The sequence below is a fragment of the Balaenoptera physalus genome (genome assembly GCF_965194825.1).
Source record: "Balaenoptera physalus genome assembly, chromosome: 5".
In the NCBI taxonomy this organism is placed as follows: domain Eukaryota; kingdom Metazoa; phylum Chordata; class Mammalia; order Artiodactyla; family Balaenopteridae; genus Balaenoptera; species Balaenoptera physalus.
The window spans coordinates 122,068,629-123,164,718 of record NC_138884.1 but is presented as its reverse complement, the minus strand read 5'-3'; the positions used below and the strand labels follow the sequence as shown (position 1 = coordinate 123,164,718).

At 37.0% G+C, this 1,096,090-nt stretch overlaps 8 protein-coding genes, 5 long non-coding RNA genes and 1 pseudogene across 56 annotated transcripts; 6 read left to right on the top strand and 8 right to left on the bottom strand.

Annotated features, from left to right (window-relative positions):
• Nucleotides 1-28,067: 28,067 nt before the first annotated feature.
• LARP7 (La ribonucleoprotein 7, transcriptional regulator) lies at nt 28,068-48,499 on the bottom strand. Of its 4 annotated transcripts, none has more exons than XM_082462858.1 (13): nt 48,327-48,499; nt 42,248-42,458; nt 41,665-41,765; nt 41,499-41,582; nt 41,202-41,366; nt 41,030-41,123; nt 40,606-40,953; nt 40,373-40,517; nt 38,339-38,490; nt 37,488-37,543; nt 33,883-34,042; nt 33,540-33,631; nt 28,068-29,550 (listed from the first exon to the last, which is right to left on the bottom strand). In XM_082462858.1, exons 2-13 carry the CDS (start codon nt 42,447-42,449, stop codon nt 29,470-29,472), a joined length of 1,680 nt encoding a protein of 559 aa, XP_082318984.1. In that variant the 5' UTR covers nt 42,450-42,458; nt 48,327-48,499; the 3' UTR covers nt 28,068-29,469. The 4 variants fall into 4 exon arrangements, with proteins under 4 accessions (XP_082318984.1, XP_082318981.1, XP_082318983.1 ...); XM_082462855.1 differs by having other exon boundaries at nt 37,425-37,543; nt 48,327-48,498; XM_082462857.1 differs by having other exon boundaries at nt 37,425-37,543; nt 40,606-40,950; nt 48,327-48,498.
• Nucleotides 48,500-48,675: 176 nt separating this feature from the next.
• Nucleotides 48,676-125,941, top strand: ZGRF1 (zinc finger GRF-type containing 1). Of its 10 annotated transcripts, XM_082462736.1 has the most exons (31): nt 48,681-48,906; nt 50,815-50,882; nt 52,351-52,440; nt 53,586-53,666; nt 59,892-59,951; nt 62,049-62,234; nt 62,546-64,757; nt 75,359-75,432; nt 76,994-77,044; nt 78,604-78,687; nt 80,815-81,000; nt 93,110-93,212; nt 93,307-93,404; nt 96,748-96,871; nt 98,697-99,352; nt 100,077-100,215; nt 100,713-100,897; nt 102,173-102,369; nt 103,578-103,717; nt 105,508-105,651; nt 106,930-107,044; nt 108,496-108,758; nt 110,453-110,612; nt 115,362-115,439; nt 115,646-115,793; nt 117,427-117,554; nt 119,064-119,187; nt 121,646-121,822; nt 121,961-122,095; nt 122,820-123,081; nt 123,257-125,941. In XM_082462736.1, exons 3-31 carry the CDS (start codon nt 52,420-52,422, stop codon nt 123,400-123,402), a joined length of 6,477 nt encoding a protein of 2,158 aa, XP_082318862.1. In that variant the 5' UTR covers nt 48,681-48,906; nt 50,815-50,882; nt 52,351-52,419; the 3' UTR covers nt 123,403-125,941. The 10 variants fall into 10 exon arrangements, 9 of the variants coding, with proteins under 9 accessions (XP_082318865.1, XP_082318862.1, XP_082318863.1 ...); XM_082462739.1 differs by lacking the exon at nt 50,815-50,882 and having other exon boundaries at nt 48,676-48,732; XM_082462737.1 differs by lacking the exon at nt 50,815-50,882 and having other exon boundaries at nt 48,681-48,854.
• Nucleotides 122,094-155,394, bottom strand: LOC309661368. Its single transcript, XR_014263982.1, has 4 exons — nt 155,252-155,394; nt 142,818-142,964; nt 137,798-137,872; nt 122,094-122,904 (listed from the first exon to the last, which is right to left on the bottom strand). It is a non-coding gene; the product is annotated as an uncharacterized lncRNA (long non-coding RNA).
• LOC309660926 (periodic tryptophan protein 1 homolog pseudogene) lies at nt 126,850-133,485 on the bottom strand (annotated as a pseudogene). Its single transcript has one exon. The product of its transcript is annotated as a periodic tryptophan protein 1 homolog pseudogene (transcript).
• NEUROG2 (neurogenin 2) lies at nt 154,241-159,470 on the top strand. Of its 2 annotated transcripts, XM_082463011.1 has the most exons (3): nt 154,241-154,529; nt 154,658-155,010; nt 155,388-159,470. In XM_082463011.1, exon 3 carries the CDS (start codon nt 155,389-155,391, stop codon nt 156,205-156,207), a length of 819 nt encoding a protein of 272 aa, XP_082319137.1. In that variant the 5' UTR covers nt 154,241-154,529; nt 154,658-155,010; nt 155,388; the 3' UTR covers nt 156,208-159,470. The 2 variants fall into 2 exon arrangements, with proteins under 2 accessions (XP_082319137.1, XP_082319138.1); XM_082463012.1 differs by lacking the exon at nt 154,241-154,529 and having other exon boundaries at nt 154,630-155,010.
• Nucleotides 159,471-190,598: 31,128 nt separating this feature from the next.
• Nucleotides 190,599-315,698, bottom strand: ALPK1 (alpha kinase 1). Of its 10 annotated transcripts, XM_082462763.1 has the most exons (16): nt 304,542-313,060; nt 303,041-304,508; nt 301,077-301,128; nt 252,138-252,369; nt 245,789-245,943; nt 212,365-212,563; nt 208,612-208,671; nt 206,482-206,568; nt 205,659-205,735; nt 204,697-204,792; nt 202,666-202,770; nt 199,843-201,976; nt 197,302-197,455; nt 193,892-194,054; nt 192,435-192,621; nt 190,599-191,265 (listed from the first exon to the last, which is right to left on the bottom strand). In XM_082462763.1, exons 4-16 carry the CDS (start codon nt 252,256-252,258, stop codon nt 191,066-191,068), a joined length of 3,738 nt encoding a protein of 1,245 aa, XP_082318889.1. In that variant the 5' UTR covers nt 252,259-252,369; nt 301,077-301,128; nt 303,041-304,508; nt 304,542-313,060; the 3' UTR covers nt 190,599-191,065. The 10 variants fall into 10 exon arrangements, 6 of the variants coding, with proteins under 6 accessions (XP_082318889.1, XP_082318887.1, XP_082318888.1 ...); XM_082462761.1 differs by lacking the exons at nt 303,041-304,508; nt 304,542-313,060 and adding an exon at nt 313,409-315,698 and having other exon boundaries at nt 252,138-253,575; XM_082462762.1 differs by lacking the exons at nt 303,041-304,508; nt 304,542-313,060 and adding an exon at nt 313,409-315,698.
• Nucleotides 207,259-223,446, top strand: LOC309661396. Its single transcript, XR_014264016.1, has 2 exons — nt 207,259-207,346; nt 218,534-223,446. It is a non-coding gene; the product is annotated as an uncharacterized lncRNA (long non-coding RNA).
• A 1,836-nt stretch (nt 315,699-317,534) lies between the features above and the next one.
• TIFA (TRAF interacting protein with forkhead associated domain) lies at nt 317,535-329,059 on the top strand. Its single transcript, XM_082463052.1, has 3 exons — nt 317,535-323,138; nt 323,567-323,800; nt 327,844-329,059. The coding sequence occupies exon 3, from the start codon at nt 327,868-327,870 to the stop codon at nt 328,423-328,425; it is 558 nt and encodes a 185-aa protein (XP_082319178.1). The 5' UTR covers nt 317,535-323,138; nt 323,567-323,800; nt 327,844-327,867; the 3' UTR covers nt 328,426-329,059.
• A 20-nt stretch (nt 329,060-329,079) lies between these two features.
• Nucleotides 329,080-369,372, bottom strand: AP1AR (adaptor related protein complex 1 associated regulatory protein). Of its 9 annotated transcripts, none has more exons than XM_082462949.1 (11): nt 368,909-369,344; nt 364,037-364,123; nt 350,329-350,377; nt 349,809-349,835; nt 346,845-346,870; nt 344,398-344,494; nt 343,112-343,210; nt 341,086-341,144; nt 340,188-340,261; nt 338,984-339,112; nt 329,080-330,850 (listed from the first exon to the last, which is right to left on the bottom strand). In XM_082462949.1, exons 1-11 carry the CDS (start codon nt 368,989-368,991, stop codon nt 330,777-330,779), a joined length of 804 nt encoding a protein of 267 aa, XP_082319075.1. In that variant the 5' UTR covers nt 368,992-369,344; the 3' UTR covers nt 329,080-330,776. The 9 variants fall into 9 exon arrangements, with proteins under 9 accessions (XP_082319075.1, XP_082319070.1, XP_082319069.1 ...); XM_082462944.1 differs by lacking the exon at nt 329,080-330,850 and adding an exon at nt 334,282-336,172 and having other exon boundaries at nt 341,086-341,141; nt 368,909-369,338; XM_082462943.1 differs by lacking the exon at nt 329,080-330,850 and adding an exon at nt 334,282-336,172 and having other exon boundaries at nt 368,909-369,336.
• Nucleotides 368,716-1,078,622, top strand: LOC309661338 (uncharacterized protein; the record flags this gene model as incomplete). Of its 13 annotated transcripts, XM_082463079.1 has the most annotated exons (17): nt 368,865-369,005; nt 369,574-369,715; nt 381,912-381,983; nt 416,743-416,782; nt 441,246-441,316; nt 515,288-515,308; nt 516,144-516,197; nt 524,782-524,819; nt 529,988-530,066; nt 534,804-535,237; nt 762,065-762,193; nt 880,005-880,058; nt 940,210-940,347; nt 941,826-941,858; nt 1,052,263-1,052,350; nt 1,052,676-1,052,750; nt 1,056,430-1,078,622. In XM_082463079.1, the coding sequence occupies 5 exons, from the start codon at nt 940,303-940,305 to the stop codon at nt 1,056,462-1,056,464; spliced, it is 276 nt and encodes a 91-aa protein (XP_082319205.1). In that variant the 3' UTR covers nt 1,056,465-1,078,622. The 13 variants fall into 13 exon arrangements, 4 of the variants coding, with proteins under 4 accessions (XP_082319205.1, XP_082319204.1, XP_082319206.1 ...); XR_014263947.1 differs by lacking the exons at nt 368,865-369,005; nt 515,288-515,308; nt 516,144-516,197; ... (8 more) ...; nt 1,052,676-1,052,750; nt 1,056,430-1,078,622 and adding an exon at nt 369,259-369,495 and having other exon boundaries at nt 441,246-442,584; XR_014263948.1 differs by lacking the exons at nt 368,865-369,005; nt 441,246-441,316; nt 515,288-515,308; ... (9 more) ...; nt 1,052,676-1,052,750; nt 1,056,430-1,078,622 and adding exons at nt 369,259-369,495; nt 417,088-419,721.
• On the bottom strand, nt 390,756-396,668 carry LOC309661407. The gene is made up of 2 exons (XR_014264029.1): nt 396,580-396,668; nt 390,756-391,096 (listed from the first exon to the last, which is right to left on the bottom strand). It is a non-coding gene; the product is annotated as an uncharacterized lncRNA (long non-coding RNA).
• On the top strand, nt 420,694-431,350 carry LOC309661383. Its single transcript, XR_014264003.1, has 2 exons — nt 420,694-420,848; nt 421,175-431,350. It is a non-coding gene; the product is annotated as an uncharacterized lncRNA (long non-coding RNA).
• Nucleotides 430,784-467,014, bottom strand: FAM241A (family with sequence similarity 241 member A). The gene is made up of 2 exons (XM_082463083.1): nt 466,670-467,014; nt 430,784-431,963 (listed from the first exon to the last, which is right to left on the bottom strand). Exons 1-2 carry the CDS (start codon nt 466,823-466,825, stop codon nt 431,718-431,720), a joined length of 402 nt encoding a protein of 133 aa, XP_082319209.1. The 5' UTR covers nt 466,826-467,014; the 3' UTR covers nt 430,784-431,717.
• On the bottom strand, nt 903,702-917,751 carry LOC309661392. Its single transcript, XR_014264013.1, has 2 exons — nt 910,536-917,751; nt 903,702-910,214 (listed from the first exon to the last, which is right to left on the bottom strand). It is a non-coding gene; the product is annotated as an uncharacterized lncRNA (long non-coding RNA).
• Nucleotides 1,078,623-1,096,090: the final 17,468 nt, after the last annotated feature.

Below are 1,096,090 nucleotides of genomic sequence, written 5' to 3'. Positions count from 1 at the left end.
GATCTAAGGATCTGTAAATAGAAGTATTTACAATATTCATAGGCAACTAGGAAAATTTGAATAGCAAATTTCATTGGTTTGCAGATGGCACATAAATGTGACTTTGTAAAAATAGATCAGAAAGAACGGGAGAGAAATGGAGAGTAGTTTATTTCAGTGACAAAGAAAATAATGTCTGGATCTCCAAACTAAACAATTATTTTCCTATTTCTGCAAAAATGCTTATAAGTTAGCTTTTAAGATAAATATCTCTATTTTTTCAATTTGACACGCAAGCAAATTTCAGTTTGTGTCTTGAAATACTTTCTTCACTTATATGCATCTTTTTTTTTTTTTTTTTTTTTTTTTTGCTAGGCCTTGTGGCTTGTGGGATCTTAGTTTCCCTACCAGGGATTGAACCTGGGCCCTTGGCAGTGAAAGCAAGGAGTCCTAACCACTGAACGGCCAGGGAATTCCCTACATCCTTTTTTTTTTTTTTTTTAAACAGTGCAAAAGGGGATATGGAGAATAATAATGAAAGACTAGAATGAGGATAAAACATCCTTTATAGGTCAACTATTCAGGCCCAGTAAGCATCTCTAACTCAGCATGTCCACAACCACCTTGGCTGCTTCTCTGTGTTCTTATAGTGAAATCCCAGAGATTCAAGGATTATCCCATTCTCCTTCCTCTTTTTGTCTAATCATCCCCACATCAGACATTAAATTCCCTTTATACCAATTTATTTTGTATCAGTTCCCTTCTCTTTCTTCACAGTTGCCATAATCTCAATTCAGGCTCTCACTGCTTTTTTTTTTTTTTCTGTTTTACTGCAAGGATTTCTTGACTGGTCTCTCCCACTTCAATCCTGTGATCTATCCTGGAATGATCTTTCTAAAACCAATGTTTAATCAGGGGGCACATCTGCTTCCACTTCTTCGAAGGTTCTGCATAGTATTCAGGATAAACTCTAAACTCCTTAGTTCAATGCACGAAGCTCTTCACAATCTGGTCCCTGCCTGTGACTCTTGCATCATCATCTACCATTCCTACACACTACACACTGCACACTGCACACATTTTTCACCATCTTGACTTCAGACATCCTGCCCCCTGTAACTCAAATGCTCTTCCCCTCTTGAAAACACAACATAAGGTCCTTTTTTGGGTTCTGCTACCCCTACCCCCCCATCAGTTTAATTTAAATTCCTCTGTCTTGGGGACTTCCCTTGTGGTCCAGCGGTTAGGACTCTGTGCTCCCAATGCAGGGGGCCCGGGTTCAATCCCTGCTTGGGGAACTAGAGCCTGAATGCCGCAGCTAAGACCTGGCACAGCCAGATAAATAAATAAATAAATATTTTTTTAAAAGATAAATAAATTCCTCTGTCTTATGCTCTCATTTTACCTGTGTTACTCCTTCATTCATTCAACAAATATTTGAGTGCCTACCATGTGCCAGGCATTATATTATATTGTCACAATGTGGTGATGATTTATGTCTCTCCTCCCCACTTGAATGTAAACTCCTTGGATACTGGGTTCAATTTGAATACAGTGTCTAGTGGGTGGATGGGTGGATGGATGGATGGATGGATGAATGGAGATATCTAAGGATGGCTGACAGTATTCCTTATAAGCAACAAAAATATTTTTATATTAATCATTTTATGTAGAAAAATTTCTAAGACGTATTATAACCTCCCTGCCTTCTAAAAAATTACTAAGACTGTTTGACTCTTCTAAATGACTCCTTATTACTATTCTTTTCTATATTTTTCTGTTAGCTTCCTTGCTGACATGAAATCACTTGTCGCTTATTACTGTTGTCGATATGCCACCTGAGTCAGCTGTTCTTCCTCTAATACCATTCTGATCTGTTACAAGTTTGAAAGACACATCATGAAAATTGCTGTAACTGTATGCAAAACACAAGTAGATTCAGAATGAGGTCCTGGACACTCTCTTATGAGAATGGTCATGAACTCTAGGGCAGTAGTCTTAATGACAATTATATTTGCCTAACAGAATATTTTCCTTACTTCATGATCCTTTGGGCTCTGGATAGGAATGATATTAATGTATAAGATTTAGTACCATTTCAGAAACTAAAATCTGGGACTTCCCCAGCAGTCCAGTGGTTAAGACTCTTCTTTCCAATGCAGGGGGCACTGGTTTGATCCCTGGTTGGCGAACTAAGGTCCCACATGCTGCAGGGTGCAGCCAAAAATTAAAAGAAAAGAAAAGAAACGAAAATCTACCAAATAGAAATAAATATTTGAACATATACCAAATTAGGAAATAGTGGTAAGATATGGTATTTTAAAAAGACATATCACAAAATCAATTTGATTTAAATATCTGACACAGTCTATGTTCTCTTCAGTATATGGTGAAATGAAAAGAGCATGGGCTTTGGAAACAGATAAATTCAGGCCCAAATCTTTGTTCATTCTTTGGATGACTTAGCTATTCTCCCTTGATTTCATCTGTAAGATCCCTAGGCTAGAAAATGGAGATAAAAACACTCTTCTCACTGAGTTGTTAGCAAATAGATTAAGATAATAATTTAAATAGTCAACAGTAATGTACATCTAAAAATTTGTTGAGAGAGTAGCTGTCATGTTAAGTGGACTTAACAGTAAAATAAAAAAGGTTTTAAAAGATAATATTTAAGAGCAGTTGCCTATTTGGCATTTCCTCTTGCAAAAATGAGCACCTGCAAAAAAAGATAGTGGTAACATCAGTAATTAGAAAAAGAAAGCTAAAGTCTCAGCCAAATGATAGATCATTAATGTTTTACTGGGCAAATCTTGTAAATCCTTGCAAATGTATGCTCTCAGTGCCTCTTTCAAGCAACCTTGTGACCTTTGCTAACTCATGATTACAGCCTTACTCAGCCTCCTGTCGGGAGATCTCCCCTCCTCTACTCTGAGTGGCAGCAAGCTCCTCTTTCCCTACAGACCACCAGGCCATTCTTGGAGAGGGTTTTGTTTTATAAACTCTGAAACTGTGCTAAGCACTTCATAACTAATAACATTTAATCACACGAGACAGGTTTTTTTTTAATGTTATCTTTATTTTTTGTAGTGAGGTATAATTGACAACATTGTATTAATTTGAGGTATACAACATGATTTCAATATTTGTATTACTGCAAAATGATCACAAGTCTAGTTAACCTCCACCACCATACATAGTTACAAAATTTCTTTTTCTTGGGAGAACTTTTAAGATCTACTATCTTAGCAACTTTCAAATATGCAATACAGTATTATTAACTATAGTCACCATGCTATCCGTTACATCCCCAGGACTTATTTATTTTATAACTGGAAGTTTGTACCTTTTGACCTCCCTTTACCCATTTCACCCACCTCCCCACCCTCCAGACCTTACCGTTCTTACACACACTTTACAGATAGGAAAACTGAGGCAGAAGTTTAAGCCTGAGTTGTTCAACACAGTAGCCACTAGCCCATGTAACATTTGAGCACTTGAAATGTAGCTTGTGTGAATTGAGATGTAGGGGTGAAGCACATATAAGATTTCAAAGACTTAGCACAAATTAAAAGATTGTAAACTATCTCATTAATATTAGTTTACATTGGGGAATTCCCTGGAGGTCCAGTGATTAGGAATCTGCGCTTCCACTGCAGGCGGCATAGGTTCGATCCCTGGTCAGGGAACTAAGATCCTGCAAGCCACACGGTGTGGCCAATAAATAAATAAATAAATAAATGTAAAAGTTTACATTGATTGCATGTTGAAGTAACATTTCGTGTATATTGGCATAAGTGAAATACGTTATTAAAGTTGATTTCATTTGTTTCTTTTACTTTCTTTAACATGGCTACTAGAAAATTTTACATTGCTTATGTGTCTCCTATTATGCTTCTATGGGACAACTCTGGTTTAAGCAAGTTGCTCCAGGTCACCCTGGTGGTGTCAGAGGCAGGGTTAGAACCAGGTGGTCTGGTCCCAGAGCAAGAGCTCTTCATCGCTGGGCTCTAAATATGCATAAAGCACTTAGTGCTTCCGGGCACATACTGGTAGCACAAATTCAGTGAATGCAGTTTCCTTCTATGTTCGCTAATGACATATCCCTTTTCCTGCACCTCTGCTTCCTTCTAAAGTACTTAATAGATAGTATATGATTTAATTTCTATAATAAGCCTACTAATTGCCTGCTATCATTATCCCCATTTTACAGACAAGAATATTGCAGTTTAGAGAGGTTAAGTCCCTTGGCCAAGATCACAAAGCCAATGAGGAGTTAAACTATCTCAGAATATGTACGTTAACAAGGATCATAATATTCAGTCCATCTAAATTGCCTGAGACAACTGTATGGGGCATGCTCTGTGGAACCAGTATTTCTAGGTAATTGTTAAGACAATCTGCTATCAGGAGGCTGAAATCAAGTTTCAAGTCCCCAGTAGTCATATTCATAGAGACACAACCTCAGAAAAGTATCAAGCAATAACTGCTGCCATATTTCTTCTGTCATAAGTTATACATCATTTTCAATATGAATTAATGCTAACCAATATATTAAAATTTTAATACAATCAATCAAAATATTTCTAACTTGGTACACAAGGTATATTATAGTACCTTGTATGCCAGATGTCTAGTAATTCTCATTGTAGAGTTCAGCCTAACACATTATCTTTTAGCACTAGGATATTTTGGAACCTTTCAGGGTTCAAAATTGAAGTTAAAGAAGAAATGAATTTAAGGTGCCCTTATTACAAGTCTGAGATAATTCAGAGAGGGGAACATATCAATAATCTTTGAACAGTTAGTAATTGTGTTTTAATTTTCGAAAAATTAATTTTGTGTCTAGCAGTAAAAAAAACAACAAGAAAATCCCTTGCGTCAATGGAGCTTACATTCTAGCCGGGGGGATAGGAGGGGAGATAGATGTTACAAATGAATATGTATTATTTCAGGTGGTTAAAGGGGCTATGAAGAAAAACAAAGCAGAGTAAAGGCACAGAGAATGACAGGAGAGTGATGGATGGAAATGGTGCTGTTTTTAGTAGGAGAATCTGGGAAGTCCTCTTTGATATGCTGACATTTACACAGGGGCCTAAATGAAGTGATGCAAGCTTTGCAGTTATTTTGGGGAAAGAATTCCAGGCAGAGGGAAAGGCAGGGGCAAAGGACCTAAGGAAGGAGCAAAAAGCTAATATGGCAGACTGAGTGAACAAGGGTAGATCATGAGGTTAGAGAGATGTGGAGTGGGGGCAGATGCAGAGTCTGACAGGCCTCTGTAAGGACTTTTGACTTCATTTTGATTGACACTGAAAGTCATTGGAGGTTTTAGAGCAGAAGAGTGAGAAATTCTGAGTCACACTCTTACTGCTTTATGGAGAATAGATTGTAGGCAGCAAAAATGAAAGTAGGGGTGTCCGTTAAGAGGCTATTGCAATTGCCCAGTTGTGCAAGTTTGGTAGCTTAGACTAGGATGGTACCAGTGTAGGTGATGAAAAAGGTCAGATTTGGGTTATTTATGGAGGTAAGGCCAACAAAATCTGGTTGGATGTGAGATGTGGGAAAAAGATAGCAGTTAAACTGGCCTGAATGCATAGGACTTTGTTTTCTTTCATTCATTCATTCACTCATCCTTTCATAGGCTCTGAACTCTGCCACTTGTCCTGTGCCCAAACCTAAACTCATGCTCATACAGAGTAACCCCTCTTGCTCTTGGGGTTTTTTTGTTGTTGTTGTTGTTTTAATTTAATTATTTTTGGCTGCGTTGGGTCTTCGTGGCTGCACCTGGGCTTTCTCTAGTTGCGGCGAGCGGGGGCTACTCTTCCTTGCGGTGCGCGGGCTTCTCATTGCGGTGGCTTCTCTTGTTGCGGAGCACGGGCTCTAGGCGCACGGGCTTCAGTAGTTGTGGCTCGTGGGCTCTAGAGCGAAGGCTCAGTAGCTGTGGCTCACTGGCCCAGTTGCTCCGCGACATGTGGGATCTTCCCGGACCAGGGCTCGAACCCGTGTCCCCTGTATTGGCAGGCGGATTCTTAACCACTGTGCCACCAGGGAAGCCCTCTTGGGTTGTTTCTTGAGGGATTTTTTTAGATAATTTTTCCCTTTTAAAAGAAAACTACATCTATAAAAAAAATTTTGTTTCGAAGAAAATAGGGGGAAAATCAACCTAATTTCATCTCTCTAAATCTAATTTTAATATTTTGTATATTCTTTTCCTAGTACTTTGCAAAATGCATGCATATTTTTACATAATGACATTATTGGGAATAACCTATCATCTATATTGCATATTCAACTTTGCCTTTTGTCTACATGGTATTCAAAAGTAGCATTTATAATTGTTGTATAATGCAGAGTATATATATTACTATTTCAGTCACTATTTCGCTTACCGCTTCTTCTAATTCTTCCTTATTATAAATAGCCCTGAAGGAATATTCCTATTTTGTGATTATAATATTAGGTCAAATTTTCAGATTTGGATTGCTGGGTCAAAAATAATGAATATTTTGTCTAATATATTAAAATTCATTTAAAATATATCTCTCTATTCAGTATTTGTATAAGACCAAAATTAAACTGAACTTGGTGAACATAAAAATTTTAAAAAGCTTCTAAATTTTCAGTGAAAAATCCCAATCTTTCTCAAATTGTTTGATTACTATATGAAAAGGAGTTACTTTTAAAATTTTATTACTATGGCTTTACTGTTTATTTCAAATGTAACACACTTACTTAAAAATTTTTAGAAATGCTGAAAGATAGAAGTAGGAAAAACACTTTACTCATGTCCCATCCTCAAAGTCACTGATAGACTATTAGTGGATTTCCTTCCAGTCTTTTTTTAATGCTTAGATTATTTTTATTTTTTAAAAAACTTATTTGTATTCCTACTATAAATACAATTTCACATTCCAGCTTATTCATTTAACATTTTTCCACATAATTAAACAGTTTTCATAAATATACTTTTTTTTAAATGTTTATTTATTTATTTATTTTGGCCATGCGGCTTGTGGGATCTTAGTTTCCTGACTAGGGACTGAACCTGGGTCCCAGCAGTGAAAGCACCGAGTCTTAACCACTGGACCACCAGGGAATTCCCATCGCAACATACTTTTTTAATGACTGTAATGTTCTGTGGAATTTACTTGGATATTAGTACGATCTATCTTTGACTATTGTTAACCCATCCATCAGAGTTTAATCAGGTTGACCCGTCAAGCAAAGTGGTGGTTTTAGCCCTTCCTTAGCACACCATTAGGGTCCACTGAACAAATTTTCCCAAAAGTAGGCTTATAGATGTCTCCATGCTAGACCCTCTACAGATTTTCCTTAACTCTTCACCTATTATTTTTAGTTTCTTTAATTCTATCTTGGTGCTACATCTGTCCTCATATAGCCTTTCCAATTTATATATTGTTTTCCACTTTTAAATATATTGGTAAGTCATCATATATGCATATTTTAAAATGAAATGTAATCTTCATCTTCTTTATTAAGGAAGCAATACCTGTTTACTAAAGAACATCATAAAATAAGGAAAACAAGGAAAAAAAAGGAAAAAGAAATCCAAGAGATATATTCCAAGCAACAACGTTAATTCCTGGCATATACGGTACTACATCTTTTTTTTTTTTTAATGCATGCATTAAAAAATGCATGCATATATATACCCCTTGCACTTCACCTGCACTTGTCTGTGTTATTTATCATCAACAATGGAGAATAACCTGATTTTTCATCTTGGAGGAATAAAAGCTGCCTCCTTGAGCTGAAGTTTCATATTGTTGTAATGTTTTTCTCAGAGGGATTTAGGAAGCCTCACCTATTCATTTCAGGGAACAGAAAACACAAAGTGAGAGAAGGTTGATGCTGGATATAAAAGAAAGTGGAAAAAATAAGTCAAGGTCAAAGAGGAAGGATGGGTTTCAGAGGCCCTGGATCCTCAGCTGCTGTTGCTTCTCATCTTGCACCTGGCCTCCTGCCGGACACCAGGGCCTGCCCTTAACCCCCCTCCTCCATCCTGCCCTTGAGGAGACACACATTAAGACATGGTAAGCCTAAACTCCCACTCTCCTGCTCTAACTGCACAATGCAAAAGCCCATGACATTTAGGCTGGTACTGAGTGATCCCTTAGGGTTCCTAATGATCAGCATTGCTTTAGGCAGCTTCCTTGGGTTTGGGCAACATTCTCACCTCAATAAAAGATCAAAGAGATCTCTCTTGCCATAGGGATACACAATTTAAAGAGTTTACTTATGTTTAATGCTCCACAAAATAATGAAACTATATATGGACTGTATGCTTGATATTTATATTCTATTTTACAAAATGTTATCATTTGTGCCAGTAAAACATGGGCTTTGATGTCAGATAAACTTGAAATCTTACTCCTGACTTTGCCACTTATTAATTGTGGGAACTTCATTAAGCAATTTTTAATTCTCTAAAGTTCAATTTCTTTAGACAAAATGGAGCTAATGGTACCCAACTGCAAATTTAAGTGCTAAATGAAATAATATATTCAAAAAGACTAATAGAGTGTCAGACAGATAGTTTTTTTAAACCTTTACTTCTTAGCACAGCTAGAATGGTGTCTCACGTGTATTCGTTGCAACTGAATTAAATAGATGAGCACATATATACATGAGTTTAATTCTTTGCCAGCATAGGCATCTGAGAAGTTTTGCGAGAGAGAAATCTCCTTGGCCCTTCAATGTCACAAAATGGTGCCCAGCACTGCCACTCACATGTACATACCCCAGGTTATGAAGTCTACTTGGCTCCATGTCAAAGAAAAGAAAGGGGTTGAGAATTTAAGAGTGGCCAGTAGGACACAGATCCAGGAATTTTCTGCTGTGTTGCCATAGAGCCTGCACTACTGAATTGACAGCAGAGCCACACAGGACTTTGCATTAGCCATCAACTTCAGGGACTCTCAATATAAATCTGGTTCAGGCAGAGAATTTAGAAAAGGAAGAGAGAAATAATGGTCCTGCCTCATCCTAGAAAGAACTTAGGATCCAACAGGAGAGAGAATATAAAATGCTAAGAGGGCTTCCCTGGTGGCGCAGTGGTTGAGAATCCGCCTGCCAATGCAGGGGACACGGGTTCGAGCCCTGGTCTGGGAAGATCCCACATGCCGCAGAGCGGCTGGGCCCGTGAGCCACAATTGCTGAGCCTGCGCGTCTGGAGCCTGTGCTCCGCAACAAGAGAGGCCGCGATAGTGAGAGGCCCGCGCACCGCGATGAAGAGTGGCCCCCCGCTTGCCACAACTGGAGAAAGCCCTCGCACAGAAACGAAGACCCAACACAGCCATAAATAAAATAAATTAAAAAAAAAAAAAAAAAAGATGGCTAGCAGGACATCAGAGCCGTTTTAAAAAAAATAAAAATAAAATAAAATAAAATGCTAAGAGTTGGTCAGCATATTTTTATGATGAGGTAGCAATGATGGGTCCCCATCTAATGATGGGTTTACAGTAAGAATAATATTTCTGGAACAATGTAATTTGAAACTTTTCTCTTTATTTCTTATTTAACCTCTTGTCACTAAAAGAAGACCCTCATTCTCACATCGCTAGCAAAATTCAGGATACTACCTTGCTGGTCCTGTCTATAGATAGGGGAAGAGAGAAAATGAGGTGATTTCAGAAAGAAGATATCCCCTGCCTAAAAATATCTCCCTACCCCTGAAATTCTATTTCAGAATCTCCTCATAAAATGCCTATCACAGTGCCAGCACATATTTATTAATTGTTCAATATATGATGGCTATTTCTATTACCATATAATATATATAATATTACATATTATCTTTACTTTTTTTTTTTTTTTTTTTTTTGGCCATGTTGCGTGGCATGTGGGAATCTTAGTTCCCTGACCAGGGATCCAACCTGGGCCCCCTCGGTGGAAGCACAGACTCCTAACCACTGAACCACCAGGGAATTCCCTATTTTTACTTTATCTCTACAGTTTTGTAGTCTTGGAAGGGACAGTACTCTAAGATGTTTTAGATCACATCATTCTCCTCAAAACCCTCCAGTGGCTTCTCATCTCCCTTAGAATCAAAATAAAAAATTTTTACAGTGACCACCCCCCAAGGCCCTACATCATCTGATCTCCAGCTCCATGCTTACCCTCATATTCTACCACTCTTACCTACTCCGCAGCTGCTCTGCTGGCCTTCTTTTTGTACCTCAATATCCAAGGCACACCCCCACCTCAGCGACTTTGCATTTGATGTTCCTGGACTTAAAACCTAGACTCCCCTTATCTCACATCCTTCAGGTTCTTTGCTCAGATATCATCTTCTCAATGAGACCAACCCTTCCTGGCTTTATTTTTCTCCATAGATGTGTCATAATCCAAAATAGCACATATGCATTTATATATTGATTGCTATCTCTGTCCACTAGAGCATAAGCTCAACAAGGGCAGATATATATTTTATTGCTGATGCTTAGCTATTAATAGCTACACAATAAATATTTGCTGAAAGAACAAGTGAATAAATCATATACCTTGCCATTTGAAATGGATTATCTAAGAAAATATTTTACTAAAAGTACAATCATGAGAGGAAGCATGAGAATCAGATGGGACACACATGGAGGTAAAGGGCATGGAACGGGACAGTCTTGGAGGTCTGAAAATAAGCTCGTCTACCTGATCATTTTGCAGAAAGCCAAGCCTTTTTGGTGGGCCAGAAACAATACTGCATTAATCCAGGCAATTGAAGAAATCCCAAACCTCAGAAATTCCAGTGTATTAAAATTCTTTTGTGGCCATTTCTCATTCATGTTAATAGATCTCTCCTTTTCCTCTAAGAGCAGTAAAGGAAAAAAAAAAATTTACTTCAAGGGCCCGGAAGGGAATGACTTAACTAAATATAGCCACATCGTACTGTAAGAAATAAAGACTAAGTTCTGCCAAAATAAGATCCTATCAACAAGGAACACATTATGTTATTCCTGGTTTCAACCTTGAGATAGGAAAGTTTAAGAAACTAAGATTTGCAATTTTCTATTTTCATATAATAATTAGAAATTTAAATGATCTGGTATTTGGGCCATCTTTTCCAAGTGCAAACTGGATATTTAAAGGCAGGGGCTACGTGACTCCAGACAAAAATACACTGTATCATATTGGAAGCCATGTATGCCTTCCCAGCTGCTGCAAGAACATTTGTCATGTGGTGACAGCATTCTTCTCACTTCTGATAGCATGCACACTCTCAAACCAGTACCCAGGGCCTCTTCTAGTCTTTGTGAAGTCAATTTTCAATAACTCTTTAAGATTAGAACAACGTAAGAAAGGTCTTAAGTCCCCTCCTACTTTTTCAAACCGTTTCAAAATTAAGAATGAGATCAGTAGAGACTACATTTCAATGATATGCAGTTTGGGGCCAGGGGTGTAGTGAAACCAAACACTTCTTTGGCCCTGTGCAGGGTCTCACAACTCTAAGATTAAACATCAGCTTTGGATGCCAACTAAAGCAGAGTCATCCAAAACTTGCTCTGGAAAACTTTTAATTATAGCTCTTTCTTTCTTGGCATAGGTAAGTTAGGAAGCAGTGATGGAAAGAAATGCTATTTAGAAGATGGTAGTCTTTTTTACTTAGAGGGCTTAGGGGAAGAAAAATTAAGTATAAATGAAGAGGGGTTACGTTGGAAGCAGACAATAGGTTACCTCACAAGGGAATACGATGTGGGGTTTAAGCAAGTAGAAGAAGCCAAATGATATGCAAAAATGTATTGTATGGGATAGTAATACACTTCCATGTATAATCATGAGATAATCTCGAGAACAGTGGTCCTAAAGTGTGGTCCCTGGACCAGCTGCATCAGCATCACCTGGGAACTTGTTCAAGATGCAAAGTGTCAGTCCCACCCCAGACTTGCTGAATCAGAAACCCTGCGGGTAGAGTGCAGCAAGTTTACCCAGCCCCCCAAGGATTCTGCTGCACAGTAACGTTTGAGAACCATTGAACTAGTGAATCTCAAGCCCTGGTGCAGTAGTTCTGCAACCTTAATGAACATTAGGATCATCACCTGGTGATAGATCACAGCCTCTAATGCCCTGCCCAGAATAGGCTCTTCATCAATTCTTGTGGGCTTGTGGACAAAAGGAAAGGTGGGAAGGGAGGAACATATTCATATATATCAAAGAAGCAGAACTTATCAACTTCCATCACTCATCTCTCATGTTTTGGTTTTTGTTATACTCAAGCAAATTTACAGAGAGATACAAACTACTATGTATAATAAATAAGTAACAAGGACATATTGTACAGCACAGGGAAATATGGCCATTAGTTTACAGTGACTTTAAATGGAGTATAGTCTATACAAATATTGACTATGTTGTATATCTGAAACTAATAAAATATTATAAGTCAACTATACCTCAATTTAAAAAAACCAAATTTACAGAAAATATTAATCTCTAACACCATTTACATTGTATGAAGTACACACAATATTTTACCTGAGTTGAAATCAGTGTATATGTACTATTTTTGCAATATGATTTTAATTTTTTTATTTCTGCTTTACCTTTATCTATTAAGGATTTGAGGCTACCGCTTCTTTTTCACTTGTTTTATGTACACACTTCCATGTATCAGTTTAGCCAATATGCTTTTTATTGTTATGCTTTACAGTCTTTCTGTGTGTTTCCTTTTCAGTGGCTTAAAAATAGAAAATAACTAACTCTGATTTTTACGACAAACAGTGGCAATAGCATTTGAATCTCCTGCAGAAAACAGCATTGAGTGCTGCCATGTGCTAAATTCAACTCAAGTAACAGAGAAACAAAGAATCAGTCCCTGTTCTGTAGAGACAACAGTCACGTGAAGTAATTTAAGGAAATAAGTGAGAAGCACCACAGTATTTAAGTGATTAGAGAATACGCAGTAAAGAAGTGATCAGAATGGGAAGGCTTCCAGAAGAAAGTTAAGTTTTGGATCAGCACTGAGAGGAAGTGATGGATATGATTGGCAGAGAGTGGGAAAGTCATTCCAGGTTTAAAGAATGGCCTTTCCAAGGGCCAAAAGAGAGGAACTAGCAAGTCATATGCTGGGTGCTATCTGCCAATTAACTTGGCTCAAGAAGAAGGTCATGTCACTGTGAAAAAAAAAAAAAAAAAAGAAGAAGAAGGTCATGTTAGGGAATAACAAAAGTTGAGGTTGGAGAGTTGACAGTGAGCCCAGAATGCTAAACTGAGAGATATGGTAACCAGTAAACAGAGAATTTTGATAGATTTACAATGAGGTAGTGATGTGATAAAAACAATAAAAAAGGTTCACATCCAAAATGAATACTGATATAGAAGTAAAATCCATGGGTTTACACTGTTGGTAATATAAGCCATTTAAAGCAAGAATTGTTGTGAATAAGACACATAATAATTATTTGCACTATTATATCTTTCTCCTGTTTGTATACTTAATCTGCTTTAACAATTCCCTGCCCTATTCCCCCCGACCCAAGCATCAAACAACGTAAAATAATTCTAATGTAAATTTGTGCTGGAAAAAAATAACCTCTAATATGCCAGATTTCTATCATGCAAAAGGAGTTCAGGTTTTTTTGAACCAATCCTAACACTGTATTTCTGAACTACATTTCTGAACCTCCACTTGCCTTGAGCTGTAAAGGCTGTACCACTTAACCTTGGTCAAACCAGTGAAGTCTCTGCTTGCTATATCCTTTGCATACAATGTCAGCTTCATTTAAGGCAACTGCATCTAGACTTGAATTTCACCATCTTTAACTGGAGCAGTAACAAGGCTGAAAATAGCTCTTAAAAAATCTTGATATTTTAAATATGTCAAAGATATTAAATAAAAGGGAAAATGTGATGCTATACTGTCTAGTACTAATCCTGAGTTTTACTGTTCCTTTTAATTTTGATATTCTACATGCATAAGAAGTCATCTATAATTGAGCTCTAATTGTTCACTCTGGAGTCCATATAACTCAAGGATACTGTGGAGAATTTAAATCAAGAGCAGATTTGATGAATAAAAAATCAGTGTAGGAATTTTGCCAAGACTTTATAGCCTGGAAGTGATGACGTCAAAGAGAAACTTTTCCAAACCTGTCTAGGACTCTAAGAGCTAGGGAGAGCAAAGTATTGAAAAGCAGAACCTGTAGATTTCATTCAACATGTGTTAAGGGTCAACACTAACTTTTGGCCAAAAGTATAGAGAAATGAGTTTTGCATTTTGGGAGAGTAAGTCATTGGGATGGCGAGAAAAAAAGTGTAAGGATTTCCTACTTGATATAAACCAAAGAAAATCACCGGGTAGTTTCCTCACCAGCACATGCACATCATTCTTGTATTTTCTTCTCTGTTCCCACTATTTCAGTTCCTCTTGTGGTCCTATGGGCCCATCAACTATGGTGGAGTAAGAAAATATGTACATTGACCTTAAATAGGAAACCATACACACTCAGAAAGAAGATAGGGAGAAAATGAGGGAGAGAGTGAAGAAAAGGAAGGAGGGGGAGAGGATTGAGAGTGTGACAACGATGTAATTAGTATGGAAAAGTCTCCTTAATTGGGAAATGGGAATATGCTCTTCCCTGACTTTTTTAAAATAAATTTATTTATTTTATTTCTGGCTGCGTTAGTTCCTCATTGCTGCGTGTGGGCTTTCTCTAGTTGTGGGGAGTGGGGGCTACTCCATTGCGGTGCGTGGGCTTCTCATTGCAGTGGTTTCTCTTGTTACGGAGCACAGACTCTAGATGCATGGGCTTCAGTAGTTGTGGTGCATGGGATCAGTAGTTGTGGCTCATGGAGTCTAGAGTGCAGGCTCAGTAGTTGTGGCACATGGACTTAGTTGCTCTGCAGTATGTGGGATCTTCCTGGACCAGGGCTCGAACCCGTGTCCCCTGCATTGGCAGGCAGATTCTTAACCACTGCGCCACCAGGGGATCCTGTTCCCTGACATTTTTTTCCTCTCTTTTTTTCTCACATTCCTCTCTGAGTGTGGGCATGAAGCTACACTTAGCATTTAAAGATTCATTTGTCGAGAGGGCAGACAGCAGAAGCAAGAAGAACTACAATCTTGCAGCCTGTGGAACAAAAACCACATTCACAGAAAGATAGACAAGATGAAAAGGCAGAGGGCTATGTACCAGATGAAGGAACAAGACAAAACCCCCAAAAAACAACTAAATGAAGTGGAGATAGGCAACCTTCCAGGAAAAGAATTCAGAATAATGATAGTGAAGATGATCCAGGACCTCGGAAAAAGAATGGAGGCAAAGATCAAGAAGATGCAAGAAATGTTTAACAAAGACCTAGAAGAATTAAAGAACAAACAAACAGAGATTCACAATACAATAACTGAAATGAAAACTACACTAGAAGGAATCAATAGCAGAATAACTGAGGCAGAAGAACGGATAAGTGACCTGGAAGACACAATGGTGGAATTCACTGCCACAGAACAGAATAAAGAAAAAAGAATGTAAAGAAATGAAGACAGCCTAAGAGACCTCTGGGACAATATTAAATGCAACAACATTCGCATTCTAGGGGTCCCAGAAGGAGAAGAGAGAGAGAAAGGACCCGAGAAAATATTTGAAGAGATTATAGTCGAAAACTTCCCTAACATGGGAAAGGAAATAGCCACCCAAGTGCAGGAAGTGCAGAGAGTCCCAGGCAGAATAAACCCAGGGAGAAACACGCCGAGACACATAGTAATCAAATTGGCAAAAATTAAAGACAAAGAAAAATTATTGAAAGCAGCAAGGGGAAAACGACAAATAACATACAAGGGAACTCCCATAAGGTTAACAGCTGATTTCTCAGCAGAAACTCTACAAGCCAGAAGGGAGTGACATGACATATTTAAAGTGATGAAAGGGAAGAACCTACAACCAAGATTACTTTACCCGGCAAGGATCTCATTCAGATTCCATGGAGAAATCAAAAGCTTTACAGACAAGCAAAAGCTAAGAGAATTCAGCACCACCAAACCAGCTCTACAACAAATGCTAAAGGAACTTCTCTAAGTGGGAAACACAAGAGACGAAAAGGACCTACAAAAACAAACACAAAACAATTTAAAAAATGGTCATAGGAACATACATATCGATAATTACCTTAAACGTGAATGGATTAAATGCTCCAACCAAAAGACACAGGCTTGTTGAATGGATACAAAAACAAGACCCATCTATATGCTGTCTACAAGAGACCCACTTCAGACCTAGGGACACAGACAGACTGAAAGTGAGGGGATGGAAAAAGATATTCCATAGAAATGGAAATCAAAAGAAATCTGGAGTAGCAATACTCATATCAGATAAAATAGACTTTAAAATAAAGAATGTTACAAGAGACAAGGAAGGACACTACATAATGATCAAGCGATCAATCCAAGAAGAGATATAACAATTATAAATATATATGCACCCAACATAGGAGCACCTCAATACATAAGGCAACTGCTAACAGCTCTAAAAGAGGAAATCGACAGTAACACAATAATAGTGGGGGGTTTTAACACCTCACTTACATCAATGGACAGATCATCCAAACAGAAAATTAATAAGGAAACACAAGCTTTAAATGACACAATAGACCAGATAGATTGAATTGATATTTATAGGACATTCCATCCAAAAACAGCAGATTACACGTTCTTCTCAAGTGCGCATGGAACATTCTCCAGGATAGATCACATCTTGGGTCACAAATCAAGCCTCGGTAAATTTATGAAAATTGAATAAATAAATAAAGATTCATTTGTCATATGACATGACCCTCATGTTCACTGGTGTCCACCTGAAGGAACAGGGACTGCTTCTAATAGTGGTAGAAAATTGGCTCTGTTGAGTTTTTTTGTTTTGTTTTGTTTCATTTTGTTTTGTTTGCTTTTGGTCACACCACGTTGCACATGGGATCTTAGTTCCCCAACCAGGGATTGAACCCGTGCCCCCTGCAGTGGAAAGTGCTGAGTCCTAACCACTGGCCAGCCAGGGAATTCCCTGTTGAGCTTAAAGAACAAGTTTTTCCACTGAGGCATATTCGTGGGGGATTTTTTTCCCTAGGATAAATTTGATTATTAGTGGTGTTTCTACTTTATTATGTTGATATACATTCTTCTATACCTAATTTGTTGAGAGTTTTATAGTGAAAGGATGTTGAATTTTGGTAAATTCTTTTTCTGCATATATTGAGATGACCAACATATCTTTCTGATGCTTCCTATGCAGCAGGCACAGATCTAGGCACTGAAGAGATCTGGTTTGAAATCCCAGCTCTGCCATTTACTAGCTGTGCAGCCTTGGACAAGTTTCTTAATTTCTCTGATCCTCAGTTTCCTCAAAGGTAAAATGTATCTATCTCATAGGATTGTTATGAGTGAATAAATGCATGTGCTTGTAACAGTGCCTGGCACAGTAAGCAGCTGTGAGTATTCTTTTATTGTTAATTAATACAGAAATTTATAATGTAAAATGTGAAAATCCATATCCATCCCATACTGCATACATAACCAGTGTTAACAGTTTGGTTTATATGTGTCCTATTTTTATACGCATATACAAATTTTACATCTGAATGTATGTGCATAATTGTCTTACATGAGTGGGCTTATTCTGCTCTTGAACTTGTTTTTTCACTTAAATATATTTATTTTATAATCAGAAAGAAATATGTATATATATGTATGTATGTATATATATATAGTAGAATTAAATTCACTATACCTAAATTAAGCCCCTCCCATACATACTCATAATCAAATTTGGACAGGGTACTGACTTCCAGGCTGCCTTGAACCAAGCTGTATAGTTTCTGGTTAGAGAGGATAAATGTGTAATAGAGAATATGGTCCTTTGGTAAGCTGGTAAATCTATTTATTCATTGACACTGATTGAGGTCAGCCTTTCTTCTTTAAAAATAATCTAAGAAATCTTGATATATGATATATTAAACCTGAGACTAATGCTAGATACAACCAAACCAAAATATGTCCATAGAAGCAGAAAACAGTCCTGAGGGCTGATCTTAGGATCAGTGGGGAATGCACGTGAATAGCATAATGTGATCAGAAACTTGCAGACAACTTATTCTTAGAAAAGCAGTGTTTTTAATCAGATTACTAAAACACTGAACACACAATTGGGAAGAAAGAGCATGTCTGAGTATTCATGCTGGCATCGATAGTGAGCAACAGTTCAGCTGGTGCTCAGAAACAGGACAGGCATACTCAGAGCTAAGAAAAATGTATAGTGTCTTAGAAATTTCTAATTAGGTGTTCCTTTCTTCCAGTTTCTCTTATTTCATTTTGAAGATGGAAAGTTAGATTCTTTAAAGTGGTAGGAGAGAGACATGCCCAGATTACTTCAGAATATGACACATATGTCAACTGATCAGGCATTCCAGTCAAGCCTGTGATGGAAGCAGTCCTGTTGGAGAACCATCCAGGAGCTCAGCTTGCTCCTCAGCGACCTGTCACCCAAGAGAGAGGATGATGCTGTGTCCAGTGGTACACCGACTGGAGGGACTGGATTCCATCAGGTCAGCACACACGTGTGCCTTTGGCTCTGGTCTAGTCAGTCATGGTCACAGTAGCCAAGTAGGTTCTTGACATGCATGGCACAAACCATATTAACTTTGCAGGAGGGGCAAAAAAGGCTTTTAGAAATATTTAGCAGGCCCTTACTTAGGACTGCATGGCCCAACCTCCTCTGTACTCCACCTGCTACCTGCCATCAACACTTCCAGGAATTTATCCTAAGCATACACAAATACTTATAATAATCAAAAAATAGAAAACTAAATGTCAAGTAATGATGGATTGATTAACAAATTATGGCAGATGATGTAATGGCACACCAGATAGCTATTAAAAATAAGGATGCTATTTTTAAGAGATTTGATGAATGCTTACCATATGCCATGTATGTGCTAGATGGTAGATAATATTACTATCTCTATTTTGCAGATTAAAAACCTGACTTGAAGGTAATATTTGTTTATTTATTTATTTAAAATAGATTTATTTATTTATTTATTTATGGCTGCGTTGGCTCTTTGTTGCAGTGCGCGGGCTTCTCATTGTGGTGGCTTCTCTTTGTTGCTGAGCACGGGGTCTAGGTGCGTGGGCTTCAGTAGTTGTGGTTCACGGGCTCTAGAGCGCAGGCTCAGTAGTTGTGGCGCACGGTCTTAGTTGCTCCGTGGCACGTGGGATCTTCCCGGACCAGGGCTCAAACCCGTGTCCCCTGCACTGGCAGGCGGATTCTTAACCACTGCGCCATCAGGGAAGCCCCGAAGGTAATATTTATTGACAGAAAAATCTTTACAGTATACTACTCAGTAAACATAGGAAGTTATGAAACAGTGTAATAATATGTGTAGAATTCTGATGACTTCCTTTTCTTTTTTCCGTATATATTTTCTAATATTTTTCCTCAGAATTTGTGTTATTTATGTATTTGAATTATAACAACAGGGGAAGAACTTTTTAATAAAAAATTTAGAGTTATTTTCAGTACTTGAGATAATTTAAAAATAAATATATTTTCATTCCTATATTTAGTCTTCCTTCCTTACCCTTTATCAAACATTTTTGCTTTTTTTTTTTTTTAAATCTAGAGAAAGGGCAAATAAAGTTGGTTTCCTTAGTAATAGCAGCTAAAGCTTCCAAACATTCTTTCTTTTTGTTTTCCCATTACTTTCTTTTAAAACTGTTTGGATTTCCTGAGTAAAAGATATGCATACTAATTATCAGTCTGATTTTATTCTAGGGGTTTGAAAATGATGACTGTGAAAATGCCCTGATTCAAAGTTTAAACCAACAATTTTAACAGCTTAAATAAACAATTTTAAGTGGGTCACCATTTCCTCCTAGAATTTTCAGACACTTTCCAATACTACAGTTTAAGTTCAAGGGCCAACGTCTTATTGCACAGATGGCAAGAAGGGTTCTCATGTTAAATGTAAGGATTGTATTCAGAGGACTCTTCAACTTTCTATTCATATTTTTAAAATTAAATACAAGTAATGCATGTTTCTTAAATATGGAAACAGGACAGAAAGACATAAAAATTAAAAAGTCTTTGTCATTACTTCAGTTCTTCTTCACCAAAGGTATCACTATTATCAAATTTCCTGTGTATTATTCTAAAATGTGTTTAATGTATATAATAGTACATATATGATATATGCTTTTCTAAAGGAGATATATTCTTTAATACGTTTACCCAGATCGGCTCATATAATATTACTGGTTTGTAACATCTTGTCTCCACTTCAATCTTAACTGCTACAGAGCATTCAATTGTATAAATTGTACCATAATGTAAACAACTAGTCTCTTTTTGATGACTTAGGATTTTTCTTTTAGAAACAATCCTGGAATGAGCAAACCAGTGACCTAAAAAGAACATCTAAATGTTTGATTCTGTTTGTATAAAGCACAAAATCAGGTGAAACTAATCTATGCTGAGTCCTCCCTTGGTGAAGGGAGTGGGAGTGACTGGAAGCAGGGGTTTTTCTAGGGTGCTTATCTGTTTCTCGATTTGGTTGCTCTGCTTACCCAAGTGTAGTCCTTTTGTAAAATTTCATTGATCTTTACTAAGTTTTAACATACAGTTTTCCGTATACATGTTATACTTCAATAAGAAGTTGAAAAGAGAGTTGTTACTGTAATTGCTATTTATAAGACTTAAACACTGGTGCTTTTTGCAGCACAGCGATTACTTAGGTTACTTTTAAGTTTTAGTTCTGTGCTTTTGCATATTTAAATGACTAAATATATAATAATTACAAATAAATGACTGACATGTGACCTTATACCCTCTTTTCCAAAATACTGCTCTAGCGTCACAGCCTCAATAGCACAGCTATGTGGGAGAAACCCAAGTCCCTGTATTTGGCCTCTTGCTATTATCTGATCATGGTTCCTATTTGTCCAACAAACTGTAGGACATTTCCACTTAGAATTCTACCCCCAAATTAGCACATATTAAAAAGCTAACAATCACACCTCCACCTCACTGGTCTACCTCTTGAAAAATCAACTCTCATCTTAACCTGTTTTTTTTTTTTTTTAAATCAACTGCTGTGTTCCACCATCCAGCCTAAAATCTCAGGCTTTGGCTCTTCCACTTCCATCAACATTTATATCTGATCAGTCACCAATGATTGTCAGCTCTTCCTCAATAATACCCTTTCCATTTTCACTGAACTCCACTTCTTCATGACAGAGATACTGTAGTGGCTTTCTAATCTAGTTTCACTGATATCTGTTTTTTCCTTCATCACTTCAAAGAGTTACATGTTGATGTTGGTTTTATTAGACTGATAATTCATGATATCTTTCCCTAGTTTAGAATCTTCAGTTGCCTACAGGTCATACCCCTGAGTCTGACATTCAAAAAATTTCGATAGACTGATCCTTATCAACTTATCCCATTCTTTATCTTTTCCTACTTTCTTTTTATCAATCTTTTCAGCTGCTGAGATTCCTTGCTGTGTCCCAAACATGCCAGACAAGTTCCAAATTTATTATTTTTACATATGCTGTTCTCTCAACTTTACTACTATAATAGAATTAGTTAGGCAAATATTCAACTAACAACATTCGCCCTCTTTAAGAAGTACTTCCAAACTTGTAATCAATCCTAGTGTGACTATTCAGAAAATCTACTCCTCTGGCCACAACTGATTGATCTAAGAATGCACCTGACCCGGGCTTGGTCTGTCAGAGTCTGTCTTCTGGGAATTGGGAATTTGGAATTGAGAGTTACAAGCCTGGAGAGCACTGCTACTGAGTCAAGTGAACAGTTGAAGTAGGCTCTCTAAAAACTCCTATTGTCAAGAGGTCCAGAGCTGCCCGGGGTCCTGCACTTCTTGAGGCTTTATTATTCATCTATCTCTTCCACAGAGTTCATGTGCCTCCCTTGTATTCTGACAATAATTTTTTTCCTTTGCTTAATTTAATGGAGTTATTTTCTGTTTCTTGCAACCAAAAAATCTGTAAATAATACAATTTCTTTCTCACTCATTCTTTTTTTTTTTTTTTTTTTTTTTTTGGGGTTTTATTTATTTATTTATGGCTGTGTTGGGTCCTCGTTTCTGTGCGAGGGCTTTCTCTAGTTGCGGCAAGTGGGGACCACTCTTCATCGCGGTGCGCGGGCCTCTCACTATCACGGCCTCTCTTGTTGCGGAGCACAGGCTCCAGACGCGCAGGCTCAGTAGTTGTGGCTCACGGGCCTAGTTGCTCCGCGGCATGTGGGATCTTCCCAGACCAGGGCTCGAACCCGTGTCCCCTGCATTAGCAGGCAGACTCTCAACCACTGCGCCACCAGGGAAGCCCTCTCACTCATTCTTGCACACTTATTCTGTAAATATGTTGCTGGGCCCCGAATTGACCTATTCTTACTCTGATTGACAGGTGAAGAAAATCAACAATCACTGAGTATTTATTTCATGAGCCGGGCAAGTTCCAGCACAGCACAAAAGATCTGGAGTTATTCTTGTGTCCTATGCTTGGCCCAGAAGTACCATGAGAACTATTGAGCCAAGTATACAAGAATACCTTTGCAGCTGGAGTGAATTCAAGACTTGTAACTTCATAAATGGAACAGTGGCCTTCTCAGATATATTTCTGGAGATAAATGGTCCCCTCAAACTTCATATTGCATAGCCTTGAGAATTTTGACTCAACACTAAGTGAAAGGGAGAGAACCCTAAATTGACTGAGATTAAGAACATTTGTGGGTGTATCAATTTACATTCCCACCAACAGTGCAGGAGTGTTCCCTTTTCACTACACTCTTTCCAGCATTTATTGTTTCTAGATTTTTTGATAATAGCCATTCTGACCGGTGTGAGATGATACCTCATTGTAGTTTTGATTTGCATTTCTCTAATAATTAGTGATGTTGAGCAGCTTTTCATGTGCCTCTTGACCATCCGTATGTCTTCCTCGGTGAAATGTCTATTTAGATCTTCCACCCATTTTTTAATTGGATTGGTTGTTTTTTTGATATTGAACTCCATGAGCTGTTTGTATATTTTGGAGATTAATATTTTGTCTGTTGCTTCATTTGCAAATAAGTCAGAAAGAGAAAAACAAATACCGTATTGTAACACACATACATGGAATCCAAAAAAAAAAAAAAAAATGGTACTGATGAACCTAGTTACAGGGCAGGAATAAAGATGTAGACATAGAGAATGGACTTGAGGACACAGGGTGGGAGAGGGAAGCTGGGGCGAAGTGAGAGTAGCATCGACATATATACACTACCGAATGTAAAATAGTTAGTTAGTGGGAAGCAGCAGCATAGCACAGGGAGATCAGCTCGGTGCTTTGCGATGACCTAGAGGGGTGGGATAGGGAGGACGGGAGGGAGGCTCAAGAGGGAGGGGATATGGGGACATGTGTATGCATATGGCTGATTCACTTTGGTGTACAACAGAAACTAACACACTATTGTGAAGCAATTGTACTCCAATAAAGATCTATTAAAAAAAAAGAATATTTGTGGGTTGTGGGGCTTGAAATAGAGTTGTATTATGGGAAAATAAAGTTATATTTCTTGCACACCTTCGTTTGTGGGCTGATTTCTATTGCAACAGAAATAATGGTTTTGTAATATTTTAGGTAAAGATGTACATTATTATTTTCCATACTCATTGGTTCAGAATGTAATTTATCAATTGAATAATGAATTCACTAGTTAACCCACAAGATATGAAGATTAATTTTTAAATAGCCATCCTATTTTTGTACACTTCACTTTATATTAAAATAAGGATTTGGCAGGGGTTTGTTTGAAAGGTTACTTCATAAGTAATTCCATGAAATAAATGTTCTTTAAGTACAAGAAAATAAACTCCTTAAATCGCGACAATTTTTATTTACTCATGCCACTAAAGACTCTTGCAAATACAAATTCAGATCTCTTCTAGTTAAAAGATAACAGAGCAAGAGGCTTATCAAATGGACTCAAGGCACAAAAAAGCCTTTTCTTTTCCTGGCATCAGCTAAGCCTATTGTAGGGATATAAGGATGCTGATATTGTCAGTTGATTCTTTCAAATAACTGTTCATTGGTATAAGTTATTATTCTAAATACTACCGTGGATTCCAGTTGCATGGTGGTAAAGTTCTATCAATTCACAATACAGTATATAATATTACCCCTTTACCCCTATCCCTGACCATACAGGATAATACTAATCTTTTTTTTTTTTTTTAATTTATTTTTGGTTGCACTGGGTCTTTGTTGCTACCCACAGGCTTTCTCTAGTTGCAGTGCACGGGCTTCTCAATGCGGTGGCTTCTCTTGTTGCGGAGCACGGGCTCTAGGCGTGTGGGCTTTGGTAGTTGCGGCACGTGGCTCAGTAATTGTGGTTCCCTGGCTTAGTTGCTCTGCAGCATGTGGGATCTTCCTGGACCACGGCTCGAACCCATGTCCTCTGCATTGGCAGGCGGGTTCTTAACCACTGCGCCACCAGGGAAGCCCTAATCTTTTTTATTTTGTCAATCTAATCGACCCATAAAAGGGCAGGGTGCCTCATTTTATTTTCATTTTCATTTTCTTGATTACTAATGAGTTCATGGGTCTGTTCATTATGTTTATTGGCCATTTATACTTCCTAATCTTCATCCATTTTTCTATTAAGTTGTTTAATATTTCCTCATTGGTTTGTAGGATTAAAACCAAAAACACAACACTTTTCTTAAGACCAAGCCTTGTTTAGTCAAGATAAAACAAATCTAAAACCTTCCAGTAACATATATTCCATACCCTTGGAATATAGTTATGATTATAGCTCTAAGTATTGGCTACAGAAAGAATAATAATGAAAAACTAATACTGTCCTATAGTAGTTCAGAATCTCAGGGCAGTGGACTACCTTTCGAGATCCCTACTTTAATTCCTGTCCCTGAAGTCTCTACTTAGATGATGATTTGGTCTATATTACAAATCATACCTCTAGGTTTGGATCACCCCAGACCTGGACTACTTGTGATGATTTGTAAGAATGTTAGTTTTTTGTTCTGTTTCCTTCAGCAGTGGAAGAATATTCTCAAATACAAAAAGCTGAACATCCTTGTGCACTGGGCTGCCACGTATGGTGGGCTGCCACGTGTGGTGGGCAGATTGTGCACTGCACAAATCCAAGAACACCATTCACGTTGTAACCTATGCGAATGCTGCCATCAGTGCATGACTTGTGCCTCAATATGAAAAAGGCAGCCTTGTTTGTGTGGTATCATTAAGAAGGTCAACAGACAAGTGGGGACTAAGTACAAGTGACAGCGTTGACTCTTTCCTAGCGTGACTCCTTTCTAGTTTTTCATTCCAATTGCTTTTCTGTATTATAAACTTCCTAAGGCATTTTCAAAAACGTGTGATTTAAAACCAACAGAGACCTACTGTATAGCACAGGGAACTATATTCAATATCTTGTAATAACCTATAATGGAAAAGAATGTGAAAAAGAATATATATATATGTATGTACATATAAATCACTTTGCTGTACACCTGAAACTAACACAACATTGTAAATTAACTATACTTCAATTTTAAAAAATGGTCAAAAAAAAAACTATGGAAATTTGGGGAAAAAAATTTTAGATGAATAGTATAACTTGGTCACAGCAGCTCTCTTAAATCCAGAGAGAGGTACGGAAGCAAGATAGCACAGAAATATGTCTTAAAAAAGACCAAGGATGTGGTTATTAGCATGTGGAATTCTCTGGAATCAAGGAAGTCTACTGAGTTCTTGAGAAATTACTACTGCCTAAAAACTCATGAACCTAGACTAAAAAAAAAGTGTGATTTATTTTTTAAAGAATGATATTCCTTTTAATTAAGGTTGTACTGGCTGCAAAGAATGGACTCACTCATGCTAACTCAAGAAAGATCTCTGCTTATGTCTCTATCTTCTGGATATCAAAATCAAAAAATGAGGTAAAGACAGGATTCACAGGTTTCAGACTGGGAAATCATGTTCTGTTAACAGCAGATTAAAAGATATGGCTCTGGGAATTCCCTGGCGGTCCAGTGGTTAAGACTCGGTGCTTTCACTGCCACGGGCCTGGGTTCCCTGGTGGGGGAACTAAGATCCCACAAACCACGTGGTGTAGACAAAAAAAAAAAAAAGATATCACTCTGTAAAAATATAAAATATCTGTAAAATAAATGTTCCATAAACCAAGTTGAAAGGCAAGAGACTGAATGGGAGAAAATATTTACAAGAATGTAGTTAACTGTTGCTGGCAGTGAAAATTTGTACAGCGTTTTTGGACTATTTCAGTCATGCTACGTAAAATATATTTCTGCCCTGCAATTCTTATTCCAGAAATCTATACTGCAGACACACACACACGTCAACAAAGGTGGAGGACACACAGCACTGCTTTTAGTAGTAAAATAAAGGAGACAACTACAAGAAATTGCAGTACATCTCTACTATGAGAGGCAAAACATTGGCTGAAAAGAAGGAAATAAGAAAGGAAGAAAAGTGGGAAGAGATCGGGAGAAAGGGAGGTGTTCTAATCATTTAAATATGTGGTCTTTAGAGTAGGAGAAACTGAGTTTAAATCCTAGACTAGTTAGCTATTTTGACCTTGGGCAAGCGCTTCAGTTTCATTTTTGAAGTGGTGATAATAGTGGCACCTACTTCACTGAGGTAACACAGTAAACAGGTTAAAAAAGACAATGACAATGGAGGTTTTCTTTGTGACAGTGGTACTGAGCTACTGCAAGGTGCTTAAATAAAATTAGCATCGCAGTTAAGGAAGGAAACCCCACTGACACGCACAAAGGTATGTAGTAGGCACTTTAAAAAAAAAAGGAGGGGCTTCCCTGGCGGCGCAGTGGTTGAGAATCTGCCTGCCAATGCAGGGGACACGGGTTCGAGCCCTGAAGATCCCACATGCCGCGTAGCAACTGGGCCCGTGAGCCACAACCACTGAGCCTGCGCGTCTGGAGCCTGTGCTCCGCAACAATAAAGGCCGCGATAGTGAGTGGCCCCCGCTCCTAGCAACTGGAGAAAGCCCTCGCACAGAAACGAAGACCCAACACAGCCAAAAATAAATAAATAAAGAATTATTAAAAAAAAAAAAGAGCAATGGCCAAGAGAAATTGTTCTCCCAGACATTAAAAAAAAAAAAAAAAAGGAACATGAGTACTGAGAACCAGCAACTTGAAAGAGAAAACATCTTTTATGCAACTAAATCAGCATCTGATCTTGGGGAACATCCTGAAGCACACATTCAATTAAACTCAATTAAACAAATACTTACTAAGCAATTACTAGGTACTAAGTGTTGGATAATGAAGGTAATACACTTACCCAAAGGATCAAAGGTTAGAGACCTTGAAAGGTCATGCAGAATTATGACTTTGCTTTCAGGAACCCATCCCATATCTGGAGTAACTTGTCCTGTCACTTACATTGTATTGCAACTTTATGTTGACTTGCCTGTCTTCCCCAAGGCTGTAAATTCCTCAAGGGCAGGGGACCTTCCTTACCTCTTCTTTGTATCTCTAATGTCTATAGTGTCAGTGTCTGATATATAGCAGGGGCTAAATAAGTATTCCTTTAATTAAGTGAATTAAAGAATAAATGAAAGAATGAATGAATAGAGTTTTCTCCTCCTCCACCTTTTTCCGTTTGTCCCTAGGACTTATCTAACCAACTGTGTGATTTTTACTTATTTTTGTTTATTTTCTCTATCTACTGCTGAAACATAAGCACCACGAGGGCAAGAGTGTCTAAACACAGATATTTGTTGAATGATTGCTTCTCGTTTTAAATACTGCCAAGAGGAGAATTTTTGAAATTTTATTTGATAACCTCTTCGAAGTCACCTTATGACAGTCCTCCTTGAGAATAACTCAATTCTTGAGACATACACCTACTTTTGATTATTCTATATCAACTGGAGCATATTTAGTCACAATCCTCGCAAGAGGGTTTAGCAACTATTAATTGATCATTCTTTTCCTTCACGAGTGTGTATGCTAGCTTTCCTTCATGGGGAGAGAAAAACTAGTGAGTCAGTGGCAACCTGTTAGCATACCCTTTTTTAAAAAAAAATAAATTTATTTATTTGTTTGTCTTTATTTTTGGCTGCGTTGGGTCTTTGTTGCTGCGTGCGGGCTTTCTCTAGTTGCGGCGAGCGGGGGCTACTCTTCATTGTGGTGCGCGGGCTTCTCATTGCGGTGGCTTCTCTTGTTGCAGAGCACAGGCTCCAGGCATGCAGGCTTCAGCAGTTGTGGCACGTGGGCTCAGTAGTTGTGCCTCGCGGGCTCTAGAGCACAGGCTCAGTAGTTGTGGCGCACGGGCTTAGTTGCTCCACAGCATGTGAGATCTTCCCGGACCAGGGCTTGAATCCGTGTCCCCTGTATTGGCAGGCAGATTCTTAACCACTGCGCCACCAGGGAAGCCCCAGCATACCTATTTTTGGTACTGATAAGCTGTTGCCATCCCAGCCAGTGATGTAGCCAATCTCCTCAAATTTTTGGCCCATAGGAGTGAATAGATTCTTGATCCTTTGCTTCCCACAATGCATAGAAGGGACAGCCAAATTAGTCCCTCACTGCTGGACAACGCTGATGGAACTAAAAATGGGTTTGTAGACCAAGAAAATGAACCCCAGGGCTGACCAGAGTACTTTCCTGATACCTGGTGAGAGATTAAGATGCCAGTCACGTATATGCCCTGCAAGTTCAGTTCTGGGAAGGCCTTCAACATACCATTCTGTGATTTTCCCAAATAAAATGACAGACTTCGGTTATGCCTAAGGCTGATTCCTAGATTTTTTTTTTTTCCTGTGTTCACAGCATCTGGTACATTTTATTTTGTCTAACCAAAATAAAATGTTTATTAGCTTCATTTATGAAAACAAACTCACTTAACATTTTAATTGGAAACAGTTCATATGGTCTGTTCAGTGGAAGCTCAGATAGGCAAAGTGCAATAAGCAGAATGAAATATCACACATACGTCTCTGCATAAATCAACATGAAAAAGTATTTAAGATGTTTCAAATGGAAAAAGCAAGCTACAAAATAATAAGTACAGTGAGAGTTCTCTGTTAAACATTTTTTCCTAAACTATTTATTTATGTAGTATTATTATTTTTGCAAAAGTTATTGTTTTTGTAAATACAAAACAGCAAAATTAATGATAATGTTTGGGAAAAAAGATAATGTTCAAAACACATTTATTTTCTAAATCACTTTGAGGTTGATTTATATCAGATAATTTCAACAAATACAATGTTTAATGAAAAAACTGTGGTATACAGTGTAATTGTCTCTGGACAAAAGTCTTCTTTACAAGTTAAAGAACAAAACTATTTCTTTTAATTAAATGTAGGTTTTAGAAAAACATTCATTACACATTACTACCGTAAAAAAAAAAAAAAGAATTCCCTAAGAATAGCTCTAGCATCCAGTGAAATCTTTCTTAAGAGGTGAACCAAAATGTTTTTTTCAATCATATTCAGAAAATCTAATGTGTTTACTTGCTTGTTGAGTCTTTTCGAGTCTGATCTTTTCGGCTTTAGTGATTAACTACAGAGAAAGAAATCAGAAATTAGAATGTACTGGATACCTAAAAAGAGAAAGATAATTATGACTAGAAAAATCTCATAACTATTAGCTTGAATAAAACTTCTTAAAAAGGGGAAGAAGAAAACAAATGAGATAATTAAGCTTAGATCAAATCAGTTACAGAGAGAACTGTCTAGATTATGGCCTATTAAATAGATATTAAGTCTTTGAGTTACCTAAGATCCTCTCATTTTAGTTCCAGATTACTAAAAAAATTTTCAATTAAAAATAACCATTCCAGGGCTTCCCTGGTGGCGCAGTGGTTAAGAATCTGCCTGCCAGTGCAGGGGACATGGGTTCGAGCCCTGGTCCGGGAGGATCCCACATGCCGTGGAGCAGCTAGGCCCGTGCGCCACAACTACTGAGCCTGCGCACCCTAGAGGCCGTGCTCCGCAATAAGAGAAGTCACCGCAATGAGACGCCTGCACACCACAGCCAAGAGTAGCCCCTGCTAACCACAACTAGAGAAAGCCCTTGCACAGCAATGAAGACCCAATGCAGCCAAAAAAAAAAAAAAAAAAAAAAAAAAAAAAATTCCAGCAACAAGGACCTACTATACAGCACAGGGAACACTCCTCAATATTCTGTAATAAACTAAATGGGAAAAGAATTTGAAAAAGAATAGATACATGTATATGTATAACTGAATCACTTTGCTGTACACCTGAAAGTAACACAACATTGTTAATCAATTATGCTCCAATATAAAATTAGGAAAAAAAAAACATTCCATGCTGGTAATTTTTTTGACATTTTAGGAGGCTTAAGGACCAACATTTGTTGTTTCATAGCCCTTTGGGCTTGAGTATTAATTATCAAGACACTTCTTAAATGATGTGTGGTCTTTAATAATTATATTGTGCTTGAAAATTCATATATTATTTGAATGAGACAGCATATTTTGGGCTGAGTGCTACACAAAGGTTTGCTTACAAATTTAAAAAATATTCCAAATAAGAAACTGCTATTAAGAGTACTTAGTAATTACACCCTTACATAAATACTTGAAAATTTTAAAGAAGACAAATGAAATTATGTGGAATGCAGAAGAACATTTAAAATATCTATATATTCCAGAAGCCTTCTTGATAAAAAAAACTTAAGGTATCTTATTTAGCTTTGGAGGAAATGAAAATTTTATTCTCTTAAAAACGCAGATTCTAACGAGTATTCATTAAAATAGTTTATTTAAACTGGTGATAAGTGGACACTGGCAGGAAATCACTTCCAGATTAAACTTAAAGCCTTTTCATCAGTGAAGTGAGTCAAAATGTGAGTGTTTAAAACTGTCACACCGATATGCTCTTCACAAATTTTATGAATTCTACCTATACCTGCTTAATATCTGACCTATCAGTACTTTGTAAAGGAAAGAACATTTTGATAAAAACATTACAAAATTCCAATACGCTTTAAAAGCTAAAGAGAAATGAGAAAAGCCTTACTGTGTCTCCAGTACCTGTGATCTAATTTTACCAACGTGCTCAAAGTGATAGGGTACACTACAAAGATTAGGTCTGGGTAGAATGAATCAGACCCCTTTTGGCAGATCTTTCCTTCATCTTACTGATCTTTTGTCAGAGGTCTTAATTTAACTTAACTGTACTTGATTTTTATGGGTAAAAATATCATACATAGAAAATAAAATATTTCGACCAATTCTTTCCTCTTTTAATTCTGTGTAAACTGACCAGAGCTTAGGAAAGTGTCCCCAGTAGCCTTCTCCTCCACAATGTGAAAATAAGAACCAGGATTTTTTATTAGTGCTTTTCTTTCACTCAATTATCGGCCAAGTATAACGTTACTGTGGAAACGGTAGGCTGGCATGTCAGTGAGGTATTTATGCTATACTTTTGGCTGCGAATTTTTTCTAAATACTTAATTTCCATTAGTAACATGCTTCCTTCCAGTACTCCAGCTACACTGCCCTCCTAGTCTCACAATCTCCTTTCAAGGCCTCTGCACTTTCTTCTTTTTTTAAAAAATATTTTTATTTATTTATTTATATTTTTGGCTGCGTCAGTTCTTAGTTGTGGCACGCAGGCTTCTCTCTAGTTGTGGCATGCGGGGTTTTTTCTCTCTAGTTGTGGCGTGCAGGCTCCAGAGCACATGGGCTCTGTAGTTTGTGGTACTCGGGCCCTCTAGTTGAGGCGGCGGGCTCAGTAGTTGTGGCGCACCAGCTTAGTTGCCCCACGGCATGTGGGATCTTAGTTCTCCGACCAGGGATCAAACCATTGTCCCCTGCATTGGAAGGCAGATTCTTTACCACTGGACCACCAGGGAAGTCCCAAGGCCTCTGCACTTTCTGTTGCCTCGGACTGGAAAGCTGCGCATCTAAATTTTCCTGGCTTGCTTGCTCACTTCCCTAAGGTCTCCTCTACTGTCACCTTTGCAGAGAGAACTTTCCAGACAATCTCATCTCATGTATCCCATTATACTTTTGAGTTTTCTGTACAGCACATGTCATCATCTGACCTATTAATATATTACCTCTAAGCCTCAACAAAGAAGGGGACTTTGTTACTCACAGCTATATACTCAGTTCCTAGAACAGTGGCTAACCCAAACTGGCACCAAAAATATTAATTAAATAAATTAACAAAGAAGTAAACTAAATTATGGTCTAACCCCCCTCTCCTCTGAGAAGCTTCTCTGTGTGGTACCTTTTTTTCATTTCTAGTTACATCCATAGCTTTAGCTAGGATTCTATACTTTCAGAGGTTTATCACACAAATCATGTGTATGATAAACCTGATGGTGTAACAGGTAAATGAGAACTCTCCCAGTCAATTACAGAACTACTCACTGCTTTCCAACCCAATTTATAAAATTCCCTAAGTCAATGTTTATTTTCTTGTCTCAAATTTAATTTGTGGAGATGGAATCTTTCTGAAAAACGAACTTTCTGATTTCTAGTTTTAAAAATATATACAATTTAAATGAAATTTCACACCAATTAGAAGGATAAGTATTATTTAACAAAATGATTTCATTTCAGTTGTCAGTTCTGGATTAATGATTTTAACATTTAAATACTCTCAAGCAGGCTTTGACATTAACACCTCATGGACCTGAAAGAGTCCTTAAGATGGGAGGCCTTCCCATCTCAGCAAATTCAGTCCACAGTCACAGAAACAGAATTAACAAATACCAGTAGAAAACCTCCTCCTAAATCATCTCAAATTCCAATGAATCCTAGGCTATGTAACGCTGATGAAAAAAACTTGATTTTCCAATTAAAAAAAGAAAGAATTTTATAAATAGGACCCTAAAGCAACAAACCTAGAACACAGGAAGTATGACCTTTCAAGTGCTAATCAATCATAAAAGGATGTACGTACATCTTTCCATATTTTACCGATTTTTACAATATACATTAAAAAATTGATACTAGTAATATTACTATTATTATGTGCACATAATAGGGCACAGTTATTATGTGCCCTATTTTATTCTAAGCACTTTAAGATGTTCTAACCTTTACATGTATAATAATGTTTTAAAAGAATAAACTAGACAGCTTACTAGCAACAATAAATATCTGATAAATTTAGTGTCATTTAAAATAAAAGTATTGAAAGAGAGGCTTGCTTTAAATTATTTAATGTACTTATTTAACCTTGTTTCCTTCACTTGTCAGCTAGTCTAGAGAAAAAGGAATAAAGCTTACCGTTGCTACAGGGAATGTTATGCGTAGTCTCTCAGTCTTATCTCGGAGGCTCATATTTTTAAAAAGTACAATCTAAATACATTGTGTTTTTTACCATTAAGACAATCTTTAAATAATCATTCACCACAAAGCCATAAATGAAAGCAGCCAGAAATTTAAATTACAGCACTATTTTCTTTTTAAAAAAAGATAAAATTATGTACCCTTGTGTAGAAAATAATTCTAATTTCCTATATTTCAAAATCTAGAGAAATAAAAAAAACAAATATGAATTGATTACCTTCTCAGTGCCTCTTTTCTTTTCACGAGGCTGATTAAGTTTGGCCTGCCTATCTACCAAAATCTTCTGCCAATATCTCTGTTCATGGTCACCTTAAAAAAAAACAGAACAAAAAAACCCACAAAAATGCTGATCATAAGGATACAGATGAAGAAACATATTGAAGGCTTTATACTGTCAACAACAGAACCGGAATAGTTGTCTGATTTTATTTAATGCTACTTTATGCATATTATAGTACCAAAAAAACCCAACAACGTAGTTTCATTAGCCAAACTCAGAAATTATAAAACAATCACCCCACAATAAGAATTGTTAAAAAGAATGTTCTATAAAGTTTTACCAGAAAGAATCTCTAGTTTCCAGCAGTGTTTCTTTTTAATTTCCGTATATGCATTTATTACTGCTTGAGCATCCTCAGGAGTTTTAAATCTAGCATGGCATTCTGTGTCTCCTTCCAGCAAATCAACATAGACAACTTCTGAGATTGCTGCCAAAGTATCCTGCGTTAGAGTTTAGAAAGGCTTAAAATAAATAATAAAAATGTTTCAATATAATTCTAAAATTATTCCAATGGTTGTACTAGAATCTATTATAAAATTGGGCCATATGTCATTTAAAATGAGAAGAAACTATCCTATATCAAACATTTCTTCTAAAATATATACAAATGGGGAACTTCCTGGCGGTCCAGTGGTTAGGACTCTGTGCTGTCTCTGCTGAGGGCCCAGGTTCAATCCCTGGTCGGAGAACTAAGATCCCATAAGCCACAGGGTGCGGCCAAAAACCAAAAAAAAAAACAGAGAAAGAAAAAAACCCCCCAAAACGAATGCTCTTAAAAAGTGACTTGGACAAAGTTGAGAACCAATTTAACATCAACTCCAATAATAACTTTCCTTCCTTCAACAGCATCCTTAAAATCTTAACTGGAATGGGAATATTGCATAAGGAAAAGAGATTTGTAGAGCGGAATGTACAAATACAACCCCAAATTCAGAAGAAGGTTTCCAAGTCTGGGTGTAGTTAAAGAGTAAAATTAAAAACAAAATTGAAAAGGGATTAAGGAAGAAGGTGTGTTTCCACTCACCTGTACCAAATCACTTATGACTTAAAATATATGTAAACTTTTTATAACCACTTGTGAAAAAAGTTTCAAGGAACATACAAAGTAGTTCCCAAGTAGTCTATGGGAATACAGATAGCTCAAGAGCTTTTATTCTCTGATAAAATACCGAAGCATCCTCTTCTAAACAAGTTGAGTCACACAGCAAGGAAAAGTTTTACCTATAGGGCCTGCTGTGAGGGCAAATTAACAAGATTCCTGCATTCCTAGTCTTTTTTTTTTTTTTTTCACAGCAGGTTCTACAGTGTATGCAATGCAATTATGCAGGAATGTTACACTAATTCTTAATTCATCAACTTCCATTCATAAAGCTAAAGAAATAACTGAAGGTTCCCAACTGGGGGAAAAAAGTCTTACCCACCTCACCTCCTTTAGTTTTAACCCAAAATTTCAAGGCACAACTAATTTAGATTACTTTTATTTATTTATTTAAAAAAATTTATTATTTTCTTTGGCCCCGCCGTGCAGCTTGTGGGATCTTAGTTCCCTGACCAGGGATGGAACCCGGGCCCTAGGCAGTGAGAGCGCGCAGTCCTAACTAGTGAACCGCCAGAGAATTCCCTAGATTACTTTTAGCCACTGGATTTTTAACGTATGAATTACAAAAAGAACTGAGCAATACCTGGAAATATTTTTTCATAAGAAAAGTTTATCAGTTAATAATAAAGAATAAGTAGTAAAAACCTGTGCTTATGTGCAAGCCAGGGACTAAATCTTAATTCATCCCAACACTTAAAACACTGCCTATCACAAAATAGGCTCTTAATAAATGTATGCTAATTCAATGAAAAAAAAATTAAGAGAACTGGAGAGAAATATACCTGCTAATTCTTCCCATTTCTCTATCTAATCATTATTAAATTTAGACACAAAGCAAGAAAAATAGGGTATGAAGTGATGAAATTTTAATGTATTCATTGGTAGTAGTGAGAGTTTTATAATTGATATATTAGACAGATTAGATTACTACAATTCAAAAGATATTTACCAAATATCCATTATAATGTCAGGCTAATCTCCGGATTTAAAACCCTTCTTAGAATGACAAATTAACCTGGTAATCACATGGGCAAGTCACAGACAGCAGTAACAATCCTAGCTCAGTTTTTGCTCCAGAAAAATGTAAGTAATTACTAACTTGGTTAATGCAGTTATTTTACGATTTTGGTGATCATAAATGAAGAATCTGTAATTTACATAATTACCATTTAGATAATAAAAGCTATTTGATAAATATAATTAAACCTATGTCAGTCACTCCAAATAACAAACTTTGCGTAATTTTTCTGTTAAATCTTTTGCAATCTGACTAACCACAGCAGCATTTACATCCTCAATTTTTTATCCTTCTTATTTGAAAATCTATACTGCGACCAAACTTTGAAATGCAAGCTGGTAATACCAATTTGGGATTGACCAGGTTCCTCATTAATACTGTAATGAGAATCTAAATTTATGTGTTAGTGAGAGCTACAGGATTTTAGGGGATAGGGTTTCAGATAAAGAGTGCTTACAGATGGTTACAATGAGCAACCTTAATGGTTACACAAGTTAAAAAATGTGACTGCTAAGAGTCTATGCAAAAGCAAAACAATATACTATATGGTGCTGATGTCAGTATAAGAATTTTATATTTGCTATGTTACAGAACATGTTACATAGTTTAAAAAGAAAGTGTCTTACCTAAATGGGTGACAAGGTTTAAAAGTAAATAAAATAGGGTACTCCCACTCAAAGGAATATGTGAATAAGAAAGAAATATTGCTGTGCTGGTACAAAATGCTGTAGAAGATAACTTTATAAAGTGAAAAAAGAAGACTAGTACCATATGAATAGCAATTTAAAGTGTAAATTGTGTAGAAATAAAGATTTATTTGCATATACATATAAAATGTTTGGAGCTTTGCAAAATAGTTTACACTTTTATGTAATTGTTCCAAATTTTTAAAATAATCAGCATGGATTAAAAATACCAAAAATTTTTAAAAATAAAAATTTTAAAGGCTCTTTTCTCCAAAAAAAAAAACCCTGCCTTTCTTTCAGGAAAAAAATTTCAATTCCCAAGAGGATTCATTAACAGACAAAAATAAACTAAGCCCATGGTAAGTGAAAAATATGCATATTATCCCTTTTATTCCAAAATAGTTCTGACTTGTTTTAAGTCACAAAATCTTTTAGGAATCTATTGAAAGCTAAAAGCTCTAATGAAAACAAATTACAAATTCTCTAGTTTGCTCCAAACCAGACAACGGCAGATAATTACAATTTTATTTTAAAAATAATTTCAAACCAACTCTAATGTTGATTAAATCTTTAAAAAAGTTTTAGCACTGAGTATTTTCCTAAAATCTAGTTTCTCTAGATTTTTCTGAAAACAGAGGAAGTCCCCTAAAAATGAATACTGGGAACCATTTTACTTTATCTACCTTATTAGTTATAATAACTATAGTATGGTTTCCTCATCCAACTATACAACAACCATTAAGGGCACCAGTAAAAATAAGCACAAATTGCACTTTTCCTATAATAAATGGATTAAACTATGTTTGCTGTAAATTTGATCCAGTGAGGAATTTCAGTCTTTAGAATTTGCTTCAAGTCAAACTTAAGGGTTAGTATGGAATCAAAACCAATAAGCAATTTACCACAAGAGAACAAATTCTAATTTCATTTGCTCCATTTTCCATATTCAAAACACCTTCACATGGGGGAGTTTTTTAGAGGAAAGAGAAACAACTATCCTGGGGATTCAAAAGCATTACCCTGACTTGTTTCCTGCCAGGTAAAGGCTCAGTGCTAATGATCTTCACAATCACACCACTCACAAACTGTGGTCCTGCTGCATTAACCTTCTCCTGGGGACCACCCTCTTCACTGTCTGCTGTTTGAAAAGAAAAAGACCAGAAATAAATCTCTTACACTTAATAATTTAACCCTTAGGAGGCCCACTTTAGAATAACAATAATGATTTCTCAGCCTGATTTAAATAATTAATTTAAATTTACTCATAAAGTCATTATGTTGTAAGTTATACTATTTATTGCAGATTACCATGAAGTAAAATACAAAAGCCTTTAAAATGCAAACTTTTACCATTAGAAGAGCACTTGTAAAACCTTAAAAAAAAAAAAAAAAAAAGTTCCTTTTCAATGAACCAAGTAACAAAGTGCTTTACTCAGTGAAGAAATAAACAGGCATCGGATAATATATAAGAATATTGCATATAAATTACAATTCAAATGTGAAATTTATATTTTCAACTTACAGGAATTTAAAATATATCCTAATATTGAAGATTTCACGAAAATCTTGTTTTAATTTGTTCCTGCTTGTGGTTAATACCAAGGAATAACACGTCAGGTGAGAAATTATCATCTTTGTTTATATACAAACCTGCTCAACTCAAACTAGGCACTCATTACTAAATTTGATTAATAATGAAAACTGTAGAGAAAATTTATATGATTAAAAAAGATTGTTTAAAATGAACCCTTCAAATATTCTTATGTTAAGAATAAATCACATGTCTGGACAACTTGACAAATCAGTAATTGTTCTAATAACAACCACTGTATAATCAAGTTTTTAAAACTAAAGTTTATCATATAATAACTCAGAAAGTACATTTAGTGTAAGTACAATATAATGCTACAAAAACTATCATAGTGATGCTTACTTTTTTCACTTTTCATTTCGGACTTAGTAGGTACTCCAAGGTTTGTTTCCATTTCTGACTCTGATTTTATTTGGGATATTGTTTTTTTTAAAGAAGCCATGCTAGCTTTCTGCAGTGCTAAATACTCTTTTTTCAAATCCAGCCATTCGGTCCTATAATGAAAAAACACTGTACTTTTAAAATAGTGACAACAGCTCATTAAATAAAATGTAAGTATCTAATACAGACATTCAGTAACTTACAATCACTCCTCCTCCCAACCTTTCTTTCTTTAAACACTTACACTCAAATTATTTCCTGAGTTCTAAGTCCATCTGGAAAACAAGCAAAGGGGAGTTCCCTTTGCCCCAACATTCAGATTAAATGTTTTATATTTGCTGATTCAATTCCTGAGTATGTTTCAAATATATGAATTGATGAAAATAAAAGTATTGAATTAATTAACTAGTAACATTTACTAGAAAAGTCAGTCAACTCTGGGGAAAAAATGAGAAATTAAAATTTAAAGATTTGTTAAACTGCTTCCAATTTGAGAGACAACATTCCTTAGTATTTACTTGAATCAAAAGGAATTTCTAAGAAGAAAAAAACACCCCATGGAAGCAATTTATTTATTTACATACATTTAACGTGTAAGATGTTTCTTCAAACAGCTAGAGCTCCTCCAGATAGAAACACAATGCCTCGCCTGGCTCTGCAGGAGCACTCATTGTTACCCTAATCTATGCCATCAAACAAGCAGATAGGGGATTTTTTTTTTTTTTAAAGAGGAGAATATCTGTGGTAATGGTTTTAGCTGTTAACATTGACATCTGTATACTTCAAAAAAAAAAAAGTATCCAGACCCACCCAGGACCATACATTCCCTGAGAGCTGATACATTAGAATAACAAAGGGCTCTTGTAATGATTCTCTGAGATAAAAAGGCAAAAGGAATTCAGGAGTTAAGAATAGTATAAATAGAAGTACCCAAAGTCCTTGCCTTTTAACCCTCCAAGAGGAAAACTGGATTCTTTGGAAAGTAATCCAGGAAGGTTAAGAAAAACTCTCTTCTAAAAGGTATGCCATTTGCTTTCTTCTACTTATCTCTCACCCCTTGAGTAGATGGACTCCCTTTAACTTTAACATGGAAGTACTTTCTGTGACTTTTAAAATAGTAAGTGCTTCCATGTTTTAGTAGAAGTGAATCCAAATTATGCCTCCGGATTCGAGATGGCAACCTTTCTAATCTACAGAAGCCAAGGGGATCCCCTTTGCTTTAACATGGGGGTACCTGCTGTGTAAAACAAAAGTAAGTGCTTCCATGTTTCAGTGGAGGTGTCCCCAAACCGACACTTTTTCAAGGATTCAGATCTATTTTTATAGGATAAATTGGTGAAACTGGCTACTAATGAAGCTCTGAAAATAAAATAATGAAAATACAGCATTGCTTGTTTAATTTTGAATAAAGGATAAAAATATATAATCCTTACGGTGAAATTTTACTTAATTTAACTTAAAAGACCTTTGTCGGACAGGTCCAAACTGATGCGTTCTGATCCCAGATTATTTTCTAAATTTCCTTTACAGGTTAAAGGACATTCATGATTTTTATTTTTCTTCCCAAGACTGGGCTCCCCACCACTTAAACGTGGATGTACTTGCTTTGAAACTAAAAAAGTAAGTGCTTCCATGTTTTAGTGATGGTAAGTCTTCCTTTTTCATTTTAACTTCAAGAAAACTTCAGGAGTACTTAATTGAACGGCTGGTCTATGGTACATTAAAGCTGTACTTCTAAATCTATTAAGGAACACCCTCTACTTTAACATGGAGGCACTTGCTGTGACTTGATAAAAAATAAGTGCTTCCATGTTTTAGTGCGGTGGTTCCTTTTTAAACCCCAATTGTGTTATAGCAACTTGTCTGCAGATCATGGCTTCAGGCCATTACTGTTGCTAATATGCAACTCTGTTCAATACAAATTGGAATTGCACTTTAGCAATGGTGATGGAGTGTGCCAACTGCCAACAATATAATTTGTACCGCTTGACTTACTTTGATAGTACTCGTAATGGTATAACCTCTTCTCCCATTTTATGCCTCTCTTTATGTTTTTTCTTATGCTTTCTTTTTGTTTTCAAGAGGGATCCATCTTTTATATCTCCAGTGTCTTTTTCCTCTTCAGTAGAGACTTCTAATTCTAAATTAAATAACAAGAAATATAAAGACGTGAGTTAAGAAAAAAGAAAACCTTATTTATCTAATCGCAAGCTTAAAGTTAGAAATACCTTTGTTTTCTTTACAAACTTCTGAAGCTTTTTTAATGTTGTCTTTATGAGCCACTTTTTTAAGTTTTGATTTGGGAGTTAGGTAATCTGCATCTTCAGAGCTACTTCTCTTTCTCTTCCCTGTTTTGCCTAAAGGTAAGCTGGATACTTCAGTTCTTTCTCGTTTTTTCTTCTTCTTTGTGGGAGGCTTTTGGGGTTCAGTAACCTCTACTTCAGACCCCTCAGATGTGGTCCTCGATCTTTTTTTACAGACACTTTCCTTGCTTGTGTCCATATTTGACTCTTTGGTCTGGATACTGTCTTCTTTCTTCATTCGGCCTTTCTTCTTCTTTTTCTTTTTCTTTTCTTCTGTAACAATTTTATCTTTTTATTATTTATTATTTTACTTCAACTACATCTACTTTAAAAATATTTAATAACTCACCAGCTACTCTAAGGGCAGGAATGGGCTTGTTTTTCACTGTCTTGGGAAATATACCAGGTTTCCTTGGTGCTTCCTCTGGTGGGTTATTAAGAAACTGAAATGAAATAAAATTTTGTTACTATTTAAAACACTTGGTAATTTTCTTTTCCTTTCTTTTAGGTTCTGGACCTACCTCAATAGCTTTTGCTGCTTGTTCTTTTGTTTCAAATTCCACAAAGGCAAATCCCTTTGGATCTCCAGTAGACTTATAATGTGGTATACTTATATAAACAACATTGCCACATTTCCCAAATACTCTTTCAATCCAGCTGTGATTAACATTTTTGGGAAGTAATTCCTATGATAAATTAGAAGCAATATTAAATAAAATGTTAAATCTTAGAATAAATTTTTACTTTACTGAGTTTTAAAATGTTTCTGTTGTTTTTTGGGGACGACACTTCTGAGCGTTTCCAGAAAAATGGCTTACCACATACACAGTCCGCTCATCCTCATCCTTTGGTCTCTCACCCAGAGGCTTTTTCCTCCTGATTCTGGTGCCTTCTAAATCCAGCTTTAAAACAGTACATAAGGTTATAATTAGTATAAACACTAATACAATATTATGTGACATAGTAAGTTGTAAAAATTCTTACCTCTACAACAGCTGAATTTTTCAGTGCTCTGGCTATTAACTTTCCATCAGTGGTCAATTTTTTCATTTTGTTGAATGACACGAGAAGTGATATATCAACATCTAATGAAAACAAGTTAAAGTGAATAAATATAATTAAAAATAAAACATTAAAAAGATAAACCAGCAGGATAAATGGTACCTGGGATGAATTTAATCTGCCCCTTAAATTAGGCACAGCCCTACTGGTCACAGTTTTACATTTATAACACAAAATTGATACAATTTCCCTTCAAAACTAGTCAAGGTGTTTTGAAATGCGGACTAGGTAAAACGCCTTTCTGTCTGAATCCTGCACATACCTCAATGCATTCTCAAACATATGTGGTAAATGTTAATCTGCTTTGAAGTTGCTAGAGTCTTTAACTGTAAAAATATAAAGGCTATAAAAAGTGAGCTACAATAGTTCTCGTAAAATTATACTCATTACAAAAACGTACGGTGTATTTGATGCTATATACACTACATTACAGAATTACATACACTATCTTAGAAGTAGATACACCTCTTAAAACTAGTTCAATTATACACTGAAGCAAACTTACATCCATCTCTAGATTTTTCTATCTGCTCTCGAAGAAATCTATCCTTGTGAAGATTTGCATCTCCAAACCAGAAGTCCACCTGCTTTGCAATATCTGCAAGCACCTGTTTTACCCGAGACCTTTTCTTTTTTTCTACTTCTTTTTTCTTTTCAGTGCTTTCCTCTTCCAGTGCCTTTTCTTGATTTCCACTTTCAGTTTCCATTCCTGTTAACTGGGAAAAGGTAAATATCAACTCAGTACAAGTAATTAGTAATACAGAAAAAATGTTTAGTTTAGCCTTTGTCTGAAGGGAAATGGACTCAAATTGGCTGCCAGAGAACAAACTTCAGGGGAACACTTTTCAGACATTTTCACCATCAGCTGAGGAAACTTTCATTGGCCTTGCGTGTTTAATTTTTTTTTTTTTTTAGTTCTTGTTCACTTCTCATTTGGCCTTGTTTTTACTTTTAAAATAATTTACCTCCTATGTTATGGAGCATAGCTTCAGTATTTTATGTCTTAAACTGCAGAACCAGATCATCCTAGTATAATTTATGTCTACATTTATATCTCAAAGTATAACATTAGGGACTGAAACAGTCTTCATTTCGAAAAACCTCAAAAAAGTTATTCGCATTTTAAAATACAACTTCTAATGAAATAAAAATTGATTCTTGATTTTTAAAAATGTTAATTTGTTTACTAGAAGCAGAATTCAACTGCTAAGCCACAGAATCCACCATTTCTTCTTCAGGTGACCTTCCTGTCCCAGTGTTTATTTCCCGGGCAGCAACTTTCCACCCCCTCATCCCTCAAGGGACTGTGCATGCCTCTTCTTTGCTCCCTCCGCTCCAGCCATGCTGCTTTTCTAGCTGTAGCTACAACTCAGCTGGCAAACTCAACTGAGGGATTTTTGAACTTGCTATTCTCTCTAAAATTATCCCCTAGAAAACATGGCTTGCTTCCTCACTTGCTGAAGTCTTGTTCAAATGTCACCTCAGTGAGATCTCCCATAACCCTATTTAAAACTGCAAAGTTCTGGACAGATACTGTATCTCTCCAGTCTTTTTTCTATTGCACTTACAACCTTCTAACATTACTATACATTTGTTTATTCTTTATCCTTCCTAGAATGTAAGATTGACGAAATCAGATTTTTGTCTCTTTTGCTTACTGGTGAACCCCCAGTCGCCGGTACACAGTACTCATTCAAAAATTTGTTGAAGGAATTGTGTCATCTTAGTTGAATCACTAAAGGTATGCACACAAAAATGAGTAGATGAGCAAAGACTTAACATGAGGCCTGGGGTGATGCAGCCTTGCCTAAGAATAACCTCGGTCTCCCATAACATGGTTTTTTTTGGAAACAGGAGCGTTAAGACAAATGGGGAGAGTTTCATCTGTCTCCTCTGTCGCACTGGGTTGGGAGCTGCTATTAGTTGGTATGCAGTCCTTAAGGCTGTGACCAGAATGACACAATAGATTGGTGGGCAAAGGGGCTAAAGCTTTTACATATCAAGGTGACCCAAAACACCGTTGCCTTTATCTGTGGAAGCCATACTTGTCTACTGTAGATGGGGGGGCTGGGGGCAGGGGAAGCAGTGGATTTGGGTAAATGCTGGGGCTAGGCCTCCAGATGAGATGAAGATTCTGTCCCTACTGTATCTTCTGCCTTGTATCCTTTAATGCTCAGTAAACACAGTATTAGATTAAAGCCTATTTGTGTCTCCTGAGTCTGACTGTTAGCTAGAATCTGTCACTGCAGCGGTGATGCTGCAGACAGTAACAGAAATAGTGTTTCAAAGTGACATCCAGTAAGAGGGCACAAAGCCATTAATGCATTTCACTTCAATCTCCAACTAAATGTGCATTCTCACCAAAGTCAATAGAAGAGTATTCTGGTATTTTTAGAATAGGCTTCTGCTGATTGGCTAAGCACCAATTTTTTAAATATACAAGTAGTGAAGTATTTATTTAGATGATGCTAGCATAACTCATAAAATGGAGGAATATGTCAGAATTAATCATTAGAAAGACAATCAGGTGTCATTCAGTGCTGCATAACCACAGTCCTCACCTCGCACTCCCACTCCAACCCATCCTGCCAGGCTCTCCTTTCCACCTTTCTAATGAAACTGAAAACAATTATCTCCGCTGTCTACCGGACCTCTCAGCAGCATTTGCAGTTGGTAACTCCCTCGCTGAAAACATTTTCTTCCTTTAGCTTCCAGGAGTATTCTTCTCAATTTCCTTTTCTGGACCCTCCTACTCTGCTCTACCTTTACATGCTGCCTAGGATTGCATTCAGTCCTGAGCCCCCTTCTTATCTACACAGACCTCCTTTCAGAGGGCGTCTGGCTTTAAGCTCCTTGGCTCTATGCTGATGTTTCACAAATCTATCTTCTCCAGCCCTGACTTTTCCCATTAGCTCCCCATTCCAACATGGAACTGTCCATTTGACCTCTTCACTTGTTTATTTCTTGTGTATCTCAAGCTTAAATTGGCAGAAATTGAACTCTCAAATTTTAACAGACCTATTTTTTGCCTAGTTTTCCCCACCTCAGAAAACACCAGTGACAAAATTGCTGAGAGGGCAAAAACACTGAAATCCTTCTTAATTCTTCTTTCCTCACACCCCACAGCCAATTCATTAGCATTTCTGTTAGCTCTACCTTTTCGAAACACATACTGAATATGAATCTTTCTCATTTCTTCCATCACAACCACCTGTTCCAAGCTATCATGGTGTCTTGCCTGAACTTCTGTAAACACATCCTAACATCTGCTTGCTTCTACTCTTCTTCCATTATCATCAATTCTCCAGATAGCAGCTGGAATAAACATTTAAATATGTAAATAAAATGTCAATCTCTTGAACAAAATCCTCCACGGGTTTCTTATCACACTCAGAATAGAATCCAAAATGCTTCCTGTGGCCTAGAGGCCCTATTCCATCTGGCCCGGGGATCTCGCTCTAACTCCATCGCTCGCAACTTCTTCCAGGGTGCTCATTCCAACCACAACACACCATCTTTTTCTTCCTTTTTCAACAAGCTAAGGCCATTCCCATCTCAAGGCTTTTGCTCCTGTGGCTCTCTAGCTTCCCTGCCACACCTGCAGGGATTACTTCCTTGTGCATTCAGGTCTCTGCAAATGTCACTCTCTCAAAGAGGCTTTCTCTTTCACCCAATCTAAAATATCCCCTCCCGGCCAACCTTAACCCTACCCGCCCCCTCAGTCACCACCTTCTACACTTGTATCCTCTTATCCCTACCTGGAATTATAATTCTATTGCCTGTCTGCCTCACTAGAATATAAACACTATGAAGGTAGAGATTTCAGTTTGATCACAACCTCAGCATTTGTTGAATAGTTAAATAATATATCTAAAAGGATCCAATAAACTGTAAAGTGTTAAGTATTTCAAGTTATTTTGTTAGGGGGTAGAATTATAAACAAAATACAAACGTAGGGTATGACTGTCACTACAGCAGGATCCACGCTAACTTTCCCTTCTGAAAAAACTACAAATTATAGAGGGCAGACTACCAGCTCTCCATTTCTTTGCATCATCAAAGCCACCATCTAAGGAAACAGGGGACAGAACTGCATAAGCACAGAAAGTCACAACTGTCCCAGAAATCAGACTTTTCCCATCATTCTCATATCTCAGCCCAGATACTCTCCTTCTTTCCTGCTCCTAAAGATTTTTTTGTGGCTTGGAGAATTAAGTTCAGAAAATCTTGCCTAGTGTGAATAACACTCACCTGCAATTTTCAATCTTAAAAATATATTCTATAGATAATCAAATACACCTTCACTTTAGGGGAAGACATGAATTAAACAGGAAATAACAAGCTATGGTGCAAGTTAGCTTCCCTACACAATGGTTGCAGAAGATCAGGAAGTTACATGGCAGTACTTTTGTTACAATTTTGATCTTCATAGTTTACTTTCTCAATGTCCTATGATAACAAATATGTGTGTTGTCATTCCATACATTCCAAATCAAACTTATTATCTTTCCTACCCATGACTGTTCTTCTCACCATCCTCATTTTATTTAAGGATGACATATTCCACTTAGTTAACCAATCAAGCTATTTACTAGCTGTATGGATTTTGAGCAAGTTACCTCATCTTTCTACGGTCTATAAAATGTAAATAAAAATTATACCTGCATAATGGAGTTGTTGTAAGAATCAAAATAAATAAACCACTTCCCATTGCTGCTATATAGCACACACTCAATAATATGTAAGCATTATTATTTATTATCATTTTATCATTTACCAATCTGTTATTAAGTCCTATCAATTCAGCCTTTGGAATGGCTCTTATCTCCATCCAGTGTTTTCCACAACTACGGTCACAACAATATGGAACTCGTTTATAAATTGTTCTAGAAGTCATCCATCCTTCACAGAAGCTGTGTAACTTGTCTAAAACACAGATCTAATTTTCTGACTCTGTCATTAAAACTTTCAACATTAGAAACTCCTCAGCACCTTCTAGTAACATAATCTGTAGTTTTAAAAAACTGTTAAATGAACAAACTGGTTTCATGGGCTTTAAACAAATAAAAGTTACTGTGTAACGATGCCAGTTACTTTACATACATTGTTTTAAATCCTCATAATCCCTCTAGGTTCTTTTAACTTCTTTTTACAAAGGCTCAAAGATTAAGTGACTTGGCTAAAACTAGCTGGGTAAGTAGCTCAGGTATGCTTGACTCTCACACTGCCTACCTTTTAGTAGACCTTCTTGCAACCTGTTACCATGCGCTCTATGTTCTGACTCAGAAATCCGTAATCTGAAGTCCATGGAATTTGCGATATTTTTCAAGAATTCTTGTGAATCCCATGAAATTTTCAAAAGATAAATTTTAAAGAAAAGGTGAAATCATGACCCTTCTACATATATAAAATGAACACGTATCAAAGATTTTATTTAAGCAATTAACCAGGGAACTAGCCAAGTGTTAAAAACCAGGAGTTTTAAACTCCTGGTTAAAAGGAGTTACTCAAAAACTCCTTTTCAAAGGAGAACTCAAAAATTAGACACGCACAAGTACAAGCAATCAGGAATGTTGAAATGAATTTGTTAAAATAGATTGCAATACTAATCAAGGCAATAATTGCAAGACTTATTTCCATTATTGTTTTCTACAACTTACACAATTGTAAAATAGCTCAGTGACGATGAAAGGCAGAGATAACCTGGAACAGTGAGCTAGACAAGACACCACATATATGTGTGTATGAATATATATATAGGCCATTTCAACGTCTTCCACAATTTTTCTTAGAAAAAGTTGTAGCAAAACGTTTTGACATGTACATGCATTTTCCTGGGAGGCTCATCCATAGCTTTTAAATCATGTTTTAAAAGGAAATGGTGTGCCCAAAAGGTTAAGAACCATTGTTCTAGTCACAGCTGACTATTCAGCAGTACCCAAACACTTTCTTGTCTCTGAGCCTTTGCTTTAAATGAGTCTTCTCGTCTTCCTTGCCTTATAAACTCCTATACAATTTTCAAGGCCCAGGTTAAATGGCATCTTACTCTTTCTAGCCTTCCACTACCACCTCTCCACCATCTGTTTTCCCTTAAGTAAGTCTATTAACGTACTCAGTACACTATTTAACGCTTATTATTTGTTCCTTCCGTAACTGGATTTTCAGCTCTCTGAATGACAAGGACTAAAGTTCTGAGAAAGAAAATGACTTAATTTTAAAATACAAGTCCTCACATTCGCTATCTTCTAGCCAGCAAAACTGGAACCTGTGAAGTAAAGCAATTTCACTTTTGACTACTGCCCCTCTCGGTACCCGTCCTTCCGTACGGAAGCCGCCAAACGCTGGACGGCCCCGAACCTTCCAACACCGGACAACACGCGCCCCCAATCACTGAAAATTGGGAACTACAAGGGCTGCCGGAGGACTTTTGCGCGTGCGCACAGAGCACTAGGACAAGCGAACTGATGGGTTGATGGGAGGGGGCGGGGTGAGGACAGATGATAGAATGGGCTGCAGAAAAAAGGACTGAGAGGAATTCAGACCTCACCCAACCTGGGCGACCCTATAGTCCACTTAGAACTTACTCCGTCCAATTGCCAAAATACACGGCCAGAGACTGCGTCCTTCAGTCCTTCACGTCTCCCGATCCTTAAAGTCGTAGTTGTTTTCGCGTCATATGAGGAGCGACAGCGTTCTTCCGTACGCCTCGGAAAAGCCAGGCCCAGCGACTGTGCGTCCGTTGTTTACGTCACAGTCGTGGGCTGCCTCAGCGTGCGGGGCGGGGCATCGGAGAAGGCGGCCGCTACGGAGGCTCGCAGACGATGAAGAATTTGATTGGCGGTTTGAAAACGGCGGTTCTCGCCGGGGCGGTGGTGGGCGGGCTAAATATAGGAGCTTGATCTGGTGTGGTCGCGAGTGGATGACGTCACGGCCGTCACGGCCTTTCGCGGGAGACATTCGAAAATGGATTTTGTGCAATAGAAGGGTGAGGTGAGCTGTTTCACGGAGTTTCCGGGGAGTAAGGAGGGTTAGGCTGGAGTTTTGAGCGAGAGGTGGTGTCACTGATTTTGGCGCGACTGGACGAAGGAATTTGCTCCGCCAGAAGCGGACCGGTAAGGAAGCCGTGTGGAACCAGGATTGGATCACAGGATTCTCGGACAACTTGTAAGAATTGGTGTCTCCTCTTCACCGCCTTCCCCAGCCCTTGCTTTGCAGTTCCCACATACGTGTGAGAACCAGAGCTGGTCTTGCTCTTTGTTTTTAGGACTGACGAAGGGTCAATTCTCCACTGTCATTTGGTTACACAGGATCATGGTAATTAAACTTTGGCAAATGAAATGTGAGCTTCTTTTGGTTATCTGGACTGGATGCTTTCTTAAAAAGCTATCGGGTTCGTGACTCTTAAACTTTTAAATCTATGAATCATTTAGGGATTCGCAAGATCCTGCTTGTTCCAAAACAAAAGGACCAAAAACATCTCGTCGTACTTAACAGAAAACATCTCATATTTTAGTGATAACACCGAATTTTATACATAAATCTATAAAGCAGCACAATAATGTATGCGTTAAGATATGTATGTATTTGTGTACTTAAGTATCACAGAACTAGGGTCTCCATGCCAAAAACTTATTTGCCCATTAAGCTTTCACCCACTTAGAGGTGGGTCAACACTTGAATTGTTTTAGAGATACGGATAGATGAATACTTTCAGAAAGCTTTTTATCTTTACACCTCACTGAAATATATGATGCTTTTCGCTAAAAACGTTTTTCCTGTTTAATGGTAAGAAAGGGGTGTTTTCTCACCTTTGAATGTGGGAATTAGGGCTTCTTCTAAATATTTTAAGATCCAGTTAGCCTTTTTTTTTTTTTTTTCGATGTCTAGTCCTATAAACTAACTTACCACATATATGAGTTTGGACCTCCTCAGTTCCTTTTAAATTTTAAACAAGTAATATTTCTAATTTAGGAAAACAATGGGAAATTTTATTTTGCAATTTGTAAATAGCATATAAGCAATCCTAAATTAGTAAGTACTGGATTTCTAATATGTAAATTGTGATGGTAGTAACTACTTTTCAGGATTATGAGACTGATAAATATTATATGTGAAGAATCTAGTCCCATTCCTGCCTGATACAGTAGGTGCTCAACAAATAGTCACATAATGTAGTTTTTGTGAATATGAGCACCAGAATTTAGACTACTTAGTTTTGAATTCTGAATCTGCCATTTATTTACTTCATGATCTTAGGCAAATTACATACCTATTATGCACTTCAGTTTCCTTTTTTGTAAAATGTATATAAAAAATAGTATCTATACCATAAGGTGTGAACATTTAAAGCATTTTAACAGTGTCTAGCATATAATTGCGCTGAGTAAATGATAGCTGTTATTAAAGGGACCTAATGTTAACAACTGCCACATGCCAAGCATTGTTTTGACACCATGTAGTCTTACCTACATATATAGAATGTCTAACCCATTCAGTGATTAGAAGCAAGTTGCTATAAAAGCAGCAGTGAATGATGTATTTCTCTGGACCTCTCTGTTATCTTCTTGGCATTCATTGGGCGTCTAGCAATCCCGTGGGCTGCAGGGGAGGGATATCGGATATGGGAGTTATATTTCTGAAACGCAGTGCCTCTGTAGGTCTGGGTCCTGTCTGTGCACTGTGTCGTGGGGCAAGTATTCACATCTCATTTGCGTACCCCTTGCCACACCCTTTCTCCATTTGGCAGCCAGAGCAATCTTTGTAAAACGCAAGTCACATTATGTAATCTTATTCTTGAAATCCTGCCTTGGCCTCCTACTGTCTTTATAGAAAGTCCAGACAACTTAGCATAAAATAGAAGGCCCCTTGAATCCTGTTATTGTTCACTTTTTCAGTGTTATCTCTCACAACTCATTATCTTAAACTTGATTGTACTAGAGTTCCTTGATTATGCCTTGCTGTGTCTTCCACAGGCTTTTGGACATGTTGATTCCTATTTGGAAATACCTTCCCTGGCATTTTTCCTTGGTTAATGATTATTTCAGTTTACAGCTTAGATATTATGTCTTTCAGGAAACCTTGTTTGATGCCCTAGACCGAGTTGGGTGCCCCTCCTGTGCTTATTCCTGCCACATTGTATTGTAATTACCGTTTATTACCCTGCTATACTGAAAATTCCTTGAGACTAGGAATAGTATTTTGTTCAATTTAGTATCTCGGCCTAGCACAATGTCTGGCATGCAGTAAGTACAAATATATGTGATTTATAAATAATATGTAGGTGGCCTGTTTTTATATATTTTATATGTATATAGGATGAATTTAATCCAGAATTGCAAATTATAGCTTTATTGAATCCGTCTAGGTTTCAAACTTGAGCGTGTATCAGTATCACCTGCAGGGCTTGTTAAATTACAGGCTATCCAGCCCCAACCCCAGACTTTATAATTTGATAGGTCAAGACCCAAGAATTTGAATTTCTAACTGGTTCCCAGGTGATGGTAATGCTTTTGGCCCAGGGACCTAAGGCAGTGGTTAAAAATAATTTTCTTGGGCTTCCCTGGTGACGCAGTGGTTGAGAATCTGCCTGCCAATGCAGGGGACACGGGTTCGATCCCTGGTCTGGGAAGATCCCACATGCCGCGGAGCGGCTGGGCCCGTGAGCCACAATTACTGAGCCTGCGCGTCTGGAGCCTGTGCTCCGCAACGGGAGAGGCCACGATAGTGAGAGGCCCGCGCACCGTGATGAAGAGTGGCCCCCACTTGCCGCAACTAGAGAAAGCCCTCACACAGAAACGAAGACCCAACACAGCCATAAATAAATAAATAAATAAATAAATAATTAAAAAAAAAAAAAAATAATTTTCTTTGGCATCTCTATTTACTTCTTCAATTCACCCTCTGATTTTAGATTTCCAAATTTGTCCACAGTAACAATTTTATCCAATAGCGTAGGATAACTACAGTACTCACTGCAATGATATTGGAAAGGTTTTTCCTTGGAGAGGTATTATAATGTATATTTGGTCTTAGATACTGTGTTATATTGACTTTAAAATGTAAAATGAAAAATTTGAAATGCAAGAGGGCCATCTTGTGGTGATCGTAGCAGTTCAGAAAATTTTAAAAATTGAAGCTTTTTCTATAAAGAATCAAGCTTGGGGGGAAGAGAAAATCATATTTTCTGATACATGTTATGGCAGCTGGGAAAATGTTTGCGGCCTACTAATTATTTTATATATTTTACTTGGTTTTCTCTTTACTTGGCAAATTCTTTTTCCACAGTGTAGTGTCACTATTCTATCGTGTCCTCAGTGGCAGATAATTTGATTACACCTGTGGGTTTTGTTTTTTTTTTGGCCGTGCAACATGGCTTGTGGGATCTTAGTTCCCTGACCAGGGATTGAACCTGGGCCCTCGTCAGTGAAAGCGTGGAGTCCTAACCACTGGAGCGTCAGGGAATTCCCTATACCTGTGTTTGCCTTGATAGTTACATAGTCTCAGGACGCTTAGATGCACCTCTCTGGTCAAGAGATTGTGGGGGAAAAATTGTATTTGATATTTACTCTGTTCATCAGGGTTGAATATTCTTTGTCATTTTCATTTTAGGTGATATAAATTGTTGAATGACCACTGATTATTTTCTGGACCTGACTATATATAATTGCAGAAGAAACAATGGAAAGCCAAGAATTTATTGTAAGTCTTATCAGTTTTCACTATTTCCTTTTTTCTTCCTTCTTTCCATGTTTCACAAATGTCTTGCCAGATTTAGCAAAAAAAACCTAAAATAAATTAAAAAAAAACAAACAAACCCAAACCTAAAAGAAGGACACTCAGTTAAATTTGAATTTCAGATAAACAGTGAATAATTTTTTAGTATAAGTATGTATGTCCCAAATATTGCCCTATATTGTGTCTGGCAACCCTACACATTGGTTATACAAAGTCCTTTGGAACAAATTCTTTGGAAGTTTGGGACCAGGAAATAATTTCTTTCTCTTGAAGGACTGGCATGCCTCTTCTAGATTAGTGGTTCTTAACCTGTTTGGTCTCAGGACCCTTTTATACTCTTAAAAATTATTGAGGACCCCAAAGAATTTTTGATTATGGGGCTTATATCTATTGCTGTCTTTCATATTAGAAATTATAATGGAAATTTTTAAAATGTTTATTAATTCATTAAAAATAATAAGCCCATTACATTTAACATAGATTACATTTTTAATGAAAAGTTTATGGTCCAAAAACAATAACAACAGAAACATGTTGTAAGGAGTAGCAATGCTATGCATTTTTTGCAAATCCCTTTAATATATGACTTAATAGAAGACCGCTAGATTCTCAGATCTGCTTCTGCATTCATTCGGGAATTGAATCTTGCAATATTGCGTATATATAACCTTGGGAGCTTCAGCTAAGTACATGACCAAAGGAATGAGACTGAAATGCAAACAACATCATGAAAATAGTTTTGACTTCACAGACCCCTGAAAAAGTCTTGAGGGGGACACCTCCAGGAGTCTCTGTACTCCTGGACTTCGAGAACTGTACAATTTTTTCCATCCCACAAATGACTAGGAAGCTCAAAATAGTTTTTGTTGCTCAGCTAACTTTTCAGTTTCTTCCTTAGATTTTACCTCTCCTTTCTCCCCTTCCTTGCCTTTTGCTACCAGGGTTTTTTTTTGTTGTTGGTGTTTGTTGTTATTGTTATGATATCTGTGCTTTTATTTTGATAAAAGATGTCTTAAATATTTTTTGTAGGTAGGAAGGGTATAAAAATATATAACATTTAATACTTGTAAATAGAAACCATTTCTTTCCTTTGTACTTTTGGAAATAAGGTACTATATACTCATCAAAAGATGAAGAAGTCAAAAGTGTGGCGAGATGGAATTCTGAAGATCACTCACTTAGGAAACAAAGTAAGTGCAAAGCAGTTGACTACGGAGTCTAAGAGTTGGGTTCTTGCCTTTTGATTGAATATTAAGAAAACTCTGTAGATGATAAAATCTTAGATATATCCATAAGCTGATGTGATATGAAAACAGTTGTCAAATGATTCCCATACCACAGTGATTCATTTGTGCATTATAAAAGTTCAGTTAATACTATTTAATTTCTTCTGATTTTTTAAAAATTAGATTTTCTATGAAACTTTTCAGGAATTTTGGCACACATTTTTCTTTCTTTTTTTTAAAAAAAATTTTGTTTATTTATTTATTTATGGCTGCATTGGGTCTTTGTTGCTGCGTGCGGGCTTTCTCTAATTGCGTTGAGCGGGGAGGGGGCTACTCTTCACTGCAATGCACGGGCTTCTTATTGCAGTGGCTTCTCTTGTTGTGGAGCATGGGCTCTAGGTGCACGGGCTTCAGTAGTTGTGGCACGTGGGCTCAGTAGTTGTGGCTCGCGGGCTCTAGAGTGCAGGCTCAGTAGTTGTGGTGCACAGTCTTAGTTGCCCTGCTCCATGTGGGATCTTCCTGGACCAGGGATCGAACCCGTGTCCCCTGCATTGGCAGGCGGATTCTTAACCACTGTGCCACCAGGGAAGTCCCAGCACACTTTTTTCTTTGCAGGTAATAAGAGTTTAACTATATAGAAAAAACTACTATTAAAATATATATCTAACACAGTAATGCTCACAGTGTGATGGTACATACAGAGTTGACATACCATTTTAGAAAAGCTGCCAATTTCTGAAATTACGTATAGAATTCTATTTTTGGATTTTCTTTGAATCTGTTATTTTATGATATGATCCTATCAGTCTTGAGAAAATTATTTACTAGGATAATCTTTGACCCTATTAGATATGGTGATCCTTCCTTGGGTTTCTTTTCCCACACTGATTATCTCCATCTGTAAAATGTTCATGTTCTCCTCTTGTCAGTTCTCGTGACCTTATTTAACACCCTTGTCTCTTCCATTCTTCACAACACCTCTTCTTCATTTGACTTCTGTGACACCATGCTCTCCTGATGTTGCTTACTGCCCACTTCTGAGTATTTTCTGTGGGCTCATTCTCTTCCCATACTTAAAATTTTTACTCAGGACTCAGGCCTACATGTTCTTATATATAAAGATATATAAATTATCTCTGTCTCTCTCTGTTTGTCACTCTGTGGAGAAAAAAGAGATTTATTGTAAGGAATTAGCTTATGTGATCATGGAGGCTGACGAGTCCCACCATCTGTAGTTGGCAAGCTGGAGACCCAGGAGAACTAATAATGTGGTTTTAGTGTTTATGCCAACAGGCTTGAGACCCAGGAAGAGCCAGTATTTCAGTATGAGTCAGAAGGTAGGAAAAAAACTGATGTCTCAGCTCAAAGACAGTCAGGCAGGAGGAGTTTTCTCTTACTTGGCCGTTGTGTTCTATATAGGCCCTCCACTGATGGGATGAGGCCCATCCACAGAGCAATCTGCTGTAGTCATTTATTTTATTGAGGTATATTTTTGACATGTAACATTATTTAAGTTTCAGGTGTACAACTTAATGATTTGGTATTTATATACATTGCAGAATGATCATAATAAGTCTAGTTACCATCCATCACCATCCATAGTTAGAAAAATTCTTTTTCTTTTCTTTTCCTTGTGATGAGGGCTTTTAAGATTTACTCTCAGCAACTTTCAAATATACAATACAGTGTTATTAACTATAGTCACCATACTGTACATTATATCCCCATGACTTATTTATTTTGTAAGTGGATATTTGTATCTTTTGACCCCCTTCACCCATTTGGCCCATCACCCTGTTTTGATTTCTTTAAAAAAAACTTATCAAGTGCTTACTATGTACCAGACATAATGCTTTAAATGTATCAACTTACTTAGTCTTTATAACTCCCCTATTAGTTAGGTACTATTTTTATCTTTATTTTATTGATGATGAAGCTGAGGCTCAGAGAGATGAAGCCCATAGATCTCACAGCTAGAAAGTGGGGGAGTCGTTTATTAATTTAGATTTTTTGGCTCCAGAGCCCATGCCCTAACCATTCTATTGTTTCTTTTAATATTACTAATTTAAAAGAAGAACTTTATTATAGATGAGTTGATAACATATAGGACACATTGACAAGATTGTGGCCTCCTGAATGAAGCCAGCAGTTAAAGATCTCCATATTCTGTCCTTATTCTACATATCTATCACTCTGAAATTATCACTAAGAGAAAATTTTTAATGTAGAAAGACTACTTATCATTTTTATTTTATTTTATTTTATTTTTTTACTTGAACATGTTATTATTATTATTTTTTAATTAATTAATTTATTTATGGCTGCGTTGGGTCTTCGTTTCTGTGCGAGGGCTTTCTCTAGTTGCGGCGAGCAGGGGCCACTCTTCATCGCGGTGCGCGGGCCTCTCACTATCGCGGCCTCTCTTGTTGCGGAGCACAGGCTCCAGACACGCAGGCTCGGTAGTTGTGACTCACGGGCTTAGTTGCTCCGCGGCATGTGGGATCCTCCCAGACCAGGGTTCGAACCCGTGTCCCCTGCATTAGCAGGCAGATTCTCAACCACTGTGCCACCAGGGAAGCCCTCATTTTTAAATTAACATTTGATTTATTAAAACAGAAAAGTAGGAATTCCCTGGTGGTCTAGTGGTTAGGACTCTGCGCTTTCACTGCCAAGGGCCCAGGTTCAGTCCCTGGTTGGGGAGCTAAGATCCCACAAGCTGTGTGGCGTGGCCAAAGAAAATAAAATAAAAAGATGGTAGGGAAGGAAATGAGCACTATTCGTTAAAAACGAAAACAAAAACAAAAGAAACAACAACAAAAAACCAGAAAACTAAAAGAAAAACTAGTTTTGCCTTAAGCCTTCAATTTCAGCTTACAGATCCTATTCAGTTTATAAACCTAGTTTAGTTTAACTTTTAGTTGAGTCCTAGCTTAATATTTAGTCAACTTAAATCAAACAGGCTAGATACTTTTAAACTAATTAATCCATTCACTGTCCAATGCTGTTCTGTAAAACTCTGGGGGTTTTTTTTGGGTGTTCTTCCTATTCAGTTAGGGCCAAGTCTTTAAAATCTTATAGAGTTTGTGTTATGTTAAAAAGACATATGATTGGATTCTACCTATCTTTCATGTCTTCTTTTGGTACAAAATCATAAGTATTAAGGTTACGGTAGTGGTATTATCCAACTTTATCTTCAACTATAGCTTATATTTATTGAGTGTCCATTATATACCTCACACTGGTAGGTTACAGGAAAGCAAGATAAATACAAGTTAGTCCCAGAGAGTTTTTCTATGATCCAGGAAATATAATAATCTCATATCCTAACCCTTGTTCCCAAAATCCAAGCTATTGCTTACAGTATTTTTCTTGCTAGTAATGCCTTTTCTCTATGTATTCAGTTTCTTACTGTCAGGGTTATTCATCTTCCATTAACTGAGTCATCACTCAGTAAACATATATTGCTGCTGGGCAGTGGGAAAATTCAAATAAGACGTATGGAAGCAGTGTAGAAGGGCAGTTAATGTCAAATAGACATTAGCCTGAATCCTGCTCTTCACTTCCTAGATGTGTAATCTTGGCAAGTTATTTAGTCCCTCAAGGCGTATAGTCTCTTCTTTGTAAAATGGGGAAAATGATACTTCATAAAGTTTTCTTGAGGATTAAATAAGAAAACAAATAAACCTCTTAACGAAGTACCTGGCACATTTTAAGTATGCAATAAATAGTAACTGTTATAGTTTTTGTCTTCAAGGGAATTTTATCTAAGCGCCTAAGGATTAGAGTATATACAGAGATATGCTTAAGGGTCTATGAGATTACAAATGAGAGACATCAAAATTTGACTCTGGTTCAGAGAAGTCTTTCCAGATGAAGAGTATTTTTTGGAGTATTTGTTTTGTTTTGTAAACAAAATTGATAGGTCGGAAGGAGGGGAGCTGAAGATGGTGTCATTGCTGTAACGGTGTGGAGGTGTGGAACAGTGTGAAATATTTCTGGGGAACTATAAACAGTTGACTCTGGCTGGAATGAAGGTCCCATGTGGGGAAACTGTAGAATACACAGCTAAAGAGGTAGGCAGGAGCCATATCATGAAGGACTTTGTGTGCTCAGCTTGAGGAGCCAGTGAAGAATTAGGAGCAGAAGAATGACATAATCATGTCTCTATTTTAGAAAGATCACTCTGGCAGCAATGTCTAACATACCTTTTACGTTATGTAGGATGAAAGATTGGATTTAGGAAGACAGTTATAATAAAGAGGCTATAGAATAATGTAGATGAAAAGTGATGGGGGTCTGACCAAGGAGGCCTTAGCACTGACAATGGAGAGAAAGGATGATTAGAGAGAAATTGTGAAAATATTATAGAATCTTAAGGTCTTGGATATGGAAGGTGAAGAGAATCCAGAATGACTTTCAGGTTTCTGTATTATGATTATGGTATTGAGTGAGATAGGATATCTGAAAAAGAAAAGCAAGTTTAGGGGGAACAATGAAGATTATCAGTTTCATTTTGAACATACCGAATTTGCAGTGTCATCAAAACACTCAAGTAATTGGCGATAGGGACCTGGAACTCAGGAAACAGTTTTGGGCTACTGATGTAGATTGGGAGTACTTGGCATTTAGATGATATTTGAAGCTCCTGGAATGGATTCGTTGATTCATTTATTTAACAAATACTTTTTGAGCACCTGTTATGAGTTACACACTGTTCTAGCGGAGGCAGCAGGTAACAAAACAGTTAAATCCCTGGCTTTGTGGAAATAACATGGAGGAGACAGACCAATAAACTAAATGAAGATGTATATCTAGTGAGTTAGGCAAACGACAAGTAGAGTGAGCAAGGGTAAGAATGAAGATAAAGGGGACTATGTAGGCATTATTGGCTAATGTAGGGACTGTTGTCTTATTCTTTGGGAGCTGTGGAGACATTTGAGCAGAAGTGTGACATGATTTTTGTGAATAATATGCTCAAGGATGGAGAATAGAATGTAAAGAGTAGAGAAGAAAATGTAGGAGACCTTAGAAATACCAAAATTTTAAACTGCTTTATTGAGATATAATTCACACATTTTTCATTACACCCATTTGAAGTATACAACTCGATATATTCACAGTTTTGCAACTATTACCGCAGTCTAATTTTAGAATATTTTTTTCACCCCAGAAAGAAATACCATAAAGGCACTACTCAGTACCCAACCCCCAGTCCTAATCTACTTACTGTCTCGACACATTTGCATATCCTGGACTATTCACATGAATGGAATGATACAATAGTCTTTTGCGAATGACTTCTTTCATTTAGCATGTTTTCAAGGTTCATCCATGTTGAAGCATGTACCAATACTTTATTCCTTTTTATTGCTGAATAATATTCTACTTTATGGATATATCCCACTTTGTTTATCCATTCATCAATTGATGAACTTTTGAGTTGCTTCTACTTTTTGGTATTATGAACAATGCTGCTCTGAACATTCGTATGCAAGTTTTTCTGAAGACATGTTTTCATTTCTCTGTACGTATATCGTACTTAGGACTGGAATTGCTGGATCATGTGGTAACTCTGTGTTCAATCTTTTAAGGAACTGCTAACTATTATCCAAAGTGATGGAAACAGCAATGTTTAAGGGGCTAGTAGAGAAGCTGCTATGAAAAATGGCTAGAGAGCTAGAGAGACACGAGGAGAAAGCCAGAAAATGATAATCACCTTAGTTTCCTTTTTCTCCCATATCCTGCACGTTTGATAAGTTTTACTCTTTATGCCTCTTACACAGTTGTCTTATCCCAGTGCTAATGACTTATTTCAAGCTCTAATTATCTCCTTGATCCTTCATATCACACCATTACAATAATCTCTTTACTGATCGTGTTTCCTGTTTTGCCTCCTGTAACTCATTCCAATTCTGTCTTCTCCCTGATTCCATTCCAAGATTCTCCTGGTAGGGAATAAGTTCTTGAATTTATGCATATGCCTTTGCTGTCTTGCACACACTGAATGGATGCTTAGTAAACATTTGAGAAAGATGCACTTTCTAATCCAAGTTTACAAAGTGGGTAATCCTTTCATTACATGATTTACTTATATAACAATTTTTGATTTGCTTTGAAGATGTTTAAGAAAAGTGGAATTGTGTTGTGTCCCTGTTTAACATTTTTAACACTTTTTTTGTTTTAATATAGGCAATTCTATACGATGACAAAGGAGAATGTTTGGAGAGTTTATTTCTTAAGTGCCTTGAGGTATTTTAATTTATCTTATTTTTAAGTTATTGTTAAATCTTAGTTCCTTTGTGAATATTGTTAAATAGTATAGTAATGGTACTAATACTAATAATTATAGCTAGTATCTATTGAACATTTATTATTAGCCAGACTGCTAAAAGCTTTTAGATATTGTTTCATTTAATCTTTATACAACCCTGTGATTTTTATAGATTAGGAGTATAGTACTGAAAGTTTAAATAACTTGCCCATGCTTATAGAGTTAAAGTGGTAAGGCTGGGATTTGAACCCAGAAATTGACTCTAAATCTATTATGTGGTTTTGATAAGCAGAGACCTACAGTGGGATATATTTTGTGAAATTATTCCTATTTAAAATATTTTCTCAAGTATTTATTCCATGTTTTCCTCTGTTGGAAAATGGAAGGGAGTATTTTAGTGTAAAGAATAAGGATATTAGAATTTGTTTGTTCTTGGTTTATTTCCCACTTTCACATACTTCCTAGCTAACCTAACCTCTCTGTGTTCAGCTTCTTTACTGTCAAATGTAGACTGGAGACAGACTACTCGGTTGGTGGGAAAGTTAGAAATAGCTTAGGCAAAGTGCCTAGCAGTTTAGTACAGTGATTATCAAAGTGCATATTCTTATTATCACTGTGTTGATTTTGGCCATGGTACTTAATCTGTTTTTAAATTTTATGACAGTAGTGGTTGTGGAATTTTTATACTTACCAAAAGAGGGTCTTGGAGAAGCACTGTTTTAGTAGATACTTAGTGATGGTAATGACTGTTGTTATTATTTCATTTAAAATTATTTCATGAGTAAAGATTGAGCACATTATCTGTGATAATACACAGATTTTGTGTATTATCAACTAGGTTGATAATCTTATTTTTATGCTGCAGCCAGAAGTGGTGGCAAGTGCTGTATTTGTTTATTAAAGTGATTAAAAATGCTTTCTTGGGAATATGATTAAGTAACTAACAACTTATAATAATTTGTGATAATTATGAGTATGTATCTAATTCACATTAATTTATAAAGATATATATAACTGATTATTTAATAGCTCAAAATTTTTTTTAATTAATTTTTTTTAGCTGCATTGGGCCTTTGTTGCTGCGCACAGGCTTTCTCTAGTTGTGGCGAGCGGGGGCTACTCTTCCTTGGGGTGCGTGGGCTTCTCATTGCAGTGGCTTCTCTTGTTGCGAAGCATGGGCTCCAGGTGCGCGGGCTCAGTAGTTGTGGCTCACGGGCTCTAGAGTGCAGGCTCAGTAGTTGTGGTGCACGGGCTTACTTGCTCTGCAGCATATGGGATCTTCCCAGACCAGGGCTCAAACCCGTGTCCCCTGTGTTGGCAGGCAGATTCTTAACCACTGCACCACCAGGGAAGTCCCTAATAGCTCTAATTTAAAAATTATATTTAGTTTTATGAATTCTAGGTGAATTGAGAGGAGGCATCTTTTCCTTGCTTGTCTTTGTATCCCCAGCATGTAACAAAAGTTCTCATATAGGTCCCTAATATGTATTTTTTTTTAATATAAATTTATTTATTTATTTTTTATTTATTTTTGGTTGTGTTGGGTCTTCGTTGCTGTGCGCAGATTTTCTCTAGTTGCGGCGAACGGGGGCTACTCTTTGTTGCTGTGCACGAGCTTCTCGTTGAGGTGGCTTCTCTTGTTGCGGAGCGTGGGCTCTAGGCATGAGGGCTTCAGTAGTTGGGGCTCGCGGGCTCTGGAGTGCCAGCTCAGTAGTTGTGGTGCACGGGCTTAGTTGCTCCACGGCATGTGGGATCTTTCCAGACCAGGGCTCGAACCCGTGTCCCCTGCATTGCCAGGCGGATTCTTAACCACTGCATCACCAGGGAAGTCCCCCTAATATATACGGTTGAATAAACAAATTAGTGAATTTTTTTTGTTGTATTACTTTTTTTTCTGTGCTTGTTGATAGTTAACTAGTGCATAGTAATCAATAATTTAGTTATCGATTCATTCATTCAACAACTATTTATTGAATATCCATTGTGTCTTTGCTTGTGCTAGAAGCTTATTGGAACACATAGGTAATCAAATAATTAGATGTATATGATCTTGATGTTAATTCTTTAATATTTAGGTGAAACCTGGAGATGATTTAGAAAGTGATCGATACTTAATCACAGTTGAGGAGGTTAAAGTTACTGGAAGCACAGCTGTCAAACAGGATGTTGTTAAAGAAGCACCAGCATTGAATTCAAAGAGGTTTATATCTTCTGGCCGGTCCCTTGGGTGTCAGCCTGCTGGTTTAAAAAGGAAGTTTGCTGTAAGTTTCTCTGTTGAAAATAATGAATCAATACGTATTTATAAAATTGTTTTAAGAAGTAGTGAATTGTGAAGCTATTGTACTGTATGATTAAAACAGTGCTTCATAGTATATGCTTAGGTAGAAAGGAAGTAAACCTTAATCTTAATACAAATGAGTGTTTGCATTTTAGCTTAGCAAACTTTATATCTTAATTATTACTTTACCTTGTAAAACATCCACATTCCTTTTTCTTTTTTTTTTTTTAGTCAGTTCATTTTACATTTTCTTCATAGGTTATAGAACAGCTAATAATTGTTTAATATTTTTAGGGTTTTCAAGGACCGCGTCAAGTGCCAAAGAAAACGGTTATTACAGAAAATAATGAATCAGCTGCTTCATTTGAAGCTAAGAAGCCTGGTCCTATTTTTCTTTCTCCATTCTACAGCACACCTCCTTTGTTTTCTACAGTTGGCAAGAAAGATATAAATAATATACCAACAGACCCTGAGAACATTGTCACTTACAAGAACAGAGAGAGAAATGGCATACCTTTTTCTTCACTTGTCCCTACTTCGTCCTTCAAGGTTAACCCAGAAATGCTGTGTGAAGAAAATTATTTTTGCTCTCCTGTCAGTTTTGTAAATAAGCATTCAGATTCTTTACTGACCAATGAGCCCATGAAAAGAGATAGTTTGGTATCTCACTGTTTAGGAGTTTCACAAAATATTAGAAGCAAAGCCCAAATATTAGCTCTTCTGAAGTCCAAATCAACTAGTACATCTAAGGAACTGAATTCTGAGATTACAGGACATTTCCCTCAGATGCAACCACAAGGAAGTTTAAAAATTCTTACTAAACGAAAGTGCTTAATTGAACAGGAAGAGTATGCTGAGGTGAAGAGCACAGAAAGTTTACACTACCAGCATCAATCAGAAAATACCATGAGAAATAAAAGCCGGTGGGCCATGTATTTATCCTCACAGAGTTCGCCTATACATTCCTCTATGGTAGATGGAAATGATATAGAAAAAAAACCCAAGGCCCGAGCTGGTAATTTAAACTTGAAAGACCTTTTGGTGCAAAAAAGGATGCAGTTCTTTGAAACAGGTGCTGAAAATGGAAAAAACTATAATGAAGACAAGTCAGTAGATGATAATGATCAAACCTGGGATCAAGAAGGGAAATTAGGAATTCCTTCATTCTGTGAAAGCAGCAGCTTACCAGTTACCTGTAGTAACGCAGAAAATGATGGCTTGTTATCAGAATCTGACATTCAAGAAAATAATAAAAGACCTCTTAATCAAAATGACCAGATGGGCATAAAAGGATCAATTCTCATTAGAAAAAAAGCTCAGGAGATAGATATACATGGAACACCAGAAAAGGAGTATAAACATCTACAAATTGAATCTTCACTAAGTAACAATTCTGGGATCTCTGATGATAATACTGACATATTTTCTAAAAGTAGTACTAATAATGAACTCCTTAATAATATTCATGAACCTATGAGTAATGTAACACAGCCACTTGTGGAGGTCACATTTAATCTAAAGAATTTTGAAACCAGTGACACTGAGGAGGAATCACAGGAAAGCAACAGAATTTCCCAGGATTCAGAGGGTTGGGTGAAAGAAACTTTGGTCAATGACAGCAATTCAAGATGTGAGAATATAAGCTGTAAAGAAGTTGGCAGTGAACACTTGCCCCTCTTAACATCTACTGGGGGCAAACTATCAGAGACATTTCCCATGAAAGAGATTCTGCCATCACAGTTTTGTGATAAAACTTGTGTAGGTTTTGACAGAGGACCTTGGAAAGCTGGAAACACTGGAAAAGAAATAGAGGAGGAGTGGAATGACACACTAAGCAATTTTGACTCATCTTTAGAGTGGACTGATGATGTATATGCAGAAAATAATGGAGGCAGTAATAAATCTATTAGTGCTTCATTCCCAAATAAATCTGAAAGTATAAACACAAATTTACATGTTCCTCATTATTTAAACATAGCCACTCATCAGAATACTGAAAAAAACCCATTTACAGAACAGGCTCCACCTCGACCTTTTATTATGGGAAGTGACTTGGACAAAAATACCAAACAGGTTTTACCATTAACCTCTAGCAGTGACAACAGTATCCAGCTATTACATGCCAGTCAGATTCACTCTGAAGAATGTATTGCACTTGATAAATCACATACCCAAGTTTCCAATTCTTTGCTTTACCCTTTGGGAAAAAAACATCCTATTTCCAAAGACACAGAATCACATATTCCTGAATCTGAAGACTTGGGAAGGACTAGAAGTTTACCCCAGGACCATATTGATGTAGAAACTGCTGGAGAAAGCAAACAATACTGGAATAATCCTAGACATTCTTCAGAACTTTCCAAATTAGTAAATAGCATTTCCCTATTAAAATCGTTGTCTGAACACAGTACGGCTTTGGAAGGCTTGGAAGTATTGAAAAAGAGGATTACCGCTTTTAAACAACAAGGAACTCGGCAGACAGATGAGCCAGATAGCAATCCTGAAGGTTAGAATGTCATGTCTGTTTTGGATTGTTCTCTTTATAGTTCAGAGGATGAGAAAATATTTGCTCTGGAGGCTACATTAAGAATTACATGGTATTTAAATAGGTAATACATGTACTTGATAAAATCAACTCTAATAGCAGATAATATAGTGAAAAGTAAGTCTCCTTCCTACCACAGCCCTTCTTCAGTCCACTCCTCAGAATTAGCAATCTTCTTCCAGAGTATCCTTTCAAAAATATGTTATGCGTATATAAGCATATATAGGTACATATAAGCAAATATGTGTGTGTGTTATAATCCATTCCTGTCGTTATACATTTTTGGTCATGTGCTAGGAGATACTTTTTTTTTTTTTTTTTTTTTTTTTAGGAGATACTTTTTTAAGAAAAAAGTCATGAGCTCATATTGATATCGCTAACTCCAGTTCTAAACCACAGGGTTCTTCCTTTCTTCCCTTCATTCCATAATTGTGTTTCTTTATTCTCAGAGTGGAAAGGGTCCTGGTGCCCAGCAGCATCAGTATATTTACTTCCTCAATTCTATGGTGCACACCAAATGGTTTCCAAATTGTTAAACCAATATCACTACTGGCAAAAAAATTTGTAAATTTGTAAAGCTTACAAATTCCTTGGAGTTTTTCTTTGTTTGCATTTTTTTTTTTAAACTGGTTGTGTTTTGTTTCTTTGTTTGTGTTTAGAGTATATCCTGAGAGTATAGAGTTGGAGTATTATGTTCCAAAGTTATTGGGTGCTTTTTTTTCTTTACCGTGATTATGTTATCATCTGATATAAATATAGTTAAGTTCATCGTCTATATTTCATATGAGGATATAGTTGATTTATTCTTTTAAAAAAATTTTTTTCTGACTATGTAAAATATTAACTGAGTACAAAAATCAAAACTGTATATAAACATATACTAGATTCCTTCCTTATGCCTTCCATCCTATTCCTACCTGCTGTAAGTAACCAATATATCATACTTGTGGTCTGGTTTTTATTTTTTACTTTTTGCAAAAATAAACACCTCCCTGTATAAATTCTTGTTTCCCCTTATTCAACATAAGATACTGTGCTCTGTATTTTTTAGCACCTTGCTTCTTTTCACTTAATAATATATCCTGGAAATCACTACATATCACTTCATAGGACTCATCCTCATTTTATTTGTTCATAGCTGTATAATATTTTACTGTGTGGATGAACCATCATTTTTGCAACCAGTCTCCAGTATTTTGCTATTGCAAATAATGTGACAATAAGTAACTTCATATATCTGTATCTATATAACTATATGGACTTTTTGCATGTTACTGCAGGTGTGTCTTTAGGGCAAATTCCTAGCAGTAAGGTTGTTGGGTAAAGGTGTGTCTTTGTTAGATACTTCAAAAGTCTCTCGAAGGAATCATACCATTTCTCATTCCCACCAATAATGTATGAGAGTGCCTGTTTCTCCATAGCATTGCCAGTAGAGTATTTTGCCACGCTTTTGAATTTTTACCAATCTAATAGATGAGAAATGAGAGTGTATTTTAAATTTGTATTTCTATCACTACAAGTGAAATTGAGCTTTTCATATGTTTAAGCATCATTTGTATGTCTTTTTTCATGAATTGTCTGCTCTACTCTTTTGTCGAGTCTTTTAATGGTTGTTGGTCTTTTATTCTCTTTTACTTGGAAGAGCTCTTTATATATTAGAAATAGCAGCCCTTTATCTATGTTGCAGATATTTTCTTTCAGTATGTCATTGATTGGTCTTTTGATTTGGCTTGTGGTACATTGCCAATAGCATTTTTTTTTAAGAAAAATAATATTATAGGACATAAATGTTATATACACATGAATGTGAATGAACAGTGTACTCAAAAGTTAAAATTGAACTCTTCTTTGAATATCTCAAGGAATCCCTGAGAAAAATAGGAGTAAATTATTGTACCTAGTAAAATGTTTCTTTCAAATGTAGTTAAATATGATGACTATTATTACAGTTTATTTTCTTTTTTTAAAAAATAAATTTATTTATTTATTTTTGGCTGCATTGGGTCTTCGTTGCTGCTTGTGGGCTTTCTCTAGCTGTGGCAAGCGGGGGGCTACTCTTCGTTGTGGTGCGCGGGCTTCTCACTGTGGTGGTTTCTTCTGTTGCAGAGCACGGGTTCTAGGCATGCAGGCTTCAGTAGTTGTGGCATGCGGGCTCGGTAGTTGTGAATCATGGGCTCTAGAGCACAGGCTCAGTAGTTGTGACGCATGGGCTTAGTTGTTCCGCGGCATGTGGGATTTTCCCGGACTGGGGCTGGAACCTGTGTCCCCTGCATTGGCAGGCGGATTCTTAACCACTGTGCCACCAGGGAAGTCCCTACAGTTTATTTTCTAAAAAATTAAAAATAAGAAGAAACCTACTGAAAAATAAATATGGGTAGATGTAGTTATGCAATGTCATATAAGGACATAAATTCCTAATATGAAGGTTTAGAAATTACAGAATTTAGTTTTGGGAAATTTATTCTTTTTTCTTATCAAGTTGGAAAAGAGGATTACAGTTGATTCTCATTATTTGTGGTGGTTATGTTCTATAAAGTTACCAAACAGTGGATTAGTGAAAAATAGGCCATTGCTTTTTGGAGAAATGCAGGGTTAGGTTCCTTCAAACCTATGGTCAGAACATTTTCATCAACTGATCGGTACAAAACCTTGTTTTATGTGTGTTTTCATTTAAAGATGCTTTATTTAATATATATTGGTGATTGATTAACACTGAACTTATGACCAATAGCACTGTAACTAACTCATGCCTGAATGAAACTTACCACATGTTTTCCACATAAGGGACATCACAGCCTTCTTGCACTTAGGAACACTAGGCAGCACTATGCTTAGGGAACATTTTAAATAACAAGGTCACCAATAAAAAGCCCCCAAATATGAAAAATGTACTAAATAGATCACAAAAAGGTCACTTGTTTGTAGCATGAGGGCTGGAATTAGAAGGCAGAATGTCCCCTTGTTCTACCTCAGCTGGGAATGTGCATGTCGTCTTGTTCTACCTCAGCTGGGAATGTGCATGTCAAGCAACTCATTTTTTGTAGCTCTGCATGTCTGCAGATGACCTCAGAAACACAGTATTGATTTGGGGGTTACAAATAAATTTTAGCAAGTAGGCGGAATCTGTGAATAATGAGGATTGACTGTATTTTCTGACATAAATATATTTCTCTAGAAATGATTAAGTTGGTTTTCTTGAGACAATTTGAGAACTGGAATTTTTTTTTATTGGAATATAGCAAATGACTTCATGGATTTTAATACAGAATTAGAGAAGAATCTGTTTTACCACCATTTTAGAATGTGTGAAAGTGTTAAAAAAACATTTTCTCCAGTATCTTCAAGTTTTTGTGAGATGACTGGATATATTTTAGAAATGTTAATTTAGAATTTTATTCTTGAGTGAAGGCAGTAAAGGGAAAAATAATTTTCATCCAGTGACTTTTTAAAATTCCTTTTATAAATAACCTCAAGTTCCAAAATCCACTTATTTTTGTTTCATTTAGTATAGTCTGAATGTTTACAGGAAAATAATGAAACCAAAAGTAACAATTGGCAAAAAGTGACGTTTGCACTGGATATGGCTATTTTTTTTAACGGTAGTTATCACTGAAATTATAGTCTTATTGGTGACTTTGCAAGAAACTGAGATTATTGAATTTCTTTTAAGGGAAAAATACCATTTTAAACAGATAGCTGATAAGGTGGTTTGGCCTAGCCACCCTGTCCTCCTTTTTTTGTTCCTTTATGCACTTTCCTTTCTTTCTTTTTTTTCCCTGTTTTCCTTTAACATCTTTATTGGAGTATAATTGCTTTACAATGTTGTGTTAGCTTCTGCTATATAACAGAGTGAATCAGCTATATGCATACATATATCCCCATATCCCTTCCCTCTTGCGTCTCCCTCCCACCCTCCCTATCCCACCCCTCTAGGTGGTCACACAGCACCGAGCTGATCTCCCTGTGCTATGTGGCTGCTTCCCACTAGCTATCTATTTTACATTTGGTAGTGTATATATGTCATTGTTACTCTCTCACTTTGTCCCAGCTTACCCTTCCCCCTCCCCGTGTCCTCAAGTCCATTCTCTACATCTGCATCTTTATCCCTGTCCTGCCCTTAGGTTCATCAGAACCTTTTTTTTTTTCTAGATTCCATATATATGCGTTCACATACCATATTTGTTTTTCCCTTTCTGACTTACTTCACTCTGTTTGACCGACTCTAGGTCCATCCACCTCACTACAAGTAACTCAATTTTGCTTCTTTTTATTATGGCTGAGTAATATTCCATTGTATATATATGCCACATCTTCTTTATCCATTCATCAGTTGATGGACACTTAGGTTGCTTCCATGTCCAGGCTGTTGTAAATAGTGCTGCAATGAATATTCTGGTACATGACTCTTTTTGAATTATGGTTTTCTTAGGATATATGCCCAGTAGTGGGATTGCTGGGTCATATGGTAGTTCTATTTTTAGTTTTTTAAGGAACCTCCATACTGTTCTCCTTAGTGGCTCCATCAATTTACATTCCACCAACAGTGCAAGAGGGTTCCCTTTTCTCCGCAACCTCTCCAGCATTTATCGTTTGTAGATTTTTTGATGATGGCCATTCTGACTGGTGTGAGGTGTTACCTCACTGTAGTTTTGATGTGCATTTCTCTAGTGATTAGTGATGTTGAGCATCCTTTCATGTGTTTGTTGGCAATCTGTATCTTCTTTGGAGAAATGTCTATTTAGGTCTTTTGCCCATTTTTGGATTGGGTTGTTTGTGTTTCTGATATTGAGCTGCATGAGGTGCTTGTAAATTTTGGAGATTAATCCTTTGTCAGTTGCTTCATTTGCAAATATTTTCTCCCATTCTGAGGGTTGTCTTCGTCTTCTTTATGTTTTCCTTTCTGAGCAAAAGCTTTTAAGTTTCATTAGGTCCCATTTATTTATTTTTGTTTTTATTTCCATTTCTCTAGGAGGTGGGTCAAAAAGGATCCTGTTATGTTTTATGTCATAGAGTGTTCTGCCTACATTTTCCTCTAAGAGTTTTATAGGGTCTGGCCTTACATTTAGGTCTTTAATCCATTTTGAGTTTATTTTTGTGTATGGTGTTAAGGAGTGTTCTAATTTCATTCTTTTACATGTAGCTGTCCAGTTTTCCCAGCACAAGTTATTGAAGAGGCAGTCTTTCCTCCATTGTATACTCTTGCCTCCTTTATCAAAGATAAGGTGACCATATGTTCGTGGGTTTATCGCTGGGCGTTATATCCTGTTCCATTGATCTCTATTTCTGTTTTGTGTCAGTACCATACTGCCTTGATTACTGTAGCTTTGTAGTATAGTCTGAAGTCTGGGAGCCTGATTCCTCCAGCTCCGTTTTTCTTTTTTCTTTTTTTTTTTTTAAACATCTTTATTGGAGTATAATTGCTTTACAATGGTGTGTTAGTTTCTGCTTTATAACAAAGTGAATCAGTTATACATATACATATGTTCCCATATCTCTTCCCTCTTGCATCTCCCTCCCTCCCACCCTCCCTATCCCACCCCTCTAGGTGGTCACAAAGCACCGAGCTGATCTCCCTGTGCTATGCACCTGCTTCCCACTAGCTGTCTATTTTACATTTGGTAGTGTATATATGTCCATGACACTCTCTCACCCTGTCACATCTCACCCCTCCCCCTCCCCATACCCTCAAGTCCATTCTCTAGTAGGTCTGTGTCTTCATTCCCATCTTGCCACTAGGTTCTTCATGACCTTTTTTTTTTTTCCCTTAGATTCCATATATATGTGTTAGCATACTGTATTTGTTTTTCTCTTTCTGACTTACTTCACTCTGTATGACAGACTCTAACTCCATCCACCTCATTACAAATATCTCCATTTCATTTCTTTTTATGGCTGAGTAATATTCCATTGTATATATGTGCCACATCTTCTTTATCCATTCATCCAATGATGGACACTTAGGTTGCTTCCATGTCCTGGCTATTGTAAATAGAGCTGCAGTGAACATTTTGGTACATGACTCTTTTTGAATTATGGTTTTCTCAGGGTATATGCCCAGTAGTGGGATTGCTGGGTCGTATGGTAGTTCTATTTTTAGTTTTTTAAGGAACCTCCATACTGTTCTCCATAGTGGCTGTATCAATTTACATTCCCACCAACAGTGCAAGAGTGTTCCCTTTTCTCCACACCCTCTCCAGCATTTACTGTTTCTAGATTTTTTGATGATGGCCATTCTGACTGGTGTGAGATGATACCTCATTGTAGTTTTGATTTGCATTTCTCTAATGATTAATGATGTTGAGCATTCTTTCATGTGTCTGTTGGCCATCTGTATATCTTCTTTGGAGAAATGTCTATTTAGGTCTTCTGCCCATTTTTGGATTGGGTTTTTTGTTTTTTTGTTATTGAGCTGCATGAACTGCTTGTAAATCTTGGAGATTAATCCTTTGTCAGTTGCTTCATTTGCAAATATTTTCTCCCATTCTGAGGGTTGTCTTTTGGTCTTGTTTATGGTTTCCTTTGCTGTGCAAAAGCTTTTAAGTTTCATTAGGTCCCATTTGTTTATTTTTGTTTTTATTTCCATTTCTCTAGGGGCTGGGTCAAAAAGGATCTTGCTGTGATTTATGTCATAGAGTGTTCTGCCTATGTTTTCCTCTAAGAGTTTGATAGTGTCTGGCCTTACACTTAGGTCTTTAATCCATTTTGAGTTTATTTTTGTGTATGGTGTCAGGGAGTGTTCTAATTTCATGCTTTTACATGTACCTGTCCAATTTTCCCAGCACCACTTATTGAAGAGGCTGTCTTTTCCCCACTGTATATGCTTGCCTCCTTTATCGAAGATAAGGTGACCATATGTTCGTGGGTTTATCTCTGGGCTTCCTATCCTGTTCCATTGATCTATATTTCTGTTTTTGTGCCAGTACCAAACTGTCTTGATTACTGTAGCTTTGTAATGTAGTCTGAAGTCAGGGAGCCTGATTCCTCCAGCTCCATTTTTCGTTCTCAAGATTGTTTTGGCTATTCGGGGTCTTTTGTGTCTCCATACAAATTGTGAAATTTTTTGTTCTAGTTCTGTGAAAAATGCCATTGGTAGTTTGATAGGGATTGCATTGAATCTGTAGACTGCTTTGGGTAGTAGAGTCATTTTCACGATGTTGATTCTTCCAATCCAAGAACATGGTATATCTCTCCATCTATTTGTATCATCTTTAATTTCTTTCATCAGTGTCCTATAATTTTCTGCGTACAGGTCTTTTGTCTCCTTAGGTAGGTTTATTCCTAGATATTTTATTCTTTTTGTTGCAATGGTAAACGGGAGTGTTTTCTTAATTTCACTTTCAGATTTTTCATCATTAGTATATAGGAATGCAAGAGATTTCTGTGCATTAATTTTGTATCCTGCTAGTTTACCAAATTCATTGATTAGTTCTAGTAGTTTTCTGGTAGCATCTTTAGGATTCTCTATGTATAGTATCATGTCATCTGCAAACAGTGACAGCTTTACTTCTTCTTTTCCGATTTGGATTCCTTTTATTTCTTTTTCTTCTCTGATTGCTGTGGCTAACACTTCCAAAACTATGTTGAATAATAGTGATGAGAGTGGGCAACCTTGTCTTGTTCCTGATCTTAGTGGAAATGGTTTCAGTTTTTCACCATTAAGGACAATGTTGGCTGTGGGTTTGTCATATATGGCCTTTATTATGTTGAGGAAAGTTCCCTCTATGCCTACTTTCTGCAAGGCTTTTATCATAAATGGGTGTTGAATTTTGTCGAAAGCTTTCTCTGCATCTATTGAGATGATCATATGGTTTTTCTCCTTCAATTTGTTAATATGATGTATCACGTTGATTGATTTGCATATATTGAAGAATCCTTGCATTCCTGGAATAAACCCCACTTGATCATGGTGTATGATCCTTTTAATGTGCTGTTGGATTCTGTTTGCTAGTATTTTGTTGAGGATTTTTGCATCTGTGTTCATCAGTGATATTGGCCTGTAGTTTTCTTTCTTTGTGACATCTTTTTCTGGTTTTGGTATCAGGGTGATGGTGGCCTTGTAGAATGAGTTGGGGAGTGTTCCTCCCTCTGCAATATTTTGGAAGAGTTTGAGAAGGATAGGTGTTAGCTCTTCTCTAAATGTTTGATAGAATTCGCCTGTGAAGCCATCTGGTCCTGGGCTTTTTTTTGTTGTAAGATTTTTAATCACAGTTTCAATTTCAGTGCTTGTGATTGGTCTGTTCATATTTTCTATTTCTTCCTGGTTCAGTCTCGGCAGGTTGTGCATTTCTAAGAATCTGTCCATTTCTTCCAGGTTGTCCATTTTATTGGCATAGAGTTGCTTGTAGTAATCTCTCATGATCGTTTGTATTTCTGCAGTGTCAGTGGTTACTTCTCCTTTTTCATTTCTAATTCTATTGATTTGAGTCTTCTCCCTTTTTCTCTTGATGAGTCTGGCTAATGGTTTATCAATTTTGTTTATCTTCTCGAAGAACCAGCTTTTAGTTTCATTGATTTTTGCTATTGTTTCCTTCATTTCTTTTTCATTTATTTCTGATCTGATCTTTATGATTTCTTTCCTTCTGCTAGCTTTGGGGTTTTTTTATTCTTCTTTCTCTAATTGCTTTAGGTGCAAGGTTAGGTTGTTTATTCGAGATGTTTCCTGTTTCTTGATGTAGGCTTGTATTGCTATAAACTTCCCTCTTAGCACTGCTTTTGTTGCATCCCATAGGTTTTGGGTCGTCGTGTCTCCATTGTCATTTGTTTCTAGGTATTTTTTGATTTCCTCTTTGATTTCTTCAGTGATCTCTTGGTTATTTAGTAGTGTATTGTTTAGCCTCTATGTGTTTGTATTTTTTACAGTTTTTTTTCCTGTAATTGATACCTAGTTTCATAGTGTTGTGGTCGGAAAAGATACTTGATATGATTTCAATTTTCTTAAATTTACTGAGGCTTGATTTGTGACCCAGAATATGGTCTATCCTGGAGAATGTTCCATGAGCACTTGAGAAGAAAGTGTATTCTGTTGTTTTTGGGTGGAATGTCCTATAAATATCAATTACGTCCATCTTGTTTAATGTGTTATTTAAAGCTTGTGTTTCCTTATTTATTTTCATTTTGGATGATCTGTCCATTCATGAAAGTGAGGTGTTAAAGTCCCCTATTTTATTGTGTCACAGTCGAGTTCCCCTTTTATGGCTGTTAGTATTTGCCTTATGTATTGAGGTGCTCCTATGTTGGGTGCATAAATATTTACAATTGTTATATCTTCTTCTTGGATTGATCCCTTGATCGTTATGTAGTACCCTTCTTTGTCTCTTGTAATAGTCTTTATTTTAAAGTCCATTTTGTCTGATATGAGTATTGCTACTCCAGCTTTCTTTTGATTTCCATTTACATGGAATATCTTTTTCCATCCCCTCACTTTCAGTCTGTATGTGTCCCTAGGTCTGAAGTGGGTCTCTTGTAGACAGCATATATACAGGTCTTGTTTTTGTATCCATTCAGCCAATCTGTGTCTTTTGGTTGGAGCATTTAATCCATTTACATTTAAGGTAATTATTGATATGTATGTTCCTTTTACCATTTTCTTAATTGTTTTGGGTTTGTTTTTGTAGATCTTTTCCTTCTCTTGTATTTCCTGCCTAGAGAAGTTCCTTTAGCATTTGGTGTAAAGCTGGTTTGGTGATGCTGAACTCTCTTAACTTTTGCTTATCTGTAAAGGTTTTAATTTCTCCATCGAATCTGAATGAGACCCTGGCTGGTAGAGTAATCTTGGTTTTAGGTTTTTTCCTTTCATCACTTTAAATACGTCCTGCCACTCCCTTCTGGCTTGTAGAGTTTCTGCTGAAAAATCAGCTGTTAACCTTATGGGGATTCCCTTGTATGTTATTTGTTGCTTTTCCCTTGCTGCTTTTAAAATTTTTTCTTTGTCGTTAATTTTTGATAGTTTCATTAATATGTGTCTCGGTGTGTTTCTCTTTGGGTGTATCCTGTGGGTGGTACTCTCTGCTTCCCGAACTTGATTGACTATTTCCTTTCCCACGTTAGGGAAGTTTTTTACTAATCTCCAAGTATTTTCTCAGACCTTTCTCAGAACTCTCTTCTTGGTTCTCAAGCCGGCTGAGTTCCCCCCATCCTCCTTTCCATTCTGCAGGCTTGCCAGCTTTTTCTGTCTCAGAATCTTTACACTTGTTCTGCCTTTCGCCTGAACACCTTTACCCCTGCATAGCTGGTTTTTTCTAGTCTTCAGGTTTCAGTATAAATGTTACTTCCTGTGAGAGATCTCTTCAGATCATCCTGCTAACGTTACTCTCTCTCATATCACCCTGTGTTATGAGACCCTTTTGTATCACAATCTGAATTTATTTAACTTCTGTGTCCCTTTCTTTTCAAGGGATCTTGTTTGTTTTGTTCACTGCTGTTTCCCCAGTGCCTGGCATACTGTAGTTTGGAAACAATTGTTATATTTCTTGTTTCACTCAGTTTTAGAAATAAGTTTTTAAAAATTTTAGAGCACTACTATATTTATGATGAATAAGATCATTGGATTTTGTCCATTCTAGCTAGGAAACCATTGACTGCAGTAGTTTCACAAGCTATACCAAAGTCTCCTCATCTGAACCAGGATCCTCAACAGGTACATTTATTTCTGTCAGTATATTTATTATTTTGATATAGAATGTTCTATAATTTGTAATGATACTGTAGAAATACAGGGGTCTGAAGCTATGTTGGTTCACGACCTCTCCTGTATCTTAGTGATTTTTTTTATTGCATCGCTTGGCCAAAAGAAACCTAGCAGTTCCATTTATTTAGTTAGTAGTATTAAAAACTTAGTAATTTGGTAAGCATTTTGTCTTTTTTTTCCAGTGTTATTGAGATATAATTGACAATATAACATTGTATTAGTTTAAGATGTACAACATAATGATTTGATATATGCATATATTGTGAAATGGTTACGATAAGCATTTTATTTTTAAATAAACACAGTTACTAATGGAATGCATGCACTTGTTGGGCACTGTCCAACTTCTCAAAGCTTGGAATAGATTCAGTTTCTAGGTCCACATTGATTTTTGTATGGCAATTGACTTTTATCATAGCAATTTCCTAAACCCCAGCTTCACAAAGATATGATGTCAATGACAGAAATGACATGAAATCTGATGTTGAAACTGAGCTACCTTGAGTTTGCAGTTTGTTCAGTTTCTGACAGATGTCTAATGACACTGTGTTTCCCTCAAATTTAAAATATCTTGTGGAGCCTCTGTTGAGTTCACTGTGGCACCCCAAAGTACCTTGTTACACCAGTTTGGGAACCATGGAAATAATATAAAAAATAATAGTACTAATTAGGATGAAATGAAATTCTAGAATAAGTTATCTAGATTAGTGTTTCTCAGTGAAGATGCTTTTAGTACTTTTGAAGAGACAGTTCTTTCCTTGTTTCCTTTACCCCCAGTTTGTATCATATTCTATTTTCCATGTTACTGTTTTTTTAATAATATCAATTTTTTCCTCCTTTTTTTTAAATGCGGAAAAAGGTAAAGAAAAAATAAAACTTACCATACCACCTGGAGATAATTACTATTAACATTTCCAGCATTTTTGGCCTAATTTTAAAAATATGGTTAGATTGATGGGTATAAATAGTTTTATATCCTTTCTCCTTAATATCATATTATATTTTCTCACATTATTAAGAACTCTTACACATACCTTTTAAAGGTTACTTATCATTCCATCTCGTGGATATCCTGTGCTTTGGACAAACAGTTCCCTATTTTGGACATTTAGATTATTTCCAGCATTTTGCTTTTGTAAATAAAACTTTAGTAGATGTTTTTGCACATAAATTATTGTTTATGTTTAGTTATTTCCTTAGATTTGATTCTTAGAAGTGGAACTGATAATTTGAAAGGCCAAGAACAACTTTCTTAGATTGTTGATATAAGTCAAATCAAAATATCTTAATGTTTTACAATATGAATATTTGTTTCATTTCATATTTACCAGCACTGAGATCTTTTAAAATTCTTCCTAAGTGAAATAGTATTTAATCAACACTTAGTTTTTATTTCTTTGATTATTAGTAATGGTGTCCTTATGTTTCTTATGTCTAAAAAAATCTATATTTTATTTTCTAACTTACTATTACCTTTTGGCTTATCTTATATTAATGTTCTATTCCTAAGATGATAAAAGAAAATGAAGTTGAACCAAGTGAATCACTTCAGTCTTTGCAGGTGAGTTAACTTTTAAAATGTAACATAGCCAGAAATTGTATTCGTATATATAGGTATGGCATGTAATTATATGTTTGGATTCTATATTGCCAGTTTTCAAATTTATTTGTAATTAGTTACCCTTTTATACTCATTTAGATGAGCCTACTGTCTTGTATAAGTGTCCTGCGTAGTCAGTAGAATTTGGGTAAATAACAAATCTTTTATCATAAAGCTAATTTTTCAAACTTGCAAGCATTACCTAATCCAAGAATTGTCATTGACAATTACAACTGCATCTGCAGGCTCTGTTGCCTAGAACAGTACAAAATAAAACAAAATCCATTGTGGTGACTCAGTCATTTTTCACCCTTATATTACAAGATCAAGTGTATAAAATAATGAACAGTCAGCATCTGCTTACAAATGATCACATTCTTACTGGGTTTTTTTCACTTGAAAAAAATACAGTTTAAACTTTTTCAAGGATAATTATCACAAAGTATAAATTGCAAATTAACACTATCACTGTTTTTCCCTCCAGGATGAGTTGCCATTTAAATAAATGTCGTATATTTTTAAAGCAAAATATTTTATAATCTCACAATAATGAAAAAGATCTTAGAATCTTTTGCAAAAAAAATAATTTAAATCTTTTTAGCATTAATATCAAAGTACATTTGTGTTTTTATAATAGCTTTCTTGCTGCAACTCTGAATCAAACTCTTCATACACACTAGTGATAGAAGGAACTTTCAAAACTTAAAGTTAGGGTGCTCTTAATACTTAATGCCACCTTCACCTTATTTCTGTAAGTGTGATTAGTCACACAAAGCCAAGGAGGTAGAAGATACTATATGCTAACTAATTTTTTAAACTCACTATATTCAAAAATGCTAGTTCTAAAATATGAGTTGAATGTTTTTAAGAGCTACCTGATTGGCAGTTGTGCTTATGTATATTGTTATAAAAGGAAAGTGACTATTATTTGAATAAATACACTATTTTACCTCTTTTAGTTACAAATATTTTCTCCATTTTTATTAAACATAAAGAAATTACTTCTACAGTTGAGCTCATTTTCTGAGTCTGTAGTTCATATTAGAAATTATGGCTATTTTATATAGTTACTTGATGAACTAAAAATGACTAGTTGCTGTTGTCTGTATCTTGTGTTTTATGGTTGCTAGAAGATGATTCACTCTTTAAATAAACTATTACACTTCTTTAATTTTACACTAATTTTTGAATTAAATAATCTGCATTAACATAAATATTAGTATGGGATTTATAACATACCCAGCAATGTTAAAAAAGAATTCAATTAAAAGTTTAGAATTCCAATTTTCTAATATGCTGAGTTTTTAAATTAACTAGTATAGTACTTTTTCTGCTAGAGCACTCCTTTGCCGAGGGTAGCTTATTGTATGTATGTATATAGAGAAGCAGTATGGAGATGACAAGTATCATCATTTTCAAAGGACAGACTTAACTTTAAGTTTGAGGAATATTTTCCCATCAAACTCATAAACACCTACAAAACTATTTTAGCTAACATACTTATTGATATTTTATCCTAGTTCTTTTCCTTGGGCAGTGAAGAAGAGACTGCTTTTCTAGATGTTATTCCTAAACAAATGGAGAGAGAAACCTGTGACCCCAAGGTAAAATTTGTGAAGAATTGATTTTCTAAGCCACAGTGTTTTCCTGCTATCTTTTTACACAACTATCAGAGTTTTCATAGTCAGAAGGTTAGTGAGCAAAATGAATTAACCTGGTTTTAAGAGCAAGAGACACTAATGACTCCTACCCCTTTTTTTGGTCTTGAGCCCTCTCTCTGTTACTAATGAACTAATAATGCATTATGTATGCATAGGATATCCTAGGGATTGGGCACAAAGATATGTAAAGTACAGTTAATGAATGTTCTGTGTAGAACAAAGTGAAGATATTTATAACTTTTAATTCATTATAGTTTACTCCACCACTTTTACTTCAGGCTGAAGGGATAGAAGTATATATAGCCCAAGCTCTAAGTAATGCTACCCACTCCACAGCAAAAACTGATAGAGACAACAGCATATAAATGTTTGGGTTTTGTAAATAGTGATTCTATTCTTAAAACTCAACAGATCTCTGGAAAAGATCTACATAGCATCAAAGAAAGCAAGGCATCTGTTTGCTTGTAGAGAATTTTGTATTCCACATCAAACAAAGCAGAAATACACAGTCTTTAAAGGTTTCGACTTTTTTTTACTGATATATGTTATGTTTTAAAATTCAGAATAATGTTTTCAACAAAACTCTTGTTTCAGAGGCAATTTAGTTCCTTTCAAATGTGTGATTTAGAATCTTCATTTTTAAATAAGAGAATATTCAGATTATGTATTTTTGTCATTCTGTTAATTTATCAGTTAGAAATAAATTCATTCTTTATGTACATTCCTTTGGCTCTACGCACTCTTATTTTTCCACGTTCTGGGTAGGCTTTGTCACCCTGTGCAGAGTAAAAATCCTAGAACCCTCAAAGGGGCAGCAGAGAAAGCCATCTGAAGTCTGAAAGCAGACCAAGTCTCTGAGGGGGTGAAAGCACCCCTCTGAGGTACATGTCTGTCTTGGTACTCTTAGGCCTTTGTTCTCAGAGCTATAGGATCAGATCTTCTGGGAAGCTGGGAACCCAGCATCCCTCTTGCTAATAGCCTGATAGTTTACAAAACCCTTAAAGGAAAATGCTTCCTCTGTTCCTTCTCTCTTCCCTTCCTATTATCATGTGTTTATTGATTGCCTCCTGTATTCCAAGCATGGTATTAAATGCAAGTGATATCCTGATGAAGCAGAAGAGTCTTTGCCCTCAAGGAGCTTGCAGTACAGTTAGTATACAGATAAGAAGAAACTTCGTTGTAGTGTAATGTGATGTCTATAATGGAAAGTTGTGGGGAATTCCCTGGCAGTCCAGTGGTTAGGACTCCACACTTTCACTGCGAAGGGCCCGCGTTTGATCCCTGGTCAGGGAACTAAGACCCCACAAGCCATGCAGTGTGGCCAAAACAAAAATAAAAAACCAAAAAAGTTGTGTAATGTGTAGTGGAAGCATAGAGGAAGGAGCACCTGTGTCTTTCTGGCTTAATCAACCCATTATCATTATACTCCTTGTGTTTGTAAAAAAAAAAAAAAAAAAAAAAAAAATCATACTTATTAATGTTGACCTTGAATGCAGTTAAATCACTGCACTTTATTTATTTTTTAATGTTTTATTTATTTTTATTTATTTATCTTTGGCTGTGTTGCTGTGCGCGGGCTTTCTTCTAGTTGCCATGAGCGGGGGTTGCTTTTCGCTGTGGTGCTCTGGCTTCTCATTGCGGTGGCTTCTCTTGTTGCAGAGCATGGGCTCTAGGCGCGTGGGCTTCTGTAGTTGTGGCACGTGGGCTCAGTAGTTGTGGCTCGTGGGCTTTAGAGTGCAGGCTCAGTAGTTGTGGCACACGGGCTTAGTTGCTCCACGGCATGTGGGATTTTCCCGGACCAGGACTCAAACCCATGTCCTCTGCATTGGCAGGTGGATTCTTAACCACTGTGCCACCAGAGAAGCCCCAATCACTGCACTTTAAATTAGTCTACCCTTAACATATTTTAGGATAATAGGAATATTTCCTGGTTTTCAGTATTAGTCTCTTAGTAATTATTTACATTAACTAACATTCAATAGAAAGCCAAATTATGCATTATTTTCTTTGTATATGTATATTGTAAATATGTATACTTATGTAATACTCATTTTTAATAATTTACTATAGCCTGTTGAATTTCAAGGGCATCAAGTGAAAGGATCAGCTGCTAGTGCTGAGATGGTGAGAGGACACAGCTCACAGCTTGAATGCAGTCAGTTTCCAGATAGCATTGCGTATGAAAACTGCACGACAAACAGTTGTTTTTTGACACCAGCGTTGCCTAGCACTTGTATGCAGATTGACTTCTTTCAGGTAAAAAATATATATATATATATATATTTTTTTAAATTAATTAATTAATTTATTTTTGGCTGCACTGGGTCTTCAGTTGCTACGCATGGGCTTTCTCTAGTTGCAGCGAGCGGGGGCTACTGTTCGTTGCAGTGCGCGGGCTTCTCATTGTGGTGGCTTCCCTTGTTGCGGAGCATGAGCTCTAGGCACGCGGGCTTCAGTAGTTGTGGCACGTCGGCTCAGTAGCTGTGACTCGCGGGCTCTAGAGCGCAGGCTCAGTAGTTGTGGCACACAGGCTTAGTTGCTCCATGGCATGTGGGATCTTCCCGGACCAGGGCTTGAACCTGTGTCCCCTGCATTGGCAGGTGGATTCTCAACCACTGCACCACCAGGGAAGCCCTTAAAAATATTTTTATAGCTGCATCTTGCCAAATCATTTTCTTTATGTCAATACTAAATTTTGTAAAGAGAGTATATTTAAATCTTTGTACAGTTGTAAGTTAAAAAAAAGTTTAGTAAATTGACAAGAAATATCATATCTTAAATCAAACTAAATAAGACAAAAATATTTGAAAGATTTACTGCCTTTTTAGGATCAGGAATTTAAAGGATTACTTTTCACTTCAGAGAATAGTAGAAATTTATGACAAGAGCAGTTAGGCAGATTACATATAGAAAATATATTTAACAGCTAGCAGATTTTTTTTTCCTTCTAATATCCACCCCTCTCCCCACTAAGTATGACACCAAATACCTCTCATTGCTACCCAAATAGAAAAGGTTATGGAGAAAGGATGTATGCATGTATTTGAAACAGTATCTGTTAAAGAGACTTTTTTTAAACTTTTCCCCTTTTTATTAAAGCATAATGCACGTACAAAATAAGTGCACAGACCGTAAGTGCTCAGCCCAGTAATTACCACAAAGTGAACACACCCATGTAACCTCCACCCTTACGAAATAGAGCATTACCAGCATATCAGAAGTACCCCTTCTGCCCCCTTTCAGTCACTACCCCTTCCATTCTCCCCAAAGATAATCACCATTTTGACTTATAATACCATATATTAGTTTTGCTTTTAAAACTTTAAATAGAGTAATACACAGTGTTTTTTTTGTGTCTGCCTTCTTTTGTTCAACATTGCAGTTTTGAAATTCATCCATGTTGTTGCTTGTGGCTGTAGTTTATTCATTTTCAATGCTGGTGTAGTATTCCATTGTGTAAGTACACCCCAATACATTCTTCAGTTGTTTGGGTTGTTTGCATTTGGAGGTTATTACAGATAATCCTGCTGTGAACAATCATGTACTGTCATGAATGTGTATACACATGACATGCTTCAGTTAGTTACACTACCTAGAAGTGTGATTATTGAGTCACTAGTTATGGATGTCTTTACTTTTAGTAGATAATGCCAAACTGCTTTCCAAAATGGTTATTAGAGTTTATATTTTCTATCAGGAATGTATGAGAGTCCCCATCACTCTACATCTTCATTAACACTTGGTCCTGACAGTTTCTTGTTTTGAATTTTAGCTATTCTGGTGGGTATGTAGTGCTATTTCATTGTGGTTTTAATTTGCATTTTCCTGCCTAATAATGAGGTTAGGACCTTTTTGTATATTATTAGCCTTCTCTGTATCCTCTCTCATGAAGTGTTTGTTAAGCTTTCTTCCTCAGTTTTTAATTGGTGTGCTTATCTTCCCTGACTCTGACTTATCTTTCATTCTTAATGATGCCTTTGATGAATGGAAGTTTATAATTTTCAATACAATACAATTTATCTGTTGTTTCCTTTCTGATTATTGCTTTTTTGTCTTATTTTAGAAGTCTTTCTCTAGCCTAAGGTCATAAAGATATTCTCTCATGTTACCTTGTAGAAGCTTTATTATTTTGCTTTTCACATTTTGATCTGTAATTCACCTATAATTGATTTTTATGTATTGAGGTACAGATAAAGTTTCATATTTTTTTCCATATGGACATCCAGTTGCTCCAGCACCATTTATTGAAAAGACTGTCTTTTCTCCATTCCTTCACACTTCTCCCTGTGCCATAAATCAGATGTCCATATGTTTTGGGTCTGTTTTTGGTTGCTATTCTGATTCATTGGTCTGGAGTTTTAGAGGTCTTTATGTCTTATTAAGTATGTGTTTTCATGCATTTTAAATCTTCTTGTTCTTAGCTTTTTGCATTTTCATATATAGTACATTTTAGAATTAGCTTAATGGTTTCCATATGTACTCATAAACATGTTAGGAATTTGATTGGAATTTCATTGTGTACACAGATCCTGAGGAGAATCAATATTTTTGCAATAATTGATTTTGCAATTTTGCAAAAATTGATTTATTTTCAATATTGTAATAATGTATCTCTCTATTTCAATCTTTAATTTCTCCCAATAATGTTTTACAGTTTTGGTATAGAGGTTCTCTATATGTTATTTGTATGTTTGATTTGCAGGAACTCTTTCTATGTTAAGAAAATTAACCCTTTGTCATTTTTCCTAATTTATTAGTGTTTTGACTGTATTTATGATTTTTTCCAGAAATTCATTTTTAATATTTATATAATCAGATCTTTCAGTGTTTTCTTTTATGGTTTCTGGAGCCCAGAACTTTTTTTTCTTTTGGGCCATGCTTTGTGGCATGCGGGATCTTAGTTCCCTGACCAGGGATCAAACCCGTACCCTCTGCAGTGGAACAACGGAGTCCTAACCACTGGACCGCCAGGGAAGTCCCTGGAGCCCAGAACTCTTTTTTTTTTTTTAATTTATTTAATTAATTTATTTTTGGCTGTGTTGGGTCTTCATTGCTGCGCAGGCTTTCTCTAGTTGCGGTGAGTGGGGCTACTCTTTGTTGTGGTGTACAGGCGTCTCATTGCCGTGGCTTCTCTTGTTGCAGGGCATGGGCTCTAGGCACGTGGGCTTCAGTAGTTGTGGTGCATGGGCTCAGTAGTTGTGGCTCGCGGGCTTAGTTGCTCTGCAGCATGTGGGATCTTCTTGGATCAGGGCTCGAACCCATGTCCCCTGCATTGGCAGGCGGATTCTTTTTTTTTTTTTTTTTTTAATTTATTTTATTTATGGCTGTGTTGGGTCTTCGTTTCTGTGCGAGGGCTTTCTCTAGTTGTGGCAAGCAGGGGCCACTCTTCATCGCGGTGCGCGGGCCTCTCACTGTCGTGGCCTCTCTTGCTGCGGAGCACAGGCTCCAGACGCGCAGGCTCAGTAGTTGTGGCTCACGGGCCTAGCTGTTCTGCGGCATGTGGGATCTTCCCAGACCAGGGCTTGAACCCGTGTCCCCTGCATTGGCAGGCAGTTTCTCAACCACTGCGCCACCAGGGAAGCCCGGCAGGCGGATTCTTAACTACTGTGCCACCAGGGAAGCCCAAGCCCAGAACTCAGTCTTCATTTAATGCTTTTTTAAAAATAAATCTTGACACTTTTATTAGCTCTTGTTGTGGTTTTACACTTATCTTTAGCAAGAGCTAATTATAGAGTGGCTATGTTAAGTAAAATAAGTTAATTCTGAATTCCCCCTCTATATTCTTCCAGACTCCTAGTATAGCTATATCATAATTTTTAGATAAATAGTCAACATTTTCATTATTATAAATGTTTTAATATTTTCACTGCTGAGCCAATTAGTATACATTTTCTTTCTTTTATAATTTTTGAGTTTTTTTCTTAGTTTATAATTTTAAAAAAATTTGCTTAGTGTTCTTCAAATATTGGGATAAAGATTTTCCCACATCCTCCAGAATTTTACAAAATGCTCTTCAATACAGGAATCCACACAAATTCATCAGATAATCTGTGTTAGTTGCATTTATTTTCTAGGTCTTCCATCTGTCCACTATAATCTGCACCATTTTACAAAAGCCCTTTGCCTCTTTGCTAGCTTGGTTTGTCAATATCTTGAACACATTGTCTTTTTTTCTTGTTTTTCTAGAGCACACCTTGAAGAGAGCATGGGAGGTTTGGGGGACCTGGCATGTTGAAAATGTTTTTATTCTGTTCTCATTACTTGATTGATAGTTCGACTGAGTATAGAATTTGGATATAATCTGCTTTTTTCTTTCTAAATTTAAATTTAATTGTGCTTTCTCCTTCTAGAAGTTTTTAACATCTTTTCTTTATTCCTGGTGTTATGAAATTTCACTGTGGTATGCCTTCTTTCAGGTTATTAATACCATATACTGTATTCAGTGAGTCTTTTCATCCTGCAGGTACAAGTTTACCAGTCACATAAAAAATTTTTTAAAAAAAATTCATTTCTTTGGTAATTTTCTTCCCACTGTTTTCTTAGTTTTCTCTTTTAGAACTTCTGTTAAACGTTTTCAGCCCATTGTATCCTTTTTCAGCAGTCCCTGTGGACTCCAGTTTCTAAGTGTTTCCATGGTTATCGGGGTTAATCAGTTTATTTCTTATTGGTCTGTCTTGTAGTAGGTACTTTGGTTTGACTTTCTTCTATATTGCTAAGCCTATACTCTTTCCCCATCCTCTTAATATATTGTAATTCAGGGTTACCATTATTTCTTAGTTTCATTAAAGGTAAGAGGTGTTTTTGTTTCACATTTCCTGTTTTTCTTTTTGAGAGGAGAATTAGAGTACTTCATACTGAAAAAGAAATTTATATCCATTTGTTTTATTTTTAATTATTTTCACATACATCAGTATGGTCATGTTTTATATCCTGAGTTTATAAAAAATGTTCTAAGGCAAAATGCCTAGACTTACCAACACAGATAAGAGCTTTTTGAAATAAGTGTGACAGATTGCTTGCACACAGCAGTCTCTGAACTTTAAAACAATCTTGTATTTCATCAAATCCTAAGATACTATCATTGATTGTAACAAGCACCATTGTAATATATACCACTAAGAAAGACCGGTCAATTAGCACTACACAATGTTTTTCACTGCCTTTTTTATTTAAAAAAGTCTTTTTTTTAACGTGGTAAAAAACATGTATCATATGTACTTATATCATAAGATTTACAGTCTTAACCATTTTTATGTGTACACTTTGGTAATGGGAAGTATATTTACAGTGTTATGAAACAGATCTCCAGAACCTTTTCACCTTCACTTGGATTTTTAATGTTATATTTAGTGGAAGATTCTTTTAGATTTATTTGAGCACAGTGTTTTATTGTATATCACACTGCTTTGTTTTCTTGTCTTTCTGTGAACACAGTACTTTTTATTAATCTTTTTTTAATTTTTGAATTTTATTTTATTTTTTTATACAGCAGGCTCTTATTAGTCATCAATTTTATACACATCAGTGTATACATGTCAATCCCAATCACCCAATTCATCCCACCACCACCACCACCCCCCACGACTTTCCCCCCTTGGTGTCCATACGTTTGTTCTCTACATCTGTGTCTCAACTTCTGCCCTGCAAACCGGTTCATCTGTACCATTTTTCTAGGTTCCACATATATGTGTTAATACACGATATTTGTTTTTCTCTTTCTGACTTACTTCACTCTGTATGACAGTCTCTAGATCCATCCACATCTCAACAAATGACCCAATTTTGTTCCTTTTTATGGCTCAGTAATATTCCATTGTATATATGTACCACATCTTCTTTATCCATTCATCTGTCGATGGGCATTTAGGTTGCTTCTGTGTCCTGGCTATTGTAAATAGTTCTGCAGTGAACATTGGGGTGCATGTGTCTTTTTAAACTATGGTTTTCTCTGGGTATATGCCCAGTAGTGGGATTGCTGGATCATATGGTAATTCTATTTTTAGATTTTTAAGGAACTTCCATACTGTTCTCCATAGTGGCTGTATCAATTTACATTCCCACCAACAGTGCAAGAGCGTTCCCTTTTCTCCACACCCTCTCCAGCATTTGTTGTTTGTAGATTTTCCGATGATGCCCATTCTAACTGGTGTGAGGTGATACCTCATTGTAGTTTTGATTTGTATTTCTCTAATAATTAGTGATATTGAGCAGCTTTTCATGTGCTTCTTGGCCATCTGTATGTCTTCTTTGGAGAAATGTCTATTTAGGTCTTCTGCCCATTTTTTGATTGGGTTGTTTGTTTTTTTAATGAGCTGCATGAGCTGTTTATATATTTTGGAGATTAATCCTTTGTCTGTTGATTAGTTTTCAAATATTTTCTCCCATTCTAAAGGTTGTCTTTTCATCTTCTTTATGGTTTTCTTTGCTGTGCAAAAGCTTTGAAGTTTCATTAGGTCCCATTTGTTTATTTTTGTTTTTATTTCCATTACTCTAGGAGGTGGATCAAAAAAGATCTTGCTGTGATTTATGTCAAAGAGTGTTCTTCCTATGTTTGCCTCTAAGAGTTTTATAGTGCCTGGTCTTACATTTAGGTCTCAATGCATTTTGAGTTTATTTTTGTGCATGGTGTTAGGGAGTGTTCTAATTTCATTCTTTTACATGTAGCTGTCCAGTTTTCTCAGCACCACTTATTGAAGAGACTGTCTTTTCTCCATTGTATATCCTTGCCTCCTTTGTCATAGATTAGTTGACCATAGGTGCGTGGGTTTATCTCTGGGCTTTCTATCTTGTTCCATTGATCTATGTTTCTGTTTTTGTGCCAGTACCATATTGTCTTGATTACTGTAGCTTTGTAGTATTGTCTGAAGTCAGGGAGTCTGATTCCTCCAGCTCCGTTTTTTTCCCTCAAGACTGCTTTGGCACTTTGGAGTCTTTTGTGTCTCCATACAAATTTTAAGATTTTTTGTTCTAGTTCCATAAAATATGCCACTGGTAATTTGATAGGGATTGCATTGAATCTATAGATTGCTTTGGGTAGTATAGTCATTTTCACAATATTGATTCTTCCAATCCAAGAACATGGTATATCTCCCTATCTGTTGGTATCATCTTTAATTTCTTTCATCAGTGTCTTACAGTTTTCTGCATACAGGTCTTTTGTCTCCCTAGGTAGGTTTATTCCTAGGTACTTTATTCCTTTTGTTGCAGTGGTAAATGGGAGTGTTTCCTTAATTTCTCTTTCAGATTTTTCATCATTAGTGTATAGAAATGCAAGAGATTTCTGTGCATTAATTTTGTATCCTGCAACTTTACCAAATTCATTGATTAGCTCTAGTAGTTTTCTGGTGGCATCTTTAGGATTCTCTATGTAGAGTATCATGTCATCTGCAGAGTGACAGTTTTACTTCTTCTTTTCCAATTTGTATTCCTTTTGTTTCTTTTTCTTCTCTGATTGCCGTGGCTAGGACTTCCAAAACTATGTTGAATAACAGTGGTGAGAGTGGACATCCTTGTCTTGTTCCTGATCTTAGAGGAAATGCTTTCAGTTTTTCACCATTGAGAATGATGTTTGCTGTGGGTTTGTCATATATGGCCTTTATTATGTTGAGGTAGGTTCCCTCTATGCCCACTTTCTGGAGAGTTTTTATCATAAATGGGTGTTGAATTTTGTCAAAAGCTTTTTCTGCATCTATTGAGATGATCATATGGTTTTTATTCTTCAATTTGTTAATATGGTGTATCACATTGATTGATTTGCATATATTGAAGAATCCTTGCATCCCTGGGATAAATCCCACTTGATCGTGGTGTATGATCCTTTTAATGTGTTGTTGGATTCTGTTTGCTAGTATTTTGTTGAGGATTTTTGCATCTATATTCATCAGTGATATTGGTCTGTAATTTTCTTTTTTTGTAGTATCTTTGTCTGGTTTTGGTATCAGGGTGATGGTGGCCTCATAGAATGAGTTTGGGAGTGTTCCTTCCTCTGCAATTTTTTGAAAGAGTTTAAGAAGGATAGGTGTTAATTCTTCTCTAAATGTTTGATAGAATTCACCTGTGAAGCCATCTGGTCCTGGACTTTTGTTTGTTGGAAGATTTTTAATCACAGTTTCAACTTCATTCCTTGTGATTGGTCTGTTCATATTTTCTATTTCTTCCTGGTTCAGTCTTGGAAGGTTATACCTTTCTAAGAATTTGTCCATTTCTTCCAGGTTGTCCATTTTACTGGCATAGAGTTGCTTGTAGTAGTCTCTTAGGATGCTTTGTATTTCTGCGGTGTCTGTTGTAACTTCTCCTTTTTCATTTCTAATTTTATTGATTTGAGTCCTCTCCCTCTTTTTCTTGATGAATCTGGCTAATGGTTTATCAATTTTGTTTATCTTCTCAAAGAACCAGCTTTTAGTTTTATTGATCTTTGCTATTGTTTTCTTTGTTTCTATTTCATTTATTTCTGCTCTGATCTTTATGATTTCTTTCCTTCTGCTAACTTTGGATTTTGTTTGTTCTTCTTTCTCTAGTTCCTTTAGGTGTAAGGTTAGATGGTTTATTTGGGATTTTTCTTGTTTCTTGAGGTAGGCTTGTATAGCTTTAAACTTCCCTCTTAGAACTGCTTTTGCTGCATCCCATAGGTTTTGGATCGTCGTGTTTTCATTGTCATTTGTCTCTAGGTATTTTTTGATTTCCTCTTTGATTTCTTCAGTGATCTCTTGGTTATTTAGTCACGTATTGTTTAGCCTCCATGTGTTTGTGTGTGTTACGTTTTTTTCCCTGTAATTCATTTCTAATCTCACAGTGTTGTGGTCAGAAAAGATGCTTGATATGATTTCAGTTTTCTTAATTTTACTGAGGCTTGATTTATGACCCAAGATGTGATCTATCCTGGAGAATGTTCTGTGCACACTTGAGAAGAAAGTGTAATCTGCTGTTTTTGGATGGAATGTCCTATAAATATCAATTAAATCTATCTGGTCTATTGTGTCATTTAAAGCTTGTGTTTCCTTATTAATTTTCTGTTTGGATGATCTGTCCATTGGTGTAAGTGAGGTGTTAAAGTCCCCCACTATTATTGTGTTACTGTCAATTTCCTCTTTTAGAGCTGTTAGCAGTTGCCTTATGTATTGAGGTGCTCTTATGTTGGGTACATATGTATTTATAATTTATAATATCTTCTTCTTGGATTGATCCCTTGATCACTGTGTAGTGTCCTTCCTTGTCTCTTGTAACATTCTTTATTTTAAAGTCTATTTTATCTGATATGAGTATTGCTACTCCAGCTTTCTTTTGATTTCCATTTGCATGGAATATCTTTTTCTATCCCCTCACTTTCAGTCTGTATGTGTCCCTAGGTCTGATGTGGGTCTCTTGTAGACAGCATATAGATGGGTCTTGTTTTTGTATCCATTCAGCAAGCCTGTGTCTTTTGGTTGGAGCACTTAATCCATTCACGTTTAAGGTAATTATCGATATGTATGTTCCTATGAGAATTTTCTTAATTGTTTTGGATTTGTTTTTGTAGGTCCTTTTCTTCTCTTGTGTTTCCTACTTAGAGAACTTCCTTTAGCATTTGTTGTACACCTGGTTTGGTGGTGCTGAATTCTGTTAGCTTTTGCTTATCTGTAAAGCATTTGATTTCTCTGTGGAATCTGAATGAGATCCTTGCCGGGTAGAGTAATCTTGGTTGTAGGTTCTTCCCTTTCATCACTTTAAGTATATTATGCCACTCCCTTCTGGCTTGTAGAGTTTCTGCTGAGAAATCAGCTGTTAACCTTATGGGAATTCCCTTGTATGTTATCTGTCGTTTTTCCCTTGCTGCTTTCAAGAATTTTTTTTTGTCTTTAACTTTTGCCAATTTGATTACTATGTGTCTCGGCGTGTTTCTCCTTGGGTTTATCCTGTATTGGACTCGCTGCGCTTCCTAGACTTGGGTGGCTATTTCCTTTCCCATGTTAGGGAAGTTTTTGACTACATAATCTCTTCAAATATTTTCTCGGGTCCTTTCTCTCTCTCTTCTCCTTCTGGGACCCCTACAATGCGAATGTTGTTGCGTTTAGTGTTGTCCCAGAGGTGTCTTAGGCTGTCTTCAGTTCTTTTCATTCTTTTTTTATTGTGTTCTGCAGCAGTGAATTCCACTATTCTGTCTTCCAGGTCACTTATCCGTTCTTCTGCCTCAGTTATTCTGCTATTGATTCCTTCTAGTGTAGTTTTCATTTCAGTTATTGTATTGTTCATCTCTGTTTGTTTGTTCTTTAATTCTTCTAGGTCTTTGTTAAACATTTCTTGCATCTTCTCGATATTTGCCTCTGTTCTTTTTCCGAGGTCCTGCATCATCTTCACTATCATTATTCTTAATTCTTTTTCCTGGAAGGTTGCCTATCTCTACTTCATTTATTTGTTTTTCTGGGGTTTTATCTTGTTCCTTCATGTGGTACATAGCCCTCTGCCTTTTCATCTTGTCTGTCTTTCTGTGATTGTGGTTTTCATTGCACAGGCTGCAGGATTGTAGTTCTTCTTGCTTCTGCTGTCTGCCCTCTGGTGGATGAGGCTAACTAAGAGACTTGTGCAAGTTTCCTGATGGGAGGGACTGGTGGTGGGTAGAGCTGACTGTTTCCCTGGTGGGCAGAGCTCAGTAAAACTTTAATCCGCTTGACTGCTGATGGGTGGAGCTGGGTTCCCTCCCTGTTGGTTGTTTGGTCTGAGGCGACCCAACACTGGAGCCTACCCGTGCTCTTTGGTGGGGTTAATGGCAGACTCTGGGAGGCCTCACACCAAGGAGTACTTCCCAGAACTTCTGCTGCCAGTGTCCTTGTCTCCACGGTGAGCTACAGCCACCCCCTGCCTCTGCAGGAGACCCTCCAACACTAGCTGGTAGGTCTGTTTCAGTCTCCCCTGGGGTCACTGCTCCTTCCCCGGGGTCCTAATGCGCACACTACTTTGTGTGTGCCCTCCAAGAGTGGAGTCTCTGTTTCCCCCAGTCCTGTCGAAGTCCTTCAATCAAATCCCACTAGCCTTCAAAGTCTGATTCTCTAGGAATTCCTCCTCCCATTGCCGGACCCCCAGATTGGGAAGCCTGACGTGGGCCTCAGAACCTTCACTCCAGTGGGTGAACTTCTGTGGTATAAGTGTTCTCCAGTCTGTGAGTCACCCACCCATCAGTTATGGGATTTGATTTTACTGTGATTGTGCCCCTCCTACTGTCTCTTTGTGGCATCTCCTTTGTCTTTGGATGTGGGGTATCTTTTTTGGTGAGTTCCAGTGTCTTCCTGTTGATGATTATCCGGCAGCTAGTTGTGATTCTGGTGTTCTCGCAAGAGGGAGTGAGAGCGCCTCCTTCTACTCCGCCATCTTGGTTCAGGGCCACAAATTTCACTTCTTCCTTAATTTTCTCCCACCAAAAGTATCTGCTTTGTGAAGGCACCGTCAGTGGCTATTTGTTTGTTGTATTTCCAGTTCCTCGCTCTGTGCCTGACAGATAGAAGCTATCAATGAATGCCTTTGTTTTTTTTAATTGGAGTATAGTTGCTTTACAATGTTGTGTTAGTTTCTGCTCTTTATTAATCTTTGTTTTTGGCTTTATTGGGTCTTCCTTGGTGCACGTGGGCTTTCTCTAGTTGCGGTGAGTGGGGGCTACTCTTCATTGTGGTGCACAGGCTTCTCATTGTGGTGGCTTCTCTTGTTGCAGAGCACGGGCTCTAGGTGCCAGGCTTCAGTAGTTGTGCACACGGGCTCCGTAGTTGTGGCTCGTGGTCTTCAACAGTTGTGGCTCGTGGGCTCTAGAGCGCAGGCTCAGTAGTTGTGGCGCACAGGCTTAGTTGCTCCACGGCATGTGTGATCTTCCCAGACCAGGGCTCAAACCCATGTCCCCTGTGTTGGCAGGTGGATTCCTAACCACTGCACCACCAGGGAAGTCCCCACAGTACTTTTTTTTCAATGCTAAATCCTAGTGTGATCTTTTTGAAGACATTTAAACAACAGAATTGCTTAATATGTCTAATGTTAACAATGCACAAAGTCATATTTAAGTGATCATTATTTGAATAGTATGACTACTTTGCATATAGTTGCACTTGCACAGGCGAAGACAACTATGTCACAGATGTTGCCTGTGCTATAGAGATGTAAAAATGTCATTTTTGGGGTGCATCCCTATTTCAAAGATGTTAAGATGTAAGAAACGTGAGTCATAAGAATTGATGAAATATAATGTACCCTGCTTTCCCCGAATGGAATTGGCTTTATAACATATTTCTTTCTGTTTGTCTGTGTCTCAAGTTATAACTATAAACTATACGTGTAGATAGAGATAGGTAAAGATATGGATATGCGCACACATTTTTTCTAAACTGATAAATGGATCTCTGTTTTCTAGTTCCCAGATGAAGAAAATTTTCCAAAAGGAGGTACTAGCTTTAATATTGAAGAGGATTTTCAAGTGACAGCTGAGTCTAATAAGGACTCAGTTGAAAATGATTGTAAGTAAATTATAAATAAAATGTAAATTAAGAAGTTATTTGACATTGAACAAACTATTATGTAAAGATCCATGCTTTTTTTTTCCCCCCACAACAATTTTAGATTTCCCTCCTAAAGATTCAGAACATTTATATAATTATTTGGATTATAATTTTAAATCAACAGAGAGGACTTCGTGGGAAGCAAATAAGGTATAATGTAAACAAAGTTTTTTATGTTGGTCTTTTTGCCCACACCCTGCGGCTTGTGGTATCTTCGTTCCCTGACCAGGGATTGAGCCCAGACCCCAGCAGTGAAAGTGCCGAGTCCTAACCATTGGCCCACCAGGGAATTCCCTAAACAAAGTTTTAACAGTTGTGAGTAAAAAATTTTGGTAGTCTTATAAGAAATGACTCTACTAAAAACTAAAAAGATAAAAATCTTAAGACTAGATAATTTTTTTAACATGATCAAGAAAGTTTATGAACAACCAACCATGATTATTTTAGTAATGAAACAGCACAGAATGATTTCTGTTAGAATAAATAACAAAATGTGGGTGACTGCTATCTTCTTTGTTATTCAGATGTTTTATTTTTTGCAATGTGACATGAAATGAGAGGCATACATAATTAGAAAGGAAGAAATAGAATTAGATGAATCAATTAAAAATGAGATGTTTAAGAAGAATTTTGTAAAGGAGCTGAAGATAAGATATACTTGAAAAGTTAATAGCTTTCTTAAACCAAGTAGAAAATATAGCAGAAAAAGAGTCCCAAGAGTAGTAACAAATGATATACAATGAAGTGCCTAGGCATGATCTTAATTGGAAATGTGTGAAATGAGCAATGAAATTTTACTGTGAAATATAAAATTTATGAATAAATAGGAATTCAGCAGTGTTTACTGAATGCCTTCTATAGGTCAGGAACTTGTAAGACTTGGATATAGTGTGTTGGACAAAACAGGAATGATCTCTGATTTTAAAGGCCAGCAGGGGAGAGAGATGTTACTCAAGAGAACAAACAAACTGAGATAGTTGCTATACAGAAAAGTTGTGAAGATACTCTGAAATTATAGGGGGAATCTACTTTATGGATGATTAGGAAGGCTTCTCCAGCTGTGGCAGCAGTAGGGGGAAGAACATACCACGTACAGAAACAGCAAGTGTAAATACCCTGCGATTGAAAAGAGTTGGGTGGGTTCAAGAATGTGAAAGGAGACCAAAGTAGCTGGATTGTGGAAAGTGACAGGGAAAGTGGTAGTTAAATGAAATTGGGACAGGGAGCAGGACCAGACATACAAAGCCTTGCAGGTCAGGTTAAGAACTTTGATATTGCTCTGTGTTCCCCGGGGAAATCACTGAAGGGTTTTCAGCAGAACACCCGTTACATTTACATTTATATTTTTAAGAGATTTTGCTGGCTGCCGTGTGGAAGATGCATTTGATGGGCACTGTGGTGGAAGCCAGGAAACCAGTCAAGAGGAGCCGTAGATGATAGTGACTTGAAGTAGAGATTGTGGCAGTGAAAGTATAGAGCAGTTGATAAATAGATTTAAGATAAATTTTGGAGTTAGAAGCATGGATGTTGCTGGATTGGACGTAGAGAGTAGGGTGAAGGAAGGGGAGGAGAAAGACTCCTGGCTTTTTGACTTAACAACGTGGACTGAGGTGGGCTTTACTGAGTGGAGTAAGATGCAGGACTCTATTAGTTGGCTAGGGTTGCTGTAACAAAATACCACAGGATAAGTGGCTTAAACAGCAGAAATTTATTTTGTAACAGTTCTGAAAGGTAGAAGTTCAAGATCAAGTTTCTGGTGAGAACTCTATTCCTGGCTTACAGATGGCTACTTCTCACTATGTCCTCACATGTCCTTCCTTGGTATGTGCACATGGAGAGAGAGAGAGCAAGAGAGAGCACAGCGAGTGAGAACTCTCTTGTTATAAGGACGCTAATTCTGTCAAATCAGGGCACCACTCTTATGACCTCATTTAGCCTTTATTACCTCTTAAAGGCCCTGTCTCCAAATACAGTCACACTGGGGGACAGGGAAAGGAAGAAAGCAATAATAAAAGGTGTTGAGTCCTGCTGGGAACCCTCTAAGAGACCTATAAAACAAAACTCAGAATTGTCCTCCCAAAGAATGAGGAAAGTAAGGTATTTGTGCACCAATTCCCACCCCTCTTTGCCTGAAGATTACTCCTGGGCATATTAACCAACTGGCACTTCTGGCCTGCCCTACCTGCTGTCCCAGCCCGCTCCCCCAGCCGCTGTCCTCAGGCAGAATGATGCAGATGCTAGAGGTAGGAAGCCTGGGACAGGTAGGGGAGCAATTCCCCAACTGTAGATGACCTCATAGATGGGCTGAGGAGACACAGCCAGGACAGCAACAGCGTCTGCTACAGTGGTTAATGGTGGAAAGTTTAGGAAGTTTTCAGTGGGCTGCGCTTCCTGCCATGTGGAGGAATCTGGTCTACAGGGAAAGAGAGAGAAGCAGACTTTCAGAGAAAGAGACGGAGTTAGTGACAGCAGTGGAAGCCCTGATTCCAGCTGGTTTTGAGGCCCAAGCCCCAGTTTTGTCTGTTCAGTTAGTATTAGATTTTTAGGGTGATTAATTTCTGGAAGCAGCAACAAAATTATATACTGTTCTGGGCTTCCCAGGTGGTGCAGTGCTTAAGAATCCGCCTGCCAATGCAAGAGACACGGGTTCGAGCCCTGGCCTGGGAAGATCCCACATGCCACGGAGCAACTAAGCCCGTGTGCCACAACTACTGAGCCTGAGCTCTAGAGCCCACAAGCCACAACTACTGAGCCCACGTGCCACAACTACTGAAGCCTGCATGCCTAGAGCCCGTGCTGCACAACAAGAGAAGCCACGACAATGAGAAGCCTGCACACCACAACAAAGAGTAGCCCCCGCTCACCGCAACTAAAGAAAGCCTGCGTGCAGCAGCAAAGACCCAACACAGCCAAAAATAAATAAATAAATAAATTAATTAATTTTTTTAAAAAAGAGAGAGACCTTCTCTAAAAAAAAAAAAAAATTAAATACTGTTCTAAGGAGAATAACATAGAGAATAATATGACTGTTCAGATGCGGAATATATCAAAAAAGTTTATTTTAAAAGGAGCAATATTTTGAAGTTTAGATCAACTGTAGGTGTATCCTAGACCTGAGGACCTAAGAGAAAGCTGTCCTTTGGTTTTCAGGAAGTTTTACCTTCACAGCTCCAAACATAAGATCTGATTAAGCCTGAGCCTCTTAGACTGGAAACTGATCTTCACAACCAAATCCCCATAACCCAGATCAATCCAAATCAGAATCTGACCCATTTCAAATAAATCCAACAGGTTTTATGTTCTCTATTTCACTTTCTATTATTCTTGTTTATTTTAGTGAGTTTATTCTATCCTGCCCCTTTTGGAAGAAGCTTTGCCCCGCTATAGCTCTACACAGTGTGCTTGAAAGCATTATTTTTACAATAGTTACTAGAATTCATTCAAACTATAGGGAAAAAGATTTTGATCTGTAGTTTTGTCTCTTTCTGGATAGGTGACGTCACCAGAACAAAAGATCTCAACATTAAACCCTGTTTCTACTTTATCTTTGAACTCAAGAGATGAAGACTTCATACTGGAATTCTCTGAGGAGTCCCTGAAAGCAAGAACTTTACCTGGTGATTTTCACTTTCTCAACTTAGACAGTTGCTACCATATGGCTCTAATCTGTCTGTCCATGTAAAGTGAAGTTTTTTATTTGAGAGATTGTTACTAAACTAAAAATAATCTTGAAACCAGATTCAATGTCTTACGCCCTCAAGCCTTCCCACACCCTCTCTCCCTTTTGACTTTTTCTATTGGAGATGACTCTTATTTCCAAATACAATCCCTTCCAGCTTTCTAGTTCCTTCTTATTTCTTCTCTCATCTTCTCATCACAGACCTCTAAAAGTGTCTTCTACCATTGCCAACACTTCTCACAGCTGTAACTCCAGAGCCCGGCCCCTCTATAGTCCCTTCCCCTCCCAGGGAAAGGATTCATTGTGAATGTCTGGTCATGGTTGACCTTAGCATAACTTCTTAGTTCCCCTCTTTTGCTTTGGGATCCTGGCAATATCAGGGAACTCTTCAGTTGCTGCTACCTCAATTGCATTCTCAGGCCTCTGTGTTTTCATACATTTTGATTCTTCCCTGTGAGTAATTTCCTGCTTCTTGATAAGTATAATACATTCTGTAGGATCCCTTTCGCTAACTTTTCTTTTTCTCTCTCTTTTCTTGTAATCTCATCAATGTATCTTCCCTTGATTCTGAAGTTATGTTGGGTGAGGGGTGAAGTTGTAGATAATGTTTTGGTCATGGGTGGATGATATAAAAATAAAAACTAATGTGTCTGGGTAGCTGGGTTGAAGAAGGTTTAGTAGGTGTGGTTGATAGACGAAACAAGGTAGGAAAGAGTCAGTATGGGAGCTGTGAGTATCTAAAACAAGTGAGGTGACAATGGCATATAGATGATTTACACAGTTATACCATGAATCTTTTACTATTTAATGAGGTTTTAACTTTTCTGTCAGTGTTGCTTGATCAGCTTGTTAGAATTACAAGGTAACAGTTTATAAAAGAATATCATTGACTTACCTGCTGTTCTACTACCTTCCCAAGTGACCTCCAGAGTTTATTCCCAACAAAATAGAAACTCCATCAAGAAGGTACATTATTATAAAATAGGAAACCATAGCATTTCAGAGAAAAACTTTAAGCTTATATAGTTCCCATGCAGTATTATTCATTCTTTATTTATTCAACAAATATTACTGCTTTTTACATTTTCAGGAATATATCAATTACTAACGATGCTGACAGAAGGAATTATAAAACTCAGCCAAAATCTGCCATAACATGAGTTTACCAGAGTTGAACTCTTATCACATAACAATATATCAAAATAAAGCTAAAAGTCTTCTTTACCCTGAAGGTCAACATATTAGTCTGTGAATGTAATAAATATATAAAGGAAGTTACAACACATCGATAAGTAAACCTTGAACTTCAGTCTTTGGAGAATATAAAGCTGAGAACAAAAAACTAGTTCTGGGTTCTTGTCTTAGCTCTGCCAATCGGTAGTCATGTTACCTCTAGGCCTTGTTGGCAATCTTATCTATAAGATGAGAATGATGAATCCCTTCTCAGCTGTAAAATACTTTGAAAACTTCAGTGTTATGTAAATATAATGTAGTAATTGGTGGGGCGGTGGTGAGTGGAAATCCTTAGCTAAGAGGCAAAAGAAAAAGAGAAGGATTTCAAGTCTATCAACCTTGAAAAAGTTTCTTTATTTTTTGGAGCCTAAAACCATTAAATTTTTTAAAAGGAAATATGATTTTTTTGTTTGTTTTGGTACAAGGCATGTTGGTACCTTTTGCTTTTTTGTATGGATACCCACTGTTTTCTAGAGATTGGGTGATGTCCGTAATACATTTTTATTTAACTAGCTCTTTTTTTTTTTTAGTAAAGGAAAAATCGAGTTCTCTGGAGGATAAGAACCTTCAAAGGCTTTCATTAGTAAGTAGAACCCGAGTTCCACTTATTACTTTGCCACCTGCCAGTGGGCCACCTGATGTAGATTCTTGTTCATATGTGATCGACTCTGACAGGCAAGAGTCTTCTGGTTCTCCCATATTCAACTTTTGTGAAGAGTCAGCAGTTCCTTCTTTTAGCTTTGGGTCAGAGGACCAGAGCGAAACTTCTTTCTCTAAAGAATCTAAGGAAGTGACTCCAAGGGACGTTTCAGTTTTTGATAATATACCTACTCAAAGCAAATGGCTGAAATATCAAAACATACTCCAGTGCAACTTGACTACTCCAAACAGAGTTGATCAGAAAGTAACAGATGGCTTCTTTGCTGAGGCTATTTCTGGGATGCATTTTAGTGACACGGGTAAAAGACAGAGTGGTGCTGTGAATGAAAGTTCTGTAGACTCTGTGCATTTGCAAATGATGAAACACATGCTTCAGCAACAGCAGCAGGATTTTAGCAGTCAAGATTTGGTTTCCAGAAAGAAGGCATTTTCTTTGAATTTAAAGCAGACTTCTAAGACTGAGGAAATTCAAAATGTGTTAAGAGAGTATGCCTGCTACAACTGCAGTGTAACAGGAGATTTTCAGGTGAGGAAATGTACCAGTGTTTTGCATCTTTTTTCCAGTAGTTATTATCTGAATTTCAACAAAAGAATTACCAAAATCATATAGGTGCAATGATTTTAGTCTCAGAGCCAATGGCTTTGTTTTTTTTTTTTTTAAGAGTTTTCCAAAACTCTTGCTACACTCACATTTTCTTTGACTTAAGATCTTTCCTAGAGTTTGTGAACATTAAATGAAATTATATATTTGAAAGTGTCTGGTGCAGTATCTGGCACATAATAGGTACTTAATAAATTATAGCTCTGTTTCTACCATCATTTCCACTACTACTGTTACTATGATTGTTTTCATTTTTCACTGTCAGCTCAGTTTTGCTGATCAGATCATTATTAGGGTAAAGATACATCTTATTATACATTGGTTACGAACAATTCTTACTATAGTTGTAACCAGAAATAGAGATACGTAATGATTCACTCACATCAGTTAAGTTTTTCCTAGCAAAAATATTTAAAAACTTATTAAGGGGCAGACAAGAAAAGTTAGTCTTATTTATCATTAAAAGTGCCATGTCATAGCCTTTCTTGCTATACTTAGTTTCTCATTTAAAATTAGAAAATGGTTTTCATGGATTCTGGAAATCAAAAGAAAAATTTGTTTATTTCCTTTAACATATCTATGGAATTTGCTTATTAGTAAACAGTATTTTTCTGGAATTGTTATAATAACTTGAATCATTCCATTTCAGGAGATAAATGACTCCGAGCTATGCTTCCCAAGTGGGCAGAAAATAAAATCTGCATATCTTCCCCAAAGGCAAATTCACATACCAGCTGTTTTTCAGTCTCCTGCTCATTATAAGCAGATTTTTACATCTTGTCTCATAGGTATGACTGTTATCTTTTTATTTTATTATGATTGATTGCTAAATAGTAAATAGTTTAGCTGTAAGAAAGTGTAGTATCTTTTATGAATTTTTACATTAAATTGTCTACTTGAGATTTGTTATTTTCTACATATTTAATCCAGTTTTTGACAGCAAGTTGTATTTTAATTTCAGATCGAAATTGAGTTTTGAGTGGGAAATGACAGCATTATCTTTTTCAAGGTGTAGTTTAAAAATTTTTTTTAAACTGGAAGTGTTACAGATGGTTTTGTTAAATTAAGTAGGAAATTTTAAGTATGGTGCATAGTTTGTTTTGTTCAAGAGTAAAACTAGACTTTTAAAAAATTGATGTTTGTATTAGGTTATAGTTTACTCTGTCAAAAGGCTATTTTCAAATTTAGCTAATACATATCTGATACAAACGTGAAATTATTTTGTATTTAATTTTCATCTGTACCTATATATTTTTTAAAATTATCTTTAAAAATTTTTTTGTAGAACATTTAAATATATTGCTGTTTGGGTTGGCACAAAGGTTGCACAGAGCTCTTTCAAAAGTTGACATATCATTTTACACATCATCAAACAGAGACAAACTGAAAAATGTAGAAAATAACGTGCCATCCTGCCATCATCGTCAGCCTGCAAAACTTGTCATGGTTAAAAAGGAAGGTCCAAATAAGGTATTGTTCCCTCTTCCCCTCCTTTTACGAGACAAGTAAGTCTCATAAAAGGCTTAGGTACCTATTGCTTTACAACAAGCTTAAGGAGTAAGTCTTGACTGGGAGCCTTCTGCTTGAGACATTAGTAACTAACATATAGTAAACTCTCAATACATTTTTCCTAAAAGATGATTTGCTTTGACGCTACAAAAATATGAGTTAAAATCAGCCTTCGAGTTGCTTAGGAACTTGTTGCACAGTAGTGGATGGAGAGAGATGAGATATATAAAAGGAAATTTTATATAATACTGTAATTGATAAAGTAGGAGGGATATGCCCAAATTACAGTGAGAGCACTGAGAAGGGAATATGTCCTAACCTGAAGGCTTAGAGAATGCAGAGATGAGCCTGAAGGAAGTAAAGGTTAAAACTGGTCTACTATGTGATCCCTAGTACAAGTAACGTAACTGATAAGGCCAGGGGAATAGAAAAGCATATTGATTTAATTTATACTGCTGATAACATTATTATGGAAGAAGTTAAGTTAGTAAAATGTTTGTAATATTGACCGATAGTTTGTACTCATAAGACTGTGCTTTCACTCATAATAATACAACTTTCCCCCATTGCTTGCATATTCCACTTCATCATTAGTTGAGTATGTAAATTTGGTTTTAAATTTAGTTTTCAAAAGCAAGAATTCATAAAAATATTATAACCATAGAATAAAATATTATAGAGCCACTAAAAGTCTTTTTTTTTCTTTTTAAGATTATTTGATGACATGGTTGTCATGCTCATAGTATGTTGTTGGGTGTAAGGGTTAGGTTATAGACTAGAAAATGTATTGTTATCTGAGTTTTATTAAAACAGTATACATGTGTGTATCCTTGTGTGTGTGTGTGCATGCTTGCACTTACGTGAGTGAGAAAAAAGTCTGGAAAGAAATGCACAAGATGTCCCCTATAGTTGTTTTGGGGCAGCTTTCAGGTTTTCTATAGTGAACATGTTAAGTCAGAGATCAATAAATATTATTTTTCAAATAAGATTGAATTTTCAGAATAGTGTAATTTTTTGATAAAAAGTAAAAAATGAAAAGTAGGTGGTTTTAAGTTTTAATTTATTGTTTAAATTAATAAAAAGATTAAGTTGTATAGCGGCTAATTTATTGGAGTACATTAATGCCAAGCAGCCTTTATAAAAGTCTTGACAAACATAGTACAAAAACAGTAAAAAAAATAAATAAATAAAAACATTATTTTTCTCACTAAAGTTTCAATATCTTTTTCCCCTTAGGGTCGTCTCTTTTATACCTGCGATGGACCCAGAGCTGACCGATGTAAATTTTTCAAGTGGCTTGAAGAAGTGACCCCAGGATATTTAACACAGGAAAAATCTCTACCTAGCATGGTTTTAAATGATATAAAAAGTATTGGCTTGTACTTAAGAAGTCAAAAGATACCCCTCTATGAGGAATGCCAGCTTTTGGTGAGGTATGTTTTATGGTGCCAAGTAATTGCCTCTAATTATATCAGAAAATAGTAACCTCACAGAATTATGATCAGTTTTCAAAGAGATTGAGATAGGAAGAATATCTAAAAGATAGAGTACCTCATTTTTTGTGACTATAAAATGGGAATAATTCCCTAAAGCTATTTTTGGCCCCCTCTAAACATTGAACAGTGCCAGCAATATCAGGATTACTGGCGGGAATGCCATTTTTCTAACCATTTTTACATATAATCATAATTCTAAGGGAAACCCTATCAAACAAATCACAAGAATAATTTTTATCAGCACAGGATAATACATATTGGTCATTCACAAGCCTGAACTACATAGTTTATAGGATGATAGAATGCTACTTTTTCGAAACATGTCTTACAAAAGTTGGATTACCCGAAAAGTAAATATAATGAGCATTTGCATGGTAATTTAATAATAACAGCATTTATTGGGAGCTTGTACATGCCAGGCACTCTTCTAAGCACTTTGCATGTATTATTTCATTTAATCATCATAATTTATAAGAAATGGTAATATGATAATTTATTATTCTATTTTTACAGTTATAGAAACTGAAGTACCCTGTCTTTTAGATACTATTCCTATCTCAATCTCTTTTAAAACTAATGATGTTTCTGTGAGGCTTGCTATTTTCTTCCTTTGACACAGTGTATTTTTATTGTGTATATATGTATGAAAGTATATAAACATACACATTCCCTGGTTCTTTCCTCTTCATACTGTATTTTAAAGATTTTTAAAAAAAATTTGTACATTCAAACTTCCAGTTATAAAATTAATAAGTCCTGCAGATGTAATGTATAGCATCGTGACTATAGTTAATATTACTTTACTGTATATTTGAAAATTGGTGAGAGAGTAAGAGCTCATTACAAGAAAAAATTTTTATTTGAAAAAAATTTTATACACGCAATGAGTTCTTCAGTGCTTTTTTAAAAAATTCAATTTATTTAAAAATAAAAACAGTTCACCCATTTTCTTCACAAGAAAAAACTTTGTGTGGCAGTGGATGTTAACCAGACTTATGCTGATAATTTCACAGTATATACATATATCAAATCATTATGTTGTACACCTGAAACTAATATAATGTTATATGTCAGTTATATCTCAATTAAAAAAGAAATCATACTTTAATATTCAAATTCACTTTTGTCTTTTACTCATTTTGCAGAAAAGGGTTTGATTTTCAAAGAAAAAAGTACGGTAAACTAAAGAAGTTTACTACTGTAGATCCTGAATTTTATAATGAACCTAAGAGCAAACTTTATCTTAAGCTGAGTCGGAAGGAAAGTTCTTCGACTTACAGCAAAGGTAAGTTGATCTGATTATGTTGTGGCTGAGTCTAGCCTTGTATCTCAGTTACATACAGCCCTGTAAATTCTTTATATTAAAGAGATTTTTAAGAGTACAGTTTCATAGTACATATTGTGAATTATTGTATAATAAATTAGACCATTTCTAAAAAGCATATTTTAAATTTTAGTTTTTTAGAAAGCTTTATTATAGGCTACCAAAAACTGTTTAATTTTGGTTAAAGAGTCACACCAAGTTCTTGGCATCATAAGTATACTGAATGAACTGTACCCTGAACCTAATATAAAAAATAAGCTGAAAATGTAATGAGTTTAGTGATACTTCTGTCATTGCTGCACAATATGACAACATTGGACCCCAAATTTTGTATATTTGGAAATAAAATCCTTAAAAATTTTTTTCTTTTTTTGGCTGCATTGGGTCTTTGTTGCTGCGCACGGGCTTTCTGTAGTTGCAGCGAGCGGGGGCTACTCTTCATTGCGGTGCACGGGCTTCTCATTGCGGTGGCTTCTCTTGTTGTGGAGCATGGGCTCTAGGTGCGCAGGCTCCAGTAGTTGTGGCTCGTGGGCTCTAGAGTAAAGGCTCAGTAGTTGTGGCGCTTGGGCTTAGTTGCTTCGCGGCATGTGGGATCTTCCCGGACTGGGGCTCAAACCCTTGTCCCCTGCACTGGCAGGCGGATTCTTAACCACCGCGCCACCAGAGAAGTCCCTAAGTTGGGTTAATTTTTATCTTTGCTTTCATGACCTACTCTTGTCATTGATCCTAACCTAACTTGCTTTTGTTATTTGATTAGTTATTTTAAATGATATAAGAAACTTTGAATCAACAAAGCAAAGCTAAATCTAGTACCTTATAGCTACCTACATTTTTTTTTTAAATACATTTATTTATTTATTTATTTATTTTTGGCTGCGTTGGGTCTTAGTTGCAGTGCGCGGGCTTCTCACTGTGGTGGCTTCTCTTGTTGCGGAGCACGGGCTCTAGGCTCATGGGCTCAGTAGTTGTGGCAAACGGGCTTAGTTGCTCTGCAGCATATGGGATCTTCCTGGACCAGGGCTCGAACCTGTGTCCCCTGCATTGGCAGGTGGATTCTTAACCACTGTGCCACCAGGGAAGCCCGGAATGTAGTTTTCTTTAAACAACAAGTTTTTTCCTTCATACTCATAATGGGTCAAATAATATGTGATTAAGTTATATAATTATAATAGCAAATACAACTAGTATAAATAAGTTTTAGAACAAATGCAGTTGACTCTTTGTAAGTGTAAACTCCACTGATGGTAGAAGTAGTGCATAGATATTCTGGAAAGCAGCCTACTAGCTATGAGTGCTCAGTGTACTATGGAGAAGAAAGGAGAACGTTAATTAATCTGGAACATATGTTAAGTGGAAGTCAGTTAAGAGAACTTTATTCTATCCACGGATTGCCAACTTTATTTGAGCATAGAAACCTTTACATGGTGGAGCATCTTTTTAGACTAATATTCTACCTTGGGAAAATCAAATGTAGCTATAAGATAAAAGTGAGTTAGATGTTGTCCTCGCTTTATTTACAGTGTTTTTTTAAAAAAAAATAATTATAAAGTAACTTTAAAAACATTAAACTAATTGAGTTAAAAACATGGAAATGAAATGTTATGTGTTTGGGTGTCTGGGTGGAATCTTGTTGGTGATAATAACCAAGTTTGGTTTTTTGAAAAATAATATAGGACTAAGCATCAAAGAAATCCAGGGTAGCTTTGGATGGAGCATAGTTCTGGATCCTTTAAAAGTGTTTGTCTTTTCAGATGATCTTTGGGTGGTTTCAAAAACCCTAGACTTTGAATTGGATACTTTTATTGCATGTAGTACTTTCTTTGGTCCATCATCTATCAATGAGGTAGAGCTACTACCTTTGAAAGGTTATTTCCCTTCGAATTGGCCCACTAACAGTAAGTATTATTATGCCCATATTAATTTGTATTAAAAAAGAATGAAAGACATGTGATGCACTGTGAGCTAGAATGCTAACTTTGTGTGGGATTGTTTGATTAAAGCCAACAAAAAGCATCCACCTCTACTTCCTATTATTGTGTACAGTATTCTTGAAATGTGTATGAAAGTTGAACATCTAAATATTTCTGCAGCTCAAGTCCTAGAGGGCTAACAATATAATAAAATCTTGACCCTTCACTTAAGTATTTTGTTAAAGTTGAATTTTTACATGGTATATACCCGATTTCTAAAAATATAAATATTAAACATATAAATAAGAATTTTCTTAAATAATTTCTTACATCAAGTTCCAGTTCTTGATTTATTTAATCCTCTTGGTTTATTATTCTAGTAGTGTACATTTAGTAAACAGATCATTTATTTTTACATTGAGAAGTCTTGTAGATTTTGCAAGAGATTTCGTGAGCAGTTGAGCAGGAGGGTATGAGTTTCATTTGAGGCTATTTTATCATCTGCCTTGAGAAATTCTTAATAAGACAGTAGGCTATGAGCCTTACTTTTCTTTTAATAAAGGAAGCTTTAGTAAGCTGAACCCTATCCAGTTCTATGAACCTGTATACTTCTCTATACATTTTGATCTCTGGAGTAATTGCTGATGGTCAAATTTGGTCCATATCTAATTAAGACACAGCATTTAACGACCCATTTCAAATATTTCATAGACATTTTTAACTTGATTTTTTTTCTTTTAGAACTGAATAAACCTAGTCAACCAGCTTGAGTTCAATAAGAGCCTAATTAAGTGAACATTTGTCATTTTTTGAATGCATAGTTTCATATTTGTTGCAGTTGTTTCCTCACCAATAACAGCATTCTAATTTTCTGCTTTCCATATATTCCTATAAAATAATTGAGGAAGAAATGCAAGAAAATGTTAAAAAATTCCACAAACACTACTATACAATGTATGCTGACTAAATCGAACTGGCTGTTAAGCAGTGTCACCACACCCTAACTCAGAACAGTTATTCTTATTCATTAACTGACATATGGAAGTCCAAATTTGGTGTAAGTTATGCAATTTATAAAGTATGAATGAGCAGGTAGTATAGTAGTTTAATGGATAAAAGGACCTCTGCATGTACTTAAGCATTTATTTTATGTTGTGTGATTAATTCAGTAGCTGAACTCTTGAGTTATGTGTACATTTAATAGATTTTTTTAATGGTTCATTTCATTTACATTAATGTTAATTTTCTGCATTCTGTCTACAGCAGTGGTCCATGCATTATTGGTTTGTAATGCTAGCACAGAGCTGACCACTTTGAAAAATATTCAGGACAACTTTAATCCAGCTACTCTACCTCTAACACAGTACCTGTTAACAATGTAAGTCATTATTTACCTTTGGGTCATTGGTATTAAAAAATGATGACTAATTGTAAATATGAAAATGTAATAAAAGTACATTACATAAATTTTTGCCAACAAAGTGTTAATTTTCTTTCAGGGATTATGAGGTTACTGTTTGTCAGTGGTTCAAAAGAGAAAGGGGAATACACATCATTTCCCAGCAATCCACGCATTCATCTATCTGTTTGTTTATTTATTGTGGTAGAGTCCAGTAAGGGTTACTGCAAATTTTTTTCCTTTGTCAAGGAATAATTTCCTAAGGATCTTTTGAGTGTTTTTATTTATTTATTTATCTGTACTTTTATGCTACAAATTATTTAACATTTAAAACATTTAAAATTATGTAACATTTTACAGCTTGAATCCAGTATATATATTGATACTAATTTTATTCTTGACATAACCTATATCTCATTTTTAATTTCTCAAGCACCATGCCCCTTTTTTAAAAATTGGGAGCGACATTATATTGAATTCACTAAAATGATAGAAGAAGTCTAGTTTGTAATTTGTAATATTATGATCTAACTCGTGGTATTTCATTTTTTTCACCATAATAAAGTCCTAGGTAAGAAAAATAAATATCCTTATCCATTATGTCATTTATCTCCTTTGAAAGGAATGCAGTCTTTTTTTTTTTTTTAATTTATTTGTTTTATTTATTTTATTTTTGGCTGCTTTGGGTCTTTATCGCTGTGCGCGGGCTTTCTCTAGTTGTGTGAGCGGGGGCTACTCTTTGTTGCGGTGTGCAGGCTTCTCATTGTGGTGGCTTCTCTTTTTGCAGAGCATGGGCTCTAGGCACGCGGGCTTCAGTGGTTGTGGCTCACGGGCTCAGTGGTTGTGGCTCACGGGCTCTAGAGTGCAGGCTCAGTAGTTGTGGTGCACGGGCTTAGTTGCTCCGCGGCATGTGGGATCTTCCCATTCCAGGGCTCGAACCCTTGTCCCCTGCATTGGCAGGTGGATTCTTAACCACCGCGCCACCAGTGAAGCCCAGGAATTCAGTCTTAATAGAAATAGAAATTAAACCAGTTTATTGCAGTTTTACCTTAAATGGAGGCTATATTAATCACCTAAGTCAGTTTTGTTTAATAGAACATGGGCTTTAAGTCAGTATACAACTTATTAGCTATGTGCTTTGGGGGAAAAATGTTAATATTTCTGTACCTCTTTTTGGGATAATTAACTACTTAGTATTGTTGTGAAGATTGCATCAAGTAACATGTAAAATGCTTAGTATAATGCCAGCACATAGTAGGTTTTCAACAAATGTTAGTTCTCTTCCACCCTCCTCCAAATTGGGGTATATGTTCATTTGTGTCTCCAAAAAAATGTCCGCTGTGATGCTTATAAAGTGAAGGCTAAGTTATGACTAGGTCTGCTCACCTATTTCAAAAGCCCCTCATTTAAAAACATTTTCATTTGCTTAGGTCTTCATCAACTACAGTGAGCAACAAGAGAGTCAATAAGAGAAAATTTATCCCACCAGCCTTCTCGAATATCAACACAAAATTTGAACTACTCAGTACAGGAGCAACATTGCAGCTAGCTAGTGAGTTAATTCAGGCACACAAGTTAAACAAGGATCAAGCTACAGCTCTAATTCAGATAGCTCAAATGATGGCATCACGTGAAAGTGTTGAAGAAGTGAAGGAACTGGGAATTCATACCCTCCCTATCACGATCATACATGGTAAGAAGCAAGAAAACGGTTCTAGTAACTACATTGTCATATAAGCTTTTGTAACTCAGTCTGCTCACTTGTAATTTCCTAGTCAGACAAGACTCCAGAATAACTCTACATTTTTCAAATCTGGACCCATTTTAGTAAACTATTAGATGAGAGCAGAACTGACCACCCTAAAAGGGAGAATAGGCAGCATATGTGATGAATGGGTAGCATTATACTCTCGTTATCAAAGTATCCAGATTTGATCTAGACATCTACGTGTTGCTCTCTATTAATTAATTCCTAGTCAGCTCACCCTTCATCCTTCATAGTAGCTATTCCAAACCTTCATCCTTCTCATAATCCCATCCTTGCCCCTGCCCCACTCTCTCTCTCTGAAATTGATTTTGCTTCTAAAATAGGAAATGGAGGTCATAACAGAAACTCCTTTCAATGTCCTGCCTTCCTTTTCCAACTTACCTAAGTATGGACCTATTCTTACTCTTCTGGTTCTGTCTCAGTGAAGGAGCTTTACTTTCTCCTCTTCAGAGCTACTACTTTTATCTGGAATCTGTTCCCTCTTTAACTCATTTCCTCTCACAGACCTTTTCCCTGAAGCTGATCCTACTTTTCGTCCTATTTTGAGGATTTGCTTCACATCCACTCTGTTGACCAAGTTAGACACTTGGAAGTCATCCTAGATTATTTTTCTCCCTAGATTAAGTGACTTTCTCTTAATCCTCCTCCATCTCTCTTACTGTTTCTCTCCCCTCATCAGATCAGTCACTGAGATGTCCCTTCTAGTTTGTACCTACTTTTCATATTGATTCTCTCCTCGCCAACTCATTAGCACCTCCTCAATCCAAACCTTCATCATGCCTCCATATAGCCTAGTTGGTGAGACTACTCTGTAAAATGGGATTTGATAATAGCATCTGTCTCATAGGTTTGGAGGATTAAATGAGTTAACATAAATAAAGGGCTTAGAGTGGTGTCTGGCACGTGGGAGGCACTTAGTAAAGTTAGCACGTATTATTGTTAATGATCATCTCACACAGCTTTCTAATTGATCTACCTTTAGTTTTACCTTTCTTCATATTTTCACTCAAGTAGTTTTTCTAAAAAAAAATATGATTTAGTTCCATTACTTAAAGTCCTTCGTTGATTTCCCCTGGTCTTTAAGATAAAATTCAAACTTTTAGCCATAGCAAGCAGAACTCTTGTGATTTATCCCCTTGCCTACCTTGTCAGACAGCCTCATGTCTTGCCTGTTTGCTGTAGGCTGTATGGAAATTCTTGTCAGCTATGTGCTTTGTCATGCCTCTGCCTAGAATGACCCTCTCTTTAACAGGATATCTTATCCTGGAAGATTTAGTTCTGCTACTCTTTTTATTTTTAGGAAGCATTCCCATCTCCACCAAAGCAAAAAGAGATGTTCTTTCTCTGATACCAACAATGTTACTTACCATATTGTTTTATCATTGTTCTTTGCTTGTCTATCTTCCTAAGTAGACTATGGTCTCATTAAATATGGAGGTCTTCTGAATAGTTATCTATGTATTTATCCCTTGTCCTAATTAAGCACATAGTGAGCACTCAGTTAATATTTTTTAATAAATTTCTTAAATGAAGGAGAGAGGGAAATGGATGAAATATTGTGCTTTTCAGAAATTTATTTATGACATTGCCTTTATTTTTTTCCCTTTCAAAATAATTAGGTGTTTTTGGAGCAGGAAAGAGTTATTTGCTGGCAGTGGTGATTTTGTTTTTTGTGCAGCTATTTGAAAAGAGTGAAGCTCTTACAGTTGGAAATGCAAGACCATGGAAACTTTTGATTTCTTCTTCTACTAATGTAGCTGTTGACAGAGTACTTCTTGGGTGGGTATCACAGGTGTATTTCAGTACCTAACGTTTTAGGTTATTGTTGAGAGAGGTAGATCACCATAGGCCCTGAGTGTCCGTGCGCATTTTTGCTGGGTATGCCAGACATGCAAGGCCTTTATCTCTGACTCAAGAACCAGCATCCATGAAACAGTAACAGGCTAACTTATCAGTTGCTCGTGTAAAAATTTGAGTCCAGCCCAGAACGTGTATTGTTGGGGGAGGAATCTACCGTGCAAGGCCCTGACCACTCTTACTCAGCACATTTCTTAGGGTTGTGTTTGCAGTGAGCAACCTTGACTGATGAGGTAGTATCTCCGTCCAGGACAAAGAGCAGGGTTACTTACTGCTTGTTACAAAAATAGTGGATTCCCAAGCTCAGTGTTCCTTTCCTACAGCTCAATCCACTGCAGTGCAGGCATCCACCTGGATTCTCTGTGTCTCCTCATAGGACATGGGGACCAAGGGGAACCACAGTAGATGTGTTGGTGCCTATGCTGCTTCTGTGCCATAAGTAAAAGTCCTTTGTCTCTGACCCAGGAGCTTTGAGTGGTTACCTTGGAAGTAGGCTAAAACCGCAAAACCAAGTCGTGGGTTATTCTCTTATCCACCTGCCTATATGAACAAATAATAGTAAAATAGCTGAACAGTTTGATTAAATTATGTTTTTGGTTTCAATAAGAGGGATCTACCTTTAGTTTTACCTTTATCCCATCCCTGTACCAAAATTGTCAGGTTTTGTATTTGATTTTTTTTTTTTTAGTAGCTTCTCATCTTTTCACAACTTTATTTTTTAATTTTTTTTAAACATCTTTATTGAAGTATAATTGCTTCACAATGGTGTGTTAGTTTCTGCTTTATAACAAAGTGAATCAGCTACACATATACACATGTTCCCATATCTCCTCCCTCCTGCATCTCCCTCCCTCCCACCCTCCCCATCCCACCCCCCCAAGCAGTCACAAAGCACTGAGCTGATCTCCCTGTGCTATGCGGCTGCTTCCCACTAGCTATCTATTTTACATTTGGTAGTGTATATATGTCCATGACACTCTCTCACCCTGTCACATCTCACCCCTCCCCCTCCCCATTTCCTCAAGTCCATTCTTTAGTAGGTCTGTGTCTTTATTCCCATCTTGCCACTAGGTTCTTCATGACCTTTTTTTTTTTTTTTTCCTTAGATTCCATATATATGTGTTAGCATACTGTATTTGTTTTTCTCTTTCTGACTTACTTCACTCTGTACGACAGACTCTAACTCCATCCACCTCATTACAAATACCTCCGTTTCATTTCTTTTTATGGCTGAGTAGTATTCCATTGTGTATATATGTGCCACATCTTCTTTATCCATTCATCCGATGATGGACACTTAGGTTGCTTCCATGTCCTGGCTATTGTAAATAGAGCTGCAATGAACATTTTGGTACATGACTCTTTTTGAATTATGGTTTTCTCAGGGTATATGCCCAGTAGTGGGATTGCTGGGTCATATGGTAGTTCTATTTTTAGTTTTTTAAGGAACCTCCATACTGTTCTCCATAGTGGCTGTATCAATTTACATTCCCACCAACAGTGCAAGAGTGTTCCCTTTTCTCCACACCCTCTCCAGCATTTATTGTTTGTAGATTTTTTGATGATGGCCATTCTGACCGGTGTGAGATGATACCTCATTGTAGTTTTGATTTGCATTTCTCTAATGATTAATGATGTTGTTGTATTTGATTTTATCCTACTTACAGACTAATAAGTTAGCCTGTTGCTGTTTCATGGAAAGCAATAGCACAGTCTGTTTTACAGGTGTAAAATTTTTGTGTAAATTTTATTAAAAATTGGGACTTCCCTGGCAGTCCAGTGGTTAAGACTCGGCGCTTCCACTGCATGGGGCGCGGGTTCGATCCCTGGTTGGGGAACTAAGATTCTTCATGCTGCAGCGCGGCCAAAAAAAAAAGCAAAGAAAGTATTACGTAATGTTTTACCAATATTCCAATGTTTAATGATCTGAATATCACATAAATGATAAAGTTTGATTAGGAGAAATCCATTATTTGTAAGTGTAGACTTTTTAAAATTAACTTTTATAATTACATAAGTTAATGCTTATGGCAGAAAATATGCAGACAATACAGATAATATTTTATTATATTTCTTTACAGACTTTTAATACATATACACACACTCATTTTGTTTTCCAAACTTAGTATTCAACAGTATATATTGTTTTGTGTCCTGCTTTTTTTTACTCAGTGATTATTTCTCTATGGTATTAAAGCTTAGAAACCAAAATTTTTCATAGCTCTATTAAATGCAATGATTTTCTTATACAATAAACAATTTTTGATCAGTAAGTTCTTACCAGATTTTTGCCATTATAAATAATATTGCAGCCAAGTTCCTTAAACATAAATCTTGGTCTCCATTTCTGATTCTTTCCTGAAGAAAAAGTCCTAGGCCTAGAATAAAAGATATGAACATTTTTAAGCTTCTTAATATACTTTGCAAGATTGCCCTCCAGGAAGGTTCTACCTGTGTGTACTCTTTCTTCTGAGTAATCTAAAACAGTGGCTGAGGACATTTTCTGATTCAAGATAATGACAAGTTACCTGGAGACTAAACAGCAAAGAACTTTAGATTGCTTAGCCTAAGATTAAAATTTAACTGTAGACTGTTAGAAAAGAAAAATCAAGAAGCTAGAAGAGTAAGTACTAACTACTGAAAAGTAACAGAAAACACGTAGAAGAGATTCTTTAGTGCTTAAGCCTCTGATGAGGACCTGAGGAATGTGAATCTGCATTTAGGATCTATACCTCAACTGCATGTAAGCTGGACCCATACATTTCTTTACACTGAACTGACAGTTAGCTGTGCACTTGGATAATGCATTTCAATGGCAATGGACAGAATAGGACAAAGAGTTTCTTAAGAAGAAATAAAACATTTTTGCCCCATGGTATGAGGATACTATACTCTCTATTATAGAATTAATGCAAACTTACATTGAAAAAAAAATGTAAACTAGTTTTTCAGGCTGAAAAATAGCTGACTATTCTCCAAGATGAAAACTATGAAAAAATGCAAAAATTGGTCTATTCATCTACTGACATTAAATAAACTGCTTCAAAATTATTTAGGAAAACTGCGTTTGGAGAGCTATAGTTTCTTTAGTTTTCCAGCTCTTTATTTCCCATTTGAGGTGGTAGATGTTTTAGCAATCTGGATGTTCAGTGAGCTCCTGCTCTGTTCCTAGCATAGAGCTAGAGCTATAAGATATATAAGTGGGAAGGGTAGGTGAGGGCCGCTTCTTCACAAAGCCCTCACTGAGGGGTAATGTATATAGAAGAACAATCATTGATAGCCTTTGGAGGTAGACAGACTTGCCTAGGTTTGAATCATGGTTGACTCTACTTATTAGCTATGTGGCCTCAGCAAAATACCTGACTTGAGTTTCAGTTCCTCATCTTTAAGATGAGATATTGTGCAGAGCTGTAATGAGTATTAAACAAGATAAGGTATGTTAAGAGGCTAACACTCTTCCTACCAAATCTTGATGCTAAATATATGGTAGCTATTGCTTTCCATATTATTATGTCTTTAGGGGCAACTTTGTTTTTCTGTAGTTTTTGTTTTTCTTTTTTTTGGCCGCGCGGCTTTTGGGATCTTAGTTCCCTGACCAGGGATTGAACCTGGGCCACGGCGGTGAGCCAAGTCCTAATCACAGGACCACCAGGGAATTCCCAGGGCAATTTTACTTGTGATAAATTCTAACATAAATATTTTATGAATGTTTCATGAGCCCTCAACATAGGATAATACATATTTTTGGGCTTCCCTGGTGGTGCAGTGGTTAGGAATCCGCCTGCCAATACAGGGGATACAGGTTTGAGCCCTGGTCCGGGAAGATCCTACATGCTGCGGAGCAAATGGGCCCATGGGCCACAACTACTGAGCTGGTGCTCTGGATCCCGCGAGCCACAACTACTGAGCCCACATGCCACAACTGCTGAAGCCCGCACGCCTAGAGCCCGTGCTCCGCTACGGGCGAGGCCACCACAGTGAGAGGCCCGCGCACTGCGGCGAGGAGTGGCCCCTGCTAGCCGCAGCTGGGGAGGGCCCGTGTGCAGCAACGAAGACCCAATGCAGCCAAAAATAAATAAATAAATAAAGTTAAAATAAAAGAAAATGAAGGCATGCTTTAAAAAAAAAGATAATACATATTTCTTTTCTTTATTTTTATCTTTTTTATTTTTTTAAATTAATTATTTATTTTTTGGCTGTGTTGGGTCTTCGTTTCTGTGCGGGGGCTTTCTCTAGTTGTGGCAAGCGGGGGCCACTCTTCATCGCGGTGCATGGGCCTCTCACTATTGCGGCCTCTCTTGTTGCGGAGCACAGGCTCCAGACGCGCAGGCTCAGTAGTTGTGGCTCACAGGCCTAGTTGCTCCGCGGCATGTGGGATCTTCCCAGACCAGGGCTCGTCCCATGTCCCCTGAATTGGCAGGCAGATTCTCAACCACTGCGCCACCAGGGAAGCCCGATAATACATATTTTTTAAATTCTCTGAAACACATTTTATAAAAAAGTCTTTCAACTACATTATATTTACTTTGAGTTTAGGCATTTCACATTGAACTACATAATATAAAATATACTGTTACGCAAAGTTAATTTTAATAATGTAAATATTATGTGAAACTTTTAGATTCCATTTTCTAAATAATCAGAATCTATTTTACCCTGTTTTCTTTAAAGGCTTCTTAGTCTCGGATTTGAAAAGTTTGTCAGGGTTGGGAGTGTCAGGAAGATTGCCAAGCCAGTTTTACCTTACAGGTAAGAATGCTAAATTCCAAAAGTCACAGAATGTTCAGAAGTATAATTTTATATAAGTAAATCTTACCTTAAATCTGGTTTCTGAAGAAGACTAGAGAAAGCTTTATGTTTTTCTTGGTGTTAATTTAGGAAATCTGTATTTTACTTTTTTGTGATGCTGTGAAAATGGAATCAAAGGGTATTCTTTTATGTAATTCTTTTTTAAGTTTGCATGCTGGCTCAGAAAATGAAAATGAACAATTAAAAGAACTACATGCACTCATGAAGGAAGACCTGACTCCTGTGGAAAAAGTCTATGTGAGGAAAAGTATTGAGCAGCATAAACTGGGGACCAATAAAACCCTGCTGAAGCAGGTGAGGGGAAACAGCTTCAGTTTGTCTGTTTATTCATTTAATTTATATATACGATTCAGATCCCTTTTATTCCTGTTGATAGGAATATTATTCCTATTTATTTCCCTTAAATAAAACAAATGACTGTGATAGCTCAGATTCAACTGAAGTGTGCCTGTCTATCCAGTGCACGTTTTATTATATTGCAAAGCGTTCTTCAAATTTGTGAACACATCCAACTCTCTAAGACAGAGTCATCTTTTCTCTTTCTCCCTATATGTATATCTTTTTATAGGCTTAAGGGGGAAGTGAAGAGGTGGGAATAGATTCCTGGGAAGTTAAACGAAACTTGGCTTTTTTCTAGGAGAAACAGAGGAAGAGAAGGTCTGACACTGGGCAAAATATCCAAGTTCATTTTTATCTTTCGTGCTTTCCTAGAAAACCAATCCTTTCAGGGTCTGTCTGAAATCTGTCCTAAGAACCTAGGAGACTCAGGCACTTGATCCCAGGTATTGGGAACCAGCACTGGACACACAGGGAATCCAGCTGCAACAAGTAGCAGCATCTCCTTCATCAGGTTCCGATCCAGGCCAGTCTGGGCGTCAGCTGGGAGGAGAGAAAGAAGTCATTTAGTAGCTTTCTCCTGTGAAAGGAGAGCCTGGGGGAAGGAAAAGGGAGTGTAGGAAAAGAGGGTTGTTGGCTTGTTGGACAATGTGGACATGGGTCCACTTTTTCTGCGAGAGATTTGGGACAATCAACCTGTTTGGGACCCTGTTTTGGTCGGCTATTGCTGAAATAATGTTGCTTAACAAACAAAATCTCAATAATTTAAGACAACAAACTTAACGACTCTACAGGTCAGTTGGTGTGGGTCAAGCTTCTTGTTCTGAGAACAGTTGTCTGTGGCATGATGCCCCTCTCCTGACAGACAGCAGAAGTGCAAGAGGGCAGGCAAGATCATACAGATACGTGTAAAGCTTCTGTTCACAGCATGTCAGCTAACATTCCATTGCTATAACAGGTCATATGGCCAAGCCCGACATCAGGGGGCAGGGAAGTATACTCCACCTACTTCTCTGGTGGGAGGCACTGCAGAGGCACGCAGCAAAGGGTGTGGATGAGTAATACTGTCACGCAGAAGGAGGGAGAATTGGAAATAATAATCAATCTACAACAAGTTTGGGTTCTAGAAGTCCTCGGAAGCCTTCAGACCAGCTTTTTATTATCTGAGTTATAGACTTACCTTTCCTCCCTTCTCCCCAACCAAATCCAGAGGGGCTTAGTTTGACTACATTCAATTAATGCAAATTAGTCATTTATGTAAACTGCTTACCATTTTATATCCTTATCCAGCATATTGATATGTAAGAATAATTGTTAATGGTTTCTTTGATGCCTTTCTAAGTGAAAGCCCGGTTACTATAAACTATTGCTCATTGGTATCACCTGTTCATAAATAAAACTCTTAGAGGAATTTCCATTTCTTATGTGGGAATAATGAAAATGTAGAGGTAAAGTGGCCTATGATTTCTGATTGCCAGTGATTAAATTAGGACCTGCTCATTTCTGATTTTAGCCTGTAAGTTCTTTGGTAAATATATTCTCTTAATTTGTTTAATAGTTGTTAATGAATAACATTCTTACTGTAATAAAGGTCCGAGTAGTTGGAGTTACCTGTGCAGCCTGCCCATTCCCGTGCATGAATGATCTTAAATTTCCTGTGGCTGTCCTGGATGAGTGTAGTCAAATCACAGAACCGGCTTCCCTCCTTCCCATTGCAAGGTAACCTAAAAGGTTCTTTTCCAAAGATGCTCAGATGTTACAATTATTTCAAACATTTCCTCAGTTCAAACTCTTCCCAAACTTTTGTGAAAATTGCTAGCAATGCAAGTACTAAATGATTTTTTGAAAGAATCCAGAGGGAAATTTGAGGGAGGGGTTAATGTATCAAAATTTTGTTAGATCACAGTTGAGGCAATTGGATCACGTACTTGGATCACAGTTTAGACATTCTTAAAGCCTTGAAAGTTCTAGTGCTAGGATTCTACTAGAACGTTGCAGACTTCTTAGCCAGACTAAAGGTGCCTCTTTAGTCATAGTTTAAGAACCTAACTCTACTGAAGAATGTTCTTTAGTTCCTTACCTTGATATAATTCCAGTGTTTAGGTTCTGAAAATATTTTTTAGATTATGAAAGTAGATAAAGTATATAAAGAAAAATAAGTTGAAAATGAAAATTTGTCTACTAAAATTTAGGAAACTATTAAATCTTCTAAGCTGTCTCAGCCAATTGAAACACTGTGCTTTCAAAGCATCTCTTATTGAGGAATCCTAAAGGTAGTGGAGGGAGTACTAGACCAGACTCAGTAGGCTTCAGTCCTAGGCCTTGTTCTGTCCCCCTTGTTGTTTCATTTTCTTTCTTGTTTATAGTAAATATTTAATCTTCTGATTTCCAGTTTGTAAGTGTTGAAAATGCACAAGAAAAATTTTACTTCACAAATACTTTTATGTTAATATATGTTGATTCAATATATATGGCAATAAATCTCCACACGTCATAACCGGCATCATGGGGTCTTCAGTGTTTAAACTGGGACAGTCCTGGGCAAACCAGAATGAGTTGGTCACCCTACTCAGGAGCCAGAGATGGAGAAAGTAAGGCCCTGCATGAGAGGGTGAAGGGTTAATACTGTGGAGCACCTACTGTCTACTAAACACATTACATACTTTATTAAGTCCTTACAACAGTCATGCACGGTATTATTATATCAAGGTTACTGATAAGAATAGTGAAGCTGTAGAAATTAAATAACTTGCTGTGTCCACACAATATAACAGAGCTAAAATTTGGATATAGGTTTTTCTTCAAAACTTGGACTTTTTCCCACTATATTCTATTCCTATTTAGAAAGACATTTTACCCCTGAGAGCCTAATATGCTTCATCTCTAAAACAAGAGTTTAAGCCAGATGACTTCTAAGAAAGTTTCTAAGTTTACAGATTCTAAAAATCATTGTTTCTCAAAGTTCTGTGAAATACTAAGTCCTGGCAGAGGAAGGGGACACTTAGTAGGTTTTATGTGGAAAAAAGTAAAGTTATGTAAAGGATTCTCTACTGCACAACTTTTTAAAGCCTTTTAATACACTCATTAGCACTGTTAAGCCTTGGTAGTTCTGAGAACGTGTCATGGTATTCAAATTCTTTGAAATACATTTTAGAAAATAGTGCAGTAAATGATGTTAATGCATGTTTCTCTCATTGCTTAGATTAATTTTTAGAATTCTGCTTTTAGGTTTGAGTGTGAAAAGCTGATTCTTGTTGGAGATCCCAAACAGCTCCCTCCTACTATTCAGGGTTCTGATGCAGCTCATGAAAATGGATTGGAACAAACTCTTTTTGATCGACTTTGCTTAATGGTACTACTGCTAAATTCATACAGAACTATCATTTATTGATTATACACTGTGCAGGTTGATAGAAAGTGAAAATATTAGAAGACCAAGTCCTTGCCCTAAAATTATTTTAATTGGAGTTGTTTAGAAAGTACTCATCTTAAAGATAAGTTGGCCCTAATAATTTAAGAATGAAATGAATCTTTTCTCTGTGTACTTTCATAGTGGGTAGTAAGTATATTGATTTTGCTGTAAAGTAAAAAAATCTATAATGCCTCTGTTATCCATGTCCCCTATTGCAGAGCTGTTGTAGAGCTCTACTTCACTTTTTTTTTAATTTAAAAATTATTAATATAGTCTTAAGTTGAGGTGACATTCACGTAATGTAAAATTAACCATTTTATAATTACTGTCATTTGGAGGCTTATTCTTCCATTTTTTTTCACTGGGATGGATGCAGATTTGGGGGCCTGGGTTTATGCATTTTGGGAGTTCACTTTCAATGATGCAAAAATTAAAATTCAAAAGTGAATATTTATTTAAATATGGAAAGCAATCATAACCAACAATAAATTTTACGAATCTGTCAAATCATCCCCCCCCCAAAATTAACCATTTTAAATGAATAATTCAGTGGCATTTTAGTACATCCACAATGCTGTGCAACCACTACCTCTGTCTAGTTCCAAAACATTTTCTTCCCCCCAAAATAAAACTGTACCCATTTAGCAGTTAACTCTCTATTCCCTCCCTCCAGCCCCTGGCAAGCACCAGTCTGCTTTCAGTCTGTATGGATTTATCTTTTCTGTATTTCATATCATACAGTCTTACAATTTTCGTATCATACAGCTTGAAATCATACAATATGTGACCTTTTGTGTCTGGCTTCTTTCACTTAGCATGACAGTTTTGAGGTTTATCCACACTGGCGGCATATAACAGTACTTTTACTTTTTTTTTTTTTTTAAGTACATTTACAATGTAGTGCAACCATTACCCTATCCTTTTCCAGAACTTTTTCATCAACCCAACAGAAACTTTGTACCTATTAAATAATAATTCCTCATTCCCCTCTCCCCTGAGCCCCTGGTGACCCCTATTCTACTTTTGGTCTCTATATTTGCCTATTACAGGTGCGTCATATAAGTAGAATCATACAATATTTTCCCTTCTGTGTCTGGCTTTATTTATTGAGCATAACGTTTTCACAGTTTGTCCATGTTTTAGTATGTGTCACAATTTTATTCCTTGTTAAGGCTAAATAATAGTCCATCGTTTTATGTGTACACCACATTTTATTTATCCACTCATCTGTTGATGGACATTGGGGTTATTTCCGCCCTTCAGCTATTGTGAATAATGCTGTTAGGAAAATTGGTATCAATTATCTGTTCAAGTCTCTGCTTTCAGTTTTTTTGAGTATACACCCAGAAGTGCAACTGCTGGATCTGATGGTAATTCTGTGTTTAACTTTTGAGAAACTGCCAAACTCTTTTCCATAGCAGCTGCTCCACTTTACATTCCCAGCAGCAATGTACAACGGTTCTAATTTCTCCACATCTTCACCAACACTTGTTATTTTTCATTTTTTAAAATAACAGCTATCGTAATGGGTATAAAGTGGTATCTCATTGTGGTTTCCCTAATGTCTAATCATGTTTAGCATCTTTTCATGCACTTATCTTTGGAAAAATGCCTATTCAAGCCCTTTGCCTATTTTTGAATTGGGTTGTTTGTTGTGTTGTTGAGTTGTAGGAGTTCTTTATATATTTTGGATAGTAATCCCTTATCAGATATATGATTTGCAAATATTTTCTTCCATTTGGTGGGTTGTCTTTTCACATATTTATGCCCTAAAAGAGTATTCGGAATTGATTTTTTTCCTCACATATTTCTCCCCCATAGAAGACCCTTTGTCCATGTGATCACTAATCCTGCATTTTATTACATAGTATTAGAGTGCCTTGTAACTATTCAAAATGTTCAAACAATATTACAGAACATTTTGCAAATAAAGAACATACTCAAGGAAAGCCCTGAAGTAGATGGGAGTTGGTTTATGATGTATTAAGAAAATCGGAAACTTCTTTGAAGATTCAGAATGAAAAATGGCTTGTACCTAAGGAGGATAGTTAATAAGTTATCAACAACAGTTTCTAATTTTTTTAAAGATTTATTTTCAATTTAGTGTTAGGCCAATTCCATATAGATTATGAAAGCATGATGTTAGGTACCATACTTATTAGATACTCTAAGATTTGTTTATATTTTACAATTTTCTGGTATAAAAAGTTTACTATAAAAATATTTTTAGTAAATTCAAAAAAATCCTTTTTATTCATTTTATCATGGTTGTAATTAATTTACTAAGAGCACAATATGGCAGTATTTTTAAACTTTAAAATATTATTGTGGATTTTTTTTCCACTAAGAAAAAAAATGCTGTTTTAATTCCTTATTTTTCTGCACTTAAATTTCTTAGGGTCACAAACCAGTTCTATTGAGAACCCAGTACCGTTGTCACCCTACAATCAGTGCTATTGCTAATGATCTGTTTTATGAAGGAAACCTCATGAATGGTGTTTCAGAAACAGAGAGGAGCCCTTTACTGGAATGGCTCCCAACCCTGTGTTTCTATAACGTTAAAGGACTGGAACAGGTAAATGACATTAGTGTTCATAAGAGTCTACACAGTTTAGTTTCCTGTTTTAATTTTATTGTTCTTGTTTGCATGCTTTTCTTGGTCTTTCTGTAGTGTTTCTGGGAAATGTAATTTAGGTTCTGTTTCTTATTCCAGATTGAAAGAGATAACAGCTTTCATAATGTGGCAGAAGCTGCTTTTACACTCAAGCTGATCCAATCACTGATTGCAAGTGGAATAGCGGGCTCCATGATTGGGGTGATAACATTATACAAATCCCAAATGTACAAGGTTTGTATTACCTATTATGATATTTATCGTTATTAAATATTATAATTTCATATTATAATATTTGATATCACATTTGTAGTAGTTTGGTTTGTGTTGGTTTGGTGCTAGAAAAACTTTGGGGACTGTAGTTAATATATTAAAAAAGCAGCATTCAGACTTTTGTCTAGTCTGGCTTTTTTTCTGTGTAATTAAATGTAAACCTAACAAGGTTTAATTAAATTCAGTTTACAGCTGTTGGGGCAAAAATGCAAATAAACAAATTAGAGGGAAGGAAATATGGTATATGCTTTGTGTTTTGGGACAGATGGGATTGAATCTGTTTTCCAAAATGTTCTTTCATTATTATTACATTTTATCAGTAAATCAAAGATAGATACCAGATATTAATCTACACACAAGCCAGTTACTTCTAACTAGTTTTCATTTATATTTATTTATTTTTAGTATTTTTCATCTGTTTCATTTAGTTTATCAGCTCTAAATTAGCTTATCTAAATAAGTTTCCTAGCAAAAGATAAATCATCACTTTGATTTTGTTTCATAACTTACATTATCATTAGTTATTTATCATTTCAGAAATTAGCCAAATCTCTGTGAGTAATAAAAAAGAAAATGAAAATTACCCACTATTAGTTAAACGATGACAGCTGCTGTGGGTAGGTTGAGAGGCGTAGGTTCTTCATGACGTCTGCACCACATGAGCCTTGTCTTCTTTCCTCCACAGCTCTGTCATTTACTCAGTGCCGTGGACTTTGACCATCCTGATATGAAAGCTGTGCAGGTGTCCACAGTAGATGCTTTTCAGGGAGCTGAAAAGGAGATCATTATTCTGTCCTGCGTAAGGACCAGACAAGTAGGATTTATTGATTCAGAGAAAAGAATGAATGTTGCATTGACCAGAGGAAGGAGGCATTTGTTGATTGTAGGAAATTTAGCCTGTCTGAGGAAAAATCGACTATGGGGGCGTGTGATCCAACACTGTGAAGGTAAAATAAAAATGTATTTAATTCAAGCATTTTGAATTAAAACTGACTTTTGGGTTAGTGCTTGGGGTGGTTCAGGTAGGAACAGCTCTGAATTTGCCACTATGGGAGATGAGTGAAATGATAATATGGAAACTACTGTAAAATATAGTTGTCTCATGTTTTGTGTCTTTCTAAGGGAGGGAAGATGGATTGCAACACGCAAGCCAGTATGAACCACAGCTGAACCATCTCCTTAAAGATTATTTTGAAAAACAAGCAGAAGAAAAACAGAAGAAAAAGAGTGAAAAAGATAAATCTTATTCGCAAAAAGACATGATATAGTTTGTATTTATATAATTTCAAATTCATTTTACATTATACACTTGTATATTTTTATTACCCCAAACCCATTATTGAAATAAGATATTTAAACAAAAGTAAATAAACATATGTAAAATTTTGCTCTTCAGAAAAAGTATAGTTACTTATATTAAGATGGATAGGCAGATGTTGAAAGTAATATAAAATCTCACTAATAAAAATAATTTTTATCTAAAAATTATGGCTTCTGTTTGCTAAAGAAATGAATTTTACAAGGAGCAGGAAAATGCCTTTACGGGGAATACCAATGTTACTTCAAAAATAAGTGAATATCTCAAAAGCTCATCTGTTAAAACATGTCTACACAGTTATACCAACACGCTCCTTTCTGAACTACAGCTCTAGCCGAATCTTTTAAAAATAAATATAATGCCCTGTCATTTCATAAGTAACAACATATTCACAATAAAACTTTTAAGCAGTACAAAAGAAAGACGAAAAATGAACTAAAAGTTCATTCCTGAAGACAGCACTGCTCAAAACTGGCCATGACCCTGGTATAGTAGGTGCTCAGTAAGTATCTGTTGGATGAATGAATGAATGAATGAATGGATGGATGAAAGACTCCCTTTGGCTCATTTCATTCTATACTCTCTTTCCTGTGCATTTATTTGCATAGTAGTTATTGGTATATATAGTATATAATGGATTTTAAAATATTATAAAAAAAATACATTCCCCTTATAGAAAATCTGCAAAATACAGAAGAGTATACAATAGAAAATAAAAAGCACCTGGAGATTCACTACCCAGAGATAATAATTACTAACATATTGCTTCAGTCTTTTTTCTATGCTTATATTCCATATGTAAATATGTAAATAAGTTAAACCATTTGTTGTATGATTTTTAGCCATTATTAACAAAGGAACATTTACTTATCCTACATGGAAAAATGGCAAGGGCTTGATTATAATACCAATGAAATGTTTGTCTTTACCAATTAAAAACAACTCATATTTTTATGAGTGATTCAAGTCACTTAATATTTATTTTAAAGATGCAGAAAATTGCTTACTTGAATTAATTCACTGTAAAAAATGACCAGTCTACCTCTATGAAACTCTTCTTTTGTTTGGGAGAAAAATAAATCTAACGAAGAAACAAAGTTGTAATTCTCCAAGCCTTGTCCACAATGTGTTAATGATTGCAACAGCATTTGCTCTTTTAATGTAAGTGAAAGATGTGACTCTCGAGTTCCAGGCAATACCTGACTGGATAGGAGACACCTCAGAAATAACTCATTGCCCCTTGGGGACCCTGGTGGGGCCCAAAAGCCCCTTGAGCCCAGCACATCCTCAGTAGATTCACTAGGACAGAGACCCAGGCCTGAGGATAGCATGTGAGATGCCACCTGTAGGCTAGACAGGGTGGGTGCCCCAGCTGAGCTCCGCATCACCATCTGGGAAAACAGGAGGGGAGAGAAGCCTTTAACAATCTGCCATTACCCCAAAGAGGCCTTGCTTAGTTGGAAGTTACTTTTCTACACTGGAATTGTGTGTCTTACAACCAGAAGAAAAGGAGTGACCTTAATGGGCCAGTTTACTTCCCAACTGTACTGAGAGTGCAAACTTGAGTGCCACCTTATGTCAATTACATGGACAAGAAAGGAGCCACATTTTCACAAAACACAAGATGGCAGAACAGAAGGACCTTGAGCTCATCTCCTCTTATGAGGAGATTAAAAATTAAAAAGACTGGAACCTACCAAAAAAAATGTTCTACATCCAAAGACATAAAGAAGAAACCCAACAAGATGGTAGGAGGGACACACACATGATATAATCAAATCTCATAACCCCCGGGTCGGCAACCCACAAACTGGGGAACAATTATATGACAAAAGTTCTACCACAGGAGAGTTCTGAGCCCCTCGTCAGGCTCCTCAGCCTGGGGGTTTGGCATCAGGAGGAGGAGCCCCCAGAGCATTTGGCTTTGAAGGCCAGCAGCGCTTGAGTGCAGGAGCTCCACAGGACTGGGGGAAACAGAGACTCCACTCTGGGAGGGTGCACACAAGGTCTCATGTGCACCAGGACCCAGGGCAAAAGCAGTGACTTCATAGGAGCCTGGGCCAGACCTACCTGCTGGTCTTAGAGGGTCTCCTGTGAAGGTGGAGGGCAGCTGTGGCTCACTGTGAGGACAAGGACACCAGTGGTGGGTGCACTGGGGAGCATCCATCATTGTGAACTGTCCTGGAGACTGCCATTTTGGGACCAAGACCTGGCCCACCCTAAAAGCCTGTGGACTCCAGTGTTGGGACGCCTCAGGCCAAGCAATAGGGCAGGAACACCGCCCCACTCATCAGCAGACAGGCTGCCTAACAACTTCCTGGGCCCACAGCCACCTCTTGACACGCCCCTAGACATGGCCCCACCCACCAGAGGGCCAAGACCCAGTTCCACCCACCAGTGCCCAGGCACTGGCCCCTCCCACCAGGAAGCCTGCACAAGCCTCTAGACCAGCCTCACCCACCAAGGGCAGACACCAGAAGCAAGAAAACTAAGATCCGGCAGCCTGTGGAACCAAGTCAGCAGACAGATCATAACCTACCCTGACACCAGCTGGTCCCTGACCCTTGTGTGACAAGAGGGAAGTGTACTGCTGGGACTCATAGGACACCTCCCACAGAGGACCCCTTATCCAAGGTTGAGAAACATAACTAACCTTCCATATATATAAAAATACAAATATAAATGTAGACAAAATGAGATAGCAAAGGAATATGTTCCAGACAAAAGAACAAGACAAAACCCCAGAAGAACAACTAAGTGACATAGAGATAGGCTATCTACCTGAGAAAGAGTTCAGAGTAGTGATCATAACGATGATCCAAGAACTCGGGAAAAGAATGGATGCACAGAGCGATAAACTACAAGAAGTTTTTAACAAAGAGTTAGAAAAGATAAAGAACAACCAGAGTTGAAGAATACAATAACTGCAATGAAAAACACACTAGAAGGAATCAATAGCAGAATATATGAGGCAGAAGAATGGATAAGTGAGCTGGAAGACAGAATGGTGGAAATCACTGCCATGGAACAGAATAAAGAAAAAGAAATGAGGACAGTTTAAGAGACCTCTGGGACAACATCAAATGCACCAACATTCACATTATAGGGGTCCCAGAAGTAGAAGAGAGAGAGAGAAAGAGCCTGAGAAAATATTTGAAGAGATAATAGTTGAAAACTTCCCTAACAACAGAAAGGAAACAGTCACCCAAATCCAGGAAGTGCAGAGAGTCTCATATAGGATTAACCCAAGGAGGAACATACTGAGACACACAGTAATCAAACTGATGAAAATTAAAGATAAAGAGAAAATATTAAAAGCAACAAGGGAAACCAGCAAATAACATGTAATGGAATCCCCATAAGGTTATCAGCTAATTTTTCACCAGAAACTCTGCAGGCCAGAGGGGATGGTAAAATATATTTAAAGTGATGAAAGGGAAAAACCTACAACCAAGAATACTCTACCCAGCAAGGCTCTCAGATTTGATGGAGAAATCAAAAGCTTTACAGATAAGCAGAAGCTAAAAGAATTCAGCACCACCAAACCAGCTTTATAACAAATGCTAAAAGAACTTCTCTAGGCAGAAAAGGCCACAACTAGAAACACAAAAACTACAAATTGGGAAAGCTCACCAGTAAAGGCAAACATATAGTAAAGGTAGAAAATCATTCACATACAAATATAACATCTAAACCAGTAATCATGAGAGGAGAAGAGTGGAAATGTAGGATATTTGAAATTAAGAGACCAGCAATTTGGGACTTCCCTGGTGGTCCAGTGGTTAAGACTCCATGCTCCCAACGCAGGGGGGCCCAGGTTCAATCCCTGGTCAGGGAACTAGATCCCACACGCTGCAACTAAGAGCCCGCATGCTGCAACTAAAGATCCCACATGCCGCGACTAAAGATCCTGCATGCTGCAACGAAGATGCTGTGTGCCGCAACTAAGACTTGGCGCAGCCAAATAAATAAATAAATGTTAAAAAAAAGAGAGAGACCGGCAACTTAAAACAATCATATATATATACAGACTGCTATATCAAAACCTCATGGTGACCACAAACCAAAAATCTATAATAGATATACCACCACACACAAAAGAAAAAGGAATCCAAACACAATACTAAAGATAGTCATCAAATCACAGGATAAGAGAATAAAAGAGGAAAGGAATAAAAAAGACCTACAAAAACAAATCCAAAACAATTAACAAAATGGCAATAAGAATATACATATCGATAATTACCTCAAATGTAAATGGATTAAATGCTCCAACCAAAAGACACAGACTGGCTGAATGGATACAAAAACAAGACCTGTATATATGCTTTCTACAGGAGATGCACTTCAGATCTAGAGACACACATACAGACTGAAAGTGAGGGGATGAAAAAAAAGGTATTCCATGCAAATAGATATCAAAAGACACCTGGAGTAGCAATACTCATATCAGACAAAATAGGCTTTAAAATAAAGACTGTTACAACAGACAAAGGACTCTACATAATGGTCAAGGGATCAATCCAAGAGATATAACAATTGCAAATAACATGCACTCAACATAGGAGCACCTCAATAATTAAGGCAAATGTTAACAGACATAAAAGGAGAAATTGACACTTATACAATAATAGTGGGGAACTTTAACAACCCATTTTCGTCAATGGACAGATCATCCAGACAGAAAATCAATAAGAAAACACAGGCCTTAAATGACACATTAGACCAGATGGACTTAATTGATATTTATAGAGCATTCCATCCAAAAGCAGCAGAATATACATTCTTTTAAAGTGCAGATGGAACATTCTCCAGGATAGATCACATGCTGGGCCACAAAGCAAGCCTCAGTAAATTTAAGAAAACTGAAATCATATCAAGCATCTTTTCTGACCACAACGCTATGAGATTAGAAATCAACTACAAGAAAAAAACTGCAAAAAACAAACACATGGAGGCTAAACAATATGCTACTACACAACCCATGGATCATTGAAGAAATGAAAGAAGAACTCAAAAAATATCTAGAGATAAATGAAAATGAAAACACAGTGATCCAAAACCTATGGGATGCAGCAGTTCTAAAAGCAGTTCTAAGAGGGAAGTATATAGCAATACAAGCTTACCTCAGGAAACAAGAAAAATCTCAAATAAACAACCTAACCTTACACCTAAAGCAACTAGAGAAAGAAGAACAAACAAAACCCAAAGTTAGTTAAAGGAAAGAAATCATAAAGATCAGAGCAGAAATAAATGAAACAGAGATGAAGAACACCATAGAAAAGATCAATGAAACTAAAAGCTGATTCTTTGAAAAGATAAACAAAATTGATAAACCTTTAGCCAAACTCATCAAGAAAAAAAGGGAGAGGGCCCGAATCAGAAATGAAAAAGGAGAAGTCACAACCGGCACTACAGAAATACCAAGGATCATAAGAGTCTACTACGAAAAACTATATTCCAATAAAATGGACAGATTCTTCACACAGATCTTCACATACCTGTCTGCTGATGCAGTCACAAGACAGCCCTTGATTTGACTGCTTAGATCAAGATGAGAAATTTCATCATTGTGTGCATTAAGTGTAAAAATTGGCTTATCTGAACGTGCATCCAAATTATATACAAAACCGTCATCTGTACTGGCCAAAAAATGACAAGGTGAAAAGTGATTCCAAGTCACTCTCAATCTGCCCACTGAATCGCCACATTTGATGGCTTTCCTCTGGACTTTGGCAGTCATACAAAGCCACTGACTTACCATATGATCCAGAAATCAGAGTCTATGCTTCAAATGGATGAAACTGGAGAGTCTGGATCTTGTCTGTATGTATGGCAAGGCTGGCTGCTGGTTTCCCCAAGGACGTATCCCACAGAATAACAGTGTTATCAGCTGATGCACTGGCCAGCACATTTCTGATCAGCTTATTCCAAGAAAGGTCAAGGACAGCATCGGTATGCCCATCTGCTGAGGAATTCATCTTTCCTTTCTTTTTCTTCTTTTTTGATAGCTTACTTCTAAGTGTAAAGACTGGCTCTAAAGAGTTCCACTATATCAAAATCCCACACTTCAATAATGGGGGTCATGTTTCCCACAGCAATGTAATTTCCAGTTGAATCATCTGGGCTAGGATCAAAATTCAGCCATTCCACACTCAAAGGGTATTCAGACAACAGGATATCATGGTGGACATAAAAAGAATCTTCTTCTTGATTATAAACATGTACCTCTAAATTGCATTGGTCCTGTTCAGCTCTGCCACAAACTATGAGAATGTCATTGGGCTTAATCAAGAAAACTTCACGTTCATACTGCTCTGTATCTTTCAGAGTAACATAAGGATCTTGATCATTACTCCCATAGACTGTAAGACCCAAAAGAGATTCACCAAGAGTTTCAGTATCTGGGTCACCTTCTTCATTATATTTATCTAAGTCATACTCGGCCAGCTCATCATCATCCAGTGTCCTGTCATCCTCTGGGTCACCGTCCTCCAGGGGCTCCTGAGGTCGGGCCTGGGTACAGGCACCCTGCATGCCATCTTCTGAAGGATCGTCCGTCTTCTCTTCATCACTGCCACCCTCTTCTTGTAATTTTTCCTTTGCTTCAGCAATGAGACGTTTCACTTATTTTTTACTAAGCTCTACTGATTCTTCTAGGTAGAAGAAATGGACAGGGACTTCCCTGGTGGCACAGTGGTTAAGAATCCGCCTGCCAATCCAGGGGACACGGGTTCGAGCCCCAGTCCGGGAGGATCCCACATGTCATGGAGCAACTAAGCCTATGCGCCACAACTACTGAGCCTGCACTCTGGAGCCCGCGGGCCACAACTACTGAAGCTCACGGGCCTAGAGCCCACGCTCCGCAGCAGGAGAGGACACTGCAGTGAGAAGCCTGCACACCAGAACAAAGAGCAGTCCCCACTCGCTGCAACTAGAGAAAGCCCCTGCACAGCTACAAAAACACAACACAGCCAAAAAAAAAGAAAAAAAATCTTAGTAAGAAAAGAGTGTAAAGTAAACTAGTAATAATTTTAAAAAAAAGAAAAGAAATGGACAGATTCTTAGAAAGGTACAATCTCCCAAGACTTAACCAGGAAGAAATAGAAAATATGAACAGACTAATTACAAGTACTGAAATTGAATCTGTGATTTAAAAACTCCCAACAAACGAAAATCCAGGACCAGACGGCTTCACAAACGAACTCTACCAAACATTTAGAGAAGAGTTAACACCTATCCTTCTGAAATTATTCCAAAAAATGGCAGAGGAAGGAACACTTTTGAACTCATTCTATGAGGCCAGCATCACCCTGATACCAAATCAGACAAAGATATCACAAAAAAGAAAATTACAGGCCAATATCACTGATGAACATAGACGTAAAAATCCTCAACAAAATACTAGCAAACCGAATTCAACAATACATTAAAAGAATCATGCACCATGCTGAGTGGGATTTATCCCAGGGATGCAAGGACTTTTAAAATTTATTTATTTAATTTATTTATTTTTTTGGCCATGCTGCACAGCTTGTGGGATCTTAGTTCCCTGACCAGGGATCGAACCTGTGCCCCCTGCAGTGGAAGTACAGAGCAAGGACTTTTCAATATCTGCAAATCAATCAGTGTGATGCACCACATTAACAAATTGAAGAATAAAAACTATAAGATCATCTCAATAGACACAGAAAAAGCTTTTGATAAAATTCAACATCCATTTATGATAAAAACTCTCCAGAAAGTGGGCATACAGGGAACCTACCTCAACATAATAAAGGCCATATATGACAAACCCACAACTAACGTCATACTCAGTGGTGAGAAGCTGAAACCATTTCCTCTAAGACCAGGAACAAGACAAGGATGTCCACTCTTGTGACTTTTATTCAACATAGTTCTGGAAGTCCTAGCCATGGCAATCAGAGAAGAAAAAGAAATAAAAGGAATCCAAATTGGAAAAGAAGTAGTAAAACTGTCACTGTTTGCAGATGACATGATAATACACATAGAAAATCCTAAAGACGCTACCAGAAAACTACTAGAGCTCATCCATTAATTCAGTAAGTCTCAGGATACAAAATTAATACACAGAAATCTGTTGCATTTCTATACACTAACAATGAAAGATCAGAAAAGAGAAATTAAGGAAACAATCCCATTTACCATCACATCAAAATGAATAAAATACCTAGGAATAAACCTACCTAAGGAGGCAAAAGACCTGTACTCTGAAAACTATAGGAAGCTGATAAAAGAAATTGAAGATGACACAAACAGATGGAAAGATGTACCGTGTTCTTGGATTGGAAGAATCAATATTGTGAAAATGACTATACTACCCAGAGCAATCTACAGATTCAAGGCAATCCCTATCAAATTACCAATGGCATTTTCCACAGAACTAGAACAAATAATTTTTAAATTTGTATGGAAACACAAAAGACCCCGAATAGTCAAAGCAATCTTGAGAAACAAAAACAGAGCTGGAGGAATCAGGCTCCCTGACTTCAGACTATACTACAAAGCCACAGTCATCAAAACAATATAGTACTTGCACAAAAACAGAAGTACAGATTAATGGAATAGGATAGAAAGCCCAGAAATAAATCCATACACCTATGGTCAATTAATCTATGACAAAGGTGGCAAGAGTATATACAGTGCAGAAAAGACAGTCTCTTTAATAGGTCGTGCTGGGAAAACTGGACAGCTACATGTAAAAGAATGAAATTAGAACATTCTCTAACACCCCACATAAAATAAACTCAAAATGGATTAAAGTCCTAAATGTAAGACCAGATACTATAAAACTCTTAGAGGAAAACATAGGCAGAACATTCTTTGACATAAATCACAGCAATGTCTTTTTGGATGTGTCACCTAGAGTAATGGGAATAAAAACAAAAATAAACAAATGGGACCTAATAAACTTAAGAGCTTTTGCACAGCAAAGGAAACCATAAAACGGAAAGACAGCATACAGAATGGGAGAAAATATTTGCAAATGATGTGACCGACAAGAGATTAATCTCCAAAATATACCAAAAAGAGAATACAGCTCAATATCAAAAATACAAACAACCCAATCAAAAAATGGGCAGAGGATCTAGATACACATTTTTCCAAAGAAGACATACAGATGGCCCACAGGCACATGAAAAAATGTTCAACATTGTTAATTATTAGAGAAATGCAACTCAAAACTACCACGAGGTATCACGTCACACCGGTCAGAATGGCCATCATCAAAAAATCTACAAATAATAATTGCTGGAGAGGGTGTGGAGAAAAAGGAACCCTCCTACACTGTTGGTGGGAATGTAAATTGGTACACCACTGTGGAGAACACTCTAGAGGTTCCTGAAAAAACTAATAGAGTTACCATATGATCCTGCAATCCCACTCCTGGACATATATTCAGAGAAAATCATAATTGAAAGAGATATGTGCACCCCAGTGTTCATAGTATCACTATTTACAATAGCCAAGATGTGGGAACAACCTAAATGTCATTGCCAGAGGAATGGATAAAGAAGATGTGGTATATTTATATAATGGGTTTTACTCAGCCATAAAAGAGAATGAAATAATGTCATTTGTAGCAACACGGATGGACCTAGAGATTATCATACTATCATACTAAGTGAAGTAAACCAGACAAAGAAAGACAAATATCATATCGCTTATATGTGGAATCTATATTAAAAAAATGATACAAATGAACTTATGTACAAAACAGAAATAGACCCACAGACACAGAAAACAAACTTATGGTTACCAAAGGGGAAAAGGGGGAGGAGGGACAAATTAGGAGTTTGGGATTAACATATACACAGTACTATATATAAAATAGATAACCAACAAGGACCTACTGTATAGCACAGGGAACTATACTCAATGTTTTGTAATAACCTATAAGGAAAAAGAACCTGAAAAAAATAGATATTTATGTATGTATAGCTGAATCACTTTGCTGTCCTCCTGAAACTAACACAACATTGTAAATGAACTATACAAAGAAGGAAGGGAGGGAGGGAGGGAGAGAGGGAGGGAGGGAGGGAGGGAGGGAGAGAGAGAGGGAGGGAGGGAGGGAGGGAGAGAGAGAGGGAGGGAGGGAGGGAGATGTGATTCTCAACAGTTCCTTACATTGAGTAAGGAATAGTTAAAGGAAGTATTACAGAGCCACGCTTTACCTCTGAGCTGTACAATCTGACAACACATATTTAAACTTTATTCTGGAGTTCTGCTACCCAAACTTCCCCTATTTTTCATTTCTTGAGTCAATCCATTCTTGGCCATCTGGAGCTAGGTCTCAAGTAATTTTTTTTTCCAAGAAGAGTGTATAAATGCCATAACTTTTGAGGCTTGGTATATCTGAGGATATATTTTTGTTACATATACTTATGAGAGCTATCTAAACACCATGGGAATTGCCCTTGGCTTCACTTCCTGTTCATTTGGATGACAGTTGACTTTCCATCTCAGATCTACACCTAGATGGCAGGCTGATTTTGCACAGCTCATAGTCTAATTCCTACTGGTTTTCATCTAATACTACTCAAAGACTTTGATACAGTCTTCCCCGCCTGTGCTCATGCTACCATTAGTTTCCACATCCAGTCTCTCATTTTGTCAGTTTTCAAGAAATTTTGATTTCTGCAACGATGTAGGAAGAGGTCTTGATGGTGTAGAGCAGGATCTCTCAACTTCGGCGCTCTTGACATGCGGGGGTAGATAATTCTTTGCTGTGGGGGGCCGTCCTGTGCGTCATAGGATGTTTGGCAGCATCTCTGGCCCCTGCCCCTTAGATGGGGAGATGTTCCACCTTCCCCACACGCTGTGACAACTAAAAATGTTTCCAGCCATTGCCAAATATCCTGATGTAGAGTGGGCCCAGCATCCCAGCTGTCTCCGAAAGAGGCAGCTGCACTTAGAAGTATGGCTGCCCCATTTCCTGGTTGGTGTCCCTCTTGTATTTTTGATCCAGGCAACAGTTAATAAAGGAGAGCGGAGAATCTTTTTATTTTTAGGTAGGCATGCCTGCCCGTTTCTAATGGCATTATACAGGCAGTCCACCAGGCGTGTTCCCAGTCCAGTGCTGTCATCCTTACAGCTCATGACTCTTCCTCCCAACTCCTGAGATTAGGTCAGCTATGAGTGTCAAATACTTATCTTATGTGTCTTCATAGTTATTTTAATGTGACAGAGACTACTGAAACCTTTTAAACAGGAACACATCAAAATCTTTAAAAGAACTTCTGATTCATTTAGCAATATTCTTAAATAGAACATAATAATAGGTATAAATGTTAATAGGTATAGTAGGTGGTTAAGAGATTGATAGCATGGTATATGGTATTCTACTTTTGCTAAGGGGTAGCTATATCTTATAATTACATACTTAATTTTTTCTCTAATTTATAGTATATATATATATTTTTTTTTCCTTAATGGCAATACTATTTTTTTGATAAGTTGACATTCCGTTTTTTTTTTTCTTTTTACCTTTTGACCCCCTTCTCCCATTTCTCCCACCCCAGCCCCCCATCTCAACACTGATCTGTTTTCTGTTCTATGAGATTTTTTGTTTTGTTGTTTTTGTTTTTTAGATTCCACATATAAGAGAGACAATATGGTATTTGTCTTTCTCTGTCTGACTTATTTCAGTTAGCATAATGTCCTCAAGGTTCATTGATGCTGTCGTAAATGGCAAGATTTCCTTTTTTTTAATGGCTGAATAATATTCCATCATCCTTTGGTATCCGAGGGAGACTGGTTCCAAAATTCCCATTGGATAACAAAATCCATGGATGTTCAAGTCTCTTATATAAAATTGTGTAGTATTGCATATAACCTATGTACATCCTACCATATACTTTATTTTTTAAATAAAAATTTTATTCAACGCTATAATGCGATAACCTTGCCTCTGCCAGAGATTTGCGTTTAATTCTTTCTTAAAATTTTTATTGGAGTACAGTTGATTTCAATGTTGTGTTACCTTCTGCTGTACAGCAAAGTGAATCAGTTATACATATACATACATCTGCTCTTTTTAAGATTCTTTTCCCATGTCATTATGGAGTATTGAGTAGAGTTCCCTGTGCTATACAGTAGGTCCTTATTAGTTATCTATTTTATATATAGTAACGTGTATATGTCAATCCCAATCTCCCAATTTATCCCTCTGCCCTTTTCCCCCTGGTAACCATAAGACTGTAGTGACTCTATTTCTGTTTTGTAAATAAGTTCATTTGTACCATTTTTTTCGATTTCACATATAAGTGATATGATATTTGTCCTTTTCTGACTTACTTCACTCAGTATGACAATCTCTAGGTCCATCCACATTGCTGCAAATGTCATTACTTAATTCTTTTTTATGGCTGAGTAATACTCCATTGTATATATGTACCACATCTTCTTTATCCATTCATCTGTCGATGGGCATTTAGGTTGCTTCCATGCCCTGGCTCTTGTAAACAGTGCTGCTATGAACACTGAGGTGCATGTGTCTTTTTGAATTACGGTTTTCTCTGGGTATGTGCCCAGGAGTGGCATTGTAGGATCATATGGTAAATCTATTTTTAGTTTTTTAAGGAACCTCCATACTGCTCTCCATAGTGGTTATACCAATTTCCCACCTACAGTGTAGAAGGGTTTCCTTTTCTCCACACCCTCTCCAGCATTTATTGTTTGTAGATTTTTTGATGATGGCCATTCTGACCGGTGTGAGGAGATGCCTCACTGTAGTTATGATTTGCCTCCCATATACTTTAGATCATCTCTAGATCACTTATAATACCTAGTACAATGTAAATGCTATGTATGTAAATAGTTGCAGGAGTGAGGCAAATTCAAGTTTTGCTTTTTGGAACTTTCTAGAATTTTTTTTCAAATATTTTTGATCTGTGTTTGGTTGAATTTGTGGATGCAGAACTTGTGGATTAGAGGGCTGACTGTATACCACAACTTCTTTATGCACTCATCCACTGATGGACACTTAGGTTGTTTCCATATCTTGGCTATTTTAAGTAATGCTTCAGTGAACATGGGGTTGCATATATCTATATAATTTATAGTATATTAAAGTTAACAGAGTTCTAAAACCTAATGAACAGAAAACATTGGTGTTGCAGAATTGCTTCTGGGCCAACCTTTTCTCTTTTTTCTAGCCCACCTGCATAATTTACCATATTAAGCAGTCCTTTACACAAGGCACTTCAGAAAAGAGAAAGAAGTAATAGTGGTGTGAGAAAAAAAGGGAAGAGATGGAAATGGCTCAGTCTATCTTCTTTTGCTTCCCTCAGCCCGGGGTGGAGATTCGCAGTTTGGGCTTTCTTTCCCTCTGGGTGGACATGACTTACAGTGGATATGGTGTTGGTGTCTTTTTCTCTGGTTCTCATCTTTCCTATCCTGGAGACAGACTATCTGGATTGGCTCACAGAGCACCATCCCAGGGTGTACCGTCAGGTGCAGCAGGTCTGGTGAACGTGCAGGGGTCAGAGCCTACACAGTGTTCTTGCCCTAGCTCCTGCCCATCAGAGCACAATCAGGCTTCACTCATTCCTTCTCCCCAACGCTGTTACAACAGAAATGGGGTGAGGGACACTTAGCTCTCACTTCCTTATTCCCTTCAAAAACTCACTCAGTAAGAGGAGCTGGGGAATCTATTGACTTTCTCAAAGATTAATTTAATAAATCAAAACATTCTTCTGATTGGGTGGTGTTGACCACTGTAGAGTTGTTTTTGGTTCATGATCTATTCTGAGTGAAAACACACTGTCTGAACCCTGAATATTAGTAGGGCCTTAATTTCTATTTTCAAGAAGAAAAGGGCCATAAAAATTCTTGGTAAAGAAAAATCTCCAAAATCCAGACTAATGCCTGCTTTATCTTTTTCATCTCAAATACCAAGGTTAGAAAGACACAAATTGAACTTTAAGGAGTATCCCATTCAATAAACAACAAATATTAAAATTTCTCATGATTTTACAATATACTCAAAGTAGCAGGCCAGTTTTACAGCTAGAGCCATCATATATCTACAGATAGCAATAATATATATATATTTTTGGCCACGCTGCTTGGCATGCAGGATCCAATTCCCCAACCAGGGATCGAACCCGTGCCCCCTGCAGTGAAAGCACAGAGTCCCAACCACTGGACCGCCAGGGAAGTCCCCAGATAGAGATAATATTAAAACAATGTTTCCCATCTTGTGCTCAGTAAGTGATAGAATTAAATAAGAATGTTCTCTAAATTTTTATTTATAAAAAAGGTCTATTAGTTTAGGCATCACATAATGAAACAATGAAATTTCTAGGCTTTAATCCACTCACCAATTGCCTTTGCTTTACACAGGGTGTGTGTGTGAGGTTTCTTCCAAGATTCTTTCACAAACATCACAATGATCCCTAGGGAGGAGAACAGGTATTTTCCCCATTTTATAAATGATGAAGCCAACAGTCAGAGAAATTGAAGTGATCCATCTAATCTACCATACAAGGCAGGATACAGGCAGGGCTGGAACCCAGACTAATCCAGCGGAGTCTTTTCTGCTACACTGCACTGCCTGCGTGGTAAGTCACTTCACTTTATCAAGCAGTGAAAGACACTAAAACCAAAAATCATCTTTGACCGAACCAAACAGACTCAGTTTCTGATAATTTAACTTGGTTAATTTATTATGCAAAACTTTATTAACAATTTAGTTGTTTGAAAAATCTATACCTTCCTGGTAAATAAATTTTGCTAGAAAATGGGATTGTTGATTTTTCTTTGAAGGTCTTGAAGGTCTACATTTGCTACTAGAAGATCTGTTTAGATTTAATGCGAGAAAAACTGATTATTAACAAAAATGTAGTAATAGCTGAGCTGGTGATTCTGTTCTTATTATCAAAAGTCAGTTAAAAACTAATAATTATGTTTCATACTCTGCTCCACTCTGCAGCCAACCCCTGTCCTCAGAAACATACATTTCAATATTTGAGTTACTTGTGAAAAATCACAAGTTAAAATCTGAGATTATGAAGCCCGGCTTTAAACTTCAAAATAAAACATAACTATTGGTATTGTTCTTTAATATTTGAACAAAAAGAATGTTTGATTTGGAGATGCCAAAGCAAGCCCCAAATGCTGCATGCTCTTCATTATGGTTTAATTTAAAGACAGCTGTGAAATAACTTTATACTAATTTGATTTTTTTTATATTAAATAAGAATGAAATGGAAATTGGTGATTTACTCGACAGATATTGGATGCTGAAAATTAAATAATTGTTCTAAAAGCATTAGCTCAACACTGATTTGAAATGCCTGCTTTGTAATTAGTCATGAGTGAAATGTATGTTTAGTTCAAGTTGTGTTTTTGTTTTATATTAGCATGACTTGATTATAAAGTAAAGGAAAAATACAATCCAAATATCTCTGCAAGCCCCTGAGTTCCTTTCATCCTGAAACACTAGTTAGGTTGATTGTTTTTTAAAACTCTTCTTGTTAGTCTCTTAATTGTAGATATTCCTTACTATTCTACTTTCTAATTGGGCAAATCTGATCTTGATAATACAGTAAATGAAGGTGTGTGTGTGTGTGAAAAATCAGGAAGCAATCAACTTTCAGGTTAAAAAATTAGTAAAGAAGACTTCCTAAGTGAAAGTTTTAAGGTACCTATTGCTTCTTTTAAAACAAAAACTTCCAGTACATTGATTTTATTGGCTGAATGATGATGGATTTGTGGCTTCTTGGAATAGATTCTTTGGTTTCATTGAAGTCAGTGCATTCATTGAGCATCTACTCTGTGGCTGGTCCTGTGTAAATGGAGAGCAGTCTGGTTCAGTCTGGAAGACATGTGCAGCTTGTTTTATTTCTCAATCCAGGCATGGAGTATAGGTGAACTAGTTACATATCACTCTACCCCTACATGGGGCAAGCTAAAGCTCTCCCTGATGGAGAAACTTGGTGGAATTCTTTTTTTCTTAATTAATTAATTAATTAATTAATTTATTTATTAATTTATTTATTTATTTATGGCTGTGTTGGGTCTTCGTTTCTGTGCGAGGGCTTTCTCTAGTTGTGGCAAGCGGGGGCCACTCTTCTTCGCTGTGCGCGGCCCTCTCACTATCGCGGCCTCTCTTGTTGTGGAGCACAGGCTCCAGACACACAGGCTCAGTAGTTGTGGCTCATGGGCCTAGTTGCTCCGCGGCATGTGGGATCCTCCCAGACAAGGGCTTGAACTCGTGTCCCCTGTATTGGCAGGCGGATTCTTAACCACTGTGCTACCAGGGAAGTCCGAGACTTGCTTTTATGTGCTGGCATACTCTAAGCAAGCTGACTGAATATAAAGGACCAAGGACAAAATAGACAATATATTGTGAAGAAGCTACATGAGTAACTTTAGTGCCAATGGCTCTTCAGAATCATATTTTGCATTAATAATTTGGGATCAGCACCAGCATAGTAGGTGCTAAGTGTTTAGCCATTAGATAATATAATCTAGAATGTCCAGTGATCTGCTTTTTTTTTTTTTTTTGATTGCCTTCTTTTTAAGCATTTTTGTCTATATTCTAAAACAAATCAGGGACTTCCCTGGCGGTCCAGTGGTTAAGACCCTGTGCTTCCACTGCAGGGGGCACAGGTTCGATCCCCGTCAGGGAACTAAGATCACACATGCCACGCGGCTAATAAATAAATAAATAAACAAATCAAATAGGGCTTGTTTCTCTTACCATCTAGTACTGGTTCACATATGTGCCTAAGCGTATATATATTTGAAGCATACCTTTATATGTGAAGCATGAATACCTCACTTTGTGTTCTGTTTTTATTCATTATCTCACATCTATTTTCTTTTTCCTTGTTTTTTCAATTTCATTTATATATTTTTAATAGGTAATAACATACACATGGGTCAATATTCAAGAGGAGCAGAAGGGAAGAGAGTGAAAAGTCTCCTTCCCTCCTGTGTCCCCCAGCTACCTAGCTCTCCTCCCCAGAGTCAACTGATGTTATAAGGTTCTTATATTTCCTTCCAGAAATAGTTTACTAACATGCAAGTACATACATATAAATGGTCTCCCCTTTTACCTGGTAGCCTACTATACACATCTTCCTGGATCTGGTCTTTTTCACTAAACAGCGCACCTTAGAGTTCATTCCATGTTGTCTAGACTTTTACAGAATTGCCTGGGATTTGTCAGCCCCTAGATTACTCCAGCAAGCCACTGACCACAGCCTCTCCCTCACTTCCCCTACACATACTTTCCTGCCCCGTCATGATCTCGCATCTCCTGACTCCTTACTATTCTCTCAGCTGCTTTTATCTCTTCCTGTCACCATTATTTTGAATGATTCTAAGTTGCCTTGGTGCATTGCCTCTTTGCTACACGTTCTTCCATGGATTAGTCCAAACATCCTCTTCCATTTTCTTACACCTGGGCTGCTGGTGCTCCAGGGAAAAGTATACTAATGTGCAGATTAGTGCCACAACACATTTATGATAACTGATCTCACAGGTCCCACAGGCCCAGAAGTTATACGGCCCTAATGAGCTCTTCAACTCATTGCCTCCAGTCACTCTTCCCACCAGAATGATTTTTCAAACATGCAAAAATCCCACTAATTCAATCAATCCCTCCACCCAAGGTAACCACTAATCCACTCTGCCACCACAGATCAGTTTGACCTGCCTTAAAACTTCATGTAAATCGAACCATACAGTATCTACTCTTTCAAGTCTTTTTACTCAGCATGTTTTCAGGTATATCCACGTAATTACATGTCTCAGCAGTTCATTCCTTTTAAGGCTGAGTCATATTCTCTTGTATGAATTTTGTTGTTGTTGTTTTAAATCTGTTCATCAGTTCTTCACTTCTGAGATACTTTCATCTTCTCTATTTTCTCTTTCCTCTCTGAAACTCCTACTGGTCAGACGATGGACTCCTGGACTGATAAATATCAGTATCTTTTCCTTTACTGTTGTTTAATCTTTGACTTTTTTTTTCTATACTCTGGGAGATTCCTTTGAATTTATCTTTTTTTTTTTTTTTTGAAAGGACTTTATTTTTTTAGAGCACTTAGGTTTACAGCAAAATTGAGAAGGAGGTACAGAGATTCCCCATATACCTTCTGTCCCCACACACGCACAGCCTCCCCATTATCAACATCACTCATCAGAATGGTACATCTTTTTTACCAAGGATGAACCTACATTGACAAATCATAATCACCCAAAGTCTAAAGTTTACCTTAGGGTTCACTCTTGGTGTTGTACATTCTAATTCTATGGGTTTGGACAAATGCATAATAACATATAGCCATCATTATAATATTACACAGAGGGACTTCCCTGGTGGCGCAGTGGTTAAAAATCCGTCTGCCAACGCAGGGGACACGGGTTCGAGCCCTGGTCCGGGAAGATCCCACATGCCATGGAGCAACTCAGCCCATGCGCCACAACTACTGAGCCTGCGCTCTAAAACCCACGAGCCACAACTACTGAGCCCGTGTGCTGCAACTACTGAAGTCCACGCGTCTAGGGCCCATGCTCCGCAACAAGGGAAGCCACCGCAATGAGAAGCCCGCGCACTGCAACGAAGAGTAGCCCCTGCTCCCCACAACTAGAAAAAGCCTGTGCGCAGCAACAATGACCCAACACAGCCAAAAATAAAAATATATATATATAGTAAAAGAAAAAAAAATCATATGAGTATTTCCCCTGCCCTAAAAAATCCTCTGTGTATACATTATTTGTAGACACTTAATGACAGCCAAATGACACTGTCCTAAGATTTCTCAATACATCTAAAAGAGAAAAGTGGTGGGCACCATCATACAATACTGATGTGATACTAAAGGCACCCAAACTTGAAACTTCACAGTGGCAGGCTGTATAAAATTTGTGTTGTGAGGTCCTTAGGGGAAAAAAAATATAAAATCTATCACATCAAACTAATATTGATTTGGATGGAATTGCCTTTATAGTTGTGCTTATATTTAATTAGTAAATTTGTTGGTTTCCATGGTTTCATAAGAGGTATAAACATAAGAAATGTACACCAAGATTTATGCTTATAGATCTTTAAATAACATCATAACAATAGCCATGGTCTACACTGAGAGGAACACAGAGAATCTTTTCCTTTACAGAAGGATCAACATATTACTCAAAGAAGGGGCACAGGCCTGGAATTGTCAAGTCTTTGTAAACAGTGTGACAGGCCTAGACAGCGATCGGGATCCTGACCTTTAGCCAACATGTGACCTTGGGCAATAGTTTCCTCATTTGTGAAGATGGTAATGCCAACAATGCTCTCCTTGGGATTTGTGTGAAGACTAAGCAAAATAATATATTGAAAATTCCTACCTGGTACAGGGCCTGGCCCACTGTAGGTCTGCTTCCCCTCCACAAGAGATAGTTCCTATTTCCTCAGTTTTCATCAGGTATCGGCCACAGATAAGCCAATGAGAAAGCACTCCAGAAAACGCTGCCTCCTTGGCCACTCACTGCAACCTAAAAATATAGGGAAAGACTAAATGAAGGAAAAACTGCAAAAGAAATCATTCCTGTAGTTTTGGGAATTCCCTGGTGGTCCAGTGGTTAGGACTCGGTGCTTTAACTGCCAGGGAACTAAGATCCTGCAAGCCGGGCGGTGGGGACAAAAAAAAAAAAAAAAAAAGACAGTTTTGTCAAGAGCGCTGATATTCATCTGCTCAGCCTTAGCACAGCCATGAACTATGTACCATCCAATCAATATTAATTAATTAAGAGGAGGAAGTGAAAAAAGTGATGGTCCTCATTCCTATGAATGCCTTGTTGACCTAAATTCTGACTTAGCTCCCCTACAATGATTAAATTCACTCTGTGTTCTATAAATACAGATTTATTCTTTCTTAAATATTGAGTTAGAATTTCCAGTTGCCCGCAATTATGACTGAAATCACCATCAAGGTATTCTTTCTTGGCCAAATGCTGGGAACAAAGGAATGTATTACTGACTTCTTATTGGACTGTATGCATATGTTTTTATCTATTATTTTAAAATTCTGTGTGGTATATTTTATTTCATCCCTATTTTGTGCGGAAAAGAAAAACACTTTGAGCTTTTGGGATAAGAGGAAAGGAAAAGGCTGCTATTTTCATAAGACGCTACTTCATAGTTAGCTTATTCTGAACAAAGGAATTGTTTCCAAGCATCAGCTCGGGGAAAAGTAAGCATTGTTGACGCCAATTTCATGAGACTGAGGACCAAAGGAAGATTCAGAGCAAAAAACCAGAATACCATGTGATTCTTTGGGAGTGGCCAGCAATTTACCCTAAGGAACAATGCACAAAGCCCCAAAAAAGTCCTTAAACCTCCAATGACTCATTTTCTGAGAAACAGTGTTGGTCTCAAATCCAGTGTAACTCAAATAATTTGTAGTATAAGAGTAGAGGTCACTAGACTCATGAAAATAATAAAACTGTACTTTCCTCTCATTTTTAGTGGCACATTAGATTCTCCACAGCTGGGAAATTTTTAAAAAGGAAGGGAAAAGCTATGTTCTATTTAAGGCATTAACAGGAGTTCAAATTTGGGTTAATATTGACATGAAGTTTTAGTTTTTAATTCTAGCCTGTTTTATGTTTTCAGAATTTCTTAGTAAACATTTACCATGAAAATATATTGATTTTTCTGTACAATATTGCATTGTGAGATTATTCTTTCTTTTCCTTCAAGAGAAAATGAACTCTCAAATCCTCAAAAATAAAAACCCTGGAGAAAAAAAGAATTTGCTTAGAAGAATGCCATTATCCTCTTGTAAATCCTTTCCTTTCTCTTATTCTGAGTCCTGCTGTCTCATGCACTGACAATAATACAACATAGTTTCAGTGTGGTGATTGGTGCTATAAAAATGCAGAGTTAAACAGAAACCCACAGTAGCCTCCTTCAGTGTAAAGTTGGCTTCTGTCAACAGAGAAAGCCAAAAGTCTAAAAGCATAGGAAAGCAAAACTCAGAACTAAACATTTTCTGGATCCTGATTATTTTTAAAAGAGAAGCATCGGATGCTATATTTTCAAGCACAGAATGACATAGGAGGAAAGTTTGTAATCACTACTGAGGAGTGGTCAAGAAACGCATTTAAGAAAGATTAGACATAAATAATTTTCTGTTACCAAATATTATTAAATAAGGGAATATATTACCTTGAGATACTGGTAAAAAATCTTTCTTTAAAAATCCATCAAGTTGGGCTTCCCTGGTGGTGCAGTGGTTAAGAATCTACCTGCCGATGCAGGGGACACAGGTTCGAGCCCTGGTCCGGGAAGATCCCACATGCCGCGGAGCAACTAAGCCTGTGCGCCACAACTACTGAGCCCGTGCGCCACAACTACTGAAGCCCACACGCCTAGAGCCCGTGTTCCTCAACAAGAGAAGCCACCGCAATGAGAAGCCCACGCACCACAACGAAGAGTAGCCCCCTCTCACCACAACTAGAGAAAAGCCAATACGCAGCAATGAAGACCCAACGCAGACAAAAATAAAATAAATAAATAAATAAATAAATAAATAAAATTTTAAAAGGGGCTTCCCTGGTGGTGCAGTGGTTGAGAATCTGCCTGCTAATGCAGGGGACATAGGTTCGAGCCCTGGTTTGGGAAGATCCCACATGCCGCGGAGCAACTAAGCCCGTGAGCCACAACTACTGAGCCTGCGCGTCTGGAGCCTGTGCTCCGCAACAAGAGAGGCCGCGATAGTGAGAGGCCCGCGCACCGCGATGAAGAGTGGCCCCCGCTTGCCGCAACTAGAGAAAGCCCTCGCACAGAAACGAAGACCCAACACAACCAAAAATAAATAAATTAAAAAAAAAAATCCATTCAGTCCCTGGGATGTGATCTCACATCTCCGGGAAAATTAGATGTGATTTACCCAGAAAAGAGAAAATAATAGCACTGAGGAGCTTTCCTTTCTCTGTCCAACCCCAGGAATTGTGATTTGACAAAAATTAAATTTAAAAATTAGCACTGAATGTTTCTCTTCTTTACAACGTTTCCATTATAGTTAAATGTTTGTTTTTAAGTTATAGTATCCCATGTCAACACAAATGGTCCAGCTCCTGGGGACTTAATTTTAACTGTGAGCAAGGTTTATGATATAACTCACCCCACTTCAGACATCTCTGATCTGAAATTTACTCCCAATCTTTAATGAAGACTAAAAAAGACAGAGGCATTTCCAGAAGGCCACTGTTGTTGTTTTTTTTTTTAAAATAACAATTTCTGACTATAAATGTTCCAAAATTTACTTGGAAAACACAAAAAAGAAAATTCAAATTACCAATAACAAAAAGATAAGTACTATGAATATTTTTCTCTCCTGGATGTATGTGTTTGTATTTCCCTCCAATCATTCAGAGATATAAATCATCTACATATTGGGGTCATACTCAGCATTATATCAAATTTGAAAAAAATTAAATATCCATCAAAAATATGATTTTAAAGTCTGCACGACATTTTGTTACCGTGGCAGTATTATATTTATTATTAGTTAGTCTCTACTGTTGGTAAATGTGGACAGCTTAAAAGATTCACAGGTAAAGTGCTAAAATAACACGTCCTTAGGTTGCCTTTGACACTTGGGAAAGCACAATTTGCCTGACAAAGTTAAGGACAAGCAAATTTAAGCAAGAAAGAGAGGAAGCAGAGCGGAAACAGGAATTCGGGCGTCTGGACCCAGGGGATGAGGCCTAAGGCGACTGGCACCTTGAGCCTCTTAGACTCCTCCCCCAACATTTTACACGCAAGACATCTAGCTAAAATGAGCGTTAAGCACCAATTGGGAAGAGAATAAAAAATACCAGGGGAGCGACAAGCCCTCTGGAGAATGAATCTGGAAGTGGCTCTGGGTGTGAGGAGAATCACAGATCTGTACTGACATAGTATATACCCGCTAAGTGCATATGAGGTCCTTTTAACAGTCTGGAGTCTAAGTCTTTCCCCCAAACTATTGAGTCTTGGCGTCGCTTCTAGCGGCTGAATAGCTAACTCCTCAAAACAACAGTCTTGGGACCGAGGCCCGCTCGTTCTCAAACTTGGCAGCCATCAGAACTACTGGAGGAGGTGTCTTATAGGTCAGTTTATTTCGGCTCCGAGGCGCACACCACCGACGCTTTTGAGCCTGAAGGTTACAGGTGGCCGCGTACCTGCGTTCGAAACCCGAGCCGCAGGGGAAGGCCCCAGAGCCGGTCCCGGGAGGGACTGCGAAGCGACGCCCAGCCCAACGCGGTGTCTGCGGCCGGCGGGCCGGGCAGGGGGCTTGTCCGCGGACCCCGCCAGAGGGCGCCAGGACCCCGCCGCGCGCCCAGCCGCCCCGGACCTTAGGCGAGACCTGAAAACGCTCAGGTGCGACAGGAAGGGCGCGTGATCCCGGGCCGCCGCGGGCTGTACGGGCGCCTTGCTCCAAACCCATCCGCGCTCCGGCTCCCTCGGCTATCGCCCGAGCGTAAGACCTTGTTTTGTGTTTTGTTTTAAAAGCCTTCTCCGCCCCCGTACTGCTTGAAGGCGTAAATGAGAGAGGGTGGGAGGGGTGAGAGGGGGAAATGGAGAAAAGAGGCGCTGGAAGGCTGAATGCCTTCTTTAAATTACTGCTGACACCTCGGTTCCAGGCCCCTACAATCTCAATCAACAATCCATTAGAACTCAACAGGAGTAAAACGAAATCCTCGTTTAAGTGTATTTATCCGATCTCCTTTCTCTCTTTCAAATGCTAAATCCATTTCAGCATATGCCCCCTTCTTTCTCTCGCCTTTCTCTCAAGACTGGCAGCCCATACCACTCTTGTAAATATGAAAGATGCTAATCATATGACATATCACGTCTCCGTCGGAGCCGGAATAAAGCCTTCAGATTTGGGATCATTGCCTCCAGACAACAGCTTCATCAGCCGGAAAGTTGGTTTTTTTCTCCTTTCCTTCAACTCTCAATCCCTTCTTTGTCTGGAGTAAAATGCAGCCGACTCGAGCCACCCAGGCCATATGGTTCACTCTGTATTTTCTTAGTTGAATTCTGAATTGTTTCTGTGACTTGCGAAGTTTTTTTGGAAGTGCGTATAAAGACATAGAAGAGCTACTTGTGCAGCGAGAGCTGCTGGGCGCGCCGCGGCCGCCCCCTCCCGGCCTGGAGCCCCGGCGGCTCCGCGGAGTGTAACACCGGTGACTGCATTGCCGCGCGGGCGGGGACCAACGACCAGCAGGCCGCAGCTGCCCGGTTCGCTCGCGGTGCGTACTCCGCGCCTCGCACGGCGCCCGGCACAGAGCAGGCGCTTGCAGAAATATTCGGGGGGAATGAAAAAAATGAATAAATCAGCTACGCGGGTTGACCCCGAATGGTTTGTGTCCTAAAGTATCCTTTTGGATCCGTGAAGAGAAAAGGTAGCCTCGCCCTCTCCTGACACACGGTTTTCTGGCATGTAACTTTCTCATTTTTTTGTCTCCTTATTTGAACGTAAGCTCTATGGGGGTGGGAATGGTGTCTGTCTTGTGCATGGCATTGTTCCCAGGGGTTGGTACAGTGCTTGGCACACACTGGGTGCTCATTAAGTACATTTTGAAGGTAAAAGAGAGAGATGATTGAATGAATGCGCTAACGTAGAAGGATGTTATCTTATTTCCCAAAGGAACAGATTTAAGAACTCTCTCTGCTAAAGATTCGAACTTATTTACCCCACCTCACCCTTTTAATTTATATCATCAACAAACAATAATTTCCAGAAGAGAATTCTGTGAGGTTATGTTTTTGCTTAGTGGGGAGAGGAGAGGGAAAATCGGCTTTCAGATCTTTATCCATTGCTTTGAATAAGTTTTGTGTTTTCCAGGTTCGGGACTGTCCGTGCAAGGAAGCAGGCTGCCAAATTTCCTTGCTCTCTGTCTAACTCCTTACACAAACCCCAAAGAGTTCTTTCACCAAATCATTAAATTCTACAGAGGTGGTCAAGCTCGCACTGCTTTTCATGAAACGGAGAAAGAAAAGGGTCCTTGAAGTTTAGAAGATGCCCAAGGAAAACTCCTTGAATGACATCAAAAGAATGAGTTTCCATAGCTGTTGAAGCACGAGGGCCGTGTATCCGCACAAAGAGGGACCGGGGCACCGGGACGGGCCCACCGCTCTGTCCCAGGACAATTGGGTCACTGAAATAGGGAATTAATTACCATTGGAGAGTGGGCAGCCCATTCACCACTGGCTGAGTTTTATTAAACGCCAATATAAATAACAAAACAACTCTTGTGGCTGCACTATTCCTACACGCCAAAGGAAGGATTATGCTGGGGATTAACATCTTAAAGTCTATGAGACTTTCTGACTCAAGGCTCGGAGCTGGTAATCGTGTTTGTCTCCTGGTTCAGCGATTAGCGCTCTCTTTCTTGCACTTTCCCCTGGATAGCCAATGTCCCTTTTTGCAGGCACAGAGGGGTGGGGGGGGGGGCTTCTCTCCCTAGTGGGCCCCCAGCCCCCCATTCACGCGCCGGCTGTTCTTTTCCCCTTACCTGAGGAAAACAATCAGAAAGCTGGCGGAGATTGGCAAAATCTCCTACAGTGATTTCTTTCCTTCGTGGGAAAGAAGAGGGGTGCTTGGGCAGCGGGTCGCGTAAGAAGCGAAGAGAGGCCTGCCGGGCGCTGCCTTTCCGGAGCGGGTGGGGAGAGGGTAGAGTCGACGCAGAAGGAAGGGAGCCTTTCGGCACCTGCCGGGCGGATTTCGCCGCCATCAAGACGACCTGTGTGTGCCTCAAGCTGGATTTCCTGAATGTTTGACTTGAGGCACCAAAGCACGTTATGCGGGTTTAGGGCAAGGGTCTCGGAATGGGGGTCCCGGGGGCGGGGTTACGATCTTCTCTGCCTCGCTTCTCCTCTTGTAGATTCTCCCGCCTCTCCCCAAATACGGAAGGGGGAGGGGCTGGCGCGCTGACATGACAGCGCAGCATCCTAGCTCGGACCTCTGCAGGACTAGATTGACAAATCCTCCCCGACAGGATCCGAGGGAAAATCGAGGATGAGACTGAGAAATCCGCACAGGGGTCCAGTAGGAAGGTGGGGCGTGAGTTTACATTGTTATTGCTCTTGGCTTCCTTGGCTCCCCAGAAGGGGACTGCCAAAAATTCCGAGCTCACTCTGGCTCCCAAGCACTCACCATCACCGGTAATGAACTCTGACAGGGTGAGGAGTCCTCTGCTGGGGTTGGGGTGGGGGGGAGCTGATCTTTCCCACTCGGGCCTCCTCGGCGCTGGAAACTGTGTTTCTAGTCCGCGGCGAAGAACTAAAGCTCTTCAGGACTGGCTAACTTTTTCTCTCCCTCTTTCCGCCTTTCTGAGAGCTCACCAGGCAGATTAGGATTTAGGCTACAAAGCCACCCTTGGCAGATACGTCATCCGGTCCTTTTAGCAGAGCAGAGACCCTCCCTTCCCCTGCAGGCAGGGCGGTTTACTGTGAATTGGGGGACAGGCTTGCTGGGCGGACAAACTTTTGCTCCTGCAACGCTCTGGGAAAGGAGCCCTTTTCTGCCGCCGCCCTCGCCCCATTCACCTGCAACAGCAAGAGTATGGCGTGGGGACCATTTGTCCTCTCTGGCCACTTGTGAGGTCGAAGCGTGGAGGGGATGTAGCCTGTGGCTCCACAGCAACACCTACCCTAAACTTTGGGGCTTTTGGGTCGTCTCAAAGTTCAAACTTCTTAAAAACAACAAAGACTTTCTAAAGGTCTCCACCCCCTTCCCCCCTCCCCTTACGTCACTTTTCTCTCCCTACACGCACTCGGGCCCCCTTTCTTTTTAAGGCTTGGGGATGAGTTTAAATCATTGGGCTCCCATTTCTTGATAACTGCCTGCTTTGAGCTTTTGTTCCCTTAAAGTAGGACTGCACACTGAAAGAGGGGCTGAAGATGAACAGCTTGACCCTTTAGGACAGTTCACGCAATGGACAGGAGCAGCTCTCGGTCACCAAACTCCCTGACGCTATTCACGCGCTCCCCTCCCCCTTCGCATAACATTTCAGCCTCGTTTCATCTGGACAATCTTTTAGACCACACAAGTGCCTCTTGAATTTATTTAAGTTAAAAGAGTGTAAGAAGAGTCCAGCTAAGGATATTTGGCTTTGGTCACGTCTTTGCAAATCTGAGTACAAATCGAAATTGCCTTCTTTAAGCAAAACCGAGCAAAATGCTGAACATATAAAATTTTGCAACTGAGTGTGAACGGCTGATTTCTGGATTGCACTAGTAAGTTAATTGTTCTTGGTGTTCTTTTAAAAAACAATCCTCTTCATGGTGGGAAATATTTCCAGAAATATTATCAAGAGTGATGTTTCTCTTGAAGGCTACAATGGAAACACACAACCAAAATTCTTAAAATTCCATGATAATATAGAGGGTGACTTTTTTTTTAAACGCCTGTACTTTTTGCACAGTGATCTAACACACACCACTGCATATACCCAAAGAAGCCCTTATTTTAAAAATAAAGTTATATAAACTCCCTGATATCTTTCGATTTACATAGATTAGAGACTGATTTATGTCATGTGAATATGTACACAATATATTAGTTTCTTGGCATACTTTTTCTTTTTTTTTTTAAATAAATTTATTTATTTATTTTTGGCTGCATTGGGTCTTCGTTGCTGCGCGCGGGCTTTTCTCTAGTTGCGTCAAGAGGGGGCTACTTTTCTTTGAGGTGTGCGGGCTTCTCATTGTGGTGGCTTCTCTTGTTGTGGAGCACAGGCTCTAGGCGGACGGTCTTCAGTAGTTGTGGCACGGGGTTCCCCCTCGCGGGCTCTAGAGCGCAGGCTCAGTAGTTGTGGCGCACGGGCTTAGTTGCTCCGCGGCACGTGGAATCTTCCCGGACCAGGGCTCGAACCCATGTCCTCCGCATTGGTGGGCGGATTCTTAACCACCGCGCCACCAGGGAAGTCCACTTTTTCTTTTTGAAAATAATTTCCTTTCCTGGAAATTTCCAGAATAAGAAATGTGCAATTCATCCTAATAATATTTTACTGTTACTACATATCTGTACAGGATACACTTAAATATGCACTATTAATTTCTCACAGACAATAAAGTTTGGATTTTGACAAAGAAAAGCATTCATCGTTCCAGCGCACCATAAAAACATAAAGTCTTGGGAGAACATAAAAACTGGGGGGTCAGATATCCAAATACTGTTAAAAATCAACTAAAGAAATCCATTGTGGGGTTGCTCTGGTGGTCCAGTGGTTAAGAATCCGCCTTCCAATGGGGAGGACACAGGTTCGATCCCTGGTCGGGGAACTAGGATCCCACATGCTGCGGGGCAACTAAGCCCGAGCGCTCTGGAGCCTAGAGCTAGAGAGAAACTTCTAGTTGAAGCTTCTTCAACTAGAGAGAAGCCCTCGCACCACAACGAAGAGCCCGGGTGCCACAGCTAAGACCTGATGCAGCCAAATAATTAATTAAGAAAAAAAAAGAAATCCATTGTGTTTTTCAGTAGCCCTAACCATTAGAACCAGCTTGATCTCAGTGTTTGTTTGGAGTTATAAAAGCTAATCAGGTCTTCCTGTAAGCCTCCACTTAACTGGATTCTGATTCTATTCTTCCTCCCAATATATTTTATCATAAAATCAACCCAGTACTTCCTAGCTTAACCAAAAATTTAAGACCTGTCCAAAGAAGCATGTTTCTATGATGCTAAAGTAAACTTTCTTTTGTTTCTATTACATTAATCTATTGGTTTGTCTTTCTTTGCAGGCAACTCCTTCCATGAGACGTAGATATCTAAAGATTGACACTCCATAATATCTCCCATCATTCCAGTATTTGTCTTTAGCAGTCTGATCATTTCCTCAGAACCTAGCTTTCTCATCCTCTGTTTCTTTTAAAATTAACACAAAATTCCTGCATCCACTCCCATGTGTCCCTTCAATTTTTTACCTTGGTTAGCCAAGACATTAGAGGGTTTTCTTTTAGGAGGGCTGTAAAGAGTATTTACTTGTTTGGTATCAGTGATCATCACCTATAAAATAATGCTAATGTGTGCATGCAACCATGGTAAGCACTTCTGCTATATTTCACTACTGACACATCTTTCGCTTGGTCAAACTTTTACGAAGTTCTTATTCTGCAGGTTCATGATACAGAGACAGAGACCCAAAGAAGTGTGAGAGAGGCAAATGCTGTATTCTGGAGACACTGAACATTTCTCTTCTTTCTTTTTTAATATCTGCATTTCTGCCTTATGAAATTAATCTGTTCTAAAAGGATTGAGGAGGGAACTGGGGAAATAATTCTTTTAAATCTAGGGAGTTTGTTTTTAAAGTGGAGGAGACGCAAAGCACAAATATCAACCAGCAAGGTGAAAATCGTGGCAGTTTTCAAATAAATTCGGGACAGAAGGAAGTCTGGAGGTTGGGTAGCTGCAGCGGATAACAGTCTCTTTCATGGGATTCTAATTTTCATTTTCTTTACTTTGTGCCTTCCAGGCCGGCTCATGATCTCCCTGCAGGAAACATTAAGCAAATTGAAACCACTCCAAAACACTTTCATCATCCTCTTCTCTGAAATACAACTTGTTTCCAATTCCTACAATTCGAATGAGACAGAGACCACAGACAATATCCTTTTGCTCCGGCCACTTTTCAAATCCTAACATTCCAACTGTGCCTTGCTGAAACTTACATCTGCAAAAGGGACTCCTCTCCACTCTACTGGAGTCCAGATGCATCGCCGCTACTCCTGCACCATCTAACACTCGGCCCAGCACACACTTCTGGGGGCTCTGGTTCTAAGAAGCCAGCCGCTTCGACAAGAGGGTGGGCGTGAGCGTGAGGAGGAGGAGGAGGACGCAGGGAGGGCTGTTGAGCAATTCAGAACTAGTTCCCTTCGAGGTCCACTAGCCCTCCAGCTCTTTTTTTTTCCTATTGAAAAGCCGGGAGAATCGGGAGGACGGGCCCCATGTCCCTACAACGCCCCCCAGCGCGGAGCAGAGGTCATGGAGATGTCAACGCAGCCCATTCGCTCGAGGGAGCTGCGAGTCGGCCGCTCTTCCCCCTGCCCTCCACGCAGGAAGCCTCTTTGCTGTCCCTCCCCGCCATAAACTGGGGTTAACCCTAACGCCCCCCACCCCCAGCAAACCAAAAACCTATAGCCGTGCTCGGAGCCTCAGTGTGTCACACGTAAAATGAGGAGGTCCCTTTTCGTTCTCATATGTGAGTGCTTTTATTCTCACATCCCCTAAAAGCCTATCAGCTGCTCCCCTACTCTATCTGCCCTGGCAGGAGACGCCCCTATGAATCCTCCAATCTCCTCTCTCTTCATCCTCCCACGTCAGTCCTTCTGGAACCTAAACACGCTTGCCCACCAAGTGCCCACAGCTCGTCATCCATATCCCATTCCTCCTTTAACCAAATGAAAGCGTTTTAAAATAGTTTACTATTTGATACAGCTCCTAAGAAGCTTTGCCAAGAGACGTCCGGCAGCACCAAAGGGCTAACTGCTTTCCCCGGGATTCTGACCCCCATTAACTAATTCCTCGGATCCCGACGTCCGGGAGCTAGGAGGCCGGGCAGCGCCCGTTGCGGTGCGCGCGCGCGCGCGCGTCGGGGCGGGGGTGGGGTGCAGCCGCAAGGACCCGGGCGGGGGCGGTCGCCTTGGTCTCCCCACCGGCCCCCGGCGCCCCCGGCCCCTAATGAGCCGCTGAAAGGGAGCGGGCTCCGGTGCGCGTGGCTCGCAGGCCTCCCGGAGTCCCGGGCGCCCTGATTGGCCAGCTGCGCCTCGCGACCTCCATTCATTAATAAATTAGCGGCACGCTCCAGCCGAGCGCGAGCCACCAATCACAATGGGCAGCGGCGGCGACAACAGCCGCAGCTTGAGCCGGTGCAGCCGCCACCGCTTCAGCACTCCGACCGCAGCCTCGAGCTCCGGCAGGAGCTTTAGAACCATTTTATGCTGATTAGATAAAGGGGGAGAAGAGAGGCGGGGGCGATGGGAGGAGGAGGATGGATGGCAGGGCCAGGGGAGGGGGGAAGTGGGTGAAGAAAGAGAAAGAAATGAATGATGATAATGCAATGAAAAGAGTAAGCCGGGGAGGGAAAAGCGGGGGAGAAGGGGGGCCGGCACAGGGGGAGGAGGCGGCGGCGGCCGCGGATGGGGGGAGATGGGGGCCCCGGGGGCAGATCTGATTGTTTTCTTGGTGGTATATAAGGGGTTTTAAGGAGAGTCGTGTGCCAGACACGCAGCCACTGAACCACAAGCAGCTTCGCTTTAACTGGAGTGCCTGGGAGTCGCGTGCCAGGAGCCGCACGGCCGGGGACTGACTGACAGACAGACACGCACCACCAGCACAACACACGAGACCCGGGCGGGTCGCCGCGGCCGCCGGGGCTCTTGGCAAACTCGCACGACGGAGAGGTCCCCCGCGGAGCCGCGCCGCAGTAGCGCCAGGCCTGCTGCTTCCAAGGCAGCAGAAGGGGCAGCACTGCGCTCCGGGCTGCTCGGAGAATCGCAGCACACGCCAAAGTAATAGCGACGCCGAGGCACATTTAGAGAGCGAACCAAGTAAGTATCCGCGCGGCGGCTTCCAACTTGGAAGGGTGTTTCCCGCACTCCGCCCCACCACGCCCGAACGCCCTTCGCTCGCGCTGAATCTTTGTCACGGGGGCCGCAGCCCTTTCCGGGGCGGGAACACAGCCGTCAGGGCGGCCCGTAGAGTTCGGGACTCAGTTGGCTGGCGACGGGGTCACAACAAGGGGCGCTCCTGAGCTTGGGGAGCACTGGAGGGGTTTCCTCCCCAATTTACCTTCCTCCTTGGCGCCGTTCCGAGGGGGTCTTCTCGGGTGCGCGCAGCAGTACATCCCGGTGACACCAAAAACATGCCTCTGCTTCTATACTGACACCTCGTTTGGTTCTTTCTCCCTCTCTGCTCTCTTCTCCAGGATGTTCGTCAAATCTGAGACCTTGGAGTTGAAGGAGGAAGAGGACGTGCTGGTGCTGCTCGGCTCGGCCTCCCCCGCCTCGGCGGCTCTCAGCCCCCTATCTTCCAGCGCCGACGAGGAGGAAGAGGAGGAGCTGGGCGCGTCGGGCGGGGCGCGTCGGGAGCGTGGGGCCGGAGCCGGGGCCGGGGCGCGGGCTGGCTCGCCGGGAGGGGCCGAGGGCTGCCGGCCAGCGCGGCTGCTGGGTCTGGTGCACGAGTGCAAGCGGCGCCCCTCCAGGGCGCGGGCCGTTTCTCGCGGAGCCAAGACGGCCGAGACGGTGCAGCGCATCAAGAAGACCCGTAGATTGAAGGCCAACAACCGCGAGCGCAACCGCATGCACAACCTCAACGCGGCGCTGGACGCGCTGCGTGAGGTGCTCCCCACGTTCCCCGAGGACGCCAAGCTCACCAAGATCGAGACCCTGCGTTTCGCCCATAACTACATATGGGCGCTCACCGAGACACTGCGCCTGGCTGACCACTGCGGCGGCGGCGGCGGCGGCCTGCCGGGGGCGCTCTTCTCCGAGGCCGTCTTGCTGAGCCCCGGAGGCTCTAGTGCCGCCCTGGGCAACAGCGGAGATAGCCCTTCGCCTGCCTCCACGTGGAGCTGCACGAACAGCCCCGCGCCGTCTTCTTCCGCCTCCTCCAACTCCACCTCTCCCTACAGCTGCACTTTATCTCCTGCCAGCCCGGCGGGTTCAGACATGGACTATTGGCAGTCCCCACCTCCCGACAAGCACCGCTACGCACCTCACCTGCCCATAGTCAGGGACTGTATCTAGAGCCGCCATCTCTGCTACCCACGCCAGGCCTTAGTGGCTACCCTTTCCTGTCCCCGTTCAAGCCCTCCTCCCACCCCTCTCCTGACCCCGCTTTCCATGCCCCAGAAACCATCTCACTACTCAGAGCAGGTGTAGCCGTTATGATTCCTCGGTTGTTTGTTGCCTTCCTTGGCGAAGGGCTTCCTTCATTCAGACGGGCTCTCTAATTTATTGGTGTGATGGAGCTTATTGTCAAAGAGGATGGTAGAGTCTGGGGGGCACTTCTTAAGGCTAAAAAGATGCTGGGAAGAGATGAAGGTGGCATGTCTAAAGAGTTTGCAGAGCGGACTGACGCTCCTCCCCTCTCTCGGTGCAGTGCGTGTGAATCTCCCAGGGGGAATGCAACTGGTTCCTGTGATCTCTTCACCTTTGCTTCTATGTAGAGATGTTAATGTCGAGTAGAGAGAAATGTATCTTAGCATCTGAATGATTTTACCGGTAATAATATTATCCACAGATTTGCAATGGCTGGCATCTGCTTTATTCCCAGTGCTGTCTGCGGGCTGTGGGAATTTCACCTGTCAAACCAAACTTTCCCTCTCTGATGTGCACTTTGTTCTGTTTCCCAGATTCGTCACAATGCCTATTGTCCCGCCCTTCTCTTTCCTTTTTCTTCTCCATTTTGCCCTCTGTCTCTTATGATTTATAAGGGGGAAAAAGTTGTTTTGTTAGAGGGCCAGGTTAGAAGTCATTGTATAATTTGTAGGCTTTGTAATGATTGAATGCAAGCGTGGAAATTTAGGCTGAACTCTCTATCAAAAGGAGAAATGTGGAGGAAAAGGGAAAAATCAGGAGGGAGGATTGCTTCATGTATTATTTATCTCGACCTTTTAGGGGAGAAGGAACTCCCCCATTCTTTCAAGAGATTAAAAATAAATCAACAGGCTGAAAACCTAAGCAGACACGGAGCATTATCAGGATCAGCCACACACGTGTTTCCTTCTATTTATTATAAAGAAAAACTTCATGAGAAAAGTATGTATTTTTTGTATATTCTACAGAGTTTATTCTAGTATGTATTTACGTCTTGGAAGAACAAGAAAATTGTTCTTGTGATTAAACTATAAATAAAATATCTAATTTTCATAGTTTTTGTGTGTTGTATTACAATTTTTTCCTGCTTATGTGGCTTTTAGAAGAATGAGTCGCATTTTTCTGAAATTCTCCCAATATCAGATTGAGTAGAGTACTTGTATTTTTTTGTCAATGTTTGTGTAGAGATTTCACTGACACATAAGGTCTAAGCAATCACAGGAAGCTGAATTATATTCGAGACACTAACATTGATATAAAAGTGTAACTCTCAATACAGACAAAACTTAGTCTTTAAGAAATCAATTTCGGAGCAAACAAGATTAGTAAAAAAATAAAAAGGGGGGGGAGCATTTACGACAATGTTATTTTGATAATTAATAATTATTTTAATTAATGATAAGTCATGATAAGTGCCAATGTTCAGAAACCTTGATTTTAAAAAACAGTGAAGTTGAAATTTCTTGGTGGAGTATGTAGAAATTTGATTCTTACACTTCACTTCTTTGAGCTTCAGTTATCATCTGTGAACTAAAGGGATTGGACAGTGATCTCTAAGGGCCCATTCCAGCTCTAACATCTGTGACGTAACTGAGAATAAATTCGTTATTGGAAGCTGATTTCATATTAGCCAATCCAATCTTTGTTAAAGTAGTTTACACAACTTCTTCAAAGAAAAAGCAAAAATGGTTTCCTAATCTCCAGGGTACATAACTCTGTAACTTGGACCTCAATCTCCAAAGCAGAAATCAGTGACCTTTGGCCTTGGGTCAAAGATGACCAAGTGAAGGTTGACCACATTCTAGGTTTAAGCCCCTTAGGGAAGGGTGTCCAGGACAACACAAGCTAAAAAAAGATCATGTCAGTAAAGAAATGTTGGTTGTTCACTGTCTCCCCCACCCTCATGAACTTCATATCTGCTTCTGGTTTGAGCCAAATCCTCCACTCCTCTGCATAAAGCAATGATAACTCTACTCAGATGTCTATCTGAAACTGCTCTTCCTCTCCATCCATATGGAAAATATTAAGTGTTTAATATCTCAATAACTCCATTTTTAATAAAAGCAAGAACCAACCTAGGGTTTGTCTGGCTTTCATCTCTGGATGTAAGGGAGACCTGTTGGAAAACCCCTTCTAGTTTAAAGATTGTGTTATTCTTAGCCACTCGATTATCTGATATGAGGAGAAAGTGATTTTTCTCATACATTCACCTTTATGTTTTAGTGTTTAAAAAGCCAAGCCAGCAAGCAAAGCAATCATAGTATGAGAGTTTTAAAAATCACGGTTTTAATGCCAAATAACTGTTAATTTAGTGATGATGATGATTTTATGGTGATTATAGGCTTCTTTTGGAAACCTGCCAAGCAAACAGGTTCATGACACAAGTCTGGGGAGGTAAATCTTCAGGTGCAGGTACTCAGGAAACCTCAGCTGGTGAGGGGATCCTATAAACAGGTGGTGACCCTAAGAGCTTATTTGGAGAGGCACAGATGGGGAGAGGGTTCAATAGTCATAGTTCTGAGGAATGGTAATACACCTAATGACTTAACCTGCGACCTAGTTGAATCTAGCAGCCACCTCTGCACAGTTTCTCCAGGACCAGAGACCCATTCAGCAAGAGCCTGCAGGTCCTCTTACACACCAGCATCACGTCATATACGGCAGGAATTCCGTCTCCCATCTGTGATCTACACTCGGCCTTTTCCTCCGCTATCTACAGCAGACCTTATTTGACACTAAATAGGTGCAATTATTTTTTATGGCGTCTAATCACTTTTAGCGGTTAAGAACGATGTTCTTTCTGCCTCACTTCGCGCTGGGAGTTCTCCTCCCCGCCCACTGCAACCTCCGCAGCCTGTGGGTTGAGGCCCAGTCGTCCTCTCCCGTCCCCTGTAGGGATGAGAATTACAGGTCGAAGCTTCAGCGGCAGGGAATGTAGTCGCTCTTCGATTTTACCCGTTCGCCTCCCGCCCTGTGACCAGCTTGGTCTGTCTGCACCAAGCAGGTTCGTGGGCCGCTGAGCCCAGCCATTCTATTTCTGGAGCTCTCTGCTGAGAGCCGTTTCAAGCAAGGCCATGAAGATGTTGTTCTGATGACAGTCCCACACCGCAAAAGCTGCCAGATCTTTCCAGCTCCAGGGGCGCGGTGGCGTGTTTACCTAAGCGCGGAGAGGTGCGAGGGTTGGTCCTGGCCTGGGTGGATTTCTGCTTCGGCGCCGCCAGGCTCCGGGCATTGATTGTATTTACTTGTTCTGAAGTGCCCAGGACTTAGGGCTGATTTTCCTTCACCAGATCTAAGACAAATCCATCTGAGGGCGAACAAGGAGAAAACGGAGAAGCCGAGAGGTGGGCCGCCAGGCGAGGCGGGGACGAGAGGAGTACTGGGGCTCCCGGAGCCCCCAGCACCTGGGCAGGAGCCAGGTAGGCTCCCTCCCGGGCAGAGCCCTGCGGGCCCGGCGGAGGCGCGGGCTTCGGAAGGCCCCGGGCGGCCTTGGCCGGGAGGGAGCGAGGGTCCTGTTACCCGCGGAGCGCATCTAGGCCCAGGGCCCGCTTCTGCGGCGCCCACCCTCCGGCCCGGGTCGCCTGGGCGCCCGGCTGCGGCAGGGCCGAGTCTGAGGCAGAGGCAGGGATTTGCGAGCCGCCGCCGCACGCCGCGTGCACCCCCTGCATCGCACAGCCTTGGGCAGGTTGTGACTTCTGGGCCTCGACACCTGGAACCCGTTAAAAGCGCCTCCTCCTCACGCCCGGCCTCGGTCTCTTCCCCCACCCCCAGGCTCTCGGGTCCCAGGCGAGCTTTGAATGTATTAATTAAATAAAGCAGGCAGCCCTTGAATCGCGCCAACGCAGGGCGCTCTCGGGAGCGTGAAAGTCCTGGCCTCCGAATCCGCAAAAGAAAAATGTGTGAAAAGAGAATTAGTGAAATTAGGTTAGACCAATAAAACGTGAGGGCTCCAGCACCCCCCTTCCCGCTCCCCCAGCCTGGGGCTAGAAGGACTATCTGGTCTGATCTATTGTTTCCCGCCCTGGCAGGGGGTTCATTGTTTGATAAATAATTCCCCCTCCATTTTATTCTTTAAAAAAAAAAGGGGGGTATTTGCATAATCACTGCTTTGATGTGGCCAGAAATCGGAGGCTTGGTCTCCCCAAGTCTGCTATTGGTAGCGAAGCAACAAAGCTCGATCCAGATCTTTCACTTCGCTGGCAGCGTGTGGGGCAGATTGTCAGAAACGGCTGCGTTAAGCTGCTGCCTCCTTTTAAAAAAGGATCCACTTTAATGATTAAACCTAAGGAATGTCCCCAAAGGGGGAAGGCGGTGAAGGACGAGAGTTCTCAGCCCCCTCCACCTCCCTCTGTCCTCCAGGGTTCATTGTTCTCGGCAGTCTCTTTTCCAAAGCCCTTGCGGGCGTGCGCCTCGCTTGGGGCCTCCCCACGTGGCTCGCAGTGGGCACCCGCCGGGGTCCGCCGGGGCCGAGGTCTGCAGGAGCGGTCCTCCTCGCCCCCCACCTGTTTTTCCTTTCCCAGTTTGGTTTACCCAGCCTGGGTGGGGTTCGTCTTATGGAGGACGCCGAAGTGAGCTGCTCTTCGGTCCCCGAGTGGAAACGAGGCGGGTGGGGAGGGCCCCTGGGAACGCAAGATGGGGGCAGTTTCAGATGGTCCCCGACAGGAGAGAGGAGCAAAGAAATTCAGTCATCCGGAAAGCGGATCGAGAAAGCCAGTGTGGCCGGAGCTATTATATCCCTGCAAGGTGGTGGGAGTCGGAGGATGGAGAGTGGGAAAGAGTCCTGATGGTGTGTGCGCTACAATAAATGACTTTTTTTTTTTTTTCTTTCCTCTTGGTGCCGGGGTCGCAGGAGGAGGGAAGGTGGTGTGAGTTCTCTGCTTTCATCTCTGCTTTCTCTCTCACCCAGCTTCTCCAAACCCTCAAGCGCGAAGGGGGAAAAGTCAACTTGGATTATTGACTAGGAATGCTACGTGAAAGGCTGGGGCTTCCTGAGCAACCCGCCAGCCGCCAGCTCTGCGCTCCAGCCTGGGTAGGTCTCACCTGTGGGAGAAACGCTCAGCCCCCTCGGGCCCTAAGCCCAGGATTCCGGGAAGGCGGGGGCGGGGAGACGCAGGCGGGAACGAAGGGGGATCCGCGAAGCACCTGCTCGACCGGGGTCCCATTCCTCTCCCGAGCCCCCGCACCTCACCAAGCTGGACCCCGGGCCATTCTTCAAGTGTCCCACCAGCTTTTGGACTCAGAGCTTCAACAGTTGTTTAGCTCATTGTAAATTCTCTTTTTACTTATCTTTCCTTTTTACTTTTCAAGGCTGTAATTGTATAAGCAATCGTTTTTCTTCATAACAAGTTTCTCACAAAAGTCATACTTCTTACGAAATAGAAGGACTTGGGATTCAAGATTTTTTCCAATGCAAGCATACTTTTAATTTTGTTTGGACTTTGGCAATAGCCCCGTAGAGTCATGTTACCTGGTAGACACTGTAGGGTATACTGAATTCCAGAGATGTAAGAAATCAAAAGGCAAAAAGTTAGAGTTATTTCAAAGGACACAGCTTCAAGAGAGGCTGTTTGGACTGTAGCTGGTCTTTCAAAGATTCAAAAACAAGTGTATATCTTCTCTGATCTTGTTGAATTGTAGAACAGACTGTGCCACCAGTATTTTTCTTCATTCATCCTTACCTTCTAATGATTCCATTACCACCTTCTCCTTGATTCTCTTCACTCCGGGACCTGGAGGCATACCTGGAGACATTAAACAACGAAACAAAGAACCAGAATCTTTCACCTATCTTATTTGATCTAGAAACAATTAAGTAAAAGTACTGAAGTCCATGTTATATGGAAACAGGAACCTTCAAAATAAGCAGAGAAAGCTGGGGGCTGGTTTCCAGGGTAGCAGCTTGCAATAAAGCCTAATTCCTTGTGACAAAGAGGTCATCTTCCTTTTCACATGTGTTTATGATCCCTTTGTGCATTGTATTTTGGCATAAAAGCTTCAATGCTCTGTCAGGCCTCCACAGGCAGCTCTATGACTCTCAAGGGGGTTTATTGCCTCTTTGGTATAAGAATAGCAGAAAGAAGCCAAACTAGTGCCAGTGTGACAAAAGACAACCCCACGGGCTTGCCATTGCTTTCTTTCTGTAACATAAATTTTGCTATGCATTGAAATAATTTAAAAATGAGGGATTCTGGGATAACTTTGATTTTGTGCTTTTTCTTCATACCTTTCAGATATATTGAAACACTACATGCAAACATGTATAAGAAGATTGATTCATTGTGAGGATATGATCAATTTTTTTTTTTTGCCTTACTTTCCAGATAATTTTGGAAAAGAAATCAAATGAGGTAAAACCTTTGAAACTGTATGGAGAAAAGTCTAACCATAAACTTTAGATAACTATTATATTAATGCATTAATACTTTCTTTCATTTCACAGTGCCTAGAACATGATCAAAAATGTTTTTTCTGAATCAAACCTATCTGAACTAATATCTTCCTTAACTCAAAATTGCCATGGCAGCAGCTTGAAATAGACAAAGAAGAAAACATAATTTTGCTGGTGGAGCACTAAAGCAACTCAAAAGTTTTGAGTTCAAATCCAGTGTTTCTCTTGAATTAGAAGGAAATGATTTCACCATATCTGCACGACATGGGCACTGCACAGGCAAGCCTTGCCAATAGAGCTCTTGATGGCTTTGCAAAAGAAGTTCTTATCATTTTCAGTAGACCTAGGAGAGTCTATATGACATCTTTAGTATGGGAAGAATCAGAAAGAGTGTAGTGAAAACTGAGTTTTATTTTTCTGTGAGCAAATAATTTAAAAGGGGTTTCAGTTCTACTTGAGTAAAACTGTTCTGGAATCTTAAGACCATTCTGCTCTCCTACATTGGGGAGACTTGTCTAGACTTCCTAGAGTTTTTTTCAGAGCAAAATGGTTCTGAGCTACATAAGATGAAACTGAACTGATGAAGGCACTGGCCAGAGTACTTCCCTCATCTTCACATTACTCTGAATCTCTCAGATACTCATGTCTTCGATAACAACATGTATAAGATGGTAATGGTGGTAACACGTTACAAAGCAGGCTGGAGCAAATCCCTTTGGGGGCAACTACTGGTCATAGCTCTCCAGATAATTGCTAGTTCTATCTCTTTCCACCAAAAAGACACCAAAGTTCAATGGTTCCCTTTTCCTTCCCCAGCAAAACAAGTGATGTTACAAGATCTTTCGTAAGGGACTAAAAGGAGAGTATTCATAAATGTTAGGCTTCTCAACTTTTTGGTATTCATGACACACTTTAGAATTTTGATAGCATATTTGAAGGGATTGGGAGTCTCCAAATAACATTAAACAAGGTAGCTATGATTACACCACACAGTATCTTCACTGTCTCACAGAATCTGTAACAGTCACAACCGTCAGCCACTGCCCTTCATCATTGTATCACTGTTTGAGTATTACTATTTCTTGTCCTGATAGCGCCTCCCATATACACTAGGCAATATTCCTGCATGTTTCAGGAAACAGAATTTCATTGGTACTATCTTTATCCTACTCTGGAACTCTTATTCAAAGCCTGTGACTTCATTTCATTCCACCTGGACAAAATCCTGCTGCTGGATACTGTGGAGGACATTTCTAGTCTCCATGAATATCGGTTGTTCTAACCCTATTGGGCATGCTCAGGCCCATTACAATAGGGTGGGGCTCCATCTCTGGTCTCTATCTTCCTCTTCTCGTGAGAGGGTGAGGCCAACATATCAAAGCTGTTTGGGCTTCTGAGTGATCATATAAAGAGTAGTGGTTCTTGTGAGTCACCTCAACTCACAGTGGATGTTACATGAGGGAGAAAAAAACTTGTGAGTTGAAAGCCAGGAAGATTTGAAGGTTGTTACTGCATCATAAAAACCCACTTTGATCAATATGGAAGTATATTTATTTGAAGACTATATAACTTATTTGTAGCAAAAAAAAAAAAAAAGTCTGTAAAACTTGGTGGCTCACCTCTGAATAGTTTGAAGATTCTGTTATAAAAGACAATTTTATTTTTATTTTTGGCCATACAAGAAAGCTTTATGCCTCAATGTCTACAGCCATTCTTAGAGTGGTTTTTAAAAATCATCTTAACCATTTTTAACTGTACAGTTTAGTAGTTTTAAGTATATTTGCAGTGTTGTGCAGCCAATCTCCAGAATGTTTTCATCTTGCAAAACTGTAACTCTACACCCATCAAACAACAGCTCCCATTTCTCCTCCCTTCCAACCTCTGGAAACCAATATTCTTCTTTCTGTTCCTATGAATTTGGCTACTTTACATACCTTATGTAATAAAAGCTATTTTTATTTTTAAAGCATATAGTGTCACTGTCCTCATTTTCTCTATTGTAATAAACTTTATTTCTCCATACTGCTAATGTAGAAGCATGTATGAAGTTCTGTCATTCACGACACATAACCTTTCTGCTATCTTGTGGGAAATAATAATATGCAGCTGTACTCTCCTTTGTATAGTGTTACTGATTGAAGGCAGTTTTGCAGGAGGGCACCGATTACTGAAGACATCTATTCTTGAGAGAGCCCTGCACGTAATTATGTGTTTGCCCCCATCCTATCCAGAAAGTGACTGAGGTGCTTCCATAGGTTCTGGAGGCTAGTTTGAAGAGTAGATTGATTCCTGGGGCGCTATGGATAAAACTCATTGTGATAATGTTATTTGATCCTGTTGTACCCAAGCCTGTAAGGGGACAGTAAAGATAAATTACACATTTGGCCAAAGTACTATAATCAGCTTATTAACTTAGAATATGTGATGAGGCTTTTCATTTTGGGGAAGCCAGAGCACTGGATTGAGTCAAGAGGCTGAATCTGTGGTGAGGGTCCTTTTTGTTACTGATTGGCTGTGTGACCATGAGTAAGTCTCTCAGCCTGATAAGCCTGATAAGACTAGATATTTCCAAAGTCTTTTCTAGTTCTGATTTTCAAAGTTTTTATAAAATACTATAGGTTTGTTTTTAGAAACACTTTTGGACAAACCCTGTTTTATGTTGATACGTGTATTTTTCAGGAGACATATCTTCAGAAGAAGAGCTGTGTTGATTTTCAAAAATAGATGAAGACACAAAATTTTAAGTTGCCTTTTATAACTGTGTCTTTAAAAATGGAAACTGGAGGGTGGAGAAAGGCAACCGAAACGTCCCTCAAGCTAGGCTAATATTTAACACCGACATCTAAGACTTGCCTTGCACTTTGAATCCAATCTTGTTTTTTATTCAGCGCTTGCATTGAACAGAAAAAGTCAATCATTTTAGGTACGGAAGAAGAGCAAAGCTTTAAAAAAGATTCTCTCTTTCAAGCTACCTCTGAGCAGAGGATGACTATATATATTTCTTTTATTCGGAGACATATTTCTTCATCTATCTCCTTTCTCCCTCATCTTTAAAGGTATATCTTGATTTGGGCATCATGGATCTACAAACACATCACACAAGTAATTTAAAATTGTTCTTCTTGGGGGGAAAACAGATTAAGTCTCAGCTCCCCATGAATAGCTCTGCTCTCTCCTTTTTAATAAAGAAGAGTTAGACTGGACCAGTGCCGATGGCATATTTACCTTCATGAGCTAAAAAAAAAAAAAAAAAAAAGAAAAGAAAAAGAAAAAAAGTTAATTACTGCTCGGAGCAAGTTAGTCTGGCTGTCCTGAGCTGTCTTTTATTAGTTGTCCCCTTCATTAATTTCCCTCACTGGATTTGCTGCTAATAGCTGCCTGGTCCCAGTCAGCTCAAAGCCGCATCTGTGCCATTGAGCAGAAAAGTAGGAGGAGCCTGGCCAAAGGGGGATGGAGATGGCGTGAGGGAGACGCTATTTACAAATCAACTCTTATTGACATGATGGTCTGGTTTGCTGAAGAGGGGAGAGGGTGGGCCTCAGAGCAGAGAGCTGTAGAGCAGAGGAGAGGTAGTGAAAGCCGAAGGAACCAGCCCCAAGCATGGCAGTTTGGATTTTTACTTCATGCCTTATGAACTAGTGTTCTCCTAGCTTCACCTTAGATTAATGTCAATACTTGTTTTCCAAAGGCTGGATGAAGTATACTACTCTGTCACTGAACTTCATGAAAAGCAATAAAAGTATGGATCTTTTAGTAAGCAGGTTTTCTCTTCCCCTTATGATGCAGAGACTTTGAGAGATCCAAGTCAACAAATGGCCTTTTTCCTTTATAAGTTTATACCTTATTTTTAGATATTAATTCAATTGGAGACAGTGTATTGAATACATGATACATGTATGATTTGTTTATTCTTGTCCACTTGTGTACATTGCTTTGGAAAGGTCAAACCATCTTTATTTTCCTCACACTTATCACCAACAGGTATAAGATCTTACTAAGTTATCTTGTTACCGTAAGCTCCAGGAGGAAGTGTGTGTGCACGTGCACGCACGCCCGTTCTCGTTCTCCAGCGTCTGTAACAGGGCCTCCCATACAGTAGGAGCTCAGCAAGTATTTGTGGAGTTAACGCAATTTGTGGACGAATGAGGAATTTTTTTAATAGACAAAGAACAATCAGTCCTAAATTCCTATTTCTATGCATACTCAATTAAGAAACATCTCAAAGCTCTCCCCCGTTTTTATTTATTTATTTAATTTATTTGGCTGCGTCGGGTCTTAGCTGCAGCACGTGGGCTCTTCCTTGTAGCGCGCCGGCTTCTCTCTAGTATTGGTGCTCCCGCTCCAGAGAGCTCGGGCTGGGTAGTTGTGGAGCGTGGGCTTAGCTGCCCCATGGCATGTGGGATCTTAGTTCCCCTACCAGGGATCGAACTCACATGCCCTGCATTGGAAGGCGGATTCTCAACCACTGGGCCACCAGGGAAGTCCCAAAACTTTTTTTAAATAAATTTTTTTCTTTTTGATGTGGACCATCTTTTAAAGTCTTTTTTGAATTTATTACAATATTACTTCTTTTTCTGTTTTGGTTTTTTGGCTGCGAGGCACATGGGATCTTAGCTCCCCGACCAGGGATTGAACCCTCACCCTCTGCATTGGAAGGCGAAGTCTTAACCACTGGACCACCAGGGAAGTCCCTGAATTTGTTACAATATTGCTTCTGTTTTTTTGTTTTGGTTTTTTGGCTGTGAGGCATGTGGGATCTTAGCTGCCCCACCAGGGATGGAACCTGCACCCCCTGCGTTGGAAGGCGAAGTCTTAACCACTGGACCACCAGGGAAGTCCCTCTCCCCCCGTTTCTTTGATAAGAAGAAAGTAGGGTGTTAAAATGTTAACCCTTCCCCCAACCCCTGTCATAGATGGATGTGGTCATAAATGGGTCTGCCTGAGCAATTCTTTTTTTTTTATGCAATAGTTCATCATTTCCGGCTGTACCCAGAATCTTCCAAAGCTAAGAAGAGCAGACAGAAGGCTGAGAGGTGAGGTAGTGGACAAGGTGGGAGTTAGCAGTTCAGGGTATATGCTACATAAACACAATTGTTTGAACAGGTTAAGAGGTGACAGTAGCGCCTTTTTTTTTTGTCATTACACATTTTATTTCATAATGATCCTCTGATTCATATTCATTTTTATGTGATGATATACTGCTCAGTAACAAAGTTTAATACATGAACTTATGTGTGACTTTGAACTGTTGATAACAATGACATTTATTAAAATTTAGGCAATTGTATTAAGCCAAGGTACAGAGTGGATATCTTTCCCCTTAACGTCTTAGATTGTAAAAGTCTTAAATTTTCCATACTATTTTAACAATTTTAAACATTAAGAAGAAGAAACCCTTTTACCTGCATGAAAGAATAATGGACAAAATGTATGTTGTGTATATGTGGATACATACAAATATTTATCTAAAACATTTATGTATGGATATTTGTGTTTATGTGTGTCTCTATGTATGAAACATGCTTCTTGTATATGTATCTTTAAGTGTGTATATATATATATATGAAATATACTACAGAAACTTGCACAAATAATAGGCGTGTAGCTTGATAAATTTTCACAAAGTGAATATAGCTTGCAAAAATCACCCAGATCAAGAAACAGAACCCTACCAGCAATGCACAAGCCCCCTTAAAACTCAACGTCCAAGGGTAACTGCAATCCTAGCTTCTAACATATTGATAGATTCATTTTAGTTTTTCTCAGTAGTTTTCTTTTTTCTTTCCAGTCCGTGAAGCTTCAGAGTTTATATATAACCATGTTGGGGTAGGGGACTGTATGCTCAAGACCCCTCCACTCTCCAGCTGTGTCTCTCCAGTCCTTTATGATCACAATAGCTCTGCTGGTTTCTTGATTCCCAGCAGTTCTTCTTGGATGTGTAGTTTCCAGCCCTGCACCCAGAATCAGCAAATGCCTTCTGAGAAATGCTGCTGCAGAAAGCTGTGTGACCTACCCACCCTTCTCCCCTCCGTGCATCATTGCCCCTTTTTTTTTTTCTTCTTTTTTTTAACACCTTTATTAGAGTATAATTGCCTTACAATGGTGTGTCAGTTTCTGCTTTATAACAAAGTGAATCAGTTATACATATACATATGTCTCCATATCTCTTCCCTCTTGCATCTCCCTCCCTCCCACCCTCCCTATCCCACCCCTCTAGGTGGTCACAAAGCACCAAGCTGATCTCCCTGTGCTATGCGGCTGCTTCCCACTAGCTATTTTACATTTGGTAGTGTATATATGTCCATGCCACTCTCTCACATTGTCCCAGCTTACCCTTCCCCCTCCCTGTATCCTCAAGTCCATTCTCTGGTAGGTCTGCATCTTTATTCCCATCTTGCCCCTAGGTTCTTCTGACCATTTTCTTTTTTTTTTTTTTTAGATTCCATATATATGTGTTAGCATACGGTATTTGTTTTTCTCTTTCTGACTTCTTCACTCTGTATGACAGACTCTAGGTCCATCCACCTCACTACAAATAACTCAGATTCGTTCCTTTTTATGGCTGAGTAAGTAGCGCCTTTCTGTGTGCCTTGTAATATACTTGAGGTTCCATTCACGTTGCTCTATCACAGTAAAATAGAAAAGTTAAATTTGAATCCTCTGAGTATCACATGCCTGGGCCTGGGGATTAGTCAGCTTGGGTTCAAATCTCATTTCTAATATTTATTAGCTGTGTGGTCACCTTAATTTTGGCTTTAGTTCCCTATTTCTAAATAGAGTTAAATGAGCTAGTACATGTAATGTGGTTGGCACATAGTAAGTCCCAACAAATGGTTGCTATTTGGTTATTCTTCGGAAATACACGTGTACCAAACGTGAAACCAAGGGTAGTCACCAGTTAGAGCCTTTAAATTGCTTAATAAATAATGGACTGTAACGTACCTTCTCTGATAAATCTCCACTTTGATTATTTTTGCAAAAATTTGCACGTCCTCCAAGTGTCAGGTTGCCTAAACAATGTTTGCCCAAGTTGTTCTATCAGGAACTTGGAGTCAGCTGTGTCTAGTTCGAGCCGGTTTGAGATCACCGACCCTCCAATTGGGCATGTGCGAGTGTCCACTGGTGACCCTGTGACGTCAGAGGGCCAAAAACTCCACCCTTACAGCATGCTAACCGCCATTTTCCTCCACGAAGAGCCTTGTTACTGAGTTGCACCTGTGGCATCTGCAGGGCAGGACAATTACCTCACCTTTTCCTTATCTTCAGTCACCCTTCCCCACGCTCCCTGTGCCTCAGCTTTATCCCATAAATATTCCGAGCCCCTCGCCTTGGGGGAGGCTGACTTGAGACTTGTTCTTCTTTGTCCTCACTTGGCTGCCTCCTGAATAAACCTTTTGTCTGATGCAAACCTCCACGTCTCAGCATTTGGCTTGCTGGACTTTGGGGCAAAGTTCAGTAACAAATGAACATGGTATTTTAAGTATAAAAAGTATACAGACTTACGATTTTTAGTTATTTCAAAAATAACATAGAGAACAAACTAGTGGTTACCAGTGGGGAGAAGGGAGGGGAAGGGGGAGGAGGGGCAATATAGGGGCAGAGGAGTAAGAGGTACAAACTATTAGGTATAAATTAAGTTACAAGGATATATTGTACAACACGGGGAATATAGCCAATATTTTATAATAACTATAAATGGAGTGTAACCTTTAAAAATTGTGAATCACTATGTTGTACATCTGTAACATATAATACTGTACAGCAACTTACTTCAATAAAAAAATAAAGTAATAATTGAGAAAGGTAAAAAACAACATGAGTTCTATTGAAGTATCAAAGAAAAATCCAGATTAGTAAAAATCTAGAATAATCATAACTACCATTGACTTTAGAATGACATTATTTATAGTTAATAACTATAATTAATGTATTTCTGTGGAGAATGAAATAAGATGCTTCATCATTTGATAATACATCGTAGAACAAGAAAGGAGCCTATGTGGTGTGGTTTTGGAGGGGTTGTTTCAAAAATTAAAAAGCAGATACCCCTTGAACCCGAAATTCCAGTTTTAGGAAGTTATTCTACAGAAACTCTCTAATTGTCTCTCTGTTTTTACATATATACACACACACACTCAGATGTTTGTTACAGTGTTACTTGTAAAAAAAAAGTTTGGGATCAATTTAAATGTTCATCAATAGGGCGTAAGTTACACAGGGCGTGGCACATTCACATGGTGGAATACAATGCAAAAAAAGTTTGGAATCAATTTAAATGTTCATCAATAGGGCGTAAGTTACACAAGGCGTGGCACATTCACATGGTAGAATACAATGTACCGTGGTAAGAGTGGAGTATTGCTAAGTGAACTGACTTGCTGTGGTGGCCACAAGCTCATTTTCCACTACTGATATGGCTAATGTGGTCTCCAGGAAACACTGATGGTCCCATTGTCTCCAAACTTGGCTGATCATTAGAATCACTTGTGTTACATTTTATAAATTCCCAGCTCCTTTTCCAGACTTATTATGGGATGAGACTTGTTGAAGCTAGAGCCCAGAATCTATATTTTTTTAAAAACTAGAATGATTCTGACACAGCCAGCTTGGCACTAGTTCTGGGATGGGCATTCAGGAACTGTGCAGTGAAACAGGACAGACAAATAAATATAAAGAATTATTTCCAGATGGCCTTGGTTAAAATACACATATATAATTTGGGAGGGCTTTGCGAGGGAGGCTGTATTAAGGTAATGCTTCCTATTTACATTATTCCTGGTAAAGCCTATCTTGGACAAAATTGGGAAGAGGTAAGTTGTCCACAATATTTTAGTAAATGAAAATATTAATTTGTAGAACATTATGTATGGAATAAATCAATTTTAATAAAAATATCAACATTTTTATTTGTATCCACATGTTCATATGAGCATAGGAGAACATGAAAGAATGAAAGAGTACATGCCAAATAATAATAGTAGCCACTGGGGAATGGGATTGGATTGGTGGGGTAAGGAAGGCCCTTTTCCTTTGTGCTGTATACAATACCATAGAGTATGAAATTTTATGTTTGTATTACCAGGTAATTAAAGATAACCAGTATACACATTATGATTGAGACAAGCCTTCTAAGGTTCCATCAAGGTATATGTTTGGTACTGGCCAGATTGCAGTATGGCTCCTTTCTTTAAACCAGGCCTTATTTTGCTTTTATGATAAACAAAGAGGCAACAATTTTCAGGACACCAAGAAACCTGGAGACCAGTCACGGAGTAATCTCCCTGCCCCTTTATTCCTTGCTTCTCAATGTCAGATTAATTCAATCAGTTTCAGCTCCATCCTTGGGAAATTTCTTCCTTTTCCATCTAAGTGAATCTGGACTTTCCAGTAGGATTTGCCCTCAAGTTGGCATTTGCTTCAAAGTCACCTTAAAGCCCCTCATGGGGCAAATAGGATTGGCAGTGAGAACCTCCAATCCCAGCCTCATTACCTCATTTTGAGTTAGCCTGAAAGGGAAGTTAGCTCTCTCCTCTTTGGCTACAACATTAAATAAACAACAAGCTGGTATAAGCTGTTTTGTGTGTGTTCTTGTGGTTTTTGTTGCTGTTGTTGTTTTCTAGATTCCACATATAAGTGAGACCATATGCTATTCGTCTTTCTCTGTCTGATGTATTTCACTTAGCATAATGCCCTCAAGGTTCATCCATATTGTTGCAAATGGCAAGATTTTATTCTATTTTATGGCTGAATGATATTCTATTGTGTACATATGTAACATATTTTCCTTATCCATTCATCTATCTATGGGCACTTAGATTGCTTCCCTGTGTCGGCTATTGTAAATAATGCTGCAGTGAACATGGAGGTACATACACCTTTTTAAGTTAGTGTTTTCGTTTTCTTTGGATAAATACCCAGAAGTGGAATTGCTGGATCATATGATAGTTCTATTTTTAATTTTAAAAGGAACCTCCATACGGTTTTCCATAGCAGCTGCACAACCTGTCTGAACTTTTTTGATTCTACACTTATAATACCACAAGATATTTAGACAAGTCCAGTTTTCCTCTGGTTTACCCAGTGTGGTAATAAATAGCACTGTAGCTAAAATTTGCACTCACATTTATTTTCTTACAATGAAAGAGTGCATAGGAATAAGAAATCATGTATCTTTTTATTCACAGGGAAGTATGCTTCCAATATATCATTAAAAAGAGCAGATTACTGGGGCTTCCCTGGCGGTGCAGTGGTTGAGAGTCTGCCTGCTAATGCAGGGGACACGGGTTCGAGCCCTGGTCTGGGAGGATCCCACATGCCACGGAGCAACTAGGTCCGTGTGCCACAATTGCTGAGCCTGCGCGTCTGGAGCCTGTGCTCCGCAACAAGAGAGGCTGCGATAATGAGAGGCCCGTGCACCGCGATGAAGAGTGGTCCCCGCTCGCCGCAACTAGAGAAAGCCCTCGCACAAAACGAAGACCCAACATAGCAATCAATCAATCAATAAAAAAAAAAAAAAAAAACTTAAAAAAAAAAAAAGAGCAGATTACAATAATGTGCAGAGAACTATCACGTAATAGGTATAATAAAGGCTAATATTCATCATGTGCTTCCCACATACGAGGGCCATTGCTATGTCTTTTACATAGATTATAGAATAAAAATGCTGCGGTGAGCATGGGAGTGCAGATCTCTCTTCAAGATACTGATTTCATTTCCTCTGGATGTATACCCAGAGGTGGAATTGCTGGATCATATAGCAATTTTATTTTAATTTTTTGAGGAACATCCATTTTTTCCACAATGGCTATACCAACTTACATTCCCACCAACAGTGTACAAAGGTTCCCTGTTCTCCACATCCTTGCCAATGCTTGGTATCTTCTCTTTTTGATAATAGCCATCCAAACTGGTGTGATGTGGTATCTCACTGTGATTTGCATTTCCCTGATGATTTGTGATGTCTAGCATCCTTTCGTACAAGTGTTGGCCATTTATATACTTTCTTTGGAAAAATGTCCATTCAGTTCCTCTGCCCATTTTAAAATCAGATTATTTGGTTTTTTTGCTATTGAGTTGTATGAGTTCTTATATATTTTCGATATTAGTCCCTTATTGGATATATGGTTTGCAAATGTTCTCTAGGTTACCTTTTCATTTTTTGGATTGTTTTCTTTGCTTTTTAGTTTGATGTAGCCCACTTGTTTATTTTTGCTTTTGTTGCCTATGCCTTTGGTTTTCTATGAAAAAATCATTGTCAAGACCAATTTCGAGGAACTTTCCCCCTATGTTTTCTTCTAGAAGTTTTATAGTTTCAGGTCTTAGATTTAACTCTTTAATTCAGCATCAGTTAATTTTTGTGAGTAGAATCAGGTAGGGGTCCAATTTCATTCTTTTGCATGTAGATATCTAGTTTTCCCAGCACCATTTATTGAAGAGACTATCCTTTCCCCATTTGAATGTTCTTGGTGTCCTTATCAGATTAGTTGACTGTATTTCTGGGATCTCTGTTCTGTTCCATTGGTCTATGTGTTTGTTTTTATGTCAGTACCATACTCTTGATTACTATAGTTAAGCAATATAGTTTGAAATCAGGAAGTGTGATACTTCCAGCTTTGTTCTTCTTTCCGAGATTGCTTTGGGTATTTGAGGCCTTTAGTGGTTCTGTAAGAATTTTAGGATTTTTAAATATCTTCATGAACAAAGCCTTTGGAATTTTGATAGGGATTGCATTGAATCTATAGATTGTTTTGGATAGTATAGACATTTTAATATTAATTCTTCCAATTCATGAACATAGGGTGTCTTTGCATATATTTGTCTCTTTTTCAATTTCTTTCAACAATGTCTTATAGTTTTCAGTGTATAGATCTTTTACTTCCTTGGTTAAATTTATTCCTAAGTATTTTTTTTTTTTTTTTGATGCTATTTATTGTAAATGGGATTGCTTTCTTAATTTCTCTTTCAGGTAGTTTACATCTCTCTATTGAAACTCTCAGTTTTGTTCATACATTGTTTTACTGAATTTGTCACATTGTCTATCTGTGTGCTCACTGAATTGTACTCACTGAGTGTCCTTAAAACAATTATTATATTTTGAATTCTTTGTCAGGCAATTCATAGATTTCTATTTCTTTGGGGTCAGTTACTAGAAAATTATTGTGCTTCTTTGATGATATCATGTTTCCTTGATTTTTCATGCTCCTTGCTTAAAGTCTTACATTGCTGTTTTCACTTTTGAAGCAGCAGTCACCTCTAGGCTTTAGTGACTGGCTTTAGGAGAGAGATACCTTCACTTGATAGCCCAGCCAGAGACTCTGAGGCTTTTTCAGACCTTTTCAATGGGTGTGCCTGCTCCACACTTTTTGTTCCTTCTTGGGGAAGTTCCTAAGAGTGTATACCTTCTCTCAGTCCTGCAAAGCCTGGCTAGGTGTTGAAAGTGTCCCATTTGTTTTCCCTAATGAGGTGTTCTGAAATGCTCAAGTCTGTGAGCCTTCATCTAATCTTGCAGAATTAGACTGGCTTTCTGTGCTTGCTTGGTAGTCATCTGCAAGCACTCGTTCTCACTGTCCACAGAAGACGGCTACGTGAGGAGGGGGCAGTTAGGTGTTGGGGGGGGGCTGCATGTGAGGCATCCATCATTTCTCGTGGAGGGACTTTCTGACAAGAGTCTGTGAATCAGTTAGTAGGCAGAACCATGAAGCAGTTAGTAGTATCCCTTTGCTGAATTCCGAGCCCTGGCTGCTGTACTCTCAACTTCTCCCAACACTCAAGGTTGCAGATCCCCTCAGTAATCTGGGTGAAGTGAGAAAGAAGCGGGTCTCTTGGGTAGCATCTTGCCCGGCTGGGGAACCCGGGCACTCACTCACATGCTCTCAGTCTTCCCTGTGAAAGAAGTCATGGCTGTGGGGGTCTTTCCTGGCACCGAGCATTAGGAGAAGAGTGATGTGGGCAAAGTGAAACTGCTCCTCTTACCATCTTCAATGAATCTATTCTTGGATTCTTCTGCGTCAGTGGCACGCTGGGGTTTCTCTGCTGGACTCCTGGACTCCCACAAGGGAGTCTTATCCGTGGGTGACTGTAAAAGTCGATGTACTGTGGGGGGATGAGGGCAGAGAACTCCTATTCTGCCGTCTTGCTGATGTCACTTCAATTATATTTCTATGTACTAGTTAAGAACAACTGGAAATTGAAACAGGAAAATAAGACTATGTACAGCATCAAAATATAAACTACTTAGGAAAAATTTAACAAAATATGGCCAAAATGTGCATGCTGAAAACTAGAAGGTATTTATGGAAACATTAAAGAAGACTTAAACAAATGGAGAGATGTATGGTACTCATGGATCAGAAGATTCCACGTTGTTAAAAATGTCAATTTTCCCCTATTGTGGTCAGCCTGCAGATGCACAATGGATCCCCTGCCCCATCCAAAATTTGGATGTCAAAACTGATGATGCCACACATGCACCAAAAGGGTGTGAGATTATTATTCACATAACAGGCTTTCTGGGGAGAACAAGGCAGCCTCCCAAATGAGTGTAAAATGGCTTGAAAGAATGGGCTTAGGGTTTTATGGAGTTTAGAGGGTGAGGCTGGTGTGAGAGTTCTTTCCACGGGCTGGGGTTTCATGCTTTTAACTTCCTGCTGGTGCCAAAGGAGAAAGCACCTAGGCTTTCTGGTCAGCTCATCCAGATGTGGGGCAGAGAGGTAAGGGACAGTGAAGGGGCTTCATAGCTGTCAATCATCAAACATCAAAAATGGAGTCAGACATTTTGTTAAGATTCCCAATTTGATCCATAGACTTCACACTACCCAATTAAAAACCCTCTTTATCCCTGATAATTTTTTTTCTGAAGTCTGTTTTGCTTGATTTTAGCTTTATGACGTATCCTTAATCTCAATGATGCTTGTCTGCTCTGGCTAAAGGATGAACCACACTCTTTAATTCACAAAACTTGAAAAACAGCCTTCTTAATGCACTTTAAAACACTTGGTTTCTGAGCCAAGACCAATAAATTAGGTCTTCATTATTGCTTATTTTAAAAATAATTCAGTACTTTATTTGATGCATATTATGTAATAATACATACAATGAGGGTTAGCAACATTTATTGATCATTTTAAAAATTGGATTACTAACACACTTTGGCCACATAATAGTAGAATACTCCTGGTGATAATGATGCCTTATCACTAGAATCCAAGAACAGATGCTAACCAATTTCTCCAGAGTTATATGATTGGCAGAGATATAAAATAATGATAAAAATCAACATTAATACAACCCTGGGAACCATTATTTTTTTACCAATTTTAATTCGTGTACCCAAAATAGTTTAATTTTCTTAATTAAATAAGCACTAAAATTAAAATCATGGAAAATAAGAGGGGAATAAATCTCCCTAAGCGATGGAGCACTTATCACTCTTTTACTTCTTTACCCAGCCAAAAAACAAAAACAAACAACAAACAAACAAACAGAAAAAACCTGTCCACCCAGGAGCTAATCCATTTTCCACACTCATTATCATTCAGATGAGTCTTTTGTAAGACAAAGATGGCGGCATAGTTTTTTTCAGTGTCTGAGAACGCCTTTCTTGTTTGGATTGTACAAATAAAGAGGACCCTCTGGATCTAATTAAGAGATTTTCACCTGCCATCATTCATTCATTCAGTTCACAAACATTTATGGAACACGTGCAATGTGCGTGGCATAATGTTAAATAGTGTATTACACCAGGAGTTATGCCACAATGGGTCAATCATAAAACTACACTCAATTAATCTTGTGATTTTTAATGATTTAATTCTCTCATTCAACAGGGCCTTATTAACGACCAAGTGCTAGGCTAGGCACTGGTGCTGACAAAATGAACTCACAATCTCTGCTTTCACATACTCATAATCTAATGGGGGAGGCAGATACATAAACAAGCAATTACTGCTCAGCTGAGGTCCCACTATAAAGGTTTGTGATGCTGTAATGGAGCCTCTGTGTGTGTGTGTGTGTGTGTGCGTGCAAGTGTGTGTTTGTGTGCGTGTATAACTAGAGGGAAGTAGGAGGAGAAGAGTCAGAGAAGGTTTCCCTGAGGAGGTGAAACTTGAGCTGAGTCTTGAAGGGCAAATAAGAGCTTCCCAGGAGAGGTAGGGGAGGATATTGCAGGCAAAGGCAAGAGCCTCGGGGAAACAGTTGTAGGAGGGCAGGCACACCTGGGAAACTGCAGTCAGGTGAGGCTGGGAGGATGTGGGACTACCTGGTGATGAGGTTGAAGAGAGATGGAACAAGAGGATCATGTTGAGTATTATTTAGGCTGAGCCATAATGAACTTGTCAATATTAGACTATTTTGACTTAAAAAACAGTAATTTGATACAGTTTAAATGACATGATCATGATGAATAAGCATCAGTAAATAATGACATGAATGGAACCTATTACTGTTGCTGTTTTTGTTATTTGCATTTCCCACTTCTTCACACCCTGATTAGAACTGACTTCTCCACAATATTTGCAAACGATGTGACCAAAAGGGCTTAATTTCCAAAATATACAAACAGCTCATACAACTCAATAACAAAAAACCCAATCAAAAAATGGGCAGAAGACCTAAATAGACATTTCTCCAAAGAAGACATACAGATGGCCAATAGGCACATGAAAAGATGCTCAACCTCACTAACTATCAGAGAAATGCAAATCAAAACTCCAACGAAGTATCACACCAGTCAGAATGGCTAACATTAAAAAAAGTCTACAAATAACAAATGCTGGAGAGGGTATGAAGAAAAGGGAACCCTCCTACACTGTTGGTGGGAATGTAAATTGGTACAACCACTATGGAGAACAGTATGGAGGTTCCTTAAAAAACTAAAAATAGAGTTATCATATGATCCAGCAATATCGCTTCTGGGCATATATCCAGAGAAAACTCTAATTTGAAAAGATACATGCACCCCAATGTTCATAGCAACATTATTTACAATAGCCAAGACATGGAAGCAACCTAAATGTCCATTGACAGATGAATGGATAAAGAAGATGTGGTACATATATACAATGGAATATTACTCAGCCATAAAAAAGAATGAAATAATGCCATTTTTAGCAACATGGATAGACCTAGAGATTATCATACTAAGTGAAATAAGTCAGAAAGAGAAAGACAAATATCATATGATATCACTTATATGTGGAATCTAAAAAGAAGATACAAATGAACTTATATACAAAACGGAAACAGACTCACAGACATAGAAAACAAACTTACGGTTACCAAAGGGGAAAGGGCGGGGGGAGGATAAACTAGGAGTTTGGGATTAACAGATACGCACTACTATACATAAAATAGATAAACAACAAAGTCCTACTATGCAGAACAGGGAAATATATTCAATATCTTGTAATAAACCATAATGGAAAAGAATATGAAAAAGAATGTATATACATACATACATATATATATATATAAACAATCACTTTGCTGTACACCAGAAACTAACACAACATCGTAAATCAACTATATTTCAATAAAAATTTTCTAAAAAAAGAAATGACTTCTTAAAAGCAAGACTATTCCCTGCATCTGGGGGGAGAGTCCAAGGTTACCTGCAGTTAAATGGCCTTGGCCACCAAAGTTAGTGAGAGTGGGGCTGGGGAAATGAATTCAGCAGGACTGCAAAGGAGAAAGAGTTTAGATAATAATGATAACAAACTTCTATCATTTACTGAACACCAAAATGTGCCAGCCACTGAGCTAGGTCCTTCACATGCATTATCTCCACACAAGGTGTGTCTTTTTACACCCATTTTACATATGGGAACTCTTAGGCTCTGAGAGGTTAGGTACTACTCTTCTAGTAAGTGGCAGAGCCAGGGCACATACCTGTGATTTCACCAGACTCTTCCCTTCAAGGAGGCCTAATGAGAGTGACTGCAGGTAGAACTAGAAGTGACCTCACCACCTGCTGATGTTCAAAAGTTATTTCCCAGAAGAGGAAAGACCAGAAAATGGGTGTAGCCCCACCTATCAGTTCAGTGCCAGAAGTTCTCGATTTTTAATTTTAATGTTTTTGGCTTTAGAGAGGTTGGAAGGGAGAAAGAGGAGAGGGTGCAGAAGATGAGGATGGGGGTCTCTAAGAAGCAGTTTGGCAACATGGGAAGAAAAGTGAAGGCAGGATGCTCTTTCCTCTCCAAGCTCCCTGGCAAGCAACGAGCTGGCTCTATAATTTAACTCTTTGTTTACTGTAGCAAGGACAAAGAACATTATGCTTAGTGACGTCCTTCCCGACAACAGCTAAATACCAGGGGGAAAAAACTGTGTGCTCATCATACAATTAAAACATTTTCCTTGATTTATTCTCCTGAAAATGTGCATAGGAAGGAATATACAATCACCAAAATACAACATCAAAATCTGAAATCCATTACTGAAGGAGTGTTCTTAGCTGGGAAACTTTAGGCAGTGTTTTCATCACTTGGGGATGATGGTCCAGTGGAGATGCTGCAGTTCTCTGCAGCCTTGTAATCTCGAAGCCACCCAGCATGCTCTCACAGTGGGAACAATGCCTCAGGAGCCCATGTGGTCCACGAGCACAGCGTCTCATTTATTATCCAAGTGGCCTATTCTAGAAACCATCTTTTGGGTGTGCCTTTTCATTTGTTTCTTCTGTCCCACATGCTGAGAGTGATGACAAGGGTCACTTCTAGTTAATGTTGTGGACAGTGCACTTAAAGTGACCTTTCCAACTGAGAAGCAGCTATTCAGTCTGGATTTTTAAACAGTTTTCTCCAAAAAAAAAAAAAAAGTGGGTGTATTTCCTGAAAGGTCATACTTCTGAATTCAGACTTAGGTGCCTGTGGCTCTCTGAGTCTTAGTTCTTTTCACAAGAAACATGATGTTGTTAGTGTTTGAAAGAGAAAACAACTCTTGGGTTATTTTGCAGGGGCAAAAGGGAAGCGACTGTCAGCAGGGTGGAATATATATTTAGTCTTTCCAGTGGAAACACTACAATAAATACACAAATCACTTGGCAGGGTCTCTTCTCTCTTCTAGCAATTGCATGAGTTAGCTGTACTGAACTATGAAATGCTTCCTGAAAACAATATTTTCTTGATGACTGGACTGATTTTTAGAACTTATAAAATATTGACTTTTCTCAAGTACTTTTTCATTTCACCATTTTAGCATTTGAGATACACTCTGGTTGGTAAATGTTCTGAGCAAGGCATTTTGGGCACATCTTCAAAAATCACCAAGGAACTAAAATAGTTGACATATACCAAGTGACCAAAGCACTTAATTCATCTTGATCTGTCTTTTAATTTAATTTTTAAGTTACTGACAAAATCTGGCATCTCTTCACATCCAGGGCAATTTGGAGCTTTCTATCTCCCAATCATCAGCTACTGTGTTAGCCACTGAACAACAACAATGTGTTACTGGCCTATGTAGAATGGATCTTAAACAAAAGGCTTCGTTTTGATTGTTTGCATTTTTTCCCTTCCCTCTGGTAACCAAGAGTGAAATGTAATAAAAGCTGATACTTAGCAATGCAGAGTTTTAGAGATGCCAAGTTTAATTAGCCTTTATATGTGATCATGTTGTCTCAAGATGCTTAGGAATAATTTTTTGTTTGTTGACAGTGTCCTTGCTCGGCTCAGACAGGGCAGGGGCCGCGCTGCCCGGATGGAGTGACGAGAGAGCAGGCAGGAGGGGATGAGCTCGGGTCTCTTTGCAGTAGTTGCCGAGGTCACGCTGAATTGCAGAGCTCTCACTAATATCCAGCTCAGTCTCGCATCATCTTCCTTGGTGCTCGTCTGAAAGACCTAGGACTTTGATATTCTAAATTGCCTTTGTCAGTACAATTTATGGCTTTGAGTCTTTGCACAAGGCATGTTTCAACGGCCCCAGGCTCCACTGCACTTAACCTTTATCTACACGCATTGAAGGACCTTGCCAACATGTCCATGGTAGGGCAAAGAGGCCAGCCACTCAGATGATGCCTGTGTGCGGGTCGGGCCTGGCCTGGCTCCTGCACTAACATGCCCCGGAGGCTGGGGAAGGATACAGCTGGCCAGAGGCTCCCGTCCCTCATATACCATCTTCTCCGATGCAGGTGGCTCAGTGACTGCTGTCCAGCCCAAGGGAACGCTGCACACGATCCAGGTGCTCAGCCCAGAGAGAATGTTCCCTATTGAAACCACGTTGGGAACACGGCCCTTAAAAGCCAGTCTCTGTGGGTCCTTCTGTTATTTGGAAAAGACCATGTCAAATGTCTAACAAAAGTGTTTAAATAGTCCCTCTCCTTTTTGGTGATTTGTGTAGGAAAAGAGGGTTAAATCTGGTGTCTGTCCTTGGCAGAGAAAACTTACATATTCCAGCACTATCATTTATTCTTATAGAACATGTATAGAATATACAGATGGATATAGATAAGTAATGTTTGAAAATTTAGTTAAAAGTAACAGAATAGGGCATTCTTTGATTTGAAACCCCACTGACTAGAAAAATGATCTGTACTTTAAGGAAGAATTTGGTTTGGCAAAGTATGGGCAAAATGTACATAGTGAAGACATTTCTAACAACAGTGTTGCCTAAAATTCATGAGAACCTAAAAGAAAACAGAATTCTTTCTCTTTAACCTGTGTCATTTTCAGCATATGGCTTAAATGGCAAAACACAAATTAAACTTTAATATCATTTTAAGTTAAAAAATTTAATTAGAGAGAAATGGATTTTTCTCATGTTAACTTTAATTAATGCACTTATTTAATCTTAAACAGTTTGATACTTACTTGGGTCTTCTTCCTTTTGAAAATTACTTTTGAAAACAAATATAACAGTTACAGATTCAATTATTTAAAAATACTATTTTCTGTAATATGATAAATGTTTACCTCAGCTTGCTAAAGGCTGTAATCCCAGACTTCCATTGTGAACTCATTTCTGTATGAGATTCATTAAAAATTTTATTACTGTGTAGATCACACAATGGAATAACAGTGTTAATAACTAGATACTGTAGCTGCAGGATTTGCAACCTACTCTCATGAAGCTAACTGCCCCAGGGCCAGCGGCTGCTCATTTATTTCACCATATTTAAATCAATTGCTAAGGCAGTCAGACAACAAATTGCGTGCCCATCTCTGGTAATAAAATTGGCATCTCAAACAGCAGAGGCTTGTACAAAGATTTAATAGCTCCTCCTTTCGGGATGGATTCTTCTTTGTACCATTTTTTCAGGGAAGGTGCCTAGATGTAAAGTAACATTCTTTTTCTGCCTTCTTGTTAAATTCTCTGATTTACCACCGTATAGTTGAGTCCAACTTTTTCAGTTTCTGTAAAGCTCCCACTTACTGCTTGAGGGGAATTCTTTTGTCTGGGCAGCAGAACAAGATAACTGACTTAATCTTCCTAGTAACACGTGAGTCGCCATGTATCATTTTAATCTGCAAAACACTAGGGCTGAGTAGTGTCACATGCTGATTTTACTTTTCTATGAGAAAGTGACTCCCTGGTTCAATGATGGATTGCTTGTTCTCTTTAAACAACAGTCAAGATGGTGAATGCCCCGGGGTGATAGACAGAGTGTGCAATGGGAATGGGGGCCAATCTGATGGCCCGGTTCAAGTTCACCTGACAAAGCTGGAGCAGTCTGCAAGCAGCATTTGAGAAAGGATTATTCACACTGGCATTATAGTTTTGAATGCATTTTTTCTCCTTGTGCAGCTGCAAAGCTCCCTCACACTGAAGGTTTATGCACCATAATAAAGAGATTTATTTTTTTTTCTCTCACTCTCTCTTGCTTCTTACACTTTGCACCTAGTTTCTACTGAACTGTTCAGGCAGAGGACTCTGTATAACCAAACTGCACAGAACAAGCATCGTCCTCAAAACAATAGCAGTGCTGAAAGACAGTAACAAAAGCCTGACACTTTTGATGTTTGAAGGGACAGAAATTGTCTCCTTACGTTGAACTCAACTCCTCTAACTTAGCTTTTAAAATACTGTCATTTCACAACTCTACACACAAAAGATTATAATATAAATTAATTATTTAGTTCAATTTAGAAAAATGATAATGGAATTTTTCTAAAAATTACTTGAAAATTTCCTAATATCAATTTTGCTATGAGAAATTAAAGAATAGGGGGAAGAAGTTAGAAAAAAGTAAACACAATGAAGCAAAATAGTTTTCCTTATAAAAACAGAGGTGGGGCTGAGGGGAATTTTGCTTTTCTTTCCTTCCAACTTTCTCCATCCTTCTGTCCATCCACTTATCTACCCACAACCCACCTTATTGCAGAATGGTTTTCTGAAGGCTGGAGAGCTCAGACATTCTTTACTTCTATAATTAAGACATAAATTATTATTGCCTCTTGCCTTATTGTAGCAAGAGGTAGTTAGCTAATAAGCACTTACTGAGCATATAAAATACATAGAATTACCATTGATGTCTCATTCATTTACTCACTTAAACAAAAATGAACTAATTACCAACTGTTAAGCAGACACTATAATATGCAAGTGTGGAATGGGGGATACAAAGGGGCCCAAGGCTCAGTTTAGGCTAGTGAGATAGACAGAGTCACCTTCGAGTTGGCCTCCGAGTGATCCCTGCCTCTTGCTATTCATGCCCTTTTGATCTCCTCCCACACGGTACCAGGGTTGGTCTGTGCGACTAACAGAATATAAAAGTGATGGTATGTCACTTCTGAAGCTAGGTTATAAAAGACGTTGTGACTTCTGTCTCTCTTGCCCTTAGATTTTTTGCTCTGGTTGAGGCCAGCTGCCATGTTGTCATATGGACAGGCCCATGTGGTGAAGAACTGAGGCCTCTGACCAACAGTCATCAAGGAAGATGCCTCCTGCCAACAGTCACATGAGAAAGCTTGGAAGCAGAACCTTCAGTCCCAGTCAAGCTTTCAGATGACTGCAGTCCCACTGACATTTTGACAGCAACCTCAAGAGAGATTCTGAGTCAGCACTACACAGCAAAGCCAATCCCCAATTTCTGATCTGTAGTAACTTTGAGATGGTAGATAATTGTTATTCTCAGACTCTAGAATTTTGGGGTCATTTGCCATGAAGCAATACATAAATAATATGACAGATAATTATAATTCACCTATAGTGTAGATAATACGACACAAGGGTATATTAGCTTCCATGGTAACTGTGCAGTGATCGTTGCAGAGTTATTAGGGAAGATCAAAGGAGGGGTAACTTACCTAGGTTGTGGGAAGGGAGGGAATGAGAATGAAGGGTATCAGGGAGGATTTTCTGAAGGTGGTGTTGGTTGAAGTGAGTCTTCAAGGATGAGAAGATATAGGGGGTAATTGTCCCTGTAGGTGTAAGCATGAAAACACTCACCAAGTGACAAAGCATCTTTGTACTGGGGTGGAAGGAGGCAGGGTGGACTACAAACTGACACCCTAAGCAGTTCGGTGTTCCTAGAGAGTACGTTACAAGACTGGGAGTAGCAGTGGGTTAAAGGAGAAAGCACTATATGATCGTCCAATAATGTGGACTTTCTACTGAAAAAGAGAACCGCGTTTGAATTTCTTATTAAATACTATTTTTTGGTATAAGTAATACATGCTTATTGCAGAAAACTTGGAAAATACAGATAATAAAGAAGAAAATAAAATTCCCTACCACCAATACACTAGCCCGGGAAAAACACAATGCACATTTCCATATATTGTATATATATTATTTTTTCTATTTACATATATATATACTGAGATTGTAATCAATACTATAAATGCTATTTTATAGATTGCTTTTTTTTACTTTGAAGTTTGTATATCATTAAATATTTCTGAAAATATACAATTTCAATGGATGAATAATATTTAGGCATATGGATAAATTATAATATATAACTATTTCCCTGCTCTTGAAATATTATTTTTTTACTATTATAAGTAAAGTTATAACAGACATGCTTGTATATAAGCATTTGTTCACATTTCTGATTATTTCCTCATTAGAGATTTGTAGAAGTACAATTACTGGGTCCAAGAATGGACATTATAGATTGTCAAATTTCTTTCTGTAAAGGCTGTCATAGTTTGTATTCCCTTCATCAGTTATAAGAGAGTTTCTTCCAACCTTTCCAGAATTATTACCTTTTAACACATTTGCGATTTGATGACTGAAAACAGTATTTCCTTTTTTTGTGAATTCACTATTTACACTCTTTGTCTATTTTCTCCTCCTTGTTTGTTAGTGTTTTATGGTAGGATTTAAAGCCACTTAATGACATGATAAGGTCTGTATTTCAGAGCGATCACCAGAGTCTTGGAGGATAATGTGGGGCAACACTGGAGTCACAGATCATGCAGACCTCAGTTAAGGTTCTGGTCACAGGGACAGAGAAAGAAATGAATTCAAGAAGAGCTAGAGAAGGACTCACAGAGAGTTTCCTCACATTATTACCTACATCCCTATTCACGCCCGTGTGCATTGCACTCAGGGCTCTGCCTTCTCACCTGTTACCATGGGTAAACTATCCGTGCTTTGGTCTAAAGCCATTCCCTCCATTTGTATAATGATTCCATCCCTCTCACCTACTCAGTGGCATTGCAACAACAATTCTTTATTCTGTTTCTCCTGTATCATCATTTCTTCAATCTCTTCTGTAACTCTCCCATCAATATGCTGTAATTTCTCCCATTTCCAAAAAAAAATCTGTATCTCTCCTGATTCCACTTACCCCACTACCTACCACACCATTCCTTTGTTCCCTATTACAGCAAAACACACAGAGGGTTCTATTTGCTCTTCCTCCAATTCTTTGCCTCTCTTCTCTCTTAAACCCTTTTGTGTGGATACACTCTAAGGTAAACCCCAGTGAATCATAACCTTGTATAACTCCCTTCCCTTGAATGTGGGTGTAAGTTGTGAGTGGCTTCTATCCATCAGAATAGACTCTTAATTAGGTTATGTTACATAAAGCTCCCTCTTAACCTACTGGAAAGGAAAGAGATGCTCTCCTGCTGGTCTTGAAGAATCTTAGCTGATGAGAGGCGCTGTGAAAGGGCCCCTTGGCAGGGAGCTGCAGATGGCCACTGGGAGGTGAGCGTGGCCCTCTGCCAACAGCCTACAAAGAAATGTGGGCCTCAGCCCTGCAACTGTGAGATGATTCCGCAACAACCTGGTGAGCTTGGCAGTGCATTCTCCCCTTGTCAAGCCTCCAGATGAGAACAGTCTGGCCAACACCTTGATCACAGCCCAGGGAGACACCGAGCAGAGGACCAGCTAAGCTGTGCCCAGACTTCTGACCCATGGTGACTGTGACATGATAAATGAGTGTTGCTTTAAGCTGCTAAGTGTGTGGTAATTAATTAGGCAGCAATAGAAAACTAACACACCTTTCCATGCAAGTTTTCAAGCCCAGTATGAAACTATACTGCCCATATCAAGGTCAGCAGGGAACTCCACATCACTAACTTCAACAATGTAGTTCATAGTCCTCATCTTATCTATCAGCAGCATCTGACACAACTGATCATGCCCTCCTTGATTCATTTTCTTCACCTGATTGAGAGGATTTCCTCTCCTTCATTCTCTTTTTCTCCTTTTAGAACTCCAGCTAGTGATGTTAGACCTTCTCCTTCTTTCCTCCAAATCTCTTAGTCTCTCTTTTATATTTTCTATCCCTTTTTCTTTCTGCTGCATTTTGGTTAATTTCTTCACATTTCCCTTCCATTTTAATAATGCTTACTTGAACTATGCCTAGTCAGCTATTTAACCTTTCTATTAAATTATAAATATCCGTGACTGTATTTTTCACTTTTGAGAAAGTCTGTGGCTCCTTTTTTAAACCCAGCTGGTCTTTTCTTGTATTTATACAAAGCTTAAAAGTATTTCAGAAAACTAATACTGGATATTTATTGTTACTTTTATACAAAATATAAGTGTATCACATTAAATAAATGAGTAACAACATTAAGGGGAATGAGAATCAACAGTTTCTGGGCAGCGATTGCCTCTTGGGGAGAAGAGGAGGTAGAGATCAGGGATGGATCTACTGAAGGATTCAACAGTAGTATTACATTTAATTTCTTAAGCCAGATATATGGGTGTTGGTGTAAATAAATAACAATTTAAAGAGATTTTTTAAATGTAATTTTCTGCAAATTCCTCTCAATAGTTCTATTTCTGCCTTTTGAAATACAGAGATATGTATTGTTTCAAAATCTTTATTCCTTTCAAATTCCTGACTTTGCTAGTCTCATCTCACTTAGCAGGTATCCTATCTTTTTCACTTCACAAAGAAAAATGTGTTCTGACATATGCTTTCTAATAACTTCTTTCTCTATTACCTTCAATTTCCAGTTTCTTCACCCATTATTACCCCTTTTTCTTTTATGTTAGTAGAGATATCAATATTTCTTTGTAATATGTTACCAACAAACCATATGTAACAAACTGTGTAAACATCCCGACCTTTTTTTTTTCCACTTTCATCTTCTACAACGAGGGTTCACAAAGTTTTTTGGTAAAGGGCCAGACAGTAAATATTTTTGACTTTGCGGGACAAATAGTCTCTGACACAACTGTTCCACTCCGCCACTGTAACATAAAATCAGCCGAAGACAATACATAGCTGGGTGAGTGTGACTGTGCTGCAGTAAAACTTTATTTACAAAAACAGACGGCGGCAAGATTTGACCCATGAGCCAGTTTGCTGAGTCCTGTTCTACAACATCCAAAAGGTCACTCTGTCAGTTAATGGCTTCTTTTTGCTGCCAGCAATCTCTTTTCACTGTCCTCAGTCTCTCACCCAATACATAATTCTATTTCTTCTTGATTTTTCTGCAGGATTTTACATTGTCGAACACTCCTTATATTCTTTTCTTATTAGTTTGTTTGATGTAAATCTTGGTTTTCATCATCTCTATCTATCCAGTCCTTTGGAGTTTTCTTGGTATTTTTTCCTTTATACGATCTTACATTTAAAGAAAATATTTGGAGATTTAAAAATATATACAAAAGGGGAAAGACTAGTGTAATGAATTCTTATGTACCCTTCTCCTTGCTTCAAGACTATCAAGAAAAAGCTAAGCTTCTTTCACTTTTTTTTGGCTTTAGTATTTTTAAAAGACGTCACTTCGGGCTTTCCTGGTGGCGCAGTGGTTGAGAATCTGCCTGCCAATGCAGGGGACACAGGTTCGAGCCCTGGTCTGGGAGGATCCCATATGCCACAGAGCGACTAGGCCCGTGAGCCACAATTGCTGAGCCTGCGCGTCTGGAGCCTGTGCTCCGAAACAAGAGAGGCCGCGAGGCCGCGATAGTGAGAGGCCCGCGCACTGCGATGAAGAGTGGCCCCCACTTGTCGCAACTAGAGAAAGCCCTCGCACAGAAACGAAGACCCAACACAGCCATAAATAAATAAATAAAAAAAAAAAAAAAAAAAAAAAAAAGACGTCACTTCATTAATTTTATCTAACACTCAATACACATTAAAAATCCCTAATTGTCCCCAAAATGTTATTTTATTATTGATTTACTGTCCCACTTTTATTGATGATTGATTGAGGTGTAGAGTCACCTCATTATAACAAGAGACACTCCTCTCACCAGGAAATTCCAAGGGATTTAGGAGCTCTGTGCCAGGAACCAGGGACAGAGACAATATATATATTTTCTGATTTTTCCAAATGGTGGATAAGGTTGGTATAGTGAGCTAATTTGCTTATTTCCTTTCTCAAATGGAAAACTTTAAGTGCTTCACTATTAATTATGATATTTCTTTTTAAAAAAAAGTTAAAATACCCTTTATCTGATTCAGAACGTTTTCCTTTATGCCTAGTTTGCAAAGAGCTTTTTTTAAACATAAACTGATTTGTCTACATCTTCGAGATTATAATATGATTTTCCTCCTTTATTTTGTTAATAAAATAAATTAAAATTTTTTCTTTAATAAACTTTTGTTAGTTTGGGTTTTTCAAGAAACAAATGCCAAGAAGGGATTAGACATATAAGGTATTGATTGGGAGAAAAGACTGTAAAGGATCGATGGGAGGGAACAGGAGTATGCAGGAAGACCATGATGGAGGTCTGGCACTGTGAAAGGAGAGGGCAAACAGAGGAGGACTGGGCAGGAAGAGTCTCAACAGAGACCGCAGCAGAGTTCTAAGAAGGTTCTGGTCAGGCCAATGGGAAGACCTTGTGCATAGTCACCCATTAGAAGTATTTAGAGCCTGGCATCCTTACTTTACTTAGTCACTGGCTGAGAGCACACTGGGGGAGCATGACTTCAATTGTGAACACAGTGGTGGATCGAGAGGGGTGCAAGCTGGGGGTGTCAGTCAACTATACTCCCCATATCAGGAGATCTGAGTGGTTCTCACCTGCTCCATTTGCAATTATGAAAAGACATGTGCAGTAAACTCAAACTGAGAAAGGTATAACTATTTAGAATTCAGAAACTTCACGTATGTAGGCCTGAGTCACATCACTAGGTAAGGCGCTCAGATTTGCTGAGGTAATAGTTAAGGGAAATTTAGAATGAATAGTGGAGGAGGGAGAGAGTGTGCACCAGTTGCAGCCCCGAAGACTAACTGCAGTAAGGGAGTATCTCACCAATCTTCTTTCTGTAAACTTCTTTCGGTGAGATCATGGAGGCGCTGATCCCCAAACCTGTGTGAAGCACCAGATCTGTGTGGTGCAAGGGCAGACTGTGGTGGCCATCAAAACGCACCGTCTTCCCTCAGACCTCTCACAAGTGTAAATGCACTAGAAGAAAATATGGGAGGATTAAAAATAACAAAACCCAGAGTAGGGAAGATCTACGGAAGACATATAACCTAGAAGCCACAAAATAAAAGACTGATGAATTCAAGTGCATAAAACAAATTCTGCATGGAAAAAAGTTTCATACAAAGTCAAAAGACAAACAAAAAAATTGGAACGCATATCACAAAGGCCTGAATTCTTTAATATATATATAAAGAACTCCTAAATCAATAAGAAAAACACCAATAGTATCAGTCTTGATGGACAGTGACAAAAGCTCCAAAATTTCCATGGCTTAAGACAGAGAAGTTTATTTCTCATATGTGCTTTCTGTCCATCGTGGGTCAATGGGGCTCTTTCCTGTGACTTCCTCATTGCAGGACTTATGCTGATGAGCAGCTATCTCCTGGTGTACTCTTGGTAACTGCGCAGAGGGAAAGAGACTCTGCCCTGGTGCTGCCCTGGCAATTTAATATGGGCCTGAAAGTGATACTCATCAATTCCTCTCACAAATCATTGGCTGGAACCAGTCCCACGTTCCCACCTAAACCCAAGGGACCAGGCTGTGCCATAACTGGTGTCCCTGGAAGGAGGGGAGAGCCCGGCATTGGTGAGTAGCACTAAGTGGTCATTATCACTCTAGATGGTCTATGAATTATTTGGTTTCTCAATTGAAGGTCTTGTCAAAGAAAGTCGATGGCATATTTCATTACATTCCACATGCTGGTTATTAAAGAAGTAAAAAATTCCTCTCTTTCCAAAATTGGTAGTGACATCTTTCTGATCAACAGAGTGAATCTGGGGATCTGTGAGGTAGATGAGCCCTTTTCCATTACCAGTCACCCAACCTAAAAGAGAAATACATATGTCTGAGAATTAAATCCTCTATAAGTGTCAGTAAAGTGTTTCTGAAAAATATATATATATGTGTAATATATACAAGACACTTTAAAAACCTGGTCATCCTCTGGTTTATGATAAATAAATTTCTGTTAAGGGATTTGGTGTTGCATATTCCAATTACTGCTTTAAGAAGAATAATTAAATATTGGGTAATTAAATTTGTCAAATATGACATACCAGACCCAGGAATTAGAGAGCAATAACATGCACTTAGTATAATTATTAAATCACAATATTTTCATGATTCAGAAGTTTCTTTAATGCTTCACTCATTAATTCATACATTCCTCTGTTCGTTTAACAAATATTTATTGAGTGTACACACTGTATAAAACACTGTTTGGGGTGCTGGAGATACAGCAGTGAACAAGTTAGTAAAAAATCTCTGTACTCATTGGTGTAACATTCTTGTGAAGGGGGACAGATTAATAAACAATATAAGTAAGTAAAATATGTAATATAACAGAGTGATGATAAATGCTATGAAAGGGGGATAGAAAAGATCTTGGAGGATGGTCATAGAATCTTTACTAGAAATAATTATAATAAAACTCATTTATCATTCAAATGAAGTATAGAATAATGGCTAATAATTCTGATAAATAAAATACCAAACTGAAACAAAATTTAAATGTTAATGAAGATTTTAAAGGAAGTTAGATTCAAGTACACACAGCTTTCTGTTCCATAATGATTCTAATTATGAAACCCAGTACCACACCTGTAATAAAGGTAAAGAGCTAGAGGAAAGAAAGTGTGGAAAGACTTTGACACATTAAAACATGCAGTCATAAGAAACCTACATCACTCAAATCCACTTGAGTGAAATTTTAAAAAATGCTGTTACGGATTTGCTCTAGAATGAAGCCCAAGAGAATGTGAGCCAGATCTTCTCACTGATTATTTGACACCTTAGACACTTGCAGAAAGCTTTAAACATTTTTTTCTAGGCATCATTTGCTACATACAGCAAAATTGATTAATTTAATTTCAAATAGTAGCCTATGCACTGAACAATCTATTTATTAAATAATGATTAGTAGAGCTAGTTACAAAACCTCACATTTACATATAAATAATACTAAAAACAAAAAAAGAATTCTGTTTCACATACCTTGTAAATCGACCACAACATCTCTATGATTGGAAAACTCATAAGCAAAGTGGCCGTAAGCCAAGCCATATTCTGTGGCTTTGTATTCTGTTTTCACCACTTTCGTGTTATTTGACAATTTTACAAATTCTCCCAGTATGTAAGGTTCCACACTGACACATCCTTTTATTGTCTTGCCCTCTAAAATCTGAAAAGTAGAAATGGGAGACAGTGTAACAGTGGTGAAGGCCATGGTCTTTGCGGTCAGAAGATCTCAATTTGAACCCAGGCTTTGCCACTTAGGAGCACTATTACTTCTCTAGATTTTGGTTTCCTTATTTGTAAGGTGGGTGTAATAATAGCTATAGGACCATTAAAAGGATTATATGAGACCATGCATGTAAAGTGCTTAACATGTATGTGGCATATAATGGAACCTAAAATTTTTATTATTCTTTTATTAAAAAGTGCAAATAAAAATTAGTCCATGAAGTGACCTACCCTAGGGGGCTGGCTTGCAAGGGCATGTAGCTAGATCCTGCACTGTGACTCTGGGTTGCAATATCAGCTCAAGCATTTTTGTGCAATGTGATCTATTTTGTAGACGGTAGATCTATTTTGTTTCAAAGGTTAGAGTTAATGTTTGTTAAATGCCCAGCATAGTGCTTCACATAAAGAAATTGCAAAATAGATAATAACTATTATTAAATAAGTAACAAAATATGGGTCTAAAAATATCTCTGGCCAAAGTAAAAAAAAAAATTCTTTAGGGTGTAAATGTGCTAAGATCCAACATCTTTGGGGAAGCAGGGTATTCTTAATCCAAAGAAGAGAAATGTCAGTGGGGATGGGTGCCTTTGCATATTTAAACAGATATCATAGTGAAGAGGGATTGGTCTCAATGGCCCCAGAGGGAAGAGCTACAATCCAGGTAGAAATTAGAAGATGACAGATCTGGGCCAACTTCCTAACAACTGGAATTATTTAAAGTAAAAAAACAAGAATTATTTTTTTCTCACTGAAGGTGTTTAAGCTATGGCTTAGTTATCACTTGATTGCAAGGGGTGGGGGGTCAATGAATATGAAACAGGATATATGCATCATGTTGAGGGAATAATTTGTATTAGATATGATCTTTAGGGTCCTTTCTCTCTCTCTAAAGGTACAAAGACAACACAAAGGAAAAGTATACTAAAAATGCTAACTCGACCATGAGGGACCAGGTACCAGGATCAACAGATCTTCAAATGTGACTTGAAGGATCCAAATGATGCATCGGGGTACAGAGGGTCACATTTCCTACATATCTTACAAGTAGTGAAGCAGATGAAGTAGACGAAGGAAGCTGGTAACTGAGTTTATTGAATTTTACCACAATGATGGTGGAGGTAGATGAATGGTAGGTTGGCAATAGAAATCTAGCCTAATATATATTTACAGTCCTGCTTAATCAAACTCTTGGATTTCTTTAATCTTACCAGTAATATTGAGGATGGTATGTAGAATATCTGTGTATGAATCTTTTGTTCATAAAGTCTCTTGTTAAATTCTGTCACATAGTGCTGTGCAGTCATCTGCCTCTCCACATCGATGAAGTGGTGCCAGAGCCCCTTCTGCTCCTTATATTCTTTCCCAACATATCTGTGAATGGAGAAAAACCACACAAAGAAATGCAAAGTGATCCTACGATACAGTAAGAAAGATCAAGAGAGATATGCACAAATGCTTGAAAGACGTTACTCTTTCTCCGCCTTAGATTGTTAATGTTATCTTATCTCATGACTCAAATAATTTTGTAAGAGCCACCTGAACAGTGGAACATAATTCATACTAGCTGACTGATGGTTAAGCCTATGTGTCAACTTGATTTGTCCACAGGGTGCCCAAATATTTGGTCAAACATTATTCTGGGTGTTTCTGTGAGGGTGTTTTTGGATGAGTTTAACATTTAAATCAATAGACTGAGTAAAGTAGGTTGCCCTCCCTAATGTGAGTGGGCCTCATCCAGTTGAAGGGACAAATGGAACAAAAGGCTGACCTTCTTTCGAGTAACAGAGAATTCTTGCCTGCTTCTGAGCTGGGACAGTGATCTTTTCCTGCTTTGGGACGTGAACTGAAACATCATCTCCTCTTGGGTCTCAAGCCTGCTGGCCTTTGGACTGGAACTACATATCATCAGCCCTCCTGGATCTCCAGCTTGCCAACTGCAGATGCTGAGACTTGCTAGCCTCCATAATTATGGGAGTCAATTCCTAAAAATAAATCTCTTTATATATATATATATACACACACACACACATATATATATATGTACACACACACACACACACACACACACACACACACACACACACACCTTACTGGTTTTGTGTTTCTGGAGAATCCTAATACATTGACCCCAGATGATACTGATTTTAAAGAGAAAGTGTCCACTTAGTGTAGCAGTTCACCAGACTTCTTTGGTAAGTCAAGGGAGAAAGCATGGGTACTGGAAAGCGCATGGACTCTGGAAGCAGATCTTTCACTCCCTGCAGCATGACCTTATATTAGGTCAACTAATCAATCTGAAGGCTTCCTCTACCCTTTCCTTTTATAATTACTTCATCTGTACAAATACTGTTTTCCATCATCACCTATTATGTGCACAAACAGCACTTTCTATCCTACTTGGGATTCATTGTGATTTCCCTATTTGAAGATTAGTATATTTTGGCAGTTCTGGAAAATTGTCAGAAATCATCTATTAAAATAGTAATTCTTTTCTACTTGCTCTGTTATCTTTTTCTGGTCAGATGTATGTTAGACCCTTTCACTCCATCTTCCCTGTCTCTTCTTCTCTCTTTTATTTCCCAACTCAGATCCTCCTATCATGTATCCTGGTATGTTAGTTGCTTAGGACTGCTGTAACAAAGTGCCACAATGTGGGTGGCTTAAACAACAGAAACTGATCTTTCTCACAGTTCTAGAGTCTCTAAGTCTAAGATCAAGGTGTCAACAGAGCCATGCTCCCTCTGAAGGCATTAGGGAAGGGTCTTTTCCAGGCCTCTCTCCTGGCTTCTGATAGTTCCTGCTTGGTGGCAGCATAACTACAATTTTTACATGCATTCTCCCTGTGTGTGTCTATCTCCAAATTTCCTCTTTTTATAAGGATACCAGTCATAGTGGATGATGGGCCTATCCTACTCCAGTATGAACTCATCTTAACTAATTACATCTGCAATGACTCCATTTCCAAATAAGATCACAGTCTGAGGTACTTGGGGTTATAATGTCAACTTGAATCTGGGGTTGGAGGGACACAATTATACCCGTAACACCTGGCTTCACCACTTTGACGTGTGAATTGGTGCAGGTTTCTTAACATCTCTGTGTCTCAGTTCCCTCATCTGTAAGATGGGGATAATAATACAGTAGTAACTACCACATAGGGTTTTTTGAGGATTAATTAAATTAGTATATCAATGACTTAAAACAGGGCTTGGGACATAGTAAGAAATGTACATGTTTACTATTATTATTATCATCAACAACCTTTTCAAGAAATGTATTTCTACTATTTAAGAGTCACCCAATTTCTCTCTTTTTTTCTCTTCCTATTTATTTCTTACATTTTTTTGGATTTGGCTAAAGATCAAGGTCTACATTAAATTAAAAGTCTTGCCTATAGGTCCTTTAAAATATGCATATGGTATAAAATTAGGCCTTAAACCCAATGAGTACCACCTGTGATCACTAATTTTCAGGTGAGTTTTTGCTTAAAGTTGTCATCAAGAACTAAGGCCAAACAAAAAACTTTCCAGGTTATTTGCCTCAGTGGGGGTGGCATATTTTTAAATAACCTATTTTTGAGCATGTAGCCATTCCTGCGTCCCTGCTTTATATCGGTGGTCTCTATGGATGGACCTAGAGACTGTCATACGGAATGAAGGAAGTCAGAAAGGAAAAAACAAATATCGTATATTAATGCATATATGTGGAATCTGAAAAAATTGGTATAGATTATCTTATTTACAAAGCAGAAATAGAGACACAGATGCAGAGAACAAACGAATGGAAACCAAGGAGGGGGCGGTGGGATGAACTGGGAGATTGGGATTGACATATATACACTATTGATACTATGTATAAAATAGATAACTAATGAGAACCTACTGTACAGCACAGGGAACTCTACTCAGTGCCCTGTAGTGACCTAAATGAGAAGGAAATCCAAAAAAGAGGGGATATATGTATACGTATAGCTGATTCACTTTGCTGTACAGTATAAACTAACACAATATTGTAAAGGAACTATACTCCAATGGGAAAAAAAACAAAAAATATATATATATATATCCGTGGTCTCTAAACTCATCCCCTTCCATGTGTAACTTCTGTCACTAGCTGCTCTCTCATCCCTCCCCTGCCCAAAACTTCTATGGAGGGTGTCTTAAGGATTCAGTATTCACTTACATCCCTGGATATGCTTCAATCCTGGCCTTAGAGGATTTTTCTGCCTTTTTTTGCAGGCTCACCCATTTACTTAGAAGTATGGCTTGCATAGTTTAGCCTTTCTTGCCAGCATTTTTAGGGACAGTGTTTAAGACTCTGTGGCCTGTCATATAGCCAGGAACACTATTTTTCTTATCTGTACAATGGGGTTTAATGTTCCCTAATGGGTTTGAAATCATGTATATAAAACATCCAGCCCAATGGCTGACATAATGTGGGTCCTTCATATATGATAACTGTTATTAACTAACTAATGAGGAGGAAAAAGGAGTTGAATTCTGAAAACATACATTTTAGCCATTTTTTCAGCTCTTTCAAAGTCTCATAAACAATTACTTAACAGAAGGGAAAAATTAGCCCTTTTTACATTAGTGATATAGGTGCTTTTAAGCAATACCTCCCCAGAGTTTCTTCTTGATGAAGATGATGCACCCAAAATGCATTCCTTTGTCTGCCTTTCTTCTTCACATTCAGGTAGTCCCCCAAATACACAACAGTTTCCTGGGCTGTCCACAGTTCAGATTTCTTGGAATATTTTAACAAAAGAGCATCTTGAAAAAAAGATAAGATTAATATTGATCTTATTTTTCAAAAAGATCTTACAATTCATGGATAAAACTGAAGTAACACAGGTCCCAGTCAACTTTTTAATATATTTTCTCAAACTTTATCCTCTTCTACGACTATTACTAAAAAGCTAGTGAAGTACGATAAAAAGGTAAAGCTTGAGAAATTACAATGAAGAATAGCCTTTGGTTCACAAAACCTCTTGTTTGTTATGGCAAGGTATTTAGGTCAGAGCTTCTGTATGAAAGTAATGGAAAATAAAAGGGCTTTTTAAACAGCAAAATCCCAGAGACCATCTTGGAACAAGTGATAAGTGTGTGCATTGTCTTCTAATTATCTGGGGACCTCAAATAATAGAGGCTGCTATCTATGCCAGATCACGCAGATAGAAATAAATTGAATAATTCTACCCCAAAGGTTCCTGGCAACTCCAGGAATCCTAGATTGCATATCAAAGTGCACCCTAGTTTTCTTTTACATATTTTAAGTTGGGAAAGTCCAGGAACTACTGAGAAAATATAGCTACTGTACAAAGATGCAAACTCAACTGAAAAAGGAGAAGATAAGAGGAAAAAGTAAGGGTTGTTTCTACCTTAAAGAAAGGAAGACCAATGCTAGCAAGAAAACACCTCTTTAAGGGGGAAGACCAACATGAACCCTAAGGAAGAAATGCAACATTTTGGGATCCAAGTTAAAGTGAAGTGAACAAAGACTTCCAGTGTCTAGGTTGTGATAAAGGGTAAATGAACAGGAGACTCGGGAGAGAAAATACTTAAAGTGAGATAAACCCACAGGTCTGGGATCGGGGAAGGGAGATGATGGGGTTGGGGAGATGGTGATCGTGGTTGGGTGACTCAATCAGAGAAGCTGGGGAAGGAAATGGAAGGTGAGCTGCTTGCACACACACATAGAAAGGGCAGTGAACTGAGGGAAGAAGCAAGGAGAGAATGCATAACTTGTTCAGTTTTTTCAACTTTGGGCCTTGCTTTCCTCCAATGTGTTTTTTCACCCATAAATTGGCACACAGACAAAACAATAAGGCAGCTACCTAACTCTCAGAAATGTGATTTTGAAACTGCAGAATCTCACAGTAAGCAGGGAAACCCTATTATTAGAAAATTTTGCTTCTTTTGGCAACAACCTGATCTGTCTTTTAGTCTGACTTCAAGGTAGCAGGCAAACCACTGAAATACTCTGAAACAGAAGTTCTTTACATTGGCTTTACACAAAGTCACTGGGGAGCTCTTAAAAAATAAGGATGCCTGGATCACATCACAGACCCATTAGACTGGAATCTCTGGGGTGAGGCACTCGAAGTTTAAAAAAGCTAAAAAGCCTCTTGGGAGATTCTCAGGACTTCCCTGGTGGCGCAGTGGTTAAGAATCCGCCTGCCAATGCAGGGGACACGGTTTCAAGCCGTGGTCTGGGAAGATCCCACATGCTGCAGAGCAACTAAGCCCGCGACAACTACTGAAGTCCGCACCTCTACAGCCCGTGCTCCACAACAAGAGAAGCCACCACAATGAGAAGCCTGCGCACCACAACGAAGAGTAGCCCTCGCTCGCCGCAACTAGAGAAAGCCTACGTGCAGCAATGAAGACCCAAAGCAGCCTTAAAAAAAAAAAAAAAGCCTCTTGGGAGATTCTCATGCCATACCAGTGTTGAGAACTACTTTAGTATCCAGTGCTCAGCAATCTACATAGTTTATTTCCTCTGAAATGCATTTTACAATAGTTTTTTTTCTCATTCAAATAATTCTTCAGTACCTTGGAGGGCATTACAATGTGACCCTCTGGGCTAAGAGAAGAACCTTCTTTTGTCTTCTCCCAGCTTCTCCACCATTGCTAAGCTGTGTTGGACATGCTGATGGCTGGGTGGCCCCAGCCGAGGCTTCCTGCTAGGGGAAGAGACCTTGTGCTGTTCCTTAAGCAGGAAGCAGTTGCTAATTGCACCTGATCAATCCACTGACTGGCAAGAAACCACTTAGGACAGGTGTGAAAATCTCTGCCCACTAGAAGGATGATGTGTAACTAGGTCAAACCCCATCTCCCTAGGATTTGAATGGGAAAAATACAGAAAAATCAGCTGGTTGGTAATGAGAATCAGTGGAGGAGACAAATGCGGAGTGTATATGGCATCCAGAGCTGTTTTAAGCCCTGACTGATGACTGCTCCCGAGTCCTGTAAGATTCTCCCTTACTGCCTTGTGTGTCTTTACAGCAGGGAAGAAGGTCCCTGAACTACACATTTCTCTATATATTCACAAAGCATAACAGGGGTCGATATCTTTCATGAGCTTTAAGTGACCTACATAACAAGAGCTTCAGAGGGCCCCGAACATGCAGAGATGCCTCCTGAAAGGCTGTACTTACTATGTGCTCCATGCAGTTGCCTGGACTTAAAAACTCCTGTATTCTCCAGTCTCTGGAACAGCCAATCGTGCCTCACCCCTGCCAAGAGTTTTTCAAAGTCATCAGGCTGCAGGGTGCGAGCCTTAAGGATCTTTTGCGTTGCCACTCCTGGCAATGAAACAAAAGAACTTCCACTGGAATTCAGAAAGGACCATGGGTTTTCTCCCTCAGAAGAACCACTGGAAATGCCGGGTGATTCCAACCACCATGCCGAGGACGAGCTGGAACTCTGGCTGCAGTTTAGCAGGTTTCCAGGCTCATTTGCTTCCTCTGTGGTAGTGCAGTCCTCGCTGAGGACAGGGATGGAAGTGTTACCACTTACCGAGGAACTGGGGATCTGGGCTCCCTGACCACGCAGCTGCCTCAGAGCACATGGTCTGTGAGAGCCATGCGTGCTTGCGGCGTGAACATCTGTGCTGTCCAGCAGTTGGCTCTCCTCATCCACCGTGGAGGCATCAGGGTCAATGCCCCGCTCTTTGACTGAGCCACCACTTTTCCCTGAGTCAGGATTTTGAACAAGCCAATGAGGAGTGAAAGTGCTACATGCTGTCATGGAACTTTTGCCCAGAGGCTCGTCCACAACTATGTGGAAGTCTACGGGCATATCTTCTGCTCTCTCTGCTGTTTCTTCTTCTGGGTCAACCCAGCAGGGGCTATCTTTAAATGTGGGACCTGCGTCTCCTTTGATTTCTTCTCTCTTCTCTTCTTCATGCCTGTCTTTGGCGTCACAGTTGATTCCTGGAAACTTATCAATTATTTCAAAGGTTTCTTCTTCTTGGATCGAAGGATATGTGGCCATGTTCTTGGGCCAACCAGAATCAGAAGACCAAGAAGCAGAACCAAATGAGGGTCTGGAATGAGTAGAAGTATTTCTGGACCTCACATTTCCGGCTTCCCACATACCTTCTGGAGCTCCTTTTAACAGTCCTGCACCTGAGGCCAACAAAGTGCCTGCTGTGTTATGAGGAGGAAAAGTTGTCAAGGCCACGGGTTTGTGTAGTTGACTTTGAGAAGACTCTAAACTGTCATCCCTGGACACCTGGAGAGAGAGACCATGAAGCTCTGAAGACAGTGGACGTACAGCTCTGCTCTCCCCATCGATCTCCAGTTCTTCTACCGGGGCAGTGGAACACCGAGTGTCCACGTGATGTTCTTCCTTGCTAGGCTCTCTTCTGGCTGACATATCATCAACATGGTAATTCACTTCCTCCCAGCTTGTAGAAGAACTACACCCTGATAACTTGCTCCAAGAACTGGAGCTCTGGCTGTTGCTCAGAGACTTGTTCAAAACAGCTCCCCCACCACTGCTATGGTCTGTTGACTCAGCCTCAGTCTCCACATCTTCATCCACGGAGACTCGAAATGCATCAGAACCGGCCCAGTTTCTCCTTCCTACCCTCCTGAGTTTCTCCCAACCATTCTTAGCCATTTGGGAGGAAGATATTACCATGCCTTTTTCAAAACGTGGTTTGTCCTCCGTAGTACTCACAGTATCTATGTTTTTTGTTTCTGTTTTTAGATCAGTGATACAGACTCCTGTTTTTGTACCTTTCTGTTTATTTTTGTTGCTTCCACAAGTGCTTTCAAATATTTCACACACTGAAGTGTGGTGCTGTGAATAGGTTTCAAGAATTTTTTGGAAATCCACTTGCCCATGCAAGATGGGTTTCTCCAACCCACACTTGAAACCCTCTGGAACATAAGACTTGTCATCTAAATTTGAGAAGCTTTGAACTTGTAACTGTTCCTTCACCCTGGTGATAACAGACATGATTTCCTGAGAGATAGCTTCTCTCTCCTGACTTCTGGAGGAAGTACTGAAAGTATACAGCTTTCCCATAGCTTCACTACAGAGCTGACTTGCTGTGTGGACCGTCTCCATCTCCCCATAGAGCCTCTGGTGCACCGTGGTGAGACCGAAAGCAGCTTTGAGAAAACTGTGGAGCTCCTGTTTTCCAGTAACTGGTTCATCACATTTCTTGGTAAGGAGGCCAATTTCAAAGGCCTCTTTGGCTTCACACAGATATGAATTTTTCATTCCTGGAGGACAGTCACTAGAACTGCTATATGACAACAGGCATGTGCCGCGAATATTCTGAGGAAAATACCAAATACAAAATCAGACACTGAATTGGAAACTGGAGGTGAATTAGGGAAAACTTTTCAGCCCTGGAGGACAGTCATTAGAAATATTATAAAAAAATAAACATGTGCCATGGAAAAATACAGAAACTACCAGCTACCATCCTCCTGTACCCCTGATACTTTTTGATCAAAGACGATAAATTTGTTATTGTTGCTATTGTTAGTTTTAGCAAACAGAGTCTACACGTGGAATGTGGACATAATAATTTTGCTATATACAAACACATCATTTGTTTAATAATAGTCGAAACAACAGATTAGTGGCTTCCAAACCCCTCTGTGCATTTGAATCGCCTGGGCAGTATTTCATAATGAAAGGTTTCTGGGTACAAATCCCAGGGATTTACATTTAGTGGATTTAGGGTAGAGCCCAAGAATATGTATTTTGAAAGGGCTTTTAGGTGATTCTGACATGCGTGGGAACCATTGTTCTAGAGCAGATAACATCAAATCCTCCGGCTGTATTAACTTAGCTCCCACCAGGATGTCACTACTCTGACTGATAAAACCTTTACATATGTGAGGTCTGATCACAATTATCTAATGATATACACAAAGCCTATTTTAAGGTTAGACCCTTCCCTCCCACCAGTTACATCTGTCACCGGAGAGAGGAGCAGTGAGGGCTGCACTGTTTACCATAGCCGTGAGCACGAAGAGGGGCGTGTAGGGACTGAAGGCAGCTGCCAGCTTGCAGGCCTCAGCGGCTGACAGCAAATGGTGGTCAAACTCCTTCAGCAAGCCCTGTGAGAAAACAGGAGGCCGAGTGTACTGTTGACAATTATTGATCCATTAGCAAAAGACAGGCTATAAAATTCCTTTGCTTTTCTTTCAAGATTCTGAGGCATGCCCTGCGCCTCATCACAACCATTTCAGAACAGGGCCAAGAAAGAGTAAGTGGGTCAAAAGACCCCAGGACAGTGACGGTCCTTTCCCCCACACCCATACATCATCCATCCCCAACTCGTACTGCAGAGAAGGCCTCACGTGTGCAAACATTCACGCTGCCTGCCTGTGCAAAGTAGTTCAGACAAGTTTCTTTGGAGGATCGTGCAGCTCTTTGTTCACAGAACTCTGCACATTTTGCAGTCAGATTCACTGATGATTTCTGCATTGTTCCTGGCAAAGAGCCCTTTAATGTACGATTTCACAGCAATTAAGATTCAATCATTTATTCCAGAAATATGTATTGAGTACCTCCATGTGCCAGGCACTGTTCTAGCCACAAAGGAGGGAGCAGACAGTGAGCCTGCAATAAGCTTATTTTCTGTTAAGGGGAGGGGATCAGTCAATACACAAAATAAGTAAAATGCATAGTATTTGAGATGGCAGCAAGTGTTCCAAAGAAAAATAAAGTGAGAAGAGGTTGAGGAGGTCCAAGGCAGAAGGGCAGTTTGCAATTTTAAACAGTCCTCAGAGACAACTTCACTGAACAAGGGGCATAACCCTTTTCCTGTGTTTTGGTCTGTCTGACAGCAAAAGCAACATTTTGCTAAGATTCAGATCGCTAGCACCAAGCTGTATGTGTTCTTATGCTACACTAATTAGTACTGAGTACAGTTACTGTTGCTGTTTTGGTGTTTTTTTAAATAAATGTACTTATTTAATTAATTTATTTATTTTTGGCCGCGTTGGGTCTTCGTTGCTGCGCGGAGGCTTCCTCTAGCTGCGGTGAGCGGGGGCTACTCCTCGTTGCAGTGTGCGGGCTTCTCACTGCAGTGGCTTCTCTTCTTGCGGAGCACAGGCTCTAGGCGTGCGGGCTTCAGTAGTTGTGGCTCATGGACTCTAGAGCGCAGGCTCAGTAGTTGTGGCGCACAGGCTTAGCTGCTCCGAGGCATGTGGGATCTTCCCGGACCAGGGCTCGAACCGGTGTCCCCTGCACTGGCAGGCGGATTCTTAACTACTGGCCACAAGGGAAGTCCCACTTTGGTATTTTTAAAAAGGCAGTAACTGATGATACCGTTAAAAATCTCAATTTCAGTGCAGTGCAGGAGAGAAGTCAATGTCTGTGCGATGCTCTGAACTGGTTAGAGACCTGGCCTCTGCTCCCAGTTCTTTCTTACTGATTGTACAAGTTGCAGAGGTCACTTAGTTTCTCTGGACCTTAGTTTATTTTTCTCTAAAATGGGAGTGACACATTTTGCTCTACCTACCTCATAGGTAGATGTGGTGTATGTGGATCATATACATATATACACACACTTTTTGAATTATAAAGCAATATACAAATATTTGTAATCATTATTATGAAAGATAAGAGCCTGAGCAAGTGACTGATGCTCTGATTTGAACAGATGGTAATTAAAGTCTTAAAGTTATTACCCCTTTGTCATTGAGATAGCCCAAGTGTGGAAACTGAATTTTGTGATAATTTGAAAGGAAATCATGGGGTTCAAAGCATTTATCACTTTGATTTCATTCATTCATTCATCCATCAGTCTTTTCTTCCCCCAGTGCCCTCTGTAGGTCTGGTACTGGGCTAGGTGCTGGGATAATACAGCCAAACAGGACACCACAGGAACTGTCTCCAGGATTGCTCACATTACTTGAAGAGGGGAGACACTGTGCCCCCTGACTCCTGGAGACAGAACTAACCAAGCACCAAGAATAATGTTGACAGTTTTGCAGGTGATGCCACTCTGCACCATGGTTTTGACAAGTGATAGTTACCAAGTTAATTTCAGGATTGCTTTTAAACTTTTCATAATCTTTCCTGCTCATGGAAACAAAGATATCTGCCAGTATACCTAGTGATGTGGAAATGCCCTGTAAGGAAATACAAACAAAACGCAGATTAGGAATTCACAGTCAATTGCTGCTCTCATCTCAAGGCCTAAAGTCAATGATTAGCCTTCTAAATAAACCATTGCTTATTATTATTGCTATTGTTATTATGACACTGTTGATACTTCTCAACTGGATGTCACCGGGCTTGAAAGATCATCACATCCTGAGGACACGGGAGTAATGTAAACTCAGCTATTTCTTAGTTGGGCTTCACTGGATTGTCAACACTAACTTGCCCATACTGCTAGGCATGATGAATTGGCCCCAGCCAGAGTCCCCACACCCCATTACCTTTGTGCTGTGAAAAGGACTGTCGGCAGCAGCGCTGCTGACACAGCTTGGGAAGTTGTGTAACCCGAAGCTTCAATTAGCAAGGGGAATATTCTCACAGAGTCACAGAGAATGAAAACATCAAGTAGGAGAGCAAATGTTGCTTCTCAATTTCTTGAATGAAGATGCTGCGTAAACAGTTAATCGAAGTCTTTTCCCACTCAACTCAAGGAAAATGATTTTGCATATAAGCAACTTGACCATCTCAACTTTGCTATGGAATCAGGTAAAGGCTAAATATATAATAAAATAGGTATCAATAAAAATAAGTGGATTGGTAGAAATAAATGCATAAATAGTTACAAATATATATAGAAATACTAAATATATGCCAGGCGTCTAGCTGTGAGTGACACTAGAAGGAAGTTACCAAATGTTCCTGGTCCGATGCCTGTGTAGAATCAATAAAAATAGGACCAATAAAATTGATAAATGGTAAACTGAATTGTGCCATAAGGAGATAATCTTTCAAAGACAAGTATAGGAAATGAGAAAATAAGCACTAGACGAACAACCTTTTTATCTGGCTGAGGAAGTGTCAGATATCCTATGATCGAGGCCCATATTAACTCTGCTGCTTCGTACCACATCCCTGCAAAAAAGGAGGAGATGGGACAAACTGCGAGTATCTGTGCTCCTGTGTCAGAAAATACCCTTAAAAACTAATACAGAAAGAAGATTCACTGGATTTTGTTAAGAAAATATATGACTAGATTAGATTGACAGCAATCAGCAGATAGCAGTCTGCTGGAAAAACAGCAATCTGTTTTTCCAGTTGGTTTAATACAGATAATTTTTCCCTTTCACAGGGGAACAGTAAGAAATATTATATATTACATGTGTACATATAAGATACATTAATATAGAAATAATTTTCTCCATTATTTACAAGATAACAATTACCATCCTCTGTTAAATTTCAAATACATTAGTTTGCATTTTAAAGTATAATTAGGGTCCTATAAACTTTGCTTGTAGGACTCAGGAATACCTTCCCAGGAGCGAATGGGTAAGCTGTCAGGGTGGGTTTGGAGTAAGGTGTCACTATATCAAACGGAGTCCTAATGAGCTGAGAGCCAGATGCCAGAAAGAATACCGAGAATCCTGTGGTTAACAGTCATAATATACAACTGTAAATTTCTTTAACAAAACTCAACAGAAAAATATTTTGTTTTGTTAATGTTCAGAACATTCCTGGCATCTTTAGTGTCATTCTCTTTTCCATAAGGAAACCAAGGGAAGTGGGGATGAACTGTATCAACCAGATTCAATGAGAAAAGTCCATAGTAAAATCCTGTAGCCAGACTTGGTAAATGAGCCTTGAGAGGATGACTGTACCTAACTTTTGCAGAATTTGCCCTCTGATCTGTATGCAGACCGACTGCACCAGGACCTTGTCGCTTTCATTTCTGTACAGCCAGGTACCTACAATAAAGAGGGAAAAAAGAAAAGCATTTTTGGCCTTGAATTATTTTTAAAAATTTTAAAAAAATTAACGTTTATTTATTTATTTATTTTGGCTGCACTGCTAAGCATGTGGGATCTTAGTTCCCTGACCAGGGATCGAACCTGTGCCCCCTGCAGTGGGAGCATGGCGTCTTAATCACTGGACCTCCAGGGAGGTCCCTGGCCTTGAATTATTAAAGAAATAGCCTGGTGAAATAAAATGATTTTCACAGAAGCCTTAATGAACACATGTGATATAAATTCGGGAGACAATCTCTTCTTTGTATTTAAAATTAGGTCCATACTTCTTGCTGCAACCTATGGGGCTTCACAGGAACTGAATCCTGCCTGGTCTCCACCTCTCCCCGTTACCAACCGGGCTCTGCCATGCAGCTTCACTGTGTTCCTTATAATAGCAGCCGTCTCCTGCTTCATGGTATCTGCACTTGCCACTCCCTCTACCTAGAGGGAGGGATCCCGCCCCCTCTAGCTCCTACTTCAGGGCTCGTCCTCAATGCTATTGCCTTCGAGGCTTCCCCAGGTTAATTAACTACAGTGTCACCTCCACTGTCTTGTGGTCGCCTCATGGAGGGCGGGATCCATCCCATCCACCCAAAACTGGCTTGAATGTTGAAACTGATGACTCTACACACGCGCTCAGAGTGTATGAAAAGACTGAGCGCTCACACAAGGAGCCTTTCTGAGGAGGGCAGGGAAGGCACCCAAGCTGGGCCGTTTGACTTACGTGAAAGGAGTGGTGAGTGGCCTTTGTTTTTATTGTGATTAGGGTGTGGGTCTGGGGTAAAGGTTCCCACACCTAGGCCAGGGTTTACTGATAAACGAGCTTTAAAAAAATCAGCCTGTCCAGATGTGGGGCAAAGAGGGAAGAAGCTGGGGCCTGACAGCTGCCAGTTGCCAAACATCAAAAATAAAGTCAGACTCATTATTACATGCTCTTATTATTCTGTGTCACATCACCCTCCTTACTTTCTCCCTAGCTTTTAATCTGTGTGTGTGTGCGTGTGTGTGGTGTAGAAGATGGGAAGTATGCATATTGTAGGTTAGTGATGGTGGCCACAAATGGGGGTATGTGGTCAATATCTGTATTTCAAACTGCCTCCCCACTGGAAATGACTACAAGTTTCAAGGAGCTCAGGACCTTATATCCAAGCATATTGAGATTAAAAGTTGACTAGGAATTGTGTTCAACGTAATGGGAAACTTGTTGACTTAAGTGCCCAGAAATTCAGACAAGGTATCTGAGGCTTAAATTGTTACCCAACTTTTAGGACTTGCTTCCTTTCATGTATGATTAAATATCAAAAGAAATCTATCTCAAAGTAAGTTTTTATTATAGCTCCTCTGTAGCAAAATAAAATTTATTTTCCAGACCCTTTAAATACATAAAACTGTAAGTGTATTCTCCTGAATTTACAGGCTCAATTTCCATTCACAATTCTTTTCAAAGCTGTAGCTGAGCCATTTCTGAGGTCCAGGGAGTTACCTACCTTCAAAGCGAATGTTGATTAGATAACACACTCTACAATAAAGCAGGGCGATATTAGAAGACTTGGTTGGGTTGCTTTGTTTTGCTTTTGTTTTTAAATAGAGAAAATGGAAACATAGAGAAGTAACCTGCTTGACCAAAGCCATTTCATTCATCAGTAGCAGAGCCAGTCCTAGGTAGTTCTGGGAACGTCTAGTGTATAGTAACTACCAGGTCATTAAGTTTTATTTATTTATTTGTTTATTTATTTATTTAGGCTGTGCTGGGTCTTCATGGCAGTGCACGGGCTTCTCTAGTTGCAATGTGCGGGCTTCTCTAGTTGCGGTGTGCAGGCTCAGTTGCGGTATGTGGGATCTTAGTTCCCTGACCAGGGATCGAACCCTGGCCCACTGCATTGGGAGCGTGAAGTCGTAACCACTGGACCACCAGGAAAGCCCCCATTAAGTTGTTTTTAAACTGGAACTCTGGTAGGGACGGAGGGTGAAGGTCATTGTGAAGATATGAGAGCACCTTACCTGTTGCTCCATTGTTGCTTATTAGACTGCTCAGGATATACTCTGCTTTTAAAAGTTTCCCTGAAAAGAAGCAACACATAATTAGTTCTGAACATGTGCTTTAAATACTGCTGTTCACGCTCTAAAGTTAACACATTATGGGGTGTTACAGGGAAACATTCTATTTTAAAATTTAAAATCAGTAACTACATCATACACAAAAGTGAAAAAGAAGATGAAGTTTTCAGGAACTGGTAAGGTGGGAAGTTGTACAGTATCTGAATTACATATATATATACACACATATTCACTCATATGAATGAATAATCCATTCATATAGAGTAAGGCTTGAGAAGTAAAGGCAAACCTTTGTCAAAGGCTGTGTCTCCTTTTTGTGAAAACTATGCCTCCAGAAGTGGAGGAGAGTTGCCTGTGAGTAGGTCTATTTACAGAATTATCAGGAAGGAATTTTTTTAGGGGGTGGGTAGAGAGGTTCTTTGTAAACTTTTCATTTATTTCATTAACACCACGTAGGAGGGGCCTAAACTATGGATGGCTGTTTTTCTGTAAGGAGGAAACTCAATCATTCATCCTTCTATCCATTTCTGCTCCCAGGTGCCTCTAAGCCCCATATGACCTGGCCCCTGGGACTTCTTTGACCTCTTCTCTTAGCATTCTTTCCCTCATCCTCACTCCTTCTACTTTGGTTACAGTGGCCTCCTGACTGTTCCTTGAATCTGCCAGGTTTGTTCCCATGTCAGGGTTTTTGTACTTATTTTAGTCTGGAATGCGTTTATTCCAGATATCTCCAAGGCTTGCTCCCTTCTCCTTCAGGTCTTTGCTCAAATGTCACTTCACTGTCTCATAAGGCCTTCCCTGACCACCCTATTTCAAAGTGCAGATACAGACATATACCTGACTGTGGTAGACTGTGATCCAAAGGAGGTCACAACAATATCTTCTATCCCACATGCTCTTTTGCAACGCTGACCTTGCCATTCCTCCATCAAGAAGTGGAATCTAGAATTTATTTTCCTTCTCCTTGAGCCTGAACTGGCCCTGTGACCTGCTGTGACCAATCGATGTGGCAGAAGTGACACTGTGTACCTTTCTGGTCGGGACATTAAGAGATGCCTCTGGAGTGTGGATGTTTCTCTACAGCATAATTTTGTACTTGATCTGCTAGGTCCCAGAAATTTCAGTCCTGAATTAGTTTTTTCTTAATTACTTGGTGGGTGATTCCCTCTCTTGTGGGTAAATTCAGACTCCACACAGGCATCTGGCACAGACTTGGGGTTTTTATTTCTTTTCAGAGATTTTTTTTGGCCTCCACCTCAGAGCTTGGGCAGAGAATAAGCTTCCTCATCACCTCTCTGGGTGGGCTGGTAGAGCGGTTCAGTCCCATTTCATAGCTGTGCAAACCTTTAAGAATTCCAGCTTTATGCAAATATTTCACTCCACGTAGGCCCAAGGCCCTGTCTCTTGTCCCTGCACAGGAATTAAAGTGGTAATCCCTTCCCCTAGGACTATATCCAAGTGTAAATCTCTTTGGCTATAGTGTCAGGAGCAGTAGTCCACTATTCTGATTTTGAATGTCTTCTATGCTTCAGGCACTTAAAAAATATTTAATTCATGATATTTATGTAATGGGAGAAGATTCTGCACTTGCTCAATCCTCCACGCTGACGGAACTGGAAGTCTGACTCTTTATTTTTAACTGTGGCTTGAAAGGTTTTGTCTCCTAATTTCAGGCAGGAGTGAGCTGGGCAGGCCCAGGGCATCCTCTCTTGCCTCTGAAATCCCACAACATTGAATGCTTGGACCTTTGGAATGGGTTTTGAGTGGATACCAGGATGGGCTGGGTCAAAGGGGAAAACAGGAAGACTGTGCTGTCCCTTCATATTATCTTTACTCCTTTTCCTTACCCCTCATAACATCATACACACCTCTCCTTTCTCTATCCCAGGATTCCCAACTGCTGGGGATTGAGACCCCTTTTCACTGTACCTTGCTCTCTTTGCAGGACACCACCCCTGCTCTAAGTCCCCCTTTCTGTCTGAGAAACCCAGTGTAGGTAGGGCCTTAAGAGATGTCTGGGGGCAGAAGTTTACAGATAAGCACTTTAACTCTGAGGCTGTGTCTGTTTTCTTGTGGCATTTCTGGTAGTATCTTTGAGGAAAAGACAACCCCAACTGTTGCAGAATAAGATCTAGGACTGTTACCTTAGACATGTGATGTGTGGGCAGAGGAGCGTACCGCTCATGATGGTATCAAGGCTTAATTGTCATCAGGAGAAAAAGTCTATACCACCTTAGTTAGAGGCATGAGAGGAACAATCAACCAAACAAGTAAGTGAAAAGATTATTTGGTTGTGTAAAGCAAAGCTATCAACATGCCTACTTACCACTTGACCTTGATTTCCACGTCACACTATAGCAAATCTGTAAATCTGTGTATCATGAAACATGCCTCAGTAACTGTTCCAAGTTCCATTTGATGAGAACCAACATTAGTTTGCCCACGCACGCCCAGCCCTCAACTTTCGGTTCCCCTAACAGAATGCTCTGCCTACACATTATTCCATCTGATGCCATCAGAAGGCTTACTAGTGGTTAGGTTTTTCTCATACCCTCAACATGATAAACCCCAAACATTATAAAATGTCCCAAATCATGGACATTTGAAGTAAGAATTTTTTCCTAAGCTCAACTCTGTTGATGCAATTACTTTAGAAAAGTAAATAATAAGATATGGGTACAATTTATGCACAGCTGCAAGAACTTGAGAGTGAATGAACTTGGGCTTTTGAAAAGTTAACCTCCACAAGCCCATGCCTCTCATGTCCTTTTATCTCTGTCCCTCTCTGTACTCAGCAACTGTCCCATTCAGTATAGTTAGTGCAGTTCCTTTTCAAAGGAAATGAAGTAGTTAAAATATATTTTAACTTCTTCAAGGCCAGAGTTATTAAAACAATAGCAATAGCTACACCCAATTTAAAAAATGAGCCAGTCCTGTTTCTGGGAGAGGCAACTTGCATTCTATTTTCATCCTTTATCCTTTCACTCTTGGAAAAGAGAACAGCAGGCTACAGGTTTCTAAACCTTATGGTTATCAGTAATTTAAATAATTCAAGAATTCTATGGAAGTGAACTATGCTGTAACACATAGCAGGCCCCTCTCCCCTCCAGTCCCCCTCTACATTACAGCCTAAGTTAGAATGTCAGCCTCATTTTTCATTTTATTCAAAGTGACAGAAGGAAAAAAAAAAAGATACTTTAAGGCCTAATCAGGTACTGTACCGGTGTTCCGTGTGATGGAAAAATATCTCAAATTACTTCAGTGGGTTTGTCAGGTCTATTGTTAGCATAGTCAAGTGGCCCTACAGAAAGGAGACTGGAGAGCTAAGAGAAAATAGTAGAATTCTAATCTGTTTTTTAAAGGCTGCTGGTCAGAAGTATAGCAATTCAGATACCCCTGTTTGAAAGCAGCAGGACAGATTTGTTAGACGACAAAAGCTCCAATTAGTATTTTCCACCCCCTTTCACAATTTTCTCTATTGCTTTTGGCTCTGAAATCCTTTATGCCAGGGCCTTTGTGCTGGCTAGAGGCAGGGGGAAGGGCGAGGCGGCGGGCTGGCGGGAGCGCCGGCGGCTGCAAAACAAGGCCCGAGGGCCCCGGTGCCCGCCATCCCCGCGGAAGTCAGGGAGCCCCGAGGAAGGTGAGCCCCAGACAGGACGACTCCGGGACGAGGAGGGCCAGCAGAAGGGAGCCTACCTGAGTGCATCGAGATTCGGGCTTGGCGAATAACCACCTGCGGGGCAATCGGCGTTGCTGGCTGCAGCTTGTGCAGCCCTTTGGCGACCTGCAGGAGTTCGCCCGAGACGTCGAGCCCGTACAGGAACCGGTCGCTCAGGAACACAATGGCAGCGGCGGTGGCACACTCCCGGGCGAGGATGGAGGCTTTCAGGGACGCCTGAATGAAAAGAAATAAAGTCGGGCAGAAAAGAAGGCAGTCTTGGGACCAGTAGTCTTCTAGGTATTACTATCAAAACAAGAACAACAACAAAACCTAGAGTTAGGAGAGCAAACAGTATGCTACTGAACAAGAAGATAATGATAATGATAATAATAACGATAATGAAAAACCCAATTCATTTGTGGGATAAAATAATATTTTTCATTCCATTTTCCCTATTACATTTCTAATATTATACACGTAATAAATGCATATTTCTTGTTATGAAAAAATTCAAACACCAAGTAAAAATTAAAAGTACCCCCTTTTTTTTTTCTGACTCCTTATTTTTTCCCTTCCTCCCACAAATTTCATTCTCATTCTTCCTGATAGTGGTTTCCCAGAGATCCTTCCAGAACTTCCTCTACCCTTTTCTGTTTATTTAGACATTAATTGATTCTTTGTCCTACCTTGCCTTCTTTCTCTCTCCTTTCTCATTTTCTCCCTCTATTTTTCTTTTCTTTTCCTTTCTTTCTCCCTCCCTCCCTTTCTTTCTTTTCCTTTCTTTCTTTCCTCCCTCCCTTCCTTTCTTTCTTTTCCTTTCTTTCTTTCCTCCCACCCTTCCTTCCTTCCTCTCTATCCCTCCCTCCCCCTTCCTTCCTCCCTCCCTCCCTCCCTTCCTAAATGACATTACACTAGACATATTGTTTTGCTACTTGATTTTTTTGGTCATCATACCATCTAGAACTTTCCATGTCAGTTCATAATATTCTGTTTCATTTATTGCCTCTATTTTAATTAAGAAGAAATATAGACTTCTAGGCAATATTTTATATTTGTTTTATATGACTATGTTTAGTTAATGAATAAAATAAGAAAAGAAACAGACATGAAATGAAAGTATAACATAAAGAGTGAGAAGTAGAGATAAACGAGGCAAACTTTTATGGAAAAAAATCATCTTTTGGCCTCTTAAGGTATTATACAAAAGACACTGAAAGTCATGCAGCTGTTAGCATAAATGAGTTTACCACCCACTAGTACTTTCTCCATTTGCTAAACTATATCAAGCAGAGTTTTTTCTGGGCATGTTAGCTCATGTATGAAGCCTAGAAAAGCACTGTAAGCATTGCCCATTCTCCTACCACAATCTTATCATACAAGCATTGCTTTCTTCACCACATAAGTACTAACACTTATTGGGCAAAACCAGGTGCCAGGCACAGTGCTAAAAGCTTTATATGTATTAGTTTATTCAATCCTCACAACAATCCTAAGAGGTAGGTTCTATTTATTTAAAGGTCAAAACCAATATTTTAATCATCCAATTGAATCACTCCTCCCATTCTTACTCCTAGAATCCTATTTCTTTTCATTTATACCTTGCCTACCAAGAATCAGTACAATAATCCTTCTCTTTTCAAACTGATGCTTTCTTAACTTGTTAAGGGTTTTAACCTATCGCTGGGTTTTTTAAGTTTGAAAAGTGATAATGTGCTCTTGTATTTATCCTTTTGTTCTTAGTTGATCACTACTGAAACTGTGATAGTGATGCCAACTTTTAGGGGAATACCTCTTCTCTCCTTTTGATGTTTCCTTCCACGGGAAGGGAGCTCAAGTACTGTAGCACTCCTGGCCTCTCTCTACTCCTTTACCCACTCTGTCCCAGGAGAGGTGGACTACACTGATTAGAAAATTTGGGAAGAAGAAACTGGGCGTGCATGGCTTAGCTCCTCTCTTTTTTCTTTTGGGAACGAGTTGTCTAAAGGAAACGGATTCTTCTCTGCTCTTCTATATCAGAAAGCCACCCTACATGGGGTGTTCTGCTTGGCCCAGTAATTTCTGTGACTGAATGGGGAAGTCAACATAATTCTGGGGTTCATCTAGCAGACCCCCTTGTTCTAATACCAAGCTATACCTTTCAATTTAGCCTTTGTCAGAATTAAAGGTAATATTTAATCTCTTGTCTGCCTAACTCTTTTGTTTTATATCTTAGTTTGTTCCAGGAGGGGAAGAGAGGTGTTAGTTACCCCAACATTAATCACTGCCTGACACACCGTAACCCTTTCTAAGGGAAACTGCTCTGCCCACAGCCACTGCCTTTGAAGCAGCAATGTATTTTGCTACTTGACCTTGATCCCCTCTCCCCATCTTACCACCAGCTCAAGGCTAACCCAAGAGTACCCACCTGACACCTGGCCCATGACTCTGTGGCCTGGCTTGAAAAATGAACTTATTGATCTGAACTAAGAAGGATAGAAAGAATTTTCCAGTTGCTGCAGGATGGGAAAAAGCAGAGAGTAGAGTGTAGCTAAGCTACATTTATAGATGACACCAGAGTGAAGATCCAAGAATGTGACTCCAAAGCCACCTTTTCGCAAGTGCTGTTCTAAGAGTTACAGGTTTCCTTTATTGCTCCACGTGTATCTTCATAACAATGTACACTCCATTTTATGAGTTTGCTTGTGTGAGCCTCTGTTTCACCCAACCAAAAAAGCCTAACTAAAACTGAAATGCTCAAAACTGCAATTCAGGTTTGTCAAATAAACTATCAATCTGAAAAACACAAGTTTTAAAATGAGAACATGTCAGTCATTTGACATTCATGAAATGTAAACTTAAAGATGGAATAGGAAATTGATGATTTTATGTATGCCCAGCTCTGTTTAATGAGGACAGTCTCTGATCAAGAGTCCTTTCTACGCTAGCTACACATAAATATAGCCCTTTGGTTTGCAAACTCAGCTGCTATCTGTAGAACTTGCAGCTTCTGCCACTGCCAGGCTCCCTTAAACCTTTCTTTGAAACAGCATCTCCATTCCTGTCACCCTGCTCATGACTATGTACCCTGTGGAGGGTACTCAGCAAGCCACAGTGAGTCCCCTCTCTTTGAGGTGCATGCTTCATGTTTAGTTCTGCTCTCCATTCTCACAGGTGCCTCACTTCAGTTTTGGGGTAACTGAGTACCTACAAGGGATGCAATGTTTAGAGGCCGGTCTATTCTCTAGGGCTGATTCTCCACCCTCTCCTCCCTGATAATAATGGTTTCCGTCTTTGTAGTACCATCTAGTTTATGAAAAACGTTCAAACAAATGAACTCACTTAAATCTATAGTAACTACAAAATCTAAGTAAGATAAGGAAACCACGGCTGAGAAGTTGACTTTCCAAAGTTACAAAGTCAAAAGGGTCAGGGTGAGGCAGGAAGGAACTCGTCTCTATCTTTTTTTTTTTTTTCTTTTCTATTGTGGTAAAAAGCACAGAACGTAAAATTTGCCATCTCAGCTTTTTTTAAGAATGGCGTTCAGTAGTGTTAGGTATAGTCACATTATTGTGAATTAGATCTTCAGAACTTTTTTATCTTGCAAGTATGAAACTTGATACAACAACCCTTTCTCCCTTCTCCCTAGCCCCTGGTAACCACAATTTTACTTTCTGTTTCTATGAATTTGACTATTCTAGGTACCTCATATAAGTGGAATCATATAGTTTTTGTCTTTCTGTGACTGGTTTACTTGACTTAGCATAAAGTCCTTAAGGTTCACCTGCGTTGTAGCATGTGACAAAATTTCCTTCCTTTTAAATGATGAATAATATTCCATTGTATGTATATACCAATTTTTGTATGGATGAATCTATATCCATTCATCTGTCAATGGACATCTGGGTTGCTTCCACCGCTTAGCTATTATGAACAGTGCTGCTATGAACATGGGTGTGCAAATATCTCTTTGAGGCCATGCTTTCAATTCTTTGAGATATATACCTAAAAATAGGATTGCTGGATTAAATGGTAGTTATATTTAATTTTTTGAGGAACCACCATACTGTTTTCCATAGAGTTTACACCATTTTACAATACCACCAACAGTGCAGAGAGTTTCAATTTCTTTACATCCTCAGCTAATACTTGAGGAACCCAAGTCTCTCAAGGGTCAGTTTTTCTTCTGCTTTCCACCTGTGTCTGATGAAGGCGATTTTGAGCAGGGCCTAATCTGGGCATAGGAATCTGGGTCTTTGTAGCTAGGGCTGAACTCACCACTCACTGAGTCCGAACAGTGGCTCTAAGGAACCTGTATCCCTTATTATGATGAAAAAAATTCTAAGAAAAAAAAAAAAAACAGGGACAAATAAAAACAAATCCCAATTGAAAAGAGTGTTCTTGTTATGTGTTTAAAAATAAGAGAAAGAAAAGAAAACCTTCCAGGAGATGGCCTTTAATTACAGCATTTTGAAATTTTCTAGTGAAAGTTGGTACCACAAGACCAAATGATAATTTGGTGATTAGCTGGGGATTACTCCAACTGGGAATTTCTTACACAGAGCTGAAAGGACGCTCTACAAGTCTAGTGAGGTGGCCTTCCCAAGTTGAGGAGATGGAGCTTCTAGGAGTCTGTAGAGGCTAAGGTGGCCAGAGTTCACAGAGCAGAGAACCAGAAGGAGAGAGCTGCACAAAGCAAGAAGTCCAGAGATCTGCAGAGGGTCCCCCCCTGAGTCTCCAGCAGAACACTACTGATCAGCTCATGTATGAAAAGACACCACCCAAGGCCAGGGAAAGAACCACCTGAAAGGAGCAGAGGAAACAATCCCCAAGCCTCATGTAGTTTGTGTTTCTACCAGCCATAGTAGGAAATCATGTCATTCACAGGGCAGGGGGTAGAATATTCAGAAGGGTATTGCTTCAGTAGTGAGACAAAATTAACCTCAGAGGAAGATGGCTCTTGGCCCACTCTGAAAGTTTAGAAGCAAGCATGGCATGGATCAAACTATTTCCTAACTTGATTGAATTCCAGAACAAGGTTCGAGAATATTTATAGGCACCCAAATTATCTGCCATATTATAAGGTAAAATTTATAATGTTTGGCATCCAGTCAAAAATTACCAGGCATGAAAGAAGCCTACACTAAAAAGAAAAAGAAATCAATAGAAATTGAACCCCGAATGACAGTTTTAACTGTATTTTATAAGTTCAAGAAGGTAGGGTAAAAATTAGGTGGGATTAGGGACATGGGAGATATAAAAAATGATCCAAATCAAACTTTTAGAGATAAAAAAAATGTCTGAGATGAAACCACAGGTATCTGGATTGTGTCCAAGGTCCTCCATTTGCTTGCCATGGCCAGTTACTAAACCTCTCCTAGTCTCAATTTCCTCATCTGTGAAATGTGGATAGTACCTATTTTCAGTGCTGTTTTAGGATTAGAGGAAATGTGGGTCAAATGTTCAGCACAGAGCCTGGCACATTGTGGGTGCTTAATAAATGAAGAGGAATACTACGAAAAAAAATAGGAAAAAAGAATTCCGTTCACGTGCTCCCATTCTCCTGTATGACAAAATAACAACAAGCAAAGACAGGTTCCTAAAAGAAATGTCAGTGGAATTTTCAACAGAGTAAAAAGGAAATAACAGATCATGCATATAACATCTCTAAGGTTTATCTCAGAAAATGGTGAAACCTCTCATTTAATTTCTTCTCTTCACTGAGTCTAAGGACTGATGTTACTGGAAGCTGAGGAAAAAAAAAAAAAAAAGGAAAATGAGTAGGCTCTATGGCAATCGGTGAAGGAAAGCTGGTTCTTGAAAGGGAGGTTTCTTAGCATGCACGTGTGAGTTGCTTTTGGCTGTCGCCAATGGAGGAATCCCTCCCGAGCACCTGTAAAGGATGCCACAAACACCCCATTCTGCATCCTGCGTGAACACGCCATATATTTGAGCAGAGAACATTCCCTCATCTATTTTTCCCCCTTCTACTCTTAATAGTTTGGAGCACAAAGCCTGAGAGAGGGTGACCTGCCAGACAAAGGCCCTTTGAGTTCCTTGGAAAAGTAGAGTTGGAGGAGGATGGAAGGAATCCAAGTGGCCCTATTATTTCCACTTGCACTAATTAGACATTTTTCTGTCAGCTATTGAGCACTGCTGAGAGGCCAAACTCACTGAATTCATTTCTAAAGTGTTTACAGAAGTTTGCATCTGTTTGTGTCTCTTCAGGAGGAAAATAAGCACTTCAATAGCATTGTGGAAAATCTAAACGAAGCATCCTATTCTGGAGGACCTGGCATCCCCGCAGCTGCATAATTTGACTCTGTTCAGGCCCCGAACCTCTCGCATCTCTCTCCAAAACCTAACGACGCAAAATGCAGAGAAGTCAACTCAGGAGAATCTTTTCTTTCTTGTCATTGTCCTTTCTCTCCCTCTTTTGAAACGGTGGCCTGCTGTGCACTACATACAGATTTAGGTGGGTATCATTCTTGCAGCCCCCTCTCGTGTTTCTACCAGCACTCTGAGAAATTAATACCCACTTTCATTTGTTGCCAAGTGGGGGGATAGTAAATTCCTCAGCAGCAAAGCAGAATACATCACCATCCTGGGAATCTCCCCCAAATGTACACCGGGGGAGCACTCTGACTTCAGAAAGGGAGGAATGAAAGGAGGCCCGAGTGTGTGGTAGGGAAGGACGCTAAAGAGAAAGTTTCCCTACATGGTAAAATGTGCCTGGGTTATGCACAATTAGATTAACATGAAAGAGAGTCCCTTTCCCTCCCCCACTCCCCCAAAAAGAAAGAAAACGACACAAAAACCCTAACCCACTGACTACGTGGCAGTGTCTTTGAAATGCATATTGGTCTACATGGTATTTGATTCAAGATTCTTTTTGTTTGGGTTTTTAGACCCGCGACTGACCTGCCATCACAGAGGGCTCAAAAATATAATCTTTTAAGATGGTGTCACAGTAACAGAATTTTAGTGATGGAACCAACATAGGATAACTCAAGATAAAAAAAAAAAAAAAAAAAAAAGGAATTCTATTTTATTATCTTTCCTCAGAGGCTGACTTAGGAAGCTTGTCCCAATAGCCACTAAATCGTGGCTTTTCTTCCTGAATGAACCTGTTTAAATAAAAATATATGGATACAGATAAGGGAGTGTGTATGCTGGAGCTCTAAAGAGACAGGCTCACAAATGTGCACACACACACACCACAGTTTTTTCACATCTGTTTTCAGGATGGGAAATATGGGGTCCTAATTGAGTTTATGGCACAAAGGGAACTTCATGGCGAGGAAGCTGAGTCAGGTGGTAAAGGAATTAAACTCCACAATGAGAGCTCAATACGCAGATGATTGAAAAAATGCGAAAGAGCCTTTTCTAAGGGCTTTTTCTGAACAGCAGCAGGAAAAGTGCGTGCTGTTTTCAAGGCTCCTGGCACTAGTGCGAGCCCCTCCCAACGCTGAGCATCCAGTTTGGGTCCCAGCTATGGGTTCAAAGCCACGATGTGTTCACGGCAATGACAATGGCAGCTGTTCTCAAGGGGGGCTGGGTGAGGGGACTCAGAACAGAAGCCATCTGGCGCTGCAATTGGCAGGCGCAGCGTCAGGGGAGATGACTGCTGCAGAGCAAATCGGGAGACAGGAAAAAGGCAGGGGAAAGGGAGGGGGCAAGTGTCCTGAGGTGAGGAATCAGCAGAGTAAACAAATGAAAAGTGACTGACGCCTGCATAGTTACATATCAACGATAAAGCAGAGTAAGAGTCAACTGATCAAACTGGACGACTCAAGGTCAAGGGAAGACCAAGCACAGCATGCACCACGTTTGTCCACCCACCAAAACGTGAGGAGGAGGAGGAGGAGGAGGAGGAGGAGAGGAAAAAACCTGAACTTTCTTAGAGTTTATGTTCAGGGCCTGTTAACATTTCACCTATCTTTCCTTCATTTTACCAGTGGGGCATGCAGATTCAAGCACTTTCCAGAAATAGTTATAACCTTTTTCTCAATCTCAGTACCTAAAGATAATATTTTGGATCATCTATCCCTGCTTTCTTACCCTCCCTCTCTCAAATCTACTGTGAATGGAGTTGGGCTGTCTGCTAAAAGAACAAGAAAGCAATATCAAAACAGAGACCACCTAACCAGGATCCTGGTGAACCTCACAGCCCCTGGGTACTGTGGACCTGCGTGCCTTACCTTTCTTCTGGACTCCAGGTTGCTACAGCCACCACGGTGATTTCAGCATCCACACTGATGACTCGCCCAGCACACTGGTCTCTCTCGCCATGGCCTCCTTATCTCCAAGGATCTTGTTCTACACTTAAGCTTAGTCACTCTCATGGTCAGTCACTTTAGAAGTTGCTACTTTGGTGGCATCACAATCAGAATCTCAATTCCAGCATTTGATTCTTTAATCTTTATCTCTTATTCTCCCAGCTCCCTTCCTGGATAGCCCAACTCCAGTAATTCTGCAACCCTTTGGGGACATCCACACTATCTGCTGACCTTACTGGGGTTTTGTGTGTGTGTGTGTGCTATGCCATCAATCCCTCATGTCCTCACTTGCCTCTTTAAATTCCATGGTGCATCAACATAGCAACTTTTTAATAGGCATTCTTCGCTCCTTTGCTGCTTTCAACTTCTATCATATTTGTCTGGCAATTCTGACCATGTTTATTGTTAAGGAAAAATGCTGGCCTCGTATTAGAATCCCCTAGGCAGGCTTTTAAAAATCCAGATGCCCAGATGGCACCCCAGGCCTGTTAAATCAGAATCTCTGGAAGTGTACCCAGGCATGTTTCTCTAAACGATGCCCAGGTGATACTGATGATCCCCAGGTGATTCCCATGATTCTAGAGTTGAGAACCGGGGAGCTAGCCTGACCTTTAGCCTCTTACCCCACCCCTCACTCTTCCTCCCTACTGGGGGTGGAGTGAGTTATCTGATGGGAGTAGCATACCTGGTTCAGACCTTCCTCTTTCCTCTCTTCAAGTCTTCCTCCCTGTTCTACAGTAAGGGAAGGGGCCTGCCAGCAACAAGATGTGTCTGGAGTGAAGAATTTTCCAACCCACTTGTCTGAAAACCTAAAGCTACATTCTCCTATCTGTTTTAGAATAATAAAGGTTGCTCTTTTGCATCTATCTTTCAGTTGGTTCTGAACACAGGAGGGGAAGATGAATATTATTTATTGTCACTTAATATTTTCAAATTATATGTAATTCTCTGCCTAATCTGAGCTTCTACCCAAGCAAGTGAATGTGGCTGGAGAAAAACACACAACCATAACACTTTAAATTTATCACCATAACCTGAGGCTGGCCCTTAGCATGGCCTAACAATCCAGCTACTATTATACTTTTGCTCTCCTCTCAAGCTGCCACAGCCCCTTTAACCTCCTCACACTCAGCTGATGACCTGGCTTCTTATTTCACTAAGAAAAAATAGTCAGTGAGATGAGATCTTCCTTATTCTCTTACCCAAATCTGCCAACCCTCTTGCATTGTAACCCATGTGTCCTCCCTACTTTCCTATTGGCATGTTTAAGGCCAACCCCCCACTTAAATACTCAATTCTATCCTGCCTTCTTTACTCTAGGACATTATGCTTGTAAATACTTTCTTTCACTTCTGCATCATTAATTTCCTCATCTCTACTGGATCATTCTCATCAGCATACAAACATTACAATGTCTTCCATCTTAAAAAGTCCTCCCTTAACCATGTATCTCTGTCTTAGTCCTTTCAGGCTGCCATAACAAAAATGCCATAAACTGAGTGGTTTATAAACAACAGTAATTTATTTCTCACAGTTCTGGGGATTGGGAAGTCCAAGATCAAGGAACCGGCAGATTCCATGCCTGGTGAGGGCCTGCTTCCTGGTTCACAGATGGCATCTTTTCTCCGTGTCTCTCTGGGACCTCTTTTATAAGGGCACTAATCCCATTCATGAGGGCTCTGTCCCCAAGGCCTAATCATCTCCCAAAGCACCCCCTCCAAAACCATCACCTTGAGGGTTAGGATTTCAACCTATGAATTTGGGAGGTAAGGATACAAATATTCAGTCCACAGCATTCCACCTCCAGCACCTGTCCCATTTCCCTGTCCCTCTTTACAGCCCATCTCAAGAGTTGTCTAAACTCAGTCTTTGCTTCCTCACCTCCCACTCTTTCTTAAATCTATAGCTTTCATCCCCAGCACTACACTGAACCCATTCTTTTCTAGGTTGCCAACAACCTCCAAATCCAATGACCATTTATTAATCCTCATCTTATTCAATCTCCTAGAACCATTTGGCTGTGACAATCAATCCCCCTTTTTTTATTCATGTGACTTCTGGCATTTCACACTCTCCTGGTTTTCTTCCTATCTCATTGGCTGCTCACTCTACTTTGCTGGAGCATCCTTCTTTTCCAGCCTCTGAATGTTAAAGCCCTAGGATTCAGTCCTAAGACTGTTTGCCTTCTCTAGCTACACTCACTTAGACTGTCCCATGGCCTCAAATATCACTTCTGTTGACAATCCCAAATTTAAATACCATCCTGAGCCTCTTTCCTGCAACGCTGCCTAGTGTATGAAATTGCCTAGACAATAAATAGCCCGATGTGAATGTCAGTTAGGTATCTCAAACTTCACATGTTTAAAACAAAACTCTTTATTTTCTCTTCCATACTTGCTTTTCCATCTCAGTAATGACAACTCATCCATTCATTTGCTGAGGGACAAAACTTCAGAGGTTTCATTCTAAGTTTGTGGCTCTTCTCCTTATCTCATAGTCTACATCTAATCCATCAGCAAATGCTGTTGGCTCTACCTTTAAAACATGCACAAGAGGGCTTCCCTGGTGGAGCAGTGGTTGAGAGTCTGCCTGCCAATGCAGGGGACACGGGTTCGAGCTCTGGTGTGGGAGGATACTACATGCCGCGGAGCAAATGGGCCCGTGAGCCACAACTACTGAGCCTGCGCGTCTGGAGCCTGTGCTCCGCAACAAGAGAGGCTGCGATAGTGAGAGGCCCGCGCACCGCAATGAAGGGTGACCCCCGCTGGCCGCAACTAGAGAAAGCCCTCGCACAGAAACGAAGACCCAACACAGCCAAAAATAAATAAATAAATTTGAAAAAAAAAAGCATTAAAAAAAAAATTGCACAAGATCTGGAGGAGCTTCAAGATGGCGGAAGAGTAAGACGCGGAGATCACCTTCCTCCCAACAAATACATCAGAAATACATCTACACGTGGAACAACTCCTACAGAACACCTACTGAACACTGGCAGAAGACCTCAGACCTCCCAAAGGGCAAGAAACTCCCCACACACCTGGGTAGGGCAAAAGATAAAAGAAAAAACAGAGACAAAAGAATAGGGATGGGACCTGCACCAGTGGGAGGGAGCTGTGAAGGAGGAAAGGTTTCCACACACTAGGAAGCCCCTTCGCAGGTGAAGACTGCAGGTGGCGGAGGGGGAAAGCTTTGGAGCCATGGAGGAGAGCGCAGCAACAGGTGTGCGGAGGGCAAAGTGGAGAGATCCCCGCACAGAGGATCGGTGCCGACCAGCACTCACCAGCCCCAAGGCTTGTCTGCTCACCCGCCGGGGCGGACGGGGGCTGGGAGCTGAGGCTCGGGCTTTGGTCAATCGCAGGGAGAGGACTGGGGTTGGCAGCGTGAACACAGCCTGAAGGGGTTCGTGCACCACAGCTAGCCAGGAGGGAGTCGGGGAAAAGGTCTGGAGCTGCCGAAGAGGCAAGAGACTTTTTCTTGCCTCTTTGTTCCCTGGTGCGCGAGGAGAGGGGATTAAGAGCGCCGCCTAAACGAGCTCCAGAGACGGCGCGAGTCGTGGCTATCAGCGCGGACCCCAGAGACGGGCATGAGACGCTAAGGCTGCTGCTGCCGCCACCAAGAAGCCTGTGTGCGAGCCCAGGTCACTCTCCACACCGCCCCTCCCGGGAGCCTGAGCAGCCCGCCACTGCCAGGGTCCCGTGATCCAGGGACAACTTCCCCGGGAGAACGCACGGCATGCATCAGGCTGGTGCAACGTCACGCCGGCCTCTGACGCCACAGGCTCGCCCCGCATTCCGTACCCCTCCCTCCCCCCGGCCTGAGTGAGGCAGAGCCCCCGAAGCAGCTGCTCCTTTAACCCCGTCCTGTCGGAGCGAAGAACAGATGCCCTGAAGCGACCTACATGCAGAGGCGGGTCCAAATCCAAAGCTGAACCCCGGGAACTGTGCGAACACAGAAGAGAAAGGGAAATCTCTCCCAGCAGCCTCAGGAGCAGCGGATTAAAGCTCCACAATCAACGTGATGTACCCTGTATCTGTGGAATACCTGAATAGACAACGAATCATTCCAAATTGAGGGGGTGGGCTTTGGGAGCAACGATATACTTTTTTCCCTTTTTCTCTTTTTGTGAGTGTGTATGTGTATGCTTCTGTGTGTGATTTTGTCTGTATAGCTTTGCTTTTACCATTTGTCCTAGGGTTCTGTCTGTCTATTTTGTTTTTTGTTTTTGTTTTTTTTAATTACTTAAAAATTTTTTTTCATAATATTTATTTTTTTAATAACTTTATTTTATTTGATTTTACTTTATTTTATTTTATCTTCTTTCTTTCTTTTTTTTCTCCCTTTTATTCTGAGTCATGTGGAGGACAGGCTCTTGGTGCTCCAGCCAGGCATCAGGGCTGTGCCACTGAGGTGGGAGAGCCAAGTTCAGGACACTGGTCCACACGAGACCTCCCAGCTCCATGTAATATCAAACAGCGAAAATCTCCCAGAGATCTCCATCTCAATGCCAAGACCCAGCTCCACTCAATGACCAGCAAGCTACAGTGCTGGACACCCGATGCCAAATAACTAGCAAGACAGGAACACGACCCCACCCATTAGCACAGAGGCTGCCTAAAATCATAATAAGGTCACAGACACCCCAAAACACACCACCAGACGTGGACCTGCCCACCAGAAAGACAAGATCCAACCTCATCCACCAGAACACACGCACTAGTCCCCTCCACCAGGAAGCCTACACAACCCACTGAACCAACCTTAGCCACTGGGGACAGACACCAAAAACAACGGAAACTACGACCCTGCAGCCTGCGAAAAGGAGACCCCAAACACAGTAAGTTAAGCAAAATGAGAAGACAGAGAAACACACAGCAGATGAAGGAGCAAGGCAAAAACCCACCAGACCTAACAAATGAAGAGGAAATAGGCAGTCTACCTGAAAAAGAATTCAGAATAATGATAGTAAAGATGATCCAAAATCTTGGAAATAGAATGGAGAAAATACAAGAAACGTTTAACAAGGACCTAGAAGAACTAAAGAGCAAAAAAACAGTGATGAACAACACAACAAATGAAATTAAAAATTCTCTACATGGGATCAATAGCAGAATAACTGAGGCAGAAGAACGGATAAGTGACCTGGAAGATAAAATAGTGGCAATAACTACTGCAGAGCAGAATAAAGAAAAAAGAATGAAAAGAATTGAGGACAGTCTCAGAGACCTCTGGGACAACATTAAATGCACCAACATTCGAATTATAGGGGTCCCAGAAGAAGAAGAGAAAAAGAAAGGGACTGAGAAAATATTTGAAGAGATAATAGTTGAAAACTTCCCTAACATGGGAAAGGAAATAGTTATTAAGTCCAGGAAGCACAGAGAGTCCCATACAGGATAAAGCCAAGAAGAAACACACCAAGACACATATTAATCAAACTATCAAAAATTAAATATAAAGAACAAATATTAAAAGCAGCAAGGGAAAGACAACAAATAACACATAAGGGAATCCCCATAAAGTTAACAGCTCATCTTTCAGCAGAAACTCTGCAAGCCAGAAGGGAGTGGCAGGACATATTTAAAGTGATGAAGGAGAAAAACCTACAACCAAGATTACTCTACCCAGCAAGGATCTCATTCAGATTTGATGGAGAAATTAGACAAGCAAAAGCTAAGAGAATTCAGCACCACCAAACCAGCTTTACAACAAAAGCTAAAGGAACTTCTCTAGACAGGAAACACAAGAGAAGGAAAAGACCTACAACAATAAACCCAAAACAATTAAGAAAATGGTAATAGGAACACACAAATCGATAATTACCTTATATGTAAATGGATTAAATGCTCCAACCAAAAGACACAGACTGGCTGAATGGATACAAAAACAAGACCCATATATATGCTGTCTACAAGAGACCCACTTCAGACCTAGGGACACATACAGACTGAAAGTGAGGGGATGGAAAAAGATATTCCATGCAAATGGAAACCAAAAGAAAGCTGGAGTAGCAATTCTCATAGCAGACAAAATAGACTTTAAAACAAAGACTATTACAAGAGACAAAGAAGGACACTACATAATGATCAAGGGATCAATCCAAGAAGAAGATATAGCAATTGTAAATATTTATGCACCCAACATAGGAGCACCTCAATACATAAGGCAAATACTAACAGCCATAAAAGGGGAAATCGACAGTAACACAATCATAGTAGGGGACTTTAACACCCCACTTTCACCAATGGACAGATCATCCAAAATGAAAATAAATAAGGAAACGCAAGCTTTAAATGATACATTAAACAAGATGGACTTAATTGATATTTATAGGACATTCCATCCAAAAACAAAAGAATATACATTCTTCTCAAGTGCTCATGGAACATTCTCCAGGATAGATCATATCTTGGGTCACAAATCAAGCCTTGGTAAAGTTAAGAAAATTGAAATCGTATCAAGTATCTTTTCTGACCACAATGCTATGAGACTAGATATCAATTACAGGAAAAAGTCTGTAAGAAATACAAACACATGGAGGCTAAAGAACACACTACTTAATGATCACCGAAGAAATCAAAGAGGACATCAAAAAATACCTAGAAACAAATGACAATGAAAACACGATGACCCAAAACCTATGGGATGCAGCAAAAGCAGTTCTAAGAGGGAAGTCTATAGCAATACAATCCTACCTTAAGAAACAAGAAACGTCTCAAATAAACAACCTAACCTTACACCTAAAGCAATTAGAGAAAGAAGAACAAAAAAACCCCAAAGTTGGAAGAAGGAAAGAAATCATAAAGATCAGATCAGAAATAAATGAAAAAGAAATGAAGGAAACGATAGCAAAGATCAATAAATCTAAAAGCTGGTTCTTTGAGAAGATAAACAAAATTGATAAACCATTAGCCAGACTTATCAAGAAGAAAAGGGAGAAGACTGAAATCAATAGAATTAGAAATGAAAAAGGAGAAGTAACAACTGACACTGCAGAAATACAAAGGATCATGAGAGATTACTACCAGCAACTATATGCCAATAAAAAGGACAACCTGGAAGAGATGGACAAATTCTTGAAAATGCACAACCTTCCGAGACTGAACCAAGAAGAAACAGAAAATATGAACAGAACAATCACAAGCACTGAAATTGAAACTGTAATTAGAAATCTTCCAAGAAGGAAAAGCCCAGGGCCAGATGGCTTCACAGGCAAATTCTATCAAACATTTAGAGAAGAGCTAACACCTATCCTTCTCAAACTCTTCCAAAATATAGCAGAGGGAGGAACACTCCCAAACTCATTCTACGAGGCCACCATCACTCTGATACCAAAACCAAAGATGTCACAAACAAAGAAAACTACAGGCCAATATCACTGATGAACACAGAAGCAAAAATCCTCAACAAAATACTAGCAAACAGAATCCAACAGCACATTAAAAGGATCATACACTATGATCAAGTGGGGTTTATCCCAGGAATGCAAGGATTCTTCAATATATGCAAATCAACCAACGTGATACACCATATTAACAAACTGAAGGAGAAAAACCATATGGTCATCTCAATAGATGCAGAGAAAGCTTTCGACAAAATTCAACACCTATTTATGATAAAAACCCACCAGAAAGTAGGCATAGAGGGAACTTTCCTCAACATAATAAAGGCCATATATGACAAATCCACAGCCAACATCGTCCTCAATGGAGAAAAACTGAAACCATTTCCACTAAGATCAGGAACAAGACAAGGTTGCCCACTCTCACCACTATTATTCAACATAGTTTTGGAAGTTTTAGCCACAGCAATCAGAGAAGAAAAAGAAATAAAAGGAATCCAAATTGGAAAAGAAGAAGTAAAGCTGTGACTGTTTGCAGATGACATGATACTATACGTAGAGAATCCTAAAGATGCTACCAGAAAACTATTAGAGCTAATCAAGGAATTTGGTAAAGTAGCAGGATACAAAATTAATGCACAGAAATCTCTTGCATTCCTATACACTAATGATGAAAAATCTGAAAGTGAAATTAAGAAAACACTCTCATTTACCATTGCAACAAAAAGAATAAAGTATCTAGGAATAAACCTACCTAAGGAGACAAAAGACCTGTATGCAGAAAATAATAAGACACTGATGAAAGAAATTAAAGATGATACAAACAGAAGGAGAGACATACCATGTTCTTGGATTGGAAGAATCAACACTGTGAAAGTGACTCTACTACCAAAAGCAATCTACAGATTCATTGCAATCCCTATCAAACTACCACTGGCATTTTTCACAGAACTAGAACAAAAAATTTCACAATTTGTACAGAAATACAAAAGCCCCTGAATAGCCAAAGCAATCTTGAGAAAGAAAAACGGAGCTGGAGGAATCAGGCTCCCTGACTTCAGACTATACTACAAAGCTACAGTAATCAAGACCGTATTGGTACTGGCACAAAAACAGAAATATAGATCAATGGAACAGGATAGAAAGCCCAGAGATAAACCCATGCAATTATGGTCATCTTACCTTTGATAAAGGAGGCAAGAATATACAGTGGAGAAAAGACAGCCTCTTCAATAAGTGGTGCTGGGAAAACTGGACAGCTACATGTAAAAGAATGAAATTAGAACACTCCCTAACACCATATACAAAAATAAACTCAAAATGGATTAAAGACCTAAATGTAAGGCCAGACACTATCAAACTATTAGAGGAAAACACAGGCAGAACACTCTATGAAATAAATCACAGCAAGATCCTTTTTGACCCACCTCCTAGAGAAATGGAAATAAAAACAAAAATAAACAAATGGGACCTAATGAAACTCAAAAGCAAAGGAAACCATAAACAAGACCAAAAGACAGCCCTCAGAATGGGAGAAAATATTTGCAAATGAAGCAACTGACAAAGGATTAATCTCCAAAATGTACAAGCAGCTCATGCAGCTCAATATCAAAAAAACAAACAACCCAGTCCAAAAATGGGCAGAAGACCTAAATAGACATTTCTCCAAAGAAGATATACAGATTGCCAACAAACACATGAAAGAATGCTCAACATCATTAACCATTACAGAAATGCAAATCAAAACTACAATGAGTTGTCATCTCACACCGGTCAGAATGGCCATCATCAAAAAATCTACAAACAATAAATGTTGGAGAGGGTGTGTAGAAAAGGGATCCCTCTTGCACTGTTGGTGGGAATGTAAGTTGATACAGCCACTATGGAGAACAGTATGGAGGTTCCTTAAAAAACTAAAAATAGTACTACCATATGACCCAGCAATCCCACTACTGGGCATATACCCTGAGAAAACCATAATTCAAAAAGAGTCATGTACCAAAATGTTCATTGCCGCTCTATTTACAATAGCCAGGACATGGAAGCAACCTAAGTGTCCATCAGCAGATGAATGGATAAAGAAGATGTGGTACATATATGCAATGGAATATCACTCAGCCATAAAAAGGAACGAAACTGAGTTATTTGTAATGAGGTGGATGGACCTAGAGAGTGTCATTCAGTGTGAAGTAAGTCAGAAAAAGAAAAATAAATACCATATGGTAACACATATATATGGAATCTAAAAAAAAAAAAAAAAGGTCATGAAGAACCTAGGGGCAAGATGGGAATAAAGATGCAGACCTACCAGAGAACGGACTTGAGGATACGGGGAGGGGAAGGGTAAACTGGGACAAAGTGAGAGAGTGGCATGGACATATATACACTACCAAACGTAAAATAGATAGCTAGTGGGAAGCAGCCCCATAGCACAGGGCTATCAGCTCGGTGCTTTGTGACCACCTAGTGGGGTGGGATAGGGAGGGTGGGAGGGAAGGAGATGCAAGAGAGAAGAGATATGGGGACATATGTATATGTATAACTGATTCACTTTGTTATAAAGCAGAAACTAACACATCATTGTTAAGCAATTATACTCCAATAAAGATGTTGAAAAAAAAAAAAAACATGCACAAGATCTGACCACTTTTCACCTCCTCTAGAGCAACCACTTTAGTTCAAGCCATTATTATAAACTTGCTTGGATACAAGCAACAGCTTTCTAACTTGAATCCCTCCCTTTGCCACCTAAGTCCTCTCCCCCTTCTCCCCACATTTCTCACACAGCAACCGAAGTGATCCCTTTAAAATGTAAATCAATAATAATGTTGATTCTCTGCTCTCAACTTCAACACGACTTCCCATCACAATCAAAATAAAATTTAAATCTGTTGTCTTGGCCAACAAGGCCCTCTATGATTGTGCCTCTGGCTACTTCACTATTTCCTCTCATTCTCATTATTTCTCACTGTTCGGCAGCCTCCCTGCTCACCCTCCAAGTCAAGCTTGTGCTTTGGGCCTTTACACTTAACTGTTCCCTCTGTCTGGAATGCTCTTCCCTCAGTTATCTGCAAGGCTCCCCCATTCAGATCTGGGCCCCAGTTACCCTTTCAAAGAAGCCTTCTCTGACCATCTCTCTAAAACTATAGTATCTATATCCACTTGCTATCCTTTCCTTGACTCTGCTTTATTTGTCTTCATAGCACTTAACCTCCAACATTAAATTGTACATTTTTTAATGTTTATCTGTTTATTTCCTTTCTTCCCACCAAAATATAAGCTTTTCGTTTACACTGAATGTCAGTGCCCAGGCACTTTGTTTTGTTTACTGCTGTAGCCTCAGTGCCTTGAAAAGTGGCTCAATAAGTAGTTGTTGAATAAATGAATTAGTTCATGGCTCTCTAGTTGTTTCCCCAATTCATTTGTTTTCACATATGCATGCATAGCTGCCTTAGTGCTACTTCAGATTTTAGATCATGATTATTTGTTATATGAGGCATAAGTGAAAATATTGATAGATCAAAGTTTTTTTCAGGGACTAAAACACCAAATAATTAAAGAAGATCAAAACAGACAAAAGGAATACAAAGGGATTTTAGTTTCCAAGCTAGCTTGCTTTAAAAATATAGACTTTTATCATTGGGTATAAAGTCCGTATTTTTATGAAAACATTTATTAGTGAAACCGATGTCATGATTATGCGCAGTGACAAAGAAATGTTAGAGAAGCCTGAGAAATCGGGATCCTTTCTCTTTCTTTTCTAACTAAGAAAATGCCTATAAAACCATAGTAAAACCATATTCTCTTAACGGACCTTTCCACTAGAAATAACCATAAAATAAAAATGAAAATCAAAATAACACTTTGCTGTGGACAGAACTAACAGATTTGGGGCCCATGAGCTTAATCTCAAAAAATGAGAGGGAACTCATCATTGCAATATACTACATTAATAGGGGAAAATTTTGCACCTGAAACTTTATAATGTAGCAAACGATTCTTGGCACACGGTTTAGTGGAAATTTATTCATTTATTCAACAAAATATTTATTAAGCATCTCCTAGATGCAGCTGACATTCACTGGAAAGACAACAGTGAAAGACAGACCTGGTGTTATCTGATCTGTAAACATTCTGAAGATGAAAATTCCCACCTAAATGGGCTAGGTGGGGTGGCTTATAGAAACTATGGCACAGATGAGCATCAGAGTTGGAGATTAAAACTTAATATTTAGACTACAAATTAGGATTCTAATTTGAGTCAATGCATTAACTGCAAGTCCCTCAAAAAAGGGTCCTGAGAGGAAGAGTTATCTGATGAAGAAGAGGATGCATTCTTCTCCCATAGCCCAACCATTTGGGGTTATGGGAACATGCCCTTCCTCCCCGAAGAGTACCAAGTCAGGTCAAAGGTAAAAGTCTTTTTTAACTGACATGGAATTGGAAGACCCTTGTAACTTATGGTGGGGTGTTCCTTTGTTTCCTGGGAACTAAGTCTACCCCATGTGGATATTACCCCTTTTAACGACCAGTGTGTTCCATCGAGGGTTAAGGCTAAGAAGTCTCAGGCTTTGCCCCAAAGGCACTGCAGGGAGAAATCCATAATACCGAGTCACCACGACCTGAAGCTTCTTCTATCTCAGTGGCTGTCACTGAGACAGAAGGAGCTTCTATCTTTACTCAGTGAAGAGGTGATCAATAATGAAGTTGCAGAGGAAGTGGCTAGCATGACAATCTGAGTCTTGCTGTCTAGGTCCTCCCACAACTTCATTATTGATCACCTCTTCCCTCCTTTTTAAAAAAAAAAACAAAAATAGTGGCAGTGCGTATCTGGTGGTATTTGGGGAGGGACTCTTATGGAGAAGTTCAGACTGTCAGATTCACTAACATATTATTTGGAATGTTAAGTTGTCTGCATTGTTTGAAAGGTTGCCTATACATGTTAATGGATTATTCTGAAAACATATCACAGTCACTTTTTGATGTCCTGATAGCAAAATTGAGTTAGAGGCTTGATTACGCTATTTGATCTTAGCTTCTATCTGTCTTGCCTCATAACTGTAATAATCCCACCTGGCCCTGAGCCATGTCCTTTTGTCAATTAGCTTATACAATAATAAGGGCTATCATTCATTGAGTGCCAGGCACTGTTCTAAGCATTCTACGTTATCCACTCACTTAATACTCCAAACAATCTATGAAGTAGGGACTGTTATTACTACCATTGTAGAGGTAGAAAAATGGAAGCCAACAGTTTAGGTAAGGTACCCAAGATGACAAAGCTAATAAGGGGCAGCACTTGGATGCAAACTCAGGCAGTCTAGCTCCCAAGTTAGCTTCCTTAATCTCTACCTATATGACCTTAATTTTATCAAGATTGTCATTGTCATTGTTACCAAAACCATATATACTAGAATAGTGGCATTGTTACCAAAACCATATACACTAGAATAGTGGCATTGTTACCAAAACCATATATACTAGAATAGTGGCAGATATACAGTACAAAGAGAACTGTTTGAACTTCCTTGTCCCTAGGGCTTTTTACTTGTTCTTAAAGTAATAAATATCACTGAAAGGACTGAGAGCTTAATTGTGCCTTTTGCAGTTTTAGGAGCTATGCATGATTAGAGAAACAGACTGATCTGTCACTTTAGAATCTTATTATCCAAGAGAATCACATAAGCAAAGCATAAATAAATGTTTTAACAGTAAGGGTTAGCTTTGCTTTAATAAAACCTCATTAAAAAAATCTCAGACTACTAAACTAGGAAGTGTCAACTTAAGGAATGATTATTCACTAAATCACAATCTCTGGGTAGTAGGACTTGGGAATATATATTTTTTAAAAAGCCACACTTTTCCCCATTCTTCCTCTCCCTCCCCAACTAATGCACGTGCACACACAGACACACAGACACCAGGTGATCTTGATTCAGTCACCCCCTTGAGCAGCATTTAGAATCTCAACCATAAATCATTAAAGTCGTAAGTCTAAATCATGTGCATTTTAAGCATATTAGGCAAAGATTTGGCCTTACACACAGAGTGAAGAGAAGCTGCCATAGTCTTGTGTTCAAAGTAATAAAATGTGAGAGGTACTGAGAGAGAATGTTAGGAGTCCAACCCCTATGCCCCTTTAACACTCTACCTGACAATGACTCCAGAGGCCCAGAGATTTTTAACTTCCTATACAATGCCAGTGGGAATAATTCATGCCTAACATGATAGAAGGTTTTCAGTAACCATGAAAGAAACATATTTTGCTTCCAGTCTTTACATGGTGAAGAAATATAAAAAGTTCCAGAATTGAGTTGGTAATACTTTCAAAATGTGACAGATTATACATATGTATGGAAAAGAAGTCAATTTGTTTGAGACTATTCTCAGGAGGAAGCAAGTCTAATCAGTTATTAGAGGGAGATACTTTATAAAATAAAGATAATAATACCACAGAGATTACTGAGAAAATTAAAGAAAAATATATGTAAAGTGCCTTGCACTTAGTAGATGCTCAGTAAATAATAACATTATTTTGAGTGGGTTGAGGGTAGATCTGTGGAATCAGTACCTGAGATCTCAAAATATAAAGAAATTCAAAAAGTTTCCTCCAAAGTTTACCAATGAGAAAGTAAGTAAGCTTTACTAACATTTTAAAAACTGGGTAGACCCCAGCCCCTTACTTTGCCTGTATGTCAGATGGTGACTCATCACAGATGGTACACAAGGAATTCCTCATCTTGGAGGAGCTGATGATGAGGACTCACCCACTGGACTGTTTTCAGCTTATTGTACTGCAGTTTATTTATACCTGGTTAAGTAGATTTACAGGTTATATTATCACAAATCATAGATACGTTAATTCATAATGAGAGGGAGAAAGACTGCAAAAAATCTCAAGGCAAAATACTTTAAAGAATAGTCAAATGTAAAGAGTTTGGAAGTCTTTCTATAAAAGAAAGACAAGTGCTAGCTTTGTGCTTTGGCAGTATCATAGCCAATAAATTTTATCCGAGGTGCGATTATTGCTAATTGAAACAGACAAGCGCTCCAAATTTGCCAACCTTTTCTGTGATGACAAGTAGCTGACAATAGTATGTTATCCAACAGGTATTCTGAAAATATTTTTCAGATAATGAGGCTGGAAGTGTTTTCATCATTGTGATTTTCATACTAAAAAGAAAGTATCCCATATAAAAAACACTCACACAAATGGGAAACTTTCCACCTGTTTAAAAATCTCCCAAATGAAGAATCTGAATGAGTTTTTACATCGTTTGTTAAAACATGTCTTCTGATTACCTTGCAGGAACACACAACTGACACTGAAGAAAGTGGAAATTTGCCAGCTGAATTTTATCAAATGATTTTTCGTAATTGGTGGATGGACTGAAATACAAGCAGCATGGATTAGCAATCACAGCCTATCTCTTTTATTTGGATCTACATATCTTTGAGACAATTTTTCAATTACTACAGTCAGAACTAAGTACTGAAATAAACTGTACTAGCCATATCTTCAAAAGAAAATGCTAAGCCGAGTTTAAAAAATAATTAAACATACTCAATTACAATTTTAACACAAACAAAAAGGTTCTTGTGCCAATAATGCAGTTTAAAAAATTATTTTAAAATATTCATTTAATCTTTGTTTTGTTCTTAAATTTCTATCCTAAAGAAATACGTATAACATAGTATGCGTAGCACATGCATATAATTTATTAAACAAATAAATAAATGTGTATCAGAGTGCCTGCTCAAAAGTTTTTACTGAGGAGCAAAAAAAAAAAAAATTAAAGACAACAGATTCAGAACGAATTAATCAATGGGATAGTGAAAATCTTCTTTTGTTCTATACAAACACATCCGAAAAAGAAAGAAGTAATTCCACTTATCTATGAATTTGTTGAGCTTAAACATTTTTGGTTTCTGCCCTCTGAGGCAAGTTGGTTTAATAAGCAGGGCAGGTGATTCTATATCATCAAAGGATGGTGGCAAGCAGATGGGGGTGGCACAGAGGGGAGGTCTGGAGTCAAATCCCAGCTTCACCACACTTAGTAGTATGGATGGGGAACATCTCTCAAGCTCTCTGAGCCAATCATCTCATCTGCAAAATGGACATAATCAATTCTAAATATTTTGCAGGGTTTTATCAATATTATATGTTGTGAAGAGAATATTGTATCGAATCACATGAAACTGCCAGTATTTGGTGTTTGTTGACATACAACACTGTGGTTCAACTAATATAAATGGTATCAGATACGTTATGGAGGTGATGTTATTCTTCCTTGCTGACAGGACTGAATAAGCACATCCCTAGGACTGATCATTTTCTGGAGGTTATCTCTTTCTTTTTTCTGCCCAACACTTAAATCTGTTCATTTTCTGCATTTTGAGCTGGGTTGCTCTGCCCACTTGCCTTAGTTTGATCAACTCCTCCGAGACTTGGCTCAGCTTTTGGGCCTCATTATGGAGAGACATGAAATCCATGCCACAGGGTTAGTCCTCATCAAAGGGATAACTCGCATGCCTGATTCTGTGGCAACCAAAGTTTCACTGGTTGAATTTTAAGGACAAGTCACCATTTTCATTTATCCTCCATTGAAGCTTGAAAGTACCGTATAAAAAGGGGCAGTTTTTTGACACAGTTGTAGAGCAGGCTTTAAATACTTGGTGATTTTAATCATACTCTGTCTCGAAGTCTGAACACACAGAGGCCTTGGGGCTAGTATTTATCCTCCGAGGGCTCCATTCTCTTGGTGCCTGATTTTTACTTATTAAATGAAATTCATTTCCGATGGATCTGAACCTTTTGGCTGGCTTCTTTTCAAAAGAAGAACTATAATGTTCAGCAGAGGAAACTGAAGTTTTAAATGTTGATAATTGGAAATTATAAAATTTCTGTCTCAATTCTGCTCTGAGTAAAAAAGTCAAATTGCATTAACAGAGAGGGCAGAGGGCAGGTTACAGGGCAGCAGAGACGACAGGAATGCAGCAGTGAAAGGCTGCCCCAGTACTGCAACAGCCCTCTGTGAAGGATGGAATTGTGTAGACTGAGGGAGGACACGCCAGGCTCAGGCTAGGAAACCTGGGTGCTGTGGTCCTGCTGCTCCCACTGATGGGCTGTGCAACTTACAGCAAGCCACTTCTTACTCTCTCTGGGTTTCAGTTTGCTCATGTATCAAATGATGGGCTTGAAATAGATGACCTCTAAATTGCCCTCCAGTTTTGGTATTCTATCATTTGATAAAGAAGTAACTTGTATTCATGAATATCAATCACATAGATATATATAATAATGTGTATATTACATAAGTGTGTGTAGGTGTGGTCACACATGTGCGCAAAAATGATCTCCAAAAACTTAACAGGAGGATAATGATACTTAGCTTACAGCAGGCCATCAAATGGGAAAAGAAAAGATTCAGAAACAAGAGCACTGCATTTCGAATCTTCACTTTATCAGTGAAAAGATGCACTGTCGATGTCATTTAATTCACGACATTAGCTTCTCCATTAGAATCTGAGCAGTTCGGTATTTGACTTTATATGCTCTTAGAGAAGTGATGCAGCAAAACTACTATCCTCACTTAGGTTTTTGAACATTTGATCCTATTTAGATTTAAGGGTAACTGAACAACAGATGCTCTTCTCTTTCTCTCAATCCCCTTCCATTTTATTTTTTATAACGGTAAGAGATGTCTATTATGGAATCAAAGAAATATAAAGAATAAAAGTAACTTGTAATCCCACCACTTTAATAAAAATGTTCATTCAAATTTATTTAGATTTTATTGTTTAGGATTAGTATTAGATGCTTTTGTAAAATATACATGTTATTTATTTATTATTTCTAAATTAACTGAGATTCCCCCACCCTCACCCTAAAAAATTTAAGAAAAAATGTCAGATTGCTCTTTTAGAAAGATGGCTTTGGCTACAGTGTGGAGAAAAGCTGGGGAGCCATGGCAATAATGGGTACTATCTGCCCATGTATTTCTGGGTCTCCTCCTTCTGAGCACATGGTAGAATTGTGCTTCCCTGGCTCCTTGAAATGAGGTGTGACTATGTGGCTTATCTTGACCAATGGTCACTTCTGTATGGAAGTATTTAAGAGCCACTGTGCAAGTCACAATTTCTCCTTCCCCTCTCCCATGGCAACCAGCAATATTCTAAATGATAGGTATCCCATCAAGCTGTCTCTGAGGGGGAGTGACATAAGGCTGAACTCCCACCAACATTCCCTCAGATGGACACGTAGCAAGAGGAAGGAACAAATCTTTATTGCTTTAAACCCCTAAGATTTTGGAGTTGTTTGCATTTTTTCCTGCAGTATAACCTTACTATCCTTATGACACATGGGACATGACTAGAGATAGGGAGAGTGTTGGATATGGTCTAGGAAAGAGATAATAGGGGCTGAACTAGTATAGCTGCACTAGGGTTGAAAAAGATGCATTTGGGAGATACTTAAGAGGAAAATTGGGATTTGATAACCAATAAGAAATAAGGGTTGGGGGGAGATAGAGTTAAAGGAGATTCCTAGGGCTTGATTGGGGTGACTGGGTGGTTCATTGTACCATTTAATGGCACGTGACCACTGGAGGAGGATAAAATGTGGTTGGTGGAGGGAGAAGGAGCTGGGAGATGAGGAGGCCAGGTTTCGATCTATTGGACTTGAGCTATCTGGGACATCCAAATGGAGATGTTTAGTGGGCTGCTGTATTACAGCTCAAAATGGCATGAAGTAGGAAGAGTGATATGTTTTCTCCAGTCTACTTTCTCCAGTCATGTTTAGGGAGGAAATAATACAGCAGATACTGGAACCTACTTTTTTTTCCTTGTAGAAACTATTTTTGTTGAAATGTTCTTTGGAACAAATTCTGTTCTTGACAGGACTGTGGTTTATTTTGCCTTCCTCCCTATGGAGGCAGAGGACCACATGCTAAGAATCTTGAAGTCATTTGAGAGCTTTCTTGTTTCATTATATTCTACATGTGCATAAGCCAGCTTTCACTTGGTGTGCTAGTTTCCTGTGGCTGACATAACAAAGTACCACAAACGAGGTGGCTTAAAACATAAAGATGTGTTGTTTCAAAGTTCTGGAGGCCACAAGTCTGAAATCAAAGTGTCAGTAGGGTCATGCTCTCTCTAAGGTTCCTTGCCTTTCTCTTAGCTTCTGGTGTTGCCAGAAATCCGTGGCATTCCTTGGCCTGTAGCTGCATAACTCCAACCTCTGCCTCCATCGTCACATGGCATTCTCTCTGTGTCTCTGTGTTTTCACATGGCTGTCTTCCTCTAAGGACACCAGTCAGATTGGGTTAAGGGCTCACCCTACTCCACTATGACCTCATCTTAACTGTTTCCATCTGCAATGGCCGTATTTTCAAATAAAGTCACATTCTGAGTCACTGACAGTTAGGACGTCAGGGTATTTTGATGGGGAACAAATCAACCCATAACACTTGGTAAAACTGTGATAACCCCCAAATTTCAGTGCCTTTAACAACAAAGTTTTTGGTGTTTGTTCATATTTCACATTGGGCGCAGTTTGGCTCCAACTCGGAGACTCTGCTCCATGTATCTTGCCCTTTCCAGGATCCAGGCTGAGGGAGCAGCCCTTCTCTTTCTCATGAGGCAAAGGAAAGCTTCCAATTGCTGAACTACGCAATGGCTTATAAAGCTTCTGTCACTTCTAATCACCTTTCACTGGTAGGACAGGTCATGTGGCTAAGTCTGTAGGAATTAGAAGAATTTGTATTGACCACCCACCACACATTTGGCGGTCAATAAATGGGAGGAACCATTCCAACAAGCAGGCCTTTGACAAAGGGTTGCCCTATCTCTTCACTCCGGTAGTTTTTCTGGAACATGAATTAGGTCTTCTATTTCTCTTGCATTACTCTCAGTGCTCTATATCAAATGCCTGGCACATGTTAATACTCAATAAAGTTCTCCTGAATGAATGAATAAATATACAGTTCATATTCACTTTGCTTTTAGCATCCTGATGAAAAAGATTTCAGTTATTAAAGCCCCAAAGGACATAGTTAAAGATGAAAACCTCATTTGAGAAAATCAGTTGCTGAACAAAAATCATAACCCCAAAAGCACCTATTACTGTTCTGAGTTCTCTATTATTAATATGAAAACTGGTGCCTGAAATAAATGGTCTTAAAATTAGTTTTAAGAACGTCTTTTAACCCAGAGCTTATTCATGGAGGAAATTTTATTGTTCCCATGGATAGCATCTCATCCCCTTACTTTGTCCTCACACCCGTATCTTTCTTCGACCTCACATTTCATTTTCTAATAAATTCATACTTAAGTTATCTTTTGCTAAAGGCCCTTCTTTTTTTTTTTTTTACATTTTAAAAAAAATTTTTATTTATTTATTTATGTGCGAGGGCTTTCTCTAGTTGCGGCAAGCGGGGGCCACTCTTCATCGCGGTGCGCGGGCCTCTCACTATCGCGGCCTCTCTTGTTGCGGAGCACAGGCTCCAGACGCGCAGGCTCAGCAATTGTGGCTCACGGGCCCAGTTGCTCCGCAGCATGTGGGATCCTCCCAGACCAGGACTCGAACCCGTGTCCCCTGCATTGGCAGGCAGATTCTCAACCACTGCACCACCAGGGAAGCCCCAAGGCCCTTCTTTATTACCTCTCTGCTTCCAGGTTACTCACACTAGACATTTAAAAATATTTCCCTGCAGTCTTGTAATAAGCGATTCTTACATTCATTCATATTTATTTATGTTTTAATTCTTGATGCTTTAATATTTTAAGTAGTTCAAAATTAAAAATATCAACAATTTAAAGGCACCTAGATTATCTAAAGAGACATATTAGAAACAATATTCTGAAAGCTAAATTTATCAAACTCTATTCATTCACAAATGTTTTCAACCATATGAGCATAAGAAAACAATTATTTTTTTGGTCTCTCTTCAAATCCCTGCAAGGTAGCACAGATACTTCCCTAAAAGTCTGTTGAGTAATGGTTATCAGATTGTCCATCCTCATGGTTGTGAAGTTGAAAAGGAAACGGAAAAAATATCCTCACTGTGAGCCTGCTTCATCTCCTTGTACTGTATGTAGTTAGCCAACCTATAAAGATTACGGTGTGTCTCTTTACAGAGGTACCACACTAAATTCAGGTTCCCTCCCCCCACAGAAGCAGGGTTGGGAAGAGGCCAGTCCCTGCATCAGGACCCCCAAATCTGCAGGGAATGCTCAAAACCCTGGTCTATGAAACAATTCTTGGCCCTGCAGCCCTGTCTGCTCCCAACTGCCACTGACATGCAAATCCAAACAGGCCCTTTATCTCCCTTTCAAAAGTTTTCTTTTCATATTTTCTCTTAATCATGTAGAAATTGTCCTTTTCAGGAGTGTGAAAGTCACTGAAGAAATCACGAAAGTTGGCAATCACATTGAGGCCAGTGCCTTCGTGTCCTGGCGTCTCACAAGCAAGGACAGTTTTACTAGTTAGAACTCTGCTGTGTCCTCCCAAAACCAAGCTAAACTGAAGCTAACGCTAAAAGCCTTCAATACTTTTTGAAAAATCCATCAAAGGTTTTGCTGAATGATATTTATAAGGGCCTTACTGTTCTCTTTCAAAAACTGAAATGCCCTTCTCTGACAGCTGAAAAAAATTGCTTGTGCTTTTCATCTTTCCCTCTCAGAGTGTAAACATTGTTTTGAGTGAAAGGAGCTGAAGGAGCGCTTACTTTCTCTTGAAATTTTATTTTTAAATAAGAGAGGGAGAAAATCCTTTTTCTGACTAATACTAATAATACAGGTCAAAGTGTCAGGCGATATACAATTAAATGGAAAACAAAAAAGGTTCCCCCTCTTTTTCCCACAGTACAATGGCACTGGAATATAAATTACCGATGAAGATGAAATAATACTTCAAAGCTTGTAGGGCAGGGCAGGGCAGTGTTTACAAAGTATTTTCTATGGCACGATAAGACACTGAAGATGACGGTAACCCATGGACTTGAGGGTGTTGCTGAATAGTCTAAAACTAGCATGAGGTAGGATTTTAGGTCCCTATAGCCTGTGACCCCGTGATATGCTTTGTTTCGCAAGGGCAGCTGCAGTTATCAACAGATGTTTCAGCAATAAATAATTGGTATCATCTCGGAAAAGACCCATCTACCTGGGGAGAGGGCATAATACCAAAAAGACTGCCCAGCTATTACAGCCACATTAATCTCCCATCTCTCCAGGTTTCTTGGGGAGCATGCTGCAGGTGTTTTTTCTGAGAGAGAGCAGACAAACTCTCTCAAGTCAGCAAGCTTTGTGTGGAGTGTAAAGGAGGTTGGCCCCTGCCATAAATTTCTGTCTGTGGCCACACACCAAAGGAGAAAAGATTGGGGGGATGGGGACGTAGGAGAGGGAGGAAACAGGGGAGGCCGTGGAGAACAGAAAGGAGAGCACAAAACACATACGATTTTTCTTGATTAAGTTAAGCCTAAGAGAGGAACATTAGAAATGACCCTTAATTTTACTAACTCAGACGCTCAGCACAATTCTATGCTTAACTTTGCCCTGTTATTTGTGGAATTAACTTAAAGACAGCGTTTACACTCCAAGTGTAATGCTAAGTTTTAAAATGGAAGGGAAACTTTTTATGGGAAGGATTCATTTCAAGGTAAAAAAAAAAATCACGGAAATTTAGATTTATAAAAAAAACGGTAAGAAGAGATAACTGAAAAGACAAACTCAGCAGCCTTTAACTATTTTTTATGTAAGAACAGAATCTCACAATTATATTATAACATGGTCGTCCAGCTTCAGTAAAGTGTAATATTGAAACCAGTGGATAACGGGACAAAAACAAATCATGGATCATGGAATTTCCTCGAGGTACTTTTGACAAGCTAAGATATTGAAAGTAGCCCGAGTTCACAGGGTGCTATACTTCTCCGTATTTACAAAACAGAGTGGTTTAGCAATTGTGCACTTGGGGTCTGACACAATAAGAAAGCATCCTGAGAGACTTTAGGAGGTGTGGTTGCTTAATTTATAGCTTGCTGGGTAAGCGAAAGAAAATGATGCTCAGAGTTCAAAAAGCTCCCAGGTTAAACACATTACGGACTAAAGCAGCCTAATGGACTGATTCTTAGAGCTGTGCCTGAGTGATCTTGTGAGCCGGGCACAAACTTCTTAAATTCTCTATGCCTTTACTTCCCCCCAATTGTGACATCCGTGCAATATATAGAGAGAAAGTAGAAGGAATAATGAATGGACTCCTGAAATAGTCTAACAACTATGAGCTGTTTGTCTCTCAATTCACATTAACCCCAAATGCAGTGAGACTTGGAAGTTTTTAAAACACCATTTTCAGTTTTTCAGCCAACGTCACCACCAGCTTTGAATACAGCGAGGGGGATCTGGTAAGTGTGCATGGAATGAAGGGAATAAAACCCTGGTTATAGTGATGTGCTGCATCTCAGTTTCTCAGCCTATGCTGGAAATTCAGAGGAACTTTCTAAGCCCCAAAGGTCAAAGCAGGGGTCACTCTCTCTGTGAAGCTATCCTGCTCTTACCTTCTGGGGAAACCGTAGAAAGTTCTTATATGCCACCGGCCGAATCACACAGGGCTTTCCAAGCCCTTCTCCACGCACATTCCTGTTCAGGCTCTCTGCCTTTAATTTATAGCTTGCTGGGTAATCTAAAGAAAATGATGCTCAGAGTTCAAAGAGCTCCCAGGTTAAACACATTACGGGCTAAAGCAGCCTAATGGACTGATTCTTAGAGCTGCCCAATCAATCGCCACCCTATTTTTTGCAACAGTCATTCTTAAACTCTAACATGCAACAGAATCATCTGAAGGGCTTGTCTAATGTTGACTGCTAGACCCTCACACCCAGAGTTTTTGATTTGATAAGACTAGTGCAGGGCCCAGGAATCTGACTCAGTTTCTGCGTGATGCTAGTGCTGTTGTTGGGAGGTCTAACTTTAAGCACCATTGCTTTAGAGCTGCACTATCCAATTAAACAGTAGCCCTAGCCACATGTGGCTATTTACATGGAAGTTCATTTTAAAAATTAAATAAAACTAAAAATTCAGTTCTTCAGTCATTCTAGCCACATTTCAGGTGCTCAAGAGCCACATGTGGCCAGGGGCTAAATGTATTGGGCAACAGAGATATAGAACATTTCCAACATTGCAGAAAGTTCTACTCTACAGCTTGCATTAGAGTAAACAAGTTTCAGGGCTTCTACCTGTGCTCTCAAGTTCATTCCTTGAGGCTTCCAGAGGGAGAACTGGAGCAGGACGGATGAAGGGGCTAAGTCACAGCTCCACCACTCACTGGTCTGTTCCCCTAGGCAAGTTAATCTCCCTGCACCTTAATTTCCTCATCTGCAAAATGGGCTTGATAATGGTAATAATCGCTGGAGGGCTACCTTGAGAATTAAATGAGATGATGCATGTGTAAGCATTTTGTAAACCCTACAGTGATATACACACTACAGTTTTTGTTCCATTCCACTTCTCCACTAACAACAAGCACACTTATTTAAAACCCCTGGTTCACCACTGAATTCGTTCCAAGTATTCACTTTCCTTTGCCTACGGTCCTCAGTCCGCTTCACCTCGGGTGTTTGTTTTTTGGAGGGCTGGAAAGTTTTGTGGGGGGCAGTTACTGTTCCTCCAGTAACAGTAATGACTGGACAACAGTAATGACTGTTGGAGTCATTGTCTCCAACAATGCTGTTATATGTACATAGATTAGGGGATCTTCCCTGGATTTTTGTTTTAATAGGTAAAAACAATGTCTATATCTATACATTTATTTTGGGATGACCCCAAAACACATTCCCATGTAAACCAATAAAATAAAATTTTGGGAATATTGTCATTGCTTGTAATGCCTGGTCTCCAGAGAAACGTCTATATTTTATGTGAGAAAAAAAATACAAGCTAATAGAGTTTCTTCTTTGATAATCATCTAAGAGAATGTAGGGAAAAAAAACACTATCAGAAAGGAAAATGGCACTCCTAGTAGCATCCCCAGAACCTAAGCCTGAAATCTGAGCTCAAATCTGAGTTCATGTGTTATTCTTGAGGCTCTCTCATATCTGGGGTAGAGGTACCCATTTGATTAGTTTCCAATAAATGAGTTGAGGAATAAGCATGCCAATGACTTTGACATGATACTTCCTGAACAGTGTGAATCATGAGGAGATAAGGGAGTGAACAGGATTCCAGGCAGGGCTCAGGGAAGGGACATGCCAGACCTCAATAGCTTAGACAGCAAGTCACATGGATGAAATAGTGGTGAATTTATTTTTTTTAACCTACCCAACCTTTAGAAAGTAGTATTTCAAAATAAAAATGCTATGAGGCATGGCGGAATCAAAACTACTGCTTCTGGCCCACCAAGAATATGCAAATAGGGACTTCCCTGGCAGTCCAGTGGTTAAGACTTCGCCTTCCAATGCAGGGGGTGAGGATTCAATCCCTGGTCGGAGAGCTAAGATCGCACATGCCTCGCAGCCAAAAAACCAAAACATAAAAAACAAGCAATATCGCAACAAATTCAACAAAGACTTAAAAATATATATATATATACTTTTTTAAGTCATGCAAATATTTCAGCATGACAGGTTCTCATTGGGCCCACTGACCACCCTTCTTCACTTGTACTTGATTTGCCTTTCCAACAGAAGGTCTTATGGGCAAGCAAACCCTCTTAAAAAGCTTCCCCCCCACACACATTAGTCAATCTGGCAGAGCCGACCATAAGGGTAGGGGCTGTTTTATGCTTCAAAGAAATTTAATCTATTAGACCACTTAGAGGCTAAATGCCTCACTTGGGGGTGTCAGAGGAACAGGTGGTGTGGCTCTTCCTACCAGTAACTGCTCCAACCCGGCGCCAATCACATCCTGCAGGTTTGTTTTGTCCTCTGGGCCCACAGCTTGTTTGTACTGCCACTTTTCAGGCACGAAGGGCCACTTCATTTCCTTTGCCTCCTGGATCAGGGTTCTTAATTCGCTGGGGAGTGAAGCTGAAAAGGTCAGAGTTCAGGTAAGGAAATTGCAGTCAAAGAAAAGGCTGTTGAGTTACCAATGTTATGATGAAGCACCTCAGTGGCAAAAAATTTTTTTTCCTACCTCTTGCTGGCTGGTCTAACCTGGTGGTTCTGACTCAAAGAATAATAGCAAAAAGCTATTTGTCAGGGGTGGCCCTGGTCTACCTTGCCCTACAGGTAAATTGGGGTAGTCAGGCATTAAAAAAGGTTTTAGCAGGAAGTAAAGCACTTCAGTGACTATCTCTGCATGAAGAATCAGAGAAAGGAACGAAGGAAATATTATTTTTCCTGTAAAATGAGAACAGGACTGAGATGGAATGGCATTTGGGGCTTGTGGCAGCTGGGTAATGCAGAGAATCAATCTGTACACCCTCTTTTTTTCTCCTCTAAGACCTCACCTCACCTCAGACTTTCCCTGTGGACTACATTTGAATATAGACAATGAATGCAAAAAACCCATATCAATTTATTATGAAATGGCCTTGTTTCACATTAGGAGATATAGTTAATCTCTTAATAGACATCAAACCTAGTTAATTATATAAGTCAACAATCTCCTATCCAAACTTGGGAAACCCGAAAAGCTCTGCAAACTAGAAGGTTTTTTTTTTAAGTTTGGCACCCGAACCAGACTTGAATTGACTAGAGGCTATTTATAATCTTGTTACAGTGAGATTAGTCAACATTTTGTTCTGAAAATTTTAATGTTTGACTGTATATGCTGCCCCAGCTTCTACTGGAGTGTTAGTATAACAGACGGTATATACACCATACTTCCCTTTCTAATATTTGAAAAAATCCTGAATTCTGCAGCACATGTGATCCCCCAGGGCTGTGAATAAGGTATCACGGACTTGTATATATGACTGCCAGCTATAAATCTCCAGGTGCTTGTCTTGCAGACATCTCAGACTCAACATATCTAAAACTGAACTCATCACCTTTTTTCTAAATATTGTATTTCCCTCTCTGTTTTCTATTTTGATGAATGCTACTACCATTCACTGAGTCACCCAAGTCTGAAACCCAGAAGTCGGTCTAGACTTTTTGTTCTCTCTTCCTCCTTGAACCTAATTGGTTATCAAATTCTGTGGATATTAAAATCGATTTCTTCCTTTTAATTATCAGTAATTCTTGCCTGAATCATTGTTTTCTATCTCCCCCCATCCATTTCATCTTCCACACTGCTGATTCCCATTTTGCTAAAAACAAGATGGACCAGGCCATTGCTCTGCACAAAATTCTTCAATGCTTTTGCACATCCTGTCCTCACTGTTTGCATTGCCTTCCCTCAATTGCCTCATGACCAAGCTCAGGCCCACTGACTTCATTCAGCATTCAATGCAAACACTGCCACTTCTCATCAGCCCTGCCATGATCTCCCAGTGGAACTGAGATGTCCCTCATGAGTGCTCCCAAACCCACAGGTGCATGCTCCTTTCAGCGTTCACCCCACTGCTCTCTAGCCACATCTATCCTTTCATTGAACTGTGGCCTGTCAGCTCCCTGAAAACTGGCATCACATCTTATCACTTTTGTAAATCACACCGTGATGGTTAAAAGAAAGATTAGTCTCATGTTTACATGAGACATGCTAAATAAGACAAAAGAGATATGACAAAGAGAGTGGAAAAAAAAAAGAAGAGAAGGAAGAAAAGCTAACTTTGCCTTGGTTCATGATGTCTTTTTGAGTCCTTGCCACCAGCTGGGCAAATGTAAGGAAGTCTCCTGAGGGGAAGGACTGCTTGGCATTGAGGGGATAATGCATGGGCTATGTCAATGAATGATCGATCTGGACTGACTACTAAGGATAACTTACAAGTATCACACTGAAACCATTGTCCCCCCACCCCCTGCCCCATTCAGTAACCCAGAACTACTGAGCAGCCTCTGTGCAATGGCACTCCCCCAGTGAAAGCAAAACCATGAGGCTGGAAACCTATGTGGTCACAATCTCCTCTTACCACCACTGACATAATTTTAATCTCTGAAAATGTTTCCAATATACATATAGAGAAAATTTCTTAAATGATATTTCTAAGTAGTCATGAATAGGATGACTATTCAGTTCTGTTTGCTTAGGACAGTCCTATGTAATCATAGTGTACTTAGTAATAGTGCTTTTTCACTCTCAAAAGTACTTCAATTCTGATAAATTATTTGGATACTCTGTCCATGAGTGTCAAGCTCAGGAGTCAAAGGAATAGTTAAATGACAAGAGAAATGTGATTTCTGGATTCACAGAATTTCACTATATTTTGGCAATGAATAGCTTTAAATATTTTCAAAATTTCTTCATGATGATCTATTTGTTACAAATCCTTTTTTCCTCCTCATACCACCCTTTCCGTACAGATCGTGCCAGAACATGGATAGTCCACTGGGAAATACTGAAATAAAAGATGCCTCTGAAGTCTGTTTTAAAAATATATCTCTTTTTGGTGGTGGGGTGGGGGAGGGATAAAGTGGGAGTTTGGGATTAACATATACACACTACTATATTTAAAATATAGTAGTACAAGGACCTACTGTATAGCACAGGGAACTCTGCTCAATATTCTGCAATAACCTAATGGGAAAAGAATTTGAAAAAGAATAGATACATGTATATGTATAACTGAATCACTTTGCTGTACACCTGACACTAACACTAACACAACATTGTTAATCAACTATACTCCAACTTAAAATAGAAATTAAAATTAAAAAATTTCAACTCCTTTAAAAAAAAAAAAAAAAAAAAAAAAAAGACACTATTAAACCAATGAAAAGACAAGCTACATATTGAGAGAAAATATTTGCAACGTATGCAAGGTATGTCAGGTATGATGACATATCTAACATATATAATGACACAATACAACTCAATAATAAATACACTAACAACCCAATTTAAAAATTGGCAAAAGATTTGACTAGACATGTCACTAACGATAAAATACAAGTGGTTTATAAACTCATGAAAAGATGGTCAACCTTAAGAGGTGTGGCCAAGATGGTGGTGTCGGAAGACGCTGAGCTCACCTCCTCCCATGGGCACACCAAAATTACAACTGTTTACAGAGTAGCTATCTATGAGAATGACCTGAAGACTAGCAGAAAAGATTTTCCACAACTAAAGATATAAAGAAGGAATCAAACTTATATGTGGAATCTAAAAAATAATACTAACGAATATATATGCAAAAAAGAAACAGACTCACAGATACAGAAAACAAACTAGTGGTTACCAAAGGGAAGAGGCAAGGGGGGAGGGGCAAATTAGGGGTATGGGGTTAAGACATACAAATTACTATGTATAAAATAGATAAGCAACAAGGATATATTGTACAGCACAAGGAATCACAGCCATTATCTTATAATAACTTTTAATGGAGTACAATCTGTAAAAATACTGAATCACTATGCTGTATACCTGAAACTAAAATAATATTGTAAAACAACTATACTTCAATAAAAAAAAATTTTTTAAATAAAAACAAAAAAGAACAAAAGAAAATAAGACAACAACAATTAAAAAAAAAAACCACAATGAGAAACTACCCCCCTCCCCACTTAGAACAGCTATCAGTAAAAGAGACAATTGCAAGTGTTGGCAAGGGTGTTGGAAAACTGGAACTGTCACACATTGCTGTGGGAAAGGCAAATGGTGCAGTCACTTTGGAAAATAGTCTGGAAGTTCCTTAAAAAGGTAAACATAAAGCTACCATTCACTCAGCTATTCCATTCATAAATACTTATCTATGTATGTCTATATATAAACTTGTATACAAATGTTAATAACAGTATTATTCATAATAGTCAAAACACTAAAACAATCTAAATGTCTATCAAGTGGTGAACAGATGAACAATATGTGGTATATCCATATAATGAAATATTATTCAGCAATAAAAGAAACAATTCACTAATATATTCTACAGTATGGATGAGGGTCAAAAATATTATGCTAAATGAGAGAAGCCAGATGAAAAACACTATATATACTGTATGACTCCATTCACATGAAATGTCAAGAAAATGCAAATTTATAGAGACATTAATCAGATTAGTGTTTGCCTGGGACTGCAGGTGTGAACAGGAATCAACTGCACTCAGGCACAGGGTATTTTATGGTGTGATGAAAATTTTCTAAAATGGGACTGTGGTGATGGTTGCACAACCCTACAAATTTACTGAAAATCATTGAATTGTACACTTAAAACTGACTGAATTTTATGGTATGCAAATTATAGCTCAATAAAGCTCTTAAAGAAATGAGGGAAACGGAAAAAAAAAAAAAAAAAAAAAAAAAAATAAAAATATATCTCTTTTTGGATTTCAGTTCCTTCTCTATCTCAGGGGGTTAGAGTTGCTAGGACTAGTCACCCATGCTGATTATGACAATTTCTGAAGAAAAAGGATGGGGTTGAGAGGAAGAGGGAAAAGAATAAAACCCATAGTGTTCGTGTTCGAGTCCACCGGCTGGCCCTGTCGCCTTAAGTGACCCTGTACTAATGCCTTTCTCTGGGAGCACATGCGGGTGATGACATCAGTGGCGGTGGCAGCCCGACCCGTGAGCTAGAGCTGCTCAGAAACCACCTGCCAAGGGACAGGCTCCGTGTCCAGACTGTATCCAACCGCACTGATGGTGCTCGGGTGGACCACGCAACGCGCAGTGGCGATGGGCGAATGCTGAGTTTGTCAACAGCTCAGCACAGGGTTCCTCCCGCAATGGTGTACTGGATTCAGCCGACCCCAGCAGTCAGCCCCCGATGGAGCAGTAGCCTCCTCTGCCTCTCTGATCACTTACTTCCCCAAGCAGCTTACCTGAAGGGCCATGGCTAATTGAGTGATTTTGCAGTCATGATTTGCCTTATCTGGAACTAAACTGATTATTTCTCCTATTCTGTGGCACTTGGGAAGAAAAAGAAAATGAAAATCCTTCCCGACTGGGGGCTCAGAGTCTTCACTAAGGAGAACACAAAGCTTAAAGGAATTTGGGCTGAAGAGACAAAGGACATGATGTAGTAAAAGGAGAAGAGAAAAACTTCAGGAGAAATAACAGAACACAACACACTGCCCCTGGGGAGAACTAGGACCAGCACTGCAGCAAGCAAAGTTAGACACTGATGTATCTGGCTAGTAAAGAAAGAAAACATTAAGGCTATGAAACAACTGGACACGGGGCATGTTATCTTGAAAAGAGCATGGATGACAGGTTACAAAAAATTAGACTTCTAAAGGCACCTAAAAGTTCTCTTATAAAAATATATGTGCCTATATACAAGAATGTGGGAAAAAGACTCTCCCAGAACCTTTTCGCATTACATAATCAACAACAACAAAAGAGATGGGGAGTGTGCATTTTATATGGGGATCTTATTTCTGTAAGGAATAGCAAATGACTAAAAATACAAAGAAAAATATTAAAAGCACATAAAAGGGACACACTGATAGAAATGAAGGGAAATTTATCTGAATGCTAAAAAGAAATCTAAGAAGGCTGCCTCTTCAAAACTGGCTAAAGAAGAAATCAGAATTGCTTTAACTTTCTAGACTTTGTGATTGAAACTTCCCAAAAAATGACTCATCTAAAACTATGAATGGCACAAACTATGAATGAGCAAAAAAGCCAAATTCTTAAACCCTGATAATGATACAATAAGTATTTATCAGTATGAGTGGATTTATTTTACAAATGGCATGTAAATACAAGATGAGAAAATGTACTGATGATCAAAAAAGAGAGATGGGACTGATGAGATGACATATTTGTGGAAACTGTAGAAGTCTATGGAAACTGATGAGGCACAAAAGCCTAGTTTGAAAAAAAAGTATGTGCCACCATTCAGAAGTTGCTTCAATTTTTTAATAATTGAAATTTACGTGCACCAGCCCACTTGGACCCTTTGTTCTTCTTGAACTAAACTGTTTCTTGTGGCCTCATGTTTACTGAAGCTTAAAATTAGAACTGACAGCAATTCACTGCAACAAAGTGGGCTTCCTCCCCTGCCCATCCAGCCACAGCCCATGTCCCATTCATGCCCTAGAAATCCACTCATCTCTCTGTGGTCATCTGCCAAGAGAAGAAAAATAGGGCAGAGATGAGAATGTGTTGTTCAGACAGGGGAAAGGAGAGCAAACCTGCTGCTCCCCACTCCCCCCGGCACCTCCCATCAGGACCTCACCTCTGCACCGCTGGTCCTCCCTCTTGTCCTCCTCTAACACATCTGACGCCTCCAACAAGAGCTGGTCCAGCACTTGCTTGCACTCTTGCAGTAGCACAGCTACAGCTTTTTGATTATTCATGATGATTACCCTCCCTCGATGACGAGTCGAGTGTCCCTGGGTCTACGGTGATCAATTACCTAGGAGAAGACATCGATTCTCAATAAAAGAGCCCCTTCAAGCCTGAGGTACCTGGTGAACAAAAGAGGGGGAAAGATGATTAACTGAAGCATCATCAATTATCTGTAAGACTCAAGCAGGGAGGGATAATAGAGCAAACACATGAAAATACATGACAGCCCCTGCGGACTTTCTTAGGGGAGTGTGTGAAATTACTGCAGGGCCTGGTCTAGATGGGCAGCACCTCGAAGTCATCAGAGAGCAGAAGGGAAAGGGTCCTGGTGCAGACCTGGTTGCCCACAGTGAAGTCAGTGGAATCACATGGAGCCAAATGAAATGAATATACCCTATGATTCATGTATCTTCTGAATACCTCATATCAGTGCCTCTGGATCCCAGTGGCACCACACTTTCTGCCTCTCTGGAAGTCTGCAGGAAGCATCTGGCTAACAGTTCTAATATTCAGACACAAGCACATGGTAATATGAAGTTTACCACTCTCATAACCCACTGCTGATTTCCCCTGTGCAGTATTCTTTATGGTATTTAGCATCATATAATTTGGACCAAAATAGGCAATGACAGATGCCAAACTTAAAGCTCTTCACTGCCAGGCACATTGCCAAATAAAATAAAAAAATGTAATCCCAGAAAACCCAATTTCCTAGATCTATCATATGGATAGATCTACTTATATCCCATTTAACACATATACAGCTGAGAGACTTCTTATATAAATATGAGTATACTGTAATGAGCTACTGCAGTCAAAGTAATTTCAGGAACAAAATAACCCACTGGCTGTACAAAAATGCCTGACAAATACTGAAAAGTCTCTTGATTAACAAATCTTTTTTTTAATTGAAGTATAGTTGATTTACAATGTTGTGTTAGTTTCTGGTGTACAGCAAAGTGATTCAATTTCATATATATATATATATATATATATATATATATATATATACACATATACATACATACACACACACACATATATATATATATGTTCTTGTTCAGATTCTTTTCCTTTATAGGTTATTACAATATATTGGGTATAGTTCCCTGTGCTATACAGTAGGTCCTTGTTGTTTATCTATTTTCTACATAGTAGTTAAACAAATCATTTTGCTTGTTTTCCTTTTATTAAAGAATGTACATTGTAAACAAAACAAAGGAAGTTATTCTCTTTCTGAATTTGCCAGAATAGACAGTGGAGCTGCTGTCTGGTTGCGACACTCTTGTACGGCATGTAGAATCTTGTTACCAAAGCAAGAGACTCTGAAAGGGAAGCAGGTACAACAGATATATGAATGATCTACTCCCTCTGTTATCTAGCGGATCCATGCAACACAATATTTTACTGTTTTAGTAATCATTAAAAATATTAAACCAGTGAATTATTGTGTTGGTGTTGGGGAAAATGTGCTCTGCTACACAACGGCCTCACTTTAAGAAACTGGTTTTGAATTTGAAATAGCAAGAAAGCATTTTTCTATCTTTTTTCTATTCTATGACTTAACAGGAACAGAAAATGAAGGATGAGCTGTGAAATCTAAACTCTGTAATTTTCATTCTAACCTGAATTTTATCCTCGCTGTGCTTTAGGTTTTCATTCACACACACACACACACACCCACACACACACACAGATAAAAGTGCCAAAGCAAAGTTTTAGGATGCAACAGACTTGTTTCATGAAGACAATCATGTATTCGTTGATGAAGAACACAAGCAGAGTTTTCATACAACAGTCTTGTTACTTGAAAGAGCATTCACATAAGTGAAGTCATGAAATTAGTTACTGGAAGCATTTAAACATAAATATAAATTTAATCTCTTTTCTGTTTAAGATATTTCATAGAGTATCCCTGCATGGATTGGGTTGTTGGACTAAATGGTTTTCAGTGTCCCTTTTAGCTCAAGTGTTTATGTCAATGTTTTGTGGTACAAGCTGACCATTAGCTTGCCTTTCTATGAAAAGAACTAAACAGTAAGGGCTGGTCAGAGAGTTAATCAGTAGACTAGAGTGAGCAAGAGGCCATGTAGCAATGATGGCCCATTCCCACCATTCCCTGAAAAAGGGAGATGGTGGCTATAATGGAAGGTTCGTATGGAAATTGAGAAATGCAGTTGGTGGATGAGAAAGTTAAGAACAAACTTTGCTTGGAATGAGTTACGGGTGAGTAGGACTCTCACTTTTCTTCAAGTCCTAAATTAAATCAAGAAGGGAGTTCACTTTCCCAGGATCCTTTTTTTAGGACTTCATATAGAAAGAGAGGTATAAAAAGAAAATATAAAGAGCTCATGCACAAAGAAATAAAACTGCACTATAATATAATTTTAATAGCATATCACCCCTTTGTCTAAAGGCTTATAGTAATGTTTTATTAGTGCTGTATCATCCTCTTAGGGTAGACAGTAGTCTTCCATTATAAATTTTAACTGCTTTGTTTCTGTTAATATTTTAAGCAGAGAGAGTATGTAGTAAAGAAAAGAAGACCTAGAAATAGGAAAACTAATATACATAATAGTGCTCAACGACTAATTCCACTTCATTCTCTGCTATTAACTATTTGTGAGACCTCTGAGTTTCACTTTTGAGATTCACTTTTCTCATCTATATTTTGAGGGGATTGGTTGGGAACAATTGTTAAAATGTTTCCAGGTCTTAAATTACATGCTCAGCAGCAGTTTAGATAGACCAGGTTGTCTATCTAAAGAACAGACAGACTGAAGAATATCTGATATTTATTTACTGAAAAATTCCTGGCTTTTTTCAGAACCCTTAAGTATAATATTTTTATGTATACTTTTCTCTGTGGGCTAGAAGTATGGGCTTGAATCTTAGAGGCTGATTACTAAATATTCTTCTTTGCTTTTGTTTCCTCACTTGAAACCCTAATTCCTGATGCACAGGATCATAAATCTCTTCCTTTTGTCTAAGTGCTGTGAAAGAGAGATAAGATACATGGTTTTGTGAGGGCAAACAACAGGACTTGACCTAAGCATTTGGGTAAGGATAGGGCAGGTCAAGGGGGGCTTCTCTGAGGATGTGATGCCTGAATTAACCTCTGAAAGAGGAACAGGGCTTAATGAAGTTAAAATGGTAGGGAACAGTCCTAACGGAGAAGGAAATATAGAGGGAATGAAAGAAGGTCAGGTTGGCTGAACTAGACATAAAAGGAGAAAGCTGACATGAAGTGATGCTGGAGAGGTAAGCAGAGACTGTGAAGGGCCTTGTGTGCCAGGTAAGGAATTTTGTGTTTACCCTAAGAGTCACAGAAAACTACTGGTAGCAGTAGGAACACAACCAGATTTACATTTGGGAATGATCATTCTGTTTTGAACGTAGTTTGTGTATAAGGGGGCAGGGAGGAAGAGGGTGACTGCAGGGAGATCAGTTAGGTACTTATTGCAATAATCCAGGTGAGAGATACAAGGACTTTGGACCAGAGTGATGATATCAGAGATATAGAAAATTGGACAGATTTGAGAACTGTTTAGGGAGTATATGCACTATTGGCATTGGATGGCTACGAACGGTCTTAAGGATGAGTCCCAAATTTCTGCCTCACCATAGCTCAAAACTGAATAGATGATGTTAGCGTACTTTGAGACAGGGAACAGAGATGAGAAAAGACATAAATACATCTTCTATTTCTAGCAATAAAGATAGTAAGGAAGCTAAATCATACTGTTCAACATAAGCAATCAAATTTTAACCAAGAAAGCATGTCTAAAAAGGAAGAAGAGATTCCCAAGATAATGAATGTTTATTACTTGTGACTTCCCAAACTATACCAAAGATACTCTTTATACTTTTTGAAAGTTATAGCATTTCCCCCTTTCCCTGTAGAATTCAGAAGAGACAATAGGAAGAAAATATTGTAACATGAGAAACACTATGGAATCCAACCATCTGTCTAGACTTGTATGGTTCATTGTTAGGCATAACAGAGGCTGGAGCCCAGGAAATTTTCCTTCAGGCAACAGTCCTGCTGAAAATTTTGGTCAGCTTCATTTATAAAAGAACCATTTTCAATTTTAACACATATTGATTTTTGCCCCCCTGTACTGTGATGCTCTGTGAGCTATACATTATTTCTAAATTGGAAAATGAATGTTTCCCAATATTTTTTATTATCTATGAATTATTTTTTCTATTTTAACGTCCCCCATATATTTTTTCTTTAAAAATCAAATAGAAAGAGACCAGAAAAAGCAATCAAACATGCAAACAGATAACTCTAGAATAAGTTAGGATCATACACTCTAAGGCACACATGCACACACATAGCCAAATGGTTATGTGTTCATACACTCTGTGTTTGATTTTGGCATATGAATACTTTAGTTCTATTAATGACTAAGAATTTAGCTGAATAGCTGATTTATAGAATAATTGGCAAGTCAGCCATCATTAGAAAGAAGCATGTCACTGGATTATTCAAAGCCCCATTTCTTTTGGCATTTGTGTTTAAGTTTTTTTCACTGGACAATCAGTATACTTATTAGGGGGTAAATTAGGGAAAATAAAAGAACTCCAAAGGTATTCCATGGTCTACTGGCTGCCACCTTTGTAATAAATGACCAGCCAACTAGTGAGAATCCTTAGGCTTGAAGATGTGGGGAAGCATAAAGAGGTAAAAGAGATGACTCCTACTGTCAAGAAGTTTACAACGTAATTAGAGGAATAAGACATAAATATATAAAAAATGAACTATTCAAAGCATATCACACACGACTGTATTCTAAATGCTCAATTTAAATTATCTTTGTTGGAATTTAATTAATGGTTGGTTAAATTTATAAGCAAGTTTACAGAGCTCATTTAATTCATATGCACATGAATAATTATACTAAAAATACTTTTTCATCTACATTCAAAATTATGTACCACATTGTTTTTAGGAGAAAATATATTCTGGTCTCCAACATAGAACAACAAGAATAAGTTTCTCTAATCAGGCCCCAGCAATGACAATCCAGCCTTTCCCACCATTTCACCCTCTTCTGAGCAACACCACACATCAACTCTGACCATATTACCTCTTGCACTGATTGGTGGTCGAAATGGGTAAATAAAAGGAGAAAAAGAAATCTGGTTGGAGAGTAATACAACTGTGCAGCTTGGTTAGATACGTTTGGGTGACAGCCATTTGTTAGCATTTTAGAACTGCATGAAAAGGGAGAAGGAGAAGGCAACTTCTAAGCCACCAAAAACCTAAAGGGTAGACTTCTCTTTCTAGCAGTATGGAAGACTGTATGCTCTGACCAACATTCCTGCTGAAAACAACTAAAAATGCTGGAAAATCGTGTTAAAATCTCTAAAATATATCAATGAAATGGCAAAGAAGGAAGGACTACTCAGAAGACACAAATCAAGTAAAAGCTGGAACCGAGAAAGTTAACACAGAGGCTAGCGTTTGCCTTGAGTGTATTTACCAAACACTGTGAGTTGAAACTGGTTTTCACTATTTTGGAACATGCGAGGATAGGAAATAAAACCAAAGGCTTACCCAGGAGGGAAGTAAAAGAGGAGACTCCCCCCTGCATAAAACTGAGATCCTAAAAGGTTGCACTTTTAGTGTAGGGGTGAGCTAAAAATATATTCTCATCTTCTTCCCCTACCTGCCAGGAAAATTTTCTGTGGCAAAACATGCTGCTTCAAGGAGGAGAACAAAAATTTTTCCCTTGCAAATTTGAAACCACAGGTCTGCAAAACCTCTGTCTGATAATTGGTATTGCTTTTTTAATAGATTTTATTTGCTTATTTATTTATTTATTTATGGCTGCGTTGGGTGTTCGTTGCTGCATGTGAACTTTCTCTAGTTGCAGCAAGTGGGGGCTACTCTTTGTTGTGGTGCATGGGCTTCTTATTGTGGTGGCTTCTCTTGCTGTGGAGCACGGGCTCTAGGCGCGTGGGCTTCAGTAGTTGTGGCTCGTGGGCTCTAGAGTACAGGCTCAGTAGTTGTGGTGCACGGGCTTAGTTGCTCTGCAGCATGTGGGATCTTCCTGGACCAGGAATTGAACCCATGTCCCCTGCATTGGTAGCCAGATTCTTAACCACTGCGCCACCAGGGAAGCCCCATCTAGCTGATAATTATTTTTAAATAAACTATTTACAAATGAGCCCAGGTTGGTGGTTTTCTCAGGCAACTGGTGGAATGAAACATAATCTTCTCTAAAGGAATCTGATTTCAATCCAAGTTTCAAAGACTGTCACCTATAAAATACCAAGAAATATGAGCTCCTGGTCAAAGCTCACAAAATGCGTAAGATAAAAAGAAACAATGAATGAAAGCAGAAACAACAGATAGTAAAATTAGACCTACAAAAGCCTATAGGTAATGGAATTATCAGATATATACTACAAAATATACATGTTTAAAGAACTGGAAGAGTAATGTTGAGTGTATGAGTAAAGAGCAAGAAACTATAAAAAGGTACAAGCATATTGAAAAAGAATCAAATACAATTTCAAGAAACAAAAAACATAATAAAAATTTTAAATTCAGTGCATTGGATATATTTGATAAAATATTAGCTCTGGCTAAAGACAGAATTTTTGAACTGAAAAATACATCAGAACACATCACCTAGAATGCAACAGAAAAAGACAAAGGTATGGAAAATACAAGAGAGATTAAGAAACACAGAGGACTGATGGAAAACCTCTAACATATATTCAGAGTCCTAGATGGAAAGAAGCTGAGGAAGCAGAAGAAATTTGGAGAGATAATGACTAACAACTTTTAGACGAGGAGAAAGACAGTAATCAAAATTCCCATAATACTCAAGCAGGATAAATTAATAAAAATTCATACCTAGAAATATCACAGTAAAACTAGGTACCACAAAAGACATACAGAAGATCTTTAAAATGGCCAGAGAGAAAAGACAGATTACCTTCAAAGAAATAACAATGAATTTATAGATAGCTACCTAAAAGCAAGAGTGGAAACTAGAAGACAGTGAAAAGATAGCTTTAATATGCTAGGAGGGGAAACCATGCAAAACAAAAGTATTTAAAAATAAACATCAACAGTTCCAAACATACCTCTGTAGTATGTACTTTAGATAAAAGGAAAGTGGTCACAGATAAAAGTCCTGAGATTCAGGGAGAAGTAATAATCATAAAAGTGGTAAGTTACTGGCTAAGTATAAACAAACATTGATTGTATAATGCTACAAAAACAATGTCTGTCTTGTGGGTGAAAAAAATAGAACAATACACATACAAACACCAACAGCATATATGTCAGGAGGAAAGTGATTGATATTAAAGCTTTCTGAGATCCTTGAGTTGGTCAGGAGGAGTGGAGACATTAACTTTAGACTATGATAAAATGTCTAAGATAATCCATAAAAAATTAAAATAAAACATTAACTTTGAAACTAATAAAAGGAAAAAAAATGAAAAAAACCAATCTAAAAGAAAGCAAGAAAAAAAGAAAATCAAGAAATATACTTCTAAATGACTCACAGGTCAAAGAAGTCACTATTATGGAAATTAGAAAATATTATAATGGAATGATAAATACTACATATCGAAATGGAATTCAGTCAAAGTGGAACATAAACATATCAATGCTTCCAATAAATATACATGAATTAAATACTACAGTAAAATGATAATGATAGACTAGATTAAAAAATAGCTACATGGATTTAGGTAAGCATAAGAATATGGAAATGTTAAAAGTAGTAAGATGAAAAAAGATATAGAAAAATACTAACTAAAGGAAAGCTGATGTAGCTATATTAATATCAGATAAAACAGACTTTAAGGCAAAAAGCATTAGTACCGATAAAAAGGTCACTTCACAGTGATACATAGTTCAGCTTACCAGAAAGGTATAGCAATTCTAATCTTGCATATATCTAGTAGCATAATTTCAATATATACGAAACAAAAATTGAAAGAATCATACAGAAAAATATGCAACTACATAATAATAGTGGGAAAATTGAACACACCTCTCTTAGAAACTAACATATTAAGCAGATGAAAGTCAGAAATGATATAACTGATTCGATCAACAGAATTAACAAACAGAACTAATAGATATTTATGAAACAGCATACTCAACAGTAGCAGAATACACATTATTTTGAAGCATACCTGGAACATTTACAAGAATTTAACACCTGCTGTGCCATAAAAGAAATCTCAATAAATTTCAAAGGATTAATATCAAACAGATGACATGAACTAAATGACAAAAGAGAGGAGGGCCCTGAACCAAGATGGCAGAGTAGAAGGACATGCTCTGGCTCCCTCTTGTGAGAACACCAGAATCACAACTAGCTGCTGGACAATCATCAACAGGAAGACACTGGAACTCACCAAAAAAGATACCCCACATCCAAAGACAAAGGAGAAGCCACAATGAGAAGGTAGGAGGGGCACAATCACAGTAAAATCCAATCCCATAACTGCTGGGTGGGTGACTCACAGACTGGAGAACACTTATACCACTTCACAACTGGAGTGAAGGTTCTGAGCCCCACGTCAGGCTTCCCAACCTGGGGGTCTGGCAACGGGAGAAGGAATTCCTAGAGAATCAGACTTTGAAGGCTAGTGGGATTTGATTGAAGGACTTCGACAGGACTGGGGGAAACAGAGACTCCACTCTTGGAGGGCACACACAAAGTAGTGTGTGCATCGGGACCCAGGGGAAGGAGCAGTGACCCCCGGGGAGACTGAACCAGACCTACCTGCTAGTGTTGGAGGGTCTCCTGCAGAAGCGGGCGGTGGCTGTGGCTCACCGTGGGGACAAGGACACTGGCAGCAGAAGTTCTGGGAAATACTCCTTGGCGTGAGCCCTCCCGGAGTCTGCCATTAGCCCCACCAAAGAGCCCAGGTAGGCTCCAGTGTTGGGTTGCCTCAGGCCAAACAACCAACAGGGAGGGAACCCACATCCACCCATCAGCAGTCAAGCAGATTGAAGTTTTACTGAGCTCTGCCCACCAGAGCAACAGTCAGCTCTACCCACCAACAGTCCCTCCCATCAGGAAACTTGCACAAGCCTCTTAGATAGCCTCATCCACCAGAGGGCAGAGAGCAGAAGCAAGAAGAGCTACAATCCTGCAGCGTGTGGAACAAAAACCACATTCACAGAAAGATAGACAAGATGAAAAGGCAGAGGGCTATGTACCACATGAAGGAACAAGATAAAACCCCAGAAAAACAACTAAATGAAGTGGAGACAGGCAACCTTCCAGAAAAAGAATTCAGAAAAATGATAGCGAAGATGATCCAGGACCTCGGAAAAAGAATGGAGGCAACGATCACGAAGATGCAAGAAATGTTTAACAAAGACCTAGAAGAATTAAAGAAAAAACAAACAGAGATGCACAATACAGTAACTGAAACGAAAACTACACTAGAAGGAATCAATAGCAGAATAACTGAGGCAGAAGAACGGATAAGTGACCTGGAAGGCAGAATGGTGGAATTCACTGCTGAGGAACAGAATAAAGAAAAAAGAATGAAAAGAAATGAAGACAGCCTAAGAGACCTCTGGGACAACATTAAATGCAACAACATTCGCATTACAGGGGTCCCAGAAGAAGAGAGGGAGAAAGGACCCGAGAAAATATTTGAAGAGATTATAGTCGAAAACTTCCCTAACATGGGAAAGGAAATAGCCACCCAAGTCCAGGAAGCAAAGCGAGTCCCATACAGGATAAACCCAAGGAGAAACACGCCAAGACACATAGTAATCAAATTGGCAAAAATTAAAGACAAAGAAAAATTACTGAAAGCAGCAAGGGAAAAATGACAAATAATATACAAGGGAACTCCCATAAGGTTAACAGCTGATTTCTCAGCAGAAACTCTACAAGCCAGAAGGGAGTGGCATGATATACTTAAAGTGATGAAAGGGAAGAACCTACAACCAAGATTACTCTACCCGGCAAGGATCTCATTCAGATTCGATGGAGAAATCAAAAGCTTTACAGACAAGCAAAAGCTAAGAGAATTCAGCATCACCAAACCAGCTCTACAACAAATGTTAAAGGAACTTTTCTAAGTGGGAAACACTGAGAAGAAAAGGACCTACAAAAACAAACCCAAAACAATTAAGAAGAAGGTCACAGGAACATACATATCGATAATTAACTTACACATGAATGGATTAAATGCTCCAACCAAAAGACACAGGCTTGCTGAATGGATACAAAAACAAGACCCATATATATGCTGTCTACAAGAGACCCACTTCAGACCTAGGGACACATACAGACTGAAAGTGAGGGGATGGAAAAAGATATTCCATGCAAATGGAAATCAAAAGAAAGCTGGAGTAGCAATACTCGTATCAGGAAAAAAGGACTTCAAAATAAAGAATGTTACAAGAGACAAGGAAAGACACTACATAATGATCAGGGGATCAATCCAAGAAGAAGACATAACAATTATAAATATATATGCACCCAACATAGGAGCAACTCAATACATAAGGCAACTACTAACAGCTCTAATAGAGGAAATCAACAGTAACACAATAATAGTGGGGGACTTTAACACCTCACTTATGCCAATGGACAGATCATCCAAACAGAAAATTAATAAGAAAACACAAGCTTTAATTGACACAATAGACCAGATAGACTGAATTGAAATTTATAGGACATTCCATCCAAAAACAGCAGATTACACTTTCTTCCCAAGTGCACACGGAACATTCTCCAGGATAGATCACATCTTGGGTAACAAATCAAGCCTCAGTAAATTTAAGAAAATTGAAACCATATCAAGCATCTTTTCTGACCACAACGCTATGAGATTAGAAATGAATTACAGGGAAAAAAACGTAAAAAACACAAACACATGGGGGCTAAACAATACGTTACTAAATAACCAAGAGATCACTGAAGAAATCAAAGAGGAAATCAAAAAATACCTAGAGACAAATGACAATGAAAACAAGATGATCCAAAACCTATGGATGCAGCAAAAGCAGTTCTAAGAGGGAAGTTTATAGCTATACAAGCCTACCTCAAGAAACAAGAAAAATCTCAAGTAAACAATCTAACCTTACACCTAAAGGAACTAGAGAAAGAAGAACAAACAAAACCCAAAGTTAGCAGGAGGAAAGAAATCATAAAGATCAGAGCAGAAATAAATGAAATAGAAACAAAGAAAACAGTAGCAAAGATGAATAAAACTAAAAGCTGGTTCTTTGAGAAGAGAAACAAAATTGACAAACCATTAGCCAGACTCATCAAGAAAAAGAGGGAGAGGACTCAAATCAATAAAAGTAGAAACGAAAAAGGAGAAGTTACAACAGACACCGCAAAAATTCAAAGCATCCTAAGAGACTACTACAAGCAACTCTATGCCAATAAAATGGACAACCTGGAAGAAATGGACAAATTCTTAGAAAGGTATAACCTTCCAAGACTGAACCAGGAAGAAATAGAAAATATGAACAGACCAATCACAAGGAATGAAATTGAACCTGTGATTAAAAATCTTCCAACAAACAAAAGTCCAGGACCAGATGGCTTCACAGGGGAATTCTATCAAACATTTAGAGAAGAGCTAACACCCATCCTTCTCAAACTCTTCCAAAAAATGGCAGAGGAAGGAACACTCCCAAACTCATTCTATGAGGCCACCATCACCCTGATACCAAAACCAGACAAAGATACTACAAAAAAAGAAAATTACAGACCATATCACTGATGAATATAGATGCAAAAATCCTCAACAAAATACTAGCAAACAGAATCCAACAACACATTAAAAGGATCATACAACATGATCAAGTGGGATTTATCCCAGGGATGCAAGGATTCTTCAATATACGCAAATCAATAATGTAATACACCATCTTAACAAGTGGCACAGTAAAAACCATATGATCATCTCAATAGATGCAGAAAAAGCTTTTGACAAAACTCAACACCCATTTATGATAAAAATTCTCCATAAGGTGGGCATAGAGGGAAGCTACCTCAACATAATAAAGGCCATATATGACAAACCCACAGCAAACATCGTTATCAATGGTGAAAAACTGAAAGCATTTCCTCTAAGATCAGGAACAAGACAAGGATGTCCACTCTCACCACTGTTATTCAACATAGTTTTGGAAGTCCTAGCCACGGCAATCAGAGAAGAAAAAGAAATAAAAGGAATACAAATTGGAAAAGAAGAAGTAAAACTGTCACTGTTTGCAGATGACATGATACTCTACATAGAGAATCCTAAAACTGCCACCAGAAAACTGCTAGAGCTAATCAATGAATATGGTAAAGTTGCAGGATACAAAATTAATGCACAGAAATCTCTTGCATTGCTATACACTAATGATGAAAAATCTGAAAGAGAAATTAAGGAAACACTCCCATTTACCATTGCAACAAAAAGAATAAAACACCTAGGAATAAACCTATCTAGGGAGACAAAAGACCTGTATGCAGAAAACTGTAAGACACTGATGAAAGAAATTAAAGATGACATCAACAGATGGAGAGATATACCATGTTCTTGGATTGGAAGTATCAATATTGTGAAAATGACTATACTACCCAAAGCAATCTACAGATTCAATGCAATCCCTGTCAGATTACCAATGGCATTTTTTACAGAACTAGAAAGAATCATCTTAAAATTTGTATGGAGACACAAAAGACCCCGAATAGCCAAAGCAGTCTTGAGGGAAAAAAACGGAGCTGGAGGAATCAGAGTCCCTGACTTCAGACTATACTACAAAGCTACAGTAATCAAGACAATATAGTACTGGCACATAAACAGAAACATAGATCAATGGAACAAGATAGAAAGCCCAGAGATAAACCCACGCACCTATGGTCAACTAATCTATGACAAAGGAGGCAAGGATATACAATGGAGAAAAGACAGTCTCTTCAATAAGTGGTGTGGGAAAACCGGACAGCTACATGTAAAAGAATGAAATTAGAACACTCCCTAACACCATACACAAAAATAAACTCAAAATGGATTAAAGACCTAAATGTTAAGACCAGACACTATAAAACTCTTAGAGGAAAACATAGGAAGAACACTCTTTGACATAAATCACAGCAAGATCTGTTTTGATTCACCTCTTAGAGTAATGGAAATAAAAACAAAAATAAACAAATGGGACCTAATGAAACTTCAAAGCTTTTGCACAGCAAAGGAAACCATAAACAAGACGAAAAGACAACCCTCAGAATGGGAGAAAATATTTGCAAATGAATCAACGGACAAAGGATTAATCTCCAAAATATATAAACAGTTCATGCAGCTTAATAGTAAAGAAACAAAGAACCCAATCAAAAAATGGGCAGAAGACCTAAATAGACATTTCTCCAAAGAAGACATACAGATGGCCAAGAAGCACATGAAAAGCTGCTCAACATCACTAATTATTAGAGAAATGCAAATCAAAACTACAATGAGGTATCACCTCACACCAGTTAGAATGGGCATCATCAGAAAATCTACAAACAACAAGTGCTGTAGGGGTGTGGAGAAAAGGGAACCCTCTTGCACTGTTGGTGGGAATGTAAATTGATACAGCCACTATGGAGAATAGTATGGAGGTTCCTTAAAGAACTAAAAATAGAATTACCATATGACCCCGAAATCCCACTATTGGGCATATACCCAGAGAAAACCGTAATTCAAAAGACACATGCACCCCAATGTTCATTGCAGCACTATTTACGATAGCCAGGTCATGGAAGCAACCTAAATGCCCATCGACAGACGAATGGATAAAGAAGATGTGGTACATATATACAATGGAATATTACTGAGCCATAAAAAGGAACGAAAGTGGGTCATTTGTTGAGACGTGGATGGATCTAGAGACTGTCATACAGAGTGAAGTAAGTCAGAAAGAGAAAAACAAATATTGTATATTAACGCATATATGTAGAACCTAGAAAAGTCGTACAGATGAACTGGTTTGCAGGGCAGGAATTGAGACACAGATGTAGAGAACAAACGTATGAACACCAAGGGGGGAAAGCCGTTGGGGGGTGGTGGTGGTGGTGTGATGAATTGGGCCATTGGGATTGACATGTATACACTGATGTGTATAAAATTGATGCCTAATAAGAACCTGCTGTATAAAAATATAAATAAAATAAAATTTAAAAGAAAGAACTATCACCAATGACACTGTATGGCCAAAATTCAATTAAGTTGGTAATCAATAATGAAAAGATGACTAGATAAAAACCCTTATATGGATGAAAATTAAGAAATATGCTTCTAAATAACTCACAGTTCAAAGAAGTTATCATTATGAAAATTAGAAAATATTAAAATGGAATGATAAACACTACATATCGAAAAAGTGTGGAATTCGGTCAAAGTGCAATGTAGAAGGACATTTATAGCCCAAATACTTATAATAGAGAAAGAAAGAATTATGGAAAATTAATGAGTTAAGCTTATATAACCAAAACTAAGGAAATGAATAGAAAAAATAAACTAAAAGAAAGTAGAGGAAAGAAAATAAAGAGCAGAAATTAATGAAAGAAAAAAACAAATAATAGGAAGATCAAGAAAATAAAATTCTTTCAAAAGACCAATGAAATTGACAAACTACCGGTAAACTTGATTGGGCAAATAAATCCAATCTTAAGCAAATTATTTTTAAAATCAGCAACAAATGGCTAGAAAATATAATTTAATAAAAATATACCATTTACAATGGCATAAAATATGTAAGTTATAATAAAAACAATATACGTGTATATATAAAGTACCTAAGAATAATTCTAACAATAAATATGCAAGGCATTTAGAGAGAACTTATAAAACTTACTTCATTGAAAGATATTAATGAAAATCTAAATACATGAGGAGATACCCCATGTTAGTGGCATGGAAAATTCAATATTATCAAGACATCAATTTCACCAAGTTAATCTAAATTATTAATGCAATTCCAATCAAAACAAACAGCTCTGTGTGTGCCTGTCTTTGTGTGCAACCTCACAAAATGGTTCTAAAATTTATGTGGGAGAACAAAGTTCAAGAATAATCAAGATACTCCTAGTGAAAAATAACAAGGGAGGAGAAGGGGTGTCATACCAGATGTTAATAATTAATACAAAATGACGTTAAATGATACAAAAATTACTGGCACTAGGATAGACCAAATGGATCTTCTAAATTAAATCAGGAGTCCAGCAAAGGACCCACATACATATGAAAACTTGATTTATTACAGAGCTCAATATATGACACTGAGCTAATTGTTTTTCTAAAATCAATATAGGGACTTCCCTGGTGGCGCAGTGGTTAAGAATCCGCCTGCCAATGCAGGGGACACAGGTTCGAGCCCTGGTCCAAGAAGATCTCACATGCTGCAGAGCAACTGAGCCCGTGCGTCACAACTACTGAGCCTGTGCTCTGGAGCCCGTGTGCCACAACTACTGAAGCCCACATTCTTAGAGCCCGTGCTCCGCAGCAAGAGAAGACACCGCACTGAGAGGCCCACGCACCGCAACGAAGAGTAGCCCCTGCTCGCCACAACTAGAGAAAGCCTGCACGCAGCAACGAAGACCCAACACAGCCAAAAATAAATAAATAAATATCTTGAAAAAATAAAATAAAATCAATACAAGTCAAAGAGCAAAAAGTGAAAGACAAAACCATGCAACTTCTAAAAGAGAATACCTAAAAGAGAATATGTTTATGAGTTTTGGTTAGGAAAGAATTTCTTAAACACTTGCAAAATAAAGCAAATTATAAAGGAAAAGACTGATATATTTAATTAACTGGAAAGATGAGTTTCTGATTAGTAAAAAGTCATCAAAAAAGAAAGTGAAAAGAGAAGTCACAAACTGGGAGAAAGTGTTTGTAAAATATGTAACTGACAAAAGATTTCTATCCAGAATATGTAAAGAATTCCTATAAACCAATGAGAAAGGGACTAACCACATAGTAGAAAAAGAATGAGCAAAATAATTGAACAAAACTTCACACAAGGAAACATGAATGGTCAATCAACTTATGAAAAGTGTCCAACCTCATCAGTAATTTGGATATATATATTCAAACCACAATGAAAAAACCTTCACAACTTCTTGATTGGAAAAAAATGTAAGTTGGATAACAGTTGTCAAGAACAGTCAGTATTAGTTACTCCCATCCACCACTGTTTGGTATTATCCAGTAAAATCAACGATGCACACACACTATGACCCAGTGTCACTCTTAGGCATATACTCTAGGGAAGCTCCTGGACCTGTGTCAAGAGGACATGTGTAAGAATGTCCACAGTGACAGCTTGTAATAGCAAACAAACAAAAGGAAACAATCTGAATGTCCATCAATAGGAGAATGAATTAGAAGACTGAAGTACAGTTCTACACTGGAATAGAATAAGCAAATGAACGAATTACAGTTACATACAACATAGATGAATCTTAGAAATAAGAAAGGAAGTCACAGATGAATACATGCATAAAATTTATAAACATTCACAGCTAAACAACATACACAGGATACAAATATATAAGGTAAAATTACAAATAAAAGGGAATGATAAACTAAAAATTAAGAATAGTGGGGGGGCTTCCCTGGTGGCGCAGTGGTTGAGAATCTGCCTGCCAATGCAGGGGACACGGGTTCGAGCCCTGATCTGGGAGGATCCCACATGCCGCGGAGCAACTGGGCCCGTGAGCCACAATTACTGAGCCTGCGCGTCTGGAGCCTGTGCTCCGCAACGGGAGGGGCCGCGATAGTGAGAGGCCCGCGCATCGCGATGAAGAGTGGCCCCCACTTGCCACAGCTAGAGAAAGCCCTCGCACAGAAACGAAGACCCAACACAGCCATAAATTAATTAATTAATTAATTAATTTAAAAATATGTAGGAGCTGAAAAAAAAAAAAAAGAATAGTGGGGACTTCCCTGGCGGTCCAGTGGTTGAGACTTCGCCTTCCAATGCCAGTTGGGGGTGCAGGTTCGATCCCTGATCCGAGAGCTAAGATCCCAAAAAACCAAAACATAAAACAGAAGCAATATTGTAACAAATTCAACAAGGACTTAAAAAAAAAAAAAAGAATAGTGGGTTTACTGAGGGAAGAGTGAAGAAAATGGTAGGTAGGTATACGGACATAGGAGATTTCAAAGAAAGTGATAGGTTCTTTTACTTAAATTGGTTGTTTGATCTATGGGTATTCACCGTGTTCTGTGTATATTACACCTATTTTACAATTTTTTGATACCTATTTGACATTTAATGAAAAAATTAAAATAAAATGGAAACCCAAGTCTAGGAGTATTGCATAGTTAAGTCAGTTCCCACCCATGGGGCTGGAGCCAGTGATTCCACTGAAAGACAGTAAAAGACATAGGATTTCAGAGCAGGGAGGGGCACTTGCACAGGGATTTTTCAAGGGTAGGATTTGGAATAGTTGAAGAGAAGATAAGGAAAGAAATCTAGTTGGGGAATGAAATGAGCAGAGACTTCAAGGAAGAGATCCTCCTCTTGTGTTGGGAAGTCATGAGTATGCATAGGCTACTGAAGTAATTAATGAGACAGGCAGCTTGAACCATTAGTTTAACAAACACTAGATTGCCCAGAAATTCAATTTATCTTTCATTCCATTTATAAAGAAAATGGAGTGTGCTGTGATTTAAAAAAAAAAAAAAGTGAAATAGATTTCAGAAAATTCTATAAGTGAAAATGAAGTTCTTTGCTATGGCTTTTTTATATCAAGATTTCCAGCCTGAGGGCCACACCTTTTTAAAATGGGAGACTGGAGGCCAAAGCTGCCTCTTCCCTCTTTCGTTCTTGCTATTGTGCCCCACCCTCTCCAGTTCCCTGCAGCTGAATGTGTTTATCAAACTTGACTGCACAGGAAAGTGCAATGAGAGTGTTCCGGGTCACAAACGGGTTACCTGCCGGCCTCAGGAAGAAAGAAGAGGAAAAAGAAATGGCCACAGTTGCAGGGTCTGTTGCTCATACTCCCCGGCTACAGTTACCTACTTCATCAGCCATGGTGACATCTGATGAACTATTAGCCTAGCCCCCATGGCTAGAAGAGCGACATCTCAGGTCAAGGTGAGTCAGGCCTGCCATCTGGTCCTGCTCAGGGCTCCTGTGCTATGACTACCAAATGGTCCTTCTAGGAGAGTTTTCTTTGTATTTCTGTACCCCAAAGAAGAGAAGAGCACTCCCATATACTGACTCCATTACGTCCCCAAATCCAGAGCTGCCATGATACTGGGAGCCATTTGCAGAGTAGGAAAAAAATTTTTTTTTAATTAATTAATTCATTTATTTTTATTTTTGACTGCATTGGGTCTTCATTGCTGCGAGCAGGGGCTGCTCTTCGTTGTGGTGCATGGGCCTCTCGTCGTGGTGGCTTCTCTTGTTGCGGAGCACGGACTCTAGGTGTGCGGGCTTCAGTAGCTGTGGCACGCGGGCTATGTAGTTGTGGTTCGCGGGCTCTAGAGCGCAGGCTCAGTAGTTGTGGCGCACGGGCTTAGTTGCTCCCCGGCATGTGGGATCTTCCCGGACCAGGGCTTGAAGCCGTGTCCCCTGCACTGGCAGGCGGACTCTTAACCACCGCACCACCAGGGATGTCCTGGAAAAGTGATTTTTATAAACTTTGAAGGGCCTTCAATCTGAGGCATATCCTCTGGGAAGCAGATATTGTCTACCCAAATTCTAGGTAAAGAATTTGAGCCATGAAGAGCGGGTGAAGAGGCAGAAGGAGGTCGAGTAACTTGCCCAAAGCCCCAAGCAAAGATCAGGTAAGAATTCAGGGTTCTGACTTGTCCTCAAAACACACCTGCTCCCTTTTAAATAGACATTAGAGTTCTGGAGATAAACTCAGCAAGTGTAATTTGCTAGAAGAGAAACAGTTTTCTTTTAAAAGAGAAATTTCTTTAAAAGAAGAAATGGAGTAGTCTGTGCTGTGGTGGATGAAGCACCTGAAATGCTCTGTTTACTCCTACAGAGTCAGAATGGCAAAGCTGCTGGAAGTCTCCAGGGACGGAACAGGAGGAAAGTCCAGGTGATGGTGTGGTATGTATACGGAAACGGCATGAAGCATACTGTGATATAAAATTGCCAGGGCTATGAAGCATTATATACTTTTGATGAGGCCAGCAAATGCGAGGATTAAGGTTAATTCTGCAACAAAATATGTTCAAATCTGTTATCTATAATTCCCACAGCCAAGAGAGTTATTTTGCAAATAACCATGTAGATTTTGAAGTTAGAGATAGCCCACAAAGGAGCAGTCTGTATTGGAGAAAAGGGATGAGGGGGCTCTGGAACTGCTGCAGCAGAAAAATGAAGGTATTGAAACGAAGAACTGCAGTTTCACTGTGTAGGTCATCGATAGGCAGCCAAGTGAAGCACTTGCTCTTTGCAGTCAGGGTTCTTGGGTTTCAATTTCAGTTCTGCTACTTGCTAGCTGAGCAGCCTTAGGCAAATCATGTCTCAGTTTCCTCATCTCTAAAAAAGGGATAGTAATAGGACCAATCTCCCAGAGTGTTAAAAGGATCAGTTAATATTTGTAAAATATGAAGAACATTACCTAGCATGTAATAAGTGCTTTGTAGGTATCAGTTACTGTTATAAATAAAGTTTTCAAGAAATAAAGTTTTATTTTTAAAGGGTCACCCAGTTTCTCCTTAGTTTACCTTTTTTTTTTGGATTTGGTTTCCTTGTTGGCCTCATTAGCGTTTATGGTTTTGAGAAAGAAAATTGCTTGGCTATGCAAAGCCTTCAGGTTCTTGATATTTTTCCCAGTATAAAGCCATGTAATAATGGAATTATCACCTAAATAATTCTCCAGGTCCACATTCAATTAATGAATAGACATGCTGTTAGAGAACTGAAATATTATGACCAGTCAGACATCTTCAGGAGGAAAGATGTGAGTTTTATTTGCTTAAAAAAAAAAAAACCCTTAAACCCAGCCAACTTGGTTTAATCAGCTGTCTGAAGTGTCAGAAAAGTGAGTCCTGAGGTGGCTAAGGGAAAGAGCGTCCACTGGATTACAGATCAGACAGAAACACCCCCAGCCCCTCATCTTCTTCTTTGCTCTGACACACATGCAAAGCTCTTTATTTTATACTTGAAATGTCAAAGGCGCCTGGGGGTGGGCCTCTGGACCGGGGATTGGCAGACCACGCTCCTGGGCAGACATAATAAAAGTTCGCCACGGGGCCATGTGATTCACACAGCGTGTGCATGTCACCAGCAACCGATGGGTCTTGGCAGGGAGCCTCCTTCTGGCCTGGGAACAAACACGGACTTGTGTTTCCTCCAGTGGCAAGTGACTGTGATGGAGAACCACTCAGATATCCACACACTCTGAGGGCCCACAGGCAAAAATATCGTTCAGCGGGGCAAACATCCACACACCAAACTACTTCAACGTGGTGACAACCAAGTAGAGCCTGGAGGCAAGGGGCTCTGTAGGACAAAGAGTTTACAGCAGAATTTTACTACTTCTGTATGACGGTAAAGGAAAAAGAAGTGTCTAAAAAGGAAAGATAGTACATTTAATTTGGGGGGTATTTACCTCTTGAGGTAGGCATCCCACCGCATATGCAAACACACAGAGTCCTCAACACGGCTCATCTTAGCCAAAAAGGCTCAAGTAGAAAATCAGACCTACTCTGTTCTCTGTACCTGTGGAGAACCCCAAGGCCCTCACTTCATCAGGCTGACTTGGAAAATGAGTACAGTTTTAGAATTTCAGGATTCTATGCTTTCTATAAAAGTTCTGCTACTCAGTAAAATGCCGCTCAGTCACGGAGCAAATGCTCTGTGTGTTAAATCACCTGATTTGGGGGATAACTTGATTGTTTTTGAGCCACTTCACTCACTTTCTTTGGTAGCTCCTCAAGTGGAAGAACTCTCATTTTCCCTTTTCTTTAATAAAGAGGATAGAGATCTGAGACTTGGTGTTAATTCTATTCTTTACTTTTAGCTAATGAAGGAATATTTGCCAGTACAGAATTAACAGTGATACAGAAAATTTTTTAAAACTGAGAAAATCAAAAAAGGCAAGTGAAACACACTAGCTTTTTACACAATCTATTACTGGCAAAAAAGTTTTGTTTCCTACTGTTTCCTTCATGCTTGGCTTTAATAGCTAACTTAAAGGTGTAAAATATAAAATAATACATACTGACTGTATTTGCAAACTGCTGAATGGTAGTTAAGCCTTTATTGAGTATCCATTATATACTGTACTTCAAATTTTTAAAGGTTACCAAGAAACAGAATAAACATTTCCAACCCTCAAAGACAACCTTATTGGGGAAGTAAAATGAGTATATAATTCAACTTACAAAAAATTCCAAAGCAACATTCTGACCCACAGGATGAGCTTATTTAAATTTAGACAAGTTGGAGAACTTATCCTATACTTCCAACTATTATAGAAGAAAAGGCATTTCATATTACACCTTGACAAAAGGAAATAGAAGAACTGGATTGATAATTTTACTTTTATAACATTACAGTGAGGAAGGTAGCAAGTAATATGGTGCCAATTTGAAAGTAAAGTCAGAAGTTTAGTGATCTGTCCAAGTTCCGTGGCAATTCACTGGGATTATCTGCAGGAGTTAGACACATGCTATTAAATATCCAATCCACTATGGTTTTACATGAGACCACTCTGTGTCCTGACTTTTGTGGGGGAAGAAACCAATACACGCACTGAAAAAATGTATGTATTATTTTGGTAGTTTGTTGATTCTGTGACAGAAATGTATAACCCGGTCTGTTTAAAAAAACAGGCTTGGGGCTTCCCTGGTGGCGCAGTGGTTGAGAACCTGCCTGTTAATGCAGGGGACACGGGTTCGAGCCCTGGTCTGGGAAGATCCCACATGCCGCGGAGCAACTGGGCCCGTGAGCCACAATTACTGAGCCTGCGCGTCTGCAGCCTGTGCTCCGCAACAAGAGAGGCCGCGATAGTGAGAGGCCCGCGCACCGCGATGAAGAGTGGCCCCCGCTCGCCGCAACTGGAGAAAGCCCTCGCACAGAAACGAAGACCCAACACAGCCGAAAATAAATAAATTAATTAATTAAAAAAAAATTCTATAAAAAAAAAAAAAAACAGGCTTGATTCTCAAATTTTAAAGCACTGAAATAACAACTGCTATGTTTTTTCTTTGGGAAAAGTATCCTAATTTGACCTTATTCAAGCAGTAATATAATTCCAGGGGGACCAATGAAGAGGACGGAAAGAACTGATGAGGTCTAACTGGTGACTGCATTTACAGATTAATCTTGACAGGGAACAAATAACATCTCCTCCCAGGAGACCTCAATATAGCCAACTGAGAAGTGGGGTCATTATGAGCACAGTGGATTTTTCTGATTACAATAAACTTTTTAATTACTTTAAGTGAAATTCTTTTCAGTGTTAGTAAACTTAAAAATTAAGCACTGTACTGTCTTTTTTTGTCATACTGGCTATGCATGCAATCCTCTCTTATTCTTTACATTGCTTTGCACAGCAATTCGTCTGCCCTGAAATCAGAATGGGTAAATGGTACACATTTATTAAAAAAGCACTCACATACCAAAACCTGCAAGACCTCACACAGGGAAAGAATGAGCTGAGTGAGTGGTCAGCGGCGTAGCCCCAGAGCAGTTTCATTTTTATCCAGGTTCTACAGTGGCCTTTCTCATGTAATTTCATTTGAAGCTAATAAGTTTGGAAAACAGTTATCCAAATGAATCAATGAAGGTGGTGCAGAACTAGAATAAAGATTCAATTTTTATTTTTCAATTAGGTGATAAATTCTCATTCTAGGAAGATACTACAACATATCACAAAACATACCAACTACATACATTCACAATGAAAGTCATTATGAAAGAGTATTCATGAAACGATTGTGTCATGGAAGCAAAACAACTAATTTGGAACATGAGAGCCAAGTAATCAAGTTCCTTTAAAAAGCAGGATGGGGGGGGGGCAATGGCATTTTCTGACTGATAATATTAAGTCACAACAAATAATATTAAGGAATCAGTGTTAATTTTCAAGGTGAGACAATAGTACTGTGGTTACGTTAAATAGGAGTTCATATCTTTTAAGGAAACACTCTGAAATATTTACAGATGAAATTATATGAAGTCTGAGATGCAGGGCATGGAAGCGGGGAGAAAGTGAGAATGTAAATAAGGCAAGATTGGCTATAGGTCGTTAAATGTTGAGGCTGAATCAAATTACATCAGATTTCTTGTATTGCCCCCACCACTTCTGCACAGATTTGAAAGCTTTCATAATAAAAAATTTTAAAAGACTCTGTTTTGAGGACTGTAAGCAAAAAGGAATGGCTTTGAGGAACTCTGAGAAGCAGCAAAAGACATTTCTGAAATTATTTTAATTCCGCCTAGTCCCTGCTTTCGATAGTCAACAAAATTGGGCTTCAGTTCCCTAATGTGAAGTAAGGCTCTATGAAGTGAGGCTACGGCTTCATCCAATTCTATAATTAAGCCCAGACTGTGATGATGTACATTTGGAGTGCCTGCCTAATGAGTTACCAACAACACGTTGTGTTTTTTATCATGGCCCCATTCTAACTACACGCCCATCATATAACATTTCTAGCGTACTCTGTTGCATTTCCCTGTTAGTTTGTGCTTCGAAATCACACCCGAATTTTAATATTATCTTAAGCAAAATATAAACAAAAAGTTAAATGTGGTGCAAAAATAATCATACCAAATACTTCAAAGCCATTAGCACGGGTAAATGAGTTCTGTCTATAAAAACACAAGAAGCACACCCCCTATTAACACTGTCTTGGGAAATCAGAGGCTATGACTGTGAATGAGTAGAGAGGCCATGCCTGCTTTTACCAAAACTATGTGACATGCTCCTATTTTTCTACTTTTCACAGAATTAAAAAGTTAAACAAAACGAAAATTCCAAACTGTGGAAGGAAAATCTCCAACTTCATCTGTCTTTAAAAATTTTTTAAATATGAAAAAGTAGTCTGATGATTTCAATGTTTAGGGTATTTGAACTAAGTTAACTAATATTTTTAATCCATAGTTTGCTGCCATCAAAAGGCAGCGTGGAGAGGGAATTTTTCATTGGTTGAATACTTTCTATACTTTAGGTACTGTGTACCTCAGACATAATCCCTTATGATGTAGGCTTTATTATTCCCACTTTAGAGATAAGAAAGTTGAGGGTCATGGAGGTTAAGTAATTTGCCTTAAGGTCACATACTGAATAAGGGGCATATTCAAACTTTCCAGAAGATTTTGACCCCATGGGTGTTTTTAAAATCATTTGCCTTCCAGCTTACTGACATAGTCCTGAACATTTCAGAATGCATTAATACATAGAAAGATAGGATTAACAGAAGTCCTTCTAGGTACTCTTATTAGACTTCCAATAAAATAATTCTATAAATATATATGTGTTTATCACATATGTATGCTTCCATTTTACTAATGAATCAATTTCTACCCAGCCGGGTCCAAAGAAAGTTAATCAAATTCCACAATTTCCTCTAAATACACTAGAGAGACAGCTGAAAAGTCAGAGACTAATTCAGCTGGTCACTCCTACTATTTTCACATTGGAAAGACAACTGCTTACAACTGAATTCTCTCTAAACTTCAATCAGCAATAACTCAGGCCAGAACACGCTCTCCTGTCACACTCTATCTTCTCCAAGTTCGGGGGAGTTTTGTCTCATAAAGATAATTAAAGACATGGCCGTGCCACTTGCTAGGATTTCTCTCTTTCTCTTTTACCTCTTATAAAAGAAGAAACTTTAGTTTAAAGATTAGATTTTTTTTCTTTTTCTAAAGCTGAGTATACCAACTGGCATCGGCTGTATTAAAATCAGGAAAAACCTCAATCAAAAAGCCCCTCTCGGAAGGCAGACTTTCTTGTTAATATGCACCAACATGAAAGGCTTTCTTTTCATCCTATACAACTACAGTGTGTGTAAATTGCAGGGGGCTCATTGGCATAAATCTCGGCTGCGACCTCTGAGGTAAACTGGATTTACATTACTTTCTGACAAGAATTAAATGAAGGCCTTGTGGATATACGAACAGCCTTCTAGGCTGCAACAGATGGGCATGAATGTGCTCCCTAGGAAAACTATCAGTGACATCTGTGTCCTCCAAATTCTGGTGGTCTCAGCCAATTAACAGGGGGAAAGAAAGGGTGGGGTTGGGAGGCCACTGCACAGCCCGCAGCCAAAACTGAGGCAGAGTGTTTGTGTTTGGAGATGGGATCAGGCTGGCCCGAAGCATCGAGGTTAGCACTTTATTGTTATCTTTCAAACGGAGAATGTGGCTTACAAGCTATTTGTATACCACAGTGAGGATAATATGATTTTTCTCATTTGACCGGAGGAGATGGCCTTCTCTTGCAGCTGATATCATATTTCAGCGCAATCTCTTTGAGACGGGTGTTTACTTTTGTCTCTTCTGAGGCAGGCTGATGGTGCTGCTGTCTGCCAGTTTATGCGGTGCATTCACGTGTCACAAAGCAGGTGAACTCTAAGACAAAACAGAGATCTCTCCCGAAAACCTTCCTCAAAATCTATTTCTTTCCTCTTCCAAAGTAGCTTTTACTGATTTCACAAGGAAGTCAAAATCAAGGGTTTCTGGTTAAAACAGTCAAGAGAGATTACATCACAGAACTTCAGTGAAGTGATGGAGGATTCCTTGAAAAGACAGCAAAATGAACCATGAACCCTACTGTCTGAATTTATCAGATTTTGACATGCCAATCCCCCTGTGTTTAACGTGCAGGCAGAAGGAAAACTGGATGAACCTAAGCAGAGAATAAGATTCCCCTTGTACTCTCTCGTTTCATTTCCTTGGACTGCACGGAGCAAACGACCAGGATTGGGGAGCTAAAGACATGGCAGGGGAGATGAGAACTAACATTTACTTGTTCAGCACCGTAAGGAATTAGGAGATGACTATTTAGATATTTTAGGTCCCGTGTCTCCCAGGCCCAAGCATTAAGAACAGAGGCTTTGGACCCAAAGTACCCACATCTGGCTCCACCACTTCCTGGATATGACACGATGGGCAAGTTACTGAACTTCTTCGTGCCTCACTTTCCTTACCTGTAAAATCAAGCTAATAATCGTATCTACCTCTTAATAAGGATAAAATAACCTAACACATGGAAAATGTTTCTGACATTGTTTGAGGGCTATTTCTATCCTGAGTTTATGAAGAGGAGTACTGAGGGCCCATTTTCCCCACCCTCCTCCTTAGGCTTGGTTTAGAGGCCCAAACCTCTAAACTAATTTTTCAAAATGAAAGGCATTATGTTCCACTAGTTTTTTAGAAATTCACAAAACTGATTTTCAAAAGAAACAATTTGTATCACTTTTAGGAACTTAAGGTCATACTTCACATATTTCCTTTAAAGTGTAAGATTTTGAAATTATGATTTGCTAAGATAAACTTATCAATAGCATCTGAATATCTCTGAAATATAAAATAGTCTGCCAAGAGGCTAATAAAATATTTAGATCCCCCCCCAAATTTAAGCCATTTGTTTTAACTCCCTTTTCCTAGTTGTAGAAATGGAAGTGAGTAGCTTGTGCTGTCGTAAATTGAGGTTATTATATGTGAAGTTTTAGAAGACAATAGTTAACTGTGATAGTTTGGATATAAACTATTTACCTCTTTGTCCACGGCGTTGTTTATAACACTAATTCCATATAGCAATTGTTTAGAACAACAACAACAACAAAAGGAGGGCAAAAAGGGTAAGTGGACCTTCTAAACAAGAGAGCCACTAGCTGTACATGCTCCTCTTGCTGTGTTTTTAAGGTAAATTTTCACTTATGGATTCTTAGTCTCTTATTTTCTGCTCTGTATGACTTCCTAATGATCCAGTTATAAAAACTGGAGCAAGCTGAGCCTCAGCAAAATGTAGGACTGCTTCTACGGGAAGCCAAATTATTGGTCCACAAAGAAGTGCTTGCTCTTTCTCCATTACTTATTTGCTGGCTTTCAAAACCCATGGACTCAATAGTGAGGATGAAGACAATTGTGGGCACAATTTTTATACAAATTGTGAAGTTTTCAAAATCTTCATTAGGCTGTGATGCCAGACATAATTTTCTCTTATTCTATTGGTATGATATCTTCATGTTGATCTTCAGACAGCAGAGGGGTCTTTGTCTGCATAGAGATTCAGAAGAGAATTGACACTAAACAAAAGCACCTGTTGTTTCGTTCGCGTAATGGCCTCAGAAGTGACCAGTTGGCTGCATTTTCCCCACCCTCCTCCTTGGGCTTTTCCCAACACTACCATCTCACACATCATTACTGGACGTAAAAGGAGAATAATTGAGGAGAAGATCAATAAATTTAAAAGCTCTTTAAGGAAAGACATAATGAATTTGGTACAGCACATATTTTTAGATCAAAGATGCCTTTGAAGTGACAAAACCCTAATCCATAAACTACTGAAGCACTTCCTTTCTCTCCCAAATGGCTTGTTGTCAAATAAAATGGAAGTTAATGAAATTATCTTTATCTGAAAATGGCCAAAAGAAGCCATCACCTAATGACAGCCTTGTCACAAACGACAATTGGGGAAACTGTCAGGAAGGCAAGGCCTAACAAGCAGAGGAGTGGGCTTGCTGTGTGCACTAATCTGGCCATGCAGCCCCACACACAATCCCAGCCAGCTTGCTGTGTGAAACAGCTAAGGCTTTGTCAGTGGTGGCAAGGACTGGAAAGAGTGCTCTTTCATGAATATGTATTACCATCCCTCGAAGCCTACAGAGACAAACCCTTCAAAACGGAGATATAAAACACACACACACACACACACACACACACACACCACCGACCAACAAAAACCAAGAGAACCTAAGCTACTCGGTTGAGTGTAGGGAAATGCTAGTAACTAATGAAAGATCACGCATTGGAAATCGAGCCACAGGCACCCGGTTCCATGTGTTTGCAGGATCTTTATTTCCCAGCAATTGAGATGAAATCTTTAGGGGGCTTTCAATCTTTGGGAACCACGTCTGTAGATTCCAAGAGGCTACACACAGTTACATGGTTTGCAAAGCACACACCTTATAATGAATTCACCTTCCCAATGCCAGATATGGTCTGAAATTCTAAACATGTAAAAATAATTTTCATATTAACTAAGTATACGTGCAGTTTTAAGAAACCGATCAAATCTCACATTGGCTTCCTATGAAAGTAGTAAAAACACTATATGGAAAATTATGATAAAGATGCATTTGCCTAATATTGAGCAGAAAGACACTGTGCAGGCAAAAAGTAAAAACTGCAAGCAAGAAATTTTAAGGTGAAATGGAGAAAAGACCCACTCTGCAAGCCCTCTGTAATCCTAAAATAGTGTTTTAAAAAGTGTTAAAATGTTTTTTGAAATTCATATTATATGTATATCCTTTTCTACAAAGATGAATTATTTCACATTCATCGCTGGACACAGATCTAGTAGGATGCTTTTGAATGACTGAACTTTGGTTTTTCTACTGACATGGCAACTTAATTTAGTTCAAATATGAGTATATATTTAAATTCACTTTTCATAGCAGCAGATGCATAGGCAGAAGAGTAAAAGGTTGTTTCTCTTTTAGTTTTTCTTCTGATATGATAAAGTTTGGTTTCCCACTGTGCAAGAGACAAAGCTCAGTTTTGAGGGTTTTCGATATTATGCCATGTTTGCCATAGATATTTACATTTCATTAGCATATTCTACTCTACGTGAAATCCAGCATTGAATGCTCCCCGCGCTAAAGCTAATCCTCTTTAAAGAGCTACAGGCTATATTACATGTAGCCACAGCAGCAGCCGTGCCATCGTTGCATCACTTTGAAGACGATGAACAGAGTTCTCTTGTGCGTCCCCTGTACCCAGACTCATAAACCACTGCTTTCTGTGCTGTGAAATCCTTCTGTTTTCATCAAGGAGAATTACGAGGAGGCTGAAATCCACGTTACCACTCTGAAAGCTGGATTGTACTTGAAGAGGAGATGTTATGCTGATTTCACTTTTTCCTAAGTGTCTATCCACAATGTTTCCAACTAAGATTAAAATGAACTATATCCAAGTATTTTGGGTCCTTTGATTAGCATCAAGTGCTAACCACATCTTTCATCTAGGGAATCTGATCCTGGATAATCAGAGGAAAGAGACTCAGTGATGCCACAGGTCCTCTTTTCTTTACCCTATTTTTATAGGATAACATTTAAACATTTAGATGTAGTAATTTGTAGTAGCTCACTTCCCTGCAGACAAAGATGACTTAGCTAGCATTATCTATGCAGCAGATAGATAATCCAGTATCCAATTTTAACAAAATATAACAAACAGTTGTACAACATTGCAGAAAATGTAATTTTTTAGTTAAAAACAAAGAAAAGTGAGTACATCCTTCTACTGATGATATTCCCTTACTAATGCTTAGATTGTACTATAAATAAAATTGATCTTGTTTTTTCTTATTTTATTATAATTAAATTGTAAAAAGTGGTTTATAAATTGTAATTTTGAAAATAATTATTCGGTAAAAATTGCTATTGAAGATGTCATTATACTGCTTAATGTTATTTTACTTAAAGTGCCACATGGTAAATTCTCCTATGATTAAAACAGGAGACACTTTGATTTTCATACCAAATGGAAATATTTCTTTTTATTAGACTATGAGAATCTAACCTCATCATATTGTCCCTTTTCGCCTTTACTCCCAGGAAACTCAGATTTTGTGATCAGTTCCATGCTGTCTTTCACTTAGATAATCTTGTACAAACCCTCTAACCCAGACCCTTTGTTACTTGGTCCACATTCTTCACCATTGGCTTAGTAGTTCTAGAAATATGAATGTGTCTCTTTATAGGTAATTTCAAATATTTTTGAACATGTGTGCAAGTTAAAATACAATTCACAATAGTGTTCCTTATTGCATTTGGCCATTTTCTTCACAAGCGTATGCCAGAAAGTTTTTTTGGAACAATGGAAAGAACTCAGCGCTTGGAGTAAAATAGGCCTGGATTTGCTGTACACCTACTATGTGGCAGGAATTATTTGCCTGCTCTTCTGAGGTGACTGAGCCGTGAGGCAGGCAACCAATTATTTCTGTTGCTGTAGGCAACTTTGGCACTTCCAGACACCAAAGAAAACTTTGCTGTAAGTTTTCTTGCTGTACCCCTTTAATCCTGGCAATACCTAAATTCAGACAAAAGCCTCATTTATAATTAGTATAATTCTCTACTTATTCTTATATTCCAGTAATTTCCAAGGTAAAACATACTCTGAAAGATTTTATTACAGTCATCCAGACATTAGCAAATACCTTTCCTAGGTGGCGTGCCTCCTTCTGTGTCTGTACCACTTTAAAGCTGTTAAGGCACCTCTTTCTGAGTGATTTTCCTATTCTCTCTTACACTTCTTCCTGAGTGTCTGTTTAGCATCACTTTCCCCCCACACTTCTAATTTAAACAAAGGAGGAAAAGAAGTAGAGAACTGGGTATATGTAAAATTGTTCATGATATTTTACTCAAAAACTATCGTCTTAGGAAAAAGCACTAAGTATGAATGTACTTAATAAAAAATGACATAAAATGGTTTGTTAATCAAAATGATTTAAAGAATGCAAACCCTTCAGCTGTTATTCAAATATATATATTTAAATGTGTGTTACTGCTAAACAGTTATAAAAATGGATAATACAGTAGGTCCCAAAGAAACTTCATAAATCAGCAAAAGGAAAAAATATTTGACCAAAATTCATAAAAGCACTAAATTATTAACACAACATTTAAATTTATAATTGGCTCACTTGGAAATTTCAACAGCACTCACAAGTCATCTCACTCTTATTTTCCGATACATTTTTAAACTTCAGGGATGCAACCAAAACTATACTCAAAAGAAAATACATAGCTTGATAATCTTTATAATAAAAATGAAGTACAAACTGTGCTTTCATCCTAAAGAAAGGGAGCAACAAACAGTCTTAGGGAAACGGGAGGGATGAATAAACATAAAATGTTTTAAAATAATTATTTATAAAGTAGTAAATAAATCAAAATGGTATTTATTTGAAAAGGCCAATAAGTTGACTTTCAGGAAAATCTAATGGAAAAAAAGAAGAGAGAATATTTTCAGATCGAGAAACGTGGTACAAACTTTAGAAGTCTAAGAGACTATATGTAAAAATCCACCTAAAAATGTGAACATTTGCATAAAGTGTATATTTTCTAGGACAATTTTGATTTACTATCAAAACTGAAAAAAAATCTAGAATATAAGTAAGATTAATAGTAAGTGAAAAAATTCTCTTACTTTCAAGAAAGGTGTCAGGTTCAGATGATATCAGAATCAATTTCCACCAAATATTTCAGATTTACATGATTTCCAGGATATTTAAATTATTACAGAAGACAGAAAAGTGTAAAAGACATTTCCAGTTCATTTTATGAGGCTGACATAACACTACTATTAATATCTGACCAAGACAATGAAAAAAAGATAACTAAAGATAACTACAGTAGACACAGTTGTTGCCCACCCATATCTCCAAAATATAAACTGCCAAGTGTAAATTTAATAAGAGGTGAATCTGAGCCATAAGAGGAAAGAAAGCCTTACTGAGATGAACAAAAGAACAAACAACCAAATAATATTTATGGATTCAAAGCCTTAATATTTTAAAGATGTCATCCTCTCCTAAATCATCTATACTTTTAATAAACAACCCCAATGTCCATCAGCTGATGAAATGACAAAGTGTAGCATACCCAGACAACAGAATATTATTCAGCAGTAAAAAGGAACTTGCTACAACATAAACGAACCTCAAACACATGCTAAGTAAAAGAAGCCAGACACAAAAGACCACATATTTGGGCTTCCCTGGTGACGCAGTGGTTGAGAATCTGCCTGCTAATGCAGGGGACACGGGTTCGAGCCCTGGTCTGGGAAGATCCCACATGCAACTAGGCCCGTGAGCCACAACTACTGAGCCTGCGCGTCTGGAGCCTGCGCTCTGCAACAAGAGAGGCCGTGATAGTGAGAGGCCCGCGCACCGCGATGAGGAGTGGCCCCCGCTTGCCGCAACTAGAGAAAGCCCTCGCACAGAAACGAAGACCCAACACAGCCAAAAATAAATAAATAAATACAATTTTTAAAAAAGACCACATATTTTGTGATTCCATTTATAAAAAATTTCAAGAAAAGTCAAGTCAAGAGATATAGAGAGAGGATTAATGGAGTAGAACGAGGGCTGGGGATAGGAACAAGGATTAACTGTAAATGAGCATGAGGGATCTTATTTGGGTGATTAAAATGTGCTAAAACTGGATTTTGGTGATATCTGCATAACTTGGTAAATTTACTAAGAAGAATTTAATTGTACTGTTAAATGAGTAACTTTTATGGTGTGCAAATTATATCTCAATAAAGATGTTAAAAATTGTATTTAGCTAATAAGTTTCATTCATTAATTTTTGGTTATCCCTATTTACAAAAGAGGCAAATGAGGCTCAAGGAAATTAAGTAACTTGCTTGCTGTTAAAGCTTTTTGTTTTCCACATCAGAATTCATACCTCAAACGGTAATTTCTGCCTGCTGTCCTCCCCTGATCGAATGCTTAAACACATCTATCTGAATCTCATTTTACCCACTCTATTAGTGAACCTACTTTCCATTATGCAGGGTACTTCCCTATCTATCCCCACTGTATGTTGGTTACGCAGATCTATATATGTGTTAAACTTATAAAATAAAGACCAAACTAAAGGTCAATTTTACTGTGTGTTAAGTTAAACAATAAAATAAATAAAAATAAAGCCAATTTATTCTGGTTTCCAAAAGAAGAAAGAGAGGAAGAAAGGGAAAGGAAAAAAATCATGAAGCTGTAATGTCTTACCTTTTAAAACTGAGGTATCTAAATAGTAGAAAAAGAGTCTGACCAAGTTACACCTGGAAGAGTGGGCTTACACACCAAAAAAAAATTGCATGTTTTTTTCTGACTTATATTGGTATCAGCAGAAACTAAGAGAATGTGTGTGAAAATAAATTCTAAAATGCTAGACTAAGGAAGGAAAAAGGAACATAGCTCCCTTGGGTCAAAATGATTAACATGGGTACATTTACCAGAGATTCTAGATTCACTGTGCTGTTTCATTAGGTGGGATTGGTTATCACAATTTGGTTAGAAAGTAGAAAATACATAAGACGCCTTGGTAAGACACACATGTAACTGAGGATAAGAGATAAATTCCATGAGAGTTCAGAGATCTATTAATTCACTGATGTTTCTGGGAGTCTAGAGATCTGGGGTACACTGAGGTATCCCCTCCAAACTAAAAGACAATTTGCTGCACCTTGTATCCAGTTCCACAAAGAAAGAGGCGCACACATTTGGTGGGATTCTAGTATAAGAGAGGCAAAATAATATTACATTGGTGTTGCTCCTTCCTACTTATTGAATAAGCCATGCTTCTATGTTTAAGGAAGGCTCAAAGCAAACAAATATTCTTCAGCCAGTTCAGTTTAAAGAAAAAGCCACTCTTGCCACTTAGCTCTTGTGACCCAGGAAATCTAATGTGTACAACGTTCTGTAGCAGGTCATTGAGCCCATGGAATTCCCAAATAACACAATAATCATACAGCCCCTAGAATTGACAGCAAAGCCATACCTCTTTGACAAATAACGAATTTCCTCAAGAAACTTCTCCTGTTTTTTTCTGTTGGGTTCTGGTAAAGACTGAATATCTGGTCATGGGAAATGAACTGATAATGAGACCTGTGCTGTCTCTCCCTAATTAGATGCTGTTTGATGGACCTATTGTTAAATTTGGATGGGCAGAGCAGCTCTCCATCAAGATGAAATGGCACATACAAGGTCACCCTCAACCATGTTCTAGAAGCACAAGAAACTTTCATGAGCAAATGGCTCCAACTCTCGTGGCCCCTAATCTTGCTGTCATGCCACCTCTTCCTGGACCCACACATATAGGGGACTGCCTTATGGACAGGGAAGAAACAGTTCAAGACTGATTTACTAATGGTTATGCATAATATACTGGCTATGGCCATAAATAAATGGGTGCAGCATTAGAGTTTTCCACACTGTTGGCCATGAAGGACAAGTAGGAAGATAAATCTTCACAATAAGCAGAACTTTGAGAAGTACATCTAATTGTATATTTTACCTAGAAAGAAAGATCATCATAGTGAAGATTTATACATAGAGCCTAAAGGTTTGTTTCAATGATGAGCAAGTTGGAAGGAACAAGATTGGATGACAAGGAGGTTTAGGGTAGAGGTACATGTATACACCTCTCAAAATAGGTTCATGCTGCGAGAATATTGTGCCTCATGTGAATGCTCAGCAAACGGCTCTCACTACAGAGGAGACAATAATCAGATGGGCAGGAAGCTCAGTACTGCAAATGTCAGCTATCCTTTTTCCCCAGAAACACGACTATTCCTCAGTAGGTTCAAAAGCAAAGTGGCCGTGGTGACAGAGATGGAGGCTATCCATGGGCTCAACCACGAGAACGTGTTACCAAGGCAGATCCAGCTACCACCTCAACTGAACGCTTAAAATGCCAGCAGCAGACACCCATGCTGAGCCCTCCATACAGCTCCAAATGTGGGGAATAGGGTGGCATGGCTAGCCTCCTGTTGACTGATGATACTGAACCTCTTTCACTGTGGACTTGGTAGCAATTTTTCTCACTAAAATATGTTATGCATATAGATTTTACTTCCCTGTTATGCTTCTATTAGCAAAACTTTCTGTGAACTTACTGAAAGCTTATTTAGCCCACAGTAATCCATATACTATTACTTCTGGCCAAGAGTGCTATAGGATTCCCACAGGATTCATTGGTTTTACCATAACCCAGGAGGAGTTGGCCTTGTAGAGAAGTGCAGTAGTCTGTTACAAAGACTCACAGAGCCAGCCGGAGGACATCTTATGAAGTTGAGGTACTGGCGTAGAGAAAATGGTGTATGCTCCGAATCAATAACCAATATATGGTGTGTTTCACCCAAGGACAGATCACATGGATCCAGGGATCACAGGGAAGAAGTGGGAGTAGAACCTCTCATACTACGCTTCCTCCCCTTACTGAGAGTGCATTAAGGAAGCTATAAATCTAGCCTCATAATAGTTGCAAAATGGGGGGCTGTGGTCAATATTTATACTTTCTTGCTTTCATAGTAGTGTATATGTTCATACAGTAACCTTTGTTTTTTCTCCATCTCTTTTCACCTATCATTTTACCTAGACTGTGTCGGTGGTGATGATCTTTATAGTTTAGTCCGTGAATAATATATATGTAGCTTTCACAAAACTTATCAAATGTCCTCTTCTTTCTCTTATTTAACTGTCTACACAATAAATTCTTTCTAGAATTAAGTTCTAAGAATGAGTCTGCATTTCCAGATGAATTTACACACTTTACTGACTCATGAGAAGAGTACAATCTAGCATGTTCTCTTTTAAACTGGTTGTCTGGAAGCTCAGAGATTCCTATAAACTCCATTGTAATGATTCATTCACTTCAGGTTTCCAGACACTGCTTCCTTCCTTTCTTCTAAATGTTTCTGACCAGTGCTTTTCATTTTAACTTTTCCTGCACTGGTTTATACCCACTTTCAACGGTGCATGTCACTTTGGTTCCTATTTATAAATAAACCTGCCTTTAGCAAAGCAGTTCATGACTTCCCTTAGCAGCAGCTGAGCCACAGAACGACCTGTTCATTCAACGAGGATTTGTTGAGTGCTTACCATGTGCAGACACAACAGTGCTACTCCTCATCTCTGTGCACGGTCCTCATATCCTCAACTATCCCTATTATTTCATGTCAGATGCCCATTGTCAATTCCATGGGCAACACTTACGTGACGTGTGGCTCCTCTTATTTGCACTGTCTTTCAGAGTCTGTTTCTGACTGTTCCTCAGTCCCATCCTCTAGGTTCTGTCTTTCACCAGTGGGTGCCTTTAGACTCAAATCCACTCTTAGATAAGATCTTATAATTTCTGAATTTTCTGATAACTTCTCTATTTACCATGGCTTAGATTAACTATAACGTTTTAGAAGCTTTCAGAAGCTACCTGAAAACCAGAACTGCCTCATTCTGAGAGCTAGGGACTTTCTTCCTTTTGAAATGAATGAAGATGCCGTGAACGTACAGTGGATAGTAGTCTGCATTGTGAAATGAATGAAGATGTGAAATACATGGAATTGGGACACAATGCAGTCTCTGGAGAGATGTGTTCTCCACTGGCAATAGTCAACCAGGATGGTGGTGTATAAGTCAGTCTCTTGAGAGTCTGGTTAGTAAAAATAAAAGGATTAGGCTGCACACAACCCACTGCTCTTTCCTCTCTCTCTGCTCTTTAGGAACAATACTTGTCCAATATAGGTACAATCCCTCATGGGTAGGTGGACTACCTTCCCCTTTTTTTCCCCTAAAGTGACCTTTCCTCCTTTCTGGCTGCTTGTTCTACCCAAGCACATATCTTTATTCTTTAATTCATCCAACATTTTTGTAAGTACCTACTATGTGCCAGACACAAAATGTTTAAGGATAAAGAGATGAATATGGTACTGTTTCTGGACTCTGGAAGTACATAGTTGTGGGGAGGCCGATATGCAGACAATAATTACAGCCTCATGATAAATGACAAGGCAGAGGCACTACAGAGGCCTAGAGATGTCCCTTCGCCTGACCCACAAGCTGAGAGGCTCTTTGGGGACAGTGACCCTGCTTTATAATGCAGCAAAAAGTCATCAATCCATCATGTTGGGTGAGTTGCTGAGCTTTTTCACAACTGAAAGAACCAACAAAACATCTCAGGCCCCTGCAGGAGCAGGCAGTTTTGGAAAGTCACACTAGTTTTCCCACAAACTCATGTAGTTGTGATCTGTGATAGTAAAACCTGTACTCCAAAGTAGAATTTTGAGGGAAAAAAATGTGTTTCTCCAGAGGGTAGGGCACATAGATTATACAAAGTACTACAGAGCTCCCTTAGGAGTCCTGAATGCCCAGTGTGGTACTCTAGAAATTTCCTTCAGCCAGTGAAATGATGTCACTAAAGGATGGTAATTGGTCCCTAAAGGATTGCCTTGGGGAGGGCACAGAACAAATACTCAACAGTGGCGTAATCAAGCAAGGGAGGATATAATTACTTATACACATCAAAACATGTGGACTCTTCGGACATGTACAATGGGTTCAGATAATTAAAGTGTTACATATGGATATTCTGAGAAGGTAACATTTCTGTACCCCTCAAGAGACTTACAAGAAATCTATTGATGTTCCCTAATTGATACTCCTTTTCTCTGTATCAGTGACTAGCAACCAGCATGAATACTCAACCAAAACATTTCTACCAGAAGCACATGCAGGCTTGTCTCTCACAGCACATATGATTGTGGGTGGACTCACTTCGACAGACAGATTAATGGTCCCCTTGGAAGAAGGAACCCAGTGTGTCGGCAAAGGATGCTTTTGGCTTCTACAGCCTTTATTAATGTATCCACTTTACTTAGCCCTCCATTCAACAAAACAAAAACCACTGCTTTCTTTTCTAGGTAGTCATTGCTTAATAGTCACCCTATCCAAGTTCGCCATCTGCAGGTCATACAACTTACAAATGCTTTTGAGAAGATTGCAGGGGAGGATTCACATGTGCCTACTTTTGGGGGAGTTTATACTGCTGTTGATTGATACCACAACTGATGGCTACTTACTGCATAACTACTGTCTTGTTAGATATTTCCTGGACTCATCTTTTACATTTGTCTACACGCAGGGATTTACGTTAAAAAGGAAACAGTGAAGAGGAGCTATGAAATACATGTTTTAGTGTCATGTTTCTTAACTTACAAAAATGCAGCCTTCCTTCTGGTTAACATAAAAATAACACACTTTCATTAATGCCTGTATTACAAAGCACTAATAATCCTAATCATCCCTACCATCTACTGAGCCCTTAGCTTGGTACCATTGGCCTAAGAACTTATAAACATTATCTAATTTAATACTTAACAGCACATTTATGAAGTACTTTTATTCTCATTTTGTAGATGAGAAATCTGAGGTTCTAAGAGGTTAAGCAGCTTAGCCAAGGACATAGAGCTAAGTTAGTGAGTTGGTTTTGGAGATCTGTCTCACTTCAAATCAATGCTCTTGAAAAACCCACCATACTGCCCCCAAGTATTTCATTTTTCTGTGTTTCAAGCCTATGATGACTGCCTATATATTTTTCAACTACTCCCCTGCCTTTGAGGTAAATATATAAATATAAATATGTGTCCTCCCAGGCAGGGAGCAGGAAAGAATAACCTTTTTCCTCAACGTGCTGTACAACAGCCAAGAGTACAACCAGAAACTGTGAAGCAGTCTCTTGCATCACCAAGTTAGTCCAGTAGCATTCCAGAAGCATTCCAGAAGTCCGGGGTAAAGCTGTGACCCACTCTTCTTCTTCCTCTTCCTGGAGCTTAGGTTGGCAAGTGTGTCCTGATCATATCTGACCCTCTCCACTGACTTTAAATAAAGTCGTGTTCAATCAGCAATGCCTAAGGTCCAACCCTCTCTCCTAAAGGATCCTCAATTTGCAGTTTCTGTCACATTTTTCTTCAGAGTTTGCCTTTTTAGATCAAGAGGATTTATTTTGGGAGGTATTTTCTTTATTTTCAGTTGGATTTGAGTTTCTATTCTTTTCTGTCCCCAAAGGTGAGGTTCACTTGGGCAAAGTGGAGGCATGCCCACTTCTGGAATCCAGTAATTTTTGGATAGGCCACCGAAATAACTAGTTTGCGTGAGAAACCATAGTTCCCTGGGGACAAGAAGACTTTAAAGACTGAATTAGGAGATTCTTCGGTTTAATTTAGCTGCAAGGAACAGAACATACCCAAACTAGCTTTAACATAAAGGGGAAATTATTGGGTGGACACAGGGATATCTCATGGATGAAAGGACAGAAAATGAAGATAGTCTTCATGAGGGATTACAATCAGGACATGGAAATTTGTTGGAGGCAAAAATAATCTCTCTCTGTCTCTCTCACTCCACAGTCTGCTTCATTCATTCCACCAAGACGTACTCAAAGCCTACTATGCCAGGCACCATGCTAGGTGGTAAGAGTGCAGAGGTGAACAGAACAGACAAGGTCGGCTTCATTCCTCTCTGTAGACCATCCTTATCTGATCCACTTACCCTGGTTTTACACGCCCTCCTGATTCAAGCCCTCAACAGAAACGGACTCAGTCTCAGCATCCTCAGTTCAAAGACAAAATCTTAGCACAACACACAGCTCGTTACCTCTGGCATCAGCTATCCACCCCTGGTGCAATCAGGTATAGCAACAATGACTCTGGTAGGGACGGAGGGGGAGTTGCATGGGACAGTCTCAGCAGTCAGGGAAGAAGAGAGCAAATTGTGTGAAAACGGGTTGTTGGTAAGGAGGATATGACCGGTGAAGGAAATGATGATCATCTCATCTCTACTGCAAAGATTTTCAAAGATAAAAAAAGAATGATGAAAGTTTCCATAACTTGAGAAAAGAAAAGGAAAGCGCCTCAGAAGGGCTGAAAATTCACCATGAGGTATGGAAGGGTTCCCAGACATATGGCCTATGTGGGGACACAAGTTTGAGTCTGAGTGGAAGGCTCTGAATGAAGAACGGGTTACTCAAAAGCCCTCTAACCCTGCATAAGGGGAACCTGGGTGACTTTCCTTGCGAGCGGAGAGGAGAGAGCAGGGGAATTACAGATCTTAAAAACAAGACCTTCCTTGAAAAGTCTGAAAAAAACTTGTGGATGCTTAGAAGTTCAAATTATCTAAGGTAAGATGAAACATTTGTAAACCCTGGAGGCAGTCAATCTCCAATTTTAAGAGCAGCAGATGGAGAACAGTGACATGCAGCAGTAGCTTACGAAGACTGGAAAGCATCCCAAAAAATGGGGAGTGGAGTGGCTAAAAGCTCAAATATGCAATAACAAAATTTTTGTGACAGTTGCCTAAGTTTTTCAGTCATTAGGGCTAATGTGGTCTCTGGAAATAGGAATTATAATTATGAATGTAAAAATAAACTCCCCTCTGAAGTCTGGACTGCCAACTTGAATGTCTCAGGTACCTCACTTCTATACACTGACGAGATATTTCAGGTTAACTCCTTTCTTTCAAGAGAATCTTGAGAGGGTAAGATATGTCATTTGTTCAACTGCAAATTTCTAAGGAAGTGTTTAACTCTGATCAGATTTACTAGCAGACTCTACTTTGATTTGTAGTTCAATTTACCATTTTGAGAAAGTAAAAATCATGTCTGGTAAAAGTTCCCAAATGAGTATAGTGTCTGAAGTTCTTTAAAACTTGCAATGAAATTCAGTATATGGCAAAAGGCTGCAGATGTAAAGAACTATATATAGTTACTGTAATACTAACTTAGCAAGCTACAGACATTGCCTTAGGTTGTTTGGACTTAGCAGTTATCTTGTATATGAGTCATAGACTCACTTGCCATGAGGTAAGGTGTTTAGAAATTTTATTTGTTATGAAACCAGGCGGCCTACAATATCTTATTCTCATTAGCCCTCTGATTTTTTTCTCCTAATCAGATCTGAAATCTAGAACTGTTTTCTCAGGGGATGGTCATCCTAAACAGGGGACTCTGCCTTTTTTCAGTTCCTTAGCGGTTCCCCTTCTTCTCATTAATTAATTTGACTCAACAAGTATTTATTGAGCCCCTCTGATGTGCCAGGATAACCACAATCCTTATTCTCACCACACGATTTGGGGAGGGGCAATCCACCCTGGGCTGTGGGCATGTCTGCAAGTTCTCGCTGGATGTTAAGAATGCCAGACCAATCTCTCCTTGCCTGGGCTATCTATCAGGTTTGTATTTGCCTCAACCTTGAGGGATGAGGTAATGTCTTACTCTGGGCCAAAGAGTAGCCTTGCTATAAAAGCAGTGGATTCCCCAAGCTCAATGTTCCTTGGCTGCAACAGAAACCCACTAACCTCCACCTGGATCGCGCAGTATCACCCCTCTGGACTAGGAGGACGTGAAGGAGATGGCAACGTGATGCTCATGCTGCTTGCTGTGCTCTGAGTAGCAAAGTCCTTTGCCTTTGACCCAAGAGTCTCATGTCTTCTGCCAGCATCCATGGAACAGTAGCAGGCTAACTTACTAACTCTAAGGAGAGTAAAATAAAATCCCAGACCCTGAAACAATCTTAATTTCCAAGAATTTCATCACCCTTAAACAAGCCTCTTGCAGAGTAAAATTCCCTACAATTCTTTTTTTTTTTTTAGAGAGGGGTTGTTTCTTCCTTTATTTATTTATTTATTTATGGCTGTGTTGGGTCTTCGTTTCTGTGCGAGGGCTTTCTCTAGTTGTGGCAAGCGGGGGCCACTCTTCATCGCGGTGCGCGGGCCTCTCACTATCGTGGCCTCTCTTGTTGCGGAGCACAGGCTCCAGACGCGCAGGCTCAGTAATTGTGGCTCACGGGCCCAGCTGCTCCGCGCCATGTGGGATCTTCCCAGACCAGGGCTTGAACCCGTGTCCCCTGCATTGGCAGGCGGATTCTCAACCACTGCGCCACCAGGGAAGCCCAAAAGTAACAATTCTTAAAAATTAAGATCTGTGGTACTTTTCTTCCAACAACGCAAACTAAGCAAAATTTCCATGGTTTCTGCTATGTGCCAGGGTCTGCAGGGGATATAAGGATGAATGAGACATAGTCCCAGTACTTTTAGGACTCAGGGTTTAATAGAGACAGCAAACACAAATGTGTATCTCAAATACAAGACTGAGTGTAATCAGATATAGTTGAATTCTAAGCAAAGAATGGGTAAAGGATGGGGGAGAGGAGATTTAGTTCAGTTATTGATTATTCAGAAGTCCAAACATGAGCCAAATACTGAAGGATGGAGACACCAACAAGTAGGAAAAATGGGCGAGAGGCAGGGTATAGGAAACAAGGGAAATGGTGTGAAGAGATGCATTGCAGACAGATGGCATGAGATGGGGACACAGCAAGAGCAAAGATGCAGAAGGATCTTGCAGATCATAACAGGAACCAGCAGGTAGTCCAGGGTGCCCGGACACCACTGAGAGATGATGAGTTCAGGCCATTTCTGCTTGAAGTGCCCGTGAAACCTTGTAGAGAAATGGCGCTCTCTACAAGAGGTGGGAAATGTTAGTTAAACTGAGGAGAGAGATTAGAACAGGAGATGAATCTGGGAATCATCCACACGGGGGCAATAATTGAAGCCATTACATGAAATTAAAGGAGGCAAAGGTTGGGTATGAAGAAGACATGGACTTCTAGAGAATGCCTCTATCCAGGAGCCAAATAGTGAAACAGTGGCCTGCAGAAGAAGCAGCTGGAAATGTGAGAACCAGGAGAGTGTAGAGACATGATACTGTGCAACAAGTTCTACAGGAAGCCCCAGGATAACAACTAGGAAGCGGCAACTAGATTGGGTGCCTGGAATGTTCTCACTGATCTTGTAAATAGACATTTCAGAAGAGGAGAGACCAGAAGAAGTTGATGGATGAGTGTTAAACAAGGAAGTTTAACAGAACTATTCTGAGAAGCACTGCTGTTAAGGGAAGGAAAAAGAATATAGTCTCAAGGGGAATGAATATTTCATAAGAATCATTAGATTTGAACATGTGCGTAGGCTAAGGAGAAGATGTCAGAAGGCAAAATTTTTTAAAAAGAGAGATGAAAGAAAGGGACTATGAATAATGAGAAAAATCACAAAATAGGTAAAAAGATGTTGGTTTAAGAAGATAGAAGGAGTAGGCTTGGATACAAGGTAGAACATTGTTTTTCTGAGGCAGAATGGAAGGAGAAATGAATGGCTAATGATTTAGAGAAAATCTGGGAGTTCACCGTGGATAATCCGGTAACCTAAGTCAAATAGATGGAAATTTGGCAGGAGTGAGTTCAGCTTGAAAAGAGAGATCCTGGGTTGAAACAGGTGCTGTGGAGAATTGGAAAGACAATCAATTAAGGATGAATAAAAGAATCGATAAGCATCTTTGAGAACCCAGCTACGGTTCACCTTAATGGATCTCATTCAGAGTCAGCTGGGGAACCGTCTCAGCTCTGGCTTAGAGAGCTGAGCCAACCCAGGACTGGGAAGTGCATACAATGGAGGTCAAAGAAACAAAACAGAAGTCTAAGGAGGCACGGGGCATTTTACAACACTTCAAATTGGCAAAGTGTTTTATTGCTGCATATCAACTACCCAAATACTCTTTTACAATGTTATTTTCACAACTCTATAAATTTTACCTGATCCATTTTATGTATTGTGAAAGACATAAGTAATATAAATGGGTATTAAGAACTTCAGACAAGTTGTTCTTGAGTCCTTTTTAAAACTTCACTTAATTTCCAATTTGGGGGTTGAGCCCAAACTAACTTATTTAGGGCTCTGTGGTAGACTGTTTTCCATTTTTTCTCTCAACTGTAACTAATGAATTAATTGTGAGGCTTTGTGTAAAGTCTATCCTCCCCACTATAATATACATTCCAACTGGGCAGGGAATGTGCCTGTTTTGTTCTGTTCTATATCCTGGAATATTCAGCACCTGGAATAATTCCTAGCACATAAGAGGTATTCAGAAATATTTGTTGTTGACATGTGGTTGCCAAGGGGGAGGGATGGAGTGGGAGTTTGGGGGTTAGCAGATGCAACCTATTATGTATAGAATGGATAGAAAACAAGGTCCTACTACCTAAACATGACCTTCATAATTTTCATACATGTACTGACCACAATCATTTCTTCCACTACTAAGCTATATAATAATAAAAGATGAACAATCAAAAAAAAAGAAAACAAGGTCCTACTGTATAGCACAGGGAACTATATTCAATATCCTGTGATAAACCATAATGGAAAAGAATGTATTAAAAAAAGAAGGTATATATATATATATGTATAACTGAATCACTTTGCTGTACATCAGAACACAACATTTACACATTGTAAATCAACTATACTTCAATAAAAAAAATTGTGGTTGTTAAATATTTATAAAAGAAGATACCGGATAAGTCTGGGCAACCTCTCTTAGTCAATTTGTCCTATGCATTGCTTACTGCATGTTTGGTAAGTTCGAAATATTTCTTTTTATTTCAGGAATATCTATAATGTTCAAAGAAGATAATGCCTTTTATTGTCTCTACAAACTATTACATTCTCTGTCTACACTGTTGAAATGACAAGAAACAACATGCTTACTTTTAATTCACCCTCCAATCTCCTTTCAAACTGATGTAAAATTTTCAGAGTATCTCTTGGTGTCGGTCCTCACCAATCTTAACAGAAATTTCCACAAATTTATTACTGTATTGCACTATAAGACCATCATCAGATTTTCTGAAAATTCTGTGACAATGTTTATGTCATAGTCTCTGGCTCAGAAAATGAGTCAGTTAATTAGGATGTCTGCCCGGACAAATGTTTTCGTCATTCACATCATGATCTTAACTGCCTTTCTGCAATTGAAGAGCCTGTTAATTTATTCTTTCTAACGCCTCACTGCCGCCCTCTTCTGGTGGCACATAACAGCACAGGCACATGAGATAAACTTTTAACTAGATGTATATTTTTACTTATTAATGAAAACAAATACGGTACTCCACAGAACAAAAAAGATACCAATAAATTACAAGACTGAGTAATGATGTAAGAAAATGGAAAACTTTTTTGAAACATTAAAATAGTGACATATTTACCTAACCAATAATCTTCTTTTAACTCCATTTCAGTAAAAATCCATTAATCTTTTTGAATTTCATTATAGAAAAAAAATTAATCCATTGTTTTATCTCTATGATGTTTTAATATAACAACAATAAAAATTACACTTGTACTATGGAGAAAGAGTTTGCTAACCAAATTAATAGTGTAAATAGCACTGCAGGGCATGTTTAAACTGCTTGAGAGAAAAAAAATCTATTAAACTATTAGAGTATTTTAGAATGACTAAATATATGAAAGAAATACTGATAATTCAGAAGAGTATTATCTATTTATGAAATGCTCCATAGGTCCTTCACTTTCAAATAATGCAGTGGTTCTGAACACACATATCACCTGAATCCTCTGTTCACACTATTCTCTTGACTCCTACCTTATTCTCACTACACATCCTACAGTCGATGAGGTCTGCCAGCTTCTCATAAATGTGGTCTCCACGCTCTCTGTCTCTCCTGTTGCTGCCTGAACTGGGTCCTCTCCAGTTCAGACTGTTAGCCCCTATACTGGTTTTCCTGCTACCTGCCTCTTCCCCCATTTCCACGTTCTACTCTTCACAGACTGCCAGATAGCCTCTTAACAACAGAACTGTGTCACTTCTCTACTTAAAAATGTCTGTTGGCTTGTTGTTGCCTATAGGATGAAGTCCAAGCCTCTGATCTTGGCATGGAGAGTCCAACCTGCCATGCTCAGCACTACACACAGTGCAGCATAGTTTCTGCCACTGAGCACCTGCCCTTAGTATCCTGGAATAGCATCCCCCAGCACTTTGTTTTTGACTCTGTGGCAGAGCTTGGTCCGAGGCTCTGTCATACATCAGTTACTTAACTGTCTCCCAAGAGACTGTGACTCCTGAGAGTGGCCAGTGTCTCACTGGTTCTCTTTTGAATCTCCAGCACACAACTGGAGCTCGCTGTGTAACTAACACACAGGAGAAGCTCAGTGCAGGTTTGTGAACAGATAAGTGAATGAATGAGTGAACGAATGAATGAATGCTGCTCTCCCCATCTTTAATGAAATCCTCCCTTTTCGAGTCTTAGATTATAATGCCATTCCTCTAAAGCCTTTCTTGACTCTTATCTAGCAGAATTAACTGCTATCACGGTTTTTTGTTCATGTTACAGTTAGTTGTATATACTCCTGTCTCCTGTGCTAGGTCATAATGGCTGAAAGGCAACCTGGGAGAGTGAAAAGGGCATGAGCTGTGGAACAGACAGCCCTGAGCTTGTATTCTAGTTCTGCCACTCATTCTCTGTGTCACCTTCAACAGGTAGCTCAGCTCTTCTTTTAATGTTTAATTTTTTTTTATTGAAGTAGTACAGTTGATTTACAATGTTGTACCAATCTCTGCTGTACAGCAAAGTGACTCAGTTATACACATATAGACATTGTTTTTTTAATATTCTTTTCATTATGGTTTATCACAGGATATTGAATATAGTTCCCTGTGCTATACAGCAGGACCTTGCTGTTAAATTATTTTATTTTTTTTGGCCGCACCGTGCAGCTTGTGGGGGATCTTATCTCCTGACCAGGGATCAAACCCACGCCCTCGGCAGTGAAAGTGCAGAGTCCTAACCACTGGACCGTCAGGCAATTCCCAAATTATTTTATTTTATTTTTTTGGTCAGCTTTTATGAAATGAACATTATTTTCCTCATCTCTAAATGGGGCTAACACTGCTTCCCCATAGGTTTAATGCAAAGATTAAAAAAGAAAGTGAGGGAATTCAGTGGCAGTCCAGTGGTTAAGGCTCCACGCTTCCACTGCAGGGGGCGTGAGTCCCATCCCTGGGCCGGGAACTAAGATCTCACATGGCTCATGACTCATACTAGACTTTCATGAAATTTCAGTATTTATTCCCTTTCCCTGAGGGTGAAGACCATATCTAATGTATATCTAGGTTTCCAGGGCTTCAAAAACTACAGAGACTCAGTAGTATTTGCTGAGTAAATAAATGAATTCCAGAGTTGTATTTGGTCAAAAGTAATATAAGCATATATTTTAACAGTCTTTTAAACTAATACAATTGGTTGTCATTCCTTCCTACTCACAGTATAAATATTGCATCCTAATACTCTGACATGTCTCAAATCAAATTTTTCTCATTTTTATGATTATAGTATTGAAAAGTATACAGATGTCACATAATTTGAGGCATAAATGTTTTCTAATCTTTCAGTTATACTTCCATTTTATATTTTCCTTTATGTAGTCACTGTAAAGTATGTTTATGAAGTGTTTCAATAAAAAGAACTAATGGGCTTCCCTGGTGGCGCGGTGGCTGAGAGTCTGCCTGCCGGTGCGGGGGACACGGGTTCGAGCCCTGGTCTGGGAGGATCCCACATGCCGCGGAGCGACTAGGCCCGTGAGCCACAGTTGCTGAGCCTGCGCGTCTGGAGCCTGTGCTCCGCAACAAGAGAGGCCGCGATAGTGAGAGGCCCGCGCACCACGATGAAGAGTGGCCCCCACTTGCTGCAACTGGAGAAAGCCCTCGCACAGAAACGAAGACCCAACACAGCCATAAATAAAAATAAATAAATAAAATTAAAAAAGAAAGAAAAAACTAATGTTTATTTTTTAATGGGATAACTATATTATAATGTTAAGAAAAAGCAGAATATAAAATAGTTCATACAGTATGATAGCAATTATATTTTAAAAAGTCACTGAGGACCAATGATGTTTTTTCCAGAAATAGCAAAAATCCACCCTAAAATTCATATAAAATCTCAAGGGACCCTAAATAATCAAAACAATCTTTAAAAAGAAGAATAAAGTTGGAGGTACCCCACTTTTAGATAAATTGGACTACATCAAAATTAAAAAACTTCTGTGCATCAAAGGACATAATGAAGACAGTGAAAAGGAAACCCATGGAATGGGGAAAATATTTGCAAATCATATAGCTGATAAGGAGTTAATATCCAGAATATATAAAGAATTCCTACCACCAAACAAAAAAAACACAAGAAACCCAACTAAAAAACAAAGGACTTGAACGTTTCTCCAAAGAAGATATACAAATGGCCAATAAGCATATGAAAAGAAGCTCAACATTACTAACCATTAAAGAAATGACAATTAAAATCACAATGAGATACCACCTTACACCCACTAGGATGGCTACTATGAAAAAAAAAAAAAGGAACAGAAAAAGTTTTGGCCATGATGTGGAGAAGGTGGAACCCTAGCATGCTGTTGGTGGGAATATAAAATGGTGTAGCTGCTATGGAAAACAGTATGGTGGTTCCTCAAAAAATTAAAAATAGAATAATCATATGATCCAGGAATTCCACTTCTGAGTACATACTCAAAATAATTGAAAGCAGGGGCTTGAAGAGGTATCTGTACACCATATTCATAACAGCACTATTCACAATAGCCAAAAAAAGATGGAAGCAACCTACGTGTCCATTAACAGATAAATGGATAAGCAAAATGTGGTATATACGTACAATGGAATGTTATTCAGCCTTAAAAGGGAAATTCTGACAACTGCTACAACATGGGTGAACTTTGAGGACATTGTACTAAGTGAAATAAGCCAGTCACAAAAGGACAAATATTGCATGATTCTACTCACATGAGGTCCCTAGAGTTGTCAAATTCAGAGAGACAGAAAGTAGAATGGCGGTGGCCAGCGGGCGGGTAGAGGGGAGAATGAAAAGTGTTTGTTTAATTGTACAGCGTTTCAGTTTTGCAAGATGAACAGAATTCTGTGGATGGATGGGAGTGATGGTATCACAACAACGTGAATGTAAGTTAATACCACTAAATGTGTACATGTAAAAATAGTTACAAAAGTAAACTTTATGTGCATTTTACCACAATTTAAGAAAATAATTTAAAAATAATCAGAAGGAAATACACCAAAATATTGAGTCTTTGCCTCTAAGTAATATTTGTTGATTATTTTCCTCTTCTTTTCACATTTTCTACAATGACTATATATAGCTATATCATTAGGAAAAAAGAATTTAATTCAAAAGTTTCACATGAAAACTTACCCAAAATCCGTGTTAATTAGATTTCAATCCACTTCTGATTTAGGAGAACTTCCTAGTTAAAAAAAAAAGTTAAACTCAGAGGCCTCTCTTATAATAAAAGTATAAACACAGTAGGAAATAATCTCTACTCTTTATTTCCTGCATTATGTCATAGGCATTGTTGCACGCTTGCTATCTGAAACATCCGGGTAAGAGAACAAAGGAAACTCATGTTCCTGTGTCCCCAGCGAGAGTGGAGAAGTTACAGTCGGTCATCGCTGTTCCTCACTTTAGATACACGAGGAGGAGGAATATCACATCAAGGAAGACCAGATCCTGTCCAGAGTGCCTGACGGGGTGCAAATCTCTTTTGGTCTCCCCCTTACCCCACCCCTTAAATAGAGGAGGAGGTTTCAAATCTCTCCTTAGACTTCTGAAGCAGTTCAACCATAAAGGAGAGAAACCTCACTATTGCAGGTCTAAACTATCAGGGGTGGTACTACCTGATAATTTTGTTAGGCAGGAAATAGAGAGCCTTTGCAGAAAAAACCCTACTGGATATCTTGTCTCTTGGAGTTCTGAACTTTCATTCACCGACTTTTTAAAAAATCTATTTATTACTTTTGGGGCTTGCCAGAGAGAGGGAATTCCCCTGGTTATTTATACAAACATTTTGCTAAAAGAGTTTGCAATAATAATCACTACTTTTTCATATGTTAACAACGGCAATACAGGACTTCCCTGGTGGTCTAGTGGTTAGGACTCTGCACTTCCACTGAAGGGGGCAAGGGTTTGATCCCTGGTCGGGGAACTAAGATCCCACATGCCTGCTGGGCAGAGTGGCCGGAAAAAAAAAAAAAAAAAGGCAATACATTACATTTCATACCGCTTTACATTTTTCAATCACCTTGAAAAATCTCTCAAGGGACAGCTTAGGTTCCTAGCGCCCCGGAACCACCAGTTCTGGATAAGCAGCCTCCTGTGCTTTATTGCCACTTTGGACCTTGCTTTTTCCTTCCTTGTTTAAGCTGCACACCCCTCCCCCCACAGCTTTGAATTTCATGTCATCACCCACTGCCCCTCATTGTTGCTGTCAACTGCCAAGTCCCAGGGCATTTAATTCCTGGATCATTACTATTCTCTCCAAACCACCCCTACTCTTGGAGAATTCAACTATATAGTGATGAGAGGTTCTCAGTTCCTTGAAATTGTTTCTTCAAAGATCTTGTCCTTAACCACCTTTAGGTATTCGTTCCCAAGGTCATACAGCCTACACTTTGTTATGACCGAATCTATTCTTCCATACATTCCACTCTCTGTCCACTACCACACATCTTGTCCCTTTTGAGCCTCCCAAATCCAACCATCCTAACGTTCCACTGGGACTTCTAATCCACTGATCCTATCACCTTTCCATGGACCCTCACCCCCTTTGAGGTCCTGTCTCTTCTTTTTAACCAGCTTAATTTCCATGGTCAATCATGATAATCACCATCCACATACACCTTTGTTTTTAATATTTGCATGTCAAAATCACAACTCTAGTTAAATCCAACTTTTACACAGCTGAGCAATGATGGGACAAAAAACATAACTGTGCCACCTGTTCGCTTTAAATTTCTGACTCTGAACCTGTTGGGAAAATTAATAAAGTAGTCTTATTCAGGCTTCAGAGGCAGAAGCAGGCCTCTGCCAGACCTGTGACCCTGCCCGGACTGCGCCGCCCCTGCATGCACACCTAATAACTGCTGCTAGCAAGTCAAGCGGCGCTTATGATAAGAAAGGGAGTGGGTCTTGGAATTTCTTGAGCCCTGGGGACCTGGCCAGTCCCCCAGGGCCTGGAAAATCTTGTGACTCACATGGTGAAATCAACAGCATTTTTTAAAGCGAATCCAGAGCTGCATTTTTGCACGCAAACTGATGATATCAATTTGCAGCCTGGAATTATAAACGGAAGCCCCCAGAACTCCAATCGGAAGTCTCACCTGTGGGGTGGATGCACGGCCTGGGACCTTTCCAAATTGGGGCTCCAGATTGCTGTCACTCGAGACTTCGCAGCTGCTATTTGGATCTGGAAGTAGGTGTCAGCCCAATTCGGTGACGTATACCCTGTTATGTTTCCCTAATATTCTTGTTTCTTTCCTTCTAATGACTGTATATTGAAATTGAGTTGAATCACCTTTCATTAAAGAATTGATTAAAGCTATTTATGTGAAACGAGTGGCTATTTTGCCAGTGAATCCAATGAACCTTAAAACCGAAAGCAGGCTTTCAGCAAAACAGAACTTCAGCAACTAATGCTGCAATCACACTGCACTTCTTGGGTCCATTCACCTTCCAATCTCTTAGTTGCCTATTTCACACTTTCTCTCCCTCCTCTACCCTCATTCTCAGCAATCAGAAGAGGATTTCCACAGACTCCCACCCCCCTCTACCAATCTAACAGCAGCTGCAACCCACACCCTGCCTTCCCATCTGCTGTCAGAGATGCATCACCCATTCTCTTTTTTTTTTCTTTGTGTGTATGTTTAAAAGAAAATCAACAAATGTTTATTGAGATGTCATAGAGTACAAAATAGATTTTTAAATGCTTGAGATAAAAATCAAGGAACTGTTTATGTCAGTAAAAAAATTAACTTTAATATGCTGCCTTTTGTGTATGGAAATGATGGTCTTGATTTACTATCAGTAGGACATTCCCTTTGATTTGTTTACTTAACTAGTGATTAAAAAACTCTTACCTCCTGAAGCAATTAAATGGATAGTGTTGGTCTCACTAACATGTTTGGACCATCTGATTCACACGGAGGTAGATAAATCTGAGAAATGTGAAACTAATAAAAACAGATAATTGCAAAATTACAAAGCACACTGGATGAAACAGGGCTAAAATCACTCGCTTATACTGCTTTGTGAGAGTGTACATTGTAACAACTCTTTTTAATTAATTAATTTTTTTTAACAGTAGGTCATTGTTGGTTATCTATTTTATTTTATTTTTTAAACTTTATTTTATTTATTTTTTATACAGCAGGTTCTTATTAGTTATCTATTTTATACATATTAGTGTATATATGTCAGTTCCAATCTCCCAGTTCATCCCACCACCACCACCCCCGCAGCCACTTTCCCCCCTTGGTGTCCATATGTTTGTTCTCTACATCTGTGTCTCTATTTCTGCCTTGCAAACTGGTTCATCTGTACCATTTTTCTAGATTCCACATATATGCATTAATATACGATACTTGTTTTTCTCTTTCTGACTTACTTCACTCTATATGACAGTCTCTAGGTCCATCCACGTCTCTACAAATGACCCAGTTTTGTTCCTTTTTAGGGCTGAGTAATATTCCATTGTATATATGTACCACATCTTCTTTATCTATTTGCCTGTCGATGGGCATTTAGGTTGCTTCCATGACCTGGCTATTGTAAACAGTGCTGCAATGAACACTGGGGAAGAAACAATACTGTGAAAATGACTACACTACCCAAAGCCATCTACAGATTCAATGCAATCCCTATCAAATTACCAATGGCATTTTTTACAGAACTAGAACAAAAAAATCTTAAAATTTGTATGGAGATACCAAAGACCCCGAATAGCCAAAGCAATCTTGAGAGAGCTGAAGTAATCAGACTCCCTGACTTCAGGCTATACTACAAAGCTACAGTAATCAAGACAATATGGTACTGGCACAAAAACAGAAACATAGATCAATGGAACAGGATAGAAAGCCCAGAGATAAAGCCACACACCTATGGTCAACTAATCTATGAAAAAGGAGGCAAGGATATACAGTGGAGAAGACAGTCTCTTCAGTAAGTGGTGCTGGGAAAAGCGGACAGCTACATGTAAAAGAATGAAATTAGAACACTCCCTAACATCATACACAAAAATAAACTCAAAATGAATTAAAGACCTAAATGTGAGACTGGACACCATAAAACCCTTAGAGGAAAACATAGGAAGAACACTCTTTGACATAAATCACAGAAATATCTGTTTTGACCCACCTCCTAGAGTAATGGAAATAAACAAAAAACAAAAACAAATGGGACCTAATGAAACTTAAAAGCTTTTGCACAGCAAAGGAAACTATAAACAAGATGAAAAGACAACCCTCAGAATGGGAGAAAATATTTGCAAACTAATCAACAGACAAAGGATTAATCTCCAAAATATATAAACAGCTCATGCAGCTCAATATTAAAAAAACAAACAACCCAATCCAAAAATGGGCAGAAGACCTAAATAGACATCTCTCCAAAGAAGACATACAGATGGCCAAGAGGCACATAAAAAGCTGTTCAACATCACTAATTATCAGAGAAATGCAAATCAAAACTACAATGAGGTATCACCTCACACCAGTTAGAATGGGCATCATCAGAAAATCTACAAACAACAAATGCTGCAGAGGGTGTGGAGAAAACGGAACCCTCTTGCACTGTTGGTAGGAATGTAAATTGATACAGCCACTATGGAGAACAGTATGGAGGCTCCTTAAAAAACTAAAAATAGAGCTACCATACGACCCAGCAATCCCACTACTGGGCATGTACCCAGAGAAAACCATAATCCATTCTCTTATCTAAAACCAATCATTCCATTCACGCAATAATTCTACCCCTCTCTCTACTCAAGCACATTGATGCACGTTTTCTCTCTCCTCTCTCTGCCTCTTACATCACCAAGTTTTTGCTCTCCACTGGCTCATTCTTATCAATTTACAAACAAGCCATTATTTCTTTCACCTTAGGAGAAAAGTCTCCTGACTTCACTTTCGTCAGTACCTATTGCTCTTTGCAGCAAACATTCCTTGAAAGAATTGTTCCTACTTGAGCTTTCAACCTGACTTTTCCCATTCTCTTTTAAATGTACTCCAATCAGACTATTGTTCCATCACTCCACTGAAGCTGCCCTGGTCAAAGTCACTGATAAACTCCACATACCTAAATCCAATGGTCAGTTCCCACTCCTCATCTTAGTTGACCTACCAACAGCATGTGACACAGTCCCTTCCTCCTCTACTGCCCTCCAGGATACCACACTCTCTTGGTTTTCCTACTACCTCACTGATGACTCCTTCTCAGACTTTTCGGTTGGTTGCCCCTCCTCTCCTAGACCCCACCATGTTGGAATGTGCAAAGGCTCAGTCTCTGGCCCTCCTCCTTTCTCAATCTAAATCCACTCCTTGGTGATTTCATTCAGTTCATGGTTTTAAATTCCACGTATTAGTTGACAGTCATCTAATTTCTATCTCCAGTTGAAACTTCTCTCTTGAAATTTTCAGAAACATACTTTCAACTGTTTATTTGATATGTGCACTTGGATATCCAATAAGCATCACACGTTCAAGATGTCCACATTGAACTCCTGATCTGCCTCAGCTAATGCCTACACCCTTCCAGGAGAGTGAAATGAAAGACCAGCTCTTAGAAGAGCTGTGCATTCAGAAGAGGCTGAGTGGGAGCAGATGGGGTGACTGGAAGGGATACATATTTTCGGAAAAATCTGGCCAGGGGAACTCCTTGGTTCCCTCATGTTCACTCAGACTTTCACTTTGTATGTGTGCAGCTTTCAGTCTAAAAAGCTTTTCCTCTGACAACCATGACTTGGGGGAATTACGGTGTTGAGATGCTGTGGAACTTCTGAAATCTGCTGCATAATAAGTAATGCTTTTCTTTTCTTCCACTCTGACTTCCTTTTTCACACACAGTGGCTACTAGCTTGCAAGTGAGAGGTATTACCAGCCTACTGGATGCTTCCCAGTAGCCTTGATCAAGAAGTATTTAAATTATAAAAGTCTTGAAGGTTGTGCCACAGTAATCTCTGATATATTATTTAAGAATTTCGATTTTTGAAACAGTTTATTATTATGAGAGCAAAAAGTGTTATTGTAGAAAATCTGGAGAACAAATACGGTAAAAAAGAAAATAAGAATTACCTATGGTCTCACTAATAAATAAGTGCTATAAATATTTTGATATCATTGTTTCTGTGCATGGTTATAATACTTATAATGAAGTTTTAAAAAGTGTAAGTTTTCAAAATTTGAGTATTCTTTGACTATAATTAAGCAGTCTGATTTTTGCCTCTCAATTACGATGCCTACATATATTCAGAAGTGATTTAACAAAACATGGTGACGCTGTACATATTTTGGTGGCACTTCCTTTTACTGTGTCCTATGGTTAACTTAGGGATGGTTACTGCATGTGTTATCTTCCGTTCTTCTTTCAGCCTTACTTTGCAACTAGACATCCTTACCACTCTGCCTGCCCCCTACATCCCACCTATCACAGATGACTAATCCCAACCCTCATCAGTGAGTGTTAACCTTTATCAAAGTTTTCCTAAGGAAAGATCTCTCCTAGCGTGTATAGGGCAGGCACAGTGCACTTAATAGCAGGATGCAGGAGCTGGAGTAAGGCCAGAACCTCCTTTGGAGTTATCTGTTCAAGTCAGGAAGGCACCTGAAGGACAAACACAGCTGCAGGTACTGGGGAAAGTCTGGTCTGGCAGGTGTGTCATCTCACTTGGGAGGGATGTGAAGAGACGACTGGCAGAGTTCTGGCAAATGGTTGCAATTAGAGGTGGAGGAAGTGTATTGCATGAGGTAGAGTAATGGACTCACGCTAACAGCACAGCAAAGAGGTGGAAATAATAATTATTACCATTTATTAAACAAATACGACAAATAATAGTACCTGACTCACAAAACTGTAGTAGATATTAAATAAGATAATGTATATAAGCCTTGTAGCAATAAGACTGATATAACGGTAGTCCCCCCTTATCCACAGGGGATCGGTTCTAAGACACCCCAGTGGATGCCTGAAACTGTGAATAGTACTGATGAAATAAAATTTGTATTTTAAAGCAGGACAAGAAAATTTAAGCATAAAATTCTCGCTGTCCGTTTGGACCTCCTCCCTCCCCCTTTAGTGTGCCGTGTTCATCTGCATTATACATTAACCAGACCTCCCCAAAGGTGGGAATGCCTGCTCAACCGCAAACGTCAATTTTTTTTTTCCCTTTCTTCGACACTAACATTTTCTTCTTAACTTGGTAAGTGAATTTTCGTTGACAGTACCGAACCTTATATATACCCTACATACATTATCTATGACAAAGTTTAACTTATAAATTAGGCACAGTAAAAGATTAACAATAACTAATAATAAAATAGAACTGTAATAATATACTGTAAAAGAAGTTACGTGAATGTGGTCTCCCTCTGTCTCTTTCTTTCTCAAAATATCTTACTGTACAAATTTAACGCCTTTCTCTTTTAACTACGCACGAATCATGCACTAGGGCCAAAACTGTTGCAGTTTGAGGTGTGACAGCAAAACTAGCACAAATTTCATTTTCTTTCTTTACAATTTCACGAACAGAAGATTCGTCCTTACCGTAGATCTTGCCAAGTTCAGCATACGATTTTTTTTCCTTTCCTTATTAAGTCGAGAACTTTCACCTTTTCACTTAGAGGAAGCACTTTACGGCTACTCTTTGGCATATCCGAATTGCCAGTATCACTACTCGGGCTCTTTAGGGCCACTGTTCGGTAAAGTCAGGGTGACTTGTACGCAGTGCCTGCGTATCAGACACCGCCACAGGCGGCCCGATAACCAAGATGGCCGCGAGGTGACTAATGGGCGGCTACACTCCGCAAACAGACGATCCACGCTATTCACGCCCCAGCCAGACAGCGCGAGATTTCATCACGCTACTCAGAAGGGCGGGCAATTTAAAATTTAGGAATTGTTTACTTCTGAAAATTTTCATTTAATATTTCCGGATAGAGAGTAACTAAAACCACGGAAAGCAAAATCATAGATAAAGGTGGACTACTGTACAGAATATGCTCAATAAATATGCATTAACGAATAATGGATACTTATTATTAACTATCTTTATTTAGCATTGGTGAACAGATTGTCATTCATGGTGAGTAGGAGAGAGACCTGCTTCCATGGCTTCTTAGACTTTTAGATACTGCCTGTTCATGAATTCCCTGAACTCTGTGATCTGTTCACTTCATGTTGGATCCCAACCACACAGTAAGTCTCTTGCTCCCAGACTCTTTCTATTCATCACACATTAGGATACCTGGGTTCTAATTCTGGCTCTGTCACAAACCAGTTGTATGAATTTAGGCAAGTCACCTTTCCCAGCTAGACCTCAATTTACTCACCTCTAAAATTAGGGGGGTTTTGGAGATTATCATACTAAATGAAGTAAGTCAGACAGAGAAAGATAAATATCATATGATATCACTTATATGTGGAATCTAAAAAATTATACAAATGAACTTATTTACAAAACAGAAACAGACTCACAGACTTAGAAAACAAACTTATGGTTACCAAAGGGGAAAGGTGGGGGGGAGGGATAAATAAGGAGGTTGGGTTTAACATATATACACTACTATATATAAAATAGATAATCAGGGACTTCCCTGGTGGCGCAGTGGTTAAGAATCTGCTTGCCAATGCAGGGGACACGGGTTCGAGCCCTGGTCCGGGAAGATCCCACATGCCGTGGAGCAACTAAGCCCATGCGCCACAACTACTGAGCCTGTGCACTAGAGCCCACGAGCCACAACTACTGAGCCCACGTGCCACAACTACTGAAGCCTGTGCGCCTAGAGCCTGTGCTCCGCAACAAGAGAAGCCACCACAATGAGAAGCCCACGCACCACAACGAAGAGTAGCCCCCTGCTCACCACAATTAGAGAAAGCCCGTATGCAGCAACGAACACCCAATGCAGCCAAAAATTAAAAAAAAAAAAAAGATAATCAACAAGGACCTACTGTATAGCACAGGGAACTCTACTCAATACTCTGTAATATCCTATATGGGAAAAGTATCTGAAAAAGAATAGATATATGTATATGCATAACTAAATCACTTTGCTGTACACCTGAAACTAACAAAATACTGTAAATCAACTACACTCCAATACAAAATAATATTTTTTTGATGTTAAGAAAAGAAAAAAAAATTTTTTTAAATAAAATTAGGGGGCGTTGCTAAGGTCTCTAAAGTCCTTTCCAACTCTATGATTCTGTAATGCTATTTCTACCTCTCAAAATTCAGCAGCAAGTAACTGAAGATCAGTGTCGGCCTGGTCTGCTAGCATAGGAGCTACATGGTCTCCACAGGACTTAACTTAAAATTATTTCCTCCCTAGAATGAATTCCCAAAAAGAAATTGCCAATATGACCATTTTAATGGTCACTGGCACATACCATGTTATGTTAACGGCCCTGGACTTAGATGATGCTCTCCCCAACTCCCACCCTTCAGCCCCAACCTGACCCCCACTTCAGAGATAATAGTGTCTCAGTGAAACCAGCAAAATGGAGCTATAATGCTTACTCTGGGATAATTCACCCTCTCTATGATTCTTATTTCAAAAAATATTACCTACATGCTGCATCTCTTCAATTCTATGGCAATTCATGAGGACCGCAGGTCTGATAAAAGTTTGATAAAGTATTTCTTTATCTATCTATATTTTGTACATCTATAATTAGGAATTTCAACAGATTGTATTATCAGTTGAGCTCTGTCACCAAGGACCAGTGAAGTTCAAAGATATTGCACTGGTTCGGAAAATATCCACTTCTGAAACACATTACAGCAGTATTTCCAAAATTTTAGCCATTTACATGCCACCTTAACAATCTTGACCATATCTGCATATTATCTGTAATAGTAGCTATTTAATCATTTCCTTAAAATCAATAGTAAAGTGGCTCACTTTCTTTTTACTTAACATCTTTCTGGGCAATAATATCCATGAAATCATACATTTTAAAAGCTAATTATATTTTTAATTCACATTAAACTAAACACAACTCAAATTTTCAAAGTTTGGATATGTGACACCTAAAATCAGTAGTTTGTATATCATACTTTGGGCAAATGATATTAATATGTAACTGATATTTAAGCTATGATCATCTCTTTTTGTTCTTCAGACATAGAAGAATGATAGCATCAGATAATATTCTTACTTTTAAATTCATCTATTTCACTGAACTCTGTAAACAGAGCAAATCACAACATCCTGAAAAAATAGATGTCACTGTCAATAACAAGAAACAGAGTGCCCCATATAGAGAGGCAACAAATACAATAAACATAAATATGGAATGAGTTTACAACAAAAGTTTGAATGTCCATTCCTGTTAAAGTTCTTCAACCCATAGAACTTAAAATATCAGGAAATAAAAGCATTTACAATGAACATTTTATTTTGAAAAGCTGTCATTCTCTGCAAAAGATTAAGGGACAGGAAAAGTAGTACATGTGCTGTGTTCTGGGAAAGGGGTCAGTGAAATTCTTTTGGAATGGGAGAAGCCATGGAATTTCAGAAATATTTTGAAATGCACACACTTATTCTTAAGGAAAATTCCAGGTTCTAAACCCAAACTTAGATCACATAGCACTTAAGGGGGGATTGTTACAGCTTAACAAATCAGGCATGCTCATTACACAGTATTATTTTATGTGAGATTTTATAATATCCATCACAATTTACATACAGCTTTTTTTAACATCAAAAAATAATTTTTTAGAGTTTAAAGTAGTTATTGTCTCCCTACTCATGCAAGTGGATGCTGTAAAATTCTGGAGTCTTGTTGGGGGAAGAACTTGAAGAATTCATCTCAGACTCAAAAAGACATTTGAAGTGGAGAGTAAATTATTGCTAGAATAATTTAAAGTGTTTCATTTCTTTTGAGGCTGCAGGTTGACAGGATTTGGACAAAGGAGGTGGGAAGAGAGAAGTAAGTTATTTTGGTCAGTGGATATAAAGACTTGACTTGGCTTTTGTTTACATCTGTTGTGTTATCCAAGTGGTAAATTAACCTACACCCACCCTTACCCAAAACAATGCACACCATACAGTCATGTAACCTGCTGACACACCACTCAGACGTAGGGGTGCACAGCTTCTGTGGTACAATTACTAATACTCTTTTTGGTTCACTTGAATTTGAGGTCAAGGAGGAAAGAGGAGAAACAACAGAATCTTGAGACTATGATGAAGCATCATGTATAAACTTGTACAGCAACAGTGATTACATGTGAGGAATTAAAAATGTTCTTAACAATGAAGTATCAGCCAACCAAAAGCGATTATTGTTTCTCATAAGAGTACTAGCTGCACTAAGTAAAAAGAAGAGGCAGAGGGAGATAGACGCAAACAGAGATGCCATTATGTTGTGCCATAAAGTCCCCTCCCTTCTGATCCTGCCTCTCTTTGCGCCCCCACCCACCTGCAAATTCCAACAATTCTAAAGGTTTTAATCTGTGGCTTTCCAAAGTCATCTGGACCCCTAATTTTAAATGCTAAAATTGGTTAATGAAAGGACTCTTTTGAATAGAAATACGAAGGTTTTTAATTTTTCATACTTTCTCTCTACATAATGCTTCTCCACATCCAGAATTCCCCTCGGGGTTCATCCCAAATGAGAAGAGCAATTCTTCAGCCTTATCTGTTTCCTGGCAAAACTATTGAGGCCATCAAAAAAGTGACAGTTTCTGTTATCACTACCTATGTACTCCAGGCAAACGTCCCAAGGTTAATTTTTCAAATAAGTAATCCCAATTCCTGTAATCAAACATCATAATTCAGTGATAAATAAAGCCAGATGTTCACTAGCAGCAGCTCTAGCAAGTCTCATGACTTGAGGACTTTATTATTTAAACCTTTTTTTTTTTTTCTTTTTTGGCCGCCCAGCGCTGCTTGGGGGATCTTAGTTCCCTGACCAGGGATGGAACCTGCGCCCCCTGCAGTGGAAGCCCGATCTTAACCACTGGACTGCCAGGGAAGTCCCCATTATTTAAACCTTTAAAAGAAACTGGTTTCAGGACTTTCCTGGTGGCACGGTGGTTAAGAATCTACCTGCCAATGCAGGGAACACGGGTTCGAGCCCCAGTCCGGGAAGATCCCACGTGCCGTGGGGCAACTAAGCCCGTGCTCCACAACAAGAAAAGCCACCGCAATGAGAAGCCCGTGCGCAGCAAATATGACTCAACGCATCCAAAAACTAAATAAAAAATTAAAAAAAAAAAAAAAGAAACTGGTTTCTTTTCTCCTCTTCCTGATAACCTAACTTTACTGCTGTAGGTGGTCCTTTCTCCCCTCCCCCTCCCTTTCTGGGAAGTTTTCAGAAGTGCAAATGTTCTTGGAGCTCCAAAGTTATTTCAATGTAGAAAAGACCACCAGGTGCAAACAGGGTCACAATTTAAGAAAATACTTCCTTAAAAACTATGTCATCTTTTATACCCACATCTACTGAGTTTTTGTCATTAAAAGGCTGATACTCACCTTTATCTCGAAGAAGAGGAAATACACTATAAAACTAGCAAATCTAACTCTGAAAAAAGTTTATTATAGCACAACCTCCCTGAAATATACTGTTTCTCATAAACGGCCTCCGTTTCAGGAAGTAAGAATTTGAAAGAAAACATAGCCTGTTATTGTCTCAGAGTTTGATTGTGTAATTCAACTCCGGGACTTTCAGCAGTTCTGCACCATAAGACACGCCCCTTTAGGAATTGCTTTAGTGAAAGGTATTCTGGGAGTTGTATTACTACAGAAAAGTTCTTCTTCTAAAGAAAGTACAAGAAAACTCCTTATTTGGACTAAGTCAGAATGGAGAGCCAGTCCCCTTGAGAGTCGAGGAAAGAGACGGTTAGTAAGAAACAATGAACATGACATTGTTTTTGATCTATTATCAAAAGAAATTCATGTTAAAGCTCCATTCGGTGCTCCATCTATTTTAGAATTAGTGTGCAGAATTGAGCTTATTGTCACAAGGACACCTATATTACCAAGGTTTTTGAATTGAAAAATGAAGTTGGGATTGACATGTATACACTGATGTGTATAAAATTGATAACTAATAAGAACCTGTTGTATAAAAAAATAAATAAAATTAAATTAAAAAATTAAAAAAGAAATGAAGTTGGAATTTATCTCATAGAAAATCTCATTGGGCTGATTGGTTTAACAGTGAGGACTGTCAACTCGTGTTATATAGGGGATATCGTCCTTCAATCTAAATCTGCGGCTCCAAATTTTGACAAAAAATATCAAAAGTACATGAAAAGGTTTTTAAATGTTTAACAACATTTTATTGGAAAAGTTGTTGACGTCAACAATATTTTAATTTCCTCAGTCCTTTCTGAGCCTGCTGGGTTAAAGAAGTGTCCTCTCCAGTGAAGGAGTAAGAGATTAGTAGTAATTTGATAAGTCTTAGTAAAGCCTTTTTGATATAGTTCCCCAAAATTGAGAAACTGAATGACGAATAAGTGGGTGACAAATCCTTCGGCAAGTTGGATGGTTTCCAACTCTGCTTCTCAACAAAATAGAAAAAGAAACTACTTAAGTATTCAGCTACTAAGTATTTTAAGTACTAAATAGTATTTAGACAACTTAAAAAATTTTTTTATGATAGATCACTATGTAATTCTTAATATATGACCTTAGAAGTTTAAATAACCACATGAATTGTATATTAAAACTCTTTCTATCTCCTTTTATTTATGTAAAGAGTTTCTCTTTTCTTTGTATGCATTTTTTTGTAGAATGCTGGTTTATTCTAGCTTTCAGTAACATTCATCCATGAACTAATTTTTAAAAACCTTATAAATCTCACTGAGAAATGCATTTTCCATAAAATCTTATTCTGTTTAATAGTTATTCATCAGAATATATCATTTATTTTTGTCTTTCTAATCTATTATGAATTCATAATCCTTGTAATGTATAACTCAGTATTTAAAAAATTAACACAAAGTCTACAGCCAGAGGAAATAAAAATGAAATTTAAAAATGTTTAATTTTAATATCCACATGTTTTTATTGTAAAGAAATATGATTTTTTTTTTTTTTTTTTTTTTGGCTGCTCGGCTTGCAGGATCTTAGTTCCCCCACCCAGGCCCTCAGCAGTGAAAGTGCGGAGTCCTAACCACTGAACCGCCAGGGAATTCCCAAGAAATATGATTAAAATAACTTTCAAGCACATAAACTACTAATATTAGGAGAAAATTCTATGGAGAAAGTGGAATGGAAATAAAAGTTAAAGGAGATGAATAATATAAACTTTCCAGTTGTTAAACTTGTACACATAGAAGAACTTGTACATGTGTTTTTAAATGGATGATGGGGTCATCAAATTACTAGCATATATAATTTCCATTGGGTACATCTAAAAGAGTTATTAAACATCTGACTTAGATCCTTTGCAGCTATTTAAAGTGATGATAAAAGATGAATATCAACTTAAAAGTGTGTGAGAGGGTTGTTTTTGTAAAATTCTGTTTGAGAGTAAATGAGCAAAAATGTTAGAAATTCAGTATTCTAGAGCCTAAAAGAGGGCATTGGATACTTGGGAATGGAAAGGGAGAAAAGGGTACTGATACTTTTATCATCCTTATTTGAGGGATGCAATGAGGCATTTATCTTCCCTACTATCTGGACAACAGTTGAATCTGTCTCCAATAGCGATTTCTAGTAGAATTCCCAGAGCCATGGAAACACAAAGATAGAATGTCTCATTTATGATCACAATGTTGAGCTTTAGAAAGATTTCAAAGATAAAAATTCTTTGAGATGGAAAACTAATAACATATCATTCATTTGTTCAAATAACATGTTTAGAGCATTTATATTGTGCCAAGTGTTACATTGGTGCCATGGATTCAGACTGACCACGTAAGAAATACTCTTAATGCAATCACAGCGACAGATAGATATATGGCTGGACAGGTGGATATATGGCTAGAAATTACCTGGAAAGATAGGAGTTAGCTCATAATATGTCATTCTGGAACTTTCTTCTCAGAATTAGTTGTCAGCACAATGATGAAAAGCATAAAGAAAGAACCAGAGATGGAGGATAAAAAGAGAACTTATTCCAGGTATGGCATTTTTCTGGGGAAATACTTTCTGTTTTATTTTATAAGAAAATGAAATTATTGTATTATAAATTAAATTATGTATATTGTCTAATCCCTCATTAGTAGTATAAAGTTGTTATTTGTTAGGATGCTAGTAATTCATTAGATTTTAAAAATTAGTGGAAAAGCACTGGAACTTCCCTGGTAGCGCAGTGGATAAGACTCTTTGCTCTCAATGCAGGGGGCGTGGGTTTGATCCCTGGTCAGGGAACTAGATCCCACGTGCATTCCGTAACTAAGAGTTTGCATGTCGCAACTAAGGGGCCCGCCTGCCACAACTAACACCCAGTGCAACCAAAAAAAAAAAAAAAAAAAAAATTAATGGAAAAGCACTAACAAATGAAATGTAAATATTTAAATATAATATTAAAGAGGAGGAGGTTTTGGGTTTTTATTTTCTTTTTTTACTAAAAATTACACTAATAAGGAGTACTATATGACAAAGTTTAGATTTAACAAGGCAAAATTAAGTTACTTGGTTTGGAGGATATGTGACAGGTAGAAATAATGCATCCCTCCCCCAAAACTGGCCCTTCTTTTCCTGCTTACATAGCTCTCGTAATAAGTGACTGGGGATTCCAGGATCAGGATCTACTGGAGACTCTCATAATCCACTGGGCTCCTCTAACCAAAAAACCTTATTACTGTTCTATTGTTGTCTAAAAATTACTGCAAATTTAGCAGCTTAAAACCGCACCCATTAAATGATCTGTTCTATGAACTAAATGTAAAATATTTATAAATGAAGATGCACTTTAAATGTCTATAAAATGATATTATAACTAGAGCATGGGCATTTTATAAGTATTTAGGAATTTAGAGGAAAAGTAATAAAGGTCCTTTGGTATACAAAAACAAAAAAAAAACAGCACCCATTTATTATTTCAAGGTCTCGTCAGTCAGAAATCTGGGCACGTTACAGCTGAGAACACTGCAGTTCTCGTGTGAGGCCTGGGGGGACTCCTTCAAGGCCCATTCAGGTTGTTGGCAGAATTCCATATATAGGACCAAGGTTGCCAATTTTCTTGGTAGCTGTTGGCTGGGGACCACTCTCAGCTCCTAGATGTCAACCACAGTTCCTTGCCGTGTGGTCTCTGTAGACAGTTCCTGACATGGATGTTTGCATCCAGGCCAGCAGGGGCATGTGTCTCTGACTTCCTGAAGGGCTGAGCCCTTTTAAGGATTCACATGTTTAGGTCCGGCCCAACCGGATAATCTCCCTTTGGATTCCAAGACAACTGATTAGAAACCTGGTCACAGGAAGATATCCTATCATATTCACGGATTCTGCCCACACTCAAGGCGAGGAGATTTTACAAAGTGTGTATACCAGGGGGTGGGAATCTTGGGGGCCGTCTTAGAATTCTGCCTCCCACACAAGTTCCCCATAACTGCCCAAGGAGGGGCCGGACAAACGGCCAGAGACAGCATGTCTCCTCCTCCCCCTCCACCCTCCAGGTGTCCTACCTCTGGGGGCTCCAATTTTCTCCTCACCATCTGATCACTCTCTTGAGAGCCTGAATTTTATTGCAGTTCTCCTCATGTGAAAAATATTGAGGCATCAAAGCATTAAGTGAGAACTTTCTCTCAGGAGACTTCTTTCATTTGGTTCTTCTTAAAAAAGCTTTTTTGTGTGTGCATGGAACCATATTGCTTGCAAATAAGACCAAAATCCAAACAGTTTGAAAAAGTGCACAATGAAAAATCTCTCCCACCTCCACATTCTGCCCTCTGTCTCCCAAATTCTTTTCCTCAGACTAACAGGTATTACAGTTCCATTTCTTGGATCTCTTTGTAGATAGTTCATGCATTTACAGAAATTTTTTTCCCCCCACAAATACAGCATTTTTGTTCTGCACTTTGGTTTTTTGCTTTAGTGATGCATCCATCAGATCTTTCCACATAGATCTAAGTTGTTTTAACTGCAGATGCTTGACCCCAAAATAGGGAGAAAGTGAAGTCCAGACTAGTTTCTCTTCATTCTCAATACTTTGGGCCTAACCCTGTCTCCCATTAGGGGATAATGGGAAAAGAGCTAAGTGAGTTATCTCAGTTGATTCTGAATGTTTTCACAGGTTGGCAGAGAGCATCAGCCCTGAGATAGGGCACTCCTGAACTGAGTCATTCTGAATCTGAACACCTTAGCTGGGCCGGGGAGAGTTAGATGCGTCTGTATCCAAGGTGCTTAGAGTGTACTGAGCAGACGGCGAGTATCATATAACCCAGTTGCCACCAGGCAACACAAAAAAGCAACACTTTCTAATTTTTTTCTATAGTGTGCAATTGTATTACCACAAATTAGCTTCTTCTATTTTTGATTTTTAAGTCAAATACAGTAGGCTTTCAGGTATATCAGCTTAATTACGGGCTAGTGAAAGTATCTAAAAAGAGTTTTTTAGATTGTTTCCATGGACAAATATTTTTGTAATTCCAAACATGGAAGTAACTGAATTAGAAATTATGTTGCAACCCATATCATGGAGGTGAGTGGTAGTGATAGAAGGGGAAACAGTTACTGAAGGGGACATCATCAATTGAATATGAGAGCTGAGACAAAATTTTACTTTATTGTTTAACATTAATACAATTTGGAAATTTCAAATTGTTCAAAGCTAGATAGAAATTTATTGGATTGTAGGCATTTTATGTTATTTCCAGATTAAATGATTCATCAATAATTCATATAGTAAATCCCTCTTTTTTTTTTTGTATCAACAATATAGATGCCTAGTGTTTCTTCTGTTTTGCTTTGATAAACAATTGTGGTCTGACTTTTGTGGTACCATTTCTCTGAAGGGTTCCTTTTAATCTCTCTAATTAGTAGCCTAGGAATACTTAAACCCTCCGGAAAGCATTTAGCTTACTCCATATAACCCCGGCAACACTCACAGCATTTGGCTGTTGTCAAGTGAAGCTAACCAAGCTTTAAAGCCATCCAAAGCCTTCCTTCATTAAACTCACAGGAAAGGAGTTTAACCACATTCTGTGTAATTTAAGAGATGTTGAAAGCTCATGAGCAGTTCTGAGTGCAAGAGAAAGTTCTTGAAACTTCAAAATCAAAGAACGGGTTTGTCAAAATGACACAACCGCATCGAAACCAAAACAAAAATTGTTTTGCTCCTTTCCGAAAAGGAAATCTGCAAATAAGAGGCCCTCAAAAGTGCTTTTCAGTAGGTATGTTCTCATCAGCACATGCGTGATGGTAGCACATGCTGGAATCCTTACATTTCTTCAGACTGATGTTACTTTGGCTGAAGTATTTTCACACAGGCTTTTAGTAATTCTCTTGCTTTCAGAGAAATCATAGGCTGAGATGAAGATATTTTATAAACCTCTTCCTGTAATATCTAGTAAACTTTCATCACATCAAGTCCTATTGTGTTCCTTTAACAGCAAAGACATTTTCATTATCAAAGAACGATGTTCATGTTTCTCTGTAAATGTTATTGTTACTCTAAACTTTGATCTTGAATAACAGTAAAAAAAGTAAAATCTGTAGTAGAACTGTAAAATAATCTCTTCTACTAAAAATGTTTCTAGTGGTTTTACACAAACAGAAACAGTAACAAAATAAAGCAATTATTACAGAGTATTTTGCCTAATTTACATATTAGTGATTTAAAATCTTTTTTTTTTAAATTGAAGTACAGTTGACTTAGTATATGAGTTTCAGGTGTACAACATAGTGATTCGATATTGTTATATTTTATGAAATGATCACCATGATAAGTCCAGTTACCATTTCTCACCGAAGTTATTACAATATTGTTGACGGTATTCCCCATCTTGTATGTTACATCTCTGTGACTTCTTTATTTTACAACTGCAAGTTTGTACCTCTTTATCCCCTTTCCCTATTTTGTCCACCTTCCCATACCTCTCCCCCCTGACAACTACCAGTATGGTTTCTGTATCTATGAGTCTGTTTCTGTTTTGTTTTGTTTGTTCACTTTTTTTTTTTAGATTCCACATATAAGTGAAATCATACAGTATTGATCTTTCTCTGTCTGACTTATTCCACGTAGCATAATGCCCTCTAGATCCATTCATGTTGTCATAAACGGCAAGATTTCATTCTTTTTATGGCTAATATAACATTGTATATATTTACCATATCTTCTTTATCCATTCATCTATCGGTGGACACTTAGGTTGTTTCTATATCTTGGTTATCGTAATAATGCTGCAATGAACATTGGGGTGCATATACCATTTCAAATTCGTGTTTTCATTTCCTTTGGCTCAATATCCCAGAATGGAATTGTTGAATCATATGGTAGTTTTATTTTTAATTTTTTGTGGACTCTCCATACTGTTTTCCATAGTGGCTGCACCAATTTACATTCCTACCAACAGTGCAGGAGGGTTTCCTTTTCTCCAAATTCTTGCCAATACTTACTTATTTGTTGTCTTTTTGATAATAGCCATTCTGACAGACGTGAGGTGGTATCTCATTGTAGTTTTGATTTGCATTTCCCTGATGATTAGTGATGCTGAGCATCTTTTCATGTGCCTGTTGGCCATCTGTATTGTCTTCTTTGGAAGAATGTCTATTCAGGTCTTCTACCCTTTCTTTAATGTTAGTTTTTTTGATGTTGTATGAGTTCTTTGTATATTTTGAATACAAACTCCTTATCGGATATATCATTTGCAAATATCTTCTCCCATTGAGTATGTTGCCTTTTTGTTTTGTGATGGTTTCCTTCACTGAGCGAAAGCTTTTTAGTTTGATGTACCTTCCTTTGTTTATTTTTGCTATTGTTGCCCTTGCCTGAGGAGACAGACACCCCCAAAATATTGCTAAGACCAACGTCAAAGAGTGCACTGCCTATGTTTTCTTCTAGGTTTCAGGTCTTACATTTAAGTCTTTAATCCATCCTGAGTTTATTTTTGTATATGGTGTAAGAAAGTGGTCTAGTTCTATTCTTTTGCATGTAGCTATCCAGTTTTCCCAACACAATTTATTGAAGAAACTGTCTTTCCCTCATTGTATATTCTTGCCTCCTTTGTCTAGATTAATTGACCATAGGTGTGTGGGTTTATTTCTGGACTCTATTCTGTTCCACTGATCTGTGTCTATTTTTGTGCCAGTACCTTACTGTTTTGATTATAAAGCTTTGTAGTATAGTTTGAAACCAGGAGCAGGTAGCCACCACCAACTGTCCCTTCAAACCTTTAAGGAACAGAAACTTTTCATATGTGCACTCTTGGCTGTTTCTCAACTTGCACAAGCCATTTTCGGTTCAAGGCCCATTGTTTTTAACCAGTTGTCAGAGGGTGAAAACCATTACTGAGATTAGATACTGATCTGGAATTGAAGGCTTATTCAAATTTCATTTTGGGTCATTTAGTAAATCAAATAAGTCATCTTAAAGGAAAGAGAAAAATGGAATAATGTTCAGCATCATGAATTTTAACAGTTGTTGCATTTTCTCTATTAGTGTTATCGATAACACCTACTTAAATAGTCCTTTGCAGTTTATAAAGCATTTTCACATCTCATTTAATTTTAAAGGTTAGAGATCAGAAACTCCAATTCCAGTAATACTATTTCATTGTGTGAGTTTATTGGTGTAGTCAAATTGCATGTCTTATCTTCCACCTACTCTAATGTTCTTTGACTGGAAAAAGATACTGTGACTCTGTCTTTCAGGGGAGAAACAGTAAGTGTTGATGATTAAAGAACAAAATTGCAGCCTTACAGGAATCTACCTCACTTATAGATGCACCGGTCCTTCCTCATGCTTATGGTTCTTGATTACATGTAACTTTGAGAGTTCAACACTTAACCCCTCCTCAGAACCTCTTTATCAAGTGGTGAAGCAGCAAGCATCACTGTTATTTTATTGCCAGTGAAACGGACCCCTAAACAAGCGCTCTCCTGAAGTCAAGGACAGAACCCAGACAAATGAGCGGCTTCTATCAGACATTTACCAGAGTTGGTGGGCGGTTTCCCAAGCCTTGAAGTAAGTAAGCCAGTATGACCTCGGTCACCAGAAGCTTTGTCCCCCCACTGCTGTTCTCAGCCCTATTTCTCTTCATACAGTCTCCTGTCTCCCTCTAGACACCTATTGTCTTTAGGCTCTCTCCACCGTTAGTTCATCCCAGATCTTCTCCCTGAGGCAGGAAAATCGTATCATCTTATTTACTCTAAGCTATAAAGGACTCCTGGGAGGTTGAGTGTTTCCTGTTGCACCAAGTACTAGCCCTTACTTTTGGAACCCGAGACCCTGTGTGTTGAGTGAGGACTGCCTTTAGGTACATGGGGAGAGAGGGAGCGCCTGGACGCTCGGGTGTAAGGTGAGGGCACCATGGGCACCGGGAGGCTGATCAGGAGCTCTGGAGCAAGTTCTGCCTCTTTCTCGCTCTGAAACTTAATCACTCTCTGGGCCTCAGTTGACTCATCTGTAAAGTGGACCTACTCTCCCGACTGTGAGAATTACGTAAGAATAACGTGCGCCCCGCACCTGGCTTGCTTGATGGTTAATTCAACTCCTCGCCTCTCCCCACGCCGGTCCCAGGCCAACACTCGCAGTGTGTGGGGGGAAGTCGCCTTTAATGTTGAAGTGATTCCGTCCCCTTTTCAAAATCCCGCTCGCAAGCCACACCCTCTTCGGAGGGGCCCTCGTTTGGGAGGTGGCGTCCTTGCCGGCTTACCTCGCACCCCACCCGACCTGGAGGCTGGGCTTTCTGGTCTGACAGGGCAGCGTCGGACACAGAGAAGGCGGGGGGCGGGGCGGGGCGGGGCTGGCAAGGGCCGGGCGGAGTCTGGGAACCTCCGCGCTTTCGGTCTTAAGAGCTCAGCACGCGGCCGGCCAGTGGAAGGAGTCGCCGTGCGCGCCGCCGCGTTTGAAAGCCGCAGCCCCCCGCGGCCCCGGCTGGGGTGCGTCTGCGTCCCTCTCTCCCAGCTCGGCCCTGTCCCTCCGCTTCGGCTCACACCTGCTCCCCCTGCTCGCACCCCAGACCGCAGTGGCGGCGGCGCGGCCGGCGGGCGGTGACCACCCCCCGATCCAGGGCCTCCGCCAGGTCGCGTCCATTAACCTCGTGCCGAGCCCGGAAAGCAAAGGGAAGTTCACGGACTCTGGGACCCCAAGGTACCTGTCTAGGGGCGGTCTGGGGTGTAAAGTGGGGACTGCGTCTTTTCTGTTTATCGCCTGGGGAGGTAAGCTTTGTCGAGGGGTCTTCTGGGGCGTTGCGTACGTAGAAAGTCATCTCCTGCTCCTTCCGCGGACTCGGCATCGGGCAGACGCTCGAGCGATTATTTACGGCGTGATCCCAGCTTTACAAACTATAGGAGTATTTATAAATGGAGCGAGGGAGCACTGAAAGGAAATATTGGAGATGGGTTTTCCTTGTACTTTCCTGTGCTTTGCAAAGTTTTTTTCCCCCTCTAATCAGTAAACAAAAAGGAATTCCATTTATGAAGCGGAGCTCACCGAGCGGTTGCATGTTGACCTGCCTTGCTTCAGCCTGTTTGGTTAGGAAAATAACATAATCCGTTGTTTCTTGGGACTTTCCCCAGCTTTCAGATTGAAAGGAGGAATTTCCCAGATTTTCTGGAGCGAGAATACACCCTGAGCCTCGCAGCGGAAGTCCGCAGCCACGGAGAACCGGACTCTGCAATGTTGGCTGGCTACCGGCCAGTCAGGCAGTGGGAGAAAGAAGATATCGTCTCTGGAAAAAACTGAGCTTTACTAAGGTTTTCCTCCTGTTGATTTTGGTTTTCACGACTCCTTTAGCAAGACCTGTTGCTTAAGTAAGTATTGATTCTGCTGAACAATAGCGTTCACGGATGTCTTCAAAGCCACACTACAGGGTGATGACCTGGTGAGGGGGGTCAGGATAGTTGTCTTTTGTTGTGCTTGCAAGTTTCTCTTCCCTTCCTATTAGCTCAGTGCCAGCAAAGTTATTGTAGTTCATTTGTTAACACAAATATTACTGTATGTCAGGCATCACTGCAGTGTTTTACAGCTTTTTGATGTCAGAGATCATGGTTTAAACCCGCTTTGATGATAATCTCCGACTCCATTTAGTTGCATAAAAATCAGATGGTTTGTGACTTTGTAAAGAAAATATTTGTTATATGTCTGAATAGATATTAGATGCACATGGTATAAAATTCCGTAAGTACAGAGTGTGCAGTGACAAGTCTCCTTTCCACCATCAATCCCAGTTTCCCTCTCTAGAGGTAACCACTGATACCACTATATAAGCTCATTGTTACTGTGTTTCTTTGATAACTTAGGCCAAACAGATTTGAAAAAGCTGCTTTTGAGCACCTGCACACTAGTGACTTTTTAAATAAAAAAATTCAACAATTTTATTATTTTAGTTTTTTTGTTAGTTTCTGTCTTTTCTGTTTTTCTACTGACCACTCTGAAATGTCAGAGATTCAGGTCACTTTGTAGAGGGAACTTGCAGCTCTGCAAACTAATGAATAGGTTAGTTTCTGAGTTCCTTGAGGTCAGATACCATGGTTTACTCAACTTTGGAGCTCCCTAACAACCTGCCGTAATTACTAGTGACCTGCCAACATCCATACACCCAGGCTTAAGGATAACCGATACTCGAAGTAACCTGGTGCTTCACAGCCTCTTCCTCTTATGAGGAGCCAGTAACGGTGTGTTTGCCTCCCCAACACTAGCTTCTAGGTTGGTGTCCTGCTAGTTCTTACAGACACCTCCGTGGCCCTCTTATCTACTGGTTAGCTGCTACAGTTTGTGAAGTAACTGGTATTTGGGAGTAATGTTTGTAGTGGGCAGGAGAGAGGGTGCATTTCCGTTGTGTGAATCCTGCCTTTGACACTGTCTTTGTGACCTGGGCTACTTAGATAAACCCTCTGAGACTTAGCTCCCTCATCTGTGAAGCGGTGATTCATAGGGTTAGTTTGAAAATTAAGTAAGACAGTACGTATAAAGGGCTAGCCCTGTGCCTGGCACATGAAAGGCATACAGTAAGTAGCAGCCCTTGTTACTGTCAGGCTTTGTCATCGTTTCATATATTCATAAGATAGGTGAGTGCATGTGTCAGGGTACCTTATGGCTCAGTAACACCTTACAAGAAGGGTTAATTTTTGCTTATATTATGAGTCTCTATGGCTCTGTCTTTGGCCCTTCCCTCTGGGACCCCACGCTGAGCTGCTACTTTTGTGGACCACCGATGTGGCATATGGAAAGAGGAGAGGCAGGTCTATCTACACAGTGGTTTTTAAAACCTGTGCTTGGAAATAAGCTTCATGTTACTTCCATTCACATTTCATTGATATGGTTGTCACTGGAATGGGAAGTATCATCTTTCTAAAGGGGCAGAACCAGTAGAGATAGGCCTGGTAGTGAGGGGCAGCAAATACTTGATAGTAACACGGGTTACAATTGTGAACCCAGAAGTTCATCCAAAGCTGAGAATTGAGTCACCCCAAGACACTTATGGCCACTGATTTACAAGCCAGAATGCCAAATTTTTCCTTTAATATATCTGCCCTGGGTACTCGGCATAAGAGCCTGTACTGGGCAAAATTTTCTTGATGGTGGATTTTCTCAAAAGACTGAATTAATTCTAAGCTACTAGGTTATATAAAAACACAAAAACACAAATTTGGGTGTTACCAAAAGACTGTATCCAGAATATACCATGTTTTAAAATCCAGGTCTCCTTTTGGAACTGTTATTGTCCAAAGTCCAAGAGTGAATTAGAGTGATGGCAGTGTATCCTAGACAAGGCGGAAATCATGACAGATTCTTGCTCTTTCTTTTTAGGCTTTTTACTTGTTATCAGCTAATGGTTTTCTTGTCAACCACTAATTGCATCATCTCATGATTTATTATATTTATTCTCTTTTAAGCTGTCTGCTTCTTGAATAACGACTTTATTATTGTAATTAAAGTATTTTCAAATCATGGTGATTAACCAGTTCTACCCACTGTGTGTTAATTCTTGCTGCCTTTGGTTTCATAGTAATTTTTACCACCCTTGACCCAAGATTCTGAGCATTCCTTTCTCTTTTTCTGCTTATAGCTGGACATTTGTTGCTTGGGTAAGGCAATATGGTAAAATAATGTCCAAAAAGAACCTATTATGAAAGTAAATTTAAAACTAAAAATACGTTTCTAAATCAATAAAGAAATTTTGCTTAGTTATTTGTTAAGTAATTGAATAAATTGAGTTTGATTTTTTGCAACACAACTTTGCAAAACAGAAGATTGTATTTTAAAAGTAAAGAGCAGCATGGAAAGAAAAGGAAAACATTGTTTTTTTCTTTTTAACCAGCATAATTTTGATACCAATATCTAATATAGATGGCAAACAAAAGCCAATAAAACTACAAATCAACTTTGCTTAAGGCTATTGCTCCCCAAACCCCACTGTAAATACTGTATAGTATTTAAGGAATGCAGGGAGCATTCTGCATCACTCTATCTACTGGTATAATTTACTACCACACTAGATTAAAGGAATTCTATGCAGCTGTTTAAGATTGAGGTATATTTATATGAATAGATATGGAAAAAAATCACCCATTTGTGTTAATTGAAAAATACAAGGTCTAGAACTAAATACAGTATGTTCCTATTTGTGTAAGAAATTTTTTTCTCTCTGTAGAAATGTGTTATGTGTCTTTGAGTGCACACAGAGTTTTGCTTGGGGTGTAAAGAAGACTTCTGTAAGGATAAAAGCAACGTTTACAGTGGTTGACTCTAGAAGAATAAAAAAAGGATTAGGGTGGAGGGAAGATACTTAAAAAAAATCCTTTTTAAGTGTTTGAATTTTTAAATCACGTGCATGTAATTCTTTTTAAATAAATTGGTTTTAAAATGGCAGTTTTGGGTCAAAATAACCTCTCATAGATTTTAATAACTAATTCTTCTGTTTTACTGCTTAAACTACTCCACTGGTTATTAAAGGTACATATAGTGAGTTGGAGGTGGAGGGCTCCACGGGGCCATGCACTCTAGAGGGATGGGTTAACAGCAGTTAGATGGAGCTGCTTGTGGCTAATGACAGTTTGTCCAGTCATTAGGAACCATTGACAAAAATAAATAATTCCAGTAGAAGTACAGACTATGATATTTAGAACTACCTCAAGGAGATTTTTTTTTTAAATAAAAAGTGTGTAATGTCTAAATTAAAAAATTATAGAAAAAAGTAAACTTTTAAAGCATTTACTATTTTTAACCCTTTACCTACTAGAAATCTAAATCAGGATATAAAGGACAAATGTTGCAGTTATTTGTATATAACTTTTACATGTCTTTAATCAGGATAATACATAATACCTCAAAAGTCACAGAAGCCCATACCTGAGTGTGGTAGTTATTCATCCTGTTCCACCCAAAACAATACAAAATTCATAATACATTAAGTTTTAATTCAGTTAATAAACTGTAGGTTTTCTTCATGTGTATATCCTTGTTTCTTTATTCCTGATTTTCTGTTTAAAGTACAGCTGTCATGTTTGGTCTGGGATCAAGTCACTCTATTTAAATGAAAAAGGAATGGAAGTTTCTTTATGCTCCCCCCAAATTACTTTTATCAATAGTCATTCCTTGTTAATGTCCAGATTATATGTATGGTCTTACTGTCAAACTAGAAATGAAAAATAGAGAGGAAAAAGTAATGCACCAGTTCATATGGGTTTGGTACAAGATTTCACATATCTACTCATTAACTGAAAGTATCCTGCCTATGTATTGTTTTCTTAAAGTCTAAATAAATCAGAAGATTTTCATCAAAATATTAGAATCAAAGATCTCAATGCCTGATGTATGGGAGTGAACTAACGTGCTGACTTGATTGTTGCAGGCGGGTCAGATTCTGGTGTACATCATGTCCAATTTCGAAGATGCTGACACAGAAGAGACAGTAACTTGTCTCCAGATGACTGTTTACCATCCTGGCCACCAGCAAAATGGAATATTCCAATCAATAAGGTTTTTTAACCGACAAAAACTCCCCTCCAGCGAAGTGGTGAAATTTGGCCGAAATTCCAACACCTGTCATTATACCTTTCAGGACAAACAGGCTTCCCGAGTTCAGTTTTCTTTGCAGCTATTTAAAAAGTTTGATAGCTCAGTTCTCTCTTTTGAAATTAAAAATATGAGTAAGAAGACCAATCTGATTGTGGACAACACGGAGCTGGGCTACCTAAATAAAATGGACCTGCCACACAAATGCCTGGTTAGGTTTGGGGACTATCAGTTCCTGATGGAGAAGGAAGATGGAGAGTCATTAGAAGTTTTTGAGATTCAATTTTCTTTGTCTACAAGACCACTCTTGCAAGAAAACAACTGGCTACCACAGAAGCCCATACCTGAGTGTGGCAGATATTCATCCTGTTCCACCCAAAACAATTCTCCTATAGAAATGGGTGAAAATGAATGGTAAACGCAGAGGGCTAAGAGAATCATGAAGGATGAAGAACTCTGTAGACACTTTATAGACATTCCACTTAGTAAGAGTTTCTTAGTGTAGTATATTACTGTCATCTATTACTTTGTCAAATTTGAGATCTGGTGTTATCATTTGAAGTCTGTAACTTGTGTTAGTCATTGATTTAGTCACCTGTTGCATTGCTGGATGTGTGAAGAATTACTGTAAGTGTATATCTGTGAGCATTAATGTACAAATAGTATCCTTTGTGATGACGGAATAGTGTTCTCAAAATACGGTTATGTTACTTTTTTTTAATGCCTGATTTTGGTCCTGTGTTTTATATTGTTTCGTTTTGGTTTGGTCATATTATTTCACAGTAGTCATTTGTTTTCAAGGTCAGTGCTACAAACAAGTTATTATGGGTGTTGTAGCCTGTTGGTACTTGTAGTACCAGAGTATTGGAACAGAGCATAATGTTTTTTAGTGTGTCATTGTGGTTTTAATATGGGAAGACTTATTTAAGCAATAATACCTTGATTTTCTGTTTTTTTCTCTATAGATTTACTTATACTGTTTATTCCCAAGAATACCGTTTTCCTTGTCTGTATTCAGTATCTAAAACCAATGTTTTAAACATTTTAACGAACCACTGTGTTAAGTTTAGAATTCTTTTTCTTTTCCCTTTTTTTTTTGGCTGCACCACATGGCTTGTGGGATCTTAGTTCCCCGACCAGGGATTGAACCCCGGCCCCTGGCAGTGGAAGCGCCGACTCCTAACCACTGGACTGCCAGGGATTCCCAATTTTTCATTTGTCTTACCAAATTTTAAATAGTTTTTTATGTACTACAGTTTTAAATTCCATGAATTCAAAATTTTAACAGCATCCGTGTACATAATAAGGTCAAAGTTTAATTCTCTAACCATTTTCTTTGAAACTCTTTCTGAAGAAAGGGAGGAACTGTTTTTAGACTGCTGCAAGGGAGGACTGCAGTAGGCCACAGGCAGAGGCTGTGGCTGGGGACTCAGACACATCCAGCTGTGCCCCTCAATGCATATTGGCTCCATTATTTGTTCCACACCCCACATGGAGGCACGTGGCCACCAGTAGCTCCCAAGTGCTGTATGTTACTGATCACCCACCCAAAGAGAACCTTATCTCCCAATTCCAGTCCAAGAGAATGGTCAGCTTGGGTCAGGTGCCCCCCCATCTGCCAATGAACTTGCCTCAGGTCACGTTAAATGATGGCTGCTCCAGTCAGTGACCATGTGGATGAGAAAAGCATTTTCTCAGAAAGTGGCCACAGTGGGGTGTGGGTGAGGGCAAACAGAAATGTTGGTGTTTGATACGAGGCACTGCAGGTAAGTTGTGAGACTCGCAGTTCACCTCTTAAGGACTCACTTGTCCCAGGAAACTGATTTTTCTTGGGCTCTTTCAGTAAACGGGTGTATTAATTGGTGCCAGTGTTACAGTCATAGGCAGTCTCTTCTTGAACCTGCAACTTTATGACAAGGGGGTGCTTTCCAATGGTGAAATCTCATATGCTATGTGATTATATAACCATATTCTAGAAGATTCTGTCTCTACTATCTACTGCATTGACTGACTTGAAGAAGCATTACTTTTAGGCTCTAACATGAGTGTAGTATTAGTTTTAATATGCCTTGTGGAAAAATTAGCTATAATCTTTACTACCAGGAGATAACTGTTGTTCACACATTTCGTGTATATATATTTGGTAGCTGATTCCATGTTATCTCATGGCCCTTTTAACATTTTCAGTTCTCTAACACTTATTTAATTCCTTACAGTAATTGTTATCTGTTAACAGGGTTACTATTTTACTTTCTGGAGCCTGATTGAAACAATTAGATCTTCCATTTCAGGTGATGACGGAGGATGAGCACTTGGAAAATTGTGATTGGAATTTACTGGGCTTCTAGTTGGTATGAGTTGTACCCAAGTCCAATCACTCATCATTCTACTATTCAGCCTACATGAAAATATTTATTTGGCCAGGTATCTCTCTAAGCGATGCATTTAGGGCAGGGACACTGGTGAAAAAAATAGGAAAGCAGTGGTTTTAGCGCTGATGCTGGTTTCAACATTTTGTTGCTGGTGGAAGGCCACTGAAGGACTAGAGACGAGTCAGGTTGGCATTGCTTACTAGCATCTTCATAGAAGAGATCATCGTGAGATGCAGGGGAACACAATGGCTTTCTTAATACTGTTAGTGGAATCATTTCTCAAAAACCCAAATCAAGGTAGTAATATTTTAAAACAGGAGACTTCTGAGGATAGACAGTCAAAATAAGATGTGACATGGGAATTCCCTGGCGATCCTGTGGTTAGGACTCCGCGCTTTCACTGCCGAGGGCGCAGGTTCAACCCCTGGTCTGGGAAGTAAGATCCCCACAAGTTGCACAGCACTCCAATTACTGGAAAAAAAAAATAAAAGCAGGGCTTCCCTGGTGGCGCAGTGGTTGAGAATCTGCCTGCTAATGCAGGAGACATGGGTTCGAGCCCTGGTATGGGAAGATCCCACATGCCGCGGAGCGGCTGGGCCCGTGAGCCACAACTACTGAGCCTGTGCGTCTGGAGCCTGTGCTCCGCAACAAGAGAGGCCGCGATAGTGAGAGGCCCGCGCACCGCGATGAAGAGTGGCCCCCGCTCGCCGCAACTGGAGAAAGCCCTCGCACAGAAACGAAGACCCAACACAGCCAAAAATAAATAAATAAAATTTAAAAAAAAAAAAAAAAAGCAAAAATTAAAAAAAAAAAAAAGTTGTTTAAAAAAATAAAAATAAAAAAAAAAATAAAAGCAGGCATAATTCCTGGTTATACCATTTAAAAAGTTCTAGCATCTTAAAACACTCACACAACTCCATATACCCTCCAGTTACCCCATTTCTCTGCTCTGACCGCAACTTTTCAAATAAATTATCTACACTGGCCATTCTTTATTCTTCACCCCCTACAAGATACTTCTCAGTTTCCATCCCTTCATTTGAAAAAATGGAACATGCAATATTCATGTTCCCAAGCCCAGCTGATGGACCTGCCCTTTCTCTCAGTGCCCAAGTAGCATTTGATATCATTGACTCCTCTCTTTCTGGCTCTGGTGACACCACATTTCTTTGGTTCCTCGAATTCCTCCCCTATCTGCTTCTTTTGGCCTGTTCTCTACCCCTGACTTCTGAAGGGCAACACTTAATTGGGCTTCTCTGCCTGTCTGCTTCCTCAGGGGGATCTCAGCTGGAATAATTACTTACATTACTATTTACCTACTACTGACTCCTAAACTTGTACCTATTCTTCTCTGAGCTGTAGACATATGTCCCATCACCTACTTGGCAGACATCTTCATTCAGGTTTTTTTAAAAATAAATACCTCAAATTTAACTTTCCAAAACAGAGCTCTTAATTTCCTCCAATTTCCCAAACCTGTTCCTCCCACTACATTTATTAAGTCAGAAACCAAGAAGTTATCATCAAGAGTAGCCGTAGCTGTTAGTTTGGCTGTCATACTTCCATAGATTTGGCCAATAGAAAGGCAATGCACCTGAATAGATTTAGAAAGTTTATTACTTACACAGACAGCAAAAGCAGGACCAGTGAGGAGTCAGTGTCCCACATCCCTGGTCGCTAGGGATATCCGGAGCTAACACTGAACCGGGGGGGCCAGATGACAGATGCCTTAAGTGGAGGGTAGCTCTGTTATTGAGAAGCCAACTCTAAACTCCAACCAAGCAGTCTTATTAGCCTACATCTGTACCTGAATGTGGGTGAGGTGGAAATCCCATGCCTCACTGGAACCAGGAAGTGGGATGAGAAATTGCCTCACGGCAGCCTTCTGCAAGTTAGGGAGGCAGATGATAAATGGCCTTGCGATGGCTCCTCTAAGACTGCCTGTCTTACCATGTTCCAGGAAGGATCGTAGGGGTTTCTGTCAAGACTTGGGTCAGACTATAGTTGAGTGTTGGCTATGCAGATATGCAAAGTGAGCAAGGTCGCCATGCTGAATGCATTACCCTACAGTTATGGGCAGAGGATCTGAAGACGTTTTTCCAAGGAAGACATACAGATGGCTAACAGGCCATAAAAGGATGCTCAACATTAATCATTAGGGAAATGCAAATCAAAACCACAATGAGGTATCACCTCACATCTGTCAGGATGGCTATTATCGAAAAGACAGCAAATAACAAGTGTTGGCAAGGATGTATAGAAAAGGGAACCCTTGTGCACTGTTGGTAGAAATGTAAATTGGTGCAGCCACTATGGAAAACAGTATGGAGATCCCTCAAAAAATTAAAAATAGAACTACCATATGATTCAGCAGTTCCACTCCTGGATATTTATCTGAAGAAAACAAAAACACTAATTAGAAAAGATATATACACCCCAATGCTCATTGCAGCATTACTTACAATAGCAGAGATATGAAAGCACCCAAAGTGCCCATCAATAGATAAGTGGATAAAGAAGACATGGTGTGTGTGTGTGTGTGTGTGTGTGTGTGTGACTATTACTCAGCCATAAAAAAAAAATGAAATCCTGCCATTTGCGACAACACGGGTGGACCTACAGGGTATAATGCTAAGTGAAATAAGTTAGAGAAAGACAAATACTGTATGATTTCACTTATATGTGGAATCTAAAAAACAAATGATCAAACATAACAAAAAAGAAACAGAGTTAGAGACAGAGAACAAGTGGTTCCCAAAGGGGAGGCGGGTAAGGAGAGGAAAGAAATAGGTGAGAGATTAAGTGGTAAAAACTTCCAGTTGCAAAATAAATGAGTAATGGGTATGAAATGTACAGTGTGGGGAATATAGTCAATAACTATGTAATAATATCTTTGTATGGTGACAGATAGTAACTAGATTTATCGTGGTGATCATTTTGAAATGTATAGAAATACCAAATCACTATGTTGTGTAACAGGAACTAACATAGTGTTGTAGGTCAATTATACTTCAAAAACAGACAAACAAACAAATAGAAAAAGAGATCAGATGTGTAGTTACCAGAGGTGGAGGGTAGGGGGAGAGGGAATTTGGAGGAAGGCAGTCAAAAGGTACAAACTTTCAGTTATAAGATAAATAAGTACTAGGGATGTAATGTACAACAAGATAAATATAATTAATACTGCTGTATGTTATATATGAAAGTTAAGAGAGTAAATCCCAAGAGTTCTCATCACAAGAAAAACAAATTTTTTCCTGTTTCTTTAATTTTGTATCTATGAGATGATAGATGTTTACTAAATTTATTGTGATAATCATTTCATGATGTATGTAAGTCAAATCATTATGCTGTATACCTTAAATTTATACAGTGCTGTGTCAATTATATCTCAATAAAACTGAAAAAAAGTCTTGCTGGTCTACCTCTAAAGGTAATCTGTTCTGCATTCCTATAGCAATTATCAATCCAAGCCACACCATGTCCCACTGGGAGTACCATACATATATCCACTTGTGCCCTCCTGCAGCATATTCTCTACATAGCAGCTAGAGGAATTTTCCGAAAATGCAAATCTGATCACTGTACACTCTGGCTTACAAAAAGTTAGTGGCTTCCTATTCTACATCAAATAAAATTCACTCTCCCTAACATCCTACCAGATACAGTAGATTCTCCAATATTTGCTGAATAAATGTTATTTCTAGTGTTTTTTATAAACATATAAAGCAGGAAAACTGATATCCTTTTCTTAGCAGTTCAAACACATTTTCAAGTTTAGTTCCATCCTGCTTTACCAATTCATTCCTTTTTGTCTTCATAGCAGATTTAATAAAATAATTACAAGTCAGGAGTCAAAACTGTTCCATGTTTATGGAGTAAAACTAGTAATAATCAAATAATTTATTATTTTTAAATGTAAAAATGTGTTTATTCACAATCTTTGAGAAGTTACCATTCCTTCAAAAAATTCTTTATGAACAAAATGCCAAGAAAAATTACAATAGTAGCTTATGCCAAACCAAAAATATACATCTGATGTATACAAACTTTAAAAAGCATAACACAGGCAACGTGAATATAGATTATCTTTAAAATAGTTCCAATGACATAGCTACAACTTAAATTATGTTGAGACATAAATAACAGCATTACCTAATATATTTACATATTTAAAGTGTCATATTTATTTCTATGAGATAAAAAAGGGTGACAAAACTATAGATGTCATTGCCCAGCAGTTCAAATATTGAAAGGGCCACATGATATTTTTAAAGTATAGCAAGAACTTTAAGTTACTATTTATATCTGGACCTTCCTATATTTTCGAGAACATGCACTGTCATTGTTGCAAGAAAAAGAAAAACACTAAGGAAAAATTGAAAAACAGTTTGCTTACTAAAGTCATATTCAATCCTCAGCAAAATCAAGACAAGCAATCAGGGAGTGTCTTATATCCTTGGCCTTTTAAATTGATACGTAAACTTTACAGAAAAGAAAAGTTAACTGTATATCGTAAAATTCAGTTATATATATTGATTTACTTAGTTCCATCCCATTAAAGCACCTTGTATTACAAGGCAAAGGAAAGCTTAATAAAATCAATGGATTCTTTCATACCAGAAAGGATTTTATTTACTTTGAAATACCCATATTACCTTTTTCAGGTTTTCCTTTCTTAATAAATCACGCACAGAGAATATGTTCTGTGTAAAATCTTTCAAGACCATTCATTGGAAATATAGAATTTAAAAAAATGACAGTTAGAAATTTACTGTATCAATTGAAGTCAATGTTCATTTATAGTGGCACAGAAAAGGAAGTGAAAAACCTAAGTATATATATTTTCTTAAATATCTTTTGATTACTCACTTTAAGTGTCCAAACTCTGAAAGATTATTTTAACATATCATATACTTTGTTCAGATTGAGTCAACATTATAGTAGGATATGCAACAAGTGTAGAAAGAAACTGATACTTCGGCCTTTCTTTCGGGTCATCTACTCAAATTAATTGTGCTTACTATCACATAATAAAATTTAAGTAAGTCATAGGAATAAATAATGCTGGAAAAGGGAACACTATTCTGAATCTGAATCTGGCAGTCCCTCCTCATGCTCCCTTCACATCTGCTGAGAATTAACACAAAATGCCTTAATATTTTCGTAGTTAGCTACTGAAACAGAGTTAAGAAAGCATTCAAGGTGAAATTAATAAAACTATTTTAAAAGCTGAAAATCTACAAACAGTAAACAGGATTGCTATGAAGAAAAGAGTTAAAGAAATTTAATTAATAACATGACAGAACCATTAAATTGTTTTTGAAAAGCAGAAGGCAGATGATGAAATTGCACTTAATTCTGAAGCAATTCAGATATAACCTATCATTCCTATTCCTTTCTAATAAGCATTTATAACATGTTTCTTACTTCCCCTCTTACAAAAGGCTCAGCACAACCATTTATACATTCTAGTTGGTTTTAAACATTTGGTCATAACTGATAAACAAGATCACATAATCTTTCCCTATCGTTTTTGTTGATCCACATCATATTGCTTTAGGCCAGAATCAGACAGTTCTAATACAGGATTTACAAATCCAGAATACTCGGAATTGCCATTATCATCCATTTCGGCACTAACAAAATCATTCTCCCACTCCAGCCCGTTGGAATCATCAGAGGCTGATGTAGGATTACTTCCAGTCTTCTTGCTGCTATACTTAAGTGCTGCCTGGAGAATGTCTTCCTCTGTTTTGGAACGTTCTCTCATTGGAAGCATTCGATTCATTCCTATTATATGGGCAGGGTTATTAGAAATCTCAGTAAAGATTTAAAGAGCTATATTAAAAGACTTAAACTATCAGACTTGATTTGTGAATTAACTTAAAAAGCCAGTCATACGGAAGCTTTTCTTAAGGGAAATGTTAGGGTATAATCCTACAGTGAACATTAATACTCAACAAAGGACAGTTTTGATGCAACACTGGTAATCTAGTAAGATGAAATTTCTGAAGAGCCATAAGTTAAGCAGAATGCATGGAGGATTTCAATTGCTGTTAGTCTTATATGGCCAAATTAGTGTGTCTGCAAAACTTCTTTCCTACCTAGATGACAATTTCATTTCTCAGAGATAATAATAACTCTAATGATAATGATAACAATATACACATTTCCAGCACTTACTAGGTTCCAGGTAACGTTGTTTGCACTTGACATATATTAACTGATTTGATCCTCAACAACTCTATGAAGTTACGTACAGTACTATCATTATCCCCCATTCTGTAGCTGAGGAAACTAGGGCAGAAAGAGGAAAGTGATTTGCCCAAGGTCACACAGCAATAGAAGTGGTGGGGCAAGAAACAGATTTCATGCAGTTTGGCTTCAAAGTCTGTGCTCTTTTGCTAGTCTGACTCTAGTATAACAAAGTAGAGACATTTCTAGGGGAAACTGTTCTAGATCTAATTCTGAACAGAAAGAGATTGATCAGTAAAGTGAGTGTCAAAAATCGTGGAAGAAAAAAACATCATTTTGGCAGAAGGAAGAGAGGGAGGACAGAAAAGAAATTTGAACTTGCGAGTGCAGAATCAACACTGCTAATAGAATTAAAATCTAGGAAAAGAGATTATAAGAGAATATCTCTAGACACACCCAATAATTTTGTTTTCTGAGCTTAAAGAATCAGATCCTACAATAATAAAACAACATTTAAATCTAGGGACTTCCCTGGTGGTCCAGTGGTTAAGACTCCACGCTCTCAATGTAGGGGGCTGGGGTTCGATCCCTGGTCAGGGAACTAGATCTCGCATGTTGCAACTAAAGATCCCACATACCGCAACTAAGACCCGGTGCAGCCAAATAAATACATTAAAAAAAAAAAAAATCTATCACTATTGTCTGTCACTCCCCCAAAATCGCACACTCAACCTAGCAAACTAAATCATCCTTATAGACACAATAAAAATATGAGCTGGAGACTAATATAAGTTTGTGGATTTGTATTTAATTGAATAATATGTCTAAAGGAAGCTGGATTAGACATCATCAGGTTTCTACAGGGGTTCTGTCCTCTACCTAGTGTAGTTGAATAATTCTGTTATAATAACTTGAATAACAAACTTGAAAGTCATGTTATCTAAAAATTTGATTAGCATACAGTGAGGATGACAAATCAGGAATTAAAAGACCTGAAAGGCTTTAGATCAAATTGAACAAGATGCTAAAATAAAAATAAATTTAAAATCTAGATTGGGATCTAAATACACAATAACAAAAGTATAGGGTTGGGGAAACAGTGTTTAGCTGAGAAGACTTAAGTAAATTAATGCAATCTTTGCTAAAGTTATTCAGTTTCTTTATTGATAAAACAAATGGCTCAACTAGAGGATATCTAAGGTCTATTCCATCTCATAATTCTATGAAATATTTAATATTTAATATTAAAAAAAATTAAAGTTAAAGTTCCATATTCTGTAACTGATTCTTCCTTTTGGGATTACCTATTCCTTAAAATGAAAATAAAGACTTGGGCCTTATTCAGTGAAATAGCTGAATATTTTTTAAAAAATTAAAAAAAAAAAAGTCCACATTTAGCAATAATTTTGAGTACCTGCTATGTGCCACACTATGTTCTGGGTGTTTTATATAAATTTTATTTAATCCTCCTAACATTCATGATTTAATTTGTTCAAATATTTATTGACTGTCTATTATGAGCCAAGCTTTTTTAGACCATCAGTATATAATAGTGAATTATCATTCTTGAAAGTAGGTTTATAATTCCCTTTTTATGATGAACTAACTGCAGTTTAGAAAGATTAAGAAACCTATCTAAAGTACTACAGCTAGGAAGACATACCAGGTAAAATTCAAACTCACGTCTGTGTTATGGCTTTTGTACTACCAACAGAACTAACAAATTGCTTATTTATTATGAACCAAAAGTTAATTAAATTTTGGCTTTAGGTTGCTCACAAGCGGGCAGCAATTCCTACAGAGTAAAATGGGCTGGATTACAAAAACCTTAAAATGAGAAACAACATTTATTTTCTAAATCTCAAGAAACACTAAGAACTAAGCAACTTTCAGACTTCCCTGGTGGCACAGTGGTTAAGAATCCACCTGTCAACGCAGGGGACACGGGTTTGATCCCTGGTCCGGGAAGATCCCACGTGCCGCCGAGCAACTAAGCCCGTGCGCCACAACTACTGAGACTGTGCCCTAGAGCCCGTGTGCCACAGCTATTGAAGCCCACACACCTAGAGCCCATGCTCCGCAACAAGAAAAGCCGTTGCAATAAGAAGCCCATGTACCGCAACGAAGAGTAGCCCCCGCTCGCCGCAACTAGAGAAAAACCCATGCGCAGCGACAAAGACCAATGCAGCCAAAAATAAAAACAATTAAAAAAAAAAAGAATTAAGAAACTTTCTAAACAATTTACAACAAATGATAATCACTAATAATATAAGAGTCTAAGAAATTTTTACACTGATTTTTCAAGGCCTTGCATTCATTTCAGTGTAAATAAAGTAAAATATAAAGTAGATTTCTATAAATTAACACAAATAAAAATATTCAGGTAAAATTGTAAATATAAAATACCTTCTTCATCTTCCCATTCTAGATCTAAAGATGTGCTGTCATCATTTCCACTAGTCGACTTAGTTTTGGTCATTAAATCACAACTGCTTTCTGTATTTGGTGTCAAAACTGTGGCATCTGATGAGAGTCCTACAATATACACCAAATACAATTAGATGTGGTGAGCTATACTCTTTTACTACAACCATTTATTTTGCAATAATTATCTCTCTTCAAATCATAACATCATAAAAAACAATTATTGAAATCATTACATTGGTAAGTTTCTGTTAGAAATAGTATAAAGGGCTTTTCCCGCTTTCTTTTTACTTTTTTTTTTGCCATATAGCACAGTACACATGCAAATTTAAATGAATTATAAATTTTTCAAATATGATGAACTCTAGGCAGTATTTTTAATAGTCAATTACAAAAGGGGCAAAAAAAAATGAAAAAATAAAAATGATAAATGAAAAGCAGCCTATATTTTCAAAAGGAACCACTACTATGCTTCCGTATCTGGGGAGCATAGGAGTTTTGACTTTTGAAACTTGGAGAAAAGTTTAATCTTCTAAATTGATTTGTAGTAAGTAAAATAAATACACTTTTGTGTACCTACTTCCCTTTTCTGGGAGGAGGAGAGGTGAGATCAGAGTGGAAATGGAAAAAGGAATTCCTGATTCCCTATACATATCTACAGAAATAGCCTGAGGTTTTTCTTTGCTCCAACTCCTATTATTTTTTTATTTTTAAAATTTATATTATTGAAGTATAGTTGATTTACAATGTTGTGTTCATTTCTGCTGTACAGCAAAGTGATTTAGTTAATATGTATATATTTTTTCATATTCTTTTCCATTATGGTTTATTATATCGAATATAGTTCCCTGTGCTATACAGTAGGCCCTTGTTGTTTATCCATTCTATATATAATAGTTTGCATCTGCTAACCCCAAACTCCCAATCAATCCCTCCCCCTTCCCCCCTCCACCGGCAACCATAAGTCTGTTCTCTGTATCTGTGAGTCTGTTCCTGTTTCTCCAACTCCTTTTTAAAAAGGAAAAATAAAATTGTATAATTAAGGACTAGTTAATTGACTTATTTGGGCAACACAAATTGAAGGGCAGGAAGTTCTTCTCGAAAAACAGAGCCAGGATCTTCAATTATCTGTTTAACGTGGCATAAAGTATCCTTAAAATGAACGCAGATATTTTAAAAGACTTACTACTACTTCGAAAAACTTCATACTGTGACTTTATATTTCTCAAACAAGATTCAAAGTCATCTTCTGGTCCTGAACTGTAATAAAAGTGAAATAATTTTTTTAATATATTCATAGTAGATACAACATAATTCATGCTTAAGTTAAATGATGGCATTTTGGTTTGAAAAGGTCTATCCCACACAAATTCATAATTGCTGTACAATTAGAATAACCTAGTCAAAACAGGTCTTACTTTTCCTAATGCTAGCAATAAACTGAAAAATAATAAGATTTTGGTTAGTCTTGAAGTCAAAATCCAAAGCTTAGCCATAAGTCTAACTTGTAATTTACAGTAATGAAGCATGAACAATTTTATTTGAGCGAGTAGGAAATACTCCTGGAAATGTGACATTGAAATGTATCTTCTAAAAAATGATCACACAGGGACTTCCCTGGCGGTTCAGTGATTAAGACTCCTTGTTCCCAATGCAGGGGGGCACAGGTTTGATCCCTGATCAGGGAACTAAGGTCCCGCATGCCCCATGGCACAGCCAAAAACAACAAAAAAGATCACACATAAACTTTATTATAAGAAAAGAGAGGAGCTAAGGAAAACACAAACAACCAAGGCATAAACAATTTATCCAAAGGCATTCAGTGTGCTATTGCATCATATTCTGTATGAAAGATGTGACCACTCTTAAGAATGTAATAAAGTCAATTTAAAATAAATGATGATCATTTTCCAACATAAAGAAAGCAAATGTTCTCAGTATTCTTACAAGTGTCTTCAAGAAGCAATCATTTTTTATGCAACATATACACATGAATATGTATATAAGCATCCAGAGGTGAACTGTGTTCTCTTTGGAAATAATATTTTCTACCACAAAGGGAAGAAGTGTATTTCACTATTTACCTTTGATATTCTCCATTGTTTGAAGGATGGTATTGCTGCACAACTCTCTGTCTTTCTTGCTTTGGAAACATAATGCAACACAAAATCACTCTGTTGTAAAATTATGTTTTTTAACACTATTCATGCAATGCCAAAAAGTGTTATTTTCTAGTTTCAGGGAAAAAAAAAACTTTAAAAGTTATTCTATTGAAGTTTTTTTTCCCTTAAATTAATCACTGTCCACTTCTATGTCCTCTTATTCATGGGTAGAATTTCTCTCAATTTTTCAGTGTATAATCCTTAAGTGGTCAGAATATTCATACTGTTATTAAAAAATAACTTTAAAAATATATATTGGTGTATCTGACTTCCTTATTACATCTAAGAACTTCTAATAACTTGAAAGATGAGGGGTAAGAAAGTAATAGTTAAAATGGTATATGAAGTTCTATTTTGGGTGAAATAAGTAGCAATTAAACAAAAGATCTAAAAGACCTGGCTGGCTTGACTCAGAAATAATAAAAACAAAGGATTTAGAAAACCTGTCAGAGTTATGGCTCTGACAGTTATTACTGTATGTCCCTGGCATGTTCTTTATTTTCTGCTTCTTCATCTGTAAATTACAGATGGCTATAATACTGTCCTAGCAAATTCATAGGGCTACTGTTAAAATCAAATGAATTTGCATGTATCTGTATATCTTTGTGTGTCACATATGTTGTACAGACTGCTATGTGTTCCCATATCAATATTTATTCAAGGAAGAAAAAACTCAAGAACTCAGATTTTGCATATGGAATCATTTTAGTCTTTAAAAGGTGAGCAGCAGAGAATTTATTATAGCAAAAAGAGATGTCTAAATTATAACCAGAAAAATACTTTCCTTTCTTAGTAGAAGGTGAGTTAATTTTTAAACTTTCCCATTACTTAGAACTTACTAAAAAATAAAAATAAAAAAGATACTCTCTCACATAATCTAATTAATCTGCTGAAACACCAAAAAAAAAAAAGGAAAAAAAAAAGAGAGAGAGAGAGAGATGAAGAACACGGATCCCATAGAAATCACAAACATGATACATGATTTTTTAGTTCATCTAAATTACAGTAATTATTATGTGACATAATCCTTGTACTACACTTCAGTTAACACTGCAGTAGAGTTCACACAGACAAAAGATGAAGGAAGATACTAAATAGAAAAGTGGCTAAGCAGTGCTTGAATTCTGGCTCTGCCATTTATTAGCTGTAGGATCTTAAGTTACTTAACATCTCTGTCCCTTGGTTTCATCACCTATAAAATGGGGATTAAGAACACTACCTTTCTCCTAGGATTGTTGTGACGATTTAACAAGGTAAAACATGTAAACTAATCAGAACAGTTCCTGACACTTAGCCAGGGCTCCATAAATGTCTATTATTAATAGCTGTCTGGCATTATGACAATGCCATGTTTGAATACAGCATGGTAAGATATGATAAATCTGTTGTTTTTTCTGATAATACATCAAAGATTTCCCAAGACCCAAACTCCCAATCTCCCAAAGACACAAGTATAAAGATGAGAAATACAGAGTATTCCTATGGGGCAAAATTGCTCAGCTTACCCAATTTTAGGAAGTATAAGAAAGTCTAGCAGTTCAAGAAATTGTTAAAAAAAAAAAAAACTCACAAAAATAAACTAAAAAAATGCTGCAGAAATGATATTTAAAGGTTAGTTTTGCAATGTTTCATCTGAGAGTATATTTATTTTTCCAAAAGAATGCTGAATTTTGGAAAAGTATAAAGTTCATTTTTGGGATAAACAAGAATTAGCTTCTGGTAATTTAAAGTTAAACAGCATTCAGTATCAAGCATATAATTTGATGTTATTTCTAGCTGTTAAAGACCAACTAATTTGCCTTTAAAATTCCTAAGAGTATAGGAATAAATACATTTGTTGTTAAACAAGAAGCCCTTGATTCTAGGGGAAAAAAGTCCCAACTAAGATTTGTCACAGAAAATCAGGAGAAAAGCAGCCCTAATATATGTCGGGGTCTTTTCCCCTCACCTCCAAGAGCTTTCGCTGCTTTGCTGCCCTGGCTGCTTCACGCTGTGCAGCGTATAAAGCTTCTTCTTCTAGTCTTAACTTCTCTTCTTGTAAGGCTAACTGTACATGAACAAAACAATAAGGATTAACAAAAATCAGAACCTGTCTAACTGCTCTAAAAATAAAATGTTTCTATTTATAAAATAAAAAATAAATTATTAAAAAAAATAACTGAGCTCTACAAAGCATAATAGAATTAAAATTTCTGTGATTTCTCAATTTCTCTATTTACAAAATAATTCAAATGATATCAAACATGTTACAGAATTCTTTAGAAGATGAATTATAAAGTAGAGCATCTAGTTTGCATAAATACAAAACTGTTGCTTTCTTTAGAATATGCAGTGATGTTCATTCTCAACGATCGCTCCAATGCCGATCACTCTGATTAGTTTCATGGTTTGGGCCCTCCTTAGTCCAAGGTCTTTAAAACTAAGGTCAATCATATCACTGCCTACCAAAGCGAAGTAAGCTTTCACAAAGTTCATGGTGCATTGATACACATGTCCTGTATTTTATTACCATCAAGTTATTAAAAAATTACTTCCAAATTTAAGTTCCTGCCATTCATAATAGCATGCGAATTGCTTTAATGATAATCTACTGCAAGTCAAATCAAATTTAAAAATCAAATTTCAACACAATATTTTTCTTTAGCCTAATATTAGCATCTATTGTGTAGCTTAAGTTAATGCTGTTGAAATCACTAATTGGTGATTAAACAGACTATTTTTAAATGTATAATGGGATATGACTAATTCCATTTAGTTTAGTGAATGCAAAACTATAATTACAGGCCACCTCTGTAAATATATTAAAGTAAATATAACATTTATGATTGTTAGAAGTACTTGGTTCACTTACTAAGAATAAATAAATCCAAGACAAAAAAAAAGATTTAAAAAAATAAACCACTTATTGCGAAACAGAGTAATTTTTAAAGTTAGTTTTAAACACAAAGGTGCATGTATCTTGCCAGAGTCCCTACTTGTGAATTCAGAAATTATTTTCAGAAGAATGTATTCTCTTCACTTATTGGCAGCATATGATTTCTGATAAATTGAACCAAACTGAACCAAATTATTATAGGCTGGAATAATTTTTTAACTTTTAAATCATTTTCACCTCTATATATCTAAATTTAGGTCCAATGAGTGTTCACATGCAATATATTATTTAATGATACTTTTCCCATATAAACAGAGACTTTATTATAATATATACTTAAGCAACATAAGACTATTTACCTCTTTTTGGATTTTCATATCAAGATCTTTCTGTTTTTCAACAATAGAATCATAATGCTTCTCTCTTAGGTCAACAATTTCTTCCTCAGTAAGAGGCCTACAGAGAAAAATAAGGCAGAAAAAGAAAGAAAAGGAAAAAAAAAGTGCTGACGAGTCCAAGTTAAATAAAATACTCATAAAATCAGTGAAATTCTGAAATTTTACTGTCAAAAATGTATTAAAGCAATTTGATGCTATGATTTCAATTGTCAGAGTAAAAAATGATACATTCTAATACTTGTTATAATTTGGCATATAAGTTGAATAAGATGATATACTATCAGAGTACCTTTTTAAAGCCCTATAATCAACTTTAAAGAAATGTGGACTCCCTTTACTTTGGCTCTTCAGCCATCTGACTATATCCCAAAATGTTCATCATAAAATATAAACTTCAGTATACTATACTCTGATCTCAGCCCTTATATCATTTTGGAACTCTTAACTCTCATACCCACTGCCCTTCTATTTATCCTGCTCAATCCCTCTAACCACCCCAGGCCCTTGATCCTCCCTTTTCTCTCAGTTTATCGATCCTGATCCTCTCCTGGCTTTACTTCACTTATAACCAGTGTGGACTCTGCGGCAAATCTGAAGTACTTTCTCACCCACATACTCGCCTTCCTGCACACCTGTCATTATGCCTTATTCACCCAGATTACTCATTCTCTGACCTTGGATCATTTCCATGATTAGCTCTTTCTGCTGAGAGCTGCGAGAGAAAATCCAACATCTGTTTGGCCCTCTGACCCTAGCAATAACCCTTTACTTATACATGGCCAACTCCCTCTCACATCCTATGCTAACTACTTCAAAATCTTCACAAACACACTCCTTAAGTTCTTCATTCAAACTCTTTTCTCTTAGAAGTCAATTTCACCCTACTCTGAGACATGACGAGCCTGTCTCCAACCATCAAATCCCTCAACTTCTTGCCAGTCCTCCTCTTACCTAAGTCTATCCTCCCTACTCTTCCCTCCTTCCTCTAAAGAGGTGGTATTCCTTAATTTATTCAAGGTCACCTGTCACACTTATACTTGATTCATTCATCACTGATGCTACCCCACACAACCTTCACTCCAGAGAATTCTGTGGGACATTGCTCCATCAATTAGTACCTCTTTTCTTTAGTCTACTCTTTTTGTCTGTTTTCACCTCTCTTCCTTGTGAAGATTGGAAGAAAGGAAGGAAAGAAGAAAGGAAGAAGGAAAAACTTTCATTTGACCTATACCTATCTCTTAACTACTGCTCCCTCTCTCCTTCCCATTTCAGCCAAAATGTCTGAAATTAAAAGTTTATTGATAGCACATCTAGCACTTACTATGTGTCAGGTTCTTTTCTATGCGCTTTACATATATTGACTAATTTTAATTCTCCAAACAACCCTGTAAGGTAGATACAGAGATCATACATATGAGGGAAATGAGATGAAGACAGATTATGTCCAAGTAAGTCATATAGTATGTGGCAAAGCTAGAATTTGAACCCAAGTAGTCTAGCTCCTTGCTCCTAACAACTGTGTTTCTCTTCCCTTCTATGTCCTTACTTCCCATTCTCTCATCAACTCACAACAGTCTGCCTCTGCTTTCATCGCTCTACTAACTCTAACAAAGGTAATCAATGGCTTCTATGTTGCCAAATATGAGACAGTTTAAGTCCTTATATTATTTCTTCAGTTCCATGTGGCAATGCTGACCATTCCCTCCGTTCCATCTGTCAGTCTGTCTCTACCTCCTCCCTTGGCTTTCTATGCTCTCCTGGTTCTTTTTGCCCACTGCTTCTTGGCTATCTTCTGAATCCTCTTCTAGTGTCTGTCTGCCTATTCAGTCTTCAGACCAACTGCTCTCTCTCCCTGCTCCAATCACCCCACTTCCTCCCCCTTCCCCAACTTCAGGTCTTGATAATTATCATGGTTATAACCAGCCATGTATAAGGTAATGTCTCCTCCTACTTTTGTTCCTTTAGCCCTAACTTCTGCCTAGGGCTTTTTGTTTGTTTGTTTTTTGAGGTATTACTTATATAAAGTAAAAAACATGATTAGTAAAACAAGTTTCAGAATGTCATAAGGAAGCAAAAGGGGGGGATAAAGTTTTACAAATTCAAAGAAATGTACTTATCAATATTAATATATTAAATAGGTTTTTTAAACTAAAATACACATAACAACTTAGGTTCAGTAGGAAAGCACTTAGGCACTTATGTAGATTAAATTCTTTAATGTTCAAAACAACCTTTTGAGATATGTTATTATTTGCCTCAATCTTATAGAAAGAGAAAACCAAGGTCCTGAAATGTAAACTGTTCAATGCCTCAAAGCAAGCAAATGACAGAGCTTGGATTTTCAGAGAGCTTCTTATAGTTCACATAGAAGTCGTTTGTTTTATTAAAAAAAAAAAAAAAAGCCTTACCTATGATTGCTTCCTGGGCTTTCCCCCTGTGCAAGAATTAATTAAACAATTATACAAATTTCACTAGCTGAATTCTATTTAAGGCAAGCCAATAAAATTTTTATTTAATCAAAATATTTTCTGCTTATCTATTTTACCTTGGTAACAAATTTCATTATTAAAAGTATTTTAAACAAAAAGCTTTAACATTTTACTATTTCTCAAAGGCAAAATTTAGTTTAATAACTATCTTAATTATATAGCAACCAATTGTTGGACATTTCCTAATTTTTTATAACAAATATTTACTCTACACCAAATGACCTTCTGGGTTCAAGATGGTACTAGAGAACATATTCTCTATGTTCTCATCATTTACAACTGATCTTCTTTATTCGCAGATTCTGGATTTGCAAATTCACCAATGAGTTAAAATTTATTTCCAACATCAAAACCAATGTTCCCCTCACTCTTATGGTCATTCATGGGCATGCACAGAGCAGCAAAAAATCTGGTTGCCTGACATACACATTCCCAGTTGAAGTAGAAGGTGATGCTCTGCCTTCCTGTTTCGGCACTCTTACTGTGCCCTCTTTGCAGCCTATGCAGTTGTCACTTTTTGCATTTTTGTGCTTTTTTGTTCCTGATTTTGCTGTTTAAAATGATCCCCATGTGTAGTGCTGAAGTGCTGTCTATTGTTCCTAATCATAAGAAGGTGTGACATGCCTACATGTGCCTACACATACATGTGTTAGATAAGCTTCATTCAGGCATGAATTATTAGTGCTGTTGGTAGTGAGTTCAAAGTTAATGAATCAATAATATACATTAAAATAAGGCGTCAAACAGAAACATAAAACAAGGTTGTATATTGATCAGTTGATGAAAATGTTGTGATCAGAAGCTTGTAGGAAGCTAATTCTGTATTTCCCCTAGGAGTAATGTTCCAGTATCCACTAATTCAGTATTCACGGCAACTTCATAGAATCTAACTACCACAAATAACGAGACTGCTTTTGTTCTCTTTTGTGGCATTCTGAAATTACCTATGGTTTTTTCCTCCAAAGCAAACTGTAACTACTTTCAAGACTGATTTGGATTTATGCATTTCTTACACATTTGTGCTATTCACATCTCACAATTAAAATATATGACTAAGTAACAGCAGAAATAAAATTTCAAATGGTCCAAATTAACTTAGGAAAAAGCACTACAAAGCAGGATGTGACATTCAACTAAACCAAACACTAACTATGACGTGAGAGAGGAAAAGACTGGTTAGCAAAACAAACAAACAAACAAATAAACTCAGACCAAACAAAATGCACCTTAGGAAAACACTTGGAATCACACATTCTTTTAAAAAGCTGTATGATGGGGGGATGAACTATATTGAAGGTTAACAGAAATCTTACATTTAGTACTTGTCAGAAACTTTAAAAATATCATGTTAAGTGTTTGTTTAAAAAAATACACAGGGCTTCCCTGGTGACGCAGTGGTTAAGAATCCGCCTGCCAATGCAGGGGCCACGGGTTCGAGCCCTGGTCCGGGAAGATCCCACATGCCGCAGAGCAACTAAGCCCATGTGCCACAACTACTGAGCCTGCGCTCTAGAGCCCGCAAGCCTAGAGCCTGTGCTCCACAACAAGAGAAGCCACTGCAATGAGAAGCCTGCACGCTACAACCAAGGGTAGCCCTCGCCGCAACTAGAGAAAGCCCGCACGCAGCAACGAAGACCCAATGCAGTCAAAAATAAATAAATAAATAAATAAAAATTTATTAAAAAAAAAATACACAAAATTAATGCTACTTCTGAAGAGGGAAAGAAATGAGATTCTATGAAACACTAAAATATTTGGGAGAAATTTTACTGGGAAACAAAAGGCTAAGACAGGTCCTCAAATATATTCTACCAGATAATAATAAATATTATTACTATTTTAAAAATGGATTTATAACCAAATTAATTTGGGAAATGCTAAATTGGACAAGTTTAAATAATTTTCTTTAACAGTTCTTTAACAATTTCTCTAATAGCTCTTCCCAGAACCTTTAATATGCCAATTTACACTCTGAGACTAGTATTCTGTACACACTCTGGGAAATACTGGGCTAAAGAATCATTTAAATTTGGTTTAATACATTTTTCTCTTTCCTTAGAAAACAAAAATGATGAAGAAAAAAAATAACTTGCAATGTTCTTCTAGTCAAATTCACTTTACAAATGTGGAAAGTAGGCCCAAGGCAGGTTAAATAATTTACACAAACTCATATAATTAGTTTAGCAAAGTTGGAAATTAACACACAAACTAAAACTCTTCTAACTATACCAGTGCATAAGAAATATATACCATATTTCACTAATTCTAAAATGTACTTTTTTTTTTTCCATTTTAACATTTCTGTACTTGGGATGCATCTTAAAATTGATTTTTAGATGAGGTGAAATACAAAAATCAACAAAAAGAATAACTTATAAAAAAAGATAATGGCTAAAGTCAGAAAGTGATTGTAGAACAAACATGTATAAATTCTACCCTCAGAAATCTATAAAAACTATGGTCAAACAATGGGTCTACTCTGGATTGTTGAGGAATTTTACCTTAGGTAAGATGGCAAGATGTTAGAAATATCTTTTTTTAAAGTTCCTCAAGTTCTACAGAATACTTTAAAAACCTGTTTTATATATATGTATACATATACACACACACACATATAATATATAACTGATATATGAAACTATATATAATATATATGTAGTATATATAGTATCACATATGTTAAATAATAGAAAATTCTGAATAATTTGCTAATATAAATTAGTAAAAGAAGGAAACGATAAGGGACTAAAAAGTAAAAATAACAACTAATAAGTAAAAATTCTAAAATAAAAGATAATATAATAAAAATTAAAAAAAATAATTGTCAGAACTTATGACTAATGAGAACAAATATGGATTTTATACTGCTGTGAAAATACTTACTTCATCACTTTCTACTAGATTCTCAAACTGAAACAACAAGAAAGTGAGTGTTAGGATGAATATTTGTCTAAGGTACATATCTCACAAAGAATTATACGGCGGAGTTGCTCAAAATCAACTTGCTGTTTTGATTCTGCCACACCTCTACTAGGGCAGACCAATGATCTGTCTCTAGAATCACTGGCTTCTATAAGCCACTATAATTGATAGAAGTGTACCCTCTCCCTCAGTTGTGTAGGGCAGAAAAAAGACAAAAATAAACAAAAATACCCACCACTTCTTAAGTAGAAATAACAATTCTACTAGAAGAATGGGATCTTAATCTTTTGCAAACTTGTTCTCCCTATTCATGCTTCCCCCACCACTCCAATTCTCTCCCTATTCACTAGTATCAATAATATTGAAATATAAATAGTCCATACTAAATTTAGGTACAGAGCCTTCCCCTTACTTAAAAAAAAGTGTCTCTCCTGCCCTTCCGAAGGTAGTTTTATTCAATCAGATTTACGACTCTACTTACCTCTATAGTTAAGTGCTCACCTCTTGAGCATGTTCTAAAATACTTGGATCTGGGAAGAAAAACAGGAAAACAACTTTAAAAACTACAATCAATCCTGTGGCATAAAAACATTTCCTCAAAAGCAACTTTAAATTCTCCAATATATAGTATCTTATATTTACAAAAAGAAACCACTAAACTTACATAAGAATATAAACACTCCAGATTTTTAAACTTAGTTGTGGGTTTAAAAGTGTTTAGTCAACCAATATTTTTCTATTGGTCCTAATATTTTCTACACCTGTAATAATAAGTTAATTTACTATATTTACTACATAGAACAGAATACAATTAAATTTAAAACTTTATCTCATTATTTTTACTGTATCAAGAAAAATATCTTGTTAAAGTACTGCTGTGTTAAATAATGTATAAGAGCATGTTCCCAATTTTGTTAAACATTTGCAAAACAACAAAAATCTAAAAAAGGTATACGCCAATATGCGAAGAGTAGTTATCTCTAGATGGTGGGATCATATATGTTTATATAAAGCTTAGGTGCTGGGGTTTCCCTGGTGGCACAGTGGTTGAGAATCTGCCTGCCAATGCAGGGGACACGGGTTCGAGCCCTGGTCTGGGAAGATCCCACATGCCACAGAGCAACTAGGTCTGTGAGCCACAACTACTGAGCCTGTGCGTTTGGAGCCTGTGCTCCGCAACAAGACAGGCCGCGACAGTGAGAGGCCCGCGCACCGCGATGAAGAGTGGCCCGCACTCGCCACAACTAGAGAAAGCCCTCGCACAGAAGCGAAGATCCAACACAGCCAAAAATAAATAAATTAAAAAAAAAAAAAGATATACATACTACTCTGTATTAAAAAAAAAAAAAGCTTAGGTGCTTTTTATTCTCATCCCATGCCTGCACAAATAAAAGAAAGAAAATGAAAAACAATATACATCACATATACATCAACCAAATAATCCATTACATTAATTTTTCCAACTAGGGTGAAATATTGACTTTAATTTTAATTTCTCCTCACAATGTATACATATATCAAATCACCACAATGTATACTTTAAATGTCTTGCAATTTTGTCAGTTATACCTCAGTAAAGCTGAAATTTAAAAATTCTGGTTATTATCTTCTGCTCCTACTAGTGAAACTTACATGTAGTCAAATAAGCATCTCCTTTGTTATATCTGCTCCAAAGATATCACCATATTCTGTTAACTATATGTCCTCTAACTATTATAGTATGAAACCTGGTACAGGACAGAGCCCCTCAAGCTCCTTTACTACTGGAAGTACCAGGAAATTTTAAGACTTTCACTTATAATGTGGATCCTGTTATTGCTGCCTAAATTGATGGCACAGAAGACCCCCCCATCCTCCCATGGGGATCCAAAATCACACTATGGGTTCCTAATGTGTCAGGACTCTTGAACAAAAAGCACCCCTTTGAGAGATGGGAAGAATCCTGGGGTTATGACAGGTCAGAATGCTTTGTGTTATGAGTGTTATGTGTGCAGAGGTGGTGGATGGGTTTAGTAAAAGAGAATGGTATATTATCATGACTAAGTTTTTATTACCATAAAGAAGAAAAAAAGCAATTTTTCCTGTACAATCTTTATTTGCTAACAGATGCAAGGTAGTTTTATTGCCCATTAAGAGATCATTGGTAAAAATGGAACATTTGGTATTGTCATCCCATAGATCTAATAATTCATGGAACACATCCAATATAAATAAAATACCCCAATTCTCTAGGCATCTAGTGCTCCCATTCTTTTATTTTCCCTATTTCTCAAATAAAAACAGACATGAGTTGAGCCTTCCAGTAGCACTGTGTTCTGGCATTAGGATTCATGCATAAAGTGCTATACGCTCTCCCTCAGCAACCATCACTCTCTTCCCTGAATGAAGAGTTTGCCTCTGATTAATCTATTTCCTCTTCCAGGCTTACTGAATGATATAACTGAATAGTAAAATAAAGTTTAGTAATACCAAGTATCCCAGTATAAGCCATCAGTGTGACTTCACTGCTGAAACAAAGCCTGAAGCTAAGACTGTCTCAATACAAACCAAGGGAAGTAACTGCTGCACTACACTTACATTAGATGGCACAGTACTGTGTTCTGTCCCAATTTTATACAGATATATAGCTAACTTCAGTAGAAGCCCAAGGTGTTGGCTGTTGTAAATGTCTACCTTTTCTGTCCCCTCTCTCCACATCTAACTATGATGAGGACAATCATGCTCTTGCATGACTCTGACTCCCTGATTATCTGACCAACCTAGATCATAGCCATCCCCCAGACCTCATTTGATTGGTTCAGGGTTATAGAGAAACTGACCAGACAGAGATATACCCTCCTGAGAGCTCTAGGGAGTTGCTAGGGGTTATACTTCTGACAATCTGCAAAGAGGAATGAAATCAATTGAAAGAGTGTTTTGACAGTAGTCATCCTTAAGGACCAGTTGCATCCCTGCCCTGCCCTGCCCATAGTTTCCTTAGTACTTGACAAACCTAGTATCCTTATAAGAAATTCTACCTTTTGCCTATGATAGTTTGATTTGGGTTTCTGTCCCCATAACTAAAGTCCTGTCTAATAAGTAAACAAGAGTCTAAGGGACAGAATGGCAAAAGAGCAAATTAAAAAAATAGCAAAAAAAATTTTAATGGAAGGAAAACAAAAAAGCAAAATAAGTTTGGAAGAAAATTCAAGCTTTCCTTTTAGGACAGATTAGATTGAGACCTTATTACTCACAAAGGGCACATACTGACTCCTACTACCATAAATGCTAAGATTATATTGATAGATTAAAGTAATATGCAATTTGGCAAACTCAGGGGTAACATTTTTATTAGAAGAGCTTTATTCTGGAATTTATCTGAAAAGAAGATGAGAAACTTTGTGATACATATTTTAAAAGTAATTAGAAAGGCAGTTTTTGAAAGTATCCTTTCAGATTTCAGAGTGCTCTCCATTACTTAAGTAGTAAATGAAAGAAACTGAAACTAAAATCTTTCTGTATTATTGGATGCTTAAAAGCCTAACACATTTTGAATGTGACTTTTTCAGTATTTCCCATTATAAACTGTCCTGACAGGAATAAAGATGCAGACGTAGAGAATGGACTTGAGGACACGGGGAAGGGGAAGGGGAAGGGTAAGCTGGGAAGAAGTGAGAGAGTGGCATGGACTTATATATACTACCAAATGTAAAATCGATAGCTAGTGGGAAGCAGCCGCATAGCACAGGGAGATCAGCTCAGTGCTTTGTGACCACCTAGAGGGGTGGGATAGGGAGGGTGGGAGGGAGACAGAAGAGGGAGGGGATATGGGGATATATATTGTAAAAAAAAAAAAAAACTGTCCTGATATTTTGTGTTCTCTTTTTAAAATATTTTTTTAACATCTTTATTGGAGTATAATTGCTTTACAATGGTGTGTTAGTTTCTGCTTTACAACAAAATGAATCAGCTATACATATACATATATCCCCATATCCCCTCCCTCTTGTGTCTCCCTCCCACCCTCCCTATCCCACCCCTCTAGGTGGTCACAAAGCACTGAGCTGATCTCCCTGTGCTATGCGGCTGCTTCCCACTAGCTATCGATTTTACATTTGGTAGTATATATAAGTCCATGCCACTCTCTCACTTCTTCCCAGCTTATCCTTCCCCTTCCCCGTGTCCTCAAGTCCATTCTCTACATCTGCATCTTTATTCCTGTCCTGCCCCTAGGTTCTTCAGAACCTTTTTTTTTTTTTTTTTTTAGATTCCATATATATGTGTTCGCATATGGTATTTGTTTTTCTCTTTCTGATTTACTTCACTCTATATGACAGAGTCTAGGTCCATCCACCTCACTACAAATAACTCAATTTCATTTCTTTTTATGGCTAATATTCCATTCTATATATGTGCCACATCTTCTTTATCCATTTATCTGTCGATGGACACTTAGGTTGCTTCCATGTCCTGGCTATTCTAAATAGTGCTTGGCATATTCTAAGAAAATGGGGGCCTGAATGGCTAGAGTGGAGGAGAAAGGGAGATAAAGCCTGAGAAGTAGCCAGGGTCACACCATAGGCCTTTGTAGGCCATGGGAAGGGTTTTGGATTTTATTCTTAATTAGATGAGAATTCACAAAAGAGAATTTTTTTTTTTTGTCTTTGGCATTTACTTTTCCCCCAATTATCTTTTTATACATGATTTGTTCAAATCACATTTTAAACAAGGTGCACACACTGCATTTGCTTGTTAGGCCTCTTAAGCCTCTTTAACAGCCCTCCTTCCTGCACCATCACCTTTTTTCATGTCATTTGCCCCACAGAATTTCTCACTTCCTAGATCTGGCTGATATTTTTCCTCTTGGTATTATTAAAGTTTTTCCTCTACCCTCTGTATTTCCTGGTAATTTTATTTAAAACCTTGATTATATTGAGTGCAATTTTTTTAGGCAAGAACCCTTCATATGTGGTACTTGCTACTGAATCAAATTATGAGGAACTTTATTTTTGTCTGCTTCACTTTTACTGACACTAAGAATGACCTGTAGGTTCAGGTATTATCCGTCTAATCCATCCCTTACAAAGCTTCACATCATCCTTTTACCAAATGGTTTTAGCATCCATTGATAAAATCATTTCAGCTCTATTATTGCATTAGAAGGTACAAAAATCATGATTTTTTATTACTAACATTCCTTAAGAATTTATTAGCGGTATAAAAACTTCAGTGGAAAATCCAGAATAGATGATCTGCCATAAGTTTTAAGAGGCCCAATTAGGAAGCTATCATAATAGTACAGCAGAGAAATGATGGTAGCTTGGATCACCAAATTGAAGTAATGAGAAGTAGTTCTGAAGAAAAGGCCGATAGAATTTCCTAATATATTAGCTGTAAGAGTATATATTAAAAGGAAGAATCAAGGATGCTCCTAAGTTTTTGGCCTGAACAACTAGAATGGAGTTGCCATTTACTGAGATAAAGAAGTCTTGGAAAGGAACAGGTTTGTGTTTTTAGATGCCTTGAGCTTGACGTCCGCACAGTTAAGAGTCTAGATGAGAGTCCTCTATTCAAATTCCAAGCCTAGAACATTAACATCAGTCCAAACACCCCTTGAGAGTACTTTCTATAACTAACCCTGGGGCTACTTCTCAATCTCAGATCAGTAAGAACACTATACTTTTCTTTCTTGCTTCAAACCTAGGAAATTAATCTTGTTTTCTTTTCCTATCCTAAGGAATGTTGGCTGTAGACAAAGATGCAATGTCAGCAATATTTCCCCTCCTATACATATGCTTCATGTTATCACCAATACAGACACACGTCTATGGTTTTTAAGGATTTTACTTCTAATCACTATGGAAAAATAGAAGTATAGCTTTTTCCTGGGAGAGAGAGGAAGAATGAGTTATCTCTGAACAAGTTAGAAATATAGGAACCAAAAATTAAAACTACAAAAACAATACAGAATGGATCAGTTACCTTGACAAGCTGGCTCACCTTTACGAAACAGAATGGCTCCTGGGTTTTAAGACTTAAAGGAGAGGTAATAAGATGACATCTAAAAGAAGAACATGATAAGTAGAGAAAATGGAAGACCAGAACAAAGAGAAGCAAATGTTAGCAGAGTTCATCCAAAGTCTACCTGTACTAGGGTCCCTGGTTCAAGGAACTGAGCTGTCTGGCCCCGGTGGTAGGTAATGCTCCAAGGTAATGAGTTATTTGAATTGTATAATTAACTTTTTCTGAATCTATTCTCACTAAGCACCTCCACCTCATTATTCTTTACTCATAATGAAAGAATGTCCTTATCTCAAGATACAAGTACTATATAGTTCCTGGACAGTTATATTTTTCATTTTTAATTCCTAAATTTGCCTTTTTTTTTTAATATCTGACCCAATAAGGCTGAGAGCAAGAGCCTGAGACAAGGTGAAATCACCAATGTGGTTGTTCAAACAAAATTACTATGTATCAATGAGACAACAAAACTAGCCACAGGAAAAATCACAGGGCTTAATCAGGTCTCCCAAGTACTGTGCACTTATATTTCATTATAGTACAATACATAGCTCCTGGTTGGGAATATTTTCTTCAACAATGAAGTTTTAGTTGTGTATAAGGAGGCACTGTTTAAAAAAAGAGCAAAGGAAAATGAGATAAAAAGAAATAGGACCATAGTCTAAAACCAGAAATTTGGTACTAACCAATTAAAGAACATTTCCAACAACATTCAGCGAAAGTTAAATCTTAGAAGGAAAGATAAAAAACAAACTGAGTAAAAGCAATGTTTACTGCAAAGGCCTGACTCTTGATTACTGTTATTTAATTTAGAGAAATAACATTTTGCTTCCTTCAATTTGAAAAAAAATTAGTATTTTATTGACTTGAAGTTTCTTACTATATATGATGCTACAAAACTAAAGTGTAACAAACAGGCTATTTCTATAATGGACAGCAAAGAGAGACTTATATTTACTGAGTACCTACAATGGGCAGGTTTGGTTAAGTATGTATGAGCTTAGTTTTTATATGTATTTTACATACATTCCTTCCCACAATAATCCTAAGGTACTGTAATCTTATTGAGTGGATCTTCACTGTCTAATATGACAGCCACACATGTGGCTATCAAGCACTTTGACATACGGCTAGTCTGAATTGAGAAGGTTATTTGAAATACACAGTGGAATTTGGAGACTTAGTACAAAAAAAAAAAGAATATAAAATATCTAGCTCCAATAACTAAGCTCTTTATAACATATATCCATGATCAAACACATATCTTTTATGTTGTTTCCTTAATCCTCCTCCAAGTTTAACTGATCATAGTTCTGCAGTTAAAAACACTGATGTTCATGTTCGAATACTACTTGTGCAACTTGTAAACTAAAAAGTATGCTGATTTTACATGTAATGTTGCTCACAATAGGTGTTTTTAGTACACTCTTAGAAGAAAAAATAAGTTTGTATTATTCATAAAAAGTTTTTCACTAAATATTGGGGGTAGATAAATCTGGTGACATTTAAAAGAAAATCTGGTCTAATATCTTCATCATTAACTTCTTAAGAATCTAAAAAATAAAGGAGAATGGCCATCCTACTTTTGCAGACTCTGTTAGCATTTAAGTGGGTCATATTGGACAAAGCTCCCTAAATTTACTAAGAAAAATTATAAAATCAAACAGTATACAACAATTTAAGATTTTTCTATTATGCAAACATGATTGCTTGAAAATAAAAATACAAAGCTAAAAACCATATTCTCTGCTTTCATATGTGTAACATTTGACTAAAGCTATTGAATATCAAATTAATTTCATTTACAGGCATACTTCAGAGATAGTGTGGGTTCGATTCGAGACCATTACAATAAAGTGAATACTACTGTAATAAAGCAAGTCACACGAATTTTTTTGGTTTCCCAGTGCATATAAAAGGTATGTTTATTATACCTATTATCTTGTAATAACCTATAATGGAGTATAATCTGCAAAAATGCTGAATCACTATGCTGTACACCTTAAACATAATATTGTAAATCAACTATACTTCAATTTTAAAAAAGTTATGTTTACACTATACTGTAGTCTATTAAGTGCGCAATAGCATTATGTCTAAAAAAAAACAATGTGCATACCTTAATTAAAAAATACTTTTTTGCTAAAAAAAGCTAACCATTGACTGAGCTTTCAGAGAGATCATAATCTTTTTGCTGGTGAGGGTCTTGCCTTGGTGTTGAGAGCTGCTGACTGATGAGGGTGGCGGTGGCTGAGGGGCGGGTGTCTGTGGCAATTTCTTAAAATAAGACAACAATGAAGTTTGCTGCTTGATTGGCTCTTCCTTTCACAAATAGTTTCTCTGTAGCATGCAATACTGTTTGATAGCATTTTACTCAGTAGAGCTTCTTTCAAAATTGGAGTCAATCCTTTCAAACCCTGCCACTGCTTTATCAACTAAGTTTATGTAATATTCTAAATCCTTTGTTGTCATTTCAACATCTTTACAGCATTTTCACCAGGAGTAGATTCCATCTCGAGAAACCACTTTCTTTGCTGACCCATCAGAAGCAACTCCTCATCCATTAAAGTTCTATCATGAGATTGCAGCAAATCAGTCACATCTTCAAACTCCACTTCTAATTCTGCTTCTCTTGTTATTTCCACTACATCTGCAGTTACTTCCTCCACTGAAGTCTTGAACCCCTCAAGGTCATCCATGAGGGTTGGAATCAACTTCAAAACTCCTGTTAATGTTTAAATTTTGACCTCTTCCAATGAATCACGAATGTTCTTAATGGCATCTAGAATGGTGAATCCTTTCCAGAAGGTTTTAAATTTACCTTGCCCAGATCCATCTGAGGAATCACTATCTTTGGCAGATATTGCCTTACAAAATGTATTTCTTAAATATAAGCCTTAAAAGTTGAAATTACTCCTTGATCCATGGGCTGCAGAATGGAGGCTGTGTTAGCAGGCATGAAAACAACATTAATCTCATTGTACATCTCCATCAGAGCTCTTGACTGACCAGGTGCATTGTCAATGAACAGCTGTATTTTGAAAGGAAACTTTTTTTCTGAGCAGTAGATTTCAACAGTGGGCTTAAAATATTCTGTAAACCATGTTGTAAACAGATGTGCAGTCAGTTAGGCTTTGTTGTTCCATTTATAGAGCACAGAGTAGATTTAGCATAATTCTTAAGGGCCCTAGGATTTTTTGAATGGTAAATAAGCACTGGCTTCAACTTACAGTCACCAGCTGCATTAGCCCCAAACAAGAGAATCAGCCTGTCCTTTGGAGCCAGGCATTCTCCTCTCTAGCTATGCAAGTCCTAGATGGCATCTACTTCCAATAGAAGGCTGCTTCATCTACATTGAAAACCTGCTGTTTAGTATAACCACCTTCATTATCTTAGCTAGATCTTCTGGATAACTTGCTGTAGTTTCTATATCAGCACTTGCTGCTTTCCCTTGCATTTATAAAGATGGCTTCTTTCCTTAAACTTCATAAACCAACCTCTGCCAGCTTCAAACTTCTCTGCTGTAGTTCACCTCTCTCAGCCTTCACAGAATTGAACAGAGTTAGAGCCTTGCTCTGGATTAGGCTTTGGCTTAAGTGAATGTTGTGGTTGGTTTGACTTCTACCCAGACCACTAAAACTTTCTGCATATCAGCAATGAGGCTGTTTCACTTATCATTTGTGTGTTCAGTGGAGTAGCACTTTTAATTTCCTTCAAGGACTTTTCCTTCGCATTCACAACTTGGCTAACTGGCACAAGAGGCCTAGCTTTCAGCCTATCTTGGCTTTTGACATGCCTTCCTTATGCCATAAAAATTGCTGGAATCAGCTTGTCAAGTTCAGTGCAACTGCTGGAATTGCATTGAATTCAGATCTTTCTATTCATGAACATGGTATTGTCCTCCATTTATTTTGGTTTTAAATGTTGTTTTGGTCTTACAGATCTATTATTGATTTATCCCTAGTTATTTATATTTTTCATTGCTAACACAGAAAGTAATTTTTAAAATATGCATTATTTGTTTGTTGCTGGTTTACAGGAATAAAGTTTTAATACAACTAATAGATAGCATTTCACATTAATAGATCAGGAACAATATCTGATAATACCAAGTGTTAGGAAGTGGTACAATGAAAACCCACTGTTGGCAGAAGTATAAACTGAGATAATTGCTTTGAAAAGTCTGATATGTTCTAGTAAATTTGAAGATGTGCATGAGCTATGACCCAGCAATTCAATTCCTGGGTATGTCTAAAGAGTCTCCTGTACATGTGTACAAAGAAACATTTACAAGAATGTTAACTGAAGTAGTTTGTAATAGTAAAAAAAAGAGTCTTGAAATAATCTAAATGCTTATCAACTTAAGCATTGGCTTATTCACTCAATGAAACACTACAAAGTAGTAAAAATGAATGAACCTGAGCTGCATGTATTAAGATGGAAATTTTGAATGAATATTTCAGTTAAGAATCACTACCCTAAATCAAAGACTTAATCAATCAATGTTTATTGTATTTAAAGTGACTATATCGGGGAATGAAAACACCATTACTTCCTTCAAATTAAGAAGAGAAAACGTGGTCCTCATAAAAAGCTGCAAGTGCTAGGAACCATGTGAATCCTAGAGAAATGAGTGGGGATAAATGCACAGAGAGTGAGGGAATGCATGAATAATTATGCAATTAAAATTTGAGTCTAGGCAAGAAATGATGATAGCTTGGACTAGAGTGGTGTAAGAGAAATGAATAGTTTAAAGAAATATTTAGAAGATAAAAAACATCTGGTATGGGAGATGGACTGGAAAATGAGAGATGAGAAGTATCAGAATCTCAATGGGGATGTAACAGAAAAGCAGCAGTCAAGAATGGAGGTACAGGGACTTCCCTGGTGGTGCAGTGGTTAAGAATCTGCCTGCCAATGCAGGGGACACGGGTTCAATCCCTGGTCTGGGAAGATCCCACATGCTGCGGATCAGCTAAGCCCGTGCGCCACAACTACTGAGCCTGTGCTCCAGAGCCCGTGAGCCACAACTACTGAGCCCGCATGCCACAACTACTGAAGCCGCGTGCCTAGAGCCCATGCAATGAAGAGTAGCCCCTACTTGCCGCAACTAGAGAAAGCCAGCGCACAGCAACTAAATGTCAGGGGTGAAAATGATAAAGGACAAAGTGATGTAAGATGCTGGAAAGGCCCTCTAGGAATACACATAAAATAAAGCTGAGCTGTGAAATAACTGGTTAAAGTCCCATCATGTGTGCATTTACCTTTCATGAATTCAGTCATATGCCCTGGAGGGAAGGGTGAGGTGAGAAATAAGATGGGCAACAACCCACCATCGTATTCAAGAGTGTGTGTACTCAGGTGTACTAATTATGGTGAAAGTTGAGCTGCTGAAACAGGTTCCAAAAACAATAATTTAAAGAAAACAGAAATCTATTTTCCCTCTTTTTAAAAACAGTCTAGAGCACTCCAAAGCCATCCATGGACATTCCTTTATACACAATCCTTACGCCCCTGAGAGCTGTCTCTAAGTAATGTAAGTTTCTATATAACCATTCTACTATTGCTGATGATGTGAAAGTAGACTCAAATATGTAAAGGATATTAAAAGGGTAGAAAAGATAGACTATCATACTCCGAATGATCGTGGCATGTAAAGGAATTTGGAAAAGCTTGAAAGTAAAGAGGTACAAAAGTGGCAATTCTTGCATATATATTTATTTGTCAGTGTTGTGAAGGCAGATATCAAGACAATCTTTTATTAAGGATAAAATCAGTCTCATCAAGAATAGAATGAAAATGCAGTTTTTTATGCTTCTACATGTTATTATGGAAAGCAGGCAAATACTCATATCAAAGTGACTTAAGTAAAAGATAACTAAAAAATTCTCATAAATCCTACATTGTTATTGTTCCTTTTCTTCATATTCTCTTGTATAGTATCTGTTAAAATAATAGTCTTTCCTTATATTTTCTGTTTGACATTATTAAAAAATAATGAAGAACTATGGTAAACTGTTCCACAGCCTATTAAAAATTAAAAGCTTCCCAAGCTTTTCTGGACAAAAGATTGGAAAGGTTACAAATGGAAGCCTGGCAAAAACTATTACATTGAAGATGATGGACACATTGTTTTTCAATTAGTATCAAATACATCAGTGAAGATTTAACCATTCAAATCTCAAGGGATGATCTATCAACAGATTTTCCAGGTAGAACAGCATCAACATAGGTGGTAATAATAAAGTAATAATATTTACTGTTAAATAAGCCCCTCCCTAATGAAGGCAAATTTAGGAAGACTGGATGTTCAAAAAATTTATTGTGTTCCTTGGAAGAGACAAATCTTCCTGTTGAACATGTTGAAGATGGAAACCATGGGTTTAAAAAAAAAGTCACTGTCCTTTAAGAGGAGCCTGATTTAGAGGAGACCAACAACTAGAAGGGATCTTAGAGGTCTTTTAGTTCTTTCTTGGTCATCCTCTGCAGTCTGTGAGCAGCATCTGAAATTGTTGACCACCTTCTTCTTTCAGAAATTGTTGCGACTTACGTGTCTATGATTTTAAACGTTCTAATTTTTCTTACTTCCCTGGATAACTGAATGACAGACATAGCTATGTATTTATATTTAAAATACAGAAGTGAGTAAAAATTGACCCACGTACCCAGGAGGTTTACAGTCTAATGGGGTAGCCACACAGGTAAATTAACAACTACCATGCTCTGAAAGGGATATGTTCAGATGAAGAGCATCAAAAATCAGCTGAAGGAGAAGGAATTAGCCAGGCCCCCAAGTAGTGGAAAGGAATGTTTCAGGGAGCAGCAGCTACCAAAGGCAAAGGGGAATGAAAAGATCAAGACTGCATACATTAATTCTGCCAACAAGTATTTACTAAACATCTACTACATACTATGCACATAACTTGGAGCTGTGTATTCAATGGTAAACAAAACAGGCATGAACTTGTTCCTTTACACTGAGAGTGGAAGACACACATTAACCAAATAATCACACTATTTCAGGTATAATTATAACCCGAGGAAGTGCTGAGAGGATAAGGAAGATGGTTCCATCATGGTGTGAGAACTCATCCACTAAGGGTAGGAAAGAGATTAGGAAGAATTCTGTGGGAAATAATCCTTGAGCTGGCATCTAAAAGATGAGTGAGTAGGAGTTATCTAACTAAAAAGGGAAGAAACTGATTCAAGGAAGAGTGTGGCACAAATGAGGCAAAAAAAAAAAAAAAAAGGCAAGGAATAGATAATGTGAAGTCTTGAAAGCTACATTAAATATTTCAGTCTTTATCCTAGAAGTATGGTAAACCACTGAAGAAAATAGTAGGGGACATTCAGAACTTGACAACGTGGATTTGGAGGATGAGTAAAAGGGAGGAGTTTATTATGATTCGCAGGTTCATGGCTTTGGTAACTGTATATTATTTTACTACTCACAAAGTAGGACACAAAGTAGTAAAAATGGTCGGGGCTTTAAAAAAATGAAGAAAAGGAGTAAAGAACTGTGAGCAGGAAAGAAAGATGAGCTCAACTTTACAAACCGAATTTGAGGTTATGTTGATACCCAAGGGGAAACAGTAGGCAATTAAGATATTCAGGGCTCAGACTGAGATGACTGAGCTCATTAGTACGCAGGTAGTAGGTAAGGTCATGTGTTTTCCTGCCATCACCCAGGGAAAGTACATTAAGGAAGGAAAATATATTCAGGAAGAACAGAGTGAGATTCAGAACACAGCCCTGGGGAGTCTTCAAGGTACAACACAGAATGTTCAGGAAATTCATATCCATTTAAGTCTGCTACTATTTGCCTTCCTAACTTCTGAAATTTCAAGAGAAATATCTTATGCTTGTATATTTCTCAAAGCTGACAAACATGCAGAAAACCAAACTGAATCGTTCAATAATGACTACTGATTAGTATATTTTAGCAATATACATTATGATAAAATATTTAACATTCTCATTCTCTATACGGTCTCTTTAAGTCAACATAAAACTGGTAGGATATATATTTAACTATGTGAGTGATGCCAAAGTTAGGGAATTATCTTGAGGAAAAAAAAGGAGAAAATACTGTTCCCTAGATTTTACAAGTTCATAAATAATACTCATTCATTCAGTAAACATGAGATACTAAAAATGAGGAAAGATAAAGGTAAAACATAGTCCCCGACCTTGAGAAGCTCTCAATCCATACCATGGTATATACCAGGAGGCAGCAGACTATGGTCCACAGGCCAAATCTGGCCCAATGCCTGTTTCTGTAAAGAAAGTTTTATTGGAACACAGTCACATTCACTTATTTACATATTATCTATGGCTGCTTTTGTGCTAAAACGGCAACGGTGAATAGCTGCAACAGAGACCTTATGGCCTGCAAAGCCTAAAATATGCATTATTTGGCCCTTTACAGAAAAAGTTTTCAATCCCTAATACACAGCAGATTTAGGCCTGTAGAAAATATTACTGCCTCAGGGAGATAATATTGTTTCAGGGGGTTAGAGCAGGTTTCACAGGGAAGGTGATATTTAAGGATAAGTAAAAGCTCACCAAGAACAGGAAAAGAAGAAAACTATCACATACAAAGGCACAAGATGAGAGAACACTGTATGTTAGGAAAACAGAAACAGGTATAGTCCAACTGGTATACAGGCCATTGGGGATGTACCAAGTGAAAGAATGGCAGAGAATCCTTTCACTAATTCCCCCCGCCTGTGCTGCCACGCTATGTACACAAGGAGTAAAATTTACAATTTTAATGCTATGCTCTAAGGAAAATATAATTAGAAAATGCAGTTAGTCTAGTAAAATAGATTAAGGTTAAGTTATCTTGTCAGGAGTCTGAACTTGATACTACTCTGAATTGGAAGGTTATCATTTATCAAAAAAGTTAAAATACTAAGGTTTATGAATGAGTTAAAGTTTTTGAAATTAGAATAAGTCATTGTTTTCCTTTTAATGTTATTCTGATGTGTATTCTGACATGATTTTCTGAATGAGAGAACAAAGAGTGAGATCATACTCTTTACCCAAATGCAGAACTGCATATAATCCTGAGTATTCAGATGGACATTATGTTGCATGTTTGAATGCCATGCAACTCATCATCTGTCACAGAAGGAAAAAAAGGTTGAGCAACTTAGCTGTAGGAAATAGTTGGCAGATGGAAATTGTTAAGCAAGGGAATGGCATGATCCAGTGTGGTTTTTAGAAAGCTTAACTCTACTGATAGGAAGGGGAGATGGCATGAAGTGTAGAGATACAACAGGGAGAGCAATTTGAAAGACAAAGTTTAAGGAAGAAGCACAGAGGAAGGAACAGGTTCAGTATGTATTAAGGAAAGACTGAATAGCTGATTAGTGAGGACTATAATGTTCGTGGAATAGAGACTGTGAACAGAGCTGTTAAGGGAGTCCCTAATCCCTGATTAGGGAATACATGAAGCAGAGGAAGAAAAAATCTAGGGGGAAAGGAAATGCACTATTTCAGATATTTAATGGGACACAAATATTAAATATTAGATACTTTAGATAAGTTGATTTGAGGAGCTTTGGTACATCTAAGTATATCTCTTCAATAGGCAACTGAAAATACAGTGCTGAACCTCTGAAAAGAAGTCTGTTCAGAAGACATGAGATTTGGAAGTGGTGGTGGTTGAAACCATAGGAGTGGATGAAATTAAGGGAACTAAATAAAGAAGAGAAAAGACAGAGAAAAATTCCATATTTAATGGGCAGATAGAGTAAATATAGCCAGGACAGGAACATGAAAATAAAAAGATAAAAGCAATGTTGCAGAGGTCAAGTGCATAGTTTCAAGAAAAGGAAGACAGCTTATCACACAGAATAAAGAGCCAAGTTGTGGAGATATATGCATAAGATCTCCCAGTGACAAAGTACAAGATAATGCACTGAGAGATAGAGCAACTAAATGTTTATGATATTTATGTTTAATAAAATGTTTATAACGTTTAATACAAAACCATGAGATATTAGTGGTTAAGGGTAAAGGCTCTCAATTCAGAGGGACCTGGGCTGCAATCCCAGCTCTGCTATCTTGGGCAAGTTAGACTTTCTAAGCTTCAATTTTCAACCTACAGTGTATATAATAGTACTCACCTTCCTCACAGAATTGTGGTGAGGAATAAATGAGATAATGTAAAATACTTAAGAACAGTGCCTGGAACACAGGAAGTAATCATATGTTGGCAGCTATTATTAAAATCATTTCTACCAGGAAAGAAAACAGCAAATCATTGTAAATTATCGTCTGAAGGCAACTTTGTTGCTGGAGCCAAAAAGGCCAACAAATGTTAAATATCAAGAGAGATATAAAACATGAGCATACTTTCATATAAAACTACAGTACATCTTAACCGGAACCACTATGTGTAATTATATGGTAAGATAAAAATAGGAATTAAAATACAACACAACAAAACTTAATTGGATCTTCAGTTTGAGAAAGAAAAAATTAAGAACACGGTGTCTATACAAAAGATTTCTCGTACTACCCAAAAAAAAGGAGCGCTGACCAGCAGATGGAGCCCTCTAGAATGTGTGGTAGGCAAAACTCCCTGGAGTGAAAAAGGATGACTCATTAGGATGTCTAAATGTTATTCCTTGAAGATATTTAACTCCCTCTGCTTTAACCATCAAATAACTTTATTAGTAGCAAGGTTTCTGACATATCTTAACACTGATATTGATATTCTGACTAGTCGACATATTCTAGAATATAAAATACTAGAATTCTCTAATATGTTATAAATTTAAAAATAGGTAATTCTGGTTTTGAAATTGGATAGTGAAAAGTGAGTGATCTGACTCTGAGCTACCCCTGGGAAATCTACAAGGCTAAGAAATCAGGCCCTGGATTATAACGCACCCTTGTGAGGCCCAGCTTAAAGCAGCCTAAGAAAGCCCAGGATTCCTCCACCTATGGTCACTACATTGACAAAATATAAATCAAGTTTTTGAGATTGCTCCTCAACTTTTTTGCCCTTAGATGAACTACTAGTTAAGTACCTAGACCTATAACTGAAAGAAAATCAGAATTACCAAGTGATTAAAAAAAAAGCAACTACTAACATGAGACGTAAAGTTTAACCTTATTCTGTAAACAACAATTAACTATAACCACCTTCCTCTGCATGTTTATTAGAAGCTCCTAAAATGTTAAAATGAATATAAAACAATAAGTTAATCAGAAGATTCAAGTAATGGACTGTCCAAACCTACATTTATGCATTAAAACAAAAGGATGGATATCATTATTATATTGTTTTAGATGACAGTGTCCACAACCCACAGACTCTCACTGCCGCAACAGAACTTGTTTGCTCAAGTTTTGCCCACAGCCGGAAGAGTACAGATCCAACTATTACGATTTTATGACACATCTACAGACAATTAACACTCACAATGATTCACTGATTTTCCCCTCACCCTTCCCTATGCTGTCAAGTTCATGTGCTCAGGGAGTAAAACCTGTAATTTTAATGCTATACTCTAAGGAAAACATTTTCAGTTTGTAAAATCACCATCAAAGAACAAAACCCCGAAATCCCACAGACACCAAACAATGTACTCCAAAGTGAAATATAAATGATTTTTGCTTACCTAATTTGAGTATAAGATCCTATTTTTAGTTATCCTACAACACAACTACAAATGAACAAATAAAAATATTAACAAAGCCAAAGATTCTGTGGCACCTAGTCCTTAGGCAAGCCTATTTAAGCAGCTTGACTATTATGAGTATCCACGAATAAAAATTAGAAGTAACTTAGATGACTTTTGCTGACAAAAGAGCTGCCATGTTCCCCTGTAACAGTAATAACCCTTAAGTCAGGAAAACCAAAATACTAAAACTAGGCACAAAGTCTTCAAGTCCTTACTTTTCCATTCAAGGGACACTTAGTGTAAAACCCTAACTACTCTGCATCAGAGAGGTGACACAATGCCTGATGAACGAATGAGTGACTCATATAAGATCTACACCGCCAAAAGATCCAAATGATAAATCACTTGGCTTCAGTATGTGTCTATGTTGAACATCTTATTACCTAATGATGTTGGTTAAATGGGACAGATCGTGAAAACTTAGCAATCTGTTCCAGAAAGTGCAAAATTAATGTCTTATTCCTTACATAAAGTGGTGTGGTTCAGATTTTCAATTCTAAGTTTGAATTCCTGGGAAATATTTAACAACAACAACAAAGGCAATTTCCAAGGAATTTAAGTTTTTCACTACCTTATGAAATAAAAAACACAAAAATGGAATAATTACAAAATTCTATTATTCTATGGATGGTAGATGAGCAGAAAAACCTAGGCATATCCCAGATTTAATCAAGAGAACTTCAGAAGGACTGTGATTTCCCTAGTGTTACAGGGCTTGTAGGTAGCAATCAGGGTATGGCATGCCCCTCGAAATTCAAAAAAATTAATATGAAAAAGCTACACACTGCTCCTCTTGTTATTAACATTAAGAATCCGAATGCCCAGTGGAAACCCAGCAATTCGCAAGTATCAAAGAACGGCTCAATGTCTGAAACCCTATTTTACTCCAGCATCCAAATGACTTCTACTAAAAAATCTCTCGGAGACATCAACTTTTTGGAAGAGATTCTCCACCTGCTCTGTCAGAGCCAAAGAGAGAATCAAACACATAGCTACTACCAGCTTTAGCAATAAACCAAGCTCAACGTAGGGAGTGCTCGGGTCGCCGTGGATCCTGTTCTACTGACCATTCGTGTGAGGGTGCCCCGTGCTTCCTAGAGATGATGCCTCCCGTCACTCTTGCCCCGCGTGATAGCGCGCCGGCGAGAATCTCGCTCGGAGGCGGCAAGAGCGACACCCCGCCCCCTTCTCTACCTCTTTCCCAGGGCCTCCACTACGACAACCCGCTCGACGCCTGTTCAGCCGTGAGGGTACCGGGGCTCCCAGCCTCCTCTAAGCCATTGGGGGAGTGAAAGGGGTTCCCCGCCAGGGGCCGAATAGGAGGAGCCAGCGGGCGCCGGGCCCCTCCCCCCGGGGGCTTACCCTCCGCCTCCGCCTACTCGCTGCAGCCGCCCAGCTTCCTTGCGGAGGAGCCCGAAGCACTGCGTCCAGCAGCAGTTCCCCATTGCATGCCGCCCAGGTGCCGCCGCTCCTCCTCCTCCTCCAGCTCAAAGCCCAAACCCAGGCCCGTCAGCCGCATCCGCGCGGCACGAGCCGAATGGGGGTTCGGGGACCGAGGGCGGGCCGGCCGGAGCGCGGCGGAGTGAGAGGCTAGGGCGACGGGAGGGACAGGCGCTCGGAACAAAGGCAGCGGTTACTCCAGCGGCCGCCGAGTCGCCGCTGTGCGAGGGAGGAGTGCCGGGCAGCGGGCTCTAGACTCCCTCGTTGTCCTCATGGCCCCTCGCTCGCCTCAGACCCCCAAGCTCAGATCCAGTGGCCGCCTCCTGGCGCCGAAAGAGGCCAGTCCCCGCGAGTCGCGCGCCCAGGCCCCGCCCTCCGGCGCACCCAGACCGGCGCCTGGCCACAGTCGCCGCCACACCCCCGGGCTTTCCCGGGCCCCAATAGGCCGTTACCTCGGCTGCCCCGCCTCCTCCGGCGACTGGCCTTACGTCACTTCCGCCAGCTCCGGGGTACGCATCTCAGTTCGTGGGTGTGGGTGTTTGTTTTGTTGGACCTTGACCTGACTAGGAAATCTTTTTTCCTTGCAGTTTCCCGCCTCTGGGTCCCGAGCGTCTCCGGTGTCACACTATCAAGGCTCAGTTTTCGAACTTTGTACCAAAGCCTTGTGAGCGGCTTACCTAGAGCCCCGGGCCAGGAGTCATCAGGTGTGAGGGGGCACTTCTCTGTGAGGTGTGTGCTTAGGTTTTGTTTGTATTACACCATAAGTGGCAAATAGAGTCAGGGAACTGACTGTGGTTGTTTTGAAGCACTAAGAATTTTTTCTCTCTGGTCTCTAGTTTGCGTTTCAGTCTCCATACTGTCAACATTGTAGGGAAGTTTATAAACAGTGCCCTACTGGCCTTATTTGTTCTGTTTAGAATCAAACTGTCAAATAATTTCGGAGGAGCAGTTGGGGTCCAGAGGAAATATGTTAGAGGGCTAAGGTTTTTCAGGGACACCAGCCTTGCCAGTCCAAGCGTGCTTCCCAGAACAGTAGTAGGTGGGAAGAGACAGCTACTCTGATGCGACTTGGTTTGTGGCACCCTCCTCAAGTGCTCCTTTAAAACTAGGTTTTTTTCTGTGGTTGGCCTTAAAATCGGGTGTAAGTCATGGCTTAGTAAACGCCTGGTCTAGTGGATAGGATACTTTAATTACTAACTAACCAGACATGCCAATTTTTAGGAATATTTTTACACTTTCGAAAATTGTTATTAATGATAACATATTCTTTGACCTACTCATTTTCTTGCTTCCTGAATTCTATTCCGACCTGGGTTTCAACCTTAGCCCTGCTACTTCACTAATTTTGATTTTGTTTTGGTCTTAGTCTTTTTTCGTAATCAAGTGTATAGGGATATATTTGGCCCAATAGTCTGCCATCAGTGAATGTTGGCGGAATGACTGAATGACCTCCTGAATAGTGACTGTATTTTCTTTTCCCGTTTCAGCCCCTGAAATCAAGCAAATACATTTGTGAAATAGTCTTTAAATTTTAACTCTACATGTTTAAAGCAACTGGAATTTCTATTCCAGTTGGAATTTCTATTCTATGGAATAATAGTCAGCAACAAAAGGGAACATATTACTGATACACACACCTTAAATGAATCTGCAGGAAATTATAATGAATGGATACAGTATCACTTTCCCAACCCTACATTTGGGCATGGGTATGAAATCAGTAAAGACAATAGACAAGTGTATCACAGCTAAAGAATTCATTTATATGGCAGTTGCCCAGGCAGAATATTCAGTTAACCAGTAAGAGACACAAATAGATTATTTACAATGATGGGCACTTAATGTCAGCCTTCTAGAGAGACCCCATGTGCCCACCTTCCAGGTAATAGGACCTTTCTCCGTCTTCCCCATCCCTTTCAAAGTTCCTTTCTCTCTCATAGTTTATCCTGAAGTCAAAGCAATAGTTTTTCTTACAGATGCTCTGGAGTCAATCAGGATGCAGTCTGTACCTTGAACTGTCTTTTGGATTAGTGGTTCCAAATTGGAATCTCTCTTTGCTCAGAACTCCCTCTGTATTGACTATTAATCACTTTTTGTTCTTTTGAGATTGGTTGCTACCATCGTGCTGTTTTGGGGGTTAGGGGTTCCCTGCTGGGGAAGAATTCTGTGCTCCCCATTGCCACACTGGTCCACTGAGTTTATCGATGTAAATGCATCCTTTTAATTCATTGGAGCATTGTTTGAATTACCAAATTTACACAGGATACTAGATATGACCACTACAACATGGAGATAATAATGAAATTTACCTTATGGGATTGTTGTCAGTATAAATGATTAAGCATTTAATCAAATGCTTAGTAATATAAAAGTAAGTGCTTAGAATAATATAATTACACATATAATTCCAATCGTGTACTCTGTATATTATGCTGTAATTATCTGTAATACCATAAATGTAATATAAATATTAGCTGTTATTATTATCCACAAACCAAAGGAGATTTTCATCAACAAGGTATTCTTTCCTTTGTGGCTACATCCTTGGCATCCCATGAAAAAACTTAGCTTTTTCAAAATTGCACTTCTTAGGCATGCATTCAGACATACCCCCACATTACTACTTGAGATCAGGCTCTAAGCAAGTGCGGCCTACGTGGGAATGAGTTCTCAAACTCTCAGGCCTTATCTGTCCCATGATCTGCCTCTTTCCAGGATGATTGAAAGTCAGACTATCCACTGACTTACAGGGAGACCTCATCCCCTACCAGCTAGGAGTGTTTGTCTTGGGAGCTCACAATCTCACCATAACACAATAATCCAGTATCATTATGTTTCCTAAAGTCTTGTTATTAATTCTTAACTGTGTAAAAAGACCAATAGTCCAATCCAGGTTTAACTTAACCCAGCATTGCCTAGTTCTTTTGTACATATTTACCTTCATTATGAACTGAAAATTTAGGTGCACTAAACCTAGTTTCAGCTTCTGAATGCTCAACAGTGGCTTGAAAAGAGCATATTTCCATAAAAATGAGTCCTAACATTTTACAGGCATGTCACAGCTTAAGTTCATACTTAAAAAGCAAACATTTCTCCAAAAAAAAGTCCAAGTGAAACAACTCTGCCTACAATGCAGACAGCCTTTGCATTATCTTACAGGGGGGTTTAGCTCCTTAAAATCACTCTTCTCAAATGACTTTATTTCTGCAGTGGTCTTTTACTTTACATTTGCATAACTAAATAGCTAAATGGACCATTTAAGTGATTTTCCAAGAACAAAGGGATGCAAAGATGGGTTTAAAGATAAAAGGGAAAGTAGAAGGGGAAATTACTTAACTCTTGGCTGAATCACCAGTGACCCGTTTATTCTGACTTTTGGGTGTGTGATGAGCTTCATTAGTTGGTCAGTACCACTGAGTACAATGCACACTGAGTGATTTCCTTCCTTCTTTGCTCATTCAACATTTACATTTCACAAAGAGAGGGATTAATAACAGTTATGTGATTAACATGAAGTGCTTCCACTGGGTAGAGTTTGTCCCAGATCTCTCTTGCCTGTTCAGAAACTGTGTACTAGTAATTTGAGCAGGGAAAATTTAACACAAGGAATCATTAAGTAGGTAAGTAGTGGTTAATGCTAGAAGAAACTTGAAGGTCTAACAGATGTTGCTACTGCAGGGAGCTGCCACCAGCCCGGGACTGAGGAAAAGTAAAGAGAGAAGAAATTTAGACATTTAGAGGAAGGCCCTACATACTAGACATTCACACCTCTGAGAAGACAGTGTGGATGCCATAGAAACATGCTGCCTATCACGGTGGTAACTGAGAAGCTAGATGGAAAGCTGTCTGCTGGTGAACCCAGTTCTGTAGGCTAGGGGGCATTCACCACTGAAGTAGAGGGCTGTGGCCACTGTGGTAATCACTGCCAGAATTCCTTCCTGCTGATCTGCTTGCCACCATATGGAGAACAGAACAGCAGAAAAAGCGTGAATTGCTTCTTCCAGCCTTGCAGTGTCCCTCTAGCACCCTTATTGGAAGATCCCAGCATAGAGCCTGCCAGCAAAGGAGAAAGGTAGTCTGCACAATTGAGTAGTAGCATCAAAAAACAGGGCAAAGAAAGGTGGGAGATATAAAGGAAGCTTTTTAATATTGATGTGATCTGGGTTAGGAAAAAAAAAACCAAGGTCTGTCTTCTTTCTACTTAAGGAGTTGGAATTTACAGTAACCTCAGAGTTTTGAAATGCCAGGCCAAGAAATTAACATAAAAGTGGTTTTGATGCAGTGATGCCCTTCAGATTTTTTGCAAAGCAAAAACATATTTGGTCTGAAGGAGGGATATAACTTCCATCTAGGTTGCACAGGACTCCCGTGGATATAAAACCACACTGAAAATGAACCTGCGATCACATATTACAAACTACCATGACGTAGGCATGACACAAGGATAGCAGAGGAAAAAAAATCTCATGCATTTTATAGAATAAATGTAATAAAGCAAGCAGATAGATACTCTAAAATAAGTATGTTTAAAATAGTTAATGTCATAAAAAAGAAAGCATGGAAATACAAGAGAATAGTTAATTAAAACAACTATAGAAATGAAAAATGAAGATATTAAAATCAAACACTAAGGAGAGATTTCTGCTTTCAGTTAAGATGTAGAAGTACTTGAAAGACAAATGGTAACAACAAGAAAAACCTCAACAAAGTTAAAATCATATTTTTCAATGAGGTCAGTGAGGAATGAAGAATGAAAGAAAACCCTGAGGAACTGCTTTTCAAAGAGAAATGAGGCATTCATAGATGAACAGAAAGCCTCAGCAATTCCCCACTTGGGAGTAGGCACCTGGTCTAAATACAGGCAGATGGAGAATTAGCTTGTCAAAGACGGAGATGAGAAGAAACCAACCAAGATTTTGACAGTAATGTGGGCCTGTGGGAATTTGGAAGAAGACTATAGTAGATTGAGTTTTCCAAAAATGTCCTCAACAGTATCTTCCATCCTACAGAATCTTTCCTACAATGTGACAATGACATTACTTCCACGGAGTCGTAGTGTTCATGGTCCCTCCCTTGAATCTGGTCAAGTTTGTGACAATGATGAAAATAATGATATGTGAATTCTGAGGCTAAGTCATAAAAGGTGTTATAGCTTCTAGCTGGACCTCTCGGGATGCATGACTTTGCAACCCCAACTGCAATGTAAGAAGTCTAAAGCTGCTGTGGTGTGAGGAAAGGTCATATGGAGGTGTTCTGGATCATCCCAAGCTGAGTTTGCAGCCAACAGTCGGGATCAACCCACAAGCATGTGATTGGAGCCACCTCTAGAAGATTCCTACTCCCTGGAGGCAGCTTACTCCCAGCCTGATTCACATGATCCCTGAACATAATAAAATGATCTTATTTCAAATTTTATTGTTTTATTTCAGTTCAAATGTCTTTGTTTCAAATGTTTAAACTGCTACATTTGGGGTAATGTGTGATGGAGCAATAGATAACTGGAATAAGCTCCAAATTTGAAAATAAATTACCCACCTTGACAATTCTCCCCTCTCCACATACCACTTACACCCAAATATTGCCAAGAAAGCAGCAATAAGGAATAAAGCCTGGAAAATAGATATAAAAAAATATACTCCTCTACATCCTCACAATGTTTGGAGTTCTGGGCCTTATCAGAGTTGAATCTAAAAATGAGCCAAAATTATCTGAAAGTACCCAACCTCCTCCCAACTCAAATACTTAAAAAAAAAAAAAAAGACATAGAGTTAATGTGTTCGGAGTTGGGCTAATTATGGGTGAATTAAAGCTAAAAAAAAAAAGTGTGGCTTGACTCTGTTCAACATAACTTTTGGAATAATCTGAATAATCACCCTCACCCTAACTGAGGAAAGGGCTTACACTCTCTGGGAATAATCAAAATGAAACAAATTACATTTTTGTTTTCATTGCTGTTTTACATAAATATCTGTAAATTTTTTTAATGGGCGTGAAAATAAGCAGGAAAATGGGACTATAATCAAGAAAAATAGTCAATAAAAGTAGACTTAGAGATGACCCACCTCTTCGACTCTACAGACAGGAACTTTAACACAACTGTTATAAATATATGAAAGCATATACAAGAAAGCATGGATATAATACGTGAGGATATGTAGTATTTCAGGAAAGAAAAACATCAAAAGGAAAATAAATTTTAGAACTAAAAATTATATTGAAAAATACAATACCAGAAAAAATTTTAAAAAGTATCAGTTACTCTTAACAGCAGATTTGATAGTGCAGGAGAAAGGATTAGTGAACTTGAAAATAATGAAAAAGAAATTAATCCAGAGAGAAAAACAGATTTGGAAAAAAAGTCAGATTGTCAACAGCCTATGAGATAATATCAGGTGGTTCAACCTATTTGTGCTTGAGTTCCAAAAGAGGGGGAAGGAGAATTGGGTAGCAAAAAGTATATGAAGAAGAAATAATAGCAAAAAATTATTTACACTTGATCAAAAACATCAAACCACATAGCCAGAAGAACTTAACAAACCCTACACAGGATAAATACAAAGAATCCACATCTACGCATATCCTGGTCAAATTGCTGAAAATTAAAGATAAAAAGAAAATCTCAAAAAAAAAAAAAAAAGCATTGGGGAAAAAAAGACTCATTATAGGAGAGTAACAGTAAGAACTCCATCTGACTTATCAGAACAAATGCAAGCCACAACGGAATATCTTTAAAGGACTGAAAGAAAGAAAAAAACAACTGTCAACTTAGAAGTCTATATTTAGGGAAAATATCCTTCAACAATGAAGGCAAAATAAAGACATCTTCTGATAAACACAAACAGAATTTTTAATGCAACAGATTTTTATTACAAAAAATGCTAAAGAAAGTTCATCAGGCTGCATGAGAATGATACCAGATGGACATGCAGATTTATAAGAAAGAATGAAGAGTGCTAGAAATGTGGATAAATATAAGCCACTGGTTTTTTTTTTCTTTAAAATTTTAAAAGGAAAATTGACCTTACAAAGCAAAAAGAACAACAATGTATTGTGGGAGTCGTAGCATGTACAAGTAAAATATATAACAGTAGCACAAAGGAATGGAGAGGTTAAATGGAAATACACGGTTGTAAGATTCTTCTATTAGCAGAGAAGTGGTTTAATATAATTTCAATTTCTATGGTAAATTAAAGACTCATATAATAATTCCTAAAGCAGGATTTCTTAATCTCAGCATTATTGGCATATTGGACCAGATAATTCTTTGTCATGGGGTCTGTCCAGTACCACCTGTACAGGATGCTTAGCAGCATCATTGGCCTCTAGCCACCAGATGTGTTGTATCCATGTTTCCCAGTGTGACAACCAAAATTTCTTCAGTTACTGCCAGTGTCTCCTGGGAAACAATATTGCCCCTTATTGAGAACTGCTGCCCTAAGGCAATCACTAGAAGACACACAATAAAGGAAATACACACAAACACACACACACACACCCAAATAGTTATAGCTGTAAAGCCAATGGAAGAGGTAAAAGGGAATATTAAAAGCAAGGAAATAAACAGACAAAGGACTCAATCCAAAAGAGTGCAGTAAATAAGAAAAAAAACAAGGAAGAATTGATGGGACAAATGAAAGACAAATGACAAGATGGTAGAACCAACCATATTAATAATTACTGTAAATGGGCTAAACACATCAATTCAAAGGTAAGAATTTTTTTTGCAGACTGGATTAAAAAAAAAGATCCCACTATATGTTGTTCACAAGAGATGCACTTTTAATATGAAAACATAGATAGATTAAAAATAAGGATAAAGTAAGTTAACTATACAAACACTAAATCATAGAGCTGGTATGATTATGTTCATGTGAGACAAATTGGACATCAATACAAGGAACATTACCAGTGGTAAAGAGGGATGTTTTCTTATGATAAAGTTGAATTATCAAGAAGACATAACAATCCTAACTTGTGCATGTACCTAATAATTGAGTCTGAGAATTCAGCTGCCATGTTAGACCATGTGATGGAGAGCTGAAGTGCTCTGCCCACAGCTCCAGCTAAGCTTCCATCTGACAGCCAGAACAAATTGCCAGCTACGTGAGTAAGGTCATCTAAGCCTTCTAGTTGTCCAGTATCTTAGTTGATATCATATGAAGAAGAACCACCCTGTCACCTTACAGAATTGTGAGAGATAATAAATTGTTTTAAGTCACTGCATTTTGGGGTGGTTTGTTATGCAGCCATAGATAACAGATACAATACTTAAATCTGAAAAATCAAGAACTAGCAATAAAAGCATGTTATTTAGGGATATGAAAGTCATAACTAAAGGAATCAGTAAAAAAAAATTAAAGTGGTTGCCTCTTTGATACTTTATTACCTTGGTACAAATAAATATTTTTTAAAAAGAGAACTTATGAACTAGTAAAAAATTCTGAGGGAGTTGCCCAGGGTCTAGTACATAAAGATGGAAATATGAAAAAGAGGTTAATAGAGTAGTATATAGAATAGACAGGTATAATAGGAGTTCCAGAAGGAGAAGCAAGAAAGAATAGGGTTTGGAAATACTCAAAGAGATAATATCTGAAGTATCATCAATACTTGATGAGAAATGAATCCTCAGATTCAGAAAATACAATTCCTGAGGAAAATAAATCCATATCTAGACACATCATATGAAAACTGAAAAACACCCAAGTCATAAAGATCTTAAAAAGGACCCCAAAAAAGAAACATATTGCATTTATAGGAGTGATGATCCTCAAAAGACTTCTCAATGCAACAAGAAAAACCAGAAGACCATGGAGTAATATACTCAAAGTGCTGAGAGAAAATAAACCAATACTGAGCTAAAACATTGTTCAGCAGTGAGAGCAAAATAAAGGTATCTGTTATATCTAATATATAAAAAGGCACACAACTATGGCATTTACTGTTGTTCAGATACTGGGATAATTTCATACTGATTGGTAAACAACATACTTGTTGTTCCAAGCCCTTGGAGTGTCCCTTAGGACCCTCCCTCCCATCTCTATAGAATCTAACAACTAAAAGGTTGATTCCTGGCACAGAGAGAGGCTTCCAGGACCTTGTTCCAGCCCTGTGAATGGTGTCTATTTTGATTAGTTGGGTCCTGCCCATCTGCCAAATCCTGCTTCCCAGGCACTGCCATTGGATGTCCCAGAGAACCCCCAAAGGACTGGCCTATTCTTTGCCTGAGCCTATCACCTGGTCCTTCTTGTGGTGGAGGTCAACGTGGGTACCACTGGAAGTATGTGCAGGTACCCGCCAGCCTACAGGTTTATAAGCCAGGTTGCTATGGCTCCCATGTGCTAGCACCCAATATACAATGTTCTCCAGGCCAAAATGGACTTCTGTCCCACTGGAGCAGCCCTTGTATTCTTGGGGACAAATGCTCAGCACCAGTCTGACTCCCTCCCCAATGCTGTGGCCACCTGCTGCAGGCTGACTCGCCTTTGGATTCACCTTTGAATGGTCACTTGTGGGAATTGTAATCTCCTTAGGACTTTGAGAAAGCTATGAAGAAACAGAGAAATCAGTTAATAGCAGTAATGGAGGCCACTTTTGTCCCTGCTCAGGTGCTGCAAGTTCTTCCAGCATAGGAGACATTCCATGACAGACACAAGGCCACAGAGGATAAGCAGACCTACATGGGCGGTTTGGAGCCAGAGGATGCCCTTTTTATTACCCTATTTATTTTCAGTTCTATTTAATAGGATGACTTTGTTAAAACCATTTTTACACCCTCCATCACAGGCACACAACATTTGTTTTTATAGTAAAAATGAGAACTAAATTATATACTGCTTGCTCTGTGTCAGGCGTCACTATAAACATATATTAACACATTTGGGTCATAGAATCACACTTGGGTCATAGAATTATCACTATCACTCTCATTTTACAAATGGTAATACTAAAACATAAACAAGATATTCAAAACTTAAGTTGAAGGGTTGGTATTTGAACCCAGGAAGCCTAGACACAGAGTCAGACATAATCATTGCAATGTTGTGCTTCTTTTCTTCTGGATTGTAGGATTAGGTTTAACCAAATTAAGTATGATAATCCTGTAAGAGATAATAGAGTTAATAACTATGTAAAAATCTTAGACAGTACTATGAGAATTGGAAAAAAAATTAATATAGGTCAATATTTTAACAATTAAAATTATTAATATTATAACCGCAGGACCAGCTCAAACTGGTCCTTCTCTGTTGATAAAAAGGATGTTTAGTTGTCCTGCAGATACAGCAGAGCCAAAACTGCAAGTCATGTAACCTGGGCATGTGCAGAGAAGGAAAACCCCCCTCAAATAACACTCAGAACCTACATCTCCTCCCCTTGGAACCTGAACACTGGAACCCTTTCAGAAACAAGGGGTCCGTTGTCCAGGAAGATCGGATGCTGAAACCCACCATTACATACCTTACCATCTATGGCCAAGTGTAAAGCTCTCCAGTGGAAACCTGCCCTGCCAGCAGTTGTACATACCAGTCTGTCCTCCATAATTCAAAACAGTTGAGCCCTGCCTCCTGTCTTGCCGGTCGACCTTGCAGTAAAGCTCTTTCTTTTCTCAAAGGCCGGTGCAATAGTATTGACTTCTATGCATGTCTGGCAGCGAGCCCTTGCTTGGTAGCAATATTAAGAGAACTTCTTTATGTTCTGAGACTGTAATTTGCCTAATTACTCTCAATTTAGTGCAGAGTTTATTGAAACAGTTTGATATAGTTTCCTATGTCAAGTCATGGCTAAGAGAGGGGTATCATTCAGCAAGGGACACCTATGTAAAATAAAAGATTGTAATGGCAATTTGTAAAATTCAGTAAATGATTTGGAAATAACTAGAATGATTTGATGAATGATACACATTATAATTTATATTACTAACAAGCAGTTTTACATAATTCTATAGTATAGAGGACAAAAGTGAAATACATTTTTAATATTTGAATCTATATATTGATTTCTATAGTAATTTAGATTATCATATCAGTTGTAAAAATTTTTAATAGCACCTTGAAAGTTCTTGAGAAAAAGGGAGGGGGGGAGCCAGCAGTGCCAGGGGCCACCTTCAGAGATTTGATTTAACCAATCTAGTCTCAGTACCTAGCATGAGTATTTTTAAAAGGCTCTCCAGGTAACACTAATGTACTGTCAAGGTTGAGAACTACTGCTCAGCAGCTGAGGTTGGCAAACTACCATCCACAGCTGCCTATTTTGGTAGATAAAGTTTTATTGGAACATGGCCATCCTCATTTGTTATGTGTCATGTATGTCTACTTTTGTGTCAAAACACAGAGTAGTTGCTGCAAAGCCAATATGGCCCAAAAAACCTAAAATATTTTCTATCTGGCCCTTTATGGAAAAAGTTTGCCAGCTCTTTCTCTATAGCACTGAAAATGAATGAACTAATACTATGATAATATTTTTTAAAGTCTCCAATAAAATTTTTAATGAAAAACAAACTGGTGAATGATATGTACAGTGTAATACAATTTAAATGGAATTCCAAAATACACAATGCTACCGTAAGGCACTAATTTATGTAGTAACTATTTTTAAAAACTACATAGAAATGTTAAACACAACATTCAGCATAGTAGCTACATGTAGGGAAGGAGGAAGGGAAATAAGATTGGGAAACAGTAGAGGGAGAGGAGAGCTAAACCAAAGAAACAAAACGAGGCAAAAATGGCAAGATTGACTAGAGCTGGAGGATGGTACATAAAGGTTTATGTTATTCTCTATACTTTTCTAAATGCTTCAAAACCTAAATAAATTGAAGAGTGGTGGGCACTGAGGCATTTGGATTTTACCTGTAGTACATTACAACAAAATATTTTAAGTATATTAACTTGTTTCATTCTCACAATAATCCAGTAAAACAGGTTTTTGTTTTTGTTTTAATTGAGGTATAGTTGATTTACAAAGTGAAACAAGTTTTAGTAACTCCATGAGGGTAGGAACTATATCTGTATTTGCTCACTATTGAATCACTAGCAACTAAAGCAGTGCTTGGTACTTAGTATGTGATCAAGAAACATTTGTTGAATAAATAAGCCAGAGAATGCATTTGTAACTGCAAGCAAAGTGGCTTATACAAAGTAAAACAGTTCATTCATGGAAGAGCTAGCCTTTGAATTCTGGTAACTGACAGCTAGTCTAGTGTCATTTATAATATTCTAAGTTAGCCTCTTTTCTCCTCCTTTTCTATAATCTGTTATGCCTTTGAACCAATGGCTTGACAAGAGCTGAACTCGTGCTAGCATTTTTCTGCAGTTATTAGAAACATAATCTTCAGACCATCAATTTAGTGATTTTGTGTTTTTTGTTGTTGTTTGACATATACAAGAATGGGCACATGGCTTGGTTAACTGTTTCCTATGGGATTGACATGTTTTATGAATTACACATCTGGGAAGAAGGGCTAGGTTCACTTGTTAACTAGAATGGCTGCCTAGAAGGTGGATTGATTTAGTATACAAATCCCATATTAATATTATTTCTAATGTAATTGCCTTTGTTAGTCATTTATTGAATGAAAAAAAAGCCTGCCCCACCAGCCTCCTCTTTCATGCTGCTGTTGTAGCATTTTCTTTTTCTTCTAATCTCTTGATTCTATTGATTATGAATAAGGTGGTAAGCCTGTCAACCCCTCACCATCAAAACCAACTTCATCAAGAACAGAAACACAGTTGCATAGCCTTTTAGAATCCTAAAGTAGTTTAAATTAGTTATTTCATTTTTCTTTCTCAATGAGGAAGTTAGATTTACAAATGAGAAAGCTGAAGCTAAAATAATTAGGTATCATCCAAATTCAAAAAACCAAAATGTGGCAAAGTTATGATTTAGGCCCAAATATGATTTCAAAACCATTTTTTCTTTATGGTTCTAGGAGGCTAATATCAAGTTGGACATGGGAAACTAAAGAGCAAGTCTAAAGCAGTACTTTTCCTAATCTCAGGAGGTAGGTTGTTTGGTTTGTATTTTAATTGGTTCTTAGGCTTTGGATTTGTTCTTTTCAGTTCAGAGTACCTAGTGAGTTCTAAAATTGTGTTGGGGCTTTAGGCCAAGGCTAGATTTCCAGATGAAATGTCTGTCACATATCCTGCACTACACACACTTGCTGATAAATGAGTGTTTACTCCACAATGGACTTTTCTCCAATCTGTGAGCCCATGGTGGTTTAGATCTATGCTACTAGGGCTTGCTCCAAACCACATGGCTCAGTGATTGCAGGGAACATCTGTCTATGCTTACCAGTTCATATAATGTATCTTCCCTAGCCATATAAATCCTCACTTGTGTGGATAGTCTATAGCTATATACAATATAGAATATTTTATATACTATTCCTAATGACATAATAGGCATGAAAGGTATTATTCTAAAGCAGGTCATGGCGTGAATATACACATTCAATATTAATATTCCAAGTGAAGTAGTAGGTAAGGAGATATACTGAGTTAATCTTCTTTAGTTATGTTGTATTTGAAATGTATACAATGTAAAATATGAAAGTCAGGAACAAAAACCACATTCACAGAAAGATAGACAAGATGAAAAGGCAGAGGGCTATATACCAGATGAAGGAACAAGATAAACCCCCAGAAAAACAACTAAATGAAGTGGAGATAGGCAACCTTCCAGAAAAAGAATTCAGAATAATGATAGTGAAGGTGATCCAGGACCTCGGAATAAGAATGGAGGCAAAGATTGAGAAGATGCAAGAAATGTTTAACAAAGACCTAGAAGAATTAAAGAACAAACAAACAGAGATGAACAGTACAATAACCGAAATGAAAACTACACTAGAAGGAATCAATAGCAGAATAACTGAGGCAGAAGAACGGTTAAGTGACCTGGAAGACAGAATGGTGGAATTCACTGCTGCGGAACAGACTAAAGAAAAAAGAATGAAAAGAAATGAAGACAGCCTAAGAGACCTCTGGGACAACATTAAACGCAACAACATTCACATTATAGGGGTCCCAGAAGGAGAATAGAGAGAGAAAGGACCAGAGAAAATATTTGAAGAGATTATAGTCGAAAACTTCCCTAACATGGGAAAGGAAATAGCCACCCAAGTCCAGGAAGCGCAGCAAGTCCCATACAGGATAAACCCAAGGAGAAACACGCCGAGACACATAGTAATCAAACTGGCAAAAATTAAAGACAAAGAAAAATTCTTGAAAGCAGCAAGGGAAAAACGACAAATAACATACAAGGGAACTCCCATAAGGTTAACAGCTGATTTCTCAGTAGAAACTCTACAAGCTGGAAAGGAGTGGCATGATATACTTAAAGTGATGAAAGGGAAGAACCTACAACAAAGATTACTCTACCCGGCAAGGATCTCATTCAGATTCGATGGAGAAATCAAAAGCTTTACAGACAAGCAAAAGCTAAGAGAATTCAGCACCACAAACCAGCTGTACAACAAATGCTAAAGGAACTTCTCTAAGTGGGAAACACAAGAGAAGAAAAGGACCTACAAAAACAAACCCAAAACAATTAAGAAAATGGTCATAGGAACATACATATCGATAATTACCTTAAACGTAAATGGATTAAATGCTCCAACCAAAAGACACAGGCTTGCTGAATGGATACAAAAACAAGACCTGTATATATGCTGTCTACAATAGACCCACTTCAGACCTAGGGACACATATAGACTGAAAGTGATGGGACGGAAAAAGATATTCCATGCAAATGGAAATCAAAAGAAAGCTGGAGTAGCTATACTCATATCAGATAAAATAGACTTAAAAATAAAGAATGTTACAAGAGACAAGGAAGGACACTACATAATGATCAAGGGATCAGTCCAAGAAGAAGATATAACAATTATAAATATATATGCACCCAGCATAGGAGCACCTCAATACATAAGGCAACTGCTAACAGCTATAAAAGAAATCGACAGTAACATAATAATAGTGGGGGACTTTAACACCTCACTTACACCAATGGACAGATCATCCAAAATGAAAATAAATAAGGAAACACAAGCTTTAAATGACACAATAGACCAGATAGATTGAATTGATATTTATAGGACATTCCATCCAAAAACAGCAGATTACACTTTCTTCTCAAGTGTGCACGGAACATTCTCCAGGATAGATCACATCTTGGGTCACAAATCAAGCCTCAGTAAATTTAAGAAAATTGAAGTCATATCAAGCATCTTTTCTGACCACAACGCTATGAGATTAGAAATGAATTACAGGGAAAAAAAAGTAAAAAACACAAACACATGGAGGCTAAACAATACGTTGCTAAATAACCAAGAGGTCACTGAAGAAATCAAAGAGGAAATAAAAAAATACCTAGAGACAAATGACAATGAAAACACGACGATCCAAAACCTATGGGATGCAGCAAAAGCAGTTCTAAGAGGGAAGTTTATAGCTATACAAGCCTACCTCAAGAAACAAGAAAAATCTCAAGTAAACAATCTAATGTTACACCTAAAGGAACTAGAGAAAGAAGAACAAACAAAACCCAAGGTTAGCAGAAGGAAAGAAATCATAAAGATCAGAGCAGAAATAAATGAAATAGAAACTAAGAAAACAATAGCAAAGATCAATAAAACTAAAAGCTGGTTCTTTGAGAAGATAAACAAAATTGATAGGCCATTAGCCAGACTCATCAAGAAAAAGAGGGAGAGGACTCAAATCAGTAAAATTAGAAATGAAAAAGGAGAAGTTACAACAGACACTGCAGAAATACAAAGCATCCTAAGAGACTACTACAGGCAATGCTATGGCAATAAAATGGACAATGGAAGAAATGGACAAATTCTTAGAAAGGTATAAGCTTCCAAGACTGAACCAGGAAGAAACACAAAATATGAACAGACCAATCACAAGTAATGAAATAGAAACTGTGATTTAAAATCTTCCAACAAACAAAAGTCCAGGACCAGATGGCTTCACAGGTGAATTCTATCAAACATTTAGAGAAGAGCTAACACCTATCCTTCTCAAACTCTTCCAAAAAATTGCAGAGGAAGGAACACTCCCAAACTCATTCTATGAGGCCACCATCACCCTGATACCAAAACCAGACAAAGACACTACAAAAAAAGAAAATTACAGACCAATGTCACTGATGAATGTAGATGCAAAAATCCTCAACAAAATACTAGCAAACAGAATCCAACAACACATTAAAAGGATCATACACCACGATCAAGTGGGATTTATCCCAGGGATGCAAGGATTCTTCAATATACGCAAATCAATCAATGTGATACACCATATTAACAAATTGAAGAATAAAAACCATATGATCATCTCAATAGATGCAGAAAAAGCTTTTGACAAAATTCAACACCCATTTCTGATAAAAACTCTCCAGAAAGTGGGCATAGAGGGAACCTACCTCAACATAATAAAGGCCATATACGACAAACCCACAGCAAACATCATCCTCAATGGTGAAAAACTGAAAGCATTTCCTCTAAGATCAGGAACGAGACAAGGATGTCCACTCTCACCCCTATTATTCAACATCGTTTTGGAAGTCCTAGCCATGGCAATCAGAGAAGAAAAGGAATACAAATTGGAAAAGAAGAAGTAAAACTGTCACTCTTTGCAGATGACATGATACTATACGTACAGAATCCTAAAAATGCCACCAGGAAACTACTAAAGCTAATCAATGAATTTGGTAAAGTTGCAGGATACAAAATTAATGCACAGAAATCTCTTGCATTCCTATACACTAATGATGAAAAGTCTGAAAGAGAAATTAAGGAAACACTCCCATTTACCATTGCAACAAAAAGAATAAAACACCTAGGAATAAACCTATCTAGGGAGACAAAAGATCTGTATGCAGAAAACTGTAAGACACTGATGAAAGAAATTAAAGATGACACCAACAGATGGAGAGATATACCATGTTCTTGGATTGGAAGAATCAATATTGTGAAAATGACTATACTACCCAAAGCAATCTACAGATTCAATGCAATCCCTGTCAGATTACCAATGGCATTTTTTACAGAACTAGAACGAATCATCTTAAAATTTGTATGGAGACACAAAAGACCCCGAATAGCCAAAGCAGTCTTGAGGGAAAAAAACGGAGCTGGAGGAATCAGACTCCCTGACTTCAGACTATACTACAAAGCTACAGTAATCAAGACAATATGGTACTGGCACAAAAACAGAAACATAGATCAATGGAACAAGAGAGAAAGCCCAGAGATAAACCCACGCACCTATGGTCAACTAATCTATGACAAAGGAGTCAAAGATACACAATGGAGAAAGGACAGTCCCTTCAATAAGTGGTGCTGAGAAAACTGGACAGCTACATGTAAAAGAATGAAATTAGAACACTCCCTAACACCATACACAAAAATAAGCTCAAAATGGATTCGAAACCTAAATGTAAGACCAGACACTATAAAACTCTTAGAGGCAAACATAGGAAGAACACTCTTTGACATAAATCACAGCAAGATCTTTTTTGATCCACCTCCTAGAGTAATGGAAATAAAAACAAAAATAAACAAATGGGACCTAATGAAACTTCAAAGCTTTTGCACAGCAAAGGAAACCATTAACAAGACGAAAGACAACCCTCAGAATGGGAGAAAATATTTGCAAAGGAATCAACGGACAAAGGATTAATCTCCAAAAAATATGAACAGCTCATTCAGCTCAATATTAAAGAAACAAACAACCCAATCCAAAAATGGGCAGAAGACCTAAATAGACAGTTCTCCAAAGAAGACCTACAGATGGCCAAGAAGCACATGAAAAGCTGCTCAACATCACTAATTATTAGAGAAATGCAAATCAAAACTACAATGAGGTATCACCTCAGACCAGTTAGAATGGGCATCATCAGAAAGTCTACAAACAACAAATGCTGGAGAGGGTGTGGAGAAAAGGGAACCCTCTTGCACTGTTGGTAGGAATGTAAATTGATACAGCCACTATGGAGAACAGTATGGAGGTTCCTTAAAAAACTAAAACTAGAACTGCCATATGATCCAGCAATCCCACTACTGGGCGTATACCCAGAGAAAACCATAATTCAAAGAGACACATGCACCCCAATGTTCATTGCAGCACTATTTACAATAGCCAGATCATGGAAGCAACCTAAATGCCCATCGACAGACGAATGGATAAAGAAGTTGTGGTACATATATACAACGGAATATTACTCAGCCATAAAAAGGAACGAAATTGAGTCATTTGTTGAGACGTGGATGGATCTAGAGACTGTCATACAGAGTGAAGTAAGTCAGAAAGAGAAAAATAAATATCGTATATTAACGCATGTATGTGGAACCTAGAAAAATGGTACAGATGAGCCGGTTTGCAGGGCAGAAGTTGAGACACAGATGTAGAGAACAGACATATGGACACCAAGGGGGGAAAACTGCGGTGGGGTGGGGATGGTGGTGTGCTGAATTGGGCGATTGGGATTGACATGTATACACTGATGTGTATAAAAGTGATGACTAATAAGAACCTGCAGTATAAACAAACAAAACAACTAAAAAAAAAAAAAAAAAAAAGAAAGTCAGGACCTATTCAGACTTTTGTCACTAGGGAGGAAAATATTTTCAAATGTAGATTTTGAATTATCACTAACCCTCTGTGAGAGGTTGGACTTTTCCATGCTTTTTCTTTTAGAGTACAGGAACCATGTTGAGTACCTAATAGCTAGCAGAACAAAAGATTCAGCATTTTTTTCAAAGGCAAATTATTTGGTTTATGTCTGTTCTCATTTTTCAGATCTTTTAATTGGTGTAAATACTATGTTTGTGGTTGGATTAAAAGATTTTTAGAACTATTTAGACTAGAGATTAGCAGCCAATTATCTCATTTCATAGTAAGAAAACCACAGCTCACAGAAGTTAAGAAACAGAGTTGGGACTAAATCCAAAAGTCCAAATTAAGAGTGTTAACCCTGACCTCCCTGAATAGTTCAGTTGCTAATTCATATTGAAAGTTATTTTGAAATGTTGAATTTATCTAATTCTTTTGAAATCTACTGCTAATTCCTCAATCAAAGCATTTACTAAGTATCTAGATATCTATAGGATTTTATTTTATTTTTTAAATTTATTTTTATTTTATTTTATTTTTTATTGGAGTAAAATTGCTTTACAATGTTGTGTTAGTTACTGTTGTACAATGAAGTGAATTAGCTATACATATACCTATATTCCCTCCCTCTTGGACTTCTCTCCCCCCTCTTCACCGCCATCTAGGTCATCACAGAGCACCGAGCTGAGCTCTCTGTGTTATACAGCAGGTTCCCACTAGCTATCTATTTTACACATGGTAGTGTATTTATGTCAATCCTGATCTCCCAATTCGTCCCTCCCCTCCCCTTCCCCCACTGTGTCCACATGTCCGTTCTCTACGTCTACATCTCTATTCCTGCCCTACAAATAGGTTCATCTGTACCATTTTTCTAGATTCCACATATATGCATTAATATGCGATATTTGTTTTTCTCTTTCTGCCTTACTTCACTCTGTATGACAGACTCTATGTCCATCCACATCTCTACAAATGACCCAATTTCGTTCCTTTTTATGGCTGAGTAACATTCCATTGTATATATGTACCACATTTTCTTTATCCATTCATCTGTCGTTGGACATTTAGGTTGTTGCCATGTCCTGGCTGTTGTAAATAGTGCTGCAGTGAACATTTGGGTACATGTGTCCTTTTCCATAGGATTTTAAATTGGACTTAGTGCTTCCAGTTTCTTTTTACTCCAATTCATCTTGTTTTTGTTTCTGAATTTATTTACTCCCTACTAGTGCCCTAAGTAGTCCTTAAATTTTTTTAAATGATCATGAAATATTTTATCTTTACAAAATGATATTATTGTAGATCAGGAAACACACTCTGAGAGGGAGATTTATGCTCAAGAAGTCTACTGTGACATGTTCTTGAGATCAGTGCCTATAAGGGGAGGAAAAGAAGTAAGATTGGGCAGAGGGAGTTGTTGGGCAGCTCTGGAGGCCAGGCCTTTATACTCCTATATCTGCCTATATCTGCTGCTTCTGGAGAAGGGGAAAACATCGGGTGAAGTGCCTCTCTTTGGTTAAGGGCAATTCCTAGAGGGCACCGTCAGCTGCCAGTTTCCCCAGAAGGCATGAGTGCTTTAGGCCTGAACAGAATTTTGAGTGGTACACTACAGCATCCACTATGAATATATATAACATATGAATAAGACATAAGAAATAAAACAAACACTCACTGTGTTGGAAAGAGTAATCCTTGCCCTCCTCCCCACCATGCACACCAAGATGTCCATGTACTAATCCCTGGAGCATATGAATATTATACCTTACATGGCAAAAGGGACTTTGCAGATGTGATTACGTTAAAGATCTTGAGATGGGGAGATTATCCTGGATTATCTGTGTGGGCCAGTGTAATCACAAGGATCCTTATTATAGGGAGGTAGGAAGGTCAGAATCAGAGAAGGACATGTGATGACAGAAGCAGAGGTTGGAGCAGTATGGCCAGAAATCAAGAAATGCAGCAGCCTCTAAACACTGGAAGAGCCCAAAAATGTATTCTCTTCTGGATCCTCCAGAAAGCTCTCAGCTCTGCCAACACTTTGATTTATGCCCCATAAGACCCATTTCAGACTTCTAAACTTGAAAACTGAAAGATAATAAATTTTAATGTTTTAAAGCTACTAAGTTTGCAATAATTTGTTACAGCAGCAATAGGAACCAGTACACCTCTGTGCTCTCACCCCAGAGTAAGCAGTAGAACGCTAAACGTGCCTTTGAGAGCCTCTGTCTACCCCTCTCCAGTCACATCCCTCTCCTTTCCTACCAAGGGTAGCTACTATTCTGAATAATAATTTGATCATTTCCTCAATTTTCATTATAGTTTTACTCTATGTTTATATATTTCTAGTGGTACATTAAGTGTTTATGTTTTCATAGTATTCTGAAGTTGCTTTGTCACTCTACATTGTGTTTGAGATTCATCAATGTGATGTGTGGAGCTGTGGTGCATTTATTTTACTGCTGTTGTATTCTAGTTTTATGAGTATATGGCAATTGAGTTATCCTCTTGTTGGTTGTTATTCTACCTTCTCATACTTGCTTTAATCTAGTAAAATTACTGCAGATTGTCCTCTGAATGGGTAAGGGCAACGTCTAAGGAAAAGCACATCAGAGAGATCAGTGTAGTGTCACAATCTTTCTTTCTATTTACCTCACCTTCTTTCCTGACAAATGAATATTCTTCTCATTTTCATGGCCTTATTTATTTATTTAAATCATTTTTACATCTTTATTAGAGTATAATTGCTTTACAATGGTGTGTTAGTTTCTGCTGTATAACAAAGTGAATCAGCTATATGTATACATATATCCCCATCATATCCCCTCCCTCTTCAGCCTCCCTCCCATCCTCCCTATTCCACCCCTCTAGGTGGTCACAAAGCACTGAGCTGATCTCCCTGTGCTATGTGGCTGCTTCCCACTAGCTATCTATTTTACATTTGGTAGTGTATATATGTCAATGTTACTCTCTCACTTCATCCCAGCTTCACCTCCCCCCTCCCCGTGTCCTCAAGTCCATTCTCTACGTCGGTGTCTTTTTTTTTTTAAACTTAAAAATATTTATTAATTCATTTATAGTAACAATAATCAACCTATTACGTGTCAGCATAAATCACGTTTTTAACAGAAAATATCTATATTTTCCAAAACCAGAGAAAATATGTGAGAAGAGTGGCATTGTTTTATATTAAGTTCTTTTTACATAAATTTACATCCCATTTTTTTTTATTCAAACAGAAAGTCACAAAAATTATAATCATCCTCATCAGTTCACTCAGCCCCATGTAATTAATTTCTTTTTCATCTTTATCTTTTGTTAGCACTTTTATGAATTCATCAGTTTTCCATTAGAGTTCTGAAAATGCTTATTCATTCATTTCAGCAATATAGTCAGTTACCAGAAACCTGTACTTGTCAGAGTCTTTTCCATGAATTCCTTGAAGATGAAACCCGTTTATGGGAACATTTTTGCAAAAGCATCAGAGTACACCCAGGACTGTCTGTAAATGACAAAAGACTTAAAAATGACCACGGTTAAAGATTTGATGTAAGTTCATAGTAATGCAATTGACAAGGAAATTTAGTTATTTCTGGGATATACATTTTAAAGTAATAACTAGAATTATACCTTATAACATTATACCAGAACATATAAGATTTTTAGAAATTTCATGTAATGTCTGAAACATTTACATTAACATATGTCCATACAAATAACCCAAAGAAAGTTCAGTATAAGTGGTTTTTTAAAATTTTTTAATTTAATTTTATTTATTTTTTTATACAGCAGGTTCTTATTAGTCATCAATTTTATACACATCAGTGTATACCTGTCAATCCCAATCGCCCAATTCAACACACTACCATCCCCAACCCCCCCACGGCTTCCCCCCCTTGGTGTCCATATGTTTGTTCTCTACATCTGTGTCTCAACTTCTGCCCTGCAAACCGGTTCATCTGTACAATTTTTTTAGGTTCCACATACATGCATTAATATATGATATCTGTTTTTCTCTTTCTGACTTACTTCACTCTGTATGACAGACTCTAGGTCCATCCACCTCACTACAAATGACTCAGTTTCGTTTCTTTTTATGGCTGTGTAATATTCCATTGTATATATGTGTCATGACCGAATTTAAATAAGTTCCTAGATGATAGGAATTGTGATGCTAAACCTATTATATTGTACAGTACTTTGTATGAGGTATTGCTGGTGCTGAATAATTGTGAAATAATAATAGCAATAAATGTTATGTACTACCAGCATGTAGGCATCAGGACCATTTGGTTGCAGACAACAGAAACTCAACTCATACAAGCTTAAGTGGAAAACATATTCTTTTGGTTCACATATGTGGAAATTTCAGTGGGAGGAGCTAGAGCTTTAGGGCACAGCTAGATACAATGGTTGAAATGATATCCTTAGGACTCTTTATTTCTTTCCATCACTCAGATTATCCATCTTTGCCTGACCTCATTCTCAGAAAGAGAATATCATAATGGAAAGATGCCTAGTGTTGCTCCAAATCTACTTCATTTTACAAGTAATTTGTCCAGAAAAATAGAACATTACACTCCCTCCTAGTTACCAGATATGAAATCTCTGATGATCTGGAGATATTTTAATAGGTTTTGTTTGAGTCATGACAGTCTTACCTGATTTGCATGGACTGAAACTATTAATGTGGAATGGATGAGATTCCATGTTAATCCAAAGGAAAGGATGCTGAGCAGAAAAGAAATGTCCTCTACCACATGTATCAGAAAACCTTCTCAAGTTTAATATATTTAACACTATGCTAAGTGTGAGGATGCTGGGATCTTAATCTAAACAAAAATAATCCTTATAAGCATGGATTCTCCCAGTCAAACATAAAAATCCAAATAAAGTTTAGGTTGATAGCCTATTATCTGGTTACATTTTCTCTTTGGGATACAAATTGTTCTTAAAATAAAAGGGAAAACCTGTGAGGTATATGCCATTTTGTTGAATTTTGAACCACAAAAGCTTCAAGCTTCAAATACTGATTTTCACAGTGTCCATGCTGTGAAAATCCCTATGATAAAACCAATTTCACTTTCAATTCGGTGTTTCTCTACTTTGGAACATGAGTGCATTATTTCTAACCTGACTCTGAGTTTGTATGTATACATCTGTGTGTGTATTGGGTTATATGAATAGACAGAATGGTTGAGTGGGAAGAACACGGGGTCTGTGAGTAATAAGGCTTGAATTCCCACAAAACTTTAAAAATAATGCTTTAATACTTACTATGTTGCAGTTATCCCCCACGTTGTAATCTAGCCTTTTACGTATTTTATTTAATCATCAGTAGGATGTGAACACCTCAAGTTCAAAGTAAGGATTGTGTTTTAGTTATTTTTATATTCTAAGCCTTGACAAACATCTGACACATAGAGCTCACTGAATAAACATCTATTGAATTCTTATTGTTAACATAATATTTATCAAAAATAGTGATGTTAAGCATAATACTAATAAATATTACTTATTAAGTGGCTAATATGTGTCATGTTCTGCCAGGTACTTTTCAAGTTAATTTACTGTTTATTAAATTATTAACATCACAGCTTGGATGAGGCTCCTCATTTGTAAAAAGACTGTGGCTATATAATATCTAATATCTCTTCCAAGTTAAATGTTGTAGGAATTTATTTTCCCTTTGACTTCCATTATAAGATTAGAGATGAGTTCTTATGGATAGTATTTAAACCAAGTACATAATAAAATTTCACTTGGCACACATTGCACAATAGTTATTCACTAGGGGCTATATTCTGTGTTCTTCTAATACTTTCTCTGTGGGAGAAGGCTATCTGCTCTTCTCCAAAGATAGCCTATTTTAAAAAATTCTGCTTAGAGTGGGCAGGACACTAGCAGTCTCCTCCAGGCTTCACTGTACCAGAACTTGAGTTTTATGTCTACCATCACCTTGAGAGTTTCGGAGCAGATCCATTCCCTCCCAATATCAATCTGCCTCTAATTACTACGAAGGAAAAGACTTCTGAGTTATGCAGTAAGATGTTTGTTTCCAGCTTGCCTTTCTTTCTTCAAGCTGACTTTTATCACAGTTCAACTACCAACATATCTCATGTGTACAACTGCAATAATGAGTTTATTCACATCCACTCTAGCCCTCTCTAATCTCTTTTCCACATTGAAACCAAAATAATATCTTCAAAATTCCGATTAGTCCCTACTTACAAGACTTAAATGGTATCCATTGTTCTAAGAATAAAGACAACATTCTGCAACCTGGTTTAGAAGGTTTTGCGTAATAGGCCTCTACTTCCTCTCAGAGACGTCTTCATGTTTCTTTTGCCTCTCTGCCCTAGCCACACTGGCCTATGTTGAATCCCCATACTCCCCAAGCACATGGGGTATTTTCATGTATTGTTTCATCAGCTTGAAATTCTTTCTCTTCCCTCTTCATCTATTAATTTCATAGTTGAGAATGTGGACTCTTGAACCAGATTACTTTGGTTTGTAATCCCAGTTCTACTACTCACTGGCGTAATGACCTCAGGCAAGACACTTAGCTTTTCTGTGCCTCAGTTTCCTAATTTGTAAAATGGGGGGTCTTTTTAGTTCTGAGCACCCAATTCTAAGTTATGGGGGTGGAGATTTTGTCCCCACACCTCTAACAAGCAATGCTGTGACACCAGCTGAGTATTATACAATTCTACCTTATCTACCCAGAGACAGCATCAGATTCCACAAGTTGAGGGCGCTGTTCTACAGTACTCCCTAATCCCTCCCTACTCCAGATGCCAACCGCAAGCCCAGGTTGTTACCTGTGCTTGTGACCAACCAGCTGTATATTGAAGGTTCCCATGAACTCTTCCTTCGGTTGATTAATTTGCAAAGCGGCCCATAGAACTCAGAGAAACATTTTGTTTACTAGATCACTGGTTCATTATGAACGGCTATAACTTAGGAACAGCCATTCCTAAGATGGAAGAGATGAATAGGGCAAGATATGGGAAAAGGGGTGGAGCATCTATGCTCTCTCTATAGTCACAGTCATAATTTTACATTTATTTATGGATTTAAAAAATAACTTAGGTGTTTCTTTTATTCTCTTTTTCCTTTTATTCTTTTACTTTAAACTGTACATTAACATTAAAACTTTTTTCCTACCAAATATTTGCCAGTTTTATTGAGGTATAATTGACATACATACACTGCACATATTTAAAGTACAATTTTATAAGCTTTGACATATGTATACAGCTGTAAAATATCACCACAATCAGGCCTATCAGAGTTTAAAGTAGACCTACTTCCCATAGATCTCAAAGCCTCCAGAGGTTTTTGTTTTTGTTTTTTTATTGCTGGAGCACTTCAAGAAATGTTTTCAAAGGTGGTCTTTATGTGATGAATGTTCTGATACTTATGTGCATGAAAGAATCATTATTTCAGCCACACACTTAGATAATAGTTTAGTTTTATGTAAAGCCCTAGATTTGAAGTTCTTTTCTTTTAGTACTTTGAAAATATTGCTTCATGTTCTTCTTATAACTTTTAAGTGATTATTTGACTCATGTCTTTTTCCACAGCTATGCTGTAAACTCTATGAAGGCAGAGGTCATGTGGTTTTTGCTCATCATTGTATCCCCTTGTGTATCCAGCATAGTGCCTTGGTACTTAATAGGTGCTCCTTCACTTTTGTTGAATGAATGGACAAAGATTTAGGGTGAAGCAAGACTAGAAAGATATTTGGGATGTTTTGGATGGTCTTGAAAGCTAGTTGAAAAGTTTGTATTTAATTTGGCAAGCAATAGAGTTACACAGAGTTTTAAGATAGTGTTCCGTAGTGACATAACTAGAGCAGCCCTTTAGGAAGCTTATTCTGACAACAATATATTAGATACATTGGAGTGCTAGAAGTATGGAAACCAATTATAGTACTACAATAACAATGCAGGCTAAACAATGAAAGCCTGAACTTGGATGCTGGGTGTGGGAATTGCAAACTGGAGACATATTTGAGACAGGACAGGACTTGACAAGGGTAGTGAATGATTTTTAAACTTCAGATCTGGATGACTGGGAGACAGTGTTCCATGAACAGGAATAGGAGATTTGAGACAAGTGAACAGTTTACATGAGACATATGTTCTGAGTTAGGTTTGAAATGGTTTTGGTTTGAGGTGCTGATGGGATGTTCAGGAAAAAGCTGAAATTGTGGCTGTGGAGCTCAGGACATGGTTCACAACTAGAGATAAGGTCTTAAACAGGGCTGGCCATCTATGACCCATGGATAGCCAACCTGCTACTCACTTTTGTATGGCCCACAAGTCAAGACTGTATTTTACATTTTTAAATGCTGAGAGAAAATTAAGAAAGAGTAATATTTTGTGACACATGAAAATTATATGAAATTCAGATTTTACTGTTCATAGTTTTATTAGAACAGAGCCACACTTGTTTCTGTATTGTCTATGGTTGCTTTTGTACTACAAAAGCAGAGTCAAATAGTTCCATCAGACTGTATGGCCTGCAAAGCCTGAAATATTTACTGTCTGGCCTTTTACTGAAAAAAAATTGCCACTGTATACATACATTCCTGAGTTGTCAACTGTTGTCACTCTTTTGCAAAGCAGTTTGACCAGAACAGAACACAAAAAAATGATAACAGCTGTATTAAAATAACAAAGTTATGGACTCTTCTCTCCTTTTACAAATTCAAGTATTTTAACAAGACATTGATAATTTTTCTTAAAATAAATTTTATAAAAAATCCATTCAAGTATTTCAGGCAAATGCAAATGTATTTACTGTTTGAATGAAGAGCAGAATTCTAGGCCTGTAATAAAACTTGGAACACTTCATTAGGTCATACCAAGCAGAATTTTACACAAATGAAGGTGACTGTAAGATGTGACAGGGAAAGGGGAAACTAGATTCTGCTTGTTCAGCCCTAGGGAAGGGCTGTGTTATAAATGGATCAGTCACCTGTGGTTGAAGGCCCAGGTCTTAGCTTTAAGACACAGGAATTCAATTTTTCAGTTATCTTGGAGTTGGTTTTTGATTGCATTTCTTCCCAATAAGAAGGACCATCTGGTACAGCAAAAAGGAAAAGTAGCTGGGTGGTCCTGTGGAGAGTTGTCATCAAACCAGAAGAGTTTCTTACTATTATATAAAGACAAAGTGAATCTGACTCAAATGCTTGAATTGGTCAATCAATCAAGTTACCTTCTGCTATGAATAAAGTTGATAAATATTGACAAACCATTGCTCTTTGGCTCTCTTATTTTAGACCCTATAATGATTATTACTCTTCAGTTACATAGCATGACACCATTATAGACAACAATAAAAAATATCCAAAGTTATCTTTATATTTATTCCCTTTGATAAAATTAAGGAGCAGTTTAATTTGGGGGAACACTCTAACATTGTGAAAGTTAACTCAGAGAATGATTTTTATTAAGCTCTTCCCCCAAATTCTTAGGAGTTCATCCTTTTTAGGAATTACATTTTCATATTTTCAGCTTATAGTGAGTATTTAATATATTTTGTGATAATTCTTCAGCTATTTTGCCAAAAGATAAGAGTTATTCCCCTTTTAGCATGGTCAATAACATAGATAAGGAATGTCACATCATTAAAAAATACAACTTCATAGGGTTTGAGGTATATAGAATTTTTTCAATATTTAGTGTGACTTCAAATATGTGTTAATATTTTCTGTGGTAATTTTTTAGCACATATTTTCTGGCATGATATAAAATGGCAGCTGGAATGGCATAAGTATTTCTATGTCAGACATATCAAGTTTGAGGGGCAAGAGAGGACAATATGAAGAAGTCCATCAGTTGGGAATGTGGCCCTAGACCTGTGGACAAAGGGCAGACCTAGAGATGCTAGAATTGAGATTTGAGACAGAGCAACAGATGAGGTCAACAAGAGAACCTGTGGAAATGGAGGAGAGGCTCTGTGATGTGAAGGTAATATGTATAAAAGTATCTGCCACAGCACCTGGCACATACTATGCACCTTATATATGGTCAATGCTATAGAGTGGACTGGCAGTCAAGGAGCATTGGGGTTGTGCAAAGAAAAAGAAGCCAGAGAGAGTGGTTTAAGAAATAGGAGAATCTTCAGCAAAGTAGCAGGATACAAGATTAACATTCAGAAATCAGTTGCATTTCTTTACACTAACAATGAAATATCAGAAAGGGAATGTAAAAAAAAAAAACCTTTTAAAATTGCACCAAAAAAAAAAAAAAAACCTAGGAATAAACCTGGCCAAGGAGGTGGAAGACTTATACACTGAGAACTATAAAACATTAATAAAGGAAATTAAAGGGGATTCAGAGAAATGGAAAGATATCCCATGCTCTTGGAGTGGGAGAATTAATACTGTTAAAATGACAATACTACCCAAAGCAATCTACAGACTTAATGTGATCCCTATCAAATTACCCATGACATTTTTCACAGAACTAGAACAAATAATCCAAAAATTTATATGGAACCATAAAAGACCCAGAATTGCCGAAGCAATCATGAGGGAAAAAAAGCAGGAGGCATAACTCTCCCAGATTTCAGACAATACTACAAAGCTACAGTAATTAAAACAGTGTGGTATTGGTACAAAAACAGACATACAGATCAATGGAACAGAATAAAGAGTCCAGAAATAAACCCATACACCTACAGTCAATTAATCTTCAACAAAGGAGGCAAGACTATACAATGGGAAAAAGGCAGTCTCTTCAGCAAATGGTACTGGGAAAGTTGGACAGCTGCATGTAAATCAATGAAGTTAGAACACACCCTCACACCATGCGCAAAAATAAACTCAAAATGGCTTAAAGACGAACATAAGACATGATACCATAAAACTCCTAGAAGAAAGCATAGCATAGGCAAAACATTCTCTGACGTAGGTTGTATCAGTGTTTTCTTAGGTCAGTCTCCCAAGGCAATAGAAATAAAAACAAAAATAAACAAATGGGACCTAATCAAACTTACAAGCTTTTGCACAGCAAAGGAAACCATAAAAAACTAAAACTAAAACTAAAAAACAAAAAGGCAACCTATGGAATGGGAGAAAATATTTGCAAATGATGCAACTGACAAGGGCTTAATCTCCAAAATATACAAACAGCTTATACAAGTCAACAAGAAAAAAACAAACAACCCAATTGAAAAATGGGCAGAAGACCTTAATAGACATTTCTCCAAAGGAGACATACAGATGGCCAGTAGGAACATGAAAAGATGCTCAACATCACTAATTATTAGAAAAATGCAAATCAAAACCACAGTGAGGTACCACCTCACACTGGTCAGAATGGCCATCATTAAAAAGTCTGCAAATGACAAATGCTGGAGAGGGTATGGAGAAAAGGGAACCCTCCTACACTGTTGGTAGGAATGTAAGTTGGTACAGACAACAATGGAAAACAGTATGGAGGTTCCTCCGAAAACTAAAAATAGATTTACCATATGATCCAGCAATCCCACTCCTGGGCATATACCTCCCAAAACTATAATTCAAAAAGATACATGCACCCCTATGTTCATAGCAGCACTATTCACAATAGCAAAAACATGGAAACAACCTAAATGAATCAACAGATGAATGGGTAAAGAAGATGTGGTACAAATATACAATGGAATACTACTCAGTCATAAAAAAGAATGAAATAATGCCATTTGCAGCAACATGGATGCAACTAGAGGTTATCATACTAAGTGAAGTAAGTCAGAAAGAGAAAGACAAATAACATGATATCACTTATATGTGGAACCTAAAATATGGCAGAAATGAACCTATTTACAAAACAGAAACAGATTCACAGGCATAGAGAACAGCCTTGTGGTTGCCAAGGGGAAGGGGGGAGGGAGAAGGATGGACTGGGAGTTTGGGGTTACTGGATTCAAACTATTACATTTAGACTGGATAAACAACAAGGTCCTACTGTATAGCACAGGGAACTATATCCAATCTCCTGGGATAAACCATAATGGAAAAGAACACACAAAAAAGAATGTATATATGTGTATAACTGAGTCACTTTGCTGTACAGCAGAAATTAACACAACATCGTAAATCAACTATACTTCAATAAAAAAATAAGATAGGAAATAGAATCTTTTTATTAAGGGCTGGAGTATTTAATACAATTTCTTCATCATTGGGGTCCTTTCTCCCAGGATTGAAATCTACACAAGTATCTGTAATAGCTGGTAATAAAAACACTCAAAGTTCAGTTGACAAGAAAATTAACTTCTTTACACTGAGTGAAGTTAGCAACATTGGCAAACAAGAAGATTGCAGAGGTCATGGGATGGAAATGCAATAATCAGAGCTTCTGAGTTAATTATTAGGGCAAATTCCTCACTACTCTTTCTAACATCCTTCTGCTTTCAGAGGTGAAATCCTTTACTTTATAAATACAGTTTATCAAAGACTCTTCTATTTTAGAGTAAATATTAATTATAAAGCAGTTTCTAGAATATGAAGCCTAATCTCTAAAGTGTTTCAATCTTCAGGCAATTATTCAAAAACTTTTTATTCTGGAAAATTTCAAACATACACAGAATTAGAAAAAAAAATATTAATCTCCATCTGCCATCACTCATTTTGCCAGTCTTGTTTCATCTATCTCCTTGCACATCTGCCATGGCCAAAAAAAAAAAAAAAAAAAAGTGTCGCTTGCATCCTAACAATGAGAAAAAAGCCACGTAATAACTTATCAAACCCATCAGAGAACTGAGGTTGCAAGACAAACAGATAAATTCTAAAAGGTGACAAGTCTCTCCAAGGAGAAATGGCACAGACAACCTGTTTCACCTTTTGCAGAGCATAGACAGAAGTGGTTGTTGTCATAAAAGCAGGAAAAAGAAAACAGTTAAAGTTTTAACAAAACCTTAAAGCTGAGTAGGGGCTCCTGACAGCTTAGGGTATTTGGGAACTTTGGAGTCATTCATTTGTCAATTCTTGTCCATTGGTCTCTACCTGGTGTTCACAAAAAAGACTGTGAGTACAGTCTCGGGTACAGGCCAGGAGATCCGAGAGCATGCTTCTTGGTGAAAATCTGTCCACTTTCTAGACTTTTCTCACATGCAAAGTAAAAGCTGTAAACCTCTGGGGGATGGACAGGAAACCATTTACTCCCAGGGCCCAGGCATAGGTACAGTGCTGCTGAGGAAGGGACAGAAGCAAAATGCATATGCCACAGTGAGAAGGACAGGAAACTCCTCTGCCCAACCATGAGTCTTGCACTGGGAAGAAGAGCTGTATGCTGCTGGAGGAGAGGCAGAAAACCTTCTCCAGCCCAAGACTCCCAAGAGTTTGATTCCTAGAGCTGGGAGGGACAGAAAAACTGGGAAAGCCTACACCTAAGCACCTGGGTACACATGGCCTGCCTAAGGCTGAGGATGGGCAGGAGAAATAAGAACCCTCTACATCCCACCATAAACTACCCATCAAGTAACAAACAATGACAGTCCACTGCTGGAGAAAAAGGAAAAAATAACAAGGTGGTAGGTTTAAATTCAATCATATAAATAAGTACATTAACTATAAATGCTTCAAACATCCCAACTGGATGGCAGACATTGTTAGATTGAATTGAATTTGTAATTAAAACCCTCCCTACAAAGAAAACTCCACACTCAGATGGCTTCACTGGTAAATTCTACCAAACATTTAAGGAAGAAATATACCAATTTTACTCAAATATTTTTGGAAAATAGAAGAGAAAGGAATACTTCCCAACTCATTTTATGAGACTAGCATTCACTCTGATTCCAGAGCAAAGACATTTCAAGAAAAGACAATTTAAGACTAATATATCACATAAACATGGATGCAACTATCTTCAGCAAAATATTAGCTAATAAAATCCAGAAATATATAAAAAGGATAAAACATCATAACGAAGTTGGATTATCCCAGGACTGTAGGTGTGGTTCATGTTCACTAATCAGTGTAATTCACCATATCAATAGACTAAAAAGGAAAAACCATATGATCCTCTCAATAGATGCAGAAAAAAAAAATTTTTTCACACCACATTCACAGAAAGATAGACAAGATGAAAAGGCAGAGGGCTATATACCAGATGAAGGAACAAGATAAACCCCCAGAAAAACAACTAAATGAAGTGGAGATAGGCAACCTTCCAGAAAAGGAATTCAGAATAATGATAGTGAAGATGATCCAGGACCTCGGAATAAGAATGGAGGCAAAGATTGAGAAGATGCAAGAAATGTTTAACAAAGACCTAGAAGAATTAAAGAACAAACAAACAGAGATGAACAATACAATAACTGAAATGAAAACTACACTAGAAGGAATCAATAGCAGAATAACTGAGGCAGAAGATCGGTTAAGTGACCTGGAAGACACAATGGTGGGATTCACTGCTGCGGATCAGACTAAAAAAAAAAGAATGAAAAGAAATGAAGACAGCCTAAGAGACCTCTGGGACAACATTAAATGCAACAACATTCGCATTATAGGGGTCCCGGAAGGAGAAGAGAGAGAGAAAGGACCAGAGAAAATATTTGAAGAGATTATAGTCGAAAACTTCCCTAACATGGGAAAGGAAATAGCCACCCAAGTCCAGGAAGCGCAGCAAGTCCCATACAGGATAAACCCAAGGAGAAACACACTGAGACACATAGTCATCAAATTGGCAAAAATTAAAGACAAAGAAAAATTCTTGAAAGCAGCAAGGGAAAAATGACAAGTAACATACAAGGGAACTCCCATAAGGTTAACAGTTGATTTCTCAGCAGAAACTCTACAAGCCAGAAGGGAGTGGCATGATATACTTAAAGTGATTAAAGGGAAGAACCTACAACCAAGATTGCTCTACACGGCAAGGATCTCATTCAGATTCGATGGAGAAATCAAAAGCTTTACAGACAAGCAAAAGCTAAGAGAATTCAGCACCACCAAACCAGCTCTACAACAAATGCTAAAGGAACTTCTCTAAGTGAGAAACACAAGAGAAGAAAAGGACCTACAAAAACAAACCCAAAACAATTAAGAAAATGGTCATAGGAACATACATATCGATAATTACCTTAAACGTGAATGGATTAAATGCTCCAACCAAAAGACACAGGCTTGCTGAATGGATACAAAAACAAGACCTGTATATATGCTGTCTACAAGAGACCCACTTCAGACCTAGGGACACATACAGACTGAAAGTGATGGGATGGAAAAAGAAATTCCATGCAAATAGAAATCAGAAGGAAGCTGGAGTAGCAATACTCATATCAGATAAAATAGACTTAAAAATAAAGAATGTTACAAGAGACAAGGAAGGACACTACATAGTGATCACGGGATCAATCCAAGAAGAAGATACAACAATTATAAAGATATATGCACCCAGCATAGGAGCACCTCAATACATAAGGCAACTGCTAACAGCTATAAAAGAGGAAATCGACAGTAACACAATAATAGTGGGGGACTTTAACACCTCACTTACACCAATGGACAGTTCATCCAAACAGAAAATTACTAAGGAAACAGAAGCTTTAAATGACACAAAGACCAGATAGATTGAATTGATCTTTATAGGACATTCCATCCAAAACCAGCAGATTACACTTTCTTCTCAAGTGTGCACAGAACATTCTCCAGGATAGATCACATGTTGGGTCACAAATCAAGCCTCAGTAAACTTAAGAAAATTGAAATCATATCAAGCATCTTTTCTGACCACAAAGCTATGAGATTAGAAATGAATTACAGGGAAAAAAAAGTAAAAAACATAAACACATGGAGGCTAAACAATACGTTACTAAATAACCAACAGGTCACTGAAAAAATCAAAGAGGAAATAAAAAAATACCTAGAGACAAATGACAATGAAAACACGATGATCCAAAACCTATGGGATGCAGCAAAAGCAGTTCTAAGAGGGAAGTTTATAGCTATACAAGCCTACCTCAAGAAACAAGAAAAATCTCAAGTAAACAATCTAATGTTACACCTAAAGGAACTAGAGAAAAAAGAACAAACAAAACCCAAAGTTAGCAGAAGGAAAGAAATCATAAAGATCAGAGCAGAAATGAAGGAAATAGAAACAAAGAAACAATAGCAAAGATCAATAAAACTAAAAGCTGGTTCTTTGAAAAGATAAACAAAATTGATAAGCCATTAGCCAGACTCATCAAGAAAAAGAGGGAGAGGACTCAAATCAGTAAAATTAGAAATGAAAAAGGAGAAGTTACAACAGACACCACAGAAATACAAAGCATCCTAATAGACTACTACAAGCAACTCTATGCCAATAAAATGGACAACCTGGAAGAAATGGAAAAATTCTTAGAAAGGTATAAGCTTCCAAGACTGAACCAGAAAGAAACAGAAAATATGAACAGACCAATCACAAGTAATGAAATTGAAACTGTGATAAAAAATCTTCCAACAAACAAAAGTCCAGGACCAGATGGCTTCACAGGTGAATTCTATCAAACATTTAGAGAAGAGCTAACACCTATCCTTCTCAAACTCTTCCAAAAAATTGCAGAGGGGGGCTTCCCTGGTGGCACAGTGGTTGAGAATCCGCCTGCTAATGCAGGGGACACGGGTTCGAGCCCTAGTCTGGGAAGATCCCACATGCTGCGGAGCAACTGGGCCCGTGAGCCACAACTACTGAGCCTGCGCGTCTGGAGCCTGTGCTCCGCAATAAGAGATGCCGTGATAGTGAGAGGCCCATGCACCGCGATGAAGAGTGGCCCCCACTTGCCGCAACTAGAGAAAGCCCTCGCACAGAAATGAAGACCGAACACAGCCAAAAAAATAAAATAAATAAAATTAATTAGTTAATTAAAAAAAAATTGCAGAGGAAGGAACACTCCCAAACTCATTCTATGAGGCCGCCATCACCCTGATACCAAAATCAGGCAAAGATACTACAAAAAAAGAAAATGACAGACCAACATCACTGATGAATATAGATGCAAAAATCCTGAACAAAATACTAGCAAACATAATCCAACAACACAATAAAAGGATCATAAACCATGATCAAGTGGGATTTATCCCAGGGATGCAAGGATTCTTCAATATATGCAAATCAATCAATGTGATACACCATATTAACAAATGGAAGAAGAAAAACCATATGATCATCTCAATAGATGCAGAAAAAGCTTTTGACAAAATTCAGCACCATTTATGATAAAAACTCTCCAGAAAGTGGGCATAGAGGGAACCTACCTCAAGGTAATAAAGGCCATATATGAAAAACCCACAGCAAACATCATTCTCAATGGTGAAAAATTGAAAGCATTTCCTCTAAGATCAGGAACGAGACAAGGATGTCCACTCTCACCAGTATTATTCAACATAGTTTTGGAAGTCCTAGCCACGGCAATCAGAGAAGAAAAAGAAATAAAAGGAATACAAATTGGAAAAGAAGAAGTAAAACTGTCACTCTTTGCAGATGACATGATACTATACATAGAGAATCCTAAAAATGCTGCCAGAAAGCTACTAGAGCTAATCAATGAATTTGGTAAAGTTGCAGGATACAAAATTAATGCACAGAAATCTCTTGCATTCCGATACACTAGTGATGAAAAATGTGGAAGAGAAATTATGGAAACACTCCCATTTACCATTGCAACAAAAAGAATAAAATACCTAGGAAGAATCCTACCTAGGGAGACAAAAGACCTGTATGCAGAAAACTGTAAGGCACTGATGAAAGAAATTAAAAATGATACCAACAGATGGAGAGATATACCATGTTCTTGGATTGGAAGAATCAATATTGTGAAAATGACTATACTACCCAAAGCAATCTACAGATTCAATGCAATCCCTGTCAGATTACCAATGGCATTTTTTACAGAACTAGAAAGAATCATCTTAAAATTTGTATGGAGACACAAAAGACCCCGAATAGCCAAAGCAGTCTTGAGGGAAAAAAATGGAGCTGGAGGAATCAGACTCCCTGACTTCAGACTATACTACAAAGCTACAGTAATTAAGACAATATGGTACTGGCACAAAAACAGAAACATAGATCAATGGAACAAGATAGAAAGCCCAGAGATAAAACCGCGCACCTATCATCAACTAATCTATGAATAAGGAGGCAAGGATATACAATGGAGAAAAGACAGTCTCTTCAGTAAGTGGTGCTGGGAAAACTGGACAGCTACATGTAAAAGAATGAAATTAGAACACTCCCTAACACCATGCACAAAAATAAACTCCAAATGCATTGAGACCTAAATGTAAGACTGGACACTATAAAACTCTTAGAGGCAAACATAGGAAGAACACTCTTTGACATAAATCACAGCAAGATCTTTTTTGATCCACCTCCTAGAGTAATGGAAATAAAAACAAAAATAAACAAATGGCACCTAATGAAAGTTCAAAGCTTTTGTACAGCAAAGGAAACCATAAAGAAGACGAAAAGACAACCCTCAGAATGGGAGAAAATATTTGCAAAGGAATCAATGGACAAAGGATTAATCTCCAAAATATATAAACAGCTCATTCAGCTCAATATTAAAGAAACAAACAACCCAATCCAAAAATGGGCAGAAGACCTAAATAGACATTTCTCCAAAGAAGACCTACAGATGGCCAAGAAGCACATGAAAAGCTGCTCAACATCACTAATTATTAGAGAAATGCAAATCAAAACTACAATGAGGTATCACCTCAGACCAGTTAGAATGGGCATCATCAGAAAATCTACAAACAACAAATGCTGGAGAAAAGGGAACCCTCTTGCACTATTGGTGGGAGTGTAAATTGATACAGCCACTATGGAAAACAGTATGGAGGTTCCTTAAAAACTAAAAATAGAATTACCATATGACCCTGCAATCCCACTACTGGGCATATACCCAGAGAAAACCATAATTCAAAAAGACACATGCACCCCAATGTTCATTGCAGCACTATTTACAATAGCCAGGTCATGGAAGCAACCTAAATGCCCATCGACAGATGAATGGATAAAGATGTGGTACATATATACAATGGAATATTTCTCAGCCATAAAAAGGAATGAAATTGAGTCATTTGTTGAGACGTGGATGGATCTAGAGACTGTCATACAGAGTGAAGTAAGTCAGAAAGAGAAAAACAAATATCGTATATTAATGCATGTATGTGGAACCTAGAAAAATGGTACAGATGAGCCGGTTTGCAGGGCAGAAGTTGAGACACAGATGTAGAGAACAAACGTATGGACGCCAAGGGGGGAAAACCGCGGTGGGGTGGGGATGGTAGTGTGCTCAACTGGGCAATTGGGATTGGCATGTATACACTGATGTGTATAATATTGATGACTAATAAGAACCTGCAGTATAAAAAAAACAAACAAAAAAACAACTAATACTAAACTTTCTTTGGGTTATTTGTATGGAAATATGTTAATATAATTGTTTCAGACATTACATGAAATTTCTAAAAATCTTATATGTTCTGGTATAATGTTATAAGGCATAATTCTAGTTATTACTTTAAAATGTATGTCTCAGAAATGACTAAATTTCCTTGTCAATTTCATTATTATGAACTTTCATCAAATCTTTAACCGTGGTCATTTTTAAGTCTTTTGTCATTTACAGACAGTTCTGGGTGTACTCTGATGCTTTTGCAAAAATGTTCCTATAAAAGGGTTTCATCTTCAAGGAGTACATGGAAAAGACTCTGACAAGTACAGGTTTCTGGTAACTGACTATACTACTGAACTGAATGAATAAACATTTTCAGAACTCTAATGGAAAACTGATGAATTCCTAAAAGTGCTAACAAAAGATCAAGATGAAAAAAAGAAGTAATTACATGGGACTGAGTGAACTGATGAGGATGATTATAATTTTTGTGACTTTCTGTTTGAATAAAAAAAAAATCCCACAAGGACTCAGAGGCAAAAAATATACAAATCAATTTTCACTGCAAAGTAAAGGAGCTGTTACAGTGGAGGATTACTGGACTGAATGTCAATATTATGACATAGTATGAGTGTGTTTCGTGTTTGGTAATTGCAATCATTGTTGCTTTTGTTGTGGTCATCCATTTACAATGCTTGGGGTCAGTCTATTTATCTCTTGTAAAAATAAAATACAGTGTGTGTTTGTGAAAAAAATTAAAAATAAAGTTAAAAGCAGAAAATCAATACTTAAGCCATTACTCCAGCAACAACAAAAAAAAAGTATTTCACCAAATTTAACATCCATGCATTATAAAAATTTTCAGCAAACTAGGAAAAGAAGAGAACTTTCTCAACTTGGTAAAGGAACTCTATAAAATACCTACAGCTATAATCACACTTAATGGTGAAAGAGTGAATGAATACTTTTTTGCTAAGATCAAGAACCAGGCAAGGATGTTGGCTTTCACCATTTCTATTAAACTGGAAGTCCTAGACAGTGAAATAGACAAAGATGGAGAGAGAGAGAGAGAGAGAGAGAGAGAGAGAAATAATATATATGCATATTGGCCATAGGCATTCCTTGTCTTTATTCAAAGATGACATGAACCTGTAGATAAAAAATCCCAATGACTCTACAGAAAAATACTAATGTCAATAAGTGAATTTAGCAGAATTTCAGGACATAAGGTCAAAATACAAAAATCAGCCATATTTCTGTATGTACTACAGCAAGCAATTGAAATTGTAATAAAAATATGCTATTTAGCAAAGTGACAAAAACCATGAAAAATTTTGAAAAATTCCCATTTTAGTACTGTATTAAGAAGTGACAGAAATACAATTTTGGCTTCTTTTTTTTTTTTCCTTTTAAAGTGAAAGCCTAGGTTTAATTCTCAGGATTACCTACGTGTGGATAGTACAGAAATACTCGGGAATATCTGTTAATATTTAACTAGAGCTGCCACCTGCAGGCAAAAAATAAAATAACAATTCACTGGGCCTTTTTTCTTTTTGAATGGGATTGAATTCATCATCGGTACTCATTTTTTCTTTATTTAAAATAATAGGGTGGGAGTTTGGGATTGACATGTACACACTGCAATATTTAAAATAGATAATCAACAAGGACCTACTGTAAATAAAATAAAGTAAAATAATCTTGCTCCCTCTCCCTTCCAATGATTTACCAGTCTTTCCTGATTTTCCTTTGTTGTTAGTTTTTTTAATTCCCATTTTTTCACTTGTTCTTTTGTCAACATCATCCTCTTCACCTCCCTATTCAACTATCTTCCACACCAAAAGACACATGTGATAAGATTTCTAAACAATAATGATTGGATTTAGGAATTTAATTTTCGATTAGTTAGTATGTACATAACCCTAAGTCTTGCCATGTGTAAAACATTATTTATCTCAGATTTTAGCCTCCAAAGATTAGGAATGTGCAAATTTAACTGTTTCTTTTTCTTGTTTCTTCCATGAATTATTTTTTAAGCCTTGGATTTAGCTTTAAGAAATATCAGTTTAGAGTGAATTTCACATAAAGTCATGAACGTCTTTTACTATTTCTCTTAATGTCTGGGTTTTTCTGAGATTAAATTGCCGCCATTAATTTTTCCTCATAGCTTCTTTGTTCTCGAGGCTATTTTTCTTTGATTCTACCCATTAGATAATAATTAACTGGGATACAGTATGATGCTCCATTGACTGGATTTAAATATTCTAGTGTCAGTTGCTTTTATTTGTTCTTGAAAGGAAATATCTTAATTTCTAATAAGGATAAAAACATTTGTTTAGGACATAAAAAATTGTACTTTTAAATATTTAACTGAAGTATTAGCAGTATGAATTAGTCACTTTATGCTCTGTTATGCTATGCTAGCTAACAAATTAATCCTCACACTTTAGTGGCCTAACAAAATAAATGTTTACTTTTCATTCACAACATAGTTCAATAATGATTGAGATGTCTTCTTATAGAACAATAATGATTGGGATGTCTTCTTATAGAACTGGAACATGCACTATTCAAAGTTGCTTTGGGAGAGAAAAGAGGGCTTGAAAAGGCGACTCAGCTTTTAACTGTCTTGGCTTGAATATGACATTCATCACTTCTGTTTACAATTTATTGGCTGGAACTTGATGTATGGCCCCAATCTAACCGTAGGGAAGGCTATGACATATACAGAAACACATGTATATTTTATGAGAATTAATAGTCTCTGTCACATTGCTTTTATTGTTAAATCTTGACTTTTTTTTTTTTACAGAAAAATGATATATGAAATAGAGAAAAAAAAATTTCAAACAAAAGAATTAGAATCCTAATATAGAACTTCCTTTACTTTAAAATGTATATCTCAGAAATAACTAAATTTCCTTGTCAATTGCATTATTATGAACTTTCATCAAATCTTTAACCGTGGTCATTTTTAAGTCTTTTGTCATTTACAGACAGTTCTGGGTGTACTCTGATGCTTTTGCAAAAATGTTCCTATAAAAGGGTTTCATCTTCAAGGAATTCATGGAAAAGACTCTGACAAGTACAGGTTTCTGGTAACTGACTATACTGCTGAACTGAATGAATAAACATTTTCAGAACTCTAATGGAAAACTGATGAATTCCTAAAAGTGCTAACAAAAGATCAAGATGAAAAAAAATAAATTACATGGGACTGAGTGAACTGATGAGGATGATTATAATTTTTGTGACTTTCTGTTTGAATAAAAAAAAAAATCCCATAAGGACTCAGAGGCAAAAAATTTACAAATCAATTTTCACTGCAAAGTAAAGGAACTGTTACAGTGGAGGATTACTGGACTGAATGTCAATATTGTGACATAGTATGAGTGTGTTTCGTGTTTGGTAATTGCAATTATTGTTGCTTTTGTTGTGGTCATCCACTTACAATGCTTGGTGTCAGTTTATTTATCTCTTGTAAAAATAAAATACAGTGTGTGTGTGTAAAAAAAACAAAAAACAAAAAACAGATTCTAAGCCTACTCTGAAATATATTCTATGACATAGTTAAATATATTTAGTCTTTATTTCTATTAGCAAAACATTTCCATAAAGTGATTATGGTCAGCAATATTAGTCTATAAAATTTGCATGTGATAAGATGCACAGAATGCCTGTTGACAAGTGGTTCTCTTATTAGATCTCTTGATTTGAAATAAAGAAATCTTTCAAATCTACTGAAAAAAAAAATAAATTAATAAAAAAAAAAAAAAGAACTTCCAAAATTAGTCAAGTGAAATTTGGAGCCAAATTAGTACAACATGAGATTTATATATAATGCATTAACTATATACTCATGCTGATTGATTGATTTCAAAGGGATTTGTGGAGATTTAAAAATATGTCTACAAATTCTTTGCCATTCTTCTCTTCAAGTGGAACCTAATTTCTAAGAGTGGGCTGGACTTAGAGATGCACTTCTAATGATAAAATACGGTGGATATTATGATGGGTGTGACTTCTAAAACTCTATCATAAGAAGCATCATGGCTCCCTCCATGCTTTCTCTCTTGGGTCACTGGCTTTGGGGGAATATACCAAACAGCTCTATGTACAGTGAGGAACTGAGGCCTCCTGCCAACAGCCATGTAGCAGAACTGGTGTAGAAATGGATTCTGTATTCCCAGTCAAGCCTTCAGCTGAAGCTCCAGCAACCTCATGAGAACTCCTGAGCCAGACCACCCAGCTCTGAAACTCCAGACCCATGAAAACAGTGAGATAATAAATTTTTTTTTAATTAAAAATTTTTTTTATTTTATTTTATTTTTGGCTGTGTTGGGTCTTCGTTGCTGCATGAGGGCTTTCTCTAGTTGTGGCGAGCGGGGGCTACTCTTCATTGCGGTGCGCGGGCTTCTCATTGTAGTGGCTTCTCTTGTTGCAGAGCACGGGCTCTAGATGCGCAGGCTCAGTAGTTGTGGCACACGGGCTTAGTTGCTCCGCGGCATGTGGGATCTTCCTGGACCAGGGCTCGAACCCATGTCACCTGCATTGGCAGGCGGATTCTTAACCACTGTGCCACAAGGGAAGCCCAATGTTTTTGTTTTTAATCACTGTGATTTGGGGTAATTTGTTATGTAGCAGTAGATAACTAATTCAATATTATAAGGTAAAATCAACTTTATTGGCATAAAGAATTCCCTAATGAAATGCTAAGTAAAAACACTTTAATTGGCACTAACACTTTTAAATAAAACTGTGAGTACTTCATGTGTGTAGGGAAGGAAGAGGGAAATGAGGGGTGGAGAACTGTTATTCATTAATTTTATTGTCCTCTTACAATATTATATTAACAAAATATTAACCAAATAATTCAGGAGAAAAAACAAGAGACTTTAGATGTTTTCATTTAAATATGTCAGTAATACATAGAAATTTAATAACTGCAGTATACTCTCAACATTAAAAAGGATTCTAATTAAAAAATCATAATAATGTTTAGTTTACAGTAATTAAAATGCAGATTCTGCATAATCTGTGTGTAAAATATACAAGATGTATTGATGAATATTAGAAGTCAGGCTATGGCCATATTCGTGTATACTGCCAAACACTTGCTGTAATGAGTCAAATTAATATTTGAGGCCACATTGTTATCAATTTTCACTGTCATTGGTGATAAGAACTCTAAAAATAACCAGAACCCCTATGCTATTATAATGGAAGTCTGTGAAAAAGCATATTTGCTCTTGTTTGTGTGTCATATTACTTTTCTTTTGGTAATAAGTTCCAAAGTAAAATTTAAGAACTAGCATATCCCTGAAGAGATTTTAAATATGGTCTGTATTGCATTAGTTTTAATATTCTATTTAATAAGTAACAATAACACCATTGTCTCCCAAAGAATCAGCCCACATGATCCTTATGCCCGTGGGTCAATCAACTTGACCAGGTTGATACCCTGACCTTGGGCATACAGCTCATAATGAAATTTTAAAAAATCATTGAGATATAATTCACATACCATAAAATTCACCACTTTAAAATGTACAATTCAGTAGTTTCTGGCATATTCACAAGACAGTGCAATCATCACCGCTATCTAATTCCAGAGCACTTTCATCACCCCAAAAGAAACTCTGTGTCCATTAGCAGTCACTCCTCATTTTCGCTTCCTCTCAGCCCCTGGCAACCACTGATCTATTTTCTATCTTTGAACATCTCATATCTATGTTATCATACAACATATGGTCTTCTGTTTTTGGCTTCTTTAACTTAAGCATAATGTTTTCAAGGTTCATCCATGTTGTAACATGTGTTAGTACTTCATTCTTTTTTATGGCTGAATGACATTCCATTGTATGGGTGGATATACAACATTTTGTTTAGTTATTCATCAGCTGATGGGCATTTATGTTGTTTCCACTTCTTGGTTATTATGAATAATACTGCTTTGAACATTTGTGTACAGGTTTTTGTGTGGATGTGTGTTTTTATTTCTCTTGGGCATATATGTAGAAGTGGAACTTCTGGGTCATATGGAAATTCTATGTTTAAATTTTTGAGGAACTACCAAACTGTTTTCCAAAGCAGCTACACAATTTAAAATTCCCATCAGCAATCTATGAGTGTTCAAATTTCTCCACATCCTTGCACATGTGTTATTATCTGTTACTGATTATAGCCATCCTTGTGGATGTGTATTAGTATCTTGTGATTTTCATTTTTATTTCCTAATGACTAATGATGTTGAGTATCATTTCAGGTACTTATTGGCCATTTGTATATTTTCTTTGGTGAAATATAATGAAAAATTTAAAAAACTTTCTCATGTCACCTATTTATCCAAGACATTAACAGATATAGGTATAAAAGTTTTAAAGATATTTTATGTATGAAATTATAATTTTTACATTACTCTTATATCAGCTGCATCTGCTTCTCTAGGGCCAGCCTTGAGCACGTGATATGTGGAAGTTAGCCATGGTAGAGCATGTTAGGAGTGCTGCTTATCCAGTTTTGTACTTCCTAGGTACCCAAGTGTCCAGGGTAGGTACCCAAATGGACCAGGGTACGCACCACTTAGTTCAGGTATCTGTACCTGATGAGTTCCTTAAGATGTGAAATTAATGAAGAAAAAAGAAGTTCGTTGAAAGTGAATACTGTTTAATGACAACTGTATTTAGTTTTCTATACTGTTGATTTAAGTGAAATTATATGCAACAACTACTAATACTATACAGTAAGAATGTTGATATTATTAAATTTATTTATTTTGATTCATTGGTTACTCACTATTCTATGTTTTTAAAGATATTTAATGGTACATATTTTTGTGATTATAAGATTAATACACACTCATTGTAGAAAATTTGACAACTATAAAATACAAAAGAGAAAAGAAAAACAGTCTCTATTTTTCAGAGATAACCACTATTAACATGCTGGTATGAATCCTTTTGGATATTATATATATGCATTTAGGATTATTTACTTTTTAAAAAACTGGTTTATACATTCACATGGAACACAGTGAAATGTTAAGTCTCTCTCTCCCCTGTGCCCCAGTTTCCCTACTCAGAAGCAACATCTATTACCAGTGTCTGGTATAATCTTCCAGAGATGTTACACATACAGACACACACACACACACACACACACACACACACGTGTTTTAAAGTCCTCTTTATAGTATTTATCGGTGAAAATTGTAAATCATGGATGGTTTAAGACAATGGGTCCCTTTTCTGGTCTAATGTGGTTTCTTTTTCTTTTTGTTTGTTCCACTTCTGTTGATCCTGTTCTTTGCCTATTATTTTGCAGAATTACCAGTCTCTTTGTGTATGTTCCATATTCACCTGAAGTATTGAGTTTTTATAAATGGTATTCCTAAGAAAGTATACTTCTACAATATGCTCTGTAAAATATCTCTAGTAGTTACACAAAGAAAAGTTTTACCTTTCATAGTTCCCTTAAACTTGCTCTGAGTGCTCTAATTTATACCTCTATAGGGATTGGAGAAGGCATTTTAAATTCTGCTCCTTTTGGCAGAAAAAGTAATTTCTTGGTTGAGCCTTAGCCAATAATGGATTTCTCCATTGGGCAGAAGCATGGGCATCTTTATCCTGACTATGAAATACTATTAATACTTCCTAGGGGCATAAGGTTTAACTATTTCACTCTCAGTATCATGTATCTTACAAATATACAGAGAAGCTGGGAATGTTTCTGGTTTTGAATTGATAATAAATTTGGCTTTCTGGAATTTGTTGCTGATACTTTGCTGTGAAATCTTCCTGAAGCAGAGTTAAACCTTTTCTGAAATAAGCATTTTCTACTACTCTTTCTTTTATTCTTCCTTCCTTCCACCATTGACTATTTCATCCTTCCTTTCATAAGAGGAGAGATTTTTAGACATAAAATTAATTTTCTCACGGTACCATTTCCCTTACCTGTAGTTTAGTTCTGTAATATCTGATCATCTGTGATGGTGTCGGAGAAAATGTAATTTTTTGAGTAAATTACTAGATATTCACTTTCTGGACTTAAGAAACTCCCACATTATTTACATACTCACTGCAATTTAAAAACTTTCATATTGGTTTTCTTGTCTTATTAACAAAATATCCTCTTAATTAAAATGCATAAAGACACTCATACTTAATGTATCCTTGATCTTTATTATGTATATTAAGAAATAAAAAAAATTAAATGAACTCCCAAAGCATACCGTTGAATTGTAGACATTTTTCTTTGGTGATTTTACTTCAGTTGTAATATGAAGACAGCAGGGAGGCATGGAATGAGCATGTGACCAGAAGCCTTGAGACCTGGGTGGTTATCCCAGGTCTGGAACAAAGAAGCTGGGTTCACTTGGGCAAATTACTAATCTGAGCCATAATTTTCTCACTTCTAAAATGACACAGATGGACTTAGTATTCAGTGTCCCTCTCAACTTGTAAGGCCATGATTTTAGTTCAAAAAAATTGATAGAGTGAAAAAGAAAGATCCCAGGGGAGAGACAGGATGACTACTGGCAAAGCGAAACAAAAGACGAAATTAAAGAAGGGGGCTGGCAGACAAACACTGAAGACAAATTCCAGTTCATCATAATTTCTTTGCCTACCTTTGTTACCTCAGTAGCATGTAGCTCAATAATACTGCCCATTGGGTTTCTGTCTACCTGTGACTCTGAAGTGGAAGGATTTGCCCTCAATCTGTCTCCCTGACAGACTCAGTTCAGGACTGGTAGATAGGGAATCAAGACTGGGTCCTACTGAGCTGTAAGGAGCTAGCAAACATCACATCTAGTCGAATTCTGTTAATAGAGAACTAAGCAAGTAAGTCAAGGACTGAGAAAATAATAACTGTGCTGTTGGGTATTTATAAGAAGCCAGACTCATTATCCCTAGCTGTCAGAACATCTCAACAAGGTACAGATAAGAAAATTGAGAGATCAGAAATTAGGAGGTAGGGAAGCTGAGATTTAGAGCCAGGTCTGTTTTGTTCTAGAGTCCATGCTCTATCCTGACTTATGCAGCTCTCTGTATATGAGTGATTCCGGGCTCACCCAAACCCACATGTAGGAGTTCTGCATCTCCAGTCCAAGCAAGGAAAGCAGTGGTTCTTGTTTCCAGAAGTGCATAGGAGAGCAGCTAAAACTATAATTTCTAACATTAGGGGAAGGAACTAAGGTTAGTGTCTCCAAGGAGGGAAAGGAGCAATTCCTAGTGGAGGGAGATAATCTGGAGTCTAGGTCTGCAGAGTCTAGCTTGGTGCTGGAGAGGGCTGGGGGCCTGGGGCCGAGAGAGCCAGCCTGGTGCTGGGGTAGGTTGAAAGCCTACATCTGTGGTAATTGGCCTGGCCCTGGGCCTGGTTGGGAACCTGGGTTTGCAGGGCAGGAGCGGGGGCTGACTTGGAGCCTGGGGCTTGGGAGCTGTCCTGCACAGGGGTGAGCTGGGATCCCGGTGCTGCAAGAGCTGCCTGGGGCCTCAGGAGTCACCTGGGGCTGCTGGAGCCAGTAGGCATTGGGGTGAGCCCGGGGCCTGGTTTCGCAGAAGCCCACAGGGAGCCACCTAGGGCCGTGGGAGTCATCCTGGTGCTGGGGTCTGAGGTGAAGGCGGCTGCTCCCTTCACTCTCCTTCCACGGGGAGGGTCCTCTCTCCATGTTTGGGGGCCTGGGCTTGGGGGAGGAGTGATGGGGATAATGTGAATCTATCTTTCCTATCTTCCTCACTGCATCTTTTCTTATTTCTATGCTTTACCCAGGTGCTGTAATCCCTCGCCTGGAATCCTTGGCTCTGTGAAGGTAAATATTTTCATGCATGGATAATTGTTCAATTTGATGTGTATTTTTTTTTTTTGGCAGGGGCAAGCACTAGAAATTCCTATGCCACGATTTTGCTGATGTCAGTCTCCCATATAATAGTATTCTAACTTTATCATATTCAACCACAGAATTGGATCTATAACCTATTTTAATCTCTTGTTGCTATTAAAATTTTCACATTTATTTCTGATTTCTTCCAGCTAGATTATAAACTCTGTAACAGTTAATACCAGGCTATATAATTTGAATTTCTTATAGCATGTAATGCCTGCATTGCTTTGCAGATTGTAGGTGTTTAATAAGTGTTTGCAGATTGAGTGATTCAACAGAAAAAGCAGACCTCCAAAATTTTTCCAGAAGACCAAAATGAAACAAACCCCCAAAATCTCAGTACAGAAAGCAAATGTCAAGTGAAGGCTCAGACTGCTTTTCCAAAGGGTTCTCTTCCCTGCAAATGTCTGGATAACATATAGGTGAGAAATTTTTACTTTGCCCATTGTTTTGAGAAAATATTGAAGAAAGTAAGAAAATCTTCTAAAAATCTGTCACTGAACTTTTTTTTTTTTTACTTTTGCAATATTAAATAAGTTCTGTACAATTTTACATGAAAGGAAATGAGGAAAGCAGTCATAATGTTTGGGAGATAGACACTTATCCTTAGACTTGAGCAAATCACTTGAGAGCTGGACCGTATTATAATTAGTTTCAGCTACTACCTAACTCCCAGACTATCCAGAATGTGGCAAAGCCTGGTTGAGCAGGTCTGCAAGGCACTTTGATTATGTATAAGGGAAGAATTAAGATTTAAGAAATAAGAATTTTGGACTTGCTGTTTATTTGATTAGTTAGATTAAAATAGACATTTTTGCCAACTTGAGGGAGAGAACAGGACTGCTCCAGCAGATGGTCCAAGTGAGCTTCAAAAGGAACTTGTCTTGGCCTTGTTTGGAATTATTCCCCTCTTCCTAGCATTCTGTTATGATGGGAGTGGAAGAGCAGCAGAGGTAAGGAACTTCCTGAAAAATGTTTTCAGGGATTCCAGAATTTAAACTTTCATTATTTGTCCTGGGTATGCAAACAGTTGAACAAAGTAACTGTATAAAAATTACGTTCAAAGTACAGTGATGAGAAGTTAGTTCAAATGGTTTTCAGTGTTACGATTGACCTTTCTGTGACATTAAGCTCATTTTCCCAACAACCAATTATGACATCAGCTGTGGAGCACTTTGGGCTCCCATAGACCAGGTGCAGTGTAAAGAAAACAGCTCAGGATATGGGCCTTATTATCCTTTTTGTCATCTAGGCATCACCAAGTTTCCCCATCTGTGTTCAGGCCTGACCACTCATGCAATTTTTATAGTAGCAAGTGAAAACAGTTTGGAAATTTCCATCTTGAAGGCCAATACCTCATGGAAAACTTCGAGAAGTATTTTATTTATGAATAAAAACTCAGTTTATTAACATTCTTAGTATGTATTTTTGCAGCTTTTCTATTTCATTAAATAGATTATCCTTTAAAAAAGTCACTTTTCTGCCAGGCAGGGAGCAGATAGAAGGTAGAGAAATTTAATGTACTGAATGCATAAATTAGCATAGATTAAAAACAATAGCCTTTTGCTACTAGTGTACATGGACTGCATTGTAGAAAATAAATTAAGCAAAAATGATTAAATAAAAACATGTCCACCACTGTTAACACCTTACTATGTCTTCTGGAAAATGTATATAAAAATTAAATAAGTATAATAAATATTCATAATAAATATATATATAACTGTAACCCAATAATTTAAATTTAATATTTAACCAAAGTCAAGATGTTTTTTAAACCTTATCTGATAATGTTTTACCCCTTTGAGAGTTAGATTAAATTGACATTTACAAACAAGAAAACCAGAGCACAGCCTGCTTCTTCGAGGGCAGAAGTGAAGAATAGATTGCAAGTGAAATTCCTTTTTCTCTGTTATGTCACCTGTTCAATGTACAGATAGTCTCCATAATCACCATTGGGTAGTTAGAATCGCTGACCTTCAAAAAATGATAGGGAATATACTGAAGATACTCAGGCAGAAATAGTTTCAAACGCTGAGAAAGCACAAGATTGCTTAATGAGAAGAAAACAGGTGTTGCTGTCAGAAGCAGTTATCAAACCTTGTAAAGCCTTACCCATTAGAGAGTACCCAGCACCTGTTATTCTCCCCTGAGAAGGCCTCTTAGTGACATGCAGATATGAGTGCAAAAGGAAGTTGCCAGGCTGCAGGACCCATCCTTGCATGCTTCCTCTCCAGGGTCCTTAAGGCCACAGGGGCATATCGATATGAACCTTGGAGGCTGCCCTGGAAAGACTTTTTAAGATATTTCCAGCCTAGGAACTCTCTTCTGGGCAGGCTCTGAGATTAAGACTTTCCTTTGGGGGTTGGTGGGGGGAAGGAGACGGCGTTCCAGTTGGTGTGTCCTGAGCAGGTCAGAACATTCAACAGTGGTGAGGCTCTTCAGGACCTCTGAGCCAGCAGACTCTCTGTTGCATTCACAGTGTGTCCACTTCCAGGGCATTCTGGAGGCACACCCCACACCCAGAAGGAACATCTACAAGTATAGGAGTATATGTCAAACCCAAAGGCTCTCTTGGGTATGAGCTAATTTCTTTGTATCAGAACATTTAGATTCCTATTCTTTCCCCTTCCCCTGGAAATTTATTAAACATTAATCAAATGCTCACATGGAAAGTTACAGGTCAATGATTTTTCAAAGAAGAGTGAATTAATGTGAATTTCATATTGCTGTTATAAAATAATATATAAAGAGGATGAAAAGCAATCATCAGAAACTCATGTTGTCTGATAACACAAATTACATTTACAGTAAAGGGGATAATACACAGTTACTGACATGACTAAGGGTTTAGGTGGAATTCATTAAATTACTTTTTTAAAAATAAACTTTTAATTCTAGAATAGTTTTAGATTTGTGGAAAAGTTGCAAAGATTGTACATAGGGTTCCTATCTATCCAAGCATCCAGTTTCTCCTATTAACATCTTACATTTACATTTATACTTATAGTATTGTACATTTGTCACAACTGATGAACCAATATTGATACATTATTATTAACTGAAGTCCATATATTATTCAGAATTCCTTAGTTTTACCTAATGTCCTTTTTCTGTTCCAGAATCCTTTCCAGGATACCACATTACATTCAACAGTCATGTCTCCTTAGCCTCCACTTGTCTGGAACAGTTACTCAGAATTTCCTTGATCTTGATGACCTTGACAGTTTTGAAGAGTACCAGTCAGATATTTTGTAGAATGATACTCAATCAGGATTTGTCAGATATTTTGTAGAATGATACTCAATCAGGATTTGTCAGATGTTTTCCCCCATGGTTAGCATGGAGATACGGTTTCTTGAGAGGAAGATCACAGATGTAAAGTAACATTCTTATCATATCCCATCAAGGGTACATGCTGTTAACATGACTTACCACTGATGATACTGAGCTTGATAACATGGCTGAGGTAGTCAGGCTTCTCGACTATAAAGTTACTTCCCCATCTCCCTTTCATACAGTAATCTTTGGAAAGTAAAAGCCCATACTTAATGGGTGAGGAGTTATGTTCCACCTTCTTGAGGGGGCAGTATCTATATTAATTATTCTGAATTCTTCTGTACAGGAGATTTGTCTATTCTCCCACATTAATTTATTTATATCAGGATGAACTCATGGGTATTTATATTATACTTTGTGTTACAATACAATACTACTTCCTATATTTTCTTGCTCAAATTGTTCCAGCTTTGGTCATTGGGAACTCTTTCAATTGGCTCTTATACCCCTTCTGTGTGTGTGTGTGTGTGTGTGTGTGTGTGTGTGTGTGTGTGTGTGTGTGTTTGAGAGAGAGACAGAGACAGAAAGAGACAGAGAGAAACATAGAGAGAGAGACACACACAGAGACAGAGACAGAGAGATAGACAGACGGACAGAGAAAGAGAGAGACTGACTGATTTTAGCTCTTACTTTCTGGCACTGTAAGATATCCCAGGCTGGGCTTCCCTGGTGGTGCAGTGGTTGAGAATCCGCCTGCCATTGCAGGGGACACGGGTTCGAGCCCTGGTCTGGGAAGATCCCACATGCCGCGGAGCAACTGGGCCCGTGAGCCACAACTACTGAGCCTGCGCGTCTGGAGCCTGTGCTCCGCAACAAGAGAGGCTGTGACAGTGAGAGGCCCGCGCACAGCGATGAAGAGTGGCCCCCGCTCGCCACAACTAGAGAATGCCATCGCACAGAAACAAAGACCCAACACAGCCATAAATAAATAAATAAATAAATTTCTAAAAAAAAAAAAATATATATATATATATATCCCAGGCTCATCTTGTATATTCCCTGCCCAGTCTAGAATCGGCCATTTCTCCAGGAAGCCTGGGTTCCTTTTATTAGAGAATGGTATTAGAAACAAAGGTCTGGGTGCTGGTGTACTGATTACCACTGGGGTGTTTTTACTTCTAGGTGCTCTCAGTTTGGAAATATATGAGTGTATGCTGCAGGGGAGCAAAGACTTGCCCTCTATCCTCCTGGATTGGATAGCTGTGTCTTTGAAATAAACTGACAACAGGCAGATTAATAGGAGACAAGGTATACAAATTCATTAAATTTTAATATTTCATGCATGGGAGCATCACAGGGGAAAAAAAATGAATTAACCCTCACCCTGCCAATCGGTGAGATTTGAGAACTTATATACCATCTTAATAGGGGAAGCGGAGTGGGGATGTAGGCAATTTAGGAAATGATTTTTAGGAAAGTTGAATGGGCTCTTAGAAGAATGGGAGATGGGAGGTATGATGGTTTGTGACAAAGTGTGTCTGGCTGTGGTGTCCACTAGTCTCCTCCGCTGTGATAGGTGTCAGCGTTCCCTGGTTGATGAAACTCATGTCAAGGGGATTTATGACTGAGTTCCTTTTAGAGCATCTGTCTTTAGTCAGATAAGGGGAGTTCAGAGAAAGCCTCCTCTGCATTTGCTGCTTTTCAAGTGCTTTCGGCTCAAAATAATCAATGTACCAAAGTGGTATATTTTGGGGTGGCATGTCCTGAACTCTTTCAATACTAAGCCACTGCATATACTCATATCTATACTTATTTCTATCTTTATTTATCTGTATCTATATTAGGCTAAACATGAGTTCATACTGATGTTCCTTGTTCCGTAAAGAAAAAAGTTGGCAACAGATGGTGTCTTGCAGCAAGTTTCCTTTCAGTCTTGCTATGATTATATGTGCCAAATCTATGAAAAAAAATTATTGTCCATTCTCTAGGCCTCCTCTGAAGATTAAATTGTATTGAAAAACATGGTTCTATGAGGCACAAAGCCCTGGATAGAACTGGAAGCTCGGTCAACATTAGAGGAAATAGAAGAGTCGGGCAGGTGGAGCAACAACCTTGCTCTTTGACTAGATGGCGATGAAGAGATGAAGTACGTAGTTTAGAAATACTTTGAGGATTCACTAGGATCATTTTTTCCTGATGTGACCACTTCTGCTAGGCATTGATGCAGAGAAGTGACTCACCTAGTAAAGAGGTAGTTTTCACAGCAGTTTGTCTTACTTGCTTTGGCAGAGATGAAGCAGCAGCACCTAGCACTAGTAAATGATATCAGTAAAGCACCTGCAATTTAAAACAGGCATGGAAGTTCAGGCCTTTTTGTGTCTAAGTCTTTCTGCATTACAAAAATAATGTCTTCTTTGTTAGCCTAGGTCTTTTGCAAGTCAGGCTGGTGGAAAAAAGCCTGTGTCATCGACTTGAGTGTCAGTGATATGGCAGGGGAAGGAAAAGCACAGTATCTTTCCATTACAGAGGAAGGAGATTGTGATGATTAGGTAGCTAGGCATGGAGCTCTCAAGAAATGTTTCTTACAAGTTGAAAAGGAAGAAATGCCTGAGGAGAGCTCTATTTTGCCAACATTAGCTCTATCTGAGCATCTTATAAAAATACCTGAAAGCATAAACTGACAGTTAAGGAAAATGTGGGAGAACCAGTTTTGAAATGCACTAGGAGATGGCACTAAAGATATGCCATAGTTTATTATAAAACATTCATATCCATAAACATCTGATTTGAGGAACTTTCACTTTTCAGGTAGGGAGAATACTTAAAAGGAAAGGAAGTATGAAAGAGAAACCCAGGGTGGAACAATGTAATTGAAGATTTACTACAATAGAAATTAAGATCCTGATATGCTTTTAGCATGTTTTTACAGACTAAAAAGATAAGGCTTCATGAACAAATTAATAAAACTCTTTTAAACACTATATATTAATAATCTTTACTGGCTTATACTATCTACCTGTGTACAGAATGTATCCATGTATGTACTGGATTTTTTATGTGAGAGTACTAGTGTTCAATTATATATATCTTGGTGATAACATTTCTAGTGCACATTGAAAACGTAATATAACATATAAACCAACAGATTAGTCTGAAATTTCACTTTGGAATCAAAGCAAGATACCGTTTGCGATTCTATAAACATAACATAGTACTCTTGGCCTATGCAATGGAGTAAAACTTAGAAAAGTATTTTCAGAATTGATTTCATTTTGTAAACTGTGCAAATCCACAGCAGAATTGTGTATGCATTGGTGAGTGTGATTCTGCACCTAAGTTTACTAAGGCAAAGGAGCAATAGAAAGTGCATGGTATTGTGGTAAGCAGGTGGTTAGAGAAAACAACGTCTCGTTAAGGAAGGTGTGGTTGCACAGAGCATATTTCATTTCTATTCAAGTCTTTAGGCTCTTGAGTCCTTATTTCTTTTTTTTGATTCCTTATTTTTATGACCATTTTGATTCATGAAGCACTAATAGTTGAAATTAATAAGACATATCACAGAAGATTTCAATCATGAAGAATTGTGAACCATAGCATTGTAATAGAATTCCCTTGTATTTATCTATCTTTTGGCAACAATAAAATACTCATCTTTTATGGCTCTGAATGTATCCATGGATAACGAAGAATGTCCTCTCCTATGTGTGAATGTTTATATTTAATGACTAGCGTTTATTGAAAGCTGGCTATGTGTAAGGCACTACGATAAGATACGCGATAAATTTATTCAGCCTTACATAAAATTACCCCGTTTTACAGGTGAGAATCTTGGAGTTTAAAGAGATGTGGGTATGACTTATACAAATTATGCAGTTAGTAAATGCAGAACCAAGTCTTAAATTCATGTCTAACACAAAGAGATCTCTTTATCTGAAAGTCTGTATGTTTTTCTAAAATTTTTCTATAACCAAAGGGGGAAATCATGCCTAAACAATGCTATAGTTTTAGTATGTAACTGGCTTGGGGCCACTGTCTTGCTTGATCTTGCTCACTCCTAAAATTCCAGGGATAAAAATAGTAAGTAAAATTACTCTTAGGGGCCCCCAAAATATTCTGGGCCAAGACTGGAGAAAGTTCAAGTGCCTACTGAATTACCAAATTCAGCTGCTGAGACTTTCGTGCTAAAAATAAATAGAAAAGCCATGATTAGGGCCAAATCTCCAAGTCATAAATCAGTTGCAGTAGTGTGTTGGGGGCAAGGGGACTATGGTTTCTTTACAAGTGAGTTCTGCTCTGCCATTGAAAATTTTATTTTAAACATGTTCCAAAAGTTTGAGGATTAAAACTGCTTTGGAACTTGGGAAAGGGGCCAGAAAGCACAAAACACTTACCTACATCTAGGCTTGAACCTATCCAGCTCCCAACACACGCCCTGATGGTTTGTCCTGATGTCTTGTAGGCACTATCTGAGGGACTTATTAGCATAAATTTTGGCGTAAGCAGTTTACATATACAAAATTTCATAGATTTCCTACTCCTGATTTTAAGTAATGGGACTTTCTGTCAATCATTTGCTCACCTGTTTGTAATAACTTCAAGCCTTTTTCGAACTCTGGGCATAGTGTTTAGTCAACTAAAACTTTATCATAATTGGAGACCTGAATCTCATAATAGAAGCAGGCAACACAACAGAATAAAGGCGGTACCCATTTTTAAATTTTTTAACCTATCTTGACCAATGAGTTTATTACTTAAATTAGTCATCTTCATACTGTACTCTGAAGAGTGAGGTTTTTGGAAGTGACTCAGGGATCATGGAAGACGAGGTGAGAAAAGAATAGAGTCTACGTGGATGCTGTGTTGTGCTGCTCAGATCCTTCCTTCAGAACCAAAGGTTCTCTGATGGCTGCTGGAATGCTGCTAGATGACAACCCCCAGCTGTCAGTCCTCTCTGGTGGTTACCTTTGGCTGAAGAGGGCTCCCTTGTCCCAACTATAGGTCAATCCCTAAGGGCCATCCCTGTTTGGGAGCACCCGGTAGAGTCACTGAGGCCTTGCTGTGACTGTATTGAACTGCCCAATCCTGCTTCTTTTACTTCCTTCACAGGTGTTGATCCCAGAGCACTCCCTAATAAATTTCCCACATGCTAACGTCTTCCGGGAGTCTGCCTCCCAGGGAACTGGGACCTACAGCAAAATCAATTAAAGCAGCTCTGCTTTTATCATTTATATATATTGGATATTTATGTAAGATTTCACTTAAAGCAAAACAAACTAAAACCTTTGAAGGCCACTGATCCAACAATTAAACAATGTTTCACCTTATATGAAAAATCATCATTATGGTTTTGTGCAAGATTAATTTCTGCAGATTAATCTTTCCAAACCAACATCTAAGGAGTGTGTTTTCCTTTTGTAATTGTTTCTTCTTAATCTTTATTTGTATGTTACATTTACACATATACTCTTGTGCCTTTTAAAAAGCTGAAAATACATTAAATAATAGACATGAATATTTTTTATATTACATATGTAAAACCAGGAAAATATATAACAAGCTGTCATGACAGACCAGAGAAGGGCATTCAGTAGATGGCACATATTCTCAAATATTGAGCTTTTACATATCCCACTCCCCTAACCCCACAAAAATAATTCTTAAGATTTTGTCTTAAAGCAACTATGGTATAAATAAGTATTTTCATTCTTCCCTTTAAAAAAAATCTCACATTAAAAAATATACCATCAGCTAGCCTCTTGTAATACAGGGGTAAACCCATAACAAAAAAGGTCCATGGTCTTGTGGTAAAAGTCACTATATTCTATGGTGCTTTGGAAAACTAGCAAAGAAATTTCCAACTGATTAACTTGATGAAAGGTTAAATGATAAAACTTTAGCTTCTGATGTGTATAAAATAGATGACTAACAAGAACCTGCTATATAAAAAAATATATAAAATTCAAAAATTCAAAAAAAAAAAAAAGTCCAAGATGGTACCTGTTAAAACTATGCTATGGTCCCACCTTTGAACTCGGCTCCCCTCCTCAAAAAAAAAAAACCCAAAAAACTTTAGCTGCTGAAAAGATAACAATTCAAATTTAATAAGCACACGAATGACCAAGTTCTGAATCTTAGCAGGCTCCTGCTAAGCTCATTCAATAATTCTAATTTACACAGTAGTCAACAGAAAGAAGAAATACAATTTGGTTGTTATTGATCTAGATTTTCCCACTACTCTATTGCCTGGGAAGCCATACATACATCAGGCCTTGGCTTTCTGCTCCAGCAATATGGATGAGGAAAATAAACAAGCTGTTTTCACTCTCAGGTGACAATTTCCAAACTTGATGTGGCAGCAATTAACTGACAAGTAGAACACAATATAAGGAGTCAGAAGGGAGACTCAGAATGCAGGGTTGTGAAAGAGTATTATTTATTAGAAAGAATAACAAAGTATTTATTCTGGAGCCCAAAATACCAAGCTTACATACTTGACAATTCCTGCTCACAATTCTGAGATTTTTAGAAAATTAAAGTTTAGTAAATAAAGGTCTATTGAAAAATACTGGAAAAATATGAAATTCAGGTAACATGAGTGACCCTATGCATTTTGGAGAAACAGTGATTCCACCAAGCACAGCACTGAAAATACATTTTCTCCTAAAAAAGGCAAGCATATAGTAGCAATACTGTATATGTATGCAAATAACAGCAATATTCTTCCATCAAAAGCGAATAAACTTTATAAATGATAACATATCCATCAATCACTCTATGCACAATAAGTACATTTTTGGAGTCAAAAAACTCTAAAGTATAACCAACTCTAGATCTTCTGTTAATGCACTCTGGGGAGAGCATGAATAAATGAAGCTGATTTATTCATTTGACAAAGATTTTGAGCACATACTGTATGCCAGGCATTGTTAGGCAGTGCAGTCATGAACACGAGAGACATGTTTTCTGCGGTGTGAGGCCTATTGTTTAATGGAAGAAGCTGACCATAAGCTTTTACAATATATCAATAGCATGATAAATGCTGATAGGGGAAATACAGGGTTCTCTGAAAGCACGTGAAGTACCAAAACTGGATCTAAAAGAGTCAGAGAAGTTTTTCCCGGGGACGCGATGTCTAAATTGAGGCGTTACTGTTTTGGATATGTTGGTCAGTTTGGTAAGGAGGAGTTAAAGAAAGAAGGTTAAGTATGCACAGAGTCATGGAAGGCAGAAACACATCACTCAACTGAAAACAAAATCAGTATAGTGAATCTTGGAAAGAGAAAGTGGAAGTATAGAGAGGTGAGGCATGTAAGAACCAGTTCATGAAGGACCTTGTAAAACATATTAAGGAGTAAGGATTTTATCATAATGGTAACAAGAAGCCATTGAAGAGATTTAGGCCGAGGAGATTAGAGTCACATTTTAGAAAGATTATTCTGATTATAAAGTGGAAAAACAAAGGCAGGAGACCAATGAGGATTCTGAGATAGCAATCTATGGATGGTGGTATGGACTAAGTGATACTGGGAATGGAGAGAAGTGGAAAGATTAAAGATATTTTTAGGAAGTAAAAGAGCAGGGCTTGGTGACTGGTTACAATGTGGGCAGTGTAGGAGGGGATTTTGTCATTTGCTGAGACTGGAAACATAGGAAGAAGAAAAAGTTTGGGAGAAGGATGCTGAGTTCCTTTTTGGACATACTAAATTTGGGGTACTAAGGGATAAGCAAGTACAAATGTTGGGCAAGCAACTGAATGTATGAATCTTATATTCTGTATGGAACTCTCTGAACTGGAGATGTAGACTGGAGAGCTGTTAGTATGAAATGGTAACTGAAACCATGGGAGTGGTGATATTGCCCAGGGCAAGGTGTAGAGTGATGAGAGAACAGTCAAAACACCAAAAATTAAGGGTTGGGCAGAGAAATAGGACTTACAAAATATACTAAGTCCAGCAATAATCCTGAAGCCATAATTTGTACATTAGTTTATATTCTCCTTGGTCAAGTCCAGTACTAGAAGTCCTAATAGGTATGAAAGTCTTATTTGATTTTTTTCTCTTCTTTGACCTTGTAAAGCCATTAATTTGCAATGAAAACATTTAAAATAAAGTGAAATCAATAAACTTTTATAAAATAACTCAAAATAATCACAAACCAAACAAACAGTCCTTTATTGCTCAATACCTAGCTTTGATTATTTTGAGGTTAATACTTTACAACAGACCTTTACTTATGTTGTAATTTGCCCTCCATCAGTTCTGTAACTGTTTCTTATTTCCTGATCATCTGGATAGTCTTTAATGGATTTGCAGATTAGTGATAGCCCGGAGAGATTTTCTCTGATCAAAACGTGATTAAACAGAGATATATGTTGGTCAGAAGACACCATGGTCCATAGTTCCCACATGGAAAAGATGCAAATACAGTTTTGAATGGGTCCATGGGGATTTCCCTTAATATGCTTCCTTTGTATTTGTAGGAGTAGAAATGGAAATGTGGTCTCTAGAGTGGCTGATCAGTGATGTGCTGGTATATGTTTAACAACTGGCTTGCCAGGAAAAAAGAGCCCTGATTTGTTGTGTTTGCCAATTTTTATAGCGTAAATACTGCCCCCATACTCAGTGACAAGCTACCAACTTGATGTCACTAAAGGCAGAGTAGGGATAAAATGTATGCAGTTGGCTGTTGCAAGCCAGTGCAAGCTGGCTCCAGCACACTACTGGACCAAGAATGATCTGACTGGTGCCTAGGAATGGAATAATACCTTGTATATGACAGCTTAACATATGAGACAACTGAATTCTACAAAACAGAGTTTTTCCCTTAATGAAAATTGATTTATTCATCTATAGTCAGTTTACTTGTAGGTCTTGACCGTTTCCCTTTGAATTGAGGGCTGGTGGTATGAGTGATATATACACTAATAATCTAGTAATGCAGCCCTGTAACTTCTATCTCTTTATTCATAGCAGTACTGGTTTGTAAAACTGGCTCGTATCTGAGATTGAAATGATTGAGAATCATTTTTTCTCCTCCCCCGCACTTTTTTTTGGCCGCACTGCGCGGCATGTGGGATCGAACCTGGGCCCCCTGCAGTGGAAGCATGGAGTCTTAACCACTGGACCACCAGGGAAGTCCCTGAGAACTATTTTTGAACAAATTCCTTATACCAGTGGTCCCCAACCTTTTTGGCGCCAGAGACCGGTTTTGTGGAAGCCAATTCTTCCACGGACAGAGTGAGGCGGGCGGCAATGGTTCAGGCGGTAATGGTTCAGGCGGTAATGGGAGCGATGGGTCAGGCAGTAAGTAGTGCGTCGCGGCAGAGGAAGCTTTGCTCACTCGCCCGCTGCTCACCTCCTGCTGCTCCTAACAGGCCCCCTACTGTACCGGTCTGTGGCCCATGGGTTGGGGACCCCTGCCTTATATCATGAAGCAAAGAAATGACCAGTTTCTTTTCATTTCAAGATATCAGTATAATTTGCATTCTATTATATTTCATAAGGGAAAATATTTTATTTCCATCAAATGAGCAAAGTTTGTTTTTTCCCTATAAAAGCAAATAATTTGATGGTATACTGCTCTAATAATATATGCAAAAAGAATAGCAGCAAAATATCTCATTTCTTTATAGAATTTAATATATACTCTATTAACAGCAGTGTGCAGATGCATAGTATTTGACAGTATACTAAATAATTACAATTAAAACTTACTTTTAAAATATTTTCAATATTAGGCACTGGTGGAACCAGAGCTTTTATTATGCATACTATATCTTTTTACATTCCAAAAGGAAATTAAAATTCTTAGTAGTATTAGAAAAGAAAACACTTTTTAATATTAAATGCAGATATACAAAATCTCATGACTTCTATTAAAAACCTCTCAATTCTACTGGACACAAATAAAGACACCTTTTCAAATAACTCGCACTTATGCCAGGTTCTATAAAATATTCTATAAAAATATTACAAATCCAATAAAAACACAATGATATAGTACAAAGTCTTTTTTTTAAGTCAAACTTTAAAAGTTCTGTATTTATACAAATGCACAATACTTTTTAGTGCCCTCTGACTGGTATTGTTGGTTCAGGATGATCTAATTTTAGAAATCTAAATTGAACATTTTCATCATTTTTCTGCTTTGAAATGGAAGACACTGAGAACTTATAGAATAAATTTTAAAACTAGGATTGGATAAAAACTTTATAAAGTAGAATAGTAAACACATTACACACTTTAGTTATTGCCCTGCCAAAGATAAAAATGCTCCATTGTTCCATTTTTCCTCTATTTAACTTAAATTTCTAGATAATTATCTTAACTACCTATCCTTTGTCTACATAGAAAGTCTTTCAGATGAAAGTGTAAAGATTTTAGATTCTCTAACAAAATCCAAAATATCAGTAAGCCATTTTCATTTTCTAAGTATATTGAAAGAAATGCTTATTTCAATATAAAACCCCAAAGTGCTGAATTAAGACACATTAATAACATGCCTGGCCAATTACTGTTTTGGCTTTAGCCTTAGAGGAATATTATACAATTGGCTGCTGAGTTCCAAATTTAAGCATTTGTTTTTATACTGTAATACTGTACTTTCTAACACAGGTATCAAAGAAAATGAGATGATTTTTTTTTTTTAAAAAAAGGAATAGTAAAGAATTTCAGCCATAATACAAATCAATTTGGGGGGAAAAATATCCACGTCAAGATAGGAAGTAGATTTTTAAAATCTTAGAATAATTGCTATAAAAGAACTATAAAATATAAATTTCTGAAAAAAATACACTGAAAATGTCTCTCTAGGAAAAAAATACACAACTGGTTAGATACAAGAAAATATTCATTACCATGGGGTACAGCCAACTATGAACCTGGCCTATGAGACTTTAAAAACTCACAAAAAGTAATTAGCACCAAAACTGTTTAAAACTTCAAATGACATACTGAAGTGATTCGAAGCCCAAGTATTACATTATAAAAAAGTTACATTTAACTTGGGAAGTTTCCCCAGCAATAATAAATATATTTCTTTTCAATCTTTAGAAAATGTGCTAGCTTTACTGATTTTCATCAAAATATTAAGGTAGTATATAGAAGTTATCATTTACATTGGTTTGGGCTAAGCAGGGACAATGGAAATTCAAATTATTTCCCAGATAATATGGGTTTATTTGGTGGGGGTAGGTGGGGATCAGTTCTCCAATTACAACTTATTTTTAGCTCCTTGTTTCATCCTTTTTCTTCTAAAATGTTTTAGAACATTTAGAAGAGTGAACAGGGGAACATCCCCTGCTCACTTTTTGGTGTTATTCAAGATTTGGCATGGGAATAGGAGTGTTTAAAAGTGGGCACAGATCACAGTAGTTAAGAGTTATGAATAAGCTACAAAATATATATTCAACCCTGTTATAATCGAGTTGAGTTTAATTTTATAACAACATCAACTTATAAATTTAATTACAAAACAGCACACAATTTGAAACAAGGCAAAATTTTCAGCCTTTATGCGGTGAAATACATAACTTCACTAATTACATATATGGCTGCCAAATGTCAGTAGTTCATTCGGCCATATTTTACTGTTGTACATAAATAATGACAAGGCAAAGAATAGCAACTAGTCCAAGGGCTGGTAGGCCAAGGAACCACAGCATAAGCCAAAAGAAAATGACTATTACTGGTTCTACAATTTGTTCTCCAAAATACATCCTTGTGAAGCCCATGTCGATGAGGCTTTTGTTCAGTTCACCAAAAAGTGTTCCCATCTTTTTGTAGTCATCTCCAACAGGCTCGCCAGTGGCGTTTTGTGATTCTTCAATATCCTTAAAAAAACAGAACAAGACAAAACAAAACATAAACATAAAATGAGAAATAGGTGAAGGTCTTTAAGAATAATGACTATCTCATAGTTCTTCTTTATCTTCCAAAGTATGTACTGGGCATACTTCTGATAACCATTCAATAACACTTGGGAATGTTCCTTTTGATTGTCATAAAAAACAACTGTGTCTGTGCCCACCTTTCAAGAATATGAAAAGCACTGATTTATTGATTTGTGTGGACTCAGCATTGACTGGACACTCAACTACTAGAACACTGATTTACAAGATGAAGGAAGTAGCTGATTCATTTCCATTCATTTTCTAGTTGCCTGGAATTGCACAAAGACAACTTCTTTTTTAAAAATTTATTTATTTATATTTATTTTTGGCTGTGTTGGGTCTTTGTTTCTGTGCGAGGGCTTTCTCTAGTTGTGGCAAGCGGGGGCCACTCTTCATTGCGGTGCGCGGGCCTCTCACTGTCACAGCCTCTCTTGTTGCGGAGCACAGGCTCCAGACGTGCAGGCTCAGTAGTTGTGGCTCACGGGCCTAGTTGCTCCGCGGCATGTGGGATCTTCCCAGACCAGGGCTCGAACCCGTGTCCCCTGCATTGGCAGACAGATTCTCAACTGCTGTGCCACCAGGGAAGCCCAAGACAACTTCTTAAATGAAAAATCATGTTTGTATTTCTCTTATCAATGACCGTGATTTCAGAACAACCTTTTTCTACCAATCTCCTGTTTTGAGGCAGGCTCTGGATTGCTCTGTCCTGGTAAATAAGCCTTTTTTTTAGTCCATTCCTTTGACACTAAGACTTTAAGGAACCCAGCCTCAGCTGACTGGAGCAGGGCTTGCTGCTACTATTGAGCCATCCTCAGCTATTACGGCTGTGATCTTTCAGTTTTAGCTGGGGAGCTAAGAAGACTTCAGTGTAGGTCCTTGCGTAGTTTCCTGTCCAAATTCTATAGATGTCCTAAATGTTTCTTATTAATCTCATCAGGAGAAACATATAGTTTCCAAATAGGAATCATTTTGTAAAATAAGCCCAAAAGTCTACCTAGATATCAGTCGCCTAGAAAATGTCCATCTGTACCCAATTATAGATACCAAAAATTAAGTACTATTTCTATTACCTTTCAGTCTTATTCCAATTACGGTCTTTACGGTCTTTAATTAAGCTACTATCTCTCAGCTTCAACCCCACCCTTTGGAATTCTGGAAACAATCTGTCTCCCTGTTAGGCTCTGCCAATAGAGGAACTAGAGAGACATTGCACAGCTGGAGGAGGAAGGGATTTGCTCTTTCCTTGTTTGCCTCTCATGGGTTTCTTGATCCTGTCAGTCTCTAGTGATAGTTCACTCTGGCAGTAGTAGGTCCTTCCGGTAGCAGCCACTGATCTCAATTTAGTGGCTTCCCAACACTTGCAGAACCAATCTCAATGTGCCTTCTTGAGACACCAGATCAAACTCGTGGGTTCCTTTTCCTCAGATATCTGGTTCCCAAGGCCTATGGTGTCTCTCCTTTGAGCTCAGAAACACCAGCACCAGGTGAGCAGTGATCGGTTCTTGGAGGTCTGAGTTTCAGCTGCGTGGGATGGGGCCTTCCCCAGTCTTCTCAGTTTTAGTATTCTACCTCTTTTCTTTACTCCCTCAGGCCCAGGAGTGGTCGCTGCTTCCTGCTGTTACTATTTGTGGCCCTCTAGCCTACTTTAGTGCAGTGGTTTTTAAAATTTAGCATAAGTTATGATCCCTTGGAGGGCTTTTAAAGCATGGATTGCTGGCCCACTGCCAGGGTTTCTGATTTAGTAAGCCATGAGTGGGGCTTGGAGTCTAAGAATTTGTACTTCTAGCAAGTTTCCAGGGGATGCTTATGATGCTGTCTTTTTACCATCTTTTGAATATCACTGCCTTAATGTTTTTGCCTTTTCTATTCTTCAATGCCTACTTAACAATTCTTTATATTAGATTATCTTTGTTAAAATAATTGGTATAGTTTCCCTCTCTTCACTAGCCCCTAATGCAGTCACAAAAGAAAAACTGTCATGTAGATGACATAGTTGTAATTATAATTTATTAAGCCTAATTTCTTTTAGGAGTGATGATTCAAATCAGTAATTATTCATTGAACATATACTTGCTCATAGTAGGTGCAAGGTAGAAAATTACTCATGTGTAAAAAGAAGACTTTGGGTATAGGGTTTCACATAATAACAGGTAAGTATTAAATGCCATTAATTTTGCTGTCTATGCCAAAAAAAGTTAATTAGCTTAACTTGAGGCACTCTTCAAACACATGAATCAAACTTAGATTCCTTTAGTAGAAAACAAAGCTTAATCATTTCAGTAATCAATACGTAAATAACTAAAAATATTTTTTCATTTAAAAAATGCCTTATTTTCTGTTCTACATATACAGTTTAAGGAAAGAGAGTGAAAAAATCTAATTTTATTTGCAATAGTCAGAAAAAATGATTTTCAATATGATTTTAAGGTGGTGTTTTCCCATATAACAGTAATTTGTGTAGCACACAGTGTCATTGGTGTTGTGGAAAAATGAGACTCAAAGGGGCATCACTGTTAAGTCTATATTTTAAGCTTAAGCCAGAATTATTTTTGAGTTAACAAGTACATATAATTTAATAAATTACTTTTGGATTTCCATTTCTACCAAAAAAAGAGAAAAACCGAATGTTGTAGAGACATCTGGAGAGTTCAAATCTAGTCTCCCAACACTTCAACTGAATGACCTTGACCAAGTTACTTCATTTTCCTGAGCTTCAGTTTTCTAATCCATAAAATGGGATTTATATGAGCCCCTTTTGATACTGATAATACCCTCTTGAATTATAATTTATTTGTTAATCTTTCCTTATTTTTTGTATTTTAACTTCTAAATTATTTTTTCTTCACTGATGTGCTGTAATCAATTTTATGTTTCTCAGCTTCTCATACTTTTCTATGTGTTCCATGATAATATACTATATTAAAAAAGAAAAACAAAAATCTTGTTCTTGCCTGAGATTAAGGCTTTCTTTTCTTTAGGATAGAACTTGAACAGTTCTTGATTTAGTTTGTAATTCTTCTGGTCTCTCAACTCTCTCTTCTACTCCAGTGTCTAGCATTGCTGGTATCATTTTTGGCCTCTTTTTTTCATTTATTTTATTAAAGTTTTTCTTCTTTTTTACCACCTCTAATTTCTTTTAATCTATGCACTTATTGTACTTTGGGGTTTTCTGTTGTTACTGAAGATTTTTAAGACTTTTTCAGTATTTTTGTGGTTTTAGTACAAAGCAAGTACCCTAATCTGAAACGGTTCTTTCTGAAGATTTCTTTGAATTCTTTTACGAACTGTTTGTGGGTTTTTCAGGGGAAGAAGTAGGTGTTGCAAAGCTTAGTTAACTCCTAGAGGCCAGGTGGGGAGGCAGCAGTTAATCATATCATCTCAGATCCTGGGAGCAGCTGGGGGGACTGAGAAGGGAAGTAGAAGGCCCAATAAGGACTGGCCTAGGCGTGCTGTGGCAGCCTGCCACTTCTTTTTTTAATATGAAAAATTTCAAACACACAAAATTACAGAAAATAGTACAATGAACCCCTAAACACCTATCAACCAGATTAAATACTAAAAATTTGCCACTTTACCAAAGCACTTCTTAATCTGGGCAATCTAAAGGAGAGGAAAAAAGTAAAGTCACTAGAAGAATGCCTAAAAGCGGCATATGTTCACAAATGAAGTTCTGTGGAAACATCAAAGATATCCAGCAATGAACTGGATGGGGGTTTGAATAATCCTAGAGGAAAGACACTTAAAAACATGGAAAAGAAAATAGGCAGCATTCTTAAATCACTGGCATTACAGTTAATCTCATTACAGTATTTTCTGTATCAGTAAATATTTGTTGAATAGATGGAGAGAATTTATCATGTGTCTGGCAAGCATTAAAGCAATATCTTGATAGGTTTTCTACCTGCTCCACTTTTTGCCAAACAAAAGATGGTCCTATTTTTCCAAAGTATTATTTATTATAGTAATCTCAAAACAATGTATCAATTTTTATGGAATTAGCAGTCTTTTTTTGTTGTGGATATTAATAAGCATCCATTCACTCTTTCCTCTTTCCTATTAGAACCTTAATCCAGTCTGCATTCTTTATGTGAGGAAAATCCCATCTACAGCTTCAGAGGTGATAGGTCTAAGAGTAATCCCCTTCCCTTTACTAGAAGCTGGCTTTTGGAAAGGCCATGTGATCTACTTTGGAATGATGACTTTTGTGGGTTTTCTGGGAAAATTCTTCCTAGCTCTTCTGATACAGCTTTGGAAAGTGATCCTTCTTCTATTTCTCCACATATAGACCTTAAGTAGAGAGAATTTACTGTATTTGTATTAATTTTCTATTGGTGCCATACAAAATTACTACAAATTTAGTGGCTTAAAACAACACAAATGTATCACTTTATAGTTCTGTAGGTTAGAAGTTATGTCAGCAGGACTGTGTTTCTTTCTGAAGGCTCTAGGAGAGAATCCATTTCTCTACCTTTTCTAGCTGCTAGAGGGTGTCCATATTGCTTGGCTCCTGGTCCCCTTCCTCCGTCTTCAAAGCCAGCAATGTTGCAGCTCTCAGACCATCCTTCTGTAGTTAACTTTTCCCTCTGACCACAGCAGGGGAAGGTTCTCTGCTTTTAAGGACCCGTGTGATTAGGTCTAGTCCAGTTAGATAATCCAGGATCATTTCCCCATCTCAAAGTCCTTAAATTTGATCACATCTACAAAAATCTCTTTTGCCATGTAAGGTATCATATTCATAGGTACTAAGGATTAAGATGTGGACATCTTTGGGGAGGGTGGGGAGAAACCATTATTCTGTGCACCACAATATTTAATTTTAAAATTATTTCTTTATATATCTATTTCTCACTATCTTTGATAGGGAAGGCCAAGTCATTAAAGGCAAAAACCATATCTTATAGTTCTAACATGAGTACTTAGTATAGTGCATTGTGCCTGGCCCATTGTAGGCTCATAATAAATATTTGTTGAATAAACAATAGAAATATTCTATAATAACATATCAGGTAAAAAAACTACTCAAAAAATAAAAACAAACTTTACATGTAACATAAATTATTTTATTTTCCCATGAGTACAGTTGTGAATTTGTTCAAATATTTATAAATAAGTTCTAGATTTAGATTATAAGATATGGGAGCTGTTAGCTAAAATTCACATGCTCGGTTCAGTTCCTAAACCACTGTATTTTAAGAGCAGAGGCTAATATGAACGGATGAGTTCTTGAGTCCTTGACTCACTCTCAGGTATGTGTAATTTTCAGAGTAATAGTAGTGGTGGTACTATTGTTAACGGTATAGTAGAACAGCTAACACTCAGTACTTACTATGTGGCAGGCACTGTGTTGTGCATGCATTCTCTTGTTTAGTCTTTCCAACAGGCTGTGAGGGAGGCACTATTATTTTCCCCATTTGCAGATAAGGAAACTAAGCTTCAGGGGAGTTAAATGTCTGGCCATTGACTTATACTTAGTAACTGAAGGAACTATGATATGAACTTAGACATTCTTACTACAGAGACAACACCATTAATCCCTATGTTATACTCCCTCCAGTTATTATTATATTATTAATAGCTAGCAGCTGTCTAATGCTGCAGAGAGAAATATTGATCTCTGAAAAAAGACAAGCTATGTAAGCACATTTTCATTTTTCATAGAAAGAGTACACTTAACATAGTGAAATCAACATCAGTATCTTTTTTGCATTACATCTTTTTTCAGTTTACACTTGAAGGTGAGTTTATGAAGCACAAAACTTGCTCAAATTTTAATTTTCATCTTATATAAAGATTTAAACAAGGTAAAGCTATTTGCAGCAGTTTAGCAAATTTTTCATAGCCCTTTCAGTATTGACTAGAATTCAGATTCAAATGTGAGAAAAAAAAAAAGACTCCAAGCAAGAATGAGGAGATAGGCTTGGCCGAGTTGCAATAAGGCAAAAATCCAACCAACCAACCAAACACACACACACAAACACTTCACACATAAAATACACCAATGCAAAAATGCAGATGGCATTTCCCCCCTGTTCTAACATTAGTCACTTTGTGTCTTTGTCAAATTTTATTCTTTGTATGTGAGGTCCCAATGGAGGAATATTTGTCAAATGTACAGTTTCCTTCATGATCATATGATAGTACTGACTATGACATGCACATTAAAAAATGTTCTCACTGGGGCTTCCCTGGTGGCGCAGTGGTTGAGAATCTGCCTGCTAATGCAGGGGACACGGGTTCGAGCCCTGGTCTGGGAAGATCCCACATGCTGCAGAGCAGCTGGGCCCGTGAGCCACAATTACTGAGCCTGCGCGTCTGGAGCCTGTGCTCCGCAACGGGAGAGGCCGCGATAGTGAGAGGCCCGCGCACCGCGATGAAGAGTGGCCTCCGCTTGCCACAACTAGAGAAAGCCCTCGCACAGAAACGAAGACCCAACACAGCCATAAATAAATTAATTAATTAAAAAAAAAAAGTGGGACTCCTGATATTCATCCCACTTAAAAAAAAAAAAAGTTCTCACCAAAATAGTGATATTATTTTTGTCCATGATTAATGACATAGGGGTGTTATAATTGACTGAAAATCCTTCTTTAAAAATATGCAAAATTAGTGATGAGAATTAAAGGTGGGGACTTCCCTGGCAGTGCAGTGGTTAAGAATCTGCCTGCCAAGGCACGGGACACGGGTTCCATCCCTGGTCCAGGAAGATCCCACAGGCCGCAGAGCAACTAAGCCCATGTGCCACAACTACTGAGCCTGCGCTCTAGGGCCCGCAAGCCACAACTACTGAGCCCTCGTGCCACAACCACTGAAGCCTGCGTGCCTAGAGCCTGTGCTCTGCAACTAGAGAAGCCACCGCAATGAGAAGCCGGCGCACCGAAACGAAGAGTAGCCCCCACTCGCCGCAACTAGAGAAAGCCAGCGTGCAGCAACGAAGACTCAACACAGCCAAAAATAAATAAAAAATAAATAAATAAATTTATTTTAAAAAAAGAAATTAAAGGTGAACCCTTAAATAATCATAGGATTATTAAGAGCAAAGGATCCTTAAAGATAATTTAAACAAAGCCTCTTACTTCAGAAACAAGAAATAAGAGGTTAAGTCACACAGCTTATTAACAAAAAACACAGGCTTTGGAAGCAAGGTGGACAGATTCAAATCTTTCTCTGTCACGTATATGAGGCAAATTACTTAACTGCTGACCCTCAGTTTCCCCAGGTATAAAAGGAGCATATTAATATCTACCTCATAGAGTTGTGATAATAAAATGAGGAAGCAGATAAAAGGCTTTTAGAATAGATACAACAATCATTCCATATATGGTAACTAATATTATTACTACAGTTTTGGTAGAATTTATGTCTTGTGATTTTTACTTCTATTCTCTTTCTATTGTAACATGCTGCCTGAGATAGTTAATACCTTATGATCACCTTTCTTGTGATAATTAAATTCAGTTGTATTTTTCTTCAAGTGTTATGACAGTTTAATTATATAGAAGTTGAGGTGGGATGTTTTCTATGGCACATCCTTACCTATGGAACAATCTGTGCACATTAGTATGGCAGAGCCTGCTTATTTACTTTAAGAAGAGTACAGGGCTTCCCTGGTGGCGCAGTGGTTGAGAATCTGCCTGCTAATGCAGGGGACACGGGTTCGAGCCCTGGTCTGGGAGGATCCCACATGCCGCAGAGCAACTGGGCCCATGAGCCACAACTACTGAGCCTGCGCGTCTGGAGCCTGTGCCCCACAATGGGAAGGGCTGCGATAGTGAGAGGCCCGCGCACCGCGATGAAGAGTGGTCCCCGCACCGCGATGAAGAGTGGCCCCCGCTTGCCACAACTAGAGAAAGCCCTCGCACGAAACGAAGACCCAACACAGCCAAAAATAAATAAATAAATAAAGTAGCTATTAACAACAAAAAAAAAAAAAAAAAAAGAAGAGTACAAGCTACATTCTATAAACAGGCTTTCACTGAGTGGGTGACAATTTAAGATTCACTTTCAGCTGTTTTCCCGAGTGTAGTACTGGAAGTCTGCTGTTTTTGCCTGATTTTTATGCTACTTTCTTCCGCAGGTATCACCTTGATTTAACTTTGGGAAAACCCTCCCCGCCCACTCTTGGTCCATGTGTTTTGATTGAATTTGTGCCCATTCCCCAGTTTCAGGCCTGGACAATCAGAACATTTCATTTCCTTGGGCATATGATTAGTTAAGGAATGAGCATGTGACCCAAGACAGGCCAATGAAAGCTCTACCTGAGACTTTTGCTGCAACTATTGAAAAAGTGACATGTTTTCCCCCCACTAATATTGGTTAGCTGGCATAATGGAGGGCATCTTACTGGGTTGGCCAAAAAGTTCATTTGGTTTTAAGTAAAAATAAGACACATTTTTCATTTTCACCAAAAACTTTACTGAACAACATATTCATTAACCGAACTTTTTGGCCAACCCAATATTACAATGAGGAGAAAGCTTGCTATGAATGAAGCTAATATGAAGTAAAGCCAAGAAATGACATAGTTGATGTTGTTTGAATACTTGAATCCAGTTAGGGCATCTACCTGTTTTTTTTTTTTTTTTTTTTTTTTTTAATAACATGAGCCAGTAAATTCCTATTTTGCAAAACCTAGTAAAAGTTGAATTTTTGTTGCTTGGAACTAAGTTTGGACTATAGATGATGATGATGATGATGATAAAAAGTAGTAACAGCTACCATTAGGGACTTCCCTGGCGGGCCAGTGGTTAAGACTCTACACTTCCAATGCAGGGCATGCGGGTTCAATCCCTGGTTGGGGAACTAAGTTCCCACATGCCGTGCAGCCAAAAAAAAAAAAAAAAAAAAAAAGTAGTAATAGCCGCCATTAACTGAATGTTTTCTACTGCTAGATATTGTGTTAAACACTTTACATTCATTATGCCATCTAATTATTATTTATTATAATAAGTATTATTAGTTAATTTCGAAGCCTGTGTTTTTAACTGTAGTGCTCAAGAACTTCCTCATTAATTTGGTCTTATTGCTACTAGCAATAATTAACATGGAATGTATTAATAATATTAAAAAAATAATAATGGGGGTTATGCAAGTAGAAATTTTTAGATATAACTTTCTAAAAGTGTTTAAAAACTACGTAAGAATACGTGGATAAATGGTTATTGTATTCAGATAACACAAATACAGAGTAAAGACTAAGATGCTGATTTCTCCTTGCCACTTTAGGTTAACCTTCCCTAGCTATCAAGCAGAGCCAGCCTCAATAACGCAAGCCCATGGAAATCATAACTGGGAAGGTAAATTTATTTTGGTATACATATCAAGATGCATACTGAGCAAAAGTATTTTTGGATAGCACATAGTAGTCTGGGAACTGAGGTTTATTAAATGAATGAAGAAATGAATGAATGAATGAACAACTCCTAAATCTTCTTGCTGCAACCTCTTCTCCTTTCAACTTGTTTATTCAACTGTAGGTTTCCCCTGCTATCCAAAAGTAAAGTGTTCCTATAAAAGCTTTCGTAAACCGAAATGGCGTAAAGCAAAGAAGCAATTATCTTAGGGCACGTCTTGCTGATGGATACACAAAACAAACTGAGAAAAAGCCCAGATGCGCACAGACACAGTTCAAAACTATGGTGGCCTGATGCTGAGATGCTGAGTGTAGTTCCTGGGGAGGAGCTTGGTGTTGTCACTTTAGCTACTTGGGAGGTGTGCTGCCTCTCTAACTCGCTACAAAACAAATGCTGAATGCTATTTTCACTTTACACCTTTTTTTCTTAAAAGCAAAAATCCTCTTTGGATTTATTTTGCTTATCGAAAACAGGTACAAACTAATGTAGGTCTTTCATAAAAGTGAAGTGGCAGAAAGCAAATTTTCGAAAGCAGGGAGTACCTGTACTCCCACTGTTTTTCAGCTTCACTGGGACTGCAGTCCCGTCTCTAACTTCTCTCAATCCACTAGCCCTCTTCTTCACTTTTCACATTCAGCTTGATTTCTATGACCCAAAGTTTTAAAAACTTTAATAAAACTCCTTTGTCTCATAGGGGAAACCCTAATCTTAGAGTAACAACTATTTTCTGTGTCTGCACCAGAGTACCTGTGGTGCTAGAGAAAGTCACACCATAGGGCGCCAAGAGTTTATGACAACCCCAAACAGATCTTCAAGTACATTCCTACTTCATTTCTCTGCTCTACTCTTTTTGTTTTTTGGGGTTTTTTGCTCTCTACACAGTGCTGTTTCAAATCTCTTCTTTTAAAAACCTTGAACTGGGCTTCCCTGGTGGCGCAGTGGTTGAGAATCTGCCTGCTAATGCAGGGGACACGGGTTCGAGCCCTGGTCTGGGAAGATCCCACATGCCGCGGAGCAACTAGGCCCGTGAGCCACAACTACTGAGCCTGCGCGTCTGCAGCCTGTGCTCCCCAACAAGAGAGGCCGTGATAGAGAGAGGCCCGCGCACCGCGATGAAGAGTGGCCCCCGCTTGCCACAACTAGAGAAAGCCCTCGCACAGAAATGAAGACCCAACACAGCCATAAATAAAAAAAAAAAAAAAAAAAAAAATCTTGAACTGCCTCCTACTCCTCTCTTTATCCCTCTCCTCCAGCAAATTACCTGACCTCCTATTTCTCAGGAAAAAGAGAAGCAGTCAGAAGAGTTTCCTTAACTTTGTGATACTAAATGTATCAACTACCAAAGTTTACATCCAACTTCTCTTCATTCTCTTTTGTTACAAATAAAGAAATACGGAAGTATTCTTCTTTCTATGTCCAATTCCTCTTACCTATGCTTAGGCTCACATCCTTTCCTACCTTATATTATCCCTTTTCCATTATCCCTCTGTCTCATATATATTCAGTCTTTCCCTTTCAGTTGGCTGCTTCTCATCAGTATTTATACATGCTTAGATTTTTCCCCCTTAATGCCACTAGCTCTGCCTTGCCTTTCCTTCTCCTTCATAACCAAACTGTTTGAAACAGTTCATTCTGCTTGTTTCCATATTTTCATCTTTGTCAGGTACTGTGAAGGGACTGATGTTTTATCCTACTTGCAAGTTAACAAGTTAGCCTGTCTTGGTTTCATGGATACTGGCAGAAGACACAAGCCTCCTTTGTCTCTGACAAAGGACTTTATTATTCATGCCACAGGAAGCAGCCTGAGTTTCATGTTAATGTTGGTTCCCTTTACCTCCTAAGTCCCAGTCCCACAGGGTGACAGAGTGGCACAGGTAGATGCTGCATGCAGTGGGCTTATGTCTCAGCTGAAGAACTCTGAGCTTAGGGAACTCTCATCTTTTACACTGGGCTGTAAGCAAATCTGCCTGATGTTTGTCCCAGAGGGAGACATCATTTTTATTACACTGGGTAGCAGACAATCTGCCCTCTGCTCCTAAAGGAGACAATATTCCTATCTTCCAAGTCTGTTAATTTAACAAACATCCTTGAAAAACAGTCCTAAACAAAAGTTCTCAATGCAAGAGATCCATGGAGAATTGCTCCCAACAATCTTCCAGTCAGACCTCAACTTACTCCAGTGTGGCCTCTGTTCCTATTATGCCACCAAAACAGTTCTTGAAAAGGTTACCAATAAACTGCTGTATCAGTAAATTAGAGGGTTTCTTTTGGTGGTGGGGGGAGGGGCATTCCCTGGCGGTCCAGTGGTTAGGACTCCGTGCTCTCACTGCCAAGGGCCCACGTTCAATCCCTGGTCGGGGAACTAGGATCCCACAAGCCGCGCAGTGGGGCCAAAAAAAAAGAAAAAAAAAATTAGAGTTTTTCAGTTCTCATTTTATTCAAACCCTAAGCAGAATTAATAACCATTTTTTTCTTTTCTTTTGAATTATATGGTATTACATTCTCCTGGTTCTACTCGTTCTATTTTCATCCCTCTGGCTGTGCCTTGCTCAGTCTGCTTTGTGGGTTCACCATCCTCAACCTAGTTATTAAATATTGATCCTCAACCTCTGGTCTTAAGCCCTTATCTCTCTCTCTCTTTTTTTAATAAATTGATTTGTTTATTTACTTATTGCTTTTTGGCTGTGTTGGGTCTTCGTTGCTGCGCATGGGCTTTCTCTAGTTGCGGCGAGCAGGGGCTACTCTTCCTTGCGGTGCATGGGCTTGTCATTGAAGTGGCTTCTCTTGCTGCGGAGCATGGGCTCTAGGAGCATGGGCTTCAGTGGTTGTGGCTTACGGGCTGTAGAGCGCAGGAGCAGTAGTTGTGGTGCATGGGCTTAGTTGCTCTGCGGCATGTGGGATCTTCCCGGACCAGGGCTCGAACCCGTGTCCCCTGCATTGGCAGGCGGATTCCTAACCACTGTGCCACCAGGGAAGTCCCCAGTCCTTATCTCTTTTCTTTCCATATTCTCTTCCCAAATAAGCTCATCCAAACTTTACAGTTTCAATTACCACCAGTAAATCAGTTATTTAAGTATTATAGCCAGCTCAGACCTTTCTTCTGCACTCTAGACCCATATATTCAACTGCTTTCTCGACATTTACACTTGGATATCTTGAATATACTTCAATATTCAACACACCCAAGGCCAAACCCATGATTTTCCTCCTCAAAACTGGTCTTCATTCAATGAACAGATTCTCAGGAATAAAATCCATCCTTAATTTCTACAAGTAAGAAACTCAGGAATGATCTGCAAAACCTTCTTTTACCTAATTTCCTATATCCAAATTATCAGTGGGTTCTGTTGATTTTAAATCCTAAATATCTCAGGCATTTATAGTTTTCTAATCTTTCTTGTTTGTTGGCTGGTATACAATCTGTCTTCTCAACACCTTCCTTTCTGGTTCTTTTTATTCCTTCCTGTGGATGTGAGTCACTATTTGGTGTCATTTCCTTACTCCAATACAACTTTGTTTCCACCTTTGTATTTTGTGCTGATATTGTCATATATATTATATTTCAGTATGTTATAGGCGCAACAATACAATTATATATACATATTGTTTTATGCAACTGCTTTTAAATCAGTCAAGAGAAGATGGTGCGATTATACTATCTTTTGTAATTATCTACATTATTGCCTTTACCAGTGCTCTTTGTTTTTTTGTGTGGATTCAAAGTACTGTCTGATATCAGATGCTTTCATCCTTATAATTTCCTTTGATCATTCTTGTAAGACAGGTGTGCTGGCAAAAAAATCTGTTTTTTATCTGGGAATATGTTTTACCTTTATTTTTGAAAGATAATTTTGCTGGATATAAGACTGTGGACAGGTTTTTACTTTCAGCGCTTTGAATGTGTTGTCCAATTGCCTCTGTCCTCCAAGTTTCTGACGAGAAATCAACTATTGATCTTACTGGGGTTTCCTTTTATGTGATGAGTTGTTTTTCCTTTGCTGCTTTCAAGATTTTCTTTCTCTTTCAATATTTTGACCATAATGTGTCTAGATGTGGATCACTCTGTTTATCCTCCTTGGATTTCATCGAATTTCTTGTATGTGTAGCTTAATGCTTTTCATTAAGTTTGAAAATTTTTCAGCCATATATATCTTAGAATATTTCTTCTGTCCCTTTCTCTCCTCTCCTCATAGTCCCATTATTTGTATGCTGATGTGTTTAATCATGTCCTACAGTTCTCTGAGGCTCTGTTCATTTTTTTCCATTCTTTTTTCTCTCTGTTCTTCAGATTGCATAATTTATATTGCTCTATCTACAAGTTCACTGATTTTTATCTTCTGCCCACTCAATTTTCATTTGGGTTACTGTACTTTCAACTCCAGAATTTCCATTTAATTAAAAAGAAAAACAATTTCTCTTAATTAATATTCTCTATTTGATGAGACACTGTCATCATACTTTAACTCTTTAAGCATGTTTCCTTTAGTTTTTTGAATATATTTATAATAGCTGTTTTGAAGTCTTTGTCTGCTAAGTATATCACTGGGCCCCATCAAAGACATTTTCTATTGTCTGATTTTTTTCCCTACTTATGGATCATACTTTCCTGTTTCTTTCCATCTTTTATAATTTTTTTTGTCAATAACTGGACATTTTAGATATATTTTTGCAACACTATATACTGATCCCCTACCACTACTCTGGGGGTGGTGGTGGTTGTTATTCGCATGATTATTTGTTTAGTGACTTGGCTGAACTAATTCTGCAAAGTCTGTTCCTTTGCAGTGTGCAGCCTCTGATGTTCCTACTCACATTTTCTCCCCTTGTTTTCATCTTTTAGTCTCATTACCTAGGGGTTGTCCCTGGGCTAGTATAGCCATTTCTTGGTTAGAGGTTGTGCTTACGGTCCCTTAGCCAGTTATTTTCATTCTTTACCATTGGCTGTATCTGTAGCTTGGAAACTGCTATCATAATTCAGAGATTTTACTTCTTTGCCCCACATTCAGCGAGGGACTAGTAGCTTGGAGGGTCCTACTGTTACTACTCCTGAGAGGGTATAGCCTTGGGCATGTATACAATTTTCCGACTGTCACAGGTGATTGTGATATTTTGGAGCCTTGCTTCCTAGGAGTTATCCCTGGGTCAGAGGAGCGTATTGTTCAATCAGTGTTTGGTCACAGGTTGTATTTAAGCCCCTTGTTCTTTGTAAGGCTTCTTCCCTGTGTTGACGGGTCTGTGTGCAGCTTAGGGAATGCTTTCAAGTCTGCCCCACATCCTGCTACAATTGTTCCTGAGTGGGTGCAGCCTAACACATGCACACTTGCCTTCCTGATCCTCACAGGTGACTATGATCCCAAGAGGGTTCTTCATGGCCGACTCTTTCCCTGGTTCTTTCTTTAAAACCTCTGGCTGCTCTGTTGTTTTGATGTATTATGGAGCTACCAGCCTCCTCTTAATTGCTCTTCATCAAGATCTGTACTGTTTTCAACAACACCCTTAGGCATGGAGTTCTCCATTCCTTCTTCCAGTTGAAGTCAGTCTTCTCAGGCAGATCCAAAGAGCTCTTCACTTTTATGGTCTGCCTTTTCCCCTGGGCAGAACACCTGCACCACTGCACTGGAGTTGGGGGCAGGGACCCTATTTTCCTAGAGTGACAATCTGGCTCTATAAGGAGGTCCTGGGGGGTGGGGAGCAGCTCTTGGTCGTGGCTTGCTTCTCTTGGTGTGGAATCTCTACCCTATAGTGAGTTGGGACGGGTAATTCGGCCTCAGTGTTCTCAGCTTGCTGTGCCTAGGGTGGGGGTTGCCTGTGGGGAGGGAGACTTGGTCCTATCAGCCATGCCTGCCTGGAATAGACTTCCTGTAACATGGAGCTGAGGGGGAAGGGAGGAAAGGGATGAGAAGGCCTACCCTTGCAGGTGAAACTGTAGCCCTAGACTGGGAGGTAGAGGGAGAGGGGAACTTCAGCTTCTTGGCTACACATGCTGGGGTTGCAGCTTCTATAACACAGCACTGTGATGTGGAGGTAATGGGTTAGGTTGTGGCTAAAATGCCACAAATACTCACTGTTCTTACCTAGATTTTGTAGATTTTCTTGAATGAATGTTCCTTCATTTGCTGTATGCTCTTAGGGTGATTCCCAAAGATTTTAAATGATATTTTATTTTTAAATAATTTTCACCAGTTAAATTGTTGTTTTGCTGGGATAAAATCTACTGAGTTCCTTACTTCATTGTTCTGGAAGTCCTGCCATGTTGTTTCTGGACATTAATTACTTCTGATGGTGTACTGAAGGATAATTCCTGTAAGGATGAACCAGGGGATCCTGGGTAGTACTCAGCTAGTTTTCTGGAATCATCCATAGGACCTTAAGCACTTTGAAGAGTGTTTATTTTATTTTATTTTTTTTTAAACAAAGTGAAATTTGAAGGGTTTTTTGGCTGCACTGGGTCTTCATTGCTGTGCGTGGGCTTTTCTCTAGTTGCGGCGAGCGGGGGCTACTCTTGTTGTGGAGCACAGGCTCTAGGCGTGCAGGCTTCAGTAGTGTGGCCAGCTAAAATATTTGCTAGACTCGCTAAGCAAAGAAGGAAAACTGCCTCTTTAATGGTTGGTATGAGAGGAAATGAGAAAGGAGGAAAAGAAACCCATTGTTTTTTATTCATTTAAGCTTTAAATATAAGTAAATATTTAAAGATTTTTTTAAAAAAAGGATTAGTAGAAGAACCATATGATTAAATGGAACTTCAAAAGTTGAACTTCAGCTGGTAATTAACTCATTTTTTAAAAATTAAGTCTAAGGAAAGTTAACTGGAAATTCAAGTCTCAGAATAGTCCTGATTTTCCCTTTAGTTGCATCTAATACATTAAATTTTACACCCAAGTCTGTATTTTAAAATAATTTTTAGCATAGTAAAATACTTTTTATCAGTATTTATAACCCTCTGGAAAAGTTTCTAAGAGTTGCAGAAATGTCAGAAGTAAATCAAGAATGCTTTGTGAGCATTAAAATCATCTCCTCCTTCCTAACTCCCCATATTAAATCTCTGGCAGCCCAGAAAGAAAAAAATAAACAAAGAAATAAATATACTAATACATATAAGAACAAATAAAACTATCTTAAGCTATCATATATATTCAGTAAAATATTTAAAATTATTTTACTGTAAAAACACTTCTGCTTTGTAGAACCAATTCAATTCAACAAAATTTTCCTGACACCTAAAATGTGTTAGATAAATAAGACTATATCCTTAACTTCAAGAAGCTAACAATTTAATAAAAAGGTTAACATTTATATAAAAATAAGTATATTTTAAGGCAAAAATATGATGTGTTTAAGAGCTGCAAAATGCTTGGCATTTAGTTCAAAAAGGGTCAGTATAGTCAAAAAATTAAATCAGGAGAGCTGGCAAAAAAAGTTAATGCAATGCTTTCAAATATTTAGATGATGTATTAAAAAATGATATGGCATGTTTAACTGCTTTTGTCTTATTATATAACAGAATAGTGGTTTATAGCACTAATGTACTGCAAATTGATTCTGTGGTTAAAACATCTTTACTTCAGCATTTAGTTACCTGCAAAGACTCATTTTTTGCTTTTTATTCCTCTTCATCGCAAAGGCTGGCTCTTTGTGGAGATGCTCTGATATATAAGCCTTAAATACAATAAATAATGTTTAAATGAAGTTTTTAATGAATTTTACAATGTATTTATTAATTTTAAAAGCCCTAATACTTATTGAATATCTATTATGTGTTGGATAGTGTCTTAAGTACTTTGACCTTCAAAACATAAAGAAAACTGAAGAAGAAGGATTATGTAATTTAGTCAAGATCACCTAATAACTGGTGGAGTGAAGACACATATTCAGGCATTCTGCCCTAAAACCCATGTTCTAAAACCCTATACTATACGCTTTCTTATAAATATAAAATCACTCTGTAATCACTCACATTCTATTTATTTTATTTATTTATTTAAAAAAATATTTATTTATTTATTATTTGGTTGCGCCAGGTCTTAGTTGCAGCAGGCGGGCTCCTTAGCTGGGGCTTGCAGGCTCCTTAGTTGCGGCATGCATGCAGAATCTAGTTCCCTGGCCAGGGATCGAACCCGGGGCCCCTGCATTGGGAGCACGGAGTCCTAACCACTGCGCCACCAGGGAAGTCCCTCCTTCTATTTATTTTAATATATCAGTTTCTAACAGCAGTTCAAACAGTTACACTTGTCTTGATTAATTTATATTCAGTAAAAATAATGTCATTTAAAAATGGTTTTGTGATGGTTACATTTGACTCACTGTACAATATAGCAACTGGTCTTAATTGTGATACAGTTTGACCGGATTTAAAATTTTTCTTTCTTTAAAACTAAAAACCAAACCAACATCGAATTCTTAATTCCACCACATCTCCCCAGAAGAAAAGCAACATAAACTGGCATAAAGACTAAGCACATAGAACACTATTGAAGCAGATTTTTGGTTTCATTTTTCTAACTACATCCAGTTAAGAGAGAAACATACATTTTATTTGGACATAAACTTTTCTTCCCCTTTGAAATTTTCTTGCCTTCGTAGTATGAACAATGAACTTCTAACATAGTAGAATGTGCTCCAATGATCATAGAAAGGCTGCCTTTATAAATAACGTAATTTTTGATTGAATGTAATTATGGAGAGACAAAAATGAAGGATGAAGGACAACAATAGAAACAAGCTGGGAGTCAGTTTCAGAGGGATTTTAGACTGAAAGTCTTCCCCTCCAAAATACTGTAATTTTGTTTCTCTCAATCCACCTCACCATTCCACTGGACCTCTCAAAAGAAAGACCTGTTTTGAGAAAGATCTTGTTGCTTTCTTTTAAAAGGGCAGGAGTCTTACATTTGCAAAACATCAAGAGACAGTATCATACTGCGATAAACAAATATGTGAAAATAGATATTAAGAAAGAAGTAGTTATAAAATTTAAAAGCCTCTGGATTTGTTATAGATTTAGCCCTTTATTTTCTCCTTGCAGTTTAGAACCCACAGTCTACCATTTCAACCACGAATTCATAGCCACATATTCTCCCGTACTTTCTGACTTTCAGCAGCCTCCAATTTCCCTGCTGCTTCTTCTAGGCTGCTAAGTGTTGTTGTTGGTAAAAATTGTGCTCAGATGCCTCGTTATAAAATCATGTTGTCTCAGTGTTCTTGGTACTACTTCTATACTCTTAAGTGGAGAGAGTCACCTCTTGGTAACTCTCCGTCCAATTCCAAATATTTATTGTTCCAAATCTTTCCCACTCTATCATCTCCTTCTTAGAGGTGTTGCTGTTTGTTTTTAAGGTTAACCAAGATTCATAATCCCAAATTCTCGCATCCATACATCTAAGTACAAAAATGGATTTTATACTGTAACATACTTTCATTCCTAAAGCAAAAGAAGCAAAACAGAGATCCTGATTGAAACTGGAACATTTGTGCATTAGGCAAGTCACACTTCCTTTTAAGACAGAACCAAGAAAGGCAAAGATATTACAAAATCAAAGACACTTGTCAGAATCTGAGGCATTAAGTAGGTGAGGACTGATTCTTAAAAGCACTGGGTCTGTCACTGCTGTTCCAGTTGCTTGACCGTATCTATTGAAAGAATCATCAACATTTGTGACTTTGTGAATGCCCTCTTTTAAAATTAAATTTTATCATAGGAGTTTTAAGTTTGCAAAGGAAGTATATAGCTTTATGAAAGTTTGAAAATTCTACTTGCTTATGCTATTAAATATCGTTTCCATATTATATTTGAAGAGTTAAAGATAAATATGGCTGGTATGTCTAATAGAACTAGGCAAAAATATGATCCATCCTTGTTAGAATTAAGTTGCCTTTAAAGTTAGCTTTTTATCATTGATTTCTTACTAAGATCCATAATGGGATTTTGTCTCAAAGAAAATTTAACAGTACTTATGAGTGGGACAATTTTTAAGAAAGCTATGAAAATGCCACTCACGTAACAATGTTTGGGAGTTGTTTATTGTGTTCTGTACAATAACAGCTTCTTGTTTTATATACTGCACTTTTTGTCCAATCCAGTGACTTGGCTGATATTTTTCTTTGTGTTCTGAAATAACCACTGCAGTGCACTTCTTATGAAATGAAATGCCTGTTGAGTTATCAATCAACCATTTGGACTAAGTGGGGAAAAATTTTAATTGCTTCTCATTATTTATGACATTAAAGAATCTATAGGAATCTAGTTTTGTAAATAAAAGTATGTGGATTTATAAAATTTCTTATGGAAGAAATTCTTTGAAAAACAGTATATCTATATAAAGCCACCTTATTTTATAATGGAATATATTAGTTATTTAAATTTTGGGTGAATAGTGATATAGTGAAAATGCCAAGTTTTCTGCCTACTGTAATGAAGTCTGTAGTCATCTTGTGAAGTTATGATCCTCTCGCCTCAGCATGTTTTACACCTGCATTTTATGCAAGATGTGTTGTGCCCTACTTGTGGCAAGCCTGCACAGACCTGACTGATTTGCCAGACTGACAGCTGCTTACTTTCAGGAAACCGCACTCTGGTTCTTAGTGTGTGTCACGTCCTCCCTGAGTATCACTAATCTTTGATTACTAAACTCCAACTCTGATAATCACAGCCCTTGACTCACAGAATAGTCTGGCTTGGAAAATAAATCCTTTAGGCGATTTAGTTCAATTCAATAAATAATAATAGGATGCCTACCATGAACAAGGCAAGTGCTGTGAGGTACAGAAAGCTAATAACCTATACTCCTTGCCATTAATCTGCTTAATATATAAGGAAAGATATGTACTCAAATCGCCATATTCAAATCCCCTAACAATTAAAATGACCCATACTTTTATAAAAGATTCATAGTTTCCTTCTGATCTTTCTCAGCTCAGGCAATTTTTCATATTCCTAGACTTGTATGCTCAATTGCATGTTCAGCATTTCCCAGATGTCTTAGAGGACCTCAAACTCAACATGCCCTGTATCAAACTCATAATGATCTGCCTTAAAATTGGTCTTCCTCCACGCGTCCCCTACCTCAGGGAATGGCACAACCCAGAAGTACAAGGAAGCCTGCTAGTCATTCTAGATGTCTTTACCGCCTTTGTCTTGCTTGGTCGCCTTTTGCAGGCTCATCTCCCTCTGAGTCTGTGTTGGAACGTCTCAGGGACTTACCTATAGGCCTTCTTCTCTTCTTACTCTACAGTCTCTCTTCATGGAGCTTTCATGTACTCTAATGATTTTATTAATTCTTACATAGTTTATATGCTGAAGGCTCTCACTTTTTAAATCACACCCTGGCCAAGAGAAAATTATTAGTGAAATATTTTTAATTTCTTCAGGAAAAAAATTCCTGTAGTTTTGATTCTCCCCCCACCATTTTTTAATTTTTATAAATTTATTTATTTTATTATTTTTATTTTTGGCTGCGTTGGGTCTTCGTTGCTGTGCGCGGGCTTTCTCTGGTTGCGGCGAGTGGGGGCTACTCTTCGTTGTGGTGTGCAGGTTTCTCATTGCGGTGGCTTCTCTTACTGCGGAACACCGGCTCTAGGCGCGCGAGCTTCAGTAGTTGTGGCTTGCAGGCCCCAGTGGTTGTGGCTTGCGGGCTCTAGAGCGCAGGCTCAGTAGTTGTGGTGCACGGGCTTCGTTGCTCCGCGGCATGTGGGATCTTCCAAGGCCAGGGCTCGAACCTGTGTCCCCTGCATTGGCAGGTGGATTCTTAACCACTGTGCCACCAGGGAAGCCCTCCCCCCACCATTTTTTAAATGGAATCCTCTCCCCATTTCATTTGCTTACTAGTCATTTGTTCAATAAACTTATTAAACACACATACTCCAAGCATTTGCTCCTCACAAAAATACCATTAAGGTGGGTATTATTAGACTCTAGAGGTCAAGTGACTGCCCCAGAATCAGACAACCAGCCAGAATTGGAGCACAGGAGTCTTCTGACTATAAATTCTGAGCTCTTTCCAATAAACTGCACTGCAGACCTCTAAATCCCTTAGTACAAAGGAACTAAACCAGGTATTAAGAAGAAAGCAAAATATTTAAACAAATTCATTATAAGGTGTGATTATATAATACTCCTTAAGAAATATACTTTTTAAAAGATGAAGTTTTTAGTTAATTTACTTAAGTCCATAATTAATTTGGTTTTTCCTCTCATCTTTCCACAAGGGATTTGAATTTGCTTATAGTAGGAATAAATGAATAAAATAGTAATAAAATATAGAAAACTGGAAGGGGGGATGGATGAGAAAGAATTGAGAGTCTATACTGGGGAAAGGTATGTTACCATGATTACTAAGACTGAGCCTCAAATTTGGCTCTACCCTCCATGGAGTCAAATCAAAAGGAGGGGGCAAACCAGTAATTCTCACTTCCTTAAGACTCTGCTTATATTTGCCTTAGTGAGCCCTTACATGATCATCTTGTTTAAAATAGCACCCCTACCCCATACACATACTCCCCATACACCTTCCCTACTTTATTTTTTTTTCCATAGCATTTATAACCCACTGATGTACTTGTTTATTTATTTATAGTCTCTCCCTACTACAATGCAAGATTAATGAGAGGAGAGATCTGGCCTGTTTCTGTTTGTTTCTTTGTGTCCCGGTGCCTACAGCACTGCCCAGGAAATAGTAGGAGCTCAAAAATGTTTTGAATGAATGAATTAAAAGCTACCAAGAGGGGCTTCCCTGGTGGCACAGTGGTTGAGAATCTGCCTGCCAATGCAGGGGATACGGGTTCGAGCCCTGGTCTGGGAAGATCCCACATGCCGCGGAGCAACTAGGCCCGTGAGCCACAACTACTGAGCCTGCGCGTCTGGAGCCTGTGCTCCGCAACAAGAGAGGCCGCGATAGTGAGAGGCCCGCGCACCGCGATGAAGAGTGGCCCCCGCTTGCCACAACTAGAGAAAGCCCTGGCACAGAAACGAAGACCCAACACAGCCAAAAAAAAAAAAAAAAAAAAAGCTACCAAGAAAATAAGGAACAAATAACAAATAATAACTGATAAATAATAATAAATAATGAATACAAATAATAAATACAGAAAACCATCCATAATACAATGTGTTATCAGTTGTTAAAGCAATTGATGTCCTATATGACACAAATGGATAAGGAAAATATCTTTAGTATATGGCCGGGTCGTTAGCACAACTTAAGTCTTAAATTACTAGCCTAACATAGGGTGCTCAAAGACTGATTTCCAAATACTTAGTCATTTAAACTCCAAGGGGAAAATACTATCATCCAGAAATGGCACAATCATTATACCATTTTTATGATATTACTGTTAAATAAACTTTACATACTGAATAATAAAGAAGTTTAGTATTTAATTTTTTCTTCATATATTTATTCTCAAGTGTTTTACGCTGAGTATTTTTATTGATATCAAAAATGGTTATAACTAACTGGTTAATTCTCTATGAAGAAATCACTTCATTCTTGCCCTCCTTTAAAGTTAAAAGCTTAAACCAAATGTGCTTCTAAACTCCCATGAAACTCCTTAGTAGACAAAGTTGTCTGTGAAACCAATAACCATTCAACATGTGGAGAAAGTATGCTAGGATGCTAGGAACAAGCATTTGGGATTTGTGTGCTGAATAAAAACTAGACATGGATATGGAATCCTTGGAGCAGACATCTTGTTCCTATCAAAATTTGTTTTTAGTAGTTATCTGACTATCAGGTTAATTTTAGTTATAACTCAACAGAAAGAACTTCAAATATACATCAATCCTTGCTTTTCACATGCATACAAATCATACATTTCCACAAGTACATTGAATGTATGTATACATGTATGTATACATGTACTACCATGGAAGAAGACTAGAATAGAATTAATCTTTTCTAGCAGCATGAAACATTGTAAAGGGAGAGATCAAGTACCCTCATTATCCACAAATTAAACTACTCTGTGTAGCAAATTTTAGAAATTACTTTTTTTCTTTATTACTATAAGAAAATTAAGAATAAGCAAAAAAAAAATTATGGGTGTCTCCATGGAAAACTGCATTGTTTAGAATACTACTGTTTGGTCTTTATGGCTTTTGAGATATTTTACAAGTCTGTAAATTACAGATAACCAATAGCAATGCAAAATAATTCATATCTATAGACAAGCAAACAAATTCTGCTCCAGTAGAGGTTCAATTGTCTTTCCTCCCTGCCTATGGAAAAAGCCAGTCTCGTGGCCATTTGTAAATTCATTTCAACATACCTTTTCTCCACATACATTTCTGACTGATTTCTCCTTTGAAGCAGTTGTAACATTTGCCTGGTTCCCTCTTTAATGACGAGTTAAATAAACTCCTTAACATGTGTTCATTTTATATTTAATGAGCACTATAATTTTACCTCTTTTTGAAAATTATCCTTTAACATTTTGCCATTATTGAAATGGCTGATCTGAATTTAAATCTATGTTAGCTTTGGGTTTCATTTACTGTCTTTCCTATGTTTAGTTCAAGAAAAATTAAAAACAAAATTGCAAGGTTTTACCAATTACATAAGTTAATGCCAGTTAGTATTCCAAGATTCTGTTTGTCAGCCTTTCACCTTCTTGATATCGTGGTAGTTTTTAAATACATCACATCAAGGAACACAATCCTTGCCTAAATTCTTACAAATGTTTTACAGGGACCTTTAGCTCAATGCACAAACTAACACCACTCGTTTCTTTTCTGTTGAGTCTGACAATAGAGTATGTTCCTGTTACACACAAAGTCCTCTCTCTCTTCAAAACTAAATTTTGTTATGAAAGTTTCCCCTGGGAAACCACATTGCTTCAGCAAAAACATCAGTTGAGTTTTTACCAGCAGTGTCATTTTAGACTGAAATTTTTATAGACTCTGTACTACCTCAGAGATGCCAAAATAATTGTCTGAAGCATTTTGCCTTATGCAGTCTCTGCTCTCATAGGGATGATGTTTTAGTGTGAGCCTGTGAAGGAGAGAGTGGGAAGTGGCAGAGAATAAACATGTTAGCAAACAAATAAATAAAATACTGTCAAATAGTGTGAGAGCTATGAGGAAAATCAAAGAGTAATGGAAGAGAGGAAGAGGGGATAGACTGGAGGTTCTTTCTATATATCAGAGCTGAGCTGAGATCTCAGAAAGGTTATAGTTAAGCCGATGATATGATCTGCCAAGGGAAGATTTGGGGAAAAGAATCTAGGCAGAGGCCTTGAGATAGAATTGAGCTGGCTGGGCTAGTGCAGTGATCTTGATTGTGATCCACAATAAGATAAATATTTTATTTCCTGACCCAGTACATATAAATTTCTACGAAATGACATTCATACCATGTGTGATGCATTCTAACAATTTCTGTCCTATCCTATCCTGTTCACAATCCACTGAATTGATTTCATGGACCAACACTAGCTTGGTTGTTAAGAACTCAGGCTTCAAGCATGGGTGTGAATCTTAACTCAGCAACTTACTAGCTGTGATACTTTCAATATGTTACTTAACATCCCTGTGCTGCAGTTTTTACACCTTTAGAGTGAGGGGCAACAGCAGTCTCTACCCATGAGGTTTGAAACCAGATTTCCCTCCAGAAAGACTGAATCAATTTTACTTCTAACTTTAGTGTATTCTTATTTCATACACTGTTTCTTTAAACCCACACCATTCATCTTTTTAATCTTTATCAACTTGATAGGTGAAACATTATTCCTAATAGTTTTAATTTGAATTTCTTTTATTTCTAGTGAGGCTGGACATGTTTTCCTCCTCATTGGATACTAAATGTAGTTGCAGTTTTTATTTCCTACAAAATGTACAAAAATAATGTGTTAAATATAAAATTTTACTAGGTATTGTATTTATAACTTCTTTGTCATTTTTTAATTAAATGCAAAGTTATAACATTTATTTACACTTATCTTCCACTAAACTACATATAACCAATAAAGGAAAAAGCTTTTGGGGGGATGGATACAAATCAATGAGAATATCAGCTAGTTCTTGAATAAGTCTTTGAAATGATTATAAATGGAGAAATACTAAAATTTGTATTCATTTTCATTTTAACCAATAGAATTCAATATTTTAAATCATAGTTACAAACATAGACAAATGAAACCACCTTCAGGCATACCTACCAAAAACATTAGAAGTTGCCTATTGTAGTAGAAGAGAATGGTTCTACAATGAAAAAATAAATTAATTAAATTAATTAAAATTTAATGATGTGCATGAACTAATGATAGATAATAATAGGCCATGAAGTGAAGAATATGATTAATTCAAGCTGCAAATTAAAAATTTCTACATTTTGTACTTTCTCTAAAATCTTTTTTTTTTTTAAAGAAATGAAGTTTCTGGTGACATTATTGAGTACCTTGTATGCAGGCTGCTACCACAGGTGCAATCGCTTGTTTATTTAAAGTAGCTAAAACCAAACATTTTTCCTTAAAAATGACTTTCCTTCTCAATTCTCAATTTGTGACAGTGACAATAGCTTCTGTTATATTTTATTACCTCTGAAAACCATGGAATAAGGAATTCTGAATTCAATCAAACTGATGAAATTTGCCAGCCATGGGAAATCAAACTTAAATTCCCTGCCTCTGTAGATGGTCTGCATACATCCCAGTAAAATTTTGATCAAGAGGATAAAAGACAAATTAATTGGATTAATTGGAAGAGGGAATAAAAAAAATTTCACAGATGTTAGAAAAAATTATATCAAATGGAATATAGTAAAAACCACAAATGGAAATTTAATTTTCTTAACACTGTTAAAAAAAATTTAGGTATTAAGTATTAAGAGATATTAGATATTAAGTATTAATAGATATTGTTTAGATATTAAGTATTAATAATTAGTTTATCCTTCATTTCCCGTAAATTTCAAAATATTTGCACCATGCTTTCTCTTTGATCAGAAATCTGATAAGATCAAGTTGTTGCTATAAGAAAACAGCAACAGCAAATAAAGCCAACCCTTTCCTCTTCCTTAGCCAAGATAAGGCGCAGCTGACAATGATGTTAAATGGAAAAAAAAAAAAACCCAAAACACTGGATACGGGAAAAATTAGATCAGCAGATAGAAAGTAACTTCTGCATTAAGTTAATTAGAAATGCAGTTTCTCTGCTCGGATGAAACTACTCTTTGATTATCTTATTAATTGCCTTACACACACACACACGCACACGAACACAGCACACACTTAATGAACCAAAATATGACTAGTGGAGACGCTTAAGGTTTTTTGAAGATATGTGGCTGTTACTGCAAAACAAGACCATGACTCCAGAGAAGACGGCGACGGGAGCCAAAGCTAGTGTGGCTGGGGCTTAAAGAAGGCCTGGGAAAGATACAGTTTCTACTTAGGTCTCTTAGGGCAAGGTTAAAGTCATGGTACTACTTTAAGTTTTACCCTTTAACCTTGCTTTACCACTTCTCTTGAATAGTAAATTGAGAATAACTTGTACAGAGGAGGGTGGGTATTTTTCTCATCAAGATCAATGATCCACAACAGAAAAAAAAAATCAATTGGCAATCTATACAAAAAGCAACATATTAATAATTTAGTTGGTGGTTTAATTTTTTTTAAAGAAATATGAAACACATCTGATTTTTAGATTAGGAAATCTTAATATTTTGTTCAATAAATAATATTTATTCTATAAATCTGAAAATTACATGTACTAAAAATACAGTTCTATGATGTGGTTAGTTAAGAAGAAGAAGAAAAAGGGAACCAGAAAAAAAGATGGGAGAGAAGATCAGGGCAAAATAGGGAGCTAATATTCACCTTCTATATGCTAGGTATTTCATACACAGAATGTTACTGAACCCTCATAAGAACTTTAAGTGGATAGCATTATACCCATTACAATGAGGAAACTGAGTCTCTGAGGCATTAAGTTATTAGGATGACAAGGCTCAAACTTAGAACTGTCATTACCCAAAACCTTTTTCATTGCTCCATAATGCTCAGCTTCTACAGAAGGAGGAGGCAGTGGGGTGGAGAAGACGTATGGAAAAAAAGAGAAAGTGGCTGAGATGGGAGGTGGGGAAGAGTAACAGACAATGGGAGAATGAGACACAGTAGGGAGAGATGAAAAAACGATGGGTAGTAGGACAGAGGGGCAGAAAAAGAATATGAGAGTATATGGCTGTTAGCATAAGTGATGCCATCCTGGGCCCGTACAGTTCCTCTTGTCCTTCCGCTGATCCCACCCGGGACAGTACTGTGAGGTAAATCACATCTCTGTTGTCAAGGGCTTTGTAGCTAATAGATATTGCTTAATAATCACTGGGACCAGGTTGGCCTCTTGGCTCTGTAATCCTCAAACAGTGATGAAAACCTTTGCTGACTTATTCCCTGTGTCCGCAACAGGGGTCCCCAACCCCCGGTCCGAGGCCTGTTAGGAACCGGGCCGCACAGCAGGAGGTGAGCCGTGGGTGAGCGGGTGAAGCTTCGTCGGCCGCTCCCCATCGCTCGCATTACCGCCTGAACCATCCCCCCCAACCTCCGCGGAAAAACTGTCTTCCATGAAACCGGTCCCTGGTGCCAAAACAGTTGGGGACTGCTGGTCCATAATACTAGTTACCCATTTATAAATATTGACTTAGGAATGCATTTCCTGTTTCAAAGCACATACCCCTATACCCTATGTTAACTATAAAATTGTCTCAGTGGCCCCTTGGCAGTGTGGAGCGCAGCTGCAAACGCTTACAGAGCATCCGCCTGATCCCACCCTGTGAGCAAGTTACCCTGTAATATACTGATCCATGGATTATATGGAGCTGCCTGCCTTGTGTTTCAGTCTCAAGATAACTTCTCAGTTTGGTGGGCACTTTTTGTTCCCTCTGTTCTCCAACAAAGAGGGAACGCAAAATAGAGAAAGTTGCATATAAGGAGTTGCTGGAAGAAGAGATGCAAGAAAAGATCTGTAGGGAGACTACCTGTTTGGAATGTAGGTGTCAAAAAAATAAACAATTATTACCTATCCATTGGAATATCTATCAACAGAGTAATTATTCTTGACAACTCAAATCACTGTAATCCTAATACATTTTGAGCAGAGTTTCTCAACGTCAGCACTAGTGACATTTTGGGTCAGGCAATGCTTTGCTGTAGGCGACTGTTCTGCACATTATAGGATGTTTAGCAGTAACCCTGGACTCTTCCTATTAGATGCCAACGGTACTGTACCCCCTTAGTCTTAACATTCAAAAATGTCTCCAGACACTGCCAAATGTCCCCCGTGAGCAAAACTGCCCCCAGTTAAGAACCACTGATTTAGAAGTTCCATTCTTGAAATAATGATAAAAAATGGACAAAAGATAGCTACCATATACAAAATTATTCCCTGAGTTAGTGACTAGATGCCCATTGGAAAAAAATTAGATTAAGTTTAGGGCTGAGTTCATCTAAACTCAAAGCACTTGCTACAGTATTGCTTGCAAACTGCTTTTCAAAGATGTGAAAGGAAGTGGGTATAAACAAATATCTATTTTTGAACTACACAATCTAAGGGGGAGCAGCAGATTTATCAGACTGTCCTCCCATCATAGGTGAGGGAGGGCTCTTTGCATTTCTGAAACAAAAACAAAGCCGGCTTTGGAGTTTGGAGACCTGGGTTCTGGTGTGCTCTAGTACTAGTTAATTGTTAAGACCTAGGGCAAATCACTTGGCCTGGAGAAGCAAGGCTTGTTGGCTTCTTACACTTTACCAAGAGTTCTAATATACCCTTCTAGGGAAATAGTAAAATAACTTCCTTATGTATATATATCTATTACTGATACTATGTCGAAGGGCAAGTTTGTTGAATACTGTGGATTGGTTTGCTTATTATTCCCTTGCCACTCAAAGTGTGGTCCACGGGCAAAGCATCAGCATCACTTTAGGAGCCTGTCAGAGATGCAAAATCTTGGGCCTCACCCCAGAACAACAAAATCACAACCTGCATTTAACAAGAGATGATTCGTCTACACATTAAAACTGAGGAGCACTGTTCTATTCCACCTTCCTCCTAGGGTGGCTTTCTAACTGCAGAGTCTGGAAAACTTAAAAGTAACATTTCTCAGATATCTTTTCACTTAGGTTCTAGTTGAAAATTAGGTCCAAAAGCTAACCCTTACACGCTTATTATATGCTAAGTACTGCTCTAACACTTTACATATATTACATACATACATATAACAGTTTTATGGGGTTGATACAACTATTATTCCCTTTATACAGATGAAGAAACTGAAGGCCAAAGAGGTTAATTAACTTGCCCAAAGTTACAGTTAGTAAGTGGCAGAGTTAGGATACAAACCTAGGTATTCTGGATCTAGAATACGTACTGCTAATCATATCTTTGATGACAGACCAAAAAGGAGGTATAAGGCTTCCCTCTGGTACCATTTTTTTTTTTTTTTTACAGATGATCTCATGGAACATTCCTTGATAAATGCCATTATACAGGTTCCTTCATTTATTTACTTAAATATCTATAAGCCAGCATTTATCTGAAAGTTCCAGCATTGCAAAAGGCAAGAAATAGAAATGAAGCATTACCATCTGAAAGGAAGCAAAATCAACCTTATCTATAGAGTGAATGATTATATACCTAGAAGATGCAAAAGAATCAAGTCTAAGAGATACTAGTATATATTAGTATTAGAATTAACAAAAGAATTCAGAAAGGTAGCTAGTTTAAAACTAACTAAATAAAAACCGATAGCTAGAAACCAGCAGCAAAAACATGATGTGGAAAAAGAAATCCCTTTCACAATGCCAACAGAAATGTAAAAGCTTAATATAGACTTCAGTATTTATAATTACTATAAAGAATTGCAAAGCCAGGGAGAAAGTGGATTATTCAATGATTAGGCTAAAAAAAAAAAGATCAGCTCCATACCTCACACAATACATAAAGTCATTCTAAAGAGATTAAATATATAGAGTAAAAAAAAAATAAAACTATAAACACACACATAAGAAAATATTGGTGGATACTTTAAGTGTAGGATTAGAAAGAATGTTCTAAACAAATATAATAGATATATGTATGTATGTGTGGGGTGTGTGTGTGTGCATGTATGAGGGTGTGAGATGTGTGTGTATGAAATTAACAAAAAAATTCCTTTGGCTAATAAAAATTTAAAGCATTTCTAAGTCAAAAACATCATAAACAAAATTATAAAGTAAACAGCAAGCAGGGAAAATAATTATAATCAATGTGAAATATGAGTTTAATATCTTATAATAATGCCAAAAGAAAAAATGGTCAAAGAACACAATTAAAAAGAAATACAAATGCTCAACAAATATATGAATGGTTTAGTAAACCTCTCCAGCAGTATCTTACGACAATAAGATAATTTTTGCCTATTAAGTTGGCAAAGATTAATCTATAAATTATACTGTTTGTTGCTGGTATGGATGGTTTCCAATTGGTACTCTTACATACTAATGCCAGAAGAGTACAATGGTGCAAGCTTTTCTGAATGCAATTTTTTAGGATGTTTCAAGAGGATTCAAAGAGTTTGACTTATTGACCTAGTTCTTCCAGTTCTAGGAATTTATTCCAAGGTGGAACAGTGAGAAAAAGGTAGAACTTTATAAGCAAAGATTTTCATTACAGCATTATCTATAAAAGAAAGTTTGAAGCAACTTAAATATGTAGTATTAGGGGAATGATTATTAGGCAGCCCTAAAAATAATTTTTACAAAGAATTTTTGATAACATGGGAAAATGGCACAACATGCTAAGTAGATAAAAACAAGATACCAAATCCAAATATTACATTAAAACATGTTTAAAAATATGTGTGTATATACGCATATACACACATACAGAGAGATATATGAATGTAGTAACATCAAATGTTTCATATTTTATAGCACAATATTACTCAGTGAGATTTCAAATGCTTTTGTTTTCTTTAGATTGTTTTATAGTTCTACATTTTCCGAAGTACACATTACTTTTATAATCATAAAGAAAGACCTTAAAGCTAAAAATAATGATTCTAAAGTCAATCCAAGGATGGTGGGACCTTTCTATCCCACCTAAGGCAGGGCCATCTTAGGTTATTCAGGTTGTAAAATGCCACATACATACATAAATGTAATAAAAGGACTGGAGATATTTAACCTTCCAGGTATGCAGCAGGGCAGAGACTCTCTTACCTAAAGGGACCTGGCATTCACAGTCATGAACATACTTGGATCATCTCCCATGCACACAATTACCAACACACATGTAGGACAGCTGTGCCCTGTCCCTTCAGTTCCTTGGGCGTTTTGCCTCTCTCCCTGGCTTATCTTTCTTAGAGGCCAAACTGCTACTTCAGACTTGACAGTTCCTTCATCTAGGGAACCTGGTCCAGTCTTTCAAGTCCTCCTTTCCTAGGATAGAGGCTGCCTTGTCAATCATGTACCTGGAAAGGTTTAGGCCAGAAAGACAGAGGAACCTTAGTTTTCTCTCAGATGGAGTAGTACTTAAGGATAAATAGTAAAAAAAAAAAAAGATGCTTATAATATCTTAGTTATTAAGAAAACACCTATATAAATACTGGTATTTTGGTATTACATGAAATAAATACCATTTTGATCTGGTATCATAATAACAATGAGCCAAAGATATGTTTTGTAAAGTCAAAGCTGATGCAAGAGGTTTCCAGGTAGAGGGAAGGGCATGAGTCTTTCAGACAGGAATAGAAAGAAAAATCAGTGAAGGTAAGCATGTATGTAGAGGAGACTTTAGGCTGGGGAATAGCCAAAGGAAGAAAGCTCCTTCAACAAATGATCAGGTAAGGGCAAACTGTGAAGGAACTAGAAGTAGAAAGGGATTTAATACAGCAAATTAGGGGCTGACAAAAATCTTTGAAAGAGCTGGAGAAGCAAAAGTCAGGTGCCTTCTGGAGCTGTTGCATTCAAGAGCACACCACCTGTAACCCTGATCCAGATATAAAGGAGCCTCTGCTATTACTGCTGCCGCTGCCACTACTACCAATTCTCTCTTAACATCCATGACGCTACTCAGATTCTGGAACCTTAAGTGAGTGTGCTAAGCAGAAAGGACAGCAGGGAGATGGCCTCTGTCTCATTTCCAGCTAATTAGTTTTGGTTCTGTTTCTGTTTATATCATTGTTTCTATGGAAAAGTTCACTTTAAGTTCTAAACAACAAGTTTACAAACCAAGTTTTCAAAAATACTCCGTTTGTAATTTGGAGTCCATGTGTCCTTAAAACAACAAAACAAACACACACCATCTGCCTAAAGAAAAACAAAATAAATCCTTAGACTATGTTTTATAGTTGTTAATTTCATTTACCTCTCCCTCAAATATCTTTATATCTCTGCCATCATTGCAAGGCAGTGCATACAAATTTTAAATTTCATTTTCAGGACTTGACAAAAAAGCTACACTTATTACCAAGAAATGATTTATCACAAAAGCTTGCTTTTTACACCAGTGAGTTGGGTTGTATCAATTTTTTGTTTATTTTTGACTTCTTTATAAGAAGTTCTTCTTTGGTTCTGATATAGGAGGAAACGCATATCTCAGGTGTAATTTTCAAGTATTGTGTATGTGGACTTAGAGTACATAAATAAATCATGTGATAAAAATAAATGATAACATTTTCAAAGGAATACAGGAAAATAAATTTACATGACATGCAATGAAAGAAGCAGGTATGCAAAGTATATCTGTTTTCTAGGCTATATGTTTCATTCTTTTTTCGTTTCATCCCTTTTTGTTGTACCATAAGCAATTTTGTTAAGACCAGAGCTACTGATGATGAAAAATCCACAGAAGCTTAAATGATTTTACATGCTCCCTTAAAACCACTTGAAAATTGCTTTGGGACCTTCAGCTCAAATACATCCGCCCCCCCCACTCCCCCCCAGGGAGTTCCTGTTGCTGTTTTCTTCACTTTTCCAGTTGAACAACTAAAGTAAGAGGAAACAGTCCTTTAGCTACTGAGTCATGGTACAGTTAATGGGGGAAAACTACCAGGAAAGCAGTCAGGAAGATCTCCTAGCTACCAATTATTTGCTTCAGTCACCATCTCTTACATTGTCAAAAGAATGAAAAATTACACTTCCACATGGGGAGCAAACCTAATGCTAAGGCATATTTTGTGCGTGCCACACAATTATTTCTATTTTCTAAACAATGCTGAGACACTAGAACTTATACTTTATCTATTAATGCATTTAGTGATGATGTTGGAGTTTGTGAAATGTGACAAAAAGAACAGATGCAGAAGGATAATGAGAGGAGACAGGTATCAACTGATCTCAACAGTATACACTGTAATAAAGGCAAATAATCATTTTAATTCTTGGTCTTTAATGTGATTCTGAAGGCTAGCTTATCTCGGGTATTTTCGAAGGTCTAATTACTGTATTTGCTGGTGAAAATTCATCCCACATATAATTCAATTTCTTTTATTAAACTTCTTGCATAATCTTGAAGATAAATGATGTGTTATAATGCCTATTATCACATACTTAACTTAGTGAAAGCAAATTCTTTCAAAAGAGTTTCAAAAACTACCCAACTTCTCTTTTCCCTTATTATGGCTGGACTCATACTTTTTTCCCCTTTGGTACCAACTGAAAGCAGTTTTCTTGCTTTTTCAGTTTTTTTTCTTTCTGCCTTAGGCATTACTTTTTTAACTGAATTATTACTCACCTTCTTCAGTTTTTAAATGAAGTTTAGATCCCCTTTGGGTTCATGTGAAAAACTTGCTCTCGGAGAGTCCCTGTCAAGACACCTATTGTAATACTCGCTCCTACACGTCTTCAGGTACTGATTGCATGTCTAGAGAAATACACCCACACCTTACAGAGGCGCTAGGTGTGAGTTCAGAAATGACAAGATGGAAGTCGGGAGGGGAGCCGCTGGCCCCTGAAACACAGCACCGGGGTATGAACTCGAAGTTGAAGAATGTTTACATGTAAGGCTTTTAGATAAGTGACCATTATGGAGAGCACTTCCACAGACCCCCGGGCTCCGGCCTGAGAAGCCTCTGCCCGACGGGTGGGTAAGGGCGGCGCTGACCCCGCCAGGCACGCGACTCCGGGCCGGCACTTGGCAGCGCACACACGGGACCCCGCGGCCCGGCCCCGAGGGCTCCGTCCAACCGCTCTCCGGGGCCGCTTCCCAGAACGCCGCAGCGACCAGCGCCCCACGCCGAGCACAGCCCGGGCGCCGCCCGCCCGCCGGGCCACTTCCCTCCGCCGTCGCGTGGGGCTCAGGAAACCGGCCGGACCGCGCCGCCCCTCCTGGCTCACCTGCTCTTGCTCCTCCTGCGGCCGCCGGTCGCGCCGCCGCGGGCTCTCCCCGGGCTCCGGCTCGGTCCCCGCCGCCGCCCGCTCCGCCAGCGCGTCCCCGTCCTCGTCGCGCTCTCCGCCGCCGCCGCCGCCAAGCAGCTCTCCGGCCGAGCACATCCCGCCGCCCGGGACGGCCGCCGGAGGGGCCAAGCCGCGAAGCCGGAGGCAGCGATCGCCGCCCGAGGGCCGCCCTGGGATCGGCCGCGCTCGCTGCTGACAGGAGCCTACGGAGCGCGCCCCGGCGGTCTGGGCGCCACAAGTACCAGCCCGGCCCGGCCCCTCCTGTCACCGGCTCGCCCCGCCCTCGGCCGCCGGGGCGGAGCCCACCCGGGGGAGGGAGGGGCCAGGGCAGAGGCGGGGCCAACGGGGCGCGCGCGCGCGCGTGTGTGTGTGCGCGCGCACGCGTTTGTGAGCGACTATGAGTGTGTGTGAGACTATGTACATTACAGACTGTGTGTGAGAGAGAGGCTGTGTGTGAGAGAGACTATGAGAGAGAGAATGTATGAGAGACTACGTACGTAAAGACTGTGAGAGATTGTGTATAAGAGATTGTATGTGCATGAGACTGCGTGTGTGAGAGCTCGTGTGTGTGAGAGCCTGATAGGCACTGTGTTGAGAGAGACTGTGAAAGACGCGGTGTATGCGTTTGTGAGGGGGAGAGGAGAGCGTGTGTTGGTAGGTGTGTGAGAGAGGGAAACACACGCAGACACAGAGTTCCACCCTCCAGCGGGGCCCCTCTGTGCTTGCCTGGCACCGGCAGTGTGCCTGGGTGTGATGCTGGCTGCCTGTCCTGAGTAGCTGTCCATCCTTTGCAAGTAATACACATTCTCCATCTATTTTGTTCCTTTTGCCTGCTCTCTGTGTCTCTCTGAAGGTCTGAACGTCTCTCTCTGTTGAGTGCTTCCCTGGTGTGTGTTGGTTGTTGGAGCCTTGGGAGCACTTGGTGGTGTATCTGCCTTTGTGTATATTTCTATAAATGGGTAAGAATATGTCACTCAGTGTGTGGTAAGGGAGACATCTAGTTTATAATTCTTTTTCATGCTACCTGTGGTATCGCAATTTATAATAAGAAATATATATATATTTTGCCTTTGTCCCCATTCCTGGCGCAGAGCTCCTAAAACCTTGGAGTTTCCTAAGTGGTGAAAGGGATAAAGATGTCCTTTGTTATGTTAATGAGGCAACTTTTTGATAGCCCCTAGGTAACTTAAGGGTGGGCCCTGGTTGTCAGAAGAACCAGCCTTGTGATTAGAGGATTGGAACTTTCAGTGCCCCCTCTGATCTCCCGGGAGGGGAGCGGGGCTGGAGGTTGAATTGATCACCAGTGGTCAGTAGTTTAGTCAATCATGCCTTTGTAATGAAGACTCCATAGAAACCCAAAGGATAGGGGTTTAGAGAACTTCCGGGTTGGTGAACACGTGGAGATGGGGGGAGAGTGGCAGCTTAGAAAGGGCATGGAAGCTCTGTGCCCCTTCCCGCATACCTCGCTCTATGTACCTTTTCATCTGACTGTGCCCCTGTATTCTTTGTAATATCCTTTATAATAAACTCCTAAAAGTAAGTAAACGTTTCTCTGAGTTCTGTGAGCTGCTCTAAGCAAATTAGTGGAACCCAAAGAGGGGATCGTGGGAACCTTCAATATATAGGTGGCTGGTAGAAGCACAGGTAACAGCCCGGAGTTGCAATTGGCAGCTGACGTGTGTGTGGTGGGTGGAGTTGGAGCGAGGGGAGGTGGGGGGGGGGGAGAGCAGTCTTGCGGAACTGAGTCCCTGGCCTGTAAGATCTGTGAACTTATCTCCAGATAGGTAGTGCCAGAACTGAGTTAACTGCTTAGTGGTGTTGAAAAACACACATCAGACTACCCTATCCATTTTGTTAAAGGGAAGTTGAGGGCACTTAAATAAGGTATCAAATTTTGTATATCTCGTATCTGTATTTTCAGAAGATAATAGACTATTGTATAGATAAAATATCAGGCTATCTTTCAATGGGAAGTAAATATGCCTAGGTATGGAGAAGACTGAGTTATTTGAGATGTTCTATTAAAAAGTCTCTAGGCCCAGAGGGAATTAAAATAGGCGGGAATGTAAAGACTTATTTTAAAGACCTGTTTCCTGGTTTTGGTAATCAGGACTGTAGAAGCTAGAAAATATGCCTTTGGCTATCACAAATTAAAAATGAATTTGGTTTATTTCCTTTCTTAAAAGCCTTTAAACCCCCAGAGGAAAGTATTTAATATTATATATATATATATAATCAGAAACAAATGTCACCATGGGAACCCAAAAGCATTCCCTGTTGGACCTCATTGCTTTCCTCTAATGACATTTTCATTCTTGAAATTTTGCTTTGGCTCTTAGTAGTGTTTCTTATAAAAAAATGACCTTATATATATATTTAAAACAAAACTTTAGGATTATGTATGTGGCACAGAGAATATCAGCTTTTTACTGCCAACTCTGTGGAGCTTAAGGCACATTTTGAAGTTCACCCTCTTTTGGCTTGTAGCTGATAACTTGATAAATCAAGTGGCTATGCACTCTTCAATCAGGTTACAGAGTGAACAGAAACTCCTTCTATACTTGAGGACTCAGAAGGCATAGAATATATATATCTGGCCAGGAAAAAAAGAATAATACAGAATTTAGCTTTGTTCAACTTAGGGGACAAGTCTTACTTAAGTGCTTTAGAACATACTGTCTGGCCTTTTGGAAAGTCAGGCTTCTCGATTCTTTGAGAAGTGTATTCATTCAGTTATTTAGCAGATATTTATTGAACACCTCTAGGCATTAGGCCCAGGTCTAGGTCCCTCCTCTCATGTAGCTTCCATTTAATTTTCTTTTGAGTTCTATTCTGCTTTTCCTGGCAAAAGCCAAGAACTTTCACCAAAAGGTGGCCAGAATCCTCTGATTCCTGCCTAGGACTGATGTCAGAACCTCTTCATTTTCTTAGTATCTATCTTTTATTTAGTACTTGGGTTTCCTCTTTGAACTGTTATTCATTTGTTTATAGAGACTTTAGTCTTTCCTGAAGATTTAGAGAATCACCTCTTTTTAAAAAACCCAGTAGTGGGCTTCCCTGGTGGCGCAGTGGTTGAGAATCTGCCTGCCAATGCAGGGGACACGGGTTCGAGCCCTGGTCTGGGAAGATCCCACATGCTGCGGAGCAACTGGGTCCGTGAGCCACAACTACTGAGCCTGCGCATCTGGAGCCGTGCTCCGCAACAAGAGAGGCCGCGATAGTGAGAGGCCCGCGCACCGCGATGAAGAGTGGCCCCCACTTGCCGCAACTAGAGGAAGCCCTCGCACAGAAACGGAGACCCAACACAGCCAAAAATAAATAAATAAATTTATAAAGAAAAACAAAAACAAAAAAACCCAGTAGTAGCATTTTATACAAAAGACATTATTCAGGTTACATCACAGATAACATACTTTCAAGTGTGTCTTATGAGAGGGGAGGACTGTTTTCCCTCTGTTGCATACTATGAATAATAAATATATAAAGCTATTACTGCCTGTTTCCCATGGGAAATATAAGATTGTTATTACCTAGGCAGCTATAACGTGTTGGTCTCAAATTGTATGTAGTTTAGTTGTGATTTTATTAGTGTATTTACCTTGTGTTTTCCCAGGAATTAATAAGTGGCAAAAAACAGATTCATTTCTCAGGAGTGGCCTGTGTAGTGCAAAGGTGTCTTGTGCAGTTGCTGTGGGAACTCTCTCACTTTCACACCTTTAATATCTTATTTTTAATGTTCTTCCACTCTTATGTGTACAACTTTCCAGAGAGAAAAATGAACAAATCAGTGATCTGTACTCATTTAGTAATATAATATTAGAAACAAATGCAGTTATTTGTAGAAAATGCACAAAACTTCATTTTTCAGTTTAATTTTTGACATACTATGATGTTATTATATGCTTCCTGTGCTTTAATTTTTGCCTCTCATTTTTAAAAAAAATCTGTTTCGTTCCTGTTTAACAGAGCCTTCAGTATGGGGAATAATTTTTGAGATGTTTGAAATCTTAACTAAAATCCCAGGAAAAACTATGGTTTCTGGACAACATGTGAATTTAAAGGAAAAGGAACTTATTGGAGAACACTCACTTCCTTTATCGTTCCTTTATTTTAAGGAAGCTATATCAGAAACATGGTGAACCAATGCTTTCTCAATGTTCTCTGTCCATCCCAGAGAGTCCATTCTGATTGGGAGAAGGAAAAATTTACCCTTCTTCTTGGAATTAATTTCGAGTCTCTCTTTTGTTAAAGAACAAAATTCAACTGAATAAATTTTAAAGATCTTATTGGTTTTATTCAGCCATTCATGAATCAGGCAGCATCCAATCTAGCAGATAGAAAGGAGGTCCAAAGAAGTGTACAACTTAACAGGGTTTTATAGGCCAAAGTGAGCAGGAACAGGAAAGTTATATTGGGCATTTGCTGATTGGTTAATGCAGGGTTATTCCCTTATATGGAGCAAAGGAAGTCTTGGGGCCTGGTGAGGTAACTTGTGCTGGGCAGGCAAGGGCTGATCAGTTGACCTAGGCCTTCCTTCTCTGAGGCTCGAAATTTAGTTAAGTTTTGGTTTGTCGATGTGGTGTTTAGCATGAGTGACTTCATCTTGGGCCTAATCTGTTTACCTTAACTGTTTTATTCTCTTTTTTCTGGTGTGACTTCTTTGCATCCACATGTACTACTGAGTTCTCTCCTTACAGTAGGAATGTAGATTAAGAGTTGTGTTTTCACTAAAAAAAAAAAAAAAAGAGTTGAGAAGGCTATTCAAACTCACTAGTAGAGAAAAAAATGGAAAAGTAAACAATTATAAAGTACTACTTAATATATGTTAGCAATTTTTAAAGTGTTGAATAAAACCTAATGTGGACAAGCCTTAGGGAAATGGTTAAACTCAATTACTGCTAGTAGCACTGCAAACTGATGGCATTCTTTTGGCGGTACATATTCAGAACCATAAAAATATTCATACTCTTTGGCTTACTAACTGCAGACCTAGAAAAAAATTCAAAAGGGGTTAAAAAAAAAACAAACAAAACTGTTCCGTGTTCAAGGCAAAACTATAGTGAAAAGTTGAAAGAAGCCTAAATGCTCTCCAGTAGGGACATGTCTGAGTAAACTATGGAATTCCAACACAATTAAATGTATAAGGCCTTAAAATAGTAATGATAAAGATTTTATATCAATGTGATAAACACATTTAATATGATGTTAAGTGGAAAAGTGCAGCCTGATAGTAGCAGAGCCACTTAGCCCGTATCTCAGGAGCTGAGAAGATTAAAAAGTGTAATATGGAACTTAATTCTGTTCAACTTAGGGAATAAGTCTGACAGAAGTGAAATTATGTGAACATATAGATCAAATTTGGAAGAGAAATTTAAAAAATGTTTTCTGGGTTGTGTGTTTCCTAGTAAAATTAATTTTAATGTTGTAATTTAAAAATAATCATTTTTAAAGATCTGTTTCTGTTTTCTTTGTAAAATTGGATGGCTGGCACGCAAAGTCTGGTTGCCTCAACTTCATAGCTGAAAGTTCTGTTACCTTTTGTTGAATAATTTAGTTGTTGAATGGGTTTGGATCTTTTATTCATGCTGTTCTCAATAATTTAGAATCTTAAGTTGGAAGGAATCTAAGAGGCATTTTAGAACAAACTCCCACCAGTATAAGGATCCCTTCTATAACATTCCTGACAGGTGGTCACCCTCCTTCTGTTTGAAGGCTTCCAACTATGGGAAACTCATTACTTCATGATGCTACCTGTTCAATTACTGGATATCTCTAGTTGTTAGAAAGTTCTTTACATCTACTGAATTGAATGTGTATCCTTGTCTCCTCTGCCTACTGGTCCTAATTCTTTCCTGAAGTACAAGAGTACTGATTAATCTTTTTTTTTTTTTTTCCCTCAAGACAGTCTTTTGAATGTTTTTTAAAAGGCAGTTTTTGTCTTCTCTTAGCCTTTATTCTTTCAGCTGTTATTTATGGATAGATGTAGAATTTGTAGATTTTGCCATTTATTATCTGTACCTACTTCTTATGTTAACAGTACCCCAGCTTTTTTTATCGATTCAACTCTCTCCCACTCTGTCTGTGATTTCAGTGAAGATGACTCTCTTCCTGGATCCAGGAGTGGAGAATATGACCTTTACTAAGTAAATCAAATGCATTTCACCCTTCCTACCTCCCATGGCTATAGTGACTGATTTGAGGATGTGCACGTGGCCCAAATCAGGACCATCAGGGCCAGTGAAACTCAATTCTGGGATTTTTGTTTGTACTGTAGAAAAAGCAAAGTCTTGTCTACAGGATTGGTGTGTGGTGATATGAGCTTGGAACTACAGGAGAACCATCTTATAAGGGCCTGAGAATGAAGTCTGTCCAGCAGATTGCATGACTGAGAGATGAGCTTCTTAAAGCCAGCTTTTAACTTCTCCAAAAGTTGAGCTACCCCTGTATGCCTCTTTCAGATATGTTAGCCAATAAATATATCACCATAATGCCACTCCACCTCTTTTTTTTCTCATACGCCATCTTGGGTTGGCTTTTTATCACTTACTGAAGAAGTTAGAATGATACAAGCTCTAAACTAGGATACAGAGGAAATGAAGTAGTTCTGCTACTACCAGACTGCAGAAACGTGGGCAGTTCATTTAAAGTCTCTGGTACTGAATTTCATCATCAGTAAAATGAACAAGTTTAACTGGACAATTTGAAAAACCTCCTCCTGCTTTACACTTCTATGATTTCTGTATGACTTTGCCTCTAGATCTAACCTGAGTGTCTTGGCTGCTGTCATTTGCTTTTATTCCAATTGGTCAAGTTGTTCTTCTCGGAGAGGTTAACTCTCAAAAACAAAAGGATAGAAGGAATTTTCCTATGCTGCATCTTTTTTTAATCACTCATATTTAAATTATTTTCCCTATTCCCTACCCCTCAATCTTTTAAAATGTTTTAATGAACATATAAATTGTCCTAATATGGTTCTAAGACATCTATAATTTTAAGACTTTGTCATGAAATAACTCCCTTTACTCAGTGAAAATTAGGTCTGTTACTCTCTTGTCTCTAACTTTTCATTTTGAAAAATTTCAAACCTTCAGAAAAATTGCAAGAATAGTACAATGAACACCAGCAGAGCTTTTACCTAGATTGGCCTGTTGTTGATATTTTTCTGTATTTTCTTTCCTGTGTGTGTTTTCCTAAATAAATCTATTATTCTTTAAAACAGTATGTATTAAGAAAACTAAGGACTTCTAAGATGATTTCTGGAACCATTTAGAAGGATCTGGAAAACTAGAGTTGGTACAGGGTAGGGACTAACAATTCAGAGTCTTGACTTTTCCTGAATTTCGATCCTGGATCTCTCTAATCTTCAGTTCTCATATTTGCGAAATATGGGTATTATTGGCACCTATTAATTAGTATTAATTAATTAATTAGTATTAATATTAAATACATTAATTAGTAGTATTATGTGAGTAGAGCTCACACGAGATGTGTGTGATTTTTCATTGCTTGTGGGAAACCATAGTTATCTGTGTTCTGCTAATGACGTTGGACCTTGAGTTTCCTCACATGGGAAATAAATTTGTGGTTGGCTCAAAAGGGAATGCAAAGAGCTGAAACAGAAATTAAAGAATATGTGTTTTTGGCTGGGCAAGAAATTAGACCCCATGCTGAAAATTTCAAATAGCATCTGCCAGCAAGGTACTAGTGGAAGTAAAACTAGATAAGGGTAGCAGATGGGTTTTATCTCATGTGCCAATTACTCTTCATGGCTGCCTGGTACACTGTATAATATAGCTTGTGAGAACTTTTTGGGAAAGAATAACTGCCATGGCATGGGAGATATGAGCACTGGCACAAGTGCCATGTATTTGCCTCTCCGATCTAGGTCTGAAAGACAGAGGAGGCAAGTTTCAGGAATGGGAAGTGAACTTGACAACTGGCTAGTAAATACATTTAAGACTGAGATTTTCTGCCCGTTCCCGTGAGCTGGAAGCTTCCCTCCAGCCAGGCTGCTGGCAGCCAGAGCCTGTCCCTTTTCCTCTCGCACCCAGAGGAGTGTTTGGACTCTTAACCAGAGCTCGCGGGGCGTCTGCAGAGATTACATCCTACTGCATCCTTGACTTTCCTCGTGCGGTGCCACCTTGGTGCCACAGTCCCTAATTATTAGGACGACACCCATTCCGAGAAGCAGCATCCGCCCTCCCACCACGTCCTCCCTGTGGGTGTGGGGGCAGCATCAGTGTTTGGACGCCAAGCAAGGACCCGTGCTGTGTCTCCAAAGGCAGTCGGTTCTGTCAGGGATGGAGGTCAACCCAGAGTAAGGACTTGAGTAATTGGGGGCCCACATTAGAAGACCCTGAGCCCGGAGGAGAACCAAGATGGCGGAGTAGAAGGACGTGCTCTCAGTCCCTCTTGCGAGAACACCAGAATCACAACTAACTGCTGAACAATCATCGACAGGAAGACACTGGAACTCACCAAAAAAGATACCCCACATCCAAAGACAAAGGAGAAGCCACAATGAGAAGGCAGGAGGGGCGCAATCACAGTAAAATCCAATCCCATAACTGGTGGGTGGGTGACTCACAGACTGGAGAACACTTATACCACAGAAGTCCACCCACTGGAGTGAAGGTTCTGAGCCCCACGTCAGGCTTCCCAACCTGGGGGTCCGGCAATGGGAGGAGGAATTCCTAGAGAATCAGACTTTGAAGGCTAGCGGGATTTGACTGCAAGACTCTGACAGGACTGGGGGAAACGGAGACTCCACTCTTGGAGGGCACACACAAAGTAGTGTGTGCATCGGGACCCAGGGGAAAGAGCAGTGACCCCAGGGGAGACTGAACCAGACTTACCTGCTAGTGTTGGAGGGTCTCCTGCAGAGGCGGGGGATGGCTGTGGCTCACCGTGAGGACATGGACACTGGCAGCAGAAGTTCTAGGAAGTACTCCTTCGGGTGAGCCCTCCCAGAGTCTGCCATTAGCCCCACCAAAGAGCCCAGGTAGGCTCCAGTGTTGGGTTGCCTCAGGCCAAACAACCCTCCCTCAGGGAGGGAACACAGCCCCACCCATCAACAGTCAAGTCGATTAAAGTTTTACTGAGCTCTGCCCACCAGAGCAACAGTCAGCTCTACCCACCACCAGTCCCTCCCATCAAGCCTCTTACATAACCTCATCCACCACAGGGCAGACAGCAGAAGCAAGAAGAACTACAATCCTGCAGCCTGGGGAACAAAAACCACATTCACAGAAAGATAGACAAGATGAAAAGGCAGAGGGCTATGTACCACATGAAGGAACAAGATAAAACCCCAGAAAAACAACTAAATGAAGTGGAGATAGGCAACCTTCCAGAAAAAGAATTCAGAATAATGATAGTGAAGATGATCCAGGACCTCGGAAAAGGAATGGAGGCAAAGATCGAGAAGATGCAAGAAATGTTTAACAAAGACCTAGAAGAATTAAAGAACAAACAAACAGAGATGCACAATACAGTAACTGAAACGAAAACTACACTAGAAGGAATCAATAGCAGAATAACTGAGGCAGAAGAACGGATAAGTGACCTGGAAGACAGAATGGTGGAATTCACTGCTGTGGAAGAGAATAAAGAAAAAAAAATGAAAAGAAATGAAGACAGCCTAAGAGACATCTAGGACAACATTAAACGCAACAACATTCGCATCATAGGGGTCGCAGAAGGAGAAGAGAGAGAGAAAGGACCAGAGAAAATATTTGAAGAGATTATAGTCAAAAACTTCCCTAACATGGGAAAGGAAATAGCTATGCAAGTCCAGGAAGCACAGAGAGTCCCATACAGGATAAACCCAAGGAGAAACATGCCGAAACACATAGTAATCAAACTGGGAAAAATTAAAGACAAAGAAAAATTATTGAAAGCAGCAAGGGAAAAATGACAAATAACATACAAGGGAACTCCCATAAGTTAACAGCTGATTTCTCAGCAGAAACTCTACAAGCCAGAAGGGAGTGGCATGATATACTTAAAGTGATGAAAGGGAAGAGCCTACAACCAAGATTACTCTACCAGCAAGGTTCTCATTCAGATTCGATGGAGAAATCAAAAGCTTTACAGACAAGCAAAAGCTAAGAGAATTCAGTACCACCAAACCAGCTCTACAACAAATGCTAATGGAACTTCTCTAAGTGGGAAACACAAGAGAAGAAAAGGACCTACAAAAACAAACCCAAAACAATTAAGAAAATGGTCATAGGAACATACATATCAATAATTACCTTAAACGTGAATGGATTAAATGCTCCAACCAAAAGACACAGGCTTGCTGAATGGATACAAAAACAAGACCCATCTATATGCTGTCTACAAGAGACCCACTTCAGACCTAGGGACACATACAGACTGAAAGTGAGGGGATGGAAAAAGATATTCAATGCAAATGGAAATCAAAAGAAAGCTAGAGTAGCAATACTCAATTCAGATAAAATAGACTTTAAAATAAAGAATGTTACAAGAGACAAGGAAGGACACTACATAATGATCAAGGGATCAATCCAAGGAGAAGATATAACAATTATAAATATATATGCACCCAACATAGGAGCACATAAGGCAACTGCTAACAGCTATTAAAGAGGAAATCGACAGTAACACAATAATAGTGGGTGACTTTAACACCTCACTTACACCAATGGACAGATCATCCAAACAGAAAATTAATAAGGAAAAACAAGCTTTAAATGACACAATAGACCTGATAGATTGAATTGATATTTATAGGACATTCCATCCAAAAACAGCAGATTCCACTTTCTTCTCAAGTGCACACGGAACATTCTCCAGGATAGATCACATCTTGGGTTACAAATCAAGCCTCAGTAAATTTAAGAAAATTGAAATCAAATCAAGCATCTTTTCTGACCACAATGCTATGAGATTAGAAATGAATTACAGGGAAAAACCCGTAAAACACAGAAACAAATGGAGGCTAAACAATATGTTACTAAATAACCAAGAGATCACTGAAGAAATCAAAGAGGAAATTTAAAAATACCTAGAGACAAATGACAATGAAAACACGACGATCCAAAACCTATGGGATGCAGCAAAAGCAGTTCTAAGAGGGAAGTTTATAGCTATACAAGCCTACCTCAAGAAACAAGAAAAATCTCAAATAAACAATCTAACCTTACACCTAAAGGAACTAGAGAAAGAAGAACAAACGAAACCCAAAGTTAGAAGAAGGAAAGAAATCATAAAGATCAGAGCAGAAATAAATGAAATAGAAACAAAAACAACAATAGCAAAGATCAATAAAACTAAAAGCTGGTTCTTTGAGAAGCTAAAGCTGGTTCTTTGAGAAGATAAACAAAATGGATAAACAATTAGCCAGACTCATCAAGAAAAAGAGGGAGAGGTTCAAATCAATAAAATTAGAAACAAAAAAGGAGAAGTTACAACAGACACCACAGAAATACAAAGCATCCTAAGAGACTACTACAAGCAACTCTATGCCAATAAAGTAGACAACCTCGAAGATATGGACAAATTCTTAGAAAAGCACAACCTTCCAAGACTGAACCAGGAAGAAATAGAAAATATAAACACACCAATCACAAGCACTGAAATTGAAACTGTGATTAAAAATATTCCAACAGACAAAAGCCCAGGATTAGATGGCTTCACAGGTGAATTCTATCAAACATTTAGAGAAGAGCTAACACCCATCCTTCTCAAACTCTTCCAAAAAATTTCAGAGGAAGGAACACTCCCAAACTCATTTTATGAGGCCACCATCACCCTGATTCCAAAACCAGACAGAGATACTACAAAAAAAGAAAATTACAGACCAATATCACTGATGAATATAGATGCAAAAATCCTCAACAAAATACTAGCAAACAGAATCCAACAACACATTAAGAGGATCATACACCACGATCAAGTGGGATTTATCCCAGGGATGCAAGGATTCTTCAATATATGCAAATCAATCAATGTGATACACCATATTAACAAACTGAAGAATAAAAACCATATGATCATCTCAATAGATGCAGAAAAAGCTTTTGACAAAATTCAACACCCATTTCTGATAAAAACTCTCCAGAAAGTGGGCATAGAGGGAACCTACTTCAACATAATAAAGCCACATACGACAAACCCACAGCAAACATCATTCTCAATGGTGAAAAACTGAAAGCATTTCTTCTAAGATCAGGAACAATACAAGGATGTCCACTCTCACCACTATTATGCAACATAGTTTTGGAAGTCCTAGCCACGGCAATCAGAGGAGAAAAAGAAATAAAAGGAATACAAATTGGAAAATAAAAAGTAAAACTGTCACTGTTTGCAGATGACATGATACTATACATAGAGAATCGTAAAGATGCCACCAGAAAACTACTGCAGCTAATCAATGAATTTGGTAAAGTTGCAGGATGCAAAATTAATGCACAGAAATCTCTTGCATTCCTATACACTAATGATGAAAAATCTGAAAGAGAAATTAAGGAAACACTCCCATTTACCATTGCAACAAAAAGAATAAAATACCTAGGAATAAACCTACCTAGGGAGACAAAAGACCTGTATGCAGAAAACTATAAGACACTGATGAAAGAAATTAAAGGTGATACCAACAGATGGAGAGATATACCATGTTCTTGGATTGGAAGAATCAGTATTGTGAAAATGACTATACCACCCAAAGCAATCTACAGATTCAGTGCAATCCCTATCAAATTACGAATGGCATTTTTTATGGAACTAGAACAGAAAATCTTAAAATTTGTATGGAGACACAAAAGACCCCGAATAGCCAAAGCAGTCTTGAGGGGGAAAAGCGGAGCTGGAGGAATCAGACTCCCTGATTTCAGACTATACTACAAAGCTACAGTAATGAAGACAATATGGTACTGGCACAAAAACAGAAACGTAGATCAATGGAACAAGATAGAAAGCCCAGAGATAAACCCACGCACCTATGGTCAACTAATCTATGACAAAGGAGGCAAAGATATACAATGGAGAAAAGACAGTCTCTTCAGTAAGTGGTGCTGAGAAAACTGGACAGCTACATGTAAAACAATGAAATTAGAACACTCCCTAACACCATACACAAAAATAAACTCAAAATAGATTAGAGACCTGAATGTAAGACCGGGCACTATAAAACTCTTAGAGGAAAGTATAGGAAGAACACTCTTTGACATAAGTCACAGCAAGATCTTTTTTGATCCACCTCCTAGAGTAATGGAAATAAAAACAGAAATAAACAAATGGGACCTAATGAAACTTAAAAGCTTTTGCATAGCAAAGGAAACCATAAACAAGACGAAAAGACAACTCTCAGAATGGGAGAAAATATTTGCAAATGAATCAATGGACAAAGGATTAATCTCCAAAATATATAAACAGCTCATGCAGCTCAATATTAAAAAAACAAACAACCCAATCCAAAAATGGGCAGAAGACCTAAATAGACATTTCTCCAAAGAAGACATACAGATGGTCAAGAAGCACAGGAAAAGCTGCTCAATATTACTAATTATTAGAGAAATGCAAATCAAAACTACATGAGGTATCACGTCACACCAGTTAGAATGGGCATCATCAGAACATCTACAAACAACAAATGCTGGAGAGGGTGTGGAGAAAAGGGACCCCTCTTGCACTGTTGGTGGGAATGTAAATTGATACAGCCACTATGGAGAACAGTATGGAGGTTCCTTAAAAAACTAAAAATAAAATTGCCATATGATCCAGCAATCCCACTACTGGGCATATACCCAGAGAAAACCATAATTCAAAAGACACATGCACCCCAATGTTCATTGCAGCACTATTTACAATAGCCAGGTCATGGAAGCAACCTAAATGTCCATTGACAGACGAATGGATAAAGAAGATGTGGTACATATATACCATGGAATATTACTCAGCCATAAAAAGGAATGAAATTGGGTCATTTGTAGAGACGTGAATGGATCTAGAGACTGTCATACAGAGTGAAGTAAGTCAGAAAGAGAAAAACAAATATTGTATATTAACACATATATGTGGAACCTAGAAAAATGGTACAGATGAACTGGTTTGCAGGGCAGAAATTGAGACACAGATGTGGAGAACAAATGTATGGGCACCAATGGGGGAAAGCGGCGGGGGTGGTGGTGGTGGTGGTGGGATGAATTGGGCAATTGGGATTGACATGTATACACTGATGTGTGTAAAATTGATGACTAATAAGAACCTGCTGTATGTCAAAAAATTTGTTTTGCCAATATGATGGGTATAATATGGTAATTCACTAAAAAAAAAAAAAAAGACTGAGGAGAGAGAAAAATTAGCAGATTTAAATGAAGTATTCCGTCAAGGCTGTTAGCAAACCAGTAAAATGTGCGTATGTCTATCCTAGCATTTACCACATTATATTGATAGTAACTCCTTTGTTTATGTGTTTGTCTCTCCAACTGGAATATAAGTTTCCAGAAGGAAGATCCACTATTATCCTTCATGCTTTATCAACTGCTAGGTATGTAGGAGGTACATAATCAATGTTTGAGCTGATTCAGCTATATCTAAATTTTTATTAGGTTTGGGTTGAAAGTCCTTATCCTGTAAGGCTTATTCTGTTTCTATGCTTATTTTGGAGCCTCCTGCTCTGTTTAGTTTCCTATTAAAAATATCTTTGGAAAATTCCCATCTTATAGCAAGTAAACTGAGAGCAAAAAGATGTTTGCCAAACTTTAATCAGAATAGAGAGGGCACAGTAAGTCCCTGATTACTAAACCCTTTTTCAGAGTTCATGTAGGACAGAATTCAGGTAGGGAATAGAGATATGGAAGACCCTGGAGATGCAAATTTTAGGTCTTCTGTGCATACTAACCAGCTCCTTTTCATTCCTACTTCTGCAACCCATTAGACACAGTATCTATTAAAAACTAAAAAACAAAATCAAAATTCTATGATTCCTTGTCTTCCTAAATATTAAAATTGTAGATAGTTCTTAAGTCATAATTTCTGAGACTTTGTCCAACTTGTAATTTCCACATCATTAATTGACACTCATAAATAAAATGGGTACTGTTATATTCAGCAGCTGAGAATGATTATTCTGAGCCATTAGAGGAAGAGGGCCAATAGCTCAGTTTTGGCCCCATTGTCACCTTTTTCTGAACAACAGTGACAATTTATTCAGTTGAATCTTGACATAACATTTTTATAGATATGAGGCAGTGTTCTAGAAAAATAAAAGTTCTGTTGAAACGTAAGAGGTATAGGCCTCATAAACTTAGTTGCAATTGGGCAAAGGTAAAAATCATCTGGCATGTCCCCAATGGCACAATTTTGGCATTAACAGTACACTAGCTTTAGCGTGTTCAGTTTATCTGTGAGGTTCATTTATCAGGGAAGGTAAAAATAAAGTGTTGATACAAATTGCTAGACATGTATTTTCAAATTGCATGGCATATATTTTCAAACTGCACCAATTAGATGTACCTACATTTTTTATAGTCTTTAGCCTTCTGAGAATGTACAGTTTTTTTTTTAACATCTTTATTGGAGTATAATTGCTTTACAATGTTGCTTTAGTTTCTGCTGTATAACAAAGTGACTCAGCTATCCGTATACATATATCCCCATATCCCCTCTCTCTTGCGTCTTCCTCCCACCCTCCCTATCCCACCCCTCTAGGTGGTCACAAAGCACCGAGCTGATCTCCCTGTGCTATGTGGCTGCTTCCCACTAGCTATCTATTTTACATTTGGTATATATATAAGTCCATGCCACTCTCTCACTTCGTCCCAGCTTACCCTTCCCCCTCCCCATGTCCTCAAGTCCATTCTCTACATCTGCGTCTTTATTCCTGTCCTGCCCCTAGGTTCTTCAGAACCATTTTTTTTTAGATTCCATATATATGTGTTAGCATACGGTATTTGTTTTCTGAGAATGTACACAGTTTACTCTCATATAGATCTTCAGAAATCCATTATATGCAAAAGTATGGGGCTGCCTATATTTATTTTCTTTGATAGTTGCCTCTTTTCTCAAGTTGTACTTGAATATCTTCAGTTTTTCTTGCTTTAATGATGCTTGCTGTTTTCTATTTCTGCCTCTTAATAACCTTATCTGTCGAGAACACAATTGAGAATAAAGAACCAAACAAAAGACCTTCTGAAACACTCCTGAGCATTATAGTTCCTCTACTCAGAAAAAAATGCTGCTTGGGTCCTTACTCAGAGTCTGTTTATTCACAATCTATTCACATTCTAACAATCTTGGTGCAAAAAGACACCTATATATTGTTTAAATTCTGTATGCAAGGTGGTTGTGTATGGAATGATTTATGTGAAGGGGCACAAAGAATATTGAGACTCCTTATTCTCAGGTGGTTAAACCTTAATAAGCCTTGTAAAGCATTTACACAACTAAGAATAAAGTAGTGTAGAATGAGGAAAGTGTCATAAGGAATTACAAACGAAGTGCTTTGTAGTTCAGAAGAGAGGGAGATTACTTAGTTACCTAACTTCCTTCACAGTATACATCTGAAATAGCAAATTTAGAAGAGGAAAGAACTGCTATATGCAGGCATGCTGCCAGCCACTACCATTACAGCTGATAAGTTAACATCAAGAAATAAATTAGCAATATTCTAGAAAGCAGGTATGTGAACTTAAAATGTCCAGGAGCCACTTAGTGTAAGGTCAACTTTTAGAGGCTTTGAGGACATCATTGAATAATGCAATAATCAGTGCTGTAAAATGATTCATAGACGTTTAGAATTAGAAGTTCTCTTAAAGCTTGTCTAGGCTCCACATTTTATTAATGACATTTAGAAAGGGTAAGTTACTTGCCTCAGTCTAACGGGGGTGAGGGGCTCATACTTGACTCCTTTTTACTCTTTGCCTCACCTTTCCCATTCTTCCCACCTGCCATCTCCACCTAGGCAATCACCTTGTCTTTTTGCCTCCAGTTTCCTCAAATTTATATTCCCTTTTCCATTTCAGTTTTCACTGCCTTATATCAGACCTTTAATATCTCTTGCCTGGAATTCTTCCATGGATTCCTAACTCATCTTTCTCCTTCCATTTCTGATCCTTCTTAAATCTATATACCACTTATCCAGCCAGAGACATCTGGCTGAAATGCAAATCTGATGGTAACATTCACTGACTTTATTGCGACAGCTTCCCATTGCCTGCAAGATGAACTTCGAACTCCTATCCAGCCCTTCCCTGCTTTCTACCACTCCTTATACTATATGTACAATGGGGGGGAGGGGGGGTTGGCACATTGTCTCCCTCTCCCTCCTCATTCTCTCTCCAAATTCACTTGGCTAATATCTCAACCTTTAGGACTCACTTCATATGCCATCCCCTCCAGGAAGCCCAGGTTAAGATAGAGGAGGTCTTCCCTGTCCAGTGATGGATTTTCCTTACATCCTATTATTGGACTGACTTATACTATAATTACGTATTTGGCTACCCTGTTTGAATGTGAACTCTTTGACAGACCTTGTTTTATTCATCTCTGTATACCGAAGACCATAGTAGGTGCTCAATTTTCGGACATATCAGATGTCCAATCATTGTGGTCGAATGCATGCACAGTTCTTGGAAATAAAGCTACCTGAATATTAACGGTCATGCAAGTGTTCTTCCTCTTATACTCTCGGTTCGTGAAACTGGCTGTGAATCAGAATCACCTGGGAAGATTTTTAAAAGGACAGATTTCTGGGCTTCACTCCTACCCTAGTAAATCAGAATATCTTCTCCATATTTTTATGAGGTTTTCTCAGGTGATTCTTATGAGTCAACCTGGAACCTGATCTCAGGCTGGAGTTTGTTAATCATTGCACAATGTTTCTTATCATGAGCCTTTAAGAATAAACAATTTAAGAAGTCAAAGTAATAGATAATAACAGATAATAAAATAATAGATTTAGAAAGATTTGCATTCAAGATAGTTAAACTTCTCTCAAATGTGTTAGTTGAAGGATAAACGTCCAGCTCTCGAGAGATCTCTGCTCACCATAGTTCATTCAGTAGTGATTCTGGAGAGACAAGGTTCTAATTTTTGATAACATTACTCAAAGTTTTTTTTTTTTTCCTTTTCTAACTCCTTTGAAATGGATTTTATTTCTCATATTAGTTTTCTTTATGTGATCACTTAATATCTTTTCTACTTTTTCCATTTATAATTAGGTAAATACCATTCCTTCATGTTTAAAGTCTCCACTTCTAATGAAATGTATCTTTTTATAGCCTTTGCTTTTTAAAACTCTTGATGCTTCATTCATGTGCTCTGTGGGTTGGTTAAGTGTCTGCAGTGTACCTAAACATTTCTATTTACAAGAGAAGTGGGTCCTGCTTTCATCTCGCCATCACATTGAGCCATTTGGTTTCTGTGGGTTGTCAGGCTGCTGCTGAGGAGAGGAACTGATGTGGGTGGGAATTCGGCTGACTTCACAGTTTTCCATATGCATGTGCTCCTCGTGCTTGAGCTGGAAGCTTGTCTCCACAGGCAGACGTGGGAGCAGGAAGACAGCCACTGTGTGGGTGGTTTTGAAGAAACCTCACTCTGCTTTCTCTGTGCCCAGCTGGTTTTAAGTTTCTGGGCAGTAGTGCTAAAACAACCTTCAAGTTTTGCCTTTGATTTAGTAAGATTTCAGGCCTGTGTTAAAGATTGCCCTTGGTTTTGGACCTATATTTTCATGTATTTTACAAGACTGTTTATCTCCAGCTTTGGTGTTCCATTAGATACATTTAATGCACATGTTTAAACCTAACTAATAATAGGTTTAAGGTTTTAACCTTGAAACCTAATATGGTAAGTTAATATGCAAGATTATAATGCAGTTATACATGTATATGTTATATATATGTATATTAAAATTTTTTTTAAGATTAAAAATTTTTTAAAAATAAATTTTATTTATTTATTTATTTATCTTGGCCGCGTTGGGTCTTTGTTGCTGTGTGTGGGCTTTCTCTAGTTGCAGCGAGTGGGGGCTACTCTTCGTTGTGGTGCGCAGGCTTCTCATTGTGGTGGCTTCTCTTGTTGCGGAGCACGGGCTCTAGGCACACAGGCTTCAGTAGTTGTAGCACGCAGGCTCAGTAGTTGTGGCTTGCGGACTCTAGAGTGCAGGCTCAGTAGTTGTGGTGCATGGGCTTAGTTGCTCCGTGGCATGGGATCTTCCCGGACCAGGGATCGAACCTGTGTCCCCTGCATTGGCAGGCGGATTCTTAACAAATGCACCACCAGGGATGTCCCTAAGGTTAAAAAATCTTGATAGAAGTTTTATTTGTTTTTATTATTTAAAAATTTTTTTATCAGTTCTTTCATTGTTTTATAGATAAGCACTGTAGCACTTTTTTTTTATTGGAGTATAATTGTTTTATAATGTTGTGTTAGTTTCTGCTGTACAATGAAGTGAATCAGCTATATGTATACCTATATCCCCTCCCTCTTAGACCTCCCTCCCACTCACCCCCCATCCCACCCATCTAGGTCATCATAGAGCACTAAGGTGAGCTTCCTGTGCTTTATAGCATATTCCCACTAGCTATCTATTTTACACATGGTAGTGTATATATGTCAATCCTGATCTCCCAATTCGTCCCACCCTCCCCTTCCCCAGTGTGTCCACATGTCCATTCTCTATGTCTACGTCTCTATTCCTGCCCTGCAAATAGGTTCATCTGTACCATTCTTCTAGATTCCACATATATGTGTTAATATACGATATTTGTTTTTCTCTTTCTGGCTTACTTCACTCTGTATGACAGACTCTAGGTCCATCCATATCTCTACAAATGACCCAATTTCATTCCTTTTTATGGCTGAGTAATATTCCATTGTATGTATGTACCACATCTTCTTTATGCATTCATCTGTCATTGGACATTTAGGTTGATTTCATGCCCTGGCTATTGTAACTAGTGCTGCAATGAACATTGGTGTACATGTGTCCTTTTGAATTATGGTTTTCTCAGGGTACATGCTCAGTTGTGGGATTGCTGGGTCATATGGTAGTTCTATTTTTAGTTTTTTAAGGAACCTCATACTGTTCTCCAAAGTGGCTGTATCAATTTACATTCCCACCAACAGTGCAGGAGGGATCCCTTTTCTCCATACCCTCTCCAGCATTTATTGTCTGTAGATTTTTTGATGATGGCCATTCTGACTGGTGTGAGGTGATACCTCATTGTAGTTTCGATTTACATTTCTCTAATAATTAGTGATGTTGAGCATCTTTTCATGTGCCTCTTGGCCATCTATATGTCTTCTTTCATGGAAGAAGAAGATGAGATGTCTATTTAGGACTTCCGCCCATTTTCTACTTGGGTCATTTGCTTTTTTTTGATATTGAGCTCCATGAACTGTTTGTATATTTTGGAGATTAATCCTTTGTCTGTTGCTTTGTTTGAAAATATTTTCTCCCATTCTGAGGGTTGTCTTTTCATCTTGTTTATGGTTTCCTTTGCTGTGCAAAAGCTTTTAAGTTTAATTAGGTCCCATTTGTTTATTTTTGTTTTTATATTAATTACTCTAGGAGGTGGGTCAAAAAAGATCTTGCTATGGTTTATGTAAAAGAGTGTTTTTCCTGTGTTTCCCTCCAAGAGTTTTATAGTGCCCGGTCTTACATGTAGGTCTTTAGTCCATTTTGAGTTTATTTTTGTGTATGGTGTTAGGCAGTGTTCTAATTTCATTCTTTTACATGTAGCTGTCCAGTTTTCCCAGCACCACTTATTGAAGAGTCTGTCTTTTCTCCATTGTGTGTTCTTGCCTCCTTTGTCATAAATTAGGTGACCATATGTGCATGGGTTTATTTCTGGGCTTACTATCTTGTACCATTGATCTATATTTCTGTTTTTTTGCCAGTACCATACTATCTTGATTACTGTAGCTTTGTAGTACAGTTTGAAGTTGGGGAGCCTGATTCCTCCAGCTTTGTTTTGCTTTCTCAGGATTGCTTTGGCTATTCAGGGTCTTTTGTGTTTCCATTCAAATTGTAAAATTTTTTGTTCTAATTCTGTGAAGAATGCCACTGGTAATTTGATACAGATTGCATTGAATCTGTAGATTGCTTTGGGTAGTATAGTCATTTTCACAATATTGATTCTTCCAATCCAAGAACATGGTATATTTCTCCATCTGTTTATGTCATCTTTGATTTCTTTCATCAGTGTTTTACAGTTTTCTGAGTACAGGTCTTTTGCCTCCTTAGGTATGTTTATTCCTAGGTATTTTATTATTTTTGTTGTGATGGTAAATGGGATTGTTTCCCTAATTTCTCTTTCTGATTTTTCATTGTTAGTGTATAGGAATGCAAGAGATTTCTGTGCATTAATTTTGTGTCCTGCAACCTTACCAAATTCATTGATTAGTTCTAGTAGTTTTCTGGTGGCATCTTTAGGATTTTCTACGTATAGTATCATGTCATCCGCAAACAGTGACAGTTTTACTTCTTCTTTTCCAATTTGTATTCCTTTTATTTCTTTTTCTTCTCTGATTGCTGTGGCTAGGACTTCCAAAACTATGTTGAATGAGAGTGGTAAGAGTGAACATCCTTGTCTTGTTCCTGATCTTAGTAGAAATGGTTTCAGTTTTTCACCATTGAGAATGATGTTTGCTGTGGGTTTGTCATATATGGCCTTTATTATGTTGAGATAGGTTCCCTCTATGCCCATTTTCAGGAGAGTTTTTATCATAAATCGATGTTGAATTTTGGCAAAAGCTTTTTCTGCATCTATTGAGATGATCATATACTCTTTATTCCTTAATTTGTTAATATGGTGTATCACATTGATTGATTTGCATATATTGAAGAATCCTTGCATCCCTGGGATAAATCCCACTTGATCATGGTGTATGATCCTTTTAATGTGTTGTTGGATTCTGTTTGCTAGTATTTTGTTGAGGATTTTTGCGTCTATGTTCATCAGTGATATTGGTCTGTAATTTTTTTTTTTTGTGATATCTTTGTCTGGTTTTGGTATCAGGGTGGTGGTGGCCTCATAGAACAGATTTGGGAGTGTTCCTCCCTCTGCAATTTTTCAAAGAGTTTGAGAAGGATAGGTGTTAGCTGTTCTCTAAATGTTTGATAGAATTCGCCTGTGAAGCCATCTGGTCCTGGACTTTTGTTTGTCGGAAGTTTTAAAATCACAGTTTCAATTTCAGTACTTGTGCTTGGTCTGTTCATATTTTCTAATTCTTCCTGGTTCAGTCTTGGAAAATTGTACCTTTCCAAGAATTTGTCCATTTCTTCAAGGTTGTCCATTTTATTGGCATATAGTTTTTTGTAGTAGTCTCTTACAATCCTTTGTATTTCTGCAGTGTCAGTTGTGCTTTCTTCTTTTTCATTTCTAATTTTATTGATTTGCATCCTGTCCCTTTTTATCGTGATGAGTCTAGCTAAAGATTTATCAATTTTGTTTATCTTCTCAAAGAACCAACTTTTAGTTTTATTGATCTTTGCTATTTTTTTTTGTTTGTTTCTATTTCATTTATTTCTGCTCTGATCTTTATGATTTCTTTCCTTCTACTGACTTTGGATTTTCTTGTTCTTCTTTCTCTAGTTGCTTTAGGTGTAAGGTTAGATTGTTTATTTGAGATTTTTCTTGTTTCTTGAGGTGAGATTGAATTGCTATAAACTTCCATCTTAGAACTGCTTTTGCCGCATCCCATAGGTTTTGGGTCAGTGTGTTTTCGTTGTCATTTGTTTCTAAGTATTTTTTAATTTCTTCTTTGAATTCTTCAATGATATCTTGGTTATTTAGTAGCACACTGTTTAGCCTCAGTGAATTTGTGTTTTTCACAGTTTTTTTTCCCTGTAATTGATTTCTAATCTTATAGCGTTGTGGGTGGAAAAGATACTTGATGTGATTTCATTTTTCTTAAATTTTCTGAGGCTTGATTTGTGACCCAAGATGTGATCTACCCTGGAGAATGATCTGTGTGCACTTAAGAAGCAAGTGTATTCTGCCACTTTCAGGTGGAATGTCCTATAAATAACAATTAAATCTATCTGGTCTATTGTGTCATTTAAAGCTTGTGTTTCCTTATTTATTTTCTGTTTGGATGATATGTCCATTGGTGTAAGTGGGGTGTTAAAGTCCCCTACTATTATTGTGTTACTGTCGATTTCCCCTTTTATGGTTGTTAGCATTTGTCTTATGTATTGAGGTGCTCCTATGTTGGGTGCATACATATTTATAATTGTTATATATTCTTCTTGGATTGATCCTTTCATCATTATGTAGTGTCCTTCCTTGTCTCTTGTAACAATCTTTATTTTAAAGACTATTTTATCTGATATGAATATTGCCACTCCAGCTTTCTTTTGATTTCCATTTGCATGGAATATCTTTTTCCATCCCCTCACTTTCAGTCTGAATGTGTCCCTAGATCTGAAGTGGGTCTCTTGTAGACAGCATATATATGGGTCTTGTTTTTGTATCCATTCAGCCAGTCTGTGTCCTTTGGCTGGGGCATTTAATTCATTTACATTTAAGGCAATTATTGATATGTATGTTCCTATTACTATTTTCTTAATTATTTTAGGTTTTTTTTTTTAATTTTTTTATTTATTATTTATTTATTATTTTTATTTTTGGCTGTGTTGGGTCTTCTTTTCTGTGTGAGGGCTTTCTCCAGTTGCGGCGAGTGGGGGCCACTCTTCATCGCGGTGCGCAGGCCTCTCACTATCGCGGCCTCTCTTGTTGTGGAGCAGAGGCTCCAGACGCTCAGGCTCAGTAGTTGTGGCTCACGGGCCCAGCTGCTCCGCGGCATGTGGGATCTTCCCAGACCAGGGCTCGAACCCGTGTCCCCTGCATTGGCAGGCAGATTCTCAACCACTGCGCCACCAGGGAAGCCCAGGGGTTTTTTTTGTGAGTCTTTTCCTCCTCTTGTGTTTCCCACTTAGAGAAGTTCCTTTAGCATTTGCTGTAAAGCTGGTTTGGTAGTGCTGAATTCTCTTAGCTTTTGCTTGTCTGTAAAGCTTTTGATTTCTCTGTTGAATATGAATGAGATCCTTGCTGGGTAGAGTAATCTTGGTTGTAGGTTTTTGTCTTTCATCACTTTAAGTATATCCTATCACTCCCTTCTGGCTTGCAAAGTTTCTGCTGAAAAATCAGCTGATAAGCTTATGGGGATTCCTTTATACGTTATCTTTTGCTTTTCCTTTGCTGCTTTTAATATTTTTTCTTTGTATTTAATTTTTTTTAGTTTGATTAATATGTGTATTGGTGTGTTTCTCCTAGGTTTCATCCTGTATGGGACTCTCTGTGCTTCCTGGACTTGAGTGGCTATTTTCTTTCCCATGTTAGGGAAATTTTCGACTATAATCCTTCAAATATTTTCTCAGGCCCTTCTTTTTCTCTTCTTTTTCTGGGACCCCTGTAATTCGAATGTTGGAGCATTTAGTGTTGTCTGAGAAGTCTCTGAGATTGTCTTCAATTCTTTTCATTCTTTTTTCTTTATTCTGCTCCTTGGCAGTTATTTCCACTTTTCTGTCTTTCAGCTCACTTATTCGTTCTTCTGCCTCAGTTATTCTGTTATTGATTCCTTGTAGTGTATTTTTCATTTCAATTATTGTATTGTTCATCTCTGTTTGTTTGTTCTTTAGTTTTTCTTGGTCTTTTTAAAACATTTCTTGTATTTTCTCATTCATTGCCTCCATTCTATTTCTGAGATTCTGGATCATCTTTACTATCATTACTCTGAATTCTTTTTTAGGTAAGTTAACTATTTCCTCTTCATTTATTTGGTCTTATAGGTTTTTACCTTGGTCCTTTATCTGTAACATATTGTTTTGTCATCTCATTTTTTTTTTTTTTTTGATGGGTGGGATTGTGTTCCTGTCTTACTGATTGTTTGGCCTGAGGCTTCCAGCACTGGAGTTTGTAGGCTGTTGGGTAGAGCCGAGTCTTGGTGCTGAGGTGAGGACCTCCGGGAGTCCTCACTCTGATGAACATTCCCTAGGGTCTGAGATTCTCTGTTAGTCCAGTGGTTCGGACCTGGAGCTCCCACCACAGGACCTCAGGCCTGACCCCCAGCTCATGAACGAAGATATTGCAAGTCATTCTTGGCTGCAAAAAAAAAAAAGAAGTAAAAAAGGGAGCAGAACAATAACAAAGAGTAAAAAATAAAATAAGATTAGAAAACTAACAGATATGTTAGAAAAAATAAAAATATAGATGAAACAACAACTGTAAGGTAAAATGGAACCACAATAGCAAAAAAGAGGAAAAAAAAAAAGCCAGAAAAGGCCTTGGCTGTGGGGGATGGGGCTTAGGCAGGGGCAGGGTTTAGGTGGCAGGAGGGGTCTAGGCTTAGTACCCATGTGGCCAGAAAAGGCCCTGGGGAGTGGGGGTCGGGGGGGCTTAGGTTCAGCATGGCCTCGGAGAGTGGAGGACCAGGCCCCGGACCCCAGCAGGCTCCCTGGGCCCCAGTGGGTGGCGGAAATGCTAGGCACATTCCCCCACACATCCTCCGATCCCAGAGGATCCCTCCGCATTCTCCTCTCCTCTTCTTCTCCCCCCCTCCTATGCCCCTAGGACCCACGTGGCCAGAGGGGGCCCTGGAAGGCAGAGGACCAGGCCTGGAAACCCATCAGGCTCCCCAGGGCCCAAGTGGGCAGGGGAAAATAGCTGGGCTTCCTCTGATCCTCCCATCCCAGAGTGTTCCCCACCCCCGTCTACCTTTCCTCCTCTTCCCCCCTCCGCCCTCCCTCCTATACCTCTAGGACCAATGCAGCCAGAGAGGGCCTTGGAGTGGGGAGGACCTGGCCCGGGAGCCCAGCAGGCTTCCCAGGGCCAGATTGGGCAGGGGAAACACTAGCTGCGTTCCCCCCGCATCCTCCGAACCCCTGAGGGTCCCTCCAGGTGTGGGAACTCCTCCCCTCCCCCAGCCACCCCTCAGGGGTGCTGGTCCCATCCAGTCTCCACTTCTCCTCCCCCCTCCTCCCCCCTCCTTCCCCTCACTCCCTGCCACATCCTGCCCAGTTGCTCGGAGGTTCCTCCTGTCCCCTGGGGTGTCAAGGTCCCCCACCAGCATCTGGTAGGTGCCCTAGTTGTGGGGAGACACGAACTCCTCATCCTCCCACTCCGCCATCTTGACTCTGCCTGTAGAAGTTGGTTTTAAATACCACATGTAAAAATACAGAGTATAGTTTTTGGGTTGTCATTTAAAAAATTCTTTCAGGTGGAATAATATCCCTCACAACTGTAGCTATTTCGTATTCAAGGACATAGTCCATTATGAACTATTCCTTAGATAACTGGTCTCAATAGACTTGATATTTTTAAAATGTACTAACAAATATTGAATATACTTTCCCCCCTATCTAAACCAAAAGCGTGGCTATTATCACTTATTGTAATAATAAGCAATTAAGTAATTGTGCAAGAGATATCTGTTATGAAGTTAGGAAATATGGCATTTTTATATATGTCAGGGCTACAAGTAGAATGACAGCTAAGTTCAAACCTGAACATTACTTGGTGAATTCATTAACTTTAGTGCATCAGTGAAGAGCTGAGGCTCTGTAGACAGACTGAGTTTTAATTTTGATTCTGTCATTCACTAGCAATGTAACCTCAGTCAAGTTTCTATTTTCCTTGTCTATAGAGTGGGACTAAGGTACCTATCTCATTGTGATAATTATGTGAGAAAATATATGATGTACTTAGCATAGTGCTTGGCACATAGTAAATACTGTGTAAATGTTAGTTAACATGGTAATCAATAACAAGACATTTTAACAATTTACACTTCAAAGTTACAGACTGATTATTTATATGGTAGATTGTAAGTTTGTAAGGTATTAGCTACTTTCAGTCAAGTTTATTTGCCTTTTACAAATATACTGTGATTGTAAATGCTTTTTTTTTTTCTAAGCAGAAGGCTTAAAAATCTTTTTACTTAGAAACATTTCTGATAAAAACCTTATTTTAAAATTGGATTTATATGATGGTAGAGCCATACTTAAGAGGTCATCTCTTCTGCCTACTAATTTACTAGTGAGGAGGCTGAGTCCTATAGAATTTAACTGACTTACTCTAGTTAAAATATAAAAGGAAGAAAAAACCATAAATTTGGACGTTGTCTTTTATGGTGGTAGACATTAGCCCCTCTTGGAAAGAGGAGAAATAGGATGGTCACCTGGATAATAGAGGTCTGATACATTTTTAAAATAAACTCTACAAATATTTAATGATGACATTTTCTTTTTATAGACCATGGTTCTGTTGTCTTGGTGTAATTATTAGTGCCCCTTTCACCCTCAAAAGTATCTCAGTTTGGACAATACATCGTATGCTCTTCCAGTTTAGTTGTGTTTATGCAGGCAAAAAGTAGCAACCATCTGGTAATTTGTAGACTGGGTAGATCCCAGAATAAACTATTTTTTTCTTGATCTAAAATTGAGAAATGGTTGAAATTACTGGACAGTTACTCAATACTTTCTTCATCTTCTGAGTGTAGTCCTCTAGAAGAGAAGTTATTAAACGATAGCTTGACAGGGATGGAAAGATCTATTAACAGCTGGAATTATATGCAAAATGGTGTGTGTGTGTGTGTGTGTGTACATTTTTCTGGGAAGTGTGTCCATATTTTTCTGTCAGAGTCTCAAAGGCTCTACAACAACTCAAAAGACTAACAAACATTGCTCCACCTTATGTTCCATTCTTATGGGCTGTTGTTGCCCTGCTTCGCTTTTTAAATACCAAATTTGTGAGAGACAAGAGGAAATTAATTTCAAATAGTGCTTTTATAACTAAAATACTTCTATAACTTTAAAACTCTTTAGTGAAAATTATTAAATCGAGCCATATGAAATGTTGACAAAAATCACTTGAAGGTGAGGTACCTGATGGGAGAGCTCGTTTACAGGGAGGGAGGAAGATAACACCAAACAGTGGGTTTGGGCCCACTGTTGAAATGAAATGAATTTCATTTGGGCCAGGAAATGGAATTCTTGCCAGTTTTTAACCTGAGGAAATGGCCATTTGATAAGGCTTAACAGAATGACCTCACAAGTGAATTTAATTCAATGAACTGTATTGAGAACACACTTTATGAAATCACTGTACAAGGAGCTGTTCAAGGAATATAAGTATCATTTAGACATCCCTCCCCATTTTAGGAGAATTTGGAGAGCTTTAAATTGGGAAATGGCTAGTTTTTTATTCAGTGTGACTCAGGAGTATTCTGACACAACACTCAAAGAAAAATAATTTTGATGGGGAAGACAAACATTTAACTAACTTACATAATATACAGCAGAATCAAACAAGCATCAAATGGAGTCTCAAGGAACATGCTGAGGGTCCACAGAGGAAAGGCAGGGTTAATTGTGATTTTAGTGATCAGGAAGGGCTTCACGAGCAGGCAATGATCTCTTGTGGAGAGCAGATGGGTGGACATAACAGATTCAAGGAACTTGATTAGCTGTGATTTTTTTTCTTACTGCTTATCCTCTGTCCCTGCTCTTAATCAATTTTTTTTCTTTTTTATTAGCCCCCGTAATTTTTCTTGAAATGGGAAAGGAAAAAATAATGATATTTTTTAAGATGACCAAGAACAGAAGAGAACATGCTTTTAGAGTGCAAGCACTCAGCTCCCTAGGATAAAGAGTCTAAATATATACTTAAATCCAAATATAGATGGATAGAAGTGTATCTGCTGTGTTCAAGGGAACACACTGTCCAGTTGAAGAAGGTTTGCTTTATTCTCTGTTTTTTTAAAAAGTATTATCAGTTTTTGAAATGATAACTATTAGAAAAAAAGGCAGTACAATTGCTCAATTTTAAATAACTGCCTAACTTGGGAACAGAGTCCCAGGAGATGGCTGGCATAAATGGCTCATGATTTTTTTAGCTGTCTGAATTTTAATTTTACACAGAAGAAAATGGAATCTGTGCAAAGTATGCACAAGTATGTATAGAATTAGAAGGCCTAAGTTGTTAAGTGGGTAAAGATTCCTTCAAAGCATACTTAAACATTCAAGCATAATAATATGCACAAACACACACAGAGGGTTAGAATTATATATTTTAACTTAGTAATAAAGAGACACAGTTTCCATCAGGAGAAAAAGAAAAGCATAATATATACTTCCACCCATATATAATAAGAAGTATTTTTTTGGGTGTCAGGAGATAATCCTTATTACTATTTATTTAATTCATAAATATTAAACATCTTTGAAAATTTGATTCTAAAGCTAATTTTCTAGGGCAAATGATAAGAGCATGCAGATGCTGGAGGTCATCTCGCCCAAATTTCTCATTTCACAGTTGAGAAGTTGGAGGCCTAGGGAGAGACTAGGTGGCTCGCTCAAGTCTTCTCTTCCATTGGGTATTCAGCCCCATAGCCTCTCCACTATCTCACTTGTTTTCATGAGCTTTCAGAATTCGTGGCAACCAGTAACAATAAACATTTTATAAGAATATATGAAAATTGAAGTCACTGATTATTACATTCCAATTTTCTATATATCCAAATTGTTCCAAGAAAAGAAATTTTAATTTTTCAGTACATGTTCCTTGGATGTAACTCTGTACTTGGAAAGGAAAGAAGAAAATGGAGGTAAATATCAAAATCTTAGTTCTCAAAATAAATAACAACCATACTGAGATATAATTTACATACCACAAAGTTCACCCTAAAGTGTACAATCCAATGGTGTTTAGTCTGTGCACTATATTGTGCTTACATCACTATTATCTAATTCCAGAATGCTTTCATCGCTTCCTGACAGATCCCTGTATCCATTAGCAGTTATTCCCCATTCTCTTCCCCCTCCCACAGCCCCTGACAACCACTAACCTACCCTCTATCTCTAGGCATTTTCCTATTCTGAATATTTGATGTAAATGGAATCATACGTACCCTTTTGTGTGTGGCTTATTTCACTAAGAATAGTTTTCAAGGTTTATTCATGTGGTAGCATGTATCAATACTTCTTCCCTTTTAATGGTAGTGTTAGTATTCCATTGCAGGGATATAGTATATTTTGTTTAGCCATTCATCATTTAATAGATATTTGAGTTGTTTCCATTTTTTGGTTATTGTGAATGCAAAAATATTTGTGTGTAGGTTTTTGTTGTGGAAATATGTTTTCAATTTTCTTGTTGTATATGCCTAGGAGTGAAATTGATGATCATATGGTAACTCTATGTTTTACATTTTGAGAAATTATCAGATCTTCCAAAGTGACTGCACCATTTTGCATCCCCACCAGCAATGCATGAGGGTTCTAATTTCTCCATATCTTCCCCAACATTTATTAGTCTCTTTTTGATTATAGCCTTCCTAGTAGGTGTGAGGTGAATAAATCACTGTGGTTTTGATACACATTTCATAATGAATAATGACATTGAGCTTCTTTTCGTGTGCTTATTGGCCATTTGCATATGTTCTTTGGAAAAATGTCTGTTCCTTTTTTGCCTATTTTTAATATTGGGTCATTATTTTTTAATTGTTGATTTGTAAAAGTTCTTTATATATTCTGGATACAAGTGCTTCATCGGATATATGATTTGTAAATATTTTCTCCCATTTTGTGGGCTGTCTTTTACTTCTTTGATGATGTCCTTTGAAGCACAAAGGTTTTGAATTTAATGTGTGGTCACTAGGTGACCTTGTAGCCTCAGCCTAGCCTGGCAATAAGCTTCCCACAGCACTCCCATCTTTGACATAGAAGCTGGTTTTTCACAGGTTTCCTGCCCATATCAGGACCCTCATTCCCTGTGCAGTACCACGTGTGTATTGCTGGGAGCCTGGAAGGTTTCACTGAGCCATTACTTCCTCTTCCAGCCCTTGTGGCCTTCCTGCTCCCAGGGCTCCCATCCCGTGTGCACACCCACTTCTCTTTGCTGGTTAACTATCCTCGGCCTGCACTGTGGAGGGATGCCTCCTGCTCTCCCAGTGACCCCAATCAGCTCTGGCTAAAACAAACCAGTGAACTTTTCTGATACCTAGTGGCCTGAACTGTACCTTCTTTAATGAGGTCTGAACCCTGGGGAGGAGAACCCCTTCCAACTTTGTTCTTCCCTGGCTACTGTCCCTCAGCCCTTGGTGGTACTGTCCCTCAGAGTACCACGAAGTTTCCTTACACTTGTTCCTATGCACTCGTTTATCAGAATTTGATCATTCTTTATATATGCATTCTCTGTTTAACCCACTGTGTGATCTGGCCTACACTAATACAACAAGTACTGTTTGCAAGTCAGAATAAAGTATGTAGTATCTCAAGAGATCTGAATGTGAGATAAGGATTTGTAGCTCACAGTCTGTTGATGGGATCAGGAAAGATTTAATGAGGGAGTGCAATCTGAGATGAATTTTGAAGGATGGATAAGGATTTCCTTTGAATTTGCCATTAGGGAGCTTGTATTTTTAAGGTGGTCACCTCAGATCTCCATTTCAAGGGTTAAAAACATCTACAAACTGAATTGTACTGTTTGTCTCAAACAGCTGCCCTTTACTCCTAACTGACAAGCTCCCCAGGTTTTATTGCTGGTCTGGGTGGAATTGCTAATGAAGGTGTTAGAGATGTGCAGAAGAGATACCTGGACCTGAGTGGGTAACCCCCCTTCCCCCACCACCCCCCACCCTACCAGGCGGTTTTTAAATGGTATCATCTCATTAGAATTACGTAACCAAATGTTTAAAAGAAAGACTTTGGTGGAGTGTTTAGAATGATTAGAAATGAACATCCACAGCCACATGTACCAATTAATTTCCTCTCCAAATGTTTTTATACTGTTGGGTAGATGTGGCCTATGTTTTGGAAGGATCCTTTCCTTTGAAGTAGTCATTACACTGTTCTATTTCCTATATGAATGCCAAGTATACATTACTTTTCATTTCCCTTTTTGCTTGCCAAAGTCTTTTAATTTTCCTTCATCTCTTCACAAATACCTAATAAATAATTATGATTTACTGAGCTATTCAAAGCATGGTCTCTGCACCTACAGAATTGGCATCATTTGGGAGCTTATTAGAAAAACAAATTCTTGGGCCCCACCTTGAATCAGAATCTCTGGGGGATTGGGCCCCAAATATATGTTTTAACCAGCTCTCTAGGTGATTCTTGTACATACTGAAGTTTGAGAAGCACCAATTAAAATTTTACTGATTACATTTCACTAGAGACACATTCTAGAATTTAAAAAGGATCTGGAATCTTAAGAGCCATTTGATCAAGTCAAATCAGGTTTGTGTCTCCAACAACCCTGATAGAGCGGCATCTAACTTCGGCTTGAAATTTTTTACTGATGGGTGCTTACTACCACACAAGGTAACAACATTTTGGGACAATTCTAATTATTGGAAATTTCTCATATTATGCATTTACCCCAGATTGAATTAATTGTATCTTTTGCTCATTGTTCCTTATCTTTCTCCTGAGGAGCATGAAATAAATCTGGTTTCCTTTATACAGCCCAGATGTTTAGATATTTGAGACCACTGTCTACTCTCTCCTAAGAATTTTCTTCCCAAGAGAGAACGTTCTTAGTCCCTTTACTTTCTGTACTTGATAATGCCTTTTGGATCCTTCCCCCTTAGAATGACTTATATATCAATATGCTGCCTAAAATGTCACCTCCAGAATCAAATATAAAGTGCTTCATGGAGTTTGTCCCATGAAGGCAATTACGAGACTGCCCTATATGCTGTAGAAAGTAAACCACTCTCTTGGGCTTTAGAAAGTTGAATACCAAGCCCAATTTTGTCATAATGGATATGGACAGATTACGCAGTTTCTGTGGATTCAGTTTTATTTAACAATATGTATTGGGAATACTATGTGGCACTTGAACCTGAGGAAATACTGATGCTTAGGGAGTAGGCGTGGCTAGTAGAGCTATTGAAAAGAATTGAAGTGGAGTTGTCGAAAAAACAGGAAGGGAACCAGTAGAAAGAGCTGACACATATCTGATTCCCTCTCTTGACAGGTGTATCCTATGAGCTCAGCTTGGACAAGTCACAGGAACCTGGGCTGGGCTCCAAGGCAAGATGTTTCTTACACGAGGGACAAGAGATCTCTGTAGGGAGTCAGTGGGTAATTAGGACATGCAGTGTTCCGATGGTGTGCAAAGTGTAAAAATTAATAAACAGAAACTTCAATTAAAATAGAATCAGGAGGCCAGAAGGGGAAGCTCTCACATTCTATGAGGATAGCGGAGCTCAGCAGGAAGGAAAATGACTTCCTATTCTTGCCTGGCAAGAGCTCAGCCAATGAGAGACTCTCACAACTCAGCCAATGAAAAGCCCCTATACTTTGAACTCTCAATTCCTCAAAGGAGTCTTTGTTTACTATAGATCCCCCAACTTATTTTTCTCCTCTTTAGAAGATTTCTCCTCTCTTTGTTGTGGTGGGGGAGACTTGCATGTGGCTCACCATGGTTATAGACACCAAATTTCAATTCCTTGTTGATCCCAATTAAACCCATTTTTGCTGGAGAAATACCTGGTAGTCTATTTGTTTTAGGTCAACATTTTGGTGGCCCATATGGGGATCCAGAGAAGACCCTTCATGACTTCGAGGCTGGTAAGCAAACAGGTATGGTACTTACATTGAGTACATTTTTGCTTGCTGCTCTTCTTGAAGACCCTGGGGTTTGAGAGTAAGCCTGGTTTCTAGCCTCCGCTTTTTTGTGTTTTGAAACTCTCCAGGTTTTATTTGGAATCTATTTTAAGGCTTCACACTTTCTGATTAAGGCCTTATTCTGTATACAGGTACTCATTTGGCACTTTGGCAACAGGCGGTTCCAATTGAAGTTGAAACCGTGCACCTCAGACTGGAACTTGAACCCACGTGCTGGGACTCTAACCAAGCCTAAACCCTGACTGGGACTTGAATCCACGTGGCCAGGACTCGAACCTGGCCAAAACCCTGATTGGGACTTGAACCCACATGCCAGGACTCGAGCCCAGCCTAAACCCTGACAGACTTGTATCTACGTGGCTGGGACTCGAACCTGGCCAAAACCCATGGTCTTCCAACTGAGATCACACACCTGGTTTCAGGATTTAATGAAGCTCAGGTTCTTGATGTCTCATCGCAGAAAGAATTCAGTGAGAGATAAAGTGATAGGTAAGAAGTGGATTTATTTAGAGAGAAACACAGTGCACCGACAGAGTGTGGGCCATCTCAGAAGGCGAGAGCAGCCTTGGGAGAAACACACTATACGTACAGAGCGTGGGCCATCTCAGAAGGTGAGAAAGGCACCAGGATATGGGGTTGTCAGTTTTTATAGGGGTGGGTAATTTCATAGGCTAATGAGTGGGAGGAGTATTCCAGCTATTTCGGGAAGGGGTGGGAATTTCCACGAATTGGGCCACTGCCCACTTTTTGATCCTTTTGGTTGGCCTTGGAACTGTCATGGCGCCTGTGAGTGTGTCATTTAGTTGATGATGTGTTACAGTGAGTGTATACTGAGGCTCAAGGTCTAGTGGAAGTCGACTTGTCTGCCATCTTGGATCCATTTGGTTCTAATCAGTTTATGTCATGTCCTTGGGCTATGTCATTCTTTCAAAGGTTGTGCCCTGCCCCCTTCCCTCCTGTTTCAAAACTGTGTTAGCCTCCAGCCTGATTCCTTTTGAAACAGGAGCTATTCCTCCTGGAACTGGCTAGCCTTTGGCCTATTCCTTTTGGAACATGGGCTATTTCATTGGAACTGTGCCATTTCAGCCTTCAGCTCAATTCTCTTTGCAGTAGGGGCTGTTTTATTGGAACTGTGCTTGTTAAGCTTTTGGCCTGACTCCCTTGGAATTAGGCTATTTCATTTGAACTGTGCTGTGCAGCCTTTAGCCTGGCTTTTTTGGGACCAGACTCTTCCTTAGGACTGGCTTGTATTAGGCCTGCAGACTATTTGAATTGTTTGATCTGTTTAGACTGTTTGAAAATTATTCTTTAGAGAAAAACTTCTGAGAAACGAGATCCCAGTTATCTAAATATTTTGAGGGTGCCCTCCCCTACATGGACCCTGGCCAATTTTATGTTTAAAAACCACGACCCTCCCTCATGTGCATTTCTAACTAAATGGTTAGGACTTACCTAACCAAAGGCAATTTAGAACATTGTTGGCTATCATGGGGAACTTTTGAAACCCCCAAACCTACTTTTCTTAAAACCAAATTTGACACTATAGCTCTAAAATTTCCAAAACTGAACAGAATGCTTATTTTGATTGGTTTTTGAGGCTTCCAAGTGTTATCAGGAGCCTAAAATTACTTCTCTGCAAAATAAGATTTTAAGATTAACTGAGGCAAACAAACGGTTAAAGAAAGGTAAGATGGCTTCTGAAGCCTCATGCTCCTCTTCCCTTGCTGCTTTTCTCAGGCTCTGCCTCCAGCGCCATCTTCTTCCTCTCCCTTTGTTCTTTGTGCTCAGGCCCTAACTCTAGTGCCATCTTCCTCCTTCCATTCTATACCACCTACATCTCCTCTCTACCCTCAGTTATCCCATACTAATTCCCTTGTCAAACCTCCCCTTTTCTCTGAAACGCTCCCCGTTACCTTTTCCTTTCAACCTATCGGAACCTATCCCTTTAAAATTAAGCCTTCTGAGGATCTAGAGGCTAAACCCTTAATTTCTTATATGCCCTGGACTAAAGCTGAACTGCAAGCCACAGTCAAAGATTTTCTCAAAGTAATTGAAGATCCTCACAGATTTGCTGAGGAATTTAATATAGTCATTCAAACTCTTCAACCTGGTTTCTCTGACTTATATCAGCTAGTTCATATACTTGTTAATGAAGGCCAGGCCCAGCATTGCATGAAAACCGCTAATTGGAAAAACTTTGAAAGGTCTCTAGAATTATAACCAGAAGACCAGCCTGTTCACTTACTATGTGATCAGGCTTATGCAATCACTAGGCAACTTTACTGGGCAATTCCTAGACTTCTCCAAAGCCTGTTGACTGGAGCAAAATTCAGGCTTGCACACAAAAATCTGATGAAACTGTTCATAATTATTACAGTAGACTTCAAATTATTATTTTTTTAAATTTTATTTATTTATTTATTTATTTATGGCTGTGTTGGGTCTTCGTTTCTGTGTGAGGGCTTTCTCTAGTTGCGGCGAGCGGGGGCCACTCTTCATCGTGGTGCGCGGGCCTCTCACTATCGCGGCCTCTCTTGTTGTGGAGCACAGGCTCCAGACGCGCAGGCTCAGTAGTTGTGGCTCACGGGCCCAGTTGCTCCGCGGCATGTGGGATCTTCCCAGACCAGGGCTCGAACCCGTGTCTCCTCATTGGGAGGCAGATTCTCAACCACTGCGCCACCAGGGAAGCCCCAAATTATTTTTAAAGAGAATTCTGGTCTTCCTTCCTTCATTCCACCTGGATAGCTTTTAACTCTGTTTATTAATGGGCTCAACCAGGGCCTTTCCCTCCTAGTAAAAAGGACCAGAATTCAATGGAAAACTATGTCCACTCTAGATTTAGTTAATCTGGCTAACAAGCTCTCTCACAACCTAGATGAGTCCCCTAAAAGAAGACCGCTAAAATTCTTCAACTCCAGCAAATGAAGGCCCCTAAACAAAAACAAAGTCCTCCTAGTTTCTGGTATTATTACAAAGAACCAGGACATTGGAAAAGAGATTGCTATAAATTTAAGTACTTCAAGCGCCTTCAGCCCTTGAACCAGTCTTTTCAATGCCCTACCAATTCTCAATGACAGAGCCTTGAAGAACTGTCGGGGCTCTTCCCAGTCCTCCCTCTTAACTGGCTTGCAAGAACATGTCTCCGGATTGGGGATGAATCTCTTCCAGTCCTAACTGACACTGTAGCCACACTCTTGGTACTCCATCCCACTACTATAAAGAGTCCCTGCCTCAGAGTACTAAAACAGTTCAAATAGTGGGGGATCTCTAATGAACCTCAAAAGATTCCTGTCTCTGAGCCTATTCCCTTTTATTAAGGCCCTTTGAGAAATACACACTGCTTTCTCTTTAGTTCCACCACCCCATTCATTTATGATGCCGAGACTTCTTAGAAAAGTATCATGCCAGAATTTCTTTCTCCCAAAAGGAGGAAATAATTCTAGGATTTGACAATAGTCGTCAAAGCAGCCAACCAAGGGAATTAAATGACCCTTTGATGTCTTTTATTCATTCCATCTCTTACAGTACTATAGCTGATTTTGGAAACACTGATCAATTTGTCCCTATTGAATCACCTATCACCCTCGTCATGGCCAAAATCTCCAGCTGATCCTGGCAAAATTCACAGCACACCTCCCATCAAGATCCAAATAGATCCCTCAGAACCTCTCCCCAGAAATAATCAATATCCTATAAGTAAAGAAGCCTTTGGAGATACAAAGCCCATAGTAGAAAATTGCAAAGCTGAAGGCCTGTAATACTTCTGTTTTACTGCTGAGAAAACCTAAGGGCAAAGGGTGGAGGTTTGCCTTCACACCCTGCTGTTTCTAACCCTCACACTCTTACTAACACCCACTTCCACCAAAAGCAAATTCTTGGGACGGCATTGGCTTTTTAAAATTTATTTATTTATTTAGGCTGCGTTGGGTCTTTGTTGCTGTGCGCGGGCTTGCTCTAGTTGCAGTGAGCGGGTGCTACTCTTCACTGCGGTGCACGGGCATCTTATCGCGGTGGCTTCTCTTGTTGCGGAGCACGGGCTCTAGGCGCACGGACTTCAGTAGTTGTGGCACGTGGGCTCAGTAGTTGTGGCGCACGGGCTTAGTTGCTCCACAGCATGTGGGATCTTCCTGGACCAGGGATAGAACCCCTGTCCCCTGCATTAGCAGGCGGATTCTTAACCACTGTGCCACCAGGGAAGTCCCAGCAAATTCTTAACTGTAACTGACTTATGCAGTGCATTCTTTAGTATTCCAGTTGATAAAGTTAACCAATACCGCTTTGTGCTCACTTGGGGAAAAAAAAAATTCACCTGGACAGTAATGCCTCAGGGTTTTACTGAGTCTTTATTTCTCAGTAATCCTGAAGGCTGACCTGGATGATATAAAGTTCCCTAGGGTTTCTACTTTGTTGAAATATGTGGCTGATTTTCTTCTTTGCTCTCCTTCTCAAGCCTCCTCACAAGAAGACAGCATCCATTTGCTAAAGCTTTTAGTCTTAAAGGGACATAAGTTCACCAAGAAAAAATTGCCGTTTGCCCAAACCTGGGTTTGATTGACATTTAGGACGTCTGATATCAGAACAAGGGCTACACCTAAACTGAGATAAACTTCATGGTATCCTAAGTTTCTCAAAACCCCAAATTAAGTGCCAACTGCAAGGTTTTCTTGGGCTACTTTGTTATTGCTGAAATAGGCCAAATCTTATGGCTGTAAGATTGGCCAATCTATTGGCCAAACCTTAATCGCTTATGGCCAAATCTCTGTTTTACTAAGAACAGCAACCCAGTTTTATGGGAAGAACTGGATGACATAGCCTTTAAGACCTTAAAGCAAAGTTTGATGAACCCACCTATCCTTTGGCATCCCAATGATCAGATTCCCTTTTTCCTCTTTGTAATGATAATGAAGGGAACGCCCTTGGGGTACTCACTCAAAAACACAGGGACTACCATTGACCTATAGGGTATTATGGCCAGCAACTGACCCTGTGGCACGGGGATAACCCCCTTGCCTTAGAGCCATTACTGCCACTGCCCTTTTGGTTAAGGCCACTGAGAAACTCATTATGGGATCCCTTTATTTTTGTACCTCATGCAGTAGAAGCCCTCCTGAATTCTCATCGCACGCAACAGTTCTTAGCCAGCTCACTCCTATGAAGTCCTTTTGTTAACTGCTCTTCACATAACTCTTTACATTGTTGTCCCCTTAACCCTGATACTCTTCTCTGTGTGATGAAGTCCCTCATGACTACTTAACACTGACTGATGACCTCTTGACTCCTTGTGATGATCTGCAAGAAATTCTTTTGGGTAATTTCTCATGGTTCACTGATGGTTCTGATTTAAACATTGTGCTGGGTATGCTATTGCAACTTCTTTCAATATTGTAGAGACAGCATCTTTACCTGTGGTTACTGTGGCTTAACAAGCTAAATTATACACTCTTACACAGGCTTGTACTTTAGCCAAGGGCAAAATTACCAATATTTATATCTATAGTAGGTAAGCTTCTGGAATATTTTATGGTTTTGGAATGTTGTGGAAGCAATGTGGCTTCCTTACTTCCAGTGGAAATAAAATTTAAAATGGCCCCTATGTTCAGGAATTATTGGATGCAATACTTTTACCTTCCACTTTAACCGTTATTAATATTCTGAGGCATTCTAAACTTGACTCTCTGGAAGCTAAGGGAAATCACCTTGCTGACATTTCTACAAGTTCTGCTGCCTATAAAGGAACCAACAGCAGCCAAACTTCTGCCGTGGTCCAAAGGCATATTTCCCCAAAAGATAACTTAGAAAAACTGGCTAGAGAAGCCCAACAATTGGCCTCAGAAAGGGAAAAATAAGATTGGAAATTCAACAATTGTTTGTTAAAAGAGATAAAGCTCTGGTCTTCTGCCCATTTTAAAACTGGGTTGTTTGGGGTTTTTCTGATGTTGAGTTGTATGAGCTGTTTATATATTTTGGATATTAACCCCTCATTGGTCGTATCATTTGCAAATATTTTCTCCCATTCAGTAGGTTTTCTTTTCATCTTGTTGATGATTTTCTTTGCTGTGCAAAAGCTTTTAAGGTTAATTAGGTCCCATTTGTTTATTTTTGCTTTTATTTCCTTTGCTTTAGGAGACAGATCCAAAAATATTGCCATGATTTATGGCAAAGAGTGTTCTGCCTATGTTTTCCTCTAGGAATTTTATGGTTTCCAGTCTTGCATTTAGGTCTTTGATCCATTTTGATTTTATTTTTGTATATGGCATCAGAGAATGTTCTAATTTCATTCTTTTACATGTAGCTGTTCAGTTTTCCCAGCACCACTTATTGAAGAGACTGTCTTTTCACCACTGTGTATTCTTGCCGCCCTTCGTCATAGATTAATTTACCATAAGTGTGTGGGTTTATTTCTGGGCTCTCTATTCTGTTCCATTGATCTTTGTCCGTTTTTGTGCCAGTACCATACTATTCTGATGTGTAGCTTTGTAGTATAGTATGAAGTCAAGGAGTGTGATTGCTCCAACTCTGTTCTTCTTTATCAAGATTATTTTGGCTATTTGGGGTCTTTTGTGTTTCTATACAAAGTTTAAAATTATTTGTTCCAGTTCTGTGAAAAATGCCATTGGTGTTTTGATAGGGATTGCATTGAATCTGTAGATCATCTTGGGTAGTATGGTCATTTTAACAACATTAATTCTTCCAACCCCTGAACACAGTACATCTTCCCATCTGTTTATATCATCTTCAATTTCTTTCATCAGTGTCTTATAGTTTTCTGAGTACAGGTCTTTTACCTCCTTAGGTAGGTTTATTCCTAGGTATTTTATTCTTTTTGATGTAATTGTAAATGAGATTGTTTCCTTAATTTTCACTCTGATAGTTCATTGTTAGTGTATAGAAATGCAACAGATTTCTGTATATTAATTTTTTATCCTGTAACCTTACCAAATTCATTGATTAGCTCTAGTAGTTTTTTGGTGGCATCTTTAGGATTATCTATGTATAGTATCATGTCATCTGCAAACAGTTGACAGTTTTGCTTCTTCCTTTCCAATTTGGATTCCTTTTATTTCTTTTTCTTGTCTGATAGCTAGGACTTCCAATACTATGTTGAAAAAAAGTGATGAGAGTGGGCATCCTTGTCTTTTTTCCTAATCCTAGAGGAAATGCTTTCAGCTTTTCACTGTTGATTATGATGTTAGTTGTGTGTTTATTGTATGGCATTTATTATGTTGAGGTATGTTCCGTCTATGCGCACTTTCTGGAGAGTTTTTATCATAAATGAATATTGAATTTTGTCAACATATTTCCAAAGAAGACATACAGATGGCCAACAGCTACATGAAAAGATGCTCAACATGGTTAATCATCAGAGAAATGCAAATTAAAACCACAATGAGATACCACCTCACAGATGTCAGAATGACTGTCATCAAAAAGAGCACAAATAACAAATATTGGTGAGGATGTGGAGAAAAGGGAACCCTTGTACACTGTTGGTGGGAATGTAAATTGGTATAGCCACTATGGAAATCAGTATGGAGGTTTCTTAAAAAACTAGAAGTAGAACTACCATATGACCCAGGAATTCCACTCCTGGGTATTTATCACATACACACACACTCTCTCTCTTGCACACACACACACACACACACACACACACACACACACAAAGAAAACACTAATTTGAAAAGATGCATGCACCCCAATGTTCAGCAGCATTATTTACAATTGTCAAGATATGGAAGCAATGTTAAGTGTCCATCAACAGATGCATGGATAAAGATGTGGTATACACAAACACACACACACACATCTCTCTCTCTCTCTCTCTCTATGTACACACACACACACACACAAAATGGAATACTACTCAGACATAAAAAAGAATGAAATTTTGCCATTTGCAACAACATGGATGGACTTGGAGGGTATTGTGCTAAGTGAAATAAGTCAGAGAAAGACAAATACTGTATGATATCACTTATATGTGGAATCTAAAAAATAAAACTAACTATTGAATATAACAGAAAAGAAACAGACTCACAGAGAGAATAAACTAGTCATTACCAGTGGGGAGAAGGAAAGGAGGAACGGCAAGATAGGGGTGGGAGATTAGGAGGTACATACTACTATGTATAAAATAAATAAGCTACAAGTCTATATTGTACGACACAGGGAATATAGCCAATATTTTATAATAACTATAAATGGAACATAACTTTTTAAAATTGTGAATCACTATGTTGTACACTTGAAATTTATACAATATTGTACATCAACTATATCTCAATTAAAAAATTTTTTTGAATGCCTCTTTAAAAAAAAAGCAAGCAGAAAAAATGGGTGGCAATTAAAAGGGGATATGGAGTTAAAACAAAAGAGAGAGAGAAAGCTCTGGTTTGGACAAAATAACAACCCAGTCCTATCAGAGACTCTGTCATTCCCACTCCTAACCATTGTACATGCATTAAACCATTGGTCTTCTGACAAAATGGTAGCATTCATAAATCAATATTGGTTGGGAACCATTAACAAGGCTGCAAAAACTGCCTACCTCACTTATCCCATTTGTCTGAAGTACAACCCAGGGAAGCATGTTTGTACTGCTCCCGAAATTTCAAACTGTCTAATGGAACATTCAAGATCTGGCAGATGGATTTCATACAACTGTGTCTGTCTCATGGATATAAATATATTTTAGTCATGTCTATATGTTTTCACACTGGACTGAAGCCTTCCTTTGCAGACAGGCTACTACCTCTTCTGTGGCTAAAATCCTTTTGGAAAAGATTATCCCTGCCTGGGGAACTCCTCTTGAATTTCCTGATCTAGGAACCCATTTTACTGGTCAGGTACTTTGTCAAATCTGTACTGTTTGGCTGGTTTTACAACACTTTCACTGTGCTTGCCACCCTCAATCCTCTGGTTTAGTTGAATACACTAACGGCATTATTAAAACTCAACTGGCAAAATTTGTAGATGCCCTCCAAACACCACAGCCAAAAGCATTGCCATTGGTCCTTTTAAATCTTAGACTCACCCCTTTTGGAACTTATAAACTCTTACCCTTTGAGACAGTCACAGGATGCCCCACGGTCTCTTGGCTCCTGCCTCTTTTAACCCTCCAACAGGTAAAAGGAGAGATACTTTAATAATGCAAAGGCCTAATTGCTTCTATTAAAAATAACCATGTTTTGGTAGAGCAGTCTTATCATGGTGTGCTCTCAGGAGATGAAGATGTTAAGCATCACACTTTGCAACCTGGAGATTTTGTCTATTGGAAAAGATACCTTCAGAAGGACTCTTCAGTCTCACTGGAAAGACCCCTACCATGCACTGCTAACCAACCCTTGTGCTGTCAAACTCCAGGGAACAGATTCTTGGATTCATGTGACACACCTAAAGAAAATGCTGAACGCTGACTGGACCTGCACATCATCTGGTGACCTGAAAGTAAAGATTTTCCGGAATTAAAGCAGGTGGCATCTGATGATACAGCTTTTCCAAGCTATCCAGACCAGGCCTGTTGGAATCTTGTCTGCCAAACCATTGATGATGACATAATGTTTCAGATGATCTCCAATGTCTATGATCTTGATCCCATATAAACTTTAGATAAAAAGTACCTGAGAATTCTCCCTCCTATCCCTCATTGTTACTCACATGTAACCTCAAGAGGTTTCCAGTCTATGCACTTTTCCTCTGACATGGGACACTATACCCAGAAAAGGTCCTTCCTGGCATCGAGGGACAAAAAACTGCTAAAAACTGGAAAACGTAACTCTCAATGAGCAATGCTTTCAGAGAGAGAGAGAGAGAGAGAGAGATCTCGATCAAAAGGAGGAGGCAAGTAAAAATTAATAAACTGAAACTTCAGTTAAAATAGTGTTGGGAGTCCAGAAGGGGGAGCGCTCAAACCCTAGGGTGATAGTGGAGACCAACAGGAAGAAGAAAGACTTCCTCTTCTTGCCTGGCAAGAGCTCAACAAATGAGAGACTGTCACGACTCAGCTAATGAAAAGCCACTATACTTTGAACTCTCAATTCCTGCAATAGACTCTTTGTGTACTATAGACCTTCCAACTTCCTTTCCCCCTCTCTAAAACAGTTTTCCTCTCCTTTTTGCTGAGGGGTGGGGGTAGGGTACTCAAATGTAGCTCACCGTGATTGCTCATGCAATTCTTTGTTGACCCTGAATAAACTCATTTTTGCTGGAGAAATAACTGGCAGTCTATTTGTTTTAGGTCAGTAAATGTTAGAGTGAGGATACAGTCCAAAACTGGGTCACATAGACCTGTGTGAAAAGAGGTTGCTGGTGAAAAAAGAGAGATGACCCTGGATCAACAGCAATGTGCTGTGCTGTACATGTCTTTCCATGCTTGTTTCCGGGGATATGCTGGATGCCTTTAAAGAGCAGAAGATGAGTGAAGGATTGAAACCCCAGGAGGACAAAATTCCAAAAAGTGACTGGCAGAGTCAAATAATACAGAAAAGTTAAAAAACAAAACAAACCAGGACAGAAAGATGTTCAACCAGATAGGTTGCTTTTGTTGCAAGTAATAGAAAATTGAATATAAACTGGCTGAAAAACAAAAATTAAAACAAAAAAGATTTGTCCACACAACTTCTTCAAGAAAGCCTTCTTCATCAGGATTCTGGATCTTTCTCTGAAATTCTCTAGACTTTGCCATCCTCCCTGTGTTTGGTTTATCCTCAGCTTGACTTTTCTCATGACTGCTAGAGACCACTGGGTCACTTTCTGGGAAAGAGAGCATTTAGCTTCCGTAACCACTGACTGAAAGTTCTGACCTTTGCCTTGACTGGATCACTTCTAGACCAGTAGCTAGGGGGAATGCTTTGCACTGTAGAAAGAGGGATGGGATAATTGGTTTTTAAAAAAATCCCTTTCAAATCCGATGACTAAATAGTGGGAGAAGAATGGTTCACCATTTGAGAAACTACAACTCCAGGCTTCATTGTCCTCCTGCCTAGTGACCTCAGCTAAAAGAATACAGGTTTCCCTTGCTATCCGACAGTAGAGTGTTCCTATGAAACGTTTCATGAGCTGAAGTGGTGTAAAGCAAAGGAGCAATTATTTTAGGACACCTCTTGCTAGTGAATGCACAAAATAAATCTCCATAAGGCACAGATGCTCACATACACAGTTCAAAGCTTTGGCGGCTAGATGAGATACTGAGTGTAGTTCCTAGGGAAGGAGCTTGGCAGTGCCACTGTCACTGCTCAGAGTGCCCAATGCCTTTGTAACAGCTCGCTGCAAAACAAACCCTGAATGCTATTTTCGCTTTTTGCCTTTTTTCGTAAAAGCAGAAGTCCTCTTTGGATTTCTTTTGGTTAGTAAAAACAGATACTAATATAGGTCTTTAGTAAAAGTGAAGTGGCATAAAGCAAACCTTCCAAAAGCAGGGCATACCTGTACACCTCCTTCCAGTGGAAGTTCTAGGTAGGTTTCTGGATTGGTTCATTTGCCTTTTCTGAACCAATCTCAGAGAATAAGGGGGTGAAATATTCTGATTGGAGGGCCAGGGTTGTGTGTTTGCAGCTGTAGAAAGATGGGAAAGGTCAGCACTACCCAAACCATATGGAATGAATTCCCCATATCTACCATAGTTTGCTCCAGTCAGTTTGCCTGATTAATGGAGTGATACCATTGTTATAAAATGTTCTCCATTTTCTGCTTTAGAGAATATTCCTATATTCATTTTCATCCTTGTAGAACTTTTAAAAATATATTTTTATAATCTGTAGACCTGGATTTTTAAAAACTCATCTTCCTTTCATTCTTATGTAAAGGATCAGTGACTTCTTTATTGGTAATCTGTAAATTCCTGCAAAGCAGTAGTTTTTTGTTTGTTTGTTTATTTGTTTGTTTTAAATTTTAAAGGGGTTTCTCTTCAAGACTTCTTATTGTCAGTCTAATCATGGATTTTCAGTAGTGTACTAGAGCTAGCTCCTTCTGGCTCTCTAGAGTCAATAGCTGAATATTCAGGAATTTGTGAGCTGGTTGTTAAAACATTAGTACCTTGAGAGGTCCAAGGGGAAGTATTTACACCATGGAAATTGACAATGATACAACTTAGCATCTCCCTCTGCCCACCCAGCCCCCCCTCCCCCCATCCCTTCCATCCCCCCTGCCCCTACCCTCCACAAGACAGTTAGCCAGTTGCGGCTAGTATGCTACTAGTCTTATATCAAAACATATTATTATAAAAGGTTTTTCTTGTGTTACAGTTCATCCTCTAGGGGGTAAACTTTAATTCCAGTTAGCAAATTCGGTCTGCATTATTACCCAGAAGCTCTAAAATTTGCGTTTGAGGATTTAAAATAATAAAATTATTAAGAGATTAAGTATCTTTCTTACATAATATTGAGTCCATTACATTTTTTCCCCCATTTCAAAACCTGAAAGTCTTAAAAAGACAAGCCACAGATTGGGGGAACATATTTGCAAATAATACATCTGGTAAAGTATTTGCATCTGGACTATATAAAGAACACATAACTACTCAGTAATCAGAAGACAAATCACCCAATTTAAAAATGGGGAAAAGATATGACTAGACATTTCACAAAGAAGATATATAAATGTCTAATAAGCTCATGAAGAGATGCTCAACATTATTAGTCATTAGGAAGATGCAACATAAGACCACAATGGGATATTACTACTTACCCACTAAAATAGCTATAATAAAAAAGGTTAACAATATCAAGTTTTTGTGAGGATGTGTAAAAATTGGAATTCTTATGTATTGCTGGTAGGAATGCAAAAATAGTGCAGCTACTTTGGAAACAGTTTGGTGGTTCTTCAAAAAGTTAAACATAGAATTACCATATGACCCAGCTGTTAGAGAACTGGAAATGTGTTCACACAAAAATTTGCGCATGACTGCTCATGGCAGCGTTATTTATATGAGCCAAAAAAGTGGAAACAACCCAGAAGTCCATCAAGTGATGAATGGATAAACAAAATGTGTTATATCTACCTGTACATTCAGTAATAAATGGGAATAGTTACGGATACATGCCACAGTACGGGTGAACCTTAAAACACTATGTTAAGTGAAAGAAGCCAAACACAGAAGACTACATATTGCATCCTTTTATTTATAAGAAATCTTAAGAAATGATAAATCTACAGAGACAAAAATTAAATCAGTTATTGCCTGGGCCTGAGAGTAGGAATGGGAGTGACTGCAAATAGGTACCAGGGAATTTTGGGGGGTGATGGAAATGTTTTATTTATTTATTTATTTATGGCTGTGTTGGGTCTTTGTTTCTGTGCGAGGGCTTTCTCTCGTTGTGGCAAGCGGGGGCCACTCTTCATCGTGGTGCGCGGGCCTCTCACTATCGCGGCCTCTCTTGTTGTGGAGCACAGGCTCCAGATGCGCAAGCTCAGTAATTGTGGCTCATGGGCCCAGTTGCTCCGCAGCATGTGGGATCTTCCCAGACCAGGGCTCGAACCCGTGTCCCCTGCATTGGCAGGCAGATTCTCAACCACGGCGCCACCAGGGAAGCCCAGAAATGTTTTTAAATTAGATTTTGATGGTGGTTGTACAGGTCTATAAATTTACTAATAATCATTGTATACTTACAAAGGGCAAATTTTAGAATATGTTAATTATGACTCAAGGTGTTTTAAAAAGCCTGAAAATCACAAGTTCACTTATATATTTCTCATTAATAAATGAAAGTAATAAATAAGTATTCAAAGTATTTAACCTTTCAGTCTTCATATTCTTTCAATCTTTAATGAGGAAAGTGGGTCTAGAAACATTCAATAAGTGTACTTGTCTAAAGAATAAAATATTTACCACTTTGCAGTTTCAGAAACTGGCTTCCTGAATGAAAATATTTTTGAGTTACATTATAATCCAATGACTACTTATGCAGAAATCAAAATAAGAAAACTGAGAGATACTGCCTATGTCATGTTTGCCAAAGCAGAAAAAATGTTAACGATATGAAGACATGATTAAATAAAACACTCACACACACACACACACAGAGGAAGGGATTTATTTTCAAGGATAACTTGGGCTTTCTTTACCTAATCTTATTCTGTGGGCTCCTGAAGGAGGCAGTGAACGAAGATTTACCACCCAATGGCAAAAAGACAGTCAAAACCTGACATAAACCACCCAGGAGAGATTACTATTTATCTTTTTTATAGTATTTTCAAGTATGGCACATTATGATTTTCTTTTGGCATTCTTCTTGTTATTTTATTGTTCTGATAATCAGAAACTCATCCTTTGCGCCATTTGAATTAAAAACCTTCTGCACCTTACCTTGGGACAAAAATAGGGAAAAGCTTTGGCTCTGTTCTGAAAATGTGCTGTGGCTGAACAGACAGCGGTAATTTCTAAGTTTCTACTGACTCCTGGGCTGTGTAATGGGAGGCCCTGAGATGAGTTTGAAATAGAGAGTTGGAGTGACTTCAGTTTTTCCACATAAGAAAATATGACTTTTTTTTTTCCTATGTGGGTTGGTGCCAGGAAGAGAAGAGCTAAAAGCAGGAGGCAGTTGTAGAAATGATCACAGGGCTTTTTAGGAACAAGAATTTAAAACTTTATTTTTCAGATGTTTATATTTTTCCAGAGTAAATTCCCTCTATATTCCCCAGAACTTGACAAAGTCAGCTCTTCTCAAAAGCGTGTGTGAAAGTATGTACATAAATGTTTGTTTTGGGTGGTTGAAGGGATGAGACAGAGAAAGCAAAAACAGAAGCTGAGTTCCTTGTGTGAACCCATTTGGGCTGAAGAGTTAGCAAATGCAAAGTGGTAATTCAGTAGATGCAGAACCAGAAATGATCATAGGACCTTAAGCTTCCTGAAAATTCTTAGAGATTTGGGAGAGAGTAAAAGTCCTTGTTAGTGGGTTAAAAAGAAAGCATCAAAACATTTTGTTTGTATTAACACGTACTATTTCTTTTGTTTTCAGAGGACAATGAAGAGATGTATGGTGAGACATATATGTTGTGAAATACTTGGATGTACCTCCTCCTTTTGCTGTATGAATACTATAAACCTGACACAAGAAAAATTTTTAGAGAAGCGAATTGGCATCTGTGTAGGTGTTTAAAACCGCCCTATAGTAATATTGAAACCGTGCACCTCAGATTGGGACTTGAACCCATGTGCTGGGACTCGAACCTGGCCAAAACCCATAGTCTTCCAACTGAGATCACACACCTGGTTTCAGGATTTAATGAAGCTCAGTTTCTTGATGTCACATCGCAGAAAGAATTCAGTGAGAGATAAAGTGATAGGTAAGAAGTGGATTTATTTAGAGAGAAACACACTGCACCAACAGAGTGTGGGCCATCTCAGAAGGTGAGAAAGGCACCAGGATATGGGGTTGTCAGTTTTTATAGGGGTGGGTAATTTCATAGGTTAATGAGTGGGAGGAGTATTCCAGCTATTTCGGGAAGGGGTGGGAATTTCCACGAATTGGGCCACTGCCCACTTTTTGATCCTTATGGTTGGCCTTGGAACTGTTATGGCGCCTGTGAGTGTGTCATTTAGTTGATGATGTGTTACAGTGAGTGTATACTGAGGCTCAAGGTCTAGTGGAAGTCAACTTGTCTGCCATCTTGGATCCATTTGGCTCTAATCAGTTTATGTCATGTCCTCGGGCTATGTCATTCTTTCAAAGGTTGTGCCCTGCCTCCTTCCCTCCTGTTTCAGTATTACCTTTAACCTTGCAACAATATTAGGTGAATGAAGCCAGACATAGTTGATGCTTTTAGGATACCTGCAGTATAATTTATGTTATATTCACTTCTGTGTATCCCCAGGTCTGCTCTCCAATGCTACTCTACTCACTCTCACTCTGCTAACTGATTTCCCTGGTAAGAAATTCTAGATTTCTCAGGACTTCCGTGGTGGTGCAGTGGTTAAGAATCTACCTGCCAACGCAGGGGACATGGGTTCGAGCCCTGGTACGGGAAGATCCCACATGCCTCGGAGCAACTAAGCCTGTGCACCACAACTACTGAGCCTGCGCTCTAGAGCCCATGAGCCACAACTACTGAAGCCCGGGTGCCTAGAGCCTGTGCTCCACAACAAGAGAAGCCACCGCAATGAGAAGCCCACACACCCCAATGAAGAGTAGCCCCCGTTCACTGCAACTACAGAAAGCCCACGCACAGCAATGAAGACCCAATGCAGCCAAAAACAAATAAGTAAATAAATTTAAAAGAAGAAAAAAAAAAGAAATTCTAGATTTCTCAATAATGTGCTCATACTGCTATTTCTCAATTTGTCATTTAGGACTTAAGTTTTCTCAGTGTTTGGTTTGGGCTAGGGATTCAGAGCAGGGAATTAGGTGATTACCAAATTGTTAGGGGGGTGGGCAGGCAACAACTGAGTGGAGGCAAAGACTACACAGGACTGTTGGGTTCAATTGTGTACCTTGCAGAGTGCATGGCACACCCATTAAGTCCTGAATAGACATTGGAATGTGAAGTCTGCCCACTTCAAACATTCTTATCTGTCTAACCTTGTTTACCAGTAACCACAGCTACAAGGAAATGGTCTTTGCCTCACTTCTGCCTTCCAAATCTCAAGCAAGTGCATCTTATGACAGAGCTTAAATTATATGCAGAACTGTAGCTTCACGACCAATTGGGAAGTGTGGTCATTTTTATCTTCCTAGCCTCTGTGATTAAGGGGGTACATTGAAAGGGTGAGAATGTATGTTGAAGATCAAACGATCATACCTAGCACACTCCCAAGTCCCACCACTCTCCTTCCCTTCTACTACATTCCTCGATGTAGTAACACAATAAATTTAGGTTAAATCAACTCAGTGTTTACATTATTATGACTGTGCAAATGTAAGCCACATTGTATATGACATCACTACTCTTTCTCATATAATACTTTTCCCTGCAGTTAATAATTCTCTCATCTTTTCATTTGCCAGATTTCCTTGCTAATTTTTCCAAATATTACATCACTGTCACAAGCCCGGCAACAACGTTTTGAATATATTTAAATGCAGCATGAACTGGGGAGGAGGGGTAAATGTGAGGGAATTGGCTTGCATGTCCAGCTGCTGTTGAAAATAGGGTGGAAAAAAGTAGTGTAGAGAGTAGGATAGAAAAAAGTCTCTGCTTCTGGCATTCAGATTTTCTCTTAATCCTCTCCTCTGTTTTCAGCCTTTCACCTGCCACACTGTTCTCTGGTTTCATGAGAGTCCAGTGCTTCTCTGAGTCCATTTCTAGTCCTTGATGGGTGAGATGGGAAGGGAATCTAGACTGCCAACTGCTTAATGTACAAACATACAGACCTTCAGCTGGCTCTGGCTTCAGCTTGACACCCCCCTCCCCCCACTGCCAATCCCCCACCCCCACCCTTTTCCATGCAAATTCGGCTATCTTAACCCTGAGCCTCTAGCCTACAAACTGACTGGTTTACTGGTATACCTCTCTGCAGACACTTAGGTCACACTGCTAAGTTACTTATCCCTGCTCCATCTTCTTTTCCACTAAATTTGTTAAAATATTTTCTGTCTGCTGTTGTCCATTCTTTTTTTTTTTTTTCCTCATAGTTTATCTCCTTTTAATTCTTCTTCTTTTTTTTTTTGTGGGGTTTATGAAAAGAGAATAAATTTTTTAAAAAAACATGGTCAATTAACTCTGCTTAACTGGAAGTCTTTGCCCCACGCCCCTCCCCACCCCCAAACCAACCCGTATTTTCTAAGTAAGGCTTATCTGACTTTCCTTAGATAGTTATGAAATCTTAGAAATGTTTTAACACATTTTTAGATGTAAAGAAATTAAGGCTCAGAAACATTAAATAATGCATTTAAGATCAAATAGCTAGAAAGAGGCAGAGCTAGGACCAAAAATTGGGCCTCATGATTTTCTAGGGTAGTACCAGCACCAGGAAGCCTGACTGGAACTGTAGATGTACTATAAATACTGATTAAATGAATAAATGATTTTAATAGATTCTCATCCAAACTTTTAGTGAACTGTCCTATCAGACATGCTGGTAATATTCTGTGTCTTGATCTGGGCTCGCATTTTATAGTGCGCTCATTTATCAAAAGTCTTCTTTCAGATGAATCTTATCTCATGAAAGGGCAGAACCTAGAAGATAGAGAAGGGTCAGGACTTGCATATGGGGATGAGGAAAATATTGAGTGGATGATGATCCTTCAGGATATGTTGTGGGAAAGTCTGGCCTGCAATCAGATAGAAGGCATCCAGAGGCATTGATGCAGAAAACAGTCCAGCCCAGTGGTGTGCATTGTATCAGGGAGACTGAAGATGTAACAAGTATAGTCAATCAGATGGAGTGTGGGAAAGGGATATAAAAAGCTAGAACTAAAGCAAATAAAAAACAGTTGTAGATTATTTGTAGATATGAGGGACTACAACCTGAAAGGGAAGATAGGAACCAAGATCTAAAACATTTGGCAGGTTTTCAAGAATAAATTATGATTCATTACTTAAATCTTCTCCAGTTTTCTCATATTCTTATAAAACCATGATGATGAACCTAGCTTGAGTGCTCTAAAGGTGTGACTAATGTTTTAGTTAGTACACTACAGTTTATAAAAGAAATGAGATAAGAGTACAAAAACAAACGTGATGCATTATGTAAAGAGACTTAAGAAAAAGTACAGTGCCTATTTTCGTATATTGTAATTTTAAACAATTTTAATTTAAAAAATATAAATTACTCATGACTCTACCACTTTTTTGCATATATAAAAATATTTTTATGACGTAAAGTTACTGAGAATGTCCAATTGGACTGCAAACATTAGCTTCCATTATTGTTTAAATATTTTATGGATGTATGATAAACATACAGAAAAGTGATCATATTGTAATTGTAAAACTCGATGAATTTTCACAAACTGAACACTTCCGTGTCATGAAACCCAGATCAAGGCACAGAATATTACTGGTATTGCAGAAGCTCTCCTTGTGTTCCAAAGTCACTAACCAAACCCTCACCATCCTCCCACAGGTGACTATTGTCCTTCTAAACATCATATATTAATTTTATCAGCTTTTATATTTTTCTTAAGAGAATCATACATTATATGCTGTTTTTGTATTTGGCTTCTTTCACTCATTGTTCTTGAGATTCATCTGTATCATTAGATATAGTAGTAGATCATTCATTCTCATTTTTGTATAGTATTCCATGTTGAGAATATATTACATTGTCATTGAAAATTACCATGAATTTTGTGGCTCAAAACAGCACCTATTTTAAGTTTCACAGCTCTGTGAGTCAGAAGCCTAGGTACAGTGTGGCTCTTCTGGGTCCTCTGTTTAGAGTGTAACAAGGCTGAAATCAAGGTGTTGGCAGGGCTGGCCTCTTATCTGGAAGCTCTGGAGGTGAATCTGCTTCTTAGGTCATTCAGGTTGTTGGTGGAATTAAATTCCTTGTGCTTGTAGGACTGAGTTCCCCAATTCCTTGTTGGCTGTCAGCTGGGGTTTAGTTTTTGCTTCTCAAGGCTGTGCATTCCTTCTCATGCTTTCTGGGTGGCCCTCCAGAAACAGCAAGTCAAGTTCCTCTCACACTTAGAATCTCTCCTACTACCCCTTCTGCTGCATCTCTGACTGGCTCTTCTGCCTTCCTCTTTTTCTTTTGTGGGTTCATGTGATTACATTGGGCCCACCTGGAGAATCCAGGATAATCTCTCTATTTTAAAGTCAGGTGGTTAGTAACCATAATAATATTGCAAAGTTCCTTCACAGCAGTATTTTGATTAGGTTTGATTAAATAACAGTGAATAGTGATCTTGAAGTGGAAGTTGGTATCTTTAGAATTCTGCCTACCATAGTTGGTTTGTCTATATTTGCATTATTATCACAGTCTTAATTACCATAGTTTTATAATAGTTTTTGATCTGTGGTTGTGTAAGTTGTTCAGCTCTGTTCTTCAAGATTATTTTAGGTAGCATATACATAATAGGAGTATTAAAAGAAGATTGATAATGGGGCAGAAGCAATATTCAAATAGATAATGGCCAATATTTTCCAAAACTGATGAAAAGCATCAGAGATAGATATTGCCAAATTGCCCTTCGAAATTTTTGCAACAATGTACTGCTTCATTAACAGTATATGAAAAGGCCTATTTCCTTCCACTCATGACAACACTGGCTTTTACTTTTAAAATGAATACTAATCTGATAGGTAAAATATGCAATTTCCTCACTTTGAGTTCCATTTTAAAAATTATGAATGAAATTAAGCATTTTTTTGTTTGTTTATATTAGTTTCTATTCATATAGAAACTGTTGCCAGTGGTTTTGTTTTGTTTGATTATTTATTGTCATTCAGAGAGTTTAGAAATTTATGATGTTAAACTTAGTTTACTTTTATGGGTTTTGTGTTTGGGGTCATGTTTATAAAGGTCATATTTCAAGATTAAAAAAGAATCCCTCATTTTTTTTTCCTGGATATTTTGTGGTTTCTCTTTTGTTTTGTTTAAATCTTTGACGTTAAATTTAAATTTATTTTGGGCTAAGGAATGAAGCCACTTTTTTGAGAAATCATACAAAGGTACAAAAGGCCCCTTCACTCTCCTTAGGCAACTCTTTCCCCTGACCCCTACCCTGCTCTTTTCTGGAGTATTTTCAAGGTGTGAAGAGCTTGTGAATTGGAAAATGCCCCTATCTCCAGAGCAAAGATGGGATCATGACAGAAATATTGGTATCCTGAGGGTATGATATTCTGTATTTGCTATTTTATAGCAAGTGTCACAGTTGAAGCTCATTTAGCTTTATGAGCAGAATAGGAGTTTGAACGTAGGCACACAGAATCTTAGGAATTCTCTATCTGTAGACAAGTTCTCTTGCTCAGCAGCATTGTTAAGGAATGCAGGAAGCTGGACGGCTTAGAACCATTCACAACCTAGTTGTGCATTGGGTCAGGCACACAAAAACTTCCTTACAGCCTTTTCATTTTTTGTTCAAAGGTAAAAGCTTTATTCAAATATGTTTTACTAAAAGGAACCATGTTTTAGAGATTGATCTATAGATAGGTTTGTATGAAAATGCCGCGGGGCTAGCCATGTGAAAGAAATCTTCCTCTGAGCTTTCTGATTTCAACATCAATAAAAAGAATCAAGCAATTAGATCTAATTCCATAAACCTGCTTTGGTAAAAATGTTCTCATGAGCATTGGTGGTAGAAGGATTAAAGACCTAGCTTATCCAAAGGGAAGATAAATGAGATGCTATGATAAATAACTAGCTTGCTGCTTATTGTTCAGAATGTTCTCATTTCTATTTCTGCAGTTTTCCTCTTTTGTGAAGCCTTACTAAAATATACTATCATCAGAGTTTTTAATTGTGTGCCCCTTCTGTACTTCATTTATTAGTCAGTTCACGAGAGAAGATAAACAGAATCTCAGGTGTCTAATATGTTATTAAATCATAAAATCAAAAGGTATCCTTGAGGACAGTGAGTCTAATATGTTCTCTGATTTAGTAATTTCTCTACAGCATCTGTGAGTCTTCAAAGCTCTTCTTTCAGTGACAGTAAACTCACTGCTTTGTGAGGTAGTCTGTGGTTTTACTGTACAGCTTTTATTATAGGAAATTTATTTCTTGTTTTGGCATAAATGGACGTAAATTCAGAGGAGAATAATCATGGTGGTGAAGGGACATGGAATCATATCATATAAGGAATGTCTGCATGAGCATGGGGAAGTTTCTTTGGTTGAAGAGTATACTCAGGGGAGACAGACAGCTGTCTGAGAATTTGTAAAGGACCATCCTCTGTAAGGTGGATTAAATTCAGTCTGTATGATCCTAAAGATGCTTTTGGCTTACTAAATAAATTGTTAACAAAGTTGGATAAAGATGCAATGGCTGCTTTGGGAGGTAGTGAGATCCTTAGCACCACAGGGATAAATAGGTTAGCAGACCACTTGACGGGATTACTGGAGATGATACACATTGGGACAGTTCCAACAATAGATAATGTGACTCTGAAATCTTCCATCTGTCTCTGGCCCCAGGGAATTCTCCCTGACTACTGGCCCTAGCTTGGATGCTGTATTTGTTTTCTAGGGATGTCATAACAAAGTACCACAAACTTGGTGGCTTAAACAACAGAAATTTATTGCCTCACAATTCTGGAGGCTAGAAGTCAGAAATCAAGGTGTTGATTCATTTTGTTATAAAGCAGAAACTAACATACCATTGTAAAGCAGTTATACTCTGATAAAGATGTTAAAAAAATTAAAAAATAAAAATAAAAATTTAAATTGAAAATATAAAAAAAGAAAAAAAGAAATCAAGGTGTTGGGAGAGTTGGTTCCTTCTGAGGTCCCTGAGGGAAGGATCTGCTTTAGGATTATCTCCTTGGCTTGTAGTTGGCTATCTTTATGTTCCCATGTCTTTCTCCCTGTATGTATGTCTGTCTCTACTTTTTTTTTTAAATAAAGACATCAGTCATATTGGTTTAGGGCCACTCTAATAATCTCATTTTAACTTTATTACCTCTGTACCTTATCTCCAAATAAGGTCACATTCTGATGTACTGGGGCTGGGACTTCATATGAAATTTTGGGGGACAGAACTCAATGCATGACAGATGTATAAGGGAAAGTTGGAACTATAGGATAAAGCGACTGGTGGAGCTTGTGAATTCTAGAAATTGGCCAGGTCAGTCAATATTTTGCAAAATTTCTATTGTTGTACTTACTACTGCTGTGTAACATATTACTCCCAAATTAGCAGCTTAAAATAAACATTTTATTATGCCCACAGATTCTGTGGTTCAGAAATCTGGATGAGGCATAGTTCAATGGCTTGTCTCTGCTCATACTTTGGGGCCTCGGTTGAGAAGACTTGGTGGCTAGAGATGGCTCAACGGGTGGGGACTGGAGTCACTTGGGTGTCTTCTCTTATTTCCCTGGTGGTTGACATTATTTGTCAATTGTGACATCAACAGGGGTGTCAAGTGGACCACCTCCACTTGAACTCTCCTTGTTGCCTTGGCTTCCTCAAAGTATGGCAGTCTCAGGGTAATCCCCTTTCTGTAGCATCAGGGGTCCCAAAGTCATCATCTCAGCAAACAAAGTGGGGGCTGTATTGCCTTTTCTGACCTAGTCTTGGGAGTCATGCAATGTCACTTCTGTTGTTGTTGTTGTTGTTGTTTTAACTTTTGTGTGTGTGTCTCCAAGTGTGCTGTTTCTTTTTAAATTTATTTATTTATTTATTTATGGCTGTGTTGGGTCTTCGTTTCTGTGCGAGGGCTTTCTCTAGTTGCGGCAAGCGGGGGCCACTCTTCATCGCGGTGCGCGGGCCTCTCACTATCGCGGCCTCTCTTGTTGCGGAGCACAGGCTCCAGACGCGCAGGCTCAGTAATTGTGGCTCACGGGCCTAATTGCTCCGCGGCATGTGGGATCTTTCCAGACCAGGGCTCGAACCCATGTCCCCTGCATTGGGAGGCAGATTCTCAACCACTGCGCCACCAGGGAAGCCCATGCAATGTCACTTCTGCCACATTCTATTGGTTAAAAATAGGTCACATGCCCACCCAGATTTTGAGGAGGGGATATAGGCACTATATCTTTCTTGACATGAAAATTTCTGATCATTAAAAGAAAAAAAGAACACGTATCTCTTTAAAGGAAATCTAAATTATAGGACATATTGTAAAAGACCGCATAAGGGAAAAACAAGTTTTTTGTCTTGCTTTTGGAAAGAAATAGAAAACAGATTGCATGCAGAAATGCCACTTCATCTACTGGTCATGTGTGTCTTCCCACAACATAGAATAATTTATGCTTTTAAAATTAATCCCATATTACTCAACATCCACTGGACTTCCAGGAATTACCTACCCCCCTCCAAAAAAAAAAAAAAGACCCAAAAAGTTTTAACAGAAAAGTATAAAATAAAGAAGAGCAAGTATAACCCAGTTTTGCTTTCTTCTGTTTTTATGACTTGTCCAAACAATTAACACTAGCTAATTTATTTATTTCATGAAAAGTCCTAACCCTGAGCAGGCCAGGGATTTTAGCTGGCCTTGATATAGTCACCCTATGGCCTTTGCTTTCTATGTAATTCCAGCTCTCTGTTGACTCCATAGCTCTTGTTTTACATCTGCTTCAAAACATATCATAAATCGTGTACACATTTTATCAAATAAACTGGACTCAGTAGTGTGTGAATTATTTTTATTCTTTCCTTTCAAATCTGCTTTTGGACTTACTCTTTCCTACCCTGGATGAAATATTTGGCAGGTAGAATAGCTTTCTGGTTCCTTCAATCACAAGAAAGTCTCATTTTAGCAAATAAAAATTGTTGCCAAGTATAGTATCAAAATTTAGGATTCTTATCTAATTTAGGGTTCTCCTGTCACCCAGCTTAGGCCTGACCAGGAACGGGGGAAGCATGCTCTACCTCTTTATAATTTGGTAATTCTACTTCCTCTTCCACTCCTAGGTATGATTTCCCACTTCTCTGGGGAAGAAAGATAAGAGGTAAGAAAAGTTTTACTGGACTGATATAGTTGTATCTGGCAACAAAGTGGGAGCTGCATTGCCTTCTCTAACCTAGCCTCAAAAGTCCTGCAATGTCATTTCTGCCACATCCAGCTGGTTAAAAGAGAGTCACAAGGATACCCAGGGTTAGGGGCAGGGGGCATAGATAAGACGTGTGTCAAAGATGACAGCTAGACAGTTGTTGGCTCTTATTCTCTGGGGGTGCTTTTTTTCTTGGGACCTTCCTGCTAAAGGACCTATGACTGCAGTTCCCTTTAAACAAGTAATGTTCCCATATCTGACTCTTTTTGAATCCCCCTTTAGCCATAAGCTTCCAGCAATATGTCTCCCTACTGGGGGCCTTTGGCTTCTCCAGGCTCACCTCTCACACACCAGGCTGCCTTTCTGACCCTGGATCCACATCTGGGTCCCGGGAGACAAACTCCTTTGCCTACTGTCATTGGAACTGTAAATATTGCTAATGCAGCTCTCTCTGCTATTTACAGACTAATAATAGTTACAGCCTTGCATCTTTGGACTTCCTGCAGCAGAGGCAGAGTCCAATCTCTGGTCTCCCAATCTTCAGAGGCTGTAGGCCAAGTTTTTTGAGAGGTTCAGAGAAGCTCCTGTCACCTGGATTAAGGCGAAGGAAAGTACTTTTTCCTCCCCTTCCCCATCTCCTCCCCTCCGTAGCACCCAGAACAATTTCCAAAGGCCCTCTCTTTATAGGCTTTTTCAGTTTCAATATTTACAGAAATGGACGTGGGAGTTTAAGCAATGTTGGTAGACTCAGTTTCACAGTCCTTAGGATGTATTGCTTTGGAGGTCTTGCTCCTTAATTTGGACATTGTGCTTAGACTTCAGGGCCACTGGTGAAACTCCAAGACAAAAGAGTCCTATTTTAATATCTTGTTACCCTTCAGCCAAGATTAATAAAGCAGAATGCCATTTTCCTCATAGTGGTGTTTAATAAATCCTAAAAATGATTGGTCAGACTTGCCCAAGTTTAGAGGAAGGATTTTTCAGGAGTATTTCAAAGCCAATGGAGGTCACATGGCATTTTGAGACAAGTTTGTGAGACGAAACTTATGACGGGAGCTTTGGGAGAGATTTCAAGAGGCCCGTGTTCTCTTTGTAATCCAAATCCTTGCTTGTCTCCTCTAATCTACTCTTTACAGTGTGGTGAAGGGGTCATTCTAAAGTGAAAATCTATTTGTGTAATTCCCCTTTGATGTTTTCTGTATCTCCTTAAAAATAAAGGCCAAGTTCTTTAGTTTGACGTAGAAGATTCTTCAGGATCTAGCCCGTGGCAATCTTTGAAGCCCTAGCTCTCACCAGTACACTGGAGGAAGAAAGAACCCAGGCGTGGGATAGGATGAATGAGTGATCAGAACTACCCTTCTCCTTCCCTAATCACTCAGGCCAAATATGGCAGGTGCCAGGAGGGAAAGGAACCAACACAGAGTTGGACTGAGATTGACGCTTTAAATTTTGGATTAGGTAAGGTTAGACATTAACAGCTGGATGTGACCACCAACCTATGAAATCTGCTTAAGATGTTAAAGTATAGGAAAGAGAGATTTTATAGTGCATGGTGAAAAGGAGTAAAACAAAAATTGTTTCATGTTTCTACTCCACTAATTTTAGATCATTCGATAAATAATTTTAAAAATGTAAGCATCATTTAGCAGGGACAGACCTTAGGGGAGTGGTGAATGGGAGTGTGGAAGTTGGAAGGTTTGAGTACAGGTTTATTTATAATATAATTTTACTGAGAAGTTGAAATTTGAAACCACACTGTAAATTATCTAGCAATATGGTTTTTTGAATAGACATTCTGGATTAAAGAAAAAAATTGATTTCAGAAGAGGTATATGAGGTCAAGTCCATATTATAGGATTTTTCCCATTGCTCACTAAGCTCCACCATGTTAGACTTCCTCAGTTTCTTAATGTGGCAAGTTCTTTGTTGTCCTAGGGCCTTTGCATGTGTTCTGCTTAGAAGACCGCCCCCCACCCCAAATCTTCTCCTAGCTAACCTCTGTGAATCCTTTAGCTTTCAAATAACATATTCTATTTTTAGAGAGATCTTCTCTGACTCCCTCAGTGTAAATTGGGTGCCCCCTTGTTATAATCACATATGTTCCCTCTGTCTTTTCTTTCTTTCTTTCTTTCTGGCTCACTATAATTTGTAATTATATATTTATTTTTGTGTTTATTTGTCTCATGTCTGATTTCACAACTAAATGATAAGCCTCATGAAGGTGAGACTATAATTGTTTTATTCATCACTATATAAGCAACACCTAGCAGAACGCTTGAAACAGAAAGTATTCAATGAATATTTTTTTTGAAATAGGAATAGATCAAAGTGTTTGCTTGATTATGCTAAAACTTTCACAGTATTTCTGTGACCAGGCTACTAATAGTGAGAGAGAAAGAATAATTTAGAAAATAGATGTTTGGGCAACTTCAATTTAGGTGGTGTGCAGCATAAATTAAGGGATAGAAGCACAGGCTTGAGGCAAGGGATTTAAAAAAAATTCTTCAAGTAGCCTCAATGAATAGAGCTGGATACTACTTGTGAAACAGACTTCATTTCTTATGCTCCTTGATTCTACATCTCTGAGAGGCCTTAAAGGACACTTATGAAATGACCTATTGTAAAAAAGAAAAAGCAAAGTGATTGTGGGGATAGGGATCTTTCTATTTTGTTTGAAACAAATTGTGTATGGTGGAAAACATGTAGAACTGAAATTAGGGGGGAACAACTCTAGCCTTTATAATGATTTTGAATCAAATAAATATTGACCAAGAGTGCTTTATAAATAATAGTATAGTAGCATGCTGTGGAATAAGAAGTGGTCTGTGAAAGGAAAAAAAGGCCAGAATTTGAAATCAAGAGGTTAATTTTTTTTTAATATAGAGCGTTTCTTTATCATTGTTATTAAATCCTATAATGGAATAGAAATATTTAGCATTCACACAATGATTCATAACCTTGCAATTTAGGATACACCCAAAAAGTACCACATGGGCTTATGTGAGGAAATTATTTTATAAATTTTTGGGAAGTGGGATTAGGAAGAAACGAGGGTTAGAATGAAGTTTGGTTTGTAAGGTCACAGCGAAGAAAATTTGTTTATTTCTACCCACAAGTTGAGCCAATTCCCAGATGTCAGATTACTAGCCAGGTTCCAGAGGAAACGGCTGTTGACCTTTACATCTTGTTCACTGCCACTGAAAGTTGAACTTTCAAGTTGCTTTTGGCAGAGGCATGGGGGAACTCTCCTTTGTCCCTGCTCTTTCTGTGTAATATCCAGATGGCCTCAGCCATCTATAACAGACGTGTCCTGAAGTGCCATTTCCTGGAATAACAAGCAGTATGGCTAATATCCAACTTTGAACTCTTATTCTTGCCAGGTGCTATGAGCTAAAAACTTTGATATGGATTATTTCATTTAATTCTCATTAGATATTTCTGATGTAGGTATTATTATCGTCATCTCCATTTTATAGATATAAACTGGAGGCTTAAGGAAGCTAAGCCACTTACCTAAGGCTATACAACTAATAAGTAACAGAGACAAGATCTGAAGCCAGGTAGTTTGATCCTAAACCCTGTACTGCCTCGCCTAATGGCTGGTCATCAGAGAATTCAGTCTCTGTGACGGATGTAGTGCAAGCTTAATGGATAGAATTGTAGATGAATGTTTAATTCTATGTGACCTACATTAGACTTATGCAGGTGAGAGTGGAACTGCCAAAGGTCAGGAATGTTTGGTATAAACAATCTATATTACTATATTACTATATTACTTCCCTCCTTCTCCACCTCTCATGGGGTAAAGCTTGGGAGGGGGGGAACGGTACACGCTCTTTGAGAAAAATAGAGAGTACAACGGGCTACTCTCTCACCATCTTCTCTTTGAGATCTTGCATTGGACTCAAGTCCCCTGAGAATTACTCCTGAATAAAAGACCATACTTCTTTAAGTTTTTTTTTTTTTTTTTTTTCTCTGAATCATTAATGCCGCAGGTTCTGGGAAGTCTTTGCCTACACAAGTGCTTCAGTGCCAACAGTCTTTAAGTTGAGTATAAATAATTGAGCATTTGTTTTGGAATTTGAGTACATCCCAATTTGACTTTAACTTCTTCTTATTAGAACAGGAAATCCAGAAATCCACTATTTCCATTCTTAAGATTTTTCTTTTTTGGTAGCTCTAAATATTTGAAAATGGTCATGGTGAGGATTAATTATATAAATATTTCCCCCATAATCTTTGTGAAGTGTGAACATTGAAAGAAAATTAGAGTTAAAATGAAGCAAATCATGTCATTCCAAACTGAATGAAGGACTTTTTATTTGACAATACAGAAAGTTTTTGATGAATTATTATTTTAATATGTAAAATATTAAGCACAAATGAAAAACTGAAATATTATCCATCAAATACTTGTACCCAAAGTCTCCCAAAATATCATGAGAGATAGGTTCAATTGAAGTAATCTCCACCTCAAGGATGGTGTTCAAATGTATCACTCCCCTAGGAGAGTTGCTCCACACTCCTGACCCTTGATCCCTGTTTGGGATCCCTGGCTCCAGACACCCAACACTGCTTCACCTTATTTTATTGTCTCAAAGAATGCCCTAGAATGGCTCTCTTTGCTTTCCCAAGAATCTCTGTTATCAGCCCCTCCTATTCTCGGGGTCTCTGACTCTTGGATTTTGGATTTTATTTATTTATTTATTTATTTATTTATTCATTCATTCATTCATTCATTCATTCATTCTGCACTGCATGCGGCTTGTGGGATCTTAGTTCTCTGACCAGGGATTGAACCTGGGCCCTAGGCAGTGAGAGCGCCGAGTCCTAACCACTGGACCACCAGGGAATTCCCTGGATTCTATTTAAAGTTGCTATTATTATACTGTGTAGGCCCTTACTTAAAACTGTAGACTCTCAAATTCATATACTTTCTTTTTCAGAATTAGATCCTGAGAAAAATAACAGCAGCTCCCTTCTGCTTTCATTCTTCCCCCCTTGACAAAATAGAAACCTAGAACTCTCAAAATGAAAATATTCTTTCTCATAAATTGGTTCTACTTTCCTGTTGCAACTGCCCTTGCTCAATGTCTTGTGTGTACACTTAATTCTGCTTCCCTCAGCAGGAAATTCCTGAGTAACAACTCTCAGAGAAGAATCAACTCATTGCAATTGCATCTTATCCACTGACCAGTGGCTCAGGTAAGAAGTTTTGTTTTCCTTAGTTTTCCCTGATGGGAAGTAACTTTAAACATACTTCTTGCAATGTTTGAATATAACTTTAAGCTAATGCACAAAGCTTCAAAGAAATTTCACTTTTGCTGTGGACAACTTAAGCTATGTTCATGCTCAACCTCATTCTCTCCTAGTTTTATTCTCTAGGTTTCATTTCTTAGGATAACTTAAAGGAGCCAGGGTGGACTTATCCATTGGACATAGTAGACACAGTGTATAGGGCCCATGACACGGTTAGGGGCCCACAAAAATATTTTAACTCTGTTTTAAGTTCAGTAAAAAAAAAAGAAAACATTTAATGATTAATCTAGCCTGGAGTATATGTGTCTTTATATCAAAGCAATCATAAAATATTTTATAATTTATATGTGTTTTCTGGAGGAAAGAGCCCATGAAGGCAATAGTACCTAAAGCTCACAAAAATCATAATACACACGGAAATTTGCTAGCTGCTTTACTGCAAATAAACATCTCTTAACTTACAACCATATTTGACATTCTTCAGATTTTTGTTTGTCGATTTGATGATCTGTTCCATTTCTGGCTAAATTATGCAATTTATTGGTCATAAATTAAAACTAGCGTAGCGTGTAGAATTCTGAGTAAGGACAATACATAAGCCTTCAGATATTGATCTGGTATTTTAATTTGGTTTTAGTCTTTCCTTAACACAAGTTTTTCTTGTTCTTTTTTTTTAAACAGGGTAATAAATTTACTATCATTGGCAATATGCTTTTTTTTAAACCAAAACCACGGTGCCACCTACTGGTAGTTTAAAGAACAGTTCTATATGCATAGATTAAGAGGAACTATGAGTTGAATTCTATGGCCCCGGTAATTGATAAAATGAAGACAGACAGCTCACACTACCCTTTTCTCCTCTTGATGATTCAGTGTCTCTTCACTCTGTCTCTTAAAAGTCAGGTTTCTACTGAACCATAACCTCTGAACTCCGTAATCTCTAATCTCTGAAAATCTTGATTTTTCCTTAGAGTTGTCTTTTCAGCAGCTAATTGAACTGGATGTCTTTTCAACTCCAGGTGAAAGTGATCAGTTACATTAAGGTTGCTGTTAAGCCATCTCCTTGCATAGTACCTTGTAGAGTTCAGGAAGTCTACCTCTGCCTGATCTCTCATAGGGTGATTTTCGGTCTCACTTTGTCTTTATTTCTAGAAACTGCCTTCTTTGTCTACATCTTCTGTTTTTGGAAATTCAGCTCATTTACCTAACTCCCATCTTTGTAATCTATCCCTTTCTCTGTGGAAAATTTCTGACTGACCTATTACTGGCTTTGGAATTTCTTCTTGGCTATATTTTTATCCCCTGGCTGGATATTTCCTGACATTAACTCTCAGATGCTCTATCCTCTTAAGGACCTAGAGTCTCAGGTTGGACCAGTTCTTGGTCTACCAATAGTTCCCATGCTGTCTGCTTATCGGAATGTCTGGGGGCCTTTGTTACAAGTCCAGATACCCAGGTCTTTGCCTAAGAGATTCGATTGAGTCAGTCTGTTGGAGGCTCTGGGAATCTGCATTTTGATAAATATCTTAGGAGATTTCTGGTGCAGCTGTTGTATTCGGGAACCACAAGCCCACAGGATAGTCTCGTATTTTGCTATATCTACTTGTCATTCTTCTGTATGCACTTTCCTCCCTCCTCATTCTTTCTCTTCTTGCCCCTTCCTAGCTGTAAAATTTCTTCTCATCTTTTAAATACCAGGTCAAATATTTGGGGGTCTCTCTTACCCTCCTCTTGCCTTTCCTTTTCACTGAGCAAAATTAGTCTCTCATCTGTGCCACTATTCCCCAATTAGAGCCCATATCACATTGTCAGATTCACAGCCTGAATCCAGATATTTACAACATAGTAAGATAGCAAGTTATTTTTAAAACAAGGTACATGGAGCTCCTCCTGCCTCAGAATCATCTAGGGTATGTGATCAATGAAAGATTCCTACCCCAGATTTATTGACTCAGAATCTCTGGGGGTACAGTCTGCAACCAGTAAAACAAATAGTACAGCTGAGTATCTTCTATCCATTAAAGTTTGAGAACCACTGCTCTATCAGCTGCAGAAACTCAAGACATCAGCTGAAGTGGCAATCCATCCATGAACTGCATTAATCGACAAGACATATGCCAGGAGGTCAGGAGCACTCAGAGCTTTATTGGCAGCAAGGCCAAGGGTTTGGCTTCGGTGATCAGTGTTGCAGTTAATGGTAGTGGTACAGGCGCTTCCCTTTTTTATCCCCCCTATATTGATTTGCTTTTAATCAGGCCTCCTGATAAAAAAAAAAGAAGTGAGGTAAAAGAAGATATGCTTGTGAGCAGCATCTTTTATTTTAAATTAATTAATTTATTTGTTTTTATTTTTGGCTGTGTGGGGTCTTCGTTGCCGTGCGCGGGCTTTCTCTAGTTGAGGCAAGCCAAGCGAGGGCTACTCTTCATTGCGGTGTGTGGGCTTCTCGTTGTCGTGGCTTCTCTTGTTGCAGAGCATGGGCTCTAGAGCGCAGGCTCAGCAGCTGCGGCGCGCAGGCCCAGCTGCTCCGCAGCATGTAGGATTCTCCCAGGCCAGGGATCGAACCCATGTCCCCTGCATTGGCAGGCGGATTCTTAACCACTGCGCCACCAACGAAGCCCTCAGCACCTTATTGATTTATTAAACTATAGGTCTTCTCCAAAAACCTTAAAATTCCATGGGCTTAGGGTATGTCTGAATACTAAGTTTAAGAAAATGATTTGTATAATAGTTATTCCTGTCTTTATTTCCCTCTTGTGCATTTCTTGACAAGGACTGTGTTGTTTTTTTTTTTTTCTTTATTCCTCCTTAGCCTTTTTAACCTAAAGTCTCCAGATGTTTTGTAAAACAACATTCTCATTTTTCACCTTGGGAGACTTTAGCAGGTAAATGGGATTAAATATCTTCGCATGGTTCTTTAGTAAACAATAGAGGAATCACTGTGTATTCTCTCTCCTGGACCAGTGCCCAATTGAACTCATTTTCCAATAACAGTGCAAATAATATAAACTTGTCAATTAAACACAGGCATATATTTGAAGAAGATAAAAAATAATAAAACCAGCAAAACTCAATTTGACAATTCAATTAGTCTATAATATTGATTAAATGCCTACTATGTGTCAACAGAATCACCAAGAACCCTAGTCACTTCCTTTGAGAATCTACAAACTATATAGAAAAAAATATACTCATACATAATCCTCATACAGACAGAGATGAAAAATTTCTTCATAATACTGACTTTTAAGCCAATTTTATAAGATTGGAGCAAATACTGATAGTTAGCTTCCTTCTTCCACGCACTTCCATTTCATTTCTACCACTACAGTTCAGTTCTTCTCAACGGCAGTCATCTCTCACCTGGACAAACATCTTCTAACTGGTATTTCAGCATCCAGTCCATGCTGTAGAATGTTGCCACATTATTTTTCTAAAACATTGCTTTTATCGTGTGATTCCCTGCTAAAAGCCCTACTTCAGTTTTATCGCATCACTTATTATAGGGTCAAGTTCCATTGCCCCTCTTAAATTCTGCTGACAACCTACCTTTCCAGTGTGTCTCCACTCTTCCCTGTATGAATCATATGCTCCAGATATGTGACCACATGCTTCCCTCTTCCTCTGCATCCTTCAATGTTCAAGAAGCCTAGGTCAGCACGCTTCCCTCCTCTAACATCATATTATTTTATACTTCTCTGTCTAAGCAACTTTATTTCCCTTTGTCTGGAAAGCCCTATCCTGCCATCTTCTCACCGGTAATCCTTATTCACCTTTCAGGAAACAGTTCAGATGTCAGCTTCTGACAAGTCCCCACTCCAGCCCCCTGCAGGATGCTCTCTTTTTATGTCTCATAGCACAGTGTGAGGTCTCTGCTGTCACACCTGCCACCTCACATGGAAATGATCGTTTACATGCACATCTTCCCCCACTAAATAACAGTAAATAACTCGAGGATAGAGACTTTATTCATTTTTATATCTTAACATATGGTAGTGATCAATGATTGTGTCTTTAACTGATCCGAACTAAGAGCTTCTCTAGGAAGTTCATCTCAGCCTGAACTTCCTTCTCCAAACTCCAGTAGCATTTATCTATGCCTTCTTACTTAACATACTTTTGCTAATTCCTGTATATGGACTCTTTCTGTTGGAAGTGACTGAAAATCCAACTCATATCAGCTTAAGCAAAAAAAGGGAATTTATTGGGTCATTAATCTAGAAGTCTAAATTATAGAGTTGTCTTCAGGAATAACTGGTTTCAGGAAGTCACCCGATGTCAGCAGGACCTGGCTTCTACCCTTGACTTAACTCTGCGTTCCTCTGGTAGCCGTATAGGCTCACATCCTCCCCCATCCAAGTCCAGGGGAAAAGAGCATGCCTCCCTCCTCTCCTCCCCATCATCCCTAGAAAAGCTTGGGGACTAGCTCTGATTGAACCTGTTTGGTTCAATAAGGCAGAGAAACAAAACACCACCCTTATTGCTGGTGAAAAATCATTTCAGCAATAGAAGTTTATCTTAGTGTGAGAGCAAAATTGGTTTAACAACTGAACCCGAGACTATTGCAGATTAGCCACCAGGCCATGACAATAGTAAATTGGTCCAAGCCTTTCTTGCAACCTTTTTTCCCCCTGTAAGGGCTCAGCCTGTCCCTTGGGAGGCAAAGCAGATCCTTTGTTTTCACAGACCGGCTCTTAAGAGAATACCTGGAGTTGTGGAGATGAACATGTCCAGTGTTCTCTTCCCACCTGTAACAATCAGGTAAGTCTCTTCACCTCTCCTTGGTTGGAGTGAGGAAAGGGGGAAAAGAAGGCTGGTTACAATATTTGAATGTCCTTAAGACACAAAGGAACTATCAAGAGTGAGGAGGAAGTTACTCCTTCCTAATGGTGTCCATCCCTGAAACATTCTCTGCGTCCAGAAGACAGCGGAGTGGCCTGTCTGAGTCACGTGGACACCCCCAAAGGTGATGTGGAGTCTACACCACTTGCATTCCACAGACTGACAAGAACTTGCTGCAAAACAAAATCCAGATGCAAATACTGCAAACGAGCAAACTGAGCCTGAAGGCAGAAACAACAAACTTGTACTACATAATTTATGTTGGTTGTTTTTATAAGGTAAGCACCCTGAGTTTTCTCATTTGTGAAATGGGAAGAATAATAATATCTATTCAAGTGTTATTATGAGGATTTGGTGAGGCAATGTGTGTAAAAGTACTATGGTGGTCCCATGGAGCTCGGTGGAAGTGAGCCCTTTGACCCTAAGTCGTATAAAATTATGATTTATTGAGAAAAATGCAAAGAACACATGCTCAGAAAAAAAACAAACAACAAACCAAAACCAAAACAAAACAAAACAGGAGTTATCAGCTGGGTATGCTTAGTGAGCCTAACTTCCCAGTTCCTTAGGGTCAAATGTGGGGTTATTTGGCCATGCCCTCCAGGAAGAGACCCAGCCAGGTTGGAGGAAATGCCAGAGGCAGTGTCTTATACTCAACAAAATCTCCTAAAATTCCAGCATAATTGCTTTGGATCGTTGTAAACATAGCCTTTAGAAAGCTTAGTCTAGAAATTATGAATAATAAAAATTTATAAGCATATGCCTATATGCCTTTAGAAAGTTATGTGACCTGGATCTAGCATCATATATTCTGGTAAAATTTGGACTAAACTACTAATGCTTAGTCCACAGATTCTATGTAATAATAACCATGCATTCTTTGGTATATGTTTTTTCCAACACCACCAAGTAATTAATTCAACTCTGACACCATCTACCTGGAGATAGCATCCAATCCCACAGGTTAAGGGCTCAATCTCACAAGACTGCCCACTGCTTCCACTTCAGATGCCAATCACAAGTTCAAGTTTTCACCTGTGCTTCTGATCGACCAGCTATAGATCTGACGTTCCCATGACACACTCCTTGAGTTCTATTAATAGGCTAGAGTGGCTCACAGAACTCAGAGAAACCTTTTACTACTATATTACCAGTTTATTATAATAGGACATAACTCAGGGATAGCCAGATAGAAGAGATGTATAGGGCAAGGTATGTGGGAAGGGGCGTGGAACTTCCACGCTCTGTGGGTTTGCTATTCTCCCCAAATCTCTACATGCTTACCAACCCAGAATCTCTCTGAACCCAGTCCTATTGTGTTTTTATGGAGTCTTCATTACATAGGCACGATTGATCAAATCATTGGTGTTGGCAGTTGATTCAACCTCCAGCCCTTCTCCCCTTTAAGGTCAGGGGGTGGGACTGAAAGTTCCAACCCTCTGATCACATGGCTGGTTCTCCTGACAACCGGCCCTCATCCTTAGGTGCTTTCCAAAAGCCACCTCATTAACATAAATTCAGGTGTGGTTAAAAGGGGTTTGTTGTGAATATCAAAACACTTTTATGACTTTTATCATTTGGGAAATTCCAAGAGTTTTAGGAGTTCTATGCCAGAAACAGAAACAAAGATCAAATACATATTTCTTATTATAAATCACAATATTATACGTCCCATATGCCCAGTTGTGTTTATGCAAGAATGTGAAGGTAGTCCAAAGATGCAAAGTGACAGGAAGAGAACTCTGTGATCCCCATCCAGGAAGTGCCAAACTATTATCTCAGTGTGGCTTTCCCTGAAGTATGACCCTGATGAAAGGGAAAGGTAATGCAAGATTTTGACCTCATCAGAAGTAATGTTGAAAAAATGCCAATTTCAATTACAGCTCCTGAGAATGCCTAGGGCTGGCTGCTCTCTCATACTGCTAGTAGAAGCATAACTTGATTTAACCATTCTAAAGGGTGATTTTACAATACATATCAAAAGCTATAAGTGTCATACCTTTCAAACAAAAATTCCATTTCTAAGAATTTATCCTAAGGATGTGTATAGATATCTTTTGTGGTATCTGCCCAACCCATGCCCTCCTTCTCTGGACACTGGGGGAAGACCCCATGTCATAGTGCTTGAGGAGAGAAAGTCAATACGTACAAGGATGAGAAGAATTAAGCAAAGAGGACTTCCAGGCTAAGAACACATACTCTCTGCTTCAAAGAGCAATGATAGATAATCTTTATAAGGAGATATCTGTGAGGACCTTACCAACTCAAAAACAAGGTAAACACCTCCATGGACCACAAATGGAAAACCATAGTAGTGAACAGGGATGAAGTCAAGAGCCTGCCAGACATTAGATGCCAATGTGGACACAAAGACAGCAGAAGTTGACTGAGGTTATGGAGGAGACACAGACCCCTGTCACTGCCCCACCACTCATACTGAAGAAGGCTCCTTTTGCAGAGAGAATGTAGCAGTCATTCCACAGGGACAGAGCCCTCAAGTGATAGAGACAGATGGGTTGGAAGTATTAAGTAGCCATTTCTGGAGCTGATAAACAGTGAATGAATAAGACTTCAGGGCCTCTTGGCCCTGAAGTGAGAAACAGGACTCCCATTGCAAACACATGAAATAAGAATACACATGAGAAAAAGAGACATAAGTATAGGATACAGGACAGGCAAGGAAAGTAGCCTACTCACATTAGTTACATGACATCTAGAAGTTTCTTAGAAGGAATTGGAGATTGCTATTAGAACCTACTGTGTATCTTTTATACATTATTTAAGATGAACATCAATTGTAAATTCTCTCTCTCAGACACATGTGTAGAGGCAGAGAAAATGGGTATCCTCTGAAAGAAGCAATGAGATGGCAATTTCTGGTGATTTTACAGCACCTCCTGTACCGGTTCCTCATGAGACTGAATACATGAGCTTGTGGGTTTTGTGCAGTAATGCTGGATCCTTATATTAAGTTGCACTTCTCTACTTAATCAGATCTGAGTGACTTTTTGTTCATTACAACAAACAAAACCTTGGCTAAAGCAGAAAATCTGGACCCAGATTTTATATATGCATGTGTTTCGTGAGGAAGTATGTTTAACAGTGGAAAACTGGAAACGATCTAAATGTACCAAATAGGGAAAGGTTAAGTAAGTGATGGTGCGTTCATACACTGGAATGGCAGGCAGCCATTAAAAAGCATATTTTCAGAGACATTAAAGATTGGGCAAAGGTACATGACATGTTATTTGATGAAGCAGTCCCAAGTTTTTTTAAACCAATTACTTACTTACTTAATTATTTTTGGCTGCGTTGGGTCTTTGTTGCTGTGTGCGGGCTTTCTCTAGTTGTGGCGAGCGGGGGCTACTCTTCGTTGCGGTGCATGGGCTTCTCATTGCAGTGGCTTCTCTTGTTGCAGAGCATGGGCTCTAGGCCCGTGGGCTTCAGTAGCTGTGGCATGAGGGCTCAGTAGTTGTGGCTTGCGGGCTCTAGACCGCAGACTCAGTAGTTGTGGCGCACGGGCTTAGTTGTTCTGCGGCATGTGGGATCTTCCCGGACCAGGGCTCAAACCCGTGTCCCCTGCATTGGCAGGCAGATTCTTAACCACTGCGCCACCAAGGAAGTCCCCAGTGCCAAGTTTTTCCTCGTCATCTCTTTCTCTGACATCCTGCCTCCTCTGAGATTGTAATTTCTATTATGTCTCACTTCTTGCCATTTCCCTTGATTTTCTTTCTTAAAACACAACTCATATAAACATTCATATAGATGTGACTTTATTAAACACTCAGGGGTATAAATGGCAAGGGGTTTGCATCATGGGCCAGCAGGACACACCGTGGCAACAATGTTAGGACCAAATAATAGACACTCTTATTCTTAAATGTGTTTCGGGAATTCCCAGTGCTAGGAAGTTCTCATTGGTATTGCTCTCCCAGGTCCAGGTCCTAGCCTTCTCCTGTCCTGATGGAACCTTTCTCTTCCTCACCAGCCTCCTTTCCTTTCTCCTCCTCTTGGCTCCTTCACTCTTCTCTTAAGCTCCTGCATGGCCCAGGGAATCTCAAAATCCTTTTACTTATTATGCAAAGCGATCTAATTTAATCATTTTTCTGCTTTCCATACTATGCCCTGGGGCCCATCACTTCACAATAAAAGAATCCATTAAGGAACAAAATGAAAAGTTCTCTTCAAGAAAACCTCTGCTTCCATCTTTTAAATAACATCTCTTTGTTCTCTTTATTATATCTATACCTCCCACTGCCCCACTCCCCCACTCCCCGAAAGAAGACTGGGAAGATATATAAGAAAAATAAAACAGGGTTTATCTCTGAGTGATGAGAACTATTTTTCCTCTCTATTCTTTTTATATCTTTAAACTTCTACAGTGTACATATAGCTTTTAAAAATGAAAACAGAAAAGGTATGAAAATTACAATTCTGGAAGTGTATTAATCAGGATAGGCAAACTGCTGAAAAAAGCCTCAAAAATTTTAGGAGCTTACACCCATATGAAATTATTTGTTGCTCACATAATAGTTCTACTTGGGTATTCCTGGTCTCCTTCACATGGTGACTTGGGATGCTAGGCTTTCTCTATCGGGTGGCTCTGCCATTTTCTAGTCTTAGATCCCTCTATTGGATCTACTGAATCTAGCCAGCAAACAAGAGGTGAAATAGTGGTAGAAGATTGGCAGGAACTTATCTTGAGGGGCCAGGCCCTGAAGGGGCATATGTCACTTCTACTTATATAAGGCTGGGAAATGAAATCTAGCTGTGTGGTCAGAAGGCAGAAGAAATGGGGTTTAGTGAACAGATACACAGATAGCATGCTGGAGAGGAAATACTGGCTTTGGACACACACCTAGATTTAAATCTCAGCTTCTCTGGTAAAGTAATAGACTACTTTTTAGAGTTCAAATAATCAACATTTAACAAAAATTAATTGGGATCTGTTAGTATTTCATACTGTTTTAGGTGCAGATAATACAGAGACAAAAATTAGCCCATGTTTCTTCTTTTATGAGCATAAGAACATTTCAATGTAGTGGAATAAATGGAACAATAGATGTCTGTGTCAGGACACCCCTGTAACACAGGGGTGTGTGTGATCAATCCAATGAGAGGTAGGAGTGAGGAGCCTGAAAAGCTTCTCAGAGGAGGTTCCTTACTAACCTGGACTTGAAGGTGCTCACCAGGAGAGTAGTGTTTGAGGAAGGGCATTTCTTCCTAGGGAAATGCATGTACAAGTCATGGGAGGTGAAAAAGATCATGCTCGGGAACCTTCTCATAAAATAGAAATCAAAGGAAGAGTCATAAAAAATTCTGCTGTATGTGTGAGTCAGCCAAATCCCAAATAATAAACACCCTGGAAAGTTCATCTTTGAGGAGATGAATCATTTCTCCTCTCAGGTCATGGGAATGATAAGCATTCAGGGGAGGAGGAAACATGGTCACAAATGAGGCCAAGGGTCACTGAGAACACATTCCCTTCCTGAATCAGTTACTACGCTGTCCTCTCATACCTTAATAATGTTGGGACCTAACCAAGAAGTGTCATCAAGATTTTTTGTTTTGTTTTGTTTTTAAGTAACAAATTACTTAGCCTTTCTCTGGGATATAAAGTGTGAATGGAAGAATCCACACAGACAAAAATAAGTTGGATCGAGTTTGTGTGATAAATGCAGATATGTGTATTTTAAAGACCTACCAACTCTTCTTTTTAGCATGTGGTTAATAGACATATACTCTTGATAAACCTCAATTTTGAACAGTGCACATGAAGTGTGTATGTGTATATCTGTTTAAAACTCAAGTCAAGTTGAATTTCCAGGGGCCATATTCCAGATCAAGTGGATTCTTTCCCTCTTACTGCAGTGAGCGCACATGAAGTATTAAGAGCCACAGCACAAGCTCTCAGTGTGTTAACGAATTTTCCTTTCCGCATTAAAGATTAACTTTCAGGCTTTCAGGAAACCGTACGACAATGAGTAATCTATATATATGGGAAAAAGAGAGATGAAAACACAAAGCAGTAACAATAATGTTTGACTCAAATTTACATCATTTCCGGTACTTGTATACCTGATAGAAGATCTGCTGTCATCTAAATGGTCCTCTCCACCTCCTTTCTATCTGCTAATTATTAAAGTGCCACCGCCTTGGGCTATTTATATCTATTCAGCAAGGCTTTAAATGTGAAACACATTGGCTACATGGATAGACTTAATTTGTTAGGACTCAGCTTTTTCCCAGGTAGGATAAAATATTTATAAAATAGATATTTTGTTAATGAGTACTAGATAAGAGTCAAGATATATTTTGAGTTTTATGAAGTTGGAGGAGGTTCCTTAACCCCTGTGGAACTCTTTTTTATTTCTTTTTTTCCATATGTAAAAGATGAGTTTTAAGATCCCTTTAAACTTGGTTTTGCTTAAACTGTTCCACTTTTTGTTTTTCCTTGAGGGATGTGAATAGTTGTGTCACATTTAGCATAATCATTGGTTTTAGGGTTTTTTCCTCCTACAATAACAGTTAACAGTAGTTACATGAGGCTTGTAAAATTATGAGAACTTTTTGTTTATCAGTATTTTCTAAATTTTATATGGCTATTTCTTACATAAGATTAAAACAATGGTAAAATATACATAACAAAATTTACCATTTTAATAATTTTTAAGTGTACTATTCAGTGACATTCAGTACACTCATATCGTTGGCATCCAACACCACCGTCTGTCTTGAGAACTTTTTCATCTTCCCAAACTGAAACTCTGTATCCATTAAACAACAACTCCCATTCCTTTCTCCCAGTTCCTAGCATCTACCATTCTACTTTCTGTTTCTATGAATTTGCCTGCTCTAGGTACCTCATAAAAATGAAATCATGTAGTATCTGTCCTTTTGTGACTGGCTTCTTATTTCACTTAGCATAATGTCTTTAAGTTTCATCCACGTTGCAGCGTGTGTCAGAATTTCCTTCCCCTTTAAGGCTGAATGATATTCCATTGTATGTGTATACCACGTTTTTATGTTTATCCATTTAATGGACATTTGGGTTCTTTCTACCTTTTGATTGTTGTGAATTATGCTGCCATGAACTTTGGTGTACAAATATCCGTGTGAGTCCTTGTTTTCAATTCTTTTGGGTATAAACCCAATTCCAGAAGTAGAATTACTGAACCATATGATAATTCTATGTTTAATATTTTGAGGAACCACCATGCTCAATATTAGTTTTGAGCATCAGCTGGACTGGTGAATGCTGCCTAGTTTTAATCTTCAAAGATGACTCTCGTTTGGCACAGACTAAGAGTTTCAAGGCAAAATGTGGTCGATACATTTGTTAGTAGGTTAGTGGTGTACAGAAGTGTTTGTTCCAGCACGCTGAGCTTATTTTGACATTGGCTTTACCACAGTGTCTTTAAAGACAAATCTATGCTTACATATAATTACAAACCACATTCTTTGGTTTATATGCTGACTATGAAAAACGTTAACAGTTCTTGCTTCATTTTCTATTTCTTTAGCTATGCATCCCTTTGTGTTAATGACCACTTATAAGCTCTTTAATCCCCTAAACGTTTACAACCTAAATATTTTGCTGAGGTATGTCTCTTTTCTTATAGTCAGCATTTTTGCTAAATGTCATTTGGAAATCTCAGTAAATATCAGTCCTCTGGATATGAGACTTAACAGAGTTACTTATGAGGACTTTAAAAAGGGCTCTGTCTTTTTTGCTTAGTGGCATTACTTTCATAAAGCACAATTGAACTCTTTGTCTAAAGACCAGCTATATATGTTCAGCCAAGTGTTTTCCTTCAGGTTTACATTATTAGGTTAGAACATCTTTCCACATGGTGGTGTCTCTAGAATAGGAGTACCAGATGAAACCTACCTCAGGAATTTAACTTAAATTTATTCTGTGGTAGAACTATTGGAGTACCAGCCAGTGTATTACTTAATATTCACAAAAGAAAAAAATAATAAGAGAGGGAGAGGGATACAGTTTTCTTTGAAGGGAGTTTCATTTTGGTAAACTCATAATAAAATTTTTAAAAAATGTTAGTTTTTACTTTTTTATCCTTTATTTTAGACAAATCCAAGGCAGACGGTTTGTCGGAAGATGCATTATAAGAATATAAAAGTATTGAAAAAGACACATTTTGAAACTTATTTGGGAAAAAAAATGAAACCATATCTTCTAGGAAAAAGAAAAATGGAAAATCCATGGAAAATTAATTATTAATAGATTGTTAAAATTTCCAACTAGAAATGGACGCTCTATTATCATATTTTTACACCACATTCATCATCTTTTCATCAGAGAAATTAAATGGTATTGAAGTCCCTAGTTTCAATGTGCAGTTGAAGTTGGGCTGCTAAAGAAAACTTTTTCTGTAGCATATTAAAGTAGTTATATTCAGGAATGAAGGTCACCATGGATGTATAATCTATTACATAGTATCTTATTTTAAAACAAGTCAATAGGTCAAATTAACATTTGTTTCATAGGTGCTCGATAAGTGAAAGGAACTTCAAAATATGTGTAGATATATAAAACTTTTTTCAAAGTTCCCTTCTAGGAATAGCCCATTAATTGCTTTAGTGGACAATAAGTTGAAAATTAGATGATTTCAGAGGAAGAAATAAACTTCAAGAAATGCACATTTATTTCTCACAGTGAATAGGGAGACAGAGGCAGAGAACTGGTTTCCCAATTCCCAAGCCAATCCTTTTTTTCTCTCTACACATGCTTTCTCCCTTTTATTTTTATTTTTCTAATTTTTTAAATTCTTTTTTACAGTTCAGTAGAATTTAGTACATTCACGTGTTGTGCAACCACCATCCGTCTCTAGTTCCAAACCATTTTTCTTATCCCAAAAGGAAACCCTGTACCCATTAAGCAGTCACTCTTTCTTCCCCCTGCTCCCCGTCCGCTCCTGGCAACCACCAATTAGCTTTTTGTCTCTAGGGATTTGCCTATTCTGGATAATTCATATGAGTGGAATCATATAATACTTGGCCCTTACAGTCTGGCTTCTTTCACTTAGCATAACGTTTTTGAGGTTCATCCATGTTGTAGCATGGATCAGCACTTCATTCCTTTTCATGGCTGAACAATATTCCATTGTATAGATTCATCACATTTTGTTTACCCATTCATCCTTTGATCGGTATTTGGGTTGCCTTTACTTTTTTTTCTTTTTTAATTTTTTAATTTAATTTAATTTATTTTTTGATACAGCAGGTTCTTATTAGTCATCAACTTTATACACATCAGTGTATACATGTCAATCCCAATCGCCCAATTCATCACACCACCATCCCCATCCCCCCTTGGCTTTCCCCCCTTGGTGTCCATACGTTTGTTCTCTACATCTGTGTCTCAACATCTGCCCTGAAAACCGGTGCATCTGTACCATTTTTCTAGGTTCCACATACATGCATTAATATACGATATTTGTTTTTCTCTTTCTGACTTACTTCACTCTGTATGACAGTCTCTAGATCCATCCACGTCTCAACAAATGACCCAATTTCGTTCCTTTTTATGGCTGAGTAATATTCCATTGTATGTATGTACCACATATTCTTTATCCATTCGTCTGTCGATGGGCAATTAGGTTACTTCCATGACCTGGCTATTGTAAAGAGTGCTGCAACAAACATTGGGGTGCGTGTGCCTTTTTGAATCATGGTTTTCTCTGGGTATATGCCCAGTAGTGGGATTGCTGGATCATATGGTAATTCTATTTTTAGTTTTTTAAGGACCCTCCATACTGTTCTCCATAGTGGCTGTATCAATTTACATTCCCACCAACAGTGCAAGAGGGTTCCCTTTCTCCACACCCTCTCCAGCATTTGTTGTTTGTAAATTTTCTGAAGATGCCCATTCTAACTGGTGTGAGGTGATACCTCATTGTAGTTTTGATTTGCATTTCTCTAATAATTAGTGATGTTGAGCAGCTTTTCATGTGCTTCTTGGCCATCTGTATGTCTTCTTTGGAGAAATGTCTATTTAGGTCTTCTGCCCATTTTTTGGATTGGGTTGTTTGTTTCTTTAATATTGAGCTGCATGAGCTGTTTATATATTTTGGAGATTAATCCTTTGTCCGTTGATTCGTTTGCAAATATTTTCTCCCATTCTGAGGGTTGTCTTTTCATCTTGTTTATGGTTTCCTTTGCTGTGCAAAAGCTTTGAAGTTTCATTAGGTCCCATTTGTTTTTTTTGTTTTGTTTTTTTTTTCCATTACTCTAAGAGGTGGATCAAAAAAGATCTTGCTGTGATTTATGTCAAAGAGTGTTCTTCCTATATCTTCCTCTAAGAGTTTTATAGTGTCTGCTCTTACATTTAGGTCTCTAACCCATTTTGAGTTTATTTTTGTGTATGGTGTTAGGGAGTGTTCTAATTTCATTCTTTTACATGTAGCTGTCCAGTTTTCCCAACACCACTTATTGAAGAGACTGTCTTTTCTCCACTGTATATCCTTGCCTCCTTTGTCATAGATTAGTTGACTATAGGTGCATGGATTTATCTCTGGGCTTTTTATCTTGTTCCATTGATCTATGTTTCTGTTTTTGTGCCAGTACCATATTGTCTTGATTACTGTAGCTTTGTAGTATAGTCTGAAGTCAGGGAGTCTAATTCCTCCAGCTCTGTTTTTTTCCCTCAAGACTGCTTTGGCTATTCGGGGTCTTTTGTGTCTCCATACAAATTTTAAGATTTTCTGTTCTAGTTCCATAAAAAATGCCATTGGTAATTTGATAGGGATTGCACTGAATCTGTAGATTGCTTTCGGTAGTATAGTCATTTTCACAATATTGATTCTTCCAATCCAAGAACCTGGTATATCTCTCCATCTGTTGGTATCATCTTTCATTTCTTTCATCAGTGTCTTATAGATTTCTGCATACAGGTCGTTTGTCTCCCTAGGTAGGTTTATTCCTAGGTATTGTATTCTTTTTGTTGCAATGGTAAATGGGAGTGTTTCCTTAATTTCTCTTTCAGATTTTTCATCATTAGTGTATAGGAATGCAAGAGATTTCTATGCATTAATTTGGTATCCTGCAACTTTACAAAATTCATTGATTAGCTCTAGTAGTTTTCTGGTGGCATCTTTAGGATTCTCTATGTATAGTATCATGTCATCTGCAAACATTGACAGTTTTACTTCTTCTTTTCCAATTTGTATTCCTTTAATTTCTTTTTCTTCTCTGTTTGCCGTGGCTAAGGCTTCCAAAACTATGTTGAATAATAGTGGTGAGAGTGGACATCCTTGTCTTGTTCCTGATCTTAGAGGAAATGCTTTCAGTTTTTCACCATTGAGAACGATGTTTGCTGTGGGTTTGTCATATATGGCCTTTCTTAAGTTGAGGTAGCGTCCCTCTATGCCCACTTTCTGGAGAGTTTTTATCATAAATGGGTATAGAATTTTGTCAAAAGCTTTTTCTGCATCTATTGAGATGATCATATGGTTTTTATTCTTCAATTTGTTAAGATGGTGTATCACATTGATTGATTTACGTATATCAAAGATCCTTGCATCCCTGGGATAAATCCCACTTGATCATGGTGTATGATCCTTTTAATGTGTTGTTGGATTATGTTTGTTAGTATTTTGTTGAGGAGTTTTGCATCTATATTTATCAGTGATATTGGTCTGTCATTTTCTTTTTTTGTAGTATCTTTGTCTGGTTTTGGTATCAGGGTGATGGTGGCCTCATAGAATGAGTTTGGGAGTGTTCCTTCCTCTGCCATTTTTTGGAAGAGTTTGAGAAGGATGGGTGTTAACTCTTCTCTAAATGTTTGATAGAATTCCCCCGTGAAGCCATCTGGTCCTGGACTTTCGTTTGTTGGAAGATTTTTAATCACAGTTTCAATTTCATTCCTTGTGATTGGTCTGTTCATATTTTCTATTTCTTCCTGGTTCAGTCTTGGAAGGTTATACCTTTCTAAGAATTTGTCCATTTCTTCCAGGTTGTCTATTTTATTGGCATAGAGTTGCTTGTAGTAGTCTCTTAGGATGCTTTGTATTTCTGCAGTGTCTGTTGTAACTTCTCCTTTTTCATTTCTAATTTTATTGATTTGAGTCCTCTCCCTCTTCTTCTTGATGAGTCTGGCTAATGGTTTATCAATTTTGTTTATCTTCTCAAAGAACCAACTTTTAGTTTTATTGATCTTTGCTATTGTTTTCTTTGTTTCTATTTCATTTATTTCTGCACTGATCTTTATGATTTCTTTCCTTCTGCTAACTTTGGGTTTTGTTTGTTCTTCTTTCTCTAGTTCCTTTAGGTGTAAGTTTAGATTGTTTATTTGAGATTTTTCTTGTTTCTTGAGATAGGCTTGTATAGCTATAAACTTCCCTCTTAGAACTGCTTTTGCTGCATCCCATAGGTTTTGGATCACTGTGTTTTCATTGTCATTTGTCTCTAGGTATTTTTTGATTTCCTCTTTGATTTCTTCAGTGATCTCCTAGGTATTTAGTAACGTATTGTTTAGCCCCCATGTGTTTGTGTTTTTTACGTTTTTTTCCCTGTAATTCATTTCTAGTCTCATAGCGTTGTGATCAGAAAAGATGCTTGATATGATTTCAATTTTCTTAAATTTACTGAGGCTTGATTTGTGTCCCAAGATGTGATCCATCCTGGAGAATGTTCTGTGCGCACTTGAGAAGAAAGTGTAATCTGCTGTTTTTGGATGGAATGTCCTATAAATATCAATTCAATCTATCTGGTCTATTGTATCATTTAAAGCTTCTCTTTCCTTATTTATTTTCATTTTGGATGATCTGTCCATTGGTGTAAGTGAGGTGTTAAAGTCCCCCACTATTATTGTGTTACTGTCGATTTCCTCTTTTATAGCTGTTAGCAGTTGCCTTATGTATTGAGTGCTCCAATGTTGGGTGTATATATTTTTATAGTTGTTATATCTTCTTCTTGGATTGATCCCTTCATCATTATGTAGTGTCCTTCCTTGTTCCTTGTAACATTCTTTATTTTAAGGTCTATTTTATCTGATATGAATATTGCTACTCCAGCTTTCTTTTGATTTTCATTTGCATGGAATATCCTTTTCCATCCTCTCACTTTCAGTCTGTATGTGTCCCTAGGTCTGAAGTGGGTCTCTTGTAGGCAGCATATAGACTGGCCTTGTTTTTGTATCCATTCAGCAAGTCTGTGTCTTTTGGTTGGAGCATTTAATCCATTCACGTTTAAGGTAATTATCGATATGTATGTTCCTATGAGCATTTTCTTAATTGTTTTGGGTTTGTTTTTGTAGGTCCTTTTCTTCTCTTGTGTTTCCCACTTAGAGAAGTTCCTTTAGCATTTGTTGTAGAGCTGGTTTGGTGGTACTGAATTCTCTTAGCTTTTGCTTGTCTGTAAAGCTTTTGATTTCTCCATCGAATCTGAATGAGATCCTTGCCGGGTAGAGTAATCTTGGTTGTAGGTTCTTCCCTTTCATCACTTTAAGTATATCATGCCACTCCCTTCTGGCCTGTAGACTTTCTGCTGAGAAATCAGCTGTTAACCTTATGGGAGTTCCCTTGTATATTATTTGTCGTTTTTCCCTTGCTGCTTTCAAGAATTTTTCTGTGTCTTTAATTTTCGCCAATTTGGTTACTATGTGTCTTGGCATGTTTCTCCTTGGGTTTATCCTGTATGGGACTCTCTGCGCTTCCTGGACTTGGGTGGCTATTTCCTTCCCCACGTTAGGGAGGTTTTCAACTATAACTCTTCAAATATTTTCTCCGGTCCTTTCTCTCTCTCTTCTCCTTCTGGGACCCCTATAATGCAAATGTTGTTGCATTTAATGTTGTCCCAGAGGTCTCTTAGGCTGTCTTCATTTCTTTTCATTCTTTTTTATTCTGTTCCACAGCAGTGAATTCCATCATTCTGTCTTCCAGGTCACTTATCCGTTCTTCTGCCTCAGTTATTCTTCTATTGATTCCTTCTAGTGTAGTTTTCATTTCAGTTATTGTATTGTGCATCTCTGTTTGTTTGTTGTTTAATTCTTCTAGGTCTTTGTTAAACATTTCTTGCATCTTCTTGATCTTTGCCTCCATTCTTTTTCCAGGGTCCTGGATCATCTTCACTATCATTATTCTGAATTTTTTTTCTGGAAAGTTGCCTATCTCCACTTCATTTAGTTGTTTTTTTGTGGGGTTTTATCTTGTTCCTTCATCTGGTACATAGCCCTCTGCCTTTTCATCTTGTCTATTTTCCTGTGAATGTGGTTTTTGTTCCACTGGCTGCAGGGTTGTAGTTCTTCTTGCTTCTGCTGTCTGCCCTCTGGTGCATGAGGCTATCTAAGAGGCTTGATGGGAGGGACTGGTGGTGGGTAGAGCTGACTGTTGCTCTGGTGGGCAGAGCTCAGTAAAACTTTAATCCACTTGACTGTTGATAGGTGGGGCTGGGTTCCCTCCCTGAGGGAGGGTTGTTTGGCCTGAGGCAACCCAACACTGGAGCCTACCTGGGCTCTTTGGTGGGGCTAATGACAGACTCTGGGAGGGCTCATGCCAAGGAGTACTTCCCAGAACTTCTGTTGCCAGTGTCCTTGTCCCCACGGTGAAGCAGAGCCAGCCCCTGCCTCTGCAGGAGACCCTCCAACACTAGCAGGTAGGTCTGGTTCAGTCTCCCCTGGGGTCACTGCTCCTTCCCCTGGGTCCTGATGCACACACTACTTTGGGTGTGCCCTCCAAGAGTGGAGTCTCTGTTTCCCTCAGTCCTGTCGAAGTCCTGCAATCAATTCCCACTAGGCTTCAAAGTCTGATTCTCTAGGAATTCCTCCTCCCGTTGCCGGACCCCCAGGTTGGGAACTTGACGTGGGGCTCAGAATCTTCACTCCAGTGGGTGGACTTCTGTGGTATAAGTGTTCTCCAGTCTGTGAGTCACCCACCCGCCAGTTATGGGATTTGATTTTACTGTGATTGTCCCCCTCCTACCGTCTCATTGTGGCTTCTGCTTTGTCTTTGGATGTGGGGTATCTTTTCTGGTGAGTTCCAGTGTCTTCCTGTCGATGACTGTTCAGCAGTTAGTTGTGATTCTGGTGTTCTCGCAAGAGGGACTGAGAGCATGTCCTTCTACTCTGCCATCTTGGTTCCTCCCACTTTCTTTCTTTTAGCATCACTACTATGAAGAAAAAAGTAAGTGTTTTATTTTTTCTAAAAGACTCATATTTGTTTTCTAGATTGAAGAGCTACAATACACTTTTAAAAGAGGTATCTAGGAGAAATAATCAATGAACCTATTCATTCATTTACAAACATTTATTGAACACCAAATATGTTCTAGGATCTATGTGATACACTGAAGGGACATTGTTGATCAAAGACAGACATGGTGCCCCCTCTCCCAAAGCTTGAAGAGTAGTGGGGAGAAAAATTAATAAATGAATCATGCTAAATTACATATAATTACAATTTGGGATAAATCTCTGAAGGGAGGGAACAGAGATTATTGAATGTGTTTGACAAAGGACCTTGATATGTCTTGGACAGCCAGAATGATTTCCCCAAGGAAGTGATACATGTACTGATGCCCAAAAGGTGAGTTGAGTTTAACTGGCTGAAGGGAGATAGGGTGAGGGTAAGGTGGGAAAAATATGATGTGAAATGTAAACTCATATAGTAGGTAGAGACGAGAGTGAGCCACTATGGGATCAGAAGAAGATGTTTTTTTATTGTGCTTTAAAAAAAAAAATGGACGAAAGATGAGCATGCTTATAATCTGAAAGAAAGGATTTAGTAGAGAGAGTGAGGTTGAACCTACAGGAGACATAGAAATAGAGCAAGGTCTCCAAGGTAGTGGAAGATTGGAGAGGCATGAGATGATGAAACGGTAGAGAATTGATTGTGAAGGAATGGAGGCATGCTTCTTTCTCTGAGCATGGACAAAGGGAGGAAAGTTGTTGAGACAACAATTTATGCAGTGGTGTGTAAGACAAGACCGTCTGCTGAGATTGAGTTTAGGGTCAGATTGGGAACTCGAGGTGAATGTTAAGTGAATAATGAGGGAGAAGACCAACAAAAAATTTAATAAATTGTGTTGAAGTTCCTGTGAAACTGGGCAGAGGTCTAGGGAGGTAAACTTGGAGAGAGATGATACCTCAAGTGGTAAACCACAGTGTCCCGGTTAGACAGGGAAGGACATGAGGCCAGCATGGGTCTTTGGAGGAGTCAGTGGCATGTAGTCCAAGTCTAAAAGTGGCGTGTAGGAAAGAGAGAGCTGGCGTGATAGAAACTTTAGTCAGAGAGAGGTATTTTTAGGCTAAATGTTGGAGTCGAAGACAAGGTTCAAAGTGGGGCTGTGGGAGAGATTTACTCAAGTGTATTGAAGCCATTGGAATTGAGGTTGTAAGACGGACTTACTGAAGTACACTGAAGCTCCTAGAATGGAGGACATATTAAAGCTCTTTGAAGCTAGGATTTTAAAAAGAATTTTTACTCCAAAGGTAAAAAGGTAATAAAGAGGCAGAGAATCACATAGTTTTGCACGAATTAGATTAAGCATATTGATATGATAATATTCCTTTGAAGTTGTAGATGGCAAATTTTTCCCTTTTACTTTCTTTTTTTAAAAATAACATTATGATTTTATTAGTACTAAAACATAACAAAAATAAAAACAAAGGTATCACATACAGTGCTATTATATTAACCTTTAAATACAACACATAAAAAATAACAAAATAAGAAATGCAAAAACAAAAACCAGGTAAGATTTATTTACACAACATTGTAAAGTAACTATACTCCAATTAAAAAAAAAAAGATTTATTTAACGTGGTAGGTGTGCTTGCCTGTTCATAAATTCATTCCAGTCTGGAACACAGGAGGATAATGTTACTTGCATATCTGCTGCACCATTTAATCCATTCCTTTCCTTTGCTTTTAACTGGGTTAAGACTGAAAACCCTAGTTCACACAAACTAGTTGTTGTGAATGGTAATAATAGCAGGATACTCTTTCGACTTATCAGAGGAAAGTCTTCCTTTATGTTAATCCAAAATGCTGATAAACTTAATGTTTCATAATCATTCTTCAATGTATATGAAGAACTGAGCTGCAGTAATTCATTTTCTTCTTCAGGCACCAAGTTTAACTCAATTATTGATTCTGGGTTTCGAAAAGCAAACGGATCTTTTACCCAACAATTTTGTCTTAATGTTTCAAATTTCTCTTCTGGAAATAAATGGTTAAAGGTTTGACAGAGAGAAGTGAGGTGCAACAATATCTCTAGTTTTATTTCTTCCCAAATGTTTTCATTGATAACATTCTTTTCAATGTGCTGCAAAAACCTTGGAAACATGTAGTAGCTAGGACGGTTGCTTTTAAGCCTAGCTTGCCACAATAATGTCTTTTGGAATCCTTGGGTACGTTCGGCCTGTTGGAATATGTCACTGTTTTTCCCCTGTAGTTTTAAACTTCATTAAGGATGCCAAAAATATCAGTTAAATATGCCAGTTTCGTTGCCCAAATATCATCCTCAAAACCAAATGAGATTTCTTTTCAATGAGAAAAACGTGGATCTCATTCCTGAGTTCGTAAACCCTGCTTAGTATTTTCCCTTGAGACAACTAACGAACTTTGGTATGATACAGTGAGTGGGTATAATTAGCTCCAATCTCCAAACAAAATGTTTCAAAAAGTCGGCTGTTTAGTGAGCTTCCTTTAATAAAGTTAACAACTTTCACTGCCTTTTTCAATACTTCCATGAGCTTCTGTGGAATCTCTCTGGATGCTAACGCTTCACGATGTATAAAACAATGATTCCATGCAGCACTAGTAACTTCTAGCAATTTTTAAATTACTCTGCTCTGTTTTTCAGTTATGTTTGCTGTTCCATCACTTGTAATTCCTTTGCAGTCTTTCCAGTTTAATTTATACTGACCAACAATGCACTTTTCTAATTCTGTGAAAATATCTAATCCACTTAGGTGTGAGGTTAAGTTTAAACAACACAAAAAATCCTCCATAAAATTGACTTGCCACGCATATCTGACATAGACCAAAAGTGCTGTGCAGCTTCCAGTATCCGTGCTTTCATCAAGCTGGATTGCAAAATCTGTTCCCGACTGTAACCGAGCAATAAGCATTGCCTCTAAATGTTCGGCAATCGTACAAATTCGAAGAGATATTGTGATATCACTAGGAATAGTTTTTAATTTATCAGCAGATTTATCATCAAAAATTTTACGCACCATATCCAAACATGCTGGAAGAATAATTTTTTCAGCAGCTGTGTGAGAGCCATTTTCTCTTTTGCCACACGATATACAACTAAATATGATGATAATAAGGTTTTCTCACTAACAGTAGTAGAGCAGCTAAGAAATTGTGTTGATGACTTTACATCTATTTTCTTTCTTTGAAAATATTCAAGAGGCTTATCAGTAAGTTCAGCATGCTGTGTTTCTAAGTGCCTTTTTAATTTTGAAGGTTTTAAGCTTTCATTTGCAAGAATCTTATTACAAATAACACACTGAGGTCTGTCATTTTCAAAGGGTTTTTCACGTTTGATAAAACCGTATTTTAAATAATCTTCATTATAACGTATTGCAGTTCCTTTTTTCTTTTTGAAATGTGGCTCAAACGAAGTTGATGTTTGCAGATTAGAGTCAATATTTTTCTCAATATTGTCACTATTCATACTTCCAGATCCAGCAGTAGAACTCGAACATGCTTCTGCATATTTCGCTTCATTATTCCTCTTTCTTTTAAAAAAGAAATGATCCATTTTAAAAGCAATTTTGAATAAAATATTATAATTGCTATATATATATATATATATTATAGGCTAGATAACATCTTTCCAAAAAATTCAGTTTGCAACTGAATGTCAGTGGAACATCTCAGACTTTATATCCACTTGCAAGTCATGGTAATATACAACTAGACTGCACATCAACCTTGTTATTATGAAAACCAAATAAGGCGTCAGTGGACATATGATTGAAAAACCATTTCTTAGGCAATCAATGTACATTCTATTCATCATATTGCCTCCATCAAATATCTTTCCACGTATTGAAACTGACTTTAGTATTCCTTGCAAGGTATATACTTCTGGCAAAGGATTCATGCAAAGCACTATGATATTTTATATTTTATTTTGTTTTTAAAAATGTTCGTCGTGGGGCTTCCCTGCTGGCGCAGTGGTTGAGAATCTGCCTGCCAATGCAGGGGACACGGGTTCAAGCCCTGGTCTGGGAAGATCCCACATGCTGCGGAGCAGCTGGGCCCGTGAGCCACAACTACTGAGCCTGCGCGTCTGGAGCTTGTGCTCCGCAACAAGAGAGGCCGCGACAGTGAGAGGCCCGCGCACCGCAATGAAGAGTGGCCCCCACTCACTGCAACTAGAGAAAGCCCTTGCACAGAAACGAAGACCCAACACAGCCAAAAATAAATTAAAAAAAAAAAAAGTTCGTCATGACTCACAAAATTGATTTCATGACCTACTAAATGGGTCACATGCATAATGTGAAAAACATTGATATAGAGACATTCTCTTTTGTGTTAGTGGTTTGACTACGTCTGCTTGATGATCAAAGAAACTAGCTGATCTGCTAAACTGTTGGCTGATACAGGAACTTTCTTGAAGTGGTAGGTATGTATCATTCCCGATTTTCATTCCTGATACTTTTTGATGGGAAGGGTTTTTAAGAGTGCCCGTATGGTCTGATCTCGTGAGGTTCCAATGAGGTTTTCCATGGCTAGGTCAACTGTAAGGTTGGAGCTGGTGACATATTTTTAGAACTGTCTTGGAATGCATCCTTGACCTCCAGCCCAGCGCCACGAGCCTCACGCCTCGCCTGCTGACCCGCGGTGCGCCTCGGCCCCCATTCCCTACACAGCACCACTTCCAGTCTAGCCTCGGCACCCACAGAAATCCCACTTCCAGTCGGAAAAACCCCTTTTACTTTCATTTTATTTGTTTTCTTGTTATTGAAACAGCCACACAAAACAATTTGCATATTGTATGTTGCATTCATACACTTAAATGAAAACCATTGACATCATGGAAGGGAATTATGAAATATAAACAGACCATAAAATAAAATTGAATGTTTGCATAATGATTTACCTCATATAAAACTAAAAATTTTTTTCGTTTCTTTAGTATCCTTATTGCTGTAGCCTTAACCAGTGACCAACACATACTATAGCATAAAATATGTTTAATGAAACTATCATAATCTCGAAGTTGACATTAACTGAGCATTAAATTCAAGTAATATAATTATGAAACAGGAACACAGTCAAATATGCTTACTATCAAACATGATAAAATAATGTTGAAAAAAGGAAAAGGTGGCAAAGTTCAGAGATATTCATAATGTAATGTACATAGACGGAAAGAGAAAAGAGGTGAGGCAAAGGAAGAAAATTGATTCTCTCTGCTTCTTACGAGCCCGTTTAATTAAGAAGGAAAAGCTGAGCCTCTTCACTAAGCTGTAGCCTGATTGTTTTAGTATTTGTTACTTGATGATTTTTGGAAGACTTTGGCCAATATGACGATAACTTCTCATAATAAACATACCATGTAACGATTCTAGTCACCAATTACAATGTGTGGCTGGGGGTTTTCCTCACACCACCAAGCAATTCTCCAATGCCAGCTGGACATCCTACAATTCAACTCAATTCTGACACTGCCTACCCAGAGACAGCATCAGATTCCACATGTTAAGGGCTCAGTCCCACATGACTGCCCTTCACTTCAGATGCTAATCTCAAGTCGAGGTTGTTACCTATGCTTCTGACCAACTGGCTGTAAATCAGAGATTCCCATGACCCTTTCTCGAGTTTGATTAATTCGCTAGAGTGGATCATAGAACTCAGGAAACCAGTTTACTCACTAGATTGCTGGTTTATTACAAAGGATATCAAAGGATACGAATCAACAGGTAGCTGAAGAGATACATAGAGCGAGGTCCTGAGCAAGGGAACTTCTATCGTCATGGAGTTTGGGGCCTGGCACAGTGGCATGTGGAAGCATTCTGGTTCACCAACTTGGAAGCTCTTTGAACCCTGTCCTTTTGGGTTTTTATAGAGGCTTCATTACATAGCATGATTGATTAAAACACTGGCCACTGGTATTATACTCAATCTCTAGTTTCTTTCCCCTCCCCAGAGATCTGGAGATGGGACTGAAAATTCCAACCTTCTAATCACATAGTTGGCTCTCCTGGCAACGAGACCCCATCCTTAGGTGCTTCCCAAAAGTCACTTCATTAACATTAACTCAGGTGTGGTTGAAAGGGGTTTGTTATGAATATTGACACCTTAATTGCTCTTATCATGTAGCAAATGCCGAGGATTTTAGGAGCTCAATGCCTGAAGCAGGCATGAAGACCAAATATATATTTCTTATTATAAGCCACAATATCACACTATTTAACTTTTTCTCTTCTGCCACTTGAGAAAATATGCATTTATATTAGTTCTCTTTTCTACCAAATTCAGTTAAAAGTGAAGAACAGCAATCACATCTTAATGAACACAGATGTGCTTGTGAAATCCTTTCTTCTACTGAGACACTATGGATGGAGAAGTTGTCTATGAATGTATCATTATTGTTATTGTTGTTATTTTATCTTACTAATCATCTAATCACTCCCTTCAAAAAGTTTGAATTTCTTAGAGCATTTGCTTTTCCTAACTACGGTGCTTGGTGATATAGAATTTATTTATTTATTTATTTTTGTAAGAAGCTGCCAGCCACCTCTATGCCTAGGTGGATGGAGCCAATCACCTTGAAACAGAATTTTCATCTTCAGACATTAGTCACTTGAGTACCCCACCAGGTTATGAAACTTAAAGTGAGTATACACCCATGACCCTGGAGGAAAGGTGCAGTAGACTTTTTGTGGCTTGACAGAGATCCTTCTCTCTAGATTCCATGGTCTGCTGGTAGGGCTGGCTTCACTGGTGTGGGACCAGTGTGGTCACACAGGATCTCCTGTTCAGAAGGTCCCCACACTTGGTGTTTGGTGGTCTGCGTTGTTGTTATGAAATTCTTAATAATTTTATCTTAGGGTTTGTATTTTGTAAGTGAAGTGTGATGGCACAATGGAGCATGCTTTGGGGGCTTGAGCCTCAGCTCACTCTCACTTCTGGTCCCTCCTCCTTCCACGTCCCCAGGGTGGGTTCTTGGCTGTCTGCTCCCCAGTCTCTCACACCTTCCCTGCCTGCGCCCCATGACTACTGCTGCCCTCTTCTTGAGCTGGCAACCAGGTTGGATTGGTGGGGAGGAAGTTGGAAGGTGCCATAGGCAGCATTCTGCCATGACTTTTTGGCCCTAGGAGTGGCTTGTGAACAAACGTGGGAAGTTCAGGGTCACTGCGTGCCTTGCAGCACCATAAGGCAAGGCAATGTGGCAGCTATCCCTGCCCTGGACTGGCAATTCCTTTGTATATTTGGCAGCTGAGTAAGTGAGGGAGAGTCTTTTTTTCACCTCCTATCCAGGTGCCGCGTGCCTCCTGGCATAGAAGTTGTGGTCCCTTGGTAGTTGCCTGTCCACCATGGGTTGGAGCAGTAGAGCCTTGAGAAGGGAAGATGACTTCCCTGCCCCTGGCTGTGGCATGGCACCTGGCGGCTGCCGGGAAACAGATCCTGGCAGCTGGTGGGCCACATGTGCGGAGTCACAGAGGAGCCCTGGGTACCTGTGAAGGTCTGTACTTGCCCTATGAGTGCCCCCATGCCTAAGAGTGAACACCACCAAATAGCAAATAAAACCCACCATGACATGCTGAGAGAAAGGGACTGTGGAAAAAAGGAAAACGTTTTATATTGTAGTACTTTTACTGATACTTTTCCCTGATTTTTGAACAAGAGATCCCACAATTTTATTTTGTGCTGTGATTTGCCAATTATGCAGCAGGCCTTGTCTGCAGAGCTTGTTACTGAATGGTTGGGGCGGGGGGGTGGTCAGTGAGTCTTCTGGGAGGAAAGGCCCTGAGACCTCTCTGATGGCAAAAGTGGCCTTGACTGACATCTGATGGCGGGTAAGGACCCTCAGGTCCACATAGGGAAACTTGTGGGAAAAGGGGGGAAACCTGGATTGTTGACTTTGGATAACCATCAAGGCCTAGAATAGGCATCATAAATTGAATGGCAGTAAACAGCCAACATCAAAGAGTCTGGGGTGGAGAAAGACTGAGGTGAAGTGTTTGCCTTGTGTAACCAGACATGTAGGAGGTGGAAGGAGGTAAAGTCAGCCCAACATATAGGCAGGTTTCACATCCAAGAATTCAACCAACCATGGATTGAAAATATTCGGAAAGAAAATTCCAGGAAGTACCCAAAAGCAAAGCTTGAATTTCCCCAGGCCAGCAATAATTTACAAAGTATTTACATTGTATTAAATATTATGAGTAATCTAGAGATAAAGTATACGGAAGGATGTGCATAGGTTATATGCAAATACTAAGCCATTTTGTAGAAGGACTTGAGCCTCCGCAGGTTTTGGTATCTGCAGATACTGAGGGGCCACTATACCTGTAGCTCAGTTCCAGAAGGTCGTCTCTGTCAGATATGAGCTCAGTATTGCAATATTATTCACAAGACACTGGAAATTCTCCTCTTTTATGTAAAAAACTTTATGTGAATTTTCAAAGAGTGTGGATAAGCAAAACGTATCAAGTAGACACATTTGAACTGGGGTCCCCGATTTGCACGTCACAAATGGGCTGGTTATGGCATAGTATATGGCTGAGGTTGTAAACCCCTTTAGACTCAGTCATTCTGGCTTAATTGTCATGCTTTGCAAAAAAAGACTGAGCATCTGAGGAGGAAATTAAAGAGCTATGAATTTACATTCAAGGGTGGAGTTATGCAGGCACTAAGATGGAAAGGATTTTGCTGCAGGTTAGACTGTGAAGACCTGGTTTTCAACAGTGACATCTTGTGGCAGTGAAAGAAACAACAGCTGTGCTAGGCCAAGGAGGCTCTTGTTTTCTCCATCGGCCAGGCATTTAGAGTGAGTAACCCTCTGGGCTTAGAGTGGGAATGGGTAGGTCTCAAGAGAGAGGTAATGGACCTTCTATTAATGAAGGCAGATGGGGAGAGTGAGTTAGTGGAAAAATATAAGATGTGATCAAACATGCATTCCAAGCCTGGGATAGGGGCCATGTTGGTTTCATTGCTATAGAACTATGTTTTGATTAAATGCCGCAGATATTAAAAGAGAGGACTTATATTTAAGTTTTCCTCTTGTTTATGGAAATTCAACATCTCAGGAGAGATTAAGAATAGTATCAATTTATAGTAAATGTTTTATAACTTTATGGCCATGTATTGACTCATAGGACTATTGCTCAATATTTATTAAGGAATAAATATTTATGGAGCCTAGCACTGTCCTAGGCTAAGCATGTGTATCAGGTGTCTTATTTGGCATTTAAATTCATCGTAAAATTTCTTGAGTTTTAACTTAAGGGATTGCAAGGGAATAAAAATATGAAATTCCACTTATTTATTTATTTAGTACCATGTATCAGGTTAGATGCTGGGATACAGTAGCAACTCAGACATTTATGCTTGCTGTTTTCATGACGCTTACAATCTAGTGGGTGCAAGAAATGTTAGACAAACACTTGCACAAATGCTTAACTTCAATTGTGCCAAGTGTGATGAAGGAGAAGCGTAGAGTGCTGCGAGATAATAATGTGAGGACGTAACCTGGTCCCTGAGGAAGAGACGTTTAAACTGAGACTCGGAGGATGAGTAGGAGGCATATAAGAAAGAGAGGGGGTGGAAGAGGGCAGGGAGGAAAATATTTCAGAGGGAGCAGCATATTTGGTGGTTGAATACAAGGAATGAAAAGCTGGTTTGGGCGCCAAGGCTCAGCGATTAAAGGGACAGTGGTCAGCAATGAGGCTGGAAAGGAGGTTGGGACCAAATCATCCAGGACCCTGAAGGTAGTGGCCGAAATTTAGCCTCATATCCCCAAAACAATGTGCAGATATTGAAGGATTTTAAACAGGTAAGTTCCACAGTCAGACTTTTTTTTTTCTTTTTCTTAAAAAAAAAAATCTCTCTGGCTTCAGTGTTTAAAACAGATTGTACCCACTTGAGAGAATAAACATAAAGAATTGTTTGAACATATAGGATTTTTGGAATTAACTACAGAACTAGGTATGTCAGGAAGTAATGGTGTTTTTACATGTACTGTGAGATATAGTAAGAGGTCCATGTTCTGTGGGTCTACCATTAGACTAAATTTTAGCTTTTTGTTACCATACAGGAGTAAAAGGAATAATTTCCTCTTTCCTCTTTTTTATTTTTTTTTTGCAATTCTATTAATGTCAGTAGCTGACAGATAAAATATGATGTTCTGCATGGACAAAGCCTTGCTATTTATAACTTCCAATATATTGGTACGTTAAGCTGCATAGTAGCTAAGTAAATAAGTTTAGATTTAAAGGATACCTTTATCATGGTTTGCTTTTTGGTTGGAAGGAGGATTTTAAGTAGGAAGGATTTGTTTTTTTCATACATTCTTAGAAATGGCAGACTTCTTGGAGAAAGATATATAGTATGTCAAGTAATTAATATTATTACTACCTGTTCTACTATTACTTATCATGTGCTGAAATTTTATTGTGTAAAACTCTCTCTGCAGAGAGAGATACACCATTCTTAAGTATTCCTTTATGCAGTTACTCTTCCCGAATATTTAAAGTAATTTGATTTACAAGAGCCTGTTATGAATTGTACTTATTACTTAATGTTGTGAAATCATGAAGTTGAGTGAATTTTTCCCCCTTGGAATTCATTATTCATTTTTTATTTATTTTTTCTCTGCACACACACCCACCCACCCACCCACACACACACACACACACATATTTATTTCACTTATTCCTCACGAAAACCCAACAAGGTATGTATTATTATTATCCTCTTTTTACAAGTAAGGAAACTAAAGCGCAAATAGGCTAATTACGTTGCCCCAAATCAACAGCTCATCGATGATGTAGCTAGGATATAAAATAATATTTTGATTTGAGAGTGATAGTTCATAATTATTACATTATACTGCCATCCAAGATGAAAATAAAAATTTTCAATTATGGGAAAAATAAAAAATTTATATAAGTATATTATAAATGTTATACTGTTTTAAGAAAACTCAATATAGAATAATAATCCAATGGTACAAAATTTGGAAATGTTTATTTGAACTGTAATAGAACTCTTCAGTTTTTAGAAGGATACATTCTTAAGTATTCTTTCATGCAGCTCTTTTAGAACATTTAAAGTAATTTGATTTACAAGAGCCTTATATAAGTTGCACCCATCATTTAAAGTCATGAAATGGTGAAATTGAGTGAATTTTTCCCCTTGTAATTCTTTATTCATTTTATCTTTGTTCAACTTTATTCTGCTTCCCTTTTTGCACCCGTTTAATATGCAATAATAGGAGAAGGAGGAGGAGGAGAAGGAGGAGAAGGAGAAAAGAAGGAAAAAAGGAGAGCAGTGAGTGGGCAAAGAATACAAACTGAATATATTACAGATAATTTTTAGTATTTATTTTTCAAACAAAATTCTATCTAGTTCTCTGATGATTTTTATCACAATCCACAAAACTCTTGATTTAGTTACAAATTAATTTGTCATTGTTTTTACTTTTTATGGAAGGTTATCATTACCTTTTTTCTTGTTTGTAAAATTTTAAGGTCAGTGTTTTCTATTTGTATATGATTATTTCTCTGATTTTACTTTAGTTTTAAATAATCCTTTCCCCAACAATGCACATCTTTTAAGATACCTATTTGAAATAAGAATATATTATAGTAAGCATTTTTTATGCTCACTGTATATATTCTTAATATATACAGTGAGCATAAAAATTCACAGCCTTAAATATATATTCATTAATCCCATGTCCAAAGAAATGAAATTCCATGTTAATTTTGTTACTTTAATTTCTTTTTGGTAACAATACCATATAGATATTAGTTTACTATCTCCTACATTTTTTTTCTGTTCTTCATAAGATTTTTTTTAATTGAGGTATAGTTGATTTACAACATTATATAAATTTCAGGTGTACAACATAGTGATTCACAATTTTTAAAGATTATGCTCCATTTATAGTTATAAATATTGACTGTATTCCTGGTGCTGTGCAATGTATCCTTGTAGCTTATTTATTTTATTTTATTTTTTAACTTTAAAAAAATTTATTGAAGTATAGTTGATTTACAATGTTGTGTTAATTTTTGCTGTACAGCAAAGTGACTCAGTTATACATATATATATATTCTTTTTTTTTTTTTAATTAATTTGTTTATTTATTTATTTTTCGCGTGTTGGGTCTTCGTTTTTGTGCGAGGGCTTTCTCTAGTTGCCGTGAGCGGGGCCCACCCTTCATCACGGTGCGCGGGCCTCTCACTATCGCGGCCTCTCTTGTTGCGGAGCACAGGCTCCAGACGCGCAGGCTCAGTAGTTGTGGCTCACGGGCCCAGTTGCTCCGCGGCATGTGGGATCTTCCCAGACCAGGGCTCGAACCCGTGTCCCCTGCATTAGCAGGCATACTCTCAACCGCTGCACCACCAGGGAAGCCCTATATATTCTTTTTCATATTCTTTTCCATTATGGTTTATCACAGGATATTGAATATAGTTCCCTGTGCTATACAGTAAGACCTTGTTTTTTAATCTTATACTTAGTAAATAGTTTGTTCTTCTTAATCCTCTACCCCTATCTTGCCCATCCCTCTCCCCACAAGTATGACTACTTTGTTCTCTATATCTGTGAGTCTGTTTCTTTTTTTGTTATATTCAATAGTTTGTCTCATTTTTTAGATTCCACATGTAAGTGATATCATACAGTATTTGTCTTTCTCTGTCTGACTTGTTTCACCAAGCATAATACCCTCCAAGGCCATCCATGTTGTTGCAAATGGCAAAATTTCATTCTTTTTTTATGGTTGAGTAGTATTCCATTGTATATATATACCACAACTTTGTTATCCATTCTTCTGTTGATGGACACTTGGGTTGCTTCCATTTCTTGGCTATTGTAAATAATGATGCTATGAACACTGGGGTGCATATATCTTTTTCAATTAATGTTTTCATTTTCTCTGATATATACCCGGGAGTGGAACTGCCAGATCATATGGTAGTTCTATTTTTAGTTTTTGAGGAACCTCTGTACTGTTTTCCATAGTGATTGTACCAATTTACATTCCCACCAACAGTGTACAAGGATTTCCTTTTTTCTACTTTTTTTTTGAACATTTTTAAAAAAAATTTATTTATTTATTTATTTATTTATGGCTGTGTTGGGTCTTCGTTTCTGTGCAAGGGCCTTCTCTAGTTGTGGCAAGCGGGGGCCACTCTTCATCGCGGTGCGTGGGCCTCTCACTATCACGGCCTCTCTTGTTGCAGAGCACAGGCTCCAGACACGCAGGCTCAGTAATTGTGGCTCACGGGCCCAGTTGCTCCGCGGCATGTGGGATCTTCCCAGACCAGGGCTTGGACCCGTGTCCCCTGCATCGGCAGGCAGACTCTCAACCACTGCGCCACCAGGGAAGCCCATTTTTTCTACTTTTGTTATTTGTGTTCTTTTTGACGGTAGCCATTTTGACAGATGTGAGGTGATATCTCACTGTGGTTTTGATTTGCATATCTCTGATGATTAACAATGTTGAGCATCTTTTCACGTGCCTGTTGGCCATCTGTATGTCTTTTTTAGAAAAATGTCTATTCAGGTCTTCTGCCCATTTTTAAATGAGGTTGTTTTTCTGATGTCGAGTTGTATGAGCTGTTTATATATTTTGGAGATTAACCCCTTGTCAGTCATATCATTTGCAAATATTTTCTCCCATCCCATAGGTTGTCTTTTTGTTTTGTCAGTGGTTTCCTTTGCTGTGCAAAAGCTTTTAAGTTTAATTAAGTCCCATTTGGTTATTTTTGCTTTTGTTTCCTTTGCCTCAGGAGACAGATCTGAAAAAAATATTGCTACAATTTATGTCAAAGAGTGTTTTGCCTGTTTTTTTCTAGGAGTTTTATGTTTTCCAGTCTTACATTTAGGTCTTTAATCTATTTTGAATTTATTTTTGTATATGGTGTTAGAGAATGTTCTAATTTCATTCTTTTACAGGTAGCTGTCCAGTTTTCCCAGTACCATTTACTGAAGAGACTGTCTTTTCTCCATCGTATATTCTTGCCTCCTTTGTGGTAGATTAATTGACCATAAGTGTGTGGGTAACTATCTCCTACTTTCTTTCTTTTAAAAACTTCTATTATGAATTATAACATACATTCAGAATTGTACATAAAACATAAATACATTGCTTAATAAATTATCTTAAACAAACACCTGTGTAACCACCACCCAAATCAAGAAGTAAAATACTACCAGTTCCCCCAACCGCCTGTGTGTCCCTTCCCATTTACCATACTTACCAAAAGACTAGAATTTTTTAGCATTTTAAAAATTGAGATATACTTCACACAGTACAAAATTCATCATTTTAAAGTGTACACTTCAGTTGTTTTTAGTATATTTACTATGTTGTGCAACCATCACCACTGTTTAATTCCAGAACTTTTCCATTCCCCTCCTTACACCACCCCTGCCCCCAAAAAATCCTGTACATATTAGCAGTTAGTCCTAATTCCTCCCTTGCCACATTTTCTGGCGATCACTAACATACTTTCATCTCTATGGATTTACCCCTGTGGACATTTCATGTAAATGTTATCAAACAATATGTGTTTGGCTTCCTTCAGTTAGCATGTGTCAATACTTTCTTTTTTTTTATGGCTGAATTAGTATTCCATTGTATGACTATACCACATTTTGTTTGGTCATTCATCAGTTGATGGACATTTTGGTTGTTTCCACTTTTTGGCTATTATGAGTAATACTGTTATGAACAAATTTTTGTGTGAGCATGTTTTAAATTTTCTCAGGTACATTCATAGGAGTTGAATTGCTGGGCCATCTTTTTTTTTTTTCTATCTCTGCAATGTTTAGTAGAGAGTCTCGGTCAGAAGTGGTATCAATAAATAATGGTTCAATTGAATTAAAGTAGATGGTTGTCATGGGCTATAGCTAGGTGTTGGAAGAGGTCATCGAGAGGACACAACTGCTGGTTGACTGTGAGCTGGACTCCTGACCCACTCCCCTGTACTTGGAATGTATGAGCCGCCTACTATTCCCATACTAGCAACCGCTTCAAGGATGCAGTCTTGAGAGAAAAGTGTTGTTGAAACCCTCTGAACGGTGTATGTGACTGAACCCATTAAGGCCTCTCTATAAACTTTTGAGGTTCTGGTGGGCGGGTATGCAGATTTACTTGTAGCCGCCCAAGACAAGCCTCGTAAATAAGTTCCCTTGCTTATTAAAGCTGCCACCTACCAATTCCGAGTGGCTGCCTCTTTCTTTGTTCCCTTCCTGCCTTTCGTGTATGGCAGGGGAGGCCAGTTTCGAATTCCACCCCCAGGACGTCTAAGGTTGTGAGCCATCACCAGGTCTGCTCACAGAAACGCTCCAGGAGAGAATCATTGGAAAATTTGTATGTTTTACGACAAAGTTGAAGGTAAGGAAAGGTTGCAAACCTAGGTCACAGAAAAGGGAGATTGTACAGCCGCTGGTGCAATAAAGATTTTAGAGCCTAGAGCTCGGACAGAGTCTTGGTGTTAAGGCATTTTGACAACCGAATTATGGCTTTATGAGGAAACGTCCAGGCACTGACTTGGCCCTTTTGGCAGGACTCGGGTAAAATTCCAGGAGTGCCTTCTTTAGAGCCTGTGGACCTGGTGAATCTCATTCTTTTCAGCCTGCTGATCATGATGATCACTTGGGGCACATGCCTGAGAAGAACAGAAAGGGGCAACAGTACACTGAATGTTCTATGTTCACAGATAAATCTTTTTTTTTTCTGTGTTCTCATACATTTTTTGATGTTTAGTATAACTTTCAAATAGAACTGATTCTTTCCCCCCATTAGTTTTAATTTCACCATCAGTAAGTCCAGCATTTCTCAGACCAGGATCTGGGACAATAATAGCTGAAGCAAAACAGGCAAAAATATTGCATGCACTTGACCATCTCAATTCCGCAATTATGAAGTTGATCCTGATGTTCTTTTTAGAGCAGAACTCCTTAACCTGTGGTTCATAAACATGAGTGACAGAGAGTCCAAGAAACCCTGGAAACTGCATGCATAATTATATACATGCATATTTGGGGATAAAGAGTTTATTGCTTTTTATCATATTCTCAAAGGTATTTGTGAACGTAAGAGGAAAAGACCGCATCTCTAAAGCATGGTTGAAGGAATCACATTTCTTCATTAATTCAATAAATGTGCATTGAGAATATAATGTGGGACAGGCACTGTTTTGAGGCTGAGATACAGCTGTGAACCAGACAGAGAGATTCTTCTTTCATTGAACTTATGTACCAAAGAGAGCCACGTTTCACAAGAAATGTCATGGAAATCAATTAGAGAAAACACAAGGAAAGCAAAATGCTCACATTCTAATCTCAGATTATACATATATTACCCAAGAATATACAGTGGAAAAGTCAGTCCCAGGGTTCTTATTTATGTAGAGTCAAATATCTGGACAGTTGACCTAATTTTTCACTTTCCACTAGGTTCTTTACACATCGTAGACATAACTGTGGTGTCTCAAATGATTTAATTTCCTTATTTTAAATGGTCTTGCAGCTTTGAGACTCTCTGAGCAGTCTGAGATAATGCATGTTGGTACAAGGCAGTTCTAGTGTGATTGGAACCTGACCATTTGCAGAAGCCCCTTCCCCACTGTGAACGTCTTTGTTCTTTCCTTTGCTCTTATTTGGCTGGAGTCCTCCTGGTCAGGTTAGCATTAACTGCCACTGGATGGAGCTGTAGTATCAGGCAAGTGATCTTTCTATAGATTCAAGGAGTAATTTCCCTGACTTGCAGCCATCAATTTGCTTAGCTGTAATATGTAAAAACTGTTGATTTCCTGCAATTTTGGAGTGCAATATTTTATTATTTATTGGGCTATATTCCCTGATTTCTTTTGCAGAGTCTTAAGATATACATATATATTTTTAATTAAGAGTGTTAATTTTGTTTTGATAATTTCATGACATCCTTCAAGATTAGTAGAGAAATCCTGGAGTACTGCAAACCAATACCAGTAATTACTAGTATAGGTGTATTAATGCTGCTGACAAGTGCTTTGTACAGACTTGATAAGAAATGACATGACTTAAACTCTTCTTACACTGGGGACCATTCAGTGGTTTTCTGTTGCCTTGAGATAAATTGCAGAAATTATGTATTGAAACATTTTTCAAGTTTTACTAATGTTTATATAGTGGAAACTATGCCCAGGAAAATTAGTGTTATTTTTAACACCATACCAGCAAGCTTTCAATTTATCTGAATAGCTACCTAGCTATCATTTTCTATCATCTATCTGTCTCTTTCTATCCATAATCTGTCTTAACTTCTAGTGCTCTGTAATCACTCTCTATTAATGGGAGATTTTTTTCATGAAAAAATATTATTTGTAAAGTCATCAGCTAAATTATTCATTCCTTAATTGCTAATATTGGATCTAGAATCAAGATCTTAACCAAACGCTAATAAAAGACTAAGAGGACCTATAAGTGGTGAGTTATAGTTATTATTTTATTTATACCATCATTAACTTAAGATATGAGCCACCTAGATATAGCCCTGTATTCTTTATCTCTAGTTTCATTGTTCTCCTCTGTTTGCAGGAATGATGTCTCAGATCAGAGGCACACTCAAGGATTGACCTGCCAATTGTAATGTATATTTTTATATTCCCCTGATTGAATTGAACTGGAAATTTTGTGGTTTTGGATTAGAAATGACTGTCACCATTCTCTAAACATCTTTTTCAATGCTGTTTCTAGGTTTCTTTCTTTCTTATTCTTTAATCAATTAGTGGTGAATTTTCGATAAAACTGTTCAATTAAAACATTTGTACATGTATACCATATATATAACATTTATTACTTTGTGATTTAAAGACTTTTGTAAAAAACCAAAATCAATTTTATGAAACCAGTTAGACACGTACACTATTTCTTCACTGTTGTTGATTTTTTTAGTTGCTTGTTTTCCATAAAGAAGATGAAAAGAAATGGCTTCTTAATGTTAAAAGTTGCCATGACACCTTCACAATGAAAGAGTAAATTCTCATTTGAAAGGCATGTTTAGAAAATTTAAAAGACAGATCTTGTGACTATAATATCAGTTCCCTGGACTGTAGGGTAAAATAAAAACACATCTGCCCAACTCACTAATTCTTTTGTCTGATTCACTCATTAGATGCCACAGGTAACATCTGTCAAAAAGACAGTGGGATATATGGGCAGAACATGGGGTTTTTGTTGGACTGACCTGACACTGAGCTCTAATTCCAGCTCTTACTTAATTAGTCTAATTACAGACAAGAAAGATCTGGAAAATCTGAACTATCAGCCCAAGAAGTTTATACTTAACAGGAAATACCTTAATAGGCATCTCTGATGCATTCTTGAGATAAGAAGTCATGATTGGAACGTGTTTCTGTTTGTCATTCCTCCAAGGTTCAAAGTGGAAGCATATGATTGGCTGGAAATAGGTCATATGTTCCTGTTTTGGCTGCTACTGGGCAGAGAATCAGGTGATTTCTTCCACTTGCTCTTATAATAAAAGGTGAGGACTCTGTATCCTCCCAGTAATACAGGAAAATGAGATTGGAAAAGAACGGATGGATGTGAGAGACACTGTGGTGGTAGCTAAAGGGCTTGCAGTCTGGCTGGGTATGGTGAGGAGGTAGAGAAGGGATGACATAGCAAAAGGTAAAGCATGATGTAAACCAGAAAAATGTTTGAACCTTCAGTTAAGAACTCATTGTAGACCCTGAAAAGTGCAGCTTCAGTAGAGCAGAGAGGTTAACAGCTAAATTGCTTCTCTTCCAAACGTTCTTCTTAGACTACTGCTGCTTAAACAGATTTTCACCTTTATGAGCAACCTATAATTTGCAGTCAGTGTTAGATTAACACTCACTGTTCTCCAATATTTTTGTATGTGTGATCATGCTGCAAGATCTTTTATTGTTTGTTAATTCTACAGGGTTGGGAATGTTGAAAATGAAACCCAGAGATAGATTTTACAATTGCTGGATTAAAATATCAGTTGAATTTACATCTTTGCCAGGGCTCTGTCCAGTGTTCTTTGTATGTTAGTTTTCTGGCCTAAGCTCGAAAGACAGCAACTTGAGTATAAGGACATTTTTAGGATCTCATACTTTGTTTTTACCTACTATATTCAGGCAATACTTGACAAACAGTTCTGAACAGCTCTTGTTTGAGTATAGTAGACATGCAGTGAGGGTCTCACATCCACTGCATGTCAGACCTACTTCCTTGCAGTGTAATGAGCTGTACAATTATAGTAGCCGTTGTAATTATTTGTATAAATGTCTATCTCCCGACTAGGTTATGAAGTCTTTGAAGACAAGGATGTTGTCTCATTCACCCTTGAATATACAATACCTCAAATCCACAGTGTCTTTTATATTTAACTACATTTGAGTGTTCTTGTCCATCTTTCTCTATCTTTTTGAGCCAGTGCTCTTGGCAGGGTTGTTCTTCAGCCATCAATGTTGGGGCAGTAGACTCTGGGCTCATGTTTCCTGTCTGGCTTCATTTGTTTTCAACATATCCTAGGGATTCAATAGTGTTTATTGAACTAAGAAATAAAGATAGAGAGGCTACACTGCAATTATTTCCTCTTCCTTATGGCTAGAAATATTACTAAAGGGCCATGAAACTGAAGGTGAACCGAGAGAGATATGTTTGTCCCTCCATTGACTATTAATTTGGTAATTAAGGAATGAATTCTAAAAATTTTACTCTGTAATGCAGACTTTCAATATGGCCACATGTAATGGATGCTATACTTTAATCTGAAAGAGACCATTTAGGAGTTAGGTATGGAATGCTTTTCATTTAAGGACTCTCTTCCATAAAGATTCAAAGGATTAAGATTTAAAGGTTTAAAACTCCTAGCTAAGTTGCACATGACTCATACTCTGAAATGTTTCCCATTAGGAATAAAACTGATCTTATAGGACTTGGACTTCTTTTCTAAGTTGCTTTCTATGCTTTCAAAAGCCACTAGTACTCCATTTTACTTTCATGTGTAACTTTGTGCTAACAAACTTAAAAATTTATCCACACTATTACAAGTAGCTAGTAATCACTGAAGTGACTTTCAGACAAAGAAAAATGAGAAATAATTGCTTCTCAGTTCTTGCTGGTCCCAAATAGTAGTAAAAAAGAATCAGTATGAGTGTGGGAAAAGCTTATGACAAAATATACAGCCTCAACAAAACCAGAATAAATTGAGAAAGAAAAGCTGATACCTTCATTTAGAAGGAACTGCAACCTGTATCCTCTGCTGCTCTCTAACGCCATCAGCCAGTTAGGAGCTGTCTTGAAGCTAGAGCTTGAGAAAATGCAGCTGAATTAGACTGGCTGTGTTAATGGCCTGCAGGCAACCAGTTTTGTGACTTAGTTCAAGAAGGTGGAAATTGGTCAATTTGGTGTTGTAATTAGGTTCTTAGCTTCTTTTTCTAAATTTGTCTATTTTTAACTGAAGGTTTGTTGTCGCAGTCTACAAAACACAAGAATGTATAGGTGGAGTTCTTAAATATGAGAAAAATTGTATTTTCTCTTTCCATTTCTTAAAAATAACTCTTATCGAGATTAATGTAACTTTGCACTAGGGAAAGCTTTGCTGTCTTTTGGAAATGCATTTTCCCCAATGTTTCTATATTTAATCCTTTCATAGCGTGCCGTTTATCTTCAACTTTACTTGTAAGAAGTCACTTATATTTTTCTTAAGATTCTGAGACTTACCAGATCATAAAGAATCATAGAAAGCTGTTTGTCAGCCTTTAAAGTCCTGGCTTTGATTTTGGGAACTCTGTTTTTTTTCCATTTCTCATTAACAGACTGATAAGACAGATATCTTATGATAACTGTGGTGGGAAATTTTTATTTAAGTTATTTAAGATAGTACCAAATAATTCTTTAAAAATTTTAATTACCTTAGCGCCATCTTGTGGCCCAATTGTGTTGTCTGTACGGGTCAAACCCATTAAATGTAATAAACTATATAATTTTTTTTGTTATGATGAAGACCTTAAGTTTCTTTCGATAAGATGGTAAAATTCTTATATTCTACTATATTACTCAAAAAATTCTACATATTCCACAGTTAGTTTTAGGAGGCAATCCAAAGGTTAACCTGATAAATCTGAGATTACCGTAATAAATAATTCAAACTGAGACCAGCCAGTAGAAACAGATGGTGCTTCTGGAAGAACTTGAAAATTTTCCACTCTTAAATGAACATAAACCTTCTGTCTGGAGCTGTGCAACTACATGGACTTATGAGCGTGCCTGTAAATCTATGTAGTTACTTTTTTTTTTGTGGTTTCGAGTCACATTCTTTTAATTTGATGCCTCTCAAGGTATGGAAAGCAGAAGCTAACTCAAAACACAAGAGAACAAGTTCTGGTTATTCTCAGTTTGTAGTGCTATCTTTCCTCTTCTTGTGATTGCTTCCTGCTTCTCTGTTTTGCATGTGAGACTATGTATTCCAGTAAAGGACAAAAGACATTTTAGCAAGCTTTTATTATACCTAAGCCTGGGTTTAACTCCCTAAATAACTGAATAGGCATATAATCCTATGGATTTCTTAAGATAGTGAGTTGAGTCTAGATGGATTATGACATTTTTTTTCCCTGAGTCTTTTCAAATGATTAGCAACACTTCTGTGGACAGTTGTGTTTGAGAAGTAGCACTGGTTTAGATGAATAATCTGAAGCAAAGAGCAAATAAATCTGCAAAATGAAAGAAAGAAAGAAAGAAAGAAGAGAGAGAGAGAGAAAGAAAGAAAAAGAAAACTAAGTGAATGCATGTGATAACACTGTTTTTATCCATCTATTCATGTAGATATGTTGATTTCTTTTGACTGAATTTTTACCCAAAAAACACAACAAACTGTTGGTAAAGCTGTAAGCTTAAGATATGGCTGGTGAAGATGAGCTTGTCAAGAGCTTTTTTTTATGGAGAATAATAAGTCATTGACTCATAAAAGTTACGTTAGAAGATCATATGAAGTAATATAGTATGTGTAGTTGTTACCTAATTTATTGTTTTCAATTTTATTGGTTTCAATTTTTATTCTTAATTTTTTGTAACTGGCCATCTTTTATTTTTCTATAATTGAAAAAATCATTTCACAAGGAAATGGAATTGCACAAATACATTGCCTGAATATTTGTGTCCTAGCAATGTGCTGACATTAAAAATTATAGTTGGGTTCACCAAATGCTGGCAAGGATGCAGAGAAACTGGAACACTCATACATTGCTGCTGGGAATGTAAAATGGTACAGCCACTTTGGAAAACACTTTGGCACTTTCTTAAAAAACTAAACGTCCAACTATAATATAACCCAGTGATTGCACTTCTGGGCATTTATCCCAGAGAAATAAAAACTTTCATTCACACAGAAACCTGTGCATGTTTATAGCAGCTTTATGTGTAATAGCCAAAAACTAGGGAAAACCCAGATGTCCTTCAACAGGTGAATGGTTAAACATACTGTGGTACATCTATACCATACTACTCAACAATAAAGAGAACAAACTACTGATATATGCAACAACTTAGATGAATCTTCAGAGAATTATGCTGAGTGAGAAAGCCAATCCCAAAAGATTATGAACAGTATGATTCCAATCACAGGCAAGCCTAGTTTTATTGTACTTCGCTTACCGAGCTTTGCAGACACTGTGTTTTTTTTTTTTTTTTTTTTACAGATTGAAGGTTTGTGGCAAGTGCATCGAGCAAGTCTATCGATGCCATTTTTTCCAACATTATTTGCTCACTTTGTGTCTCTGTCATATTTTGGTAATCCTTGCAATATTTCAAACTTTTTCATTATTATTGTATTTGTTATGGTGATCTGTGATCTGTGATCTTTGATATTACATTTTTTTAGACATAGTACTATTGCACACTTAATAGACTACAATATAGTGTAAACATAACTTTTACATGCACTGGGAAACCAAAAATTAGTGTGATTTGCTTTATTGTGATATTCGCTTTATTGCATAGTCTGGAACTGAACCCACATTATCTCTGAGGTATGTAGGTTCTTGAATGACAGAATTACAGAGGTGAATAGAATAGTAGTTGCAGTGGTTTAGCATGGGGGAAGGGCAGAGGGGAAGTGGGTGTGGCTATAAAAGGGCAACAGAAGAAATCCTTGTGGTAATGGAAATGGCCTGCATCTTTTTTTTTTTTAAATGTGATGGAACTGCACATTTCTTTTTAATTTTTAAACTTATTTTTATTTTTTGGCTGTGTTGGGTCTTTGTTTCTGTGCAAGGGCTTTCTCTAGTTGCGGCGAGCGGGGGCCACTCTTCATTGCGGTGCGCGGGCCTCTCACTGTCGCGGCCTCTCTTGTTGCGGAGCACAGGCTCCAGACGCGCAGGCTCAGTAGTTGTGGCTTACGGGCCCAGTTACTCCGCAGCATGTGGGATCTTCCCAGACCAGGGCTCGAACCCGTGTCCCCTGCATTAGCAGGCAGATTCTCAACCACTGCGCCACCAGGGAAGCCCCTGCATCTTGATTATATGAATGTTACTGTCCTGGCAGTGATATTGTGCTACAGTTGTGCAAGATGGTACCACTGGGGCAAAGTGTGTGTTATATGAGATCTCGTTATATTATTACTTACAACTGCATGTGATCTACATTTACCTCAAAATAAAAGTTTAATTAAAAATATATAGCCGGGTTTACCAAAAGATAACTCAGTGTTGAATTGATGAATACACACTCAGGATTGTTTCCTAAACCTTCCTATTTAAATTAAGTCTATTAATTTATTAAAAATTTGGGTCATTCCATACAGCATCCTGATTGTGAAAGATATATAATTCAATATGCTGTCAACATGAAAAAATAGTTTTTACTATATCACTGTAATATTTATGTTGTAAAAATGGTTGTATTACTATTTGTAAAGAGAAAGAAAGAAAAGAAAATTAGTATTTCCTAACGCAAATAACTTAATTCACTAAGAAAATAAATACCGGTAAAGTAATTTTTGTCTTGTATGTGTGTTCATCACCACAGCTTAATCTTAATAATATTGTTTTAAACTTTTTCAATAAATCCAGATGAAACAGAACTGTTCCCTAATTAACTTTTTAGTCAAAGTTAGCAAAGCAACCTTTTCATATGTTGAGGGGTATTTATTATCCTGCCTCTATACGTGGCATTACCATGCAGGAGACCCACACTGATCTTTGGTTTTTTTGAAGAATTAATGGATTAATCCTTCTTTTAAAAAAAATAATTTATTTATTTATTTATTTTTGGCTGCGTTGGGTCTTTGTTGCTGCATGCGGGCTTTCTCTAGTTGCAGTGAGCGGGGGCTACTCTTCATTGCGGTACGTGGGCTTCTCATTGCGGTGGCTTCTCTTGTTGTGGAGCACGGGCTCTAGGCATGTGGACTTCAGTAGTTGTGGCTCGCGGGCTCTAGAGCTCAGGCTCAGTAATTGTGGTGCTCGGGCTTAGCTGCTCCGAGGCATGTGGGATCTTCCCGGACCAGGGCTCAAACCCATGTCCCCTGCATTGGCAGGTGGATTCTTAACCACTGCACCACCAGGGAAGTCCCACACACTGATCTTTTTTGATCAAAGTTAGAAGAGGAATTATTTTCTACATCTGCAGTTATTTATTTATCTTTTTAGATTATTTTTTTTTATTGGGGTATAGTTGTTTTATATGTTGAGAGAGCCAGGGAATTCAAATAAGCAGTGTGTCTATGCCATATACAAACAGAATTGATAAGTGAAATAGTCAACTTCAAGTTAGCTGACCATGCTGTTCTATGTATCTAAGGAAACTGATTTTATTTTATCAAATAGTAGACTGGATATTCTAGTTGTCATAAACTAAAACACAATTCTCAGTGAGCTTTTAATCTTAGAATTTAAAAAGAATCAAAATATCTTCCTAGCAACTTAAAGACACTGTAGTGTTTACATATTTAATTGTGTCCTGCTTGGTTGAACACATCCTTCCAACCATGGAGCATTTGATGTCTATTTCTTATTACACTACCCTACAAGGTCAGCTTAATTTCATTTGGGATATTAGCTGATATAAGAAAAACTTATTTCAACATTATATTGGGATCTTAAAAATTAAAAAGAAATATATTGTATGTGCAAATATTGAGGAAAATTCTAAGGCAAAAGAAGAAATGCCCCAAAATGGGTAGATTAGTTAGATAATCTGAATTAAAAAAAAAATCTTCTGCTAAATTTACTCATTTATTTACAATGCTTCCTAACTGGCTCCACCTTTAACTGATGGACAGACTTAATCTCTTTTAAAGTATCTAATCTCTTTCTGATTTATTGGCATAAACTCCTTGACAGGTGTTTTTGTTTGTTTGTTGTGATCTGTGACTTTCGGAAAGGGTATACCCCTGGGAGCAATGGTGCTGTTATATTCAGAGCTGTTTTTCTTGTGGGATGTACTTCTTTACAAATACTAATTCTGTGATTCAGATTAGAAGAGAGAATATATATTCCCATATTTCTGTTCTAAATGTCTTATAGGATTTATGAGATTAAAAGAGTTAATATATATAAAGTGCTTGGAATAGTGCCTGACACATAGTAAGTGCTATATATCTTAGCCATTATTAATATTATATTTGTTATTATTACTGTTATTTGCTTGGCTCAATTCTTGGTGAATATTCCCCTGCAATGTCAGTAATTTTAACTCATTTTCAAGCACATTATTGCAATATCAGATAGCTATCAAAATAATGTTTTGAATTTTAATTAAGTTCTCATGCAGAAGGTAGTTTAAAAAATCCTTTTTAATTGTAAAACATAACACACATACAGAATAGTACACAAAATAAAAATATAGCTTAATGATTTATTGCAAAACGAGCATCCATGTAATCCATTCAGGTCAAGAAATAGTACACTGTCACTCCCCAGAAACCCCCTTCCATACTCCCTCCCAATTATCGCCCCCTCTATCCCTCCTAACGTGAATTAATGTCCTGGCTAATAAAATCATTTCTTTGCTTTTCTTTATAGCTGGGCTCAAGCACATGTCCATAATTCCTGCAGTTTAGTTTTGTCTATTTAAAAAACTTTATGTAAATTAAACTGACATAAATTCTTTTGAATCTGACTTTATCTCAACAGATTTGTTTGTAAGAATTATCCATGTTATTGTCTGAGTGAAGTTCATTCATTTTCATTGTTGCATAGAATTCCATTGTGTGAATATACCATAATTTATCATTTTTCATTGATTGGCACTTGTGCTGTTTCCAGTTTTTCTTATATTATGAATAATATTGCCATGAACATTCTTGAACATGTCTCTTGAAGAACATGTGCACACATTTATTATTGGCTATATACCTAGGAGTGGAAATGGTGGGTCACAGGGTATGCATATCTTCAAATTTAAAAGATAATTCTAAGCTGTTTTCCATATTATTTCTATTAACATTATTCCTGCCATCAGTGTTAGAATTCCCAGTGTTCTGCATACTTTCAAATACGGATATTATCAGACATTCTTATTCTGGCCATTCTGATGGGAGGTTGTGGTATCTCATGGTGACTTTCATTTCCATTCCCCTCATTACTTATGATGTTGAATGCTTCATATTTACAGGCCACTTAGATATCCTTTTTAGTGAAGCACTTATCTAAGTCTCTTGCACATATTATTATTGCATTGACTTTTTCTCATTAATTTGTTGTGAATCTGTTGCTCACTGTATTTATTGTAGTTATCTTCCGAGTTTGTGGCTTGCCTTCTCACTCTCTTTGTGGTATCTTTTGAAAAACGGAAGTTTTGAATTTAATGTAGTCCATCTTATGAATGCTTTCTTTCATGATCTTTTATGGTTAGATTTAATGTAGTCCAATTTATCAACCCTTTCTTTTATGGTTTTTCGGTTCTGTTTAAGAGGTCTTTCTCTACCCCAATGTCATAAATATATTCTCTAATATTATCTTCTAGAAGCTAGTATAATTTGCCTTTCATATTTTTGTACATAGTATGAGGTAAAGATCAATTTTAATTTTTTCCCACAAAGGCATTCACTTGTCTCAGAACAAATTGTTAAAAAGATCATCCTTTTCTTGCTCTTTTGCAGTGCCATCTTTGTTATAAATCAACTCTCCACAAATAAGTAAATGTTTCTTGGCTCTATATTCTGTTCCATAGTTCTATTTACCCATCCTTTTGCCAATACCACACAGTTTTAATTATGTACTTTTATACAAATCTTGATATCAGGATAATTTTGGCCTTCATTATCTTCATATATTGTACATTTAGGATCAGCTTGTCAAATCCTACAAAACAAAATAAAGCAAAAGCCTGCTAGGATTTTAATTGAGATTGTATTGAATCTATAAATGGTTTGGGGGTATACTGATTAATTTCCAAGGTAAGGGTTTTTTTCTAAAAATTTTTAAAATTTATTTTACCTTAATTGGCCAGAAAACATACTATAACTTTCAGTTTGTTAAAATTTATTGGAATTTGCCTTTTGGTTTAGAAGAGGGTCAGTTTTTACGAATGAGTTATACGTGCTTGAAAAGAATGTATATCGTCATTGAGGGCAGTGTTCCCTGTCAATTGGTTCAAACTTATTAATTATATTGTTCAAATTTTCTGAGTTCTTACTGATATTCTGCCTGTTTATTCTAACACTTACTAAAACGTATATGTTAGGATCTTCCATTATGATTGTAGATTTGTCTAATTCCCCTTGTAGTACTATCAATTTTTGTTTTATGTATTATGAGGCTAGCTTGTAATGTGTATACCAATTTAGAGTTATTATATTTCCTGGTGAGTTAAACTTTTTTTTTTTTTTAAAGAACATTTATTTATATACTTATTTTTGGCTTCATTGGGTCTTTGTTGCTGCACGCAGGCTTTCCCTAGTTGCGGGGAGCCGTGGCTACTCTTCGTGGCGGTGCGCCGGCTTCCATTGCGGTGGCTTCTCTTGTTGCGGAGCACGGGCTCTACGTGCGCGGGCTTCCGGGCTTCCGTAGTTGTGGTTCGTGGGCTCTAGAGCGCAGACTCAGTAGTTGTGCCGCGCGGGCTCTAGGGCGCAGACGCAGTAGTTGTGGCGCAGCGGCTTATTTGCTCCGCGGCATGTGGGTTCTTCCTGGACCAGGGCTCGAACCCGTGTGCCCTGAGTTGGCAGGCGGATTCTTAACCACTGTGCCACCAGGGAAGCCCGTGAGTTAAACTTTTATCATTATTAAATGTGCTGTTTAATCTCTAGGAATGCCTTCAAATCTGCTGTGTTTTATATTAGTATATTATGTTTTTTGGTTGGAGTTGCATGGCATCACTGTCATTCTTTTACTTTCCATTTTCTGTATCTTTGCTTTAGGTATGACTATTATAGCATATAATTAAAAAAAAATTCAATCTATGATCTTTTTCTCTTAATTGGAATTGTTTACTTTTCACTTATTGTAATTAATAATTAACTTGAGTTTATATCCAGATATGCCATGCAAACACTAACCAAAAGAGAGCTAGTACCCCTGGACTTCAACCCCTTTCCTTTTACCTCTACAAGACTATCAGCAGCACCGTTCAGCTTCTTAGCCATTGAGTTGCTCCTTCTGGATTTGTCAATTCCGTCAGAGAATAAGTAGTTTCAAATGCCAAGCTCATTTCCTTGGTCCTCAATCTCCCCAAATCTTGGCCTGGTTATTCTTCACTATCTTTTGGCCTTCCAGTGCCTTGGAGTATGTTTTTTATACTTTGTTCAGTTTTTCTAGCTGAGTATTTGTGCAAATTATCTACTTTGTCATTACTGAATTCCTACAATCATGTTTTTAAAAGTCCTGTAGAGAATGTGGTTAACTTAGTCAATAGAAACTCTCTGAATATCAAAGAAGAAATTATATAAGATTGAAATTGTTTTTCAGAATTTCAGTAATAATAAATTGCAATCTTTTTGTCATGATCCTTTTGCAGTCTAAGTGCTACAGAAGCCTTACTCAAAGATGTGAGATACAATACAATTGCTGTGAGTTCAGCAATACATTTTAAGGTTACAGTATGATGACAGATACAGAAATCAATGTCATAATATAATCTCGGCAGCCTAGGGAAAATCCGAAGTGCATTGTATTTATTCTTAGGATATAACCAACTAGTCCCTTATAAATAAAATGTACACTGTGATGTCATATGTTTCACTGTGTGAATTATCACAAGTGCCTCTTTTTTATAAATTTATTTATTTATATATTTATTTTTGGCTGCATTGGGTCTTCGTTGCTGCATGTGGGCTTTCTCTAGTTGCAGCGAGCTGTGGTGCGCGGGCTTCTCACCGCAGTGGTTTCTCTTGTTGCGGAGCACGGGCTCTAGGTGCACGGGCTTCAGTAGTTGTGGCACGTGGGCTCAGTAGTTGTGGGTCGTGGGCTCTAGAGCACAGGCTCAGCAGCTGTGGTGCCTGGGCTTAGCTGCTCCACGGCATGTGGGATCTTCCTGGACCAGGGCTCGAACCCGTGTCCCCTGCGTTGGCAGGCCGATTCTTAACCACTGCACCACCAGGGAAGCCCACAAGTGCTTCTTCTGTAAGAAGCAGTTCTTTAAATTGAAGCCTCATCTGCCTTTCCTGATTATTCTTTTGAAATTTACGTTATGAAATTTCCCCAAATATTTAATTTGTATATATGTTTAAAGTTATTTGAGTAAGAGCCCAATACATGTTTTGAATTGGATTTACCAATTATATTTTCCCCTGGTGTATAGCAAAATTTAAATGGATTTTTTTCTTTCCCCTGCTAGGACACATCTTTATTAATATATAGCTTTAAGTTAAATATTAATACATCTCACTCTGAAAATCAGTATTCAACTTATGCTTGGGCACTTCCAAAATTGTTCAAAATATTTAGAGTAACAAAAGTATAGGTTGATTGTAAATATTCTACATTTTCTTGAAATACCCAACAGTAAATATTAGAGTCCTGATACTATTCAAGAACCTCCAGAGTGAAAACCTTGCTGCAGTAAGCCTGCTTTACCTATGATAAATGCTTATGCTATCAATGGGCTCTAGTGAAGACCACTTTTCCCATTGGTGGAAATAAGTCAAAGTTCTTTTTCTAGCATGGGCTTTGAAGTCAGACCAGTCTGGTGTTTCAATCCAGGATCTCCACTGTCCAGCTTCGCTTTGGGTTCCTTAACATTTTTAAAGTTTGTTTCCTTATTTATTAAAATGGAGAAATCTCTGTGTGAAGGGTCCAGAAAAAGAAAACACTGAGCCACAACGACTTTCACAAATTCCAGAACATCAGTTTGAGACAGCCTGGGGTCTATGTGTTCTGTTACAGGGTTTATATGTAGATAGTGTAGCAGAGTTCTGGGTTTACTCTACATTTTACTTGGATTAAAGATTTAAGCACATTAATATATGCTCTTTTTACTCTCTTTAAGAGATAATTTTTTTGTAACTTTGTTACTAATTAAATTCTATGTGGGGGCAATATGGTAAGGGGTTTTATCAGAAAATCTCAAGTGGCTACTGGTCTAGAACAGAGGTCAGCACACTACATCTTGAGGGCCACATTTGGCCACAGCCTGTATTTGTAAATAGAGTTTTACTGGAACACAACCGATTTGTTGTGTAGTATTATCTAGGGCTGCTTTTGTGCTACAATGACAGGGTTGAGTAGCTGTGACAGAGACTGTATGGCTTGCAGAGCTTTAAATATTTGTTATCTGACCTTTACAGAAAAAGTTTTCCAAGCCTGGTTTAGAGGATAAGAAATACAGAAAGTCAATCTAAGGCTGGTTCTATACTCTTTCAGTGGATCCCCTATTACTTTATGTGTCTGCCCTTTCTTCTTCCTCTCCCAAGCAGAGTACTAAACAAGATTGAACTCTTCTGCCTTGTGCTTCTTTATTTTCCTAGAAAAGAGAACCTGATCAGTCACTTATACCTGACTGAATTAACTTATGTGTGACTAACTGCTTTTAGGAGCAATTTTGTTTTAAAAAAAGGAATTGAATAAAGTTTATCCAATAGCATGAGTCTTTTAAAAGTAGAACTTCATTTAAAAAATTTTTTTACACTTGGAGGCGCCTTGTACTTGCGGGATCTTAGTTCCCCGACCAGGGATTGAACACGGCCCACTGCGTTGGAAGCTCGGAATCTTAACCACTGAACCGCCAGGGAAGTCCCAGAAAGTAGAACTTTAGACTTTTTGGCATCTGGGCAGGAACAGTTTTTAAGGAGTCAACAACATCTTCTTGGAATGCTTAGGTAGGCAAATTGTCATTTCATTTCAGTGGTCAGGTTTGTTTCTATAAAGTTACCATCTTTTTTTAATGCACCTATTGTATATATATCTCTAACTCTGTAAGTATATACTCTCGATTTGTCTATCTGTCTATATCTTTATTCTTTTCAGCTCATAGGCCTACTTATGCATTCCTCAGTACTTTTTACCCATGTATCTGAAAACTGGCTTAACCATGTCTTTAAGACAGAGATTTGGCTTATACCCAAAGAACTATACAGTATAGTGGTCAATAATGTAGTTAATATGGTTACGATAATTTTACATTATTATCATTATCTTTATCATCAATGTTTATTCAGATCCAAATAAGCAGCTATTTGTAACAGAGATATACATTGTTTTAAGCAATGTGATAATGTTTGTAGTTAACATGTTTAATACTTACTATGTGCCAGTACTTATGGTTCCAAGTACTTAATATATATTTTTATTCGTTTTAACTCTCACAATAACTGTTGAGATGAATACTATTTTTATCAGCCCCATATTTTACAAATGAGGAAACTGAGTTACAGAGAGGTTAGTAACTTGCTCAAGGCTACATGGTTGGTAAACAGAGGAGTCAGAATAAAATCCTAGAAGTCTGGCTCTGAAGTCCCTGCTGTTAGGCATCGTGCTATGTTGCCTCCAGACAGCTATGTTCAAATATAATATTTGCTTACAAAAATTACACCAAAGTATTCCTCTGAGTAATTAATTTCTTCAAGGAAATTAAAATTTAATTTACATAAATTACATACAATGTGTCAGAAATAATTTGTTTTATAAAGAGTATTGCATTTATAAAATAAATACTGGTCTCCTTTACCCACTCAGGTTTTTTTTTTTTTCTTACCAATTTTCATTCTTCCTGTATTTTTTGATTTACACATGCACCATCTTTTAATGAAATCCAGAAAAGGGAACTAAACCAAAAGTCAATACACCTTTGCCAAGGTTAAAATGAATGGCTCTGGGGTGTTTTCTGTGGAATGACACTTAAGGATTTACTGCTGCTCTCCTGGCTGCTTCCTTATCTCTCAATGAACCTCATAAGTTGGAAATCCACACAAGTACCCCAAGTCATATGTTGAGTCATATGCTGAGCTTTTCTCAGTATTGTCCTTCAGCCGAAAATAATATTGAGTATTGTGTAAGGATGCAACATGGTGTAGTGGAAAGAACATTGGATTTGGTATTTCAAATCCTGGGTTCAAAATCTGATTCCATTAGTTACTAGCTTTATAACCTTGGACAGATCACTCAACATCTGAGTTTCAGTCATCATATTGGCAAATGGGGATAATAATATCTATATCGTATGATTATTTCTGAGGATTAAATGAGATATCAAGTGAAAGTGTGTCCTAGATATTAATTAAACTTTAAATTGCATTTTATTCTCCTTTTAAGATCTTGATGAGGAGAGCACATACATATCAAATGAAACTGTGTTTGTAAAATACAAACTACATAACTCATCACCTTTCTTTCATTACTTCATTTAAATATATATTTTACTTGGCAGTATCATGCCACACCTGTCAAAAAATGATAGCAATGAGAATAATCCAGCCACTTCCAGGATCAGTTTTGTTCAGAGTAACACTCAGATTCTGTAATATCCAGATGGAAGCCTGTTACAGATATTTTTTCCTTTGTTCCTCATCGACAGTGAAGAAACAAGTCACTTGTTGACTTGTCTCAAGACAGTCGTGTAATGTTGTATTTATCGCCTATGAAACTCATAAGACACACGGAAGATATTTTAGGTATATCATGTGTTGGGTAGTTTTTGTATCCAAAGAGATAAGGATTCTTTAGAGACTTGTAAGTGCTTAATTTTCATTATAACCTCATGATGTAATCAGAAAAATATATTCTTTGCTGCAATTAAATTAATAAATTAAGGTGGCAAATCTATTTAGAAGAAAATATTCTGGATGACTATACTGCTTGTTCTCTGTGTTCATGGGTATTTGACTTGGTGAGTAGCAGGAGGTTAGGAATGATTTCACTTTTAGCTATGGTTGTGAAAATATGGAAAGAAAATCAATCTCTGATCACCACAGGCTAAAGACTTATCATAAAATATTCTGAAGTGATATTTTCTTTGAGACTGGTAATCCTCTGACATGCACCAATGAACTAGAGTCATGGAGAAAAAAAAAAAAAAGGTTTATCTGTATAGTAACCAAATAGTTAATACATGTTACAGCTACTCATTCAGAAAGGAGCCTTTCTAGACTCTGCCAGATAGTCCCCTTGGAGCTCTGAGCCTTCACAGAGTTCCTTCTGTTGTTAATTCCTATCAAGGTTGTCATAGGAAAAAAAATAATGTCTGGTTGTTGATGTAGCAGTGCAACTTTACTTAGGGAATCTTTGTTGTTTGACAGAAACAGGGCATTTGTCCCTAATAATTTTCATAATGGCGTAACGTGCCAGTTTCAAGGTGTTACAAAGCTAAACTAGCCATATATAGTTCCTTTCAGGGAGGGCTATGGTTGTGTCTACAGCTAAAATCTCTAACAGGTATACCCCAGAGATGCTAAAACATTAACCTTATGATCTTTTGCTGGGAGCTATGGTAATTTGTAACCATATCTTTCAGGAATTTGTTTGCATCCAAAATAGGGGAAAGGGCTATGTGCTGTTGAACACCAATCAGTCATTAAATTCCTTGTAATCAGAAGATGAAGAAGTCTGAAATGTCTCCTCTTAGAATTAGCCAAAATAATGAAAGTCTAATAGATAAAGTTTAGGGCTGTAATCTTTGCCTTTCAGGATGGCTTCACATAAAATGAGATCATCTTGGCTCATGTTAGACTTAGTAATTCAATTTCCAGCCTTAGATATTCCTTGTGTACTCTCTCTTTTCATAGTATAAAAGTTTTTTTCTTATGATGTATATTGCTTTTGCAGGTATTCCTCCAAGCAATTCTTTGCCTTTCCATAAATTTAAAGGGACCATATAACAGTTTAACACATTTAATAAACAGACTTTATATGGAAATAATTTTATGATTTGTAGCGAGTTAAAGTTTATCTTAAAAAGTTCTGTTTTAGGTTTGCAAAGCAAACGAATCATTAGGTGATTTAAGAGCCCATGGTAATGATAATTTAAATAAAAACTCTAATGTAAACCTTCTGCTCCAATATTCATTCACTTTTCCTTCAAGCTAATAGGGAAATCTGGACTATGTACTGGGAGCAGTGTTTAATAAGACAAAATATCTCTTTATAAAATTATTTTGCTTACATTTGTAAAAGTGACAGCTTAAGAGGTTACTCCTATAACTGACAAAAGAAGAGAGGAGCGGCAGGTCAAACGGCTTTTAATAGGCCATGCCATCCTGAGTTTGCATTTGTAACTTACAGGTTCACATTTGTTTGAGTCCAAGCTTTTTGTATAACTTCTTCTTAAGTTTATTTATATAATTTGTTCCTACCAGTGCCCTGGGTCATTTATTACACCTATTAACTTCTCTCTCTGAAGAGATTCTGCCAGAATTCCTTAACAACCATCTTTGAGTCTGTTTCTTCTCTCCTTAAATTTAAGATCAAGGGTTTGCTGGCCCAGTGTGTTTTGAGCCTGTTTTGCTGCTGGCCTGATTATCTTTTTCTGTGGATAAATAGGGGTACTGTAAGTCACCAAACTGGTCCATTTTGTGTGTTGAAGCACCTTTCAAAAATATAAAACACATAAAAAATTTTTCAAATCTTACATTCAATGTTAGCTGGAGCAGCTTCTTAATATTATATTCAGGTACTTCACTGACTTCTAAGCAGAGTTTTCATTTTATATACTGAATATTTTGTTCATAGGTTGAGATGAGCATTCTTTTATTATCATACTTTTGCTTTTCTTGAGAAAACATAGACTGGGAAACCTTCACTCTAACCTGTCTTTGGCTGTGAGTACCTGCACTCTAATTATCAGAATTCCCATTTATTCAAGTATGTTTCTCTCCTAACATAATCTCAAAATTATGTAATCATATTGATTAGAATTGTTTCATTAAAATGTAGTTTAAAACAGAATAGGATTGTACAATAGACTCTTAAATGGTGGAGGTAGTTTTAAAATTACATTTACATGACACCAAATTAACTGGTTGAAAAAGGAAACATTTTTAATGTTAAGTAACAATTTAATATTATTTCAGTAAATTTAATTAATGCTATTTTAAGAAAATAATGTTGAGGTGTTTAAAATGGTTAAGTCATTTTTTAATCGGGTTGTATGTTTGTTTGATATTGAGCTGTATGAGCAGTTTATATATTTTGGATCTTAACCCCTTATTGGGCATATCATTTACAAATATTTTCTCTCATTCAGTAAGTTGTCTTTTTGTTTTGTCCATGGTTTCTTTTACTGTGCAAATGCTTTTAAGTTGGTCTCATTTGCTTATTTTTGTTTTTGTTTCTTTTGCCCTAGGAGACAGATCCAAAAAAATATTGTTATAATTAATGTCAAAGAGTGTTCTGCCTATGTTTTCTTCTAGGAGTTTTATGGTTTCTGGTCTTACATTACATTTAGGTCTTTAGTCCATTTTGAGTTTATTTTTGGATATGGTATGAGAAAATGTTCTAATTTTATTCTTTTACATGTAGCTGTCTGGTTTTCCCAGTAACACTTATTGGAGAGACTGTCTTTTCTCTGTTGTATATAATTGCCTCCATTGTTGTAGATTAATTGACCATAGATATGTGGGTTTATTTCTGGGCTCTCTATTCTGTTCCATTGATCTATGTGTCTGTTTCTGTGACAGTACCATATTGTTTTGATTACTGTAGCTTTGTAGTAAATGGGCAAGAGGCTTGGATAGACATTTTTCCAAAGAAGATATACAGATGACCAACAGACATATGAAAAGATGCTCAACATTGCTAATCATAAGAGAAATGCAAATCAAAACCACAGTGAGATATCACCTCACACCATCAGAATGGCTATCATCAAAAAGAACACAAATAACAAATTTTGGCGAGGATATGGAGAAAAGGGAATCCTAGTACACTGTTGGTGCGAATGTAAATTGGTGCAGCCACTATGGAAAACAGTATGGAGATTCCTCAAAAAGCTAAAAATAGAACTACCATATGATCCAGCAATTCCACTCCTGGGTATATATCTGAAGAAAATGAAAAGATTAATTCAAAAAGATACATGCTCCCCAATGCTCATAGCAGCATTATTTACAATAGCCAAGATGTCGAAGCAACCTAAGTGTCCATCAACAGATAAATGGATACAGAAGATGTGATATATATATACGATGGACTATTAGCCATAAAAAGAATGAAATTCTGCCATTTGCAACAACATGGATGGACGTAGAGAATATTATACTTGGTGAAATGTCAGAGAAAGACAAATACTGTATGTTATCACTTATATATGGAATCTAAAAAGTAAAACAAATGAATGAATATAACAAAACAGAAACAGACTCACAGATACAGAGAACAAACTAGTGGTTACCAGTGGGGAGAGGAAAGGGGACAGGGGTAAGGGATTAAGAGGTATAAATTATTATGTAAAAAATAAATAACTCATAAGGATATATTGTATAACACAGGGAATATAGCCAATGTTTTATAATAACTTTAAATGGAGTATAATGTATAAAAATATTGAATCGCTATGCTGTATACCTGAAACTAACATAATATTGTAAATCAACTATACTTCAATTAAAAAAATAAGTGGTCAAGCAAATATGAATTTTTTATAGACTCAGCCACATTGAGAAACTTTTAAATATTAAAATTCCTATTTGTTGGCTTTTAACACAACACTCTGAAAAGATCCTGCTTCAGAGGTCTATACTACTTTGTTTTTATCTCTAGGATAGTCTGTGTACATAAATTATTTGAATGAATTTAGTAAAAATCAACACTCCAATGGTTGAACTTAGTAAAAGCAGCTACGTGTCATTTAATTGGAACTTTTTCAACCAGGTATTCTGTGTAATCAGGGATTGTTTGAATTGGATCTCCTTCCTTACAGAAAAAACGTTGAGTTATCAAGATAATTGTGCTTTTAATAAGTTTTCCATAGATTTCGTAGATGTGTAATAGCTAATTACTAAAAATAAGAAACTCATAAGATATACTACAGTAATATATTTTATGTCCAAGTTTAGATTCTGTTATGTGAGGGTTGCTTCTTGCTGTTCTGGGCATTGGTTCAGACATATCACCCAAATAATATCTTATGGGTTTCTTAAACTTGTACTATGGATTACATACTACATACATAAAGGTTGCAAGAATCATAAACATACATATGTGAACCATACGCCTTTTCAAATTTTTAGCTTTATGCAGGGAGGGGTACAATCATGGGCGTGTAAATAAATATTAAGATTAAAGACTACTTGTTGACAGAGACTATTGATCACAAAAATTTGTTCTCTCCTTCCATAATAGAATTATAAGGTAAATTATAAGGTGAACTAAAGACTACACAACATTAGCTGGGATATGAGAGACTACATGTCTCAGTCTTTCTCAGAGGTGGGAGTATCCATGTGTGTAAATTCTTACCAAAGATATATGAGAAGTTATGTGTGACTCTTCTGGGCTTCGGTCTTAAGACATATCTAATGAGCTGAAAAACATGTGTCTACAGCTTCTTCCAGGCAGAAGAGGTGCTAGAGGAGTAGCAAGGTGGGAGAAATGTGGTTCATGGATCATGTGGACTAAAGACACATGTCAACATGGACTGCTGTAGCTTTAGACCCGAATATTACACCAGCATAACCTTCACTCTACCTAATCTTTGGCTATGAGTGCCAGAAGCTTAATCATTTTAAATCCCTATTCGTTGAAGTTTCTCTCTTTCCTAAGCAGGTCTTGGGATGGCTCACAAACTCTTCTCAGTAGCCATTGTTATTCCTTCTCTATAGCGGCCTGAGCCAATCTTTTTGCTCTGGCTTTAGTTCTGGTGTCCTGTTGTGTCTCCCATTTATAGGACCTTGATATATAGCCTTGAAACATGTGGATATTGCAGTGATATCCCTCCTGCAGTCCTGAGTGGTCCTCATTTCTTCTCCAAGCATCATTCTTTCTGTGTTTGCTGAGAAGGCTCTGTTCTCATTATGGTTCCATGATTTTAATAGACATCTCCACACTCCCTTCTCTCTCACAGGGCAGACTTGTTAGAAAGCTTGTATTTGACTCATTCTATCTGACAGTTAACTTAGGCCCAGTTCTCTGGGGTAAGACTGGTAGTCCCGTGTCACCCCTCACCATCAACTAATGCTCTAACACGGAGCCTGAGCCGGGTAGCTGCTGTGCTATCCTCAGGATTTATGTAGATGAATCAACTCATAATGGTGCCTTTTTACTACTTCATTAATTAAATTCACTCAGAAGGCATTCATTACAACTTCTTATGTAATGGATAATATTTCTAACCTACTAATATTATTTCTGTCTTGAAGAAATTGTATGTTGTGTTCTTATATATTTTAAAATTAAACAAATAACTGACTCTTTCTCATCCACTCTGAATAAGAAACTTCTCTTTGTAATGTTTAGGAGGAAGCATGATGCAGCAAAAAGAAATTCAGACTTAGAAGTCAAGACCTAGGTACTAATCCCAGTCCTTCCATTTACTTCCTGTTTGACTTTGAGCAAGTCAGTTAACATTTATTGGTCTTAGTTTCTTTACCTATAAAATACTACTGATAATTCCTGTCACCCAGAATAGTCGTACATCACAGGCTAAATTCTGACCTGGGTTTAGAATGAGATCTCTTCAGTCACATTTATTTCTAGATCATTTGTTTTAAAGACTAAATGATTTTTATGTGCAGAAATATTGTATTGAAATTGAAATTTAAAAAAAATAAGGCTAAATGACTTTCTAATATAATTAACATTTCTATCTTACTATACCCTGTTGAATTATGTATAGCTTCCTGGAAAAGAGATTGTCCTTAATTTTAGGAACGTTTTACTTTCACATTTATTTGCCATTTTAATTTTATCCGTGTGTGTGTGTGTGTGTGTGTGTGTGTATGTATGTAATGCATATTTCCACAGAAAACACAATCTACTCTGGATTTGCACTCAGTTTATTATAGCATAGTCTGTTTTATATGGTACATGATTTCTGATTCCTAATCCCAGGGAGCTTTATAGCTTCTATAAGATCCAGTAGAAATTGGTGGATGGTTCAGGGTATAGGATTTCCCATTTTGCAACATAGACTATTTTTCAGTAGCCATATGGCTGAGCTACTGACCAAGAGGAGCTGATTTAGCTTTCTTAGCTTGAATCTACCCTGCTACTCTCTTGGGAGGATATATCCTAAGAACGTACTATACTAAGAGGTTTAGCAGGGAGGGAGCTGCCATTAAACACTTCTGTTAAGATCATGTTGGAATCAATGATCTAATCCTGGTAGAAGTGAGTTATTGACTTAGTGTGTAAGGGAGGCATTGGCTCCTTAAGTTTGGTACGCTCTGCTTCTCCTCCAGGGAACAGGGATCTGCTAAAGCCTTCAGGAATGTGAGGAGTTACCTCTTGTGGGAGGAGGAAGTTGGCTCTTTGAAAGTCACAAAGCAGGTCAGCATTTTTTCCTTCTGTGTTTTCATCATTTAGGTTTAATATTTAAGTGTGTCATCTATAAAGGAAGCATTCATTTTACATATATTGGTCCTTGTTTGAAGACCCACAAGTATGGCAGTAACCCAGCAGATGAAATAAGAGAAATCTGGTCATAAGGTACTTACAAACTTGGATGCCCTATGGGGAAACAGAGAAAGATGGTGGTGTCTTCCTCAGCTTAAGAAGAACATATGAAAGGCATTAATTCTTTTTTCAGATGAAAATCGTGTTATTTTATTTTTTTGATCTGACAGATAATATACAATTGTATAGGAAATTCAAGCAAAATAAAAAATATGAAGAGGGAAATATCAATAGCTCCCAATACTATTATTCAGGCTAATATTTATTGTTCAAGTTTTTGTAAAGATCTGTTCAGATTTTTTTAGCAAACATATGTATAATAGAGTTATATATGTATATACATGTATATGGTATATATATGCTTATATATAGTATAAATATATACATATATCTTTATCTATGTATATCCTCATACTATACATTAATGGTTTATAACTGGGGACTGTGCGCCCCTCACCTATCGAATTGAGAATCAGTGACTCAGTGAACCACTTTTCATTATGAACTCTAAAGGCTCTCATGATCTGTGACGGCAAAAAGTTGAAAATCATTGTCTGTATCCTGCTTTGTAGTTAGAATTTATACTCAGTAATCTTAAGACCTCTCTATGTCAATGACTAGATCACCCGTTTTTAAAGCTGTATATTCATTCATTGTGTAGCTACACTTTATTTAAAGTGTATTCCTTTTCCTTCTCTTTCCCATTATTAGCAGTGCTTTGAAGAACATTTTTGTTTATACATCTTTATGATTCTTTCTCTCCTTGGGATATGCTATTAGAGGAAGGATGTCTGCAACACAGAGAAAACATTTAACATTTATGCATATTGTTACACTGCCTTTCAGAAAGATTGTATCATTTGACACTCCATCAACAATTTATGAGTGCCCATAGAGCACTGATAATCTTTAAGATCATTATCAATTGACCAGGTGGAAAGCAGTAAATTGTTTTTGCATTTGCCTTGGATTAATAATGAGGGTGTGTAGTTGGTTAGGATCCCAGGCTCTGGAGTCTATGTGAGTTCAAATCCTATCTTTATCACTTATCAGCTTTCTGACCTTGTGCCAATTATTTAACCTGTCAATGTCTCAGTTTACTCATCTGTAAAATGGTGATAATAATAATATAATAATGTAGGATTGTTGTGAGGATTAAATGAATTAGCACACATAAAGCTTTCACATTTCCTGGTAAACTCACTCTCAGTAAATGTTAGCTATTGGTATATTTTCATGTTAATTACTGTTTAACTTTTTAATTCATTAATTGTATATTCAAGTTCTTTGGTATACTCTATGATGTTCATCTTTTGTTTACTGATTTGATAGAGCTCTTTTATCTTTATTTTATTTTTATTTGATTTTATTTTTTTAAAGGAATTCCTTTATTTTTATTTTATTTATTTATTTATTTATTTATTTATGGCTGCGTTGGGTCTTCGTTTCTGTGCGAGGGCTTTCTCTAGTTGTGGCAAGCGGGGGCCACTCTTTATCGCGGTGCGCGGGCCTCTCACTGTCCCGGCCTCTCTTGTTGCGGAGCACAGGCTCCAGACGCGCAGGCTCAGTAGTTGTGGCTCACGGGCCTAGTTGCTCCGTGGCATGTGGGATCCTCCCAGACCAGGGCTTGAACCCGTGTCCCCTGCATTGGCAGGCAGATTCTCAACCACTGTGCCACCAGGGAAGCCCCTTTATTTTATTTTTAAAAATACTTATTGAAATGCTAAAGTTACATATATTGCCTCAATCATTACCCCAACAAACCTATAAAGAAGGTATATTGACCTTGACATAATGAATAGGAATACAGATTATGTTGTCAGGAGACTCTCATCATCCTACTTACTGGAAAGTAGGACTTTCTATACTTCATTGTGAGTGCAGCCATATAAAGGGCCATATTAATGACATTGGAGTTGTTAAGCACTAAAATGATTATGGCAGTCTCCTCTCTCTCTATGTACATATATTTCAAAATAAAACCAATAAATCGTAATGGTGACTTCTTCTGTTTGTGTTGCTATTGTTTTTGTTGTATGACTAGAGTAGGAGCATCAACTATCAAATTCTTTATTAAGAAATGAAAATATTCATTTATTTTCATTCTAATAGTATCTGAAATGAGAGCTTATGGTCAATCTGCTGATTGTTGATAGAGCTCTTTTAATATTACAGATATTAACTACTTGTCTGTCATACATGCTACAAGTATTTGGATTTTTGTTTGGCGTATCTTTGTACCATATATGTTTTTACCATTTAAGTAATAAAATTTGCTCATCTTTTAAGATTTCTGGCTGAAAAAGCCTTCCTCATTCTGAAGATTATAAAAAAATTCACCTATGTCGTCTTCAAGGAATTTAACTATTTTATTTTTTACATTTAAGTCTTTGACTTATCTTGAATTGAGTTTGATAGCAGTGATGAAGAAAGGATCTAACAAAAGCTTTACTCTTTGAGGATGATAAAGTGATCAGTTTGAGCAGTACAGGGACATACAATATAGTAGAACTTCTAATTTTCCTTTGGCAGACAAAATCTAAATTTATCTTCTGGGAAATCTTTTTCATGATCTGAGGTAGGATTTTAATTTTCTTCTATTTCCCACTCTCATTTTCTTTTACGTTTTTCTCTTCTTTCTGGAAAACATCTGCTCTTGGGACTGCTATGAAAGTTAAACAGAGTTCCTTCCCAGGAGCCAGTTATTCCCACCATATCAGGATTTCACATCGAGATAATTGATTTTAAATGTTGGCTTTTTACAAGATTTAAATATCTCCACATAACAGTTCCTACTGTGAACATTATTTGGACTGACACTGCTAAAATAGTTGCTGATCAAGATGAATGGCTTTTACTGCTGATTCAAGATCTCTTTGTAATTTTGACTCCTACTGTGCATTGGCTAGAGTGATGATTGCATCAATTAATCAACATATTTAATAATGTCCATAAAATATAAAAGTATCCATAACAATAAACCTGAATGACCTATTTTTTGTGAACATAACACAGATTTTATATATACATGTATTGGACATCTCTTATGTACAACTGCAGATCCACTTGGCCTGATCTTTCATTCCAGTCATGGTTGCAGGGAACAGTTCTGCACAGATGTTGACCTACTTTGTTTATGTGTAACTGGAATTGCCTTGCCTTGGCCCATATTGCCTTCTCTGACACCTGCAGCTTGGGATGATTGAACACCCATGAGCAACCTGGAAGTGTGGGAGAGTTTGTAACCCAGGGGGCAAACCTTGACCAATGGGGGATATGAGTTGACAGATAAATGCTCCACCCTTTCATCCTTCCATCAGATGATTTGGAGATACAGTATATTCAATAAGTCTTTTCAGAAAGTCCCACAAATCTAGCACCCGGTAGTGGCCAACTCCGTATTGCACCTTTGTATTGGCTCTTTCTCCTCTATCCACTCTTGTCCTTCCTGGCCCTTGTCTCTTGCTCTTATTTCTGCAATTGCAGTTAATAAACACTTACGCATCAGACTTCTCTCAGACTCTCCTTTTGGTTTCTTAGGCTGAGAAATTACATTAGAAAAAAAAAATCTTAAACAATCTTTCTGGTTATTTGTATGGTGGTTTCCATGAATTATTTTCTTTTAGCTTAATCTACAGAAAGTATAATTACTGGAGAATAGACCTTTGAGATAAAAAAAGCTGCTGAAAATGATCATTTTTAGTTTTTTTAAACCAATTTTTGGTCTTTTATTTCTTACTCCAATAGTGTTAACTATTTTTTAAAATTTAGCAAAAATCATTCTTAAATTAACTCAGCAAGTGGCATAGAGAATTTACTTGTATATTAATAATTTTTTACTGTGATTTATTTGCGATAATACAAATGTATTACTTGTTTACTTAGACGCTCATCAAAAATGTAAGTCTGGGAATTCCCTGGTGGTCTAGTAGTTAGGATTCCTCACTCTCACTGCCAAGGGCGCAGGTTCAATCTCTGATTGGAGAACTAAGAGCAAGCTGTGTGGCATGGCCAAAAAAATAAATAAATAAATAAAAATTTTTTAAAAAATTTAAAAAATGTAAGTTTGATTTAACTATTGATATTTAATCTAAAGAATTGTTACTTTTGTAGAAGTTAAACCCAAAGAATCACATTCTATGATTCAATCCTGTACTCGGAATAAACGATGGCTTTGGTGTAACAATTATAATAAATATTTAAAAAAATCTAAGTAGTATAAGAAAGTCATTACATCAAGCTCATAAACCAGTAATTGATGCAAAAGTGAGTTGTAAACTGTGAAGTACTGTATTAATTTAAAACTTCATTAGCAGTGTAAGATTTAGAATATGCTCCTAAATTAGAACTCCTACATGCTGTGTAAAGAATCTCTCCCCTAATTTTTGACCACTAGATGTCATGGAAGCTCCATATGAGAAACCAGGGGTGGGGAAGAGTGGATGGCTGAATTGCCCATTTTAAGACCAACTGCTTTGTTGCACAGAGGTGTATCCTTCTGTATCTTATAAATGTCATTTTACAAAATGCAGCATCATCTTCAGCCAAAATAAAAATCCAGCTAGTACTGTATCTTTTTACGTGGTGATAGAATAAATGTGTTGGTAAAGAAAATTACAATGGTTGAAAACCATTTAAAACAAATTCTACTTTTTGATAATGTTGTCATTGTTCAGTACTTCCTCTAACTCCATTAAAAAAATCAAAACAACCCCGTGAGCACTGAAAAAGGAAAGCAAAGAGGAAGTTTCTAAAAACCAACTGGTTATAGCAAGACATACTGGTCTGGGGAAAAACTGGGCACAACTCTTGGGCAATCCATGCGTGAGCGCAAAGGCATATAGCATGAGATTAAAAAAATAACATGTAGTTAAAAACATGAATTTCGGAGTTCCAAAAGCCTGACTTCTGATGTGGATCTTCTCTAATAAATATGTGATGTTTTATCTCCTTATCTGTAAAGAGTTTATAATACCTCAAAGAATTGTTTTCAGGTTCAAATAGGATTGTGACTTTAAAGCTCTTAGCACAGTATCCTACACATTCAGTGAATGGCCACTCTCATTTTGAAGATGGAATTTCATACCTAATGTTTTAAAATGAAAAGCCCAATACTTCAAATGCAAAGACAGCGTAAGCTTTAGTCAGTTTTCTAGGTACGGAATAGCCCTTAAGTGGAGTACAATATAAACAACCCCTCCTGAAGTAAAGCTGTCATGGATGTTGAAATAGAGTCTACCTGTGACTGTGGCCGTGGAAAGGAATTTTTCACTGGAGTAGCCCTCATTAATATTTGCGATGGCAAAAGTCCCCTTTCATTATTATCTTTTGTTACAGCGACAGCAGTGTTCACAAAGGTTCCTGCTTTTCCGTCTCGTTACATTCCACCTGGGGGTTGGCAGTCCAAGTCTGATGGCCTTGTGCTCGGTCCACCTGTTTCCACTCATTCTGACAGTGGAGCATTTAATGTGGAAAGGGCAGCAGGGCATAATCCCAAGACTTTGCCTTACATTCCAGAGGGTCTGAACCAGAGATGATCCCATGACACCTTCCTAATATGCATGGAATAATGTGATATTGGAGGTTCCAGGGCAGCAGACATCTGTCTTTAAATGTGGCTCTTCCAAAATGGTGATGTATATGATACCTAGAAAATAACTCATATTTATTTATGTGTATTTGGATAATGACCAGAAATAAAGACTTTGGTATTTTAAAAGCTTTTCAGCACATCATATTAACACGACTGTACTTTAGAGGGATGAAAGGGGTAAATAAGAGAACAGGTGTGGTTTGACTCTGGTAGGAAAGGCAAGATCAATGAAAAGTGGTGGACAGAGAGGCTTCGCCATCCATTTGTATGGCTTTTCTGGCTTCAGTAGGATTTAACAGTTTGTTCTTCTCCTACTTGCTACAGCCTTTGGAAAACTTTGGTGTAAAATCTGAACAAAGAGACTGAAGATGAGATAAAAAAAAGGAAAGTCTAGTGAATAAAAGGATTTACTTCAGTAACTCCCAAAGTCCTACCACAAGTGAAATGATCATTTCAAATACTATAAGGCAGAAAATGAATCAGCCATAGTACTAACGATTACAGTATGAGACAGTGATTCATATGAAAGGCAGCATAGTTACTGTGAATATCAGATTAGATTTCAAAATGAGGAAAGAACATTTTAGTACTTTCTTGGCTAAGGATAAACATAATTGATTTATGAATAATATGAGGGTCCAGCTTATCTGGCAAATATATTGTATTTCATGAAGAAATGAGCTTAAATGCATTTTTCACATTTCTATGTGAAACCCAATATTCACATACTAGGGACAGGAAGAGGAATAGTGGCTGGAGTCACTGAGAGATGGCAGCTCAGCATCAGACATGCCAGAGCGCAGCCCATCTGCTGCATGGCAGTGGCAAGATCAATGGTACAGCCCAGCTTGAAAAAATGATAGGCGATGGTTTATTTATTCATTTATCTAGTTATTTAAAATAAAAATCTGATTTACTAGAAAGAATGAGCATCCTTCTTCCCCAGAGGCTATTCTAAGAAAATTTCTTCAGTCCTGCTTCACAGGGAAACTGTGCACACATCTAGTCCAGAGCACGGCACAGGTACCCTTCTGAAGTCACTGTTGCACTATGACATTCTCACCAATACTGTGTTCAAAGGGTATGTGGGAGAAATCACATTTGGAAATATTTTATAAATAAAATTTCCAGGTCCTGTTAGGTTCTTTGAGTCATTGATACTGGAGTGACTTCGTTAAGTGGGGCTTATTTACGGCTCTGTTTACTTGAAGCAGGATGGGTTAGTGGTTAAGATCAGAGGCCCGTCAGACTTCCTGGGTTTGAATCCAGGTTCTGCCAAGTATAAGCTGTGTGACTTTGGGCAAGTTTAGTGGCACCTACCTCATAGGTCTGTTTGATGATTAATATTTGCAAAGTGCCTGGCACAGTGCTATGTGTTTGCTAAATAATAATCATACATTTGATCTTTTCAATAATCCTGTGAAAAAAAGCAAAACATACAGGATAAAAGAACTTTTTGCAGTTAAAAGGGATCTTAGACATCATCTAGTTCAAATCATTCATTTTAAAGATAAAAAAAAGTACCTGAAGTTTTATTACTTAATAAAGTAATATAACTAGCATCTAGATACAGGTTTCTTAATTTTCTGGTAGTTTTTTCCCCACCACATCACTCTGACTTCTCCTATAAAGAAATGTAAAGAAGAAGAGTTCTTAAATAATTTTTTAGTTTAAGAAAATACTTTCTGTGATAAATGCAGTAGTAATATTAGGAATTGGAGTTGTATAAATTATAAAAAGGCATATCGAGTTTTAAAAAAGTATCTGCTACAGTTAGGTTTAGCTGCATATAACAGCAAACTTCAAATGTCTTAAATAAGATAGAAATTTAGTTCTCTTCCATATAAAAGAAACAGAGAAGAGAGCTCAAGGCTTTTCTTATGGCTCTGTGGTCTTCAGAGACCTGGGCTCCTTCTGCCATCTTATTCCACTATTCTGTGGATGGCCTTCATTCTCAAGGTCACCTCCTGGTTCAAGATGGCTGCTGGAACTCCTGCCCTCATGTCAGCTGTCCAGAATGCAGGAAGAAGGAAGGGAGAAAGGACAAAAAGGTATTTTCTAAATGAGTTAGTGTTCTTTCAGTAGTCTTCTAAGAAGTTCCAATATCATCTTCCACTTACATCTCATCATTCAGAAGTTTGTCACATGTCATGACGGGCTACAAGGGAGACTGCAAAGTGCTTTCAACCAATTATCAATTAAAATGTGGGTTCTCCTTTCCTCTTTGAAGAAAGAGGGTAATGTATATGGGATGGTACCTAACGATCTCTGCTGTAGACAGGGATAGTTATTTCTACCCACTTTCCTCCTCACACTTCCTCACATCCATGTAGGAGAAAATCAATTTTTTCTTTCTAAAAGGATGTTGTATCTGTATATTAGGATCTTACTGTTGCAAGAAGCAAATCAGTTTCCTTTAGACTAAGAGGAAAAAGAGAAATCTATTATAAATAACAGTGGTGTTTTGTGGAACTCAAAGGTAGGAATGAAGAAAGTCCAAGAAGGACAGGAATTTAGAACATGTTGGAAATACAGGCAGTGTTTACTTTCAATTTCCTGTCTTTGCTTCTTTCTGCACATGACTCTTCTTTCTATTTGAAGGTATGTTTCTTATGTGCCCAGGCTCAACCTGCCAGTAAGGACTGACCTGGGATATGCATCCAGATCTTCTAATTTACACTTTATTATAATCATTATTTTAAAGTTCTATTCCTCCTTCTCTATCTATAGAGCAACAGAATTCCTTCTCCTTACAGATTCACTGTCAGCTCCTGATTACAGTGACTTTTTTTTGCTTTCTTTTTTTTTTTGTTTTTTGTTTTTTGGCCGTGCTGCATGGCATGCGGGATCTTAGTTCCCCAACCAGGGATCGAACCTGTGCCCCCTGCAGTGGAAGCTCGGAGTCTTAACCGCTGCCAGGGACTGCCAGGGAAGTCCCTACAGTGACTTTCAATGTATTTGAATATATTAACTACTTGTGTGGACCAGAACCTTGAAATCTGACTTCCAGAAATGTTTTACAAGGTCGGTAGTGCTACTTGGCACTGCATGCTAAGCAATCTTCCATTCTCAGATGTCTTCTCAACCTCGGTATTTTCATTGATTGATGTCAGATGTTTCAACTATCACATCACACTGATGATTCCAAATACACATTTCCATTTTAGACCTCCCTCTTTGGCTCCATATCCTTATTTTTGTATAAATATTGGTCACCTTCGCTCAGGTGTTTCTTAGTATCCCTAGTACCTTCAGACTCAACATATCCATGATCTCATTTTGAATTCTACATCTTAAGCTGCATCCACCCAGGTATCAGTAATCTTCTTTCCCCTTCACTTCTACTACCAGTTAATTGCCAAGTCCTACAGAATCTGTCACTTAAAGCTCTTATTTCTTATGTGTATTGCCATAGGTAATACCCTTGTAATCTTGTTTTTGTACAATTGCAGCTGCCTCCTAAATCTTATCCTTATCTTCAGGCTCATCTATTCTCTACATTGTCTCAAGAGTAATCTCTTAAATATATAAATATGGTTATGTCACTTCTCTACTTAAAATTCATCAGCATTTCCCTTTTACCTACAGAGCAATGGCTAAATTCCTTGCTGGCCATAGAAGACTGTTTATTATCTGATTTCTTAATATCGAGCCAATCTCATCTCCATCTATTCCTCCATACACTTTGGCTTCATAGAACTACTTGCAGTTCCCTAAATGGAACAGCAAATGTCACATTTGGTGTTTTGCTATCACTCTGTGCTATTGCACATGTTTTTATTTTCCTTCCCTCTAGATGCCTTTATTCTGCTCTGTGGTCTCTGTGAACTTCTACTCATCTTATGAGACTCAATTCAAGCATCAGTTCTTCTCTGAAGGCCTCCCTGATTAGCGTGCTGTCTCTTCCCTCATACTTTCCTCTATTTTCCCTTCAAAAGTTAGTTTCTTTTCTTTGTTGGATCACATATTGCGCATGTTTGAGAAGCCAGAGGAGCAGACTAAGGCAGATGCTACATTGTCTCCCAATGTTTGGTCGGTCCTTATGTAGTAAAAGGACTTAATCAGGCATATGGCTGTCCAGATGAGAACTACATTTTCCAGCCTCCCTTGCAGTATGTGTGGCCGTAGGACTGGGTTCTTTGCCAATGCTTTGTGCACAAAATGGTGTGTGCAATTTCTGAGAAGGGCCTTTTAAAGTAAAGGGTATGCCCTTCCCTTACCCCTTTATCCTTCCTGCCCACTGACTAGAACATGGGTACGGTGAACCATTTTTGCTTATGCAGATATGGGTAACACCCTGGGATGGCAGAGCAACAAGGCAGAAGAGGCCTACATCCCTGATACTGTGGAGCTACCATATCCACTCTGGACTGCTTATAGTTAGTTGTGTGCTAAAGATGAACTTTATTATTTTTTCAGCCCTTGTTTAGGATATTCTTAACATCTAGTACAGAGCCTAAAACACAGTATGTCATCAATAAAATGTTGTTTCTAGAAGACATAAAGTTGTAAATAGGCACAAGTTACAGCTTGTGTGCAAAAAATGCAATATTCTTTGTTTTCCTGGAATTAACGTAAGCTTATTCAAATCCCCATTTTTTGTTGATGAGGACCAACTCATGTTGCCAATTTAAGGTAATTAGCGCTTTCAGTTAAACTTTAAGTCTCTTTCAGTAACAACTTAGTTAGTTATGATTCTGTAATCTGGCCCTCTTGGATGGTGATGGTGATTATCTGATGTTTCTTTCTGGCATTAGAAGCCAGCCAACTGGCCTGCTGGACCTCTTGTATGCTCTATGGCCTCCATTGCAGTATCAGTCTTTTCTCTTGGTCTTGGGTGTTGGCCTCTGTCCCTGATGCTGAATTCACGCCTCATCATGGGCCTCCAGTTCTTACCCGACTACAAGGCTTTTTTAGGGCTTTTGATGCCCAATCTTATATGTACTCTGTTAAGGTTGCTAGGAAACTCTTGGCTGATGCAGCCCCATCTATCTGGAGTGCTGAGACTCTTATGAGGAAGCTCTCAGACCATCCATCTAGACACCTCCTTCAGCCACTGCTATTTCAGGTACAGTGTTGGACGGGGGACTTCTCTCCCCAGCTCCTGGTTACACTCTTTATAGCCAGGCAATGAACTTTCTGTTCTAGAATCTTTTCAAACTCATCTCAGATTTCTATCAGTATACTATCCAGAGATGCCTCCTTCCCTTCTGACATTCTTCCCAGTCATTATTTAGCCTAAGGAGATGGAACACTAGACCTTTTCTCAAGCAACAACCAATATTTATACTCTAGTAAGTTACCTTCAATTCTTCCTTTCCCACCCACTGACCAACATATAATCTCTTTCTGAATTGGGGAAACTTCTCTTCCTTCATGATTAAGTTTTCTTTACTGTAAGGCTTATGGAATAAACTCCATTTTAGTCTTCCAAGCTGTGACTCTTTATACACAAAACCAAGCTTTTTGTAATTCAAGGTACCTTTTTATCTCTGAAAGCTTCTTCCCTTGCGTAAAATTTTAAGACAGCTGACTCTGAAACGAATTGAAAAAACATAAAAGGCTTCGGGACTTCATTTGACTTCTAACTTCTGATCTCCATTCCTACGACAAGGAATGGCAATGCCAAAAAAAAAAAGTGTTAGTAAGGAAAACTTCTGTTATTATCTCCAAGTGCCCCCCACCCCATTATATGGTTGTAGTAGACTCATATAAAGAGTTCTGCTTTTATATAGAAAGTAGCCTGATACCTATTTGTGTATGAAAGATATACATAAAAATAAACTCCTTACTCTCTCCCTCCTCATTTCCCACAATAGTCTAAACAGGCTGGAGAAGCAAAAAAAAAAAACAAAAACAAAAACAAAAAAAACAAACCAGAGACAATACTACAAGTTTACCAAACTATTTGGTTTTTCTTTTGGGCATAGAGGAAGACACATATTTCCCAGTAGCCCCTTGTATCCAGGGGGGACTGTGTCACTGAGCTCTTTGAATGGAAAGTGAGTAGAAGTGATGTATGCCACTTCCAGGCCTGACCATAGACAGTCCCTGTGAGATCTTTTCTGCTCTTTTCCCCCAACCACACAGCAGGAAGAGAAGGACTTTGAGGTGGTGCAACGTACAATGGAAAGAGCCTGAATCCCAGGTTGACCACTAGGAACAGCTGCCCCGGAGATCTCCTGGCCAGGAACTTTAGCTCTGGCTTTTATATGAGCAAGAATGTTGTATTATTGTATTAAGTACTGTGATATTGGGGGTTGGGGCTGCTTATTACAAGTTAATATTGAATAATACATTTGGAAAAATCAGTAATAGGAATCGGAAGGATTAAGAGCTGCAGTTGGAAGAAAGTGATTGAGAAGAGGGAGGAAGGAAGGAAGATTGGAGCCTAGTAATGTGGTCTTCGACTGAGCTCCATGGAAGGAATAAAGTTGGATGGAGAAGGAAAAGTTCCTGGAGGTGTTAATGGCTGTCAGAATTTTAAGAACTGAAGCGGCTAATATTTAGTTAAAATGTTTTAAGAATGTAATACTTGTTACATATGAAAGAGTATATAGTGATATTTAATTTTAATAATAAACACTTGTGAACATACCATCCAGCCTAAGAACCAGAATATTATCTTTATTGTTGCAGCTGAAACTGTATGGATAAATTTTAGAAACGTAATAAGGAAAATCAAATCTCAGAAAATTATATACTAAATAACAACAGTTTTTATAAAACTGACCCCCCCCCCCCGCAAATAAAGTATTTAGGGATATATACATGTTTAGTTTTTAAGTTGCTATGCTGTATTCTTTTGTCCTAAACCTTCAATAAAACCTTGTGTTTTGTTTGGTACCTAGAATCAATAGCAGGGTAGTCTCAAGAGGGCAACAGAATAGGGAAAAGTCATAACGTGCATTAATGTTAGAGAACTGTGAGAAAGCAATAACTGGGAGCCAGAGATAATTAGAATCAACATAATTCACCCCATCAGCCTGAATCCCTAATAGAGATGGATTCTGGATTGCCTATCCTAAGTGGAAGAAAGATTCAAATAAAGAACAGGCTGACCTAATATAGTTGGGAGGACTTGGGGATATCCAGGGAGCTGGCACCTGGGTTACATTTGAATGAATTTTAGTTCTTTTTAGTTTCATGCTGTTGTCACATTTAGAAAACAGTTTTTTTGCTTTTGATCTGTGTTCTTAAGAAGTCCACCTAGATTTCTGATAAGAGTGAAAGAAGAATGCTATTAGTAACAGCAGCCTTTGAAAAACCTATATTTGACAAAGTCGACAATTATTTAACTAGTTAATTAATTAATATAACATTCAGTAAGTGTCTACTGTCTTGGAGTCACTGTGAAAATACTTTAACTCTTCCTTCTCTTCATTCTTGCTTTAGGTTTAAGGTCTTAACATAAGTGGTGCTTAACAAACAGCTACAGTCTTTCTCTTTTAGATTGACAGTGTGATTAGGAGCTGGGATAATGTGCACTACCATAGTGAGGTCTTCGTAGGAATCTTTAGAATGGAGGGCAGGCGGTCGTCCCAACACAGAGTGACTGAACACAGAGAAGCCAGGGTGCACTGACAGCCTTTCCAGAAAATCGGTGGCTTTGATGTTGCTTAGGGTTGCTTGGCTCACCCTGCCCTTCCCTGCAAAGGGGCGCTTTTAAATACAAAAGGAGAGGGTTCAGGCTGGCATGAAGTGGATGTAGGTAATCTTTATCATATGGGTACCTAAAATGAGGCCAAGCACATAAAATTGTAATGAATGGAACAAACTAACTGGTGACTCCACCTCTGTCTGTGTTATCTTAGACACATAACTTCACTTTTTGGAGTCTGTTTTTCCATCTGAAGTGTATTAATACTGATCATAGAATATTTTGTCAAATATGAAATAAAATAATAGACATGAATAAACTTTGTCAACTCCAAGGTGCTCTACAAATGAAAGGAGCTCAAGATTAGAAATCTGTGGGAGTATTATACTGAGCAAGACATCAGTTGGACTACTGGAACTTTGAAATCGTTCCCGGCTCTGATTTTTTGTTCATTCACTCAGCAAATATTTATTGAGTATCTACTATGTCAAGTGTTCTTTTAGGCAATTGAGATACATCTGTAAAAAAAATAAAAAGCAGCCACAGATCTATTTTTATGTCTTTTCAGTATAATCTGTGCATAGGTTTAATTCTAGAAAATGGCCATGGAGTCCTAAAACTTTGACATAAACCTAAGGGGGAGGCATTCTCTCTCTCTCTCTCTCTCTCTCTCTCTCTCTCTCTCTCTCTCTCTATATATATATATATATATATGTTTTTTTAAAAATAAACATATACTTTTTCGCCGAGAGGAACAATATAAAATAGTTAAGCCATTAGAATTCATTTTTAGAGAAATATCTGACTAACTTTGTTGGCCTCCCATTAATGTAGCTTTTCCAAAGTGTTCTCCTAGTGTGAAAAATTTCCAAATCCCTTCTCTTATCAAGAATATTATGGAAAAACTGACTAGGATCCAACGCCCCATTGAGATGTATATTTTGTGTATGTCTCACTAAGAATGAATGAACAGATGACTGTTATGCATGGGACTGAAATATGCCAAAGAAAACTCATATTGGGACCTGACTTTAGATCTAGTTTCATTTTTGAATAATTTTTTAACCAAAACAATCCCTTTGTCTTTTTCCTTAATTTACTTGACAGATTTCCTGATTGAGCACTTTGAATGATGTGTGGAGCCTGACTTGACACTTAGGTGACAGTTCCTCCATTCTATTCTTTCCTGTGAATTCCCCTCAAATCTTTTCCCTGCAGATGTTCTAGCTTTTGAGGTTGACTCAGACTTTCACTGGACCCCATTCTCTACAGTTATGGAGAATCATGGTCCTCTGCTTTTGGCCAAATTCTCTGGAAGAGGACATCTGGAATCATGCCTCTGTAAGGCACTGATGGTAATGTGCTACACTCTTCCTAAATCAATCAGTCTTTTCCAAACCCAGTTGTATTAGTAAATAGCATTCATGGAATTCCACCATTTCCAAGATGTTAGCTCCTTTTCTTAATGAGTCAGTTGGAAAAATCCTTTGAACAAGAGGCAAAGTCACATTAGCCCTTAAGATTTTGACGAGGTATTTGGTGTATGTGCTAAGAAAATTTCTTTCCATGTCCTCACACTACTATTTATAAAACTGCTGAGCATTTTGGAACATATGTATACCTTTTACTAATGTGTGTGAAGATTCTCAGATGTCTGGAACCAACTTAAAAGTCTTCTTGACTTCATTTAATCTAAGCGTCCTTTCACTGATACAGTAATTATAACAGCAGCCATCATCCCTGCTTCCTGGTATTCATGCCTTTGTGTAACTACCTCTGCTTGGGTGTGGGCAGGACCTGTGACTTTTCTTCTAGCCAAGTAGATTATGGCAAAGGTGACAGGACGTACATGATTATGTTACATAGTGGCAGGAAATTAGGGTGGCCTCTGGCTGACAGCCAGCAGGAAACAGGGGTCTCGGTCCAACACCTTGTGAGGAACCCAATACTGCCAACAACCGTGTGAACTTGGAAGTAGATTCTTCCTCAGTCAGGCCTCAGGTGAGACTGCAGCTCTGGCTGATACCTTATATATAGCAGCCTTGTGAGACCCTAAGCAGAGGACTCAGCGAAGCTGGCCCACAGAAACTGTGAAATCATAAATGTGCGTTGCTTTAGGCCACAAAATTTATGGTGAGCTGTTACCTAGCAATAGATAACTAAGGCAGAGGCTAAAACATTGAGACCGGCGATAGTGTGACAGATCTTCAAACACAGGAAATCTGGATTGAGAGGTTGTTTGCTTAGAAGTAATTTAACTGAGAAGATATTTATAAATCGATGAGGGAATTTTGGAAAAACTACCTTAAACTATAAAAGCTATCTTCACGTAATTACCTAACAATGCTAAGTGGCGGTCCATATGCTAAGCATAGGAGAGAATTTTCACTACTTTTTATGTCACTATGAAAGGTATAAAAGCAGGCAGAATTTTACTAGGCCTCAAATAATTGTTAGAAATAGATTAAATGGTCAAAGTGCGTGAGGAAGCTGTATCTCAGGTGAGATAAATAGCATAAGCAAGGGTGATTGAGGTAGTGTTGTTCAGAATGTATCTGAGAGAAAATGATCAAAATGCATGATCCAGAAGTTTCAGGAATGGAGACAGTATGAGGAAGATAGTAGTTAAGGAATACAGAGGTTATTTCGTAGAACACCTTCAATGCAAGGCAAGAAGCCTAAACATTTTCCTTTGAACCCATGGTTTTTTCTCCCCCTTCCCTATCTTAATCCAAGTAACTCTACCTGCATCTGTTTTGTGTATGGGGCTTAGAAAGTATTTTATTTAAACAAAAGTTTCCACAGCTAAAAGCAATATGTGAATTTACTTTAGAAAAGTGGAGCCTTTTGTGCTTTTTTCAACAGTCGCTATTAAATTTTTATTTTACAATTCATCTGGCTGTAGTTTTCAGGTGGGATTAAAGGGGGGATAAATTAAAGTTATGGGGACCAGTCAGAAGGCTATTGTAGTTATTTACCCTCTGAAATGGATTCATTGATGTAGGCAAAATAGGATTTTACCATAGGATTCAGGGATTTAAGAGTAGTGCTTAACCCAGAGCTTTGCACACTTGAGACTCTCAATAAATATATGTTGAATTGTAGGGACTTAATAATAGGACTTAAATCCAGGCAAAACAGAAAATTGCTAGAGAAAAATTTGCGGGTTAACCACATTAAAAATAAAACTTATATGGGTGTGGGGGGTTGGATGGAGATATTTTGTAAAGGTAGTAAGAGTTCTTGATCATTATGTTGAAAATGTGGTTAGAAGCTTGATATTATAGCCTCAGATCTTCTAAAGGAACAAAGTATTTTGCTATATGAATTTTTCTAAATGGAATTTTTACAATAAACCATAAACTCTTTGATTTGTTTGACTAAGTAAAATCTGCAAAGTTCTACAAGATGTATTGTTATTTTGAAAGTTACAGGGAATTAAATTATGCTTTAATTTATGCTTTTAATTTGAGTATGAGGAGTTTCCCCATACTCATTGAGAAGTGGCTCAAAAACCAAGGTTTGAAAGATTTACTGTTTTTCTAGAAACAGAAAATTTGCAGGATCAATAACCTTCACTAAGTGATAGCCATCAATTATTTATTTGTTTGTTTAAAGGGAACAGAGGTTTACAACTTTTTAAAGGTAGTCCCTTAAAAATACAAACATATTTTCTGGGGATTGTCAATATGAATAATGAATATTTAAAATCAGAATCCTTTAATCTTCTTAAGTATCCTAGTTCTTTCCAAAGTAATTTAGAATACATAGGGATTATATTTTCTTATTTTCTGTAGTTTCTAATTAATGACAGTGTTAACTTTACAAAGCAAATGAGTAAGCTTCAGCTTCTTGAAAGTAACTTATTTTTCACGGAGCTAGGAATAGTACACAGATATAATGGGAGCTCAGTTCGTTTGACTGACTGATGTTGGAAAACAGAAACGGATATCAGTTATGGTTGGAGTAATTTCTCTTTATCGAGGAGAACATCAAATACAGTGCTTCAGTTTAGTCACTCCGTTCTAAATTTTAATTTATTTCTTCTGAAACAAGCATTTTATAAAATCCGTCTCAGAAATAGAGGAATATTGTTTATATTTACAATAAATTTTTTTCCTGTATTACTTTCTTCATGGTGTCTTCAGAAAACGTCTATAAGTGCACAGCCTTTTCCAATTAGTTATGCAATAGTTTTTGAATTTAGGTGACCCCTGGCTTGTTTCTGCTTAATAGTGATTGCATGTCTCAAGAGGCTGAGAAGTTAAAAATCCCACTGACCAGTAGATGGAAAAATGTTAAATATACAAAGATACATTCTGAGTCCTACTATGTGAAAAAAAATCCACACAAGGTATGCTATTTTTCCTTTAAGACAATAATTTCTAAAATATTTTCCCCTTTGCTAAAAAAAGACACACTAGGGCTTCCCTGGTGGCGCAGTGGTTGAGAATCTGCCTGCCAATGCAGAGGACACGGGTTCGAGCCCTGGTCTGGGAAGATCCCACATGCCACGGAGCAACTAGGCCCGTGAGCCACAACTACTGAGCCTGCGCATCTGGAGCCTGTGCTCCGCAACAAGAGAGGCCGCGACAGTGAGAGGCCCGCGCACCGCGATGAAGAGTGGCCCCCACTTGCCACAACTAGAGAAAGCCCTCGCACAGAAACGAAGACCCAACATAGCCAAAAATAAATAAATAAATAAATAAATAAAAAAAAAAAAAAAAAAAAAAGACACACTAGTAATAAATTTAAAGGAAAATAATGGAATGCTGAAAGACTGGTGTACCCTGAACATAAAAATCAGGTATTTGAACCAAATTATATGTTATTTTTTGATGGCTAAATTTATGTGACTAAAATAATTACCTTTCCCAACTTTTACACGTGTGTGCAGACATATACACACAATTGTTGTGGTTGAGTGCTGTTCTTGTTCTTTACTGGACTTTCTTTTCACCACAGCCCCTCTTATACTCTTACAGAACTGAGGGTGTCAGTAAGATTATCTCTACAGGTACTTCACTTGAAATGTGGGAAATTGATCTGCAGTTCTGAAAGTCAGTAGGAAAGAATAACCTGGAAGCCAGTGAATACTATAGATATCTCAACATGACTGAGGACAAAAATATTAGATAATGTCTAGCAGTGATGATCTATGATTATTTTGGGCTTTTCATTAGGAGAGCACAGAACAGACCATTCCCATCCATTGGGTGGTAGAGAGATCATACCTGGAATTCAATTTGGTGCTTTGTGAACTCTTAGAAAAGAAACACTGGAGGAAATCCAGAAATGAGAAATAATAGTGGTAAAGAGAACTGAAGAATCGATTTGTGAGGAGAGATTAAGGCAGCTAAATTGTGTTCAGTTAAGTGAAGATTAAGTGGGCCCTGATAACACGTTATGCATATTTGTGAACCCTAAATGAAGACAGGACATATTTAGCATAAAATGCCCATAGTTAAGAATATGGCTTTCAAGGAAATAAATTCCAAGGAACTTATTAGAAGATACCCCTCAATATTTTTTTTTTCCCATGGAAATACTGGTTTTGAGAAAGTAGTAACTGTAAAATGATTTTATAAAATGAATATGAGATTGTAAGCTTCTTGAAGTTACCATTCAATTTATATAAGTTTTATAGTTATCTTATAACTCCTTATTCTTGTCAGCCAGGAACTGTTAGGAATTATCAGACAGCATTGGATTACAGTTAAAAAAAAAAGAGTCTCTAAGGCAACAGTTCTCAAACTTTTAGTCTTCTTAGGATTCCTTTACACTTTAAAAAAGTGTTGAGGTTCCCAAAGAGCATTTGTTTACATAGTTATAGTGATGGATATTTACCATATTAGAAATTAAACTGAAGATAATTTTGATATGTTTATTTATTCATTAAAATAGTGATAAGCTCATTACATGTTAAAATATAGAATATATTTTTAAGGAAAAATAACTATAGAGGAGAAAAGTGGTATTGTTTTACATGTTTGTAAGTCTCTTTAATGTCTGGCTTAATAGAAGACGGCTGGATTTCTATTCAGTATTGCAATGTGTTGTTTTAGGTGAAGTATATGTAGAAAGTCCAGCCTCACACAGATATGTACTTGGTGAAAACGGAGTATTTTAATAGTCTTTTCATATAACTGTGGATATCCTTTTTGATACCCACTAAAACTTGACTAGTTGTAGGTTTTTGCAGGTTAGTTGCAGTGTAGAATCTGATACCACACCAGTAAACTTTTAGTACTCTTTTACATTAAAATCCATTGGTCTGTCTTGTGTTTTTAATGGATCTTTTATGATTTTGTAACACTATGCATTGGTTATTTGGAAAATATTTTCTCTGACTTATTCAGATCTTCTGAAGGTTGACCTTTTTCATCATACAATATCAAAAATTCACATTTGTTAATACTACCACTGATCTCATCAGGAAGTCTAAGTGTTAGAAAACTGTCAAGCTCACAGTGGTGGATACACATTTTAAAAATTTTGAATTTCTTCTGAAAGCTGGAATCTTATCATTGGCCACACCTACTGTTCCGTTGTTTTTCTTGAAGTGACATAATTTATCTGTCAGTCATTTTTTTAAAAAGTAAAAATTAGTGTTCCATGAAAAATAAGGTTAGCTTAGCTCATAACTCAAACAATCACACAAGTGCTTTTCCTGAAGTCATTGTCCTTTAGTGTGTTGCTGAAGTGCTTTATGATGTATCCTTCCCATTTCATCACACAGAATATTAAAAAGATGTGTACTTACAGGTCAAGGGTTAATATAATTCACATTTTTTATGGCTTCATTAAAAGCATTCTAAAGTGTAATTGGCACTTTTTGTTTTTTCTTATTGTGAGTGCAAGGAGGTGAAGAACACAATGGCTACTAGTATAGTTTGGTGCCACTGCTCTGATTCATGATAAGGCACCAGCAGTTTTATCTACCATCAGTGCAAATGTCAACACAGTGAAAAAGTCAAATAATATCTTAGCATAATTGTGAAAATAGTATGACCTCATATACCCCCAGTAGTAACTCAGGGACCTCTAGTTTTGAAAGGCAACAATTTCGATAATGAATCATTGGGTGTTGAGAAGCAACAATTTTGATAATGAATTACTGGGAATTAGAGTGAAGGCTGCCACTTCTCTTTTTATCCTCTGGTCCCTGAACCCATGTATCATTTCTATGTGAAAAACAGTATCATATTTGGGTGCGGGTTCAGAATGCACACCACATGCCAGAGCATCCCATACCTTGGGAGGCATTTTCTCACAACAGAGGTTGCAACTGAGTCTTCAATAGTCTGTTCTAGCATGAAGCCAATAAACAAACTCTGGGATGGGTAAGGATGTGTAAATGGCTCCAGTTTGCTTTAGGAGAAGGTAGAGTGGAGATTTACATTACTAACTGGTGATGCTATAGGCTTCTTCCTTTCTTCCTTCTGCCTATCGTAGGCATCCCTTTCATTCCAGAGGCCCTGGTTTTGGAAACTGAGTTAGAGCTGATAATTGGGTGAGGGGCCCAGACTTTCCAGTGTGGTCCAGGGCAAGTCAATTCTTTCTGTCAGGTTTAGAGGTTTTTTGTTTTGTTTTTTGTTTTTTTCCCAATTCTACAGATGTTACTGGGTTGCTCATCTATTTTAGTCCTAAGAATCCAAGAAGGTTTAGAGGTCACTCCTTTCACCCCAAAATTGAGAAATGCACTGTTAAAGGACATATGAGCATCCTAAATTATAATAGTTGTTCTCACTAGGTTAGAACTGAAGATGGGAGAGGCTGCCATTGAAAGAGCTTCCTGTTCAATGAAGATCACAGGATCCAGGAGGGGCAGTTGCACCACTTAATCATGGTGGTCATAATTAGCTGATAATTAGATGGTTACCAGAAGTTTTTGACTACAGAGATCTTTGAGAATACCTACTCATTCTTTAGTTTGCTTCAGAGTGTTTCCCTCATCATTAATACATCACTAAAGGCATTTTCTTTTTCTTCATCCTCCTCAAACTCTTTTACCGTATTCCAGTTTTCATTTGAAAAATGTTACAATTCAAATGTGTAAAGAAATTTTGCTCCTTAATATTTCAGAAGAGTAAAGAAGGGTGTACTTTATCTAACTAGGTTTATATATGAAAAATTATATACCGATCTGTAGACCTCTCTAAATTTATCACTTCAACCAAATGGTGAAATTCAGATTACTCAAATATTGCCTAAAGTGTGAAATAATTTGAGGTGTGAACATGAGGTATGAACTCAGAGACCTTCTTCTCACAATGTAGTCATCAGTCTCCTAAAGCCTAAGATGGAGGTTGCCAAACATTTTTTCTATAAAGGGCCAGATAATAAATATTTTAGGTTTTGTAGGTCATATGGTTTCTATCGTAACTACTCAACTGTGCTGTTGAAGTAGGGAAACAGCCATAGGTAGTATGCAAGTGAATGGGTGTGACTGTGTTTTAATAAAATTTTATTTACAAAAGGAGGCAGTGGACTTTAGTTTGCTGACCCTTGCCCCAAGCTCATGGTTTACATTTTAGCATCGACCAACTTGAATCTCATGTTTTTTTGTAAATCCATTTGAATGATATACCCACATCCTCAAGTTAGTAGTTATCTGCTCTCTTATTTATGTTTAAATATTTGATTCCTAATCTCTCACCACGGAAAATTTCCTTAATGATATTATTAATTATTTATCATATTGTTACCGTTTACTGGTCAAATCCAGTAACCTCTTGGGTTTGGGATCCTAGCTTACCTTGATATCCTAGCTGTTTTAAAAATGGATATTATTAGGGTCAGAGTCAAGACTTGGCTAGGCCTCTTAACAGCTGTCCTATCCAATAGAGAGTATTAGATAAATTAATGGATGTATACAGAACTGCAGGCAGCTGGTCTGATTATTATTTGAGTTAGTGGACTCTATCCTCCTAGTGTCAACAAGTAAGGAATCGATAATACCTGGGACCCATAACTGATGGGCCCAGGGGATATTCAGTTTACTCAGAGAGAATCCCTGATGATTTCCAGAAAATATGAGCAGGGGCATTGGACTGGTAAGATGGAACTCTCCTTAGAGGCAGGGAAAGAAGATAAAGCTGAGTAGGCCAAGCCAACGCTCTCTTTAGAGGTGGAGAATGAGGACGTGGGAAAGGTGACAAAGTCTAGGAGTATAAACATGTTAATAAATTTCATTCCAATCCCAGTTAAATGCAGCTAACTTAAATGAAGGCTTTAATAATGCACTACCTTAATTCCTAAGTAAAATTTGACTACTGATTTAACATAATTTAAAAGATAAAATGCACTGTAGGTGTGATAATTCATTGAATTATTCAAAAGATAATTAAGCTAACACTCAACACTAAATGTAATATGATTTTTGCCATCTTCATTTCCTTTTTTCTTGTGTAAAATCATACAGTTTAGCATGATCTGGATAGCTTATTTCAATTTTGAAAGAAAATAATTTTTTTTTCTGTTTCCCTTTCCCACTTGAATAGTTTTTCCTTCCCACTGCCCATCTTTAATGTGCATAATGCATGATGTGGTAAAAGAAACTGTCGAGAACAATTTGATCATATTAAAAATATCCAGCAGAAAGTATCCATCGCATACTTTGTAAAGTTTGTGGCTTTTTCTGAAGTAAGTGTAAAACTAAAACAGAAGTTCTTGGTCTTTTACTGTTGAGTCCCTACCGCATGACTTAAACAGATTTCTGAAGTTGGTTGTTTTGTGTTCTATCTTCCATGCATATTGAATTAATTTTCTTGGCATTTTGCTGATTGTTTCACTGCCTTTTCATTTGAAATAGAAACTCAGAAAATGTCATTTACTTCCCTTTTTAGAATAAATTTTAACATTTCTTCCATTTTGTGATCAATCAGCATCACCACTATATTCCACAGAGTCCCCTATTCTCATGTGATTACCTTGGAGATGTTTCCAGGGGCAAATCATGGTTGTTGTATATTCATGCATTGGAATCAAAGTATTTAAAAAAAGAACAATCCTAGACAATTCTTTGGCTGTTAGACTATGTAAAACAAAGTTTATGTGTTCATTTGTTTGTTTCCTCATTGACAAATATTATTAAATACCACTATAAGGAAAGTATTATGTTGAGATGGGGGTGAGTACCATAGAATTTTGGAGCTTGAATGCATGACCTGGATAACATATTTCAATTCTGAAGGACAGTAACTTATTTTTTTTCTGTTTCCCTCTGCTATTTTAATAATTTTCCCTACCCACCGCTGCCCATATTTAATGCACAAAATGCATGATGTGGTAAAAGGAAACAGTTTTCAACTAGAAACCTACTTCAACCTTTTCATTAGACATGTGAGAAATCATAGCTCAAAGGTTTTAAATGGCTTAAAGGTTTAAATGCTTAATGTCATATGACTTCAAGTGGCTCAATTAGATATGAATTCACGTTCTAATAGAGGAATTTTTAGTTTCTTAAAAAAATTTTATTGTAACTAGAGTTTAAGATTGATATTGCATTAGACCACTTAGTAGGGTCTGAGAATTCAATTAAGAAATTCTGAACTTCATTATTTCTTTCCAAAGGCATTCGTGAAATGCATTGTTCTTTCCACAGAGAGGTAAAGAATATTAACATTGTGTTTGATCTGTTGGTGGTCCCTTCATGACCATTAAATCTTAGAAGTAATAAATGCAAACTATTTCCAAAATGCAGAAATAGAATGCTTTATTTCCATGTGATAAAGGCAGTCAGGCTAATTTAAATACTCCCCCTGCCCTCCACCTCCCATTGATGTAGAATGGTTTTACTGGTAATCCAGGTTGATTAGAAGCTTTAATTAATAGCTATCAATTATGGAATGTCTACTATGTATCAAGTGGTTTACGTATATTCTCTTTTAATCATCATAAGAGGAGGCATTATAATTCATTTTTTTAAACAGATGAGAACATTGTAGCTCAGAGAGGTTAAGTGGCTCAGAGAGGCTAAGTAACTTGCACAATGTCAAATAAATATGACCTTAACAGTGCCAAAGTCTGTCTAATTATAAAGCTTGCACATATTCTGCTATTAATCCAACCATTCATTCATTCCTTATTTTTTTTTCCAGAAAGAATTCAAGGCAGTTTGATAAGGAGAATCTCACAAAACATGGTATTAGTGGGGAAGAATGATAACTGATAAAAGGGTCCTTGGAAACCTTAGTACTAGTAGCTCCAGAATATTTTAGAGGGGTCCCTACTCTCCTAATGCTTCCATGTTAACAGAGCTTGCCAACAAGTTCATTTTGATCTTAGTTCTTGCCAGGTGGATAGGAAAGAATGTTAATTTCCCTTGTTCCTTGTGGCAGTTTCTTTTGTCTCCTAGTGGCATTCAGGCTGATAATCGTATGTACTGATTTATTTTTGTATTCTTTACAGTCTTACTCTTGAGTATACTCAAAACATGGAAATATGCAGACAGCGGATCTGAAATAGCAAGGACCAAGATAAAGGGTTAACTAAATAAAGATAGGACTCCTTTAAAGTCAGTAACATTATGAAAAGTTTACCCCCCTCCACGACCTTGTGGGAATGACAAGGCGGTTCCCTGATCAAGCATAAACCTAGGAGAACTTGAAGGTTTAATCCAGCTCAGTAATTGACTTGCCTTGTTGTCTCTCTTAATACTGTCAACAGTAGTCTTCTAACTGTGAAGGACAATGATAGATCTAACCACTGTTTTGATGCCTCAGTTTCCTTATCTGTAAACTAGAAATCATATTATTAGCTCAACTCAAAAGAATGTGTGTGATGCTCAGAAATATAAACTGTTTAAGAATAAAAAATGGTAAAATGGTAATGGTAAATGTCTTTGAATCTCTAGATATACTAAAGTTTATTTGTGTACTCCTGCATAGTCTCTTTTTCAAGCTGTATATATTTATATAAGACAGTAGGCAGTGGTTTGGACAATAAAGACCTTGAAAATAAACCAGTCAAATAGGCCTGATCGTTCCAATATTTCCCATCAAGTATTTGATCCTGATTAATATTGATCTCAATTGATGAAAATCTTCTTGTCAGCTGATATTGGTTCTCAAAAAGAAAAGTTTTCTGTAGAAAACTGGTCAGAAAGGGAATTACTGCCTGTGAGGCAAGGATATAAGTAAATATATTCTCTGAAAGTGGGTTCTACTGAGCTCCTGTTCCTGTGTAGCCTTCATTAGGACATGATGCTCTGTACTAGTCAGTGCACTTTGCTGGGGAGGAGGGTGAGAAGCCTGCCTGAATGAAGAGAGAAATACCTTATTTATTAATATTTGCAATTTACTAGTTTTTCTATCTTAAAAATACAAAGCGTCCTAGCTACATGTAAAAGAATGAAATTAGAACATTCTCTAACACCACATCCAAAAAATAAACTCAAAGTGGATTAAAGATCAAAATGTAAGACCAGATACTATAAAACTCCTAGAGGAAAACATAGGCAGAACACCCTTTGACATAAATTGCAGCAATATTTTTTTGGATCCATCTCCTAAAGCAAAGGAAACAAAAGCAAAAATAAACAAATGGGACGTAATTAAACTTAGAAACTTTGCACAGCAAAGAAAACCACTGACAAAATGAAAAGACAGCCTACTGAATGGGAGAAGATATTTGCAAATGATATGACCAATAAGGAGTAAATATCCAACATATATAAACAGCTCATACAACTTGACATCAAAAAAACTAACAATCTGATTAAAAAATGGGCAGAAGAACTGAATAGACATTTTGCCAAAGAGTAAATGCAGATGGCCAACAGGCACAGGAAAAAATGCTCAACATCATGAATCATCAGAGAAATGCAAATCAAAACCACAATGAGATATCACTTCACACCTGCCAGAATGACTGTCATCAAAAAGAACACAAATAACAGATATTGGTGAGGATGTGGAGAAAAGGGAACCCTCGTACACTGTTGGTGGGAATGTAAATTGGTGCAGCCACCGTGGAGAACAGTATGGAGATTCCTCAAAAAACTAAAAATAGAACTACCATATGACCCAGCAATATCATTCCTGGGACTATATCTGAAAAAAACACTAATTTTAAAAGATACATGCACCGCAATGTTCATAGCAGCATTATTAACAAATTGCCAAGGTATGGAAGCAACCTAAGTGTCCATCAACAGATGAATGGATAAATAAGAGGTGGTATATATACAGTGGACTACTACTCAGCTGTAAAAAAGAATGGAAATTTGCCATTTGCAGCAACGTGGATTGACTTGGAGGGCATTTTGCTAAGTGAAATAAGTCAGACAGAGAAAAACAGATACTGTATGATATCACTTCTGTGCGGAACCGAAAAATACAAACTAGTGAACATAACAAAAAAGAAGCAGACTCACAGATATAGAGAACAAACTAGTGGTTATGGGCGTCCCTGGTGGCACAGTGGTTGAGAATCTGCCTGCCAATGCAGGGGACACGGGTTCGAGCTCTGGTCTGGGAAGATCCCACATGCCGCGGAGCAACTAAGCCCGTGTGCCACAACTACTGAGCCTGCGCGTCTGGAGCCTGTGCTCCGCAACAAGAGAGGCCGCGATAGTGAGAGGCCCGCGCACCACGATGAAGAGTGGCCCCCGCTTGCTGCAGCTACAGAAAGCCCTCGCACAGAAACGAAGACCCAACACAGCCAAAATAAATAAATAAATAAATTAATTAATTAATTAAAAAAAAACAAAAACAAAACTAGTGGTTACCAGTGGGGAGAGGGAAGACGGGAAGGGCAGTCTAGGGGTAGGGGGAGAAAAGGGTTATTATGGCATTATATGAAATCATGTGTGTGAAACTTTTGAAAATTGTAAAGCACTATAGAATTTAAAGAATCTTTCATTCACTTAAAAAATATACAAAGTGTCCTTTGTTTATGATATTTTTTTAATGGTCAGAAAGCACCTTGAATGTGTAAAACTGACTGCAGAGGTAGTTGGAGAGAATAAAAATTAAGATGTGACTGTTTATCTTATTTGCACTCACTTTTTGTGAGAAAAAAATGGGTAGGTGGATAGTTCCTTGCCTGAGTTAATAATTATAGAAATTGGACTTCCCTGGCGGCACAGTGGTTAAGAATCTGCCTGCCAATGCAAGGGACACGGGTTCGAGCCCTGGCCCGGGAAGATCCCACATGCTGCGGAGCAACTAAGCCCGTGCGCCACAACTGCTGAGCCTGAGCTCTAGAGCCCGCGAGCCACAGCTACTGAGTCCATGTGCCACAACTACTGAAGCCCGCGTGCCTAGAGCCCGTCCTCCGCAACAAGAGAAGCCACGACAATGAGAAGCCCGCGCACCACAACGAAGAGTAACCCCCGCTCACCTCAACTAGAGAAAGCCCGCACGCAGCAACGAAGACCCAAAGTAGCCAAAAATAGATAAATTTATTAAAAAAACCTAATAATAATTATAGAAATTAAACCTTACTAGTCAGCCCCACTGCTGCCATTTTTGTCTGGACCAGCTGAGTTAGCATTATAATCTTGCTGTTCTGTGAAACAATAGACTTTTAGCTGGGTGGTGAAGAGCTGTGGTTTCTCCCTCCCTGCTTCCTTAATCTCCAGATCGGGTGGTGGGCAGTGATCTCTGAGTGACCTCTTCACTGATGAAAAGCTTCTTGTCACCTTTTTAATCCCCTTCAGGAGTAGCTGTATCCCCTTGTTCCTTGAAGTTGAGTTGGGTTCAGAACTGGGTGACTGGGCAGCACCTTAAAGATGTCAGAAGCCCAGCTCACAGTAAAGGTTTCTGGGTTCCTCCCTCTATTTCTTCTTGCCTTGCTGGCTGAGTTTAGGCTTAAGTCCTTTATTCTACCTCAATTTGTTTTGCCATTTTCTGAAAAGGAGTGTAATAAAACCTCATACTTGAAAAGCTTTCGACATATTGATTAGGAGGTGCTACTGAATTACAAAGTACTAAATTCTATTTCTAGGTTTCAGTTAAAAACTTTCCCCTGTTTTTAAGTTTCCCCTGTTTTCTAAGTTCAGTTAAAAACTTTTCCTTCCTCCCAAATTTGAGCTGGTGTGGTGCCTGGGACAAAGGCATATCTTCAGGGGAATCTGAGTTTTTCATATGGTCAAATGGAAGAGTGTGGGCAGATGGAGGCCGGTGTTTCCTTAAGATGAGGTCTTCTGGGATGTTTTTCTGTGAATTTTTCAGAGTTGCCTGCACCTCTCATTTTATTGTAAGACTTGTATTCTTGGAGTGGGGAGATCTGCTTGTGATACATACCTTCCTTGTCTCCACTCATCTTGTATTTGAGAAATGAGCTAAGAAAAAAAAAGTCCCTTGTGATTTTGGGATCTGGGTTGCTTTGTTATTCCTCAGTATTCTATTCACAGGAGATGATACTAGTCTTTCAGACTAATTTTTTTTTTATTGGAAGAGAAGAACATATTTTCCTGGTGATATAATAATGAGAAAGATAGAACAAATGAAAAGGGAACAAATGAAAAGGGAAATGAAGCCCTCACTTAAGTGTAGTTTTCAGTACCTGCAACATGTAGATGTGAGTTGGTTCGGTATTGGGTTTAAGTGAGGAGTTCGTGATGAGGGTGGAGTATATAACCAGTTACAGAGTTCTTGCCACCACTGGGTACCGTGGCAATGATTGGAGTCTGTAATTAGGAAAGCAATCAAGACTACAGGATTAGACCTTCCACTTTAGAAAAGAAAGGACCTGGTTTTATTTACCATGAGCTCAGCTTGCAGATGATCATTTTGCTGTGGTTTTTAGAGAAGACCACCTTGGGAGAAAGGCATATAAATCACATTTCACTGCTAGTTAAACAAATCAGTGAAAGTTGCAGGGACAATCCCTCCCTGGAGTGAAGCCCTGCAATAATTACCAACTGTCTCCTGAAAGGAGATGGAGACACACATGGCAGGTATGAGTCCTGGCTTGCTCTTTGGAGTAAAAGAACATTCGTTTGAAAAACTGGTTTTCTTTTTATTGTGTCAGAAAAAGGGATTTCTAACAGAGAGATCTGACAGGCTAGACAAAAGGCCTGGTTAAGTAATCAAATGTTCATGCAGGTGCTCGAGTTTTCCCTGCAGCACTTGTACATACCAGATGAACTATGTTCTGGCCTAACGCACATTCTCCTTGGAGTAAGATCTTTGCATGCAAACATTTTTCATTAATGACCTATTTTTATGTAACTGTTTACTACATAGGATATAAGCATTTGTTTAATTTGGAGGATGAGCAGTTTTTCCCCTATTTCATTAAACAGGCAATGAACATTCCTTATGATGTACTATGGTCATTAAGGTTTATTTGGGGGCTTGCAGAGTGTGCCATCAGTAACTGCACTGTTTGGCTTGCCTGTCAGGCTGTAGAGCAAGGGGTCATCCCTTTAATCTCTCCGCTGTTGCCCTTCTTAGCAATATACTGCCTGTAATGGTACTGGGCTCCATGTGCCTTGCTCTGGTCCAAGGCCCAGTTTTAATTAGCGTTCTTTTTGTTGCAAGGACCAGAAACTTATTCAGACTAGCTCAAGTAGTAAAAGTGTGCTGAGAGGATATAATGACTTCTTTTGGAAGTAAAACATAGGAAGTACAACTCGTTTCAAAGGAACCAGAAAATTGTCATTTAGTGACTCTTGTTTCTTGTCCCTGTGAGGGTGTCATTATCTATGTGAATGGACGTGTAGTCTGTTACACTTTCTCTGTAGGCTCTTTCTGTGTGCACTTAGCATGCACATGACCATCCCCAATGCCATGTTATCTTTCAGTTGAGTGCCCAGTGCCATATAATAATAATAATAATAATAATTGTTATTTATATGAGAGAGAGAGGGAGAGAAAGAGAGACAGAGAGAGACTGATAGGTTGCTGTCCAGACAGTGCATCATCTTCGCTTATTTATCAATTAGGTTAGGCTAGTAGCAAATATGCTCAGAGATCTACAGCAAGCTTCATTTCTTGCTTACACTGCATGTCAATTATGGGTCATCAGAGAGGCTCTGTGCATTGTAGCCGCTTAGGGACCTCGGCTGAGAGAGCGGCCACCATTGTGAACATTGATGGTCACTATGCTAGATGGAAAAGAGAGCTTTGTATGGCCTTGCTTTGCAATTAAATACTTGGCCCAGGTGATGCACGCCACTTCCTGCTCAAAGCACATAGGCCAGAACTAATATTAGGCTCCCTCTCCCCAGCCATGTGCTTAGAAGGGGCCTAAATGGGGAATATTTGGTGAATAGCACTAACTGCTACCACACTTTAGGACAAGGGGTCTTATTCTTGTCTAATTACCTCTTGACATTAATGTAGCCATAAAAATATTTAGCATTTTCTCTTCTCCACCAGTGTTCCTTATCTGTGAAACTGAGCTTGATAGAAACAGTGTTTACAAGGTTATATTTGACTACAGTCTAAGCTATTCAGAGGATAATGATAATAAAGACAATTATGTATCTATTATATGCCAGACTGCTCACATAAATTATCTATAGTTGTTACAAGAATCCTTTGATGTTGGTAATATTAGTGCAAGATTGACTAATGTTAAGGTTGGTAATATTGATTCTAAATCCCATGTTCTTTGTGTTGCTCACATTGACACTAAAGGATAGTTTGGAAAGTAAAATGTCTCTGAATTTGCAACTGAGACTTCTCCCATTACTTTTTGTAAATCTCTTTGCCTTAGAGGTTTATCAGAAAGTAATGCAAACAAGTGTCAGGATTTAAAAAATCCTGGGAAGGGCTGCTGATAATTGAGTGCTCCAGGAAGCATAAATAAAGATCTGTTTTGTCTTGAATACTTCTGAACCATCTCTCTTTTGTTAACTTTTGTTTTCCTATTTGCAACCAGGAAAGAAACATACACAATTTAAAACACATTCTTGGACATCTCTGATTAACAGCAAAAGAATAGGAACACTTTTGTTGTCTTTCTGGTCCCCCTGAGCTGGATGGACATTGGAAGGAGTGATGATGTCCCATCCCTTTGCTTGTGAGTAGCTGCTCTACTGCCTCTGAGTATCTTGACACTGGCCCTTCCTAGTCGGCTTTCACTTTTAGGAGCACATCAAAAGCCCTTTGCCACCAAGTTATATTTTGCAAAGGAGCTGTGGGGACGTCACTGATTTTCCATTTAGTTTGCTGTACAAACGATAAGTCAACAGGTGTCTAACCCTTTCCATGTATAAGGAAGGGCTAATGTCTGTCATATATTATATGAAAATTAGATTAGTTAAAACTATAAATATTCCAGAGTGTATTTTATTTGAGACGCAATTAAAGCACTCCATCCAGAGGTGGAAACACTCTCATTTGTGTTACATTATTTTAATGCTTCCCATTGTTTCTATGTGATGACCTTTGGCGCTTTCCTTTTCTTTATGGGTTAAATGGTTTTCTATTAGACCCACATGTGGAATTCTAATTACTCTGTATTATTCAACAGGTCTCTTTACTCTTGCAAAGTGTAACTGTGAACTTTATGACTGTTTCTTTAATATTTAATCTAAATTTTAATCTCTATCACAGGTACACACACATATACACACAGTGTATAACATTTTGTGTATACATATACAAAGATTTGAAATAATAGTAGCGAGCTTATAATAACAAAAAATTCTTAGCTAATTTTATGCTATTTACCTCTATATTTTAAAACAACATCCTTAGACTTGATTTAACAATTTTAGATTAAATATTGCAGAAGATGAGGATTTCACTCTTTTAACCTGCAACATAACCTTCTTCCCTGCCCACCTGCCTTCACCCCAGTCTCCCAATATAGTTATATCACACTTTTTTGATTAAAGCAATATTCAGTGTTACAACTAAGTACTTTTTACAGCTGAGTCAAGTTGTTTAATTACATCATTTCTTGAAGTTGATAATTGCCTCTCTTTCTCTCTTAATGATATTTAGAGACTTTCACTAATTTATTCTCCAGCTTTCTGAGAATTATAAATGTCCTTTCAATTTAGTCAAACATATCTTTCCTTCCTGCTTCATCCCTTCCCTCTCCCCTTCCTTTCTTTTTTCCTTCCTTCCTTCCTCCCTCCCTCCCTTCCTTCCTTCTTGTCCATCTTTCTGTTTTTTCTTTCTTCTTGGATACATCCTTTATGGAGCCTTCTGTCTTCTTTCTTCACTCTTGACTAGTTGCTTTCTAGGCTCAAACTTTCCTTTATCAACATCCTAGAGTGGCCCTAGTCTTTCTTCCATGTTGGGTCTCCTGCTTTCTGGATCTCATGTCTTTTTCTTGAATTTTACTCTCATTTTGTTGGATCACATCCTCTAGTAGCTTTCTGAAAAAGGTGGTGGGAATTAAATTTGTTCTGGTACTTTGCATATTTTTTATTTTTCTCTTTAAAATGATCCTTAATTTGACTGGGTTAAGAATTCTTGGTAGGAAAATCTTTTTCCTGAGAACTGTGAAAGTATTTCTTCATTGCCCAGTTTTGCTCCTGAGAAGATGACATTTTGATTCCCAAGCATTTTAATGTAACTTGCTTTTTTTCTCTGGAAACTTTCATCCTATCACATTTTATTTTATTTTTTTTATTTTTTTATTTTTTTAAAGATTTATTTATTGATTGATTGATTGATTGCTATGTTGGGTCTTCGTTTCTGTGCTAGGGCTTTCTCTAGTTGTGGCAAGCGGGGGCCACTCTTCATCGCGGTGCGCGGACCTCTCACTATCGCGGCCTCTCTTGTTGCGGAGCACAGGCTCCAGACGCGCAGGCTCAGTAGTTGTGGCTCACGGGCCTAGTCGCTCCGCGGCATGTGGGATCCCCCCAGACCAGGGCTCGAACCCGTGTTCCCTGCATTAGCAGGCAGACTCTCAACCACTGCGCCACCAGGGAAGCCCCACATTTTATTTTTGTGATCATGTTTTCATCTCCAACAGCTCTTTTTTGGTCTTAGAATCTTTCTTTTGTTGTAGCATCCCTTTCTTGTTTCATAGACTCAATATCATTTTTATGTCTCTTTGAGGCATTCATATCAGTTTAAACATTCATATATTTAAATGCTCATGTTTAAAATGTTTGTGTATTTATTATATTTAATAGGCAATACATGTACATGGTAAACCATTCAAACAATAAAAAGATATTCAGTAAAAAGTGAACCTTCCTTCCTCCCTAGATACCTGCCATCCAATTTCTTAACCCCAAGGTCATCTCTTTTAGACTGGTAAGTATTCTTTACAAGAATTCCAGTTTCCTGCTGGGAGGTGTGTAAGCCTAGGCAGTTCTGGGACCCAGGTGGGCAAAGGGGTTACGGGTTTCCAGTGTTATGTAAGTCAACTACCTCTGTTCATTATGACACCTCACTCCCACTCTTAGCTGTGTGATCTTAAAAGCTTCTTTGGTTCAATGGCTCCAGGGAGGGCTATTACTTCAGTCTTTTTCTGAGATCGGGGAGGAGTAAGTCTGCTTCTTATAGAGACTTTCAATACAACTGCCTGTTTTCAGCCCCAACTTTCACCTTACACTTTAGAGGGACCTGGTTCCTCTAATTTCTCAGTATTTCTGAGGCTGTGCAGCCTTTTGCATAGTCAGTTTCAGATGTTTGATCTTAGCCTTACTTTTAGGTATTAAAAGGTCCAGTACAAACCAAAGGAAATTCTTTCACAGTCTCTCATCCAAATCAAAGCTTCTCCCCTTTCCCTGTCCAGTGGCTCCATGGCCAGCCATGGGCTAGGGGGATCTGGTGAACTATTGTTCCATTCTTCTTGCTCCTAACTTTCTTCTTCTTGCTTCAGGTTCCTTCAAGGTCGGGGAAGAAGAAGAGGGGAGTAGAGGATGAGAGATAAAACCCTTTTCACTTAACATGGGTTATTAGCACTTCTATTTTGGCTCTCAAATACCTTTTCTCATGGCAGGAGCCCAATGCTTGCTCTGCCTTATGGACCACTTTTTTGGGGTGTTTTGGAGCTCCCTCTGCAGTGTATCTTGACACTGCAGCACCCCCTTTTCTGTGCCTGCCTCCCTCACCTCCCTACCTATCCCGTGGTCCAACCACAGAGCTTCTGTCTGCTGGTATCTCATGGCCCTAGAAAGTAACCATTTTGAGCATGTTTTCCTACTTGCTTCATGCCCATCCATCTTTCTTAGTGTCAATGTAATCCATGGGAACTTGGCACGATTCCACCAATTTACTCTCTTTTCATCCAGCTGTCATGGATGTTCTGGCTAGCAGCCTATCCTCATTTCTTCAAATGAGGTTAGATATCAGTATCTATACCCCCAAACTCCTGAGGACTAAAGGCTCTTGCTTTGTGCCGGTAGTGGTATAGGGTCGACTCTGAGCTTCTGTCCCTCAGCAAGAATACTGCCAGAGAGTCTGCTCTTTTGGAGAACATCTTTTCAGTACTTCTGAGTAGTTCTCTTGGGGACCCTTATTTAGCTTGAGAAGAGGGGAGGAGACAGGAAATTAGACAGTGCTATTTACGCGCTAATGCATTACAGTCTTCACCTGGAGAACTCTCCATGGTTCTTCTATTTAGATCACTGGGGGTAAACATGGCTGGACCAGTTTAATAACTTGCTAACCAGTTCTGCTTGGATGTGTCTTTACCTTTTTCTTTATATTTTGTTTCAATGCAAGATCTATTCTTTGCCCTTCTCTATCTTGCATTGTACTTCCATGAGGCTATTCCCTACAGATTTTATTACTTGGATTCTCCTGTATCTGATTTCTGACCTTTAGTTGGATTTTGCCAATAGGAGATCAATGGGAGGATGAGAAGAAAGAGAGGTCAGAGTGTTTACTTCCTCTTCCTCCTTTGTGTCTACTATGGCTATGGCTCCTACTGCATGGTCCCACCTCCTGAGTGTTAGATCCCCCTGGGCTCCTGGAACACTGTTTCCTTCCAGTGTTGAAGTCTTTGGGTTGCCTCACCATTCTTTGTTCCATGTGTCACCGTCCCTCAACCCTGCCCAAAACTTACGTAAATTCTTGCTTCATCGGAGTCTCTGAATTTGAATGATTTGGAGTGGATCTGTTTCCCACCAGGATCCCAAAGGATACAATAAGGGGTATTAGTATTATGGAAAATAGAACCATAGACTCAGAATTTGAAATAAGACTTTGTCACTAATTGAGAATGGACTGCATTGTGGGAAGGAAGAATGGGAATACTCAACAGCCAGATGCTGAGAACCACCACACCCTAGTCTCTTAACACATCAAAACAAAAGCTTTCTTTATAAGTACATGCAGCCTAAGTGCTGTTCCAAGCATTGTCTTGGTGAGGCAAAGGCAAAATGTGTAATTACAGATTAAGACTTTCTTGACTTTTAAAGGGAAATGGTTTCAGTGTTTGTCTGGTAAACTGTTTAGTAGCTATCATTTTGTTGAGATGATTTTTTTTTTCTCTATTGACCTTTGATATTGTTGAAGGACTGATATCTTCATAGTTCTCACCCATTTTTCTCAGCTTTGAGGAACAGGGAAAGACCCATTCATCTCCTATTTCAACAGCAAAACTCTTGTTCCATGCAGGTTCGTGAAATTAATCTGCTGGGTTAAATTCTGTCAGCTTTAGAGAATCTCCCCACTACTTTGGATATTTGCATGAGGGAAAAGAAAAGAAAAGATAAAGGAAATCCAGCATATTGTTCTTGATGAGGGGAAGGTGGGGGAGAAGAAACAGGACCAGCCACCTGGTTGTGCAGCAACAAGTCTGTGAGGTTCCTGGTGAATCTTGAGAAAAATGCAGCATGTGAGGGAGCTGATCTCGCCTATTGCCCCCAAAGGACAGAACAGAAATGGCTTCAACAGGTGTTCAGAAGCTTGTGCCAAAAGGAAAAATAATTAGATGTTTCGGGGTAAAATTTTAGAAGCTATATACAAATCATCTTGTCTATTTCATGGATGTTATGAGCATGTGCTCTTGGAGAAACTGGTTTATTTTCAAAAGACTGAATTAATCATAAAGTTGTAATACAACCTGCATGCTTAGTTTATCTCAAATACAAACGTTCATGTCAGCTGCAAAAAACCTTAATGTACGTATTAATGTTCAATAAGGACCTCTCAAATTCAACACTAAGTAAATGTATATAAACTACAAATAAATGTCATTCATTAATGAATTTGGTGGGGGGAGGTGACATTTATATGTCATTTAGATTATCAACCTATTGAGAGGAAAGTCTGTATTTTGTCTTTCTTTGATCTGCCTGTGAACCTAACACACAAGGAAGTATTCACAAATGTTTATTAGATGAATTTTTTATGCGGTTCTGATGGCTATTTTCCATCATTCTTCCCATTAAGGTAATTTCTATTCAAGGAACTACTAAGATAGCTGGACTCAGGAAAGGACTAAATTTGTAAAAATTTTCTTGAGGACATGTTATTTAAATTGCTTTCTTCGCTGACTGCTTCAAAGATCTTCATAAATATGTCAAGATACTTTATTTATTTATTGTCAAATTCCTTGATTTAGGAGACTCTTGGCAACTAGTCAGTGAATTTAATAGTTCAGTAGTTATGGGATGCTTCTGGATTAGTGGACATTTTATGATTCAGCCTAGCACATAGGGTTTGTAAAACTTCTTAACATTTATTTGCTAAGTGTCTTTTATTTATTCAAAATGTACATTTATTAGTAACTTAGTATGTGCCATGAACACTTAGACTACATGTTTGGGTTAGAAATGAAGGCCAAGAAGATAGATTTATGTTCTCATGAAGCTTAAAACTGTGTGTGTGTAATAGGAGGGGGAATACAGATCAATAAAATACACATGGAATTACAGTGTAATGTGATGACAAGAGCCTAGGGGAAGAGCAGGTTGCTAGGTACCGAGCCCATCCTCTAGGGTCAGAGAAGGCTAACTTCTCAGAGGAAGCCATGTTTTAGCTGACAGGGGAAGAGAGGGAGTTAGCCAGGCAAAGAAGACATGGAGGAGGTAGGGAGATGATACACATAAGGTCAGGAACTTCAGGATGCCTGAAATATGTGCACAACTAAGTAAGAAATGATTTTTTTGTCAATGAAATTCCCACTCTCAGGGGCAACAATATTTTCAGTAATATTGACAATGATACTGACAACAATTATGGTGACTTTTAGAACTAATGGCAGCATTTACTGAATGTTTTTTATGTGCCAGATGCTATGCTAAGTATGTAATATGTATCATTTTATTTAATCCTCACAATAGCCGTATGAGGCAGGTACTGATATTTTATCTCTTAGGGAGATTCAGGGTCAGAGAACTTAGGAAGCAGGCCTAACATGCTGAAAAACTGTGGAGCCTGGACCCAGGCAGGTCCCTCTCATTCTAGAGCCCATTTCTCTTAATTACTATGGCTAAGGTCTGTCCGGATCTGAAAATTAATAAAGCAACTTCAAGCACAAAATTCACTCCCAGTTAACAGCTTATGGTTGAAAAATTGTAATTTTAAAAATCAGAAAATATAGATTCTTTTCAAGTGTGTTTTCTCTCAGTCCGACAATTCTGTCACATTATAGTGAATAAATAATGAGTTGATTTCAAATACTAAATGTAAACACGTTAAATAATACAAAACATGCATGAACACAATCACGATTTTCGAGTCTAAGGAAAAATTAACAAGACTAAATACATCGAGTTTGAATGATTATTGCTATATCTTATGGCTAAAGAAAAACTAATATATTGTCGCAGGTTTTTTAGAGAAGTCTCTCTGAACTGCAGTTATTTGAAACGAGCCCGATACTAAAAGGCCACGCTTGGTGTTATTTTCAGCATTACAGGCAACCCTTGGCTTCTGTGTGTTTGACATCTCAAATCCCGTATTAAGTTCCTCACTGTGATCCAGCTTGTACCGTTTACCAAATCTAAATCTCTGGAAAATTTGTTCCTGCAGAAGGTCTAGAAAAGATGATTTATTTTGATGCTGCACATTTGTCATTCACCTCCACCTTCCCTTCCTAGGGTCTCGCCAAGGTTTCCATCATCAGGTCTGACACCACTGGGAATATCCTTTCTCGTTTGGTTGCCTGTTCACTTTCTTTCTGTCCTTTCTATTAACTCCTTTATCTCTATTCATAATTCTGGTTTATCATTTGTCCTTTTATACACATATCTGTGGCTTCGATCTTTGCAGTTCCATCTCCTTTCACCTCATTTTCCTCTTGTCTCCCCTTCATTTCAACCTTTCACTTTGAGGTTCACTTTTGGAAAGTAATGATAGATACAGATTTGCAGCCTGGTGTTATCTAATTCCTTGCCTCTTTCCCTTCTTTGCATAGTCTGACTAAGTTGGACTGATTCACAGCTCTGTCCTCTTTTTTCTCCCCTCCTGAGCTGTATTATCTCTTGTGTGGTATTACTGCTTTGGAGGAGGCTGAAAGATTGCCAAGTGACTCCGAAGACCCAATCGGTGGTCTTTTGTTTCTTAGCACCTGAGAGACAGTATTTAAATTTCATGAGGTGTGAGGTCTTATTTTGGATACTGTGCATCTCCTTTGGCCTAGAAAACCTCTCTGGGAAAGCAGACATTGAGATGTTCAAACTACGCAATGCTGAATGTTCCCTCCTTAACTTTCTTATCTTTGTACATCTCAAACAAATCTGCCAATTTAGACATGTGGTTACTGAAAATGATGTATAGCATTCCTATATTAAAAAATTAAAATTTTTCTTCATAAAATAATCTGTGATCATTAAAAAGAGTAAAAGAAAAAATAGGAAGAAATTTCTAGTCTCCAGTGCAATCATTGTTAATATATTTTTAGTGTTTTATTTTTTATTTGCTTCAGAGTTTTAAAAATTCTGTTTTTTAACTCTACTTCAATAAAATTTTTAAAAATTATGTTTTTAAAAAATTTTTGGTTTGTGACTATTGCATAATTTTAAATATTGTATATATAATTTTATATCTTTTACCTCCACTTAGGATAATGACTGTTTTTCTTTCGTGTTTACCAAAGTCTCTAGAATCATAATTTTTAAAAAACCTGCATAACTGCATAATATTTCATGACGTTCTGGCCTAGAGTATAATTTATTCAATCATTTACCTATTGTTCCATACTCCCTACTTTTTAATGTGTGAGATTTCACTGCTCTATGTGCTCAATTTGACCAGCTTTCTTTCATCCTTCATTGACCCTCAGTCACTGCATCGGAGTCCTATGGGAGTGATGACTCAGGAAGTACAAGGAATGAAACAATTAAAAAAAAAACTTAGCTGTTACGAGCTTCCTCCCACTGATATCTGTTATGACATGGGACCAAAAACAAACTGTGAGAAAGCCGAGGATTAACTATGATGAGAAATAGTGGAGTAAAACAGTTAACATTTCTGGAAAGGAAAAATACAGACCAACAGCCACAAATCTGAGAGAAAAGTTACTGACATTCCACTCCATATGAATAAGGAATGTTACATTGGTACCAAGAGGGTGTTCTTTGAAAGGATAGAGTAGTATAAAATCGCTAGAGGGAGTCGATTTTACATGTGTGTGAGTTACGACTGCAAGTAACAGAAAACAAAATTAAACTAGCTTAAACAAACAAATAAATATTATTAGCTCCCCTGCTCAAAAATTCAGAGGAGGCTAGCTTCAGGCTGGCTTAATCCAGTGGCTCTGGCTGGTTCTCCGAAGTTTGCTCAGCTGTACTTTCCTCTGTGTATTGGCTTCATCTTCAGGCAGGCTTCCTTCACGGAGGCAAAATGACTGTAGCTACTTTAAGCTTCACAGCTCTGTTTCATGACTTTCAGAGGGAGTGAGAACTATTTTTCTGGTGATTTTTTATTGAGTGAGAAAACTTAGTTCCAAGGAATTCTATGTAAATCTTTCTTTATATTTCCTTGGTCTAAATTAGATCATATGTCCATTCCTGAACTAATCCTTGTGGCAAGGGCAGTGCCCGGTGCTGACTGGCTTATGTCTGTATTCCTGACCCATTCACTGTGGCAGACTTGTTGTGATTACCTTTTTACCTGTTGGGTTCACTCGTGGAGCTCAAGATGTCGTACTGGTGCCTTTATGCATTTGGCCTTATGGGGTAGAGATGGATGCATGAAGGAAAACTGGACCATTATTAGGAAAGGGAAAAATGGGAATGGATGTAATACAGATTTAACCCATGATAATTGCCTGTCTGGAACTTGTGTTTAGTTTAGGGCTTGATCACTTGCAAAATGCTAGAAACTTAGAAAATGTCCACATGAAGAGAAAAGATAATAAATCCTGTGTGAGATATAATTATGATAAAAAACTGATGTTATTAAATTTTGGAGAAGAGGTGGTTAAGGGAATATTTTATGGTATGTGGTTCTGGAGACATGTTTTCTGGGTTTTCAATTCTCACCTCCCTAACTAGCTTTGTGATCTTGGGCAAGTTACTTCATCTCCATGTGCTTTAGCTTCCTCATCTGTAAAGCGGGATCCTGAAATATCTACTGCATAGGGTTGTTGCGAGGGCTAAAGGGGCTAATATATGCAAAGCTTTTATATCAGAGCCTTGCTCACAATAGCACTTGATAAATGCTTATTCTGAATCAAATTCATAATATACTCTGATCAAAATTCCCTCACTGTCCATTTTGTTTATCAGTTATTCATAAGATATCATATTTCCATAGAAAATTATTTGAAAGCATTAGTTTTTTCCATGCTGTGATATAGAATTATTTTTTTTGAAATATCTAGGAAATGCACATAGAAAAGTGACATATATTTTACTTTGCTCAGTGTGTGTGTGTGTGTGTGTGTGTGTGTGTGTGTGGGAGAGAGAGAGAGAGAGAGACATGGTATATGCTGATGAGGTTTGTCAACACTCAAACTTTATTCATTTTTAAGTCCTTTTTACATTACAAAAATAATATATATATACTAACTGTTGTCATCCACTCTGCAGAGATGAACCCAACCCCAAATTTGATTCTGATGTTGAGACCGATGATGCCACACATGCACCAAGAGGGTATGAAAAAATTTATTGTTAACAAAATGAGCATTCTGCAAAGAGCAGGTCCAGAGATAGCTTGAAAGAGTAGGAAAAGGAGACTGGCTCAGTCTTTACTGTAGTTTGGGAATGGGTCTAGGGTTTGGGTTCCTGTATAAAGACCAGGGACTCTGTGGTTTGAAATTCCCACCGGTACCAAAGGAGGGAGAACCTAGGATTTCTCACCAGCTTGCCTAACTGAGGGACAGAAAGGGATGGGTGGTGATGGGCCTTGAAAGCTATCAGCAGTCAAAGATCATGAATGGAATTAGACCCTTTATTACAACCATAGTAAATATGAAATATGAAAGATACAGAAATCATAATGGAGAAATGAAAGTCTTTGGTGATTGTCTAATCCAGATACATTTACATGCATATTTTCTGTCTGCATCATTCTCTATTTAGATTATTCCTGGCAATTTTAACATCCTAGAACGTGATCTTTTTTAGCCATTATGAATCATCTTAAGCCTCACATTGTGCTTACTGAACCAAGGCAAAAGGCTAGTTGGGCTGTAAATCTTCTGGAAAAATCAAATTGTCTTATGGGCTTTCCTCTTTTAAATTTCAAGTCATTTAAGATTGTCCATAGTAATGCTTAACGGATAATATAAATTTCAATGAATTAACCAAATGACCATATAACTTCTGTTCATGTCATGTTGGTCTGGAGCTAGAGAATCAACATCAGTCAGCCAGACAAAACCCATACTTAAATGATCTAAAGTGTTTGTCTTTTTTTTAACTTTATTGATTGCCCATTTTTAGACTTATTAATTGTGTTTCATGTTTCCATCTTTGTTTGGTACTTTTTTTTTTTTTGACTGGGCTGAACCTGGGTCAGATTGACTCTAGAGGACTCTAAATATAGTCTAGTTTTAACGAAGAACTTTTTTGCCTTTTCATATAACTATTATATAGTTTAAAAGTGTAAAAATATAAACTCTATGGACGTATATTCTAGCCACAGCTCTAGCATGCTTGCAATAATCAGATGAAGCTTATAATCATGCCATTTAAGGAAAATTCTGCCATAAAATTATATTCACTCATTTATTAATCATTCATGATATGTTGTTGGTTGCCTAGAACACAATGGCGACTAATATATAGTCCCTGATTTAAGGAACTTTCACTCTAGTAGGAGTAGCAGACAATTAAACAGTCAAATGCAATGGAGTATGATAAACATTAGGATAGAACAAACCAGAACCAGACTATTAAGTTTGCTGTAGGACTCATCAGTTGATAGCACTCACTTTTCTTTTAGGTGTGTGACCTTGGGCTTTTCTTAACCTCCGTGAGTCTTAGTTTTCTCATCTGTTATATATGTCTGATTATACCTGATTCATAATTTTTTTTGGTAAGGACTAAATGAAAAAAATATTCAGAGTACCTAGCACAATGCTTGTGTATAGTAAGTGCTTGGTGAACAGTAGATATCATTAGTAGTACTCAAAGTCATGATTGTTGTACCACTATTTATCTTAAAAAGGCTTTAGGAATATGATCTTAAAATTAGTAAGGGTGAAACAGAATTTAATTATGATTTGATTATGTCACTGACTCCCTTACTCCAAGCTTTTGAGTGGTTTCTTTTTTCTTGTATAATAGAGGCCATATTACTTTTCTTGCATTTGGAGGCTCTCAACAATTTATCTCTTAACCTCGCTTTTTCAATAGGCCTTTTACGCGCCTCTTCAGCTATTACTTAAAGCATAATCTATACTTCCCTGCTTCTCTTCCTCCACTCTTAGTCTATAATAATAGAAACTAATATTTATTAGTACTATGTAACAGGAACTGGGTAAAGTACTTTACGTGAATCGTCTTATTTAATACTCATAGTATCCCTATGATGTACTCTTATATTATCCCCATTCACCAATGAGAAACTGGACCAAGTCATAGAGCTAGTAAGAGAGAGCACCAGAACTCTGACCATCACTTTGTATTGCCAGTTCCTAACCATTGTGCTCTTCTGCCTTCACCCAATCTGCCTGATGAGATCCATTCATCCTTCATGGCATCCGTGCCACTTCAACTTCTGTAGAGTTCTCCAGCTGTCTTAAAAAATTAACCTTTTCATCCACATGTATCTAGAACTTAAGTTTAAACCTCTATTACAGTGGTCACCTCATTCTACTTTCTATTTCTGTTCTTCATGTAAATACCCCCTGAATGGAGTTACAGACAACCTAAGAGTGGGTGCTAGGTCTTAATTGGTTTTGTGTTCCTTGGAGGACTACACGATATGCTTTACACTTCAAAGACAATCAGTGGATGTTTTTGGAGTTATAATTCAGTTACCCTAAGCTGTTTATCTGAGCTCTGAAAATATTTTATTATCCATATTAAAGTACGTTTAATGAGTGTGAACTCAGAGAGCAAAAGAAAATGTTAGAATTTAAAGAGGATTATGGTAACTTTTGTTTTTAAACACTTCCACTCAATAAAAGATGTGTTCACAAGGTGGTTAGTGATGCAAGGGCCATACAGGTTTTAACAGTACTGTTCTAGTTTCAATAGTCCATACTTAGACAATTATTTTCTTCATGCTAAACTAGACTACAATGTTAGGCGGTAAGTTCTGAGAGGCATAGGCATACTTGTCTTAATTACCAAGAATACCCAGTTCCTAGAACTGTGCTTGGATGCAGTAAGCTCTCAATTCATATTTATGTGGTTGACATTAGTGAAATGTTGAGCCAACTTAAAGCTTTTGAGAAGCAAATGGGCTATCAGTAAATCAGATGATAAGTCAAACAAGGATATAATTCCAAAGACTCCATTGCTTAAAATGTGCCATTTAACTGGCAACTTTTCTTTCTTTTTATATTGTTCATTCCAAGCTGGCATGTTAGATTATTATAATTCAAAACGTATATATTCAGTTTTGTTTCTGTGCTATTGTCAAATGTACAGCAAACCAAAATGGAATATATTCATTTATCTGCAAGATTGCAATAACTCTAATTCTATGACTGTACCTTTCTCTTTGCCCGCCTCCTATCTATAATCTGGAGCTGGCCTCTCAGTGTAAATCCTTATCTGAAGGCTGCACTTCACCACCACCTTCCTTTGGAGTGAGCGTGGCAGCATCATTTCTAGTTGTGGAACTGACAGAATCCTGAGCGATAACCAGATGCATCAGTTACTTCCCATCATTTATAAAAATAGGCTTTGGGGAAGAACTTTGCCAGGGGCTCAAAATTACAGTGTGAGGGCACAAGAGTACTGGGTCATTTTAATGTATTTCCTAATGGAAAACATCTTTGTAGGATTTATAAGTAGCATGATTTTCTCTTTGACAATACAATACGGCTATGATTCCAGATAACAATTGGCCCGATGGAGTAACCACTGTTATCTGCTGGCTGGGGAAGGTTTCACCACCTGTCTCAAGTGAAGGTGGGAGGAGAAAGGATGGGAGGATAGTGAATAAAAAAAGAGCCAGAAAGATGAATTTCTGGTCTAAGAATCCCTGCTTTGTTTTTCCTTGTTATCTTGAGGTTTTTGTGAATGTTCATAAATAAGCACAATTACTAAAACATTTCACAAAGAAGAGTAATGCAATGAGTTCATTGGAAACCCCAGGAAATATGAAATGGTAAAAGGATTTCTCTCCTCGCCCTTTTAATTTGGTATGTGCTTCCCTGGCAGGTGGCCACATACTGCCAAGCACAGCCTCTTTGAAACCGTCTTGTGGGAGCTTATGGTCTTCAGTTTTCTGCTGGACATAGTCACAGGAGCCAGAAGAAGTGAAAATAGAACTCTTTCTAAGTCACTGGAAGCCCCCTAGCAGTCCCTGGTAATAAATGGGACACAGCAACACTAGAAAATGGATTTCTTTTTAAGGCAAACACTCTAGGAGTCATAAAAAGTTTCCATTTTCAAGCACTGTCATAAAGTGACTTTTGTTTTGTGCAGAACATATATGAACTATACCTATATTTTCATCAGGTATATTAAGGTTATGTTAGATATTCACATTTTGCAGTACTTAGAAAAGTCATTTCTTTTACTCAGTGCTCTGCAAACACAAGGCTACTTCTCACACCAGAGAATTTGTGATGGAAAACTGCCCTCTAAGATTTTAAGACTTAATCGTTTAATTAAGACCAACATAGTCTATTCAAGCTGGGGTTAATGGATTCAGACCGTATAGATTTCCTGATGCTTTTTAATCTTCTTGTTTGTTTAGCTCATTTCTGATTTCCTTTTCTTTTTCTTTGTGCTCACAGAGTGCCCATACCCATAGGCAACTTATTGGGAGAAGATGGTCCTATGAAAATTATTCTGAACATTAGCTTATGTGCTATCATTCTTTGAACATGAACCTTAAAGATTTTAGTTTTCTTTCCTTTTTATTTTATTTATTTTTTGATTTTTGGTGTTGTGTTCCCTTTAACAGAGACATGTCCCACTGACCTTAGCTTACATATTCCTCCACCCCCACTCCATCCCTCGACACCTCCTTCACCCCATGGAGTCTGCTGCCTCTATCATCTTTCTGTGGTGCTGAATGTATATAGCTTTGAAACACTTTGGAATGAAAGGTGCTATGAAATTGTAAAGTGTTTTTATCACAGAGTTCTGCCAATATGTCTCGATCCTGACGGGCAACACCTCTGCTATTTCAGTGTTGTGACGGGGACACACAGCTGGTCCCGAGAAGGCACCGTACTCAGACAAGCATGTGAGATTGCATTTGTCCTTGGGGGAGAGCCCTAAGCGTTAGAGCATCTGCCATGTTAGATGATTGTGGGCAATGCCTGGATGGAAGGTTATAGAAGGTTAGTGCCTTGCTACTTAAAGTGTGGTCTGTAGCATCTTCTAGGAACTTATTAGATATGCAGGACCTGTGGCCTTGCCTCAGACCTCCTGAATCAGAATCTGCATTTTAACATGATCTTTAGATTATTTGTATCTGTCCTGCATTCCTGATTCTGGTAACCATGCCTCCCTACCCCTTCTTAAAGGAACTTCTTCTTTCTCTTTCTACTCAGGTGATTCTGGTGGGGTTGCAAGACATAGGGCCCTGACTTTTTGGCCATAGAGGTGCTCACGTAATTCAAGTCTGGACATTTAAGCTACAACAGTTGGTCCCAGGGTGGCCACATGGGCTACATGGCCCAAACTGGGCCAGTCAGGTCCTACCCTGTGTTTCTTTACCCTGAAATTGGAGGGAGAAGGCTTTTCTCTCTCGAGTCATGAACCTGGAAAGAGGTAAACTTGGAACTGTCAATGGCTATTTTTCCAGTCGACTGGAGAATACCTGTGTACCATATATGAGAAAGAGACTAACATCCAAAGAAAAGCAGAGGCAAGAGATGGGGATCTGGTGCCTGATCCCTGCAGTGGTTTGGTTATACGAGCTCATAAAATGTCCTTTCTGCTTTGCCTAGTTGGAGTTAGGTTTCTGTCCCTCACAAAGGAAGCAAAGATTCTTCATTACATCCATAGACATAAGAAAAGGGGGATTAATGTGAGAGGATTAAGCTTGCAAGTTCAAGTACTAGCTTACCACACAAGAAAACTCAAAGCAAATTCTGTGATCTAACATTTTACAGGCTTAAATCCTCTAGCATTCTTTCTTTATATATAAGAAAAAAATCTTACAAGATTTTTGAAAGTTTTAAGTGAAAGAATGAATATGAAACACCTAATATGGTGACTGACATACGGCAGATGTTCAATACATGTTATCTACTATCATTTGTTGTTATTATTATTTTTGATATTATTAGCAGTAGTACTGATGCCAAAAACTCAGCCTCTGGGGCCAAATAAAATCTTGGAGACAGAGTTTTGGGTGAAGTAGAAAAGAATAGCTTTATTGCTTTGCCAGGCAAAGGGGGAAGCAGGTTCATGCCTCTCAAAAACTGTGTGTCCCAACCTGGGAGGATTTGGTGAGGAGTTTTATAGCAGTGGTTCAAGGGCAGAGTTGCTGATAAGGATTAGGGTGTGTGCAGGGCCTGCACTCCTTTAATCTGGCCTCAGGTGGTCTCTTGATGAGCTTCTCTGATTATCAAACTGTGATCTTCTCTGAAATGAAGAATGCTAACATCTTCCATTTGTTGGGGGTTTTAGTTCTGTAAAGAGCTCAAAGATACTGTTATGTGTATCCCCTGAGGCAGAACCAAGACCCTGCCCCAAAGCTGCACTATTGTTTCTTGACTGCCCCTCCCTTGTCTCTGTATCCCTTCCCTTCCCCGATTAGCAACTGTTTAGAATCTGCCCTTTGGAACTCAGGGAAGGTCAAAGAGGCTGAAGTCTATTCCCTACAAACAAGAAATGGGGGACACAATAAGGCTTCCATGGCTAGGAGCCCCACAGGGTCCTGCTCAGTTTCACTACTGCCTCATATAGATCCTTTAATGGGGCAGACTCTGTCTAGGACAGGAATCTGAATGTGACTTTACCCTTCTGAGTCTAATGCAAATTCAACTAGGTCTTTTTTTTTTTTCTTGTGGACCTAATTTTCTCTGAGATGAGAAGAATAACCAAAGATACTCAGGCTGGGTAGGAGCTCTAGGTGCATAAAGGGTTAGAGAAAGCAGAAAGGGCTAGAGGTCCCCATGCAATGAGGCTTCTTTCCCAACAGACATTATCTCAACTCCAGTGGCCACCACCACTAAGAGTGGCAGTTCCCTTTGGGTTCTCCTCTTCTAGGTCAACTCTCTTCCTCTGTAGAGCACAGGGGCTGTGGATGTAAAAGCAACTCCCAACTAGAGCTCACAGTGACTCCTTTCTTGGTGTCATTGACCCCCTGTTCCCCCTAGGAACATTCTCAAGTATTCTTTATTTCCATAGTTGGAAACCTCAAGGTATTTTTCTAGAATGCTGCTCACAAAGGAAACCTCCTTGATTGTTGGGTTATCAGATGTTCAAAGCAGCAAATCCTTTGAGGAAATTGTTCAAAGCTGTCTAGTCTTGCCTTGGGCGAATAGGCTTTGTGACACCATATTTCTGATTGTCACTTTAATTCTTTCTATATTTCCTTCAGGCAGGCGTAAACACGCTGACTCTTCGGCTTAAGTTGGACACATCTTCCCGAAGGTGTTCTCTCAGGCTGCTGTAGGGTAGGGTTTATCATCGCCTTCAGCCAAAGTTTGAGCTCAGGTATTTGAACACTTGCCAATAGCCCCAAATGCCTCTTTATGTGTTCCTTCATAGGGTAATGGTGGCAACTTGGTAAATCAAATTAGTATCTAGAGAAGATATTAGGTAAATTTTGATGCTTATTTTGTGCTGTACTTTCCTCTGTTATAGAATAGAAATGGTTTTAAAAATAATGATTCTAAGGAAAATAGAAAAGCATCTTCTGAATCAATAAAAACTAATTAAAATTTGCTTAGAATAGTTTTATTATTGTGTGTTTATGATTATGTGATTGATAACCTCTGTATGGGCAATGGAAATTCTTTCTTTTAAATTTTACACACATTTGTTGATTGACTAGTTTATCTGAGGCCCAGCGCTATAGGAGATAGACACTTGAATGACTTGATTCTTGCCTCCAGATGTTTAAAACTTTGAAATATTTTGCCATCTAACCAAGTCAGATCAGAGAAATCTTATTCTAGTAAGATTGGAATGTGCGTTCCACTTGAGTTTCCTGCACTAGAAGTTGTCTCCAGGACACAGCATTTAGACAGTGTTGTTGAGATCATCCGGATGGTATACATGAGTAAACTCAATTAAGGCCTCTATATAAACTTCTAAGATTCTGGTGGACAGGTGTGGAGATGTCTTGCCAATGCGCAAGATAAGCCTTGTAAGTAAGTTCCCTTGCTTATTAAACCTGCCACCTCCCAATCTTAAGTGGTCTGCCTTTTTCTTGGTCTTTCCTTGCCCTTCATGTACAAGGGCTAATCTTAGATTTCACCTGGAAAATCCCAAGTTTGCAAACCAATAACCTACTCCTATGATGCTGGAGTAGCAGTATAATAGATATTTATAAAGACTTTTAGATAATACTCTTTGGACTTACTATTTCCTCTCCTGTCATTAGCATTCTGGGGACCTATGACATATATAGCTTTATTTGTACTATGTTTCTTTTCAACTCTGAGTACAACTTGGGAATTGTAAAATTGATGAGAGAGCCATTTTCTCTACAGGTATTTGATATAGTAGATAAAATGCAAGTGGTGTGTGAGTAGTACACATGTTAACTCATTATTAACCAAAATGGATGGAGACAGAACACGATATAGTAGAGTGTTTCTCGAACTTTTTTTTTTCATTATTGTACTCCTAAGTAGAAAAATGAAATTAAATTTAAATTTTATCCAGTGAGAGAAATTAAAGAATAAGATTGTGTCAGCAGAGTTGAACTTTGGAGGACCACAGATCATTGTAATATCTAAGAATTTTTTGACCTTCAAGAACTAATTTTCACTTCCTTGGAGGTGATATAGCTTCCAGTGAAACTGTTTGGCATAGTGGAAAGAACAGGTCTTTTATTGTCAAACAGACTTGGGTTCAAATACCAGCTCCACCATTTATTAATTGGTGGCTTTGGGTAAACAATCTAGACTTTCTGATCTTCAGTTTCCCCATCTATGAAGTAAGAATAATAATACCTACCTTGCAGGAATGCTGTGAGGCTTAAATATGTTGGTAAAGTTCTCAGCATTTTAATACGTTGTAACAATTACTAGTAAGGTTAATTATTCTGAATATCATTCTCTGATCTTGTCAGATAATAATGGGATGCAGTAATTATTTATCTAATGCCCACATGGTGGTATGTTAATCAATATTCTTATAAACCAGTGATTCTGAAACTTGGTTGCACATTAAATCATCTAAGGATATTTAAAAATTCCCAGGCTCAGACCACACTGGGACCAATTAATTTGCAATCTCTGGTGGTGGAACATAGGCATCGGTATTTTTTGAAACTCCTAGGTGATTCCAGTGTGAAGACAAGTTTGAGAATACCTGCTCTGAGCATTCAGTCTAACGTCTGAAGATAGCTAGATAGCTGTAGCAATTCACCTCAAGGACATGTTACCTGAGATTTTTTTTTTTTTTTAAATATATTTATTTATTTATTTATTTATTTTTGGCTGCATTGGGCCTTCATTGCTGCGCATGGGCTTTCTCAAGTTGTGGTGAGTGGGGGCTACTCTTCATTGTGATGCGTGAGCTTCTCATTGCGGTGGCTTCTCTTATTGTGGAGCACAGGCTCTAGGCGCGCAGGCTTCAGTAGTTGTGGCGCACGGGCTTAGTTGCTCTGCGGCATGTGGGATCTTCCCAGACCAGGGCTCGAACCCGTGTCCCCTGCCTTGGCAGGCGGATTCTTGACTGCTGTGCCACCAGGGAAGCCCCGTTCCCTGAGATTTAAAAGTAAAATATCATAGACTAGTTGAAGGAATAGCAGTTGTTTTGGATTATTCCAGCACTGAATAAATTGCTGTTAGAGGGAAGCCTTTATAAAATTAAATAAAGATATCTTTTAATAACATATGACTTTAAAATAGGTAATTTTCAGTTTCAGAGCACCATGATAAGCAAGCATACAGGGTTCACAGACTTTGTGGCATGTGGTATTTCTCTTTGTGAAGGGAAAGGCATATTTTCCAACTTGAGGCATACCAGAGCCTAGACAACATGTCACAGCTGAGAAGTAGCTTATGATCTGTCCTTTTATTGAAAGACATGTTACATGTCACAGAAGACTGTGGCCTAACTGTAACTAATTGGCCTTGACCAGGTGAAGGAAAATTTCCCATTTTAATAAGAGTAGAGATACATGCTGTATTTTGCATGTCACATACAACATGAGAAACTATTCTTAACTGTTTATTCTTAGTGTTCTATGATTTGGTTTCCAGAGTTTCAGTCAGAGATACTTGTCCATGGAGTGATAATCTAATTCCATCAGTGGGCTGGTGCTCTGTCAACAGAGGAATGTCGGGAGGATCTATTACAGAATGGACATCCAAGATGAGGTATGTGGCAGACAAAAATGTCTGTGAGGACACCCTGCAGAGTCTTCATTGTAGACGACATGCTTGTCCATATACGGGAGAAACAGCTTTAAACTCAGGCCTCCAAAGATGAATTGACAGAATAAGATGAATAAGGTATAATTTCAGAGATATAAGAATACAGAAGAGAAACAAGATATATTTTGATAAGTAGCATATTAGACAAACTCTTCTCTAAGATAGAAAATACTTCATCATTAAACAAAATCTGATGTCTTGATTAATTTTCTGGTACATATCATGTTGATATTTTGATGGAATTTAGGGATTGCTCATGGGTTAGAACTGAAAGGGAACCCTTTACAACTGACTAGCAGAGCTGGTGTGAGAATTGAACAAGAGGTCCTGACCCAAGATACTACAGGAAGGGTTGGAGAGAATCGTATAAATAATTTTCTGTTTATTGATAGATCTATGACAATGCTATCACTGCCTTCCAGGTAGCAACTCAGTTTAAAAATGATTCAGTGAAAGTTTCTGGTATATTACAAATGCATGTTTACCAACCAAATGCAAAAAAGCCTTATTAATAGGGGTGAGAATTAGTTTGAATAAGAGGGAAGCATTTTCAGTACTTGAGAAATTATGATTTCATGAAATAAAAAATCTGATTTTAGTGTATGCAAAATGGGCGGTTTAAATAAAGGTCAATTTTCTAACCAGATCAATTACTTCTGATAAATATAAGTATAAAATATTCTGAATAAAAACTATTCACTTTGGGTTTAGGGACAAAAGCTGAACATAGAAAACATAAATCACTATTATGCTCTCTTAATTTATTCTTTCTCTACTTGTTTTGCAATTACACCCTTATTTTAATTTATGTTTCTAACATTTACGTTGAGTTTTATACACGGGTAACTGATTTCCTTCTTACAATTTTTCTTACCAGTGTTCTGTAGCTTTTAAAACTAATTATTTTATTATTACTTCTCTTGCTGGTTGGATAGCTAAAGGCCGTATCATTTGAAATTGATTGAACATCTGCAATTTCTGGGCACTTGCAGGCCTTTCATCAATTGCTAATTGTTTTGAAAGATCTTTCGATGAAAGAAAGCCTTTATTAGTTGCCATGAACAGTTGTTCCACTGCCTTTTGTAGATGAAATTTCCTGAAACAGTAGGATGGAGATGATTAATTATACTTCCCAGAGAAATTAATTAGCCTTAATCATAGAAAAAATTGCCATGCACAGGAGCTTTAAGTAGACGGCACCATTTTATTACATGTGAGAGATACTGGAACAGAAAGTAACTTGGGTCTTTAACCCAAGAATAAGTCACTCGCCTCATTTAAAATGAAATATATCATCTCTGTTCCTTTATAATCCTATTTTCAATTTAGCTAAAAGTAATATTTTCCCAAGATCACCTACAATCCTTAATTACTTACAATCAAAATATGGTATTAGTAGACTAATTTCTCAGTGAGGCACTTTTTTTTTTAAGAATTTCACTTTTATTTATTTATTTATTTATTTTTGGCTGTGTTGGGTCTTCGTTTCTGTGCGAGGGCTTTCTCTAGTTGTGGCAAGCGGGGGCCACTCTTCATCGCGGTGCGCGGGCCTCTCACTATCGCGGCCTCTCTTGTTGTGGAGCACAGGCTCCAGACGCGCAGGCTCAGTAGTTGTGGCACACGGGCCCAGTCGCCCCGCGGCACGTGGGATCTTCCCAGACCAGGACTCGAACCCGTGTCCTCTGCATTGGCAGGCAGACTCTCAACCACTGCGCCACCAGGGAGGCACATTTTTTAAAAACTTAATTCATTCTGCCCAGGAGCTAAAACACATCAAATGCATTGACACCTTCATGGAAACCCATGGTACCAATTCAAGCTATTAATTTATTGAAATGACCAAGATGGTGTGAAATTTCAGGAATAGTTGTTGCTGATGCTGGTCTCTCTCTTAAAAGGTATGAGCTTATCAGGAAGAAGGACAATATATTACTTTAAAATGTTATTAGAAAGGGTATAGATCTTGTTCATTCATCGAACATATATTTATGGAGCATCTGCTGTCATTTGCCAGCTCCAGTTTTCAGGTGTTCATTAAATGTCTTACTCCATGCACTTGGAATAAAACACACACACATAAACTCATACTCCCCCCACCACGCTCCCCCCCCCATACACACACATTTCTTACTGAGAAATGTGCAGTAGCCGGAGAAAAGAAGGGAGCCTGTTTAGAGGCAGGGTTTGAAGATGTACTTTGGGTTGAATGTTCAATCTTTGGAAAAGATAAGTAACTCTTTGGGGTATTATTTAATTTGATATGCCACTCTATTTTATTCTGAGTTTGATAGAAATGTCTCCCCAGTAGTAGCAAATACTGAGAACAGAGGAGAGAAATTATAGGAAATGCTTTTCTGATAATCGGGATAGCTAATATTCAATTACTGAAAACTCTCTTCTTTGCCCCCAAAAGAAGGCTTTTCTAATCTGTCGCCTATGTTTAAAAAAATTTTTTTTTTATGTAACTTTAGCAAGGGACTTTTTCTCCTAGCACCTGAAAGAGGGTAGTTCTGGACAGATCCATCCTTGTCAGTTAACTCCCCAAATGAAGATCAAGTCCCTCCTTCTTGTGGGTTTGTTAGGAATAGAAAGAAGACAAATACCACCACCACCACCGCTACTACTACTGCTACTGCTACTACTAGTGTGCCTGATGAAAGAAATGAATCTAGAAAGGATATGAGGGTCAATTCTAAGAGTATGTAGAATTATTTAGGGACAAACTTGTTTTTTCCTTTTCTTTTTTTTTTTTTTGGCCATGCCCCAAGGCATGTGGGATCTTAGTTCCCCCACCAGGGATTGAACCTGTGCCCCTTGCAATGAAAGCCCGGAGTCTTAACCACTGGACTGCCAGGGAAATCCCAAACTTGCTTTTTCATTAATGATTTTGCTTTGGGTTTTAGGTTAAAAACTTAAGTTCTAAAATTCTTCTTCAAACCTCTTAGGTAAGTGCTAGAGGTGGTGCAGTTAGAGTCATGAAAGATGTTTCATTTCTCTAAGGCTTACTCAGAAGTAAGGAGATCTTAACAAGAAGAACTGACTCAGTAGCAAAAAGAAGGGTGGCATGGGGATGTCACCAGCGTGAATCTCTGCATTTCAACTTGTATCTCCACAAGTCCCCGTAAACTATTACCTCTCTGGGGGGGGGGGTGGATAACATACTAAGATTTATGAACGATTAATTTCTCAGTAAATTGTTGATCAGAGGAAAATACAGTTAGACTGGTGTAAGACTTGGGAGACTATGTGGATAGGTGACATGTATGAAGGTTTCTTGGATTATAAGCAAAGAACTGACTCTGGCCAGCCTTAGCAGATGGAAGGGAATTGGGAGAGTTCTTACAGAATTGAAGGGAGTGCAATAAGCAACATGTGGAAAGAGTAGAAGGCAGGGTGGCTATGGGTTTCCTGTGGGACAGGAGTTTGTGGTCATTCTTCATAGGGTGTTGCCATCAGTGTGAGTCACTTCCAAGTCCCTGTGCATCTCAGTTTAGAATTTCAAATACTAAAAGAAAGAGCATTGAATGGTCCAGTTTGGGTCAGATATCTACTTCTATAACAATCAGCTCTTTCTAGGGGGTCAGGGTCATGTAAAGATATGTCCTCTCATATCTAGTACCTATGTTTGTGGCTATTCCCAAATAGGAGAGAATTTTGTAGTAAGGAGTTATTCCTTGAAGTATCTACCACAGGAGAACAAGAGAGTACATACAGATTGGTGAAGGTGAGAGGCCTGGTTAGGAGGGAGATAGGTCAAGGACACCAACACAGTTCATTGACTTTCCATTTGCCTTTGAGATTCAGATTAATGGATCTGCCCCGTGCACCAGACTGTAAGTTACTGTCAGGCGCTACGCTGTTTTTAACAGCTTTCTGGGGCTAGCGGCAGCTAGAACAGTTACTGACACTGGGTAGCTGCTCAGGTGCTCTCTCTCTTGCAGAGCTTTCGCTAATCATTCCCTTGTGGACTCGGTTCCTTTCCCATGAGCTCATAACACATTGTGTTCATGTCCACCATTTTACTTAATCGTACTACATTGAAATTATTTTATTTGTATGTTGTCTCACTAGGCTGTGAGCTCCTAGAGGGCCAGAGCTCTGGCTATTCATCTTTACCCCTAGAACTGCAGCTGTCAAAGGATCTCATTACATATTGGTTGACTGAAATGTGTCAGATGTCTGTATTAGTTTACTTATTTATTTATTTATTTTTACTGGAGTATAGTTGCTTTACAATGTTGTGTTAGTTCCTGCTGTACAGCAAAGTGAATCAGTTATATATCCATTCTTTTTTAGATTTCCTTCCCATTTAGGTCACCACAGATCATTGAGTAGAGTTCCCTGTGCTGTACAGTAGGTTCTCATTAATTATCTATTTTATACACAGTAGTGTATATATGTCAATCCCAATCTCCCAATTCCTCCCACCCACCCTTCCCCCTTGGTAACCGTAAGTTTGTTCTCTACACCCGTAGATGTCTGTATCTGTGATCTGTTACATTAGGTCAGTGGTTCTCATCATGTGAACTTCATATGTTGAGAATATGAAGAACTAATGATTGAACTAATGAATGTCTTGGCCAGCTCTGAGTATAAGCCTATGAAGTACATCAACATATATTGTGAACAGAAATCAATTTCAAAAACACAGACCTTAAAGTAACCTTGGGGATGATTACATGTATTTTTAATCGTATTTCTGCCATGGTTAATATTAATATGACTTCTATACTTTGGGAAAATTTTGTTCTTCAGAAGTAGCATGAAACAGTACTACTCAATTATAGTGTTGTGACACAGGTCAGGAGTGAGACATGTCATAAGTATTTGTTACTAAACACAGTTGAAGTACTGAAGCTTGCAAATAATTTACATTTAAAAATATATTTAGAACAACCTCAAGGTTATCTCTGTGGTAACATCACTCTCACTCTCTCCCATGCTGATATGCCTTTTAGGAGGAGTGAAGTGCAGTATATCTAGTGCCAGAAGTTATGTTTGGGAATATGTTTTACATGTGAGACTCACATGTTGAGAACCACTGCCTAGGGTCATGGGTTACAGAGACAGTCATTTGATAGATCTTATAAATTGTCCCCTCAATTTATACACTTCTTGTTTTTTCAGGCCCTAAAAACAGGGGTCTGATAACTGTAACCCAGGGGCCTGAGTAGAAAATATTTGTGGGAAAGAATGAGGCTAAAGGGGCTATGGTTGCTACTTCGTCCACTGACCCCTTTGAGAATATGGGGGATTCCACAGTGGTGTAAACGGGGCTCTGTCTTTTCTCACTTCCCCTCATGGTAACAGCAACACATACACCTTTTGAATACAATAATACTAGCTTCTGGCAGTGTGAATTATATAATTTTTACTAAGACAATCGCATGTGTATTGAATAGACACAACCCAAGATTTATTTACCTTGGAAAATGTGTTACTGTTGCCTTACTTGGTCTGAGTACTTATATCCATCCTTCCCTAATTTTCATCATGATATCTTTCTTTCTTCCTTTTTTTTGGTTATGATATCTAGCTTGAATCCATGTGAAGTCTATATTTTTCACTCAAGCTCATCACTTGGTGAGTGATTGAGAAGTCTGTTCTCCTAGTCCTAATTTTTATCTTTTCACTTTTCTTCTCCATCTCTTTTCCTTCTGACAATCATATCCTCTATTGTAGTCTAGAAGTTTGACCCTTTTTTTGTCCTTTAAAATCAATCATTTCTCCTTATCTCCTAACCCTCTCAGCCACTTTGTGTGGTGGTATTCATATGGCCCCCATTTAACTCACTCAGATTGTGAAGGTGGAGAAAGGATTCACACTCAGTTCTGCAGGGACCTATCGCCCACAATAATCTTTATCATTTTGCCTCTTCTCAGAGGCTTCTACTCCTTTTTCCAACACAATGATAAAACTAGTGCTCCTGAGGGAAGGAGGGTTCTAAAGGGAAAACAGTTACTTTGCTTTGTCTTCAGTGAGAGGAAGAATAAAAAGGAAATATTCTACAACCGGGGTTGGTAAACTTTTTCTACAAAGGGCCAGACAGTAGATATTTAGGCTTTGCAGTTTGGTCTGTGTTGAAACTATTCAGTTGTGCTGTTGTAGCATGAAAGTGGCCATAGATGGTAAGTAAACAAATGAGCATTTCTGTGTTCCAATAATTATTTATAGACACTGAAATTTGAATTTCATATAATTTTCCCTTGTCATAAAATATTATTCTTCTTTCAGTTTCTTTCCAACCATTTAAAGATGGAAAAGCCATTCTTTGCCTGTGGGCTGTACAAAAACATGTAGCAGGCCAGATTTAAGGTTTCCAGACTCAGCATTTAGTATTTGGGACATATTTATACTAAAAATTATTTGTTGTTTATCTGAAATTCAAATTTATCTGGGCATTCTGTGTTTCATCTGGAAATCTTAGCTGGCTTTGGTCTTCAGGCCATAGTTTGCAGACCCCTATTCTATAATTATTCAGTTCTTGCAGAATATTTCCCTGGTTCCATTTGGTAGAGAGATGAGGGGGTTTAAGCCCACATATGCTTTGCCCATTTAGTTTTAAATAGTAATATGATCATCAACTCTAATGGGGTTCTCAGATGTGGAAAAATATTGAGATATTCAGAAACCAGTGTTTCCAGAAAAAGGATCGTAACCCTGGAGCTTATGTTTGCTGCAAAGATTAATAAAGCCAAGTGAAAATGACCTTAGGTATTCAAATATGATAAAGAGTATGTTTCAAGGGGGAAAGAGCAATACTATATTGAGCTTTCCTTCTACTAGCTAGGATAGTGACCAGTTGCTGAAATACTGATTGTAAATGGTTCTCCAGTCCTTCAATATTCATGCATTCAATGAGTATTTATTGAGTGCCTACAACTTGCTAAGAATATTCTCAGAGCTGACTGTATAGTAATAAACAAAATGGATAGAAGCTTTTGCCTTGAGGAAGTTTACATTCTAGTGGAGGAAAACAAACAAACAAATGTTTATGCTGTTGAAAAGGGCAATGGAGAAAAATGAAGCAAAGGAGAATAGGTATCATGGGAGAGGGGAGGGATTATGCTTTCAATACGGGAGTCCTTGGGAAGGTTACAGTGGAGCAAAGACCTGAAGGAAATAAGGGAATGAGCCATGTGGCTAACTGGGGGAAAAGCATCCCAAGCAATGGACGGGCTAGTGCCAAGGCCCTGATGTTTGAGGATCAGTAAAGATGCCAGAGTGACTCCAGTAGAGTGAACAATGGGGAGAATAGCAGGATATGAGTTAGGTAACAGGGTGGAAGATGTGGAGAGTGTGATGTGGAGATTATGTAGGACCTTGTAGAATTGTCTTTTAGTTTGCTGAAAGGAGGTACAGTTATAGGGTTTTACACACAGGGAGGACATGCTTTACTTAATCACTTGTGTTTTACTTAATCACCTGAATGTTGTGTACCTAATAGGCTATAGGGAGCAAAGGCAGAAGCAGGAGACCAGTTAGGAGACTACTGAGTAATACAGGTGGAGATGATGGGGCCTTGGATCAACGCAGTTGCAGCGGAGACAGTGTGAAGTCAGATTCTGGGCGATATGGAAGGTAGAATTGACAGGATTGGTTGATGGATATGATGTCAGGAGTGAAAGAAAGAGGAGTCAAGGACAACTCCCAGACTTCTGACCTGAGCAACTAGGAGGATAAGACTCCTATTTACTGAGAAGGGGAAGACTGTGGGAGGAGAAGGTTTGGGAGAAAGATATGAAGTTTGGTTTAGGACAAGATAAGTGTGAAGTGTGTGTTAGGCCTTTAAATGGAGATGTCAAATAGGCAGCTGGATATATGAGTCTGGAGTTCAAAGGAGCTGTCTGGGTTCTAGATATAAATTTGGGAATCATTAGTGGATAGATGATGTTTAAAGCCAAGTAACTAGATGAGATCATCAAGGGAGTGAGTGTAGCTAGAAGGAAGGTGAAGTTCAAAGAGGCATGTTTTATATGAGTTAGTAGAAATTGCTTGATAGCTTCTGTATTAATCATAGCCACAAATATAATTAATATTAGGAGTATTAAAATTATATGAAACCATTAACTGCGTTATGGTAGTAAAGGTCTTTCACTTAGACTATTGAATATTCAGATGCAACTTTTCTGTAAACAAAATAAAAATGTTTAAAAACTATTTAGACTTTTCTATTGAAACATCTAAACCATAGATATAAGATTTGGCCAAATTCATTGTTTGATTCTTTGTAAAGCCTAGAAGGACACATATCTTTTTGTTTGGAAACTACTGGTAGGTGAAAATAAGTTTAAAAGAAATGGAAACTTTCGGATTAGTTGATACTTTTCTACTTATGTTTTAAAAAATACCTTTTCTTTCTAAATTAAAAAAATAAAAAATTTTCTACTTATATATACTTAAATATATATGTATGTGTGTATCTATCTATCTATTTATTTATCAGTTGATTGATGGATAGAGTCTCTCAAGTGTCTTGGTGGGTATTCCTGGGGACAGTTGCTCCTGGACCTAGAGCCCTCCAAGCAAAAAAAAAAAAAAAAAAAAAAAAAAAAACCAACAAAAACCCTACTTTATTATGAGACTTCTTTCTTCTCTGGTTATCAAACTATAGAGTTAAAGCCCATGGGCCTTAGATATAAAACTAGCTGAGGAATTCTTCATCAAACAGGAGTTGGAATTTAGACCCCAATATTATTTTCAAATGTGAAAATATCATTGGCCTTTTAATTTGTGATTTAAAGGGCCAGTGGGTTATTTTTAGCTTGGGAGCCGCAGGCCCTGAATGTCTGGCCATCACTGATGAGTGGGCAGCCTGACCCCTAAACACCTGGTCAGTCCCAATGTGATAAAACTGCCTTATTCTGGTTTTCATGGTCACTCCAGTAAGAATTTGTATAAGTTGGCTGGCCCCACAAGAAGGAGGTCACATGACACACATCTGCCATCTTCTGGCACACGCATCTCCTGGGACCAGCTGAAAGAAATGCTGTCCATCTTCAGGAGAGGGGAGAAAGGACTTGGGTTTCCTAAGGTCCCACAGCTGTTAGGACCTCCCCTCATATCCTGCTGTGCTGACAGCAGATGTGGACCCTGCCTGGAGAGTGAGCATCTGTAATTGTCAGAGTTTCTCTCTGGTTATAGAGTTTTCTCTTTCTTTCCCACTGGGGTTCAGAAGAGTCAAAGATGTTTTACTCATACTCTACAGTTCTGTTTGAAGGCTCCACTCCTTATCAAGCTCTAAGCCCCATTTATTCAGAGGAAGAAACACCTGCTGTACTTCCCCTCCTGATACTTGAAATTGACTGGTATATAAATCCTTCCTAATTAACTAGTGGGTATAAAGTTGATCTCGTGATCTGTCGTTTCATTCACTTATTTCTTGTATTACGTTTATTGTTGCATAAAAAAAATCACCCCCGAACCTAGTGGCTTAAAACAATAAACATTTTAAAACACAGTTTCTATGTGTCGGGAATTTGGAAGCTGCTTAGCTGGGTGGATCTGGATGAGGGTCTCTCAGGAGGTTACATTCAGATGTTAGCAGGAACTACAGCTATTGGAAGGCCTGTCTGGGCTGGATTAGTGAGGGGGATGAGATCTAGTGCATGCATATAAGGACTGATTTTTGATCGGAGCGTTGGACGATTCAACAATGGTAGCAGGCAGGAAGGCAAAGATGTTTGCTGATGCAGGCATGTGGGTAGATGTGTTGAAGGGAGTATGTGGAAATTGTTTTCTTATTGCTTCTATTTTTTTTTTTTCAGTAAAATAGGAAGCAAGGTTATCAGCTTAGGATAACAATGAGAGAAGAGGTATTGAGTACTTGAGGGGAGAGTCTAAAATGGCAGCCTACATAATTTAAAGAGTGTGTGGACTACAGACATAGAGTATAAATGGTGGGAACACTTGAGGTTTATGGTCAAGTATTTAAAGAAAGACCAGCCATCCGGGTTTGTAATTTCCTCCACCATGTTTAGCTGCATGGAGGAAGGCTTGGAGTAAGCGGAAATTTGGATTTAAATGGGACTCTAGTTTTGCAAAGCAAGAGCAACGAGAGGTAAGAGATAAGGTAGAGAAGTAAGGGAGTCAGTAATCATTGACAATGGAATTTAAGTTGCGTAAGGAGAGAAATGAGGACATTGAAGGAGTGAAAAGATGATAGGATCAATGACTTAGCAGTATCAGTGGTATGGAAGAACTGTGCCATGCAGAATACAGAGAGAATGAGATGAAATGGTAGGAGTTGATGGCAGAGAGTGGGATGCGTGTAATTAACACTAAGGAGAAGATGCAGTTGTTAACAGTAACAAGGTCTAGGGTAATGACCGTGGGAGTGAGTGGCTAGGTTGGGTAGAGGAAATGAAGGGGATCCTTGGCATTTTGGTGACAAGAACAACGAGAAATCATGGGTGATATAATCTGATGACAGAGATTCAACATGGGTGGTTTTGGGGAAAAGGGAGGATTGGAAAATTGTCTGAAAGCAGCAATAAGGAACAAGGAGGACTAGGATAGATTCACAGAGGCTAACAGGGGTTCAGCTGTGGGATCTGGGAGGCAGCCTGGGAGTCTAGGGGTGGCCTGACATAGAATGGGAGAAAGGGCATGATGAGGTCAGTCCCAGGGGCTCCAAGGCAGCTGGTGGTGGTGAGGCTGTGAGTGCTGTACAGGGAGAAGGGAGGGGTCTGGCAGTGGGGTGGGCTCTCTCAGGTTCTCACTGCCAGACCCCACTGAAGTTGGATTTCAGTCCAGGGCTCCTGAGCTCCGAAGTAAATGCCCTTTCCTCTATACCCTTTCCATTTAAAGTGTGCACTAAAGTCTAGTCTGAGAACTTGTTAGGAACATGGACTCGCAGGCCTCAGTCCGGATCTTCTGAATTTGAATACGCATTTTAACATGATCTCCAGGTGATTTATGTGCCTGTTGGAGTTTGAGCAGCTCTGCTCTGCACTACATATTTTTCAACCTCTTAAACATTAGTTTTTCTGTGTCTACTCAATGAGATCCCATGGAATAACAAAGGGAATGGAACTTTTTGTGGCGAAGGCTTTCTGACCCTTTCAGGACTTCACAAAAAGTTTCAAAATAAAGGTGAGCAAAAATTGGAGACAGATGGATATGAGATAAAAAATGATTGTCATATTTAGCTAGTTATCTGACAGATGACTCATCCAGTAAAGTGTGTTACTTTCCAGAGTTTTAGGGCTATGTGAGGAGAAACCCCTGATGCACTTGAGGTTAAAGTCTTTCTACTTGGATTCTGCTGTGGCCACCGATCTGCTTTATAAGTCAACTAGAACTATTAGGACAAGGAAACGGGAGGGATAAAATGCGTATTCATTTTCTTCAGCTATTATTAACCTAAACTCTGATGCTTGTCCCAAAGAAAGGAATTACTTGTATTTATTCTTATGGCTAGCTTGCTAGCAATAAGTTATGAAAGGAAAAAAATAACCATGTGGGATAATTGACTGAAAAACAAATGTCAGTAAAAGTAAACAGAATGGACTCCACTAAACCTATTTGCAAAAATGTCAAAGGAGTTGAGTTGTTTTCCCTCACAATATTTGTGCTGGTATAAAGGGACTACAGTTTAATTAAATGTCTCCATAGAGACTGCGTATTCCACTAGATGTCACTTTGAGATTTTGCTCAATGAAGGACTGCATTCTGATTAAGTAATGCAACATTTGTCCTCAGTAATAAAGTGGTGACAATTGACACCTCTCTTCCCCAACCCTCCCATGCTAAACAAGCATCAGGAAATGAGAAACACTTGCCACTGAGCCTGGACTCCAGAGGCTGAGTCTAGTCCTGCTTTGGTCACTAACTAGTTGTGTGACCTTGAGGAAGTCCCTTAAAACCTCGAGCATATTACGTATCAGAGATATTGCTTTTCCAGTGACATACGTTCAACAGTCAGTTCTAAAAACCTCTGGCTCTAAAAGCCTCTGGTTCTGCTGTATCATGTTATGTGTTACACAAATATGCAGTCAATGAAATTTAGCAAAATGAAGAGGAATTTGGGGGAATTTTGAAGACTAACAAACAGTTTATTGGGCTGGAGTCACCAGGTAATTGCATATTACTCTAGAATGAGAAATTCAAAAGAGTAATATGTTTATCTATACTTTTAAGTCTTAGGCTTTCTTTACCTTCAATATTTAATTTATTGGGTTTAGAATGCTTGTAATGCCGACCTTTCTTGATATTGGCCATATTTCCAAGCTATTTGAGAATGACAGACAAAGGGTGACTGTATGTTATTTTCTTCCTTTTCTGAGGGATCTAAGATTTGGGGGGAAGTTTTAGATATAATCCCTTTTTTTTTCTTAAGGCATCAAACTCAGATAATTATAGAATTAGAGGTAACAACAGGCATCTGGCTATTTAGAATTATTATTTTAAAAAAAATTTAACATTGGTAATGCCGCAAAAACAAGTTAAGGTAATGTTGGTTTGTTTTTTCTTGTGGTGTAACTTTTATGTGGGAGAAATTCGGAATAGACTTGTTCATGAAGAGAGAATTGTAATCTACTGCTTGTCAATAAAATAATAAAGAATTCCTCTCAGTGAAGTAATCAAAGTGGTCTTTTCCAGGCAAGTGTGAAATTTCCTTTTGTTTATTGGGGAAATAAATGGGAACCAGAAAGAAACTCTGTTTAATAAGAGCTTTTAGAGACTTCCTTGGCAGTCCAGTGGTTAAGACTCCATGCTTCCACTGCAGGGGTCACAGGTTTGATTCCATCCCTGGTCAGGGAACTAAGATCCCACAAGCCATGCAGCACGGCCAAAAAAAAAGAAAAAGAGCTTCTTTGGTATGTCCATTCAGTTGCCATGTCACATGAGCTAAACAGCTGGGTCTGGGATATTCGGAAAACAAAAAAATGAGAAACAAAAGTGTAAAGAAAAGAATATGTGTGAACATTAAATACTTTTAGCTTTAAGTCTTGCTAATGGGTCTTGTAAAATTGCAAGCTACATAATAGTTGTGCTGTAAACAATCATGATATTTGCACCTATGCTCATTTGTTTACTAAATATATGACAACGGAGCTCAATTAAAAACAGATTAACCCAACGGAGCTCAATTAAAAACAGATTAACCACACAGGTAACAAAGGAATGTGTAATTGATTGAGTTTGATAAACCCGGCTTTGCTAAACCCAGCTTTGCTAAACCTACCTAGGTTTTTTCCTAAGGTGGTGTATCATTTTGGTTTCTTCTGCTATGAGGTAGAGAGGGCCATAGATTTTAGAAAAAGTGATAATTAATCATGTAACAAATAAAACATATTCCAGCTGTTCAAATATGGTGCATGTGGGTGGGTGAAATAGTAAATTACTTTGGCTTCACAGGAAAATATCTGCTGTTCATTTATCTGTTTGCTTGCTGTTTTTCTTTTATTCCTGCAGAAACCATTATCTGAGGCCAAAATCAAATTTTCTTGAAATATAGCTATTACTTTTGGGTAGATGCTACTATTAGAAGGGAAAATAACTAAGGGTGTTTCCATTTCTGACTCTGATTGTGGTGAAGATGATAGGCATTCCAGGAAACTTGGTAAATTTATCTAGTGTTACCTTTTAACTAGATGCTTTGCTATTATTCTTGCAATGAGAACTTTGTACATATTTTCTGCTTTTTTGGTCTTTTATTTCACCTATTGATAATTTATAAATATTGAACAAATGAACAAAATAAACAAATTTTGACTTGAAGTGAAAATTCAGCAAAGTTGAAAGTGGGCAATGTCATTGAAGAAGGATGGAAATCTTTGAGAGAAACATTGTAACAAGAGTAAGAAAACTCCTTTGTAGGCAGCCACTGACTAATAGTAAACATATTTTAAGGACTCATATATTAAAAAAATAAACTTATTTTTTTTAATTTTAAGGAAAAAAAAGTTAAAATATTCCATAAATTCACTTTTAGAAGTCAGACCAGGAAAGAGAGAATTTAGGGGGAGTTAGATAGTGGGAAGAGTCAGAGGGACTCTGGAGTGTCAGAGTGACATTGTCCTTTACCACTGCTCTTTGAAAATGCTGTTTAAGAATTCTTTCTTCTTTGCTAAGTAATATAGGTTCTTGTTCTAAGTTTAAAGTGCTTCCTTGAGGAAAGAAAGAATTTCCCCAAGTAATTCTGTAAGTTCTCCTGTCTGTAATGAAATAGCTAAAGATTTGTTTTGAAAGAAAGTGATGGTCCTTTTCCATACTTGTCATGTATTCATTCCTTTAGCACATATTTATTGGGCTGGTCACCAGACAAGGAACTAAACACCTAATGATGAAGCAGGCATATAATTTGCCCTTAGGAAGCTTAAAGGAGTAGGTGGTGCAGCAACAATCTGGGGATTTCTTGATATATGTTGAAAAATAGTCTGTTTTAACCAGTGTTTCTCATTCTGTATCTCGTCATGATACACATAGAAGAAAAAAATAATGTTTGCAATGCACACTGGGATAATCTTCAGGGAATTTATGATGATAATAATAAAATACAGAGGCGTCTGGGAGAAAAAAATCAACATTTAATTTGCATAAAAATTAAATATTTAATTTGAGTAAAGATAGATAAAATAATTTGAAAAATTTTAGTAAGACTTTAAAATTATGATCTCTTCAAGTTCTTGGTAATAATCACTAATGAGAAATTATTTGCATAAATAGCAGAGAATATTTTTAAAATGTATTTTTACAATTTACAAATTTATGCCAGTTGAAATTATTATCTAAGAATCTAAAAGCTTTTTTTTTTTTATAAGTTTGTTTATTTTATTTATTTATTTTTGGCTGCATTGGGTCTTCGTTGCTGCGCCCGGGCTTTCTCTGCTTGCGGCGAGCGGGGGCTACTCTCTACTCTGTTGCGGTGCACGGGCTTCTCATTGCGGTGGCTTCTCTTGTTGCGGAGCACAGGCTCTAGGTGCACGGGTTTCAGTAGTTGTGGCACGCGGGCTTGGCAGTTGTGGCTCGTGGGCTCTAGATCACAGGCTGTAGTTGTGCACGGGCTTAGTTGCTCCGCGGCATGTGGGGTCTTCCCAGACCAGGGCTCGAACCCGTGTCCCCTGCGTTGGCAGGTGGATTCTTAACCACTGCACCACCAGGGAAACCCTAGAATCTAAAAGCTTTTAATTTTCTTTTAGCAACAGATGTAGTGTTAAAATATCTTGTGATAATGTAAATAGATGTTGAATCTAATCAGACTTTTTCATATCAAGTATTTAAAATAATGAAGCTCTAATTAGTAGAAATGCATAGGTAGTTAGATCAGTCACCCTGCAACTCACTTATACTCTACTACAAAGGCATACAAGCAACAGCAAAGAGAAGTATCCAGCAAAGGTGGAGACTGGGGGGCACTGCCTGACCATGTGCTTGCCAGCCTCCCTCTCAGCTTACCAGCCAGACATTTGCAGCTGTACCTTGGGCTACATGCTATGCTCCACGGGTGCCTGCTACATGAACTCCTTCAGTAGCTCCTTGGGCTCCATGTCCGTGACTGGCAAAGTGTGCTGGCTACTGAAGTAGATGTTCAGGTAATATATCATACTTGGTTATATGTAGCATTCATGGTAGAACAGTGAATGGCTGGATGTGACTCTTAGTTTTTACTGCCCATGGGGACCATAGGCATACCACCAATCTTCAACTCTACTGGATCAGCCCTTTGTGGAGCTCTGGAAAAAGCTGTTCATGTCTGGAGATGTTTGGCCCAGGAACTTTGACCACTCCAGACTCTTCCTAGATGATCCAAGAGCTAATGGGAGAGATACAGTTATAGCATACCTGTAATTCATCTGCAGCATATTGGATGGGTACTTGCAGCCAAATGCATTCTTTATTGATATAGGGGGCAATCTAAAAAAAATGTGTTGCACCATGCACTTAAAATTTAAGAAGCTGCTTCTTTGACATTTTGGAATTATAAGAAAATTTGTGTTTTCACAAGATAAAAATTAGGATGCAGCAAGTTCTGTCAAAAGTTTTAGATTTGCAGTGCATTAAGAACTCATGATTTTTGAAAAGAGGCAGAATTGAAGTATATCTTTGCACTGTTTTTTTTTAATTCAATGCTTTTAATTTAAATTAAGCCAACTATTTTCAGTGTTGGGTAAGTTCTCATTATTTGGGCAGCTGTGCAGTCCCTGTCCTTTTACAAAGACAATTATAAATCATGTGTCATCTGATATCCACCCAAGGGAAATTGAAGAAAATATGAGTGACTTTCCCTCTGGATATAGTTTAGGTTGTCAGCGTTCAGGAATCTACTTGCAGAAGCTCAGTGTATTAGGTTTATCCAGAGAAACAGAATCAATAGGATGTATATATCCCTATTTCTATCTCTATCATGTCTATGTCTAGAGAGATTTTTATTTTGGGGAATAGGCTTCCGTGATTGCGGAGTCTTGCAAGGTCAAAATCTGCAGGATAGGGCAGCAGGCTGGATGCCCAGGGAATAGTCGATGGTGCAGTTCAAGTCCGAAGATAATCTGTTGACAGAATTACCTCTTCCTCAGGGGAGATCAGTCTTTTTATTAAGACTTTTAACTGTTTGGATGAAGCCCACCACATTATGCAGCGTAATCTGCTTTACTCAAAAGTCTACTGATTAAAATGTTAGTCTCATCCAAAAAATACTTTCACAGAAACATCCAGACACATTTGACCAAACATCTGAGTACTGTGGCCTAGCCAAGTTGACTTATAAACTTAGCCATTACACTCAGCCAGTTACTAACTTCTTCCTTTAGCTAGTTATTAGCTTGAGTGTCAGTGACACAGAGAAAGTCTAGGTTTAATCCAAACCTCAATAGTTTTCTTCTAAATATGAGCATCTAGATCTCACAGTTCCCAGAAGAAACAAGCAGGGTTTTACTTTTCTCTCATCTCTTCCCTGCTATTGCTAATGGTAGATACTCCCCATACCTCAATCAGGAAGTCACTTCTGTAAAAGTCTACAACAGAGTTCTTAACAGAGGATTTAATAATATGAGTTGACAGCTTCTCTAGAGCAGAGATGAGTTGAAATATAATGGAATTCCATCTTTTAGCTTAGCGGCTAGAGAGAGGCAATTTGACAGTGTGATCACAATGTAGTGATGGCCTGTGAGGACATTATGCAATGATTTAGCCTTGCTGGCTGAGCTCTGTAGTCCCTCAAAACTGGTGAACTTATATAAAGTTGGAATTTGGTCGTGCCTTATTGATAATGCAACCACTTACCTAGTTATTTGAGAAACATCCCCTTTTCCAGTTAAAGAAATCAGTGTCACCACTTGGGTATTGCATTCAAACACTAGCTCTTAAAGTAGTTGGATAGCAGATGTCAACTGGGCAGAATAAAAGTAGGTAACATAAAATACTCACTGTATGCCAAGCTCAGTTCCAAGTGAATGAATTAGGTAAATTAATCCTCATAGAACCCTAGGAGTGAATCCAACTATCTCCATTGTACGGATAAGAAATCTGAAGTAGAAAGAGGCTCAACATCTCTTAGGGCCACGTAGCTAGTTAGTGACAAAGTCAGGACTCAGATCCAGAGAGCCTGGCTTTAGAGTTTGTTCCTAACTGCAACACCATCCTGGGTGCTGAATGATAAAAGCAAGTTACAGAGTGCTCAGAGCCCTCACACTGGCTGGTCCTGGGTCATGGAGCCACATTAACAGAGTAAACAGTGGCTGGCTTTTTTTTTTTTTTTCAGAGCAGAATGGAGGGAGCAATCCCCAGTAGGAATCTACTGATGATAATTGTACTGGAAATTCACACTGACCAACTTTATAAGCAGAGACTTAGGTGATGGTTCTAATATAAAAAAGCACTTTTTGTGTGCTTTCATATGACATGAAAAGGACTGATGTATAGCAAAGAGGTCAAAGAGACATGGGCAGTACAAGGAGACAAGGAAGACAGAATATACCACAGACCTCAATTTTCATCACATTTGCTAAGAATTTTCACCTATTCTTAGGAAGAGATAATTGGAAATTTATATCTCAGCCTCACTGCATATAGATTATAGTTTTGGTATATACACATAATTATGCTCAAGTTATCTATTAATTAGATATAATTATAAATAGACCTCAATCAATACTATAGGTTTAGTGATTATTCAGTAATTCCCTTTATTTCTTCGTTAAGCCTGAATGAAAGGATACTTTTGACTTATTTGCCTTGAGCTGCCCATCTGACCTGGGCAGACCCTACCTTGACTATCATGGTCAAGATTCTGATGGTGATTATGGTCGATCTGCGAAGGTTGCCCCCTTTTATGATGATGCCTGAGTGTGCTACCTGAAGTCTGTGTTCTTCACAGAAATTCGCGATTGTCTTCCCTCAGATGAATGAAGTAAGTGGTCTTCCACAGTGCCTAGCTCCTGGACATTGTGTCTTAACTCTGTTTGGGTAGAAATATATATTCGGGGACTCTTGAACAAACCACTGATATCAGAAGCACGAAGAAGGAGGGCTGATTAGAACGAGGAGTAACAACGAGAGCTGTTGAGCTGTTTGAATACTTTGGCAGAAAAGATTAAAAAAAGAATACTTATCTGCAAAACTGATTATGTGGATAGTCTTCAGAATGATCTAGAGGCTTTTGAGCGATCAGGCCGTCACGAGCTTGGCTGTGGTTATAAGATGCTCAGTCTGTTCTTTTTCATTCCTGGCTGAGGTTCAGCATTCAGAGAGGTGACAGGTGAAGGCTCTGCACTGCTGTCAGCATCTTTGTAGGCATCTGAGAGGGCACGGGGCCTGCACATGGCAGTGAGTCAGGCATGGTCCCTCCTTTCCACACTAGGGCTCTGGGTGAAATGTTAGTAAGGCCAGCCTGGGGACCATAGCAAGGGCCTGTGCAGAGGGAGTGCCTTGATTTCCACCTAGTGGCAGTTGCAAATGGCTCAGCCATTCTTTCCTGGTGAGGGACATTTCAGACAGCCTTTCCAAATATGGGACTCAGGATCTTCTGAACTGCTTCCTTAGGGACAGGCCAATTTCCGATTGTTACCAAAATATATAGCCTAGTTGAGTGTACCTTCAGAGAGAAATTTTTAATTTCACATACATAAACATTCAAAGGTATGAATTAATGATTAAGTGTTCTCAACAGAGGGAAAATGAAAACTTAATAGTAAAGTTAATTTAAATTAGTCTTAAAAGTTAAAACTTCATGTTTTTCAGTAATTATAAAGAAGCAGATATACGGCTAAATGCGTCTCTGCTCTCAAAATTACTATTTTATTTGACTTAGAGTACCATAATACTATACTTTAGGTTCATTTATTGCATTTTAAACCACTTGCATTCATGAATTTATGTTACTTCACTTGGAAAACTAAGAAATTAAAATACTGATTTATGGGAATTCTTCCTTATCTTTTCATCTTTTCCCTTAAAGATTCATATGTAAAATGTACTCTCAGGCATAATTAATGAGAGTTCAGGATATTTTTACTTTTTAGAAATTGTTTTCAACTTCTTTTAACTTAGAAAATCAATCCTTTATTTCTTCTTTTGCTCATTACTTAGCAACCACTTTAACGTCCTCAAAGTTTGGCTTCTGTTATGCAATTTAATTCTCTGATTCTGAATATAATGTTCCAGTATAGCATTAAAATACAGTGAAACTATTAATTTTTAAAAAATTTTATTTATTTATTTAATTTTATTTTTGGCTGTGTTGAGTCTTCGTTGCTGTGCATGGGCTTTCTCTGGTTGCAACGAGCTGGGGCTATTCTTCTTTGCAGTGGCTTCTCTTGTTGTGGAGCATGGGCTCCAGGCCCGTGGGCTTCAGTAGTTGCAGCACGCAGGCTCAGTAGTTGCGGCACGCGGGCCCTAGAGCACGTGGGCTTCAGTAGTTGCGGCGTGTGGGCTCAGTAATTGCGGCACGTAGGCTCTAGAGCGCAGGCTCAATAGTTGTGCACAGGCTTAGTTGCTCCATGGCATGTGAGATCTTCCAGGACCAGGGATCGAACCTGTGTCTCCTGCATTGGCAGGTGGATTCTTAACCACTGTGCCACCAGGGAAGTCCTAAAACTATTAATGTTTGATTAAACTTTGTATGTATTAAATTTCATTTAGTTATTGTTGAGATCAATAAAATATTATTCTATAAAGTAAAGGTATGATGTATTTCTAGTTTGAAATGTGTTATGAGCATAATAGAATTATAAAAATTAAATTTAAATTCTTAGGACACATGGATCAATATGATTGTTAAAGTATAGAGTAGGGCTTTAAAGTGGTATTTTAAAGGCAAGGAGACAAAATTGAGTATCAGTTTTGGGTCGGACAGATGGGCCTTGGGCAAAGAATGTGGCATCTTAGCTACAATTTTTTTTTTTTGAAAAATTCACATAATAAAATATACATAACATTCATTTGGTGATAAACTTATCTAATATTTGTAAAGCACTGAGTATAATGCTGCAAACACAGTCTTTCAAAAAGGGTGATAGCTTTTGTTATTATGATAATGATGTGTGACAATAGGATTATATTTACTTCTCAGATAACCAATAATTCTGGGTTTTACATTGAAGAACATATTGTTTGTAAGTGACAGTACAATAAACTTTTAATGTTTTTATCAATTTCTTTAGAATTGTATTAAAATTGATATTTCTCTTTCTTGTCTGCAAAAATATAACTAAATAAGCACTCCTATGTGATTATATTTTAGTTGACAAAAAGAATGACTACTCTTCTGACTTATTTTATATTTTTCTCTTCCTGCTTCTTTACTTTAGATTTTTGCTCATAAGAAGCATGGTTTTTCTCAAGAGAAATAAAGAATTATCTATGACATGCCTGGACTAAATTCCATTGTTTTATTATGATCAACTATAGGTATTCTCAATTAAATACTAGTGCTTGAAATTAAGTAATTAAAAATACCACAATTGATTAAATTATTAGCCTATGTAGTATACAAAAATAATTTGTTGTTTCATCATTAATTGATGAAAAATTATTTCCCTACCCTAGTTTTAAAATTCAGTGATTAAATTAAATTTAATGAAATACATTCAACTTTAGCTCTTCATTGAGAAAGGATCTTTTAGATACATGAAATTACAAATCATACCATCATTTCCACTGAGCCTTATTTTCTCCTTCTTTTTATCGTCTTGTACTTTTTAAAATGTCTCAGCTTATTGAAATGCCTATAGTATTGAATCTGGTCAAATACACTTAGACTTACAGCTTTGGCTCAAGCAGTGCCCATTCATTTGAGAAGGATTCTGGTTGCTGATGAAGGAGTTTCAGTCGGCCAACGCAGAAATTGCGGCAACTTGGATCTACTTGTTCAAAAAAATGTATTTACACAGTGTTGTCAGACTACATAAAAGATACTGCTTGTTCATTCTCTGTTTTAGTCTTTACCCTCCTCATTAGCAGCAGAACCCCATTCAGGTTGCAGAGTTGGTGGTTCAGCCAGCTCTGCCGAAACAGAGAGTGTGCTGTTGTGCTTCTCTCTTCACTCCCCACCTTTCTCCTTGTTCGTGACTATGAAGTCTGCCCGTGTTGTGCCTGCACTGCTGGAAGTGGAGGCCCAGAAATCTGTTTATTTCACAAATAACAGGGTAATGAGATTCTTTCTGCTATTTAAATTTGGGTCCAAATAATTCTAGCTTCATCAGTGACTTTAATATCAGGCAGTGAAATATCATCAACTACATCTTGAAGAGACTGTGTATAGAGAGATTGGTTTTAATAACAGCATTACAGGTGTGGTTGGATTAAATTATCTTTGGTTGTCTTTCCAAACCTGAGATTCTATGATTTTTTTTGACCTTGTGTCAGATTTGTCCTGAAGAGCTGAGGCCTGGGGCAGCTGTTGTCTTCATATTTTTTAAGAGATTTACAACACTTACCCTGAATTGTAATACAGTCATTCCATAATTATCTGCATGAGAAGAATATTTAACATTTCATACCAGATATGATTTGTGTCAAATGCGTCTTTTACTTATGTAACCTTTATATGGAAATATCTTCATGGAAGCCATTATAATATGTTCATAAAACTTCTTTGGAAATTTTAATGATCAAAGTTTGTGGCCAATGGTGGATTTGTATGCTTAACTGTATAAATATTTATGATTGGTTGTCTAAGTCACTCTGCGTTGCTCTCTTCGGTATGAAGAGCAGTTTTTCTTTTCTTTTGTACCCTGATTCTAGGAGTTGCTTGGCTTAATGAATAAATACGGTAATTTTCAGACATGTGAGATCTGAAAGCAGGTCTGTCTGGGATGTGTCTCATTCCTTGAGATAAGAAGTCAAATGACTTGCATAGGGGTTTAAAGATTAAAAAGTCAGGATTTAGAGCTATATTGGATTCATTTGCTGTGTATAATTCCTTCCAGGTTCTTTTTTAATGTTCTCTGACTTTAATAAGAGTGGGGAAAGGAGAAATGGAAAAAGAAATGAATATTATTTACCAGGGCAAAAAAAGGAGTCTTCTTGCTTAAGTCATCTCTGTTTTGCTTCAATCATAAGCTTGTAAATGTTGTATTTAATAACTTAAACCCTAACAAGGAATTTGAGAAGTTGGAAGATAAAAAAATATAGTTGCTTCTAAAATTAGAAAATGAAGTTTAAAGAGTTCTTTTTCCTTTAGACTTCCTTGTTTAGAATTAACCTTAGGAGTAACTATGGAGCTAATGTTCTCCCATTGGTGGGTCTTCATGCATAGATGTGTTTGAGCAATAAACTGATCTATGAAGAAATATTCCATGTGAAAGAAAATTGTAAAATTTTGTGTCTTATTCAATGAATTTACTCAATCTGACATTTCCCATGCTAACACAGAACAAATCTGAAGAAGATAGTCAGCAATGGAAGAACTATTAAGGGAAAGTGGGAGTTAAACACCTTTATAACTGAGCTCAGCATATTGTGAATGGCCTGAAGATGGAGCTCTTTGCAAAGTTTTCATGTAGAGTATGACGCCAGCACCTGGATATTGGTGCTTTTAAACAGCCTTTAAAAACTTACCTCTTCTCCAAGACTTTGTTTCATAATCTGCTTGAAATGTAAACTTAGGCACTGTGTTTTTAAATGCCAAAGAATTAAGGAAAAAATTCACAAAAGGTATTTTTTTTTGGTCATTTTGAAATGGTAGCCTACTTTATATTTTAAAAGAACCTCCTTAGCAGTTGTTCTTATTTTGTGTTCCTCTAACTCTTCCATGACCTCATATTTGGTCATACTGATCGTAGTTCATTCTGTAATCTTCATGGTGGACATTTTCCATTAATTGTGCTTGATATCTCCTTTTCCATGGCTATCGTGTTTACCTTTCCTACTTATTTTCCTTTTAGATATGAGAGACTACCTACACGAAAAAAGAAAACAAACCTATATTTCAATTATATATTAGCAATGTTTTAGAGCTGTTTTGTGATCCAAAGGAAACATTTACTGTGGCCATCTGCTATCTAGTTTTATTTTTAAAAAGAATGAGAGTCCATGTCCTTTCTCTCTCGCACATATTTATTGAAAGAAATTTACTGTTACTAATTTTTCTTAGTACACAGTTGCTAACTCTTTTTGATGTTTTATATTTACCTATTTTTTCACATTTATATATGTATGCTTTATAAACCTAGAGTCATTTTATTTATTTTTTTAAATAAATTTATTTATTTTATTTATTTATTTTTGGCTGTGTTGGGTCTTCACTGCTGCGCACGGGCTTTCTCTAGTTGTGGCGAGCGGGGACTACTCTTTGTTGCGGTGCACAGGCTTCTCACTGTGGTGGCTTCTCTTGTTGTGGAGCACGGGCTCTAGGCACGCAGGCTTCAGTAGTTGCAGCACATGGACTTCAGTAGTTGTGGCTCGCAGGCTCTAGAGCGCAGGCTCAGTAGTTGTGGCGCACGGGCTTGGTTGCTCTGCGGCATGTGGGATCTTCCCAGACCAGGGCTCGAACCCGTGTCCCCTGCATTGGCAGGTGGATTCTTAACCACTGCGCTACCAGAGAAACCCCTAGAGTCATTTTAGAAATGGAGACTTGTACTTATGTAAGACTTTAGAATGGATAGGAATACATTAACTTTTAAAAAATCTTGCTTATTTAGGATTCAGTGTGAACTTTGTTTATGAAAAGAAGTTGTTATGAATGTTTTCTCTGTCTCCTTTGTGTTTCAATCAAGCTGCCCTCTGAGCATTGCTTGAGATAATTAATTTTAATCATATCTGATTAACAAAAGCAGTACTTTTTAATTCTAAAATTTTAGGTTACAAAGTTAGTCACTCTAAATCCCAGGTGAGACACTCTCCAACATGAGTAAAACACATCCTGTCATATCTATTTATTAATTCATTGTTATATAATGGTTTAATTAAGATGTTTAGTCAAGCTTCAGAGATGATACGGTGAGAATTAATCTTGTCAACCTTTCTGGTGATGAGCAAGCTGCTCCCTCCTTTTTTTTTTTTAAAAAAAATTAAGTTATAAAAGACCACTGCATAACTACTGAAAATATCATCTTTACTCCATTTAATTACAAAACTGAAATCCTAAAGCTTACTGTCCCAAAAGAAAAAAAAAATGTACATAAACCTCAAGGGGCATATTTTGGTGTAGTTGATAACCGTCACTTTGTTATATTTGTTTAGATGTTTTTAACTATATATATGTGTGTGTATATATATGTGTAGGTATACATATATTGGGATGACATTTGGTCAGAATATTGGAAAGACTTTTCAAAAAGTTGAATAACAATGTATGTCTGATATCAGTTTAGTGAAAAAAAATGTAAAAAATACCCCATGAATGGCAGTATCTAATTTGTTTCTCCTTTTTAAAAATAAGTGGAAAAACTAATGGTTGCAGATTGTACAATGAATATTTTTAAATGTGGAATTTTTCCAGTTTGATAAATAATTTTAAATGGTGATTTAAAAAGATTATAGTGATTATTGGTCTTTGTTACTATAGAAATGTTACCAGATTTAATAATTTTCTTTGTATTGAGCTGAATCTTTAGGGAAGATCAACTCACCACATTTTCTTGAGAAAGATGTAGATATACCAAACATTGATGACCTTGGTTATACCAAGTGCTTTATTTAATGCACCAATCTGACATTAACATTTTAAGTCCAGATTGAGTCCATTTGCTTTAATTTGAAGGGTGAAGGGCAGGAAATGTGGACCTCTCTGAAGTAATCCCTCTTTGTTCTAGCAGTAAGTCTCCTAGGAAGCCTTCCTGAATTTTCCGTCTCTCCCCATCCTTAGCCATTCTTGGCCAGGCACCCCTCAGTTGTTCCCACAGTATCCTGTACTTAACTCTTCCATAAGTGTCAGTTTGAAAGTCTTTTTATTGGTAATTTGGCTTTTGACAACTTAAAATGCGCTGTTATTTTCTTCCATAGTAGTTTATCTTTACATTTCTTTGATATTCTACTGAGAATCTATTTAAAAATCATATCTGTTTTAAAAAGGTAATAGCTGATTGTACTATTAATTTGTCAACATAGTATTGTCATGAATAGTTATTTTTATATGAGATTTGGGGAGATATAATGAGTGGTATTGTCATAGTAGTTTATGAATGAATGGAAATACGTTGTAAAACTGTCCATTTGGTTTCATGCTTTCAGTCTTGCGGATTGTTTTCTCAGCACTGTGATGAAATCATCTGAAATCCATTAAAATCCACTTGGAGCCCATGAAATTCAGAGACAGAGAAATCATTTAATCCCCTCATGGCATGATGGAGAAAAAGAGAATCTTCCATGGTGCCAGTGATTAAAATCCCAGCCCAGAAGTCTTCTCAGTCATTTGGTCTCTTCTTCATTTACTCCTGCCTTTGTACATGAGACCCTTGAGATTTAGGTTTAATTATCACCAGTTTTAACATGATCCTAAAATGCCACAGAAAAATGCCCCATCCATTGCTAAATTGATTTTCCCTAACTTAGTCACTTATTTGCATGTTTAAGAGATTATCCAAGGAACCTGCAAAGGTGTTTTTAACCCCCTCTTTCAAAATCTGCTATTCAAGAGCCCTATGAATATCTTAAGTTACTTCCTTTACCACTTTGCCACATCCTCTTCCAGATCTTTTTTGTCTTGGGTTCTGCCGTCAATTATCCTGTTAGAAACTGATGAATAAGAACTATTCATAGATCTCTCAGTAACCCAGTGGATTAAGAGTCTCTTTGGATATTTCCAATGCTGAAAAATTAGTCTGAGTAGAATAATATTTAGTTGAAATTTTTGAATGAAAATTTTATATGCATATAATTTTCATATACATATCCATATATATTCATATATATATATGTATATCCTGATAGCTGTGATGTCTTTGAACACTATAATATTTTCTCTTTTTAAAAAATATTAGAAACAAAGTTATATTTTATTTTGGTATGCTTTAGGATAACATATGAGGAAGCATCATTAGGAAAACATGAGTTACAAAGATACGAAATGAAAAAGATTGACTTAGGTATTGCTATGCAGAAAAAAAGATTTGCAGCAAATAGTGGGCTATAATTAGAAATTAAGTGAGCACTCATTACTAAAATGAACTATACGCATTTTTACATGAAAACAGGGTTGGGTTTTTAGAGTAATCCAAATCAGAGTTAATTCATAGTGGGCTGTGGTTGGTCTAGAAGAAAACAACACAACTAATTAAACAAAACAGAAAAAGAATGAAATCATATAACTATTTGGGTTCTTTATTTTGAATGTCAAGGTGTGAAGAGAGGCAGCTTGGTAAGAGGGGTGTGGTGATGTTCATGGTAACTTGACAATTTTGAGCATTTTAGATCTTGATGGTATTTATTAAAAAAAATCTATATTCTATAACTTAGGATGTTTTCTCCTTGTGGCAACATGTCATTAGCTCACCAACACTTTGCAACAAGAATTAGAGCCCTCCCCGCAACTTACAAGTAAGTGAAAACCTAAAATAAAATGCAAAATTGATTTTCCTAGGGTAAACAAATAAGTGTGGGAAGGAAGAAGTGAAGTGGAGGTTAAAGTACATGTATATTTTCCTTAAAGAATATATATGTATATATAATATATGTTCTTAAGGACTATATATTAAGGAATATAATATATTGGCAATTTAGCTATCAACAACTTAAAATGCATATTTTCTTCCTCAGTAGTATAGTTTTACATTTATTTGATATTCCATTTAGAATCTGATCAAATCATACAGTATGTAGCCTTTTCATATTGTCTTCTTCCACTTAGTAAATTGCATTTAAGTTTCCTCCATGTCTTTTAATGGCTTGATAGCTTATTTGTTTTCAGTGCTGAATAACATTCTATTGTCTGGATGTACCAGAGTATTTTTTATCCATTCACCTACTAAAGGTTGTCTTGGTTGCTTCCAAGTTTTGGCAATTATGAATAAAGCTGCTATAAATACCCATGTACAGGGTATTTTTTGTGTGTCTACAGACGTAAGTTTTCAGCTCCTTTGGGTAAATACCAAAGAATGTGATTAATGGATCATATGGTAAGAGTATGTTTAGTTTTACAAGAAACTGCCAAACTGTTTTCCAAAGTGGCTATACCATTTTATATTTCCACCAGCAATAAATTAGAGTTTCTGTTCCTCCACAACCTCACCAGCATTTGGTATTGTCAGTTTCAGATCTTGACCATTCTAATAAATTTGTAGTGGTATCTTGTTGTTTTAATTTGCATTTCCCTGGGAATTCCCTGGCATTTCAGTGGTCACAACTCTGTGCTTCCACTGCAGGGGGCACGGGTTCAATCCCTGGTTGGGGAACTAAGATCCTGCAAGCCGTGCACAGCGGCCAAAAAAAATATTTTCATTTCCCTGATGACATAATATGTGGAGCATCTTTTTTATATGCTTATCACAAATTCTTAACTCCTCAAATGAAATAGAAATAAACAGACAAGTACTTCAGAGAGAGTTAGTTTATACCAATTGATTATTCATTCACTAACTTCTTACAGAAGTTAACAACTGACTATATGTAATAAGCATTCTAAAAACACAGACGTCTTTTTGAAGTGAGTCACAGAAATTTTTTTTCAATTGGTATATATCTCTGAAATTATAATGGAAGTAATGAAAAATTCCATTAGATATCCAAGTGCTATTTTGTATATGCTGCAAGCTATTTATATAAAGCATCTATACAAAGCATTAGAATTTTGCATTCTATTTTATATTTTACGTATATAGATATGTAATAAAATAATATTAATTTAGAAGTTCTATGGACTTCAGTCTGTCTTTTTAGAAGAGCTCGTTTTTTTAAAATTTGTTTATTTTTGGCTGCGTTGGGTCTTTGTTGCTGTGTGCGGGCTTTCTCTAGTTGCTGCGAGGGGAGGCTACTCTTCGTTGCGGTGCGCGGGCTTCTCATTACGGTGGCTTCACTTGCAGCAGAGCACGGGCTCTAGGCAGGCGGGCTTCACTAGCTGTAGTGTGCGGGCTCAGTAGTTGTGGCTTGAGGGATGTAGAGAGCAAGCTCAGTAGTTGTGGTGCACGGGCTTAGTTGCTCTGCAGCATGTGGGATCTTCCCAGACAAGGGCTCGAACCCGTGTCCCCTGCATTAGCAGGCAGATTCTTAACCACTGTGCCACCAGGGAAGTCCTAGAAGAACTCTTTATCAACCCAAGTAGAGAGCACGGCACCTCAAAGGAAGATAATCCATTGCATTCTTCCTCAGCTCTAACTATTAAAACAATTATTATTATTATTATTTTGGCCATGCTGCATGGCTTGCAGAATCCCTGACCAGGGATTGAACCCCGGGCACTCAGCAGTGAAAGCACTAAGTCCTAAGCACTGGAGTGCCAGGGAATTCCCATAAAACAATTATTTTTATATTGAGTTACAGTTTGTTTCACAGTATCTTATATGCTCTTGGTTACATGAAATCATCTAATTCCTCTTCCATAAGGTTGGAATATATTTAAATAGTGATCATGCCCCACCTTGTCTTTCCCTGTGATTCCTTTGATGAGGCATTAATGATTAATTTCAGTACCATCTTTTCACCTTCTCCTAATTGACTCCACTTTGTCAAAATTACTTACAACACATGATCTGATGAGTACAGAACAAGGCAGGATTACTAGTCCCTGATCTAGTCTTTATTTGTACCAATAAAACCAAAGATTGCATTAAACTTTGAAACTACCTCACCCTTCTGGGTCATAGTAAATCTGTTAAAACAAGTTTGTAACATTGTTTTTTAATTGGTTGCTCTAATCCTGGACTTTAAATACTGAAGCGTGGCACCTAAATAATGGGCCTTATATTCATTAATCAATAAATGTTTATTGAGCACCTATTAAATGTCAGATTCTATGTAATGTTCTGAGGATACAGTGCTGAGTAAACTGTCTCTGCTCTCATAAAGCCTAGATTCTCAGAGGATGAGCATGGAATTATGCTACTTTGTTCAAAGATTAGAAGTGAAGTGGGGAACCCTCCATGTATTTTTATTTTATAAAGATTTTTTTAAAAAATCACCAATCTGAAGAGTTAGATAAATATTTGTTATTTTTATCCCTGTTCATTTATTTGTTGTGGTAATGAGAGTTTGAAGACTATAGAAGGAATAAACTAGGGGAATGGCAAGATAAAAAATCCTTTGTGGAAGAAAAGTAATATTTGATTTAAAGAATCTGGAAACATTTTTTTCCCCTGCATTAGGATGTCCTCCAAAAAGAAAAAAAAAAAAGGAATGGAACATATTTGATTCTATTATATATGTTTACAAAGTCACTGAAGGGATTTACTGGGCATTTATTTGTCCGTAGATTCTACAAAGAAAAAAATATATCTAAATAAATCTGAATAACATTAATTGGCCAGTTATGATATCAAACTGATGAGCATCATAAGTCATTGGAATTTATTATAAGGTCCCAACTTCTGCATAAAGTTTTAGAATTCCTTCGAATCTGAGTACAATTGGTAATACTTGATTTGTTTTGGAGATTAATACATTGAAATAAAATGCAATTATAATTTTGCAAAAATTACTGGCCCAGTTGGCCTTTGCAAATATTTTTTAAAGATAATGCATAGCCATTAATTCTTCTCTGTATGATTGAAATATAGAAGAAAGCATAGTTAGGGTGACCCTATATCCTAGAATTGCTGGAATGTCCTGGTTTATACCTGTTGTAGATCAGTTAATGCTTGTTAATTATTTCAGCACGCTTTTCACTCAAGTTCCAGTTTGGATAGAGATATATCCTTACTTTATTAATAGATTCAAGGGCTTAATTTTACCTAGACAACTAAATTAAAAAAAAGAAAAACACAATCTTTTTTTTACCCCACAAAAATTTAAACCGAATTTAAAACATTTTGAAAAAGTGACCAAACCCACAAAATCTACATATAACTTTTCAGAGTTGGATCCTGACTCAAGTAGTTAATTGATTCCTAGGACAATATGAAGATTTCACCTTTGATTCTTTAAGCCCTAATATTCTGTTTCAATTTGCTATGCTTTATAAAGCTTTGAAGGACCATCTTAGAATTTCTAAATGTGGATTTAGGAATGGTACTCCTATTAATAGCAATCAACATTTTAATCAATGTGGAGAACAAGCCAGACAGTGTTCTAAGAACTTTTTATGCATTATTTCATTAATTCTTCAAAGCAGCACAGTGAGGGAGTAATACTATTTTCCCTATTTTACAGTTGAGGAGAATGAAGCTTTGAGTGATTTGTGTCTTTTCTTATCTTCTACTTCGCTGAAGAATTAAATAAATAGATACATTCTAAATCAGCAAGGTAAAATAGGTACATCTCAGCTTTTTACCAATGAATATAATATTAGCATTTTCTTCCTAACTCTCATTAAACGTTTAGTAACTGCTAAGATATTATATTGTTATATTGGAAAGATTGCTTGCAGAAGATGTACTCTATTATTCCTTGAGATATTCCAAATTTTACTCTCGTATCAAGCCATACCATTGGGCATTTTGATAATATTACTTTGGAGCATTAAAAATGTGCTTTTTCTGAGCTAGGTTCTGGGTTATTCCCTGAGTTTGCTTTTAAGGGGATTATGAGAAGGTGCTACATTTTGTTGTTGAACAATGGTGTTGTTCATTTGTTTGTTTGTTTGTTTGTTTTTAAGACTACTCTTTGCTCTTTCTCATAATGTCCCCTAGAGGAGAAGCCATGTTTCTTCTGAATTATTGGTATGGCTTTTATTTTGTGGGAATTGTGAATTTTGTTTCTGATTTTGTTGCTTTCTGTCTTTGGTTCCCAGAAAATCAGAACCAAGTTTATGATTCCCTTTTTGTATTAGACAAAATTTTCAATGCACATTTCTTGGGCTAACTTTAACTCTGGTTTCCTTTTCTTCCTCTATATTTACTAGCAAGAATGTGGATCTAGAGTCAGATCACCTGGGTTCAAATCCCAGTCTCAACTGCTCCTCAGTTTTGGAGATTGGAGCAAGTTCATTAGCTTCTCTTAGCCCCATTTCTCACCTGTGAGAAATGAAGATAACAATAGGTTGACCTACTGAGGTTGTTATGAGAAATAAATGAGATAATGCATGTGGAATGCTATCTGACACATAATATAGTGTGTGTGTGTATGTCTGTGTGTGTATATTGTTATGCCATGATATTGCTCAAATATTTGTGGATCTATTCAAATCCTTTTTATATTGAAGTTTAAAATAAATAAATACTAAAATGTCTCTCTATATGTAGCATGAAACATAAACTTATAAATACTCTTATCAAATTGAAGTAATTCCCAAAGTACATGTAAGACTGAATCTGTAGTCACAAAATACAATATAGTTTATTATATGTTTATTTTGTTAATTTTCATAAAATATATACAGAATTTAGGCAAAAAACAGAGAACCTGTGTAGGTGAATAGCTTTGAATGATATGTAATCAATACTCTGCAAACTTAAGAGAAACTAAATAAATTTATTAAATTTATTAAATAAATGTAAACTTCTGATTCTGCTAGGATAGAAAAGGAATCTATTAAATGGGCAATATGAATCTTATAAAAAGGAAAACATATATAAAATAAATATGAAATTTTGCAGACACTTGGCCTTTTCAAGGAAATGAAAGTATTTTCTGTTTCATTGTGTGGGAGGAAGCATTTGAGTTTCAACCACAAAAGCAAGCATGTCCAGGCAACAGAGCATATGCAGGGGTGGTTGGCCAGGCCCCATTTCTGCAACATGTTTGTGAAAGATGGGTTAATTAGGTTAAAACTCTGGCTTATGAGAAAAAAAAACATTGAGGGTAATTAGCTCTTTTGGGGACATTTCATTTAACATTTCCTTTTATTTCTTCAAAGTTTGACCAAGCTATACAATAAGAAAACATTTTCAGTTGAAGCCTGGAACTAGTGTCAAATTACAGGGGATAACATTTGTTTTCATTTTCATTTTCTCTGAACCTTATTATTAAGACCATTTGCATTATGCTTACAGAGTGTTAATGTTTATTTTGGCCTATATGATTTTCATTTGGCTCTCCATAAATACCAGAATTTTAGTGGTCAGCCTCACTATTCTGGATACCATCCAGGTCCTGCTTTGGACTATAGGACATGTCAATAGGAAGGTTTGATGGAAGACATTTTAAGTGAAAGATCCTACAAAGTGAGGTCTTCAATTTACTGAAATATAGAAAGAGAAGACCAAGTTGTGTAATAAGTGCTTGAAGGTCAGTTATTGCAGGGTACAGGAGCAGGAGGGAGTGAATGATTAGCAGGATTAGAGGGGTAGGATGCATCTAGCATTAGATCAGAAGGTAGAGTGGAGGGAGAAGGGAACTGGAAAAAAAAAGGTATTTATGGCTTCATATAAATGAGAGACAAACCGGGGACTAGTCTTGAAATAGGACCAAAGCATCTTCCTAGCAATCCGAGGTAAAAAGAAAGTAATCACCCTCTGTTTAAGGGTTAATAGCTAGGCTCAGTTAATTCATTCACTAGTTGCATTCCCTAAGATGAAATGAATTAACATCATCAACATGGCTCTTGTGTATAATCCTGATACTCCTGATTTTATTCCTGTAGAATCAAATCCAAAATTAAGACGCTAAGAATTCAATGGATTTACATGGACTTCTAGGTAGTGGTAAGGAAGGAAAAAGAAGATGACCCAAGAATACATGTGACTTCAATGCTTGGATTTTTTTTTTTTTTTTGGCCATGCAGATTGTGGGATCTTAGTTCCCTAACTAGCGATTGGACCCCAGCCCACGGTATTGAAAGTGGTCCTAACCACTGGACCACCAGGGAATCACCTCAATGCTTGAATTTAAAAGTGGTATTATAATGCCATTTTTCTTCTTCCCTTGAAATACTTTTCCCAGTTATAATAATAAAGGCAAACATTTACTGAGACCCTATTATGCACCAAATACTTTAATATCTCATTTAATTTAATCCACAGAAAAATGCTGTGATTTACTTTCTCAAATTAACAGATGAGAAAAGTGAGGGTCAGAGATATTTATAACCTTTTCAGGTTCTGCAACTACTAGGTGAAAGGATTTAATAAGATTTTTCACAGCTACATTTTTGGAATTAAAGACATGAAATAGATTGTAATATAAATCCTATAACTTGGTCAAATGTTTACTTGAAATTGAATGAGTCCATCAAACCAATACATGCTTGCCTTGTGGAGCTGTTTCCCTCAAGAGTCCTTCTTAATTCAAATAGTTTCAGATAATGTAATTAAGATTTTTGCATTGAGTAGTCATCTTAAAACTGTCAGTAATATCTGAATATTTGTGGTGAATGGAGAACTAATCTCTGTTTTCACACATGATGACTGTTTGACTTAAAAGATCTTATATCATGGTCCATATTTGCATACTTATCCATTTATAAATAGGAATGCATGTGTGTATTCTTTACTGTTGAATCTAGAAGAAACAATGAAAAGAATTGTCTATACTTTGAAAGATTAAATTAAATAAAATTTTATCTTCAGAAAAGCTTTAACACTTTAAAAATGGACTATTAGAAATTGTCAAGCGGTAAATAGTAGGAAAAATGAACCAGTTAGAAGATAATTATGGTACATCTATGCCTTGAGAATTTTTATGTTTGTGGAATACTACATAAGGTAACAAAGTAGGTCTGTCATGAAGATATATAGATATACTGATTTTAATTATCCTTTATTTTCTTCATATTTTGGAAACGTCAGTGTGGCCTTCTGCAATCTTTCCCATATGGTTTATTAAACATATATTTGAAGAATCAAAAAAAGTTATTTGAAGGGAGATTAAACATTGATAGTGACTGCTGCCTTTCTATAAAATCTTAATAAGATTATATTTTATTTTATTTTATTTTAAAATTTTGTATAAGTATTTATTTTTGGCTGCGTTGCGTCTTCATTGCTGCGTGCAGGCTTTCTCTAGTTGTGGCGAGCGGGAGCTACTCTTCGTTGTGGTTCGCGGGCTTCTCTTTGCGGTGGCTTCTCTTGTTGCGGCACGGGCTCTAGGTGCACAGGCTTCAGTAGTTGTGGCACTCAGGCTTGGTAGTTGTGGCTTGCGGGCTCTAGAGCACAGGCTCAGTAGTTGTGGCGCACGGGCCTAGTTGCTCCGGGACATGCGGGATCTTCTCGGACCAGGGCTCGAACACGTGTTCCCTGCATTGGCAGGTGAATTCCCAACCACTGCGCCACAAGGGAAGCCCTAAGATTATATTTTAAAGGAGGATTTTTTTTTTCTTTTAGTTTAAAATTTGGGTTCAGTGGTCTTGTGTACCACAAGTTATAGAATAATACAAAACCTACTTTTGCAAACAGTCTGTGGCTTAATAAAATTAAAATTGTTTTCTCAACAGATCCTTATGAGGTAGTTACAAATAATTTGCAAGAGATTATTTCATACTAACATTTGACATAGTTTATTTTTCTGGCCTACAGTTTGGTGATATCACTGACCTTTTATCTTGAATTATTTGATGGATTTGAGCACATAACATGCAAAAGATTTAGCTTACCAGGAAAGCTAGACCTGGTAAAATTCAGTAGTCAGGGGTTGTCTCTGGGAACAGGGAGAATTATTACACCCAGGAAGAATAAGTATTTTCATAAGGATCAAAGTTGTCAACCAAAGGGATAAAATTCTGGTAATGAAATTTCAGATAATTGGCTCACTAGTGAGAGAATTTTTGTGGGGGAGGAGTCCTGGCCTCTTTCCTGGAGCCATGAAATCCCATCAAGAAAAGATTATCAAGCTCTTCCTGTTTGGTTTAGAACATTCAGAGATATTTTCTTAGCTATTCAATTGGTAGAGATAATACGTTAATTCTAATCCATGTGATACTATATAAAGTACAAAGGAGGGCTGTCATTTTTACCTTTTAGAAATTATAGATCAGTTTGTAAGACCTACCTTACAAACCTGTAAAGAGGGACAGAAATCATAGTATTTGTCAGAAAATCTATTTTCAATTGAGTAAATGCTTATTATATATCATTTCTTAGAGTCTCTGAGTTGCCTACTCATGTCTTGGTGACACTCAGGTTTGGATTGCTTTATATTTGGTAGAGTAGCTACTAGTGTAATTCATGAAGAATTCAAAGGTAATATAATTAACTCTGGATTATTAAAGCTGATGAAGAAGGGAATTATCATGAGGAAGTGATTCTCCAGAGACAAATCTTTATTTTCATATCCACTTCTTTTTTTCTTGTCAACAGATTTTTTCTTATTACAGTGCCTATTAAATGATAAACTCATTACTCTTTTGAAATCTGAAACATGTTCAGATTTTTCTTGCTCTTTTAAATGACTAAGGTCAGCCTTAGCTTTGCTTCAAAAATCAGATGTAGACATCAGCTGAGATCAGTCATACACCATGGGATAATTATCAATTATCAATTTCTATTGGGTAAAAGTTCAGAGATATTCATTTAGGCTATTTGCCACTTCTTTTCAGGCTTTTTCAGAGACCACTGTTCAATCTTAACTATCACATTAGAAAATAGTTAGTTCCAGTTTTTGGAAGGATGTAAAATAAAGCCACCTAAGATAATAGAGATGAAATTATTGACACTTCAGTGCTATTGGGCTATTCTTACTTAATCAAATTCTGAGTTATTCAATGTCTGACTTTTTGGTTTGTGAATTAACCAGTTGTGTCAATTTTCTTCTATCCCTTGTTATTGCTTGTGGGTACATTTTACTGATTATCCATTTCTCTAATAATTTTTTGGCCATTGCAGTCAATGAAGCAGTGAGTGTTATCTGTTGATTTTTATATTAGATAACATGGAGTGTAGAAAGGAGGCTTTTCAAGGCAATACATGAATAAGTATCAAATTGAAGGGGAATTAATATGTATACTTGCAGTTGATAGTAAAAATAAAATGAATTTGCTTATACAATTAATTATTGACTTCAAGTGGTTTTGTAAAAAAAGGTAGAGCAGTATAGTACTGAATATTTTTTTTGTGAAAGCATGCAAGACATTTTTCAGAATGAAAGCGCAAAAATTGGACGTTCATGTAAAGTTGGCATCAGGGCATGCCAAAGTCATGTCCAAGCAAAAGATTCTAAAGAAGCAGAAATACCTTGAAAAAGCATAAGAAGCTGGTCTACAGAGACTAGCTGGAAAATGGATCAGAGCCACAGAATCATGATTTTCCAGGTGTAATGGTGGCCAAGCTGTACATTTAAAAATTTTCTCTGATGTCTACAAAATTTTGTATTTCACCCTTAATGAGTCCCATTTTCACTTGAGCTGGTTTGAGTGAATTTCATTCAAATGACCCCTAACAGAGAAATTGGGCATCCATGTTTAAAATCAAACACATCTTCCTTTCCACTTGAGCTCCCATTGCCATCATTCTTATAGTCACTCAGGTCACAAACATTGGCATGGTCTTTAACTAATTTCTCTCTTATTGCCAGTAGCCAATCATGAAGGTGTGTGATATACTTATTGCTTACTAGCACCACAACCTAAGCAATGGTATTTTTCATGTTTTCTTAATTCATATCCTTCATTTACCTCCAAAATTTTAACTCATGTACAGATACCTCAAATTCATTTCTGCCTCTGTGCCTTACTATCTCCTTCCCTGTACTTCTTGCTTTCTTTTTATTTAGATTTTCTCTTTATTTTGAAGCCACTTCATGATTTTTACTTTAAATTCATCTTTTCTTTGAATTTTTAATGAACTTGTCTGGAATCTCCTAATTAACAACTTTAAGATGAGATCTTCTTAGGACTAAAGATAGAATTATTAGTTCAATTCAGTTAAGCAAGCTTTATTGAGCACCAGCTGTTTGCCATGCACTGTGCTAGTTGCTGAGATATGGGGTACAATGAATTACTCATCTATTCAGCAAATATTATAGAATTTATAAAATATGCCAAGTCCTATTTTAAGAGCTAGTCTCTGCTCTCATGGAACTTATATTCCAGTGGAGATAAGTAATTACACTGATGTTGCTTCATGCATGCTAATATGCCTCCCCAAGTAACTCCTAAATCCCTTAAAGGAAAGACACTGATTGGTCTTGTTTATTTCCTGAATGCCTCCTCATTCTTCTCAGGCACCCTTATTTATGGAAACTCCTTAGACTAAAATCTCAGCCCTACTTTCTCTCTTACCATGTTCTTCAGCTGCAAATTCAGATACATCCACAACTTTCATGATTGCACAGTGCCCTTGTTTCTAACGGTTGTATATTCTGATATCTGAAAATGAGCTCTCATAGTCAGGTCCCTACTCATCAGTCACTAAAATCCAACATACGTAAGCACAAAGTCATGCTCTTCCACCACAGTTTCCTCTCTCAGTTTTACTCTTCATGGCACCATCTCTTCAGTCCTCTAGGCTTGAAACCATCCCGTCATCTCTGACTCATCATTCCTTTGCTTCAGTCCTTGCATCTAATTAGTCACGAAATTATGTTGATTCTTCCCTCAAGTTGTTTTCTGTATCCTTTTCTTCTGATTCATGACCACATTAACCACTCTGGATTAGACCTTCATCATTTCATACTTGAACCATTAGATTAGTTTTGTAACTGGCCTCCTTATCGTCATCTTTTCCTCCCTCCATCTTCCTGCCTTAAGGCATTCTTTGAATACTTCCCTTTATTGTCTTTCCTCCAGTTCAGAAATCTATAGAGGGGCCCCATTGCTTACTACATCGAATCTAATTTTTCTTGAATTTTCAGGCACTCTGTAACTTGGTCCCAATCTGTTTATCCAACTTCATTTTCTTCCACTCTCAACAGGACTCTTCTGCTGTCAGGTTATTTTCACTCATGCCCCGCTCCTCATGCCCTTGCTCCAGAAGTAGTAGGGAATAAAGGTTAAGAGTTTGGCTTTGGGTATCCAAACAGACCAGGGCTACAGTCCAGCTACTGCTTCTGTCCCAGCTCTGTGACCCAGGACAAATTACTTAGTTTCTTAAGCCTCAGTTTCCTGATAGGAAGTACTTCACTCACGTGTACAGTGAGGAGTAAATAAGATGATGTAAGTTAAGTGCTCAGTAGAGTATCTGATAATATGTGCTTAATAAATGCGGTTGTTACTATTTTTACTTGGATATTCTTTTCCCTCTCCTGGCATACTTTTTTTCTATTCCTCAACCAAGCCTAACTGGTCCACATATAAGGCTCTGCTCAAAGCTCTAATGCGCATGAAGCCTTGACCAGTTTACCTGTGCTTTCTCTGAATTCCTAAAGAACAGACAGATTACATAAAACTTTGGGGGCTGAATTACATATTGACAGGGTTAATATGAAGTGGTATGCGGGAACCCAGAAGGCCGGGAATCTAACCTATTTTCCCAATAATTAGCTTGAGATCATAGACATTATTCTGAATCTCAATTTCCTCATCTTTAAAATGGAAAAATTACTGACTGTTTCTACTTTATAAGGTTGTTAGAGGATCAAAGAATTTACCTCAGAAATTGTCCTGGATTATTACATGTATATATTTTCACTGTATATTGATTGTTAGTATTTTTGTTTTTGCAGCTTTATGGAGGTATAATTGACAAATAAAATGATAAGACATTTAATGTATACATCATAATAATTTGATATATATATGCATTGTGAAAGGATTCCCTGCATATAGTTAATTAACACACACATCACCCCACCTTATTTATTTATAAGTAAGTAAATAAATAAATAAATATTTATTTATTTATTTTTGGTGAGAACATTTAAATTCTAGGCTCTTAGCAAATTTCAATTCTACAATACATTGTTATCAACTACAGTCATCTTGTTACACATTAGATCCTTAGATCTGATCTTATAGCTGAAAGTTTGTACCCTGTTACCAACATCCCTATTTTCTCCATGCCCTAAGCCCCTGACAACCACTTTTCTACTCTGTTTCTGTGAGTTAGATTTTTTTATTTTATTTTTTTTAGATTTCACATAGAAGTGATACCATGCAGTCTTTGTCTTTGTCTAGCTTATTTCACTTAGCATAATGCCCTCAGGTTCTATCCATGTTGTTGCAAATGGCAGGATTTTCTTTCTCATGGCTGAATAATATTCCGTTGTATACATGATTGTTATAATATTTTGGTAAAGGTTAGGCATTGATTTGTGTAATGCTTATAGATTTTTGGGAAAATAACTGTATATAAAAATTATAATAGGTGCTATTTAACACATACATTTCTTTAGGACAACACTAAAATAATTCATTATGAAGAAATTCAGTCTTCTAAATACATTCTGTAGTTTGCATTAATCACTTTTTATCTAAGTCCTTGAGAACTACACTTCTAAAAAACATGGGGTTGAAAACAAACATATTAACAAACTTTTGGCATCCTCATAATAACCAGAGAAGGTTATTATGCTTTCTTGAGTTATTTCAAAGTTTCCAAAAGGAATAAAGAAGACATTAAGAATAAACACTGATTAAAGTTTAAATTTTTTTCTAACTTTAAAGTCTAACTTTTCCTTTTCCTTAAACTAATTTTATTTTTAGTTTGCCTGAAGCCCACAGACCACCCCCCCACCCCATCCAAGGCGAAAAATTATTACTAAAACTGTCCAGTATGTAACATTACCCCCATATTGACCCCACCTAGGCTAATTGGTGTTATTGAAGGTGTGTAGAAGGAATGCTGGCCACAGGGAGTTGCCCATTTTCTGTGATTCATATGTTGGAGCCACTGGGGTAAAATTTAGAGTGAATCCACTCCTATCTAAACGCCAGGTTCTCACTCCTGGACAATTATTTTTCAGTACACATTTAAAAAAAAATCTGGCCACACCTCTGGAGGAAACAGAAAACATGTCAAGCCATCACAGGTTGCATCTTCAGTCTTACTCATTCACAGTTTTGTTAACCACAGACACAATGAAGAAATAAGATGTAGTAATTCAAAGTGGTTGTGAGCTGGGTTCTTTTATTTAGCCTCAGCTCTGGGAATTTTGTAATTAAAAATGCATGCAATAGAGGTAAAGATGAATTTTTTCAAAGAAAGAATATGGAATTTCTAGTTCATTCCTGTCCCTGCTGGTATTCTTGTATGTTGATGCTTTTGGAAGAAATAATATTCCAAAATTAATGTAATCTGTGAAGGAATCCTTGGGGGATATAATGCTTTCTAAACTGACTATTCAAAGCACTTTTGCTACTTTAGCTTCTTTGGTGACTAGAAGAACCAGTTATAATAACAAAATAAATAGGCTGAACTTTCCACTAGGATCTTTGATTAGGCTCCTTGAACAAAGAAGTGAAAACAGTGAGCATAGGGATAGAAAATAATTAGATTTAAAAAGTGTGGTTTATATAGAATTTACATTGGTTGTCATCTTGATATGGGAACTTTTCCTTTTGTTTCATTTTTCTGAAGTGTGCAGCTAAGAAAATCTTTCAATTAATTTTTTTTTTTTTCCAGTGAAGACTTGGATTTGAGTGGAGTCTGAAATGAGAATTACCTTACAGTGATATATTTGCATTCTTCCTTTAGGGTCAACATTTAAAGTTTGCTAATGTAAGAATCTTTGAAAAGTAGGACTTTCATCTTCAAAAGTTTTTTTTTGTTTTTTCTGGATAATTCTTCCTCACTGTAGTTCCAGGCCTGTGCTTTAATAACAGGATGATGGTTATGTTACTTTTTTGATTTGTTTGTTTTTTAATTAGTCTTTGGTGCTGGTATTTTTTCTGTCAGCTTATTTCAAAGTCAGATTTTCAAATGAGGTTCTTTGACTTAATGAACTTTATTGAAATAATTATATTCAACAGTCAAAATCCATTAATTCAACTGAATTTAATAATTCACCAGGAAACAAGACTGAGAGTTATTTATTTAATTGCTAATATTCCCTTGTGAATTGTGACAAGTCAAGCGGTAAAAGGAAAAGCAAGAAGCCTTTTTGTAAGACGCCATTATCAAACTATTGCTATGACAGACTTCCTTTCTTTTTTTTCTGCCTCAACGCAAAATTCATAGGTAAATCTTCTATTTTTCTTTTTGACAGTGAAAACACTAATAATATAGGTCTTTTGATGGATAGGAAGTTTATGGAGTTGAGGAATTCAGGAGTGAATGTGGGATGTAATGTTAACATGGGTAATAAAGATAATATTTTTCAATATAGCCTCTGGAGTGAAGAGTTGCATCTTTTTGGAACCAAAGCGGAAAGAGCTAGATTCTAGAGATTACAGGAATCCAGGTCCAGATATATAAACGAATTTGCAAATTTTAGTCATCTCCCAAAGAATATTTCAAAAAGCTGTTACTACAGGTGGCCCACTGCAGAAAAAATATGAGTATTATTGATTGAGATCACTGCTATTAAGAAAATTATCTAAATTTCATGCAGTTCCAAATACAGTTATGTGAATAAAAGTGATATTACAACATTTTGTGTTGTGTTGGATCATTCTCATTTTTCATGGTAGCTGTGTTGTCCTTCCCTGCTCCTGATTCCTACTAATTTTTCCTTTTAAGTGTCTACAGTTCAGAGCCTATAGCCAAGGAGAGAATGGGAGGACAACCCCAATATGAAGGGTAGAAAAAATTAAAACGCAAATGAAGGATATCAGTTTTTTTCAGTCTAGGCTGAAATCTAGATTGCATTTCATAAAATGAGAGAAGGAGTTGCAGGAAGGTTTTCCCCTGTTGCTGTGACAGGTCAGCATTTCTAATCTGAGGGTCACAGCCAAGTTCCCTGTTTAGTAATTGCTTGATTTGACATCTATCTTGACCTTTATTTACTTTGGCCTTTCTGGCTAGAGGTCACAAAAGCAAAAGAAGATAGAAGTCTTATAAATGCCTTGATGATGAAAAATGAGAATGGTATCCCTTTGGCCCTATGTATGAATATATGTATAATGTGTTGAGGTGTTTTAACTCTTTCGTGCAATCCACAATGGAAACACTTATAAATTTTTATCTGATTCTAGAGATGTATTTTGTAATGACTTTGGGATGAAGATAATAGATATTAAAAATGGCACAATCTTGTTCAATCTAAATCTTGACCATAGGAACTAGAGGCAGGTTATCCTGGATTAATTATTTTTTTATTTGATCAGAATTCACAAGCACATAATTGTGGTGCACAAATAGAAAGTGTTACTTTCAAAATCCTCTAAAATAGGATTTTGATATGTGCTTTTAGCTGCATGCTCATCATGGATAGGAATCCACATAAGAAATGCAATATCATGAATAGATGTTAAATTTCCCTTTTCATATGTTGTTAGGTATTGATCAGGCATAAGTCTCAGCTTTTTCCAAGAACAAAAATATTATTTTTTCTTAAAATAAAAATAGTAAATAGAATGCATATTTTTCCTTCATATAATCAGCCCAGGAATATGAATTTGAAGTTGAGATTCTGCATTTTCTTTGCCAAATGTTATGTCCTAACCAGAGAATTGTACTAATAATCTTTGAGGCAATTATTTAGAAAAATCTGAATGCTATAGCTGAGAGTCTCTTCTAACATGAGATATTCTTTACAGTGTAAATAACAATGACCAAAGGAGAAAAATTCTGATTTTTGATACTATGCAAATTTCTCTGTGTCTATAGCTTTGTAATGATAGATGAATATAATGATATAGTAAATGAAAAAAGTGAGTCACTGTGATTGCCAAGGTGCATATATGGACATTAAAAAAAAAGATATATCAGTATTCAGCTGGGCTTTTCATAACAGTAGATAAGATAAAATTTCTTAAAAATAATTATAATTGGCTTTCTCTGAAACTGTATATCATTACTTAATTTAATTCTTAGTGTCTAATAACTTGATGTTTTATTTTATGCTATTAGGTGATTTATAAGGTTAAAACATCAAAGGTATTGTTTAAGTATCTTTCATTCTCTATCTTTTCATAATAGTCACCATTTATGATTATATATTTATTTTATGATTTATCTAATGTTTGTATCTCAACTGTAAACTCTAAGAATAGGAACTAAGTCTGTTGTTTGCTCACTGTTGAATTCTCAGTACCTGGCTTAGTTTTAACACATAGTAGGCCTTCCATACATATTCTTGAATACATGTGAAAACAGAATACTTATAATGAATGAATTACCCTTTGAGATGACTGCAATTTACCAAGGCAGAAGTGAGGTTAGTGGCAGGAATAGGAAATGGAAAAGGGAAGAGTCTATACCTCTCTCAACATAAAGAAATGGGGATTATTGGCCTATGACCACTCCTATTTTGAACAGATTGTAGAATGCTGTCTTACCCAGGGCCTTTATTCATCATGGTTCAAAATTGGGTTTATGGACACAGGAAGGAAAATGGTGACATTGTGTGCTGGTAAACTGGCTCTCAGACAAATAAAGCCCTGATTTGTAACTTTTGCCAATTTCCGTGGTGCAAATACTTTCACTAAGGATGATTTCGAGATACCAAAGTGATGTTACTGAAGGTAAAGTTGGGAAGAGATATACACAATTGGCTCTCTCCAGCAAGACTAGCACATCATTGTGAGAACACATCTTTGAAAATTTACTTTTTCAGCTTCTTTTCTTACCATTCTTTACGTGGAAATTTATAGTCTAATATGCCAGACCTCTACTAGATTTACATTTTTGGCAACATGGAGATGCTCTGTTTGGAGCCCCTTCCACGAAGGACTTGCTGCCCAGCTGCCTCCAGCTTTCAGCCACTTCTCTGTTTGCCTCAGTTTCAGAGTGCCGCCTTGCGCAAGGTCTCACCATTCGGGCATCCTGCATCTGGTGACAGAGCCAGGCAAGGATATAAATGCCTGGCTCCTGGGATTCCCATGTTGCTGGCAGAGGCTTGGGCTTGGACATCTTGTGTCACAGTTCACTTTCCCCCTTTGTCCAGTCCTGCTTCTTTCCGCTCCCTTCCCCAGGGACTGATCTTAATAATATATTACACTTAGTGTTCACTTCAGAGAAACAAAATTTTGACCACACTTCTCCATTTCACTTTATTTTGCTCCATTGCTTGGGAGAACCTTCCCACCTTCCCTGCTGACCAGTCTCTTATCCATCTTGCCTGAAATTAGCTCAGGTCTATCTTTTCCAGGAAATCTGTTGAACAACTCTTGGATGGGCCACGTGGTTTCATAGCACTATTCTGTAAGTTTTTTAGCACCCTGGGTGGATGGCTATCTCTTTTCTTACCACATTATGTCAATATTTGTTTATTTATCTGTCTCTAGATTGTAAGTTCCTTAAGACTTTTCTTTTATCTCTGTTACCCAATGCCTAGCACAATGATGACATGTAGTAGGCACTTAAAAAATATGTACTTGTTGAATGGAATTAAATCAAATGATTTGCCTACACTCATCCAGTTCCCATTGTGAGCTGATTATATAATAATTGGGAGATTCTTAATCCCTGTGCTGTTAAGGTGGGGTCCCGTGGGAAAGCAATGACCAACTTAGTTCTTGAGGAGTTGGAAAGATGGTCACCTGAACCACAGTGACCTTCATCTTCTCTTGGTATGAAGGCAGTGATACTGACATATTTATAACATAAGATAGGAGTAAAAACTTTAAAGAGAAGGGATATGTCTCTTGAAAAAATACCAAGAGCCAATTTTCAAATGATATTTGGAAGGGGAATAGTCCTCTTTCCTGGTTTGTATACTTGTACAAGAAAGAAAAATTAACACTCAAATATTATTTCTGTTTATAAAGGAGTTATTTCATTGTCTGATTTAAATACAAATATCTTCTCTAGAGTATACATGAGGTTTATAGAATAAGTAATGTTTACTAATTTTGAAAGACGGTAGAAATCATTGGATATATTTAATAGTTTTTAGAAAACTAATTTCACATTGATAGCATCCAGCTGTATGGTTTTATGACATGTTAAATCATAAAATGTGAAGTTTGATTATGTTTTGCCATTTAGTTTGATAGCAGTCTATTAACAGACAGCTGAATGTGGAAGTTAGATGAATTGTTTACCTTTGAAATCACTGCTTGAACTAAAACAAGCCTTTAAATTATTTAACATATCTGTGTCACTAATTTTTTGCAAGGCTTATTGTGGGGGACAAATTTCTTGTATGAACTTGTACATAAAAAGAGAGGCCAGAGGATTGCATAAACTAGGGAACAGAGATAAAGGAAATCTAATGTTGGGATATTTCTACATTTCTTTAAAATATTGTAATCTGTAGGTGGAAATAAAGTTTTTAAATGTAGCAATTAGACAATGATAAATGGGGTAAAAGAAATATGTGAAGGTCATAAAGTTCTGTGTTCAGTTATGTGAAGCTTTATCATAATAGAACCATATGACTGGGCTCTAGATATAATTGATTTTTGTAGCACATTGAACTGTCTTTATTTTTATGATTTTGTATTCAATTCATCCTCTGCATACAGACATTATCTAATTGTTTGTAACACTATTTACTTATTTTTTCTGGATTAAGTTTTAGGAACTGGAAAATTTAAGTAAAGAGATCTAATTGTTGGCATGTAACTTATTCAACTAGATGATTGAGAAAAATACCCCTTGAGAGTGATTGAAGACCTAGAATTGTAATATTTAAAAATCTGCAAGGACCACAGTAACAGAGTGCCACAAACTGGGTGCCTTAAACAACAGAAATGTATTGCCCCACTTTCGGAGGCGAGAAGTCTGAGATTGAAGTGTCACCAGAGGTATGCTCCCTCTGAATGCTCTGAGGAAGGATCTTTTTCAGGAATCTCTTCTAGCTTCTGTTCATTCCTTGGCTTATGGAAGCCAAACTCCAATTTTCACATAGCATTTTCCCTGTGTGTGTGTCTCCAAACTTTCCCTTTCTATAAAGACACTAGTGATATTGGTTTAGGTCCACTTTACTCTGGTATGATCTCATCTTAACTAATTTCAACTGCAATAACCCAATTTCCACATAAGGCCATATTCTGAGGTACTAGGGTTTAGGACTTCAACATATACATTTTGGGGGCACACAGTTCAACCCATAACAAGGACCAGTACAATTTATGGCCAGTTTTAATTAGGCTGCCTCCCATTGTTGACTGCTGTTATGATTTTGCTTCCAAAATGCTGTGGATTCAGAGAGGAGATACATTCATGGGATTCTATCAAATTAATATTGCTGTTATTTTTCATTGACTCTGTTATGGGGGAAAATTCCTTAAGAATCTATGCTGAACATTTGACATAAGGAAAGATTTAGGGCATCTGGCAGCCTGCAATTTACAGTGTGTGGTCAAATATCATCAGCATCATAGGCAATGTGCTTTTTTTTTTTAAACATCTTTATTGGAGTATAATTGCTTTACAATGGTGTGTTAGTTTCTGCTTTATAACAAAGTGAATCAGTTATACATAGGCAATGTGCTTTTTAATGCAAATTTTTTTCACTGTAATTCATTCCAACACTTCTTTGGTGTCCATATTTCCTAGTATTGGTATTGTCCCTTTGAATAGCTTTACCTAGGCAATAGGAACATTTTGCAGGTGCTCCCAGAGCTAAGCTCTTTTCTTGTTAGAAGCAGTGTGAAACAATGTTTGGAATGTAGGCCTAGGAGCCAGAAGACCAGGTCCAGTCTTACATCACTTGGTGCTCTTGGGAAGATCACAGCCTTCTCTAAGGCTTTGTCTTCTTTTTTTTGCCATATAAGACTTTGGACTAGGTTAGCGTTTGTGTAACTGTGCTATTCAGAGCCTTAGCGTCTCCAGGCCCGGCGAGCGAGCATAGAGAAGTAGAAGAACCAAGGCCCTCATTCCCTGGCAGCAGCTCTTGGGCAACAGCTGCAGAGTAAATTGTTTATGTTCTGGGGATGGTTATGATTTTGATCTAATGTTAAACAATGGATTGAAAATCACTAGATTTGATTCTATGTTTCTTTCGTGTTCTGAAATTCTGCCTGTATCATTTGAATAGATATTATTATAAATCAAGGCTGCTTACCATGGCTTAAAAAAGAAAGGAAACTTGTAATTTTATTGTATGGGATATCTACAGTTCTCAGAGATTTTCAAGTATTATAAAAATCATAAATACATTAAACCATATATATTGCCTTTCTTCAGCACTATCATGGTTATCTTTCATTTAATCCTATTCAGTAGACAAATGTCCTATTTAAAAATAAAAATCTATGGTACACTTACTATGTGCCAGATCTAGTTCTGAATATTGGAATTAAAAGATAAAAGCTCTACCTCAAACAGCTTATAGCCTAGTCAATGAGACAGACAAGTAGCCGGAACATTACACTATCATGTGGTTATGCACTGGATGTTATGGAGCTCCAAGGGAAAACGTCTAACCTAAACCGAGTGGGAGTTGGCAAATAATCAGAAGGAGTTTTGTTTCTGTTTTTTGAGTTTAATTTCAACCTGGAGACATTACAGGCAATGGGGAAAAGGACATGGGAACATCTTGAAAGAGGAGAGGCCAGACCCCCAGTCCACCATCCCTCACCCAAGGAAATGACACTTAGGAGATCAGAAATGGGCAGAATTAGAGGGACCTCAAGGTTCAGCTCAATAATGACAAAATATTCCTTGAGTGCTTCGGGCCCAGTGCTATGCCAAGCAAGAGTTTCATCAGGAGATCATCAGAGGAGGGGATGCCAGAACTATATGTTGAAGGATGTGAAAATTAGGAGGATGTGAGGAGAGAGGAGGAAGAAGTAGGAAAGCAATCTGTGCCAAGGTATAAAGACAAGAGACAAGCCAGCATATTTTGGTAACTATAGAACATTCAGTGGGGTGGGATGTAGTCTGCGACAGGGAGAGTAGTGAGAGATTAGGATGGAGAAGTAAGCAAGGGACAATTAACAAAGGGCCTTAAGAGTCCTGAGAAGGCTTTGCAGTTTATCCTGAAGGTTCTAAGGAACCATTTAAGGATTTTAAATCGGGATGACTACATAATAAGATGTGTCCTTTTGAAAGTTCATATTAATTGCAATGTTGAGATTGGATTAGAGATAAATTACAATGTAGGTAAAAATATCAGTTGAGAACTTATATAATAGTCTAGAAAAGAAATTATGAGAGTCAGAACTAAGACAGTGGAAATGAAGCTGGAGAAAAGCTGGATTTGAAAAACAATAAGTAGAAGAGAAGAAAAGATGTGGTGACATAGGATATGAGGAAAAAGGAGCAGTTAAGAGTTATCCCTGTTTCTTGGCTCTTGCAAGTGAATGGGGGTTATGTGCCATCCATGGTAGTAACGGATATAATAGTAAGGAACATATTTTGGGAGGTGGTGGAAATGATATGCATTTAGTTTCATATGTATTGACTTGAAGGCAAGTTGACCATATAAATCATTGTTCAGAGGGGACACTTTTGTAAATGAAGGGGGACTTACTATTAATATGTAAATTATTTGAAAATTACATAAGATGAATGTATAGTCACCTAGTTTAAGGTGGGACAGTTAAATGGAGAGCTGGATATATGGAAAGCATCCTTGTGTAGGGTAGAGCCCAAGTTTTAGAGTCAGATAGATGTGCATTTGAAATCCTGTTGAATAGAAGAGGGATTTGACTCCTGAATCTGTTCTTTGAGTCTGTGCATTTTGAGGATATAGTTTAATTTCTATGAGCCTTGAATTCTTTATCTTTAGTATGGGGACCAGAATACCAATCTCATAGGGTTTCTGGAATGTGAAATGAAAAAAATTAGACGATTACCTACTTGGCACTCAATAAATAGTTATCATATAAGGTAACAAGACAGATGAGGACTGGAAACTCTTGAATAGCTAGTGTGTTTACACAGGTTTGAAAGAAATAGAGTTCTTGTCCCCAAAGGAAATGGTGTAGGCAGTCTCAGGTAGGCTTATCATGTTCATGTTCTAAATCCTATAGAATCTTTGAAAGCCAGTTGTTTGTTTTTTATTCTTGTTGAAAATATTATTGGATATATTGGTATAACAATGAGGCTTACTCAAAATAGACTATACTGCTGTTCAAGTTTAATGTCAAAATTTTTTTTTCACACACACATACTGTATTTTATTTTTACAAGAGATAAATAGACTGACACCAAGCATTGTACATGGATGACCACAACAAAAGCAACAATGATTGCAATTACCAAACATGAAACACACTCATACTATGTCATAATATTGACATTCAGTCCAGCAATCCTCCACTGTAACAGCTCCTTTACTTTGCAGTGAAAATTGATTTGTATATTCTTTGCCTCTGAGTCCTTGTGGGATTTTTTTTTTTAATTCAGACAAAGTCACAAAAATTATACTCATCCTCATCAGTTCACTCAGTCCCATGTAATTGATTTTTTTTTTTCATCTTGATCTTTTGTTAGCACTTAATGTCAAAATTTTAATCATGGAAATGCTAGCAGATTCAAGGAATGATACAAAATGTACTTCTTTATATAAATAAAGAAGAACTGATTGTGGATGAAATTCTTTAGCTGTGAAATCTGCTTCTAAAACTTAATTTCATGTTTCCCTGAAATTGTATGCAACTGAAACTTGTTCTCTGAAGTTAAACTTGGCACAGAGAAGTGAAAATTTGGATGCTATTTAACCACTTCATGGGGTATTTTTCCATCTTTGCTGTGTCATCTTTTAATTTTACTGTCATATAAAATTAGACAATTTTAGTAATAATAGTGCCTTTCAGTGAATAAGGCTTTCTTCTTTTTTTATCACATCATATAATTAAGAAGCATTAACTACTGTTAGGGGATTTGGTTAAATCATCTTTAAGTTTATGAAAACAAAATGAATGGCCTTCCATAACCTTAAGAAAGAATCATGGACTTTGGCAGGCAGCAAGAAGCTACTGTCGACAATTCTTCTTGGGTATTACTGCATTGTGTGATCTTCATCACAGATGTTTTTAAGACCTTATCAGAGTTTTTATGTAAACTTACTAAAAGGTCTTGGGTTTACAAAGCAACATTAGCTAGTTATAACAGGATACTCACTTTGCAAGGAGATGCTATATTTTTTAGTAGTGATGATTTGTATACTTAAGAATGAATGCATTGCTAAATAAGCAGAAATTAAAACCTAAGCACAACATTTAATGACAGTATTTAGAACTATGCTTAGTTTTAATTTTTTTTTAGAAAGGGGATAAAAGAGGGCTTTGTTGCTTCATGAGGCCATGATAGACCTTTTCCCTTCAATTAAAAAAATATTTTCTAAATATTTATTCTACTTGTATGGTATAACTTCCCTAGAACCAGTTTCTCCTCAACTTTCTTAAAGGAGAGAATTTCTTTCTCATTGTACTACAGTGTTATAATAATATGCTTAATTTTGGGTTGCTGAAGATAGTAATTATCGAGATAATGTATTTTGTTTCAGCATGACTAAGTGGGAAGAATAATTGGTCAGATGTTGAAATGGGCTCAGAGAATATCTATGATGTCACACGACTGGGCAGAATGTTGAGGGCACCCAGTCATTGCTGTCTCCTCTACTGGTCTTTAAAAATATAACACAGTTCAGGGTTACTTCATAGGTCATGGGCAAGTCTGATCTTGGTGGGAAGCAAAAGTACAGAAGAGACACATGCTCTCAGTAGGAGGGAGAAGTCAGATGCCCAATCAAGGGAGAAATACAATTATTTATCACTTAAAAGCATAAGGGTCATGACCTAGTATGTGAACCCTACACAGCTCAAGGAATTAGAAATTTGTGGCAATGTTCCCCAAGGAGCAAACAAATTCTTTACATAGGCATTTTTGGTCAAGGTAAGAAGGTGTCTGGTAAGAAGATGATTCCTTTCAAAGTACCTGCTGGGTCGGGGTTGGGGGGGGACTTTTAAACAGAGAAATTTTGAATCCTGAAAAATGCCATCTTCTGTCCCGTAGATGGTTGGTTGTATAGTAGTCCTCTCATGAGTAACAGATTCCAAATGAAACTCATTGGCTTTCTCCCCTATCTTCCTAGACTTGTGTCTCTCCTAGTCAGGCTTGACTTTTCTGTCAAACCTCCATATCCAATAAGTACCTGAGCCCTGTCAATTCTACCTCCATGTATTGTTTCAGGCTCTCTCTTCCTTACACTCACTACTCCTGTTGTTGCTGGAACCTTTTAAAAAAGTCTTTCTCACCTGGATTTGCAAAATATTTTTCCTGCAGCCCAATCTCCTCCAATGCATCTTCTGTACCCTGGCCAAAATTATTTTTCCAAAATACTAATTTAGTATGTGACTTTTTTCCTTAAGACCCTTCATTGATGCTCTGTTGCCCACAGGATAATCTAAAAACCTTAGCAAGGCACATGAGGCCCTCCATAAATTGGTCCCTGCGCACGCCCTTTGACAACTCCATCTCTCACAGCCCGTGCCCTAGCAATATGCATCTGTCTGTGTTGTACTAATGGCAGTTTCAAGAATTTACGATGTTGTTTTGTGCCTCCATGCTTGCCTATGAGATTCCTTGTGCTTGCATGGAATGCCCTCTCTCTCTTTTTGCACATGCCTCCTCTCTTGCTAGCCTCCACTGTTCATCTGGCAAAATGATATCCATTCTTTCAAATTCTTCTCTGAAATTCAAACTTCTTTCGGAAGATTCCCCTTAATTTCTCCTCTGCTTATCATTGAATTATCAGCATCTACCACATGACAATGCTCAATACTTGTTGGGTAATAATAATGGTGATGTCACAGAATGCATACTATTAGATCACACGTAATTCTTTCACCTCAGTTTGGTTGGTTGATTTGTTTGTTGATTGAGAAGAATATAAGGGTTGTTTTATTCCCACTTCTTGCTCTTTTATCAACATTAAAAAATTCCTTTTGGTTATGCCCAAAGAAAGATGAGCTCTATGTAACTTGCATTTAATTGAGCCTGATGTTAAATCCTGAGGTAATCCTATGGTTTGGACATTGAGAAAGTCTGACCCTTGAAGGTCTTTTTTTGATTGATTAAGATGTTGGAATTTATAGAGAGATGCAGGAAGACTGAGGATAATATTTTAGGATATTATTTTATTAAGTTCCTAAAACATGCTCTGTTATTTAGAAATAGTAAATTTTTGTAGATTAATTGTAATGTATATGTTTATCTACATATGTAATTAATGGAAAATAATTGCTTTGAGAATGACTGTTATCCTTAGCACAGAACTGTAAAGATAAATACAATATACTTAAAATATTTTGGGCTTTTTGAATGTAATATGGTTAATGTTCTTTGTTTTTGAGGAGACCTGCTTTAAGTAAATTATGTTTCTTGAATTATGATTGGTTTCCTTTCTATATTCCTTCTTTTTTGTGTAAATTAATTTATGTTAAAATTATTTATAATGGTGTATATTTGCATAAACCTAAATATGCAACATGTATTTGTGATATTTAATAATCATGTACTCAAATGTTTTTAGAACAACCAAAATAACTTCCACAGTGGGTCATTTAGACCTGTATAGGCATGATAAATTTTTATTATACATAGGTCTTTGAGAAATTGTCTTTTTGGTGAGTGGGTTCTAATATGATTTTCTAATCATATAATAGAGAGGCACTGAGCTACACAAATAAAATCTTGGAGTTTCTTTCTCCAGGATCTGTTGGAACATTTCAGATAGTCTTTCCTGGAGGCCGTGTATAAATTAAATGCTCTCTCTCTCTCTCTCCATGTATAAATATATACGAAATAAGTTATAATGAAATAACTTATTAACAAGTGACATATGCCACTTTCATGCTGTAGTTTTGAGAGCCATTGCTTCATTCTCACCTCTCTTTCCTCTCTGTCACAAACCCAGCACGCTCCACATAAGGGCCACTTATTCAGACTTACTTCCAAAATAAAGAGCACATTGAGCAAAGCTGCAGGACATCAATGTGATGAGCATAAATGTGAGCAAGAAATAAACTTTTATTGTTTAGTCCACAAGACTTGAGATCGTTTGTTACTGCATGATTTAGCCTAAGCTGGCTAAAACAGATGAAAATTTTAATAATGAAATAAAAATAGATGTATATAAAAGTACATGCAGATTCTTCTTTTCTCAAAGACTTCAAAGTACAACTCAATGTCTTAATATAAAAAATAAACATATTTTCTAACGCACTACCTTTGACCGCTTGCGCGCGGCGGCGCGGGGAGTCCGGCTGCCCCGCCAAAGCACGCACTTGCGCGAAACGGGGGCCATGTGGCCCCCGCGGAGGCGGCCCTTTTCGCTGAGAACCGAGAGCTACTCTGCAGCGCCGCCGGGCTGTCAGTCAGGGGCTGTCGCGAATCAGGCCCAGCCCTTAAAGCCAAGGTTGAAATTCCTTCGGGAGACATCAGGGATCCTGCAGTCTCTGCTACTTAGTGCCCGGCATATCCTGTGTCTTTCCTGTAAGTCCCAGTGTCATCTCTTCGTAGGGATCAGTGCAGGTTCACTTAAAAAAAAAAAAAAAAAAAGAATATATATATATATAACTTTTAAAGTTAATTTTAAAAACAGGTTTGTTTCAAAAAAGTGGATAGTACAACCCAGTAGGATCTCTGTTGTGTTTCAGTACCCCTTGAAAACGCAATTGGTTTCAAGCTAAAGTAAAATTAATTTTGTGGTGAGGTTAAACAAGATTTTGAAAGACATTATTGGTTGGAAATTGGAATTGTATTTTACATTTTTGAATTCAGTGTAAGCACATGAAGTAAAGCATAATTTATCAATTGAAAATAGGTGCTATAATAAATAGGTAAGCTGACTGTTAATGGAAGTTTGTATCAGTAGTTTCCTATTAGAAAGTAGATATGTGAGTATGTGTGGAGAACATCAAAAAGAGCACAATTATGTAAAGATACTTCAAATAATAAAGTGTAATAACCTTGAAAACAGAAAGATGTGAGAATGAAGGTGCCACTCTGATGAATATGATAAAAGCCTAGAGGACAGACTGATATTCCTTTTGTAAGTAGTATGTCCTGCTCCACAAACCTGGAACATATTCTAATCACTCAAGTACCTACCTGCCTTCTTAGTATACCACCTCCTTAATTGCCCAAGAAGCCCCATAAATCCTTAAGGCTAAAGGGGAGGCTAGTCTTACTTCTAAAATTAGGCGTACAGCGAACAGGAAAGTTTGTTCAGCTCACTACTACCTTTGCCTCCCTCGTCCAAATGGTTTGAGTGTCAGACTTGTCTGCACTTTTTGCTGGATGCCTACTCATTCTGCAGGAGTGGGTGCCTATGCATATATGCTTAGTTACCAGTCACTACAGCACAGCCGCTGGGCCAGGGCGACTGAGTCTGAAAGGCTTCAATCACACATTGCATCCAATATCCTACTTCCAGGAATGCCTTCAGTCCTTGTTCAACCCTGAGCTAACAGCATAGACTTCCCCTTCACTTAGGGATTCATTGCTCTCTACTCCTGTAAGACCCTGGTTGGAGCCACCATGGTCCTGGACTTCCTATGAAGTTACTTTACCGTCTCCTTAGTAACAGCATTGCTTATTAAAAAATGGGGCATCTTTCACAAATGTAGTCAAAAAGCACAAGCTATTTTTCATATCAGTCTCCCAGGACCTCAGGTGTCTCCTAGCTAGGATTCAGCTACCCAGAAGGCAACTGTATGTTGCATCTTTCTATTGGTAGAGACGAAAACATTAGGTTCCTGTGGCCCTTGAAGTGTTGCCTATGACTTAACAGTATCAGAATGCTCTTGGCTTGCTGAAGGAGTGTAGGCTGAAATGCCTGGGCCCTAAGCACATTGCCCTCTCCATACATGGTTTGGCCAAAAGAGGTAAATCCTATCCTCAAATACACTCCTCTGTTTATTGCCATTATTTTCTGGCAGATGGCCAGATTCCTAAAGGAATCTTTGGTCTGTAAGAATGCTAAGTTGGAATCATATATCTTTATGTGTGTGTACATATAAATTTTTTTTTTCAGGAATGTTTTCTTTAATTATTGCATGTTTTCTACTGGACTTCCTACTTTCCACAGGTTGAGGTCTTTGATTATTTTTCTACTGGCTCTTAGTTTCTCTAGTATTAAAATTTTTAGTGGATTTTAGCTATGATTTTGGCTTGCTGTGCTACAGTTTCTTCTTAATTACTGATTCTTAGTTCTGTTGTATCATTCTCCTTTTTTCTGGTCTCATGCATGTTTCCTCTCAATAATATTCACAAAGTACAACAAACCTACTTTGAGTCATTACTCACTGTGACCTGCTGAGTTTTAGCACCTATTTCTGGCATCTATTCTGGGGACATTATGTATTAGTTCCCTGCCTTTTGGTCATTTTTTTGCTGACCAAGCATTCAGGACTGTTACCCCTGTTCTGGAGTCTATTCAGATTTTGCCAGGCAGATGGCTATGGTCTTGAGGTCCTAGACCCCTTTGAAAGCAAGGATTTTGCACAGCCTTATGATTTCAAGGCCTAAGTAGTCATCTATGTAAAATACTGACTATTCAACATAAACTGCCTAAAATAAAATCCCATGACATAAATTTGATGATTTTTACATAAAGCAGAATATTAAAACCAGAGTTTAAATAACACTTACTTTAATTTTAATAAAGCTCTATATTTCATTAAAAATGGTAAAGATTCAGCACACTTAAATAGGGAATTAAAATGAATTGGGAGATTGGGATTGACATATATACACTAATATGTATAAAATGGATAACTAATAAGAACCTGCTGCATAAAAAAATAAATAAAATGAAATTCAAAAATTCAAAAAAATATATATTTAAAGGGAATTGCCAGTGTTTTCTTGCACTCTAACTTTATCTAACTTTATCATGCCATTACTAAAAAGTTAGTAATCTGTAGTTTGCCATCCCTTAAAATATTGCAGAGGAGACCTTTTGGCCTACAGGTCCCAGAGTTATCCTGGAGTATTTCTAAAAATTGGCAGTATTTTGAGCTGACACTTTGACCTTGAGGTCTCTGGGGCCTCCAAGAACTTATTCGACTCCACTGGCCATCTGGACTTTAAACATTTTGTCCCACGAAAAAATAACAGTTCTTTTTTTTCAAGGTATTGTCCAGTAGGAAGGAACTCCCTAAAATTATATAGTTTGTTATGGTGATTGTCATTTAAAAATTTTGTACAGCTGTTTCCCACTAATACATCTGAAAATGCAACCAATTATCCAGTTTCATTACCCTTTTCTAAAAAATTGGATCCATTTTTTTTCTTAATTGCTTGTAAATACCAATATATTCCAATCCTAACACTAATATATTCAAATAATGTGTTAAATTTATACCTAGTTATTGTCCTCATGGAATTATATAAATCTTTCTAATTACTTTGATTATTCTCGTGCTCAGCACAAATATATTTTCAGTGATAATAGAATCAGCAGAGAAGATTTTATTATCACTAAACAATTTCTGTCCCAGTCTAGTGACCCTTAGTTTAAGAAGTAAGAAATGAAGTTAGAATAAATGAGTATTGATTGATATTGGTCTCTAGTTTCTGAATTCAAAGTAAAAGAAGATGCTGAAAAAAAAATCATTACACACTAACACATTTATTCCAAATGGATTTATAAATTAGTGTCTAAATATTTATGGGAAAATAGTAGATAGTAAATGGTTGGGTTGTATGAGTATTGGGCCTCAAGTTATGTTCCCTCTCTTTCTATTTCAATTCATCTTAAAAATCTCTTCACTTAAAAAAGTGATTGCCTAGAGGCCTTTGAAGCCAGGGAGGATGATGAGGGGGCAAGAGGTTTATTCCCAGGGTCACACTTCATTTGCATAAGCTAGTAACCATAGGGCACTGTGGAATGTCTGTAAATAGATTTGATTACAGAAGTTCAGCTTAAAGGGACTAAAATAAATCCTCAAGCAAACATTTTATATTGCTTCAGGTTCTGCTGAAAATATTTTAGTAACACAACATTCTGTGAAGGCAGGAAATGAAACAGGAGTGTCTCCATATCTTTTTTTGGTGCACTGTTATGAAATGTTTTAAAGAAGACAAACACAATATTCTTATTATTTTAATAAAATAGTCCTACAAAACAGGATCATGTCCTTCTACATGGTCGTCACAAGGTAGTAAGACAAATACAAATCTCTCTCTCTCTGCCTCTCCCTCCCCTCCAGCCCCACCGCCTGCCTTTCTCCTCTCCTTCTACCTTGGCATCTTGGCTTTGTCCCTTCTGAACTCTTACTCTTTCATCCTGCCAATCTTTCAGGTTCATTGCTACAGGATCTGTCCAACAACAGCATGCCTGGAAATACTGAATATTGCATTCTGCTCTCCAAAGGAATTTTGGTCAGAAAACATGATTTAAAACCCAAATACCAGATTTAAACATTGCCATCTCTGAAAAAGGAATGAAGGTGAAATACAGTGTTTTAATTCTGACACAGCAAAAAGGGAATGTTCCATTAACAAGTCATAATTAAGTGTGAATTTACGTGAAAACAGTGGAAGACATCAATATGCCCGATTTCTCAGACTGTAATATATTTACATATAAAAGACCACATATGCTGTTACTTTAAAGCTCGGGTATCAGTTCTTCAAATAGAAATATGCTGCTGTAAATGTGATTTTAATGAAATTTATACCATTGAGTATACTTTCATGATTTTGCATGCTGGCTTTAAGAAACTGTGCTAGTCAGTACATTGCAAACTTGTGAGCCATATTCTGTATTCTACCAAGACTAATATTTTGTTTATGTATTCATTCATTCATTCATTGACCATTTACTAAGCACTCACTAGATGTCAGGCACTATGCAGGGTGCTGAGCTGGGGTAATGCTTGGGTTCAAGTCTCAGAACTGGTTACCAGGAATCTGGTGCACTGGACTGGTCATACACTTAGGAATTGAGTTGACCAGGTTCAAATACTACTTAAGCTAGTTAGTTGAACAGTTTGTTCACATCTGTGGGTCTTAGTTTCATCACCTGGAAAAGGGGTCAGCAAACCTATCCTGCTGAATACTTGTGAGGTTTATGGAACACTTAGTTAAAATGATGGGTGCTATGTACATCATATAGATCCTGAAAACATCATAGCTGATTTTATTATTATGGTTGTATTTAAGTATTTAAGTAGCTTAAGTAAGCAATTAAAAATATTTATCAGTGATATGGGTTTACATTTTAAGTAAGCAATTAAAAATATTTATCAGTGATATGGGTTTACAAATTGAGTGGAATAGGTCTCAATAAAGTAGTGTCTATTTGCATGTATGTGAGTGCTACACAATCAAAGTACGTTTTAATGGACTTAGCCATGTTATCAGAATATAACTTTGAGGCATAATCTGGAATTGGTATTCAGGAAGAACATCCGTAAAAGCAGTAAGACATTTGTTAGTTTAGGAACTGTCAGACCAGGCTCTAAACATATGATGATATAGCGTCTCTTTCATTGTACATGCTCCAAATTTTCATTTCTATTTAAAATATCCCCACATCCCCACATATTTGATTATGAGAAGGTACAAGTTATAACATAGTCCTATAACAAAAAAAGGAGAGGTAAAATATAGAGCATATACTTTGTTTTTCCATGGAAATACTTGTCTTCTATAGTAATTTAATCAGATAATTTCAGTTTATGTTACTTTGTGTTTCATCATGTTTACTTTTCTAATAACTACAATTATTCTCAGACTGACATTACATTTTTCCCTTAGAATAGATGTGCTTAAATTGAAAAAATCCAATTGAATAAGAGAATGTAACTAGAAAATGTAATCCATCGTTATTAAAAAAGGCAGATTACCTTTATCTGGGTGTTAAATAGTACAAATCCATGAGAGCCAGTGAATGTTTTGAAGTCAAAACGAAGGGCATTACCAAGGCTGAAGTGGATTTGTCACAGAATTATACGTATTACCTCAGAAATAGGTTATTATATCTAGGAGGGGCAGGGGGAAATATGAAGGAATAAAATAAGAGAAAGACCATTTTATTTTCATATGTCTTCACCTGGGTGAAATACTTCTGATTTAGATTTTTATCAGAATTTATTTAAGATAAATAAAATCCAAAGCATTTTAAAAGAGCTTTACACCTAATTTATTAAATAGGATATGTTTTCTAGAAGAAAGCTTCAGACGAAGATGTCTTTTGACTATCAAGAGCTCTTATAATAGCAATATAAAGAATACCAGCAAAAACACCAGGTATTATGGAGGATGGCATCTGTTTTGACTGGGAACCCACACACTTAGCCCGCAGGATTCATGTTCAGTTTAGTGCTGTTGGTATGTCTTTAAAGTATTTATGAACCATGCCTTTCTTGTTAAAAGATGTGACCACTTACATGGCTTAAAATTTTTTACAGTGGCAGAAGCAAATCAACATCACTTTAAGCACGAATTTTTAAATAAAGCATTAAAATGTACCACTTCATATATAGTTGTAGTGCTCTTGAATATATTTACAATGAAAATAACAAAAAGCAATGAGAAACAGCACTTCACTGGATAATAGCACTTTAGTATCATAGTAACCATAGCATGGTTTGGGATAAAATTACCTGATTAATTGAAAGAATTTCATCATAATGCGATTTCACCTATATATTAGACCCTACAGCACAGATTTTATGGACCCACTTAGAGCACTGTGTCAATGTTTAAATTACATGCTTTACAGAATCAAATTCAGATGTGTTTCTGTATGTCATGGAAAGTGGTAACCATACAAGTAACATGGTTTTAGGTAAATTGTCTTTCAGAAAGAAGAATTGTATTTGCCTTCGTATGAGGCGACCCAGAGGAAGCTTGATTCATCTTAGTAGTTCTTTTCTTAATACTTACTCATTCTATATCCTACTATCATTTCTTTTATGCTCATAAGAAAACCATTTTGTTTACCTTTCTGCTCACCCTTCTGCATGTCTCTTTCCTGGTACGGCAGACAAAAACAAGACACACTCATGATCCCATGTTGTTTTGATTGTAAGGAAACATTTTTCTATCTTGCAGGCTCTGGAACACAATGTATGTAATGATGCCGCTGCTGCAGAACTTGAGCAGTTAAGATTGAGTAATGTATTTCCTGTAGAAGGTGCCTGTCATGATTCCCCACTGACAGAAGTTAGGGTCATCAGAGTAGGTACAGAGTGTTCAGGAACTTTGGAATTGATGTGTTGCAGGGTCCCTGAACCAGGGAAGGAGATGGCTTAATTAGAGAAAGAAAAATAATAATAGTAGATGTTATTTTTTCGCCTTAAATAGGAGCCCAGCACTGTGCTTCACACACAGTACTCTAACAGTTATACTGGAAGGCAGATATTATCTTCATAATTTCATAGGTGAAGAAACTAGACTTCATAGAATTTTAGTAACTTGCCCCATTCCACACAAACAGTGGTAGAGCTAAGATTCAAATGCAGGTTTGACTCCATGGTACAAGCAGAGATGGAAGAATGTACAGGTAGAATGAGAAAGGGCAGAGGAGTGGGTAGGAGAAGAGATACTGTGATGTGAACGACAAATCCAATAATAAATGAATTAACTGTGCAGGATGAGGGTAGTAGGGTGGTCTCAAAGGCTAATGACAGGAAATCAGGTGTCTCAGATTTGTTGGTGCCCCAGGATCTGCTGGTGCTTTTGTATGGAAGAGTACAGACAGGCCATACTGCCACACTGGAAAGCCATGCTCACAAGACTTTAGGGGGCATTGCCTATATTTGAATAGGTTGAATGGACCTGAGGAGTACTTTGTTTTACAGGAATATTCAGAGATATATATGTCTTACAAAATAACATATGACTACAGTTTCATGACACAAATTTAACCAAAAAGACTAACAGAGAATAAAAAGTGAGTCTTTCTTATTTGTTCCCTCACAGTAATACTTTTCCAAGAGGTAATCATTTTTTAACAGTTTTATGTGTTATATATATATATATATGTATAGATAGATATGTATATATGCAATTATATATATAATTTTTGAACATATGTCATGTATACTTATTACTGTCTTGTCTACATTATGAGGGTCATATTCTAAACAATGCAGCTTGATTTTTCATTTGGCAGTCTATCTTTGAGATATTGGCAAGGCTATATCTACCATGTTCTTTTTAACTGCTAAGTATATACCAAATGGGTACCAGCATTTGTCAGAACCGTTCCCTTATTGCTAGATGCTTAGAGTGTTTTCACATTTTCACCACTGCAATTAATAAAAAGAACATTATTACAGAAGCTTTTTTGCACATGTGTAAATATATCTCAAGAATACATATTTAGAAGGAATTGCTGGGTTAGAGTACATTTGCACTTGAAATTTTATTAGATACTGCGAAATTGAATCCCCCAAATTCTTTACTATTTTACCCTACTACATTAAAATATATGAGTATTTATTTTCCCACACCCTCACTAACACTGAATTTAATTTTTATCAATGTGATAGGTAAAAATTATATATCCATATAGTTTAGTTGCTGAATGTTTGGTGAGAAATGATTAGCAAATAAACACACCTGTACCTATGTTATTTTATCCTTAACCTGGTTTTCTAGTACATTTAAAAAACCAGCTCGTTTATTTCATTAAGTCTGTCTGTACTAATCTGCTTCAAATAGTAGCTGATGAATGAAGTTTAGCCATGGGTACAGGTGCTAAAATTTTAGCTGGACTACTAGTAAGGATTAAGTGATATAATATTTTGAGATTTTCTTTTTAGAATGAATTATAATTTCTCTGTTAGATGATTTATGGTTAAGTAAGGGATAACTGCAGAGTGCACATGTCAGAGGTGATATTTGTTTCGTATTGTGATATCATAAAAATAAATATATGGTCTTTGTCCCTGGTTCCTGGCACAGAGCTCTTAAAACCCTTAGAATTTACTGTCCTTTGTATGCTAATGAGATGACTCGTGGGGGCAGGGATAGATAGCTTCAGGATGGAGGCCGGTCACCAGAAAAACCAATCTCGTAATTAGAGGATTAGAACTTTCAGACCTGCCTCCCAACCTTCAGGGAGAGGAGAGGGGCTGGAGATTGAGTTCAATCAACAATGGCCAGTTAATTTAGTAATCCTGTCCATATAATGAAACCTCCATAAAAGTCCCTAAATAATGGGATTTAGGGAGCTTCTGAGTTAGTAAATACATTCATGTGTTGAGAGGATAGAGAGAAGAGGTGGGCAAAAATAGATGAAAATAGGGAGAGTTGGTGTTCATAGGGAGAATTAGTAAATTCATAGTAAATTCTGTGAAGGAATGTATGACCCAGTAAAGCCTATTCATACTTTGTGGGTTCTTAAGAATAATCTGAATAAGATTTTTAAACCTTTGAATACACTGGCAATTTTAATCAACTTTCTGACTTCTTAAATTACAAATTGCACAACATAAATGTGTAGGTTTGAACATTATCAGCATTAATAATATTATTAATCTTTTACATTTGGAAAGCATTTTATAGTTCACAGAGTGCTTTGCCATACTCATTTTCATTTCATCTTTCTCACAACTCAACCAAGCATAGCAGATATTATAGAAAACTGAGACTTTCAGAGGTTATATGGGTTGACTAGAGTCATAAAGATGTGTTTGGTGAACCTGGAAATAGAATATTTACCTTTTAATTTTCAATCTAATGCCTATTCCCTTTACATGGATATCTTTCCAAAAACATTCATAAACCTATTATGTGCAAGATAATGTTAGGTTCTGGGGATGCTAAGTGATAAGAGTTAGCCTTCCATCATGGTGCAACAAGCTAGTAGTAAGCCAGTAGTAGAATGTAGTAAACCAGGATTCCTCCAGTATCCTAGGCTGGAGTCCAAAAGAAGGTCATTTTTAGTAATAATCGTATTTGTTTCACTGGTTCCTTTTCCTGCCTAATAATTTTGACCACAGTCACCAGCAAATCTTCCAACATTGACTATTGCTGAAAATCCCCAAATGGTGTCCTCCATGAGCTCCCCAAACAGTTTAATCAAGTACCCAGTATTACTCTTTCCTTACAACTCTGAAGTTCTGTTTCTGGACTATGCTTATGCCTATTTTCTTTTGGATAGATTTGTTTTTCCTTTAGAGGTTTCTAAGTCTCTTATATAAATGTATTTCTGGTGGGATTACCTAAGTATATTCAAAAATGTTTTAACCCAAACTGGTGGAAGAAGAAAAAGATGGTAGTGACTTTCACTTGAGGAAAAAAATGAAAAGATAAAATGGATTGAAAGCTGGCATATGGCAAAATGCCAATTCAGTGATTATACCTGTCAGGATTATTTCAGTTTCAAGTGATTGGAAGTTGAATTCCAACCAGCAAAAATGAGATTATTGACTCACATAATTAAAAAGATGAGGGATAGTATTAGTTTCAAGCTTCACTGAGACCAGAGACTCAAACAATGTCATCATTCCCAGTCTTTCTACATTTTTACATTTTTTACATTTCCTTTCTATTGGTTTCATTTTCAGACAGACCATTTTCTCTCATAGCAAGATGAGAGAAAAAAGCTTTAGGCTTAAATGCTCACAACCCCATGTCAGTTGCATAAGACTGGAATAACAAGATTGGAGACTTGAAGAATCTCAAACACAGAGCTAGTCTCCCCTCAAAACATTTGGCAAAATTTAAAGCTATGTAAAGTGGAAGACTAAAGAATCAGGATTTCTAAAGCTGAGACATCTAGAAAGCAGAGCAGAAATTACAGCAGACTCTTAGTGTTCAGGAGATGAAGACTTTCTCAATTGAAAGTCCTGGAAGGCCATGTTCTATGGCTAGAGGTGAACCAAATGTATACTGCAGCCCAGACTCAACTCATCTCAGTCCCTGATTGGATAAGGTGATCAGCTGTCCATTCTGCCACCTACTGTATTTGCCTAGCCAAGGAAAGGCTGAACCACAAAAGATGAAAGACAACATCATCAGAGACACTTTCATTTTTTAAATATGTTTAAATAATGCCCAGAATTAACTTTAAAATTATTAGGAATGTGAAAGACAGGGCTATATGACCAATAACTTAAAGAAAATAAGTTAACACTAAAAGGAGACCTTAGATGGATCCAGATATTGAAGTTAGTGGACAAGAACTTTACTATAAATATGTTCAGGTAGAGAGAAGAAAATGTAGGCAAAAATCAATTAAAATAGGGAGAATTTAAAAATAAAGTTATAATTTATAAATAGGAAATAAAATCTGAAACCACAATATTTGAAATTAAGAACACAATATATGGTTTAACAGCATATTGGTCATGTAAGAAGACAGAATTAATGAAGTATAATACAGGTCAACTGAAAATATCCAACCTAAAACAAAAAAATCATAGGAAGTATAGAACAAAGTGTAAGAAATGTGGTAAATTGTGCAATGAGCCAATATTTGTGTAATTGGAGTGACAGCAAGAGAAAGAGAAAATTGAGAAGAAGTATATTGGAAAGGAAAATGGCTGAGTATGTTCCAAAACTGATAAAAAACACAAACTCACAGATTTAAAAATCTCAGGAAATCCCAAAGAGGATAAATACAGGAATCAAACAGAGAAAGCCAACACACACGCCAAAGTCAAACTGCTGAAAACCAAGGACAAAGAGAAAAATTTTAAAGAACAAGCTTTAAGACTGACAGCTGACTTCTCAACAGAAATGATGAAAGTCAGAAGACAGTATTGAAAGAATTAAAAGAAAATGACTGCCAACCTAGAATTGTATGTCCAGAGAAAATATCCTTCAAAAATGAAATATGATAAAAAGATATTTTAAGCAAAACTGAAAGAATTTGTCATAAGAAGGCCTGCATTGAAATAAATACTAAAGAGAGTTCTTAAGGAAGAGGGAAATGATCTCAGAGAAGAAAACAGAAATGTAGGAAGAAAGGTAATTGTGTGGAAAAAAGGTAGGAAGAAAGGTAATTGTGTGGAAAAGATAATTGGGTAAATATTTACTGTGCAAAATTATGTCTAATTGAGTTTGAAATATTTGTAGAATATTTATAAAATTAAAATTAAAATAATTGAAAAGGCAGGAAGAGGTAAAGTTGGAATTAATGTGCTTTGCAATTTTAACATTTTTTCAGGGAGGTATTAATAATTTACATGAGAATATCATGTTAAGTTTGCATGTTATAATATCTATGGTAATGGCTAAAAAAATGCATTTTTAACAAGTTTATGTCAGGAAATGGAATAATAAAAAAAAGTTTGTTGTGTTCACAAGAAAGCAGGGAAGGATAAAAAGCAAGTGTAAAACAAATAGATCAAGTAGAAAAAAAAAGTAAGATGAGAGATATAAACTTTGTTATATCAGTACATAAATTAACGTAGCTGGACTAAATTTACCAAGAAAAACACTAAGATTGTCAGACTGGGGGAAAAACAAACTATGTGATGCTTTAAAGAGATGCATCTCAAATATAAGGCAAAGATTGAAAGAACGATAAAAGATAGATAATGTATACACTAACAAAATAAATAATGCCAGAGAAATCACACTTTTAGGTAAAAAGTATTACTGGAGATAAACAGGGACATTTTATTATTTATTTATTTTAAAAATCCGTTAACATTTATTGTTTTTATATTGCTTGATTTAATTGGTAACAAAAGCAATGATAGTGACAATTTTGCCTCATTACTGATTTTAAAGAGAATGCTAATAATTGATTTTTTAAACAGCTGTATTGAGATATAATTTACATATCATACAACTCTCCATTTAAAGTGTATAATTCAGTGTTTTTATTATATTCACAGATATATACAATGATGCCCACAATCAATTTTAGAACATTTTCATCACCTTAAAAATAAACCCTGACCCATTATCTATTACCTTTACTACCTCCAATGCCCAATCCCAGTCACAAATGATCACTAATCTAGTTTCCAAACAGGGACATTTTAAATGATAAATAGAAACCCACCAGAACAGTATCACAATCTTAAATCTATATATGTATAACATAGTTTTATGATGTTGGTAATTATAAAGCACAAATTAACCGAAAGAAAAATATAAATACACAAATCCACAATCTGGGTGGGTGACTTGGATAGACCTATAGCCAAGAAAAAAAAAATCTTAGTGGGGATAGTGCAGTTAACAAATTTGACCTAATTAACGTATACAAAACTCTGTACCCAACAATGAGAGAATTCAGATTCTCTTCAAATGCACATGGAATATTTACCAAATGTACTATAATTTGGACCCTTAAATGTCAATAAATTTCAAAGGATTGAAATAATTCAGAATATATTTTCCCAAAGTTAATGAAATCAATAATAAAAAGGTAACAAAAAAGTCCACAATTGTATTTTTTTTTTTGTCCCCGCCACGCATCTTGCAGGATCTTAGTTCCCTGACCAGGGGTTGAACACAGGCCCTGGCAGTGAGAGTGCTGAGTCCTAACCACTGGACCGCCAGGGAATTCCCCACAATTGTCTTTAAATTAAAATACTTATAAAAGTCTGTGGGTCAAGGAAGAAATCATAATAAGTTTAAAAAAGTATTCCAAGTTAAATGATGGAAACATGGCATATCAAAACTTATGGAATGCAGCTAAAACACAGCTTAGATAGAAATTTATAGCACTAAATACATACAATAGAAAATAGGAAAACCTGAAAACCAATGTTCTAATGCTTCCATCTCAAACAGTTAGAAAAAATTACAACAAATCTAATTGACCAGAAATATAAGAAGAAAATAATGAAGATAAGAACCAAAATAAATAAAGGAGGAAGTAAACTTAAAGAAAATCAACAGTCAAAATTTGGTTCTTTGAAAATATTAATACAATTGAAAAGCTCCTTGTACGACTAATGAAGAAAAAGAAAACACAAATTGTCAATATTAATAATGCAAAAGGCAATATTATTGCAGACATTAAAGGCATTAAAAAGGTAATAAGAGGATATTATGAACAACTTTACATTAATAACTTTGACAATTGTATGAAATGGATGAATTCCTCTAAAAACCAAAATTGACAGAAGAAAAAATAAAATATAAAATGCTTAAAATCTTGAAGAGTCAATTACCTTTAGTATAGCTGTCTGTTACTTTATTATTAACTATTATTTTCTTATAAATAATAGTTGCTAATCCTATAGTTGCTAATCCCTTTGCTAATCCACAAGGTTTTGTTTTTTTTCCCTTACTTTTCTATTTCTGCTCATTCTTCATTGATTTGGGCTTCTCATGCTCAGATTATTGCAGTGGCATCCTTAATATTTAACTTTTTTCTACTTTAGATCTTTTCCTGACTCCAAGTATTTCCTGAATATTTATGGTCTTATTAATCTTTCTAAAACATGATTTTCATATTAGAGTACTTATGGTCCCTAAACAATTCTTGAACTTTTAAGCCTTAAATATTTGTTTAAACTCGTCTCCTTTTCCTTTTATATATAGTGTTTCTCAATTTTGGTCCTCAGATCAGCAACAGCAGCGTCACCTGGAAACTTGGTAATGCAACCTCTAAAGCCCCGTCCCAGACTTACTGAATCAGAAATTCTGAGAGTGCGAATTTATGAGTGAGATCTTTTAAATAAGGTGTCCCGGAGATTCCAGGTGATCCTGATATATGCTAAAATTTAAGGAATATTCCCTGATGTATAGGAAAAAAAATCTACCTTTTAAGCTTTCGCTAGGTGACCTAAATCGGCATTTTTTTTTCTTTTTTAGGTACCTATATGAATTTATTATTTACTACATAATTTACTACTGCTCTGACTTACTAATCAATCCTCCATATACATATCTCACCTTACTAATGGATTGCATGTTGGGCAAGATAAGGAAATATTTACTTGAATACAGTACTTTGCATATGGCATGTTCTCAATTAATTAACTCAGATACTCAGGTGTATGTTTTTCATTGTGGCTGTAACAGATTACCACAAACTTAGCAGTTTTATTGAAAAAAATTGAGGTAACATTGGTTTATAACATTATATGTTTCATTTTTACCACATTATAATTTGACTTATGTATACACTACAGCTTGCTCACCACCAAAAGTTTAGTTTCTGTTTGTCACCATACTCTTGACTGCCTTTACCTATGTCACATTTCCCTCATCCTTCTTCCCCTCTGATAGCCTCTACTCTGTTCTCTGTATCTGTGTTTGTTTTTGTTTCATTTGGTTTGTTTGTTTGCTTGTTTGTTTAATATTCCACATGAGTGAAATTATAAAGTATTTGTCTATCTCTGTCTTATTTTACTTAACATAATACTGTCAAGGTCCATCCATTTTGTTGCAAATGGAAAGATTTTGTCTTTTTTATGGCTGGGTAGTATTCCGCTCCACATCTTCTTTATTCATTCATCCATTGATGGCACTTAGGATATTTCCATATCTTGGCTATTATAAATAATGCAGCAATGAACCTAGGGGTGCATATATTTTTTTCAAATTAGTGTTTTTATATTCTTCAGATAACTACCCAGAAGTGGAATAGCTAGGTCATATGGCAGTTCTGTTCTTAACTTTTTGAGGACTTGCCATACTGTTTTCCATAGTGACACCAATTTACATTCCCACCAGCAGCGTATGAGGGTTCCTGTTTCTCCACACCCTCTCCAACACTTGTTATTTCTTGTCTTTTTGATAGTAGCCATTCTAACAGGTGTGAGGTGATAATCTCGTTGTTTTGATTTGCATTTATTTACCTAATAACTAGTGATGTTGAATATTTTTTCATGTGCCTGTAGACATATATATGTCTTCTTTGGAAAAATATCTATTTAGATCCTCTGCCCATTTTTTAATCAGGTTGTTTGTTTTTTTCTGTTGTTGAGTTGTATGAGTTCTTTATGTATTTTGGATATTAACTCTTCATCAGAATATGATTTGCAAATATCTTTTCCCATTTGGTAGGGTCTTTTCTTTATGTTGATGATGCCCTTTGCTATGCAGGAGCCTTTTAGTTTTTAGTCCCATTTGTTTATTTTTGCTTTTGTTTCCCTTTCTTGAGGAACCATATCAAAAAGGTATTGCTAAGACTGATGTCAAAGAATGTACTGCCTTTGTTTTCTTCCAGGAGTTTTATGGTTTCAGGTCTTGTATTCAAGTCTTTAAACCATTTGGAGTTGATTTTTGTGTATGGTGTAAGATAGTGGTCTAGTTTCATTCTTTTGCATTTGACTGTCCAGTTTTCCCAACACCATTTATTGAAGAGACTTTTCTTTCTCCATTGTATGTTCTTGGTGCCTTTGTGGTAAATAAGGCATATATATGTGTGTGTGTGTGGGGGGGTTATTTCTGGGCTCTCAATTCTGTTCCATTGATCTGTGTGCTTGTTCTTCTGCCAATAGTATACTGTTTTGATCGCTATAGCTTTGTAGTATAATTTGAAATCAGGGAATGTGATACCTCCAGCATTTTTTTTCCCCTCAGGGTTCTTCTGGAGGTTATTCGGGGTCTTTTGAGGTTCCATACAAATTTTAGGATTTTTTGTTTTATTTCTGTGAATATGTCATGGGGATTTTGATAGGGATTGCATTAAATCTGTAGATTGCTTTAGGTAATATGGACATTTTAACAACATTAATTCTTCCAATATGCAAGCACAGAATATTTTCTATTTCTTTGTGTCTTCTTCACTTTCCTTTCAACGTTGTCTTATGGTTTTCAGTGTACAGGTCTTTTATCCCCTTGGTTAAATTTATTCCTGGGTATTTGATTCTTTTTGATGTGATTGTAAATGGGATTGTTTTTTAAATTTCGCTTTCTCTAGTTTGTCGTTAGTGTATAGATGCACAAGATTTTTTAATATTGATTTTGTAGCCTGCAACTTTACTGTATTTGTTTATTATTTCTAATAGTTTTTTGGTGGAGTCTTTAGGGTTTTCAATATTTAAAATCATGTCATCCACAAATAGTGACAGTTTTACTTCTTCCTTTCCAATTTGGATGCCTTCTATTCCTTTTTCTTGCCTAATTGCTCTGGTTAGGACTTACAATACTATGTTGAACAAGAGAGTTGAGAGTAGGCATCCCTGTCTTGTTCCTGATCTTAGAGGGATAACTTTAAGTTTCCCCCTTTTTTATGTTGTGAGTTTGTTACCAAGTTGAAGTAGCTGTAGTTATTTTAATTCTTGTTTACCCCTTTGACCTTTATGCTAATAATTAAGTGTTTAGCAACATATTCTGACATAGCATTATGATTTTCTGAGTCTTTCTATTTATTGCTTTACTCAAAAGTTTGTGTACTTTTGCCTTTTCAAGTCAGGTAGAAGAGTTTTTTTCATTATTTCTTGTAAGACAGGTCTAGTGGTGATGTACTCCTGAAGCTTTTGTTTGTCTGGGAAAGCCTTTATTTCCCCTATATCTGAAGAATAACTTTGCTGGGTAGAGAGTATTCTTGGTTGAAATTTTTTATCTTTCAACATTTTAGGTTTGTCATTCTACTCTCTCCTGGCTTGTAGAGTTTCTGCTGAGAAATCTGCTTATAGCTTAATGGGGGTTCCTTTTAGGTTACTGTCTTTTTTTCCCCAGCTGCCTTTAAAATTCTTTCTCTAGCATTGACTTTTGACAGTTTTTAACTTAATGTGTCTTAGAGAAGGTCTTTTTGTTTTGAGAAAATTAACTATTTGATTAGCTTCATGGACTTGTGTATCCTGTTTTTTCCCCAGATTTGGGAACTTCTCAGCTACTATTTCTTTAAATATGCTCTCTGCTCCCTTCCCCCTCTCTTCTGGGATACCCATTATCCTTATGTTGCCCTTTTAATGGAGTCAGATAGTTCTTACAGAGTTTCTTCATTTTTAAAAAGAATTTAGTTCTCTGTCCTCTTCTACCAGAATCATTTCTATATTTCTTTATTTAAGCTTGCTAATTCTCTCTTCTATATGGTCTGCCCTATTTCCAGTGCTTTCTAATGCATTCTTCATCTCATTTATTGAGTTCTTTAACTCCAAAATTTCTGTTTGGTTCTTTTTTAGAGTTTCAATCTCTTTGGGGAAGAGAGTTTCCTTCTTGTTATTAATTTTATTTCTGAGCTCAGTGAGCTGCTCTAAGTTTTCCTGTAGCTCACTGAGTTTCTTCATAAGAGCTATTTTGTATTCTCTATCAGTTTGATCACAATTCTTTGTGACTTTAAGTTTGGTTTCTGGAGAATTGTTATTTTCTTTTTTGTGATGCCATGTTACTGTGGTTTTCATGGTGCTTGATGAGTTGTACTTCTGCCAGTGCATTAGAAGTAGCAAACACCTTTCTTCTTTAGGTAAAGCTTTTTTTACTTGACTCTAACAATTCAACAGATTGGTAATTTGAGGCATTTCTTTTGTTTTTCAGTAGGTGGTGCTATAGCACAAGTTTTTGGTTTCTCATACCGGAGCTGCCTCCAGCTATATTTGAGGATCTGCACTTTCCTTCCTCCATTGCCTCTGCCAGAGGTATCACTGGTAGCCACATCATCACTGCTTGTGTCTCTGGAGTCGTTGGTGCCTTGCTGCGGCTGACATCACACGGGGGGCACTGGGATGGAGGGTACCTACTCTGTATTTGGGGGTGCTTGTGTCATGGGCACTGCTGCCTCAGCAGTGGGAGAGGGAGGGTGAGTGGGGAGCTGGGGTAGTTGGTGCCTCAGCTGTGTATGGGGTTGTCAGAGTCTCAAGTGCTGCTTCCATGGACAGGGTGCTGGAGTTGTGGGCACTGAGTGGCTAGAGGGACTGAGGTTGTAGGCTTTGCTGCCACTACTGCTTGGTTCTCTGTGGTTGTGGTTGCCGCTGTGGCTGGGAGGCCCCTGTAATGTGTATCACCTCTGTTGCTGCTACTGGGTTCCCTGGGGCTGCAGGCTCAACCCACCTCAACTGGGAGCCTGGGATCGTGGTCTCTTCCCCTGGTTCCCTCTCCTCTATGTGTTTCAATCTGCCCACCTATAGCTGTACAGATGTGTGGATTTCTGTGGTGTCCTGGTGTGTTGGGCAGAGGAACATTTGTTGAGATATGGATGTTTTAATGGTTGTAGATTGAAGATGAGAGACAAAGGGAGTATCTCATACTGCCATGATACTGACATCACTCTACCACACTTAGCAGCTTTAAATGACACAAATGTATTATTTCTCAGTTTCTGTAAGTCAGAAGTTCTAGTGGACTTGGCTGGGTCCTCTGCTTAGGGTCTCACAAAGCTGAAATTAAGGCTTTGGCTGGACTGCATTTCTCACTGGATGCTCTGGGGAAGAATCTGCTTCCAGGCTCAGTCAGATTATTGGCTGAATTCAGTTCCTTGTGGTTGTATGACTGAGATCCACATTTCCTTGTTAGCTGTCAGCTGGGGCCAGTCTTTGCTCCTAGGGACTGCTTGCCTTCTTCCTCATGCCGTCCATGAGGCCCCCTTTAACAGTGGTGAGCTGAATCCCAGTTATATTTCAAATCTCTCTGACTTCTGCGGTATCTCCCTGACTACAGCCAGAGAAATCCTCTGCTTTTAATGACTCACGTGATTAGATTGGGCCCACCTGGAAGATCCATGATAATCTCTCTATTTTAAGGTCCATGGTTTTAATTACATTTGAAAAGTTCCTTTTGCCATGCAAATCAGCATATTGGCAGGCTTCATGAATTAGAACATGGACATATATTGGGGGGCCATTCTGCCTACTATATCAGTTGACTTAATGACTATATGCAAAGTGCTGTGATTCAGTTGAAAATGATAAATTCCGTGTTGCACTTGTAACCCAGGCACAGTCAAAACTAAAACAACAAATTATAGCACCATGAATTTTACTAGTAGTAGCCAGAAACATTTATCCTTACAAGCGGAAATGAGTAATGTGGTAAAAGAAAAGACAATTTCTAGAGCCTTTAACATTTTCAATAGTAAAAAAAACAAAAAAGCCCTAGCTTGTACTCTAGTACAGGGGTTCCCAGCCGGGACCAGTACCAGTCTGCGGCCTGTTAGGAACCGGGCTGCACAGCAGGAGGCGAGTGGCAGGCGAGCGAGTGAAGCTTCATCTGCCGCCCCCCATGGCTCCCCGTCGCTTGCGTTACCACCTGAAACACTCCCCTGACCCCCACCCCACCGGTCCGTGGAAAAATTGTCTTCCACCAAACCGGTCCCTGGTGCCAAAAAGGTTGGGGACCGCTGCTCTAGTAAAAGTGGAGACACATCTATGTATTTCAGTTGATACTGCCTAGTGTAGCTTCTAACACTGTTGGCAATTTCTGGAAGCCATCATTATCCATAATCTGCCAGCAGTGTTTGAAGCAACACTAGGCTGGGCCCTCCCCACTGGACATGTTGAACAATTATTATTTTCTTAAGTCAGGTTATCACAAACATACATGCCAAATTTGGTGAAAATCTGTCTATTTTCAAGTGATACTGCAACAGCTAGCAGATGGAAACTTTATTTATATAGATTAAGACATAAATGCTTTGCACGGCAATTATGGTGCAACAGTCATGCTTGAAAAGCTTTAAAATCTCTAAAACAAGCATAAGGTATTATTATCATCAATAACAACAATTAAGTTTTATGATTTTCATTGTAAGCACTGTCATTTTATTTGTGTCTATAAATAAGAAGGGATAAAATGTACTATCAAATATCCGTTTAATAGGGCTTAATTATTTATTTTGGGACTTTATAGTATATTTAATAAAATTAATGAGATTCTGATTACTTGAGCCTGCCACTCTCTTTAGCTGGAAAATCTCTTTGATAAGAAGTAAAGCAAGATTGTCAGTTTTCTTATGAGAATTACAGGGTTTGAGGATTAGTCAGCTGAGAATTGGTGAGGTCCTCCTCTAATTAATGTCTTCCCACCGATGTTTGCCCTAATCTCCCCTTTTATTACATTTATTACAATGCTTCAGCGGGATGTCTGTGTGGCAAGGAAGATCTATTAAATAAGGTTACTGTGTGTTAGTGAAATAGCAATAAAGGTCCTAATTCTGTATTTGTTTCTCTGTTAATTCCTTTTAATTTAAAGAGTCACCTTGAGGGAAGTTCTTTTATAATAGGGAGAACAACTGGGCTGGAAGTGAGGAGCTCCATATCAAGTCTTGGCTTTGCAATTTTTGGCAGGTCATTGAAGTTCTTGGCCCTCCGTTTCCTAAATCATAAAATATAGTGCTTGGACAAGATGATCTGTAAAATCATTTTAGCCCCCAAATGAAACAATTTGCTGATTTCAAGGAAACATTTTCAGAAATTGATGAGCAGAAACATTTTCAGAGTTATATTTACTTCCCACCTAGATTTTCACAATTGTCTCTTAACTGGCTTTCCTGCTATCATATTTTAGTGCAGCAGCTATTCTGTAGTCCATTGCTAGATTTAGGTTCATAAAATGCTACTTCATTCCATGTTCAAAATCTTCCACAGTAAGTCTGAATTTCAAGGCTTCCTGACTTTTGATCCTTCTGTCCCTTATTGTCTACAAAATTCTTCTTCTTAACCCCACATTTCAGTCAGTTTGTCTGCTATAACTGAGTATGTTTATATTTTATCCTCCACATCTTTTCTTATGTTATCCTATCTCCCGGATACCCTTCCTTCCTCACCTCTACCCCCTTGCTCTCCAGCATTCAAGCACATATTTTTAGCCCCACCTACTGAAATTCTAGCTCATTCTTCAAGGTCAACTCAAGAGCTATTTCATTTACACAGTCTTCCACAATTACTCCAACTGGAAACAGTCTTTTCCCCTCTGAAATCCTCCAGGACTTAATATATTTACAATTCAATGATAAACATTTAGCACATATTTGCTTAATGTGCATGTTTTCTAGACACTGTCTTTGGCAATAGGGATAAAATAAAGAGGAAAAATAGGCATGATCTCTGTCCTGAGGAACCTTACGGTTTCATGAGTGAGTTATCAATCATAATTATACAAATTGGGATAAGTTGGATGGCAGAAAAACTCTTACTTCACTCTTATTTACCTTTTTACTGTTTGAATCTCAGCGCCTATATTAAATTGTAAACTTGAAAAAAATAGTTTTTATAAATCTCTGACAATGTTAATTCATTTCTAAATAAATACTTATAGAATAAAATAAATGCCTGAACCTTTAGATTTGGGGTTTTAAATTAAAAATGGTTTCTAAGATTGTTCTAGACCAGAGAATAATTGGGCATTTTCCTCTATTTCCTGCTGTTTTCAAAGTTGAATAGAAGTTAGATTAGATTAAGTACATTAACAAAAACCATGCATTTAGTTTTGAATCTAGGAGATTTATTTTGTCCACACTGTTTTAAGTTTTGAAGCCTTAAAATAATTTTTTGTCATATTTTGAGTGACATGTCCATCTTCATTTTATAAAGAGGTCATCATTTTTCTAATGTATATTTATAAATCCATCCATGTATTTAGGACTGTGGAATTAGTTTTAGATGCTGCAAAGTAGTAAGAGTTAGTTCAATAAACATATTTTGAATGCACACTGGAATCTCACAGTGTGATATTTGGCTTTGAGCATGGGTCAGACAATTTTTACAATCTGAAAGCTGCAGTTTTGGTGGGGGAGACAGAAACAAATATTGATAGTATCAGAGTTTTGGATCCAAACATGGATATTTCTTTAGTGAATATAAGTTTATATAAATTCCAACAACAAAGTTCTTAAAAAGGTAGAATTAAGAAGCACACAGTGTGAAGATAATGAAAGTTCTAAGGAATGCTGTGGCCAGAGATTTTATCTCTTTGTGTCAAGTCTCCGGTTTTTAAGATAATTTTATTTCTTTCTTTAGTAAAGGGAATGGAAATACTTCAGTGAAATACTTTGAGCTATGATGAATATTTTCAACTTAGTTTCTTCGGGTACAATCCATTGATTACTGTAATCAGAGGCTTGAAAGTCTGGCTTTGTAGGTTGACAGTAGTTTTCTATTACTAGAGAGGAAATTTATCAGAGTGGTTAAGCTCTCAACTCTAGATTCAGACAGGGTTGGGCTAGTATTAAAATCAAGCCTTCACTGCTTACTAGTAGTATGACAGTAAAAAAATAACCCTGTTTCTCTAAATCTCAATGTTCTTATCTATAAAATGGAGGCAACAGATCTACCTCACAGAAAGTGCTAATGAAATGTAGCTATACTTTATCTTCTTTTCAACCAAAATTTAATTTGAAAATGGAAGACCTTTATTGTGTGTGTAAAATACTTTTAATCTGATGCTGAAATAAGGACACCTTGATTTGGTAAAGCAGAGATAATTAAAATGGAGCTAAGAGTATTTGGCCCAAAGAACTAAAACTAAGGCACCTGTTTGAGTTTACACATACATGGTCAAATTACACCCAAACGCTTGTTGCTGCTCAAAGGAGCATAAATTTTAAAGAAGATGTGGGTTTCTTAATGATAGGGTTTCATTTGTTTGTTTAATTTTGCTTACTGAATCATCATGTGATGCTCTCGAAATGATACAGGATATGCCTATAGAGCATCTTTTTAAGAAAAAAAAGGCATAAAAGCACCACAGTTCCAGAATTGTGAAGGTAGAAAGAAGCTTTTAAATTTAGCATTACAGGAAAATAGACAGGAAACCTACTAGGCAAGAGAAAAAAAAGAGAAGTAGATAAAAGAAAAATACTATAAGTAGCCCTTAGTCCAATAAATTTTGTTTATTATTTTCCCTTTGTAATATTCATTTAGGAAAATATCTCACAACCAAGTGGGAATAATATACTCTTTCCACCATTAATATTTTCTAGAATATTAAAATTATAAAATATAAATTTTGTTACCAATAGATTCAGAAGTCTATAAATATTCAGAAGTCTATAAACCTAATATAAATATTAAGGTTACATAAATATCTGTGTTGAGGTGAAGCTACACAAATTATAGAAATAAAAATGATTTTGAATAAGTACTGTTTTGGTAAGCCTGAATTGATTCAAATTAGGGTTTTGTCTTTTTCTGCTTAATGAAGGGCAGAATAGAGAGGTATTAAAGTGAATTTATAAAGAAAATAAAATATAAATATTCTATCATTGGTTCTTAACAGTTTAAACTCACTACCTGGAAATGTGACCCATAATATTCAAAATGTCATCTTATAACCCTGGGTTTTATTGTATTCTTTACCTAAGCTTGTGATGATAAATGACTGTGGGCAAATTTCAGATGGAAACAAATACCAAATGGAGAGAGAGAGAGAAAGTGCAGGTAGGAGCGAGGAGGAAGGAGGAGAGAAAAGGAGAATAAAGAAAAAATGATATCAAAAGCCCTAATAAAACAATCAGGAGGCAATATCAGATCACCGTATATATCATAGCTGCCGTCTTGAGAAAACTAAGGGGACCTCTGTTTTCAAGACAGTCCAGAAGAGATATCTTATTTTGAGGGGACAATATTTCCTTTTAAAGTGTAAACTTAGGTAAATCTCAAGGTGACTAGAACAATATGAGAAATAAATTCTTTTAGTATCATACCCTGAAATGCTTGCAAGATTTTATTTATATGGAATCTTCAGATGCATGATGTAATCAGTTAAATAATATGAAATTTTCATTGATAGAAACTATTAATAATGGTTAGCTTTGCAATTATTCACATACTGGTGAACAAATGCAGCAATATTGATTTGTCTTGATCATCCTATGTTCATACTTCAGCTAAGTGTAAACAATGTCCTTTGATTGAATAATGTGGATTGATTTAGAATTCAAAGATTCTTAATTCAAAGTAATATAAGATGGAAAAAGGCTTTGATTTTCATGTGCCATTACTTTTCCTTCTGTTGTAGTCTGTGTTGAAAATGGGAAAGTGGACTTCCTTGTGAAGTTTCCAGGTTTCCAGATTAAGGGACTACAGAATAACTTTTGTGAAAATAGATAGTCATGAAGCAACTTGTTTTGTAATTATATTCCCCAGCTTCCTATTTTGGGGATAGCCAGATTTATGAAGAATGTATTATTTAATACTTATAATGCATTTTGAAAACTTAAGTCACACTGTTTCAACTAGGCAACTGTTGAAAAGTAAGTACTAGATTTATTAGCAGCTATTTTCACAAAGATTCTATTTAATAATGTTGGTGTACCCTCTGTAATTTATTTGATTAATAATATTTGATTTGAACCCAAATGATGACTTTTCACATATATGACAGAACTAATGAACTGTGAAAGAAGAACCGTTCAGATGGTCACCAATAACCACTGCTTTGTTAATCCTTTAAATAAACTAGAGCTCACAATGTGTTCCTTTGAAGTCATAAATAATGTATATTTTTCTTTTGACTTTTAATAAGCCAGTAGGGTTCATCTCACAGTCTCCAAACACATATATTTTATTATGGGCCTCTGCAGTTTACTTTAATTAGTGTGTCTGAGTGCTTTGGGAGACTTAGCCCTACTGAAAACAAACAGAGTCTTACCATCTATAAAACATTAGCTCCCTTTGGTTTATCCTGACACAGCGGGGGAGGCTCAGTGAGAAACACATGGTGTAAGTAAACACTCATAATTACATTAGCATTCTCTGGTGGATTGGTAATTCAAGCTGTCTTCCATGATATTGTAAGAGCAGTTAGAACAGGTTTACCAATCTTGTGGTCTGCTGGGGGTTTCATCAAATTCCATGTGAATGGAACTTTAAGTGACAAATCTACTGGAAACAGAGTATGAGAGTAGGCGGCATGCTATAAAATGGAAGCTTAGTATAGACAATATAATTTTGTTTTATTTCTGATGTAGCTGTGAGGCTTTTCAGTTCTAGTTGCCATTTCTTTTCCCATGTTATTTAATTGGTTTCAATCTGTTCTTTGGGTATGACCACTCTATTGACTTTGATTGTACAATACTGTATAAGACAACTGATTGATTGATTAAAATTTTCAGCTTTCAAATATCTGTTTTGATATAATAATACTCAAACATACTTGCTAATAAAATAACCATGTTACTGATTGTTGATGGAATGAATGTATTATTTTTTAAAAAAATAATTTATTTGTAGTTAAACTTGTATGTTTTATAGAGGTATTTTGTATGTATAAGCCTAGTGTACATTATCAATCTTATGCTTTTAATTTTAATCTTCTAGCAATTGCTTAGAATAATACATGGCGAATATATATGGAAGGGTAACAGGAATGTAAAACGTTCCCTAGTGGGATGAATCTGATGGAGCTGGATAAAAAAACTGAAGCTGCATCAAAAAGCACAAATGGTTTGGCTGTTTGAACGACTTCACCAGTAGAAAATTGTTCAATTTACCTATTTTTATGGATCTTTCCATGTTTTGTGTTTTTTTGTTTTACTGCTTTTGGATTTACTTCCCTTTTGTTTTTCTTTTGGCTAATTTTGGTCATGTTAGTCGAAATAGGCAAACTAGTTTGCTTAGGGTGTCTCTTAGGCACTTCAGAAAAACGCAAGTCACATTAAAATTTTGATTGAAATGACTGTTTATTTAGTGCCATGTATATGCAGTCTACACAAGTGCTGTTCTGTAGAAATATAATGCAAGAAATAAATTTTACATTTTCTAGTGACCGTTTAAAAAAGTAAAAAGAAACATGTGAAATAACTTTTACTAATATATTATTTAACCTGATATATCCAAAATATTATCATTTCAACATGTAATCTATATAAAAGGTTTAAGGATATATTTTATATTTTTTGTACTAAATCTTTGAAATCCAGTGTGTATTTTGCTCTTAAAGCACATCTCATTTTGGGCTAACTACATTTGAAATGCTCAATAGCCACATATGGTCAGAGGCTACCATATTGGACAGTACAAGTTACACCTTTTCATGCAAAAGAAATAAATGAATGGTGAAAAACAGAACTATGTTGAAATTTTTTTTAAAATTGCAAAAATTCATATTCTTTATTACAGATACATATCCTTAGGCATTATTCTTTCTGTAACTGAAATCCCTAGTCTGATTTGTAAATTGTAATTTTCCTATTTTATTCTACCCTCTTTTCTCAGACCTGATGTTATTTCATCATTTGCTCTCACTGTTTTATATTTTGAAATCTATTCGGATGGTATGAATTCTTAAGGATGTCATTTTTCACATTGATGTCTATGATGGCAAATTGTGATATTATTGGTATGAAACATTTACTGAACAAGTAATGAAATGAATTATGTGGAAAAAATTTTCAAGTTATGTAGAAAAGAGACTATGTTTTTCAGATTTTACCGTACTGTTTTTGGATTGTTTTCATTGGTGAAGTCCTCAGTTTGGAGGCATGAATTGCCTGGTATTGAAACAGTGTGAAAGAGAAAATTTTGGAGCTTTAAAATATATTAGCAGAGTAAATAGCAGAATACTATAAATTATTTTTCCTCCCCAATTTCCATGTTTTAGAACTTAATTTACTTTCTATGTAGAACATATTTTAAAAATTTGTTCCACATACTGCAGGGTCTAATGTAAACCTTATTGCTTAAGAAAAATTTCTTCAAAGTATCATTTCATATTTCAGGGGAAAAAAAAATCTAAGATTGAGTCTTAATGATAATCAATAAGTAGGCAAATCATAAGAAAACTTACAAGTTTCTGATCCATAATTTGCTATTTATGCAGAGATATTTCCATCTGGCTTTACCTGTTCAAACCTACACCTATTCTATCTATGCCTGTTTTATATGAGTTCAACTTATAGAGCACAAATATTTGACTATTTTCAAGTATGTATAGTGCTAGTGTAAAAAATCATGCAATGTTTATGTCTTCAGATGATTAATTTTAAAAATGCAAATTATCAAAAGTACATTTTAGAAAATATTAAAAACTTATGTGGTGGTTCAGATTATTGTTATTTAATTTTTTGAGCCAATTTTAATCAAAATGGATATTTTTATTTATCAAGTTTTGCTGGTCATATTTCTCTATGGCTATGATTGATGCCACATTTTTAAATACCTGAGTGTCTGCAACTTCTTTTAATTTGTTTATATAATGTAAATTCAGCTGTGCATTTAAAAATTTTATATATATCTGAACCCTATATAATATATAAATATACTTTACACATTATAGAGACTCTGAACATGTAAATAAAATAAAAATGTATCATTTATAAAGTGAAAGTATAGATTATATTTAACTTGCATCACAGAGAGGCTTAAACTACATGTACATTTTTCATGTCAGTGATGTATTTTGAAGATTTTTTACATAAAATCTAACATGACATTCCTTACTCAAATATTATGTCATTATAAATATTTAATTGGCAAATTCTCTAATTTTATATTGACTCCTGGAAATTTTTGAATCACCATATTCAAAAATATATTCATATACAATCTTATTACATAGGACTCAATTTCTTAGAATCAAAAGCTTGATAACATATCTAATTCAATTGAATAAGGTAACTTTTCTTAAACATCTAAACTTCTAGATAGGAAATAATTGTGTCCTATTTAAAAGGAAAATTTCTCATATTATAAGGCTTACTAAAGGATATGTCAGTATATATAACATTTTTTAAAAGTCATAACACAACCTTAGTTTTGAAAGGATATTCTTCACATGAAGATTTAATTTGTAGAACAATCTACTTTATGTTTTTCTACAGTTTATGCAGACTCTTTATGTATTATGATTATTAAAATCCCATGAAGGAAATCAGTCTGTCAAAATTTTCAAGATTTTATTTGATAACTAAATGAACAATGCTAAATAATTCTTTGAATTATCTCTGTAAACTTGTTCGAAACCAGGTTTGCTTTGAAATTGCTCAATGTTTGCCTGCTGCCAAAGCTGAACTGCCCGCTAAGCATACCCACCGGCTTAAGCAAGGTGCCTGACTGACTAGAATGCTTGGTGAGGAATCAAAAATATGCTTTAATCCAGTGTTCATTTTCATATCACAAAAGGTGCTACAGAATGATTGCCATTTGCAAAAGAAAAAGGCAAGCACAATTAAAAGCCAGGTTTCTAATCCCCTTTGCCTGGGTTTAGAACCAGAGCCAAAAGAAATAGTGTTTTAACAGGTACATATGCCCTCAGGGGGAAGCACACCCGACCACCTAGCTGGTGAGATGAAAAGGTACCACGATTGAGTTATATCAGTGGCCAACAAATTGCGCCCCAACTGCTGTGGCTGACAAGAGACCATAGAACCAGTGGGTGGCCAAAAAAAGCTCTGTTTTGTGACAGTGGGCAGGCAAGTGCTGAGCCAATCAAATGCTGTCTTTTCCGCTTATAGCTTCTGTCTTAGCAGCCAAGACATAGATCATCAGTATGTGAGAAAATCGTAGAGTGAGTGCCTGACATTTGTGTGGAAAGCTATTTCCAAATGACTGAAGGGCAGTCTGAGTTGCTAACCACTAATTAGCCCAATTGACACCAAATTGAAAGGGATGACTCAGCTGTTGGAGAAACACGCCTAATGGTAGTGTTGTGTCTTAGCTGCTCAAATGAGAAGTGATTATTAGTTGTACCCTGTGGAAAGAGAAACTGCTGCATTACGTTAATATTGGGGAAGTAGAGGATTAAACATTTTATTAATCTGACTGTAAGCTTGCCCCACCCTGCTGGCACTCTTGTCATCAGGACTAGCTGACACCAGTTGGGTTAAGTGAGTTAAGCTCTATTATTTCTCCACTGAGCACTCTGCAGACAGGTTGAACTGTGAGCCAACCAGTTTTCTGAGAGCACCAATACTACTAAAATATATCTAAAATTGAAGACAAAGCCTAAAAACTCAATAGTGGGTACTGAATAAGTGCCCACTTGAAGAACACAAGTTTTTGTGGTTAGTATTATTTTTTGAACACAGCAAAACAGTATTGCAAATTAATCAGTAGAAATTTATCTTCTATCCAGGTATTAATGTTCAATTGCTGGATATAATAGTTGGTCAGTAAGTGTCTACTGAAGGAAGGAAAGAAGGAAGAAATCTTGAAGGTACTACAAGTCATAGATTCGTGTGTGGCCAAACACTTGAAAAGTAAAATTGAGTTTAGTTGCATTTGTTTTCTTTTTTTTTTTTATAAATTTATTTATTTATATTTTATTTTTGGCTGCGTTGGGTCTTTGTTGCTGCACATGGGCTTTCTCTAGCTGCGGTGAGCGGGGGCTACTCTTCGTTGCGGTGCGTGGGCTTCTCATTGCGGTGGCTTCTCTTGCTGTGGAGCAGGGGCTCTAGGCATGTGGGCTCAGTAGTTGTGGCTCGTGGGATCTAGAGCGCAGGCTAAGTAGTTGTGGCGCATGGCCTTAGTTGCTCCGCGGCTTGTGGGATCTTCCTGGACCAGGGCTCGAACCCATGTCCCCTGCATTGGCAGGCAGATTCTTAACCACTGTGCCACCAGGGAAGTCCTGCGTTTGTTTTCTTATATTGAGAAACTAATTTCTGGAACTAACAGGAAGGAAGATTTTTGAAATGCAACTCCTATTATCTAGGAAGGCTGTAGTTTTCTCTTTCCCTGTAAATTGTTAAGGATTTCATTGCTTCTTTAATGGATGTTGCCTGTGTTTATAGTTGTGGGATTGGAAGGACCTCTACAGGCTATTAGGGGTTTAGGCAAACTTACAATAGTTGTAGGAGCAATGGAGAAGCTTCTGCCTTCTCCAGTATGTTTGAAACTTTCGATTCTGAAGGAAGCTACTGAATTAAAATAAGGCACAATGGTAAAAACAGATCAAGACTTCAAAACTTTACTTAGAAAAACTCATCAGGGAAGAAAAAATTTAATCCTACTCTCATAACAGCTACAACAACAAAGTTCATAAAGATTTGGTTTAGTGGCTGAAAAATAGCATTATATTTTCTGGTCCCTAACAAGATGCAGAGTTGAATGAAATTATGTCAAATGTAGTCAGTTTTCAAGATGGCAATGAGATGTGTTCCAAGTGAACATTTTTTCAATTAGATTGGATATCAAAGTGCATTTAGATTCTAGAGTAGTGATTTTGATCTTATAAGATCCATTTATTCATTCACTCATTTGTTAATCCGGTAGAGTTCCTTTAGCATGTATTCAGGTATCTAAATCTCTGGGCTAAAGGTCAGATTAGCTAATCAGAGACTATTAATTTGTAAAATAGATTAAATCAGTATATTTCCAAAGAAGATGGTGGAAAATAATAATTGTAATGCTGCTTGCAAAATAAAAGGATACAATTTGGAACACTTTTGTACATCTTTAATAAAACACACGAAATCATAGAATTTCCCCCTCCTCAAAAATCTCCTCATTTTCCACATGAACTCAAGGAAGAGATCTACAAGTGTAATATCGAAACCCATGAAAATATGAGGCTGGTTGTTGGCTTCCCAACTGGAGCAAGTTTCCTAGTACAGATTATTTATTTCAGTGGTAACATGATTATAGTGCTGGTGAAGAGAAGAAAGGCAGGGGAAGAGTAGAAAGTTAGAAGAAGAAAAAAAGTACTTGAGTGCAATTGTAAGCCAGGTGCTTTCTTCTATTACCATTTTTCAGATGCTCACCTGGCCTCCTGGAGTATAGGCATGTTCTCCACAGTGAATCTGGGCCCGGAAGTTTGGGGCAATAGTGACGGTACAGACAGCAATGATTTTGGACAATTTTAGGAATATAGTATTTTCCCTTACCTTCAGTTTAGCAGCTTAATTCTTCCATTGATAAATTCAGAAACACTTTCATAGCATTCCCTTCCATAAATGGCCTTCATATTACTCATATTGTATAATAGCTGAGAATACACTATGGAGGTGCAGTTATATTATAGACACTTCCTTCTAAGAGACTGTTCGTAAAAGTGTATCACAAGGTGGAGGGAGGAGTGAATATTCATTTACTTATTCAACAAACACATATCCATCCCTTCCCTGTGCCAGGCACTTGGCTGTGCGCTTCCCATGTGAAACCATTCATGGTGACCCTATAGGTGAGGAGGTGGATAAGAACTTTGGTAGGAGGCTTTGAAATCACCACAGCCTTGCATGTTGAAATGTACCTTAGGGAATAGTTATAGTTATTTACCTTCCTCTCGACTCTAGTCCTGGTGCTAGGAAATAACAGCAGCTACTGCACTGGGCCTAAAGAACAACCAGGGAAGTTGCCTTTTCCTTTCCTTTTCTTTTCTTTCTTTCTTTTTTTTTTTTTTTCAGATCATGATGTTGTCAAGATGTGCAAAGTGAAGAGGGAGAATTTGGGTCCTTAATAGCATGGGTTCAGGGAAAGAGGTTTAAGATCAAAAGCTCAGCAGATAATTAGACTCAGTTTTCCAAAGAGGAAGAAATGTTGGGAAGAGGAAAAGAAAGGGTGATAACTGGAGTGCTTTTGATTTTTTTGGTAGTCATGATTGTGGCTGTTTGGACTGAAAAGTTGGCATGTCACTGAATTTCAAAGTTATCTATTCAAGATTGCTATGAAGTGGCTCGTAGATGCTCTCAAGAGCTGGTTGTGCACATCCCTTCCCAACTCTGAAGTTAGTGACCTCTTTCGGTATCTTGAAATTGGCCCTAGTGGGAATATTTACTCCCTGGAAATAGGAAAATACTACAAATCAGGGCTGGGCTTCTCCCCACCCCAGAGAGCTGGTTGTTAACCGTTGACCAGCACAGCACTGGCTGTAAGAGATTTAGGATCTCAGTGAATCATTCAGCCTTGTACAACCACACTGATGATGCGTTTCCGCAATTAGCGTTTAGCTTTTGAAACAATATAAATCCGATCTAAATCACTCAAAGACACTAGGAAACCTAGCTACAGCAGTTGATACATCAATGATACACAGACCAGTAATATGGCAATTGTTAAATTACATCACACTCAGGTTTTTGGTGTAAGTAAAGACAAAACCACAAATAGTTGAGAACTTGTAACAAACAGAACATTTCATTGTTCATAAAAGCATCAATATCGAAGGAACTTGTTTCAAATTAAAGCATTGCTAAGATCTTAAAGGAGAGTCATTTTTGAAACAAGAAGCAAAAGAAAAAAATGTGTGCTGAAATTGATAATGCTCCCTTGTGACAAGCTGCAAATAGGGGTATTACTGGCATTGTTTTTGAAAATTTTACAGTACAAGCTTATCTGAGTCCTTAATGGTTAGGGATATTAGTAAACTTTATCTTCCTTGATTTTTTTTTTTTTTTTTTTAGGTTTTCTGGTTTAGTGGCTTCCATGATTGTTTTTACTTGGCAAGGTATTCTAATCTCATTTCTGTAGAAGTTGCCTAGAAGAATGTAGAACTGTACACTTTGTATAAAGCTGTATACCTTGTATACCTTCTGTATACCTCAGATTGGAGCTAACAAAAATTTATTTTGGACCAAAGATATTTAGTCTCTCTAGTGTTTTGGCTCTCTTACCGTTTCTTGAGTAAGTTTAAAAATACTTGAAAGTTAAGTTATATATGTATATAACTACATATATATTGTATAAGCACAGAAAACAAAAAGAATATATATTAACATTCCAGAAATGGGGTAGGGGATGAGTGTTTTTTTTAATGTATGCATTTATGTTTTCTGAATTGATTACAATAAGTATATATTAGTTAAATACTTTTAAGCTTCATTGTTTCAATGCTCCCCTCATTCCCCACCCCCACCAATGCAGAAAGAAATGCAATGAAAGGAATAAAGATAAGAAGAGAGTGCGGTATATAAATGGTTTTGTGGTTTCTGCTTTGTTTGTCAAAAGAAACACACAGAATTTTTTATGCTTTCCAAGATCTAAATCATTATCATTTTTTGTTGTTTCTCTTTTTACACCAATAAAAATAATCATTATATCTATTTCCCCAATGAGATTTTTGGCAAAGATATTTGTTCTGCTCTGCTAATGTGTTGATATTCATATGGAACTTTTTATTAGTCCAGTTTTGAACTGAAATTTATTATTCTGTTGAGAGTTTTCTTGTCTTGAAATCTTAATGGCATAGGTCAATAAGCCTAACTGGAATAGTTTACATAGTCACACTTTTGTCTGTCATCTGGTTTGTAAAGCAAGGAAAAATACAGTTGAAATGGTTTTATTTATTCTAATTCCGGTGGATTACTAAAGTTTTTATATTGACACAACATGAATTGTGGAGGTAATATTTTTCCATTATTTAAAAAAATTCGAGTAATTCAAGTGACAGTTGAAAAAGGCAGTGGGGACACATCCAATAAAGGAAGACTCCAAAACTTACTATACTTTAAGCACCTTTTAACAAGATGAAAGTAACATTTTAAAGTTTTGGGTCAGAAAAACAGTTTGAGGTGTGCCATTACCACATCACCTCAGCTTTTATCATTCAAGAGCTATTTCAGATCTCTTTGTGGTATGTTTGGCAATACACTTAAAAGATTAATACTTAAGCTACTAATAATCTGGCTTCAAGCAATTGTCTGTCTGTCCATCCAGCTGTCTATTCCTTCTTCTGTTTTCAGAAACCCCCAAATGAACAGCATGAAACACAACAACAACAAAAAAGGAAGAAAGCATAATCCTGCTTGGAGTTTTTCCCCTGAGCTTTCAGACAGCTGTGATATTACTAGAAGGCTAATGTACTCTGGGCTGTATTTCAACACTCATTTTAAAGTTTTTTTTTGGTGAGGTGGGATAGAGGTAGGGGACAGGAGGTAATGTGGAATGGAATTATTTTGAAATTTCCATGACCTCTTTCATGTTTTAATCTGTCCTTTTCAGTGTTTTAATTTAGATTAGGGAAGACAGAGCTCTTTAGAGTTTTGAAGTTTGTTTTTTGGTGGACTAACTTGATGGAGCATTGGTCTCATGAGTCCAGTTAAAGACAAAACTAATTTGAGTTGTTGTAAAGGCAGAGACAATTTACAAAGTAATAGACATTTGTTTTAAATCATTTGATTTTAAAAACAAGTATAACATTCATTTAAATTATAAAAAAATAGAAAATATGAACAGTTAATAGATGATTCAATTCTATCATATTTGAATTTTGTTTGCTTGCATAGGCAGTCAGAAAAATATATTTTACTTTTCCTATTAATACTAATGTAAAAATTACTGAGTACATCAATACCCTAGCACTCTCTGACGCATGATAAAATATTCTTGTATTGATATTTAATGAAGCTTTTTTCATTTATATTTTTATAGCATTTTCATTTCATTGCTCTAAAATAACTGACTATACACTATGTAGCCTATATGTACAATACACAATACTAGATATATATATGTGCACATATATGTGTAGGGAATATGTATATGTATTATACTTGTGTGCACATATATATCTAGTGCTATGTATATCATTAATGGTCCTAAACACTATATTTTTAACCTTAAATATTAAACATATGAGGCTGGTTCTTCATATTTTTTCTACTTCTCTCAATGCCTTAAACACAGAAGAAATATTCAGTTATATTTGATTACTTGATTGATTGAACTTTTGTCTCTAGTGAGCTGTGTGGTCTTGAGTAAGTCACGTTTCCTCTTTGCAAAATTAAGGCAGTTCTATAGGATTCCTAATATTCTTTTTTGTTTTTGGCTTCTCTGTGATCATCCCTAAATTAAGTATTCAGGTTAATGTAAATCAGTTTCTTGAAAAGTATGTAAATGAAATATTTGACCAGATAAAGATGAGATACTTAAGATCTCTAGAACATGACCAAAGCAGCAAAGACCATGGAATATAGATGGCACCAAAGAGAAAGACTGTGCAGTGTAGTTTTTGTACTTGATCACTTCCCGTCTCATGACCCATTGTCCCCTGATAAGTGCTCCCTCCCAAGGTGGCTTCTTTTCTTCTGCTCTTCTCTGGCTTATGGGAATCACTCATTTCCCAGTTCCTCTCAGGCCTGCAGTCTCTGGGAGCGAGAGTATCTTTTCATCCGCCACATACCTGGGCATCCACTGGGCTGTTTCCCTGTGGACCTATCTTTTGCCAAGAAGCTGGGGACTTCATAGATCTAGGTTGTAAGGCTGGAAGTTTATGCAATCGGAGGGGCCCTTTTTTAGAAACAGAATACAAAATTAGGTACAAAGGGAAACATTTATTTAAAATGAGCAAAAGTCTAACAAATTTCAAAATTTGAAAATCTAGAAAATAGTATAATATTTTAATTGACTGCCACACATTTATACCTCTTCCCCACACATTTGGCTGCATATTTGTGGATTGACTCTTCATATGATTGAGCAATATCGTAATATCAATTTCTATAGAGAAAATGGAAAGATAATTTTGTCTTTTCTCTGGCATAATAGATAAAATTTTTTATTATTGATAGTTAAAGTTTCTTTGCACTTCACACCATGTTATTGGTAATCTGATATAAATGTTTAAGGTTGTTAAATTTGAGAAAACCTCTATCAAATTTCTTTCATGAGTGAGCAGTAGAATTTCAGATGTGTGAAATTTTTTTTTTTAATTTAATTAATTTTTTTTATACAGCAGGTCCTTATTAGTCATCAATTTTATACACATCAGTGTATACATGTCAATCCCAATCTCCCAATTCATCACACTACCACCCCCACCCCCCCATGGCTTTCCCCCCTTGGTGTCCATACGTTTGTTCTCTACATCTGTGTCTCAACTTCTGCCCTGCAAACCGGTTCATCTGTACCATTTTTCTAGGTTCCACATATATGTGTTAATATACGATATTTGTTTTTCTCTTTCTGACTTACTTCATTCTGTGTGACAGACTCTAGATCCATCCACATCTCTACAAATGACCCAATTTCATTCCTTTTATGGCTGAGTAATATTCCAGATGTGTGAAATTTTCTAGTGCAGTGACCAATGTTAAATCTCTTTGAGTTGATGACATTTTTTTCTTCTTAAAATTTTTAAATTGTAGTAGAGTTGATGTACAATATTATATAAGTTACAGGTGTACAATATAGTGATTCACAATTTTAAATGTTACACTCCAGTTATAGTTATTATAAAATATTGAATTAAAACTATATTCCCTGTGCTGTACAATATATACTTGTAGCTTATTCTGTATCTAATAGTTTGTACCTCTTAATCTTCTGCCCCTTTTTGCCTGTCCCCCCTTCCCTCTCTCCACTGGTAACCACTAGTTTGTTCTCTGTATCTGTGAGTCTGCTTCTTTTTGTTATATTCATTAGTTTGTTTGTATTTTTTTGGTTCCAAATATAAGTGATATCATACAGTACTTGTCTTTCTCTGTCTGACTCATTTAACTTAGCATAATGCCCTTCAAGTCCATCCATGTTGTTGCAAATGACAAAATTTTATTCTTTTTTATGGCTGAGTAGTATTCCATTGTATTTATATACCACATCTTCTTTATCCATTCATCTGTTGATGGACACCTAAGGTCCTTCCATATCTTGGCAATTGTAAATAATGCTACTATGAACCTGGAGTGTATGTATCTTTTTGAATTAGTGTTTTTGTTTTTTTTTGGATACATAACCAGGAGTGGAATTGCTGGGTCTTATGGTAGTTCTATTTTTAGTTTTTGGAGGAACCACTGTACTCTTTTCCACAGTGGCAGCACCAATTTACATTCCTACTAACAGTGTCCCAGGATTCCCTTTTCTCCACATCCTCACCAGCATTTATTATCACGTGTCTTTTTGATGATAGCCATTCTGACAGGTGTAAGGTGCTTTCTCATTGTAGTTTTGATTTGCACTTCCCTGATGATTAACGATGTTGAGCATCTTTTCATATGCCAGTTGGCCATCTGCATTTCCTCTTTGGAAAAATGTCTGTTCAGTTCTTCTGCCCATTTTGTAATCAGGTGATTTTTTTGATGTTGAGTTGTATGAACTGTATATGTATGTTGGATATTAACCCCTTATCGGTCATATCATTTGCAAATACTTTCTCTCATTCACTAGGTTGTCTTTTCATTTTGTTGATGATTTCCTTTGCTGTGCAAAAGCTTCTAAGTTTAATTAGGTCCCATTTGTTTATTTTTGCTTTTATTTCCTTTGCTTTGGGAGGCAAATCCAAAAAAAAATATTGCTACGATTTATGTCAAAGAGTGCTCTGCCTGTGTTTTCTTCTAAGAGTTTTATGGTTTCCAGTCTTACATTTAGGTCTTTAATCCATTTTGAGTTTATTTTTGTATATGGTGTTAGAGAATGTTTTAATTTCATTCTTTTACGCATAGCTGTCCAGTTTTCCTGGCACCATTTATTGAAGAGACTGTCTTTTCTCCATTGTATAGTCTTGCCTCCTTTGTCGTAGATTAATTGACCATAGATACGTGGGTTTATTTCTGGGCTTTCTATCCTGTTCCATTGACCTGTATTTCTGTTTTTGTGCCAGTATCATACTGTTTTGATGACTGTAGCTTTGTATTATAGTCTAGAGTCAGGGACCCTGATTCCTCCATCTCCGTTCTTCTTTCTCAAGATTGTTTTGGCTATTCAGGGTCTTTCATGTTTACATACAAATTTTAAAATTATTTGTTCTCGTTTTGTGAAAAATGCCATTGGTAGTTTGATAGGGATTACACTGAATCTATAGATTGCCTTAGGTAGTATGGTCATTTTAACAATATTAATTCTTCAAATCCAAGAATACTGTGTATCTTTCCATCTGTTTGTGTCATCTTCAATTTATTTCATCAGTGTGAATTCATTACATTCTTTATCCACGTTGCTAAAGGTCCTCCTGAGGGTGTTGCAAAAATCTCATGTGGTTATGAGGCCCAGAAGCTTAAATATCATTTCTGCATGGTAATTCCATCTCTGGTGATAATGTTGGCGAAGAAAAGACTTTGGAGTTAGACACATGCATGTTCAAACTTCAGTATCATTACATATTAGCTATATAACTTTAGGAAAATCATTTAACTTCTTTGAGCTTCAATTTCCTCAGTTCTAAAATGGGAGTATTAACCATATCAACCTCACTGGATTGTTTTCAGAATTTTAAGTAATAGTGTGTTCTCTGAAACTGTTAGTTCCTTCTTTCACCCTCTCCTTTACAGTATTTTCTAATCTGAATTTTAGTAAAGCTTTTTGAAAAGCAGGTGTTTGTGCCAAAATTGGATGAGACTTTTTATCATTATGTCTAGCTATTTGTGAAAGATATTTGTGGACAAAATTGGGACATTTGTGAAGACAATATACATAAACTTTTTGAGTGCTTAATATGTATACCAACTGCTTTCCCATGTATTATTTCGGCTCACATATCTTGGACTTCCTTGTCTACTCAACCATATGTACACACATACAGAATCACTTTCTCACATGACTCTATCTCCTTTTCTTATCACCACCAGGGTTTAATGGTATCTAAATATAGTTATTAATGAATAAATGAATGAGTAGTCTCTATAATCCTACAACAGCTTGGATAGAGAGGCTGACCTTGCTTTTACAAGTGAGGCCTCTGATATTGGTAATATAGGTAAATAGGTAAACTGACCTATGTATGTCAGCACAGTTCATGAGACCTAATCAAACAAGCTCTAATTTTTTCCTCTTTCTATTGCATCTTGCATCCTCCACAGATTTTGATACTCCTCCAGTGACTCCTTGTAAGTAGGTGCCTAGTCCGTACACTTTGGATTGGTCCTCCTGAAATACATTTTAGTCTTTAAGTACCTCTTTTTGATACGTTCCATTCATTACTAGTCAATTATAAGAAGAACATCATGCATTTACACTGTAAAGATTTAGTGAGGTCTTTTTAAAAAATCATCTCCACAATTTTTATTACTAAACAGTTTTATTCAAATACCTCTCTACAAATATTACTCTCTGCAACTTTATTTAAATGAGAATTTTAATTTATCATTTACCTGTAATGATTAAGGAATGGGCATTTTTGTTAAATGAAAATCTTGTTAATGTAAGACTTACAATTGTGCAGTTCATGGATTGCTACTTTTCTTAAAAGTATAATACACATTGCAATTATAGTGAATGTAAATTTACTTTGATAATGTAGAAAACAGTTTGGGCCCTCTTATTCCTCAAATAATCATAATGAGTATCTAATGCTATTACACTTCAGATACAATAACAGATTGTTGAAGTAATGGCTTAAGTAAAAAGAATAAAAAGTAAATTTTTAACTTTTTTTTGTGCCACTGCCACAGTTTCTGGTAGAAAAAGTCCTTTTCCTTGGCCACTTTGGTAACCTGATCTCTATCCCTTAGACTCTTGTGGGGTGACATCAAAACTGTTGTATATGTTTCAATACCTCATTCTTTGAGTGATGTTAAGGCTAGGATTACAAATGCAATCCTTGTAATTTTTTTTGCAAAGTTTGAAAATCGGCTACAGTAATGTGTAATGTGAGACAGTGGTTATGTTAAATTTTAACAAGAAACATCAGTATTTAAAAAATTTAAATGACCTTTTGAATGTTTTTTCTAAGTTTGTAGCATTATACTTCTGAAATTATTAAAGCTTAAAACTACACAAAGACTTTTGAAAAGCCTTGTATACCTAAGTCTTTATCTATGCATGATATTCCAATTGGGTTAATTAACAAAATTACCTGGAGAGTTTATTAAAAACACAAATTTCTGGACTTCCTGTGCTCTTTTCCTCATCTTCCCCAGAAATTCTGAGTCTGTCAGTCTGGATGGTAACCACAGTCTATATTTATATATCTATAAAGCTATAGCTGTCTACATATATCTATGTATATCTCCAGCTGATTTTGATGATCAGCTGGATATGGTAATGCCTGACCTAGAGTAACATTTCTTGATGTATATGTGAAAGAACACTAGTCTCCCAAAGTTCTCGATATTGAACGGTGTACATAGTTAGAGAAATCGGGAAATTCTGGATCCTATTTACATCTGGAATATTCACAGTGCACATTGGCATAGTATAGGCTCGACAAGTCCTGTAGTTTATGTGTGTGAAACTTCTTTTAACCCACAGTTTATCAAACTATTTGATCATGGAATCCCATTATTCCCCACAGCAGCTGTTAACACCGCTTTAAATGTAGGAGCTGGCACACTGCTGTCACTTTCTGTCTTTCTTGGACCACTGAAATTCATCAGGCAGTTATTCAACAAAAGGGACAGATTATTCTCTATAGAAGACAGGAGTTTTGAAATATTTCAATCCTTCCTCCAAGCCCAAGTTCATCTATACACTCTCTAAGGTAGAGTTCAATTGTTATTATTTTTCTTAGAGATTTCCAGAGATTGATTTTACTTTTTAAAAGAAACAAGTAAAGGTACATCTTCATAGTTTTTAAAGTATATTTCTAACGATAAATCCAGAGGATTGGTATGTTGTAAAGATATTGGCGGTGCTATCCTTTCTGAGGGTTAACATAAGCGTATTATGTTTACTATGTGCTCTAGGCTAGCCCTACCTTTTCTAAGTTGGTTTGCTAACGGTGGCATAAAGGGCCTTATTTTAAAGGTGGCTAACTTGGCTATTACAATAGCATCTATTTCTCTCTGTTGGTTGTCACAGTGTGGCAAGATGAATTTTAGGAGTAATATGATCAAAGCTCTCTGTATCTTCATACTCTAAAGAAAACTTCTCTCCCTATAAAAAATATTTCTGGTTTATCTGTGCTCTAGAAGCCTGTTACTTTCACAAAAAAGGGTATGGAGACAAAAATGAGGCAGTAGTTAATTATTTTGGTACTAGTAGCATTTTCTTTCTCTGTCTCTGTTTCTGTCTCTCTCTCTCTCTCCCTCTTTGATTATCATTTTTGGTCTTAGGTTATCCACCATCATTTGTCCTACAAGGCCCCTCTCTTGTTTTATTTATTTACTTACTCTTATTTTTATTTCCCATTTACGTACCTGTTCTTTAAGGGCAATCATTTTAATATATATAACATCTCTTCTTTTGAACATGTTGATTGTTTTAAATGTATATTTTTCTTTTTTTTTGTTTTTTTTTGAAGGCATCAGGCCTTATGACTCCTTTGTTTGTTTGTTTGTTTATTTATTTATTTATTTATTTATTTATGGCTGTGTTGGGTCTTCGTTTCTGTGCGAGGGCTTTCTCCAGTTGTGGCAATTGGGGGCCACTCTTCATCGCAGTGCGCGGGCCTCTCACTATCGCAGCCTCTCTTGTTGCGGGGCACAGGCTCCAGATGCGCAGGCTCAGCAGCTGTGGCTCATGGGCCTAGTCGCTCCATGGCATGTGGGATCTTCCGGGACCAGGGCTCGAACCCGTGTCCCCTGCATTGGCAGGCGGATTCTTAACCACTGCGCCACCAGGGAAGCCCTATATTTTTCTTAATGTGTACTTTAAGGATACATTAATGATTAAAAAATCACATAAACATTATTGTACTATTATCATTTTTGTTTGCACGTTTTTTCCCCCACTCTATCTGGTGTGTTCATTCTAACTACTACATACTACTTTATAATGTTCACCATATTGTATCTGTCCACTTGCCCAAGGAAGGACATCCAGATTGCCTCTACTGCCCATCACCACCAGCAACACTATAATGAACATCGTCATGCTTTCCCACTTATAGATCTGTTGGAATTCTATGGGACAAATACCCAGGAAAATATTTAACTTGATTGGATACTGCCACTGTGCTCTTCTCCAGGGTGGCTGACACACCAACAGTGCCTACTATGCCCGATAGCACCACATTCCCATCAAGGCTTGACTTCCTATTGCTTTATGAGTTTTGCTAGTCTGTAGCGTTTAGACTTAAATTTCACAGGGGTTTAAATTTGCATATCTCTGGTTAATAATGAACTTGAACATCTCTTCATTTTCTTGTTAACCTTTTGGGTTTCCTCTTCTCTGAGTTGCATATGATAGCTCTTTATCCTTTTCCTATGGGGTGGAGTTGATTAAATTTGAAGACTTGTCTGTAGAAAAAAAATTTTTTTAAATAGTTCTTTATTGGAGTATAATTGCTTCACAATACTGTGTTAGTTTCTGTTGTACAACAAAGTGAATCAGCCATATGCATACATATGTCCCCATATCCCCTCCCTCTTGAGCCTCCCTCCCGTCCTCCCTATCCCACCCCTCTAGGTCATTGCAAAGCACCGAGTTGATTGTATCAAAAATTAATTCCTTTATGTTGTTTAGTTTCTTGAAGTTATCATTCCATCTTGTCTATTTTTATTTCAGTTTGTTACTGCACAAGCAAATACTTTTATTTAACCTTAAGTTTTAAGATATATGTTTTTTGTTTTCTACTTTATATAAAAATGATAGTAACTTAGGTTTTTCCATTTTCCCTAATCTGTAATGAAAATATCTATGGTATAAAAAAATTCTCTGCAGACACAACGTCAGTGAAAATATCAAGGGAGATAGACATTGTAGAGATCTTGCTCTCTTTTTACTTTTCTGCCAGCCAATGCTACTAGCATGTTTCCCCTAAAAGGAAAATAATGTAATAGAAAACTGAGGTAAGCCTTGCTTGCTGTTGCAGTGTCCAGAGTGGGCATTCTGTATGTGCTTGCTGAAACAGGGACCCTATGATAAGCCTTCCCTCAGAAAGGTTCAGAGATGAATGTTGATGTACTCCTCCAGGGCGGCTGAGAGACATGTGCAAGGAGGCTCTCAGCATATCTCCTTCAACTTCCCTAAGTCACTGTGATTTCTCTGACTGAGGAAGGCTGACATGACTGCGATCCAAAGATGTAGAAAAAAAAAAGCAAAGGAATAACACCAGGAAGCGAGCATTGTGATCACACCCCTGCTTTCCTGATGCGGCAGTGCTGAAGGCAAGTGTGTCAGATGGTATTCTTGAACTTGCACCTTTCACTTTATACGTATTATTTAATTTTTGTAGTGAAAGCATTTTGCACAACCTCTCTGTGGTTAGACTACACATTCAGCACGACTACGAGCAATCTTTAGTATTAGAGTTTCTGTGAAGATTTCTGGGGCTCATGGTATTAATACAAAGTATTTTGTTGCATGTTTGCTCTTACTTGTGCAAAAGGTTAGGGATACAGCTTCTGTAAATCAAGCTGCTTATATATGATTGCTGGGGAAATTGAGATGTAGACAGATGAAGTATTTTGGCAAGGTTACAATGTGTTAATCACAAACATATCAGAGTAAAAGCCACGTTTTCTAAACTCCATCTCTTGCTCTGTTAACTAGAGGCTGCTTTCTCGATTAGGACAAGAAGTCAGTGACAACTTGACATACTATTAAAGTACTAAACTCAGACCAACAAGATGAAAGCTTATGAAGGTGACATTTTCATATTCATCCAGTCTTCTTTGACTTCTGTAAATATCCATGCCTGACTCCATAAAAACACTCAGTACCACATAAAAGAACTTTACCTTACATTCCTTGTTCACAGTCCTTGTTTTGAAATTTATCCTTAACCAATTTTTAAAGCCTGATTCTCTCCTGATCCTGACCGCCAACTATGTTGCGTTTTCTCTTTTTCCTGTCTCAGCTTTTCTTTGGATTCAATTCTCAATATTCTTTGCTCTTTTGTTCTCTATCCCACTGTGTTGCATCAGTCACCTCAAGTATTAAATCTTAGTTAAATTTGGCTCAGGAGCTTCTTACACTGGAACCACCATCAAGAGAGATGCTTTCATGGGTCTTGTCCCAGATATTCAGAAGGAATCAGACAATTTAAAAACTTTAATTAAGGGTTTAAAGGTTGGCAAAATATTTTAACAGACACTTCAAAAAGGAAGATATATGAATGGCCAATAAACAGGAAAAGATGCTAACGTCATTAGTCAAAAGGAAAATACAAAATTAAAACCACAGTAGGATACTATTCTATACCTATTAGAATGGCTAAATAAAAAGACAAACAATACCAAGTGTTAGCAACCATGAAAAACAAGCAGAACTTTCATACATTGCTGGTGGAAAAATAACATGATACAACCATTTGGAAAATAGTTTGACAGTTCCATTTAAGTTAAATATATAGTTACTACAGGACCCACAATTCCACTCCTAGTTATTTATCCAAGCAAAAGGAAAATATATGACCACTTTGTACAAGAATGTTCATAGCAGCTTTATCATAGTTGCCTAAAACTAGAAGCCAACAAAACATCCTTTACAGGAGAATGAATAAACACATTGTAGTAAATCCATACAATATATTATCACTTGGCAGTAAAAATGAACAAACTTACTAATACAAAAAATATGGGTGAATCTTAAAACATTATCCTGAGCAAACCATACACAAAAGAGTATATAGAATATATTTCCATTTATATGAAATTACAGAACAGGCTACTCCATAATGATTGAAAGTAGATCACTGGTTGCAGGGGCCCAGGGGTAGGGGAATTGATTACAAAGGGCACCGGAGAACTTTTGGGGGAAAATAGAAATGTTTATCTCTTGACTGTGGTGGTGACATGGTTACATGGGTGTACACGTTTGTTAAAACTCATCAAAATATGCACTTAAAATGGACACATTTTATTTCATGTAAATCATACCTAAATAAAGTTGATTAAAATTTAAATAAAACTCAATGGGACCCCACCAAAAAACCCCTTACTTAAGGAGTTGTAGGGATTTGGGGCAGTTTACAAATGATGTTTATATGATAACGTACAGTGAATTTGGCTGTGTTGTGACAAAAGCATGTTGTCTTTGAAAAGTGGAATCATTATCGTTCCTTATTTGCCGGTTTTGTGTTAGGAGTTATTCGAGGCACTGTGTGACCTTTGTCTCATTTAATGATTAAAATATCCCTGTGAAGTAGATATTATTAGCCTTATTAAAAGATAGTACCTTCCAGGAGGCACAGATATTTTGAGGAGGATTTATTTAGACATAGGATGTAATCAGAGCATAGAAGACCTGGTAAGGTATGTCCATATAATAACTAGTACATCCTCCTATTTTCCTTATAAATGGAAAAAAGATTTATATTCTTGAGTAATATCATTTGTATCTGATTATCAGAGTAATACTATTGCAAAATATTTAAAATATTTAAAGTGTTTTAATTTGACTAATACTTTTTACAGGTAGAAATTTAGTGCATTAATTATATTTAATACTTTTTTCAAGTGTCATTAAAATTTTTATTTTATTATGGTGAGAATTAACATGAGATTTACCCTCTTAAAATTGTAAGTGTATATTATTGTTTACTATTGGTACGATGTTACATAGCAGATCTCTAGAGCTTACTCATCTTGTTTAACTGAAACTTTATGCCTGTTGATTAGTAACTCCCCATCTCCCCCTCCTTCAGCCCCTGGCAGCCACCATTCTACTCTTTGATTTTATGAATTTGATTATTTTAGATACTTCATATAAGTGGAATCACGCAGTCTTTGTCTTTCTGTAACTAGCTTATTTTACTTAGCATAACGTCTTCAAGATTCATTCATATTATCTCATAATGCAGAATTTTCTTATTTTTAAAAGGCAGAACAGTATTTCATTGTATGTATATACTACATTTTCTTTATTCATTCATTATTGTTGGATAGTTAGGTTGTTTCCACATCTTGGCTATTGTGAATAGTACTGCAATGAATATGGGAGTCCTGTATCTCTTGGAGAGCCTCATTTCACTTCTTTTGGATAAATACCCAGAAGTGGGATTGCTGGATCATATGGTACCTCTAATTTTAATTCTTGAGGAATTTCTATACTGTGTTCCATAGCAACTGCATCATTTTGAATTCCCACTAACAGTGTGCAAGGGTTCTAATTTCCCACAAACAGTGTGCAAGGACGACATCGTTGTCATCCTTGTCATTGTTTTTTGATAATAGCCATTTTGACAATTTTGAGATGATGTCTTATTGTGGTTTTGATTTGCATTTTTCTGATGATTAGTGACGTTGAGCATTTTTTCATATACCTGAGGGCCATTTGTATGTCTTCTTTGGAAAAATGTCTATTAAAAGTCCTTAGCCCAAAAGTCTCAATAGGAGGGCAGACAGAAGAAACAAGAATAACTACAAACCTGCAGCCTATGGAACAAAAACCACATTCACAGAAAGATAGACAAGATAAAAAGGCAGAGGGCTGTGTACCAGATGAAGGAACAAGATAAAACCCTGGAAAAACAACTAAATGAAGTGGAGATAGGCAACCTTCCAGAAAAAGAATTCAGAATAATGATAGAGAAGATGATCCAGGACCTCGGAAAAAGAATGGAGGCAAAGATCGAGAAGATGCAAGAAATGTTTAACAAAGACCTAGAAGAATTAAAGAACAAACAAAGAGATGAACACTACACTAACTGAAATGAAAACTACACTAGAAGGAATCAATAGCAGAATAACTGAGGCAGAAGAACGGATAAGTGACCTGGAAGACAGAATGGTGGAATTCACTGCTGTGGAACAAATTAAAGAAAAAAGAATGAAAAGAAATGAAGACAGCCTAAGAGACCTCTGGGACAACATTAAACGCAACAACATTCGCATTATAGGGGTCCCAGAAGGAGAAGAGAGAGAGGAAGGACCTGAGAAAATATTTAAAGAGACTATAGTTGAAAACTTCCCTAACATGGGAAAGGAAATAGCCACCCAAGTCCAGGAAGCACAGAGAGCCCCATACAGGATAAACCCAAGGAGAAAAACACCAAGACCCATAGTAATCAAATTGGCAAAAATTAAAGACAAAGAAAAATTATTGAAAGCACCAAGGGAAAAAGGACAAATAACATACAAGGGAACTCCCATAAGGTTAACAGCTGATTTCTCAGCAGAAACTCTACAAGCCGGAAGGGAGTGGCATGATATACTTAAAGTGATGAAAGGGAAGACCCTACAACCAAGATTACTCTACCCGGCAAGGATCTCATTCAGATTTGATGGAGAAATCAAAAGCTTTACAGACAAGCAAAAGCTAAGAGAATTCAGCACCACCAAACCAGCTCTACAACAAATGCTAAAGGAACTTCTCTAAGTGGGAAAAACGAGAGAAGAAAAGGACCTACAAAAACAAACCCGAAACAATTAAGAAAATGGTTATAGGAAGATACATATCAATAATTACCTTAAATGTGAATGGATTAAATACTCCAACCAAAAGACACAGGCTTGCTGAATGGATACAAAAACAAGACCCATATATATGCTGTCTATAAGAGACCCACTTCAGACCTAGGGACACATACAGACTGAAAGTGAGGGGATGGAAAAAGATATTCCATGCGAATGGAAATCAGAAGGAAGCTGGAGTAGCAATACTCATATCAGATAAAATAGACTTTAAAATACAGAATGTTACAAGAGACAAGGAAGCACACTACATAATGATCAAGGGATCAATCCAAGAAGAAGATATAACAATTATAAATATATATACACCCAACATAGGAGCACCTCAATACATAAGGCAACTGCTAACAGCTATAAAAGAGGAGATCGACAGTAACACAATAATAGTGGGGGACTTTAACACCTCACTTACACCAATGGACAGATCATCCAAAATGAAAATAAATAAGGAAACAGAAGCTTTAAATGACACAATAGACCAGATAGATTGAATTGATATTTATAGGACATTCCATCCAAAAACAGCAGATTACACTTTCTTCTCAAGTGTACATGGAACATTCTCCAGGATAGATCACATCTTGGGTCACAAATCAAGCCGCAGTAAATTTAAGAAAATTGAAATCATATCAAGCATCTTTTCTGACCACAACACTATGAGATTAGAAATGAATTACAGGGGAAAAAAAGTAAAAAACACAAACACATGGAGGCTAAACGATACGTTACTAAATAACCAAGAGATCACTGAAGAAATCAAAGAGGAAATCTAAAAATACCTAGAGACAAGTGACAATGAAAACATGACGATCCAAAACCTATGGGATGCAGCAAAAGCAGTTCTAAGAGGGAAGTTTATAGCTATACAATCCTAACTCAAGAAACAAGAAAAATCTCAGATAAACAATCTAACCTTACACCTAAAGGAACTAGAGAAAAAAGAACAAACAAAACCCAAAATTAGCAGAAGGAAAGAAATCATGAAGATGAGAGCAGAAATAAATGAAATAGAAACAAAGAAAACAATAGCAAAGATCAATAAAACTAAAAGCTGGTTCTTTGAGAAGATAAACATAATTGATAAACCATTAGCCAGACTCATCAAGAAGAAGAGGGAGAGGACTCAAATCAATAAAATTAGAAATGAAAAAGGAGAAGTTACCGCAGGAATACAAAGCATCCTAAGAAACTACTACAAGCAACTCTATGCCAATAAAATGGACAACCTGGAAGAAATGGACAAATTCTTAGAAAGGTATAACCTTCCAAGACTGAACCAGGAAGAAATAGAAAATATGAACAGACGAATCACAAGGAATGAAATTGAAACTGTGATTAAAAATCTTCCAACAAACAAAAGTGAAGGACCAGATGGCTTCACAGGGGAATTCTATCAAACGTTTAGAGAAGAGCTCACACCCGTCCTTCTCAAACTCTTCCAAAAAATGGCAGAGGAAGGAACACTCCCAAACTCATTCTATGAGGCCACCATCACCCTGATACCAAAACCAGACAAAGATACTACAAAAAAAGAAAATGACAGACCAATATCACTGATGAATATAGATGCAAAAATCCTCAACAAAATACTAGCAAACAGAATCCAACAACACATTAAAAGGATCATACACCATGAACAAGTGGGATATATCCCAGGGATGCAAGGATTCTTCAATATAATCAATCAGTGTGATACACCATATTAACAAATTGAAGAAGAAAAACCATATGATCATCTCAATAGACGCAGAAAAAGCTTTTGACAAAATCAACACCCATTTATAATAAAAACTCTCCAGAAAGTGGGCATAGAGGGAACCTACCTCAACATAATAAAGGCCATATTGACAAACCCACAGCAAACATCATTCTCAATAGTGAAAAACTGAAAGAATTTCCTCTAAGGTCAGGAACAAGACAAGGATGTCCACTCTCACCACTATTATTCAACATAGTTTTGGAAGTCCTAGCCACGGCAATCAGAGAAGAAAAAGAAATAAAAGGAATACAAATTGGAAAAGAAGACATAAAACTGTCACTGTTTGCAGATGACATGATAACTATACATAGAGAATCCTAAAGATGCCACCAGAAGACTACTAGAGCCAATCAATGAATTTGGTAAAGTTGCAGGATACAAAATTAATGCACAGAAATCTCTTGCATTCCTGTACACTAATGATGAAAAATCTGAAAGAGAAATTAAGGAAACACTCCCATTTACCATTGCAACAAAAAGAATAAAATACCTAGAAATAAACCTACCTAGGGAAACAAAAGACCTGTATGCAGAAAACTATACGACACTGGTAAAAGAAATTAAAGATGATACAAACAGATGGAGAGATATACCACATTCTTGGATTGGAAGAATCAATATTGTGAAAATGACTATGCTACCGAAAGCAATCTACAGATTCAATGCAATCCCTATCAAATTACCAACGGCACAAAAGACCCCAAATAGCCAAAGCAGTCTTGAGAGAAAAAAACGGAGCTGGAGGAATCAGACTCCCTGACTTCAGACTATACTACAAAGCTACAGTAATCAAGACAATATGGTACTGGCACAAAAACAGAAACATGGATCAATGGAACAAGATAGAAAGCCCAGAGATAAACCCATGCACCTATGGTCAACTAATCTATGGCAAAGGAAGCAAGGATATACACTGGAGAAAAGACAGTCTCTTCAATAAGTGGTGCTGCGAAAACTGGATAGCTACATGTAAAAGAATGAAATTAGAACACTCCCTAACACCATACACAAAAATAAACTCAAAATGGATTAGAGTCCTAAATGTAAGACCGGATACTATAAAACTCTTAGAGGAAAACATAGGAAGAACACTCTTTGACATAAATCACAGTAAGATATTTTTTGATCCACCTCCTAGAGTAATGGAAATAAAAACAAAAAAAAACAAATGGGACCTAATGAAACTTCAAAGCTTTTGCACAGCAAAGGAAACCATAAACAACACGAAAAGACAACCCTCAGAATGGGAGAAAATATTTGCAAACGAATCAACAGACAAAGGTTTAATCTCCAAAATATATAAACAGCTCATGCAGCTCAATATTAAAAGAACAAACACCCCAATCCAAAAATGGGCAGAAAACCTAAATAGACATTTCTCCAAAGAAGACATACAGATGGCCAAGAAGCACATGAAGAGCTGCTCAACATCACTAATTATTAGAGAAATGCAGGTCAAAACTACAATGAGGTATTACCTCACATCAGTTAGAATGGGCATCATCAGAACATCTACAAACAACAAATGCTGGAGAGGGTGTGGAGAAAAGGGAACCCTCTTGCACTGTTGGTGGGAATGTAAATTGATACAGCCACTATGGAGAACAGTATGGAGGTTCCTTAGAAAACTAAAAATAGAATTACCGTATATGATCCAGCAATCCCACTACTGGGCATATACCCAGAGAAAACCATAATTCAAAAAGACACATGCACCCCAATGTTTATTGCAGCACTATTTACAATAGCCAGGTCATGGAATCAACCTAAATGCCCATTGACAGATGAATGGATAAAGAAGATGTGGTACATATATACAATGGAATATTACTCAGCCATAAAAGGAACGAAATTGGGTCATTTGCTTAGACGTAGATGGATCTAGAGACTGTCATACAGAGTGAAGTAAGTCAGAAATAGAAAAACAAATATATTAACGCATATATGTGGAACCTAGAAAAATGGTACAGATGAACTGGTTTGCATGGCAGAAATTGAGACACAGATGTAGAGAACAAACGTATGGACACCGAGGGGGGAAAGCCGCGGGGGGGGGGTGGTGGTGGTGTGATGAATTGGGCGATTGATATTGACATGTTTACATTGATGTGTATAAAATTGATGACTAATAAGAACCTGCTGTATAAAAAAATAAGTAAAATAAAATTAAAAAATGAAACAAAAAAGTCCTTAGCCCATTTTTAAATTGGGTTATTATTTTTTTGTATTGAATTGTAAGAGTTTCTTATGTATTTTGGAGATTAATCCCTTATCCAATATGTGGTTTTCAAATATTTTTTTCCATTCCATAGGTTGCCTTTTCACTCTGTTGATTGTTTCCTTTGCTGTGCAAAGCTTTTTAGTTTGATGTAGTCCCAATTGTCTAATTTTATTTCTGTTGCCTGTGCTTGTCATATTGTATCTGTGAAATTATTGTCAAGACCAATGACATGAAGCTTTTCTCTTATGTTTTCTTCTAGGAGTTTTACAGTTTTAGATCTTCCATTTAAGTCTTCATTGCATTTTGAATTTGTGTGTGTGTGTGTGTGTGTGTGTGTGTGTGTGGTGTAAGATAAAGGTCCAATTTAATTCTTTTGCATGTGGATATCCAGTTTTCCCAACACCATTTTTTGAAGAGACTGTCTTTCCCCAGTGTGTATTCTTGGCACCCTTGTCAAAGGTCAGTCGACTGTATATGCATGGATTTTTTTCTGGGCTTTTTATACTATTGGTTTGTCTGTCTGTCTTTATGCCAGTACTATAATGTTTTGATTACTGTAGCTTTGTAATATATTTTGAAATCAGGCAGTGTGATGCCTCCAGCTTTGTTCTTCGTGCTCAGGATTAATTTAGTTATTCGTGGTCTTTCGTGGCTCCATGTAAATAGTAGAATTGTTTGTGCCTATTTCTGTTAAAAATGCCATTGGGATTTTGATAGGGACTGCATTGAATCTGTAGATTGCTTTGAGTAATATGGGCATTTTAACAATATTAAGTCTTCCAATTCATGAACATGGGATATGTTTCCATTTATTTGTGTCTTTTTAAATTTCTTTAATCAATTTTTTGCATATATTTTATAATATTAATTAAAATGGCTAAATATACAATAAATGGACACTCAAGGTTACAGAAGTAATTTAAAAGTTAACCTAAACAACTTAAGGAGTTATTACTTTTTGGGGAAGAAGATAAAATTGTATAAAATTGTTACTTTTTTATGAGACCCAGGAAGGTCTTAAGATCTTTTAGGTCAGAAATATCTTCCTGGCACAGATTTATCTGCATTCTTGAGTGTAAGTGAACAGATTTTTCTTTTACCTTTTTATTTCTTGAATTCTTGTTACAAGTTCATTAAAAAAGAGGTGTAATATAACAAGCATCAAGTTAATAAATTATATAGAAGCAGAAAATTCCCATAGACCTTATTAATATCATGATATTATGGACACTCTTCCTTATATTTGGGGTTCCTGAATATATAGAAAATGTCTTTGATCTAGTTTCCCTTCTGGAGTTTCTGGTATCATCATGAGTTCAGTGTTCTACTTCTCTGGGCTACATCCTCGTGGTCGGCCCTTTGGGGAAGCACTTGTAACTTTATTGTCCCCATATAATCCTCAAGTTTTTTTTCTTAGCTCTTGCATCACTCTGATCTTTACTTGTCAACTTAAAAGAGGGGAAGAGGAAAGCTAATCTTTCTCTAACTTTTGACTTTAATTTTCCTGGTGATTCAATGTCTCAACTTCTATGTCCCTTTATTAGAGTGTCAAACTCACCTTTAGTTTATGTATCTTTTAAAAGCTTCCCCAACTACCTACGTACAAGTTCATTCCCTCTTTTTAAAAAAATCCCTATAAACCTAAATAATAAAAATCAAATTTGGTTCAGTGACTTGATGGCTAAATGACATACATAGTTGGAAGTAGTCATGCATAAAAAGCAGTCCTAACTTTAGTTTAAGGTGAATTATTTCTAGTCTTTCATTTTTCTTGACTATTGGTCTCCATTCATAACAGTAGCAGAAAGGATAAAACGAAAATGCAGTATTTCATGAAATATGAGCTAATGATTTGAGTGACTTCTTAAAAAGATGAGCTGTGGCCTTTCCACAGTTTCCCGGGGCCCAGCTCACATATCATTGTCACTTAACCATTTTATTCTGAGCTCACTGTGCCTGCTGCTTTACTGGATGGATGAGACGAGAGGGCTGTCCTAACATCAGAACCAATGAAAGACACAAATGAAGACATTCTAAAAATGTTTTTCAGTCACTGTTTCTTTTTGGAGGATGAGATTCATTAGAAGAGAAATGTAAATCCCTGATTCCCATAGCTTGAACCCTTGCTTATCAATTTGTAGGACCTGTGTAGATAGAACTTGGTTTTCTGAAAAAGTGTAGATTGCAAGAGTTTTTACCAGGTTATTAGAGCTAAAATAATAATGCATCTCATAGTTAAACAAATCCTGTTTTGCATACCATGTTCCTCTTAGGGCAAACTGCTATAAATGGATTGATTTGTCATTCCTGCAGGAAAGAGAATCTGAACAACAGAATTCCAGGCATCCTGTAGCTTAGAAATTTCCTCTTAGGTATTTGTTCTCTATGTTCTAATTACCTGATTTTGATATTTAGTTAACTCCTTTGTGGAAGATAGGACCTATATTTTGGGAGATGGAGGTAAAATCATGTCACAAAAAGCACTTAAGTGTAAAGGCAGCACCTAACACATTTCAGTGATAAGCCCTTTGATATCTCTGTTTATAACTCCTGATTTCCAAGTTGAGAGTCAAGAAAATAAGATGCTTTTTCTAAAATTACAAAAAATTGATTACCATACTATATGGGATAAAATATATAATGTTGAATGTATTAATATGTCTACATGTGAACAATGACTGGAAAGTTAAAGACAAAAATGAAAAAGATAATCATCAGAATGGTGCGATATTACTAGTTAAAAATTCTTTAATTTTATTGTCATATTTTCTTTCCATGGAGATGGTAATTCGTAAAGCCAGACTTACTAGTGAGATCTCTTTTATTTTCAGAAATTACAATTTGATTTGATATTTGCTAACCACAATGAATGGGGCAAGCAGCTGTTTTTATAACTGTTGATTGTTTAGCCTTAAGAACACTAGAGGTCACTGTAGCTAGTATTTGTGTTGATGTTCCAAAGATTTTGTTAAATTACTAGTGATTTTCCGTTTACTTGTTTTAAAGGAATCCCATCTTCCTGATGTGATAGAACAGTTTATATAGCTCTACATCTTTATATGTTTTTAGAGAGCTATATTTATATTTTCTATTTTAGAAAACAAGTAATTTTATAAAGGGAAATATACGAGACAGGTGAGAAATGCATATTTCTGTCAAAGTTGGAAAGTATATGTAGTTTTTAATTTGCACTGGATGTTCCTTATCTCACAATCTTCAATTTCTTGAATTATTAGCCTGTGACAAAATAAACGTCAGGTGACAGATTCACATGTTACTTAATCCTAACAGATTAGTTAGGGCCTGGTACAATTGCAGACTCCCAAGAGAAGCTGCTTCGAGAAGGTACGGAGCAGGAATGCTGCTCACCAGCGCCTCTACATCATCTCAATCAGGAAGGAAAACTTGTGATCCAAAAGCTACATTGGAAACAGGTCCCTCAGCCACCCTCCTCAGGGGCTGTAGGAGAGTCCAGTCTCACTGAAGTCAAGTGCTGGGTTTGCTGCTTTAACCTGTGAAGGCAGTGGGAGCAGAGGGCCTGGGTCTAATTGGTATTTATTGTTGCCCTTGTTTTGGATTCCAGACCTTCGATAAACCTTCCCCAGTGCAGCAAACCCATGGTTAACTCCACAGCAGTAAGGAAGCTATGGAAGCAGAACTGCAATTAACCTCCGTGGGCAAAACAAAACATAAAAAAACTACAAGGAAGGCTCATTTTTTGCAGATGCAATTCTTCGTGACAGCTGGCAGGTGAAAACAATATACCTTAAAATGAGAGCATATTTGTATTCATACACAATAACCGGGGAACAGGCATTTATCAAAAAAAGGGTTAAGTATTCATATTGAAGTGAAGGAAAAAAAGAAGAATGTAAAAGACAAAGTAGTTGTAATTAAAAAGTAGATTGTTTCTAGTACCGGAATTCAAATATAAGTATTGTCAGGTGGCTTTTTATTTAAGTGACAGTGCTCAAATAGTACAATAAACCTAACCCTTTCCTCAAAAGTTGTTCCATGTTGTTATGCGTAAGAGGTAATGTTTATAATGGGAAATATTCTGCCTTAAGAAGCTGCAAATTCCAGGTAATTGTCAGCAGACAAGACAGTTACCTGCTTTAAGCCTCAATTTCAGCATCTGAAAAATTCAAAGAGGCACCTTAACAGCCTGTAAGCTGAAAGCTCTGTCACATTATATTTTGAGACCCTTTGGGGCTCTAAGCTCTATGACTCTATAGTGCTTTGTAGTAGAGCCTCTTCAGTAATTTATCCCTTAACAGACTGCTTCCCATGTTAGTAATAGCAGGAGGCTGAGGAAAATTCATTAGAAGAAGATTAAGGGAAACAAAAGTCAGAGAGGAGTCAATCTCTAAACCTAGAAAAGAACAGTATTTGGAGGTAGGGCAAATTGACCTGGTAGAGGTGGCTGTGTTAGGGAGGAGAGGCCAGAGAGGTAAAAAACAGAAAAAGAAAGGAATCTGAAAAGGGAGAAAGGCAAGGAGGGGTTTATGCATGCATTAGTTAAGGAGACACATTTAAGAGGTGGGACAACTTATGAGACTTGATGAGTCAGGGTTGTTGGTAGGAGCGGTTAGCCTAGCATCCCTCCCCGGCTCTTAACTTGTTGTGAATTGTCTGTGCATAGTGCTTGTGGGCTGACTGGTGCTGGTGAATATAGAGGCTTATAAATTTGGAAGGCAAATATATCTTCTCATCTTTGTTCCAAAGTATTTTCCCTTCTCAGAAACTATGCTTTGAATTTAGAGGCTGCTATGAAGGCTGAACCCCCAAGAGAACCAAGGCAATGTTGTATGTGGGACATGGTTGAAACCTGGGTCAAGGCTGAGAAGTTTTGGTGCTATCAATCGCCAAATGACTGCCCGGAACCTCTGGGAGTTGCTGATATTGAAGACTCTCAGCTGGAATATATTCTGTACATTAAGAATTTTTTATTGTGTCGGTTTCCATTCCAAATTACTTGTCAGTTTGGGAATAGTCTGGTATTAGCTTTTCCCCTGGTGCTGCAGGGGAAAAGTTCTTCTACTTTTCTAAATCTGAAACTATTAACGAGATGCTATGTGAAGTGAAGCCTTGCTCCTATCTTCTTCCTTGCCATCTCGTCTCCCTAAAGTCTAGCCATGGTTTTTAAGCTTCAGAAGTTCTTGGAAATTTTATCTTGGTACTTTTGTTGCCTTAAATTGATTTGCTATACAAGGGAAGTCCTCCTGGATTTGACCTCTATCCGTTTTTCATCTCGTCTTTACATACACACCAGCTGTTACCAGGTGGTGAAGAAGATTGGACAACGGGCTTTTGCTGGCGGTAATTCAAAGCATCACTTTCCCCTCATTGTGTCTCTGAACTGGGCTGACGTTCTCAGTGGTCGCTGGGGGGAACCACATACCTGTATTCTCTCAGCCTTAACAGAGTCCTTTTTTAAGAGAAGGCTGGGATCATATTTAGCTTGTGACGAATATGAAAAGTAAATTGTTTCAAATGCCTTTGGGAAGAAAGCAGCAATTCAAATTGACAAATTTATAGATTTAAATTTGAAGCAAATTTTTGACTTTACTTCTTTCTCCAGAGGATGTGGAAACTAATGAAAAAGATAATGCATCCTTAAGGAGAAATGCATACTCTCAAAGCACTGCTCTCCTGTCTTCCTTTTAAGAAGATTGTAAACCCAGTGACTTGAGACCTTGATTAATGTGATGTAAACAGAAGGACCAACCCTCTGAGACCCTTTAGCTTGGTTTTTCTTTTTTTTTTTAATTTATTTATTTTTCAGCTTACTTTTTTTTTTTTTTAAACTTTGGGTTTATTTTATTTATTTATTTATTTATTTATTTATTTATTTATTTATTTATTTATGGCTGTGTTGGGTCTTTGTTTCTGTGTGAGGGCTTTCTCTAGTTGTGGCAAGTGGGGGCCACTCTTCATCGCGGTGCGCAGGCCTCTTATTATCGCGGCCTCTCTTGTTGCGGAGCACAGGCTCCAGACGCGCAGGCTCAGTAATTGTGGCTCACGGGCCTAGTTGCTCTGCGGCATGTGGGATCTTCCCAGACCAGGGCTCGAACCCGTGTCCCCTGCATTGGCAGGTAGATTCTCAACCACTGCGCCACCAGGGAAGCCCTAGCTTGGTTTTTCTGTGAGGAGGAACCCTCCTTTGATTAGTAGTCTTTTCATTTTCCCACAATGCACTTTACTGAGTCTCGTATCTAGTTCTGTTTCCATTTAATTGTGATATAATCAGCTATCTCTTTGAGAAATAATAATTTACAAATCCTGAAATTTTAATCAGATTACTACTGTGAACCATATGTTAATGTTCATTATATTTGGAGAATCTTCTTTAGAAAAAAATTGGGGAATATTGAAATCCTATGACCTAAGAGATCATCTCAAAAAACCCTTTTGGTTTTTCTTAAAAAAGAAAAAAAGTCATACCCATGTTTGTAACCAGACTTAATTTTGGAAGTCAAATTTAGTTATAAATATAATTGGAAAATTGGTTGTTCACCACAATTATTGAGATACTGTTTGTGTTAATAAGTAAGATACAGTATTGGTGAATCATTTTGGGGAATTACTTTGGTAGAAAGCTAGCATTTGTTGAAGGTTTGCTCTGTACCGAGCATTTAAATACATTTGTTCATTTATTCTCCCCAGTAACGCACTGAAATTACTATACATTCTACAGATTAGGAAACGCAAGTGCAGATGTTAAATAACATGCACTGTTTGAATAGTGCCAAAGACATAGTCATAACAGTTCTCTATAATACCAACATCTATTCTCTTACTTTAAGAAAAAATTTCTCTTTTAAATTTTGTATCATTAGATGTAAACTCATATATGTTAATTTTTATAATTTATGTTTTGTTAATTTTAGAGTGATTTGACAAAATAGTTTAAAACAAATCCATATTTTCTACTTGTGTCAACTTACACAGAAAAGCTTGTACTGCTGTTCTCTGAAGGCTGTGCTGGTTAACTGTTAAACTAGTTTCCTGTTCCTAGAACACAGATTTTTAGATTTATTAACATTCTCACAGTGAAGAAATAAATGTAGGTGTCTTGCTGCAGTATCTAATACTACCTTACTGAGCTTCACATGTATAATTAAGTTTAATTCTAATGAGCCTCTTCTTCTAGTTTTAGTGTTGAGTACCATCTAAGGATTTAGAGGTAGACGGGAATCACACATGAATATCAGAGAAAGAATGAGAGGGAAAATGTGATTTTTGTTTCTCAGGCAGCTGAAATATTCAATTGAAGCAGACGTTTATTAGACAATAGGGAGAAGAAGGTCATGGTGGAGAAGTTAGATAGGACAATAAAATCTGCTTTAATCACAGCTACTGAAGAAATATTTATAGAAAGCTAGAAAACAGCAGCGAGTGAAACATTCTTTTATTTCCTTAATTAGTTTCTTGGAGCAGTATCTTATGTTATTTAACAAAATGCCTTAGTTTAACAAATGATGGCTTAGCAATAAATAGAAAGTAAGGGATACTATATTAGAGGAATAAACATTATTATAGTTAAGAGAAATATTTTTCAATATAGTGTTCAAGTTTTGCTGGACTAATATCACAGCCTAGGCAACCAAATAGCCAATATGCCAACTATGTATAATAGATACATTTTAAATTAGAAATAACAAGAAGAGATTCAAAATGACCTAGGAAAAAATTTCCCATGAGCATATTATTTGCCATGTCCTCATTTCAGTGTTCTAGGAACAAACTTGTCTTGAATAATTTAATCCAGTTTCCTAGGTCAGTTATTTACAGTCAGCAGTCTAGCTTCTAAATCTAGATTACTAATTTTTTTAATCACAAAAGAAGAAGAACTAAAAAGCATGTTTTCATATTGTTTGCAAATTTACTTCTAATTTACTCAAGAATTAAGACAATCCTCATCTTCCTTCAACATTTTATTTTGGAAAATTTCAAGACTCCAGGGAAGTATAAACAATAGCACAATGAACACTCAATACCCTTTACCTAGATTCTGTGATTGGTAATATTTTGCCACATTTTATTTCTCTGTCTCTCTCTCTTTCTCTGTCTCTCTGTTTCTCTAGTTTTCCACATACCCACTATTTAAAAAAGTCTATTTGAAAGTAAATTTTAGATATCATGACATTTTACCTGTGGTTAACTTCAGCATGTACTTTCTAAGAATAGAGGACTTTCTCATACATAACGACAAAGCTGTTATCACACTTAAGAAAATTTACAGCAATTCAACAATTTTAATTAATATCTAGTTCGTTTAAAAATTTCTCCAGTTGTCCACCAGTGAGATCTCCCAGTGCTCTTGGAAGTTCTTTGTAGCAGCTTAGCAAGGGACTTCTCAGTAAATCTAAGTTAGTTCCATGGAAGAAGAGGCTGGTACCAACCCCTGGACCCTGGGAGCTCCATATTTCTAGTGAAACCATTTCCTCATGTTGGGAACTTCCAGTGTTGCGTAGTTGCATAGATCATTCCTTCCTAGCCTACACACTATAAATATGATCAGCCTTATCAGTAGAGAAGGACCCCTCTCTACTGCACGTAGACCAGGCACTTAGAGGTCAACTACGTACAACCTAAATTGTGAGATTATAAGCATTATGGGGAATACATGCATTCTGTTATTTCTCTGATTTAAACTGTTCACTCAGTAAACTGTATTTTATATCCTAGGACTATGTGTCTGTGACCTCTTTGGACGGCATCCACCAGAGACCTAAGCAATTTATTTTTTCCTGTGCACAGTCCAGTCAGGGTTCACACGGTGCATTTGGTTTTGATCTCTGTTTAGTTTTATCTAGAACCGGACTCCATTCTTTATTTTCATCCCATGCCAGTGACTTCTGAAGAGTCCAGGGTAATTTTCTCTTGGATGTCACACATTCTAGATTTGTCTGGTTGCTTCCTCATTGGTTTTGTTTAACTTGTTCCTCTATCCCCTGTATTTCCTGTAATTTGGATGTTTGGTTTAAAAGCTTGACTAGATTAAGTTCAAACATTTATGGCAAGAAGATTTCACAGGTGATGATCCGTATTTTGCATTACGTTGTATCAGGAGGCATATAACACAAGGTTGTCCGCTATTAGTGACTGGCTAAGATGCTGACCATCAGTGTTGGTATTGAAAAAGGCATGTTTTTTGCTCTTATTAATTAATATTTGCTCTATTATCATTACTAATCTATTAAAAATTTTTTTTAAATTTTATTTATTTATTTATTTATGGCTGTGTCGGGTCTTCGTTTCTGTGGGAGGGCTTTCTCTGTTGCGGCAAGTGAGGGCCACTCTTCATCGTGGTGCACGGGCGTCTCACTATCGTGGCCTCTCTTGTTGCAGAGCACAGGCTCCAGACCCGCAGGCTCAGTAATTGTGGCTCACAGGCCTAGTTGCTCCGTGGCATGTGGGATCTTCCCAGACCAGGGCTCGAACCTGTGTCCCCTGCATTGGCAGGCAGATTCTCAACCACTGCGCCACCAGGGAAGCCCTATTAATTTTTAATTATTGTTAATCTATTAATATTTAATCTTCTGTTAGATGAAATTTTGGCACTATGTGACTATACTGTTATATGACTACATTTCACCCAATGGTTTTAGTTCATTTTGATAATCCTTGCTGGAATCATTTATTACTTTGGGGTTGAGGTTTACAAAATAGTGATTTTCTAATTCTGTCATTTCTTCTGTATTTATTAGATGGCATTCTTTAATAAATAAGACTGTTCTTCCCTTCCACTTTCCATCTATACTTTTCTTTTCTTTTTGATTTTTTAGAGATGACCAAAATTTTTATTGGATCAGGTATATGTGTAAACTTTCCATAGAGACTGGGTGAAATATAGAATTGTGAAAGATAATTTGTGAGTTTTCAAAAAGGAAATATAGATTTTCTATTTAAAATGGCAATCTGAGTCCAAATGATACATTTCCCTCACTTAAAATTATTCCTCCACTTTTTCTAATAACTATAGACTCATAGTATTTTTAAAAATTCATTGCATCATAATACATCATTATAGTTATTTTTATTGGTGATCAAATTGTCCTAAATAGCCAGTTTAATTGGAGCCCATTCAGACTTGTTCCTTTGACCCTCTGACATGATCTGTGTGATAGGCAGCCGTTAGAATGGCTCTCAACGATCCTTGCTTCCTAATATTCATGCCCTTACATAATCCTTCCCCTTTAGTGTGCTTTGACCTAGTGGCTCACTTCTAACAAATAGGATAGGGCAAAAGTGATGATATGTCATGTCTGACATTAGGTTATGAAAAGCCTGTGGCTTCTGTCTTGGTATCCTAACTCTCTTGTTTGCTAATGCTAATGGAAGCCAGACACAATGTGTTAGCTTTCCTATGAGGAAGCCCACATGGCTAGAAATTGAGGGAGCCTTCTGATCAACAGCCAGCAAGGAACTACGCTTTCAGTATAAGAGCTCATGAGGAAACAAATATTGTCAACAGCCACATGAGTGAGTTTAGAAGTGAATCCTCTCCCAGATGAACCCTAGAGGACTGCAGCCTGGCTGACAACTTCATTGCAGCCTTGTGAGAAACCCGGAGTCAGACAACCCAACTAAGCCACCCTCATATTTTTGACCCACAGAGCTGGGAGATTATACATATTTATTGTTTTAAGGCTGTAAGTTTGGGAGTAATTTGTTTTACAGCTACAGATAACTAATACAACCCCACTAGTCTTTGAGCACTTTTATTTCTTTTACTAGTGCAACAAGATTTCTGATTCTACTTTGTATTTTCCCTGACTTATACCTGGAATAAGCATTTTTCCAAGTTTCTCTGGTTTCTTTTAGTGGAGAATGGTGCTTAGAATACAAGACCTGGGCACAAAATGTGCTCATTGTTACAGCGATGTCATTGTTTCTACATCCACCCAGTGCATAGAGCTAGAAAACACATATAAAAAAGCCTCAAGCTCATAATGATATTTCCAATTCACATTTAATATTACATGGCTTTTTCTTACCTTCCTGAATTATACATTGTATCACTTTTCTCTTATAGTGAAAATCTTGATTCCTTACCTTAACAGCAGAGGGTTAACATTACAAGGAAGTGGAGTAGTGGGTGTCACAATTTTAGAAATGACAATATGTGCTCTGGCTTTCTGGAATGTCTGCCTTTTATAGGGCCTTCATTTCTACCACTTGAGATTTATTTGTTTGACTTCTGAGGGCTTTTTGAATATTAGAGTTCGCTTGTCAAAATTTTTTAGAATTATTTTCCAACTTAGAAAAATGATCCCAAAAGAACAGAGTAAAAAAATTGGAAAGAAATACAGAAAATATAAGTAAAAAATTCTTAGTGGTAAACTTGTGGAAATTTTTTATTTTCTTACTTTAACAAAAAACATATATTGAGCCTCTAAGATGTGCTGTTTACTATTTAAGGCTCTGGGGCTCAAAGTTTCTGTTTCTGGCTGGAAGGACTTATGTTCTGGGAGGGAGTCATATAAATGTGTCAATATGATTGGTAAGTGGTAACACAGAGATACACAGCACTTTCTCATGTAAAATGTTGTCCAAAGGACATATACTATTTCAGTAATAAGGAAACATAAAAATTTGTTTTAAAAGGAGCAAAAGATCAAAGGGAGATGAAAACAGAAGGCTTTCTTGAATTGGAAAAAATGTCAAAGGCCAACTACTATATTTCACAATTTTCGTTAAATTCTGGTGAATTTAACAAGAGGATTTCTCAAATAAACACTTCTTGTTTCAAATTAAACTAAATTTTTATTCTGCACTTTGGTCAAAAGTAGCCTGCATATTTATAGCTAACTGTCATGTTGTTGATTAAAGAATATGAAAAAAATATCAAATAATCTACTAATTTTGTAATTTCCTTAGATGGTTAGGTTCTACCTTTGTTTTTCTAAAAATTGTTATTTTTAAAAATTTTATATCTCTGCTTTAGCTAATCTCTCAGATGAAGCCTTTTAAAAATTTACACAACTGTATTTCATGCTCAAGCTGCTGAAGAGCAAAAGTCAGACCATTATTGCATTAATCTGTTTAGTAAACTTCATAGAAAGCCTTGGAGAAAGGAGAGAAGTGGGCAGCGAAACAGAAAAGGAAGGCAACTAAAGTGGCATTTACATTTTTTTTTTTAAACTTTTTTTGGGTTTATTTATTTATGGCTGTGTTGGGTCTTAGTTTCTGTGCGAGGGCTTTCTCTAGTTGCGGCAAGTGGGGGCCACTCTTCATTGCGGTGCGCGGGCCTCTCACTGTCGTGGCCTCTCTTGTTGCGGAGCACAGGCTCCAGACGCGCAGGCTCAGTAAATTGTGGCTCACGGGCCTAGCTGCTCCGTGGCATGTGGGATCTTCCCAGACCAGGGCTCGAACCCGTGTCCTGTGCATTGGCAGGCAGATTCTCAACCACTGTGCCACCAGGGAAGCCCGGCATTTACATTTTTAACTTTTGTTGTCTTTGGCAATTTTGTTTAAGCTTATCCATTTCAGTTTCTCTCTTTTATTTATTTATTATTGTTCATATTGGTTGAATTGATGATAATCCTTATGGAGGCATAAAACATGCTATAAAATGAGTTAGGTAGAAAATCAATCTAGGCTGACATTTTAAACCTGTTTGGTAATAAACATGCACAGCCGCAAAACTTTCATTAGTGTCAGAGACATTAATTATGGGGAAGTGCAGTGTATTTACAGATGATAGCTACCCATACGTTATGAAGTTCATGCTAGGCCAGTGACACGTCAGGCTTTGCAGAGGCTAACCATGTATGAGTGGATGAGAGAACGCCACTGAGGATGGATTCTTATGGGTCATTTACTTTATAAAAATCTTTACTAAAAATGTAATTTACTAAGCTCTTTTTTTTTCTTTTTAAGTTCTATTTTTAGCTCATGAGCATTGCCATTGGAACAATGAATGTTCAGATGAACATTCTCCTGCTACTTTCAGAGGAGATATTTCTGGTTTGCAAAGCTGAAATGGAAATCAGAAATTGCTACCTACTGGTTGCCTTAGGTATACCACAGATACAGAGAATGATAAGACAAAACTCCTGCTTTCAAGCAATTCTCAACTTAAACCCACTTGAATCATTACTTGGACACAGACATCTATATTAGGAGTGTTTTATAAAGAAGTGTCAACCAGTGAGGACCATGGGATATCACTGGAAAATACGCAGTTAAGAGAACACCTTATGGACTATGTGAGCTCTTCTGTCCTTTGTAACACTTGAAACAAAATGAATTTATGTAGTTTCTGTCTTGCTGTTGTGTGATAGATAACAGTGAGGTAAAGGCTGTGAGGAACTAGCCTGGTTCCAAGGCCTTGTAAACAACAATCAATTTGATGGAGGTGTCCACGAAAAGTGGTTGTGAGTCATGGTTAAGTGATTGTGACACATCTGAAAGGCAAACTTTTGTCACAGAAAAGAAGAGCTCTCTGGATAGATGGTTACATATAGTTTTGTAAAGACACCTGGAAACTGATCTGAGAGAGACCACATCACAGAGAAACTGTTATTGTCTGAGAGCACACTGGTGATAAAAACCTTTAAACTCATATCCTAATTAAATCTTATATATGCTCAAATTGCCACCTGTTTTGTGATCACTGGAATAAACAGTTTAATATGTGCCTATGAGGTATTATGCCAGACATAAGGATAAGTAGATATTCTAGAAATCCTTGGAAAGGATTATTTGATATCTGATATTTGATTTTAAGTTTATTTTTAATATTCAGTGAAAGTATGATAACATCAATAAATTTCACTCAAGATTTTCATGTTGTAATTCCATTGTCCTTGCATAAGACTATAAAAATGATGGAAGTTAAAAAAAAAGGTATTTAAGAAAGTTGGAAGGAAAGATACTCATGTATTTGACACAGAGTGTAGCATTCTCCATGATCTAGCTTCTGACTTTCCTTTTGAATTCTGCCATGTCCCAATATACATTTTTTTCTTCTTTATTCATCCAACCAATCCATTAGCAAGAGTTCCCTAATGTTCTAATTCTTCCTCTTTGCTGTATATGTTGTCACCTCACTTGTCCCTTGTGTGCTTTTTATTAATATCTGCAATAGACTAGAGGATATTACCAGAAGGAAAATTATATTGCTATTGATCAAGTTCATTTCATGAGAGACCAATTTCCTTTTCCTTCTGGCCCTGTTACTTTTTTGGCCCATACTTCTCGGGGCCTTTTTGACTCATCTCTCTTGTGATGGTTGGGTTCTCTGGGAAGTAGAAATGGAGACTGAATAGAAGTGCAAAAGGGGAAGGGGGGGGGATGGAGACAGAATTGAACAAGGGGAAGCCGTCAGACTGTGATGTTGACTTGATGACGCCCAATAGAGAGGTCTAGAGCAATGACTGCCTGGTACAGGGGTCCCACATTGGGTCGAAATAACTAGCCCCTGTATCACTGTCTTGTTCAGCCACCGGCTAGCCCCCCTCCACCCTCAGAAAAGAGTGACCTAGTTAGTTAGAAAGCTGGGACAGACCCTGATATAGTTGATGGCTGGAGGCTGTCAGTCTCACACACGACTTGCAGCTAGATGGCCTGACCCTTCTTGAGGAGGAATATCCTGTCCCCTGGGGTCCCAGTTCCATGCCTGAGATGCAGCAAAATCCTCGACACCCCCAATTTCTAGTTCCCACAGGGGGTTATTTTCCTCCTCTATGTATCAGGAAGGGGTCTTAGTTTTTCAGATTTAAGATAGTAAAAATAAATAATCCTTTCTCTAGCTGATTTTTAAGAACCCCTCATATCATGACTGTGTTTCCAAATTTGAAGACTCCATCTCTTTACTGTATCTCCTTGGTCTCTAACATACCGGGAGAAGAAAAAAAGAGATGAGGGAGAAGAATCAATCAGATGAAAGGTGACCTTCTTCATGAAAGTCTTTCCAACACCTTCCTCTAAGCTGAATTCACTATTTTTCGACTGTACTTGCACATATGCTGTAAATATCTCAGTTACAGCACTGAGCACACTGTATTCTCGTAGTCGACTTTCTTGTCTGTCTCTTCATTAGACTGGACACTTGTCAAGGGCAAGAATATTCCTTGTCTGTCTGCTTGTCTCTAACACTTAGGTTTGTAATAGATACTTCAGTGTAGATTGATGTAAATAGGTTTAAACTCTGTGCTGGGACTGTAGTGGCAAACCCACTGTGATATAAAGTTATATTTTAAGTGTTTTCATTAGAGATTTCCAAACCATTGAAAAAATATACTCAGTAGTCAATCAACACTTTATAAAATATTTATAGTACACACATATTATTACAAAATTTAGAAAACACTGAACAGTTTTTTAGAAAAAATAAAGGTTTTATAATTGTACTACCTAAGTATACTCAATATTTTACTTCCTTTGTGATTTTTAATTTGATTTAGAATTTCTATTAGTTGACATGTATGAATACCCATACATTTACACCTAATATTATATTAAAACATTTCCCATGTCATTTAATATTTTTCAAAAATTATTTAATTATTTTTCTATCATTAGAAGTTAGGTTGTTTCCAATATTTGCTTTTATGTATATCCTGTCATGAACTTTCTTCAATATAAATCTTTATTCTCATCTCTGAGACTCTTTCTTTTAGGTTAAACAGCAGTACGTTTACTCATCTTTGTTCATGTTGTCTAATTATTTTCCAGAGAGTTTATACCAGTTTATCCCACCAGCTGAGTGTGAGAGACCCTTCTCACGACACTCTTGGCAGCACTATTGACTTAAGAAAAGGACAGTTGGACAACACAGTCAAGGCCTTCTCTCCATTTTAGTTGGTATGTCTATTTATTAATAACTTAAATATTTTATTTTATATTTTATTAACCATTTGTATGTCATCTGTAAATTTTCTCTTCATATTCTTTGTCCATTTTCAAAAGTTTTAGAGTCCTTTTTACAAATTGAGTGAGTCCTTAATATTGCAAATATTACTAAATGCCTGCCATTAATACAAATAATTCTCTCAGTTTGAATTGTCTTATAATTTTATGAGGTTTTGCCTTTCAGAGGGCTTCAAATTCTATATAGGAAAGTTTAACAACATTTCCCAATGATGTTTTCATTTGTGTCTATGTTTAGAAAGTTCTTATCTATTCTGAGATCAGTTTAATAGTCATATTTCTGTCTTCTGCTTTCATTTTTTTTTTTTTTTGTGCTGCTTTCATTTTTAAATGAAATTTATATTAATGAATGACAGTTTGAAATTGTGATCCAACTTAATCTGTTCCTCAAAAGTATAATTTCCCCCAAATCTTTGGATAATTCCCCCATGTGCATTAGTTTGCAATGCTTCTTTTTCATCTGCTATGATCTTTTTTATTTTATTGGTTTTAAGGTAGTCTCTAATCTTCTGTTGATTTGTTTTCCCATTCTTCAAACAATATTTACGAATGTTTTATGGACGCTTGAGAAGAAGGCATATTCCCTGTTAGTGGGAGACATACATACATGCATCCATATAGTCAACATTTGTTTCAGGTCAATACAAACTACCTTCAGAAGTCAGGTACGTTATACGAATGTGCTCAAAGGCCAGATGTAATTCATTACGGTTTGCTGCAGATGAGGTGGCAGGGAAAGCACATACCTAGACATAAACTCAAATACTAAAAAAAATAATAATTGTACTGATACACTTCCTCAGCCTCAGCTTTGTCTATAGAATAAATTTGGCTATTGTCTCTTCATTTGCATAGTCTGGCATGCCTAATTGTATTGGATGGGGGTGGTTTATTTAAACCAAAACAAAACAGTTGTCATTGTTTTGCTTCCTGAGAGGAGGCAAGAACGATGTATATGTTTTATTGGGAAAAGAGATTGGAGTGGGAGAGAAAGAAAAGACTGAACTTTCAAAGCTTCTATTAATTTTTCTATGTTTAACTCAAACCATTGGGTCATTTGCTTATCAGAGCATATGATCTAACCTCTGGACTTTTGGAATGCTAAATTACTGTGCAAATAAATAGTAGTGAGTTTTGGGGGTGGTAGCTTGGGTGAGTGGAAGGAGAAGTTAGAGTGAGACCTTGTCTTTGTTGAGAAGTAAGATGAAGCAAAGTTCGCAACAATATGTATTTAATTTTAAATAATATTTTAAAAATAAGTAGACTTTTATCTGAAGGGGAAAATGCTTGCATTAAAATAAAACAAAATCTGTAGAACTCTAAGTACAAGTAAAGTGAAATCAGATAAGCCAGTTAGCACCAACTTGTGTCTGTCCTAGAAAATGTGTTTGGTTCTTTGCACTGTTTCATTCCACAGTATACAATATCTTTTACACAGACTTGGAAACAAATCTACTAACAGTAAAGTTATCACAGAGGAATGATTATATAGGTGCCACATGAGATAGCCTAGGACCACTTACGTGATATTAAGACATGCCAAGGAAAGGACTTGGAGGTAAAGGCTTGATCTCCCATGCCAGAGGACGGCCACAGGATAGGGTGAGTAACTCACACAGAAGATCTCCATGAAGGATGAGCTCATTCAGTGCCTTTCACACAAAGAGGCCATCAGCAACAGCCTGTAGGTATTAGCCAGAAGAGTAGCATAAACCAACATGAACCGAAAGGGAGTCCCGTTACAGTGTGGGAACACTGAAGGGGAATTGGGGTGGAGAGAAAAAAGGAAATAAAAGAAAAAGGTTTTGTTTTAGTTTGTTTCTGTTTTGTGTAAATCTAAATAAGCACAATTTAAGGGGTGAATTAAGGGGTGAATCTCAACTGGGTGGAGAATAAACATGAAAAGCTTTCTTTTTCTCTAATCAGCACTTTTAATGTTTATCAACTCTTCCATGTCATTCTTTAAGGATGTTACAGACAGATTCCATAACCTTTGGACACTCTCAGATTTAAAAAACTCAACCCAATCAAGTTTAAAATTTCCCTCATACTTGGTCTAAAGCTTTTCCATTCCAAATCACCTCTTGAAATAATGATTCAAGGGTCTTTAAGTGGAGAGGTTAAGGTTGCTCTCCCTTACTAGACTCCAGCTCCTGTGTTTGGGGACAAGAAGGAGAAAGGGTTGGCTGAAAAGTTGACCTGTTTTAACTGGGCGTAGTTGTGCTTCTTCCTTTGTTGGTTTGCGCTGGTTTATGCTGTCCCTCTGGGTAATCCTAACAGGCTGCTGATGGTGGTCTCCTTGTGTGAAAGGCATTGAAAGAATTGATCTCTCAGGGAGTGACGTGGGTGAGTTCTTTGCCCTATACTGTGAGATCTCCCTGTGACTCATTTCTCCGGTAAGGGGCATCTTCTTTGGCACAGGCACTTCTAGTTCCTTCTGCTCAGTTCTCATCTACAGTGGTGTATCACACGGCCTCCCTGTCCTGGAGTCCCTTAGCCTAGAGCGTAGCCCTCTTGGATGAGGCACTGGCAAAAAGATCTCAAGATTAGCTACTTTTCTGGTGTTCTCTGGACCTATGAGAAATTCACACACCCTTAGCAGAGCACATGATAAGAGTCTTGACTTCTCCATTGTCATCCTCTTCCTTAGCCTACCATTACCTCTCTTTAATTCACAGGGACAGGTCAGCAAGTCTTAGCTGATAGTCATTCTCCAACTAAAAGACCAGTTGCTCCTCTTGGAGGGACTAAAAAATTCTATTCAACAGTCTCTAAGAGAATCTCCTCTTGCCATCTTGACTTGAAGGCTAGGAAAGTAATTTTCCATGAATACTAACTATATTCCCCATGAGCCCAATGACTTCAAAACCTGCTCTTCTCTACCTCCAGTCGTCTCCGTATACTGGTGGTTGGGGGTGGGAGAGCATGGAAGGGGTATGGGCCTGGATGGGGGTTATAGCCCCTTTTCTTCTGCTTTTCATTAGATCTTGTGAGAGATATTGAGTCCCAGAGCCTCTCTTTAGAATGTGGTTTAATAGCACCTCTTTGTCCTCGAGTCTGAACTCTAGTCAGGTCAGTATAATGAACAAATTAAGTTAATATATTATAAAGTTGCATGTCCACGTTGCTTGAATTGTTCTACTCAGTATTGTTGCATGGGGAAAATTACGGACTAGAATAGGCAAAGTGTCATGTTCCTGTGGTCTGTGTGGAATCCAAGCAGTGAGATCATCGTGTTGCTTAGTGTCCTCTCCCTGTTATTACTGCCCTGGAGGGTTAGGCTGGTTCATGTGGAAGGGAATCAAAAGACTTGAATCTTTATTTGCACATCAAACACAAAGTTTTATAGAATGTATGCAGTATTGTGCTGGTAAACTGGTCTCCCAAACAAACAAAAATCCCCAATCCCTACCCCAACCCCAAACCAAACCAAAACCACTGATATTTGTAGTGTTTGCCGACTTTAGGGTGTAAATATCCACTATGCAGATTTCAGCCTACTGATGTGAAGTCACTGAATGGGGAGCAGGAAAGAGATTCACGTAATCGGCTCTGGTAGTAAGGTACAAGCTGGCTGCAGTGCATATGGACTCTATGTTTGTTTGGCACGGTTCTACGGAGTCTGATAGAAATTACAGTAACCCTTCTGATATGTTCCACCCAAGCTATCTGTTGGAGCTCTTGCTAATTTAAAAAAAAAATGAGTGAAAGTTATTTTCTGAGATGAGGCAAAATGGAATGGACTTGAAAACAGAGCAACAGGAAAATGTTAAGGCAGTTTTCTTGGGGGGAAGCAGAGCTAGGTAACAAGGCAAGAAGCTAGATTTCCCAGAAAAATGAGTGAAATTTATGGTAGTGGAGTAACCAAACACTAACAACTTTTAAGAACAGGCTGCCTAGTATGTGTTAGTAGTTTTCTTGTCACTGGCCCAAACTTTCAGTTAGGTTGACTATAAACAAAAAAGGCCTTTATGAGCTGTTGTTCGATAAATGAATAAGAGGGTCTGTGTCCCATGTCTGGACCTATGCACGGTGGATAAAGGAGAACTAGACAGAAGGCAAGAATCTGATGAGGTTCAGAGGGCAGGAACAAGACTAGAGGGAATCCTGAGAAGGAAAGACATGGGGTTTCCTAGAAGCCTTGGGGAGGCCATTGAACCTTTGCCTGACATGTAATGGGGGCATTTGCCAGTTTTATTTTTGACAGAAAGATGACCTTAGCTGACATCTGGATGTTATTTATTCTATTATTAAAAATAGTTATAACTTTATTTTTGTTTATTTGCTCTGGCAAAGGTTGTAATTTATTACTATAATTGTGTTTCTGTTATTTCCTCATATATTTAACAGTCTTGTTTTATATATGGTTTTGTTATACTATTTGAGGCATTAGAATTCATGGCTGTTAAAACTTTTTTGTGTAAATTTTATTAGGTAAAATTTCTCTTTGCTTACCCAAGAACATGGTGTGCTTTTTCATTTGTTCAGATCTTCTTTAGTATCTCTTAGGCAGTTAAAAAGTATTTCTTTGTAGATCTTAATATTTCTTCTTAAACATTCCTAGGTATGACAGAGACTTGTAGTTGTCCCCTAATGTCATTTCTCCCCTTCTTTGTCTGCAGTGGAAGCCTTGAATTTTAGCTGGCACTTGGCCACGCAGAATGAAGGCTTTATTTTATAGCTTCCCTTGTAGGTTTTGCACAATGGGATATAAGTGGAGGTGGTATGTGCAGTTTTGAGGAGTGTTCTTTAAAGGAGAAGACATGTTCTTCACTCTCCTCTTTCTTTTGGTGAGAATGGGACACTATGGCTGGAGCAGAAAGCTGGAAGGAGGCAGGACCCTTAGGGATCTGTGGAAGTGCTAGTCTAGTCTTGGGCTCGTGACCAGTGGAATTTTCATATGAAACAATAACCACTTGTGTATCTAAGCCCTGTTTATTTGGGTTTTATGTTGCATGTAGCTGGGCCTAATACTAATTTATATAGAAAACATTTTTTAAAAATTTCTTTTTATTGGTACTTTAAGTGAAGTGTTTTTCCCACTGTATCGTCTAATTATTATCTCTATGTATAAATTGATATATTCACTTTGTGTCTTACTACATGACTGAATTTTCATATTGTTTGCAGTAGTTAGGGAACAAGGATGGAATACAGAAAAAAGGGAAGCACTCGTTTATGTGATAGCTTTAACACTTGAAAGTTATGGGGGACAGTGTTTATTATAACAATAGTAGAGATGATATGCATTTGTTAACTGCTACAGAAGTTTCACAGAAAAAGAATGACAGGCTCAGACAGAGACTGCTGACTACCTAACTACCAACTTAGGGTACTTCATGAAAGCCAGAAAGCTTACAGAGCAATATTTAAAGAGAGCCTCATCTCCTGCAACTAGAGAGCCACGTGAGCTGAAAATTCGGCCTGAAATTTGATTATAAGACTGGCAGAGTTACAAGAGATTGAATTAATAGCCCTAGCTAGTCATCTACGCCAAAGCCAAGGACCTGGAACGGGGACACTTGGGTAGATGCTCTTGAGAACCACAAGCTCCCAGGCTGGTTAACCACCTTCCCCTTGCGGGAGGGTAGCAGCCTCCCAGTGCGTGGAGGCAAAGGCCTTATCTGAAGCAGATTTCTGGAGAAAGATATTTATTCTCCTCATGGTCTTTTACTATCTACCCTTATTTTTTCTAAGTCAGTAGAGCTGGGTCTCAGTGTGGTTTTTCCAGGGAAGCACTATTTGCGCAGGAGGTGTGTGCTGCAGGGTATGGCTCACATTTACCAGCAGGAACCAGAAAACCCTCTATGGAAATGGATGTTCAAGATGCTCAGCTAGGTGGGGAAAAGTAAAAAGCTGAGTAGCAGAGGGCTTTGCCTTTCATCTTTTTTCTCCTCTTTCCATCATACTCTTTGTTAAATATGTTATTTGGTTTTATTTTTGGAATCTAGATGTTTGGTTTTGAAGTCAGGTGTTTAAGGTGATTGGGATTTGGCAAGAGTGCTGTGAAAGAAAGGAGATTACTTATATGTTGGAAGAGCCGTGGTAGATACATCCCTGGGCTAGTGGTCTGATGAGGCCAAAACACTATTTGGGGGGAGATGTTGAACAAGTAAGGTGGAAGGAGAAGAAGTTGTGGTGAGCAAGCAGGATACCTGAATGAGTGTTTTTGGAGGTGGAGCAGTTGTGGATGGTGACAAAAACTGGGGTACAGATCTGGTTGTGGGTATCTGAGTTGGAAGTGGAAGAGAAGGTTACTTGGAACTAGTGCACCAGGGAACCGAAAGGCTGGGTTTTGATGGAACACTGAAGTCCTTCAGGCCGATGGCAGGATTTAACATGGAGAGGAAGACTGTGGCAGAGATGACACAGGCATTCCTTTCATTTGTTTACAGTAACAAGAAAGGGACAGAGAGTGTAATAAAATTGTAGGAGTCTCAAAGTGAGTTGTTTATGACAGGGTTGAAGTAGTAATAATGGTCTGGAAGCAAACATACATTCTGTAGAGTTCTGAGTCCATAGGAAGACAATGAAAGAGAATATATTTTCTTGCTGCCTTCTTTTGGGTAGGCAAATATTTCTCTCTCTATCCAGTTAGATCAATCTTTTTGTAAAAATTCCTCCCAAATTCCAGCAATATCATTTCTGTCAGTATGAATACATTTCAAATGGGAAGTTGTGAGATGTCAATTCGTGGGGCTGCCAACCCAGTGCCATCTGAAATGGAAGTTTAAGTAAAATCTTTATTATATATGTCAGCACATTATATATATATGTCAGTGGGAAGCCATTTCAGTTTATATAAATTTTAAGATTTTATAATATTCTTCTTCAGCTATTAACGGCTTCAGGCAAATTGATCCCAGTGCAACTAGACAGTTTAACTAAAAAATTCATAACCAATTTAAAAAAAAAACCAAATCTGTTCAAAATGCCTGATCTGCTGATTTTGATACTAGTTTAAAAGCAAACTTTTCCACCTTTCAAAGTTTTCCATAACAGATGTTTTCTTTTATTTGTTTCTCTTTTTGCTTGTTACTCCATAGAAAACAATAAACAGAAACTTCTAAAACAGATGGCTACTATTGTAGTTTGTAATTTATTAAAAAAAAATATGACCCAAAACATCTGCCATAATGTGGATCTAGTTCTCAGAAATGATTTAGAGTTGATGTTTCCCAATTGGAAGTGATAATGGTATGTACATAGTGACTGGACAAACACTAAGGTGAGCATTGTGCTTCTGTGGAAGCATTTGAAAAAGCTCCCAAAGATTCTGTTCCCCTCTCTGTGGGAAGGTATTCATCATCCTCCACTAGTACCTCCTGGGCTTCTACAAGCAAAAAACACCCAGAGCAAGATTTTGAGTAATGTGAGAAACTCCCTCACAGTGTAGAAACCCAGTGACTTTATTAGCATGAATAAAATCATTAGCACAATTCTGTGCATGCCTGCTGTGCTTCTGAGGGGTAATTTTTTTTCCTGCTAAGTGTTATGATAATTGTCATTATTGTTTAAAGGAACAACATTTTTTTTCCTTTTTAACTCAATCAGTTTAGTCTTAGGTAGTCATACAGTGCTGGAATCAAACTTGAAATTTGGGTTAGAAGTTGTGAATGAATTTAACCTGGGAAAAGTTTGATGGTGGCATTCTTGCTGCACTTAAATGTGATGAAACTATTATAAAGGAAGACTAGTTTCTGGATTCATTTTTGGTGGGACATGTCTAAAGCTCTCCTTTTGTCTCCCCCATTTTTTAAAGTCTCCAAAAGGAGATCCCTCTCAAAACGCTTTTAAATGGTGTACTTAAGTTTACGCTTTATTCTACCCTATCCGTTCTGCCAGAATGTCTCCTTAGAGTATCACTTTGACCAGGTAACTCCACTGTTTGGTGTGCATTACCCAGAGAATATAGTGCAAACATCATAGCCTGACTGTTAGGGCCCTCTGTAATCTGGGTTTATTAAACTGTTGATGTATAGTTAATTGCCTTTTCAAGTCTGGTGACATTTCTGTCTAAATATTGGGAACAGTATTCATATTGCTTCCAATAATCATATTGCTTCCACAAGATATGATTTTATTAGATCAGTTAGATATCTCTGGGATATGTATTTGTAAAAAAAGTTATTATTTAACTTTTTCAAAGTATACCAAGTCTCGTGCATGAAATTGCACCAACTAGGTCCTGACTCAGTGCATGCCTGTGACCAGCAATTCTGCTCCTTAGGTATGTGTTCAACAAAATTAAATGCATATTCCAACCAAAAGAGATGTACAAGAATATTCAAAGAAGCATTATTTGTAATAGTCCAAAGGCAAGGTAGTCTCTTATAGCTATAGATAGAATTTGTAGACTGTAAGTTGCCCATAAAAGCAATTGTCCTTCAATTGTAAGTGTCCATTAATAAAAAATGGGTATAACTGTATCTTGGTATATTTATAAAATGGACTATTATACAGCAATTAAAAAACTAAATTACCGCTACATGCAAAAACATGAATACATTTTCTAAATATAACATTGAGTAAAAGAAGCCAGAAATATTAAAAAATACATGCTATAAAATTTAATTTGTATAAAGTTAGAAAATAAGGAATGGTGTTAGAAGTCAAGATAGTAAGTGGGGGGGTTGATTGGCAGGTGGCAATATAAGGTCATCTGGCTGCTGGTGGTGATCTAGTTTTTGCCCTGGGTAATGGTTGCGTAGTATGTTTATTTTGTAATAAGTCATCAAACTATTCACTTATGTGTATTTTTCCGAATCTAGGCTATTTTTAAAATCAAGTTTATTAACAAAAGCTATTAAAAAGTCTTGATTTCTATTTTTAGGAATCAAGTTTTGTTCAGAATATCAAAGATGAGCTAGAGTGATTTGAAAAATATGTTTCAAGAGCATATTGACATCATAACAGGAGCAGAGGGAAATTGTAAAAGAACAAAATAAGGAAATAAGAGTGACTAAATTGAAAGAACAGTGGTAGCTCAGTAAGAGAAAGCCATGATCCACGAAGACACAAGGGACGGAAAAGAGGGAAAAATAGGATATTAAAATCCAGTATAAACTGGAAAAAAAGGGGAAAAAAAGAGGAAACATACCCAAGAATAAGTTCTCTTAAAGAAGGGACTAGAAAAGTCAGGGGATGGGTAGATTTTAGTTGTTACTCATCAGAAACTATGAATTTGTCCCAGAGAAATTTAACAGAGAAATAAGGTGAAGATCATGGAGAGTAGACTGGGATGACTTCCAGTAGAGAGATTAAGGGGATTAATGTAAAGTGGTCTCTTAAATTTGCACACACCTTTCCTAGTATTCCTCATAAAAGTAATTATGTTAAACATAGATTGCTACACCATGTGGTTATAGATGGGGGAGACGGTAACTTGAAGGATTAATGTAAAATTCTCAAAGAATATCCAGATGAGTTTCAAGGTAACAGTTATGGCAGGTGACTCTGCAGGTACTAGCTGTGTCCTGTGGGAACGTGCCTCAAAACTGTGGAATCTAAGAGGAAGCACAGAAATGATGAGGTTTATCTTCCAGCAAGCAGCCTGATAGGTTAAAAATAGATCAAGTTGAGTTACATCTTGTTTGGATGGGAGAAAGCCTGAGTGGATGACTCCAAAGTGATGGTGGATAAAAATTACATAAACAAGTGCTTTGGGAAGACAGAGAACTCATTGATTCCATAACTATCAGAATATGAGTGTCCACATTTTCTGAAAGATGAAATCTAAAGTACTGTATTTGAAAAACACAATATAGTCACCAGAATGCAGAGGGAGATAGAAAAGAAGGCTCTCAAAATCAACAAACAACATTGGCTTTACTTGTAGAAGGGTAGGAAAGACTCAGCTAAGAAGATGGACCTGTTACAAATTCAGCTGAAAAGCATGATAGTGGTTTTCAGTGGTGGTTGCATATTAGAACCACCACAGGAATTGAAAAATATTGAGGCCTGGGCCTCACCACAAGCCAATTTAACCGGAGTATCTGGTGAGTATAATGTGTACTAGGTGGAGAACCACTAGAACAGGAGGTCAGCAGAGGTCAGTGCTTAATTAGGACTCTGCTGATGGGCAAATGGGAAATGTTTCAGTCCTCACTAGGCACTATGGGTCACAGACTTCAGAGGCATCAGTAGATGCTTCAGATAAGGATTACTGGATAGTTATTTTCCAGCTGAAAAAAATATTTTATATATGGAAAAACTTTCCCTAGGAGGTAGGTTTATAGGCATAAGCAATTCCATAGCTAGAGGTAGTGGCAACAGAACAGGAGCACGTGAAGGCTCTATCAAGAGACATAGGCCATGCTCAGTTGCAGTGCCAGGAAGCTGACAACACAGGCTCAGAGGGAAATTAGGAAGTTTTAAATAAGTTAGATGTGGCGGAAGGGTGGAACGTAAGGCTTCACAGAAGGCTTGGTGCTTGGGTTTACTACCATGGCAAATGTCTGTGCAAGACGACAAGGCTTTCTCAAATGCCATAATCTGAGAGAGGAGATGTTATGCGCAGGTGGATTTTCTTCTAGAAATAAACATAATTAGCCTCTGGATGGGACGTTTATTTCCCTTTCAAGTTCACAGGACATGGATTTTGATAATGGGCAGCATAGACTGACGATATCTGGGTGAGGTTGAAACTAAGGAGCCTGGGGTTTAAGGAGCTCCAACAGCTTCCGCTTGAGAAGAGCTCTTCAGTGGGTAGCCAGGCCATTTTCTCTTAGAGCAGGAAGGTGAAATGAACGTTCAGAGATGCGGTCAAGGCTAGAGAAACTGTTGCTGATGAGAGACAGGAATTTTAGGGGAAACTTATGAAAATTTAGTGTTTCTTAACAGATAAACTTGGAAATTTAAGCAAGATAATTATTATGGTGCATAAGCTGTACAGGGCATGGCAGAACATTAGCATCTCTGGCTCTGGCACTAAATGCTAGTAGCACCTTAGCTGAAACCCACTGGGAGAATCAGGTAAGGGCTAAGGGCTTGATTCAGATTAGGTGACCTATACAGCTGTGAGGGGATAAGAGTCTGGGAATTAAGACAGCCTAAGGAATGTGGGACTGCATTAACCAGGGCTATAGGACATGATGGCATTAACCTTAAAGGTCTCTCGGGAAGATATAGATGGTCAGATCTATTTATATTATCCTTTGAGGGATTGTTTCTTAAACAATTGCATTGGTGAAGCAGGGAGTTTTGGTGGGGCGCGTAGTGTTTTCACTGGGACTCTGTGGAGGTCTGGGTCCCTTGTAATTGTGTTGGCAGTGCTGAGGTAAGGGAGCAAGGTCTTATGCAGAACGCTTGGAGCTCTGTGGTTCCTCCTCCCAACCAAGTCTTATGTGGACAATATCAAGGTGAGGAATATGCCTTGGATCCTATGAAAGGGAGTTGTGGCTAGCGGTGGCCCATTGTTGCTGGGAGGAAATCTAATTCCTTACATCAACCGAGTGAATAGAAAGCTATGTGCTTATACCAGTGAATGTCAAAAAGACACAGTAAAACCTGGCAGCGATTTCTTATCTAAAACCCTAAGTAAACAGGAAGAGAACAAGTTAATTTGGCCCTAACAGTAAATAACAAAATAAGTGATACAATATTAAGCTATTTCCATAAAAATCAGGAAAAATGTTAGGGTACTTTCATCCCAACGTAAACATTTTTAAAGAGGTTTTAGCTAATGCAATAAGAAGTGAGAAACAGTCAATGTAAATATTAGATCAATTTTCTCTATTTCAGATGACAAAAATCCAAAGGCTTTTCTTAAAAATTGCTAAAACTTAAAGAAAATTTGGCAGATTGGCTAGATAAAAAGATCAATGTACAAAAATCTATAGAAATTCTTTGGATTGGTAAGAAGGATTTAAAAATGGAAACAGAAAGAGATCCCATTTGAAGTAGTGATCAAAGAAATTTAACAAACAAGGCATTTCCTATTTGAAAAAAATGAAAAACATTATTGGAGGATGTTATATAAAGTCTAAACTAATATAGAGACATGATGTGTGTTCCCAGGGGAAAGGAGTACTATTTTAAAAATATTAAATTTCATAAATATATCATCTTGATCAGACTTCCAGTGGAGAGGAATTTTCTTTTACTGGAATGAGCTAAAATGAAGTAAAATTTCATATCAGAGTATTATTGTCTGAAATTAGCTATGCCAGTTTGAAAAAGAAGAGCCTAGAGTACTTGATTTACTGGATATTAACTGCTACCGTAATTCAGTAATTTGACTGTTCAAGGTAGTGTAATTGCTATAACCAGCAACCCTCAAATTTTAGCAGCCAACACAATTAGTTCATACTCTTGTAACAGCTGGGGAGGGCAGAAGGGTCTTTTCCAGCAGTCAGTCAGGGATATGCTATATCAGTCAGGAGACCAAAGCTGTAACACTAATTTGAACAAGGACAATTTCAATTGGAGATCTGTTAACTAGGGGGATAACTACTAAGGTGTAGAGAAAACTCTAAAGACCAGAGGAATAGCAGATCTGAGGAGCAGTCACTACCTCTAGGGCTGAGGCAGAGTACCCAAGGAAGGAATGAACTTGGGAGAGCCGCCCCTCACCATCCCCAAGGCTGAATCAGAGCTCTCTGGAGAGGTGATGGCTGTGGCCCATTGGAAGGTGGGAAGGTCTGCTGAGGTGTCACAGGCTGGGGCTGGCAAGCAGGACACTGCCCACTGTGCTGGCAAGACTCACTGAGAAGCTACCTGCTCGGGCGCCAGGGCAACTTGTGGGGAGCATGAGAGCCATTAGGTGTCTGGCATGCTGCCTGCTGCCATGTGCTGCAACCATCAATAGGAAAACCCACCTTGGAACCAGGATGAGAAGCTCCTTCATCTTCGCGTCCTTCTAACACCCTCTGCTGACAAGCTTAACCTCATGCCGCCTGCAAAGAAGTATTTGTTTATACGATCTGGCTCCAGGATAGCAAAGCAGGGCAAAGAGGTAGATTTGGCATTGAGAGGCAACACATTGATAAACCAGCACACCTGTGTTCCTTCTATCTTGTGGCTCTTCCTTCCTCCTGAGAGTTTTCACTTATCCAGTGATTGGTGAAGAGATGGAGAAGTCCCACTTTTTCTAAACATCCTTGGTGAGTAGTCACTAATCATGTGGTCTCACCTAAATGCAAGAAGAATGAGAAATGTCTTCTAGTGGTGTACCCAGGAAGACGAGGAAAACACAGACACTTAAGAGTAGTTGTCATCTCTACCCCACCATATAATCCAAGCAATATGTTACTGGCCTAGGAAGAGACAACTAGACCAGGCAAATAGAATTAGAGGACAGATAAGTGCGTATTAAGTAGATCAATTTCACGGTTAGAAATAAATATATTTATTGGCTCTTTGAAAATCTAGCTTATAATAAGAAATAAAAGCTCCATTATATAAAGGTATTTATATAAGGCTATTTATTGCTGACTTCTTTTATAGTGATTTACAAACACATATACAAGCAAAATACCCCATGAATGTCCAAGTTGAATCAGTTGTGGTATATTATATTAGAGAATATAATTCTGTAATTTAAAATGAATTAGATCCACATTTTATGAACTGGAGGAACGTTTGTAATGTGTTAAATGAGAAATGTGACGGATTTGGTACAATTCCACCTTTGTGCAAAAAAATTCTAAGAATCCTATGTACATGTATGCTTGTATATATTTGTATGACCCGGGAGAAAAGTGTTAACATTGGCTACCCAAGGTGAGGGTAGAAGGAGAAGGAGGAAAATCATTAACTCTTTGTGTATCTTGGCTTGTTTTGTTAGATACCATTCGCGTGAATTTCTTTTCTAAGATAAAATAATAAAATGTGAAGTAAAAGAGTAAACCTTTATCTGTGTTACACAACAAATAAACAAATGTCTTAAGTCTGGAAATTCAGACAACAACAAGCTGCCTCTTCCAAAATGCTGACAGACACAAATTTGAACTAGTCACTTGGCTTGCCCATACTTTGTCTCACAACACCTCTCCAGCTGCCTGTCTTTGAACACATGCAAGAGAGAACTGATCTTAGCAGTTGGATGACATTGCAGACATAGTACCATTTGGGTGATAACTGTTTTTAGCTGAAAGAATGTGTCAGTATATTTATACTGAAGGTGTGGGAAGGCAGTTTGGGTATAATGAGAGTTTAAGTTTCTCTATATCCAGTGTGTAATATTCAGATTATACTAATATTTAGTAATTATATATACATATATTATATATATGTGAAACACTGACACACAAAAAGAAGCAGAAAGATTCAGTTTAATAATTAAAAACACAAAAGGTAGTATGTTTGCTTGGAATTATCAGTGCTTCTCATATATTTCCCCTAAAATAATCCTAGAGGAAAATGGACACCTATGCATAGTAACAGGGAGAAATTCAGCATAACGGACCCCCTTCATGTATGATATTTCTTTGAAATTTCATGATTTCTCTATTTAAAACTTCATGTAAGTTTTGCATTCTACTCCATATTCAATTTTACTTTATGAATGTAAAGTTTTAGATTATATACAAGTTAAATCACTTAATTCATCTCTAATTCTACCCCTACCTCAGTGCCCCAGCCAGTTAAGATATTCAGGAAAATTCACAATATTTATCTTGTGACTTTAGCCCAGAAAAACAATTTGGTACCCCTGAGGGCAAATGCATCTCTCCTGCAAAGGGAGAAATACCTGACACCAGGGAGCCATCAAATAATCAAAGAAAGGAGATAATCTGCTTTCTCTCTGTCACTGTATTCTTGGAAGTGTTCCTTAAGGGATAGGAGACAACTTTCTCCTAGGTTACATTTGTAACAGAGACTGACTGGGTGCCCACCAATCTCCTTGCCTCTTCTGGGCAGATGGTACTGTGTTCAGCAGCTTCCCTTGCAGGCAGATTGGAACCATGGGATCAGGATCGGGTCAATGGAATGTTCTTGGAAGTGTTGAACTCCATTTCCAGGCCTTGCCACAAATCTCCCGCATGATTTTCCTCACTCTCAACATTTTTGCTGGTTGAATACAGAGGAGTTTGTGGGTGACTCTGAGGAAGCTGTAGTAGATAGTGGTGCAATGAGATAAAAGGAACCAGTATTCTGAATAACCATGAAAAAGGATGTGAAGTGAACACCTTGTCTTGTATTGAGCCACTATTATCCTAATATATGTATATTATATGTATGTGTGTGTATAATTTTATAGCAATCTTTATAGCAGCTCTAAAAGGATAGTTTTATAGATGAAGAAACTAGGAGACTAAGTGCTTGTTCCGTTTTTCATAGCTAATGGTAGAACTAGAATTTGAATTTAGTGCTTTCTGATTCTTACGTAATGAAAGATTCTTACATATGAAAATAGGCTACCAATGGGATTTCAAGTGAGCAAGGACTCTTTTTATATTTAAATTTGCTATTAGAAACACTCATTGGGAAATTTGGTTTGTGTACTGAGACCAGCTTTTAAAAGGGGGGTGCTATTTTACAGGTATAAATGGATTTTCTTATCATGCTCCCATATGTTGATTAAAACTATCTTCTGGCTAGAATAGGCTAGGTTTTTTAAATTGATTCTTTAAATTGTGGTGAAATATGCATGGCATACAAATTTACCATGTTAACCATTTTTAAGTGTACAGTTTGGTGGCATTAAGTACATTCACACTGTTCCGCAACCACCACCCCATTCATGTAGAACTTTTTTCATCTTCCCAAACTGAAACTCCTTACCCATTAAGCAATAACTACCCAATTCTCTTCCCCGATCCCTGGCAACCACCATTCTACTTTCTGTCTCTATAAATTTGACTGCTCTAGGTACTTTATCTATGTGGTATCATAGAGTATGTGTCCTTTTTTGACTCACTTATTTCACTTAGCATAATGTCTTCAAGGTTTATCCATTTTTAAGTATGTGCCAGAATTTCCTCCCTCTTTTTAAGGCTGCATAATACTCCATTGTATGTATATACCATATTTTGTTTATCTATTCATCCACTGATTGACATTTGGGTTGCTTCCACATTTTGGCTATTGTAAATAATGCTGCTATGAACATGGATGGGCAAGTACCTGTTCAAGTAGCTGCTTTTAATTCTTGTGGGTAAATGCCCAGAAGTGGAATTGCTGGATCATATGGCAATTCTACTTTTAACTTTTTGAGGAATCTCCACTCTGTTTTCCATAGCAACTGCACCATTTTATATTCCAATCAGCAGTGCACAAGGGCTCCAATTTCTCCACTTCCTTGCCAACACGTGTTATTTTATGTTTCTTGGATAAAAGCCATCCTGATGAATGAAATTGTATCTATTGTGGTTTTGATTTGCATTTTTCTTAAGCAGTAGTGATGCTGAGCATCTTTCATGTGCTCATTGATCATTTGTATATCTTGTTTGGAAAAATATCTGTTCAAGTCTTTTGGCCATTTTTTAATTGGGTTGTTTGTTGTTTTGTTGTTGAGTTGTAGCAGTTCATTATCAAATTCTGGATATGAGCTTATCAGATATATGATTTGCAAAGATTTTCTCCCATTTTCAGTCCTTTTCATGCTGTTGAAAATGTCCTTTGATGTTTTGTCATTTATCAAATGTCATTTGATGATCAAAAGTTTTTAATTTTGATAAAGTTCAATTAATTTTTTTCTTTTGCTGCCTATGCTTGGTGTGACATCCAAGGTATCATTGCCAAATCCAATGTCATGACGTTTTCCCCCTGTTTTCTTCTAAGCAGTTAGGTCTTTGATCCATTTTGAGTTCACTTTTGTATATGGTGTAAGGTAAGTGTCCAACTTCATTGTTTTGCATATGGATATCCTGTTTTTCCAGCACCATTTGTTGAAAAGGTTATCCTCTTATGAGATAAAATGATGTCAGCTCATATAAGAAAAAAAAATTATAAAGTCATCGTTGGACTTCCTGGTGGCGCAGTGGTTAAGAATCCACCTGCCAATGCAGGGGACATGGGTTCAAGCCCTGGTCCGGGAAGATCCCACATGCCGCGGAGCAACTAGGCCCGTGAGCCACAACTACTGAGCCTGTTCGTCTGGAGCCTGTGCTCTGCAACAGGAGAGGCCGCGATAGTGAAGAGGCCCGCGCACTGCGATGAAGAGTGGCCCCCGCTTGCCGCAACTAGAGAAAGCCCTCGCACAGAAACGAAGACCCAACACAGCCATAAATAAATAAATAAATAAATAAATAAATAAATAAAAGATTACTATTAAAAAAAAAAAAAAGTCAGGGCTTCCCTGGTGGCGCAGTGGTTGAGAATCTGCCTGCTAATGCAGGGGACACGGGTTCGAGCCCTGGTCTGGGAAGATCCCACGTGCTGCGGAGCAACTGGACCCGTGTGCCACAACTACTGAGCCTGTGCATCTGGAGCCTGTGCTCTGGAACAAGAGAGGCCGCGACAGTGAGAGGCCCGCGCACTGCGATGAAGAGTGGCCCCCACTTGCCGCAACTAGCGAAAGCCCTCGTGCAGAAACGAAGACCCAACACAGCCAAAAATAAATAAATAAATAAATAAATAATTAATTAATTAATTTAAAAAAAAGTCATCGTTATTAGGGGCTCTTTTTAAATTTTATTTTTTAATTTTTATTTTTTTAACATCTTTCTTGGAGTATAATTGCTTTACAATGGTGTGTTAGTTTCTGTTTTAAAAACAGCAAATTTACATTGATCATATAAAAATAAATGTTTTTTAATTTTAATATTTTATGGCTGGTGAGGAAGAAGTAAGAACTAATACATTTTTTATCACATGTCACATTCCGGATGCTTATATATACTATCTTATTTAATCCTCATAAACCTATATATAAGTGGCCAAAATGGAATTTGAACCCAGGTCTAACTCCAAAATTTTGTTCATCCCACTATAGCATGGGAACAATTTTTAACATTATATATGTATATGGAGAAAACAAACTATTAAACTTATTTTAACCATGAGGCGTATCTCTAAAATACAACAAATCAATTCCTTTTTGGGAGTTTTGCGAGGTTTGGGGGTTTCTGTGTTAAAGCTATGCTTTCCAAGTGGCTGCAGTATTTAAAACGTGGAGTCTTGCTTATTTTTCCCCTTCTCAGATTACTTTGTGACCCTCTTTCTATTCCAATACATCACTGATAATAGCACTAAACTGGAACTAATGGGAGAAAGAGAAGCTGAAACTGCAGTGTTCCTAGTTAAACGTGGATCAAACACAGGCCTTTCCCTTGAAGTAGTTGATGGAGCTTCAGAAGTACAGTCTTCAAACCTGACTGCCAAGTGATCTACTCGCAATATATCCCTTGGTTTATCTTCAGCTCTTCAGGCACTAGCCAGTATTTATGGGCAAACCAAAACAAAATGAGTGTCCTTGATTTTTCAAGTATGGATACATTTAGATGATTCTTTGAAATTTGTTCTTATCAATTTCTATTGATAAAAAATTTTTAAGAGAAAAAGCAACTTGAGTAAAGATTTTGGTGTCAGCCTTTTTCTGAGTGTAGCATTTATGTCAGTCTAAAGGGAAGAAATTGTTCAGAGGCTTGTCTTAAAAGGCTGGATAGGAACATGGTGCCATTTAGTGCTAGGCCGCACTGACAGATTTACTGCCTGCTTGGAGCTGAGGCCGCATCGTGATGGAAGTGGCAGGTGAGGGCTGCAGAGAAGAGGATTCCCATGCTCCGTGCATATGTGTAACTGGCAATGTCCAGGGTTGTGGAGGGGCAGGCCTGTGTTTTCAGTCAGGATTTGTGTGTGTGTATGGTGGAGGAGGGAGTTATTTTTCTCTTATCCCTCACAGCAAAGAACTCTTCTCATTGCTTGGTTAGTACACATTCCCAAATGACCAAAGCAAAGATGAGCACTCGGGCTTTAGAAATCATGTAATGATTATGTCTTACAAAAGTTCTGTAGCATGAAAAAAAATCCCAACTGCCAAAAAATTAAACTAACCTGTTTGCCACCCATTTTAAATAAAAGGCACTAGATGTAAACTGATGACAATTAGGGCACGGACATGATGTCTCTGCTTTCTATAAGTAGCACTGATAATAAAATATAACATGCAGAATTTCAAACTCGGTTCATAATGAATTAAACTTCACTTTTTTGAAGTAATTGTTAGACACCTACTGCTGAAGTACAATCATGCCGCCTAAATTTATTACAAATTGTAAATGCCTCTAGTCTAGAGGAAAAAGTGACCATTTAAGGAAGTGGAACTACAGATTCAAGGGATCTCTTGGACAGAGGGATCATATGTAAGTGTAGAGAGACTGAAATTGGAGCCTATGTGCCAACATAAAGAGAATTCTGCACAAATAGTGCTGGAAAGCACTTCCTTCAGTATGTGCTGACATTCTAAGAGGCTCCACACACTACTGACTTTCCTTTAAAAAAAATTTCAACTGAATTAATGAGGGAGCCTCTCCACTGCCATCCACTATTAAAACACATCTTCAATATTTAAAATTGGTAATTTGGTAACTAAATTGGTAGTTAATTTTTGAAAGATAAAAATGCATTCAGTGTCTTAAATTGGTAGCATTGTGTAGTCAGATTTGCTGGTAACTATTTGTCCCAGTTTCTTTATTTTAATATCGATTGTTAACCCTGTACAGCATTGACCAGGTCTCATTCCTTTCTGAATTCACAGTACCCAGCCTGGAGCTTGGATCCTGTCCCATAGGTGATTAGTGAGTGTGTATCAAATCTTAGTGTGTTTAAAAGGAAACTTCTCAGGCACTTATGCCAATTCTTTTTGTCCTTTTGAGTCCTGGGCTCCCAATGCCATTCTCACTTTGTGGCCCACTTAAAATGTTTATGTTTGCTTTGATGTGCCCAGAGAAGCAGCAGAACTGACTTTGCCTACTTTGATAGGTGGATGTGTCTGTGGTGGAGACAGTTTTGAAATCATCTGATAATGACATTGAGCTGCTGCCAGAGTATTGTAAATTGATGAGTTATGAGGAAACTCCTAGACACAGAGGAAGAGACCTAGACACAGATCTTTTAGGGAAACTACATTAATCTATCTCTTGTTTAGTACCTATAGTAAAATGCAAAAAACACTAATATAGCACTTTTCACACTGTATTGTAATTATCTGTTTATGAGTCTGTCTCTTTATTTTTAAAAAATTTTAAGTATAGTTTAATTACTTTATCTATTTATTTATTTATTGAGTCTGTCTCTTGTAGTAGTGTGTCAGATTCACAAAGTCAGGTAACATGTCTGATTTATCTTCATCTAGTATTTAGAGCTTGTTACTTACCAGATCCTTAATAATTATTAATTAAACTAGTAAAAACAAATGAGTGCAAACAGAATCTTCTTATAGTGCATACTGGAAAACCATATATATGTGTGTGCATAGCTTTACTTATATATATCTATAATTTCATATAATTATATATATTTTAATATAGTATGCATATATGATATTGGTGTATTTTTTTTTTCTGTTTGATACATAACATTCAGTGTGATGGGCTGGTTTAAAAATTTTTTTTTTTTAATTTATTTTATTCTTTTGGCTGCGTTGGGTCTTCATTGCCGCACGCAGACTTTCTCTAGTTGCGGTGAGCGGGGGCTACTCTTCGTTGCTGTGCACGGGCTTCTCATTGCGGTGGCTTCTCTTGTGGCGGAGCATGGGCTCTAGGCAGGCGGGCTTCAGTAGTTGTGGCTCACGGGCTCCGTAGTTGTGGCTCACGGGCTCTAGAGCGCAGGCTCAGTAGTTGTGGCGCACGGACTTAGTTGCTCCGTGGCATGTGGGATCTTCCTGGACCAGGGCTCGAACCCGTGTCCCCTGCATTGACAGGCGGATTCTTAACCACTGCACCACCAGGGAAGCCCTAAAATTTAAATGAAGAGAAATTCAAGATTAACTGTCCAAGAGTTTTGAGAGTTTGTAAGCCTGATGTACAATAAAATGACACAAAGGTTTTATAGCCCACTGTTTTTAGTGGTTCTTGGAATATTTATTCTCTATGGAAATATTGTTGCTCCCATATTTTGAAAAAAGAATTGAAAAAATCTTATTCATTGAGAATGACTTCACTGTTCATGAGGGGAGAATGGAACTTACTTAATGTGAGAAGAAGGCTCAAACCATCTTACATTTTGCTTTTCATGGAAGCTAACATTATATGGCATCGCTGTATCAGCCTCCCCTTTCTCCCCCCATATACACACATGCAAAAGGAATTCAGAGCTTAAAGCACAATAAGAGAGTGTAGATGACCCGACCAGGATATATCTGCTCCTTAACAGGCTTCCTGTTCCTAAAAAAAGAGTTAAGCTTGTTTCAGCATGTTTCCTTCAGAACCTGAGGAAATGGAATGGAAGATGGCCAGAGAACCTGTCGTGGACCTGGGGGGCCCAGAGCCCCCTTTTAAAATTGCACTAGTTCAGCTGCCTTGATGCTTTATCCCTATGTCCTGAGCAAACTTGTTATACATTTCCTGAGATTTTTTTTCTTATCACTTTACATTAGATCATTTTTCATTATCAAATAGTTTACTTGAGACTTCATCAGAGTTACAAGTTGCTTATTTTATCCGTGTTAGGGATAAGTTGAATGGAATGTTCATAATGTATATAGTTGGAATCACAACAGGCACTTTTTGCTGAAACTGTAACTTATTTCTGCATTTGAGCAATAAAATGTAAATATTTTGTAATAAGCATGGGTGCCTGTTAAGTTTTGGAATTTGATATGATAGCTGCCAGTAATTTAAAGTCTTAACTATTATTAAATACTACATAGAGCAACTCTCTGATTGTACGTACAGTTTCTACATATAGAAACTGTAATCATATTGCATAAATGGAGTTCTGTGTGTGTTTTGGAAATGGGAATTCAATCCTTTGTAGTTCAGAGCTATTCACAGCTCCCCCATCCCCCTTTCCCATGAAGGGGAACTAGTTCGCAAGTCCATTTATTGGCCTTAATTATGTCAATGGTCAGTATCAATTTTCCAGCAAGATATCAATAAAAGGTAAATGAGGACTCTCCTCTAGGTCTATTTATTAGAAAGATTTTGAGAGAGCTATTGAATAGTTTGTTGGGAAAGGCCTTAAAAAATTTAGCCTGTAATTTGAGATGTATTTATTCCAGCAAGATCATGTGCACCCATATTGTCAACATAGTGACATGTAGTATCACTTTCATTTTCCATCATGCTAGCTGGTGATGTCATAAAGAATGGTGTCTAGTTCTCAATACTATCTGATTTATACTTTACTATGCACAGATCTCCCATAACATTTTTCTAATAAGCCAGAAGATTAATAAGAAAGCTGACTCAGGAGCTGATACCAGGTTCTGGACTAGAGCATGTCCTAATCACTTGACTTTTACAAGAAGATCTGCAGTAGAAATGTATTGATATGGTACCAGGTCTTAATGGAGGAAAAAAGGAATTTCGGTCTATTAATAAAATTCCTTATGACTTTCATGTTGCCGGATAATAATTTGGGGTAAAATTGAGCCAAGTAAAGCAATTCTTCATGCTATGGACTTGAGCCTTGAGGGTACCTTGAGGGTATTTTAAAGAGACATGGGACACAGTCATGAGTAGATCACTTTCCTCGTCCAAGATTCACTTAGGAAGGCAAAGTGTGTTATTTTGAGGGACATTTGAAGAAAATGGTAACTTTAACATTACCATGGAAGACTATGTGTGTAAATACTACAAATAATAATTCTGTTTATTAAAGTACCATATTTTCTGGCTTTCTTTAAAATAAGTCAGTTTCACAGAGAATTACATTTTTCCACAGAGTCCTTAAAAGTTTTAAATTTAGTGTTTGAATTTTGTCCAGAGAGCAGTCTCAAGACTATAATTTTTGTATTTTTATATTTAATAGTAGTGAACTAGATGAGAGGGACTGGTATTACAATTTGCCTTCACTACCAAAGCTTGGCGTCCCTTGATTTGTTTTGTGTAAAGTATACCACTATTTACCAAATATTTCTATTAAATACTGAGTCCAGACTGTCATTGGTCAAAACTTTATTGAAGAAGCAAGTTGATTAGTAGGATTTAAAAAGCAAAACCAAGAATAAAGTCAAATTTCCAAACAGAGGAATTGATCTCTACTAGAAAGGCAGCCTTTTGAGACTTGACAAAGAATTGGGTCTTTGAGGCACTCTGCTCTTTCAGTTTGTTGAGCACAGCAGTGTCTGGTTGGAAAAAAAGTCTCACCACATCACATTCATGCCTTGTGTGGTAATCCCTGCAATGATCTGAGAAGTTTCTGCTTACTGTGGTGGCATGTCGTGTTCAGCCTCGCTGCAGTCTTATGCAATGGGTTGTATTTTATTGCAGAAGACTTGTTGCTCAGGAACTATTTACTAACTACTTTGGCACCTACTACTATAGTAGTGTTATTCACTTATATTTGTACGGTATTTTAGAGCAGTTGTCCTCCAAGTGTGACCCCTGGTCCAGCAGCAGCATCACATAGGAACTTGACAGAAATGCGAATTCCCAGGCCCAACCCAAGACCTACTGAATCAGAAACTTTGGGGATGGGGCCTAGTCATCTGTTCTAACCAACCTGCCGGGTGATATTGATGCATACTAGAGTTTGACGACCACTGGCTTACAGTTTTCAAAGTGTTTTCACTTTCGTATTAGACAGTAGGGCACTGATTTTGTTTTGCAGGGGAATCTAAAGCTTAGGGAAGTTGATTGATGCGCTCAAGTTCACTCAAATCTAAGTGACAGAATTTGGACTTGGATCATATTCTTTTTGCTCCAAGTCTTACTATTTTTCCCATCCAGTGCCCTGCTCCCACTTGTCAAAATGACTCAAGTTATGAAAACTGGGGTTTGGGGAATAGACACAGGCTCTTGCCACACAACTTGGTGATGGTGAATGTTGTCTGGATTTAAGGAGTAACTAGCTTAAGGGGCAAGATTATTTTACTTCCCTTAAGTGGGCAGGCAGGAAATATGAATTTACCATAGCTGTGATTCCTGTCAAGTCCAGGGAATGAAGTCACTGTCCTGGAGACGCCAGACTGGAGATGCTAGTTCTCTAGGAAAATGCCCACCACACTGGCCATGTTATTTATTACCACGTCCAGGATTTTCTCACTGCAGTGACGATAGGGTGTAAGGGTCATTTATGGCTCCCTACTTAAACTGGGTGATAGGACACAGTGCAGCGTATTAAAACAGGAGATTTAATTTATGATGTACAACATTTATTTGGAAAAACTGATTATAATTTGCTTTCTGTGCTGATCCCAGTTCAGAAACATTCCTGAGAAGTTCTAATTATAGCTAAGTTTCCCCAATTATTCTTTCCTTTTGATTTCTTTTAGGAAAAGAAAACATTAAACACTAAGGAGAAAGGTAATCAAACTCTCCTTGTAAAACATCAGCTGGTATAAAAGTGCTTCAAAAAAAATCTGCATTATGCTCACACACTGTTCCCTCACTATTTTACCTCCATAATATATATCTTAAAATGTGAAATACCTGAGTTTCTGAAAAATATTATTTTGGAATGGAAGCAGAGGACCAATTTTTACTAAATTTTAAGTCACAAAGTATTTGATTAGTATTTTAACCAGATGTAGTTTTCTCCCATCTCCTGTTTTGTGACTTCAAACCTGATTTCAGAAAAATATATAATAATCTGGAAAAGAATAACATTTTCTTATTTGTTCATTCTTTGTAATGTGATAGTCAAAATGACACAAATAATTATTATGATATAATTTAGTATAGTGCTTTAAAATTTTTCTAATTTCCATCTACATATTTTTGTTTAATTCTCAAAATAACAGTGTGATTTAATTTTTATTATGTCTTATTTGATAGGTGAAGATACTGGGGTTTAGGGAAGTGAGGTGAATTTTCAAAACTGAGTAGCAAGTCAGGCCCTCTGACTAGAAATCCCATTCACCTTCCACCAGACTGAGCCTGCCACAAAGGACACAATGAGGTGTGCTTATGGGCTCTAAATAATGGGAAAATTTTACTGGTAAATATATAGGGAATTTCTTTCCATCTATGATAAAATTTTATTTAAAAAATTATAAAATCATCTCAGTTTAAAAAACTATAGTGTCTTATTCCATTTTGTCCTTAAAGTAGAGTAACTATTTTGTGGAGAACCTTGATAATATTCACAATCCTTGTAGTTTGAAAATTGTGACCACTTAGTCAAAGTAAATCGCTTCTAATGTGAGTTCAGGGACTTCCCTGGCGGTCCAGTGGTTAGGACTCCGTGCTTCCACTTCAGGGGCACAGGTTTGGTCCCTGGTTGGGTAACTAAGATCCCACAAACAGAGCGGCGTGGTCAAAGAAAAAAAAAAGCTTTAATGTGGGTTCATATTTAAAAAATATCACAATAGAATAAATAACCCTCAAAATTTATTTCTTCCGTAATATGTTTCCTTTTATCTTCTTTTCTTCCTTCCTATGTTTCTACCTTCCTTCCACATCCAACAATTTAGCATTTTGAATTTCAGGGACAATTATGAAAAGTTAAAAACTCTAAAATTTATTCCATTTTTAATATTTTTGGAATTCTGGTTTGGTTTTCTCATATAACTGGCAAAGAGGAAGCAATACCACTATTTGACCAGAGAGATTTCCTGGTATCCAAGACTGGTAGCCTCACTCCATATTGGTAGAATCTTGGATTACAGAGTTTTAATGAAACTCACAAAAGTCTAAAAATTAATCAAAGGGATGTCTGGCTTATGCAGAAAAATTTGAAGAACTCTGTGAGATGATTTTGCATTTTATTGAGAGCAGTGAATCCTTCATCTGTTGCCAGGGTCAATTTTTAAAAAAAACTTCAGAGGGAAAAATGTGTGTTAGTTGAATTAAGCTGCTGTTCAGGTAACCTTTGGCTTTGGATGTTGCTGCTCCTGGCCTGGCCAGCTTAGGAGAAAGGGTTAGCAATACTGGAACTGGCACGTTGGATATTGCCAAGCATCCGTTTAGTCTGATGTCTTGTGTCTATCAGAAATCTCTTTTGAGTGCTGCTAAAAGACCTCTTTCCATAACCCCAAAGAGAACGATTTTTAGCAGTATGTCACGTGGACTACCTCACTATTTTCTTAAGGCATTTAAACATAATTAATTATCCCAGATTGGCCTGATGCTTTCAATTCTAAGACACTTGAAAGAGTTCTGTTTTTATTCAGGCCCTGAGTATTATCCAGCTCATTTGACTACCAGCTGGCCAATAGGAAACAGAGACAGGTGTGACACTTCAGTTATCAAGAATATAAAAGCTTGGCACCTTTAATTTGAAGCTCTGAATGTGTGTGTGTGTGTGCCACATTATCTGTGAAATAGATGTGTTTCATCTCTCCTTATGGAAAAATAAACAGAAGTCATTCGTTTTCCTTTCTCATAGGGAGTTGTTGCAGTAGGTGATACTGCCCCAAAATAGCACAAGCATTATTTGTTGGTCCCATATGCTCTTCCACAACCTTGTCAGCCCCCATCAAAAAGTGAGGTCTATTTCCCCTTCTCTTGAAGCTAGATAAGCTTTTGTGAGACTCTCCATAAAATGCAGCTGAGTGATATGACTTCAGAGTACATGACTTCTCAAGTGAGGTCATAAGAATGGTGAGGCTTCCTTCTGGCTTTCTCTCTTTTGGGACTCTTATCCTTGGAAATTAAATACCACGTTGTGAAGAAGCCAAGCATCTGCGTGGATAAGCCATATCTAGGTGTTCAGGCCACAGTTCCAGCTGAGTGCCCAGCCCACAGCCAACATCAACCATCAAATATGTGAATGAAGGGGTCTTTGGAGGATTTCTAGACCCCAGCCTTCCAGCCACCCCATTTTATGCTAAGTGAATAAAAATGAACTGTCCCCACTGGGCCCTGCCTACATTGCAGATTCATGAGAAAATGAGTATTTGGGTGATTTGTTTTGTAGCAATAGAGAAATGGAAGGGTGCATGCTCCAGAAAAGTATTTACACAGCATTTCATATAATTGCAAAAAGAGAAAAGAATCTGTTGCACATGTACAAAATACTTCTGAAAGCCAGACTTCATAAACATTTAAAATTCTATACAAGGGAAGGAAAAATCACCATCTCTCAGCATCTTTTTTTTACTGTACACACCAATGCCCAACAGCATCTGAAAGGTATTCACCACTTCCACTTCCAAAGTCCCAATTCCACCAGTCCTTTTTGGATTTCCTGTAAGTCCGTGTTTGTGGCCAGGATAAGAAACAGTATTTCCAAGAAGATGATTGATCTCATGATGTTCTTTCTGGAAGATCAGCACTAAAAATCCTGGATGTAGATCTGAGCTAAAATGGACTGAGAAGACAACCTAACTGAAACAAAGTGGCCTTTCCAGATGCCACTGAATTATTTAAACCAATCAGCTAAGCAATTTAGTTGATTAGATGGCTTTATTTTTCTTTTAATGTAAAAAGTTTATCAGTGGGTGAACAACTATCACAATAGGGGTTAATGATTGTGAGGATTGAGAGTTAATTTATTTATAGCACTCAGAGTAGTCCCTGCACCAGAGTAAACACTATTTGTGTATCTATGTAATTATGATTATGATTATGATTGTCAAATCTGTTATTATTTATTTACATATTAAAGTGATGCTCACTTGTGATTCCCTACTATGGATCAGGAGAGAATTAAAAAACAAAGTAGTGCATTTGCTTTTCAGGTAATTAGAAAATAATTCCATAAGTTTTCAAAGTAAATGAGAAACAGTTTAGGGAGACGGTTTTTCCAAAGTTGTGAAGCCCTGGTGTTCTGTCAGCACTGGAGGCACTGCTGACAGTAAGACAGAATTTCTGGAAGCACCACACAGTCTTTGTAGCCAATGACAGGATGTACAGGAACCTTCTAATTTCGGGCAGTTCTGTTGCTCACTTAATTCCTATGTTGCAATGGCCTGAGTGTCTGTGACTCCCCTAATCCCACCCCTAAAATCACAGAAGCTCTGTACAAAGTTAGGGAACAGTCCATAAGACCATTCTGATACCAGCTGCAGAACGTGGGGGTTCAAAGACTACCCTCAGGTTTGCTAGTTCACTAGGAGGATTCACAGAACTCACTGAAAACTATTATACACACAGTTACAGTTAGACGGAAAGGATACAGGTAAAAAATCAGCCAAGGAAAGAGATTCATGGGGCAGAATTCAGGGAAGTTCTGAACAAGGACCTTCTGGTTATCCTTTCCCCGTGCAGTCGGGGGCAGTGTTACTGTTCTGGCAGTGATGTGTGACAATACACATGGAACACTGCCAACTAGGGAAGTTCACCTGAGGCTTGTGTCCCTGGTTTTTATTGGGGTTTCATTGTGAAGTTGACTGCCTGAGTGTCTGACCTTTAGTCTCCAGCCCCTCTAGAGGTAGTGGATACAGCATGGCCCAAAGCCCCATTATAAGTCACATCATTAGAATGTTTGGTGTGGCACAAAGCCCCCAAGTTAACAAAGACACTCTTCCTAGAGATCATCTCCCAGGAGACAAGGGGAAAGAATAAACCTCTCTTTGTTAAGGTTAATTCTTTCCTACATACTCTGAAATTGGACTCTCTTAAGTGACTGAATACCTGATCCATTTCTTTTCCCTCACTCCCTGGTAAGGAGACAAGATGGTCCCGATCACCTAAGAGGTTTCACAAAATATGTGCTTTATTGCCTCCTCTTAAATAGTTGTCATGTTTTGAGATTAACTTCCAATGTTTTATCAGTTAGGGAATGATGCAAGTGTGCAGCAGCTTGGGTTCAGCTTTTCAGCACAGATTGTAAGGTAAATGTTCTGGTTCTCGTGCAGGAACCTGAGTCCCAACACAGTCAAACTGTAGAGTTTCTCTTTGTCTTCTATATATTACACTAGGCTTGTCCTTACGCATCAGAACTGCTTCTTTTCTTTCCCTAAACATTATCATCTTCTCTGCTCTTCCCACCACTGGTTTAGAGGGCATAAATGTTGATTAGAAAATAATGCATCAAAAAAAATATATGGGCTTCCTTGGTGGTGCAGTGGTTGGGAATCCGCCTGTCAATGCAGGGGACGCGGGTTCGAGCCCTGGTCTGGGAGGATCCCACGTGCCGCGGAGCAGCTGGGCCCGTGAGCCACGATTGCTGAGCCTGCGCGTCTGGAGCCTGTGCTCCGCAACAAGAGAGGCCACGGTAGTGGGAGGTCCGCGCACCGCAATGAAGAGTGGCCCCCGCTTGCCGCAACTAGAGAAAGCCCTCGCACAGAAACGAAGACCCAACACAGCCAAAAATAAATAAATAAATAAATAAATTTTAAAAATATATATATTTTCTAGAATGGGCTTGGTGAATGACTTGACTCAAAATTATTAGTATTGAATTATTTGAACTGAAAATTTTTGCTTTATCTTGTTCCACTCACTTATTCATTCAGAGTTTATTAATCTCCTGTGATGTGCCAGGTTACTGATATGCACACAAATATGAATGCAATATATCTCCTCCCTACAGTGGGGAACTTTGCAAAAATACACATGACCTTTCTTCCTTTATTCTCTACTCTCTACTTTCCTGTGTTCTATTAGTGTTTTAGGATGGGATAGGAAGTGCCTGGAAAGTGAATGTGTATATACAAAGAGGTCTCTAAATGACCCACTCACCTCCTCTCCAACTACCATTAAGAACTGCTGTTAGAATTTTACAGTGTAAAGGGGGGCAGGGGGAGACATACATAAATAGTCACAACCCTCCAGGTGAAATACTAACAGGGATATGTTCAAAATGTTACTAAGTGCATTAAAATGTTTGGCTAACATTGTCAGAGGGAAGAGACAACATAGAGAAATGGCTTTATTAGATTTGCCAGTAGAAAACAGATTTTCAGGAAAACTAATTGAAAAGAGAATTGAAAGCAGAGAAAGGTGTATTCAGTTATTTTTAAAGTTTACACTTTTTGTTGTTGTTGGTCCTATGAGTTGATGCTTGCCAGGCATTTGGCATGGGACATTTTCATGATTAAATTGAACGGTGAGTTACTGATGGGGATGGGTGTTCTAACCATAGACTGACATATAGTTTCAGAGAATAAAATGAGGTGGCTTCACAACAGTAGAAATTTTAAAAATGCAATTGTTAATTGTAGAACACCATTCATAGGCATTTTACTGTAAGCAGAAAAATAAGCCTTTTTTTCGTTTTCATTAAAAAGAAATCTATATAGATGTAGCCTGGAGAGGATGAAAGTGTTGGTTTTTACATTTAAGGATTTGTGCTTTATGAGCCTTGATATGTTAATGCTTCCTCTGGGGCTCTTCTGGATGAGCACATTGCACAGGTGGGCCATTGAATTTATAGACACAATAACTGAGCAGGAGAAATAAGAGGCCAGAGCATTTGTGGCACATGGGATGCAGCTGGCTTGGCCACTTAACAGCCGACATAAGTTTTATGTGATGCAGCCACTTACTGAAACACAGGAGACCCTCTTTTTCCTTGGGACTCCAACCTGCTCCTTTTTTCACTCTTCCCTTCCTCCAGCACGGACCATGGAAAACCCTGAGAGCTGCTTTGTCAAACTCTGAGATGAGCAAATTAATTTATAATAATTTATGAAGTTATGGAACTCCTTGAAATGAACATCTGTTAAATGCAACTTCACTTTGTAACATTCTAAAACTCCATGAGTTAAACAGTTTAGTGGCTTGGAAACTTGAAAAAATTAAAGTGCCTGTGTCTAAAATAAATTTGAAAAAGCCAGAGAACTAGCTTTTGCAAATTAAAATGATTATTTTCTCATCTAAATTATAAACACCACTTGGGGTTGAGAGATAGGGTGCTTTGACCAGCGTATCCTCAAGTCCATTGGAATATCTACTGCCAAACATTGCTGAGAATAAAAAAGAAAAAATTATTTTACATACCCCCACCCCTGCACACACATACACACACAAACACAGAGTTCAAAACTGAAAAGACATGGAATTAGTTATGGGCAAATACTTCTAAAGATTCCTAGCCAGTTTAATCTAAGTTTAATGCCATACTCAACATAGAGGTGCTTTAGAGCACCACTCTTACAAGTAAGGGGTATGGGCTCTGGAAAGAGAGATGAAAACATGAAAGAAATAGAATGAAGCAGAGAAAGAGTAAGATGTGAAGCAAGTATAACTGAGAAATAGGGAACGATAGAAAAGAAGCAAAAATTCTGTTTTCCTTACCTTTGCGCATTATTTGCAGACAAAATAATTTATTAAGATACTAATTTATTTTTTGCTTTTCCTCTATTATTTTTTCCCCAGGTCCAAACTTGTAGGCAGACTCTGGTGCCCTTGGGAAGTTTGTTTAGAGGGCAAAAGTAGAAGTTATTTGAAACAACCTGTGTTTTTGGATTTTGTTTTCTAGAAGCTTGAACTCTTTGAGGAAAGAGTGCTGGGAGCAAGGACATTACTTGAGGCTGGGGTGGGCCTGGAAGCCCCCCAGCTGGTGGTAGAAAGTCCTTGGAGGGCAATGCCTGCCACATGGGCCCTAGAGGTGGGCCCTTGGCCTCTGGTTTCCAGCCTCAGCCGAGATTCTCTTGTGTTTTCTGTGGCACAAGTGAACAAGTGGCCAGGGCCCCATGTGAGCTTGGACAGGGGACATCTGTACACCAACCAGTACAGGGAGAAGTCCAGAGGAGTCTTCCTCATGTACTGACACTGCATGGGACTTCTGGACCATTACAGTACCTGTATGGTGTAAGGGAATCCCCCCAATAATGACCGAGGGAAAATTCCCTGCCTTCAAATGGGATGAAGGCTCAGATTAGGGTTTTTAGTGTCACATTCCTCTCTGCTACATTTGTTTTGTGGACTTGGAATCTCCTTTTTCAATAACTCCCAAGTCCGCCTTACTCACTTCTGCTGTCTCATTTCTAGCAAAAAAAAAATATTCACAGATATTTTAATCTATGTATACATCTATATATTCAGTTATTTTTAACCTGCCTTTTCCCACAAAGGATTTTAGACAATGTAGAGAATTTGCTTGTGAATATTATCAATTCAATCATAATCTCCTTTCCACATTGAACAATAAAATATAGCTAAAAAAAATCATGGACCAACTGGTTTGAAACAAGAACTAAATTTAAATTTATCCATGTGATATTTTCATTAGTCAGCATAATGCAGCAGCTAATGAACTTCAGCTTGGAGGCCAGACATACCTGAGATTCAATCACAGCTTCTCTTAATGTTAGAATATTGGGCAGGTTAATTTATTTTTAACTCAGTTGGACGGGGTGTCGTGAGGATTGACTGAAATGTGGGGTAAAGCACTTGAACAGTGCCTGGCATAGAGTTGCTGTTTAATGTTTAATAATAGTAGCTGGTTTGCTTGCCACTAAATAGTCCTGCTTTCAAGAACTTAGGACATATCTATGTGAGGCAAACAACGGATACGTTCACAGCAAGTCATGATCCTTGGTTCATTTGGTTAGACTCCAGAAGTAGCAATGGATTGCACTAAAGTATTAACATAGTTTTTCCAGTTTTCCTTGTTACTTTTTTTGTATTTGTGTTTGCCTGTGTGCATGTGCCCATGTGCTCACATTCATGCACTTAAAGAACCTAAAGTCACTTAACCTCAGTAGTTTAGTGGGTGCTGATGTTATCACACTGGCCTCATAAGCATTATGCACCAATTTAAAAACTAACCAATTCAGGCTATGACAGCATTAGATATTGCATTTTTGTAGTATTTTTAAAGCAATACATGACGTATGCTGATAGAAATAATTTTTCTTAAGGGTGAATTTTTCTTAAGGCATCCTATAAAGGGTGATGCTTTCTTGTTCTGTGGGGTGTTTTTTTAAATATAGTCTTGATTTGAATAATAGTATAGCTCCTACCTCATGTTTTTGAGAAAGAGGGATTTTTACTTGAGAATTTATTACAGCTCATAAAAATGATTAGCTAAGAATAATTGAACATGTTCAATAGAGTAAGAAATATACACTGTTAATTAACAGTTAATTTAGTGTGACCATAGAGTTCACAAAATACAAATAACCAACAGGGTTATTTGGTCCTACCTCACTAAAAATGGTGGAACTCTTGGCCAGGTGGGGCTGGCAATATGGGCTCTTCATTGACTCGTCTGCATTGGAAGGTTTGTTTCCTTATCATAAGAATTGAACACAAATTGTGGAGAATTCTGTTTCTCCTCCTGCAAGTGTTTAAAAGTCTGTCTTTAAGCTTTTCTCTTCGCTTCCTGTTACCTTCCAGACTAGGCAAAGGTTGGATGATAAGGAGATTTGCTCTGATGACACATGCTGTCGGTGAAACATCTTCTGTTTACCCTGGAAATAACGACTCTCCTTGAGCCAGTTTGTTTTCTGTCTCCTGGAGTTCATGGCAGAGGTGGGAGGAACTCAACATGTTCTAGGTCAGGTTTTTACTGAAAAAGATTTTTACTTTTTCTTGAAAAAGTCATGGAGGGAAAAGAAGGAAAGGGGTGCAAAGTTGCAAAGTAAACTGTTTCAGTTGTAAATTGCCTCAAGTGTTTCCTTGAGGTTCATAGTTTGTGGCAGCAGAATGAATGACTCAGAAGGTCAGTGTCCAGTAGATTTTTAATAGAGTTTTACTAATCTAGGTAGTATATTATTCTATTAGTGAGCATATCTAATTGCAAAGAATAATTCATTGATTAACCCTGCTTAAAAAAAGAGTTTAGTTACTAGCAGAGTCAAATAATAGGCTTTTCTGACTTCTAAGAATTTATCGCAAAACAAGAGTATAGGCATGGATTTGACCACATCAACTTGATTGCTATAGCTTTATAATATGTTTCACTAGCTGATAGAACAAATTTCCCAATATCATTCTTTTTAAAAAATGTCAGTTGTTTTGTAATTTTTCATTCAGAAAATCTATAACTCTTCGACAGATTCCATCACCTTCACCATAAGCTATATTTTATTTAAATTACATTAAATATACAAATAAATGTAGGAGAACTAAATCTGTACAATTTTGAGTTTTTCATCTAAGAATATTGAATTATTTTTTAACTTTAAGGAAGTACGTTATATCTAATGATGTTCAATTTCATATTTGTATTTTGGGCCCATTTTTATCCCTATCAAGATAGTTTTCTGTCTTGTTTTAGCCATTCACCTAATATATAAGTGCATAACCTAATCTGCTTCGCTTCAACATTTTTGATGAGGATGCCTTTAGACTTTCAGCAAAATATTGTTAAAAGTGTTAGCAGGACAGAGCCATGTACACAAGCCTGTACTAAATTTAATGTCATGGATTTATGATCTATTTAAGAGGCTTAAGTAATCTCTAACTGTTTAACATAAAAACTATATTTTTAAGATAGAATTTGACATATTTTTAACACAAATTTAAAAAAATTATTTAAAATCATTCAAGAAGTCTGAAGAACTTTATTGTCTCCATATCATCATTTTATATGCTAATGATTTTTATACCATTCATATATAAAAGTATTGATTATTGAGGTTTATGGTTGGCAGAATGCCCAATAATCAGGTTTTACTTCCTAAATACCACATGAAATATCACTCCTCCCCCACAAACTCCACATTCCCCTGCTCTCTTTTCAAAATCTCACCCTCGTGCAAGGGCTCTAATCACATCCCTTCTATGTGTCTGTTCCTGCTTGTCCAGTTTGTACAATATTTGGCACAATTGCTGAAGCAATGAATGTCAACTTTGACTACTTATTAAGGACCCCTTATGTCCTGCCATGAAGAAGGGATAAGGAATCACTCACTCTCTTACCCTCAACTTTGAATCTGGTGTTCAGTGCAGCACTGATAGTGCACCAGCTTGCCTTTTGCTCAGCTAACTCCATGTGGATCCCACGGTTACTAGTTTGTAGTACCAGTACTATCCAAAACGAAATCTTGCTCTGAACATCAGGCTGATTTGGGCCTAGCCCTCCCTAACCTTTCACTTCTGAGAAGTTGAATTCTGTACTTAACAGCTACTCACACTGGCTGAGGCATTGCCTCACTCTATCTTCTACTTCTACCCCAGGTCTATGACACTACTTGCCTACAGACAGGTATTGCCACTTTCCAGATTCACATCATTATAACCCTGCCTTCTCGAATGCATTTTGTGTATTGTCAGTTTGAATGGAACTCCCATTCATGAGCCTCACCTTAGGCATTTAGTTTGGATTGTTGGTAATTATGCTTGGGTCCAACTCCAATCTCATTTCACGATTCACAAACTCAGAGTTACCCCAGTTCCAAATACCTGCTTTTTCCTGGCAGCCTACTGTTCAGGTAGCTTCAGACATTTTCTCTGAGACTATGAAGATCATGAAATTATCATGTCTTCCTGGACAATTCTAGTTAATTATTAAATTATTTTTTCATGCTGTTTTCAATTCAATTTTAAACGTCTGAAGGGCAGAAATCAATATTCTCTATTGTAGTAACCTCATTTTTTGCGGAAAAGATCCAGATACATGATTTGATAAATTCTAGTATATTGATAGGGTCAGAGCATGGATTATTTGAAATAGGACCTAAAATTGTATTCTGAATACTATGGTAATCTTATTGCTAGCATAGTTTCTTTCAAATAGTGTTCAAAATTTCTTTCTTGGTTAAGAAATGGTGAATGGTATATGAAATGCATTGTGAGAAGAAGCATTTTTTTAGATGGTTTAAAATCATAATTATTATTCTCAGAGCACTTTTGAATGAATTCCTGTGTTGAAAATTTTCTGAAAATTCTTAACATTCATGTATTGTGTCAGGGGGACCTTTCCCACTCTGTGCATAGAATAGTCTTTTCAATGCAGCACCTGAAGGGGTCACTCATGCACAGGACAAATACTACTCTCGGTGGAGTAGACTCTTGATTTGAATAGTGAAATGCCTTTGAGTGGTGGTGGAAACATTCTGTGTCACTTCTGAGGGACAGAGCAATTGAATTCTTTCTGAAAATAAAGGCTGTTTCCTAATGAGTATATTGAAATGTAGGATTTTAAGGGATATTCTTCTTGTCAATTCTGAAAAGTTTTTATTTCCTTGACGTTTTCCTAGAAGCTTGTTTTAAGGATAAGAATGAAACCCAGAGCACATAAGCATTAGAGAGATTAGACTTTCAAAGGCTTTGAAGGAAATGAGGGCACAGTTTTTTCAGATTTTTACCCTCAATTTTTTTCACGGAGAAAGGATTTTTTAGCAGCAGGAGAGGAAAGGGTTGTAATTGCATAGCATATTTTTTTCCAAACATAAATTTAATTATATTTTTGTTATCCAAAATACAGCTCAAGAAAGTATCCCCTTGCTTCGTGGTTTGTTACTGATTTCACTCCAGGCAAGAATACATGAAAAAAAGCAGCTCTTGGCAATTAGGTATTGCTGTGATAAAATATTTCATAATGCTGAGTTTTTTTTACCTTTAAAAAATGGGATTGATTAATTTCACACAAAAGATTACCTTAGGAATTCTGTCACTTGTATGATTGTCGTATGCCTAATTTATTATTTAAAAAACTTTGTGTGCCTAAAAATCCTAGCGTTGTGAATATATGATGAAAGTTCTCACTGCTTTTGAAATACTTAAAGTCCATCATGACTGCAAATTAGGTAGAAATTCCAGTTTTTTACATCTTCTCTGAGTAGGTTTTTTATTTCTAAATTTAAATTAAGGTTGACATCTTAAAGTAGTTTTATAGAAAAAAGTATGGTCACATTTCTAGATTTCTTATGTTTGATACTTGCATTTTTTTAAAGCAAGTGATACTCATTGATTACCTAGAAAGTTTCTTTATGCTTTGTTAATTTGATAGACCAGGCAATTTATTAGGTGTTTCCTGTTTTTAACTGTAGTCTGATTCTGAAGGAAATGAGCAGTGTCTGTGGCACAGCAGATGAGTCTGTGTCTGATGAGAGCCATGTGGCCCAAACCCTCATTTTTCATAAGTGCTGTCATTTTACAGATGTATGACCTTTTTCTTCTTTCTTCAGAGGAGGAGAGACTGGGGGAAGAAGATAATACACAGGGTTCATTTGAGAAACTCTTGTAGGCAGATACACAAATCATGTCATGTAAACCAGAACAGGCTAAGGAAACCTCACATCTCTTTTCCGAAGACAATAACAGATAGGACAGAGAAAGATGGAGTCAAAGATGATTAGGAAAACAGGAATGGTTAATGGATAACAGCAACGTGGCGCCAAGCTGTTCATTCCATGTCATAAAGATATGAAGCCACACAAACAGAGGCCAGGTAAAAGGTCTCTGAATGCATATCCAGTCAATGCAGATGTAGATTTGTGCTTTGAGACTATTTGATGGGGAATAATATGAAGTGTGGAGAAGTTACTTATAGCAAAAATTAAGCTATTCCCTCCAGACAAGTTGCAGCACACGCAGGGCCGCTTCACGGTTGTGTGGTGTGACCTGTGCAGCCACAGGACTCGGCACTTGGTTTAATGCTCTACTCTTGCCCCACATTTTCATTTTGCACTGGGTCCCGCAAATTATGCCGCCAGTCCTGAGCATGCCTAATACGTTTTAGACATGTATTTCTTGTGTTTTTAGTACATGACACTTCCACTTTTAAATTCTGAAACCACAGGTTCACATGGTCCTTGAAACCAAGGGTGATTTAAATGGTCATCATGGTGGTCAGCAGGGAGAGAGGCTCTTTTCATACCTAATATCTGACCTGCCTTTACTTGCTCTAGGCCCTGGGGGGCTTATTTAAGCAGGGCCAAATCTGATGGAAAGTTGAGATCATACCTGTAAGACTTTTACATCATAACTCATGTTTAAGATAGAATGAAGAAACAATTTATTCTTAGATTGTGTTCCTAAGTAGAAACCTTATTATGTTCTCTAAACTTGATCAACTAACACATGCACACAAACATACACACGCACACATCTGGGAATAAGTTTAGTGATAAATATAAATTATTTTAAAATCACAATTTTATTTTATAATATGAAAACAGACTGGATCAAGCCTAAAATTTTCATACGTATGAAGAGATGCACCTCCATGCTATCTCCTTATGAACATAAATCTCTACTGTATCAAGTCTTCATTTGGAATAAATTCTCTAGTGTTCACGGAGAAAACTATTAGTTTTTACTTCACTCTTGTTAAGCTGATTTCTAATATTGAGCTAGTAGTTTCTTTTTTGTAAGCATTTAAACTAGATCTGACAGTGAGCCCTGCTGCTATATTTCTCATTTTATTTTGGAAATCTTTTTTGTTCAGTTCAGTACTTTGTCCTGGATAGGACCTCCTGAGATCTGAGTGTAGCTGATGAAAGCCCAGTGAATTATCTCATCTGGGGTTTATTTGACTTCATTATTGAAGGGGATTCTCTAATCTGAGTTTCTCAGGAGCAGCCTCTACCGCACGTCCACTACCAACTGCACTGGGAGCCTTTCCTCATCCTCCTGTCTCTGATGCAGGAGTTAATGTTTATTTTGGGGGCAACTACAAAGGAAGAATCTCCTTCATGTTAGTTGATCTTTTTCAAAAAGAAGATAACATGCTATGCAGCTACACAGATTGTATCCAACGATAAATGTGAAGAGCTACTCTGATATCAATTAAATCAACTTTATACATCCACCTTTAAGAACATTCAATCAATCTAAATGCTTTCCTGCAGTGTCCAAGCGGACCATTAAATGACAGTTGCCAAGCAATTTTTATTTAAAAAATCAATTCCATACTAAATTGAGTTATATGGTTAAAACACTGAATTTATTACATAGGTTTTTAAAAAGACCCTTCCCCCAACCCAAACTGTTAATTATTGCACAGTCAAGGCTGCAATTAAAGGCTGGAGATTTGTCTAGTGAGATAACGGAGGGAGGAAAACAAGGACACAATCTCTACGGGGCAGTTACATCACAGTTGATAGCTTTCTCATGGATGCTATTGTGTTTGTTCCTTAGCAGAGTGAATGTCCTAGTCAATAGATACATAGAAATAAAGAGTAATTGAGATGTACATCTTCCTGATTATTGGAAAGGAATACACTCTGTGAAAGGCCTGAGAGATTCTCTTCTATCCAAACATCTCAAGCTCAATCTCTTTAGTTAATTTCTCAGGAAAATGTCACTGACTGAAATATAACTATCTAATCACTTATTTATTCTAAGATAAGGGACTGTAAATTCACTTAAGATAGACATAGCAATTATTTTACGAAACAAGATTTCCTCATAAGACTTAATGTATCCGCCAGAATAGAGCTAAGACTATAGAAAGATATTTAAGGGCAAACATAATTGTCTTATACGATATCCTTTTATTTCCGTTACAGAACTTACCATTACAAAGCTCTAAGGTGACTCTGGTTTGTTTCAGGCATTATTTTGAAATCTTTTCCATTGCTTATAAAAGATTTATTCCTTAAATTTTCATCTTCTCTATTTCAATTAAAAAAATCATGTATTGCAAAAAATAAATTTTTCTTCTCTTTACTTTCTCTAAGTGATTCTTGTCATAATCATCTGAAGCCAAGGCATTTGAAACTGGATAAATCAATCCTTTATTTCGTTTTTTACTTTTCTTTTGAATTGTCTCTCACTTATCTAATCTCTTTTAAGAATCTCCATTGTATATTTATCTTAGGTACACTTACACATATCTTTCAGCAACGCTATCCATCTTGATACAGGGGACACTGATTAAAATCTATCTAGAAATTAAGTTTTCTTCTTTTAATAGTTACTGTATTATAATATAGCTTCTATACTTGACATTAGAAATAATATATTGTCATCCATTTGTTGAAATCTCCATGAAATATATAAAGAACTACAATGATAAATATATCATGGTGATGTTTTTAATTGAGTCTCAAGTTAGGTAAAAAAGACACTTAACATATTTTTTAATAAATATAACTATCATAACTACATACTTACATGGTCTTACAACTTGAGGGAAACAATTTTCCTTACCATAAAGACTGAAGATAGCCTAAGAAAAGTAAGACATAGCCACAAAATAAAGTGTTGAGTGGGTAGAGGTTGGGAGAAGTTGGGGCTTATGCTTAACTTTCTGCTTGTAATATTTCACTGTGATTTAGTTATGTTGAGACTCTAAATAATGTTTTCCCTTTTACTAGTTCATAATAAATACAAATAATAAAGAAAAACAGCCATGGAATTTGAATGAATGGGTTTTTATGTGAATCTAAAAACCCTATCTGTAAGCATTACAGTAGAATTGATCCTTCCTAAGATTTTAATCTTTTCAATTAGATCTGATGTGCATGTGTATAGACTTATGTGAAGCCAACACTGGGCTCTCCTTCTAGGGTAGAATCTTCTTGAACCATTTTAATATGATTCACTTAATCTTTCATTTATATAGAATCTTCAGAAAGGCCTGCGGATCCCAATATAAGGCTTAAATTGCTACCCACACAGACTCTGAGTATTAGGAAGCTCAATATTATCATTGTGATAGAGCATATTCCAGCTCTTCCTTCTTAACAAACGCAATGACATAATCTAATGGGATATTGAGAGTCCCCATTTTGTGAAATAACTACCATGCATCAATTCTGAGTTGAAATAATGTAGCAAACTTTCTGTACTGATCAGCAATATTTGTAATCTACAATTTTTAGGCTCTTTGTGCAGGAATTAAAATCAAAATGCAAATAGTAGGTCTGTTTTGCTTAACCATGGGGTTGTAAAATTTAATACTCAACCAACATGCAAATTAGAAAATAACATTTTAGGAACCAGTCAATCAAAAAAATCCCGTGATTAAACTATTTGTTTGATAAGCATTCAAAGAGACCCCCCATATTCTTTCTCTTTTGGCACAGTTGTTTTCCTCCTTCTCAGGCCTAAGGGGTTTCATTTGCATTTTATTTGCATTTTGTTCTTAATGGGAAAAAAAGAGAAAGCAAGGAGATAAGAGAAAGAAAGAAAAAACAGTTCCAGATATCTAGCAGTAACCAATTCCTTGGTGTTAGCCTGTGCTTTTGAATATTTTATAATTTATAAACTGAAAACACATTATGCTCTGCTTTTCAAACAGGCTTTGTCACATGCCTTTCCTAAACCTTTTAAGACATAAGGCTTGTGATGGATAAAAAATATGCATTCTTTATTTCTACATGTCTCCTGCGGTGCTACACTGTGGGATTGGAAGAATAGAGGAGGTTAGAAGGAGGTTTGAAGTGCCTGCATCATTTACAGAGGCAAAACTGATTTTTAACTTGTGACTTTTATTGAAAAAAAATGTTGATACTTAAAAAATATCAAGAAAGCGTATGCTTGTTAAAGAAGTCCTCTTCCTGACTTCTTAATCATCATCTGGACACATATTTTGAGAGATGCCACTGAGAGATTTGTTGAACCTTATTGAATTAAGGTCAACTCATCAATTCTTTACAGGAATATAAATTTAAGCTGATTTCTAATAGCTTCTGGAATGTAAAAGAAATGCTGACCTTTAGTCTAGATGTCAATGGAAGCAAAGTCAAGAGCCAGAGAGGTTTGGTAAGAAATTTATACATTGCTGATAAGAGGTGGAAATTGTCTCTGTGTTTCATATGCAGGAATCCAGAGGTGGTGTTTCTAGTTCTGCTCTTGTAGGACCAGGAATGGTCCTTTAACCTTCCTGTTTTTATTTGCTTTGCATGCACGAGAATTTATGTTGGCATATTGCTCTTCTGGAGATAAAATGAAAGCTATATTAATGTAGCATATTAACCAACTGCTGCATGTATGATATAAACGATTTCAATTTGCTAAAAGGAAAATCCTAAGTTAGCTGAAGACCAGATCTGGAAACCCAGGGAACAGAGCCTGGCTGCTCTTTGCAAGGAGTGGCCATGTGCCATGCGGCTTCCAGACAACTGCCCAAGAGCCAGGCAGCGCGGGGGTCCTGTAAAACTTCAGCCCTTGAGTTCTGCAGCGATAAGGCAGGCTCTCTGGATTAACAACCCTGTCAAGGGTAACCCTCTGAAGTGCTTATTTGTTTAGACGAAGAAGCTCATTCATCATCAGGGAGTGATAGAAATGGGGGCTCTCTGACACTATATCTGAAGGCTACCTGGATGTATGGGCTCTTTTGGCACCATGGAAAGGAAGAGAAAGAGAAAAGACACTGTTGCTATTCAGTTTCAACATAGTATTAAAATGAAATGTATTAAAAAAAAAATGAAATGTATTATACATGTTCAAAAATACCATTTTTTATGATGCCAATTTTATCCCTTTTCATTATAAACCTCTTTGGGGAAAAATTTATCTTAAATAACAATCAGAGATGACAAGTGTAGTTATGGTGTTAACTAATGTAAAAAAAAACCCAAAGAAAAAAGTAACACTTCCATAAAATCTGAAATTAGAATTGCAGCTTGACTTTTATTTACTTTGTTATTAGATTCTTTGAAACCTATTTTATCAATCTGTTCTTCTAGTCAAGCATGTGGATCTGATATTAATTTGCTACAATAAATAGATTATAAGCCCAAATAAATTTTCTTTTTAAAAATGCTGTAGCTGAAATAGTGACTTTAAGAAGTCTTGGGATAATTTCAGATTTTTAAAATAATCTAGAATTTATAATGTTATAAAAATGGAAAAAACTCAAAAGCATATATTATCTGAGGAAAAGAAGAACAATAATTGATGTAAAAATTGAGTGCCTTGAGTATAAATAAGGATAGGATTACTTGCTAGGTAGGGGAAATTTTAGGTAGTATACTTATTAGTTATGATTGACAATTAGAACTAAATTCTGTGATTTTTGAGTGTACATATAACTAATGCGGAGATTTCAGTTTTTTATTTAAAACAAATGACATACATATATTGCAGTTACTAATGTGTACTTATATAATATGTAATTCACAAATACTATATAGTGATATATTCATATATCATAAGCAAGAGAACATGTATATGTAGATGTAACCTATAAAATATAAATCATATCTGTACATTCTAATATAAATATAACTTATTGAGTATTATTTGCTAATAATCATCTCTTTCTTTATAACATTCCTGCAAGTAGATACTGTGGTCTTAGTTTATAGGTGAAGAAAGTAAAGTTTAGGGAGGTTAAATAACATGTCCAAGGCACCACAGCTAGTATGTGACAGAAACAGGGTTGGAAGGCAGATCCACATAGGTTCAAAGCCCTTGCCAGTTACTTGTAGTCACGTTGCCTCCATTTTAATATATCTACATGTATCTATCTACAAATATCACTCCTATTTCTGATAATGCTGTGTATACTGCCTTTCTCAAAAGATTTAGTTACCCTACTGGCCACAAAGGGAAAACCAAAGCAGTACAAATGCGATGGTTGATACTTGTTGCCCTCTAAGGATCAAACCCGATGTAAATAAGTAAATATTGGAAGAAAGCAGGCTTGAAGCACACAAAAAAATGTGCTATAGGCAGTATGTTTCTGATATTATCTCACTGCTCATTCCGTCTGCTCCACTCCTTCCCAGCCCTCCGCATTTCTACTTTACTCAGATCTGACTTCCCAGGGACTTCCTTCCATTTTCTCTGATTTCTCAAGGTCTTAATGTTTCCTGAGTGACTATGGGTAAAAACATATTATCCTCTTAACTTAGTTAATGTGGTGGTACCTAATTCTGAGAACTGTAACAATAATAATACTAACAAGAATAAACAATAATAATGACTACCAAAACCATTTACCCACGTACACATCTTGGTTGTTTTTTTTTCTTTTTCTGCTTTTAATTTTTCTTACCCTTGCATCAAGGGCTGACTTTCAGTAGATCGCAGTGAGGGAGCTGCTCTGCTACCACATACACATCTTGATAATGAGGACTGAAACTACCTATCGGCCCCTTCTACTTAAGCCCCCCACCCCCAAATATATATCTACTTTAACATGACTGCTATTTCCTGAGACTTTTGTCCAGGCAAATGATTTCATTGTTCATTATACGAACTTCCCTAAAGACCTACCAAATCTTCAATGGAAAAAATCAAAACACAGTTAGGGCTGGACAGTTGTATCCTAATCTTTATTTAATTTTAATCAAGCCCCCTAACTGAAAAACCCACAATAATCCAAGCTTTTAATTCTCATCAAATTTTGAACGCAAGATTAAATTTTCTCCCTTCGAGACACAGTCTTTTCCCTCCTTGAGGTAAGCAATAAAGTCAGCTCTGTCTTACTGACAGGTTGTGTTAGTAATATTTGGGGAGATAGCATTTGAGAATAATAACAAGCAATATTTACATAGCACCTATTATGAACTGGGTACTGTGAGCACATGCACACACACACACACAATTTAATCCTCATAACAACTCTATGAAGTAGACATTAATATTATCCTTATATTATACATGAGGGAACTGGGGCCCAAAGAGGTGTTAAGTAGTTTGTCCAGATAACACAGCTTCTTAAGTGGCTTTCTAAACTGCCTCTTGTAATATACCATACCAAAGAAATGTCTTTAACAACTGTTAAAAGTGAAGCTTATGGAACTATGATAGCAAACTTAGATAGTTGTTAACTGGCTATCAGCTTCAAGTTAGACTAGCTGTTATCTTTGTTCATAGGTGGTACCACACTTGCATATGAGCAAATCAGGTTGAAGGAATTAGTGTGGCACATCACTGAGGCAGGAAAATTGTTTTAGTGTCTGAGTGCAGGATGATTAGCATAGATAACAGTCTTCAATAGATGGTTTCCCACACCAGCTCTGTCTACAAGTGCAGAAGATTCTTATATCCACCAGGCAACTCTGGTATGCTTACCTTTAACTAAGAGAGGACTTACTCATGGGAAAATGACTAGAGGCACAGAGGAAAAGAAGCTACAGATAAAAAGCTCACAACTTCATACTCTTGAGTTATGGATCACACCACGGCAACATAAATCATCATGATTCATTAATAGAACGATGGCTGGGTTAAATCTTTTCTTGATAGTTTATCAATTCTCTATCAATGAACTTCTAGGTAAATGACCCTGGTTACATTCCCTCCACCACTGTCTCTCTCTTACCCAGCGTTCTCTGACAGTACAGTCATCCCCTGCTGCCAGAATTCATCAGGTTCCTGGATTTGGATAGGAGAGGACATCTATATGTTTTTTGGTCTGTTCTCTCACACAAATTAGCCTTTCCATCTTGACCCTTGCTTTTCATGGTGCTATCACAATTTGCATTAGGTTTCTTTAGGTGCTGACTAGGTGGATGTATGTTTTGTGAGCTCATCATGTAGGCCTCTGTTGAATTGCTGTTTGAAAAAATGTTGCCTGAGAATGACACTCCTGGGACCATTTAGTTTCCTGAAAACTAGGAGCAAGGAGTTTTGATATGTTTTAGGAATTAGTACAAAAGAAAATATAGGATAAACTACAATGCATTTAAATACTTGTTAAATTATTTATCCTACATGGTTGTCAAGTGAACTACCTCAATAGATTTCTAATTGATTTTATTTTATACATATGTATATGTGTAATATATATATATATCCAAATATTCTAATACACAGTAGCATAGCCCTCTTTCTAAAATAACTCCCATGCTCAAACCCTTACTTTACCATCCTTCGTCTACAAATAAAATCTGAAATGTGTTCTGGAGCTCAAAGCCCATATCTCTACTCGTTGTGCTCTCCTGCTATAGTTTCTAGAACAGGGCACCTTAAACATGAATGTGGGTATGAACCACCCGGAGATCTAGTTGAAATACAGAGTCTGATTCAGTAGATCTAGGGGTGAGGCCCAAGGTGCTGCTCGCACAAGCTCACGAGTGATTCTGGTGATGCTGACCCCTGAACCACAGTTGGGAGCAGGGAGACTCCAGATTCTAGAGCCTTGTTACACCAGCAAACAGCCATTTGTTCTACTCATCACCCCTTTTAACAGTCTTTGATTCTTCGGCCCACTTGTCTTTGTCTGTGCTCTTGCACATATTCCTCTCTTCTCTGAGATCTGTTTTATCTACAGAAATGTAAATGAACCTGATGTTTTACAGGTACGGCCACCCTTTAAAAAACCACATCTCAGTGCCTTTGAAGGAGAATCCCTTGCTCTCCAATTTCCCGAGCAAACACATTTCTTTGAATCATGCCCTTGCCCAGAATTCTGAGCACATGGAAAGACTCCGTGCCTCTTTGAATGTGGCCATGCCACACAGTGACACAGTGTAAGTCACTGAAGGAACGGGCACAGGTTGGGGATACAGTTTTCGGTTGAGAGAAATAACACTTACTATAAAAAGATTGATTGAGAAATGTATCATAAGCGTGCCTTTTTCTACTAAGGGAAACACTGCAGTCTCAGGATGGACAAATCCACTAATTCTGGCGTTTAAGAAATAAGGCGCAAACCAGAGCATCCTCGCTGGTTCTGTAAGTTAGAAACCTTCCTGATTTCTGCTACGACCCTTCTGAACGTGTGCACTTCTTCAACGTGATTTGGCAGTGATTGTGTTAATATTCAGCGACCCCCTAGAAAGTGCTAATTAATACACGGAAGAGTCAAGAAACATTTATACTTTCGGCGTCCCGGTGCTTTGGCCGCGCGGACCGTGGGCTGCAGGCACTGGAGCGGTGTGTCTTGAGCCGCAGTTCATCCCCACGCTGAGTGTGAGCTCATCCGCACATGGGGCTGATACAGCTCTCGGCCTCATGGTAAGGACTTGCTGGCAGAGCTGCAGCTTTCTTTCGTTCCCGAAGTGAGACCCTCTGCTCACCTGGTTAAGCTGCCTAATCCTAAATCGGCTTTTAAATTGTCATTTAACAACTCTGAGGCCCTCCAGCAGGATTCTGTGAAAATTCCGAGGTAAATGAGGCCTAGGCTAAGTGACAATGAACCAACAAAAGATTTAAAAGTGGACAGCAAATTCTTTACCTAAACTGTATTTTAATTTATTTCATCTGAGAATTAAGGTCCTACCTCACTTCAGATGATGATGTGTGGCCTTTAGACTTTATACAATGCTACATGACTATTTAAAAAATCAGATAATGAAACAAAAGCTGCATTTTCTATTATTTTTTTCTGTCTTTTTAAAATTTACTGATGACATTATATAGCTCTTAAAATTCTAATTTCTGCTTGAGGCTGGATATTCTTGGTTCTCATTTATCTATTTAACAATACACGGTTTTGAAATGTTAGTGTTTTGTTATGAAAAGAAGCGTGTACTTTTGAACATATTTTCCTCCCTCTTGTAATGACATAAAAGTAATATTAAGGCTCCTATAAGAAGCTCACAAATTTAAGACGCAGATCTCTCTCTACCCATCAATGTTCTGATTCAGTAGTTCTAGAATGAAGCCAGGGATCTGTATTTTTATCAAACCCTCCAGGTCATTTTGATGCACACTTAAAATTATATTTCTTATTGAAGAAAGTTTCCTTTTTTATTTAAAATTTTCTTTTATGAAATGAAAGAGTAAATGACAGTTAAATAAGGCTCAGTGTTGGGGAGGGCATTGTAGTGGTGCCTCAGTGACAGAAGGAGTGACACAGATGGCTGGTGGACCACCACCCTTAGTGGCTCCACCACACAGAACTGGGGCTTGGCGGGAGCAGATCAGTGCGGAAAAATTCAAGGGAAGAGGGCAACTGGGAGTTCTGATGACTGATTTTGAAAGGAGGGAATGATTTGAGTGGAGGCCACATGGTTTAACTTACAATGAACCTGCAGGTTTTGAAAATTGCATGCTGGATTTCCTCATAAACATACATCAATCTCAGGGAACAGGAGGCTCTGCTCTTTGGTATGCAATCTTTTGGGAGTTTTTTCTCATTCAGTACAAATACATAGAAAATATACATTGGAGTTGAGAATTAAAAAATGCAGAGAAATAAAAAAAAGCTTTCAATAATTTAATAAAAAGCACCTGGGCAAATGTGAGCTCTAGTCACTTTCTATTTAAATTATGAAACCTTTGAATTTACTTTTAGGAGGATAAACACAGTGTTCCTTGGCATTGTCTCGCTCTATTTTTTTAAAAAAACCTGCACGTAAAGCAACTATACTCCAATAAAAATTTAAAAAACAAAACCAAACCCTGCACATCATTTCAGAATAAAGTGGTAGCAATTATTCTCAGGGACCCAAGCAAGCAGTAGCCTTGAATAGGAAGAACGATGCATGGGACAGGGTGAAATTGGGTTTGCCACCCAAAGCTCAGTCTTACGCGTTTGTCTTTTCCAATACACAATTATACAGAAAAAAAAAAGAAGTATGAACACCCAGAGTTATAAAAGTATAGTTTTGCTGGTTTCTTTTGGAATTAATAAAATACACAAAATCTCTGGTTTATCTTGTAGAAAGTTTAGCAAGTTTTTAGGATTAAATGGCTTTCCTCTTCTGCGAAGGGTCTGATGTAAACCCTTGTACCAAGGCTTAAAGTCTTAAGGCTGTTAGAAGTTTCCATCAGTCAGTCTGTATGTCAGTGGATAAAGTCACTTATGATCTAACCTATTTATTGCTCTCTGGAAAAATGCATCAAACTACAGAAGTATTTTTTTTAATGATGACGGAGGGCTGGGGAAATAAAGGCTTGTCAAATGATAAAATGTATTTTCTAACTGGCAACATTTTGGAGCAACATATTACCACAATGCTTTTTTAATTAATTTTAAGTTTTGTATTTGATGAAGTGGTGAAAAAAAGAGATCAGTTGTCTTTGGTAATTTATCTCTAGTTACTTCCAGGAACTGAAATTATCTCTCATTTCCATGGTTAGAAAAGTTTGTGTTCCATGTATAGTCTTCTTGAAATAGTTGATTTTGAACATTCAGTAACAGAAAAATTAAGTGAAAGATATAAAATTTGCTTTACTTTTCCCCACTGTGTTCTCTTTTAGTTAATTTGATGTACATTTAAAATACTTGAAATATCTGCATTTCATGGATACCATATATTATGTGTGCACTCTGTAACAATTATTTGACACTGCATGCTGAACTGTGTATAGTGCTCAGGGAAATGTTAGCAAAGGGGCAGACAAGGGTAGAATGCAGATAAAATACCACATCTGGCCTTGGCCTTGGCCCTCCAGGGGTTTATGTAGTATATTTGAAAACATATGAGTGTAGACCTTAATAAGCTTGGTTGAAGGCATGCAAGTATACATACGCTTTGCATGCTGGTGAATTTTTAATAGGCTGCTCTATAGTTCATGTCAAGAAGTTCACCAAAGGAATTTGCTAATGATTTAACAATGTTGTTGAAATTACTGGGTTACTTTTCAGTCTGGTTAGACTGGTAAACTTTCTATGAAGCATTTTAATCACCATTATCATATTCAGTTCCAATAATGGGGTTCCCAAAAGATTGGTCAGCTTCTCTTTTGTTATCCTGTTTTTACTATTGCTTCCAAAGTTATAGTACATTTATCAGGTTTTCTCACAAGCCAATTATGACTATAAAAAATTAGTTAATTAGTATGTATCTAAGGAGAATTTTGGTATTTTCTTTCAGTTTAAACAACTGTGTCTCAGAACTGATTTAGTCTGTGTCTGAATGGCCAGGCAGATAAATGCTAATATTATTCATATTTCCAAAAGTTATAACTAAGTTTTTGACTTGAAAATATATTGAGATAAAGTCTGATTGTGGGCTTTAGAATAATACAAGTATAATAATACACGTTTTTGTATATGAGCAAAGGGTAACTACAGAAAAATGACAGACTCGGCTTTTCAAGTGAAATGTATTGATTTGAAGAAATTCCATCCCTTTTGACAAATACAAAACAGAAATACGGTGGGTTTTGCAAGTCTAAAATTTTCTTAAGCCAAATCCCAAGAATAATTCAATTACTGTTTCAGTCTGGAACTTTAGGAAGGTCATCAAGTCTGATCGGGCTACTTGGATATTATGAAAGTGGCCAGCACTTCTCAGGAGAGAGGCTCTTTCATATGCAGCATCTGGCTCAACATTTGCTTCATTATATTAGCATTTTTTTTCTTTTAAACCTGGTATTAATTTCCTGCTGCTACTTTCTATCTCAGTTTAGATGATTTTTGGACTTGGGATATTGTATCTGCCTTCTTCCTTCCCTCCTCTCAAACCTCCAACCCAGATGTTGAAAAACATTTTGTTTGAATATAGAAAAGCTCATTTACTTTTTCTTTAAAAGGAGCTATGGTGAAAATGTGAAGTACAGGGAAAAAAAGAAAATAAAACCTTATTCAAATTTATCAAAAAGTTTTAGATATTAGATAAGTATAGAAATCACCCTAAAGCTTAAAAAAGTTAAGCACTAAATGTTAGCCCAGATTCTAAACAATAGAATAACTTACTATCCTATCATAGTAGGTGAGAGACATTTCCTCATTTAGTTTTTAAACAATGCTTTGCCAATAGATCTTGCCATAAACGCCAGTCATTTCAGTCTTATGACTTGACTTGATGGTCCAGGGGGTCAGGAGTGCATCTCATCTCATCATGTTTGTAGTCCAAGAAAACAAGCCAGTAAAAGTAAAAGTTAGCTAGTAAAAGTAAAAGTTAGCTTGGTTAATTTTTTGTAGCTGATACTGTTAGGAGAATGTAGAGTTTATTGTTTCGGGGAGGAGGGCAAAATCATGGTAGATGGAAACATATTAAACTCCCATAGCACAAAAACAAGCAAAACCAAACATTAGTCAGTCACATAAGAAAATATCTTCATGAAATCGCCCTGAGCAGGGATAGCTTTGCTTTGCTTTGGGAAAGGATGGACTGCCTTGTTTATGGTAATATAACCTTGTTAACTTTCTTGAAACTTTTACCCTAATATTTTCCCAGTACTTTTATCTTAATCAATAATATTTAAATTGAACATTTTTTTTGGATAGAGTAATTACTGAAGGTTTAAAATATATTTGGGTTTATGCTAAACTCCATAAAATATGTGGGAGGACATTGGATCTTTACTAACATCAAAACCTGAATACTTATGACTGAGGAGATTGTCCCTAAGATTTTATTCTAATAAACTCACCAACAAATATTTTACAGACCAAACTTGAACTTCATCTGTTTATTGTTATTTACCATAAAATTGGCTTTTGGTTAAAACATCTGAGTTATTACAAAGAATATTACAAAAGAAAGACTTTAAATTATGTGAATGATTGTCAAAAAATATTCTAGTGTGCTTTGGCTGTCTGCAGGAAGAGAGATACCTTGACTTCAAAATTTCGTTAATCATTTTCCTCAATAAAATTTTGTTATTATAATGCCAAGTAGAAGCAACAAGTGTTTTAAAATTTCCTACCTAAATGCCATTGATATAATTTTAATAATCATAACCTTCCAATGATGAAGTATCCTATAGATGGTTTCCTTTTTTCCTCTAAAATAACAAGAATTAGTAGAGAATTAGGATCTGACTACACATCTTACTACATGTATAACTTTGGTGTGGAAAGTACCTGATTTCCAGTACCTTTATTGACTTTTCACAACAACAGTATGCATATGTTATTATTTCCATTTTATAGATGAGGAAACTAAGACAAGAAAAGGGAAGTAGTTTTTCACACAATTAATAAATGGCAGAGCCAGGATTTGAACCCAGGAAATACTACTTAAGTACATATATTTTTCATCATTTAACCCTTTTGCATTAGAGTTATTCTGAGCACATATTAAGGATTAGGATAGATGTTCCCATAAGTAATAGATGCTTCATATTTATATACAAGTTCAGAAAAATCTATCTGCTTCCATAATTTTCTTTAGCTTTTTAGGCTTATATTAAAAATAATGACATATAATATTAATCCTGGTGAATTTTAAAGATGTGTAACAATTGAGATCCTTCCCAGTTAAACTGAATTTCAAATGTATTTTCATTTGGCATAATTTATTTTAAGCTTTCAGATTCTGGACCTACATTAATATGTGTAGAAATAGTCAGAAAAAAAAGGGATGTTGAAAAGAAAAAGAAAATATGAATTTATGAACTTAGTCGTGAATTGCATATAAGGATATTAACACTTAACTGATGCCAGTCGTCCTTGGGTTCACATAAAACCAGGTAGATGTTAACAGTAGGCATACATGGTTGTCAATTAAGTGTCAGATATTAAGATTAATAGCTTTAATAGCTTTTTATTGAGCACCATATAGAAATACAATTTTTGAAGTCTCTGACATGGATACTTCATAATATATTTCATTTTTATAGGGGAATAACACTACATTCCACCTTAAATTATTAAACTTCTTCTAATACAAAATTATATTGGGAAGAAATTGCTTAGTACACATGGATAAGATTGATGAATACAGAAATTCTTATTAGTGTGTTCTGTCATTTTTAGAACACACACACATACACATATGAGTGAGAGAAAATCTGTATCTCAATGTGAGATTGAGAAAATAAGACATTGAGAAAATGAAGAAGATAAAAAAGCCTTTAATAGTTCCTTTTTTGTGAAAACCCATTTTCCCACACCGTGATCTTTTAAGAAGGTTAACTAGTGTTACATTCTTCAGACAAGTAACTCAAAGAATAATATCCTAATATAAACCATCACCCCAAATGCATTCTGTTTGATCTTGTCTGACTTCTGCTGCTAAAGTGGATATATTTTTTCTGACATTTATGGATGATTACTTAAGTAAGGATAAGAAATTTATTCTAAACTATGTATTTAGGGGAACACCTTATTGAAATTTTGAAATAGGCAAGTTGTTTGCTTCTTTATTTAAAAATAGTGTTATATTTTCATCCTCTTTTCTGATCGCTTGCCTGCCCTTTCCAGTTCTCAGTGTTCTTGGGATGCATACAACTCCATTACTACCTGTAGAGGATTTTTTTAAAAATTGTAATAAAATATACATAACATAAAATTTCCCATTTTAACCATTTTTAAGTGTACATATTAGTGGCATTAAGTACTTTTATATTGTGTAACTGTCACCACTATTTCTACAACTTTTTCATCGTCCCAAACAGAAACTCCTCCACCCACCCCGTTCCCCTTCCCTTAGATCCCAGTAACCTCTATTCTATTATCTGTATCTATGAATTTGCCTATTCTAAGTATTTCACATAAGTGGAATTATACAATATTTTTCCTTTTATGTCTGGCTTATTTCACTTACCATAGTTTCTTCAAGGTTTATCCATGTTGTAGCATGTATCAGAACTTCACTCCTTTTTAAAGATGAATAATATTCCATTGTATATATATATACCAGGTGAATAATATTCTATTGTGTGTATGTACCACATTTTCTTTATCCATTCATCTGTGTATGGACACTTGGGTTGCTTCCCCTTTCAGCTATTATGAATAATGCTGCTATAAACATTGGTATAAAAGTATCTATTTGAATCCCTGCCTTCATTTCTTTTGGGTATATACCTAGGAGCTGAATTGATAGATCATATGGAAATTGTATGCATAACTTTTTGAAAAATCACCAAACCGTTTTGCACAGGAGGTATAGTATTTTATATTTCCACCAACAATGCGCAAGGGTTCCAATTTCTCCACTTCCTCATCAACACTTATTTTCTGTTTGTTATTTTTTGTGTGTGTGTTTTTTTTGTTTTTTTAAATTTTATTTATTTATTTATTTATTTATTTATCGCTGTGTTGGGTCTTCGTTTCTGTGCGAGGGCTTTCTCTAGTTGCGGCAAGCGGGGGCCACTCCTAATCGAGGTGCGCGGGCCTCTCACTATCACGGCCTCTCTTGTTGCGGAGCACAGGCTCCAGACGCGCAGGCTCAGTAATTGTGGCTCACGGGCTTAGTTGCTCCGCGGCATGTGGGATCCTCCGAGACCAGGGCTCGAACCCGTGTCCCCTGCATTGGCAGGCAGATTCTCAACCACTGCGCCACCAGGGAAGCCCTGTTTGTTTTTGATACTAGTCATCCTAACGGATGTGAAGTGGTATCTCATTTTGGTTTTGATTTGCATTTCCCTAATGACTAGAGATGTTGCTTGCGAAGGATTTAAGTGTTTTGACCAAACTATAATAAACTTTCCAAGAGCTGCACTGATATTCACCTGTCACAGCTTCTCAAGTTATTGAAAATAAAAACTTTTTTCTTAAAACTTTCATCAGCACAGGAAGGGCTAACTATATGGGAGGCACCAAAAGTGACATAAAAATATGATTTCTAAGTAAGCAGAGACTGAATTTAAATCCACTCCCTCACTCGCCAGCAGTAAGTTCTCAGGCAAGTTTTTGTAAAATGGGAACAATTACTGCTTATGGGATATTATGAGGTTTACATGGAACTATGCACCTATGTTTGTTCTCTGCAGCATCCCTAACAGTTATAACATTGCCTGGTATATTGTAGGTACTTAATAAGTATTTGCTAAATGAATGAATGAATAACGCATTAACGTTACTCAATTAATTGTATCTTATTAGATAAGAAGAAGCCTGAGCCCTTCTATTTAAACGAATTTAAATGGCAGATTTCAGTTTGCTTATTTTTATGATTTTAACTATATCGAGGGTATGTATAATATACTTATATATGTACACATATAAAGGTATTATCAAAATATATCTCAGATAAATATATAGCTCAGAAAAATTTCAAATTTACAGTGCAATATTAAATTTCAAAACTTTTCACAGAACCAAATACTGACAACTGAAAAAAAAAGAACAATAGAACCTACTTCAGTTCATACTGCTTAAATTTTAAAATGATTTAGGATATTCCTTAAGTAACAATTTGATTGTTTTCCAGTAATCTAGGCAGTGTGTATGCTAATAAGATCTACAGGCACCCCTCACTTTTCAAATGTTTGTTTCATGCCACGTTGCTTTTACGGAAGACCTTCATCAGTACCTGTTTTCCATAACGGAAAGAAATTGGAAGAGGATTTTCACTTTTATGAAAAAAGCAAAAATAGTGTTTGGCCTTTGGTTTGCAATGAGCTGTTAGAGAGGCAGCGGACACCCCTAGCAGTGAGAGTGGTACCACCAACTCCTTCCCCAGGATCTACATTCACCATCTCAGCATCAAGCTGTGATAGCTTTGACCTGTGTCTGTGAGCATCTGTGATTTTTCTCAGTTTATTTTGCGCGTCCATTAGCAAGATGTGTTCTAAGATACTGCTTCTTTGCTTTACTCCATTTTGGCTTATGGTCGCATGGGAATGTCCTACTTTTGGATATCAGGGGAAACCTGTACTAGAAATGTTTTGGGGGAATATCTAAGTGAATTGATTTGGGTATTGCTATCTCAGTATGCACTATTCATTCTTATAAAGTAAATTGTTTAAATATCTGCACAACTAATATATAGAGACAGGCTAGATCCCTACCTTTTCCCTTGGTTTTTCAGGTATTTTTAGTAATTCCTTTGGTATTTGTCTGTTTGATTTTACAGTTCGTGTCATTTTAAAGCCAAAGTAAATGGAGTGTCTTTGTACTGTATCATGAAAACGAGGTAAACTTACCAGTATACTACAGATAACTCAACCTTCTTTTAACTTCTTTTATTTGTTTAAACATGATGCTATATAGTCATTTACTTTTTAGACAGCTAAAACAGTTGGCTCTCATGCAGTTATTTTACATGGACTTAAGAGCACCATCTTTAAAAGTTCCTGCTTAAAATTAAAAAAAAAACTCTTGATAGATTCTGTTATACAAAATTATTAACAGAATAACCCTTCACCTCAAGTTAAGGGAATACTTAATGACTCCTTTTTACAAAATGCTGATTTCTTCTAAGGATGATTTCTCCTTGGAAAATTTTTACATTCTGAGATGTGAAGTTCTGACCGAGGCTTTCTATTTTTGTATGAATTATACTTGGAAAATTACCACTGTCTGTATGTTCTTTTCTCTCTCTCTCTAGATGACAGCATTTGCCTTATAGACTATCTCCTTTTTTCTTTTTTGGACGACCTTCTTTATGAAGGTCTACACCTGGGGAATAAAAATGCTGACTGGAGATGACCAGACTGACTAATGAATGACTACATGGCTTCTTGGTGAAAGTTTTGGTTATTATTCTGTGAATCTTATTTGTGTGTTCTCAACAAAAAAATTGTATTTCACCAAAATCAATTCATGCAAACTTAGGGGAAAACTTTCCAAATGAAATGAATAAATCCCAAATCGGAAGGCTTTACTTTCCCCCACCCCAGTATGTTCACATGGGATATTGGAACTCTTCCATTTTAGAATAATATTACTGAGATATTTATCAACCTGGGTGAGGCCCAAAAGCTCATGAAATGAAAAAGAAAAAAATCTTAGTTAGTCAAAGTAATCTGTGAAAATATATATCTCCTTAATATATGGAAACAGAAATAAAAGCTCCAAATCTGTTGAAGTTTGCACATCTCTGCTGCAGACTGGTGGTACGAAATGTGGTTATAGAGCATAGCATTTAGAAGTTAGCCGAGATATGCCACCATTCAAGGCTGCCTCCATGGGTATCCCATCTGTGCAGCTGCATAGAGCCTTGCACTTAGAAGGGTCTTGAACTTGGTTTCATGCTCTACTGTTACTGTCTAGAAATTCTTCATCCTTTTTAAACAAGAGACCTCACATTTTTATTTTGCACTGGGCCTCATAAATTATGTAGCCCTTCCTGCTGCAGTTTTACTAAGGGCAAGTATCTCAAGTTGACAATAACCTACATAATGAATGATAACAGATAATTCCTATTTAGTCAATGAAGTGTGAAGTAGACCAAATGTTATATGGTAACTAAAAACTCTAGGTAAAAGAGAAGGCACTCAGGTTTTTAGAATCTTTAAAATCACAATTTTGCAAAATTAGTAGCAAGGTTTTCTAAATTCATGTCAATAGAGGAAAAATAATGATTGATGGAAATAGTGTTCTTTTTTCCTTTAAAAAAACTAAGTATATTTCAACACATCTGTTTCTGTGGTTCCCATGGAATTCAGAAATCCAATAGCACATGTAAAAGAAGGAAGACAAATAACTAAATTTACTTCATTTATGTTCTTTTGGATAAAGCATCTCATAAACTGTTAATATGGCTGAAGAAGTGCAGTGAGGATATGGTGCTCCTACAAAAACAAAGACAACAGGCAATCAGTTTTTAACTGTGAGAGGGAGTGAAAAAAATATCAGGAAGTTGAGAATATTTTTTCCCCCATAAGCTTCTTAAGGCAAAAAAAAAGAAACATTAATTTATGGCTACTCTGGAAAAAATGTCACATACTCATTGTCATCTTGTAGTACTGTGACCCAGAACATGTATTGACTTATCACTACCTGAATAAAATAGTTGTCTAAACCATTTGATATCTAAGGTGGAGGGGACCACTGTTAGTGCTGCCAATTTCAACTTACGGCTGTGTGAATTCAGCTTACATCATTGACATCTAAATATGTGTTTTAATAGTGGTTGACTTTTGGATGTTGAATAAGTAAAGAGCATGTAAGCAACCCAGTAACCCCCATCAATCAAGGAAGAGTGCAAATAATGTCCAGCCTCCTGTTTATCCCCATCAGTATATTCCTAGGTACCAGGGCGTAAGTCAGAATGGTCCTAGAAAGTCACGTGATCCCTAGACAAGCTTGACTGCACAAGAACTTAATACAAATGAGAAGAAGGAGGGGAGGGAAGGAAGGAAAGGAGGGAAGGTAAGAAAGTAAAAGGAAATTTTCTATGTATACATAAACTATGGAATTAGTGGGAGTAAGAGGATTAGATTTACAGTATTATAGCATAGAAAGGAATTTTTAAATTTTACTGTTAATTCCTAGAGCTGACTATGGTCTCCTCCAAACTTATAGACTGAGTAGTTAAAAATGAATATAGAGGGAAATTCCACACAAAGGTCGCTGAGTGAGGGGGATATAAGAGTCATGCAGTCCTCCTTTGGTCTTAAACCTAAAGACAACCACAGTTCTCTGTTTCAGGGATTAGGACACAGTATTCTCATTTTATATTGTTGAGTGTCTTTGACTCTATTTTTAAAGGTAAAACTTTTCATTCAGTGAGTCAGTGATAAACCCTGAACTAAAACCTAAAATTACAGAGCAATAACGGTGCTTCTCACATAATAGATACTCATACATGACTTGTTCAGTGAAAAAAATATTGTGTCTCAAGGCTTTTAAATACTCTAAAAATACGAAGTGACTATAAAATTAGGAGATTGTAAAAAAGAGAGAAAACAGTATTCAGTATTTTGTGCTAAGTAAACAATAAAAAGATACTTTCCTAAGAACGTTTTCTGACTACATGTGTGGATGGAGGTAAGAGAGGGATATGAGTCTGTCAGTATTGGAATAACTCAAGGAGATAAACAAAAGTTATCTGAACAAACAAGTTATAATTCTATTCCATGATGACATTTATAGGAACAGTCATTTTTTCCCCAAGCTAATAGAATATCAAGCAATACACAAACATTGAAATAAATTGAATATTCTAGATATATGTGAAAGGGAAAGGCATCTTTGTGTAAGCAGGCACACATGCATCACACATAGTTTCTTTCTGAGCTGTAACCCTGTCTCCTTTTTCCCAGTTGGGAAGATACATCTGTTTCTTCTCCCTCACTTGATATGATCCAGTAAAATCCAAGCTTTGGCGCTGCTTGCCTGGAACATCAATGATTACTTGATTTCTCAGCACATAAATCTCACTCCAATCCTTGTTGGGCAGATATTAGTAATGAGGTAACTTAGCCTATGGCATCTCCTGCCCTTTGCTTCTCTCCACCAGGAGACTCTTTGTAACCTGCCACTCCAGCACTGTCAAGACTGTTGTCAATTGTTTTCCCAGATCAGCATGGTAGAGAAATATACACTGCTTAAAGAAAAACAGAAGAGCCTGTGGTGGTTTATAGTATTTCTGAATATCTATGCACTGCCAATGTGGAATTCCAAAACATGATGCCCAAAAGATTCAACTGGAACCTGGAAGCCCAGTCTCTGCCATTAGTACCTGCATGGACTCCTTCCCCAACACACCCTTTTTTTTCTTTACTTGCCATGTCTTCCTTTTTCAAAAAGTTTTACAAACTAATAACTCTCTTCAACAGACTAAAACACATGCATAAATATATTTTTAAAATTCTACTTTAGTGTTAGAACATGCACCAGCTTTGCCAAAAGGCATGAGCACCAGTTAGCTGAGGATGAATTCTCCTGTTTTAAGGTAATTATCTTTTTGTTGGTGCAGTGGGAGTGAAGCTGCTTTTGTTTGTGTTGCTGAATTGACTAAAAAGAATTGAATTAACAGGTTACCTTTATACATAAAAAAAAAACTGCCTATGTAACAGTGCTATTAAGCATATATATTTAATTGCATTTTACATATTGTGTTTTAGATTTCCAGCACAGCCGTGGACATGACACTGAGGCAGTTCCACAGGACTCCACACTTAGCGGGGCCTTGCATTTGCCATTGCTGCCTTGAAATTCTTAATAATTTTTAATAAAATTTGGAAGAGGAACCCAGGATTTTCATTCTGCCTGGGACCCACAAATTTTATAACTGGTGTTGACTCGCAATAAAACTTTCAGATTGCAGGCGTCTGGGTACATTGCTGCTGGTGGGGAGAGCTGGTTCATTGTCATGAGAACATACCTGAGACTCAATAAATTGTTGGTTTAGACAGAGCCTGAGTTTGAAAGAAGGATGTAGGTGTCCAATGATTGTGAAAGATTGTTTATAAAGAAAATCATATATATTTTTCCACTGACTTTCATTGTAAAAACAAAGATCTCTTCTTATGGACAATTCTGTCAGTGGACGAGTTGAAATACTTTGGTGAGGAAGAGTTTAAATTAAGGAGCTTGCCTTGTTCTTCATTGGTGCTCTAGGATCTGCCTGTAGTTTTTCTTACATACTTCAGTTTGAAAAAATAAAGCAATTTATTCTGTCTCCATAAAAAATTAAAATTTAGCATAGGTTTGAAGCCCCAGCTGCCATGCCTTCTGGCAATTTAAGATTAGGCTAACTTTTTTTTTTTTTTAAGCATGAGCACTGAAATTTTATTTAACTGAATCTCATAGCATCATATAAAACACACAGATTCCAGTTGAGGTGTTCTCTTACCTATGTTTTTACAATGAATTTTTATGAAGTATTTGTGAAATTTAGAACTTTTTTTTCCTGCACTGTCTACCTGAAAACATTACCTCTTCTGAATATTGGAGGATCTTGTTACTGCCTATTCATTTGTCATGACTTTGTGTTGGATGGTGGTAGCAGGGGCTGGCCAAGAGATGGCCAGGGTAAGAACCCAAACACACCTGGTGAGATTGCAGGGACTTGAATATGGGAGTGGAAAAATGTCAGTTGTTTTCAGGTTGTCACTACTGGTCTAGCAATTTTTAACTAGTCATCTAAAAATTAAAAATGATCAACATGAGAAAGGAAGAGGTGAGGTGCAAGTACCATTGGCAAAATAATCAATTTTAGTCGGAGACTCAGAATGTCTATTAAAGAAATTCCAAAATAGGTAATCGATAGAGTTCTAAGTGGATAGGTAGGCAGCATCGAGGAGAACCAATAGCAGTGTTTTAGGACCAACTCATGGAAAGGCTGGATTATGGTCAAGAAATTCTGTTCCAGTAGAGGTTGAGATAATCAGGGGTAAATACCACTACTATAAGAGTTGGAGAAATGGGAGTCAATTATTGAGGAAAGAACAAAGGATCTAGTTAATAGGGTGCTGTAGCCCCCAGATAGACTGTCTCAAAACTGAAATAGGACATTACTAATGTAGGGATTATAAAAAAGTAAAATTTGCCGTATCAATACATTGTAATGTGTTGCTGTTGCTTGTAAAACTTCTCTGGAAGCCTCTTGAGCACACGTGGAAGCTGGGGGGCGTCAGCTGGAGCCACAGACGTTTATCATCTAGTTCCTATGCACTATCCATTTACTCTTTGATAAAATGTAGTACTATTAAAAAAAAAAGATAGTAGGCTATTCAAGGAAGTAAGAGAATATGTTTACATAATTATAATGATGGCTTCCTCCTTCCATTCAGTGAATACTTTTGGGGGAAGTTATGTTTACTTTTATAGTTGTCCTGTGAGTAATGATTGTAAAGTCTTTTAGAACAACAGAGATCATATTTAAACCCTGATCATGGGCACAGTGATAGATTTAATCTCTGACTACAATAAAGCCAGGCATTTTGACATTTTATTGTGGTAACAGGAATGTTTGGCTTTATTTTCTGCAGACTGGCATGGTGCCATTGCTTTATATCCCCCTGAAATAACACTTTTAATACCCCTGCCTCCTTCCAGTGCTCTTGCACTGATTCAAGGCTGAGAAGCAGTGGCCCAGTGCCAGCTCTAATTAACCAGTAAGACACTCCAGGCAGTATATTTCTAGGGATTATTGCATGCCTGCCTTAAGTGCATCACTACTCAAGGAGGGCAGTCATCCTTTAGAAAATGCATTCTCTGAAGTGACTTATTACCATTTGGAAGGGGAACTTTTATAAGCTAGAAAGAAGAAAGAGAGGAGAAGAAGTATTTCCCATGCACTGGATGGCATTCTCTGTGTGTGGCTTTCTTTTTCCTTTGAAAGGGGGAAGGGCTATTCACCTGAGAACATTGTAGTCAGCCATGAGACATTCTATCCAGATCAGATCCAACCAACGGACACGTGCTTGCCCAATTGTCTTCTCACTGCAGGTCAGTACACACAATGGATATGATTTTTAATCTGAGGTGTTTTTGCCTGTTAGATGAAAGTTTCCTCACCAGACAATTTTTAAAATAACATTACTTCCTCTCTTGCTTTGAGTTTAAAAAGACAAGAGATACAAAATGGATTTTGATGAATTGAAGACAGTCAAATGCTTTAGTTTTCTTGTGTATGAGAGGCATGTGGTACAGAGTACCGGTTATGAAGCAAAACTCTCAAGCCAGACTGCTGGATTTGAATGCCAGCCTTGACACATTTTAGCTATATGACCCTGAGAAAGTTACTGTAATTCTCTATTCCTCATTTTTCTCATCTGTAAAATGTGTATAATAAGCATACCTACTGTATAGGGTTGTTGTACAGATAAAATGGGTTGACATATGTAAAGCAATTAAATAGTATCTGGCACATAGCAAGGCAAAAAGATATCTCCTGACTTTTTGAAAATATTTATTACATTAAAAATTTTTTAACATCTTTATTGGAGTATAATTGCTTTACAATGTTGTGTTAGTTTCTGCTGTATAGCAAAGTGAATCAGCTATATATATACATATATCCCCATATCCCCTCCCTCTTGCGCCTCCCTCCCACCCTCCCTATCCCACCCCTCTAGGTGGTCACAGAGCACTGAGCTGATCTCCCTGTGCTATGCAGCTGCTTCCCACTAGCTATCTGTTTTACATTTGGTAGTGTATATATGTCAATGCCACTCTCTCACTTCATCCCAGTTTACCCTTCCCCCTCCCTGCGTCCTCAAGTCCATTCTCTACGTCTGTGCCTTTATTCCTTTCTTGCCCCTAGGTTCATCAGAACCATTTTTTTTTAGATTCCATATATATGTGTTAGCATACAGTATTTGTTTTTCTCTTTCTGACTTACTTCACTCTGTATGACAGACTCTAGGTCCATCCACCTCACTACAAATAACTCAATTTTGTTTCTTTTTATGGCTGAGTAATATTCTATTGTATATGTGTGCCAAATCTTATTTATCCATTCATCTGTTGATGGACACTTAGGTTGCTTCCATGTCCTGACTATTGTAACTAGTGTTGCAATGAACACTGTGGTACATGACTTTTTTTGAAATATGGTTTTCTCAGGGTATATGTCCAGTAGTGGGATTGCTGGGGCATATGGTAGTTCTATTTTTAGTTTTTTAAGGAGCTCCATACTGTTCTCCATAGTGGCTCCATCAACTTACATTCCCACCAACAGGGCAAGAGGGTTCTCTTTTCTCCACACCCTCTCCAGCATTTATTGTTTGTAGATTTTTTGTTGATGCCCATTCTGACCAGCCATCAGAGGTGGGCGGTGTTACCTCACTGTAGTTTTGATTTGCATTTCTCTAATGATAGTGATGTTGAGCATCCTTTCATGTGTTTGTTGGCCATCTGTATATCTTCTTTGGAGAAATGTCTATTTAGGTCTTCTGCCCATTTTTGGATTGGGTTGTTTGTCTTTTGATATTGAGCTGCATAGGCTGCTTGTAAATTTTAGAGGTTAATCCTTTGTCACTTGCTTCGTTTGCAAATATTTTCTCCCATTCTGAGGGTTGTCTTTTCATCTTGTTTATGTTTTCCTTTGCTGCACAAAAGCTTTTAAGTTTCATTAGGTCCCATCTGTTTATTTTTGTTTTTATTTCCATTTCTCTAGGAGGTGGGTCAAAAAGGATCTTGCTGTGATTTATGTCATAGAGTGTTCTGCCTATGTTTTCCTCTAAGAGTTTTATAGTGTCTGGCCTTATATTTAGGTCTTTAATCCATTTTGAGTTTATTTTTGTGTATGGTGTTAGGAAGTGTTCTAATATCATTCTTTTATGTGTAACTGTCCAGTTTTCCCAGCACCACTTACTGAAGAGGCTGTCTTTTCTTCATTGTATATTCTTGCCTCCTTTATCAAAGATAAGGTGACCATATGTGCATGGGTTTATCTCTGAGCTTTCTATCCTGTTCCATTGATCTATATTTCTGTTTTTGTGCCAGTACCATACTGTATTGATTACTGTAGCTTTGTAGTATAGTCTGAAGTCAGGGAGCCTCATTCTTCCAGCTCTGTTTTCTTTCTCAAGATTGCTTTGGCTATTCGGGGTCTTTTGTGTTTCCATACAAATTGTGAAATTTTTTTGTTCTGGTTCTGTGAAAAATGCCATTGGTAGTTTGATAGGGATTGCATTGAATCTGTAGATTGCTTTGGGTAGTAGAGTCATTTTCACAATGTTGATTCTTCCAATCCAAGAACATGGTATATCTCTCCATCTGTTTGTATCATCTTTAATTTCTTTCATCAGTGTCTTATAGTTTTCTGCATACAGGTCATTTGTCTCCTTAGGTAGGTTTATTCCTAGGTATTTTATTCTTTTTGTTGCAGTGGTAAATGGGACTGTTTCCTTAATTTCTCTTTCCGATTTTTTGTTGTTAGTGTATAGGAATGCAAGAGATTTCTGTGCATTAATTTTGTATCCTGCTACTTTACCAAATACATTGATTAGCTATAGTAGTTTGCTGGTAGCATCTTTAGGATTCTCTATGTATAGTATCATGTTATCTGCAAACCGTGACAGTTTTACTTCTTCTTTTCCGATTTGGATTCCTTTTATTTCTTTTTCTTCTCTGACTGCCATGGCTAAAACTTCCAAAACTATGTTGAATAATAGTGGTGAGAGTGGGCAACCTTGTCTTGTTCCTATCTTAGAGGAAATGGTTTCAGTTTTTCACCAATGAGAATGATGTTGGCTGTGGGTTTGTCATATATTGCCTTCATTATGTTGAGGTAGCTTCCCTCTATGCCTACTTTCTGGAGAGTTTTTATCATAAATGGGTATTGAATTTTGTCAAAAGCTTTTTCTACATCTATTGAGATGATCATATGGTTTTTATCCTTCAGTTTGTTAATATGGTGTTATTACATTTAAATTTATCAGTGGTTCTCAAAGGATGCTGGTTAGGGAATCAGAATTACTCTATCTTGCTTTTAACTGTGTAACTTGGGAAAATTTGCCTTCTCTAGTTTTCAACATCTGTGTCTATAAAATGGTCAAAAATTTAGGCAGCCTCTATTATGGCCCCAATGATAACTGTCTCTGAGATTCATACCCTGTGTAATCCCTTCCCCTTGAATGTGGGCTGGACTGAGATATTACTTCTGAGATGAGGTCGTGAAAGATGGTGGCTTCTGTCTCAGAAGCCCTTCCTATCTCTCTGTCTCAGAGCACCAGCTACCATGTCATAGGGATACACTTAAGCAGCTTACAGAGAGTCCTGTGTGGTGAGGACCCACAGCCAGCCAGCAACAACGTGAATGAACCTGAAAGTAGATAATCAGCCCTTGACAAGTCTGCGAGGATTAGAGTCTCTCAGCTTGACTGCAACCTCAGGAGAGATGCTGAACCCACTAAGCTAAGCAGTACCCACATTCCTCATTACAGAGACTAAGGTGATAAACATTTCTTGTTTTTATCCACTAAGTTTTGAGGTAATTTGTTATGCAGCAGTAGATAACTAATACAGTCAATAAGCTAACATATGTGGAAGGTACTGGACAAGCCCAAACTGTTTGTAAAATTGAGGCATTAATATTGTTAATAGTTGCCTTAAAGAAAGTAAGTAATATATGCAAAAAGACTAATCAGTTATATTACTTTATTTTTTGCTTCATATGTATTTGTATCATTCATTAACAACAACAACAACATGTCCTCAGAGCGTCTTCTTTGTGCCAGGCACCGTTATCGGACTGGTAATACAGCAGCAAAGAAAAACAGACAAATATCCCTGTCCTTTTGAAGCCCACATGTGGGTAAATAAATAAAAGGGAATATTAGATGCTGGTAGGTGCTTACAAAACTTAAGCAAGAAAGAGGATAGGGAGTGCTTGTATACAGGTTAGATGTTTGTGTGTGTGTAGTTTTAAAAAGATTGTCTAGGAAAAGACTCCATGAGAAAGTAATATTTAAGTCAAGATCTAAAAGGGCAGAAGGAGCAAGCCATGAGGACATTAAGGGAAGAATGTTCCAGGCAGAGGCCATAGCAGATGCTGAGGTCCTGAGGCTGGGGCTTTTCTGGGCCTTTGGGAACATCAGGAGACAAGGTAAAAGGGGTATAGGGAGTCAGTGCAGGTTTCTATAGACCATTTAAAAACATTGGCTTAACTCTGAGTAAGATGGGAAATCACAGAAGGTTCTGAGTGGATGTTAGCATGATCTGATTATGGTTTTGCAGGATTTTTGGCTGCTGATGGAGAATAGGCTTGAGATGGGGAGAGATAAGAGTGGTAGCCAGGAGGCCAGTTATTGACACTAGTTTGAGTGAACTAATAAAATGTGTTTTACCTTTGTGGTAATTGGGAAAAAGATGATCTAAAATTTTCTTTCATTTACAAATATATTGTATTCACTTTGCTGAATTCTCATGAGAAAGACAATGTATTTAAGTATTAAGATAGAAATAAATGTTATTTTACTCATGCCACTTGATAATACCTAGCCTTAGGAATAATATTATGGATGTGCATGTAACTAGCTCCTAAATGATTCAGTTACATATATATACATATATGTATGTGTGTATATAGGTGTGTATATATATCATATATGGAAACACATGTATAGTTGCAAAGAGTAATATATCTGAATGTATGTATGCAGACATAACACACACATGTGCACGCATGGGATGAGAGATAGCATGCAAATATGATAAAATGTTAGCAACTATTAAATCCAGGTAAAGATGTATGGATGCTGATTTACCACTCTTGCAACTTTTCTGTAGGTTTTTAAACTTTCAGAATAAAATGTTAGAGGAAAATGCATCAGAATTTCACATTTGTTTAAAATTGATATTTTTGCTAAATATATAAATATACCATGATAAAAATTAGAAAGAAAATGGGATTATGACGTTGAGTCCCTCACTTGGGTGTTTATATACTAATTAGACTAATCTAAACACTATACAGTTAAATCAAATTTTGAATGCTGGGGGCTCTGGCCATCTTCTACCTGATTATTTTGTAAATTTACACTTACTTTGTAACTTTATAAATACTTGCAAGGAACCTCATTTACATGCTAAAATAATTAAATACTTCATAAAATTTGCTAAGGGGGAGTGGGTAGATTTAACAGTGTGGTGTTGCAAATAAATGACTCACTTGTCCAATATGCGCACTGCTTAGAGAAATGATTCCATATGCAAATCTTAGACAAGATACATTTATTGTCTCAGAAACACATAGCCAACTAAACAATCAATGTGGACAATAATTCTTTAGTGGTTTGATGCATGAAAATTGTTATTGGTCTGCTGCCACTAGTTCTATCATGATTCTATTTATTCTTATTTTTGTCTATGAAATATAGTGTGGAAGCATTTAAAAAATGGTTATTTCATTTTTATTGAAAAAAATGAAAGTAAATGGAATAAATAAAATGTAAAGGAACAAAACAAAAAATATTTATTTTAGGTCACAAAAAATGCAGAACTTTTTATCACAAAATAAATTGAAGCAACATACTTTTTTTTGCTGTGATAAAATGAAAGTTGTAGTAAGAGCACTCCTTTATTATCTTAAAATATTTTATTTCTCTATCAGTACCACTAAAAAAATTATGTCAAATTTCTACAGGCTATGTTAGTCATGAGAATAACTTTAGATTTAATTCCCAAGATATTCTTGGCAATAGCAAGCCTGATAGGTATCTACAGCAAATTGTGTTAATCTTTCAGCAACAAAAAACAAACATAAGCAAACCAGGCTACTTGTAAATATACATAGTCTCTAAAATTTTATGGAATTTATAAAAAGGAAGCCAATTCTATTTTAACTCTACTTATTGCCACCATTACTATGTTGAGAGAATTAAATTATGGTACATTTCTTCCTATATCTGGTCCTTCATAAAACTGATACGTGGATATGGTTTACGTTCTTGGAATAGATCTTACTGTCAATAATAGTGGAGATCAAATGGAAAATTGTTTTCCCATTTCCTATGAAAGTGCACAGAGTCCAGCTGAATTTTGGGGGCCAATACAGGTGAGACAATTTTACTTTTGTAAAAACTAAAGGTGAGAATTAATATACAATACAATCAAGTTCAAATGTTGCAGTTTTAATGTTAGTCAAAGAATAATAAAAATGGCTGCTGAAGTCTCCAAGAGAGGAATTCAAGGTTATAATCTTTTTTTTTTTTTTTTTTTTTTTTTTGCTAATGATCTCATTGAGTGACCTTAGGGAGGGGGAAGAATGTTCTTTTTGTTTTAGATTTCACAGACATATTATTAAGTTCTCCTGTCATAAGATTTAAAAAAAAAATTTTATTTATTTGGCCGCGCCGGGTCTTAGTTGAGGCATGCATGCGGGATCTAGTTTCTTGACCACGGATCGAACAGGGGCCCCCTGCACTGGGAGTGCAGAGTCTTAGCCACTAGACCACCAAGGAAGTCCCTCCTATTTTGAGATTAAGGCCAGAATATATCTTTTACTTGAACTAATTTATCTTTGTGAAAGCACTTTTCCTTCTAATTTTACAAATGAACATTTTGTGATAGCTGACCATCAGGTTTGGCCCCCCCCCAACAATATCACTGTTTGAAGGGTCTTTTCCCACATGAGCACTGGTCACCCTCAGGTGCTCACCATTGCCTCAGGCAGCCCATGCAATGCTGAATAGTGTCGAATGGGGAAATCGCCAGGGCTTATTAGCCTCATCACCTAATGATTGGATTACCACTATAGCCTCTTTCCTCACTCCTCTCTCCCTAGACTTTTCTCCTTTAATTCAGCCTACACGTGGTTGCTAAATCAATCCTCCTAAAATGTGGCTGTCATCACATTAGTTCCTTGATATGGCAGGCAGAACGGAGCAGAGGGGGATAAACTGGGAGACAGGAGACCTAGACTGTGATCCTGGCTCGGCCACTGCCAGCTGGGTGACTTTGGATGTCATTTCTTCTCCATTTCCTTCTAGGCAAAATAAAACTAGTGGAGTCATAAAGTTCCCTATAACTCTAAAATCCCATATACCTGTGATAAAAAATCTGCAACCTTTTCAATGAGTTTATACAAAATCTGACCTGTGTATCCCTGCCTTCTTCCCCTGCATTCCTTCCTCACCTGAGTGACCCACACATTCTCAGCCCTCCCTCCTTACGGTGATCATAAAACTTGTGGGCAATGAGAGTTAATCCTCTGAAATATTACATGTGCCCATTTGGATCGGCTCATCTTTGTGAAGCTTTCCCAGATGTCTTCAGTTTATACACTACAGTTCACACCTTTGGAGCTCATACCTTTTTTTCCAACTTAGCTCCTTCTTATGGATCATATAAATAATGGTGACAATAATATTAGCTAAAATTTATCAGACACTTATCAAGTATCAGGCACTATATCACTGCTTGTTTTCCCTATCTCATTTAGTCATTCCCAAGGTACTGTTATTATTCCTACTTTACAGATAAAGAAACTGAAGCATAGAGAGGATAAGACATTTTCCTGAGTTTATCCTGCTGGTAGACAGTGGAGTCCTAGTTTCTAACCAGATCTGCCAACTCCTGAATCCATACTCTTAACCCAGACCACACCATTGATGATGTTGTCTCTGTTTTGTCTTTTTTCTTCTTGTAAATTAAAGTATATTGTCAGAAATTCTATCTAGTACTTCTTGTTGAATACCACACTAACCTGTTATGTGACAGGTACACATAAGTTCTCAGTAAGAAAATAAGCTATTAATAGAGATTAGGCAGCATTTTATCAGGGCTGGGAAGTTTCTAATTACGTTGTTAAAAATAATGTGTTATATCTATATGTCTTGATGAGGAAAGTTGATAATATGCTACTAATTTTAAAAAGATAGAATATTGTGATAACATGTATATTTATATATTTTAAAAACTTTTAGACAATCTGTTTTTATATTTACAGTTTAAATTAGAAATTAAAAGAAGCCTATAAATTGGTGTGTATATATTTACAAAATTGTATTTAAATTAACATGAAAAAGAAGTGAGAAGGCTATGCACTAAATTTTTAATATTGGGTGCTTCTGATGAATGAGATTGAATGGCAGGAAACAGAGGCTCAACTTTTCTTTATACCTCTTATTGTTTGAATTGACATGGGGGGCATGTAAAATTTTTAGAATTTGAGAACAGAGTAGAAAAAATAAAATTTGAAACTTGGACCTTAAATGATTTTTTATTTCATTTGGGATTTTTAAAATAGTATTCTTTCCTAAAAATATTTGTTTTCATTTTATGTTTATCATGCACTTGGCTGATTTTCAGCAAGTTGAATGTGGATTTTTATTACTATTTATTATGAGAAGAATATTACATTGTAGTAAGTGGACGAATAGAGAATTCATTGGCATGTTTCTTCAGCATAGCTTGTCTGAACTTCATACTAACTGTAAGGTTGACATTCAGGATTGTGAACTTTACTTCCAAATTCAAACATTCTCTTCTTAAAGTGTTGGGTACTGAGATTGTTGTTGATTTATTCATCACATGAAAGATTTGATATTAAACCATTAATTAGTACAAAAGACTAGTCATATGAAAATATTTCTGAATCCTTTTACCTATCATTTTTCACTAAAAGAATGCTAGAAAGCCAATATTTGAAGACAGGAGCTAAAATTTTGAGATGCAATATTCTCAAACATTGGCTGTGAAATCCCTATAATTAGCATGACCCTTGGAGAATGTCATTGGATATTTGATGAAACAGGGCATGAACTCTGTCCTACCACCCTGGGGGGTCTGTAATACTACCCAGAATGACGCCTGGGAATTTTAAACTACCAGATAGTTCTTATCTAAGAAATTCAGGGAGAAAGGCATTTGTCCACTCTAATGACTTCTGTTAGCAGATTTATGCCACTTAGATCAATATATTTCCACCTTCCTACCCCCTAAACTCTACTTCTTAGATTTAAAAAAATGAAAGAAAAAAAGGAAGATGTGCCTGATCACAATTTTGATAACTGAAAAAAAAATGATAATAATTTTCTAGAAAACCGCTCTAGTTCATATTCTTTGTTACAACGTTTTTAAACATGCCTAGAGATACAAACATGCAAACACACAGAAAACCATTGACTTTCTTTGCAGAACTAATCACATATTTTAAGAAAACAAGTAGAATTAAATTGAAATAATAGACCAAAGAATGAGATACTTTATTAAAAACACTTCAATCAGAAGTCATTACTCCCTTATAAACAGCTTTTCTGAGTGGTCATTGTTTTAGTAATTATCAGACCGTTATCCTTCTTCTTACATCAGTCTTGATGTAAAGATCAATGAAAAGAATAAATGTCTCTTTTATAAAGATAAAGACTGTTGGAGGAAGGATGTTTTTTAAAAAATCGCCTGTTACAACCAAGGGTTTGCTCTTTGATTAAAAGTATCTCTAAAACAAATAACCTGCAGGCGTATATGTGTGTGTGACTAATGCAATTAATCTTCATGCTAGATTAACTTGATAAAATATTGACCTAATTTGGGATTAAAAGATTATGAGTAACATTTTGTGCTGAAGGCTGCAACATGCCTCATGTCAACGCAGTAATGACAGAATTAACCTCCCAAGCCCTCTTCAATTGGGGCATTTCTGAGCTGCTACTTGAGTAGTGTTTAGATGACCTGCAATGACTGGTGCACAAAAGGCCCAATGATGCTATTTTCTCAGCCAGCTGAGCTGCCTCTGTGATTCAGAACCGTGCAAAGGGAAAACATCTTCAAAAGACATTCTAGAAATGTCCAGCTTCTGCTTGTCAAATAAATGTTTTAATTTACTAGTAAAACAAGTTGTCTGGAAGTACTTAAAACATTTTATTTTAGGTACAAAAATGCTATTTGTAAACATGGTATAATTGCTTACAAGTGTTAGATATTTTGCCATTAAATGTGAAGAATTGAAGGTAGAAAAAAATTTCCCTGTTGCTTCATTCTCTTCCTGCAATTTTGGTTATAGTTTTCTGACAGTTAATGAAGAATTCCTACTGATGGGTTGTATGGATAGAGATAATGGTGTCTGACTCCTTTTTCTCATTGGGCTAACTGTATATATATAAAATTCCAATCTATACTTAACCCTTAATTGCCCTTGGGAATTAAGGATGAGGTTGCATAACAAATGAAATACATAGATGATTAAAAGGGATTTTTTTATGTAAAAAAGCAATTATGAGAGAGAAAGAAAAGCAGCATTAGTGCAACCTGTAATTATTGAGTAGAATAGAATAAAACTGGCGAATGAGCCTTACATTCTTGAATTGATCATAATCTTCTTTTAATAGAGTTCCTAATTATCTGGATCCTGATTTCCCTTATTTGTATAAATACACCAACTCTGTGCATGGAACAGGGATTGAAAAATGTCCATTCTATCCACTTGTGAATTAGTTAAATTTGATATATGTGAATATGAGAAGGAAGGCTATCTCAGGCTGGACCGGCCTTATATGATGGCACATAATAATGATGTTCACTGGGGGCTTTGAAGAGTTATAGGTCAAGTCTTTATTATAACAAATGTGAACTAATATCTAATCTTTCTACCATTAGAGCTTCCTTCTGGATTTCAGCAATCAAAGCCCTTCATGTGGAGAACACATACAGTATGATTTTTCTCAAGTTGTATAACACACTGTGGACCCTCCTTACAGGAGTGACTTCCAGAGGAGAATTTTTGACCCATGTTATGACCAAGCTAAGAAAACCGTTGTCAATATTTCTTAGAAGAAGTACATTTTAAAAAGAAATAAATATCCTAATGCATTTAGTGAGCTCTTTATGGAAAGCAGTATGTTAATTTGGAATATGAGAAGCAATAAAGTATATGAGCCAAATCATGACTCATTCTTTATTGCTTTTTGCTGTAAGTGTAAAATTTCTATCATCAATTAAGCCTATATATATTAGTATGTGTATATATATATATAGTATATATATTCATATATAAATACATATATTTATATATATAAAATGACATATTGGTAGGTCAGTAGATGTGTGTATATGTACTAAAAATACCTCAAAAATATTTGTTACCAGGGCTTCTGATTCACTATGGAGGGAGGGCTGCAGAGGCTGCTTTTTCAACAATTTCTTGCCTCTTATTCTTTCTGTATCATTACTCATTTCCTCTCCTTGTTTAGTGGTGTTTTCATTTGTAAGTAACTCAAAACCTTTTAGGAGTCTACATGGCTCTGCCATTTTATCTCTGCAAATATTTAGCACATTGAACCAGTCTTCATTGTTTTTCATATATAGAAACTCAGAATAAAAAGAAAAAATAACAGAAGAAATTGCTATTTTCTCAGAGTCCATTAGTCCAATCCATTGAATTTGGTATATATGGCACCTTATAGTTAAGATGTTTTCGTAGATAAAAAGAGTTTTAGCTACTCTTGTCTTTCAGCAGGTCAGAAACAAAGGGCAAAAGAGATTGTAATCTTTCTGTCAGTGAGTGAAATTGTCTTCACAAAATGATTAGTGCTTACAGTAATAAAAGAATAGCCAAGCACAAAACTGTAATTTGTACAATGCACAAAAGTACTGATGTATTCCAAAGAAAAGAATGAAAATTTTGTTTTTTTCTGACAGAAGTTTCCTTTATACTGTTAATATTATTCAGTGCAGCAGAATTTATTGATAAGTGTTCCATAACATTTGTACTAGTTTCATACAAAAAAGACCAAGGACTGTGCTAAAAGCAAATTGACTTTTTCTGTTCACATCTCCTTGACCTGTCTATGAATCTGTGATTCTAGACTAGCACCTCCTTTTTAAAACTCTTTTTATTTTTCTTCAGTTTCCTGGTGTGTCATTACCCAAATTCTTCTAGTACTTTGATGACTCTTACTACTTTCTTTCCTTTCCTGGATCCTTTTTTTTTTTTTAAACCTACCCCTACTTATTCTGTTTTAGGTCCATTTCATTTCTCTTTGGTAAACTCATTCTCTTGACTGCAACTATCAAATTTAAACCAATAGAATCAATAATTAACCCTGGTTATCTCTAAGGAGTAGTATTATGGAAGACTTTCTAATCTCTAAAATATTTGGTTTTTTGCAAATAGTATTTATTACTTTTAAAATTATATGTAATGAAAACATTTGTTTGTCAGCTTTGAATGACTTAAATGGTAGCTGAGGTCTTAGACCTCAAATTGAACTGAATCCATGATTTGAAGGTTTAGTTTTGGATGTTAGGGATGGTTGGAATTTCATGGTTGTGTTTTTTTTTTTAATTAATTAATTTATTTATTTATTTATTTTTGGCTGCGTTGGGTCTTCATTGTTGCGCACTGGCTTTCTCTAGTTACGGTGAGCGGGGGCTACTCATTGTGGTGGCTTCTCTTTGTTGCGGAGCACGGGCTCTAGGTGCAGCGGGCTTCAGTAGTTTTGTGGCTCGCTGGCTTAGTTGTTCTGCGGCATGTGGGACCTTCCGGACCAGAGCTCCAACCGGTGTCCCCTGCATTGGCAGGAGGATTCTTAACCACTGCGCCACCAGGGGAGTCCCATGGTTGTGTTTTTATTTTAAAGAGATCTTAATAATATTTTTTCTTCCTTTGGAATTATTATAGTCATAAAAGGTAGTACTTTCGGAGTGTACCAGCCTACAGAGGTTTAAAAGCTAAAACACATGTCCTGTGGAAAGCTTGTTGATTTCCTGCTCATTTGTTATTGTGAAGGAACAGAGCTGTCCCCTAACTTGCAAGTATCTGAGGTGCCCTCTCTCTCTGGAGTTTCTCAGATTCATCTTATTCTGCCTTGGTGGAATCATGAACCTTTTTCAAAGGTGGGTGCGGGGGTGGATTTGGATGTCACATTCTCACATTTTAATTTTTTGTACTCTGGGAGAAGTTCCCAAGGAGGCTCTGAAAACACTTCTGGTCAAAGAATAAATCACTTTACAAGTGCATGTCTTAATGGTGACTCCTTTCTGCAGTTATGTCCCCTTAAAAGTTTATTCAGGGACTGAATAGTTTTATTTATTGAATTGGACAGGAAATGATTTGACATCACTCGTATTATTCCATGTAATTGTTTCAAAATCTCTATGGCAAAAAATTTGGAAGGTATTTCTGGATGCATTTATCAAACTTCATATTTTATAACTATTTTGAAAGTCAAAAATTCTTCCTTTAATACCACCAATTAGAACAAAAAAATGCCTATTCCTTGAATGCCAGCATTTTGCCTTTATCCTTCCTACTCCATGTGCCATCTCACACACTACCCAGGTTTTAAAAATCCCTACTATTTGTGCCAATAATGCCCATTTTCTTGTTGCATGTGGCCCCTCCCAGTCCCTAGGTTCCTCGTCTTCTCTCATTCTTTCCCCCAGGCTGGACTCTGTGACTGGTTTCCCGAATTAGTCTCTTACCAACATCCTTGATTCTTGTGTATGCCTGTTCATCGTCTACCTACAAAGTCCCCATCCTGGATTGTTGCCATGATCCACTTTCTCTGCCCCCATATCCAGGCAGCTGAACCTACCGAAGAATAATCACATAAACTTGGACATTGACCATTATAAAAATATGGTCCCCAATTTGACCAGTCATTGTAACATGGTCCCCCATTTCAATATATTTTCCCAATCTTTTCAAAGAATATAAACGTCTGTCAGATTTCTCATGTAACTTGTTCAGCCTTTTCCTCTTGCCAGGAAATGACCTCTCGATTTCAGCCTTTTCCTCTTGCCAGGAAATGACCTCTCGATTTATTGAGAAAATTGTGCCCATCACAACTGTGCTGCAAACTCCTCTACCTATAAGCTGTCTACATTCAGACCAGTCTTAAAATGTTTTTTCCCTAAAGCCGGTGGATGTATCCATCTACCCTACCCTTTGGTTCCATAATTTCCCCATTTCGCTGCACTTTACTCCACTTTTCAGGGCCTCAACCCTGAAAACTTCAAATTCACCCTTTCTAAAGATTCCTTTTCATGAGCCTCTAGGGATACTCAAATCTCTCCCATTCAAATAAAATGTCCCTTAACCCTGGGGTCCCAGTAGTTATTATTCATTACTTTCTTCTCCTTTTCTCGTCTAAATTTTACAAAAGAGCAGTCTTCACTTTCTATCTTTAATTTTTCAGTTCTCTGAAATGTGATTTCATTCCTGACCACTATATTGAAACTTCTTTTTTTAAGGTAACACATATATTTTAGTTTTCCAAACCCAACAACCATTTTTCATCCTTTTTTTTAATTGAAGTGTAGTTGATTTACAATGTTGTGTTAATTTCTGCTGTACAACAAAATGACTCCGTTATACACATATATACATTCTTTTAATATTCTATTCTATTTATATTCTATTCATTTTTCATCCTTATATTACTGGAGTAGACACTGGACTTAAAAAGGCATATATTATATAATTGTTGAATTGCTTTGATTTTTAGTTGGATTTTATTTTATGCTAGAAAATTCACAATAATTTAAATATCACTATAATTTGATGTTCTTATTTAGGTTTGCAAAGATATAAAACAACAAGGTTTGTAAAGATACAAAACAATAGATCATCTACAACAAAAACTACAAAACTACCATGGGAGTCCAGGGAAATTACTCGGACTACCTGGATTCTATATGAATTTCAGGAGAAGCTATTGTCATTTTTGAAAAGAAAAGTAATGAAGTAATACTATGCCTTTGATCCATTAGGAAATAGTGATCTGGTTTAAGGAGCTAAGAGACTCTTTAAATGCAGCACTTAATTTATACTGCTTCCTGTGGAGAAGAAAGCAAACTCTTCTGTGTCAGAAAAGATAGACTTCGTTATTGAAATCATAAAGGAGAGCATAAGAATCCTGCTCTGTTACTGTTAGAGTCTATGAATACTAGCTCCTTGCACCCATAAAACTCATTTTTGAAATTATTGTTAAGTAATATTCATAATGTAGCCATAATCCAAAACATCTGGACATACTAATTTTTGCTGTTTTAGAAACACTTTAATATATTTCTTAGTTTCAACCGAGCCTAAGCAGAGAGTTTTTTCTGATGATAAGGTAACTTTCACTTTAAGAAACTTGTAAGAAAAAAAAAAAAACCAAATTATTTTAGAACATTAGATTTGTTAGTAAATGGAAATTGAGTAACCTCAATTATTTCACAACTATTTTTTAAAGAATTTTAGTAACTCCTATATTGGAAAAATGTAACCCCCTCCTATAGGGACCTAAATTTGTTTTTATTAAATATACTTGAGTATTCACATCTATTAACTATCTCAGTTCTTGGAACTGATGCTCAAGTCCTTTATGGAAAAAAAAAAAAGAAATCCCACAGCATATTTTATCATCATAATAAATAGTGTTAATACTATCATGATTACTGTTGTGATTATTTACTTATTTTTGTCTTTAAATTTCATTAAGTAATACCATTGTCTTGGAAATTTATTACAGAGGGAAGAAAGCAAACACATGTCATTCGGCTATCTCACCAATGTCAAAGTTTCCTTTCATCCTGGGGGTGGAGTGGGGGGAAGGTGTGGAGGAAGCCAGAGCAGTGTTAGGAGAATAAAGCTCCGTCTTTCTTGGAGGTGGGGTTATTATATTATAAATCCAATTTCATATCTATCTTATCATCTGTCACTAGACAGAAGAGATAGAGGATGGTGGCAAACTCATGTTAAAAAGGCTGTCTTGGGACAACAAAGAGAAAAGTTAATGGACATGGATTTACAAATTATTAATGATTTTTCTTGTCATTTCTTGAAAAATGAAAGCTATGCACGCTGCCTCTCTTCCCAAACAGATTGCATTTTATTTCTCTGCAGTTTGTCCATCAGCCTTCACTCTGACAACATAATCCAGAACTAATCCAGAGCATTCAGTTTTCCTTGTTGGCTCTCAGGCAGCCTGCTCAGACAAATCCTGCTACCTGTCAGCTCTCCTGGGGGTGCCAAACCGGCTGCCAGGTTAACTCCTGGGGAAGCAGGAAGACCTACTGATTTAACCCCAACTTCCCTTCCTGTAATCCGCAGTAAATAGGGAGGATGTGAACAGGCTAACTCTTTTAATCAGGCCTGGATCCCTTGAAATCTGTTTCATATACAGCTTTAAGAACTCAGGTTATGAACATCCTGATGTAAAATCACACGGCAGTTCCTCCAAAATGTGGGCCCTGAAGAAGCAGATGGATCAGATACACTGAAAGGTCTTAATCTTCTAAAGTAGCCTATAGAACTATATACACCACCCTCCTGAGTCACATCATGGCTTGTAAATACTTTGTAACTGTCAGGATGAGGTCAAAATTGATTTAAGGGCAAAAAAAGGGAAAAATAACCATTTGGTTATTATAAAGACTCACACTTTGCTAATTTTTAATGACCTTGCCATAATTTACCTTCTCTTTATCCCCGGCCTCTCCATTGCATGTCTATGCACACACGTTAATTCTTGTTGCATGACGGCAAATTTGGATATTGTTTACAGAGCGGTCTCAAATGATTCCAATATGAGCAAATAACTAGACAAAGTTTTCAAATGAGTAAATATAAACTAATGTTGCATGGCATTTAAATGACTCACATTAAATTGATCAGGAATAAAAATGGAGCACATTGAAGTAAAAAGCCTTTTAAAAATACTCACTTTTTATTCAAAAAGAATAACAACACGCCCCTTTCTCCTTGTTGGAATTCAAGGCACATCAGTCTACCTGCTCCTGCGGCATCAGTAATCCACAGCAGGAAAAACTTCCATGAACGCGGCGTTCCAAGGCACACTTAAAAGTTCCACTAAGTTTAGCCTTCTGAGAAATGTAATAAAACTTCAGTCAGCTCTTTCAGGTTTAGGAAGGTAAGGCATCCAGGCTAATAGGGAGAAGGGATGCAAAGACCACTCCCCAGGGAGAGAAGCAGCCCTCTACCACAAACAAGTGGTGGGAATCACTGTGATTCTAATGAGGACCTTTACTTTTCCTCCATTTAATTGCAGGCTTTTCTTTAAGAGCAAGAAAGACAAGGTTTGCCCCCTCCCTACTTACTTCCTCCCACAGAGCAGAAGATGACAGATGAGGAGGTTTGTTATGCAAAACACCAAGATATGGTTCAGTGAAGTGTGAGTGCACTTGTACACCAATAAACATACACGCCCCTCACTTGATGGTTTCTGACCTATAACCAGTTTTGAAATTAAAAATTTTATTCCTCTTCAATCAATGTGATGATGGATGTCTCTTTGTATGAATAGTCATATCTTAAAACTTATGCAGTAGAAATGAAAACAAGCATTTTGTTTTTTGGATACTCAGCAGGTTTTTAAAGTAGATCTTTTACTTTTTTCTATTTAACAGGTAATATATGTTTGTATTTATTTGAAAATGAAGATTTAATTTTTTTTGAACTTTTATTTGGTTTGTTTTAGTTAACATCCCTTTCACCTCTCTCTTTCCATGATCCATGTTCTTTCTTTCCTTCTACTCCTTTAAATTCCTATTTATTTTATTGGTGGTAAAGTTTACTAGGGTGTCAGTCAGTAATTTATCACGAAGCAGCTGACTTCCATAGTTAAGAAGAGAACAGGGATTAATTGTCAAACAACGCCACGCAAGATAAGGCTTGTTTTAAAGCAGAGCAATTCCTTTATGTTCTGTTTGATAAGTAGGCAATTATTAAGCTGAAATTTGGAAATAAAATTTGAAATCAGAAAGACAAACGAAATTGAAAAATTTGGCCACTGGGGTAAAAGTCTTCAAAGTCTTATATGAGACTATATTTATCACTATTAAAAATGTGTTTGAAAGACATCTTTATTATAGCACTGACTCTAAGTTCTGTGATAAGATGCACTGGGGCTATAATCTTAGGATTGTCGAAGGATGATAGTTGAGTCATTCACTCGGAGCCAGAGGCCAAGAAATAAGGACTTGGATAGAGGGAGATGGGTAGACAGGGTGGAGTTAGAGGAAAGCCAGTTGATTTGGGATGCAGCTCTGAGGGGAAGAAAATGTGGCACAAAAGAGAAGATGGAGTGAACCTTCTGGGAGAAAAGAAACTTAAGGAGTCTATGTAAATGAGTAGAGAAGAGAAGGGAAATTGAGAATAAAAAGAGAAAAAAGAGGCAGGAAAAAGTCTGTGACAGCAAGTTTACATCTGGATAGACTACATATGGACTGAAATAATCACAAAACTTTCAGAAAATAGCTTTAGTCATGCAATCTTTGTGCCACATTTAAATCATTAGAAATTTTAAAGACACACACCTTAGCACATACATGCCAAATATAAGAAAACTCCCTGGATAGTTATACCAAGGCACAGAGGTTAAGAGCATGAACTGTAGGGCTGGGCTGGCTAGGTTTGAAACAGCTCCGCTACCCAGTAGCTAGGTACGCAGGGAGGTACTTATTTTCTCTGTTTCATTCTCCTCTAAAATGGGAACTACCTATACCATAATGTTGCTGTTCAGATTATTTGAAATAATATGTATATAGTGTTTAAGATGGAGCCTGGCCTAGAGAATGAGCTTGAGGCAGTGTAGCAATGACTCCAGAGTACAAATGCACTTAAACCGCATTTAAATTTCCAGGGTTAGAACTTTATAGTCAGGAATCATAGATTGCTTTTTGTTAATGAAAATATTGAGTTGTTTAAGGTTCATATTGGACAGAATATTTAGAATCTCTATATCAGAATTTTATCCAGAGCTTTAGAGCTTTAGAAAAGCTCAAATCCTTTGGGATACTGAGTAAATGGATTTTAAAACACTCATATACTACTTTGACCTGAGATTTTTCAGGGCTTAAGTTGACCTACTTCTTGTTTGTACTTGACTTATTCACTCAGTGAAGAACACACTATTTTCAGAACGGTTGTAAGTAAAGTGCCAGGATGCTTCGTTAAAGCTATATATTAAATAGAAATACAAAAAAAATCTATAGCCACACTGAGAAACGCAGCTTCATGGGTTTCTATTTGGTTTTTATGATATAAGGCAACTTCAGCTTGAGCAGTCATGCTTTTTAAAATACATTGACTGCTATACAATTGATCAATATGTTGTAAACAAATGCTGAAAATGTTAGGTCATTTTTGATCATCTTTCCTTTCTAAAGTACCAGCTGTAAGATGCTATCTGGTTATCGATCATGTTTCTTATCAGCTCTGCACATTATGGTATGTTTGTAGTTGGTACATAATCTAAACAATACTGGCCTAATTCATTGACCTTTGAAACCTGGGTCTAAATGGCAGTAAAACAAGAAGACTGATCACACTTAAAGAAGTCTTTAACTTGGTCTGTCTGGTGAAATTTGAAATGATCACAGCCCGGAAAGTAAACTAGAGGGTACAATTTACCTGAGGAAAAAAATAGTGTTCAAATCTATGGATGCGAATAGAATTTGAACTTTGAATTTTCAAGTCAATTATTTTTTCAGAAAAGAACTATACTCATTTATTAGAACAGATATGAGACCAATTTCTGTCAGAATTTTGCCTCTTCTTTCAGTCGAGGGATAATGGGATAACCCTAGGATGGTCTGAATAAATTGTGGCTGATTTTAATTTGGGATGAACTATCTCAAAAACTTAAAGTTTTTGTGGTTTTGGCTTTTAGGACAAGAATTTGTCTGATACTTGGAACACATATGATTCAGTGAACACACATAAATCTTTTTACTAAATGAATTCGAAGTTCATATTTAAATGATAAAAATAATCACAAATTAAAAACAGAAGAGAGGAAAGACTAAATTAAGTAGAGGCAGCGAACTAATGGGAATCTTTAATGAACACATTTCTGTATTCTTCACCAGCTCCCAGCATTTGGACACATATCTACTTTGGCTTTTTTAATGAGTGTACAGTACTCATATGTAACAGGCTTCTAAAACTTGTCCCAACATGATTACTTTTATTACCTAAAAGTATTATTTTGTATAGATGCACAATAAATATTTAACCAGTCTTCTTTGAAGGATAAGATTGTTTTCAAGTTTTTACTATTTTGACCATTCAGATGCATGATATTTTTACGCCATTTCACACTTATTATTTTCTTATGATACATTCTCAGGAGTGAAATGAAAGGTTAGATAGTATCCATGTTTAAACTTCAACATATATTCTACACAACCTTTTAGAAAGTGTATTAATTTATACTTTAACTTCCTTTGCACATTATTGTTAGCTTCCATATTCTATTACACGAATGATTTTTATTCTTTTTTATTGTTTTTTAATCTGACAGACAAAAAAAGAGATATACTATTTTATTTGCACTTGTTTGACTATGAGAGTGACCAACTTTTGAAGTTTGCTGGCCATTTTATTACTTTTTTGACTGCTCTATTTGCTATTGTCCGCTTTTCCAATGAGTTGTGAAACTTTTTCTTATTTTTGAGAGCTTCTTATATAGTAAATATATGTCTGCTTCACTAATATGTAAAATAAAATATTATATATAAATTTAGATAGTAAATATTGTTTCACTATATACTGCAAGTATTTCCCCTTTTTTTGTATTTCATGTTACTGTGTTTTTGATTACTAGGTTTATTGCATTATGGCCAGAGAATATGGCCTTTAAAACTTCTGCTTTTTGGATTCTCTTGCAGTTTTCTTTGTGACCTAATGTATAATTATTATTTTAATAAATATTTCATGAATACTTAGAAAAGAAAATAGGTTCTCTGTTATAGATTGAATCCAATACAGTAATCTTACATTATTCAGATATTCTATTTTATTCCCTTTTTATTTATTTGATCCGATTGAGTGTTAAATTAAATCCTCCCACTGCAATTATATATCTAAAAATTTCCAAAAGACTAAAAAATTTCTAACAATATTTGCCTTACACATTTTGATACCGTTAATTACTGAACGTTTATCTCTGTTATGCTTTTATTTATGAAAGATTATACTGCTTTTATATTAAAATAACCCTCTTAAGCAAATGTAGTAGTTTTCCTTAAATTATTCTTTTATTAGTATCATTTGCTAGATCTATCTCATCTCTTTGTTGTTATGTATCTTGTCTCATTCTGATATTTGGTTATTTGTAAATACTGTTTTTCATTTACCAGAATTCTGTCCCTTTTATTGTTAATTCTGTCCCTAGTCTTAATTACTCTAACACTAATACCATTTTGGTTTATAATTCACTATTCTGTTATTTTAAATATTTTATTCCTCCTGATTGGAATGTCACACATTGTATTATGAATCCTGAAGTTGGCACTTGTTAGCTGTGTGATTTTGCACAAGCTACTTAAACTCTCTGAGCCTTTTTCCCATGTGCAAAATTCAAACAATAGCACCTACCTCATTAAGTCGGAGTTAAAAGTAGAAATTATTATAATGTGTTTAATAGAATGTTGTAGCAGAGTGGTTGCTTTAAAAGTAAGCTTCTGTTGATACTATTAATGTTATATGAAATGATTATAATGCTTTAAGTTGAATGCTTGGTTCATTTATTTTTATTTCATAATGATCACCCTTAAGGCTATGCTTTTGTCTCTGTTAAGTTGTGGTTATGTCTCATAAGTGTTGAAATGTAGTGTTCTCAATTTTATTATTTCCTGAATTGCTTACTATGGCTTTTAACATTTATTATATAACTCAGTGATGATTTAGATGAGCTTTAAAAAAATTCCAGTAGGGCTCTTTTTCACTTAAAATTTGTTATTAATTTTCCATTTTTGTTGTATTGTCAGATAGAGATAATGGGGCTTATACAACCTCTGAAGTTAGGGATTTATTGAGATTTTCTTATGGTTCAATATGTATATTTGTGTATATATGTAAATTATTATGTAAATCATTTATGATATATATACATATAATACTTTGAAAATGTCCGATGGATATTTGAAGAAAAATTAAATTTAGGCTCTGTAGGGTACACAGTTATATTATGACCTTATAATAATATCTAATTTTCTTTGCCCTTTTATAGTGTTTATGTATTTGCTTTATTATATATTTAAAAAGTAATAAGAAAGTTTCCCACAATAATTGTTCATGGCATTTCTCACTATATTTATGAAACTTTCCTTACCTTATCTCAAAACAGTAAGTTTGCTTCATGTTATTAAGGTGAATTTTAAGTTGTGATTTTTTTTATTGAAGTATATTTGATTTACAATATTGTGTTAGTTTCAGGTGTACAGAAAAGTGATTCTGTTTTATATATGTATTTTTTTCAGATTATTTTCCATTATAGGTTATTATAATATATTGAATAGAGTTCCCTGTGCTGTGCAGTAAATCCTTTTTGCTTATGTATTTTATGTTTAGTAGTTTGTATCTGTTAATCCCATACTAATTTACCCCTCCCCTGCTCCCTTTCCCCTTTGGTAACCATAAATTTGTTTTCTATGTCTGTGGGTCTGTTTCTGTTTTATAAATAGATTCATTTATATTACTTTATAAGTGAATATCATATAATATTTGTCTTTCTCTGACTTACTTCACTTAGTACGATATTCTCTAGGTGCATCTCTGTTGCTGCAAATGGCAATATTTCATTCTTTTTTATGGCTGAGTAATATTCCATTGTAACATATAACACATGTTCTTAAATCATTCATCTGTTTATGGGCATTTGGGTTGTTTCCATGTCTTGGCTATTGTGAATAGTGCTGCTGTGAATATAGTGGTGCATGTATCTTTTTGAATTAGAGTTTTAATCTTTTCTGAATATATGCCCAGGAATGGGATTGCTGGATCATATGGTAGCTCTATTTTTAGTATTTTAAGGAACTTTCATACTGTTTTCCACAGTGGCTGCACCAATTTACATTCCCACCAACAGTGTGTGAGGGTTTCCTTTTCTCCACACCCTCTTCAGCATTTATTTTTGTAGACTTTTTGATGACAGCCATTCTGACTGGTGTGAGGTGATACCTCATTGTGGTTTTGTTTTGCATTTCTCTAATAATTAACGATGTTGAACATCTTTTCATGTGCCTGTTGGCCATCTGTATGTCTTCTTTGGAGGAAATGTCTGTTGAGGTTTTCTGCCCATTTTTTTTTTTTTTTAATGAGTAGTTTGTTTTGATATTGAATTGTATGAGCTGTTTATATATTTTGGACATTAACCCCTTGTTGTGCTCATTGTTTGCAAATATTTTCTCCCATTCCGTAGGTTGTCTTTTTGTTTTGTTGATGGTTTCCTTTGCTGTGCATAAGTTGTGATTTTAAAAGGTAGATTTTATAGCTAAAGAAACTTGTTGCACTTCTGACAACTTGTATCGACTTCCCGGCCTTTTCTGTCTTTAAAACAGGGTACTTGATTCATTTTCTTTTCAATTTTATGTCCCAGTGACAAATTCTAGGACAATTGAAAAATTCTACTCTATATTCTGTTGCATTAGATTTAGGTAGTGCTACAAATTTTATTTTTTCTTTGTTTTTTTTCAATATTCTATGAGATTTTGAGAGAGGCTGGTTCAGAGTAAATGAGAGACAAAAACAAAACAAAACAAGCAAACGAAAAAGAAACTTGAAACTAAAGGTGGATTTGTTTCTTTTTAAAACTGAAATCCACAACAAAACTCTCCACTAAGAGACTGAGATATTGTGGACCTAAGGAGAAAAGTGGGAAATAAGACATGCAGTTGTGAAAACTAGTCTCCTCATTTTAATAAAATAGAGCATTCTTTAAATTATATTCATATCTTTTTTTTTAATGAGCCACACAAAGGCCATACTTCCATTCATTTATTAATTATTAATCTATCAAATCATTCATTTATTTATCTAAAAGCATTCATCTATAAGAAGCAAGGTATTGTGGGTTATGCACTTAGTGCTGTGGAGTATTTAAAGATTAATGTGACAGTGACTTTGCACTTACAGAATTTGTCATATACTGGGGAGACAACAGGTTGTCACAGCTAAGTAAATACTGATGTGGAGAAATTTTTATTTTCTTAGCAGCTGGTATAAAACTTCATTTTATGAAGGAACTCCTGCCACCCATGCCTCCCAATGATGTTTTGATGATCATTTGATAGGGAGTCTTTTAAGTCCAGCTGTCATCTGGTACCCAGGCTTCCTAAGGATGAGAAAGCCCTCTGCCTAGTAGAGGGACAGTTAGCCATTGCAGTGACCACTCTGGTTGGCTGAGCACTCACTGTGCAGGGAAAGCATAAGAAGATAAGAATGCCTGGGGCAGACCAGCTGAGACAGGGACTTAAGGAAGACAGGAAATAGCTAAAAGGGATTTAAAAGGGATTTTAAAATTGTTTGTTCAGGGTTGTAATGTAAAATACTTGTCCTACAAGTTATAAATTTCTCTGTAAAAAAACTTTGTTTCTCATTAATTAATTAATTATTAATTTGTCAAATGGATTTTTTGGGAAATGTTAAAAAGTACAGTTTTGCAGACAAGTTGGTGCAAGGTGAAAAGACAAATGGTTGATAGATTTTGAGAACCAAAGAAGAAAAGGAAAGCTGACGTTTGAATAATAGCAAATCAGAATTTTTGATGTGGCGTAACTTATCCACAAAATTACACCTCCCCCCATAGAAGTTTAGAAAAATAAAAAAATTATTCACCACTGTACAATTAGAAGATCCATGGAGACAGGGGCATTTGAAGTGGGTTTCTTTGGAGAGTGGGTGTGATCATTAGGGAGATATGAGGACAATTTCAGTGGGAAGAAAGAGGTGGGTAGGTTTGGGAAAGTAGACAAAGAAGAGAAGTTCGGAGAAAGGGGAGTATTTCAGTTTGTTCAGACGTAAAAGACAATGTAGGAGAGTCATTAAAAAAAATGTTGAATGTGCATAAATGAAAAGACTTAACATGTTCCTAAATGTTACATTAATTACCAAATATAATAGTAATATGCCCCTTCCCAAATTACCACGTATATTAAAGGTAATTCTTATGAAAACCTAAGGTTTTTTTTAATAAACAAAATGGTCCTAATACTTATAGCTATGTATAGAAATATAATAGCTAAACCATTAATTTATATGCATCTTATCATTTCATCTTTAAAACAATCTAGGGAGGTAAGTACTCCTGTTACATATGAGGAAACTGAGGCTTATAGGGGTTAATTAACTTGCCAGGAGCACAGAATCGGTCAGTGGCAGAGCTAGGACTTGAACCCAGGCAGTGTAGCTCCAAATTCCAGGCTCTTAGCCACTGCATCATGTTGTGTCTGCCATTCACTATGTGTTGAATCCTCCTTATTTGTCAAGATTCAGTTAAATCTCACCTCCTCTCGGAAGACGTTTCCAATCCCTCACCTGGATTTACTCACTCTGCTCTTTAGGCTCTCAGTAAATTTTACTTGTACCTTGACTATAGCACATGTCATACCACAGTTTAATCCATCTTATAGTTTTAAAACAAGGATTGTAAATTGCAGACTAAATTGAGCTGATAAACTATTTTGATGTACTGTTACAGTGTTTTAAAAATAATTGGTTTTGAATGCCTCTGCATGGGGCATGCACTCTACAGTTATTTAGAGTTCCTGCCACTCCCTAATGTCTTACATTTAACTAGTTCCTGACTCTGTGTTTCCTGCCTGTCTTTTCAAAGGTTTGCAGCTGAACTCAGTGGCTTGTGTATTTTAGTTACCCCTCTGCCTATTCTCCCTTCCACTCCTCCTCTATCACCCCTCCCCAGACCTCACCACTAGATTAAAACCTCTCTGAAGTCAGACCCTATGTTTTATTCATCTGTTTATTTCCATCATCACATGCCACAGTGCCTGGCATATCTTTAACATTAAATAAAAGCTGACTTTTTAAATCTCTTAGCCAGTTTTTCTCAATGCTTAGGGTTATATAAAACTTTTATAAAAATAGAATTGCTCTAATGAAATGTTTCCAAGAAATTTTTGAAGGGACTTTATTACCATACACCATTTTAAAATAGCTTAAACGACACTTGTAAATCATTCCCTTAGAACTTGCTTTTGTTTAAAAACACAAAAACAAATTAAGGAAAACCTTTTCCTTCAGCAAAAATGTTTAAATTTAGTCAAATGTCTAATAATAATCTCACCAAATAGCTATCTGTGGAGCAGTATTTTTCTTCAGAGCACTTTATAAGTCTAGATATAGTCATATCTATATATCATATCTAATAATGGTTGAAAGTCATTATTTTCTATCTAACAGCATGTTATTTTCCTCATCTATGGTAACACTCAGCTTGGAAAACCTACTAATACCACTCCATTATCTGTCAATTAAAAATCAAGTCAAATCTTTTAAAAGCTCATGCAATAATTTTCACATTTTTTTTTTCTTTATTGGAGTCTGAGTCAACATTTTAAATGTGAAAGTTGTTAACATCACCCCATCTCCCTTGTTTTTATATGAGAGGCAGAGTCAGAAAAGATTATAAGATTAAATTGTGTATCATCATTTTTTTATTTAACCCTGGGATCAATTATTTAGAACATTCTAACAATAAGTCTGTTCTGAAGTAAATATATTTAGTAGATTATATTCATGATCCAGTTGTACTTGAATATAAAACTATCTCAGTTAAACTAAATATGTTTTGAATGTGTTACTTCTAATAATCTATTATTTGGTTCAAATGATTACTTAGTTATTGGACAAAAACTGAATTATTCGAAATATGAAGAGGACAATATACTGAAATAGAAGAAATGGAAAATATTATATGTACTACAGTTGAATATGGGCAGTAATGTTCAATCAAATCTTATCACATAATGTGGAATCAAGAATTTTTTTGCACGTTGATTAATAACATCCATATGCAGTTTCTGGTACTACCAGCTTTATTTACTGTAAACATTTCATAAGATATTCCACAAAAGATGACCTCACTTCTGTGGGGATGTAGCAAAGGGTTTTCGTTCTAACGCGATGCATGCAAATTCCTAAGGCCTGTACCTTGGACATACTCTTATCAGTTTGAGTTTAAATGAGATCTATTTCACTGTATTTATGGATAGAAATGAATCATAATATTTTCCTAAAATCTTGGGGCAAACCGTTTAAAAAATATGAAATTAAAACTCCACAGTGACTGAGTGATTGTCATGCACGGCTGGAAGCGGTAACCACTTCAGCCTTTGAAATATACTACGACTGGTGTTCATGCGGATTACATTTTAATATTATGCTGGAGCTTAATTATAAAGGATTATTAGCAGATCATAAGAGGACTACAATGAAATAGGGTCGTGCAGAGTGGAATATTATTAGCTGTCTAATCTTCAAGTCGTACCTTCTCCTCAGGTTGGCATCTTTCACTGCGTTTATAAGAGCTATCAGGTTTTTTTTTTTCCCTGACATTTTTAACAAAAAGTCTGTCTGTGCAGTATTTTTGGTTTGAATTGTTTATTGTCTGATTATTTGGTTGGTTGGATTGCTCCTACTCGTGTTCTATGATCCTTAGAAAGTGAACTTCATAATGTGATCCCTCAAAAGCTACTTGTGGACCTAACTGTATCAGCTAACAAGTATTGTTTGATAAAAGATGAGCAAGATGTAGGATAAGCACATCTCTATTTTATTTCTTTGGCAAAGACAAAAGTGAAATAAATGAATTTTTTTAAATCACCTGGGATCCCCACTTAAACTCTTGTAAAATCTCACATTAAAACTGCAATTAGGCAAAGAATCAGTGCTGCCTGTTATGCTTTTCAACAGATGATAGGAGTAGCCAGGCATAAGCAACTCTGTCTTTTATAATGTGGGTGCAGCATTGTCTTAAAATAGTACTTATGTTGACTTTTGTCATGTTAACTGTGGGAACTTTGGGGGAAATACATTTAGGTACTTGAAGACTATAAGTTAAAAGATAAGGCCAACTGATATTGTGAGCAGCGTGCCTGAGAGGTAAATTGCATGGAGAAACTAAACATGACAGGCTTAGATAAAACACTTATTATGATTAATACCAGAAGTAGTAACAAGCCCATTTCTTTCTGCAGCCCCAGGAAACCTCACTTTTACCTGATAATGTTTATGGCTCCAGCTCACTCACCCAATGCCCCACACTTTCTTAATGGCAGGTTACTAATCTGTGAGACATCAGGACTTTAGGTATTCTTGTTTCTCTGATTTTCACCTTTCTTTAGAAGATTTACAAATCATTACTGTTGAATTCCCATATCAAGTGCTTAAAGGAGGTAGGCCAGGGGTCCAAGATTCACTGAAACAAACCAGGATTTAATATCATTTTTTTCCTTAAACATAGTTGGATGTCATTGCTCTTGGTTCTTGGAGTGTGTACAGGAATATAGCAAAGCAGTTTTCTCTGAGTTATTGCCGGGAGGAACAAATGAGCTAGACTAGTCAAATAAATATTTGGGAACTTATTTTGGGCAAATGTGAGAAGCAGCAAGAGATGCAAACTCAGCCTGAATAACATCCACAGAAGGCAGACTCATTTGCTTTTATTTATATCATAATTGTTGACATCTACATCTTCTTAGAACTATGGAGTTCTGAAGTTGGGAGAAAATGTAAAGGTCTTATTATCTGCCCACTACAGTTCTACTGCATTCCTACATTTTCACCTATAAAAAGGTCATTATCACTTGAGGAAAGTGATTTTCTAAACAGCTTTATTCTTACCCAGTTCTGATTAGTATTGATCTAACATCTGTCACTTTATAACTTTGGCCTGCTTGTTTTAGTTGGGCATCTTGGCGTTGTTCAGAAAAAGTAGAATTCTTCTTTGATAAGGCAATTCTTCAAAACCTATCACAATTTCTCTAAGGCATGTCTTGTATTTGTGAAAAATTTCTGGTTCCTTCAACCATTCCTCCAATGAAGTGGTCTTTGGACAATTTATTTCTTTAAGAACATGCATCATTATTCTAATATCCCACTTAAAATATAGCATTCAAAGTGCAATAGAAACTGTACTTTACCTAATGAACTCTAAATTGTACATGACTTTTTGTGTTGTCATTTCTTCGTTGATTTATATACAATCAAGTAGAGAGACATCAAAGAAGCCCTGAGGCTTTTTTAAAAAACATATATTAAGATCTGCTGCTGTTAAAATAGGCCTCCATTTGAGTTGTTGATTTAAAAAAAACATTATGCCCAGGACTTTAAAATTAATCTTGTTAGCATGGTCCCAATGTTCCAACCTATTGAGATCTTATTTAGTCTTCCCTCCAAGTTCATATTAGTGCATAAATTACCAGTCTTTGGTTTTAATTGTAATCTTTATGTAATCTAATCAAGTACATATTATACTTCTTGGCACACAGCAGGCATTCAGTAAACATTGTGTGCAAGCTGCATGAGAATAAGGACACCTTATTGGTCTTTTTTTATCTTTAGCTCTTAGAAAAGCGCTAGTACCTTGGCACACAGTAAGCACTCAATAAATACTCACTGAATAAATGAAAAGATGCATGGAAACATGTAACATCATTAACCCCTGAATGTGAAAACTCACAAATAGTGTTACAGGTAGAAGGAGCTAGGCCCTAGAAAGTAGATGTGTCCAGGTGGGTGTGATCTCTCCCATTTCCAGCGATGTTAAATTCACTTGAAAGATGACAGTCCAGAGAGATGGTTAATATCAAATGTTAAAGAGGAATTTGTTGGTGTTTTACTCTGTTTGTTTCCTTTCACTAAGTCATGACATGGAAGAGGTCTTAACTCTCTTCATAATTTCCCCTGGCTTAGGAGTAATAGGAAAATTCCCACTTAGCCAGTAGGAGATGGAAGTTTCAGGGAGAGCTGACAGACACTAGACCACGTTATTGGGGTCCCACCAGCTTTCCATTTATACCCTCCTTCTGTTCCAGGATTCAGTCCAGGACACCACACTGAGTTCAGCCATTATGTCTCTTTAGTCTCCTCTGGTCTGTGACTCTTTCTCAGTCTTTCCTTATTTTTCATAATCCTGACTTACCTGAGGAGTACTGGTTAGGTATTTTGTAGAAGTTCTTTCATTGTGGGTTTGCCTGATGTTTTCTTCATGATTACACTGAGATTTCATTCTATTTTAGTATAAACATTTTTAAATGTTTCTTGGCAATTTTATGTATGTTTGGTATCACTACCTTTCCCCACAGTAGCTTATGTCTTCCTCCCTATGTATATTTTTTTCTTTCCTTAGTTGAAATAAATGCATTAAATAATGCCCAATTAACCAACCAAACAGAACAACAAACCAGCATGCAACTCCCTACTCCCCATTCAACAAATATTTTTTTGTTCCTAACATTTTTCAGAAGACTCAGTTCTGTTTGGGTTTCAGCTCTTTCGCTATTTGTATTGAGAGACTTGGGTCACGAGAGGCCCCTTCCAATGTATGTACACAATAACTCCTGTGCATTCAGATAAATTTCTTTAGCTGTCTCTGGTATAAAGTTTACTTTTACACCATATATAATTTTTATGGACTTTTATCTTCCTTTGTCATGTATTGTTTTAGAATTTCTAGTTTTATCTACCTTTTAGTCAATGTAAGACTATACCATTTTAGAGACTAGGACACATTATTTAATATAGTCAGCATTTCTTTTTTTCAGTTAAGTAGGTTCTGAGGTGAGAATTCCTCTTTGCCAGCATTCTTGCCAATTTCATTTGTTCTCTTGCCCTTCATTATATTCATTTCTTCATTCACGAAATATCTATTGGGTAGCTGCTGTGTGTATAGTATGTGCTAAGAGCTATCAGGATACAGAAATGAATCAACCATGTATCATACCCAGAAAACTTACCATCTACAAAGGGAGATTAGATATATGCAAAAATAAATTGTTCAACATGATGGTTACTTTCATCATCAGTAAATATAGAGCATTGTATTGACAAAACTTGGAATGGATGTAGAGATCGTTGAAAACTGTGATGAAGATCATGTTTGTGGTTGGCTGTGAAGTGCTTGGACTCAGGAAGGAAATGGCATTCTGGTCAAAGTAACAACAAAAGAATAATAGGAGTGTGAAGATGTGTCCTTTATTCAGAGAACAACAAGTTGTTTATTTTGTCTGGATTGTAGAGTGAATAAAAAGAAGTAACAAGAGAACAGTTTGCAAAGATATGTTGGGATCAGACGAATGGTATGTCTTAGTGTTTAGGCTAAGAATTTTGGGTTTTGTATTGATGATACTGGAGAAACATTGAAGATTTTGACCAGGAAAGTGTCACAATCAGAAGCCAAGATGGATTAGAAAATGGAGACTCTAGAGTCTGGAAAAGAGGTGGAATGTTTTTCGGGAGATAGAAACCATGAGACTTATGGTTTAGGTTAGGTTGTTTAGGTTAGGTAGCAATGAGTTTCAGAAGCAAAGAAGTGTTCCTGGGTTGTAAAGTAAGGGATGGATTCAAGAGATAAGAGGGGAGAATTATCAACAAACTGATATGCAGCCATTATATAACAATATGGGTATAATATTGTCATAGTATTGAAATACTTGTTGATAAATACTCCTTCCTTGAGACACCCAAGTGTCCCCCTGATTCACTGGGTTCTTGTACCTCTGTCCAGGTCCAGGACACACACAATTCAACAGCTACAGGAGTAACTGCTGAAGCACGGAGGGAGGGCCTCTAGGACCTGACTGCTTTGTGCCTGACAGTACTGCTTATGAAGTAGTTTGAGTATCACCCTTGATATGTAAGATTTAGTAAAATTAAGTTCAAAATATTATTTCTCCACTCTTGCCTCCTTAGCTTTCTGAGAAATGAGATTATCAGCAAGTCAGAGCAAAGCAAGGCAAGGCAGGGATTTATCACATGCTCTGCTTTTAGCATAGTGAGACTTCCAGATGACATTCAGAGGTTGACATTTTTAGTTATAAATTCATCATGCTGTGTGTCAGCTTTGTATCAATTGTGTGTTCTATCCAATCAGCTCTGTTGACAACTGTAGTAGATTAGTCACCATAATACTAAAAATTTCTGTACCAGATGTGATGTCCTTTTGTCTTTGAATAGGAAATTTTAGAAAACAAAATAAAATTTATTATAATGATTACATGGGTTAAAAAATGCAATAAGCTACATTATTTGTTGTAGTTTAGTTGTTAAATTATCAGAAGATACTAAATGGACTAAAAACCAAAGACTGCAATTTTTTTCTGCTTTTTTGAATAATCTTAAACATATTTGTTATTCTCTTTGGGTCCCAGTTGTTCCTGTGAAATATGAGTAGTTATTACCTGTTAGATCAATGCAGAAAAGAGTACTTGAATAGAAGAGGAAAGTAGGAAGCTGTAATGATTCAGTAGAGGTCTTGGCTCTACTGTTTCAATCCACTAGGAAGTTTCTGTGTTCTGAAAATAATGTGTATTAAATTTACATACCCATCATTAAGTATAAAATCTCCAATTCTAGTTTACTCTTCCATGGATTGCAAATGCAACACATTTGAAAGCAATATACATAAGAAAAAACCTACTTCTGAAGTGATGAATATAGGAGCAATCTGTAGTTTTTGAATTAACTTATCATTCATGTTTTATGAAAACTATATCTAAAAAGCTTTTAAAATAATTTTATTTATTTGCAAGAGACAAATGAAATTTTTTTTTCATTTTAAAGGAATGTAGTACAGACATATGGTTAAGTTTGTCCTGTTTTAGTTTCTTCCAATTTTAAAAAATATATTAAATTTCTGTCATGTTCAAGACACAAGCCTGAACACTTCAGAGAAGATGAAGGTGGATAAGATTTCCTATGTGAGAGTAATACAGGAAAAAGAGAAATACACAGAGAGCTTTAGTACTAGATAGATGTGAAAATATCTTGAGATACACACATACAAAAATACACTGGGGTTCAAGAAGGAAGAAGTTCCATACATTTAGGGGGATGGTGCAAACAACATCCAACATGTTTAGAGCAATTATTTTGTGCCAGACATTGAGCTATATAATACTTCACAGGGATTATCTCATTTACTTTGGACAATATTTTCATGAGATATGTGAATATTGCTATTTTATAAGTGAGGAAGCTGAATCTTGGAGAAATAAAGTAACTTCTGAAAGGTTGCCAGTATGGCAAGCAGAGGAATCAGTATTCAAACTTAGAAAATATGATTTCAAAGCCCAAGTTGTTTACCAGTTTATCCTCTTACCTTGATTCAAGTTTAAGGAGACTCTGTAACTGAGCAAAGTCAGGGTCCATGGCTCTATATGTATTAAGGATCTTCAAATATCAGGCCTGTCACTTGTGCAAACCATCTGAATAAAACAAAGCATATTAGAAAAATAAAATATTTATTTGCCTATTTATTTTTGTATCAGAAATAAGCTTTAGAGGTATTGGCAATTGACTGGTAGATCTAGAATAAAAATAAGATTTCCTAATATTTATTTCTATTAAGTTAAAGCTCCAGAAATCTAAAAGACAGAATGACTCTGAAAATCATTTTCATGAGATTGGACTGGACAGTAGAATGCAGTACTTTATATGTCTCAGTAAAAGTGTTATCGGTAAGTGCCACATATATAAAATTGTAAGGAGGAAGCTTGAGGTAGTTTTAATTTATTTTCTCTATAAAGGTATTATAAATTATAGTGTGTTTAAAAATAACAGAACCAACTTACGTGAAAGAAGTATAAATTTAGCAGTTCATCAAATCTTTTGTTTGGGTTGATTTTCAATTAGAGAAAGGGAAATTTACTTAATTAGAAAAATAACTATTTCTAGAAAAATAATAAGGAAAAATTCATTAATATAAAAATCTTCTTTATATTGTATTAATTAGAGAGAAGAAAAATAGTTTAAATTCCAGTTACTGGAAACTGTTAATAAATTTATGTAATGATTATTAATTGAGTATTGTCTGTATGCCAGAAACTATTTTAGATACTGGAAGTAGAATAGCAAACAATACATACAAAGTCTCTGCCCTCCTGAAGTTTATATGAATAAATAAATATTAATGAATATAAATAAATAAATAGATAAATGACAATCATGCCAGGTGGTGGTAAATGCTATGAAAAAACTAAAGCAGAGGTAAGTGGAATGAAGAGTGACTTTTTCAAATGTATGGAGGGAGGCGGGTCTTGAAATTCTAAGCTGACACGTGATCATGCTATTTTTTGCTTCCATGTCTTCACACATTCCATGATAAGATACGTGACTAGAGGACAAGAAGAGCCATTTGCCTTTGGGGCATGGGATTGTGTGATTTCACAGTTATTATGTCACTAACACCGTCAGATTTGGTTGTGTCTAGATTAACTGAGCTGTATAGTGCATTAAAACCATCCATTTTCTTGTAGTGGAGATATTTATAAATTTATTAGTCCATTAGTTCTTAGGTGAAGTACTAAAATGTTACTCTCCAGAGAAAACACTTTATTTTAAGCAGCAGCAGGAGGTAGTGGGATTAATAAGTAGAGTCATCAGTCAGAAAGAAACTTGGGGAAAAAGTAAACAGAGACATAGGATACTTGTTAATAAAAGTTTGAAATAATTTAGTTAATGTTTGTATCTATTTAGGACTAACTTCATATTTCTGGTAGCAAGAGATTTCCTGTGACCATTGTCAATTTGAACACATTGATTTACTATTTTCCTTTGGAAGGTATTAATACTGGAATCCTTGAAATCTATAGAATATGGATATATCATCATATATGTGCACAGATAGTGAAAGACTTTCTAATGGAGATATTGCAGGTAAAAAAGAGCAAGAGAGAAAGATCAGATTTTACGGGAAAGATAGGATTATTTTGGGTGGTGGGCATAGAGCCAACTGGATGGAAGGATAGAATAGCTTTTTTTAAAAAATAAGTTTATTATTTATTTATTTATTTTTGGCTGCGTTGGGTCTTAGTTGCTGCATGCGGGCCTTCCTCTAGTTGTGGTTACTTCACTCTGTGTGACAGACTCTAGGTCCATCCACCTCACTGCAAATAACTCAGTTTTGTTTCTTTTTATGGCTGAGTAATATTCCATTGTATATATACATGTGCCACATCTTCTTTATCCATTCATCTGTCGATGGAGACTTAGGTTGCTTCCATGTCCTGGCTGTTGTAAATAGAGCTGATTTAGATTTATTACACATAGGGCACTGCTGAATTGTAAAACATCACTGGGCCCATGAATAGGAGACTCTTTTCTAAAAATCCTTGATAGTAATGCCTAAGATAATGTCAGGTAACCTAAGGAGATTCAGTCCCTCTACACGCCTCTCCTGAGGCAGGTGGGTGAGGGTTTGTTTATTGCTTTTTATTTAAATGTATTCTTCTATAAATTTGTACATTTACTTGTGGTCCAGAAAAACAGAAATGCTGTAAACCAGTAAGTCTCAGGAGCCTAAGCCCAAACCCCAATACTAATCTTTCTGTATTGTAAAGAACCATGTTCCTATTATATAAACATTCTACATTCCCCATTATGCATTCAATCAAAGAATTTACAAAGATCAGGAAACCTGATGAGGAGCTCTAGAAATGCAAATTGAAGGGAAGAACAGTAAACCCTGCTGCAAAATCATCTTGGTAAAGAAGTGTCAAAGCTGTGAGAAGACCACAGGTTCAGGCTTTAGAGTTCTGAGCACCAAGTTTTAACATTATGGCTATAGAGAACACCTATACATTGTTATTTACCACAAATGTCACTAAGCAAGCATTGTGCTCATTGTTTACAAGATTCAAAACTAACAGAGTTAAGGGGAAAAGTATTTTTCGGGAATGTAGTAAGCCAGGCAATGGGCCCCCAACACCAGTGAATTTACTTACCAAGTCACCATGGTAATTTAGTTAGCTATTGTATTTTCTTGTATTGAACGTGAGTTTCTGAAAATAAAGACCACTTGTTGTGGTCTTGTTGTGTCATCTCTCATACCCAGCACCATACCTGGCAGATAGGAGTTACTTAATAAAAGTATGAGGAAATAATGCATAAAAGAAGCAAAGATAAAATTGTCTCTTAAGGTAGAAGGTTTTTATTATGCATGTTTTAGTGATTTTGCTTTAGATTTAGATTTTTAATACATAGGAGGACTTTCCAGAATGGTACAAATGAAACTATGTATTTTTAACTCTGAAAAGAAGGAGACTAGAAAAATGGAAGATGTGCGTAGATGACACTTCTGCTAACTACCTTCCTTCTGGTGACTTCTCAGGTCCACTCTCGCCATCCCCCCCTGCTCTCCACCTTCCTTCTGGCCTGAACTGGACTGCAATAATGGGTTCTCTGACCTCTGGCTTCTGGTTGGAATAGACCAATGCAGTCATAAGCAAGGGGGGAAGAGGCGAGTGAGTCAGGTTATTTGTTCTCTTTTCTTCCTCCCCACTGGGTCTCTGTGGGCTGACTCTGTGCCTTTTTCAGGGGGACTCTGCCTCTAGGTTCCCATCACTGCTCCTTCCACTTACCCCTTCAGGCCTCTGGGGTTTATGTGCTGCAGAGGAAGTAATCAATGGTGTTTAGGCTTGTTTTCTTAATTTTCACTAACACATTTATTATTTTTGAAGCATAATAATATAATTCGCTAGGAACTCTTTACATTTCTCTATTATTTACAATTCTTCAGGAAAAATAACACGGTTACTGCTAATCCAAAACCCTGAAATACACATTTCACCTTTACATGTCTTTTCAAGGCAATGTTTTAAATGTAAGCTTTCTTTGAGATTACAATAACTGTCAGTAGGACAGACTGCATTATTTCTTACATAATTCTATTGTTCTGTTGTCCAAATGAAGTGGATACATAATATAATTACTCCAAAGCCAAAGTCATTAATTTTAGTTAGAGATTCAAGATCATGGGTTCTGTAGTCAAACTGCTTGGGTTCCAAATCCTGACTCCACCACTTAGCTGACATTTCTAGAAATTGACTTAAGTGCCTGCGTTTTCTCATTCGTAATGTGTAGGTTACAATAACACACTTATTGTGTGCCGGGAAGGCTGAGTGCTTTACGCTCAGTGCCTGGTAAGGGGAAAACACCTGGTAAATGTTCTTTGCTGTTATTTTTTGCAGCAGCTTCCTTGTCATCATCAGGGAGTGTCAATTATCTATACTTTGCTAAGAACCCCAGTTTTTAAATATTTCAATTGTTTCTATGGAAATATTTCTAAAATCCATCCCATTCTTTTCTGTATTTTTTAAAGACTACCTTGTCTTGGTTCATTTTAATAGATATTATTATTGATTTATGATACCATTAGTAGATATTAAAGTGTTTTGTTTGGTTCAATTTTTCACTAAATGCCAAAAAGAGAGGGAAATTTGTCTCTAACCAAGAAAGTGTTAAATAGCAACTCTAAAAACATTTCCGGGTTCTCTATGAATTATACAGTCAATAAGTGCCATGGGATTGCTGTGGGTTTGAGTCATTGAAGAAGGCTTCAGAGATGGGATTTCAGCTGGACCTGGAAAAATGGACTTGTTTTACTAATCCTCAGATGAAGTGAATCCATTTACACTGCAGGCTCAGGCAGTTTCAGGTGAACGCCCTGCAGCAGTCACCTGGGGATAAGGCTTTATCCCCACAGGAGAAATGAAGGCTAGGAGAGCTTCCTAACAATATTAAGCACAAACTGTATGGCCCCAGACCCTGTCTTTGGGATTTGGATCAAGAACTTTAAGTGTATGTCCCTGGGATCAAATTTCCGCTCCAAAGAAAGCAAGTGTCTTCCTTTTCTCCCATCATAGAGGGCGGTGCTTTGATGCACTGGAGAAAAAAGAGAGGAACTAACACGAGAAACTTTAACTTATATTTCAGGCATGTCAAACAAGCCTTAGGCTTATTAACTCACAGGATGGTGTCTTAGTTCTCTGCTTTGTCTCCATATACTTGAAATGAATCATGTGTTTAAGAGTGAAGGGATGTTAAGATGATTCTGCCTTGTTAAAAACTTCTGCTCCTTAAAGAGTGGAAGCAGAGGAGTTGAGCTAAAAATCCAAATATGAAATGAGCTTCACAAATAATTCAGTGTCTTGTTGGGGTGGGGGGATGCAGAGTCCAAAATGAAACAAAGAGGGGAAAAGGGCAGTGGAAGATCAAAGTAGAAAGGGAAGCAGAGAACTGGAAGAGCAAAGGCTGCCCTTTCAATTGTGTGCACGTGCAGCCTAACAACTTTGCACTTTGATGCTGATGATGGAGGATTATAAACCTCCTGTGGCATTTTTGGAGAAACTCTGAAAATTGTTTTTTTCTAAATTCAGGTTAGGTTGACTGTAAGAGGATTTAACATGTCTGTATCAAAAAGGCTTTTAGGGATATGAGGATTTTAAAGCACTTGAAGTAATCCCTGCAGAGCAGGCAAGAAAATAATATCTTTTGTAGCTCTTAATCGAGTAAAAGAGATTATTAAGGAATCACATATAATAGATGTAGTTTAACTTATTACATTTATGCCAAAATTATTTGCTTAACAGAATTAAGCAATGCTTCAAGAAGGTAGCCTTATTTACATAAACTTCTTTCAAGTATTTGATATAGATACCATTTTTCTCAGCATATCTGTGGCTTACATTTTTTTAAAATGTCATTTTATATTTTAAATCAATCTCTCTCTTTTTTTCTCCCCCTCCACTTGTGTAGAAATGCAGAATAATGTGAGAGTCAAGAGTCTGGTTATGGCATCAGGTAGATCTAGATTCACATTTTCACATTTAACCTTGGGCTACTTATTCCATATGTGTCTTTCAATAAGTTTTTATCCTTCTCGGAGTCTCAGTTTCCTGATTAGTAAGTGGAGGATACTAATACATACCTGATTGTTTTGGTGAAAATCCAGTGTGGTAACATATGTAAGGTGCTTAGCATAGAATATAGCACATAGATATTGTGGACTATATAAAAGCTAGTACTTTTTTATTATCCAAATGAGATTTTGATGATAATTATGTGTACATAATTATACTATGCATTTATTGTACAAGCAATTTTATATTTATTTTCTTACTTTCAAACTTGCAGTTTGATAAAATTAATAACAATAATAATTTTTAATACAGGTAATAGTGTACTGTGCACAGAAAATAAAATTGATCCTCAGAGTTTTAAGTCATCTGCAACTACTAAATAGAGAACTTGAAGATACGAAATTAGGTCATCTAATTCCAAGTGGCTAAGACTGTTTCCCAAGTGGTGTACAGAGTGATCAGTTTGAGAAATGAGAAGGAAGAGTGATTTTTTAAATTTTAAAATGGTGTCATCTTTTGTAGCTCATTTCCTTGATTCTGGTGTCCTGTGGCTAAGACATCTGGTTCTCACCTTGAAGGGCTTTGGGACAGTGGCAGGGAGAAATATGCACGAGTTGAGTGTGTAGGAAAGCACACGAGGGGGAATGAGCAGGCATCTTCATTGTACCACTTTAAGGAATGCGACATTTTACTGTTGCCCAGAGAGTTCTTAAAACATGGGACATACCACATAAAATATAATTTAAAGGAGCTATCCAGTCCCCCTGAGATAAGCAAATGGCTATAGGGATTTTAGCCAGCTTAGAAGGCGAAGCCAAGGACACTTTCAGCCTCATTTATATCCTTGAAGGGAACTGTGGAATAGGATTTTATTTGGCTTCATTTCTACTGGCAGGAAAAAAAAAAAAGAAACATTATCACCTCAGAAGGGTTTTTTCAAGTCTTAAGGATTAACCAGCGAAAAGAAAGACACTTTTCTTAAAACTTCTTCACTTTAACCATCTATAAAGGATTGATCTGAACTATAGATTCCAAAAGATTTTAAATTAAGTAGCAGAATCATTTGTCTTTTCAAAATCAACCATTCAGGGCACCAAACTCTAAACTCCTTGGAAAAAATAACGCTATATTTTTTGGTTGAGTATTTCTATACTGAGAACAAGCATAGAAGTTATGCCATCAGTTAGGAAGAAAAGTGCCATTTTTTGCTTTAAATGCACATTGTCACCTACCCTTTATTTTCCCATCTGCCTTGAGTATTTATTATTATTATTTTTAGAAAAGATGGAGTAAATGCTTCATTATTTTATTTTTATTTTAGCAGTTTTCACAATGAGTTAGTTCTCTAGTCTCCTGAAAATGCATATGAATTTAAACGGGCAATATGCTGCAGTTGTTATCCTTATGGATGCTTATGTTGTCCCATTTTGGGTCAATGAAAGCCTTTCTTGTCTCCTGAGTCTTTCACACATGCCCTCAATAGTTTTCAATAGCTTTCTTACTCTTGTGCTAGGCTCACCCTATACATTTCCCACGCCAGGAGTCAGCCATTTCTTCAAGCACCCCTGCTTTCTTTCTAGTAGGCAACCGTTTTTAGAGACGGCAATCCAGTGTTAGAGAAAGCAGACACTTTCTGTAAAATCTATTAGCGTAACTTATATTTTAAAAATCTTTAAATTATTGTAATTAATTATAGTTCAGTACCAAACTAGAGTAATTTAGATTAATAGTTTTCAATTATTTTTGGTTGTGTGTACTGGTAGGTAAAATATTCTCATGATACACTCTTATTGTAGGTACATTTATTCTTTTATGAACTAGATGCAAGTATTATTTTATTAATGTACATCATAAACAGCCGAAAACAGAAACAGGAAATAGGTGCCGGGTATCCTCCAGTCTAGAGAACACTGATCTAGAGTAGGAAGGTCAAACATTACATATTATAGTTAACGTAATACTTTATTCCTTTACCTGACTGGTAGATAATTTTCTCTTGTCAGTTTTGAAAATTAAGTCAATATTTAGTGATGATTCATTAGTAAACAAATAATAACATTGTAAAGTGCTTGAGATTTAGAAGAAACAAATTCTGAACGTTCTTGTTCAACATTCTCTTTTGACCCATAAGCCCATTGGAATTCCTTGGTCTGGCTGGTGTTTTAACTGTTTTGCTCAAGTCCTTGCTGGTAGGTAATAAATAAGAAGCCATTATCTGTTAGTCTCTATTTAATTGGCACTGTTGAATATATAAATAGAATCCTCTCACCCCTTCAAATGCTAGTGCTTACCTTCTGTTGAAATCAGTTGTTTTAATAGTCCTGGGAGTTTAATAAAAAGCTACTTGATCAGAATTAAAGTTTGATTTTGGGGAATACTGAATTTTCATTTGTGATGATAGATGGAAGGCCTGTGGAAGATGGTGTTTGGGGTTTTATCTTAAGCTGGCTTCTATTCCATTATAGTAATAATATTTAATCTCATTGCCTGGGTGTGTGCTATAAACTATTAGGTAAATAAAAACCATTTGTTTTTCTCTACTTGGTTTTGAGGCACACACCATGTCGCTGTTCAGAAACAGGTTATGTAGTTCATGTTGAAAGATGCATACTCTTTATATCAAATATAAAATATACTTATTATGGTTAAGAATCATCTTTGCTGTATTTTAAAATGATTATATTGGAGTAATTATGGAGCTAATAAGCATCATTTACGTTTTGTCCCTGAGTTTCTTTTTGCTGTATAGTCCAGGCTTGGAAAACTGTAAAGAACCAGATAATAAATATTTAATTTTTGGCTTTAGAAGCCACGTGGTCTCTATTGCAACTACTAAACTCTGCTATCGTAGCATGAAAGCAGCCATAGACAATACATTAATGGAGACCTACACTGTACTCAAATTAAACTTCATGGACACTGAAATTTGAATTTCGTATAATTTTCACTGTCACAAAACGTTTTTCTTCTTTTAATTTTTTCTCCAACCGTTTAGAAATGTGAAAACCATTTTTAGCTCACAGGCCGTAGATAAATAGGCAGTCGTTGCATTTAACCTGTGGGCCTGGTGTAGTCTATGGAACACAGGCTACAGACTGGATTTTTACATGGTTATTAATTTAAGGGAGTCAAGTGGAGCTGGAATTTTAATCCTTCAAAGTATGGGAGCTTCTCTCAGTAGCAATCACTTGATGGTCAAGTTCAAATGTCTAAAGATTTTAGGAAGTACAGAATTTGATATTCTTCTAACTTCAACTGTATTATTAATCTTTTCTCTACAATTTTCTTGCCTTAAAGGGGCTCTTTTTCTCTCCTTACATGCATTAACTGAATTATAAGATTAGAGTCATGCATGGAAATCAATTAAAATGGTCAGCGAGGATAATTTTATTTTTTTCCCCAGGCATGAAGTAAACTTAAACAGTTCATTCCCTGAAATCTATAGCAATAACAAACAATTTAATAGCACTTTGATTTTTGCTTACTCTATCTAGTTTGTCTCTGTCCCTGTGAGGCAGGTGTGATTATTATTCCATTTTGCGAAGGAGGAAATTTTAGAAGAAATTCTTAAAATTTCTAAAAGACGTTGGAGCCAGGACTTGAACTACTTCTGTTTGAATTCCTAAGTCTGGTCTCCTTACCATAGTAAGTGTAAGTGTGTCCGTGTACACACAGACACACACATCCATGTATATATGACCAATGTATTTACCAATTTAAATTTTACCTACCTTTTATTTATTTGAAAAGAAATCAGAAAACATTGCAGAGAATTATTATATAAACTTGAAATAGGTAGTTTAAGATAACTGCATTTCTTTAGTGATTTTTAAGAACATCTCAGGATTTCATACATATAATTCAGAATTTTTAGTCAATATTTGAGTCATCATCAATGCTAAAACTAGGATCCTCAAAGTTTACTTAAAAAAAAACAACTACACTTATTTATCATTCCTCTCCAGTACTTCTTCCAGTTCAGAAGGAAGTTATTTAGAGAAAAACCTAGGAATCTTGAGATAGAGCCAATCAGATCAGATAAAAGGGAAACTGAGAAAAGTGAGATAAAAATATTTGTTTCTTTCCTCCAAGAATTCAATGGCAACACACTAGGAAATTATTTGATAAGGCTAAGTTTCTAATTTTTTATTGATTTAAGGGAAATCAACTGTTTTGAACTTTATATTGCTATGAAATTCAGTAGCAACATTATAAGTCGTGCTTTATGGAACAATTTTGAAACTGAGCTGCGATGCTTTAGTGGTTCACAAAATCAATACAACAAATGTGATCAGCTTAAAAACGATAGCATAAAAAATGTGAGAGTGCATTGCACTGAATAAGGATAAGTATTGTTTTGTGAGACAAATTTCAGCTGTGGATGTTTGGTTGTGTGTCAGTGAATGTGCTTTCTCGGGACTAATGAGAAACAAATTTCTTACTATGAAGGTTGGTCCCAAACCCGTGGGAGCTCTGCTTTACAGTGGCCATAACTCACTTTCGCTTTTGCTGCATGCAATTGTCCCAGTTCAAACTCGGTCTCCAGCAGTAATTACTAGTAAGTGACCAAGAACTTGATTTAGAGTGCATTTGATTTAAACTATGCTTGCCTTCTTTTGTCATTGGTTCATTTAGCTGTGCTAAGTAAGAAAATTCCAGTTTCAGAAGTTTGGACAAAGTTGTTTTAATGATAGTCTGAAAACATGGGCAGATGCTTGAGGAGTCATGGGGACTAAGAGGGGAAATAGAAAGAGACACACAAAAAGACACATTGCTATGAGTCAGAAACCATCTCACAAAAGCACAGTTTAGGGCTTTTACTTACTTGAAGGATATATAGATTATGGACAGAAAAAAAGCTGTCTTTACTAAAAGAATAATATTAATTAAATATATTTTTCAAAGGCAACCCATTTATTTTCATGTGAAACTCTAAACCAGTTGTTTCAAGACATTTGGTTTTTAGAGACTAGTAAAAATAAAATAAAGCTGGGGTGGGGGGTCAGGCAGCATAGTTTTGACATTTTTATTTTATCAAGATAAAGAACAAAGTTAAACAACTAATATAATTTATTAATATATTTTGGTTATTTAAAGGGCATTTTAACAATGAAAAAGCAAAAATTACAAAAAAGGAATAACTTTATTTTAATTCACTGTGTTGTCCTTTATTTCCTTTTTTCTCATTTCACCAAAATCTGAAGAAAACTTCGACTTTCTTTTGGTAACCACTATTCTAAATTTCTTTCCAATACCATGAAAAGGGTGTGCCTGCCACTCTATGTTTCTATTCAAAAGAGGAAACACAAAACCTTAGGAACATGTGGAAATGCTAAATTAAAGCTACACATTAGCTGGCTTTCCAACATCCAAGGAAAAGGGTGGTTCTGAAGTAGATAAGTATTTGAAGAGAGAAGCAGGCAGATAGTCAAACAGAGTGATGGATGGCTGGTTGATTCTCTATTGGCTGTGGTACTCTATTCTTTTTTTATTTTAGTGGGTGCCTAACTATTTCTCAGTGTCTCTATTTTTTTGCCATGGTTTCATTGAAATGTTCAACTCCTAAAAAGGTATAAATCACAATAGGTACCTTAAAAAAATCTCATTTATGATGTATATGTGTTCTATTAAATCATCTATAAATTTGCCTGTCATCACCTCAAGATAACTGACATGATTAGGATTGTCTAAACATTTTGAAAGCTATTGTTTTTCCTAAATCATTTTTATAATCTTCTTGATTAGCATTCTCACATATACTGAAGGAAATGGTTCCAGAATTAGGTAATTTACATTAGTATTTGCTTTGATATATTAAATCATTTAGAACGTTTGCTCTGGTCTGCCTTCTTTCTTCACCCAATTATCTGTGGAGTTAATACCTCTCACAGAGTTTTACGTCTTTTTCTTTCAACCTTTAACTTGGAAGATATTATTCTATGAAAAACATAAAAATGCATTTCACATTCAATTATTATCGTTAGAAACAGTACATAAAACATTCAATAACCACATGTCAGCAGCAGAACCGTTATTCTTCAGATCCCTTCTTTAGGTCTTTGGATTCTTTAAAAAAACCAATAAGGGGACTTTTTGACTAACATTATCCTGGCTTTCAGCAAAATCACATGTGTAATTCTCTCTAAAGACTGCAGGTCTCACCATACAGATTCCATAATCCTGAGCAGCTGCCCAAGTAGGACAGTGCTGTCCTTGCCAGCCCCACTCAGATGTGTTGATAGATGTGCACCAAGTTCTGCTAGCATGCTAAAATGTCCTTGTTCCCTACTCACTGCCTCACTAGATCATCCATAGTTCATGGGCATCTCTTTCTAGATCCTTCAAAGAACTGTACCTATCTTCTCTCAGTAACTGAAGCAGTTGGGGGGTGGAATATTGGGAAAGTTTGTGCTGCAGATATTTCAGTGTGACTATTATTTGGAGAAAATCCTGCCCCAGACTTTTAGCAGTTGTTCCAAACCTAGCTCAGTCATTGGCAATTGTCAGTCACACTGTTCTTACTTTGTTAGTGGTAGATTAGGAAGAAAGCTCTGGAAAGCAAACCACAAGTTCATTTGTTCTTTTAGCTTTAAAAGTGACTTTTAATATATAGTCTATCTTAATTTAAATCCAAATGGAATCAAATTGCAGATCACATTTCTTTCCCTTTCACATCATCCTACAAAGATATTCTTAGACGGAAGATGATTAGGTCTTGATCTTCTCACTGACCATCTTAATGGTGTTTGAAGTTGAAAAGTCACTCAGCGGTTATGAATGGAAGCAGGTCTGACAGCTTATGCAACTGCAAGGAAAGAGTAATTTATAAAAGCTATGGTCATATGCTCTTTCTTCTTCAACCCCAATTGAAAATCAGTCATCTTTCATTTCTTTTTCTTATATACAATCACAGAAATCCTAACTTCTGTTCTCTAAGGAATCAATATGGTCTCAATAGAGTATAGGGATTTTGGGATATTTTAATGACCAAAAGTCTTAAAATAAAAAGCATATTTAAAAATCATTATAAAAACTTTGTAAAAAAATCTTTACATTATTTTGAAAATATGAAGGTTAAGAATGGTAAGACATAGTATGTCTACCTGAGGCAGGTAAATTACATCTCTTGATTATTTAGTCAGGTTGATTAATGTCTCTAACTGAATATTTTTCATTAGTTAAAAAATGTTTAAATAAAAATTGTAGAGTTGATTTATTTATTCATCCACCAGTCGTTCACTGAGTACCTATAACTGCCAGACTTTAAGATGGTCCTAGGGATACATAGATGAATAAGAAGTAGCCCCTTCCAATAACTTCCAGAGATAGAGATGGAGATTAGATATTATCCAAGTATTTGTTATGGGGGCATAGCTCAATCATGGAGGCTCAAAAATTAGGGGAGTTTATTTTACTTTTGGAGTTTCCTGGTATCGCTTCCCTTTGCCAGTGGCTACTCTTTGACTTTACTCTTTTTCGGAGTCCATCAAATTGTCTGCATTAAATGTGATGAAGTACTAGTCTCAACACCAGCAAAAAATGTCATTCTGTGGAAAATGTGAAAATAATCCTGGCCTAGAGGCCCATCACTTCATCCTTCTATGTCGAGTTACTCACACATAAGAGGTAATATTTTCCTAATTCATGGAGTTTTTGTATAGATCAAATGAGATGTAAAAAAAAAAAAAAATACAAACACTGTGTACTACACAAAAAGAGGTTTTAATTTCAGACTATTAAGCAAGATTATAAAATCTTAGAAAGTGGAGAATTTGGTTTGTGAAATTGTATCAGGGAAGGAAATAGTTCTGAATGTTATTGTGACTTTCCTTTTATGTGAAAAATAAACACGGAGTGTTTATCAGTATGAATTCAAGGATTTTAGCATTAATGTCATTGTTAAAAAATCTTTGTGCTTTACATTTTACCATTTTATTCTAGATGGAAAAATTCCCTAGTTTTTCTGCACATGTACAGTTTACATTCAAGTGAAAGGAACTACTCTTCCAGTATACCAAGTTCATCATTGCAAAGGCTTTATGATATTGTGGAAGGAACATTCAACTAAGAATTAAAAACCTAGTTTAGAGTTCTTAATCTACAATTATTTGTGTTATCCTGCCTGAGGTTTGGTTTACTCTTCTGGAGAAAATAGGGATAATAATTTACTGTTTTATTTATTTTATTAACTAGTTAGGAAGAATAATTGAGTAAAACCCAATATGCCATATACAGTTGGCCCTCTGTATCCCTGGATTCTGCGTCTGTGGAGTCAACCAACCTCGGATTGAAAATATTTGGGGAAAAAAAAAAATTCCAGTAAGTTCCAAAAAGCAAAAAGTGAACTTGCCTTGTTCCAGCAACTATTTACATAGCATTTACATTGTATTTACAGCTATTTACGTTGTAATTTGTATTGTAAGTAATCTAGAGATGATTTAAAGTATACAGGAGGATGTGCTTAGGTTATACACAAATACTACATCATTTTATATGAGACTTGAGCATCTGCAGATTTTGGTATCTTTGGGTGAGGTCCTGGAACCAAACCCAAGAGGATACTGAGGGATGACTGTAGATACAAGCAGTTGTGTCTGGATTTGCAATAACAGGACATATGTTGCACTGAGAGAGTTAAAATTGTAGTAAATGCAGCTTTTCTGAAATGTGGAATTTCTTCTAGTAATAAGAAGCTGCCCTGGCAATTTTCTTTATTGTGAGTTATTTGTGCAGAAATTATAGCCATGGTTTTTATTGCCTTTTTATGAGTCCTAGGAGGCAAGAACCTTTGTGAGAAGCTCATAGATAGGTCTGCCTGAGGACAGAAGCTAGTATTCAGCCATCTACTGGGAATTCTCAAGCTACACAATACTCCACATTTTAAAATGTCATTTATTTTAAATGAATTAAATGTGAACATGGCATATGCACATGCACTGGGTCGGAGACAAATGGAATTTTTCCCACAGAGTCACAAATTGTGGAATCTAGATGTTTGGGGAACATATTTGAACAATAACATTTTATAAGATATCAGAAAAAGATGAAATTAGAAATGATCATATATCGCTATAGCTGTATTCTTTGGTATAAAATAATTGCATGATATATGTTAAGAGAGGCATTATAATCTACATGGTAACAATGCCATAAATGTGATTTCATAGAAGGAATAAGGCTTTAAATGGCTGATCCCTACAAAATGTAAACCAAAACAATTTCTCTTTACAGAGAAGGAAGTGGATCCTAACCAGTGCTATAGATCTCCATAATAAGAAACGAAACTAACTTTAGTCCTCTTTACTGGAACCCTGTTTTAAATGAATGATTACACATTATTTAAAATAATCATGTGAAGTAATTAATTTTCTCATTGTTGGTCTTTTTCTCTCTATCTTTCATACCTAGAAAAGTGTCAGGTTTTTTAGGAGGAATTCCGTTATTACTTGTTGAATGACTGAATGAAAAATGAACTATCATACAATATTGATCTCACATATGGCAGGATTATCAGCCTCCATGTTAAAATATTTACTTGTGTTTACAACTCTTCTATTTGTTGAAAAGTTTTTGAGTAAAGAGATATTAATTCATTTACCTTATATTGTCATACAATCCTTAGCATAGAGCTTTGTACTTGGGAAAATCCAATAAAATGGTTGTTAAATACATGGATATAAGTACATTTGTTTCAATATAATTTGGACATTTAAGTTGGTATATAAACATATAAAAGAGAGATGAAATGTTAGTTAAATACATTTAATCATTATTCCTTTTTAAAAGACTTTTTCTCTAAGCAAAATTCAACTGAAAATGACTTGTATTATTATTTAAGGTATTTTGAAACTTTAGGTATCATTTTTTATAAATTTAATGTTTTATATAAATATTTCAGTTCCAAATGTCTGGGCTTAAAATCATTTATTAAGTTTATTATATAGTTAATCAATTTCTAAGAGCAAACACAATTTAGGAGTGGAAATTCTGAGAAGAAGGTATCAGGTGACTGATAATGAAAATGATACTCTAAGACTGAGCTGGGGATTGTGCATAGCATGTTCTGATTTTCTATATCTCCTCTCAGGTTTCTCCAGCAGTCTAATTTCAATTTCACATGTTCCCACACTGTCATTTGGAACTTATTGAGCATGACAGACTTTGTTGAAATGAATAATCCCAAAGAACACCCAAATATTTCTTTTACTCTATATAACTATCAGCTTAAATCTAAATTGTTTTCTTTTTATAGGCATGTTATTCAACTAACAGTGTAATGGTCACCTTTTCTTATGGTATATTTTCCAGTTGGTAATATACGATAGTTTAAGGAGCACATATAATTCTTAGTTGTATGGTAGTGTTTTACCATCATGATGCTATGGCATAGGATAGGTGAGGGAAAGATCAACAATCCCAAATTATACTAAATGACTACATAGTGGAAGAAGTTACGTTTTCCTTCTTAAGGCCTCCAAAAGGAAATTGTGAAATATCAAGACAGTAAGGAAAATAGCTGTAATGATTAACAGGGAAACTTTATGTAGCTGGTGGAGAAAAAAAAAGTAGTTTTAGGATCAGAAAATTTAAAAATCCGTAGTGTAAATCTGTGTGTATATTGCCAGAGAAGAAGCAAATCTAAAAGGTGGTTAAGAGATTTTCTTAATGGCTTTACAATTTTAAAGAATTGTGTTGTAAATCTAATCTAAGTGATTTTAAGTTTAGCCAACACTCAGCTACTTTCAAGGAAAGGAAAGAAGTAGAATGAGAGGTTTCAAAATTAGAAGATATGGTTAAATAAGTTCAAGTCCTTTAGAAAATCCTGTTGCAGTCTTTCATATAAAGCTCAGTATTTAAACACAGGGTAGTCTCTCTCTTACTGACCCTCCTTTGGCCACTTCCTCATTCATTTAATTTTTTATCTAGAAGATGGTAGACTTTAGTGTTTTCTTTGGAGAACTTGGAATATGAGCACTGTACATGGTGAAGATGATAAATCACCTTGTTAAGTGACCTTCTTTTTGATAAATTAACTCATGTTGGTAAGTAAACAGTGAGTCATTTTTTTTTTCTGAAGCCATTGTGAGATCCAAGACCCCAAGGAACCTAATTTCATATAGCAATCAATTTCAAAGATTGTGAGAGAGTGGTGACAGAAGCTACCAGCCAATTTGATTCATCAGGGCTTAACACAATGGTGGGGTTTCTTGGCTTTTTTCCAACTCTCTTAAATTTGTTTTTCTTAAAACTAGAAAATAGTTCAGAAAACCTGCATATGTTACATTTCTATTATGCATTAACTCTAGAGCAGGACTATAATTTTCTTCTACATAGAACTTGTATTTCTTTGTAATGGATATTTCAACATAATTCCTATGAACTGAATATTTCTTTCATGAATAGTTTTTCCACTGTTTTGTTGCACTAATTTTGTTTCTGGATTCTTTAATCATCTATACATCAAGAAATCTGGCTTTTTTGCTTTCATCTGTGACTCTTCTTCAATCTTACAATTTCTTTTCAATACAGCAGCACAATGACCCTTAAAATTTAAGAGAGATCATTTCGCTCCTCTGCTAAAAATAAACCTCAGTGACTTCCCTTAAAAGAATCTGCAAGGCCCTATGATTATCAATATGATTTTCATATTGATATTTAGTGTTAATTGAGGCTTCCTTTTTTTGCTGCTACATGATCAGTTTCTGAAATAACTCATATGTACTTCAAAGAATGTGTATTCTAGGAGAGGTGGGATCAGCATGGCCGAGTAGGAAGATCCTGAGCTCACCTCATCCCATGAACACACCAAAACTACTACCTCATATAGAACAACTTTCTCTGAGAATGACCTAAGGACTAGCAGAATAGCTCTTCTACTATTAAGGATATAAAGGAGTAAAAAAAAAAAAAGCACTGAGATGCATGGGAGGGGAAGACAAATGATCTAGTCAGGACCCACACCCCAGGTGGGCCCAAAGGAGGAAGGGGATATCACAAACTCAGAGGTCCTCCCTAAGGAGTGAGGGATTTGAATCCCACATTAGACACCCCAACCCTCAGAACCAGCACTGGGAAGAGGAGCCCCCTTAATTGGTTTTCAAATATAACAGGGCTTATTATGACTTGGAGAGTCAGAGGGCTGAAGGAAATTAAGACTCTGCTTTTAAAATCTCATGCACCTAAATTTGCTCATTCCAGGTCCTAGCACAGAGGCAGCAGGTTGAAAAGTGCCTGGAGCGCCAGATGGCCTGCTAAGGCACATCAGTACCCCTCCCCTATCCCACACTCGGCTGTGGCTCCAACCACGCTTCCAAAGTGGTGGCCCTGGTATGCCCCAGGAGAAGCTCTGGCCTGGGAAGGGCTCTGGCTCCAGTCACTCCCCCCACCTCCCTGCCAAAGTGGCAGTTTCTAGCATGCCCCTGGAGATGTCCTGGCTCACCCAGGTTCCAGCCCCACCCAACCCCCACCAAGGTGGCAGCCGTGCTCTGGTACGTGCTGGGCTCTGTATTCAGCCCTCCTTGCCAAGGTGCTGGCCCTGGCATACCCTGAAAAAAGCCCTAGCCCATGCTTGCTTCAGCTTCCACCCTTCCACCCAAGGTACCAGGCACATGCAGTTTGCATACATGTGCAAAAAATAATAAAATGGCAATAAGTATATACCTTTCAATAATCACTTTAAATGTAAATGGACTAAAAGCCCCAACCAAAGGACAGAGGGTGGCTGAATGGATTTTTTTTTTTAAAAAAGACCCATCTATATGCTACCTATAAGAGACTCACTTCAGAGCTAAAGACATACACAGACTGAAAATGAAGGAATGGAAAAGGATATTCCATGCAAGTGGAAACAAAAAGAAAGCTGGGGTAATTACTCATATCAGACAAAATAGACTTTGAGACAAAGACTATAACAAAAGACAAAGAAGGGAATTCCGTAATAATAAAGGGATCAATTCAAGAAGAGGATATAACATTTGTAAATGTACATGCATCTAACATAGGAGCACCTAAATATGTAAAGCAAATATTATCAGACATAAAGGGAGAAATTGACAGTGATAAATTAATAGTAGGGGACTTTTACTTGTATCAGTGAATAGATCTCCAGACATAAAATCAGTAAGGAAACATTAGTCTTAACACATTAGATCAGATGGACTTAATAGACAGCTATAGAACATACCAACGGAAAACAGTAGAGTACACATTCTTTTCAAGTGCACGTGGAACCTTCTCCAGGATGTATCACATGCTGGGTCACAAAACAAGTCTCAGTAAATTTAAGAAGATTGAAATCATATCAGGCATCTTTACCAACAACAACAATATGAAACTAGAAATCAATTACAGGAAGAAAACTGGAAAAAACACAGACATGTGGAGACCAAACACATGCTGCTAAATAACCAATGGGTCAATGAAGAAATTAAAGAGGAAATTTAAAAATTGAGATGAATGAAATTAGAAACACAATTTTCCAAAATCTATGGGAAGCAACAAGAGCAGTCCTAAGAAGAAGGTATATAGTGATACAGGCCTACCTCAGAAATAAAAAAAACTTTCAAATAACCTAACTTTAGCCATAAAGGAATTAGAAAAAGAAGAACAAACAAGGCCCAAAGTTAGAAGAAGGAAGGAAATAATAAAGATCAGAGTGGAAATAAATGAAATAGAGACCCCCTCCAAAATTGAAAAGATCAATGAAACTAAGAGCTGTTTTTTTAAAAGGTAAACAAAATTGATAAACCTTTAGTCAGACTCATCAAGGGGGGGGGAAAAAAAAAACAGGGCCCAAATTAATAAAATTAGAAATGAAAGAGTATTTATAACCAATATCATAAAATACAGACAATCATAAGAGAATTTTACAAACAATTGTATGTCAACAAAGTGGACAACCTAGAAGAAATGACTAAATTCCTAGAAACATACAATATTCCAAGACTGAAACAGGAAAGAACAGAAAATCTGAACATATTGATTACAAGTAATGAAATTAAATCAATAATCAAAAACTGCCAACAAACAAAAGTCCAGGATCAGACAGCTTCACAGGGGAATTCTACCAAATATTAAAGGGTTAATATGTATCCTTTTCAAACTGTTCCAAAAAATTGAAGAGTAGGGAACATTTCAGATTCATTCTATGAGGCCAGCATTACTCTGATACCAAAATCAAAGACACAATAAAAAGGAAAATTATAGGGCCGTGTTTCTGATGAACATAAATGCAAAAATCTTCAACAAAGCATTAGCAAATCAAATCCAAGATACACTTAAAGGATCATAAATCATGATTAAGTGGAATTTATTCCAGAGATTCAAGGATGGTTCAATAATTGCAAATTAATAAACGTGATACATCACATTAACAAAACAAAGGATAAAAATCACATGATTATCTCAATAGATGCAGAAAAAGCATTTGGCAAAATTCAACATTCATTCATGATAAAAATTCTCAACAAAGTTGGTATAGAGGGAACATATATCAACATTATAGAGGCCATTTATGACAGCCCTACAACTAACATCATACTGAAAGGTAAAAAGCTAAAATCTTTTCTTCTAAAATCAGGAACAAGGCAAGGATGCCCACTCTTGCTACTTTTTATTCAACATAATATTGGAAGTCCTAGCCACAGGAATAAGATAAGAAAAAGAAATATAAGGCATCCAAATTGGAAGGGAAGTAGTAAAACTGTCACTATTTGCAGATGATATGATACTATATATAGAAAACCCTAAAGACTCCACCAAAATAAAAATTAGAAACAATAAATTAATTCAGTAAATTTGCTGGATACAAATGAGAAATCTGCTGCATTTCTACACACTAATAATGTTTATAGAAAGAGAAATCAAAGAGAAAAATCTCATTTACAGTTGTATCAAAAAATAAAATATATAGAAATAAATTTAACCAAGGAAGTGAAAGACCTGTACTATGAAAACTATAAGACATTGATTGTAGAAATTGAAGATGACACAAATAAATGGAAAGATATTCCATGTTCATGGATTAGAAGAATTAATATTGTAAAGATATTCATACTACCCAAAGCAATCTACAGATTCAATGCAATCCAGATCAAAACACCAAAGGCATTTTTCACACAACTAGAAAAAATAATCCTAAAATTTGTATGGAACCACAAAAGGCCCCAAATATAGACAAAGCAATCTTAAGAAAGAAAATCAAAGCTGGAGGCATTATGCTGCCTGATTTCAAACTATACTACAAAGGTATAGTAATCAAAACTGTGTGGTACTGGTACAAAGACAGATACATAGATCAGTAGAACAGAATAGAGAGCCCAGAAGTAAACCCACACTTATATGGTCAGTTAATCTACAACAAAGGAAGCAAGAATATACAATGGGGAAAAGAGTTTCTTCAGTAAGTAGTGTTGGGAAAACTGGACAGCTACTTATGAAACTAGACTAATTTTCACACTATGTAAAAAAAAATAAACTCAAAAATAAACAAACATGATCACATCAAACTAAAAAGCTTTTGTACAGAGAGGAAATCATCGACAAAATAAGAAAGAAACCTATTGAATGGGAAAAGATATTTGCAGATGATATGTCTGATAAAGGGTTAATACCCAAAATATATAAAGAACTCATACAACTCAATATCAAAAAAGCAAACAATCTGATGAAAAAGTGGGCAGAGGACCTGAATAAACATTTTTCCAAAGAAGATACACAGATGGCCAACAGATACACGAAAAGATGCTCAACCTGTATCAGGAAAATGAAAATCAAAACCACAGTGAGATATCACTTCACACCTGTCAGAATGGCTGTTATCAAAAAGACAATAAATAACAAGTGTTGGTGAGGATATGGAGAAAAGGCAACCCTTGTGCACTGTTGGTGCAGCCACTGTACAAAACAATATGGAGGTTTCTCAAATAATAAAAGTGAACTATCATATGATCCAGAAATTCCCCTATTGGGTATTTATCCAAAAAAGAAAAAAACAAAAACACTGATTTGAAAATATATATGCATTCCTATGTTCATTGCACCATCATTTACAATAGCCAAGATATGGAAGTAATCTAATTGTCCATGGACAGATGAATGGATAAAGAAGATGTGATGTATGTATCCAATGGAATATTACTCAATCATAAGAAAGAATGAAGTCTTGCCAGTCTGGAGGGTATTATGCTGAGTGAGATAAGTCAGACAGAGAAAGACAAATAGTGTATGTTTTCACTTATATATGGAATCTAAAAAATAAAACAAATGAAGAAATAAAACAGAAACAGACTCACAGGTACAGAGGAAAAACTAGTGGTTGCCAGAGAGTAGAAGTTAGGACGATGGTCAAAATGTTGAATAGGATTAAGCGGTACAAAGTACCAGTTATAAAATAAATAAGTCACAGGGAGGTAATGCACAGTACATGGAATATAGTCAGTAATAGTATAATAACTTCATATAATAACTTCATATGGTAATCTGTAAAAATATTGAATCACTATGTTGTATGCCTGGAACTATATAATATTGTAAATTAACTATACATCAATAAAAAATAACATATTCTATATCTATTGCGTGCATGTTTCTATATTAGATCAAGGTTGTTGATTGTGCTGTTTAAATCTACATTCTTGCTAATATTCTAGGTGTTTGATCTATCAGTTTCTGAGCTGAGTACATGAAAATCTCCTAAGGTATTAATGGATTTTTCAATTTCTCTGTTTTTTTTTTTTGCCTTGAAGAGTATGAGGCTATATTTTTAGAAACATTCATGCTTATGATTGTTATATCGTCATAGGCCGTTGTTTCTTTTATCAGTGAATAATGTCACCTTTTCTCCCTATTAATCGTTTTTGTGTTTTATTAATAGCTTTATCAAGCATTATTTTGATAAATATTTGCCTGTTTTTTCCCCCTTATTATTTTATGTGAATATTTCTTTGTCATTATGTTTTAAACTTGTCTTTAGTAAATATAGTGATATTGCAGGTAATCAAATCTCAGAATCTCTACTTCAATAAGTGTGTTTAATTGATTTTTATTGATTATAATTGCTAATATATTTGATTATAATCCTATCATCTTACACTAAATTTTTCCTGGATTTTTATTGATCGTTGTTTTCATTTCTTTTTGTGAATTGGTCCCTTCCACCCCATACATATGATTTTGAAATTTAAACAGCCTATGTCTATATATTGTGTTCCTACTTACACATTTAACCAATGTTAAAAATTAATCAATATCTCAGTCCTCCAAATGATTTTATTACTTTATTTAAGCAGTTTAAAAATACTTATTTTAACATCACTTTCAGGTTATCCCACAATTTTGAATGTGAGATTTCTTGTTTTTTGAATCTAGACTCTCACATGATATGATTCCCTCTCTTGTTATTTAAAAATTTTAATTGTATATTCTTCAGTAAAAATTGTCAACTGATGAGAGTCCAGTGCATGATATAGGTTTTAGAGGTAGCAAGTCTCCTCCAAAGTTTATTTCTGTCATATCCCTACAGGTTTAATTGACCAATTCTTTTGTTTGTTTCTTGACACAGGTTTCTCTGCCTTATGAGTAAGTGCGAATTCATGTTTCACACTTTTTGTACAAGGTAAGTATTCTTTATCAACTCATGGCCCAGAGTATGTGGCCTATATCTGTGTTACATTTCCAGGCCAAGGTGCAAAATTTTTTTTCTAGTTTACTAACTCTGGTTATCTTTTCATGGAAGAGACAACTCCTTTCTGGTTCCTGGGTTTGTGGATAAACTTGGGTTTCTTTGTTCCTGCTTCTTACCTTGCACAAGATCTGTAGTGTTGGCTCTCATCCTTACTTGTTCATGAAAACCCCAGCGTTTACTTGTATATGTGATATTGAAATCCTGTGTACTTAACCTTTTGTAGTTTGGAATGCATGTGTGTCTGCCTGTATATCTGTCTACCTATCTAGCTAGCTAGCTAGCAATCATCTATCAGTTACCTGTAGGTATTGATAATTGTTAGAATTTTGTCCATATATGTATACCAAGAGACCTTTTGGTCTCGTATGGCATTCTGTCAGCATAACTACAAATTCTGATTTCCTTATTTTTGCCTCATATAATTACATTTTATTTTTCATTACTTACATTTAAGCATTTTTTTTCCATCTCCTTTAATGTTTTTGGAGGCAAAATATTATATACTTATTTATAAGGAATGTTGATGCCTATTAATATGGTTGGTTTTTAAATTTATAGCCACTTGAATTCTGGTGAGTTCTAGGTGATTAGGAAGAAACCCTCCCTAACACACACACACAAAGTATAAAGGTAAATGAAGTTCCAAACAATTAGATAAGATGTCAATTCTTATTGGAAGTAATAAGTTCACACAGAGCAGGAATTTATAGGACAAAGCTCACCTGAGCTTCTCTTGATTCACAGAGTAATGACCATGAGTTACAACTGCCAGATCTGAAGCACTCACTTTTCATCCCTTTATACTGACCATTTGGAGAGCCTACATTAGAAAACCAGGTGTGTCTATTTCAGGGAATGTTTACAATCACTGGATTTTCCTGGCTCTTCCACCACACTCAGTGTTAGCACAACCATATGCTTACTTGAGAAGGTATGCAAATCTGGTGTTTTGAATAATTTCTCAGCCTTCACCTTTCCACTGTCTTGGAAAGCCTGTTTCTCCACAGATCACCACCAATTCTGATTTGATTATGATTTTATCTGGATAGTTCTGGTAATGAGTTTGGTCCAAATCCATTATCCTACAGTATAATTCAATCAGCAAACACTTATTGAGCACTATCTCATCGTCAGAATATAGGTGTTGGGGAAGTAGTAGAACACCAGACATCATTCCTATCTCAGGTGGGGCTTGTGGTCTGGTGAGTTCAAGTGGTTGTGTGTTTTTCTCCTTTTCATTTTTTATTGTTGTTGTTATTATTGCTTTAGTTTTCTACAAATAGTTACCATGATATCTGTATTGATAAGAAAATAAAATCTAGGTAAAGTCTGGTATTAGACCCACTATTCTGCAGTGGTCAGATCATGCTCAACTCATGATGCTCAATTGGGGTATTATACTTTAAGGGAGATATAGACTGTCATTTATTCAGAAATGACTAGGACGTTTGGGAGATTTGAAACCATGTCACGTGAAAATTTGATTAAAATATTGGAGAAATAAAATTCATCATAATAAAGTTGGGAAGTCTTGTATTCACCAATCCCATGATCTCTTTTCACATAGCATAATGACATTGAGAGTAAAATGTCTGTCATCCTCTATTTCTGTCAATGTGAATGTCATATTAACTATTTTACCAGAGCCAGGCACATGGCTCTAGAACACATTTACTAGTTTGTTGCAGGCTCCCAATGGCTAGTAGTAGGAATCAGGCCCCTCCACTGTTTATTATTCACCAAATTCCAATGCCAATGGTGGCTCAAACCTTGTTTACATAAAAGAATGCTCAAACTACCATCATATACTAGAGAAGGCCCTTCACATTTGTTTCTGGGCAAATTCAAATGTGAATGGTCTTTAATTTATTTATTTACCAAGGAATAAATTATAGCTTTTCACACTGAGAATAAACTCTTTCCATCTGTCTCTTCTCAAAATTGTGTTGTGCCACACATGGGGCTTTTGTGAGCCACGGATAGAGTCACATTTCTTTCTGCTAACTGAAACAAGCTTGTAGAAAGTTAACCATCAGAAAGTTAAATATTTGTTATGGGTTCAACAAATGGAAAATATGAACATGAAATTAGTTTTTCTTTTTCTTGAAAATATGATCTATCTGTAAAATGGTAGGACACAAATATTAAATGATTTTGGTGCATGATAAATTCATAGCTCTCTACATCAATTTGGGGAAAGAGGGGATAAAAAAATTGGAAATCTGGCCTGTTATCAAATTTAAATCGTTACCAGACAAGATCATGCTAAAGCCCAAATATTGTGGTTTGGAACTATCTGAGTCTATTTCAGATTATCCTTGGGCAACATCAGACAGGTTTAGATTCATTGACTTTATATAAGAAATTACTTTCTGCTTGTACTGGTTCCATCTGTTCTAAGCTGCAGTGAACACATCCCTCTTGCGTCTGCAGCCCCAGGAAAGGTGTCTCACAGGTGCACGTGGGGCCACTTGCTGGTAAAACGTCGCTGAGATTCCTTTCCAGCTCTAGTTTTAGATTTAACCCCTTTCTCAGAGAATCGAAGAGAGAAGCAGAGTGGAAAGAAAAGAATGCTTTAATTCCTCAAAGTCAAAGAAAATTATATTCATATTCTTTCCTTCCTTTTTCCCTTGAAATATTTAAACTTGCATAGACCATTTTATACTCTAGTTTTGAAGGTTAGCTTCAAAACATCTCTGGACACATCTTGTTTTATGTCCTCTTGGGTATGTCATTTCAGTACAGTAGTGTTTATGCCAGTTCTAGTGAAGAAAATGAAGAGAGTGCTTTGCACACCAGCTGTAAGATGTAAAGTCTGTGACACTCCAGCACTTTTCAGAAGGCTGTCTTTCAATGAAAACTATCCATGAGTCTCATCCTTTCACCCTTTACTGCCCTTTTTCTCTTCCCACTGCCACCTTCCAAGAAAAGTTTGCATAGTTGATACACTGAAGAAATACACATTTTTAATCACGATACATTTAGAAGTCCTTGATTTGCAGGTAGTACCTCGTATGTGTTAAGCACTTAGGCCATAATAGAATATAATTGACGTATTGGAAACTAAAAAAAAAAAAAAAAGTGCATTCTCCCTTAGAATTATATCTTCTACTTTGTAAAAACACCTTTATATTACTGAAAAATTAGGAATGTCTTATATTTCTGTATTGCTTCAGAAGTAAAAAAATTTATGTTTTCTGTTTATTGTGCACTTGTATATTTCACACAAAAGTTTAAATTTCCAATAAGCCTATATATTCATGTATAGTCTAAGAAAAATAGGGCAAAACATTCCCAGTTTTGAAATCTCTTTTCCTTTGTTTTCATCCTCATAATGGCAACTTCATTTCATTTTCATTTTCTTATTTGCTCCCATTTCTCTCTCCCTATAGTTACCCAGAGCTTGCCAGACAGAATGCAATTCCCAGCTCCCCTTCCAGATGGGTGTGGGCACGTGGAAGTCATATACTCTAGCCTTTGGGCTGAAAGACAAGTTCTATGGCAGCTTCTGGGGAAAATTTTTTAAGAGATGAATATAGTCTTTGTCCTCCTTTTCTTTTCTCTCATTTTGCTGCCAGAAGCATGGGTATAGGCAGTCTTGGACCAGAAGCATGAGGCCACCCCTAAGAATGTTAGAGCGGTGGCTGGAGAAACCCCAAAGAGTTGCAGTGTAGCACAACTCCACTGGGCAACAATTCACCACGTAGCCTTTATGAATAGTGCCCCTGGCGCTGGGTAATGTAGCAGCCTTAGGAGCCGGATCCCTGAGGACTTCGTGGGAGTAGAGTCATTATTCCAGTCCCCTCACCCCCCAGAATTCATATGTGTGCAAAACAAGCTTCTTGTTAGGGCCACTGTGAATTTAGATTTCAGTGGTAGTTGTAGTTTAATACTGTCTTATACACTCTTTATCTGAAATAATGTTACAGGCTAGTTGGAAAATGAATATCCTACATAAGATGGTATAAAACAATGACCAAGTTATGTGACAACAGATAGAAATATAAAATTGTATTTTCATTTATTAGTGGAGGCTGTCAGATCTTCCACATTTAGGAAACACACACAAGGTGAGAGTTTCAAAACAAATGACCTAAGAGCAAAAATTAAAATATGTTGGTGATGGAAAGCAGATGAAGAGAATAGAATAAAGGAATAGAATTGGACAATAATGAGACATGAGGTGGATGACACGTGAGGAATTGAGATACAGATACCAGAGGGCGTACTGACTATGATGAAGAAGTATGTAGGACTGGTATTTTGTTGGTGAGATCATGAGTTGATTTTTTAAATTAATTAATTAATTTTTGGCTGCATTGGGTCTTTGTTGCTGCACGCGGGCTTTCTCTAGCTGTGGCGAGCAGGGGCTCCTCTTCGTTGTGGCGCACGGGCTTCTCATTGCGGTGGCTTGGCTTGTTGCGGAGCACGGGCTCTAGGCACGCGAGCTTCAGTAGTTTGTGGTACGTGGGCTCTAGGGGTGCGGCATTCAGTAGCTACAGAACGTGGGCTTAGTTGCTCTGCGGCACGTGGGATCTTCCCGGATCAGGGCTTGAACCCGTGTCCCCTTCATTGGCAGGCGGATTCTTAACCACTGCACCACCAGGGAAGTCCCGAGAGTTGATTTTTAACTTACATTTCAAGAGTTATTAATGTATATATGTTTTCTCATTAGAGAAGTTAAAATCACCGGCTTGTAGATGATAGTGATCTTGTCTTTTATTATTTTATAATTTCCCAAAAAGGCCTTGTATTACTTTTATAGTAAGAAAAAATACATGAATGTCCTTAAAATAAGTCACTACCCTTTTTCAGTGAAATTTCAGACTATATTATGAAGAATTTGAACCATTTACTTTGACTCTTCAGTAAGATTTAATTTCAAGGGATTATATGATAGCCTGATCATTTCCCATAGTAGTTCATGGCTACATTTAAAATTTTCCACTGTTGGGAAAGTCTTCCATATACTTAAGTTAAATCATGTGGTTTAGGTCAATTTTTCTTGATTGTCCCTTACTATACATGCCATTTCATGTCCCATGAAAACAGAAACAATCATCATTTTAAAAGGGAATTCAACCGCATGATAGTAAAAGTAACATCTTTCCATTATAGAGTTTGACAAATTACATTACACTACAATATGTATATTTCACTTAATTTTTATAACAATCTGTGACAGAGGTATTCTTATTATCCTAAGTAATAGCTTAATATCACCTCTCCTGGAAATTGCTGCATTGAGAATTGAACCCAGCTCTTATACTGTCAAAGCCAGGGGCCTGTGGGTGTGAATCTAATTTTTATGACACGTGAAACCTAAATTATAAAATTTTAGGAGCCTTCCTTATGAAAAATAACACAGCATTAAAAACAAAATTAGATTCAGAAGTAACTATTTAGAATAAGGATAGATATAACAAGAAGTAAAAATTTTTTAAAAGCTAACAAATGGAACACTTCAAAATCCATATAAAGATATAGTATTTTTATTAATTAACTGCCTGACCAATGTCTATAATACTTTTTACCCTGAAATTTTTTTTTGTAGGGAATACCCTGCATAATCTTTTAATAGCCTCTTCATATGACAGTGATTTTGTAATTTCCTTATGTAGAGCAATAATTCAGTCTGTCTTCTAAAATAGTTGATGGAAATTACTGGGTTTTTTTTTTTAATTGATGGATCTGAAAACTTTCAACTTCACAGATAATGTAAAGTGATGTCAAGTAAAATTTTAGGTTTATTTTCAAATAAACTATCAACTTTCATGTATGGGCTATAAGGTTTCAGAATAAATTCTGTTGCTTTTCTTGCTCATTTTATCATTTTGCTTCATATTCTACGAAGTTTTGATCAGAATTTTCTTAGTTGTTTTCATAAATAAATTTAAGGATGATTAAGAGTTACCCTCATTTGTGTCCAAATCAGGAATCTTGAGCTATATAATACCATAGCTCAAAACTCTGGTACTACATACATTGCTAGATCAATGAACATGTCAGGAAATTTGTCACTGAACACTTGTATACAGATGCAGCAATTTTGTATACAAGTGTTCAAGATGCATCTGTAGCAATTTTGTATAGCTTTTCATCTGGAACCTTCGGACTTCATCAGGCCACCATGAGTCACACGTACTTAAACATGATCCAGTATGTTGGCATGCAGAAAGCAGGTGATTTGACTCACAAACATATAAGCTGAAGGAATACTGCCGGGCTTATGTTCTACAAACAGAATTTCTGATAAAATTCTAATGTACTATAATTTCCTTAAAGAAATAAAGTATTTGGTGCACTTATGGTTTATATGCTGCATTGTTGAGTGTATTTCTTTCCTGATAAGAGAACTTATATTTTGTCTAGGCATTGAAGAGAAGTAAATCCTTCACTTATAACTTTGCATGTTTGGTGATTGGAAAACTATCCAAAGGTTAGTTTCTGGCTCTATTCCTCCCTCCCTTCTTTCCTTCCTTCCTTCCTTCCTTCCTTCCTTCCTTCCTCCCTTCCTTCCTCCCTCCCTCCCTCCCTTCCTTCCTCCCTCCCTTCTTTCCTTCCTCCCTTCCTTCCTTCCTCCCTTCCTTTCTTCCTTCCTTCCCTCCCTCCCTCCTTCCCTCCTTCCCTCCTTCCCTCCCTCTCTCTCTCTTTCTTCCTTGTTTCCTCTTCTGCTATCCATATACTTCCAGTCCTAAGCCTTCAAAGAGGTGTTCATATCATGGTATTGCCTTTGGCTCTGTCAGTGTTTGGTAGGACTGTGGGAGCCATTCTGTGGCTAGCAGCAACTTAACTATACACAGAAATTGCTGCAAATCCCTAAACTACACTCCAGTAAGTCTAAACTAATGTTTCTCCAAATAATTTTCCTTTAGCTGAATTTCAAAAACGTCCTTGGCTATTCTCTTGTCACCCAAAACAAGGGGATGGAAATGGAGAGAAAGTTGGAGTAGAAGAAAACATATTTCTTAACAAAATTCAGCCAAAATGTTTAACTTTACAATATTTTGCAAAACCACATAACCTTCGGCATCCTGGAAGGGGCTGGTAAAGTGAAGGACACTCAAGTTTTAATAGCTTTCCAGCAAACCTGCCTCTATGCAGTGCTACCATTTTAAGGATGTAGCTTTTGTATCTAAAGTTGAAATGCTTGACTCTCCATTTGTTGGATAGAAGTGTAAAATCAGACTTATGGCTGAGGTTATATATATATATATATATATATTTTTTTTTTTAACAGTGAGTCTGATGGCTTTGATTCTGAACTCCCTGTCTTTTAACAAGGAAGTTTGTTTTTTTTTTTAATTAATAGACTTCTACTTTTTTTTTTTAAGTATTTGTTTTTTTATTTATTTATGGCTGTGTTGGGTCTTCGTTTCTGTGCGAGGGCTTTCTCTAGTTGTGGCAAGCGGGGACCACTCTTCATCGCGGTGCGCAGGCCTCTCACTATCGCGGCCTCTCTTGTTGTGGAGCACAGGCTCCAGACGCGCAGGCTCAGTAATTGTGGCTCACGGGCCCAGCTGCTCCGCGGCACGTGGGATCTTCCCAGACCAGGGCTCGAACCCGTGTCCCCTGCATTGGCAGGCAGACTCTCAACCACTGCGCCACCAGGGAAGCCCTGAGGTTATATTTAAATCCAAATTTCATATGTAATTTGTCAGCTTGTTGGCCATTCTTTATGGGTCTTATTTATGTGTGAGTTCTTGTTTGTTTTATCATGGTCTACACGACACCCTCACTTTGCAATGTATTGGGAGGATTTGTTGGTTGTTAATACTTTCTAATAGTTAATGGTCATGCTATGTGGCTTTAACTTACTTAAAGTTTTAGTAACGTCCTCCTGCTCACCTTATAAAGTGTGCCAAAAAGGAACCCTGTGGTTACTTGTTTTTTTTTTTTTTTCTATTCTCTTTTCAGTTCTACTGAGGTTAGATTATTTTGAAATGGGCAGGCAAAAATGTTGGTGGGTGGCCTGCATGTAGTATAGATTTCTATTGGTGAGTATGTAGTATTGAAATCATCATATTATCATATTAGTGTTCACTAAGTTGAATGTGTTATATGTTGCAAGTCCATATATGCACCCACTATATTCATATTTTCCTTTGTCTAAAACAATGTTGCATATTTTGTTAGCTAAATTCTAGAAGAAATAATATTGCATTTTTGACAATGCCCTGCTTCTTTGTTTATTGGAGATACCAGCTGTATTACTTTTCTTAGATAGTTCAGCATATGAATAAAAATACATTTTCTTGATTGAACTTTTCATCTCAATATTTATTGCAAGCTGTGCTTGACAAGAGTACAACGAGGTTAAAAATTCTTCACTTCGGGCTGGTACCATGACCCCAAATTTCACACATTTTTTATGCTGAAAAAGAAACATGGTTTTCCTTGGCATAGTTTATAATACTTGGTGATGATATATGATAAAGGCTGGGTGTTTATATTACCTGTGTCAGGATTCCCTTATGTCTATAATTAACATGTTCGCCAAACACCATAGAATTCCCTGATGAATGTACTCAGCCTTTTAACTGAGTGACCCAAGGATATGTTGTATTTTAATCTCTACCTGACTGCTACATTCACTTTTTCCAAACATTTTATTTAGCATTTATCACACTCAGTGCCCTCCCATTCCTTTCATCCTTCTTGTTTTATTGATGAATAACGAGAGTGTTAACAGTACTTATCTTGACTCGGGCAAATGAAGAGTGACTTGCCTAAGAGCCTCTAGCCTGAATCAACTGTATGATTTTTGTGTGTTTGCTTCCAGTTTTAAGCTATGATTGCTTACACCTAACAGTAGCTATAAAATACACATTTATGGGGAAGGCTCTAATCTCATAGTCAACGAAAGTAATCTTATTCTGTGATATGACTATAAATGAAATCACACTTTACAGTGGCTAATCTGATGCCCATGTAAAACCAAAAGGGTTTAAGACACAAGAAAATTCAGAAGAGATAGCTCAATAGGCATCTTAACTCTGTTAGCCAAATTTCCCCCCCTTCCCCCAGATTTAATCATTGTATGGTGAATATTCTTAAAATATATTCATTCTCACAATTTTAATAGGTTAGCCACCTTTGTGAAAAATATTTTTCCTAGAGAGATAGATTATATAACTAAGATGGAGGCGAAAAACCAAATTCATAACGATATGATAAACCATATCAGCATAGGAAAAAGGAGAGTTAAGAAAGATCCATGTACAAAAAAAAAAAAAAAAAAGAAAAAGAAAAGAGATGTAATCCTACTATACTAATTAGATTTTTGTGGAACAATATTTATATGATCATAACAACAACAACAAAAAAAAGAAAGAACCTCCAAATGACATTCATTTTTTTCTGAGAATGCTGAGTGATAAAATGTAGGTGTCACAAAGAGTTGTCATATACAAAAGCACCCAAGTTTACATAAAAGGTTATGGTAAATACATCATTCTCTCTCTCTCTCTCCATATATACGTATATATATATGTATATGTATATATATATCAGAACACATGTATAAATGTGTATACATATATAAATATCAGAATAGCATAAATTATTCTAAAATAATTTTATATGAAATATGCAGCTAATACTTGTTCTTTAATTTGAAGCAAGCGCTGTTATCTCTTAATATTCATATACAATATATTCATATGTATATATATCACATGTATATATTTACATATACATATATATGCAAATATGCTTCCTTCACCAGAAAAAGCCAAACTTTTATAACATATCTGTCTGACCAAGCCTCAGCTCTGGTAACTTCAGCACATTAATACTTTTTAAGTCCAGCACATTCTTGAAATTGCTGGATTCATCTCTTACAAGAAAAAGAGATTGTTCTTACATCTAATCTTTTAAATCTTTATGCTGCATTGATACTTCCTGAATAAGATTCCAACTCAGAGACATATTTTTGAGTTTTATCTTCTATTTACAAACTCCAGACTGTCAGTCTGCTTAGTTACATGGATTGATGTTTAGTTACCATCAAAGATTTTACTGAAGCAGATCCAGCCACACATTCTTCTATTTTCCGGTATTACTTGCAGATCTGTTCACTGATCTTTCTACTTTTAGTGGAAAGTACTAAAAGAAATGAGAAGGCATTTTTGTGAATTAACTTTCTCTTATTTTTAGTATTATGTATCTTTAAGTCTGCAATACTTTATGTGGCTTTTGCTGTTTTAACATCATAATTCTTTTTCCTCTCTGAGATACAATAAAAATTAATGCAAAATATATAAAGTGAAGAACGTGAAAAAGTGAGAAAACCCTCCACATTTACTAAGAGACAATAACTACTTCTGCTTATGGTATGTTTTTTCTAAATAAGATATTTGCTCCTTACATACTCCTGGGACTTTTCAAGGGATGTAATTAAAAGTAAGTAAGAGTGAATACAACATAACTTGGGCACTATTTGTATTGGGGAAGTGGTGTGATATGTTTGGAGAGAAAATCAGTTCTCTTCCATAAATTAAAACTTTCTTATCACCTCTGGAAGCCACAGCTCTAGCCAATGAGATTAATTTGCATCAAAGGATCTGTGCTATATTTGTATGACATGAAGGTATCTGTAAGTGTATGTGTCCTTCAAAATGCAAATTCTCAATATACTTTCTTTTAGCTTTTGGGTCCAGTGGGGGAAAAATGTTTTGAGTTTAAAACACTAGAAATATCATTTCATGACACTTTTGTGATTCCTTTATAAACCTTCTAGTTCTCCTAAATTCCATTCCAATCCATCCTTTTGCAAACTTGCTGAGAAATTTTAGTACTCCTATTGAGGCAATTGAAATGTTATTATCACATGAATCCCTCAAATGTCTATTTCAAATTTTTCATATGTGCCTTCTGAGTCTCTTGGTCAATGTTATAAATCTAGCTTGGGCTGAACATTGGGTGTTATGTGGTGAAAATATGTGCAATCAAAAGGCCAGGGTGGGAGTCGGCTTTCCCACTTTTCAGTTATTTGACTTGAGGGAGGTAACTTTGGCCCACTGAACAGTTTTGTCTCTTCAAAAATAGACATGATGGTGTCTCATTCACAGGATGGTTGAGAGAATGAGATAATACATGTATGTTACCATATATATGTAATTTTGTGATTTTTAAATACTAATAGTTTTAAGGCATCATCATTATTGTCAATAACTAGGTAATAACTCAATGCTGGCTACTCTCTCCTGTCTCAAAAAGAGTGAATATAAGTAACTGTGTGAGCAAATATCCAGCCGGACCCTCTGTAACAGGAACTGAGAACACAAGGGGGAGATAAAATTTTTATATTCAAAGGAGCACCTCACATATATTAGTACTCGCAGCTGGTGGAGGAACAGTACTGATAGATGCTGACGTTTAGACTTTTGTTTTAAGGGATTAAATTGGAAAGGGGGGTGCATTCAGATAAGAAGAGCCATTCCTGCTGGAGAGGTCATGATGGCCACAAATCTGTTTCTATTTTATCAATTCATGTTGAAAATTATTATTAGTGCTAATAGGTCCATAAAAACTGTTCAAAATATTTCAATGAGGCCAAGTACAGCTGTTTGGCACACCATAGGTATTGATGATAAATATGTTTAGTAGTTACTGATATAAAACGTCAGTACTGCATTGAGCTTAAGCAGCCCTCTTTCGTATGGCAAGACTATAAATCTTCATGGGCGTCATATTATATAACATCACCTGAAATCAAACGCTAGCAATTTTTTACAGGTAATAAACTATTGGGTAAGTAGGTTGTTTTTATCGCCTTTTCAATCTCTCATCCTAGAGCTTGAGTGATAATTTAAAATACAGAGAGACACTTTAGCAGAGTCTTTAAAATCAATTTGTAATTTCAGCACTGTATTATACAATTAATCTTAAAAGCACTACAACCTTTTGAATGACTTTGAAATATCCTTCATTTCAAAAAAAAAAACAAGAAAAGAAAGAGAAAAATAACCATGAAAAGAAATGAAAAACAATAACAGAGAAAGGAAAATAATGGTTTTATTTATTTACATAATTATGTATAGGATGATAAAATATTTCAATGCATGTTACTGTTCAGCTAACATGAAGTATATGGATTTAATATATGGAAGTTTTCCTAAGGTATGTCTGTAAAACTAACAATATGTTTTAAATATGTTAAGTGAATTTTGTCATACAATAATTTAAACCTATTTATGAATTTGCAAAATTTGCTATAAACATTTGCTTCTTGCTTTTGATGTCCTTTACAGATGCTCTTCAGTTATCAGATAACTTCAGGAAGGGGTTTTGGCTCTGTTAGTTTTTTAACAGGGATGGTATTTACTTCTTTTTCCCAAAGTACAGTGTGATATCTTTAGAACTTGTTAGTCATTTCTTTCTCTTGAGTAACATTAATGGCTGATGTTTATCTAAAAATAAGTACCCCATAAGAAAAATAAGTAAAACTATTTCACAAAAAAACTTTTGGGGGTCAGATATTCATTTATGTCAATAATAGCATTATTAAATAAAATTTCTGAACAAATCATTGTCTTAGGAGCTACAAGAAATACAAATATGGACAACACTGAGCTTTATCTAGTAGATAGATATAACAGTTTAAGAACTGGCTAAGGACAACACTTATCTCCTGGGTGCTTATAGTTGAAGAGTAATTTGTAAGATTAGGAAAAGCCTTAGTATCTTTTATTTGTCTGTGTATTTTAACATGACTCAAATAGAAATTTCCATGCGTGCCAGAATGTTTTTCAAAAGCTGTCATGTGATAAACGGCAAAAGAAAGGCACAAAGTTTATGAGAGCACAGAGAATCCAGTGATCACCTCTTGATGGTAGAAAGACTCAGAACCACTTCTTGGGCCAGACTCTGAGCTCCAGACTTCTATACCTTACCAACTTGTTATCTTTGACTGGATGTGGATTAAGAATTTCTAATTTATGTCAGTCTTGGAGTTTTCTCCCATATATTCAGCTCCTCACACCAACATCTTCTGAGTTGCTCAAGTCCCAAACTTAAGGAGGTATCCTCTTTATTCTTCCTTTGCCTCCACTAGCATCACCCATCTGGTCCCTGACTAAGTCTCTGCAGTTCTTGTCGTCACTGCTACCACCCATCTATACCAACATCTCCTCTTTACCAGAGCTCAAACTATCATCCTGCTTAAGATCCTTTAACGGCTTTCCTTTTCTCTTAGAAAACCCTCGCCTGGGCTATTTGCACAGGTAGTCTCTTCCCATCCTTCACATTCCAGCTGAGATGTCATCTGATCAGAGAAGCTTCTTCCCCAGTTACTCTCTCTCTCTCTCTCACCCTCCTATGTTTCTATTTATAACATTGTCTGAAATCTGTACTTATCTAATTCATCTAGTCTCTGACACTAGAATATAAGGTTCTTTGAGGATGAAGAACTTGCCTGTCATTTTTACCATTGTATGTTTAGTGTCTTCCAAGTGCTGGGCATATGATAAGTGATCAATAAATAATTATTGAGTGAAAAATACATATACATGTGTTGGGGGCCATGGTACTTGCTGGGGAAAGCCAGAATACAGATTATATCATGAATATATGAAAAGAGAGACTTAGGTATGAGAAACAGAAAATTCCAATTTCCCTTGACACAATTAAAGTTCACGAAGAGGAGTAAGAAGAAATGGAGCAGGAATAGTGAGTCCGGGACAGCTTACTGAGTCTTAAATGCACGGGAACATAGCTTGTACTTAATTTGTACATCAATAGGGAGATCGCAGTTCTCTTCAGTTCATGAAACATGTGAAGAGACAGTAGGTCATAATGACAAATCTTGCCATCTGAGGAGCCAGAGTGCCTGGGTTTAAATCCCAGCTCTGCTCCTTCATGGATGTGTGGCCTTGAAGAAGTTACTTCACCTTTCTGCGCCTCATTTTCTGCATCTATAAAATGCGGAAAATAATTTTAATATCTCAAAATTTTATGAAGTTTAAGTAAGTTAATATGTATAAAGTGCTTAAAATTATACCTTATTTTATTTAAAATTATCCATTCCTATTTCACACTTAGCCACAAGCAAAAGTTCATGCATTTTGCCTGTACTCTTATAAAATATCCAAACTTACAGAATGGGATGGTAGGGGGAAAATTAACCTTGCCAGGTATGCTATCTTCCACTTTTAAGACTCTTTCAGGGTAAAAATAGGCTTTGGGTAAGCTTTGTTATTGCTGTTGTTCTTATTTTGATAAGTAACCAGTTTTCAGGGTTTCACCCTCATCGTTCCCATTGCTCCTCTAAGGGGGAGATGCAGGTCTGATACCTGAGATGGGAGAGAGGGAAGGGAGGATGTTTGGGTAGAAGGGTCTTGAACTGGGCAGGACAACCAGGAGTCCTTGAGCTGAAGATACTCTTCAGAAGTGTCCTGAATTTCACAGGCCTGCCTTGGTTGCCCCACCATCCTTGGTCATTGGCTAGGAGGAGCCTGTGGGAAGCGTGGCCTCCAGGCAAACATGGTGGTGGATCTGGATTCAGATCCAGCAGCAGAGGCTGTCTACACAGCAGGAGATCTGCACTCTGAATGGTACACATCTTCCATGACTGCCACACAGGCTGAATACACATTCTGACTCTTTCCTCTCATCACTACAATCTAACTACCTCTCCTGAGCGGGGCAGAAGGTAGGTAGGGCTTGAGAATGAGCATAAAACTCTGTTTTATGCCAGAATCTGAGAGGTGAGGGTGTGCACCGGGCTTTGCTTCCCTCTAAGCTGCACCAAATTTTAGTGACTTGAGGTGACAGAAAGGGTGGAGAGAAGATCTGAATCCTGATATCTTTAAACGGAACATGGCCCATGAGATAAGTGGAAGGATGGTTCCTGCACTAGTAGGACCTGTGGGACCCCACTGCCTACAAAAGAAGAGCAGGGAGTAGTGTCCTAATTGGCTTAGATTTTTCCTACCTGAGAAACCGGGAGAGCACTCATTAGAGCCCGTGGAGAAGAGAGGCTCCTCTTGGTGTTTTAGGATAGAACTGAAGGCAAGCACGTCACCCAGCTGCTGACTGACGGAGCAGAGACAGCAGCACTTCCAGTCAGCAGTGGGTTTGCTGCGTCTCAGAATTCTGTAACAGCTTACTCTTAGCTTCCCTGGTACAGACAGCTCTTAGAGAAGGCCATATGGAGTGGTCCTGCAGCAAGGGACATATAGAAACTTCCGAATCCCTTCCTGCAGTATGAAAGCCAAAGCAACTTGAAAGGTGACTCGGGCCTGCTCACTGCCTAACACACTGTGCAGCCATTTTAACTTTGCAGCAAGTTTCCAGACAGAAAGAGCAGTTTACCTAGAAGAACACTTAGGGGAGAGAGAAAGAATAAGCAGAACCTCTGGAAGAAAACCAGGAAGGCCTTTGATTTTTCCATAGTAATATTCAGTGCCAAAAAACAGGTAGACATAGATGGCAATTTTAATAGGAACAATAGAAAAATAAGGGAATCTGATGAGATTCAAATGCAGCATTAAAAAGACCTGGAATTAAAATTAGCAATTTGTTTTTAAATTCTAAATGTCAATACATAAATTCAGGGATGATTGCTTTTAACTTTATCTCTTAAATGTTGAGTTTTGCCATTGAAACTTCTTTTCTTTTATCCTGATTTTTTTTCATGTTTAAAAATATCTGTCTGCTGCCTTTTTACTTGAATAACTGCTTGGCTGGGAATTATGTTCTTGCATCATACTTGTCCGCATTGTGCAACTGTTTTCTGGCACTGCATATTTCTATGGAGAAATCTGAGGCCTGCTTGATTTTTCCATCCATGTAGGTTAATTTCTTTCTCTATCTGAATGCTTGAATAAGTCTTTCTTCATCCTTGACATTCTATGGCTAAACTAGGACTGAACAGTCTGTCTCAAACTTTTCTATGTGGTCCTCAAGGTGCAGATTCCCTTTTTTTTCATTTTGGGTTCATGTAATAACATCAAACATATCTTTTGGTTCATTTGCTGGGTTTTCTACTTCATCTTGTTCATCTTGATCTATCTTTCATGTATATTATCTTCTCTTTAGTTTCCTTATGACCTTAGTCTTGCCCATCCTGCATTTATGTTGATTATCTCAAGACTTTTATTTATGCCAATTAACTTTTGAATCACATATATTTTGATCATTCTGCTTCTAATTTACTATTAATTCTGCAATAAAGTTGTTTTGTTCTCACTTTGTTTTTTCAATTTTAAATACCCCTTTCTAGCCTATTCTGGATATTAATATCTCAGTTTCGATATCTTATTAAATTTAATTCATGTTCTTACTGTATATTTTAGAGTATGAATATCTTAGTCCATTTGGACTACCGTAACAAAAATACCATCATCTGGGTGGCTTATAAATAATAAAAAATTTGTTTTTCACAGTTCTTGGAGGCTTGGAAGTCCAAAATCAAGGCCCCTGCAGATTTGGTATCTGGTGAGAGCCCGCTTCCTGGTTCATAGATGGTCATCTTCTTGCTATGTCCTCACATAGTAGAAGGGAACGAGAAAGATTTCAGAGGCCTCTTTTATAAGGACACTAATTCATGAGGCCTCTGCCCTCATGACCTAATCACTTCCTGAAGATCCTGCCTCCAAATACCATCACGTTGGGGATTGGGCTTCAACATACAGTTTTGGGAGGACACAAACATTCAGTCTATAGCAATAAAGAAGTGAAGAATAAGCTTCTGTTCACTGATTTATATTTTCCTCCAGATTGGGTTCTTTATCTTTGAATAGTTTCATGTTTTCTTTGTACTGAGGAGAAGTAGAAAAGGTTGCTGGAGGGAAACTGAAGAATAAACAAAAGGGCTGATTTTCTCTGATTGGAATATACTTAATTTAAAAAATGGTATGATATCCAAGACTATCCCCCATGGGAATAAAATACATCGATTGGCAGAAGAGTCAGTGACATTGCTTATTTTCTAACAACCTTTTCCACTTCTCATCAGTAAAAGGAAGAAAAAAATAAGGAAACACTTGTTTTTTTTTGATTTTTGTTTAATAAATTTATTTGTTTTATTTATTTATTTTGGCTGCATTGGGTCTTAATTGCTATGCATGGGCTTTTCTCTAGTTGCAGAGCGCAGGCTTCTCATTGCGGTGCGCAGGGTTCTCATTGCCATGGCTTCTTCTGTTGCAGAGCACAGGCTCTAGGCGTGCAGGCTTCAGTAGTTGTGGCTCGCGGGCTCTAGAGCGCAGGTTCAGTAGTTGTGGCGCGCGGGCTTAGTTGCTCCGTGGCGTGTGGGATCTTCCTGGACCAGGGCTCGAACCCGTGTCCCCTGCATTGGCAGGTGGATTCTCAACCACTGCGCCACCAGAGAAGCCCCTCACTGGTTTTTTTAAAGTCCATATTTATGAGTATTAATAAAGAATCTCAGAATTTGTTGACTCATCAACAAAGGTCTTGAGGATTAGGGTTTGATGTGTGTTTCATATCTCTCCTGTATTCTAGAATCTTCTGTTTCCTTATGTGATTAAACTTATTAAAGTATTTATTCCATTTTCTTTGATTTATTGCATCTGGAATTTTTTTACCCTATTTTATTATTTTGTATTTTTGCAAACCACTTAAATATTTGAGGAGTGAAATTCTTCATTGTAATGTCAATCAGCTAAGAGAAAAAAAATAATTAACATCTATAAAGAGATTAAGTTATGCATTTGTATATATGCACATATAACTTGTTACTGAATATTTAGAAAAATTCTAATAGCATCTTGCAAAAAATACTAGAATTATTAAATGGCTTTGGTAAATAAAAGTAAACACATACAGTGCAATAGGTTTCATCTATACTATCAACAATTAACTAAATGAAATTAGAAAAATACCATGCATATTATTGATAAAACCTTTAAAAGTCTTTTGAAATTAACCAGAAAGCTATTAATAAAGGTGCAAAATATTTTAAAGTAATAACATTATAACTGAACAAGTGAAAGAACAGACTGTGCTATTAGATGGAAGGCAATATCATAAACAATAATTACTTCCATAATTAACATATATATTAAATGCAATTGAATTAGAATCCCAATATTTTTTTTGTTCAGAATTGGCTAAACTAATAATAAGGTTTTAGAGAAGATTAGATATATGAGATAAGCTGAAAGTTACTTAAAAACTGATTGGAAACTTATTTTAAAGATATTAAAATATAACATGGAGCTACTCAGATCATACCAGTATGGTATTGGCATAAAATAAAGAAATATATAGATCAGTGGAACAAAGAAGAGTGCCGGTGTAGATGTTATTATATAGAGAAACTTAAATTATGATAAATGCACTTTTTCAATTCAGTGGGAAATATATGGGTTGTATAATTAATAGTGTCAATACAACTGGTTCTCTATTTGGAGGAAAATAAATAGAAAATCTGCCTCATAACATGCACAAGAATAAATTCTTAATAGAATAAAATATTTATATAAAAATAAAGTGAGATATAAGACAATCTTTTTATTATCTAGTGGTTCAAAAGACTTTTTTAACTAAGGTAATCTATGAAGAAAAAATTTTCACTTATCCTTTAAATTTGCAGAAGATATATAATCTCAAAAAATATTTTATAAATTAAAAAAAACTCTTTCAAAGCATCTGATGGATAAAATCTTAATACCTAGATTTGCAAAAGCTTCTACAACTTGAAAATAGACTCATAACCCTATATTAAAATGGGCAAGAAAAAAATGGGATTGAGTTATAAGTAGATAGCTAACAAATACTATATGAAAATATGCTTAGTTTCAGAGAAATTTATTTTGAATTATTCTGATGAGTTTCTTGTGAGAACCATAATTCCTAACAATTGCCTGTAAAATATCTATGAACTAAGGTAAATGCTTTCTATTAATACTTTGACACTGTGATGGAATAAAAATCCACATGTTGGCATTGGATTTTTGTTTTTACAAATTTTCCACATTGATTAATTAGCTAAGCCACTATTAAACATTTTAGGGCCTAGCAAATGCATTTCTAATGATGCTCGTCATACCATGTCAAATAATCATATCTTGGGTAACCAATCTTTTGTGGTGAAATCTCTTTTTTCATATTTCACTGTACTTTGTTTTCTTATGTATTTTTTTCCTTTTGAAGTTTACTCACCTATACTGTCTCTTCTTGTAGGTTTTACTTCACCTTTTTATCCTAATTAATGATGTAATCTTAAAAAGTCATTCAAAAGCATATGGAAGAGGGAAAGATGCAGAATGAAGAGAACTTGTTCTCTGAGTCTGTTGTAGTGTGATTTGGCCTGAAGAAGTGCTCTCAGTGCCTTGCCACTGCTAATACATGGCCTGATGAGAGGCTCCTGTGACGGTCCTCTCTTTGTGCCCCAATAATCTTCCAGCAAACCCTTGATTTACTGACAAGAGAAAGGGGGACAGAACCTGTTTGAGAACTCAGATTTCTTAATATCAGCTCAGAAAATAATATTTTTTCTATACTAGCAATTTCTAAATATATATGTATATATTTTTTTTCTTAGCAAGCCATTTCTATCACTATAGATAATCTTTAAAAATCAGTAGGGGGGCTTCCCTGATGGCGCAGTGGTTGAGAATCTGCCTGCCAATGCAGGGGACACGGGTTCGAGCCCTGGTCTGGGAAGATCCCACATGCCACGGAGCGACTAGGCCCGTGAGCCACAATTGCTGAGCCTGCGCATCTGGAGCCTGTGCTCCGCAACAAGAGAGGCCGCGTTAGTGAGAGGCCCGCGCACCGCGATGAAGAGTGGCCCTCACTTGCCGCAACTAGAGAAAGCCCTCGCACAGAAACGAAGACCCAACACAGCCATAAATAAATAAAATTAAAAAAAAAAAAATCAGTAGGAATTTTGAAAAATCTTTTTTCATGGTAAATAAGTAATGGTTTTAAATAAATAAAATCTTTTATCAGTGTATTATTAAGGATTTTACTCTAGAGTATTTTTATTCAATCTTTAATAGTATTTATAATATAAAACATGTTTTCATTTAATGAATAAAATCAGTTAGACTTACTTTAAATAAATTATTTAAGAAAAATAAGGTTGCTTACCAATCAATTTGAAAATTACCTAATATTTCACATTTGGTTTGGGAACATTTAAAATAAAATTCAAGTACAGTTTACAGAATCAAAATAGAAAAAAATGCTTACATAAAAATGTTAGTTTTTTCTTTTTCTTTAACAAAATTAAGTCATTTACATAATCTTTATTTTTTTTTTCCTAACTGAGGAGATAAAACATTTTAGGCTGTAATTCCATTTGAAAGCTTTTCTCCATAAATATGACATTACTGATATGAGTGTGCTTTATTTCTCAGAAGTGAGAAGCCAAATTGGAAATGATTGTCACAATTTTTTTAAACAGTAGATTTGTCTTATAACATGAAAGAGGCATCTTGATGTACAATATAAAATTGTTGATCATAGGGAACTAGTGAAGATCATCTTGAAGTGAATTTTCAGGGTCATTACCCAGGCTCTGTGGCAGAGACAGTGATGTCCACAGGTTTCCACTGACTCCCTTCCATTTCTTAGCCTCCTTGCAGGTAGGCAAGGCATATTACTACTTTTTGCCAATGAGCATTTTGTGAGGAGAAAATGGTACATGTTATTCTGGGCCAAGGCTGTGAAAGACACTTGTGTGATTCTCTAGTTTTTTTCTCTTCTGTTGCATGGTGACCAACAAGGTCAGATCTCCACATGGTACAACTACAAAGTGGTGATACCTCCTTTGTCTCTGTCATCCTGGTCCTTGAGTGCCTGCTTTTAACAGAGAAACTCTGTTTCCCCTGTGATATTGTGATTTATAAGAAATATATATTTGGTTTTTGTCCATGTTTCTGGCACAGAGATGCTAAAATCCATGGAATTTCCTGTGATAAGAGCAACAAAGCTGTCTTTTGTTACATTAATGAGATGATTTTTTGGACCTAAGGATGAGGGCTGGTTGCTATGAGAACCAACCAAGTGATTAGAAGGTTGGAACTTTTAGTCCCACTCCCTAACTTCTGGGGAGGGAGAGCGGCTGAAGGTTGAATTAATTGCCAGTGGCCAGTGATTTAATAAATATGTCTATGTAATGAAGCCTCCATAGAAGCTCAAAAGGTTGGGGTTTGGAGAGCTTTCCAGTTTGGTGAACATGTGGAGACTGGAGGAGAGTGACATGCTCTGTGCTTCTTCCCACATACCTTGCCCTATGTATCTCTTCATCTGGCTATTGATTTGTATCCTTTCATATCCTTTGTAATGAGTAAGTAATCTAGTAGTAAACTGGTTTCCTGAGTTCTGTGAGCTGCTCTGGCAGATTAATTGAACCCACAGAGGAGGTCCTGGGAACCTCTGATCTATAGCTGGTTTGTCAGAAGCATGATTGGTGTCTGAAGTGTGTATGGGGGAGGTGGAGGCGGGGGGCAGGGCAGTCTTGTAGGACTGAGCCCCTAACCTGTGGAATCTGATGCTGTCTCCGGGTAGTGACAGAATTGAGTTGAATTGTAAGACACTCAACTAGTGTCTAAGAATTGCCTGGGGGTATAGGAAAACCTTCCATATTGGAATTGGTGTGGCTAGAACCCTTACCCACTAAACCTCACCATCCAATGCTGGATGTATTCTGTGAATGAATGCAAAAATCACATTTATTTATGAGAACTTGGGATTATTGCCACAGCATAACCTATCTAATTTAAACAAATATAAGCTCTTTATTACTTTATAATTATATTTAAATAAAAGTCCAATCTGGACTCAGAATAAATAATTATATTATGACTAAGGACAAAAATGATTTACAACATGATGGTCAAACCATCATAGTGCCTTTTGACACTTAGCTGAGAGGTTAAGATGTTGAGTGACTAAGGCTAAATATATTCGTTTGATCTTCGTTCCCCCCATCCATACACAGTGTACCCAAGATTTCACATTTTAACTATCTAATTAATTTATAAAATTTATAAACTAAGATAATATGATATTTACTACCCTCAATGACGTGAATCTTTGGAAACACCATAATGCTTTCTATAAAGTGTTCGGAAGGCAGTTCCAAAAGCTCAATCCCAAAGGCATCTTTGAAATCAGCAGTGCTACTGGAATACATGTATAGCATCTTAATAGTGTGTTGGGGAAAATATGCGTTAAGTAAATTCCAGTTGGTTTTATGACTTGTCATAACTAATGTCATATCCCATCACAAAAATATATAATGTCTACTTTGATAATATATAAAAACAATGTATTTGGTAGGAATCACTTCAAACTAACTTAAAAAGAAAGGAGTTTAGTAGAATTACATGACTGCTAAGCTGCTGGCAAAGCATGGATGTATTTGAGCCTCAGAAACAGCTATAACAGAATATAATCTGGATGCTGACAAAACTTTCTCTCTCATCTTTACTTTTCTTTGGGCACTTATTTTCGTCTCCTTTCTTACTATAGATTTGTTTTCTCCCAGTGGGAAACGAGCATTGGTAGTAAAAACTATGGATTTTGCAACTATCAGTCTTACATGATTGTAGATAGACCGAGTCAACATTTTTTAAAAATCCCAGGAAAAGAGCTTGTTGGCCCAGCTGGCGAAAGGGACCTGTACCCTCTCCTATCAACTATAGATTTTCAAATTGGTTTTGCTTCTGTGTTTTGAGGCTCTTGTTTGCCCACTTATGTTTGAAAATGAAAGAAAAAGTAATTATTTCAGATAGCTCATGTGTGTTTTCTCTCTTTTGGGTAGGTGGGTGTGTTGCTAATGGACTCGCCCATAAATGAGAGGTTGGTCTGGGAATTCTGGATACTCAGATAGAATTGGCTGGCTGACAGGCTTCATGTTATGGTATTCAGTGGGAGAGCAGAATTGCTGACTGAGAGTCCCTTAAAAAAGTCAGAATTATCAAGGTTTTCTTGAGGCACCAACATCCCCACTTGGATCTCCTCAGGCTGATGTCTCAGTTATTCAATTGAGAAGACCACTAGTTTTTGTTTGTCAATAAAGCTACGTGGGTAGGAGTGGGTACAAGGAAGGCAACTGATATAACTGTTTCATAAATAGATCTTCATTTAAGCCCCATGGTTCAGCCTCTATTCTTACACATTTTTTCATTAATTCTTTCTCTTTTTTCATTTTTTTAAAATTGTCAAGATGGAAGAATCTCTCCAAGATTCTTCTTGAAAGAATAGCTTCTACTTTCACTGCAAGTCCCTTATTCAAGTGGTCTGGGTTGAAGTTTCCTTCAATATGTTTTGTCCTTCAACACAATTACATCTACCTTTCATTTATTTAGACATGTGTCAATATCTTAACTCATATCTACTGACCATGAATTTGATCTTCGGTTTATATTCAAAATATTTAAAACCCATATGGCATAGGGAAAATGAGACAAGGAGCTGATACCAGTACTGAACAACTATGACAGTGGACTGAATGACAGCCTTGTTTTATTCCTTTTTGTTCTGTGCTGTTACTATTGTGAAGGAGTCTTGGGAGAGAGGAAGTATGCTAAAGGCATACCAATTTAGCTTGCTTTATTTATTTATTTATTTATTTATTTATTTATTTATTTATTTAAAGGAACCATTTTGAAATATGTCAGAGCACACGGTTCTTTTTTTTTTTTTTTAATTTTATTTATTTATGGCTGTGTTGGGTCTTCGTTTCTGTGCGAGGGCTTTCTCTAGTTGCGGCAAGCAGGGGCCACTCTTCATCGCGGTGCGTGGGCCTCTCACTATCGTGGCCTCTCTTGTTGCGGAGCACAGGCTCTAGACGCGCAGGCTCAGTAATTGTGGCTCACGGGCCCAGTTGTTCCACGGCACGTGGGATCTTCCCAGACCAGGGCTCGAACCCTTGTCCCCTGCATTGGCAGGCAGATTCTCAACCACTGCGCCACCAGGGAAGCCCCCAATTTAGCTTTAGAATAATTTATACATTGTTTCTCAGTCACTTGCTTCATATTTGCATTGTGTGAGGCAAAAAAAGCAACTCAAAGTTAGAGATGGGATTCTAAAAAGTAAGTTTCTGACTGTTGATCCTATTTTCCCATTAGTTCTTTCTAAACTTTTAAATTTTATATATCTGATTTTATTTTATAAAAACATACTATTAGACTAACATGGCTTTAATAAAATTAAAATTTAGACATGGCTAAAACTGAGGGAGGACATCGCATCATAAACTGTAAGCTGTGAAGCTCATTTTTTTCAGTAAGTATGCATTTTATGGGGAAATAAGTACATGTGTTTCCAATTCATTTATCTTTAAATCATTAAATTAGTCTCATTCAGAAGCACTTAGATGCTTCACATATATATTTCCCCTCTTTTATTCTGTCCCTCATGAGAGACAGCAATGTCTTCATACAAAAGGTTCACATTCGGGAAGCAATTCCAAATATACACATTTGGGTTAAGACACAAATCCAATGAAAGTTATGTCTTTTCATCTCCATATTGTATTTTATCAAAATAGAATCAGTTTTTGCTTTATATTATAATGACTTTTCTTCTTTCAATTTATATTCTCAGTTGGTATAAGTTTATATTCTTAAAATATCAGATACTCCAGCTCCCAAATCATGCAATTAATCAAAGAATGGAATTTTAATACATTCTTTTTTTTTAGAATAAATTAATACTGTATTGACTTGCTCATAGAAGACTATACAGTGATTATAGTAACCACAGAAGTAAAGGAAAGGAACATTCCTTGGCACTCCATGTGCTACTGAAGTGGCAAAGAAATCAGTGCATTGACTATTTCCCTCAAAAATCCAGTTTTATTAAGTACCCTTAGGTTTTATGCCTTTACCTACTCTTTTACACTCATATTTTTGTTTATTCTAAGGATATTTTTGAGAACTTGCTTATTACCTCATTACACAGTATCTTTTTAATGAAGATGTAGAAAGTTGTTTTTTTAATCTTTATGCTGTGGATAGTTGGGTTTCTGAGAAGCATTTCTTTTTTTAACTTTATGGCAACTGAATCATGGGATTGATTAAGTTCCCACTTTGAAATGACTGTTGACAAATCCACATCTAAATTTGTTGGCTATTCCTCAGTAGACATTTAATATGCTATCCTAATTCTGGCTTCATCTTAGTTATTTTTACTGTGTTTTCCCTTTGCTCACGTGTTCTTATTTACTTTTTTTAAAATTTTCATCCAATCTCTTCTTTTTTTTTATTTAATTAATTAATTTTTTTGGCTGCGTTGGGTCTTCATTGCTGCGCACGGGCTTTCTCTAGTTGTGGCCAGAGGGGGCTACTCTTTGTTGCGATGCATGGGCTTCTCATTTCAGTGGCTTCTCTTGTTGCGGAGCACGGGCTCTAGGTGCGCAGGCTTCAGTAGTTGTGGTTCGTGGGCTCCAGAGTGCAGTCTCAGTAGTTGTGGTGCATGGGCTTAGCTGCTCTGCGGCATATGGGATCTTCCCGGACCAGGGCTCAAACCTGTGTCCCCTGCATTGGCAGGTGGATTCTTAACCACTGTGCCACCAGGGAAGCCCCTCATTTACTTTTATTTATAGAATAATACTTAGCTAGGCTTTAGTATTTTCAAGTTGCACATAATCCTTTCCAGGCAAAGTAAGAACTAAGGTGCTGTTTTTATTGAAGCCCACTAGAACAATTTCTGTTGCTGCTTATCATTATAAAGATGAACTGCTTGGGAGTTAATTTTTAACTTATTATATTAGCAGCTGTACCTAGCGTTTTTCCTTGTGGAGAGAAATGTTTTTATTTCAGAAAAGACATTCTCTAGTCTGAATGGGTAGATGACAGTCCCAGAAACAAGAAGAATGTTTTCATGCACCAAAACATCAGAATTCAGGGGTCAACTAAACATGAGTTACAGAGAAGACTTGCTTTGTTTCTAGAAGGGAGGAAGAGTGAGAAGGGAGTAGAAGAGGAAAGAAAAGAGAAGAACCATAAAAATGGTGGAAAGTTGCATGCCCTGTGATAAGACTTCACTGTGTGCCCCTCTAAAATCTTCAGTAATATCAAAAAGGATTGCTTTCTTGTGCACACTAACAGGGGGATGACTTTCATGTCAAGGTCTATGCAATGGCGGACAAAACAGCTGGTGGGAATGAACAAGGCAAAAAGCAGGTGGAGCAGGGGCCAGAAGTCCCCTAGCAATTAGCTGAAGTCTGGAAAAGGACTTAAAACTTCCAGAGATCAAAGAAAACTGACAAAGTGCTACCAGAGGTCCCTGGCTTATATACCAGCTACACTTGTTTATTCAATAATTAAATGCAAATACTTTTGAAGTTTACTGTATAAGTATCTTAAAGTCTCTGAGATCAGGTTATGTTGTGGGTGGATCAACATAATACATTTTGGTTTTAGTCATCTCTAGTTGTTCCAATTTATTTATTATGTACGTTGAGTTTTAAAAACTTTTATTTTTGTCTTCCTCAAATTTTACAACCTTTAATTAAACACATGAAGTATACAGAGAGATGTTAACATCTGGGAATATGTAACCTGTTGTGGATTATTTTATCTACTTGTTATTAAGGAAATTTATACTATCTAATAAAAATGTAGGTTCTTTGTTATTTTTCTTTAACAAAATCGATAGATAACCATGACTTTTATAGGGGTTAAATAAATGAATGAAATCATATTTTACTTTTTCTCAAGCTTTATTCTAATATTAATAATTCTAGTCAACCCCCCCATATCATGCTACAAAGCAAACACAGATGACATTCAATGATATGTAATAGAGATAGAGATGTACATATTCCACAAGTATTTATTGGGTGTCTCTATGTTTGTGGCACTTTCTAAGCACTAAGAATAAAGTAGCAAATAAAACAGACCTACATGCCCATCCTCATGGAGCTTATAGTCTAGTGAGGGGAGACAGGCAATAAACATAGTTAATAATAAAATATGTAACAGATTGTAAAAAGTTCTAAGGAGAAAAATGAAAATGGAGAAAGGAGATACAGAGGGATGTGGGGCTTAAAATTTTATTTTTTAAATTTTTATTTTATATTGGAGAACAGTTGATTAACAATGTTGTGTTAGTTTCAGGTGTACAGCAAAGTGATTCAGTTATACATATACATGTATCTATTCTTTTTCAAATTCTTTTCCCACTTAGGTTACTACAGAATATTGAGCAGTGTTCCCTGTGCTATACCGTAGGACCTTGTTGGTTATCTATTTTAAATATAGCAGTGTGTACATGTCAATCCCAAACTCCCATTCTATCCCTCCCCCCTCCCCACCCATCATAGAGAATGTGACATTTGGGTAGAGCCCTGAAAGAGGCAAAGGAGTGACCCACGTGGACATTTGGGATACCAGCAAACAGAGTGCAAATGCTCTGAGGGGGAGCCTGGCCACAGTGTTGGAGAAGCAGCAAAGTGACCTGTGTCACTGTAGTAAAGAGTAGTAGGAAATGATGGCCAGCTTTTGCAGTCTTGTAGACCATTATAACGGATTTGGTTGGTTTTTTTTCCCTTGGGGAAGGAACACCATTGGAAAGTTTTCAGTATAAGATTGCTGTAATCTGAAGTGTTTTAAAAAGAATCACTCTGGCTGCTCTGTTAAGAAAATATTTAAAGGGGAAAGAGTGAAAGGCTAAAGACTAATTAAGATGTGAATGCAAAAATTTTTGTAAGGACATACACTGGCTTAGACCAGAGGTGAAGAGGTGGTAAGGAGTGGTTGGATTTGAGTGTTTAGCACACGGGATCTGTTCAGGAACTGGATGTGAAATGAAAGAGAATCAACGAAGACACTGGGATGGTGTTGCTAGAAACTAGGTTGGGAATATTGCCGAAAGAGTGGATTTGCTCAGATGATGTGCATTTCACTTTTGCTCCTTTTGAGCACCTTATCTCCACTAGAGATCCAAGTGGAGATGCCAAGCAGATTCAACATTACCCAGTGTTTTGTGTGTATGTAATTACATATTTACAAAATCCTAATGATCCAGAAACTTTGGGAAGTGCTATTTTCAGCTGACGAAATATGTTTTCTCATCAGATATGTCAGGCTATTTTTGCTGCTTTCGTTGTCTCCTACAGTAAAGACACTGGCTTCTACTTGATTCCCTAAAGTGCTTAATTCCCCATTCCTACTGTAGAGATGGACGTAAGTAAGCTTTCACAGAAAAAAAAAAATCCATGAATAACAACAAAGAGTTCCTCATATCCTCACATGATTTTCAGGAGCTCGATAAGAAATCCAAAGAGAAAAAGAGACAGGAGTGTGAAATTAGCATAGGTCCACGAAAAAACAACAACAACAAAAAAAACAAAGGAGACTTACTCTTTGGCTGAGAGTAACTGAGAGTAAATAAATGTTTGTGACAATCAAGGACCTTTTGTATTAAAGGGGATGAAAACAAGCTGGTTGTTTCTGGTGGTATTATTAGCAGGACACTTCCTCTGAGAGTCTTGCTAGTTAAGGCTGTAAAAGGAGCAACTGATAAGATGGAGTGCTCACAACTTAGCAACAGCTTGGAAAGTATTGTCAATAAATGCTCCAGTCTGAAATGGGGCCAAGTGATAGGATGTGATAATATTGTACAATTGAAGCAGCACTTCAGTATCTAATCTTGGGATTAGAGAAGATCTGGGGGTTCACACCCCTGAAGCCATGTCAGGGTGGAATTTATAGCTCTTCTCCATTGATATTAATAACAGCCACAGATTAGTGGAGGCGGACTTGGATACAGTTTACTGCAACATGTCTACGATAAAGGGTGGAAACTTGCTCTTTACACCAGGAGGAAAAAAAAAAAAAAAGAACCACCTCCCAAAAGTATTGTAATAGAAACGAAAGCATCTGGTTCCCACTATCACCATGTTTTGTATAAATGTTTCCAAAGATCTAGTTCCTTGATAATGGCTCTTGGTAAATTCATTTAAGAAAAATTTGGCCCTACACCAGCATTTCCCAACACAACAATGACTTTACACGTGAGAGAGTCATTCGCCCACCCAACCTTTCATGGTTAGCATGATATTGAGATCATTTGCATTTAGTTCATAGTAGGCAAACAGGAAATCCCATGCAAGTATGTTACCACTTCACAAAGAGCTGACCAAGAAGCCAGGAGGGAAGTAAGGAGGTGACCAGGGGAGGTAGAAGAGGATGAGAGAAGAAGGGGAGCGAGGAGAGGGATGGAGCGTGAGGGAGAAGACAAATTGGAAACAGAAGCTTGAATGGGAAACTGCCATTTTAGAAAGTAATCTTTTGAATTCTGTTTCTTAAGTCGTGCCTAGAAGCTGTCCAAACTACAGCCAAATAATAAGATTAGGTCTGATTCCCCATCCTAGCACTGTCAGCCTTGGTTAGTGTGATGTCTGTAATGCATTTGGTGTGGTTACTTTGTTTTGTAGCAACAGCAGGAATCCTCTACATTAGACATAAATTGTTTACAGGTTTTTTTTTGTTGTTGCCGAATTTGCACGTGGAAATTTCAACGTGAACATTTATACTTTATAAATGTTTTTGTTTTTTTTTCAGCCCAACTGACAGCTACAACTACTCCAACAGAAATGAAAATCACTACACACAACCAGTAATTCTCTTTCATAAGAGTTACAGGAGACTTCATGTTTTACAGTACTTTTGTATCAGCATGAGAGAAACTTTGCTCATTTTTTCTGCTAAAAGTATACCACTGCACTGTTTTAATAATGTTAATTAATAATAATAATAATAACCAACACCAACAAAAGAATAAGGTTACACTTGGAAAACTTGATTTGATGCCTTCCTTGTTTTTAAAACGATTTTCTGTCCTTTTCTTCATTTTAGCTCAAGAAATGTTTACTTATGGATTCAATACACATGGGTATCAGAAGAAGAAAATAGATTTATGGCTAAGGCATATGACATTGACATTAATTTTCAAGCTAAATTTCATGAACTCTCTTTAATTTTTTTCCGCTGGAGACAAAATCTTTTTATCCTTTTATTTCCTAAGAATGCTAACAGAACTAGTTAGTAAATGTTGGTGATTTCCAAATGGTCTACCCTTCAAGATGTTGCTATTACTAGTAGTTCTAATAGTTATTGGCTTGATAGGACCATAAAGGAATGATTAGCTTATTTTATGGGCCTTATTCTTTTTTTTTTTTTTTTTTTTTAAATTTATTTATTTATTATTTATGGCTGTGTTGGGTCTTCGTTTCTGTGCGAGGGCTTTCTCTAGTTGCGGCAAGCGGGGGCCACTCTTCATCGCAGTGCGCAGGCCTCTTCACTATCGCGGCCTCTCTTGTTGCGGAGCACAGGCTCCAGACGCGCAGGCTCAGTAATTGTGGCTCACGGGCCTAGTTGCTCCGCGGCATATGGGATCTTCCCAGACCAGGGATTGAACCCGTGTCCCCTGCATTGGCAGGCAGATTCTCAACCACTGCGCCACCAGGGAAGCCCTATGGGCCTTATTCTTAGCAATGGGAAATTAAGTCTAAATCTTGTGTTGAATATAATTGGAGAATATAAAGTCCACACTCCTGATAGAAAAAAAAAAGTCTTAGGTTATATGCTTTAATTTCTATCCTAGGTCCTTAAGCAATTTTTCTTTTAAATTTTTTCTCTAAAAATTACACTCACATCTGGGTGTACACTCACAAACTGAGATTGCTTACACTGCCTTATGTCAGATAAGGTGCCAAATAGAAGTCATGTCAGTTATTTTTGTTGTTATCCTTACTATTGTACAAAATACATTTTGATAAAAAAAAAATAAAGCAGTGAGGAAAATAAAAAGAATCAAGAGATGAAATCTTCCCGGGATTATCGTACTTGGTTACCCTCTTCAATGCAGATTTTAATTATCATCTTGAGTGTTCTGGCAGGATTTTGTAATGAATGAGCTTCGAACATTTCACTCTTCTCAAACAAAGACTCTTGGAACTTCAGTCTTCTAGCCCTGTAAATCTGCAGTGTTTCTTCTTTTGTCAACAGGCATGCAGAAAACCTTACAAAGACACATTTATTTCATTTATGAGAAATTAAATCCAGATTTAAAGCTCTTCTCTCACCCACTACTGTTGGCTTCTTTTAGAATGATTCTGTGGTGGTGCTGGGCCCCAGGAAGCATTGTAACATGTGTTGGCAATCTTGCAAACCAAATTTAGAGTCCCTTAGATTCAATATCAGGATATTTATTAGGAGTAATGCTTGCCTTGAGCTCTTTCTGTGGGTTGATGTTAAGCCAGTGGCAGTGCTTCTAGAGTGAGTTTTCTTGTTTATTCCTGATGATGTTTAATGCAAAGCTAATCCACTTCCTAGGACATCTCACTGAGGGCAAGTCACTCTATTAATAGCTAGCAGTCTTGACTGTGATTTCCAGCTGGGATATAGAAATGGGGTGCATATCGTCCTGGCAGCTTTCGTTTATACAAATCAAAATTACCTTGGGACAATAGGAAGAAGGTAAACTGGAAGAGTAGTTTTCTCTTGTTATTTTTGACATCTTGCTGCACTTTGTTTTAAATGTACTTAATTCTGAATTACCCTTTGAAACAATTCCTACTATTTTTAGCACAGAGCCAATCATGATTCAAAAACTGCAAAACAGACCTTAGCTGCTTAACAATATTGATTTACTTATTCCACTTAATGTGCTTAACATGTTGATAAATGTTTAACAACGGGCTCTCCAGAAAAGACAAACAAACAAAAATGCAAAACATACTTTGTATTATTTACAAATTTCCAGGGTATTAATTCTCCCACCATGATCAATTCCAACCTAACAGCTCCATGTCAACTGGCTTTTAATGTTCCTAAAAAATTAGCAGTAGGCTCTGGCAATGGCTGAATCCCACACACCACTGGAAAAATACTGTGTTATGTATGTATCTTTTATGTGATTAAGTACAGTCCTCTAAATGACTAGGAATTATGCTAACCTTCAAGAGAGCATAACACTCTCTACAAGAATAGATTGTTTGGAACGACCAGCTCTTTGAGTTACATGGTAAAATCCTGGAATTTGTGAGCTAGGAGGACTTTTGAGACCTCTGGTTTCATATATTCATGTTGAAGAAACTGAGACCCAGAAAAGATAGAGTAATTTTTGCAAGGTTATAATGGCAGTAATAGGACTTATACTACATCTACTGGGCCTCAGCTCAGTGTCCTTTCCATTAATTATCTTTATTGCTTAATTAATGACTCATAGAGATGATTTTGAGTTGCCTGCGTTTTCCTTGGCCTTGAGAGAGGTGGTTTACTGCCAAGTTGTTATAATCAATTGTTAAATCTCAGGAGAATTAAGACATGAGTCAATAAATTATTTCTCATTTCTTTAGTGAACATAAATAATTATTGAGCAATCTATAGTAAATCCTGCAGAAAGAAAATGTGCCCTTATAGCTATAATGTTTCTATTTTAGCACTTCAGATTCCAGCCAAACGTGCAAATGAATGGCATATCTTTTAATCCAGAGTTTTAAATCCAAAGTCCTTTCCCTAAACCCCTGATGACAAGGATCAAACATTGTTTGTTCATCAGTATACTTAGTGCCACCACAGTGCCTGGCCCTAGCCCATATGAAAAGTCATGAACTGTCTTGTGTACTCACACATTCTCTGTAAGTGGGAGCTACTAAGATCCTCACTTTACACCTGGAGAAATAAACGCAAGTAACTTTCCCAAGGACTCATAGCGGGTTAGTAGCAATGCCTGGATTTGAACTCATCTTTTCAGATTGTACTTTAAGCACAATACAATACGACCTCGTTGAATACTTTTGACAGCCCTAACCTAGTACGGAATGTTCTCCATAGTGTGGTGCAAGCCCATCTCCCTAAGTTTTCTCTCTCTAAGAGTCTGGGTGAGGTTTGATTTCAGGCATCCTAGTCCTCTCTTTAGGATCCAGATGGGCTCCAGAAGTCTTCTGTGTCTTTGCTAAAAGTGTTTCCCTTGCCCTTGTCATTTGAATTTCCCTTCCTTACCCTCGAAAACATCCTAACCTTGCCTTCAGGCTGTTAACCACCTTGACGTCTCCTTCTCAGAGTGCTCTCTTTTCTTGAACCCTGTGCACTGCTTTGTGCTTCTGATTGTCTTTTCTGCATGTCTGCCTTCCCCACGCAGTTTGAATGGGGACAGTTCATTATACGTCTTTATATTATCCGCTATAATCTGTACAGTACCGTAAAAAACTTTATGTTTATTCAGTGGATGTTGATGATAATTTTATTTGTCAATTATGCAGATCTTTGTAGGCATTTCACTGCACCTAGAAAGTGAAATACTGGGCAAGAGCATTGCATTTCAAAATGCCTTTGACAAGTTGAATGATGTCTGATAGAGACAATAAAGAATGATTCACCTGTGAGGAGAGAACTATCCTAAGGACAGAGACTGAACACTTCAGAGTGAGGCAACAGTCGCAAAAAAATGATGGTATTAGAGTGGATAACAAGCTAAATGGGAATCAGCAGTGTGCCTTTATGAACCATGCATAAATAAAACACAGCAGGCATGAAGTCCGTGCTAATCCTCTTACTAGATTTTGCATAGGTCTGGCTTTCTTAGGAATAATTCACCCGATTCTGAGTTGTCCTCTTTCCACTGAAGTGATGAGGAAGGGACTGTAGCAGTAGGGGTTTAGATGATATATTAGAAAGATCATAGAAGAGAAAGGAGCATGAAATTCATTCAGTTTTCTGCCCTTTGAAAACCATTTAACCCATAGCCATGATTTTGCAAAGAACTGCTCTCAAACCAAACCAGAATGGGTATTAGCCTTGTCTCCAGTTTCTTGCAGTTCAGAAATCTCCTTTGTAAACACTGTTTTGGCTATATAAACCTGATGATCAGGAACTTCACAGAAGACTGAATCTCAAACTGTATTGCCTTACTGCATTCTCTGTCCAAAGGATGGGTTCATCTGCAAGCAAGCGCCAGCCCTGGGGGCCTACAGAGCTCCTGGCTTGAGTCCATGTTTATATATACCTTAAGGAAATCCTTGTACTTTTGCCTTTGAATTGCTAAATCAAATGGTTTTTAGCCCCCTGAAGCTTGTGCACTTAATGAAAATGATTTAGTGTGGAATAGTGACCCTTTTAGTCCTATGAGGAAGCCTGGTTGAGTTGCATGATGGTGATGATTAATATTAAGTATTTTGGATGCTTGGTGAATTTCTTCAGTTTCACTTCTTCTAGTAAGACTTATTCTTTCATATAGTTCTATAATAAATATGTAACTAACCTTTATGGATTTGGCAACATTAGAGGCATTTCACACTCTTTCCCTCAGATAACAACCCTTTGAAATGGTATTATTATACTTATTTTAGTAGATAAGGAAACAGAATTTAAGTACCTATCCTATGAGAAACAGCTAATAAATGCCTGACTTTATGCTCTTTCTAATGTGTAATTGAGCCACACATAAACTTTCTCTTTGACCAGGTCAGTGAATTTGATCATAAATGCTCAGATTTTTTTCACAAGTTAAGACTTGTAGCAGAAACTTTCAGCCAAGAGATATGTGTCATGTGCTTACACTGATAAGTAGGCGTCTAAACAAGACAAAAATAAAATGAGCTACAGCGTTTCTTGTACTTTTATAAAATAGAAAATGCAAGGTGTTAATAAGCATGCTGATAAAGTATCTCTATTACAGAGGTCTTTGTTAGGGAAAAACAGTATAAAGTTACAGTGAGGAATAGTTTTAGGAACCATATCTAGTGATTCAAATTTATAAACCCTTTGAATTCCATAGTACCGTTTTCATTTTAGCATCATTACTACCATAGGTGGCATTTTGTTATTTACCTTGTTGTCATCATTTCCCGTTTCCATTAATGCTCTGGAGTTTTCTTGAAGTGCAGATCATTTCACTCCAATAGGCCTAATGGCGGAGTAACTTTACACTAACCCTCCTTAAATGGCTATGCCTTGACATACTAATTTTTCACTGGCCCAAACTGCAGCCTGTTAAAAGTAAATGCATTCCTTCCAGGCTCCAATGGTGGATTCAAGTTCTAATGACCCTTTGACATGTTACAGGCATTGACAAGGTGCTGTCCCCTCTCTGGAAACAATCTAAACATTGATCCCAATGAACAGAGGAGAGCCCTAGATAAGCAGGGAAAATGTATTTATAGACATTTTCAGGTCATTCAAGCTATATTACTCAAGGCTAAATACTTATACTTTCAGAGAGTAGGAGGTGGTGGTGGAGAGGATTTCTACCAAACCCAGTTAAATATTTTTAAAAATCCCTTAGATACCTTATTAGGGTTAGTCAGATGCAAAGCATATTTGTTCCCTGTTAGGTGATGATGAGGCTTATACTGACGGCGGTGGGATAGCATTAGGTTGTACCAAATAAAATTCTCCTTTCACCTAGATATTCTGGCAATTTTTAAAGAAATAAGCATTAGTGTAAAAGATGTATCAGAGAACATAGACTGCGCTATACGGTTGCTTCGGATTTGTTTAAAAATTCTAAATCATTTTTGAAATAAAGGGCTATAATGATTCTTATTGTTAATACAAGGATTTAATGCTTTACGCTCCTGCAGTGAGAACTATGGTCTGTTTATACATCTGGCAAACTGCAGTTCTTACTCTCAGCCTCAGTAGGTATTTTCTTATTTTGATGGCTTTATATGTTCAAAATTCCAGGTAAAATATAAATTTTCTAGTGTAGAAAAACAATACCTATATACATATGAACATATGTTTGTTTTTTAGAATTTATTTTAGAGAGCTTAGCAGTAAGCCAGAAACTTTTCCTAGAATGTAACGTCCATTAGGATGAGGATTTTGGTCTCCTTTGGTCATTTTTTTTATCCCTAACGCCTGACATATGGTTGATGCTTAGTAAATATTTTTGAATGAATGAAAATTCAGTCAAGGAGTATCTGTTCAACACAGTGTAGGAAGGAGTATGCCTGGCCTGAGGACTTGCATGGCTAGGGAATGGGTATAATCTTACTGTGGATATGGATACATGAGACTCTCTTAGATGGATACCATTATACAATCAAATCATGTAGGTAACATTCCACCCTCATCAAGCAAACTTTTGATTATAATTGGCTTCCCATGTTGATTGCCTACAGGTTAAAACCACCATAATGTGAGGAAATCATTGTCTAGTGTTGTTGCTTTGAAAATCACTACTCTTGTTATAAGTTAGTGAACTGACTTTGATATTACAGTCAGCTGTTTCTAGAGCTTGGTGATGTTAGTCCATCCCTGGGAGACAGTCTGTGTATAGAGTTGTGTGATATACTAAATACCTCATAAAGATACAAAAATATATACTGCTATTCTTCAAACAGGAGATCAGATTGAGGCACAAATGAGACTTAATCCTAAATAGACCATCTACTATAAATACATATCAGTGCATTTATGTGATACAAAATGTGCATATGTGAGCCAAGGAAGAATAGAAGTAAAGTCGAGGAAGGCTTCCTGGAAGAAGAAAATGAAAATAGACTGGCCTCTAAGAAAGAGAGGAATATCACAGGTAGTGAAAATGCTGTGGATAGAAGATGTAAAACTGGAAGAAAAAGGTTATATGAAGGATAAGTCGGGTAACTTTGCTTAAACATAACAAAGAGTCTGTGTTAGGAAAAATTAGGTATGAGGTAGATATGACAGATATAATAAACAAGAACCTATCATCAAGTAGAAGACAATGGAGAAAGAAATGTAAATAGCATCTCTGATTACAATGATTTTGAAGATTCATATGTAGTTTTATAACTAAATATTAGGTGCTCTGGTTATTTGTTGCTACATAACAAACCACTTAACCACGAGATGGTTTAAAATAGCAACATTTAATTATTTTTCATGTTTCTGTTGATTGACGAAGGCTCAGCTGGATGACTCTTCTGCTGGTTTTCACTTGGGGTCACTCGTGTGGCTGTGACCAAATGATGGCCACGGCTAAAACACCAAAGATGGCTTCCGGTGCCTTGTGGGGGCTGACTGGAAAGTCGTGTTCAAATGGGATGATCAGATGGCTAGGCCTCTTTATTTCTTTATAGAGTCTCCTTGGTCTCACTCTTTCTTTGTGGTCTTTCCACATGGTTTCTTTATATGGCTTTCTCTATCAGGTTAACAGAACTTCATATAAGGTGGCTCAAAGGCTCCCAAAAGTGCACGAGAAGAAGCTGTCAGGCCTTTTTTAAGGCCTAGGTTCAAAACTAGAATGGTGTGTCACTTCTACCACATTCTGTTAGTTGAAGGCAGTCACAGGTCAGTCCAGTATTCAATGTGGAAGCAGATTACACAAAGGCGTGAATAGGCTCATTGCTTATTGCTCATTGGGAGCCATCTTTGGAAATTAATTATTACAGTAGGTGATTTCAAGTCATCATTCTCAACAACATCATAATGACTGCTACAACACCACAAATACAATATTTATTAGGCCCTTATTATGTGCTAGGCACTATTCTTAATACTTAACCTGTGTTTATTTATATCTGGAGGAAAGCAATATTATTATCCCAATTTTATAGATAAGAAAAATGAGACCCAGAGAGATTAAGTAACTTGCTTAAGATTATATTTGAATTTGAACCCAAACAATCGTACTTCAAAACCTGTGCTAGTGAGTACAATACTGCATTGCTTCTCTTATAGAGGTGTAGAATTCCATATATATATATATGTATATATATATATATATATATGGCACCTGAAAATCTCTGCTAAATAATGGAGTGTCAGAAAACATTTAGAAATAACATGACAGCCCTGAATATTTTTACCACTGTTCCCAACATGCTTCAGTTTAGCTCAGCAGATTCAGCTTCATTTGATGTGCAAAGAATATGATACTAAATGTCAAGGTTGATTTTGCCAAAGTTGAAGGGTTCTGGTGTTGCCCAGCTTCAGAAAGTGATGCGCACTGTAGGTGATGTGAGTGAAATCCCCTGGAGATGTGAAGTGTGCCACTGACCACGTGGACTACAATATGCATGTGATCCCTGGCATTGTACAATGTGACCAGTGTGTCAAATTTACAGTGCATTACTTCAGACTTGGCATTTTAGGCTAAAGTTTACAAAATCAACATCTAGGCATCCATCTTTTTTTCCTAGTCATTTTATTACTGATGTCTTTGCTTATACATGCTATAGGAACTATAAAGATATTTCTTCATCTAAGTATATACGTTATGCTTTGATTGATTGATCTGCTCAGGAGCTACATGGTTTAGTGTCAAGAGCTCTGGACTTTAAGCCAGAAGAAGGGGGATTAAGCCCTGGATGCATTCTGTTATTAGTTGTGCTACTGTAAACAATCCCTTGATTCCTCTAAATTTGAATATAGCTGTGTGACTATGTCATTTGGTGCCATCAACATGTTTCCCTATCTATAAAACAGGGATGATAATCCTTAGTTTCAGAGTTCTGTGAAGCTGAAATGAATATGCAAAGCTTTGTATGCTAAATAGTTTCATATAATTAAATTTATACAAATACAAGGTAGTATTAATGATAATTGAGAAAAAATATAGCTGAATTGATGTTTTATAGCAATTGATAGAAACCACTTCAATTATATCAAATGATTAGGGTAGTGATTCTTCTGGCGTAGTATATATATTAAGATAGAGCAAAAAGTTACAGAAAAAGGAACTTTTCTTTGAAAACAAACTTTACTCAGTTAATCTTAGCTATTCAAAATGTCTTTATTAGTTTATAATTATTTTCTTTAATTTTCATAGGGCATCCATTACATGCCAGGCATTATACTGGGCCAACACTGGCCAAGAGAGGTTTCTGTGATGATGGAAATGTTTTACATCTGCACTGTCCAGTAGAGCAGTTATCTACCACGTGTGTCTATTGAGAGCTTGAGATGTGGCTTTTGCAACTGATGAACTGAATTTTTAATTTAATTTAAATTAATTTAAATTTAAATGTAAGTAGCCACATGTGTCTGGCAGCTACTGTACTGAATGATTCAACACTAGACATTGCATCACTGTATCCCACCCTCCTTCATATCCTGATTCTCTTTTGTGAAAGAGTGCACTAGGAGTCATTCATCTGTTGATAGTGATAGATCTTGTTTATCCCTCCTCTTTGACTTGATTTCTTCTTTAGTTAAGGGCACATTTTTAAGGCTACTGACAAATGTTAGTGAGGCCATCTGACCTAAAGGAGTACTGGTAATAACTGCTCTCTCTAGGCATGTGGGGCTCATGAATTTCAGCCTGATTTTCCTCAAACGCCAGCCGATATAACAAAAAAGTAAAACTAACTGAATGCTCAATCCCCTAATCATCGTTTGAGAAAAAAGAAATAACACAGGATGGATAGCAAAGGAGCCACTCTAATAAGGACCCAGCATTAGAGTGGGAAGAACTCAGTGGCTTCTTGTATCTTACATGATTTAATTTTTTAGCTTTGGAAAAATTCAGAATTCATTTTGTTATGCTCTTTTCATTTAATTTTTAAACCCTGGGAAAATTCAATCCATATGTTTCTGATCAGTGTAGACATAACTCATCGAAATGTGTTTGGTAAAGGTTGTTTTGAAGAGGTTCCAGAAATCCTGTGAGTCTTTTGAATCAAGAGAAAGACTGCACCAGTTTCACATAAAACTCCCATCTGGCCAGAGGTGCTTTAGCAGGCAGTCCGGCCATCCACCAGGCTAGGTGAGCACTGAGGCAATTCCCTCTTCCATAGCTAATGTACGAATATATGAGTATTTAGGAATTTGTTATCTCTGTATGTACAATATAGGACTCAAAAGGGTCTGAAAATCACCTAGCTCTATCCTGTCAGTGTTAAAAATGAGGAAACTGTGGCTCAGAGAGCAAAAGCAACTTGTGCAAGGCCTTCAATGTGGCTTATGACAGAGCTGGAACTCTGGACACCTGGTTGCTGACCATCGATAGTTTTCGACACAGCAAACAGTCCTTTCTTCAGTCTTTAAAAGTCAGAGTAGCGGTGGATTAAAAAACTACCTTGGTGTTATTAAGAACATCTTTGGTAATAACTATAAATGGAAAGTAACATTAAAAATTTGTATAAAATTTTTAAAAAATTAAAATAAAAAAAGAACAGACACTTGAATGAATTTTTGAATTTTTCCTTGAATGATACATGATTTATTAATATTTCAATTAAATATGTATATATGTCCAAGTTATTGTCAAAAGAAAAATTATATTTTAATTGACATAAAAGTAGAGACACTTCTTATGGTGAACATCTAATGGAAAATTCCTCTTGGCAGCCAGCTGTTTTTCAATCAAAGGTAAATGAAAATAAGAGAAAAGATTTTGCTTAATCTTTTCAGAGGAAAAGAAGTATAGCCATATACTATATGATTTGTTAACATAGAAGCTTATAGGGTGATATGATATAATCCAAGGGATGAATTGTGATTCAGTTCACACCTGATGCTATGAGATCTGATGGCTTTTTTGGGGTTTTGTTCTAGGGATTTTAGAGAAGAGGTGTCACTTAAACTCTTAAGTGCTATCAGTTTGTCTGGTGAATGTCTGTCTGAAGGAATCTTCCTGTCTCTAAATTCTTGTCTGTTGCTGTCATCAATTCAATAGCATTATAGCTCCCCTCTAAAAATTTATAAGCTAGCAAAAGGCTGAAGCTGGGAAGATAAAAAGTGCTCATTGTGTTATCTATCATTTGCCTGCTTCGGAGATGTTTATACACAAAGGCTTTTTGTACAGCGACTACTCAAACTTCTGACAATTTACAAATGCCATCCTAAATAGATTAAAAAAATTAACCTTAAGTAGACGGAGGATTTGGGGAATGGGGATGGGAGGTTTTGTGTACAGCCCTCTCTTTGTGTTTGATTCATGGGGTAAGATTCTGAGTATCAGGAGATCTTTGTTACAGTCTACAATCTTCTACTTGATCTGTGACTCTGAACAAGTTATTTAATCTCCTGTGCTCATTCTAGTTTCTTAGTGTTTAAAGAGGAGAGGGAAATTCCACAAAAATTAAAGTGCTATTAAAATAATAATCAACATAACACATTAGAAACTATAACATCATTTATTAAAGATCAGATGTTGTTACAAGAAAAAGTTTTAAATTTAATCTTATGCAGGAAGGCTAGATGCAAATTAAAAGATGAGGCTCCCAATATTTTCAAAATACAAAACTAGAAGGAACCAAAGACACTACAGATAGAATTAAGGTTAAAAAGAGGTCTCACAAAGGAGCAAAGGGAATAGGAAAGGCTACTATGGAGGAAAATATCTTAAAATAATAATAAAAGCAGGCACATTTTCTTTAAAATTTAAAATATGTGATATTTTGGGAAAGAAGAAAAGATCAGTAGAAACAGAAATGTTATAGATATTCAAAATTGTATAAATGATCATAAATATACTAAGTAAATTTTCTCTGTGATTTCAATGAGATGTAAAACTTTTAAAAGAAATGTATTATATTTACTAATATTAATTATATAATCAGACATATAGAGATTATATTTGTAGTCTTGTGGTTATAATAGATCATGTTAAAATTGATCAATTTAAAGATTATTTGAGGGTTTTAAATTTTTTATGATAGATGTGCCTAGTAGGCCAGCTTTAATCCAAATATATCTCCTCGTTTATACATCTTGTTGAATATTCATGTCATTTTAACATACTAGAGAACTGCTTTTTCACCTCTGGTAATTTTATTACCGTGATTGGATTTGCTATAACCTCAACTCTAAGCAAGAAAATAAAGACTTCAGTAATGTCAGATAAAATATCATGCATGTGTAAGTGGCCTTGTAATGTACTATTATTGTTTCATAGTCACATTTAATGATAATTATTCTTTGGAGAACTTTGCATTGTGTGGTTTCTGTAGAGTTACATGTGATTTAGTGACAATGGATTTCTTTTTAGTGATTACAGATTTAAAGGATAGTGAACCCTTCAGATTTTAAAACAACAGAATATCCAAGAGGATTTTATTTTCAACTCTTGTTTACTTCCTAAATCATGCATTAATGTGATGTTTGGAAAATGAGCTAAATATTCCCGTGCTGAGCTGGAGCCATGTAGAATGTGAGTTAGAAAAGTGAAAACAAATTGCCCATGTGTCTTGGAAATGATGTGTTATACAGAAATGCATTTACAAATAAAACATACTAAAAATGGGGGTGTGATGTGGCGTGTACCTCTGGTTAGGAAATAAACCTGTTTTTTGCATGCAGGACGTGACCTTATATAGAGTAAAAGGATTAATATATGTAAAATACATAGAACACTGCCAGGTACACAGGAAGAGCTAAACAGTGTTTGCCACCATCACTTTCATCATCACTGTTATTCACCCTCCTTCCTCCTGGTCTCTGACCTGTAAACTAAACTTAGATTCCTGGCTCAACTATTTTAAGAACTGTCTTAAAACTATTCTTAGTTCTTTTATCCTTTCGCTGTTCCCCGCAGGCAGGAGACAATGCTCACCCCGAAACAACTGAATCCTTCTCTTCCTTTAGAATTAGGGGCTGCTGAAGGAGAAAAAAACTCACCTCTGCTATTTAGAATGTCAGCTTTTGAAACTGAGCCTGCAGATTGTTCAGCAATCTCTAGTCAACTAGTTTCTCTGTCTCTCAAAGGGGACATTTCAAACGTTATTCCCTCCTTCAAATCTCTATCCCAACTTGATTTTTCCTCTTAACAAATGACCTCATCTCAGTCTTTGCTGTAGAAGAAGCAAAATGATTAAACTTACACTGCGCGTGCACACACACACACATCGTTAAAACCCGTCAACTTCTCTCATCAATGGCTCGAAAGAAACTCTGTCTTCCCCCAGTCCAGTATTTTTACCTTCCTTTTCTGCCTCATAACCGAGTTGTCATATTCTTTCCTGAGCTCTCCCTTGCTCTGCTCTTCATCAAGGCCTGTTTCATTTTCCCCCAAATCTTGCTCTGTCTGTCACTCTCTGTCTAGGATATTCAAACATATGTCCCTTTTCCTTTTGCTTCTTTCCTTTTAGACATGAAAAAAGAAGTCTATTCTCATCTTTAAAAAAAAAAAAAGAAAAATCCTTTCTCTCAAGCTAATCCAGTTCTTCCCTGCCGGCTCTTTCATAAACATTTGAAGTTTTGCTTGTCCTGCTTCCCTTTCCATCGATCCTCACCCCCACCCCACCGTCTCCAAAAGGCTGATAGTGCAGCAGAGATGATCTCGTTGCCTGATCAGTGGTGTCTTCTTGCTCGTTACCCTGATTAATCTCTCCGTAGTGTTTGGTACCCATGGATGCTTCTGCTTCCGGCAAGTCACTTTCCTCGGGATACTGTTACTTTCTTCCTTGCTGTGTCCCCTGCCCGCTTTTTTGACTTCTCTGTTTTAATGTCCTTATCTCCTGTAGTGCTTCCTTTTCTTGCATCTGTCCCTTATGTGGAGCCAATTTCCCAAACGTCCATCTTTAGCTTTCTCTTGTTACTTCATATTCTCTCTCCATGAGAGATCTTGTTTCCTTCCTTTAATCTGGTGGCCTGAACTCACACACATTTTTATATAGGAGATGAAAATCATGCCTACATTTTACATACATTATGTATACTTACAATTTGCATCATAAATATATGTGGAAGTACTATGAACTCTAGTCATCTGTCTACCAATGACCTGTCATCTCTGCATCATCTATCATTGTTTCTCGCTCTGTTCTCTCTCTGGAACTACGGACACATTACTTACTGGCAATATGACCTGAATATCTTGAAGACCTCTCTCTTGTCGTTACTACTGGTATCCATTAATCCATCAAATTCTGTCAGTTCTGTTTTTAGAAGGCCTATTATATCTGCCCCTCCCAGATTCATTCATACTCCCAGTTTGAAAGTTCAAACTTCTTCCATTTCCTATTTGAACTATTTGAGTAATCTTGCTGTGTTTTAGTTTTTAATTTATTTCTGTTTTTGTTTACTCTGGAGCCACCAACTCCAAATCATTTTTTTACCTTTCTAACTTAATTATTTTTCTAAAAAGTCAGATATGATTAATGTGACTCTTTTGCTAAAAACCTAACCTGACTCTAATTTTTTTTTCTCTAAGATAAAACCTAATTTTTTTTTAGCATGGCATCCAGAGAGTTCTCCCCAAACTGGCCTTAACCTGCATTTCTAGTTTTATCACTGTCGTTTCCCTGTGCACTCAAACACTGAGTACACAGGACTATGAAGTTCCTTGCATCTGCCATCTCGACTCTGGGTAGAGTCTGATCTTTCTGCCAAAATACATTCTTTTACCCTTATCCATACATTGCATGGATAAAACATTAGAATAGTACACATAGTAATCACTTAATAAATATTGAATATTTTATTACATTTTGTTATTTTTCCCTAGTTTTCATAAACTCTTTTATATTGTCTGATCTAATTCTGCCGAGTTGGAATTCATGACTCTTTCCTCAGTCTCCCATAGTACGTAATACACTCTACACTGTCTTATGGATAGTTGCTTATTTGTTTGCCTTTCTCACTAAAGAATACAGGCTGGCATCTGAAGAACTCAGGTTCAACTCTTAGCTTTACCACTTGCCAGCTTGGTGACTTTTCAATCTACTTGGCTAAGACGTATACTGAGCATAATGCCTGACACCTAACTTAACGTTTAATGAATGTTAGTTCTTGTCCTTTTACCCCTCCTCTCTCTCCTTTTATTCTCTATCATCTATCACAGTAGTGAGAATAGTAAATGCTCAATTATTATACTGCTGTTGAACTGAATTACAGAAAATTTATAGGAGGACCAACTCAGATATCTTCTCTAGTAAGGCTTCAGGATTTAAGAAATCAGAATATTCACCTGATAGAATTTTGGAATTATTATTAACTCCATTCTAACTAACGTATGACAACTTTGCCTTGTTAATTATAATTACAGCATTATTGGGCAGTGTCAGGAGCAGCGTCAAATATTTTTATACATCATTCATTTCGTCCACACATTAACCTTATGAAGTAGGTGCTGTGATCACATCCAGGGCCCTACGAAGAGCAAACAATACAATTGGAATGTAAAACTCGGTAGTCTGAGTGGAGTTAAAACCCTTATCCACTGTATTACATGAGCATCATCTCTGTTTCGGACTCAGTTCTCTCACTTCCTCTATATCAGTTGATTAATTATAAAGGAAAATATTAGTGAGCTGAGATTGTATATTTTGCAGAACTGGAAATACAGATCCAGAGAGAGGAAATCTGAATATTGGAATATGTGGCTGATGATAGGATTTGAAGGCATAATGGGATCAGTGTCTAATAATCAAGAAAGACTTGGGCCAACAGACCGGTGGACCAAAGAGCAAGAAAAGGTATTCCACTGACCTGTATACACACTACTCAACACCAGTCCAGTGGAAAATTTCCTCACGTGTCTTGTGAATCAATGGAGTCATTTACCACTGTATACCTGTATGACTTGACTCTGGTCATTGGGTAGACAACCATGCATGATGACTCTAATCTAAAAGAAATGCATGCTTTATGTGCTATGCTTTGGGCAGAAAGATGCATGTTTTCTTTCTTTATTTAACTAGTGTGTAGTTAAATAAATGTAAAATAGTTTCTGAGTTTAGTGGTAGAATATTCTTCTTGCTATAACAAAAACTAAATTTCAGACTATCAAAAGTTATTTGAAGAAAGTTGAGCATAATATGGGAACGTACAAATATTTTTTTTTCTGAGCCCAAAGAAAATGAGATTTTAGAAACAATATTTTTCTTTTTATGTAATCTATTTACAATGAGGATTATATGTGCCATTTTGAAAAAAAATAGAGTGTGCATTAAAAATAATTTTCACTCAGTTAAGTTCTTGAATGCTGTGTAATTTTCCCCTAAATGAGATGTTGGACTTAATCTACCAATAGAGTAGGTCATTCATACTCAAAAGTCCATGTCCAGATAGCAAAGCGGAATACTTATTTAAGCACGAAAAGCATAGCTCATGGAGGATGATAGGGCAAAGGAAAGATTATGAAGGCTTTAAAATGTTTGTAGGAAGAAAATAGAGGACAAAGCTCATCTCGAATTTTCAGAAAACCGGGAAGATGCTGCTACACATAGGGTGTTTTTGTTTCTCGGTTTAAATATGAGATAATTACTTTGGATTTTAAGCATTAGTAGAACCTTAGGATCTTTTAGTGTACTTTTCTCAAATACTGCTTTGCTCTCTGTCCTTTGTAACTCTAAGATGCCAGGTGTCAGTTCAAATTGTAAACCCTCTTTACTCCAATTTTCAAGGTTTTTTTTTTCTCTTCTAACAAAGACACTGCTAATGATTATGTGCTCTTGTAATGCATGCTCACTTGGCTTTGTTTGCGAAGTAAACTGTTTATATGTGAAAGTTTTCATTGTTTATACCCCTCTTCTCCAAAAAGGACAAACGTGGCCTAAGCTGGCAGTTCACTGTCGGGAAACAGACTTAGGATGATAATCATGTTATACTAGAAAAATTAGGGAGGAATGACCACTTACCAAGAAATCTATAAGTGACGATTGTCATTCATCACTTTCTCTATTATAAACTTTTCCTATTTGGGGGAAAGCTGAAAGGAACTCTTCATATTCTCAGGCTCCTTTAAACTAGAGAGAAGTATAGTTTGGATTTTGTTAAAAATTTTGGACCAGCTTTGCGTTAATTTGTGAAGTGTTGAAGTGAGGGTACTTCTCTACCTATGTTTGTGTGTATGCTGCAGCTACTACATTAAGGTCTAAAGATACTCGGAGATGCTTTGACCCACAAGGAAAATGAAAGTGTCCCTAGAGTTTAATGTTTCTGATACATTTGTCCAAAAGGTGTTGTAATTGAATATAGAATCATTTTTATACGATGGCATTATTCTATCTAATTTTAAACATACCCTGCCATTGAGCAAGCTATCATTTAAAAGGGCCAACGCAGAAATTGGCAATGTTTTCTATCATGTGCTTTTTGTGAAAGAAAAAATATATCTTCTATCAGGAAATACTGATATTTGAGTTATTTATTGAAATAAAATTTATAGAGTGAATTTAAAACTGGCAATTGGTTCAGGTTTTCTAACCTGAAGGAGGAAAGCTATAATCATAATAACCTTCTGAAAAGTCAGAGTCTCATTTGAAGTTCAAAGTGATTAAAATGTTGTAAGTTTAGAATTAAGAAAAGTAAGATTTCCCCAGATTTCCTAATAAAATGTGTCTACTCTTTTCCACATCTTTGTTAGAAAAGTTTAGGAAATAGTGCACTAAGTGGATGCCGTGGCCAGTGGGTCCTCTTAGGAGACAGCCAGATAACCTACCTGTTGTCATAGCCTTCTGTACCGTCATGGCCAAGGGCACCATTTTCCCTGTTTGGAATTTGTACAGTCAAATAATTTAAAATATGTCTTTGCTGATTTTCCCTTTTAGCAAATTAAAGTTGACAGACTTTAACAGTAACATTTTAGTAAAAACCAAACAGTAGAAAATATCTGACCATATGTAATGCTGTTTAGTACATACTCATGTGAAACTATATTGACGTCTCTTTATCCAGCAACAAAGGAAGACGTATTTCATACAGTGTCATTTTCCTAACCACTCAAGCTTACCCCTTTGTGTGCCAAACCATCTTATCTATTTATTTTCTATTATTCTGAATTAAGTTTTTATAAACTATATTGTGCATTTCCATGCTGTTTAACACACAAGGTATAGCACTATATTTAACCTTTTCCTGATTACCCATGTTCATCATTTTGAATGGGCATCCATTCCTATGTAGTAATAGATCTCAGTGTGTGCCTTTTTCTGTCACCTCTCTTAATGTCAGCCTGTTAATTGTCACTTCATTGCTGTCAGAGTAACTGACTCTAAATTTCTAGTCCCACCTCCCAGACCTTCATTCTATTTGTTATAATCTTTTGAGTGCTGGAGAGCCAAGTAACAAAGCTTTAAGAGATTTCTTAATAAAAAATAAATACACATGCATAATGGAAATAAGAAAAATAGTGGTACAGAGATGTAATATATGGCATAAGGCATTTGGTCAATAATATTGCAATAACTTTAGGGACAGATGGTTACTAAACTTATGGTGATCATTTTGCAATGTATGCAAATGTCAAATCACTTATGTAATACACCTGAAACTAATATATTATTGTATATAAAACTATGCTTCAATTAAAAAAAGAATAATAGTGGTAGAGATAGGAAATATTAATAGTTTCATGATTAGCATTTATCTAGTATCCTTTGATCTTTTTCCTAGGCACCTAAAATTTGTTTAAAAATCAAGTTACTAAATCTGTGAATGAAGGTTGAAAGATCACAGTTCAGTGAAACTGCCACTTTGACTTGGGCCATGTTGTCAGGATTGGTCAACAGAGCGGGCAGGCAGGGTCAGACCAAGAAAACCTTCAGTTCCATCCACGAGTGAGACCATTTTTGAACACCAGTGAGCAGTCAGTAGGAACGGGAGCAGACAAAGTGAAAGCACTTGTGCTGAATGTGGTAGTTAGGCAGACTGGTGAGTTGGTTTGTTTTCAGAGTCAGAGCCAGAGATAAACATATCATGAATTCTGTATAAATGCTTCTTTTCTCTTAATTTTAAATACTATATAACTTATAGTTCTTAGGATCCCTCTGTTTTGAGGGACAAAACCTGGATTCTTTATCCAGTGTGCAAAGGCACAAAAATATCCCCCCCCCCCCGGTTTATTGAGATATTGTTGCCATAGAGCACTGTGTAAGTTTAAGGTGTACAACATGATTATTTGGCATACTTATAGATTGTGAAATGACTACCAGAGTAGTGTTGGTTAACATCTATCACCTCACCTAATAAAAATCTTTCATGTGATAAATAGCTGCAAATTTGTGAAAACATAATTCTTTTGGAGAACCATATTAACATGTCATTTTTGACAGTGCAGAATACCACTGATAAATATGGATCAGAAACAGAGTTTTAAATAATGTACATTTCTGGACTTAAAGACGACATTTAATGATGGCATTGACATTACTGTGTCTTTATTATTGTTAAATAGATAAAGTTTTTCAAGAATCAGATTATATGTCTGACAGATTCATAAAATTCTGGAGCTGGGAGTGTCATTAGAAATCTTCTAGGCTAGTATTTTCTATAGTTCCACTGATACTATTCTTTGAGATACTGCTTCTGTACACACACACACACACACACACACACACACACACATTCTTTTTGTCAAATAACTTAGGAAACATTTCAAACTGTATCTCCCATCTCGGAGATTCATGATGCATATCAGAATTGTAAAAATTATAATAAATCCTGCAGTAGGCAAAATCTATTTAACAGTGTTTTAAATAAGCATTTCTCTAGTGTATTTGGACACTGGGCACTTTGCTTTGTGTAGGATTTAAAATCTTATATGGAACAACTTGTGGGAAATGCTGATCTCATCTTAATTGCTTATTTTGCATACAAAGAATTTGGCTCAGAGAAGGTCTGTGAGAGTTCGTAATGGCAGACCCAGAACCAAAATCTAGATTCTGTAACTACCATGCTGCTGCTCTACACCCATCCCATCTGTCTTTCCCTTCGAGTCTCTCTTCTTCTGACCTGCCTAATTCTACGCTCTTACTTTTCATTGCATCCAAATTCCTTTTTCCTCCTCTTCTGGCATCTCTACCCTTTGAAACTCCGTCCACACTCACTCTTGGGACACCTCATCCACTCACAGCTTCATGTGTCACCTCTACATTTTATCTCCTCCATGCCCACCTCCAGCCCTACCTTCTCACTAAAGTGTCACTTCAGAGTCACCAGGCACCTGTTGGATTCATTTACTTGTATATCTTGACTTTACTTTGAACTCAGCATGTCCAAAACCAAATTCATCTTTCGAGCAAACTGTTCTTTTAAACTTCTCTCTTTCTGGCAAGAAAATTCTCCCAGTCTTGAAGGTTTTCTTTCTTACAGTCAATTTAGAAGTATTTATGTTTTTTATTATTTAGATCCTGTCAGATCTTAATTTTTCAAAGTATTTTTTCCCTTAAAATCATCCTAATTCACCCTCTCTTCTTTCTCCATTCTCCATTTTCATTTATACCTGCAATACTATAAATTCTATAGTTTTTGCCTCTTAGACCAGTATCTTCCATTGTCATAATTTACATATGACTCCCAGGTTATTCACTCAAAAGCAAGTTTTATCTTGTTACTTCCCTGCCCAAGAGCCTTCAATCGGTTAATATTTCTTGATGTTCCTGTCTATTTTAGAGCCTCCATAACTTGGCCTCATGCAGTTTGGCCAGTAAGCATGACTTCATGGGGGATACTATGGTGTTTCAGGTCCATTGCTCTCTCTGATGATGGAGCATGAACTATCAACAGGAACAGGCTGGTGAGGGGCTGATGTGGTGATATCTGGACACCTGGACTTGATTCAAGTAGAAGATTGCATTGTAGAAGTTTTATTTGATATGCTGTCATCATAGTTTCTGAGCAGTGAAAAATGGGGAAATTAATAGACTGTGGTTTATTGTCTTTCCCCTCATGGCCATGCTTCTCACATGCAGCAAAAGTGATGGATGAGCAACCCTGAGTTACTGAATTCCTTATAGCCCGGTGAAGACCAGTTAGAAGGAAGGGGGAAAATAAAGGGAGGATATATTATGCTTATGATTTCTTTTTGAGAGATCATAAGAAGATGGAGTCTGATTGACACGGAGAGGAGTTCTAGGTCAGGATTCCGTGAGAATGAAAATCATGGCAGGTCTCCATTTGGGCGTGGACTCATGTGGTGCTCTTTCAAAGGTCCGCTCTGCTCCAAATGACATTATAGTCATTCCCTTATGTTAGCTCACTGTATCTCATCAGTTCAGTAAAATAGGTGCTTAAAGCGCCCAAGTCTTAGAAGGAGTAAAACATCTAGTTCATGTACTTTGCTGAGGTGGGGAGTGCTGTCTGAGGAAGCTGTTACCTTCCACAGCTTTACCCAGGATCCCTCTCACTGAGGACCAATTTCTCTCCTTGTCTGCCGGGACCCAGGGAGCCTTGGTTTCAGAACCTCTTCTCATTTGATCTGTCTGTCATGATAGGGTGTTTGGCAGAATTTTCTTAGATACATAAAGTGGTTTTGCATGCTAATTGAACAAAGTACTGAGGCAGGAGACAGATGGGCCCCCAGGGCAAATGGTTTGAGTTTGTTCCTTGTGGACCAATACCCCCGAGAAGGGAATAACAGGACAATTGAGAGAGGAGGCTGGGCCCCGCCCAGATAGAAGATAAGACACCACATAGTTCTCATTCTTGAAGTCAGGAGACCTCCCCGACTACACATGCGCAGAAAGGCTCCTTGGAGGTCAAAAGGAAAGTGACGCTAACTGATGCCAGCTGAGGCTCACTACCCATAGGCCTCTTCGGTAGACTCCATCTTGGCTAAGAGATGCGCGCGCACACACGGGAAGATCCTGAGATGCACCAAATACGGACTCTGAACCAGGCAAATCAAAATGATTGGTCAGAGGAAACACGGAAGAAGTGCCCCGTATAAGTGATTTAAACTGCCACGAGGACGCGACTCTCTCTCTCTCAGCCCGCCCGTGTGTCTATCCACACGTACTGTACTTCTTTGTTCTCCTAATATATACTTTACTTGTTTCACTACTTTCCGTCTTTGTGGGAATTCTTTTTCTGCAAAGCCGTAGGGCCAGGGCCTTGTCACTGACCGCTGGTCTAGTGGCTGGGATTCAGCGCTCTCATTGCCGTGACCAGAACTCAGTCTCTGGCCAGGAACTGAGACCCTGCTTGAAGCTGTTGCAGACCGAGGCCACCCAAGATCAGTACCGAATATGAAAAGAATGATGAAAACACGGTGTGGGCAACCTGGTGTGAATGTGTGGAAAGAAAGCAGTGCCTTTTCAATATGTGAAAGAGGTGTAGAAAACTAGCCTGAGCTCGTTTTGTTGGTTCAGAAATTGAAGAGATTCCTGAGATCCTGTTCTGAAGTATGTCAGTCCTGTTCTTCTCAGATGTAAGGACAGAGGATTATATACTTTCAACCCCTTAAGTTTGGGGGTTCAGTCTGGCAAGATGATTAATTTTCCTTTATACAGATGATTTTCTCATTTAAAGAAGTTATCTCAGTTTATATATTTGGAGGTTTTATATTACGATATTTTTTAAAAAGTAGAGTGCTTGATAAAAAACAGATTTCTTCTTTACATAGTAGAGACAGAAAGAAAAAAAAAAAGCATAAACATCACTCCCTTGCTGGTACAGATAACAAAAATTGATGGTGGGAGTAGAGAAGACTGTTTGACGCCATTTTGTGGATTTTCTGGAAAGAAGCACTTTTAAATAAATCACTTTATCGGGATTTGAGCAAAATTGTCAGTCTCTAGGCTTCGAGCATAAGAAAAGAGCACTTGTAAAGTTATTTACTAACAGAATTCTAGATGAAGGCAGCTGAGCTCACAGTGTTTTATCCTAAGTGCCGTCCTTCTCCCCCTCTCCTCATTTCAGACTTCACCCCCTTGCGCTCTCCCCTTCCTCAGGTCCCTCAGTTCCTCCTTCTCACATATGCATTTAATAGATATTAGCTTTTTTTTCTTTTAATGTTTCATGTTTGCAGAACTCTTTGGGAAAAGTGAAAAATTATTCTCTCAAGATTCCCTCCTGCATCAGTAGTGCACACTCCCTACCCGGCATGCCTGCCCATCACACACTCCACAGAAAGAAAAGGAAACAAAGAGAGAGAGAAACACTAGTTCCACATTTCCTGTTGTTGGGAGTTGACACTCAAATTCACAATTTCATTAAATACAGTTGTTGCACGGAGGAAAAAAGTAAGCTATCCTTTGACAACAATAATAAAAGAAAGTTGGATGCTGGTGCAAACTTTACATGTATATTTGAAACAAATAACCTGAATACATAAAGACAGAACCCTGGGTGGGTATACACCACCTGAATGTCCAATTAGGAGGAAAACAAATTGCCCGTAAAAGGTGGTAGACGCTGTGAGGGTAGGAGGGGCCACTTGTTCCCGGTGTAGCAATGTGAGATTTTCAACCATGATAATTGCTCCTATTTTTGGCTTCCTGCTGCAGCTAAGAAGGAAGCAGCTTATGTTGGCCTGTATGCATTTAGAAGGTGGGTGATACCAGATCCAATTATCCTCAGCTGCATGACCACCAAAGCTGTTTTCATCTGTGAGTGATTCCTCACAGCCAGGAGAGGGGACAACAGAGAAACCTCCTTTCTAAAAGGCAGGAGGAGATGGGCGGGGGGGAACTGAAGGAGAGAGCGTAACAAGAGGGCTAATGTATTAAAGCAAAAGGAAACAGAATGGGAGGGCAGAGAATGAGGCTGATGGTGAGCTAGCATTGAATGAGAGGATTTCCAAGCCGACATCAATTACAAATACCTTTTATACAAGGCCACGCCACAGCCTGCTGGGCTGATCAAAAGCCTTTAGTTATAAGCTAAACATTGTCATTGGTCTCAAAATAGATTTCACAGACATTTTTACATTTGTGTTTCTCAACCAGACAGCACTGGAGTCACATGAAAACTTTTCACCAATGCTGATGCTTAGGTTCCAGCCCAAATCAATTAAGTCAGACTCTTTTTTGATGTTTAAAAAGATCCCGGGCAATTCTCATATGCAGTCAGGATTGAGGGCCACTCAGAGAGGAGACACAAAAGGTAGTTCTAAAGTCCTTAGTGTGCAGAATTTTTCAGGCATTTACATTTGCAATATTGGGCTGAAACAAATAAAGAGCTCTCCTCTAGAGTAAGGTGATTTCTTACCTGTGTACTCCATTTTGCCCTGCATTTCCCCCCAGCTTTATTGAGGTATAACTAATAAATAAAATTGATATTTAAAGATATTTAAAGTGTACATCATGGTGATCTGATATCTGTATACATTGTGAAAGGATTCCCCACTTAGTTAATTTATACATCCATCACCTCACATATTGATCTTTTTTTTTTTTTGGTGAGAACTTTCAAGTTCTACTCACTCATCAAATTTCAGTGATACGATATCAACTATAGTCACCATGTTTTGCACTAGATCTGCAGACCTTATTCATCTTATAGCTGAAAGTTTGTACCTTTTCCTGCATTTTGTTTACTCAAAGTCTTAAACGGCTCCCACAGATCAAAACATATTCTTCTATAGCAATGTTTTCAAATATGCCAGTGAAATCAGCAGGCAGAAATGTTTGGCAAATGCTATGCTTTGGGGGAGTTTTCAGAGCCTTTACTATGTGTATTGGCGTGTGTGTACTTACTATAGGCTAATGTGAATTTTTAATCTCCAGGGAGGCTTTATGTGTGTGTGTGTGTGTGTGTGTGTGTGTGTGTATGCGTGTGTATGCAGTGTTTCCTAAACTTTTTTGATCAAAGAGATATTTTGCAAAGAGAGAGAGAGTGTCTATATAGTTTGTGTTCCACAAAACGTACTTTGGAGGATATCTGTTTAGTCTCCACCACCCTACCCCCAACACACTCCCTCCCACATTCCTATCCCGTAGCTTCTGACATTGACTGGCAAGAGTTAAGCTGGTTCTCATTATAATTCTGAATATCAGTAAAACATTGCCACACTAAGATTTATGTAAATATATATTCTTCACAGCTTCTAAATGGGCATAGTCTTTGCCCAGAGGGCTTTTGATAGCCCTCTAAAGCCATCGAGTACATACCTAGGTTTCTTAATAAGTCCCCAAAAGTCACAAAATTTGACTACTGCCAGCTCTTTAGCCAATATTCCTTTATGATAAAGTATTTTGGGTGTCAAAAATTTCCATCAGTATACTATTGTACCCCGGTTTCTATTGAGGAAGTCTGCAATGCATTGCACCCATCCCACAGATGTCAACTTGGGAGCTGGGAATGGGCAAATGTACATGTGGGCTCTCAGATCATTTTATTTACTCTTTTGTCAGGTGGAGTATAGTACAGGAAGGAGAGTATTCAGTTATGTACAGGGAGGTCAAAATTGCTCATGGTAGTAGAGCTTAAATTCTATGATGACAAATACCTATCGACAGAGATAATCACTCACTTGGCTTATTTCTTGGTCAATCTCTGCCTTTTTTGTTTCCTCAGATCCTTACCAACTATTTCCGCATTTCTCTTTTTCTTTGTTTACTCTTCTTCTTGTTTTTTTTTTCTTTATAGATGCCAAATCATTCTCTTTTGCATTTAAATCTTTATGATTTAGTTCCATTTCATGATCTAACAAGTTACATATGCCAATGGTCAAATAGTCGCTTATTAATTTAGCCGTACTCACTGAGAGAGGTTTTCTGAAACAAAACTGTAAGTGTTTAAAATTATTTAAACTCAAATTTTGCAAATATGAAAACCATCGTTTTTGCAAAATGACTTAGGAACTTTAGTACATTGTAATTACATTTTAATTATTAAGATTTTTTGGTTATTTTAATGCAGAACAAAACTGTAAAAATAATGACATCATAATTGTGAACAAATTTTTCTCAAGTAAAGTTGTAGAGAGATAATAAAAAACAGTGGAGTTTAAAAATCTATTTAGACGTTTTCCTTGGACACTATTTAGGGTTTTCTTTGAGATTACAGATACTTTCCATCTACCAAGCCCGATAAGACAGCTTCTTGAGGCCCCCAAAAAATGGGTAAGTTTTATTACCCTTCAGGGTCTTTTTATCCTTTCATCTTCGTAAGGTGAATAAATGGTTTTCTATGAGGCATTCAATCTGTAGATCTTTTCTCTGGAGACTCAAATCTTCTTTTGCTCTTTGTAGCCATATTTTAAAAATCCTATGATATTTTCCAGAAGAGTAGGCTTTGAATATAGCCTCAATGGACTCAAATGTTAGGAATCTAAGTAAAAATCAGAAAAGTTAAGAATCTTTGCTTATCTCATTGGTGAATGGTTTGGTGGGATATTAATGTACTCCCTTGAATTTATAAAGTCCTTTATATTCTTAAAAGGAATTTTAGATCAATCATCTTATGAGAATCTGACTTTGTGCCCAGGACATATCTAGTTCTGGCACCCATTATTTCTGAAGAAGGAAAATGTCATGTTTATGAGGGTTACCTCCATTCATGGAAAGGATCACGAGAGAATCACAGCCAGAATCCATGTCTTGAATACTAGTTTTTTGTATTCAGTTGCATAGTCACTCTTATGACTCGCTTAAGGAACAATGATGTGAAAGAACGGGAAGGATTCATAGAAGTAAGGAATGAAAAGAGAGGGGCAAAGCATTCTTATATCTTAGACTTTGGGTGACTGAAAGGTTTTGGAAAATGGAAAATGAAACGGTCTTGATAATGAGTCAAAGAAATATTCTAAGATAAAAAAATAATATAAAGAAGTTCATAATGAAATCTTGTTCAGTGATGCTCTCATCAACAAGTTTCTTCAGATCCATAATATCAATGCTTTCGTTCCCTCTCTTTCCTTTCTCTTCCTTTCACAATCTTCCCACCCCTTCTCTTCTTCCTTTCCCCCTTAATTTTTCATAATGTTTATGGTGTGAAGTTGGTCAAGACGGAAAGTTTAAAATCGCTATGTTTGTGGAGTATTAATAATATTTTTAAGCTAAAATTAGAAGTATCAGATGGCTATTAACTTAATGCTAATCTTATCAACAAAGAGACCAGGAAAGACATTTTTTCCTCTTATATGTAATATTCCACAATGCCAGAAATAAGTCCATTAAACAATAGCTATTATCAGAAAATAATTCAAGAGGAAATTGATTAGTGCCTAATAATTTCCCTGGATAGCAAATCCCATCTTCCCATTTTGCCATCCTGGTCGAAACAATTTTTCAAGTTGCAGAGCAAGCAAGGTAAAGAGAAAATGCCTACATTTCACTCACATAGATTGTAGCATGCTCTATGGCCCTTTATTTCGATTATACTTTGTAAAGGGCTTTGGATCAAAGATGTGACCTCTATCAGCTATTAGGTGTTAAAAAAAATATGAATGTAATCTCAGGGAATTTTCCCCTGCCCTGACATACTATTTCTCCATCACTCCTCCCTTCCTCCCCTCCTTCCCATTCTGGCTCATTAAATGTATTAACGGGAAGGCTGTATTAATCCAGTATGTACATTTTCCATGATATCAGAAGTCCTTGGAGTTACTTTGTTTATATTAGAAAATGTATATCCATAAAGAGAGTTGTTTTGTTGCTATTGGTGTGTCCTCTGATTTTCACTTCAGTGATGAAACAAGCTTAGGTGTTTTGCTTACATGAATAAATTAGAAAGGATAGATTTAATAAGGTTATGGGCATAACATTTGGCAAATACAGTATCTGGGATAACCTCTTTACCTCTTTCAGCAGAAAACACTAAGTGATTTTTTCATAACTTACCACAGCTGGATGATTCTACTTATCATGTGTAGGGTAGGGATTTTGAATTACACAAGGTAGGCGTACATTTTGTGTGTAGAGAGAAAGCTGTATGTCAAGATTCGAAGATTCATAGACTTAAAGAATCTCATGTTTGGGATGTTTAAAGGCCCTTACTTCAACCTGCTATTTAATGCTCAAATCAACTCAAATTCCAATAGCTACCATCTGTCAGGCTCTGTAATATGTGCGTTAGACACATGCTCACATTTAATCTTCCTATCAGGTATGGATTGTTGAAAAAGAAATTGCACTTCAAGGAAGTTAAATAATTTTCCCAAAGATACAGAGCTAAGAGTTGAATTCAAGATTTGAACTTCTACCTGTATGATTCCATAAATGATGTTCTTTACATTGCTGCCAGGTTATCTGAGGCTATGAAACAACTTACACTGAAGAATCTGAGAAGACTGTGCTTTCTGGTCAGCCAAATTCAGATTAATCTGTTCCCTGACTGTAGTCGGAAGCAGTTTCTCTCTTAGTTCTTCAGACATCAAGCCCAAGCCTCCATAAATATTTTCTAGATGACACTGATGGTGCTAAGATTTACATTTGTAGATCCAAATCCATTTTTCTTCTCTCTCACTAAAGAGGGGAACCATCTCTATAGAGGATAATATTACCTGAAGGAGGAGAAATATCAAATTGTCTTCAAAACACGGACAGCTTGAGATACAGTATTTATCTCTCATCAAAAGAAGAAAAAATTCATACTTCAGAAATAACCCAGAGTTGGTCTGTACCAGTTCTTAATAGTTTATGGGGCTCTATATTCATAGTGCCTCAGGTACTATGTCCCAACAATTAATTGCTCTGAACATCAGTTTCTTCACTAGTGTAACTGAACTAGAACACATCTCACATATCTTAAAAATTGCTTTGAAAAGCTTAGTATTAATCTACAGGGATTTGTTATTAGATTGCAAATCTTGGCTCTTTCCATTTTAAAGCTTGTATTTAATATTTATTGAGTAAGCACTTGTTAAATGCTGGGAACTGCTCTAAGCATCTTACATGTCTTATCTCACTTGACCCTTATAATAACCCTATCACATATGTACTATTTTTACCTTTATCTTATAGATAAGGAATCTGTTATAGAGAGAAATTAAATACTTTGCTCTTGCTAGTAAGTGGGAGAGCCAGGATTCAAACTTGAGCAGTCAGAAACCAGACAAAAACCAAAGAGGTACACAGGAGGTAGAATGTGACTGGTACAGGAGAAGTCGTTTGCATAGATATTAATGGTCCCTCCACTTGGCACTAGACTGGGGGAAAGATCCCAAAGCAGAAAGAGTAACCAAAAGAAAAAATAATTTTGGAAAGAGTTAGCATGAATACAGTCATCCAGCCCTTTCCCCTAAAGGGATGTCTCTCCCATGTAGACTGTGGAGTTTTCCACCTTGTCTTACCTCCAAAGTTCCAACTGAAAAATCTGTATGACTAATGACAATGCAAGAGGCAAAGAGCAGCTTTATTTTCAGATTCCAGGTGGAGTTTATGATGTTGTCAGAGAGAAAATCATGACTCACAGCCTCAGCAGTGTCAGTATGGATGCTTTTCTGAGACATAATATATGTGGAATGCTACAGCATAATTTGGGTTTTTAAATATACTACTGTGTTTTAAAAAGTTAGCAGAACTTTGGAGATGGAAAACTGTAATAATAAACACTTCTTAATTATAATTATATGATAAAATCATAATGATAAAATCAAGAGCTCTGGAGTCAGACCTGGGCTTAAATCCTGGTTTAGGCTATTGGATTTGGGCATTTTTTTAAAAAAAACATTTTGTACCTCAGTTGCCTTATCTGGAAAAGGAGGATAATAACCTTTAGGGTCATTTGGAATTAAATGAATGACTACAAGTTAAGCATTTAAAACAATGCTCAGTACTCAGGAAGTAATTCAATCAAGTTAGCTCTTAAAATTCCACTTCAAATTCCTTTGGGTGATGTTAGATTGGATAAAGATAAATATTTTGACTCTGCACCCCTCTTTAGTTTTTGCTTAATTTATTGTGACTCTGTTTAAGTTTTTCCCATTAACTTATCTAATACCTGTTATATTTAGTTATACATCTGTGCCCTCTATGCCACTTCATGCTTAATATCAGGTTCATTCATGAGATGGTTCCTTTTGTTGCATAAAGGAATACTCCTTTCAAGGGATAGAACTTTTTCTACAAATAATATGTTCAAAATACCAAATTGAGTATTTTCTAACAGGTTTAACTTTAATGGACATTTCTGGAAAAAAATTCTTTCCCCATTCCTTTCAAGAGTAATTGGATGTGGGAAGCTTACAAGGCAAACTCTAGTGTCAGAGTGATTGAGTTTTATCCTTGCTTACTCACGATGAGTTTGTCTTTGGGAAAATTTCTTAAGCACCATTACCAAATCTTAATTCCCCATCTGAATAATCTGTACCTACTTTACATATACATCAAATATAAACCTTCATTTAAAGTTGATTGTGATAATTATTATATAATTTCATGTATTTTTGTCTTAATTCTTAATCAGTTGATATTTCAACTGTTAGAAAGAGCTAAGAGTAATGAGAAGGGTGTAGTAGTGAGATTAAATTCTTGCCCTACAACTTACAATATAGTAAGAACGATGAAGTTTGAAAAGTATTGTAAAATGTATAGATTTTTTAATATAAATTTCAAAAAGTACAGTCACAAGTGCCCAAACAGACACAGATGTGCCTCTCTGTATTCTTATCTCCCTAGGCAAGAAAAGTATAGCATTTTGCATCTAACAGTATGAATTTATGATAGTATGGACTACAGATACGAGATTGTACCGTTTGCTTTCAGCAAGACATGCAGACAGATGGCTGTGTACGACGCAAGGATTATGCGTTAAATGTAAGGAACTCTTTTATAGCCTTAAATTCAAACCTTAAGATTTCTTTTGATTGAGTGCCACTGTTTCAAAGAGGAGAAAATATAACAATGATAAGACTAGTTAAGAGCAAGGGCTTTGACACCAGAAAGAAGAGGCTTTTCAGCCTTTTCACTGACCAGCTGTGTGACCTTTGTCAGTTTTCTTACTTCCCCAAGCCTAGATTTTCTCACCTGTGAGTCAGGATTTCTAATAGTACTCAGCTCGTTGACTTGTAGTGAGGACTACAGGAGATGATGCATTTAAAAGCATAGAACCCATGACTAACTGTAATGATTTGAATCTTTGCCTATTAAATAATCCTTGTGTATAAAACACAAAAAAGATAGTCTGTGTAATGTACGGTTTATCCAGTAGGATCAGGCTGGTCTGAGGCATGCTCTTATAAGGCACTGAAAGCAACTCAAAATCTTAGGGCCATTGACAGCCCAGTGTGTAGGGCCTATTCCCACCCCACCTTCTTTCAGATCAAACAAAATAGAAAGAACAAGTGGAACAGCCTTTCAGGTAATAACCTCAGGTGCAGACCAAAGGCTTTTCAGATTCAGTGCTCCCCAAGGACGTAAGCTAGAGCAGAGGCTTCTCCATGAAGCTGGTGAACGGGCATGGATGGGGGATAGAACTTACTCTAGGTGTAGGCCAACAGGTAGTGGTGGGGGGATATGAGGAGAAGGGTGTTGAGAATTACCACAAGCTAGGGCCGCTGGTTAACAGGACTCTCCCAAAGTTTCTGAGCAGCCATAAGGCCCTTCTTGGAAAATAGTGGAATAGATTCCACTCAGGTACACAACCTGCTCTATCTTGCTTAGCTCAGATAAAGAAGAGATGGCATAATTGTGGGACAGGGTAAGTTAGGAGGGACCACCTGTGCGTCATCTTTGTACCTTCAAGATAATACTGACACTAGGAGAGTTTCTGACACAGAATAGTCAGAAATTATAACATTGTTTGGAATGGGTTAATTCTTGCCTCAGCTCTGCTGCTACTGGCTGTATAGATTTAGAGGTATTTTAACTTTTAGTTTCCTTATGGCAAAAATAGGACTGACAGTAGATTCTACCCTGAAATCTTCCTTTGGTGATAAAAGGAGATAATACATGTGAATTCTCTTAGCAAACTCTAAGTTGCTATCAAATATTAGAATGAAAGAAAAGAGCTGTGTTATACGGCTATTGCTCAAGTAATTTCAGGCACTAAGATTTTAGTGTTAATCTTCTCAGTTTTCTCAGTGGCACTTTTCTAATAAATGAAATGTAACTTTTAAAGATAAGCATTTTCCTCATGTAATTCAGCCAATATCATTTCTTCATTAAAAAAAAATGTGGCTCACAAACATTTTTGTTCTTACTGAACTGGATCTCATGCAGAAAAGTTTGTTTATTTGCTGTAAGGTTTATTGCCTCTTGGTTGCCTAATTTATGAATTTAATCCTTTTATGCAGACTTCTATGTGGGCTCTGTCTACAGGTCACAAGGTAAATAGTATGAATTTCTGCTGTGTCTGTGTTAGAGTTGGCTAATTGCTATAACAAAAAATACCAAAATTTTTGGGGCTTCACATAATAAAACATATTTTTCTCTCCTGTAACAGTCCATCATGGATGTTCCCAGTCAGAAAGTTTTTCTGGTGGCTTTCCTCCACGTGGTGATTCAGGGACTAAGGCTTCTTCCATCATGTGGCTCTAATATCTCTTAAGGCCTTGGAGTCATCTCCAAGGAAATAGAAAGAGCATAGACGTTTGCTGGTGAGAGGGTTTATTGACTAGGCCTGGGAGTGGCGTGGCATATATCACTTCCACCCATATCCCATTGGTCAAACTTGGTCATGTGGTTCCACCTAACGGAAATGAGTCTTGAAAATGTGGTTTAACTGCATGTTCAAGAGAAAAAGCAAAAGGGATATATTTGTATCTGCCACAGAGGTATTTCTAAATTTCCATATGTACATCTTAATGAATCTTAGGATTGCATCTCTGTGTAATGTTAATTCAAAAAGTGTGACAGTAAGATGATCACACACTTTGAATTTCCTTTTTGTGCATATGTGTGACATATAAACCTGGCTAAACAGTGTTTTAATACACAAAAATTGCTTCCAGAAAAACTTTTCTTAGCAAAATTTCCTTATATTTTATAATTCTTAAGATGTATATCTATATATCTATATATATAATATAATATATATTTATTTTTAATCTATTTTAAAATTGAGAAACCTTTGTTAGATGTGAAAATATATATTTCTTTTTCAAACTGAATCACTTTTCTTCAACTTTCCTAAGACATGAAAAATATAATCTTGCATGCAAAATATAATCTTGAAAGTTATCACTCCCCCCCAAAATAATTTTCAATAAATTTAGTTCTGAATTTTAATTCAAGTGTTAAGTTTAAGTACTGAAATTTATCATTTGGTAAGCTGACTTTGCACAGTATTTTGGAAGCCAAAATAGTCTAAAAAGCATGGGATACCATATGTTCCTTGAAGGCACACTAGACCTCAGGGGATAATCATACTAAGAAGTGCCTTGAATAAAAAGAATTAGGTAATAAATTATTATTATTTTTGTAAATATTTAAACAAAACGCTCCATCGTATTCAGTGCTCATGTTCATCATATCCAGAGATGCACTGATTCTTAAAGAGCTTACTGTTAGTGTAACAGATTAGAGTAGACCTAAGATTTGTACCAAAAGAAAAGAGAAAGAAATATGATACATATACTAAGTTCTGAAAGACATTTAGAAAAAATATGAGAGTTCAGAGAAAGCACCAGCTTGCTTCTGGTTGTGAGGGAAATCGGGGCTGCTTCAAAGAAGAAATGGCATTTTCATTAGTTCTTGAAGATACACTTGATGACAAAAATAAGGAAAGATAATTTTCTCCAGAGGAATAATTTATATACAAAATTAGAGAGGAAAAATGTTGAGAATCAATGGTACACAAGAAACGATGTTGTTAAATCTGTCCCCCACATAGAGGGCAGAGAAGATTACGAACTAATAGGGTTGTGCAAGTAGATTGGGATGGATGAGCTTGAAATCATTGGAAAAATCACCGTAAGCATAATTCAGTGAGAAAAGATGTTGTATTCTTGCCACACATTATTTTAGGAAAGAGAGATGGAGATAGATGGTAGATAGATAATTGATAGACGAGAGAGAGAGAGAGAGAGAAGGCGAAAGAGTATTGAACGCCTTTAGATTAAGTTTGAACTCTAGTGTTCACCTGTACAGGTATACTCTGCTTTCCAAAAGTTTGCCTTACACCACTTTGCTTTTACAAAAAACCTACATTAGTGCCTGTAATCTATAATGGAAAGAAATCGGAAGAGGATTTTTGCTTTCAAGAAAAAAAGGTAAAAAGAGAAAATCATGCCTGCCAAGCAGTGAGGGTAGCACTGCCAAGCACTTTCTCCTGGAACTATATTCAGTATCTTAGCATCAGGGCTCCATAGCTTTGAACTGAGTCTGTGAGCATCTGTGCTTTATATCAATTTATTTTGTGCGTCCCTTAGCAAGATGTGTCCTAAGGTAACTGCTTTTTCAATTTATACCATTTTAGCTTACTAAAGGTTTCATAGAAACACTCTACTTTCAAATAGTGGGGAAAACCTGTATTATCGAATATTTGTTACAATCTTGGTCCCTTTAGTACTTAAAGGTAGTGAGCCCTACCTTATATTACTGTATGCTAAAAAAGAGCAAGAATGTTATTTATTTGAAAACATGACCAATACATCAATCACAAACTGAGAATCTGGAAAAGAAGATGCGGAAAAGCTTCAGAAAGATTTGTCAGTAAAAAAAAAAAAAAAACTTAGTGAGATTAGAAATCCATAAACCGTCAACAGTGAGTTATTCACAATAAAAAATTTCAACATTTTCTATAAAGTCTTGTTCTGCCTGGGATAGATTAACTGTGTTTTAGCTTTATTTTTACTCATGTATTCCAGTAGCATTTTAGAAAAGAATATGATAAATGTCATAACAATGTTATCTATTGTGAAAAGAAAGTGTAAGTTAAAGAGGACAGTGCGCTGCTTCATCCCCAGGACCTGGGACCGTGCCTAACTCATAAGAGCTACTGAACATTTATTTGTCTGATGAACGAATAAATGTTCAATCTGAGTCAAAAGTACATACAGTTTAATTTCTTTTCTGCATTCTAGAAGTGTGAATAAATGTTTATGAAATTAAACTTTTCTGAACATTGGGAGTTTCAGTATTACTCTTCTTGTATTGTTGAAAACTTTTAAAAGAAATATAGGTGTTATAAGTTTCAAGCTAAAAATTTGAATTTTATGACTGTTAAATACTTGCCTTTATTCTTTAAAATTTTACTGGCATCAAAAGAAGTAAATATATACATGAATCTAGACACCTTTCATAAGGTCAATGTGAACATGTAACTAATACTCATTCATCTTCAGCCCATATTTACCTGTCCCCTGCCCAACCCCCAGCTCCCAACACAGACATGTAGTACTAATCTTCAAAATTAGATTAATGATCAATATGTTTAATAGTCTATATTAACACAAACACAAGGAAACAACTCAAGAAACTTTCCTCTTTTATGTTGTATCATTCCTGATGGGCTTGGTCAAGTTAAATGTTCATGTTACAGAGCAGACCAGAAGGAAAAGTTCCTTGTTTTTCATTGAAGTTGAACAATAAGTTTTTCTTTCTTGCTATGGAGGACATTAATAACCTACTAACTTTTCCTATAGATGGACCCTTTGAGTAGTCATTGGATCATGACAAAATATTAATGAAGGAAATATTTTTCAGCCTTCTTATACTTTCAAATCAGTGCAATAGTGCTTTTCTACATGGGATTTAAATATAATGGGAGAGTTAAATGAGAAGTGGTTTCCAAAGTGGACTTCATAAATATCTTATTTGCAAGTGATTACATAGTATTATAACATGCAATATTGTAACACAATATTATATGGGATATCTAGAGATTTGTTGGTTCCCAGTAGAAATAATGAATAATTTCTTATGTATAATTAATACTGATATATTTACAATAAAAAGGAAGGTAATTTTATTACCAATCACTCTGAATTAAAAATACCTTCTTTTGAAGTGTTCTTCAGAGGAATTAAAAAGCAAGCAGAAATTGAAATGATTTTCAGTAAGTGGGAATTTATTAACCATATCATTTAGTCAGTACAAACCCTGACCCCAAATCCTTTTAAATGGATTCTTTCACCCACTGTAAAACTGTTTTACATTAGAATGATATACCAGCATTACTGTCATATGAATGTCATAGTTTACACAGTGCATATTAAGATTCTGGCATATAGGAGTTATGGAGTTACGGAGAAATTATTGTGACAACTCAGTAATGTTACACATTTTAGAAGAGTGGGATTTTCCACAGAAATTTGATTTTTCAAATTCAAACTTCATGAAAAAAATGTAAAGCAAATACTTATTTTTTAATCAAAAGAAATTATAATTAGTTTTGTTCAGAAAATTCTGCTACACTCTTTATGATGTCGGGTAATAACACACATTAAGATCAAGTTTGGAATTCAGTGCTTGCAAATTTCCTTTTGAAATCCAAACTTTTAACCAGCGACTCCAGCAGAGGGCACCGTGCCTAATTTCCAACCTTGAAGTCTTTCTTCTCCAGCCTGCCTTTGGTTTCCTTAAGTCATGCAGGGGCTCCCTCTGCTGTCCTTTTAGACCAGAGAACAGAAAGATGTCACTGCACTGACCCCAAACCTTTTATAGTTGTTGCACAAATTTTGTGCAACTATATTCCAAAGAATAACATTGCGTAATGTTGTAGTTGTAGATCTAGTCAACTTCACTACCCACAGGCTTACAAGAAAAGATAGCAAACAAGTTGAGTAAGGCTTAGTTAAATACTTCGGTAAATAAATGCTGACAAATGTTTCTTCTAAGATGACTAGGTAGGCGAATAAAAAATTCAGATAGTACTTGCATATTATATAGTAATAGGGGAGAATGACACGTAGACATTGAACCTTGATTAATTGTGATGAATTAAAACGTCAAAATACCTGGGTAAATGTCTCTGTGAGGGCATAAATGTGTATGTATGTAAGTGCAATGTGTATGTGTGTGGAGGTGTATGCATGGTGTGCATGGGTGTGTGTGTTTATGCATGTGCGTGCGTGTATGTGTGTGTGTGTGTGCGTGCACTAGCTGAAGAAGAGAAGGACAGGGGAAAGGGATATTACGTACTTGAACTCTGTAACTACTTTTGATCCAAGTTATCTTTCATTAGTTTTTTGATTTGTATTTTCATTTGAAATGAAGCCAGAGAATAGATTTTGGCAAACTCTTCGTTTGTCCACTTACAGGATAAAAATAAATGAGGTCGTTTGATTCTGCATATGCAAAAAGAATACATATTGAAGCAACTGTCTTGATAATTTTTTTTTCAAATCATTTTCAAGCTAAATTGCAGGATAATTGCCAAAAAAGGTCTTTCTTTTCTTGCTACATACTGAATTCCGTCCAATTTCTGTAGCAAAGCAATTAACAAATTAATGAAATAACATCAATTTTAATTTCAAGCAAATATTCTAATTCTTTGCTTTCCTATCTGGAAAATTATGTATTAATAAATGAAATTTATGTATTAATAAATGAAATAGTGTAGGCCTTTTATACCTCAAGCTAAACACAGGTAACAGTTTCCAGCAAAATTATGGATATTCTGTTAAAATTCACCAGCTTCTTTTTAGTTATAAATCTTAAGGAATGGAATATTCAGGCTTTCATGTCACAATAATGATAGAGCTCTAATTGACCAGGTGAGTTTTTAAATTGTTAATAATAAATGTTATCTATGGTATATTAATTGAATGGATAAATAATAAGAGTAAAGGGAAATGATTTTATGCAACATAGTAAGAGACATAGATTGTCACATCTGCTGACATTTCTCTTGTGAGGTTGCTGTAACGTGTAATGCTGTCTGGCTACGTGACGTTACTATCTTGAAGATAGGTATTCTTTGCTCCATTGACACTACTATATTTGTGCAGTGGTTCTGAGATCAAAATTTAAGAAAACTTAAACAGCCATCACCACTAAAATATTTTTGTTTCATTTTTATGATCACATAACTCTGTTACTCCATAGACAGACAACACTTCCAAACAAACACAGTGAGACCATAATGTAATAGGAAATGGAGCTTACAATTTGGATACTTAACATTTTAGTTAAGTTAGTCCGTTTGCCTCATGATTGTTTCAGGTTTTGGGGACTGGTTGAAGTGCAGAAAGTAAAATGTTAGACTTTAATGAGTGATGCAATTTTAGGTGGAGCAAAAATGAATCCTTTTTGATATTTTAGAATAGATCTTTGAGGGTGGTATATTTCAAGGGGTAGATTTTACTCTTCCAATTTGGAATAATTTTAGCTAGAAAATCATATTTTTGAAAATTAATTTTCCTTATTCCATACTTATTTTAGTCCTAAAGTATTGTGGAAAAGTTAGATCATTATCTCACCTTTAACATCACCCTAGTTGCTCTTAAAATTGATGGGAAGACCTTCTCACCTTGGTTGTGTAATTCCTATCTCCTGTCCTTACCTATTGCTTGTCTTTAAAAGCAATCGACAGTGTGAAAATTTCATGCCAAATTAAGTATTTTACTTAATATTATGACTAAAATTACATTTTGTTTGGAAATAAGAAACACTATGTTTTACTCAGAGTCCAATAAAGCATTACTATAGAACAGATCATTCTAATTAGGTATAAATAATTTTTAGGTGATTTTATATTAAAAGGCTTGCCCAGATATACTTATCATAAAGGTAGGATTTGGCATGTTTATGTATGTCTGAATTTTTTTCTTTAGAATTGCTACCATTAAAAAAAAATGACTCAGATTCACACAACAGCCTTCTTTGCTGTAACTAATCCCTCCAGATCAGACTGAGCTATTCAGGCTGTTCTTCCTGCCTGAACCCGCCGAAGTGAACTGAAGGCAGAACAAAAACAAAATAAAAATTGGGCAAAAATTCATTTCATTATTTTTTAGGAATTCCAGAACTTGTCAAATTATTTGAACTTCCAGGTAGTTCCTTGTCTCTCTATCATTGTCTATGTATAAAATCCTACTCATTGTCTTCATAAAAGAGGGCACAGATCTTTTCAGGGAGCTTTTCAAGTAACCTCTGCATATCCCAGCAATAAGAAGGCACGAAGGCACTGCAGCCATGTAAAGCCAGAGCAAGTCAAACTCTTTCTCCTTGAAATAAGAATTCCTACAGAAATATGACATCTCAGGGGATTTTTTTTTTTTAGGAAAGCCTATAAAATAATCTTCAAATATGAGGTTTTTTTCCCTTCCCTATTTTTTAAAGATAAGGGGAATTAGAACTACAGATAAGTCATATGGATCAAAGTGGGTTGGTTTGGTTATCTGTTGTAAGGTTTTATTTGAATCTTTTACAAAAAGATTATAGGTTAAGTTTTGTTGGGTCTCTGTTCTGCAATTCTAAGCTCTGTGTTATTTATAATATTTTTAAAGGGATTAGTGGAAGGGAGGTAAAGTGATAAACTTCCACATTTAAATAGTTTTTCTGGCAAATTTTAGTTAAAATATCACAGACTATATTTGCACAGATGGAACGCACTGATAGAACATCAGTCTACCAGTGACTCAAGTCCAGGTCTCTCTTGTGGACATTTGTCCTTGGAAGATATTTCACAACAGGAAACCTTCTAGACAATGTGCCCCTCTGATCTGTTAATATTCCTACTTCTCACATAGACCACCCTGATTTCACTACTGGCATAATAAGAATTTTTAGAAAGTTGGAGTAAAAAATGTTCAAGAATTATGTGACTCCATCATTTTGTTAATTCTAAAACCCCTGGAAGATATCCTCAACCAACACATTCTTCAGGGCAATATGTTACCTTTAAAGACTGTCAGTCTAGAAAGATGGACTATAGAACTTTCCTCCTTACTATAGCATGATTTTCAGTCCTATAATAAACACATGCACTTTGCCCAAAATAAATTCATTCTATATACATTTCAGTTTTTTTTTTTTTCTCCAAGATGACCCCTCTCTGTCAAAAGTTTCTGAATCATTGTTTTTCCTTTAATTTTCCACTCTAGCTACATTTGGGTGGTGCCTACATCAGCTAATTTCTAGTAGAAATTTAAGTCTTATTTTCCCTATCTTTGGAAGCTGAAACCATTGTGAGGGAATTCTTTCTGTGAGTACTTCAGGCTGGGTGTTTTTGTTTCCCGTAGAAGAATGTAATCTGTTGCTCAACTGGTAGACTCTGATTTAGGAGAATAGCAGAGCTCATGAGTATAACGAGGATCATGTAATCACATAGGACTCTTCATACTATCCACTGGTTATCTATATATCCATATACATGGCTTTTAGATTATTTTTCAATTATACTCCATCCAGACATCAACCCAAGCATCTCTGTATTATTTATGTTCGATCTTGTTCCACATGTTACTTTCTATGGTTGACAACAAATTTGGACATCTCAAAAATATATGCAAATACATATACATATCAGTGTTTCAGGGACTAAGGAAAAATGAAAAACAAGAACGTAACATCCTGGAGATGAAGGACTAAGCACACAAAATGTGCCCAATAATCTGTTGAAGAAATGAATGAATAGGAAAATTATAAATGTGAGGGCAAGATTAAAAGGCAAAAATGTATAGTTTGTCTCTTGGTATCTGAGTAGCCTAACACACACACAATGGTAAACCTAATAAAATCAGATTTTTGTTTTTCAAAGATTTTCTCTCTAAACAAGAAGCATGGTAGTTAAGGGGAGATTATGAAGTAAGTTGTTCCACCTTGTGTTGGGGGTGTATTTTCTTTTAATTCCTAAAGAGGTGCATGGATAGTATTCTCTAGAATTTAAGTGAGAGAATATACTATTAAGGGAAATGAAAAAAAAATTTCTTATCAGTTTTCTAATGGCCCAGTTTGTCAAATAAAGTACCAGTTGTGAAGTTTTTAATAGTAACTTCTTAAAATTAAACATTGAGAACCTGGAAAATATTTATTTTCTGGATAGAAAAGAGAAATGGAAAATCCCTGACTTACATGTCACTTTAGATCAATGTAAGAACTGTCATAGAAAGTCTACCAGCCCCACTTTCTTCCAGTGAAAGTAGAGCAAAAGACTATTTATCTTCCTTGATATCAACCACAAAAAGTTAGAAATAGAAAAAAGACACCCTAGTTTCTATGACTAACCTTTTGTTACTCTGCTGTCTATGAATTCATATAAACTTAAAATTTTTCATTTTCAGGATATTTTCAAGCCCTAAAATATGATTACGATATTCCCATTTATGCCTGTATATTCACTCCTGCATCCACACATAACAAAATATAGATGGAGTGTATCTCTGGGTGCTTATATATCCATATATATCTATATATTCATATATTATTATGCCTTTTTCATATCCAGGGTAACTGAATATATTTATGCATGAATGTGCATGAACTCACAAGTGTATATTATTGCAGACACACCTACACTCTCTCCCAATTGTCATCTTCGGCCTTGCACATTACTGTTTCCCAACCTTCATGGCCTCAAGCATAAACATACCTTTCCTCCCCTGTTTACTGATTTACTCTTCATCAGTTAAACACAATCTTGTGACCGTGACCTGCCCTCTTATCCTATCTTTCTTTTCCAACTAAAGGAGCTGTGACTACCCGAGATCCCTATCAGGGGAAAATATCATTTATCAGTGGTAAAGTTTGGGACTCGCACGAGGGAAACTGACACTTCCGTGCAGTCCAGTGAACCCCTGGAGCCAGCAGATGTTACTCTGCATGTTTTAAGCTTAATGACCTCTCCCACCATGTAAAGATTATAATGTTTCATTCCTCAGTAAACTTAAATGAAAACCTACTATTTGAGAAAGAATATCATTTCTCTGGGGAAATCAAATCAATACCGGTTCTCTAGTTTCAATAGTTACAGTAAGTGCATATTTCTCATGCTTTATTCACAAAGGCATCCCTTTATACAAATAAGTTTAGATGCTTGCTAAAATCCAACCAGGGCAGCCTGAGTCTGTAAGAACATTGACAAGTCAAGGTTTTCACACAGAGATCATGTGCACATTTTGCTTGTGCTATATTAAATTAATAATCGAGAAATACGGTTGAAAAAATATATACCATTGGCAACCACAAATGTCTATATTACACAGTATGTGGTTGGGCTAAAAGCTATTGCATGCAAAGAATGCCCGGCACCAACTTGCTCTTCTGAACGCCATGACAGTATGAATTATCATATATTCGAGCAAAAAATAAGACCGTTAAATCAAAAGGGATAAATGTAACCTTTGCAGTCTAAGAAAGGTCTGACATTTTGACTTTTATATCATTGACTAGAAAAAATACCTTAACTATTGGCATTAACCATGTTTCAAACCTTCCTCACTAGCAGGATGTCTTTTTCCTTGGTTGGAGTTAATTGTTCAGTACACTACTTTACACGCCTTTCTTTGAGTCTCCCCATTTTTAGTATGAACTTCTAGTATAACAACCCCACTACTCTCCAAAGTTTCTGGCTTTTATACTAAAATGTTTTTTTGTGCTCTAATTATTGGTACTTGCAACACCACCACAGGGAAAATATCTCAATATCAATTTCTTTAGCACCAGAGTCTCACAATGAGATAGTTCATTTTTATACATGTACCACAAATAGTGGCAAACCAAGGGAAGGTCACAGGAATTTCTTTTACACAGCACACCCGTTAGTTGTCCATGTTATTAGTTTCTAGTATTACATAGTAAAGCACCCCAAGTGGATTCCACATGTGCAGCAAATTTGTACAAACTTACCATGTTTTTTTTCCAGGCTGTGCTCACCACTTCTTTCCCTTCCTGCCTGACAATATGTTGCCATGCTGTAAAAGCCCTAATGCCCATTTTCAACGATTAGCTGTACATCAGCATTACCACCACAAATCCACAAGTTTCACATCAAGCATTAAATGGGATGAATATTGATCTGCTAAAGAGGATTTATTTATTTCTAACTCTATCCAAAGATCAACTGCTAGCAGCTTTTGGGGGATCTGTGAAGCTCTCACAGCACAAAGCTACTGCATACATGACACTGGACTTGACATTTCAGTTCTGGAAGAAAACCAAACAGTAAATTCAGTGCAATAATCCTAGATAAATGAGATGATCACTGGAAGAGCTGAGATAGTTAAGTGGTCTATCAGAGAAGTCCGACGGGTGGTATTGAACAGTTGCTACATACAATCCTCACTCATGTCAATATGGTCCAAAGCACCATCATATCAGATGCCAATATAATCACATTAAAACCATCTCTACCTCCTGCTTTGATTTCTCTGCCTGTGTATTTTGCTGGATTTACAAGTGATTGTAGATAATACACAATGTGACAAAAGCTGTAGCCTAACGGGTATGAACAACAATTGTTTTGAATATGTGTAAGCTGCATTATAATGTAGCATGACATATATGAAATGCATTAAATCGAATTATGCTATATAGCATGTGAGATGCAGCTCCACATTCTTACTGATAGCACAAGGGATGAAGGAGCAGATCTGAGGAACTTAAAGCCCATCAGTTTTAAAAAAACAAGAAAGAATCAAATTCTGTCATAAATATTCTGACTTGTGTAGTTCCCTCTTTCCCCCTAATTTGGAATAACTGTTCTCCTGTATACCATTCAAGTACTATAATCACTTTAAAACTCACAAGCGAATATTGGCTGAACCAAATAAATATTCGGCTTTTGCATAAATTCAGTGTTGCTGAGAGCCGTGTCCTTTAACTTCAGGGTAACCAAAACTTTACTTCTGTCCATATGAGTATTTAAACCACCCCCCACCCCTTAAATCTTTGCTTACCCGAAAGTGTGGACATTTGCATTCATTCTGTTTATTTAATAGAATTAAGCTAAACAAGCACTTACTTAAATTTTTTCTCATCATCAAAAATGCAGAAAATTAAATCAAAACAAACTTCTTCGTGTGTCTATAAACATGAAAAATGCTTCCATTAATTAATTATCTTGGTCCAAATCATTACAAATTCAGTAAGCTCAATGGTATACATACAAAAATAACTTGTAATTTAGGTGGATGTAGTAAAAATAGTCATTTATGTGTCATTTTGTACCACTTCATTCATTTAAAACACATCAACTGGAACACAGTCCATTTTACTTTGTCTTGTAGAGACACCACCTTAAAAAGAAGTGTTTTTCATAAGACCACAGAGCTTGAGAGGGAAAAAAAGAGAGAAAAAACATCTTAACTTTTCTTGAACCTCTATTATAATGTTTTGCTGTTTGATGTTTACATTTGTTTTAATTATTAAACTTGTCAAACCATAGAGTGAGAGAGTCTAAACACTTCAAGAAATGAAAACAAAAAATTAAAAAAAGAAAGAAAGTAAGAAATGGAATGGGTCAAGGTTTTGTGGTTCTAAAATACCGGCAGCAGTATCTCAATTTGTAACTTTACCCTTTTGGAAAAAAATACTTCTATATTAATCATAATGTTTCTGGAAGCTGAAAAATCATGCTTTGTTGTGGATATTTGAAACTTTTGGTAGCAGATGTCCTTGGAAAAGGTACCACTTAGCTTAATTAGGGTTTGCCTGCAGACCTGAGGGTCTAGGTAGCCCCGGCCAAATGATGTTTATCAGTTTAAACAATGTCATTGGAAGACAGAGAAACTGGGATAAACATTGCATACTCATTCTTTTCACTCTGATTGTGCAGTTCATTGTAATTCATGTTAGTCACCCAGAAAATAGGGATTATATACAGTAATTTTTTAAAAAGATTAAAAATATATGCAAATTTCATGAAACAGTAATTTGGGGTTAGTTTCTGAGATTTTTCAATTACTCATTTTGAGGATCTTTTAAAAACTGAAAATTTTGTGTTTTAGTTTTCTTTTTTTTAAGGAAAACAAAGTATTTAGTAACAATATTATGTACCAGCTAATAATTCAGGAGATGAATTTTCCACATTTCTGAATCACATACCTTTTGGGGAAGAAAATATGCCCCCTTAAAGGAAAACTGGTGGGAGAGGTTATGACACAAAATTGTCTCTGTATGTAGGGCATTTCTCAAACCATTGATCCTAGAAACTGGAAAAGTCTTGAGAGTTTCAAGGCATCCATGAATTCATAAGCTATGGAACTGTATTGTCAGTACAACCTATGAGTCACACTTTTCTTAGTTCCCCACATGAGAACAGCTGGTTCTCTTGGGTCCCTTTACCTGTCCTCCTCAGTGTCTCATCTTCCTTCTCAGCAACTCCTCTTTGGCAGTTTTTGTGGGATAGTACTCAGTATACATTAAAAATATCTATACAACTCAGAGACTTGCATGATTCAGAATCTCTAATGTCAACTAGCCATTTATCTCTGTTATGCTTAAAAGTTATCAGTAGACACACAGTGGCCATCCAACAAATGTTTTTCTTGTGTGTGTGTTAAACTAAATTGAAAACCCTTTTCAGGGTTTTCTTAAACATGACTCCAGTTGAATCTGTCTTATAATTATTATTACTCAATTAAGAGGAAGTCAAGCTGTTTAAAAAATTAGGAAATGTACTCATGGATGGCTTAAACAAAAATTTAAAAATTACATGCATTTAATAATCCACATACTTGAGATTCTAAAATCATTTTATATGTGTTTCAGTAGATATGATTCTAGTATTCCTAGAGCAGTCATACGAAAGCTAAGACTGCAGAATATTTGCTTCATTCTTCTTGGACATAATGCTGTTACTGAACAATAACTCCTTTCTTCAGAAACACTTCATAACATATGCCACACTGAAGTGGACTAAAATGCTTGCGGTCAGAGGAACATGGCAAGATTTCAGATAGGAAAGAAAGCATTGCTCTCTCCCCCGACTTTTAAAAAATACGACCAGTCACACCTTTTCCCTTTCTGTTGGATGTGTAAGATAATGTCCATTCTCTTTCCATGTGTCTGTTGCTGTAGATACACCAAGGCCATTTAGGTAATGTGCTGCTTTTGTCTTGATTGTTTATGCCAGCTGGGAGCAAACATATAAGAAAGGTGCTAAAGCCAAGCTTTCAAGTCATTGTACAGAGACCTGGACTAGAAATTCAAGTTGAATTACTTAGTTAATCAAATGTCCCAGTGTAAAAAGCGTGTGGAAGCACTGTTTTGTAGTAGCTTATTTCAGAGACAGATCTGCGTAGATCTCTGCTACCATTTTTCCAATTTCCTACCAAGAGTAAATTGGTTTTGCTCACGTTATTGCTCTTTCTCACGTTTCACTTTGTCTTACCAGAGAAAATGGCTCAATGCTGCAGCAGTGATTTGGAGAATACCAATCCCTTGATTTAGACAACAGGTTTTTACTTCTTCTTATCTATTGTTCTGGATGCTTTTTCTTATAAACGGACTAGAACAAAGACCTATTGTTCTTAACATGCACTGCATGTGCTAGTAACATATAGGGAAAAACATAACAGGAAGGGTTTTCTTTTCCAGTAACATATTCTACTACTGCCTAACAAAAGTGCTAGCGGCATGAAATGATGCAATAAACCTCTCTAACAGTAGCTGATTTGTATGCAACAATGACCATAAGGGTAACTCTTCAGCAAACCTGAATCTCATATATAATGCATAGCAGTTAATAAATCTTAGTAAAATCAGATGGCTGAGAGCCAACAATACCTAACTAGTAATGGAAAGGGGTGGAAAGATTTATAGGGAGACAGATTCTGTCTGGATTTTGCTTTTAAGATGCTCACCAACTGCAGTGGAGTATCTTACATGGCTTCTAACTAGACGAGTATTCTGTTGATTCATTCCATCTTCCCCCCCCCCAACCCCCGAGGGTCCTTTGCAGAAAGCAGCTACCCTTTTCCTTCTACCACCAGGTGGAGTGTTTTTTACTAAACATTTAAGGTTTTACACTTCAGAACCAATACAAATCTTATGGGGCTAATATGTTCCTTTTGAACATCTAGTTATCTAAATAAGTTTTTAGTAAGGTGTTTCCCTCAATCAAATACATGCAGGTAAATATACTTTGAAACCTCTGTTCAAAAATCTTTTTCTTTAAGTAGCATTTCACATTACCTCGACAGAGAAGCAGGGTTAGAGTGTTGCTTTATAGTTCCTGAACAAAGTGTTCTTAGATGTGCTCATTGTATCTCACTGCCAATGTTTTGCTGGCTGTAGCATGTGAATCTTAAAAACGCAGAATCTGCAAATTTGTCACATGTCAAGAGAAGGAATATTGAAGACAACATGTGCCCTACAGATCTGAGAGAAGCATTCGCTTCAAATCTGTTTCTGGTTATTAGTAGGTCTTGGCCAATTTCCGGCGCTGACATGGGCTATTGAGATGTGTGGCGAACATGTCACCTTAGAGTTAGAAACATTTGAACCTACTGAATTATGACCTTTTACAAATTCTTCACATTAAAAAAAATGAAGATAAATTGCTGACGGAGTGGGTTGTAGAAATTATTAATGCCTCTGTTTGATTGCCTACATAATTTTCTATCCTGTGCAGACTCACGTTTTAATTTTAGATTGTTTTACATTTACTGCTGGACTTTGATGAATTGTGGAAAAGAGATCATCTTCCTGAATGTGATAATACTAACGTAAATACTTTCACTATTGAACAATGTACATTATAGTGCCTTTTTAGTAATGTCTATTGGAGGTAAAAATGGATGAAAAATAGAGCATAAAACAACCTAGTTTTGTCTGTTTGGGTTTTTTTGTCCAGAGCATTAGAATTATTTGCCTTCAATTATGATAACCACAAGATGGCAGTAATTCCTTATTAAATGGTCAGTTGCCTCTGCCCTGGGTTACAGGGTAGTGACTGACTTCTCAGAGAGAGGTAGGAAAATTAAGAGAAGGACCTCCTACGGTTAAGGGTGAAAACAAAATGGTGCAAGCGTTAGAGATAAGGGGAGAGGTCTAAAGTAGAGTGCAATATGTTTTATCCTGATGAGCTTCGGTTTTCAGGTGGCAGAAGTTGCAGGCGAAATTCAAATGAAATGGTGTGTCATACATCAGAGTGATCCTCTTGAAGGCAATATTATAAATGACCACTTTGGAATAGTTTTATTTCTAGTTTTATTTCTCTATACAGTAATTAATTTCCCAGTGACTATAGAGATTTAGGCTTGTTCTGACAGCTTTAATGCTTAGCTCTCATGTGATAGTGCTGCAGAAATACACAGTGATTGTCGACAATAGAGATGTTTCACTGTAAAAACATCCATATGTCCCTGAGATAAAATACTAGTTCAAAACAAAATAACTAGAGACAAAAATACATAAAGTGATCAATACCTGCCCCAGAACACTCTGTACATCAAGAATTCAGGACAGCCCATGTTTCAAAGTGGTAGTGGTGTGAGCAGGAGTGTAGACAGTAAAGCAAATTTGGAAATAGTACATTTTTCTGTTTAATCTCTACAAATGGTTCCAACTGATGAAGAGGGTGAGCTTTATTTTTGTAAATGTTAGCCAACATGGATAAGGTACTAAGAAATTGGAGATTTGGAAAAAATATAATCAATAAGAATATTTAAAAATTACGTAAATCAGATATAACTGCATAATAGTTGGCAAAAAAAGCTAGAGAAAGCAATGTGTCAGAAAATTATTTGTCACAGAGATCTAAAAGGCTACATGTGGCAAAGGTCTGAAAAATACAACATAAAATTACTATTTTTAATATCCAACGAATTGGATTAAGTTTTACACATTTAATGGAAAGGAATTTTATTCATTTTCGTCAGTGGTGTGCGAAGCCTATTTCAACTCTATCTTGTGTAAATAATCTCTGATTTTCTGCTGTATATCATAAATCCGATTGTAGCGTTTCAGGATTGTGATAGGTTTCCTTCGTGTCTGTGCGTGGAAAGAGAAGAATCAAGAGGGTTATATGGATACTTCAACCTTAAAGTCTTGTTACTGGTAATATCTGAATGATTAGAACAAAAGCATGTTTAGAAAAATAATGCTTAATATTTTGACTCAATTTATTTGTATTATGTATTTTACTGGCATAGATCCATTGACTGAGAAGAATACCCATTTCTGTTCTTCCCTATTCTGAATTATCTGAAATGGCCATTTGTAAGAGCAGTTTAATGAATTCCGTTGAATTTCTTATTTTAAATATATAGGCAGAGCTAAATTTAGTTACTATAAATATATGATATTTAATGTATGTTTACAGCTGTCTCCATGAATATTGAAGCCGTTAGAGTATTGCCTCATTTAAGCCAGGGTTGAAGCAGGTGTATAGTTATCATAGCAGGACGACTGGGGACTTTTGTCACATTTTATTCAAGTAGAAAGAAGTGTTTGTGTTTGAAGTAGAGAGATCATATTTAGAGAAAGAAAGAGAGGAAGAGGGTGGTTGAGCAAACTGATGTTTCTTTTATCTGTCTGTTTATAAGCTTTGACTTATTCATGATATAACAATATTGTAGAACATAACTTTGAAAATTCTGTACTAGAAAATTAAATTTCTCCTGAGAAGTGGACACTTCTGAAGCTGTGAAACTTTTAAACAGGAGAGAATAAAGACATATAATCCAGATTTTTTTCTCAAAAATCCCTCTAAATTATAATTATCAAAGCCTTTAAAAATATGATTAGATTTAACCTGGCAGACTATGGATAGTCCCTAGTCAACTAGTAAATTATGTTCAAAACTATTACTTATTATGACATAAAGAAACTTAATAGCATATATATTTGCATAGCCAACACTTGCACTTGAGTATTAGTAACAAAATGAAATCTTGTTAAGCAATCATTTTTTGATATAAAATAGGCAGGATTATAGCTGAATGAGACATCTCTTGTTTGTGTCTCATCTCTCAACAACAACTTGGCATCCATCTACAGACACAAGAGCCTTGTGGGGAGCTGTATGGTCCATCATCATATGCTGAGGAGTCTTGCTCACCCTTGTGTTCAGTAACAGGTATACAGACCTTGATCCCAGCTGTGGGCCCTTCAGTGACTCATGAACTAGCTCTATCCTCTCTGGGCTGCAGTCTGGAAGCCACTGGAAAAGACTGTCTTAGATAACCACCCACAGATGAGAGAGCCTTTGTGGAAGTTCAGGTTTCCAGCTCAGAAATTACAGCACACTGTTGGAGCAAGAAAAAGAATGAGTTTAGATGCATTGGAGAGAGCAGTTAGTAATGACTAGAGGAGATGACTGCTACTTCAAATCCAAAGACAGCAACACAAAACTTCAAGGAACATGAAAAATCAAGGAAACACGACACCACCAAAGGATCACAATAATCTTCCAGTAACTGATCCAAAAGACATGGAGAGATGTGATTTACCTGTTAAAGAATTCAAAATAGTTGTTTTATGAAAACTCAATTAGGGGACTTCCTTGGCGGTCCAGTGGTTAAGACTTCGCCTTCCAGTGCATGGGGTGTGGGTTTGATCCCTGGTCGGGGAGCTAAGATCCCACATGCCTTGTGGCCAAAAAACCAAAACATAAAACAGAAGCAATATTGTAACAAATTCAATAAAGACTTTAAAAATGGTCCACATCAAAAAATCTTAAAAAAAAAAACTCAGTGAGCTACAGGAAAATATAGAAATCTCACCAAAAAAAAAAAAAAAAGCACTAAATATGTGACAGCTGGATGTATTAATTAACTAGATGGGAGAATTCTTTCACATTGTATACATATATTAAATCACCATGATGTACACTTTAAATATTTTACAATTTTATATGTCAATTATACCTTAATAAAGCTGATTTTTTAAATTAAAAAATCAAAATACAGAAAAACAATTCAACAAAATCAGGAAAACAATACACAGATAAAATGAGAAAGTTTAACAAAGAGATAGAAATCAACAAAGGAATCAAACAGAAATTCTAGAGCTGAAGAACACAGTGAATGAAATGAAACATACAAGAAAGGGCATCAAAGGTAGAATGAATTGATCAGAAGAAAGGATCTGTTAATCAGAAGACAGGAACTTTGAAATTATCCAGTCAGAGAACAAAGAAAAAGAATGAAAAAGAATGAAGAAAGCCTATATGGTCCATGTAATACTAGAAAAAGAAACCATTTGCAAATTATTGGAGTTCCAGAAGGAGAAAAGAGGGAGAAGAAATATAAAGAAATAATAGCTTCTTTATTATTTCTTTTAAAAAATTCTCAATTATAAGAATAAATCCTGAGGATCTGATGTATAGTGTGGTGACTACAGTTAATAATACAGTACTGTATACTTGAAAGTTGCTGAGAGTAGATCTTAAGCATTCTCACCACACGCACACACATACACAAGAGTTAACTATGTTAACTGTGTGAGGTGATGGATGTGTTAATTATCTGTTTTTAATTCCATTTATTTGTTTATTTTTTTAAATTAATTTTTATTGGAGTATAGTTGCTTTACAATCTTGTGTTAGCTTCTGCGTACAACAAAGTGAATCAGTTACATGTATACATATATCCCCTCTTTTTAGATTTCCTTCCCATTTAGGTCACCACAGAGCATTGAGTAGAGTTCCCTGTGCTATACCGTAGGTTCTCATTAGCTGTCTATTGTATACATAGTAGTGTATATATGTCAATTCCAATCTCCCAATTCATCCTAACCCCCCTTCCCACTTGGTAACCATAAGTTTGTTCTCTACATCTGTGTCTCTATTTCTGCTTTGCAAATAAGTTCATCTATACCATTTTCCTAGGTTCCACATATAAGTGATATTATATGATATTTGTTTTTCTCTTTCTGACTTACTTTACTCTGTGTGACAGTCTCTAGGTCTATCCATGCCTCTACAAATGGCACTATTTTGTTCCTTTTTATGGCTGAGTAATATTCCATTGTATATATATATACCACATTTTCTTTATCCAGTCCTCTGTTTAATTATCTTGATCTTGGTAATCATTCTACAATGAATATGTATATCAAATCATCACATTGTATACTTTAAACATATATAATTATATTTGTCAGTTATTCCACAATAAAATTTTTTTAAAGTATATTTTTCTGACCATGAAATTTTAACAAATTTCAATTAAAGTGAATATTATTACATATTTCCTAAGATTTTCCAAAAATACATTATTAGAGAAAATATGTATTTGGGGTATTTTCTCATGGGAAACTATTTTTTCTAAGCTGAGAAAAATTTTCAAATTATTAGATATTTTACTGAAATTATTTACTTTTTCTCTGTTGAATTATATGTCCATATAAATATATGTTGATCCCAAGATATATACTCATACCTATACACATATGATATTAGAATAAACTTTGTGTGATGTCCTTATTTACATGGCATGCATTTTCAGAAATTCTTATCCAAAAGAAAGGATGAAATATAAACAAGCAAACAAAATTATTCTTATACTTTGACTCATCTATGTTTTATTTTTTTCCCTTAGTTCTCTAACCTGTCCAAACAGGAAAATCATCACCACTTGAAGTACACACATGCGTATACATACATACATATTCACACAAGCCTGAAGAGAATTATGTGGATTAGATAGCACTTGCTTAATTTTAGTATCTTGTATAAAGAGTTATTTTCAGTTTATAGAATAAACTCAGTAAAATTAACTATCTGTTTTATGGTAAGATACTGGTTTGAAGGATTTAATTACAGCTAGTTAAAATAATGTTTTCAGGCAAGTTCCATCTTTTATTTATTCATTCACTCTCATCGCCTGTCATCATTAATCTTCAAATTAGTAGGCATTGAGTGTGAAATCCTGGAAAGACAATCAACCAGGTATTGAGGATGTGAGGTATACCAGGCAGATCTCTCCCCCTCCTCATTTATTCACTCAATAAATATTTATCAAGCACAGTCTATATATACACTCATCTAGGAACTTAGGATACACCAGTGAACAAAATGCAAAAGGTTACTGACTTTGTAGAGCATTCATTCTAATTATAGAAAACAAACAGTAAGTAATAGACATGATTAGTAAGTAAATTATACAGAATGATATTAGGTGGTAAGAGCTAAGAGGAAAAACTAAAAAAATAGAGCAAGGTAAGGAGCATTGGAAATACGGGCATAAGAGTACAGCCTGCAGTATTAAATAAGATGTCAGGGTAGGCTTTATTAGTTCAGGAATTAGTGGGGAAAGCATTAACATAATTGCAGAAATAATAATCGTTATAGTAACTACTCAGGAGGCAAAGCACAGGGCACTGTGAGAGTGTTCGTAGTCTGGAAGGTCAGGGAAAGCTTCCCTAAGTAATTGACATTTAAGCTGAGACTTGAAGGATGAGACCTGAGGTGACCTTGAGTTTTATTGTTTAGCAATCTGGTGTTCCACCCCTATCTTGGAATACTGTGTGTCAGTGAGTAGTGGTTACTGAAAGTATCACCTGACTGCTTGCTACTTGGAAGAAGTCAGCATTATAGTTTTAGTTTTGTAACACAGAAGAGAAAACAAATGAAATCCCGAATCTTCCAGTGCTGTTCCCCAGAAGCCATGTAGTATAGTCTGGATAACTTTGAGGCTTGGATTTGTGTTGGATTATTGCCAGGCAAATGTGGGAGAAGTTTTCTGCTTGCCACATAAAGGCTGCTTTATCCCTGTTCTCACTGGGCTGACATCAAGGGAGGGATTTGTAGGTGCTACATAGGTTCCTGAAGGGAAGGTCAAGAAGGAAGGAAGCTGGTGAACTAAAGGAATCTTTACTAACATGAATCATTCTTTTCCCTCAAACTCTGGCTTTTATCAGAGACTAATGATCAAGCAGATCATCATTCCAACTTTGCTGTAACCCATTCTCACCCTCAAAGTTCCCCTCTGTATGGTAAGATGTTTAAAAAACAGAAATTGAAACAATAGTCTACGCCAGGAAACAGTGCACATATCATTTCCTTGAAGATAATGGGTAGGATAAGTGTGATGAATTCTCAAGGTTGCAGGTTCCATGTATAAATAAAAATCTTTGGAAATGGGTAACATTTCAACAGAAATAGATACAGATTTCCAGACTAAATAAGAGAGGAAACCATCTAGAAGTGTGGTAAAAAGGTCCAGGAAGCACTATGAATTTTACAGGGATCTAATATGGAAGTGCTCATGAGTAGGGTCACCAAAATAAAGATGGAGAAGGAGGTTGGAGAAAACCAGCAAGGGGTTTACGTGGAAGAAGGCGATGCTTTTTTTTTTTTTTCTTTTTGACAATGCCACACGGCCTGTGGGATTTTAGTTCCTCGACCAGGGACCGAACCCGCGCCCCCTGCATTGGAAGTGCAGAGTCTTAACCACTGGACCGCCAGGGAAGTCCCAAGAAGGAGATTCTTTAATCCCCCCAGGAACAGTCTGATATCAAATACTTCTTTCTTCTTCTGTTCATTCTGTTATTCTTTTCTCCTCACTGCCCTTCTCTTCTTTTCTTTTGTCCTTTTCTAGTAGGAGAGAGTAAGAAGAAGCTAAAAGCTGTCAGCTGATGATTTAAGTGGGTTAAATGGAAGAGACTGGGTACAGGATAGGGTGACATTGGCTGCCGTCTAACACATCTGCATTCCATCCAGACGGCTGATGACCCGCAGAAGCCACAGGAGAGACAGCGGGAGACTGTCCACCTGGTTAGTAGCAGTTCCAGCCACCTGCGTAATAGTGCGAAACAGTTCCTCCTCAGCCTCAAATGCATTCTTTTCTGAATCTCTCTTTTATACCCTATATCCTCTTTTCTAAATTTTCATGTTCTCAACATACTTTCTGTTTTGAATGATAGGGTCACCATGCACTGTCTCTGTGACCTTGGCTATGTTATTTCATTTCTCTGGATCTCTATTTCCTCACTGTAAAATGAAAGTAATGACAGCATTGTGGGAATTAAATAAAATAATCTAAATAACACGCTTGCATGGTACTAAATGCTTCAAAAGTGTTAACTGCTCTTATTACTATTATCATTATTTATTCATGTTGCATTTTGTCTGTATGAAATTCAAAGCATGCACTTAACTGTGTATCAGGAATAGTGTTAGACATATATATAGAATCTAAAAAAAAATGGTTCTGAAGAACCTAGGGCCAGGACAGGAATAAAGAGGCAGACGTAGAGAATGGACATGAGGTCACGGGGAGGGGGAAGGGTAAGCTGGGATAAGGTGAGAGAGTGGCATAGACATATATACACTACCAAATGTAAAATAGATAGCTAGTGGGAAACAGCTGCATAGCACAGGGAGATCAGCTTGGTGCTTTGTGTTCACCTAGAGGGGTGGGATAGGGAGGGTGGAAGGGAGACAAGAGGGAGGAGATGTGGGGATATATATATATATGTATAGCTGATTCACGTTGTTATACAGCAGAAACTAACACATCATTGTCAAGCAATTACACTCCAATAAAGATGTTTTAAAAAAAAAGAAAAAAAGGAATAGTGTTAGAGGATGCAGAGGTGACCAAGAAACAACCCCTAGCTTCAAAAATATCTTAGTGTAATGCAGGAAAGTTGTGACAGAATGTAGTAATTTCTTTAATAGATGCAGTCACAGGACATTGGGAATACAGAGTAAGAACTCCTAAATAGCCCTAATTCACTCCATACCCATCTTGTTCACCTATCCAATCTCTTCTTATACTGTTCTCCAAGATATTACGTTTTTGCTACTTCTCACCTGGGACCTTTAAATGGCTCTCACTGTTATTGGAATCCCTCTTCCTTATCTCCACAACTCCCTTACCTCCCCACACACAGACATTGCAAACTCATCTCACACCTCAAGTTCCCAAGTAGGGATTTCCTCGTCTCCAGTCGACAGCAGTTGATCATTTTCTTATTTGTACCGCAGTTAGTAATATGTCTGCTATTATTCTATCTTACAAATTAGATTGCAATGTTTTGTTTACCTCCTTGTGTCCCCCCAACTAGATGGAAACCTCCTTAAAAATGGATCTTAGGCCTTATTTATTCTTGCATACTTAGAACATAGCACAAAACCTGTTACATGGTAAGCTTTCAGTGATGCTTCAAAATTAACTAAAAGTTGAAATTACTCTCCCTTGAAATACTGCATGCTTTATAGTGACCTATTCTTATCTTTCTCTATTCCACGTTCAGAACTCCCATTTATTGGTAATGAGCTCTCATTTTATTAATTGTGACTATGTATTAATGACTAACAAGATTTCTCATTATAGAGTATGCAGATATTGAAACCTAATCCATTTGTGAAAAATGTATTCAGAGATTGGGAACCTATATGCCATTGTTTCAAATGAGAACTCACAATACACTTAAAGCCCTAAAATACTCAACTTCTTACATAATAATATCTCATAGTTTTCTGCATAATATAAAACATATAAAAGACCTATTACCAAAATTATTTAACACTTAATAAACTCATTAATGCATATGTTTTGTGTAATACACAGTAAAGCTATATAGTATTAGATGTGAATTATGTTTTACTTCTACCTTGCAATAAACAAGGAATCAAATAAATAATTGAATCACCATTTTCAAATAACTTTTTTTATTTCCAGCTTGTATAAAATACAGTCATTTCTGGATTTCTTAAGTTAACTGAATTTGTTTTCAGCTACGGTGAGTGCTATGTCTGTGCTCTGCCCAGATGCCCTCTGCTAGTGGGAATATCTGCTGCTGACAGTCGTGACTGTACCCCTCCCTGGGAATTGCCAGAGGTCACAGGGGACCAGTCGACCAATCTCTTACCAGGTTATACCCCTTTCCAGAGTTCAGCCTGTGTCTAGTCACTGGCTGATATGGGAATAAAAAAGTCTGGACCACTTTGTTCAATTTGAGACAACTCTGAATGATCATCTCAGCTCCAGCACTTAATGCTTTAAGTGCATTGAGAGTTCTCATTTGAAACGATGGCATATAGGTTCCCAATCTCTGAACACATTTTTCACAAATGGATTGGGTTTCAATCATCTCAGTTGCAGGATTGGTTGAAACCTGTTTTTTGAAACACTGTGTACTTTAGTCCACCATTGGTGGTGAACCAAGATGGAATACCGAGAAGGACATTGCACTAGCTGATGAGGTCTGAGAAAAATGGTAATTATTATTAGGAATATGAGGCTACAAGGATGTTGTAGACCACTGAGAGGGATAATGACAGGCTGGGGCTGATTAATCACCTATTTGTAAAAGGCAGAGGGCTTCCTTGGCAGCACTGAAGGAAACTTGCATCTTTTGTGGCTGAGGGCAGAAAGAATGAAGGACCAGGCTAAGGATTTAATTCTGAGAGTAATGGGGCTTCAGGAAATGTTGAATTCTTAGCCTCGGCATGCCTCATATGCCAAGCACAGGGCCCTCCTAAGGAAGGAATGGAATCTTGAGACTTTAAAGCGGGGATTCTGGGTAGATGCAGTTAACTTTGAACTCCCAATACCCTTAAATCTGCTGCGCCTGTGGAGTGGCCCCTCTGTAAGAATCCCTTATTTGAAGACCGGGGAAGAGTCCTCGACTGAGGCCGATGCCTTATAAGACAACACTTGGCCCTCCCTTCCTGACCACCAAGGAAGCAACAAGAATCCCGGCTCAGCATAGCTCAGCTGGGGCTGTGCTGGGCCTAGTAAAGGAGGAGTGGGACTCTTCAAAGGAGCTGCAATGTGTGGTTAACATGTATCAGCAGGAATCAAGGGACTTGGTCCTGAGGACACTGGATCAAGGCCAGAGATATAAAGTTGAATAGGGGAGAGTTTATCCATATGGAAACACTGTCCTGTGGAGGAGAATTTAACACCTAGGCATGAGCCTTGAGTATGGTGTTAACAAGTAGCTAAAATGGCTCTTGGAAGGTTGGGGTGGATTGGGGAGGGGGGCCTCAAACAAACAATGGTCCACACTAACTGAAGTAGAAAGGCTGGCACTACTTTAGCAGATGGCGGAGGATAGGATCAATAGACTCATAAGAGTGGGCATGGTATAGTGGGTCTACCATGTAAGACTGGAACTTCCCTCTAGCTGGATATATTGTGTGAAAGAGCCCAGAAGACACTTTCTAACATAAGTGGTAAGGAATGTGCTGGAGAGAGTGGTGCCAGCATCACTGATAAGCTCAGCGGTTACTGACTGTACTCTGTAGCCAGGGCTGATGGTAGGAGTTGTTGTATAACTGAGTTCTTTGATAGCAACGGAGATAATGATATCTTGAAATCAGAGAATTCATGACAGTGAATGAGGCGGTGGTGCTCAACCATCAGAAACAAGGTGGGCGCTATCATCTCAGTGAGAGGTAAGATTGGAGTGTTAGCCATAGAATTATAGAAACAGTTAAGAGAGCACAGTGCCTCTAGAGGCAGGGTATATGGGCAGCCAAAAAAATGGGTTAGCTTAATTTATTCATTCAGAAGAAATCAAGAATGGATGGTCCGGAGGCTGAAGGCAGTCACCTTAACAAAAAGTTCCCTGACAAGTTTCTCTACTTGAGCCAGTTCTCAGACCTAGAAACCACTGACTGAAGGAACATTTCCTTTGAAGAAGGGTCCAGCAAGAGGTACTGTAGAGGCGAAAGCCATGTGGAAATGGAACCATCCATCTGCGATCATCAGTCAAAAACAATACTGCATCCTGTGGGGAAAGGACAGATTCAGGCTACCTCAAAAATTAAAGAATCTCAAACTTAAACAGGGTGGTGATCTCTATTCTGTCTCTAAGTTAATCAGTCTGGTGCTTATTTCTCAACTGGGATCACGGTGGATGACAGTGGACTAACACAGATCCAGTCAGGTAGTAGCTGCAATTGTTGCTGCTGTGCCTAATGTATTTTTGCCCAATCAGATTAACATAGTTTCTGGCATGTAGTATGTGACCATTTATTTGGTAAATGCTTTCTTTGTTGTATTTATTTAGAGGAGAATCGAAAGGAATTTGCACTCACATGGAATGAACAGAAGTAATATACATTAAGATCTTGCCCCAGGGCTCTGTTAACTCTGAAATCCTCTATCATATAGTGCAAAGGGTATTGGATCATCTGGAAATTTTGAAGAATCAAACATTGGTCCACAATATTTATGACACTTTACTAATTTAATCAAAAAAGCAAGAAATGGCAAGTATGTTGGAGATCTTAGTAAGAAACAAGTTCTTCAGAGCATGGAAAATAACTCCACAAAGATTCAGGGACCTGTATTGATGAAGTTTTTAATGACCAATGATCTTGTGAATACCAGGCTATCCTCTACAAAATAAAGGACAAACTATCATACCTTTTTCCTTCCACCATTAGAGAAGCACAATACTTAACATTCCTTTCTAGATTTGAGGAATAATATTCTGCACTTGGGAATACTGCTCCAAGCCACATACTGTGGGCCACAAAAATTTGTCAAATTCGGGGGGCGCTGAGAGTACGAAAGTGTTCTGTAGTAGGTTCAGAATGCAATGCAAGCAGCCCTACAACTTGGACCACATAACGTGTAAGAGCCTATGGTAGTTAAAGTATCTATAGAGGAAAAATACATCATGTCGAGTTTATGGCAAGCCTCAATATGAGAATTACAATGTACACTTGCAGGTTCTAAAAGAAGGTCACACCATCTGCAACAGAACTAAAAATCATTTGAAAAATAACTCCTGTAATTTGTCCATGGTATAGCAAGGGACCATGTAAGTCATAATTGCTCATTGTAAACTGGGTTTGTTCAGGCTTACCAAGTCATTAGAAATCCACTGTAAGATAGGAATGGTACAGGATGAAGCATGAGCCTGGTCAGCAGCACAAGTAATTTGCATGAGCAAGTGGCTCCAACTGCCATGCCATTTTCCACTGTCACATCAGCACCTCTCTTAGCCTCCACCTATGGGCACAACTTTCTTTTTGACCAGCTGATGGAAGAGGAAAATGGCTGAGCATGTTTCCCAACTGGCTGGACTTTGTATGTCAGTGAGCTAATGGTACAATGCAAGCCTACTCAAAGGTTCTTCCCAAAGGGAATGCAATAAGAGGAAATTTTCCCAACGGGCAGAACTTTGGGCTGTGTATCTTGTCATTTATTTGGTGGAGAAATGACCTGAGGTAAAAATATACATGGACTTATAGACAGTTGTGAGTGGCCTGGCTGACTGGTAAGTCTTAAAGGGGAAAGATTCAAAGATTGCGCTCAAGGAAGTCTGGTATGTTGATATATGTATGGGAATAGATAATGTATGTGAAGATTTTCGTATTATCCCAGAGACTATTCGAAAGAATGCTTCAGCAAGTTTTATTTTTTTTTAAGTACAGTTGATTTACAAAAGTATATTAGTTTCAGAGGTACAGCATAGTGATTCAATATTTTTATAGATTATACTACATTTAAAGTTATTACAAAATAATGGCTCTATTTCTTTATGCTGTACAATATGTTCTTGTTGCTTATCTATTTTATACATAGTAATTTGTATCTTTTAATCCCATACCCCCATCTTGCCCCTCCCCCCTCCCTCTCCCCACTGGTATCCACTAGTTTGTTTTCTATATCAGTATGTCTGTTTCTATTTCGTTATATACATTCTTCTTATTTTTCAGATTCTGCATATAAGTGATATCACACAGTATTTGTCTTTCTCTGTCTGACTTATTTCACTAAGCATAATACTCTCTAAGTCCATCCGTGTTGTTACAAATGGCAGAATTTCATTCTTTTTTATGGCTGAGTAATATTCCATTATTTATATATATACACAGCCCACATCTTTATCCATTCATCTGCTGATGGACATTTGGTTTGCTTCCAATTTTGGCGATTGTAAATAGTGCTGCTATGAACATTGGGGTGCATGTGTCTTTTCAAATTAGAGTTTTTATTTATTTCATATATATATACCCAGGAGTGGAATTGCTGGGTCAGATGGTAGTTCAATTTTTAGTTTTTTGAAGAACCTCCATACCTTTTTCCATAGTGGCTGCACCAATGTACACTCCCATGAACAGTGTACCAGTGTTCCCTTTTCTCCACATCCTTGACAACATTTGTTATTTGTAGACTTTTTATGCAAAAAAACTAATCCCATTTAAAATTGCATCAAAAAGAATAAAATACCTAGGAATAAACTTAACCAAGAAGGTGAAAGACCTATACTCTGAAACCTATAAAACATTGGATGAAGGAAATAGAAGATGACACAAAAAGTGGAAAGATATCCTATTTTCTTGCACTGGAAGAATTAATATTGTTAAAATGTCCATAAGGACCAAAGCAATCCACTGATTTAATACAATCTCTATGAAACTACCCATGGCATTTTTCACAGAACTAGAATGAATAATCCTAAAATTTATATGGAACCAGAAAAGATTCCAAACTGTCAAAGCAATCTTAAGAAAAAAAGAACAAAGCTGGAGGTATCACACTCTCTGACTTCAGACTATACTACAAAGCCACAGTAATCAAAACAGCATGGTATTGGCATAAGAACAGACACATAGATCAATGGAATGGAATAGAGAACCCAGAAATAAACCCACACACCTATGGTCAATTGATCTGTGACAGAGGAGGCAAGAGTATACAATGGAGAAAAGACAATCTCTTCAATATGTGGGAAAACTGGACAGTTACATGTAAAATAATGAGATTAGAACATTTTCTCACACCATATACAAAAATAAACTCAAAATGGATTAAAGGCCTAACTGTAAGACCTGAAACCATAAAACTAGAAGACAATACAGGCAGAACACTCTTTGACATAAATTGTATTTTTTTTTGAACAGTGTTCTAAGTCAAAAGAAACAAAAGCAAAAATAAACAAGTGGGACATATTTAAACTTTAAAACTTTTTCACAGCAAAATAAACCATTGACAAAACAAAAACAGCCTATGGAATGGGAGAAAATTTTTGCAAATTATATGACCTATAAAGAGTTAATACCCAAAATATATAAACAGCTCATATAACTCAATATCAAAAAAACCCACAATCTGATTTAAAAATGGGCAGAAGACCTGAATAGACATTTTTCCAAAGAAGACATGCAGATGGCTAACAGGCACATGAAAAGATGCTGAACATCACTAATTATTACAGAAATACAAATCAAAACCACAATGATATATCAAATCACCTGTCAGAATGGTTATCATCAAAAAGTCTACAAATAACAAGTTTTTATTAGAGATTTTATGTTATTGTCCTCTCCAGTGTTAGAACATGGGTACATGAATGAGGTAGCCAAGTGGCCAGGAGGGAGACTATATATGCACACAATATCCTGGGCTTCCACTAAGACCAATTAAACCACTTACACTGTCAAATGTCTAATCTGTCAACAACAGAGATTAATAGTGTGACCCTGAAATGGCACTACCCCCCCCAAGAAAGCCAACCAGCCACTTGTGGCTAGTTGTGTGTTAACATTGGATCCTTTTGACTTTAGAATGGGTAGCAATTTATCTTGGCTGAAACTGACACATATTCTGGGTATGCGATTGTTTGTCATGACCATGAAGTGTTGACCAGCAACGTTAGTGGAGGATTTATAGAGTGTTTGATCTACTAACTTGAGACTTCACATATTACCATCTCAGACCATAAGGAACCAATTATAACATGGTATGATAAGTACAAGACTGAAATATATGTGGAGAGCCCTATTATCCTCTTCTTCTATTTGTCCATTAAATGTTAGAATTATCTAGAGTTTGCTCTTCTCTTTCATTTCTTGTCCTCCCATTCTGCTTAGATATTTTTATCCTCCACTGTGGATTCAAATTCCACCCTTTTATATTCATATGACTCCCAAATGCATATATCTAATTCTGACTTCACCTCTGAAAGCTAGAATCATATTCACAACTGCCACCTTGATGTATTTACCAACAGGCTACTTACATAATTGACATATTCAAACTCTTTTTCCCTTTGAATCAGTCCTGTCTGTATCCCCCTGGGCAAATAGCAGAACCATCTCCAGCTGGCCAGGCCAGATACTTAAAGATTCCAATTCTCTAACAGTCTGTGCACTTTTTTTTTTGCCTTAAGGAAATTTAACAAGCATAAAAAAGCACCCCCCCACCCCTGACCAACAATGTTTCAGTATATCTCAGATACTTTTATGCCTTCACTTGAATATCATAAATACACATGCAGATAATTTGCTCAGTAGCATTATTTGTATATATTTCTAATAACAGGAATATTTCTTCCCCTTTTGACTATGTAAATGACAGATAAGAATTGCTTAAATTTCTTACGTATTTTCTATAAAACTGGCCACAATTTACCATTCTACCATAGGTGAAAATACTCATATTTATATTCTGTTTTCCAGTTATCTTACTAAAATATCGAGAGACCACTGCTAGACACAATCTCAGCTCTATGCAATTTTCCTGTGCTGTCCCTTTTTATTCTCTTATATTAGCAACTAACCACTGATGAACATTGTATGAAAATGATATCACGGCAAATTTCATTAGCGGGTTTTAAAGTAAATCACAAGTGACACTCAGGATAAAGTCAAAAATATTTCTAATGCTGAGTTGAATGTTATTACACATATTGTTTCTCTATACTTTTATACCCAATAGTCCTACATAGATATAAATTTAATTGAGCTAACATAACTTGTTCTTTATATTGTCACTTTATTTATCATCTATATTTATCATCTTTTATGCATGGCTTTTAATTTTGGTTAGTTTGTTCCAATATCTTTCCAGATCTAAAAATCAAGCTGACTGACACATTACCTTTTGTTGTCTTGCCCATTAAGAAATGGAAAATTATATAAAAATGCTTTGTGTCTAGTAGGCTGACTTCTACCTCCCTAAACAAATATCAGTAATATTTAAATATTACTTTAATAAGTTGTACATCCTTGAGATGAGAGAAAACAATAATTATTGCAATCCCTATGGATTGTACTATTCTAAAACCCTTGTAGAGTTTATTGAATGAGACTATGTTCACTGCCTATGTACTTCTGTGGTCTGTAGTTACTTTTGAACTATTACTAATGCCTTTCCCATCATTGCAACAATTGACCAGCATTCTTCATTACCATGTCATGAAATGTGGTTTCTGGTCCTTTAATTGTTCTCTGCATTATTTCCATCTCTGCAAAAGAACTTTAAGTAATTGCAAGGTACACTTATATCACATTAAATCATTTTAATTACATGTGAATAGTCTTTAATGGTTGATAATATTACATAAGTTTTATATTGATTTATGTTGAAATGCCTAATTCCTGTTGAAATATGATTATATTTTTAGTTTAGCAAATGACAAGGCCAATTAATTATATTATTAAATTTGGACCTTGCAATTTAGAGTTAAATAATTTTATATTTATTCATTTAGTTCTTCAACAAATATATGTTCATTCCTGACTGTATCCTAGGACCTTGTACTAGGTACTGGTAAACAAGGGGAACAGGGTCTTTGTGTTCATAGAGCTTACCAGCTAGGTCTGGAAGGCTCATGGACAATTAAGCAAGCAATTAGAATGAAATATGCTGTATGTTTGATAGGATGATATGATGACTACTATTCATATCTTTCTGTAGTCTGAAATCAATATTAAAATAAATCATTAGCATTGACATATATGCACTACCATGTGTAAAATAGATAGCTAGTGGGACGATTCTATATAGCACAAAGAGATCGGCTTGGTGCTTTGTGACAACCTAGAGGGGTGGAATGGGGAGGGTGGGAGAGAGGCTCAAGAGGGAGGGGATATGGGGATATATGTATACATATAGCTTATTCACTTTGTTGCACTGCAGAAACTAACACAACATTGTAAAGCAATTATAATCCAATAAAGATGTAAAAAAAAATAAATTGTTGGCTAAATTCCAGTGGAGTAATATTTCAGGTTTTAACTTCGTTCTCAACTGATGGGTAACTTTAGATAATCTCAAAAAAAGTGATCTCCTACATTGTTTTCTTTTCTTTTTTTTTCTGTATCATATCCTTTTCCCATAATGGTAGAAATGTTTCAGGAGCATCTTTCATTTTATATTTTGTGGTTTGGTATATATTTTTAAAATGGGTTTTCACATAAGGTTACCATGCTGTGTAATTGCTACTAAATCATTCATTCAAGACCCAGTTCAAAAGATGTCTCCTTCAAAACTCCCTCTTTGTCATCCAGAGAACCTTCTTAATTCTACAAGCTCACCTCTGTGTAAATGTCATTTGTGTAATCTACTGATATATTGTGACCTATGTATACATTTGTCATAATTGTTTCTTTTAATCTTCAAAACTGAATTTCTTGTCTAGCCTTTGGACATTCCTTAAATTTGGATCAAGTGCTGAAATGTATGATTGCAGTACAGTAATTGCCTGATGATGAAAAATTCCCACAAGGTCTAGAATTGCTCCCAGATCAGTTTGCCAGTTAATGACATCACTGACATTTGTTTATGATGTTCTATATTACAGATTTGGGGCCTGTGAGTTTTTCCCATTTTTAAAATTTTCTCTGCTTTTCTGTAAATTTCATGAAGGCAGAGACAATGTCTCGTTCAGATTTATAACATCAAACACAGTGCTCTCCACCTAGAAGGCACTTGGTAAATAACTGTCAAATTAATTAATAAAACATTATTGTATTAGTCAGCTGGGGCTGCCATAACAAAATACCATAGACTGGGTGACTTAAACAACAGAAATTTATTTTCTCACAGTTCTGAGGCTGGAAGTCTGAGAATAGGGTGCCAGCATAGTTGGTTTCTAGTAAGGGCTCTCTTCCTGACTTGTAGACGGCTGCCTTTTCCCTGTATCCTCACATGGCAGAAAGAGGAAACTCTGATGTTTCTTCCTTTTCTTATGAAGACACCAGCCCTATAGGATTAGGACCCCAAACTTATGACCTCATTTAACCTTATCACTTCCTCACAGGCCCCATCTCTAAATACATTCTCTTTGGGGATTAGGGCTTCAATATATGAATCTGGGGGAGGGAGGGGGGACACAAGCATTTAGTCCATAACAATCATGAATATAATCTTTAGAAACATATAGTGCATATTTGAACTTGCTATCATGTACACTCCAGGTCAATTATGGAAGTAAGTACCAGTCTTATTTCTTCATTTAGTTAATGGCAACTTGGAAAAAACAATTACAGTGGTCTATATATGCATGTATAAAAAAAGTCTTATTTCCTTTCTCTAATTAGTAATATTTTTCAGAATTTCTCCTGTATCTTTTTTTTTTTTTTTAGCATCTTTAAATAATCCCAAATTTGAGAAAGGATCACTCTCAGTTCCTCCGTTCTCTAACCCTTATATCTAACTAGTCCAGTTCAGTAAACTTACTTCTGACATGCCTCCTGAATTTCTTTTCCCTGTGTGTATCCATGGCCATTGCCTCAGTTCAAGGACTTCATTTTTATTTGATCTAGAGATTGATGTAAATGACTCTAAGCTGGTCACCCTGGCATGAGGGAGGTGATAAGCTGCGTGGGAGAATGCTGAGCCTGGAATCAGCTGACTGGCTTGAATGCCCGGTTCTGCCTCTCAGTGTCTGTGACATCTTTTCAAATACGGAAAATTCTTTCCTTAGACAACTTATTAATTATAATAAATATGATTTAGTAATTATTAAATGAAATAATATTTTTATAGAGTAGGCTCTTAGGAAGTTTTCATTCTTCCCTTCCTTTTCCTAGTCTCTGTTTTCTCCTATATTCTCCCCAAAGGAGAAATCCCTTTAAAGCTCGTATTTGTACATGTTCTCCTGCCTGAATTCTATTACTGACTTCCCCAAAACCTACAGGAAAAATCCCAAGCATCTTAGTGTATTACTCAAGGTCCTTAAAGATCCAAAGCCAGCCTGCCTCCTTCAGGTCAGACACTTCAACTAACCCTGTCTATCATCTGCAGTCCTTAAGGTACACTAAGCCATGCTTCATGTAGCTCTGTATATATTTTTATTATCTGAGTTAATTATTTGCTGTTATATTGTTATTGATGTACATCTCTGTCTCCTGTATTGACTCAGCCCCTTGCCATCTCCCCCAGTATTCCTGCAGACATACTTCACTAACTCTCAAGGTTCTTTCATTTATTCTTTCAGTAAACATATTCCTTGAGGTTTTGCTATAGTCTAGATATGATGTGGAGACATTAAAAAGACAGGGTTCAAGTCCATGCAAATTCTTGGTAATATTAGGGAGGACAATTTTATAGGCAGGTAAACTGATACACAGAAAAGTCAAGCAACCTACTCAAGGTTTCACACTTACTATGCTGTAGAGTTCAGACTACAAATCAGATCATCTAACCCATAAGCAAGAAATATTTCTACTTCACCAAGTAAATTTTGGAACATAATAAATAGAATAGCAAAATTAAATAATTTTGGGTCCTAATAGCTCATATTTGTAAACACTGTGTACAAATCTTTATGTTAGTTACTCATCATATTTGCTGACGCATATAATACCACAAACGATAGTTCCTCATAAGTTATATGACGTGGATAGTGGGAGAGCAAACCATGCCAGTGAAAAAAGGTGATATGTTGGTAGTTTAGAAATGTAAGAAATATACCATTAGTACTTGGGAGGAAATAGTAAGATTTTATAGCAATATAGATAAAAATTCTTGGTAATTTCAAGGGAAAATAATGTATGCTTATATAAATTAATCAATTCAGCAGACACTTATTGAGTACTAGCTGTGTGCCACATACTCTCCTATAAACTTTTAATAAGACACATTTCTATTGTAAGTGACTATACTAGTGAACATAGAACCACGGTTCAATGTGTTAGATGTTTAAATAGGCTCGTTAGCATGGTGCTGTATGAATAACAAAGATGCATTTGCCTCGGAGGAGGTGCCACCTGACCTTTAGTAAAAGATAAGTAGGTTTTCAACAGACAGAAAAAGGTATATCAGTAAATTAGTTTTTAAAAAAAGTATATCAGTATAATTTACAAGGACTAGCATGTACCAAAATGTGGCATCATCATCATGTTCTAATAAGATAACTTACTGTGGAATGAATATGTTCCAGTAATTCTGCATGTGTTTTTCTTTTTAAATTTGCATTTATGTATACTAGGAAGTAGTTTTGAAACTTTCTGTATGTCAGGTATATTTTTTAGATTTTTTTGGTGTACTTTGAATAGGGCTTGCAAATTTTACAATTGCTTTTAGAAATCCCATCTTTCTAACTTAAAAATTCTTGCCAGTATTATTCTCTTACTACGTATAATTGCTTCTATACTTTGTTTTAAGAATCCGTTAATATGTAAAACTGCCTTATGTTAAGGACTTTTCAGAATATTAGAACTAGATTATATAACTTTGACAATCAGAATTGAAGCTAAAGTTAAAAATATATACAAGTGCACAGAAGATTTAGGGGCAAGGTTAGAATCAGGCTCAGAAAAAAAGAAGCAAAAATGCTAAAAATTCATAGTTTGTAAAAACTGGAGTAGTGGAGGAGGAGGTTTTAAAAATGATGGGTTAGGGCTTCCCTGGTGGCGCAGTGGTTAAGAAGCCGCCTGCCAATGCAGGGGACACGGATTCGAGCCCTGGTCCGGGAAGATCCCACGTGCTGTGGAATAGCTAAGCCCATGTGCCACAACTACTGAGCCTGCGCTCTGGAGCCCGCGAGCCACAACTACTGAGCCCGCGAGCCTAGAGCCTGTGCTCCGCAACAAGAGAAGCCACCACAATGAGAAGCCCGCACACCGCAACGAAGACCCAATGCAGCCAAAAATAAATAAATAAAATAAATTTGTAAAAAAAAAATAAAAATGATGGGTTAAATCACTGATAATAAAACCCATGGATCAAAAGTATTAAAGGCACAGACAAAACAATTGCTAGGCTATCCCACAGTATAAAACATTACAAATAAGTAACAAATAAATATGTTAGAATATTTGACTATAAAGTTTATTTCATTTCACTCAGTTTGTCACTTCAATTTATTTTCAGCCAATTTGTTTGTAACTAATCTGTATCAACCAGCTGATGACATGTATTGAGAATGTGATGAGACTAATGCTAGTATCAGGTATTAAATGTAATGCTAAGAAAAGTCTTCCCAACCCGGAGGGAATGAAGATTTTCCAGGGCCTGTAAAAACCAAAGTATTTTCTCTATTTTTAACCAAACTAGACTTTTTTAGGAGATGGTTTAACTTCAGTTAACTTCAATTACCTAACTCTCACAAGGAACAATCAAAATTTCCAAGTGTTATCACATATATTTAAATTTAATCCTCACCATTGTTTGAGGAATGTAGGATTTTTATTAATTTCTTTATTTTATAGATGAAAACATTGAGACACTGAGGTTGTTTAGTAATAGAGTCATCTCAAATCCCAGTTTCTGGTGCTTTTCTTACTCTACCATGTATAATCATATCTGTATTTTACTTGTCTTAATAATTATCTCATATGTGAAAATGCCTTACCTTAAGGACTTTTTCATATAAGTAGATATTCTTGGATATTTTCCAAGACTTGCCTGTTTTATACTGGATTCCCCTACAATTGACATGAATGTTGTATTTTCATAAAAAAGAGTTGCCACACTATTTTCTCAAACAATATTATTGTCAAAAGTATATTTAAGTACTCACTAGATTTCTATTGCAAATGACAAAGATCCATGCCCAGTGTTTCAATAAAAAGGAAAGTTATAAAATGATAAAAACTAGAGCATTTTATATGCAGTATTATCTGCCTCTTATTTAGAATTGCTTACGAAAAGTAACGGATTACATTGTACATCTAGGGTCTTAGGCATTGCATTTCTTACATAAGGAAACTTCAAAAAATTTTAAAAAAAGAATCATATCTGTTTTCAATTCTTAAAATGAATGCTTTTCAATTTAAGAATTTGTTAATAGGTAGGTTATAGTGTTAGCTCATCCTGCATTGTTCTGCCATAAAATGTCCCAAACGGCTAGTCATTTACTTGCCGACTGTGTTAATTTGTGATCAATTGTGTTAATTTATTTATTTATCATCTTTAATGTGTAAAAGTCTTTCCAAATATTAATGTTTAAATGTACCTTTAACTGTATTTTTGTTGGTGTTGCTTCTAGAATTTTATGTAAGCATTACCTACCTTTGTTTTTTTTTTAATGACTTGTCATTCACCTGTTCTAAAATTTAAAAAAAAGAAAAAAGGGAGGGAGAAAAAGAAAAGGCTGTTGGTTCAAATAATTGGCAAGTAAATGACGAGCAGTTTGGGACCTTTTATGGCAGAACAATGCAGGATGAGCTGAGGGAATTAGTCTCTGAAAGCAAGCTGGCCCCATTACTCGTAATTATAGTTAATCATCAACAATTGTCTTGACCAAGATACAGATCAACACTGAGCACTAACTGAACAGGACTAATGATGGTAATGGAGGATAAAGAAAGCCTGATTGAATTTAGCAAGGCATTGAATCACCTGAGCAGAGGATGCCTTTTTAGTCTCAGTGCACTCTCCACCTGTTGTTTTAGTCCAGAAGGCACTAGCTTTCTTCAAATCAGGGGACCACGACTGTAATTCTCAGCATAGACATTGAAAAGTGGTGAATGTTTAGCACAATGAGAGATATTTATTTACAAACCCCACACTGCGTTAGTATGGTGGCCCTGTCTTTTAATACTTGTTACTCAGAACATGGTTTGAAGACCAACCAAATTGGCATCCCCATGGAAGTTACGTAACTCTCAGGCCCCATTGCAAACCTACTGAACCAGAAATGCTGGTACTCAAGCCAAGGGATGCCTTGGACCTAATTGCTATGTTGTCTCACATTAGCGATCCAGGTACAGTTTCTTAGAGAAGGACAAGTGGTAATAATTTGCACTCTGGTCTATAATAAAAGAAATGTATTTGAGAAGAAAAAGTTATTTTTTTCCCAGGGTTTCTTTAATTCAAGACAGCATTAATACTCACAAATGGAGAGGTGAAAGGTCTCCTCTGGGAAGAAAGAGCCTATGTAAACAGTGGATACAACAGGATGCCTTCCTTTAAATTAAAAACACTTTGTGTTGCAGTACTCTCTTCCATGAAGCCAATACACTTCACTCAGATAATAATTTATTTTTACAGCTCCAGTATGTAATCATTCCTCTTTCATTCAATGTGGAAAGAACATATAAATCCTGAGAAACTTAGGTGATTTGGGCAACTCATTCAGTGGAAGTTTTGAGAACAACAAAAAAAATATTTTATTTCTGGCCATTCCATTCAGTGCACTATATTTGTTGAATGTCAAGGTCTATTCTAATGTATTAGCCACTAACCTTCACTGGATGAATTTAATACCAGATTGTTGAATTGCATACATTTTAGCTTTGGCCTTGTGGATCTCAGGTATTTAAATTGTACATTTAAATTAATTTTGATGAGTGTTCTTAATGGCTCCAAGATATTTATGTATTTATTCAGATAACTGCAAGCACAAAAGGAAGGGAGAAGTTGAGCTCACACATATTAAGACTTGGCTATGATTCAATTACTTTACAATTGTTACCTCATTTATTTCTGACAGCAGCACTAAGAAGAACATATTTTTATCCTCGTTTTTTCCCACATGGAAACTGAGACTAAGGAAGGCTAAGTAAGTAATTTACCTAATGCAGTAAGTGGAAGAGCCTGAATGCAAATCATGTCTGCTTGGCTGGAAAATGATCTCTCTGTTTACTGCACCAAATTTATTTACTCATCTTGGTTGATGAGGATTTCTGTGCATATTGCATACCTCTGGAACGTGATTATTTGTTATCCAAGCGGAACGAAAAAGAGTACTAGAAGACTTTATTACAACCAGAACAGTCCTTTGTCCCATACCTTCTATACTCTTCTTTCCTTCTGCCATAGCCAAATATTTCAAATTCTCAAATCTGCTTCTTCTTGCTCTTATACCCAAGTGTCTATATAATGTTATTACCCATTACTTACTAAACCAATTTTAGACATGACCAATTGACTTTACATTTTGATAGTCAAAGACTTAACCCTTTTTATATTTTCCGCCTTTCTCTAACATTTTTTTCCTGAGATTAATGTTCACTTTATTTAATTTGTTAAGTTTCCATTGCCCACTGTGCTCTTGTAAAGCTTGATCACTTTCTCTGAAGTTCTGGTGCAGAGTTCATAATCACTAGGCCTCTCTTTCCTCTTTCCAGTACTGGGTTCGTTGCTTTCTGGATCTGATGTTTCTCTCTTTCTTGGCTGAGCCATCATGTTGCTAAAATACACCAGACAGTAGTTTCCCAAGAAATGATTTTGGGGAGGTATGTATTCTGAATCTATGCCTGTCAATGAAAATGTCAACATTCAGTTGACAGTTCAGATGATAGTTATATATTGCTGTATAACACATCATCCTGAAATCTAACATTAACAACCATTTTATTATGTTCACAAATTTTGTGGGTCAGGAATTTGGGCAGGGCACAGAAGTGATGGTGTGTCTCAGCTCCACAATGTCTAGGGCTTGAGCTGGGAAGACTTAAGTGGCTAGGAAAGAGCCAAATGGCCGTGCTGGGATCGTTTGGAACTGCTTCATTCACAGAGCTGGCGCTAGGTTGGGTTCAGCTCAGATTACGGACTGGTGTGCCTACACGTGACCTCTCCATGAGGCTTGGCTTCTTCGTAGCATTGGCAAACCCAAGGTCTTAAAAATCGTGTTTTAAAACCACCACAGCCGATATAAAACTCTAGGTTTAAAAATCACTTTTTCCCCTTTGGAATTTGAAGCCATTCCGTGGGAATATCTAATCTAGAAACTAATGATTTTCAATTTTATCTTTTTTTTTTTTATTTTCTCTTGTAATTTTTGCATTTTGATTTTTCACTTTGCTTAAATTCTGAAATTTCTATTGGTTAGTATACTGGCTTTTTTGACTTGATCAGTTCTTGTATCTTTCCCCTCCAACCCTCCATCTTTTTATTTTGTTCAACTTCCTAGATTTTCTTAACTTCATCTTATAGTTTTAAAAATGCTATTAAAATTTTTATACAGTTTTTAAAGGTTACTTTCCACTTACAGTAATTACGAAATATTGGCTACATCCCCCGTCTTGTACAACACATCCTTGAGCCTATCTTACACCCAATAGTTTGTACCTCCCACTCCCCCACCCCTATTTTCTATTTTAGAAATATGTAGGAACTCACTTTTGTTCTCTGATTAACTTTGTTCTCTAATTAACTTTGTTCCTAGCGTTCTATTTCTGGGTCATAGATTTAGTATCTTCTCTTACTTATCTGACAATGTTAATTATGATGATAATGATTAATTTTTGTTTGCTGCCTGCATTATCTTTTGTTTTTTATTTGTTTTAGTCTTTGTGTTTGACCCTGAAGAATTTCCTCAAAATCCTGGTAATCCTTTACCTTTGAGAGGGTGACCTGAAAAGATGATGGAAATAATTTGTAAATGTCTGTGGTGGTAGTGGTGGCAGTGGGGCACTTAATTCTAGAGGCATTCTACTGATAGAAGAGAATACTAGAATTTTCACAGAAAGATGCTAAATATTAGTATTTATGTAGCTTTTTACTAATTTGGTTTCTCTAGGTTTAATAATTTGGTTTTAATAATTTTGTTTCACCACTCTCATATTAGAAGTATATGGCTAGATATCAGTGTTCTGGGAGTAGCAGGGAGTAAGGGATCTAAGAAGCCTCACCACTCATATGCAGATTTTATCCCATTGTTTTTATTCTGGTATCTGACTCCTCCCCTCCCCTGTCCCCTGTATGTCTCTAGTTCAATTTTTCTAGCAAGTAAGGTATTGTAAGGTAAGTTTTTTCCAAAATTTAGAACATTAGTAACAGTGGGGACAGAGATCTACAATCTAACTTCTCCTAATTAAGACTTTCTACCAACCTCCTCTTTTGAACGCCTACCTAACCCTGGCCTATTATAGTATTTAGTTCCTCCAAGAACTAAGCCTTTTGTGAGTTCAGGATAGATTGGCTCAACTTCTCATTATTATTCCCATATATTTAAGTTGCAGCTTTGTCTACCTACTCTGCTTATGTAAGTTACCTCTCCTAGGTCTACTTTTCAGCTTCAGAATAATGAATTGAGTATTCATCTGCCTATAGTCATCTCTCTCATTTTCTTTATCCTTTTGGTTTATGTCTTTTCTGTTTCATTTACTGTTATTTCAATATATTTTTTGGAGGCAGTAGAAGATAAACACAATCTACTCTTTGGGGTAGTCTAAATGTTATAATAAACAAACTCCAAATCTCATAGGCTTAACACAATAAAGGTTCATTGCTACCCACATCACAGTCTATTGGGGGGGGTGGGATTGCAAGGTTTACTTCCCGTCATGTGGTGACTTCGGAATCCAGACACCTTTCAGCTTGATGCACCACCATCCCCTCCCTAGGACCTCGTCAGCCTCCTGGATCCTCTTCACATTAGAGAAAGAGAGACCATACAGGATAGGGTGGCGGTAACTCCAGACCAAGGAGTTACATATCACATTTGTCCATGTGGCTATGACTAAATTCAAGTGAATCGTGGAAGTGTAGTCTGGCTGTATCCCGCAAAGAAAAGGAAGTAAGTTTGATGAGCATCCAACTTATCTCTGCTGAACACATATTTTCTATTTGTCATTAAATCAGAAATCTCTAATATATACTCTTACCAAAATGTACTCATCAGTCAAATACAGAGAAAAAGATAGTTTAATTTCTATGATTTCTACATGTAATTTATTATATAGGATATATGTGCAAAATCTAATTTATGATAACCAACATGTTGAAAACTTGGCATAAAATCTAAGGAATATTTCTTTAATTTAATTGGGAAAGAGGAGTCTAATGCTAATTTCAAATCACTTGAACATAATTTTCTCATCTATTAAATAGAGGTAGTTCTTGGTACCCTTCTACTTGAATTTATTTTTTGAAGAATATTGAAATAATTTCTATTTAGGGTATTCTCTAAGTGTCTTGGAAGAAAGACACCATGGAAATATAAAAGAACAAAACATTTATTAAGGGGAGAAATTTAAAAACACACAAATTTTGTTCTTTTTCATTGATTTATTTTTAAATTATGACTCTACTACCCAAACTTTGGACTGGGTATTCAGACGGTTAGTTCATCTGCCATTTCACCTATAGCTGGTTCTCCAGCTTTAATTGATTTTAAGTTTTAATTTCAAGTTCTATAATTAAAATTTTTTTTTCTAGATAAGTGGGTTTGATTGACTATATATCTTGTTGAGTAGCTCATTCGCAAACACTAAAGGCTCATTTTATAAAATCCATGTCCATACACGTCTGGCTACAGACGTTTTGTGTCAGGTAACCAAAGTTAGTAATCTGTTCTTATGAACAGCTTTTTAAATGATATACTTTTCTTGTACATGATGAACAGCTTTCCACTTAGTGCCAGTATCACTCCTTGACAGTAAGTTGAATGTCTTGATAAACAATAAGCCTTTTTCACTTGTAAGTTCTCAAATTATTCCAGAAAAGAAAGTCCAATGATGACAGAAGAGAACAACTATATGGAAACCTATCTTACTCCTTAGAGAGCTGGGTTCTGCAGGCATAGCCAGACAGAGTTGACTGCATATAAATATTTTAAAGTTTTTATCATTAAATTTATATACATTTTGTATTATACTGCATAATGTATTTTTGTTTAACTTAAAATATTATTTTCCTTCCAAAACCATCCAATTAAATGTATGCTTAAGGACATGCTTGCTTTTTTTTTTTTAATTCCTGTGGGCCATATTTTGTATTTATAATCCAGTTTGGAAAAAACAGTAGTGAAAAGATGTTACAAATATCAGAGTTCCCTTCCCCGCATTGGTGAGGGGTGGTAAAAACCTATGGCTTTTCACTTCAGATTTATATAAATAGGTTTGCTATTTCAGTTGAATTTCACACATATTTAGTAACTGATAGGAAAAAGTTTAGACAGTAACCAAATTTTTTGTCTTATCTTCCCTTTATATCAACTGGAACAGCATTTTTTCAGATTTTTTTTCTCTATACTAGTTGAGATCTCAATTACTATATGAACTTGTAGAACCCTTCTGAGATGCGTAAGCAGATAGATAAAAGTTAATCGGCTAATCACATAGGCTCTGCATTATGTGGGATGTTGAAAAATGCCTGTATTTCTAATATTACAATATCATCACTGTCTTTACAAGAAAAAGTGATAGAGTTGAAATCTTTTAATCTCCTTAAAATATAGGTCATATTCTATTAGATAAGATATCACGAGATTAAATATCAGCTCCCGAATAATACAATATCAGGAAAATAATGAGTCCAACTAAAGAAACATTTGCAGAAATTTGCTGAACACTTATGAAATATATAGACTTTCATCTTAAATTTTCCGTTGGCAGCTCAAAAATTGGGCCCATCTGCTTATGGATTCTCCATTATCCTTTTTCAAACTTCCCACTTATTTTCTTTCTAAAAGATACTTCATCAGTATTTTTTTTTTTTGGCCACTATCTTCCCAGTTCCTCCTCAAACTTTTCAATTATATACTCCTTCTTCAGTATCTCCTTTCACAATATTTCTTATTCCTGTCTTATTTATGCCAGATCTTCCTTCCTTTAAAAATAACAGATGGTTTTTTTGGTTGAATCCTATGAAATTGCTGATAATTGACTCTCTCTTGACCTACAAAGTGGCAATTTCATATGGTTCAATCTATACGTGATAACTCTATCCTACAAGGTATTTCCTTCCTTTTAATGCCAAATTTTTCAAACATGGTATTTAGTTTCTTTAAATTAAATACATATTGTTTCCTACTCTCTTGTATCTCAGATCTACTTCATCTGTATCCCAAAGGCCATCAACACTCCTGAACTGTCAAATTGAGTTACCTCTTCTGAATTCTCTTTACTCTTTACACCTTTTAAACACATTGGCATTGCTTAGGAAACTTCTAATCACTCTGATGCTTTAACATCCCAGCAGTCCTTCTACCTTTCTCACCTCTTTTCTTTCTTTCTTTCTTCCCATCACTTTTCTTCTTGCTTTATTTTAGTTATGGCTCTTTCCCATGTCAGCCTTTGGACCCAGTTTCTTCTGACTTTAATTTTTCTTCTTTGGAGACTTCAACCCATACTCATTGTATTGATGAATGTATTGGGGTGTTTTGTCACCCTCCAAATTCATTTGTTGAAGCCCTACCCACCAGTACCTCAGAATGTCACTGAATTTGGAGGTGATGAAGTAAGTTAACATGAGGCCATTAGGATAGCCCTAATCCAATCTGACTGGGGTCCATTAAAAAAAACAAACAGGAAATTTGGACCTATAAGGTGACCCAGGGGTTATACATGAACAGAGGAATGACAGAGTGAGAACACAGTGAGAAGGCAGCCATCTATCTGCAAGCCAAGGAGAGAGGCCTCAGAAGACACCAAACTTGCCAACACCTTGATCTTGGACTTTCAGCCTCCAGAACAGTGAGAAAATACATTTCTGTTGTTTAAGCCACCCTGCCTGTAGTATTTTGTTATGGCAGCCCTTGCAAACTAAACAATAATCTATATGTTCCCCACTTTTATTTTTCTGTGGAATAGGAGTCCTGGCAGATATTTTGTAATAAACAAATGGTGGTCACATAAGTTTGAGGAACGTTATAGATATGAATCCACTGTATTGAGATTTGTAGTGCACATAGGATATTAAAGACAGATATTCTGAAGTAAGGAAATTTTTTACTCATGCTTCTCAAATTTATACTTATTTTGTCATGACAATTTTTTCTTTTTATATCTTCCTCAATACCTCATAACATCATATGGAACATACGTTGGAAAATCCTAGTCTATATCTCTTGTTCTAATCTCAAACCATATTTCCAGTTATTTATCTCTACCTGCCTATACATTTGTACCTGTATGTCATTATTGTCTCTTGAAACCTTACTCATTTTATTTCCTGAATTTCTACTAGTTCAGTTCCTCTATCATCCAAGCTCAATTCCTATGCCATTTCTGACTTAGTCTTCTGTTTCCCTTGGCGAACTAGGTGTGAAGTCCTTTCAGTTATTCTGTATAGATTGATTCCTTTGGATCATTCTAGAGGGAATCTATCATGATATAATTGGTTTATTGTTATAAGCCCCCTAAATGATCTTCCTGTCTTAGTATGGTAAACCATACCATGTGACTCAAATTCCTCAATTTTTTTCATTCCAAAAACTACTTTTACCAGAGCACCCTACTGATCCAAAACCTTTTGCTGCATCACAAACTCCCTAGCTTAACATTTAAGGCCCCTTTGAATCTGATTCTGACTTTCATTTTTCTACATTACTCCTCTATTAGAGCTTTCCGTTCTGTCCAAGATCATCTGAGACTTCTTTAATTCATCTGAGTTCAACGAACATTTACTGAGTATCAGTGGGATTGAGAGTCCAGGAATATCTACTGTGAGTCAAATACTGTGGTAGTTCTGCAAGTGCTACATACTCTCTACCTCCCCTCACCTTTGGACGTTTTTTCTTTCCCAATGATGGGATGTGATTTAACAGTCACTGTGACTCATTCATTCATCTCACACTTACTAAATATTTACTACTTGGTCAAGTCATTGGAGAAACAGAGGTAAATAGAAGCCCCCAGTAGGAGAGAAAAACAAATAAAAAGAAAACAAATGCACATTTTAGACATCCATATACGCTATAAAAAAATTAATGTGATAAATAGTGACATCTGGAGGGAAGAAAATGATAAGCCGAGACATGAAGACTGAGAAGGAACATTGCTGGGAAAATCTAGAGTAAGAGAAGTGCTGCCAGAGGGAATGACTGCAGAGGTTCTGAGGCATGGTAGAGCCTAAATGTTTATAAAATATACCAAATTATGAACAATTGAGTTGAATTATCCTAGTGTTAACAACTAATGATTATGCCTGTGTTTCTAATCATCATGCCTTTTATCTCTGAGTGTCATTAAATCCTCCTGTTTACTCCAAGCCAAGACCAAGTCTCATCTATAAGGTCTTCACAGCGATGTCTTCCATGGTGGACTATTGCTCTAAGTTTTTAGCATACATCTGACTGCCCATTGTGTACAATATAAATAATTTTTTGGTATTGATATCTAATACTTGTGCTATTTAGTATTTTTAATACTATATATATCTTTGCTTTATTATTAGATTATAAATTCCTTAATAAAAAATAATTCTTTATAAATTTTTCAAACACCCAATTGCTCCCTCTCAGAGTGTGATTGGACATAAAAGCTGTCTTTGTGGACCTCACTTTCTAGAGCAGAAAAAACTGAAAATAAATATGGCATACAGGTTATATAAAATTTAAAGAGGCATACAGTAATTGAGAGTAGAGTTCATATTTGAGTCGTGAAGCTTTTGAGCAATGAAACAGGTCGTGGTATTCTGCTAATTCAGTCTACAGAAAATATAAAAATGAGATCACACATTAAGCTATTCCAAGAAAATAGTTCATATCGCATGATTACCAGTTATGGTGACTACATGGTGAAAAAGAGAGGCTGATAGTCAAGATCCCAAGACTGTCCATCAATCCTTGACCCACAGTCTTCAGCAGCTTCAGCCACTTCCAAATGACCCTCAGGGAATGTGTACACAGAGCAGATCAGACAAAATCTCTCTTAGTTTCTGACCAAGCTTTGATACCAGTTCCTGTGCAATTTCAAGGTAAACTTTACCAGACCACCTGTGAGTCGCAAGATCCCTCTTTAGCTCAATACGTAGGAAAAATGCAGTCCTTGTCACATTCTCCGAACCTCTCTAATTTTGGTGTTAAAAGGCTTAACACCAGTAATTTTGATTGAGTTAAAGAAGCAGCAAGGAAAAATTAATCTGAGGGGGGAAAAAGCAACAAGTAAAAGAAAGGAAACTTCTAAACTCTGGAGCAGAGTGTACCTAAACTTTGAAATCCAGTACATCCCCAGGGCAGGGGTGGAGGTTGGGGAAGAAAGAAATGTGGAATGGACCCTTTGCAAGAGGGAGTCAGCAACAGGTTCCCTTTATTGCATAAGTTACAGGGTAGTATTAAGAGAGGAGATTGTTCATAGAAGAATAAAGGAAGTGAAAGAGAAAACTGTGGAGCCACAGGAGATAATAATCACTTGTAAAGGCTCACCTAGGACCACACTCTACCTCAGGGCTTCTCTTTCACCTCTGACTCCAGCAGAGTTCGTAAACAACCAATCATGAGGCTGTGGAATAGAATGTACCGTCTCAGGTGCAATCATTGCTCCTTGTGTACAGCATAAATTAACTTCTAATGCTTAAGAGTTACAATCTGGGTTTAATCTTGTTCCTTCACTCTCTGGCTGAGGATGTTGGACTGATTACTTCTTGCTGTATAGTGGGGGTAATAATAGTATTCCCTCACAGTGTTGATGTGAGCATTTTAGAAAACACTGCCTAATATTTACGAGTGCTCAACAATTTATTTGCTGTTATTATCATTATACCTTGCTTATCTATACAAAATATAACAAAATGTATATTATGGAATTATATAATTTAATATTTATCTTTCAAGTACTAAGAACAACAGTTTTAGCTTGTGATTCAAATGTCCTATATTAGTAAAGATAATTGTATTTGTTTAGAAGTTGTTTGAATATTTTCTTAAGTGACAGAAATCTTTTGGATTCCTGAAGCATGGATCAAAAGGATTTGATATAATATCTTACCTTATAATAAAGGAAAAATTAGCCAACATTTACGCGTAATTCTACCCGATGGTGTCATCTATCTTCTGTTACCAAAGGTGAATAGTTAGTGAAAGTAGCTAGTAATTAAAAGAAATTTTTAAAGAGAGGTGTTCCTGAAATATAAGTGCCAATGCTGGTGTATTGGTTATTTAATTCAGGAAATCTTGGTGGGCTCATTTGCAATATTAGCTAAGAAGGGTTGATTTTGCAGAATAAACACAAGTAGAAACCAAAGCAGCAGTTAATTAGGTTTGCCATTTTAAGAATAATAAAAAGAATTGATGATCCTAATACTTTTCTGTGAGGATTTATTTACTTGTCATTCTTGATATCTTAAATGCAGCTGCCTTTTTAACCTCCTAAGTAATTTCAAACTTGAGTAAAGATGTAACAGATAAAACCTGATTTAGAGCTTATGGATATATTGGAAATAGTTGACTTTTAGAGTAAATACTAAATTGTTAATGTCTACCATGCCATTAGTTTCCCTCATTTCTGTGTTCTTAGATTCCTCTCAATTTCACTTCTGTTTTGTGTGCTTCGCTTTACCCCTACTCAGAAGAGGGAGAGCAGGTTTTGGACTCAGATTGTGAGCCGAAGAGTAATGCCACCTCACTTTGGATCTATGTCTTTGATCCTGGATGTCTAGGAAAGAAGAAAGAAAATGTTTATTTTTCTTAAATATTGCTTGCAGACATTTGTCAAATTTTTCTTGGGAAATTTTTAAGGTGACTTGTTCACTCTTGGGGGCAATACACACTTAATTTCAGTCTTCACACATGTGAACTGCTAGCGTTTTAGTGTGAGGACCATACCATGGTATATTTTACTGTAGTTTTTTAAAGTTGTAAGAGATACAGTAGACACACATTTTTAAAAAGTAATAATAATAACTTTTATTTAGCACACCATATTCTCAACTGATGCAAATGCTTTAGTTGTACTCAACTTTTAAATTATTACAGTAATTCTATGTGGATACTGAGAAAGATGAATGAACTTGCCCAAGTTCTGTGAGAACTAAATTCAAAATTTGAATCCTGGTACTCTGGTTTCAGATTTTGTAGCCAGCTAAGCTCTGAAATTCCAGTCATGTTGTGACATTTTTGAAAGACAGTTGGTCTAAGAGACACAAAAATGTCCACAAAGTAGGCAAGGAAGTTGCTGTTTTCGCCTGTTAACATAGACCTAGGAAGTAGAATAACACAACTAGTAAACGTGGGCACAAGACTTAGTGAAAATGCCATCAGTTAGTTTCATGAGACATACTGTAAGAAGATGAACAGAATAATTTTAGCTCATCTTGAGACAGAGGTCATTTTTAATTGAGGTTTCATAATCTCAATATCTTGGAATCATTTCAGACACATGTTCAGACAAGGGCTCATTTCTTTTTAAATGGTCAAGGTCATCTGAAGGATTGACAGAAATGAAACTGAGACACGATATTTTTTTCCTCACACAACTTAACTTTTAATTCTATGCAGAAGCTACACATCTTGCCTCTCCCAGGTTTGCATTTAGTCTTTTCTTTTTCCTCTTTAACACTGACCCACAGTCCTAGCAGTGGCACAGTCAGATTTGTATAGACACAAAATCTTTAGACAAGGACATAGTATATGTGAATACCCACTTTTCACATACATACAAAAAGCAATATGTCATTTAAGGAAACAAGTTAGGTATTATTAAGCAATGATTTTAGATGATCAATCCACATATTAAAAATGGGCCAAATACTTTTCCTGCTAAGTAGAAGTTAATTGAGTTAAATAAGCTAGTTTCCTAATACCTAGTTGTGAATATAATGCATACCATACACTATTCACGATTTCTAAAAGGAGAAGTCCTTTTGTACCTTTATTAATTGGCGTAAAAGAGTTATAAGAAGGAGTAGCTTCATAAATATAAGAACCGCAGAGGCAAGGCGGACAAGGGAGGAGCAGATTCTGAGAAGAAAGGCGTGGCTCAAACTGCCAAGTAGCTGACAAGTCAGATGAGGACGTGTGTCATTGTTCCCCAAGGCCTGTGCTGTGTGTACACCACTCCTCTTATCACTGGATGTCACAAGTAGTTCATCAAGTGTTTACTGATGATAGCTATGGCACTGCCCTTCATGAGGGTTATTTTTTCTTTTTCTTTCTTCCTTTCTCCCTCCATCCCTCCCTTCCTTCCTTCCTTCCTTTCTTGAAGTATAGTTGGTTTACAATATTATATTCGTGTCAGGTGTACAGCATAGTGATTTAGTATTTTTACACTTTATATTCCATTAAAAGTTATTACAAGATAATGGCTGTAGTTCTCTGAGCTGTACAGTAATCCTTGCTGCTTATCTATTTTGTACATGGTAGTTTGTATCTCTTAATCCCATACTCCTAACGTGCCCCTCCCCCATTCTCTTTCCCCACTGGTAACCACTAGTTTGTTTTCTATATCTGTGAACCTGTTTCTGTTTTGCTATATACATTCACTTGTATTATCTTTTGGACTGCACATACGAGTGATATCATATAGTATTTGTTTTTCTCTGTCTGACTTATTTCACTCAGCATAACATTTTCTAGGTCCATCCACATTGCTGCAAATGGCAGAATTTCATTCTTCTTTATGGCTGAGTAATATTCTCTTTTAGATAGATAGATAGATAGATATCACATCTTCTTTATACATTCATCTGCTGATGAAAACTTGGATGGCTTCCATATCTTGGCTGTTGTAAATAGTGCTGCTATGAACATTGGGGTGCAGGTATCTTTCTGAATTAGTGTTTCCATTTTTTTCTGGATATAACCCAGGAGTGGAATTGCTGGGTCATACGGTAGTTCTATTTTCAGGTTTTTGAGGAACCTCTATACTGTTTTCCACAGTGGCTTCACCAGTTTACATCCTCACCAACAGTGTGCAAGGGTTCTCCTTTCTCCGCATCATCCCCAACATTTGTTATTTGTAGACTTTTTGATGATAGCCATTCTGACAGGTGTGAGGTAATATCTCATTGAATTGATCTGCGTTTGATTTGCTTTTCCCTAATAATGTTGAGCATCTTTTCATGGGCCTGTTAGCCATCTGTGTCTTCTTTGGAAAAATTCCTATCCAGGTCTTCTGCCCAGTTTTTGATTGGTGTTGGTTTTTTTGGATATTGAGTTGTATGAGCTGTTTGTATATTTTGGGTATTAACCCCTTGTTGGTCATATTATTTGAAAACATTTCTCCCATTCCTTAGGTTGTCTTTTTGTTTTATTGATGGTTTCCTTTGCTGTGCCAAAACTTTTAAGTTTAAATAGGGCCAATTTGTTTATTTTTGCTTTTGTTTCTTTTGACTTAGGAGACTGATCCAGAAAAAAAAAAATCGCTATGATTTATGTCAAAGAGTGTTCTGCCTGTCTTATTTTCTAGGAGTTTTATGATTTCAGGTCTTACAGTTAGGTCTTTAATCCATTTTGAGTTTATTTTTGTATATGGTGTGAGAAAATGTTCTAATCTCATTATTTTACATGTAGCTGTCCAGTTTTCCCAGCACCACATATTGATGAAACTGTCTTTTCTCCATTGTATATTCTTGCCTCCTTTGTCATATATTAATTTACTGTAGGTGCATGGGTTTATTTCTGGGCTCTCTATTCTGTTCCATTGATCTATGTGTCTTTTCTTGTGCCAGTACCATGCTGTTTTGATTACTGTGGCTTTGTAGTATAGTCTGAAGTCAGAGAGTGTGATACCTCCAGCTTTATTCTTTTTTTCTTAAGCTTGCTTTGACAGTTTGGAGTGTTTTCTGGTTCCATATAAATTTTAGGATTATTCATTCTAGTTCTGTGAAAAGTGTCATGAATATTTTGATAGGGATTGCAGTAAATCTAGATTGCTTTGGGTAGTATGAACATTTTAACAATATTAATTTTTCCAAAGCAATAAAACAGGATATCTTTCCATTTTTTTGTATCATCTTTAATTTTCTTCATCAGTGTTTTAAAGTTTTCAAAGTATAGGTTTTTCACCTTCCTGTTTAAGTTTATTCCTAGGTATTTTATTCTTTTGGATGTGATTTTAATCGGGATTTTTTTTTTTTTTTACTTTCTATTTCTGATAATTCATTATTAGAGTATAGGAAAGCATCAGATTTCTGTGTATTAATCTTGTATCCTGCAACTTTCATATATTAGATGTCTGGGGACAGGGCCATGTAATGGATGACTTCCAAGTTTCTGTCATATGCAGCTGTGTGGATAAGGTGCCTTTAATGGTATGAAGAACTGGAAAAGAAGCCACTCGGGCAGGGATGGATTGTAGATACTTAGTGACATGAAATCAAAGGCAAAGTTTCTGATGTTTAATTCCTTCACAGATATTTATTCCATAAACTCCACTACAGATAAAACCTTCTGGTAGGTGTTGTGGCTGATGAAAATATGTTCAACACATGATTACTATTCAAGATCTTCCAGTAGGATCACTACAGGGTATAATTTTTTTTGTTATGTTGCACTAATGTTTATCTAAGTACCAAGCCCACTTCTGAAATAGCCTATCCAGGACTCAGTTTTCTTAGTTTTTCTCATTTGTAAAATAAAAGGATTATACACAAAATGCAGTCAATGGACCATTAGTATCTGTGTTACCTGGGAACTTGTTAAAAGTGCAGAATCTCAAGCCCCACCTCAGACCTACTGAATCAGAATCCACACTTCTGCCAGTTCTCCAGATAATTAGTATGCACATTACATTTTGAGAATTGCTATGTTAGATGATCTTCCACGTCCCAAACTCTGTATTTATAGAGCTGAGTCACCTCCTTCCCTCATGGGAAACCTGTATGGGTTTCAATGATCTCTGCCAATACATGTTAGTGGTAGAGTCTGGAGAACTATTGGTGTAATTAACAAATCAACTCTGAAAACCAGTCTGAAAGTATATAGGAGAACTGGTACTATCTAGATAGGAAAACAAGGTACTGTATTTTATCTCTTATATGGTTAAAACTTGCTGACAAAATACATATCTCAGAATTAGTCTATAGGGACTTAATTAGGCTTCATGTTTTCACTTATCCTCTTTAGGACAAAAACATTTAATCCTTGGTAAATTGGAACTGTAATCAATTTTATGGCCAATAACCCAGAGTAGGTACTAGGATAATTGGTAAGTACTATATTATATAACTAATAATCCACAATACACAATAATTAGATATCACAATAAATATTATTATTTATTATTTATGAGCATGCAGCAGTGACAATTATATTTACAAATAGAAGCTGATTCACCTGTGTTTTTTGACAATAAAACTAAAGATACAAATTAAAGAAAGCATTATAAAGCCTTTAGAGTGTGAAAAGTCAAAATCATGTTATTAAATTGATGGTTTCTTTCAGCAATAATTTGTTACATATTTTTAATAGAATATATCAAATGAATAAATATGATCATATTTTAAACTTACAGAAATAAAATAGTTTTATTTTTCAAGCATAGGCAAATTAAATATATAACCTATTTACTTTTAATTATATGTATATTAAGAAACTGATAAAAATCCAAATTTAAAAATCATAAAATTCATGGATAATTATTTCCTTTGTAAAGGAATTTTCACATTTTAGAGAGACTAATTTGAGTGTTTTGGGATGCTAAGTTGCATTTCCTGCTTTGAAAATACTGTTCAATTTAGATAAATTAAAATTATACAAGTATTTTAAAAACACACCTACTGTGAAAAGTGAGACTCATAGATAGTATAAGAATCTTAGATCATTTAATATCTGTTCCTTAACAGGTAGGACGAGGCTAATTTCTACATATTTACATTTTTCTTTTAATTGAATCTTAGGTCTTTTCACAGGCATGAGAGTTGCTTACCCAAATAAATGTTAAATTCCTAAAAATGAAAAGGGTGTTTTTTTCCTCTTATTTTTTTCAACAGAGAACATCATTAATAGAGATAGAACAGGTAGCAATTAATGACATTAATTAACTATACTGTAAAGAAATAGGCTTTCTTAATTTTGCCTTATTTTTATGTTGATTATTTTGGAGAAATTTTGATATTCTGGAATTAAAAAGGATTCAGTAGTTTCTCTTTAGTCTTAAGGTCTTGTGAAACCTATTTTTCTACTGGCAAGTTTTGTGTACATTATTATAAAAGGAAATTTTCAAATGTAGCCTTTTACTTTTTGGTTTAGTTCCATTCACTCAAAACAGAGACAAAAACAAAATATTTATAGTTCAACATTGAATCCAGAGGTTTCTTAGCACAATCTTTGTAAAGTTCTTTTATTCTTCTACTTCTTTTTCTTATAGAAGTGAATGGAGATACGTTAATCAATTTTTATGTGTTCATACATGCCTAATACTTCTCTCCTTTATTAATGTATTAATAAGTGCTCTAATCCTTGAAATGGATTGTGGGCTCAAGCTGTCTTTGCTTTCACCTGAATTCTCCTTGGCAATCACAGAGACAAACTTACAAGACTTCAGATAAATTAGGATGCCAAAGAGCACAGTTAATAATTACTTGTTATCGTATTAATATGTCACTCTCTCTTTCTCTCTCTTTCCCTTTTAATACCACACTCTATGCTGGATCCAATTTTTCTAATTTAAGAGGGAATATACAGTGCTACTTACCAGGATAAATATTTTTAAATCTTAATGCTATAGGACATTAAATTGAGTCCTATTATTTTTATCTTCATCATAGGAAAAAAAAATCTATGACTATATATGAGGATAGAAGAAGGAATGGGTGTTAGGAGTGGTATAGTGAGGCTGATGGGTGCCAAGATCAATAATAAAAGGGGAAAAAATTAGAGTTATGATTTGGAAATTGGATCTAACATTTTAAAGACGAGAGTAGTCGATGTACAATCAGAATAAGAAAACCAGCCCCCCAGTTGGACAGAATTATTGCAGTAGTAACAAATTTTAAGGGAGTACATCTTTTATTCTATTTTATTTTAAAAGTATGCTTGTAAAGTATTAAATATCTCTTCCCAAAGATTCCCAAATTATTTAATTTTAAGAATTAAATTTAAATAAAAAATATGTTCTCACTTGATATAATGTTCTAACTGAGGACTGAAGCATTTTGAAACATTTAGCTATAACCCAAAGGATTAGAAATGTTCTTCCTCATATTTTTCCTGATGTAACTTTATAGTTCAGTACGGTAGCTAATTTAAAGTGAATATTCTCTTATAAAAGTTTATATTTTAGTTTTAAATCTAACAGCATTGAGTATTTTCTATAAGAGTTTATTTTCAAATAAAAACATTTATACTTTGATATAGATTTGAAATTTTAAAGTTTATTTTTCTTTGAATATAGATCCAAATTAACATAAAATACGTGCATACCTGTTTTTGAATACTAAAATTGTAAATCTACATTACAACCATATCCATTATACATTAGAAGATTTATAACTTTCTATACACAAAATATGTGTCTGAGAAAACCAGTATTTAATTCAATATTAGTAAACTGATTTGGGCATAAAGTTCGAACCATACCTAAAGGTATTTTACATCTAAAGGAAAAGTCAACAATTTTGGAGCTGGACCTACAGAAAAAAATCTTGAATAAGATATTAGTAGAAAGTAAATGTACTTACCACAAATATATCTGCACAAAAAGGAAATAATAAATTATGAAAAGTGCATTTTACTTGATATGTATATTATTCCATTCTGATGCTGAAGTTATGTATTTGGGAAAATGCTTATTGCTTAAAAAGCATGTTTCTATAAAAGAAGTTCAGGAAGCCACTGCATTAGGAATTGGGAATACCTAAGAGACTGTCTTTCTGAAAGTTGTTCACTCTTCGGTCACCAGAAGTTTCCAATAGAAAATTTCCCCTATGCTCAAATATATACTGTTGAATTCGATATAAGTAACATGTATATATGTCAGGTAGATGAGAAATATTTAGTGGAAGAAATTTAGCAGATTTTCAGTCTTGAAAAGAAAAATATGTACAATATTTATTAAGGTTTCATGAATTTCTCTTACTTTTTAATATTTTATAAACACATTCTTCTTTATCTGGCATACTGTTAAATGTGTGAAAAAAACTTTACAGAATATCTGGGAACTTCTATTTTGCTACGTTGTCCTTCTCAATGGTATATTTTACTTGAACCGTTGTTTTACTTGGAAATTTTTTTGTTTTAGAAAACATAGATCTTATCTGTGTTTATCTTTTTTTGAAATACATTATGAAAAAAGGAAGTGGGAAAAACTTTATAGTCAATTAGCTATCCCATTGCAGCTAGTGGTTCTAAATTTTCTGAATTAAAATTCAAAATTAAGGCATAATCATCTCCTGAAGGATTTCCTTGAGACAACCCTTATGTTGAATGCAATTGCAATGTTATCTTGTTACTTCCTCCTTCTGTTAGAGAAAAAGTCTGCTTTTCCATGTAGAGTTTTATTTGGTTCTCATCCTGAAATCTCCACTTCTATACTATCCTGCTGCATGCTCCTGGTGTGTGCTCTAGAGCACAATTTCTGTGAGACGTTGGTAATTTGAAACAGATTTAGAAACAATGATCATCACGCAATATATCCATAGAATTTTATAACTGTTGAATAGATTTAATTTTGGTATTTTAATAAAATATATGTATGACATACTGTGATTTTAATCCTTTTGTGTTTGTGAACAGAAATCTAAAGCATTTGTGGTAGTGTCAAGATAGAGAAAGACATGAGATTGCTGGATAAACTTATTCACTCTGTTAAAACATTTTGTTGATGAGTGGTTTCTTTATATCACACATTGATTTCATTAGCATAAGAAACAGAATCACAGGAATCAAAAGAAATATTATTAAATTAAAGATGCTATATGACCAAATTTCAAATACACATACCACACACACACATCCCCCCCCCACACACACACATGCACAGAGGCTAGTTTTCAATCTTTTTTAGAAGCAAGAGCCACAGTTTTCAACGTCTCTTGAATGGGGACAGGCACAGGATGGAGAAGGCGGGATGTTTTGGTTTGTATTCTATATAACATCTGGATTTTCCTACAAATCGAGACAAGTTTCCCAAATCATTTCACATTCCTGTATCAACTCACTATCACATATTTTCTCTTCTTAAAGCTCTGATGATAAGTCCTGGAAATCCTAGCAAGAATTTTCCTCAGTAGTGTGACACATTTTATGCTTCTGACTCTTGAGGAATAAGAACTGTTTTATGTACTATGCTTTTGGATTAATAAAATCTTTCAAAAGTTAGCATGATAGAGTTGTTTTATGCCAAATGTGGTGCTCAAGTGATTATAAACCATAATAATAATAATCCAGAAAAGTGATTCAGGAAAGGCCAAGAGTAATAAGGTCAGTTTTGCTTCTGCCATTATATGAGTGCCTATTTTAAATTAACTTCAGCCATTCAATGAAAAGCTATGCACTATGTCTTGACTTATTCAATACAACAGTAGTAAATACAGAAAGTGATCACCAACATTAGTCCCTGGAGTCTATATAAAGAATTTCCTTTTAACCTGGTGACCCAAACAAGTCCACAGTATGATTCAGATGACAGGAACATTCACTTTAATACTCATAACTCTAGGTTTGGAGAGCAGTTTGTAATTAAGGGGCAGGTGATTGAGAATCATTGATAAATCCAGACTACCCCCATCATTCAAAACCTAGTGGTATGGAAGCCATTTAAACAAATAGCCTCTAACTGCTCTTAATTGATGTGCAAGTGTATAATTTATACTATTTTCCTCTGGACCTGCTCAACCAAAACACTCATTTCCTGTTCAGTAATGGTGTTTGGTGCGAGATTTAGGACATTCGTGAAACATATCCTGCCGTTGATATTGAACATATTGGCTGGTGTTTCATAACTGATCCCAACCAATGATAAGGAAAAAGAAAACTTCTGGTTTTGGATAAAGTTTTCCATATCTAGCTCTAAGTATTTCTGTCTGAAATGATTTGTGAAACAAGGCAGGGATACATAAATGATTAAATGAATAAATATTTTTATCTTGAATGTTACTACTTCTCTCTCAACTACAGAAAAAGTTTACTTAAAAGTTTTTGTATCCCTTACTTTCATCTATTTATGCCATCAAAATTCATACCACTTGAAACTAAGTAATTATTGCATAGAAACTTGCTCTCTTTTAGTTGCTTCTTTCTTTTATTCCTTCTCCTTCTGAAATGTTCCCTTTTATTTCTCCCTTTGTTATCATTTGACAAATAGCTTGATGATATGTCAATATTTTTTAAAAGTTTTACAAAAAATTTAGTGAACAATTCATAAATTAAAGCATTACATAACACAGTGAATATTTTCGCAGGTAGCTAGCTCCATTCTTTCTAAAACAACAAAAGATGAGTTTGTATCATGCTCAAGAGAACACAATAAGTGTAGAGATTGTTCTGGGCTCTCAATTTCCTCACAAGACTGAAAGTAAAAGAAAAAAACTGAGTGATCGGGTATAAGACTTGGATCATTTACTATTGATGTACTGATTTAAAAAGAATAAAAAAGAAAAACTAAGAAGAAACTGAACGTTTAAAGTTTAACCATAAACTTTAAACAATTAATCAACAATTAATAACAGAAAGAGTATAAAACAGGAAGGCAATAGCAGTGTTAAAAATCTTCTACTTTCTTACTTCCAAGCTTGTCTCACTGTGGAGAAACATTAGCTCCATACTTGTTGAAGACAAAATCCCTAGATTTAAAAAAATATGTTTTTGTTTTTTAATCAGCTTAAAGCTTCACAGATTGCCACACCCTGGGAAGGAAAAGTAGCCCCTACTTTTCCCATCAACCTGAAAGAATTAGATGATGGCATTATTGTGGTAGAAACATCACCTGCCAGTTTAAATACACATTTTGGTAAACCTCTCCCATAGTATGGATTTAACTAGTCAATTAGCAAATGAAGTCACACTGTTTGCTTTAGTATCATGCCATTTCACCAGAAATTCCATTGGTCTTATGTTAATTAGTATTTTCTTCCTATTTTGGTTTTCCAAGTATGGGTATATTATGGGTTATAACAATACTTATATTTCTGAGTTAGTATGTTAAGTATAGTCATACCAATGGGAAAAATACAATAAATAAAATACATGAGAACAAATGCACAAGACAATTAAGATTAAGAATATGTAATTATGTTCAATGGACATGTAAAAACATATTGTGCTCCATATACTAAAATTACATAAAGGCTGAGTGTATAATTTCCATTCCTGTGGTTATTTTATTTCTGTTATTTCCCTACCCTCTTCAAACACACAGTTATTTATTATCATAATAAAATATTTTTGTCCATGAGATGTAAATATTTAAATAATTTTATAAAAAGAAAGTTTAAACATAATTGATACATAATTTGTTTCTACCTACCTAGATATACCAAAAGCAATGTTCTTTGATTTTATTATGGAGGGGGAGAAAAAAAGAATTTTAAAAAGATGAGCCTTAAAAAGGAAAAAATCCTTAACCTCTATTATTTGAGATAGTACTATCTCAGTAGTTTTCAGGGCTCTTGAGAATCAAATCTGAATGTCATATTTACCTACTAGCTGTAAAGTATATTGAAATAGGTCCCAAGCTAGGGCAAAAAACGATGAATATTATGGCAAGGGGGCTACACGTGGCAGCAAGTTGAGGCATTAACCTTTTGCCTCATGGCACCTGAGGTTAAAGTGTGCTTTAAACCAAAGATGAAATGATTGTGGTATCTCAATTCCAAACCAGTTGATATTTGCCCACATCTTTGAAAACAAGCAATTGAAATATCACAAACTGACTGTGGCTGTGTGAGTTACACATTAGAAAGGGAAGGGAAGATAGTTCTTTTATTGACTGGGCTTTTGGGAGGAAGTGTGAAGAGATATATACAAGAGGCATAATTAACCTGGGAGTCATGTTAACTGTGGCAGGGGCTGTCTGAAGGCTGATTCAGTCACTGTGAACAAACAGTGGTCTAGATTCTCTTTTCTCAGGGACTCTAACGATCCTGTCCGACTTGTATTTATTTTAGTAGGGAATACTTCCTTTAGTCCTACTGAGAATAGAGTTTCCCTTCTACACTTAAGAGCACTGGTCTAGGGGGGAAAGGATAAGGCTCCTGCCTTAGTAATGGAAGAAACTATAATATATCACGAGTATGTTACCTCACCTATAAAAATGGGCATAAAATATTATTTTGCTTCAATAAAGAGAAATCTGCTATGTATGCCAGAGGACCTCCTTAGGTCTCTGGCAGATCCACACTGTATGATTCCTGTGATTCAGACCAAATTGCTGTTTGATATAAATGGAAAATTGCTTATTTCATTCAGAAGCATTAAAGCATATGAAAACTGACTTTCATTAATTATAAAAATTAAAATTTATAAACTCTTAAAACTTACAAAGATTCGACTGGGTTCAAAATATTTCAATTATCATAATTTTGAAAAACAACTGTCTATATATAAATATAATATTGTATTAAATAAAAGTCTGTTTCTTACATACAACACATTAAATAGCAAATGCTAATATTTCCTGTAGTTTCAGAAAATAAAAACTTTCAAAATACTGCATATTTAAATAAATAAGTTTAATTTGCCCATAATTAGTCAAATAACGCATAATTTTGTCTTATTCTTTTTTGACATCAGCTAATACTTAAAACATCCCCACTTTTCCTGCATTAAATGTGAGGCCAATTCAGTTCACAGTCAAAATTGCAGAAGAAATATTGTGAAACAAATCAGGGATAAATAAGAAGGCCCATACTTAGTATTGACTGATTTGTAATATAATGTTCCCAAATGTAATTGTTAGACCTAATTTTTTCAACTCTTCTTGGGCCTGAGGATGGAAAGAATTTCACTCTTGTTGGATTGTGCCTTCATTTTTCCCTTACAAGATGTGTTGAAGGATATGGACTGCAGATATGGATTTATCTTTTCTCCCTCCTAAAACACCACCAAAACTCACCAAATAGGGGAAAAATTTTATTAACCATCATTAACAAAGGAATGGTAGAATATAACATAAATTTTAAGAAATTTTGTGAAAATGTAGAGATGATTCAAGAATTACAACTGACTCGAGAGTAAAGGGAGTTCCAGCCTAAGTGATGTCTGTGACTAGACATAGGCATTGAACTAGAAATAAGCAATCAGGTTAATGTCTATAGACAGCCGGGCCTTCAGTTCCCCTTCTCCGCCCATATTGACCTACCCACATACCCACACACAGCAAGCCAGAGGTTTATTCTCTGAGAATTTGGGACAAGGGATAGCTGAAGGCAGGGGTGAGGGACAGAGCTGACACCAGGGGATTAGATGAAAGCTTGAATGCCGACTAATCAGAATCTCCAGTCTGCTCTCTCCCTGCATTCTTCCCAGGACAGCATCCAGGCATATATTCCATGAGGCAAAAAATGAGAACATTCTTCTCTAAAGGAATGGACGTCCTGAGAGACAGTATCTAGACAGATCGACATTGGGGGATCCCCAGCGTAGAGCTAACCACCGAACATTGGACAGAGGAGGGCACGGATCAACAACTCCCCTTTCTCCCCTACAGAGAATTTCAATAAGCTTCACTTAATTATAGACAAGAGACCAAATCTTGAGATATTTAAGGAAAGCCTTCAAAACAAAGAGACCAAAACGAACAGAGGAAGGGGGGAAATAAACGAGACATTAGAGAAAGGACAATATAAAAAAATTAAATTGTAATAATAATCAACTGGATAAGAGGCAAGAGTTGTATTAATAGGAAGAAAAAACAGGAAGCTGTAAGAAAAAGAATAAAGCACCTTTCCTTTGCCTAAAAAAGAAGTCTTAGAAATTAAAAATATGAAAATTGAAATTAAGAAGAAATAAATAGAAGGTCCAGAAGATAAGGTAGAGGAAATGTCCTAGAAAGTAGAACAAAATGACACAGATATAAAACTTAGGAAATAGCTATTAAAGAAACCTTAGAGGATCAATCCATGTGGCCCAACATCTGATTAACAGGAACTCTGGAAAAGAAGGGCAGGATGAAGAAAAATGAGGCTCAAGAATCCTGAAATCAGGAGAGTGGCCAAGGATTGTTCACAGAAGCCTCAGAGCAGTGGGCATATAGAATAAGCCATCTAGATTAGAGAAGAAAGAGAGCCTGGGTTGGGGAGGACATTTAGGTTAAAATACATACATAAGTTGATAAATTATCTGATGTATAATTGAGTGTTGGAGAAATTATTGCAAGGAATATGATGGGTTTTGGAGTATATGGGAAAAGTGGGTATGTATTTCTAGAAAACCAAGTAAATAAAAAAAAAAAACTCAGAAAAATAATTGTAGGAGAAAGAAACTGTAATTCATGGCATATTACTTGGCTCAGCCATAGGCAATTGTACTACTTCAAATTAAAAAAAAAATTATGAAATAAGCATGTTGGCAAAACAAAGAAAAATAGAAGTGATGATGAGGTAAAACTTTTAAAACCTTAACTACCGTAACAAGAAGTCAATGAATCCTCCCTAAAATGGGAAGTGCACACACACATACAAATATACACATACACAGTGGCTACAAGAGTGGAAATACAAACACTACATATGATTGCTACAGTCAATCAGAGGTTGAAACTGTGATCATTGTTATGTTTTCTCCTGAATAAAATTGCACTTTGATTAATAGAAAAAAATGCCTAACCCAATATCCATCCTCTGATGGCCCCAGTACAGACTTTGTACAATCTTCTGCAATGATGGAGTATCTGTGATGCAGAGACTGGTGGCTCATGGGAAGTCTGATTGCTTATTTTTGTTTTGAGTGTTTATTCTTAGGTAGAAGTTCTCAAAGCAACTTTACAATCTGTTAAAATCTGCTTAATCTTGATTGTTGAAATTTAGGTTAAATATTTTATTTCTTACATAGAAAGAATTAGCAATTATAGGTCATTTAATTAGTAATGTCAAGAACTTGGAATGAAATACAGTATATAGTGCTAGATATTTTGTGTTCACAAAGATTTATCCTTCATTTTGGAACATGCTTGAGTCTTCCATTCAAGATGAAGATCAGAATACATTTATTTTTATTGTGAATGAAAGTGTGTGGGACATCACACCTTAGGAACGTCCAGACAGCAAGGTAATAAAAAGTTATGTACTCCTGGTTAAGCATATATGACACTATTCTCAGATGAGTTATTATCTTTTGACCTGAGAGAAAACTTGACTCAAAGCTTAAGTTGAGAGAATGTAAGTAGAATGTGTTGAACGAAATGACTTAGTGTAACGTGCTATTTTCTTACCATTAAAATTTTTTCCACAGAATTTAATTTTTTCTATGGGAAAGTAAGAAACAGCCATGTGCAGATTTTAAAAATTTTGTGAAAACATTAAAAATTATCTTACTGTCATTTATAAATGTATAGGGAAGTGAAAATCAGTAAAACTAGCATTTATTTAGTACCCTGTAATTCAAAACATTAGAATAAATGAGAATTAAAATGTTTCATGTCTTTGTTAAAAAAAAAACTGATCAAGAATACATTGAACACTGCTTGCCTTTTCATCATATAACTTGCTGTTTGGACTGAGCACCTTTTCTATGCCTTGGTGAACTGACATATTCCTTTGTAATTTTGGATCAGCTTCCAACATTTAATCCTTTGCACTTTCAATGCCATGAAATATCTCTGAGAGTTGCATTAACGTGAAGTCTTTTTGCCAGCAGCGTTTCCTCCGGGACATTGTCCCCACAATCACTTTTCTTATTTATGTCAATGCATTAGCCTTTACTAGGTCTTTCTGGCTGCTCAGCTAGAGTCTCTTGAATGGCAGCAATGCCAACATCCCCACAGTCAGCTATTTCTTTTATACCTCCATTTCTACTTGATTCACATTTCATGTCCAGCATCACCAGTTTTTTTCTTTGCTGTACTTTCATCTTTATTAACCAATTCCTTCTTTTGATTATCCATTTTTGTAAAATGGCATGTGGGTTTGTCACTGAGAGACAAAGAAGCAGCACAGACACACACTTTGCTGTCTGTGTATGAATTGAAAACAGATACACAGTGACCAAGCCCTGGCAGACTTGAAAAGAAGTGATGTACTTGCTAACTGACCATGATGGGCAACCATTACTAAACAGTGATTTGTGAACTGAAGAGCTAGCAGTAAAACTTATACTTTTTACAGTTATTCAAAGTTAATACACTGTGGTAACTGAAATTTGAACTGTGTTGTGGAAGAACTAGTGTTACTTAGCTAAACTGTGGTAACCGAAATTCATGCATGTTGGAACCACACATAGTGAGGACTGAGTTTTTATTTTACCTATAACTTCTACCTAGTTACCTTGACACTTTTTGATAGAAGGATGGAACTTTTTTCCAGTAAATCATGTTCATTCACTATTTGGATGATAATCGGGAATAGGTTTAGCATTTTTTATTAATATGTGAAATGGCTTGCAAGGTGAATAGATTTTGACTATTTATATTCAAATTCTGAAAGCATCAAAATATAATATTTTTCCTTTACTGGATCAAAGTTTATTTTAATCCCTTTTGATTTATCACAATATAGACAATATACACACATTTAGCAAATTAGAGTGTGATAGAAAAAAGTTTCAATGTTAAATCAGTGCCGTGCCTACAGTTTTACCACTCTTGCAGTAGAGAGAATTCTCCTTTCTACAATCCAGGGGGAAAAAGTCAATTACTTAAAGTAAAATTAGCCCTTTAGATCTTTCTTTAGAAAAAGTGACAAGTGGTCTCTGTTGATTCGTGGGTCTGGTTCAGATTGCACTATATAATTAGGTTTTAAGGAGTAATCTGAGGTTATTAAATGGAATGAGAATGGTGCTGATGCAGTAGAAAAGGAAGTCAAGCAGGGAGTGTTGGCAGAAATTAATTTAAAGTAGTGCGTTGGCACTAGTTTCGTGAGTTACGAGTATTTTCCAAGAGCTCATTTTTAGTGGAAGAACCACATCTCTGTGATTTTGCAAGTTCCCTTCTTTCAAATGCTGCAGACCACTAAAGAGGAGTATAATGAGACTTCGCAAATCTTAGTTACTCCATATAGGGACTTTCGGTTTCCTTTGTGGGAAAATATGTGAAACTGCTCCAATTAGGAATAGGCTTCCATTGCCTTTAACTGTTCTTTTCAGTACCAATGACCAGGCGTTCTCTCTCATTTTTTTTTTCATGCTATTCTCATATTATGCCTTTCTGAATACTCTTGCTATGTTATGCACTTCATAATGACTCTTGAGTAGCCATTTTCTCATTTCTCTGGCTCAAAGTCTCCAAATTGTCACATGTATTTAAAAGGTTTCGACCCCTTCTCCTCACACACATTTTTCCAAAGGGATTCTTTGTAACCATCACGTACATATGGGTATATTCATGAGATACTAGTATCTAGACCTACTTTTGGGAGCTCCCTATATAAATCAATCGTATTTTCTTAGTCCATTACTGAGAACCCAGGCACTTTCTTTGCATCAGTAGTTTAAGGTTATTTGTCAAAAATGAAATTCAAATTAATTATTTTTCTGTTTGTTTTACTATCTACTGCTGTCACCTTTACCAGTCATTCCTTATATGAGGTAAAGAATAGGATGACATTTCACCATTTAATACTCAAAATCTCTAAGGAATACTCTCCTAGAACAGGTATAAAACCTGATATTGAAAAAATAATACATATTTTAAAATCCCTGCCCCCATAAATAGTTTCTTTCCACCCTTCAATAAATATGACTCTTGTTTATATCCTGGAAAAATGCTTACCTATTTCATGTTGAAAAATTAGAAGGAAATACTTACTAACGTATTTTTATAAATATACTATATTTTGTCAACAGTCAAAACAATGAAGCAACTGACACGTGCCGTTGAGAGTCTGTAGCAACTATGAAAGATTAGGAATCTAGTGGAAGATAATGACTTTTTGAGGTATCACCTCACACCAGTCAGAATGGCCATCATCAAAAAATCTACAAACAATAAATTCTGGAGGGGGTGTGGAGAAAAGGGAACCCTCTTGCACTGTTGGTGGGAATGTAAATTGATACAGCCACTATGGAGAACAGTATGGAGGTTCCTTAAAAAACTAAAAATAGAACCACCACACGACCCAGCAATCCCACTACTGGGCATATACCCTGAGAAAACCATAATTCAAAAAGAGTCATGTACCACAATGTTCATTGCAGCTCTATTTACAATAGCCAGGACATGGAAGCAACCTAAGTGTTCATCGACAGATGAATAAAGAAGATAAAGAAGATGTGGCACATATATACAATGGAATATTGCTCAGCCATAAAAAGAAATGAAATTGAGTTATTTGTAGTGAGGTGGATGGACCTAGAGTCTGTCATACGAGTGAAGTAAGTCAGAAAGAGAAAAACAAATACCGTATGCTAACACATATATATGGAATCTAAAAAAAAAAAATGGTTCTGAAGAACCTAGGGGCAGGACAGAGAATGGACTTGAGGACATGGGGAGGGGGAAGGGTAAGCTGGGATGAAGTGAGAGAGTGGCATGGAGATATATACACTACCAAATGTAAACTAACTAGTGGGAAGCAGCCACATAGCACAGGGAGATCAGCTGGTGCTCTGTCACCACCTAGAGGGGTGGGATAGGGCGGGTGGGAGGGAGATGGAAGAGGGAGGAGACATGGGGACATAGTATATGTATAGCTGATTCATTTTGTTATAAAGCAGAAACTAACACACCATTGTAAAGCAATTATACTCCAATAAAGATGTTAAAAATTTGTTTTAAAAATGAAAGGATAAACTTGAATACGTTGTAATTCATTTCTTTTCCCTTTTAGATTAGTGTTTGTGGTAGTTTTCCCTCCCCTCGAGACCTGAGAAATGCAAGGAAGTTAGTTCTCAGACTAAGAATATCTTGATAAGTCTTCCATTGTAACTTTTTGGAAAATGAGTATTCTCACACATATGAAGCAGACATTGTTAATGACTCAATCAGGCTATATTTATTTCAGAATCGCAATTACAACAGACTATTAATTTCAGAGCTGTGTTCTTATACTACTTAAAGACAAGAAATGCTAAGCTGTGCAAATTATCTTTGGAATTTACATATTTTGACTGGAGGTGCTCTTCTCTACAGTATCATAACTGTAAACTCCAAATAAGTGATGCCAAGAACAATCTGAATTGATAGAGATTCTGTTAGGTAACAAATAATATACTAATACATATTCTGTTTTTCCCTTTCATAGAATATTCTCTCCAAATGATCTGAGAACATTTACATAATTCTTTCTTTTAGAATTACAACATCCTTGAGTAGCAAAGAAGAGCGTATTTGGAAATAAAATTTTTTTCCTCAATGTAGCTTGCATTTAAGAGGATAATGATAATGATTGAATCTAACTATGGCTGAATTCACTTTAGTTTGTTAGTTACCTGCATTATGCTTTCTGATGAAAACACTGTAATAACACTACTGGACATCTTGTACTGACACAGTAACTTTTTTTTTAGTATCTATCTCGACCAAATGTGTACTTTGAGGAACAGAATTGTTTGACTACTTTTTTGCCTTAGTTACAATCAATTATATCACATAGCTGATTACATTAAAACATTACAAAAGAGAAAGACTTAAATGATTAATATTATTTATGTAGTAAACAGATGCTAATCTATTAAAGATGTACACTAATTTTGACCTTTGTTTCTACTTGGGAAATTACCTCATGCAAATTTGTAGCCATAACTTAGTTGTTTGTTTGTTTTTAATCCATAGAATGAAAAAGGAAAGTAAGCAATATTATATACTCTAAAATATATGGCATGCAATAGTTCCATTGTGAAAGTCTTTTCTCCTTTTACTTTTTTTTCCCCTTTATCCTTATTCTTTTCTCCTGTATCAGCAACATTCTGTTTGTAGTGTATCTTTTTAGTAGTATGCTGTTATTTTGTTTCGTATACTTTACAGCATGTAAATGATATCCACGATAAATCTTTTGATGTTATTTCATCCATTGCATCTAATTGCTGCATGACACAGTGATTCACCACATTTTTGCTTTCCACTGATGAACATCTAACTTGTTTCTATCTCTCTGCTAGAGCAATCTTGCTATAAAGGACACCTTGATAAATGTCCCTATTACGGACTTGTGCGACAAGTTCTTTAGGATGTTATCCCAGGAGCAGGATTTGGATTATCTATCTATGAATTCTTAATTTGACTAAGCTCTACCATCTAAATTGCACTTCAGAATGGCTGCACCAGCTTACAATGCCACTGACATCTTTTTCAGGTCTTTTAGACTTTTCATTTTTTCTGGAAATTAACTATTCATTTCCTTTCCATTTTACTAATAGGGCTATTATTCTTACTGATTTGTGAATTCTAGATAAGAGTTCCTTGTTAATTTTAAATATTGCAAATTTCTTCTCCCCTGATCTGTTATTTATATGTTAATTTTATTTGCCATCCATTTTTGAGAAGAAATCTTAATTTGCTTTAATCAAATTCATCAAATTTTTTGCCTTAGGCTTTTGTTTTTTTGTTTTTCAATGATAGGGTATTTCAACCCTGTAAAATAAGATATCCTTAATTAATGTTATGATTTTACAAATGCTGGGTAGCATTTGTCTTGTTTGTATTTTTGTACCAATTTGTATAAAATGTCAATTAATGGCTCCTTGAGCATTTATTAAAACTCACCCTTAAGCAATCCAAAGCTGTTTTAATACTATGATCTCAAAATTGATTTTATAACAACATATGATAAAATTCATGATAGCACTTCTTTAAAGCACTTTAGGAATAAATGACTATTTTATATCAACATCATACTCAGTGGAACAAGACTAAGAGGGTGTGGTACTTAGTCTCCAATCATGGCTCCCTAAAATTCCTTCCCAATTCCTTATGTCCTGGTCACTATTCACATGGGGTCAAAGCTTCATTCCCCTTCCTTTAAGGCTCAGCTGCTTTTGTGGTTGATTTTGGATGCAGCCAGTGATGATCTGGAACTTCTGAGCCTAATACTTAAGAGGACTGACAGCTTTCACTTCCTGCCTCATGAAATGCTCCTTCTTGGAACCCAGCTACCGTGCTATGAGAAAGAATAAGAAGTCATGTGAAGATGGTAAAATCAAGAACTAAGACTCTCAGCCAATAGCTCCAGCTGGTCTCTCAAACATCTGTCAGACTTGTGAATGAGGCCATTTTAGAGAGTCCAGCCATCCAGAGCCCCAGCAAACTCAATGTGAAGCAGAATTGTCCAGTCAAATCCAAGAATTGTGAACATCTATAAATTGTTATTTCAAGCCAACACATTTTGGGATGATTTCTTTATGCAGCATAGGTAATCAAAATAAGGATAAAAAACTAAGTAAATATGCCTGATAACACTATTTTTACTTGAATTTCTAGTCACATCAGTAAAGATAATACAGATATAAGAAATGAAATATTAGAGAGAAAGAAACAAAATATCAATATTTGGAGATAATTTTTTGCATGTCTAGATGAATACAACATAATAAAATCAAAATTTTGAAGTTTACATAAAATTGTGGATCTTCAAGAAGAAATGAAAAGCATTAGATATGATGTATATTAAGGTAAATATAAAATACTATTTTTATTCTCAATTTTATTAAAATCCAGAGGACTATTTAAAGCAAAAATTGCGACAGTGCCTGTGGGGTTTATAATCTCTACATGAGAAATATGGCAGAAAGGATGGGAGGTAAATGGGTTCCCTGATTGCAAGTTTTCTACATTTTACATAAGTAGTACAATATCAATTCTAGGCAGAACATGAAAAATTAAAGATTCATATTAAAATCCCCAGATCAACAATAACAAAACTCAAACAAAAGTAATGTAAATAGGTAGTTAAAAAGCCAAAAGATAAATTAGAATGAAAGTCTAAAAAATATTTAAATACTCACAAAATAAAGAAAAAAAAAAGCCTGGAAGGAGAAACAAGGGAACAAAAAAACAGAGATAATAAACAGAAAAAAAAAAAAAATACAATGGTAGCCCTAAGTTCAATCATGTCAATAATTAAACTAAATGTTAATGGAATAAATATGCTACTAAAAATGCAAAGATTGTTAGAGTGGATGAAAAAAACAAGACCCAACTACAGACTGTCTACAGAGATGAACTTCAAATATAAAGTCACAGATCTAAATAAAGTGGGTGGAAAAAGTTACATAAAGAGTAAACATAAGTCTGAAGAGGCTATATTAATATAAGATAAAATAGATTTCAAAATAAAAGCATTACCAGAGATAAATAGCAGTATCTTATAATGATAAATCTATTAATACATTAGGAAGACACAGCAATTACAAATGTGTATGCATCTAATAATAGAGCCTCAAAGTATGTAAATCAAAAAGTGACAGAAGTAAATGGAGAAGTAGACAATTTCATAGTCACAGGTGAAGACTTTTTTTTAACACCTCTCTCAGCAATTGAGAGAACAGTAGGAACTTATTCAGTAAATACATAAAAGATCAGTAAAATACTATCAATCACCAAGATCTATTTATATTTATAGATGACTACATGCAGAATACACATTCTTTTCAATTGCATATGGTACATTCAGCAAGTTAGAACATGCATTAAGCCATAAAACAAATCTCAATACATTTATAATAAAATCATACAGAGCATGTATCTGACCACAGTGGAATAAATTTACAAATCAATAGCAATAAGATATCTAGGAAACACTATATATTTGGAAATTAAACAACAGACTTCCAAACCATCTAAGGATCAGAAGGAAATCACAAGGTAAATTAGAAAATACTATAAAATGAAAAAAAATCAACAAATCAAAATTTGTGTAGCTAAAGCAGTACTTATAGGAAAATTGAAAGCTCTAGACTTGTTTATTAGTAAATAAGAAAGCCTGAAAGGCCTGAGGTTTCACCTTAAGAAGACAGAAAAAGGATAGCAAAAGAAGAAAATAAACAGAGGAAAAAATATCTATATAGGAAAAACTCCCTCAGTCCGTACTTTATAACATATGCAGAATAAATTTGTGAATGATTATAGATTTAAATATAAAAGCTCAAAGTGTAAAACTTTTAAGGAAAAGTATAAGAGAATATCTTTGTTACCTGGTGGTAGGCAATGTTTTATTAGGGCACAGAAAGCAATAAACATAAAAGAAAAATCAGTAACTTAGACTTCACCAAAATTAAGAACTTTCGCTCATCGAAAGTCATCATTAAGAAAATGAATAGCTTTAGATAGAGAGAAAATATTCTCAAGATATATATCTGACAAAGGACTGGTATAAGAAATAATGAATTCCTAATATTCAAAAATTAAAATGTCAAATAACCCAATTAAACATGAACAAAATATTTGAACAGATACTCACAAAATAGACTTACCAATGGTCACAAAGGATATGAAAATGAGTCCAGTGCCATTAGTCATCAGGAAAATGTGAATTAGTACCACAATGAGATATCTATATATGCCCAAACAGAATGGATATCATTTTAAATCTGGTAATAAAAATATTAGTGAGGGTGTGAAACAACTGGAAGCCTTACACACTATTAGTGTGAATGTAAAATGATACAAACACATTGGACAAAGCTCTGGCTATCAGTTATAAAACAAAATTTATACCTATCTTATGACCTAGATTTCACTCCAAGACAGATAAACCCTATGTTCACAAAATAATTATAAAGAATATTAACAGTGGCTTTGTTTATAATTGCACAAACTAGAAATAGCCTAGTTGCTAATCAGTGGGAAAATGGATAAAGACACAGTGGTATATTCATGCAATGGAATACTGACTCATCAATTAAAAGGGACAAACTATTAACAGAGTAGATCAACGTCCAAATATTGTGCAGAGTGAAAGAAGTCTTACATAAAGAGTACACATTGTATGAACTCATTTACATTAAGATCCAGAGCAAGCAAAAGTAATCTGTGGTGGAAAAATCAGAACAGTAACTGCTTCAGAGTAGGGGATGAAGCTGGGGAGGGGGTTGACTGGGAAGGGGCCCAAGGAAAGTTTTGAGAGTGATGACAGTACTCTATATTTTGAGAGGGGTTCTGGTTACCAAGTATATATATTTGTCAAGAGCCCATGTTAAGATTTGTGCATTTCATTGTAAACTTTATATGAAAATATGTTAAACAAATATTAAAGTCTGAGTAATGATATGCACAATGAAGTAATCATTGGCAAGTGAAAAGAGTTTTGCAATGTATTTGAAATGCATTAAAACAAGATGAATTAATAGATAGGTAAACGGATGGTCATAACAAATGCAGTAACATGGTAGAATCTAGGTAATGAATATATGGTGTTCACTTTAAAATTCTTTTTTTTTTTAACATCTTTATTGGAGTACAATTGCTTTACAATGGTGTGTTAGTTTCTGCTGTATAACAAAGTGAATTAGCTATATACATACATATATCCCCTTATCTCCTCCCTCCTGTGTCTCCCTCCCAATCTCCCTATCCCACCCCTCTAGGTGGACAGAAAGCACTGAGCTGATCTCCCTGTGCTATGCGGCTGCTTCCTACTAGCTATCTGTTTTACATTTGGTAGTGTATGTATGTCCATGCTACTCTCTCACTTCATCCCAGCTTACCTTTCCCCCTCTCTGTGTCCTCAAGCCCATTCTCTACGTCTACTCTTTATTCCTGTCCTGCCCCTAGGTTCTTCAGGCCGTTTTTTTTTTTTTTTTTTGATTCCATGTATATGTGTTAGCATACAGTGTTTGTTTTTCTCTTTCTGACATACTTCACTTTGTATGACAGACTCTAGCTCCATCCACCTCACTACAAATAACTCAATTTCGTTTCTTTTTATGGCTGAGTAATATTCCATTGTAAATATGTGCCACATCTTCTTTATCCATTCATCTACCGATGGGCACTTAGATTGCTTCCATGTCCTGGCTATTGTAAATAGAGCTGCAATGAACATTGTGGTACATGACTCTTTTTGAATTATGGTTTTCTCAGGGTATATGCCCAGTAGTGGGATTGCTGGGTCGTATGGTAGTTCTATTTTTAGTTTTTTAAGGAACCGCTGTACTGTTCTCCATAGTGGCTGTATCAATTTACATTCCCACCAACAGTGCAAGAGGGTTCCCTTTTCTCCACACCCTCTCCAGAATTTATTGTTTGTAGATTTTTTGATGATGGCCGTTCTAACCGGTGTGAAGTGATACCACACTGTAGTTTTGATTTGCATTTCTCTAATGATTAGTGATGTTGAGCATCCTTTCATGTGTTTGTTGGCAATCTGTATATCTTCTTTGAAGAAATGTCTATTTAGGTCTTCTGCCCATTTTTGGATTGGGTTGTTTGCTTTTTTGACATTGAGCTGCATGAGCTGCTTGTATATTTTGGAGATTAATCCTTTGTCAGTTGCTTTGTTTCCGAATATTTTCTCCCATTCTGAGGGTTGTCTTTTCGTCTTGTTTATGGTCTCCTTTGCTGTGCAAAATCTTTTAATTTTCATTAGGTCCCATTTGTTTATTTTTGTTTTTATTTCCATTTCTCTAGGAGGTGGGTCAAAAAGGATCTTGCTGATTTATGTCATTGGGTGTTCTGCCTGTATTTTCCTCTAAGAGTTTTATAGTGTCTGGCCTTATATTTAGGTCCTTAATCCATTTTGAGTTTATTTTTGTGTATGGTGTTACGAAGTGTTCTAATTTCATTCTTTTATGTGTAGCTGTCCAGTTTTCCCAGCAGCACTTATTGAAGAGGCTGTCTTTTCGCCATTGTATATTCTTGCCTCCTTTATCAAAGATAAGGTGACCATATGTGCGTGGGTTTATCTCTGAGCTTTCTGTCCTTTTCCATTGATCTGTATTTCTGGTTTTGTGCCAGTACCATACTGTCTTGATTACTGTAGATTTGTAGTATAGTCTGAAGTCAGGGAGCCTGATTCCTCCAGCTCTGTTTTTCTTTCTCAAGACTGATTTGACTATTTGGGGCCTTTTATGTTTCCATACAAATTTTGCAATTTTTTGTTCTAGTTCTGTGAAAAATGCCATTAGTAGTTTGATAGGGATTGCATTGAATCTGTAGATTGCTTTGGGTACTATAGTCATTTTCACAATGTTGATTCTTCCAATCCAAGAACATGGTATATCTCTCCATCTGTTTGTATCATCTTTAAATTCTTTCATCAGTGTCTTATAGTTTTCTGCATACAGTTCTTTTGTTTTCTTAGGTAGGTTTATTGCTAGGTATTTTATTCTTTTTGTTACAATGGTAAATGGGAGTGTTTCTTTAATTTCTCTTTCAGATCTTTCATCATTAATGTATAGGAATGCAAGAGATTTCTGTGCATTAATTTTGTATCCTGCTACTTTACCAAATTCATTGATTAGCTCTAGTAGTTTTCTGGTAGCATCTTTCGGATTCTCTATGTATAGTATCATGTCATCTGCAAACAGTGACAGTTTTACTTCTTTTCTGATTTGGATTCCTTTTATTTCCTTTTCTTCTCTGATTGCTGTGGCTAAAACTTCCAAAACTATGTTGAATAATAGTGGTGAGAGTGGGCAACCTTGTCTTGTTCCTGATCTTAGTGGAAATGGTTTCAGTTTTTCACCATTGAGAATGATATTTGCTGTGGGTTTGTCATATATGGCCTTTATTATTTGGAGGTAAGTTCCCTCTATGCCTACTTTCTGGAGGGTTTTTATCATACATGGGTGTTGAATTTTGTTGAAAGCTTTTTCTGCATCTATTGAGATGATCATATGGTTTTTCTCGTTCAGTTTGTTAATATGGTTTATCACATTGATTGATTTGTGTATATTGAAGAATCCTTGCATCCCTGGGATAAACCCCACTTGATCATGGTGTATGATCCTGTTAATGTGCTGTTGGATTGTGTTTGCTAGTATTTTGTTGAGGATTTTTGCATCTATGTTCATCAGTGATATTGGGCTGTAGTTTTCTTTCTTTGTGACATCTTTGTCTGGTTTTGGTATCAGGGTGATGGTGGCCTCGTAGAATGAGTTTGGGAGTGTTCCTCCCTCTGCTATATTTTGGAAGAGTTTGAGGATAGGTGTCAGCTCTTCTCTATATGTTTGATAGAATTCGCCTGTGAAACCATCTGGTCCTGGGCTTTTGTTTGTTGGAAGATTTTTAATCACAGTTTAATTTTCAGTGCTTGTGATTGGTCTGTTCATATTTTCTATTTCTTCCTGGTTCAGTCTTGGAAGGTTGTACATTTCTAAGAATTTGTCCATTTCTTCCAAGTTGTCCATTTTATTGGCATATAGTTGCTTGTAGTAATCTCTCATGATTCTTTATATTTCTGCAGTGTCAGTTGTTACTTCTCCTTTTTCAATTCTAATTCTATTGATTTGAGTCTTCTTTTTTTCTTGATGAGTCTGGCTAATGGTTTATCAATGTTGTTTATCTTCTCAAAGAACCAGCTTCTAGTTTTATTGATCTTTGCTATTGTCTTCTTAATTTCTTTTTCATTTATATCTGCTCTCATTTTTATGATTTCTTTCCTTCTGCTAAATTTGGGGATTTAGCTTTAATTTAATTGCTTTAAGTTGAGGTTAGGTTGTTTATTTGAGATGTTTCTTGTTTCTTAAGGTAAGATTGTATTGCTATAAACTTCCCTCTTAGAAGTGCTTTTGCTGCATCCCATAGGTTTTGGGTCCTCGTGTTTTCATTGTCATTTGTTTCTAGGTATTTTTTGATTTCCTCCTTGATTTCTTCATGTTCTCTTGGTTATTAAGTAGTGTATTGTTTAACCTCCATGTGTTTGTATTTTTTACAGATTTCTTCCTGTAATTGATATCTAGTCTCATAGCGTTGTGGTCAGAAAAGATACTTGATATGATTTCATTTTCTTAAATTTACCAAGGCTTGATTTGTGACCCAAGATATGATCCATCCTGGAGAATGTTCCATGAGCACTTGAGAAGAAAGTGTATTCTGTTGTTTTTGGATGGAATGTCCTATAAATATCAATTAAGTCCATCTTGTTCAATGTATCATTTAACGCTTGTGTTTCCTTCTTTATTTTCATTTTGGATAATCTGTCCATTGGTGAAAGTGGGGTGTTAAAGTCCCCTACTATGATTGTGTTACTGTCGATTTCCCCTTATGGCTGTTAGCATTTGCCTTATGTATTGAGGTGCTCCTATGTTGGGTGCATAAATATTTACAATTGTTATATCTTCTTCTTGGATTGATCCCTTGATCATTATGTAGTGTCCTTTTTTGTCTCTTGTAATAGACTTTAGTTTAAAGTCTATTTTATCTGATATGAGTATTGCTACTCCAGCTTTCTTTTGATTTCCATTTGCATGGAATATCTTTTTCCAACCCCTCACTTTCAGTCTGTATGTGTCCCTAGGTCTGAAGTGGGTCTCATATAGACAGCATATATACGGGTCTTGTTTTTGTATCCGTTCAGCTAGTCTATGTCTTTTGGTTGGAGTATTTAATCCATTTATATTTAAGGTAGTTATCGATATATATGTTCCTATTACCATTTTCTTAATTGTTCTGCGTTTGTTATTGTAAGTCTTTTCCTTCTCTTGTGTTTCCTGCCTAGAGAACTTTCTATAGCATTTGTTGTAAAGCTTTTTTGGTGGTACTTAATTCTCTTAGCTTTTGCTTGTCTGTAAAGGTTTTAATTTCTCTGTTGAATCTGACTGAGATCCTTGCTGGGTAGAGTAATCTTTGTTATAGGTTTTTCCCTTTCACCACTTTAAATGTTTCCTTCCACTGCCTTCTGGCTTGCAGAGTTTCTGCTGAAAGATCAGCTCTTAACCTTATGGGGATTCCCTTGTATGTTATTTGTTGCTTTTCCCTTGTTGCTTTCAATATTTCTTTTTTGTATTTAATTTTTGATAGTTTGATTAATATGTGTTTGGCGTGTTTCTCCTTGGATTTATCCTGTATGGGACTCTCTTTGCTTCCTGGACTTGATTGACTATTTCCTTTCCCATATTAGGGAAGTTTTCAATTTCAAATATTTTCTCAGTCCTTTAATTTTTCTCTTCTTCTTCTGGGACCCCTATAATTCGAATGTTTGTGCGTTTAATGTTGTCCCAGATGTCTTTGAGACTTTCCTCAATTCTTTTCATTCTTTTGTCTTTATTCTGCTCTGCGGTAGTTATTTCCACTATTTTATCTTCCAGGTCACTTATCTGTTCTTCTGCCTCAGTTATTCTGCTATTGATTCCTTCTAGAGAATTTTTAATTTCAGTTATTGTGTTGTTCAATATTGTTTGTTTGCTCTTTAGTTCTTCTAGGTCCTTGTTAAATGTTTCTTATGTTTTCTCCATTCTATTTCCAAGATTTTGGATCATCTTTACTATCATTACTCTGATTTCTTTTTCAGGTAGACTGCCTATTTCGTCTTCATTTGTTTGGTCTGGTGGGTTTTACCTTGCTCCTTCATCTGCTGTGTGTTTCTCTGTCTTCTCATTTTGCTTAACTTACTGTGTTTGGGGTCTCCTTTTCACAGGCTGCAGGTTTGCAGTTTCCGTTGTTTTTGGTGTCTGCTCCCAGTGGGTAAGGTTTGTTCAATGGGTAGTGTAGGCTTCCTGCTGGGGGGGATTGGTGCCTGTGTTCTGGTGGATGAGGCTGGATCTTGTCTTTCTGGTGGCAGGACCACGTCTGGTGGCATCTTTTGGGGCATCTGTGAACTTATTATGATTTTAGACTGCCTCTCTGCTAATGGGTGGGGTTGTGTTCCTTTCTTGCTAGTTGTTTGGCATAATGTGTCCAGCACTGTAGCTTTCTGGTCATTGAGTGGAGCTGGGTCTTAGTGTTAAGATGGAGAACTCTGGGAGAGCTTTCACCATTTGATATTATGTGGGGCCAGGAGGTCTCTGGTGCACCAAAGTCCTGAACTTGACTCTGTCACCACAGAGGCTCAGGCCTGACAGCCAGCCAAAGCACCAAGACCCTGTCAGCCACACGGCTCAGAAGAAAAGGGAGAAAAAGGAAAGAAAGAAAGAGAGAAAGAGAGAGAGAGAGAGAGAGAGGAAGGGAGGGAGGGAGGAAGGAAGAAAAAATCAATAAAATAAAGTTATTAAAATAAACAATTATTAAATATTAAACAATTAAAAAGTAATTTAAAAAAGAAAGAAAGAAGAGAGCAACGAAACCAAAAAAGAAATCCACCAATGATAACAAGCACTAGAAACTATACTAAAAAATAAAAATAATGGACAGGCAGAACCCTAGAACAAATGGCAAAAGCAAAGCTATACAGACAAAAATCACACAAAGAAGCATACACATACACACTCACAAAAAGAGAAAAAGGAAAAAATATATACATATATAAAAAAAAGGAAGAGAGCAACGAAATCAATAAAGAAATCTACCAATGATAATATGCTCTAAATACTAAACTAAGATAAAAATGAAACCAGAAACAAATTAGATGCAGAAAGCATTCCCGAAGTCTATAGTTGCTCCCAAAGTCCACCACCTCAATTTTGGGATGATTCGTTGTCTATTCAGGTATTCCACAGATGCTGGGTACATCAAGTTGATTGTGAAGATTTAATCCGCTGCTCCTGAGGCTGCTGGGAGAGATTTCCCTTTCTCTTCTTTGTTCGCACAGCTCCTGGGGTTCAGCTTTGGATTTGCACCCACCTCTGCATGTAGGTCGCCTGACGGCACCTGTTCCCACCCAGACAGGACGGGGTTAAAGGAGTAGCTGATTATTGGGCTCTGGCTCACTCAGGCCAGGGGGAGGGAGGGGTATGGAATGTGGGGCAATCCTGTGGCAGCAGAGGCCGGCGTGATGTTGCAACAGCCTGAGGCACACTGTGTGTTCTCCCGGAAAAGTTGTCCCTGGATCACAGGACCCTGGCAGTGGCGGACTGCACAGGCTCCCGGGAGGGGAGGTGTGGAGAGTGACCTGTGCTTGCACACAGGATTCTTGGTGGCTGCAGCAGCAGCCTTAGCGTTTCATGCCCGTCTCTGGTGTCCACGCTGATTGCCGTGGCTTGCACCCATCTCTGGAGCTCATTTAGGTAGTGCTCTGAATCACCTCTTCTCGCACACCCCGAAACAATGGTCTTTTGCCTCTTAGGCAGTTCTAGACTTTTCCCCGGACTCCCTCCCAGCTAGCTGTGGTGCACTAGCCCCTTCAGGTTGTGTTCACGGAGCCAACCCCAGTCCTCTCCCTGGGATCTGAACTCCGAAGCCTGAGCCTCAGCTACCAGCCCCCACCTGCCCCGGCAGGTGTGCACACAAGCCTCTCAGGCTGGTGAGTGCTGGTTGGCACCTATCCTCTGTGTGGGAATCTCTCTGCTTTGCCCTCTGCACCCCTGTTGCTGTGCTCTCCTTTGTGGCTCCGAAGCTTTCCCCACCCCCTGTTATAGGTCCCATCCCTATTCTTTTGTCTCTGTTTTTCCTTTTTTCTTTTGCTTTACCCAGGTACGTGGGGAGTTTCTTGCCTTTTGGGAAGTCTGAGGTCTTCTGCCAGCGTTCAGTAGGTGCTCTGTAGGAGTTGTTGCACATGTAGATATAGTTTTGATGTATTTGTGGGGAGGAAGGTGATCTCCATGTCTTACTCCTCTGCCATCTTGAAGGCGCCTCTGTAAAATTCTTTTAACTTTGTTGTATGTTTGAAAAGTTTTATAATAATTGTTGGGGAAAAATATAGAATGGAAGAAATTCTTATACATTGTTGGTTAAATGTAAATTCATACAATTTTCTCTAAAACAATCTGTGGAGATATTTATAATAGTCATACTTTGATATAACAAGTATGCATCAAGTAATAGTCCAGTAGGAAATGATTAAAAACATTAAAGGTATTGCATGCATGCTCATAATGATTCTTTAGGGAAAAATCAAATGCCTAATTTTAAAAATAGTTAAGTAATTTTTAGTAAAGTTTTTTTGGAGTTGTTTTAGTTATATAGAAAAGCTGTGAAGATAGTGCAGAGTTCCAGTATAACCTGCACTCAGTTTCTCCTATTGTTAATATTTTACATCACTATGAGACATTTGTCACAACTAATGTACCAATAAACTAAAATGTATAATTTATTCAGATTTCTTTAGTTTTAACCTACTTTATTGGATGAACTATTTTACAGTCATTAAAGTGACTTTAAGGAGTTTTGAACAACTTAGTAAAATTCTTGTTATACAGTATTAAGGGAAAACTCAACATGATTACCTTTAGTTAAAGCATAAGTAGAATGGATCTTTATTACTTTTCAGTAAAAAAATGGTAATCTTTTTTTTGTCTTCCTTTTTCCTTCTCTACCCCTCCTCTCTCCCTCACTTCCTCCATCCCTTTCTTCTTTCTTTCCTTTCTTAATTTAATATTTGGCATAGAAATATACATTTTCATCTTTTGAAAAGAATGAAAAAGTGAAGCTCTAGTTAAACCACATTAAAATGGTTTTTAAATTAAAGTTGAAATATAGACCTTGATACAAATCAAGTTCTAAAGAGTAAGTCAGCAACCTATTGACAAAGAAAAAAAATTATTTAAAATAACTGTTCTACACCTTTTCCCAACCCAGTGATACTAATGCAGAATATTGTAATGGGCTTCACCTGGTACAAAACCCCACAAAATGTGTTACAACATAAGAAAACAGAATGCAGGCTGACACATAACGACACCCATCAGAATGCTGGAGGAAACTGGAAACAGATACACACACTCCCCTGTGTTGGGGAGTAATGGCTATTCTTATGTTATATGGTGTGATTTGAAGAGGTTACCCCAAATGGGATGTGTAGCTCTTTTGCCCCAGGATCACAACTGCCATACTGATGATTTATATAAACATGTGGCATTCTACAATGCTCCCCCTCCATAAAAATCATCCTTAGCCAGCTGGGTGATGTTAACTAGGAACTAATCATAAACATCTGGTTAGTTTACATACATGTTGCCTTTATCCCCAGATTTCCACTAAATGAAGTATCTGTCTTCTTTCATACAAATTATTTTAGCTGTTTAAAAATTTTCTCATAATAAAGAAGGAAAGGAAAATGTTTCTTTTTAATATTTTTAGCCCCAATCCTTTTTGTTTGCTTATTTCTTGGACCAACTCTTAGAATTTAACAAAACTCGTTTCTGCTTGAAATACCTAACTTCTTTCCTAACATTACATGAAAAATCTCTGACATTTTCTATTCAACGTAGTGATAAATTTTTTACTTGTAAATAATGGCCCATGACATAGTATTCTGTTATAGAAAGTAGTTTTTCAAATCAGTCTTACGTAAATTTAATTTTTCAAGAATACAACTAAAATGCATCATATAACATTAGGTACTTAATTTATGAATTCTAGCAAACACTCCCCACCCAATTATCATTTATTCACTTATTAGCTATTTTCTCTCTCTCTCTCTCTACCCTTTTCCTCCTTTCTTGTTTTTCCCTTGAATTCTTCTGCAGTGTTTTGCTAACCATTACTTCTTTTATGGAATTTTTCTCATACTAAGATACTTCCTAAAATTTATGAACATCTAATTAAGTAATTTATCTCTTTTGTTTGTTTTTACCACACCTTCGTGTGGGAGTGTACTATAATGAAAGCTGGAAAAATCTGAATATCAGAAATGTTTTCTCTTTGAAATTCTTAAATTCTGGTTTGATTCACATTGTTTAACACAAATTCCTAAAAGAAAAGTACACATCGGGGGATAAGTTTGCTCTTAGTTCAGGCTGCAGAATCTCCATGAACCACACATGTCGACATTCTTTAGTAAAAATCTCAACATGATCGCCCATGTGATCTTTTTACTCATTTCCATTCTTCACTCTGTCCTTTCCAATTAATTATCAAAGTTCCGCACAAAACTTATTCCAAACAGAAAACTACCTAAACTTCTCATCAGCTTGCCTCTCAATGTACACCATGAGCCAGGTTGATTTTTGTGTTTTTTTGTTTTGCTTTTGTGTGTGCTCTATGTTTTAACTTTCCAGCTAGATTTTTTAATTTTTAAAATTTATTCTCTTGGCTGTGTCGGGTCTTAGTTGAGGCATGCGGGATCTTCTTTGAGGCATGTGGGATCTTCTGTTGCGGCACTTGGGCTTCTCTCTAGTTGCCGTGTGAGAGCTTCTCTGTAGTTGTGGCGCGTGGGCTCCAGGGCACGTGGACTCTGTAGTTTGTGGCACACGGGCACACTCGTTGAGGTGTGCGAGCTCACTAGTTATGGCGTGTGGGCTTAGTAGCCCCATGGCATGAGGGATCTTAGTTCCCTGACCAGAGATTGAACCCACATCCCTTGCGTTGGAAGGCAGATTCTTTACCACTGGACCACCAGGGAAGTCCCCCAGATAGATTTTAGATGGCTCAAGAGCACACTGTTTTCTACTGATAAAATAGTCTGCCAAAAAAGGTGCTTCATAAAACTCATGGGCCATTGTTATAATATGCTACATATTGATATATAAGCCCTTGTCTTTTCTACAAGGATACTGTATTTAAGCTAATATTATTTTATTCAGCTACCAGCTTACTATCATAACAGTTAACTGTACTCACTAGGCAATCACAGAGCTGACTTTAATGTATCAGAATTGGGTTTAATATTTTCACAAAACAGTGGAATAATAACCCTTTGAAGTTGTATGGTAAATTTTAAAGGATTATAAACTACTTCACAAACTTTGAATCCATTTCTTGTACCTAATCTGCATAAAGAAAATATAAACTTTAAACTCAAATTCCAAATATCTATATGGTAGTTGAACATGAATTTCCATTCTTCTTGTGTTACCACTGTGGTTTATTTATGCTACCAATGCAATGTTAAATATCTAGAGTCCCTTGCCAGCCTAGAATTTTTCTGTTAGAAAATTTCTATGAATTTTTATTAGAATTATTTTTCAAAAGATAATTATTCCTTAGAGATGACACCCAATAATAGGCAAATTGCAAAGTTACTTGACAGTTGTGATGCACCCTCGTATATTGTACAGAACAGCTGGCTAAGAACACTTTGGTAACCTTAAATTTGATAGAATTTTATATTCTTCCTGTCAAACCTGAACAAGGCTGCTCTAGCTCTAAATTCATCTAAAGTACATTTGAGTACGTATGTCCAAAGGGAATCCATAAGAACTCTGAAAGTATGGAATGAATTTTGTCTTGCACTATTTTTATAAGGTAACACTTTATATTCATGGTGGCTGAATGTGTAGATTGAAGCAAAAGTATTTTATTTTCTTGGTAGGGCAGTGGAATAGTTAATAAATTTATCTTTATGGTTCTGTAGTGTATGCCTCCAAAACTCTATTGCAATTAATCTCTAAGCTTTAAATTGTACACCATGAATTCCAGGGTTGAGAAAGAGAGAAGGGGAGGGGCAATGAGAAACAGAAGGAAAAAACGGTAGATGGAAAAGAAAACAGGGCTGAAAGAGTAAAAAAATTGCCTCAGCTTTTCCCAAAATGGGAAAAATTCTCCTATAGAACATCCAAAGTGCTATCTTAATCAAATACAAACTATAGCAAGGTAATAGTTGTACATTACTTCAAAGCTGTGATTTCATAGAATTTAATTGGTAGTTTTTCCTCAGAATCTTTGTATTATATGAAATTGCCTCGGGGAACAGGTGATTAATTAGCCAAGATTAGACATGGATACAAATAACCACAATGAAAGGCAGAAAATATTGTTATACAACAGGTACACAACTGCTGTAAATGAAAAGTCAAGTAAAGTTCACAAGAGGAGACGATTTTTGAAATAAACCTCAAAGAATCGATGGAATTTATCTAGGGATCTATGCAATGGAAAGATAGTTCAGGCATGGGAAATACAACTGGATGGTGTCCAGAGATAGATTAACACTTGGGCATGTTTGGTGATTAGCAGACTTTAGGGTAAGACTGGAAAGATGGAGTTAAGTCACGATGATGTGTATGCCTTGCAGAACTGCCTCTGAAGAGACTGTCATAGGCTATCTTCCTTTTGTTTACATCGCAGGAAAAGTTTGTCAGGATGGACTTGTCACTCATATCCCTTTCCCCATACAATGAGTGCACATGTATGTAAGGACAAAAGAAAGTGAAATCTAGCATCTGTCTTTTGCCTAAAAGGATAGAGCTCTGATAGCAGAACGAAGAGCAGTTGCTTGAAGGGGCAGTTGGAAAGGCGGTCATTCAGCAGTTTCCTGCAGTGCTGAAGACAAGGCAGCTCTGCTGCAGCCTTCCTGGTCTCTCCACCGACATAAAGGGAGAGCCACCAGAGCACACTTCTGGTCCTGATTTGGAACTCCCAGGACCCGAGGGGTCCTAGGGAAGCAATAAGGATACTGTGGCCCTGGACTCCTGGCTTCCTCAGCTTCTCTCCAAGGCTCTCACCAAGGAAAAGTAGCCAGCCAGCTTCCTGAGCGCTGAGGCTTTTCCAGACTTTTCCCCTCCCCCCACTGAAAAGTTAACATCTCACAGATATAATCACATCACCCCTTTCCGTGTTACCATTCACACCCTCATCTGCCAATCTTGAGTTTATGAGTGCAAGAAAAGTAGGGGAACCTCTCTCAGCACCTCTGAATAGTCAGTGATTTGACCCATAAACATTGGAAGCACAAAATATTGAATATTTATGCTGCTGTGTGATCTTGGCAAGCCTCAATTTTCTAATATGTAAAATGGAGACAAGATAAATATTTATTGTATGGGGTGGTTGTGAATGAAAAATAAACTCATATCTGTAAAGCTATTAACACATGGCCTAGACCATATTAAGTGCTCAATAAATTTAGTTGTGTGTGTGTGTGTGTGTGTGTGTGTGTGTGTGTGTGTGTGTGTGTGTTACTGCTGTTAGAGAGAGAAGCAGGGTTGGGGGGGGAAGGCCAATGAGTATTTCAGGGTTCAAACTTAGGTAGCATAATCAATCAAAAAATTGAATTTAGGGTGGGAGGATCTTTAGAGTAGGGTTGGGGGAGGGAGGTGGATGTACAGGTGAAAAGTGTGGTTTAGGTCTTGCTGCATGTTAGATAGTGTTGCATTTTAGATGTTGGCAGTACAACCTAGTGGAGATGCCTTGCAAATAATTATAAATGTGGTTGGGACTGAATTTGATAAACTCTATATAGAATGTGTTTTTTTTTTTAGGGAATTGATAGAAGAGAAAAGATGTCTAAATACAAAGTAAGTTAAAAAGGAAGAAAACAACTTTAAAAGGAGATAATATCAAAATAGTGACAAAAATAAAGAGAAAGGAAATTTTAAAAGAGGAAATAGGTATTAGGGTGGAAAGTTGCATGGAGATAAAGTCAATAAAGTGGAAATAAAACTGAAGTAGACCCCAAATTTATTTGTCAAGTAAGTTTACAATACAATTTTAGTAAGTTAACAAACTCAGTGTTACAAAATTATCTATATAAAATAGATTTTTTAAGTACATGCTTTTAAACATTGGATCATGACTCTAGGGCCCCTTTTCAGAAAATCACTAAAAATTTCAATTTCAGAAATATATCACACCTGCCTGTCTGTTATCATTCACGTGAATTCCAGTTATTTGGAGACCTGCCTACTAAAAACTGATTTACATAATCGTTCAGTAGTTTTGGGATGGATTTCTGCCCCTGTGTTGAGCAGATTCTGTTTAATATTTAATCAGTACCCACTAGAATTGAATCTTTGCCTTCAAGGAACTCACAAGCAGCCTGAATCTAGTTGGAGAGATAGACACCTGAAGAGATGACTTCAATGCAGTAAACAAGTAAATTTGGTGATTGAAGCATGTGTGGGTGCTATGGGAGCACCTGGAGAAGGTGCACTCAGTTCTGTCTCAGTTCATAAAGACAAGGCCTAATCTAATCTTAAAGGATGCTTAGAAGTTTGCCTGATAAAGAAAGGGGAAACAGTGTTCCCAATACATGGGAGAGAACAGTCAAGTCTCAAAAGCTTAGATCAGTGTATACTGTAGAGGGAACCAAGAGTAAAAGTCCACTTAAAATATACTTTCTCATTATCAGATGATAATGATCAAAAGCTTATTTGACCGAAAACTTTTTGTTAAGGAGAACATTTGGTTTGCACTTTTTACCAGTAAATTCTATCATTGAGATTTGGGTATGGATATATGAGAAGCAAACTGATTTTTAAGAAAGCTGTCAAAGCCTGTTTCTTGTAATTAGTTATCACTGTTTTAAAAAGAGAGTTTTACATTTTCTGATTGCAACTTATTTTAAAGAAGAAAATAATCTGAATCTATTTTTGATAATGTGGTGTTACGCATAATCCTCATGACTTCCTATTCTATCAGTGGTAAATATGACAGAAAGAATCCAATAGTAGAAGAAAGCCCAAGTGTTAACCTATTAATATTTTTGAGGGTAGTGAGATTCATTTATTTGATTCATCTATACACTTCATTCATTCATTCATTCAACAAATAGTTCTAGAGCACCTCCTATGTGCTCAATAGAGATTCATAGATGAACAGGAGAGGTCTTTCCTTTTCTCAATTAGTCAATGTTCTCTAATGATACAAATCTTTCCACTTTCCCCTGGAAAACCTCCAAGTTGGTGTGCATCACAGGTTATAAAGGACAAATAAGCCTGGCACATATTTCTTTAGAATCTGAGGGACATAAGAAATCTCTGCTACTATAATCAAACTGTCAAGTGAGGGAGGGTTGTGCCTAGAAGTTCTCTACCATTTCAGAGAGCTCATAAAACTCAATCAGGTAGCTCAAAACCCCTGACCAGTCCAAAACCAAAAAAAATCCTCTAGAGCAACATCAGAAAAGTTTTTCTATGAATGATCAGATAATAAATATTTTCAATTTTGTGGGTCATACACAAAATCATACACTCTTGAGAAGATCAAGAGAAATAGGGCAAAAAGTTTGGCTATGTGGCTAGGAAGTTCTAAGAAGAAAAAATATATATATGTATATATATGTGTGTGTGTCTGTATATAATATATATATATGTATAAATATGTCTATCCAGTAGGGCTTCACTATAATATTAACACAGTTACCCACACCCTGAGAATCAGTGTATTAAAACATTTATACCCTTATCAATTTTAATGTATTAACCCACACAGCATTACATTAGTAAAAGTTGACATCAATGACTGAGTAGCTATGAACTCTATATGTATCCCACTACAAAGGTAGTTTCTCAGTGTACATAATCTTTTTCCTTACTAAAGATTACTAAAGAAGCCAGGGACCTTAATATTTTCATTTATTTCTGCTGGCTTTTATTAGTCAGTGAGACAAAGCCTACGTGAATTTTTTTTTTCCAGGTTCAAGCATTTGTCAAGAAAGCATTTTAAAACAGTTCAAGTCTTCTAGACAAATAGATAAATCTTCTAGATAAATATAAGTTAAGGAAAGAGTACACTTGGTTCTAAAGCTGGTAAGAAATCAAAGACCAATCTAATAGTGCAATGAAAGAAAATGAACAAGCATTAGATGACTTTGTTTTGATTTAAACTATACTTGAAGGATTCTAATTATTAGATTAAAGTAATTGAGTTTGAAATTTGAATACAATGAAGAACAATGTAAATGTGTTACTGAGAAAGATGATTCAAAAAATGAATCTTCCTTAGTCATTTCTGAATAACTTGGAAATTATCACATGCAATAATAATTGGCAAACATCTGTGGCTCTTAGTCATGTTTCATAATGACAGTTTCTTTCAGAAGTGTTAATAATTACTTTAAGCATTTTTCTTGGCAAAGATTTACATGCTCAGGCCACCAGCACTTTCTGTGTTAGGCAATTTGCTTCGTATCTTTCTCCTGTATTGTGCAATTTTTGACAACACTTTCCATCATTTAAAAACTGTGTGAAAGAGGTTCCTTCTAATAGTAGATACTTTGCTATTGCTTTCATTAATTATATATTAAGTTGCAGTTTGAATTTTCTAGAAATGATCAGGAGCATCTATTTAATATCTGTATGCATTTTATGATTTGATTTTCTTCTTCCCCCTCTTTTTTAATTGAAGTATAGTTGACTTAAAATATTATATGTTTCAGGTATATGACACAGTGATTCAATGCCTTTTAATATTAAGTAGTACTGGGGAAATGAGTTATATTTCAGTAAGATCGTTTATGTTGATGGTTTTGAGTATTTAAAATAAAACTTTCTACTTCTAATTTCTAGAAATAGAAACCTGTCCTGCGGCACACTTTCTCTCATCTATGGGTTTCAACTTGAAGGTAGATCAGTAAGGACCTTGGCATGTCCTCCCACTGTTGTTATTAACCTACAGATACAGGTGCAGATGGGACTTTTGTGTTCCACCAAAGCAGAACAGAGAGGCAGATAACAACAGATCATAAAAGGAAAAGCACAGTTCATTGCAGAAATTGAGTTTATCTACCACTGAAAGGCTCTACTAACCACAAGGGGATTTAAACCAAATGTCCAAAGGAGTCTTAAAATGTCGAACCTGATACTTAAACCCCGAGCCATTCTCTTGTGTTTATCCAATGTGCTTCTTACACTGACCCCTGGATATTAGAAGAACCCTATGCCCTTGTGGGAGCCTTTCCACATGCTTCCATTATTAAATGAGTTTGTTCAGCTCTGACTGCAATTGTGACAGTAAACACTGTTTCCCACGTTAAAAAGTGAGGATGAACTCCGGGCAGACATAGTCTGCACACTTAAGGTCTCCAGTGGTTTTCCAATTTGGGGAGGGAGGGAGGGAGTCTGAATGTTATAAGAACTTACAGATGTGTTGGACATAATGTTTTAAAACTCTCTTGCTCGTCATTTTCATAGGACGTTTTATTTTACTTGTGCCCTTTAATTTTAGCAAATTCTCTGGAGCCTATTTCGTAGGGGTTTTCATTTGTTTTCTCTTTAAAAATCATTTCTTCGAGGAGAAATCCTCAAACACGTGAAAATTTTGTATTCAAGCTCCAAGCTTTGTGTGGAACAGCACTTAAGAGACCACTCGGAAGCTTCAGGCCCTGAAAATGCTGTGGGCAGCTTGCTTAACTAGATTGGCTACATGAAGCATGTTACACCTGTGCTCTGCCGTCTGCGCTGATTGCTTTTTAGCTCCTGAGTGCAATTCAAGGTGATCATTTTAATCTCTAAGGCCCTGTATGGCCTGGGACCCAGTTATCTGATAAATTGCCTCTTTCCCTGGGCCTGGCAATTAATATCAGCCAGAGTGCTGCCACTGACAGTTCCCTGTTCTTAAACTGAGGAACCGAAGGCATGAGAGTGAGTGAGTTTGTGCACAGGATGTGCCCCCGGAGCATGTAAGACCCATTTCACTGGGACTTCCTAGCACTTTTCAGATGAGCAAGAACATATAAACATGGGGTCAGAGTTTCTAACTGGCAGTCTAAGCATTTTGATAATTAGCTTTAAAATTATTCTCAGCACTTCACTTATCCATTTCCTTTTTTAATATGGTGAACATTTTGCTTTGATAATATATCCTTAATTCTTCGGTGGATGGGTGGCACTTTTTAAAGTAAAAGTCCCTTTTAAAAGTAAAAGTAAAGTATCACTTAAATTCTCAGGAACATAAATTGTGATTGGGTTCAATGGACAGGTGAAGTATTCCCAAAAGAAACACACTCATTCAGTAAACATTTATCAGAGTCTCACTACGTGCCAAATACTTTTTTAAGCACTAAGGTACAGATACAAAGGGAGCTTATATAATAAAAGAAATATATCACTATTTAAGAATAACTGCTATGTAAAGTTAATGTTTGCTGCTTTCCTTACATACAAAATTTGAAATGGTATTTGATGAAATTAGTGGTATTTTCTAGTCTCACATGCTGTAGTGCATACAATCCTAAACACTGCTATGAATGGGTATTATTTGACCCTGGGTTTTAAGATTACACATGAGTTAGTAATACTGGTTCAAATCTGTCCAATTCTAATTACCTTCACAAAAAGGAATGCATTAAAAGGGTATGAATAACTTACAGAATCAGAGCAAAAGCAAATAGTCTATCTTAGGAAGAACAGGAATCTGGGGAAATCCCAGGATCTAAGGAAAGGGTATAGGAAACTCTTTCAGGATACTTCTCAAAATGAATCCATTCCAACTGTTTTCAGTCACTGCATCACTCTACTCAAGATTCAGTTATCAGGAGTGAGGCAAGAGGAAAAATACAAATATTAACAACAGATTGCAGAATCAAGATGAATCTGTCCTTTTAAAATTTGGCAGATGGCAGCATCTTCTAATAGTTTTCATATTTATCTACTTGTGTCATGGCAGCTAGCTCTACTTATTCCCAACTGCAGGCTGAGCTCCAACCTAACCTTTAGAGTAAATTTTGTCTCTAGTTTGGGAGGATATTGAATTTCTCACTCAGTATTCTGACCTTGCTGCCATGGTCCCCATAAGTGGATTTCTGCACCAAATATATGTTCTCAGTAGCAGCTCCAAGTCTCCCAGTGATTAGGGATATGACCATTATTACTGAACCTCCGTCACTCTCCCAGTCTTCTTGTAGTACCTCTATTAATGGTCTAATTGATCTTTACTCATTGATTATCTTACTTTGCTTGAAGGACAGCATGGAATTGAGCTCTGCTTCAACTTTGGTTAATGGTACTTACCACCATGTCCCCTTCTCCTACTTCCCCCAACTCCCACCGATTCCAAGGGAAAAAAAAATGATTTTAAATCCAGTCCTTGGACTTGCAATGGCAGATTTTTTTTTTTTTTACATAGCTCTGACTGTCATATATGTATTTAATTGCCCAAGGCTTTATTAGTCCATTGAAGTCTTCCTGGACATATCATTCTTGTCTTCCTTGATGTGACTTTCTCTTTTCTGCCCAAGTACCAGTTATGATACTTCTAAAATAATGAACTCATGCTTTCTTTTATGCACTCATTAGTTAAATCAACAAGTTCTTAATAGACATCTCTACATGGACATACACATTTTAGTAATGAAAAAGATGAATTCAAACCTTTCAATTGCTTATAGTCTAGTGGAAGAAAAAACATACATGTTAAACACGGAGGCTACAACAGTGCCAAGTTATATATAATTTAGTGCCGAAATAAGAGTTAACAAAAACAAATGCTACAGAGATTTAGAGAAGAGAGGATATTATATAGACATACTCAGAGAGGGAGGGAAAGGGTGAGATTTAATCTTGAAGCAAAAGTGAGGCTAGAACCTGGATAATTGGTTTAGAGAGAGTAAGTGGGAGGGCTTCCTGAACAAATATTTACATTAAAGAGTTTATTTGGTTTGTTCAGAGGACAATCATAAAATTGACCAGAGTCAAGAACTTACTCATTGGAAGAACAATTGGGAGATAAATTTGCAAACAGAAAATGGCATCAGATTTGAAGGCTCTGCCCTTTGAATTTCTTTCTCAAGGCAGCAATAGCTATGACAGCCTTTTGAACAAGGCAAAATTATGATTTACTATGTAACTTTTTTTTTTTTTGGAAAAGTTTGGCATTGGAGAGTGGAAGGAAAAAGAAAGCCAAGCAAATAGTTTTTGTTTTGTTTTCATATGCAAGATTGAACTATGCAATTTTAATAGTGTTTATTTCTGATTATTAAAAAAACGAACTGATTGTAGAAAATATAGAAAAGTAGGAAGAAAAAATTTAAAACCACTTACATTCTTAGAGCTCAGAGATAGCTCTTGTTAATAAATGCATGTGTTTCAATTCAATTTTTTTATAATTTACAAAATTGGGATAGTGCTTTATATAAAGTTATTTGTCTTTACTATTGCATTGTAAGTATCTTCTCATTTTCTTTATGGCTTTGAAATATTTAACCCGTTTATCTGTAACAGTCCATTTCTTCTAAGAGTATAACTTTTATCAATGTCTAGGAATCTCCTGAACACACTTCTTCATCTGGGATTCTGTTTTCCCTCTTGTTTTTGTTTATATTCATAACATTATTAAATCAGAGTACAATAGTTCAGTTTACCAGTACCTGTTAAAATCCAATAGGACCACTGAACTGTGTACTTTAAAACAGTGAATTTTATGGTATATGACTTTTATCTCAATAAAGCTGCTGTAAAAAAAAAAATCCAGTAGACTTTCTTTTTGTTTTACATATGTTCCTGTTGCATCAATTTCTGTAAGATAAAATATTTATAAATAAGAAAGTTTCTGCAAAAAATTTCAGTTACGTTGGGGCTCTTAAAACTTGGGCTTTTCTCAGACTCATGTCTTTCTGTTTTTCAGTGTAAAAAGGAAGTGATTACTGACTGGTTTCTGAAAACATTTTCTCTTGGGATCATGCAGTTTAAATGTATGTTCTCCCAGTATTGCATGTACTAAAGTTGAGATCAGAAGAAAACATTCTGTTTACATGCTGTGTGACTCTTAAAATTTTTTATTTCTCTTTTGAGATTCAGTTCTGCAAAAAGGGAGAACTTTCTTTATAAAACATTCCCTGATTTTTATCAGTCCTCTATTTGAGTTTACATTGCTTGAGAGGTACCTGCCTAAAAGAAAGATGATAAATACTCATAAATATGATTAAGCCAATGTTAAAGTCAAAAACACCCATAACGGGAAAAGAAACTGAGTTTATGAACTGCTAGAAAACAAAGTAGAATATGTAAAATCTTATCTTTTGGAGTAATTTCCTAGAATTATATAGGTTCTTAACTGTTATTACTCCAAATCATATAATTTATAGTTTGAAATAATGTTTCAAGTTCATTTAATATTAAGATTTCAATTTTTTTTTTCTAGAGAGAAGTTACTTTTTAATTCCTTTAAGGTCACTGGGAACAAAGAATATATTGAAGAAGGAACTATGTTCCTTGGACCTTCAAAGATGACACACCTGATCTGCCTTCCCGTTCTTTAAATACAATGGGATGTTTGATTTTTCAAGAGATTTTAGAGACTATCTAATCAATGCTTTGTTTTGGAGATGAGATTACCAAAGTCTAGAAATCAGAGTACAGAAACCTGGGATTCTCACGTCAGCTATTATACTTTTCACTATACCATGCTATTTAAGATCCAGATTTAAAATTAATTTTAATGGAATGACCCATGACATAGATTAATTTCCAAACTTTAATCCTCATGAAAAGAATGTATGCTCTTGAAAATAGTGCTATTAAAAGAATTTAAGTTTTCATAAAAAATGATTTTACAAAGTTTTGGATATCCTGAAACTGTATCAGGTCCACAGGCACCTGTTCCTGTCTGACAAACTGAGTAATAGTTGGATGGTCCCAGGCATCCAACCTCATGATACTCAGGACAAATGTGAACATCAGTGCACAACGACGGTTTCATAAACTCTTTGATTATTTAAATTTATCTCATCTGCAAATCAAGTTACCAAATATCAATTATTGCAGTTTATTAAAATTTTATAATTATAAAATTGAAAATGAGATCTTACCTACTTTAAAAAATAATCTTTGAGTGGCAATATCTTAATTTGTTTCATATTGTAGTTGTTTGCTCTCTGCTGTATTTCACTGATGCTCAGACTACATGGTAATATACACATATATATTTATGCACATATATATGAATAAATATATAAGTGAATATATGAATAATATTAGTAGTGTTGGTATTGTGAAATGACGTGTAGGATATTTTTAAGTTGGAATTCCTAGCGTAACATAGAAGATCCAATTTCCCTGAAAAAATTTGTTTGACAGTGGCAAAAACTATGAAGATTTTCTGGTTAACCAAAAATTATTAATTTCCATAAATGGAAATAATTTAGGAACATGAAAGTTGGGTCTGTTTATAATCAATTTAAATAATTTTTGAGGAAAGTTTATTATTTCAGAAATATTCAAACATGTGGTTATCATCAATTTTACTTTAACGACTCTCCTCTAGAACTTCTCTCTTCTAAAAGTAATTATTTATTTGGACTTCCTCTTCTCTACCTTTCCTCATCTCATGTCTACCGCCTCCTCTTTCTGTCATAGCATGATCTTTTATTGTGATTAGATCTTCCGTTGCAACTAGAACCACTTTCTTTACCTCAAATCTATAAAATGATTCTGATAATTGAAAATAAATAAAAAGTTTAAAATATAATAATATAAAAATGTTATTTATATCAGAATTAAGTTTATTTGATTAGGCCCATTGAATAGGAAATGTAACCCATTGACTGCTAAGGCACATGACATCTTAGTTTAGTTTATCATTGGCCCATGGTGTTATTTTATGGCTTTTTCCGTCCCTTGAATTTCTAATTATCTTTCTATTCTCTTGTTTATAAAAAGCAGCATTTAGCTATACCTTTTCATTGTGAACACAGACCTCCTTAATTATAGTAGATGCCAATTGGAATCCACTTTTTTCCTGAGGACCTTTATTTCAGGGCCTCTGATTTTCTGCGTTAACATGGATGGCACATTTATTTTCTAGACCTGCTGCAACCTATCATTTGTGTCTTATATACTGGGAGTCAGGAAATATTATCTGCAATGCTGGATCAAGAAGTGAGGGTTTGAATACATTATTTAAGGTAATACATACTAAAATAAAAAATGAAAGAAGTAAAGAAGTATCTGTATACTTTTTTTAGGAGAAGAGATATAGTGGTGTAAGGTAATATTAATTTTTTTTATTGAGGTGAAACCATTGATAATATCTAAATTTATATTTTTAGAAATTAAGGTATAAGCATACTTCTTTGAATTATTTAAATAACCATCAAAGAAGAAAAAACTAGAAATGGTTAAACATAGTTTTGTCTAGGGAAAAGACTAAGAGTATGGAAGAGAGACTTTTACTTTTCACTATTTAAACATCCATATTTTGTAACTTTGTTACCATCAGTCTATTTACTCTTATAATAATAATAAAACTTGACCACTTTGGAAAAGAAAAATAAATTGTCATGACCTGAAACTAAAATATCTAAAATTAGTTAAACTTTATTAGCAAGTGAGAGAGTAATTTAAAAATGAAAGTCCATAGTGCTTCATATTAAAAAGTGTTTATTGAGGGCCATCTATGGGACTGGAACCATACTTAGTGTTGGAGATGCAACATGGAACAATGAAAATGTGTCCCTTTCCTCAGAGATATAGTAGTTTAGACAAATAAAGACATGTAAAGAAGCGTAACGGCTACTTTGGGGTAAAAGAGTATTCTGAAAATACTTAAAAGGATGATAAACCCAGATTTGAGAAGGCAGGAAGCCTTCACAAGAACAGGACATTTAAGCCAGAGGCTGTAGAAAGACAGATAACACTCAGAATAACAACTCTCACGTACTTCCATCCGAACCTCAATTCACTCTCTTGTCTAATTTTGTCAACTTCTCAGACATCAGTTTCTGATACTTATCAGTATCAGAAAAATATTTATCTTTTTCTCCCCAAAATAAAACAAAACCAACAAAACACACACACAAGTAAACACTTTTTTTAAAAAAAGCCTTCTTATTTTACACTGGAGACCAATCTGATTTACTAACCCAAAGCATCAGATTATGATTCCATGTAGCTGCAACCCATGAAATGTTGTAGGGCTATATCAATACCCTGTTTGTTATTTCCAATAAAAACAATACTATTAATCATAATAATGCTGTGTAGCAAACTACCACAAAATCTCAGCAATCTACAATAGTCATCATTTATTTAGGTGTTTATCTGGGCAGCCGGGATCAGCTGATTTGAGCCTGACACAGCTGTGCGGGTCCACTAATCTCAGCTGACCTTGCTCAAGTGCTTTGGGGCTCTGCTAGAGCGCAGATGATCTAGACCGGTCTCTGTGTGAGCAGTTTAGCTAGGTTCCGTGTATTTCTCACACTACTTCTGCAACCAGCAAGCTAGCCCAGGCATATTCTTTGTAAGTTGATGACAGGGGTCTTGGAAAGAGAAATGAAATATGTGAAGACTCTCAAGGCCTAGGCTCAGAGCTGGCATACCATCAATTCTGTCTTGTTCTGTTGACCAAAGCAAGTCTTGTGGGCTAAACTGAAGCCAAGAAGCAGGAAAATATACTCTACCCCTTCAGCGGGAGAATCTGAAAAGTCACAGAGCAAAGAGAGCAGATATAGGGAAGATTAAAGAATTGAGGCAGCTGATGCAATTATACAAATACTAAAACATAGACTAATTATAAGAATGTCTGATAAACTATTTCCACTATACTCACTCCACAGCTTTTTTAAAATAACACACTTCAAAATATTTTCAGAAACCCTTGTTTTTCTGGAGGTCCTAAGCATGTGCTATGTCAGCCTACTAGATTATCCTGCCCTGCTACCCTTAGAAGATTTTAATTTCAACTGGTTTTATATAGTTAAATATACCAATGACCATAAATATTATTTGAAAAAAATAATACTAAATATCATATCAGAGATATACTAATAAGAGCATTTATTGACCTTATATCTGAAGATTTTTGTGGTATGACTTTTTAAAAGTCACATAAATTATCAATTTCTTATCTATAAATATAACGTGATAATACCTGCTAGTGAGTGTGACTTTGAAAAATAAAATAAGCCACCTAATAGAATTCCTGGTAGATTGCAGATGTTGAGTACGTTTTTGTTGTGACCGTACTTAGAGCTCTAGTTTTGTGGGATTTGGAGCAAATTATTTAGGCCCTCTTAGCTTTAGTTTTCTCATCTGTTAAACTGAGATAATAATGCCTATTTTAGGAGTTATGAGAATTATATTAGTTAATCCATAAAAGGTTTAGAAGTATGACGGGATATGGTGAACATATAGTCAACAAGCATAATTAGCAACTTCTTGGAGTATAAATCTTTAACAAGTCTCATATATAATGTTAAGTTGCTTTTATGAAAGTTATTAAAACATACAAAATTATTTATTGTTTTATTAATCAAAAAAAGTTATTCAGCATATTGTGCCCATGTTAGGGAGTGAATTGTTTAATGAAAAAAAAGAGTTAATATAAGTTCCCTATATATGCTTATATTCTAGATGCAGATAAAATAGACGTGTATTTGAAACATAAACTAAAAAGCAGGCATGCAATTAATTCTAAAATGGTAGTTTACTTTAAAATTTCTCTAGAAATTAAAGGAGAGAGAAGATCAATAGCCAGAAAGAGGCTAGAGGGGGCTAGAACTGTAAATCTGAACTGGGATAAATATTTCTGAGTGAAAAGGACATTCTAAGTGGGGAAATAGGCTTGAGCTCAAGAAGCAGTGAGGAGACCAGACTGAAAAAAAAAAAAGCAAAACTTTTGCTTAGATTGAAATCGTACATGAATTTAGAAGGAAAAGGTGGGACCAGATTCAGGGGAACTTTGAATATCAAAAATTTTAATATCATATATAAACATAAACGTCAGTCATAAATCAATTTACTTTGAGTTTTTTAAATATTTTGTTCATTAATCTTTGTATCCATACACCTAATATATGTATAACAAATGAAGTAATTAACAATGCAATAACTTTCTTAACACTCGTATAACACTATAAAACTATAAAAATTTTTGAACATTAGTGGGACATCAAGACACTAATTTTCTTTTGAATCAGCCATTTAATTTCCCCTTTGATAACCACTTGAACTCTTCTTGACTTCAGAATAACCATTTAGTTAGCCAAATTTAGTGTTTGATTTTTTACAATTGTAACTTGTATTATTTTTATGAATCTCTGTTATGATAATAAAGGAAGAAAAGGAGAGAAGTTCATTGAGATCATGTAGGAGAACTAATACAGAATCACTGATTTAGAAAGCCTAAGCTGGTGGTGGTAGAGAAAATAAGCTGGAATAAAGAAAGAATAGATTTGAGTATATGAGAGGGACTTGGTAAGACTGAGTGAAGGACCTGTAGAGAGAGGGTAGTTTACTAATTTTGGTTCACAAGTATGAAATTTAAGAGCTAACGTTTACAAAGTTATTTCTAAACTATTTCTCTACTATTTTAATCACTAATCAGTTAATCTTACAATAAGTGCTTCTTGCTTGTGTATTATCTGCCTAGGGCTTTGATGGACAATGTGTACATTGTCCTAGACCTCAAGAAGTATGCAGTCAGTTTGGAATTTGTGGGTGAAGTAACTAACACAAAGTGAAATGTTAAATTCTCGAGTATTGATGCTGAGTGGCATAGTAATTCCTAGAAGGGAGAGGTCTGTGTGATCAGAATAGACAATTTCTGGAGAGAGTAAAACTTTTATATGTACCTTAACAAATACTTAAGACACAAATGTGTGGAAAAGAAAGGAGAGGGATTCATGATGGGAGAAGATTAAACAAACAGAGAGATGTAGGAGTGGTCAGGATGTGCCCCACTTTCAGAAGGAACTTGTCTAAATGTAAAGGCATAAACATGCTGAATGAGTCCATTGGAGTCAGAAAATGCAGGGATTGAAAACCAGTCAAAAGACTGGCTTTGGGTCTAAGGTTGGAGACAAGAGAGAGTTGTGGTAGCGTAAGGAAGACAGTGTTAAGACAGGTCAGTCTGGTTGTGGTGGGCAGACTCATTTGAAAGAGAGAATGGATAGCAGAGAGAAAATTAAGAGGCTATTTATTTAATCCGGGTAAAGGGGATGTCTAGACCCCAGAGGAAGGGGAGAAATATAAAGAGAGATATTTTGAAGGGGAAAAAAAGGAAAGAAATCATTAAAGCCCAAAAGACAAGAAGAGTCATACCAACATGAAGAGAACTCAGATGACTAGGAGGTGGATCAAACCTGGAAAAGATGAAAGTGAGGTTCAGTGAGAATATGCAGGGCTGGAGACAACTACTAGACATCTAAATGGACAAAACAATTAGAAATTAGAGCTTAAAGTGGAGATGAGCGGCCAGTGCTAGATTAGAGGTTCCAGAGCCAACCAAATAAGACTGGATAGCAGATGCCATACAACTAGCTTAATTTATTTTTTACCTATTTATTTATATTCCATTTTAGATGATAAAACCTTAATTATTAAGGCACATTAAGTAAGTAGTACCTCTTTTTGAATTTAAAATAGCCATTCCATATTACTACATTATTTGGGGATATGTACACAAGAAGGCACGGGAAAGAAAACAGTTCTCAAATATTAAACACAAACATAACCAATATATTTTTTTCTGTTAAATGTTAAAAGAGCTAACATTTATATGGCTGGAGTTCTAAGTACTTTCTATATATTAACCTATTTAATTCCTACCACAACCCTGAGACATAAATATTGTTATCTCTATTTTTATATATATGGAAACAGAAGTGTAAAGAGTTTAAGTGACTTGCCCGAAGTCACCCAGCAATTAAGTGGGATTAAGTGGGACAGAACTGGGATTTCAACCCGAGTAGTCAGAAACCATTTTGTTGTCTTATTGTCTCCACTGTACTTTTTCTGGAGCAATGATTAACTGTGAAATTTTATGTCATTTCTTATATATTAATACTACCTTATTTGTGTCAAGACAGAGAAAGATTAATCTTAGAAGTCTCAGTTAGACGAGATTTGGGTTGTATCAGGAACTCCAGAATAATTCTTTTTTCAATTTTATTCCACATATGGCCCATACAATGACCACTGTATCACAAGATATTATGTAACCCCAAGTATGTAAAAACTGGAACTCTCAAACGATCTTCAAATAAAATATCATTTTGCAGTTAGATCTTGTTCTAAACTGTTTTTCAAAAATAACTGCAGACTTAAGTTTATCATTTCATTTACAAATGTAGATAACATAGACAAAAACACAAAATTCTGTATAATTCGACAACAACAAAAGAAATCCCTACAATAGGATCTTGAATAAAAATCAACTATTGATGTTTATGTTTCCAGATTGGTTTTGAGCAAGAGTTTTAGCTCTTTATCCATATTTGTTTTTAAAATTCCAGCATGACCACATTCTATTCCATGTAGTTTTAATGTTAACACTGTTCATTCAAGGGAAAATAAAAAGTCTAGGAAGATCATTTCAACCCATTGTTTTATCAGTTCCTTAAGCATAGAGGACTGTTTTGTCTCAGAACAACTCCAGTGCACTGTTTGTAATTATGGAGGCGTCTTGGAATCACAAGCACCAAGAGAGAAAGCTCTGTGATCTAGCTGTGACTGGGAAAGACACAATGCTTCAATGAAAATTCAGTACCCTTTAAAACTAGAAATATTCTGAGTTTTGAACTAACCGTGAACATTTAGAGGAAGAAGGAAGTTGCTTAATTTTGAAATGACGTTCTATTTTTTGAAAAGTATAGATTAAAGCATTTTTATATAGAAGTATTTTGTAATGAGTAACTCCTACAAACACGATTTTTATGAGTAAAGTGTAAATGAATCAGACCATATAGATTAAATTCCCTTTGAAATGCTCAAGGGTTTAAATAACTAGAGGATGTGTGATTGGCCCAAATCATTTGGGGTTTTATTGACCCCAAAGCATTCAAAAGTGGAATTGAGCTTCTCAGGCCACCAGAATGTGGCTGTTAGTCCAATGATGATATCTGATGTGAAACCTCAAGAAAACATTTCTTTTTTTTTTATGGTATAACACAATTATTTTTGCATTCAGTTAGTAATAGGTGATATAAGTCAAAGTCAAGAAAACATTTCCTCCTGATATTTTTTGACAAAATCCTGTGCTAATTTTATCTGGTTATCAACATAACTAATGTCCTTTTGCATGTATTGTTAAATTCTGCTTCTCAATTAGAATTAACTTGCTTTTCCAGAATTTGGTTAAAGTCAAGGGTGATGAGGTCCATGGGGAAGTGTGCAGGTGGAGAACCAGGAAATTATACCCTTGGGAAGCTCTGGGGTTTTTAATCATTGAGATCTGACCCATAATGACTGATGGAAACATTCTGCTCCTCACTAGTGACTTGCAGATGGTGGAACTAGTTCAAACTTATTTTCCCTTCTTTCTTCCTTAAAGTAGCAAACTTATGCATGTATGTATGTGTGTAGGAACATGGGATTGAAACAGCTGGCAAAAAAATCTTCTTCCTGTTATTCATGACACCTAGCATCAGACTAAGGTGCTAGGTGTGATTTTTCCATGCGAAGAATTACCCTACAAAAGCCTTTCGCCATGGAGATTAAATCAAAAGCTGTGCTCTCTCACTTGCTACCCTCCCAAACCGCAGACACACACACACACATACACACACACACACACAGATATTATTCCCAATTTTTAGTAATGTTCATTAATATTACTTTGGTGACTGATAAATTAGCTTTCTCTCCCATATAATCTATACAAGTAATATATATTTGCATTGTATGTGCTCATGTGAATACACACATATGCCTGAGAAAGGATGATATTAGACAAAAAATAAAACACAAAATTATGAATCATAAATGACATTTAGTCTGTTACATATTACGATTTGTAAGGTGCTTTGTGCACGCAGCTGATGATAGAAGAGATGCAGACCTGGTAAGCTGAGAAAAGTCAGAGATATCTTTCCTGTATTTTCCCCACACTGTGTAATCTATGTTTACATAATTCATTTCTGTTTGAGAGGGGCAGTGACTCCCATCCTTACTCCTTTTTCTCATTGGTTTAAAAAATTCTTAAGGTCTTTTTAATTAACTAGAAAATTTAGCTCAATTGAATTTAAGATTGTATTATCATATTAACAGTGAAATGAATATAGTAATGCTAAAATAGAGCTAATGCTCATAAAATTTTTATTTTTGTTTCATTACAAAATAATAAAGCAAAAATTAATTCTTCACATTAGTAAATGTGTTGTTTGGTTTATCTTCTAAAATAAAGAATTAATCTCTCTGTGGAAGAAAACATTGGAATGTAGTTTCTAAATCTTGTTAATATAGTTAGTCATTTGTTTTGGGGGAGGTTGTTTTTAACCAAGTTAGCATGATTATTAAGGAATATTTGGATTTTTCTATTTTGTTAGGACAGCATAAGTAGATTGATGGTTATGACTGGTTTTATAATTTATTATATAACTTATATGTGATTTAATATATTATTAAAAATTTTTAATGTACACTTTATGTAAAATATACACATATTACAGGTATAAGTAATTCAATTAAAATTATTGTCTCTAATGTGACAATTCATATTATTATACAAGAAAATGATTTAAATAATTCTGTATATATTATATAAATATTTGTGTATGTATGTATATGTTTATATATAAATATGTATTGGAACAGTCACAGGTCAAAGACAAATATCATGAATATAAATTATAATTTTACACATGCATAGCTGTATGATGAAGGTAAAATACAAATTTTACTTATATATTATATATTACTTAAATATTATTTTATAATAATGTAGAGGTATAACCATAGAAATATGCCAATAGCATTTGCAGATTACTTCAGAAATTACAAATATGTCTTTACAATTATAAACATGTTAGTTATACAAATGAATAAAATCTTTTTAGCCACATTACCTCTGTTGTCAATATTTTAAATCAAACAGTTAAATACCCGCTGGTTTTAACGAATTTGTATGCATGTTCAAACTTTTTCTACTCTGTATGCTCTTGAAGAAATAGTTACTCTCTCGTAGGAAATGCATCCATCAAGCACTACCTGCAACCCATGCTAGAATATGTTTTATTTGAGATATGTCTGTTCATTTATGCTTCCTCTCTGTTCTGTCCTGTATTTGTTTCTGGATATATATTCATTTGAAATCTACTTTTATTTTCTTACTTTTTATTCTGGAAAGTTGTCCTCTCTCTCCAATCTCCTTATAGGAGGGTGTGAATAGGAAGGTGTTGTCCTGAAATGACAGCTTAGCAGTCCTGAGCATGTCGTGGGGAGCTAATGGTCCAGACTGACCTGACATGTACAGTGTTTCCCTATCTCCCATTTCCATTCTCACACTACCAGTTAATCTGGCACATTCAGGGTTGTTTGATCAGCTGGATAAAATGATCTTGATACTTAGCAGTGTGAGTATCCTTTGGGTGGCTCTTAACTGTCTCTGAGAACATTGTGCATGTGCCAGATCGTAGTGAATGTTCCCAAGATACATTTCTAATCAAAATATAATACAAATGTTTGGATGGCTGTTACAGTATAACAAAAGATTGCATTGCTGGCTTGGCTTCATTCAGTTTTCTTTTTTTTTTTTTCTTCAATGCAGCCTCTAATCTCATAAAATAACTGTCTGCGATTGACTATCTATGTCTTTGCTATTTAACTACACAGAAGGTCGTTGCAAACGTGCAAATTTCTCACAGTCTATGTATTTTGTAAGAAGGGAAATCTCTGATTTATTCTCTTGTATTTTTAGTAAGGAAGGTCAGATCGGTTGTATTTAGCAGAGGAGTATGCAGAACTTTGGAATACTTTACACCTGTAGAGTTTGAACCTTGAAGGGACTGATAATTTCTGAGCATTGACAAAAGTCATGGGGTGAATCATATGATTAAAGAAATACATATTGTTAAGGAAATGTGTCCTAAAAGCAGAAGTGTTTTAAAATGCATTTTGACATTGCTGATACATTTTATTTTTTGAATAGTCAGTAGTTCAGAGCCCTGAGCATTAAAGGGCATCAGATTTAACCAGATCTCTAGGATGTGGGTGAAAGAGATGCAGAATCACAAAATTTATGAGTTTGCCTGGGGCTCTAAATATATCAAATCATCCTCACTTCTCAAACGGTCTGGATTGCTTTAACTTCTTGTCCTAGGCTTTCTGTGTTACAGCAGGCCAACGTGAGGGCCAGTAACCCAGCATCCATGGCCAGTTTCTTTGTTTAGAGCCCCATCTGGTTATAAAACCTATCTTATTCCTTGGAGATAGACCAGAACCATGGGTCCAATTTACATGGGTTAGGTGGCACAAGTGCCTCTTCAGTTGCATAGTCTCCATAAGCTGCAACCGATTGATTGCGTAGTTTATTTACTTTGCAATGCCCTAGTAACAGCAGCACATGGCCTCTTGACCACATGGTTTGATTACCATCATGGCCTTCCAACAGGGCTCCCGGCAGGGCTTCTGCAGTGCTCACAGCTTGTGTGGAATGCAGGAGCACAGCCTCTTAGTCGTATGGGTAACCAAGATGGGATTTTGTGTCTCTCCTCCCCAATTTGGTTTGGGCTGCTTGTTTGGTGGATTGACTCTCAGTTGGCTTTGCAGATTTCTAATGAGGAGCAAACATTGTTTTGGAGTGGCACAGCTGAGGAGCAGGGGACTGGTGGAAGATGTTGTTTTTGGCAGAAATGGTGGCAGGATCAGGCATAACAGCTGGTAAGAGTGCACTTACTGTGGGAAAAAAAAGGGTGTCTACTAACTGGAAAACTCAATTGTGTTGATGAAGCTTCAGTCAACAGCTCTGATTTGAAAGTCATAGATTTTGCAAATTACTGAATTTGGAGTTACTGTTTCTAAGAATCTAAAAGAATCCTGTGCACTAAACCATGATATTAGTATTTCCTTAGCATCTCTAGATGCTAGATTAGATTTGGGGGTTTTGTCATGTTATCATTAAGGTAAACCATTTATGTATTCATCCATTTCTTATTTCACCAATGAGTATTTGTTAAGGACTTACTATTTGCCCTTCAGATGATAGGAAATTTAATTAAACGCAGCCCCTGTCCTTCAATACTTTGCAATCTTCCAAGTGAGGAAAAACATCTGTAAATAACTGCAAAATGAGATGGCATATTAAGTATTATGGGAGTTCAGATGAGGGAAGGGAGTTTTTTCCATCTAGAAGGGTTAGAAAAAGCCTTACGATAGAGATAACATCTGAGTTTAGCTTTGAATGATGAGTAGAATTTAGAAACTCAGACACAGGAAAAATAACATTTCAACTGAGAAAAGACAAAGGAAAAATACCAGATGTAAATAGTTGTTTACTTTTATTGAAAGGTACAAGGTGAGCATTGGGAGATAAGATTCAGGAGGTAGATTAGAGATATATCTTGGTGAATCTTTTTTTTTTTTTCAGTATATAAATTCATATGTTTAATTATAAAGCCTTTGTAGTTTGTTATTGTTACTTTTTCCACCCTAGCTCTCAGAAACCAGAATGTGAAGATAGTCTAATAAACCAGCATTTATCTAATTATTACATGACTTATTTCCAGAATCCTTCCATTCAGCAGTCATATATTAAGTTCCTCACACACTCAAGACATTGTTCCAAGTGCGAGTGAGACACAAGTGGAAGACACAGGCCTGGCGGATGATAATTACAGTTAGATGATCAAAGAAGTGGAACTACTCCTTGGTACTCCTTCGGGACTCTGATCTTGACCTTGATTCTATTTCTTGAACACACTCCATGTTTTTTGTTTGTTTGTTTTGTTTTGTGTTTTACTTCAGTGTCTTTGCTCCTTTATCCTGCCTATAGGACTAAAGGCTAGTTGAAAAAAAAATCTAGGTTTTATTTTAAGCAACGAGAAGTTGTAAAACTTTTTTAAACAGAGAGATTTAGGGGGTTGATCTTTGTAGAAAACTGTAGCTATTTATTAATCTTGGTATATATGCTGCTTATTAATGAATATGTTTTTATTTTGCCTTTACATATTTAGGCTTATAAGAAAACTTTAAAAAAATTTTGTCACTACAGAAAAGGAATTTAAGATAACATGGACAAAAATGATAATGAAATTTACATTTTTTGTGCATTTATACAAAACTTTTGCTAAGCAAATAAATATTACAGGGAAGACATGGTGAGGTAGACAGACAGCTAATACGGAAATGAGAACATATGTTCTAGTATAATTTCTGCTGCTCAACATAGGACTTTAGTTCCCTTGTTTGTAAAATGATGGTGATGATATATATATACAGATATACACACACACATCTTTCTAAGTTTTTTTGAGTTTAAGATTTCAGGGAAACGTTTAAGCTTTGTTAGAGAAGGTACTGTCTTTAATCATTTTCAAGTACTTCAGAAAAAACAATTATTCATATATTAAGGATCTGTCGTTTAGAAATCATTTTTATCTCTTCATTTGTCACAGTGTACAGGAATCAGCCACGTAATACTTTGGTAATCCATATCCAGTTAACAGTTTTTCAGAGTAAATAATTGCATTTGTCTAAAGAATTTACTGTAATTCACAACTGCTATTTTTCAGGCAGGGCCTCGCCTCACTAGATGACGTCATTGTCATGGTCTTCCCTGAAAGTGAAGGCAACATTTACTGATGCATAAAATCCTCGAAAAGTTGAGAAAAATGTCATAAAAGCACTCATTGTTTTTTAGGGAGTCAGAACTTTAGTCTTACATTTATTAGAAGAAGAGTGGGTCATGAAACTCCATGACACTCATCCTAGCATTCTACTTGGAAACATACATATTTAAATGTGATTCAGAGAGGAAAATACGATCTGTTAAACTTTATTTTCTTTAGCAGCTCCCTTTGTCAGAGTACACTAGAGTCTTTCCTGCCCAATTCCTGCCCAATTGTGAAATTAACAAACTAGTTAGAACCAGTTTGCCGAATACTTTTTCCACTTTCTTTTTCTACTTCGTTGATAAGTACTTGATGTGCATCCTTAAAAACACATTTTGTGCCGGTATTAGAGTACTCTAAAATGCAAAGAAGAATATTTAAACTATTTATATACAAAAGCCTGTGAGCTATTATAGTTTTTGTAGTGACTGAAACGTACCAGGAAAAAACAAAAAATACGAGCTATAAAAACTGCCTTGCTACATCTCATTTTCTGTTGTCTAGATCAGCCTTTAAGCATTTACCATTGGGTATATATGAAATTCAGTGACAATATCAGTAACTCTTTAAATTTAAAAATCATGGTAAAAATTTTTGCTATTTTGATTTAAAATAGCATTTCACTATTTGATTTTATACAACCACTCTTTATTTTCCCTAATATCTATAAGGGCACAAAAATATAAAAATTCACAATTTTGTAAATTAAAGTGGAAAATCAACTTAATGTGAACATTTAGAAGGAATCATTCCTAACTACAAGGTCCTTTTGGATTAGAGCAGCAGTTCTCAACTAGGGGAAATTTAGCTGCCCTTCCTCCCCTCCCACCAAGGGGATTTTGGCAATGTCTGGAGACATTATTGTCTGTCACAACTCAGGGGGTGGAAGAGATGTGCTACTGGCATCTAGTGAGTAGAGGCTAGAGATGCTGCTGAATATCCTTCGGTGCACAGGAGGTCTTCAACAACAAACAATTATGTGGTTCAGAATGTCAGTAGTGCCAAGACAGAGAAACCTTGGATTAGAGAAAAAATGGAAATAGCTGGTCTTTCCATACACATAGCTTGTATTTCTGAAATTAGATAGAGAGACTCTTGGTCCTCTCCCACTTAGATACCTGAATCAAGAATGTAAAATCTAAATCGAGGAGAAAGAAAGAAAATTACACTGAGAATTAATTATAGCAGGAACATGGAAGCCAGAAAAGAGGATTGATATCTTTACCATGGTGAGAGAAGATAACTGTCAATCTAGAATTCATTATATAGAAAATATCTCTTTAGACAGGACAAGAATGACTCAAAGATATTTTTGAATAAACAAAATTGAGAGTTTGTAACTGGCAGTATCCCATTAAAGAAAATATTTAATGATATATGTAATGCATCTTTAATGTTCCTAGATGATAGTCTGAAAAGCAAGAAGAAATAAAGGAAAAGAAAGGTGATAAAAATGTTAATGTAAATAAATTTTGATTTTTTTAACTAATAATAATATTAACTGTAGCTTAAAATTAACTAAATTACGAGGTAGTAGTGAATATACATAGTGAGGAGGTGTTTGACTGTTTACAAGAGGAGTAAACAAACTGATTAACTTTAAACCTGAATGAGTTAAATTCACATTTTAATGTCTATTGAAACTACTAAAAGAAGAATAATGGAGTATATAACTTCTGGAAAGCTTGTGTAACCATAATTATTAGAAACAAGATAGATTTTTAGATTACATAAACATTTCTAGTGATAAGGAGGGTCAAAAATAATGATAAAACGGTCAATTTACCAGGGTGATATAAAAGTTTTAATCTCTTACGCAATGAAGAACAGTCTTAAAATAAATAAAGCAAAAATGACAGCACTATAAAGAAAAACATACAATTCCACAATCATAGTGGAAGATTTTAAAAACAATCAAACCCAGATCAAGCAGACAAAAATATCAATAAGACTGTAGAAGCTTTAATCAACACAGTTAGCTTTAAGTAAGTCACATAGAAATTTTCCTTCAGTAACTGCAAAGCACATATTATTTTCAAATACATACTGTACTAGATCTTGAACACGTGATAGGCTATAAAGTAAGACTCAACAACACGGCAGTCATATTCTCTAAACACAAAGTAATTAAGTTAAAATTAAACAACAAAAAAACATAAACAAAGCCAAATAGAAACAAGCCATGTTTAGAAATTTAGAAACATACTTTAAAACAACTTATAGATGAAAGAATACTCATATTGGAAATGAAACGTTTTTAGAATAGAATAGTAACAAAAACCCTATATTTCAAAACTTAACGGCACAGAGGTGAAATACTTAGAAAAAACATATATACCATGAATCCATAAAGCAGAAAGAGAGAAAGCCTTAACTTTAATTTACTAAGGAACCATCTTAAGAACTTAGGAACAGAAAAACATCAGAATCACCTCAGCTGAAAAATTTAGGAGGAAAGAAATTATAAAGATGAAACAAATAAGTAAAACAAATTACTGAAAGCAAATATACAATGAAAAGTCTGAAAAAAGCAAATGTAGATGCTTGAAAAAACTACTAAAGTTGACAAACCTCTGGTAAGATTGATCAAGACATAAAGAATAAAGATGTAAATAATAGACTTTAGAAAAGGAAAAAGGAACACATTCGTAGTCAGATTGAGTGTGTTTAAATCCAAGTTCCTCAACTTATTAATGTATGATCATAGTCAAGTTAATTAGTCTTTCTTTGCTTTATTTACAGCATCTACAAAAATATGAAATAATAGGATCTGTCTCAATGGATGGTGTCAGGATTAAATAAGCCCTTGAGCATTTTGGGAGAAACCGAAATTAAGGAAGAGTAGAGGATAAAAATCCTGAGTAAATGAAACAGCAGGAGGGAAAGCAAAGTTCCTGTGGGCACTAGCCCTTCCAGTGTCAATTACTTTTTGTTACTGCATGGATTCATTACAAATAGAAGTTGAACTTTGTAAATTGGGGAGTTAAAACTTGTTGTATCTATTGTTCTTTTATTTATGAAACCCAGCAGGACCCTGTGGGGCCTTCCCAGGGACAGACACCACCACAACCCTCAATAGTGTCCCTGACCTGACCTGCCACTTGTTTGTAGAAAAGTTTTAGCTTCCTAGGCCTTCCCCAGTTTCCAAAAAGCAGATTAACCAGAGAAGTGAAAATGTAGAAACAAAGTAAAACACTCAAGCAAGGCAAAATAATAACAGTTCAGCCATAAAACAAAGTCAAGCACTTTTAGTTCCTCCTCAAGGGCTAGAGATATTATGCTGAGTCATATCCTTGAATTGTTTTGCAGATACTAAAATCCCCACCAGGTGGAAGAAGTTAACTGCATGCTGACCACCAACACACAGATCCCAGATGGGTTAGAACCAGAAGGTTGATGGTTGAGATTCCCAAGACATCACCCTGTTACCCTACCTCACCGTCACCAATCAGAGAATTGTGCAGGAGCTGATCACACACCCTGTGACCCTCTCCCTCCCACTGTCTTTAAAATCCCTTCCCTAAATGCCATTGAGGAGTTTGGGTCTTTTGAACATGAGTTGCCCATTCTCTTTGCTTGGTCCTGCAATAGACACTGAACCTTCCTTCACCACAACCTGATGTCAGTAGATTGGCTTTGCTGAGCATCAGGCAGGCTGACCCAAATTTGGTTTGGTAATATTTATAGTTGCAGTCTTTTAAAAATTACACTGTTTCTTTATATTCTCTAAATCTTGATCTTCTAGCTGACAAAAGTTAGTTTCTTATTCAGTAACCTCCATGAAACTATCCCTGATGATAATTCTATGGGCTTAGGCAATCTCTCTCAGCTAATACACTACACATCCCATCAACTTATTAAAACTTCACAGTGATTTCATATGCTTTTCAGTTCACATCTTGGATTTCTGCATAAAAACCTCATACCCAAGATATTTTGGATGCCTCTTTCTATGACCCCTTCATTTCATTAATTTAGTCAACCAATGTTTATTGATTCCTTAATATGTATCTAGGATAAAAGAAACACAAATAAGACTACCTCCTCACCCTCATGGAGTTTACAGCATAGCTGGGAAGACAAAGAATTAATCAGTGATGAAGGTAAGAGTGTGATGAGTGAAAGCATAAAGCTCCTCAGGGATCTGTGGCAGCACAGTCTCCTAAACTAGAATGAGGAATCAGGGAAGACTTCTTCAGCTTGTAGAGCCTTTGATGGTGAGGGGATTTAAAGTTAGAACAGACTAATGAATTGGTTACAAGTGACAGAAACTTGAAACAAACCCTGGTTAAATAAGAAGGGGACTGTGTCGGCTCACATGAATGACAAATCCAAGGGTTCAACCAAATATAAATCAAGAATCCGTCCTTTTCCATACCTTTGTTTTCTTTTTCTTAGTTTTCTTTTTTTATTGGCTTAATTTGTCAGGCAAACTCTGTCTTATGGAGCAAGATGGACTCCAGAAGCCCAGCCTTCCATCCTACCTGATCACGACCCCCAGAGGTAAGATTATGTTTTCTTTCCAGTCCTCCTAGCAAAAGCCCTGAGCTTGCTGCTTGTTGGTTTAAATTGTATGAATATCTAGTTCTTACCCACTCACCAGAGGAAAGGAATATAAAGCTAGGAACACATGCTCATGCTTAGCATTTGGGTGGCATGTATGTGGAGGCCTGGATTAACCACATCTGAGCCACACGGATGAAGAGAGGGAGGCATTGTGTCCCAAAGGCAAATTGAAGTTTGTTTTCAGAGAGGAACAGATGCTGGGCAGGGGGAAAAAAAGCCAAAAACCCCCCACAAAATAAAAAGACAAAAAAAACAAGCACAACAGATATCTACTGTGGAGGAAGGTGGAAAGAACATTCTACACAAAGAAATAAGTGTATGACAGTCATGGAAATATTGCATAACTGCGGGGGGCAATAGTAGTTGAAAGTGTCTGGAGCCAAGCTTATGAAGTGGTGGTGAGGTTAGGAGGATTGTTGGGTAGAAGTACTTGAAAAAGTTGCGTTTTGTGAACATTTCCTCCTTTCTCAGCGCCTGGGCATGCACGCTGGTACTCACTGTGAGCCGCCTAGCCTGGTAACATGGTCTGCAACCTCGTTTCTAGTTCAAGGGAAGGATTTGAAAGCTGCTTCAATTTTGCTGCCCTTCAGGAATGCCCAGATGGGCGCTAGTTTTTCTCATTTGTAATTTAAATCGTGAGAACAGAATTACCCTCCCTAACATGGATCTCAATATACAAAAAGTAGTAAGGAAAAGTATTTTCGTTATTTAAAAATAGTCTGCACATTTTTTATTCTGTGTTTGGCTTTTGGAGAAACGTTATATGTTATTGTCTGAATCTGGTATTCGTTATCCTAGCATAACACATACCTATTCACAGATTAATGCTTTCATTATAATCAAACCTTTCTTAGTATTTTTCAGGTTTGGTCTTTGTTTGCTTTGTGAAACAGTCATGTCTGTACATTTCTGTCTTTGATCTTAAGAACCTTAAGAGGACAAGATAAATGTCTTTTTCAAAATGTTTTGTGTGTCTTTTTGTGAAAGCTAATAATTTTCTTGGCCATAATCTGTTCTCAGTAAATTTTGTTTGGATTGGGTTAAACTGAATTTTATCCTTCAAAAATTTTATGAAATAAATTGTCATTGCCAAGCCTGATGTAAGATCATTCCAACTCCCACAATAGTAATGATTGTATTTGTCTTTCCCTTTTTTTCTTATTGATATATAATTGTCTATTTACTTTCAAAATACAAGAAATTTGTGATCACCTAATATTGGACTTAAGAGAAAGATGACCACTGAAAATGTCAATAGATTGAAAATGAGAGAGAGAGGGAGAGAAGTGACAGAAAACACTTCTACAAATTTGCAGCCACAGGAGAAATTAGAAAATAAAACTATAGGAAAAAAACATAATACTGAATTTTAAAAAATGGAATTTTGAAAGCAGCATCCTACGTACTTATGACTCATATTCCAAAAGTTAAACTGATACATTTTCATTATAATGATGAACATGTAGTTAAACTAAGTAATTTGAAATTCAAGACTTGGCTCATTTAAATTCAGAATAGCTGAAGTTTTCTCATTGTAGCACCAAAACTTTGAAACCTGGAACCTACTGTTATATAATTTTATTTAAAATGCTAATCTGTGTCCTTGTTTTTAAAAGTATGTACCATAGCGCCTCATTTTATATTGGACTTCTTTGTAAGGTAAAAAGTTATAATGCAAAAATTAATATGATCAAAATTATTCTTGAAAGTCCATTAAGTTGAAGGGAAAGAACAGTATATGTGGCCAAATATACATTTCTATTGAAGAGTAATTTACTATCTCTTCATAATGTCAAGCTATAAGTTTGAAGTGACTTCTAGGTATATTTAAGGTTCATATTATACAAAAAGCCTTTTATTTAAGGTTTATGTTATATAAAAAACAAACAAAAAACTTAAATGCACATCATGAGAAACCCACACTACAAGGACACAAGAGACAGGACAAATGTAACTGATTGAAGGAATGGCAAATTTATCTCTTTCATCTAAACTTTACCCTTGGATATAGGCTCATTTAGTAGATTGTCAGACAGAATAGCCTAGATTATTTAAAGTTTACCTTTTTTTATATTTCTCTTTTTCCTAAAATCAGATAGTTACATTCATGTAAGTGCATACATAGTGAGAAACCATGTATATCATTTATACATATACCAATAACAAATATCATTTAATATTTTTTTTATGATCCAGACAAAGTCATGGTTGTAAATAACCCGTGACTATTTGGACTTACTCCCTGACCTTACCTGTCTTCTTTATCTACTCTCTCTCCTTGGTGACTTCACACAATTTTTCCTTCCCTATGTCATTTGGCTTTAACTTTCTTCTTCCAAGGGTCAGCAAAAAAGAATTGGGGAATCATTCTTGACTTTTTCCTCACATCACAGATCCAATGTGTCAAGAAATCCCAAGGGCCCAACCTTCCAAATGGATCCAGAATTCACCTACTTTTCACCGTCTCCACAGTTAAGCAATCTGGTCCAAGCAATTTGTGTATTGTCTTTAATTAATTTATCTATTTATCTATCTATTTAAAAAATTTTTTTGCCTTCTGCTAACAGACAATTGACATTCAGTGCCACTAGTAATATACAGCTACTCTTTACCCTTTTTATTTCTTGCAACTGATACCACCAAGCTTATTAGAGTTGAATGTAACATAAGAGTAAATGGACTCTGAAGAGAAATGTGAAGTTCTTATACATATAAAGAACATTTTTTATACAAAATAAATGAGTCACGGGGATGAAATGTACAGTTTTGGGAATAGTCAATTATAATGTCATATCTTTGTGTGGTGACAGATGGTAACTGGACGAATCGTGGTGATCATTGTGTAATGTATAGAGGTATCAAATCACTATGTTGTGCACCAGGAACTAACGTAGCGTTGTAGGTCAGTTACACTTAAAAAACAAACAAACTCATAGAAAAAGAGATCATATTTGTGGTTACCAGAGGTGGGGAAGGGGAGGGAGAATTGGATGAAGATGATCAAAACGTACAAGTTGTTAGTTATAAATAAGTACTAGGGCTGTAATGTACAATATGATTAACATAATGAACACTGCTGTATGTTATATATGAAAATTGTTAAAAGAGTAAGTCCTAAGAAAAACAATATTTTTTCTTCTTCTTTAATTTTGTATCTATAAAAGATGATGGATACGGGACTTCCCTGGTGGTCCAGCGGTTAAGACTCCACGCTCCCAATGCAGGGAGCCCGGGTTCGATCCCTGGTCAGGGAACTACATCTCGCATGCATGCCGCAACTAAAAACAAAAGATCCCGCATGCCACAACTGAAAAAAAGATCCCACAGCCACAGAGAAGATCCCGCATGCTGCAACTAAGGCCCGGCACAGCCAAATAAATAAATAAATATTTTTTAAAAAGATGATGGATATTCACTAAATGTATTGTGATAATCATTTCATGATGTATGTAAGTTGAGTCATTATGTTGTACATTTTAAACTTACACAGTGCTGAATGTCAATTATATCTCAATAAAACTAGATGAAAAAATTTGTAAATGCATGGATTTGTGAATTTCTTTTGGATTCTTACTGGACATTTTTGCTTACATTCTGTTTTTTGTTTATGTTTCAGATGGTTGGTGTGCTCAGATAGGTGTTTGCTGCTGAAATTAGTTTTATTGATCAAACAAAACTGATCCTTAAATTTTGGTCTTTTCTCAAATTATTAATGGATCATCAACTTGGAAAATGTTTTCACTCTGACCGATCTTTATCACTTTATGAATTTTCTCTCAATAAAACACCATTCTGTGTTTCAAAAAGGTTTTATACTGTCAACTTTTACCTTTAGTTCCTTGAGTTTGCTTTTTCAGATTTCAGGTATTTAAAAGATATCTAAGTTTATATTAAATGGCACATTATCTACAAAGAAAAAGTAATCTGAAACTGTGGAACCACTTCTGCAAATGAATAAGGAAAATTTGAACGTGTTAATGTCTCAAGGTCAAATTTTATGATTTTTTTATTTTAAAGAAAGAATTGAATGTGTCTCCATTGAATATGTCTAATTTGCTGGACAAAGCAGTGCTTTTCCTGGTAAGTCGTCAAGTAGAAAAAAAATTTCGAAAAAGATCAGCACTGGACTAAGTTACTTTATCAGATTAAAATGAGTTCGCTCAATCATTCTATTCTTCCTTTTAAAAATATGAACATATTTTATAATCATATAAACAGATATGACTTTAAATTATAATTAATGGTATTAACATTACTGTTTTATAAAATAAGTTTAAATTTAAAATGTGCTCAATCTGAAATTTTATTTTTTGAAGATGCATATCAAAAAGAACATTTTGTATGGTTAATATCTTAACATATATAATTCTAATTTTGACTCTTTTACAGACATGCATTTAATCATTCTCAGCTTCCTTATCGGATAATGAATTGGATTCCAAGAACATCTTTTGCCATAAATTGTGATTCAACTTTTTCATATAATGCCTGAACACCAAGTTTTTTAATTCCAATTAAGAGTGTTTCTTAGGAGAGAAGAGGCATATTACCATGGTGGAAGCTAGCACTTGGATTATCAAGTAGGATGATATGAAAAAAAAGTACTATAGAAAAATATTTGTTCATGTATTTTAACATAATCTTATCTATGTTTAGAGATCACATGAACACCAACCATTGTAGATTCTCCAGAACATAATTTTTAAAACTGAAAATCAATTAGATATCGAAATTATAGAAAGTCTTTATGTAACAAGGTACTTTTCAAAGTTTGACTGTTAAAGTTCAATGATGTGTAGACAGAGACATACAAGATTACTGCTATCAGCTTCTGAAATGCATGTAACACAATCTAATACGGTGTGAGGATCAATGCATCTGTCCATCTTGCATATCTGCCCTGCTGGAGAGAGCAGCAGTCAGACCAGTGGAGAGATCACAGTTGCTGAGCAACGGTTCCATCACGGACAGGCTCTTTGATTTGATTTGGTGCAAAGACAAGGAGTATATATATTTTTTTACACAATGAAACAAGTCTATCATTGAACAGAAGACTAGCAGTAGCAAAGAATCCTATGGTACAGTGTGAAGATTACAACTATTGATCTTTAGAGAAAATACATTTAGTAGTACCAATGTGAAAGGAGATAATTTGACTGTGAATTGTACTGATACTGTGCATCCATAAATGATTGCTCTGTAGGCAGAGAGGGACCAAAATTAGGCTGGTAAAATATTTCCTTAGAGTCTAAGTGATTATATCTTCCCTTTCCAAATCTGTTCATCGGACTGTGTGCAGAGAAAAGATCACACATGTGGTAGTTTGGGGATGATTCAAGTCACTTTTCAATTTGAAAACACATTATGGTTTCTGTTACATAGGGACCTGGATAGTTGGGAATGCTCTGGATTAATGTCTACTTTACTCAGTTTGCCCTTCTTCTTATAACTGGACAACTACTTGTAGTCTCATAATTTTTGAATCATCATCAGTGAGTCTTAGGTCTTTAGAATGAGCTTCCTGAGTCCTTGTTATTAGTTAGCAAATTTAAAGAATGAGGTGCATTGGCCAAATCTCCATATGCAAACCAAGTAGAAATTAAATGATCTAATGTAACAAAGGAACAAAATGAAATTATTTCTCATAGTATCCTTTGTTTGCCTATTCTTAACCACCATCTTAGAGAAGTGTAAATTAAAAGTCGAAATTATTTATTTCAGAAACTAAATAAATAGAGCACACTGCTGCTTTTTCATTTCATTGTGTCATTGTGTACCTTCACTTCTGGTATTTTTTTCTTCCCTCTGAAAGCGCTATTTCAACAAGACCATGTAAATGTCTATAATTGCGAGAGAAAATGTTAATATAACATTTACACAGTTCAACAGCTTCAAAGCTGTTTCATTGACTATGCTTAAAAGGAAACTTACACACTGAGGCCCCAAGTCCACATAAATGCTAGTTTAGTGGGACATTTGGTGACAGAGCCTTGAAAACAGAAACAAAAAGGAAGGGAAATCAAACAGCCCCATCTTCCAGCCTAATTCCAGCCATTTAGAAGCTCTGTGCTTAAGCCTAGGATTACCAGTGATACTATCTACATCAGCTTTGCTGTTCAGGAAGAAATGCCCCTCTTATTAAAGAAAAAAGGAGAAAAAGAAAGAGGGAAAAAAGAAAATAGTTTAAAGCCAAGTAATTCAGGCTTGCATAAATCTTTAATGGGTTCTGTCTTCATATGATTGGCTGTGCGTTCTTTCCTCTGCCCAGGGGAAACACTATATGTCTTAGAGGAGAATAATAGTAACTCCATCTTGTGTGTTATACGATATCTTCAGGTAATCCCGAGGATTTTGGCTTTGTCTGCTGTAAACAAAAGGCCACCCATACATAATGTGTCTGTGCTATTCCAGACTCCTCACCTTAGCAGGTGACACCCATAAGATGGACGTGGGAGACTAAGCCCATATGTACTGGCGGCAGTTTTACTCCCAAGACAGCTCGGAAAATGTAAAAACAAATAACGTATTTCTCTTCCTATAAGAACAAAGTGTGATCAGCACCCTGCAGTTGTGTCAATTTTCTGGGCTTTTCTCAGGGGTAAGAATGAAACGCCAGATAATATGCTTTGCTTTGTGAGCTGATGAAGAAAATACCACGCTGTAGATTCATTCGTTGAAAATGTATGGATGATTCCAAGCTCTATGTCAAACCACAAAAGAGAAATTAAGGAATAAAAGTATCCATCATTCACATGTTAAGATTTTACTGAAGATTAATAAAAGTTACATAGAAAAGTCTATTTTATCATCATTCTTTTTTGTTTTTCTGGGGATGTGCTTACTGAGTTAGGTTCTGAACGGGTAAGCTTCCTAAGTGATGGATTTATTCACTCAACAAATGTACACCTACACATATAAGAGACTTTCTTCCACTCTGACAACATGAGAAAGCTTTGACTTGTAGATGGACTTAGTACACAGGCTAACATGGTAAAATTTCAAATCTGAAAGGGAGTCAGACCTGAATCTGCTCAATTTCTTTATCGTCTCTGATGCAGTATCAGTTCTCAGCAATTCTGTGCTTACTAATTACATTGCATATAAATAAGCACACCTTTGTTTCACTACTTATTTAAACAGTACCAACAAACAGAGGGAGAATTTCTAAGTTGATTGGCTAAAATCAATCATTTAAAAAGCTAGATCTTATAGTAAAGAGTATTTTGAAAAAAGGCCAAAACATAGTTTCTGCTCTTCTTCAGTAAAATCACAAATTGTTTCTAGGATACATTTAATTTTATGCACAAGTGCATGTTTATTTTTATTTCAAATTCCCAGGAAAGTTTTTGTGTGAGGTAGAAAAGAAATATGCATTGTCAAATGCCAATTCTCAGTGAAAAGGTAAATTACAATTTTGAGCCAATGAATCGATATATTTTAACAAAAGACATGATGGTCATCAACAAGCACATATAATAATTCTAATATTGAAATTTGCTGCAATGTGTAATATATGGTGGCAAATACAATAACTGAAAAAGCAAGTTGTTGGTAAAAGAGAAAATGGATTCACAGAGATACTATTATTGTTATTTTTAATGTGGATTTACAGCATCCATTTCACAATACATTTCTAAGCAGGGTTAATATCTTTATACTGTGCTTTCTTAGTTAAGAGAGTTATATTGATTGATTCATTCTTAGACTACGCATTATGAACTAACAAAATAAAAGGCCTATTAATTCTTCAACGGATCAAGTTGTTGTCTGATTGTGCCTAATCTTCCCTATGTAAATTTCACAAAAATAAATTTAAAAAACCCCAAAAAGGGAGTGGGACATCAAAATGGCCCAATCATATTACAATTCCATGACTAACTTGTTAATGTATTTTATACAACCTCTAACTATATGTGAAAATATATAGAAACTCTATCATATGTCAGTTATGCAGTGGCAATTTAATGCTTCCAATCTGAGTCATATAATTCAGTATTTAATGAGAGATGTTTAAACAATTAGGAATTCAGTATATATACCCTAGGTCTCTTGACTTCTTTAACTGATCATTAACTTGTTAAGAAACAATGTGATAAATACTATACAATTTTATTATCTGAGTTTATTAATATTTTAATACATTAACATTTTGTATTCTAAGTCATCATTTTACTTTGCCTAATTAAAGTAAATTGGCCTCAGCATTCACTCTGAATAACTAGCTTAAGAAGATGGGATTTAACATATGTGGTCACATCTATAGTGAATGTACTGCTTTTCTGAGTGAGAAACATACCTCTTAAATATATATTTTTGGCGACACAGGTATGGCCTAATGCCTCACTTAAAGTTTCAGCATGACCCATGTTCTCCTATACTCTGCTGTCACTCCCTCACTCATATCTCTTTACAAGCCATCTTTAATTCATTTCTATTTTTTGCCTATTTTGCTGTCTAGGACTGTTGCTTTTATACAGTTTGCAAAGGGTGCGCACTCATACAAGTGTAGTTTATAAATATATTTTAAGCATTATTTTTGTGGTTTTAATCATAATAAAAAATGAGATGATACTTAAAACACTCACTTGCCCTACATATGTATTATATACAAGGAGAACTTGAACTATGATTATATGAAGTAAAGAAGGGACATTTGATCAGTGAGAAATTATTATGTCTTCATTCTGGAAAGTAGATCTGGAAGACACTAAACAGGAAGTAAAGATATGAATCCATTTTACTGTTAGTTGTCTCAATAAAGTTAATATATAAATAGTAAAAACAATAAATTTTAGTATTATTAGCTTTGGTATTAGAACAGAATGTAAGGCATAATTCACATCTTATTTCTCTACATCATCCTTTCATTTAGATAACTAAAAGAATAATTCTAATATTTATTAAAAACTTAATATTTTCCAGTCTATCAGACATGCTGATTAAAACAAATATTATAAAGTATTGAATACTTACTATCATTGATGGATATTAACAAGAATAATTTTAGCTGCTGTAACAAATAATATTCGAGATTTCAAGGGTATAACACCATAGGGGTTTATTTTTTCTCACATCACATTTCAGTATAGAGGTGCCTGGCTAGTGGGTGGCTTTTTTGTGGTTACGCAGGCTTTCAAGCTCCTAAAAACTAAAGGCTCCAATAATTCTCTAGGCTAGGATCTCTTAGTGCTCTGCGCCTAGGCAGAGAAGGGGGGCAGAGAGCATGAAGAAGGGCCCTAGTCTTCTGAGAAGTCCTTACCACTTCTGTTCTTGCCCTGTTGCAAGATCTAGTGCCAGGATCTCACTGGATGTGAGGCATCTCTAAATTAGAGCTCCTGGCTTATAGCTGCCTCCCAGAAACAATTTTACACTATGGGTATTTGAAGCAGGCAGCTATCTGTCTCTGGCACATAGGATATAGGGCTGGGAACTCTATATTCACTGTATAGTTTATACTCTTACAGACAATTTAAACTTGGAATTATTATTTCTTATTTTACAAAAGAGAAAACTGAGGCTCAGAGAAGTTAATTATTTGTACGAGTAAAATTTTGAACCCAGGTCTAACGACAAAAAATCCAAGCTCTTAATAATTGTGATATACATTATCAAATTATAATGCATATAATTATTCCCAACAATACTACTACTACTAATATTAATTGAATTTGAATGCTTTTTATGTATTTGGCAATGTTCTAAGTGCAACTCAGTGACTCCTTGAGTCTGAAAAAACCTGAGTCCTCATCACTGGCACCTTCTCTTCCTGCAACTCCCACCACCAATTTCTATCAAATATCATATCAACCATTTGTTAAGCGGAACACCAACGACTTTTTATGACTTTGCAAACACAAGTGGGGCACCTGTCGTAAGCACAATGGAAACTCAAATATGCCACTTCTCTCTTCCTCTGGTCCTGAAACCTGCTCGGCACACTGGCGTCAGCCAGCACAAGTTCGTTAGTGACTTCACAGGCACCTCGTCATTCCACAGGGGCAGAAACCTTACCCAGTCACAGCTCCAGAGACCTGGAGAAGATCTTAAAGGCAGTTTGGTCTCAACATCCAGCAAATACAAGTTCCTTATAATGAGTTCTGGGTAAATATTCCCAGTAATGGAACTTACCACCTCACAACATGACCTACAGGTTTTAACTGGTAGAAAATGCTTAGAATCATAGAGTCACAGAAATCCGTCTAAGTGTAGCCTACACATTTTTCTACTGTGCTAGTCTTACACACAGATCTATGAGATCAATTCCTAAATTTTATATCTGTGAAAGCAGAGGCCATGAGTGTTCAGGAGATCAATTTGCCAAAGATCCCATAGCTGGTCTTTCTGCAACCTCAATTCTGTCCCTGCCCTAGGAATTACTCAAAGCAATTCTAATTTCTTATGTACATGACAGACTATATGTGCTTGAAAACAACTATTTTGTTTTCCTTAATTCTTCTCTTCTCCAAAATAAACAATTTCATTTTCTCACAATTTCAGATGAAAAATCCTTTCAGGTATTGATGATTTGGAAAGTTTTTTGTTTTTCGATGTCTCATAAATGCCCTTCCCTATAACCCTGGACTCCGTATGAGTTCTGACCAGTGCAAGAAACAGAAGAAATAATTTCAATTTATTGCTTAACTCTCTGCTTCTGTTAATAAATTTAAGATTAAATTAGTTTTTTTTTTTTAGTCTACATTTCCTGGATGTCTACTCATGGTGAAGTTCCATATTATTTTTCCTCATGTTGTTTCATGTGTACAACATTATATTTCAACTCCTATGTACACTACAGTGTGCGCACCATCAAATATTTAGTTTCCATCTGTCACCATACAGTGGACCCCCTTTGCCTATTTCATCCTCCTTCCCATCTACCCTCTGGTAACCTCTACTCTGTTTTCTGTATCTACATGTTTGTTTTTGTTTGGTTTGTTCATTTGATTTCTTTGCTTGTTTGTTTGCTTTTTTTATATTCCACATATGAGCAAAATCATATATTTGTCTTTCTCCATCTGACTTATTTCAGTTAGCATAATACCCTCAGGGTCCAGCCATGTTGCTGCACATAGCAAGATTTCATCTTTTTTATGATCAAATAGTATTCCAGTATTTCACATCTTTTTTGTCTGTGCATCTGTTGATGGACATTCAGTTTGCTTCCATATCTTAGCAATGGTAAATAATGCTGCAATGAACATATGGGTGCATGTATCTTTTTGAATTAATGTTTTCATATTCTTCAAATAAATACCCAGAAGTGAAATAGCTGGATCATATGCTGGTTCTATTCTTAATTTTTTGAGGAATCTCCATACTGTTTTCCATAGTGGCTGCACCAATTTACATTCCCACAAACAGTGTCTGAGGGTTCCCTTTTCTCCACATCCTCTCCAACACTTATTTCTTGTCTTTCTGAAACTAGTCATTCTAATGGGTGTGAGGTGATTGTGCACTGTGATTTTGATTTAACAGCATGATATTGGCATCAAAACAGATGCATAGATCAATGGAACAGAATTGAAAGCCCAGAAATAAATCCACACATTTATGGACAATAAATATATGATAAAGGAGCAAAGAACACACAAAGAAGAAAGGATAGTCTCTTCACTAAATGGTGTTGGGAATACTGGACAACCACATGCAAAGTAGTTAAATTACAACACTATCTCACACCACACACACAAATCAACTCAAAATTGATTAAAAACTTGGATGTAAGACCTGAAACCATAAAACTTTTAGAAGAAAACATACACAATATGCTCTTTGACATCGGTCTCAGCAATCTCTCAGGCAAGGAAAACAAAAGCAAAAATAAATGGGACTAAACTAAAAAGTTTAATTAAACTATATTAAACTAAAAAGCCTCTGCACAGCAAAGGAAACCATCAACAAAATGAAAAGACAACCTATCACATGGGAGAAGATATTTGCAAATCATATATCCAGTAAAGGGTTAATATACAAGATATATAAAGAACCCATACAACTTAACAAGAACAACAACAAGAAATTTTTTTTTAATGGGCAGAAGAGCTGAGTAGACATTTTTCCAAAGAAGGCATACAGATGGTCAACAGGCATGTGAAAAGATGTTCAATGTCACTTTATTCTCTTTTTTAAGAAACTTAAAAACTTTCTACTTTTTCCCTATATATTTCTCATAAGGCATATTTTTTTTAAAAAATATATGTTTCTGTGTTCCTTCTTGTTTATTTTTTATTCCTTACAGGACTTTTTCTCATTTATTTCTAATTCTATTTGCATTTTTATTACCTCAGTCGTGAGGTGTTTTTTTTTTTTTTTAATGCTGATCTATGCCCTACTTTCATCTCCTTTACTATTTTGCAGTGCACTAAAGATGGCTACAAGTTCTTTGACACTCCTCTGGTTGATGCTAGGAGTGATGGTAAGGTCTATTTTCCCTTCCTGTCTTGTTTGAGCCGCAAACCACTGTGTAAGAAGTTGTACTATCCTCAGACTTGTGAAAAATTCAAGCCACATAGACAGGATCTTAAGGGTGAGATTACTTTAGGAAACAGAGCACCAAAGAACATTAAGGTGCTGGACGTGTATGCGAGTGAAGAAGCTGTCTTGGAATTGCATCCTCCAGCCCCAGTTGCTCTAGCTGATGCCACAAGGATCAGAGACAAACTGTCGTGACAAGCTTTTCCCAAATTCCTGACACATGAAATCATGGGCAAAGTAAAATGATTGTTCTGAGCCACTATATTTTGGGACAATTTGTTACCTGTCAAGAGATAGCCAAAACAATTTTTTTTAGCTCCTTTTGAAATAGTACATTGCAATTTTGACCTTTTGAGAAAAAAAAAAATCTTTCTGGTTCATTTTCATTGACTGTAGGAATTATTACTCTGCTCCTGATACTCATTTTTTATTTTAAATAATATCTTTGTATGAGATTGACCTCAACACTCTACTGTTTTTCCTTTTTACATTAATTTCATTTTCCTGATAGGACCCCAAGGCTTTTCCAACTCTACAGAGCTTCCTCTTCTGCTGTTTTCATGCCGTATCCAAATATCTGGCAGCTTTTTTTTTTTTTTTTGAGATGTCCTGGTTCAGTTCTCTTGCCTCACTTTTTCCTGGGTCCTTTCTTTCCTTTGTCTTTGCTCTTCTTTTCTGCTCAATTTTGATTCCATTCTTGGCACTTTCTCTTAAATGTGATGCCTTCTCCTGTAAGGAAGCCCTAGGGGGGTCAGTTTCAAAAGTTCATGGGGTCAACCTGAGACAGCTCCTTCGGACTGGACCTTTTGCACTTATTAGGTCAAAGAGGGTAAAACCCACTCAGTTTCATTTTCATTGGTGCACCGTGCAGTCCGTCTATTTCCAGTTATTAACTGTTTATTGGATATTTGGGGTTCTCCTGCTCCAGATCAGCCCTACACCCACTTGATTTCCTCTGCTTTCTCCTTCACAGACACTGCTAACAACAGATCTTGGAACTATTGATGGTTGGTTCTTTCACACTTCTATTTTGTTTTGAGGTCGATACCTCATCACCTAGTTTTTCATAAATATTGACCAAGTGTTGTTGGTTTTGCTCTCTAGTTAATCTTTCTGTTTTTACATGGGAGTCAGGAAGATCCCAAAACTGCTGTCTCCACCTCCACCATCTTCCCATAATCCACACGTAATACACTAAATTGTAAAATTATGTGCTGGTTTTCCAAAAAAAAAAAGTGTTTAAAAAAACAGTCTATATTGCTTATACAAGAGATCCCATTGTTCTGAAAGTTTATTCCCCACACATAGGCATAATTCCCCTGCATTTAAATTTGACCCAAAGTAATATACAAATATAATAAACAGTAGTTGACCTTCTAATTAACTATAATTTTATTTGTCTTAGAATTTAGAAGAGTTTTTGCAAGAAAGATTAGAAAGAAGTCTTGTAAAATAAATTGTATAAGGAGTTGTGTGCTATTGCTGACTTTTCTTTTACCTCGAGGGAAGGATTTATGTGCAGAACTGTGTCATTTACTTAGAGCTTCAACCAAGTACTAGAGTAACTAGATAGCACAAGTTTGTGGTGAGGATGATGGAATTCTGTCAACAAAAACACATTTATTAAATAGAGGTGATCTAATGTTTTTTCTTTTAATTAGCAAGCATTTATTAGCCAATTACTATGTGTAATTCTTTATATCCAACATAATGAAAGTTTAAAAGAATGACAGAATCTTTATCTTCAAGCACTCCACAAACTGGTAAATGAAATTCACATTTATGTAATTACCAATAATTTAATTGTGGGTGATTATTTGAAACATTGTTGAGTGTTTATAAAAACATCTCCATCAAATACAGGACAGCTACATGATAATGGATAGGAAAAGCATTAAAATGACCAGCTTAGATTGATTCTAAATTTATTTAATAAATGTGTGCACTTGACCAAAATATTAAAGTACTTAGATACTCTATGCCTCAGTGTTTTCATTTATGAAATACAAGTTCTCACAATTTTGAAGTGATAGCATTTTATACTTCTATGACTTCTTGGTAAATACTTAAGACATAAGTATACCCTGACTGTGTGCAGTAACTGACAGAAAGTGTGCAAATCAGGCTGGACTTCTCATATGTTTTCCTGTGTGTATATATATATATATATATATATATATATATATATACACACACACACACCCATATATATGCTTGAAAGCACACATTTCACATTTTATGTTTGGGTAATAAGTGGATTTTTAAACTTTCTAGTTTAAAGTCCATTTGTATCACAATCACCATCTTGGAAAACGAATGCTTGTTCGAATTTACAAATTCCTTCTGTAATCCTTCCTCTTGATTTTTATTCCATCAATTATTGAGTCATTTGACTTTATGTAGTTACCTTATTAACCAAGTACGCTATATCCAAAGGATCTAGAATTCTCATACTAACAGTATCTTCTGCCATGAGTGCTTCAATCTGTGACCCGACCAGTGATCTTGGAAGTATAAGGGATAAAAAAGAGAGCACCCTTGATTAATCAATCATTTAATCAACAAGTATTAAGAGCTGTGAGAGAGATACAAAAAAGAAGATAATTACCTCAGCTATCAAAGAGCTTATAGTCTTGTTAGAAATGTAATACCGGCAAGAGGCCATTCGAGAATAAAACAGTATATAATGAAGTGTTTAACTGGGGTGTAGGTGCAACCTCAGATTCTTTTGCTGTAAACTAAAGAGTTAGACAAGATGGGCTTTAAGATCACTTTCAGGAGTATGATCTCTGAAAAGTAAAATGAGAGGACATCGATGAAGGTAAAGCCTTAAAGAAGTAATTTATCTCTTTGACAACTATGTTTCTTTTCTCCATCCCACTCCCATGCCATTCTGAATATTGAGGAAATCTTCTCTTTATAAAGTCTTCACTTAGGAGTATAATTTAATTGATCACACCTCATGATTACAAACAAACTCTTTTTGGCAAACAAATATGCCATCAATTAAAATAGAATAATAAACAACTAAAAAATACCAACACCTAAAATTCTTTAATGTAATTAATTTTGCTGAAAGTAGACATATATATTTTCAATGAAAGCAAAAGTTCTAAAACACCAAAAACAATGCCTGGTTGGGTTTGAATCTCAATTAGAAGAAGAAAGGAGGATTATCCATGTTGTGCAGATAAAGCAGTTAGTAAAATTATCATCTGAGACAGCCTGGAGAGAAGGGCATATTGAAGGTATGACATCACACACCACATGACTGCTTCAGTCGACCCTCGTGGAAAGAATGCGGAGTACAAAGACTGACTTAGGATATCTGCTTCTAAATATTCTAGTGAGTTTAAAGAATAAATTAAAATGCAGGATTTAAATTCTCCAACTGAGATGACATCAGAAGACCATGATCATCCATGGATGTCCTAAAAGAATCATCACTTTATTATCTCTAGTTGAAATTGCTTAAATAGACTGTCCAGTCTGACACTTAAGTTGCTAAATTACAATATAGGTTATATTCTGAACCTCCCCTAGGTTCTAGTAAATTTTAGAGCATTTATTGGGAAAGAGTGAGACCTCCAAATTGGAAAAGGGACATTATAAGGTTTCAAAAAACCCTCAGTATCTAATACTGCAACCCATACTAGGAGACTGGCCATGCTTTGTTTGAATATCTCATAAATACCCCACCTAATAACAAACACCAGTTTTTCTGAAATCTCTTTCAAGGTCTCTAATCTTAGTCACTCACCTAATTGTGACTGAAACTGTTAGAAAGTGGTAAGGGGGAGCGGGGGCAGAAACAGAGGGTCAACTCTTGAAGTCTCCCTTCTACTCCTAAATCATCAGTTTCTTTAGCTCCTAGCCCAGGTCTGCATGTTCTATCAGGTCATTTGTTCCTTGTCATTCTCTCTGCTAAGCCATGGATTATGACAAATTTAGTCATGTGTTAAGTCTAATGTCAACAGCTGCTCCAGAACTTGTCTCTTCATTGAAGTGCATCAACCCAATCTCCCACACCAGGCATGGAACAATTGATGTGGCAAGGTCAGGTTCTCTATCCCAAGAAGCAGAGAATTCCAGAGCAATTGGTTTTCTTCTCTTAGTGACAGTAGTATAACTCTACTGCATTACTCCACTATGTCACTTTTCTGGTTCTTTGTCATAATTTATTCTGTAGGGATCCTGGTCGTTTCACCATTGCATAGGGTATTATGCAGGCCCATGCTATTGAGGTCTATGTGCTGATAGGAGCTGGTAGGCAGGAAATAACTATGATCTATGTGTCTTTGTGAGACACATGCATGCAAGAGGGTGAGAGTTGCACATCACAAAAATCCAGTGAGGCTTGTACGATCCTGTAGTGTGCAGTATGTAAGGTAATCTCCTCAAATGTAAAAGAACCCTTGCCAGACTTTACATTAACTAGCACTGGAGAAAAAGGCATAATGCTTGTTGGGCTTCTTTAGATTTAGAGGCAATTTAAACCATACTTGTGGGTGTTTTTACAACCCCTATCTAACTTGCAATACAGGTTCTCACCAGTCAATTCATTAACTTCACTTGATCCCACATTTTATGTGACTGAATTTTTGAATCCCACTTATTTCTCCCCGTTCCCCACCCTCTTGACCCCATATGACTATGGTTGCTAAGTTTATCTATTCAGTACATATTATAAGATAATAAGGCAGGACTCAACTCAATTAGGAAAAAAAAGAACTTATCAGAGATAAATACAGTAATGGATAGAACTTTGTGTCCACCCTTTGAGAAGGGGTGGGGATTTTCATTCCTATTCATCGTACTTGTGTGATAGATGGAGAATGTGGTCATTTTCCTTGTTGTTTCTGAGCTTGTGTACGATAAGAAGTGTATATATGGATGTTAGGAGACAAAGGGCTGGACTGTTGACCTCTCTTGTCATGCTGTTCTACACTGAAGAGGAAAAGCTAAAAGCCATATTTCCTAGGCTCCCTTTATGGTAGGTCCTAGCTGTGACTAGGTCTTCCAAACCAATGCAATCACCTGAGACTGAGAGCCAAAGTGAGGCAGAGCCCATGCTTCTGAAATACCAATTGTGTCTGCAGACAAGCAGTATCGGGAAGGCATTTGATTTCTCTTCTCAACTTTAGCCATGCGCTAGTGTCTTATCAAGTTGGTGGGTATCGAGAGGCAGGCTCCAGGAATCCACTGGTTGGAGTGAGTCATGTTAGGCATGGCATGGTCCTGGAGCTGGTAGAGATAGCAGTTCACCTATTTAATTCATTCAGCAAATACTTATTGAGCACCTATCCAATGCCAGACACTATTCCTGGTCCATGGGGTGTCCATGAACAGAGCACACCCTGCTCCCTGCTCTTGTGGAGCTTACCCACCATCAGTGATTCCCTGGTCTCGTGGCTGATGATTATTTCCTTCATAGGGGCAGTGACAGGGCATCTTGGGCAGGGAGTTCCTGACTGGAGGGAAAAACAGCAGTTCCTTTGTGGCCTGGCTCTGGGTCTGACTCTGGAAGTCATTTCAAAAAGCCCAATTGAAAGTCTTTCCTCAGTCCTCCCAGAGATTTATAAGTTAAATAACACCTTATATTAAATTGCTTCTTGCCCAAGCTATTTAGAGAGAATTATGTTCTCAGCAAAGGGACTCTGACCAATACCAACCACCTCGGCACGCTCATGCATTCCCATTTTGGCCACCTTGGAAGTCCCACGCATTCTTTACTGTCTACCCAGCTAACATGTCACCTCTGGCTCTCTGACCCTTGTCTGTCCCCCATGAAATTAATCGCTCTTCCCTCCGGCTGCCATAACACCTTAGCAATCTGTAAATGCTTCCTTTATAGGGTTTATCAAGCTGTGTGACTTGGCTGCCTCTCTTGTTCTCCTCCTGTCGCCCACACAGCACACAAGACAGCGACTGCGTCTTATTTACCTTTGTGCCTTTGACACCTGACCGTGTTGGGCAAACGAGTCATCTGTGTTTCATTTACTCATATATTAATAAACGAATCACAAATTTTCTTATTGCAAAAATATTTTAACTGCATTTATACCCTTCTTTTCCATATAAATTTATTTGTACCATTTTAAACATTATATAAGAAATTATCATTAGATTTTAGGTTTAGGAATGACATCAGAAATTAGGTAGTCTGAACTTCTTTTCCAGGTCAGGAATTTCAGGCCAGAACAATTTGGTTTCTTATTCCAAGTTTAGTGTTCTTCTGTTTTATTCTACAGTTACTGGCCTTGACTTGGTTTGTAATTTCACTGAAAACAGGTATTGTCTTTGAAGCTCCTCAGGGCTCCCCAGGCTTTGCAGGTGAGAGGGTAATTGGCCACCAAAGAGCTTCTTGGAGTTCCCTCAAAAGTTCATTTTATGGGACTGGAAATGCAGAGGCGGGGTGTTCTCCATTTAGAGCAAGTGCTTTTGTCAACAAATAGGTTCACAGACACTAGATAAACTGTCAAATATTTGATTCTGATTCCATAAATTATATATCGCTCTCTTCTACATTATAGTTTTTTTCTGTAAGGTGCAAAATGATTCTATAATATGAATGCACATGCTATTATTTATAAAATTGGAGTGCAAACTAGTTAGGTCATCAACAATGTATTAAAAGAGCACTTTGTACAGATTTTTCTTCCAGCACTTAACCTATTTTATTATAATAAAATGTCCTTCCATCTCTCCCAGGAGACTGGACCCTGTGAGAGCAAACCTCATATCTTCATGGTAGTAGGTTTCATTCCTAACAAGGTGCTTGGCATAAGCTATATGCTTTATGCTTGTTCATGAAGGTTCTTGGACATAAATATGTTATCTGCAAGACAACAAAACTACTAAATTTGCCAAATTAAATGAAGCAAAACCAATTTCTCTTATTTCCCTTAGACTAAGAGCTTATTTTCTGTAGAAATGGATAGGTGTTTCCTACTAATTTGTGGATCGTCCATTTAACTTCAACAAGTTTCTAGAGGCCTTTCCAATATTTCAAGGAAGAGGAGAGTTTTGTTTTTTCTGAATTAGGTCTTGGCAAAGGCTGCTCACTTCTCTTCCCCAAATCGCTCCACAAGGCATGGAGTATCTGGAGTTCAGGCCTGTGAGCACTTTGAAATGACCCCAATTAACAAACTTGACAACTACTTCAACAAATATCGTCAAAAGTGGGAAAGGTCCATTTTTAAGTGGTACTTCTGAGAAGTGTGAACTCATAATGGGAAACATACTCACATAATCACTTACAAACGAATCATCTTGAAAATAAGTCCTACACAAGTTAGATATCAAACACTGTGGTTCTGACAGAGCACACACATGTGAACCCTAATGAGTGTAATACGATCCCGTTCATGGTGACAGTCGTGGTTGACATCAGGTGCTGGATGAAGACCAATGACTAGGATATACAGTTGTTCAGGAAGAGCTTCAAGTGAAGCTTGTGACCATGATTCCTGTGTGCTTTAAAACAGGAGGGGTGAGCTGTAAGGACATTTCTTGATCTAAATTCAAAGACACTGCAAACTTAAGTGACATAATGAAAAACAGGAATCGAATTTAGTACTTGGATACTTAGCTCACTCAATCTTTTCATCATATTTCCCAAGTGAGTTGAAGCATAGACAATAGGTCATTTTTGGATGAATTTTAGATATTTCAGGGAATAATACAACTTTTACATCTCAGACTAGCAAAAGGAAGAAGACAATATGAATTTTTTTTCCACAAGAAGCTCACCTTGATAACAAATACATATTGACCATAAATCCTCCCTATCCTTTAACACTCATATTGAAGAACTAGGTCCTATAAGCAATTAATGTGTTAACTTGATTCATTAATGCAGAGAATATTCACGATTTTCCACCTTGGAAGAGACTGATTCTGTCATCGCTTTAATAGAACTCTGCTGGAAATCAAACACAATTTTTATTCTAGGGAATGATTACTGTGTCTTGTTTAATTCTCCCCTAACAAATGTCAGCACTAATGTATTACAGATTATTCAGTCAATTTGATGGTTCCAGGTGAAAGAAAGGAACACAAATCTCTTCTTTTAGTATAAAAAGGGTCAGCTGGATGACTTCCCCTGCAGGAGCCAAGATGAGGCTTGACATGAATCAATCAAGAAGGCTCAATTGTACAGTTATAGTGCCTAATGCCTAAACATGAGCGGACGGGTGGAAATTAGCACCCGATTATGAGCATACATGATCTTCCCCTGGAAGACAATAATATTGGCATTAAGCTTCTCAAGAGGGAAGATGCTGCTGGTTTTTAATATGTCTTAAATTATGTCAGGAAAAACACTGGAACATCACACAAAAGCCACAGTCAGTGTCTATTGCTATCTCATAAAGCTGGAGATCTTTACAACAATATTGACACAGGAGCAGGCAAGCAAATGTCAGCCAATATAACATATGAAATACTTAACGTAACCAATTTTCAGCTGTCAATCAGCAGGGAATAATGACTGATGCAAGGAATCAATACGCCACAATTGAATTCCAGCTCACAAACTTGTTTCGTTCTGTGCTATAAAAGACTGTCAAATGTCACACCCCAAGAGATGCAACAGGATTCCAAAGATTTATTTATTTCAAGCTCTGAAGTCTATTAGCAATAGTGCTCCTTTGCTATTGGAAATAGAGCTTCGGTGACATTAAATTTTCAGAAATGACAACTCGTGTTTCTGACAAATTAATGATAGGACTTTCTTAGCCCCATATTTATTTATTTTTTGCCAACATGAAGTACAATTATTCTCAACCAATTCTTGGGATTTCAGAAAGCAAATATTTGAGGTAATTTGTCAAGTAAACTGCTCACAGAGCCAACCGTTCTTAAACAAGTTGTCCTATACATTGTAAATAAATGGAAATTGCATATGACAAAACTTAAGCTTATGTTAAATCCAAACCTTAATATTATGCAAAGGCTTGATAGCAAATTAAATCTATAAAAGTTTATCTTTGAGTAACAATATTAAATTCTACTCTCTCTACTGCATGGTTAACTTTTAGGAAAAAAAATACTGCATCCATGTAAAAAAACAAAGCAAAAACAAAACAAAGCAAAACAAAAAATCCCAAAACTGTGTTATCCAGAACACCAGGAACTTATTTTATCTTATTCTATGGCAGCAATTTTAAAGTTGATAGTCTGAACCTATTTTTTAAAAAGCTATTTTAGTATTAATCAAGTATTTTTAAAATGTAACTTTGATGTGACATAGTAACTTCCAGAGATGCTTTTTATAAGTTGGGAGAAAAATAAACATAGAAAATTGCTATCTACCCTTTCCTAGCTATTCCCACAAGAACATTTTTTTTTTCTTTTCAGCCCTATTATTTTATATTTTGCTAAATATTCTTCCTAAATCAAAGAAGAAAAACATAAAATATTAGTTTTATGAAAGAAAGAACAATATATCAATGGTGATCTCCTAGCAAGCATTCTTTTTCCCTTTGGGGCCAAGGAAAATAAGAGTCACATACTCTTCTGAGGAAAATGAAGCAACAAGCTATTTGTCCCTCAAGATCCAGTTATACATAGCAGACATGTAGCAGTTTTTCGCCATCACCAATAGCTGTAAAGACAGGGCAAAGTGAAAGCCTGCTACTCTTTGGGCAGGAGCTCACGGAGGCATCTGCTAAAGGCGTACAATTATCCCCAGGACTCTTATCTGGTCAAACACCTGCTTGTGGCCCTTTTCTCAGCTTTTTTTTACAGAGTGCCAATATGGTGGGCCCATATATTGGGAGAACTCAGCCCTCCACCAAACCTTATGCCTAGGGTAGATTATATGATCTCATATCAACTCCCATTATTAAGTTGATCTGACTTAGTATTAAATATTTTAAAGGAAATTATTTTCTTCCAATGTATTTGGCATATAAAAAGATAAAACCCAAATAGAACATGTTTAGAGTCTGATGTTTGTTTATGAACAGACCAGCAAGAAGCCTACATTGTTTATAAATGGGAATAAAAAAATACTGTTAAGGCAGAGTTACTCATGTGGTTGAATGGGTTGATTAAACCCAGAGAGAACATCGTGGGCAGAGCTGCTGTATCCTTCATTTGTTCTTCTCTGAAAATGATAACATTGAACTGTAAAAGTTGAGATTGAAAAGCCACTAGTGTGTTGTCTAATTTCAACTTCAGAAGCTGCTGTGCTCTCTTAGTGACTTTATGAGGGAATAAGATTATAGGTCACAAGAGCTTCTTTATTTCCCACCTGTAGCCTCTAACAACATTTTATTAAGGATTTTCCCATCTTCTTTCTCTGACCTATTAGGGTTGAAATCCTAACAGCTGTTACAGGACCTTGACCAAATGGTATTAACATAGATTAGTGACTCTGAAATGAAGTAGCCTTTTATCAGAGCTCTATTTATGGGTGGCTACTAATATTTCTACTGTGCTAATAAGATAAACATAATATATCATCATGTAAATAAAAAGGGAGCCCTTAATACGGTGAAACACTTAGAGCTTCATGTTTGCTTCACAGAGAATCACACCAAGCTATTGTTATTTGAAGGTTTAATGTTAATTTGTAAAACAAACATGTCAGGGAGTTGTCCATAAATATCTTCTTGACAGGCGGTTGCTTCCTGGCTTGTTTAGATGGTTTTTTAATTGCTCACTCACTGACTAGATCTCCAAAGTAAAAACTAGTGGGAGAATTTTAAGTGCATATACGTATAGTACATACTCTTATTGGAGGATATAAATTCTTGTTTTCAAGAATTGTTTTTGGGACTAGATGTATGATTTCTTGCCTGGATAGTTTTGAAGAGTAATGAGATGATATTTACAGGGCACTTGGAGAGCTAGGAAAGGTGCTAAGTACCCAGGACTATCATTGGTCTTCATTCAGAGATATACTTTAACTGAATAAATGTAAACACAATAGAACAAGAACACCCTGTTCACCACTCTGGTAGACTAAAAATTGGAGGCAACACATGGGTCATTGGAATGTCTGAGGTTTATATATTCCTATATTTCTTTATGCCAAAGCCAATGCTGCTTCTTTTTTTTTAAATAAAGAAACCAAATGTATTTTCCAGACATTATCTCATTAATTCTAAATCAGTTTAGTTCCAGACACAGTCAAGTTAGACTATCTCAAGGTTTTTAAGGCTATTAGGTTTAATTTCTAAAATTGTTGACAAACTTTTACTACTACTAGGCAAATTGTAGAGTCCACTTTATTTTTTGCTGTTAGTAAAATGTGAAAAAAAAACGTTCCATTTATTCTGCAGTCAGATGGAGGATTTGAGAACACTCTGACAATAATTGTGTTTATATGAAACAGATCAAAAAGAGCCAGTCTGGTGTTTTCAGCTGTCTTAATGACAAAAATCAGATTGTCTGCACAGCTGATTCAATCAATAGTGGAGAAATCGGTTGATATGGCAAAGAGTGATTGGAAAGAAAGCCAGTGGATTCAGTACAGTCCTGTCCTGTTTAATCTAAGAACCAAATGTCGAAAATGTTATTTACATTGAGGCATTTCTCTGCTCTGCATTTGTCCTTGTGAATGTATATACAAGTCTAATAGAGAAACAAACATACATTGCCTAGTATGTCTTTGATTATTAAACTAGATCAGACTGAAAAGCCACCAAAATTTGGCCAAAATTTAGCTTTTTAAATTGGGATTATGTGTTATTAGAAAAATTCATTAGGTGAGATGAGTACGAACTAAATAATGACATTAGGGACATATTTCAAAGGCATGTATTTAACTTAAAAGGAGGTGAATATTAAAAACTAAGCTGATTTTATTTTAGATGCTTTCTCTTTGAGAGAAAGATGAGAGAGATGCCTCTCTTAGTCTGTCCTCTTCTTTTTTCTATAATGTAATCCTTATAGGGAAATCCCAGTATTCTAATCTGTGCATCTTCTTAGAGTGTAAGGGGATTGAAATGCAAATGTCAAACTGGATAAACTCAGCGTTACGGGTTGAACTGTGTCCCCACAAAAGATGTTGAAGTCACAACCTGCAGTTCTAGTGAAGGTGACCTTATTTGGAAATAGGGATTTTTGCAGATGATCAAGTTAAGATGAGGTCTTAATAATCCAATATGATTGTGTCCTTAATAAAAGAAAGGAAATTTGGACACAAATACTTATGAAAGGAGAACACCTTGTGAACATAAAAGCAGAGGTCGGGTGATGTGGCCACAAGCCAAGGAACACCAAAGACTGTCAGCAAGTCACCAAAAGCTAGGAGGGAGGCATGGGACAGATTCCCCCTCCCTCAGAAAGAACCAACCCTGCCAACACCTTGATCTCAAACTTCTACCCTCGTTATTGTGAGACAACAAAGTTTGGTTGTTTAAGCCACCCAGTTTGTGGTACTTGTTATGGCAATTTTAGCAAACTAATACACCCAGTAATCATGGACCAATATATATTATCAAACTTTTACTTTTTATCCTTTGATTTATGATAAAAAAGACAAACAATAAGATCATCTGAGGAACTTCAAGTCTCCTGTACATTGCATCTTTTCCCTGAACATGTGTCTGGGGTGATGGTGTAGTCCAAATTGTGCTTGAGAGTCCGACATGAGGGTCAAAAAACTCCTGAAATCTCCAGAACATTCTAGGTCTTGTGTTGAACAAGATTTTACATATCCTTAGGCAGTAGCCTACCAGTGTCCTTTGAGGAAGAGAGATAGAGAAAAGTTTCGTCCTTGAGACTTGACATTGGGGATATAGCTCTTTCTTAGCTGCTTTATCAAAATAGAACCAAGATTCTCACCAGAATGCAGTGGCAAAACTAACTGATTCAAATTAGCCAGAAAGCCTGCATGGAAAAGACATAGCCCCATTAATACTCATTTCAAGGAAACTGGGCCACCAGAGTCAGAATTACTTTAGAAGACAAGATAGCTAAATGACCTTGTGTTTGTGTCAGAAAACGAACCCCTTTGACTGTTAAGTACCTGATGCTAATGCCTTTATGGAATTGATTTATTCCTCACCAAAAAATATATTTCCTGCAACACTAAATATACAAATTGAAATGAAACTGACTGACCAAAAAAGAAAATATACAGTGGACTCCCCAGATGAAAGGAATACTTTCTCATAGGTTAATATTTTTTCAATCTTATCATAGGAACATTACATAAGCACAGATTTATTTAATAGGCCCATTTCCCTCATATTTGGTTATTATTTTGAGATCAGACCTCCCAATGAATTTGTACATTATTAAACACTGGGGAAAATGTGAAGTCTGCTGTTATGTAAGTAATATTCTAAAATGTCTATTTTTCTCTCTCTCTCCTCCCTCCCTTCCCTCCCTCCCTCTTTCCCCCTTCTCATCTCCCCCCCCGCCCCCCGCCCCATTTTATTTCTAAGTAGCCCTCTGTCACAGGTGAGAAATCTCGAGAGAGCACAATAAACTTGGAAAAACAATGACGTCAGCGAAAGAATGAGGGCAGCATTTTTGGCCTTCTGATTGGTAGTCTGATATAATTACTCTCCAAACCAAACTTCCTGTCTATGTACTTAGCATGCAATATATATTGGGTTTAAAATGATATTTTCAAAGCCCCTTTGCAATGCCAAGAGTACCATTATGTAGCCTATTCTCTTTATTAAAAGATAGTACTAAAAGGTTATGTAAAGGCAAAAGATTAAATTGTTTAAAGTAAAAATAAGGGTCCTTTATAATTGAATTCTTGCCTGCATTTTATAAAACTAAAATGAGTTTATTTTGCTAAGTCAAGCAGTAAAAAGAAGGAAATACTTCTCTTTTATAGCCATGTACCTCTAAAGCCACTGTCCAGGAATTTTCCAGCACTAACATTTTTGGTCTGCAGAGACCAAAAATATGCAGATAAAGTTATTCCCAGCAAAGATTCCACAATGTAACCAAGCTTTCTTTACATACACAGGGGAAAAACAAACCCATAGACTTAATACAAATTTCAGAAAATGTGGCCTCATAAAACTGTCATTCAGAGATCAGTAAGGACTCTGCTTTATCTACTTAGTGGCGGACATTAACAAATCCTCTGGGCAGACAACGGTCAACGTACTAATTAGCCAGAAAACTGCGACGACTTGCAGTGGGTTCTTTTTCCTACGAAAATATTAATACTGCTGCATGAGGTTTCATATGATGCATGGTGACTTACTAAGTGAAAGAAATCGGAAAAAAACTTGAAATCAGGAAGTACAACAAAATTAGAGTTGCTCACATTCCAATAGGTATTTGTTAAGCATCTAGGAGGTATCCAAAATTTTTCTATAAGCCACAGAAATTTATCTTCCTTTACCAAACACAGATTTGTTGTGAAGCCCAGTAAGCTTCATTTTGAAATGTCGAATTCCAAAAAGAGCATCTTAATGTTTGGCAAATATTCTAGTCAGCTATTGTAGAGTTTTTGATTTGGGCTCCTTGACTCACAGTAGTCAGAAGACATTGATGGGCTGTCTGGGATGGTTTGCCTTATTGGGAGTCATTTCTGATTAATTTACAACATAGCATTTATATATTGTCCCAAAGCCATCTTTTTTATCTCATGTATTTTTAAAGAAATTTGTCATATTAGTCACAGGTTATATATGATTAAAAGCAATCATAATTCATTTAGAAAAAAAGAGGCACCAAATTTACATATCACCTACCAACTGTGCTCATTTAAAAATCTTCTTTAGCAATATTATAGACAATATAAATACCAATTATTATTTTCATGTTAATAGATTCTAGATAGCAATAAAACTTCTCTGCTATATATATAATGATATGATGAACCTTGATTTCTTCTGCTGTGTAAAAGTATTATAAAGATATTTAAAACCAAAGACTCTTAGACTTGGATTTTAGAGGTCAAGAACATTCTCTTTTTAAAAAGTGGGATGAGGGAAGGACCAGGAACAATGTAGTTTTGCTAACTCATTTCGCCAAGGTAAGGACATTATTTTTTTTTTTAAAAAGTCTGTCCCACATCACTACTGTTTTAGAAAAGCATCACTTTATTACAACAAAAAATTAGGAAGGCAGATTCTTGGACTAAAAGGTTTACGTTCACAAGACAGAATAGTTGACAACTTTACCATCACATATATAAGAATCTTGTCTTATTTTCTTCTTTTTGTCCTGAACTTATGAAGACTTGCTCAAAGCCATCCCTGGTCTGAGAACTGGTTCATGGGAACCACAACATCACATTTCCTTAAGAGGAGAAAGAAAATGAAACAAATTCTGCACTTTAGAAAAGACCTGTTCTAAATTAAGGATGCCCTGCTTTAACTCTTTGGCTAGCTGGCCATCTATTCATAGTTATAATACTTGGATTGTTTTAACGTTAAGACAAACTTCTCACACCTTCTTTTCTTACAGGAGCAAGAAAATGTACATGGCTGCTCATGTTAAGTGCCTTCTAGCTGTGACCATACAGACTTGGGATGTGGGCTGGCTGCCACCTCGAAGGATGGTTTGTGTTTCTAGGAAAGAGCAAAAAAGAACATGTTGACTATAGTGGGTAATAATCTCCAAAATCTCTCAGTTTTACCTTTATATGTTTACTTTGATTTTGGGAGCCCCCCAAAAATAAACTCCCTACCAGCAACAGTCTTTGGATGGGTGATGCCCCAAGACTTCTAAAATTATTTTGTATTTTTTTTTTTAACTTTTAAGATGATGTCAACTAAAACTTGTATTTATTTTAGTCTAAAAATACAATAGATAATTTCTCTGGTTTCCATAGTCAGGGAAAAACATGAATGTACTTTTCTTTTTATATAGTTTCTTTCTCCTGCTAGGAGAGAAATTAAAAAAGCAAAATGTATGTGTTTTGTATTTTTCCATTTTAGTTTTTCTTTTATTATTCTTCCAAAATAATGTAGGAGAAATGTGTGAGATGTGTTTTTACACTTATTGTCCTAATATAAATTGTAATAGGAGTTATTTAGTACTTAAAATGATGAACTATAATTTAAGAAATGTTGATTAAATAGCTTATATGTTGACATCTTTCTTTCTAAATTCCAAAATAAATGTTAACAGCATGAAAATTACCTGAGTTTTTTCCTCACTCAAATTTTAAAATAATATATTAAATAGTATAAAATTAATTAAATCCATAAAACATAGGATTTGTAGCATCACATCTAAAATTCAGGATCCTACCAAATTTGTGCTATTAAAAATGTTCTTCTTTATCTAGAGCAAAACTTTGGCAAAACTGTTTCAGAAAGTGCAGAGTGACAGGACAATTTTCCCCCTTCTTTCAAATCTTCTTACTTTTGTGGGTTTCCATCAAGACCTCAGCATTATTCATTCAATGTGGCCATAAAGAACAGTCCAATTGTTCAGTGGAGAAACTTTTTTCTTTTTAATATTCAACTCATGAAGCTATGTCAAGAGATGCAAGAATTTCGACAAACTGATTAGAACTAAGATATTTTAAGTTGCAGGTGGAAAAACTCTAACATGCATGTGTTACTGGGCCGCAAACTTTTCAGACACTAATAATAGGAGTTACGTGAATACAGTTCAATGGCAGTGATGTTGAAACTTTTCTTATCTCTCAGATAACATGATAAATGAGTGATAACACTACTAGAAGTATCTTATCACATATTTTGTAATATCATGAGTCTTTCAAAGGATAACTTATGGATCTGTAAGAAAAAGTATAGCAGTGATATTTAGTACTCTTCAAGAGACTTTCAATCCAAGAAGAAAAGACACATTAAAAACTCTGAAACTCATTAACCTTCATAAAATACTGGTGAGTTAGGTGGCAAATGTTACTCTTCTCAGTTCATAGATGACTGAACTCAAGCACCAAGAGGTTAACTGATTTTTCCAATTCACAAAGCAAGTCACGGCACAAAGGGAGGTCACACAGAATTCTTGACTCTTGGTTCACATGGGGCTCTACTCTTTGGACAAATGCTTTATTAAATAAGCACTTATTGGTTATAATTTACTAGGTAATGCCATTTGGCAGTTGTCCAAATATTTTGCTCATGACACAAATATCACTCTCTAAAAGGACAAAACTATCTGATTTACCCAAATACTATAATTGTTTGGATCATTGAAAGTGAATAATTGAAGGAAAAATTCCAGACTGCTTTTATCCTAGTGAAACTATTAAAAATATATGAATATTTTGAAAAAATTAATAGTTTGTTTTCACCAATAAGATAAACATCACATCTAATGTACCTTCTATGAGGAAGTCTTCAGATATAATATATGGGAGAAAGCTGTATGCATTTTTATTTATTGTCACTAATGCAAAAGCAAAAGGGTATCTGATTTTTTTTAAATTAGAGGTGGTAAAAAAGGCAGGCATTCTACTTAAAAGAACATTTTTGCTGTGATATTGTTAAAGCTAGGTGATGGGTATATAGGAGTTCCTTTTTATTATTTTTCTACCATTGTATACATTTTAAATTCTCTGTGATAAAATAAATAAAGTGTTTAGAACAGCTTCTAGGAAATGTAAAAATAATTATTATTCAAAGTAAAAAATAAAATTGAAGGATAAACATTTAGCAGTGGACATAAATTTGATTATTTTTACTAGTGATCTAGAGTGTTATTTAATACCCAAAGCTATTCAGATGAATAGGGTGTTCCCAAGTTGTAAAAGGTTAAAGAATGATCTCATATGTCAGTTTTTTAAATGACAAAACAGAAAGAAATGAAATAGTTCGTTCAAAATTAAATAGTCAGTGTGGTCCTAGAGAATTCTTTAATTATGTTTCTGGGAATTTGGGGACCCTGTTGGATGTGTAGTTTCAGACAAGAGTAGGCTGTCTGAACAAATCTCAACATCCTCATTTACACTGATAAAAGTGAGATTTTAATCAGTTTAATTATGTCAAAAAATTAGGATAAAGAGAAGAGAAAGGGAGTCAAAACGGAAGGGAGGAAGGGAGAGAGGGAGGGAGAAAAGGAAGGAAGAAAGGGTGGGAAGAAGAGAAGAACCCAGTGGCTTATGCTGGACAACAGGGAAAGTTCATAAACTTAATCCTTCATCTTTCCTTCTCTCTTCTTTCCCATCTCCTTAAGTATGTGTCTTGTTGTTTATCACGTGAACTGTTGTAGTGGTAAACGTATAAGTTTTTTCACTCTCTATTTCCTTCAGCTTCAATCTATTTTACATACCATTGCTAGAGTCATCTTTCTAAATGCAATTCTGATCATATTAAGTCCCCTACTCACAAACTTTCAAAGGTCTTCTGTTTTCCACCAAATTAGGAAAGAAAAAAATCACGTGGGAATCAAAAGTCTTTCACAATATGATGACTACCTACTTTTTCAGCTGCATTTCTAATTCTTCTACCTTGATATTGCATGTTTTAACCAAACTTAACCTACTCATTTTTCCTGAATATGCCTGGGCTCTCAAGTCATGCCTATATGCATAGACATGTCCAAATTTGGCATCCGCCATTCTAAGTGCCTGGGATCACATGTTTTCTCATCATTCTGCCATGGCATTTGCCTTTTGTTCCTTGGACTTTGTAATCGGTTCTGATTCTTAGTCCACGGAAGTGATGAGAGGTGTCTCATTAGTAGATATAGAACAGGGAACTCTCTCTTTTCCTGGTAATCTTGGCTTTGTTTTCTCTGCTAGGCCTACTCTTGAAACAACTAGAAACCCACCATTTTTTGTTCATTACAAGTATATAGTCGTCTTCTTCAAGTAACAGTATTTCAGGTTTTTTGCTTTGGAGAACTAATTCCCCGTTACTCTCAGTTTATGGGATGGCAAGACAAGGAGGCATATAACGTGGAATTCATTGACTTGACATATGCAGGGGGAGGGCAATGATGGTCACTCCATTCTAGGCTGAGAAGTCTGCAATTTTGGTTATGTGGTAGCAAAACTTCTGTCAAAAGGTAATGTCTTTACCATGGAACACAGATAATAAGACAACTAAGGTTAGTGTTTCGGGAAGTGGTAGAAAATTTTCAGAGGCCCCTTGTCTCTGTGAATAAGCAAATCTACATAGCTTACAGCCTAATAATATTGATCTGTGGATGACTGAAAAATTAAAATATGAGTCCCACACTGTAGTTAGTTCCAACATAGGCAGAAAGATGGGAGTAAAAGTGTGAAATTTTACTGGGACTTGGAGAAAGCCTCCACAAATTTTCCTACTATTTATTTCCCCTTCCAATCAAAGGAAACAATTGGCACCATTGTAAAGAGCCACATATTGAAATGCAGCCTGGTGTAAGGGGGCAAATTAATTGCCACCACATCTCATGCTGTGGTGGTACATTGCTCTGAGGCTAGGGACAAGCAGAAAGCACTCAGATCTTAGACACTGAGACCCTCACACTGCCGGGATCTAGATTCAAGAATTATGATACTGCAAGATCTCTCTCTTAGTTACCGGCTTATGCAATTGGATGAATGCAAATAGAGAGAAAGGTCACAAACATTTGCAAAATTGTGTTGTCTGGGAAACCCCATTTCAATTTTCCTTTCCAATATTATCTCCATACTCAAAATTCCATGTCTCTGGGGTGGAGCTGGTTCAATATTTAGTCTCCAGTTCAGATGCCTGATTGACTCAGATCTGGTCAAATTTCCACATTGCTTTGACCTCAGGGATTGCGTCACAGGTGGATACATGACCCAAAGTGGCCAATAATATGAGAGGTAAAAACTCTTCTGCTGTTGTGGTTGATGTACTAGAAGAACTTAAGTTTAGAGTTTCTGGATGCCACTTAGAAAATTTTGCTTGAAGTGAAATCAACACAGGAAAGTAGATCTGAGAGACTGGGAAATGGGAAAAGCTCAAGAACTGAAAATACTTTTTGAACTCATGAACTATCCATACATGAAGACAATTCTATTCATGAACTCTTCTGTTATATGAGGGAATATATTTCCTTTTCACTTATGTCAATTTGGGATTCTGTCTCCAATAATAGAAATTCAATAATCACCACCTAAACAGAATTGAATTGAATTGAATTGAGATTGTTTCCAGTGTCACAATTCAGCAGATTAAAAAGACTCGTCCGTTTTATTGAAGATATACCTAACAAAAATTAATCATAGAGTAGATTCTAGTTTGGGATGTTAGTAGCCCCTGATAATCTTTTCTAATTTCCACTGTAATGCTTAAGAAGCATCAAAATTAGTGAACTCAAAATGACACTGAAAATAAGCACTGAATATTATTCTAGTGTCAGAATCTGGGAAGAGTTTCCACTAGAAGCAGAGTTGATAGAACAAAACTGAAAAACACCAATCATGATGCACTACAAGATAAAAACAAGCCTCATCACCTGAAAGTGAATGGAAATATTTGTCATCCACTATTTCCTATTTCTGAAAAACAGGTTCTAAACCAACTTCAAAACTCTGGAGGCATCTTCTACTGCCTGGTGCCTCTCTCTTCCCTTATTTTTCAACCCTACACATCCCTGTTAGTGTATTCTGTGTGAGTAAATGTTCTATCGGCAGAAAGTAAGAGGGAATACTGAGGATTTGTTGTCAATCTGAGTACTAGAAAGCAGGATAGGAGAAACTCTCATCTCAGGATATCATAACTTCATAAGACACATGCCTACCAAGGTCAGATTTGGAGCAGGAGTTGTGTGTTTCTGCTTAATTTCCAGTTTAGATCTAAAAATATTAAATGTGCACAGACAATGAATGTGGATAAGACTCCATACTTTATTGACTAACACATTTAAGTGTATTTGGATTTAACATTTTCATTAATGAGATTTCTCCTAGTTTTAGAATAAGTAAAAAAGAAATAATACACCATGATAAAAATAAGGCATGACCAATTGGAAGACTAAGAGAAGGAATAGACCTCACAAAATGAAATGACACAGTGACTGTAGGAATATTTTATACAATTATTTGTCATTCTCAATATACAGCAAGAATCTATGGTTCTTTGATATGGAAAGAAAAAACTAAAGGAAAAGCTGGATGAGACTAAAAACATGATGTTATAAAAAAAGAGTTTACTGAAACTAAGTAGGATTGCATGAAAACCAAAAATGTAATAGCAATATAAAAGTATTATTGGAAGAATTAAAGAATAGGATTTCTGCTTTTCCAAGTTTTGGCTGACCTTCTTTCAATCTTTGACTTCAGATTTTTCTAATACTTTTTTTTTTCTTTTTAATGCAGAGCTACTGAATAATGAATCATGGAAGCAAAAGTTGAAGCAGGAGTTTGACAAGTATGAGGAGAGGACAATGACATCTCTATTGTATGTAAACCAAGATTTCTACTGGTTGAGAGTCTTAGTTCAATCTTAGTGGGTTATATGTTCCCCTGAATGATAAAGACCTCAAAGAGAAATACATGGGAATTGATTTCTATTATTGTATCTGACTTGCTCCTGGGGAAAAAGAAAATCAACAACACCAAATTCATAGAATCAAAGAGTGGAATGGTGATTGCCATAGGCTGAGGGAACAGGAAAATGGGGAGTTACTAATCAGAGGTCATAAAGTTTCAGTTAATCATGATGAATAAGCTCTAGAGATCTGCTATATATATTGTGCCTACAGTTAACAACAATGTATTGTACACTTAATTTGTTAAGAAGGTAGATCTTATGTTAAGCGTTCTTAGCACAATAAGATATCAAGATTTTTTTTTAAGAGAAAAATGTTGAGGAAAAAAAGACAAAAGTACCTGGAACTAGAGGGACTTAATATATAATTGAAGGTAACTTTCTTTTTTATTTTTTAACACCCTTATTGGAGTATAATTGTTTTACAATGGTGTGTTAGTTTCTGCTTTATAACAAAGTGAATCAGCTATACATATATGTATATCCCCATATCTCCTCCCTCTTCCATCTCCCTCCCACCCGCCCTATCCCACCCCTCTAGGTGGTGACAGGACACTGAGCTGATCTCCCTGTGCTATGTGGCTGCTTCCCACTAGCTATCTATTTTACATTTGATAGTGTATATATGTTCTCGCCACTCTCTCACTTCATCCCAGCTTACCCTTCCCCCTCCCCGTGTCCTCAAGTCCATTCTCTACGTCTGCATCTTTATTCCTGTCCTGCCCCTAGGTTCTTCAGAACCTTTTTTTTTTTTTACATTCCATATATATGCGTTATCATACAGTATTTATTTTTCTCTTTCTGACTTACTTCACTCTGTATGACAAACTCAAGCTCCATCCAACTCACTACAAATAACTCAATTTCGTTTCTTTTTATGGCTGAGTAACATTCCATTGTATATATGTGCCACATCTTCTTTATCCATTCATCTGTCAATGGACCCTTAGGTTGCTTCCATGTCCTGACTATTGTAAATAGAGCTGCAATGAACATTGTGGTACATGACTCTTTTTGAATTATGGTTTTCTCAGGGTATATGCCCAGTAGTGGGATTGCTGGGTCGTATGGTAGTTCTATTTTTAGTTTTTTAAGGAACCTCCATATTGTTCTCCATAGTGGCTGTATCAATTTACATTCCCACCAACAGTGCAAGAGGATTCCCTTTTCTCCACACCCTCTCCAGCATTTACTGTTTGTAGATTTTTTTGATGATGGCCATTCTGACTGGTGTGAGGTGATACCTCATTGTAGTTTTGATTTGCATTTCTCTAATGATTAGTGATGTTGAGCATCCTTTCATGTGTTGGCAATCTGTATATCTTCTTTGGAGAAATGTCTATTTAGGTCTTCTGCCCATTTTTGGATTGAGTTCTTTGTTTTTTTGATATTGAGCTGCATGGGCTGCTTATAAATTTTGGAGATTAATCCTTTGTCAGTTGCTTCATTTGCAAATATTTTCTCCCATTCTGAGGGTTGTCTTTTTATGACAAATCCACAGCCAATATTGTTCTCAATGCTGAAAAACTGAAACCATTTCTTCTAAGATCAGGAACAAGACAAGGTTGCCCACTCTCAACACTATTATTCAGCATAGTTTTGGAAGTTTTAGCCACAGCAATCAGAGAAGAAAAGGAAATAAAATGAATCCAAATCGGAAAAGAAGAAGTAAAACTGTCACTGTTTGCATATGACATGATACTATACATAGAGAATCCTAAAGATGCTACCAGAAAACTACTAGAGCTAATCAATGAATTTGGTAAAGTAGCAGGATACAAAATTAATGCACAGAAATCTCTTGCATTCCTATACACTAATGATGAAAAATCTGAAAGAGAAATTAAGGAAACACTCCCATTTACCATGGTAACTTTCTTTTGTTACAGTTGAGTTTTATAGATTGAATAGGTAAAAATTCAAAGTTAATAAATCTCAATCCCAAATTTACCAGAAATGAGACAGGAGAAAAACTTAAAGGTACATTGTCGTTAATGAGTTAAAACAAAATTAAGGAATCAAGGGAGGGGGTAGTAAATATTATAGTAAGTGTTATGATGATGTACATTAGTCAAGTGGGATTAAGTCAAAATATTGATTAGAAATTTATTCTTAAAAGTGTTTAAAAAATTTTTAATATATGCCTAAAAACAGAATGGATAATGGAAAAATAAAATGTTAATATGATAATCTTGTTCCTAATCCCCCCCAAACTTGGAAAGTGAGGAAAGATGGTGGAAAGATGCAGGAGGAGTACACATAAATTAGAATTGTCTCAAATTATAGAATTCCTTCTTGATTTTGATAAATAGATAAATATGTTTAAAATAGTCTTTAAAAATCAAATATGACTAGTAGAGTTTCTAAAAATTAAAAGTATATTTCTCAAAGTGCTAAAGACTTAAAAAGATGGAAAAAAAGTCAAAAACAAAAAGCAAGAAGACCTTAAAACAAAATTTTAACGACATTAGAAATACTGCATTATTTAGTAAAGCAAGAAGACTGTGAAAATAAATATATGGTATAGACTCAATCGTTAAACTCAAGAAGAAATAACTAAAATGTTAGTGGTGTTTATATTTGGCAGTAAAATTATAAATTGTTTTTTTCTATGTAATTGTCTTTGTTTTATGCATGGAGTACAAAATTACTTTTGTAATCAGAAAATAAACTTAACTTTCAAAAAGGGAAGGAACAAATGTGGCCACCAATGTAGACTAATTCTAGATTGTGTGGCAGAGAAACAAAGAGTTGAGGAAATCTGAGAAGAACTTAAGTGTTTGAAGCAAGAATTTAGAAGTATATAAAAAGATGTACATATTTGTGGGTCAAGAAAGAGGAGAAGGTTAGCTTATATTTGCAGCTGTGTTTTTCTGAATTTAAAGATTGCTTCTGGGAGCACAATTTAAATGGAGAGAAAAGCACTATTGACCCTAATAAAATAATGGAGTTTATAAAGTCTGTTTTCTGATTGCATCAATTCCTTTAGTTTTTTGTTCTTATGTTATATACTCCACACTTGGGCACTCAACAGCCAAAAGCCCATGAGAGACCTTAAGCAGCAAAGAAAAATACAGAGCTCTAATCACAGTATAATTAAAAAGAATGTTAAAATATAAAAGGTGAGCAATTTCAACAAGTATTGGGTTTTTGCAATCTACCTTCTTTGGGAAATATCATATGTTGAATTATTAGGAAAAAAATTCCTGCCTTTGCTTTGCCAGTGCTTTGACAAATGTCTAATAATCAAAACTACACTAGCTTCATATTTCTTCCCACACCAAAGTCTCTTTTACATATTCATTTATAAGCATTAACATTTAAGTAACTGATCAATTGTTTCAACCGGGCTTTACCAAGAGTAATGTCAGTTAATAATGCTCAGTGTCTTAAATTAAATTAATTTGCATCATCGGGTAGGAGGGAAGTAATCTTGGAGAAACGAAAGCTTTCTCATCATGACTGTGTTTTGGCCTAAAGCTTATGAGTCACACAGAGAAAGCAATTCTCTCCTCCCCCTTTTCCTTTCTTTGTTCATATGAAGCCAATGAAGTTTATAGATTCTTTTTGAAAAGAATTATCAAAGTCATTCCAAAGATGGACTTATAGGGGGTCAGTGTTTGGGGGCTGGCATAAGATAACTTTCACTACTATCTGTTCCACAGGCCTCCTTCTGACTCTTAGGGCGAATGCTTTAAATCTCTTTCATTCTGCCGACATTGTTTTTGATGGATATTTAATCAGCATTCATGTCTTCTGCTAAGTAAGGGACTTTGTGCAATTTACTTAATCTTTCTAAAATAAAGGAATTAGACTGTATTTATTCACTTGTTCATTTAATCTTTCCACAGAATTTTATTTAGTGCTAAGTATGTGTCAGCCATTTGCTGAGAGGTAAGGATATAAACAGGAATAAAACAAATTTCTACCCTCATGGAGTTTATGGTCCAGTGGTGTCTGATTTCAAAAATCTTCATATTCCACCATTTATGATTTGATTAGCTCTTCTGCAAATAAGTTAGAGGGTGTGGAGGGAGGAATTGGAAAGGCAGGTGAGATACCTACTGGAATTTGCCATGGATGTCACCTCTTCCTGTCAGCCCTTTACTTAATAACGCCAAGAATTACAAAAGCAAGATCTAGCCAAAAGGGAGCTCTGTCTGCCTCCAGAGGTCAGCCTCTCCTTGAAAATCCTTCTTCGAATCGCCTAAAGCCACTGCTAAGGATCGCAAGCTCTCAGGTGGGAAGAAGCCTTCAAGAATTTTATTTGCATAGAGAAACCAGTTCTAAGTTTTCTTTCAAACGTGAACTGAATCTCAAGCAAGTCTTTCCCTTTGATTGAGATAGAGGGGCTTGTGAGGGTGCATGTGATTTGTACGTTTACATGCACTTTCATATGTCTTTGAAACCTAGACAAAGATTTTTGCCTTAGGCCACTAAGGGAGTGAATATCACAAAAGGGATTAGTTTGCTGTACTTCATAGCAGCATATCTTGTATTGGGATATGAATTAGATCACACTTTTAATTCAAATAACTTCACATATGGCCAATTCAAGTCTGAATCATGAAGGCACATGACTGAAAAGAGAAAAAAGACTGACTTTAATTTGAAGTGAATCTACTAGGGTGGTTTATTTGGAAGACAGCACAAACTTGTACATTCAGCACTAACATTCTAGCCCTACTAAGAGACACTCCATAACCACAGGTGCGTGCCGTTTAAGATCTGCCTGCTGCTTAGGACCACCCCCGCTTCATTCTACCCTGTCTTGAAAACTCATTTAGCAATTAACAAAATGAAAGCATTCTCTTTCTGGAATTTTGACTTTTGAGCGGGAATTTAATTTGCAAAACTGCCTGCAACTAATTAAAATGAGTAGTCACTGTTGGTTTGAAATGGATTACCTCGAGAAAATCACACTTCAGATTGTCAAAAGAGCATTTATATCCTGATCTTGAAAAAACATCTCCCTCCATTGTAAATGCTTTCTCTGTTCAGCCGACTGATGCTCATTCAAATTAATGGAATCCAAAACCTGAAGCCACACACTGAAGATGATTGATACTCCAAGGTTAGTTTCATACATAGATGCTTTACATCAGAGTATTTTTGAAAGAATTCTTATTCCTTTTTCCATTATCTTCTCATTTCTTTTGCTTCCAACCACTATTTCTATGGTGTAACATACAACCAAAGAAGTGATGTTTTAGATTTAGTGAATAAATTTAAAATATTTTTTAGTTCATCAGATATGTATTTATATTGAGTGTTTTCACCAAGACTCTTCACAGTTAATTTCATGTTAGTAATCTGATATCAATTGTGTCATAACTGGAGGAGGTATAGCTATAATTCTGCCAACTTTCAAGCAAAGTTCTATATGCCTGAACCTGAGAACATTTTAAGGCAAACTAATTTTTACAAGTTTAATCAAAAATTTAAGTTTCATCTCATTTAAATACTTAAATGGACTTCATATTTTTCCATTGATCAACTTGAATTAGTTTGGTTAGTCTAATTATAATAAAATAGGTCTACTAACATTTATCATCTTTAGTTAGAGAGTTGATACCAGGAAGTGTTTACAATATGCCTATTTCTATACCCTATACTCAAACCTTTCTTTTTAAATAAGTCAGTTAACTATTGTATGAACTAAAGCATCAAGAAATAATAAAATTAAAGGAATTTGATGTTTTAAATATAAGTAAGTATCATTAAGCTATTGCTCATTAAATGTAGTGGTAATATAAACAAAAAATTGTTTTCCTGAATTTGAATAGGAATAAATGATAAAAAATTAAATGAATTTCAGCAATACAAGGAAACGAACAGAGGCAGCATATTGTATTTTGATGCCTTATTTCTGTCAATAGGTTCAGCAAGAATTTTCTAATTTAATTCTTCCATTGGGAATACTAGTTTACACTCTATGAACAAACGTATTGCCTTTACTTAAGTTTTGAATTTTTGAAGAGATTTGAATTTTTGGAAATATAGAAAAGAGCTACCACTGCCTAATTTTCTTAAATTATCAGAAACCTAATTTGTAATCACAAATGACCAGTGATATTAAACAAAACTACATAATATAATGATGTTTAGAAATATCACTCTGAAGTGAAAGTAAAATATAAATTTATTTTTATTTATATATTTATTTGCATACATATTTTTTGTTATGCTTTGCTGGTTTGGAGCTGGTTAGGAATTACCTTTTAAGAATGATATCCAGAACTTAGAAATAGTACTAATAATATTCTGGAAATATTTGCTATGATTCATCTATCTAGATCATGCCACAACATGCATATAGTTTAAAAGAAAAATAAATGTGCATCATATAGGAATATGCCTGAAATAGAATATTGTGCTAAAAAATAAAGAGCATTCAGAGAGAATGGATGATTACAAACTGTGTAGCAGAAATAGGTATTGAGGAAGAAATGTGAAATATATCAGGAAGATGTTTAAAGCTCAAATCCATTGTGAACACACAGAAATGGGCCTCTACATCAATACTTAAATTTTGTTTTCTGGCAATGTGTTGCTCCCATAAATAACATTGATAGTTGACTTAGCTAATTTATGGGTTAACCTAGGTCATTCTCATTAATTTACCAAAAGTTTAGAGCCATTAGTAGCGATTCCCTTTGATCATTTCTTAAGTTTGCCCCAGGATTCTTTTCTGAAAACTGTTAGTTTACCTCTCCCATTTTTTATGATATAATCCTCAATCTTTCACTCACGTGTGTTTTTAGGTGTTGATCTGTGCCACCTAATCACTTCAGTTTTCCTTAATGGGTCAGGATTAAGAGTTTCTAACTTGAACACACATTTAGGTGTTTTTTCATGTACATTCCCTATTGCCTTCTACGCCAAAGGCAGTGTGGAGCAAATGTCAGCCTTAAAAATTCATATTTTTTATGTCTTTGGAAATCACTATCAGGAAAATTGGGGAAAAAATAACAATTGCTTGGGGAAATAACCCATAAGAAGAAGCAAAATACACACATCTGCCTCATAAAAAAAAAAAAAAATCCCACAGATTTTGCTATCAGTTAGAGAAAGTTTGGCTAACTTTTCTTGCCAGAGGTTTACAAAAAAAAAAAAAGATTTACATCTTGGAATGTGTTCCTGACTCAGAGGAGGGCACAATTGGTGATTTCACTGGGCAACACAAAACATGAGCTACCATTACAAGGGGGGGAAAATTATACTCACTTTGCACTTATGCCTGATGACATCTATTCTATTTGATATATCTCAACCCCTAAAGAATGACTAGTTCAACACAAAATCTCTAACCTGATATCAAGACATATACCATAATCTTTCAACAATTGCTGCAACCATAATCATGGATCAAAATAGTCAGAAAGGTGCGATGATGGTATAGAATGGGCATGGATATTTGAATCAAGAGAGATCTGTGTTCAGATTTTGGTTCTTCCTCTTAACTTTTTTATGTCTCTGTTCATCTATAATAAGGGGTGGTGATACCTATTCTGCATGTTGAGCTTGGTTCATTGGAAATTATATATATATAGTATATATATATATATACTATATATATATATAATATATATATACTGTGCCTAGCACAATTTCTAGTACTCAGGGAATATGTATTATATTTATTTTCATAACCCCTTATACCATGACCAACAACTCCAGCTTTGGGCTAAAATGGAAATATCTTTTAATATTTCTGATCATTATAGGCCATTGGCACCCTGAAGGTTACACTTAAAGACACAGATAACAAGAGGTCATACTGTATCTGGTGATCTTGTATGGATGTATTCTTGCCATGGTAAGGACCATGGATTCATCTAAGCTAGTTTTACTGAGTGGAGGTGTGGCAGGAAAGCCCACATTGTGAATACAGAGAGCTTTTCAAAAAGTATTGTGTACTATTTTCTTTATTGGAGGATCTTGGTTTTAACTGTAAATACATGAGGAGATCATACTACAATGGTAGTTCCCCCAAAGAGTATCTATTCGCTTGCTTTTCTCTCTTCTCATGGATTGGCAATGTTTTTTTTCTAGTTACTAATTTCCCTCTTGGAGTGAAAATAGAATATTCTAAAAGATTTAGTACAACCTAGAGCCTTAGGGAATTTTAGATTTCACTGAGGCTCATATCAAATGATTAATACAAGCTCAGTGTTTCAAGTTTTTGGAATTAACCCAGGCAAGGAGGACTGTCCCTTTATTAGTTGTAGACTAAGAAATATCATGGAGACTTCTACTCTCCTAACTTGAAACCCAGGATTGTTCAGAACCTGATACATGGCAGAACTGAGTTAAAGACACTCCATGAAGAGGCTGTATCTATAATTGTGAGTGTCTTGACCACCCCTCAAATTGTGTTTTCCTATTATATAGTTTAGGGTGGGGGAAATGGTTACTAAATATGATAGGGTTTTCATACCTTAAGTCGAATTTGTATGACATGATGCCTAAGCTAAGCAGAATATTCCTAAAGTGATTTGATCAGAGCAGAGTTCAGTGGGACTAATTTTACTAAATTTTGTTCTGGATATTCTGTTTCTAACAATTTGTTCTGTAATTGCCTTAGGTTTTTGTTTGTCTGTCTGTTTGATTTACATCTTCTGCTTATATTATCGTGATCAGACCTTCACCCTCTCTGCCTTACAAACTCTCTTTGGTAGCGAATAACATCATCTGAGTTCTATATAAGTCTTTAATACAAAAAGTCTAACATAAAAAATAAGTAGATATGCAAAGAGGGAAGACAATATGATCAATAATCAAAAGAAAATCAAATACAAGAAGCTGGTTCACATGACCTAGATATTCAGGTTAGAAGAAATGGGGTAAATATAGGAAAAAAAAAAAAAAAAAGGTAAAAGCATGAACACTTCAATAGAGAATCAAAGTATATGAAAAAAATAATAAACTAGAATCCAACGGAAAACCACAAGATCTAGAGTTAGAACTCAGGGTTTTAATTTGATTAAACCTCAGAACTTAAAAGCAGATCAGACAGAGCAGAACACAAGACTAGTGAATTATTATTGGAAGAATTATGCCAGTAGAGTGATTTGACCTTACTTGGAAGCTCACAAGCTAGCCTGTTACAGTTTCATGGATGCTGGCAGAAGACAGAGATCCTTGAGTCAGAGACAAAGAACTTTATTATGCACCAGCCCAACACACTACATGAACTTCATTTTTGTACCAGTTCCTGATGCTCACCAAGTCCACAGAGTAATAGAGGGGGGCCCACAGGGATACCTACATTCAACCACACAGTGCCACATTGTGTTTCAGGAGACAAGCACTGATCTGAGAGGATTCACCGCTTTGACAGCAAGCAGAAATAACCTTGACCTTTGTCCAGGGGGAGATGGTACCTCAGTCCTCAAGACTGCTCATTGCAAACACAACCCTAGGAACTGTCCCAGATAAAGCATA

Bases quoted from the DNA above. Each gene is read 5' to 3' on its own strand.
- LARP7 (XM_082462855.1), bottom strand. From the start codon at position 42,449: ATGGAAACTGAAAGTGGAAATCAAGAAAAGGCACTGGAAGAGGAAAGC. The intron at 34,043-37,424 runs GTAATGCTTTTG...ACTCTAACGCAG, and splicing joins CTGGCAGGAAACAAGTCAGG to GATACTTTGGCAGCAATCTC. The intron at 33,632-33,882 runs GTAAAACTTTAT...TTTTTTTTTAAG, and splicing joins GAAACTAGAGATTCTTTCTG to GTGACCATGAACAGAGATAT.
- ZGRF1 (XM_082462739.1), top strand. From the start codon at position 52,420: ATGGAAAGCCAAGAATTTATT. The intron at 53,667-59,891 runs GTAAGTGCAAAG...GTTTTAATATAG, and splicing joins TCACTCACTTAGGAAACAAA to GCAATTCTATACGATGACAA. The intron at 64,758-75,358 runs GTTAGAATGTCA...TGTCCATTCTAG, and splicing joins GCCAGATAGCAATCCTGAAG to CTAGGAAACCATTGACTGCA.
- NEUROG2 (XM_082463011.1), top strand. From the start codon at position 155,389: ATGTTCGTCAAATCTGAGACCTTGGAGTTGAAGGAGGAAGAGGACGTG.
- ALPK1 (XM_082462761.1), bottom strand. From the start codon at position 252,258: ATGAATAATCAAAAAGCTGTAGCTGTGCTACTGCAAGAGTGCAAGCAA. The intron at 194,055-197,301 runs GTATTGCTTAAA...CTCCATTCACAG, and splicing joins CAAGAAGAAACTCTGGGGAG to ATATGTTGGGAAAGAATATA. The intron at 191,266-192,434 runs GTATGTGAAACA...TTTCTCTTTTAG, and splicing joins TGTTGTGGTCGATTTACAAG to GTTGGGTGACTGGTAATGGA.
- TIFA (XM_082463052.1), top strand. From the start codon at position 327,868: ATGTCCAATTTCGAAGATGCTGACACAGAAGAGACAGTAACTTGTCTC.
- AP1AR (XM_082462943.1), bottom strand. From the start codon at position 368,991: ATGGGGAACTGCTGCTGGACGCAGTGCTTCGGGCTCCTCCGCAAGGAA. The intron at 349,836-350,328 runs GTAAGTAGAGTC...TTGTTGTTTCAG, and splicing joins GTGAGCACTTAACTATAGAG to TTTGAGAATCTAGTAGAAAG. The intron at 343,211-344,397 runs GTAAATAGTCTT...GTTCATGTACAG, and splicing joins ATATGAAAATCCAAAAAGAG to TTAGCCTTACAAGAAGAGAA.
- FAM241A (XM_082463083.1), bottom strand. From the start codon at position 466,825: ATGTGCTCGGCCGGAGAGCTGCTTGGCGGCGGCGGCGGCGGAGAGCGC. The intron at 431,964-466,669 runs GTGAGCCAGGAG...TGTTTTTTTAAG, and splicing joins CGCAGGAGGAGCAAGAGCAG to GATATTGAAGAATCACAAAA.